This window comes from Taudactylus pleione, unplaced genomic scaffold (genome assembly GCF_031769625.1).
Source record: "Taudactylus pleione unplaced genomic scaffold, aTauple2 ptg000306l, whole genome shotgun sequence".
Taxonomy (NCBI): Eukaryota; Metazoa; Chordata; class Amphibia; order Anura; family Myobatrachidae; genus Taudactylus; species Taudactylus pleione.
The window spans coordinates 3,016,135-4,169,567 of NW_028284707.1; the positions used below are offsets into that span (position 1 = coordinate 3,016,135).

General features: G+C 46.0%; 3 protein-coding genes across 8 annotated transcripts; 1 reads left to right on the plus strand and 2 right to left on the minus strand.

The window, feature by feature from the left end:
- Positions 1–13,102: 13,102 nt before the first annotated feature.
- PDK4 (pyruvate dehydrogenase kinase 4) lies at positions 13,103–44,084 on the minus strand. Its single transcript, XM_088442235.1, has 11 exons — positions 43,944–44,084; positions 35,208–35,349; positions 31,261–31,332; positions 25,274–25,458; positions 22,921–23,010; positions 21,468–21,545; positions 20,359–20,435; positions 19,962–20,060; positions 17,887–17,997; positions 17,240–17,353; positions 13,103–16,233 (listed from the first exon to the last, which is right to left on the minus strand). Exons 1-11 carry the CDS (start codon positions 44,059–44,061, stop codon positions 16,105–16,107), a joined length of 1,215 nt encoding a protein of 404 aa, XP_088298361.1. The 5' UTR covers positions 44,062–44,084; the 3' UTR covers positions 13,103–16,104.
- Positions 44,085–113,263: 69,179 nt separating this feature from the next.
- On the plus strand, positions 113,264–616,536 carry DYNC1I1 (dynein cytoplasmic 1 intermediate chain 1). Of its 6 annotated transcripts, none has more exons than XM_088442236.1 (19): positions 113,264–113,363; positions 128,941–129,177; positions 142,286–142,411; positions 144,781–144,895; positions 157,728–157,818; positions 161,318–161,341; positions 168,798–168,857; positions 171,519–171,634; positions 383,176–383,265; positions 388,281–388,443; positions 399,253–399,352; positions 403,549–403,674; positions 440,524–440,670; positions 444,855–444,968; positions 446,406–446,539; positions 453,905–454,049; positions 517,163–517,303; positions 522,184–522,309; positions 612,015–616,536. In XM_088442236.1, the coding sequence occupies exons 2-19, from the start codon at positions 128,950–128,952 to the stop codon at positions 612,120–612,122; spliced, it is 2,154 nt and encodes a 717-aa protein (XP_088298362.1). In that variant the 5' UTR covers positions 113,264–113,363; positions 128,941–128,949; the 3' UTR covers positions 612,123–616,536. The 6 variants fall into 6 exon arrangements, with proteins under 6 accessions (XP_088298362.1, XP_088298363.1, XP_088298366.1 ...); XM_088442237.1 differs by having other exon boundaries at positions 142,286–142,402; XM_088442240.1 differs by lacking the exon at positions 168,798–168,857.
- A 4,962-nt stretch (positions 616,537–621,498) lies between these two features.
- On the minus strand, positions 621,499–745,605 carry SLC25A13 (solute carrier family 25 member 13). Its single transcript, XM_088442243.1, has 18 exons — positions 745,511–745,605; positions 726,461–726,514; positions 725,638–725,780; positions 702,825–702,940; positions 690,813–690,952; positions 677,283–677,429; positions 675,374–675,512; positions 670,075–670,168; positions 669,856–669,940; positions 664,405–664,492; positions 663,813–663,971; positions 659,287–659,339; positions 658,282–658,362; positions 650,484–650,624; positions 641,678–641,816; positions 623,843–624,001; positions 623,276–623,366; positions 621,499–622,584 (listed from the first exon to the last, which is right to left on the minus strand). The coding sequence occupies exons 1-18, from the start codon at positions 745,520–745,522 to the stop codon at positions 622,398–622,400; spliced, it is 2,028 nt and encodes a 675-aa protein (XP_088298369.1). The 5' UTR covers positions 745,523–745,605; the 3' UTR covers positions 621,499–622,397.
- Positions 745,606–1,153,433: the final 407,828 nt, after the last annotated feature.

Below are 1,153,433 nucleotides of genomic sequence, written 5' to 3' on the forward strand. Positions count from 1 at the left end.
TTTGCTCCAGGGCCTCAGCCACCCGTACCAGACTGGCGTCCGTCCTCTGCAGAATCTCCGTATGGAAATCCGATTTAAAATTGAGTTCTGTGAGGAGGGACACTGCCTGCGAGGGGGATTGCCCTGGACTGGCTTCTGCAGGGTCCTCAGCTGGATGTACTGGTTCCTCCCCTGCAGAGCCAGCAGAAATTCTGCGGCCAAGGCTCCCCTCTGGAGCAGACTCATCCGCCTGTGTCTCTGTTGGAAAAATGAGAAAAGACTCACATTAGAATCTACATATTGGCACAATAACATTTCAGTTGGTGACATCACAACATTTACCTGGGACAACATGAGGAGCCGCAAAGTCTGGCATGTCCGTATCCATGTTGGACACGCCAAACACCTCCACAGGCTGCACACACCCCTGTGCCAGCTCTTCTAAATCAGTAAACTCCAATGACACAGGGGTGGGACATCCACCTGTCCCCCTTGCATGCCTAGCCCTGTCTGCCATTTTTTGTTTCAGGCAATATTTGAAGTCTTGCCATCTGTGGGTTAAATTGGAACCATTACTTTTTATTTGATTTGGTTTTTGGTTTTAGGGTGGTCAAGTGTTTACTTACCGCCGTTTGACATCCCGGGCTAGACGGACATAATCACCCACCCTATTGACATCCACGGCTACCTCTTCCCACATTCTCCACTTCTGGCTTGCACTCATATTCCTGTCTGCCTGTGGCAGGATGTCCACACACTTCTGAATCAAAACCTCCATCTCCTTTCTTGTGAATTGTGGCTGCCTTTTCTTTTTGGCAGCTTTGCCCGGAATACTGGGCCCAGCAGCCTCTTCCATGTCATCCTCCTCACCTATTTTGGTAAATTTGCAGTATTCTCAACTTCACAACTTGCACAATATTATGTTTCTAATAAATCATTGAGTCAAAATGCATGAAATACTTACCGCCTGACTGTTGTCCATTGTTTCCCTGGTCTGTAGTCATGTGTGATGTTCAAACTAGAAATACACCAGAATTGTGTTTTTGTCTCGTGACGTATTTATACATGCGTCCTTATTTTGCGGCCGCATCATTGATTTGCGTTCCTCTGATCCTTCCTTAATTTGTGCGGGAAAACGAAACACTATGGCTTGGGGCGTCTCGACTCGAGGTGGCGTTTATTGAATGTTGGAGGTTACGTTGGTTGGAGTTGATTGTTGGCTGGTTTCGGAGATTGCGTTTTTTGTGGGGGGGGGGGTTTTCGGTTTTTCTGTGTTTTCCGTTCCTTTTTTTGCCATTTTGAATTTTTTGGTCGTTTCCAGTTTTGGTAAGTTTGGGGAAGTCTAACTTTGGGTCAATTTGTCTCTCATTCTGGTGTCGATTTTTCTAATAAGTTTTTCCCGTCATTTCATCTCTCTTAGGTTTTATTTTGGCTCTGCCCCAAAGACATTTTGGTCCGGTTTCTTATATATTAGCTCTTGGTAAGTTCATGTGTTAAACTGTTTTCTTGTTTGTCTGTACGCAACTTTGGTTGGCCTTCCACATGTGACGTTGTTTTTTGCAAATTCGAACTCTGTGTTTTTTGAACATTATTTATGCGGCGTTATTGTGCCTTGTATTTGCGAAGTAATTAGCGCATTTTTACTACTTCCTATTGTGCCATGTATTTGCGAACTAATTAGCGCATTTTTACTACTTCCTATTGTGCCATGTATTTGCGAACTAATTAACGCATTTTTACTACTTCCTATTGTGCCATGTATTTGCGAACTAATTTGCGCATTTTTACTACTTCCTATTGTGCCATGTATTTGCGAACTAATTAGCGCATTTTTACTACTTCCTATTGTGCCATGTATTTGTGAACTAATTTGCACATTTTTACTACTTCCTATTGTGCCATGTATTTGCGAACTAATTAGCGCATTTTTACTACTTCCTATTGTGCCATGTATTTGCGAAATAATTAGCGCTTTGTGAAATGTGTATTCATCCCTTAAAAATGTTTTTTTTTGCCTGGAGCATTGGTTGCTTACATTTGGCCTCAATTTGACGTAGTGTGCGCAACGTCGTTTTGCTCTTTGCCCAAATGTGTGTGTCCCCTTTTATGTTTTGTCTTGCTTAAATTTGTGATAATGACATGGCCAGCATAAAATGATGTATATTTTTGATGTTATTATTTGCAGTTCCAACATATCATGACAATACCCTGGCATGTAAGCATCAATGGATGGTATTTTCAAGCAAAGTTACATGTATTTTTATTGGGTGGGGTAAAAAGGCTGACATTCCAATGTTGTCATTTCAGGTTGATATGGGTCGGATTGTTCTGGCCCTGCTCCCGGAAGCCGACCAACCTCAATCTCGTCCCAGGCGTAGGCATCGTAGGCGTGCAAGGCCCCAGATATTTCGAACACGTGTCACCCTTTTTGGAATGCCAGATGATGAGGTTTTAAGACGATACCGTCTTCCTCCAAAAATCATCATAGACACACTCTCATTAATAGAGAGTGATCTTGAGCGGCAAATTGACAGTCCTACAGCAATTCCACCACTTACGCAATTTATGGCGGTGTTACATTTCTGTGCCTCAGGATCGTTCCAAACAACGGTGGGAATAGTGGCGGGCATCTCACAATCCTCCTTTTCCCGGATCCTGAGGGTAGTGATGGAGGCACTTTTCAAGCCCCTCCATCATTTTATTCAAATGCCTTTGGATATGGGTGCCCTTAGTGTGGCCAAGGCCAATTTTTACCAAATAGCTGGCTTCCCACACATCATAGGGGTTGTGGATGGTACTCACATACCACTTCAGTCTCCAGCACGGCTGGAGGCAATATTTAGAAACCGGAAACACTATCACTCCCTCAATGTAATGGTGGTATGTGATGCCTCCCTCCAGATCCTGTCCCTGAATGCAAAATTACCAGGAAGTGCACATGACTCCTTCGTCATCCGGCAATCAGGGATATGGCACAAATTAACCAACCTACAAGCTGGTGATGCGTGGCTTCTGGGTAAGTGGAGACCTTTAGTACATAACAATGTTAAGCTTCATACAGAGTGAGCCTGATGTTGAGTTTTCGTTTTCACAGGAGACAGTGGCTACCCTTGCACGCCCTGGCTGCTCACTCCTTATTTGGCTCCCACACCAGGGCCACAAAGTGAGTATAATTCCGCACTTACAGCCACCAGGCAAGTGGTGGAGCGCTGTATCGGCCTTTTAAAAGGCCGATTCAGATGCCTCCACCGCTCTGGTGGCGAACTCATGTATTTGCCGGATATGGTTTCGAAAATTGTGGTCCTGTGTGGGATATTTCACAACATCGCCATAAGGAGTGGGGTCCCAATGCAGCCAGAGGATGCCTTACCTGAGGATGGCCCCCCCGAGGTAGGTCGGAGGTCAGTATGTGGGGGGGCCATACGCGATGATGTGGTGGCCAGATTTTTTAGGTAATTATTTGAAAAAAAACAGTGTTGATACCTAATGTGTTTGGGTTTGTTTGAGAACATCTAATTTTTGGCTAATTTTTTTCTCCATCTTCTGTTTTTTTACATAATCTTTGGCACTCCAACGATGACTACTTCCTGCTACCCTTACAAAACCTGTATGTGGATATTTTGTGGATATATTCTGGAACCCTTATTGCCACGCCATATATGTGGAATCATGTTGGCATGGTCCTTCGTCAACCAGTTCTTGATTTTTTATTTGTGATGTTGGTTTTTTGGTATGTGTTGTATTTGAGATTATCACTGTGTGTTTTGTTTGTGAGTGACCACTTTGATTTTTCAGTTATGTTGGTAATAAATGTTTTGAGAGTGAAATGTTGTCCCTTTTTTGGAACGTTACCACCAAGTGTAACCAGGTTCACACACGTTACATTTGACTAAGGGGTAATCCAGTACGGACGCCATTTGAGCAAAAATGTTTTCTTTATTCAGGGTCCAAACCAACACCAAAAGGAAGCCTGTACAATCCTTTTGCTTCGTAATATTGCCCTAAGCTGCTTGCACACCAACTAGGAACCTGTAAAATGTAGAAATATCTAATTGTGACTACACCAAAAAAGGGAATTCAGATTTGTACTGTTAGGTGTTTCTTGTGGCTGTTTGACATAAAAATACAACACACACTCTTATTGTCAAAAATTTGAAATCCTTGCAGGAACACTCTACTTATGTCAGGGTAAACAATATGTGGTTTTGAAAAAACGAATGAGCCAGAACGTAACTTCAAACAAAACAATTTATTTACAGAATGGGCAAAAAAAAAAAACTACTCCCTAAGGAGGACCGACATACGGTCAAGGACCACCAGCACCCCGATGATATTGCTGTGCATCTGGGCCACACAGGCGGATAAATTGGCCCGAAGCCTCTGTTCCTCTGTGGGTGAGAAAAGTGTGGGGATTAATACAACAATAGTGAAACCACATTAAAATAAAAAAAATAAAAAAAAAACCACAAAAAACATTTTAAAAAAACTTCATTAAAACACATCACACTAAAATGGTGTAGGGCAAAAATACAAGGCCTATGTCCAAATTCCGACAGGTGTGCTATGTGTATGTTGAAAACAGCAGTAACAGGTTACGGCAATCGCCCAAAACCACTTAATTTTGGAAAATAAACACAAAAAACAAAAAAAACCATGAATACATACAAACAGTTTGTGACGACAAAAAACTGCAAAAAAAAACATACCGGAAGACCCAACACCAGCTACAGAAGGCCCTCCATCGTCCTCCTCGGAGGTGGGTCCATTCCCCAAAGATCGGGGCGGGGTAATGACCGACTCCGGGGAGGGGGTCATTCTAAGAGGGGTGGTTGGAGGAGAGGGGGAATTGGGACGGAGGGGAAGGAGTCCAGAAAAATCTGGCTGAGGGTGTAGGAAGGCTGGGGAGGAGTGGGGAATAGGGGAAGGAGTGGAGTTGGAGTGTTGGCTGGGGGTGGGGGAGAGTGGCCGTGATTGTCGTCTGGCGGGACGCTGACGGCGTAGTCTTCGCTGGGCCCCTAAAAGATGGGAAACAAATTGGGGTTAGTTCCAACACAAATCCGCGCACAAAAACAATTTCAAATGCACCCCCAAAAACTTTAAAAAAAATGATATGAGGAGAATGAATAAATATGAAAGACAGGGAAAACATGGCCATGCAGATATGAGGAGAATAAATAAATATGAAAGACAGGGAAAACATGGCCATGCAGATATGAGGAGAATTAATAAATATGAAAGACAGGGAAAACATGGCCATGCAGATATGAGGAGAATGAATAAATATGAAAGACAGGGAAAACATGGCCATGCAGATATGAGGAGAATGAATAAATATGAAAGACAGGGAAAACATGGCCATGCAGATATGAGGAGAATGAATAAATATGAAAGACAGGGAAAACATGGCCATGCAGATATGAGGAGAATGAATAAATATGAAAGACAGGGAAAACATGGCCATGCAGATATGAGGAGAATGAATAAATATGAAAGACAGGGAAAACATGGCCATGCAGATATGAGGAGAATGAATAAATATGAAAGACAGGGAAAACATGGCCATGCAGTTAGGGCCACAAAGACAAACATGAAAACCACAATCCATTAAACTTACTTTCAGCGATCTGCATGCGAAAGCATGCCAGCAAGCGGGGCGTCCGCCGTTGCAGGTCCGACCACCTGCGCTCCAGCTGCCCGATATGGCGGCGTGAGCCGAAGGAGCGCAGGCGGGCCCGAACCTCCGCATATGCAGATCGCTTCTCGCGGTTGGTGATGGGTGGAGGCTGGCTGGTGATCCACCTATCCATCACCTCCGTAAGCACCAGCAGCTTGCGCCTGGTGAATGCGGAGGCTCTCATGATGGCAATGGAGTTTTTCCTAAAAATCATTTTTGATAAAGTGCTCCCAAATTTTATGATTGGCTAATGTATTTAGGAAATTAACAGGAGCAATTCTATTGGTTAGTGTATGAGTCATGTGTTCGACAGGGCCAGAAATCTGTGGAGACTTATGATAGGCTTAATGCAGTGACATGCGTAAGCAAATTTACATAAAGAAATGAACTCCAGGAAATATGCGGGGCTAAAAACAAATAGACCAATTATTTAATAGGGGCTAACATGTATTTTTACAATTAAAAGCAAATGTTTAAGCCGTACGTATTCTGCGGGTAAACACAAACACGGACATAAATAAAGTTTATTGCATTGTGTAATAAAAAACAAAAAAACAATTAACCTAATTGATATATTGATTGGCATGTTACGATTGAGGGAGGTAGGCAGAAAAAACGAGCAGTTAATCGAAATGTCTCAGTCCAACTTCCGGGTAGTACTAGTGCGAGCGTTCCCTTCAAACCACTTCGGGGATGTACGCTCGCTATTTGGCACGCTCGTTAGTTAGAGGAGGGGTCGCCTGAGTTTGGGGAGGTTGTTTTGATGCGAATGAAAATACGAGCGTGTGCCTGAATTTAAATATTTTTTTACGTTCACCCAACGTACGAACGGCCACTTGCGTCCGGGTCTGAATGAGGGCCTATGTTGCTACATCAGAAGAATTAGTTGATGCATGATTTACTCCGGATTTGGGGGGTCTGCTTCTGCAGTCGCATCTAGGGGATTTGTGGCAAAATGCGCGTGGGTCTTTGCTAACGTACTCACCTTGATAGTTTCTCTGTGGCCGCTGAATGGACCAATGCTGGTTGGGAACAATGCGAACTGCGAGTCCACAGACAAGAGAACCGTTTTGTGGGTTTCTCGTGTTGCCTGAGTAACTTACTTGCTGTTCTGACTTCTGCGATGCAGATTGGGGCCAAATTCAGACAGATCTCCAGCACTTAGCATAGGGCAGGTACAGTATACGTGCAGATGGTGATGGTGACGTATGGTTTTGCAGCCGGAAGAGTGGGGTGATGCCATTGCACAGATGCTTGTGGCTTAGAATATGGGCAGATAGTCATATCAGCATCCCGTTCGCTGTTGGTGCCTGGGCTCGCATTCGCATTATGTACGACTCAGAATCAAGTACAGATAATTAAAGAAACCCTGATACTTGGGCAGCGAAGGTCTGAGTCCAGCGTGATGGAAATTGCAGTTGCCTTTAATTGATTTATAGTTTATTTTAACTGTTTTATTGATTTTGATTTTTTTTTTAAATACATCCTTGCTTTTAAAGCTTTGCCACAAGAAACTTGAGTTGGAATGTCTTCTCCTCTTTAACCCCTTCTATTGCATTTGCTCTCTTCCGAGCAGCCACCATAAAACACCTTGTTCCGTTAACCAATTTTAAATGTAATTTTCCTAAATGCCACTGAAGAGTTTTTGTTCTCGTCAGTATGGCCTACAGTACTGTCTGTTGTCTGTGCCGCTCTACAGTATTGCTGACTCACACCATAATTCTGCCACCCAATCTGTACCATTGATGGAGAGCTGTGTGTTTTATTATATGTATAGACAAATTGCATAGTACAACAGGGATGTAGTCGGCGTGCGGGATGCCGACGATCTAAATACTGGCGCCGAAATCCTGACAGGTCGGGATCCCGGCACCAGTATCCCAGCCGTCGGCATCCCGAAGGTAAGTACTGAGGTGCTAGGGGGTGGTTAGGGTTAGGCACCGGGGAGGGTGTGTTAGGATTAAGTTGTGGGGACGGGGTGGTTAGATTTAGGGTGTAGGGGGTGGTTAGGCACCGGGGAGGGCGTGGTTAGGTTTAGGCACTAGGGGGGAGGGGGGTTAGGTTTAGGGTGCGGGGAGGTTAGGGTTGGACACTGGGAAGGGAGTGTTAAGGTAGGAGTTAGGAAAATACTTACTGTTAGTTCCTATGGGTGTCCGGATTCTGTCAGGATGTCGCTGTCTGTATTCTGACCAGTGGCATCCCGACAGCCGGGATTTCATACCCAACCCGTACAACATGTATGGACAACTCACTTCCCTTGTACTGTAAGTAATTGTCTGTATCTATTCTACACTATGTAGACAAAAGTGATTGGACACCCACGCACAAGCGAAATGGTGTGCTCCTGGACAGTGGAACAACGGCGGCGAGCGTTATGGGTGACGAATCACAATTTACACTTTTCAGATCAGATGGACGCGTTTGGGTTTGGCGATTGCCAAGAGACCGCCTGATGCCAGAATGTACAGTAAAGCATGGAGGTGGAGGAGTTATGCTGTGGGGCTGTCTCAGCTAGTTTGGCATGGGTCCACTAGTTGTAATGCATGGTCACAGTAACTCTGAGAAGCATAGAGAGAATTGGAGCTACGGGTGCGTTCTAGGCCAACTCGCCCTTCTTCAGTGTCACAGTTGGTCACTGTATGTAAGGAAGAATGGCAAAACATACCGCCTGCTGCTGTCCAGGAACTTGGGGACAGTTTGCCAAGAAGGGTGACTGCAGTAATCAGTGCACGTGGTGGACGTACAAAGTACTGACCTCAATAACATCTCGTTGATCTATTTGCTGTCAGTGTCCAATCACTTTTGTCTACAGTGTATATTGTTTTCACAAATGTCGTCGATATGGTTAAAATGTCGGCGTCATTAATGTCAACACCTGCAAAATGTATAGGAAATGTTGATATGGTCATATTTTCGTCATTTCCATAAGGGTTACCGTTATGGTAGGGATAGAAGCACACTAAAAGCACTAAATTAGTGTCAACATGATCAAGGTCAACATTACAACCATGTTGGCAATGTGATCGTTTTACAGCGGTATAAATAAGATCTGAAGATGTGGGTAGAAAGGGATTGTGCTCATGTCCAGTAGCCGGGCCCCATTGAGATCTCAACGACCCTTGACACACATATAATATGAAATATGGTAAGAACTTACCTTTTATTATCTCTATTTCTACAAAGTCCATAGGGTTCCACAGGATACCTTGGGGTATAGGTGATGACGTCAGGCATCGGGCACCATAGAGTTAAGTTTTCAGCCTCCCAGGATGCACTAGGGTCCCCCTCCTACACCCCACGCCGAGCCAAGGCATCTCAGTTACGTACCAAGCCATAGGCCGGAGGAGGAGAAGGAAGGACTTCGTAGAATTAGAGATAACAAAAGTTAAGTTCTTACCATATCTCATATTTTCTACATCATGGTCCATAGGGTATCCACAGGATACCTTGGGGATGCCCCAAAGCAGTATCCTTTAAGGGTGGGGACGCGCCTGTGCTGAAAGGAGAATCCGCCGCCCGAAGGAAGCATCCTGAGAGGCAAAGGTGTCAAAAGCGTAATACCTCACAAAGGTATGGACAAAGGACCACGTGGCAGTCTTGCAGATATGGACTGCAGATGCACCACGTCGAGCTGCCCACGAAGGACCCACAGACCTAGTGGAATGTGCCCTCACAGAGGAAGGAACCGGAAGGCCTTCATGAAGATAAGCCTCTGAAATAGCCATACAAATCCAACCTGCCAAAGTTTGCTTTGAAGTAGGCCAACCCTTTTTACGGAAGCAATAGAGGACAAACAAGGCGTCCGACTTCCTAAAAGAAGAAGTGCGGTCAACATAAATCCTTAAAGCCCGCACTACGTCCAAAGTGACCTCACCCACTGAAAGATCAGGCGAGTTAAAAGCCGGCACAACGATTTCCTTGTTGATGTGGAAACTTGAAACAACTTTCGGAAGGAATCCAGGACGAGTGTGTAGCACCGCCCTGTTCCTATGAAAAATCAGAAAAGGGGGTCTACAGGAGAGAGCCCCTAAGTCAGAAACACGTCTGGCCGAAGCAATGGCCAGAAGGCCTTGAGGTTGAGTATTGGACGGTACGACCCATTGGGTTTCTGCACCAAAAATAGATTGGAATAGAAACCCTGGCCCCTCTGGGAGAATGGAACAGGCACTATAACTCCAGCCTGGAGCATAGTGTGCAAAACCTTCCGCAGTTCCAAGGCCTTTGTTCCGGTCTAATGGAAGGCCTGTGGTGGAAGGAGAGGGCATACCCGTGAGAAACCACCTTGTGAACCCAAATGTCTGTCGTGGTTATCGACCAACACTGGGCGAACTGAAGCAGGCGGCCTCCCACTTTGGGATCCCCCAAAGGGAGGCCCGGACCATCAGGCCACAGGTTTAGGGGCCGGACGTCTGGTACTCCAGGCCTGTTTCCTGGGCTTGGCCGATTTCTTGGGCCCAGCCTGACGGGGAAAAGACTGTGCTTTAGGCCTACCCTGGGCCCTGTAAGGCCGAAAGAACGACGTACCAGAACTTGAAGGGACCGAAGCAGACGGGAGTAATGCAGATTTGGCTGCTGCCAGCGTAGCTACAATTCCAGATCCAGACCAAATAGGACTTCTCCATTAAAAGGCAAAGCTTCTAAGCCCTTTTTGGAATCAGCGTCCGCTTTCCAAGATCGCAACCATAAGGTGCGACGAGCAGCAATAGCTGCAGAAGAAATCCTAGAGGTGAGGATACTGATATCCAAGGCCGCTTCATTGATGTAAGTGGCCGAATCCCGGAGATTGCCCACCAACTCGGCCTGTTCAGCCGAACAGTCCGAGTCCAAAGACGCCTCCAAACTATCAGCCCAGTGCTCCATAGCTCTGGCTACCCAACACACGGCCATAGCCGGTCTGGACGCCCCCCGCAAGGGAATGGACTTTAGGCAGATTTCCACCTTGCGGTCCGTAGCATCCTTCAAGGAGGACATAGAAGGCATGGGCAAAGTGGCACTTCGGACTAGGCGTGTCACATGAGAATCCACCTGTGGAGGGGATTCCCACTTAGAAAAATAATTGTCAGCAAACGGATAAGCCACGGCTAAGCGCCTCTGAGGCTGATACCATTTTCCGGGGTGTTTCCACACCTCCTCTAAATGGTCTACTAACTGACCTGAAAGAGGAAACACTGTGGCGTCACCCTTAATATCCTTGAAAAAGGCATATTTGGACTTGGACACCGGAGGATCATCATCCTCAATAACTAAAGCCATGCGGACTGCCCGAATGAGTCCAGGAATATATACTTTTCACTTAGTGTCCAAATCTTTAGTACAGAGAGGTTCTTGGTCAGATAGATCCAGAATCTCCCCATCATCGGACGTCACGTCGTCATCCTCATAAGGAGCAGACAGAGACGCCACAGGCCGCTTATGTGGCCGCAACACAGACTCCCCCTGTAACACTTCTGACAAATGCTGCACTGAATTTGTCAGAGAATTAACCCACGCAGGCTCCTGTGAAACCTGGGGAGGGGAAATAGGGAGACTGTGGGTTATCATCAGTTGTCTCGGGAAACCCTGCATGGGTGACAACACCACTGACTGCTGGGACAATCCCATCTGGGAAAACGCAGGTGGCGGAGCTAAGTGGCCCACTAAGGTTGTAAAGCGCCTTAGCTAAACAAGCCCAGGGAGGTTCCTGTACCGGAGCCGTGACAGTAATTGGCCGCGCCAATAAATAACACTGCCGACATAGCCCCTCCGCGTTACCCTCCCCCTCCGCTATTGGTACATTGCACTTAGTACACATAAGCTGGAGAGGAAATTCACTCTCAGACATGATGGTAAGTATGTGACCCCTCTCACTGATACTCTCAGTATAGTGGGAGAACCACCCTGCAATCACCGCACCGCAAGGGCTTTAGCAGAGTAAGAGCAGGGACAGTAAAATGGTTGACAGTAGAAAGTGAAAGTACAGGCAGCAGCGCTAGCAGAAATCACATACAATGCAGAAGAAATCAATCCCTGCACTATCAGCGCTGTTTCTCAACTACACAGACACAAAGTCTGGTAGAACACAGCGCTGCATACACTGACCTTAAGCCACGGAGGAGAGGTATGCCGGGGGACCCAGACCACGATGCCACCGATCAGCAGCTCCAGCAGCGTTCACCATGCAAAGATGGCCACCGAGGAGCAGAGAGGAGGCCGGTCTGGGGGAGGAGCGCTGCCACAGGACCAATCGGCAGCGCAGAGAGGGCTGTGTGCAGCGGGGGAGGCGCCGGCTGTATACAGGGAAGGCGAGCTCCCCTGGCATGCAATTAACCCCTGGGACGCCGCAGCGCTTGCCGCTCAGCTGCGGCCCGCTGTCCCAGGGGCATAGGTTAGTACCTGGCTCCACGCTGCAGCCAGTCCCCAGGGAGCCCCCTGCCTGGGGACTGTAGACCATGTTCTCAGCAGGGACCCATCGCGGGACCCCCGCTGCTTACCTGCTCCCCTTGGATCCGGCCATGGTCCGAAGCATCTGGGGTCACCGCTAGCCGTGACCCCAGATACTTACCAGCATCCCCGGATCAGTACCAGCGTTCTGGTACCGGCGGGGTGTAGGGAGACCGCATGGACGTCAGAACTGACTGTCCATGCTGTACTCCCAGATGTGCAGCCACAGCTGCCTTGAAAAAAGCTTCAGGGGCTATTCGTAGCCTCCCTCTAAACATGTGCTCCGACTCCGAGCCGGGCACCAACGAAACTGAAATGCCTTGGCTCGGGGACGGGGTATAGGAGGGGGACCCTAGTGCATCCTGGGAGGCTGAAAACTTAACTCTATGATGCCTGACGTCGTCACCTATACCCCAAGGTATCCTGTGGATATCCTATGGACCCTGATGTAGAAACTAGCTTTTTGGGGGGAGGTTTTGTCAGGAGACAATGAACCTAGCAGTGTGTTTGAGTGTGGGAGAAAACTGGATCACCCAGAGCAAAGCCGCGCAAACACTGGGAGAACATACAAACTGCACACAGATAGGGCCTTTAACTCATGACTGTGAGGCAGCAATGCTAAATACTACGCCAACCATAGCGCCCTGGATAGATAGCTTCAAACGGTAAGAAATGGTCCATGGAGTTCTATTCCATTGCACCTAGCCCACCAAATGGAAAATTGATGTACTGCCTCTTGTGATGGTGTCGCCAACAATATATCTCAGGCCACATTAGGGGGGAAAGGTTACGTTTCAACTCTGAGGACAACCGGCTTAGCAATGGCTGCTCTGCGCTGTTATACTGCAGAAGAATGCAGCTGCGTTTCATGGGATTATAGAGTACAGGTATATGCACTACAACATACTGTATATATTTGTTAAATGTAGGATCCTTATAACGAAGCATCTGTTAAGTAACGGACTTGATATTGGGAGGGTTCGTGATGAAGTTTGAAGTCTACATGACGAAGTGACCACAATCGACACAGAATGTGAAAGATTTTTTATTTTTAATGAAAACATTGCATAACACAAAACATAAAAGATATCTTACAACACATGAAGCACATGGTTATGCAAAATGGAGGCAGGTCTCTAGAATGCTGGAAGTGAAGTCTTAAATAATAAATTAAAAATGCTTAGAAATATTTTGTAAAATAATTAAAAAAGGGAAAAAAAAAAATAGAAATGACGCATAGTGAGGCTCATTCTCTAAATGAAATATTTGATAAAATACAATAAAATGTGTAAAGGAGACTGCCGAGGACAGACTTAGACACGGCGGAAGCGATTCAGAGTTGCCCGCAAAAGCCGACCACATTGTGAGTGCGGAAATAAAATGGTTCTTCGCCTGCATTCAGAGGTGGCCGCATTAGTGCGTCGGCACCGCAGGTATCTGCTGGTGAGAGTAGCAGTAATCACTAAGCGCGCAATTGCACCAGTCCTATCCCGAGTGCAAGCTCTCCGTCTGAAACCAGATTCATCTCTGCACTCGCTCACCTCTGAATTGACCGCAATTCTGTCTAGGCGTCCAAGCCCATTGCCACCCACCTACGCCAATTTTGTCACAAGGGGGATGCGTACAACTGAGTAGCTCGAAGATGCCTGCGCCCGCCTCCGGCACGTGCGCAGTTGCTAAAAATCACGAGATCCGTCCACAAGAACGGATTTGCATGCAACTCTGAAATCAGACCCTGAATTTTTTTTTCCCCCCATTGTTCTCCGCTCTATATGGCTATAATGCTCCACTATGGACCATCAAACCAATATGCACAATATACTGGTCACATGTCAGTGAGCCGACCCCAGCAGTCTCTAAAGCTTGCAAATAAAAAGGTGCCATTAGCCAATAGAAGGATGGGCACCTTATTTTCCTCTTTAATATAATCTCAAAGACATTTGGCACGTGCACTTATCCATTGTAGGCTCCAAAAGGCTAAACGCAACGTCCGTCTTTCTACAACCTGAGTAAATGGCTGTCTAATATGCCTGGGGAGGGGGAGATAAATAAATAAGTAAAAATCTTACTACGTAACGTCTTTCATTTGCCAACACGCTGAAATGTTTAAACCTCAAATCAGAACTTTCTTATAGCGCAAATTCTATTGTAGATTGTATTTTTTCCATATCTGGATTCTCACGCATTGGGTAAATTCTAAATAAATTATGCAAACAAAGATCCATTCCGGTTCTTATCACCCATAACGGAAACACAGAACTATAAAAAACGTTTGACTATTGTGCCAACCGACCTTGCAGAGTAAGACAGAGGTTCGAATGACCTGCGGTGCAAAACATAGATTTCCATCATCGCTGGCATTCAATGTCTCTCGCACGTTTGACAAATTTAAATGTGTTAGATAAATGATCAGACAGTGACTTAAACATATCGGAGCTCTCAGCTGGCAGCTTGCTGGACACAGAGTCTGATTCAGATCCGCTCGCAAGTGGGTCGATGTTCCCCCACTGCGCATGCGCCACCTCCGGCGTGCGCAAGCCCCAGCGAGAGCAGGAAGTCCACTCGGGCTTGCGGCAGCGGAGAACCATCCGTAGGGTCTCGGCGCAAGCCCGATGGTCGCCCACAGCATTGCAAGCGGCCTGTAGTCCGAAACAAAAAACGCCCTGATTCAGAGCGAGCGCTTGCAAACAGCGAACGCCCTGAATACAGACATTTGCCATTCGGGGGCAATGGGGAACACGGTCGGCAGCACAATAATCTACAATGGCTAGTGCAGACACTGGTAATATTGCTTGCAACATTAAATATAACATACAGATCCCAGCTTACTGCTCCACACTTTGGGCCAGATTCAGATGTTTGCACATTTGCTACTGTAGGTTTGTCATATGGCGGCGATGATACGCAAATGCTATTTTCCGCCTCGCACTTGTGTACTGGCGTGCACCGGGATGCGCAAGCCCTGAGACACCCACTTTCAGCATCGGATTGTTGACAATCCGCTATCGGCGAACCATTGCGTGCACCATCGACACTTGCATCAACCCTACGGCAGATGGTGTCTCCGGTCTCTGCGACTCTGCATCTGAGAACGCAGCCGCTTTCGCTATCACGCCTGCGACACTTCCATAACACTGACTTTTTTTGTGTTCACTTCAGGCCCCCTCCCAGGAACAGCCATGGTTGTTCCTCGCCATTTCTGACACCATCGGTCCCGTACACGACAGCGCATTTGTGTTTACACTCAGGGTAATGCATGCCTCGTAGGGCCTCTTAGATTATTTTGCGCATGTGCAGTAGAAAGTAATCGCTCAACTACGCGATCATCGGCACCGCGTGCAGTTAGTGCACGTCTAAAATCAGGCCCTTTGCCCTTTCAGTTTCGATACATTGAGGATTGTTTCACAGTATGGAGACGACCAAATCACAGAGCGATCTGCAATAGCCACCTGGAATACACATTCTGGTCTTTTTGGCAATAGCGAACGATCCTTCGCCGAGACTTGCGTGCTTTTTCGGCATTGTGGAATTAACAGGTTGACAGATGAAAAGAATGTATTAAAGGACACTTAAAATATGGATAGTGGGTAGTGTTCTTGGACTGGTCAGTCTCAAGTTTGTGGATGAAAGTTCAACTGGAAAAGTGATTTTTGACAATAGTTAAAGATGGATCCTGGAACATCTTCACATGTACAGTGGTAACAAGAAGTGAATTCTCTATCCGCAGAACCCTCCTGTTTTCTTAAGAGGCCGCGAATACTCATCGCTCATCATGAGTTGTTGTTGTTGACGATGACGCACCAGAAATAGGTAAAATTGAAGAATTGCGAAGATATACAACTAGTAGCTACAAAGTTCCCATCTCCTTGTGACAAAGGACTGGTGCGCCAGTCTCCAGTGTTGCCTCCCTGGCCAGCTCCAGCACAGTACAGTTTGCCTCCTGGCCACATAACACTTGCAGGTAATAGTCCTGTGCAATCAGTGCTTGATCCCTTTGTCCTGCTCCTCACCAAAACCTCCGGGATGTGTTCTTACCTCGCCATGTTCTTCGGCTCTCTGCTTGGGATACACCAGTCGTCGGCCTCCATGCAGATCTTATAGTGTTTCCAAGCGGACTTGTTGAAGACCGGCAACCGCTCAATAGATTCCGACGACAATGCCTGTAATAATACAGACAACCCAATAAATACACAAAAGAAATTCACAAAAAAAAAATGCAACGTTAATGCTGTATCGTTTGGGATTTTTGAATACGTCAAAGGCCAGATTTTGTACCCAAGGAAGCGCCGGGCCAAAATGACAACATTTACAGGAGTGAAAAAAACGTTGTAGTCTGCTGACGGGAGGAGCTGTGCGAATCGCAGCTGTCCCTTTTTGGAGTATGGGCTTGACCAAAACTCAATCATAAGGATCCTGCTTATCAATTCCACAGGAAGCAGCGATGACCCTGAAGCACTTTTTAAACAACCTCGGCTCTGGTCACTGCGGAGAGGATAGGGCTGGGAGAGGTGTAGTGAACCTGGCTGGGCGGCTGCATCTCCTTCCCAATCAGGCAATGCCTTCGCTACACACCTCCCATCCTACCAATGTGATGCGGCAGGATCGCAGTACGCCAGCTGCAAACTCTCTCTCTCTCCTTCTGGTAAACATGAAGGTTTGGCAGCTGCGATCAGGTAACATTGACTAAAGGGAGACACAGAGAGATTACATTGGCGAAGCACAAGGTTAGATTTGGAAATAGCCTGAAACCAGCTGAATCAGGTTTACTCCATAAATGTATTTCGTTGTTGTTTATCTCATATTGCTTTTGGTCCTATCCAATTCTATAGCTGCCAAGGGAAACAAAAAGAGAGAGTCACATAGTCTGTTTTCTCTCCCCAGCTATTTAATCTATAACGAAGAACAAAACAAGCCGGGGACCTTTCACACAGACACCTGGTCACATGACCCGAAAGAGGGGGGACTTAAGGGACTGATGGTTTATTTAACCATCCTGAGAAAGGAGCATTACATACTGTACATTTAAATTTGTAATAGCCCAGGAATACACAATGATCGCAAACACACACACACACACACACACACACACACACACACACACACACACACACACACACACACTTGAAAAATACTTAAGAAACACAATAATGCAAGACGTAATAATACCTTTAAATATATTACGGCATCGGTCCCAAAGCCTTCCATTGAATGCAGCATTAAATCCCCTTGAAAGTACTTTGCATATAGTCTAGAAATGGGCAATCCGTACCCGAAACCAGCCTGAGAAAATGAAAAGCATTATTAGTGAGCCATTATTGTCACCGCTGGTTTTACAGCAAAACGAACCTTTACCAGCACAATCTAGAACAGGTTTAGGCAACGTTTGAAACTCCAGCTGCTGTGGAACTACATATCCCAGCATGCGCTGCCACAGTTTTAGCATTCCCTAACAGCTGGGATGTGTAGTTCCACAGCAGCTGCATTGCCACACAGTGCCTACTGCTGGTCTTGGATGACATATTCCCGCGTGTCCTATGCTATACACTTTAATACTATACAAAGGACCTCTTTGCTTCTGGAGGGCACTCGTGTAGCATTTCCTGGCCTGTTCTCAGCATCACAATGCCAGATAAACACTAGGTTTATGAACAGACTACAAAGGCCAATTCATTAGTCTTACAGCAGAGTCATAATGTGTCAGGGAGGGAGTCGGACAGCAATGAGGCAGCTGTGTTCCACTACAACCCAACACGGTTCCATTATTTGTTTAGTAACTAAGACAATTAGAAGCATGAAAAATAAAAATCACTCACCAGCGGTGCATTGCGTGAATTGTCCATCATAGGCCGTGGCGCAGTGGAATACATATAGCTGAACAGACGATCTATTTTTCTTAAAGGAACACCTCCTCCATTGTCAGAGATCTGATAAAGGATGGATATATCAGGTAACGGATAAACTGGGACAGTTTGATTTGCACAAACGGGACAAAATGGCAGCCATTTCAGCGATCATGTCCAATTACTGGTTACATCAGTTTCTAGGCCCCACCCACCCGTTTTAAAGCAACTTAAGTGTTCTGAGCTTGTCATCTGAACTTCTACATAAATATATTTGTTATATTGCTTTCCTGGGCACATGGATGGCATAAAGCACTAGCACCTGTAGCTGATTGCCTATGAGGTGGAGTATAAATCCAGCTTGTTTGTACTAAGAAAACAAACCAAAAGGGCAAACCTGGAAGATTTTGCTGCCAGATGCAGAATAAAAGTTCCCACATAGTTACAAAGTCCCAACCCTGAGCCATAAACACACGTAAACAATATTTGTGCTGTTCTTGCATATCCTAATGATCCCTGTACAGCACTTATCTTGCAGCATAGAACAAGACTTTTGCCATAAGAGATACTTCATTTCAAAGTTATAGCAGTCCCCTAAACTGGCCATACACCTGCACGACCAGCATACGTTCCGATTCGGCGTCCGACTCCCCGGAGCTCCCTGGCAGCATGTTGGTTGTTTTTCTTAGCACAGGATCTGTCGTATGATCGATCCTGTGCCTCACGCGCTCATTAGGGAAACAGTCATTGAAATGAGTTGAATTGCTGCACGATGGATCGCATGAACAAAATAAACTGCACGATCTGCACACGATACGATGGAACTTATGGGCTGCACATCTGATCATAAGATCCGATTATAGGAGCTGCGGGAGCGCGCATCGGATCTTATCTTACTTAAAAAATACACATCGAAAATCGGGCAAATGGCCCGAAATCGTGCAGATGTATGGCCAGCATTAGTCTGTAAGCTCTCACAAGCCGGACCTTCAAAAATCTTTTTTTCTCCCTCCCTACGTTATCCCTGTCTGCAGTGTCCTCTGACTCACAGTCCTCCCTCCCCAAGGCACTAGGTTACTGAGCAATACTGTATTTAAAGGTCACTCTAAATATTTATGGTTTGATTTTTTTCTCTTCCAGGTACCATCTGTTTGTACCCTTTTCTATAGTGAATGGCTTGGTTTTCAGTGTTACTTTTTCCCTGTGCAGTGTTACAGACAGGGTAGAGGGGGTTTGAAGCCGTTTATCGGCTAACGCTCCTGCATACATGTCAGGCGATTGGCCCGATAATAGGTGTGTTACCCATAAAATTAGATTCAGAGATTGCTCCCATCTCTGTTCATTAGTTACATTGACCAAATTAAATTTGCCGGGTGTACATAGGGAAGAAGCAAAAATGTTTATTTTACATATTGTATGTTAAGAGACAGAAATAAGTTTGAGTTTGTATGTTCTCCCCGTGTTTGTGTCTATCTTAGAGAATTTAGACTGTAAGCGCCAGTGGGGCAGGGGCGAGTGATAAATATGTTCAATGACACACAATTGGTGGCACTATGAGCCTGATTCATCACGGATGGCAATAGCACCAGCGTACGCAGATTGGACGATAGACCGCAGTGTGGCCAGTATTGCGATCGCACTGTGATCTCGTACGCAGATACAAAGCCATCGCAGAGCGAGTGACAAGACTTCAGCGTTTGGGGGGTGGTGACGGGGGGAGTGGTAGGAGAAACGCAGGCGCGCCTGTCCATTTGAACGCCGTTTCCTGGGCGTGCATAAATTTGCCACTGCGTGCGATGAGACTTGCAATGTCTGAGTCAGGTCAGAGCTGCTGTAATTCTGCGTGAGGGGCAGATGTTACCGATGTATACGCAGGACTGCGAGGTCTTACGGATGTGAGAAAGCGGCAGTGGACGTCTCTATGCCGTGTGAGCAGTTGCAGACATTAGCATATTTTCGCAGCATAACTGAGTGCGTAATCGCAGCTGCGATCGCAAATTTCTATCCGTAATGAATCAGGCCCTGTGTTAATAACTGGTAATAGGTACCTTAATAGTGAGGTCTTCTTTTCCTAGGACGACATTGACTTTAATAGGTGGCAGAGAAGGGCTGTCCTCGTGATTCTCAATAGTTGCCCGCATGGCATTCTATACACACACACACAACAAAATATTACATACAGTAAGTAAATTACAGTAAAAATAATAAATAAATTGCGTGATTAAGGCCCAAAGATTTAGCGCCAGCGTCATTAGCCTACTTGTTGATTACTTATACGCTAGGCTTATGTAGCCCGCTGTTCGAATGCATAAGTAAAGTTTGGAAATTATAGTAGGTCAGAGTAAAACAGTAATTTGCCCATGTTATTATTCCCCGAGGTAACTTCCATACTGAACATTATCATATGGCTATAATATATATTATATAATATAGTATCATCCGTACCTTGAAGAGTTCAAACAGCATGTGGTAGAGATGAGAAGGAACGTAGACCATATTTATAGGCTGTCCAGGCGCTTTCCCTACATTAAAAAAAAAAAAATACACTTGTCATAAAGTAAAATAAAATTTCAACAAAAACAGGCGTTTGTCCTATGGTGCTTCTAGTGCTGCATCCACAGCCGGATAGACCTGGAAAACATTCATGGCCTGGTCAGTGTCATGAATGTTACTGGTACTGGCCTACCAAGTATGCATAGGGATCACATTGGCCTGTCCTACCAAGTATGCATAGGGATCACATTGGCCTGTCCTACCAAGTATGCATAGGGATCACATTGGCCTGTCCTACCAAGTATGCATAGGGATCACATTGGCCTGTCCTACCAAGTATGCATAGGGATCACATTGGCCTGTCCTACCAAGTATGCATAGGGATCACATTGGCCTGTCCTACCAAGTATGCATAGGAAACAATGATCGCTATGATAGAAGTCGAGGTTATGATCACCACATGGTTAATAGAACTAAAAGCACATTATCCATTGATATGCCTGAGTCCAAGCATGGATATCCTGAAAACCTGGACTGTAAGGTTGCCTTGAGGACAGAGTTTGGGAACCTATGACCGAAGAGAATATTTTACCAACATGGCACCTCCCCGAAAATCCCGGCGGCTGTTACATGCAGGAGCTTTTTCTTGGGTTCTGCCAATTGCGTAATACATAAATAATTCTAACTACCAGAAATTGGTGGCAAAGGCGCGATGCGAGCAGGAGAATCAGTCACAAGCTACAAGGTCTTGATTGAGAATTTTGATCAGTCCTCCTGCTCATCTCTACATCTGCAGCCCCGGTATTCGGCCGTGCCTTTGAGTGGGGTCTCGAAAAGAATGGCTGGGGAAGAGGGGCACAGTAACACAGTATTTCTCTAGGAGAGAAGATACTGATACAATAATGTCCTGAGTGAATAACATCATTTCACTTTGACACAACTGTTGAAGTTTATTGAGCTAGGCCAGCGAAGAGGAAATAATTATGCAGAGTAATCATTGTATCTGAACAGGGATCTACTGTAGTGCAGATAACAGTTCTCCTATGATATAGATAACTTACCATTTGTCTGCTGTACTTTTAGTTCAGGGGAAGCCAAGTAATACTGGTCACATAGCATCTTGGCATTCTCAAAGGCATCTGAAATATATTCATATGTATTTATTGTTAAGGGCATTTGCAAGATCATCTCATACAGATTAGTGACTAGTAATGTAATGTAAATGTGTTTTACTTATTGTATGTAACCAAAGTGGAATAAAAGAATACAAAACCCCATAAGAAAGCAAAAAAATAATAAATAAATAAAATTGTTACCTATCTAGATGTTTAATGTTTAATTAACCTTAATGGCCTCACTGCTGCAGATAGATCAGAGTTATGCTGGGTACACACTTAATGTGTACCCAGCGCGATGTGTTCCGTGGCGGGGGTCCCAGCATTGGCAAATGCATACACACTTGCAGATGCTGGCAGCGACGGAACAACAGTGGGCATGGCCCCCACTGATATCACCGGTCGGACCTGCATGCATGCGCGGGAGCGAGCATAGGCCCTCATTCAGAGCCGGACGCTATTTGCAGTCGTTCGTTTAAAAACAAGGGGTGGCTATTCAAATGATCCGTACGCACATTGCAGTCTGTTCACACCTCTAAGTCTGAACGAACGAGCAAAACATACGCTCGTTTATTTGTTAAAAACGCCCCCTGGCCGCACGCATCCTACGTCATGTCCGCTATTTATTAGATTAATCGAGTACATCGACCAGCGTATGAACTGCTCGCTATTCTTGTGGTTGGTGTTTGCTACCACAAATTTGCGAGCAGTTCTGGCTCTAAAATAACCCAGTGACGTGGTCAATGACGCTGCTGTTTTAAATATACACACCCATAAAACGCCCGTTTTGACCTTTAAGCACGCCTGCGTTCGGATCTCCACTCCCCATTTTCAAGCACCTTCCCCTGTTACCACCCACATACGCCTCATTCTGTCACTCAAAATAGCAGGCACTCGCTATATAGCGTACAAACGATTTTCGGCCGCACTGACTGGTTCGCGCATGCGTACTAAAAAGCGTACGCATGCGCAGATGTGCAAACATCGCTCGGAACGAGCGTACTGCCGCTAACGAGCGGCTCTGAATGAGGGCCATAGTCAGCAACATAGCGGGTACACACTGGCCGCTATGACGTCCGAACCGCCGGATTGGACTACATACCGTCTAGTGTGTACCTGGCTTTAGTTCTAAGGCTCTATCCTAAACATATCTATGAATATCTGAGTAAACATGCTTTACTACGGTCCCGGAACATCCGGGAGACTCACACATTTTGGGGAAAGGTCACCGTCCTGCATCAAGACCAATAAGCCACAGAATATATGGTGTTTGTGAGCGAATTATGGGGGGGGGGGGGGGGGGTAACAAAAATGAATGAAAAAAAACTTCCTATTTGACTTAAGTATTTGCCCCCCCCCCCCCCCGTTTTGTCCTAGAAAGCCAACGTCTTTAACTCACCGTGTGCTACTTCCACTATGTCACAGTTGGGATCAATACTACCGATGTGTTTAGGGTGGGCTGGGTTGGTTCCTCCATCAAACAGAAGGGCTGAAATAAAATATAAAAATAACACATTGTGACTCATTTTATAAAACCCTGCGCAATGACCACAGACAGGTCTGTTCTGCAAAACTGGGCACTGCCAAGTCAGATACATCTTACACAAGCCAAGACCTGGTGAAGCGGAGCGTAACTTATTTTCCGGCTGTTGTTTTTAGACACACACATTTCTTGGAAACAGATAAAGCCAAATAGCACTACCAGTCACTAAGGGCATTAGCTCCACCGGACTCTGATCCGGCTGCTTTCTGGCCTGACAATCTTGTTTTCATGATCTTTGCTCCCAGTTGCACTGTACGGTCAGAAGTCTCAGGATGCCACACGTCAGTAAAGAAATCCTGCATAGCAGGCTGTTTCGATGTATAGCCGCTGCCATGATGGCGTGCGCAGTGTTTATCATTATTTTGCAATTGTCAAGGACATATCCTACCATATGAACTATGGGCCTGATTCAGAGCCGTTCGCTATTTGCGGTCGTTCGTTCAAAAACAAGGGGTGGCTATTCAAATGATCCGTTCACAAATTGCGGTCTGTTCACACCTCTAAGTCTGAACGAGCGAGCAAAACATTCGCTCGTTTATTTGATAAAAACGCCCCCTGGCCGCTCGCACCATACGTCATGTCCGCTATTTATTAGATTAATCGAGTACATCGTACAGCGTATGAACTGCTCGCTATTCTTGTGGTTGGTTTTTTCAACCGCTATTTTGCGAGCAGTTCTGAGTTAAAAAAAACCAAGTGACGTGGTCAATGACGCTGCTGTATTAATTATGCACTCCCTTAAAACGCCCGTTTTGACCTTTAAGCACGCCTGCATTCGAATTCCACTCCCCCGTTTTCAAGCACCTTCCCCTGTTACCACCCACATACGCCTCATTCTGTCACTCAAAATAGCAGGCACTCGCTATATAACGTACAAACGATTTTCGGCCGCACTGACTGGTTCGCGCATGCGTACTAAAAACCGCACGCATGCGCAGATGTGCGAACATCGCTCGGAACGAGCGTACTGCCGCTAGCGAGCGGCTCTGAATGAGGGCCTATGAACGGAAAACCATTTTGCACCTCATACTGACGGGACAACCGCAGTCATTCCAGAGATATTCACAATCCCCACTTTGCAGAGTATTTACTGATCATTTGTAATCCTGACTATTTGCACCAATCAGATTCTGTCATCTTCCTAACTCAGTTTAGAAAATAAAAGATAATGTCACACGCCGGTTCCCGCCACCCAAGACTGTCCTGCTTTTCTCTCCTTCAACCATTTAAGTGCTACACACAATCACCAGTTCCTCAAGTCAGTGATTACATACTATATTACCAGCTCCAATATGTAGCTCATCTATGTACAAGCACACAATGGCCCTCATTCAGAGCAGCTCGCTATTTGCGGTCGTTCGTTCTAAAACAAGGGGTGGCTATTCAAATGAACCGTTCGCTAATTGCGGTCTGTTCACACCTCTAAGTCTGAACGAGCGAGCAAAACTTGCGGTTGTAATTTTGAAAAATACGCCCCCTTGCCGCTCGCACCATACGTCATGTCCACTATTTATTAGATTAATCGAGTACATCGAACAGCGTATGAACTGCTCGCTATTCTTGGGGTTGGTTTTTGCTACCACAATCTTGCGAGCAGTTCTGAGTAAAAGAAAACCAAGTGACGTGGTCCATGACGCTGCTGTATTAATTATGCACTCCCTTAAAACGCCCATTTTGACCTTTAAGCACGCCTGCGTTCGAATTCCACACCCCCGTTTTCAAGCACCTTCCCCTGTTACCACCCACATACGCCTCCTTCTGTCACTCAAAATAGCAGGCATTCGCTATATAGCGAACAAACGATTTTCGGCCGCACTGACTGGTTCGCGCATGCGTATTACAATCCGTACGCATGCGCAGATGTGCGAACATCGGTCAGAACGAACGAGCGGCCTGCTTACGAGCGGCTCTGAATCAGGGCCCATATCGAGAAACCCAGCTGAGTATAAAGTGGGGCGTAATGATTTATCACAGTGGTGCATGCATTGCCCAAGCGCGCGCGCGCGCACGCACGCACGCACACACACACACACAGAAATTGATCTGAAATCGCTATTAAGCGCCTCATAATCTTCTGATCACACACGTGAAACGCGCGCAGCACGGCCAGTCACAAGCCGTCAATATTTTCCAACAAGAATAAGGCCACTGAGCAATAGGGAGAAATGAGGTCAGCTGCCATCTCTCTACAAAATAAACCCGTCCTTACTGTGCTGGTTGATTAACATCCTGATAGAGATACGGCTCATGTAAAAACGGTCTAAGAAGTACTGGACGTTCTGATTGGTCACAGGATCCACCCCGAAGGCTTCCTTGTACTCGATGACCCCTTGGGCCATGGTGGGGACGACGTTGTTGTGCCGGTTGCGGATGGTCACCAGCGCCTCTGTGAAGCTGAAGTTCAAAAGAGTAGATTTAAATTAGGTTTATTACCAATAAAATGGCTCATGTATGATATATTGCTCAACGTCTAAGGGGCATATTCAAGTAGGTGTGAAAAGTCGAGCACTTTTCGGCGTCATCGCTGGTTTTTCATATGGAAAAGTATCGCGCACGTCCCCACTTATCCCCATATTCAAATAGGAATCGTCGAAAACGGATCCCGGCGAATTCGGAGCTAGCGAAAAGTACTGTCAAAAACAGTCTGTACCCCCCGAAAAGCTGCACTAACATAGGGGATCACTATAGGGGTGTTCTAGTACCCCTATTGTAGCTATTCTGGGAACTTTAGTTTTTTTCAAAAGCTTGAAATTAGTATCTTTGCATAAGTGGTGAAGAATGGCATTTATACATTGTTAAACAAAATAACTAGTCCCAGCAAATTTGGGGTACATGAAAATGGGTGCTAGCCTATTTAAAAGTTGCTATTGTGAAGTTTAAAAAAATAAAATAAAAAAACCTTTAAAAATCCACCTGCAATCTTAAGCTGGCGCATACTTGGGGACACCCCTGGATTCTATTTCGCTCATTTTTATGTTTGTCCCCCATCTTTGGTCTTTTTTGCACCCAAATTTAAAGTACTTTTTTGGGGTGTTCTTAAGTATTTTTTTTGGGGGGGGGGGGGCTGTCCCAAGTTTGCTCCCCTAAACCCCAATTTCTGCCGAGTCCAATGCATTGACTTTCCACACTGGCAAAGAGTCTCTACAATTGAATACGGGGATACGTTTTCACCTGGTGAAATGACGTCACCGGCTAAACTTTTTAGCCGAGAACAGCTTTTCGCACCTAATTGAATATGCCCCTAAGTCTCTAAAATGGGAAACTACAGATGCGTCCTCATACACTTAGGGGGTATATTTACTAAAGTACAGATTTTTTGAATTGGAGATGTTGCCCATAGCAACCAATCAGATTCTACTTAACATTTATCTAGCACCTTATAAAAGATAATAGCTAGAATCTGATTGGTCGCTATGGGCAACATCTCCACTTCTAAAAACACAGGCTTATGAAACATATCCCCTAGCCTCAATAAGCTATGTGGCGTGAGGGAGCCGCGCCATTCGGTGTAGCGCAGCACCTTTTTCTTGTGTCTTGTTCACACCGCTGAGGCAGCGAAACACCTCTCAATCTGTACCACAGGCGCTGGGCTGCGACTTTAACCGCACAGGAGTTAGTTTTAAATATGTACAAAGTCGCAGATGAAGTGGAACTGGGCATGAAAAAAAAGAAACCTGCAGGCGCTTCATGTTAGCGCTTCGTATACAGATTTAGACTTATTCATACACAGACGTACAAGTGTCGCTTATCAAATTAATCAGTGCAGTCTCGATAAGCTGTTTTGTCACATCGCATTGCCACCAAGATGCATTTTCGGGTGAAAAAGACACTCTGTACAAGCCGTGTCGCCCGGAACCTGGCGTGCAGAGAAGGGGCGTTCAGCACGACTGCAGCGATAGTGTCTGAGGACACTGCTGTAAGAGTGGGGTAGCCAGCTAACACTCTATCACCTCACCTAAGTTAGAACCCCTGGTGGGTTGTTTATACGCTAATTGCACAGAGGCCCTCTCTGGTGTTTTTCAATGGTGTAACAAAGAGAATGGTGGATGTACAGAAAAGGGGGGGGGGGAGGAGAAGGCTTCCTCACAGCCACAAGCTGATGATTGACACCTTTAGATTTTAGGAGCTCCTGCAACTTGCATATGTGCATGTCACTGCCAGTCCTGTCACAGGGCAAAGCTCACAGTTAAAAAAAGGAGTAAGATGAGTCACAGGTTCATTGCCTTAGCCCTGGGTCGTCCCTCCTGACCTTTCCGTGGAATATCTCAGGGGCCAATACCAAATACACTGCATGGATCTGTCCATGTATTATTGTCATGTAATAATAATGGCTAATAGGTCGTTCTGGAAACCTGTCCAGGAACAACACTGCATTCATTGAAATGAATGTCTCCCTTGTAGTGTACACAAGCACTTTGTGTTCCCTAAACGAATTCAATCTTACAGCTGACTGTTGTGACATCTTATCTCCTGCAACAGCGCGCGCACACATACACACACCACATACACACACACCACATACACACACACACACACACACACATACACACACACACACACATACACACACACACACACACACACACATCAGAGGCAAACGCAGGACTTATAGAGGGGGGTTTCCAAATGCTTTATTTTAGAGTGAGTGTGGCCAGTCCATGAAGAGGGTATAATTACCACTTATCCAGCTTACAAAGTGTATTGTGTGTCATAATTCCAGCATATACAGGACCAGCGATCACAGTAACCCATTATATGTGTCATACATAGTGTATAGTGTGTCATAATTCCAGCATATACAGGACCAGCAATCACAATAACCCATTATATGTGTCATACATAGTGTATTGTGTGTCATAATTCCAGCATATACAGGACCAGCGATCACAGTAACCCATTATATGTGTCATACATAGTGTATAGTGTGTCATAATTCCAGCATATACAGGACCAGCAATCACAATAACCCATTATATGTCCATACATAGTGTATAGTGTGTCATAATTCCAGCATATACAGGACCAGCAATCACAGTAACCCATTATATGTGTCATACATAGTGTATAGTGTGTCATAATTCCAGCATATACAGGACCAGTGATCACAGTAACCCATTATATGTGTCATACATAGTGTATAGTGTGTCATAATTCCAGCATATACAGGACCAGCGATCACAGTAACCCATTATATGTGTCATACATAGTGTATAGTGTGTCATAACTCCAGCATATACAGGACCAGCGATCACAGTAACCCATTATATGTGTCATACATAGTGTATAGTGTGTCATAATTCCAGCATATACAGGACCAGCGATCACAGTAACCCATTATATGTGTCATACATAGTGTATTGCGTGTCATAATCCCAGCATATACAGGACCAGCAATCACAATAACCCATTATATGTGTCATACAAAGTGTATTGTGTGTCATAATTCCAGCATATACAGGACCAGCGATCACAGTAACCCATTATATGTGTCATACATAGTGTATAGTGTGTCATAATTCCAGCATATACAGGACCAGCGATCACAGTAACCCATTATATGTGTCATACATAGTGTATAGTGTGTCATAATTCCAGCATATACAGGACCAGCAATCACAATAACCCATTATATGTGTCATACATAGTGTATTGTGTGTCATAATTCCAGCATATACAGGACCAGCGATCACAGTAACCCATTATATGTGTCATACATAGTGTATAGTGTGTCATAATTCCAGCATATACAGGACCAGCAATCACAATAACCCATTATATGTCCATACATAGTGTATAGTGTGTCATAATTCCAGCATATACAGGACCAGCAATCACAGTAACCCATTATATGTGTCATACATAGTGTATAGTGTGTCATAATTCCAGCATATACAGGACCAGCGATCACAGTAACCCATTATATGTGTCATACATAGTGTATAGTGTGTCATAATTCCAGCATATACAGGACCAGCGATCACAGTAACCCATTATATGTGTCATACATAGTGTATAGTGTGTCATAACTCCAGCATATACAGGACCAGCGATCACAGTAACCCATTATATGTGTCATACATAGTGTATAGTGTGTCATAATTCCAGCATATACAGGACCAGCGATCACAGTAACCCATTATATGTGTCATACATAGTGTATTGCGTGTCATAATCCCAGCATATACAGGACCAGCAATCACAATAACCCATTATATGTGTCATACATAGTGTATTGTGTGTCATAATTCCAGCATATACAGGACCAGTGATCACAGTAACCCATTATATGTGTCATACATAGTGTATTGTGTGTCATAATTCCAGCATATACAGGACCAGCAATCACAGTAACCCATTATATGTGTCATACATAGTGTATTGCGTGTCATAATCCCAGCATATACAGGACCAGCAATCACAATAACCCATTATATGTGTCATACATAGTGTATTGTGTGTCATAATTCCAGCATATACAGGACCAGTGATCACAGTAACCCATTATATGTGTCATACAAAGTGTATTGTGTGTCATAATTCCAGCATATACAGGACCAGCAATCACAATAACCCATTATATGTGTCATACATAGTGTATAGTGTGTCATAATTCCAGCATATACAGGACCAGCAATCACAATAACCCATTATATGTGTCATACATAGTGTACTGTGTGTCATAATTCCAGCATATACAGGACCAGCAATCACAGTAACCCATTATACGCGTCATACATAGTGTATTGTGTGTCATAATTCCAGCATATACAGGACCAGTGATCACAGTAAGCCAATAGATGTGTCATACATAGTGTACTGTGTGTCATAATTCCAGCATATACAGGACCAGTGATCACAGTAACCCATTATATGTGTCATACATAGTGTATTGTGTGTCATATTTCCAGCATATACAGGACCAGCGATCACAGTAACCTATTATATGTGTCATACATAGTGTATTGCGTGTCATAATTACAGCATATACAGGACCGGCGATCACAGTAAGCCAATAGATGTGGCAGTAGGGCCATACTGCCTGAGCTGAGTGTTTCACACGCTGACACCATTCCAGAGCATGGGAGCAAGTCCGGGAGTCTGGGGGAGCAGCAGAAGACCCTTACCACTTCCCTGGACATATATGTATATATTGGTCTCATTATGCACTGGATATCTGTAGCAATAATTAACCCTATACATAGTCTATAGCAGCGCAACCCTAAGGCTGAGTACACACCTATAGATAGATCTGTCCAATCTGTCTGGTGGGAAGGAACATCTGGTAATGGAGCAAATAACAATAGAAAAGGACCAGATTTTCCTTCTCACCAGACAGATTGGACAGATATCTGTAGGTGTGTACTAGGCCTAACAGTGCATGTTTTCCAGAGGTTTTCAACTAGTGTGCAGCGGGTGGTTGTGAAGTGTGCCGCGGCAGCCAGAGATGCCGGGCACATTATACCGTACTGTGGCCTGGGCTGACACTGAGCTCCTCTGGGAGGCTCAAGGCATGCCCAGACAGTCACCTGCCTAGACGCGGTGGCGTGACATCACAGGTCACGTACGCCGTGTTGCCTGCCTGTCAGCCCGCCCTGCGCCTGTGACCGAGCCATCCCTTCCCGCCAGCCCTGCACCAGTGACATAGCCAGCCCTTCCAGCCCGCTAGCCCTTCCCGCCAGCCCTGCACCAGTGACCTAGCCAGCCCTTCCCGCCCGTGGCCAGCCCTATGGGGTTAGCCAATCTGCTTTTCTTTTTTTTTTCCAGTTGAGGAACCATGTGTGTTTTTTTCCTCTGTGGGGGTCAATGTGATTTTTCTTTGTGGGGAACAATGTGGATTTAGTTCGGTGGGGGCCGGCAGATGTGATTTTTTTATTCCTGTGGGGGCCAATGTAATGTTTTTTTCATAGGTCGCGCACGCTGCATCGCCGGATGGTGTGCTTATCTTGTGTAGTGTGCCTCGATTTGAAAAAGGTTGAAAAATCACCGTATATGTGGCCGACACATGTTAAAAGATCCACAGGCGGTGCTAATTATTTCATTTGTGACACCGAGGAGTACCTGCAGCACTAGTAAAATTGTTTATATATTATTTATATCGTAGACATGGTGTAGGCTGGGGAAGAGGATTTCCAGGCAACTGGAAACCCCCCTGTGTGTGCCTATGCACATATATACACACACGCACGAGACACTTACTCAGACAAAATCCTCTGGTCATCTGGGTTCTTTTCCACAAACTCTATTAGCTCCATCAAGCTTTGCACATACCTGGGAAAGACAAAAGACAGGAAATATATAATGCTCGGTACACGTGTAGAATCTGCCCTTTTTCAGTATGTATGTATGTATGTATGTATGTACCCTCCAATTGCTGCGGCTGTAATTTTGTGGGCTGAATCAATACGCCTATTTATTCACTAGAAACTGGTGATGCCATTGATACAGTGCCTCATGCCTCAGTGATGACGTGACAGCTTAAATATAGATTTACACTCAATTTACGGAACAGCCGCCTCCATTTAAATGTACAGTACCTCTGATGTTACTGTCTGTCTGAACAGCAATATGTGTAGCACTAGGAGTTTCTGCAGTACAAGCCTAAGGGGTGGATTTACTAAAGCTTCTAAAAATTAAAAGTGGGGGTGTTGCCCCCTAGCAACTAATCAGATTAGGTCTACCATTTTCAAGGATGCAATAGAGAAATGATAACTAGAATCTGATTGGTTTCTATGGATAACACCACTTAACCTTTAGAAGCTTCAGTAACGCTACCCCTACGAGGGTGCTTGGCTTACAAAGAAAGAAAGTTAAAAATGGAAACATGTGGTAATCCATCCTTCATGTAAGAGGTAAAATAAAATGTGACATACAAATATATATATATATATATATATAATCACACACACACGTAAGGTATGTACAGAAACAGAAGCAAGCTTTGGAAAGAGTACACGCTAGTGTTTTCTTCCTTGTGTAAATGTGGCTCAGTCCCTTTGTCCAAGGTCTACACCTGCTGAATTCCCATTAATAATGAACCTCCCTCTCACCACAGCCTATCCTATCCTATAGCGACTGCCTTCCTTGGCAATTTTCGGTAAACTTATTGGCACGAGTCACTAGAAATAACCCAACTAAGTTAAGATACTTCAGATAAGGAAATGGGAACAAACTGTTCCCGTAACATTTGTGCCAAACGGCCGAGCAGCTTACTGCTTCGGAGAGAATACACCCACTGATCGTCTAACGTGGACAGTGACATCAGCTGCAATACTCACTGGCCTTAAATTGTCCTCTGAAACAGTTCTGTTTAGCAAAGTTATTTTTGTTATCACTTGGGACCCCCAATGTGTGATTGTTCTGGAATCCTAAAAAAAAGGTGGTTCACAAAAAAGATGTATTACGTGTCCCACGATTTAGGAAGCCAAAAAACACCTTCTGGGACCCGACCCACAGTTTGCCCACTGCTACTCTAAAAGAACACTAGGGCACACACTAGAACAAAGCAGGGCATAAAATGCCACCCTACTCGCTGCTGTATTGATCTGGGACAGGCATCTTACAAACCCTGTCCCTGTCAGCTGCAAGACAATCACAGCTCTTATGAAAGGTTTTTGTCAGACACAAAAATAACAAAAATAACCAGCCCCAGTATTTTGGAGAGTAGAACACGTATTAACTAATCAATTGATCGACCAATATATCGTGTTCACATCGCCCAGTGTGTACAGACGATGCTGCACAGCTGATGGCAGATATGTCTGTCCTTTGTGCTGTGTGTACAGGGGGTGAGCCGACCGCCGGTACACTTGCAGCGGAGGCCGCGGAGAGGGGGGCGCGGTGCGACCCACAGTCAGCGGGACTCGTGGCCAGATGTTGGTTGTTCAGTGTGTATGAACAATCATCATCTGCAGATATATCCGTTAGGTGTGTACCCAGCTTAACAAATAACCGGACAGTAAGACATGCTGTAACTCAGCACCTGCCGGAGAAACATTACAAGGTATAGCTGAGATCAGTTTAACTAGTTCTACAAAAAATACAAACTCAGTTAGTGTAAGATACAGGTTGAGTCTCCCATATACAAAATGCTTGGGACCAGGGGTATTTTGGATAACGGAATATTCCGTATTTTGGAGTATTTGCATAATATAATGAAATATCTTGGGAAAGGGACCCAAATCTAAGCACAGAATGCATTTATGTTCTATATACACCATATACACACAGCCTGCATTTATGTTCTATATACACACCATATACACACAGCCTGCAGGTAATTTTATACAATATTTTCAATAATTTTGTGGCTCAAATAAAGTTTGTGTACATACATGAAATTAATCTATGTTTCATATACACCTTCTACACAAAGCCTGAAGGTAATTTTATACAATATTTTTAATAATGTATGCTTTAAACGAGGTTTATGTACATTGAGGCATCAAAAATCAAAGGTTTCACAATCTCAGTCATGCTAAAAAAATTCCGTATTTCGGAATATTTGGATATGGGAGACTCAACCTGTAATTGTTTAAAGGTGCATACACACGGTCAGATTTTTCCTTCACATCTGAATGATAACGATTTAAAAAAATCGTTTAGTCGTTCATATCTGAAGGAAAATCTGACATATCTAACATACCTGTCAGATCTGTCAGATGAACGATGCGCGTTCCCGATGGTCAGATAACGATATCTGACATCTGATGTGTTTGCAGTCAGACTTGGACGATTCCATTCATTTTAATGCAGTCAAAAATCGTTCAAATCGTTGGTAAAATCGTTCATCTGACAAATCGGAACGTGTGTATGCTCCATTAGACTAGATCTGGTCATTGCCTAAAGATTAAGCTATACATAGGGCATAGTCAGGGCACTGCAGGGCGCCTCTGAAATAATGTGTAGTGCGGGCTGCACTACACTACTAGGAATAAACACACAGCCACCGGTGCCGGCAGCTGTGTGTTTGTTTTAGCAGCCAAAGAGAGTCAGACAGACTCACATCGGCTGCTGCGCCCACTGTCGGAGCTCATTCATGAGCTCCATTTTCCGGCTCCCGCAGTGGCTGATGGGACTGCTGGGGGGCACAGACGGACTACCAATGGGGGCACTGCTGGGGGGGGGGGGGGCTACAACTGGAGGCACTGCTGGGGGGACCATTACTGGGGGCACCACTACTGGGGGCACTATATAAGGGGGACTAATACTGGGAGCATTATATAGGAAGCACTGCATAGGGGGTCCACTACCTGGGGCACTGCATAGGGGGACCACTACCTGGGGCACTATATAAGGGGCACTACTGGGGGCACTGCATAAGGGCTTGTGTAGCTATACGGCAGGGGGGGGGGGAAAGGTTGAAGAAATGCCTAGGGTGCCAAGAAACCTTGCACCGGCCCTGGGCATAGTATACACATCACTGTTCATGACGTCCGATGCTAACACATGCCCAGTAATTCTCGGAGATACTGTTCAATGTAGTAAAACTGAGGACAGGCTCTTTACAGTCTCCACCCAAACGGTACAAAAAAAAAAATGTTAACAAGCCAAACTCTGCAACACTATACGGCATTCACCATTACAGGGCAAGAGTTTAAAGGGAAGCTTCTAAAGAAATTAAAAAAAAGAAAAATTGTCCTATAGACATACAGTCACGTAGGAACATACACGTCAAAGACTGCCAAAACAGGATGTAGAGAGTCGCCTTCTCTTAAAGAAAAATTCAATCAACAAATTATAGTCCTCAACTTTGTACATCAATACAATTTATAATACTATGATGTGCAATGCAGTTTAATGGTTTATGTTTATGTGCAATGGTTTATGTAGTGTGACGCATTAATCTCACTAGATGTACACGAGGTGGTGTTCAGGGGCAGAATTAATAACCTGCGAGGCCGTGCCAGGCAGTCTCTTCTCCTGGATAAAGTGTTGGGAGCTATTTAGTTAGGGACACACGATAGACCCTCGAGCAGCCCTGAGATGAAGCACTTAACTTGGATTTCTGCTTGCGGGTCTCTGACACTTCACATGGGAAAAAGAGGCCACGCAACACAAGGATAGGTGGATCTGCCCCTTAGGGTGCCAACATGTAAACCCCAGTGGAGTGAAAGGGATACTGTGTGTGGGTTACTCATATTTACCAGCTCTGCACGAGTTGTACGGACGGGGTCCCAAGCAGGGGGTCTGGGAGGATGTAGATTTCCCTCATTATATTTGCCAGCCTTACAGGTAACTCTTGTCGCAGGAAAACAAAAGAAGTCTTCTCGCATCCATTGGCTGATCCTAAACAACAAGACAGAAATGTAGGTGGGTTAGGAGAGGTCAGCGCTCGATGAAGACCCCGTGGGGCCATAGACAAGATGCTGGTTTAGCCCCTTCAAAACCATACAAAAAAAAAAAAAAAATCAAACCCACAAACAAAGCCAGTTAGAGTAGTCTGGGCTCATCACAGACCACTGGGTCCTAGGCCAAAGCCCAGGCTGTCTAATGGATGATCCGTTTCTGGATTACGCAAACATATTTTATTTCATATTATATAGTAATACACATCATGATTTTGCCTTCTCAAAAACAGACTTCCTGCATAGGCTGGGCCGGCTGACACTCTTGTATCCTTGATTCAGTAGAGGGCAAATGCAGTATTATTTATATTGAAGCTGCTCATTAAAGGTCTCCTGACCGCCAGCATCAATAACTAGTGTACTTTAATACCAGTAATCGCATACAGTGATGGAACCTATTCCAGTAACTTGGAAGTCCCCTGATAAAAAGTTTCAGGTACAACTTATTATTCTCTGTCCAAACTTCAGAGATAAGATTCTAGAAGATCAGTGACGGGTACAAAGTAGCCGCTGCCAGAAACTCAACATCCACACATATATTTCCTGGCGTCCTGCAGTAATACGCACTAATAATGGGCCCTGGAATATCCCAATGGGATGTTAATGTAAATTGCCCAGAAAATACATAGAAGCCACATTCTCCAGAAAACCAGCAAGCATAACCTCCCACGCTTCTAGACCAGGCTAAAGTCATTAAATGGCTACTAAACATTTATAAGCAGTGTAAAATACTTGTGCATGTAAGTTGGGCCACAGGCTGCAGCCTTTATACGGTGAATTATATGGTGCAAAAATAATAAATGACTTTGTTATACTGTCTAAAAGTTACCAGTTTAACAATACAGAACGGCTGTAGATAAAAATCCCCAGTGAAGGGGCTTAGTTGTATATTTATGGAACGGAGGGGAGATCTCTCCTAATCTTTACTTGATCTGTGTGGCCGGTTGATTAGACTATTCTAAAGGAGATTTATCGCCTCTCTCATTATGTGAGCCATATACAAGATATTATAAACCGTGCATAAATCTCAGCCAGCATTAAACCCCTAAGGCAGTGTTTCCCAAACTTGGTCCTCAAGGCACTCTAACCTTCCAGGTTTTAGGTATTCCATTCCTAAACACTACATTAGTACCTCAGTCATTCTGATTTACCCATCTGTACTCAGGCATGGATATCCTTAAAACCTGGACTGTTAAGGGGAAATTCAATTGTCTTTTGCCCATCTGTCAGTAATGTATGCCCGAAACAGCAATTTAATTGTTGATCAGAGCGGGCGCGAATGCGTTGGACGCTCAGATTTCTTCTCGCACCATCCGAGTCGAGTAGAAATCTGTGAAAAGGCCGACTTTTGGGCGCCCAAACGGCTGTTTAGGCGCTCTATCCAGGACTTTAGACGGGTTTAGCCCCTGTATACGGCTAAACCAGATACATTTGGGCATGACAAACGCGATAAGTAATGGGCGCCTTCAGCTCACACGCCCAATCAGAGCAGCAATGAAATGGCTTTGGCAGGAGCCCATTATTGACAGGCGCACAAAATGTAATTGAATTCCCCCCCTTGGGGTGCCTTGGGGACGGAGTTTGGGAGAGCCTGGTCTGAGATAAGGATCGCTGCAGAAATATATTATACAAGGATTAATTATGAAAAAATAAATAGAATAAAAAAATAAAAAAAAGGTGATCACAAACCTATCGTGGTTATGGATAAGTCCCTATCAGTAAGTGATAAAGGGATGGATTACCCACTGTGCGCAGTTACGGAATTTGATAAACAGCTGTCATGTCATCATGTCACTGCACTTGAACTGTGATCTCTCTTATCCGAGGTCGGGCATTGCACTTCTGACCCAGAATCCCTTACGTAAAAAGCTTGGAGGGATGCTCACAGGCCGGGCTGATCCCCCAAGGGATCGAGGACACATGTTACACATGATACTTCTGCAGGTTGACATATGGAAACCTTCTTACAAGTTTTAGTCCATCTACATAGACAACTTTGCTTGTACGTATCCGGCCCCAGCAGGTCCTATCCGAGGAGCTCCTGAAACCATCCAATTGGTGGCAGTAGTAGTGTAAACAACAACATCACTACACCATCTCCGGTAAACGCACACACACACCATGGTCTGGGCCGGAATCGCACGGACGCAGCAAAGCAATCTTTTCTACTTAACGCAGCGTCGCAGTTGCGATTGGGACGCGCGCTCTCAGAATGGTCTTGAAAATGTATTGGGCGGCAACAGAGAGGTGGCTATGCAGGCGAGCAGTGATAGTTCGTCTTATGGGCGCGTCGTGTCGCTGATGCTGGCTACGTACAGAGAGGCAGAAGCGCCCACGTTGGAGGCCATATTTGGACAGATAATCTGACCTAGGGTTGGTGCAAGTTTAGATGGCATGACCGATGGCTGTGTCTAAAGACGACCCAAGCGGTATTTCAGCGTCTGAAGATGTTCTAAAAGTGGGCGTCTCAATCCTTGCACAAAGTTGTAAAATACGCACAGAGAGACGTAGCAGAATCAGATCCTCTATGTACTAATAATAATAATTATTAAAAAAAAGCCCTAACTGTAGAGGCACCAAACCTGGAAAAGTAAATATAAAGCTGGGTACACACTGGAGCGACCGTCATTCGTGCAGATGGTCGGGGAGACGTTCCTTTGCCCCGGACCATCACAGATTGCCGGTACGAACTGCACAATGTAATGCAGTACGGTCAAACGATATTTTGAATGCCGCCTGCAGGAGTGCGCAATTGAGGGTACACACTGGACGATTTGTCAGTGCAATACGGCAAATCATCCCGGTATTGTTCTAGTGCTGGGATGGGGAACCTCAGGCCCAGGGGCCGTTTAAGGCCCCCGGAATCATTTGGTCTGGAACTCAGAGCATTTTTCGGCTAGCCTCATCTGACTAGCAGGGTGCTTAGAATGGCACCCTGCAGCCAGAATCTATGTAGCAGTGCCGCCTGTAGCGCCCTTAGGACGCTTCTGACGGTCACACTGCTGCCCTTACAGCTCCCCAGAGCATCCTCAGGATGCTCCGGGCATTGCTGTAATCACCAGCGATTGTGGTATCCCCCACGTGTGACATCACATGGAGGGGGCGAAGCCTGAACCGGGCCCGCGAATAACGTTATATATACATCAAAATGGCCCTCGGCAGAAAAAAAGGTTCCCCACTCCTGTCCTAGTGTGTACCCAGCTTTAGTTACACAGCAAAGGAAACGTCAACAGCTGTGGAGTACATCTGCTGTTTTCCAGAGAGAAATATTTCCTAGAAAACTTTGTCCAAATATTGGAGCAGTGTCAACTCATTCCTTAGGCTGGAAGCACAAAGTGAAAGATTTTGAAGAAACAGTCTCTGCCAGAGTTTATAACCCTAACCCGTCTCCGATACAGCCCGAGGACTGCATTATAGGACTGCAGTACCAAGGCCCTTATAAGTGGCCTATACAAATCTCTACAGGAACCTTTGCCAAGTTTAGACTTCAAATAAAAGCAGGTTACATAATGCATGACTGTTTACCAGCACTGACACGAGAAAGAATTTAGCTTTCTTTGCCTAATTAAACACCCGCGGGTTTAGGTAGAGCAAAGCAACAGCGAAGAGGAATGAAAACCCAACTTTAAGTGCGACTCGTCATAATGGCGATTTTTAGCGATTTTTTTTATTTAGAGCATAACCAAGAATTTGGTCTAGAAAATATATATATTTTCCATCCCAAAACTCCAAATTTATGGCCAAATGTAATAGGGCGAGTGTTGAGAAAATGTGAGAGTTTAGCAGTAAACGCTCACATTGCTCGCGTTTTATGTTCAGAATGGGAAAACATCTGGATGAGATTTTAAATCTTGAGAGTTTTTTTTTTTTAGTCTAAAAAACATTCCAGTTTCCATGTTCTCGGACTCTATTACTTTGGCCGAGTTTAAAAGTGTGAGAGTTACTGTTAAACTCTCACCCGATTACATTTGGCCCAAAGTCTAACAATTAAAAAAAAAAAGTTGCTTTAATTCCCGCACTTCATAAACCCTCAAGAACCAGATGACGACAGTGTTTTGCTTAATGGGGCTACAAATTACGTGTATTTGGGCAAAGTTAAAATGTACATATCACCCATACAAGATACTGGCACCTGATGGCATATGCATATGACATGCATTTTTACTACCATTTCAGTCATTTCAATGCCTTTACATACTGCATTTCGAAAAACATTACAGCAATGTAAGGACAATGCCAATGGGAGCTGTAACGCTTGACTCAATGGTTTCTAGTGTTAAGCCAGGTACACACTAGATAATGTCTAGTGTGCCCGACATCTTCAGCAACGGGACCCGGCGGGGGAGCCAGCCAGCATCGGCAAATACACACATGGCGATTCAGGCAGTGGCGGCGTGACGGCGGGGCCCATGCTGGCTAATGATGTTCCCCGTCGGACTTGAATATAGGGCCAATGGAGGAGGTTGCTGACGACGTGCAGGAGCGCGCATAGTCAGCGACATAGCGTGTACACACTAGACGATGTGCCCGATATGTCGTTCCGATCCGCCGACATATCGTCTAGTGTGTACCCAGCATTATACTTAAATGAATTAAAAACACGATGCTTCTTAAAAAAAAAAAAAAAAAAACACAAATGTACAAGGCGCCTTTAGGGAGTAGTTCCCTTCTTTGTGGGAGGGTGCACAAACTTTCCTTCCCACAGCTGAATTCCTTACAACATCTAAAATCTGGGCGGCCCGGTGTCATCACAACACTGATAAACTTTGCACCTTCCATCGCTGCATTTGTAGATGGACTTTGACCAACATAGGAAAAAAAATAGCCCACAGCTGTACACCCCAAACCCCCTCTCACTCCTCTAATTCATATAGCTGTGCAGTGTCTTAGGGCACTTTTACATATTTATCTGATCTCACCATAATGACACGGAGAGAAATGGGAGAGCAAGCGCACTTGGGCACATAAGGAAAAGATTATTGCGTTTGATTGACGGTTAATGCGCAGTAACGCATAACGTGATGATGCTTTATAACAGCAAACTATAAGAATAAGCCACAATGGGCTGATGAAGCTGGACGCAATGGCGATGTTTTCGCAGTTGAGCGATTATCTGTTACTGGGCATGCACGAAAAGCCCGGAAAACCCCTACGGTGCATGCGCACCACTGAGTGTACGCAGAGACCGCTGTTGGGTATGGGATCACTCTCATTGGAGCTGGCGGTGGAAAGCTATGGTGGGTTACCGGGAGGGCCTGAAGTGAATGCAAAGAAAGGTCGTTACCTGGGAGTGTCAGCGACAGCTGCATTCTCATACGCAAATCCACAACAACAGAGGCCATTTATTTTTTTTGAGAACTTGCAGAACGAGACACTGCGCCAGCCATAAATGTTGATGGTGCAAGCAATGGTAGAGTGTTCACAAACGCCGGCTGAGTTGCACTGTCCACTAGCAATGGAAGAGCGTGTCTTGTGGCTTACTCTGTCTGTCGTATGCTAGTACACAAGGGGAGAGGCTGAAGCTAGCATTTGCATATTACAGCCACTGCGACGCCACAAAAAAAAAAAGTTTGCAGTCGCGCATACATTAGCATCCACCTCTGCATAAGGCCTAATACTTTCAAAACATGTATATACTGCTTAACATATTTGTACAATGGAAATGAGACGGAGAGGACTCCTTCGCCCATACTTCTGTATGCTTGGTTTCAGAGCACGCGCAGTACAAAAAAAAAAAAAAGTTTGGTTCAGTGGTTGGAAAACCGGTTTCAGTTTAAATAGTATAGATAAAATATAAAAAAAAAAGAAAAGAAAACGAACCCTACTCTAAAGGAGCATAGACGCTAAGACGATTCGCCAGCAGGGGTGTGCTCAGTGTCGTTAGCTCCACTGAGCACAAACACTGAACGATATCATGAATGATATCGTTCAGTCCTGGGCTCCCTCCCTCATTCCCGAACATGCAACAACCTGACAATATCGTCAGGTTGGCCTGCATGTTCGGGCGATGAACGCCAAAGTCCTGCGGGGGCGCGCATTGGTCGTTATCATTCATCGTTTTTGCATACAAACTGGACGATATAGTGAACGATAACGATATCGCTATCGTTCAGTCGTCCAAAATATCGGCAAGTGCGTACGCACCTTAAAGCTGCATACACACGGTACGATCTGTACCACCAGCAACTTGAAAGATATCTTTCAGTGAAGTCATCCTGCCACATCTCTGAACAGGCAAAGTTGACAATATCATGCAAGTTGGCCTGCATGTACAGATGATCATAGATATCGTTATCGTTCATACGGGAACACGCATAGTTGGTCGTTCACTACATGAACGATATACATCGTTGAACGATATAGTGATCGTTCATAGATATTGTACCGTGTGTACGCACCTTTACACCCAGAAAGATCTTTTCCGATTATCCAGAAATCTTAATAAATGCCAAGTATATGTTTTTTACTTTTTTCCCATTACAGTAATACACTGGAGGATAAAATCATTGTAACTGTAGAGGAGGTCGCACAAACTTTGCATGTTACAAGCACAATCTAAGAGGTGTTTCTGTGACAGTATCAGCAGCAGAACATCTTGTTTACTCTGCAAGGAGAGGAAGAAAAATTGAGACTACAGGACGTTGCTGGTATAGCATAGGAGGAGTGAAAAACAACTTGGAGTGAGCAGGCCAGGCATGCTGAGCCAGCCATACATTCCCACCTGTACCCCTGCCTAAAAAATAGACTTGTTTAAAAAACACACACGTTACTTTTTATAATTTTTAAAAAATGGCCTTTTTATATTCTTTTGATACATATACTGTATGTATTTTTATATTGACGCAGGTTCCGGAACGTGGTTAAAAAAAATAAAATAAAAACACGTGACAAGGATGGGGTAACAGCTGGAGACTTAGACACATCGCTAATATCTGCAGTCACATCGTGCCCTCATTCATCAGGAAAGGAAATGTAACACAAATATATCTGGCCATTCAGAATTCAGCTATAAATACTGTACTGCAATAAGAGGCAACACAGGGAAAGCGCTATTAATACACTTGATCTCAGATCATGCTCTCTAGGTAATCACTGGCGTGGATGGGTCAGATATTCAGGACCTCATTCAGAGTCGGTCGTTGCAGCCGCACGGTCGTACGCCACCGATGTTCGCTAAACTGCGCATGCGTAAAGTTCGCAATGCGCGTGCGCAAACTAGCTGCTACGATCAGAAATTTCTCTCTCCTTGAACACAGCCAGGTCGGTATTTTGAGTGACAGGATGAGGCGTTTGTGGGTGGTAACAGGGGAAGGTGCTTGAAAACGGGGGAGTGGAGATCCGAACGCAGGCGTGCCTAATTATGCGAACGGCGTTTTATGGGAGTGCATAATTAACAAAGTAGTGTCATGGCACACGTGACATGGGAGGTTTGTACACTGACCTGATCGTAGTGCTTAAGAGAGGGTATGGTCAACCTTAAGCTCTACGACCAGTTCCGATGGTTCCCGATGGTCTCGATTAATCCTTATATGCCCGGAGATGACGTGTAATGCGTACGAGAAGGGGGCGTATTTTTTGTCTTACGGCCGCATCCTCCCCTTGGTCGGCCAGCTAAAGATCCGATCTTAAGGACGCAACTTGCAAGTGCATCATTTGCATATCCGGCCCCTTTTCCCTTACGACCGTGCGGCCGCAACGACCGACTGAATGAGGTCCTCAGACTCTGAGACCATAAAGCAAAGTGGACAGAATAGTAAAGTCGCTGATGTTCTCGTGAAGTTTGGCAAACAAAGTTTAACACTTCATATTTCCTTTCTAAGGTTTACTTAGGGTCATGGTTAACTCAGGCCAAGGGTCAAACGCCTCCAGTATACTGGAAATTCTATTTAACTAAGTATGTCACAGCCAAGGGAGAAGAAAATCGCTGTAACAGCAATACAGCAAACAAGTTCTTTAGAAGAACGTGCAAAAATGGTCCCGTTTACACAATAGTTTAGACCAGGCCCGTCCAACGTCGAGATGTGCACTTATATACCTATAGCCCCAACTAGATTTGTATCGCATGCAGGCCACTAGCATGTGGTTATAGCATATAATCCTCATGTACATATATAGATTGCACAGACAGATACTATAAGGAACAGTTTATATGCTTTTCCTTTTTAATGAATGAATATACATTATAAAATGAGCCGAGCAATAAACATGGCAGCTTTTATTGATTCTAATAAATGGAACATGCAGAGATATAAAGGTCTATGTAACGCAAAACGTTATAGCCATACTTTACCAAGTGGCAATGGATATATAAGGGACAAATTCACCACAGATATGGATTCGTTGCTTTATCGTTTCTCTGCGCTAAATCTAGAAGTGATGGGGTTGGCGATTACAAGAGGTGGGCAATGTGTGGCTCGCCAGCTGCTGTGGATGGCATGCTGGAAACATTAGTTCAGCAGCTGGAGAGCCACAGTTTTCCCAAACATGTTGCTTAGTACCCAGATTACTACCCAAGCACAAATGGGAAATGCTTACCAAAATCAATGAACTGCTTCATGGAGAGAGGCGACGGTGAAAAGCGGCTGAACCTCTCTATCTGTTTGGGGGCATTCACCAGAGCAGCATTTTTCAGTAGGAACCTGGCGAACTTCATCTTGGGTACCGCAATGGGCAATTGCACCTGGAGAGAAGAGCATCACCAATTTATTACAGTTATTATTAGTAGTAACACACAGACTCGAAGCTACAGAACGTGCAGGGAGATGCCAGTATAAAGCACCCGTATAGAGGATACAGAACGTGCAGGGAGATGCCAGTATAAAGCACCCGTATAGAGGATACAGAACGTGCAGGGAGATGCCAGTATAAAGCACCCGTATAGAGGATACAGAACGTGCAGGGAGATGCCAGTATAAAGCACCCGTATAGAGGATACAGAACGTGCAGGGAGATGCCAGTATAAAGCACCCGTATAGAGGATACAGAACGTGCAGGGAGATGCCAGTATAAAGCACCCGTATAGAGGATACAGAACGTGCAGGGAGATGCCAGTATAAAGCACCCGTATAGAGGATACAGAACGTCCAGGGAGATGCCAGTATAAAGCACCCGTATAGAGGATACAGAACGTGCAGGGAGATGCCAGTATAAAGCACCCGTATAGAGGATACAGAACGTGCAGGGAGATGCCAGTATAAAGCACCCGTATAGAGGATACAGAACGTGCAGGGAGATGCCAGTATAAAGCACCCGTATAGAGGATACAGAACGTGCAGGGAGATGCCAGTATAAAGCACCCGTATAGAGGATACAGAACGTGCAGGGAGATGCCAGTATAAAGCACCCGTATAGAGGATACAGAACGTGCAGGGAGATGCCAGTATAAAGCACCCGTATAGAGGATACAGAACGTGCAGGGAGATGCCAGTATAAAGCACCCGTATAGAGGATACAGAACGTGCAGGGAGATGCCAGTATAAAGCACCCGTATAGAGGATACAGAACGTCCAGGGAGATGCCAGTATAAAGCACCCGTATAGAGGATACAGAACGTGCAGGGAGATGCCAGTATAAAGCACCCGTATAGAGGATACAGAACGTGCAGGGAGATGCCAGTATAAAGCACCCGTATAGAGGATACAGAACGTGCAGGGAGATGCCAGTATAAAGCACCCGTATAGAGGATACAGAACGTGCAGGGAGATGCCAGTATAAAGCACCCATATAGAGGATACAGAACGTGCAGGGAGATGCCAGTATAAAGCACCCGTATAGAGGATACAGAATGTCCAGGGAGATGCCAGTATAAAGCACCCGTATAGAGGATACAGAACGTGCAGGGAGATGCCAGTATAAAGCACCCGTATAGAGGATACAGAATGTCCAGGGAGATGCCAGTATAAAGCACCCGTATAGAGGATACAGAATGTCCAGGGAGATGCCAGTATAAAGCACCCGTATAGAGGATACAGAATGTCCAGGGAGATGCCAGTATAAAGCACCCGTATAGAGGATACAGAACGTGCAGGGAGATGCCAGTATAAAGCACCCGTATAGAGGATACAGAATGTCCAGGGAGATGCCAGTATAAAGCACCCGTATTGAGGATACAGAACGTGCAGGGAGATGCCAGGATAAAGCACCCGTATAGAGGATACACTCAGTGGAGTATTCGGTTACTCCATGTGAGACAGCAGTGTTATACATGTACTGTAACCCTGCCTCATGTGATAGAACATCATCCAGAACGGCAGCACCCAGGTCATTTTAAAATGAATGAGTCAGGAGTATTAAAGGAAAATTAATAAGGCGTGAAGTTCAACTTCAAAACGTTCGAGTACAGAAGTCCAGCAGACTACAGATCATGATTCATGGAACAACAGGTCATGCTCCGCAGTTTGGTGGCTGTGGTAATTTTTGTGAAATTGACACTTCACCAGTTATACTGTGTAATAAGTCGTAGCTTGAGATTATGTAATAAAGCAAATCAAACACAGGACAGGACAAAGTACCAAAAAGTTTTCCAACTGCAGAAACTCTCATGGTATCGCCTAGGTCAGGAGTCAGGAGTCTACCCTGCTACTGTGGACGGTCACCAGAGGTCTATAATGGGGAGATTTTCCATTGGATGCCATCACTAAATGTGTGCCCAAGAGGGCAGCAGCCACATCCAGCATTGCATATTCAGAAGGTTATCCCATCCCCACAAAGCATATTAGGGACTACAAACTGATTCTGGATACATATGAGGGAGATCAGCCCCCTAATGGCTGCATGCATACTACAGTGCTCAGCACCGTATATCCATACTGCATACTACTACAGCATGATAGTCTGAGCTTTGTGACCCCTAATGCACAGGTGGTCAGAGCTCAGTGTCCCCCCTAATGCAGAGTATGATGGTCAGTGCTCTGCCCCGACCCCACCCCTAATGCACAGGTGGTCAGTGACCTGTATCCCCCCTAAAGCACAGTAAGGTGGTCAGTGACCTGTATCCCCCCTAATGCAGAGTAAGGTAGTCAGTGACCAGTGTCCCCCCTAATGCAGAATAAGGTGGTCAGTGAACAGTGTCCCCCCTAATGCACAGTAAGGTGGTCAGTGCTCTGTGTCCCCCATAATGCACAGTAAGGTGGTCAGTGACCCTTGTTCCCCATAATGCAGAGTAAGGTGGTCAGCGACCTGTATCCCCCCTAATGCAGAGTAGGGTGGTCAGTGACCAGTGTCCCCCCCTAATGCAGAATAAGGTGGTCAGTGACCCGTGTTCCCCCTAATGCAGAGTAAGATTGTCAGTGACCCATATCCCCCCAATGCTGACTAAGGTGGTCAGTGACCCGTGTCCCCCCCAAGGCAGAGTAAGGTGGTCAGTGACCCGTGTCCCCCCCTAATGCACAGTAAGGTGGTCAGTGCTGTGTCCCCCATAATACACAGTAAGGTGGTCAGTGCTCTGTGTCCCCCATAATGCACAGTAAGGTGGTCAGTGCTCTGTGTCCCCCATAATGCACAGTAAGGTGGTCAGTGACCCTTGTCCCCCCTAATGCAGAGTAAGGTGGTCAGTGACCAGTGTCCCCCCTAATGCAGAGTAAGGTGGTCAGTGACCAGTGTCCCCCCTAATGCAGAATAAGGTGGTCAGTGACCCGTGTTCCCCCTAATGCAGAGTAAGATTGTCAGTGGCCCATATCCCCCCTAATGCTGACTAAGGTGGTCAGTGACCCGTGTCCCCCCCAAGGCAGAGTAAGGTGGTCAGTGACCCGTGTCCCCCCCTAATGCACAGTAAGGTGGTCAGTGACCCGTGTCCCCCCCTAATGCACAGTAAGGTGCTCAGTGCTGTGTCCCCCATAATACACAGTAAGGTGGTCAGTGCTCTGTGTCCCCCATAATGCACAGTAAGGTGGTCAGTGCTCTGTATCCCCCCCTAATGCAGAGTAAGGTGGTCAGTGACCCGTATCCCCGCTAATGCAGAATAAGGTGCTCAGTGCTGTGTCCCCCATAATACACAGTAAGGTGGTCAGTGCTGTGTCCCCCATAATACACAGTAAGGTGCTCAGTGTTGTGTCCCCCATAATACACAGTAAGGTGGTCAGTGACCCGTGTCCCCCCCTAATGCACAGTAAGGTGGTCAGTGACCCGTGTCCCCCCCTAATGCACAGTAAGGTGCTCAGTGCTGTGTCCCCCATAATACACAGTAAGGTGGTCAGTGCTCTGTGTCCCCCATAATGCACAGTAAGGTGGTCAGTGCTCTGTATCCCCCCCTAATGCAGAGTAAGGTGGTCAGTGACCCGTATCCCCCCTAAAGAACAGTAAGGTGGTCAGTGACCCTTGTTCCCCCTAATGCACAGTAAGGTGGTCAGTGTTCCATTCCCTCCCCAATGCACAATAAGATGGTCAATGCCCCTAATGCACAGTAAAGCGGTCAGTGACCCGTATCCCCCATCAGCACAGTAGAGTGGTCAGTGACCTGTGTGCCCCCCGCATATCGGGATGATCAGACCTTACCTCTTGCACAGTTAGACAATGGGATGGTCAGAGTCCTGTGTCCCCCCTAATGCGCAGTGTGGTGGTCAGTGCCCTGTGTACCCCCTAATGCAGTGTGGTGGTCAGAGCCCTGTGTCCTCCCTAATGCACAGTGTGGTGGTCAGTGCCCTGTCCCCCCCCTAATGTACAGCGTGGTGGTCAGTGCCCTGTGTCCTCCCTAATGCACAGTGTGGTGGTCAGAGTCTTGTGTCCCCCTTATTGCAGTGTGGTGGTCAATGAGTGACCTGTGTCCCCACTATTGCACACTGGTGTGGTCAGTGCCCTGTGTCCCCCTAATGCGCAGTGTGGTGGTCAGTGCCCTGTGTACCCCCTAATGCAGTGTGGTGGTCAGAGCCCTGTGTCCTCCCTAATGCACAGTGTGGTGGTCAGTGCCCTGTCCCCCCCCTAATGTACAGCGTGGTGGTCAGTGCCCTGTGTCCTCCCTAATGCACAGTGTGGTGGTCAGAGTCTTGTGTCCCCCTTATTGCAGTGTGGTGGTCAATGAGTGACCTGTGTCCCCACTAATGCACACTGGTGTGGTCAGTGCCCTGTGTCCTCCCTAATGCACAGTGTGGTGACCCCCTCTAATGCACAGTGTGGTGGTCAGTGACCTGTCCCCTCTTCCCCCCCCCCCCCCCTCTGTATATCAGGATGATCAGAACAACAACAACGGAGGAGGAGGAAAAGAGAGAGAATCTCTCTCAACAACAACAACGGAGGAGGAGGAAAAGAGAGAGATGGGTAGAGCAGCGCAGGATGATGCACTATTGGTGGTGCTGATCCTCAGTATGATGCAACCACAGGTCGGTCTGACACATGTGCAATGAATGACTGTCCCCTTTGCAGCACACAGCAGCAGCTCCACCGTAGCCGGTGTCCCCTCACCTCAGAGCCCACAGCCCGCACCTGGCTGGTCCTCGCACTCTGTTTACTCCGATCGCCCTCACTCACTCTTATTATTCAGATCCAGGAGGCGGGGCTCAACGCGAAACTTCTCCCACCTCTGCAGGAAGGCGGAGACTGACAGCCGCTCCCTCCAATCACAGAGCGGAACAAACAAGCGCGAGGTGTGGGGGCGGGGCTATGAGAGAGGGGGGGAGAAGCTGTTGCCAGGCACAGTGATGGCAGCAGGCGGCTCATCATTGGATCATACATCATTAACCCCATCACTCCTGGGGGGTTGGGGGGAGAGGGGGCTGCTGCTACAGCATCAGCTGGTGATATAGCTCAGTACATTCAGTGCTACAGCCCCCATCACGTCTTACACGTCCTATTCATACCCCCCAGGCTCGTCTCCTGTTACACCTCCATTCATCCTGTGTGATACTACATACATATGTAATTCCTGCCTGAGATAAACTCGTCCTTCAGTCGCCACCATATCCCCTAATAAATAGTAAACCTACATGTCATGCCAAGGTCTGGACACTGTACTTTTATATTTATCTTATTTTGATTAATACACAGATTATTGCTCTGATTCCGAGTCGCACGCAGCTCCGTATGCGGCCGCATCTAGCGTCTTCTAGCAAACCGCGCATGCGCCACCTGAGCGAACATACGCACCTTTGCGTATCTCCGGGCGAGTCCGACGGACCTCGTCCATTTCCGTGAAACAGGCGTTTCTGGGTGTCAGCTAGGCGGCAACAATGCAGGCACGAGCTAAAACCCGTCTTGCGGCAGTGACGCGGGCGTGTTATGGGCTTGCAGCCAGAGCTGCGTCCTATTCAGAGTCGCGCGTATAACAAGGGGGGCGCCTATGTCAGACGGATCTCTTGCACGTAGCATGTTGTAGGTGTAAGCGCAGATACTAGCGATGGTGGCCGAGCTAGCGGGTATAAAACAGTGGGGTGGCGCAATGCGCACGCATTAAGATGAACGTATTAGAATTCTGTTAGTACAACATCTGCATTTTGCTTATTTTGCTTAAGGAGATGCATTGCATGAGATCAGACCCATTACTTTCAGCCTACATTTGTTAATATTATTACTAAAATACAGATTACATTGTGATCACAGTCACAGCATATATTATATTTTCAGAAATAACAAGCTTGTACTTTAATAAAATAAAGTAGTCTAAATTTATGGTGCAGATATTTGCGTGCTGCTTAGCTCAGATATGTTATACACATGTAAATAACACTGTACTGAAGATATTTGCTGTGTGTTTAGACGTTGATGAGTTTATTATCCCACAACATGTTATATCCATAATTATAAGTAATAATACTGCACTTGCAGCCTTCTCACCTGTGCTTCATTGCACAATATTATGGAGGACTGTTAACAAGCGCACTGCACTATCTGTAGTGTAACTTACATACAATCTACATAGTGCACTCATTTTATTTTGGGGTGCAATTGCAACCAGATGTGCATCAGTCCCTTAATGTTTCCAACTGTACTAAAAAAATTTAGTTTTTACTAGGCAAATCCACCATCAAATGTTTTGGTTTTGGCAAAACCACTCTCAAGTGTTTTGGTTCGGATTGGTTTTGGTTTTGGAATTTTTTAATTGATAACAACAGCTAACATGTTATTTGGACATGTTTGGACATGTTTACATGCAATCCAAAACCAAGATTTTCGTTTTTTTAAATCCGACTTCCCGAACCTAAAGCAGACCCGAACCGGGACTCTGTACTACTCTGAACCCCAAGACAGGGTTGCCTACCTTTAATATTCTCTTCCCGGGAGAAGCCCGGGTAAGAGAAGCAGCAGTGGGCCGATGGGGGCGGGGCTTGACGATTCACGTCATTAAGCTCCGCCCCTCACTGTAAAATTGCCGCGATTGGGCACAATTTACATAGGGGGCGGGGCCAAATGTTGTGATTCATGCAGAATCACAGCTTAAGCCCCGCCCCCTTCACGGAGACCCGCGATTGCCGCGGGTATTCTCCTAATTCTGCCCACTTCACTAGGAAGTGGGCAGAATGCAGGAGAAATGCCTACCCTTCCGGGGGTGCGGGGGGTTACCCGAAAAATCGGGAGCCTCCCGCGAAAACCGGGAGGGTAGGCATGTATGCCCCAAGAGTGATCCGAGCTGGGACTAGATTCATCACTGAACCCCTAAGTTTAGGTGTGTTTGTTTTTCAGGAAAACCGAACCGCACATCTCTAGTTTTTATTACACTGGTTGCTAAGGGTTACAGCATCTCTCTTTATTTGCAATTACCTGTGCATTAGTGTCTACTAATATATATACATGATTATCATATTGCTTATTTTATGTATATTTTAAATATATTTTTGTACAGTATGACTTTTCTGGAGGGACCTGCTTACTGTATGTATAACCAAAAAAGTGGAAGAGGACAAATTATGACATCGGAGTACATTAAAAGTGATTTTTAAACATTAAAGACTGCAGGACCAATAATAGTGTCAGATCAGCTGGTACAGGTGCATCCATTACAAAAACTGCAGTCAGCTGCTTTACAACAACCTGACTGTGGGCCTGATTCAGCAGAGGTCGCTAATGCGATCGCAGCTGCAAATCTGCGAGGAATGCAGCTGCGATAATATGCTAATGCCTGCCAAAGCACAGCCAGCATAAATACACCCACTGCTGCCTTCTCATATGCGCCCAGTGTCGCATTCCTGCGTAAACATCAGTACCATCGACGCACGTCACGCAGCATGTACGGCGAGTCTGACCAGCCGCAAACACTGCAGCTCTCCCCGCATGCAGAGCGCTCCTATGCTGCGGAAGCGATCGCTATGGCTAATTTATGCATGCCCATGAAACAGCATTTAAACGTTCAGACACGCCTGCGTTTACCTAACCACCCCCTATTATCTCCCCCAAATGCAGACTACCTGTCATTCACTTTGCAAATGGATTCTCTATGTGTATGTAATCACAAAGCAATCACGACGGATGCGCAGTGCGAATTATACGCATGAGCAACGGCAAATAATTGCTCGATCTGTGTAAATATCAGCATTGTGTCCGCTGCTGCATCGCTGAAGGGGTGTCAACTGGAGATCACTTAGAACAAAGATGCATAATCTGAGAGTCGGATCAGAAGTATAGCCCAAGAATCTGACTTTAAGGCATTGGACAGCACTTTTTTGGAGGACCAGAACAGGGGCACACTGGCATTTGGGTCAATAATAAGCGCTAAGTACCTCTGCCAGATGAAAATACACTGAAGTGCCAAAGGTCATGGAACAGATGCCTAGTATCGTGTTGGACCCCATCAAGCCCGGTGAATTCCACAAGTGGACAGAAGACCTCTGGAGAGATGTTGACCCATTCGGTCTGGATATCTTCCCACAGCTCTCCGATATTTGTAGGTGCAGGATCTTGGGTGCAAATGGACCTCTCCACCATATCCCAAAAATTCACAAGTGGGTTTTTGTCGGGCGAATGTGGTTGCCACAACTTTTGACGGAATTCTTCAGAATGCTCCTTGAACTAATTCTGGACAACTTGGGACCCATTACACGGTGCATTACCCTGCTGGAATATTCCATCGTTGTGGAGTTACATGAAGGGCTGCAAATGGTCATCAAGCAATGCAACGTAGCGGTTACCAGTCAATGACGTGTTCAGGTAGACCAGCGGACCCAACCCATGTCACGTGAACACACCATTTTGGACATACCACCAGCCTGCATGGTGCCTTGTTGACAACTGGGGACCAGGGCCTCATGGGGTCTGCACCAGACCCAAACCCTTTTATCAGCTCAAAACAACTGAAACCGTGACTCATCGGACTCATCAGAACTGCCTCATGTTGGCAGTTCTGATAGGTCCAATTGCCGATGCCATAAGCCCAGGGGAGGCTCTGTGTCCGGTGTCGTAGTGTCAACAGGGGCACTCTGGTGGGTCTTCTACTCCCAAATTACATGGAAGCTAAAGAAGACTGCACTGACCTGCTGGATATGCATCTGGTACCTCCTGCATTGAATGTGGAAGTAATTTGAGCCAGTGTCGCTTGTCTGTTACCACGGACAATCTGGCCAGGCGCCGCTGGTCACGATCATTAAACACCCATGGTCAGTCACTGCGCTGTCCACGGTGGGTGGTAATACCTTCCATGAGGTATTCCCTGAACACATGTTACACCGTAGCTCGAGGAATGATGAATGTCTACACCACTTCGAAAATGGAATGTCCCATCTGTCGGGCACACATAATAATGCCCAGTTCGAACTCCAATAATTCACGTCGCCTTGCCTCAAGAGCCTAGCCGGTGTTCAAAGTGACTCACGAGATGTCACATTACAACTGATGCAGGTCTGGGCATTTCCAAGACGTCACAGTATGGTGACACCACGTACCATTGCCCTTACATACTGCTATCCTATGACTTTTGGCACTTCAGTGTATATACTTGCCTACTTTTGGAACCCCTCCACCCCACCAGGAGATTCTAAAGAAGAGGTCCAGGTGCCAAGTGCAATGGGATGTGGCAACGCCAGTCATGTCACCATGTGATTTATCGCATCTCACTGCTGGCAGTAGGGAGGGTTATAATGCTGACATTTGTGGCGACTCGAGTCATAGATCCCCTCTTCTGCTCATTTCAGTTGGAATTCATGAGCCCCCTTGACATTCTGGGAGGCTAAGCAAGTATAGGAAAATATATTAGTATAGGTAAGAGTTTTACGGATTTTCAGTCAACAATCATGTGGTTGCCATGTAGGGATGGGCCGGCCATCAGAAAGGAGACATCGATGGTTCCACGTGCCCAGAAAAGAACCACGATAAGAGTAGTAGGAGAATAGGACAGCCACTAATAGACAAGCAAGCACAGCAGGGATCAACCAATCAGAGTGACAGCCAATCAGAGCAAGCCATGTGGCAGCCTCCAACTAACAGGATTAGGCACTCAGCAGTGAAGAGGGGAACTATCGCGTCACCATCGGACCTTCACGAGTCGATGGTGGAGAATGTTGCACTGCTGCCGTCATATGGAATTTCTATTTCCTTGTGAAAAAAACCCATTGATGTTTCCTAAGCATCGGCCCTCGATGGCAATCACTATTGCAGCGTGGCTGTAATGTAAATAAATAGTCAGGTCCTTGTATCGATCCTCGTTCTTTTCTCTCTCTTTTTAAAGTGACTCTTTCTGTGGAAATAGACGTCTCTGCTTATGTGTATTATCAACCGTCACATAACTGATATCAATCGAAAGTGGAAATGTTAACAATATTATCAGATATCATAAACTCTTACATTATCATAACATTTGTACTGTAAACATTATGGGAAAGATAATGGGCACTAGACTTTGAACGTCAACTTTGCAAGCGAAAATAGCTACCGTATATACTCGAGTATAAGTCGACCCGAATATAAGCCGAGGTACCTACTTTTACCCCAAAAAACTGGGAAAATTTATTGACTCGAGTATAAGCCTAGTGTGGGAAATGGCAGCAGCTGGTAGTGCCCCCAGTAGTAATTCCCCCTGGTTGTGCCCCCAGTAGTAATCCCTCCTGGTAGTGCTCCCAGTGGTAATCCTCCCTTTCAGTGTCCCCTGTAGTAATCCCCCCCTGGTAGTGCCCCCTGTAGTAATCGCCCCCTGGTAGTGCCCCCTGTAGTAATCCCCCCTTGTAGTTCCCCCTGTAGTAATTGCCCCCTGTAGTAATCTCCCCCTTGTAGTTCCCCCTGTAGTAATTGCCCCCTGGTAGTGCCCCCTGTAGTAATTGCCCCCTGTAGTAATCGCCCCCCCAGTAGAGATAAAAGTAGTAAGAATTAAAAAAAAAAAATCACTTACCTGAAACTCCCGCTCCTGGTCCCGCCGCTGTCCGCTCCTCCGGCCACTTTGTATGGGAGAGACGTCGTCATGACGACGTCTCTCCCATTACCCACTGCGGGAGCCAGAAGATGGCTCCCGCAGTGGGAGCAGCAGCAGCCGCTGAGAGTCTGACAGACTCTCAGCGGCTGCTGATTACACCAAACACGCAGCTGCCGGCTCCGGCGGCTGTGTGTTTGGCAGTGTGTAGCGCTGACCGAACTCCGTCCGGTCAGCGCTACACTTGACTCGAGTATAAGCCGAGGGGGTACTTTTTCAGCACAAAAAATGTGCTGAAAAACTCAGCTTATACTCGAGTATATACAGTAAGAGTCATTACCGGGAAGTGCAGATTGTATGCACGATAAATGCAAATATTATGTTCATGGTTAAGGTTTTTATAAGAGTTCGGTATAAAAGATAAACAAGAATAAAATAGACAATGTCTAGATAGACAACAGATGTTAGACAGGCAATAGGCCGATAGGGCCAAAATGTCGACACATAAAAGGTCGACATGATCAAACATGTCGACAAAAAAAGGCCGACACAAAATGGTTGACACATTTTTTTATTTTATATTTCTATCCCTAATCTTCATCCTAACCCTAACCCTCCCCTTTGTGCCTAACCCTATCCCTCCCTCCTGGTGCCCAAACCTAACCGTAACCCTTCGATAAGTGCCTAACCCTAACCAAAAATATAAACCATATTTTGTGTCAACCTTTTGACCCTGTCGACATTCACCCATGTCAACCTTTTCTGTGTCAACCTTTTGTCCCTGTCGACCTACTGTATTTCTATACATTGCCAACTTTTTTATCTATTGACTTGAGCCTCTTTATACCTGGTGTAAAAGGTTTAGGAATGCATCTGTACATAGTATGTATTGTATTTCCTATTTTTTTGATTTTGCTGTCTGCTGGCTTTGATTGCATAGCTCCGTCCCACGTGCTCTGTTTAAGTAACTATTAGCAAGGACATTGGGTGAGGCTATGTCCAGTTAAACAAAAACAAATTGACCTGAAGTTCACGAATGACAAACACGTAACACACAACAAGTTCACCTAAACCAGACTGCGCTAAGCAATCAGGTATGCTTTATGTCATCACACCCCCCTGCCTTCCCCTATTTGTCCACAGGCATTTCCAGGAACGCAGAGTGACATTTGCACAGTCTTTTCCAGCTCTCTAACGCAGCCAGTAAACAAGCAGGAGACCAGGTCCCTCGTGCTGCAATGAGCCAGTGAGAGGGAGTAAACATCTTCCAAAACACATCCCCTTTCATTTGTCACTGGGAAAAATATCCCCCAAACTTTTGTTAGAGAGGCAAAGAGAGCAGATGATAACTACTGCAATGCAGCCCAGCTGTTTTCTAGTACAACTCCGAGCTGCTTTAACTGAGGCCAGAAATGGGGGCTACCAACTTTCACACTATATTACTATGTACATATGTGTGCACTGTAGTATTTGATTATGATATAAAATGACACCTACAATTCATATTTTCATAGGTGTATTGGTTTTCGTCACATGCCAAATTGCAAATCCTACGTCCACGAAGGGGCGTCCGTGTCTGCGTCCTATGCTGGTCGTACGTCTGTGCAAATGCCACTACAAGCCCTTCCCTGGTGTACAGGTGTGCATATGAATGTGCAAGCAGGGGCACCGAAAGGGGGATGATCGGGTACCACCAGGCTTGACGTGGGGCTCCGGTGGGAGCCCGGATCCAACCCCTACCCCACCCACCACCTCTCTTACATGTCAGCGGCAGCAGCCTGTGTGTGCCCAGCCCAGCACACGCTCCTGTGTGCTGGGCTGCGGTAGGACCAGGGAAGCTGCTGCCCCTGCTCAGCTACAGCAGACTCTGAGATTCTGGGCTGCCCCCGGCCATGCCTACACTGTGAATAAATGCCGCATGCACAAGGCATCTAGACTCCCGCTGCTTACCCGCTACCAGAGCAGCGGTATGTGCCCCCCCAACTCCCCCTCCCCCCACAGCGGGACACTGCGGGTGTGACAGCGGGACAGTCCCAGAAAACTGGACTGTTCCACTGAATGCGGGACAGTTGGGAGGCATGCACCCTGGATTTGAACACAGAGCCCCCCTATGAAGGGCCCCGGTGCAGCAAATAATATTTTGTTGTAAGGAGGTGTGGCACATTAGGTCACGCCCCCCTAAAAGTACCAGGGCCCAGCACAGCTCTCTACGGCCCCATGTGCTAGGTCTGAGATGACCACTTTAAGCACCTTTAGATGATCAAATAACGCTTGGCGTTTAAGGACTCACCACTCGGTATTACTTCGTGCAAGCCCTTAGAGAGCTGGTCCGGGCCCTGGTACTTTGGGGGGGAATCGTGGTCTAATCCCGGGAGGCGTGTCCACAACCACCTTAGAGAAAAAACTGTTTTAGCAAGCCAGAGCACGGCCATCTTAACAGCACTGTAGGCCCTGGGCAAAGCAATGCACTGTGGCCCTACTCACCCATTCACAAGATTACAAATGTAATGGTCAATAAAATTAAACCTTTAGATTTATCAGTACTGTCAACAAAATCAATGTTTCAACCAGTGGTTTCCAAACTTTTTCGAATCACGGCGCCCTAGAGTATCAGCATTTTTACCTCGGCACCGCTGGGCCAAAAGTCTCATTTTGAGAAATGCAGCAAAAATTAAATGAAGTAAATTGTGTCTATACTGTATGTCACCCTTAGGGCCAGTTATGTGGTGGTGGACAGGGCTGCACTTCTTTTTGTCCACATATTTTTTGATTGTCAGCCATGAGCGCTGGTTTTGCCTATCACACTAACTAAAAATAATTTTATTTGGTACTGGACCACCACCCAAGGCACCCCTGCAAGTGCCCTGAGGCACCCAGTTTGGGAACTTTTGGTTTAAACATAAAAATAATTCACAATCAGAGCAACCAGGTAGCATCTTTCTCTGCCTGACTGTCAGCCGGCTGACCTATGCACAGAGTGAGCGGCCGCACACCATATAGATGCCCTTAGATGCAGTCTGCCAATGCTCAAAGGCCCCTACAATCGTGGGGCCCTTGGCAGCTGCACAGTGTGCCTAATATGGCCATGAGCAAGTGGCAAATCCAGGAGGGTTGGGAAGCTCGGTCAATGTGATCGCTCCCACACACCCCAGCACAGGCAGAGGAGACTGCTGCTGCTGCTCAGTGGCTGCTGCTGGCAGGTAAGAGGGAGGGAGGGCAGCAGCAGAACTAAGCCCCCAGCAGAATGTCGACATGATCAATAGGTCGACAACCACTACATCGACATGCATTCAGGTCGACGTGGTTAAGTTGTCAACACTTTCAAAATGATGACACATTCAAAATGTCACCATCACAATGTTGACGTGTTTTTTTTAACTTATTTTAGCCTAACCCTAACCCTGACTATCGACAATCAGAAACTGTCAACATTGTGGTATCGACCTTCTGACAGTCGACAAGACAACAGGATACCAGGTCAAATTATGTCGTGGTCATATCTGGATGTTTGTTTGTTGCCCCAGACAACAGATCACTGTGTGTATGCAGGGTTATAACTCGGAGTGCGTGAGCGGTGCGGCCGTACAAAGCGCAGCGCTCTGTGGCCTGCACCGCCGCTCACCCAAAGCTCCTGCAAATGGCCAGCAGAATCTGTGCACCATGCTGCCTGGAGCGTCCTTAGGACGCTGTAGATGGTCCTGAGGACGCTCCGGGCATTGCTGTACTCACCCGTTCCCGGTGCCGGGTGCAGGCCATGACCCTCCATGTGACACCATACGGAGGGGGCGTGGCCCCGGGAGTGGTAGCTACAGCACTGTGTCTATGATCGCGGGGGGGGGGGTTTAGCAGCGGACAGTTTCCAAAAAAAATACAGTGATAAGTGTGCGGAGGGGATCCGCAGGAACAGCGCTTTATCCCTGCAAGGGATTTTTAGTAAATCCCTGTGATATTGCCTGAATTCGCAATGAGAATTCAGTCGGTAATGTCGCACTACAACCTGTATTTTGATGCGGATTGTAGTAAATAGAGCTCTCTCCCTTTCTCTCTGCCCTCTCTCGCTCTCCCCATCCCTGTCTCTTGTTTTCTCTCTTTCTCTACCTCTATTTTGCTGTCCCCCCTTCAGCCTCTATGGGGCCAATTTATCATTGTATATTTGAGGTTTAATTTGTGCACCTGCTGGGGGACCTGGAAAACGTGACCTGTGTGGGGTCCTGAGGATCAAGTTTGAGAACCACTGTCATACTCCAAAGGAGATCACAATGGCTAACTTATGCACGCCCATGGAATGGCGTTAAAACGGTCAGACGCGATTGCATTTTTTAATCCCCCAACCCCCCGTTACCTCCAACCCAAACACTGACTACCTGTCACTCAACTAGCGAGTGTATCCTCTGGGCAAACGCAATGGAATCACGCAGTAGCTAACAATCGCTCAACTCCGTAAATATCGGCATTGCAGAAATCTTGGCATCGGGCCCTAAGAGCGGATACAAACTGTCATATGGAGGAAGTGACAATGTCTGGTATGTGTGGAGGAAGAAGACACTGATGTACATATTTCATAGAAAAATAGTAATAAATGGATGTCCCGGATTCTGAACAGACCTACGGTAGATATAACTACCCTGTCCTGCTCTGATCTAAGCACCTCTTACTACAATAACACACTTCAACGCTAGACAGTGCAGGGTTTCCACCACACTAATGCTGAGTGTGTCGTATATGCAAAGAGAAACAAAACAGTAATATAGATGTGCAAATAGCGAATTGATGCCCATATGCTGGGCCGGAAGCATCTCAAGATGTGACCAGCTCTGGACCAGAGTATGTCAGGTATTCAATCGGGAAACCGGCTGATGTAAGCCCGACATCTGGCTTCCTGATTGCTTTATCCTGCCGAGGGTTAAATGACAGGCGTCTAAATCTATGACAGGCGCCGCGAGCAGACAGACGCGCGGGGGGGGGGTTAGGTTTAGGGCACCCGGGGGGACTTAGGGTTAGGCACCCCCCCGGGAGGGTTAGGGCTAGGCTAGAGGAAGGGGGGTTAGGGTTAGGCACTCCCGGGGGGAGGTTAGGTTTAGGCACCCCCCAGGGGACTTACGTTTAGGCAGCGGGGAAGGGGGCGGTTAGGTTTAGGCACTTAGAGGGGGATTAGGGTTAGGCACTTGGGGGGGAGGTTAGGGTTAGGCACCCCTAAGGAGGGTTAGGGGGGTTAGGTTAAATTAGTTTGTACTTACCTAGGGACGATCGGGATTTCCAGCGCTGTCGGGCTGCCGCTGCCGGGATCTCTGCATCTGTCGGACTGACGCTCCCGGGAATCAAACTGCCGGCCGTGCGGCAGCCGGTATTTATACCGATTCCGTATGTCAGGCGTACAGTACATCATATACACTTACAGTCGTCAGCAAAGTTTTCCAACATTTGTTCTGATAGGGAGAGAAGAATGCCTTCTCTATTAGATTTCATTTACTGTAATTAACACTCTCTCTGTGATATATTAGGATTTATTACCCTTCTCTTGTCTGAATAAAAGGCAGCAAAAAAGCCATTCTAAAATATGCAGACCAATGCCCCCTCCCCCAGGGCTGCCGCTGGTGTCCCCCGATACAGGCCAGGTCCCCTTTCCCCATACAGGCCCAGGCCCGGGTAATGTTTACTCCCCCCACCCACATTCGGTTCCCCTGCTTGCCTCGTCATCAGTGTGTATTTGCAGCAGTCCTCAGGCATCTGCTAGTGCGGCTATTGCAGTATCTGCCTCTGTCACAATTTTGCAAATGCGCCATTACTGCACTCGATCCTTTACCAGCTCCTGTTCCATCTCTCCAAGAGGCTGGAGGAGCAAGTGTCAGAAGCAACCAAATATGCATACTGTAGATGGAGGCTTACTCTTTTTTCGGGGGGGGGGGGGGGGGAAGGGGGTGATGTGCACTAAACAAATGAACTTACGCCCCGCACTGAGCGCTACTGGAGGCAATCTTGCTGCAAAGTCGACTTCCCTCATTCCCTTGCCATGTGAGCCTTGGTAAAAGTTCTCTAGTATAGGCTACATGCGAAAACAGCCAGTATTTACCCTGCATGCATAGACAATAATTGTATTTGCAGGCGTGGTATAAAAAGTCGGCACTCAGAATGTCAACATGGACAGCATGTCGATATGCCAAATGTCAACATTGACATAATAGGCCTGATTTAGAGCCGCACGCAGTGCCAATGATCACGTAGCTGAGCGATTTCTTGCTACAGCGCATGCGCGAAAATCCCTAAAAACTCCTAAAGATCAAGGTTACACAGAGTGACGCACACTGGCGCGGACAAGATGCCCAGCAAACAAAAGTGATGTGCGTTCCTGGACGGTGACTGGGAGGCGGCGTACGGAATTGGTCCGGCTCATGGGCTTGTTATGGGAGTGTCGAGGACATGATGATGCAAGTGACTGAGCACACAGACTCTCATCCGCTCACAGGGGAGGCCATAGGGCGCCAGGAAATATATCAGCGCCAAAGGAAGCTGACTGTGGGCGTCTCTGAACATTTGGTCGTACAGATGTACACCAGGGAAAGGCTTTGTAGAAGCCTCAACCCCCAAATCAGGTGTTGACATTCTGTGCCCACTTCAGAAAGGAATGCTAATGCAGCTGCGAGTGCATCTTTTTACGCAGTACATCTGCGCCTTTATGCTAATGCCGCAGCCAGTGGGATTTGTACAGAGCTGCTCACCGGCTGTGTTTTCATATTTTCATATTGTTCTAATCTGAATGGACATATTGATATTATTGTTATATTACTACAATGTTTTCTTTTCCTGCATCGTTTAAAAAGATTAAAAAAAGAAAACAAAAAAACCATCAGCCACTTGCAACTGACATCTGCATCGACCTCTGATTCAGGCTGCCTGGCCATGTCAACGATCAGACCCTTTCGACATTCTCGTGTCACCATTCTGAATATCGGCATTCTGTTGACATGCTAAGCTTATACTGTATTTGCAGCCCTTATAGTGCAACATGGTTTGTTCCAAGTTATTTGCTTTTCTAAACATCTTAGAAAACCCATCGTGTTATTCAACTCCTACCTACTACACGCACTAATGCCCCCTTACAGCTGCCCCAAACTCTGCTCGGACCCACTCTTATTTCCCTTGTCTCAGTTATGCCCTGTAAGCTCTATCACGAGCAGGGCCCTCCCTACCCTTTGTTTTCTCACCTGCATTCATTTTACCTAACTTGTATGCCCCTGCCAAGCCGTAACTAGACTTTTCGGTGCCCTGAGCCAGAAAGAGCATTGGCGCCCCCCTCCTCCCCCCATTTTTGAAATAGGGACATAAGACCCGGACCCGAAAAAGGGGGGCCTTGACCTCATGGGGAAGGGCCAGGGAAGAGATAGGAGAGGCCAGGAGATGCTGGGGATGAAATAAGAGGAAGCTACAAGTGAGAATGAAAATAAACAGAAAATTGACAGGCCCAAACAGCGCCCCTGACCTGTGGTGCCCTGTGCCATGGCACAGGTTGCACTACCCTAGTTACGGCCCTGTGCCCGTTTTATGTATGTGCTGCTTACCCAACTGTCCGATGCTGCGGAGCACTGCGGCACCTCATATATCACGTATGATACTAATTAAAGTGTGCAGGTGCTACAGAAGTAACAGTTAATACTATTGATCACCAAACACTACGTTACTTTGTAATGATTGATTCTGGATCTATACAGCTGTAACTTCTTTTTACTCTGGCACACAGTATTTTTTTCTGTTGATTTACTAGTGAGTATAAACATACACTACTATACACAGGATGACAATTTGTAACAATTGTTATCCTTTTCATCCAACAGCAGGAAATGAACATTCTGCATTGCTCTACTAGGGGCCTAGTCATTATGTTAATTATTGGGGGGGCTTGACGGCCCCTGACAAATAAACTCGTCGCGAATGGTAGAGCAATTCAACATTGCTCCAGCTGATCAGTTGTCATTGCGAATGCCTTCACCCATACTTGCCGACCTTTTGGTCGCCTCCACAGGGAGGAGGCAGCCAGGTCAGCACTGCAGGGGGCTGGGCCCAGCTGAGGTGGGAGGGTCTGTGGGCGGTGAAGGGCATGGTTCGGTAGAGGTAGGCGAGTGTGGGGGCGTGACAGCGCGATTGCGTCATTGTAGCACCACCCCTGGGCTATGCAAAGATTACCGGCATTTTGGAGCAGTGGGTGGAGCAACGATGACGTGATTCAATGCGAATGGCGTCATCAGCCGTCCGTGCTTCCCACTTCACTGGGGAAGTGGGGGCGGCCGCATTTGGGTGGGGTTGTCTGTTCCTGTATGCGTGGTTCCTGGGTAGCTTTTGTCCTTCCCCTACTCTGCATTCCCACCTCCCTTTCTCTATCTCTACTCCAAAGGAGACCTGGAACTCTTATAGGCACATACTGTAGGTTTTATCATTACTGAGCATGTACCATTCATTGAGAAAGAATAAGGTGCCCTTTGCAACTTTAGATGGAGCCTTTTGTCTCTGTCCCCTCTATTGTCTGTGTGCACCTCTGTGTTAGTCTCTAATTTTGCTGTGTTTGAGTCTATCTGCATTGTGTGCATCTGTCCTTTCTCCCCATTTCTGTCTTCATTTACCCCTCTTATTATATCTACAGTATAATACCCTACATTAGGGTTGGACTGGCCCACAGAGGAAATCCCCAGCGGGTCACACATGCATAGACAGGCCGATGGGGGAGAGGTAAGTAAAGCAGTTACATATGTAGCTGCGCTATAGTCGCGGTGACAGCTGCTTTTCGCGAGTCGGATACTTAAGTATACCTCGCAGCGAGATGAATAGGCCCCTATATCTTTGAACTGGATCTCTGTTGCTTTTAGCAGAAATGAAATTCATCCTGAGCCCTGGCCAGTTCATTTGCTTGGAATAGAGTTATCAAAATGAAAACAGTAACAATCAATACATAAAAATGTTTAAAAGCAGTTTTGAAAAAAAAAATAAAAGTGGGAAACTGTAAAATATCAGGCGATTACATTGCATATTTACTTTGTACAGGAATAGAAGCTTCTGACTTGGGCGAGCTCTGCTGCCTGAACTGATACGAATTTGCCATAGAGGTTACGCAGCCTGTCCAGTCAATGACAGTTTAGTTTTATCAGTACCTCTGACAGTGCTGTAACAGGGCAGCAGTGAGCCATGTACCGCCCCCGCCCTCTATCACATGACATCATGACATTGTGCCGAGGGGGCAGGGCCGCCAGCACCGGGAAGTACCGCACTGCCCGAAGCATCCTCATGATACTGTACTAGCTGGCACTGCAGCAACGATAGGGACTGCAGGGTGGTGTTCCAGGCACCCTGCTAGCTAGATACAGGGGCTGCGCTCCCTGGGTGGTGTCCCGGCTTGCACATCCCAAGTTACGGGCCCGGCCTCTGGCTCGTCAGTGTTGTGGAACTACAAAGCACAGCAAATCCAGGTCAAGAGAAACTTGGATTTCCATAATAGTTGGTGAGCCATAGGTTACACTGGTATACAACCAGCCACACTATACACATGCAAACTATCGTCATAGAGATGGACCACTGTGTGCCAGGCTAAAATTTGCCAGCCAGTGCCCGTCTATCGCTGTAGTAATGATAGCTTAACCCCTGTGCTGCTGAGCAAAGCTGCACACCAACAGTGATCTCAGACATCTGCTCTGCTCCCCACCAGTAGTGGTATGTCGTGCCGTGATGGCGTAATCGAGGCGGTGGTGCTTCGTGCCGTGATGGCGTAATCGAGGCAGTGGTACTTTGTGCCGTGATGGCGTCATCTTGGCCCCCCACTGTTTAAAGCCTTAAATGCGAACCACGTCATTTAAGCTGTTCATTTCACTAGGGAAGTAGGCAGCATGTGGGAGACTGGCCTACTCATCTGGGAATCCAGGAGATCCCCCAAAATGCAGGACTCCCCCTGACATTACAGGAGAGAGGGCAAGCATGGTGGGTGATGTACAGTAGATATATTGCCCATCAGTGCACTTGTTTTATGAGATTGTCAGTAAAATAAAAATGACTTTGTTTTTTTAAAATCCAGACACATACCAGGAGCAGGTCGCCCTCTCGCAGGGTGTGCCCGAGTTGTTTATCACACTATTATTAGGACTGTGCCAGTTTAACCGCTTGATATGGGAAAGTAGAACAAAGGTCACCCATGCAATTAGAGAGCTTGCAGTGCTGCTGTGATGCATCAGCTTAGCCAGTGTGACGGTGACAGGAACAATTCATAGTACACACGGCTGCTAGAACGGCTCCCTCCAGTTACTGGTATAATAATAAGACATCGGGACATAAATACAATTTGCGATGACTGAAGGAGGAAGATTTAAAATGACTGTAGAATTTCATTCAGTCCAGACTTAAACAGGATTAAAAACCCAAAAACAAAAGGAATATACTGTGAAAACAACTTTTATTTGGATAGAGGAATTGACAATTGCAATAGCCAATGGGCCTGCTTCACTACCGATCGCAACTGCGATTACAATAGCGATTACGCATGCAGTCTCGCTGCGACAGTATGCTAATCCACTGCGATCGCTATGCCATCGCAGCACTAAATAAGGACGCCCCCTTTACCTTGCACACATCCACAATGTTTAGCAAGACTGCAAAACCATGGAGTACCATCGCACCCCCACGCACACTTACACAAGCACTGACCTTACTCAGGAATTGCCAACCTCGTCGCACGCTATGAGTACTTAAGGCATCGCAGTGGATAATTTATGCACGAACCTGCAATGTCGTTCAAACGCACAGGCACGCCTATGTTTTGCCGACCCCCCCCATCACCTTCCTGTCAATCACTCTGCGATGGGTCTGCGTAGTCACTGCGATCTCAGTCCCGATTGCAGTGGACGGTTCGCGCACGCGCGCTGCCATGCATACGCATGTGCAGAACACAACAATCGCCCGATTGCGTGCCTAATCGCAGTTGCGGTTGGTGGTGAATCAGGCCCCATGTGCGTTCACGTCTTATAGTCACTATGGGGCCCATCGATCAAGCAATTCTGCCCTTAATATATACGGAAACTGTTGTTTGCAGTTATCTCCTGCTTTATGGCCGCCAGCCGTCGCAGCGGCCGTCTCCATAGTTTTCTATGCGGGCGGTATTTATCAAGACTCGAGAAGTGTAGCTTTTCAGGTCTTGCATGTGTAGGCTAACGCCATCTTCACCATCATTGGGCAGCCCTAACAGAGAGGGATCCAGCAATCCCTTCTTGGTGGGCTGGACGAGATCTCAATGCGCATCGCGTCCGGAAGTAGAGTCATAGCGTGCGCGTTCACTTTACTCCTTACTAATCACCGGGACAAGCTCTTATCGGAGGCCTTGTCCTTGCGATTTAGAATGGTACACCCCCCCCCCCATATAATAAAAATAAATAAAGAATCCTTATTGCCATGACATGGTGCTACATTTTCAGGGGCTGGGCACATTTGTGAATCAATTATATGCCCCTATAGGAGATAGCAGCTGCAAGTTTTCTTCGTAGGACAGCAGATCACATATTGCATCGGAGTACATCGGAAAAGTGCTGTCGCACAGGCCCGTATTCAATTCAGAGCGAAAAGCCGTTCTAGCGTGTTTTTGTCGAAAACTTTTCGCCGATGACGTAATTTTCGCCTGTTTGGATTTTACTCAGTATTCAATTTGTAAGAGACGGAAAGTCAATGCAATGTAACAGACAAAAAAGTTTCGCCTATGAATACCAGGCGGAAAGAAGTGCGGAATCAGGGTTTTGGGGTGCAACGTTGCAGGACCCCCGTGCAGCCTTCAGACAGTCCCCCAAAGGTAAACTGTGTCAAAACATTTTTAAAAAACACTTAAGGACACCACAAAAAAAACAACTGAATTTGGGGGCAAAAAAAAAAAAAATGTTGGGGGACAAAGATAAAAAATAGCGAACTTGACTCTGGGGGGGTCCCCAAGTATGCCCCAGGTGTTTTTTTCATTGAAGGTGCTTGCGGAAGGTGGATTTTTCACGTTTTTTTCAACTTTACAACTTTTAAATATGCTGACCCCCATTTTCAAGTACCCCAAATATGCTGGGATAAGTTATCTTCTGAAAAAAAAATACTCCTGAGTACTATTCTCCAGCACTTATACAAAAACGCTATTTAGCAGCTATTGAGCCCGTTTATAAACACCAAATACCTTCAGCAAGCCAAATGGGGGGTAACCATAGCTAACCCCCATGTCAGAGCATCTTTTGGGGGTGTCAGGCTGATTTCCCCAAAGCTGACAGTACTTTCCCCCTGTTCAAGTTTCGCTGGGTCCCGTTTTCGCGTACTTTCATATTGAATACGGGGTAAAGCAGGCACGGCCGCAATACTTATCCGCCTACAAAAGACGCGATATAGGCATAAAGTCTGGGAGGCGGAAAAGTATCGCGGATCCGCTGTCATTGAATACGGCTCACAGTTGGTAAATAATAAAAATTAAGGGCGTTACCAGCGGCAGCATAATTCAGAGACAAATCTTGACCTTGGGGGATAGTATGGAGTTATACATGTCCCCGGGCTGCCTCCATTCACAGATTCTGCACATAATATATGTTGGTACATTGGAGTGTGTGTACATCGTCTGCATTCCCTGTAGCTGCTCTTACAAGGAGCTGATTCCGCCCAGTAACTGCAGACTGCAGCAGCCAAGTAAGTGAGAGGTTACGCAGAGCTTGGCTGTTTATGTGGAGACACAATGAGTAAGTACAGCATGTGAGCATATTTCTTGCACCACTTCAAAAACAACTCTGCTATTATAATCCTTATCTGCAGTAATGAGCGGCTCCCAGAACCATCTTAGCTCTGTGGAGAATCAGACGCAAGAAATGTTCTGTTTATTTCTACATTTTCCATGATGACAGTGCTAATCCGGCCGACAGTGTCAGTTAGTAGCCAGGTCATTTGTAGAAGGGCACTCTACTACGTCAGGGCTGAGCACAGGAGCTTTGCGGAAGGATTCACTGTTCACATAGAGTCCTATTTATTAGGTATGCAGTCGGGATGCAGACGGTCTAAATCCCGACCGTCGACATCCCGACTGTCTAATCCCGGCAAGGGTCTAATGACAGGTGTCGAAATCCCGACGCCTGTCATTGTACCTATGCCGGGAGCCCGGCATCCCGATCGAAGGTAAGCCGAGCGCGGACAGCCGCAGGGGGGGAGGGTTAGGTTAGGGGCTCCCGGGGGGGACTTAGGGTTAGGCAGCCCCCTGGGAGGGTTAGGGTAGGAGAAGGGGGGTTAGGGTTAGCCACCCCCCCTGGGAGACTTAGGTTTAGGCAGCGGGGAAGGGGGGGTTAGGTTTGGGCACTTAGAGGGGGGTTAGGGTTATGCACCCCCGGGGGGAGGTTAGGGTTAGGCAGCCCCCCGGGAGACTTAGGTTTAGGCAGCGGGGAAGGGGGGGTTAGGTTTAGGCACTTAGTGGGAGATTAGGGTTAGGCACGCCTAAGGGAGGGTTAGAGGGGGGGGTTAGGTTAGTTTATACTTACCTTTAGCGCAGTCGGGATCTTTACCTCTGCCGGGCTTCCTCTGTCGGGTAAATCATACCGATCCATCCCCCACATCACAGCGCTAAGTACAAGGGCGTCTTATGAGAAGAGGGGGCTTGTGTGCATTCTCAGCACAGACTTCGCCCCTCGCGCCAACGCATGCGCACTGAAGACTCTGGAAGAGTCTGCTGCTCGTGCGCATGTCTCTGGGCACCATTTTCCCGAAGACGTGATAAGTATATTGAGTGGGTGCTGGACGTGGATCCCCTTGACTCACGGTCCCCGGTGCTCCGCACACCCTGCACCCTTTATAGACACACCAGTATGTTTTAATAAAAATTGGCATTTATCAAAAAAATATCACCAGCTCCCCCCAGGTGTTGCTCTGCTGTTCTGCACATGTTGTATATTTCCTCCTGAGATGGTGATAACAGAACATGTATATTGTGAGTACAAGTGTTTGGGGGCACAGTAACCCCTCTGATGCCTAGGGGATTGCTCTTCAGCCTTACATAAGCAGACCCTATAGTCCAGAAATATCTATACTACACAAACAAACCTTGGAAAAACCTTCCAAGCACATATCTATCATATTAATAAAAAAAAAAAGATACATGTGTTGTGTATTATAGTATTCTGTAACATTCCCATGCACATTACTGGCTGCGCTGAGGGACTGTGATTAAGGCGCCTGAATAATTACTCTGTGATCATTTTTTAAAATTCTGCATGCAAGTAAGTGCTCTGCACCGCCCTCAACAGCCACAGATGTGACATCATGAAGAGGGGCCTAGGGGCATGTATCCGAGTGCTGGCCGCATTCTAAGGAAGCACTGAGGACCTCATTCAGAGTTGGTCATTGCGGCCGCTCGGTCGTACGCCACCGATGTTTGCTAAACTGCGCATGCGTAAAATTCGCAATGCGCGTGCGCAAACTAGCTATTATGATCAGAAATTGCTCTCTCCTTGAACACAGCCAGGTCGTTAGTTTGAGTGACAGGATGAGGCGTTTGTGGGTGGTAACAGGGGAAGGTGCTTGTGAACGGGGTAGTGGAGATCCGAACGCAGGCGTGCCTGACTATGCAAACGGCATTTTATGGGAGTGCATAATTAACTAAGTAGTGTCATGGCACATGTGACATGGGAGGTTTTTACACTGACTTGATTGTAGTGCTTAAGAGAGGGTATGGTAAACCTTAAGGTCTACGAGCAACTCCGTTGGTTCCCGATGGTCCTTATATGCCCAGAGATGATGTATAATGCGAACGAGAAGGGGGCGTATTTTTAGTCTTACAGCCGCATCCTCCCCTCGCTCGTCCAGCTAACGATCCCATCTTAACGGCGCAACTTGCGAGCGCTTCATTTGCATATCCGGCCCCTTTTACCTTACGACCGTGCGGCCGTAACGACCGACTCCGAATGAGGTCCTGAATGCCTCTCCAGGCTGAAGGGTCCAGGCGCCCCACAAGCCAGAGAAAAATAACACTGGTGCAGCAGCAGGGTCAAACCCTAACCTTGTGCCCTGAGCAGAGGCACCAACCGCACACCCCTAGCACCAATGATCACATAGAGACAACATGCTCTGTGTCAGTGATACCACCTTATGTTTAGAACATGTGACCAGAGCCCTGTATATTATTCTTCAGTGAGGATTACTAGGGGCTTAGTACATGATGCAGTGTATTGGTATAGTGGCTTTGGAAGACGGTGTAACTTTTGTATTTGATATAGTGACCTCCAGAGTACTCTATGATAGCGTCTGCTGAATTGTTATTAGAATTTCTACTCTCTATTTATCTACTTCCTTTACTGGTTATACATTTATTAGCTGGTTTTCATTAATTGCATCTTATTTGTACTACACTCAATGGACAGTCCTGATTGAGTGGAGTAATAGCTGTTTGTGTGTGAGTGTGTGTATAGTCAATAAATAGAATTACATTTTGACTGTCAAGGTAATGTGTTGTGTGTACCGTAGAATTCTACTCGAGGGCAATTGACCATGAACTTGAAGGTTACAAAAACAAGTGTCATGATCCTGTGTGTGAAGTCTCTGCATAGATATTTGTTTTCTGTTGCTGGGGACATGGCTAATGGGGATCAGGTGGTGCCAACACCAGCAGCCCCTATTACCTTATTGCTTAAGGCACTTAAAAGTAGATGGTCCCCTAGTCACACTCACATGGGTAATTTTTGCTTCTTTTTTTTTTTTTTTTTTTAATACAATTTATCACACACAGACGTTGGCAGCGGCTAATCCAACCTTTAGTCCCTTTAACCGGTTCCGTGTGACTGGATTGGCCCTGATTGGCCAGATTGGTTAAAGGTACAGGACCAGGCCAGGTTTTCCCTTTAATCAGTGAATTAACTAGCACGTGTTCAGTCTCGATCCTAATCTTATATTTAACATGTTACTCCGCAGCAGCAGCAGCTCTGTAGGGGGGTGCGTGTGTCATCTGTGCCAAACGTGAGGTAATAAACCTTAAGTGAATCTTATATTTTCTTCCTATTATCTAAGCTGCATATCTGGAAGACATTATTGTCAAGGATAAAAAAAAAAACATTACGGGACAGTGGGTGCAAACAGGTGAAATAGCATTTCTGTGAGGGTACTGACAGTAAGGGGTCGTATGTTTGTATCTTGCCTATTCTATAAACAATCCTACTATATAATGCTACTGAACTGTATGTTCCTGAGATGCATAGGGCGGTATGTACTAAGGTTGCGGTGACCATTCCGCCAGTCACCCCAACCTTACTGATCACATATGTACTAACATATGCGATTAGTATCGAAAAGGATAGCTCTTGCGATGAGAGCTGCCCTTTGCAAAGCAGCCGATTCCTGGTGACGGGGTCTCCGTGGGACCCCGCCCCCTCCGAGCCCCAGGAGCTTCCTGCTGGTCACATGTGCAGGAAGCCCCGGCTCCTCCTCCTCCTCCCTGCACCCGGAAGAAGATTAGGAGGAGGAGGAGACGGAGGACCCAGGAGTAGCGTGGGCCGGCGACCATGGAGAGCAGGTGAGTGGGGGCCAGCGCTGGGCGGCGAGGCGTCGGGTGCGGGGTCCGGTAAAAAGCCCATAGGCTTCTATAGGGTAACGCCAAGTTTTTCTGGCATTACCCTCCTCGCCGAAAAAAGGGTGGGCAGGGCTTAGTACATATGGAAATGCGGTAAAACCCCAGAAAACTGTTTTTACCGAATTTTTCCTTTAGTACATCCCGCCCATAGTTAGAATCAGACAGCACAAAGGGGTCTAGTATTTACTAAGCCTTGGATGGAGATAAAATGAACGGAAATAAGGTACCAGCCAATCAGCTCCTAACTGTCATTTTTCAAGCACAGCCTGTGACATGGCAGTTAGGAGCTGATTGGCTTTTACCTTATCACCGTTCACTTTATCTCTATCCAAGGCTTAGTAAGTAGACCCCATAGACCGCCAAGAGCTCCCACTGTCACTAATGAGAGCCGTGGCCGCCATGTATGAGCCGCATAACCACCAAACCACTGGCCCCGGAGCGGGAAGTGGAGGTCACGGCACAAGATGAGCAGAGGAACCTCATGGCCTCCCTCCAATGCATCCTGGACTGGTTGGAATGGGCTGACTGGCAGTACTCGCCCAGGAGGTGGACGCAGTGGAAGTGAAAAGGGGCAGAGAGAGAATGAAGAGAGGCAAAGAGAGAAAAGAGGGGGGAAGAAAAGAGGGACAAAGAGAAAAGAAGTGAGAAAATAGGGGGAGAAAGATATGAGAGGGAAAGAGAAAGGAATAGGTAAGAGAGAAAAAGTGAAGGAAAGAGGGAAATGGGGGGACGAAGCAACAGAGAGACAATTTTGGGTGCTGGCGACCTAGGGCTTGGGTTTGATGGGTCTAATACCCCTTTTCCACCTAAATTCCGGGTCTGACCCGGAGTTGGAACAAAGTTCCTATCCGGATCAGACCCGTAATTTTGCCGGCGCTGACTCGGGATATTCCCGAGTCAGCGCCGCTCACACCGCAGTCGGGTCTGCATAGACCCGGCTTTTGCGGAGTAAAAGTGGACGCTTGGAGATGACGTCATCTCCAAGTGCCACTGAAGCCGGACCAATCGGCCGGCTAGCAGCGCACTCCAGGTCATCGTGACCCGGAGTGCACTGTTCCCATAGCAGGGTTTCACGGGCTACGCCCGTGTTAAACCCTGCTAGTTACCTGGGTTGGATTGCCGGGTCAACCATCTGCCCTTTTACACCAGGGAGCTGCCCGGGTTAACCCTTCAAAAACCCAGGTTTTAGCTCCGGTGTAAAAGGGGTATTATATACTAACTATATACTAGGCAGGAAATCTGCCACATTGCTGCACTTCCAGTTTGTCCCTTACGGTTACCCCACACTCCTTTGGTCTAACTTTCCCAGCTTCATGTACCCTGCCTCCCTCTCCATCCGCCTGGGATGTGCAAACACAGAGCAGACTCTCCAACATGACCTATTCCATCTTAATTTATGATTGCAGGCACCTGTGCTGAAACACCTGTTTTATCAGTCACCTAGTTCTACACGGTTCCGTACTATAGACAGACAGTAATTAGTTAGACAATGGGCATGATTCAGAGCTGAACGCTCTGACCAGAGCGCTCGCTCTGAATCAGGGCCCTCCTACCTTTTTTTGGAGCGTCCTCGTGGACGCTCGCATAGCTGTGGGTTGCCACCCACAGCTGTAGCGAGCGTCCATGATGATGGTCGTGATGGTCTTGACCATCGCGACCATCGGACTTGCGATGGAGACCCTGCGGTAGGGTCTCACTGCCGCAAGCCCTGGAGTGATTTTGGCTCTATCAGAGCCAAAATCACTCCCACTGACAACACTAGTGATGTCAGTGGGGCTGGCTTGAGACGGTAGGCATTCCCATGGGAACGCCTCCGTCTGGCAGGCACGCCCCCGGCACGCCTACCAAAGGGGGCGTGCTGTCAATCAACATTGACAGCACGCCCCCTTTGGTACGAGACCCGGAGCGATGAAGAGCCCGTGGCTCGCCGGTTCTCGCGCATGCGCACGACGGAGCTCCCTCCGTCGTGCGCATGCGCAGTGGGGGAACATCGACCCGCTTGCGAGCGTACTGCCGCTCACGAGCGGGTCTGAATGACCCCCAATGTCTAGATAGACGATATCGTTTAACGATAATCGTTTGAAAAAAATCGTTCACTTTCTGAGTCAAACGATGAACGATTATTGTTCATGCGCGTTCACGTTTGTAGTTCAGTCAGACTTGTCAACTGAACGATTTTCATTAAGGGAATATGCAAAAATCGTTTGTAGTTCGTAAAAATCGTTCATTACACTTTAAAATATCTGACAGATAATCTGACAGAAAATCGTTCATAAAATCGTTGGTAACAAAATCGTTGTGTGTGTATGCAGCTTTATACCATACCTGTTCAACACAGGTGACTGCAATCATACATTAGGTGGGAAGTTCAGGAGCAGAGCATTTTGGAATGGGTGGAATGGAATGGTCATGTTGGAGGGTAGGCACAGAGCTGGTCAGGTCTAACGCCAGGGCATTGTTTTAAGGGGAGTGGGAATATGGAATACAGATAAAAGACAGGACCCATGCATTCAAGGCTTCCAAGGGGATTGCGGACCTATAGGGGGTGAGGAGCGCGCAGCTTGGAAGCTTGTGATTGGCTAAGCGAAAATGATGGACTGCTGCGTGTTGCCGTTACTAGTCCTGACAGTGACCAATATGGTGAATATGGGTTATTAGGTTATTCTTCTACTATACAAATGTAATAATAATAATTATACACTTGCTTTATAATAGAAAAAAAACTATATATCACAGATTCTCAAACTCTGTCCTCAGGACCCCAAACACCGCATGTTTTCCAGGTCTCCTCACAGAATCACAAGTGAAATACTTAGCTCCACCTGTGAATCTATTAAAATGTGTCAGTGAGTAATGAATACACCTGTGCACCTGCCGGGTGATCTGGAAAATGTGACCTCTGAGGACTGAGTTTGAGAAACACTTTTACTTAAGGCCCCCATACATGGTGTGATATAGGAGCCGATCCGACGATTCGGTATGATACCGCTGCTATATGGTACCGTGTGTGGGCATGATATATCGGACAGAGCGCGCTCCCGTGGGGTTGTACATCGCACCTCCAGATCTTACTGCATGTTCGCATGATCTGGGGATGCGATGTACGATCCCATGTAGCGCCATGCGGGTGGGGGAGGGGGTGCCGGCATATCGGGTGGTCGGCCACCGGATCACTGCGTGTGTGGGGACCGCCCAATATGTTGGCCGTCGGATCGCAACGTGCCTATATCGCATTGTGTATGGGGGCCTTTTGAGTTCAGACCTCGGATAAAAAGTAACATCAGTTGCAGAATGACTGTAGACTAGAAGGAAGTAACTGTACACATAGATGATACTGTGGTTCACCTCCCCAGCACAGAGACAACAAGAAAAAGTAGGTGAGAGGTCATGAGACTGAAATGCTGAGGAATCACAGTGCCATCTGCTGGTTACATCACAAACTGCTTCTTCAAAATACTAAGAGATATTAACAAATAATGAATACAGATCTAGCACCAAAAGCAATCGTTTGTGAAGACCGCTTTTTCAGTGCTATAGGGCAGACTAGATAGTGCCAGTGATTATCCTTAAACAAGTATCAAAGAACAATTGTAACATTTGAATCATACAAAAAGGGGTTCACGGAGAATGACATACAGGTGCTGGGATGGCCAGGAAACAGCCCAGACCTGAACCCCATAGAACATTTGTGGCATACTTACCTACTTTTGAAAATGAATTTCAGGGAGATTATAGTCGGTTGTAGTATATGACATCGAGGGGGTGTGCCATGCTCTGCCCTAAGGGCGTGTCTAGCGTTACCTATGGGCGTATCTATTTGGTAGTGGATAGATCCCATTCAGCAGATGTATCCTGACGTCACCCATATCTATTTCTACTCAGGGGTGAGACACTGGCAATAACAGGAGATTAGGTTCAGATACTTCAAAATGCGGTTGTGGGCAAGAGTCACGGCTGTCCAGTTGCTGTGCGTGAGCTGGTGTCTCAATGCTGTTACAGCGGTGCAGGATGTGTCATATGTACAGTCTTCTCCCCTCTATATAATAATACCACATATCAGTGTGTGCTGGGAGCTGTGTCCTCCTCCCCTCATATATCACTACACAGCCCCCTTTATTGTAAATAATAAAAATAATAATGTATGTCAGTGTTCTGGGAGCTGTGTTCCCTCCCCTCATATATCACTGCACAGCCCCCTCTATTGTAAATAATAACAATAATACCCCATATCAGTGTGTACTGGGAGTTAGCTGCCTCCCTCAACTATTCCTTCCCGGGTCAGTGTCCACTCCAGTCTCCACAGTTTTTCACTTACCAGGTATTTATGACTCTGCTGCTGCTGCTGCACAGTTCTCATTGTTCCTGCAGTGGTAGCGTGACTGCCGTGGAGCGAAGGAAGGAGCGGGTCCCGCTGCAATGTGAAGAGGTAAGGGCACTGTGGCCACACAGGCTGCGCTGCTGACCACACGCCCTTGTTCTACCTCGTTATTTCACACACAGGTGTCCACACTGTAATCGGGCTCCGGGGAAGCCAGTGACTGTGCCAGGCTAAGTTGCCGGCCACCGCTACTCACAAGCCCGCGGTGGCCGGCTTATAGTATTAGCTGTGACGTCCTGAAAGAAGCGCGTTGAGGCGTCCTCAAGCCCCGCCCCCATCTCATCCGGACTCGCGCATGCGCAGTCCGGGTTTTTGATGAGAGTGGAGAAAGAGGGGGATTCACTTTATATTCCGGGGTAGCGGGAGCTCCCACCTTAAAGCGGGAGTCTCCCGCGGAATTCGGGGGGGTAGGCAAGTATGATTTGTGGTTCTGTTTGAAAAAACTGGTACATCTGAGGCGTCCATCCAATAAAAGACAATTAATTGAGGCTACAATTGTCTCATGGCACCACATAATAAAGAAGGAAGAACTCCAAACATTGGTTGGCTCAATGCCACGTCGCTGTGCTGCTGTCTTCAAAAATAAAGGATACCCAACGAAATACTGATAGGACAGTAACCTCATAAGTACACAGGGATTTTCACCCTAAGTGTTGTTTTCACTGCATAACTTCCCTTGTAATGCAAATATTTGACCTTTGTTTATTGTGTTGAATTCAGCATTACATTTCCATTCATTTGATATATGAATCATTGCACTGCATGAAGTGTAACAGTTTTTATAAGCAATCGAAGTTGAAAAACATTCAAATTTCAAAAAGTGTCCGCAATTTTGGCCACCACTGTATATTGTAACCATTACGTGATACTGGTTCTTTCAATGGAGCATTGACTTTCAAGTGACCTTTCTTGCTATACAGTGATGTGGAAAATTAAGTACACTCTCAAATCTGCGTTTTTACACGTATGGACGGATTCAGCTAGCAGCGGTAATTAACTGCTTATTTATTTGGCAATTGCTATTCTATAATATTGCGAGCTACCGCTGGCTATGTCTGCAGGGTGCGCTTAATGCGGATTTCTGTTCGAGGTGCGAATAGAAATCTGTGGTTAACCAATAGCTCTGGTTACTTATCCTGAAACTTATTAGTTAATTAGCGCAAGCCGCAGTTTTACTGCGCAAGGAAAAAGGGTTGCAATTGAATAGCCTGAGGCTACAACCCTTTTCCTCATGCGGTAATTTACCTTGGCTAATTAAATCCGGCAAATAGAGACAAAACTGAGAATCATCTAGTCCTCACCAAGGGGCCTATGTATTAATAATCGCTGCACTGGTGCGATTATTAACAGTCAGTATAACCATGGATATTTTCATTATGAATTAAAATATCCCACGCTATGTACTAAAGTTAACTCCCAGGGACAGCAGTAGTGATAACCAATGTCCCTGGGAGTTATATCCCCGGCATATCGGAGGTGCCTTGTACATTTGTTAAAGACTCCTCTGGGGAATCTGATACTGCGCATACGCACAGTGTCACTTTCCGGAGCCGGATTTAATTCGAGACAAATATGAATTACACAGATTCTATGGCTGGCTGACTTCAAGGGGTATATGTACTAAAGTGCGGGTTTTTAGAAGTGGAAATGTTGCCCATAGCCAAAAATCAGATTCTAGCTATTATCTTCTAGAGTGTGCTAGATTCATGTTAAGTAGAATCTGATTGGTTGTTATGAGCAACATCTCCACTTCTAGAAACCTGCACTTTAGTAAATATACCCCCTAGTCTCCATTTCACAGAAGATGTGTAATGCGCATGTGTTCTGAATGAATGGGATGATATGGCAAACCTAGGTTTAACTTTACGCTATCAGGGCCAGAGTTTGGTACATAGGGGTCAGACTGCAGTCCCCACTGATAATAATGGGGACTGCGATCTGCACTGATAGCCTTCTGCAGCTTTAAGGCCATTTTCTTACCACTCTAATAAAGAAACCCTTATTCCCTTTTATATGTCTTAGAGGGGATGCGGTTAATATACTGACACCCGGGATCCCGACGCCGGAATCTTGATCAGCGTGGGGAGACCGGCGACCGAATCCCGACATGGCTGGAGATGCCGATGCCGAAATCCCAACAGCCGGCATCCCGAACGTAAGTGTAGGGGCCGGGCAAGTGTTAGCCACCGGGGGAGTTAGGGTTAGGCTGTGGCAGGAGGGAGGTTAGGATAAGGCTCCAGACAGAGGTTTAGGTACTAAGGGGGTAGGTTTAGGTTTAGGCCCTTACCCGGAGGGTTAGGGTGCGGGGTGGGGAAGGTTAGTATCAGGGTACAGGAAAGGAGGGTTAGGGGGTAAATAGGGAAGGGGAACAGTGCTTCCCGTTCCCCTATCGGCAATCTACGAATCAGGATGCCGCTGTCAGTACATGGGCAGCTGACATCCCAAGTGTCGGAATATCATACCCAACCCCCTCAGAGTGCCCCTTTATATGCCTCAAGCTTCCTCATGCCCTTTATATGCTAGCCATCGAGCGCCCTCACTCATGCTCCTTTATATGCCAGCCTCAGAGATTCCTCAGTCATGCCCCTTTATATACCAGACTAAGCCCCCCCAGCTAAGCCTTGCCTATTTATATGCCAGTCTCAGGACCCACTCAATTTTCCCCTTTTATGTGCCAGCCCCAGAGCCCCCTTTATGTGCCAACCTCGGAGCTCACTGAGCCATGCCTCTCTCAGTGGTATCATGCCCTTTGTATGTGGCAGTCCTGCCCATAACAGTCCTGCCCATAACAGACCTGCCCATAACAGTCATGGCTAACTTACCTTCTCTTCAGAATGTGCGATGAGCAGCCAAACCTTTCTTCTGAAAGTCCAGTCCGAAATGAACTGCCTGGCTCCGTGGACTGACTCCAGTTACGCCCTAGGCCAGAAGAATTACTCGGTGGGGGTAGGAGATGAAGCAGCAGAGAGGACATCCCAACAGTGATGCCCTGAGAGAGACGTCGCTAGCGTCACACCCATGGGATTTCCAGACACTGCTGGTCCGGGATGAGCAGGCCTCCGGTCTCCGGACAGAGCTGCTAATTTCCGGACTGTCCGGAGGGTGGTAACCTCAGATAGGAAAATGTGAGTCCCGTAGTCCAACAACTGCAGTGTGGCTGAAATTGGGTTATACAACAGGACTTATACTATTTCAAATCAGGACAATAAACATATTTTACATATATTTTTTACATTTCAGCTCTATTGATTGAGTGTTTTTTACGTATATTTACGGTGTATTGTATGCCTACCTAATTATACCTTATTACATAATTATGTCATTATTCTTTAGTGCTCCCTTTTGTGCTTTTATGAGTTTGATGGTTTATTAGTGTTTTCAAGACACTTGTTGGGAGCTGCAGTTGGATAACTTCTGCTTTTATTTAATTATATCTATTGCGCCTAATCTAGTTTATATCTGTGGTTAACTATTTCAAACAGTCTTTAAAAAGAAAAAAAAAACTGGGCTCAGGAGGGAGGTAAGAAAAGCTGAATAAAGTTAATAGAAATGAGTGAAAAGACATTTACAGTATTGCACAGTGCACCTATAATCTCTCTACCTGTGCAGGGATGAGGTGTGTGCTGTGGTGTGGGCTGGGCAGACAATAGAGGCAAACCTGGGAAAAACCAAGGTGTTTAGCGCGGCATGCAGTTAGGAAGCCGGCGGTCGAAATGCTGACCGCCGGCCTTCCGACTGTGAAATCCCTGCATGGGACTAATGATAGGCGCCGGTATTTAGACCCCTATCATCAGCCCCACGACAAAATCCCGACGCCCGGCATACCGATCGTAGGTAAGCCAGGCATTAGGGTCATTTAGCCGTGGGAGGGGGGAGGGTTAGGATTAGGGAATCCCAGGGGTATATAGGGTTAGGCACCCCCCCGGGAGGGTTAGGGCTAGGCTAGGGGAAGGGGTGGTTAGCAGAGCCGTAACTAGACTTTTTGGTGCCCTGTGCCAGAAAGAGCATTGGCACCCCCCTCATTTTTCAAAGGGACATAATGCACCCAAAAAAGGGGAATGGCCTCATGGGGAAGGGCAAGGGAAGAGATAGGAGAGGCCAGTAGATGCTGGGGATGAAATAAGAGGAAGCTACAAGTGAGAATGATAATAAACAGAAATTTGACAGGCCCAAACAGTGCCCCTTGACCTGTGGTGCCCTGTGCGATAGCACCGGCCGCACTACCCTAGCTACGGCCCTGGTGGTTAGGGTCAGGCACCAATGGGGGAGGTTAGGTTTAGGGTGTGGGGTTAGGTTTAGGGTTAGGCACTAGGTGGGGAGGTTAGGGTTAGGCACCCCTAAGGGAGGGTTAGGACTATGGGGGAGGGGGAGGGTTAGGTAGTTACTCACCTCAATCGGGATCTTTAGCTGCTGGCCTTCCGGCGTCTGTATTTCATCCACCGGGCTTAGATCCGGGCCAGCGGTGATTCATACAGATTCCGTTTAGCGCTGGGCATCAGGAGTGCCTTGTAATTAACCTCTAATGTTGCTTGATAGTTCTTGCAGCGATCAAGTATCAATAACTTTTGCAACATTTTTTGTCCATAAATAGGATATAATACCTTTGAAAAAGGTATAAAAATCTGGGAAAACATTTCTGACTTTTATGTCTGTCAATCTGTGACTCGGTATTAGAACAATACCAGTAGAGTGTTGATAAGACCTCTATAAGACCCCTCTCCCCCACACTCAATACCTGCTCCCATTTACACTTACAGAACTTTTTTGCAGGTGGCACCCAATCTGTGAAATATCCTGCCTCACACAACAAGACTTTCTTCTAGTCTCCAAACCTTCAAGTGTTCCCTCACCTCTTCAGGCAAGCTTATAAAACTCTTGTAATCTCCTCAAGGAGGGGGGGAGGGCATGACACGATAGAGGGGGCGTGGCTGGGGATGCTACCAGTAATGTGGCGTGGCCACGGAATCATAATCATTTTGGTCCTTCCCCCGCTACACAATGTTGATAGTTTTGGGATTATGAAGCAAGGGGCGGGGATATAATTGTGTTTCAGCGCTAAAAACGGCAAAGCTTACCCTCCGCTGCATGTGTTTGGGTCTGGAGGTTTGACTGTTTTTCTGGGGGGGGCGGGAGCATCACCCGATTTTCGTGAGGCTCCCGCCCAAATCGGCAAAGTAGGCAAGTATGCCATAAGCCATTCTACCCAATTTGCCCTCGCCACCAGTAATTTGCAACCTCAGTCTTCAAGGCACACTAACAGTCCTGGTTTTAGTGATATACCTCTTGAGCACAGGTGGTTAAATCAAAACAACTGAGGTACTAATTAAGTCACCTGTGCTCAAATATGGCTATCCTTAAAACCTGGACTGTTAAGTGTGCCTGAGGACTGTGGTTAGGAACCCCTGCTGTACATAGTTCACACAAAACTTCCATGGGTTAACTTTCTACATTCAAACATCTTGCTGGCCCAAGGCCAACAACTTTGCTGTGACTGGATCATACAGCCCCCAAGAACCGTTTATCCTTTTATCCTGGCTGGTCTTTCCTTGTTTAAATGAAGTAAGCAAAAATCATACAGGTCTTTATAACCTGATTGTAAGCATAGAAGCAACTCCCTCTTACTTCTCTATCTGTCTGTTGTTATCCAGTCTTGTACAGTTTATTTCCCAATCACTGTTGGGCTGAGTGATGAAGGACATACCGCAGTAGTAGGGTCCAATGCCTAAGGTGTGCGGCCAGCCTACACAGCGGTTTGGCTAACCATTATAGAGGACATATGCAGGGGCGTAGAGAGCCCTGCCGGGCCCAGGTGAGGAGGGGGCGTGGCCTAATTGTGGGAGGCGTGGCCACGCCCCCTTGAGCAAACCCCCCCCAACAACACACTTTTGCAGTGCCGCACGCTGGGGAGGGAGGGTGCTGTGAGCCCCTCAGTCTGGCGCAAAGCCAGGAGGGGCATGATCAGTGTGATCGCTCCCCCCCCACAGGCACAGGAGACTGCTTGTGGCTGCTGCTCAGCAGCCACAAGCAGTCTCCCACTGCAGCTCAGCACACGCTGTGTGCTGGGCTGCTGTGAAGGAGGGAGGGGGGGGGCAGCACCGGACCCGGGCCCCTCAGGAAGCCCAGGCCCGGGTAAATAGTACCCGCTCCCCCACCCCCTCTCGGCGCCCCTGGACATAGGGCCTGACTCAGCTTCAGATGGAATTGCAAAGCTGCTCGCAAGCGGCTTTGCAATTCCATTTAACATACAATTAATAATTAAATACAGAGAGCAAAATACACATAAATAAATAAAATCTGTATATCTCAGGTACTCTTAACTAATGAAAATATAAATATATAAAAACATAAGTCCATATAGTGAACGGTGAGTAAAGCGCCTTTATCCTTAATTTCATTCCGCTGTTGGGATCAAGAAATTTGTCATACTGCCGAAAGTTCAAACTCCCCAGTACAAGGTGCAGAGTGCTGTATTGTACACAAGCTTGTTGATACGTCCCGTAGCACTTGTCGGAAAGTGGAGGGAGGGCGCTCGACTTCACTGTAATTATTAGTCTCTGCGCTATGCTCGACCTCCAAATAATAAGCTGTCAGTACTGGGGAGGGAGAGCGGCGGACCACATGCATAATGGACCCGGCGCTATGCCCAACCTCATTCAGTCTCGTATAATGCAATAAGCCGGAAAGAGAAGAGGGGTGATCAAATCCTCTCTTACCCTCCTTTTGGAAGCTGGCGTTCTCGTATTATGCAGCCACGGCAGTCCCAGTGTGGTAGGTATAGCGCTTGGTCTCACAGAGTTTTAAAGGACTGATCAAGGTACCAGATGCTGGAATCCTGGAGGGTAGTGGTCCTAACCGGTTTCTCTGATGCAAATCACGTAATTTAGTCCCCCCCCCCTCCTCACTGACCCGCATATCACAGGATTTACTGTAAAGGGGATGGGGCCTAATGACGGCTGTAACCTGGATCCCCGCCCCCGACACCATCTGGTCCTCTCCGGCTGCCCCCGGAAACGTCAACTTAACTGTCGGTAAGTTTGATTACCGACTTTGTAGAACAGCTTTCCGGGAGCAGGCTGGATCGAGGGGTGGGCTCATACTTGTGACATAATTAGGCCCCGTCCCTTTATTGGAAAAGTCTGTGATTTGATGTAGATGCCGCACTTTGGGCACATGCTGCTGAGTGCTGGGCTAGGGAGAGAGGCACCATCCTGTGCAACAGCTCAAATAGTATATTTCTTTGTAAGGCGGGGGTCTGGCCACACCTCACCGAGTAGGTCATGCCCCCTCCCAGCTGTCGGCATTCCTGGTTACTGGTCATCACCCACATGGTGAATACGAGATCTGCGCTCCTTCTGTTGAGTAGGTTACTCTTCTACTATACACATGTAATAGTAATTGTACACCTCCTTTATAATAGCAAAACACTAGAAAATATATAAATGATTCTGACAGTAGTAGTTAGAATTGTTCACCTGAACATGTCTTTTTTTTTTATGCAACAACCATGCTATATGTACGGGTTATTTTATCACTTTATTATATTAAAGAAATACATTCCTGTGTACATTGTGTAGTTATATTCCACTCTGCTCAATGTACTGTAAGATACTATGGTTCTGTGGTAAGTGATGGTGTTGGGAACCTCCCCACACATTATCTTTCCTTAGGGCCCGATAAACCCTAGCCGTCGATTCTGATGCCGCTGTTATGGTGCATACACACGATCAGATTTTTTCTTCAGATATGGACGATAACGATTTAAAAATCGTTCAGTCGTTCATATCTGAAGGAAAATCGTTCATATCTGACATGCCTGAACGATGGACGATCAACGATGCGCGTTCCCGTTTGTCAGATAACGATATCTGACATCTGATGGGTTTGCAGTCAGACTTGGACGATTCCATTCATTTTAATGCAGTCAAAAATCGTTCAATCGTTCAAATCGTTCAAATCGTTCAAAACTTTGGTCAAATCGTCCAAATCGTTCAAATCGTTTAAACGTTCAGTCGTTCATCTGACAAATCTGACAAGTCTGACAAATCTGACCGTGTGTACGCTCCATTATACGAGAATTGTCCTTTTTTTTTTTTTTTTTTACTAATGCCGGGTACACACTAGCAGACCCTCCAACATGACCCCTTCCACCAGGTACACAATGCTCTGCTCCTGGACTTCCCTCTTAATATATCATTGCAGTCACTTGTGTTGAACTGATTATTTGATGAGACAGGTGTTTCAGCACAGGTGACGGCAATAATCAATTAAGAGTGAAGTCCAGGAGCAGAGAACTTTGTACCTGGTGGAAGGGGTTATGTTGGAGGCCCAACAGCTCATGTTTTCCAGGTCTCCTCACAAAACCACAAGTGAAATAATTAGCTGTGTCAGTGACTAATGACTACACCTGTGCACCTGCTGGGTGACCTGGACAACGTGAAACGTGTGGGGTCCTGAGGACCGAGTTTGAGAACCACTGCACTAGACGATATGTCAGCAGATGGGAGCAACATATTGGGCACATCGTCTAGTGTGTACCTGCTATGTCGCTGACGATGTGCGCTCCTGCGCACTTGCCGATGCTGGCACCCCAACGGGGCCCGCCGCTTACTAGGTTGCTGCACACTATACATCGTCTGGTCTGTATCGGCCTTTAGAGTTCAGATATAAAGTAACATCAGTTGCAGAATGACTGTACAGAAGGAGGAAGTAACAGTACATGCAGATGATTGTGTGGTTCACCTCAGTACAGAGATAAAAAAGGAAAGTAGGTGAGAGGTCATGAGACTGAAATGATGAGGAATCACAGTGCCATCTGCTGGTTACATCACAAACTGCTTCTAAGTACTGAGAGATCCTGATATTAACAAATAACGAATACAGATCTAGCGCCAAAAGCAATCGTTTGTGAAGACCGCTTTTTCAGTGCTATAGGGTAGACCACGTACAACTATCATCCCTGCGCTACAAGGCGCGCTACACATACGTGCAAGTGCCAGGCAACTCTGTACCGCCAAGCGTCTTTCCGGGCAACTTTTTACCTTCAAATTCATCTTATTTTCACAGTGCTAATGTGATATGCAGCATGCCTATGTTCTGTGTGCAACTGCGAGTGTTTGTGCATGCCAAATGCTTCAAATACTCGCTACCGAGTCGCACCACGGCATGGCACGACTAGAAGGACTGTTTAACGCGCACAGAGGCTAGATGTATGAGGACACATCTGTAGTGGAAGTGATTAGAATATGTATCCTTATACAAGTATTAAAGAACAATTGTAATATTTGAATCTTCAAAATGTAGGCGCCATGCAGGTGATACAGCTGATAGCTTGTGTGCCTCATGCAGTGGAGTGAGCACTATCAGATGCATCGTACGTGTAATATCTTGTAGTGAATTATTATTTATTTATTAACAGTTTCTTATATAGCGCAGCATATTCCGTTGCGCTTTACAATTTGAAGCAACATTAATAGAACAAGACTGGGTTGTAAGAGACAGACATAAAGGTAAGAGGGCCCTGCTCACGGGATGTAGTCAAGAAGCCGGCAGACAAAATGCAGACCGCCGGCTTCCCGACTGTGAAATCCCGACACCTATCATTATCCACCCGCCGAAATCCCGGTTTACTTACCTCCGTCGGGATCTGTGCTCTTCGGGCTCACGTCCGGCAGTCATTCATACCGATCCCCTACTCGCAAGCTTACAATCTACAGACAAAATAGATTGTTTATTTCCCAGTAGATTATTGTCTGATTGTAGGGATTCAGGCTTTTTATATAGACGATCCTGTGCTGCTCCCTGGACGGTCAAAGCTATTCAATAACAGCCCGCAATAAGTCCTCAGGCTGCACTTAACGCTGATTTCTGTTCGAGGCTTGAACTGAAATCAGTGGTAAGTGCCCTTATTGCGGGCACCGCGAACGCTTAAACCCATAGCTTTGGGTACTTATCCTGGAAGCTACGGGTTAACCAGTGTAAGTGTAAATTTTACTGCGCAAGGAAAAGGGGTAGTAATGGATTAGCCTTGGGCGTAAAACCCAGCAGCTACGACCCTTTTCCTCATGCGGTAAATTACCTCGGGAAATTAAATCCGGCCCATAAAGACAAAACTCTAGTCCTCACCAAAGGGCCTATGTACTAATAATCGCTGTATAGGCCCATTGTCCTGTTTCATAAACTAATTTTAGCCACACTGCAGTTGTTGGACTACGGGACTCACATTTTCCTATATGGGGTTACCACCCTCTGGACAGTCCGGAAATTAGCAGCTCTGTCCGGAGACCAGAGGCCTGCTCTTCCCGGACCGGCAGTGTCTGGAAATCCCATGGGTGTGGCGCTAGCGATGTCTCTCTCAGGGCGTCACTGTTGGGATGTCCTCTCTGCTGCTTCATCTCCTACCTCCACTGAGTAATTCTTCTGGCCTAGGGCGTGACTGGAGTCAGAGGGCCTGATTCATTGCGGATCGCAACTGCGATTGCAATGGCGATTACGCACACGCCGTCTCACTGCAATCAAAGTGACTATGTAGACCCATCGCAGAGTGATTGACAGGAAGTGCCATTTGTGGGAGATGACGGATGGGGGGGGTCGGCAAAACGCAGGCGTGCCAGTGCGTGCATAAATGATCCACTGCGATGACGTACGCAGCTTGTGTACGCACAGCGTGCGACGTTGTTAGCAATTCCTGAGTAAGCTCAGAGCTTATGCAAATATGCGTGAGGCTGCGATGGTACTGGGATGTTACTGATGGTTTTGCAGTCTTGCTAAGTATTACGGATGTGTGGAAGGTAAGGTGGGCGTCCTTATGTTGTGCTGCGATGGCATAGCGATCGCAATGGATTAGCATATCATCGCAGTGAGCCTGCTTGTGTAATCGCAGCCGCAGTTGTGATCCTTGCAGAATCAGGCCCTGAGTGGCGGGATGCATCGTATGGAATATGTGACGCTCAAGCATTCTGCCCAAAGAGAGAAAAGCACAACTACATGTGTCATTGTACAAAACGTACTGCAGCTGTAAGGCTGGGTACACACCTAAAGATTTTCTGTCCAACCATCCAACTAGTTGATTGGCTGGAATGAAAATCTGGTAACGTATGGGAGTAACTGATGATCAGCAATTTGCTCCTAAATGCCAGAAAACAGATGAAGATGGTCGTCAGACAAGTTTGATAAATGTTTGATCTAAACAATTTGTTCAAACAACAGTTTTTGTCCATTTTCCGGTGTTTGGGAGCAAATTGCTGATTGTCATTTGCTTTCACTCCTTACCAGATTTTCAACCCTACCAAACAACTAATTGGATGGTTGGACAGAAAATCTTTACGTGTGTACCCAGCTTTAAACTTTTAGTATAATTAAATATAATATATAATATATAATTAAATATAAAATATAATATATAACCGAATAAGAACCCAGAAAAGTTTCAGAAATTGGCCAAGTGTCTACAATAATAGAATATGCAATCATGGTATAAAATCATTCAATGGATCTTCCATCATCCATGTGCTTCTGATGCATATATAATTATGTGTTGTAGGACACGATCCCAATGGAAAATATACTCAAATATTGAAATTTTTCCATCTCAGACATCGACTTCAAATGTATCGTCAGAATAACGCACTATTTATGCTCAAGAAAAGCTGGAAAAATGCAATTGTTGATGCTAAAAGTACAATAAAAACACACAAAGAGGAAAAAGATTAGCACTTTTATTTTGCTGGTTTTCCGGCCTATTTATCATTGGTGGCAGTGGGGTCCAAGGGGTATATTTACTAAAGTGAGGGTTTTTAGAAATGGAGATGTTGCCCATAGCAACCGATCAGATTTTACTTAACATGTAACTAGCACCTTCTAGAAGATTATAGCTAGAATCTGATTGGTTGCTATGGGCAACATCTCCACTCCTAAAAACTCTCACTTTAGTAAATATACCCCCAACAGTCATTACTTATTGTCGCATATGGCAGCCAAGTGTTCAAAATCCTCTTGCCAGGACAGTAGCTCCGATAAGTGTCTTTCCCATTTAAGTGCGCTTACCTACAGTGCATGTGCGGCCATTGGGAGTACAGCGTAAACTGCACTACAGCGCCATGGGAATGGCTGTATTCTGGTGGTCCTTATTTAATGCAATATATATCTGTCATACATCAAAGAAATCATATGATTCCAGTACAAATTGCTGTCATTATAGGGATATATTCCATGACACAGTCAAACCCCACAGTACACCTATTATCCCTTCTATCAAGCTACCATTCAGATTCTACATGGTCAGCTACAGAAACACCAGAAAGCAGTCACACCATGCCCATAAGAGATAAACACATGCTCTGAGAGGAGTGGTCTGGGGGTAAGTTTTCTCCACCATGCATTCTGAGATTTTTTTTGTCAGAGGGTTAATTCCTGAGCCATCCCGACCTGTACACCACTGATGAAACTTCCAGTCTGTGCGGTGGAGAAACGTGTAAGGAAAAAAAAACATCACAAGACCACTTCACAGACATGACATGTGCATGACTTCCGCAGGACCAAATCCTTTTTCCCTGGTGGTGCTCATCTCTGTAGCAAGTTGCTTTTACCTGTGACTCATCTCTCAGCTAGAGAGGAAGGTTCAGAGCGCAGACGTCAGCAGGTGCAGCGCATCTCACGGGTGACCGGCTGCAGTGAAGAATCCAATTTTGGGAACAGGCACCACTGGGATTTTTTTTATGACACAGATGCACTCTATACCACCAGCTGAATGTTGGGTAAGCACAAATTTCTCTGCTAAGTGTTTATAGTAGATGAGCACTCCTAGGGCTAGAGTCAGAGGTACGCTGTAACTGCAAGCAAGGCCGATATGCACACAGCTGGACAATGTTGGCAGTACTGAGCATGCATCTGGGTTGCACTATGCATGTGTCCTGATGGTTACTGCAGGGAGATGCCGACCTAATTTGGGTGCAAGCCCTGTGGATTTCAGTGGGCCAGCGTCTAACAGCGGCTGAGTCTAAAGATGCAGTAGAGCAGACACAGGACTCCATGTTCAGATGGGGAAACTGCCTCTGCCATAGGGCTAGTGTATGCTTCAATGGTGCGAACAATGGGCATCTCGGTGTGATCGGAATTGGCCTCAGCATTAGCATAAAGACACGGTTGTATCCATCTCGCAATCAGTCCCCTGATCACTGTATTCTTTTTTCTGAGATAAGCTCCACCTCCTCTCTTCCAGGCCCCGCCCCCATCACATTCAGTTTTGCACATGAGCAGTCCCGATCCCCAACGGGACAGCGGGAATTCCAGTGTTTTAATTTTCTGGAGCAGCAAGATACAACCAGCAATTGAGCTTGACATGAGCAGCAGGTAGTGAAAGCTGTAATTTAGTTTCTTAACAAGTGAGGACATCTAGTGGCAACTTTCCAAATAACATAAATCATAGGGCCCTGCTAAATGTACATTTTACAAATATTTCAGGCGATCTCTCCCTTTAAAACTAGTAATGGTAAAAACTTAATGAATGGAGACACCTAGAGGCAACTCCCCAAATTGCATGATTGTATCCATAATGCATCCTTTTGCCACTAGTATTTTTGACTCCTCATTCACCTGGTTGATAGTTATTGTTGCCTCATCTCCTCTGTGTCTCTCCAGCCTCAACCCCTCTGTGTTTCTCTAGCCTCATGCCCCTTTATGCCTCTCCAGCCTCATGCCACTTGTGTCTCCTTAGCCTTTGCCCCATGTGTCTTTTTTAATCACTGTTTCTCTTTATCTCTCTCTGTCACCCAATGTATCTTTCCTGTCCCCCACCTCCCCATCTCTCTCATCTCTGCCCCCATTCTCATTGGGTGGTGCTAAGACTTGTGGGTGGCACCTTGGGAAGTGTTGCGGTTTGGAGGGCAGTGGAGGAGGCATGCAGGGATTTCCCTAGCTCCAAGCGCCATTAGGTGTCTTCTCCTACCTTCCAATCTCTGCCCCTCCACCCCCCTACTCCTGTTTGTCGATATGCAGCAATAACAAATTATAATTACCAATGCTAAATTGTGGTAATTCATAATTAAGACCCTGTAAGAGAAAAAAGTAATTACATATTGAAAGACTTATGCAACCACAATAGAAGTATATGCTGTACCTTGAAATAGAGATTACCGTCGAAGCTGAATAATTGCCTGAGACAAGTTCAGTTTAAAATTTAATCGCGGCGACGCCATCTTGCGACTGGCCGCAAGATGCCATCTTGAAAATGAGATCGCAAGACGCCATTTTGCGAATGGCCGCCTAAGCGCCATTTTAAATAAACTCACATTTTAGTACATGTGGCGATAATACTATTAGCACCATGCGATTGCATCTTTCACCAGTTCTCCTACACACATTAATACGCACAATGGAGCTGCTAACTAGTCGCATATTAGCTAATGCATAGGACTTTGTATGAAACCGCTGTTTTATTAGCTTTATGCGCAAGCATCTGCCCCAAGTTAACTAGCATCCTTATATCAAACCCCGAATACTCACACATTACATATTCACACATAAGGTTTAATAAGCTCTAAAGTATATGATTTAAGTTGGTTCAGTTAGTTTAAATGCTGAGAAATAAAGATATTTGATAACTAAGGTATTATACATGCTAAACAAGTCGTGTTTGGTTTCGTACTGATGCGTACTCTTTCCACAGTATTCTGGTGTTATCAGTGGGGAGGTCGCATCATGCATTCTCGAGTTATGGATCGCAGAGCCTACAAGCAACAAAATGTATATTTCATGAACAACTGTTAGGATGTTGCAGGGGGCGGGAAGGGAAAGATCCCCAGCTGTTAGAGGCAGGGAGAGTCTATTTGAACCAGCCTGTTAAATGCTCTGTAACAGCTGCTTCTCCCCTGGGAACCAATGACATCAGCAACAAACTTCTCTATTGTCCTGTCTATTCTGGGGGGTATAAATATGTGTGCTCAAACGTTGGGTTCTTAGTCTTCGTGCTGAATGCTGAATGACGAGGGGTCTCTTGCTGATGCCTATCTTCGGGTCCGGAAGCGCTGCGTATGTATACTGTACTTGGGTCTGTATAATTCCTTTTGCGCCTAAATTGTGTCTGGATCAATTGCGTGTAACTGTCTGAACTTTTACTTGAATAACACTTGTGCTTTGGAACCACAGATTCCAGGTCTAAGTCTTTATTTACTGTATGACTGCGTACGCAAATCAGCGTCATCCTTAGAGGTTTATAGGAAGGATTTTAGAAGGTACAGGCAGGGGTATATAGAGGTTCATTTTAATATCGTTAGTTGGGGGCTCGTAGTGAAGTCACTTACCTGCTCACACTGTACATACGTCTATCGATATTTCAGCAAAGGGTGGAGTGGCCACATGCAGGGTTTGCCTGCAACCGCTTTGTGCTGAAAGATCGCTATCCATCTCCGTGTGAATCAAGGAAGCTGACTAGAATCCAGGGACAAGAGAGGAAAAAGTTTGTTTTCCTCTGTTGATAGAACCTTACGTTTAAACGGGTGCCGTAGTACTGAGTACGCGGCTAAGTCGCAGGTTTGCGCATAGCAAAGACGCACTTTTGTGTACGCAGCTAAAAAGTCATTATATACGGTTGTGTGGTTGTCGCATTATTGTGTATGCGGCTGATCGCACAATAGCGTATACGCACTTCTGGTTCTGCTGCCACGTGTTTTAACAAAGCCGTTGAGGTTTACCTTTTTCAATTGTTACCAATATCTGGGTTAACGTTTATTTTTCTGCACAGGAAAAAAGTGTGTAACAGTGAATATTTGTTGAACAAAGTTAAGGGTATCGTATGATCCTTAAGGGCTAGGTGCAAGGGTTAGTCTAGCCGCTCGGTAAGTAGCTTTACCATTCTATACACAGTAGCAGGTGTACATGTTGTCTTTGTTGTAGAGAGGTGCGTGGGAGTAGCCGACATATAAACTCTCATAGGTGTGGAAGTTGCCTTACTAAATCTTATCCGGGTGTGGAAGTTGCCTTTTTCAAATCTTATCCAGGTGTGGAAGTTGCCTTACGAAATCTTATCCAGGTGTGTGGGCGCCGCCGACTTAAATCGTCCACAGGTAAGTGAAAGTATCTTGATTGTCTTTCACCAGTTTAAATCTTTATTGAAAAGCGTAGGAGTTGTATCAGAATGGGAGCCGCGCAAACAGTAGAGATGTTAGACAATGATGTGCTGCTAATGGAGGCGCCGATCGGATCGGCCCGTCGTATCATGCATACTAAGTACGGTACTTATGCAATAAGGTATTGTGATTTATGGTTTAATATGACGAGGAAGAGTGTTAGACCGTTTCCCAGAATTGGTAGTTTTGATAAAAATGTGTTAGACAATGTCCGGTATAACATCAGTTTGATGCGCTCCCAAGAGAAAAAGGTCAAATATTTTGAATGTTTAAAACTGTGGCGGCATGAAGGGGATGCGTGGCTTAAAAATGTGCAAACGACGCAAACTAGCGTCGTGAGCGCATTGCCAGAAAATACATCCGCGGCGCTAAATTGCAATACGGGCGAGCCGCAAAATGGCGTGCCCGTGCGGCAAGGTAGCGTCGTGGAGAGTATTGCGAGCAGTTCACGCTCACCTCCCCCACCTTATATGGATGGAGGTGCAAGTACAGTTACCAAAAATACCCATAAAAATGTAACAAGCAACTTTTACCCTCTCTTAAGCAACTATAAAGAACATGTTCATGATGTGGATGATGAGCCTATTGTAATGTCTGCCATTTCCCATGCTGTACAAATGATAGATGCGGCATCACCACAATCACGAGTGGTGCCGCCATCTCCATCGGTAACAGCAAGGGAAGTGTTAATGCCCTCTGCACCCGTAGAGGAAGTTGTTCATACCATACGTAGCAGCAGCAGATTAAACCCCCAGCCAGGTAATCAGGTCAAAGCTAGCAGCGCTACCGGTCTGCATCCCATTCGGACAATAACTGTTCCAAATGGAAATGCAGATGCGAACGGTGTAGTGCCCACGAGGGAAGTAGTAATGCATTGTCCTTGGACAAGAGCAGAACTAAATTCCATCATAAATGATTTCCCCGATCCCAAAAAGGAATTAGCCAAATGTCAAAGATTTTTGAGAAATTTGGGTAGTTCACATGAACCCACTAATAAAGATTGGCATGTGGTGTTAAGGGCCTGTCTGCCAAGCAATACCGACGTGACAAAATTTATCACGGATTGTGTATTGGATGGTGACGTTCCCTTAACAGACCAAGTAAACCAAGGTAACATTTCCCGCATTGTAACTCAATTGGGTATATATTTTCCAGTAGTAGTTAACTGGAACAAAATTTTCACCATTAAGCAGAAGGAGAGTGAAACTGCAGAAGATTATTGCGATCAGGCTCTGCAGGCTATCACCCAGTACACTGGGATAGAAGATATTAAAGATAGCACTCACCACAGGGGAATGATAGTCACGGTACTTGTGGACGGTCTGAAAGAGAGTTTAAAAACTCGGGTTCAGACCTCACAGCCTGGCTGGTGGGGACTCACAATAGATACCCTCATAGAAACCGCCATTGAACATGATAAAAACATTTCCAAGAAGAGAGAAGCCGAGAGCGAAAAACTAATGGCTGTCAATATACAAGCTCTGGAGGGAATGACGGTAACATCACAGCCAACAGACACACTTGCACTTGCACACACACTCACTTCTGAACAAGTATGTGCTCTCACTAACCCCACGCAACAACAAACACAACTCTATCCCACTAACCCGATGCAACCACAGGTCCCAGGCTACCCACCAACTTCTTATCCCCCACAATACCCTTACCCTCCCTATCCTTACCCATATCCACCACCTTTACCCTCTGTGCAAACCTCACAACACCACATGTCTTCACCCGATACACGAACATGTTTTAACTGTAAACAAACAGGACACAAATCGAAACTGTACAGTAAAAAGAGTAGGGACCCCACATCAGGGAAGACCTGGATATCCCCATAAGGGATATGCACAGAGGCCAGCAAATGTTCAGCAGGCACCAGCTCCAATTGTAGCCGTAAATGCTTTATTGGAGAATGGTAGCCAACGCTAGGGGTCAGGTCATACCTGTAGTCTACAGATAGTCAGGTTAACGGGAAGTACTAGGGAAGAACCGGTCATGATGGTTGATGTAGCTGGTACTGAATATCCTTTTCTTGTAGACACAGGGGCGACCAGGTCAGTGATAAAATCTCCTGTTAATTTGCAGGTGACCAACGAGACAGTACCAACAATGGGTGTAACAGGTAAAGTGGAACATTATCCTTTAACAAAGTCCACAGAGGTTACTATTGGGCCGTTGCATACCAGGCATTCTTTTCTCCTGGCTGCTGCAGCTCCTACTAACCTACTGGGCAGAGACTTGTTATGTAAGATGGGATGTGTTATATATTGTACCCCTGATGGTGTATTTTTGATATCCCAGAGAGAATGGTATACGAGGTGCGGGATATGTTAGACACTCCTCAAAGGATAATGTATCACTCTACAGTTTTAATTGAAACTCCATCACAGGTAGATGAAATGTTGTCCCTAATTCCAGATTCCCTTTGGACTAAAGATGGACAGGACACTGGATTAATGAGAAACGTAAGTCCTGTAATGGTAAATTTAAAAAGCGGTAGGCAAGCTCCAAAAATTCCCCAGTACCCACTAAAACAGGAGGTAGAATTAGGGTTTTTTCCAATAATTGAGCGATTATTGCAACAGGGAATTTTAGTTCGTACAGCTAGTGTAGCCAACAGTCCCATTTTCCCGGTGAAGAAGAGTGGTGGGAGGGGTTATAGGCTGGTACAAGACCTTAGAGGTGTTAATAAGGTAGTAGAGAGCCAATTCCCTGTAGTGCCAAATCCAGCTGTCATTTTGATGCAGATCCCACCAAATGCAACCCATTTCACTGTCATTGACTTCTGTTCTGCTTTCTTCTCTGTGCCTCTCCATCCTGACTGTCAGTATCTATTCGCATTTACATACAGAGGTTTACAATACACATGGACACGGTTACCCCAAGGTTTCATAGACAGCCCCAGTATCTTCTCCCAGGCATTGCACGACTGTTTACAATATTTTCAACCTGCCAATGGATCTGTTCTAATTCAATATGTGGACGATTTATTGCTATGTTCTGAGAAACAGGACACAAGGTGGCTAAGGACAAACTACAGCCGTGCCAAACCAGAGTAAAATATTTGGGACACTGCCTAACCCAGGGGTTACGACATCTTACAACAGATAGAATCCAGGCCATACAAAACATGTCACTGCCGCAGAATCAACAGCAAATTCGTACCTTCTTGGGAAAGTGTGGATACTGTAGAATGTGGATCCCAGGTTTTTCTATTTTGGCCTTACCTTTACAGGAATTAGTCTCTTCCTGAAAGCCCGATCGTGTCATACACACAGAGGAATCACAGCAGGCTTTCCTTAATCTTAAGGATAGTCTGACGAAAGCTCCTGCATTGGGAATACCCGATTATGAAAAACCTTTTGATTTGTATTGTATGGAAGCCAATGGTTGTGCTGCAGGTGTCCTTACACAAAAACATGGTGATGCCAGTAGGCCCGTAGCATACTACAGTGCTCAATTGGACACTGTGGCAAGATCACTCCCCACCTGTTTGAGAAGTGTAGCAGCTACCGCTCTATTGGTAAAATTGAGGACGTAGTATTGGGCCATGATTGTCTACACTCCCCATGCTGTATCTGCTCTGTTGAACTCAAACCAGACACGTCTCCTCGGCTAGGTTCACCAAATGGAAACTAGAGCTAATCGCTCCTGCAAATATTACTTTTAAACGTTGCAGTACGCTGAATCCAGCAACATACCTACCATATGTACAACATGATGTACAAAGGGTGGAAGGAGAGGAGTTGCTGGCAGGAGGTGAGTTCGGCAGACATAATGATATGCACGATTGTATGACATATCTGAATCAGACCTTTACTGCTAGACCTGACATACATGACACACCTTTAGAGAATGTGGATTTAACTTTTTATACGGATGGGAGTTGCCATAGACAAACAGACACAGGTGAATTATGTACAGGTTATGCTGTTGTAAATGACACAGACATCATAGGAGCTAAACCTCTCGGTCCCCCTCACTCAGCCCAGGTGGCAGAGTTAGTAGCACTGACTAGAGCATGTGAACTGGCAGAAGGCAAATCTGCTAACATTTACACTGACTCGAGGTACGCGTTCGGGGTGGTGCACGATTTTGGAGCTCTATGGCGTCTGAGAAATTTTATGACAGCAGCAGGCTGGTGTTGCACATTCCCGACACATAAAACATCTTTTAGAAGCAATCCAACTGCCCAAAGTGGTGGCAGTAATTAAATGCAAAGCCCATACATGTGAGGATGACCCGGTGTCACTGGGCAAGAACAGAGCTGATGAAGCTGCAAAATGGGCAGCAGGGTTAAAAATGTTTTCTCCAACTGAAACAATTATGTCATTTCAAACAATTGATATGCTGAAATTAATTGAGATGCAAAATTTGTGTTCAATTCAGGAAAAATCCATTTGGAAGTCCAAGGGATGTGGGCAAGAGTCCTCTGGGCTCTGGAGGGACGGAGTAGGTAAGCCAGTAGCCCCCAAGGCATATTACCCCAGCCTGGCTCAGGCAGCACACGGCCTGACTCATCTGGGTAAACAGGGTATGTGCAAGTTGGTGAGGGCATACTGGTGCGCACCAGGTTTTTCTTCACAAGCAGAAAAGATAGCAATGTCCTGTCTGACCTGCTTGAGAAAGAACATAGGGAAAGCGATCCCTACCGAACTGTCCCACATTCCACCGAGTGATGGACCTTTCCAGGTGATACAAATTGATTTAATCCAATTACCACCCTGCAGGAACCTTAAGTATGTATTAGTGTGCACAGACGTATTTTCTAACTGGGTTGGGGCCTACCCAGCGGCCACTAATACTGCTGCGTTTACTGCCAAAAAAATAGTTCAGGAATTTGTATGCAGGTACGGTATCCCTAAAATCATCGAGGGTGATAGGGGTACCCATTTCAAAGGTGATGTTTTTCAAAATATGTGTAAGCTGATGGGTATTAATAGCCGACTTCATACCCCCTACCGACCACAAGCCAGTGCCAAGGTACTGAGGATGGAGGAAGAGGATGAGCGGGACTATTAAAAATAAAGCTAAGTAAAATCATGGCAGAGACTGGACTAGGATGGCCAGAAGCATTACCTTTGGCCATACATATCATAAGGACCACTCCTAGACCTCCTCTGAATCTGTCCCCATTTGAAATATTGGGGGTCATTCAGACCCGCTCGTGAGCGGCAGTACGCTCGCAAGCGGGTCGATGTTCCCCCACTGCGCATGCGCACGACGGAGGGAGCTCCGTCGTGCGCATGCGCGAGACCCGGCGAGCGACGGGCTCTCCATCGCTCCAGGTCTCGCACCAAAGGGGGCGTGCTGTCGATGTTGAGAGCGCCGGAGGGACTCGTCGGGGGACCTGCACACGTGGATACAGGTAAGTCGATTCTGCTATTCGCCACCTCACAGTGGCGAATAGTAACTGCATCAAATTCCAAAAATTCATAATTTCATACTAATGTATGGGGAGTGTGGAAATGAACGCAGGGGAACTTAGCAAGGAGATATCTGTGATATCTCCTGTGCTGTCTGTTCATGAATACCAAAATAACGTTATTTAAGGAAAATGTCCTTAAAAATTTTATTTTAGTGTTGATGAATAGGCCCCTCAGCCTGCAATTCCCATTCTGCCAGACTCCAGTCCTGCACACCTGAGCCAGTGGTGACTCTAGACACAGACTAGTATGGACGTCGCCTAGAGCACACCATAGGCTGGCTCAGGCGGAAAAGCCCTCCCCCACCCTCTCGCTGCCGTTATTGGATAAACACTCAGGGGAAGCCTAGCGCCGGTACTAACTTGAGCAGTACTCAAATTGCTACTTCCAGCCTGCTCCCAGCTTACTACTGATAACCCTGAATCAGTGCTTTTCTGCTATAGCCTATGAAGTGCTCATCAACATCACCTGCAGTTCACACTGCTCAACTTCTAAATACAACCTGGTTTTCTCAGCTCACTAGCACCACCTGCAGTTTACTCTGCTCAAATCCCAAATGCAACTTTTTCTTCTCAGCTACAACTTATCTGCTACCGACACAAATTCATTGTGATCCACTATTCAGTTTCTATTAACCTGCTCTCCCCTGGTCCCAATCCAGTTCTCTCTTCAGTTACAGTCTGGCACAAGCTTTTAATTACCACCGATTCCAGACCGGATCAGCCTGCATTACTTTCCTGCATCTTCCATTTGGGATTCCGGGACAGATTTAGAGACAGGGCCGGCGCAAACTACTCAGCAAAGCAGGGATGGACGGGCAGGAGAGTCTCTCTCCCCGCTCCGCTGGTCTGCTGAGTCCACTGTTGCGGACAGCTGTCCCTATTGCCTGTCGAGTTGTACGGCAGCGGACCTGTGCTGTGAGGGTGTGGCCAGTGCCATGAGGGCGTGTAGTCCCCCTGCACTATCAGACCCACTGTCTCCCCAACTACATAAAATAGAAAAAGTGCATAATTTTAAGAGAGAACTTCAAAAACAATTGTAATACTTTAGATTTATGGCCGACTGTGTGGCCAGCTAGGCAGCTGGTTATCATCATACTACCCTGATGGGCCTATTTTTATATAGAGGCCTGGAGCTGTAGCACCATCTGCGCCATTGTTAATCTGGCCCTGCCTTGATAAATTCTGATAAATAAGCCTTAAATCTGGAGTTTATATTATTATCTTTTATTTATAATGTTCTGACATACAACACATTGCTGCACACTGAAGAGATATACATGACATAAACAAATTACACCCTGCCCCAATAAGCTTACAGTCTAGAAGGTTTGGGGAACACCTGATGCATAATGAAGGGAATTATTTGTATAATAATTATTATTGTTTATTTATAACAATAATAGCAGATGGGATGTAGTTAGTTTCCCAGTGGTCGGGATCCTGGGTGTCGATAAACAGATGATGGAATCCCACCGCCCGCCATAATGACGACACCAATATCCCGAACGACATCAGGATACCGCGTAGGCATCCCAACCCCCTCCATCCCGATCGTCCTCAGCCGGGTAACTATATATGTTGTCCGGGGATGGGGGTGGTTAGGCACCTCCGTGGGAGGATAGTGTTAGGCACCCCCCCAAGAGGGTTAGGCTACAGTGAGGGGGGTTATGGTTAGGCACCCCCCGAAGGGTTAGGTTTAGGATGCGGGAAGAGGAGGTTAGGGTTAGGCACCACCAGGGGGAGGTTAGGGTTAGGCACCACTAAAGGAGGGTTAGGGGGGGGAGGGCTGGCATACTTACTAGCCCCAGTCGGGATTGTAGATCATCAGGCTTCCGGCGTCGGTATGGGAACCAGTGGCTATTCAGCCATTGGTATTTCATACCGATTCCGTAGCAGATGGATGTAAAAATGTGTTATTATAAGTAGGGATGTGCAGGCTCGGATAGGTTCGAGTTTGCACGTTGAGTTTGGATTTTTCCCTCCAAAAAAGACGGAACTCAGAAAGAGACTTTTGTCCAGGAATGATGATGTTCGTCCATGCAAGATGACGTTTTGCCTCTTTCTGAGTTCCGTTTTCTGGAGGGAAAAATCCGAACTCAACGTGCAAACTCGAACCTATCCGAGCCTGCACATCCCTAATTATAAGGCAGTAGCTTTATCCTTGGTGAATGTTTTGTTTGTGCTGCTACTGATTGTGCGACATGGGGGACAGGATGAGATACAATACAAGAACCAGGCCCTGTAGAAACCTTAAAATAGTCATAAATGTTCTCTGCTTTTATAACTGCTCTCCCAGTTGTGGGGTACAGAACAAGAATTTATGATTACAATGAGCAACAGCAATTGCAGTCACCAAGGAAACACCAGCCTTCGCAAACATTTATAGATGTTATATAGATGTGGCAGGTAGGGCCCAGAGCTGATCTAAGCTACAGCCATCTCTAGCTGCTGCCTGCATGCATTGTGATATCACAATGCAGGTCACAGCCCTATACAAAGGATGCTCAGCTACTGGCAGCCATTTTGTGGTGACACTTTGTCCTACATTGATACTCTGAGTAGTTCCTGCTTTATTTAAGCAACTTTGGATAATGATTACAGATAAGGACCCTGAATTACATCTTCCAATAATGTCCTGAACTACAACATCTTTAGAAAAAGAATCTAAATGACATATTCAGGTAAGTACTATACAACTACTTTGGGCCGGTCACCTTTAGACACCTCCCAGCGTTTAATCTGCAGTTTTTAATTTAGAAACAAAGGATAAAGCAAATTATTATTTATCTGATGTGATGCTGTATGATGGGTACACAGCAGGCTTGCCTACCCTCCCGATTTGGCTGGTAGCATCCCAAATATCGGGTGCCGCTCCCAGTTCCCCCGGAAAGGCAGGCAAGCTTCCTAGCGGCCGCCGCCCCCCACAAATGATAGAAACCCCTGCAGCAGGGGGGGGTGGGAGGCGCGGTGAATCGCGTCATCATGGCCCCAACCCCTGCTTCACAATGCCTTTCATTTTGGCATTTTGAAGAGGGGCCGGGGCAACGATAACACAATCGTGAGGCCCCGCCCCCAATACAGTGTTATTGTCCGGCCACGCCCCCCGCTGCATACAGGCATTCAGCTCCCTCCCAGAAGGAGAGAGCTGAATGTCGGCAAGTATGGTACTGTACACAGTCACACTTGTCCAATCCTCCAACTATAGACCAGACTGTTGATCCTAATAAGTATGGTATACTGTGTTCATAATCCAATCCTGCCCCTAATGTTTTGGCTACAGCATTAGCAAAGAGATGGAGCTGGCTGGGCCTGTGACAGCAGATATGCTGCCCTGCAGCAGGGTAGTGGACGGTGGAAAAATACTGCTATTGGGCCCCCCATATGTCTTGCTATGCCCCTGACCCTGTCTGAGCATAGATCCTGCTATCAGGCTACAGAGTCATTTATACTACATCACAATCCCTGTGTCAATTAATCTGATAAACAAGCCTTAATCAGGAGTTTATATTATTATCTTTTATTTATAATGTGCTGACATACTACACAGCGCTGCACATTGAAGGCATTATGACATATACATTTTGCATACATTGACATGAAACAGACCAAAAAAATCTAGCCCTGCTCCAATGAGATTACAGTCTAAGGACTTGATCCAATTAACTGCGATGATTAGAGGATGTGAGTCATCGCGGCAATAGCCACACTTTATGGGAGCCCGAACTTGCACAAATGTGCTCAAAGCCCCATAGGGCTCCGAGCAAAATTGATGCGAATTCGGGCTCGGAGTAGGCCACGAGGGGTGCGAGATGAGGTGCCGTTGCCGCCGTTTTAACGCCATGGCAACAGCAACTCGCATCCTTTGCGGCTAATTAAATTGATCCCAAGAGGTTTGGGGAACACCTGATACAGAATTAAGGGAATTATTATTATTATTATTATTATTATTATAATTGTTGTTATTTATTTATAACATTGGTAGCAGATGGACATGAAAGTGTGTTTTTTATAAGGCAGTAGCTTTATCCTTAGTGAATGTCTTATTTGTGCTGCTTCCGATGGTGTGACATGGGTGACACGATGAGACACAATACAAGTATCAGGTCTTGTAGAAACCTTAAAATAGTCATAACTGTTCTCTCTATTTATAATAACGTAGTCTCCATCCTCTCCCAGTTGGATCTATGTTTACAATGAGCAACAGCAACTGCAGTCACGAAGGAAGCACCAGCCTTCTAAAAAATGTACTAATGTTATGTATATAGATCAGGTAGGGCCCAGAGCTGATCTAAGCTACAGCCATCTCTAGCTGCTGACTGCATGCATTGTGATGTCACAGTGCAGGTCACAGCCCTATACAAAGGATGCTCAGCTACTGGCAGCCATTTTGTGGTGACATTTTGTCCTACATTGATACTGAGTAGTTCCTGCTTTAGTTAAGCAACTTTGGATAATGATTACATATAAGGACCTTGAATTACATCTTCCAATAATGTCCTGAACCACAACTTCTTTAGAAAATGAAATCTGAATGACATATTCAGGTAAGTACTATACAACTACTTTGGACCTGTCACCTTTTCCTGTTCAGATACCTCCCAATTTTTAAACTGCAGTTTTTCTATTTAGAAACCATGGATTAATCAATTTATCTGATGTGATGCTGACCAGTCTGTTGATCCCAATCCCACCACCCTCGACCCAATAAGTATGGTATACTGTGGCCATGATGCAATTCTGCCCCTAATGTTCCACAGGTGTCTTGGTTACAGCATTAGCATGGAGATATGGAGCTGGCTGGGCCTGACACGACAGTTATGCTGCCCTGCAGCAGGTTGGGGGCCTGTGGAAAAAATATTGCTATTGGGCCCCTATATGTCTTGTTATGCCCCTGGTCCTGACCATAGATCCTGCTATCAGGGTGCAGAGTCAATTATACTACATCACAATTTGGGCTTCATTCAGAGGCGGCCGTACGGTCTACGACCGCACGGCCGCCTCGATGTTTGTCCAGTGCGCATGCGCACGAGGGAGCCGGCTCCTTCGTGCGCATGCGTGAGATCCGCTACGACCGACAGCGCCGGTCGTAGCGGGTCTCTTTCCAAAGGGGGCGAGCTGTCGATGTTGATTGACAGCTCGCCCCGTTTGGAAGGCGGGCCAGGGGGGTGGCAGCCCAAACGGAGGCGATCCCATGGGAACGCCTGCCGTTTGGGGGAGGCCCCACTGACATCACTAGTGATGTCAGTGGAGAGCTTCCGGCTCTGACAGAGCCAGAAGCTCTCCGAGGCTTACGACAAGTGAGACCCTACCCTAGGGTCTCGTCGTAAGCCCCGATGGTCGCGATGGTCTATGACCATCGCGACCATCACCCTAGCGGTCGTTAGAGCTGTGGGTGTAAACCCAGAGCCTAACGACCGAAACAGAGGCGGCCGGTCAGGATGCAAGCGGCCGCCCAGTTTCTGGGCGACCGCTTGCATCCTCCGAACGCCTCTGAATGAGGGCCTCTGTACCTTGATACAGGGCCGGATTAAGGGTCACATGGGCCTGGGGCTGAAATTGGTTGAGGGCTTATTGTGAGAAGTAGAGTAGGCATGACCTGTGCTGTGTGGGTGTGACCAGTGCCATGTGGGCGTGTAGTCCCCTTACACACTTATCAGCCCCACTGTCTCCCTAACTACATAAAATAGATAAATTGCATAATTTTTTGAGAAAACGACAACAATTGTAATAGTTTAGATTTATGGCTAACTGTGTGGCCAGCTAGGCAGCTGGTCATCATCATATTATCCAGAGCCGTAATTAGACTTATTGGTGCCCTGTGCCAGAAAGAGCATTGGCGCCCCCCCCTATTTTTTAAATAGGGAGATAACTCACCCGAAAAAGGGCCATGGCCTCATGGGGAAGGGCCAGGGAAGAGATAGGGGAGGCCAGAAGATACTGGGGATAAAATAAGAGGAAGCTACAAGTGAAAATGATAATAAACAGAAAATTGACAGGCCCAAACAGTGCCCCCTGTCCTGCGGTGCCCTGTGCCATGGCACGGGTCACACTACCCTAGCTACAGCCCTGATATTATCCTGATGATAATTCCCATGAGATTGTGCTGAGGGATGAGAGGACCATGTGCTGAGCTCTGATTGGAGGAGCCCATCACATGCTCCTCTGACCAGTGGAGATCAGCAGCAGCCTCATGGGAGAGATTTATTCTGAGGCTGTGGGGTCTATTTACTAATGGTGGGTACACACTGGGCGATATTACTGAGCGACTGCACGATTACGACATCGTAATCGTGCAATCGCTCAGTAATCGTGCACAAATTGTGCACTCTTATGTCGGAAATGACCAGTGATGCGCACTTCCGCTGGTCGTTTCTGACATTGTCCATCGCCTGATCATGCAGCACAATCTGACGATGTCGTCAGGTTGCTGCATGTTGGGGAATGGGGAAGAGAGCCCGGCGCTGAACGATATCGTTAATGATATCGTTCAGCGGGTGTGCTCAATGTCATGAACAACATTGAGCACACCCTGCCGGGGACACACTAGACCACAGGTTCTCAAACTCGGTCCTCAGGACCCCAAACAGTGCATGTTTTGCAGGTCTCATCACATAATTACTAGTGAAATAGTTAGCTGCACCTGTAGATCTTTTGAAATGTCTCAGTGAGTAATGAACTCACCTGTGCACCTGCTGGGTGAGCTGCCAAAAGTGAACTGTGTGGGGTCCTGAGGACCGAGTTTGAGAACCACTGCACTAGACGATATCGCTCAGGGAGCATATCGTCTAGTGTGTATGCAGCTTAAACCTTGGATGGAGATAAAGTGAAATTAGATAAGGTACCATCCAATCAGCTCCTAACTGCCATCTCACAGGCACTGTGTTTGAAAAATGACAGTTAGGAGCTGATTGGCTGGTACCTTATCTCCATTCACTTTATCTCCATCCAAAGCTTAGTAAATAGACCCGTGTCTCTGCTCTGCCGGATGCCTGACACTGCTTCCTGTGAGTAATGTGGCAAAAGAATTGTGTGTATAAGGGACACTACTGTGGGCATTATGTGTATAAGGGGCAGTACTACTGTAGACATTATGTATAAGGGACACTACTGTGGGCAGGGGCATAATCAGACCCAGGGGGGCCCCATAGCAAAATTTTCACGGGTTCCCAAACGTCCACCGCGGCACCACCACTCTCGACTTACCACTGCTCCGTGGTTGTCCTCCTTCAGCGTGTGCTGCGCAGGGCAGGCACATCTCCTCTCCCAGTCGGCTCCGTCTCTCCTCACTGACTCAAGCTGGGAGGAGGTATGCTGAGCCTGCTGGGACATCTCCGGATCTCGCCTCCTCCCAGTATCAGTCAGTGAGGAGAGATGGAGGTGGAGCCGACCGGGATGGCAGATGTGCTTGCCCTGCACAGCACACTGCTGAAGGAGGACCCAACCACGGCTTGCCTGGCAGCGTAGGTGCAGTGGGGCGGCTGGGACCCAGAGACTGCCCAGTACCCATAGCAGCCGCACCCCCTCCACCTACGGTAGTAACGCCAGTGACTGTGGGTTTTGTGTGTATAAGGGGCAGTACTACTGTGGGCATTATTATGATTATAAGAAGCAGTACTACTGTGGGCATTGTGTGTGTATAAGGGGCAGTACTACTGTGGGCATTGTGTGTATAAGGGGCAGTACTACTGTGGGCATTATGATTATAAGGAGGAGTACTACTGTGGGCATTGTGTGTGTATAGGGAGCAGTACTACTGTGGGCATGTGTGTATAAGGGGCAGTACTACTGTGGTCATTGTGTGTATAAGGGGCAGTACTACTGTGGGCATTGTGTGTGTATAGGGGGCAGTACTACTGTGGGCATTGTGTAAGTATAGGGAGCAGTACTACTGTGGGCATTGTGTGTATAGGGGCAGTACTACTGTGGGCATTATTATGATTATAAGGAGCAGTACTACTGTGGACATTGTATGCGTATAGGGAGCAGTACTACTATGGGCATTGTGTGTATAAGGGGCAGTACTACTGTGGGCATTGTGTGTATAAGGGGCAGTACTACTGTGGGCATTGTGTATGTATAGGGAGTAGTACTACTGTGGGCATTGTGTGTCTAAGGGGCAGTACTACTGTGGGCATTGTGTGTGTATAGGGGGCAGAACTAGTGTGGGCATTGTGTAAGTATAGGGAGCAGTACTACTGTGGGCATTGTGTGTATAAGGGGCAGTACTACTGTGGGCATTGTGTGTATAAGGGGCAGTACTACTGTGGGCATTGTGTATGTATAGGGAGTAGTACTACTGTGGGCATTGTGTGTCTAAGGGGCAGTACTACTGTGGGCATTGTGTGTGTATAGGGGGCAGAACTAGTGTGGGCATTGTGTAAGTATAGGGAACAGTACTATTGTGGGCATTGTGTGTATAAGGGGCAGTACTACTGTGGGCATTGTATGTATAAGGGGCAGTACTACTGTGGGCATTGTGTGTGTATAGGGAGCAGTACTACTGTGGGCATTGTGTGTAAAAGGGGGAGTACTAATGTGGGCATTGTGTGTGTATAGGGGCAGTACTACTGTGGGCATTGTGTGTATAGGGGCAGTGCTACTGTGGGCATTGTGTGTATAGGGGCAGTACTACTGTATAGTGTAACATGAGTAAGGGGCACTACCCTGTATTGTACTGTGAATGAGGGACACTACTATGTGGTGTAATGTGAATCAGGGGCACTACGTGTTGAATTGGGGGTACTAATGTGTTGTCATACCCCTTCCATATGAGACCACTCCCCTATTTTTGCAGTGCATGCTGTCCCTTTTTAGAATGCGTCAGGGAGGGCGCACACTTAGTTTGCAGGGGGCACCAAACACCCTAGCACCGGGCCTGTTCAGAGATGGTCAGTGTACATCTCCGATGGGGAGTGGTCTTCACTTGCGCAGGACCCAGTCTGCTGTCCTGCTATCTCCCTGGCAGACCCTCCCAAGCCACAGCATGATTGACATTTTGCGGCAGGGGCATGGCTGGCACAGTTGCCAGAAATGGGGCCATACCGCCCCTGTTTTCCAGGAGGGACGAGCCCAGGGTCTGCGTCAGTGGATGCTGATTTCCTGACCTCACAGCTGCCAGGACCTGGTCAGGCTGCCGTAAGCTTCAAAAGTGCAACTGGTCGCGCTGGTGATCCCAGGCTGTGCCCGTAGAGGCAGCATGGAGTCGTGTTTCCTACAGACACCTTCTGCATTAGCAGCTTAGATGGGCAGAACTGCACAGCGCTTGTATGCAGCCATGGAAGCCTGTTTTACTACCTTAAGCTAATGTGAGTATGTGTTCAGCTAATGCAGGGATCGTGTTCATGTGCAAGAGGAAACCTCTGCCCCCCATTCATTTTACGCTGGCACCTGTCACCATTAGTATCAGCACTTACACCAGCACCAGCTGCCCCATGCTAGGAGTTTCCATAAGAAACATACTTCCCTTCTGTTATGGGACCTCCCCAGAGTGTACCAGAAACACAATGTATGGATAAATTGAAGGTGTTTATTGCAGGGCACACAGAATCCAGCAGAAATAATCCAACTTTGGGTGTGGCTGGATAGCAGGCAATGAATAACGGAGACACACTGTGGCTGGGTGGAATCGGTATGATATCCCGGCTGCCGCATGGCCGGGAGTTCGAATCCCGGCAGCGGCAGCCTGACAAAACAGCAGAGCCCGGCAGCGGAAGCCCGACAGCGCTGAAAATCCTGATCGTGGTAAGGTAAGTATCAACTAATCTAACCTAACCCCCCTAACCCTCCTTAGGGGTGCCTAGCCCTAACCTCCCCCCCAAGTGCCTAACCCTAATCCCCCCTCTAAGTGCCTAACCCCCCCCTTCCCCGCTGCCTAACCCTGTCCCCCCGGGGGTGCCTAACTCTCCCTCCCCCTAGCCTAACCCTAAAACTCCCGGGGGGGTACCTACCCCTAAATCCCCCCCTGGTGACCTAAACCTAACCCTCCCCCCCCGCGGCTGTCTGCTTGCGGCACCCGGCATCCCTTCGATCGGGATGCTGGGCGCCGGTCTCCCGGCGTCGGGGAAATGACAGGTGTCTAGATATAGACGCCGATCATTTATCCCACGCCGGGATAATGCAGTCGGGAAGCCGGCTGTCGGGATTCCGGCAGCCGGCTTCCCAACTGTATACCGGCTGGGTATGCAGCAACACTTTACATAGAAATAAGCACTTGACAAGTAGATAATCACCAGTGTGTAATATGTAATTATCAGATCCTGAATACAGACCCTCCAACATGACCCCTTCCAGCCGATACAAAATGCTCTGCTCCTGGACTTCCTTCTTAATTGATGATTGCAGTCACCTGTGAGGAAACACTTGTCTCATCTGTTAACTAGATCAACACAGGTGTCTGCAATAATTAATTAGGTGGGAAGTCCAGGAGCAGAGCATTTTGTACATGGTGGAAGGGGTCATGTTGGAGGGTAGGTGAATATTGCACTGAGGAGCTGGATGTAATTTTAAGCTACATACACACGTAAAGATTTTCTGTCCAACCATCCAACTAGTTGATTGGTTGGAATGAAAATCTGGTAAGGTATGAAAGCAAATGACAATCAGCAATTTGCTCCCAAACGCCGGAAGATGGACAAAAACTGTTGTTTGAACAAATTGTTTAGATCAAACATTTAACAAACTTGTCTGACGACCATTTTCATCTATTTTCTGGCATTTAGTAGCAAATAGCTGATCATCAGTTACTCCCATACGTTACCAGATTTTCATTCCAACCAATCAACTAGTTGGATGGTTGGATAGAAAATCAGGATTATAGCAGATAAACTGGAATTAGGGTGAGCTGCAGAGACCTCTAGGAAAGACAGGCACTGAAATACTTTGGAGTACACTGGAGTTTTAAACAAAGTCCAGAACAGTGAAGTATGCAGAAACATGGATCCAGTAACAGACAAATAATAATGACAGGCTCAGGCACAGTCCGTCAGTACTGATATGAAGTATTCCCTCTTGCTGAAGCTGGAAACATGATTTGCTAATTCCAGGGAACATGAATAGGACCAGCAACCTTCTCACACGAGGAAACAGTAATAATGACCAGCAACGTCCCTGGTGAGAAGCAGGGTTATATAGCAGTGACTAGGGCTGGCCATCAACAATTGATTTTCCAAAACTGGCTGCCAGCCAATCTCAATTACTTTTGCCATCGATGGCAGAAAACCAATGATTCTCTGCCATGGATGGATGAGCAGGAGCCAATGTTATTGTTTTTTTTTTGTGGCAGGACAGAGCACAGCTCCGCCCCTGGCATTCGCTAAGCCCCGTCCCCATTTTATCATTGGTCCGCGGCTCGGCGTGCCCAAAGCAGAGGTGACCATTGAGGGGGTGCAAACCATCAGATGGTTTGTGTGCCATTGATGGTAATCACCGATGGACCCATCAATGGTAACCATCGATGGCCACCCCACCGATGGCCATCCCTAGCAGTGACCCAAGTGCAGGTGATTGCAGTAGACACCAGATTAACTCCTACAATATATGAAAGGAGAGAATGTCCGAACATCACAGCAGCACCTCTGGTAGCACAGAGGTACTGCAGGTGAACCAATACAATGATAGAGTCATGACACCTTTCCTGTATGCATGACTCACACGGAGCTTTTGCTACATGACCACAACACTCCCACAAGCAGGGCCAGCAACAGATATCTCTGGGCCTGATACACTCATGTTTTTGGGCCTCCATGCAGGTAGGTACATGGTGCCTTGCCACTGTTCAGAGGTATAACTACAGTTGCTGTACATAAAAGAAAATGGCACCCCTTGATGTTCTTTCAAATTGCAGCTGAATACCTTACTGGTACTCATACACACATTGGAAACAATACTAAGGAGGTGTAAGAGCAAGGCAAAACATCACTATGACAGGGATTAATACCACCTACGCACACACACTGTTGTAGATAGAAAATATGTAGTGGACCATGCCCTTGTGTATCTCCAGCAACAGCCCCCTTTGTCTCTCCCGCATCCTCCCTCTGTATCTCTCCATAATCATCCCTGTGCCTCTCCATCATCATGCCCCTGTCTCTCCTTCATCCCCATGTGTCTCTCCATCATCCCCCTGTGTATCCCCATCATAATAATAATAATAATTTTATTTATATAGCGCTTTTCTCCTAAAGGACTCAAAGTGCTTTACATTTGCCTTTACAGTACAAAATAATCTTAAATAAGGGACATTAGTGAAATGCTTGGCTGAAGAGATAAGTCTTGAGTCTATTTTTGAAGGATTCTAGAGTGGAGGCCTCTCGAACTGTGCGGGGAAGTGAGTTCCATAAGGTTGGAGCCCCAAAACTGGAAGCTCGACCCCCAGACGAATTCCGGGAGATTCTAGGTACTGTTAATAGTCCTTTGTCAACGGATCGCAGTAATCAAGTGGGACGGTAAGGAATCAGAAGCTGCTTTAGGTACCTTGGGCCATGGCCATGTAGGGCTTTGTAAGTTAGTAAGCCAATCTTGAAAACAATTCGCCATCTGATAGGCAGCCAGTGAAGGGAGTAGAGAGTGGGTGTTATGTGGCTGAAACGGGGCTGGTTGGTTAATAACTTGGCAGCTGCGTTTTGTACCATCTGCAAGCGGTGCAATTCTTTTGCTGGAAGTCCAAAGTAGAGGGTGTTGCAGTAGTCTAGGTGTGATGATATAAATGCATGTATGACTTTAGGCAGATCTTCTGAGGGAATTAAGTGCTTGATTCTGGCAATGTTCCTCAGATGAAAGAATGAGGATTTGATTGTGGCTGATACCTGATGTTTAAGTGTCAAGCCACTATCCAGGACAACACCAAGATTCCGCACATGTTCAGTGTTTTGTAATTCTGATCCCAAAGCGTAAGTCCTGTTGGTTGGCTATGCTGTAGCCCTTACTTGTGACCTATCATAAGGACTACTGTTTATCAGGGTTCAGTCGCAGCCAACTGGCACTCATCCACTCCTGAAGCTCAGCTAGGCAGCCATTTAGGGTTGTTAAATCCCCCCTGTGTCTTTCCAGCACCATCCCCCTTTGTCTCTCCAGCACCATCCTCCTTTGTCTCCCCAGCACTATCTGCCCTGTATCTCTACAGCATCATCCCCCCTATTTATCCCCAGCACCACCCTCTGTGTCTCCCCAGCACACCACCCCCCTGTGTCAGTGACATCCCTGTTCCTAGCTCCATCTTCTTTGTGTCTTCAGCACAATCTCTTCTGTGTTACCATCACCATCTCTTCTGTGTCCCCAGCACCATCTCTTCTGTGTTCCCAGGGCCATCTCTTCTGTGTCCGCAGCTCCATCTCTTCTGTGTTCCCAGTGCCATCTCTTCTGTGCCAGAGGCTCTATCTTTTCTGTACCCCCAGCTCTATCTCTTTTGTGCCCCAAGCTCCAGCTCTTCTGTGTCCCCAGTGCCATCTCTTCTGTGTCCCCAGCTCCATCTCTTCTGTTCCCAGTGCCATCTGTTTTGTGTCCCCAGCTCCATCTCTTTTGTGTCCCCAGCGCCATCTCTTCTGTGTCCCCAGTGCCATCTCTTCTGTGTCCCCAGCTCCATCTCTTCTGTGCCCCAAGCTCCAGCTCTTCTGTGCCCCAGCTCCATTTCTTTTGTCCATAGCTCCATTTCCTCTGTGCCCCCAGGTCCACCTCCTCTGTGCCCCCAGCACCACCTCCTGTGTTCCCAGATCCATCTCTTCTGTGACCCCAGCACCACCTCCTGTGTTCCCAGCTCCATCTCTTCTGTGCCCCCAGTGCTGTTTCCTCTGTGTCCCCAGCACCATCTCCTGTGACCCCAGCTCCATGTCCTCTGTGACCAGCTCCATCTACTCTGTGCCCCCAGCTCCATTTCCTCTGTGGCCCGAGCTCCATCTACACTCCCCTAGCTCCATTTCCTCTGTGTCTCCAGCTCCGTGCCCCCAGCTCCAACTCCTCTGTGTCCCCAGCTCCATCTCTCTTCCCAGCTCCATCACATCTCTCCCAGCTTCTCCTCTGAGCCCCCACCTCCATCTTCTCTGTGCCCCACCACCATTTGCATTGTATCCCCACCTCTATCTCCTCTGTGCCCCTAATGCCATCTCCCCTGTGTCCCCATCTCCATCTCCTCTTGCCCCATCTCCATTTCCTCGGTACCTCTAATGCCATCACCTCTGTACTCCCTGTGCCATATCCTCTGTGCCCCCAGCACAATCTCTGCTTTTCCCCCAGCTTACTCTCCTCTGTGCTTCCAGCATCATCTCCTCTACCCCAGATCCATCTCTGTGTCCTCAGACCCATCTCCTGTGACACCAGCTCCATCTCCTCTGTGACCCCAGCTCTATCTGCTGTGTGCCTCCAGCTCCGTGTCCCCAGCTCCATTTCCTCTCAGCCCCCACCTCCAGCTCCTCTGTGCCCCCAGCACAATTTCTTGTGTGACCCCAGCTCCTTTGTGACTCCAGCACCATTTCCTCTCTCCCCAACATCATCTCCTCTGTGCCTCGTGCTCCATCTCCTCTCCCCCCAGCTATTTCCTCTGTGTCTACTCAGCCCCATTTACCTGTGTCTCCAGCAGCAAGCAATACTTACCTGTGTCTCCAGCAGCAAGCAATACTTACCTGTCTTCTGCCTGTGCTCCTTTTTGTGTCTTCTTCTCTTTGGCGCCACGACGCAGCACAATGAGATCATCCACCTTGAGCATCTCTAGATGCCACCGTCTTTCAAAACTTGCATCAGTTCTACAGCAAGTGCAGATTATCAGGCCAAGTATACCTGCTAATGTGAACGATTCTGCATCTGTGCTCGCAACCACTATCAGCGACACGCCTGTGAAAATCCCATAACACGCCCGTAAGGTGCGCTATACCACCTCCTTCACCGTCCAGGAACGCCCAATAGAATTTCAAGACATTTCTGAGACCATGCATCTCCCCTGTGCCTCAGTCGCAACTGGAACTCTGGGCCTGATTCAGACCCGCTCGCGAGCGCTGAGCGCTCGCAACCGGCCGATGGTGCCCAAGTGCGCATGCGTGCGACGGAGGTGGCTCCGTCGTGCGCATGCGCGAGACCTGAAGAACGACGGCCAAGCCGTCGTTATTGGTTGTTATGGGTCTCGCACCAAAGGGGGCGTGCTGTCGATGTTGATTGACAGCACGCCCCCATTGGTGGGCGTGCCGGGGGAGTGGCTGCCCAGACGGAGGCGTTCCCATGGGAACGCCTACCGTCTGGGTCCGGCCCCACTGACATCACTAGTGATGTCAGTGGGAGTGCTTTTGGCTCTGATAGAGCCAAAAGCTCTCCTGGGCTTGCGGCAGCGAGATCCTACCGCAGGGTCTCGTCGCAAGCCCGATGGTCGCGATGGTCTTAACCATCGCGACTATCATCATGGACGCTCGCACAGCTATGCGAGCGTCCAAGAGGCCACACTATTAAAAAAAAAAAAACGCCCTGATTCAGAGCGGGCGCTCGTTCAGAGCGTCCGGCTCTGAATCAGGCCCTCTGTGCCCAAAGACTCTGCACTTAGATACATTTGCAGAAGAAAAAAAAAATTGCACAACTGTGGCCGACATTGGCAGTGCGTCCGCCCCAGAATAAGCCCCGATGTGTGCTTTGCTCGTTGTCTACAGTGAATGCAGCAAGCTATACAGCGTCACTGTTTGATCCCTTACTGCTGTGCTTGTGTAAGAGCACGGTGCACCGGCACGAGCAGTGATTCCAAATGATTTTTTTGGGGAAAAAAAAAGCATTAAAGCAGTCGCTTTATGTAATACAGAATGTACAAGTCTACTATAGTTTTAAAACCAAAAAAAGATGATCGACCTTTCAAATGATTTTTCTCTTGCATCATGTGTTCAGGAGGAGCGTGCTATGTGCCAGTAACTATTATCATCTAGCTGTCTATATTAGCGTGATGAACTTGTGCCCCTCTCATTGAGCACTGTCAGACAGACTAGTGCTCCCCTCCCAAGCTGAGGGAGGTGGAGGAGAGAGAGGGAAGGGTTATGGGCTGATGCTAATGAGGCTGAGCTGGAGCCAGCATGAGACAGCGGATTCCTCTTCAGCAGCATCATGCAGTAGTTACAGTGAGAGCATCCATTCTGCTGTACCAGGGACCAAGCCTCATCCCTTGTTTATAGCAGCGTTTCCACCCAATCCATCTCCGGCATCTCCATATAACAGGGAAGGAAGGTAAATATCTGCAAGCAGAGAGCGGCATTGTGTGATGTCTGTGCGGCAGCAGCATGTGTTACAGCACCAGAGTAGGGAATGAGGCAGGGGGTTTTATATTCAGACTTTTACATTTGCCTAGGCTTGAAAAGTCAGGGTATATACCCCTGGGTAATCCTTCCATGAACCCAGTGTTACCCAACACACACATCCAACTGGGGAGCCATTAGCGGCCCCCATATGTGACTCATCATTTGTGGGTAATGCTGAGTAATGTGCTGTCTAATCTTACAAGATGGGCTGTTTGTTATGTTGTTGTGTTTGGAATTTTAATAGAAGCTTATTAGTTTTCATGAGTTTGGCCTCTTGTCATGTAGTTTTACTATCCCTGCCATGTATAATCTGCCCATGTCATTCAAGCCATTCAGCCATTACATAGCCTTAACACAGTGAATGGGATGTTATATAATATATATATATATATATATATATATATATATGTTTGTATATATATATATATACAGTATATAGAAGAATTCAATGCCTGAATGCCTGGTTTGCAGTTTACTGTACACATATATGTATATATTATTGATCTAAACAGTAAATGACAATGGATTGAACTATCAGATTCATGCACGAATCAGATACAAGAACATTTTGCATATTGATCCAACTTTTGAAATCTTCCCTCCGGGAGAAGAGGAGACGCAGTTGGCCACTTCGGGGGGCGGTGAAAAGCCATGGCAAAAATTGCCGCTTCTTAAAATAATTTAGCCCCGCCCCCCAATATGGCATGGGTGGGACGCTGTAGATCCGGACACTCTTCCATGTTGTGTCGGGCTACCCAAAAATTCGGGAGCCTCCCGCATTTTCCAGGAGAGTAGGTAAGTATGATATTGATTTGGGGTTGGATTAACTGAAGATTGCTTCATAGTGACAAACTGTATGTATCAATGATGTTACATCACCCAACTCTGCAGGGTTCTACAAATACTTTTATTGTATCTTCTACGCAGTTCTTTGCATTCTTTTTTTTGGGGGGAGGGGGATTATAAAGTATAATTTATCAATAGCGCTGCACAGTAGGGTGGGTCGAAAAAACGAAACAAAATTGGCAGTTCCAAATTCCAAGAGTGCGGAAAAGTTGTGGGTCTATAACAGTAACGGATGTGCAAAATTTCAGCTTGGTCGGGTAATTTTTACTATCCCCAGCGGGCGCTTGAAGTTTTGAAAATGTGATACAAATTAGGATATTTTGTAATTAGGCGAGGGTACGGTTTGGGGGCACATATTTTGGCAATGAAGTTGTTTTTAGGTGAAAACGATTTGGTTGAACTTGGATACAAACCTTCAGTGTAGACGTTTAAGAGGGGGTCTATGGCCCTCGGAAAATAAGGTAAAAATATAGCAATTTTCCATGAAATGCCATCTTTGCCGCGTGTGCTCCTGAGACCGACTGGCACTATTTTCAGGTGTTCTGACTTTAAAATATTATTTTCTAGGAGGCAGGGAGTAGGGATGGACATCAGAAGCCCACCATCAAATGCTGGCAGGACTTCCACCATTGAAACTTTCGATGCGAAGATAACTAACCATCGCATCAAAAGTATTCAATGGTAAAAACTATTTATATGATTTGCGCATGCACCAAAAAACCCTGCAGCGCTATTGGCAAGTGGTGGAGTCGGGACGGGGCTAGGGGCGGGGCCTGGAGCAACATACATACCGTGTCCTCTCTAGTGTAGCTAGCAGCGCTGTTGCACTATGGGGTCTGGAGGGTACACTACTAATATAGTCTGGCTCCAGAGTCCATCATGCTCGGCGCTGGTGGGGAGGCCACTGAAGTGAGTCCAGTGTGTTACAGCCAGGCAGTGCGGAGCAGAGACACAGCTGACACTGACAGTGTGAGAGAGTGTCTCTGTGCTGTGTGAGTGACTGCTGCTGGGCGAGGGCTGCGCTCTGATTGGCTCTCTGTGCTGTATGAGTGACTGCTGCTGGGTGAGGGCTGCGCTCTGATTGGTTCTCTGTGCTGTGTGAGTGACTGCTGCTGGGCGAGGGCTGCGCTCTGATTGGCTCTCTGTGCTGTATGAGTGACTGCTGCTGGGCGAGGGCTGCGCTCTGATTGGCTCTCTGTGCTGTGTGAGTGACTGCTGCCGGGCGAGGGCTGCGCTCTGATTGGCTCTCTGACACAGTTCTGAAGTTTTCTTCACTTTGGAGTGATCAATGACTGATGAGGTGCCATTGGGAGTGATGAGACCTAAGTTTTGAAAAACTGCAGTCGATATGGCAGCAGTTTCCCTATGCGATGAGGAGCTTTCAATCTTTGATGGCTTAAAATCATCTTTGCCGGTGTGTAAGTTACTTTTAAGGGGGCCACGGACACCCTTTTAAACGTCTACCTTGAGGGTTTGACTCCAAATGAGTTCAACTTAAGCGTTTTCACCTAAAAACAACTTCATTGCCAAAATATGGGCCCCAAAACCGAGCCCTCACCTGACTACAAAATATCCTAATTTGTGTCAAATTTTCAAAACTTGAAGCGCCCGCTGTGGATAGTTAAAATGATCCGACCGAGCTGAAATTTTCCACGCGAGTAACTGCTATGTAAGTTTTCCGCACTATTGGAATTTTCTCACTCGCAATTTAATTTTTTTTGACCCACCCTACTCACACTTGCCTACCCTCCTGGAAGTAGCTTTGGGAGGGGGGAGGGGTTCTCTGCGTCATTTGCGTCATTTTAGCCCCGCCCCCCCGGACGGACCTGCGAATTCCCCATATAATCTTCGTATCCTACCCACTTCGAATCCTACTCTTCCTGGGGGAGCCTCCCGCAACTTCCGGGAGCGTAGGAAAGTATGACATAGATGCTATCGCAAATAGAGACGGCACTGTTCATGAGAGCTTACACTCTAAGGGTGGAGGCAGTGGAAAGATTGAGATGGTCGATGCTCGGTGATCACAAGTATGTACTGAAAGTGAATTGGAAGGAGAATACTCACTTTTCATACTTTATATCACCTAGTACTCTACAGTCAATAGATATTAATTTAATAAGCATTATGTAGAGACATGTAGGTCTCTGGCTAAACTTGTCCTGTTGGTAATTTGAGAGATGATTGTGGATTATTAAGGTTTATCTAGTCAGTTGCTGATGCTGTGGATGCCTAGGTTGATCAAAGCAGATCCTGGGCTGGCCGCTCCCGGAAAATGGGGCACACCGCCCTTTAAATGCCTCTGCTTGTCAATCAGGCAAAAGCATTGAAGGGTCTGCGCATGGCTACGCAGAACCCATTCTGCACACTTGCCGAATGGGTCCTGCGCACGCGCAGATTCCCAGTAATCAGGAATCTGCGATCAGCAGTGCACTGCTGAATCAGGCCCATTGTTCGCTGTTTTGGTGCATTGTTTTATGTTTCTGTGAGTTTGATCAAAGCATAGTTCTGTGCTCCTGAAAGCGGCAATTACAAAATTTAATTTTAATGTATTTATTTTTAATAAGTGAACTCACTATGAATGGATGATGCTTTGGGGTATATTTACTAAAGTGAGAATTTTTAGAAGTGGAGATATTGCTCATAGCAACCAATCAGATTCTACTTAACATCCTACTTGCCTACTTTTAGTTTTTCCTCCCCGTGAGAAGCGCGGGGAGGAGAAGCAGGTGGACGATGGTAGGGGGTGGGGCCTGACATTTCACATAATTAAGCCCCGCCCCTAGTGGCAAATTGCAGCTTATAGCACATATTTAAATATTTGAATTCTGCCCACTTCACTAGGAAATGGGCAGGAATGTGGGAGAAGTGCCTTCTCTACCGGGGGTGCAGGGGGTTACCCGAAAAATTGGGAGCCTCTCCTGACTTCCTGGAGAGTAGACATGTATGCTTAACATTTAACTAGCACCTTCTAGAAGATAATAGCTAAAATCTGATTGGTTGCTATGGGCAACAGCTCCACTTCTAAAAACTCTCACTTTAGTAAATATACCCCTTTGTATCCAGTAAATAAAACAAAGAAGAAAACAGAGCTAAGCGCTTTACATTGAATGTCAAGGGAAGCTATCATCAAGAGACCATTTTAATATATGATGTTAGATTTACAATATTTGAACTTTACTAAGTATTTCAATATAAAAAGTATTCTTCACTTTTCTGCTTAAATATTTTTTTTTTGTTACATGTCATTTATACTGTCTTTACTATTGTCCGTCATGAGGTTTAGGCTGATTAGACATGCTTCATGCATAACAATATACCAAACTGTGTTGATTATAATAGATCTGTATGCGGTGGTAGCCCAACGCCCAGGGAAGTGAGCTCAGACCTTTCTCATTCTCAGTGGTGCAAGTATCGCACTGTAAAGAGAATGGGTCTCCCTTTAGGTCAGGAGCTCGCTTATTCCAATGCACTTGAACCTATTAAGTGTGTGTATGTAGTGAGATCTATTAATGTGAATGTGTGCATGGGAGGGGATCTATTAATGTGAATGTGGGCGAGGATCTATTAATGTAAATGTGGGGGGGATCTATTAGTGTGTGTATGTAGTGAGCAGGGGCCCCGAGAGGGGGGGGGGGAGCGGGTACAGATTACCTGGGCCCGGGCTTCCTGAGGGTCCCGGCAGAGGCCCGGGTCCGGCGCCGCCCCCCCTCCCTCACAGCAGCCCAGCACACAGCGTGTTCTGAACTTCAATGGGAGACTGCTCTCCTATGCCTGTGGGAGGAGCGATCACCCTGATTGCGCCCCCCTGGCTTTGAGCTGGGCTGAGGGGGCTCAGAGCCCCCCCCCTCCCCAGCGGCAGCGCCGCGAAGCAAAAATGTTTTCCCTTTTTTCAGGAAGGGGGCGTGGCCACACCTCCCGCGATTAGGCCACGCCCCCTGTTACCCGGGCCCGCCGCGGCTCTTGGTGGGCCTGGTAGTGAGATCTATTAATGTGAATGTGTGTGTGGAGGGGATCTATTAATGTGAATGTGTGTGTGGAGGGAATCTATTAATGTGTGTGTGACGGGGGTGGGTATTAATGTCAATGTGGCAGGGCAGAGCTACGTTAATGTCAGTGGGGAAGCTAGGGTGTCCGCTTATAGGAATATATACGCCCATAGGTGGATCTAAACACGCCCTTTGGGTGGAGCAGACCACGCCCCACAATGGCGCACCACACATTCTACAGCCATCTGCAATCTCCCGCAAACTGGTTTTCAAAAGTAGGCAAGTATGACTGAATCAGGCCCATCGCTCCTACTGTTTACTGCAAGTACTTTGCATATCAGGTTTGTCATGTAAATTCAAAAAGTGATGCAGAGAATTCAGAATGTTTCAGCCAGTAATCAGATAGTAAAATGTATGAGGAAGCAGGCCCGAGGCCTGACAACGCTCACTTAATATAGTAGTTAATATTCCAACTGGACGCATCCGAGCAAAATGGCAAAAATAATTAATGTTATCTAAGCTTTTACATAGATAGGACAGATCTTCATGTCACTTCCCATTTTACATTGCTGTATGGGAATAATCAGCATATGGTGGCCACAGGGCGGCACGCTGGAGTCTCACAGCACTGGAATAAGGGGTTAGATTCCGACCAAGGGCCTGATTCAAAGATGGACGATAATGCAATCGCAACTGCATTCCCTCACGGATCGCAGTTGCTGAAATATGCTAATGCCCTCCAAAGCACAGCCGAGCATAGGGACGCCCCCTGCTGCCTTCTCATATATGTCCAACGACGTGCAACAGAGTAAACATCGGGACCATCGACGTGCATCGGGCAGCCATGCTGCATACATGGCCGTTCTGACCTGCTGCAAACACTGCACCTCTCCTGACACGCTAAGAGCTCTCACACTGCGCAGGGGATTGCAATGGCTAATGTACGCACATTCATGTAACGGCATTTAAACGAGCAGACACGCTTGGTTTCTTCTATTCCTACCCCCAAACGCTGTCACTCACTTTGCCAGTGATTGCTCTGTACAAATGTAGTCGCGAACAATGGCCCTGATTCAGAGCCGGTCGCTATTTGCGCTCGCTCGTTCAAAAACAAGGGGTGGCTATTCAAATGGTCCGTTCGCAAATTGCAGTCTGTTCACACCTCTAAGTCTGAACGAGCGAGCAAAACATACGCTCGTTTATTTGTTAAAAACGCCCCCTGGCCGCTCGCACCATACGTCATGTCCGCTATTTATTAGATTAATCGAGTACATCGACCAGCGTATGAACTGCTTGCTATTCTTGTGGTTGGTTTTTGCTACCACAATTTTGCGAGCAGTTCTGGCTATAAAATAACCCAGTGACGTGGTCAATGACGCTGCTGTATTAATTATGCACACCCTTAAAACGCCCGTTTTGACCTTTAAGCACGCCTGCGTTCGGATCTCCACTCCCCATTTTCAAGCACCTTCCCCTGTTACCACCCACATACGCCTCATTCTGTCACTCAAAATAGCAGGCATTCGCTATTTTGCGAGCACATGAATTTCGGCCGCACTGACTGGTTCGCGCATGCGTATAATGATCCGTACGCATGCGCAGATGTGCGAACATCGCTCGGAACGAGCGTACTGCCGCTAGCGAGTGGCTCTGAATGAGGGCCAATATTCGTTATATAATAAAACATGTTATAATATTGCTGTTTCATACACACACTATAATGCGTCATAGTGCACCTGAGCCTGTTACAATATTACAAAAGGGGAGTCATTGTACATTACACAGTGGCATCATCCTTTTTGTATTCAAATATGAGACCCAAGAAGAGCTGTCAAATGTGAGAAATAAAAATGTCATAGATACCTAAAGTACCCAGAAGGCGTGAAATACGACCGGCTTGCGAGATGACAACAGTGCGATCGGATCGGTGACAGATACTTATTTTATGGCCGCACACTGCTGGTTTGTGTTGGAAGATTTTTCCTTTTTAAGTCCTTAATCATATCTCTTCCAACCAGGCTGTGAAATGGAAAGTGGAAATAATTCCTCTGAAGCAGATTAAGTAGAAGTGGTAAATCCTGGATTAATTTATGCCACGTTATAGACGCGCTGCCAGCACTCAGCATCCATCAGGAGACTTTAAAATGTGTTGTTCCTCATATGTTTAACTCGTTCGGATGAACAATGGTCCTTCGTCCAAGATGACGCTGGTGGACTGATTCTAAGGGGTACATTTACTAAAGTGAGAGTTTTTAGAAGTGGAGATGTTGCCTATAGCAACCAATGAGATTCTACTTAACATTTAACTAGCGCCTTCTAGAAGATGATAGCTAGAATCTGATTGGTTGCTATGGGGGAATCGGTATGTAATACTGACAGACGGGATCTAGGCGGTCAGAATCCTGACGCCTGGATCCTGACAGGGCTGGCATACCGATACTTGCTAACCCTCCCCCTCTCCCTACCCTAACCCCCCCTCCCTGGTGCCTGAACCTAACCTCCCCCTCCCCGCATCCTAAGCCTAGCCCTCCCTCCTTAGTGACTAACCCTCCCCATAGTGCCTAACCCTAACCCCCCCCCACCCTTACTTACCTTCGGCATCATGGCGGTCAGATGCCAGCACCGATATTCTGACCGGCGTTGGTATTCTGACGCCGGTAAAGTAAGCGCCGGCATCCAGACTACCGGGATGCCGAATGCATACCGCTATGGGCAACATCTCCACTTCTAAAAGCTCTTACTTTAGTAAATTTACCCCTAAGTTGGATACTGCTGCGTCCGTCTTAGGCTGTCGTCCACCTGCAAATTTACGCAGCCCTTCTGTGCCGCACATCCTTGCGCCCGGTGGGCAAGGTCTGAGACGCCCACTTGCAGCATCCGTAGATGCTGAAACACCGATTGGTGAGTCTTTAGATGCCACCATCGGTTGCACCATCTAAACTTTCACCAACCCTATGGCGGGTGCACTTTGTAAGTCTGAGTATGGCCTCGTACATGAGCAGTGCCGTGTCTGTGTACGCAACCACTTTCACCGACACGCGCACGACAGTCCAAAAACACACCCATAAGACGGACCATCTCTGTGGGTGACACATCCCCGTCACCACCTAGTCACTGCCCAGAAGCCGCCACTATATTTTCAATACACTTCTCGTGCGTCTGAAATTAGAACTGCGACTCTGCACAGACACTATCGGGACACATGCGCGGGTTAGACGTATGCGCAGCAGCAAAAATGGCTCCACTGCGTCCCACATCGGCAGTGCGCACACCTCAGAATCTGTCCCAAAACCCACAAATAATGTTTAACTAGTGAATCTAAGATATACGTGGCTTGAAATGTGACATTATATAAGATGTTAAACTGATTGCTCTCCTAATGAATGAAACAAGTATTTTTATAATTTAGGATAAAATATTAGTTTATCATGTCACATGATGGCAGATGTCACATGATAATATCTACAATGTATTGATAATAAGTGACTTTTAAAAAAGATTTACATTATATTAGTTATTGACAAATGCTGTTCCTGGGTTTTTTTATTCAGCATTTGCTATAAAATTACAATATACTGTATAACCGGTGGCCCCGCCCCCATTTTGTGATGTCACGCGAGGGGTGGGGCCGGCAGCAGTAATAAGTGTAGACCTGCCCGTACCCCCAGGGCAGCTCTACGCACTGAAGGGTGTGTCCTTGGAGTGTTCTTTGCTACTGGCCATAGGGGGCCTTTCGAGCCAGATGCTGGTGTAGTGGGCAGCATCGGTGCCACACCCAGGGCCCTGTGCCCTGACCACTGGCACTGCTCGCACTGTCCTATACTGAACTACCGTGTTTCCCCGATAATAAGACACTGTCTTATTTTTTTTTTGGTTCCAAAAAACACCATAGGGCTTATTTTCGGGGTAGGTCTTATTTTAACTAACATTGACAGCCCATTATGCAGGCCCCCCTGTAGCAGTGCCCCTTATGCAGGCCCCCCCTGTAGCAGTGCCCCTTATGCAGGCCCCCCCCTGTAGCAGTGCCCCTTATGCAGCCTCCCTTGTGTAGCAGTGCCCCTTATGCAGCCTCCCTTGTGTAGCAGTGCCCCTTATGCAGGCCCCCCCCCTGTAGCAGTGCCCCTTATGCAGGCCCCCCCTGTAGCAGTGCCCCTTATGCAGCCTCCCTTGTGTAGCAGTGCCCCTTATGCAGGGCCCCCCCCCTGTAGCAGTGCCCCTTATGCAGCTTCCCTTGTGTAGCAGTGCCCCTTATGCAGGCCCCCCCCTGTAGCAGTGTCCTTTATGCAGGCCCCCTTATTGCAGTGCAAGTACGGTACTTACCTGGGTCACCGCCGTCCGGGATGTCCATTCACTTGCGCGCTGACTGGATCTAATATGATCCAGCAGGCGCGGCCGCACAGGATCCTCAGCGCGCGGGTGACGTCATGACGTCACCCGCGCACTGCATGACTGGGAACGCTGGTCTCTGCAGGTCTTATTTTCAGGGTCTTATTTTCAGGGTAGGTCTTATTTTCAGGGTAGGTCTTATTATCGGGGAAACACGGTACTAAGAGTGAGAACCCTTTACAGCAGTGACGGCCAACCTGATACACTTCAAGGGCTATATAGGCGGTCCTTTAACCCTTAAGAGGTTAGAGGACTGCCCACACATACAGACAGGGCAATAGGTAGGGGTGTGCGAGCTGTGCCATCGCCCAAGGGACAGCACCATTGCCCTCATGCGACGTCTCATGTTTGGGGGGGTGGGGGGATCCGAACAGTGCTGCAATGAGCCCTGCTCTGGTGCTCCATATAGAGATTTCCCTTAATATCTGTAATAAGTTTAAACAATTACACACATGTATCACGCAGCACTTTACTGAGAATATTTTGTCATTCATTTCACTCCCTGTCCCACTGGAGCTTACAATCTATATTCCCTACCACTTAGACACATACACAAGGCCTCATTTTTGTCAGGAGTCAACTTACCATCCAATATTATTAATATGTGCAAATGGTGCTGTAATTCATAGCAACCAAACAGTCGTAGCATTAGTGCAGTAATCTACCTTGTACTTGTTACGTCCTGGATGGTTGCTATGGGTTGCAGCACATGTCACACCTTTGCGTCATGCAATAATGTAAGTGTAGGAGAGTAAAGAAGCTCATTATCATAGTAATTGCTCTTGATAGTAGGTTGTTGTAGACAACGATCTAACCTAGTGTAATGGATGCCATTATCTCTGGGAGATTGTCTGATATGTCAGCTGTGCGGCGTGGAGTCTGGGTTAGAGGATGTATTGTTTCACAAAGTGGGAAGAATGTCGGTGTCAGCAGTGCCCGGGTGGCACTCTGCTAAGTTTAATTTGCAATGTGTATGAGTTGATGTGTTTTCTGTAATACTAGAGAATTAGAGTAGAATAGTATTCACAGTATGGGAAACAAGGTTCTGTAATAGGAAAAGTTACATGTTATAATATTCATACTAGGGGCCCTATTTATCACAATTTGCATGTAGGGAGTGTGGCAGATATCGGCAGGGCCATTGAGGACTGGACAGGGCCCGGGTACTGGGGGCGTGGCCAAATCTGGGAGGCATTGCCACGCCCCCTCAATAAAGAAAAGGAAAATATTATGCATACTGCAAAGGGGGACATTAGTTCCCCTCAGCAGCTGACCCGGGCCCCCGGTAATCAGTACACCCCCTCTCAGCATCCCTAAATATCGGAGATGGGAGGTAATTGAAATGCCAGCTGTTGGGATACCGGCACTCATAATGCCAGTGCCAGAATCCCGACACAAGTCAGAAACCCGGCACCGGCATCCCAACGGTAAGTAGTGGGGTTAGGGTTAGGCACTAGGGGGAGGGGTAGGCACTGGGAGGGTGAGTTAGGTTTAAGGGTAGGGGTTGGGTACTTACCGGCCGTTGCCAATATTTCAACCCTGTCGAGATCCTGGTGTTTGGATTCTGACCACCGGGATCCCGAGTCCTAGCACCCCGTACTCAACCCATCAGAGATATCTACTGCGGTTTAACCATGTTAAATTCTATAGATGTTTAATATTTGCAGATAGTCCCCAATAAAGGATGTTTTTGAGGGGTGTCCCACAAATTTTGTTTAGTAAATAAGCCCCTCTATCTATCTATCTATCTATCTATCTATCTATCTATCTATCTATCTATCTATCATCTCTAGATAGATTGACCTGGAGATACTGAAACAGTTTTCTCCTCTGAGAATCGACATTTTGTTGCAAAGTACTAAATGACAAAGGGGTCTATTTACTAAGCTGTGTTAGGAGATATACCCCAAAGAGTCTCCCCAATATGTCTACCACCATCTTGATACACGTATCACTCCATTGTGTAGTAAGGTGTGAGGGAAGAGAGGAGAACTTCAAGTGGAGCCTGAATTAGAGGTCTAGTTACTAAGCAGTGTTAGGAGACAGAGTGAAAAGTGATAAGGTGCCAGCCAATCAGCTCCCAACTGTCATTTTTCAAACAGCCTGTGAGATGACAGTTAAGAGCGGATTGGCTGGCACCTTACTACTTTTCACTCTGTCTCCTAACACTGCTTAGTAAATAGACCCCTTAGTCTTATATGTTCAGCATAAATTAATGATAGGGTGATAAAGGATAAGATGAGACTTTTTCTTTAGATCCCCTTGTTAGAAGGCTCATCATGTCAACTCCTGCTTACCCCTCTAATACCCCTTTTACACCGACCTGAAAATCCTGGGTTGATGCACGGGAACGTGCACAAACCCGGGATTTTTGTCAGTGTAAATGGATCCACCCGGGTTCAGGGTTCACGATAACACGGATCGTGCTACATGCAGCTTGATTGGCCGGCTTCAGTGGCACTTGGAGATGACCTAATCTCCAAGCGTCCACTGCAACCAGCGCCAGCCCGAGCAGCAGGGAGCAGTGCACCCCACTCGCCCTCCCTGCCTCTGTACTGCTGCAGAGTGAGGTAAGTGGGTCGGGGAGGGCGGGGAAGAAGCGCTGCTCACCTACATCGGAAGAGCTGCGACAGCTCAGGTGTGAACGGTATGGCGCTGTGGTGTAAAATGGGTCTGTCCCGGGTCTGATCCAGGTTGGAAACATGTTCTAAATCCCGGATCAGACGGGACTTTGGTATAAGCACCTGACCAGTCACTATCCTCCACTGTAGAATTTTTTTCCCCAGTCACACTGGCCAAGATATAAATCTCTTGGGACCAGTTATCAAAGATCTCAGTAATAAGTCACCTACATTTTCCTTTTTCTCTCCCTACATGATACAAGTAGGGTTTTTCCACAGTCACTCCTTCAATATTTGTACTTTATTTCCTGCTTGAGATGTGAACCCAGCGAAGCCTTAGCTGATTCTGTTATACTCATTACCTACCAGTGTTCAAGCACCAACTGGTGAGGTTTTTTTGGGGGGGCATCTGTAGACACAAGGCCTGATTCAGAGCCGCTCGCTGCTGGCGATCGCTCGCTCTGAATCAGGGCGTGTTTTGTTTTTTGCTCCAGCCCATTCGCAAAGCTGTGGGTGACCACCCACAGCTTGTACGAGCGGCCTGGAGTCTGTCGCAATTATCGCTACCATTGGGCTTGCGACGAGACCCTGTGGTAGGGTCTCAGCTCCCGCAAGCCTTAGGGCCTATACCTAACCCCCCACCCTGCACCCTAAACCTAACCCTCCCGGGGGGTGCGCCTAAGCCTTACCTCCCCCCCGGTGGTGCCTGGCCCTAACCTCCTCTTCCCCTAGCCTAGGCCTAACCCTCCCAGCGGGGTGCCTAACCCTAAGTCCCCCCCATGGCTAAGCACTCCCGACACATGGCTTACCTACGATCGGTATGCTGGGCATCGGGATTTCGGAGTGTGGCTGATTAGAGGTGTCGGTATTTTGACGCCTATCAGTAGTCCCATGTCGGGATTTCACAGTCGGGAAGCCGACCGCCAGCTTCCTAACTACATCCCCACAGAAACCATTCAGCGAGTTTTCTACTAACTTCTTTATGCCACCATACCAGCTACACTCTGGGCCTGATTCAGACCCGGTCGCAAGCGCTGAGCGCTCGCAACCAGGTCGATGGTGGCCCAGAGCGCATGTGCACGACGGAGCCGGCTCCGTCGTGCGCATGCGCGAGACCCGGATAGCGACGGGCACTCCGTCTCTCCGGGTCTCACACCAAAGGGGGCATGCTGTCGATGTTGAGTGACAGCACGCCCCCTTTTTTGGGCGGGCCGAGGGGGTGGCTGCCCAGACGGAGGCGTTCCCATGAGAACGCCTACCATCTGGGGGCGGCCACACTGACATCACAAGTGATGTCAGTGGGAGAGCTTTCGGCTGTATTACAGCCAGAAGCTCTCTGAGGCTTGTGGCCACGAGACCCTACCACAAGGGTCTCGTCGCAAGCCCGATGGCCGCGATGGTCAAGACCATCGCGACCATCATCCTGGCTGCTCACATTAGCTGTGAGCGGCAATGCGAGCGGCCAGGAGGCAGCTCCATAGAAAAGAAAAAGACGCCCTGATTCAGAGCGAGCGAGCGAGCGTCCGGCTCTGAATCAGGGCCTTTGCCCCATAATTTGCTTGTAAAGCTTGAAATGCTGCACAAGCCCTGTCAAACTTCCAAAACCTTGGGCCTGATTCAGACCCACTCGCGAGCGGCTGTCCGCTCGCAAGTGGGTCGATGTTATGGACTGAGCATGCGCACGACGGAGGGAGCTCCGTCGTGCGCATGCGTCAGACGCGACGAGCGAAGGAAAGTCCTTCGCTCGTTGTGTCCGATCAAAGGGGGCGTGCTGTCAATGTTGATTGACAGCACGCCCCCTTTGGTGGGCGTGCCGGGGGCGTGCCTCCCTGACGGGGGCGTTCCCACGGGAACGCCTCCCGTCAAAAGCCGGCCCACTGACATCACTAGTGATGTCAGTGGAAGTGATTTTGGCTCTGATAGAGCCAAAATCACTCCGGAGCTTGCGGTTGAAAACCTCAACCGCAGGCTCCGGCTCGCAAATTCGATGGTCGCGATGGTCTCGACCATCGCGACCATCACAATGCACGCTCGTATAGCCTGTGGGTGGTGACCCACAGCTATACGAGCGTCCAGGAGGACGCTCCATGAAAATGGAGCCCGGCCCTCATTCAGAGCGTGCGCTCTGCTCAGAGCGTACGGCTCTGAATGAGGGCCCTTGTCTCCTAATCTGACCTTGCTTGGGTGAAGGCCTCAGTCTTCTCTAGACCCACTTGCTCCTCCTTGGAATTCCACTGAACTGCGGATACCAAGCACAGAGTGGTAGAACAGGCGTAGTATGTCCAGTTCCCATCCTCCTTCCCAAATTCAGGTCATCTAGAATGCCCTGTAGCCAGTCTCCATATATCTCCATCATCCTTAGTTGAGCCAAAGCTTCATCCATATTGTTCACTTCACCAAGGGTGAGAACTCGAGGCAAGACAATGCAGGACAGCTGCAAAGGTGTTGATTAGTTACACGTCACAACTATTTATCCTCTCCCCACTTGAAGTCCATTATATTCTCTAATCCTTCCCCTTAAAATGTAACTGTCCTTTCTCTAGTTTCGGTCCTTGCTCCAAGTATATCTCTCCTAACCATCTTTGGCCCATAATCAATTTGAGGCGAAAAGCCGTTTTCACGTGTTTTTGGCGGAAACTTTTCGCCAAGGACGTAATTTCGCCAGGCGGAAAAGTATCGCCGTATTTAATTTGAAAGACTTTCCGCCTAGGCGGAAAGTCAATGCAACGCCTATGAATAGCAGGTGGAAAAAAGTGCAGTATTGGGGTTTTGGGGTGCAACGTTGCTGGAACCCCCATCAGCCTTCAGAAAGTCCCCTAAAGGTAAACTGCGTAAAAAAAAAAAAAAAAACACTTGAGAACACCCCAAAAAATCACTTTGAATATAGGGCCGAAAAAAAAAAATGTTGGGGGACAAAGTAAAAAACTAGAGAACTTGACTCTGTGGGGGTCCCGAAGTATGCCCCAGGTGTTTTTTTCATTGCAGGGCCTTGCGGAAGGTGGATTTTTCACGTTTTTTTAAACTTAACTTTAGCAACTTTTAAATATGCTGACCCCCATATTCAAGTACCCCAAATTTGCTGGGATAAGTTATTTTCAGGAAAAAATACTCCTGAATACTATTCTTCAGCACTTGTACAAAAACGCTATTTAGCAGCTATTGAGCCCTTATAAAAACACCAAATACCTTCAGCAAGCCAAATCGGCGGGTACCATAGGGAAGCCCCATGTCGGAGCATCTTCTGGGGGGGTGTCAGGCTGATTTCCCCAAATCTGACAGTACTTTCCGCCTGTTTAAGTTTCGCCGGGATATATTTTTGCCTACTTTCATATTGAATATGGCAAAACGCGTGCACTCGCGCGATACTTTTCTGCTTGCAAAACAGGCGAAGTAGGCGAAAAGTCCTGGGAGGCGAAAAAGTATCGCGGGTCCGCTCAAATTGAATACGTCTCATAAGCGTAACTTGCGCAAGACCAATCAAAACTCATTTGTGATGAATAATTATGGGCTACTGCACATTGGCATCTATGTTAGTAAAATGACCGTATTGGGATTGACATCACCAGCTCTATATGACAACTAAATGAGATGTACTGTACTGTTGTATCCTTCTTATCATTTTTCATCTTTTTATTTCATCTTTTTTTTTTCTTGGTATAAATGGCAGGTTTTTGTGATGCCCCCGAAACGAAAAGTCTCAAAAGAGAAAAAAGATCTGAAGAAGCCAGAGAGTACAGCGGCTTCCGCCAGCGGCGGGCAGGACAAAGCAACAAAGTCACAAGAGAAGGCTGGTCGGGTTGTGCCATCAAAGCGGCCAGGCAGACGACTCAAGGAGGAGGTTACAGAACCATCGGCAGTTACACAGTCTAGTGTTCCGGAGACAGCTGTGCCTGAGAAACTACAGGTAAGGAATGTACAGTATATAGTATTAGTAAGCAATAAAATAGAGAAATCTGGATAAAAGGGAACATGCCATAAATATAGTGCTTGCCAGGCTATGAAGTTATTCAGTCAACATTCAGAAAGTCGACACCAGAATAATGTTGACATGGGCATAATGTCAATATTTTAAAGGTCGACAGGCAGAATGCCGACAGTCCATTTTAGTGTGATGGTTAGGATTAGGGTTAGGTTGCAGTTAGGTTTAGGTTAGGGCTACAATCAGCTGAAAGCACTTTGTCAATATGCTGATTGTCGACCTTCACAATTTGACATGTTGACATAATGGGCCATATTCAATTTGGAGCAAAATGTCGGATTCAGCGATAATTTATCACCGATGATGTAATTTTCGTCTATTTCAATTATCCCCGTATTCAATTTCAAAGACTTTTCGCAGGGTCGAAAAGTCTTTGAAAAAAAACGGGGATAACTTTTCACCACTGAAATAGGTGGCGGAAAAAGTGCAGAATTGGGGTTTAGGGGTGCAGGCTTAAAAAAAAATAACCTGCACCCCTGGGAATGACATTTAAAAATAAACGGTGTCAAAAAAAGTTTTAAAAAAAATTTACTTTGATTTTGAGGGTAAAAAAAAATAGGGAACACATATCTAAAATAGCCAAATTAAATTCAGAGGGGTTCCCAAGTATGCGGCAGGTGTTTGCTTCATTGCAGGAGTAGCGGCAGGTGCATTTTTGCAGATTTTTTTTTTTTAAATTTAGGGACTTAAAAAAATGCTTACCCCCACTTTCATGTACCCCAAATTTGTTAGCAATAGTTATTTTTACAAAAAAAAAATGTAAGTGCTATTCTTCACCCCTTCTTCATAGCCGCAAATATGCACCTGCCGCGGCTATTAGAAACCCAGACTTCCTTCAGCAGGCAAAAATGGGGGTACCCATAGTGATCCCCCATGTCTGGACATTTCCCGAAAATTCCCGTTTTTTTGGCAGATCCAATTTCGCCGGGTCCCGTTATCGCTCCTTTTAAATTGAATACAGGGATAAGCGGGCACGCGCCCGATACTTTATCCCCACTCTAACCTCCGATGTGGAGCGAAAAGTCCAGCACGGACTTTTCGCTCCCATATTGAATATGGCCCATAGTCTACATTTTATACCACACTAGGGGGTATATTTACTAAAGTGAGAGTTTTTAGAAGTGGAGATGTTGCCCATAGCAACCAATCAGACTCTACTTAACATTTAACTAGCACCTTCTTTGAGATATTACTTAGAATCTGATTGGTTGCTATGGGCAACATCACCTCTTCTAGAAACTCTCACTTTAGTAAATTTACCCCTCGGGAACTGGTCTGAACATCAACTTTCCGAGCAGCTGCTGTTATAGTAACTGTCAGCAGCCACTTATTCAGCAGCAGCAGTAATATGCCCAATAACAGCAATACAGCCAGTAATATTCTCAGCAGCAATGTGCCCAATCATATAGCCTTCCCACTGCGCCCTACCCGAACAAATTATGCAGACACCATGTTTTCTGAGATTGGCGCATGCTCAGTAGATTGTGGCACAGTGTAAATGTGCTGGTAAGAGCAGGCCCACTGAGAGCTGCGGCGGGCCCGGGTAAAAGGGGGCGTGGCCTAATCGCGGGAGGCGTGGCCACGCCCCCTTCCCGGGAAAAAAAAAAAGATATGCAGCGGCGCTGCGCGCTGGGGAGAGGGGGCCCTCAGCCCAGCGCAAAGCCAGGGGGGACGCGATCAGTGTGATCGCTCCCCCCACAGGCTTAGGAGACTGCTGTGGCTACTGTTCAGCAGCCACGAGCAGCCTCCACTGCAGCTCAGCACACGCTGTGTGCTGGGCTGCTGTGAGGGAGGGGGAGCGGCGCCGGACCTGGGCCCCCGCCGGGCCCCTCAGGAAGCCCGGGCCCGGGTAATCTGTACCCGCTCCCCCCCCCCCTCTCGGCGCCCCTGGGTAAGAGAGGGGATTCTCACGGAGACTACACATGGGTCACCTCCTATCTTCCGCTGGTCCCTTCTGTTAAACAGTGTGTCACAGCACCTAGAACATTGAATGAGTGACATTCTGTGAGGTCAGCCGTTTAATATTTTCAATTTCCACCTGGCACCTCCATACTAAGCAACAGCGTCTGAAGAGCAGCAGACACGAGATCTTCATCATGATTTTAAGGAGCCTATTTATCAAACTATGGCCTCGTAAATCATATGGAAACCGGTGATATCTCATGCATTGGACTAAATAACGCAGGATCCCACAGTCCCCCTTTATCAATCTCCGGGAACCAATCTCTGTGGTGCTTAATCCCCCCTCCCCCCGATAGCTAACAATGTATTGAAGTGGCATCATCCATTATAGTCTATAAACTACAAGACAGGTTGAGTCTCCCATATACAAAATGCTTGGGACCAGGGGTATTTTGGATATCGGAATATTCAGTATTTTGGAATATTTGCATACCATAATGAAATATATTGGGAATGGGATCCAAATCTAAGCACAGAATGCATTTATGTGTTATATGCACCTTATGCACAGCCTGCAGGTCATTGTATACAATATTTTCAATAATTTTGTGGCTCAAACAAAGTTTGTGTACAGGGGCGGCTCCAGGGGTCTGAGCACCCTGTGTCGGCCCTTGAGAAGGTGCCCCTACATCGCAAAACCGCGTGCGACCGAATGTGGGGGTGTGGCCTAATTACCATAGGCCACACCCCCTATGTGACGTTATTTGGACGCGTGCCCGTATGGCACGCCTCCCAATAATATCAGGCTGGGGGTAAAGCCCAGCACTGTCACTGGCTGGACTTCCCCCAGCCCTCTCCTGTCAGTGAATGCATCCATTCACACTCCAGGGGTCCGGCACAGCTGCGGCGGTGGGGGTTCCCAACCTCCCGATTTGAACCCGTGGGCCACTGAAATCGGGATGCTGGGGAGGGGGTACACCCTCTACGGGTGGCGCCCCTGTGCGACCGCAGTGGTCGAACACCCCTAGAGCCGGCCCTGTTTATGTACATACATGAAATTAATTTATGTTTCATATACACCTTATACACAAAGCCTGAAGATAATTTTATACAATAGTTGTAATAATTTTGTGCCTTAAACAAAGTTTGTGTACGTGGAACCATCAAAAACCAAAGGTTTCACTATCTCAGTCATGCTAAAAAATTTCTGTATTTCGGAATATTTGCATATTGGAGACTCACCCTGTATTGTATTTTCTTATTGGGGTTTGGTAAGCTCCCCCTTTGTTTTTTTCCTCTGATTTACTTTCTGATCCTGATTTTTTTCAGTGCAGGAAAGTGAGTCCCGGTTGAAGTTTAAATAACCGGCTATTCAACTTCTTGTATCTTGTCTAATTAGGCAGCTGGAAAGACCAGCTCCTTGCTGTGTCCTCCTGCTGTCACCATATCAGTGTATTGTAACACATACTTGCCGACATTTGTGCAGGGGGATCCGGGACGGGGCTGGCAGGTACGTCCAGCAGAGAGGGTGGGGGCGGTTCAAATAGGTGGAGCGGGGGCGTGCCAACGCGATTGTGACATAGTGGCCCTGCCCCCCCGCTTTATAATGCCAATATTACTGGCATTATAAGGCAGGGGGCGGTATTATGATGATGGCGCGATTCAGCATGAATCGCGTAATCGCACCCCTAGACCACCCACTTTTGCGGTGGGCGCAGGGGTTTGCAGGGTGCCGGCGACTATCAATTATTGTGCAGGGTGTGTGGTGCACACGGCTCCCTGGTTCCAGGGGGCGCCCGGGCCCACCCTGCATCCATATTATACTTACCACTCCGGGGTCCCACGTCGGCGCCGGTGTCAGCACTGTAAAAAAAACCGCCTGGACATTAGCCGCCGCTGCCATTTTCCCGGCGTTATGTGCATGCGAAATATGGAAAACAGCGGGAAAATGGCGGCTGCGTCATTTCCTGGTGACCTGCGCATGTGCTGTAGACTCTGGGCACAGATTAGTGCCCATAGTCTACCGCAGTGGCGCTGCGCACAGTGTGCTGCCGGCAGCGGGAGAGAGAGGAGGGGGCACCGGATGGACACTGCACAAAGGCGACTTCTCGGCTCGTCAGCAGACGAACAAACATGTCAGTAGCGCAGGGGAAGGTAGTGTGAGGCACCCCGTTTGCCGTGGAACTACACATCTCAGCGTGCTTTTCACAGCGACATGTACTGTGGCAGGGCCTGCTGGCATGTGTAGTTCCACGGCAGCTGAAGTGCGCCATGTGGTCAACCCCTAATGCAGGTAAAATAACCAGGGTAGTATCAATATTAGAGTGCAGCTGTATGAGCATGTAACTAGTGACTACACAATACAATAGGAATACCATAATGGTGAATATTGTACTTCTCCTGCATGGTCCGTTCAGTGCAGCCCATTATTGTAATTAATTTGCATTTTTCCAGCCTGAAAGCACAATTATCTGACAGTGTGTACAGAGACACTGTGGGGCAGATGTACTAAGCTGTGGAGAGTGATGAACTACCAACCAATCAGCTCCTCTGTCATTTTACAAACACAACCTGTAACATGGCAGATAGGACTGGAGCTGATTGGTTGGTAGTTTAGCACTCTCCAGAGCCTAGTACATCTGCCCCATCCATTATATCAGTGAGACTAATTTGGTATAGAATGGACCGTTTGGAACTAAATGATTATTGGGTAGCGTGTACTCTGTATATAGTCGTTACCATTGTTGGGCAATATCCTATAGTGTGTATCCAGGTTTACCTTAAATTAAAGATCTTTGCTCAATGGGTTTGCAGACCTCCTTACTTATTACTTGTTTCACCCGAAATTCTGTATGGTTACATCACAATTACATAAACCCATCTGACAAGCCTTGGGGGAAGTGTTTCAAGCCGTGGAAAGTGAAAATGTGAAGACGTGGTCCAAAGCAACCAATCAGCTGCTAACTGCCTTTTATCTAGCACAGTCTTTGAAATGACATTTAGAAGCTGATTGGTTGCTTCTCCGCTTGATCACTCTCCAAGGCTTGACGCATCTCTCTCTCGTGTTTTATTAAACACATTAACGTCTTCTTTCCTTTTGATCTCCTATATAGTCAGAAGCGACATTTTTCAATATGACAGATTCAAGACAAAAGTTTGCCAGCGTAAAACCATGACACTAATTAATGTCTATGCAGCTTTATTCTATGTGGATAAAAGCGTTCTAGATTAGACCTGACAAGTGTGTAAACTATTGGCATCATCACAATTTGCAAGATTCTATCATCCGCTAATTTATTTTGTTCTGGAGAATTAGTATTTTCACCCATTCGCAGCTACTGGATAGGCGGCAATCTTCCCAAAAAAGTGCCATGGGAAAACAAAAAGGCTCCTTACTCATTCCACACGTAGCAGCTGAGCGTGCATGCCAGCGGAACACAGTCAGATGACATCATCCCTTGCTCACAGAGGGGCTCATTCTGAGTCGGGCGTTTTAGCATACAGCTCACGCGCAGAAGTGAATGTAGACATTTCTACTTCAGGGTCCATAGGGTATCCACAGGATACCTTGGGGTATAGGTGTGACGTCAGTCGCTGGGCACCATAGAGTTAAGCTTTTCAGCCTCCCAGGATGCACTAGGGTCCCCCTCCTATACCCCGCCCCCGAGCCAAGGCACCTCAGTTTAGTTTGGTGCCCGGCCGGCGTCGGGTGCACCTGTCGGAGTGGGGGCTAGAAGAGCCCCTGAAGCTTTCTTCAGTGCAGCTGTGGCTGCACATCTGGATGTACAGCATGGACAGTCAGTCCTGACGTCCATGCTGTCTTCCCTACACCCCCGCCGGTACCAGAACACCGGTACCGATCCGGGGATGCTGGTGAGCATCTGGGGTCACAGCTAGCGGTGACCCCAGATGTTCCGGACCATGGCCGGATCCAAGGGGGACAAAGGTAAGCAGCGGGGTCCCGCGGTGGGTCCCCGCTGGTCACATGGTCCTAAGTCCCCAGGCAGGGGGCTCCCTGGGGACTGGCTGCAGCGTGGAGCCAGGCGACCAACCTGCGCTTTCCACTACCCCCTGGGACAGCGGACCTCAGCAGAGCGGTAGCGCTGCGGCGTCCCAGGGGTTAAATGCATGCCAGGGGAGCGCGCCTTCCCTGTCTCACAGCCGGCGCCTCCCCCGCTGCACACAGCCCTCTCTGCATGCTGCCGACTGGTCCTGTGGCAGCGCTCCTCCCCCAGGCCAGCCTCCTCTCTGCTCCTCGGCGGCCATCTTCTCCAGAACGCATGGTGAACGCTGCTGGAAGCGCTGGACGGAAGCATCGTGGTCTGGGTCCCCCCCGCATACCTCTCCTCCGCTGTGGCTCAGGTCTGTGTATGCAGCGCTGTGTCCTACCAGGCCCTGTGTCTGTGTAGTTGAGTGATCAGCGCTGTTAGTGCAGGAATTGTTATTTCTCTGCATTGTATGTGACTGTGCTAGCGCTGCCTGTAACTTTTCTTCTCTAAACTGTCAGCTTTATTACTGTCCCTGTTCTTTCTGCTAAAGCCCTTGCGGTGCGGTGCTGCAGGGTGGTCTCTCGCCTATTTAATACTTAATTGGTGAGAGAGGTCACATACGTGGTGCCATCATGTCTGAAAGTGATTTTCCCCTCCGGTTACAGTGTACCACGTGCAAAGTACCGTTAGCGGAGGGGGAGGGTAGCGCGGAGGGCCTTTGCCGGCAGTGTTTGTCCATGGCGCGGCCTATTACGGTTACAGCACCGGTACAGGAGCCGCCCTGGGCTTGTTTCGCTCAGGCGTTAACAGCTTTAGTGGGCCAGTTAGCTCCGCAGCCCGCGTTTACTCCGATGGGTTTGTCCCAGCAGTCTGTGGTGTCGTCACCCATGCAGGGGTTCCCACGACAATTGGTGGTACCCCACAGTCTCCCTATTTCCCCGCTCCCGGGTTCTCAGGAGCCAGCGTGGGTTAACTCCCTGACGAGTTCTGTACAGCACTTGTCGGATGTGTTGCAAGGGGAGTCTGTGATGCGGCCTCATAAAAGGCCGGTGGCGTCTCTGTCCGCTCCTTATGAGGATGACGAAGGGACGTCTGATGATGGGGAGATTCTGGATCCTTACGATCAGGAACCTCTCCATACTAAGGACACTGATGCTAAGTCCAAAGTATATATTCCTGGACTTATTCGGGCGGTCCGCACAGCCTTGGTGATTGAGGACGAAGTTCCCCCAGCGGCTAAATCTAAGTATGCCTTTTTCAAAGATGTGAAGGGCGATGCCACAGTCTTTCCTCTTTCGGGTCAGTTGGTGGACCATTTAGAGGAGGCGTGGAAACAGCCTGGCAAGCGATACCAGCCGCAGAGACGCCTGGCGGTGGCTTATCCGTTCGCGGATAATTATTTTGCTAAGTGGGAATCCCCTCCACAGGTGGATTCTCACGTGACCCGTCTTGTCCGTAGTGCCACATTGCCGATGCCATCCATGTCCTCCCTTAAGGATGCTATGGACCGCAAGGTAGAAATCTGCCTGAAGTCCGCTTATTCCCTTGCAGGGGGGGCAGCACGGCCGGCTATGGCCATTTGCTGGGTTGCCAGAGCGATGGAGCGCTGGGCGGATTCATTAGAGGCTTCTTTTGAATCCGACTGTCCGGCCGAACAGGCGGAGTTGATTGGCAATCTCCGTGATTCGGCCACCTACATCAACGAGGCGGCTCTAGACATTAGTACTCTGGTGTCTAGAATTTCTTCAGCAGTGGTAGCTGCTCGTCGCACCTTGTGGCTGCGATCCTGGAAGGCGGATGCAGATTCCAAGAAAGGTCTGGAAGCGTTGCCGTTTACCGGAGAAGTTCTCTTCGGTCCGGATCTGGATAAGATTGTGGCCACGCTGGCGGCAGCCAAATCTGCTTGTCTCCCGTCGGCCGCTGCTCCTTCTGGTTCTGGACCATCGTCCTTTCGGTCATCTAGGGCCAAGGGCAGGCCCAAACCACAGTCGTTTCCTCGACAGGCTGGCCCTAAGAAATCGGTCAAGCCCCGGAAGCAGGCATGGAGTACCAGACGTCCGGCCCCCAAGCCAGATGACAAGCCTGCGGCCTGACGGTCCGGGCCTCCCTTTGGGGGATCCCAGGGTGGGAGGCCGCCTGCTACAGTTCGCCCAGTGTTGGTCGACCACTACGACAGACACTTGGGTTCTGGAGGTGGTTTCCCACGGATACGCCCTCTCCTTCCGGCACAGATCCCCGGCTCGCTTCTTCACCACGGGTCTACCATCAGACCGGAACAAGGCTACGGAGCTGCGGAAGGTATTGCACACTATGCTCCAGGCTGGAGTTATAGTGCCTGTTCCATTCTCCCAGAGGGGCCAGGGTTTCTATTCAAATCTATTTTTGGTACAGAAACCCAATGGGTCATATCGTCCGATTCTCAACCTCAAAGCACTCAACAAGTCTTTGCGGGTCCCGAAGTTTCGGATGGAGACCCTACGGTCCATCATTCTGGCGCTGGAACCTGGGGACTACATGGTGTCATTGGAAATACAGGACGCTTACCTGCATGTCCCTATTCTTTTGCGCCATCAACAGTTCCTCAGGTTTGCAATCCGCAGCGACCACTTCCAGTTTCGGGCATTACCTTTTGGCCTGGCAACAGCACCACGTGTTTTCACCAAGGTGATGGCGGTCATGGCGGCTTCTCTGCGGCTGCAGGGAGTCCGCATGTTGCCGTATTTGGACGACCTGTTATTGGTGGCAGGATCTCCAGAGCTCCTGTTACGCCACTTGGACCTGACCATTGCACTGCTGCAACGGCACGGCTGGCTAATCAACTGGCAGAAGTCCACTCTAATCCCGTCTCGGAGGATTCTGCATCTTGGAGCCTTATTGGACTCGGGACAGCAAAGGATCTTCGTGACGGAGGACAAGAACTCTGCTTTACAGTCAAGGGTGCGCAGTTGCCTGCACAGCCGCCGGGTGTCCTTACACTCGGCGATGAGGTTACTGGGCTCCATGGTGTCGGTGTTCGACATGGTGGAATACGCCCAGTTTCACTCCAGACCTCTGCAGCACCTGATCCTGTCCAAGTGGAACGGGCTTCCTCAGTCTCTGAAGTCCCAGACGATTGTGCTCACCCCGGAGGTTCGCCTGTTCCTTGCGTGGTGGTTACAGACGATCCACCTCAACAAGGGACGTCCGTTCTGGGTTCCAAATTGGGTCCTGTTGACAACGGACGCCAGTCTTCGGGGCTGGGGAGCAGTTTCGGGTCCACACTTGTTCCAGGGCAGGTGGACGCCGACAGAAGCAGAGCTTCCAATAAATATCTTGGAACTCCGTGCGGTCTTCAATGCTCTCCAGCAGGCACAGCGGTTTCTCCAGGGTCGCCCGGTGCAGGTCCAGTCGGACAACGCTACCACCGTGGCCTACATAAACAGGCAAGGAGGAACTCGCAGTCGGGCGGCTCTCGTAGAGGTCTCTCGGATCCTGGTTTGGGCGGAGCGCAATCTTCCGGCCATATCAGCGGTCTTCATCCCGGGAGTGCTCAATTGGGAGGCGGACTTTCTAAGTCGCCAAGACGTTCATCCGGGGGAATGGTCCCTGCACCCGGACGTTTTTCAACTATTGGTGGACAGGTGGGGTCTTCCAGAAATCGACCTCATGGCGTCCCGGCACAACAACAAGTTGCCGGTGTACGGGTCTCGCACAAGAGACGAAGGGGCGTCTCTGGTGGATGCTCTGTCCGTCCGGTGGACGTTCCGGTTCGCATACCTGTTCCCTCCGGTCTCCCTTCTTCCACGGGTAATCCGGAAATTCAAACAGGAAGGAGGGACGCTCCTGTTGATAGCTCCCGCGTGGCCCAGACGGCACTGGTTCTCAGACCTTCAGGGTCTGTCCGTGGACAGTCCTCTGCGGTTGCCGCTACGACCGGACCTTCTGTCTCAGGGTCCTTGCCTTCACCCGGACCTGACTCGGCTGTCTTTGACGGCGTGGCTGTTGAGACGGCCATGCTGAGGTCCCGGGGGTTTTCCAGCTCTGTGGTGCGTACCATGTTACGAGCTCGGAAACCGTCTTCCGCGAGGATATACCATCGCGTGTGGCATACGTTCTTCCAGTGGTGTCGACCGAGAGGTTATGCACCGCGGGAGTTTCGTCTGTCTCGGATTCTCGCCTTCCTACAAGCGGGACTAGATCATGGGCTTCGCCTTGCTTCTTTGAAGGTACAGGTTTCGGCCCTATCTGTCTGGTTTCACCGTAGGATTGCTACAATCCCGGATGTGCGCACCTTTATGCAGGGTGTTCTCCGCATTCAGCCGCCCTTTGTTCCACCTGTGGCGCCTTGGGATTTGGCTGTGGTCCTGAGGGCTCTCCAAGGACCGCCGTTTGAACCACTGGGCTCAGTGGATCTTAAATGGCTAACAGCTAAGACTGTTTTCCTTCTGGCCATTGCTTCGGCCAGACGTGTTTCTGAGTTAGGGGCTCTTTCTTGTAGACCCCCTTTCTTGGTTTTTCATGGGAACAGGGCAGTGCTCCGCACTCGGCCCGAGTTTCTTCCCAAAATTGTTTCCCAGTTTCATGTTAACGAGGAAATAGTTGTTCCGGCCTTTAACTCACCGGGTCTTTCCGTGGGTGAGGCCTCTTTGGATGTTGTGCGGGCCTTAAGGACTTATGTTGACCGCACTTCTTCGTTTAGGAAGTCGGACGCTTTGTTTGTCCTCTATGGCTTCCGTAAAAAGGGTTGGCCTGCTTCAAAGCAAACTTTGGCAGCCTGGATCCGTATGGCTATTTCTGAAGCTTATCTTCATAAAGGCCTACCGGTCCCACCTTCTCTGAAGGCTCATTCCACTAGGTCTGTGGGTCCTTCGTGGGCAGCTCGATGTGGTGCCTCGGCAGTTCAGATCTGCAAGGCTGCTACGTGGTCCTCTGTCCATACCTTCGTGAGGTATTACAGGTTTGACACCTTCGCCTCTCAGGATGCTTCCTTCGGGCGGCGGATTCTCCTTTCTGCACAGGAGCGTCCCCACCCTTAAAGGATACTGCTTTGGGACATCCCCAAGGTATCCTGTGGATACCCTATGGACCCTGAAGTAGAAAATATGAGATATGGTAAGAACTTACCCTTGTTATCTCTATTTCTACGAAGTCCATAGGGTTCCACAGGACTCCCGCCCTGTCGCACCTGTGCTGCAGATGGGCTTTGCTCTGGTCACCGGTTTTCCGTCTCCCTCTGGTGAGAATGTGATTCTTGTATGTGTCCAGATCTTTTTTCTCTCTCTTCCTTCTCCTCCTCCGGCCTATGGCTTGATAACTAACTGAGGTGCCTTGGCTCGGGGGCGGGGTATAGGAGGGGGACCCTAGTGCATCCTGGGAGGCTGAAAAGCTTAACTCTATGGTGCCCAGCGACTGACGTCACACCTATACCCCAAGGTATCCTGTGGAACCCTATGGACTTCGTAGAAATAGAGATAACAAGGGTAAGTTCTTACCATATCTCATATTTTTTGCAGGTCTCTATCTGATTCTTATGGTGCCCATACCCGATTTGGACAGTTTTGACGGGTTGTACAGACTAATCGTATAAAAATAGGTGTTTTTTGTGTGTTCTGCAACCCCGATGCGCGTCCCGCCGTCCTCTGGTTGGATCGCAGATCAGATGGTTTTGCAGAGAGATCTACGATCTTTTGAGTACAATGTGATACACTTCTATGCATCTTATCCTATGATCGTAACGATCAATCGTACACCATTTCACCACATCGTATGAAGAATTTCAAGGGCAATCATACAACACAACTTTGAATCACACCGTGTATGGGGGCCTTAAGTTTGACAGATCTTTGTCAGATCTCGCTTTGCTTGAAATCTGCATTTCTGAGCGTCATGGCCGTGTAGCTTGAGTTCTGTGCTATTCTGAGTCCTGCGTACAGAGAAGGGAAGCCTGTTCCAGACACATCTATTGCCCCTAGCATGCCACTGGTGCACATGCTGATACTAGTGATGTACATAGAGCCTTCCTGCTTTAAGCTGAGAACTAATTTTGAATAGGTATGCCCAAATTGATACTCATAGATAGTTGTGATGTATCAACGTTTCATTTTAGGATATAAAGAGGCATTACTCAATGCCTAGGTATGATCAGAGTGAGAGTTGCAGTCAGCAACCCAGCAATATCATCATCCACATGCAGGTGGACAGTGACTAAAAGAAGTTACGGGTTTCCAAGGAAACAGGTGGAAAGACTCTAATACTGACTGATAGAGCCACCTGGTTGGATAGTGGTGGCACCTGTCCCATCAGGTACCCTGTTAGTGCTCTCTCCCCAGAGACTCTTGTGCTCAAGCAACAATTGTGATGTAAGGCATGGGATTCTAAGAGAGGGACCCCCACCAAGGCTTACCCATGGTGGAGGAGTACTTAAGATAGAGACCCAATTTTGAATGGAGTTCTTCTTTATGTCATTGTATTTATTGCAACTCTATGTGTTTGACTATTTTGTATGGCGGCTGACCTACTATTATTGTCAATGACACAAAAGTGTTGCAGCGTTCCACAGTGAAGTACCGTATAATGGGGAAAACCAGGTACTCTATGCAAAAACAGATACATATGAGGCAAATTAAATGTCAATGTGAAAACAAAGGCCCTGATTCAGACCCACTCGCGAGCGGCTGTCCGCTCGCAAGTGGGTCGATGGTCTGCACTGCGCATGCGCACGACGGAGGGAGCTGATAGAGCCAAAAGCACTCCAGGGCTTGCGGCAACGAGACCCTACCACAAGGGTCTCGTCGCAAGCCCGATGGTCGCGATGGTCTTGACCATCGCGACCATCATCATGGCCGCTCGCTATAGCTGTGGGTGGCCAGGAGGCCGCTCTAAAATTCAGAGGGACGGCCCTGATTCAGAGCGAGCGCTCTGTCAGAGCGTCCGGCTCTGAATCAGGGCCCTAAACCGAAACTGGTCTCCGGCCCCTTCTACATTGCCGCCCTAACATTCCACCACTACTGTTTAACGTAATACTGTTGAAGAAAGGATATCATAAAGATAATAAAAGAGGATTTTTCTGTTTGTTTTATAAAAAGGATACTTATTTTGTTTTATTTAAGGATATATTTAAAAAAAAAAGATATTTTTTGACAGACTGGTTGTGTCTCTCCTAGGAATCCATAATGTCTGACAAAAGTGACCTGAAAGCTGAACTAGAAAGGAAAAAGCAACGTTTGGCCCAGATACGAGAAGAGAAGAAACGTAAGGAGGAAGAAAGGAAGAAGAAGGAGGTTTGTGAGGTGGTGATTCATTATATGTCTCCCCTCTGTTAGGGCTATGGGGGTGTTTCAGTCTTAGGCGCTATTGCTATCGTAGCTGCTAACACGGTAGCAGCTGCGATAGCACTAATATGGTAATGCAGCAGGAGGCATCCTGCATGCATTACTGATCCGAGCTGCATCCATGAACGAAGCATCGGATTGTCTGCCTGATCCTCAGACTGCCACAGATACACAAAAAGGGCCAGGAAGTCTCTGTCAGCTGACGGAGATCCTGGCCTTGTCACTCCCCCCACCAACGGCGGCGACACACCTCCATCTTGTGAAACGGAGGCCATCGCCGCCCCCTCCCTGCCCAGAAACGGCAGCAGCAGACTGTCAATCACTGACAGTCTGCTGCCGGACTGTATGTGTGCCATTGCAGATCCGTACTGATCATGCACAGTACAGGTCATGTGCCAACAAAGAGGAGTCACAATCGGAGATGTGCGCTAACCATCGGGTTAGCACACATCTCCGAATCAGCCTCAGTATGGGCAGCCAGTGTGTTTAATGAATGTCTGCCATCCATATGCTGATATTTCTAGTAATAATGGAAGGAGTTTTGATTGGTGGAAGGTAAGAGGGAGGTTTGCACCCCCTCCCTTATATCAAATACGCACATTATTGGGGCTCCCTCCCCTGGTGCTCCAGCCTGTGTGCAAGATAAAGTAGTCCCTGGTACATTTTACAACTGGGGGACCTCTGCTAGAGACTTGGGTGGACATGTATCAAACCGTCTAAAGGGGACCAGGGGAGACGTTGACCATATCAACCAATCAGTGTATAGCTCTCAATTATCTACTGCATTCTATATAATGATTGCTAGAAGCTACTTGTTGCTATGGGTAACTTCTCCACCTTTCCTCTTTATAAGGTTTGATACATCTCTCCCTCAGTGTTATGGCGGTGAAAAAAACAAAGCCAAAAAGAAGAAGGCACATTTAGGATGAGGCGGCTCTTCATATCGGTCACGCTGAACGACCTTGGGGGCTTTGTTAATATACCCAAATTGTTCTGATGTACACAGCGAATAGGAGCCAGCTCTTGGTGCGATTGTTGTAGAGTCATTCATTCGGTAGCTGGCTGTCATATCAGCCCCATTCTCCTTCCCCTCCAGTGATACTACAGTGCTACACCTATTCTCTGCCGAAGTTCCTTAGTACAGAGAGGTGTTAGTCAAGGGGGAGTGCATATGCACTACCCCTTTGTGATAAATATTAACCCTAGCAATTTATAATATTAATCTACAGTATATACAGTATATATGCAGTATGAAACTCATTACACAGCAGGGTGGGTGTAATCTGGTAAGTAGGCTGTAGCTGTTTTCTCATTCACATCATACATAATAATAGTTACCATGACAACTGCAGGATATTAAAGTTAGCTGTACAGTGAAGGAAAAGGATTACAGATTAGTGTTTTATATGGGTAAAACTGCAAGTAATATCTGTACATAAATATGCATATATGTCGTTTATTATAGAGATCATATATTATTTATACAGCGCTGTACATAGAATTATGCAAGCACGGTATTCTTGGCCACTTCGGTTTACAATCTAGTTTATGGTATCTGGGACACGGAGAAAAAGACTTTTTAAAGGTCAGGAGAAGCTGACACTGCTTCTTACTAATGCTCTGTAATGTCCAGCATTTATCTCCATCCTGTATACAGCATTCAGCACCTGTGGGTATATTTACTAAAGGTAGATTTTAACCGATTTAAAATCGATCAACATCGATGTTGCATTTCTCGGGCTAAATCACACATTTGCTAACAAACAATTTTTGATGTATTTTTTTTTTTTTAGTATTAGTGATTTAGCCCCAGAAACACAATCGATTCTGAGCAAATTCTATCGATTTTAAATCGATCAAAATCGATTAAACTCATCCTTTAGTGATATGTTCTATGGTCTGTTTATATGATCATCACATTCTTTTGTACTTTCCACTATCCTGACAATGTCAGGGCCAGATTAAGGGCCACATAGACCTGGGGCTGAAAATGTTCAAGGGCCTATACTGAGAAGGGGAGGAGCTGTGACCAGTGCTGTGTGGGTGTGATCAGTGCTGTGTGGGTGTGGCTAGTGCTGTGTGGGTGTGGCCAGAGCCACATGGGCGTGTACACCCCTACACTATCAGCCCTAAAATCTCCTTATACATAAAAAAGAAAACTAGAAAAACTACTTTAATATTTATGGTCTATGGCCGAATATACAGCTGGTCATCACCATGCTGCCATGATGACGGGACTATCTTTAGCTCTATCCGCCCTATTGCTAATCTGGCCCTGAACAATGTACATTACTCTGGTCACTTTCACAGTACTTTGCTTTATTTAGGCAGAACAGCAGCAGAAGACAGAACCAATCCATGAGGATACTGACCTTGACCGCAAGAGACGGGAGACGGAAGCGTTACTGCAAAGCATCGGGATCTCCCCAGAGCCGCCTTTAGGTATTGAGCGATTTATTTCTGTTCTGCTTCCGGTTTTCAGAAACAATTCCAAAGTTACAAAACTACTTCATGGGATTCTCACGTTGATTTTTTTTTTTTAATGACCCTGTTGTTCTACTGTACCTCTACCAAGTTATGTTATTTCTCCTGCATACAGTATCCATACCGCTGTGTAGTCAGGAAGCCGGCGGTCGAAATGCCGACAGCCTCCCGACAGTGAAATCTCGGCATGGGACTAATGACAGGCGTCTAAATACCGACGCCTATCGTTAGCTTCACGCCGAAATCCTGCGGGGGGGAGAGGGTTAGGTTTAGGGTCTCCCGGGGGGACTTAGGGTTAGGCACCACCCTGGGAGGGTTAAGGTTAGGCTAGTGGAAGGGGAGGGGTTAGGGTCAGGCACCCCCAGGGGGAGGTTAGGGTTAGGCACCCCCCTGGGTGGGCTAGGTTTAGGGTGTGGGGAGGGGGGGTTAGGTTTAGGCACCCCTGGGGGGAGGTTAGGGTTAGGCACTAGAGGGGAGGTTAGGGTTAGCCACCTCTAAGGGAGGGTTAGGGGCTGGAGAGGATCTCCATATGCCGGCCTTCCGGTGTCGGTATTTCATTTGCCGGGCTGACATTCGGCGGTATAACATACCGATTCCTCCATGCCTACCTTGTAATTATAACAAACAGAAAATGGCAGCTGCTCAAATCAATCTGTCAGTACTCTTCAGGTGCATGAAAGGGAGGGGTCATACCAAGTAGAAAAAGGGGAAGGTTTAACCCCCTATTGTTCCTCAGCACACTGAATTGTACTTGCAACAATACTTGAAGACTATATGGTGATAGAAATTCAGAGATATTAGTTGCATGCATTTACAAATCTATGGGAAGCTGCTAGGCCATGTCACGGCTTCTCTGTTACTAACAGTCCCTAACACTAAGGGGTTCACGTCCGGAGCACAGGGCACCCCAAAAAACGTCCAGCCCAGGACCCCCCCAGGGCATCACACGAAAAAAGGAAGAAGGGTGACAGTGAAGTGTAAAGTATAGATGTGTAAGACTAATTAATAAGTGTTTAAAAAGGGTTAAAATATATGTGAAAAAATTACATGAATAAAAAATAAACATAAAAGGTGATATGAAAAGTGACTATGGACCTCATTCACACCCGCTCGCTAGCGCTGTGCGCTCTGAAGCGGCCCAATGGTTTGCGAACGCGCTTGCGCATGCTTAGTTCTGCGCGTGCGCAAACTACTATATGCGATCGCAACCCGCTCGCTCGCCCAGCAAAGACAGCACGGTGAAATGAGTGACAGGAGAGGCCATTTGTGGGTGGTAACAGGGCAGGACACTAATAACGGGGGTGTGGAGGTGCGAACGCAGGCGTGCCTCTGTGTTTCAACTCCGTTTTTAATGCGTGCATAATTAACAGGCAGCGTCATAGTACACGTCACATGCCTGTTTTTTACATTGAAGTCCTCGTAGTGCTTGCGGCAGGGTAAGGCAACCACAAGCGCTGCGATCGCTACCGATGGTGCTCGATGTACCAATGTTTTAATACACTTCCTGGAGATTATGGGCCTGATTCAGACCCACTCGCGAGCGGCTGTATGCTCGCAAGTGGGTCGATGTTCTGGACTGAGCATGCGCACGACGGAGGGAGCTCCGTCGTGCGCATGCGCCAGACGCGACGAGCGAAGGAAAGTCCTTCGCTTGTTGTGTCCGATCAAAGGGGGCGTGCTGTCAATGTTGATTGACAGCACGCCCCCTTTGGTAGGCGTGCCGGGGGCGTGCCTCCCTGACAGGGGCGTTCCCACGGGAACGCCTCCCGTCAAAAGCCGGCCCACTGACATCACTAGTGATGTCAGTGGGAGTGATTTTGGCTCTGATAGAGCCAAAATCACTCCGGAGCTTGCGGTTCAAAACCTCAACCGCAGGCTCCGGCTCGCAATTTCGATGGTCGCGATGGTCTCGACCATCGCGGCCATCAAAATGCACGCTCGTATAGCCTGTGGGTGGTGACCCACAGCTATACGAGCGTCCAGAAGGACGCTCCATTTTCATGGAGGCCGGCCCTCATTCAGAGCGTACGGCTCTGAATGAGGGCCTATGTGCGCTAGTCGGCGTCTAAACATACGCTAATGGGTGTCTAAATACACAGAGTGATCGCTCGCACAGCCAAAGTGGGTGTGCTTATGCCTTGGCGAGCGATCGCTTCCCATGCCATCACTTTGACAAATTTGCATACGCTAAATGTGAGCGATCGCATCTAGTGAGCGGGTCTGAATGAGGTCCTACAGTATGTGTATTAAGTGGTGATGCCCTGAAGAGCCCCAGCCAGAGTAGCCCCGGGGGGCCCTACAGCCAAACGCTCACCCCAAAGGGCCCCCAGGGCTACTCTGGCTGGGCCTCTTCAGGCCATCACCACTTAATACACAGTCACTTTTCATATAACCTTTTATGTTTGTTTTTTATTCATATAATTTTTTCACATATATTTTAACCCTTTTTTTTAACACTTATTAATTAGTCTTACACATCTATACTTTACACTTCACTGTCACCCTTCTTCCTTTTTTCACGTGATGCCCTGGAGGGGTCCTAGGCTGGACGTTTTTAGGGGTGCCCTGCGGTCCGGACGTGAACCCCTTAGTGTTAGGGACTGCTAGTAACAGAGAAGCCGTGACGTGGCCTAGCAGCTTCCCATGGATTTGGAGATACCTTCTATACAAATATATGTACACAAGCAATACGCATACAAAACCATGGAGCGTTTACCGTGAATGTGTATGGATGGGGTGACGTAAGTATTGGTTAAGAAGTGTTAATAGCAGTGTTGTGTGCATCCATAAAGAATCATACAATTGAGTGAATAAAAGATGTGATGAAGTAAAACATAGAAAGGAAAGGTGAGGGACAGTAATTGAACCCTAGATCAATGTGGTGCGATTAACAGTGAACGTGTCAGGTATCCAAAGAGGGCTATGCCATACATACAAGGAAAGGGGATAAGAAAAACTTATATAAATTAGTGGCTAAGCCTAGTGACACACCATTACCTAGTGTGGTGTCCTCAATTATAAGTATTAAAATATTGTGAACGTGAAGTGCTAATAGTGTAATGAGATATAGTAGTGGATATTATAATCATGTAATGTGAACGCCAATGTATCATACTGTAGTGTCATGACAGTAAGGACTGGATTGGTGTTTCTAATAATAATAGCAACATGATTGTGTCAACTGTATAAGTGAACATAAAAATAATATGTGCCCATGGCCCAGTAAAAAAATGAAGAAGGTGTGACCAGACAATATACCTATATGCACTTTAATAATAAGGTGCATAAACGCATGGCTGACCGTCTACATATATTATAGTAGTATGTATCTCGCTATCGTACATATGTGTGTGTATATAGCCCAGAGAGTGTCATATAAAAGGATAGACCTGGGGTAAAGAGGATCCGTCACTAGATTAGACCTATGGATGTAGATTACTGAGAGTCTATAGTATGTTCAGATACCCTAGGTTAGTTATAGATTGATAACTTCCAATTATTTAAACAATTTAATGGTAAATATAAAGATTAATGGTTTATTTTTTAAGAAAGACTGAGTAATTGATATGTTCATTTAGGCCCCTAGGGGCCAGAGTTCCCATATTGAAAGTCCATTCGGTTTCTTTCATGAGAAGTTCTCTCATGGTGTCCCCTCCCATGATGCCCATTCTAATACGTTCAAGACCAAACACTCTCATTATGTGTGTTTTGTCATGGCGGAGGGAATGAAAGTGTCTGGCTACCGTAGTTAATTGCTTCATGTTGATAAGATCTCTGGATGCATTTCTTATGTTCCCCGTGTGTTCCAGGATGCGTTGTTTAAGCATCCTTGTGGTTATTCCAACATACATCTTCTCGCAGGGACAGATTATATAGTAGACCATATTGGTTGTCTTGCAGTTAAAGAATTCCTTTATCTTGATGGTATTTCCAAAAATTGTCCTTGACTTCTTGTTTGTTGCAGATATAACCGCAGACCTTGCATGAGCCGCCGGTATATGTGCCATTAATGGAAGGTATTTTGCGCTTATTATTACAAAAATGGCTTTGACCAACTCATGGACACCTTAGATTGTAACCTGTTCGCAAGTTCTGGATCGGACAACAAAATAGGACAGTGTTTTTGTATGGCTCCCGTTATTTCTCTCCACTCTCTGCAATAATCTCCAACAAACTGGATTTAATTGGAGTCCTTCTTTTGTTTTTTTGTTTGGAAGATGAGAGTGTCTCTCTTGATGGAACTGATTGATGCCTTTGCTTTGTTAATAGATCTGTGGCTATAGCCACGTTCTTTAAGGCGTTCTGTGAGCTCCATACTTTTCTCTTTAAATATTGTTTCATGAGAGCAGTTCCATTTTAATCTTAAAAACTCCCCCTTTGGTATGTTATCAATTGTTGGGGGGAAATGGGAACTGATTTGATGTAGAACACTGTTTGTTGCCATTTTCTTGCGGAATAGTTCATTGGCCAGCATGTTATTACTGTCCTTGTAGATCTTCAAATCCAAGAAAGAGATACTAGTATCACTGTATTCATATGTAAAATTCAGGTTTAATGTGCTGTTATTCAACCTTATCATGAATTCAATGAGCTTTTCCTTAGTATCCTCCCAAATGATGAGAAGGTCATCTATGTAATGCAACCATATGACAATGTGTTTGGTATGCATCTCATTTTCATCTGTGAAGACATGCTCCCTCTCCCACCATCCCAGGAAGAGGTTAGCATAGGTGAGAGCAGAAGCGGCCCCCATAGCTGGACCTCTTACCTGGAGATAGTGGCGGTCATCAAACACAAAGTAGTTCCTGATAAGGACAAATTTTAATAGCTTTAAAATAAAGAGCTGAAAGTCCCCCAATCCATCCATCTGGAAGAAGTACTCTACTGCTTTGAGTCCCAATTCATGCTGTATGCATGTATACAATGACTCTATGTATGCTCACCAGAATCTGATTCTTTTCTAATCTCACATCATTGATCTTTTTCAAGACATCAGATGTATCTCTGACGTATGATGGTAATTCCACAATGAATGATCTGAGATGCGTATCCACAAAAATACTAGCCTTCTCCGTGAGCCCACCTATCCCAGAGACAATAGGTCTCCCTGGCAGATTGGTTAAAGTCTTGTGGACTTTCGGGAGAAGGTAGAATGTGGGTGTTTTAGAGTTATCTACCTTAAGAAAATCATGCTCTTGCTTCGTGATGTCCCGCATAGTCTTGCTCGATCTATAATGGAAAAATAGATCTATTTGTAGTTCTCTGTAGGATTGAAAATAAGATGTTGGTAGCAGGAAGTATTGGTCAGTTGTTTCATGGCCTCTCTGATATACATATCCTTCGCCCAGAGTACCGTATTCCCACCTTTATCGGATGATTTGATTACTAAGTCATCCCAGGTTTTAATGTCATCCATTGCTTTGTTCTCCCGACGGGTCAGGTTATGTGGAATTCTACTGTATCTATTCTTCTTGTAAAGTAGATCTAGTTCATGAGATACCATATTCATGAAAATCCTAGTTTCTGGTGAGATAATCTCTGGGGGGGAAAAAAGTTGAGTTTTTTTTACATATGGGTCTGCTTTTATTCCCAATATTTCTGTAGTTGTCTCCACAGTAATCTTGTCCTAGTAGTTCCTCCAGAATTCTCACTGCTTCTTGTTCTTGACTGGACATCAAAGAATCCTCATTAGCTTGGGCCTCATTGACTTGTGTGTTATGGGTATGTGTTATGTCACTATTATCTTTATTGGCAAAGAACTTGGTGAGAAATAGTTTCCTCCCAAAGAGTCGTAAGTTCTTCTCCCACTGATAGTGATTGAAACCTTTGGAAGGTGAGAAAGAAAGACCTTTTTTAAGTACATTGATCTGATCAACCGTCAAGATTCGTTTGACAGATTGATGATGTTAAGTTCTGCTACATATTCTTGTTTGTCCTCGTTGAGTAGTGTGCCAGGGATATGGATTCCCATCTTTGATGATTCCCTCTTCTTCTTGCTCCCTCTCCTTGTCTTTCTCTTGGTGGTCGTCCATGTGATGGCCGAGCCTTCTCTAAAAAAGAAGAGAATCTAAAGTCTGTGTCGCTCCTCAGAGATGCAGTGTTTCTGTTTTTGTTCACTGATCTTTTCAATCCCTGAAGATTCTAGTTCAGATGACGAGTAATGTTCTGTGGGGTTTGATGTCAATTGTATATCCTTATTGATTTTCCACCTAAAGATCCTTCCAAGATCAAAATCCATTTTATCTCTAATACATTTTTGTTTTTTTTCTCTCTATGATAGTAGTTTCATACACCTCCAGGTCTTTTTTGTTGTTCTCCAAACATTTTTGGAAAAAACTATTAAGTTCCCACGTTTCAAGTTTCTTACCAATATCGTTGATTCCCTTTTCACATTCCTCCAAGGCCAAATTATTATGTTTGATAAGGATGTTCTGTATGTGTATGTTTTGTGTGTAATAAACTTGTACTTTCTACGGTGTGTGTGTACTGTCATAAGTTTAATTTTTTTTTTTACAGGGGGGGTACCGGTGCTGGGCGCCTGCTAGCACTTGTAGTTCCACAGAGTCCAGTGCTAGTTCATAAAATACAGGGGAACCCCTACACATTCCCCCCCCATACTTTTAGAACCAGGATTGGCTCCCGGAGACCGGGGCTGTTTCTGCTTTTGGGGTAGAACCCCACGCATTTTTTTTTTAAATTATCCCTTTATTTATAATAAACACAAGCAGCCTGCACGTATCTCATTGATATGTGCAGGCTGCTTGTTTAGGAGTGTTGGACTAGGGAAACATGGGTAGGAACGATCACATACACCATCACAATCCCGTCAAACACGGGAGCTTAGTAAATCTCCAAATATCTTGTGTAGATCGTTTTTATTCCCAGACAAACATGAGCCAGACGTGATTCTTAGTAAGTTTACCCCTATATACGAGGGTGAGTAAATAATGATCCGCACTCCAGTTATATTAGACAGCAACACTGTCTTATCATCACCTTCCGTACTAGGTCATGGTCTCCTCAGTCACTGCTGTGCAGGTTTGAACGTGTTACGTCAGTTCATTTGTGACTGCAGTGCAAGAAAAAATGGCTGCCCCACTTGTGATTTGTACGAAAGAAGAGCAGCGGCAGTGATTAGTTTTTTGTGGTCTGAGGTTGTGTCTGGTGCCGATATTTATCAAAGACTTTGTGCACAGTATGGAAAAAGTGTTTTGTCACAAAGTGTGTATGAATGGATAGAGAAGTTCAAAGAAGGTCGCACAAGTGTCAGCCGTGAAGAAGGAGCCGGACACCCATCCACGTCTGATGAGAACATTGAGCGCGCACGTGATTCCTGTTGGATAGACGAGTGACAGTGGATTATGTTGCAAATCATTTGCAAATCAGCCATGGCTCGTCTGATGAAAAGGTGAAGACAGCGGTGCATTCGTGGCTTGCAGCTCAGCCTAAAACATTTTTTAATGAGAGGAATACGAAAGCTTGTTGACAGATGGACAAAGTGTATTGAATAGCAGGGAGATTATGTCGAAAAATATTGTATTTGTCTTTTCTGAAAGTTGTTTAAAATTCTATAGCCAGAGTGCGGGTAATTTTTGACTCTCATATATATATATAAATAAAATCCCCTGTTTAGGGGTCTGTCTGTACGTTCATACTAATATCATGACCCACTGGACGGATTTCGAAGGAAGGTTTAGGTGTATGAACCATTCATCTGTGACAAAAGGGAGACGAGCAGTGATGATTTTACTGAAGCAAGTCACTGAAAAAAACGTTGGCTGTGTGAGTGAGTGACTGATGCTGCTGCAGGGGTGAGGGCTGCGATCTGATTGGCTTTCACTGTCTCAGAGAGCCCATCAGAGATAGCAATGTGCCCTGTTGCTTAGCAGTAGCCTAAAGAGGGAAGGGAGTCAGGGACTGAGCAGTGGCACATCTGAGGCAGAGTGAGAGACAGCTTCCAACAAACCCATGAAGATGCCCTGATGCAGACACAGTAGCCAGGATGGAGCCAGGGGAGGCATAGCTATCAGGAATTAAGAAAACAAGCAACCATCAGAACAGCATCGAATGATTTCCATTTGATGGTGGCAAACACCATCAAATGGTAAAACCACTACCATTGGAACAAAAACATTGATTGTTAGTAACCATCGGATTCTGATGTCCATCCATATGCTGAACCTGCAGGCGGACTCTGGCCACCACTCCTCAACTGTGAAGTTCTCCCTCCCCAGCGTGATGTTCCCGCTCAGTCACACACCCTCATTGAACAGGAGACACCTCCCATGGAAGTTGGTCCTGTTCTCGGACAGGGGCAGGGAAGCTCAACAGGGTATATTGTGCAAAGAGGAAATTGCTCATCGCCATGTTCAGCAGCCTGGGGGGGGTGCGCATGGAGGCTGCAGAAATATGCACAGGTGCCCCAGCCCCGGGGACATGCTGCTGATAATGCTTACAGTAGCTGCAATACAAATTTCTCATCCATGATCCTCATGCCTTTCCCAAGACATCCCAGTGGCCGGGCCCCAGCCAGCTGCAAGGCAGCAGCACTGGTGGGGTTGTGGTGACACTGGTGAGATGCAGGGGGCAGAAGTGAGAAACAGTGGCAGAAGAGAGAAGCAGGGGCCTGTGGTGAGATGCAAGGGGCCGTGGTAAAATGTAGGATGCTGTGGTGAAATGCAGGGGGGAAGGAGTAAGAAGCAGGAGGCTGTGGTGACATGGCGTAGGTTGTTATGAGATGCAGGGGTCCGTGGTGAGATGCAGGGGGCCGTGGTGACATGGCGTAGGTTGTTATGAGATGCAGGGGGCCGTGGTGAGATGCAGGGGACTGTGGTGACGTGGCGTAGGTTGTTATGAGATGCAGGGGGCTGTGGTGACATGGCGTAGGTTGTTATGAGATGCAGGGGTCCGTGGTGAGATGCAGGGGGCCGTGGTGACATGACGTAGGTTGTTATGAGATGCAGGGAGCCGTGGTGAGATGCAGGGGACTGTGGTGATGTGGCGTAGGTTGTTATGAGATGCAGGGGGCCGTGGTGACATGGCGTAGGCTATTATGAGATGCAGGGTGCCGTGGTGAGATGCAGGGGGCCGTGGTGACATGACGTAGGTTGTTATGAGATGCAGGGGGCCGTGGTGAGATGCAGGGTGCTGTGGTGACATGGCGTAGGTTGTTATGACATGCAGCGGGCCGTGGTGACATGGCGTAGGTTGTTATGAGATACAGGGGGCCGTGTTGACATGGCGTAGGTTGTTATGAGATGCAGGGGTCCGTGGTGAGATGCAGGGGTCCGTGGTGACATGACGTAGGTGGTTATGAGATGCAGGGGGCCGTGGTGAGATGCAGGGGACTGTGGTGATGTGGCGTAGGTTGTTATGAGATGCAGGGGGCCGTGGTGACATGGCTTAGGTTGTTATGAGATGCAGGGGGCCATGGTGAGATGCAGGGGGCCGTGGTGACATGGCGTAGGTTGTTATGAGATGCAGAGGGCCGTGGTGACATGGCGTAGGTTGTTATGAGATGCAGGGGTCCGTGGTGAGATGCAGGGGGCCGTGGTGACATGACGTAGGTTGTTATGGGATGCAGGGGGCCGTGGTGAGATGCAGGGTACTGTGGTGACGTGGCGTAGGTTGTTATGAGATGCAGGAGGCCGTGGTGACATGGCGTAGGTTGTTATGAGATGCAGGGGGCCGTGGTGAGATGCAGGGTGCTGTGGTGACATGGCGTAGGTTGTTATGACATGCAGCGGGCCGTGGTGACATGGCGTAGGTTGTTATGAGATACAGGGGGCCGTGTTGACATGGCGTAGGTTGTTATGAGATGCAGGGGTCCGTGGTGAGATGCAGGGGTCCGTGGTGACATGACGTAGGTGGTTATGAGATGCAGGGGGCCGTGGTGAGATGCAGGGGACTGTGGTGATGTGGCGTAGGTTGTTATGAGATGCAGGGGGCCGTGGTGACATGGCTTAGGTTGTTATGAGATGCAGGGGGCCGTGGTGAGATGCAGGGGGCCGTGGTGACATGGCGTAGGTTGTTATGAGATGCAGAGGGCCGTGGTGACATGGCGTAGGTTGTTATGAGATGCAGGGGTCCGTGGTGAGATGCAGGGGGCCGTGGTGACATGACGTAGGTTGTTATGGGATGCAGGGGGCCGTGGTGAGATGCAGGGTACTGTGGTGACGTGGCGTAGGTTGTTATGAGATGCAGGAGGCCGTGGTGACATGGCGTAGGCTATTATGAGATGCAGGGTGCCGTGGTGAGATGCAGGGGGCCGTGGTGACATGACGTAGGTTGTTATGAGATGCAGGGGGCCGTGGTGAGATGCAGGGTGCTGTGGTGACATGTTGTAGGTTGTTATGACATGAAGGGGGCCGTGGTGACATGGCGTAGGTTGTTATGAGATACAGGGGGCCATGTTGACATGGCGTAGGTTGTTATGAGATGCAGGGGGCCGTGGTGAGATGCAGGGGACTGTGGTAAAATGTAGGATGCTGTGGTGAAATGCAGGGGGGAAGGAGTAAGAAGCAGGAGGCTGTGGTGACATGGCGTAGGTTGTTATGAGATGCAGGGGTCCGTGGTGAGATGCAGGGGGCCGTGGTGACATGGCGTAGGTTGTTATGAGATGCAGGGGGCCGTGGTGAGATGCAGGGGACTGTGGTGACGTGGCGTAGGTTGTTATGAGATGCAGGGGGCTGTGGTGACATGGCGTAGGTTGTTATGAGATGCAGGGGTCCGTGGTGAGATGCAGGGGGCCGTGGTGACATGACGTAGGTTGTTATGAGATGCAGGGAGCCGTGGTGAGATGCAGGGGACTGTGGTGATGTGGCGTAGGTTGTTATGAGATGCAGGGGGCCGTGGTGACATGGCGTAGGCTATTATGAGATGCAGGGTGCCGTGGTGAGATGCAGGGGGCCGTGGTGACATGACGTAGGTTGTTATGAGATGCAGGGGGCCGTGGTGAGATGCAGGGTGCTGTGGTGACATGGCGTAGGTTGTTATGACATGCAGCGGGCCGTGGTGACATGGCGTAGGTTGTTATGAGATACAGGGGGCCGTGTTGACATGGCGTAGGTTGTTATGAGATGCAGGGGTCCGTGGTGAGATGCAGGGGTCCGTGGTGACATGACGTAGGTGGTTATGAGATGCAGGGGGCCGTGGTGAGATGCAGGGGACTGTGGTGATGTGGCGTAGGTTGTTATGAGATGCAGGGGGCCGTGGTGACATGGCTTAGGTTGTTATGAGATGCAGGGGGCCGTGGTGAGATGCAGGGGACTGTGGTGATGTGGCGTAGGTTGTTATGAGATGCAGGGGGCCGTGGTGACATGGCTTAGGTTGTTATGAGATGCAGGGAGCCGTGGTGAGATGCAGGGGACTGTGGTGATGTGGCGTAGGTTGTTATGAGATGCAGGGGGCCGTGGTGACATGGCGTAGGCTATTATGAGATGCAGGGTGCCGTGGTGAGATGCAGGGGGCCGTGGTGACATGACGTAGGTTGTTATGAGATGCAGGGGGCCGTGGTGAGATGCAGGGTGCTGTGGTGACATGGCGTAGGTTGTTATGACATGCAGCGGGCCGTGGTGACATGGCGTAGGTTGTTATGAGATACAGGGGGCCGTGGTGACATGGCGTAGGTTGTTATGAGATGCAGGGGTCCGTGGTGAGATGCAGGGGTCCGTGGTGACATGACGTAGGTGGTTATGAGATGCAGGGGGCCGTGGTGAGATGCAGGGGACTGTGGTGATGTGGCGTAGGTTGTTATGAGATGCAGGGGGCCGTGGTGACATGGCTTAGGTTGTTATGAGATGCAGGGGGCCGTGGTGAGATGCAGGAGGCTGTGGTGACATGGCGTAGGCTATTATGAGATGCAGGGTGCCGTGGTGAGATGCAGGGGGCCGTGGTGACATGACGTAGGTTGTTATGAGATGCAGGGGGCCGTGGTGAGATGCAGGGTGCTGTGGTGACATGTCGTAGGTTGTTATGACATGAAGGGGGCCGTGGTGACATGGCGTAGGTTGTTGTGAGATACAGGGGGCCGTGTTGACATGGCGTAGGTTGTTATGAGATGCAGGGGGCCGTGGTGAGATGCAGGGGACTGTGGTGACGTGGCGTAGGTTGTTATGAGATGCAGGGGGCCGTGGTGAGATGCAGGGGACTGTGGTGACGTGGCGTAGGTTGTTATGAGATGCAGGGGGCCGTGGTGACATGACGTAGGTTGTTATGAGATGCAGGGGGCCGTGGTAAGATGCAGGGGGCTGTGGTGACATGGCGTAGGTTGTTATGACATGCAGGGGGCCGTGGTGACATGGCGTAGGTTGTTATGAGATGCAGGGGGCCGTGGTGACATGGCGTAGGTTGTTATGAGATGCAGGGGGCCATGGTGACATGGCGTAGGTTGTTATGAGATGCAGGGGGCCGTGGTGACATGGCGTAGGTTGTTATGAGATGCAGGGGGCTGTAGCGAGGTGAAATTGCTCCTGTGCGAAGCCTGGGCGGGTCGCTAGTAAATTTATAATATAAAATGTTGATCTAAGAGTCCCTTTAAAATGCAGATCAAGTGATTGTTGAGAAGATCAGGAAGTTGTAAATTATAATTTCCTACCTAGTTAAGAATCACATAAACATTTACTATATATAAAAATGAGAAAAACACCTGAGAAGAGAAACCTGTATAACTGCCTTGGTTTTATTATACTGATACATTGAACATGTTCGCATCCAAAAAGAAATGAGAATACAGATAAAATATACATATATGTGACAGTATTATGGGATACCTTTTATTTTCATTATTTAGTTCCAACCCCGGTGTCTCCCTCATCTAAATCAGTGAGCACTCCCAGCGAGGCCGGCAGCCAGGATTCAGTCGATGGCACAATAATGGGACGGTGAGTTGTGCATCTTATACCTACGCATGTGATTGTAACGCACTTATAGTGTATGTGCCAGTTTCTGCTACACAGCACAGAACCGCCACTGATGATCCATTACACGCTGTATGTATGTAACGCAGAAACATTAGCTGCACACTACGCATTTCGCTCATCATATCCATGTCGTCATGCACAAGAAATGCAGCACCGCCCCAAATTACGTGCTCCAAAAGGGGAGTGGCTTAATATTGAAAACTTTGGCCAATCACTTAAGTGGTTACTATGACAGCTCAATCATCTTAGGCATAACAATGGTTTTATTTTTGTTTTTATGTGGATGTAGTTGCAATTATTTTTTAAATGAGATCTCACTACAAATAGGAAGAATTTATAACGTGGACTATCATTGGGCTATAGGAAAACATTTGTAGCTGATACTATCATCTGAGATCCGTCCGATCGTTTGCTAAAACTGGATTGATAGGGATGGGCGTTTCATGGGTGTGGCTATTAGTGCAGGCAAAAATGGTCCGTCCAGTGGGCGCACTGTAGGAGTGTCACAGGCGTGTCAATGTAAGCGTATGCGTTCACAGCCGCAAGTATAGTCCGTGGTCAGACGGAGACCCTGCTCCTGCCATAGGGCTGGGGCAATTTTCAATGGTGCGACCGATGGCAGTGTATGAGGAAGCACCAATTGATATTACAGCGTGCACAGGCGCTAAAGGTGGGCGTCTCAGTCCTTGCACATTCAGACCCATGGATGTACACAAGGGAAGGCATTGTAGCGCCATTTGCGTAAAGTCACGGACGGGCGGCCGCCAATAGACGACTCTGCAGGCGCTTCTGTGTGCAGCTCTAATTTGGGCCCCCCCGTCTCTTTTGAACCCCAAAGTCAAAACAGCAAAACAAACTGCAATTCACATATTTAGAGCTAGAAATTAAAAAATATAATCAAGCAAAGCCAAACAATCAATCAATCAATCAAATTATTTTATTATCCAGGCAAACACTATTGCGCAACCTTATTTACAGGGTTGACCTGCGTTACATCAATTAACAAATAATGATACATTTATATAAAAACAAATAGAAGATGCGGGAGTACAATAATACAGGTAAGACCAGTAATAGGATGAATATATAAAGTACATTTGGGTTTCGGATAAAAGTCGGTCAGTAAAATGCCAACCAAACAATAACATACATGATTTAGTATTCAGGCATTATAGTCCTATAAGTTGATTAGATAAGAGAACCGATCGGGAGCTTGGAGGCGGAAGGGGCCATATAAATTCATATCGGCACCCTCCTCCTGCTGTGCAAAGCCTTAAATTATACCGTGATGCAGTGAGATCATGACGACGTGATTTCATCAAGGTCCCAGACTAACCACTAAGCTGCAGGAGGCTGGTCTTCTCTCTCGGGAGGCTGGGAGTGCTCCTCCAATTCAAGAGTCTCCTGGACATTCTGGGAGAGTGGGCAAGTATGTATGGAGAAAGTTACGGCAATGGTCAGTTTAAGAGGAACCCCGGCATGTGATGGGGGATATACTTGTAAGGAGACCTGTCGGACAGTTGGGCAGACAGGAAATGAGATTATGTAACTATACCGAGAACTAGGCGGGTGACGGAGAGAGTGATATTTGGGGAAAATAGAGAAGTAAATGACTCAGGGTTATGCAGAGATGTAAGAAGGGCGGAGCTTGGGAAAATCCAGGTTGGATAAGGGGAGTGGAATATACTGGGATCACTGGAAGCAGGTGCAGGCTTTTATACTGTATTTTTAGTATAAGCACAGTAATATTATGAGGAGTCCTCAGTCTCAGTGATTTCTGTAGCCCGTTCCAGAGTGATCGGTGCTGCAATGTCTGACAGTATCGCACATTACCTGCATTGGTACAGTGTCTCCGCAGCACAGCCTCCCTGGAAAATATTTTAAAACTATGATAACAGTAGCTCTCTCATAAATGGATGATCAATGCACATACTCAGAGGCACTGACTGCAAACGCCTGATGCTGATAGCTCTGGGTAGATGTGCCGCAGGTCTGCTTTGTAAATGATCCCACATAATGGTTGGAGTACACTTTCTGCTAATGAAACGCGTCATGTTCTTACTTTCCCTTGCGTATGTTGCAGACAACTAAACTTGGTCTTTGCTGTTTTCATTGGAGGAACTTACAACTTACTCACTAATACCTCTTTTCCACGAAAAACCCAGGTCCGACCTGGGTTTTCAGACATGGGGCCTGATTCAGAGCCGGACGCTATGTGCGGTCGTTCGTTCTGAAAAAAGGGGTGGCTATTCAAATGAACTGTTCGCTCTTTGCGGTCTGTTTACGCCTCTAGGAATGAACGAGCGAACAAAACTTGCGGTCGTTTTTTTGGAAACTACCCCCCCTGGCCGCTCGCATCCTACGTCATGTCCGCTATTTATTAGATTAATCGAGTACATCGACCAGGGTATGAACTGCTCGCTATTCTTGTGGTTGGTTTTTCCTACCGCAATCATGCGAGCAGTTCTGACTATAAAATAACCCAGGGACGTGGTCAATGACGCTGCTGTATTAATTATGCACACCCATAAAACGCCCGTTTTGACCTTTAAGCACGCCTGCGTTCGGATCTCCACTCCCCGTTTTCAAGCACCTTCCCCTGTTACCACCCACATGCGCCTCTTTCTGTCACTCAAAATAGCAGGCATTCGCTATTCAGCGAACAAACGATTTTCGGCCGCACTAACTGGTTCGCGCATGCGTATTACGATCCGTACGCATGCGCAGTTGGGCAAACATCGCTCGGAACGAACGAGCGGCCGCTTACGAGCGGCTCTGAATCAGGCCCATGGTTCCAACCCAGGTCAGGCACCGTTAACACAGCACCATCGATCTGGGTTATTCTCAGGTCAGCCCCGTTCACACTGAACCTGGGTCTGCCCTGCTAAACTTGTGAGGTTATAAAAAGTGGGAGGTGACTGCTCCACAACCACCAATCAGTTCATTTTAGGCATGACCCAGGTCGGATAACCCGGGTTGCGCCTTTTACACTGCACCATTACCCAGGTCCATCTCGGGTCCGACTCTGGTAGCTACCTAGGTTGGATTGCCAGGTCACTTGACCCGGGTTTTTTTTCAGGGATCCTTTCACACTGAGCTGCGACCTGGGTAGACCCAACAAAAACCGAGGTTTTTGCTCTGGTGTAAAAGGGGTATTAGTGTAACAAGGGAAATTTTAGCAAACCTCATTGTGTCAAAGAAACTAAAGCATGATGGCACAACATATAGCTCAAACCAGAAAGCATATAGGAAAATAAATATTTACATTATGTTAATAAATACATCCCGTTACATCCGTCTCTTGAGGCAAATTAAAGTTAGCGGTTAAGCTCCCAGTAAAAATGAGACGTGATACAACCTGTGTGTAAAAGGACTGTACTGGGGTCTTCCAATAAATCACAGATGAGATTGATTTCATACCATAATGAGTAATAAGACATTTTCTATTTCCTATTTTTAGGAATATTCAGAGTGGCCTCCTGGGGTAAGAAAGTGTTTGTGTGTCTAACATGCTGTAGAATTATTGCAAGATGCCGCTGAATGAATAAACCCCTAACTCTCTATTTAATAATGTTAGGTGAACATTTTGCGCTGGACCACAGCAACCAAACAGCAATTAACTTGTATCTAGCAAAAAGTTATGTCATGCAGAAGCGTCTGATTGGTGCGGCCAGTGCACATTCTCCCCCTTAGGGCACTGGGCCTGATTCAGACCCACTCGCAAGCGCTTGAGCGCTCGCGAGCTGGTCGATGGTGCGCTCTGCGCACGCGCAGCGGCCGCACTGCTCGTGTGCAAGCCCTGGAGCGAGAGAGAAAATCTCTCGCTCCGTGGCTCACTACAAAAGGGGCGGCTGTCGATGATGATTGACAGCTCGCCCCGTTTTGTAGGCGTGGCGGGGGGTGGCTTCACAAACGGAGACGTCCCCAAGCGAACGCCTGTCATTTGTTGGCGGCCCCACTGACATCACCAATGATGTCAGTGGGAGAGCTTCCGGCTCTATTAGAGCTGGAAGCTCTCTGGGGCTTGTGGCAGACGAGACCCTAACACAAGGGTCTTGTCGCAAGCCCCGATGGTCGCGATGGTCTTGACCATCACGACCATCATCCTGGCTGCTCGCTATAGCTGTGGGTGGACAGCTATGGGAGCGGCCAGGAGGCCGTACAAAAAAAAAAAAATACGCCCAGATTCAGAGCGAGCGCTCTTTCAGAGTGTCCGGCTCTGAATCAGGGCCACTGTTTCTAAATGAGAACTATTGAAGCAATTATCTGAGTGGTTGCTGTAGTTTAGCAAATGGTAGTAAATGATCCCGATTGTTAGTGATTCTGCTGCTGCCTGGTAATTAAAAAACAACATTTTTTAAAAGTATTTGGATTCTCTGCAGCACTAAATGGTGACTATTTCTTAAAGAGCCACAATGCTGTTTCAGCAAAGTAAAAAAGTAACAATTCCTTACTGCCTGCTAAGGTTTACCGACATGAATAGCAAAGAGTCAGCAATGTGAGTGCGCTATCTATTCAAAGTGAATTGATGCCTAACCCTAATGCTGGGTACACACTAGACGGTTTATCGGAAGACATGGCGAATTGGACCGACCTATCATCTGGATCGTCTAGTGTGTATGCACTATGGGCCTGATTCACTAAGGATCGAAACTGCGATTACGCTCGCAGACGGCTGATTGTTGCGTACTGCGCATGTGTATGCGTAGGCATCGCAGTGCGCGAGTGAATGAGGGGAAGTGATCGTTAGGGGATGTTGACGGTCGGGGTTGGAGAAACGCAGGCTTGTCAGTGCGTTTGAACGCCGTTAAAGGGGCGTGAATAAATTAGCCACTGTGACGGCATACGCAGCTTGAGCTTTCACGGCGTGCGATAAGGTTAGCAATTTCTGAGTAAGGTCAGACATGTTGTAATTGTGCGTGAGGCTCCGATGGTACTCGATGTTACCAGTGGTTTCGCAGACTTGCAGGGTATTACGGATGTGAGTAAGGGAAAGTGGGCGTCCTTATGTTGAGCTGCGATGGCATTGCCATTGCAAACATTAACATTTTTGCAGTGGGTCTGCGTGCGTAATCACAGCTGCGATCGTAATAGCGATCCATAATAAATCAGGCCCTATGTGCGCTCCCGCACGGCAACATCATGGTTGTTCCGTTGGCTGTGCATGCACGGCAGATGGAGCAACCCAGCTGCCTACGCCAGAAGGGTGAACGGTGCAGGTGAACGATGTATCGAGTGGTCAGACATCGAATCGTGGACCACCCGATATATTGTGCTTTCGTACAATCGGGCATCAAATAGTTGGGTCGGGTAATGTGTACTCGCCTTAACCTTACTCGCAGCCTAACTGTAATCACAGCCTAACTCTAATTGCATTCTAACCCTAATCGCAGCCTATCCCAAACCCTAATTGCAGCCTGACCCTAATTTCATGTGTCGAAAATTCTTACTGTCGACATTGGTGTCAAAATTTTGACAATGTCAAAATTATGTCAGTGAGGACATTATGAAAATAGACATGTTAAATGTTGCCCTTCTATACAGCTCAACATCCTGAATGTCGACTTTCAAACCATGTCGGCAAATTCTGATTGTCAACCTTCTGTCTATATCCTCAGCTGGACTCTCCAGGTCACAAGAAACAACTTCAATATGTGATTTATTACACTAAATTGCATGAGAAGCCAAATCATCTTATTGTGACTGAGGAAAGCGAATTCCAAAAATAGCGCTTTACGCCCAAGTGAGACGGCGGCATCTCAAGGGGTTTGCAGCTTTGCACCAGGACTACGTCAGGCGTACTTACACCTGGAGACACTTACACTAAAGCATTTTATAAGTAAAGTTTTCTTTTAACATTAGTTTGATAGCGATATATACATTCACCAGTGACGGATTTTACCTAGTGAAGTATAAATATAGCTGTAACTATCAGTATTCACTGATAGTTACAGTATAGATCCTGGCGCTTACATAGGCAAAAAAATAGATTAAAAAAATAAATAAATAAATATATATATATATATATATATATATATAAATAAATATAGCTACAATTTCAGCAGTGCCTCTGGACTATATGTCAGATGCAATGCTGGCACTATTCTAAAACCAGAAACTATATAGAAAAGAGACTGCACTAATGCTGATATCTAGATATAATTGATTAAATATTCATGCTTGATCACAATGAATAGGCTTCTCTTTAAAAATAAACAAAAGCAATAAATATCACATTTACATGGATACAATGTTTATGATGTATTATTATTACAATGTATCCAGCACACTGCTACACTATGCTGGGCACACACTACCAGATAAAATGTCTGTCAGACCGACAGACATTTTATCTGACCGGCTGCCAGCCGCAGATGTCGCCGGCATACACTGTGAGAGAAATCTCACAGTGTATAGCCCGACATCCGCGCTCCGCCCCCGGGGGCGGAGACATTTCCCTGTTCCTTCCGTAGGAAGGAACACAGGAAATGTCTGTCTGTCGGCTGCGCTGGGCATACACTGCCCGATGCGGCCGACAGTTTACCCGCTAAATATCGCATCGGGCGGTCATGCTGGACAATCCAGCATGCCCGACCGAGCAATATTTAACCTTCGGTCGCCCCCCCACACGCTACAATTATCGCGGCGATCCGCCGATATCGGGCGGATCGTCCCGATAATTGTAGCGTGTATGGCCAGCTTTAGAGATCCCTCTTGTGGATCTGTGCCAATATAAATGAACACTTCAAAGTTCAATCAGTCCTGATTTATAGAAAGTGCATATTTGTTGCTTATTGTGTGTTCCTATAAATAAAATTAGATGATACACTTTATGCTCACCAATAATATAGGGCAAGTCCTCCCGATTATAGTCCCACCGTGCTAGGGGATCGTACCCTGGGCTTGCCCGGCCAGGCAAACAGTCTCGTATTTTACCAGCAGTAGTATGATACCTGTAGTGCGCCACTCCTCCAGACGCTTTCTATGGGACCACGGCGAATCGCTGGTCACGGAGGGTCTTTTGATCTTAGCAGCGGGGATGCGGCAGTGACAGAAGCCGGTTATCTGTAGTCAGCAATAGTCATGGCGTATTGTTTCCTCCGTGTGTCTACTGTACTGTCCGCATGCACTACACCGCCGCAGGCTTTTCCTTCCTTTGGTGCCGTTATTGGAGTGGCTCAAATCCGCATCAATAGGGGTAAATTCAAAAGCCGTTTTGCTCTTATCGTGGAGTATTACCAAGATTGATAAAGCTCCAGGATAGGAGGCGAAATGCGTCAAAAGGGTTAATAATTCCATCTCCTGCTACCTTCATACGGACTGAGGACCTGATTCATTAAGGATCGCTATTGCGATCGCAGCTCCGTAATCGCACGCAGGTATGCTAATGAATGCAATTGCAATGCCGTCGCACTGCCAGCATAGAGACGCCCACTGCCTCCCACTACCGCTATCTCACATCCGTAATACCTTGCACACCTTCACAAACATCGGTAACATGGAGTACCATCGGCCCCTCACTCAGAATTACAGCAGCCCTGACCTTACTTAGAAATTCCTAACCTCGTTGCACGCAGTGAATACTCAAGCTGCTCATGTCATCGCAATGGCTAATTTATGCACGCCCATACAACGGCGTTCAAATGGACAGAAACACCTGCGTTCCTACGATCACTCCTCTGTTGCCACCCCCAAACGCTCACTGCCTGTCAATCACTCTGTGATAGCTCTCCATGGTTTGTGTGATCGCAGTGCTATTCCTGAGGTGCCTTTGCGCACGCGCACTGTAATGCATACGCATGCGCAGTATGCAACCAATCGCCCATCTGCGCACGCTTTAGCAATAGCGATCCGTAATGAATCAGTAATGAACCCTGAGTTTGTTACTTGTGGCTCACCAATACCATCAAAAAAATCCAAAGGGGAGAAGTAATTCCTTTATGGGGCACTCATGGACTTATTTCTGAACACATTTTTTTATCGACTGTTGTAGAAAAATTAAAATTTAACCTTTATTAGTATTATACTTAAAACCTCCGCGAAATATTGAAACAAAAATGTGTATCACAAAATTAAACCATGTGAAATAAAAATTCAATTAAACAATTAAACCACTATCTGTCTCCTGTATTTGATATTCCTATTACATTGTATGTTATTTACAGGTTATTCGGGTGTCTGTAGATCTGAGGACATATCAATTATCATATGTATAAACCAGTAATGATATTATCATATATCACTAATATTCTGAATTTCCGTACCCATTAGTATCATTAAGTACGAAGGTATGTATTATACATATATCAGGTATAGGTATTTAGGTCTTGCAGGCAGTAATTAAATAATTAAGTATTTATGCCTTATCCCCTTTTGCAATATACCATATAGAGAAACAGAATTTCACAAGAGTTAATATATATCTGTGTAATTACTCTCCAATAAAGCTAGTATTGTATCACACAATCTCTGTGTTTTGGTGTCTTTTGAAAAATACTCTGCTGATATTGTATCTATTAATAACTTTTCTTGACAGACCTTATCATATGATTTGTACTGAGGGATTATTGTATATCCTGAAATACAGTGTACAGATAACACTATCCCTTTATTTCATATTATGTTAAGTTACACCATATTAATAATCATAAGTACAATACCAGGAGAGAGATTAAATATTGTATCACACAGTTACTGTGCTGAATTATATCCACTTGGCAACAAAATGTCCATGTGTAAGTTGTGTCTCTTTGTGCATAAGTATGGAATACTGATATAAGTTTGTTTCACATTCCTTCCAATGATTACTAATTCAGTTAGAGTAACAGGTTTTGCACATAGTGTTCCTCCATATCATTTTCTCATTAACATTAAATGTCAAACATGCGTAGGTAGGTTTAATACATGTGCGCCCGCTTATGTTGTCCACCTGTCTAACAGACACCCTTATCAATAATATATATATATCATGAGTAAGCTGTCCAAGCGAAACACGCGTCAGGAGACATGCGGCACACGCCGTTAATGTGTGCTATGTATTTGACTAATATTGCACACGCCGTTAATGTGTGTTATACATTTAGCAAATGTTAACTAAATAAGAGATAGGAGACACGCGGCACATGCCGTCAATGTGTGCTATGTATTCAGCAAATACTAATTAAATAGGAGATACGCAGCACACGCTGGTAAATGTGTGCTATATATTCAGCAAATATTAACTGAATAACCACTATGAAAGTATATATATATTATTGATAAGGGTGTCTGTTAGACAGGTGGACAACATAAGCGGGCGCACATGTATTAAACCTACCTCCGCATGTTTGACATTTAATGTTAATGAGAAAATGATATGGAGGAACACTATGTGCAAAACCTGTTACTCTAACTGAATTAGTAATCATTGGAAGGAATGTGAAACAAACTTATATCAGTATTCCATACTTATGCACAAAGAGACACAACTTACACATGGACATTTTGTTGCCAAGTGGATATAGTTCAGCACAGTAACTGTGTGATACAATATTTAATCTCTCTCCTGGTATTGTACTTATGATTATTAATATGGTGTAACTTAACATAATATGAAATAAAGGGATAGTGTTATCTGTACACTGTATTTCAGGATATACAATAATCCCTCAGTACAAATCATATGATAAGGTCTGTCAATAAAAGTTATTAATAGATACAATATCAGCAGAGTATTTTTCAAAAGACACCAAAACACAGAGATTGTGTGATACAATACTAACTTTATTGGAGAGTAATTACACAGATATATATTAACTCTTGTGAAATTCTGTTTCTCTATATGGTATATTGCAAAAGGGGATAAGGCATAAATACTTAATTATTGAATTACTGCCTGCAAGACCTAAATACCTATACCTGATATATGTATAATACATACCTTCGTACTTAATGATACTAATGGGTACGGAAATTCAGAATATTAGTGATATATGATAATATCATTACTGGTTTATACATATGATAATTGATATGTCCTCAGATCTACAGACACCCGAATAACCTGTAAATAACATACAATGTAATAGGAATATCAAATACAGGAGACAGATAGTGGTTTAATTGTTTAATTGAATTTTAATTTCACATGGTTTAATTTTGTGATACACATTTTTGTTTCAATATTTCGCGGAGGTTTTAAGTATAATACTAATAAAGGTTAAATTTTAATTTTTCTACAACAGTCGATAAAAAAATGTGTTCAGAAAGAAGTCCATGAGTGCCCCATAAAGGAATTACTTCTCCCCTTTGGATTTTTTTGATGTTAGTATTTCTATTCCAGGGTGCACCTTTTTTCCGATATTTACTATATAAAATAACAATGTACTTATCTCAAGTATATAAAGTGTTTGTGAATATTGTAAGGAAGGACTTATAAGAGACTTACTTATCTGTGCGGGTAATTCTTTTTCTACATTAACAGGCTCACCAATACCCTCAGCTTTTGGATTTACCCCTCTAGAAGCTCTTTGGGGTCAAATCAATTGCGGACGATGCCCACGATATGCCATTGCAGTGGTGTTGGTGCACCAGTAACAGCCCTCCAAACACCCCTAATTCACCCCCCAAATCTTGTGCTTTTGTTTGCAGCCCAATAGGGCTATGTACAAAAATACTAGATCTTAGAAATATCGTAAGTGCAGAATATGCGGGCACTAGACTGTGGGCGTCACTGGCATCACCCACAATTGAATCAACCTCTTTTTGTCCTCCTCTAGATGAAGTGATCCATCTTTGCCTGCAAGTTGCTTGGCATCCCTCTCATTATCCATCATTCATTCATCTCATGCATGATACTTGCATGCTCTTTTTATTCACTAGCTATTGTTGTTGTTATTATTATTATTATTATTATTATGTTGGTTGTTTGTTTTATCGATCTGTCTTTGTGCAATGTACAGGACCCTGCAGTGGGATACTGACCCTTCCGTATTGCAGCTCCATTCAGAGTCTGAACTCGGGTACGTTACAGCTTTTACGATAGAGTTTATTATTATTATTTTCTACCAGTTATTTATATAGCGCACACATATTCCACAGCGAATTACAGATAATATTTGGCCATTCACATCAGTCCCTGCCCCAGTGGAGCTTACAATCTATATTCCCTATAACATGTACACACACATACACACTAAGGTTAATTTTGTTGGGAGCCAATTAACCTACCAGTATATTTTTGGAGTGTGGGAGGAAGCCGGAGCACCCGGAGGAAACCCACGCAAGCACAGGGAGAATATACAAACTCCACACAGTTAGAGCCGTAGTGGGAATCGAACCCACAACCTCAGTGCTGTGAAGTAGTAATGCTAACCGTAACACTGTCTGTGCTGCTGAGTTTAGATTACATTACTGCAAAGACAAATAAACCCTCAGCCACTCATTAATAGTTTCACTTACCCCACATGGGAATATTCAAGTCTTCCCTTACAAAGTATATGGTGCTTGTGTGCAGAAACAGGGACCTAAACATGGCAGAGAGTCTATAACATACATGATGACTGAGTCTACTGTACCTTATAATACAGACGCAAGCCCCAGTGAGATTTTGGCTCTATTAGTGGGGCCGCCCCCAAACGGCAGGCGTTCCATCGGGAACGCCTCCGTTTTGCAAACCACCCTCCCGCCCCGCCTACAAAACGGTGCGAGCTGTCGATCACCATCGACAGCCGCCTCTTTTGTAGTAAGCCCCGAAGCGAGAGAACTTCTCTCTTGCTCCAGGGCTTGCGCATACGTAGTGCGGCCGCTGCGTGTGCACAGGGCCTCTACATCGACCCTCTTGCGAGCGGGTCTGAATGAGACCCTCTGTCCACAGTGCTGACCAGCCTGCAGCCCTGGACCAGGCCCTGTAATGCATTAATGAACTATAGCCCAAAAATCGTGATCAATTGGCACACTGAGCCTTATACTAATAATGGACAAATATAGTATTTTCCTGTCACCATTCCGGACCCAATGCAACATTTGAGCATCTCTCCTCCGTCACCATCCAGAACTGTACTTGTATAATAGGAATAGAAGAATGAGGTTAGTTAATTCAATATGCTGCGAGGTGTAGTAGGACTGGGGAATTGTTCTTAATTTCTAGGGAGTATATTTACTAATGGACCATTTTAATCGATTTAAAGATCGATGAAAATCGTTCAACATCAATGTTGTGTTTCTGGGGCTAAATCACACAGTTACTAATACAGGGCCTGATTCAGAGCCGTTCGTAAGCAGCCGCTCGCTCGCTCCGAACGATGTTCGCACATCTGCGCATGCGTATGGGCCGTAATGCGCATGTGCCAACCAGTCATTGCGGTCGGAAATCGTGCACTCGCAAACCAGCGAGGGGCTGCTAATTTGAGTGACAGAATGAGGCGTTTGTGGGTGGTAACAGGGGAAGGTGCTTGAAAACGGGGAGTGGAGATCCGAACGCAGGCGTGCCAAGCGGTCAAAACGGGCGTTTAATGGGTGTGCATAATTAACAAAGCAGCGTCATCGACCACGTCACTTGGTTGTCTTTTAGCCTGAACTGCTCGCATGATTGCGGGAAGTAAAACCTCCCACAAGCACTGCGAGCAGTTCAGACGCCTTTCGATGTACTCGATTAATCTAATAAATAGCAGAGATGACGTATGATGCGAACGGCCAGGGGGCGTCTTTACAAAATAGCGAGCGCATGTTTCGTTCGCTCGCTCAGACATAGAGACGTCAACAGACCGCAAAGAGCGAGCGCTCAATTAAATAGCCGGCCCCTTTTTCTGAACGACCGTTCGCAAATAGCGTCCGGCTCTGAATCAGGCCCACAGTACTTTAAAAAAAAAAAAAAAAAAATTGTCTGTTAGTACATGTGTTATTTATCCACAGAAACACAACATCGATGTTGATCAATTTTCATCAATTTTAAATCAATCAAAATCGACCTTTAGTAAATATACCCCTATCCCTATAGATTGTAAGCTTGCAAGCAGGGCCCTCTTACCTCTATGTCTGTCTGTTATTACCCTGTTTTGTTCTATCAATGTTTACAATTGTAAAGCGCAACGGAATATGCTGCGCTATATAAGAAACTGTTAATAAATAAATAATAATAAATCTATCTATCTATCTATCTATCTATCTATCTATCTATCTCTTAACATTTATGTTAAAGTCCTATTGTGGCACAAATGAACTAAACAACAGGTAAAACATTATTTTCTAGGTCCACCAGACTATTCCCAGTGATCATCCTTATATTGTATATATTACTTTATTCATTCACCTTATTATCTGCACAGAATATCTATATTTATACATGTTTTAAGTCATACACTTGTCATTAGCATTGATAACTGAGGTTCCACTGCATTATATAACATGCAAACCAGGCACTAATGGCACAGGTTTGCCCGAATTAGACTATAAGGTTACTATAAGGTTACTGTATTTTTATGTTATTCACTTAAATATGCTTGAGGTCCCAAGTCGACTTTAATAAGTATTAGAAAACATTAGAGCGGCTTATCTGACTTGCGTCAGTTGCTTTTAACTTTTGTCTCCGTAAATACAGTTTGTAGCCTCGTTCATTTACTACCACCATGTATGACTTAGATGCAGTTGTTAATATTATTATTTATTTTATTACATTATTATAGGAGGAGACTTATTAAACTTGGAGTCTCAAAGATCACACAGGTGGATTTCCTGCCTCGGGAAGTTGTGTTGTATTCAAAAGAGACACAGACGCCTGTGACTACGCATCAGACTGAAGGTGACACTATAGTAGGGGTGGGCAATACACGAGACCCCCAGCGGTACTATACTGAGCCTGTTATTATGGTGTTCGTGTGCGCTTTAGTCAAGCACATGAAAATGCATTTCTATTGTTTCCTGGAAGCATGTCAGGAAAGCCTTTTATATTGGCCTTGTCATGCTGACATGTCCTGTTAGCTGTGACAGCTGATAGAACTTGTCAGAGGAGCATCAATTTAGGATCTGTTACATAGACTTGTATATTCCCTGGAAGATGAGGACCTTCCATTGTAGTGGTGACAGTGATGTGATTGTCTGAGGTTTAATTACCACTTATATCCGACCAAATCACACATTGTCATCTGCATCTATTGTGGTCTCATACTGACATCAGACAGGAGACAGCAGGCGGCTAGATGCTGCGGACATAGGGACACTGAACAAACAATAGGGACACTGAGGGATATGTAGGAGAGACACGGGGGTTATAGTAGAGACAATGAAGAAACAGACAGTAGAGACACTGGGGTGATAGACAAGGGTGTAAGTACAGGAACTAATTTGTGAGGTGCACGGAATGCCCAGCCCAATACGTATTGCTGTTTTAGCGCTGCACCTACATGATCTGCCCAGCACAAGGTGCAGGACTGCTCTCCAATGTCAGTGCATCTAGGTTTGCGGGGGGAGGGGCAGAAAATTCTCGAGAGCAGCACTGCACCCGATTGCAAGCACCACATTCATTAAAAGTCCATCCTCCTCCTACTTTAGGATATAATGCTCATTCCATCATTTCCATTCCCCACATGAAAAACAGAGAGAGGACATTGGGACTGTGTATATCACTTGTCACTTTTGTGACAATGGACAAAGGACCTCATTCAGACCCGGTCACTAGCGCTCGCAACCAGGTTGATGTTTAGGCCCTGAGCACGTGCAGCGGCCGCACTGCGCGTGCGCAAGGGAAATTCTCTCGCTCCGGAGCTCACTACTTAAGGGCCGGCTGTCGATGTTGATCGACAGCTCGGCCAGTTTTGTAGGCGTGGTGGGGGGATGGCTTCACAAATGGAGGCCGCACTGACATCAGCAATGATGTCAGTGGGGAGCTTCCTGCTCGAGCAGGAAGCTCCCTGGGGCTTGCGGTTGCCGAGACCCAACCTTAGGGTCTCGTCGCAAGCCCTGATGGTCGCGATGGTCTTGACCATCGCAACCATCAACCTGGTCGGTCGCTAAAGCTGTGGGTGGTAACCCACAGCTTAGCTAGCGACCAGGTGGCCGCACTTAATAATACAAGCGGCCTCCCTCATTCAGAACGAGCGCTCGCTTCTTGCGAGCGCCTCTGAATAAGGGGCAAAATGCGCCTAAAAAAATGTGCTTCTCTGATGGCATAAGGCCCAAACTCTGCCAGCTCTGAGCTGGTGCTGAATTGGGTCCTCTTATGGGGAGGAAATGCACCATTTTGAACTTGGTAAATGAGGTTGGGGTCAGCGCAGACAGACAAGAGGGGTAGAGAGCAGAGACACATAGGGCCTGATTCTGAGCCACAGGCCAAGTAGCTGTAGTTATGCTAATGCAAGAATACATTCAACTAATGAGGGAGCTCGTGCGCGTGCAAGAGGAAACCTGTGCCGTCCTCTGATATTACACCGGACTCTACAACTGTCACCACTATTCTCTGCACTTGCACCATCTCCATGCTATAGGCGCCAGTGACTGATCAGAAACAGGCTTTCATAGCAGAAACAATGGGGTAATAGATATACATGGGGAGGGCATGGAGAAACAAGGCCAGATGTGTGTACCTACCATGTGACATATATGTGTATATATATATATATATATATATATATACATACATACATACACAGTAAATATATATATATGTATATAGTCAAGAGGAATATTAGATATTTGTTTGATATAATCTGATCTGCTGATAATGGTCTCAGTATTCGGATTGTGCGATGAATTTGTCAAATAATTATGTAATAATAATGATAATAAGCTATGCTGATTCAGTTACCTCCAGTTAGTCTACTGACCTGAATGTGGTTTATGTGGTTCTTCTGCTAAATATGTCATTTTACCCTACAATTGCTGGTGGCAATCAGACTATTATATGTTAGTGGAGCCACCGTATCTGTTTGGTGCCAGAAGCTTTATGATTAAATCTACTGACATATCTGTGCTCAGAACACACAGGCAGCATCTCCTTATCACGTATGTATCAGTATTAGGACATGAGGCGTGGAAGCTGTCCGCTATTCTCTGCCGTACACACTGTTGCTATACTGGCTATACGTCTGTAATACTGTACCTGGGAGCAGAGCAATGACTCGGTGTGAATAGCGTCCTACAGTATATTTACTGTACGGTATGTGAGGATCAGAAAGTTCACTGTTGCCAAGTGCAGTCATGAAGTAACTTATTGCACTTTGATTTGTTATCAGGACTTTAAAAACTGTAAGATATAGTAGCTCAATAGGATCATGCCAGTACTGCTCAGTGCTTACATACTACATATGAAAGCTTTGAGAGAGATAAGTACCAACCAAACAGCTCCTAACTGTCATTTTTCAAACACAGGGGTCTATGTAGTAAGCCTTGGGAGCGATAAAGTACCAACCAATCAGCTCATTTCAGTGTACAGGCTGTGTTTGAAAAATTACAGTTAGGAGCTATCTCTCTCCAAGGCTTAGTACATAGACCCCACAGCCTGTAATGTGACAGTTAGGAGCTGATTGGTTGGCACTTTATCTCTCTCCAAGGCTTAGTACATAGACCCCACAGCCTGTAATGTGACAGTTAGGAGCTGATTGGTTGGCACTTTATCTCTCTCCAAGGCTTAGTACATAGACTCCACAGACTGTAAAGTGACAGTTAGGAGCTGATTGGTTGGCACTTTATCTCTGTCCAGGGCTTGGTACATCTCCCCCTATGTGATTTTAGGCATTGGACAATCAACTGTCTTCCTATGGCCATATTTTAGAGCCTAGTCTTGGTGTTGGTCTGTGTGTGCTATATATTAGAGTGTACTCTTGGTGGAATGGGTATGAAATCCCGGCTGCTGCATGGCCGGTGGTTCGATTCCAGTCAGCGGCAGGCCGACATCAGCAGAGTTCCGAGCAGCGGAAGCCCGACAGCGCTGGAAATCCCGATCGTGGATAGGTGAGTATCTTCTAACCTAACCCCCCTAACCCTAACCCTCCTTAGGGGTGCCTAACCCTAACTTCCCCCCCAAGTGCCTAACCCTAATCCCCCCTCTAAGTGCCTAACCCTAACCACCCCCTTCCCCGCTGCCTAAACCTAAGTCCCCCGGGGGGGTGCCTAACCCTAAGTCCCCCCCGGGGGTGCCTAACCCTAACCCTCCCTCCACCTAGCCTAACCCTCCCGGGGGGGTGCCTAACCCTAAGTCCCCCCGGGAGCCCTAAACCTAACTCTCCCCAACCGCGGCTGTCCGCTCACGGCGCCCGGCATCACTACGATCGGGATGCCGAGCGCCGGTCTCCCGGCGTCGGGGAAATGCGGGCGTCTACATCTAGACGCCCGGCATTTCACCCTTGCCGGGATATGACAGTCGGGAAGCCGGCTGCCGGTATTTAGGCTGTCAGCTTCCCGATTGCTTCCCCTCTTGGTGTTGGTCGGTGTGTGCTATATTGATGATAGTTTCATCGGTAACTGAAACCTTTTGGATTTTCTTTCTTTTGCCTTTAACCAATCCAAAAAGAATTGAGTTACAAGTTTGTAAAATGTAAGTTAGAAGCTGACTGGTTAGTACTTTATCTCTCACAATTACAGTATATCTCTCTCCAAGCTTTAATAACTACCCTTAGTGATAATGTAGGTGTGTAGACAGATGTAATATAACTTCATTGCCATTTCTCCTATTTATGGGGTCAATGTAATAATGCAGGATTTCTAGATGGGGGGGTTTCTAAATGTTTGTGTTTAAAGAAAGTGTGGCCAGTCCATGAAGAGGGCATACTTAGCACTTATCCAGCTATACAGTGCATGTTTTCCAGATCTCCAAGTTGGTGCACAAGTGTATTCATTACAGGGTCATACATTTTTAAAGATCAACAGGTGGTGCTAATTATTTAATTTGTGATCATAAAAACATGCAACTTTAGAATTAAATGCTATTTACATTGTTGTCATCATGGTGTGGGCTGTAATGGGTGAACTGAGGGAGATGCCTGCTATTTGCCATTGCAAAGGTGTTAGAATGCCTGCAACCACACACCAGGTCACCCCCAACAGCGCCATAGGGGTACGAATTAAAAAATACTGTACGTGATCAGGTCATGTTTATTGGGTTTTTTTCTGATGATACCAGATGATACTGGAACAAGCTCTTTTTCTTGATTAAACTTCTCATAACCATATACAGTATAGGTTTCAGGATTACTTTTGCATTTTAACGTCCACCCAAATTGCTTGTCTAATGTGCCGTAAGTTGTGTACTTCGTCTGGCAGAAAGACATTTATACTTGTGGAACCACAATATTTCATCAGTTATTGAGGTGGATTTTAATTATTCATCATATATAAAAAAATAAAAATTAATGAGTTTATAAGTTTTGTAATTATTGGATCTTGCTAAAATCCAGAGCCTAACATACTGGTGTCCAACTGATTTTGGTATTGAATACTGAGCTTATTTGAAATCTAAGTCAAGTTTATGAGGCCTATTCATCAACACTAAAATAACGGTTTTAAGGACATTTTCCTTAATTACCGTTATTTTAGTATTCATGAAGACACTTAACACAGGAGATATCACTGATATCTCCTGGTTAAGTCCGCCTGTGTTAATTTCCACACTCCCCATACATTAGTACATTAGTATGGGGATGTAGAAATTATGGTATTCATCAAATTCCGAAAATTATATATTTTCAGAATTTGATGGTGTTACTATACGCCAATCTCAGGTGGCATATAGCGGGTTACACTCAGCTGGACAGATCATCCTCTGGCTCACTCCGTCGCTCCCTGGTCCCTCCACGGCTCCGGCTGCTTCTCTCCAACTGTGTTCTCCCAGCAGAACACGGTAAAGTAAAAAATAAATAAATTATATATACAGTATATATATATATATATATTTTATTTTTTTTGACTTTACTGGATTCTCCTCTTCATCCGTGGCTGCAGTGGCCAGGTAGTTGGGGGACAGGGTAGGGAGGAGGGGGTGGGGTTGGAGGGGACACAGAATTACCGCAGCTGTAAGCAGTGCAGCGCATGCGCCGATTTTGTGAATGTAACGGAGCATGCGCTGCACTGATTACAGCTGCGGTAAGTTAGAGCAGACAGGGAAAAGTATCTATTTCCTGAAAAGCTGTCATAGCAAAAATGACAGCTTCTCGGAATAGATAGTTATGGGGAGGAGGAATGATGAATTCCCCCGGTAATTTAGTAGAACTCCATGCAAGTTCTAAACCTAATTACCTCCATCGATTTTTTGTTATTTTTTTTTTTAGTTATGATGAATAGGCCCCTATGACTTTAAAGTAATAACTTTCATTTTTAATAGGTAATGTATAGGTGTATAGAGAGACAAAGTCACTATACAAAGAATATTAATTATAGGTAACATAGAGGTCTATGTACTAAGCCTTGGAGAAAGATTTTTCAAACACAGCCTGTAAAGTAACAGTTAGGAGCTGATTGGTTGGTACTTCATCTCCGTCCACTTTATCTCTCTCCAAGGCTTAGTACATAGAACCTGTTGTATGAATATTTATTGTTCCCAATTGATTAATGATATCCCATTTAAATGGACAACAAGCACGCCAGTTTTCTGTGATATTTGTCCATGGACAAATGTGGTAACATCGACTCTAAACTAAAGGATTACCACAGGGGTCTTCAACCTTGGCCCTCCAGCTGCTGTGGAACTACACATCCCAGCATGCACTGCCACCTTTTTTTTATAACAGCATGCTAAAACTATGGCAGTGCATGCTGGGATGTGTAGTTCCACAGCAGCTGGAGGGCCAAGGTTGTAGACCCCTGGGTTACCATGTAGGCTCATGCTACGTTGTATTGCAATTTTAAACATCTTCCTATAGGTGGCAGTAGAGATCTTATTAAAACCGACACTGTCCCATGTATTACTACTAGAGGAATTGTGATAATGAAACTGGTTTTCTTCCGTGCACACATGCTATGAATGATTCCATCTTAACCTATTTTAAAATGCAGATGTTATATATTTTAGGCTGTTTTCTCCTCTGGCTGACGGTATATTTCCATTGGTCTGTTGAGGAAAGATTAAACTAGCTCAGAAATGGTTCGTATATTTGTTTGTTTTTTACAAACTTTTTGTCTGTTTAAGTTTGTATTTATTGCTCTATAACAGACTGTAATTGCAGTATTTTAAAAAAAAATTAGGGACAATGCTGATGGACATAAAGGTACGTATCCACTTGGCGATTAAAACGTGCGATTGAACGATAACGACAATGCCTGCACTGAACGACATATCGTTTAGTGTAGGCACATTTTCCACTGCACAGGATGGAGAACGATTGCACGATTACAATGTTGTAATCGTGCAGTCGTTCCACTCTCGTGTAGTGAATAGTAGGATACGCACCTTAAGAACATCATGGGCCTGATTCAGAGGTGGATGGCAGACGCGGTTGCATCTCTTTCAGCGTCTGCATCTTTATGCTAATGCCAAGACTCTTATTCGTCCTACTGAGATGCCCACAGGCAGCGTTGCTAATACATCTCGGTGCACCACCAGTTGCACCATCGAGATGTGCACCAGCCCTAGACAGGTGCAATTTCTCCTTCTCAACATGGTGTCCTGTGTAAGTGATACTGCATCTTTAGATGCATTTGTTGTCAGCTACATGCCTGCAACATGCCCGCATCTGCCTATCCTCCTGTTACCTCCCAGAAATGCTCACTGAAATACACGGCTCTGATGTCCTAATTCGTTCTGCATCTCCCGGTGGTAACAAACGGGACCCATGTGCATTATGACTCGGACATATGTGCAGTCTTAAAACATTGGCCAACAGCATGCAGCATCGGCACCGCATCCACTTACATGAATCATACCCAATGTATGACACTATCGTTATACCTTGGAGCAAGTGTATTAACTCTATTTCATTATATAAATACAGAGCTGCAACTAGGCGGGGCTAGGGGGGCTCTTACCTCAGAAGCCAGATTAGAGGGGGTGTCACGCTGATACAAGGGTCGGACTAAGGGGGGGCAAATTACTCCCTGGCCCATCTCTCTGAGAAAGCCCCCCACCACCCGCCGCCGTTTGGATCCAGCAGCTACTTACACAGTATTCAAAGCCTCCGCCGGTGCCGCAGAGCAGTGTTGGTTTGCCGGGCCGGCGACATACCAATTGTATGCCAAGTTGCAGCCTGCAGCTCCCAGTGATTGGCCGGCGAGCAGGCTGCAGGGAAGAAGAGGTCGGGACTCAGGAGGGAGGGCACAGCCACATATGGAGAAAGAAGTAGTGAGAGAGAGAGGAACATCATCAGAGTCTGTCTGTCTGAGTGTCAGAGAAAAAAGTAAGATAGACTATTGAACTTTTTTAGTTACCAATTCAAATTTACTGTGTGGCATAATGGTTAAAGGGCAGTACTGTGTGGCATAATGTGTAAGGGGCATTACTGTGTGTGGTATAATGTGTAAGAGGCATTACTGTGTGTGGCATGTGTAAGGGGCATTACTGTGTGGCATAATGTGTAGGGGGCATTACTGTGTGGCATAATGTGTAGGGGGCATTACTGTGTGGCATAATGTGTAGGGGGCATTACTGTGTGACATAATGTGTAAGGGGCATTACTGTGTCATGAAACCACCCCCCCTTTTCAGAGGAGCATGCGCATCTAAGGCACGCGTAGAAGAACGCCCTTTTTTTGGGGGGGGGGAACGGGAGGGAAGTTCCAAATTTCCAAATTACTACCTTGCCCCAGATGACAAAAATACTAGTTTTGGCCCTGATAAATATATCCCTATTCTTTTTGAATACACTTCATGAGTAAATATCTACTTACAAATCCCAGAACGTAACAATAGATTATATGTACCACATCTTAAAGTAGAAAAATGTTATAGTTTAGTAGTTGGTTATGGTTAAAAAATAAAAATATTTGCATAGATAACATTTTAGGCAGAAATCTCCTATGTCTCGGTATGTCTCTGGGATTTTGGGACTGTTGATAATGATGATTTATGCAGTCATAAGTACTGAGAGGGTGAGGGATGATAGAGCCGTATGAACAGTTACATACTTGCTACATATTGGTGCAGTACCAAGCATGCTCCCGAAGAATGCAGTGTGCTCAGGGACTTAGGGCCTGATTCAGAGCCGGACGCTCTGACCAGAGCGCTCGCTCTGAATCGGGGCCCTCCTCCATTAAAATGGAGCGTCCTCCTGGACGCTCGTATAGCTGTGGGTCACCACCCACAGCATATACGAGCGTCCAACAAGATGGTCGCGATGGTCTTGACCATCGCGACCATCGGACTTGCGAAGGAAACCCTGCGGTCGGGTTTCCCAGCCACAAGCCCTGGAGTGATTTTGGCTCTATCAGAGCCAAAATCACTCCCACTGGTATCACTAGTGATGTCAGTGGCGCCGGCTTCAGACGGTAGGCATTCCCATGGGAACGCCTCCGTCTGGCAGGCACGCCCACCAAAGGGGGCGTGCTGTCAATCAACATCCCTCCGTCGTGCGCATGCGCAGTGGGGAACATCGACCCACTTGCGAGCGTACTGCCGCTCGCGAGTGGGTCTGAATGACCCCCTTAGAGTTTATCACTCTCCAATGCAACTGAGCATGCCCAGGATAGCTGACGATTTCTGTATTGTGTCACACAGAATTTTTGTTTTCTTTGTACATTTTTTTTAATCATTCAGTGATATCTCAGTAAAACACACAAAACAACAGATTGCTAGAATTACAATAATAAATAGCACAATATGTTGCAAAGCATTAATAACTGAAGATTCAAATTCACACTCAGAAGCCCCTGTCCCTCCCCACAAATAATAAAACAAAATGATTGTCATGTTTGCGTTTTAATGATGCTACTGAGGGTAATAAGCCAGATACTTTTGCAGTACTCATTGTCTATATTTGGTGTGTTCCTTCTGCCATAAGAGGTTAAATCTGCGTATACACTTAACGATTAAAATGAGCATCATTAATCGTATATGAAAATGTCGACGACTAGCAATGCGAGCTCCCGCTGGTCGTTTCCGACATCAATCATCCCCTGAACATGCCGGTCAATCTGCCGATAAGACAGATTGGCCATGTTCAGGGATGAGGGAGGGTGCCTGCACTGAACGACATATCACTCAGTGTAGGCACTACACGACTGTACGATTACAATGTTGTAATCGTACTGTTGTTCCACTATCTGCTAGTGGATACGCACCTTTAGTGTAATATTTTCTGTATGGCTTCTTTATCTGCATACATCTACATCACAGATTATAGTCCATTCTGGGCATTGGTAATTATTATTGTATTCAGGGCTTAAAGTGGTCCTGGAGAAGTGATGGAACTCACCTCTCCTACTCCTCACCCCCGCCACGCTAGGCTGATAGGAATTGGTATGAAATCCCGGCTGCCGCATGGCCGGCGGTTCGATTCCCGTCAGCGGCAGCCCGACAGGAGCAGAGTGCGACGCAGCGGAAGCCCGACAGCGCTGGAAATCCCGATCGTGGATAGGTAAGTATCCACTAACCTTACCTAACCCCCCTAACCCTCCTTAGGGGTGCCTAACCCTAACTTCCCCCCCAAGTGCCTAACCCTAATCCCCCCTCTAAGTGCCTAAACCTAACCACTCCCTTCCCCGCTGCCTAAACCATATACCCGGGGGGGTGCCTAACCCTAAGTCCCCCCCGGGGGTGCCTAACCCTAACCCTCCCTCCCCCTAGCCTAACCCTCCCGGGGGGGTGCCTATCCCTAATTCCCCCCCGGGAGCCCTAAACCTAACCCTCCCACCCGCGGCTGTCCGCTCGCGGCGCCCGGCGTCAGGGAAATGCGGGGATAAGACAGTCGGGAAGCCGGCTGCCGGTATTTAGGCAGTCGGCTTCCCGATTGCCTCCCGTCTGACAGGCAAAAACAAGTGTGAAAACTGTTTTTTACACACACACACACACACACACACACACACACACACACACACACACACACACACACACTTGTGTGTTTTTTTTCTGCCGTACCTCTGAGTTTTTTTTATGGGGTCCCCACAAACTAGTCTATGTCACTTGGATGCCCAATGTTTTTTTGCAACCCCTATGTACAGGGCCGGATTAAGGTCTGTGGGGGCCCCTGGGCAACAAACTTGTGGGGGCTCCAATCAATAAAATCAAAGTAAATATATGGGCAATGTTATAGAAAAAAAAAGTATAATATAACAACCAGCATTATATAAGAAATATGCAGGGTCCAGCTGTCCAGGTAACGTAGCCGGGTGCCAGCACTATAACTCACATAAACTCCCAAAGGTGCAGCACTCCAGGCACTTTGAAAGAATCACAATACCGGCATCTAATATAAAGCAACGTTTCAGTGCATATTTATTAGCATGATAGCCTGAGGACAGTACTAATACATATGCACTGAAACGTTGCTTGATATTAGATGCCGGTATTGTGATTCTTTCAAAGCGCCTGGAGTGCTGCACATATGAGAGTATATACATATATATATATATATATATATATATATATAATATGAGATATGGTAAGAACTTACCCTTGTTATCTCTATTTCTACGAAGTCCATAGGGTTCCACAGGATACCTTGGGGTATAGGTGATGATGTCAGTCTTCAGGCACCACAGACTTAAAGTTTTCAGCCTCCCAGGATGCATCTGGGTCCCTCTCCTATACCCCGCCCCCCGGCCAAGGCATCTCAGTTACGTCACAAGCCATAGGCCGGAGGAGGAGAAGAAAGAGAGAGTAGAAAAAATCTGGACACTCACAAGAATCACATTCTCACCATAGGGAGACGGAAAAACCGGTGACCAGAATAAAGCCCATCTGCAGTACAGGTGCGACAGGGCGGGAGTCCTGTGGAACCCTATGGACTTCGTAGAAATAGAGATAACAAGGGTAAGTTCTTACCATATCTCATATTTTCTACTTCAGGGTCCATAGGGTATCCACAGGATACCTTGGGGATGTCCCAAAGCAGTATCCTTTAAGGGTGGGGACGCTCCTGTGCTGAGAGGAGAATCCGCCGCCCGAAGGAAGCATCCTGAGAGGCAAAGGTGTCAAAAGCATAATACCTCACAAAGGTATGGACAGAAGACTACGTAGCAGCCTTGCAGATCTGAACTGCAGAGGCACCACGTCGAGCTGCCCACGAAGGACCCACAGACCTAGTGGAATGAGCCCTCTCCAAGGAGGGAACTGGAAGACCTTCATGAAGATAAGCTTCTGAAATTGCCATACGAATCCAGCCTGCCAAAGTCTACTTTGAAGCAGGCCAACCCTTTTTACGGAAGCCATAGAGGACAAACAAGACGTCCGACTTCCTAAAAGAAGAAGTGCGGTCAACATAAATTCTCAATGCCCGCACAACATCCCAAGTGGCGTCACCCACTGAAAGTCCAGGTGAATTGAAAACCGGCACAACAATTTCTTCATTGATGTGAAAACTGGATACCACTTCGGGAAGGAATCCCGGACGAGTGCGAAACACCGCCCTATTCCTATGAAAAATCAGAAAAGGGGGTCTACAAGAGAGAACCCCTAAATCCGAAACCCTTCTGGCCGAGGCAATGGCCAGAAGGAATATGGTTTTAGCTGTAAGCCATTTAAAGTCCACTGAGTCCAGTGGTTCAAACGGCGGTCCCTGGAGAACTCTCAGGAACACAGCCCAATTCCAAGGCGCCACCGGTGGAACAAAAGGTGGCTGAATGCGAAGAACACCTCGCATAAAGGTGTGCACATCAGAGAGCGCAGCAATCCTACGATAAAACCAGACTGACAGGGCAGACACCTGCACTTTCAGAGAAGCCAGGCGAAGCCCATGATCCAGTCCAGCCTGTAGGAAAGCCAACACCCTAGACAGGCGGAACTCCCTAAGGGAATACCCTCTAGGTCTACACCACCGGAAGAAAGTATGCCACACACGATGGTAGATTCTTGCCGAGGAAGGTTTACGAGCTCTTAGTATGGTTTGCACCACGGAGCCAGAAAAAACCCCTGGACCTTAGCATGACCGTTTCAACAGCCACACCGAGTCAGGTCCGGGTGAAGACAAGGACCCTGTGACAGCAGATTCGGTCGTAATGGTAACCTCAGAGGAACGTCTACTGACAGACTCTGGAGGTCGGAGAACCAGTGCCGTTTGGGCCACTCGGGAGCTATCAACAGTAGCGTACCTCCTTCTTGATTTGAATTTCCGTATTACCCGCGGAAGAAGGGAAAACGGAGGGAAAAGGTAGGCAAACTGGAACGTCTACTGGACGGACAGGGCTTACACCAGAGATGCCTTTTTGTCTCTTGTTCGAGACCCGTACACCGGCAACTTGTTGTTGTGCCGGGACGCCATGAGGTCTATCTCTGGAAGACCCCACTTGTCCACCAGACTCTGAAAGACGTCCTGGTGTAAAGACCACTCTCCCGGATGCATGTCCTGCCTGCTGAGAAAATCCGCTTCCCAGTTGAGGACTCCCGGGATGAACACTGCCGATAATGCTGGGAGATTGGGCTCCGCCCAGACCAGAATACGGAACACTTCTGCGAGTGCTGCCCGACTTTGGATTCCTCCTTGCTGGTTTAAATAGGCCACCGTGGTGGCGTTGTCTGAAGGGACCTGCACAGGGTGACCCTGGAGAACCGGCTGTGCCAGCTGGAGAGCTCTTGACACCGCATGGAGCTCCAAAATGTTTATTGGAAGCTCCACTTCCGCCCGAGTCCACCTGCCCTGAGACAAGTGTGGACCCGTGACAGCTCCCCAGCCCCGGAGACTGGCGTCCGTTGTTAACAGGACCCAGTTCGCCACCCAGAACGGGCGACCCTTGTTGAGGTGGGTCGTCTGCAAACACCAGGTTAGAGACAGGCGAACGTCTGGAGTGTCTGGGATTTGAGACACTGAGGCAATCCATTCCATCTGGACGGGATCAATAGCAGCAGAGGTCTGGAGTGAAATTGGGTTTACTCCACCATGTCGAATACCGACACCATTGAGCGCAATAACCTCATTGCCGAGTGTATCGACACGCGACGACACTGCAGACAACTGCGCACCCTCAACTACAAAGCAAGGATCTTTTCCTCCGTCACAAAGATCCACTGCTGCCTGGAGTCCAATAAGGCCCCGAGGTGCAGGATCCTCTGAGACGGGGTGAGAGTGGACCTCTGCCAGTTTGTCAACCAGCCGTGACGTTGCAGTACCGCAATCGTCAGATCCAGATGGTGTAAAAGAAGCTCTGGAGACCCCACTATCAACAGGAGGTCGTCCAGATAAGGCAACAGTCAGACTCCCTGCGTCCGCAGGAGAGCCGCCATGACCGCCATGACCTTGGTGAATACCCGTGGAGCAGACACCAGGCCAAAAGGCAGTGCCCGGAACTGGAAATGTTCATTGCAGATTGCCAATCTGAGGAACTGCTGATGGCGCACAAGAATAGGGACATGCAGGTAAGCGTCCTGGATGTAAATTGACACCATGTAGTCCCCAGATTCCAGTGCCAGAATAATGGACCGCAGGGTCTCCATCCGAAACAGAGGCACCCTCAAGGACTTGTTGAGGGCCTTTAGGTTTAGTATTGAACAGTAAGACCCATTGGGTTTCTGCACCAAAAATAGAATGGAATAGAAACCCAGGCCCCTCTGGGAAATTGGAACATGCACTGAAACTCCAGCCTGGAGCATAGTGTGCAAAACCTTCCGCAGTTCCGAGGCTTTGCTCCGGTCTAGCGGAAGGCCTGTGGTAAAGAACCGGGATGGAGGCCTGTGCCGAAAGGAGAGGGCATACCCATGAGAGACCACCTCCAGAACCCAAGTGTCTGTCGCAGTCCTCGACCAGCACTGGGCGAACTGAAGCAGGCGCCCCACACTTTGGGGTCCCCCAAAGGGAGGCCTGGACCGTCAGGCCGCAGGTTTGTTATCTGACCTAGGAGCCAGACGTCTGGTACTCCAGACCTGTTTCTTGGGCTTGGACAATTTCTTGGTCCCAGCCTGCCGTGGAAAGGACTGTACTTTAGGCCTACCTTGGGCCCTGTGAGGCCGAAGGGACGACCCACCAGCACTAGAAGGAATCGTAGCAGACGGAAGACATGCAGATTTTGCTGCTGCCAACGTAGCTACTATTTTGTCCAGATTTGGACCAAATAGTACCTGTCCAGACCTGCTAATCCCTTTTTGGAATCCGCGTCCGCTTTCCAAGAACGCAACCATAAGGTGCGATGAGCAGCCACGGCTGCAGAGGAGATCCTAGAGGAGAGCATACAAATATCTAAGGCCGCTTCATTAATGTAAGTGGCCGAGTCTCGGAGATTGCCCACCAACTCGGTCTGTTCAGCCGAACAGTCAGAGTTCAAAAACGCCTCCAAATTATCCGCCCAGCGCTCCATAGCTCTGGCTACCCAACACACGGCCAGAGCCGGTCTGGATGCTTCCCTGCAAGGGAATAAACGGATTTGAGGCAGATCTCCACCTTGCGGTTAGTGACATCCTTCAAGGATGACATCGAAGGCATAGGCAACGTGGCACTTTTGACTAGGCGTGTGACATGTGAATCCACTTGCGTAGGGGATTCCCACTTAGAAAAATAATTGACCGCAAACGGATAAGCCACGGCTAAGCACCTCTGGGGCTGAAACCGTTTACCTGAATTTTTCCACGCCTCCTCTAAATGATCCACTAATTGATCAGAAAGAGGGAACACCGTAGCCTCACCCTTAATATCCTTAAAAAGGCATATATGAATGTGGCCACCGAAGGATCAATATCCTCAATAACTAAAGCCGAGCGGACCGCTCGAATAAGACCAGGGATATATACCTCTTTGGTACGGAGAGGTTCTTGGTCAAATAGATCCAGAATCTCCCCATCATCTGACGTCTCATCGTCATCCCCATAAGGAGCAGATAAAGACGCCACCGGCCGTTTATGAGGCCGCAACACAGACTCCCCCTGTAAAACATCGGACAAATGCTGAACCGATGTAGTTAGAGTATTATTAGGGACAGGGAGACTGTGGGTACCATCAATTGTCTCGGGAACTCCCGCATGGGTGACGACACCACTGACTGCTGGGACAAACCCGTCTGTGTAAACGCAGGTGGCGGAGCTAGCTGGCCCACAAGGGTTGTAAGCGCCTTAGCGAAACAAGCCCAGGGAGGTTCCTGTACCGGGACCGTGACCATAATCTGCCGTGACAGTGCCAGGCACTGGGGACATAACCCCTCCGCGTTACCCTCCCCCTCCGCTATTGGTACCTTACATTTAGTACACATGAGCTGGAGAGGAAAGTCAGTCTCAGACATGATGGTAAGTATGTGACACTCACACCTATACTTATTGGTATAGTGTGAATAACACCCTGCACACCGCGCACCGCAAAGGCTTTGAGCAGAGCAAGATCAGGGACAGTAATAAGGCTGACAGTAGAAAGTGAAAGTACAGACAGCAGGCTAGCAGATTAGTCAAATTCAATGCAGAAGAAACAAATTCCTGCACTATTAGCGCTGGTTCTCAACTACTCAGACCCTCAGGCTGGTAGGACTCAGCACTGCATACACTGACCAGTGACAAACAGAGGAGAGGTATGCTGGGGGACCCAGACCGCAATGCCACCGCTCACAGGCTTCCAGCAGCGTTCACCATGCTTCAAAGATGGCCACCGAGGAGCAGAGGATGAAGGAGGCCGGCCTGGGGGAGGAGCGCTGACACACTATGGCCAATCAGACAGAGCAGAGAGGCTGTGTGCAGCAGGGGAGGCGCCGGCTGTGAGACAGGGAAAGCGCACTCCCCTGGCATGCATTTAACCCCTGGGACGCCGCAGCGCATGCCGCTCAGCAGCGGCCCGCTGTCCCAGGGGGTAGTGGAAGCGCAGGTTGGTCGCCTGGCTCCACACTGCAGCCAGTCCCCAGGGAGCCCCCTGCCTGGGGACTCAGGACCATGTGACCAGTGGGGACCCACCGCGGGACCCCGCTGCTTACCTGCTATCCCCTGGGATCCGGCCATGGTCCAAGACATCTGGGGGCACTGCTAGCCGTGACCCCAGATGTCTACCAGCATCCCCGGATCAGTACCGGCGTTCTGGTACCGGCGGGGTGTAGGGGAGACGGCATGGACGTCAGTACCGACTGTCCATGCTGTACTCCCAGATGTGCTGCCAGCGCTGCCTTTAAAAGAAACTTCAGGGGCTCTTCATAGCCCCCCTCTGCACAGTGCCTCCGACTCCGGCCAGGCACCGACGAAACTGGGATGCCTTGGCCCGGGGGCGGGGTATAGGAGAGGGACCCAGATGCATCTTGGGAGGCTGAAAACTTTAACTCTGTGGTGCCTGAAGACTGACATCATCACCTATACCCCAAGGTATCCTGTGGATACCCTATGGACCCTGAAGTAGAAATATATATATATATTGTGATAGGATCACTGGTAAAGTGGTCTGTGGCAGGGACATTTATCCCAGATTCCTGTCCTATGTGTTTAAGATCCCCAGGAGAAAGTCTGCAGTGTAGCAGGCTTGAGTCTCGGCTTTTTGAAAAGCCGGTTTGGGACCTGGGGGTTGTGGGTGAGAGGAGAGGGAGGGCTCCACCCACGGCCACTCCAGGTTTTGGTTCTCGCAGCCTGGTAACAGGCTTGATTGGGTTCCCAGGGGGAGGGGCCCTAGATTGCACGCCCTAAGCACAATGTGAGGTGCTACCTGCTGAGACTTGTAGTGCTGCAAGCATAAAGAGACAAATGCAAGTGCACACTCTAATCATGCTGAACCTAATAATATAATTGCTAAATAGCATCAAAGAGGTTCTTTGCATAATAATGGCCATAATTATGGGCCTGCCCACCGCGTCCAGGTGACTTCTATCAGGCAGGTCCCTAACACTCCTATGGAACAAATACAGGGCACGGGACCCCCCAGGCCAACCCAGCAGAACCGCCCCATGGCATCACACTAGTGTGAGATTTAAAGTGAGGGTTAAAGAATAATAAAGAAAGCCTATGTGTTAAGTCCTACATAAGTAGGAGGTTATAGTAAAAAGTGTATCAAGTGCTACAGATATAAAAAACAAACTAAGGAAGTGAAAAAGTGTACATTATGATGCCATGAAGCAGTCCAGCCACACCAGCCCAGAGAGCCCCGCACCCCAATACCAGTCCCAAAACTGACACAGCATATATATAATAGGTCTTACCCTCAGTGTGCCTCATTAGATGTGCAGTCTTGGAGTGCAAGGACTCCTTGCTAATTAAAAACACCCAGGAGCAGGTGGGAGGGGTGCTAATCAAGGTGGAAGGAGTCTCGTCCTTCCAGTGTACATACATACACAGTACAGAATACATAGGGGGAGGGGCCCTAGATTGCACGCCCTAAGCACAATGTGAGGTGCTACCTGCTGAGCTACTTATAAAAGCTGAGCTGGTGAACCCCTTGCGGCGTGAGGGGAAAACTGTTGATGTGACCTGCATACATGGGGATAATCGATATTATGTTACTGCCGAGGTGAACATCGAGACACCATGTGGCTCTGCTATAGTTTCTGTGGGTTTGGTGCCTGGTCTGATGTACGATGCAATATTGGGGAGAGACTTTGCTCACTTCTGGAAATTGTGGGAAAGCCGTTTTGTTCCAGAAGTGAACAACCCCGGTCCACTTGAGAAGGTTGTCGATATAGTGGAAGAGGGAGTTTCTTCTGAGTCAGAGTTATTTCCTTTTCCTACTATGGTTGGCGAACTAGAAAATGCGGAGCGTGACGGTGGCCCGCCAACTGATGTGCCTCCCATTGAGGTGGGAAGTGTTGTTGGGTCAGTGGATCATCTGCCTGATTTAGAGGTCAGAAGAGAGGTCTTTGCCGTGGAGCAGTTGAATGACCCTACTTTGGTAAAAGCCAGGGAGAATGTAAAAGTAGTTGATGGTAAACCCATAGACCCTGATAGTCCTTTGTCCTATCCCCACATGGCAATGTGTCAGGATTGGTTATATCAGGTGACTAAGAAGGGGGAAGATGTTGTGGAACAACTAATAGTTCCCAAAGCCTACAGAAGAACAGTTTTGGATCTGGCCCATGGTCGTATAACGGCAGGTCATCTAGGGGTAGAGAAAACCACTGAGCGAATAAAGCAGAGGTTTTTCTGGCCCGGGCTTCATAAAGAGGCATCTGACTTTTGCGCATCCTGCCCTGAGTGTCAGTATCATGCTCCCAGACCACGTTTTAAGGGACCACTAGTTCCATTGCCTATTATAGAGGTGCCGATAGTGAGAGAGCACCTGAAACAGGCTCAACAGGCACAGCAGAGGGTATACAACCGCAATGCTCGGTTACGCAGCTTTGCTCCTGGGGACAGAGTGTTAGTGTTGGTTCCCACTGTGGAAAATAAACTTTTGGCTAAATGGCAAGGGCCCTTTGAAGTCTTAGAAAGAGTGGGACAGGTCAATTACAAAGTTTACCAGCCGGGGAAAAGAAAGCCGGAACAGATATATCATATAAATCTGTTAAAGCCCTGGAAAGATAGAACGGTACTGTCGGCCGTCCGAGCCCCTCCAGTAAGTCCAGGGCCCTTAGTTCCCGAAGTGACAGTGGCAAAAACCCTGTCGGCAATTCAACAACGAGAGGTCAAGGAGTTTCTGGTTAGAAATAGGGTGTTGTTCTCTGACGTACCTGGGAAAACCTCGGTCGTTAAACATGACATCATCACTGACCCAGGGGTTAAAGTTAATCTAAAGCCCTATAGGTTACCAGAAGCACCAAGAGCATCGGTGTCGAAAGAAATTAAAAATATGCTAGAGTTAGGGGTTATTGAAGTATCACATAGTGAATGATCAAGTCCCATTGTGTTGATTCCAAAGCCCGACGGGAATGTGCGTTTCTGCAATGACTTCCGAAAGTTGAACAGTGTTTCAAAATTCGATGCCTACCCGGTGCCACAGTGGAGAAGGAGGCGTTGGCCATAAAGTGGGCGTTACAAACTTTTAAATTTTCAGTGGAACACAGGCCAGGGGGCCTGTTGTCTAAAGCAGACGCGTTGTCACGCGTTCATTGTTTGGGGGCTTCAGTTGTTCCGCCCCATAGGTCGAAACAAAGGGGGGGGATATGTGATAGGATCACTGATAAAGTGGTCTGTGGCAGGGACATTTATCCCAGATTCCTGTCCTATGTGTTTAAAATCCCCTGGAGAAAGTCTGCAGTGTAGCAGGCTTGAGTTTCGGCTTTTTGAAAAGCCGGTTTGGGACCTGGGGGTTGTGGGTGAGAGGAGAGGGAGGGCTCCACCCACGGCCACTCCAGGTTTTGGTTCTCGCAGCCTGGTAACAGGCTTGATTGGGTTCCCACCTGAGGGTGGCCAATATAAGCCTAGGGCCTCATTCAGAGCCGTACGCTCTGAGCAGAGCGCACGCTCTGAATGAGGGCCGTCCTCCATAACTATGGAGCGTCCTCCTGGACGCTCGTATAGCTGTGGGTCACCACCCACAGCCTATACGAGCGTGCAGTTTGATGGCCGCGATGGTCTTGAACATCGCGACCATCGAAAATGCGAGCCAGAGCCTGCGGTTGAGGTTTTCAACCGCAAGGCCCGGAGTGATTTTGGCTCTATCAGAGCCAAAATCACTCCCACTGACATCACTAGTGATGTCAGTGGGCCGGCTTCTGACGGTAGGCGTTCCCTTGGGAACGCCCCCGTCAGGGAGGCACGCCCCCGGCACGCCCACCAAAGGGGGCGTGCTGTCAATCAACATCGACAGCACGCCCCCTTGATCAGACACAACGAGCGAAGGAAAGTCCTTCGCTCGTCGCGTCTGGCGCATGCGCACGACGGAGCTCCCTCCGTCGTGCGCATGCTCAGTGCAGAACATCGACCCACTTGCGAGCGGACAGCCGCTCGCGAGTGGGTCTGAATCAGGCCCCTAGTGTGTTGAGGGCTGATTGTCTCACCTGGGAGAGCAGACAGGGAGTTTGCTCAGAGACACTTGGTAAACCTATCTGTGAGTACTGTGCTGTGCTTTGTTGCTGGCGAGGGCATTAGGCCCTGCCAGGTTCTGGTAGTGAGGGAACTACCTGTGAAGTTAGTGCCCCGACAGGGCTAGGATTTAAGTTTATGTTTTCTTTATGTTATTTCTGACATTGTACAATAAAGACTGGCGCCGACCAGCTTGTACTCGCTTCCAGACTGGTGTGCTGCTTCCCTGCTGCTGTGTGTGTGTGTAAGGAAGGAGTCCCCTACCCAGGAGAGGGACCCCCTAACCTAACTGTGTCACAATATGTATAGATATTTATATGTATAGATATATATATATATATCTAGATATCTAGATATATATAGATATATAGATATACATATACACATAGTTTAAATGTGTATATATATATATATATATATATATATATATATTATACAGATTAAATGTATTTGTGTGTATGTATATATATATATATATATATATATATATATATATATGTAAAAGTATGTGTGTGTATGTGTATATATATATATATATATATATATATACATACACACACACAGTTTAAATGTATGTGTGTATACCTGTGTGTGTGTGTATGTGTAGGCTGACTGCTCTTCTACTCGCCGGCCCGCCGCCCAAGGAAACGCTGAGGCAGGGTAGTATATGGCTTCTTGATAGCCGACTCAGGTGCTATGCCCCGCACGCGCTGCAGGGCAGACAGCCTCGCTCTTCTCTCGGAGACTGACCAGCCACAGTCTCGCGAGATTTGGCGTCATAATCTCACGAGACTGTGACTGTCACACTTACAGCGGCTGGCGAGGACTCAGCAGACTCGGTACAGTGACTCACTGTAGTGAGTCTGCTGAGTACTCGGCAGCCGCTGTAAGAGAACAGCTGAGCTGCCGGGGGACATCAGCGGGGAAATGTTACAATAAGCGGCCGTGGATCGGGAATAGTGTGTGGGGGCCCCGTATGTGTGGGGGCCCCAGGACGACCGCCCCTGTCGCCCTGCCCTTAATCCGGCCCTGCCTATGTATGTGATCGGTATGAAATACCGCCGGACGCATGTTCAAATCCCGACACCAGAAGACCGCAGGAGTGTAGATCCCGATCGGTAAGTATACTAACTAACCTAACCCCCCCTAACCCTCCCTTAGGGGTGCCTAACTCTAACCTCCCCCCAAGTGCCTTACCCTAACTCCCCCTTTCCCCGCAGCCTAAACCTAAGTCTCCCGGGGGGGTGCCTAACCCTAAACCCCCCCACCCTTTCCCTAGCCTAACCCTCCCGGGGGGGTGCCTATCCCACAGTCCCCCCTGTAGCCCCTAACCTAGCCCTCCCCCCCGCGGCTGTCCGCGCCCGCTGCCCGGCTTACCTTCGTTCGGTATGCCGGGCGTCGGGTTCCCAACGTAGGGATAATGATAGGCATAGGGATTTCAACGCCTATCATTAGAACCCTGCCGGGATTAGACAGTCGGGAAGCCAGCGGTCGTCATTTCGACCGTCGGCTTCCTGACTGCATCCCCTATGTATTGCCTTCGCTTGATTCTTTCCTTACCTATATGCTGGTTTCTCTGACGAAATTGAGCCTCTCTAGGCAGACAGTGAGTGTCTCTCTGACTGTGGGATTTCTGTGCAGGGACTTGGTGGAGGTGGAACTAGTGCCACCTACCATTAGAGGTGACTGAACTCAGTTCCACCCCGTTCCTGCCCACTTTAACCCCTGATTGTATTGCAGACTCACTGAGGGATGTTTCAGTCTGTCAGTAGTAAACTCTGTCAGGAACATCTGCTGCCAGTTTTGCTATCCCAACTCTGTCTTTTCCAACGGATTATAAAATCAGCTAAAATCATGGACCTGTTTCCCTACAATCCAAAAGCCGAGATTCAGTTTTTAAGTCCAAGTTCAGAATTTAGGGCATGCTTGCCTACTTCTTCGGAAACCTGCGGGAGGCCCTCAATTTTTCGGGTACCCCCTCGCACCCCCAGAAGTGTAGGCACTTATCTCACATCCTGCCCACTTCCTAGTAAAGTAGGGAGAATCTTACCATAAATCCGCATTCTGGCGGGAGGGGACGGGACTTAATGACGAGATTATATGATAATCCCGTCATTTGACTGCGCCTCCTACCTAAATTACCGCGATCGGGCCTGATGACGCGATCGTCCGGCTCCATCACTGCCCACCTGCATCTAGTGAAGGAGCCTTCTCCTGGAAAGCTCCATTTAAATGTCGGCAAGTATGACTTAGGGCCCGATTCAAAGCTGAACGCAATGGCGAATACGCAGATCGAGCAATTGCTTGCCATTACGCATGCGTATAAACCGCACTGCGAGTGCGCTGTGATCAATTTGCGATTACGGACGCACAAAGGAATACCTCTCAGAGTGAGTGACAGGTTGTCAGTGTTTGGGGGTGGTTATAGGAGGGAGGTCAGAAAAATGCCGGCGTCTGTACGTTTGAATGCTGTTTTATGAGCGTGCATAAATTAGCCCCTGCGATTACATAAGCAGCATGAGCAAGGCCGGATTTACGGCTAGTCAGCCTAGGCGTAGCTATATATCAACTGTAGCAAATGTTGTGTGATGTATCATCTTCCATTTTAAAATAGCCATTAGCGAGTGACATTTCTGTGCAGCTACTATGTACGCCATCTGTGGCTGGAATGAGGACAGTGGAGGGTGAAGAAAGGAAACATAAAAAGTTATTGGAGAAATGTTAAGACAGCCAGCTGTTGGCAGCCGTGACTGTCCGTCACCATGCTCCTTAACTGAAACTCTTTCCTCTTCTCTTTCTGGAGAAAGCTTTAGCTTTTATGCTTAATGAGCACTCTTATGGGTTTCTTCCAGCTAGGAGTAGATTATTGGACTTCTGTGAGTAACCCTATAGTCGCACAGAATGAGCTGTCGTTACAGATGCCGAAGACATTTTTACAATTTTGTAGCATACTTGCCGGCATTCAGCTCCCTCCTTCCGGGAGGGAGCTGAGTGCCTGCATACAGCGGGGGGGCGTGGCTGGACAATGACTCCATATTGGGTGCGGGACCAGGGACGGGACCGCATGATCGGGTCATTGTGGCCCCGCCCCCTATTCACAATGCCAACATTAAAGGCATCGTGAAGCAGGGGCGGGGCCACGATGACGCGATTCAGCACGAATCACGTCATCGCCCCCCCCTCGCTGCGGGGGTTTCTATTAGCAGTCCGGGGGGCAGGCGGTAGCCGGGAGGCTTGCCTGCCTTTCCAGGGGGTCAGGAGCGGCACACGATATTCGGGAGGCTCCCGACCAAATCAGGAGGGTAGGCAAGCCTGTTTTTTGGTCGCAGGTTGAGACACGCCCCCAAAACGGTCACATTACGTAAATGGCGTTACTCCCACCTGGGACGTTGGGCACGATTCTATTCAACATAGCTCCGGGAGCTATCTCCCGGCGCTATTTACATCGTGTTGAATAGAATCGTGCCCTTTGTGTTTTCAAATTTCTGGAAAAATCCTTTACCTGCAAACCCCAAGCCCCATGCACCCCTGATTACAGCACCTCTACCTGTAATATAAACGTATCTATGACTTTGTTTGATGTATAAAATAATGTCTAATGTTTATGTATATGTCTGTATATAACTTAAGCTGCCTTTTTATTTATTATTTATCTTAACAAATTACACTGTATTTTGGCATAGCTTTGTAGTCATTTCTCTATAGATCCTTCTTGGAAACAAATAATTGGAATTAATTTAATAAAAAATATGCAGTGTATAAAATGAGCCTGCAGGTCACCACGGCTGAATGAAGGGTGTGCTAATGCTAATGTCTAATGACGCCTTTTTTACAGTACAATAAATGTGTAAATGCTTTATCATAGGGCACAATAAAACCCCTTCAGGCTGCTGAATGGGCACAATAACCTACTAAACATGAAAGTGAATATGACACGTACAAGCTTTGTGCAGTGTTCTTGCCAAAAACATATATTTGGTGAAGGTGTTTATATCATAGCATACATATATTTAGTATTTACCTGGTATAACCTAAGCTTGTGCTACAGTTTATTGTAATACCTTGAAACATGGGTTTGGATGTTTGACAGATATTTAAAATGTACCCACACCACCTTTCACCTTTACACAGTAGAGGCACCCAGTTCATGGGCTGAACAAACATTTATTTATTAAGAGTAATCTATATATCGCACACCTATTCTGCGGCGCTTTACAAAGATTATTTAGTCACATCAGTCCCTGCCCCTGTGGAGCTTACAATCTATATTCCCTATAACAAGGACACTTAACCTACCAGTATGTTTTTGGGGTGTGGGATGAAACCCGAGTACCCGTAGGAAATCCATGGAGGCATACGGAGAACGTACAAACTCCACATAGATAGGACCTTGGTGGTAATCAAACAGAAGATCTCAGTGCTATTATGCGAACTACAACTACAACCATGCTGCCCCAACATTCAAGAGTATGCATCCTATTATTCACTTGGAATAGTCTCAGCAGTGCCATTCCGGTGAGTATTATACCCCCTATCCCTAATCCCTAACCCTCCCCCTAGTGCCTAACCCTAACCCTCCCCCTAGTGCCTAAACCTAACCCTCCATCTAGTGCTGAACCCTAAACTCTCCCACCCAAGAGTAAACCTAACCTCCCCCACAGTCTAATTCTATCCTTTCTGGCCGCGGGTAAACCCTAACCGTCTGCAAAATCAGAATGTTGATATTTTAGATGTTGATATTGCGAACATGTCGACATTCTGAGGATGTCAACATGTTAAACCACGTCGACATTACAGATGTCGATATGGTTACTGATCGGATACCCATAGAGCCACAGTTCCTCCTATTGTTATTGCCAAGCCAGGTTTTATTAATTTAACTAAAAGCCTTTCTTCATAATGCAAAGATCAGTTTTAATTAAAAAAAAATTCATATTTTTAAATATTTTATTATATTATATTTATTTTGACGAAAGTGAAACTGGAAGCCAGAGTCCAGACTTTCTACTGCACCGATCTTGCATGTATGCGAAGATGGACGTAAGACAGGCTGGGGAAGCAGTTAGCGTGATTTTACAGCTCCCAGGCAGCATTGTATCATCATACCACTCCCAGCCAGCATCCCCAGGCAGCAGGGTATCATCATACCGCTCCCAGCCAGCATCCCCAGGTAGCAGGGTATCATCATACCACTCCCAGCCAGCATCTCCATGCAGCAGGTTATCATCATACCGCTCCCAGCCAGCATCCCCAGGCAGCAGGGTATCATCATACCGCTCCCAACCAGCGTCCCCAGGTAACAGGGTATCATCATACCACTCCCAGCCAGAATCCCCAGGCAGCAGGGTATCATCATACCGCTCCCAGCCAGCATCCCCAGGCAGCAGGGTATCATCATACCGCTCCCAACCAGCATCCCCAGGCAGCAGGGTATCATCATACCACTCCCAACCAGAATCCCCAGGCAGCATTGTATCATCATACCGCTCCCAGCCAGCATCCCCAGTTAACAAGGTATCATCATACTGCTCCCAGCCAGCATCCCCAGGCAGCAGGGTATCATCATACCGCTCCCAGCCAGCATCCCCAGGCAGCAGGGTATCATCATACCGCTCCCAGCCAGAATCCCCAGGCAGCAGGGTATCATCATACCGCTCCCAGCCAGCAGGGTATCATCATACCGTTCCCAGCCAGCATCCCTAGGCAGCAGGGTATCATCATACCGCTCCCAACCAGCATCCCCAGTTAACAAGGTATCATCATACCGCTCTCAGCCAGCATGCCCAGGCAGCAGGGTATCATCATACCGCTCCCAGTCAGAAACCCCAGGCAGCAGGGTATCATAATAACGCTCCCAGCCAGAAACCCCAGGCAGCAGGGTATCATCATGACGCTCCCAGCCAGCATCCCCAGGCAGCAGGGTATCATCAAAATGCTCCCAGCCAGAATCCCCAGGCAGCAAGGTATCAGGGTATCAGTGTCATCTGGGGAGGCAGAAGACGTGAATCTCTCTCTCACTGAGGACCTCATTCAGAGCCGGACGCTATTTGCAGTCGTTCGTTCAGAAAAAAGGGGTGGCTATTCAAATGAACCGTTCGCTCTTTGCGGTCTGTTCACGCCTCTATGTCTGAACGAGCGAACAAAACTTGCGGTCGTTTTTTGGATAACTACGCCCCCTGGCCGCTCGCATCCTACGTCATGTCCGCTATTTATTAGATTAATCGAGTACATCGACCAGCGTATGAACTGCTCGCTATTTTTATGGTTGGTTTTTCCTACCACAATCTTGCGAGCAGTTCTGACTATAAAATAACCCAGTGACGTGGTCAATGACGCTGCTGTATTAATTATGAACACCCAGAAAACGCCCGTTTTGACCTTTAAGCACGCCTGCGTTCGGATCTCCACTCCCCGTTTTCAAGCACCTTCCCCTGTTACCACCCACATACGCCTCCTCCTGTCACTCAAAATAGCAGGCGTTCGCTATTTAGCGAACAAACGATTTTCGGCCGCACTGACTGGTTTGCGCATGCGTATTACGATCCGTACGCATGCGCAGTTGGGCAAACATCGCTCGGAACGAACGAGCGGCCGCTTACAAGCGGCTCTGAATCAGGCCCTGAGTCCCCCTCGGGGGAGGAGGAGCTTCAGTCTTAAGTGAATGTACCTGCACTAGTGAGGGCTGTCAAATCAATTCTTCAAATAGAAGAGGCTGAGCCCGCTCCTAAAGCTAAGGAGACACTTTTTAAGAGACAGAAAGGGGTTTTAGCGGAATTTCCTCACTCTGATCAACTTTCTGAACTTATGAGCAAACCATGGAATACGCCAAGTAAAAAGTTTCAGCCCCCAAATCACCTGATTTCTTTTTACCCTACTCCAGCAGCTGATTGCGCTAAATGGGAAGCTCTCCCAGCAGTAGATCCCCATGTGACATGTCTAGTTAAAAGCTCTACTTTACCTATCCCTGTACAGCATCCTCCCTAAAGGACACGACGGATAGATAGATTGAAGCTTACCTCCAATCTGTGTATTCTCTTACAGGAGCTATTACTCGTCCAGCAATGGCCATTGCCTGGATGGCAAAAGCCATTAAGAGCTGGGCAGATGCTCTAGAGGACATATTTCCCTCTGATGCCCTCTGATGCCCGGGAACAGCTGTCCCACATCTCCCACATCAGGGATGCAGCCTCCTATTTTGGAGAAGCAGCTTTGGATACTGGTCTCCTAGCTTCTAAGGCAGGGGTGGGTAATCTTTTTTCTGCCGAGGGCCATTTTAATATATAGAACATTATTTGCGGGCCCAATGCAAGCCATGCCCCCTCCGCGTGATGTCACATGGGTGCAGGGCCACAATCGCTGGTGACTACAGCATTGCCCGGAGCATCCTGAGGATGCTCCTGGGAGCTGTAAGGGCAGCGGTGTGACCATCTGAAGCGTCCTAAGGATGCTCCAGGTGACACTGCTGCATAGATTCCGGCTGCAGGGTGCCATTCTAGGCACCCAGCTAGCCAGTTGAGGCTAGCTAAAAAAAGCTCAGAGGGCCAGACCAAATGATTCCGAGGGCCTTATACGGCCCCTGGTCCTGAGGTTCCCCATCCCTGTTCTAAGGCATCTGCTACTTTGGTGGTAGCCCGCCGTATCATTTGGCTTCATTCATGGAAGGCCGACACGGGCTCTAAGAAGGCCTTGGAATCACTGCCTAAAGCCTGGTACACACCTTTTCGATTACAGACTGATCGGGTAAAACACTCCCGATCAGCCGTGCAGTCTGTCCCCATTGTGACCCTCTGTCAGCTGCCTGTGAGCTGCGTACACACTGTGCAGACATAGCACAGTGTGTACGGGCTTCTATTGGATCGGGAGGTCGAACCAATAAATATTAAACAGTACATAACATGCGGCCTCCAGATCCCTATCGTTGCAGGAGAGTTAAAATCCATTTATCGGCTAACGCTCCTGCATCGGGACAGAGTACACACCTATACAATCTAACTGCCGATCTCTCGATATTGAAAGAACAGCCCAACAATTGTATAGGTGTGTGTACCCAGGGAAAATCTGAAGGTCAGTCCTTTTCTCGGCAGTCGGCATCCACAAAGGCCTCCAAGCCCAGGACCAAGCAGACCTGGGCTACTAGACGTCCAGGTGCTAAATCTGAGGACAAACCTTCAGCCTGGTGGGGTGGGCCTCCCCCTGGGGGATCCCAGGGTGAGAGGCCGACTTCTTCAGTTTGCACAGTTTTGGCATCAGACCACAACAGACATCTGGGTACAAGAAGTGGTCTCTCACGGGTACGCCCTCTCATTCCTGAGATGGCCCTACCACAGCAGTTCTTTTACACAGGCCCTCCATCAGACCTGAGCAAAGCCCTGCTCCTCCAAATGGCCAGAAGAAAAAGATTCTTTGCAGTGAGCCATTTGATTTCTACTGATTCCAGGGGTTCAAACAGAGGGCCCTGAAGTGCTTGGAGAACCACTGACAAATCTCACGGAGCCACTGGAGGGACAAAGGGGGGTTGATTATGGAGGACACCCTGAAGGAAGGTGTGAACATCCGGTAGTGGAGCAATTCTGTGCTGGAACCAGATGTACAGAGCAGAGACATGCATTTTCAATGAAGCCAGATGGATTTCTAGATCCAATCCAGCTTGAAGAAATGCAAGGATTCTAGAAACCTGAAAAACCTGAGGGTCAAAGCTTCTGGTAGCACACCACTGGAAATATGTATGCCACACTCGGTGATAGATCCCTGCAGAGGCCGGCTTACGTGCTCTGAGCATGGTCTGAACCACCGAGCGAGAAAACCCTTTGGACCTTAGGAGGGATGTCTCAAGAGCCACACCGTCAAGGACAGATGGGCCAGGTCCGGATGTAGACAGGGACCCTGAGACAACAGGTCTGGTTGTTGAGGAAGTGGGAAAGGAGCTTCTATGGAGAGGCTCTGAAGATCAGAGTACCAATGACGTCTGGGCCAAGCCGGAGCTACTAACAGGACGTTGCCATTTCTTGCTTGAATTTCTGAAGGACCCGAGGAAGAAGGGAGACTGGAGGGAAGAGGTACACCAGATGGAAGGTCCACTTCACTGACAAGGCGTCTACGAAGGCTGCTTCAGGATCCCTTGTACTGGACCCGTACTCCGGAAGCTTGTGGTTGTGTCGTGAGGCCATGAGGTCCACTTCCGGTAGGCCCCATCTGTACACCAGGAGCTGAAAGACCTCTGGGTGTAGAGACTACTCTCCGGCGTGCACGTCGTGACGGATGAGGAAATCCGCTTCCCAATTGAGAATTCCCAGGATGCACACTGCGGAGATTGTCGGGAGATGGTGCTCAGCCCATGTGAGAACGCGTGACACTTCTGCCATTGCTGACTGACTTCGAGTGCCTCCCTGGAGGGACAGAATGTGTCCTGCTTAGTCGCACGCACCCCCTTCTGTGCAATCACCAGGAGTGTGCAGAATGGGTCCTGCGTAGTTGCGCGCAGCTCCTTCTGTGCCTCTGCCTGATTGACAAGCAGAGGCATTTAAGGGGCGGTGCAGGGGCGGCTGGAGTTCCCAGAAATGGGGGCGTGTCTGGCCCGTTTTCCAGGAGTGGCAAGGCCAGGGACTGCGTCCACCGACGCAGTGTCCTGGCCTCGCAAGCTGGCCAGCCTGAGTAAGCTGAGGCTTACTCAGCTGGCTGGCAACCCGGCGCCGTCCACCATCGAGACCGTCGACCACCGATGATGGTGATCCAAGCCTGCGACCTCTGTCGCAGTGCTGGGATAGCAAATGCAGCAGGGGGTGTCATACACCTCTTGCTGCTTTTGCATAATAGCAAGGATGTAATTGCAAAGCTGCCTGCATGCATCCATCATATATCTATAGCCTGCATGCAGCTTTGCAATTGTGATTCTTGCTGAATCACCCCCTAAGTGCTTTACATTTAGCAGAGGGTGAGGCAGCCATAATGGATGTGCTCATTTGCTGTTCTTTATAATCATTCACAGCAGCCCTCGCACATTTGGAGCTCACATGCTATATTTCCTATATTTTCACACATACTATATATTTGAATCCATTTTTGTCAGAAGACAATTAACCTTCTAGTTTGTTATGTACTGTGTGGGGAAAACATAGCACCCGGAGGAGAGCCATGCATGCAGGGCAAATTTGAAAAGGCCTTAAAAATGGGTCGTGTCAACATGATACACCCCTTTATTTTCACACTGAACATTCCTATCCATATGCACCTTAACCCCAGTAGTACCCCTTAAACAGTAGCCCCAGTATGCAGTTGTGGTCCCTCTTATGCAGGCCCATAGTTGTGCCCCTTATACAGTATCCCCAGTAGTGGTCCCCCTTATACAGCCCCCAATTAGTTCCCCTTACTCAGTACCTCCAGTAGTGGCCCCCCCAAATGCAGTGCTCCATGTAGTGTTCCCCCTTATGCAGTGCCCCCAGTAGCAGTCCCCACAATGCAGTGCGCCCAGTAGCGGTATCCCCTTATGCAGTGCCCTTTATATAGTGCCCCCAGTAGTAGTCCCCCCCTATGCAGTGCCCTTTATATAGTGCCCCCAGCAGTAGTCCCCCCCATGCAGTTTTCCCAGTAGTGGTCCCCCTTATGCAGGCACGTAGTAGTGATCCCTCCTGACCAGTGCCCCCTGTAGTGGCCCTTCCTATTATTGCCCCCAGTAGTGGTCCCCCCAGTGCAGTGCCTCTAGTAGTAGGCCCCTTTTATAATACCCCCAGTGGTAGTTCCCCCCCCAAGTAGTAGTCCCCAGTAGAGGTTCCCCCTCCCGATTAAGTGTCCCCAGTAGTAGGCCCCCCCCCAGTAGAGGTCCTCCCAATAATGGTGCCCCCAGTAGTAGCCACCCCTCCCCCGTTGTGCCCCCAGTAGTGCAGACTGGTTTAAAAAAATATATATAAAAATATACTTACCTGAATCCACGCTGCTGCTGCTCCGGTCCGCGACACCGCTCCCGCCACCGCCGCCTGCCAGTCCTCCCGGGCTGGCGCACTCAGCATTATGGGAAAGACGTAATGACGTCATGACGTCTGTCCCATTACCCACTGCAGGAGCCGGACGGAAGCCCGGCTCTTGCAGTGGGTGCTGCTGCAGTCAATGAGAGTCTATCTGACTCTCATTGGCTGCTGTTTAACACACGCATCGCCGCCAGCGCTGGCGGCGATGCGTGTGTTAGGCACAGCCTGAGCCCGCCTCCTAGCGCTATTGGGCAAGTGCTTAGGGGGAGGGAACGGGCTCAGCTGTGCAGCACAGGACCGGCGCTGGAAGGCTAGCGCCGGTCCTGTGTAAATGTGTAGCGCTGACCGCACTCATTGCGGTCGGCGCTACACTGGCTAACTAGGGCGGGCGGGCCGGTACCGTGGCCGGCGGCGCCCGCGCCGCCATTCCCACGGCGCCCAGGGCACGCACCCCGCTCGCCCTGCCCTAGTTACGCCACTGCATGCATGCATGGAAAGTACATACAAACTCTGCACAGATAGATCCCTGGCTATACTCAAACCCATGAACCCAATTTGGTTAGACAGCAATACAAACCACTGTGATGCCATTTATTTATTTATTGTGGGGGCAATAGTTATTTGGTGCTTACCTAAGGCTAGACTTATAGTGCACAGGTGTGTTGTCTTGCCAATATGTAAGAACACTTGTGGGCTGTTAGGGTATGCTGGCACATGTAATACGAGAGAAGCCTAGGCACATTATGAGTTAAAAGTCACCCCTGATTCAATGAAGCTGAATGGGATAGTCAGTCCCAAGGAAAGAAGGAAAACATATATATATATAAAGCAGCTTATGAATCAAGGAGTGAATACAGTTGACACGTTCACTGAAAATGTCATAAGAATTCTAAATGTATTACTATAAAACATAATTAATAAAATCGCATATAATCACTGACATGAAATAATGTATAGCACAGGAACTCCAACAGTGTATAAAATCACAGCATTTACATTGTACTCTTTTATCTATACAGTAATAGGATATTGCCAATTTAAAATGTAGAAATTTCAACAATATGTTAATTCACAACAATGTGTTTCTCTCTCCTAAGAATAATATATATTATTAATGCTGCAATCGGTATATACCAATTAAATAATTTTGCCAATATGTCCTTTTTAAAAATTGTCCTACTGTATATGGGAATGTTCACAATTCTGGTACCAAGGATGGTGTCGCTCTTATTCGGGGGGAGCTTATTATTCCCAAGGAAAGAATTGTCTGCTCTATTCCGTATATTGTATATCTGATATTAGGGGAGTTTGGTGTTTGTAATAATTAGGGGTGTGCACCGGCCACTTTTCGTGTTTTGTGTTTTGGTTTTGGATCTGGATCTTTCTTCGTGTTTTGGATCTGGATTGGTTTTGCCAAAACCACCCTTCCGTGTTTTGGGTTCTGGGTTTTGTGTTTTGGATCTGTATTTTTTTTTTAAAAAGCATAAAAACAGCTAAAATCACAGAATTTGTTGGTTTCTCTGCTCCTATGCTATTATTAACCTCAATAACCTTAATTTCCACTCATTTCCAGTCTATTCTGAACACCTCACACCTCACAATAGTGTTTTCATGTCCAAAAGGTTGCACCGAGGTAGCTGGATGACTATGCTAAGCGACACGAGTGGGCGGCACAAACACGTGACCCATCTAGGAGTGACACTGCAGTGGCAGACAGGATGGCAGTTAGAAAAGCTAGGCCCCAAACTGTACATAATGCAAAGAAAAAAAAGAAGTGCAAGATGGAATTGTCCTTGGGCCCTCCCACCCACCCTTATGTTGTATAAACAGGACATGCACACTTTAACAAATCAATCATTTCAGCGCCAGGGTCTGCCACACAACTGTGGCTGAAATGATTGGTTCGTTTGGGCCCCCACAAAACAAGCTGGCAATTAATGTGTCCCTGCACAAACTGGCTCTACGGAGGCAAGATGTCATCCTCATCCTCCTCATCCACCGATTCCTCACCCTCTTCAGTGTGTACATCCTCATCCTCACAAAGTATTAACTCGTCCCCACTTGAATCCACCACCACAGGTCCCTCTGTACCTTCTGGAGGCTGGTCTCCCTGGAAGAGCTGATAATTCATTTTGATGAACATCATCTTCTCCACATTCTGTGGAAGCAACCTCCTACGCCTTTCGCTGACAAGGTTCCCGGCTGCACTAAACACTCTTTCGGAGTACACACTGGAGGGGGGGCAACTCAGGTAAAATAGAGCCAGCTTGTACAGGGGCCTCCAAATTGCCTCTTTTTCCTGCCAGTACAGGTATGGACTGTCTGACATGCCTACTTGGATGCTGTCATCGATGTAATCCTCCACCATTCTGTCAATGGTGACAGTATCATATGCAGTGACAGTAGACATGTCAGAAATTGTTGCCAGGTCCTTCAGTCCGGACCAGATGTCCAAACTTGGTCCTGCCTGCCCTGCATCACCACCAGCGGGTTGCTTAGGATACCTAAGTTTTTTCCTGGCAGCCCCAGTTGCGGGAGAAAATGAAGAAGGAGCCGTTGACGTGTCACGTTCCGCTTCAGCTGACAGTGTGTTCACCAGCAGGTCTTTGCACCTCTGCAGGCTTGTGTCGGCCGGAAAGAGAGACACCACATAGGCTTTAAACCTAGGATCAAGCACGGTGGCCAAAATGTAGTGGTCTGATTTCAACAGATTGACCACCCTGGAATCCTGGCAAAGCGAATGAAGGGCTTCATCCACAAGTCCCACATGCCGAGCGGAATCGCTCCGTCTTAGCTCCTCCTTCACTTTCTCCAGCTGCTTCTGCAAAAGCCTGATGAGGGGAATGACCTGACTCAAGCTGGCAGTGTCTGAACTGACTTCACGTGTGGCAAGTTCGAAGGGCTGGAGAACCTTGCACAACACGGAAATCATTCTCCACTGCGCTTGAGTCAGGTGCATACCCCCTCCTTTGCCTATGTCATAGGTGGATGTATAGGCTTGTATGGCCTTTTGCTGCTCCTCCATCCTCTGAAGCATATAGAGGGTTGAGTTCCACCGCGTCACAACATCTTGCTTCAGGTGATGGCGGGGCAGGTTCAAGAGTGTTTGCTGGCGCTCCAGTCTTCGGCACGCAGTCGCTGAATGGCGAAAGTGGCCAGAAATTTTTCGGGCCACCCAAAGCGTCTCTTGCACGCCCCTGTCGCTTTTCAGAAAATTCTGCACCACCAAGTTTATTGTGTGAGCAAAACATGGGACGTGCTGGAATTTGCCCAGATGTAATGCCCGCACAATATTGGTGGCGTTGTCAGATATCACAAATCCCCAGGAGAGTCTAAGTGGGGTAAGCCACTGGGCGATGATTTCCCTCAGTTTCTCTAAGAGGTTGTCGGCGGTGTGCCTCTTACTGAAACCGGTGATACACAGCGTAGCCTGCCTTGTAACGAGCTGGCGTTTCTGAGATGCTGCTACTGGTGACGCTGCTGCTGTTGCTGCGTAAGGTGATACATCTACCCAGTGGGCTGTCACAGTCATATAGTCCTTAGTCTGCCCTGTTCCACTTGTCCACATGTCCGTGGTTAAGTGGACATTGTGTACAACGGCATTTTTCAGGACACTGAGGACACTTTTTCTGACGTTTCTGTACAGTCTCGGTATCGCCTGCCTAGTGAAGTGGAATCTAGACGGGATTTGGAACCGGGGACACACTACCTCCATCAATTGTCTAAATCCCACTGCACTAATGGCGGATACCGGACGCACGTCTAACACCAACATAGCAGTCAAGGCCTCAGTTATACGTTTTGCTTCAGGATGACTGCTGTCGTACTTCATCCTCCTCGCTAAGGACTGTTGGAGGGTCAATTGTTTAGTAAAAGTAGTGGTGTTCCTACTTCCTCTCTGGGATGATGAACGACTCCCAGCAGCAGCAACAGCAGCAGCGGCAGCAGTAGGCGTAGCAATGCAGGATCCTCCAGAGGAATCCCGGATAGGAGAGTCAGTCATGCCAGTGACATGGCCTGCAGGACTACTTCCGATCCTGACTAAGGAGGAAATTGACGAGGAGGGAGTTGACGGTGTGGTTTGCAGGCGCTTGGATACAACAGGACAACGGGATTTAGGTGTCCCTGGACTGCTTACGGTCTTAGCCAAAGTTTCTGAACTTGACAGTAACTTTTTATGAACGCGCTGCAGGTGCCGTATAAGGGAGGATGTTCCTAGGTGGTTGACGTCCCTACCCCTACTTATTTCACCTTTACATATGGTACATATGGCAAGACAGTTGTTGTCCGGATTTGGATAGAAATATTGCCAGACCAAAGAGGTGGAATGTTTGGTCTTCTGCCCAGGCATGACCGTGATGGGCTTTTTCATCCCACGGACAACAACTGTCTCCCCCGGAGCCTGATTTAAACAAACCACATCACCATCAGAATCCTCCTCGCCAACTTCCTCCTCAGCGCCAGCTACACCAGTATCCTCATCCTGTTGTACTTCAACAGTGACATCTTCAATTTGCATATCAGCAAGTGGACTGTGGGTGCTCCTTTCAGCACTTGCAGGGGGCGTGCAAATGGTGGAAAGAGCCACCTCTTCCCGTCCAGTGCTGGGAAGGTCAGGCATCGCAACCACCACCACACTTGGACTCTCCTTGGGGATTTGTGATATCTTCTTAGAAAGCACAGTTCTTCGCTGTGCTTTTGCCAGCTTAACTCTTTTGATTTTTTTAGTGGGAGGAGGGCTTCCATCGTCATGTGAAGCTGAACCACTAGTCATGAACATACTAGGGATCGACCTTAGCCGTTCCTTGCCACTCCGTGTCGTAAATGGCATATTGGCAAGTTTACGTTTCTCTTCAGCTGATTTAAATGTCTTTTTCAAGGTCATTTTCCTGAACTTTGCCATTTGGGATTGTATGTGCCCTCTACTATGACATTGGGCATCGGCCTTGGCAGACGACGTTGATGGCATGTTATCGTCTATGTCATGACTAGTGGCAGCAGCTTCAGCACTAGGAGGAAGTGGTTCTTGATCTTTCTCTATTTTATTTTTATCGGAGAAAGTTTGGTCCTCCATTTATGTTATATCGATTTGATATATACGTGCGGCTAAACACAGAAAATAATTTTTTTTTTGGTTTGGACTGGAGTGTACTTTGGGGGTTACAGCACCCTTTAACGGTCAAGCCAGCCGGCCCTTTACTTATGACACAGGCGCACTCTTGGCACTACTTTGTTGATGCACGTGCGGCTACTGCGCACACAATTCACAAACACAGAAAATAATTTTTTTTTTGGTTTGGACTGGAGTGTACTTTGGGGGTTACAGCACCCTTTAACGGTCAAGCCAGCCGGCCCTTTACTTATGACACAGGCGCACGCTTGGCACTACTTTGTTGATGCACGTGCGGCTACTGCGCACACAATTCACAAACACAGAAAATAATTTTTTTTTTGGTTTGGACTGGAGTGTACTTTCGGGGGTTACAGCACCCTTAACGGTCAAGCCAGCCGGCCCTTTACTTATGACACAGGTGCACGCTTGGCACTACTTTGTTGATGCACGTGCGGCTACTGCGCACACAATTCACAAACACAGAAAATATTTTTTTTTTGGTTTGGACTGGAGTGTACTCTCGGGGGTTACAGCACCCTTAACGGTCAAGCCAGCCGGCCCTTTACTTATGACACAGGCGCACGCTTGGCACTACTTTGTTGATGCACGTGCGGCTACTGCGCACACAATTCACAAACACAGAAAATAATTTTTTTTTGGTTTGGACTGGAGTGTACTTTCGGGGGTTACAGCACCCTTTAACGGTCAAGCCAGCCGGCCCTTTACTTATGACACAGGCGCACGCTTGGCACTACTTTGTTGATGCACGTGCGGCTACTGCGCACACAATTCACAAACACAGAAAATAATTTTTTTTTTGGTTTGGACTGGAGTGTACTTTGGGGGTTACAGCACCCTTTAACGGTCAAGCCAGCCGGCCCTTTACTTATGACACAGGCGCACGCTTGGCACTACTTTGTTGATGCACGTGCGGCTACTGCGCACACAATTCACAAACACAGAAAATAATTTTTTTTTGGTTTGGACTGGAGTGTACTTTCGGGGGTTACAGCACCCTTTAACGGTCAAGCCAGCCGGCCCTTTACTTATGACACAGGCGCACGCTTGGCACTACTTTGTTGATGCACATGCGGCTACTGCGCACACAATTCACAAACACAGAAAATATTATTTTTTTTGGTTTGGACTGGAGTGTACTTTGGGGGTTACAGCACCCTTTAACGGTCAAGCCAGCCGGCCCTTTACTTATGACACAGGCGCACGCTTGGCACTACTTTGTTGATGCACGTGCGGCTACTGCGCACACAATTCACAAACACAGAAAATAATTTTTTTTTGGTTTGGACTGGAGTGTACTTTCGGGGGTTACAGCACCCTTTAACGGTCAAGCCAGCCGGCCCTTTACTTATGACACAGGCGCACGCTTGGCACTACTTTGTTGATGCACGTGCGGCTACTGCGCACACAATTCACAAACACAGAAAATAATTTTTTTTTTGGTTTGGACTGGAGTGTACTTTGGGGGTTACAGCACCCTTTAACGGTCAAGCCAGCCGACCCTTTACTTATGACACAGGCGCACGCTTGGCACTACTTTGTTGCTGCACGTTCGGCTACTGCGCACACAATTCACAAACACAGAAAATAATTTTTTTTTTGGTTTGGACTGGAGTGTACTTTCGGGGGTTACAGCACCCTTAACGGTCAAGCCAGCCGGCCCTTTACTTATGACACAGGTGCACGCTTGGCACTACTTTGTTGATGCACGTGCGGCTACTGCGCACACAATTCACAAACACAGAAAATAATTTTTTTTTTGGTTTGGACTGGAGTGTACTTTCGGGGGTTACAGCACCCTTAACGGTCAAGCCAGCCGGCCCTTTACTTATGACACAGGCGCACGCTTGGCACTACTTTGTTGATGCACGTGCGGCTACTGCGCACACAATTCACAAACACAGAAAATAATTTTTTTTTTGGTTTGGACTGGAGTGTACTTTCGGGGGTTACAGCACCCTTAACGGTCAAGCCAGCCGGCCCTTTACTTATGACACAGGCGCACGTTTGGCACTACTTTGTTGATGCACGTGCGGCTACTGCGCACACAATTCACAAACACAGAAAATAATTTTTTTTTTGGTTTGGACTGGAGTGTACTTTGGGGGTTACAGCACCCTTTAACGGTCAAGCCAGCCGGCCCTTTACTTATGACACAGGCGCACGCTTGGCACTACTTTGTTGATGCACGTGCGGCTACTGCGCACACAATTCACAAACACAGAAAATAATTTTTTTTTTGGTTTGGACTGGAGTGTACTTTCGGGGGTTACAGCACCCTTAACGGTCAAGCCAGCCGGCCCTTTACTTATGACACAGGCGCACGCTTGGCACTACTTTGTTGATGCACGTGCGGCTACTGCGCACACAATTCACAAACACAGAAAATAATTTTTTTTTTGGTTTGGACTGGAGTGTACTTTCGGGGGTTACAGCACCCTTAACGGTCAAGCCAGCCGGCCCTTTACTTATGACACAGGCGCACGCTTGGCACTACTTTGTTGATGCACGTGCGGCTACTGCGCACACAATTCACAAACACAGAAAATAATTTTTTTTTTGGTTTGGACTGGAGTGTACTTTCGGGGGTTACAGCACCCTTAACGGTCAAGCCAGCCGGCCCTTTACTTATGACACAGGCGCACGCTTGGCACTACTTTGTTGATGCACGTGCGGCTACTGCGCACACAATTCACAAACACAGAAAATATATAATTTTTTTAGCACTTGGGGGGAGCACCCCTGATGGACAGAGCACCCCCTGGACAACACTACAGCACTCCTTTAGGACTGGGACACTGCACAGGACTTTGGAGTGGACACAGCCCCTATGGAGAACTGACTGCACAACACAGTCCAGCCAGCCCCTATGGACTTTGAAGTAGTGGACACAGCCCCTATTAACAACAGCAGCACAGCACAACACAGCCAGCCCCTATGGACTTTGAAGTAGTGGACAACAGCAGCACTACACTACACTACACTACACAGCCCTAACTCCCACCCTCCCTCTTCACTGTCCACAGCCGAGTGAGAAAATGGCGCCGACGCGGGTACCTTATATAGGATCCAAAACCCGCGAGACTCGGAAGGCGGGATGATGACGTTTTGCCTCGATTTCAGATCCGAGTCAGGCGGGAAAAGTCGAGCCTGACTCGGATCGGACTCGGATCGGGGGGGCTCGGGGGGGTTCGGATTTCAGAAATCCGAACCCGCTCACCCCTAGTAATAATACCTGCTTGCGGATAGTATAAGGCTCTGTATAGTGATCTGGTGGTAGGGGCTGGCTGGTGAATTTTAGCCTGGGGGGCAAACACACAGCACCAGCAAATTAGCAGTGACTCAACCTTCCCCAATTTGATCCTGGCACTCAACAGCCAGGGGTACCAGGAGGGGCCTGGCATCTGTAGGTGTGGGGGCCTAGTCATTTTCTGCCCTAGTCTAAAGGAGTGGGCCCAATACTGTGTAGGCTAGGCAAGTAAAGGAGGGGACTTTTTTCACTTTGTTAATATTATTATACAAATTATTGAAGTTGGGCACAATAAAACCCATCAGACACTCCATGTTGGATGTTTCACGCACCCTCCAAACAGCACAATAAACTGCAGTTTAGCAAATTTCCTCCTAAATCCCAAACAGTTTGCGTAATTAATGCCTTGTACTTTTCATTCCCAAAATGACAGAATATAAAACCAAATCTAGTTTGACTTTTCTTTTTAGATGATCTTTGAGTTTTGATTCCAAATTTGACTATTGCAGTATTTTCTCTGCAAACGTGTATTTATTTGGCTGCTTGACAAATACCATTTAAAATGATTGACTTCTCTAATCTTTTGGATGGAGGAGGCATTGCCGGATGGTAGCCATATGGTAAAGTTTTGTGCAGTGCCACAACATTGTTGCTACAGAGTACGAAGTAAATAATGGTAACAGTGCTACATGCTATTGTGTAGAACAGGGAAGAGAGGGGGGAGTGAGAGCGCAGGGCTTGATTCAGGAAGGAACGCAGTTGCGTATATGCACGCAATCGGTCAATTTGCACTGTGCATGCATCACAGTTAGCGTGTGCGAACTTGCAATTGCGACGGGTACGGCGTCTGCAGAGGCTACGCATATCCAGAGCAAAGTAATTGACAGGAAATGCCGTTTGTGGGTGGTGACGGGGGGTGGTCGGGCAAATGCAGGCGCGCCAGCGCGTTTCAACACCATTGCATGGGCATGAATTAGCCACTGCGTTACCTGACGCCTTCTGAGGCCTCATAGCGTGCGCAGAAGTTAGCAATTCCTGAGTGAGGTCTGACCTGCCTTAACTGTGCGTATGGGTCCGATGTTACTCAGTGTTACCGATTGTTTCGCTATGTTGCCCTAGTATACGGATGTGAGTAAGGGGAAGTGGGCGTCCTTATGTCTGGCTGCGTACGCAATGTGAATGCAAACATTTACATATCACCACTGATATTAGCAATGCAGTAGCGTGCGTATGGGTCCGATGTTACTCAGTGTTACCGATTGTTTCGCTATGTTGCCCTAGTATACGGATGTGAGTAAGGGGAAGTGGGCGTCCTTATGTCTGGCTGCGTACGCAATGTGAATGCAAACATTTACATATCACCACTGATATTAGCAATGCAGTAGCGTGCGTATTAGCAGAATAGCGAACCATAGTGAATCAGGCCCACAGACAAGAATTTAATTTATGTCAGATGAAATTTCAAAGTCCCAACTATGGGCCCCATTTAATAACGAAGGTTAATTCCAGCGGCACTTTTCGTTTAGTATCGCAGTGATACCAATGACTATGACACTGATATTCATCATTGCTTACCCCTCCGGCGAGGTCCAGCAAAGCCCTGCTCACCTGCGAGGTCCTCCGCTCGTCTGCTGCCAGCGACGGACTCCTGTGTAATGCGCATGCGCGACGGTCCGTCTGCTCATGTACATAACACGGGGACCCACCAGTGCCTGGAAGGCTTTGCTGGTGCCGGAGAGGCAGCGCTGGGTCCCTATTGCTGGCAATGGGGACCTCATCGCGATGCAGGGACAAACAGCGGTAATCTTAGATCACCGCTGTTTGTTGAATACAGAATGGATGGCAAGCTTTGTTGTTAAATGGGGCCCTATATTAGAAAAACAATATTAACCTATTTTTCACTCCATAGGCAGCACAAACATTAATAACAATACTTTACAAATAATCCTATTATTTAGATGGTATTAAAAGATATTTTAATTGTATGGCACTTTCTTATAAGAAAACGTGCTCCATGCCTGAGTATCCAGTTATTAAATATATACTACTGCCACCCTAATATTACACTGCACAACAATGAAAATGTTTCCGATGTGAAAATAGTCACTTCTAATTGATGTCAGCATGCAAAGAATGAATATGACATTTAAAACTCTCAGTCAGCTCTGAGTTCTGAGATATAGCCCATTTATGACGATATAGGGGTATTCCTAGTGATGTGGGCAGAATGGAGAGAATCTTACCAGCAATCTGCGTTCCGCGCAGAGGGGGCGGGGCCTAATGACCCAATTAAATGAATCAGTTATTTGTCCCCTCCCCTATTCAAATATATGCGATTCACGGGATTACTCACACAAGATAACTGTGGTGCACTGAGTGACAAGCATAGTGAGCGATTCCACCAAGACATTTCAGCAATGCAGCAAAGATATCAGGGTAGGTGATCACTACTGTTGGACAGTGACAAGAGATGCCCCAGAAGAGGAGTACAAGCGACAAGCAAAGAGAAAGCAGCCCCATGAATAGGCCACTATATTACATAGTACTTTCCTATGCTGTATGTTTGTTTCCTATGCTGTATGTTTGTTTCGTATGCTGTATGTTTGTTTCGTTTTGTGTTCTTATTTGTGATTGATTGAATTAAAACAACTGTTATTTATTTTCTGTCAAGAAAATATCAGATTTTAAAATAGCTTTTCACTATGACTATATTACTAATGTACATACAGTATAGTGCAAGTAGTGTAGCTCAAAAAATAGAGCTAGTAAAAACATTCTGAAATCATTTTCATTTTCTTGACCTCAAATTAGTAATGTATGACTATTTTTGGAACGGAAACAAATGAAAAGTATTAATTTGTTGTTCAGTGTTATCTATAGCTATGTCCTTAGATACCAGTATAAGAGGATGTGTATAGTAATAAATAAAAGCATTATTTTGTTCATTAAGTAGTCTGAGAATTACCCCATGGAGCCTCATCCACCCCTACCAATGTGCCCCCTGACCTGCACCTTGGGCCAGCTGTTTGCCATGTGACTGAAAACGTCCTGTCAGAATAATTGATGTGCTTTTATTCCTGGCACTTCCTGAAGCCTGGGTGAGCAGCATTAGGATAGCTGTGGTATTTCCTGCCAGAGAAACTCATTTGTACGTCAGGCCCCCCCCAGTTCAGTTCTCTGATTGGTCCACTCGTAGGATACCTTTAGCGCCCGCCCGCAGTACAGATTCCTCCCTCCCTGCATTGCACATCTGCAGACCTGCTCCGACTGTCCATCCTGCCATGTAATAAATCTCATTAAAATCCCTTGTTTTAAATATCCAACCTGGAGACCTGTTATCCTGTTTCAGTTTTTTTTTTTAAAGAAAAGCTGACATGGGCTACATACACACTGGCAATAAAATCTAGCATTTAAGATACATTTTTTTTAATGTGAGTTATTCTCATGTAAATGGATGTGAATATTAAAACCACTGTGCCAAGTGACGCGGTACATATTTGCCTTTTTATGGGTGTTTAAATGCGTGTTTTTTTAATGCTACTGTAAAGATGTGTCCTGCTACATCTTTGCTCCATACGCCATGTAGCGAGCAATGCTATTTGCGCCCTGCTGTGCCGCTGCTTGGCGTACTAAGTCGCATCATGCTGTAGTAAGGCGCAACGTTAAGTAGGGAAGTGCTGGAAAAGCCGGAGCATGTGATACAACTTTCTGTCCACCAGATGTCGCTTTTCCTAAACTGCATAACATACTGTATGCATCAAATGGCCAACGAAGCTTTTGTAGCGCCATCTGCTGATTGGCTGACGGAACCTGTCATTCATTATACTATGCAGAAGTACTGAGCTGCGTTTTGTCATGAATGCAGGATTATGTGAAGAATATGAGTTGCATATCTGCGCTGGCCAGAAGACGCACGCCCGGTATTTAATAAAGACAGAGCAATTCAAGTTCAATATTCTTTAGGAACTCTGCCAAACGCAATACACTGCTCCCAACTTCCCACCACCTGTCATTTCTATGCTATGCCACCCAGCTATATTTTACGCTAAACCTCTATAGACGTTTTATTGTACACTTGTTCCATTTCAGTGTGCTCTATGACCAGCAATGCAGTTGAAACCTTACAGTCACCTCAATCGGATCATGTTGAAATGTCTAACACAATCTGCATGACATGCAGTCACTATGAGCTCTATTTATTATTATTATTTTTACTACAATTATTTTAGTATCACCTATAGTTATTACAGGGCAATTGGAGTAGAATTCATAAAATTCGCAAAAGAGGCACTTATTTTTAGTAATCAGATCGCATTTCCCATAATTGTAATGGGAAATGTGATCTGGCCAAAGTTACTAAAAATAAATTGTGAAAAAAATACCTGGGGAGGCCCTGTGATAATAACGCCACCTATCCGGGGTCTCCCCGGGTTACCGTACTCCTGCTCTTCTTTAACGTGCAGAGCAGAGCCCGGAGCCAGCCCCAGTGGTCAGCTGTGTGGTCTAAACAGATCACACGCTGGTACACTGCAAAAAAACAAAAAAAAATAGTCAAAAAAAAAAATTAACTTACTTGAGTCCAGGGACTGGAGTTTGGGGCTCCGGTGATGTCCTCCCTCCAGTCAGCTGGTCTCCCATACTGCACTGCGGCCCGGTCATCAGATGACCGGGTCCCAGTGCAGTATGGGATGTCAGCTGACCGGAGTCATGGAGGACATCACCGGAGCCCGGATCATGTAGGTAAGTGCAATTAGGGATAGGGGGGGTCATGGTGGGGGGGGGGTCCGCAATCGTGGGGGCGGGGCTTAGCAGCAACGGCCGGTCAGCGCATGCGCGGGCACTTGTCACTGTATTTTTTGCGAAAATACCGTGATAAGGCTGCGGAGGGGATTCACAGGGACAGAGCTTTATCGCAAGCTCTGTCCCTGCAATGGATTTTTAGTAAATCCCTGTGATATTGTCTGAATTCGCAATGCAAAGTCAGTCGGTAATATCACACTACAATCTGCATTCCCAATGCGGATTGTAGTAAATAGAGCCCAATGTCTGCGTTCACCAAGTCGACAGCAGAATGTCGTTATTGATGATGTTGACATGGTTCAAATATCGACATTGATTAGTCGACATCGGAAATGTCATAATCCAAAAGGGTTAGGGTTCTGGTTAGGGTTAGCGTTGGGATTCCCATTAGGGTTAGCAGTAAGGTTACTGTTAGAGTTAGGGACATAATCATTCTAATAATGTAGACATAACATCATTCTCATGTTGATATAATAAATGTGAATTTCGACATTTATACCAAACCTCTCTGCACTACTGATTAGTAATTGCCCCTAAATGTCAGTACCCAATGACAATTTCACACAGACTTGACAAACCATGAACGTAACAATAAAGCTTCATTGATCTGACAAACATTCCGGAAGTTGTCACTGTATTCAGATATTTCATTTGGTATAAATAATAATTATCTCTACTACACCAGCTCAGGCTGCTGTATCACTGGTGTAAAGCAAGCCCCTTGTTTATATATTATATATATATATATATATATATACACATACTCTATGGCCGAAAGCATGTGGCAGCCTCAGATCGCCAAGCACAATGTCAAATGTAACCTGGAGTTAGGTAAAGCACCCAGCTATTGCACTCTGGAGCAATGGGAACATGTTTTCTGGAGTGATGATTCATGCATCTCCATCTGGCAGTCCTGGCGGATGCCGGGAAAACCTTTCTATGTTGCTGAATGCGTACTGCCAACTGTTTGTTGTAATGTGCAATAATGGTCTTCATGGTTTCTCCTGGGCCCCTTTAGTTCCAGTGAGTGCTACAGCTTACAATGACTGTGTAGAGAGTTGTGTGCTTCCAGCGTCCTGGCTACAGTTTGGGAAGGCCCTCTCCTGTTTCAGTACAACAATGCCCGGACCTCAACTCCGCTGAACACCTTTCACATGAATATACGCCCTATATTGCGTGTTTATGCGCTACAGCAAGATGGGGACCCGGTTTTTAAATCTCTGCAGGTCCCGCAGGACGCGCTGGCAAAAGGCCCCCATACATCAGAGATGGATTGGAGCAATCGTGTAATTTGCAATCGATTGTGTATAAAAATCTGCAATGTATGGGCTTCACAGATCGCAGATTGCAACCAAAAAGTGATAGGAATTGTTTAATCAGATTGTCCAACATGTTGGATTTTACAGATCGATTGGGGCTGTAGATTGGACATGATCAGCAGATTTGCAGACCGTTTCTAGCAAAATGATGGGCCTTTCAAGATTGCCAGATCTGTGTTTGCTGCAATCGATCTGCAAATCACTGAAAAAGATCTGTAGTATATGGGCGCAGATTGCTCGATTGGGAAATCCTAAGATCGGGCAATAAATCTTCAAATTGTTCAATTGTGGTTTTCAGATTGCTGATGTATGGGGGCCTTGAGTGTGCTGCCTGTGTGTGTATGCAGCGCTGCAGCAGCCTATCACCACCGGCGGCATTTTCTCCACCAATCACCGGCGGATTATCCTCAACCCATAGCTGCCGGCAGCTTCTGATTTAATTGCTGCCTGACACCACCCCCTTCCTTCCGTGCCCGCGGTGCCCGCGCGTTATTCAGAAGATGGGTTGACTCTGCATAAAGGGACAGTGGTCAGGAGGGCTCAGGTCCGGAGCTGCTGGGAGGACTCTCAGCGTGTACAGGGGATGTGCTGCTCTGACGGCTGGTGACAGAGAAAAGACCCTGAACTCAGACAGGTCAGTCACTTACAGCTTACTTACAGTGTTATCACTGTGCAGAGCCCCCTACTGTGTGACCATGTACATCCCCTCTAACCCTCCCTGACTGTGTAACTGTGGCCACCTCCTCCCCCAACACTGACTTTGTAACTGTGCGCACCCCCCCTCAACCCTGACTGTGCAACTGGGTGCAGCTCCCCGAACCCTGACTGTGTAACTGTGTGCACCCCTTCTAACCCCGACTGTGTGCAGCCCCCCTAATCCTGACTGTGTGACCATGTGCATCCCCCCTAACCCTCCCTGACTGTGTAACTGTGGCCACCTCCTCCCCCTAACACTGACTTTGTAACTGTGTGCACCCCTTCTAACCCCTGACTGTGTGCAGCCCCCCCTAGTCCTGACTGTGTGACCATGTGCTTCCCCTCTAACCCTCCCTGACTTTGTAACTGCGCACCCCCCCCTACTAACCCTGACTGTGTAACTGGGTGCAGCCCCCTAACCCTGTCTGTGTGCAGCCCCCCCTAACCCAGTCTTGGGCAGCGCCCCCCGTAATCCTGACTGTGTGACCATGTGTATCCCCCCTAAACCTCCCTGACTGTAGAGCTGTGGCCACCCCCCCTAACACTGACTTTGTAACTGTGCGCACTCCCCCCCCCTAACCCTGACTGTGTAAATGTGTGCAGCCCCCCTAACCCTGACTGTGTAACTGTGTGCATTCCTTCCCTAGCCCTCGACTGTGTAGCTGTGTGTATTTCCCATTTACCCTGACTGTGTAACTGTGTGCACCGCCCACCTTACCCCAGAACTGCCTGTCCCTAACCTCCTCCTTGCCCCATATACTACCACGGCTATCTACCCTAATCCCCTCCCTACCCTTAGTACTGCCTGCCCCTAACCTCTTCCTTGGCCCCAGCATTGTCGCAATTCCTGTCTGCACTTACCCCTCCCTATCCCCAGTTCTGCCTGCCCTTACTGCCCTCTGGCTCCAGCTCTAACTTAACTTCTCCCGGCCTATACCCCCAGCTCTACCCCAACTGTTGCTTGCCCTTAACCCCCATAATATGTGATGGGACCCAAAAAGAGTGGAGCAGGACCACAATTTTTTAAAGTGAGGGGTTCCTGGGACCCACATTTTTTTTTCGCTTATCGCGATCACTGGACTTATTGCCCAACATCAGTGCCCAACTTCACATTTAGTGGAAACCTTCCCTGAGAAGAGTGAAGGCTGTTATAGTGGTAAAGGGGGGACCAACTCCATATTTACCCCCATGGTTTATTGAAGGAGGTCAACCAGCACATATGGACATTCTTGGGCCATGTAGAGTGCTGCGGTTGCTAGAATTCATCGGGGTGTTTATAGAGATTGCTCCTTTTGAAACCATACAGAACAACATGCTGCCATTACAGTGGCTTAGTTCTTTTATGCTGATTAATGTTAGTGCATTCTGGGGTTTGTACAATACCTGGAGAGCCACAGGTTGTTCAGCTTTGGTCTGCAGCAAGTGACCACAAGCTGATTACTGTAAATAATAATAATAAAAAAATACCTGCATGCAAGGCCCGGTGATCGGTGCTTCGGTGAGGTCCTTTGGGGCTCCAGTCAGCTGGTCTCCGGGCTCCTGCACTGTGACCCTGGTCAGCTGCTGCATAGTGCAGGAGCCTGGAGACCAGGTGACCGGAACCTCACCAGAGCACTGATCACCAAGGTAAGTGTAAGCTGAGCAGTTGGGGGGGGGAGGCGGTCGCGGTGGGGTTGCAATAGCCGTCGGGATTCGCAGGGACAGCTCTGTCCTTGCCTGTGGATGCTAGTACATCCATGTGATATTTCCTAATTTCGCTATGCAAATTTAGTCGAAAATATCACACTACAACCACATTTTAAATGTGGCTTGTAGTAAATAGGAGCTATAAGTTGACATTAGTGAATGTTGACTTGTTAAATGTCGACCTACTGAACCTGACAAGATTCTGACTGTCTACATTCAGACCAAGTTGACATTGTGAATGTGGACATAATATAGCACTCACCTGACTAACTACTTGCAAGTGTACTAATCACATACACCACTTTACGTGTTTTTTAAAGGCAACTGCCAAATGCACCCAGAAAAAGCAATTTTATTAACATTATTTTTACTAAAATAAAGTGAAAAAGGGTGTTTTCACACCCTTTTCACATTATTTTAGTTTCACCTACAGTTATTACAGGGCAATTGGAGTAGAATTAGTAAAATTCTACTCCAACCCGTAGTATCACTTATTTTTAGTAAAGCAGATCGCATTTCCCATAATTATAATGGGAAATGTGATCTGACCAGAGTTACTAAAAATAAATTGTAAAAAAATACCGGGGAAAGCCCTGTGATAATAATGCCACCTGGAGGTGGCGTTATCCAGGGTCTCCCCCGGTTACCGGGCTTCCACTCCGCTCTAACGGGGAGAGCAGAGGCGGGAGCCGGTACCAGTAATCAGCTGTGTGGTCTAAACAGACCGCAAGCTGATTGCTGTAAAAAAAAGAGAAAAAAATTGAAACATTTTTTTTTCACTTACCGGAGTCCAGGGACCGGTGATCGGGCCTCCGGTGATGGCTCCTCTCCGGTCAGCTGGTCTCCCATAGTGCACTGCGGCCCATTCATCAGGTGATCGGGTCCCAGTGCAGTATGGGAGATCACCTGATCAGGAAGCCCGGAGAAGATCACCGGAGACCAGGAGGATGCAGGTAAGTGTAATGAAGGGAGGGGGGGGTCGCGGGGGTCCGCGATCGCGGGGGGCGGGGCTTAGTGTCGGTAGGGGGTAGCAGCCACGGTGGGTCGGCGCATGCGCGGGCTCTTAGTCGCAGTATTTTTTCCAAAAATACTGCGACTAGGCTGCGGATGGGATCCGCAGGGACAGAGCTTTATAACAAGCTCGGTCCCTGCAAGGGATTTATAGTAAATCCGTGTGATATTGCCTGAATTCTGTAATATCACACTACAATCCGCAATATGCGGATTGTAGTAAATAGAGCCCATAGGGTTCTATTTACTACAATCCGTATTTGTAATGCAGATTGTAGTGTGATATTCAGGCAATATCACACGGATTTACTACAAATCCCTTGCAGGGACAGAGCTTGCGATAAAGCTCTGTCCCTGCGAATCCCCTCCGCACACTAGTCACAGTATTTTCAGAAAAAATACCGTGACAAAGTTCCCGCACATGCGCCGACCAGCTGCCGCTGCTACCCCCCCGGCGCTAAGCCCTGCCCCCCGCGATCGCGGACCCCCCGCGACCCCCCCTCCCTCAATAGCACTTACCTGCAGTCATCGGTGCTCCGGTGATGTTTCCCATGCCTCACTGTAATCAGTAGGTATATTAGCCACTAGCAAGTGGCCAAAAAACATCAATAATGAGTAGTAATATTAATTTTGGTACGCCAAATCAAGATCAACGGGATGAATTTCAGCTGCTGTTTTTATTAATCAAGCAATGCTGTCGCTTTGCTCTTCCTATCTCTACTCCTAGTCTAACAACACCACAGAGACTGCCGAGGGTACTTTAAATAATCAATATCTATGTTCATTTTATCTCTTCAGGGAAAACAACTGTAATAAGAAATAGCAAAACGAAAACCTCAGTGATCTCAATAAATGTCAACACAGTGAACCGATCTACAGAAGAGTCAAAATGAGTTTAAAACACAGTATTATATTTAAGCTTTTAAGCAGCCACGTCAGTTTGGCTAGAAAGCAGGTTTAGTAGAGAGAGCTAAACCAGAAAGACTGTGGGATCCGGCGTAAGTATAACGCTGACACAACACAAACTTGATTTCATTCACTAGATAAATATCAGTTTCAATCCTCGGTGATATTCCCCAGCAATTGTGTGCCGTCCACTGGTTTGGGCAGAGGTCCTGCTGGGAGAGTTACAAGCCCGATTTGACCGCCTCTGTCTGTGCGCTGCCAAGTTCAGGCCTGCTTGCTGAAGCCTAAAATTTCATTAAATATAGCAGCAGAGAAGTGGGCATATATTTGTTCTGGTATGCAATGGGACTTGTCTGCCACGTTAACAATATTAAAGCTGTAATTATAAGCAGGGAACCACAGATGTTAAGCTGCACCATGGTTTAGGCAGAGTTTCATTGCTCTAGGAACTTCCTCATGGATTAGGTTAGAAGTTTAAAGGGTCAGCGTGGTTCCATTTTTAATTAAGGATGACTTTTCTTTTTCCATTACCGTCGTACTAAGTTGCTACTTTTAGAGTAGACCACGAGAGAGCGGAAAAGAATGGAAGTTTGCAAATAATCTTGCTATTAAATGATTACACGGAGGTTATGAATTTAAAATATAAGGTTTGAGTGGAGATCCCTTTTAAATACTAAGAGAAATAATGGAACTTTTTTTTTCTTTTTAAAGACATAAACATTTTCCGTCAACTGCCCAATTTTTGATTCCCCAGGGAGCAGGGAAAATAGGCTTCTGGGAACAGGTCCATAATTAGGGTTGTGCGAGAGTGACATCTGTTCAGGGCGCAAAGCTGCAGGGGGAGCATGTAAAATAATATTTTAGGTCGGGAGGCTCCCGAAAATCGTGTGGCGCTCCCCGGTGCACGGAAGAGTTGGAAGGTCTCCCAGAGCTGGCCACTACCCGCCCGCAGTTCCGGACAGCCAATGACGCGATCTGTGTTGCATGGCGTCATCGTAGCCTCCCACCCCACGCATCCCATTGAAGGTAATATCGGCATTGGGTAGTGGAGGGCGGGCCCACAATGAAGCGCCATCATGGCCACCTGCCTGCCCAATGCTCCCGCCCCCTTCCCCGCTGAACCTAACTGGTTGCCACTTCCTGTCTACATGTGATGCTCTTTTCATGAAAAATCACATCATCATAGGATCAACACACATCCAGTCCAATATGCTGTGTACACTATGGTTACTTTCGTCTACTAAAAAGATAAACTACTGTACTGTATACATTTAGATGATAAAAAAAAACCTTTGTACAGTTCTATGGAAAGCTCATGTATGTAGTGCAAAGAACCAGTGCTATATTTAAAAACTAGCAGTGCCTACCCGTCATTCCCAAATGACTATTAATTTTATTCAGTGATGCCGATTGATTATTCATTTTAGTCAATGTTACTGAAACAACGATTAAAGTACTATGTGGATGGGGACTTTCACACCTGGCTGTAGGTGAGATCAGTCAGTCGCCCGCTTAGAGCTGTGCAGGCAGTGTGGTGGCCACGCCCCTTCCCTCTCCCTCAGTGCTCTCCTGTACTGGGGTCCTCCGGAACCTGTCAATCACAAGCTCCACCCCCCAGACTAAACGGGGTGCTGCTGCTGGTAGAAGCCCAGTAATACCCCTTTCAGACAGAGAAAAGAACCCGGTAATTTTCCGGCTCTAGCCGGGTCGACCCGTTTTTTTTTCTGTCTGAAAGGGTCAACACGGGACCTAATTCCCGGTACTTCGACCTAGGTATTTACCTGGGTTTTTCCCGGGTCTTACACGGGTTGGCGGCTGTCTGAAAGGTGGCGACCCGGGTTTTTCTACTCTGGGCATAGTAAGCAGGGCTTATTGGCTGAAATGGCGGTGCACGGGCTGCACTTTTCATGACCTCATCTCTGTGTGCCATAAAGCAGTCCATTTATTATGACACACTGTATATTGCAGGGATAATCTGTGTTCTGTGTGAAAGAGGTCGACCCAGGAATTTCCCGCGAATTATGTGCTGTGTGAAAGGGGGTTAGGAGCAAATTCCCGGGTCCTTCCCGGGTTGAAAGATATGGGAAAAACCCAGATTTTAGGGATTTTTCTGTCTGAAAGTGGTATAAGTTATCTCTGTAAGGCTTCCTGATGAGGAGAAAGGATTGGTGTGGGTGTGTGTAGCCTGTACTACTCCGAATGATCTGAAGGAACATTTCAGGGAAAACCCAACGAAAATCGGTTCAGTAGTTCTTGAGTTTACCAAACATACATACAAACGAACAATATATATATATATATATATATATATATAAGTTTCCAAAAAGGACGGCACTCAGTAGACTTCTTAGTAATTTAAAACAGTCCTTTAATCGTCCGACGTTTCGGGGTAACCCCCCTTCCTCTGGGACAGCAGTACACACAATACATACACAGATACACAGACATAAATACCCTTACTAATGATAATGTAAAAGAGCTCACCTGTGTACCAGCGTGCACGATCACTCACGGCAAAGCGCCCAGATCAATCCTGGCCTCTACTAATGACGTCACCCGCCCGCTATCCAAGCCGGCAAGGTGTACCCACGTGGAGCAATATATTGTGATCACATGACTCACAACCATGCAAGTCATCAGCGCACGCCGGTAAACACTGCGAGCACAATTGGTTGCCTAGCAACCCATCTCCACAATACAATTAAAAACAAACAAATATCCAATCCAACAACAACAAAGCTGTATCTCAATCTTAAAGATAATATATATATATATAAAGAATATAATATAATTAATATTACTAACGCAAAAAGATTATACAAAAATGGAAACCTATGCATCAGAGAAAACACTTTAAACCCAGGGTTTCATTTAACCCTTTTGGGTAAATGGTATCCAAAGTGTGAATCCACCTGCATTCCTTCTGCATAAGTATTTTATTTCTATTACCCCCTCTCAATAAGGGTGGCACATGATCAATTATAATTGTTCTTAAAGAAGCTACCCCATGTTTTAATTGTACAAAATGACGAGCAACCGGTTGTTCACTACAACCGCTCTCAATGGCCTGTCGTATCGCCGAGCGGTGCAATGCCATTCGCTCTTTAAACTGGCGTTGAGTTTTCCCCACGTATGTCAAGCCACAAGGGCATGTAAGTAAATATATAACATACATGGAAGAACAAGTCAAGGTATAATTAATTTTAAATCTTTTTCCTGTATCGTTAGTTCTGATAGGGACTTGCCGGCCTTACATAATTCTAAACTTCTTCCTAGTTTTACTAGGAATAGAAGTATTAAAGATCATATTGTACATTTGGACATTACAGGTATGGGTCAACAAAAAAACAGCCACATTTTCTTAGCATTAAGACGGGATGCCATCGATGTTTGGGCTGTGTGACCTGTAGGTCATTGATAGTTGGTAACTCTTTCTGTCATCCCCATACAGGAAAAAGATTTAAAATTAATTATACCTTGACTTGTTCTTCCACGTATGTTATATATTTACTCAGATGCCCTTGTGGCTTGACATACGTGGGGAAAACTCAACGCCAGTTTAAAGAGCGAATGGCATTGCACCGCTCGGCGATACGACAGGCCATTGAGAGCGGTTGTAGTGAACAACCGGTTGCTCGTCATTTTGTACAATTAAAACATGGGGTAGCTTCTTTAAGAACAATTATAATTGATCATGTGCCACCCTTATTGAGAGGGGGTAATAGAAATAAAATACTTATGCAGAAGGAATGCAGGTGGATTCACACTTTGGATACCATTTACCCAAAAGGGTTAAATGAAACCCTGGGTTTACAGTGTTTTCTCTGATGCATAGGTTTCCGTTTTTGTATAATCTTTTTACACAAGACGTCTCCTGCGGCATTTGCATATTTTAGCACAGCCACTCTGTGCAAAGACGCAGCAGTCGTGCCAATAGCGCCCATCTCTGACTCCAGCCCAATGTATAGAATAGGCACCCCAATGTATGGAATAGGCTCCCCAATGTATAGAATAGGCACCCCAATGTACAGAACAGGCACCCCCAATGTACGGAACAGGCACCCCAATGTACGTAACAGGCACCCCAATGTATAGAATAGGCTCCCCAATGTATAGAATAGGCTCCCCAATGTACAGAACAGGCACCCCAATGTACGGAACAGGCACCCCAATGTACGGCATAGGCACCCCAATATATAGAATAGGCTCCCCAATGTATAGAATAGGCACCCCAATGTATAGAATAAGCTCCCCAATGCACAGAATAGGCACCCCAATGTACGGAACAGGCACCCCAATGTACGGAATAGGCACCCCAATGTACAGAATAGGCACCCTAATGTACAGAATAGGCACCCCAATGTATAGAATAGGCACCCCAATGTACGGAATGGGCACCCCAATGTATAGAATAGGCACCCCAATGTACGGAATGGGCACCCCAATGTACGGAATAGGCACCCCAATGTACGGAATAGGCACCCCAATGTATAGAATAGGTACCCCAATGTACGGAATAGGCACCCCAATGTACAGAATAGGCACCCCAATGTACGGAATAGGCACCCCAATGTACAGAATAGGCACCCCAATGTACGGAACAGGCACCCCAATGTACGGAACAGGCACCCCAATGTACAGAATAGGCACCCCAATGTACGGAACAGGCACCCCAATGTACGGAATAGGCACCCCCAATGTATAGAATAGGCACCCCAATGTATGGAACAGGCACCCCAATGTATAGAATAGGCACCCCAATGTACGGAACAGGCACCACAATGTACGGAATAGGCACCACAATGTACGGAACAGGCACCCCAATGCACCTAGTTTTACACAGTGAGATAATGGAGGGTTGGAGCACATTTATAGGGATATTCTTTACTATGCTGGATATAGAACCATTTGATCTCCTCAACATTACTTATTTTAATCTGGCCATGTACTTTTCATGAGCCCCATTATGAGCCTCCATCTTGGACTTTGATGTTGTGTGAATTTCTAGGCACACTTCAAGCACTGTAACATCAAGGGACGTACCTTGCTCTGCCAAAAGACACAGAGCAATTTCTATCTGACCAGAGAACGTTAGTTTTGTCCCAGTTCTGAGCTTCCGTAGATCGGGGGTCATACTTATACTTATAATGGGATTCACTTATGAGCAGTCTGAAAGATCATAATTGAATCATCTCTTTTCTGTGTATCCTCACTACAGCAAGTTTATCAGATTTATAATTTTCTGTGATTACAAAATGTTGGTGGGGGGGGGGGGGGAGATCTGCCAGGAAGGCAAAGCCTAGTCACCAAGTTGGTGTGGCCACACCCCTCCAGCGGTGATGTTACAGCAGGGCATAGCCCAATCATTTTCATGGCACTTTCAAATACACTTACCATGAGTGTATGCCCTTTATGTGCCTGATAGTAATATCAGTTTTACCTGCTAGAAGGGCTTCTTCAGTGTGGAAATTAAAAAGACCATTTCTTTTGGGTACTTTCTAAAAACCACTGTGTCTGCTTGGAGCTTGTCGATCTCCTGGCATTTTATTGCAGCCTATATATAAATACGATTATATTTTATGCAACACATGATGCAAAATTTACTACGTGTTTAGCGAACGTGCAGGACCAAAAAGCAGATTAAATATAACGTTTTATATTTCAGCTGTGAGTACTTAGCTGTGATGATATATATCCAAAAGGCTTAGTCGCTTGTGCTGGGTTTAGGAGCTGGCTGACATCACATCTAGTTAGGATGATATTATGCAGAATAACCCAGCATGGGGGCCACCTGTTGGCTTGGATTTATGGCATGCCATTGGATTCTTTCACCAGGGCATGCTAATAATATTACCAAACTGATTAGTGTAATGCTGCGACTTGTGTTACTGCTCAGCCCTTGCCATGTGTTGATACTAATATTTCATGCTAAGGAGCACTATAAGCAGGGTTTTGTTCACACAGCATGTTTTGTCCGTGTATCAAGGCCTGACGCGTCTGAGAATTTTCTCATTCTGCTGAGTCTGTTTTCCACCAACATCTTTTATTAGGCTGATTGATTGCCTGATACTGGTCACACATTCACTATTGCAGCAATCATTTCCAGAACATACAGTAACTACATATGAATTGAATAGATGTTGTGCCCATGTCATGGATCATCAACTGCTGTGGAACCAAGGTCGGACTGGCCCACAGGGGTACAGAGGAAATCCCGGTGGAACCCACTGTCTGAGAGCCCTACCAATACCTCTATTGGTTAGGTTCCAGACCATGCACTTAAGTTATACATTGTAACTTTAATATTAGAGGGTCAGTTACTTGGTGGAGCAGGAGTATGGATGAACTTGGGTGCTTGGTTTGTTTCTGTGGAAACTACACCAAGATTCACCCTCCTGCCAATCAAAGTGGGTGGCCCTGAAACAGTCCTGCATGTCCTCTCTAATGGTCGGCCAAGTCTCTTTGTGGCTGGCCACACCCTTTCAATTTGGGCCCCGTCCACTGCATTCACTGGAGGGTCAGTTACTTTGTGGAGCAGGAGTCTGGATGAACTTGGGTGAACAGTCCTGCCTCCCCCTTTATAAAGGTGCCTTGATCTTTGCATGTCCTCTCTAATCGTTGGCCAAGTCCCTTTGTGGCTGGCCACACCCCTTCAATTTGGGCCCCGTCCACTGCATTCACTGGTTGGCACTTCATTCCCCAGTCTGACACTGTGTGGAACTACAAGCCTCAGCATGCAGTAACTTGACCCAAACTACAGTTTACTTTTGTCAGCAATTTTCTGTGTGGTATAGCAGAACCCAGATGCTCTTAATATTCGGCAGATAATAGTGTAGTGTGATAATAACGTGTTAAACAGACACCACTTCACCATAATTTGCCGATCATCTGAGAATTCTGCACCTTGGCAATTGTCCCATACCTTAAACAAGTGCCACCAACTTGAACCTTTAATACAAAACATTAAAACATTGTGTAGGTGGATCTCGAACTTCAATCTACAATCTTAGCCAAAATTTATGGGACTGCGGTGCACAGGTCAGTTGGTGCATCCTGTCCCACAGATAACACAATGTGCAGCCACTTGGAGCAGAGGGGGATGGGCACACTCAGTGCACCAGTAGATTCGGCCCAGCCAAATATTTCCTTTACATATTATACTGGAACTTGTATTGCTGCATCCAGCAAACTAAGTGGATGGTCCTGCGAGAGGTCCCTCCAGGGGAATGTAGTCAGATTACTGGCGGCCGGGATGCCGGACATCGGTATCATGACAGTGGAAAGCCGACCCAGGACTAAAGATAGGCGTTGAAATCCTGACGCCTATCTTTAGCCCCACGCTGAAATCCAGACAGCCGGCATCCCGAACGAAGGTAAGCGGGGACAGGTTAGGTGATAGCCGCTGGGGGGGAGGGTTAGGCACCCCCCGGGCAGGGCAATGGTTAGGCACCACTGGGGGGTTAGGGTTATACACCTCCTGGAGAGTTAGGTATAGGGTGCGGGAAGGGAGGTTAATGGTCAGGCATCACCGGGGGAGGTTAGGGTTAGGCACTAGGGGGGAGGATATGGTTAGGCACCACTAAGGGAGGTTAGGGGGGGAGAGGGGTAGGGATGGTATACTTACCACCCCTGTCGGGATCTTCACTTATTGGGATGCCGCTGTCGGTATATGAACCAGCGGCTATTGAGCCGCCGGTATTGCATACCAATTCCCCCACCAGGTGCTAGCCAAAACATACTTGCATGTCACTTTGTGACACAAATACCACGGACTGCCGACCCCTGATGTTATTGTAGCATCATAAATCAGCCTCCATTCTAACCTCATTGTTCCTGAGGCAGTGTAGCTCATCAGTATAGAGGTTGTCATACAGTAAAGAGTAAATGATTGACTACTACTACAAAGGGTCCATTGTGTCACATATCCAAGTAAACCACACTCCCGGGTTGATTTATAGCATCAATCTATTTTGTTATTTATTATACGATATGTTTGACCAGAAATCTGGTATTCCTGTCGCATTAACCATTCAGAAGTTGTGAGTTAAGCATTGAGTGTATTTTTGTATTGACCATCATCTAAGGTTTGTATGGGATGGATACGCTAGCACACTCATGAGTCTTTGGAACACTTTTGAACATTGCACCTGGAGAAGTGTGTTCTTGGTAGGATGAGCTGAACTCTGTATTCACCTAGGGATTGATTGATTCTTCTCCTTTGTGTTGTTGCTCAGGTGCTGCTGATTATGTAGCCATAGTAGCCAGGAATTCAGACTCAACTTCATTGGCTACTCATCCTTTATATAGCTGCCTTGCCATTTCACCTGCGCAGGTTCTAGCTTGAAGCGCAGTAGGTTTTAGCAGTGCTCCTGATTGGTTTTTGGCTGTTTGACTTCAGACAGGTCCTTAACTCTGAAACTCTTCCGCAACGCATGACGCCACAGCCGCCAAAGTTAATCTGGGTCTGCGGCCATTACACAAGGTAAAAACATTTTTTAAATATACATTTACATGACATTTAGCAGTGTTTAAGTCTTTTTAAAAATGGCACCGCAGCACAGTGATGACACCCCTGAGTGACGCAGCTGTCATCTTGGTCTCGTGGGGAGCGGGGGAGTCAGCGTCAGGATTGGGAACCTGGCCAACAAAGGAAAGACGGCTGTTATAGGTGAAACAATTGGTTCTGAACTTCTGGTTTATCATGAGGTTTTCAGTATGATTCATAAACAGTTCTATAATCAATAGTTATCTCCAGTGGAAGCCCATAAGCAACGTTAAGCTTCTGCGCCCTTATACGGTTGATGTTTTGTTTGGTCATTGTACAGCGGTAAACACATTCTATAAAAAGCCTGCCCTGAAAGCATGCCAATATGCCACACCTGTCCTGGTCGGGTACCTTTCTGTCTTTCTCTCCACTGGCCGTTGCTGTGATCCTGATGTCAGCAATATAATGGAAGTATCTAGCCACCAGCAGTGGCATAGTCAGCTTCTGACATGTGGGGGAGTGAATATGGAGAAATAGACACCACAGGCCCAGATGTTTAAAAATTCTAATTTCAACATCTAAATACATTATTTGCATCCAAATGACATCCATAATTGCTCTTAACTATCTTTTACACTGCACTTTTCTTACTATGGTGGTGCCCTGGGGCGGCTTAGCTGGGCCAGTTTGGGGGGGTCCTGCGCTCTGGATTTGAACCCTAGTATGTTAGGGACCTACCGTAAAGAGGTTACCTGGATATGGTGGGTAGGCACATAACCTTGGCCATGATTATACTAAAAACCTCTATTGATTGCAAATTTTATTGCATTTATATATTATCAAATAATTTGGAGTTGTGCGCCTGAGATTTGTCTGTTTCTGTGCCTGAAATTAGTCTCATCAGGTAGCACCTTCCATTATATATATTCAGGTTGTGCAGTCCAGGAATCTGTCCCATAGACATCCATAATTACCCCTAACATTACATTAATCCCCCCCCATAAAAAACACACACTAAGAAACTTTAATAAAGCAACACAGCCAGAACTCAGTGATGACCATACAGTAAACGGAGCATCCCAGTGACCGCCATATAATAAACACAGCCTTCAGTGACAACTAGTGAGAAAAGGCAAACATACATCACCATTCACAAAACATTTGTTGGTGCCACCCTTCCTTAGAATCCCCTTATGGCGTACCTGTCCAGAAGGACAGTGGCCCTCATTCAAAGGCGCTCGCAAGAAGCGAGCGCTCGTTCTGAATGAGGGTGGCCGCTTCATTTTTGAAGTGCGGCCTCCTGGTCGTTAGGTAAGCTGTGGGTTACCACCCACAGCTTAACGACCGACCAGGTTGATGGTCGCGATGGTGAACACCATCGCGGCTTGCGATGAGACCCTAAGGTTGGGTCTCGGCAGCCACAAGCCCCAGGGAGCTTCCTGCTCTGAAAGAGCAGGAAACTCCCCACTGACATCACTGATGATGTCAGTGCAGCTGCCCACAAAACGGTAGGCGTTCCTTAAGGAACGCCTCCATTTTGGAAACCACCCCCACGGCCCGCCTACAAAAACATGAAGGTGACAGCGGTTTGTGCTTAAACCCCTTAAGTACAAACCGCTGTCACCTTCATGTAATGGGTTTTGCCATCACCCTACAAGCATTTCTGTTTTTACAATGTATGATGGTTTTCTGTTAGTTATGTTATAAGGAGTATGCACGCTCCACTGTCTCAAGACTAAAAGGTTAGTATTGCTGCCTGTACTACACTACCTCACACACCACAGAGCATCGCATCCATGTAATGGAAAGAACATCAGTGACCACCATATAATGCAGAGAACATAACAGTGACCGCCATATAATGCAAAAAACATCACAGTGATCATGATATAGGGCAGAGAATATCACAGTGACTGTCATATAATACAAAGAACATTAGTGACCACTATACAATGCAGAGAGCATCATTTACAATACAGAGAGCATCAATAACTGCCATACAATACAGAAAGCATCAGTGACCACCATGCAATACAGTGAATATCAATGACTGCCATATAATATAGAGAGCATCATTGACCATCATACACTACAGAGAGCATCAGATACTGACATTTAAGACAGAGAGCATCAGTGACTGCCATGTAATCCGAAAAGTATCAGTGACTGCCATATTATATAGAGAGCATTATATTACAAATTGCAACAGCCATAATACGTAGCCCTGAATTCAGTTCTGTTCAAACAATGGCACATGTGCGAGGGAAACAAAGCTACTAAATATTATTATTATTATTATTATTATAATAAAGACATGTTTTGATGTAGCCTGTGGGTCCCATATTATTCACTGAATGTTAACAAATGAAGAAGTCACTAAATGAAAAGTCCTCAGTCAGCAGTAAGTCTCTCTCCCCTCTCTGCACAGAGAAGCGTCCCTACTCCCTGCATACTGTGTGCCTGATTCAGAGCCGCTCGTAAGCGGGCGCTCGTTCGTTCCGAGCGATGTTCGCACATCTGCGCATGCGTATGGGTTGTAATGCGCATGCGCCAACAAGTCAGTGCGATCGGAAATTGTGTGCTCGCAAAATAGCGAATGCCTGCTAATTTGAGTGACAGAATGAGGCGTTTGTGGGTGGTAACAGGGGAAGGTGCTTGAAAACGGGGAGTGGAGATCCGAACGCAGGCGTGCCAAACGGTCAAAACGGGCGTTTTAAGGGTGTGCATAATTAACAAAGCAGCATCATTGACCACGTCACTTGGTTGTCTTTTAGCCTGAACTGCTCGCATGATTGGGGTAGGAAAATGCTACCACAAGAATAGCGAGCAGTTCATACGCCGTTCGATGTACTCGATTAATCTAATAAATAGCGGAGATGATGTAGGATGCGAGCGGCCAGGGGGCGTTTTTTCAAAATAGCGAGCGCATGTTTCGTTCGCTCGTTCAGACATATAGGCGTCAACAGACCGCAAAGAGCGAGCGCTTAATTTAAATATCCGGCCCCTTTTTCAGAACGACCGTCCGCAAATAGCGTCCGGCTCTGAATCAGGCCCTGTGTGTAGCCAGTGTGTCAGTAGACTGAGCTTTTGCTTATCTGGACTCCAGGCAGCCACAACGCTGCTGATCTGAAATGTGATGATTGATCATCACGCTACATTTGATCCCTATGGCACTGACTGGTAATGCCACAGCTTACCCGCTGGCCCCCTCTTCACAACCCGGGGCATGTGCCCCCCCCATAAGGCATTAAAGAGGGTGGTGTGGCCAGTACCACTGCACAGGGTCGAATCCACCATGTTCACTGGCCCTCTTTTCCCTTTAAAAATCGGTTTTGAATTGCCTTGCCTACAGGAGACCAAATGGAAATGTCAATTGTGTAATACGTATGTGAATTAAGGAGCTGATTCAGACCCGCTCGCTAGGATGCGAACGCTCGTAGCTGACCGACAGTTGCAATCTGCGCATACGTATACATTGCAATTTGCAATGTGCATGCGCAAACCACTGCGAAAGATCATAATGCGTTCGCTCGTTGCGCATAGACAGCCCAGCGGAGTGAGTGACAGAAGAGGCCGTTTGTGGGTGGTGATAGGGGCAGACCACTAGAAACGGGGGAGTGGAGGTGCGAAAGCCGGCGTGCCTGAGTGTTGCAACGCCGTTTCAGAGGCGTGCATAATTAAAAGGCAGTGTCATAGTACATGTCACTTGGTTGAATTCCACACTGAAGTGTTCGCAGTGCTTGCGGCCAGGTATAGTCAACGTCAAGCGCTGCGATCGCATCCAATGGTGCTCGATGCACCAATGTTTTCATGCACTTCCAGGAGATGACGTGCGCAAATGGGCGTCTTATGAATGGCTGGTGGGCGCCTGCATACACATAGTGATCACACGCCAAGACATAGTGGGCGTGCTAATGCCTTGCCGTGCGATTGTCTGCCTTGCTGGTCGTGCGCTGGATTTGCATACACAGGGTGTGAGCAAACGCATCTAGTGAGCGGATCTGACTGTGCTCCTAAGTACTATCAGCTGGATCAGTCAATACACAATGAGCCAATCAGAAGTGGCTATATAATACCGCTGAGAGTCATCATTCTGTCGCAGTCATGTAAATAGCGCTTACTGTACTCCGACACTCCCCGCCTACACCCACCCATCTCTGCCCTCCAAGCGCTGCCTCTGAGGAGTAAGGGAATGCAAAATCTACATATGGTGCAAATGCGCAGTACGGACATATGAATCTCACACAAGAAAAATAGATGTATGTTCAACTGTAAATGAGCCCTTATATGTCACTTCACATGTATTCTGTTTCCATGGACAGCTGATCTTTTGCTGCCAGCAGCGGTCTCAGTTATCACTTTTACCTTTACCTGTAACTGAAGTGCCTGCAACAGAACCTTCCCATTGTAGAGGCTGCTTTCTAATTCCATTCCTTGTATTTAAACAGAGCTAATTTGTCAGCTGTACTTCTAATTTCTGACTAATTTCCCTAAATAAGGGAATGGGAGTAGGATGTATCCATTCAACGCTTGTGCTGTGAGTATCCAGCATCCGGACCTAGCCTACATGGCAATGACGCTCACACTGACTCCCTGCCTTTGCTTTTAGACTAGCACAGATAGAGTTGATGGTAAGTCAGAAAATGAAAACCTACAAAACACATAACATAAATCATGGCCTCAAACCTTGTCATGGGTCTTATTATATATGTAGTCAGGTCCTTAGCTACAGTACAGCTCGTGCTGTCTACATTATTTATTGTCTTACTGATGGCAGGTAAATTATGCAAAGGAAACAGGTATCCTCAGAGGGTGCACGTATTTATGTTCACACAGACACAGCTACGATCACTAGTCTGAAAATAGGAGTTTGCTCTGAAATTAATTAAAACAGGGCAATAGTCTGTTATTTGGCTTAGTGAGGGATATGATGACAGTCCAGAGACAGTGGTTGTCCAGGATGCAGCTCACTAGCTGACTACTGGTACTGTTTATATCTATTCACAGTAATTCTGGTTCATCACTTTGAATTGCGGTTTATAACATTTATTTAATTAACATTAATGAGCTTTGTGTCACGGCCAGGGTATTTCAGCATGGCGCTAGGCGGGTGTTACCTGTGAGGTCATTGTGGCGCGGGCTGTCTGGTGGCGGAGCTGGTGTCTGGCGGGGGGCTTTGGCTGCGCGCGTTGTTGTGCAGGTCTGTTGTCACTCTGCGCTGGTAAGGCTTGGCGGCGTCTCTGTTCCGTTTGGCATGGGCGCCGCCATCTTGCCTTCTGGCCATGTGATGCGGCCGGCCAATCCTGGTGAGTCACATGTTCCCTCCGGCCAGTAACAGCACGGCATGGGGTATTTAGGAAGGGTCAGTGCCTTCCTTCTTTGCCAGTGCAACGTGTATCTCAGCCTAGCTGAGAGGGAGTTCTCTGTGCTTATCCTGTTCCTGTTCCTGTGAATTCGCTGTCTGCCAGTCTGCCTGTCAGCTCCTAGCTTCCGCTGGACAACCCCGCTTCCTCCATCACCCTTGCCCATACCTGAGTGCCTGAGCCTGCTGACATCCTGCTCATTTGCCTTAGTTCACTACCTGCATACCTGGCTTATTATTTCCTGCATCACTACCTGCATACCTGCTTGATCATTTTCAGTCTCACTACCTGCACACCTGGACAGTTCTAATTGTTTCTACTTGGACATTAACCCATTACTCCCACCACAGAACTTTAGTGCACGTTTATATATGCCTGGACTTTTATTTACTGCCATACTTTGTCTTCTCAAGCACTTATTAAAAAACCTAGTTTTATTTTCAAACCCGCTTCTGTGATCGCTCCTGCTACCACCCCGGGTCCACAAACAACCCAGAACATAACACTTTGCACATGGTTACAGCACACCTTACACTTTTGGCATCCTTTATGCACATTGTTCCACAAAGCTATGATGCGTTATGGTTTATGCTTCAAGTAATTACAAGAAGTTTAACCCATGCTTTGCAGAAACAATACAAACAGCCTGTAACCTAACAACCCTCCTCTCATGGACTAGCTGAAGGCTATTGCTATAGTATATCAGAGCTATGTTTTGTTATGACTTGGTAGAGCCAATGAATAAAGCTGCACATCCGAGTGTTCCAACTGTCTATAGACAGCCTCAAATCATATATACAGGAAAAGAAGTTAAACTGCACAAGACCTTCGCCAAAAATGTTTTATCTGATATTTATAGTAAACAGTACTTAAAAATAGGGAATACTCATACAGGTTGAGTCAGGGTCGGCTCCAGAGCTAATAGCGCCCTGCGCCGGCCGAGTGCTCTGCGCTCTTGTGACTGAAATTGGAGGCGTTGCCTAATTACCATAGGCCATGCCTCCTTATGATACGTTATCTGAGGGGCGTGCCCGCATGGCACGCCTCCAATTAACGTCAGGCTGGGGGGAGCCTCACTAGCTGGGCTTCACCCAGCCCTCTCACGGCACTGAATGGATGCCGCGTGAATGCGCACAGCATCCATTCAGACTCCGGGGTTCTGGCACCGCTGACAGCTGCGGTGGTGGTGGTCCCCAACCCCCCGATTTGACCACCCACGGGCCACTTCGGCCCACGGGTGGAACAGCGGACACTACTGAAATTGGGATGCCGGGGAAGGGTGCGCCCTGAGCGGTCGAACACCCCTAGAGCCGGCCCTGGGTTGAGTCTCCCATAGCTAAATATTCCGAAATACAGATTTTTTTTTTAGCATGACTGAGATAGTGAACCTTTGCTTTTGATAGTTTGAAAAGTACACAAACTTTGTTTAAGGCACAAAATTATTCAAAATAAAGTATAAAATTACCTTCAGGCTTTGTGTATAAGGTGTATATGAAACATAAATGAATTTCATGTAAGTACACAAACTTTGAGCCACAAAATTATTGAAAATATTGTATAAAATTACCTACAGGCAAAACGGCCGCAAGTCAGAATGGTCTGTGACATCCAGATTAACCATACAGTGCATAAAATCGCAACATCTACTGATTTTTTTGCACCCTTATTGGGTGCAAAAGATTTGTCTGAATCAGGCATTCCTTAACCTCTGCGTGCCGCACAACAGCATAAAACTCTTGCTACACACTCATGACATTTTAATGACACTTCCATGAGACGGATCACTTGCATGCATTGGCAAGGGTAGTAGCCCAGTTCCAGCCCAGGAATGCCCATTTCATAAACAGAGAGAGCCAGCCACACACATCCGTCAAGGTGCATGTGCATGCGTTTGATCAATGCAGCACAATAAGCGCTAGAAAGGTTCAATTTTCGATGTGCATCAAAAAGCCCAATTATAGAAAGCATACAAAGCATTATTTATACATGCAAACAGATGTGATACCCCTGGCTTCAATGGAAGATTATAGACTAGGTTCTACTGGAGGCTACCACCAGGTGGAGCTCTAGAACACAGAGAGAGACAAGCTGGTAAGAGGAACAGTACTTAGTGGTGGAACATGGCGCAGTTGAGTTGGAGAGATGCTGGAGAGGATCGGAGCTGGAAAGTTGCATGAGGTGCAGCTGGTCTGAGAGCTAAACTATGACACTGAGGTGGTGCCGAATGCCAGGGCTACTAAATACCCGCTGACAGAGTGCTGGGAGCTGCAGCAGAAGAGCCAGCAGTGTGTGGGAGAGATCCGGAGAGGCAGCGTGGCAAAGCTGGGAGCCACAGCAGGATCCCTGGAGACTGTGGGGTCTATTTACTAAGCCTTGGATGGTGATAAAGTGAATGGAGATAAGGTACCAGCCAATCAGCTCCTAACTGCCATGTCACAGGCTGTGTTTGAAAAATGACAGGAGCTGGTTGGCTGGTACCTTATCTCCGTTGACTTTATCTCCATCCAAGGCTTAGTAAATAGTGTGAGTTAGCTTATTAAGGGAGATGTCCCTATTGGGAGTAAACTGCAGTAATTAGTAGTTTATGTACCTAAGAGACTATTGGACCCATTTATTAATGATCGTTTTTGCAATGCGATCAGGGCATGCCAGTACCGCCCATGATCGCATTGCATAATGCGATCATAACTGCCGGATGTATCATCCAGAACATGCAGGGACACAGGCTCCAAAAGGAGCCCGTCCTTGCAATGTCTCCAGAGAGCTGCTGGCCAGTGCGGACTGCACATGCACAGCCGTCATAGCCAGGGAGGGTTCCGGTGGATCCCTCCGCCGGCTAATTATGGCAGTGTAGCCCATAGGCTATAGTGGCTAATGTCATCTTCAGATGGTGTTAGCTGCAGGGGCCAATATCCGGAATGCATCACATTCCGAATATTGGTAAATTTGGCAGCATCGCATCTCCCATAGAAACCTATGGGGGAGGCGGATACCAGCGGTAATGGAGGGATCACAGCAGGTATCCTCCTTAATACATCCGGGGGATACTTAATATTTGAGGTGAACTCCCGAAAACGGGTGTTTTTGGGGATTATACCTCAAATATACTTTGATAAATGGGCCCATTGGTTCGATTTTGATTGATTTCAAATTCAAAAATTTTATTTTTGATTCGTTTTTTTATGTATTAGTAAATGTGTGATTTAGTCACAGAAACACAACAATGTTGATGTTGATCGATTTTTATCGCTTAAAATTGACCCTAAGGGCCTGATTCCGAAATGCAATCTCAGCTGCAATCTCTTACGGACCACAATAGTGAAAGTATGCTAATGTCCTCATAATGGACTCCCACTGCTGCCTTCATGTGTGTGTGTGTGTGTGTGTCTGTGTATATATATATATAAGTTCCACAAAAGTTGGCACTCCCCAAATCCTAAGTCAGCAGTGGCGGTGCTCCACTCCAAAGAAATAGTAGACAGCAGCACAATGAGAGGCACTCAAACGGACTTGTAAATCAAACAACGGGACATAGTTGATTGGACCACTATGTGCCGTTGTTTGATTTACAAGTCCGTTTGAGTGCCTCTCATTGTGCTGCTGTCTATATATATGTGTATATATATATATATATATATATATATATAGTGACAAGGTCGGGGTAGGGGGTCCCTCTCCTGGGGTAGACGGACATCACCTTACACACAACAGCCTGGAAATAGCACTCCAGTCGTGGGTTTTCATAAAAGCTGGTCGGCGCCAGTTTTTTTTGTGCAATATCAAGAATCAAAGAAACAAAACACAAAATAAACCCCAGCCCAGCTGGGCACTAACTAGACATCAATTTCCTCACTAATGGAACACTAAATATACCTCCGTCCACAGTACCTTCTGGTTTGTAGCCAGCAGTGTCTCAGAGCAAGCTAACCTGCAGGCCTGCTCTCCCAGGTATGAGACACTCAGCCCTAACTAGACCCAGCATATATTAGCCACTTCCAGGTGCAAGCTCTGGTGAGCCTGCTACAAGGCTGAAAGGCCCAAGACCTGGAGTGGCCTGTGGATGAAGCCCTCCCTCTCCTCACATCCACACCCCCAGGACCCATTCCGGCTTTTCACAGAAGCCGACATTACTAGTCTGCTTTTCTCACAGACTTCTCCTGGGGGTTTTAAAAGACATAAGGCAGGAATCTGGGACAAATATAGAAGCCATTCCACACTTCTCCAGTACTTCTATCACAATATATATATATATATATATATATATATACGTCAGACGATGTGCAACAGTGTGAATATCTGTAACATTGACGCAGCATGTACTTTAAGTCAAGTCTGACCAGCCTCAAACACTGCAGCTCTCCTGACACACTGAGAGCACTCATGCTGCGAAGAAGATCGCAATGGCTAATTTATGCACACTCATGAAACAACGTTTAAGCGATAATTGTTTTTTTCTAACCCCCTCGTTACCTCCCCCAAATGCTGACTATCTGTCACTCACTTTGCGAGAGAATCTTCTGTGCAAGAGTAATCGCAAAACACTTGCTGCAGTGCGCAGTGCGACATTCACACTGGCTAACAATTGCTTGATCTGCGTAAATATTGGCATTGCATAAAAAGCGGAATCAGGCCCTAAGTGTGCTATGTGCTGATTGAGCTATAAATGAACCAAGGGTCTTAGGGACCCATTTATCAATGGTCACATCTGCAGTGTGATCTGGGAGTGATATTAGAACCAAAACTCATATTACAGGATGCGATTATACCACCCAGAAGTATTATATAGCACACGCCGGGATGGTCCCTGCGATGTGCACAGAGTGAAGAGACCGCTTCAGCTGTCTCTTCACTTCTGTGCAGGACTCCACTACATGTGCAGTCTACTGACCATGCATGTGCTGCGGCAATTGCTGGGGAGGGTTCTGACGTGTACAGCAGCACAACGCCATAGGCTACAGCAGCACAATGCCATCTTTGCATTTTGGAGCCTGGTAAATCAAACGGCATTGCATCTCCCATAGAAATCTATGGGGGTTGCGGCTGCTGTTGGAAATGGGAGGCACTTACTTCCATCATACATTGTGGTGATACTGAATATTTGTGGGTATCGCCTGAAAAATAGATGTTTTCAGGGAATATGCCGCAAATACTTATAAGGATTGACTAAATGTGCATTTGGGACTGAGCTATAAATGTTATTGAGCGCTGAAGATAATTGTGGTGCTAAATTAGAACTGTGGGCCTGATTCAGAGCCGGACGCAATTAGCGCTCGCTCGTACAGAAAAAGGGGCTGGCTATTCAAATGAACCGTTCGCTCCTTGCGGTCTGTTGCCGCCTCCATGTCTGAACGAGCGAACAAAACATGCGGACGTTTATTTGAAAAATACGCCCCCTGGCCGCTCGCATCATACATCATGTCCACTATTTATTAGATTAATCGAGTACATCGAACAGCGTATGAACTGCTCGCTATTCTTGTGGTTGGTTTTTCCTACCACTATATTGCGAGCAGTTCTGACTATAAAACAACCAAGTGACGTGGTCAATGACGCTGCTGTTTTAATTATGCACACCCATAAAACGCCCGTTTTGACCTTTAAGCACGCCTGCGTTCTGATCTCCACTCCCCGTTTTCAAGCACCTTCCCCTGTTACCACCCACATACGCCTCATTCTGTCACTCAAAATAGCAGGCCTTCGCTATATAGCGAACAAACGATTTTCGGCCGCACTGACTGGTTCGCGCATGCGTATTAAAAACCGTACGCATGCGCAGATGGGCGAACGTCACTCGGAACTAGCGTACTGCCGCTTACGAGCGGCTCTGAATCAGGCCCAGTATTCATTGTGCATTATCATTGGGAAGTTAAAGTTATAGTTTCTCTGGAATCAAGAAAGCTCAGCAATAGATCTACTAACTTTACCTATTGTGGATTAAAAGTACATGCATGTGGACAGTGACCAATTAGCAAGAGAAAGAACTCTAGGCCTGATTCATGTTTGCACACAATGCCACTGTTCACACAACTAAGCAATCATCGACCAACTGTGCATGCGTCACGATCAGTACCTTTGCGATGTAGCTTGCAGTGAGGATGTAATTGCAACTATTTTTGGGGCATGTAGCTGCCATCAGCTGCTATTGTGTACGTAGTGAAACATGGCACCTGTGTCGCTACTTCTGCGACTAGTCTGCGTAGCCGTAGGGCTACCTTAGCAGACAATGTTCCTCATTCTTGCGTATAGTCTAAGTATGTGTACGCAGTTGCAAATTAGTTTTTTTCGATGGCTCTGGTGTGCGTCTATTTTCTTTTCTTGGCAGCAACTTCACTTGCTAAGATTAGCAAATCCAACGCCTAAAAATAATGTTATTATATAACAATATAATAGAAGTTAAAAAAAATAAATTAGTAGTTGTTTGCATGGATTTTGATGTAATGTATTTGCTGCTGCTATGGTCTAGTTTTTGGGTGAATCTAGTGGTCAATTTGAGCTTGCCGGCTTCTGCTCTACATCAAGAAGACTTTCATCTTCAGGTTTCTAGAGATCAGAGAGTATATTTACTAACCATCGTTTTTGTTTCTAAATGAAAACCGACCGAAAAAAAACAGATATCGCCGTCGTATTGATGTATAAAAAAAACAGAATTTACTATGTAATTTTTTCAAGTTTTGTTGAAATCGACGGCGATGTTGGTAGGTTTTTTGCAGCTCTAAATGTCGTTGTTTTTCATCTTTCTGTTCAAAACTGACGGCATATACAAGCTAAAGCACAATGGCTAGCCCGTCCAAACAGAAGAGTTGCACAGATCACTATGATCTGTGCAGGCTTCTTAGGGTCAAAAACAATTAAAGCGTTAAAAATAAATATATGCGCGGGATCCTGCCAGCCTAAATCCATAACCAGCCCTGGATCTTTCAGCCTGGTCTGGTACAGGAAAATCAGGAGAAAAACTGTTGTGAGGTTCCCCCTATTTTCAGTTAACCAGCATCGGGCTGGAGCAGGGAGAAACAAAGCATGGAGTCCCCATGCCAAAATTTTAAAACCAGCTCCAAACTGGTCAGCCCGGGGCTGGTTAACGCTTTAATTGCTTTTAACCATAAGAAGACTGCACAGATCATAGTGATCTATTCAGTGCTTCTCCCAAACTTGCCTGCCTCAGATATGTCTATTATTTAGACATGTATTTTGGTTGGGTTTCTGTTTTACAAACCGACCATTAGTAAATCTGGGTGCTTCTATAGTCTTCTATATAAAAAAGTATCAATTGTGCATTCATGGGTAGATGTATGAGGCAGTGAAAACAGTGGAGAAGTTACCCATGGCAACCAATCAGCACCTACCTATTATTTTATAGGATGTACTTGATAAATGCAACCTCAAAACTGATTGGTTGCCATGGGCAACTACTCCACTGGCACTGTTCTAAAGTGTTCTAAACCACGTCAGGTTTTTAGAATCCCGTCCGGTTTGGCATTAGTGAATTTGCGGGTTTGGACAGTTTTGGTCGGTTTGCCAAGTCGGCACTTAGTAAATACACCTCCAAAGTGCCGGCCCTAACCAATTTGGTGCTCTAGGCAAGATATTGGCTGGTGTCCCCTAGCAAATAATCCCATCACCAAGCTTAATGTTGTATTCAATATGAAAATTTGCACTCCAATGGATTCCTTAGTATTTCCTTTCAAACCCAACCAATTTGAATATAAATTAATTTAATTTAGATTAACACTACTGTTCTCCCCTCACAGCACCCCTCTCTGCAAAGTCCCCATCACCCCCTCACCCAGAACCCCTCTCCCCTTACTCCACAGTAACACTCTTCCAGCACAGGACCCAACACCCCTCAACCAGCACAGCACTCCTCATCCAGCACCCCTCTCCCTTCACTGCACCGCACCCCTCTTTCAGCAAAGCACCCATCACAGCACCCTTCTCCCCTCACTACACAGCGCCCATCACAGCACCCCTCTCCCCTCACTGCAAAGTACCCCTCTCGCAGCACAGCACCCATTACCCCTCACCCAGCACAGCACTCCTCCTTCAACACCCCTTATTACACCGCACCCCTCACCTAGCACCCCTCTCCCAGCACAGCATCCATCACATCATAAAGGGGGCATGGTCGCACAGGTAATCCCTCCAGGGGTGTGCTCCGCATCCCCGGTGTTGCCGGGCTGCCCCAGGCTAGTGCCGGGGGCTAGTGCCAGCACTGTCGGCTCCTCCTCTGTGACAGGAGCCGAGTGCTGCAGCAGAATGTCACCCCGCAGCACCCGGCTCCTGTCACTGAGGAGGAGCCAGCATTTTGATGTTTCCCCCTCCGAGGGTACACCCGGTGCACCCCGCACCCCCATAGCATTTGCTTAGTTTGCCTATGCCTAGGGACGGTTCTGCACCCCCCGATGTTCTTGCTGTAAATACGTTAGAACTGATTATTGTACATTTCTGTGTGTATAGTGGGGCATCTCGGGAGCTATGAGCTTTTGGTGCCATAGCATGCAGGTGCTCTGAAGTCTACGCTCTGCTGCTGCCAAATATTGTACTGAAGAAGGGACATCAGTGTTATATACATGGGCCTTGTAAAGGAAACATGCTATTAAAGCTGTTTTATTATAAAGGGATCTATTTATTATTCTACAAGCCTTTCAACAACAAAGCATACTGTGATCAGGAAACATCCACAAAGGGTTTCAATTACAAGATCTGCACAATCAAAAGTATAAAGAAGTGGCCTTTATAAGCAGATTGTAAAATATTGTATTACAATGATTGCAAGATATTCTCTTTTTATATGCTGGCTGTGGAATTAAGTGTTTTTGTAGCACGTTCCTACTGTAGGTAACGTACTTGTGGGAGTATTGGCCGCCTCTAATTTAGGACATAGTTGCCTACCTTTCTTTTCTCCTCCCCGGGAGAAGCTTGGGGAGGAGAAGCAGGTGGGTTGCGACAGGGGCGGGGCCTGATGAGTTGCATCATGAAGCCCCGCCCCTTCGTGATAAACAGCCGCGATTGGTTCTAATTTAAATAGGGGGCGGGGCTAAATGACGTGATGCATAAATAATCGCATCATTAAGCCCCACCCGCTCTACGGGGACCCGAGATCGCTGCGGAAATTCTCCCCATTCTGCCCATTTCACTAGGAAGTGGGCAGAATGCGAGAGAAGTGTCTACCCGAAAAATTGGGAGCCTCACGCAAAAACCGGGAGGGTAGGCATGTATGATTTAGGAGTCTGCTTGAGATTCCTGGAGGAAAGACAGCTAGGGGTAAATTTACTAAAGTGAGAGTTTTTAGAAGTGAGTTTTAAAAGTGATGTTGCCCATAGCAACCAATCAGATTCTAGCTATTATCTTCTAGGAGGTGCTAGTTAAATGTTAAGTAGAATCTGATTGGTTGCTATGGGCAACACCACTTCTAAAAACTCTCACTTTAGTAAATTTACCCCCTACTGTAGGTAGAGCACACACACTGACCCCCCCCTCCCCCCAGACTCTCTACAGCCTCATGCACCCTGTGCCCATCTAGCCTCGTGTCTCTCCTGTTTCTCTCCAGCCTTATGCCCCATTTAAATGCTGGAATTACGCATATCTACATAGGCGCTAATGCATGCTCCCACTTTTATGTGTAGATCAATGTGATGCAATATTCACTGCACAGACTACGTCAGTTCTTACTCTGCATCAGACCCAATGGGCCAAATGTAATAGGGTGAGGGTTTAGAAAATGTTTTCTCACACTTTTTAAACTCAGCCGATGCAAAGTCGCAGGTTTTTCAGACTCAAAAAAACTCTCACAATTTAAACTCTCATCCAGATGTTTTCGTGTTTTGAAGATTAAACTGGACCAATGTGAGAGGTTACTGCTAAACTCTAACATATTCTAATCTCTCACCCTATTACATTTGGCCCAAAGTGTCTTATCTAATTCACAGGCCAGAGTTGGAAGCTTTGGCAGAAGAAGTAACATTGGGCCTGATTCAGAGCCGGTCGCTATTTGCGCTCGCTCGTCCAGAAAATAGGGGTGGCTATTCAAATGAACCGTTTGCTGTTTGCGGTCTGTTCACGCCTCTAGGTCTGAACGAATGAACAAAACTTGCGGTCGTTTTTTGGGAAACTACGCCCCCTGTCCGCTCGCATCCTACATCATGTCCGCTATTTATTAGATTAATCGAGTACATCGAACAGGGTATGAGCTGCTCCCTATTCTTGTGGTTGGTTTTTGCTACCACAATTTTGCGAGCAGTTCTGCCTATAAAATAACCCAGTGACGTGGTCAATGACGCTGCTGTTTTAAATATGCACACCCATAAAACGCCCGTTTTGACCTTTAAGCACGCCTGCGATTGGATCTCCACTCCCTGTTTTCAAGCACCTTCCCCTGTTACCACCCAGATACGCCTCATCCTGTCACTCAAATTAGCAGGCATTCGCTATTTTGCGAGCACATGAATTTCGGCCGCACTGACTGGTTCGCGCATGCGTATAACGATCCGTACGCATGCGCAGTTGGGCAAACATCGCTCGTAGCGAACGAGCTGCCACTTACGAGTGGCTCTGAATCAGGCCCATTGACCTGTCTGCTCCACAAGTGAGCCAGCGACTGTACTGATGAAAGCAGGGGCAAACGCAGGAGTTTTACAGGGGGTTTCCACACACACACACACACACATATACTGTATATATACTGTATATATATATATACATATATCCACACACATAAATATGTCACACATACATTACACACACACTTACCTTGCAGCAGCTGCGGGTTGTAGACCTGATAAGGATGTGACCTGGCAGGCTGGCACCATGTAACTAGGCCCCTCCCCTAGCGACAAAATGCAGTGATTCGCGGGTCAATCGGGAGGGGGTGGGGCTTAAGAAAATGGTGCCTGCTCTCCAGTCTGTCAGGGGGGGGGGGGTTTCTGGGCACTCAGAAACCCCCCTGCGTGCGCTGGTGTAAAGCATGTAAAAAATGTACAATGCATAATTAATGTTTGCCTAATATATACTCCTTGATTCTGCATATCACCAGCTGTGAGAGAAGAACCATTTATGTAAGAGTTCTTCTTGGTACCAAGGGCCTGAGTCAGCGCGGATCACAAGTCTGCAATCACACATACCTACTCGCTGCAAAAATATGCAAATGAATGCGATCGCAGTGCAATCGCAGCACTATACCAAGACGCCCATCACGCTATGAGGCCGCCCACATCCGCAAATCAGCATAAACATTGGTGACATCGAGTAACATCGAACCTATGCACACAGTTGTTGTTGAGCTGACCCTGACTCACAAACTGCGAAACTTGCTGTCGCCATCTAGACCTCTGGCTGGATATGCCATCGCAGGGGCTTAATTATGCATACCCCTGTAACGTCGTTCACACGCACAGGCATGCCTGCGTTCCTTCGACCACCCCCCCTCTTCACCCCCAAATGGTGCTTCCTGTCAATCATTTATTTTTGCCGCTGCGTTTGCATACCCGATCGCAATGCATGCGCAGAACGCTAACAACCGGTTGCTTGCGTCCGCAGCCTTTTGGTGCTAGCTGAATCAGGCTCCAAGCTCCAAACAATACAGTAAAATATAGCACAGGAACAAAAATTTTTTTCTGTTGTGGATGACGGAGAAGCTACAAAAACAGATAGAGACAAGTCAGGATCTTCTGAGGCTGAGACCAACACTTTAACGTTGGATTAATATCACAGGATACAGTTAGGGAAGCTAAAATAGATCAAGTACTTACAGAGATTAATTCTGGAGAGTCACAGAGTGCAGTGTTTTATATCCAGCGCCTCTTCTGTCGGTTACACGGGCAGAGGTGCTGGATTCTTGCTGGCTTATTGGCTTAGTAGGGTATCTAATTTGGAGCATTGCTTATCTTCAGTCATCACAGTAGGAACAAGGGTTAAGAAACAGCGTCTTCACTCTAGCATCAAAAACAGAGACCCCCAGTATATCTATTTCTATTTTAATGGTTTCAAAGATTAAAATGAAAATAGCCTAATTATAGGTAGCACTGAAGATCTACCATTCACAACTCAGCTTTCAATAACGGTTTACGGGGAAGAACTGAATTTATCAATAGAATTTTTCAACCTTGCACAGTTATTCCAGGATGGGAGGCATAGATCATAAGGTAAATTGTTCAAATAGTTTACCACAGTGAGGGCTGGATTAAGGTCCTTGAGGACCCCTGGGCAACAAATATGTGGGGGCCTCTATCGCTAAAAGTTGTATGTGTGTATATTATATATATATGAACACAGACGCATACATATACACATATATGTGCATATGTATATATATATTTTAACATATATACACACATACACCGGGCTACCAGCCGTGTGTGTGTGTGTGTGTATATATATACTGTATATATCAGAGGCAGCAGCAGCAGAAATCATCGCGATTTGCGGATCATTGAAATGGGGGTGGAGCCAAATACAGAGGGCGGAGCTTAATGAGGCCCGCTGAAGTCGGCTCCGTCAACAGGAAAAAAAATGTTCATCTGGGCCCTGGGTATGTGGCCGGGTGCTGGGGACAGTGTGTGGGGGCCCCGGGACGACCGCCCCTGTCGCCCTGCCTCTAATCCGGCCCTGACCACAGGGGTTCCGCAGCGCCGTGCAAGGGGCAAAAACTGAGACGTGACATAAGTGCAGCCAGTATATAAATTCACATAAATACATAATTGCAGTGTGCAAATAGCATAATTATGTAGAGAAGACAAAGGGGAAAGTATCTATACCAGTTCACAAGCTATAGGGGATATGAGTGAGTGGGAAAAAGAGGGGAGAGGGGTATATAAATTGCATAGGTGGAGGAGGGGTGGTCGGCTCTAATAAAGTTAGTATTATGGGCACTCTTGAAGGCTAGGAGGCTGGAAGAAAAATGACTGTGGGCAATCTGGACAACTAATTAAATATCAAATAGTAAATAAAGAAATACATAAGAAAATGAGACTCATGGAGGTCTTTATATAGTAAACTGAATTACAAGACTACTTCCATATGAATCTGCAATGTACAGACAATAAAGCATTTGTCTGTATATTTCCAATCGCAATGGCAGCCCCCAATGGCTGCTGCACTGTGAAATTTACCAAGCTCTGGAATGTGAAGCATTCCCGAGCTGGCCTCGGTCGCCAACGCCATCTTCAGATGGCGTTAGCCATTGTGTCTATAGATTCCATATTGCACAATTTAATTGGAGAAGGATACATTGCATCACTCCCCAGTAACAGGTGCTCGCACCTGCGCAGTCTGATGACCTACATGCACAGTAGCACACCAGGGGTCCTGCAGCACAAGGTACTTGTACTATCTTACATATTGCAGGGATGGGCGCCTGTCGGAGCCTCTGTGCCTGGATGTGCTTCTTGATGCATTCGGTCGAAACATCATTTCTTATTGCCGTGAATTGTAATAAAATTGCAATAATAGTTATAGCGGGGATAGTTTTATGACCAGTGAGATTTGGAGTCACTGTGTGTGTTCCCTAATCAGAAGATGTGTTGTCCTTATGCTGGGCAGGATAGAAGGAACTAGGAATGACACATATATAACAGTACAAGGGATGGGGGTGAGGGAGGGTGTATAGACAGAGACAGCTATACAGTATGTGAGGGAGGGGCACCGACAGGGTGAAAAGTCACTGTTTGAATAGTGGCTGATTATCTTGTAGCAATATTTTTGAGATATTGGACACCAGACAGCAGGGGTGTATCTAGGGGTCCGAGCGCCCCAGGCAAACTAAGGGACTGGCGCCCCCTCCAATGATTGCTCCCACTGGAAATCAAATAACACACACTGATTAATTTCCCCCACAGCCAGCAGATAAATTAAATAAATCATTAATTTCCTCCAGCCCCCTACAGAAGACTGAGTAACCTCACCTGCTGGGCTGTCACTAATTGCAGAAGACCAGCCTCCAGTCGCTTCAGAAAGTCCAGATCAGTGAGTGTCTCCCACCAGAAAGTCTAGTGGGTTGGAACTTGGTCCCACTCCCTCCCCCAGCCCCCCCATCACCTTCCTCAGCCCCCCATCACCTTCTTCAGTCCACAGCCCCTATCACCTTCCTCAGCCAGCCCCATCACCTTCCCCAGTCCACAGCCAAATCACCTCCTCAGCCAGCCCCCAGCTCTATCACCTTCCTCATCCAGCCCCCAGCCCCTATCACCTTCCTCAGCCAGCCCCCAGCCCCTATCACTTTCCTCATCCAGCCCCCAGCCCCTATCACCTTCCTCAGCCAGACCCATCGCCTTCCTTAGCGCCCATCACCTACCTCAGTCCACAGCCACATCACCTTCCACAGCCAGCCCCCAGCCCCTGTTACCTTCCTCATCCTGCCCCCAGCCCCTATCTTCTTCCTCAGCAGCCACATCGCCTTCTTCAGCGCCCATCACCTACATCAGTCCACAGCCACATCACCTTCCTCAGCCAGCCCCCAGGCCCTATCACCTTCCTCAGCCAGCCCCATCGCCTTCCTCAGCGCCCATCACCTACCTCAGTCCACAGCCACATCACCTTCCTCAGCCAGCCCCCATCACCGACAGCTCCCAACTTCCCCGGCCCAAGTCCTCACGCTGCTGTACATTCCTCCTGCCTGCTCAGTCCTCACCCCCACAGGTCCCGGCCCACGTAGTCAGCAGTGCAGCGCGTGCCCTGACCGCTCCCTGACCCCTGCTGTGAAAGGCATCTACATGCTGCCATTAGGCGTGTGTTCTCTCTATCAAAGCACACATGGTGTGTGATGTCACACGTCACTAAGGGGTCACGTGGTCAACCAGCGCTGCCAGATCCAGATTATAGTGATTGTGACAGACTCAGTGTGTATGTGTATACCAAGCGCCGGGCAGCCGGGAAATCACTGGGGCGGGCAGCAGGGATATAACTGACTGCGGGCGGCAACGGCGCCCCCCCCCCCCTTGGCTGGCGCCCCTGGCGAGGGCCATTCTGGCCAATAGGAAGATACGCCCCTGCCAGACAGCCCACGTACTTAACCAGTTTTGAGGCTTATTGAAGTGTAGTAGAAGCAGCTTGTACAGCCATACTTACAGTTACACACTTAGCAATCTGGATGGAGCAAAGTTTGAGTGGAACATACAGAGCACCAGTCGGTGATGTACTGTATGAAGGTAGCAGTGCAGGTATACGCAGGATACGCAGGCCATCTATAGGATAATGTGGCAGAGTCTCACTGTAGCTCTCATACACAGTGGCAAGATGGTGCTGGCACTAATCATGTCCAGTAATATGAGAGTAACAAAGGGCCTGATACAAAGTTGGGAATAGAGGGCCTGATTCAGAGCCGAACGCTCTGACCAGAGCGCTCGCTCTGAATCAGTGCCCTCCTCCCTGAATATGGAGCGGCCTCCTGGCCGCTCGCATAGCTGTGGGTGACCACCCACAGCATATGCGAGCGGCCAAAAAGATGGTCGCGATGGTCAAGACCATCGCGACCATTGGGCTTGCGACGAGACCCTGCGGTAGGGTCTCGCTGACGCAAGCCCAGGAGTGATTTTGGCTCTATCAGAGCCCAAATCACTCCCACTGACATCATTACTGATGTCAGTGGGGCCGGCTTGAGACGGTAGGCGTTCCCATGGGAATGCCTCCGTCTGGCAGCCACGCCCCCGGCACGCCCACCAAAGGGGGTGTGCTGTCAATCAACATCGACAGCACGCCCCCTTTGGTGCGAGACCTGGAGCGACGGAGAGCCCGTCGCTATCCGGGTCTCGCGCATGCGCACGACGGAGCTCCCTCCGTCGTGCGCATGCGCAGTGGGGCAACATCGACCCGCTTGCGAGCGTCCTGCGCTCGCGAGCGGGTCTGAATGACCCCCAGAGAGAGAGAGATAGCACTTAACTGTGTACTTGGACAAACCATGTTGCAATGCAAGGGGTGTAAATACATAATTTTTTTTGCATGTGGGGTAAATACTGGCTGCTTTTGCATGTAGCCTACAAATACTGCACAGCTTTATTATTGCTCTACAATTTAGATGTCAGTTTGGACACCTCCCTCCCAAATCTAAATCTCTCTGCACATTTTAAATCTGCCCCACCTGCAGTGCAGCATGGTTTCACCGAGATGATCAGTTGAGAGATATCTCTCTCTGGGCCTGATTCAGAGCCGGACGCTATTTGCGCTCGCTCGTTCAGAAAAAGGGGGTGGCTATTCAAATGAACCGTTCGCTCTTTGCGGTCTTTTGCCGCCTCTATGTCTGAACGAGCGAACAAAACATGCGGTCGTTTTTTTGATAAAAACGCCCCCTGGCTGCTCGCATCATACGTCATGTCCGCTATTTATTAGATTAATCGAGTACATCGACCAGCGTATGAACTGCTCGCTATTCTTGTGGTTGGTTTTTGCTACCACAAATTTGCGAGCAGTTCTGACTATAAAATAACCCAGTGACGTGGTCAGTGATGCTGCTGTATTAATTATGCACACCCATAAAACGCCCGTTTTGACCTTTAAGCACGCCTGCGTTCTGATCTCCACTCCCCGTTTTCAAGCACCTTCCCCTGTTACCACCCACATACGCCTCCTCTTGTCACTCATATTAGCAGGCATTCGCTATTTAGCGAACAAACGATTTTCGGCCGCAATGACTGGTTAGCGCATGCGTATTACGATCCGTACGCATGCGCAGTTGGGCAAACATCGCTCGTAACGAACGAGCGGCCGCTTACGAGCGGCTCTGAATCAGGCCCTCTATTCCCAACTCTGAATCAGGCCCAAAGCCCCGTAATTGGGCCAGCAGTAGTAATGTCCCGAATGAAATGCCTAGTAATATGCCAACAGTGCTGTAAATGCCCAGTAATATGCTAGCTGTAGAAAACACCAATATTGAAAACGTTATTGTGCAATATTATACTGGCATTTGGGCTGTTTAGTAAATTGCCAACAATGAAGCAAAGTAACATGCCCATCATAGAAATGTAGAGTATTATTTTGCCCTACATACAAGCATTAATGCCCAGTAATATGCCACCAGTAATACCCAATGAAATGTAAGCAGCAATGCCCAGTAAGATGCTGAAAGTAATTCCTAATACTGTGTATTCTGTAGCCATGTCCAATAATGTAACATGATTTAATGCTTAGTATAATGCCACTGCTAAATCTCAGTACTAGTATGCCATATGCAGTGATGCCAAATAATATGCCACCACGGTGCCCAGCTATACACATGTTACTTCCTGTACAGACTCATAATAATCTCTTTGGAAACGTAACACTGCCTGTAAATTTGGCAGAGTTTGTGGTTAATGTCAATGACAATATCGGAGTCATACCCAGTGCCACCTGTGTGCCAGACAGCTGCTGTAATCCACTTAGATCCATTGTTTTGTAGACAAGAAATCTCAGATGTCATGGTTTACTCAGTACATTAAAGAACAGATTAATAGAAATGTAATTGGCATTTTTGCAGCCTTTAGTTCTGGGCGATAAGTATTACAAAACACACAAAAAAAAAACAATATAGTAAATTCAGTGAAATTACTCAGTTGCTTAAATTAATTAGTAACCAGAACATTAATGATCCATCGATTGATTAGCATTGCTGAAAACCATCTGGATAATTGCATGCATAGAAGATACATAGAAATTATTTTTCTGCAGAATACGTATTCAGATACAGGGCCTGATTCAGACCCGGACGCTATGCTGCGCTCGCTCGCATTGAGCGATTTTTCACAATCTGCGCATACGTATGAGTTGCAATGCGAGCGTGTGAACCAGTCATTGCGATGGGAAAGTGCTCGCCCGTAGCCCGCAGTCGGGCTGCTATTTTGAGTGACAGATAGTGCCTTTTGTGGGTGGTAACAGGGGAAGATGCTTGAAATCGGGGGTGTGGATGTGTGAACGCAGGCGTGCCCGACCGTCAGAACGGCGTTTAATGGGTGTGCGTAATTAACAAAGTAGCATCATTACACACGTGACTAGGTTGTATTTTAGCCTGAACTGCTCGCAATGTTGTGGTCGGAAAATGCTACCACAAGCACTGCGAGAAGCTCCGATGGCTCTCGATGTTGCCGGGGATGACGTGTGTTGCGAGTGGCAAAGGGGCGTCTTTATACAGGTGCGAGCGCATAGTACGGCCCCTCGCTATTACTTAGTGGGCGGCTTTACGTGACGCAGTGCGAGCACATGATTTAAATAGCCGGCCCCTTTTAGCCGGTGAGCGGACGCAAATAGCGTCCGGGTCTGAATCAGGCCCACAGTTACAAGTGTAAGTTGAGACTTTTTTCAGTCTGAACTTGCGATATTTTTAACTGTGCATACGCGTCTTTTCCCAATCTGTTTGTTTTTTCTCTGAATTGTGACTTAGGGGGCTGACGGCCTGATTCAGCAAGGAACGCAGTTGCTAATACGCACGCAATTGGCCGACTGTTGCATTCTGTGCATGCATCGCAGTGCACATGCACGAACTAGCCATTGCGATCGGGACTGCTGTCGCAGAGACCACGCAGACCCATGGCAGAGTGATTGACAGGAAGTTCCGTTTGTGGGTGGTGACGGGGGTGGTTGGACGAACGCAGGCGTGCCAATGCGTTTCAACGTTGTTGCAGGGGCGTGCAGAACTAATCCACTGCGATGGCCCACGCAGCCTGAGGCCTGATAGCGTGCCTGGTTGTTTGCAATTCCTGAGTAAGGTCAGGGCTTGTGCAAGCGTGAGTGAGGCTGCAATGGTACTCCATTGTACCGATGGTTTTGCAGTCTTGCTAAACATTACAGATGTGTGGTGAGTAAGGTGGGCACCTACAGGGGGGGTTAGGGTTGGGCACGGGGGGAGGTTAGGGTTAGGCACTCCTAAGGGAGGGTTGGGGGGGTAAGGTTAGTGAATACTTAAAATACTTGTCGGGATCTTCACTACCGGTCTTCCGTGCGTCCGATCCCGAAAGGGGGGTGTAGTCACGGAAAATGGGCATGAATGCAACTGCAGTGGGCATGCAGTCGCAACAAAAAGTACAGCATGGGCATGGTGTGGGCGTGTAGTTTCAAGTTAAGCATGGCTGCCGAAAACAGACATATGTAGCCTCCTGAAGGAGTCGGACTTGTGTCAGCTTTGACCCTGGTGTAAAGTTGATAGTGATGACTGCACAGCTACTCATGATGACTGTGTCCAATTGGTCGCAAATATGAAAGACACACCCATTTATTCAAATTTATGAAAACAGCAGGAACAGCGCTTCAAAAGTTTTTCAGAAATAGAGACTGATTCATGCACAATTGATGACAGGGAACACTGCACATCTGCGGTACCCCAGACCTTGGATGTGCCTACCCACGTTGGGTCCTATGCAGAGCTATTTGTCTGGAAAAATAGGTTCAGGAACTGTGGGTGGAGCTACTGGTGGTGGAGCTACAGAAAAACAAATTCTATATACATATTATATATATATCCTGCTGAAAAATAGCACTGGTCCTACTGTATGTAAAATGTATATATAAATACATTGTGCACTGTATATATATAACATGTAAATACAGACTAAGGGGCCCTGCCGACACAAGGAGAGAGTCAAGGATAGCGGCAAGTGACGTGTGAGAATTGCATTAGGCCACATCCCCTAAAAGCACCCAGGCCCAGGCCAGCTCTATACAGCCCTGCAGGCACTCCAGGAGCTGTCCACGGTACTGTAGTGCCTTTACATGAGGGAGATATTCACAGCATCCCAAACCTCACAACTGGGGATCGGTATGAAATACCGCCGGACACATGAGGCAATGCAGGGAATGACATGCACAGGGATATCCAGGAGACATGGCATGTGCAGAGGACCACAGGACTTTTCAGGATGCCACAAGAGCAAGGTAATTTGACCCAGAGTAGCGGAACGTGACAATAACAGCACACTATAACGATTTGAGGTGGTGGACAGTTCACAGCTAGAGCAGCATCACATGCCGGCCTGGCAAAATCAGCTAGCAATCCACTACCGCACCTCCCAACATCTGGCATGTCAAATTCGGGACCCCGTACGCGCTAGGCCACCCCCCCCTGTATAATACCATTTTGGGGGCGTGATGCATGTCACGCCTCCCGTTTTACGTCATGCTGGGGGCGAGCCCAGCCCCCCGACAGCTGCTCCCTGCACTAAATGGATGCTGCACACATGTGCATGGCATCATATCAGCTTTTCCCGGAACCGCTTCTTTCTGTTTAGCAGAGCAGAGCTGCGTGCCAGAGTCTCCCCAACCTCCTGACCGCCCCCAGCAGGACACTGCAGCCTGCAAGTGGGACACTACCCGAAAAACTGGACTGTCCCACTGAAATTGGGGCAGCTGGAAGGTATGCACTACAAATTGAGGCATACCAGCAGGATCCCTCAAATATTCATAACCCTTTTACATACATGTGGATGTCAGGATGCTATAGAACTCAATAACAGGGGAGTTAATTGTGAAATAACAAAAGGATATCAAACTCCATTATTATTGTAAATATATATCCAGTGACTATCTAACACTACTTTTGAGAGTCTCCACCCCAAGTGCAGCATGGCGTCTCATCCCTGCGTTCTGCCCCAGCAAAATCACGTTGACAGAGTGCGCAGTTATTATTGCGTTATCACGTCTGTGATGCCCCCATGGTTACCATAGAGATCAAGGATGCCATGTGATGTGAAAAAACTATCACTGCTATAAAAACAATAGGGTTAACACGTAATAAATCTGAAGTCACAGACCCAACAAGTACCGCATCTGTCAGCATTACTGGTATCATAATCGCATAATGCAAATTCTCCACATTGTCCATGGTATTCAATATATCACTCCACGTATGATTTACTTGTTATAGGACTCCAGGGTAGCAACTATGGAGGTATGCAGTCGGGAAGCCTGCGGACCTAATCCCGACAGATGGCTTCCCGACTGCTTAATCCCGGCGAGGGTTAAATGACAGGCGTCTAAATCTAGACGCCTGTCATTTTACCGATGCCGGGAGACCGGCGCCGATCGAAGGGACGCGGGGCACCGAGCGTGGATAGCCGCGCACGTGGGGGGGGGGTTTGGGTTAGGTATAGAGTTCCCGGGGGGGGACTTAGGGTTAGGCACCCCTCCGGGAGAATTAGGGTTACGCTAGGGGAAGGGGGAGTTAGGGTTAGGCACCCCCTGGAGGAGGTTAGGGTTAGGCACCACCCCCGGTGGACTTAGGTTTAGGCGACGGGGAAGGGGCGTTAGGTTTAGGCACTTAGAGGGGGGATTAGGGTTAGGCCCTGGGGGGGAAGGTTAGGGTTAGGCACCCCTAAGGGAGGGTTAGGGTTAGGGGGTAGAATTAGGTTAGACAATACTTACCTTGGACGATCGGGATTTCCTCCTTTGCCGGGATGCCGCTGTCGGGATTCCAACCGCCGGGCATGGTTCCGGCGGTAACTCATACCGATTCCATTATGGAAACTAGACGAGTAATACACAGATAAGACTACACATTACTACCCAGAGGTAAAGAGTCACTCAAACAAAAAGGCTTAACTGTATTTTTTAAATAAAATCGTGTTGGATAACTGATACACAGGTGTTCTACAGCTGGAGGCACTTTCCTTCACATAGGGTGGACCTGTCTGAAGACACATACACATGGAGAGAGGTCATTGACCTTCTATGGCGTATACTCGCCACTCTCATCCCAAGTGACCGCCCGGTATTTCCTCCTCCCCTTGGGAATTCTTACTCTGTCTCATCATTAAAACAAATTGGTGTGTCATATTGTGTCCACCACAACTTGTCAGATAGCAGCAGATTGGAGCTTTATGCTGCCCCATCTCTGCAATCTATGCTATCTTGTATTTGGTATGTATACGGAAAGGAAGATATGACTGTTATTATATATCTCCTCCAAATCGTTCGACGGAACATGGAGCCCCTGGTTACCCTTCCAAAACGTCCCTTCTCCTTTCGCTTTGTAACAGTCCTGCTCGCCGACCCGGGGTCCCACCCCACTGGTTTATTATCCTTACCCTATTCTGTTTTCTTCCTCTTTTCTCGTGCCCTCTTGCTGTCTCTGTTTCTCCTTTCTTTCCGTTTACGCTGCTCCGCTCTATTGGAGGAATCTTTTCCTCCCTCTCTACTTGCGTATTGTAAAATCTCATCACTTTATATTTTCATGGATCTGAGATTTATTTTGTAAATGTCATTTCTTTATATGCGATTCCTATCTGTAACTTAATGGGATCTATCCAATTAAATATATATATAAAAAAACAAAAACAAACAAACAGTTGTTCTTGACCTAATTCAATCATTAAAAAAAAAAAAAAAAAGATAAAAAAAACCACTGACAATTTCAGGGCAGTTTTTGAATCGTAAATATTTAAAATTCCCAGTTAAGTGGTTAATAAAAACTTTTAGAATATTTTTGTATTAGCTCAGAGGTCCCTGATAGTCTCTCATTCTGCCCAGTAATGTGAGACATACAAAGCAATAAGCAGCCACACAATAAAGCGGATGATGCCCATCTGCGACCTTATGCAAATACCGTTACAAAGTTCTTCCCTTGAGTACATGACTGCGGCCGAGTGTTCAAGGACTGAGAAGGCCACTTGCAGCGTCCAAGCATTCTCTAATACCGATTGGTGCGTCCTTATACACCACCATCAGTTGCACCATCGAAACTTGAACCTGCCCTCTGTAAGATGCAGTTTCTCCATCTGACTATATCCTACCTACTATGCTGGCAGCTGTGCATCTGTTTATGCAGCTCCTTTCACAGACACCCCTGTGACACGCCCATTAAACTGACTATTTTTGCGTGCATTTCTAGCTGCCTCTCCCAGGGTATATGCTTCTGTAGAGGCTGAGTGCCTGTTACTCAGCGAAACGCGTTAAGTCTGGGACACTTTACCGGACTCTATTTACTAACATCTTGGACCACATTGTTGCAGTTACTCTGTTGCCAGCAGGATACCTCCATCGGCTCAATACTATCGGTCAGTCATCTTGCTTAAGGACTGTACGGATCCACCGTTCCATCATCTACGGTAACTTTAACTGCTACTATTGTCCATGAGTTACTGTGAAATACTATTAGGCTGTGAAATACTTTTATATTGACCATGCGTGGTCAGTTTACTTAGCATACTGGTCTTTAATGGGACATTATTCGGAGTCTGGACTTTTGTATTCTAATACCCATTTGAGCATTTACTCAATGTGACAAATTGTTTTTATTATATATTACCTTCATTTTAATAAGTGTATGTTGAATTTTAAGCCATCCAATAAGTAATCTATTTATACATCAATTAGTGGTTTACCGCTGTCTCCACTATTTCTTGTCCGCTGCCCATCACTTTTCCACAACCTTTCTTCTACCACCTGTCTCCAGTGCAACAGAGCCTTTGTGCATACACTCTGTGTAACGCATGCTCCGTACAAGTATTTAGGAATTTTCACATAGGTGCATTTGCAAAAAATGGTGCGATTTCGTAAACATCAGCACTGTGTGTCACTCAGAATCAGGCCCAATGTGAGAGGTGGAAATCATAGCTGCTCCCAGGGAGACAGGGAGGTCTCATGTCATGGGGGCCTCTGATATCAGGGGGCCAGTAGATCTTACAGGAAGAACAGAAGACTTTTATAAAACCGGCTACATCAGGGCCACAACTAGGGGGGGTGTAGAGGGGCATGTGTCCTGGGCGCCAAAGTTTAGGGGGCGCTGCAGGACCGGCTCCAGAACAGAGGACGGTTGCGGGGTGAGCTGCAGGCGCTAGACGGGACCTGGCCACGACAGCCACATACAGTCAGCTGTCAGCCCGAGGCACCCGCCTGGCCAGACAAGGATCAGGAGTGGCATGGGATTTGTAGTTTAACTTTTATTGCTCAGACTCTGAGCAGCAAATGCTAAACAACAAATCCCATGAGTCATTACCAGCAGGGTCATCTCTATGTATGGGCTTGCTGCTGCGGCGAGAAAACAGCCGCCAGGCCTCCGATAACTTGCACTGCAGCTGCTGGCCGGTAACAGCAGCCACCACCCGCCCACCTGCACCCCCAAAAGTGCACTACACTGACTGCAACCATGGCCGCTGAGCGCAAAGCTCCGCCCGGCCCAGGTAGTTCCCATGGGGCTTTGAGCTGGCCAGTTGGGTGACATGCTGCTCTACCCTCAGTCAGTCCCAAATCCTGATAGAAACAGCCGGCAGGTAAGGCGGCACTTGCCTGCACTGCATTCAATAAAGTTCTAAAGTCACTCCTACCCAGCATGTCAGCAGTCACTTATGTTCCATGTCCCATAGCTTACTACCCAAAGGCCACACAAACCAGAGACAGGCTGGTGTGCTGGTCAGTGCACTGCAGGCGGAATATCATTGTACAGGCATAAGGCATTAATGTATCACCGGGGTGGGCGCCAATTACTGCCTTGCCCCAGGTGACATAAATCCTAGTTTCGTCCCTGTGCTACATTGTTATATGTAACCCAATAGTCATTTCCTTTATCCACTCCAAAACATGTTACTGTTCTAATCTTAATTTTATCAATTAGACGTGTGATATACTTTTTTGAATTCCTCTCTCAAGGGACCTATAATACTCATCATGTGGCCTGGTGGGTTTAACGGGATCAGTGGTGTTAGCCACTTTCTACTGTGAGGGTTAAATTGACAGTGGTTTTCAGGTCTAGTATTAGTATTTACTAAGAAGTGTTTTTTGGGGCCTATTCATCATCGAAGGCCGTATGGCCTCCGATGATGACATTTTGAACTCGCTGCGAGGGATACTTTAGTGTCCAACTCACGGCGTGGGAAGCCTGACACCGGAGCAATTCATCATTGCTCCGGAGAGGGGACAACTGCTCCGAAAAGCAGTTGTCCCCGTGGAAAGTATCGCAGCTACTTCTGTAGCTGCGTTACTTACCTGCTCCCCATCGTCCCGGCAACACATGCATCGGGAGGGAGTGAGGAGGTGGCGGAGTGAGTGAGGAGGTGGCGGAGGGATCCACTCGGATCCCTCTTTGCATCCCCGGCACTCCTTCCCATAGGAAGGAGTGTGGATCTGAGAACAAGCGCCGTCTGAAGATGGCGCTTGTTCTCGGGAGCAGCAAACTCTGAATGACTTTCAGTTTTCGGAGTTTGCTGAATACCGGGGGGTCCTATCGGACCCCTAATGATGAATGGCCCGGTAACTTAAAAATGCGGAAACTAGCGTTGGTTACCGGGCCATTTATCGGTTGATGAATAGGCCCCTTTGTGTCTAAACTGAAACTGCGGCCAATCACCATCAGGTTCCAATAAATCGATGAAAATAGATCAACATCGATGTTGTGTTTCTGGGGCTAAATCACACATTTACTAATACTTAAAATAACAAATCAAAAATTGTCTGTTAGTAAATGTGTGATTTATCCCCAGAAAGACGTCATCAATGTTGATTAATGTTGATCTATTTCTATCGATTCAAAAGCAATTAAAATTGACTTTTAGTAAATAATATAAGATCTGTATCTTTGCCTTTAGTGATACCTCCCCCAACCTTACTTACCTTTACTTACCTTTATCCCACTCCCTAAGTACGTTCCCTCTCTCATACCCTGTTTTGTACTGTTTACCCAGCAGCTCTTACACTAATTGTAGGCATGTAGTATATGCTCAAAAATAAATAAATATGATGTCCAATGAATTAATTAATTACAAATTTATCAGTATCAGCATCATATTCATATTAACTAAAGGTGGTCGCACACCTAAAGATAATCATTCCAACCAGGGCCGTAACTAGGGGTGTGCGAGCTGTGCGTCGGGGCATTGCTGTAATCACCCGCTCCCGGGTGCAGACCACGCCCCTCCACGTGACATCATACAGAGAGGCGTGGCCTGCGCCGGGAACGCTAGCTACAGCACTGATTCCAACCAGTTATCTAATTGGCTGCTTGGAATGAGAATCTGGTAATATTTGGGATGAAATGACAGTCAGCCAAATGCTCCCAAACGCAGGAAAATGGATGAAAGTTGTCGTGCAGGGGAGTAGGTTAACTCAAAAAATTTAATCAACTTGACTGAAACATCTTCGATCATTTTCCGGCACTTCCAAGTAAACATCTGTTTGTCGTTTCATCCCAAACATACTGGTCTTTTGTCATTTTTTGTAATGGTTCCAGTATCACCTGTAATACACTAAAGTTACCAGTAGAGGGAAGTGTTGGACTGTGCATCAGGTGCTATTTATATCAAACTAGTCATCTACTGTGTTCTTATAGAATTGCAGATAAATCCAACTTGTTATATAACCTTTTGGATTTGTATGGTAGAGTTATTGTTCTAGTGAGATACTTTAAATGAATTTATTCTGTATGAATGACTGCCAGTGGAGAGTAGAGAGAATCTGCGGTCTGATTTATAATATGATTACGTTAATTTATCAAGAGGAACTGACTACATCTATCCACATCAACAAGTGATTCCTAAAGACTTTTTGGATAGCCGCTGGTAACAAAATACTCCCGTGCATCTGCTATGGGTCTGAAAAATGAAGTTCAGCTGCTTTAAATTGCCTTTCATGTTTAACACAATCACACACAGGGTCTAAGCTGGGTGAGTGGAATATGGTGTAATGAAGACACACTAGGGGCCATTCACAAACGTGCTAATGTGCAGACATTACATATGCGTAAATGTACTTGTTTTTACAAGAAAGCACATGGATTTAGAAGTCTTGTGGGTTTGGGTTATTCTGATTGGAGTATCTGGGAAAAACATGGCATTCTTCGCTGTATGTGGGTCAGGGTCATGAATGTACCCAGCTATGCACTCACATGCAAGAAATTAGATTTTGCTATGAGTGGAGTATACAATTAGGAGCCTTTGCACAATTAGTCGTGTACTGTACACGCATATTTTGTCATTTGTAAAATGTAGAGCAGATCGACAGCTTGCTTTGGTACCCAAGTCACGCTGCTGGCTGGACTACAGTGCTTGCTCTCGGACTGGCATTCTCTATGTGTCACCAATGTACCGCACTGGTTGGAGGACGCCGGTTCAGGACAGAGCACACTCTTGGGCAGAACCTTGTTTGATAGTTCCACTTTATAGTGGTCAGTGGTGGGCATGGCTACTCTATTTAGCTCTCTGTAGCATTTTCAGCATACAACAAGCCTTCCATCAATGGAGTTGAAGACGCACTCAGACCTACCAGAAATACACTAAAAACTGTCCATTTGACCTTGACAAGAGATAAAGAAAGAGGCGTGAAGGGCGTTGTATGTGCAAAGTAACCTGGAGAGATGCCATCGCTGTTTATGGCAAAATATTTGAATCTTTTATTAAAACTTATGGAGCGAAGGGTGTGCTGTGTTTTCTATTCGTTAGGGAATATTAATGGACGGTGAGTTATTAGGCATAGGAACGGTATGAGACTGGAAGCTTTGCCCAGGACCTATGCTAATTGCTCGATCTACTATCACTCAGCATCCATCAATCAGACACAGGCTTTTCCCCTGATAACCCAGTAAAGGACTAAACTCTCCCATGCACCTATGTTTAATGGAGTCAACTGGTAAGCCAGTAGACAATGGAACTCTTCCAATATCCAGAAAAGGCTCAATATGACTTCAGGTGGTTTAGACTCCACTTTGGAAAACCTAAGCAGTATGACAACCAACACAGCCTTAATGCTGAGGTACGCTCTTTTGAAGCTGTACATGGACCTTCTTTGGAGGACAGGTAACATGACCCTGGTAAGGAACCATGTAGGTGCTCCTTGAAGCCAAAGCAACATGGTCCTAATGAAGAAACATGGGGGCCCCAGCTGGCTCACAGGCTAGACAGCGCTAACAAGACCACATGCCACGGCAGATAAGCAGTATAACCATAATGAGAAGAATGTTGGTGGATAAGAAACATAGGGCCTGATTCAGAGCCGGACGCAATTAGCGCTCGCTCGTCCTGAAAATAGGGGTGGCTATTCAAATGAACCGTTCGCTGTTTGCGGTCTGTTCACGCCTCTAGTTCTGAACAAGCGAACAAAACTTGCGGTCGTTTTTTGGGAAACTACGCCCCCTGGCCACTCGTATCCTACGTCATGTCCGCTATTTATTAGATTAATCGAGTACATCGAACAGGGTATGAGCTGCTCGCTATTCTTGTGGTCGGTTTTTGCTACCACAATTTTGCGAGCAGTTCTGGCTATAAAATAACCCAGTGACGTGGTTAATGACGCTGCTGTTTTAATTATGCACACCCATAAAACGCCCGTTTTGACCTTTAAGCACGCCTGCGTTCTGATTTCTACTCCCCGTTTTCAAGCACCTTCCCCTGTTACCACCCACATACGCCTACTCCTGTCACTCAAATTATCAGGCATTCGCTATTTTGCGAGCACATGAATTTCGACCGCACTGACTGGTTCGTGCATGCGTATAACGATCCGTACGCATGCGCAGTTGGCCAAACATCGCTCGGAGCGAACGAGCTGCCGCTTACGAGTGGCTCTGAATCAGGCCCATAGCCTTTTCCATGGAGGAGAAACTTTGAATAGAAATGTGGACTTCCTTTGATGTTGAGCATTACAGTCAAAGGGGGAGATGTCTGACACCTTCTAATGAAGACAAGTGGAGAAATCGTCCGTAGCAGCCAATCAAGTTCTACTTGTCATTTTATAGTATACACTTGATAAATGATAGCAAGAATCTGATTGGCTGGTTTTGCTACAACTCCACCTATGGGAAAGCATTAGAAAAAAAATTACCAGTTCAGATCAGAAGGACAACTATGAGACTCATATCAAAGCAACAGCAGTCCCACTTTTGCTCATTAATACTTTTGATGGCATATTTATTAAAATATGCGGTGTGCTCCTAAATATTAGGAAATGCCGGGATGTGCCAATTTTAATCACCAGGACATGGGCCCTTGCCCATGTCATCACTTTACTTCTACCTTCGGACCTCCTCGCTGCTACTGCGAATGCGCAGCTTTCCAGCTGCGCATGTGCAGTGTGGAAAACGCAGCCATGCGCTGCAAGACCTACTGCAGACCACCGGAAAGAGATTGCAAGATTCCTTTTTCTGTCAGGGCAGCCCCATTGCAGGTAATGAGCGTTAGCCCACGCAGGCAAGATCGCTTTTTGCGGATCTTGGTAATCTCGCTGCTGCGAACGCTGGCGGGTGGAAAGCAGGACATAGCTCCCATATCTCCTGCTTTCCTACATGGTACATTTAAGATTCCCTTAAACAAGGGTAGAATAGATTAAGGAATAGGCCCCTTGATGTCTCACCAAGCAAAATGACTATCCTACAAGAAATAAGAAAGTCACCTGATAGCAGATATGGTGGGAAATGTATTAAAGTGGAAAGGTGGACAAGTGGAGATGTTGTCCATAGCAACCAATCAGCTTTGAGGTAGCATTTATCAGGTACTTTCTATTAAATGATAGGCAGAAGCTGATAGGTTGCTATGGGAAACTTGTCCAGTGGTCCACTTCTCCTTTCTTGAGAAGGCTTGATACCTCTCCCCCATGGAACCTACCTGAAAATGACAGTGACCTATATCTAAGGAGGTGATAACATATCAGCAGAAGATGTGACCGGCTTATGTTGATGTGATTTTTGCTCCCTGGGGACCTTACTGAACGTGTTAAAGTTCACTCAATGAACCAATGTCATACAATACTGCACAGGGATCCCTATATATCACAATCTGCATCTCAGATCATGCGGACATGATGTGTTATCGTAAATTTGCCAGGATGTATCAAATATCGCATGCAGGGACAGGGCTTATGAGAAAGCTCTGTCCCTGCGAATCCTTTTCGCTTACTTCTCAGGGTGTTTTTCGCCAAAAATACTGAGTAGTTTTGTGCATGCGCTGCCGTCGGCTCCCCCGACCATTTCTTCCCCCTGCAGCTTACACTTACCTCCTTCCGATGATCAATGAGCTGGTGAAAACCTTGGTGATCCAGCCATCTTGATGGCGGCTTTGTCCACGGTCATCTGTTGCAGTAAACTCAGCTGTCTGGGTCACAGTGATCACATGACCGGGTCACCGAGCTGCTCACCGGATCACCGGTATGGGTGCAGGTAAGTGACTTTTTGTTTTCTAATTTTCTAGTGGATTCAGACACGCGGGCTGATCCCTGACGCCCACTCCGGGCTCTACCTTCTCTTTGGTAAATTTGAAGCCGATTGCATTCCCCATTACAAGTACAGTATGGGACATGCGATATACTTATTTAAAAAATAATGTGCGAATTTAAGGGTGTGGAGTAAGTCTTTGGCGAAAACTACTCCAATTGCCCTTTCATACATTTAGGTGAAACTAAAATAATGTGGGTGTGAAAACGCCCATTTTCACATTATTTTCGTAAAAAAAAAAATGGATAAATAGGGCCCAGTATGATTTGGTTATTTAAGGGCCTGATTCAGAGATGGCCGCTGATGCCCCTGCTGCTGCGAATTTGTATGTAGCAGCTGTGTGAAAATATGCAAATGCCGCAGCTTCAGTGATGTATATTAAGAGGCCCACCGGCAGCTGCGCAAATCCAAAGACGCAGCTCAGTCACAGATTACTCGATTATTGGACTTATGAGAATCCCTATGGTCATGCAAAATGGGCACCGGAACTGAGACGATGGCAGAGACATGCTCTGAAAACAGTTGCGACACATCTGCATTTGAATCGCTATCTTCCCGTTGCCGCCCACAAATGGTCGCTGCCTATCAAACACTTTGCGAATGAATCCTCATTGCAAACGACGTACATAATGAAACTTGACAAATGCTCAGATCACCGATAACCGCTTAACTGCGTAATCATCGGCATTGCGTCTATCTCTGAATCTGTCCCTAAGTCAGAATCCCCCTTTAACACGCTAGTGGGGAATACTGTCATTTCCTGCACTCTGATGTGCCATGTAAAACTTATTGTATCCTAAAGGAGGCCATGTCTGCTAGACTCTCCTTCCAATGTTTAGTCGCGCAGCCCAGAGTGTTTGCAAAACAATTCTCGTTTGGTTGACCGGCTTGGAAATCTGAGCTGCTTTGAGACGATGCTTCTCCGTTGCATCATTATCATAATTTTCCCTCGCACAGGACTCTCTCAAATATACCCATTCATGAAGATCCAAAAAAAATGTACACTTCCAATTTTCCAATTGACCTTGCCAGTTACTGCATGACCCAGTGTCACAGTCTGAGAACATGTGCTGTGCTCTGGTTGGATTTGGCAGCTTAGATGCAGTTTGATCCTAAACAGAAACTTGTCACCCTTTTCGTTACAGACCCTGTGATTACACTTACATGCCATTGATTGCACTTTCCTATAATCTGGGGTACGCATCTGTGCAACTTACTTTGTTTGCTTGTCCAATTTTACATCGGAGAACACCATAGAAAGTGCAATTGCAGCAAATAAATTTTAATCAGAATATATGTTTACAGTATGCATCTATCTGTATCCGTCTATCTATCTATCTATCTATCTATCTATCTATCTATCTCATATCTATCTATCTCATATCTATCTCAAATCATATCTATCTACCTATCTCATATCTATCACTCTATCTACCTATCTCATATCTATCTATCTATCTATCTATTTATCTATCTGCATCTGTGTCTATCTGTCTACGTACCTATCTCATATCTATCTATCTGTCTATCTATCTATCTATCTATCTATCTATCTATCTATCTATCTCATATCTATCTCAAATCATATCTATCTATCTACCTTTCTCATATCTATCACTCTATCTACCTATCTCATATCTATCTATCTATCTATCTATCTATCTGCATCTGTGTCTATCTGTCTACATATCTATCTCATATCTATCTATCTATCTATCTATCTATCTATCTATCTATCTATCTATCTATCTATCTATCTATCTATCATCATATCTATCTATCTATATCTATCTATCTATCTCATATCTATCTATCTATCTATCTATCTATCTACCTATCTCATATCTATCTATCTATCTATCTATCTGCATCTGTGTCTATCTGTCTATGTACCTATCTCATATCTATCTATCTATCTATCTATCTATCTATCTATCTATCTATCTATCTATCATCATATCTATCTACCTATCTCATATCATATCATATCTATCTATCTATCTATCTATCTATCTATCTATCTATCTCATATCTGTCTATCTATCTTATCTATCTATCTCATATCTATCTATCATCATATCTATCTACCTGTCTCATATCATATCTATCTATCTATCTATCTATCTATCTATCTATCTATCTCATATCTATCTATCTCATATCTATCTATCTATCCCCATATCTAGCTATCTCCTATATATCTATCTATCTCATATCATATCTATCTATCTATCTATCTATCTCATATCTATCTATCTCACATCTATCTCAAATCATATCTATCTTTCTATCTACCTATCTATCGCTCTATCTACCTATCTCATATATATCTATCTATCTATTTATCTATCTGCATCTGTGTCTATCTGTCTATGTACCTATCTCATATCTATCTATCTATCTATCTGTCTATCTATCTATCATCATATCTATCTACCTATCTCATATCATATCTATCTATCTATCTATCTATCTATCTATCTATCTATCTCATATCTGTCTATCTATCTATCTCATATCTATCTATCATATCTATCTACCTGTTTCATATTGTATCTATCTATCTCATATCTATCTATCTATCTATCTATCTATCTATCTATCCCCATATCTATCTATCTACCTATCGCTCTATCTACCTATCTCATATCTATCTATCTGCATCTGTGTCTATCTGTCTACGTACCTATCTCATATCTATCTATCTATCTATCTCATATCTATCTCATAGCTATCTATCTGCATCTGTGTCTATCTGTCTACGTACCTATCTCATATCTATCTATCTATCTATCATCATATCTATCTATCTCATATCTAGCTATCTATCTATCTATCTATCTATCTCATATCATATCTATCTACCTATCTCATATCTATCTATCTGCATCTGTGTCTATCTGTCTATGTACCTATCTCATATCTATCTATCTATCTATCAATCAATCAATCATCATATCTATAGATCTATCTATCTCATATCTATCTATCTATCTCATATCATATTTATCTACCTATCTCATATCTATCTAGCTATCTATCATCATATCTATCTGTCTATCTCATATCTATCTCCTATCTATCTGTCTATCTATCTCATATCATATCTATCTACCTATCTCATTATCTATCTATCTATCTATCTATCTATCTCATATCATATCTATCTAATATCTACAGTCAGGTCCATAAATATTGGGACAGAATTTTCAGACTTTGGCCTCTGTTCACCACCACAATGGTTTTGAAATGAAACAAACAAGTTGTGCTTTAACTGCAGACTTTCAGATTTAATTTGAGGGTAATTACATCCAAATCTGGTGAACGGTGTAGGAATTACAATAGTTTCAATATGTGCCTCCCACTTTTTAAGGGGCCAAAAGTAATGGGACTATCAACTCAAAAGCTATTTCATGGACAGGTGTGGGCTATTCCCTCGTTATTTCATTATCAATTAAGCAGGTAAAAGGTCTGGAGTTGATTCTAGGTGTGACATTTGCATTTGGAATCAGTTGCTGTCAACTCTCAATATGAGATCCAAAGAGCTGTCACTATCAGTGAAGTAAGCCATCATTAGGCTGAAAAATCACAACAAACCCATCAGAGAGATAGCAAAAACATTAGGTGTGGCCAAATCAACTGTTTGGAACATTCTTAAAGAGAAAGAATGCACCGTAGAGCTCAGCAACACCAAAAGACCCGGAAGACCACGGAAAACAACTGTGGTGGATGACAAAAGAATTATTTCCCTGGTGAAGAAAAACCCCTTCACAACAGTTGGCCAAATCAAGAACACTCTCCAGGAGGTAGATGTATATGTGTCAAAGTCAACAATCAAGAGAAGACTTCACAAGAGTGAATATAGAAGGTTCACCACAAGATGTAAACAATTGGTGAGCCACAAAAACAGGAAGACCAGATTAGAGTTTGCCAAACAACATCTAAAAAAGCCATTACAGTTCTGGAACAACATCCTATGGACAGATGAGACAAAGATCAACTTGTACCAGAGTGATGGGAAGAGAAGAGAAGGGAAGGAACTGCTCATGATCCAAAACATACCACCTCATCAGTGAAGCATGGTGGTGGTAGTGTCATGGTGTGGGCATGTATGGCTGCCAATGGAACTGGTTCACTTGTATTTATTGATGATTTGACTGCTGACAAAAGAAGCAGAATGAATTCTGAAGTGTTTTGGGCAATATTATATGCTCATATTCAGTCAAATGCTTCAGAACTCATTGGACTGCCCTTCACAGTGCTGATGGACAATGACCCGAAGCATACTGCAAAAGCAACCAAAGAGTTTTTTAAGGCTAGAAAGTGGAATGTTATGCAAGTCAATCCCCTGACCTGAATCCGATTGAGCATGCATTTCACTTGATGAAGACAAAACTGAAGGGAAAATGCCCCAAGAACAAGCAGGAATTGAAGACATTTGCAGTAGAGGCTTGGCAGAGCATCACCAGGGATGAAACCCAGCATCTGGTGATGTCTATGTGTTCCAGACTTCATGCTGTAATTGCCTGCAAAGGATTTGCAACAAAGTATTAAAAAGTGAAAGTTAGATTTAGGGTTGTTTAGTTTGTCCCATTACTTTTGGCCCCTGGGAGGCACATATAAAAACCATTGTAATTCCTACACCGTTCACCTGATTTGGATGTAATTACCCTCAAATTAAATCTGAAAGTCTGCAGTTAAATCTCATCTTGTTTGTTTCATTTCAAAATCATTGTGGTGGTGAATAGAGGCCAAAATATGAAAATTCTGTCAATGTCCCAATATTTATGGACCTGACTGTATCTATCTATCTATCTCATATCTATCTCATATCTATCTATCTATCTATCTATCTATCTATCTATCTAATATCTATCTATCTATCTAATATCTATCTATATATCTATCTATCTATATTTCTATCTATCTCATATCATATCTATCTACCTATCTCAAATCTATCTATCTGCATCTGTGTCTATCTATGTATTTATCTCATATCTATCTGTCTATCATCATATCTATATATCTACCTATCTCATATCCTACCTATCTATCTCATATCATATCTATCTACCTATCTCATATCTATCTAGCTATATCTATCATCATATCTATCTATCTATCTCATATCTATCTATCTATCTATCTCATATCATATCTATCTATCTACCTATCTCATATCTATCTATCTATCTCATATCATATCTATCTACCTATCTCATATCTATCTATATCCTATCTATCTGTCTATCTAATATCATATCTATCTACCTATCTCATTATCTATCTATCTCCTATCTATCTATCTATCTATCTATCTATCTATCTATCTGCATCTGTGTCTATCTGTCTATGTACTTATTTCATATCTATCTATCTGTCTATCTATCTATCTATCTATCTATCTATCTATCTATCTCATATCATATCTATCTACCTATCTCATATCTATCTATCTCCTATCTTTCTGTCTATCTATCTCATATCATATCTATCTACCTATCTCATTATCTATCTATCTCCTATCTATCTATCTATCTATCTATCTATCTCATATCATATCTATCTAGCTATCTCATATCTATCTATCTATCTATCTATCTATCTATCTATCTATCTATCTATCAGATAGATATGATAGATAAGATAGATAGATAGATATGAGATAGGTACATAGACAGATAGACACAGATGCAGATAGATATAAGATAGGTAGATAGATATGATATGAGATAGATAGATAGATAGATATGAGATAGGTAGATAGATATGATGATAGATAGATAGATATGAGATAGGTACATAGACAGATAGATACAGATGCAGATAGATAGATAGATATGAGATAGGTAGATAGAGCGATAGATAGATATGAGATAGGTAGATAGATAGATATGATTTGAGATAGATAGATATTAGATAGATAGATATGAGATAGGCAGATAGATAGACAGATATGAGATAGATAGATATGATATGAGATAGATAGATATGATATGAGATAGGTAGATAGATATGAAGATAGATAGATATGAGATAGGCACATAGACAGATAAACACAGATGCAGATAGATAGATAGATAGATAGATATGAGATAGGTAGAGCAATAGATAGATATGAGATAGGTAGATAGATAGATATGAGATAGGCACATAGACAGATAAACACAGATGCAGATAGATAGATAGATAGATATGAGATAGGTAGATAGATATGAGATAGGTAGATAGATATGATTGGAGATAGATAGATATGAGATAGATAGATATGAGATAGATATGAGATAGATAGATATGATATGAGATAGATAGATAGATATGAGATAGGTAGATAGATATGAAGATAGATAGATAGATATGAGATAGGTAGATAGATATGATTGGAGATAGATAGATATGAGATAGATAGATAGATATGAGATAGATAGATAGTTAGATAGATATGAGAGAGATAGATAGATATGAGATAGGTAGATAGATATGAACATAGATAGATAGATAGATAGATATGAGATAGGTACATAGACAGATAAACACAGATGCAGATAGATAGATATATCTATCTATCTGCATCTGTGTCTATCTGTCTATGTACCTATCTCATATCTATCTATCTATCTATCTCATATCTATCTATCTATCTATCTATCTGCATCTGTGTCTCTATCTATCTATGTACCTATCTCATATCCTATCTATCTATCTATCTATCTATCTATCTCATATCTATCTATCTATCTATCTCATATCTATCTATCTATCTGCATCTGTGTTTATCTGTCTATGCGCCTATCTCATATCTATCTATCTATCTATCTACCTATCTCATATCTATCTATCTATCTGCATCTGTGTTTATCTGTCTATGTGCCTATCTCATATCTATCTATCTATCTATCTATCTCATATCTATCTATCATCATATCTATCTATCTACCTATCTCATATCTATCTATCTATCTCATATCATATCTATCTATATATCTATCTATCTATCTCATATGTATCTATCTCATATCTATCTATCTATCTATCTCATATCCTATCTATCTATCTATCTATCTATCTATCTATCTATCTATATATCTATCTGCATCTATGTCTCTATCTATCTATGTACCTATCTCATATCCTATCTATCAATCTATCTATCTATCTCATATCTATCTATATCATATCTATCTATCTCATATCTATCTATCTATCTTCATATCTATCTACCTATCTCATATCTATCTATCTCATATCTATCTATCTCTCATATCTATCTATCTACCTATCTCATATCTATCTATCTATCTATCTATCTATCTATCTATCTATCTGTCTATCTTCATATCTATCTATCTATCTCATATCTATCTATCTCATATCTATCTACCTATCTCATATCTATCTATCTCATATCATATCTATCTATCTATCTATCTATCTCATATCTATCTATCTATCTGTCTGTCTATCTATCTATCTATCTATCTATCTATCTATCTATCTCATATCTATCTATCTTCTATCTATCTATCTACCTATCTCATATCTATCTATCTATCTATCTATCTATCTAATATCTATCTATCTATATCATATCATATCTATCTACCTATATCTATCTATCTATCTATCTATCTGCATCTGTGTCTATCTGTCTATGTACCTATCTCCTATCTATCTATCTCCTATCTATCTATCTATCTATCATCATATCTATCTATCTACATATCTCATATCATATATCTATCTATCTATCTATCGATCTCATATCTATCTCAAATCATATCTATCTACCTATCTCATATCTATCTATTATCCAGAGCCGCAACTAGACTTTTTGGTGCCCTGTGCCAGTAAAAGAATTAGCGCCCCCCTCCCAATTATCAAATAGGAACATAAGATGCACGCAGAAAAAAAGGGGTGTTGCCTCATGGTAAAGGGCCATGAGAAATCTGATTTGTCCCTTACGATGATGAATGTGTACCAATCCCACCGTTTCACTGTTATCCAGGTGTCACTACCACACACAGTGAGTCCAAATGATCACCGACTGAATGTATAGAAAGAGCGCTATTTGTAGTCTATATGCAGCAGATATTAGCTGCGGGGAGATCAGTGTATGTACCCTGGGCCGGCAGTTAAACAGACAAGGGTACTCGAGGTGTCCTGGTAATACCAAGTTCAGGAATTGGTGGCTGTATGCAGGGCTGCTATCAGAAATTTTGGAGCAGATATCTCCATATGTGATCTGTTTGACTGCCATGTGAGAGGTGATAGGTACGAGTCCCGGGTATGACAGTATTTTGAAATGTGTGTGTTAAATAAGTGGATGTGAATGAAGGTGCTTCGGGAGGTGGCCAGATGGAGGGGGAGTCGGCCAGGGAGGAGATCAGGGCGGCCAGGAGATGCCAGGGAAAAAAGAAGAAGAAACTACAAGTGAGACTGATTATAAACAGAACATTTGCAGGCCCAAACAGTGCCCCTGCCTTCTGGTGCCCTGTGCCATGGCATATGTCGCATCTATCTATCTATCTAATATCTATCTCGTTTCTATCTATCTATGTAATATCTATCTTTATTTGCATATACTGTACATCACAGTGATATACAGATAAAATGATGACACTGATGTGTGAGACCGGTAATGCAGACTGTTGGAATCAGCCCTATGCACCTTGGATATCAGTATAGCTTTGTGCTTGAATAAATCCAAGGCTACATACTGCCTGCCTATAGGACTGCCCCAGTCACCCTCATTATTGGGGCAATGTATAAAAAAATAAATGCAACTCCGTTAAGGACTTGTCCCCGCAAAGTGTAAATAGTAAAGTGATCACTAACGAGTAACTTTACTTCTGGCCTTTGACTCGATAAAGCTACTGCTCATTCGCAGCTTTCTGGTCGCACAGGTGTAAGTGGCCATTTATCAGAGAGGGATCCAGCTGCAATGGATAGCACTAATAAACTATGGCTAATAGCACTAATAACCTATGGCTAATAGCACTAATAACCTATGGCTAATAGCACTAATAACCTATGGCTAATAGCACTAATAACCTATGGCTAATAGCACTAATAACCTATGGCTAATAGCACTAATAACCTATGGCTAATAGCACTAATAACCTATGGCTAATAGCACTAATAACCTATGGCTAATAGCACTAATAACCTATGGCTAATAGCACTAATAACCTATGGCTAATAGCACTAATAACCTATGGCTAATAGCACTAATAACCTATGGCTAATAGCACTAATAACCTATGGCTACTAGCACTAATAACCTATGGCTAATAGCACTAATAACCTATGGCTAATAGCACTAATAACATGGCATTAGCTATCTGTACCATAACTCCAAAAAGCAAAACTTTTCACTTGAGAAATTTGACCAAATTTGACCATATCGGAGCCCCCTAGAGTTCTATGGGAACGGCATTTGCCATTGAAAATAGAGGTAAACTCTTATACATCAGAAATAAGCTTAATACATAAATCCTCACAGTTTTCAGAGGCCTGTCTGCACAATGGCTTAATAAATATAGCTTACAGAGGGCCTGATTCAGAGCCGAATGCTCTGACCAGAGCGCTCGCTCTGAATCAGTGCCCTCCTCCCTGAAAATGGAGCGGCCTCCTGGCCGCTTGCATAGCTGTGGGTTACCACCCACAGCATATGCGAGCGGCTAAAAAGATGGTCGCGATGCTCAAGACCATCGCGACCATTGGGCTTGCGACGAGACCCTGCGGTAGGGTCTTGCTGCCGCAAGCCCAGGAGTGATTTTGGCTCTATCAGCGCCAAAATCACTCCCACTGGCATCATTACTGATGTCAGTGGGGCCGGCTTCAGACGGTAGGCGTTCCCATGGGAACGCCTCCGTCTGGCAGCCACGCCCCCGGCATGCCCACCAAAGGGGGTGTGCTGTCACTCACCATCGACAGCACGCCCCCTTTGGTGCGAGACCCCGAGCGACGTATTTCTCGTTGCTCGCCGGGTCTCGCGCATGCGCGCGACGGAGCTCCCTCCATCGTGCGCATGCGCATTCGCACAACATCGACCCGCTTGCGAGCGTCCTTTGCTCGCGAGCGGGTCTGAATGACCCCCAGATTCTTATCTAACATGTACATGTGCACACATGGCAAACTCCAACCACACTGAGTGCCTGAATCAGCAAGGAACGCAGTTGCTTATACCCACGCAATCGGCGGATTGTTGCGTTCTGCACAAGCATATGCATCACGGGACGTGTGCGAACCGGCCACTGCGATCGGGACTGCGATCGCAGTGACTGCGCAGACCCATCGAAGAGTGATTGATAGGAAGTGCCGTTTGTGGGTGGTGATGGGGGGTGGTCGGCCGAACGCAGGCAGACCCTTGTTTCAATGGAGTTGCATGGGCATGCATACATTAGCCACTGTGATAACATACTCAGCCTGAGGCCTCATAGCGTGCACTGAAGTAAGCAATTCCTGAGTAAGGTCTGACCTGCCTTACCTGTACGTGACGATGGTACTCGATTGTACCGATGTTTTTGCAGTCTTGCTAAACATCACGGATGTGCGTGTAGGTGAAGTTGGTGTCCTTATGTATTGATGCGGCGGCATTGCGATCGCTATGGATTAGCATAAATTCGTAGTAAAACTGCATTCATACGCTATATTGCGATCCTGGCTGAATCAGGCCCTGAGTGCAATAACATTTGTGCAGGATATGTAATTATATATATTTTATATATACTGTATATACTACAACTGTATATGCTGCTAGTGTTAGCAAAGTTGTCTGTATGTGCATTTTGCCCTCTTAATCATTTGTCTACTTTAGTAAATGTCAATCACGAGCCCACAAAATCCTAAAGTGATAACTTGTGACTGTTTCAATGTACTGTATGTGCCAACTGCAACACTTAAGTACAATAGGCACGACTACACATACTGTAGCAATATATAAGCATGATGATCTCAATCATTGTTTACTCACTGATACACTATTACTGCATGTAGTGTATCTTCCTAGTTACAACTGTCCCTCCGTTTATAAGTGCAACTTACATTTCTTTTGAAATCCCACATTGTGAGGCACTTTAGGATTTTCAATTTAGCGCTATAAACAATTTAGGAGTATATGTACTAATAATCACTGCCGCGATTATTATGTATCCATCTCGCCGAGAATATTTTTATTTTTAATGAAAATATCCCGGCTATGCACTCCAGGGAACTCGCAGGGATAGCGGCTGCGGTAAAGGGCTTCACTCGGGGAAGCTGACGCTGCACAAGCGCACAGAGTCAGCTTCAGGAGCCGGCCAGGGGCTGCGGGGGAGAGATCGAAAGATCTCTTTCCTGCACCTGGAGCCCCCATAGGCTTACAGCAGTTTACACCATCTGAAGATGGTGTAAACTACCAGGGCTAAACTCCCAAAAGATTCACTTTTTGGAGTTTAGTACATAGGGGTCAGATCTTAGGGCCTGATTCAGAGCCGCTCGTAAGCGGCTGCTCATTCGCTCCAAGCGATGTTCGCACAACTGCGCATGCGTATGGGTTGTAAAACGCATGCGCGAACCAGTCATTGCGGTCGGAAATTGTGTGCTCGCAAAATAGCGAATGCCTGCTAATTTGAGTGACAGAATGAGGCGTTTGTGGGTGGTAACAGGGGAAGGTGCTTGAAAACGGGGAGTGGAGATCCGAACGCAGGCGTGCCTAACGGTCAAAACGGGCGTTTTAAGGGTGTGCATAATTAACAAAGCAGCGTCATCGACCACGTCACTTGGTTCTCTTTTAGCCTGAACTGCTCGCATGATTGATGTAGGAAAATGCTACTACAAGCACTGCGAGCAGTTCATACGCCTTTCGATGTACTCGATTAATCAAATAAATAGCGGAGATGACGTAGGATGCGAGCGGCCAGGGGGCGTTTTTTTAAAAATAGCGAGCTCATGTTTCGTTCGCTCGTTCAGACATAGAGGCGTCAACAGACCGCAAAGAGCGAGCGCTCAATTTAAATAGCCGGCCCCTTTTTCTGAACGCAAATAGCGTCCGGCTCTGAATCAGGCCCTTAGTCCCCATTGACAATAATAGGGGCGGCGATCTGAAGTGCTAATTAGCACTTTGTCGGAGATTTCTATAAAATCTCCTGCATTGTGCTATTAGTACATAGCAACAATACATAAAATTGCAGTTTCTGTATAATTTTATGCAAAAATCAGCTTGATACATAGGCCCCTTAATCTTGAAAATGTTACCTTTTTGTCTCCCCTCACCTTGCCATCATCTCCCCACTGCCAACAATGACTTCAAACCTTTGGGTACTGCTGCCCAACTGCTTATTTGGGTATTACGACTACTGCTGCTGCCGCAATGTTTATAGACCTTGGCCCTCATTCAGAGCCGTATGCTCTGAGCAGAGCGCACGCTCTGAATGAGGGCCGGGCTCCATTTTCATGGAGCGTCCTCCTGGACGCTCGTATAGCTGTGGGTCACCACCCACAGGCTATACGAGCGTGCTTTTTGATGGCCGCGATGGTCGAGACCATCGCGACCATCGAAATTGCGAGCCGGAGCCTGCGGTTGAGGTTTTCAACCGCAAGCTCCGGAGTGATTTTGGCTCTATCAGAGCCAAAATCACTCCCACTGACATCACTAGTGATGTCAGTGGGCCGGCTTCTGACGGGAGGTGTTCCCGTGGGAACGCCCCCGTCAGGGAGGCACGCCCCCGGCACGCCCACCAAAGGGGGCGTGCTGTCAATCAACATTGACAGCACGCCCCCTTTGATCGGACACAACGAGCGAAGGACTTTCCTTCGCTCGTCGCGTCTGGCGCATGCGCACGACGGAGCTCCCTCCGTCGTGCGCATGCTCAGTGCATAACATCGACCCACTTGCGAGCGGACAGCCGCTCGCGAGTGGGTCTGAATCAGGCCCCTTGTCCTTGGTCTGCAGTGTATTGTACTGTAAGGGGTATATTTACTAAAGTGAGAGTTTTTAGTAGTGGTGATGTTGCCCATAGCAACCAATCAGATTCTACTTAAGATTTATCTACCACCTTCTAGAAAATAAAAGCTAGAATCTGATTGGTTGCTATGGGCAATACCTCCACTTCTTTAGTAAATATACCCCTTAGTCTCTTTTTTTTTTCTTCTGTTTTTTTTTATACCATTTCTGTTTATGTACTGTGTAAGGCACTGCAGACCCCTTGTGGAGCCATATATATAAAGGATAATAATAATAATAATAATAATAATAATAATAATAGCAATTTTGTTTTGTTTTTCAGTTGCCAATGTGGGTTTAAAATATCAACACCTGTGCAAAGATCTAAGGGGTCTAATTGTAATGTGTCACTCTCCAGCAGTGGTCCATTATACCACAGCGATACAGAGATAAGTAACGCTGCAATTTATTACTGTGTACATTCCCCAACGATGTGTAACGAAAAGCCTGGCCCGCTGCAAAGATCGGATTAGCCTTCGCCAGATGCATAATGCTTACAGTATGTGTATTGACGGTCTTTACATCGCAATGCCCATGCATGGGCAATTGAAGCCGCGCATGCCCCCCCAAAGATCATTAATGTCCATACTGGACATGTGCGAGCCAGTAAAGCTGTGCGTGCCCAGTAAACATTTCATCTGTAAACTGTGCTGTGCAATATGGAGAATTGTACATGCACTGTACCACTTCTTCTGAAGACAGCAGACTGCGGCTGGTCAGTACAGTATAACTATACTTCCCTACTCTCACGGAATGGGCAGGAGGCTCCTGAAAATGAGGTGGTGCTCCCAGCCACCCAGAAGGGCCCTCCCGCCGGCGTCCCTTTTCCCCTCGCAGCCACCCACTTATACATAGGGATGGCCATTGACCATCAATGTTTACAAAGTATCGATGGTTAATCGCTAATGTCAGATAGTTTTGCCATCTATGCCGGATAACCAATGGTTCTCCACCATTGATGGCAGAGATCCCACCAATGTTTTTTTTTTTTACTTAATGCCAGGACACGGAGCCTAGCTCCGCCTCTGAAGCCCCCGGGAAGCCGCACCCCTCGGTTCTGATTGGCTGGCAGCCCAGTATGTCATAGAGCAGGGATGACCATCGGTGGTTGAAACCATTGATGATTTCTCTCTGAACAGTTTTATACCATCGATGATAACCACTAATGGTACCATCGATGGTTACCCACTGATGACCATCCCTACTTATGCAATACAAGTGGGCGCGTCATCATGTCCCCGCCTCCTGCTGCATAATGCCGGTAATCTCGGCCCCAAACATGTGTCACGACCATCGCACCCCTCCCTCCTGCTATGCCGACCTGGCTGCCAGATTATTGGCAACTATAACTATTGTATAACATCATGCTTGCATGGGGATCGGTATGACACATAGCCGGCGGTTCAAATCCTGCCAGCGGAAACCCGGCAGAAGTGAAGATCTCGACTGTGCTACAGGTAAGTATAAACTAACCTAACCCCCCCTAATGCTAACCATCCCTTAGGGGTGCCTAACCCTATCCTCCCTGCCACGTGCCTAACCCTAACCCCCCTCTAAGTGCCTAAACCTAACCCCCCCTTCCCCGCTGCCTAAACCTGAGTCTCCCGGGGGGGTGCCTAACCCTAACCTCGCCTCAGGGGTGCCTAACCCTAACCTCCCCTTCCCCTAGCCTAAACCTAACCTAACCTGGGGGGATGCCTAAACCTAACCCTCCTGGGGGGATGCCTAACCCTAAGTCTCCCCCGGGAGCCCTAACCTAACCCTCCCCACTTGCGGCTGTCCACACCTGGCTTACCTTCGATCAGGAAGCCGTAGGTAAAATGACAGGCGTCTGTCATTTAACCCTTGCCGGGATTAGACAGTCGGGAAGCCGGCGGTCGGGATTCTGTCCGTCGGCTTCCCCAATGCTTCCCCACCAGGTGTTATTTTTTTCAGTCAAACTGTGAAAAAGTTAGATTTTTGCAATTTGGTAAATTGGGAACACACCGCGGTCCCCATAACATGAAAGATAAGCGACTGCATGACAAATCATTGATTTCTCTGCGGTACCCCAGTTGACCAACCGGGCAAAGAGGTGATAACCCCTTTTTCCTCCCATCTTCTATTGAAATAGGGGTTATCACAGCATGAAAAATAGACTCCAGTCCTACAGTAAGTGCCCGTAATAACAACATCATTTTCAGTATGGGATATCAGTGCTACACGATACCACTGACCTTGAACCCCAGCAAATTGTTTTTTTCAAGGACATGAAAACTGACAGTAATTGTATTGCCTCTCACCGTGAGCTTATACCTTAACCAAGGCACTGTCGTAGATTGTTTCATTTTGAATGCATCTATGCACAGTATCATTGAACGGGAACAAGACTCAACTCCCAATCACTTTGGTTAAAAGGAAAGCAAACTAACAGTTAGGAATGTGGGAAATCAGACCTGCCTCAGTAAAAGTACAGCCATTAAAGATTGCCTGAAGTTTTAATGGCACTTTTAGGCATGACATATATGTTGAGCCTCTGCTCAAATGTCATTGGAGATTGGTGTATAGGTTATATATAACCTCAGAAATTTGACAAGGTAATGTCTGTCCATTTAGAGACACCCTATTTATTTGAGTAAATTAGAACGGCAGGATCAGTAATAACCATTTTATTCTCCCATAACTTTTACACTGAAATGTCTGAGATTGACATATTTCGAAATACACACATCACTTTGAAATCACCACGGACATGACAGCACTTAACTAGCTTGGTAAGGAACACAATACTTAGTGCAGTTGTTTCTTTGACATGCTAATTGGGGATGTGGGGGGGGATCGTATAAATTACAAGACAAACCAGGGGTGGCTGCAAAGTGTTCTAAAAATTTCTGAATTTAAGTTGCAGCCTTCACGAAGCTGTGTGTTACCCGACCGTATACTGGGCATCAACGACCGTGCGCTTACATTACTTACACATTCCAATATTCGATATTAGTATTTTTAACTTGTCATTCACCGGGCACCGAGCATGCACAATGCATGAAAAAATTTAATGTATTTCCAACCGATAGCGGCCACGTGCATTGCAAGTCATCGCGCACGTGACATGGACATGTACATAAAGTGGCCCAATAGCGGTTTGCGGGCAAATGGTTGGTTAAATTAGTGGAAAAGGTGGGTGAGAGTCCAGTGCGGTGCGATAAAGATATACAATATTTCCGTGAGATATACATTGGGCTGGATGTACTAAGGTTGAGGTGAACATTCCGCCAGTCACCGCAACCTTACTAATCACATATGTACTAATATATGTGATTAGTATCGCAAAGGACTGCTCTTGCTATAAGAGCTGCCCTTTGCGAAGCAGCTGACGCCGGGTGAGGGGGTCTCCGTGGGACCCCGCCCCCTCAGAGCCCCGGGAGCTTCCTGCTGGTCACCTGTGCAGGAAGCCCCAGGCTCCTCCTCCTCCTCCCTGCACCTGGAAGAATAGGAGGAGATGGAGGACCAAGGAGGAGCACGGGCCAGCAAACTGGCGACTCCGGGGCGGCGGCGAAGCATCGGGTGCGGGATGCGGTATGAAGCCCATAGGCTTCTATAGGGTAACGCCAGGTTTTTCTGGCGTTACCCACCACACCGATAATAGGGTGGCCGGGGCTTAGTACATATGGAAATGCAGTAAAACCCCTGAAAACAGGGTTTTTACCGCATTTTTCCTTTAGTACATCCCGCCCAATGTGATGAGAGTGGTCACTTCAAGTCAGTGTCTACGTAGGTTGTTAGGTGGCCATAAGGTCTCACATAGCATTTCTGAAGAATGGACTCCTCGATGTTCCCCATCTTACCACTGTCTCTGGGGCTAATGAAGAGAGTAACCAAAAACACTGTTACAAAGTAACAGCTACACTATAGTTACTCAGTAAAACAAAATAGCAGATCCACGTCTCAAGCGCAATAACAGCAGCCAATATCAACAAAAACTTCTAGTGTCTACCCAACACCAAATGCATATATAGTACCAAAGAAAGTGAAGTTCTCAGATATAGGCGCTCTAAAAAATACAATAAGAATTATAATAAAGATAAAATAGAAATAAAAACCAAGTCAGTTCTAGGTTTTAACCTCCGAATATGTCCCAATCCTGCGTTTTCTCTTTGTCCCTCGATATTTCCGAGATGTACATAAAAAGAGAAGAGAAGGGAAGCAATCGGTCGATCTTTCTTTTACTCAAATAATGGAATTTCTAAATATCAGCAGACGGGGAAGGAATGTTCCTATTACGCACCCCACTCACATATATATATGAGAGGTTAGACGCATACAGGGTATCTTTGATCTTCCAACTTTAACCACCGTCTGACCATACTTATAACATTTAGTAATTAAGTGTTGGTGAGCATACCATACTCACGTGGAATTCCAGGTGTTCTTTCCCATAGAAGTATCTTTAATCAATCATATAGCTAGATCCGAGGTAAGTAAAAATCTTTTAATTCCCAAAAAGGGGTAAATATATGACTAAACAGCCTCACAATAGGTCCTATATAGTCAAACAAATAAAACAATAAAATCCGCCAACGCGTTTCAACCCGCAGGTCTTTTTCAAGGCATCACACATACACAACTCTGATCTAGCTTAAATACCCTCTCCTCCATCTCCATTGGATGGGGCAAGGTCCCAATCAATTATGATAAAAAAACACTTTTTGCTGCTCAGTACAATAGAAAACAACATTCCAATCGATATGGATCTCACCTCTAACATCACACAAATCTATTTTCATTACATCACTATACATGATCTCCCATAAATAATGAAAAATAATAAATAAATAAATACCATTGACACGCTGCGTTCCACAGCTTGGAACGCATCCTTTTCCGCCGGAAGTATAGGGACCCTTCTTATCGCTAGAGGCTAAATTTCTTTCCTCTAGTGTCTGATGTTAAAGACGGGTCCACTCGGCAAAAGTCTTCACCTCGTCTACTTCCGTATTCCCCTAAGGGAGCGTTAGAGGTGTAGCCTCTCACTAGAGGGAAAAATACAACCCTCTAGTACCGGGACGAGGGGAACAAACCTATCCGGTCGCCACCCTCCTCCCGTCTACTTCCGCATTTTTCCCTTGACACGCACGCTCCGGACGCGCACCACGTGGTCGCTCCGACGTGCCTCAAACAGTAATGGGGTTAGATTTCATTTCCGCGTTCCACTCCTGGAGCGCAGATAACTGTAATAAAAATTCCTTAAGTGCATTGTGCTTATTTATTTTAAAACTTTTAAATGGGATATATAATTTCTCTTATTATTTATCAATAGTACTTATGTGGAAACTATGAATTAATAAATATGGGTTAATTAATTCCATCCTCTTACTCAAGTCAGGAACCATTTAAGTTCAAAGTCCGAGTTGAGCCCCTTGGGCACAAGGGTTCCCAGCTCAAAAATTGCACGCATTTCCGCCCTAGCTAACCTCTCCTCCTCATCACTCTTCCTCCACATACTAGGTACATGTATAATCCCACAAGCAATGGTTAGATGGGCTGGGTTCCGGCCATGTACGTTATCAAAATGTGCTGACACACTATGTGTCGCCAAACCTTTTTTGATATTACGCACATGTTCCGCTAGACGTTCCTTCAACTTCCGTGTGGTTCTTCCCACATATTGTATGTTGCAGGAACATTGTAATAAATAAACTACATTTTTACTGTTACAGGAAATAAATCTATTAATTTTACGTTTTGATTTATTAGAACTGGATATATAATCAGTAGTTTTTGTATGTTCCATATTACAGTGCTTACACATAGAGCATTCTCCACACCTATAGAAACCTTTTGAGGTCACAAGGCTTCTCGTCAATCTGGGTTGAGGTATTAGGGCACTCTTAACTATTTTCTGTTGAATATTATCTGCTCTCCGATAAACAAACTTTGGTCTTTCTGTAATGAATTTATTAATCTCCTTATCTCTACTTAGAATATTCCAGTATTTATTAATTATCTTTTCTAAACTTTTATGTTGTCCATTAAATTTAGTAATAAATGGAATTATTCAGTGGTCCTTCCGTTCTTCTCTACCTTCTTTGTTTAGTAGGAAAGATCTATCTACACTTGCATATTTATTGAAGGATTTCTCCACCTGGTCCTTTTTATATCCCCTTTTGATGAATTTATTTTTCATATTTAACCCCTGGGTTTCATAATCTTCCTGTTTCGTACAGTTCCTACGAACACGGTGGAACTGATTATTGGGTATAGCTGATAACCAATTAATATGATGGTTGCTTGTAAAATCAATAAAGGAATTACTGTCAGTGGGTTTCGAATAGACTTTTGTACAAATATTTCCATCTTCAATAAACACAGATAGGTCCAAAAAATTAACTGATTCTTTGCTTTTAGTATAAGTAAGTCTAATATTCCTAGTATTAGAATTCAGATACTCACAAAAACTATCTAAAGTCTCGCCATCACCTCTCCATATGAATAAGACATCATCTATATACCGCATCCAGGACACCAGGCTCGCACCGTATTCATGGCCCTCATGAACGGAAGTTTTCTCCCAGAAGGCCATGAATAAGTTAGCATAACTCGGTGGGAACCTGGTGCCCATCGCAGTTCCTTTGATCTGTAAATAGAAATTATCCTGGAACCAGAAAAAATTATTTGTTAATATGAACTCAATACTATCCAAAACAAAATCCCTCTAGTCAGATTCCAAATTTTCCTGTTCTAAAAAAATGTCTAACAGCTTCTACGCCGTGAACATGTTCAATAATGGTGTATAGCGAGGTGACATCTGCAGTCACCAAAAACATATCTTTATCCCATTTAATTCCTTCCAATTTTTTAATAACTTGAAGGGAATCTTTCAATTAGGAAGGAGTCTTAACCACTAAAGGTTGTAATTTATGGTCAATAAATTGGGACAAATTTGAGGAGATGGAGTCCACACCTGCCACAATAGGTCTGCCCGGGGGATGGTTTTGATCTTTGTGGATTTTTGGCAATGTATACAGCACCGGGATAGATGGATGCGTCACTTTAATAAACTTACATTCTTTATGTTAATACTATTTTTTCTTTATATTTCAATAGCAAATTATCTAGTATCTTATTAATATTGGCTGAAGGGTTACCTCTCAATTTTTTATAGGTGTTTATATTCGGTAACTGATTCTCAATTTCATGAAGATAATCATTGGTGTTTTGTATTACAACTCCTCCTCCCTTATCGGCTGGTTTGACCACTATTTTTTCATTCGATTTTACATTTTCCAGTGCTTCTCTTTCTAACTTGCTGATATTTCCTTTAATGGACTTAAAATTTGTATTCTCAATCTCTTCCCTTACCAACTTCTCAAATGTTTCGATGTAGCAGCCCTTTTTAAAGGCTGGGAAAAAAACAGATCTAGGTTTGAAAATTGAAATGTTATTCATCCCTTCGTTATTGTCTTTGTCATTAAAGAATTTTTTTAAAGTGAGTTTACGTATAAACCGTTGAAGATCTATATAGGCTTGAAATTTGTCCATTTTACTCGATGGTGCAAACTTCAAACCTTTTTGCAGGACTGTTCTTTCAGGGTCTGTTAATACGTGATCACTTAAGTTGTAGATCTTTGTTAGTTCCTCTTCCTGGACAGCACCTTTGGTAAATTCACTATTAGTTGTCTTACTATATATCCTTTTATGTTTACGTTTAGATTTACGTTTGCCCCCCCTTTTTCCCCTATGTGTATATTTATGGTGGCTTACTTCCATTTCTGATCTAAAAAATAATTTTCATTGATATTGTCCAATGTTGCAAACCGGTTCGAGAGTAAACTCTGGGACATTGGGGAAAGTACCGATGGGGAGTCCGAAAAACGTGTACTTAGTTTCTGATTCCTATAGTCTGTACATCTAGGTTGAATCTGAATCATAGGTTTATAGCGGAATCTGTCTGGTCTGGTGCTCGTCTCTGTATGCCTTGGTCTCTCCTTTCTATAATGGGGGGTAGCGATTCTTTGGCGTTCCCTCTCGTACCCCCTATTAGGGCCATACTTGGGACGGCGATCCATCACATTTTGATTAAATTTAATAGGCTTAGAGCTATTTCTGCTAAAGAAATTTTTCTCTTTTCTCATAATCAAATGTTGGTTACCTTCTTTGTAATCTATTTGTTCCCTCTTATATTTTTTACGTTTTTTTATCATTAGATCGTTTTCAATTCTTTGTATTTTACTTGATATAGCAGATTCTAATTCTTTATACTCTGATGAAGTCGAAATAGGTTCGACTAAACTTTTAAGTATATCAATTTCCTTCTCTAATTCCTTAAATTCCCGTGTTCTTTCTTTTATGATCAAACGCATCAATGACATAGAACATGAATCTAAGATCCTACACCACTCTTTTTCAAAACTAGCAGAGTTACTAAATGAGGGGATTTTATCCAATCTTAGCCCTCTAGGGATTATCTCGTCTGCTACATACTTTTCCAGTGAAACCAACTCCCACCAGATTTTACTCTCTTTGATGAGGGCTAGTTCCAGCTTTTTCATAATACTCTCCACATCATCATCTGCTAAGCTCACTGATTCTTCATCATTAGAGAATAGTTCTTCAAATTTCTCTCCTCTAGTTTCCCTCTCTTCTATAGTTACTGACAGTTGGTCTGAGCTCTGATCCCTCCCACCAGTGTCAGTGATGTCTGTGCCTTGGAGGTGACATGTCACACCTGCTGAGCATGTCTGACTCGGGACACGCCACATTATAGCTGTGGGTGCAAAATGAGGCACTAATGACAGTTGGGGGTTTAGGTATCAAGCAGTAAAGAGCGTGGAGATGTGGACCAGTTGAGAAGTTGCCTATAACAACCAATCACCTTTGTAGTAGCATTTATCGAGTACAGTCTATAAAATAGGGATTTAGTCATCAGACCGGCAGACAGCATGCCGCCGGTCTGTATCCCGACACGCAAAGTCCGACACAGGACTTAAGATAGGCGGCAAAATACTGACACCTATCTTAATCCCGACGCCAGAATCCAGAAGGACTGCAGCCCGAATGAGGTAAATCCGGGGCGCCCTTAGCGTTAGCCGTGGCGGGGAAAGTGTTAGGTTTAGGCAGCATAGCGGGTTTAGGGTTAGGTTTTTTTTTGTGGGGGGGGGTTAGGGTTAGGCACCCCTAGGGGGGAGGGTTAGGGTTAGGTACCCCTAAGGGGATAGGGTTAGGTTTAGGCACGAAGGGGGGAGACTTAGGTTTAGGCAATAACGGGGAGGCTTAGGGTGCGGGGTTGGGAGGGTTAGGGTTAGGCTACAAGAAGGGAGGGTTAGGGGGTTAGTATACTTTCCCTACCCCTGTCGGGATACCAACCATCGGGATGCCGCTGTTGGTATTTTGACAGGAAGCATCTGACAGCCGGCATTACATACCGATTCCCATAAAATAATAAGTAGGAGCTGATTGGTTGCTATAGGCCACTTCTCCACTGGTCCACATCTCCACACTTTTTACTGCTTGATACATAAACCCCAGAGCCTAGCCCATACTTAGTTATCAGACCCATGTATCCACCAGCTTTTCCCAGCATGCAGAACTTTGCATATCCTCAGGCGCTGCTATTTTGATGGGCGAAGTAACTCTAGAAAGTTAGAAATGTAAAGTTTAGCGACACCTTGGGATGCTACGAATAACAATGTGCGTCCGCTGCTTTGTGTTTTCTGAGGCTGAACTGAAATACAGAATAAAGAAATATTTACATTTTCATTTCAAACCATCGGATCTAGAGATGCTTGAAAATTCGATCATATCACCAGATCGACGTGTCTGGTTTGGTCTTCTCTCTTCTGTTATAAGTAGTCTCCTATGCAAATCTGTGGTTCGAAAGTTGAAGCACATTTTCGGAGTTCAATAATCACATTTATTGCTCGTAGTTCACAGTGGCCATTTGTGTGTTTAAATTTACCAATTTAAATTTTTTTTAAATAGTATTTAAATAATTGTATAATTAATTAAAAAAAAAAAAGTTTATTGAAGAAAAAATAGTTTTTTTTAGATCGAACTGAGAAATCTATGGATTATGCTGAAGCCGTTTATCAGGTTAGATGGACCTTCTCTTAGTATTTCAACTAACCAGGCAAACTAAACGATGTGTACCCAGCGCAATATCTTGTGCGGCGGGTCCCGGCGCTTACACACTTTCCGATGCCGGCAGCATGGCCCCCACTGACAATATTGCCTGTCGGACCTGCATGCAGGCCAGCGTGATATGTCAGCGACATATCAGGTCCACACTGCCCGATGTGGACAATATGTCGTCGTGTGTACCTGACTTCAGCCAGGCTTTACCCCAATCACAACAGGAAGTCAATGTAAGTCCTCAGACTCAGGCGCTACAAAGACATAATGACAAACAATCATATAAAACCATACATCAATGAGGATATGAAACATGGATGAATGTTCATAGTAGGGTATACCGGTCTGTTCGCCTGGGTCTTTTCTCCTTTCTCACCAGGGGTGTAGAACCATACCTTCTTGGTTACGGTGGCACCATACCTTCTTGGTTACGTACCTGCTCTTTTATGTGAGTAGGGTACTTTAGACTACTCCCTACATCACAAACTATTGTAAACAAGCTTAACACTGTTAAAAAGGTCTGACACATTGTTCTCTCTACTCCTTTTTTGTATGGTTCTACACCCCTGGTGAGAAAGGAGAAAAGACCCAGACGAACAGACCAGTATACCCTACTATCAACATTCATCCACTTTTTATATCCTCATTGATGTATGGTTTTATAAGATTGTTTGTCATTATATCTTTGTAGCGCCTGAGTCTGAGGACTTACATTGACTTCCTGTATTTGGTTTTATTTTGTTGTGTGGTGACACCAGAAGTCCTTGTGGAATTAGGCAGCATAAGGGTTGCGCATTGGTGTGGATTTGCCTGTTGTTTTATTGTCTTTACCCCAACCACATCCTCCTCTTTTTGTAATTTACCATATAGCTAAGTCTACCTTGCTCTATGCTCTATCATTCACTACCCATTTGGGGGAACCCTGGAATCTGTGCCAAAATTCAAATGTCTGGGGATTTTCCTTGACTTCAAACTTTGGTAAGCCAAGTGAGGCAGAGACGAGGGGGAAAATTTACCAACCAACCAATCAGATTCTGGCTATCATTTATCTGGCACATTGTAGAAAATGATAGCTAGAATTTTATTTGTTGCTATGGGCAATAGATAAAGTTTTGTAAACTCTAGGGGCCAAATGAAATAGGGTGAGAGATTAGAGAATGTCAGAGTTTAGCAGTAAACTCTCACCCTTTTTAAACTCGGCCAATGTAATAGAGTTCGAGAACATGCAAACGCACATGTTTTTAGACCATTGTTGCCAACTCTACCTCATTGCCAGGGAGACTCTCTGAAATAGTAGAAATAGCCTGTCTCCCTGAAGAGTCTAGTAATCTCCCTGATTGTGCCTTACCCTCATTATAAAGCTGTTATATATATATAAAAAAAAAAACATACATTAAAATGGGATTATTAGTTTAATTTCCATGTATTGGTTATAAGTGTCACAGTGCGTCAGACACCGGGGGTTATTTGCCGGGTCCGGCGATACTAGACTGAGAGGTAGCGGGCGGGGAGCCCTTGGTGCCTGCTGCCGATGTATCCGGCTCCCTCTGGCGGCTCTCGTAGGAGCGCACGCACCGACCTGTGTCGTTTGGCGCAGAATTTCTTCTCCATAAAAAAGGGAGTCTCTGGCAGCACACAGGTGCCAGAGTATAGGCTCTATTACCTTACTCCAGCGTTCCTGTGTTACTTGGCTTCTGACTCCTGACCTTGGCTTTTGTTCATGACCCCGATTTTGTCTGCACTCTTGGTACTAAGTTTGATATCTGGTTCTGACCTTGGCTATCCTCCGTGACCTGCATATGTCTGCTCCCTGGTACCGTCTTGCTCGTTTGGTTCCGACCCGGCCTGTCGACTACGCTTATATCTTCTCCACTCTGTCCAGAGTACACCAGTGCTTGTATAAGGGAACCTATTCTGAGGGCCGCAACCAGTGTGTCGGACTTAGCCAAGTCCATACCTTTTTGCGAGGGTCCCTGGTGAATACTGCCAGCACATTAGACTCCGCGTCTCAGAAATAGGTCACGCCAGTCCCCAAATACGGGTTACATCCACTGTCCACCCGAGAGTTTGTGACAATAAGGCACAATGATCCCTATGGTTACATGCATTTTCTGAAAAGTATCAGTGTATTTTCATCAACAAATAGATCTTACTAACTGCTTTGGGGCTCATTTACATTTGGATGTAAATCAGTTTTATGACGCGCCTCTTATATGTAGCAGTACACGCCCACTTTACAGCAGCACTCATAGGTGTTGACAGGGCTGGCGCTACCATTAGGCAGCTGCCTAGAAGCTGACCACTGGAGGGCGCTGCTGGGTCCCAGTCAGTGTAGCTGCTGCTTGGTCTGCACAGCAGGACCCCCCACCCAGTGGCTACAGAAACTAGCAGCGTATGGGAAAAAGTAAACTAACCTCTCATCCCCTCAGTGGCGTCACAAGTGGGGTGTGGGGGGGTGCGGGCCGCCAAAGGGGTGACACCGAAGTGCAGACTGACACTCCCCCACAGTGACAGGACCTGGCTCCTGACACTGTGAGGGAGCCGGCACTGCAACACAAGGCAATCAGCACCCCCTGCACCCCCCCCCCCCAGTAATATTAAGAATGGGACTACGGGGGATTGGCCCATGAGGCCACGCCCCTTACTGCAAGACCATGCCCCTTTTTCAGGCACACAGCGTCCCTCCAATCACCGGGTGACACCGTGGGGAGGGACACCACTGCATCCCCTCAACCCCCAAAGTGTACCTGGTGCCTGAAGCCGCTGTGAAACAGGAAGTCGCCATGTTTCCGATGTTCCGATTGTGAAGATCCGATATTTGAAAAAAACAGATTTTTTTTTTAAACCAATGTTAAAAATTTTTTTATAAATAATAATAATCTTTTTTTTATTTTATGTAATCATTTTGGATAAGTTGAAAGAGATGCTCTTCACCTAATTCACTCATAAAAAAAAACAGACAAAGCGGTTTTTAGAGAAAAAAATTGTCCAGTTAAGTGGTTAAATGTATTGTTACTTGTTACATGACTCATTGCATGTAAATTAGAGCCTGATTCAGAGATGGACGCCAATGCGATCGCAGCTGCGACTTCACATGCAACGCAGCAGCGAATATATGCTAATGTCTGCAAAGATCACCCGATCATAAGGACGCCCGCTGCTGCCTTCTTACCTGCGTGCAACGGCGCATACGGCGTGACGCCGCTTGCCGCATTACCATAAAAGTGCCATCGCAGCTGCTGCCATGTTAGCAGCTGCGACAGGAAATGTGGCCTCTGCTGAATCACCCCCTATGTTATTACATCTTAGAAACCATTAGCGCTAATAATGGTTTTGTTGTTGCTTTATTCCCTATAAGATCACAGTAAACATAAATCAGTTCTCCTTATTATTCATCAAAGGATGCAACTTTATGATATTGTTATTCATCATACACTAACTTTGTTCAAGTACAATTAATTACGCTGAAGCACATTCTGTAATGTTCCTGCATTATAATATTCACTTTTATGCTACTATTGAAAACTCTTCTATATTGTCCGTAGGCCTGTTATATGATGTTAGCAGACCTTGGCAGCAATTACCAGATTGCAGTACGTTCTGTGCACACGGGATATGTTCTAACATGGGATTATTAGCCTGAATATCTGAATTTATAATCTATTGGTTACTGCAAACCGTACTTGCCTATTTTTAGGTAGAAGTGGAAAGTGTAGGGATCGCGTCATCATGGTTCATGGCGATGCGATTCGCAGCAATGTGGTGGGGGGGGGGGAGCAGTGTGCTCCACTCTCCTGGTGTTACCAAAAATTATGTGTCTCCTGGACATTCCTGAAGAATAGGCATATAAGGTGCAAACCCACACAATGGATTTTACCCACAGTGCAGTAACTTCATTTTGCAGCTGCATTCAACTACAGTCAGAGGGCCTGATTCAGCCCGGATCGCAGTTACTAATACGCACGCAATCGGCCGATTGTTGTGTAATGCGCAGGCGTATGCATGGCAGTGCGCGTGCGAGAACCGGCCACTCCAATCGGTACTGCGATCTCAGTGACTAAGCAGACCCATCGCAGAGTGATTGACAGGAAATGCCATTTGTGTGTGGTGACGCGGGGGGTGGTCGACTGAACGCAGGCGTTCCAGTGCGTTTCATCGCCGTTGCAGGGACATGCATAAATCATCCACTGCGATACCCTACGCAGCCTGAAGCCTCATACCGTGCGCTGAAGTTAGCAATTCCTGACTGAGGTCTGACCGGCCTTCACTGTGCGCATGGGTCCAATGTTACTCATTGTACCGATGTTTTCGCAGTCTTGCTAACCATTACAGATGTGCGTGTTGGTGAAGTGGGAGTCCTTATGTAGTGGTATGGCGGCAGGGCCAGATTAACGGAGGGGCGATCGCCCTGGGCCCCCACCCGTTAAGGGCCCCCACACCCATCGGGGTTAAAGTGGAACGGAGGAGACGGAACCAGTTGCGCCTCCTCCGGTAACCTAACCCCGGCGCCGCCGGGAGGCTCCATTTTCCAGGCGCCCGCTGGTTACATAAGCTCCAGCTTCCGGCTCACGTAGAGCACTTTGGCAGAGACGTCATGACGTCTCTGCCATAGTGCAGAGGAGCAGCCGGGCAGACTGCAGCGGACGCGGGGCTTAGCTTAAGGTAAGTATGAGCTTTTTTTTTTTTTTTTTAGTGCAAGCGGCCTACTGGGGGCATTACTGGTGGGGGGCATTACTACAGGGGACATTACACGGGGGGGGGAGCATTACACCTGGGGCATTACTTGGGGATGGGGGAGGCATTACTACTGGGGGCATTACTCATGGGGGAGAATTACTACTGGGGCATTACACTGGGAGGGGGGAGGCATTACTACTGGGGGCATTACTGGGGGGGCATTACTACTGGAGGCATTACTCGTAGGGGGAGGCATTACTACTGGGGGCATTACTATTGGGGGCTCTACTAGAGAGGGAGCATTAGTATTGGGGGCACTAATAGAGGGGCATTACTACTGGGGGCATTTCTACAGAGGGCTTTACTAAAGGGGGAATGACTACTGGGGGCATTACTGTTGGAGCACAACTACATGGGTATTACTACTGGGGGATTTATACAGGGGGCATTACTACTAGGGCATTACTATTGGGCACACGCTCAATTACTACTGGGGGGCATTACTATTTGGGGCACAACTACAGGGGTATTACTACTGGGGGCATTTAAACAGAGGGCATTACTACAGGGGGCACTACTAAAGGGAGCATTGCATAGGGGGCACTACTACTGGGTGCACTGCATACGGGGCACTACCACTGTGGGCACTGACACTACTGGGTGCTCTGCATAAGGTCCCCATTGCGCATACCCCCAGTTTGTCACATTTAATAGGGGCCTCCACATGTTTGTTGCCCAGGGGCCCCCACAGACCTTAATCTGCCCTGTACGGCGGCATTACGATCGCTATGGATTAGCATACTATCGCAGTTGAACTGCGTGCGTACGCTATATTGCGATCCGTAGTGAAACAAGCCCAGAGTACCTGCCATATTATCTCTTTAAAACTTGTTATAGACTTAAGTGTAGGAGATAAAATTGGTGGGGATATAACAAACTCTTGTCAATCAGAGCGTTAGAACATTAGCAGCAGAACAGACTATTTCAGTTTAATGTCTGAAATGAGATGGAACGGGCCGACATGCTGATCATCTATACAGTAAGGGGTACATTTACTAAAGTGTGGGTTTACAATAAAATTCTAGCTATCATTTTCTAGATAAACCTGTACAGGGCCAGCTCTTGGGGCGTTCGACCAGTGTGGTCGAATATGGGCGCCACCCCATAGATGGTATAGCCCTCCCAACGGTCCCGATTTAAGCTGCACAGTCCCGTTTTTCAGGCACTGGGCCTGATTCAGACCCGCTCGTGAGTGCTATGCGCTTGCAAGTGGGTCGACGGTGGCACAGTGCGCATGCGCACGACGGAGCCGGCTCTGTCGTGCGCATGCGCGAGACCCGGATAGCAACAGGCAAACCGTCGCTCCGGGTCTCGTACCAAAGGGGGCGTGCTGTCACTCATCCTTTGGTGGGCGGGCCGGGGGAGTGGCTGCCCAAACGGAGGTGTTCCCATGTGAAGAGCCGAAATCTCTCTGGGGCTTGCGGCAACCAGACCCTACCACAAGGGTCTCGTCGTAAGCCCGATGGTCGCGATAGTCTTGACCATCGCGACCATCTTCCTGGCCGCTCGCTATAGCTGTGGGTGGTCACCCACAGCTATGCGAGCGGCCAGCAGGCCGCTTTAAAAAACAAGAAGGACGGCCCTGATTTAGAGCGAGCGCTCTGTCAGAGCGTCCGGCTCTGAATCAGGCCCACTGTCCGCTGTTCCATCCGCGGGCCGAAGTGTCACGCGGGTGGTCATGAGGTTGTTGACATGCACCGCTGCAGCTCTGCTTTGCGGTGAAGCTGACAGCTTGGGGACGCCAAGCTGCCGATGGAGTTCTAGGCTTGCTCCCAGCCTGATATAAAATGGGTGGCGTGCCATACGGAATCACCTCCAAATAATGTAATCTAGGGGGCATGGTCTATGGAAATTAGGCCATGCCCCATTTTAAGATTGCCCGCGGCTTCGCCGTGCCAAGGGGGTAAAAGGGGCACCGACCGATACTGGAGCCAGCTATGCTGTAAATATACCCCTAAGAGTAATTTTGCTGGAGGCTGGTGGCAGTGGTGTGCTTGGACGACATTCTTGTATGAAAAGACCAAGGACCTGATTCAGATTTGGGAATAGAGGGCCTGATTCAGAGCTGAACGCTCTGACCAGAGCGCTCGCTCTGAATCAAGGCCCTCCTACCTTTTTTTGGAGCATCCTCATGGACGCTTGCATAGCTGTGGGTTACCACCAACAGCTATAGCAAGCGTCCATGATGATAGTCGCAATGGTCTTGACCATCACGACCATCGGGCTTGCGACGGAGACCCTGCGGTAGGGTCTCGCTGCCGCAAGCCCTGGAGTGATTTTGGCTCTATCAGAGCCAAAATCACTCCCACTGACATCACTAGTGATGTCAGTAGAGCCGGCTTGAGACGGTAGGCGTTCCCATGGGAACGCCTCCGTCTGGCAGGCATGCCCCCGGCACGTCCACCAAAGGGGGCGTGCTGTCAATCAACATCGACAGCACGCCCCCTTTGGTGCGAGACCCGGAGCGATGGAGAGCCCGTCGCTCACCGGGTCTCGCGCATGCGCACGACGGAGCTCCCTCCATCGTGCGCATGCGCAGTGGGGGAACATCGACCCGCTTGCGAGCGTACTGCCGCTCACGAGCAGGTCTGAATGACCCCCAGAGTAAGAAACTGTGTGCCTGGACAAACCATGTTGCACTGTAAGGGGTGTAAATATATACATTTGCTTTGTATGCAGGGCAGTGACGTAATTAGTGGGGAGTCAGCCGGGGCTCGTGCCCTGGGCCCTAACTAAAACTGACCTGGACAGCGGCCGGCGGTGCAGGGGGTTTTACTGCCTGCCACGTTCCAGGTCCGTTTCATTTAGTGTAGTGCGGACCGCAGTGAGTATGCCCTGCCAGCTAGAAGCGCCACACATGACGTGCCACATATCTGTCAGAGGCAAAAAAGCTTGAAGTTGCCAGGGTTAGTTGTAGATGAAAAAACATAACTAGAAAATGATTGAGACATTGGGCCTGATTCAGAGTTGAACGCAATGCCGATGTTGTCGCAATACTGGTAATTCTTAGCCACTGCACATGCATCTGAATAGCACTGCGCATGGCGTCGGGGTACATTACCGTAGTCGCAAGCTGCACTTCTTTATTCGCAGTGTGACTGACAAGCAGGGAGCGTTTGGGGGAGGCAACGGGGAATGTGGGCTAAAACCGCAGGCGTGTCTCGACCGTTTCGGGGGGTGTCACATCCTGCATCTGCGATCACGTACGCTGAAAGTATGGCTCCGGCTTCTCAGTTAACGGCGGCCATTCTGAGTGACTATAGACTTACTCAAGGAGTTGATGTTTGCCTGATCTGCATCCGATGCTGCATATGTGTATGTGTACACAGTTGCAGACAGCTTGAGAATGCTCTGGTGAGTGTCTCAGTACAAGTCCCGGTGAGTCTTCTATTACCATATTTTTGCACATCCCTAGCTGAAAAAAAATGGCAGCTGCGGCACCAATAGTGTCCAACTTTGAATCATCAGGCCCAATGCTTCAGACATGACTAAACTGAATACATATCATGAGATGGACACTTTCAGCTCCTACAAACCAGCAACTGTTTGCAACCCTGAGTTCAAGCCGTGTAAGTGCGGCTGCTCACTTCTTTACTGACCCTCTGGAAGTAACTTGCTCTGGGGCCTATTCATCAAACGATAAATGGCCTGGTAACCAGTTCCTGGGCCATTCATCATCAGGGGTCCGATAGGAGCCCCTTGGTATTCAGCAAACTTCAAAAACTGAAAGTTTTCGGAGTTTGCTGCCGAGAACAAGCGCCACCTTCAGACGGTGCTTCTTCTCGGATCCCTGCTTCTTCCTATGGGAAGAAGTTCCGGGGATGCGATGAGGGATCCGAGCGGATCCCTCCGCCGCCTCCTCACTACCTCCCTGGCAGCTGTGCGCAAGTGTGACCTCGGGCCAACGAGGAGAAGGTAAGTAACGCAGCTACAGAAGTAGCTGCGTTACTCACCAAGGGGACGGCTGATTTTCGGAGCAGTCACGTTTCCCCCGCTGCTAGTTAGATACTTAAGAATCCCTCGCAGCGCTATCAATCCTTCATCATCGGAGGCCATACAGCCTTCGATGATGAATAGGCCCCTGAATGAACAATTCAGGTTTATGTATTATTAGTCAGGGACGTGGAGTCGGCGTAAGGCAGGGGAGGGTCATACTCCTGAGATTTGATATAAAAATTATTAGAATAATACAAAGAAGATATTTATAAGTTATAAACAACGTCTTTGTTTATTGTAGTCATTTTTATAGTTAACACTCACCAGCTTTGTGGAGCTCCCTGGGACTGCAGGGAGACGAGAGATTAGGCAGCAACAGCTCAGACTCGCTTCTGTGTAGTCAGACACTGCTTGCAGAGCTGGGGGCGGGGCCATACCACGGGCAGTAAGCTGTATAGAAAGAGAGCTAATAGAGGAATGCCTCTGAGTATGGGGGGGGGGGTGTTTAGAGATTGGCGCTCAGTCAGCAGCAGCAAGAGAAGTCACAGTGATGCAGGTTGGAGAATCAATGGACACTGAAGCTTAGGACCTGATTCAGACCTGCTCGCTAGATGCGATCGCTCGCTCCCAGCGTATGCAAATCCAGCAAGGCATTAGCACGCCCACTATGTCTAGACGTGCCATCACTTTGTGTATGCACACGCCCACAGCCATTCATAAGACGGCTACTTGCGCCCGTCATCTCCAGGAAGTGCATGAAAACATTGGTACATCGAGCACCATCAGATGTGATCGCAGCGCTTGAGGTTGACTATACCTGGCCGCAAGCACGGCGATCACTTCAGTGTGAAATACAACCAGGTGGCATGTACAATGACGCTGCCTGTTAATTATGCACGCCTATGAAACAGCGTTGAAACACACAGGCACACCTGCGTTCGTACATCCACTCCCCCGTTTCTAGTGACCTGCCCCTGTTACCACCCACAAACGGCCTCGTCTGTCTCTCATTCATCTGGGCTGTCTATGCTGGGCGAGCGAGCGCTTCCTGATCTGTCGCAGTGGTTAACGCACGCGCATTGTGATGCATACACATGCGCAGAATGCAAATATCGGCCAGTTACGAGCGATCGTATCCTAGCGAGCGGGTCTGAATCAGGTCCTTAGTGTAGTGAGGGGAGAGTAACAATGAGTAGGGGGTGTGACAGGCTCCCAGCACTCAGACCCATCTCCATGTGTGTCTCCCCAGCCATTGACTTCACCGCACGTCACTGTTGTTTTTACATTATTATCTTGTTCCTGGAGGGTACCGACATTGCGATGGAACGGTCTTTAGACAGAATTGTACAGATTTACTAATGCAGAAAGATTTGAGTTGTCCGAGGCGCTTTTTTCCCCCCCAAAATTGTGTTATTAATGCTTTCTGTGAAAGTCAAAAATGTATATCGATGAAACAGAATAAAATGTAACAGATATGAAACATTTGTAATGGTATGGATCAAAGCAGGACGGGTCATAGCACACCCTCCCCAAACAAACTATTGGGGTAGGGCAGAGCCACCTAGCGCTGCCACCTCTCTTTTAATATAAATTATACACTTTCAGTTACTAAATATGTGGTTTATACTGTATATAAATAATAAGTAATACAGTAATACAGTAATACAATAATCTCTGACTTGAAGCCTAAAGTACTGGAGTTTTAATTATTTCTCAGAGTATCAGATTATTCTCCAATGATAACTGTTCTCAGGGCATGATTCAGAGATGGACGCAAATCTTTGGGCCTGATTCAGAGTTGGGAATGGAGAGAGAGATAGCACTTAACTGTGAACCTGGACAAACCATGTTGCAATGCAAGGGGTGTAAATACATAATTTTTCTTTTGCATGTAGGGTAAATACTGGCTGCTTTTACATGTAGCCCACAAAGACTGCACAGCTTTATTACTATTCTACAATTTAGATGTCAGTTTGGACACCTCCCTCCCAAATATAAATCTCTCTGCACATTTTAAATCTGCCCCACCTGCAGTGCAGCATGGATTCACCAAGATGATCAGTTGAGAGATATCTCTCTCTATTCCCAACTCTGAATCAGGCCCCTTGTACGCAGTGTCTGTGCGAAAATATGTAAATGTCGCAGCTGGGGTATTGAGACGCCCACCAGCAGCATTGCAGATTCGCCACTGGTGTACAAAGGCGCATCCATTGTGCGCACATCGCTCAATCACTGGACATCTGAGTAACCCTATGGCCGTGTAGAATGGTCGACGGAACTAAGACGCCGGAGACATTGTGACTGCATACGGGATCACAGACGCAAGCTGTGACATGACCCTTAAACAGTCGCAACACGCCCCACAAATGATCCCTGCCTGTCAATCACTTTGCAAATAAATTCGCTCGCAAGACCATCGCGGCACATGCGCTGTGCGACTCCGATGCATTTGCAGTAGAAAAAACATTGCCCATTTGCGAAAACATCAGAATATCATCCAGTACGAATGATTTCCAGACCTGGCCAATATTGCAATTTAATTTATTGTTGTTTAAATAGTTAAATTCACAGGGGCATTTTTTCAATAATCGTGTTTTAGACCCGATAATTGTCATTTTTTTTATTGCCGCTATTAACGGCAATAAGAAATTAAGTTTCCGCCGGATGCATCAAAACTCATACGCGGGGACAGGGGCACAGAAAGGAACACGAGGGCACAGAAAGGTTCGGTGTGAAAAAACCGCATCAGCAGTCACTGCACTCCTCTATTGGGACCCCTGGTGCGCTACTGCGCTTGTGTGCTCTACTGTAATGTTTTGCAAAATGTAGGCCATAGGCACAGCAGTAACTTTTGTCCAGGAATGATGATGTATGTCCATGAAAGATGACGTTTTGCCTCTTTCTGAGACCCGATTTTTGGCGGGAAAAATACGAACTTGGCGGGAAAATTCAAACCTATCCGAGCATGCACATCCCTCCTCAGTATAGACAAGGCCCTTACATGAGGGGTGGATGTTACTCTTCCCGCATAGAAAAGGACATCTGCTGACATTTGTAAATGTTGTCTTTTTCTCCTCCAAATGAAATTAAACAGAATGGGACCCTGATGTTAACGTGACATCTTGTTCTCGTACAATGCATTTGGAAAACGTAGAAGAATGTCGGTGTAATGCATTGGGATGGAGACTTTCTATCTAATAATACAAATAATCCTTCATCGCTAAAACATTTCTTTGCAGCCTGAATTTGAAATGCTTTTTTATGCATCTGGCCGGTATTAGCCCGTGAGTGTTTCTCATTGCATACAATCAAATTGAAAGCCAGTAGCAGCATTGAGTCATTTATGTGGTGTATGGTATTACACAGTAGCCCTCTCCATGTAAAAAGGGAAAAATGTTTTAGGTTAGAGCAGAAATACATTTGGCGGTCCTATTTTTGTTGCTGCCTGACATTTTTCCACTTCAAACTCACCGCAATCTTAGCCACAATTGGCATGCCCTGCTGATGGGGGTTACTGTCTGCAACCCAACAGCGAGATGAGCCTTATATAAACCAGAACAGAATACACAAAGCTTCACGAACACAGCAAGTTTATCCTTTACTGCTGCAATGTATCACTAACAGCTAAAGGCAGGTCTCCTATATTTTTGGAACAGAAAACTCGCCCCATAAAAGCTGTACTCGGATTCAGTTTCGGACCCAACACAGTAAAATAAGTACAGAAACCTTTTCCTGCTCCTGTGAGTGCAATGACAGCAGTAGTATTACCTGAAAGAAAATAAACAAGTTTAATATTTCCAGCAGCTGACTGTCCTGATTTGGTAGGAGGGGTTGAGTCTACTTTGTCGATATCATGTCGACATTCATAATGTAATGTCGACATTTTTTTAAATGTCCACATGATTGGAATGTCAACAAAATGTTCCTGGTGGTCCAGTGGTGACTTACCTTGTTCGCCAACAGTGAGTACTGGTTTATCCTAAAGCGGTTCCAGTGGTAACTCTAAAGGTGCGTATCCACTAGGTGATTAAAATGAGCGATTGAACGATTACGATATCGTTATCGTTCAATCGCTAATTAATCGTTCACAAATCGTGCATTAAAATGTCAAAAACGACCTGCGATGCGCGCTCCCGCTGGTCGTTTTTCATCACCTGAACATGCAGGCCAACCTGCAGATAACGACAGGCTGGGAATGTTCGGGGACGAGGGAGGGTGCCTGCACTGAATTACATATTGGCCCTCATTCAGAGCCGCACGTTAACAACAGTACGCTCGTTGCGTTCCGATGTTGACTAACCGCGCATGCGTCGGTGTTACACTGCGCATGTGCGTACGGCAGATTGCGAGTTTTTTTTCTCTCGTTCCTAAAATAGCGTACAGGAAGTGACATGTCAAATGTGATTGACAGAACAGGGCGTTTTTGGGTGTTGACGGGGGTGGAGATGAAAAAACGCAGGCGTGGCGATGCGTTTTTGGGGCGTACATACATTAGCAGATGCGAACGTCAAATGTGTTCGGACCGTCTCATACGTCACTGGAACATCCGCTTTCCCTTCAAAATGCTCGCACAGCTTAGGGTCAGGATTACTCGACCACATTGGCGATGGCCTTCTCCTCCGTCCCTGGACTCAAGGATGGTGCTGCGATTAATCGCGGCTGGTCAGTAAAGTAATTAGTGTTGGATTGAAAACCGGCTTGGTATGTGTTTGGAAAGCAGTTTATTGGGATAGCACAAAAGCGTACGCAGGTGGAAATCAGAGCTGCTAATGTCATGATTACACAATCAATTAGCGTACATTTTTGGTGTTTTATTTTGGCCACAATTTGTTGGTTATGGCCTATTGTAACAATAATGTCATCATGTTTTAATTAGCTCCCCTTTTTTTTGGTTTACTGTGGAATTTGCATCGCTATGTGATTTTTTAAACGTTCCTTAAAGAGGCCTTTTTTTTTTTTTAAGAGGGTCAGTTTTTGCCTTTAGGGCCAGGATTAAATGTAACCCATTTGTACAATAATGTCACAATACAATGTCAGTTTTTTGTTTTAAATTTATTGTTTAAACACAAACAAATTGGCCTAATATTTTGTTGCCTTTTTTTTGTGGCAAAGATATTTGTTAAAAAAAAAAAAAAAGCCATAACTGGTAACATAAACGTAAATACCAAATGTAAAAAAATTTCACAAGAAAGGAGAGGGAAGTTTTGACCAGAAAGGAATATGAGCCAAGCACAGAAGGAGTGTGGGAAAAGTCGCCATTGCTGTCACCGTTTTCTCGCCCGTTTGGCTGGGTGAGGGTGGGCGCCAGACCGGGTCCGGGATGCCATCGGGCTGGCCTGTCCAGAGGCAGATGTTGTGGCCTCTGGACTAGGCACAGGGCTAGGCACATTTGGAGGATTGGCTGATGTTGTGCCAGAGGTGGAGGATCCGGATGTTCCGGCAGGAAGGGAGGTCGGCTCCACCATGTGCTGGCGAACGAGCTGCTCCAGGGCATCGGCGATGCGGATGTTGGCCCTGGTATTTTCCGCCAGGGCCTGAGCAATGGTCACGTTGGCCGCAGCATTTTGCTCCAGGGCCTCAGCCACCCGTATCAGACTGGCGTCCATCCTCTGCAGAATCTCCGTATGGAAATCCGATTTAAAATTGAGTTCTGTGAGGAGGCCCACTGCCTGCGAGGGGGCACGCCCTGGACTGGCTTCTGCAGGGTCCTCAGCCGGATGTACTGGTTCCTCCCCTGCAGAGCCAGCAGAAATTCTGCGGCCAAGGCTCCCCTCTGGAGCAGACTCATCCGCCTCTGTCTCTGTTAGGAAAAATGCGAAAAGACTCACATTAGAATCTACATATTGGCACAATAGCATTTCAGAGTTGGTGACATCACAAGACTTACCTTGGCCAACATGAGGAGCCGCAAAGTCTGGCATGTCCGTATCCATGTTGGACACGCCAAACACCTCCACAGCCTGCACACACCCCTGTGCCAGCTCTTCTAAGTCTGTCAACTCCAATGACACAGGGGTGGGACCCCCACCTGTCCCCCTTGCATGCCTAGCCCTGTCGGCAAGTTTTTGCTTGAGACGATATTTGAAGTCTGCCCATCTGTGGAATGAAATTGGAACCATTATCCTTTTTTTTACAATGGGGTTTGTTTATAGGATGGGAAAGTGTTTACTTACCGCCGTTTGACATCCCGGGCTAGACGGACATAATCACCCACCCTATTGACAGCAACGGCGACCTCCTCCCACATTCTCCACTTCTGGCTTTGGCTCATATTCCTGGCTGCCTGGGGCAGGATGTCAACGCACTTCTGGATCAAAACCTCCATCTCCTTGCTTGTGAAATGTGGCTGCCTTTTTTTTTTGGCAGCTTTGGCGGGTTGACTGGGGCCAGCAGTCTCTTCCATGTCATCCTCCTCACCTATTTGGGTAAATATGCAGATTTAGCCACTTCACAACTTGCCCAATATTATGTTTAAAAAGAATCATTGAGACAAAATGCATGAAGGCCTTACCGCCGGATTTTTGGCCATTGTTTCCCTGGTCTGAAGCCATGTCTCTGCTTCCAGAATGAAATCAACCAGAAATTCAATGTGATTTCGTGACGTATTTATACATGCGTCCTTAGTTTGCGGCCGCATCATTGATTGTGCGTCCCTATGATTCATCCTTAATTTGTGCGGGAAAATAAACACTATTTATGGCTTGGTGTGTGTGGAGTCGAGGTTGGGTTGTTGGATTGTTGGCGGTTAAGTTGGTTGGATTTGGTTGTTTGCGGTTGGAGGATTTGGCAGAGTTGTTTTTTTTTTGGTTTTGCTACAGTTGTTTTGGTTTTCCGTTCGCATTTTTTTGCTTTTTTCCCCATCCTTTCCTGATTTGGTAAGTTTTGTGCAGTCTAATTTGTGGCCAATTGGTGTCTACTTCTGGTTTTTGGAACTAATTAACGCATTTTTGACTGTTGGTGTAGTGACTTGCATTTGCGAACTAATTAACGCATTTTTGACTGTTGGTGTAGTGACTTGCATTTGTGAACTAATTAACGCATTTTTGACTGTTGGTGTAGTGACTTGCATTTGCGAACTAATTAACGCATTTTTGACTGTTGGTGTAGTGACTTGCATTTGCGAACTAATTAACGCATTTTTGACTGTTGGTGTAGTGACTTGCATTTGCGAACTAATTAACGCATTTTTGACTGTTGGTGTAGTGACTTGCATTTGCGAACTAATTAACGCATTTTTGACTGTTGGTGTAGTGACTTGCATTTGCGAACTAATTAACGCATTTTTGACTGTTGGTGTAGTGACTTGCATTTGCGAACTATTTAACGCATTTTTGACTGTTGGTGTAGTGACTTGCATTTGCGAACTAATTAACGCATTTTTGACTGTTGGTGTAGTGACTTGCATTTGCGAACTAATTAACGCATTTTTGACTGTTGGTGTAGTGACTTGCATTTGCGAACTAATTAACGCATTTTTCGAGGCTTATTCATCATGTAAACCAGTTTTGCTTTTCCCTTTTCCATTTTTGGGGTCCATTTGAACCCTATTTGACGTACGGTGTGCAATGTCGTTTTCATCGATGGCCAAATGTGTGTTTCGCCTATTTTATGTGTTGGCTTGCAACAATTTGACAAACAAAAATTCACCCTCTAAATTTTTGATGTCTCATTTTTGGCTTTTTTACAGTTTATACGTATCATGACAATACCCCGGCATGTAAGCAGCTATGGATGGTATCAGAAAGCTAAGTTGTTTTATGTTACTTTTGGGGTGGCTCAAAAGCCTTACATTGTAAACTTTGAATTTCAGGTAGATCTGGGGCGAATTGTTCTGGCCCTGCTCCCGGAAGACGACCAACCTCAAACTCGTCCCAGGCGTAGGTATCGTAGGCATGCAAGGCCCCAGATATTTCGAACACGTGTCACCCTTTTTGGAATGCCCAATGATGAGGTTTTAAGACGCTACCGTCTACCTCCCAAAATCATCATAGACACTCTCTCATTAATAGAAAGTGATCTTGAGCGGCAAATTGACAGTCCAACAGCAATACCACCACTGACGCAATTTATGGCGGTGTTACATTTCTGTGCCTCAGGATCGTTTCAAACAACGGTGGGAATAGTGGCGGGCATCTCCCAATCCTCCTTTTTCCGGATCCTGAGGGCAGTGATGGAGGCACTTTTCAAGCACCTCCATCATTTTATTAAAATGCCTTTGGATATGGGTGCCCTTAGTGTGGCCAAGGCCAATTTTTACCAAATAGCTGGCTTCCCACACATCATAGGGGTTGTGGATGGTACTCACATACCACTTCAGCCTCCAGCACGGCTGGAGGCAATATTTAGAAACCGTAAACACTATCACTCCCTGAATGTAATGGTGGTATGTGATGCCTCCCTCCAGATCCTGTCCCTGAATGCTAAATTACCCGGAAGTGCTCATGACTCCTTCGTCATCCGGCAATCAGGGATATGGCAGAAATTAACCAACCTACAAGCTGGTGATGCGTGGCTTCTGGGTAAGTGGAGACCTTTAGTACATAACAATGTTAAGCTTGATACACAGTGTTCCTGATGTGGTCTATTTTTTTTCACAGGAGACAGTGGATACCCTTGCATGTCCTGGCTGCTCACTCCTTATTTGGCTCCCACACCAGGGCCACAAAGTGCGTATAATTCCGCACTTACAGCCACCAGGCAAGTGGTGGAGCGCTGTATCGGCCTTTTAAAAGGCCGATTCAGATGCCTCCACCGCTCTGGTGGCGAGCTCATGTATGTGCCGGATATGGTGTCTAAAATTGTGGTCCTGTGTGGGATATTTCACAACATTGCCATAAGGAGTGGTGTCCCAATGCAGCCAGAGGATGCCTTACCTGAGGATGGCCCCCCCGAGGTTGGTCGAAGGTCAGTATGTGGGGGGGCCATACGCGATGATGTGGTGGCCAGATTTTTTAGGTAAGTTTGAACAAAACTACAGTGTTTATACCTAATGTGTTTGTGTTTGTTTGCGAACATCTAATTTTGTTTTTTTTTTCTCACCATCTTCTGTTTGTTCACATAATCTTTGGCACTCCAACGCTCACTACTTCCTGCTACCCTTACCAAACCTGGATCTGGTCCTTTTGGGCATATATTCTGGAACCCATATCGCAACGCCATGTTTGTGGAATCATGTTGGCATGGTCCTTCGTCAACCAGTTCTTGATTTTTTGTTTTTATTTAATTATTTCTTGGTATGTGTTGTATTTGAATTTATCACTGTGTTCTTTTTTTGGGAGTGACCACTTTGTTTTCTCTGTTATGTTGTGAATAAATGTTTGGAGAGTGAAATGGTCTTCCTTTTTTGGGATGTTAACAGCAAGTGTAACCAGGTTAACACAAGTTACATTTGACTAAGGGGTTAACCAGTACTGACGCCAGTTGAGCTAAACTGAAATATGTTTTCAGCTTCCCAACCCACACCAAAAGGAAGCCTGGCCCAACCTTGGGATTTGTAAGATTGGCCTAAGCAGCTTGCGCACCAACTAGGAACCTGTAAAATGTAGAAATATGTAATTGACACTACACCCAAAAAGGGAAATGACATTGTTACTGTTATGTGTTTCTTGTGTCTGTTTGACATACAAAGACAAAACACAATCTAACTTTTAAAAAAGGGAAATCCTTGCAGGAACAGTCTACTTATGTCATGCTAAACTATCTTGGTTTTGGATTTTAAAAATGAGCCACAACGTATATTTGTCTGAATAAATTTATTTTGAAAAGATAACAAAAATAAAAAAACTACTGCCGAAGGAGGCCAGACAGCCGGTCGAGGGCCACCAGAATGCCGATTACATGTTGCCGCATCTGCCCCACACAATCCGCCACCTCTTGCCGACGCCTCTGTTCCTCTGTGGGTGAGAAAAGTGTGTGGGTTAATACAACAATAGGGAATCCACATTAAAAAAAAAAAAACACAACCAAATCACTCCTAAACCGAAAAAAAAAAAAAAAAGGGGGGGGCTGGCAAAAATACAAGGCCTAGGTACAAATTCCCACAGGTATGATATGTGTATGTTGAAATCACCAGGAAGAGGTAAAGGCAAACCTTCAAAATCACCAAAAGTCAAGCCACAAAAACATGAAGAAAGGCACGACACATGATTACATACAAACAGTTTGTGCTTTAAAAAAAAAAAAAAAAAAAACATACCTGGAGCCAAAACGGGAGCTCCGGAAATACCTCCATGATCCTCCTCGGAGGATCCGTCATTCCCCAAAGAATGGGGAGGAGTTATGATGGACTCCGGGGAGGGGGTAATTGGAAGAGGGGTGGGTGGAGGAGAGGGGGAAGTGGGACGGAGGGGAAGGAGGCCCGACATTTCCGGGAGAGGGTCTGGGAAGGATGGGGAGGAGTGGGGAATAGGGGAAAGATTTGGGGTGGAGTGTTGGCTGGGGGTTGGGGATAGTGGCCGGGAACGCCGTCTGGACGGACGGTGACGGCGGAGTCTTGGCTGTCCCCCTAAAATATGACAAAGAAATTGCGGTTAGTTTATGGACAAATCCGGGCAACAAAAGTAAAAAAAAAAAAAAAAAACAACAAATAAGCCAAATAGCAGTAGAATGAATAAATCAGAAATAGAGGGAAAACATGCACACGCAGATATGAGTACAAATAATAAATAGGACAGACAGGAAAACATGCACACGCAGATATGAGTACAAATAATAAATAGGACAGACAGGAAAACATGCACACGCAGATATGAGGACAAATAATAAATAGGACAGACAGGAAAACATGCACACGCAGATATGAGGACAAATAATAAATAGGACAGACAGGAAAACATGCACACGCAGTTTGCCCCACAAACACAAACATTAAAACCACAATACATAACACTTACTTTCCAGGATCTGCATGCGAAAGCATGCCAGCAAGCGGGGCGTTCGCCGTTGCAGGTCGGACCACCTGCGCTCCAGCTGCCCGATGTTGCGGCGTGAGCCGAAGGACTGCAGGCGGGACCGTGCCTCCGCATACGCGGAGCGCTTCTGCCGGTTGGTCATGGGTTGAGGTTGGCTGGTGATCCGGCGATCCATGACCTCCGTAAGCACCAGCAGCTCGCGCCTGGTGAATGCGGAGGCTCTCATGATGGCAATGGTGTTTTTCTTAAAAATCATTTTTGATAAAGTGTGTAAAAATTTTCTGATTGGCTAATGTATTTTGGAAATTAACAGGAGCAATTTTATTGGTTAGTGTATGAGTCATGTGTTCGACAGGGCCAGAAATCTCTGGAGAGTTAGGATAGGCTTGATGCAGTGACATGCGTAAGCAAATTTAAATAAAGAAATGAACCCAGGGAAATATGCGGGGATCCACAGCAATAGTACAATTGTTTAATTGTGGTTCACATGTTTTTTGAACAATAAAAGCGAATGTTTCATCCGTACGTATTCTGCGGGTAAACACAAACACGGACAAGAGTAAAGTTTCTTGCATTGTGTTGAAAAAAACAAACAATTAAGCTAATTGATACATTGATTGGCATGATACGATTGATGGAGGTAGGCAGAATAAAGGAGCAGCTAATCGACATCTGACAAGGCCACTTCCTGTTTATACTTGTGCGTGCGTTCCTTTCAAGCCATTTCGGGGATGTACGCTCGCTATTTCGTACGCTCGTTAGTTAGAGGAGGGGTCGTCAGAGTTTAGGGAGGAATTTTAGATGCGAACGAAAATACGAGCGAGCCATTGAATTTAAATATTTTTGTACGTACGCCTAACGTACGTGCGCCCGCTTGCGAGTGGGTCTGAATGAGGGCCATTGTTCAGTTTTGGCGCATTATCCACTGCACAGGATGGAGAATGATTGCATGATTACAATGTTGGAATCGTGCAGTCCTTCCACTCGTGTAGTGGATACACACCTTAACCATCCCACTAGTTCCTAACCCTAACCTCACCTCACGCAGATTAACCCTAATCTCAACTTTCCCTATCGCCTAACCCTCCCCTCCCCCGTGCAGCCTAACACTAACCTCCCCTCCCGTAGCCTAACCATATGCCCCTCCCACACAGCCTAACCCTAACCTCACCTCCCACAGCCTAACCCTACCCTACCCTCCCGCAGCCTAACCCTAACCTCCTTTCCCCTAGTGCCTAACCTCCCCTCCCGCAGCCTAACCCTAACCTCACGTCTTCCAACTACCTAACCCTACCCTACCCTCCTGCAGCCTAACCCTAACCTCCTTTCCCCCTAGTGCCTAACCCTAACCTCCCCTCCCGCAGCCTAACCCTAACCTCACCTCTTCCAAGTACCTAACCCTACCCTACCCTCCCACAGCCTAACCTTAATCTCCCCTCCCGCAGCCTAACCCTAACCTCCCCTCCCCCTAGTGCCTAACCTTCCCTCTTGTAGCTGATCCCTAACCTCCCCTCCCTCTAGTGCATAACCCTAACCTCCCCTTCCGCAGCCTAACCTCCACTCCCATAGCCTAACCCAAACCCTTCTGCAGCCTAACCATACTCTACCCTCCTGCAGCCTAACCCTAACTTCCCCTCTCCCAAGTGCCTAACCCTAACCTCCTCCCCGCAGCCTAACCCTAACCTCCCGCAGTCTAACCCTTCTGCAGTCTAACCATACCTTACCCTCCTGTACCCTAACCACCCCTCCAGCAGTCTAATCCTAACCTACCCTCCTCTTAGACCCTTAGACCAGCCAGCCGTAAGCCTTGAGGGGCACAACGCCGCCGTTATTCTAATGTGGAGCTGGTCGCGAGCTGGCGATTCGCAAGCTCCGATTGGCTCACAACCGGCACCAGATTTGAATGACGGCAGTGCTGTGTCTCTCAAGGGTTGTGGACGACTGCCTGCCAGTGTGGGTGTGTGGCTCCAAATCCACACCCGCTGATGCACAGGGGAACAAGGTGAGAGGCTGCTGGAGAGGGACACGGGGGTGGACATACAGTAAGGTGTAAGGGGCATTACTGTGTGTGGCATAATGTTATAAGGGGCATTACTGAGTGTGGTATAATGTATAAGAGGATTACTGTGGCATAATATGTTATAAGGGGCATAACTGTGTGGCATAGTGTGTAAGGGGCATTACTGTGGCATAATGTGTGAGGGACATTACTGTAGCATAATGTGTTATAAGGGGCATTACTGTGTGGCACAATGTGTCATAAGGGGCATTATTTAGTGTGGCATAATGTACAAGGGGCATTACTGTGTCACGATACCACACAACCTTTTTGGGAGCGTGCATTATTTTACTGTCTTTCCCCGGGTGACAAATATCCTACTTTCGGCCCTAGTTTTACTTCCATGTTCGGACCTGGCATATTAGACCCAGCTCTCCCCCTCTCTGGCTGCACCTTCCTGCAGTTGCAACTCCCTTCTGTCTGTCCCCCACAGTGGGAGCACTTAGCAAGGGGTAGGGGGGGCGACACACGACGAATCATGCATACAGGGCCAGGGGCCTGGGCCAGTTATGCAAGGAGAAGAATGCTCCCCTACTCAGCACACAACGCCGCTAGGTCCCCCCAGAATTTGCCCACGTCTGCCGAATCTCCCAGGCCTGCCATTGCTCTCTATGGCTCTGCATGTATGGTCTGCCCCACTGCACATGTCAGTCTCAGGACAGACCATGCATGATTATTATATAGAAAAAACTTTAGGGGAAATATAATATCCTGGCCATTAAAGATCATTAAATGCAGGCCCTGCTTCACCCATTATCGAGATGAAGCAGGGCCAAATATCGATGAAGTGTATTAAAAAGCTTTTGCCGAAGAGGGAGAGTATTAACTCACATCTTCAGTGTTAACTCACATCTAGCTCATACACTGATGGAGACCAGCGCATGAAGGCAAAGCCTGGTCTCTCCTATACCGTTCTACTAAAGTGAGTCTCTATAACTACCAAAAAAAACCAAACTAACTAATTTCTGTGCACAAATCTTGTATGCATATTGGGCCTGATTCAGAGCCGCTCGTAAGCGGCCGCTCGTTCGCTCCGAGCGATGTTCGCACAACTGCGCATGCGTATGGGTTGTAATACGCATGCGTGAACCAGTCATTGCGGTCCGAAATTGTGTGCTCGCAAAATAGCGAATGCCTGCTAATTTGAGTGACAGAATGAGGCGTTTGTGGGTGGTAACAGGGGAAGGTGCTTGAAAACGGGGAGTGGAGATCCAAACGCAGGCGTGCCAAACGGTCAAAACGGGCGTTTTAAGGGTGTGCATAATTAACAAAGCAGCGTCATCGACCACGTCACTTGGTTGTCTTTTAGCCTGAACTGCTCGCATGATTGCGGTAGGAAAATCCAACCACAAGCACTGCGAGCAGTTCAGACGCCTTTCGATGTACTCAATTAATCTAATAAATAGCGGAGATGACGTAGGATGCGAGCGGCCAGGGGGCGTTTTAAAAAAAATAGCGAGCTCATGTTTCGTTCGCTCGTTCAGACATAGAGGCGTCAACAGACCGCAAAGAGCGAGCGCTCTATTTAAATATCCGGCCCCTTTTTCTGAACGAGCGAGCGCAAATAGCGTCCGGCTCTGAATCAGGCCCATTGTACATATTCTGACAGCCGGGGACGTGCAGATGGAACGGTCAGTGTCACTGACTGTTCATAATTCTGAATCATGATCAGCGCCATAGCAAGGTATTGAGGTGCTGATAATGATGGAGGCACCAAGCGCCTCCTTGCTGCCTGTCACTTTCCTGCTTTTACACATACAGGACAGCAATAACTGCTGCACATAACATGCACAATTACCAATTTGGCACAAATCTACTCTCATATACCTCCCGGTGGCGTATTTAAAATGGGCGCACACCCTGCAACCATGTTCTACAATACTTACCAGGGTTCCACATTGGCAGTTCTAGCGCTGCACAAATCACTGGCAAAATGTGCGGCTGCCCTTTTTTCCAACGATATGTGCGTGCGCTGTAAAAAACCACCAGGAAAATGTCCGCCTCATCATTTCCCGGCTATAAAGGAGGGGGCTCGGATGGAGACTGAGCATTGGCTCTCTGCTATCTTAACTCGAATATCTTCAGATGTGAATAACTTCTGTTTAGATATATTTGTAAATAATATTAGAATCTACCTTGTGTAATCCAACTTGTATGTAATGACTTTCTGTAGAGGACGTTGTGCCATAGTAACAGGCCCGGCGGCAGGGGTTACAACTGGTACACCCGTCCCGGGCCCCGAGGTTCAGAGGGGCCCCAAGGTTCAGGGGCACAAAATGGGTGCTGCTGCCCGTCCAGCACATGTATATGTAGGTAAAATACAACCCGTGATTACTGGCTACCCCTGTCAATTGGGTTGTAGAGATGGCTAGTGAGTGAGTGTCTCAACACGCTGACTCGCATCATTCAGATGAGTGAATGATTCGAGTCACTCAGCGTCTGGTGTGTCGAGACACCCACTTCTCTAGCCTCTCTGTCAGAGTGAGTGGCAGCTCCGCCACCTACACTGCTGCTCTGACCCGATCATACTTCTGCACTGAGTCAGATTAGCAGTGTAGGGGGCGGAGCTGCCAGAGCTCGGGAAGTGCACTGACTCAGGAGAGTCAGTAAGAGTGCACTGACTCAGGAGAGTCAGTAAGAACCCTGAGCTGTAGTGCTGGGCTGTGGGGAGGCGGAGCTGTCAGCGACTCACTCTGAGTCGCTGGCTCCCCTGCTGGCTACAGCAATGCACTGCCTAAAGAGTCGTGTCTCGAGAATCGTCCTGCCCATCCCTATTGGGTTGGCCTGATCCGGCACTGTGCGGCATAAGAATGACGTCACAATGCGTGACGTCATTGCGCATGACGCTGAGCCCGGCGCCGGCCCTACCCTGCCGCCGCAACCCACAGAGGAGGAGCACTTCTCTGCTGAATAGGAAATAGGGAGTAGGAAGTAAACACGACCCGCCGGGCATAGCACTGATTCCGTGACAGTACAGCACCATGAAGCTGCAGGCCCAGCACTCTCCACCTTCAGACACTCTTCCTGCATAGCAGCCCTGCCCAAGAGCCAAAGTGAGCAGCCCGAGTAAGCCTGCGTGTCATTCTAAATGCAGTGAGATATATGTATGTGTGTGTATATACATATAAATGTATGTGTACAGCTGACCTGTGTCAGGTAATTACTGTTTTAGATTAATAAAAGCATTTTAATTTACTTATAAGTCTCCGAGTGCCGTCAAATTGCCGTTTTAAATTGGAGTGCCAACCCTGTGGAGGGCACTGGAACTAATACAGACATGCCTCACTTAATGACCGAGTTCCATTCCTACAACTCGGTCGTTAAACGAATTGGTCGTTAAGCGAGGACATCTAGTGGCCGGGGAGCAGCAGGACCCAGGGGGCTGATGGTGACACATACCTGCGTGTGCCCCACCTCCTCCGAGAGCGTGCCGTATCCCGTCCTTCCCTCATGGGAGGTAATGTCTCCTGTGTGTCCTACGCCACAGCCACGGCCACCTCTCGATAGAGTTGTCTTTTATTTTATTTTTTTTAATCAGTGAAAGCCACAGTTAGCTGGTCGGAGCGCTGGTCGTAAGTCCGAATGGTCGCTAAATAGGTAGGTCGTTAAGTGAGGAATGTCTGTACTGTGTACAGCCAATAGATGTGTACAGAGTGTGTGTGTGTGTATATATATATATATATATATATATATATAGTGTGTGTGCGGGGGCCCCGAAGATAACCGTGTACCGGGCCCCAAGATTTCTGTTGCCGGCCCTGCATAGTAGTATATACTAGGCCTGATTCTGGGTTGGAAAACAAAGTGGCTGTATTCTCGGGAAGGCATGGAAGCCAGTTTCACTACCATATTGTATATAATGCGTGTTTCTGTAGGACTAGTCCAAGGATCCTAGCGGCTTCAAGCGGGAAGCCGCTCCACCCACTGTTTTCCTGTCGAAAGCCACTGTATAGCAGCGCGGCAACACATCAGGCACTGAGAGAGCAGAGACTGCTGCTGCTAAGTGACATCAGCCTATCCGGACTCTCCCCAGCCCAGAGCACAGTAGCGTGTTATGGGCTAGGGAGGGAGGCTGCTGCCGCTGAGCAGCAACAGTCTCTGCTCTCTCCCTGCGCGATACAGGGAGAGAGCAGACAGCGGTAGTGAGCAGGGGAGAAGTATTTAAGGGGTTAGGCTGCAGGTGGGAGGATTAGCATTAGGCTGCATGGGTAGGTTAGGTTTAGGCTGCGCAGGGAGGGGGGGGGTTGATAGAGGAAGGGTAAGGATTAGGGATAGGGGAGATATACTGACTGGAATGCAAAGGATCACAGCTCTGACCCGGAAGTCACATGACTGCAGGGACCTGGAAGCCGCACTGGACACACTGCAGCCGCCAGGAGCAGGTCAGTCGACCACTGGGCCACCAGGACTGAATGTCGACATCCTAACACGTCGACATTTAATCACTTTTTACATGCCGAATGTTGAGATGGTCAACGTTGACATTATGGCCATGTCGACTTTATGACTATCGAAATGTCATACCCAACCCATTTTACAGCACTTTAACAAGGACCTTTTACTAGCATCAGTCTAAGAAACTGTGAGGAGTTTTGGATGTGACAGCCCCCTGCTCCCCCCCCCCCCCCCCCCCCACCCTCTGACATATCTCCAGGTCGCCTGTTTCCATTTAAGAATGTAAGTGAAACGTCTGAGCTGAGCGCACCGCTGTGCATAGCACCTGCATGAGCTGACAGCTGTCACATTGGGTATGTGTGCGCTTCGGAGGTGCAGTGGCTCTGCCATCAGTGTGAAGGATGAGTTATACCTGCGACAAGGGGTGCACAGAATCAATCTCTTATACACTACAGGTGGAAATAGCTAAACCGCACTACTCAAGCAGAAGACCTGCGACAAATGGAGGAGAGCACAGTATGCTGCTCTTTATCACATCCACATTCTGCAGCATACAGTATGTCCCATAGGGGCCCTTTTATTCATCATCAGGTTTTAGACATGATCATTATTACTTCCTTATCGCCACTTATCGATTACTGTATGTACTGCTGGCATGTATGAAGAATCAAATGCAGGGACAGGAGCCCGCACCTGCCTTGCGTAAACGTGATCGCATTAGCTGACCCGCATGCGCAATTAGAGAGTAACGGGGAGGGATACTATGGATCCCTCTGCCGATACTTTTTGTGGCCTGTAGCCTGTAGGCTACTAGATAGCTCCATCTAAATAATGCAATGCATCCCAGAGTTGGTAAATTCAGCAATAAAGCAGCCTCTTATTATAAACCTACATTTGCAATCGAAAACGAGGGGACTGCGGCAGAAATTTCCGACAGGGCCGTAACTAGGGGTGTACGTGTGGTGCCATCGCACAGGGTGTAGGGCCATTGGGGCGGCACCATCTCTGCCCCACAGCACTTGTATGTGACTTACGGTACAGGGTGCCTGGAACAGCTCTAGACAGCCAGTAGGATTGCTGCAGAGCCCAAGAGACTCTTTGGGCAGACACCCTGCAGCGCCTGGAGCTGCCCGGAGTGTCCTTGTGATGCTCCAGGCAGTGATCTTCTTCCTGCAGCTGGCAGCCTCGCCCCCTAGGGGGTGATGTCATGATGTTACTGGTTTAGGGGGCGGGGACGGCACAGGGTGGCATAGAGCCCTGTTCCAGCCCTAATCTCCAATATTAGCTGCGGTTTCATGTACAATCGGGGGATAAATAATATTTGCGCAAAATCCTCCAGAAACAGGTGTTTTCAGGGGGATATTCCGTAAATATAATTTGTCAAATATGCCACATAATTCATTGGTTTCCATATTGTCTTGTGTGTCCTGCAGCCAGAATGGTATTGGATACACTTAGAGGAATCGGTATGATTTACCGCCGGACGCCTGTGCGGGGTTGGAATCCCGACAGAGGCTGCCCGACATGGGTGAAAATCCTGATCGTCCCTAAGGTAAGTATTCACTATCCTAATTCCCTCCCCTAACCCTCCCTAGGGGTGCCTAACCCTAACCTTCCCCCCAGTGCCTACCCCTAATCCCCCCTCTAAGTGCCTTTCCCCGCCACCTAAACCTAAGTCCCCTGGGGGGGGGAGTGCCTAACCCTAAGTCCCCCCGGGTGGTGCCTAACCCTCCCTCCCCATAGCCTAACCCTAACCTCCCGAGGGGGGTGCCTAACCCTAAGTTCCCCCCGGGAGCCCTTCCCCCCCCCCCCCCCGTGGGTGTCCGCGCTTGGCTCCCGGCATCACTTCAATCGGGATGCCGGGCGCCGGTCTCCTGGCGTTGGTAAAATGATAGGCGTCTAGATTTAGATGCCTGTCATTTAACCCTCGCCGGGATAAAGCAGTCGGGAAGACAGTTGTCAGGATTAGGTCTGCGGGTTTCCCGTCTGCATAGCATACCCATTTAGGAGGAGTTGCTTTTAGCCTTAATGAAAGGAAATACATTTACTTTTTCTACAAGTTATGGATTTGTTTTAGGAAACTGTCCAAGCAAATGAAAACCAAACTATAGTTATACAGAAAAAAATTATAATTTCGGGGATAAAACATAATTCTGTGTATATAAAAAAATTTGATGTTTTAAAGTTATTTTGCAAGTTTATGCACCATAGTTATAAATGGAGTGAATAGGATTGCCGACTCACTGCCCAGGGTTAGATTTCTGCTCAGGGTGCTATATGTGTGATCTGTTAAATAAAAATTCTTGGACCATCTATTTGTGATAAAGAACATATAATGAATGTTTCAAGCTTATTTGTGTCAATTATCTTTGGGTGCTTCCATTTACTCCTATATTATAAGGCAAAGTAGTAGGTTTACTTGGGTGTGGTATGATATGTTGACATCCATCAGTGTTTTAATGTCAACGTTGACCATATAATCATTCTTCATGTATTCAATTATGAAATGTCGACATGTTAGAGTGTCGACCTATCGTCCCTGGTGACCCACCGGTGACCAACCTTGGTCTGAGCTGTGACCCACCAGAGTTCCGGTGGGTATTTCTTCCCTATCCCTAATATCGACATTCAGACAATGTCAACATTTCACCCAACACGTCACCTGCTGAAATGTTAACAACATTATTGTTGACATTATGAATGTCGACCTTTCGACTACATCTCGGTTTGCTTACATCTGACTATAACGGTAATCGCTTCTTGGATACAAATGACATTATTGGATATGTGCATTGAAACACAGGAAATGCACACACAGATACCTTCCTGATGCACACAAATCTCAAATAGTGTGACCCATGACCTTTACACTGCTGCACCATGAACAAAAACGCACCAACGACCTTTGAACTTGCCCCAGCACTGACATGGCCCAGAGCACCATATTAGAAATAGCCAACAAATCCCAGGCAACCCCAAGGCTTCATTATTCCACTCGTCTGGACAAATTTTTATTTACCAAGACCAGATCCCAAACAACAAACCAATTCTCAAACAACATTTTGGAATATAGAGATGTGTCTGTCATACGACCTGTTGGGATTTCTGCACCGGCATTCAAACCACCGGCATCCCGCACAACAGGATGCCGACTACATCCCCTGTCATACACCTATCATTTTTGCACCCTATGGCGTGAGAAGGCTGGCGTGACGTAGATATTACCGGACGGTTAGCGATACCCGTGCTTTCTTGCTTTTTCCAGAATTTTGCATTCAAGCTTGTTATTTTATCCAGCCTATTTATCTAGTAGTGATAACCCCTTTTTTTTGCAGAAGAAAGCTGTTATCTTTGCCTCTTCCTATTTACCAAGACAGCAGCTTTAATTTCACCTGTTACCGCAGTGTCCATAGGCTGCAATGCATGGGGACAAGTGGTGTAATACGCAATCGCAGCATGCAGAACAAGTTACAGGTATCTACAGGTATCATCCCAACAATATCAAGGAAATGCCATGGCAGAGAAAGCAAGTGATAGACCAGGTGCAAATAGTTTCCCATGGGAAATGTTGAAAATTGAGATGAAAATGGGAGATATACCCTAATAAACAGTGTATTTAACCAATATAAATCTTAGGTCATTTTAAATAAATAAATAAATACCCCTGGGGCTGAATAATTTAAATATGTTTCAGCATAAATAAAATGCAATAAATAAAATAATCTTTACAGCTAAGTGTGAGTTGGAGTACTACTGCTCAGCTCACTGTTAACAGTGGGATGCAGTCAGGAAGCCGACGGAGTAAATGCCGACCACCGGCTTCCCGACTGTCTAATCCTGGCAAAGTACTAATGAGAAGCATCGAAATACTGACGCCTGTCAATAGACCTACGCCGTGAGACCGACGCCTGGCATACCGAACGAATGTAAGCTGGGTGCCAGGCGCGGACAGCCGCGCGGGGGGGGAGGGTTAGATTTTAGGGCTCCCTGGGGGACTTAGGGCTAGGCACCCCCCGGGAGGGTTAGGGTTAGGCACCCCTGGGGGGGAGGTTAGGGTTAGGCACCCCCCCCGGGAGACTTAGGTTTAGGCTGCGGGGAAGGGGGGGTTAGGTTTAGGCACTTAGAGGGGGGTTAGGGTTAGGCACTTGGGGGGGAGGTTAGGGTTAGGCACCCCTAAGGAGGGTTAGGGTAGGGAATTAGGTTAGCGATACTCACCTAATTAGCAGTCGGGATCTTCACCTCGGCCATCGGTAATACCTACTACACCTTCATTATCTCAACACTACAGTGATTGCCAGAAACTTATTTCTGACCCTGCCACCAGTGGCAGTAGAGAGCCAAGATCAGATCAGTTAGCCCTAAATGGATTCTAGAACGGGGAGAGAAAATGTAGATGTTTCCTCCGACCTTGGTGCTTTAAACTATTGCCAATACAAATCTCTGTGCACTGTAGGACAGGTTTGTCAATGTTCTTAGAAAATGTCAAAATCTATTTGTATAATAAGTTAAATAGGTCAGAAAATGAGTTTAGGAGACATGAGTCCTCTAAGGTTTGCGGCATAGAAAGCACCTGAGTATTTCTTCCTCTTTGGCCCACACATGAATAGACATTTTTGGCTCTTACCGTTATTAATCCCTCATCATTCATTAGTATTCAGCTGCTTAATCCTCCAAATACTTTTAGATATTGAAATCTTTCAACGCGTTTCATAATCATTTCCATTTTCTTGTTGTCATTACCTTGGGTATATTGAGCACTAGTCTTTAAATGTGTGTTTTTCAAATATATTGTTCTTAGAGGTAAACTGCTAAGAATGTGTCTTTTTAATATTTTACGCTTTTAAATCGTATACGTCCTGTTACTGTTTTATTGATTTGGGATCACTGTGGCTCTCTTTTACAGATATGTTTATTATCCTCTATGTTAAAATGCATTAAGCGGCACCGATTTTCAGAGAGTTGCAGAATGTACAGTAATATCACCGTTGTTTATCAAATTTACACCCGCTGTAGAGGTCCTGTCTAAACGTACCTCTGCGGCAGTTCTCCCCCCGGCATTAGCAAAGGTTGGTCTTCTACAGTAATTTTAAGGGTTTTCTTAAAAAATTTTTTTTATGCATGGTTATCTGTACTGTGCAAGCTCAATCCTTTAATGACACGCATGACCAGTCAACTAGGTAACTTGTTCCCTGCTGCGCACATGCAAGACTAAAAGTCACACATGCGCTGTAAATCTCAAGAAGAGACCAGATGTCGGCAGTCCCTGCAAGTAGGCAGCATGGTTGGTGTAATGGTTAGCAGAGCCATAACTAGACTTTTTGGTGCCCTGTGCCAGAAAGAGCATTGGTGCCCCCCTCATTTTTCAAAGGGACATAATGCACCCAAAAAAGGGCCATGGCTTCATGGGGAAGGGCCAGGGAAGAGATAGGAGAGGCCAGGAGCTGCTTTGGATGAAATAAGAGGAAGCTAGAAGTGAGAATGATAATAAACAGAAATGTGACAGGCCCAAACAGCGCCCCCTGACCTGTGGTGCCCTGTGCGATGGCACCGGCTGCACTACCCTAGCTACGGCCCTGATGGTTAGCATTGCTGCCTCACAGCACTGAGTTTGTGGGTTTGATTCCCACCATGGCCGTAACTGTGTGAGTTTGTATGGTCTCCCTGTGCCTGTATCTGTGTTTTCTTGGTACTCTGTTTTCCTCCTATAATAAAAAAAATGTGAATGGCCAAATATTCTGTAATATGTGTGCGCTATATAAAACTGCCGAAAACTACTGAAGATGTTATTACCGCTTGAGCAATAGACTCCGCAGTATTACATTATGACTAATTAGAGTAGCTGACAGGGTTGTGCAGGGCTGTTTCTAGGGGTGGGTGAGCCGTGTAATCGCATGGGTGCCCCGTACCCGCCCTCTGCTGGCAAGTACCGGCAGGACTACACTAACCTAACCTCCCGAGTTCCGCCTCCCCTGCTGCCTCGACTTGTGCAGCATGATGTGATGATGTCACGCCTCACATGTGCTCTCTCTGGGCTCTATTTACTACAATCCGCATTTGTAATGCAGATTGTAGTGTGATATTGCATTGCGAATTCAGGCAATATCACAGAGATTTACTACAAATCCCTTGCAGGGACAGAGCTTGCGAGAAAGCTCTGTCCCTGCGAATCACCTCCGGAGCCTTATCACGGTATTTTCGCAAAAAATACTGTGACAAGTGCCCCACGCATGCTCCGACCAGCCACCGCTGCTACCCCCCCTGTCACCAAGCCCCGCCCCTGTCACTAACCCCCCCTCGCTACCCCCCCTCCCCCTCCCTTAATTACACTTACCTGTAGTTATCGGGCCTCCGGTGATGTCCTCTGTCGCTCCGGTCAGCTGACATCCCATACAGCACTGGGACCCTGTCAGGTGACGACCGGCCCGCAGTGCAGCATGGGAGACCAGTTGACCGAAGGGAGGACATCACTGGAGCCCCGAACTCCGGTAAGTTTGGGTTTTTTTACTTTTTTTTTTTACAGTGAATCAGCCGGCTTCCCGACTGTCATATCCCGGCGAGGGATGAAATGCCGGGCGTCTAGATGTAGACGCCTGACATTTCCCCGACGCCGGGAGACAGGCGCCCGGCATCCTGATCGAAGGGAAGCCGGGCGCCGTGAGCGGACAGCCGCGGGGGGGTTAGGTTTAGGGCACCCGGGTGGGACTTAGGGTTAGGCACCCCCCCCAGGAGGGTTAGGGTTAGGCTAGGGGGAGGGAGGGTTAGGGTTAGGCACCCCCCCGGGAGACTTAGGTTTAGGCAGCGGGGAAGGGGGGGGGGTTAGGGTTAGGCACTTAGAGGGGGGATTAGAGTTAGGCACTTGGGGGGGAGGTTAGGGTTAGGCACCCCTAAGGAGGGTTAGGGTTAGGGGGTTAGGTTAGTTAGAGTCGGGAACTAGTATTGTACCTGTAATCACTCACTACCCAGAGTCAGGAACTAGTATTGTACCTGTAATCACCCACTACCCAGAGTCAGGAACTAGTGTTGTACCTGTAATCACCCACTACCCAGAGTCAGTAACTAGTATTGTACCTGTAATCACCCACTACACAGAGTCAGGAACTAGTATTGTACCGGTAATCACCCACTACCCAGAGTCAGGAACTAGTATTGTACCTGTAATCACCCACTACCCAGTGTCAGGAATTAGTATTGTGCCTGTAATCACCCACTACCCAGAGTCAGGAACTAGTATTGTACCTGTAATCACCCACTACCCAGAGTCAGGAACTAGCGTTGTACCTGTAATTACCCAGAGTCAGGAATTAGTATTGTGCCTGTAATCACCCACTACCCAGAGTCAGGAACTAGTGTTGTACTGTACTTGTAATCACCCTCTACCCAGAGTCAGGAACTATACTTGGTAGACAAAAGTGATTGGACAGAGGTCAGTACTTTGCAGTAGTCACTAAACGTGATGGACCTACAGACACCCTTCTTAGCAAACTGTCCACAAGTTCCTGGACAGCAGCAGGCGGTATGTTTTGCCATTCCGCCTTAAGTACAGTGACCAAATGTGACACTAAAGGTCAAGTTGGCCTAGAACGCACCCGTCGCTCCAATTTGACCCATAGGTTCTTAATGGGGTTAAGATCTGGACTCTGAGCTGGCCAGTCCATCCGTGCTACCGAATTTTCTGTATACCAGTCCAGCGTCGTCCTGCACACATGACAGGTGGCATTGTCGTCCTGATAAAAACATTTGTTGTTTCTGTAGAACTACATGTGCATGGGCCTCCCTACCAAGGGTTCTTGTTGAAACCGCCACATTAGTGGCCATTTGGCACTCATGTGCAATGGTATGCATGGTATACATTTCACTTGCGCGGGGGTCTCCAATCACTTTTGTCTAAATAGTGTACATCTATGACACATTTATCAAGTTGTATCAACACAATGAAATATTTGTTGCAGAGATTTGGCTGTAATGCCTGATTTTTTTTTTCCACCCTGTATCAAAAACTATTGGGCGCCAGTAACTTTACTGCTCCTGCTAGAGGCAGTTTAAGAGAAGTTAGGGGCCCATGTGCTGGCTCCATGCAGGGCCCCTCCTCTCTGCTGTGCAGTAGGGATGGCCATTGGAGGGGTGTCCATCGATGGTTACCACTGTTGGGTCCATTGGTGGTTACTATCGATGGCACACAAACCATCTATGGTGAACCACCGATGGTTTGCATCCCTCGATGGCCACCGCTGTGGTGAGGAACAGGGGTCGTGGGCCAATCAAAAAAGGGGAAGGGGCTTAGCGGCCACCGAGGGAGAAGTGGTTAAGCTCCATCCCGTCCAGGGAAAAAAAAATCGGCTCCTACTCACACATCAGTGGCAAAGAACCATTGGCTCGCTGTCATCGATGGTAAAACTAGTCGACATCAGCCATAAACCATTGATGTTTTAGAATCATCGATGGTCGATGGTCATCACTACTGCGCAGTAGGACTCAAGGACTCGTGTACGCCGCACACCCTGCACCCAATATAGATACGCCAATGGCTCCTGCACTGCTTGGTTACTCCTGCTGCTACCATAACTTTTATAGGAAACTTAAAATAAATAATACTCCCTTCAGCCCTGCTATACTATACGACCTCTGGTCACGTGCCACCCATACACAAAACCCCAGATGATAGCAAACTGTAACAGTACTATAGGTTTCAATTGGTAGTTTTGGACGTGCCCCTTAGTGGCATTAGCTACGCCCATGAGTGGAGCTGGGCACATGCCCTTTGGCAGCGCACCCTAGGTGCTACTTGCGCAATCTATATGAAATCGTTTTTCAAAAGTAGGCAATTATGTTCTAAATTAGGGGTCTTGGCCTGCGGAGCTGTTCCCTGTGGCCCGCCGACCCGGGCACCGTGGAGCTGTTCCCCGTGGCCCGCTGACAGGCTCCATTTACCGGACACCCGCTGAGATTTTGTTACTGGCAGGTGCCCGGCTCCCTCCCCGCAGCGCCAGCAGCAGTCAGAGGCTGGAGCTCACTCCTGAGCTCCGGATTCCAGCTCCCGCATTGTGTAGTGCACTATGGGAGAGAGACATCACGACGTCTCTCCCATAGTTCAGAGGAGCAGCCAGGTGGACCAGAGGCGGCGGCTTAAGGTAAGAATTATTTTTTTTTGTGTGCAAGCGGCTTCACTACAGGGGGGGATTGCACAGGGGGCACTACCTCTACTGGGGGCACTACCACTACTGTGGGCACTGAATAATAGGCACCACCATTGGGGGCATTGCATAAGGGGCATTACCACTGTGGGTACTGCATACGGGACACTACCACTACTGGGGGCACCACTACTGGGGGAATTGCATAAGGGGAACCACTACAGTGGGTATTGCATAAAGGGCACTACTACTGTGGGCATTGTGTATTAGGGGCACTACTACTGTGGGCATTGTGTATAAAGAGCTGAAATGTGGGCATTGTGTAAAAGGGGCACTGCTATGTGTCATACATGAATAAGGGACACTACTACTGTATGTGGTATACGGTGAATCAGGGGTGAATCAAGATTGTGCTACTGTGTGACGTATATGTAGCTTAGTGACTCTCAGTCTTCGTTGAATTTTTCAATGTGACCCAAACTGTCTTAAAGGTTGAAGACCCCTGTTCTAAATAGACCCCATAATGTGAAACCTGTTACTTCAAAGACAACCTTTACCGTTTTATGACATTCGGATTAATTACACACCTAAAGTTACGACAAAATAACTCGCTACACAATAAGCAAAAGGAAAGATACAGTAAATCAATGTTTGTTACGTGTTTTTTGCAGCACTGCTTTCTGTATTAACTAGCCTATAATAAATAATGGTAAGATACATATTGTACAATAAACACAACAAATTTATTTATTTATCTTTTTTGGTGTACTGTACCTGACGCCTACATGATTGCGATGTTAGAATAAGACTATTATGCGAGCAGATGTACTATGGACAAAAGAAGTGAATTTGGGGATAATCAGCTTCCAGGGGGATACGCGGGAGTCTGGTTTCATACTGCTGGCGTTGAATAGCTCATTGTGCAATACACTATTCTTACAGCGCGGGGACAATACAGAAAGGATTGCATTTGTGTCTGGGGATGTGAGCTGTCATTTGCTTGTCCAAATTACCATCACACGCAAGAAGGCATTATTCTATTGTACATGGTAAAGACTGCGATTTAATCCATGGCTGATGGAATAAAATTGGTTCTCAAATGGAATATCGGACTTCAGAGAGACAGGACCAGCCAAAACACACGTAATATTTATGCACTAGTAACCTGTGTTGGCGTTGGTCTTTCTATTTACGGAATACTTTAGCATTTTTGTGTGATCAGAGAGAGAGTAATTTGTGTTGTTGTTGTTGTTGTATGACACATTTGTCTAAAGTCTCAAACAACCCCTGTAGGTAAGATCGCCACTGCTTACTAAGGGGCTGATTCTAAGTCACACGGATCTCTCTTCGTGGATGCAAATGGCGAGTATTTGCATAGCGCATGCACAGAAGCGAATTCACACATTTTCGTGTATGTCCCATTCTCTGATGGGCGGAACTTGGCTGGATCTGTCTTTTCGTGAAATAGGGTGTTTCGAGGTGGGAACTGGGAGGTGGTGAAGCGATCACATGTGACCACCCTTACTTGTGGGAGTGTCATGAGGGTGTTGTGGGTGTGTATCAAAAGCTCTGTGTGATCCGGGGTACGGGGGCCTATTTCAGATGGATCTCTTGCCCTTACTAATGGAGAAGGATGCGACGGTCGGCGTAAAATCAGTTGATCTCGCTTGGACACGGACGATCCCCAGCATTTGTTGAACGGATACTCACATTAGCAGAAAGTAGTAAATCAGGCTTCAGTGGCTTCACCCAGCTGCAGTCACTTTGCGTGTGACTCAGAATCAGGGGGAAATTAACAGGAAGGGGGGGTTTGCAGGATGGTTGTCTACTTTCCCGGGATCTTGGGACAGCTCCCAGAAATTTGCTTTTTTCCCGGACATTCCGGGAGAGTGGGAAAGTGTGCCTTGGCATCTTAAAACAAATTCAATTCATCACTTGATATGTTTGGGGTATCTGAGCACATCCTATGGCGGGCACTATCATCGGGGCATTGGGGCACTGAATTTGATCCTAACGGAATTTATTGTATTTTATCTACCATAAAAGTTGACCTACAAAGCCTATAGCATAGGCAAAAACCTGATACCTCCTGATCAAGTCGGGTTTATACCAGGATGTCAGGCATCTAATAATACTAGAAGGGCCATTGATCTGATATACTCTATCCATAAACAGAAACTTCCCTCTCTAATTTTAGCACTCGATGTGGAGAAGACCTTCAACTGCATCTCCTGGCCCTTTGTCTTTGCAGTCCTTGATAAAATGGGCTTCTCTGGCAAATTCTTAGGTGGTGTTCTGGCGCTTTACCATTCCCCCACAGCGTGGGTCATGGTAAGTAATGTTTACGCCACTAGTTTTGGGATTACTAATGGTACCAGGCAGGGCTGTCCCCTCTCACCCCTAATATTTGCACTCGTTATGGAGCCTCTGGTGGTGAGGATTAATTTTGCAATAGGACTATCTCTGGAATAACCACAGGCCCCTCTGAACATAAAAGGCCGTCGATGTCTTCGTTTCTCTAAATGACCCAGGCCAATCTCTTGAATCACTCCTAACGGAAATAAATTTATACTCTCAACACTCGGCTTATAAAATGAATGTTGCCAAGACTGAAGTTCTTGATTTCTATGTTCCTGCTATGCTCATGCCCTGCTTCCCTGCACCTGGCATAAAAAGAAAATTAGGTATCTCGGAATTTTCTTAACTCACCACTATCTCCAGCTATTTCAGGCATACTTCCCTCATCTTTTAGACAGTATCAAGTCTGATTTGCATGAATGGTCTAATTACTTTATCTCATGGATAGGTAGAATACAGTCTGTTAAGATGAGCGTCCTTCCTCGGCTCATATTTATTTCAAACCCTTCTGATTTATATTCCTCCTTATGTTTTTACATTCCTTCAGCATCAAACTTCACACTTCATATGGAACCACGCCCGCGGGTTAGACTTAAATTGCTTCAGCGTCCGTCCCTCTATGGGCTGAGGTCTAGGTATCCCTGACTTTAAAAAATATTATTATGCCGCGCAGTTCTCTCATCGTGCTCAGTGGTGTAACTCTGGTGTGAGGAAGGTCTGGGTGGACATTGAAGCCAAGGGGCTGGGACTAGCCACGGTATCTTCCCTGCTATGGCTTCCTAGGAATCATCGCCCCCGAACAGTTACTTCCCATCCTGTAATTTCCCGTTCATTAGCTGTTTGGGATTTAATAAATAGACTTTTAAGCTTGCCCCGGGTCCGTCCCCTTTGATACCATTATTTCATCCTTGAAAAGGTGGCTATTCCATCTCAAGATTTATTTTGTTTTTGGCAAATTAGGCACTTCCATTCCAAAATTAGCCCAACTCTGACTGGCAGATCCTTAACCTCTTTTGAGTCTATATGTTGGAAACGTCCCTCTACCAGGGGTCTAATATCTTCTATTTATTCTTTATTGAGTGAGGAAGTAAGTCCTAACCGGGACTCTAATGAATTGGCATGGGAACGGGATTTGGGACACTCCATAGATGATGATTGATTGGACGGAAATTTGAGACAATGCTGCATCAAGTTCTATTTGCGTCAAAAATCAAGGAAAATATTTCTAAATTATTATATTGATGGTATTATGTACCCTCTCGACTAAAAGTAATGTTTCCCGACGTTTCGGATGGGTGCTGCAGGGGTTGTCGGGACGACGGTACCTTTTTACACCTATGGTGGTCCTGTCCAAAATTAGCTGATACATGGCAGGAGGTTGTCAGTCTCCTCTCGCACCTATTTGAGACAACTATCTCTTCTGATCCCAAACATTTCCTTCTTCCCTTGAATCTTCCCACCTTTCTATGTGCTATGACCTGTTGAATAGCAGCTCACTGGAAAAATCCCAATCCTTCTCATATGCAGGCAATTTTAATACGCATTTGGTATGTCTATAAAATGGAATATATGAATGCTATACTAAATCATACCTCAAAGTCCTTTGACAAAATATGGTCCCCTTGGCTGACGTACCAAAACGTTTCCTCTCCATTCAACAATTATTTTTTTTAATTAAATTTTGTTTGCTGGTCTTTTATTTTTTTTTAACTAGCCCACCCCCCACCCCCATGTTTACTTACCTCCCCCCTCTTCTATTGTCTTTTTTCCTGTTCTTTCCCTTTCTTTTTTTACATTCTCCTCTCCGTGACGGCATGCCACACCATTGCTGCGAGATAATTTTTTGTATAAAGAAAATGAATCAATATATTGTTTGAATTATTTCAGACTTTATAACATAAGTATATTATGTGTTGTTTGTATTTTAGAATTTTGTTTGTATTATTTTATTGTGATTCGCTCAATAAAAACAGTTTAAAAAAAATAAAAAAAATAAAAATAAAACAATAGAAGCTGTAGAGATAATAATTGTCATTGTTCTTCCAGATAATACCTTGTCTGCAGATATATCTGCACTCGATGGTCGTTCATACATACTGAACGACCATCATCTGCATGCTGCAGCGGGTCCTGGCAGCCAGAGGGTGGGTAGGGGGCATGGCCTAATCGCGGAAGGCGTGGCCACACCCTATCAACAACAAAAAAACATTTGTGGTGCTGGGGAAGGGGGCGCTGTGTGCCCCTCAGCCTGGCGCACAGCCATTGGGGGGCACGATCAGCGTAATCGCTCCCCCCTTTGGCGTAGGAGACTGCTCGGGCTGCTGCTTTAGTAGCCTCGGACAGTCTCCCAGTGCAGCCAGCACACAGCAGCGTGTGCTGGGCTACTGTGGATGGGGAGCTTTGCCGGAACCGGGTAAGTAGTACCTGCTCACGGCTCCCACTCTCTCTCCATCCCTGTGTACGGGCGATCGTCTGATCGCCCATACACACTTGCCGTTGGACAGAAAGGCCTGCAGACATATCTTTTTATCGGCTGTCTTGCACAGCCAATGCGATATGTCTGTGAACAACGTTGTTCATAGACACATCGTCTGTACACACTGGCCGACGGGGGCACGTATATTGGCCGATCAATTGATCGGCCAATATATCGGCCAGTGTGTACCCAGCATTAGAAACGATCACGTCCTACTTGTAATAAAGATGAGAAATCTGGTGATTGTATCTGTCCCTTGAAATTGGGGACAGTTGGCAGCTATGGATCTCTGAGAAGTCTCTGCACATGGCAGCATTGTATGCATATAATGGAGTTGGCAATTACATCTAAAAGTACCAAGCTCAATATCAATCATTTTTAAGGCAAAATCCAAACCAGCAGGTTAAGTAAATAAACTTTTTTCCACAAAGTAATTTTAAGAAATTATAAAACAAGGGCTTTCAAATCATTACCCACATATATAGTATAATCCACAGGTATTCACTTCCAGTCTATGCTATAAGTGTCTGACAGTGGTTTCTCATATAACGCAATTCTGATGACTACCAGTCCTTAATCCTGCCTAGAGGAGGTCATGATAAAACCAAATTAATGCTGATGGTTCGGTATTCACCCCATTCACTGAACTTCCGGGAACTGCCCTGACCAATGCCACCAATTACCTCCTTTCCTCGAAATCCAAGGGTCATTTCTCTGTCTTCTTCCATCTTGATCTCTCTGCAGCTCTAGATACTATGGACCACCATCTTCTCTGCTCCTTTCACTCACTCTCTTGGTTCTCCTCCATATCTGTAACCGATTCCCTGTTTCAACTCCCACCTCCTCCTCTTTCCTGCTTACTGTATGGATCCCCCATCCTCTGTCCTTGGCCTCTTACTGTTTTCACTCAACACCTCTTCTCTTGGTGATCTTATTAGCTCCATCAGTCTCCACCAGCATCTTTATGCTGATGATGCCTCACCTATTCTCACCATCCCAACTTTTTCATATTTATACATATCCACCATCTCCTTTTAGAAGGTTTCTCAAGCTTAATATGTCCAAGACATTGTATCCCATCCTCCTTTCTCCACAATCTATCAGGAAAAAACGTCAAAGAACTCTAGAAAATCACTAGCAACATCACTTGGGAGGCCGCTGATATGTTTTGTCACTATGACAGTATCAGCGGGTGCAGTATTATGCTATGGTAGCTGTGGCATCTGTCTTGCTTTTAGCTTCTCCATAGGTAACCTGACGGTTCTGATGCTGAGTGGACCTCGTTTTAGAACCGATGAGTATTTCTGATATACCTAAGATATTTTTATTTGACATATGTACAGTACAATTCTTTTGGGATAGGGATTTTGTGGTATCTGGATAGAAGATTGAAATGAATAGGTCGACCATCAATAGGTCAACACCAGATTAACGACAAGTACTTTTCACCCGGAGAAGAGGGTAAGCATCCTGCACCCCCTTTTAGCCGCCCGTAACTGTGCCTGCAGATCGTAACCCCCGCAGCAGCCCACTTACGGAGAACCAGTGGGCAGTCAGGCCTCCAATCTCGGCACTGTATACTGGTGGGCGGGGCCATGATGACGCAATCATGTTTCCACACCCCTCACACAGCCCATCTTTATGCCCTCCATGCAGTGGGGTCAATGACAAAATGGGGTTTGGGCTCGTGGGAAAGGGACGTGGAATTTCAGCACCGCCCCCTCCCCCTGGTTTCATCCCTCTGGCTGTGTGCCTGCACTCCCCGAGTTGCCGGGCAGCCCCCAGAGACTCTCCCCTGCACTGATGGCTCCTCCTCAGTGACCGGGAGCCGGGCATTGCACAATATCATCACAGTGCAGCGCCCAGCACCCAGTCATTGAGAAGAAGCCGGCATTGTGGTGTCAACCCTTCAGAAAGGGGCACCCAGTGACGTCCACACCCCCTAGTGATGCCATTGATACTGACTGCTGTTACATGTAGCCCACAAATGCTGCACAGCTCTTGATGGACCTGCTCTTTGCCAGGAAGGGCTCTTATCGGAGCAAGTGTCCCGGCAATAGCAGATTACAAAATGTAGAATCATAATTTTCGTGGACCCCACAGCTACCAATGGTAAATAGGCCAACTAGGTGTCATCCTGGAGATGATTACATTACTATTATTAGGCACTTGCCTTGTACATAAATTGCACACATACATTATGGCATATGAACATATTGGTGCATTGTAAAATCCTTTTCATACACTCTTTGCTTCTCTACCATAATGCTTTCCTCTGTGAGCAATGTGCTCCTGACAGCTTCTTTTCCATCTCGTTTTAAGTGGGAGGAGATTACTCCTACACAGCAAATTTCTCTCTCTGTTGTGATGCTGGAGGATTAAAGAGCAATACTTTATAATGTTTCTTGTGTGCGCTCTTTCATGCTCGGGATACTGCCCTACGCTCTGCGCCAGGGGGAGGTCAGGGAACATTTCATGCTCGTATTATTTTCTTGTTACATGTTCTATTCCATTTCCACTCTGCAGAACAATAGCGCTCAGTTTCCTATTTTAAATGCTTATTTTGTGCATTGAGAATTAATTATATGATTTGTAGTAATTGTTATCAGATCAGTAAGTACGACCCTAAGGCTGTAGTAAAGATATCGGAACATAACTTTTTTTTTTTTTTTTGCACTTATAATTTTTTTTCTACCGCCAATTGTTATTTAAATAGATTAGTGCCCTCATTTGGATCTGTTTTAATCTGTAATTATACAAATATGGTGCATAAAGACAACCCATTGTCCCCTTACTCTCATCCATACTTGCCTACTCTCCAAGAGATTCTCGAATTCTCCCTCACACCCCGGGGAGTAAGCATGCCTCCTGAGAGTCGCCCACTCCCCCAGTGAAATGGTTGGTACGGGCAGTGGCGTAACTAGGTATTTAAAGGCCCCATAGCAAAAGTTTGTAAGGGCCCCTATGTACCATCCAATGGTGAAACATGTATATAGAACATGTAACTTTGTTCTAGGCCCCATAGCAGCTGCACCCCTTGCACCTATGGTAGTTACGCCCATGGGTACGGGGGCTTATGAAGCGATTCACAAACTGCGCCATTGTACAGTGACCTCTCCAAGGATCTCCAGGAGAGGGCATTGAAAAACTCGGCAAAGTCTGCGCTCATCACTTATTTTATTTGTTTGTATGTGTAGTCCTTTCACGTGCCTCAGTTTGGCAAAAAATGTTTTGAAATAATAATAATCTGTAGAATCACCCTCTTGGTACCATGATTTTTGTATTTGCTTCTCCACAGAGACAGTTCCAAAAAAGAGAAATGTGGTAGACACAACTGAGTTCAACTACATACTTACCTACTGCCGAATTGCAGGTGAATCTCCCACACTCCGGAGAGGATATTGTAGTCTCCCACTTCCCGAGTGAAGGGAGCAGTCCTGACGGCTTGAGGACCACACTACCGACTTTACAATGCCGGGAATCAGGGTTTTGTATCACGGCACCATGCTTCCCCCTCACTCCACTAATCCCATCTGGATGCTTTGTCTTGGAGGGGAGCTTAATTATTGGCAAGTGTGCCACTCAAAACTGATGCTTTTTTACATTTTAATTATTTATTATTTTATCTGTAGGACGACCCGTTCTGTGGCGTTATTTTTGGATTTGCATTCTGAAGTTTTAATTGGAGCCAGATCTGTTGTGGGCTGATCCAATATTTATGAACCTCTCCCACCATTTATAAAGGCTACGCCCCGATCTGCACGCGCTCCGCACCTGATCCAGACAAAAACACCCTCTTCATGCCCAATCTTGTCCACTTTTGCCAAAATGCCGTCTTTTTCCGAGGTCCTTGAACCAGAAGAGTTGAGAGCTACTGTTAATGATAATGTAGCCTATCAAATCTCTGGGAACCAGCTCCTCATGTGACAAGTGTCATGCCTTATAAATATAGCACAGTATGTACTAAGGAGGTCACTGCTAATTATTATTAACTAGATGTATTCTGGTGAAAAGATTGAATTCTCAGGAACATTGGTCAGTCTACAAAATCAGATGATCTTGAAACATTTTCTAGACTGTACTATGCACATCACCTAATAGAGGAACCATTAGAAAGACACTTTTGAATACTGGTTTGGCCAGTGCAGTCCTGATTTTTGCAGCAGTATTTTCATCTAAAGCAGGTAGCCAAGCTATTAGAACTGTAGCAGATCCTAAAATAACATAATGAGAAATGCAGGATAGTCCCAATTCGAGGGCTTGTCCAGCCTATGGAAGTAAGGACGTGGCATATACCGCTGCTGTGCTTGGCAATGAATGGGTGCTAGGAGGAAATGTGGGTAAGGTGCAGTTTAGTGCTTCAAAAATTCTAGGCACACACCCATGGTGGGGACGTTCCCCTGTCACTGTGTGGCCACTTTCCCTGTCTCGATTAATGGTGCTCCAAAGTTGGATGGCATGGAAACACTATGACGCATTGGTGTCCCACTTTTTTTATGGGAGCCCTGACCTATCAGAGCTGACTTTGGAAATTCTCCAAGCTTGGACTTGTAAAGAATACAACAAGCCATGACTGTATATAAGGGTGGAACTAATGCTGGGTACACACCTGAATGATGTATCGCTCCTCACTGCAGATGCTGTTCCTCTCGATCTGCGCTCCTCCGACCTCTCCCTCCAGCGGCACGGCGTGACATCACGCACGCCAACTCCAAAACCAACTTTATTGACCATAAGGGCCGGCAGGTGTCTGTTATGTAGGTTGGTGGATGAGCGGCCCCTGGCTGCCTCCTCCATCCATTTACTTAATGGGGAGCAGGTCAGCAGGCGGTAGCAGCAGCAGCTGAGCCCCCTTTCTTCTGTTTAAGGGGGTAGTTCATGCTGCAGGCTCTGCAGTGGCAATAGGAGTGGGCGGGCCCCCCCATTCAGCCAGGATCCGGGCCCGGGACTTCAGTCCCGGCAATCCCCCCCTGAGGGCGCCCCGGGCCCCAGAACTCACTCCGCTGCCTACCTAACCATTGAGCCCACCTGCAGCACTCACAGAGGTCCCTTTCGGTGCAGTGACAGAAGGCACGCCCACCGGACTACACATACTATACCCTCAAGTCAATGGCTAAACAGATTTTCTGCTCTCTCAGGGCCTGATTAAGACCCACTCGCGAGCGGTATGCGCTCGCAAGCGGATCAATGGTGGCCCAGTGCGTATGCACATGACGGAGCCGGCTCCGTCGTGCGCATGCGCGAGACCCGGATAGCGATGGGCAAACCGTCGCTCTGGGTCTCGTACCAAAGGGGGTGTGCTGTCGATGTTGAGTGACAGCACACACTCTTTGGTGGGTGGGCCGGGGGCGTGGCTGCCCAGACGGAGGCGTTCCCATGGGAACGCCTACCGTCTGGGGCCGGCCCCACTGACATCACAAGTGATGTCAGTGGGAGTGCTTTCGGCTCTTATAGAGCCTAAAGAACTCTGGGGCTTGTGGCAACGAGACCCTACCACAAGGGTCTCGTCGCAAAGCCGATGGTCGCGATGGTCTTGACCATCGCGACCATCTTCCTGGCCGCTAGCTATAGCTGTGGGTGGTCACCCACAGCTATGCGAGCGGCCGGGAGGCCGCTCTAAAAAAACAGAAGGCCGGCCCTGATTCAGGCCCTCAGTATGTTGCACCTGAAAATCACCACTACAACAGATTCTTTGTAATGTGTCAGCTTTCAATATAGGAATGGGACTTGCCGGACTTGGGACTTTAATTCAGGATACACCTGAATTACACAGGTTCTGTGGCTGATTTAAAACCAGGTAAAATGTAGAATTGAAGTCAGTCAGCCACAGAATCTGTATAATTCATATTTGTACCAGATTAAAGGGAAAATATGGCAAGCCTAGACATAAATCATGATAGATACAGTGTTCTCCCGAGTCTGTTTTCTGCGGGTGCATCGCCCGGCACTTTCCCCAGTTGACCACCGTTGTGGAACACTGGCCTCTGAAGTGACCGGAGGCTAAAGAAGCCTCTGATCGCTTCAGAAGCAAGCGTTCCCAGTGATGCACTGCGCGGGTGACATCATGACGTCACCCGCGACATGAGGAGCCTGCCCCGCGTGCCTGCTGGATCTAGTTAGATCCAGTCAGCGTGAGGCAATGGGAGTGGGAGCGGCCAGCAAGTAAAGGTAAGTTCTGGGCTGGGGCTGGGACCAGGGCCAGGAAGGGTCTGGGGGGCACTGCCTAAGGGGCACTATTTAAGCCTGGGGGCACTGCATAAGGGACCAGCCTGGGGCACTGCATAAGGGACACTATTTAAACCTGGGGGCACTGCATAAGGGACACTATTTAAGCCTGGGGGTACTGCATAAGGGCACCAGTCTGGGGGCACTGTTTAAGCCTGGGGGCACTGCATAAGGGCAAAGCTAAACTACAGGGGGCAATGCATAAAGGGGAAAACTACAGGGGGCACTGTATAAAGGGCACAAATACAGGGTGCACTGCATAATGGGCACTTTTGACAGAGCCAGTGGGGGAGCAACCTGAGACCTGTTGGGCTGGATTGGTAAGGGAGTTACCCCTTTTACCGGTGCGCTCATAATTGCGAAGGCCCCCACTCGGCTACTTTTTCATGCCACCCAACTGGAAAAAAAATCTGGGGAGAACACTGTAGATATATTGGTATATATAAATATTATTTTGTTCAGCAGTGCACATGTTTTTCAAAATATTTTTGTAATTCTGTAGTTGTCCTATGTCTTGCTTGCATTGTATAGCGCTAGAGACTCTAGAGCGTTCATTCTTGCCTTGATTTTTATATATTTATATCATTTGGGGCTCTATTTAAGAAGCAGTGAAAAGTCAATTTTCTGGCAAAACCTTCTTTCGGCCATTTATCAGAGGGTAAACAGAGGAGAAATGGACCATATGGGACCAGACAGGGCCGTAGCTAGGGTAGTTCGGCCGGTGCCATCGCACAGGGCACCACAGGTCAGGGGGCGCCGTTTGGGCCTGTCACATTTCTGTTTATTCTCATTCTTGCTTGTAGCTTCCTCTTATTTCATCCCCAGCATCTCCTGGCCTCTCCTATATCTTCCCTGGCCCTTCCCCATGAAGCTATGACTCTTTTTGGGTGCATTATGTCCCTTTGAAAAATGAGGGGGAGCGCCAATGCTCTTTCTGGCACAGGGCACCAAAAAGTCTAGTTACAGCTCTGGGGCCAGATACTTATCAGGTTTGTTGGATTAGCCTAGCTTTCCGCTGCTGGGTGACGCCATCTATATATGGCGTTACCGGCCTTTCCGACTTCTCTGGATCGGTGCCAGGTTGAAGATACATGCACATATTGCTGCCGCTCACTTCACATTGACCATTCACCAGCAGCGATGGGTTGCAGGTAACACAGAAGAAGACACCAACGTGGAAGGAGACACCTGAAAAGTATTTACTTCCAGTAAATACCTATATTTATAAATAGCCCCCTTAATGATATATTGATTAAATAGCTATTATTTTCTGTGACAAAAAAGGTAGATAACTGCAGTTATATATCTAAAAAAAGATGTCTAATAAAACCCCAAAAACTTTTATTTAACTTTTTGTTGTTGTACTCACGGTGACACTGAGTTTCTAGGTCCATGCATGCACTAAGCCCCCGCCAATGGTCAGTATAGCGATAGTAAAATGTGTCCTCCATACTGACAATAACCCTTATTGCTCTGGAATGTTATTGCTTCGACAGCTAGCTGTCACTCATTTACCACGGTGATAAATTATTAGGAATTCGTGGTGGAAATTATCACAGAAAACATTTTAATGCTTCCACTGTACTTCCAACACTAGGGGGTATATTTACATTAGTGTGGGTTTAGAAGTTGAGATGTTGCCCATAGCAACCAATCAGATTCTACTTCACATTTATCTAGCCCCTTATAGAAGATAATAGCTAGAATCTGATTGGTTGCTATGGGCAACATCTCCACTACTCAAAACCCGCCCTTTAGTAAATATACCCCCTAGGAATAGCGCGGTTTCATCATAAGCTTAAAAAAGCTTCCTAAAGACTAACGCAATCATTTTATTTTTCGTTTATCACCAACATCCCACTATTCATCCATCATATTTATCTGTACCATATATTGCTTTCATATGAATAGTAATTGGAATACAGAGAGTTGTCATCTCTCTCTGAGCGTTTACTGTCCTGGTCCCGGCTGTCAGTACCTCTACTATTCAATCTTGTTTCATTTCCTTTTTTTTTCTCTTACCCAGTTGGCGTTTCTCATTTCCTTCCTCTCCTAATAGAACACAGTGACAACCTGTGATTACAGGAGACTTGAAATTGCCATTGAGAACTTGGCAAGACAGGAGAGTGGAAATCCACTCAGAGCCATTTTTCTCTACATGTGCTCAAAACTAACCAAACCTCTCCCCACTTCCTGCCGTAGAGGCACCAGCATAAAGTATTTTAAGGGCAGTGGAGTGTACAGTGGTTTTTCTCAGATCCTTTTGAACATTTAATATGTTAAAAATAATTTCTCCCTGTGAATCCGTCCTGTACATGTGAGTAGCCGGAAAAACAAAAACATTTTCCTTTTGTCACAGTATGGTGGGCATACGTTTTTTTTGGTTTTTTTTAGGTGACCGCGTATCACTGTTTTGAGACTCAAGGTATCGAAACTCCAAAAGATGCAGCTCCCAGTAGAATGTATTTTGCATCTGACAATAATGGGAGCCCCTCCCCACCAAATAATGAGACTCTGTGACCCCACCCAACAGGTTGTTGTTACTGATAGTTGCCGACACTACAGTAACTCACCAATGAGACCCTTAATAAGAAAACTGTTCGCAGATGCGGATGTCTAACTTAGAAGCAATTGTCAGCCCTCTAGCCGAGGCATTACTGAGGCACATAGAAGTCATTCAGTAGCCTGAGATATGTGTAGCCAGCTACTACAGTGGCCCAGACAGTTTTTGACATAAGAGGGAGCGCAGATGGAAGAATAGGTGCCCCTGGCCAATCCAGCTTATGATATTGTGTAGGTGCCTGCTCAGTATAATGAATAGGCAGGGGAGGGCTGGCAAATTTTGGCCTGGTGGCCCAAACACACGAAAGAGGCCCAGACTCTCTTACCAATGTGCCAGCAATAGACAATGTGCCTGATGAAAACAATGCTGATGTGCAATGTGCCTGACGCAAACAATGCTGATGTGGCTTGTCTATTCTAGTGTGGTTATATATAGGCAATAAAATATACAAAACATTGTTATGTAAAAAAACTATTCTGAAATACAATACAGAGGGCATCCATGTGACCACCATAGTATACAAAGCATCCCTGTAATTGCCACACAATACAGAGAGAATCCCTGTAATTGCCGCACAATACGGAGGGCTTCCCTTTGAACACAACCCATTATCGCGAGCTTCCCTGTGACTGCCACACGATACAAAGAGCGTCCTAGTGTCTGACATATGATACAGAGAGCATCCCAGTGGCTGCCACACAATACAGAGAGCACACCATTGTCTACCATACAGCATAGAGAGCATCCCGGTGACCAACACACAATACAGAGAGCATGCCTCACCTCAGCCATTTCATGACCGCCAGTGCAGGGGCACTGATATAATACAGGTATCCTGGAGCTAGTTTAATGCTGCAACACATATATAGTACAGGGATACTGGTGCTGGTGTAATGGACACTACCTCGGTAACTGGATCCACTATACAGAACATATGGCTTTATTATACATACATACACATAAGCTGTCATCTCATAGTATGCCCACAATAGTACTACCCAGAATGTGGGACACTCCTTTATCAATAAATAAGAAGAATAACCCAGTACAGTAGAGGAAATATATATGTAGTAATATGGTATTTTACTAAATCTGGCATTTTAGAGATGAGATAAAGCCCATGGGGTGCAAAGTTATGCTAAAGGGGTTAACAGTAGTTAATATGATATATACAGTACCATAAGAGTGCCAAATACAATATTCTTCAAGGTAAATATTTTAAGAGTATTTCCTACAGTATGGTTATCTTCCCTATATTAAGAAAAATATGTGTCAATGGCAAAACATTTACAGTACAGGCAATGCACTTTACACATATGTCTTTACAGAGCCGTAACTAGACTTTTTGGTGCCCTGTGCCAGAAAGAGCATTGGCGCCCCCCTAATTTTTCAAAGGGACATAATGTACCCAAACAAGGGGAATGGCCTCATGGGGAAGGGCCAGGGAAGAGATAGGAGAGGCCAGGAGATGCTGGGGATGAAACAAGAGGAAAGATAAGAAATAGAAATGTGACAGGCCCAAACAGCGCCCCCTGACCTGTGGTGCCCTGTGCGATGGCACCGTCCGCACTACCCTAGCTACGGCTATGTGTCTTTAGTCCACACATCAAGGTTTTTACACAAATTACTTAATAACACTTGTCTAATAAGTACGGACCATCAGCTTCTCAGTTTTCACTCTCCAAACATTAAGACCATAGGAAATCTAAAATAGTAACTGCATGGCAAGGGAAAATAAACCTGCAGGAGCCGTATATTTACTAAAGTGCGGGTTTATGGACGTGTAGGTGTTGCCAATAACAACCAATCAGATTCTATCTATTATTTTCTAGAAGGTGCTAGATAAATGATAAGTAGAAACAGATTGGTTGCTATGGGCAACATCTCCACTTCTATAAACCCAAACTTTGGTAAATATACCTCAAAGTGACTGTAGTTCCGTGCAGCCAGGGATGCCTGATTTACTAAACTATGCTAATGCGAAAATCCATAGGGTCATTGTTGGAGCCCACGCTGCCCATTGATTTTACGCAAGCCGCTGCAACCGTCATCATTAGAATCTTCACTTGCAAAAGCCCCATACTAGGTGTAACAGATACATCAGTAACAGGCTTCCCTGCCCTGTAAGCACGACTCAGAATCTTCTAGAGCTTTTGGTACACTCCAATAACACTCCCATGACACTCCCACAAGTCAGGGTAGTTACGTGCATTCACATTGTCGCCACCCAGTTCCCGCCCCAAAGCGGCCATTTCATATAAAGACAAATCCGGCCAAGTTCCTGTCAAATTCAGAATAGGACGGACCTGTGCAAAAATGTGTAAATTCGCTTCTCCGTATGTGGTGTATCCAAAAACTCACTGCTTGCATCCGAGCTAAGAGTCCTGCCGGGGCCTAATGGCGTGAAGAGCTCTCCTGCGAAGTGCTCATTTCCATATCCTCTCTGGACTTCTCTGGTCAGTTGCCCCATGGTAGTCCATAAACCATAAGCAAAAAAATATATATTTCTACTTCTACTATATATTTTTATGCATCAAGCATTGCATTTTGCATACGATGCTTCCCGCCACTCATAGCATGCATAGCGGCGTAAATAACGCTGGTATGCATGAATAAACTTACAAAGGACAGCTCTCCTGGTAAGATTTGTCCTTTGCAATAGAAGGACTTCCGGCTTTAGGACCCGGGAGTCCTTCTGAGCATGTGTCGAGTGACGCAGGCCCTGCGGGAGGGGTTCTGGGAGGGATCGGGTTGGATCCCACTCAGGGGGAGTCGCGAATAGAAGCCCATGGGCTTCTATAGGGCAATGCATCCAAGCCCCATAATGTATCATATTCAGGGGCTTGGTGCATATATGGTGAGCAGCCAAACCCCCAAAGACGTCATTTTAATTTTTGGGAAATTTGACGGTAACATCTGCAATAGTGCATCCGGCCCAACAAGATGCACTTAGGGAGACATTGGGGTGTACACGCCCACATGGCACTGGCCACACCCACACAGCGCTGGTCATACCTTCTCCGCTACTAACATAGGGGGTCATTCAGACCCACTCGCGAGCGGCAGTACGCTCGCAAGTGGGTTGATGTTCCCCACTGCGCATGCGCACGACGGAGGGAGCTCCGTCGTGCACATGCGCGAGACCCGGCGAGCGACGGGCTTCCCATCGCTCCGGGTCTCGCACCAAAGGGGGCGTGCTGTCGATGTTGATTGACAGCACGCCCCCTTTGGTGGGCGTGCCGGGGGCGTGCCTGCCAGACGGAGGCGTTCCCATGGGAACGCCTACCGTCTGAAGCCGGCCCCACTGACATCACTAGTGATGTCAGTGGGAGTGATTTTGGCTCTGATAGAGCCAAAATCACTCCAGGGCTTGTGGCTGGGAAACCCGACCGCAGGGTTTCCCTCGCAAGTCCGATGGTCGCGATGGTCAAGACCATCGCGACCATCTTTTTGGACGCTCGTATATGCTGTGGGTGGTGACCCACAGCTATACGAGCGTCCAGGAGGACGCTCCATTTTAATGGAGGAGGGCCCTGATTCAGAGCGAGTGCTCTGGTCAGAGCGTCCGGCTCTGAATCAGGCCCATAGGCCCTTGAACATTTTCAACCCCAGGCCCATGTAGCCCTTAATCTGGCTCTGGTCTGAAGTAAAGAGCATGTAAGGGAGCTCATACAGTATAACTAACATCTTAAAAAGCTGCTGCTCACAGTGTCCCCTCATATGTGTCAGGGGCCATGTTTCCTGTATGACCCTTGATACAGAACAGCACAATTCTCAACAGCAAAGAAGAAATTAAAAAGAGATTAGGCGTATTTGTGCATTTAATAAAATGAGTTACATTGTACTTACAATGTAATTGTGCTCCCACATTAAGCCAAGCCATTTCACAGTAATATCATGTATTGCGTATATTATTATTATTGTCCTTTATTTATATGGCGTCACAGGGTTCCGCAGCGCCTTACACAGTACATAAATGAGTACACAAAACAGTTATTAACACTACAGACAATGCAGGACAAGTACATGATTTATAAACAATGCTGCATAACACCTAAATAAGCAGCAGGGTGTCAGTAGCCAAGTTTTAGGTGCCATTTGTAAATGAAAGTAAACGTAAGGCAAGAAGAAGCACGTGAGGAAAGAGGGCCCTGCTCGTGAGAGCTTAGATTCTGACGGGAGTGTCAGACAAACAGGGGTGACACAGATGGGGAGCATAGAGTAGTGGGTTAGGATGAGCGCTGGAAAGCATTGAGGAAGAATTGGGTCTTGAGGGCCCATTTGAAGATTAAGAGCCAGGAAGCCAAGTGATGGAGGAATTTTGCAGGAGCAGTGGTGTCAGAAAGGGTTTAGGACCTCTCTGTCCGTGATTCCTTCTATGCTTTACATGCCAGCAATAATCATGCAATATTTGGGTTTGTAATAACAGTGTCACATTGAACTGCAAAATCTGTTTCATTCTCCTGATATTTTACATTTTCTATAATATATTCTGCGATTATTCTGCAGTATCGCAATTTTGGCTTCTTCTTTTTCTCTTAAATGGAGAGAGCGATTGCACCCAGAGCCGAGCAGCTAAGGAATAGAACACAAATGAAACATTGGTATAATTTATTCAGAAAATCCATACACTGCCTATAAGAAAAACTCAAATTTTATATTAAAGTTAAAACAATTAAACATAAAGCAGTAAGATGTCAAAGCCGGCGGTACAGTATATTGCTTCTCTCCTGCCAGACTGGAAATCACCCCGCGCTGCGCAACAAAATTAAGGGGCCTATTCATCACTTAATTTATACAAAAGCAGGTGAAAAATAAAATTTTCACCTAATTTTTTGTAATTTAAGTGTCAACCCCATTCATCAATCATGTAACGCAGGAGATACCACAGATATCTCCTGGTTACAATTGTGCCTCCATAATTTCCAAAATCCCCATACTTAAGTATGGGGATGTGGAAATTGTTTAATTCATCAAGTTCTGAAAAAGCATTTTTTTCAGAACGTGTGAGTGAAACTATACGACTAACGATACTGAATTAGAACCTCTATACACTCCTTCCTATACCTTCTAATATCCTGCCTATACCTTCTAATATCCTGCCTATACCATCTAAGGATGAAGCTAATTTGCGTACGCAGTCATACAGTAAATAAAGACTTCAGACCTGGAATCTGTGGTTCCAAAGCACAAATATTATTCAAGTAAAAGTACAGTCAGTTACACGCTATTGATCCAGACACAATTAGGCGCAAAGGAATTATACAGACCCAAGTACAGTATACATGCGCAGCGCTTCTGGACCAGATGTTAGGCATCAGCAAGAAACCCCTCGTCAATCAGCATTCAGCACGAAGACTAAAAACCCAGTGTTGGAGCACACATATTTATACCCCCCAGAAATAGACAACACAATAGAGATGTTTGTTGCTGATGCCATTGGTTCCCAGGGGGGATGCATCTGTTACAGAGCATTTAACAGGCTGATTCAAATAGACCCCACGCAGCCTCCGACAACTGGGGGTCACTGGTTTCCCGCCCCATGTAACATCCTAACAGTTGTTCATATAATATACACTTTGTTGCCTGAAGTCTCTGCCGTCCATAAGTTGAGAATGCATGATGCGATCTCCACACCGATGATACCGGAATACTGTGGAAAGAGTACGCATCAGTACAAAACCAAACATGGCTTACTTATCATGTATAAAACCTTAGTTACCAAATTATCTTTATTTCACAGCATTTATACTAAATGAACAAACTTAAATCTTATCCCTTAAAGCTTATGGAACCTTGTATGTGGATATGTAATGTGAGAGTATGCAGGGTTTGATAAAAAGACGCTAGTTAACTTGGGACAGATGCGTGCGCATAAAGCTAATGAACAGCGTTTTCATATAGGATCTTATGCATTCGCTAATATGCGACTAGTTAACAGCGCAATTGTGCGTATTAATGTGTATATGAGAAATGATGAAAGATGCAATCGCATGGTGCTAATAGTAATATCGCCATATGTACTTAAATGTGAGTTTATCTAAAATGGCGCTTGGGCGGCCATTCGCAAAATGGCGTCTTGCGGCCAGTCGCAAGATGGCGTCGCTGCGATTCAATTTTAAACTGATCTTGTCTCAGCCAATAATCCAGCTTCGACATGCCACCCTGAGATGGCATACAGCATCCGATAACATGCACAAGCTGCCGTTTACACAGCAGCTTGTGCAGCAGGGGGATCTATTCAGATCCCTCCTGCTGTGTTTACTTACCTCCGGCGTCTCTGGCTGTCACTGGCTCCCTCCTGTGCTCTTCCGCTGGCGGGAGCTTGTGCTGCAGTGGCGCTGGGGGGAAGTTAGGAGCAGCGGCGGCTGTGTGGTGGGAGGGGGTATGGACGGTCAGACTCCGTCGGCGGTTTGGGGGGGTCAGCCATACATGCCTACCCTCCCGGTTTTCGCGTGAGGCTCCCGATTTTTCGGGTAACCCCCCGCACCCCCGGAAGGGTAGGCATTTCTCCCGCATTCTGCCCACTTCCTAGTGAAGTGGGCAGAATTAGGAGAATACCCGCGGCAATCGCGGGTCTCCGTGAAGGGGGCGGGGCTTAAGCTGTGTTTCTGCATGAATCACAGCATTTGGCCCCGCCCCCTATGTAAATTGTGCCCAATCGCGGCAATTTTACCACGGGGGGCGGGGCTTAATGACGCGAATCGTCAAGCCCCGCCCCCGTCGGCCCCCTGCTCCTTCTCTTACCCGGGCTTCTCCCGGGAAGAGAATATTAAAGGTAGGCAACCCTGGGGTCAGCTGCAGATACCGGCAGGGGGAGGGGGGGCGGCACTGACTCCAGCGGGGGGAGGGGGCCAGCATTGAAACTGACGGCCACAGGGGGAAACAAGTTTGAAAAAAGCCGGCGGAGATTCTCGGGAGGCACAGCTGAAGGTGAGAACTATCTCGCTTCCGAAAAGCTGTCTCCGCAAAAGGGGCAGTTTTTCGGGAGTGAGTGTTTTGTAAGGAAGGAATGATGAATTCGATTTTTTTTTCACAATTAATTTGCTTACAATTGAAAACTTAATTATCTCAAGTGAAAACAATTTCATGATGAATAGGCCCCTAAGTAACAACAATTACAAAATACTTCCTCAGTTCATTTGAAGTTTTCGAACAATAAGGCATAAGAATGAAGGGCCGTTGGCTGTAATGTTTGAAAATGTTTTTAAAGTGTACAAAGATTTTTGCTAATATGCTTAAGTGCAATTGTTACAAACCTATCCATTAGCGCTGTATTGACATAACAATGCTATGGTGCCTGCCTGTGGAAGCACAGACGGGAAGGCATAAATAGAATTATTCTTACAGAACCAATGAGTATAATATAATATAATGCCTTATATTCAAACTCACTCTAGTTATGTTTTGTTTCCCACTGACTTGCACTATTTTCCCAACGAGGTTACCTATTCTGCTGTATATAATAGATGGTTGTTATTAGAGATATAAGGGAGATATATCAAATCTTTGCCCCCATTTACCAACGAAGGCAAGTACCAGCTGAATTTTTCGTTTAGTATCACTGTGATACAAACATAAAAATTCACTGGTATTTACCAATACTTACCCCTCCGGTGAGGTTTCGCGAAGTCCTCGACCTCGGCGAGGACCTCTGCTGGGCTGCTGGCAGCCTAACACTGCCAGCGACGGGGGGTCTGGTATTATGCGCATGTGCGACAGTCTGTCTGTGCATGTGCATAACACGGGAAGCCGGCAGTGACTCATTGGGCTGTACCCCTCTGTGTATACAAGCACTGTGACTCCTTGGGCTGTACCCCTCTGTGTATACAAGCACTGTGACTCCTTGGGCCGTAGCCCACTGTATATACAAGCACTGTGACTCCTTGGGACGTAGCCCACTGTATATACAAGCACTGTAACTCCTTGGGCCGTAGCCCACTGTATATACAAGCACTGTGACTCCTTGGGCTGTAGCCCACTGTATATACAAGCACTGTGACTCCTTGGGCTGTAGCCCACTGTATATACAAGCACTGTGACTCCTTGGGCCGTAGCCCACTGTATATACAAGTACTGTGACTCTGCTGGCCATACTCCACTTTCTCAAGGACAATTCCATCTTGCACTACCTCTCATTTCTGCCACTGCTGTGTGGCAATGTGTCATAGATGTGCTTTATACTGTGGTGTCTGTCCCGCTGCTTTGTCGCTTAGTAACCAGTCAGCTCACTGCAACCTTTGGCCAATAATGGTGAAAACTATATTATAAGCTCTGAGGTGGTCTAAATTGACTGGAAATGACTGGAAATTAATGTTTTAGAGGTTAATAATACTCTAGGAACAAAAAAAATAATAAAATTATGTGATTTTAGCTTTTTATTGTAAATTCCTGTAAAAAAATCCAAATCCAAAGCAGGTCACGGCAGGTTTGGCAAATCCAATTCCAAAGCCGGACGTAGAATCAGAGCCAAATTCAAATCCAGCAAAAATGGTCTGGCGCACATCCCTAGCTAAGGTGCAATCAGGGAGATTGCTAGACTCTTTAGGGAGTCTGGGAGATTTCTACTATTTCAGGGAGGCTCCCTGACAATCAGGGAGAGTTGGCAAGTATGGATTGTGGATGTGTTGAAGTGGATCAGGGCAATGGCCTGGGCAGGTCACAGAAGATATGTGCACAGGCTCCTAAGACATAGCAACCAATTTATATCGTATTTATCCACTATGGGCCTGATTCAGAGATGTACGCTAATGCGATTGCAGCTGCGATTTCGCACAGACCGCAGCTGCAAAAATATGCTAATAGCTCCACAGCTTACCCGAGCATATAACCACCCACCGCTGCCTTCTCATATTCTCATATCCATCCTACATCATGCACCAACGTAAATAATATGCAACATCGACGCACATCGAACAGCGATACAGCCCTTGGACCAGGTCTGACCTGCCTCAAATACAGGGTTTCTCCAGAAACGCAGAGAGCTCTCATGCTGCGTAGGAGATCACTAGGGCAGCCGCGAGTAGTCTCCCACTGCAGCCCAGCACACAGAGCGTGTGCTGGGCTGCTGTGAGATTAGAGGGAGGTGTTGGCAGTGAATGCAGGGAGGGAGAGTGTGTGGGTTCTACCTACTGGTATTTTGGCAGTGAATGCAGGGGGAGGAGAGTGCGGCTGGGTGCTGCTGGAGTGTTGGTAGTGAATGTGGTTTAGGGGAAGTGTGTGTGAGTGCTGCAGGAAGCTGGATATTGGTAGCGAGTGTGAATGGAGGGGGGACAGCAACAACTAACTTGCCTGGTATGAACTTATGCCCCTAGCCTATGCCAGCAGCATTGTGTACGATCAACACAGGTAGAGTCCATGGAGCAGATGTACTAAGCTCTGGAAAGTGATCAATTGGAGAGTAATAAACTACTCCTAACTGTCATTTCCAAAACACAGCGTAACCTGACAGTTAGGAGCTGATTGGTTGGCAGTTTATCACTCTCCAAATTATCACTTTCCAGAAATTAGTACATCTCCCCCCATATCTGTCTTGTTGCTCATTCTATTCCATAAAAAGATAAAAGTAATGTTATTGGAGGTCCAGGGGCAAACGCAGGATTTCTAGAAAGGGGTCTCCAAATGCATGATTATACAGTGAGGGCGGGATGTAATAAGCATCGCATCCGAGATGCCGTACATAACCCCCATTATCAGGTTTATACCGGCGATAATTTTGCCGGTATGCCCCTAGAAAATCGCAAAGGACAGGACAGCTCTCCAGGTCAGAGCTGTCCTTTGCAATAGAGAGACTTCCTCGTTTATGACCAAGACGTCCATCTGGCATTCTTCTGCGCATGCACAGAAGGACGTGCGCGCCGCAGAGGGAGCTGGGAGAAATCCGATTGGATCCCTCTCAGGGAGCGTCCCGATTAGAGTCCCACAGGCTTCTATTGGGTAACGCCATCTAAAGATGATGTTACTCACCAGGACAAAGCTTAGTACATACTGTATGAGAAATGCACCCGCGCCAGTTTCCCGGGGACAGCAGTACTGCGCATGTGCAGGTCACTGGGAAAATGGGCGCCGCCATTTTCCCAGTGATTTTTGCTGCTCAGCAGCACCAGCTCAGCACTGCGGAGAGGTAAGTATAGGACTATGGGTGCAGGATGTGCAGTGTGGGCCCCCCCTAGACCCAGGGGCCCGTGTGCCCCGCACACCGTGCACCCATTATAGATACGCCCCTGGCCGAGATGTATCATAGTTTAGCAAATATATGTAACAATATGCTGAATACCTTGATAGAAGAAAGCTAAATTCTTTTATTTCTGGAAGCAAGCTGTGCCCCACCGCACACATTCTACGGCGGGCAATAAAAGTCCACATGATAAAACCAGTGAAATTACTTTATCAGTTCCGGTTCCTATAGACAAAAGTCAACAACTCTATTTTAAAAACAATTATTCACAGTTACTGGCAGATAATACGGAGATTTCATTCACCTGGTAATGGTTAGTTCTTTATTTTAAAGTAGCGCTCAAAACAGATGAAACTTGCTCCGTTAAACACAATTTTCACTGTGGGGATTAAATATCACACCGGGCTTATTGTAATAAGCGATAGATATCTAGAATAATATTCAGCGCTGAGCAAGTCTATAAGTTATCTGTCAATCAGCAGCTTTAACTCTAAACACAGATGATTTAAATTCATGTGAGCAGCATGAGGAAGCCTTGGTGAGGGAACGATGCGGGTAGAGAGAAGATGATAGGATTACCTCCGCTGTTTACCCCTTTCTGCTCCTTGTCCAAGCTACTAAATCAAGACAGGCTTGATGAAAAAAGGCAGCGTCTGGGATTTCTTGCTCTCTGTCCCTGCTGGGATTTTCCTATTATAAATCTGCTGTCAAAAATAAGAACCTTACTTGTGGCTTAATTTTATGCAGGCGGCAAACACCTTGGTTCAACACGTCTGCCAGAGACTGTCCTTCCACAGACGTGTTCTCATTAAAATCAGCTCCATAGCAAAGGGAAATTCACACTTTTTCTTTTGTTTCCTATGGTTTCGGGGCTGGATAGTCTGGCCGTACATAGAGTGGAGCGGATTCTGCTGTGGGGACTGTGAAAGCCGAGCTGTAAGTCCCGCGATGCTATAAAGGGGTCAAAGTTGGTACCAGAGGCATATGTGCCAGGCTTACATCATAACTAGGGTTGTCCGAGCATCCCAATTTCAGCGGGACAGTACTGTCCCGCTGTTCCTCCCGTGGGCCGAAGTGGCCCCGCGGGTGGCCAAATAGGGAGGTTGGGAACACCCGGAGTGTGAATGGATGCAGCGCGAATGCACGTGACATCCATTCACTGATGGGAGAGGGCTGGGGGAAGCCCAGCCAGTGATGGGCTTTACCCCCAGCCTGACATTATTTGGAGGCGTGCCATGCGTAGGGGGCATGGCCTATGTTAATTAGGCCGCTGTCATCGCTGCCCCCACAGCACCTGCATGTAGCTAGCAAGGTGCCTGGAACAGAACCTTGCAGCCAGTAGCCCTGTTGCAGTGACCCCTGGAACGTCCTTGGGAATCTCCGGGCAGACACTGTGCAGCCTGTGGAGCTGCCCAGAACATCCTACGGACGCTTTGGCCAGGGCTGTACTTCCTAGCGCCAGCGGCCCCGCTCCCTAGGAGAGATGTCAGGATGATACAGGTTTATGGGGCGGAGCCGGCACAGGGCGGCATAGAGCCCTGTAACGTCCCTGCTTCAGGCACCCACAAGTGATATGACTATCAGTGGCGTATTTGTGTCTCTGTAGGCAGTACCGCCTCAGTTCACAATCATATAAATACGCCCTAAAGCCGCATACACACTAGACGATAAGTTGGACGATATTAACGATATCGTTATCGTTCATCGCATTCAGTATCGTCCAGTGCGTATGCAAGACATCGTTAATGATGCGTTCTCTCGCGGATCCTTAACGATGTCTTTCATCAAACGTACTTGCAGGGCACCCTGACGATAGCGTAGGTACAGTGATGAGGGAGGGTGACGTCACTGAACGATATTGTTAACGACATTGAGCCTGTCAGTGCACGGGAAACACTTATCGATATCGCTCATGGAGTGTGTTTATGCGGCTTTAGATCCTTCCTTTCTCAGTTCTGTCTTTCCAGTTTGCATATTTATTCTAAGCAAATGGGCCCATCTCAGCACAGGCCTCTCAGTAATGTCCCTGTCGTCTCATAACTATTTATTCAGCTACGGCAGCGATCGGGTCTGAATCAGGGCCTCTGTGTGTGCTTTGTTTAGATGTGACTTACTACCATTTGACCTGCTTCAGCCCCAGTGTATCTATTAGGAGAAATATAAAAACTCATTTGATCCTCATTTGGAGTCAGACTCTAAGGGCCTGATTCAGACCCACTCGCGAGCGGCTGTCCGCTCGCAAGTGGGTCGATGGTCTGCACTGAGCATGCGCACGACGGAGGGAGCTCCGTCGTGCGCATGCGCCAGACGCGACGAGCGAAGGAAAGTCCTTCGCTCGTTGTGTCCGATCAAAGGGGGCGTGCTGTCAATGTTGATTGACAGCACGCCCCCTTTGGTGGGCGTGCCGGGGGCGTGCCTCCCTGACGGGGGCGTTCCCACGGGAACGCCTCCCGTCAGAAGCCGGCCCACTGACATCACTAGTGATGTCAGTGGGAGTGATTTTGGCTCTGATAGAGCCAAAATCACTCCGGAGCTTGCGGTTGAAAACCTCAACCGCAGGCTCCGGCTCGCAATTTCGATGGTCGCGATGGTCTCGACCATCGCGGCCATCAAAAAGCACGCTCGTATAGCCTGTGGGTGGTGACCCACAGCTATACGAGCGTCCAGGAGGACGCTCCATGAAAATGGAGCCCGGCCCTCATTCAGAGCGTGCGCTCTGCTCAGAGCGTACGGCTCTGAATGAGGGCCTAAATGCGATCGCAAATACATTTTTATTTTTGTGGCAGTATCAGACTTAGAGCCTGATTGAGAGTTGGGAATAGAGAGAGAGATAGCACTTAACTGTGAACCTGAACAAACCATATTGCAATGCAAGGGGTGTAAACACATACATTTTTTTGCATGTGAGGTAAATACTGGCTGCTTTTGCATGTAGCCCACAAATACTGCACAGCTTTATTATTGCTCTACAATTTAGATGTCAGTTTGGAAACACTCCTCCCAAATCTAAGTCTCTCTGCACATTTTAAATCTGCCCGACCTGCAGTGCAGCATGGATTCACCAAGATGATCAGTTGAGAGAGATCTTTCTCTCTATTCCCAACTCTGAATCAGGCCCTTAGGGCCATATTCAATTACAGGCGAAAAATCCGTTGTCGGACTTTTCGCCGTCATCGGAGCTTTTGATGAGGATAAAGTATCGGGCGCATGCCCGAGTATCCCCGTATTCAATTTGGAATCGTCGAAAACATGAGCCGGCGGAAAGGTAAGTAGCGAAAAGTCCTGTCACTTTTGGGGAAATCAGCTTGTCACCCCCCAAAAGATGGTCTGACATGGGAATTCACTATGGATACCCCCCCAAATTGCCGTGCTGAAGGTATTTGGGGTTTTTAAATGGTCTCAACAGGTGTTTTTTTTGCGCCTTTGAGAAAGTGGTGAAGAATAGCGTTTAGCTTAATTTTTGGGGAAAAATAACTAGTCCCATCAAATTCGGGGTACATGAAAATGGGGTGCAAGCATATTTTTAAAGCCCCTAACGTGAACTTTACAAATTCTTCAAAAATCCACCTGCCGCAACCAACTGCAACCAAAAAACACCTGCGGCATACTTGGGGTATATTTCGCTAGTTTTTACGTTTGTCCCTCAACTTTTTTTTTTTCGCCCCCAAAACGAAACCACTTTTTTTGGGGTGTCCTATGGAACTTTTTAAAACATTTTTGACATTAATTTTAGGGGACATTCCAAGGGGTGCAGGGTACTTTTTTTAAGTCTGCACCCCAAAACCCCAATTCTGCACTTTTTATTGCCACCTATTCTATGGTGAAAAATTATCCCCAGATTTTGACAAAGATTTTTCGCACCTGCGAAAAGTCTTTGATATTAAATATGGGTAAAAGTGAAAACGGCGAAAATGACGTCATCGGCGTATGCAAATCTCAAGCTGCAACTCCCTCCCCTTGTACCAGGGTGTATGTCGGAGGATTTTAACTGGACAGTTCCGGCAACAGAAACCACGAGGCCTGGTACAGCCACATTTTTTCCTCCCATTCCCGGGTCCCTGGCAGGTACAGGCCAGTCGCTTGAGAGTCTGCCATACCTATATGTGGTTTCTCTGCAAATGTGAACCTCTGAAGAGTTCCTCCCTGGCAGTGACGTCCCTGTGGTGAAACCCAGGGCGAAATAGGGATGTAGTGGCAAAGGGGGGGTGTGGCCTCATGGGTAGGGGGCATGGTCTTGCTGGTAGGGGTGTGGCCTCGCATCCCGTACCCCGTTTCAGTCACTCTGTAGGTCCCAGAGATGCGGACTGCCCTCGGGGACCAGTCTGTGTGCAGTGCCGGCTCCCTCACTGTGTCAGGAGCCGAGTGCTGTACATAATGCTATAGAGCAGCATCCGGCTCTTGTCAATGAGGAGTCTGCACTTTGGTGTCACCCCTCGTTGGGTGACACCCGGATGTGGCCCGCACCCCCCTTGTGACACCACTGCTCCCTGGGCAGATGGTGACTTCAGTCAGTAATCATTATTCACGTAGGAGATCACATGGTCTATGCCTGTTTGCGTAGGAAATTAGGAATACAACCAATGTCATTGTCATATACATACCTCCCAACATGACCCTCTCCAGGAGTTACACAATGCTCTGGTCCTGGACTTCCCTGGTAATTTATGATTGGTGGAGGCTCCAGAGGTGGGGCTGCAGTACAGTCCAATATTCAAATAGGGGAGTCACACCAACTGCCAGTGAGTCCCAGCCAGTGATGTGTGGCAGTGTGTGAAATGACAGTTGGTGTGACTCCCCTATTTGGATTTTGAACTGCGCTGCAGCCCCACCTCTTACCGGGGAAGTCCAGGACCAGAGCATTGTGTCCCTCCTGGAGAGGGTCATGTTGGGAGGTATGCATATAGGAGAGGTTCGAACAGCTGATACATAGTAACAGATGTTTTGGTGCAGAGCAAAATGTGAATTTCCCTGATCAAACAATTTTACATTATTACACTGTGGCCCTGATTCAGAGGCGGTCGCAAGAAGTGATCGCTCTCTCTGAATGAGGGCAGCCGCTTCTATTTTTAAGTGCGGCCTCCTGGTTGCTAGCACCCACAGCTTAGCGACCGACCAGGGTTGGGTCTCGGCAACCGCAAGCCCCAGGGAGCTTCCTGCTCTGATCGAGCAGGAAACTCCCCACTGACATCACTGCTGATGTCAGTGCGGCCGCCCACAAAACGGTAAGCGTTAAGGAACGCCTCCGTTTGTGAAACCACCCCCCCCGGCCCGCCTACAAAACAGGCAGAGCTGTCGATCAACATCGGCAGCCGGCCCTTTTGTAGTGAGCTCCGGGGCTTGCGCAAGCGCAGTGCGGCCGCTGCGCATGCGCGGGAGCAAAACATTGACCCGGTTGCGAGTGCTCAGCGCTTGCGACCGGGTCTGAATGAGGTCCTGCATTTTCTAATTTGGTACCATTTGTATCAGTAATGCTTCTTTAGAATAAAGCTTATTGTCCTCAAGCCTTTTTCCTCTAATCCTGCCAGCTATGGATTCTCTCCAACCACTTCCCTCCGGTCATGATGTCACGCTCGCTGTGCCACAATAAACTAATAAACTTTGTTGCAATGGACATCACTGATGCTGGACTTTCAAGCCACAGCGGCTCCCCGGACGGGCGCTGTACATGCCTGCGCCCTGCTGATCACTGCAGTGGCGCAGGCAGAGGTTAGAGTTAGTTTTATCTAGGGGCCCCCTTGAACCTCAAGACCTGTGTCCCTATTCCCCACGTGTTGCCAGTCCTGTAGCTTTTCGGCATGAAAAATCGCAATACACAAAACACATTACAGTGCCCGGATAGTGTCCAAGTGGATTGGATCATGTAAAATGTGAAGAGTAGCTTATGCAAATTAATGTGAGGCCACGCCCCCTTTGTGATAGGCCACTAATCTTTACGGGTGCACATGGCTCCGCCGCGCTGAGGGGATTTAAAGCATGCACTGGGTGTAACCAGACCCTGCTGCCTGGATATGGCACACACTGCGTCCAGTGGCGCTATTGCAGAGCCGCCTTGAGCATCCAAGGGATGCTCCCGTACGCACCCTGCAGCTAGGAAATTGCAGTTTTTGGTGGTCATTTTAGTTACACGACCTTACTGTACTTTGGCTGCTACTTCACATCAACTTTGCATACCCACTGCCCGTGAACGCTTGTCCACTTCCTACCACTACAGTCCCATTTCAGTCCCAGGTCCCTGCCTCATAGTCATACAACAGTCTTGAGTTGCGTTTAAGACATACTTGTCTACTCTCCCGGAACTGTCGGGAGCCTCCCGCAACTGCACGTGAAAGTGGGCGGTTCGGAGGGGAGATGACGCGATTTGCGCTGAATTGCGTCATCGCAACCCCGCATCCTGCTTTGTAATGCTGGTAATATCGGCATTATAACGCGGGGGCGGGGCCACCATGACGCAATCGTGCGGACACGCCCCCACTCCACCCACTTTGCTTGCCCCCACCCTCCCTGCTGCACCAACCTAGCAGCCCCCTCCTGGAAGGGGCTGCCAGAAAGTCGCCATGTATGATTTAAGACATAAAAAAAGTTTGCATATGCGTAATAACAAAAAATTGCAACTTCAGACCAAAACAAAAAATGCAAATAAGTGAATTCGACATGTTCTAGTATGCTCTATAAATAGAAAACTCTATAAATAGAAGATAAAAAATTTAGCAAAAACAGAGAATAAAAAACGCATTATACTTAAACAAATGCTGTAGAAATAATGTAGAAATGTATGTATTGTTTTGCGGTTTATGACCCTGTGCGCACATACATACATTTCCTACAATTGTGATGGATAGATTCCAATGACCACGGTCTTGAACAGTCACTAGCCCAGTCTGTACAGGAGGTAGAGCTATGTACTATCAGGTGTACAGTTATTGTATCAGCGGGGTGTATGTTTTCCTTATGAATGTGTGACTACAGTTACACAATTCCTGGCTGCAGTGAGTTATGGTAAATCCTGAAAGATTTATTTCAAAATACACAGTGGTGAGATAATGCTTACTAGCAGGAACGCAGACGACCAAATCCTGTGCTGTGAAAAGAAAAAAAAAAACATTTTCGGGAAGTCAGAAAACTCTGAGCGGCCCCATTCCTCAAGGTTATTAGGAAAAATATAATCAAGTATGTTACAACGCAATTTTTGCGATTGGGACGACTACTTTGTCTGCGTTTCATTTTATACATAACTCTTTTTTTTTTAATGCTTGGAAATGAAGATATTAAACTGTTGATGCTATCATTTTATTTTGGATTTACCCATGTACACAATGTTAGTAAATATCCCTCTCCTTATTGACGGGCATATTTATTAATATATTCTTATTTGCCTAGATGTATTATTATTACTGAGTCACTGGGACAGGGGCTCGACAGGAGTCTGTCCCAGCCCTCAGTAGTGATAAAGCAATGATCGCATGTGCACTCACGTTACTTTCTATATCGGCCAGCTGCTGCACTACTGCGTCAGCTGCTGGGGCTAAACTCTGTAATGCTTTGCATTCCGGATCTTAGCAAATCCAACAGCCTGGAAATCTATATTCGGGCTGCTTGTGCTGTGGGAATCGGAGATATTTGCTGCGGTCCATGGTACAACCTGGGGATCCATAGTATTTGCAGGTACCCCCCACCCCCCAAAAAAAGCGAGGTGTGTTTAGGGGGATATCACACAAATATTATTTGATACATAGGCCCCTTATCCATAATGCCCTGCAGCTTGACCTGGATCTTAAGGGCTGATTCTGAGTCGGACAAGTGGAAATGCGGCCATATCTGGCGGCGCATGCACCATAGATAGAAATTGGTGACTGCACATATCACACAGAGGGAGGTGTGTACTAAACCAATCCGTCTGTTGGCAGAAGGGGCGCCGAGAGGGGGGGGGAAGCGGGTACAAATTACCCGGGCCCGGGCTTGCTGGAGAGGCCTGGCAGGAGTCTGGCACCGCCCCCTCCCCCTCCCTCCTACATCACAGCAGCCCAGCACACGCTGCTGTGTGCTGGGCTGCAGTGGGAGACAGCCACAGCTGTCTCCTATGCCCCAGCGCTCAAATTGTTTGTTCCTGTGTTTTTTTCCTAAGGGGGCGTGGCTTCAGCTCCCACTATTAGGCCACGCCCCCTGTCACCCGGCCTGCCGCGGCTCTTGGCGGCCCTGGTTGCCATGTCACTCTTTATGTGAAATGCGCATTTCTGGGAAACTACCATACGGATAAATAGAACTGTTCCATCTAGTGGGAGTGTCGTAGGCAGTGGCGGCTCCAGAGGCGAGGCTGCAGCGCAGTCCAAAATTCAAATAGGGGAGCAACACCAACTGCCAGTGCGTCCCAGCCATGAATGTTGGGCAGCTTTTGAAATGGTAGTTGGGGGTTTATTTACTAAAGATCGATTTTGGATTCTGTTCGATTTGACATTCGATTTTGGTTCGATTTCCATTCGATTTCAAATCCAACAGAAGATGGAATTTCACTCAAAGTTGCATATACAGTAGGCAAAACTTCAATGTTTTCCCACAGTCGAATATAGAATCCCTTCGTTTACTAACATTCGATTTGCAAATTGAACTCAAAGTCGAACGTCAAGTCCCCAAATGAATATAATAATGAGAGACAGTCGATTTGAGCTTCTAATCACCATTCTATTGGCTGGATATTGATTTTACCTTTAAAAGTCTCCAAAAGCATGTGGGGCAGTTTGGTTGTAGGAATACTGGCTGCTCAGGGTAACGGACATGCCCCTGAGTGTTTCCGTATAATGGAGACTGTATATTGCCCACAGAGACACCAAACAACCCTCGCCACCGCTGTGCATAATATAGATCCCGCTACCATTACTGCCTATAGGCACCAGTATATAAGTGCGCACTATAGGCGCAATACAACGCCCACCATAACCTGTACGCTCCTGGCTGCAACTGGACACCCTTACGTCCTGTACCTGCTGCATACTGTTAACCCTGTATTATCCTACACCTCTTATAAATCATTCTCTGGTTAAGTTTATCTGCCATGTGGACTGACCTCCATCACACACCGATGTCACCTACTACCACTGTAGGATCTGCCAATAGTGATGACTGCTGTGGCTGCGGGCATAAAAGCAGTGGGTCGACATTCTAGCTACAGGCAGGCCCGCCAAGAGCCGTGGCGGGCCCCGGTAATAGGGGGCGTGGCCTAATCACGGGAGGCGTGGCCACGCCCCCTTGCCGAGAAAAGCTCACGCTGGGGAGGGGGGGGGCGCTCTGAGCCCCCTCAGCTCGGCGCAAAGCCAGGGGGGGCGCGATCAGTGTGATCGCCCCCCCGCACAGGCTTAGGAGACTGCTGTGGCTGCTGCTCAGCAGCCACGAGCAGTCTCCAACTGCAGCTCAGCAGCCACGAGCAGTCTCCAACTGCAGTTCAGCACACGCTGTGTGCTGGGCTGCTGTGAGGGGGGGGGAGCGGCGCCGGGCCCGGGCCCCTCAGGATCCCCGGGCCCGGGTAATCTGTACCCGCTCCCCCCCCTCTCGGCGCCCCTGCCTACAGGTGCACGGATGTTCGGCGTACACAGGCGGATCCTCGCATTACCATAAGCTAGTAAGCAAAAGTGTACGACTCAGAATCAAGCTATGAGGCAGGACCATAGCAACTGTTATGGACTATCCCACCATTCATACATATAAAGACCAGAATGCCTGTTTTATATCATTTGTCCCAAATTTGAAACGAAGTAAAGACAGAATTAAAAATGTATTAGTTTTTGTAATATGTCACTTTTTTTGTTTCTTCATTTCACGATAGTTCTCCTTTAAGAGCTCTGGGTTTGCTCTGTAAGTCATGTAACAATACACAGCAGTCTGTAGGTATTGAGGTGTAAATCCAATTCTCTGGAGGTCAATATAACGCAAGACGCTGACTTTCCCACATCCCCACGGACACATACAGCCAAGCTCCAGAACAACACTCATTTTACATTGACTTCAGGCAAAATAAGTCAACATTCGGAGGGCATAAAATATATCCACCAATGTATGATCATAATTCAGAAGTTAATATTTTTTTAGTGCATGGAAAGATACACACCCTGCTCATGCTATGGGTTTTGTATGGATAATCAGAATAAATATTTAGAAGCAACAAATACATGTAATAATAATAATAACAGACCGTTCTTGAAATATTACTATTATAATATTGCTATATTATTATTATTATTATTATTATTATTATTATTAATAACATATCACAGCTTTGGGGTCTATTTACTAAGCAGTGTTAGGAGACAGAGTGAAAAGTGATAAGAAAGTGATAAGGTGCCAGCCAATCAGCTCCCAACTGTCATTTCTCAAACCCAGCCTGTGAGATGACAGTTGGGAGCTGATTAGCTGGCACCTTATCACTTTCTTATCACTTTTCACTCTGTCTCCTAACACTGCTTAGTAAATAGACCCCTAAGTGTGATACGGATGTGTCCACTTATCCTCAAATCACAACAAACAGCTCCGTTTGTCGCGGCAGGCATAGGGCCTGATTCTGGACGTTAGTGTTCAAAACTCTCACAGCGCATACATCCCGATGGTGCGAGCCGCAGTAGTGATTCAGGCGCATACAGGAAGAACTGTATAGGCATCGTATTGGGCGTCACTGAGCGGTGGTTGGGAGGTAATGGGGGGAAGGGCAAAAAAGGCACACACAGAAATATATGGTATTATGGGAATTTCACAGGTTTGTCTCTGAAAGTGCTTGCATACACAGTCGCATTACCGGAGGCCATACTCAGACATAGGGCTGGTGATAGTTTTGATGGTGCGGCCGATGTTTACATCTTTATGCACTAGACGGTAAATAAGCATCTATAGATGCTGAAAGTGGGCATCTCAGTCCTTGCACATTCATACACACAGATGTATATAAGGAGGGGCTTTGTAGTGGGCTTTGTAAAGACACAGCCGTGACTGCCGCAAGACGGTAAAAGTGGCTGCTTCTGCGTGTGACTCAAAATCCAGCCCATAATGCGACTAAGCCGCGTCATCGTGGACGCTGCCTCTGGATCAAAAATACTAACCGTAAGTGCCCAGTACAGTATAAGCAACAATGGATGCAGCTACAATGCAACACAGGCGCTAAATTCAGAAATAAATATGAAGGTCTGGGAACTGCTACCCGTGGCAGAGCGGCCGAGTCGCACTGTGCGTATCGCACCATATGGTGCAAGAATGATGGGTGAATGAGGACACATCTGTATTTGGTGAGATTCTATGGGTATGTTACAGGGCTGGCTCTTGGGGAGTTCGACCAGTGGGGTCGAACAGGGCCTCCACCACAAAGAGGGCGCAGCGGGACAGTCCAGTTTTTCAGGCACTGTCCCACCCACGGGCCGAAGTGATACGCAGGAGGTTGGGGACACGCACCGCCCGAAGCTCTGCTTTGCTAAGCAGAGAGCAGCGGTGCCAGTGAAGCTGAGTGGAGACCGCGCGCATGTGCGCGGTGTCCAATCAGTGCTGGGGACAGCCCCCAGCATGATGTAAAACAGGAGGCGTGCATACGGGCACGCCCCCAAATGATGTCATAGGAGGCAATCTATAGAAATTAGGCCATGTTCCCTTTTCGGTTGTGCGCTGCTTTGCCGCTCACAGGGAGGTTACAGAGGCGCCAACCATTACTGGCACAGTGCGCAGCTCCACCTGGAGCCGGCCCTGGTATATTATGTGGTTCTCTGGTGTGGTTTTTATTTTCTGAGAAAGGGGCCAGTGCAGGGTTGGATGTAAGTTAGCTGTAATTACTGTTGTATTTGTGTGCACAGAGCTGAGGGCCTCATTCAGCTTGGATCGAAAGTCTGCGGACGCACGCATCCGATCGATGTTTGCATTTTGCGCATGTGTATGCGTGAACCAGCCGATATGCAGCGACAACGCATAGTGATTGACATGAAGCACCATTTGGGGGTGGAGGGGGTGTGGTTGAAGGAACGCAGGCGTGTCTGTGCGTGTGAACACTGTTACAGGAGCGTGCTTAATTAAGCCCCTGCGATGGCATACGCAGTCAGAGGTCTAGATGACGGCAGGAAGTTTTGCAGTCTGTGAGTCAGGGTCAGCTCAACAACAACTGTTCGTATGGGTCCGATGTTTTCGCTGACTTGCGGATGTATGTAATGGGAAGTGGGCAGCTTTATACAATGGTGGGCGTCTTGGTATAGTGCTGTGATCGCACGGTGACCGCATTCATTTGCATAATTTTGCAGCGTGCGGGTGCGTGCGATTGCAGACTTGTGATCCATGCTGAATGAGGCCCTAAATACGTATATTCGCCCGTATGCTGAGTTGTGGCCAGACTGCCACTATCTGTACATTTGGAGCCTGATTCAGGCAGACACAATGGCAATATTTATACAGATCGAGCGATTGTTTGCCATTGCGCATGCATGTAAGTTGCACTGCGCACGTGCAGCAATTGCTTTGCGATTACGCCCTCACAGTGGAATCATTCACTAAGTGAGTGACAGGTAGTCAGCATTTGGGGATGGTAACTGGAGGGTGGTTAGGCAACCGCAGGCGTGTCTGACTATTTTAAACGCCGTTTCATGGGCGTGCATAAAGCATGAGAGCTCTCTGCGTGTCAGGAGAGCTGCAGTGTTTGCAGCTCGTCAGACTTGACTTACACGCTGCGTGACTGCCCGATCTGTGTCGACGTTACCGATGTTTACGCAGGAGCGTGTCATTGGACGTATATGAGAAGGTAGCAGGGGGTGACCCTATGCTCGGGTAAGCTTTGGAAGCATTAGCATAGTTTTGCAGCTGTGTTCCGTGCGGAATTGGCAACAGAAATCTTTGGACCCGGCACACTGATGTGCTTGGGACCCCTACCCCCCCCCCCTCACCACCCTCGGCCCCGCCACCCTTGACCCCTGCACCCACACATCCATTTCATTGAAAAAAAACTTGATCCTAGGCTTGTAATAGAAATGAAATAAACTAAAAATACACTTACTGTCTGATGATGATGCAGGCTTCCACCTGTCAGTGTGTACTTCTTTTTGTAGAGTCTGAGAGTAGACATGACAGTAGTCTCGCTGGTCAGGATGGTCAGGAAACTGCTGGACAGGTACCACTGGCCTGGTACTGGGTCCGCTGCTGGGCTGCGGTTGCCTCAGGAGTGGGAAGGGTATCAGCAGTGCTGCTGGGCAGCCGATGGTGGCGCTTGCTGCCGTTTTGTTTACTGTGCCGAGGGCATAATCCAGCCCTGCTCGACTCATCCTCCTACTCTAGTGACTTCCTAGGTGGCCGTGGTGGCAGGGACTGGCTGAGTAGTGACAGAGAGGGGCTGGCATGGTGCAGTGTTGCACATAATGATGCCACGGCGGCGGTGTAATTAAATATTATGGTGCATGCGCAGTGGCAGATGGGAAGACGGGGGAAACCGGGGGGCTAACCCTTCATTATTTGTTTTTAATTAGTATTGTGCCGGCACGGTCTCTAATACTGCAGCCTCTAACTGTTTTGGTTATAGGCCCATTAAGCCCATGGGTCCCTTTGAACCTCTGGGCACTTGTACCCCCCCGGTCTCCAATCCTGGTCATAATTATCAGTGCACACTTGCATCAGTTCTAACTAGGGGTGAGCGGGTTCGGATTCTGAAAATTCTGAAATCCGAACCCCCCCGAGCCCCCCCGATCCGAGTCCGATCCGAGTCAGGCTCGACTTTTCCCGCCTGACTCGGATCTGAAATCGAGGCAAAACGTCATCATCCCGCCTTCCGAGTCTCGCGGGTTTTGGATCCTATATAAGGTACCCGCGTCGGCGCCATTTTCTCATTCGGCTGTGGACAGTGAAGAGGGAGGGTGGGAGTTAGGGCTGGCTGGGCTGTGTAGTGTAGTGTAGTGTAGTGCTGCTGTTGTCCACTACTTCAAAGTCCATAGGGGCTGGCTGTGTTGTGCTGTGCTGCTGTTGTTAATAGGGGCTGTGTCCACTACTTCAAAGTCCATAGGGGCTGGCTGGACTGTGTTGTGCAGTCAGTTCTCCATAGGGGCTGTGTCCACTCCAAAGTCCTGTGCAGTGTCCCAGTCCTAAAGGGGTGCTGTAGTGTTGTCCAGGGGGTGCTCTGTCCATCAGGGGTGCTCCCCCCAAGTGCTAAAAAAATAATATATTTTCTGTGTTTGTGAATTGTGTGCGCAGTAGCCGCATGTGCATCAACAAAGTAGTGCCAAGCGTGCGCCTGTGTCATAAGTAAAGGGCCGGCTGGCTTGACCGTTAAAGGGTGCTGTAACCCCCAAAGTACACTCCAAACCAAATAACAAAATATTTTTTCTGTGTTTGTGAATTGTGTGCGCAGTAGCCGCACGTGCATCAACAAAGTAGTGCCAAGCGTGCGCCTGTGTCATAAGTAAAGGGCCGGCTGGCTTGACCGTTAAAGGGTGCTGTAACCCCCAAAGTACACTCCAGTCCAAACCAAAAAAAATATATATTTTCTGTGTTTGTGAATTGTGTACGCAGTAGCCGCACGTGCATCAACAAAGTAGTGCCAAGCGTGCGCCTGTGTCATAAGTAAAGGGCCGGCTGGCTTGACCGTTAAAGGGTGCTGTAACCCCCAAAGTACACTCCAGTCCAAACCAAAAAAAAAATTATTTTCTGTGTTTGTGAATTGTGTGCGCAGTAGCCGCACGTGCATCAACAAAGTAGTGCCAAGCGTGCGCCTGTGTCATAAGTAAAGGGCCGGCTGGCTTGACCGTTAAAGGGTGCTGTAACCCCCAAAGTACACTCCAGTCCAAACCAAAAAAAAAAATATTTTCTGTGTTTGTGAATTGTGTGCGCAGTAGCCGCACGTGCATCAACAAAGTAGTGCCAAGCGTGCGCCTGTGTCATAAGTAAAGGGCCGGCTGGCTTGACCGTTAAAGGGTGCTGTAACCCCCAAAGTACACTCCAGTCCAAACCAAAAAAAAAATTATTTTCTGTGTTTGTGAATTGTGTGCGCAGTAGCCGCACGTGCATCAACAAAGTAGTGCCAAGCGTGCGCCTGTGTCATAAGTAAAGGGCCGGCTGGCTTGACCGTTAAAGGGTGCTGTAACCCCCAAAGTACACTCCAGTCCAAACCAAAAAAAAATTATTTTCTGTGTTTGTGAATTGTGTGCGCAGTAGCCACACGTGCATCAACAAAGTAGTGCCAAGCGTGCGCCTGTGTCATAAGTAAAGGGCCGGCTGGCTTGACCGTTAAAGGGTGCTGTAACCCCCAAAGTACACTCCAGTCCAAACCAAAAAAAAAATTAATTTCTGTGTTTGTGAATTGTGTGCGCAGTAGCCGCACGTGCATCAACAAAGGAGCAGCGCCAAGCGTGCGCCTGTGTCCCATAAGTAAAGAGCCGGCTGGCTCATTTCTTAAAGGCTGGTGTAACCCACAAAGTGCACTACTCTCCAGCAAAAATAAAAAAATATTTTCTGTGTTTAGCCGCACGTATATATCAAATCGATATAACATAAATGGAGGACCAAACTTTCTCCGAAAAAAATAAAATAGAGAAAGATCAAGAACCACTTCCTCCTAGTGCTGAAGCTGCTGCCACTAGTCATGACATAGACGATAACATGCCATCAACGTCGTCTTCCAAGGCCGATGCCCAATGTCATAATAGAGGGCACATACAATCCCAAATGACAAAGTTCAGGAAAATGACCTTGAAAAAAACATTTAAATCAGCTGAAGAGAAGCGTAAACTTGCCAATATGCCATTTATGACACGGAGTGGCAAGGAACGGCTAAGGTCGATCCCTAGTATGTTCATGACTAGTGGTTCAGCTTCACATGACGATGGAAGCCCTCCTCCCACTAAAAAAATCAAAAGAGTTAAGCTGGCAAAAGCACAGCGAAGAACTGTGCTTTCTAAGAAGATATCACAAATCCCCAAGGAGAGTCCAAGTGTGGTGGTGGTTGCGATGCCTGACCTTCCCAGCACTGGACGGGAAGAGGTGGCTCTTTCCACCATTTGCACGCCCCCTGCAAGTGCTGAAAGGAGCACCCACAGTCCACTTGCTGATATGCCAATTGAAGATGTCACTGTTGAAGTACAACAGGATGAGGATACTGGTGTAGCTGGCGCTGAGGAGGAAGTTGGCGAGGAGGATTCTGATGGTGATGTGGTTTGTTTAAATCAGGCTCCGGGGGAGACAGTTGTTGTCCGTGGGATGAAAAAGCCCATCACGGTCATGCCTGGGCAGAAGACCAAACATTCCACCTCTTTGGTCTGGCAATATTTCTATCCAAATCCGGACAACAACTGTCTTGCCATATGTACCATATGTAAAGGTGAAATAAGTAGGGGTAGGGACGTCAACCACCTAGGAACATCCTCCCTTATACGGCACCTGCAGCGCGTTCATAAAAAGTTACTGTCAAGTTCAGAAACTTTGGCTAAGACCATAAGCAGTCCAGGGACACCTAAATCCCGTTGTCCTGTTGTATCCAAGCGCCTGCAATCCACACCGTCAACTCCCTCCTCGTCAATTTCCTCCTTAGTCAGGATCGGAAGTAGTCCTGCAGCCCATGTCACTGGCATGACTGACTCTCCTATCCGGGATTCCTCTGGAGGATCCTGCATTGCTACGCCTCCTGCTGCCGCTGCTGCTGTTGCTGCTGCTGGGAGTCGTTCATCATCCCAGAGAGGAAGTAGGAACACCACTACTTTTACTAAACAATTGACCCTCCAACAGTCCTTAGCGAGGAGGATGAAGTACGACAGCAGTCATCCTGAAGCAAAACGTATAACTGAGGCCTTGACTGCTATGTTGGTGTTAGATGTGCGTCCGGTATCCGCCATTAGTGCAGTGGGATTTAGACAATTGATGGAGGTAGTGTGTCCCCGGTTCCAAATCCCGTCTAGATTCCACTTCACTAGACAGGCGATACCGAGACTGTACAGAAACGTCAGAAAAAGTGTCCTCAGTGTCCTGAAAAATGCCGTTGTACACAATGTCCACTTAACCATGGACATGTGGACAAGTGGAACAGGGCAGACTAAGGACTATATGACTGTGACAGCCCACTGGGTAGATGTATCACCTTACACAGCAACAGCAGCAGCGTCACCAGTAGCAGCATCTCAGAAACGCCAGCTCGTTACAAGGCAGGCTACGCTGTGTATCACCGGTTTCAGTAAGAGGCACACCGCCGACAACCTCTTAGAGAAACTGAGGGAAATCATCGCCCAGTGGCTTACCCCACTTAGACTCTCCTGGGGATTTGTGATATCTGACAACGCCACCAATATTGTGCGGGCATTACATCTGGGCAAATTCCAGCACGTCCCATGTTTTGCTCACACAATAAACTTGGTGGTGCAGAATTTTCTGAAAAGCGACGGGCGTGCAGGAGACGCTTTGGGTGGCCCGAAAAATTTCTGGCCACTTTCGCCATTCAGCGACTGCGTGCTGAAGACTGGAGCGCCAGCAAACACTCTTGAACCTGCCCCGCCATCACCTGAAGCAAGAGGTTGTGACGCAGTGGAACTCAACCCTCTATATGCTTCAGAGGATGGAGGAGCAGCAAAAGGCCATACAAGCCTATACATCCACCTATGACATAGGCAAAGGAGGGGGTATGCACCTGACTCAAGCGCAGTGGAGAATGATTTCCGTGTTGTGCAAGGTTCTCCAGCCCTTCGAACTTGCCACACGTGAAGTCAGTTCAGACACTGCCAGCTTGAGTCAGGTCATTCCCCTCATCAGGCTTTTGCAGAAGCAGCTGGAGAAAGTGAAGGAGGAGCTAAGACGGAGCGATTCCGCTCGGCATGTGGGACTTGTGGATGAAGCCCTTCATTCGCTTTGCCAGGATTCCAGGGTGGTCAATCTGTTGAAATCAGACCACTACATTTTGGCCACCGTGCTCGATCCTAGGTTTAAAGCCTATGTGGTGTCTCTCTTTCCGGCCGACACAAGCCTGCAGAGGTGCAAAGACCTGCTGGTGAACACACTGTCAGCTGAAGCGGAACGTGACACATCAACAGCTCCTTCTTCATTTTCTCCCGCAACTGGGGCTGCCAGGAAAAACTTAGGTATCCTAAGCAACCCGCTGGCGGTGATGCAGGGCAGGCAGGACCAAGTTTGGACATCTGGTCCGGACTGAAGGACCTGGCAACAATTTCTGACATGTCTACTGTCACTGCATATGATACTGTCACCATTGACAGAATGGTGGAAGATTACATCGGGGACAGCATCCAAGTAGGCATGTCAGACAGTCCATACCTGTACTGGCAGGAAAAAGAGGCAATTTGGAGGCCCCTGTACAAACTGGCTCTATTTTACCTGAGTTGACCCCCCTCCAGTGTGTACTCCAAAAGAGTGTTTAGTGCAGCCGGGAACTTTGTCAGCGAAAGGCGTAGGAGGTTGCTTCCACAGAATGTGGAGAAGATGATGTTCATCAAAATGAATTATCAGCTCTTCCAGGGAGACCAGCCTCCAGAACGTACAGAGGGACCTGTGGTGGTGGATTCAAGTGGGGACGAGTTAATACTTTGTGAGGATGAGGATGTACACACTGAAGAGGGTGAGGAATCGGCGGATGAGGAGGATGAGGATGACATCTTGCCTCCGTAGAGCCAGTTTGTGCAGGGACACATTCATTGCCAGCTTGTTTTGTGGGGGCTCAAACGAACCAATCATTTCAGCCACAGTTGTGTGGCAGACCCTGGCGCTGAAATGATTGGTTTGTTAAAGTGTGCATGTCCTGTTTATACAACATAAGGGTGGGTGGGAGGGCCCAAGGACAATTCCATCTTGCACCTCTTTTTTTTCTTTGCATTATGTACAGTTTGGGCCTAGTTTTTCAAACTGCCATCCTGTCTGCCACTGCAGTATCACGCCTAGATGGGTCACGTGTTTGTGCCGCCCACTCGTGTCGCTTAGCATAGTCATCCAGCTACCTCGGTGCAAGCTTTTGGACATAAAAACACTATTGTGAGGTGTGAGGTGTTCAGAATAGACTGGAAATGAGTGGAAATTAAGGTTATTGAGGTTAATAATAGCATAGGAGCAGAAAAACCTACAAATTCTGTGATTTTAGCTGTTTTTATGCTTTTTTTCAAAAAAATACAGATCCAAAACACAAAACCCAGAACCCAAAACACGGAAGGGTGGTTTTGGCAAAACCAATCCAGATCCAAAACACGAAGAAAGATCCAGATCCAAAACCAAAACACAAAACACGAAAAGTGGCCGGTGCACACCCCTAGTTCTAACCCTGGTCCAAAAGATACGTCTGAAAGCTGCCATAATTATAGTGTGCATACTGGCCCTCATTCAGAGCCGGACGCAATTAGCGCTCGCTCGTCCTGAAAATAGGGGTGGCTATTCAAATGAACCGTTCGCTGTTTGCTGTCTGTTCACGCCTCTAGGTCTGAACGAGCGTACAAAACTTGCGGTCGTTTTTTGGGAAACTACGCCCCCTGGCCGCTCGCATCCTACGTCATGTCCGCTATTTATTAGATTAATCGAGTACATCGAACAGGGTATGAACTGCTCGCTATTCTTGTGGTTGGTTTTTGCTACCACAATTTTGCGAGCAGTTCTGGCTTAAAAAAAACCCAATGACGTGGTCAATGACGCTGCAGTTTTAAATATGCACACCCATAAAACGCCCGTTTTGACCTTTAAGCACGCCTGCGATCGGATCTCCACTCCCCGTTTTCAAGCACCTTCCCCTGTTACCACCCACATACGCCTCATCCTGTCACTCAAATTATCAGGCATTCGCTATTTTGCGAGCACATGAATTTCGGCCGCACTGACTGGTTCGCGTATGCGTATAACGATCCGTACGCATGCGCAGTTGGGCAAACATCGCTTGGAGCGAACGAGCTGCCGCTTATGAGTGGCTCTGAATCAGGCCCACAGTGTGCTCAGCTCTGCACATCCTGCAGTTCCATCAACGCGCCCGCTCTAAACTTACCAACCCAGTAATGCCCCTTCAGCTGCAAGGGAGGATGTGACTGAGTTGCATACAGTATGACACTCCATAGTTGATGTTCTTGGCTCCAGATCATGTAAAGTGCAAGAACACTTAAACTACGTACCCAAAAATGTTATAAGAGTAGATTTTATTTCTTGAAGATTCTTAATCAATCAGCAGCATTTCTCACTTGAAATGACAAAAACAACTCTGGGATAACCAATCAGAAGAGCTTATTTAGAAAACTATATTTTGTTAAAATAACTATGAAGTCTGCAACTTTTCATCGTGACGCCAAAAATATCTGGCAATCGGCCTGATATTGCAGTATGATGGCCGCAAAATACTGTAAGGGCAATGCTTGACAGTTATGCCCGACGGGAACATGACGGTCAGGATGCCGGCGATCAGAATACCAACTATGGCATTCCCACAGTCAGAATCCCGATGCCTGCCGGTAAGTACCCTAACCCTTAACCCACCTTTCCTGCAGCCTAACCCTGACCCTTCCCTCCCACGGCCTAGCCCTCCCACCTCACAGCATATCCATAATACTCCCCTAGTGCCGAACCCCTAACCCCAAGCCAAATACTTACCGTCAGGATGTCAGCAGTTGGGTTTCTGGAGCCGGATTACCGACTGCTGCTGACTAATTCCCATGACCGACTATTGTAAATTACATGTGCTAAATGACTACGAGTCATCTACCGACTGCACCACGAGTACCCAATGTGGCCCGGAAGCCCGGCTCCTCAAACTCAGCATAGACCAGATTGGCAAGGATTTATATGCTCAGCCTATGTGTGTGGTCAGCTCTACCTCATACAGGAAATAAATTTTAGCACCTACCCACCACTGAGTACAATCTACTTATTCTACAGAGATGCCACAGTGCTGGGCAGTGGTGTAAACAAGACATATAATAATATATTACGTTAAGTCCCTTTTACAGTTAATTTACCATTTTACATGTCTCATTTTATATAGCACCAAAATATTACAGATACGCTTTACAGAGGAGGTCCAACCATTCACACTGGGGGAGTTTACAGTATAAAATAGGCAGCACACACAGTCTAGGGTTCATTTTGTCATATTTTTTTTATAATGAAACATCTCACAAATACATTACAACTATTTTAATGCCATTGGTGTTAAAAGTGAAAAGAAAAAAAAAATTTACATTAAAAGTTCTATCCGTGTGCTAGATTTACTGACAGTGTAACTCCATTTAGTATATTTCGTAAATTACATTAATTATTTCTTTATTTGCTTCATGTACAGTATATGTCATTACAAGAAATGACAAAATCCCAAAACTATATTTAATACTAAATTTAGAGAAAAAACTAGCAATATTTTTGTGAACGAGGCCACTGGCCACATTACCATTTTCTCACCACACCTCCAATTCTCCTGTGCCAGCGGTGTCGGTCCAGCCAGAGGCGTCACTTACCTGGGTGACATGCGGTGTGGCAGCTGGGCTGGTCGGAAGTCTTCCGTGCGCCATAGGCAAGTGCGCTCGTAAAATGGGAGCATGGCTTAGTGGAAGGGGTGTGGCAATGGTCATCAGAGCCACACCCCCTATGTGTGCCGATCTTGGGGGCGTTACCGCCCCCGTTCTTGGCACACAGTGGGCCGCTTACCCAGTGCTCCTGCAGTTGCTGGGACAGCCCTCAGTCTCTTCCCTAACTCTCTCCGCGTTCTGGCTTCTCGGTTACACCATCCGACAGTGTGACACCAAAATTGCAGAACAGCTCTGTTATTTTGGTGTCACCCCCTTGGATGGTGTCACCTGGTGTGGCCCGCACCCCCCTAGTGACGCCAGTGGGACTAGCCCTTGGGTGAAATCCTCAATGGGCCCCATTGATGTTAGAGGGCGAATTAGTTTAGTAGTAGACACTTCCTCTGCTGACCATACTACTGCTACTCCAACACTTGGCCTAATTCGGAGGTGGACGCAATGTCGATGTCGGATGCAAGCGTCCGATGTTCTAAGTCTGCGCATGCGCCTCGGACAATGCAGAACGATTTGGAAGCAGAGAGAGGCTATTTCGGTGGGCGTTCCTGGGTGATAGGAGGGTGGCTAGCCAAATGCGGGTGTGTCGCCATCAGCGACTGCATCTTTTTCCTCAATTGCACTAATTTCAGCGCCCGATTCTACCCCTCCGTAGAGCTGGTCAAATGTCAGGTGGTGTGACCGATGTGCGACCGATGGTGCGTCTTTGTACACACAGCTGCTGATTAGCGCCGCAGTCGGTTGGTGTCTCGGCACGAATCCCATTGGTAGCGTAATTTGCTTAAAGATGCAGTTGCGCTGCATAATAGGAAGCAGCCGTATTCAAGACACAGAACACAATGAAAATAGGGCTATACCTAAAGAGCTATCACCAGCATCCCCTTGATATAGAGGGCAACGTTATATACATCCTTATCATATGCCTTTTTGCCAGTGATGGGGCTGCACTATCACACACAGGGGGGGCTTCTGAGTACCTAGAAACGTCCCTGCTCCGATCCAATGCCGATTATTATAATTGCTATATTTTGTGTGATACGGGGAACATTGGGCCTGATTCAGACCCACTCGCGAGCGGCTGTACGCTCGCAAGTGGGTCGATGGTCTGCACTGAGCATGCGCACGACGGAGGGAGCTCCGTCGTGCGCATGCGCCAGACACGACGAGCGAAGGACTTTCCTTCGCTCGTTGTGTCCGATCAAAGGGGGCATGCTGTCAATGTTGATTGACAGCACGCCCCCTTTGGTGGGCGTGCCGGGGGCGTGCCTCCCTGACGGGGGCGTTCCCACGGGAACGCCTCCCGTCAGAAGCCGGCCCACTGACATCACTAGTGATGTCAGTGGGAGTGATTTTGGCTCTGATAGAGCCAAAATCATTCCGGAGCTTGCGGTTGAAAACCTCAACCGCAGGCTCCGGCTCGCAATTTCGATGGTCGCGATGGTCACGACCATCGCGGCCATCAAAATGCACGCTCGTATAGCCTGTGGGTGGTGACCCACAGCTATACGAGCGTCCAGGAGGACGCTCCATGAAAAAGGAGCCCGGCCCTCATGCAGAGCGTGCGCTCTGCTCAGAGCGTACGGCTCTGAATGAGGGCCATTGTCTCCGTCTCATCTGTTCACCTTCTGAGTGAAGGTAGCCGAACGAGTCACTGGCAGTGATCAGAGCATGCACGGCAGCTCCTTCAGAACACACGGAGATGGCCTAGTTCAGCAGCTCCTAGGCAGTGGGACTCGGGTCTATTTACTAAGCAGTGTTATGAGACAGAGTGAAAAGTGATAAGAAAGTGATAAGGTGCCAGCCAATCAGTTGGGAGCTGATTGGCTGGTACCTTATCACTTTCTTATCACTTTTCACTCTGTCTCATAACACTGCTTAGTAAATAGCTCTTCAGTCACTCACTGACCAGTCTTCTCTTCGGCTCTGGACAGAGCAGCTAAGATCCCTGCAATTAACAAAAGGGCATGGTGGGAGGTTTGAATATGTATAACTATATACATATGTATATACACAGAATATATAATATATACACACACAGTTTTCATTCCCCCCGCTCCGGCCGATGAGATGTTCATACTGTACATCTCATCGTTAGTGCTTCCTACTTTGCCTCGGCAAGGAGCTGGTACAACATGTTGCAACTTCACACATAGCCGTAAGTGCCGGGCGCTGCGGCACAGCAGAAAGTGGTGTGCGCGCTGACATAGGGCCTGATTCAGAGCCGCTCGTAAGCGGCCGCTCGTTCGTTCTGACCGATGTTCACACATCTGCGCATGCGTACGGATTGTAATACGCATGCGCGAACCAGTCAGTGCGGCCGAAAATCGTTTGTTCGCTACATAGCGAATGCCTGCTATTTTGAGTGACAGGAGGAGGCGTATGTGGGTGGTAACAGGGGAAGGTGCTTGAAAACGGGGGTGTGGAATTAGATCGCAGGCGTGCTTAAAGGTCAAAACGGGCGTTTTAAGGGAGTGCATAATTAATACAGCAGCGTCATTGACCACGTCACTTGGTTTTTTTTTACCCCGAACTGCTCGCAAAATAACGGTTGAAAAAACCAGCCACAAGAAGTTCATACGCTGTTCGATGTGCTCGATTAATCTAATAAATAGCGGACATGACGTAGGATGCGAGCGGCCAGGGGGCGTATTTTTCAAAATTACAACCGCAAGTTTTGCTCGCTCGTTCAGACTTAGAGGCGTGAACAGACCGCAATTAGCGAACGGTTCATTTGAATAGCCACCCCTTGTTTTAGAACGAACGACCGCAAATAGCGAGCGGCTCTGAATCAGGCCCATAGTGTAGTGATTTCATGTCTTAGAAACAAGTAGTAGTAGTGAAAGAGGTGTCTCTGGATTACAAACTGACTGTGCGTTTTATGCTGCACACTTGCGGCATTACATTGCTGTCAGCGCTGTCCCTGCTGCAGCAGCTGCCGGCTCCGGGAGCTGCACATAGGATATCCCAGTGGTTCCCAAACTTTTTTGAACCAAGGCACCCTAGAGTATCAGCATTGTTAGTAGTAGTAGTAGTAGTAGTAATGTGAAGTAAATTGTGCTGACCTGTCATCCTTAGGTTCAGTTATGTGGTGGTGACAGGTTTGCGCTTCTGTTTATCTACATTTTTACATTACATTGACCACAAATAATTTGATTTTTTGCTGGACATCCAACCCTGCTAGTGTCCCAAGGCACCCCACGTGCCACGGCACACAGTTTGGGAACCACTGGGATATCCCGATGCTTGCGAAATCATGCGCATGCCCAGTGGAGCCGGTCGGGAGTGAGAAACACGGCATCAGTGATTTCATATCCTGGGCATGCGTGCGCTCCTATGCGTTAATTTCCGGCCTCGTGCGCCATGCGCCCTGCGTGCTTGCTATTACAGTATGCTGTAGAAATTGCTGTGAGGCAGTGACCATATTCCAGGAGGGAGTTGCAGATCCTCCTTGAGTGGAGGGATTAGTCGCTTCTCAGCAATGCTGAGAAATGGCGGGCATTTATAAATGCCATGCGTGATATCCTGGCCCAAGTAGGCCGGGATAGATCAATCCGGTCACTACAGCGCCGTTTTAGTGACTTGGTGAGGAGGGATGCCCCACGACTGCAGAGGCTCAGACAGCGCCTTGTGCAAGGTAAGTACAGTATTACTGTACAGTTACATTAGTTAATTATAGGCAATCAGGATCAGGTATTAAGGTGCCCATACACGGTGCGATAAAGCAGCCGAACTGATGGATTGGTACGATATCGCTGCTATATCGTACCGTGTATGGGCATGATTTCGGATGGTGCGCACACCCGTGGGCATTGTAAATCGCACCTCCAGATCTTACTGCAGGTTCAGTTGATCTGGGATAGCGAGGTGCGATCCCATGCAGTGCTATGTGGGAGGAAGGGGGGGTGGCGGCATATTTGGGCAGTCAGCCACCCCATCGCACCGTGTGTGGGGACCGCCCTATATGTCGACCGTCGGATCCCCCGTCGCGTCGAAAGGTGCATACCGCCCCATGTATGGGCGGCTTTAGACAGTCAATAGGTCGACAGGGACAAAAGGTCGACAGGGACAATAGGTCAATCAATTTTCAATCACAGCTTGTAAAGTGACAGTTAGGAACTGATTGGTTGGTACTTTACCTCTCTCCACATTATCACTCTCCGAGGCTTAGTACATCACCCCTTAGTGCAGGGGTTTCCAACCATGGTCCTCAAGGCACACTAAAAGTCCAGGTTTTAGGGATAGCCATACTTGAGCACAGGTGACTTAATTAGTACCTCAGTTATTTTAATTTAACCATCTGTGCTGAAAGCATGGATATCACTAAAACCAGAACTGTTAGTGTGCCTTGAGGACCGAGGTTGGGAATCGCTGCCCTAGTGTGATAAATCCTCACCCTGGCCTTGTAGGAAGCCGGTAAATTATCCAAGGCCTGATCGTGCATGCTCAATTCTGATGCATATTCCATATTGTCAACTTTGGTCTACAGCAGGCATATCAAACTTGCGGCTCGTATAAACATTTTATGCGGCCCAACAGTGTGGATCCAAATACATATTTTATGCAGCCCAGTCACCCCTGCCGCAATCGGAGCTCAGCTTCAGAGGCCAGCGTTCCCAGTGATGCAGTTCCCAGGTGTCACCCGCAATGAGAGGAGCCTGCCCTGCAGGATCTAGTTAGATCCAGTCAGCAGCAGCGTCTACATGGGAGCGCTGGACTGGAGCACAGCCCATCATGAAGAAAGGTAAATACTGCACAGGTGAGTGGGGCCTGTTCTACACTGGCATAATAAGGGGCATTACTGGGGGTACACAACATAAGGGGCACTACTGAGAGCACTGCATAAGGGGCACTACTGGGGGCACTGCATAATGGGCACTAGTAGGTGCATTGCATAAGGGGCACTACTAGGGGTACTGCTTAAGGGGCTCTAATACAGGGGGCATTGCATAAGGGGCTCTTATACAGGGGGCATTGTATAATGGGCATAACTGCAGTGGCATTGCATAAGGCGCTCTAATACAGGGGACATAGCATAATGGGCTCATACAGAGGGCATAGCATAATGGGCACAACTTTAGGGGGCATAGCATAAGGGACACTGCATTGGTTTTTATTAATAATAAACCTTTCAAAATTGCATAGAAGACTTTTTTGCGGCCCACACACTCTTAGACCTTGAATATTCGGTCTGGTTGGTATTTTGAGTTCGACATGCCTGGTCTACAGTCCTTAGATCACACACATCATCAAGTCACACCTGGTCACCGCAAGAGAGGGCAAGTCAGAAAGCCGGCAAGTGTGCTTCAAGTGTCTATTTTAAATTGCGGCCAGTTCGATTATAACAACAGCAAAAGCACAATCATGTAAGCGAAGCTCGCCGCACTCTGCTAGCTGCGCTCATTCCAAAAGCGTTTCCCAACTTTACAGGACTGGCTGCAGTTATTGCTAATGTACATAAAGAATTCAGTGTGAGAAAGCTGAGATGTGGGTGAGAAGCCTGAGCTCAGGCCCAGGGTGGGCACTGTAACATCTGGCCACAGTAGCTACAAATGAGTCAGCTTCCTCTCTGTTACAATCAAATTAACCTCTTCACCTCTGGCAAGGAGGCTTGGAGCTCGGTTTGCTCTTGACTTGTGATGACAACCATGAATGTATATAAATTATAGAGATGACAGGAACATACCTGCTAACTCTTAGACTTATAGATGTTGACAGTCCGAAAAAAAAAAGACTATTTTTTTCTGAAAGTCTAGTAATCCTACATGAGGCTGTTACTAGTTACCTAACGTTTCTGGTTATGTGATTCCTGGAGGATGTAGTTAAAGGGGTCCATTCATCATCACTACATTTCTACAAAAGCAGGTGGAAAATAACATTTTCACCTACTTTTGTAGAAATGAAGGATCAGTGGTATTCATTATAAAGGTAATCAGAAGATATCACAGATATCTCCTGCTTACATTTCAGCCCTGATCTGTCCCGCTGTCCCCATACACTAGTATGGGGACCTAAATTCATCAAGCTCCGAAAATACAATATTTTCGGAGCTTGGCTGCAGGAGCATTCGCCATCTCCAGATGGCGTTTGCTCCCGCACCCCCACTCCCTTTCTATGGAAAGGAGTCCCGGGCTGCGAAGAGGAATCCTTTTTGATTCCTCCTTCTGTGCTTGGCTCCTTCCGTTGAACGCCGGAGCTTTGTGCGCCTGCGTGAAGCACAGGTCACGCAGGCGCACTAGCACAGACTCGGCAGTGCTAACTTTCACTGCTACAGAAGGAGCAGTGAAGGGAATCGCGGAGACAGCTGATTTTCGGTTCCGCTGTCCCGCACCGGAGCAATGTTGAATTTGTATCCACAGCTGCTACTCCCAGTGAATTTAATACTTAATTATTGCGGGGCACCAGGCCCGATAATTAACATAATGAATGGACCCCTTAGTGATAAAACTGGGGAAAATTTGTTATTTTGTGAAATATAAAGAATTGGAATTTGAGAAAAGTTGTGCAATCTGATCCTATTTTGAATTCTCTGTTGATTGCACTTATACTGATGCTTGGTTTGGATCATGGGGAAAGGAGTGAATGAGGGAGACGATGCCAGGTGCTAGGTTTCTGACCCAGGGATTGAAGCAAGAGTTTATAAGCACCAGCATTTCTACTCCACCACAGAGCCTGACCCTCGCCTGATGCTCTTTTCTTTATGTTTCACAGAATGTGATTGTTCGATCATAGGCACCTGCAGCTCAGTCCAGACCAGTGGCGTCATGCGGGGGGTGCGGGCCGAACCCCTGGGTGTCACCCTAGGAGGGGGCGACACCAAAATGCCGTCTCCTCTGCAGTTGCAGGAGCTGGGTGTTGCAGTGTGACATTCTCCTGCAGCACCCGGCTCCTGTCACAGAAGAGGAGCCGACAGTGCTGACAGCCCAGTCTCCGGGGGCAGCCAAGCATCTTCTAGCGATGCTGGGCTGCCCCCGGAGTGAAGTCTTTGGGAGCGCCCCCGTGAGGTCACGCCCCTTTTCATCCGGGCACGCGGAGGGTATCCAGAGTGCGCACTGGGTTTCACCAGACCCCTTGCTGCCTCTGGTCCAAACCAATAAAGGATGTGCTAGCAGGGATAAGATTCACAAGAGTGAATTGAAAGCAGAACTCCTTTTTGGTGCAAGGTTTTTGTAATGATATTGTTTAAAACATAACTTCATAACACATCACATACCTGTCCCATATCATTTACACCTCCAAGTACCTGTTCCACATCATATACACATCCCAAACCTGTCCCACATCATTTACACCTCCAAGTACCTGTTCCACATCATATACACATCCCAAACCTGTCCCACATCATTTACACCTCCAAGTATCTGTTCCACATCATATACACATCCCAAACCTGTTACACATCATTTACACCTCCAAGTATCTGTTTCACATCATATACACATCCCAAACCTGTTACACATCATTTACACCTCCACATACCTGTCACACATAATTTACACCTCCACATACCTGTTCCACATCATTTACACTTCCACATACCTGTCCCACATAATTTACACATCACATACCTGTCCCACATCATTTACACCTCCACATACATGTCCCACATAATTTACACCTCCACATACCAGTCCCACATCATTTACACCTCCACATACCAGTCCTACATCATTTAAACATCACATACCTGTCCCACATCATTTACACCTCCACATACCCGTCCCACATAATTTACACCTCCACATACCAGTCCTACATCATTTACACATCACATACCTGTCCCACATCATTTACACCTCCACATACATGTCCCACATAATTTACACCTCCACATACCATCCCACATCATTTACACCTCCACATACCAGTCCTACATCATTTAAACATCACATACCTGTCCCACATCATTTACACCTCCACATACCCGTCCCACATCATTTACACCTCCACATACCAGTCCTACATCATTTACACATCACATACCTGTCCCACATCATTTACACCTCCACATACCCGTCCCACATCATTTACACCTCCACATACCTGTCCCACATCATTTACACCTCCACATACGTCCTACATCATTTACACCTCCACATACCAGTCCTACATCATTTACACCTCCACATACCAGTCCTACATCATTTACACCTCCAAGTATCTGTTTCACATCATATCCCAAACCTGTTACACATCATTTACACCTCCAAGTATCTGTTTCACATCATATACACATCCCAAACCTGTTACACATCATTTACACCTCCAAGTATCTGTTTCACATCATATACACATCCCAAACCTTTTACACATCATTTACACCTCCACATACCTGTCACACATCATTTACACCTCCACATACCTGTCCCACATCATTTACACTTCCACATACCTGTCCCACATAATTTACACATCACATACCTGTCCCACATCATTTACACCTCCACATACATGTCCCACATAATTTACACCTCCACATACCAGTCCCACATCATTTACACCTCCACATACCAGTCCTACATCATTTACACATCACATACCTGTCCCACATCATTTACACCTCCACATACCCGTCCCACATCATTTACACCTCCACATACCAGTCCTACATCATTTACACATCACATACCTGTCCCACATCATTTACACCTCCATATACCCGTCCCACATCATTTACACCTCCACATACCTGTCCCACATCATTTACACCTCCACATACCAGTCCTACATCATTTACACCTCCACATACCAGTCCTACATCATTTACACCTCCACATACCAGTCCTACATCATTTACACCTCCACATACCAGTCCTACATCATTTACACCTCCATATACCTGTCATACATTATTTACACCTCCACATACCAGTCCTACATCATTTACACCTCCACATACCAGTCCTACATCATTTACACCTCCACATACCTGTCACACATCATTTACACCTCCACGTACCTGTCCCACATCATTTACACCTCCACGTACCTGTCACACATCATTTACACATTACATACCTGTCACACATCATTTACATATCCCATACCTGTCACACATAATTTACACATTACATACCTGTCACACATCATTTACACATTACATACCTGTCACATGTCATTTACATATCCCATACCTGTCACACATCATTTACACATCACATACCTATCACACATCATTTACATATCCCATACCTGTCACATGTCATTTACACCTCCACGTACCTGTCCCACATCATTTACATATCCCATACCTGTCCCCCATCATTTACACCTCCACATACCAGTCCTACATCATTTACACCTCCACATACCTGTCCCACATTATTTACACATCCCATACTTGTCACATGTCATTTACACCACCACGTACCTGTCCCACATCATATACCTGTCACACATCATTTACATATCCCATACCTGTCACACATCATTGATCCTATTATTGAGCTTTTTAGAAACATTTATGTGAAAACTGACATGTCATTATTGGCCAAATTATAGTATTTAAACCCCTTCAAGTGAATGATTAATCACTGGGAGTGGTGTTGCAGAGGTTCTGCACTTTGGGCCTGGTTCAGACCCGCTCGCAAGTGCTATGCACTCGTGAGTGGGTCGATGTTTGCCCACTGCGCACGCCGGAGCCGGCTCCGACATGCACATGCGCGAGACCCGGATAGCGACGGGCGCTCCGTCGCTACGGGTCTCGCACCAAAGCGGGGACCCGTAGCTGACGATTTTGATTGACAGCTTGCCCTGTTTTGGAAGCGGGCAGGGGGGTGGCTGGCCAAACGGAGGCGAAAGCTCGCTGGGGCTTGCGGGAATGAGACCCTACCACAAGGGTCTTGTCACAAGCCCCCGATGGTCGTGATGGTCAAGACCATCGCGACCGTCACCTGGCCACTCGCAATAGCTTTGGTTTGCCACCTGCAGCTACGCGAGTGGCCAGGAGGCCGCACTAAAAAAAAAAAAACTGCCCTGATTCAGAGCGAGCGCTATTTCAGAGCGTCCGGCTCTGAATCAGGCCCTGTGTCCCAACATTTTTACCTTAAAATAAAGATTTTCCCGACCTTTTCACCTGCTCATGATGTTGCGCACAAATAAATGCGTATTTCCTTAGAAAAAGCAATGCGAGTTTGTAATTGCCTTGCCTTTTCATTATTTAGGTTATAGAACATTGGGCCTGATTCAGACCCACTCGCGAGCGGCTGTACGCTCGCAAGTGGGTCGATGGTCTGCACTGAGCATGCGCACGACGGAGGGAGCTCCGTCGTGCGCATGCGCCAGACACGACGAGCGAAGGACTTTCCTTCGCTCGTTGTGTCCGATCAAAGGGGACGTGCTGTCAATGTTGATTGACAGCACGCCCCCTTTGGTGGGCGTGCCGGGGGCGTGCCTCCCTGACGGGGGCGTTCCCACGGGAACGCCTCCCGTCAGAAGCCGGCCCACTGACATCACTAGTGATGTCAGTGGGAGTGATTTTGGCTCTGATAGAGCCAAAATCACTCCGGAGCTTGCGGTTGAAAACCTCAACCGCAGGCTCCGGCTCGCAATTTCGATGGTCGCGATGGTCACGACCATCGCGGCCATCAAAATGCACGCTCGTATAGCCTGTGGGTGGTGACCCACAGCTATACGAGCGTCCAGGAGGACGCTCCATGAAAAAGGAGCCCGGCCCTCATGCAGAGCGTGCGCTCTGCTCAGAGCGTACGGCTCTGAATGAGGGCCTTTGTTCTTGCAAAATAACCCATTTCATCCATATAGAATTCCTTCCCTTCCTTTCCTTCCCTTCCTTTCCCCTTTTCCTTAATTTTTTGTTTCCAAAAATTACACTCATGACTCTACTCATTGCTTAGTACTGTATACTGTAAGATACTCGTTCCCAACTCCCAGACCCATATCCTTCAGATACACACAGGAGACCTGTCCCTCAACTGTGAGAAAAGTTTGGCACTTACTAATACATGAAACTAAAATCTGCTCTTTTAAAAAAAAAAAAAATGTGCTGCTACATAATTTCCTTTTCAAATATTCAGCCAAGGGAATCCATATTACTTTTCAATTTTCTTTGAATATAGCTAAAGTCTAAGAAATTTCTATGCTGAATCCTTTTATAGTCAATTGTGTTTTTCCCCTAAACTATTCACTGTTGAAGATCTGCATAAAAATGTAAATGAAAAAAAAAAAAATGAAACTCAGTTGGAATGTGTCAGCTTCTTGTGGATTAGAAAAGCCTTGGGAGAATATTGTCGGGTGGAAATTCAGATATCAATGCTGCTTGGTCGGTTTGATTTATTTTATTTTTTTAATAAAATCTTTTCTCAAACCTAGTAGAAAGCAGTGATGGATTAACAGGGCGGACGGGGTTGTCACCCAGAGGCCCCGACACACAGGGGCCTCCCTTCCGTAGCTACGTTACCAGCATGGGAAGCATTGTGGCAAGAATTATCTGGGGTTTCTATGTGGCATAATGTGAACTGGGGGCACTACAGTGTGTTTAACTGATTAGTGGTGCTGGCATTATTTACACATTATACATTTTAATAACATATCCAGAATATCATATTGACAATTTAATTGGTAAAAGCACACACAAGTTAGTTGCCCTGGGCCCCCCACAAACTTTAATCCAGCCCTAAATATAACCGAGGTTTGCATAGAACAGAGGGCATATAAACCTCTAGATGGGATGGATGGGGTTAATAAAGTGAAAGGAGGGGTAATTTAGGATTGGCAGTTGTTAAAGTCACAGGGATAGGTTGTTTGTTGTTAAGGGGGAGTGGTTACTGGGAGTATGGGTAATATATGAAGGATATTCTGCCTCTTTGATTCTGATCTCCCGCCCTCCCTTCCCTATTGTGTCAGCTTTATTTTAATGGCAGGGAGAGACTGGCAATCTGTAAAGCGTCCATATTGCTGCAGTAGGAGCGGTGCGCACCCCTTCATTGCACTGGTTAGGCTGATTTCACCCTACTGGGGTCAGCGGCGTCTCTCATCTGGGTGGTCCAAAATGGTGCACTGGTATGGGTGTTGGATACCGTCTCACTTACTATAAAGGGAGAGTGGCCCTTGCAAGTATTTTATATTGGCATGGGTGTCTTACTTGCTATAAAGGGAGAGTGGCCCTTGCAAGTATTTTATATCACACTTACCATTAATTGGGATATTAGCCCTGGTAAGTGGTGGACATCTTTTGCCTAAGTCAAGTTGGCGCCGGTGGTTTGCCGTTCTTTCCTCTGCCACCATACTCTTTATTGTAAATAAATAAAGCTGACCTATTATATTTGAACGGCATTAACTTGGTCTGTGTCTTTATTTTTGAGAAAATATGGTTTTAAAGAACTTATGGTTACATCTGACGATAGAGGGTTTATAGGAAGCACCTACTCCTGTAGGCGTGAGGGTTATGCTGGATTGAATCTTAGTCTCCCAACTCAGAGGCTATATACTGTCCCAGTTTGTTTGATTACATTTGGTTGCTTGTTACCTTGATCCTCCACCATGTTCTATTTTGTACCTGTGCTGTCTGCTCCTGATCTTGAAATGAATTGTGATTTTGAACCTGAGCTGTCTACCCTGATTTCAGTCCTTTTCCATCACTTCGCTATCTACGGGAATCATTGGGTTCCCTCTAACGAAGACTATCAGTGTCACCCTGGAGAACATTGGGATTACCATTAGTTCCTGTGTCCCGTGTTTAGAGAACACCAATGGCTTTTGCACTGTGGGTCCACTTCTACGATGTTCTCGAAGATAATTTCCCACTGCAAATTAAGTTTTGTAAATTTGTATACCTAATTATAGAGCAAGCACATGGAATATGCTCCTTCGTCCCCATCTACCCCATCTGTGTCAACCCAGTTTGTCTTCCCCCACCTTTTTAGAATGTAAGCTCTCACGAGCAGGGCCCTCTACCCTCTTGTGCTTCTCCTTACTATAGTGTCATTTACTTCTTACTCACCACTAGGGCACCTAACACTTGGTTGCTTATGCTCTGTTGCTTATCTGGGTGTTATTGTCGCTAATGTAGCAATATATATTATCCATGTCCTGTATTGTATTGTTCTGTAAGTCACTTGTATACAATTTGTTTTTGTACTTTGTAAGGCGCTGCGGAACACTTGTGGCACCATATAAATAAATTATAATAATAATAATAATAGCGTGTGAGAATTGCGGCATCTAAGTGAATGGTGCAAACGTCTTTCCAGTATATAGAACTGGTAGAGTGGGTGGATCAGGGCAATTCCCAAAAGCATACTAAAAATGTGAACTAGTTTTTATTTCCTTTCAAACTGACGTAGCCCAGTTGGCTTTTGCGCTAGGCACTAGGTATTTACCTAGAGGTGGCAGAAACTGGAAGAAAAAACATTTCCAGGGAATGAGAGAAAAAAATCTGATGGTATTACATTGTGGTTAAGCCGAAAATAATACAAAACATTTTGCATGAGCTAGGTTAGTGGATTGGATAAGGCTTAGTGCTCCATCAATTATATAAACCTGGCTCTGTATACTACTGTACCCCAGAACGTGACTTGTGGTACTGATTTGGTCAGCACTACATTGATACCACATTGGATGAGAGATGTATCAAACCTTTGAGAGAGATAAAATGGAGAACTTGCCCAAAGCAACCAATCAGCTTCTGTCATGTATCTAGCACAGTTTCTGAAATGACAGTTAGCAGCCGATTGGTCGCTATGGGCAAGTTCTCCACTTTATCTCTTTACAAGATTTGATAAATCTCCCTCTTGGTTCCCCAAGATTAAACCTCCAATGGAGCTACCTAAGTAACAGGCTGCCATCACACAACTTACGTACATATCTGTGAATTATTATATTGATTTAAATCCGGCTTACTTTGTGCTCTTCTTTGTTCTATGTCAAAAACTTAGCAAAATAGACTTTTTTTGCACATGAAACGCTCGTTGTTGCAGATAAGAAACCCACGTTGTAATTGTAGGAGACTTAATTATATTTACAATATTGACCGAAGCAGATGGCAGAAGAAAAAACAGCAAAATAGTCAATAAAGCCTGTGACACATTTAAAACCCATCAGTGTTTTTCCATAGGAAACTTTTCAGCAGAGTTTTATTTATCACGTGGAATTGGAAGATTGAATGCACATAACTAACCATTTCCATTGGCTATAGATGTTAAAGGAATGATGTATGAACGATACTTTTTTTTATATATACTTAACTCTGTGTTTGTTATATAGAGGAGGAAGAGGATGAGGAAATGGTGGAACTTAAAACCGACCACGATTCTGAATTCGATAATCAAGAGGAAAAGCAAGATTCAAAAGAAGGTAAACAAAGTTACATTGATTGCTTGCATAGCTTAATTGGTAATTAGAAACATCAAAATGACTATGCAATAACTAAATCGTCCATTAAGGGGTAAATTTACTAAAGTGAGAGGTTTTAGAAGTGAGTTTTAGAAGAGATGTTGCCCATAGCAACCAATCAGATTCTACTTTACATTTAACTAGCACCTTCTAGAAGATAATTGCTAGAATCTGATTGGTTGCTATGGGCAACATCTCTTCTAAAACTCACTTCTAAAAACTCTCACTTTAGTAAATTTACCCCTAAGTCTTATTCAGGGATCAGAAGAGACTTCAGCAAGGTATGTTGTACGTACGGTGCATACACACGGGACTATCGTCAACGATAACGATATTGTTGAACAATCTCCCGGGTGTGCTGGATGATCGATATCGATCATCCAGCACACCACCAACTCGCCAACGATCGCGGGTCCCTATAGTAACCTGGTCGATGTCGACCAGGGTGGCCTGCATGCACGGTCGATGGACGATATCGTTATTGTCCATACGTGCCCGCGCATCACAGGTCGTTGGAGGCACCGAGAAATGCACAATATGAATGATAGCTATATGATCGTTATCGTTCATATCGTGCATTTTAATCGTACCGTGTGTACGCACCTTAAGAGAGATGACATTCGTGACTATTATTATACTGTCGGAGAAATTTTTATTGCGAACTGGGCCGCAGATGTAGATTGCACGCCAGCTTGTTTTGCTGCCACTCCCAGTTACCTCCCCCAAGCACTCCCTGACTGTAAATCACACTGCGAGTAAAAAGTCGATGTGAGCGACTGCGGTAATGTACATTGATGCAAGTGCAGTGCAAACGTCCGGTTTACCGAAAGTCGCTCAATTGCGTAAATGTCGGCACTGCATTCAACTCTGAATCAGGCCATAAATACAGAGGGCTGGTGCTCAGTAAATAGATAGGCCATAGCAATCAGATATTTGCTTTTATTATTTTAACTGGAATAGAAAAATGTCAGATAGATATAGAGCCTGTAGCAGCGGTTACAGTAGCTAACTTTAGCAGAACTACAAGTTCCAGTGTGCTCTGTCTGCCTCTGGATACTGGTGCATCTTGGGACTTGTAGTTTCCACAGGCCAGTCACTGGAGAGTTTGTCTTACCTATATGTGGTTTCTCTGCAACAGAGAAACTCTGAAGAAATTGTTCCTACCTGGGTAGATGGTGACTTCAGTAGGTATTCACTATTCACATAACAAAAGTTTTGTTGCATGGCAAAATGTCAACTACCCAACTACCCTGATCAAACTGTTTTGTTTTATCAAACTGTATTTGCTAATTTGGCACCATTTGTATCAGTAATGTTTCTTTAGAATGAAGATTACTGTCCACAAGATTTTCCTTCTAATCTTGGCAGTTGTGGATAATCTCCAGCCACTACCTCTCAACTCTCTTCAGCCTCATCACCCCTTGTGTTTCTCCACCCCCCCGTGTCTCTCCAGCCTCATTCCCTTCTGTCTCTCCAGCTCCCATCTGTCCCTCCAGCCCTAGACCTCTTCTGTCTCTCCATGCCCAAAACAGTGTCTTTCCAGCCCCCTCAGTGTCTCTCCAGCCCCAGTGTATTTTCAGCCCCCAGTGTCCCTCCAGTCCCCATCCAATCTCTAAGTGTCCCTCCAGCCCTCACATCTCTCTCCAGCACCCACCCCCAGTGTATCTCCAGTGACGTCACATGTGCTGCGCCACAATAAACACAAATAACTTTATTGCACAGGCCACTGTCGATGTAATAAAGCTATGGTGACTCCCTGAAAGAATCCCATACATGGCTGCCTGTGCCCTGCTATCACTGGAGCATCACAGGCAGCGTTTACAGCTAGGTTTATCTGTGGGCCCATCTGGGGCCCCTAAAACTGTGGGCCTGGGACAGCTGTTCCTCTAGTCCGGCATGGCCACAGTTTATCAAAGTATAAAGATATAGCAAGACTGACCAGACATCTCCACCTAATATCACATAAGCGCCCTTAAATCAATCTTATCTAGTTTATGTTGTGATAAAAGTTGAATATTTCAAAATGTATTCATTCTCCCCTGTAACTTTCTTTGACACAAGAGCAACTAAACAATTGTGCCTTGATAATCCCTTATTCACATCATGATAATTTACATACACGCCATGTGTATTCATATTTAGGGGTCTATTTATGAAGCAATAATAATAAATCCTATTTATGGCTTTTAATGACAGAAAAAGGGGTTATCACCGCTTCCTTCTATTTAACAATAGTGATATCACAGAGATGACATTACCTATACATGGCATTGGGGGACCTGTCAAGCCGGAGAGCCTTCGCTAGACCTCCCCCCGTCAAATGCCTATTTAGCTCCTTTACTTTCAGAATTCATTTGAGACTGGAAAAACAAAGTAAAATTTCAGATTAATTAGGGGAATGGTCTTACAGTGATGGCAGAAAGGAATTGTAGTCAACATTTCCCATAAAGTAGGCGCAAGAAAATAAATATAGTGAGCGCATTTGTACAAAAATATATTCTTTATAAGATAGCAGCAGTAAAAGAGCTCGCAGAAGAATCAGCAGGTGAAGGAATAAATAAATACAAAAGCATAATCAAAATCGCAACAGAATATTGTCAAATATATTGCAGTAACCATAGCAGAAATAGATACAGTATATTATTTTCAGGCCCGGCAATAGATAACTTGGAGCCCCGGTAGGTGTAGGAAGCCGCTAATCTGCCTTTTTCGCCAGCCCTAACCGACTCCTAGGGCTGCAGACGATGCGTATGCACGGCTCCAGGCAGCTAGTGCACATGCGCTACTCCCGACGCCTTACAGATTGACACCGAGACCCGGCATGAAGAGGTGAGTGACCCTCTCGTTTTCAGAGGCGGCAGCCCCCCTCATCTAAGAGGGTTGGAGCCACCGATGATAAGAACCTGTTTGTCTGCCCCTCGCCTTTAGAATGTAAGCTCTTACGAGCAGGGCCCTCTACCCTCTTGTGCTTCTTCCTACTTTACTTGAATCTACTTCTTACTCCCATCTAGGACACCTATCACTTGGTTGCTTATGCTCAGCTGCTTATGTGGGTGTTATGGTCGCTAATGTAGCAATATATATTATCCATGTCCTTGTCTTGCATTGTATTGTTTTGTATTGTACTGTAAGTCACTGGTTACCTGTTTATTTAAGCTTTGTAAGGCGCTGCGGAACACTTGTGGCGCCTTATAAATAAATGCTAATAATAATAAGTGGTAATGGGATAGGAATTGGGGGGGGACACACTGGCTGAGGGCTAGAGCATTATATTGAGTTGGACACAGATAACAGTGAGCCGGGGAGTTGCAGGGTTATGGCATGAGGAGGTCAGTGATTGGTGCTGATGTAACAGGCCTAGGTGTGATGGAGGACAATGAAAATAAAATCACAATGCAGCTGACAACCGTAGCCTAATTCAGCATGCTTGTAGCCTGTGACCTAGAATGTGCAAGCTAATTACGAACATTTATAGATTGGCAACCTTTGGTGTGGGCTCTGCCTCTATGGAATACTCACTAACAAACTATTAGTGTTATATAATATATGATTGCGACGACTGATTTACTATATATGAATACAAACAAAGGACAGGTGCAGTGGCAATGTCAGATATAGGGGAGCAATGGTTTTCGTCTGCTCATGCATCTGAGTCTAACAGCGCATCAGTCCCAGTTTGGAGATGTTGCATCTTATGGGAGTGTCTCAGGTGTGCTGCAGACATCTCGCTGAAGGTGATTGCTTACAGAGACAAACAGCCGTTCACATTGGATGCCATACTGAGACCATGGGTGTAACTACCATAGATGCAAGGGCTACAGCTGCTATGGGGTCCAGAGCTTAGGGGGGTCCATCTTACTTGTGAAAGTGGTATATACATTTTTCACCATTGGGCGGTTCATAGGAGCCTCTACAAACTTTTGCTATGGGGCCTTCAAATACCTATTTACGTCCGACTCAGACGGAGAATGTGCACCTACAGTACCACAGGGCTGGCGCACGTTGTGCTGGTGTGACCAATGGTGCATCTATAGTTGCTGCAAGTGGAGGTCTCAGTCCTTGCACATTTGGACGCACGGTAGCAAACCAGAAAAGGGCTTTGTAGCGGCATTAGCATAAAGTCACAGACATGACTTTAGCAAAAGATGAAAGGACAGTCGGGACTCCGTCCAACTCAGAATCTAACCATACTTACCTGTCTCTAGACACAATGCATGGATCCCATTTATCTATGTTATATTCAGGCTTGCCTACCCTCCCGATTTGGCCGAGAGCCTCCCGATTTTCGGGTGCCGCTCCCGACCCCCCAGAAAGACAGGCAAGCCTCCTACAAGCTAGCGACCCTCCCGACCTCCCCCCAGATTACACCCGAAACACCCGTAGCGGGGGGGGGGGCGGTGAAGCGATTCGCTCTGAATCGCGTCATCATGGCCCCGCCCCCTGCTTCACAATGATGAAAATAACGGCATTGCGAAGAGGGGGCGGGGCCACGATGACGCGATCATGTGCCCCGCCCCCAATGTGGCATCACTTACCGGTCACGCCCCCCGCTGGAAGGAGGGAACTGATTGTCGGCAAGTATGTGTTATATAAAAGTATTATTGTATGGTAAAATATGCCTGATTCACATATACTGTATCACTGTTTTTTTTTTATTATTTGCCATTTTTTAAACATTTAATTGAAACAAAGGTTGTTTTTTATTTGTACAAATATCTCATAGTGTGCAATGCTATAAAGGGACCCTTGTCTTCTAAAAGGATGTATCTATAAGTGGTAGCGCCTTCTCCTATTCACATAAGGGCATTAGCTACATTTTATGACTATTTAGTAGGAGTACTGTGTTTTTTGAGGTTGAAAGAAAGTATTTTTTTTGCTGGTGCTGTGTATTCAAACATTCAGAAATCATAAAGCTTGTGTCTGGCGATGGAAGGTTACATAACGTCTCTATGGCTCTTTTTATGTCTGTGTTACAGCTCCTCCGAGAGAACTGACCGAGGAAGAAAAACAGCAAGCCGTCCACTCCGAGGAGTTTTTGATCTTTTTTGACCGCACCATCCGTGTCATTGAGAGAGCTCTGGCTGAAGACTCAAACATATTTTTTGACTACAGTGGAAGAGACCTGGAAGATAAAGAAGGGTTAGTCTCATGCCGTTACATCAGTTATTTCCACATTCATTATTGATGAAGAGAGATTTACTATAAAATCATATAACGACTCAATACATTCAACTTGATACATGTAAAGAACAAACATGGGTTGTACTAAGGCTGTTGTGGCCAATTTCATCAATTGTGAGATTATGGGGTTTATGTTTCAAAGAGGGAGATGTACTAAGCTCTGGAAAGTGATAAATTGGAGAGTGACAAACTACCAGCCACTCAGCTCCTAACTGTCATGTCACAGGCTGTGTTTGAAAAATGACAGTTAGGAGCTGATTGGCTGGTAGCTTATTACTTTCCAGAGCTTAGTACATCTGCCCCCAAACAGTGATAAGAGTGAAGGAGTGGACCAGTGGAGAAGTTGCCCATAGCAACCAATCAGCTTTGAGGTAGCATTTATCAAGTACATCCTATAAAATGGTAGGTAGAAGCTGTTTGGTTGCTATGGGCAACTGCCCCACTGGTCCACTTCTCCACTCTTTCCACTACTTGATACATCAACCCCTACAATAAAACTGATAGAGCTAATCCATCATCACTCGTTGCGTATGATAAAACTCATTGATAAATAGGCCACTTAGATTGGGAAATACCTTGGTATTGTGCCGAGGTTCCAGCATGAATATAGACTTTTCAAAACCGAGAATATCCACTTGATATATAAGAGCAAAATGATGTAATCTATTTATCGTACACATTTCAGGGGTTCTTCTATCTATGTAGAAAACATGATAGACGCTTTACATAGAGCATTATCCGTTTTAGTTTCCCCCATTGAATATCTATATTGTTACTACAGTATCAACATCCATGAATCCGCAGAGATACAACCAATGAACTATAAATTGAACTATGTAGATGGGAGGTAATCGAGTACAACAAAATAGACAGGTGGTAATCGGAGAGAATACCCTACAAAATTAAGGAGGTGTACCGTGATATTGCTTAGCTTGCCTTAAGAGGTGTATTTGCAGGGAATGTTGGAAGGTTTGGAGACTAGAAGAAAGTGTTCTTGTATAAGGAGAGAGTTCCACAGACTTGGTGGAGCCCAATAAGAATCCTATAACCGGGGAGCCTAAATGAGTTTGGATGAGAGATGCAGATTTTGGGCAGAGCTAAATGGATGAGGGAGGACATATTTTTTTTGTGTGTTACATGGAAAGAAGTGTCTATTGCTGTAGTGTTGTTAATGACTTTGGGGCATATGTACTAATTATCGGGTCCTAGAACCAATATGTATAATTTCTTATCGACACTATTCGTGGAAAAAAGAAATGAAGTACTGCTGGTATGTATCATAGGGATTCAGCAGTGCCGCAATTATTATGTCTCCATCTCGCTAGGAATATCTTAATTTTTTATGAAAATATCCCCGCTATGTACCAAGGGGAAGTCGCAGGCACAGTGGTTGCGGTAACCGCTGTCCCTGCGAGTTCCCCTTGGTACATATATCCCCGGCAAATTGTAGAAGTTTTTCACAGAAGTGAAAGACTTCTCCGGGGGAAGCTGACACTGGTGCATGTGCACAGTGTCAGCATCCGGAGCCAGACAGGGACTGCGGGGGAGAGATCGAAAGATCTCTCTCTCCTGCCCCTGCATCTTCCATAGGCTTATACTAGTTTACACTATCTGAAGATGGTGTAAAACTACCCGGGCTAAACTCCGAAAAGCTTTGATTTTTGGAGTTTAGTACATAGGGAAAGCACCAAGAAGGGAGGGTTAGCGGGAAAAGGTGGGAGGGTAAGTATACTTACCCGACCCCTGTTGAGATACCGATCATCAGGGTGCCACTGTCAGCATTTTGACAGAAGTCATCCCGACTGCTGGTATTTCATACCCAACCCGTCTTTTACAGTAGTCCTACTCTAGTTCATAAAATCAACCTTATCTAGAAAGAGCTCATGTACCTTTATACTGTATCTACAATATTTATAATTTATAAAGTATCTTTACAATATTTATCATTTATAAAGTATATTTGTGCGACTTACTGGGCAGACACACACACAATCTTGTGGCCAGTGCTAAGGAAACATTCCTTCACTTTCCGCTCATCTTCAGTGCCGTTTCTAATAAGCAATTATTATGTTATAGCACTATCATAAACAAAGCCACTGTGACATAATTTGTAAGCTAATTAGTAATTATATATGGTCCAGACACTACCGGGAGCTCTATTCTCTCCTTCAGTGGCAAAGAAACCACCACTCGGCCTGAAGTAATTACTCAACAACAAAAGCTTCAATAAAATCCTCTCTCTGGGGGGTTATTTAATAACTAAGCGCAAATGTACAATAACCCTAAACAACTCTGCCCTATCAGACATTTGTTTTCATTAAAATTGTAAAAATGTGCTGCCCGTAGTTTAAGTGCCTGTTTTTCTGAAAATATTTTATGCTACATGCTTAGAATGCCAATGGCAGCCTCCGCTGGGGTACATAATGTTACTCATGTGGTGAGAGGACCGATGCTAACTGATTACAGGCTACAGACTAGGACCGTGGATGGGCCACAAAAGGGCGCACACAGTTCCTTTACAGTGGCAATGCCATAGACAGTAATTAAGGCACGCCACGGATGTTCACTAGTATGAGGCATATAATTAGGCTCAAATGAGCAAATAAAAATTAAATAGTATTAAATAGCAGGAGCAATGTTGTCCTGCTTATTTTGTGGTTTGTGAATGACCATTAGTGTATAACTTGGACTAAGCTGACCAAAAATTAACTGCTGATCGGTTGCTATGGTTACATTTATTATCTGCAGACTATTCTGTGCTTTTTTTAATATGTCAGTTGCATATGTAAGAGCCAACTGTGTTAAAAAAAAATAATTCTGTGCCCGCATTACCCGCCTTCCATATGTATGGACATGGATAGTGGCAGCACAAATATTGGGCACTATAAAGTGCCTACAGAGATGACTGCCATGGTTGCATGTGAATATTATCATTGTACAAAGCAGGGTCATTCCTCAGAAACGGGATCTGGTCACATGGTTGACAGCTACCATGTCGACACCATCACAATGTTAACATCTAAAATGTTGCCATGTGAAATGTTGACATTCTCAAAATGCCGACCGTTATGGCGGGATATGGAGGTTAGGATTAGGCACTAGAGGAAGGGTTAGGGAGGTTAGGGTTCTTCACTGCTGGGAGGGTTAGGGAGGTTAGGGTTATGCACTAAGGGGAGGGATAGGAAGGTTAGGGTTAGGCACTAGGGGGAGGGTTAGGGAGGTTAGGGTACGGCACTGCAGGGAGGGATAGGGAGGTTAGGGTTAGGCACTATGGGGAGGGATAAGGAGGTTAGGGTTAGGCACTAGGTGAAGGGTTAGGGAGGTTAGGGTTCTTTACCACTGGGAGGGATAGGGAGGTTAGGGTTAGGCAGTAGGGGAAGGGTTAGGGAGGTTAGGGTTCTTCACTGCCGGTAGGGATAGGGAGGTTAGGGGTAGGCACTAGGGGAAGGGTTAGGGAGGTTAGGGTTCTTCACCACTGGGAGGGATAGGGAGGTTAGGGTTAGGCACTAGGGGAAGGGTTAGGGAGGTTAGGGTTCTTCACTGCCGGGAGGATAGGGAAGTTAGTGTTAGGCACTAGGGGAAGGGTTAGGGAGGTTAGGGTTCTTCACCACTGGGAGGGATAGGGAGGTTAGGGTTAGGCACTAGGGGAAGGGTTAGGGAGGTTAGGGTTCTTCACTGCCGGGAGGGATAGGGAAGTTAGGGTTAGGCACTACGGGGAGGATTAGGGAGGTTAGGGTTCGGCACTGCAGGGAGGGATAGGGAGGTTAGGATTAGGCACAATGGGGAGGGATAGGGAGGTTAGGGTTAGGCACTAGGGGAAGGGTTAGGGAGGTTAGGTTTCTTCACCGCTGGGAGGGATAGGGAGGTTAGGGTTAGGCACTAGGGGGAGGGTTAGGGAGGTTAGGGTTCTTCACCACTGGGAGGGATAGGGAGGTTAGGGTTAGGCACTAGGGGGAGGGTTAGGGAGGTTAGGGTTCTTCACCGCTGGGAGGGACAGGGAGGTTACGGTTAGGCATTATGCGCAGGGTTAGGGATAAGGAAGAAAACTCACCGGTACGGTAGATTCTAGCTATTATATTCTAAAAGGTGCTAGATAAATGATAAGTAGAATCTGATTGGTTGCTATGGGCAACATCGCCACTTCTGAAAACCTGCATTATAGTAAATATACCCCAGTGACTCACAAAATTTGGAATGCCTTCACATTACTGCTATTTGCAACCCTTAAAGTCTAGTTTAATAATGTGTGATAAATGCATTTTTTGACAACATTCCTGATATTTATGAGATAGAGTAGTCCTAAATTTTTGACACCATAAAGTCATAAAATTCTGAGAAAACAGAAGATCTGGGCATAGGTGAGCAGATTAGTCACATAGGCTAATTTGTCCCAAATTTCCAATTAGGAATGTAGTGATCTGCCCATCAGTGGCGTATCTATAAATGGGTGCAGGGTGTGATGTCCTCACGGGCTCCTGAGTCAAGGGGGGTCCACTCCAGACCCACTGCATTTACTCTGCAAACAGTTTTCATATCACTAATGTTGTCAGGTAGGCAACAGGGATGCTAACTTTTGCTTCCATAATGTGCCCCACCTTTCACCTTTCTTTAGTGGTCATAGCCTATGACCTTCGTTTAGTAAATGTTGGAGGCCTTCTACATGTGATGTCATCGCAGAGTGTCTCTTAAGATAGAAAGCTTCCTGTTAGCAGCTAAACAAGGAGTGATTAAGCTTCCATGGCACCCAAGTGTGGAATAGAAGGATATTGGCGTTACAGCCCACGCCAACAGAACACTTGGCCCACAGCGCCGGTGTATCGCTGTCGCCTTTGTGGCTATGACACCACTTTTGCTGAAATCCTTCTGGACCCATACTTATAACAGAGCTTAACTCTTGCTTCATTTCCTAACTGATTCAATGATTAACTGAAGCCAAATGTGTTTTTCTAATTACCGAGTTCAGCTCAGGATAATTCATTAGGGAAGAGAGTGAGAGAAACGGGAGCAGCGCTCTCAGTTCCCTTGGTGCTAGCTGTGTTGTAACCAATAAATTTGTTCAAATTCTGCTCCAAACACTAACAGTAGACTTGTACTCTGAGACACGGGATGTCATTGGAGACACTACCTTCCTCATTAGTATTGTTTAACTCCAAATATGATATAAAAACACCAGGGACCACTAAAGGGAAAAGCTGTGCATACCCAAGGGAAGACCTGGCTATATAGTTTAATTGGGTAATTAATTATGCTTGGGTTTGGTTATCTGAAGAGACAGATATTAGCTATTTGCTAAACAATAGGCAAAGCCTGGAAGATCGTGTACCCACGGCAATTCGCCGTACACTAGCTTTACTGAGCCTGGCTCAAACTAGAAGTTAATAATTGAACATACAATGGTTCACATGTTTACCAGTCAATGCGGCCTATTCATCAACACTAAAATAAATTTTTTAAGGACATTTTCCTTAATTAACGTTATGTTAGTATTCATGAAAAGACTTAACACAGGAGATATCACTGGTTTAGTCCCCCTGCGTTAATTTTCACACTCCCCATATATTAGTATGGGGATGTGAAAATTATGATATTCATCAAATTACGAAAATTATGTATTTTTGGAATTTCATGGTGTTACTATTCGCCACTATGAGGTGGCGAATAGCAGGTAACACTTACCTGTGTCAGCATGGACAGGTCCCCCAGCGTCTTCCTCCGTCACTCTGGTCCGTCCTCTGGCTCCTGTGGCTGGTCTGACATGTGTTCTCCCAGCATAACACAATAAAGTTTAGAAAAAAAAAAACAACTTTTTTTTCTTCTCTAAACTGTACTGTGTTCTGCCGGGAGAACACGTCAGAGCAGCCACAGGAGCCAGAGGCGCTGCAGCGGGCAGGAAACTGCGGGGATGGGGGGAGGTGAGCGGAAGGGGGCACAAAATTACCACATCTGTAGGCAGTGCTGCGCATGCGCTGGTTTTACAGATGTAACAGCGCATGCGCAGCACGGATTACAGCTGCGGTAAGGTAGTGTAGAGAGGGAAAACTATCTATCGCAAAAATGACAGCTTTTCGGAATAGACACTTATGGAGAGGAGGAATGATGAATTCCTCTGGTGATTAGGTAGAACTCCATGCGAGTCCTAAACCTAATTACCTCCAGAGAAAGTTTATGGCATGATGAATAGGCCCCTGAAACTCCTGTCCAGATCACACTGGTATCAATATCTCACAATAATGGAGCTGGAGATATCTATTTTACCAGTCTCCTCATAAAAGCAATGCAACAGCAGGGATAATACATACATGTACAGTAAGGAGAATACATTCCACTAATAGCTCTAGCACACACTATTATGGGACATCAGTGATTGAAAGCAATTTCCAGAGTACTGTCTTACCAGTGATCAATATATTTATATACACATTTGCTGAACACCACGCATCCTGAAAATATAGCAGTACCGGTTTGTCGCTATCAGGACCTGCCACTCGCATTGCCAACACAGCCAAGCCACCCCAGTGACCCCTGGCATGGGCAGGGTAGATGGGTAGGATGTAACATGGGCACCAGTAGGATAATAATCACCTGCCAGCAATGCCTCCAGCAGGGTGAGATGACCCTTGGTATTGGGGTGGGTATGTAGGGTGCTGGCTCTCATTAGTATTGGAGTGTAATAGGGTGTAATAGTATAACATGGGAACCAGCAGGGTTATAATCACAGCTGTCAGCAATGCCTCCTGCAGGGTGTCGTGACCCTTGGCATTGGGGTGGGTATGTAGGGTGCTGGCTCTCATTAGATTTGGGGTGTAATGGGGTGCAAGAGTATAACATGGGAACCAGCAGGGTTATAACCACAGCTGCCAGCAATGCCTCCTACAGGGTGAGGTGAGACAGGAGGGTGCAGGCAGCTAAACTCATTAGTATTGGAGTGTAATGTAACAGCTGGATAATACAGGGATCCCCTCCTCCGCCCAGGACCCAGAAGGTGCCTGTGCAATCCAAATTGATATAAGGGCATGATATTGTTGCAATACTACTGGTACCCCCTCCTCCTCTCCAGAATGGGTAACAGTACTTTTGCAGCAATAACAATAACAGGCCCCCCCCCCCAGGTTATCTTGCTGCCCGCAGCTCCCAACACAGGGCACACTGTACTACTTACACTTTTGGGTGCTTGAGGGGAGAAGCCTCTGATGCTGACGCTGCACGCTCTGCTGCTGTGACTGTGAGAGGCCACGCACAACCCAGCGGTGCATGTCTGGATGGCTGCCCTATACATGATGTAAGGCGGCCATGCCACGCCCCCTGCTAATCCGGACTCACGCATGCGCGATCTGGACTTTTTACGGGGCAGTGGAGAATCTGGGGGATATAACTATAAATTTTGCTCTCACCTGCCAAAAAAGTTTCTGATTAGTCGATCAGTGTAGGCCTCCTCCATCATCCCTGAATATGGCCAATCTGTCATTATCGGCAGATTGACCGGCATGTTCAGCCAATGATTGATGTCGGAAATGACCGGCAGGAGCGCGCATTGCTGGTCGTTTCCGATATTATAGTACATGATTAATGATCGATTGCACGATTAAGATGTCGTAATCGTGTAATCGCTCATTAATATCTGCTAGTGGATAGGCGGCTTCAGGTGAGAGCCGGACTGACAGCATAATTTTTTTGCTACAACACAGGCTCTTACCTAAAGCAACTAGTCAGCATTTATGATGCAGACCCCTTTTTTGCAATAACAGTCAGGTGCATAAATATTGGGACATTGACAGAATTTTCATATTTTGGCCTCTATTCACCACCACAATGGCTTTGAAATGAAACAAGCAAGATGTGCTTTAACTGCAGACTTTCAGATTTAATTTGAGGGTAATTACATCCAAATCAGGTGAACGGTGTAGGAATTACAACGCTTTCTATATGTGCCTGACGTCCCATATACGTCCCAATATTTATGCACCTGACTGTATATTGCCACCCAAGAGACTGACTATTTACATATCAGGACAAAACAAACAGCAAGTAACCTTATGCATAAGGGAGAAAAAGATCTTTTGAAACATCATTTTAACATTACTGTCTTGCTATTTATTTACATGTCCTTTGTACGATTTATACTGTATATAACTGTGTATGTTTATTTTACATGTGATAGATTAATGCATATTTTAAAGTGACAGTTTTTTATAACCTACACGTCTCAAATGATACATGTTATGTGCTTATTTTTAACTAGAATAAACAAATATATACTCTAAACACTCCACTTTTATTCCATTCACACTTATCAAGAGGTACTTTATTTTTATATCTGCGTCAGCATACCAACAATCTTTTATAGCAGGAGCGTATCTAGCCATTGGCCAGGATGGCACTCGCCAGGGGCGCCGACCGGCAGTGCCACCAGTAGCCAAGGGGTGCACAAGTCCCCCGGGCCCCACAAGTGTAGGGCAGACCGCAGTGAGAGCGGTCTGCCCTACACAGTTTACAAACACGCAGTCACCAGCGGCGGCTGTGTGTTTGTAATAGCAGCCAGCTAATGAGAGTCAGACAGACTCTCATTAGCTGCTGCGTCGTCCGCGGAGGGAGCACGGAGATCACTCATGAGCTCCGTGTTCCGGCTCCCCCCGCAGCATGTGATGGGAGAGACGTCATACGTCATACGCCTATGCGCGCTCCCACGGCGTCGTCCATTGCATCATCAAGTCGGCCCTACATGCAGCTCAATCTAAGGATGCGACTGACGACCACATGCAGCGGGATGCGGCAGGGGTCGACATATCGAGAGGTCGGGCACCAGATCGTCTAATATGTACCGGCCGCCCGATATGTTGGCCCGTCGGCAGGGGGGTGGTCGTCAGTCAGATTGCTGGGTACACATATTGTTTAATGTGTACCCAGCATTATTAAATTCTGCACTAAAACCACATCAACATGGGAACGCCTACCGTCTGGGTCCGGCCCCACTAACATCACTAGTGATGTCAGTGGGAGTGATTTTGGCTCTGATAGAGCCAAAATCACTCCAGGGCTTGCGGCAGGGTCTCGTCGCAAGCACGATGGTCGCGATGGTCTTGACCATCGCGACCATCATCATGGATGCTCGTATAAGCTGTGGGTGGTAACCCACAGCTATGCGAGCGACCAAAAGTCCGCTCCAAATTTAAATAGGACGGCCCTGATTCAGAGCGAGCGCTCTGGTCAGAGCGTCCGGCTCTGAATCAGGGCCTGTATCCACACTTCCAGCATGACCCATTGCACTGAGCATTTCCCATTAACTTTCCTAATGTTGTTACTTTAGCCATAATATTTCATTGATGAGATTTTTTTTTTTTTTTTAAATCTTAATACTCGTATATTCAGTTTAAGTTTTTGCCATAGTGGAAAGTTTTGCCTTTTCTTATGGGTAAAATGGGTTACATTGGATGGCTATCCTTTTTTAGAATCAAAATATTTATGTAGTCAGATGAATGCATTAAACTTTTGATGTGCTACTACCATTGTCAGCTTTTTGGGTCTAGTTATTAAATAGAGCCTGCAGGGCCGTAACTAGGTATTTGAAGGTCCCATAGCAAAAGTTTGTAAGGGCCCCTATGCACCACCCAGTGGTGAAAATATAACACATGTGACTTTGACAAGGAAGATGGGCCCCTCTCAGCTATGGGTAGTTAAGCGTATAGAGGAAAGTTCGAACTTCTCCATGGGCTTCTCCATATCCAAGGGCCCGTTGCTAGATGGGGCGTGGCCAAGCACATGGACATGGCCACACCCACTCTGAGAAAGAATGAAAAGTGATAAGGTGCCAGCCAATCAGCTCCCAACTGTCATCTCACAGGCTGTGTTTGAAAAATGACAGTTGGGAGCTGATTGGCTGGCACCTTATCACTTTTCACTCTGTCTCCTAACACTGCTTAGTAACTAGACCCCTTACTATGGTATGGTATTTTGAGTGCATGCAGAGGGGTTATTTCTTCTTCTCCCTGGATGGTTCGGGCCCCCCACACAAGCGTGGTTAAACAGTATCTGCCCCCAACCACTGTGTCATGTTACAACGTCAGTCGTATTGAAGTCCTCAGTGAGGAAAACTATTCTAACTGTGGTTTGATAGATGACATCAGTCTGGTGAGGAGGTGCTAGAAGTCAAAATATATTGTATGTACGGTATGCATATATTCAAATACCCTTACCCCAGACATGAACAGCTTCAGCATATTTTAAAAAATTAGAGAGTGTATCTAAGTTGGATAGGTCCGTGTCTTTGTCAAATAGACCTCTTGGAGTATATTTACTAAAGTTCGATTTTAATAGATTTTAATCAATTCCAAATCATTATAAAACCGATCAACATCAAAGTGTTACTTTTTGGGGCTATATCACACATTTACTAACACTTAAAAAAAAATAGTCTGTTAGATAATGTGTGATCTAGGTGTCTATTTACTAAGCTGTGGATGGAGATAAAGTACCAACCAACCAGCTCCGAACTGTCATTTTTCAAAAACAGCCTGTGACATGTCAGTTAGCAGCTGATTGGCTGGTACTTTATCTCCATTCACTTTATCTTCATCCAAGGCTTAGTAAATAAAACCTTTAGCCCCAGAAACACAAAATCAATGTTGATCGATTTAGATTGATTTGAAATCGATTAAAATCAACCAATAGCAAATATTCCCCTTTGAGTGTTCTGCAAAGCCATGTCTTTTAAAATTGGAACATGTCAGCCTCTTATATGTATAACATGTGGTCTGTTTCTCATATTTAAAGGGACATTCAAGCTGGGGCCAATCTGTCATTTAATCGTCAGTTCTATGATGAACATTGGTCAAAACATCGTGTGGTTACTTGTCTTGACTGGTCTCTGCAGGTAACACAAAGAAATGTATATTAATGTGATAGAAAGGTATATAGTATTGTCCAAATAGACAAATGTGATGGATATATCTTTATATAACAATATACTATTCAAATACAAATATCCAAATCGCTGTCAGGCATATTCAAATACACAGGTGTTAAAAAGCTTTCACTTGTTTATTTCTGAATTATTATTTTTTTTTTACCCCAAATGAGAAAAAGCAAATGGCATGGCGTCACGTCACGCAGCACTCTTATCATAATCACTGCAATCCGTCCATTATGGTGTAAACATACAAACAAATAGTGCCTATGAACAGACATTGGATATTTGCATGATAAAAGACATACAGACAGACACTCTCCAATTTAGTATATATATGCATAGACTTGGCCTGGAGACAGGAGGTAAAGTAAAACTTCTGCATCTCAATGTTTTGTGTTTTTTGCCTGTTCAAAAGTGGAAGAAAAGTATTGTGTACTACATTTTGTTTAAAGCCAAGTTGAAGTTTATAGCGGCCATTTTGTCGCTATACAGCACATATTATTGCTAAATTCCTGATTGCATATGTGCATCATGTCTTCCAGTGGAATTTTCCATAAAATCACATTACATTAAAACCTTATCCTATTCCTAGTTCTAAATCTAACCCCAAAATGTACGACTGTGTTATACTTTAGGGCCTGATTTAATAACGAGTGATATGCTTGTTATCACTCATTACTAATCTTAAATGGTGCTCCAACCAATCAGCTCCTAATGGTCAATTTTCAAATACAGCCTGCAAAATGACAATTAGGAGCTGATTGGTTGGAGCACCATTTAAGACTAGTAAAGAGTGATGACAAGCATATCACTTGCAGAGGCGTAACGAGGGCGAGCAGGGCATGTGCCCTGGCCACCATGGCAGGCCCGGCAGAGAGGGTGCCACTGGTCATGGCAGTGCTCCGCCTGCGATCTCTGATCCCCGACAGTCTCCAGATTTCTCTATGCCGCAGCAGGTGGTGCGCCTCTGTCTTGAGGTGACGCCTCCTGCAACGAGTCACTCCCGGCTCTCCTCACACAGTCACCGGTCTCCCCGCTGCTGTTCACACTCAGTTGCCGCTGACAGAGGCAATGCAGCTCTCTCCACTGTACTCTTGCCTCAGCACACTCCCCCAATGGTCAGTGTGGGCTCCTTTTTACACCAATCCGGGATGGCTCCCGCTCTTATCGCGTGGTAAGGGTCCCTCAGTCCTGCTACGACGGAGGTGTGTTCGGTTATGCCTCTGACCCCGTATCCTTGTCAGTCACAGAAGCCCAAAACAGTAAACAGACAACAGTGTATAATGACATTATGCTCAAACTCATATATACTATTGACGGAGTACCATAGTCAGCAGTCTAATATCTCCTGCAAAGTGATGGGGGTATATTTACATATATCTGTGTGTGTGTGTATATACACATGTGTGTGTGCGTAAGTATATATATATTATATATATATATATATATATATATATACAGTATATAAGATATACTGTGTGTGTATACATGTGTATATATAGTATATATATACTATATATATATATATATGCTGTAATATATATATATTGGTAGAGAGATGAGCACTCCATAAACCAAAATACTAAATAGGGTGCCAAGATACAAAAATATAAATGTAATGAAAAATGGCACTCACTTACAGCTTGAGAAAGGGCATACGGCTTCCCGAAATGTTGCTGAACATTGTAATGATGTTTTAAATAAACACTTTGGTGTTTTGAAGCTACATAGGAGTGCCAGTTTTAACTACATCTATATAGACAGGCCTGCCGAGAGCTGCGGCGGGCCCGGGTAATTTGGGGTGTGGCCTAATGGCGGGATGCGTGGCCACACCCCCTTCCTGGGGAAAAAAACAACAAATTTTGCAGCGCTGCGCGCTGGGGAGAGGGCGCTCTCTGAGCCCCCTCAGCCCGGCGCAAAGCCAGGGGGGGCGCGATCAGTGTGATTGCTTCCCCTCACAGGCATAGGAGACTGCTGTGGCTACTCCTTAGCAGCCACAAGCAGTCTCCCACTGCAGCTCAGCACATGCTGTGTGCTGGGCTGCTCTGAGGGAAGGGGGGGGTGGCGCCAGACCCGGACCCCCGCCAGGCCCTTCAGGAAACCCGGGTCCGGGTAATCTGTACCCGCACCCCCCCCCCCCCTCGGCGCCCCTGTAAATAGATAAATGGATAGATAGATACAGGGCCGGCAACAGAAATATTGGGGCCCGGCACACTCATGTTTTTGGGGTTCCCTATCCCCTCCCAGTAGATACATGCATGTCGGCCATTGGCTCATCCCCAACTGTGTTTCTTATCCTTATCCCCCCATATCTCTCCAGCCTCATCGTCGCCTGTGTTGCTCCAGCCTCAACCCTTGTCTCTCCAGCACTACCAGCTTCATTCCCCAGACCCTGGGTCTCTCATCTTCATTCCTCAGACCCTGTGTCTCTCATCTTCATTCCCCAGACCCTGTGTCTCTCAACTTCATTCCCCAGACCCTGTGTCTCTCATCTTCATTCCCCAGACCCTGTGTCTCTCATCTTCATTCCCCAGACCCTGGGTCTCTCATCTTCATTCCTCAGACCCTGTGTCTCTCATCTTCATTCCCCAGACCCTGGGTCTCTCAACTTCATTCCCCAGACCCTGGGTCTCTCATCTTCATTCCTCAGACCCTGTGTCTCTCATCTTCATTCCCCAGACCCTGGGTCTCTCAACTTCATTCCCCAGACCCTGGGTCTCTCATCTTCATTCCCCAGACCCTGTGTCTCTCATCTTCATTCTCTAGACCCTGGGCGTCTCATCTTCATTCCCCAGACCCTGGGTCTCTCAACTTCATTCTCTAGACCCTGTGCCTCTCATCTTCATTCCCCAGACCCTGGGTCTCTCAACTTCATTCCCCAGACCCTGGGTCTCTCATCTTCATTCCTCAGACCCTGTGTCTCTCATCTTCATTCCCCAGACCCTGGGTCTCTCAACTTCATTCCCCAAACCCTGGGTCTCTCATCTTCATTCCTCAGACCCTGCGTCTCTCATCTTCATTCCCCAGACCTTGGGTCTCTAAACTTCATTCCCCAGTCCCGGGTCTCTCATCTTCATTCCCCAGACCCTGTGTCTCTCATCTTCATTCTCTAGACCCTGGGCGTCTCATCTTCATTCCCCAGACCCTGGGTCTCTCAACTTCATTCTCTAGACCCTGTGCCTCTCATCTGCATTCCCCAGACCCTGGGTCTCTCATCTTCATTCCCCAGACTCTGGGTCTCTCATCTTCATTCCTCAGACCCTGGGTCTCTCATCTTCATTCCCCAGACCCTGCATCTCTCAACTTCATTCCCCAGACCCTGGGTCTCTCATCTTCATTCTCTAGCCCTTGTTCCTCTCATCTGCATTCCCTAGACCCTGGGTCTCTCAACTTCATTCCCCAGACCCTGGGTCTCTCATCTTCATTCCCCAGACCCTGCATCTCTCATCTTCATTCCCCAGACCCTGTGTCTCTCATCTTCATTCTCTAGACTTTGGGTCTCTCATCTTCATTCCTCAGACCCTGTGTCTCTCATCTTCATTCCCCAGACCCTGGGTCTCTCATCTTTATTCCCCAGTCGTCCACTTTATCGCCCAGTGTGTACGCACCATTACTCTGCTTGATTGATTCAAGCAGATTTACCAAGAGAGGATGGAGCAATCTATGAGATGGACTAACCGTATTGGCTGGAGATGAGAGCCAATCAGTAGGGTAAACCTGGCTAGCTCCGCCCTCTGCACAACAGCCCATACAGCTTTAAGGAGAAATACGTAATTTTAAGAATATCATTACATTAATCAGTAAGTTAATCAGCAGTAATTAATCACCAATTTCATAAAAGACATGTTCTCTTATGTGGATTAGTCAAAAAAAAAAAATTGTTGTTTTTACCACACAAATAATCTTTGTTCCTAAATCCAATGTAAGGGGAGATATATCAAATCTTGGAGAGTGATGAAATGGAGAAGTTGCCCATAACAACCAATCAACTTCTAACTGTCATTTTACAGACTGTGCTAGAAAAATGACAAGCAAGTTGATTGGTTTATATGAGCAACTTCTCCACTTAATCTATCACCAATATTAGACAAATCTCCCCCTTAATATGATGAAACAGGGCAAAAATAATTAGCTAAATCACTATTCACTGTGTCTTCCAGTATCCAGAACTGATGGTGGCATCTTATAATAATAATGAGGACGCCCCTCATGAACCTGACGGTGTCACCTTAGTTTGGAACATGAAGTTCAAGAAAACGACTCCGGAATATGTGTTTCATTGTCAGGTAGGGGCACCTACATTTCTAATTTCTTTTGTTTATGTAACAATTTGCCATGTTTGTAACACGCTTCAATAGAGTGCAGTAAAAACAAATATAGCACATGTCACCCAAGTGCTCCGCAGTGTCCTTATGGCATGAGATGGGTTTCTTAAGGTATGTATTAATAATATTAGTTCTGATATTGCTTAAAGCAAAAAAGAAAATTACAAATGAGTCCTCATAAAATAACTGTCTCTACGCCATACGGCACGACAGGGCCGTAACTAGGGTAGTGCGACCTGTGCCATGGCACAGGGCACCGCAGGGCAGGGGGGGCGCTTTTTGGGCCTGCCAATTTTCCTGTTTATTATCATTCTCACTTGTAGCTTCCTCTTCTTTTATCCCCAGCATCTCCTGGCCTCCCCTATCTCTTCCCTGGCCCTTCCCCATGAAGCCATGGCCCTTTTTAAAGTGCACTATCTTATGCCCCTATTTAAAAAAGGTAGGGGGAGGGCACCAAAAAGTCTAGTTACAGCTCTGTGGCACGAGGCACCTCAGCATGACTGAAACACTCCGAGAGGAGTAGCATGCGCTATTTTTCTTTTAATTTTGCATTACCATCGCAGGTGCAGCAAAAAGCCGCTCACAGTGTACTAGAGACACTGGGCTGCAACTTTAACTGCACAGGGATTTGGTTTTACACAGGTACTGTACAAAGTCGTAGAAGAAGCACTATGGAACATGGTTTTAGGAAAAGAAATGGCTGCTTGAATTCAGACTAAGGGGTCTCTTTACTAAGCAGTGTTAGGAGACAGAGTGAAAAGTGATAAGGTGTCAGCCAATCAGCTCCCAACTGTCATTTTTCAAACACAGCCTGTGAGATGACAGTTGGGAGCTGATTGGCTCCCAACTCCCACTCTGCCTCCTAACACTGCTTAGTAAATAGACCACTAAGTCGCACACAGATGCACAAGAGCCCCAGTGGTCAGCATTGGCGAGCAATGCAGTTTGGTTGCGTCCATGTGTCTTAGTTATGCGATTAAGATGATGCATATTTTGAGCGAAAAAAGACGCTCGGCATGGCCGTGTCGCTGTGGACCCGATGCACCAAGAGGGGCTATCCGGCGCACCTGGAGTCACAGTGTAAAAGGACACATCTGTATATTGTTTGCAAATCAAGCGTTCAGCCTTCATGGAGACCTTTTCCTTCATCTTTCTGCTTGGGACAATTCCCAGATGTGGTTGCTGGTGGTTATCATGGCAACTGGAGACCTGTGGATTACCACTGGATTTTCCGAGCCTCCCTCTGCCCACCCCCGCATGCTGCATCATTTTCATTCCATTTGTTTGTGGCCCCGCGTTCAGGATAAAATCTCATTTCTACACTGTGGGCTGATGGATCGTGTGAAGCCTACATGCTAACAGGCACTTTTCATAAAGGTTCTTTTATTTTTCTCGCTTTTTTTTTTTTAGTACAAGACTTCATGTAAACACTTAAAAGTCAAAACAGTTTCTATTTTAAACATAGTACGGCAGAATCTTTAATGGATGATAATGGAGAGTGAGTCTAAACATACTTAGAATATGGATTGTTTGGCATACACAGGGGAATCTTGCAGGATTATTATCATTTTTGTCGATTTTTTTCCTACTTCAAATAAACCTTACACTTAACCATCGATTACTGTACCTAGATTAATGAATGTACTAGAGGTTATTTATGAAGTGTAAAAATATCCAAGGAACCTGTCAAAATCCTCTTTTAGTGGCTCTGTGGGCCTTGATTTGTGCGTGCGAGCGTGCGTCTGAGGTATATTTTTCTTTGTTTTCATTTTTTACTGAGATTAAGGGTAGTGTAGCCCTTTTGAAGGTTAGAGGGCCGACCCTTAAGTGTATCAGGATACCCATGACTGACCTACACACTGTGCAGGCAGCCATTTTATGGAATCTGTATAGTATGTAGGTCAGTTTACGTCTCCAACATGTGCGTTTACCAATAGCTCCCACTAGTAATGGGAGGAAGAACTGGCTGCAGGGAACGAGATAAGTATGGGGACGGGGGTGCATGGAAAGACAAATAAAACCACATGCAAACTGACGGACTTTATCTTTTCTTTTTTGAGGAGTAGGTTGGAAAAGTACTTGTACGTGGGGGTGGAAGGAGGGAGGAAGGGAGTGTGTGTGTGGTGGGGAGGGGTTGAGGTAGATATTAAGTTCAGATAATGTTATGTTTTTAAAATCCTGCAATTTACATTATTAAGCAGTCTTTCATTTAAGGGCATTTACATCTTCTATTTGATATCTTCAGCTCAGGGTCCTTGGGGGGGGAAGCATTATAGATACGCCTCTGGTTCAGCTTATGTGTTTGCAGCCTGTTGCTGTCTTCCAGTCCACCACCAGTGGAGGCTGCCATTTTGTGTGCCAAGCACTTGTCTAATGTCTCAATGGCGTCACCAGTTCTTAGCGACTCAATAGGCTGTATTCTCATGAAGATCGCGCCAGCCCACAAAGTTGCTGTATCCTGTGTGTTTCGACCGGGTGTGGTTCATTAGATCGACAATAAAAAGTCGACAGTGTATACAGACGCCAAATGGTCGACAGTCAATAGGACGACAGGGACAAAAGGTCAACACACAAAATATTGACTTGTGTGTAGGTCGACAGGTACAAAAGGTTGACTGGCCAAAAGGTCGACATGGTTATGGTCGAAACATTTGCTTTTCTTGCCCTAATCTTCACAACAACCCTAACCCTCCCCTTGGTGCCTAATCCTAGCCATTGGGCTAAGTGCCTATTCCTAACCATCCCTCCTAGTGCCTAACCCTAACCATCAGGGTAACTGCCTAACCCTAAACAAAAGAGTGTTGACCATTTTTTTGCATTGACCATTCCCATGTCGTCCATTTTGTACTTGCCGACCTAAACCCATGCCGACATTTTGTAACTGTCGTCCTAAACCCATGCCGACCTTTTGTTTGTCGACCTTTTGTACCTGCCGACCTATTGTCCTTGTCAACATTTTGACTGTCGACTATCTGGTGTTGACCCATTGCTGGTCAACTTTTTTACTGTTGACTTTTCAACTGGAACCTGTTTCGACCAGGGCTGATCTGTCGACCAGTCCTTTAACTAAACACTCATAAGCATCAGCAGACTTTCCTTTGCAGTTTAGCAAAAAAAAAAAAAAAAAGTTCAAGATTCTACTCCTATTTATACCTTTGTTGCTTGGCGTTTGTATAACAGGAGCTACTCAGGATGACGTGGATGGTAATTGACACGACCATTTGTGGAGAATGGGTGCATCGCTCTGGCAACGCAGCACAATGAGCTGTAGAGGAAGATTACTTTGACCTCGGAGCCTCTTCTCGCAATTCAGCGGCCCTGACTCACAGATATATTCTTGACATTGACCACTTTGCAGACACTAATTATTGCCATTAAGCACAAATTGATATATGTACATAAGAAAGGAAGAGCTAGAGATGAAAAGAGAATGTTAGGAAGAGTGTTTATAATTTTACTTAATGCTATATGTATGTCTCTATTATTCTAAAGGTGTATTACGGAGCAATAGCACTTCAACGGCAGAATATTAATATTAACAGAACACACAAAAGCATAGGAGGATTATTTATTCAAATTACCATTCTAATGTCTCTTAAAAGAGAGAGTTTTCATATTCAAAGGTTTTTATTTTGTTAGATTTTTATAGCAAACTTACATCATGTCAGACCCTTCACATTATGGGCTCAGTAAGTCATTACTTGGCCATGGAGCAACATTTTTAAAGTGTTATCGTCAAAGTATGGGGCTGGGTAATCGTCATTACTGTTCAGAAACTATAATAAGTATGATTTATGAACTACAGATGTGTCCTCATACATCTAGCTTCGTTGCGCGTTAGACAGCCCTGCTAGTCACGTCATGGAGAGTCGCACGGCGCTCATGCGTTATGTGTAACGCGACTTGTAGCACACTGAGGTTAGATCTATGTGGACACATCTGTATGGGCCTCAGGGGTCTATTTACTAAGCAGTGTTAGGAGACAGAGTGAAAAGTGATAAGAAAGTGATAAGGTGCCAGCCAATCAGCTCCCAACTGTCATCTCACAGGCTGTGTTTTAAAAATGACAGTTGGGAGCTGATTGGCTGGCACCTTATCACTTTCTTATCACTTTTCACTCTGTCTCCTAACACTGCTTAGTAAATAGACCCCAAAGTGTTCACTCCCCAGAGGCCCAGGCTTCGCTTAGTATGCAGGCCATACTTGGGGGTCTATTCATATATATGTGCCATGGTGAATTGTTACTTATCACTATAGATCGCATCAGTTCGATGCGCTTTATAGCTTAGATAGGTAGCAATTCATGTACACTTACCTGTTTGGAGAAGCGATGTGGTAAGTCCTCGTGCAGCGGTCCCGTCTTCTCCTTTTTTCAGTGCCTGTTCGATTCTTTTCTCTTGTACTGCGCATGCGCCGGGTCATCTTGCGGTGTGTGTGTGTCGGGTAGGTAGGGGCAGGGAGAGGGGGCACTGGCTGGTGCAGCCAGGAGGTGGTGTCACCTAGCGGCGACGGGTGCTTTGGGAGGGGGTACTGTGGCAGCGGATGCCCGACAGTCAGAAGGAAGTGACCTGCCGGATCATCTCAATAATAATAGTGGCAGGGGTGGGAGCCGTGGAGGCAGCGAGGGAACCGGGCGGCCAGCAGTGTGAAATGACCCAGCATACTGGGGCAGCAGGCAGCGCAGAGGAGGTGACCCGGAATATGCATACAGTATGTCGGGTCACCTTAGTATAGTTGGGTTGGGGCAGAGTGAGAGGGCACACTGGGGCAGCGGACAGCGCGGAGGAGGTGACCCGGCATATGCATATGTCGGGTCACCTTAGTATAGCTGGGTTGGGGCAGAGTGAGAGGGCACACTGGGGCAGCGGACAGCGCGGAAGAGGTGACCCGGCATATGCATATGTCGGGTCACCTTAGTGTAGCTGGGTTGGGGCAGAGTGAGAGGGCACACTGGGGCAGCGGACAGCGCGGAGGAGGTGACCCGCATATGCAATGTCGGGTCATCTTACTACAGCGGCAGCTGGGTTAGGGGTAGAGCGAGGGGGCACTTGGCAGAGCAGGGCAGCAAGGTGGAGGTGACCTGGCATATGCCCAGGGCTCCTCTGATTGGTTGCTGCAGCTGAAGGGGGCGGGGAGAGCAGGGAGAAGGCAGGGATGCAGCTGTCTACGCCATCCTGAGTTGGAGAAACATTTTTTAGAAGGGAAATGGAAAGCTGAGCATTCCGTGCTTCTATGAATCGCTCCCCCCATACAAGTGTATGGGGAAGCGATGTCTATACTAATCAGGGGCACCGACCCCTTCTATGAATAAGGAGAAGCAGCGAAAAAGGGCTTTTATCACTGCTGCATGAATAGACCCTTTGGGTTCTCCGATTTGGAGAGAATTAAGTGCATAGAAAAATGTCTCCTCTATGAGTGAAGGAGGTGGAGCAGGAGGTGGGAAACAGAGCAGCACGCGTAGTAGGAGAGGGACTGACCCCACGGGCAGTGCCAGATTAATGTCCACATGGGCCTGGAGCTGAAAATTATGAAGGGCCTATTGTGTGTGACCACCATATAATATAAAGTGCATTACAGTTCTCAATATATATATAGGATAGTCCTCCAGTACCGGCACTCACTAGGGTGGGTAGAGTTGTACTGGGAAGGGTGCCCGACGAATTACCGGCGGTAGTCCGGATAAACATTTGTTGGGTACAGGATGACAGCACTGAGAGGGCATGTAACCAGGTCCGTAACTAGGGTGGTGCGACCTGTGCCATGGCACAGGGCAGGGGGTGCTGTTTGGGCCTGTAAATGTTCTTCTATTATCTCTTTCCTGGCTCTTCCCCATGAGGCCATGGCCCTTTTTCAGGTGCACTATCTAATGTCCCTATTTAAAAAATGGGGAGGGGGGGGAGCCAAAGCTCTCTCTGATACAGGGCACCAAAAAGACGAGATACGGCTCTGCATGCAACTGCACTTCCGCCCTCAATCCACATCACATCCAGGTCCTTAGGATGACGAATATAACCAACCGCAATCCTAACCCTCCCTCTCTAGCTACCCGAACCCTCCCTCCCCGGTGCCTGAACCTAACCTCCCCCTGTCCGCACCCTAACCCTCCCCCTAGTGCCTAACCCTCCCTTCCCCTAACCGCATTATTTACCATCGGGATGCCGGCGGTTGGGGTGCCAGCGCCGGGATTCTGGCAGGTTTCAGGTTTCAGCCGACGGCACATTCTAAGCATCGGCATCCCGACTGTCCGGATCCCATATATAGATACACACACACCGACACATAAATGCACAGGGGACAGACATTACACTGACCACAGAGCTTCGAGTGAATAGGGGGCGGAGTTTCAGGTGCATCGGGGCCTGGAATTCGGCGGACCCAGGGTGGGCGGGGTTTTGGACGGACTGCTGACAGAATGTGGAGGGGGGTGAAGTACCGATGCTTCGGGGCCGGGCTGTTGGCAAGTGAGTGATCTGTTGGTGGTGACACCCACCCGGTGGAGACCCAAAACATCCTCGAGTGTGACCTTGTGCACTAGTATGAAGAGTTACCTATGCAGGGCCTAGAGATTTTTCTAGCTCTGCCTTTGGCTTCCACTCAGTGCCTGTGTGTAAGCAACATAAAGAAAGAATACAATACAATACAATACAATGTCTGACCTCAAATACACTGCAAAGACACTCCATAGCGGGAATCATCGTAGAGTAATGTTTAATAATCATCATGCATTGTTTGCTAATTTAAATGTAGCTCAGATAACACGTTATAATATCTATTTCATATTTTGTTTGTCAGGTAAGTTTTTTCGTTTTTTTTTTTTACATAAGCTTAATATAGACTGATATATTATTGCCTAAAAAAGTTCCATTAATTGTTATGGATTGTTTCCCTCCGTGAACTAATAAACCGCCGCTGTGATCAAGTCTTGCCCTGAACTTACCCTGAACTTACCCTGACCATTAGGGAAAGAATGTAAAGAATAATTTGCTAAATAATGAAGTTCAAAAATTCTGCCGATGTTATTACTGGTGATCCCACTCCGTTGTCTTGCCGCAGCTTCACTGACATCACCCCAATTACTGTTTTCATACACAGCATTAAACGTCCATGGAAAATGTTGGTCAGAACAGCAGCCCACGTCTTGTGCACACCACAGTATGACTTCCTTCCTTCCCCGGGGTTGTTTTATAGTGGCTTCCACACCCAGCGTCACAGTTGTGTGTGTCATTTGTAGGATCCAGCTCAAGACGTTGGAAAAAATCAATTTTACACAGATCATATCCTTCAAAATAGCTGTAACGTGTGTGGATGGAGCTGTTGCTGCGATACTAACAGTTTACATCACCCAGCATTCAGGTGCTAGATCCGCACAGCATCGCCTGTGGGTGGGGAAAGTTTCCTGGCTTCATGCCTGAGCTTCTCTAAGTAAGGAAATACAGATCCTAAGAATTCAGTTGATTAAAGGAAAATACGCTTCAATATGACAGTTTTTGCAACACAAATGTAATTCTAATGTTCCTGTACAATGTGAATGTCCACATGGTGACCACCGGCATGATATACCCAACCCATTTAGAGTACTTGAGAACTGGAATAGAAAACTCCTGATTTAGAATGTGCACTAGGGGGAGTAGATAATCCCATATATAGCACGTTACATCACCCCATGAACGTTCTTGTCATTCAGTCATTTTGGCCCTGATGCTGAGTAGTTGTAACTAAATTGGGCGCACATTGCTGGAAAGAAGAAGCATGCATGGAAAAAAAAATGTGCATATTTGTCCAAAAGTCATCATCATCATCATCATCAGTGTGGAGTCGTTTCTGCCCTATAATGGATGCAAAAGATACGCTTCTAAACAGACGCATTTGTTCTTCCGTGCGTTTTGTAAAATAAATATCACTGTTACAATTTATATTTTGATACAAAAATTACTCCACGGGTGCAAACTCAAATTTCTGCTGTTATAAAAATAGAACTGGTCAACAATGTATTTATATACATGCATTTATATCATCACGCCTAGACTAATGCAACGCCCTCTACCTCGGTCTCCCAGAAAAAGAATTACACCGCTTGCAGATGGTACAAAACGCAGCTGCAAGGCTATTAACCAACCAGCCCCGTTCCAGCCACATAACACCCATTCTCTACTCCCTTCACTGGCTGCCTGTCAGATGGCGAATTGTTTTCAAGATTGGATTACTAACTTACAAAGCCCTACATGACCATGGCCCAAGGTACCTAAAGCAGCTTCTGATTCCTTACTGTCCCACTCGATTACTGCGATCCGTTGACAAAGGACTATTAACAGTACCCAGAATCTCACGGAATTCGTCTGGGGGTCGAGCTTTCAGTTTTGTGGCTCCAACCTTATGGAACTCACTTCCCCGCACAGTTCGAGAGGCCTCCACTCTAGAATCCTTCAAAAATAGACTCAAGACTCACCTATTCAACCAAGCATTTCACTAATGTTCCTTGTTTAAGCTTATTTTGTATTTTGTACTGTAAATGTAAAGCACTTTGAGTCCTTTAGGAGAAAAGCGCTATATAAATAAAATTATTATTATTATTATTATAACAATGTAATTTTCCATGATATTAGTTTTTTGTTGTAACAGAGGCCCTGATTCAGAGCCGCTCGCAAAAAGGAGCGCTCGCTCTGAATCAGGGCGGCCATTTTTTTTTAATAAAAACTGACCTCCTGGCCGCTCGCTAAGCTGTGGGTGACTGGCCTCCTGGTCGCTCGCTAAGCTGTGGGTGACCTGGAGGGCCGTTCCTCCGACACATAGTCTGTACTGGTGGGCCAAATATCCTCTACTTCCCAACAATGGGGCTAAAAATCAACACATTTGAAGATCTAAAAGCTTTGGGGGAGATGTATAAAACTTTGGAGAGAGAGATAGAAAAAGTTGAGAAGTTGCCCATAGCAACCAATCAGCTTCTAACTGCCATAAAGACTGCTAAATACATGATAGCTAGAATTGACTGCCTGACTGATTGAATGATTGGTTGCTATGGGCAACTTCTCTACTTTATCTCACTCTAAGGTCTGATACATCTATCTCTAGATGACCCAGAATCAGTTTCTCATGTTGTGCTCAGCAGATGTGAAAGGATGATGGATCATCTGAGTAAGCTATGCCACTAGTAGGACATGTACAGCTTCTAAAGGAGCCCATGGCCCAGGGCAGTCCAACCAAAAAGGAGGGTGGTCTTGAGCACCACCCCCAGGTAGTTGAAAATGGAGTGCGCTACTGCACAGACGCCATGCTAGTTCCTCTGGGGAGGCTTCATTCCCTAACCAAGAGTACAGCCAAACCTAGTACTGTGTGGGTCGCCCTCTTGTCACTGTGTGTGAGCGATGCAATAAAACATGGTTGTGTACTACTTAGCTCCAGTGAGACCTGCAATTAACCTGCTCCAAAATCGTTTCCAGAGTGATCCTGCACTGCTACCTGCATCGTGCATACACTAACTGTCTGTTGAGATGAATGACACACCGCTCCACTCAAGCTCCACTCCATCCTACTAGTGTGTTTCTGAGTGAGTACTGCTGTACCCATCACCTCTTCAACAAACCACTCCACTGGTTAGGCAACTGGGCTGTTCATAGTTGTAGGGCATCCGCTGGTGTGTACAGTAACTCTGCTCTATCCTGAAACCTGTACACACACCATTTTCCAACAGGTTTTGGGCCCAGGCACACAAAGCTTAAGTAGACAAGCCCTAAGCTACTAGGACACCCAAAGCAGCAAACAGATGCCATGTTAAGCACATGCACAGTGCAGACTGCCATAGAACACTGGCCCTCATTCAGAGCCGTACGCTCTGAGCAGAGCGCACGCTCTGAATGAGGGCCGGGCTCCATTTTCATGGAGCATCCTCCTGGACGCTCGTATAGCTGTGGGTCACCACCCACAGGCTATACGAGCGTGCATTTTGATGGCCGCGATGGTCGTGACCATCGCGACCATCGAAATTGCGAGCCGGAGCCTGCGGTTGAGGTTTTCAACCGCAAGCTCCGGAGTGATTTTGGCTCTAACAGAGCCAAAATCACTCCCACTGACATCACTAGTGATGTCAGTGGGCCGGCTTCTGACGGGAGGCGTTCCCGTGGGAACGCCCCCGTCAGGGAGGCATGCCCCCGGCACGCCCACCAAAGGGGGCGTGCTGTCAATCAACATTGACAGCACGCCCCCTTTGATCGGACACCACGAGCGAAGGACTTTCCTTCGCTCGTCGCGTCTGGCGCATGCGCACGACGGAGCTCCCTCCGTCGTGCGCATGCTCAGTGCCTAACATCGACCCACTTGCGAGCGGACAGCCGCTCGCGAGTGGGTCTGAATCAGGCCCACAGAGTGAAGACAGCACAGAGTGTTTGCAGCGCAGTGTAGCAGCAGCAAAGCCTATTAGAGCATGAAAGCTGCATAATTATGTCTGTAAGTAGCATGCATAAGGAGCTACACCCATAATGGGGTTCATCAAGCTAAAAGGTGCAGAAAATTATACCACATGGAAGTTTCCTATGGAAAAGGAGTTAAAGCGTAATAGGTTGTGGAAGGTCACAGTAAATGTAGAGCAACATGTGTACTCTATTATACATGGGAAGGAGTCAGCGAATTACATGTGGACAGCACTGCAGGCAGCGTACCAAGATGGTGGTCTCATGAGAAGAATACATTTAAGAAGTGTATTATACAACACCAGTATGAGTGAATGCATCAGTATAAGCGACGATATTGAAAAAATGATGTCCATTTCTCAGCAATTAACGTATGTTGGAGTGCAAGTGAATGGTGAAGAGATTGCTATGACAATGTTATAGAACTAAACTCCTGAGTTTGACTTCCTAGTTGTGATGTTAGAAGCAACACAGCAAAACTAACCACAGATACTGTACAGTCAGATCAAAGTTACTACAGTTCCAAGAATGTGTTCTCTGTGAGTTAAATGCTGAGACTACTGCATTGTATACAACAAGTAAAAAAATCAGAAAGCTTAATGTTTAAAGTGCTAGAATTGTCACAACATAGGTCACACAGCATTTTAGTGTAAGCTAAATAATGTGAATCCTATGCAAAGTAAGAAATGCAATGGCAAAGATGAGTCAGTCCTGAGTGTTACAGATAGCAGCAGAAAGGATTGCTGGTATATCAATTCAGACGCAACAAGGCATTTCAGCTGCAATGAGGAATGGTTCACCAAGTTAACCAAATGTGACCCTATCACAATAAAAATAATTGGCAATCAAGTACTTACAGCTACTACAGTTTGAACAATGAAAGCCTGCTTGTAAATTGAAACAAGAGCAAAGTCACAGATATCCAAGATGTGCTTTATTTGCCAGAAATGGGGACAAATCTTATAGCCATTAGTGTCCTGGAGAGGACATAGAGATCACTTTGCTAAAGGAAAGTGTATTGTGAGCAACAGAGAAGAGGGACCATCATTGCTACAGGCACAAAGTGTCAACAATTGTATGTCCTTGACACATAGCACTGTTATGCAATGATGACAGCTGAGTCACAGTCATTGGAACTCTGGCATAGAAGATTTTGTAAACTTGGATATGACAGTGTTAAGAAACTACAGAATGGGATGTTCACAGAAATGTAACTAATGCAGGGAAACCCATATGTGAGAGCTGTATAGCAGGGAAACAAAGTCATCAGCCATTTCCCAAGTCAGCAAGTAGAGCTACTACAAAACCACTTGAAATTGTACATTCAAATGTGTGTGGTCCAATGGCAGTAAAGTCTTTAAGTGGATACAGATACTTGTGACGTTCATAGATGGCTTCACAAGAATGGCAGGTGTACTTCATCAGAGAAATATCTGAAGTTGCAATGAAGACAGCAGACTACAAGAAACTTGTAGAGAATCAGACCATTCACAGACTCAAGACCCTAAGAATGGTGGAGAATACCTAAAACAGAGGTGGAACAATTCTTAAGAAAACATGGAATAGCGCATCAATTGACTATTACCTACACTCCTGAGCATAACGGTGTAAGTGAACAAGGGAACCATACACTAGTAGAGAGAGAGCAAGATGTATGTTAAAGGACGCAGGCCTAGACAAGCAGTTTTGGACGGAAGCTGTGTCCACAGCAGTTTATCTAAAAAATCGCTCTCCTACAGTTGATCTGAAGGACATAACATCTATAGAAGTGTATTCAAAGAGAAAACCATGGGCCAAATGTAATGGAGTGCGAGTTTTTGGTAAAAAAAAACCACCTCACACCTTCTTGCATTTTTTAAAGGTGCGAGTCGGCGGCGCAACTCGCAAATGTAATGGGGTGCAAGTTTTTAGTAAAAATCAGCAGCCGCATGCAAGCTCACGCTAGAATTGAGACCAGGAAGCATGCGAGGTACTGACCAACCGGAATGCGGGTTTTAAACTATGAATTGCAGAGTTACACAAAACCATATCCAGTAGCACCCAAATGTACCATGACTATTACCTCACACACCCTATATAAACCCCTGAGCCACCATTTTTTAAAGATAGTGAGGCATTTTAGAGAGTATAGAGAGAGAGAGTCAGAGTGCAGCATGTCAGCCAGGACCTTAGGGCAGCAGAGGAGAATGATGGAGAAGGAGGTAGTTGTGAGCGAGGGGGATGAGTGAGGTAGTGAGGTGCTGGAGGTTGAGGTGGTTTTTGATGAGGAGGAGGAGAAGGAGGAAGAGGAGGCTAGTGGCCCTATGCCAGGGAAAACTCGCACAGGCAGAAGCGTGCATTTTACGTTTCAAGAAAATACCTCATTAGTGCACGCTGTGGTGACAGTTTTCCATTGGCTGTTAGGTGACCGGGCACACTGCACTTCGATGGACAGGAAGAAGTAGATGTGGGAGGGCATCACCAATGCCATTAATGCAGTGAGTTCATGTCGCCGTAATGTGGCAATTAGTAAGAAGCGCTTTAACAATGTAAAAAGAGTGCTGGAGCAGAAAATGGCGGATGAACTGCAGCAGTGCCCGCAGGACGGGATGGCCGTAGGATCCCGATGCATTACACCTCTTATGAAGAGGATTTGAAGCAAGTAATACCACCAGAAGTATTGCCAGGAGTCCACACAGAGGGCACAGATAGACCTCCAGCCCGGGCACCATCATCAGGTGAGTAAACCAGCATTTTTTACTCCTTTTCATAAACTTTTCCAAACTGATACTTTAGGGCCATCTTTGTTATTTTATATGAAAAATGGTCCTCCTACTGTTGTGGAGCAACACATCCCAGCATACCCTGGCACTATAACAATGGAATTTTGGTTGCTGTTATTTTACATGTGAAAGTACATTAAATAGTCCATGAGTAAACACCATTAAGGATACTAAACACTTCTACAGGTTTTTATTTTGCCAAAGGCCAGATTATATTTTTGAACATGTGTATAGTGTAAATGTAAACTGACCCCAAACAATGTCCAATATTTCAAATATCCATTTATAAAGGATGTTTGTTGGTTAGTGATATATTAACATTGTGTATTCTGCATTAAATGTTAATTTGACACATGTACATAACCCACTAAGAGCAGTATTCAATTTGAGTGGACCCGTGATACTTTTGCGCCTCCTGGACTTATCGCCTATTTCGCCAGTTTTGCAGGCGGAAAAGTATCGCGTGCGTCCCCGCATATCCCCGTATTCAATTTGAAAGTAGGCGAAAACGGGACCCGGCGAAACTTAAACAAGCGGAAAGTCCTGTCAGATTTAGGGAAATTAGCCTGCACCCCCCAAAAGATTCTCTGACATAGGTGTTAGCTATGGTACCCCCCGATTTGGCTTGCTGATGGTATTTGGTGTTTTTAAACGGGCTCAATAGCTGCTAAATAGCGTTTTTGTACAAGTGGTGCAGAATAGTATTAAGGAGGTTTTTTTGCAGAAAATAACTTATCCCGGCAAATTTGGGGTACATGAAAATGGGGGCCAGCATATTTAAAAGTTGCTAAAGTTCAGTTTTAAAAAACATGAAAAATCCACCTGCCGCAAGCACCTGCAATGAAAAATGCACCTGGGGCATACTTGGGGACCCCCTAGAGTCTAGTTTGCTACTTTTTAACTTTGTCCCCCAACTTTTTTTTTTTGCCCCCAAAATAAAAGGGAATTTTTTGGGTGTTCTTGTGTTTTTTTTTTTTTCATTTTTTGATGCAGTTTACCTTTGGGGTACTGTCTGAAGGCTGTACGGGGGTTCCCGCAACATTGCACCCCAAAACCGCAATTCTGCACTTTTTTCCGCCTGCTATTCATAGGCGAAACTTTTCCGCCTATTAAATTGCATTGGCTTGCCGCCTAGGCGGAAAGTCTTTCAAATTGAATACGGCGATACTTTTCCGCCTGGCGAAATGACGTAATTGGCGAAACTTTTTCGGCGATTCCGGCTTTTCGCTCCAAATTGAATACGGGCCTAAAAGTTTGTAACTTGTTTAGATTCAGCTGCAGTAGTCAGCCGGAAGGCCCCTTCCAAAAGAACATGTCCACGTGGTCATCAGGATGATGCTGGGAAGTCCTACAACAAAAAAATAAATAAATGTTTATTGTAATTATTATGTGGATTACTGTGATAGTATAAAACAATCATAATGTCACATAACAGTAATGAGTCTTTATTTGTGACATTTGAGAATAGCTGCAGAACACACCAAAACAGACAATTTGTTATAAAACTTTCTACAGGCTATTAATACCTCATAATACATAATACCCAGCTCCAGAGGTGTTTATGTTATGTACTGCTGTGCAACCTAAAAAAAAGGTGAGCTACGCTAAATGGCCCCATCTGCTGATGTTCCACAGTGTTTGTGTTGGAAATGGCTGTTTATCCACTATTTAAATGTAGGAGTTCAGAGCATCAACATCTCTGCATCTCACACTGCTAATACCTAAGACAGAAAACAATCCCTAATACAGTTTGTTTTTATATTACGTTCAAATAATAAAATATAATTTTTTTTATTTAAAAAAACAGGATATTGCTTCCAAAAAACACTTTACTGTTATTTTACCAAACAAAACTTAGATTACTTCCCTATTATTTATAATTTGTAGGACCATCATGTCCAAAAGCACCCAGACCACCGGTTGTTCAGGACCCTCAAGCAGCTGGTGAAGAAGACATCATACTAACACCCATAGATCCACTGGTGCCTGCAGATGAACCCGAAACACGTTGTACACGATGATAATCTTCAAGAGCAGCAAATATCACCACAACACACAACTTCAAGACTGCCAACTCCATCAGTGGAGGATTTAGCATTGTCACTGGACAGTTTCAGACATGCCCATTTGGCATATATGAAAAAACCAACCGAACCAATTGACAACATGGGATGTAATCGGGAATCCGGCTGACGTTAGCCCGACAGCTGGCTTCCCAACTGCCTTATCCCGGCGAGGGTTAAATGACAGGCGTCTAAATCTAGACGCCTGTCATTTTTCCGACGCTGGCAGACCGGCGCCCGGCTTCCCGATTGAAGGGATGCCGGGCGCCGCTAGCGGACAGCCGCGGGGGGGGGGGGGAGGGTTAGGTTTAGGGCTTCCGGGGGGGGGGGACTTAGAGTTAGGCACTCTCCGGGAGGGTTAGGCTAGGGGGAGGGAGGGTTAGGGTTAGGCACCCCCGGGGGGAGGTTAGGGTTAGGCACCCCCCTCGGGGAACTTAGGTTTAGGCAGCGGGGAAGGGGGGGTTAGGGTTAGACACTTAGAGGGGGGATTAGGTTTAGGCACAGGGGGGGAGGTTAGGGTTAGGCACCCCTAAGGAGGGTTAGGGTTAGGGGGGTTAGATTAGGTTAGTAGATTCTTACCTTAGGACGATCTGGATTTCCAGCGATGTCGAGCTTCCGCTGCCGGCCTCTGCTGTCTTGTCGGGCTGCCGGGATTTGAACTCCCGGCCATGCGGCCGCCGGAATATCATACTGATTCCGACAACATGAGCCGGCACATGAGAAAACAAACAAATACTTCTATTGCAACCCAGGGTACTAGAATGAGAGAAGACCTCAACCTGTATAAGCGTCTACAAGAACTCACCCAAGCTATTAAGACCCAGACTGATGCCCTTATTAATGTCCACACAGAATTACTTACACAAAGAGATCTGAGGCTGTTTCAACTAATACTCTTAGCAGTGGCCAAACATTACTTTGGTAACTTTTAATAACTTAGCGGTTCCCCCCATTGAAATCAATGGTGGGAACCGCTCATTGGCATGAGGTTCATCTCTCTCAGCCAATGAACTCTCAGCCCCGGCATTTCTATAGTGAAATGCCACGGCTGAGATGTCATTCGGGAAGTACCGTTCTTAGAGGACAGTGCTTATGTCCGTGGGTTGGGACTCTACTTTTTTTGGTTTTAAGAAGGCGGTGAATGCCTACATGGTGAAGAGGACGTGATCTACGCTAGGTATAGGTAAGTATGGACCTATTTTTTTACAGGTGTCGTGGATTTCTACTGGGGAAGGGGACATGATTGGCTACAGGGATTCTTGGTCAATATGCTTGAATGGAGTGTAAATGTGAGTGTTCTTTTGCAGGTGAACTACAGGTACCAGCGGGCCCTTAATGCCCTGCATGCTGGTACTTGTGGTTCTCCAAGTAACAGCATCTGGGGGAAGCTTGCTGGAAACCTGTAGTTCAACAAGAAACACAAATAATATCCTGCACAGGACAAAAATGTAATTCAATTTATAGACCAGCAATTTAGTACATTCTAATAATTAGTTACCAAATTTTGTATATAGCTGGAGGTGCTCCCTGGAATCGAATATCAAGTACTCGGAAAAGAAACTTCCATTGGCATCGGCCAATGTGCAGCAAGTGATTCCTTTGTGGGGCACTCTTTTATAATAAATGAATTGATATAATTGATATCAGAAAATATACATAATTACAATATAACTTTTAGGGGTAAATTTACTAAAGTGAGAGGTTTTAGAAGGGAGTTTTAAAAGTGATGTTAGTACATTCATTCCCTTTCTTCATTAATTAATTTATGTAGTAGCTCTATATGTAACCAACATACACATCAATTAGAATGTAAACATTATAATGCTTCTAAAAATGGTTTTGATAAATGTTGCAGATATAGTATATACTTACATACAGGACATATATATTCTCAATATGCTTTTGTTATATGAGAAAGAATTTGTTTTATCTCTGTCTTTCTCTCAACCACAAATGCCAGCAATTCAGTATCATGTATTAGAAACAAATAATAGAAAATAAATAAATGACACATCTAGTCATGTATACAATGTTGCAGCCCCTGTCTCCTGTGATTATTAATTATACTTCATGGAAAAACAATTGGGGGAAAATACATGAACAGTGCTATTCATCAATGAGCTGGCAACAAGAACCAAGGAGGTTCAAGAGGACAGATAAATGGTTAGGTAATATTTACTTACATATTGTGCAAGGTGTGCACTATGCATACTTGCTTACCTTGTAATTTCTCTTCCCGGGAGAAGCCCAGGTAAGAGAAGCAGGAGGGTGGCGACGGGAGCAGGGCCTGACGAATCGTGACATTAAGCCCCGCCCCCTTGTGGCAAATTCACGGCAATTGGCTAGAATTTACATAGGGGGCGGTGCCAAATAACGTGATTCGTGTAGAATCACGTCATTAAGCCCCGCCTCCTACACGGAGACTCGCAATCGGCGCAGACATTCTTCCTAGTGAAGTGGGCAGAATGCGGGAGAAATGCCTACCCTTCCGGGGGTGCGGAGGGAGTTACCCAAAAAATTCGGGAGCCTCCCGCGAAAACCGGGAGGGTAGGCATGTTTGGCACTATGTATACAATATTCTAGGTTTCTGATTACTTGTATTTAGATTATTCTGTCTATATAAAGTAGTACTCAGTTTTGCAAATAATACTATCACCTAATATATTGAGTGTTAGAACTGAAAGGGGACACAATTAGCATTCCAATATGTAAGTTGCAGCATTACTATTGCAGTTTCCTTTGTGATCTTTCAAACTATGTAATTGTAGGCCATTCCAATATGCTTCTATATAGCAAAGGGGAACAGGATCCTTTATCTAAGCAATGAGGCTATATTAACACTCAGAGTCAAAATTATTCCCAATCTCTTTAAAGAGGGAACCTATTAAAAGTTATATTGTAATTATGTATATTTTCTGATGTCAGTTATATCAATTCATTTATTATAAAAGAGTGCCCCACAAAGGAATCACTTGCTGCACATTGGCTGAGGCCAATGGAAGGTTTTTTTCTGAGTACTTGATATTCGATTCCAGGGAGTACTGTAACCTATAGTTCTCCAGCAAAAGACAATATTATTAAATCTATATTTTACACCACACTATACACAATCAACCCGACACTCACCGGCCAGGGGTGCCGGGGATAGCCCCGGGTTATCAGCCTAGCCCTAGGGTGTCCTGGAGAGGGGGACCCCTTTATTGGGGGGTCCCCACATCCACAGGGATCCCTGGCCTGGGCTGATTAGTGGTCAGGTGTAATGCTTTGGCCGGGGGACCCGGTGAAAGGGTTCCCCTGGCTGTGGCATTACACACCCGCTAGAAAGAGTCTGGTGCTGGTTATGGAAAATAAAGGGGACCCCTACTCATTTAGTCCCCTGTATTTCCACAACCAGGACTGGATTAGCTGAGCCCTGTGCTGGTTCTTAAAATACAGGGAACCCCTACGCATTTTTCCCCCCTATATTTAAGAACAAGGACAGGCTCTACAAAGCCCGTGGCTGGTTATGCTTCTGGGGGGGGACGTAATTTTTTTTATTAAACTTTTTTTTCTTAACACACAGAAACATGCACGTATCTCATGGATATGTACATGTTTCTGTGTTATTCAGAGCTGCTCAGGCTAGACTCGCCTATCTAAGCCTGGTCTATTTTTTTGCCGATTTTTGGTAAGGCTGCTGATGCGAGTTTCAAACTTGCAACCAATTACATTGCCCGGGTTCTATCTTGTGAATGGGAATAAATCTGGATGTGAGATTGTTTTTTTTTTTGAGTTATAGATAAGATACAAATATGCGCGTTTTAATATAGTCACACCCTATTACATTTGCGAGAGTGTAAAAACTGCGAGTTTAGTGCATCCCATAAAATCTGGCCCTATCAGTGTAATATATCTCAGAACTTTGGAAGTATTGCCTATGTTCACAAAAGAAAGAAGATGCAAGCTGGATGAAAAATCAAAGTGCATCATGCTTGGCTTGATAATTGCTTGCCATGAAAGTAAAGGTTACAGATTATGGAATCCAAGAGCCAAAAATCTCGTCAAGTCTAGAGATATCATATTCAAAGAAACAGTGCAAGTAATAGAAAAGCGGTTATCTGATATACAGAATAAGTATTTGTTACTGGGCATGCCAGCAGTTGAAAGATGTTTCTGAACCAGAGACTACCAGCGTGAAAGTGCGCCAACAGAAAAGATCTTCTGCAAGATTAAATATCAGCACCTGTACCTGCCTTGAGAACTTATTCAGCTGGCCTGTGTGTTGCTTGAACCTGGGAGAGCAGGAAGGACAACCTACTAATAACCACTGTGGATGACAAAGTAACTCTGGAATTAGGAGACATATTTAGATTGGTGTTCAGAGGGGGACTGTGAGATGTGGGGTATTGGATAATACTCCTACAAATGTTTTGCTTGGTACCGATTTAGATAGGATGCTTGCCGAATATGTCTCAGATGGTACTTCAGGCGCCGTGTCCTGAGTTATGTTCGCAGTCTGACTGGGAAGGAGGGCAGAGGTGTTTGTGTACCTAAACTTAAATTGTCTAAATTCTCTGTAACAGATGAGGTTAGGTCCAACTTAAATGAGCCTAGGGGGAAGGAGGGAGCCTTCTCAGTGGTAATGACCAAGGAGGGTATTATGACAGAATACCGTTAGCATGGGGGACCATCTGTTAGGGCCCTGACAATGGTGTAGTTCTATTAGTGTAAACCAAAGTGTTCTTGGAGCACGGGTCACCTAAACCTTACCTAACTTAGATGGAGAAGCACAATTTCACTGTAGAGCACAATAAGGATAGTAACCATGGCAATACTGATGGGACATAATGTCAAAGTTAAAGGGGAAAATGTATCAAATATTCAAGAGAGATGAAATGGAGACGTTGCCCATATTAACCAATCAGCTTCTAACTTCCATTTTATAGATTGTTATGGGCAATTTCTCTGTGAAAACCGTCCTGAAACTGTCAGTTTCTTTGTAGGTAATTATGGAGGTGTCATAATAATGTATTGCTTAATCAGTAGTTAAGAAAATAACATATACAGTACATGATTACTCCCAAAGATATGAGTACTTGTGGAGGGCGCATTTAGCAATTTTTTGGCATAATGCGCATGCATCCAGTATTGCATACTCACCTTGGCCAATGTACACCCAAGTCAGAGTTGTAAGCTGTCGCTAAATTGACTTTTCCTGGTGGCAACTGGGCAGCAGTAATGCAAATGCATGCCAGAGAACTGTTTTGTGGGCGTGCCAGGGTGTATGGTGTGGCAGACGGATCTCCGGCACCTAGACTGGGGTAGGTGAAATAGCTGATGATAGTAATGATGACTGCTCTTGCATATGGCGCCATGGGGCAGTGCGTTCGCAAAGATACGTCTGACTCAGAAATAGTCGCATTAGCATTCCATTTGCAATCCGCTAACAGCGGGCATCCGGAGTGGCGTTCACATTACGTGTGACTCACAATAATGCCCTTTGTGTGTGATCAAGCTCTTGTTAATGTATATTGAAGTTCCCTTCAGAGACTTGGTTCTTGTCACCTAGTTTGAATTGCAAGAGATGACTTTGTCCAGACACAGATAACTGCTGTTCACACAATAACGTGGATGAAATTAGGTTGCGATTATATTCTGATAGAAATGACTGGGTAATTGAAGACTTCTACAGAGTGTCAACCAAATCTTAGTGGCAGCAGAACTAGTTCATAGTTTTAGGGTAGTGCGATCAATTTTAGACAGACCTGGTGGTTTTTGTTTCAAATAGCCCATTCACATCCACACATCACACATTTTCAAGAGGGTTTTGAATAGAGCCCCAGGGCGCAGGGTCCTGTGGTTGGCACATTTGCTGCCCAACTGTCCCTGGATCTGGCTGAGAGGGTGCTTGCAATGGTACTCTGCAGCCAGTAGTACTGCTTCAGTGCTTCCCGGGGGGTCCAGTGGATGCTCCAGAAACACACCCTGCAGAGTGTAGAGCCACCGGAAGCATCCGGGCAGTTCTCCACTTTTTACTGCCGGCAGCCCCACCCCCTTGTGTGGTGTTGCGGGTCCGGCACATGACGGCAGTGAGCCCTGCTCCGCTGCTACAGAGCCCCTGTACCTGTGCCACAAATCTTTGTCAGATTTTGCTCCAAAGTGAGGAGGGCTAGAACAACCTATAGCAGACCACGGCATCGGTATGATTTACCGCCAGACCCATGCCCGCTGGTTGGTATCCCGACAGTGGCATCCCGGCAGAGGAGCAAATCCCGATTGTCAAAGGTAACTATATACTAACCTATTTCTACCCCCTAACCCTAACCGTCCCTTAGGGGTGCCTAACCCTAACCTTCCCCCCAGTGCCTAACCCTAGTCCCCTCTCTAAGTGCCTAAACCTAACCCCCCCTTCCCCGCGGCCTAAACCTAAGTCCCCCCCCTTCCCAGCCGCCTAAACCTCCCGGGGGGGTGCCTAACGCTAAGTCCCCCCCGGGAACCCTAAACCTAACCCTCCCCCCCCTTCGATCGGGATGCCGGGCGTCAGGCATTAGATGCGACCATGTCAGGGAGAGCCCAGCCTGGTGTGGTCGCATCTGATGCGACCATGCCAGGCAAGTGGTCAATTAAGATAATTTTGATAATAATTAATAAATACTGTAAATTTTATTAACTTTTTTTTTTAAATAAAAGTACATAAGTTACAGAATAAAAAAACGAAAAGAAACAGCAGGGAGACGTTAAGCACAAGTAAGGCTCAGTACTTTTCCAATAAAATAAATATAATTTGTGGCCACGTATCAAGAGCTCGCTGATTTGAAGTTCTAAGTGGAACAATCCAACTTCTGGCTTTTGAACAGCCGTGTGGCTGAGCCTGACGCTGAAGCTTTCATGTGGTTTGTGGGGCATACTAAGAAAGCCACAACATTTCAGAAGACCAGAAACCAGAGACGTCCACATTGCTTCCTTTCTTCTTAAATAAATACTGCTTAACCTCTTGATGTCTGGGCAGTTAGCGATAAGTTACAAAAACAAAAAAGTTACTCCGCCTTTATCATAACCAACTTCCAATTCAAATGTAGGTGACCTTCCAAAACTTCTAGGCGTATACAACTTTTGGTGATTTCGTTGTTGAGGATCCTTTTTGCCAAGTTCTGTCTGTAACGAGACAGCTTAAGCATGCTTTCAAGAACTGGAAGTTATTTAATCGTCTTCTAGCAGACTTAAACTTGCAATGAAAAATGAAATTTTTCCAAACAAAACAAAAGTTACGACACAAAAGAACAACTGAGGTAGCAAAGAGATAATGTTGACTGTGGTAGATCAGCTGTGTTTGTATTCTGGAGGCACTAAATTAATCATCCCCTCTTCGCAGACCTCATGCAATAATTACATACCATCTAAAAAACCACCTCAATGGGGCTTTATTTAAACAAATTAATTATTGGGTTGAATCTGGATTGTTTCAGCCTTAATTGGTTTCGCATGGAGACTTACTAATGGGTGCAGGGAAAGTGTTGAAATTAATTTCAACCCCGCATTCTTAAAATATTTTATTAGAAAACTCACAGAATAAAGTGCAGGTACTAGAACATATATCTGTTGTGGAATGTTTGTTTTATTCTCCCTGACAATTTAGCAAATAGTTGACACTCACTGGCGTAACTACCGTAGGTGCTGGGGGTGGGGCTGCTATGGGGCCCGGACCCGCCCTCCCCCTGCACCTAAGGTGCCAGGCCAGCCATGGCCGTATCCTCCAACAGAGTGCTGCGCACGGCAGACACACCTCCTCTCCCGGTTGGCTCCGCATTCGGCTCTCCTCATTGACTGATACTGGGAGGAGGCATGGCCGCCTCCTCCCAGCATCAGTCAGTGAGAAGAGATGGAGCCGACCAGGAGAGGAGGTGTGCCAGCCCTAAGCAGCACACGCTTAAGGAGGAATTGGTATGAAATACCGTCGGCCACATGGCCGGCGGTTCGATTCCCGTCAGCGGCAGCCCGACAGAAGCAGAGTGCGACGCAGCAGAAGCCCGACAGCGCTGGAAATCCCATTCATGGATAGGTAAGTATCCACTAATCTAACCCCCCTAACCCTAACCCTCCTTAGGGGTGCCTAACCCTAACTTCCCCCCCAAGTGCCTAACCCTAATCCCCCCTCTAAGTGCCTAACCCTTACCACCCCCTTCCCCGCTGCCTAAACCTAAGTCCCCCGGGGGGGTGCCTAACCCTAAGTCCCCCCCGGGGGTGCCTAACCCTCCCTCCCCCTAGCCTAACCCTCCCGGGGGAGTGCCTAACCCTAAGTCCCCCCCGGGAGCCCTAAACCTAACCCTCCCCACCCGCGGCTGTCCGCTCGCGGCGCCCGGCATCACTACGATCGTGATGCCGGGCGCTGGTCTCCCGGCGTCGGGGAAATGCAGGCGTCTATATCTAGACGCCCGGCATTTCACCCTTGCCGGGATAAGACAGTCGGGAAGCCGGCTGCCGGTATTTAGGCAGTCGGCTTCCCCATTGCCTCCCCTTAAGGAGGATGCGACTATCAGAGGTAAGTCAAGAAGAGGGGAGGGGGATAGTGCAGAGGGGGCCCCCTTAGGTCTAGTTACGCCCCTGTTGACAGTATAGTTAATATTACTATTCAAGTTTAGCAGAAATTCTATCAGCAAATTGCTTCTATGGCCAAATTGTTGTAATTTTTTTTTACATTTATAATACATTACTTTTTTTTCGGAATTTTACTTTTTTAAAAGATGCCACAATTATTCCAACAAATTTACTGGAGATCTTTTCAGTCCAAATGAGCAAGATTTGCTTTTGGATAGGGGAGCACTACCCCAGTTACCTGTAGTCAGGAGCTATTCGATGGTGGGTCACCTACAACATAGGAGGACTGAATATGCCCTGACCCCTTTAATTTAGCGGTATAGGTGACTTTAATCTAGAGGCAACAAGAAGGTCTCTCTGCAAGGGTTCTCTACTATCTTGTCGCATGGGGTGCTGGTAATATCAATTACACTACACAACAATGAAAATGTTTCCGATGTGAAAATAGTTACTTCTAATTGATTTCAGCATGCAAAGAATGAATATGACATTTAAAACTCTCAGTTAGCTCTGAGTTCCGAGATATAGCCCATTTATGACGATGTAGGGGTATTCCTAGTGACGTGGGCAGAATGGAGAGAATCTTACCAGCAATCTGCATTCCGCGCAGAGGGGGCGGGGCCTGATGGCCCAATTAAATTAATCAGTTATTTGTCCCCTCCCCTATTCATATATATGCGATTCACGGGATTACCCACACAAGATAACTGTGGTGCACTGAGTGACAGCATAGTGAGCGATTCCACCAAGACATCTCAGCAATGGAGCAAAGATATCAGGGTAGGTGATCACTACTGTTGGACAGTGACAAGAGATGCCCCAGAAGAGGAGTACAAGCGACAAGCAAAGAGAAAGCACCACCATGAATAGGCCACTATATGACATAGTACTTTCCTATGCTGTATGTTTGTTTCGTATGCTGTATGTTTGTTTCGTATGCTGTATGTTTGTTTCGTATGCTGTATGTTTGTTTCATTTTGTGTTCTTATTTGTGATTGATTGAATTAAAACAACTGTTATTTATTTTCTATCAAGAAAATATCAGATTATTTTAAAATAGCTTTTCACTATGACTATAGTACTAATGTACATACAGTATAGTGTAAGTAGTGTAGCTCAAAAAATAGAGCTAGTAAAAATATTCTGAAATCATTTTAGTTTTTCTTGACTTCAAATTAGTAATGTATGACTATTTTTACAAAGGAAACAAATTAAAAGTATTAATTTGTTGTACAGTGTAATTTCCATCTTACATGAATATTCTGCAAATAGAGATACTAGCTGCAAATCACAGAAGCCGTCTACTTACACTAGACGCCTCCTGCGGCAGTAGTATATTTTAGCATTGCTGATGCGGCCAAAGACCCAGCAGCGATGTTAATAGTGTCATCTCGGCATCGGGCCCATGACCTAGTTTGCAAAATACATTTCAGGGGTCTTCAATTATTCCAATCAGTTTTTTCTTTTTCAGTATTATAGCTCATTAGAAATCTTACATTATAGTTTGCAAATAAATTGTGGCTGCTTTAGAAAATATTTTTGTTACAATGAGAGTTTCACGTGGAAAACTTCTACGTGACATGGTGACGTATTCTGACACGGGCTCCCTCCCGGTAAGGGAACTTGTACAAAAGCTTTTAAAGAGCGTCACACTCTATTTTCTGCTGTGATAGGTGGTAAATATCAACACCTGTACTTTATTCATTCTGTTAAGTTCAGGGAAAATCACTCTTTAATGGAGCCAAATAAATATATTGCAGCGCAGTAATGTGTTTAACAGAGAAGCTGGTGTTTGGCTTTTTGCTAGGGTGTATTTTTGTGCCTCGTGGGAAACGGAAAAAAAAAATATTTTTCATTTGCGGACATTGAATTCTTTCATTTTAATGGAAAACGTGGGGGTTTTATCTGCCCTGTCAAACACCAGCGGGCAGCAGTGCAAAGAAAAGATTAGGTTTTATTATATGTTGTGCTGTTTGTGTTCTTTGCAATGCAATGTGCCTTATAATCAAAGACCAGCTCAGATGACTAATTTGTTGTCTTGCACATGCCCTCCTCTGACACTCACTAAGGGCTCTATTTACTACAATCCGCATATTGAATGCGGATTGTAGTGTGGTATTACCAAGTGAATTCGCATTGCGAATTCAGGCAATATCACAGGGATTTACTATAAATCCCTTGCAGGGACAGAGCTTGCGATAAAGCTCTATCCCTGCGGATCCCATCCGCACTCTAGTCGCGGTATTTTCAGAAAAAATACCGCGACTAAGAGCCCGCACATGCGCCGACCCACCGTCGCTGCTACCCCCCACTGATGCTAATGCCCCACCCCCAGCGATCGCAGACCCCCGTGACCCCCCCCCCCCGCGACCCCCCCTACCATCATTACACTTACCTGCATCCTCCTGGCCTCCGGTGGTCTTCTCCGGGCTTCCCGATCAGGTGATCTCCCATACTGCACTGGGGCCTGATCACCGGGCAGTAGTTCACTGTGGGAGACCAGCTGACCGGAGAGGAGCCATCACCGGAGGCCCGATCACCGGTCCCTGGATTCAGGTAAGTAAAAAAAAATGCTTCAATTTTTTTCTTATTTTTTTTACAGCAATCAGCTTGCGGTCTGCTTAGACCACATAGCTGATTACAGGGACCGACTCCCGCCTCTGCTCTCCCCGTTAGAGCAGAGTGGGAGCCCGGTAACCGGGGGAGACCCTGGATAACGCCACCTCCAGGTGGCGTTATTATCACAGGGCTTCCCCCGGTATTTTTTTACAATTTATTTTTAGTAACTCTGGTCGGACACATTTCCCATTACAATTATGGGAAATGCGATCTGCTTACTAAAAATAAGTGATACTTAGGGGTTGGAGTAGAATTTTACTAATTCTACTCCAATTGCCCTGTAATAACTACAGGTGAAACTAAAATAATGTGAAAAGGGTGTGAAAACACCCTTTTTCACTTTATTTTAGTAAAAATAATGTTAATAAATAGAGCCCTAAATGCGTTCAGTTATCTTACTGGCTTCCTCACGGGCCGTGTAGTTACATCACCATGCAGAGTTGTATAGCCAGGTCCAGCATTTCCATTCTATGGAGTAGGGGTGTCTAATATGCTGAAGGGGAGATGTATCCAACCTTCGAGAGAGATAAAGTGGAGAAGTTGCACTCAATCAGCTTGTAGATGTCATCTATCTAGCACAATCTATAAAATTACAGATATACCCCTTTTCCACTACAGTAGCTCCAATAACCCGGGTTTTTGCACGTGAGCGCGCAGCAACCCGGGTTATTGTGCTGTGTGAAAGGGCAGGGTTGAAATAAGCCGGGTAGAGAAAGGTTGAACACGTGTTCAGCCCTGCTTGTGATGCAGTGTGAACGGGTAACTTAAGTCCCGTTCTCTGCATAGGAAGAGCCGGAGCTTGAAGATGAGATCATCTCCAAGTGCCGACTCACATAGGTGAAACTAGAGATCTGGTAATGGGTGGTCCCAGTTTTAGCACCATGTCAGATGTTGGAAAAAAAACACCAGTGGCGTCCATCCCCATGGTGTCACCTGGTCTAGGGCGGTATGTTGTGCGCGCGGCATAGCCCCGCCCCGCCAAAAAATGGGCGTGGCCTTGTGATCATGGGGCGTGGTCACTTGAGAAGGGTGAATGGCCTCACAGCCCAAACCCCAGTGGTCTGATGTGTAGAAGAAGTACTGGTGAGCACTATGCAGTGCCGGCTCCCTCACACTGTCAGGAGCCGAGTGCTGCATTTAATGCTATAGTGCAGTACCCAGCTCCTGTCACACACCCCTCAGCGGGTTTTTGGGGCCCCAGTCAGTTTTCTTACCTATGTGGTGATTTCTCTGCAATAGGGGAGCCTCTGAGGAATTGGAGCCTCACTGGGCAGCGTTTTCTGCCGGTATTCACTATTCATGTAGGAGATCACATCTGGAAGATGTCTGTTTACGTAGAAATATAACCCCTGTCATCATCATAACCAGATAATATATACTGTAGTAACAGAAACTTTTGTGCAGGAAAAATGTGAATTTCCCTGATCAAACCTCTGTGTCTCTCCAGGCTCCCCTGTGTTACTCCAGACCCCCCAATGTCTCCATCCCCAGGCCCCTCTGTGGTTCTCCAGGTTCTCTGTGTCTCTTTATCTCCAGTCCCCCTTGTCTCTCACCAGGACCCCCTGGACCTCGCCACCCCCAGGCCCACCTGTGGCTCTCAGCCCCATCCTCCCGGCCCCAGTGTGCGTCTCTCAGCCCCATTGCCCCGGCCCCAGTGTGCATCTCTCAGCCCCATTCCCCCGGCCCCAGTGTGCGTCTCTCAGCCCCATTCCCCTGCCCCAGTGTGCGTCTCTCAGCCCCATTCCCCGACCCCAGTGTGCGTCTCTCAGCCCCATTCCCCTGCCCCAGGGTGCGTCTCTCAGCTGTTGTATTTCTAGGTCCTACCAGTCAAGTGCGGGCTTATGCAGCCGCGTTAACGCTGACCTGACTTCCAGCTATTAATTAAAGTAAAAAAAAAAGCAAAATGGGGGCAAAGGCTAATGGGTGGTCTGGTGCACCCCCGGACCACCCCTTAGTTTCGCCTATGCCGACTCATCATGTGACGCCGATGGCGTCATCGACTCGGCATTAGTGGTGTGTCGGGCCGTCTGTCTGACAGAGGTCTCAGCCGGGTCGCTCCCGCGACAGGCGCGCGGACATAACCCCGGATGCAACCCGGCAATCTAGTGGAAAAGGGATATTAGAAGCTACCTGGTTGCTATGGGCAACTTCTCCACTTTATCTCTCTCGAATGAGTGACATAAATATAGCTGCCACTTATTCAGTGTATTGACTGTCACCATGGCTCCCCTCCGCACCCCACACTGAGTGCCGCCAGCTGACATGGAGGAAGCTGTTGGGTGCTGCTCCTTCATGTTTGTCATGGACTGTAATGGGTGTGCACTAGGCTATGAGTAGAAGATACCACCTGCACTAGACTAGGGTAAGCATTGATCCAGGTAGGCGACAAGGGTCAAGAGGGCGGCTAGGGCAACAACCGAGGATGTGGTGTATATGCTTTGTTGTCTGCAGGATAAATAATTATTCAGAGAGCAGCTTTATGTTGTAATTGACTTAATTCCTTCTTGTGGACGGGATGTGGCCTCAGTGACGTAGCCGGCTTTTGATGTGAACGAGAGCAAAGCAGGAACAATAAGTGCCCCAGGCCCAGATGTTTAAAAATGAAAATATCAACATATAAATACATTATTTGCAGCCAAATTACCCCTAGCATTACATTAATATCCCTACACACACACGCACGCATTACAGCAACCGTAAACTTTACAGCAGCCCAACCACTTTGCTGATGTTGAATATACCTCTCGCATCACAGCAGGTCCGGCTCAAGGGGTAGCCGCGCCCTGTGCAGCATGGGTAGTTGCTGCCCCCTAATTACCATAGGCCACACCTCTAAATTATGTTATTTGGGGGCGTGCCCACATGGCACGCCTCTCGTGTGACGTCAGGCTGGGGGCGAGCCCAGCACTCCGTCACTAGCTGGGCTTTCCCCAGCCCTCTCCCTGCACTGAATGGATGCCGCGCGCATGCGGGCAGCATCCATTCAGCTACTCCGGGGTCCGGCGACTCCAGCTGCGGCGGTGGGGGTGCCCAACCTCCCGACCAGACCACCCGCGGGACACTTTGGCCCACGGGTGGAGCAGCGGGACAGTGTTGTCCTGCTGAAATCAGGATGTTGGAACAAGTGCGCCTTCTATGGGATGGCGCCCCTGTTCGACCGCAGTGGTCCAACATGCCTTGAGCCGCTCCTGCATCACAGCAACTCTATCCCTACCCCTGACAATGATGTGATTATTATAGATTTGCGTCATATTGGTCCCGCTCCTTCCCCATGGAGCCACAATTCTGGGTATTACTCTCCTCATCCTGCCCACTTCACTAGGAAGTGGACAGAATGCGTGAAGACCACCCACTCTTTCGGGACACGGGGACTCCCCAGAAAATTCAAGAGACTCTAACGTTCCAGTAGAGTAGATAAGTATGGTTATAGTCTATGGTCTGGCATATAGAGAGGTCTGAGCAGCATGTGGCTGAGTTTTGGAGAACATGTGTATTCTAGTGCTGTTGGGGACAAAAAGACACTCAGGGCCTCATTCTGCAAGGATCGTAATTGCAAAGCTGCATGCAGGCTATAGATATATGATGTATGCACGCAGGCTAAAGATATATGATGTAACTATGCACGCAGGCTATAGATATATGATGTATGCACGCAGGCTGTATGCACGCAGGCTATAGCTATATGATCTATGCACGCAGGCTATATATATATATGATGTATGCACGCAGGCTGTAGATATATGATGTATGCACGCAGGCTATATATATATATATATATATGGTGTATGCACGCAGGCTATAGATATATGATGTAATGCACGCAGGCTATAGCTATATGATGTATGCACGCAGGCAATATATATATATATATATATATTATGTATGCACGCAGGCTATAGATATATGATGTATGCACGCTGGCTATAGATATATGATGTATGCATGCAGGCTATAGATATATGATGTATGCACGCAGGCAATATATATATATATATATATATATATATATATATTATGTATGCACGCAGGCTATAGCTATATGATCTATGTACGCAGGCAATATATATATATGATGTATGCACGCAGGCTGTAGATATATGATGTATGCACGCAGGCTATATATATATATATATATGATGTATGCACGCAGGCTATAGATATATGATGTAATGCACGCAGGCTATAGCTATATGATGTATGCACGCAGGCAATATATATATATATATATATATATATTATGTATGCACGCAGGCTATAGATATATGATGTAATGCACGCAGGCTATAGATATATGATGTATGCACGCAGGCTATAGCTATATGATCTATGCACGCAGGCTATATATATATATGATGTATGCACGCAGGCTGTAGATATATGATGTATGCACGCAGGCTATATATATATATATATGATGTATGCACGCAGGCTATAGATATATGATGTAATGCACGCAGGCTATAGCTATATGATGTATGCACGCAGGCAATATATATATATATATTATGTATGCACGCAGGCTATAGATATATGATGTATGCACGCTGGCTATAGATATATGATGTATGCATGCAGGCTATAGATATATGATTTTTGCATGCAGGCTATAGATATATGATGTATGCACGCAGGCTATAGATATATGATGTATGCATGCAGGCTATACATATATGATGTATGCACGCAGGCTATATATATATGATGTATGCATTCAGGCTTTAGATATATGATGTATGCACGCAGGCTATAGATATATGATGTATGCACCCAGGCTATAGATATATGATGTATGCATGCAGGCAGCTTTGCAATTGCGACCCTTGCAGATATGGTAATGCAGCAGGAGCCATCACACATCCTGCGTCATTACATATCCGAGCTGCGTTGTCCAACATAGCATCGGATAATCTGCGTAACATCGGCCGGCTGCAGTGACCCATGGGGTCCCGCAGACGGCTGCCACAGTTTAGAGGAAGAGGCCAGGAATTCTCAGTCAGCCGACGGAGATCCTGGCTTCTCCCTCCCCCGCAATGGTGGCGATACGCCTCCGTTTCGGGAAACGGAGTGCGTCGCCGCCCCCTCCCCGCCCACAAATGGCAGGAGACTGTCAATCACTTCCAGTCTGCAAGAGATGGGGCCTGCGTCTGCGCAGATTCCCAAACATCGGGAACATCTGCTGATTCAGGCCCTCAGGGGTTTTTCATGGCAAGTGGGAGTTCCGGGCAGGGGCATATGGGGAAACTTTATGGCAAGTGAGTGCTCTGTAATGTTATAAATAAGGAAGTCAGTAATTTGTAAACACTTGTCTATCAACTATAATAGGTATATGAATAGATTAATTTCATACAATCTATTCACCTATTCTGTTTTGCACTATAGGCTAATGCACAGTATTGTGCAATGTTAGCCTTACAGGAGCTGCCTTGGAAAATCCCATCCATGCGCTACAGAGATCCAGGATATTACTTTGTGAGAACTATTGAAAATATATTTGATTTGTTTCTATTAAACACGTTGGAAGTCTGCTGGAAGCAGGCTATGGAGACTCCGTAAGGACATGGTTAAATTAAGACCACATGATGACAGTACTAGATTACAAACGTTTTCATTGTGTCCTATTAGAGTTGCCAGTTCTGACTGCACAAAGTTCTGATGTAACACAGACTGTGGTCATTTCGCATTAGAAATTTCTTTGCGGGGATCTTTGAAAACATGTCTTAGCTTACATTCACAAGTGGCTTCAGCAATATCTGCAGAATCAAATAAATGTTCTTACAACTAAAATACACTTTTATTATTTCACAGGTTCTCTGTTGTAGTAACCTAAGTCCAAAATATATGTGTGTTAGACCCACCATCAGAAAACTGTTCTCCCTTGCGGACATTCAATACGCACTAGGTTATATATGAACAACGCACAATAATGTAAGGGCTCATTCAGACGAACGCTTTGATGCAACTTGCTCACATTGCATTTCAAATGGTACAAAATACAGGCAGAAGACTCGGAAAACTGGAGCTAGAACATTTAATTCTGGCGCCTGGACCCCTTTGTTGGTTACACGGCTGCCAGTATAAACAGCAGATCAGGACGGAATGCTGGAAAATCACACATACACCATTTGTGTTTTGCTCTGACCGGCAAACTGCAGTGCTGCTTGTGTGACCAGCAGATAGATGTGTTGGGGCATTAGGATCAATGATTCCTGATATTACAGGAACTTTACAGTGGCTGCATTGAGGTCCATTAGATGCAGTGGGGGCAACAATTAGATTTGATCAATCAAAAACAAGTTAGACGATACAAAGGGCCTGATTCAGACCCGCTTGCAAGCGGGTCGATGGTATGGCATTGCGCACACGCGGCGTGCGCAAGCCCTGGAGCGAGTGAGAAATTCACTCGCTCCGGGGCTCGCTACAAACGGGGCGGCTGTCGATGTTGATCGACAGCTCTCCCCTTTTTGTAGGCGGGGTGGCCGGACAAACTGAGGCATTCCTGAAGGAACGCCTGCCGTTTGTGGGCGGCCCTACTGACATCACGAGTGATGTCAGTAGTGAGCTTCCGGCTCTATTAGAGCCGGAAGCTCGCTGGGGTTTGCGGGAAAGAGACCCTACCACAAGGGTCTCGTCGCAAGCCCGATGGCCGCGACCATCACCTGGCCGCTTGCAAAAGCTGTGGGTGGTCACCCACAGCTTAGCGAGCGGCCAAAAGGCCGGACACAAAAAAGAAAAAACGCCCTTCAGACCTGCGAGCAGGTCTTAATCAAGGTCAAAGTGTCCAGTTGGTTGGCGTGAGGTTTCCTCAGTTTATTTTGGGGTTGATTCAGAGTTGCATGCAAGCTCAGTAGCCAAGTTTAATGCATCTACGGGCGATTCCAAACCGTACGCATCTCAGTTCCTTCTCCACTTGCGGTTGTCTGTAACTTATGCTAAGTTTAGTGAGGCAGTGGCGATAGCGTGCAGACAGAATTGCAGGCTGTGCAGAGCTGTGCGCATACTTTGGGAAGCCCGGGACCTGAAGGACCAAGGAGAGTAGGAGACAGGTAGGAGGGAGGGGGAAGAGCACCACAAATTGTGTAATCGCTACACCACCCCTTGTGATATTTTTCCAGGATTCGTGGATTTGCAACCCTTGGGGCACATGGGGTCTCATTCAGACCCGCTCACAAGCGCCAATGCGCTCGCAAGCGGGTCAATGTAGAGGCCCTGCACACGCCCAACGGCTGCACATTTGCGTGCGCAAGCCTCGGGGCAAGAGAGAAATTCTCTTGCTCCGGGGGTTACTAAAAAAAGGCCGGCTGTCGATGGTGATCACTGGGGCTTGCAGCAGACCAGACCCTACCACAAGGGTCTCGTCGCAAGCCCCGATGGTCGCGATGGTCTTGACCATCGCAACCATCAACCTGGCCGCTCGCTAAAGCTGTGGGTGGTCACCCACAGCCTAGCGAGCGGCCAGGAGGCCGGCCCGGAAAATAGATGCGGCCGCCCTCATCCAGAGCGAGCGCTCACATTTTGCGAGTGCCTCTGAATGAGGTTCATGGTGTGAATGTTTTTGCATCCAATTTGTATATAGCCCTGATTCAGTAGTGTCGCCTCTATGCCCAAAAGCAGGAAGGAGCGGGCTTACGTCTTCCCATTTGACCTCATGCTCAAACTCCTTTGCCAATATTTTAAGATAATTAACGGTGGTACCCCAGGTGCTGTAGTGTACACAGGTAAATTAGGTGTAGATGGTACCTTACAGCTCCAGTGGATCTTCCTTCTCATTTGGCAATTACTTCATTAACTTTATCCACCTTGAGCTGTAGCAAAGAAGCTAGTCCCATACACACAGTAACATGACATAAGGTGATGGCCTTGATAAACAGAATAATCAAGTAGATTTATTAAAGGGGAGTAGGAGGACGTAGATCTAGGGCTGGTCACTGTAGGAAAATAATGATCACCATACATATGACAGGAGATTACAGCACAAAAAGGAATATAGCAGTTTCAACTCAGTAGTTAGTAATACAGTTGGGAATAGGCAATGGCTATAACTCTCTCCAATAGTTAAACAGGCTTCTTTTTCTTTGCTGCTGCAACACTTCTTTGGCTATAACTAGGAAGAAGGCAATTTTTCAGCTGTCTCAATATACTATACTTTACAAATCAACCTTTGCAAAACATGAATATAGAGTAATAGCAGCACAGATTATTACCATGCAGATTTAGCAAAAACCTCAAAACTGTTCAGTATTTTACTCTAAAGTGGGCACACAGTTCTGTCATTAGAGTACTCAGTAGCTGGATGATCACTGACCTATATTTGTATTTGTAATCCACAATTGGTAATAGCAATAAGCTTAGCATCTAATGCTGTTCTTTACTGATTCCAGAGAGCTATAGCTTTGGCTTTCCAATGATGAGGCACAACAAACACAGTTCCACTGAAATATATCCCAATTATCTTCATTACAGCATAGTAGCAATAATTCAGTCCCAAAGTGCTCTTTAACTCAGCTCAGTATTCACACAAAATGCCGCTCTTTGCACTGACAAACTTAGGCACTGTTTCTCTAGTAGCTCAAGCAAGATGAATGCCATGCTGTTTATTAAAACTCAGTCTCTTGCACAAGTCAGGATTACACAGTACTTGAAATATAGCAGATCTCAGTATCTCTGTTGATAATTCTCAGTATTTGTCATGCACTCTTGCAATAGTTTAGTAACAATTCTCAGTAGCTCTCAAACAGTTCTTAATAGCTCCTAAACAATTCTCAGTAGTGCTGCAGCTCAGTAGGGATGTCTCCCTTTTACAGCTCTTTTACTCGCTCAATCCACCACAGATCTCAGCTTTGGCTCCCAGTGCTGACAGAGTATCTGGCTCTCAGTCTCAGCTGGTGCTTCTGCAGTGGTTACTCAGCACACCATCAGCGGGTATTCCATGGCTTCATACCACTTCAGTGATGACTCTTTGCCCAGTTTCTTGTCTCTCCCAGCAGACCACCTCAGCATCTCCTGGGCTCAACTGTGCATGTGCAACCACAAACACACTGTCCTGTCGCTGGCTTGTCTCAGTTTTGGCACATAATGGCTCCACCTGGTGGCAGTCTCCTATATTGCAATACAAATAAAGATATAAATTGTTTCCACCTGATCTGCGCACAGCAGCCAAAAATGGGAGTTCCAAAAACCGTTGGATATCACCACATCCAAAATAAAAAACTCAATAATATGCAAAAATGGGAAAAGGAACTACACCTGGGCGCTAAAATATACACATTTGAATATACTGGAAAATATACATCCCTTAAAGTATTGGGTCTTTCTGTCTGTTTCCTTTCCAACAATGTTAGTTTGACATGTGGAGAGATATATTCATGTATAAATGCTAAGCAAATATATTTAGTCACAATTTAGAAAGAGAAATCAATCTCCCCAGAACCCTCGTGACACACCAGCGTACCCCACTCACAAAGAAGACCCGGTGTATAGTCCTCAAAAGGTTTCTTTATGGTATACCATCACAAGGAAAATTCAAAGAAATGAAATCAGAAGGATTGTACTGCGTACCATGACTCACATCAGGGAGGTGAAAACAACATGTATAAAGGTTTCTTTAATGGGGAGCTACAGAGAGCGTACCTAAACTCACAGTCTGGAATGGTGGTTATATGCCTATAACGGTTTCTTTTCCTCGTGCTTTCACAAATGTATTACAGTTCTTATTCGTCTATATAATCCACTCTCCGAATGATGAAATTAATAAGTACCAATTAAAAAGAGTATTTATTCCAAAAAAAGTAGATGTCAACACAGCTCCAAAAATATGCAAATTACAAAACACAGAAAATATCCACTTAAAAACAAATGACAAAAAATAAACTATAAAAATGCATTAAAATGTAAAAATGATCCCCCTTGAGGGCAATGTCAAAAATTAAATACTTTGGCAAAGTTTGATAGTCCAAAGGTTAGTCAGACATACCTCATTAAAGGGGAATCAAAAGAAATCACACTTCCTATTGGTCGACGCGCGTTTCGGCTCATACGAGAGCCTTTGTCAAGACATAGAGGACAGTGTGAGGAAAACCAATATGTCAAACTATCTTTGAGGAAGAGATCGTACAACACCGAACCCCCACATTGTTGGAAAGGAACAGACAGGAAGACCCAATACTTTAAGGGATGTATATTTTCCAGTATATTCAAATGTGTATATTTATATAACAAAAATAATTTACCTTTTTCTAGGTAAAAAGATTTACATGTTAGTTCCAGAAGCTCTGCTAACATTGGATATAAAGAGTAGGAACTTCAACTGAAATGGTTGGTGTTTATTTATGGGAGAAAATATTTTATAACCAGGAACCTGGATGTATTAGCTGATATTTTTATGTTTTGCAGTCTTCGGTGATGTCTGTCTGTTTTGCTCGGTTTCATCCAAATCTGGTGATTGGAGGGACGTACTCTGGTCAGATCGTCCTCTGGGATAATCGCAGTCACAGACGGACTCCAGTTCAGAGGACTCCACTTTCTGCAGCAGCGCACACTGTAAGGTCATGGTATGAAATTTACACCCTGCGTGTGCTAATCTCACTCTCAAAATATTCTAATTATAGCAGATTTGATATAGTAGGAGTATTGGAGAGCTGATATAGATCTAGACATATGTCCAACATTTAAGCTCAAAATAATCTTTCAATTATTGCACATGTATAGTGAATTTTGGTAAGGCCTGCTTCATATGTAGAGTCAGGCAGGGGAGGGAAGGGGCAGGCAAGGGTTTCCCAGGTACAGAAAAGGTGTGTTGCGCACATATCATGTAGCGGTGGAAGCATGCACAAATACCTAGACGTATGTACTGTATGTTGCAGTTACTTCCCTGGTGCAAGATCCGCACTAGTGCTAACCCTCAGCACAGACCTTGCACTGGCAGAGGAAAAACATAATTTAATACATTTTATTTATGTTTATGTATAGTGCTACCAATCTAGGCAAACTCTGGAACACTGAAAATGCCATTACCAACACTATGCTGTGTCTGCCAGTGCTGGTGCATCTGTACCAGGGTTACCTGCAGCATGGGGTCACCACCCACAGTGCCATCCAACCCTAGGCTTTTTTTCCCTAAGGGGATGGGACCAGCCAAAATAAAAAAATGCGCTCTCCCTTTATAAAAAATAGCCCCACACTGAAAGGGTTATTCCCAAACTCCAGGTGTGGTGACCAGTGGCGTAACTAGGGTATTTGGAGCTCAGGGCAAGATGAAAAATGGAACCATCCCCCCCCTCCAGATGTGCGTGCGCCGATGAAAGTGGGCGTGGCCTAATGACACACAGGACGTGGCCACTGAAAAATGGGGGCGTGTCAACATGACACACCACCGTTTCTAGTCACTCTGGGAACATTCCTTACCATTCCATATGCACCTTAATGCCCCCAGTAGTAAATCCCATTATGCAGTGTCCCTGTTGTAGTGCCCCTTATGCAGTGCCCCCTGTTGTAGTGCTTATTATGCGATGCCCCTAGTAGTATTGCCCCTTATGCAGTGTCCCCAGTAGCAGTGCCCCTTATTCAATGCCCCCTGTAGCAGTGCCCCTGTAGTAGTGCCCCTTATGCAATGATCCCAATAGTAGTGGCCCTTATGCAATGCTCCTTGTTGTTGTGCATATTATACAGTGCCCCTTATGCAGTGACCCCAGTAGAGCCCAATATATAATGCCCCTTATGCTGTGTCCCCTGTAGTGACCCTTATACAGTGACCCTTATATAGTGCCCAATATACAGTGCTCCTTATGCAGTCCCCCCAGTAGTGCCCCTGAAATAGTGCTCCCAGTAGTGCCCCTGGATAGTAATGCCCAATATATAACGCCCCTGATAGTGCCCCCCATAGTGCCACTTATATAGTGCCCCCTATGCAGTGCCAATTATACAGTGTCCCTCAGTAGTGCCCCTTAGTAGTGCCCCTTATATCCACATGATGTCTCTCCCTTCACTCAGTGCAGGAGACGGAAGACGGAGCTCATGAGTGGGCTCCTGCCCAGCTCCGGCACTGGGTGCAGCAGGGACTAAGAGTCTGTCTGACTCTTATTGGGTTTGGGTGTGTTTGTTTCAGTCTGGAGCGCTGCGGGCCGCACGTGCCCTGCACTGTGGCCGGCAACTGGCGGTGCCCCCGCGCCGCCGGGCTCGACGTCACCCAGGGCACGTGCCCCGCTCAACACCGCCCCCCATGTTACGCCACTGGTGGTGACTGTTTGTTACTTTCAAATATATGTGTTAATAATACAGGGCGAGCCATTTTAAACCAGCCCACCTCAAGCCTGTTAGAGGCTAGTGCATTCTCTCGTTGTGCGTCTTCATGGTCAGAAGCTCACAATTCAAAAACTTTTTGTATACATAGATAAAGTGCAAGTCTCTTGTGTTACCAGACTTCAAGGCCAGTTGTTCGCACATCAAGAACGGTTTGTGCTGAAATAAAGTCCATTCTCCAGAAAGCCATGTCTCTTCCAGAAAGGATTGCATTAGTGAAATCTTATGTGCGCACTCGGGACCTCATTCACAGGCGTTCGCAAAATGAGAGTGCTCGCTCTGAATGAGGGCGACCGCATCTATTTTCTGAGCCAGCCTCCTGGCCGCTCGCTAGGCTGTGGGTGACCACCCACAGCTTTAGCGAGCGGCCAGGTTGATGGTCGCGATGGTCAAGACCATCGCGACCATTGGGGCTTGCGATGAGACCCTTGTGGTAGGGTCTCCTTTGCCGCAAGCCCCAGTGAGCTTTCGGCTCTATTAGAGCCGTAAGCTCACCACTGACATCACGAGTGATGTCAGTGGGGTCGCCCCCAAACGGCAGGCGTTCCGTCGGTAACGCCTCCGTTTGTGTAGCCACCCTTCTGCCCCGCCTACAAAACGGTGCGAGCTGTTGATCACCATCGACAGCCTCTTCTTTTGTAGTGAGCCCCGAAGTGAGAGAATTTCTCTCTCGCTCCGGGGCTTGCACACACGCAGTGCGGCTGCTGCGCATGAGCAGAGCCCAACATCGACCCGCTTGCGAGCGCTCAAGTGCTTGCGAGCAGGTCTGAATGAGACCCTCTATCCATTTTGGAAACACGTGCAATGTTTACTGATATGTTTCTGAGGTCTAGCCTTCCAGAAAAGAGCAGCACTCTTTGGTCACAAAATGGCATTTACAAAGGATGTATCATTAATGCATAGACTACCACCTGTTAGGGCTCCAGAGACATTGGCTGATATTCAACGAAGATTTGTTGTAAATCCCCAAAAATCTGTATGAAAGAGATCACAACAAAGCGGTATAAAATACACATCATAGCCGTCGCATACTTCATTCTCTGAATTTGAAACCATATCGTGAAATGTGTACAAGAGCTGAAAGAGACAGACATGGTGAAACGCGTGAATTACTGTCACTGGTTTCTCAACAAGATCATTGATGGTGAATTAGACCCGTTGCTTTACTTCATGAGTAGTGAAGCTTGGTTTTTTTTGCTTGGCCATGTACATTCGCAAAATACTCGGTATTGGTGCACAAAAAACTCTCATCAGCTCTATGAGAAACCACTACACCACCACAAACTCGACTAATTCTATGCACAGCACGAGGGGCAGAACTGCTTCTTCCAACAGGAATGGAGCATCTTGTCATCTTTCAATTTGTTGGCTCCTGTTCATAATGCTTTCACCAAGGAGATTTATCTACATGTGATTTTTCTTTGTGGGGCTATTTCAAGGGGGTAGTTTATGGCACACACCCCCCCCACTTTGGCCAAACTGAAGGAGAATATTCAAAGTGTGATAGAAACAGTTGACTTTACCGTTTCGCGTACTGGGTACTTCAACATGTAAACATTCACAGGGAGACCTGGGACCACTTCTGACATACTTTGTGAGACCAAACATTTAATATTGTGAAAAAAAGTAAGTAAGTAAAACAGTAGTTAGCTGGTTTTCTTTCTTTACCGTATTAATGACACCCTACATTATGCCATACTTGAAGTTAGTCAGTTTAAAGTGGCTCACCCTGTAAAATAGTGTAGCCACATAAAATATGAAGATGAAGACACAAATGGATGGAGAAAGCCCAGTTAGGGATGTACTGGGAGGGCACACAAGGGAATATTAATGAAACCATACACAGGGGCTGATTCATCACGGATCACAGTTGCAAAGACACACGCAATCGGTCGATTGTTGTGTTCTGCGTATGTATCGCAGTGCGCGCACGTGATCTAGCAATTTTGATGGGAACTGTGTTTGCATAGGCTACACAGACCCAGAGCAGAGTGATTGACAGGAAGTGCCGTTTGTGGGTAGTGATGGGGGTGTGGTTGGGCGAACGCAGGTGTGCCAGTGCGTTTCAACACCGTTGCAGGGGCGTGCATGAATTATCCACTGCGTGGCCATAAGCAGCCATAGCACTGATAGCGTGCGTGACTGGTAGCAATTTCTGAGTAAGGTCAGGGCTTGTGCAAGCGTGCTTATGGGTCCGATGTTACCGACTGTTTCGCAATATTGCTCTAGTATACGGATGTAAGGGGAAATAGGCGTCCTTATGTCTGGTTGCGTTCGCAATGTGAATGCACACATTTAAATAGCACCGATGATATTAGCAACTGTGGTGCGTGCGTATAAGCAGAATTGCGTTCCGTAGTGAATCAGGCCCACAGTCCGATCACAACGATATTGGCAACCAAAGTGTTTTGTTTGTCTGCTTTCAGCATCCAATCTACTGTGTGAATGTAGTTGGAACACAGAATGCTCACAACCTTATTACAGTTTCAACGGATGGGAAATTATGCTCCTGGAATTTGGATATGCTCTCAGCACCACAGGTGGGTGCCCGTTTCCAGGAGAACCACTCTGCCTAATGCACTAATGGAACAGACTGCAAGAGGCTGAATGAATGTCTGCAAGTAGGAAAGTTCAACTTTCTCCTAAGAGAAAAACTATTTATTTACTGCTCTTCAAGATAGTCATTACAGAAATACATATAACATTATTAAAGTCATCACTGACAGTAACACTGTGGAGGCCGGTAATATAGCTCCCTGACTGAGCACTCGCCTCCTCTACATTCAGGACACCAGTTGTATCAACGCAGTCTTCACAGAAAGATACCCCTGCCCTTCATCGTGATCATCGATTATGTGCATTGTGCCAATCCTGTTGATCCTGACATAGTCATAAGGGGTAAGGAGTTGGGTACGGGATGCCAGCGCTTGGGATCCTGGTGGTCAAAATTCTAATTCCGGCATCCCGGTAGGGTTAGGATACCGACACCTGTCTGTAGGTATCCTAACCCTTCTCCTTCCCCCTACCTCTAACTTTCTCTCCCTGGTGCCTAAATCTAACCCCCCCCTAGTGCTTAAACCTAACCTCCCTCTCCCCGCACCGTAAACCTAACCCTCCCTCCCAGTGCCTAACCCTCCCCCTAGTGACTAACCCTTACCTTAACCCTCCCCCTAACCCCGCTACTTACCTTCGGGATGCCGGCTGTTGAGATGCTTGCGCTGGGATTCTGACAGGAGTCGGGATTCCGGCGCCGGTATTCTAGCCGCCGGCATTTCATGTGCCGGCATATTGACCGGATCCCATCATATAAGTAATTATTAGTCTGTGCCCCATAGGAGTTCACAATCTAAATTGTCTGCCACACACAGACTGACACGCTAGGTCTATTATAGTGTGTGCCAGTGGTGGGTACCGGTTCAGTTCCATGTGATAGATTATAAGCTCCAGAAGGGCAGGGACTAATGTAAATGATTACATTTTCTCTGTAAAATGCTGTATGCACTATATAAATAACTGTTAATAAATAAATATCAAATAGGCAATGACATTTCCAAGTCACACTAGTATTGTTCTTAGCATTAATATAAGTTCTTAGCTTCCAAATCTGCATACTGATCAGGTTAATGGCAGTTTGTGCTGTCCTTCTTATGTATTAAATAATAGGGTTTCTTGACTTCAATTAAAGTAATTTATTTTAATTCCCTGATGATATGTATAATTGTTTTCTAATACTAGATGTACACCTGCACTGGCGCAATTGATACATTAAAAGTAACACACTCTTGCGCCTCTGGGGGGCGTTGCATAGTGCTCTTTAGTTTTGCCACTGGCTTCATCTGTCCAATTCATTTCTGTTTTTCTATTATCCAAAAAACTGTTTTATTCTTATTTATACAACACTTAGTATGTGTAATACAATTACAAATAAGATACTGCACCTGATTAACACCATTATTGTTTTTTGTATTTCATTATAGGAAAGTATGGAACTAGTCTACAATAAATCCAAACCCGTAGCGGTTACTGGGATGGCTTTTCCAACAGGAGACGTGAACAATTTTGTAGTAGGAAGTGAAGAGGGGACAGTTTACACAGCTTGTCGCCACGGAAGGTACAGTTATATATATATAGATATATATATAGATATATATATATACACATACATATATATACAGTTTATTTATATATATAGTAGAGTGTATATATCACTTATGTACATCTGAGGGAGACAGTATATAGTATAGCGCCAGAAGGATCTATGGGCCTGATTCAGACCCGGTCGCTCTGACAGAGCGCTCGCTCTGAATCAGGGCCGGGCTTTTTTTTTTTTGGGATCGGCCTCTTGGCCGCTCGCATAGCTGTGGGTGACCACCCACAGCTATTGCGAGCGGCCATGATGATGGTCGCGATGGTCAAGACCATCGCGACCATCGGGCTTGCGACGAGACCCTTGTTGTAGGGTCTCGTGGCCGCAAGCCCCAGAGAGATTTCGGCTCAAACAGAGCCGTAATCTCTCCACTGACATCACTCGTGATGTCAGTGGGGCCGCCCCCAAACGGCAGGCGTTCTCATGGGAATGCCTCCGTTTGGGCAGCCACCCCCCTGGCCCGCCCACCAAAGGGGGTGAGCTGTCACTCAACATCGACAGCTCGCCCCCTTTGGTGCAAGACCCGGAGCGACGGATTGCCCGTCGCTAGCCGGCTCTCGCGCATGCGCTGTGGGCCACCATCGACCCGGTTGCGAGCGCTCAGCGCTTGCGATCGGGTCTGAATCAGGCCCTATGTACTATAGGCCTGATTCAGCAAGGATTGCAATTGCAAAGCTGCACGCAGGCTATAGATATATGATTTATGCACGCAGGCTATAGATATATGATTTATGCACGCAGGCTATAGGGTATATAATCGGGAAGACGCCTGACATTTTCCCGACGCCGGGAGACAGGCGCCTGGAATCCCAATCGAAGGGATGCCAGGCGCTGCGAGCGGACAGCCATGGGGGGGGGGGGTTAGGTTTAGGGGACCCAGGGGGGACTTAGGGATAGGCACTCCTCTGGAGGGTTAGGGTTAGGCTAGGGAGAGGGAGAGTTAGGGTTAGGCACCCCCGGGGGGGACTTAGGGTTAGGCACCCCCCCGGGGGACTTAGGTGTAGGTAGCGGGGAAGGGGGGGGTTAGGGTTAGGCACTTAGATAGGGGAGGTTAGGGTTAGGCACCCCTAAGGAGGGTTAGGGGGTTAGGTTAGTAAGTACTTACCTATCGACGATCGGGATTTCCAGCGCTGTCAGGCTTCCGCTGCCAGGAACTCTGCTTTTGTCGGCCAGCCGCTGCCGGGAATCGAAACGATTCCGGCTATAGATATATGATTTATGCACGCTGGCTGTAGATATATGATTTATACATGCAGGCTATAGATATATGATTTATGCACGCAGGCAGCTTTCCAATTGTGATCCCAGCCCTCAGAAGATACTACTGTGAAGCTAAAATGAGGGCTTAATTCAGAGATGTACGTAAACTCGATGATTACGCACATCTCCCAAATTTTTAAGCCGCACTGCGCATGTGCAGATCTAGGGCTGCGATGTCACTAGCAGTGCCCCAAACAGCTCATCCTGATTGACATGCTACTGGTGTTTGGGGCGGGGATGGGGCGGCAACACGGATGCCTTCCAGAAAATGAGGCATGACGGCACCCGTAGCCGAATCCAGTCGCTGCATCCTTGGATCCAGCTTCACTAGCCCTGGCAGCATTATTTCAGCAGACATCCTGAGGGCTACTCAGATGTCCGATGGCTGCGTGTTTGGATGTAGCACCAAATCAGAGAAGCTGTCAGTGGGCATCTTTTTTACTTAAGACTCCTCTGGCGTAGAGAGAGAGAGAGAGAGTGTGCGCGCGCTCTGGGCCTTACGGACGGCTGCCTGGTACGGTATGGCGGAAGTCACCATTCATCATATCAGTATTTCCATTAGGATTAAGGTTAGCATGAGGATTAGCATTAGGCTTAGGGTTGCTGTTAGAGTTGGGGTTAGTGTTAAGGTTAGAATTAGGGTTAGCATAAGGATTAGCATTAGGCTTAGGGTTGCTGTTAGAGTTGGGGTTAGAGTCAGTATGAGGATTCGCATTAGGTTTAGGGTTGCTGTTAGAGTTGAGGTTAGTGTTTGGTTTAGAATTAGGTTTAGGGTTGCTGTTAGAGTTGGGGTTAGGGTCAGTATGAGGATTAGCATTAGGTTTAGGGTTGCTGTTAGAGTTGAGGTTAGTGTTAGGGTTAGAGTTAGGGTTAGCATGAGGATTAGCATTAGGCTTAGGGTTGCTGTTAGAGTTGGGGTTAGTGTTAGGGTTAGCATGAGGATTCGCATTAGGTTTAGGGTTGCTGTTAGAGTTGGGGTTAGGGTTAGTATGAGGATTAGCATTAGGTTTAGAGTTGCTGTTAAAGTTGGGGTTAGTGTTAGGGTTAGAATTAGGGTTAGTATGAGGATTAGCATTAGGTTTAGGGTTGCTGTTAAAGTTGGGGTTAGTGTTAGGGTTAGAATTAGGGTTAGTATGAGGATTAGCATTAGGTTTAGGGTTGCTGTTAGAGTTTGGGTTAGAATTAGGGTTAGTATGAGGATTAGCATTAGGCTTAGAGTTGCTGTTAGAGTTGGGGTTAGGTACAGTATGAGGATTAGCATTAGGTTTAGGGTTGCTGTTAGAGTTTTGGTTAGGGTCAGTATGAGGATTAGCATTAGGCTTAGGGTTGCTGTTAGAGTTGAGGTTAGTGTTTGGTTTAGAATTAGGTTTAGCATTAGGTTTAGGGTTGCTGTTAGAGTTGGGGTTAGGGTCAGTATGAGGATTAGCATTAGGTTTAGGGTTGCTGTTAGAGTTGGGGTTAGTGTTAGGGTCAGTATGAGGATTAGCATTAGGTTTAGGGTTGCTGTTAGAGTTGAGGTTAGTGTTAGGGTTAGAGTTAGGATTAGCATGAGGATTAGCATTAGGTTTAGGGTTACTGTTAGAGTTGGGGTTAGGTTTAGTATGAGGATTAGCATTAGGTTTAGGGTTGCTGTTAGAGTTGGGGTTAGTGTTAGGGTTAGCATGAGGACTAGCATTAGGCTTAGGGTTGCTGTTAGAGTTGGGGTTAGTGTTAGGGATAGAATTAGGGTTAGCATGAGGATTTGCCTTTGGATTTAGGGTTGATGTTAGAGTTTGGGTTAGTGTTAGGGTTAGCATGAGGATTTGCATTAGGTTTAGGGTTGCTATTAGAGTTGGGGTTAGGGTTAGTATGAGGATTAGCATTAGGTTTAGAGTTGCTGTTAGAGTTGGGGTTAGTGTTAGGGTTAGAATTATGGTTAGTATGAGGATTAGCATTAGGTTTAGGGTTGCTGTTAGAGTTTGGGTTAGATTTAGGGTTAGTATGAGGATTAACATTAGGTTTAGGGTTGCTGTTAGAGTTGAGGTTAGAATTAGGGTTAGCATAAGGATTAGCATGAGGTTTAGGGTTGCTGTTAGAGTTGGGTTAGGGTTAGTATGAGGATTAGCATTAGGTTTAGGGTTGCTGTTAGAGTTGGGGTTAGTGTTAGGGTTAGAATTAGGGTTAGTATGAGGATTAGCATTAGGTTTAGGGTTGCTGTTAGAGTTGAGGTTAGAATTAGGGTTAGCATAAGGATTAGCATTAGGTTTAGGGTTGCTGTTAGAGTTGGGGTTATGGTTAGTATGAGGATTAGCATTAGGTTTAGAGTTGCTGTTAGAGTTGAGGTTAGTGTTAGAATTAGGGTTAGTATGAGGATTAGCATTAGGTTTAGGGTTGCTGTTAGAGTTGAGGTTAGTGTTAGAGTTAGAATTAGGGTTGCTGTTAGAGTTGGGTTAGGGTTAGAATTAGGGTTAGTATGAGGATTAGCATTAGGCTTAGGGTTGCTGTTAGAGTTGGGTTTACGGTTAGGGTTAGAATTAGGGTTAGTATGAGGATTAGCATTAGGTTTAGGGTTGCTGTTAGAGTTTTGTTTACGGTTAGGGTTAGACTTAGGGTTAGTATGAGGATTAGCATTAGGCTTAGGGTTACTGTTAGAGTAGAGGTTAGTGTTTGGTTTAGAATTAGGTTTAGCATTAGGTTTAGGGTTGCTGTTAGAGTTGGGGTTAGTGTTAGGGTCAGTATGAGGATTAGCATTAGGTTTAGGGTTGCTGTTAGAGTTGGGGTTAGTGTTAGGGTCAGTATGAGGATTAGCATTAGGTTTAGGGTTGCTGTTAGAGTTGAGGTTAGTGTTAGGGTTAGAGTTAGGATTAGCATGAGGATTAGCATTAGGTTTAGGGTTGCTGTTAGAGTTGGGGTTAGGGTTAGTATGAGGATTAGCATTAGGTTTAGGGTTGCTGTTAGAGTTTGGGTTAGTGTTAGGGTTAGCATGAGGATTAGCATTAGGCTTAGGGTTGCTGTTAGAGTTGGGGTTAGTGTTAGGGATAGAATTAGGGTTAGCATGAGGATTTGCCTTTGGATTTAGGGTTGATGTTAGAGTTTGGGTTAGTGTTAGGGTTAGCATGAGGATTTGCATTAGGTTTAGGGTTGCTGTTAGAGTTGGGGTTAGGGTTAGTATGAGGATTAGCATTAGGTTTAGAGTTGCTGTTAGAGTTGGGGTTAGTGTTAGGGTTAGAATTAGGGTTAGTATGAGGATTAGCATTAGGTTTAGGGTTGCTGTTAGAGTTTGGGTTAGAATTAGGGTTAGTATGAGGATTAACATTAGGTTTAGGGTTGCTGTTAGAGTTGGGGTTAGGGTTAGTATGAGGATTAGCATTAGGCTTAGAGTTGCTGTTAGAATTGAGGTTAGTGTTAGAATTAGGGTTAGTATGAGGATTAGCATTAGGCTTAGGGTTGCTGTTAGAGTTGGGTTTACGGTTAGGGTTAGAATTAGGGTTAGTATGAGGATTAGCATTAGGCTTAGGGTTGCTGTTAGAGTTGGGTTTACGGTTAGGGTTAGAATTAGGGTTAGTATGAGGATTAGCATTAGGCTTAGGGTTGCTGTTAGAGTTTTGTTTACGGTTAGGGTTAGACTTAGGGTTAGTATGAGGATTAGCATTAGGCTTAGGGTTACTGTTAGAGTTGGGGTTAGTGTTAGGGTTAGAATTAGGGTTAGTATGAGGATTAGCATTAGGTTTAGGGTTGCTGTTAGAGTTGGGTTTACGGTTAGGGTTAGAATTAGGGTTAGTATGAGGATTAGCATTAGGCTTATGGTTGCTGTTAGAGTTGGGTTTACGGTTAGGGTTAGAATTAGGGTTAGTATGAGGATTAGCATTAGGCTTAGGGTTGCTGTTAGAGTTGGGGTTAGTGTTAGGGTTAGAATTAGGGTTAGCATAAGGATTAGCATTAGGCTTAGGGTTGCTGTTAGAGTTGGGGTTAGTGTTAGGGTTAGAATTAGGGTTAGCATAAGGATTAGCATTAGGCTTAGGGTTGCTGTTAGAGTTGGGGTTAGTGTTAGGGTTAGAATTAGGGTTAGCATAAGGATTAGCATTAGGCTTAGGGTTGCTGTTAGAGTTGGGGTTAGTGTTAGGGTTTGCAATAGGGTTAGGAAGAGAATTACAAGAAAAATAGTATGTCGACACAATGATTGTTGATAATGTGAATCATACGCAAATTTACCACACCCTCCGGTACAGACTTCATATTGGTAACACCGTACTGATCAATATAATTATATAAACATCGTAACAGTGTATTCCGTGCATTACCCCAATGTTACCTGCATCACTAAAATTACCCAAGTACAGTATAATAATGAAATAACGACACAGGGCCTGATTCACTATTCTGTGTATACGCACGCACCATAGTTGCGAATATCAGTGGTGACATGTAAATGTTTGCATTCAAATTGCGATCGCACCCTGACATAAGGATGCCCACTTCCCCTTACTCACATCCGTATACTAGGGGAAAATAGCGAAACGATCGGTAGCATCGAGTAACATCGGACCCATATGCACACTTGCACAAGCCCTGACCTTACTCAGACATTGCTACCAGCCTTGCACGCTATCAGTGCTATGGCTGCTTATGGCCACGCAGTGCATAATTTATGCATGCCCCTGCAACGGAGTTGAAATGCACTGGCACGACTGCGTTCGCCTGACGTTCCCCCATCACCACCCACAAACGGCACTTCCTGTCAATCACTCTGCTCTGGGTCTGTGTAGCCTCAGCAATCGCCGTTCCCATCGCAATTGCTAGTTTGCGCACTGCATACGCATGCGCAGAGCACAAACATCAACCGATTGCGTGCGTATTAGCATCTGCATTTCCTTGCTGAATCACGCCCACAGACAACATTGCTGGCGTTTTAAAACTGAGTGTAAAATTTTATTGGCCAATTAATGATGGTACATTATGATAATGAATTGATGGAAACATTTAAAGAGCACATTCAACCACACAAACCAAACATTGGTGCTCAACTCTCCAAATGGCAGAACCCACCTATCCAGCTTCCATTATTTTCTATTCTAGACCAGTGGGCCTGATTCAGAGCCGGACGCTCTGACAAGAGCGCTCGCTCTGAATCAGGGCCCTCCTACCTAAAATTGCTGTGACCACCCACAGCTTATGCGAGCGGCCAAAAAGATGGTCGCGATGGTCAAGACCATCGCGACCATCGGGCTTGTGACGAGACCCTGCGGTAGGGTCTCGCTGCCGCAAGCCCAGGAGTGCTTTTGGCTCTATCAGAGCCAAAAGCACTCCCACTGACATCACTAGTGATGTCAGTGGGGCCGGCCCCAGACGGTAGGCGTTCCCATGGGAACGCCTCCGTCTGGGCAGCAATGCCCCCGGCACGTCTACCAAAGGGGGCGTGCTTTCACTCAACATCGACAGCACGCCCCCTTTGGCGCAAGACTCATAGCGACGGCTTGGCCGTCGCGATGCGGGTCTTGCGCATGCGCACGACGGAGCTCCCTCCGTCGTGCGCATGCGCACTAGGGCACCATCGACCCGCTTGCGAGCGCTCAGCGCTCGCAAGCGGGTCTGAATCAGGCCCAGTGTTCACAAGCCTTGTTCTGCTCTGGCTAACTCACTTTTCCTCCATGGCTTGTGGGGAATAATAAATATATAAATGGCACACTGTGTACAGGAATTGTTCATCAACATCAGAGCTGTAACTTGACTTTTTGGTGCCCTGTGCCAGAAAGAGCATTGGTGCCCCCCTCATTTTTCAAAGGGACGTAATGCACCCAATAAAAGGCCATGGCTTCTTGGGGAAGAGTCAGGGAAGAGATAGGATAGGCCAGGAGCTGCTGGGGATGAAATAAGAGGAAGCTACAAGCAAGAATGATAATAAACAGAAATTTGACAGGCCCAAACAGCGCCCCCTGCCCTGTGGTGCCCTGTACGATGGCACCGGCCGCACTACCCTACGGCCCTGATCAACATGATAGCATTTCATTCATCTCCGTCATTATATTCCTGTACCAGGTTGCTGTAGGCAGTGAGTGAGTAATCCTGTTTGCCTTTGTATTGTGTACACAGCAAAGCCGGCATCAGTGAAGTTTTTGAGGGTCACCAGGGACCGATAACAGGACTGAACTGCCACAGTGCAGTAGGACCCATCGACTTCTCCCATCTGTTCCTGACGTCATCGTTCGACTGGACTGTCAAACTGTGGACTACTAAGGTGATGACCGCACTCCGTACACACAGAACATCGGCCTCTCTCCTAACTGTTCTCAGGTTTTCTTCAAAAGCTTACAACACTCTGATCTCCATGCTGGGTGTCAGTCAAGATATGTAAAAGTAATAAGGTTTTTTTACTATGTATCCTTTTATATCAAGGTTAATCTTTTCCAGTACCCATTAACGTATACCATGTGTCTGAGCGGGGGGAATATTGATATTTGACCAGATTTGTACAAGTGCTACCAAATGAAAGTCTTAGAGATGTAATGAGATCTGGTGCTTCTGCAGATCACGTTTCCTACATATGGAGTGATGACTGACTGCTCTTTACTGGCAGCTGATCATCCGAGAAGTATTCCACAAAAAAAAAAAAAACTTCTGAATCCTTTAATGTTGAAATACTGAACTCGGATTGAAAGTGTACAAGTGCAGACACTGTAATCAGTGCACTTTCTATAGCAATATAAATAATTCCCTACGCTAATGCTATTTGCCTACACCCCCACCCCAAACTGATACACACCAAGGGTGAGCATCCCTATCATAGGGTGAGATTTATCTAACCAGCTAAAGAGGACAAATGGAGGTGTTGCTTATAGCAACCAATCAAATTGTAGCTATCATTTATCTAGTACATTCTATAAAATGATAGCTAGCATCTTATTGGTGGATATGGGCAACAACTCTATTTGTCCTTTTTAGAAGGTTTGATAAATCTCCCCCTTATAAAGAGAATGATCCCCACAAGATTAAAGCCAGACAGCCCAGAGAGAACCGGTAACACTGGAAAGAATTAGGCAGGGATTCAGCCCTAGCTCACAGTATGTAAATAGTAATTCCAGCTCTTGACAGGATTGGCGTAGTAACTTAGGGATTGTGGGCCTGATTCAGAGCCGCTCGTAAGCGGCCGCTCGTTCACTCTGAGCGATGTTCGCACAACTGCACATGCGTATGGTCGTAATGCGCATGCGCAAACCAGTCATTGCGGTCGGAAATCGTGCGCTCGCAAAACAGCGAGGGGCTGCTAATTTGATTGACAGAATGTACCGTTTGTGGGTGGTAACAGGGGAAGGTGCTTGAAAACGGGGGAGTGGAGATCCAAACGCAGGCGTGCCTAATGGTAAAAAGGGCGTTTAATGGGAGTGCATAATTAGTAAAGGAGCGTCAACGACCACGTCACTTGGTTGTCTTTTAGCCTGAACTGCTCGCAGTGATAGCGGTAAGAAAAAGCTACCACAAGCACTGCGAGCAGTTCAGATGCCTTTCGATGTACCCGATTAATCTAATAAATACCGGAGATGACGTGTGATGCGAACGGCAAAGGGGCGTCTTTACAAAATAGCGAGCGCATTTTTCGTTCGCTCGCTCAGACATAGAGGCATCAACAAACCGCAAAGAGCGAGCGCTCAATTTAAATAGCCGGCCCCTTTTTTGGAACGACCGTCCGCAAATAGCGTCCGGCTCTGAATCAGGCCCTGTATCCAAAACACACTTGCCTACCGTTCCCGTAATGGCCGGGAGGCTGCCGAATCTCGGGTGGCGCTCATCGCCACCCAAAAGAGCATTCAAGACTCCCGACACTGCACCGCATCTGCCCGATGCCCCCTACTTCCCGAGTAAAGTGGGTGACCCAGGTTGGCTAATGACGCCATTCATACTGGCGTCACTGTTTCCTAGACCCCCGTTTTACAATGCTTACCGGTTTGTATGGTGGGGGTGGGGCCACAATAATGCAATCGCTTCGTCATGCCCCTGCAAAGCCCACCTAGGCCACGCCCCTGCTCCCGGAGGGGAAAGACAGAAAGCCAGTAAGTATAGTCCAAGAGCATTGACAATACGTTCTTCTCCCAGATTTTTGGGGCAAGGGACCGACAGTTGCATTCCAGTAATGGTGGCAGTCCTTGGGGAGGACCCCACAGTAAGGATATATGGGGGAAGGTTAATATGTGGAGTTTATACTATTGTGTACTTTCCCTTTATTTGCATTTATAAGGCTAAACATAAACAGAAATATGTATAACATTTCTAAATGTATTAGGTTTATAATTCAGTCTAATCTGTAATGGCAATAACCTGAAATGTTGAAAATATGCAATTTAGCGGTGATAAAGGTTTAACTGAAATGGGGTTATTACTGCTTCTCTATATGGTAATATAAAATAGCGGCTGCTTAATGGTCCTTCACAGGTGCTTGAAAAGAGAGGGGTTTATTCTAGACTAGAAAAAAAAAATGTACCCCCCAGCACACTGCAATAGACCAGCAATAAGATCTGAATACTACATGATAATAGAAATCCAGAGATCTTTGTTGCATATATTTGCAAAGTTATATTTAAGCCATCTGGGCCGCATCAAGGCGTCTCTGAACTGGTGGTCCCTAACGCTACATAAGTCATTTAATTGCATACTGTTATGCCACATGATAATAGCACATACATTAATATATCTCAGATGAGAGACAACTCACCTGGAGGTACCCCAGAATCCTCCAAATAGCACTACAGTAACCAGCACACCCTCCAAATGGTGGTCCCATCCATGCCTCTCAGAACAGTAATATAAAATAGTGGTTGCTCAAATCAAATTAATGGTCTTTCACAGGTGCTTGAAAAGGGAGGGGTTTCAAATAGACAAGAACAAAAAAATGTTCCCCCCAGCACACTGCAACAGACCAGCAATAAGATTTGAATACTACATGGTAATAGAAATCCAGAGATCTTTGTTGCATATATTTGCAAAGACCCGAAAAATCGTGAGCCTCCCGCGACTTCCGGGAGAGTAGGCATGTGTGAGCCACTTTGGGTCATACTGTTATGCCACATCATAATAGCACGAGGTACTCTATACAGTATGTATTATAAGGCAATCAGAGATTTTTCCGGCTGTCTCTGCTTTCACTTAATATCGCTGCCGCCATTGCTAGCTACGGCAGCGAGGCATGCTGGCAACTTGCCAAGCGAAGAGAAGCATAGATTGTTGTCACTAGGCAAGTAGCACATAGCGCCATCTGAGGATGCTACTGCTGTAGGGCTCAAAGAAACCAATGGCGGTTCTTAAAAAAAAAGTGCGCTTGTGCAATAGGGTTGCCCACTAGCAATTACTGGACATATCGCATCAGCACTAGTGACAATTTGATACATTGATCTGATAGATTACAAAACGTTTTTAAAAGCGAAATGCCCTTTTAGTCAGTGTTTTAAACTGAGCACAATTTTCCATTTTACCTACAAGCCAAAATTGTATTGTGCATATAAAAGTGCTTGAAAAGTAGAAATGCAGATGTAATTCCTGAATGGTGGTCACAGGTCGTTCTTTTCTACGCTTTGCTATTATTCCTCCTGCTGTATACACAAACTGATGTTATGTTTGGAGTTGTGAATTTATGAAAAGATGAAACATTTCCATCATTGTTGGACTTTTCACAATTTATTTAAAGCTCACAACCTATATATTCAGCTATTGCTTTACTGAGGAACTTTGTTTCTGCATTACTTGAGAAAATGTGTCTATATGATTCTTGTTCTGTAGGATCTTTGTCAAGTTTGAGCTTCCAACATGGACATTATTAAGGTGCATAATTCAAATGCCTTCACGTCTGTACATGTGCAAGTGAATATTACTGGGGAAGGATCTTTCAGATCTCTCTCCTGAAAAATGTGCATAATGTAGCCCATAGGTTGCAAAGGCTAATGCTAGGCATCAGGGATGGACTCAGGGCCTGATTCATCAAGGAACGCAAATGCTAATATGCACGCAATCTGCGCATGCCTGCTTTCAGCATGAGCAGGTCCTCCTCGGCTCCCTCCATCACTCCCTGGTCCCTCCTCCGGCTCCGGCTGCTGCTCTGACACCGTGTTCTCCCGTCAGAAAACAGTGAAGTTTAGAAAAAAAAAAACTTTTTTTTTTTTTTTTTTCTAAACTTTACTGTGTTCTGCCCATAGAACATGGTGTCAGAGCAGCAGCCGAAGGCAGCTGCAGTGGCCAGGTAGGTGGGGACAGGGAGGTGAGGAAAGGGGGTGTGTGGGGGCAGTGCTGCGCTTGCGCTGCTTTTGTGAATGTAACAGCGCATGCGCAGCACTGATTACAGCTGCGGTAAGATAGTGTAGGCAGGGAAAAGTATCTATTTCCCGAAAAGCTGTCATCGCAAAAATGACAGCTTTTCGGAGTAGATACTTATGGAGAGGAGGAATGATGAATTCCTCCGGCAATTAGGTAGAACTCCATACGAGTTCTAACCCTAATTACCTCCATCAAATTTTTAGTTACGATGAATAGGCCCCTAAGCACCAAGGAATGGGCTCTATATCAGGGGCGGAACTAGCGGCGGTGCAGCCGGTTCATCGCATGGGGGCCCGTTGTTGTGCAGGGGCCCATAGCCGCCGCTGCACCGCCACTATTGTCCGTGGCCCCAAGTGTAGGGCAGACCGCAGTGAGAGCAGTTTGTAATAGCAGTTGATTAGAGTCAGACAAATTCTCATTGGCTGCTGAGTCGTCTACGTAGGGAGCCGGATGGAGCTCATTCATGAGCTCCGCCTTCAGGCTCCCTCCGCAGTGGGTGATGGGAGAGATGTCATGATGTCTCTCCCATCCCATGGTGCAGAGCGAGAGTGGGCCCGGAGGAGCGGACAGCGGCAGTCGTCGGCAGGAGCGGGGGAACAGGTAAGATGCGGGGGTTTTTTTGTGTGTGTGATTGTGGGTGCACAGCATACGTGGGACTACTACTGGGGGCACTATATGGTGACGGTGGCCGCCTCTTTGCGGCACTGTATATGGGGGGCAGCTAATGGGGACACTGTATGGGGGGACTACTACTGGGGACACTGCATAGGGCAATTACTACTGGGGCAATGCATAGAGGGGATTACTACTGGGGGCACTGCATAGGGGGGATTACTACTGGGGCCACTGCATGGGACTACTACTGGGGGCAATGCATAGGGGGGATTATTACTGGGGCCACTGCATGGGGGATTACTACTGGGGTCACTGCATGGGACTACTACGGGGGGCAATGCATAGGGGTGATTACTACTGGGGGCACTGCATAGGGGGATTACTACTGGGGCAATGCATAGTGGGATTAATACTGGGGCAATTGCTTAGAGGGGATTACGTCTGGGGGCAATGCATAGAGGGGACTACTGCTGGGGGAAATGTATAGGGGGGACTACTACTGAGGGCACTGCATAAGGGGGCAATGCATAGGGGGGATTACTACTGAAGGCAATGCATGGGGGGATTACTACTGGGGCAATGCATGGGCCTACTACTGAGGGCAATGTATAGTGGGGACTACTACTGGGGGAAATGCATAGGGGGGACTACTACTGGATTACTACTGCATAAGGGGGCAATGCATAGGGGGGACTACTGCTGAGGCAATGCATAGGGGGGGGATTACTACTGGGGGCACTGCATATGGGGATTACTACTGGGGACACTGCATAGGGGAATTACTACTGGGGCAATGCATTGAGGGGATTACTACTGGGGGCAATGCATAGGGGGGACTACTACTGGGGCACTGCATAGGGGGGCAATGCATAGAGGGGACTACTTCTGGGGGCACTGCATATGGGGACCACTACTGGGGCACTGCATGGGGAGACCACTATTGATGGCACTGCATAGGGGGGCCCAAAGCATATTCTTGCACCTGGGCCCACACTCTCTAGTTCCGCCACTGCTCTGTATTGTACACTGACCACTACATACATACATACATAAATACATGCATATACATACAAATATCTGCACGTGTAGTGCGTCTGAATGCCGGAGGGGAGCGTGTTTAATAAAATAATAGGCGGCTGTGTTTATTTGCATGCGTTAGTGTTTTAAAGTGAAGGGTGTCGGTGTGTGTCCTGGAGGGAGGCTGGATAAGTGTAGTGATGTGGGAGAGGTATGAGGACAGGATAGAGTGGGACATGATAAACAGGGTGTGATGAATATTACTTGCAGAGGGGAATGTCAGGATAGGGGAAATAGGGACAAGTTATGTGAAAGGAATGATGATGTTTGTTCATGCAAGATGACGTTTTGCCTCTTTCTGAGTTCCGTTTTTTTTGAGGGAAAAATCCGAACTCAACGTGCAAACACGAACCTATCTGAGCCTGCACATCCCTAGATATAAGGCATGTGTCCGAAAAAGAGACTTTGCCTCATGAGGAAGAGGCATGACAAATCTTATTTGACCCATACGACGAAGGGGTACCAATCCCTTTGTAGCACTGTTATCCAAGTGTCTGTGCCTTGATACTGTGTGAATGCAATGGCTGCAGTGATAATACACGATGATTATGCAGCATAACTCTCCACCTCTAGTGTAGGAGAGCGCTGGTGAAGATGCAGCAGGATTTCTCCATCAGAGAAGCTGTGCACAAGCCTGGAGCCTGCAGTCCCCCCAGTAAAATCAAGGCTGCAGTCCCCCCCCAGTAAAATCCTCCACTTCAGTGAGCCAGTGCAGTCCGTGACTGCAGTGGCTACACTGTGACTGGAGGTGGCTTCCCATTGGAAGAGCCACCTGCCAGTTGTGCAAACGATGGGCAGTCCCAGGGGGGGTGTCTCCTCCCCCTGGGTCTGCCAGTCCGGGCTGCGATTAGCAGAGAGCGACTTCCATTTGAAGCTACTGCTCTGCCTTTCAGGCAGACCTACAGGGCTTCTCGGGGATGCAAACAATGCATTCCCCAGAAGCCGGTGTTATGCACGTGCACGGCGCCACCGCCACTCATGCGCATGTGCTGGTCTCGGCACCTGCCATTTTCATTACACAGGCGCCAGGACCCAGCCGTTCGCGGCCAGACTAGCAGCAGCGGCAGCCCCCCTCAGGTAAGAGGGCAGGAGCGGCTACTGCCGAGGATAAAAGAAGAGGAAGCTACAAGTGAGAATGATTATAAACAGAAAATTGTCAGGCATTGCCAGAGAGCACCCCTAGTCCTCCGATGCCCTGTGCCGTGGCACATGTCGCATCACCCTAGTTACGGCCCTGTGAAGAAAGCACAATTAACAGAAACCTCTGGTTAGGTATCGGACAATAATATTTAATAGGTCACAAATGACAGAAGTATACACAACAAAAACAAACCCATAACAACAGACAATTTACAGATATATACTCTTAATTGATTGAATCACACGAGGTGCTTAATACGATAATTAGATATCGTATACTGCTCACTGCAAAGTTAATAAAGCTAATGGACATATATGTCTCTATACTCCAATTGAGTTACCGTGATTTGCAAACGGACACTGGAAAATATTAATATTCAAGATGGAGTCTAAAAAGATTTTACATTTCTTAGGTTGGACTTCTATTGAACAATTCATGGGGCATTTGGTATAGATTGCAGTGTATAACGCCGATCAGCCACTGACTGTAGGCACCACAACAAAGGAAACGTTTAATGAAATCTCCTACATATAGTTATCAAGTGAGTGCAACCACCAAAAGGGGGACATATATTACACTGGGGAACAAAAATGTTTTTGTTTTTTCTTGCCAAGGATTTAAGATCGGTGTGAGAGTGCTCGCAGGTCCTATATTTGCATTAGATCTTCGCGATAGCTGAATTGGCTCCAGTTTTCAAATAAATGAAAAATTATAAAATTATATTATTTCTCCATTTGAAGTACCTTGCTAGTCTAGGCCTGCTTCACTTAACAGAATCAACTTAGTTTTGCTTTTTTAACAACTATCCTCTTTCAACAATAACAAGAATTTGTTTTATTTGTGATAACGTGGCTGGCAGTCATGTTTGAGACACATAATACTTCAAATCTCCTCACTAACGCTGGGAGGAGGCGTGGCCGTGCACTGCTGAGCATGCTGGGACATCCTCAGACCACAGCCACGCCTCCTCCCAGCATACAGAGAGGAGCAACGGAGAGGACTGAGTGACGCAGTTAGCACCTCCTGTTCCTTTGTTCGGCCCTCTGTCCCACCACAACCAATTTCCCGCCATTTGGGCTTGTTTTGTTCAGTACGTCCTCGGCTTTTGGGCCTGATTCAAACCCGGTCGCAAGCGCTGAGTGCTCGCAACCAGGTCGATGGTGGCCCAGAGCGCATGCACACAACGGAGCCAGCTCCGTCGTGCGCATGCGCGAGACCCGGATAGCGACGGGCACTCCGTCGCCCCGGGTCTCGCACCAAACGGGGGCGAGCTGTCGATGTTGAGTGACAGCTCGCCCCCTTTGGTGGGCGGGCCGGGGGCGTGGCTGCCCAAACTGAGGCGTTCCCATGAGAACGCCAGTCGTTTGGGGGCGGCCCCACTGACATCACTCGTGTTCTCTGTTAGAGCCGATATCTCTCTGGGGCTTTCGGCCACGAGACCCTACAAGAAGGGTCTCGTCGCAAGTGCGATGGTCTTGACCATCGCGACCATCATCATGGCCGCTCGCAACATTATTTTACAGATATAGTTTTACCTCAACTGTCCCCTGAGGCAAAAGTTTTCCTGGATTCCCCTTTGACTGCGGAGGAAATTGGCATAGCTATAAGGTCCTTCCCAAACGGCAAGGCCCCGGGGTTAGACGGGATTCCTTTGGAATTATATAAAAAACATAACCAGTTTTATGTGCCTCGCCTACTCGAGCTATTTAATCAATTGTATGAATGTAATTCTCTTCCTCAATCCATGTCAGAAGCCCTTATAATAGTGTTACCAAAGCTGGGAAAAGACCCTAAACAGACGGAGTCATACCAGCCTATTTCTCTCCTCCCTACAGACATTAAAATCCTTGCTAAAGTCCTGGCCATTAGGTTAAATCAAGTGATTGCCCAGTTGATACATCCAGATCAGACTGGATTTATGCCAGAAAAATCAACTTCGCTTAATCTTCGACGCCTTTTTACCCAACTGCAGATTTCACATGAGGACCCCTCTTCTAAAATAATTGTGTCATTAATTGCCGCTAAGGCGTTTGACTCTGTGGAGTGGCCTTTCTTATGGAGACAATGAGGGGATTTGGAACAGGCTCTGGCTTCATTAAATGGGTCAAATTGCTATACTCGGTGCCTGTGGCTAGGGTATCAGTCAATGGTTTTGTCTCATCCTCTTTCCCTCTTTCGAGAGGTACACGGCAGGGCTGCCCCTTGTCACCCATTCTATTTGCCATGGCCATTGAGCCTTTGACCTGTTTGATTAGGGCTAGTCCTGCTGTTCAGGGATTTTCCATGGGAAATAGATCAGATAAAATAGCATTATATGCTGACGATATCCTGCTATTTATCTCAGAATACGACACTTCCATGCCTAATGCCCTCGCAATTATTAATTCCTTTGGAAAGTATTCGGGTCTGTCGATAAATTGGGACAAATCATGTATACTTCCCATTAGAGGAGTGTGCCCTGTTGTTCCGCTTATATCCCTCCCATTAAGATGGGTAGACTCGTTCAAATATCTAGGTATATGGATAACTAACGATCCTCATAGTTATATGCCATTAAATATTAAGCCGCGAATAGAATATTTAAGATCCCGGGTGGCTACATGGGGAAAACTGCCATTAACACTCACTGGTAGAGTAAATCTTGTAAAAATGGCTTTACAACCAAAACTCTTTTATGCGCTGCAACACTCCCCAATATACCTCCCTCAGAGTGTGTTCAGACAAATAGATGGATTGTTATCATCTTTGATTTGGGTTAACCGTAGAGTCTGTATTCAATTGAATACACTTACTAGGTCATGGGATGCTGGGGGCCTGGCGTTACCCCATTTTAAGTTTTATTATTATCCGACGCAATTGGCGCAATTGTGGATATGGATACAGGGTCTGGAGGCGGATGGATTACCGACTCTTCTGGTGGGACAGGAATCCCGGGGACATACTGCACTCCAAATACTACTTAGTGGCAACCTGAGGGGTGTTAGAGCTCCATTGGTTAGGCAGGCGGTCTTGATTTGGAGGCAGGTCACGCAGATTTTCCAGGGCCAGGGATGGTATCCTGATACCCCCTTACTCAATACCAAGGGGCTTGAGGAGCTTGAGGAGCTGCAGGTAGACAGGGTATGGGGGAAATGGCGGGTGAACACACTTGGACAATTATATGCGTCTGGGGTGTTTAAGGCGTTTGAACAGATGCAATGTGAGTTTAATGTTCCAAAACAATATTTTTACAGATATCTCCAGCTTCGTCATGCTATAGATGCACAATTTGTGGATGCCCCCTCAATGATCCGGGATTCCCCTGTAAAACTTTTATTACTGGGTGCTGGACCAAGGCACTTAGTGTCTGTTATGTATGCAACTTTAATGCGAGAACATCACGATATGGATTTACCATCCATTAGGCAAAAATGGGAAGCTGACCTTGGACTATTGCCAGACGATGTGTGGAAATCCTGGGTAGTCCAAGAGTAGCTACTACAACATTTCGGTTTCAGCAAATTCAACTGTTCCTGCTACATAGAATATATCTAACGCCAGATCGCTTATTTAAATTCGGTGGTAGATCTGATTCAAAATGCCCAAAATGTAACTCCCCTAATGGTAATTTTTGGCACCTACTATGGTCATGCTCTATTATAGGCTCTTTTTGGGAAGAGGTTAATTGTATATTGACATCCACTGGTGTTCCTAGGGATATGCTAACACCCATGGTATGTACACTAGCTGGTATTGACGAGGATACTTTAGATAAACATTTTGTACAATATGTTGTTAATTTATGTATGCTTGCAAAGGTTTGCATAGCTAGAACATGGTTGGCCCCTGAGAGTCCAACGATAGGACAATGGGTAGCACTGGTAAATGAGACTTTGGCACACGAGAAATTTGTGTATTTAGCCAGGAAGGCTGAGAAGAAATTTTATCTTGTTTGGGGTAGATGGCTGGATTCGCCATATGGGAAGAGACAATAAGAGAATAGATTTGATCAGGCGTGGATAACCAATGGGGATAGAGATGTGCATAGTACTTAGCTTCTTTGTAATAATTGTAATGAAGCCGTAGGGATGTATATATGTAGTGTGTTAAATGCCCATATGAGGAGGTTGTAGAAGTGCTTCAATTTAGGTATGTAATGTATAGACGAGATGTATGCCATAATTGTGAATCCGTGGTGTAATATGCCCTGTATGCTTTATATTATGTTATTGGATATGTTTTATACAAGAGACCACATAGAGACTGTTTAATGTGATGTACTTTATTATTGTACTTATTTTGTTTTATGTTCTTTTGTTTTTTCTTGAAAATAAACAAAAACTATTGAATTAAAAAAAAATTGAGGACGGGGAAAAGAAGTCTGCCAAAGACTCCATACCCAAACTCATCCAGTAAGACATATGGAGATTGGGCAATACTATATTCAATGCTCGAAGGGAAATAGTTCTAGTGGGGAGGATAAAATCGAAATGGGCTGAGAGGTTAAGGTCCCAAACTTTTAAGGTATCCAGGATTGTTTTAGGTAGAAGAGGGGGTTTTGGTCGATGTTGTTGGGGTAACCATAGAAGGTCAGGGAGAGGGAATCGCCGGATGAGGGCATGTTCTAAGTCTACCCAAACTTTAACAGAAGGGGGAAGGAACCAATCACATATTTGAGATAGAAGGGCTGCTTCATGGTATCTATTCAGATCAGGTAGGTTAAGTCCACCCTGGGGTTTAGGCCGAACCATACGGCTTTAAGCCATTCTAGAGGGCTTACCCCCCCACACATAAGAAATCATCAGACGGCGCATCTGCTGCAATAATTTGTGGGGAATAGCATAGGGAATAGCACAAAATAAATACATCAATCTTGGTAATAACATCATTTTGAATGCCGCTATGTGACCCAACCAGGAGATCTCGTTACTCATCCAAGCAGTAGCCAAGGAAGACAATTGGGTCAGGAGAGGAACATAATTTTCATTAAATACAGCATTGATAGAGGATGGTATATTAATTCCTAAATAAGTTATGGACGAATTCTTCCATACAAACGGAAAACGTCTCTTTAAAGAGCGAAATACCTGGCTTTTTATTTACAACCAGTGGTGCAAGCAGAAGCCACTTTTCTCAAAGACACCACATCGTTCATCTGCAAGTTACAGCATTGGAGCCCTTTTACCTCCAAAAAAATCTTATGCACTCTGGACGATGTAAATCTTTATACAAATATACCGCACCAGGTGGGCTTACAAGCCACTAGATGTCTATTAACCAATAATATTCACTACAAGGGGCCAGATTTAGATTTTTTTATGGAGCTTCTGGAGTTAACTCTCTATAAGAACTATTTCATGTTTGTTGGCCAGTTCGATATTCAAAAACGGAGCTGCGCGATGGGATCCTGTGTAGCTCCCAGTTACGCAAAAGCGTATATGTTTTAAATTGAAAAATACATTTTCTTCTCTGCTTTGGAGTGAGCTGAATTGATCTATGGCTCACACCATATATAGACGACACTTTTCTTATCTGGTCGGGGGAGATTGCGGACTTCATCATCATGATGGAAGCAATAAACAGAGAAAGGACGGTGAAATTTACATTTCAGTTCAACGAAGAAAGGATACTCTACTTGGATGTACAAATTACTCTCAAGGAGAACTGTATAACAACAACGCTCTATCAAAAACCAACTGATAGAAATACTTTCCTACACACCGACAGTCACCATCATATTGCGTTAAAGAAAGGTCTCCCATACTTGGAATTCTTACGCATCCTACGCATCTGCAGTGACAAGGGGGATGCAATTCAACATATTGATCAAATGACATTGCAATTGATCGCTAGAGGATACCATCCTAGGACCCTCAAATGAACCAAGGAGAGAGCATTAGCAAGACCCCTGAGAGATGAGCAGAAAAAAGTGCCCACCAAACATAGGAAAGATAATGTGATTTGGGTCAATGAATATACAACAGCCAGCCCCAGATTTATGGATGTAGCCAGAAATTTCTGGCCCCTGGTCAACTCTGACAAAGATCTACCGGGTTTAAGGAATACAAAATTACTACCATGCTATATGAAGGGAAAAAGTATAAAAGATCTGGTTGTTCAACTTCCTCAACATTTTCTTTCAAGAAGACCTGGAAATTTCACATGCCTAGGATGTGTGACTTGTAGTAGCGTTACCGCTAGGCTGTTTCAGCGGGGTGCCGTGCCCTGCCCTATTTCTGAAGGGCAGAAAGCACCCTGCCCTCCAGCGTGGTGCCCCGCTGGAACAGCCTGTGGGTTCTGTCCACCCACAGGCCGCAGTGTCCCGCGGGTGGGGAAACGGCAGAGCAGCGGTCACCACTGGTGAATGGATGCCGAGCGCCATTCACAAGCAGCGCTTGGGGGCTGCCCAGCATGTCCGTAAGTGTCGGGCACGCCCCCAAGAGTGACGAAAAGGGGAGGTGTCATAAAAACACGCCCCCTTTCCATTGGTCACACCCCTTCTTGGCCGCAGTGAATACTTATCATTCACATGTTTATTTGAATAAGTTCGGGTCTTGATATGATCATCTGTATTTTTTGATATGTCCCCCTTGATATACTGCCGTCAACATTGTTGGTTTATAATCATAAAATGACAGGACGTTATCAGCATTCTCTACTAGCGATCATGTTTCTACAGTAGCTTGAATGTCCCAAATTCCGCTACACTGTATAACATTTATGCGTTTAATTATGCAATATTAGCCACTTTGTATCGGACTGCGGTTGACCTTTGTATTTGTTGTCTGTTGCTATGGTGATATAGACAGCTCCAGTCTGTTTGGGAGCAGATGTGATGTTTGACAGGGTTACTCACCTTGGAACCACGTCATCAATTCCCAGATGGGTGTCAGGAACGCTTTGCATGAGGGTTGTGAGTGACGGGTATAAGGTATGTACTATGCATTTTAACTTCTGTATTCCTGATGAAAAGATTAAGGAGTCTATTAACTAAGCCTTGTAAGGAGATAAAGTGAGCGGTGGTAAGGTACCAGCCAATCGGCTCCTAACTGCCTTGTCACAGGCTGTGTTTGAAAAATGACAGTTAGGAGCTGGTTGGCTTGTACCTTACCACCGTTCACTTTATCTCCTTACAAGGCTTAGTAAATAGACCTCTTAATGTCTTGAAATGTTGAGACCATACACCCATCCCCAGTGGGTTTATTACATGGATGTACTACTATATAGGAGCGCCGTCCTGGGCATTTGATTATCTTCTGTTAACTGCTGAGACAGACACCCAATCGAGTTGCAAGGAGTTTTCATTCACTCTTTCTTCTGCCCTCTCTGCGTTTTTCGACGCTGCAGCGCGCAGGCTGACTGGGAGATCCGACTGTCAGACGCGATGACACATGACACTGATGCTGCTCTAGCTTTCGACTCACTCGCTGACGTGCAGCAAGCAGATCGATGCAGGGTCAGTGAGCTCGGGGTCACAGTCTCTGTGTGTCCCACTTGCAGCTTCTCTCAGAATGATCTGATCAGAAGCTGCAGGAAGGGGGGGCAGAGATATTAAGAACCTGAGCTCCCCGCACCATGGATCGGGTCCATCGCCGATGCCCGGTGCTAAATAAATGTTGCTGGTCTACCCACCTGAAATTGATAATTATATCCAGCCTCAGTGGTGCTCCCCCGGCTCAGTTGTCGCTCTAGGCATTTGCTTATTCTACCTATGCCTGGGGTTGGCTCTTCTAGGCACCAGGGAAAAGGGCACTGTATTGTTCACTAGGCATTAGGTAATCATGGGCTCTGTATTGTACACTGGCTACCAGAGCTGCCATCAGAAATTTTGGGGCCCGGTACTGACAAAATAGGCAGGGCCCCCCGAGGTATAGGGCAGCCTTGGGTGGAGCTACTTCGGGGGTGGTGCATCAATTGGTGTGTAAATCAGGGATGGCTAGACATGGTGGAGGGGGGGGGCACAGGGTAGAGAACACTGGATATTAATGGGGGGCACAGGGCAGGGAAGGCTAAAAAAAAGCAGGGGCACTTGGCTGGGAAGAGTGGATTGGGGTGGCAAGGGGCAGGGAAGGCTGATTTGGTCTGGGGGGGCAAAGGGCAGGGAAGGCCGGCTGGACTAGGGGAGAGGCAGGGCAGAGAAGGCTGGCTAGACATAGGGGTGCCACAGGGAAGACTGGCTGGACTAGGACAGGGAAGACAGATTGGCTGGACTAGAAGGGGGAGGGAGTGCAGGGAAGGCTGGCTGAACTGGGGGGGGTAGGCAGGGAAGGATGGCTTGCTGGACTGGGGGGGTAGGCAGGGGAGGATGGCTTGCTGGACTGGGGGGGTGGGCAGGGAATGATGGCTTGCTGGACTGGGGGGTAGGAAGGGAAGGAATGCTGGGTGGACTGGGGGGGGCAGGGAAGGAAGGCTGGCTCCACTGGGGTTGGGCAGGGAAGGAAGGCTGGTTGGACTGGGGGGTTGGCTGAGAAGGAAGGCTGGCTGGGAATGAGAGGGCTTAGGGAAGGTTGACTGTACTCGAGTGGGGGCACAAGACAGGGTCAACACGAATATAAAAGTACCTGAGAAAGGGGCCAAGGTGGCAGCGGCTAGTAATGCACCGTGCGGCAAGCGGAGGAAAGAGCGTCTGCGTTGCTGCATTAGAACTATGGAGCCGGCTGGGAGCCAATCACAGCTTGTGCAACGGCAGCCAATCAGGAGCAGCTGCTTCTGATTGGCTGCTGTTCCGCGAGCGGTGATTGGCTCATGGCCAGCTCAATAGTATTCAGCTGGCCGCGAGCTAGTCACCGCTTGCGGAACAGCAAGCCAATCAGGAGCAACTTCTCCTGATTGGCTGCTGTTCCGCGAGGCTCCATAGTAGTTCAAATGCCGAAGTACTCTTCCTCGACATTGCCACCCGAGCCCTCTCTCTCTCTGGGCCCGGGGCAGGAGGCCCGGCAGTCTCCCCCTGATGGCGGCCCTGCTGGCTACTGGGGAATGTGCTCTGTAGTGTACACTGGCTACTGGGGAACGGGCTCTGTATTGTATACTAGGTACCAGGGAATAGGCTATGTATTGTACACTAGGCAACAGATAACAGTCTCTACATTGTACCCTGGCTACCAGGGAATGGTCTGTCTATTGTACACTAAGCGCCAGGGAATGGGCTCTTTATTGTATACTAGGCACAAGGTGTCCATGATAAATAGGAAGAAACCTGCTGACCGCACATGCACAGCTCCCATTTCCGGAGGAACCCTCTGCTGGCTGAATCCACAATGTGTAGCCCATAGGCTATCTTCAGAAGGCGGTAGCTGTGGGGGCCGATCTCTGGAATTCTACGCATTCTGGAAATTGGTAAATATGGCAGCATCACATCCCCCATAGAGACCTACGGTAATGGAGGGATAGCAGCTGGGGGAAACTTAATATTTGCGGTTAACCCCCGAAAACGGGTGTTTTCGGGGATTAAGCCACAAATATACAATGATAAGTTGTATGGCTATATTCTGATAGTGAGAGCGAATGAACATATAGCAGACCGTGCAGGGAATGTGCTTTCTGCTGTCTAGTCCGTTACAGCCGCTCCCCCTGATGACAGCAAGGACATTTGCATTGATTCGTATGTATCTCTATCTGTGCAGAGAGGGAGAGGGATTAATGTACTGACAGGCTAAGCACTGAGTCATAGTTATTGTAAGACACGTGGAGAGTAGTCGCTTGCTGTCACGCCTCATTACACCCCAGACATGACTGCAGTAACAGCACACATAGCAGGACATCACGCCGCGCATTACTTCATAACACATTTGGTCAACGCCTTCCAATGTAAACTATTTACATTGGAGGGATAGATTGTGTTTTGGTAATACCAGACTCACACTTCTGCTAATTATAAAGTAGGATGCGTGACCTTTCCTTCATACAGTATTAAGGATGACTTGTAAAGAATGAATCCAACGAGACAGGGCTGTTACATATCACTATAGATAGGAAGAAACGGTGGTAGCTGTAGTATATTATTAACGATAATAAAATAGAAACCTAGAGCTACGCTTTCAGTGCTCTGTAGCAGGGACAGAACTATAGGGGGCGCTGCTGCTATCGGGCCTAGAGCCGCTGCTGTGATTACATTGAGCGCATGCTCTTGACTGCATAAGGCGGGAGTAGGCACATACAACATGGCTTGTCCCCTAACCAAATCTGTTAATATGTCCCAGCAATGCACTGTCCCACCCCGGTCCCTCTCAGTTCTACAATGGACATATAACCAAGCAATTAAGAGCCCCTTATAACCAGCGGTATATTGCGTATAGTATCACAGTGACACAAATGAATATGCAGTTGGTATTTAACATTACTAATCTATCCGGCGAGGTCCAGCGACGCCCCCCGCCTTGGTGGCAGCATTCTTTACGGTGTTGCTGGCAGCTGGCCCCAGCCAGCGATGGGTTGCTGTATCATGCGGCCAATCTGCGCGTGTGCATTACACTGTCACCTGGCGAGGACACAGCAAAGCCTGGAGGGCCGGCAATAGGGACCTTATCTCTATCACCATCTATAGATGGAGTAAGCGGTACAGTGACAAACAGCGATAAGCTAAGATTACTACTGCTTGTTGGGCGTCGAGAGTAGGGGGGGGGCGGGTACAAATTACCCGAGCGTCACAGCAGCCCAGCACACGCTGCTGTGTGCTGAGCTGCACTGGGAAACTGCTTGTGGCTACAAAAGCAGCAGCCAAAGCAGTCTCCTATGGGGGGAGCGATCACGCTGATCGCGCCCCCCATTGGCTGTGCGCTGGGCTGAGGGGCACACAGCGCCCCCCTCCCCAGCGTGCAGCTCTGGAATAATATTTTTTTTAATCTAAGGGGGCGTGACCACGCCTCCCGAGATTAGGCCACACTCCCTGCCATCTGGGCCCGGCGCGGCTCTCGTCGGCCCTGCTGCTTGTTAAAGACTGAAAGGAAGACATGACTCCATTAGCAAGTACTAAAGGTGTTATGGCTCGTTGTTAAATAGGGTCCTAACATAAAGCTACAGAGTACGAGAAATAGTGAAACATCGGAATAGCAAAAGCACCATAATTCACAGTATGACTGCACAGATGGCTCGGGGATGTTTTTGATAGATGTCATGACTCAGGGGGTGATTCAGCAGAGGACGGAACTGCAAAGCCGCACACAAGCAGCTTTGCAATTCCGTCCTTGCTAATATGCTAATGCAGCAGGAGGTGTCACGCCTCCTGCATGCATTAATGATCTGAGCTGCATCCCTGGACGCAGCATCAGATCATCTGCATGATCCTCGGTGGACCGAGTGACCATGGGGTCTCGCAAGCCTCTACCTTCTCTCTCAACGGCGGCGACACGTCTTCGTTTTGGGAAATGGAGGCCTTCGCCGCCCCCTCTCCACGCAGAAACTCAGTGATTGACAGTCTGCACTTACAATGCTGAATCAGACTCCCAGTGCCTATACAGTACGGTACACGCCTATGGCATTACCAACCGCAGTCTAGTGTAGGTGAGTGGGCCGTGGTTATGTGGTGCACTTACCTCAGTGTGACAAGCTCCGTATCATGAGTGAGGGCTGTGTGTGATTTGGTCAATTTGCCAGTTATTTGAGAGTTTTGTGTTTTTATTCACTCACTTCCACTTACTCCTAAAAGTAATTTGCCATATTACAATCTCTATGTTAGGTGCTAGAATAACTCCTGATACTTGGAATAGGACTTCTACCATAAATCGGCAGCTGCGAGACTCAGAGACGGCTGTAGCTGCTATTTGGCAGTAATCTTGTCACTGATATTATGATATTATTTAAGTACAGGATAGTTCCAGTGCTTTCTATGATCTATCCCAGAGGTTCCCAAAGTCCGCCATTACAGTCCACGTTTTAGGGATATCCATGCTTGAGCACAGGTTACTTAATTAGTACCTCAATCCATTTGATTTAACCATCTGGACTCAAGCTTGGATATCTCTAAAATGTGGACTGTAATGGTGGACTTTGGGAACATCTGATCTATCCTATGAATTTGTTTGAAAGTGTTCTCGATGTGTTCGGAGATATGTAAAAGACAGAATAGCAATATCGTATAATACCGTCAACATTTTTTTTCTCTTTTAAGAAATATAAACGCACTCACCATTTACCGGTGGGTGATAGATGTTGGACACAATTTTCACTGTGGTTCTCCGGTGGTTGCAAAATGCAACGTAGATCTGGATACCTTTGGGTCCCTCCAGGTCAGTGTAGATAGATAGGAGGAAACACATATGACAGGCCTCCACAGTGCAAATCAGTAAACCCAACACAAGATCCCTACAGGGTTATGTAGTATACTCACCATGGATGGGGTGTGATGGAATCATTGGACTTTTATATTTAAAAACCGTTGTCCGTCGGTGTAATATATATTGTTGAGCTTTGTGTTGATATTCAAATCCAAAAGAATTTGCTTACAAAAATCAGGTAATCAAATGTTTTATAATTTATTAGTCAATAATTATGTTATCTAATTACACCAGATGATGATAAAAAGTATTTTCATTGAGTAGAGACATGACAAAAAATGACTACAATGAAATAACGTAATTTAGATTAAGAAGACGATATACAAATGATCATTGAATAAAATAATAAAATAAAAATTAATCAAAAAAAAAAAGCAGACTACGTAGTTGAGAAATGAAAAAGTGGAGAGAACCAATGGGTGGTTACCTAGCAACGCGTTTCACGAACCAACGTCTGCTTCCTCAGGCTTTAACCTGACCATTGGATCTAACAGGGAAATTGGGCCAGTCTCACTCATCACTGATATTATGTAGCAACATCAGTAACTATGGAAACAGCCATTGCAGTCCACAGTTTATTTCCATGTGCAATAATTTTGCTCATAGTTAGTAATTAATAGTTATCTAGCTGAAAACGCTTGCTGCCTCGACTCCCAATATGGTAGCGGTAACCAGCCCAGGCTATAGCACTGGTGCTTAAAAGTCTTTTGGGGCAGGATGCACTATTGCGATTTTTGCAGTTAAATCTCAGAAAATTACGTTTTCGGAAGTTTGGCCGCTCACCACATATGCACCAAGGCCCGGAATGCGATACATTCTGGCGCATGGATGTGGTGGGAGCACCATCTGCAGATGGCATTGCCCAATAGAAGCCTATGGGCTTCTATTCTTGACTCTCCCCTGTGACGGAGCCAATCTGATCCCTCCCAGCATCCCCCACGGCGCATGCGTTACTCGATGCATGCGCAGGTGGGCTTCTGGGTCATAGACCCAGAAGTTCTTCTATCTCAAAGGACAGCTCTTACCGGGAGAGCTGGCCTTCGTAATTTTATTAATGCATACCGGCGTTATTTATGAGTAGCGGGATGCATCACATGCAAATTGCAATGATTGGTGCATCTCGCGCTTGGTACAGTTGGGCAAAACAAACATGCTTACGTATCTTTATTAGGGATGATTCCACAGCATCCGAACCGCTCCGAACAGCAGGGATCCAAGTCCACCCGAGCCGCCTGACTCAGATCCCGAGGCCGAACATCATCCTCCTGACGTCGGATTCTCTCGAGAGTTCGCCTCTATATAAGGAGCCGAGACCGGGACTAGGCACAATTTCACTCTCACGCTCCACACGCTGCGCACTACTCTGCTGAAAGTGTCCAGAGACTCACAAGTGGCTGTGCTGGCAAAGTGACTGTGTAAAGGGGGCACACTACACGCTGATGTATGCTGCGGTATACTCTGCTTATTAAAGTGACTGTGTAAAGGGGGCACACTACATGCTGATGTATGCTGCGCTACACTCTGCTGATTAAAGTGACTGTGTCGAGACTCACAAGTGGCTGTGTGTACAAAAAAAAAAGTTTAAAAAATGAAAGAAAACTTTCAAGTTAAAAGTTTAAAAAGTATTTTTTGGTGCTGTACCCCACTGTGTGTACAGGCACCGTAACTCCTTGGGAAATAGCCCTCTGTGTGTATAAGCACCGGGACTCCTTGGGCAATAGCTCTCTGTGTGTATAAGCACCGTGACTCCTTGGGCAATAGCCCTCTGTGTGTATAAGTACTGTGACTCCTTGGGAAATAGCCCTCTGTGTGTATAAGCACCGTGACTCCTTGGGAAATAGCCCTCTGTGTGTATAAGCACCATGACTCCTTGGGCCCTAGCCCTCTGTGTGTATAAGCACTGTGACTCCTTGGGCCCTAGCCCTCTGTGTGTATAAGCACCGTGACTTCTTGGGCAGTAGCCCTCAGTGTGTATAAGCACCGTGACTCCTTGGGCAATAGTCCTCTGTGTGTATAAGCACCGTAACTCCTTGGGAAATAGCCTTCTGTGTGTATAAGCACCATGACTCCTTGGGCAATAGCCCTCTGTGTGTATAAGCACTGTGACTTCTTGGGCAGTAGCCCTCTGTGTGTATAAGCACTGTGACTCCTTGGGCCCTAGCCCTCTGTGTGTATAAGCACCGTGACTTCTTGGGCAGTAGCCCTCTGTGTGTATAAGCACCATGACTCCTTGGGAAATAGCCTTCTGTGTGTATAAGCACCATGACTCCTTGGGCCCTAGCCCTCTGTGTGTATAAGCACTGTGACTCCTTGGGCCCTAGCCCTCTGTGTGTATAAGCACCGTGACTTCTTGGGCAGTAGCCCTCTGTGTGTATAAGCACCGTGACTCCTTGGGCAATAGTCCTCTGTGTGTATAAGCACTGTGACTCCTTGGGAAATAGCCTTCTGTGTGTATAAGCACCATGACTCCTTGGGCAATAGCCCTCTGTGTGTATAAGCACTGTGACTTCTTGGGCAGTAGCCCTCTGTGTGTATAAGCACTGTGACTCCTTGGGCAATAGCCCTCTGTGTGTATAAGCACCGTGACTTCTTGGGCAATAGCCCTCTGTGTGTATAAGCACTGTGACTCCTTGGGAAATAGCCCTCTGTGTGTATAAGCACTGTGACTCCTTGGGAAATAGCCCTCTGTGTGTATAAGCACTGTGACTCCTTGGGCAGTAGCCCTCTGTGTGTATAAGCACTGTGACTCCTTGGGCAATAGCCCTCTGTGTGTATAAGCACTGTGACTCCTTGGGCAGTAGCCCTCTGTGTGTATAAGCACTGTTACTCCTTTGGAAATAGCCCTCTGTGTGTATAAGCACTGTGACTCCTTGGGCAATAGCCCGCTGTGTGTATAAGCACTGTGACTCCTTGGGCAATAGCTCTCTGTGTGTATAAGCACCGTGGCTCCTTGGGCAGTAGCCCGCTGTGTGTATAAGCACTGTGACTCCTTGGGCAATAGCCATCTGTGTGTATAAGTACTGTGACTCCTTGGGAAATAGCCCTCTGTGTGTATAAGCACCGTGACTCCTTGGGAAATAGCCTTCTGTGTGTATAAGTACCGTGACTCCTTGGCAAATAGCCCTCTGTGTGTATAAGCACCATGACTCCTTGGGCCCTAGCCCTCTGTGTATATAAGCACTGTGACTCCTTGGGCAATAGCCCTCTGTGTGTATAAGCACTGTGACTTCTTGGGCAGTAGCCCTCTGTGTGTATAAGCACTGTGACTTCTTGGGCAGTGGCCCGCTGTGTGTATAAGCACTGTGACTCCTTGGGCAATAGCTCTCTGTGTGTATAAGCACCGTGACTCCTTGGGCAGTAGCCCGCTGTGTGTATAAGCACTGTGACTCCTTGGGAAATAGCCCTCTGTGTGTATAAGCACCGTGACTCCTTGGGCAATAGCCATCTGTGTGTATAAGCACCGTGACTCCTTGGGCAATAGCCCTCTGTGTGTATAAGCACTGTGACTCCTTGGGCAATAGTCCTCTGTGTGTATAAGCACCATGAGTCCTTGGGCAATAGCCATCTGTGTGTATAAGCACCGTGACTCCTTGGGCAATAGTCCTCTGTGTGTATAAGCACTGTGACTCCTTGGGCAATAGTCCTCTGTGTGTATAAGCACCATGAGTCCTTGGGCAATAGCTCTCTGTATGTATAAGCACTGTGACCCCTTGTGCAATAGCCCTCTGTGTGTATAAACACCGTGACTCCTTGGGCAATAGCTCTCTGTGTGTATAAGCACCGTGACTCCTTGGGCAGTAGCCCGCTGTGTGTATAAGCACTGTGACTCCTTGGGAAATAGCCCTCTGTGTGTATAAGCACCGTGACTCCTTGGGCAATAGCCATCTGTGTGTATAAGCACCGTGACTCCTTGGGCAATAGCCCTCTGTGTGTATAAGCACTGTGACTCCTTGGGCAATAGTCCTCTGTGTGTATAAGCACCATGAGTCCTTGGGCAATAGCCATCTGTGTGTATAAGCACCGTGACCCCTTGCGCAATAGCCCTCTGTGTGTATAAGCACCGTGACTCCTTGGGCCTTATCCCTCTGTGTATACAAGCACTGTGACTCCTTGGGCAATAGCCTTCTGTATATACAAGCACTGTGACTCCTTGGGCCTTATCCCTCTGTGTATACAAGTACTGTGACTCTGCTGGCCGTACTCCACTGGGTGGGGCCATTCCATCTTGCATTACCTTTAATTTCTGCCACTGCTGTGTGGCAATGTGTCATAGATGTGCTTTATACTGTGGTGTCTGTGCTGCTGCTCTGTCGCTTAGTAACCAGCCAGCTCACTGCAGCCTATGGCCAACAATGGTGAAAACAATATTATAAGCTGTGAGGTGGTCTAAATTGACGGTAAATGACTGGAAATTAATGTTATAGAGGTTACTAATACTCCAGAAACAAAAAAATCACAAATTATGTGATTTTAGCTTTTTTGGGGAATTTTTGTAAAAAAATCCAAAGGCAGTCATGGCAGGTTTGGCAAATCCAAATCCAAAGACGAATGACGAATCAGGGCCAAATCCAAATCCAGCAAAAATGTCCGGCGCATATCCCTAATATTTATATCGGCTGCATCTGTATGTTCTGAGGTCACCACTGAAGCTGCAATTTTATGACTGTAAGTTTATGCCTACGGTAGAGTCACATTCTTGCAACTGGCTCTAAGGGGGAGGTCTATCAAAGGTAGGGTTACCGCCCTTCCGGGATTCCTCTATGAGACCCTTCCAGAGTCCAGCTGCTGATCACGGATTGGGGGTGTCCAGAATTCACGGGCCTCACTGCTGCACAGCCATTGAGAGACCAATGGGGTCCAGGTTCTGGGGGCGTGGCCAAACCCAGGAGGTGGGTCCACACCCCCTAAAAAAAAAACACCCTGCAAAATATGGCTGCAAAGGGGCAGCTGGCCCTCCAACAAGGTAATCAGTACCCGCTCGCTTCCCTCTTGGCGCCCCTTCTCATGGGCTGTCTAACTCCGCCTCAATCTACAACAAATCCCAGGCAAACGAATGCCCTCTGTAGGTGTGAACTGGAAAGCCGAAAAGGAGTTACGCATATTCCCACTGCGTTAGGAAGATGTCATCCAGACGGAGCTTATCTAAATTGATCCGTCAAGTAGAACATATTTACTCTCACCCGTAGCAAAACTGACTGGTCGCTACAGTTTGCAGATTGTGTTGGTTATTACTTTACTGAACCAATTTTTTGAACTTTTTTTTTTTCATACACAGGGATTATTACACTCTGGCCATGCTCAGATTTTCCACTACAAGAGAAACAACTAAATCACTTGCTATGAACCAATTTATGTGTGATAACAAAAGGTGATAAATAACAGCTTGGCTCTCATGTAAATGTTCTGCTTGCCTTGCGAGGATCCTGAACTCGGTCCAATAGAGCGTCCGTGAATGAATCCACTTTAGAACAAGGTTTGGGAAGGCAGCCAAGCTGACATGAGGGGGGAGGAGTGACGGCCTGTTCAGACAGGAATCCCAGTTCTTCCACTTTACCTCTGGAGCCAGGGGTCTGGCTCCGGCCCAGCCACACGAAAAGAAGATTAAGGCATTTTTTGTGCTTAAAGTTACTGAAAAGTCAGGTGTTTTTCCTCTCTCTCCTGTAGTCGGTCCTGCTTTTTATAAATATTCCGCAGCACTTTACAGAGAATATTTGGCCAATCACATCAGTCCCTGCAGCCGTGGAGCAAGATTGTAAGCTTGCGAGCAGGGCCTTCCTACCTATATATCTGTCTGTTATTACCCAGTTTTGTTCTATTAAAATTTCCAATTGCAACGGAATATGCTGCAGTATATATAAGAAACTGTTAATAAATAAAATAAATACATTATATTCCCGGACCCTACCACATGTACACACACACGCTAGGATTAATTATTGTATTATTTTTTTTAGGTTGGGAGACAATTTACCTACCAGTATATTTTTGGATTGTGAGAGGAAACCAAAGTGACCAGAAACCCACACAATCAGGGGGAGATTATTCAAACTCCACACTGATAGGGCCGTGATGGAGATCAAACCTATGACATCAGTGCTGTGAGTCAGCAATGCTAACCATTACACCAACCATGCTGCATTATATAAATACTGGTGTTTGGGCCTTTTTAATGTCTCTCACCCTGCACCCAGTGCACCCTTCCTCCCTGGTGCAGGCAAGCGAGTCCCCCCACTCTTTAAAGTACTGATGGCAGTATTTTTCCTGTGAAAGATGGCGCGGAGCAGTGAATATCACTGGGAAGGTGGTGTTGGCCTTGGACAGTAGGTTGAAGGGGCCCGCTAATTGGAAGTGGGGGGCATGGTGCATGGGTCACCCTGGGTGTTAATACGCCTCTGAATATAGTTTGGGGGGATGATGTTCAGTCTGACATGTGATGCGGTTGTGGTTGCCAGGGAACTCAGGGCCTGACTCAGAGCCGCTCGCAAAAAGCAAGCGCTCGCTCTGAATCAGGGCGGTCGTTTTTTTTTTTGTCTGGCCTCCTGGCCGCTCGCTGAGCTGTGGGTGACCACCCACAGCTTTAGAGGGTGCCCAGGTGATGGTCGTGATGATCTTGATCAACGGGCTTGTGACGAGACCGTTGTGGTAGGGTCTCGTTCTCGCAAGCCCCAGTGAGCTTCCAGCTTTAATAGAGCCGGAAGCCCCCTACTGACATCACGTGTGCTGTCAGTAGGGCCGCCCCCAAACGGCAGGCGTTCCTTCGGGAATCCCTCCGTTTGGCCAGCCACCCCCCCTCCCCGTCTACAAAACGGGGTGAGCGGTCGATCAATATCGACAGCCGCCCCATTTGTAGCGAGCTCCGGAGCGAGAGAATTTCTCTCTCGTTACGGGGCTTGCGCACGCGCATTACGCGTGCCGTGCGTGCGCAATGCAAAACCATCGACCCGCTTGCGAGCACATAGCGCTTGCGAGCGGGTCTGAATCAGGCCCTCAGCTCCAAATCCTGTGTGACATTTTGCAACCAAATGAGTAACAAGATGAATCGTTTTGAAAATGTCACATCTACTGTACAATGTCAAAATGTCAGTCATAGGAAGGTTAGGGATAGCGTTAGGATTAAGTCAACATTATCACCGTGTGGACCGTTGATAATATAAGTTCCGACATGCTGCAAGTCAGCCTTGTGATTGTTGACATTATGCTGTCAACATTATTTTGTTGACTTTACCAATAGTGAATGTCGACATAATATATCAAACACGTTTGCTACAATTTGTGGTAATTGCTGATCCAGGCATCCATAAATCACCAGTTATGTGACGGATCTGTCACATATGTTAGGCCAAGTTACAGAAATCTGGTCGTTTGGCCAGGAATTCATCTACCAGATTACTGGGAGTTTTATACAATTGGTCAATGATCCCAAACAAATGCACATACAGTCATTAGCCAATCAGATTTATGTGTTTGCCCTTTATCAATCCAATCCAATCAATTTTGATTGCGCTCTGATTTATCTATTAAGTTACTTATATATCGCAGCATATTTTGTTCCGTTTTACAATTGGGAATAAAACTATACTAAAAAAGACTGGGTAATAACAGACAGACAGGTAAGAGTTCCTTCCTCACAAGCTTACAGTACACTGTACAGAGAAAGAGGCATCTGATACATGAGGATAAGGTCTATATATTGCATATCGGTCCAGCTAGATTGTAGAGGTTCTTGGTGGGCTATATTATGCAGTAACACAGCAAACAGAACATCTGTAAGTTTTGTGTGAACTGTTGAAAGGGGAAGTTATGAGTAGAATAAGTTATAACTGTTATTTTAGTGGTCATGGAACATGAGAAGCTCCCTGAAGAGGTGAGTTTTCAGGTAATGCTTGAAGGTTTGGAGACTAGAAGAAAGTATTGTTGTGCGAAGAAGGGCATTCCACATAGTGGGTGCAGCCTAAAAACAGTCCTGTAAACATGAATAGGAGCAGGTAATGGGGTATATTTACTAAAGTGTGGGTTTGTACAAGTGGAGGTGTTTCTATAGCAACCAATCAGATTCTACTTATAATTTATCTAACACAGGGGTGGCCAGACTTTTGGACTTGGTAATCTACTTTTAAAACTAAAAACCTTTTGTGATCTACCGATTCCGAAAAAAGGGGCCATGGTATACAAAAAAGGGGACATGACCTCACAGCAAAGGACATGGGGTCTGTCCTGCTGAAATCACACATAGTATCCCCAATTCAAATAACTCCACACAACAGCACAATGTTATGCATATTACACCACATAGTAGTGTCCCTTTATCACATACACAGTAGTGCCCCTTATACAATGACCACTGTAGTAGGGCCCCTTATGCAATGCCCGCTATAGTAGTGCTCCTTATTTAATGCCCCCAGTAGTAGTGCCCCTTATTCAATGCCCCCAGTAGTAGTGCCCCTTATGAAATGCCCCCAGCAGTAGTGCACATTATGCAATGCCCCCTGTAGTTGTGCCCATTCTGCAGTCCCCCTGTATTTGGGCCCATTATTCATTGCCCCCCGTATTAGAGCCCCTTATGCAATGCCCCTGTAGTTGTGCCCCTTATGCAATGCCCCCTGTATTAGAGCCCCTTATGCAGTGCCTCAGTAGTGCCTCTTATGCAGTGCCCCAGTAGTGCCTCTTATGCAGTGCCCCCAATAGTGCCCTCAGTAGTGCCCCTTATGCAGTGCCCCCAGTAATACCCCTAGTAGTGCCACTTATTCTGTTCCCCCACTAATGCCCCTAGTAGTGCCCCGTATGCTGTGCCCCCAGTACTGGTGCCCCCTCCCCTGTGCAGTATTTACCTCTCCACGCTGGTCAGAGCTCCCATGTAGATGTCCGCTGCTTGCCGCTGACTGGAGCTAATTAGATCCAGCAGGTGCGCTGGATCTTCACATTGCGGGAGAAGCGGATGACGTCATGACGTCACCCCATGCACCCACGCACTGCATCACTGGGAACGCTGGCCTCTGAAGCAATCAGAGGCTTCTTTAGTCTCTGAACACGTCAGAGACCAGCGTTCCCAGTTGTTGCAGGAACTTGGTCGTGATCTACCGGCAAGAGCTCCGCGAGCTACCTGTAGACCGCGATCGACGTATTGGCTGGCCCTGATCTAGCACCTTCTAGAAGATAATTGGTAGTATCTGATTGGTTGCTATGGGCAACGCCTCCACTTCTATAAACCTGCACTGTAGTAAATATACCCCAATGAGTTCTTCGCAGAGTGGAGGGGTTGAATTAAGAGATATTCTGAGACAAAAAATGATATGTACTGTATGTTGGTGTAGTTGTGTTAATAGCCTTGTGTGTTAGTAGATGGATTTTATATTGAATTCAGTAAAGTACAATCAACCAAAGTAAATCAGCGCAGCAGAAGATGAACGCTTTGCAGGGAAACCAGTATAGCTGCTGCATTCAAAATGGGGGTGAAAGTCTGGTTATGGGGAGACCGGTTGCAATAGTCCAAGCAGGAGATAATGAGGGCATGAATGAGAGTTTTTGCAGTATCTTGTGTGAGATAAGGGCATGTTCTGGAAATGTTTTTATATGTATGTAACATGATTTTGATACAAATTGAATGTGGGGAGCAAAGGACAGTACTGAGTATGACATCTAGGCAGCGGGCTTGAGGGGTGGGGTATTTTGGACTATTATCATGTTGTCAACAGATATATTGAGGCCAATATTGGGTAAGAGATTAAATTAGCCAGAGAAATGGATGTGTGCGGTGAGACCCCTTGTGGTAGGTCCCCACTCACAAATTTCTCTTTGCACTGAAGCCTGGAGAATAGATTGCCCAAAAACTCCATTTATATTAAAATGTTTTGCCCATATTATTTTGTGTGCTTACAAGTCACATTGTTGTCTCAAACTGAGAGATTTATAAAGAATAGTTTTATAAAAATTATTTTTGGGGGGGAACAAAAATCTATTATGCAGGTTGCAGTGAACTGCGGATTCTCCGATCAGATTCAGTGTAGATATCTCTTTAGATGAAACTTTTGAGTTTGATTCCCTGATTGTTACATTTAGAGAGAATATCAACACCAAAATGTCGACAGGTTCTGAATGTCGACACTCAGAATGTTGATATAGTCATTAGATCGACAATCAATATGTTGACATGTATTAAGGTCGACATGGTTAAAATTTTGATACGTTCGGAATGACGACAGTTAATACGTCGACACCAAAATGTTGACTTTTTTTTTATTTTATTTTAGCCTAACCCTAAATCTAAACCTAAACCTAACCCTAACTCTAAACCTAACCCAAAAAATAAACAAACAAAACATATGTCAACATTTTGGTATCGACATGTTGACCTAATACATGTCTAAATATTGATTGTTGACCTACTGTAATGACGATATTCTGACTGTCGACATTCAGTGTCTACAAGTCGATCGGATATCCTTTTGATCCTAAATAAGAGCTATAGCACATTTCTCAAGCTCAAGTGAAAAATTGTCCCCTAGATATCCTTATATTTAATTATAGTATTAGTATGTCTTTCTCTTTTATAAACAAGACAGAGAGGTTTAATTAATGTTGTGTCATGCAGAATCACTGTCCCATTTTACTCCACTTTGCCTAATTTATAAAGTGTGCTAGAAGCCAATTATAAAGAGAAACACGCAATTTCTCTATTATAGTAAATATTTGCAGTAAATACACTATTGTGTTTGTATAACACAGCACATCACCAAACAATACACATTACTATTATTATTATTTACTTTACAAGTGTATGTAACATTTTTAGCTGTGCAAAACTAAAAATATAACATAACAGGAACAAAATCGTTATTTAATTACACTTGAATTGGATATGGAACTAACAATTGACTGTTGCCATGTGTACGAGATTGACTAGAACAATGGCTATAATAATATTCATTTTCATCATGTTGGTTCCAAAACCGCTTCTATTTATGTAAAAAATAAAAGTTGTCTTGCCACTGGGTGGTGCTATTGCTGCACATTATAAAAATGCACTTTTGTAAAGGATTACCATTATATATAGTTGATTAGTATTTAGCGGCGATATTCCATAGTTCTCTACAGCGGGGTGATAAATGAACATAGATTCCAAAACAGGAATAGTATTTGAGACAGTCTGATGGAAAACATGATATAAAATTCTCAAATACAATTATTTATGCCACTGTAAACAAATATGATGTGTAAGTAAATACAATGTTTAGGTGTATCTAAATCATATAGAGGCCTATTCATCATCATCATTTAATTTTTACAAAATCAGGTGAAAAATGAACATTTTCACATGCAATTGTAAAAATTAAGTTATCGGGCCATTCATCATGGAGGTAAAGCAGGAGGTATCACAGATATCTCCTGCTTACCTTCCTCTTACGGAATGGCCCGCTGTCCCCATATACTAGTATCACAGATATCTCCTGCTTACCTTTCTCTTGCGGAATGGCCCGCTGTCCCCATGTACTAGTATTCATACTAGTATGGGGACAGAATTCATCAAGCTCCGATGAAAATATTATATTTTTGGAGCTTGACTGCAGGAGTATTCGCCATCTTCAGATTGCGAATGCTCCCGATACCCGCTCCTTCCCTATGGGAAGTAGTCCCGGGTCGAGAAGAGAGATCCCTTCGGATCCCTCCACCCCTGTACGGCTCCTTCTGCCGGACGTTGGGGCTCTCATACGCACTTCTGTCACTGCTCCGAAAAGGTGAAGCCGCTCGCGGGACAGCTGATTTTCGCATCAGCTGTCACCGTGCCGGAACAATAACAAATTGCTCCGGAATCCGCGGAGAGTTAGAATGTTAATTGGACCCCGATAATTAACATCATGAATAAGCCCCATAATGTGCTATTTACTAAAGCGGTGATCTTGTCATCTTTTAGGTAGCTATACTAAATTACTGACACTAAGGGACGCATTTCACGGAATTGGTATGAAATACCGTCAGCCGCATGGCCGGCGGTTCGATTCCCGTCAGCGGCAGCCCGACAGAAGCAGAGTGCGACGCAGCGGAAGCCCGACAGCCCTGGAAATCCCGATCGTGGATAGGTAAGTATCCACTAACCTAACCCCCCTAACCCTAACCCTCCTTAGGGGTGCCTAACCCTAACTTCCCCCCCAAGTGCCTAACCCTAATCCCCCCTCTAAGTGCCTAACCCTAACCACCCCCTTCCCCGCTGCCTAAACCTAAGTCCCCCGGGGGGGTGCCTAACCCTAAGTCCCCCCCGGGGGTGCCTAACCCTAACCCTCCCTCCCCCTAGCCTAACCCTAACCCTCCCGGAGGGGTGCCTAACCCTAAGTCCCCCCCGGGAGCCCTAAACCTAACCCTCCCCCTCCGCGGCTGTCCGCTCGCGGCGCCCGGCATCAGTACGATCGTGATGCCGGGCGCCGGTCTCCCAGCATCGGGGAAATGCGGGCGTCTATATCTAGACGCCCGGCATTTCACCCATGCCGGGATAAGACAGTCGGGAAGCCAGCTGCCGGTATTTAGGCAGTCGGCTTCCCGATTGCCTCCCCATTTCACAACTCATTTTATTACCAGTGGCATATTTAGTTTAGTAATGCAGCGATACTAACGAATATGCCGTTGGTATTCAACATGGCTTACCCCTCCGGCAAAGACCAGTGACATCCCCCTCCTCGGCGGCATTCCATGCTCTGTTGCTGGCACCCCATCGCTGGCATCGACGACCAGTCTGCACATGACACTTTCACTCGGCGGGGACTCGGCAATGCCTGGAATGCTTTGCTAAAGCCGGAAAGGCTGCTGATTGCTTTCGCCACATATAGATGGCGTAGGTGAGTGGTCGCCAACCGTAAATGGAGTGGGAGCTACTCGAGACAAAAGAGACAAAATCTGGCTAATAACCGAACAATTGAAGGTCATTTATTGAATATTAATAAAATGTTTAATATAAAACAACAATGAATTTAATTATTACAGTGATATCGTTGTAATTTGTAAATATAGTTAAACACAGGCACATTTCACTGTACATTACAGGCTCCAAGGAGGTACGTGCAGGAGAGGAGCAGAAGATATAGACAGGGCTGCTATGTTGATTTTCCGCGAGGGCTGGGCAGGAGTCACTCGTGGTGTTTGTCACGTATTGTGCCGCTCCACTGTGGCGTAGACGCCATGGGTGGAACCACGGGGAAGCACATCAGGCGATTGTAGCGGCTATGGCAATCACTTGACTCGCTTCTCTGTGGCTCCACCCACGGTGTCGATGCCACAGAGGAGCATGCATCAGAGGTCACTTCCACCTAGTGGGCTCCTAGCTGACTCGGCAGTACTGCAGCTAGGCAACCTACCCTCCTAGATGGCATGGCAGTACTGCTGCTAGGCCAGCTACCCTCCTAGTTGGCATGGCAGTACTGCAGCTAGGCAACCTACCCACCTAGTTGGCATGGCAGTACTGCAGCTAGGCCAGCTACCCTCCTAGTTGGCATGGCAGTACTGCAGCTAGGCAACCTACCCTCCTAGTTGGCATGGCAGTACTGCAGCTAGGCGACCTACCCTCCTAGTTGGCATGGCAGTAATGCAGCTAGGCGAGCTACCCTCCTAGTTGGCATGGCAGTACTGCAGCTAGGCCAGCTACCCTCCTAGTTGGCATGGCAGTACTGCAGCTAGACGAGCTACCAAAATTTAGACTGCGAGCTACAGGTTGGAGACCACTGGCGTAAGTGATACAGTGGCGAACAACGGTAATCTTGTTAAATATTGAATGGAGGCCATGACGCTTTTAGCGAGTGCTAAAGGGGTTATGTCTCATTGTTAAATGGGGATGAAAGGTCCAAAAACAATTTTTCTACATAAATATTAGAATTATTTTTATTTATACAGCGCCGCCAGTTTTTTGCAGCTCTGCTTATAGTATTTCCCTAACATACAAGCAAACACACACACACAGAGGCTTAGGGCAAGATGTATCAATGGATTATATATGCAGTTTTCTGAGGTTTTACACATACTTGCCAACATCCAAAACTCCCTCTCTGGGAGGTCCATGGAGAAGGAGGTTGAGGTTGGCAGGACGGGGAGAGGACCTATGACGTGTACTATGCCGTGTGACTTTACTCCTCATTGCGTCCGAACACGCACATGCGCAGTATGTCATCCTAGTCCCAGGGGTACATGGGGAGAGAGGTCATGGTAGGTGTGATGGGGGCAGGTCACCCTCCCTCATGATGTTTCCTATGCCCTGTGCCTGTCCTCCCCATCACATCCAGATTTGCACGTGTGCAGTCCGGCATAGTGACTGGCAATGGGAGGGGGAATCTGGGGTCCGGGATTGGTGCCTACCCGTCCGGGGCAATGATAGGCTTCACATTGGGTCCCGAAGGATCCCTTCACGTTAGTGGCCATCAGCACATGTGTAGAACGATGGCCATGTATCTGCATTACATCATCAAGATCATAAACCCGGACGTGATGATATTGCCGGGAAGTTGGGTTTTGCGGAGCAACTCGCGGCTCAATCTCACATTTTTTTTGTACACTGTGAAAAAATGTGAGTCCGCAGCTTAAGTAAGTGCGGCATATAGCTGCACTTGCATCGCAGCAGGACTCATGGCTAATTGAATTCCCCCCTTCAGCTGGGTACACACTGGGGGGCGATTCAATTTAACGCGAATTGAATAGCGCTGGGAGCGAGCTCCCAGAGCTATTCAATTCAGTGCGCTGTGTGGTCGGAGAATGCCGGTTATCGCGGTCATCGCACCTTAACAAGGGTGTTAAGGCGCGGTAACCGGCATTCTCTGACCAAAGTGCCGGGCGCGCTATGTAGAAAAACAGCCGCGCAGCCGGCACGTTGGTCGGATTTCTCTTTGCATCCCCAGGGGGGTGCGAGAAGAAATCCTTAGCGTGCCCAAGCAGCGCAGTGTATTGAATAGCTGCGGGAGTCCCTCCCGTCACTATTCAATAGCGCGTTGAATTGAATTCCCCCCACTGATCGATATACAGGCCGTTCCATTTAACAGCCAATATACAGTATCTATAGTACATTGGCGGGTGTGTACACCCTCATATGTCTGTGAATGACATCCTTCACAGACGTATCAGATCGGCCCTGCAGCACACCAGATGGCTGATGTATCTGAAATATGTATCAGTTTTCTGCTGGTGTGTACGGGCGACCCGCCGATCGCCCGCACACATACTGCAGAGACCCGCTGATGAGTGACAGCTCAACTGGGCGGGCAAATTTAAATGCCTGCTCAGTTGTGATTTCAAGCTGGGCACATCGGGCAGACGATTGGTAAGTGTGTATGCACCCGTCGATCTAGTGTGTACCCAGTCAGAGCATAGAGGGGATCCTGATTGAACCTAGGAAGCACTATTAGCAGGCCGTGTTTCCTACCATGCTCCAAGGCTTTGATATTTGTGGGAGCTGGAAGTGGACATGATCCGCGCCCTGTGCCGGCCCCACGCACTGGGAGCGCAAATGGGGCAAACACGGCAGCTCCGGTAAGTGCAGCACTGATCGGGCAATCCAGGGTGCCGTTCCCAGCTCCATGCTATCCAGGAACAATGGCCATTGGTCGGTAACGATGCAGTCCGCAGAGCCTCTGCCCCCTGTGCGATGGCACAGGTCGCCCATAGCTAGTTATGGCCCTATTTTGATGGTTCTGATGTGTTTTTACCGATGATTGGTGATCTAATTGCTGCTACTTACACCACAAGGAGAAACACGGAGTCAGAGGAGTCTCTCTCATTCTTAGAACATACGCAGAAGTCTACAAAGGTTACATATTATTGTTAGGCATCTAACAGTGGTGGTAACATGGCAACAATTTGATCCTCCCCCTCTGATGCCCAACCTTATATTGGAGTTCTTTTACAGAGATTGTAGAGAATGTAATGGCTTTCCCAACACTTATTGGTTGGTATGTAGCAGGAGGACACGTACTGTACAGGAATATTTGACAATTTGGTGCAGACAGCACTAAGTAGGTACAGGGCCGGATTAAGGGCCACATGGGCCTGGGCAGGGTCGAAACTAGGATATTTGTCACATGGTGCAAGGCAGTAATTTTGCGCCCCCTCCCTTCCTGTACCTGGATTTTGTCCTTGCTCCTCCATAAGGCAGTGCACTAGTCAGACGTCCCTGGTGTAGTGATTAACATTATTCCACACACCATAATGCCCATTACACATTATGCCACACACTGTAATACCTATTACCAAAGTGCCACTTACATATTTGCCCGACACCACTTTATGCCCCACAGTAAGGCTTCTAATTACTTTAAAATTACCTGTCAGGGGCTTTATGCTCATTACCAGGGGTTTCATACTCGTTGCCAGGTGGTTTCATTCTCGTTGCCAGGTGGTTTCATGCTCATTGCCATTGGATTTATGCTCATTGCCATGGGGTTTATGCTCATTGCCAGGGGGTTTATGCTCATTGCCAGGGGGTTTCACAGGAGAAGATGCAGCTTTCTGCATCTTCTCCTGGTAGTGCCAGCGTTCCCGGCACTTCCGGGAATGCTATGTGCATTGCGCTAGCCTCACAGACACTACAGGCCCAGTAGGACCTCTAGCATCTGTCTTCTCCTCGGCGGTGGCCATTTTTGGATGGCCGATTTCAGCAGAGCCCATGCGGATGGAGTCGTCCGCATGGAATTTACAGCCCCCAAGTCACCGTGCGCTACAAGACTGCGCGGGGTGTGCAGGGCTTGAGTCAGCCCTTTTTCACCCCCTGCATTCTGGCACCCGGTGCATGTGCACCTCTAGCCCCCCCCCTAGTTGCGGCCCTGGCCTGGGGCTGAAAATATTCAAGGTGCTATAATGAGAAGGGGAGGAGCTATATCCAGTGCTGTGTGGGTGTGGCCAGAGCCAGGTGTACACCCCATACACTATCAGCCACACTGTCTCCCTAAATACATAAAAATAGAAAAAAAACATAGGCCGTCATTCAGACCCACTCGCAAGCGGGCGCACGTACGTTAGGCGTACGTACAAAATTATTTAAATTCAATGGCTCGCTCGTATTTTCGTCCGCATCTAAAATTCCTCCCTAAACTCAGGCGACCCCTCCTCTAACTAACGAGCGTACGAAATAGCGAGCGTACATCCCCGAAATGGCTTGAAGGGAACGCACGCACAAGTGAAACCGGAAGTGGCCTTGTCAGATGTCGATTACCTGCTCCTTTATTCTGCCTACCTCCCTCAATCGTATCATGCCAATCAATGTATCAATTAGCTTAATTGTTTTTTTTTTTTCAACACAATGCAAGAAACTTTACTCTTGTCCGTGTTTGTGTTTACCCGCAGAATACGTACGGATGGAACATTCGCTTTTATTGTTCAAAAAACATGTGAACCACAATTAAACAATTGTTCTATTGCTGTGGATCCCCGCATATTTTCCGGGGTTCATTTCTTTATTTAAATTTGCAAACGCATGTCACTGCATCAAGCCTATCATAACTCTCCAGAGATTTCTGGCCCTGTTGAACACATGACTCATACACTAACCAATAAAATTGCTCCTGTTAATTTCCAAAATACATTAGCCAATCAGAAATTTTTTGCACACTTTATCAAAAATGTTTTGTATGAAAAACTCCATTGCCATCATGAGAGCCTCCGCATTCACCAGGCGCGAGCTGCTGATGCTTACGGAGGTGATGGATCGCCATATCACCAGCCAGACTCCACCCATCACCAACCGGCAGAAGCGCTCCGCGTATGCGGAGGCACGGTCCCGCCTGCGGTCCTTGGGTTCACGCCGCAACATCGGGCAGCTGGAGCGCAGGTGGTCAGACCTGCAACGGCGAACGCCCCGCTTGCCTGCATGCTTTCGCATGCAGATCCTGGAAAGTAAGTGTTATGTATGGTGGTTTTCATGTTTGTGTTTGTGGGGCAAACTGCGTGTGCATGTTTTCCTGTCTGTCCTATTTATTATTTGTCCTCATATCTGCGTGTGCATGTTTTCCTGTCTGTCCTATTTATTATTTGTCCTCATATCTGCGTGTGCATGTTTTCCCTCTATTTCTGTTTTTTTCATTCTACTCCTATTTGCATGTTTTTTTTTTTTTTATTTGGGCCCCGGATTTGCCCAGAAACTAACCTCAATTTGTTCGACATATTTTAGGAGGACAGCCAAGACTACGCCGTCACCGTCCGGCCAGACGGCGTTCCCGGCCACTATCCCCAACCCCCAGCCAACACTCCACCCCAAATATTTCCCCTATACCCCACTCCTCCCCAGCCTTCCAAGACCCTCTCCCGGAACTGTCGGGCCTCCTTCCCCTCCGTCCCACTTCCCCCTCTCCTCCACCCACCCCTCTTCCAATTACCCCCTCCCCGGAGTCCGTCATTATCCCTCCCCGTTCTTTGGGGAATGAAGGCTCCTCCGAGGAAGAACATGGAGGGACTTCCGGAGCTCCCGTTTTGGCTCCCGGTATGTTTTTCTTTCACATTTTTTTTAACCACAAACTGTTTGTATGTAATCATGTGTCGTGCCTTTATTCGTGCTTGTTTGGTTTACTTTTGGTGATTTAGCAGCTTGCCTTTACCTCTTCCTGCTGATTTCAACATACACATATCACACCTGTGGGAATTTGTACATAGGCCTTGTATTTTTGGCAGCACCCCCTTTTTGTTTTTTGTTTTTTTTTTTAGGTTTAGGAGTGATTTCGTTGTGTTTTTGTTTTTTTTAATGTGGATTCCCTATTGTTTTATTAATCCACACACTTTTCTCACCCACAGAGGAACAGAGGCGTCGACAAGAGGTGGACGAATGTGTTGGCCAGATGCGCCAACATGTCATTGGCATTCTTGTGGGCCTTGACCGGCTGTCTGGCATCCTTCGCCAGTAGTTTTTTTTGTTTATTTTCGTTTTCTAAATAAATTTTTTAGTTCTAATATACGTTCTGGCTCATTCTTTTTTTCCAAAACAAAAATAGTTTTCCCTGACATAAGTAGACTGTTCCTGCAAGGATTTCCCTTTTTTAAAAGTTAGATTGTGTTTTGTATTTGTATGTTAAACAGCCACAAGAAACACATAACAGTAACAATGTCATTTCCCTTTTTGGGTGTAGTGTCAATTAGATATTTCGACATTTTACAGGTTCCTAGTTGGTGTGCAAGCTGCTTAGGCCAATCTTCAAAATCCAAAGGTTTGGACAGGCTTCCTTTTGGTGTGGGTTGGGAACCTGAAAACATATTTCAGTTTACATCAACTGGTGTCAGTACTGGATTACCCCTTAGTCAAATGTAAGGTGTGTTAACCTGGTTACACTTGCTGTTAACGTCCAAAAAAAGGAAGACCATTTCACTCTCCAAACATTTATTCACAACATAAATGAGAAATCAAAGTGGTCAGTCCCAAAACAAAAAAACAGTGATAATCTCAAATACAACACATACAAATAAAATATTTAAATAAAAAAAACAATCAAGAACTGGTTGACGAAGGACCATGCCAACATGATTCCACAAACATGGCGTTGCGATATGGGTTCCAGAATATATGCCCAAAATCACCAGATCCAGGTTTGGTAAGGGTAGCAGGAAGTAGTGAGCGTTGGAGTGGCAAAGATTATGTGAACAAACAGAAGATGGTGAAAAAAATAAAAATAAATTAGATGTTCGCAAACAAACACAAACACATTAGGTATAAACACTGTAGTTTTGGTCAAACTTACCTAAAAAATCTGGCCACCACATCATCGCGTATGGCCCCCCCACATACTGACCTCCGACCAACCTCGGGGGGGCCATCCTCAGGTAAGGCATCCTCTGGCTGCATTGGGACACCACTCCTTATGGCGATGTTGTGAAATATCCCACACAGGACCACAATTTTCGACACCATATCCGGCAAATACATGAGCTCGCCACCAGAGCGGTGGAGGCATCTGAATCGGCCTTTTAAAAGGCCGATACAGCGCTCCACCACTTGCCTGGTGGCTGTAAGTGCGGAATTATACTCACTTTGTGGGCCTGGTGTGGGAGCCAAATAAGGAGTGAGCAGCCAGGACATGCAAGGGTATCCACTGTCTCCTGTGAAAAATAAGAGACAACATCAGGAACACTGTGTATCAAGCTTAACATTGTTATGTACTAAAGGTCTCCACTTACCCAGAAGCCACGCATCACCAGCTTGTAGGTTGGTTAATTTCTGCCATATCCCTGATTGCCGGATGACGAAGGAGTCATGTGCACTTCCTGGTAATTTTGCATTCAGGGACAGGATCTGGAGGGAGGCATCACATACCACCATTACATTCAGGGAGTGATAGTGTTTCCTGTTTCTAAATATTGCCTCCAGCCGTGCTGGAGGCTGAAGTGGTATGTGAGTACCATCCACAACCCCTATGATGTGTGGGAAGCCAGCTATTTGGTAAAAATTGGCCTTGGCCACACTAAGGGCACCCATATCCAAAGGCATTTGAATAAAATGATGGAGGTGCTTGAAAAGTGCCTCCATCACTGCCCTCAGGATCCGGGAAAAGGAGGATTGGGAGATGCCCGCCACTATTCCCACCGTTGTTTGAAACGATCCTGAGGCACAGAAATGTAACACCGCCATAAATTGCGTCAGTGGTGGTATTGCTGTTGGACTGTCAATTTGCCGCTCAAGATCACTTTCTATTAATGAGAGAGTGTCTATGATGATTTTGGGAGGTAGACGGTAGCGTCTTAAAACCTCATCATCGGGCATTCCAAAAAGGGTGACACGTGTTCGAAATATCTGGGGCCTTGCATGCCTACGATGCCTACGCCTGGGATGAGATTGAGGTTGGTCGGCTTCCGGGAGCATGGCCAGAACAATCCGCCCCAGATCAACCTGAAATTCAAAGATTTCAAAGTAAGGCTTTTGACCCACCCCAAAACTATATTAAAACAACTTAGCTTGATGATACCATCCATTGCTGCTTACATGCCGGGGTATTGTCATGATACGTCCAAACTGAAAATAAACACCAAAATTACTTGACACATTTCACTCTGTGCATTTTTGTTTATAAATTTTGTGCTAGACCAAAGTTAAAATATGCCAAACACCCATTTAGCAAAACCGCAAAGCGACATTTAACACAGTACATCAAAACGGGTCGAAATGTTGGCTCAAAAAGCGAAAGATAAACCACCAAAAAGTTAGAATGATTATTAAGCTGTTTAAAATGCGCTAATTAGTTCGCTAATACAAGTCACAAGAGTAACTACTAAAAATGCGCTAATTAGTTCGCTAATACAAGTCACAAGAGTAACTACTAAAAATGCGCTAATTAGTTTGCAAATACAAGATAAAAAATGGACTTACCAAGAGCAAATATCTAAGATGCAAAATCAAAAGGTCTTTGGGGTCGAAAATAAACAAAATCTAAAATAGAAGAAATTAGGGATCCAAAAATTACAAAATATACGAAACACAATGAAACAACAATTGAACAAAAGTTAGACTTCACAAAACTTAACAAATCAAGAAACGAGGTCCCAAAAATATAAACCAACAAAGATAACGGAAAAAAAAACGCAAATCTAACCAACAAACGAATCTCCAACCTCCAACTCCTTTCTACGCAATCAATAAACTCCAGCCAAGATAACCTCCAACAATCCAAAAACGCCACCTCGACTTGAGACACACCAAGCCATAAATAGTGTTTCGTTTCCCGCACAAATTAAGGAGGGATCATAGGGCCGCACAATCAATGATGCGGCCGCAAAATAAGGACGCATGTATAAATACGTCACGAAAACACATTCAAATTCTGGTGTATTTCTTGTTTGGACCTCAGACATGGCGACAGACCAGGGAAAAAATGCCCAAGAGTCAGGCGGTAAGTCTTTCATGCATTTTCTATCAACGATTAATTTGAAACATAAGATTAAGCAAGTTGTGATTTTGTGAATTCTGTAAATTTACAAAAATAGGTGAGGAGGATGACATGGAAGAGGCTGCTGGGCCCAGTATTCCGGCCAAAGCGGCCAAAAAAAAAAGGCAGCCACATTTCACAAGAAAGGAGATGGAGGTTTTGATCCAGAAGTGTGTGGACATCCTGCCACAGGCAGACAGGAATATGAGTCTAAGCCAGAAGTGGAGAATGTGGGAAGAGGTAGCCGTTGCTGTCAATAGAGTGGGTGATTATGTCCGTCTAGCCCGGGATGTCAAACGGCGGTAAGTAAACCCTTGCCCCCCCTAAAAACAAACCCCATTTTAAACCAAAGGATAATGGCTTCCATTTTTCCCCACAGATGGGGCGACTTCAAATATCGCCTAAAGCAAAAACTCGCGGACAGGGCTAGGCATGCAAGGGGGACAGGTGGGGGTCCCACCCCTGTGTCATTGGAGTTGACGGATTTAGAAGAGCTGGCACAGGGGTGTGTGCAGCCTGTGGAGGTGTTTGGCGTGTCCAACATGGATACGGACATGCCAGACTTTGCGGCTCCTCATGTTGGCCCAGGTAAGTATTGTGATGTCACCAACTCTGAAATGCTATTGTGCCAATATGTAGATTCTAATGTGACTCTTTTCTCATTTTTCCAACAGAGACACAGGCGGATGAGTCTGCTCCAGAGGGAAGCCTTGGCCGCAGAATTTCTGCTGGCTCTGCAGGGGAAGAACCAGTACATCCGGCTGAGGACCCTGCAGAAGCCAGTCCAGGGCGTGCCCCCTCGCAGGCAGTGGGCCTCCTCACAGAACTCAATTTAAAATCGGATTTCCATACGGAGATTCTGCAGAGGATGGACGCCAGTCTGATACGGGTGGCTGAGGCCCTGGAGCAAAATGCTGCGGCCAACGTGACCATTGGTCAGGCCCTGGCGGAAAATACCAGGGCCAACATCCGCATCGCCGATGCCCTGGAGCAGCTCGTTCGCCAGCACATGGTGGAGCCGACCTCCCTTCCTGCCGGAACATCAGGATCCTCCACCTCTGGCACAACATCAGCCAATCCTCCAAATGTGCCTAGCCCTGTGCCTAGTCCAGAGGCCACAACATCTGCCTCTGGACAGGCCAGCCCGATGGCATCCCGGACCCGGTCTGGCGCCCACCCTCCCCCATCCAAACGGGCGAAAAAACGGTGACAGCAATGGCGACTTTTCCCACACTCCTTCTGTGCTTGGCTGATATTCCTTTCTGGTCAAAACTTCCCTCTCCTTTCTTGTGAAATGTTTTTAATTTATTTTTGTACGTTTATGTTAGCAGTTATTGATTTTTTTTTTTTTGATAAAAAGTATCTTTGCCAGAAAAAAAGAAAACAAAATATTATGCCAATTGGTTTGTTGTTTAAACAATAAATTTATGATAAAAATCTGACATTGTATTGTGACATTATTGTACAAATGGGTTACATTTAATCCTGGCCCTAAAGGCAAAAAAGGACACAAAAAAACATTTCATTTGTAAAAAAATAGGCCTCTTGAAGGAACGTTTAAAAAATCACATAACGATGCAAATTCCACATTAAAAAAAAAAAGGGGAGCTAATTAAAACATGATGACATTATTGTCACAATAGGCCATAAACAACAAATTGAGGCCAAAAAAAAACCCAAAAATGTACGCCAATTGATTGTGTAATCCTGACATTAGCAGGTATGATTTCCACCTGCGTACGGTTTTGTGCTATCCCAATAAACTGCTTGCCAAGCACATACCAAGCCGGTTTTCAATACAACACTAATTGCTTTTGTGACCACCCGCGATTAATCGCTGCAACATCATGGAGTCCCGGGACGGAGGAGAAGGCCATCGCCAATGTGGTCGAGGAATCCAGACCCTAAACTGTGCGAGCATTTTGAAGGGAAAGAGGATGTTCCAGTGACGTATGTGACGGTCCGAACACATTTGACGTTCGCATCTGCTAATGTATGTACGCCCCAAAAACGCCTCGCCACGCCTGCGTTTTTCCATCTCCACCCCCGTCAACACCCAAAAACGCCCTGTTCTGTCAATCACATTTGACATGTCACTTCCTGTACGCTATTTTAGGAACGAGAGAAAAAAAGCTCGCAATCTGCCGTAGGCACATGCGCAGTGTAACACCGACGCATGCGCGGTTAGTCAACATCGGAACGCAACGAGCGTACTGTTGGTAACGTGCGGCTCTGAATGAGGGCCATAATTTTCTGTGAAAACTAGAAAAAATATTTTAATACTAATGATTTATAGCTGACAGTGTGACTAGCTAAGCAGCTGGTCGTCGTCATGCTGATGATAGGCCTATTTTTATGTGGAGACTTGGGGGCCAATTTATTAATGATCGCATGCAGTACCGCCCATGATCGCATTGCAAAATGCGATCATAGCGGCTGAATGTATGTACCTACACATGCAGGGAGACGGGCTCCGAAAAGAGCCCGTCCCTGCGATAAAGCCGGAGTGCATGCGGGGCTGCTGCGCATGCGCAGTCCAGCGGACTGCACATGAGCGGCGCCCATTGCCGGCGGAGGGATCTGGGAGATTCCTCCGCCGGCTGACATGTGGGAAGTCCCCATAGACTACAGCGGCTAACGCTATCTTCAGATGGCGTTAGCTGCTGGGGCCAATATCGGGACTGCTTCGTATTCCCGATATTGATACATTTGGCAGCATCGCATCCCCCATAGGAGCCTATGGGGGAGGCGGCTGCCGGCGGCAATGGAGGGATCGCAGCAGGTATCTCCGATACCTGATGCGGTCCATCCTTCATACACCCGGGGGATACTTAGTATTTGAGGTAAACCCCCGAAAACAGGTGTTTTCAGGGAATTTACCTTAAATTAACTTTGATAAATGGGCCCCTTGGTGCTGTAGCTCCATCCTCCCCATTGTTAAGATGGCCCTGACCATTTCGTAGAGAACTGTCAGTTATCAACTGTATCTGCTGATATGACGACTCACAATGGGGTCTATGGGCCTGATTCAGAGCCAGACGCAATTTGCGGACGGTCGTTCAGGAAAAGGGGCTGGCTATTCAAATGAACCGTTCGCTCTTTGCGGTCTGTTCACGCCTCTATGTCTGAACGAGCGAACAAAACTTGCGGTCGTTTTTTGGATAACTACGCCCCCTGGCCGCTCGCATCCTACGTCATGTCCGCTATTTATTAGATTAATTGAGTACATCGACCAGGGTATGAACTGCTCGCTATTCTTGTGGTTGGTTTTTCCTACCAACCACAATCTTGCGAGCAGTTCTGACTATAAAATAACCCAGTGACGTGGTCAATGACGCTGCTGTTTTAATTATGCACACCCATAAAACGCCCGTTTTGACCTTTAAGCACGCCTGCGTTCTGATCTCCACTCCCCGTTTTCAAGCACCTTCCCCTGTTACCACCCACATACTCCTCATTCTGTCACTCAAAATAGCAGGCATTCGCAATTTAGCGAACAAATGATTTTCGGCCGCACTGACTGGTTGGCGCATGCGTATTATGATCCGTACGCATGCGCAGTTGGGCAAACATCGCTCAGAACAAACGAGCGGCCGCTTACGAGCGGCTCTGAATCAGGCCCTATGTACTAAGCCACATAGGGTAATAATTACAGCTGCCAGCAATGCCTGCTGCTTTGCAGGGTGAAGTGACCCCTAGCATTGGGGGGAAGAGAGGCAGTCACACACACATACATACTGTCACACACACTTATACACAGTGTATGCAGACACCCACCAGCCTGTCTTAAGATGTCCACTTGTGCACGTCATGTCCTTGAAGTGTATGCAACCATCGGTACATCGGGTAACATCGGATGTGATCGCTGCACTTGAGGTTGACCATACCCTGCCGCTAGCACTGCGAGTGCTTCAGTGTAAGAACAAGCCAGGTGACGGGTACTATGACGCTGTCTTATAATTATACACATCTCTAAAACGCTGTTGAGATGCTCAGACACGCCTGCGTTTGCACCTCCACCCCTCCTGTTTTTAATGGCCAGCCCCTGTTACCACCTACAAATGGCTTCCCCTGTCACTCACTCTGCTGGGCTGTCTATGCGCAGCGAGCGAATGCATTGTGAACTGTTGCTAAGGTATGCGCATGCGCACAATGCATACACACTGCGCACAATGCATACACACTGCATACACACTGCGTACAATGCATACACACTGCATACACACTGCGCACAATGCATACACACTGCGCACAATGCATACACACTGCACACAATGCATACACACTGCATACACACTGCGCACAATGCATACACACTGCATACCATCAGCAGCAGTGAGCGTTTGCATCTTAGCGAGCGGGTCTGTATGAGCTCCATGGTCTGCAGTGCTCCTCTCCCTCATGCTGCCTTAGTTATCATGCTGCACACACAGGGCCTGATTCAGACCCTCTCGCAAGCGGCCGCTCACTCGTACGCGGCCGATGTTTTTCAATCTGCGCGAACTGGTACGAGCGATAGGGAAACTCTCGCTCATCAAGCATAGACAGCCCAGCTGAATGAGTGACAGGTCAAGGCGTTTGTGGGTGGTAACTGGGGCAGGCCACTGGAAACGGGGGAATGGAGGTGCAAACGCAGGCGTGCCTGAGAAATTCAACGCCGTTTCAGACGCGTGCATAATTAACAGCCAGCGTCATAGTATACGTCACTTGCTTGAAATCTACACTGAAGTGCTCGCAGTGCTTGCGACAGGGTATAGTCAACCTCAAGCGCTGTGATCGCTTCCGACGGTGCTCGATGTACCAATGGTTTCTTGCACTTCCTGAAGATGACATCCGCAAGTGGGCGTATTAAGACTGGCTGGTGGGTGTCTACAAACAAAAAGTGATCGCTCGCCAATACATAGTGGCTGTGCTTATGACTTGCCCTGCGAGCGGCTGCCTTGACGTCACTTAGCTGAATTTCCATACGCTGGTAGCGAGCGATTGCATCTTGCGATAGGGTCTGAATCAGGTCCACAGTTCCACGTAGCCCCGCCCCCCCTCTGCTTGGACGTCTCCCTCTTCCTTTAACTCTTTAGTTTTTTTCTGATAGTTTCTAAGCTGTATAATCAAAGGCTAGGGGGGCGCCCCCAATCCGGCTGTTATTGCTGCAGTACGACTCTTCTGTCCTGCTCCCCATTCCTCCCCCGCACGGTTATCTCTCTGCCCGCAGCGCAGCCCCCGTCACCCCCAGAGCACTACTACTATTAATTTCTTGCTTGTTTAGGCAGGAGGGGGGGAGATGTAGCCGCTGCTGTAGCTGCTGACCCCGCTGTATTAGGAGAACTGACATCTCTCCCTGTACTGACAAGTCACACGGGAGGCTCTGCTCGCTGGGGGAGGCGGCCAACGTTACCCACAACCCTACGGTGCTTGGCCAGCCATACTGCTGTCATGTCCCGCCCCTTTCACATCCGGACCTGTGCATGCGCAGTCCGGGTTTCACACGGAGCTGTGGGGAATGCGGGCGATTCATTCGTTTTGCAGGGCAGCGGGAGGCTTGTCAGAAAAAACGGGAGCGGTTGGCAAGCATGGTTTACAGGATGTATTTGAAAAATGACATGAGCTGATTGGTTGGTACTTTATCTCCCTCCACTTTCTCTCTCTCCAAGGGTTAGTGAAGAGACCCCGATGTAAGGTATGTTTACTTTAACCTAAATGTTATAGATAGATATGTACTAAATGATAGATAGATAGATAGATAGATAGATAGATAGATAGATAGATAGATAGAGTTGGGTACGGAATCCCGGCAATCAGAATACCAACAACAGCATCCCGACGCTTAAAAGTAAGTACCCGCAGCAGCCTAATGGTGCATACACATGGTCAGATATGAGCGATAATCGTCTGTGGTTGCAGTCAGATTTTGACGATTTCATTCATTTTAATACTGTCTGAAATCGTTCAATTGTTCAAATCGTTGGTAAAATCGTTCATCTGACGGATTTGACCATGTGTATGCACCATAACCCTAACCTTTCCCCCCACAGCCTAACCCTCCCCCTAGTGCCTGACCCTAAACCTAACCCTAATACTTACCGTCGGGATGCCAGTATGTCAACTTCATCTTGATGGAAATGGTGAAATGCAGGTAGGATATGATTTATAACCTTAATAGGCTGATCATATGACTTGCTACAGAACTGTCAGTTATCAACTGTATGTTCATTTGTTTATTGACCTTGTAAGATTATTTAAACCTAAATAATAGATAGATTATGAATACATTATAAATAGATAGCAATGGCAAAATGCATGCAGAATGTGAATTTTCACCGCAGTATACTGATCATGTGACTTGTTGCATCATAAACAGCCTTTGTGATGTCACTCAGCTTTGATAGAAAGTTCACTATGTACTGTAGTTAGTGATGGTGGCTGTCCTAAGTCTACTCCCTGATTAGCAACACAGACAGTAGAGTGTTTATGCCACTTATGCCTATATTTAATTGAATTTACCCATTTTTATGGAAGAGCTCATGGATTTGAAGGAAACAATGGTGGGATTCTGGACCTCATTCAGAGTCTCTCGCTAGCGCTGTGCGCTCGCAAGCGGCCTGATGGTTTGCGTACGCGCATGCGCACGCTTCGTTCTGCGCGTGTGCGAACTACTCTGTGCAATCGCAGGCCGCTCACTCGCCCAGCAAAGACGGCCCAGTGAAATGAGTGACAGGAGAGGCCATTTGTGGGTGGTAACAGGGGCAGGACACTAATAACGGGGGAGTGGAGGTGCGAACGCAGACGTGTCTGAGTGTTTCAACGCCGTTTTAGAGGCATGCATAATTAACACGCAGCGTCATAGTACACGTCAAATGCTTGTTTTTTACACTGAAGTCCTCGCAGTGCTTGCGGTAACCACAAGCGCTGTGATCGCTTCCGATTGTCCTCGATGTACCAATGTTTTAATACACTTCCTGGAGATGACGTGTGCTGCTGGGCGGCTCTGCCTGTGCGATTGGGCGTACGCTGGCCGCTCGCTAAGACATGGTGGGCGTGCTTATGCCGTGGCGAGCGATCGCTTCCCGTGGCGTCACTTTGACAAATTTGCATACGCTGGCCGCTCGCTAAGACATGGTGGGCGTGCTTATGCCGTGGCGAGCGATCGCTTCCCGTGGCGTCACTTTGACAAATTTGCATATGCTGGGTGCGAGCGTTCGCATCTAGCGAGAGACTCTGAATGAGGTCCTTTGTGTGTGCGCACATTTTTACATCTGCTTATGGGATGAGCTGATTGGAAAAATAGGGGCATTCCATGTTATGTGCGGGATAGGGATATGAATGCACCTACAGTACTTAGGCGCCAGATTATATTATAAATAATACATAAAAGTTATACCGAGTCCTGGAGTGTGCTGCAATATTTCTGTCCAGTAATCCTAAAATGTTTCTAAAGATTTGAGCCCTTTTTTTTCCTGGAGAGTTCAATCAGTTTAAGGCAATTATGCAAATGGTTTGCGACCAGGCAGTAATACATCTGAGATAACGAGGTATCATTGGTTTCTCACTGACGGCTTCTTCTCCTCTGCCCACTCTCCCCTCCTATCTCAACCCACAAAAGATCATACAGTGCTTGTCACCATTATAGATAGATTTTTTTATACTTGATATTTATTTTTTTTAAGCTCACCCATGGAGAATGTTTTGTCTTTGAAAGAAACCACAAAAATGTAATCAACATAGTATCTCCAGACTCAGTCTACTTTTAGATCTATACAAACACCTACAATGGTTCCCACATGTTTACACAAAAAGTTATGCAGAATGTATCTTTAAAATGTTGTAATTTTTGTTTTGTTTTGTAATAGAAAAGTCTGCAACAGTTTCATCAAAGGAAAGTGCCCTGCTTCAATATGAAGGTACCTGCTGTACTACAGCAGAGGTTCCCAAGCTCTGCCATTACAGTCCAGGTTTTAAGAATATCAATACTCGAGCACAGGTGAGATAATTAGCACCTCAGTCAATTTGATTTAACCGTCTGGGCTCAAGAGTGGATATCCTTAAAACCTGGACTGTAATTACAGAGTTTGGGAACCTCTCGACTACAGGATTAACTTTAATTCCTGCACATACAAGTTGCAGCGATGTCCTGATATTCAGTTCCCTAGAATTCACTCTTATTTTTCATGGTCCACTTATCCCTTTATTCAATCAGCCCATTTCCCTGATTTTAAGGGGTATATTTTAGGGATGTGCAGACTCGGATAGGTTCGAGTTTGCAGGTGGAGTTCAGATTTTTCCCTCCAAAAAAACGGAACTCAGAAAGAGGCAAAACGTCATCTTACATGGACGAACATCATCATTCCTGGAGGAATGATGATGTTCGTCCATGTAAGATGACGTTTTGCCTCTTTCTGAGTTCCGTTTTTTTGGAGGGAAAAATCCGAACTCCACCTGCAAACTCGAACCTATCCGAGCCTGCACATCCCTAGTATATTTACTATTTACTAAAGTGCTGGTTTTAGAAGTGGAGATGTTGCCCATAGCAACCAAACAGATTCTAGCTATTATCTTCTAGAAAGTGCTAGATAAATGTTAAGTAGAATCTGATTGGTTGCTATGGGCAACATCTTCACTTCTAAAAACGGCACTTTAGTAAATATACCCCTAAGTGTTAAGTGTCTTGCCCACTTTTCCGGGTGGCAGGGAGCGCCGTCAGATTTTCGTGACCCTTCCAGCCGTTCTGGGAGATTAGGCAAGTACGCTCTGAAGAGTCTGCAGCGATACGTAAGTATGCCTCGGGCACAGACCCATTGTGACTAATCGCAGATGCTGCCACTTTGTATGCGACTCTGAATGAGAACCATTATGTTTACTGAGCTCATCCCTGAGCGAGATTATACTTTAGATTAATTTCCATACCTTATTACATCACAAATATACATTTGTCTATGAAGCCGTATTGCTATTGGTTAGCACGCTTTCCAACACCTACAGAGTATAAAGAAAAAGAAAGGAACATAAATGAACAGCTCCAAAACAGTAAAGCAAAATATCTAATATTATTTAGGTTGGACTCCAGACTTGGCTACAACTCCCCTTGAATCCAGGGGTGACTGTGCATTTAAGTGGCTCCTACAATGCTAGCAGCCTATTCACAGTTACCATTTAGTACCACTGGGTAATGGGCGCCAGGCGGCACAGCTATAATGCATCTGCCCACATCACCATACGTGGGAGGAAGCTACAATGGTCTGATGTTTGACTGTTGGTGTATTTAATAGGTCGTGTGGGTGGTAAAATGGAAAGATAACAAAGCAAGAACATGATGCATGGAAGCAGTGATCTTACATAGAATACGTCACATTGCTGCGTTTCTGTAGACATTTAGCCCCTGGCTCACAATAAAGAATGGACACAGTTCCAGCCTCTGTTCATTTATAGCTGAAAGGTAAATTGTTAAAGTAAGAACATCTATATTGCAGTATGCACAAACAGGTCTGTATGATGGAATGCATGTGCTGCATGGGTGATTTCCCTTTGCACTTCTGACTTCCTGTATGTAGCTCATACTTGCCTACTTTTAAATTCTCCTCTGCGGGAGAAGCCCAGGGAGGAGATGCTGCAGACCACTTCAGGATGTGGGGTCGGGCTCACACGCCATTAGGCCTCACCAATATCTGAGGCAGATTTGCATAATTTTAGATCCGCCCCCCCTCTCTACAGACCGGCGGTACCCGGTATTATCTCTAGTAAGTGGGCGGGATGAGGGAGATCCACCCATTCTTCCTGGGATGTGAGCGACTACCCAAAAATCGTGAACCTTCCGCACCTTCTGGGAGAGTAGGTGAGTATGATCTAGCTGCATATGCTGCATGGGGGGAGGTGATTTTCCTTTGCACTTCTGACTTCCTGAATCTAATTGGATTTGTGCTATAAGGGGAGACATGAGGGATTAGATTTAAAGAGGACAAATGTAGGTCATACTTGCCAACTCTGCCTTATTGTCAGGGAGACTCCATGAAATACTATCTCCCTGACTCCCTGAAGAGTCTACCAATCTCCCTGATTGCACCTTACCCCCATTATGTAGCTGTTATATACTTTAAAAAATAAATAAATCAGAGATATATACATTCAAATAGGATCATCAGTGCCATTTCCCTGCAATGGCTATAAGGCAGAGCAGCGGGTGTGCAGAAGGTGAACAGATGTGAACAGGGTGTGCACGACATCTGTTCACCTGTGTAGGGAGAGCCTGGGGGCTGCCCAGCATCTCAGAGAGTGCTGGGCACGCCCCCTATAATGACACAAATGGGGGTTTCCGCGAGGCTCCACCCCGTTTCCGAGAAGCCATGCCCCTTCTAGGGAAGCCCCGCTCCCTTTTCGGGCGTGCGCGCTGAGGGCGAGCGAAGTGTCCCTTTTCGAGGAGTGGAAAAGTTGTGAGGTATGTTTTATAGAATGTAGTAGATAAATGATAGCTAGCATCTGATTGGTTGCTATGGGTTACAAATCCACTTTAAAAGGTTTTATAATTCATCACCCCATAGATATGGTAACATACAGGGTGATCATAATTAAACTTCCCCTCTTCAGAGCCAATCTGACAACGAGCAGGATTCCGTGATAAACAAACAGTGCAATAGTCACCGATAGGGGGAATACGTCGCTGTACAATGTGAAAATGACAGGACAAATGTTCTATTGCTGTGCTATCATTAGTGTAACACAATAAAGGCAATAGTTCATTACAGTTTAGTCTTGTTATTCATTTGTCTGCCATTTGCACGCTGTTTTCACATTGTACAGCGATATGTTCCCCCTCTCGGCGACTTTTTGCACAACATTTTTCCCCCTGGAATCCTGCTTCCTATGTACTTATTATTGATATGACCTATCGGGTGGGACCTGTGTGGTCACAATAGTTATCAAGCAGAATGTGAAAGTGGATGTTAGGCCACACAGCTGTCCCTAAGCATGTTTGCCTGGTTATTGGTAACAGCAGTATGCAGGGGTAATGCAGGATTCAATAGTGGTAAGTAACACAGTGATGTCTGTGTTAGGTGTAATACTCAGAGTAACAGCAGTGACCACACAGGGTAATATTGGTATATGCAGGGTAACACCTGAGAGGAGCGAAGTACTGTGTCTGCACAGTACTGTGGCACTCTACACCAGAGGTTCCCAAACACCGCAATTACAGTCCATGTTTTAATGATATCCATGCTTGAGCACAGGTGTCTTAATTAGTACCTTAGCCAATTTGATTTAACCATCTGGACTCAAGCAGGGATATCCTTAAAACCAGGACTGAAACAGAGGGAGTTTGGGAACCTCTGCTCTACAATGTAAAGTTATCCATGTAAAGATTAACTCTAAGCTGGAGGTTCCCAAAACTTTTTCGAATCACGGCGCCCTAGAGTAACAGCATTGTTTTCACGGCACCCTTAAGCCAATCGTTTGTTATTGGGAAATTCAGAAAAAATTTAGTACAGTAGTAAAGTGAAGTAAATTGTGCTGACCTGTCATCCTCAGGGTCAGTTATGTGGTGGTGGACAAGTTTGAGCTTCTGCGTGTCCATATATTTACATTACATTGACCATAAATAATTTGATGTGGTGCTGGACCACCAACCTGAGGCATCCGTGCAAGTGTCCCGAGGCACCCCAGGGTGCCACGGTGCACAGTTTTGTAACCACTGCTCTAAGCAATTGGTTAATGTTGAACATGACCGTGACAGGTGTAAACAGTTTGGGGGAAATCTAGTGTAATTTAATCATATTTTAATGTTTTATTATATTATGCCTGTACTTCATAATAATAATTTTTAATGAATCAGCTCCATGCTCTTAATCCGCTGTTACCAATCATTACACCGCTGTCTTAATCAACACCAGTAGGATATCTTTATTTGGAAGAAGACAATTAATCACCTTCATAACTCTTAACAGCAATGCGTGTTTAACAAACAAATTAAAACCCAACACACCCTTATGTATAAAAAAGTGTGTTTATTATGTCAGCACACTGACCTAAAACACAATGACACACGACAACAGCAAAGGCAACAGCACAACAACGAGAAGGGCAAACGTTTTACAGGCAATCTAACACAAAAAAAAATCTCATCCGTAACTAAAAATTTTGTTTTGTGGTGAGTATAGTGAGTTTTTATGCCAAAATAAATTACTGTAGAAGCACCCATATCCAGTGGGGTCCTTAGTGTCCCAAGTCATATATGTCTCTCCTCTTAACTCTGTCACTGTTTTAAGTTTGCTGAAAAGGTGTCAATGCCCCTCCTCCCATAAAAATGGGTGGGGCATTGACAATGAGGAAATGGTAAATTGAGAGAGGAATGCAGGGTGGAAATTTCAAGATAAGTGTAATTTTTAGGACTGAAAGACAGGTGGATTAGAGACTGTAGTTTTCTTACTGTTTTACCAAATAATTTGCAAAAGCAAGACTATTGCCCACATACAATAGACAGGGTCTTTGAGAGGCTTGGGTAATGGGGAGTGTGGGCTAATCCAGGAGGTGTGGCCACACCCCCACTAAAAAAAAAAGAAAATAAAAAAACACTATACTTTGCGGAGACGCTGCAAGGCGGACATTTGTCTCAATCTTCAGCTGACCTGGGCCCCCGCTAGGCGCCCCCAACAAGCCCGTGTCCAGGTAATCAGTAACCGTCCCCGCCACACCCCCTATTAGCACCCCTGGTAATAGCCTGGAAATTACAAGCAGTGGCAAGAATTCAGCAATGTAGCCCAGTTGGTTTTGCATTTAAATCTCAAGGCTTCATCGCTGAAATGTTGCCACTGCCTGCAACTTGCAGGCTATTGCATTTGGGATTATGACCAAGAAATTTTAATGAGCATCGATAGTGCCGATAAATCCTGGAACCTCTCCCTGATTTGCTGGGTTTGTTTATTCAAACTTTTAGATTTCATGAAACCTTCAGGTTATTAAAATGGAAATCAAATTCAAACTCCCTGCACCCTCCTACTCTTCTTTAGTTTTTTAAAAGACAGATATTTGCTCAGGAATTAGCTTATTTTATCTCCCATTAAAGAAGAGTACAGTGGGCCTGATTCAGACCCGCCCGCGAGTGCTGAGTGCTCGCAAGCGGGTCGATGGTGCCCTAGTGCGCATGCGCACGACGGAGGGAGCTCCGTCGTGCGCATGCATGAGACCCGGGGAGCGACGGACAAGCCGTCGCTCCAAGTCTCGCACCAAAGGGGGCGTGCTGTCGATGTTGATTGACAGCACGCCCCCTTTGGTGGGCGTGCCGGGGGCGTGGCTGCCAGACGGAGGCGTTCCCATGGGAACGCCTACCGTCTGGGTCCGGCCCCACTGATATCACTAGTGATGTCAGTGGGAGTGATTTTGGCTCTGATAGAGCCAAAATCACTCCAGGGCTTGCGGTCACCGAGACCCTACCGCAAGGGTCTCGTCGCAAGTCCATCATCATGGACGCTCGCATAAGCTGTGGGTGGTAACCCACAGCTATGCGAGCGTCCAAGAGGCCGCTCCAAGTTTAGGTAGGAGGGCCCTGATTCAGAGCGAGCGCTCTGGTCAGAGCGTCCGGCTCTGAATCAGGCCCAGTATTCTTACTGATAGTCATCATTTCAGCTCCTGGTCAGGAAAGTCAGAGTTAGTAACACAGATTTGTGTGGCTATATAACCCATTTACCACTTTCATAGATGACGAGAAGATGTGGTTAAAAATTAAAAACTTATGTTTTTGTGTGTGGCTTTACTATGAAAATGGAGATTCACCACTATTATTACAACATTATTTTGGGGTTCTAGACCTGAATATTATAATCTCTTATCGCCACTATTTGCGGCATTAAGAAATTCAAGATCACTGCCATGTATTAAAAAACACATAGGGACAGAGGAGCTTATTCAGACCCGGTCATTAGCTCTACGAGCTCGCAACCGGGTCGATGATGCTTCAGTACGCATGCGCGAGACCCGGCTAACGACGGGTGATCCGTTGTTAGGGGTCTTGTAGCAGACGGGCGAGCTGTCAATGTTGAGTGACAGCTCGCTCCGTTTGCTGGGCAGGCCGGGGGCGTGCACGGCCAAACGGAGGCGTTCCTGTCAGAACGCTTGCCGTTTGGGGGCGGCCCCACTGACATCATCAGTGATGTCAGTGGGGAGCTTCCTGCTCAAACAGAGCAGGAAGCTTACTGGGGCTTAAGGTTGATGAGACCCTACCTTAGGATCACCCGTCGTTAGTGGGGGCTCGCGCATGCGCACAACGGAGCCGTTTCCGTCGTGCGCATGCCCTGTGGACCAACATCGAGTCAGTTGTGAGCGCTCAGTGCTCGCGACCAACTCTGAATAAGGTCCTGGCTCCCTAAAGGAGAAAAAAAACACACACACATTGGCTCCCTAAAGGAAAAAAAAACAAATGCACATTGGCCCCACCACTAGGAAATAAAAAACACACATTAAGCCTCCAAAAAAAACCAACACATTGGCCCCACAGAAGACTTGGATGTACTAAGCCTTGTAGAGTGATAAAGTGGAGAGAGATAAAGGACCTGATTCTGACCCGCTTGATAGCAAGCGGCCACTCATTGCACGTGCGCAAGCCAGTCTTTGAGATCTGTTTTTGGTCGCTCGTAAGCCACTATCGGGTCGCTACTTTGAGTGACAGATAGTGCCATTTGTGGATGGTAACTGTGGAAGGTGCTTGTTAACGGGAGAGTGATGTTGCGGACGTAGGCGTGTCAGGCACCAAAACGCCGTTTAAAGGGCGTGCATAATTAGCAAAGTAGCGTCATTGGTCACGTCACCTGCATGTATTTCAGGCCGCACTGATCGCTGCGCTTGTGGTGGCTTGCAAGGGCTGTGAGCAGCTCCGATGGCTCTCGATGGTCCTGAGTAATCCTACAGTTCCCGGAGATGACGTGTGTTGCGAGTGGCAAGGGGGCGTCTATATACACTTGCGAGTGCACTTTGCCGTAGCTCGCTAAAACATAGTGGGCGTCGTTACGCGATGCAGTGCGAGCACTTAATTTAACTATCCGGCCCCTTTTTGCCAGCGAGCGGCCGCAACTTGTGAACGGGTCTGAATGAGCTCCAAAGTATTAACCAATCAGCTCCTAATTGTCAGTTTATAGACTTTGTTTGTAAAATGACAGGAGCTGATTGTTTAGCCCCAGGGGCGCCGAGAGGCGGGGGGGGCCTGGTACTAATTACCCGGGGTCGGGCTTGTTGGAGGGGCCCAAGTCCATCCCCCCTCCTCCAATCTGTCAGTGTAAGCAGCATATGTCCCCAGCCCAACACACGCTGCTGCATGCTAGGCTGTGGTCGTGAGTTCTAGTACTTAACTTGCAGGGGTGATTGCACTGATCCTGCCCCCTTTCCCCCCGAATCTGCCCCTTGCTGAGGGGAGCATGGCGCCCTTGTGGTGGCGCGTAAGCAGCGCCACAATTATTTTTTTAGGGGGTGTGGCCAGGCTCCCCACGATTAGGTCATGCCCCCTACAGTACCAGCCCCTGGCGCCGCTCTCTATGTCCCTGGTTGGTACTTTATCTCTCTCCACTTTATCTCCAAGGCTAAGTACATATACCCCTTATATACTCACCTCATAAGTTGAAGACACAGGGACGCTTCCTGCAGTGCTGTGTTGCCTCACTCATTATGGATCTGATGGCGACAGGGGCGGGTTTCTTATGAAGGCTGCAAGTACCAGGGATGTGCAGTCTGGGTAGGCAGGGGAGGCAGAGCCAGACCATAACATTTATTAGAATAACTTATAAATATCTTCTTTGTATTATTCTGATCGTTTTCATAGGCAAAACTCACCAAAATAGCAGCACTCCCTGGAAATACAGGGAGAGATGAGGCAGTAAGAGCTCCGCCTCATCTCTCATAGCTCAGACACTGCCTGGAACTGGGGGGCAGCCAGTAAAACACATACAAAAAGTGCTAATGGAGGCATGCCTCACTGTAAGGGGGCGTGCCTTGAGCTCTGATGGACACCTCTGAGGATCAGGTGACCCAACCAGGAAGTACTCAGGCATCAGAGCTCAGCAGCGGCAGCACTGAGGAGGGAAGGAAATTGGCATATGCAGAGGAAACACACAAAGGAGAAAAAGGTTTGGAGGGTCCGCTGCAAGGGGGAAATCTGTGAGTGTGGGAAATCTTTTGTGCAAGGGGGGGATCTTCTGTGCTAGCGGGAGATATGTGTGAGAGGGATCTGTGCTACCAGTGCCTCCTCATCCATTGACCTCACCGCACGTCCCTGGCAGGTACAGCTGTTTAAAATATCCCCTTGATGAGGGGATCATATAGGAGGAACAGAAGCTCCTTTAGGGAGTCAGCAGGCCTCAGAACCTGGCAGTCTGTATTTTGCCGCTGCCCATTTCCCTGCCTCCTCATCAGTGGCATCCCTACCTCTCTTTGCACCCGGTGCCATGTGCCGGCAAATAAGAGGGCGTGGCCTCTCGGGGTGGGGCCGAACCCTCCTTTTTCGTCACACCGGGGGGTGCCGGAAGTGCCGGCTGTCCCCGGGGACCAATCTGTGTGAAGTGCCGGCTCCCTCACTGTGCTAGGAGCCGAGTGCTGCACATAATGCAGCACCCGGCTCCTGTCACTGAGAGGGAGCCAGCACTTTGGTGTCACACCTCAGCTGGTGACACCCGGGTGCAGCCCACACCCCCCGCACCCCCCTTGTGACGCCACTGCTCCTCGTCCTCAGTGTACTGTGCAACTACATGACTCCTGATGTCACACAGCCATGTCAATGATGGGTCACAACCCGGCCGGGCCGCATCTGAGCCGGGAGAAGAGCCCAGAACCAATCAAATGCTGGCTATAATTTTCTAGAATGTACTTGTTGCAGACGCCATGAGTGGACAGAGCAATGACACAGCTTACCCCAATTAGCTTGCCGTGGTCACCCCTGATTGGCTATCGGTCTGCAAGCCATGATTCAAATAGCTGCCGCCTCTTCTTGGTCTCCAGTCTACAAGCCGCAGCCAGCTTACAGACAGTGCCAAAGGCGCTGGGATCAGACACTCTGTCCCTAGCGCTAGCTGCCGCCGTGTCCCACATTTCTACACACCACCACCACACTTCCGGTGCTGGAAGCCGACAGTTTGTTCCAGTGCCAGCTGCCAACATGGAATGTCTTAGGTTTACTGAACCAAGTAGAATAATATGACACAGTTATACACTGAAGTGCCAAAAGTCATGGGAAAGATGCCTAATATCGTGTAGGACCCCCCTCTAGCCCGGCGAAGTGCAGCAACTTCATTGGCATCAATTCTACAAGTGGACAGAAGACCTCTGAAGAGATGTTGACCCATGCCGTCTGGATAGCTTCCCACAGCTCCCTGGTATTTGTAGGTGCATGATCTTGGGTGCAAATTGTTGATTTTAAAATGAACCTCTATATACCCCTGCCTATATCTTCTAATATCCTACCCATAAACCTCTAAGGATGACGCTAATTTGCGTACGCAGTCATACAGTAAATAGAGACTCCAGACTCAGAACATGTGGTTCCGAAGCACAAAGTATTATTCAAGTAAAAGTACAGTCAGTTACACGCTATGATCTGTGTATAATAAGCGCAAATAAATACAATGAGAGAGAGACAGAGAGAGAGACAGAGAGACAGATGGTGGCGGCCATTTTCCTGGAGACTCGCGCATGCGCAGAAAAAAGATGTTCCCGGGAACAAGGCGCTCTGACAGAGAGGAGGGGGCCCGAACGGTGGGTGCGCACGGGCCCCCTCCTCTCTTAAATCGCCCCTGAATGTGCAGTAGCGCATGTTGGAGGTCAGGACTTCTGCAGAGCTCCGGCAAGTCCCAGAGACCGCCGGCTCAGCTACCTGTTTGGCACTATGAATGGAGGCAGGGCAGTTGTGCTCCTCGTCCAACAATAATAAGTATATTAAAAGTAAACACACAAACATGCCAGTCCTAGGGGTAAATTTACTAAGATGGGAGTTCTATTAAGAAGTGATGTTGCCCATAGCAACCAATCAGATTCCAGATATTATCTCCTAGAAGGTGCTGGATAAATGAGAAGTATAATCTGATTGGTTGCTATGGGCAACATCACTACTTAATAGAACTCTCATCTTAGTAAATTTACACCCTAGTATTCCCTTACTCAATCCTTTGATTAAGATATAAATTAGACTGAAATTAGCAGTATTTTAGGAGAAAAACTAAAAAGTGTAATTTAGAGGTTGTCTCAGTTTATTAGGCTGCAATGTTTTGCACTGTTTCCACATTGGCCTTTGTGATCGGACCTGAAATCCCGCAGAAGTAGCCGCAGACTGATTTCATGCAGGAGTTTCTAAAAAGTAGTATGGGCGTGCTCCTGTGTGTGCACGAGGCTAGCACACAGTCATATATAATAGGACACATTTCTGTTTGTTCATGGATTATTGCTTTTCTTTTCGAGCATAATCATCTGTTTTTCAGTCATGTCTTTCATCATCAGGGAGAAGCTGTATACTTCGGCTCTATGACCCAGCGCTCGTTCCTGGATACAATTGTTTCTGATATCAAAGCAAAAAAACCAAACATTCGGATGTTTAATACAAATACAAGTTATATCATCATATTAAACAAACATAACACATTGCATATTCTGTGCACTCTCTATTTTTGGGCTTTAAGGCCTGACTCAGATTTGGGAATAGAGTAAAGGCGCATACAGACGTAACGATTTTGTAACCAGTGATTTTCTGTCAGATTTTCCCTTGTAAGAGTGAACGATTTTTTGAAGGATGAACGAATAATGGGCCTGATTCAGAGGCGCTCGCTGTTTGCGAGCGCTCGCTCTGAATCAGGGTGGTTTTTTTTTTGGTTTCGGCCCCCAGGCCGCTCGCAAAGCTGTGGGTGACCACCCACAGCTAGTGTGAGCGGCTTGGCGATGGACGTGATTATCGCGACCATCGGGCTTGCGTAAATACTCTGCGGGAGGGTCTCGGCTCCCGCAAGCCCGAATGGACTTCCTACTCTAATAGAGCAGGAAGTCCACTACTGACATCACGAGTGATGTCAGTAGGGTCGCCCACAAACGGCAGGCGTTCCTAAGGGAACGCCTGCGTTTGTGCATCCACCTCCCCTCCCCGCCTACAAAACGGGGCGAGCTATCAATCAACATCGACAGCCACCCCATCGCTGGGGCTCGCGCATGCGCACGCTGGAGGCGGTGCATGCGCAGTGGGGGAACATCGACCCACTTGCGAGTGCTGTGCGCTCGCGATCAGGTCTGAATCGGGCCCAATGTTCCTTCGCTTAATGAAAATCGTCATGTTGGACAGTCTGAAATGGACGATGAACGATAACTACAAACGGGAGTGCGCATTTGTGATTATCGTTCATCGTTATAACTCATAAACTGAACACATTTTTTTAAACGATTTAACGATAACGACATCGTTATCAACAAATAGTTAAAAAAATCATTACGTGTGTACGCACCTTAAGAAAGAGAAGGTAAGTAACACCAAATGTGCAGAGAGATTTACATTTGGGAGGGGCGTGTCCAAACTGACATCTATATTGTAGTGTAAAAATAAAGCTGTCCAGCATTTGTAGGCTACATGCAGAAGCAGCCAGTACAATACTTTCTCTATTTTACTCTATTTCCAAATCTGTATCAGGCCCTTAATATCGATATAACATAATACATTGCAGAAAACTGAAATCATTCTCACAACCTGTTTTCAACTGTATTTAAATGTTATTCATTAAATTGAAAAAAAATACTTTTTTTTTTTTTTTGGCTAATTGTACAGTACAGTTTGTGGGTTTGCTGATCCTGAACCTACTGTAGAGCCGTCTACCAGTTTTGTAATTAATAAGATTAAATCATCCTCATAATCTGCCAGGCTCCAAAGTGGCGAGAGAGCTATTTCACACTTTCCGGTTCTTGTCGGCAAGGCAAGAACCGGGCGGCAGCCGGACGGCTTTTTTCTGGCACTCCGTGCCTTTCATAAGCAGCGGCTTTGAGCCACTTTTTGTGTCAGGTTTTTTCCCTATTGGGCATGCGCAGCAGCAGCAGCTGCTGCACAAGCCCGGCCGGCAGAAGCCAGTGTGTGTGAAAGGAAACACGGCACCGTCCTGCATAGTAGTTTTTTTCGGCTATAACACGGCCGTGACCTTGCCGTGTGAAAGGAGCCTGTCCTTTCCCTGCAGTACTAAATTTCACAGCCGGTTAAATAGCGGGCGGCTTTTTACCGGCCGGTCAAAACCGTCATGTGTGAAATAGCTCATAGGGCCTGATTCAGACCCACTCGCGAGCGGCTGTCCGCTCGCAAGTGGGTTCGATGGTCTACACTGCGCATGCGCACGACGGAGGGAGCTCCGTCGTGCGCATGCGCGAGACACGACGAGCGAAGGACTTTCCTTCGCTCGTAGTGTCTGATCAAAGGGGGCGTGCTGTCGACTGTCGATAGTGATGTCAGTGGGAGTGATTTTGGCTCTGATAGAGCCAAAATCACTCCGGGCCCTGCGGTTGAAAAACTCAACCGCAGGCTTCTGCTCGCAGTGGTGATGGTAGCGATGGTCAAGACCATCGCGACCATCATCCTGCACGCTCGTATATGCTGTGGGTGGTGACCCACAGCTATACGAGCGTCCAGGAGGACGCTCCATATTTATGGAGGTGGGCCCTGATTCAGAGCGAGCGCTCTGGTCAGAGCATCCGGCTCTGAATCAGGGCCATAGTCTCCTGGACCCAACCTTCCATTCAGAACGCCAGGGAGTAAAGACACATGTAGACGCCGCACATGTTTTCAGTAGCTCATGTCTGAGGCCAGACCTCTCTAGCTGAGCTCCGGCAGGCCCTAGTGACCGCAAGCTCAATCCTACCAGTCCTGTCGTAATGTTGACAGTTCATTTTAGTGTTAATGCAAGACTGTGGTTAAGGTTAGGCTGTGGTTAGAACTAAAGGCCCCCATACCTTAGCAATTGATTGCAGCAATTGTGCAATTTGCAATCGATTGTGTATAAAAATCTTTCCCTTTTTCAATCGATTGCAGATTTGCTACAATCGATTGAAAAAGGGAAAGATTTTTATACACAATCGATTGCAAATTACACGATTGCTGCAATCAATTGCTGATGTATGGGGACCTTAAGCTGCAGATAGGGTTAGACTGCGGTTACTGTACATTAAGCTGCAGATAGGGTTAGACTGCGGTTACTGTACATTAAGCTGCAGATAGAGTAGGGTTAGGGCTCAAATATCGACATTCACAATGTCCAGTGCCGTAGAGAGCTGTGCGGAGCCCCAGGACTTTTAGGGCATGGCCTAATGTAAGGAGGCATGGCCAAGCCTCATTACAAAACAAATGACGCAGCATGCTCCTCAGGGGGACTCCATGTGCCCCTCAGCCAGGATCAAAACCAGGGTGGTGGGGGCGATCAGTGGACAGCACAGCCAGAGGAGACTGCTGCTGCTACTGTAGGTCCATTGACATTTCTGTATTCTTAATATTTGTATGAAATCTTTAGTTCACGTTTAATCATGGTGCAGTTATCTTTGTCACTAGCACAGGTGACTTTCATGCCTATGTGAAGTTCCGAGAAGATAACAGGGTAAAGAATGAAATAATAACCCCACTATTGCTGGTCAGCAGCCCCTCCACTGGTCTTGCAATGCCCTTCTCACCGGTGAACAGAATGGTCACTAGATGGCGCTCCAACCCTTCAGCAGCCTCATCCCAGTGATTAAGTAAAATTTGGAGGCTCATTATGGGTATATCCCAGTCTCATTATCATTTCCAACTTGATTCATTTCGTGCAAAGAACCTGCATTCTGCCCCTGCACCAGTTCCATCTCAGGGGCACTCTGTCCTACCTGCCTGATGAGTGCACGGGGTGGGGGTGTGAGGGAGTATAGCCCAAACATCCGATCCCACTACTCCTCTCCCAATAATCCTATGGCTGGCAGTGGACAGTTGTTGTGATATTAAAGTTACAGTCTCCGGACTTTCATCTCTGCAGTTTTATGACACTTTTTTTATTTTAACTTTTTATTTTTTTTTGTTGTGTGTGTAAACGTGCAAAGTTTTTAATTAGGCTCCAGACAGCCGGAGGCTGCAGCAGCGCCACTAAGTCTTCCTGCTCTCTCTGCTTTACAGCACAACAAGCCGCTCTACGCCTTTGAAGACAATGCAGACTATGTCTACGACGTCATGTGGTCGCCGCTGCATCCAGCTCTCTTTGCCTGTGTGGACGGGATGGGGCGCTTGGATCTGTGGAACCTGAATAATGACACAGAGGTGAGCTGGCTCTTTAACCCTTTGCGGCTGCAGCTGCGACTGTGTTGCGTTTTTACTAGCTACTCACTGGCTTCTCCAGTGCTCTGCTGTTCCACACTTATTGTATGGGCTGTACATAATGATTGTTTTTTATATCTAACATGCAATGTTTGCCTAATCTATGGAGATTTATTATTATTATTATTATTATTATTATTATTATTATTATTATTATTATCTAAAATACAATATGCCTGCTTCATCTAGGGAGATTATTATTATTATTATTATTATTATTATTATTATTATTATTTAAACTGCAATGGGCCTGCTTCATCTAGAGATATTATTATTATTTTTTTTTATATTATTATTATTATTATCATCTAAAAATAATTATGCCTGCTTCACATGGAGATTAAAATCAATATCTAAAAATGTAGTATGCCTTCTTAATATATAGAGATTATTATTTATATAAAAAAATGCAATATTCCTGCTTCATATAGACAGCACCAATATTGCAATCTTTTGTAATTTTCTTGTCTCATTCCTCCTTGGTACTGATGGGGTTAATGCATCTATCACATCTACCTATTCTGCTTCAGCTTTTATTTTATATATATATTTTTTAAAAGTTACTTATATTTTTAAGGTATGACAAAACTTTGTGACACGTATCAGTTTACATCTGTGTTTGTGGCCTGATTGATAACGGTCATAGAAACCACTCATTTCTCACCAGTGGGAAAGCTAGCTGGTTTAGTGACCCGAACATCTAATTATTGGCGGCAGAGTGTGAATTGAACGCTAATTTCTAGCTATGTTTAAAGGCAAAAAATACTGAAATCTAGGTAGTGTTATATTAACCCCTTCTTTGTGTTTTGGAGGCCTTCATTTCCATTTTTATTTGTAGCAGATATATATTTTATATACTAATTTATATAATTGTTTTGTGTTTTATTGATTTTATGGTATAATTCTAACTTTAACTGGATTTTTTTAAGTTGGTTTAAAGACACGTTCAAGCACAGTAGCACAATGCAAATAATTGATTTTCCTATTGCATGTTTTTATGTGCTGAGAGAAGAGATTTTTGTTTAGTTTTCAGGCACAGATTGCTGCACAATGTTGTTAAAAGTCTTTATATATATATATATATATATATATATATATACTATAGTTAGAAGAATTGCAAAATTTAGCTCTTCTCTGCTTCAGAGGTTTTTTCAATTTTGTGGTTTTACTCCACATTATCTGAAGTACAGGTAAATAACCGAACCGCTGTCGTATTTCAAATGAGGCAGCATCACAGGAGCTTTTGATGTGTTCCGAGCAGGAAGTATAGCAGCCTTTTTAATTAGGAAGCCGACAGCTGGAGGATATACAGGAGGGTGACTGGCTGCAAAAAAAATTTTTTTGTGGGGAAAATAGATAAAGATGTCCTTCAGGTATTATCATTAAATACAAAAAAGTCTCTGAGTTAGCAACAAAAAAAGAAAAATGAAAACACAATTGCATGACAAATGTATGTGTCTAATTAGGAATACCCTAAAGAATTTGAATGTCAAGTAAAAAGATTAAGTATGGGCCAGATACATGGAAAAACTTTTTTCACATTCTTATCATACACTTTCATATGAATATTAATAATTATTATTTAATGGATAAAAACAACAGATTCTGGCCATCAAACACATAACATATTCAATTTAATGAACCATTCCATAACATTTTATACATCATTATTTTTTTTTAATGTTTTTGGGAATAAATATTTTTGCAAAAATCTAAAAAAGGAGAATTGCTATTGTTCTTTTAAAATTATTTTGGGACAGAAACAGATTATTATTTATTACGTAGGAATTATCTTAGCCTGCTGAGGATTTATAACTGTTTCCTGGTTTTTGAAATTTGAAATATTTCATGAAGACAAAGGTACAATTTGCTTAATAGTACTCAGTGCTGTATGCTGTATAAATACATATTAGTGCTTCAGAGTATATTTTCTTTAGTACATTGTAAACCAACATGGATTTTAAAACAGGGACACATTTTCAAAAATTAGAGTAAAAATTTTAAATTATATAGCTCATGTAAGCCATAATATGTATTATATATTTGAATGTATTCTGTAATTAGAGTAGGTCTGTATTTCTAAAATTATATAATAAAATTCTAATTATTAATGTGATTTTTTTTGGGGGGGGGGGATTTGAACCTCAACATTTTGGTTATGATGTAACAACTGAGAGGTACTGAATTAACAGCAGGCGTTGCCAGTTGATGTGATATATTTTCTAGAAGGGGGATTGTTAAAAAATACACGTGTCTAGTCATTCAATAGAAATGCATATTTAATTGCATGATAACAGTGTAGCTTAATTTGTATTTGTTAAAGAGCAAAAGCACTTCTCTTATACAAAGATACTTTAGAATATCAAGATCTAAAAACAAATAAAGAAACTTTCTAAAAATATTCTCTATTAATTTGGGTTCATAGTTATGTAACAGAAGAAACAAACACAAAATAAAAATATAAAAAATTAAATAAAGAATGAAACTGTATTATTATTGCTCATTGGGGTTACTTGACAATGAACCACCGGTGTTAATTGATTGCCTTTGTCCTGGCTGTATGACCTAGTGCACAGATTAGAGCCTGGCATTTACATGAATATACTTTATCCAAAGCTTAAATAGCATTCCCCATTTAATAATATGTTAGGAGAGCACTGCATGGGGAAATGGAAGCACTCTGCAACCAGTTGAATGCAGTACAGTACAATAGTATTTGTATTAAATAAAATAGAAGTCTCATCCCTCCAAATTGCTACCTCAAACAATTGCTAAAGGACCATGTCAGTACAGTAGTTTAACTCACATTGTGAATTGCAGAGTACTTGCAGTTCAGCAGTCTGCAGAATTGATGGCTGGCATGCTGAGCGCTTTGTCCCAGGGAACAGCGGTTCTGTTTCATAGGCTCTGCTGAGGGAGCCGTCACAAAGTGTAGCTGCAGACATCCATATAAAGAGTACTGTATTTAGCAGGAGCGGCTGGGCACCACACAGCTGGCATCTACAGAGAAATGTGTACCACTAGGTCCTGCTCAACTAACTCTGGCATGTTTTTCAACTTATATTGCTTCGCACACAAAAAAGGACCATATTTAACCCATTTACTTGTGGAAAACTTCTTTAACTTTCTCTGTTGAGAAAAGTTGACCATTTCTCTGTAACATTTTTTTGTGAAAATGTTGGAATTGTTAAAAATATAAATATATGGTGACGGCGCCAGCATGAAAGAATATTAATGTGTTCTACGCAAAGCTACTCCATTGTTATTTTCTTACATGCACAAGCAAAAATATAGCACTCACTATGCTTGAGCAAGACTTTTTTATTTATTGTATTTTAATTCTTTGTCATTTAAAAATAATGTTTTGGCAGTGACACTTGTGGTATGTAATTTAAAAAAAAATAAAATAATAATAATAATAATAATAAATCACTTGCCAATGTATTATTATGTTTATTTGTTATTTAGCATAGCCAAAGTTGTTGGATCTTGCAAAGTTGCAATTTTTTTATAACGGTAGTAATCAAAGTAGAAGTTGTGCATAAGAGATGGTGTATCACTCAGTATTCTACTATATAATTTATTGTTGTTTATTTTTAAGGTGCCACAAAAATTAAATACTAATTTTATATAATAATCTTTAGTACATAGGTGTTGTGAAACTGCAAGTCCTAGCACAACATTTTGATAACTACAGGCTTCCTTCCTCTTTTCTAATAACAATGCAGAGAATGAAGTGTATTCTGTTGGCAAGTCAGGTTGGGACCTGTAGTTCCACTGATTGCCTATCCTCACCTTACACACCATAAAATTGGATTATAAAATGATCTGTTAAGTATTCTCGGACTTGAGGTTTCACAGTTGCTGGTTACACTATAGGTTTCCTAGGCCTGCTCTTAATTGATGGGTTTTTATGTAAGATCAGCTAGAACCATAAGTCTTGTAGTTTTTATTGTATATTTTTTTTGCATAATATGGACACAATGGCCCTCATTCAGAGCCACTCGCTAGCGGCAGTACGCTCGTTCCGAGCGATGTTCGCACATCTGCGCATGCGTACGGTTTTTAGTACGCATGCGCGAACCAGTCAGTGCGGCCGAAAATCATTTGTACGCAATATAGCGAGTGCCTGCTATTTTGAGTGACAGAATGAGGCGTATGTGGGTGGTAACAGGGAAAGGTGCTTGAAAACGGGGAGTGGAGATCCGTTCGCAGGCGTGCTTAAAGGTCAAAACGGGCGTTTTATGGGTGTGCATAATTAATATGGCAGCGTCAATGACCACGTCACTTGGTTTTTTTTAACTCAGAACTGCTCGCAAAATAGCGGTTGAAAAAACAAACCACAAGAATAGCGAGCAGTTCATATCCTGTTCGATGTACTCGATTAATCTAATAAATAGCGGACATGACGTATGGTGCGAGCGGTCAGGGGGCGTTTTTAAGAAATAAAAGAGCGTATGTTTTGCTCGCTCGTTCAGACTTAGAGGTGTGAACAGACTGCAATGTGCGAACGGATCATTTGCATAGCCACCCCTTGTTTTTGAACGAACGAACGCAAATAGCGAACGGCTCTGAATGAGGGCCAATGTCCATTACATACAGTGTTGTAGAATATGATTAAATAACAATAAATCCTTATTTTCTAATTGTTAAAGTAATCAGTGTTACAAGTAGCTGTCTGCAGGGGCTAGGGGTCTTATATAAGATGATTTCCTGTGTATGGGAAATTTAAATAAATAAATAAATATTTAAAACTTCTATTCTTTGGGTGTCAGCTGTTGCAGTGACAACATTTGTGTTTTCATTATTCCTAAAAATTCAAGGTCCCTACTGCAAGCACAACAGTGGAAGGAGCGTCTGCTCTCAACCGGGTTCGCTGGGCTCAGAGTGGCCGTGAAGTGGCTGTCGGAGATTCTGAAGGCCGAATCTGGATATACGATGTTGGAGAGGTAATAAGCAAGATGCAATTGTGCCAGAGTCACTGAGGGATATTTACCAACATTGCTCACAGCAGCACTAAAATATTAGCCAGGCCACATTTACACTCATTGTATAACTTGCATTAGACAAATAAAACTGTATACGCTTAAGCAATGTTAGTAAATAGCCCATATTGCCGACATGATAACATGATTAAAAATAAATAAACAAATAACCCAATTGTCTTGTGCTCCCAGTGAGGGAAATTTTTTTTATTTAAAATACACTGATTACCTAAATTCAGTAGAGGCCACAATTTATTGACTTCAACCAAAATTTGTGAGAATACAACCTATCCATTCACTAGGAACCAGTGATATCACTGATAATAGAGCCTATCAATAAAAACTAAGAACCAGTGACATCACCGAGAATAAAGGCTAACCATTTAGTGACATCACTGAGTATACAGACTATCCATACACTAGGAGCCGAGCCAGTGACATCACTAAGAATGCAACCTATCAATTCACTGGGAACCAATGATATCGCTGAGAATGCAACCTATCCATCCACTAAGAACCGGTGACAGCACAGATAATGCAACCTAACAACTTGGTACCAGTGACATCACTTAGTATACAGCCTATCAATTCTCTGGAAACTAGTGACATCACAAAACGTACATATCCATTCATTGGATACCAGTGACATCACTGTAGCAGGCAACAGATACACTTGACTTAGTCTGAAGTTTCTTTTTTTTTTCAATACAAGAGCAATGTAGGCCATAGTCTGTGTATAAACTTAATTTACAGAAAACCTTAAGAATTGCCACAAAAGGACAAAAGAATAAAATACAATGCACACTTGACTTAACACTCCTTAATGGCTAAGGAACACCATTAATGTATGTTGTTTTTAACTAACAGCAGGCTTTAGAGTTGATTTTTGTTTTAAGAATCCCAAATTAATTCATTTTAGTTGTTGATGTAATAAAAATATGTTGTATAAAATGTCCTCTGGATGGATCCTTTTAAATCCACTGTACATTGTCAGGTAAGTTGTGATGTTGTATATGTAATGTGTGGGTACATAAAAGTTTAAGAAGTTGATCAGTGTGGTGATTTGGGTGCATTGTTATAGTACCCGTGTGAGTTCATATTGCAGGCCAATTATTACTTTCCAGCATTACTTTATATGTGCAACTTAATGGTCCATACATAAACACTTTCATGCCTAATGTAGCGTATCCACTAGATGATTAAAATGAGCCATTGAAAGATTACGACATTGTTATCGTTCAATTGCTCATTAATCGTTCATAAATCCTGCATCAAAATGACAAAAACGACCAGCGATGCGCGCTCCCGCTGGTCGTTCTCGACATCAATCATCGCCTGAATATGTAGTCCAACCTGCAGATAACGACAGGTTGTGCATGCTCGGGGATGAGGGAGGGTGTCTGCACTGAACGACATATCGTTCAGTGTAGGCACATTGGACCTTATTCAGAGGCGGTCGCACAGAGCGATTGGTCGTAGCGAGCGATTTTTTTTCAACTGCGCATGCGTGTACATGGCAGTGCGCGTGCGCCAGCCTGTCTTTCCGACCGCAATCCTCTTGCTCGTTAGTCACTACGAGGACGTAGCTGTGATTGACATTTCGTGCCGTTTGTGGGTGGTTACAGGGGAAGGTGCTTGTGAACGGGGGTGTGGTGGTGCGGACGCAGGCGTGGTTGACCTTAAAAAGGGCGTTTTAAGGGCGTGCATATATTACTGAGCGAGTCATCACACACGTCATCTCGTTGCAATAATGATGCTACTGCTCGTAGTGCCCAGTGTCTACCTTAAGCATTGCGAGTGCAGGCGATGGTTTCTGCCTCAACCGATGTCTGTAGGCAATTAACACTGTAACAGGTGTTAATCGTGATGACGTAGGTTGCCGCATGCGACCGACTCTGAATTAGGCCGTAGAGATAGGAGGTGTGCTTTCATTGTTGTGGGTGTTTCCGCGCTTACGATGTGCGTTGCGACTGAGCGCTCGTTTTGCATATTCTCGATCACTTTGGGTGCTACCAATCGCTACCGAGCGACCGCCTCTGAATGAGGTCCATTATCCCACTGCACAGGATGGAGAACGATTGCATGATTACAATGTTGTAATGGTATAGTCGTTCCAATATCTTCTAGTACTAAATAAAGTTGGTAAAAACATATTTATCTGGAAAATGTGAAGCGCAGTGCCTGTGAGATACCATGTATAGGTAGTAAATTATTCATATTATTCTATTCAAATAAAAGCAGCAATTCCATAAAAAAATAGATGTCTTTTTTTTTTAATTTTTACATAAATCACTGTGGTAGGCTATAAGAGACAGCTTGGTAATTAGAATTTACTGACTTGTGGTTTTGCATCGTTTCCACAGTTTTATGTAAATACCATGGCAACCATAGGTAGATGACACAGGAAGTGGTGAGCAGAGAGGCTTTGGAATCCTTCTCCATGCTCTGACTGCACTGTAAGAGCCACTGACTCCTTCTCACCCCCCATGCCGTTACATGCTGAGCTACACACAATCTGAGGGGTAAAATTACTAGGAATCTTGTTTGGCCGTGTTTGGATTCTCATGCGAGTTTCCCCTGAATTTGTAGCAAAAACATGATCCCACACAGAAGAAGACAGCAAAACACTCAATCAGAACTCAATAGACTATCGAGCCAATTTGATCTGTGCAGGGCTCAGCAAAGTCTATTGAGAAGGTATCAATACGACTGAACTCACACACGACACAAACACAATCTGTATCACCATCGGAAAAATAGACAGGCAGACACGATTCTTAGCAAATCTGTGATTTTGGTCGTAAAAACAAAAGCGAATCCCAGGGCAGCCCATCATGTTTAAACTAGAGATGTGCGGGTTCGGTTTTACTCGGATATGTTCGGATCTCAGAAACTGCATTTTATTGGCTATCGGCTATCACGTGTTTTGGATAGCCAATAAAATAAATCCGAACTAATTCGATCTTACGATAATTTTGTCGAAAAGAACCGAGTAAATCCGAACCCGCACATCACTAGTTTAAACACAGCCAAAGTAAATTTACCCATGAGCCTGTGTGTAGACTGGTAGCCATTCTTATCTGCCCTCGAGAGAGAGATTATGAAAAGGAGATATTTATTTGTAGGATTCCACGTAACACATACTTTTTGTTTATTTGAAATAAACCTTCTACTGTATGTGTGATTTCTCTTTAACATACGGAATAGCTTATTTTATAATATTTTTAGAATGTTATCCATCTCAGGGTGGTGTTGAGTAAAGTTCTTTTCCTGCTTGAAGGGAAGCGCGTTGTGTGCTGGGCTGCTGTGAGGGAGGGGGGGCCCTCAGGAAGCCCGGGCCCAGGTAATCTGTACCCGCCCCCCCTCTCGGCGCCCCTGCAGCCACTAAATGCACATTTAAGCTGGGTACACATTAAGTGATATATGTACCCAGCAATTCAACTGACGGCTGGACGGGTGATGTATGAGACGGCCAGGGGGGTAGAGAGGGTGGTTCCAGTGGAGCATGAGCTTCGGGCGCCAAAATGGACACAGTGCACCATCCAGAGTTCCGGAATTCATGGGGCGCTACATAGTATGACAGCCGCCTGTTCGTTTTATCTCGGATGGTTTGCTCTATATCCTAAATAAGTTAGGGATTTTTATTAGGAGACCTGGAATAATAATAATGGTGGTAGACAGAACATGACATGGTTAGTAGAACTCACATTAATATAGGTGCAGTGTATATTTGCGATGTATATATATATAATACAATCTCCTCTATTGACTGATAATATGGGCGTTTTAACTTAAAAATGGGGTGTGTCAACATTACACACACCCGTTTATCATCATTCTTAACATTCCTTTCCATATGCACCTTAATCCCAGTAGTGCCCCTTATACAGTACCCCCAGTATGCAATGGCCCCAGTTGTGGTCCCTCTTATGCAGGCCCATAGTAGTGCCCCTTATACAGTACCCCGAATAGTTGTCCCCCTTATGCAGCCCCCCCATTAGTTCCCCTTATACAGTACTCCCAGTATGCAATGCCCACAGTAGTGGTCCCCCTTATGCAGCCCCTCATTAGTTCCCTTTATTCAGTGCCCCCAGTAGTGGTCCCCCTTATGCAGTGCCTCATGTAGTGGTCCCTCCTATGAAGTGCCCCCAGTAGTGGTCCCCCTTATGCAGTGCCCTTTATATAGTGCCCCCAGTAGCAGTCTCCCCAATGCAGTGCCCCCAGTAGTGGTACCCCCTTCTGCAGGGCCCTTTATATAGTGCCCCCAGTAGTGGTCCCCCCCCCCCAGTAGTGGTCCCCCTTATGCAGGCCTCCAGTAGTGATCCCCCCTATTCAGTGCCCTTATACATTGCCCCCTGTATTGGTCCTCCCTATTTAGTGCCCCCAGTTGTGGTCCCCTAGTAGTGAGCCCCTAATATAGAGCCCCCAGTAGTAGTCCCCCCCCAGTAGTAGTCCCCAGTAGAGGTTCCCACTCCCGATGCAGAGGTCCCCCCCAGTAATGGTGTCCCCAGTAGTAGATCCTCCCGGGCTGGCGCGCTTTGAATTATGGGAGAGACGTCATCACGTCATTACGTCTCTCCCATTACCCACTGCAGGAGCCAGAAGGTGGAGCTCATGAGTGAGCTCCAGTCTGGCTGTTGCAGTGGGCGCTGCAGCAGTCAATGAGAGTCTGTTTGACTCTCATTGGCTGCTGGTTAACACACACATCGCTGCCGCGTGGCGGTGGTATGTGTGATACACTGCACAGCCTGAGCCCGCCACCCACGCTCCTCCTGGCGCTATTGGGTAAGCGCTCAGGGGGAGGGAAGGGGCTTAGCTGTGCAGTACAGGACCGGCGCAGGGAAGCCTAGCGCCGGTCCTGTGTATACTGCCTAACTAGGGCGGACCGTGGCCGACGGCACCCCCCACACCGCCGGTCCTACGGTGCCCAGGGCACACTGCCACTGTTTGCTGCTTTTCTCTTCACTTCAGTATTCCCCAGCAGGCTGGCCATACCCTATTAGCACAGTTCAGTACAGGGGGGCGGGCGCTATGACATGCACTTTCGCCGGGCGCCATGATTCCACGCTACTCCTCTGGAGACGGCTGGTACACATTAGATGATCCGGTACCCAACCGCCCAATATTGCGGCCCCCGCTGCATGGGGTCGTCAGTCACATCGTCAGATTGAGCTGCATGTAGAGACGACCTGACGATGCGGCTGACGACCTAATGGCCCGACAGAGAGCATACACATTAGACAATATTGACAATATATTGGACCGATCCGTCGCATCAGTCGAAATATCGTCTAATGTATATCCACCTTTAGTTTACCTGCCTTGCAGATTAACTAGAAATTAGATCCCATACCACTGACATTTTTGGGCAGCCCCTGGCTCTATAGCTCTTATGGAACTACAAGTCCAATAATGTCCTATCACACTGTCAGATGTGTAGACATGGAATTATATCACCTGTGGTACATGCCCTGTGGTCTGCTCATTAATAGGTGACAGCATCATTAGTGTTTCTAGAAATTGCTACAAGAAAATAATAATAGTACTGATAGTGCAGTCATTATTGGAATCTTTTGGCCAATTTTGTTTAAAGCTATTATTCAACCTGTAGAGAATCACTTGCATGCTTCATGCGTTAGAGAAAACAACATCCCAACATTTCTAGACACATCAATCATTCTGCCTGTCTGGTTACCTTAGGTCACCTCACAGAACAATGTCATTATGTAACACAGGCAGCAGTGTGAGCACCAGTGGGTACATACCCTAAATCTGGTCACTCTGCTGGTTATCAGATTACGGCCACACTGGGCACCTTATTCAGAGTTGGTCGCTAGCGCCGATGCGCTCGTAACCGACTTGATGGTTAGTCCTGCGCACGCGCAGCGGCAGCACTGCATGTGCGCAAGCCCCAGAGCGACAGATAAACTCTGTCACTCCGGAGCTCGTTACCAAAGGGGCGGCTGTCGATATTGATCGACAGCTCGCCCCGTTTGGAAGGCGGGCCGCGGGGGGGGGGGGTGGTTTCCAAAATGGAGGCGTTCCTTTACGAAAGCCTACCGTTTTGTGGGCGGCCGCACTGACATCATCAGTGATGTCAGTGGGGAGCTTTCTGCTCCATCAGAGCAGAAAGCTCCCTGGGGCTTACGAGTGCCCAGACCCAACCTTAGGGTCTGGTCGTAAGCCCCGATGGTAACCCACAGCTTAACGATCGACAAGGAGGCGGCCGTTCAGGATGCAAGCAGCCGCCCTAATTCTGTGCGACCGCTTGCATCTAACGACCGCCTCTGAATGAGGTCCTGTTAGGGAAGTCAGGAGATGACCACATGCATTGTCCAGTAGGGGCCACTTTGGCCAATATTGGCTATATAATCATAACAAGTGGCCGGTGCCCTCCTACAGATATGTCTTCTTGGCACTTCTCTTTACAATTCACTTATTTCTATTTTGCTCTTATTCTCTGCTTTTCCCCTCTCTATTGTCTCTTCTATTTCCTTTAACTGGATTCTATATATAAACATCTGTGACGTTTTCATCCAAATCCATCCAGTGGAAGGCCCAGAACAGGCTCCCCTTATCAAAGTTCTGCCCAGCATATACTAACGGGAGGTCCGACCAGGACGTCAACCCTCTAGTATGTCTTCTGGGATCCAAGTTTTTGTCCAAAATATGTGATGGCGTCCAAATCCATCCAGTGGAAGGCCCAGAACAGGTTCCCTGGGTCAAAGTTCTGCCCAGCGCGCTCCAACTTGAGGTCTGAGGTAGAAAGTATGTTTAGGAGAATATATGCACCTTCAGTTACAACCTCCTTATTTAACACACATTTCTCAGTAATGTCATACCAGGGATTCGAACCCATCACCTTTTCCATTGTAGCCAGACACCTTACACATGAAACTATTTGCTCTTGCATTAGAAAGCTGTGCATTATAACTATATGACGCTACTTGTAATTGTTAGTTGAAAACCTTTGCAACTAGGCAACTGTATGTACTGTAGTGTACAGCCATACATCCAATACCCTGCAACCACACGCTACATAGAACTGCTCAGCTGCAATGGTTTATATTAACAAATTACAAGTAGCTTCATGTACAGTAGTTATAATTCTCTTGCTTCCTTTGCAGGAGCATATAGCTCAATGTGTAAGGTGTCTGACTGCAAAGTGTGAGGTGATGGGTTTGAGTCCTGGGTATCTTGAAATGTGTTAAATTAAGAAGAAAGTGACTGAGTATGCTTAGGGTCAGAAGGGGAGGTGACCCAACAGCAGAAGGGACAGGGGGGAAGGGGAGGAGATATGATGTGATCAGATCCTGCTTACCACATTGCGCAAGAGAGTAAATGCAGATAGGTTCTAACACCTTTTCTCTTCGATTGTCTTCTATTCTCAGCACACCAGGAAAGTCATATTTCTATATGGGTCTATAGGGCTCCACAGGGAGACATTGGGATGTAGGTGGGACCTGGAGGACAGCAAAGCTTTTCAATCCCAGCATGCTTCGGTCCTTCCCCCTATAACCCGCACACAGCCTGAGAGCACTTCAGTTTCGTTGGTGTCCACCAAGCTTTAATTTTATGTTTTCACTTACTTTTTATTTTTTAACAAATGGGCGAGCAGCACCAGACTGTCCTCCGGACATCTGTACTGCTGCCCCATCACCCTTCCGCGGTGACGTGACACCCAGGGCCGGATTAAGGTCTGTGGGGGCCCCTGGGCAACAAACTTGTGGGGGCCCCTATATACCACCGACCCCTGTAGTAATGCCCCTTATGCAGTGCCCCCAGTAGAGGTCCCCCTATGCAGTGCCCACAGTAGTGCCCTTTATATAGTGCCCCCAGACCCAGTAGTGTCCCCCCCTATGCAGTGCCCCTTATATAATGCCCCAGTAGTGGTCCCTATACAGTGCCCCATTAGTGTCCCCAGACCCAGTAGTGGTCCCCCCTATGCAGTGTAGTGCATAGTGCTCACTGCGTGGTCTACACTACACTAGCGGCGGGGACACTAGCGGCGGGTGAAGCCACCGGCTGCACAGCTGCTAATGGGGGCCCTCTGTGTGTGGGGGCCCAGGGAGACGACCGCCCCTGTCGCCCCCCCCCCTTATTTCGGCCCTGGTGACACCAAGCCTGTGCTAGGTACTCCTGGTGGGGCTCCAAGGGGGACTAGGCGAGCAGGAAACGCTGGATCCAGTCCCCCTGTACAGTGCATCCGGAAAGTATTCACAGCGCTTCACTTTTTTCACATTTTGTTATGTTCCAGCCTTATTCTTGATTGAGCTCAGGTGCATCCTGTTTCCACTGATCATCCTTGAGCTGTTCCTACAGCTTAATTGGAGTCTACCTGTGGTAAATTTAGTTGTTTGGACATGATTTTGAAAGGTATACACCTATCTATAAAAGGTCCTACACTTGACAGTGCATGTCAGAGCACAAACCAAGCATGAAGTCCAAGGAATTGTCTGTAGACCTCCGAGACAGGATTGTCTCGAGGCACAAATCTGGGGAAGGGTCCAAAAAAATATCTGCTGCTTTGAAGGTCCCAATGAGCACAGTGGCCTCCATCATCCATGGACCACCAGGGCTCTTCCTAGAGTTGGCCGGCCGTCTAAACTGAGCGATTGTGAGAGAAGGGCCCTAGTCAGGGAGGTGACCAAGAACCCGATGGTCACTCTGTCAGAGCTACAGCATTCCTCTGTGGAGAGAGGAGAGCCTTCAAGAAAGACAACAATCTCTGCAGCAATCCACCAATCAGGCCTGTATGGTAGAGTGGCCAGACGGAAGCCACTCCTTAGTATAAAGCACATGGTAGCCCGCCTAGAGTTTGCCAAAATGCACCTGAAGGACTCTCAGACCAAGAGAAACAAAAGATTGAACTCTTTGGTGTCAATGCCAGGCGTTATGTTTGGAGGAAACCAGGCACCGCTAATCACCAGGCCAATACCATCCCTACAGTGAAGCATGGTGGTGGCAGCATCATGCTGTGGGGATGTTTTTCAGTGGCAGGAACTGGGAGACTAGTCAGGATAGAGGGAACGATGAATGCAGCAATGTACAGAGACATACTGGATGAAAACCTGCTCCAGAGCGCTCTTGACCTCAGACTGGCGCGACAGTTCATCTTTCAGCAGGACAACGACCCTAAGCACACAGCCAAGATATCAAAGGTGTGGCTTCAGGACATGTCCTTGAGTGGCCCAGCCAGAGCCCAGACTTGAATCCGATTGAACATCTCTGGAGAGATCTGAAAATGGCTGTACACCGACGCTTCCCATCCAAACTGATGGAGCTTGAGAGGTGCTGCAAAGGGGAACGTGCAAAACTGTCCAAAGATAGGTGTGCCAAGCTTGTGGCATCATATTCAAAAAGACTTGAGGCTGTAATTGCTAAGGGTTTCTTCAGCTCTGTGGTCCTTACCTTGCTCAGCCAGGATTTGCCACAGAATATGGCATACGTATTTCCAATGGTGTGCTCCAAGAAACTATGGCCCTCAAGTCTTTAAGGTTTCCCGAATTCTTGCCTTTCTTCAGGCTGGACTGGATCTAGGCCTCCGTCTAGCATCTCTGAATGTGCAGGTCTCTGCTTTGTCTTTCTGGTTTCAGCGCAGAATTGCTACTATACCGGATGTTCACACTTTCATAGAAGGTGTTCTACAGATACATCCTCCCTTTGTTCGTCCAGTGGCTCCATGGGATTTGTCAGTGGTGCTCCAAGCACTTCAGGAACCTCCATTTGAACCCTTGGAATTAGTGAATGTCAAGTGGCTCGCTCTGAATCAGGGCCCTCCTCCATGAAAATGGAGCGGCCTCTTGGACGCTCGCATAGCTGTGGGTGACCACCCACAGCTATAGCGAGCGTCCATGATGGTCGCGATGGTCAAGACCATCGCGACCATCGGGCTTGCGACGGAGACCCTGCGGTAGGGTCTCGCTGCCGCAAGCCCTGGAGTGATTTTGGCTCTATCAGAGCCAAAATCACTCCCACTGACATCACTACTGATGTCAGTGGGGCCGGCTTCAGACGGTAGGCGTTCCCATGGGACGGCAGCACGCCCCCGGCACGCCCACCAAAGGGGGTGTGCTGTCAATCAACATCGACAGCACGCCCCCTTTGGTGCGAGACCCGGAGCGACGGCTACCCCGTCGCTAGCCGGGTCTCGCGCATGCACACGATGGAGCTCCCTCCGTCGTGCGCATGCGCAGTAGGGCACCATCGACCTGCTTGCGAGTGTCCTGCGCTCGCGAGAGGGTCTGAATCAGGCCCAGAATCAGGCCCTCTGTTTCTTCTGGCTATAGCATCTGCCCGTCGGGTATCAGATTTAGGGGCACTTTCATGTTGCTCCCCCTTTTTAATATTTCATCAGGACTAGGCTGTTCTTTATACACGCCCAGGTTTCCTTCCCAAGGTGGTTTCTCGCTTCCACCTGAATGAGGAAATTCTGGTTCCGGCATTCAATGCACCAGACATCTCGGCAGATGAGGCCTCGTTGGACGTGTTCCATGCTCTGAAGATCTACGTGGACCGCACTACTTCCATCAGGAAATCGGACTCCTTCTTTGTCCTGTATGGATTCCACAAGAGATGGCCAGCTAACAAACAGAGGCCCTCATTCAGAGCCACTCGCTAGCGGCAGTACGCTCGTTCCGAGCGATGTTCGCACATCTGCGCATGCGTACGGTTTTTAGTACGCATGCGCGAACCAGTCAGTGCGGCCGAAAATCGTTGGTACGCAATATAGCGAGGGCCTGCTATTTTGAGTGACAGAATGAGGCATATGTGGGTGGTAACAGGGGAAGGTGCTTGAAAACGGGGAGTGGAGATCCAAACGCAGGCGTGCTTAAAGGTCAAAACGGGCGTTTTAAGGGAGTGCATAATTAATACAGCAGCGTCATTGACCACGTCACTTGGTTTTTTTTAACTCAGAACTGCTCGCAAAATAGCGGTTGAAAACACCAACCACAAGAATAGCGAGCAGTTCATACGCTGTACGATGTACTCGATTAATCTAATAAATAGCGGACATGACGTATGGTGCGTGCGGCCAGGGGGCGTTTTTATCAAAAAAACGAGCGTATGTTTTGCTCGCTCGTTCAGACTTAGAGGTGGGAACAGACTGCAATTTGAGAACGGATCATTTGAATAGCCACCCCTTGTTTTTGAACGAACGACCACAAATAGCGAACGGCTCTGAATCAGGCCCAGACTCTGGCCAGATGGATTCGCATGACTATCTCACAGCCTTATACGCAGACTGGCCTTCCTATGCTGGCTTCAGTATCTGCACATTCTACTCGATCTGTGGGTCCCTCGTGGGCAACCCGGCGTGGTGCCTCAGCTGAACAGCTATGCAAGGTAGCCATTTAGTCTTCTGTTCACACCTTTCTCAGGTTTTATGCCTTTGATACATTTGCCTCTCAGGAGAACCCTAGGCCCAAAGGAAGCATCCTATCAGCTTAGGAGTGTTCCCGTCCTTGAACAACTGCTTTGGGACATCCCCAATGTCTCCCTGTGGAGCCCTATGGACCCTGAAGAAGAAAAGGAGAGTTATGGTAAAACTCTTTCTTCGAAGTCCTCCAGGTCCCATCTACACCCCATTGTCTCCCTGTGGACCCTATGGACTTCGAAGAAAGAGAGTTAACCTAGGTAAGTTTTACCATAACTCTCCTTTTTTTATGCGTTTGTTGTAGAATAAGTTTGCTTGTTATTTTTATACCAGAACCATGATACATATTAGCTGTTGTATGTCTGAGTCACAGAAAATTATTTTATAAGGATCCTCATTAAATTGTGGCAATACAGTATTGCCTACTGGGGTGCTGCATGTTATATAAGTAGTTGTTAAGAATTCTGTTGATAGTGTAAGCACCCGGACTTAGGCCCTGATTCAGACCCGCTCGCTAGATGCGTTCGCACGCAGCCGTCAGCTGCCAAAGTATGCAAATCCCGTGATTGCACGGCAAGACATTAGCAAGCCCACTATGTGTTGGCATGCGATCGCGGTGTGTATTTAGGCGCCCACCAGCCTGTCATAAGACGCCCGCTTTCCCTTAGTAATACACGTCATCTCCAGGAAGTGTATTCAACAATCGGTAACATCGAGTAACATCAAATTCATACGCTGCACATGTGGCTTTGCGTACCCTACCGCAAGCACTGCGAGTGCTACAGTGTGTAATGCAGCCATGTGACGTGTATTATGAAGCTGCATCTTAATTATACGCTCCCATGAAATGGCATTAAGACGCACAAACACGCCTGCGTTCGCACCACCACACCCCCATTTCCATCGATCAACCCCTGTCACCACCCACAAACTGCTCGTCCTGTCACTCATTCTAGCAAGGCGTCTATGTACAGGGTGCGAATGCTTCCCGATTGCATGGACTAGTTCGCGCACGTGCACTGCGTCTTGTATGCATGCGCACATTGCAAACATCGGCAGGCTACGTGCGAACGCATTTTAGCGAACGGGTCTGAATCGGGTCCTTCATTTGTTTTGTTTCATTTATATAATAAGCAAGAAAGCGTGTCTGTCTGTCTGTTTGTCCTATGCACAACCAGAATTTTGGACCTGCAGTAGATCCACCAAGTTTGGCATGATGGTGTAGTTTGACCAGGATTCTGTTTTTGCCTTGTTTTAAACTTCATCAGGGCCACACACTGTCACACAATCCCTAAAAATGGGGACACTCTTAAATTACACAGGTTCCGGGGCTGAGCAAGTGTCAAACTTTATGACTCATGCAAGTTCATATTCAGAGTTAGTCCTAAAGTGACCATGTATATTAGTCAGCCCTCTGTGTTTGCATTTAAGGGTGTAACTAGAACTTTGTGGGCCACATAGCAAGATCTTAAAAAGGTCCCCCAGAGGTACAAACAAATACATTTGCCCCTACACAGAGCTCATTCTTGTTGCCACATAGAGCTCATTCTATGTGCCACATAGAGCTCATTTTTATTGTGCCACACAGTAGTACACTTTATACACATTATGCCACGCAGTAGTAGTGCCCCATATATATTATGCCAAACAGTAATGACCCTTACACTACACAGTAATGCCCGTTACATATTATGCCACACAGTAATGCCCTTTACAGATTATGCCACATAATAGTAGTGCCTCATATAATACATTCCACACAATAGTGCCCCTTACACATTATGCCACACAGTAATGCCTCTTATAACATTATGACACACAGTATTGCCTCTTACACATTATTTCCCCCCCAGAAACTCACCTCCCCGTGTTCCTCCAGCAGCCCCTCTCCTTCCCCTGTGTGGCTTCAGCAGCCAGCAGGTGTGGATTTGGTGCCGGGCCGCCAGCTAATTAGTCAGTTTAACAGTGGCAAAAAGCATTAGATATATCTGGCAATAGGGACCAACAAAGGCGGAGAGTCTTCACTGGTTCCACTCCAGGATATAAGCCACTATTGTGCATATTAGGGATGGCCATCGTCCATCGATGATTCAAAATCATCGATGGCCAATGTCGAATGCTGTTACCATCGATGGCAGCGAGCCAATGGTCCAACGATGGACGAGTGGGATCCGATTTTCTTTTATGGACGGAACAGAGTTAGCCACACTCCCTGGCGCAAACTAAGCCCCGCACTTGTTTTTGATTGGCCCGCTGCCCACCGCAGCGGTGGCCATCGAGGGGTGAAAACCATCAATGGTTCACCATAAAAGGTTTTTGTGCCATCCATGGTAACCACTGAAGGACCCATCGATGGTAACCATTGATGAACCCCTCTCGCGAACTGATTTGTGCCATCATAACTGCTACCATAACTGGCTGGAAAATGTGCAGTGCTTGTATTTTAAGTTTAGAGGGCCCTTTAAATGACAGAAGGTTGCACCATGTTTGCCCGTCCTGTAAAACATCCCAATATGAAACATTCCACAGAGAGAAGATAGTTTTATAAGATTTTAGCTGATGCATTTTTCCATGTGTTGACTGACCCTGCTTCCCTGGTTTAGGGCGGTTTGTGTATTCAGTATGTCATTTTCCTCTTGGTGTTTGTTTATCTTTTAAAGGCCGTTTCCATATACTTACATATGTGGAAACGGCTTGTAACATTACACAAACTATAAAACTCTATTAATATAAAATGCAATATTGCCCTGGAAGCTTTTATGCCGTCCACGTGTGAATTAAATTATTTGACAGATGCTTTGTGGTCTTATTCCAAAGAATATATACAAGAGTTTAGAGGAATTATAATAAAACATCACTAAGGGCACCTGTTGGCCTACGGTGGGGGCAGCCATTTTGTAGGCTGAACCAATGTCCACGTGTATGCAGTCAGCAGTGGCTGATTATGGAAGGCATGCTAGTCAGCCGTAAGTGATGGAGCATTCTGTGCAAAAAAGCAAACTAGGGTCTTTACCAGCGGCAGCTCCAGAGGTGGAGCCGCAGCGCAGGACAAAATTCAAATAGGAAAGCCACACCAACTGCCAGTGAGTCCCGGCCGGCTAGGCGTGGCAGTGTTTGGGGTGGCAGTTGATGTGGCTCCCCTGTTTGAAATTTGGACTGTGTTGGAGCCGCCACTGGTAAAGGTCTCAGGACCTCATTCAGAGGCGGTCGTTAGATGCAAGCTGTCGCATAGAATCAGGACGGCCGCTTGCATCCTGAACGGCCGCCTCCTTGTCAATCGCTAAGCTGTGGGTTACCACCCACAGCTTAACGACCGACCAGGTTGATGGTCGCGATGGTGATCACCATCGCGACCATCGGGGCTTACAACCAGACCCTAAGGTTGGGTCTGGGCACTCGTAAGCCCCAAGGAGCTTCCTGTTCTGATGGAGCAGGAAGCTCCCCACTGACATCACTGATGATGTCAGTGTGGCCGCCCACAAAACAGTAGGTGTTCCGTTTTGGAAACCACCCCCCCTGGCCTGCCTACCAAACGGGGCGAGCTGTTGATCAACATCGACAGCCGCCCCTTTGGTAGCGAGCTACGGAGCGACAGAGTGTATCTGTCGCTCCGGGGCTTGCGCACGCGCAGTGCGGCCGCTGCGCATGTGCAGGCCTTACCATCGAGTTGGTTAGGAGCGCATCGGCGCTCGCGACCGACTCTGAATAAGGTCCTCAGTGTACACTTATCTCTGTAAATTCCGCCCTCGGAACGCAGCCTATGTGCAAATACTCTGTTGCTGCCCAATTAGGATGCAGCTGAGATGCGTAAGACGGGATGCAGTCAGGAAGCCGACGGTCTAACTGCCGACCGCCGGCTTCCCGAGTGTCAAAATCCCAGCAGGGTACTAATGACAGGCGTCGAAATCCTGATGCCTGTCATTAGACCAACGCTGGGAGCCAGACGCTCGGCATACCGAATGAAGGTAAGCCGGGCGCGGACAGCCGCAGGGGTGGGGGGTGGGTTAGGTTAGGGGCTTCCGGGGGGGGACTTAGGGTTAGGCACCCCCCCTAGAGGGTTAGGGTTAGGCTAGGGGAAAGGGTTAGGCACCCCCAGGGGAGGTTCGGGTTAGGCCCCCCCGTCGGGAGACTTAGGTTTAGGCTGTGGGGAAGGAGGGGTTAGGTTTAGTCACTTACAGAGGGGTTAGGGTTAGGCAGTTGGGGGGGTTAGGGTTAGGCCCCCTAAGAGAGGGATGGGGGGGTAGGGTTAGTAACAGTAAAAAATACTCACCTGTCGGGATCATCTGTTGCTGGTCTTCCGGCGTTGGGATTTGAACATGCGTCCTGCAGTATTTCATGTCGATCCCGCATAAGACTATGTATCTCTCTGCAATTGCCCAAAGTTGCGTATGCTCAGCCACGAAGCATGCCTAGAGCTAAGAATCGCAAGTCCCACCCACCAAATGGGGTTACATGCAGCGCTGAACTAGCCCCTTAACCGAATGAACTGAGTTATGTTGTCATCAGTGGATTGAATGACCACTTACATTCTGTATAGGTGCAAGGAGGATTTGTTGGGTTTGTGAAGTATTGCTTTTTTTATTTGCGTTTTAAGGAGGCATTTTAAATGCATTCAGATGACCCCAAATTAGTGGACCTGTCCCGATTTTCAGAACCTGAATTGATGTGGACAATAAAACAATGTCTGTGTCTAGGAATATGAGAGAGGTTGTGTGGATTAGGAAGTGTTTTGGGAAGCTCAAAGGGTGGGGATTATTTTGAGTTGATTCCGCTTTTTAAAATGTTTGGAGCGGTATTCTTATCCATGATGTATTTATCAATACAACTATCGGGCCAGGTGTGTAAGCTGCCATTAACAGAGAGGTATCCATTGAATATCGCTGCAAAAAAACCCCCTGCAATATTGTATGTAGGCTGTAGCTATACGCTCACGGAGTTTGATGAGTTTGGAAATATCGCTGTCTGTAAAGCTATGTGGACCACTGTGGTTCTGTGCTGAAAATAGAGGCACCACGGCAGAAGTCACTGATAGCTGCTGTCGTACCCACGTAATATATGAAAGGGATATTTAATATAACATCAGTATTCAGAAGATTTTATTCAAAAAGGGAAAAGGGCTTCCTAAATATGTCACCCTTTTTTTTTTACTGAGACTGATGACGTCAAACTATAGGGAATGTAGTCCAGTTATAAGCCAAAGGAGAGCGATGTCACAGCTGTACCTAGGTGTGAGTCCTATAGGACCCCTTCTTACTATAGAGTGGGATTATTGTCACCTTTTATCTTTCCCTAGGTGGGTGTAGTTGCTGCCTTTTCTGTGTCACAGAGCACAATTTTTTGTATCTCCTGTCTGTATGAAGGACTCCTTTATGTTCTAAGGGGGATCCAGAGTACAGACAGAGCAACAATATTGAATTTTACTGACACAGGGCTTATGCATACCTCCCAACATTGTAAAGCCCAGTAGCGGGACTATGCCCGCTAGGCCACGCCCCCTGATATGACATTTTGAGGAGTGAGCGCGAGTCACACCATTTTTTGTCACACTGAAGGTGAGCCCAGTACCAGGGTTGTGGCTGTAGTGTCCTATGTTTGTCTAGCGGGTAATAGAATTTTATTATGATGTCCAGTGGTCAGGTCATGTTGGGGATGTAGTGTCCTATGTATGTATACAGTGTAATAGATGTGTATTATGATCATGTACAGTGGTCAGGTCATGTTGGGGATGTAGTGTCCTATGTGTGTATACAGTGTAATAGATGTGTATTATTATCATGTACAGTGGTCAGGTCATGTTGGGGGTGTAGTGTCCTATGTCTGTATACAGTGTAATAGATGTGTATTATTATCATGTACAGTGGTCAGGTCATGTTGGGGGTGTAGTGTCCTATGTCTGTATAGACTGTAATAGTTGTGTATTATGATCATGTACAGTGGTCAGGACATGTTGGGGGTGTAGTGTCCTATGTCTGTATACAGTGTAATAGATGTGTATTATTATCATGTACAGTGGTCAGGTCATGTTGGGATGTAGTGTCCTATGTATGTATACAGTGTAATAGATGTGTATTATTATAATGTACAGTGGTCAGGTCATGTTGGGGGCGTAGTGTCCTATGTCTGTATACAGTGTAATAGATGTGTATTATGATCATGTACAGTGGTCAGGTCATGTTGGGGGTGTAGTGTCCTATGTATGTATACAGTGTAATAGATGTGTATTATGGTCATGTACAGTGGTCAGGTCATGTTGGGATGTAGTGTCCTATGTATGTATACAGTGTAATAGAAGTGTATTATTATCATGTACAGTGGTCAGGTCATGTTGGGGGTGTAGTGTCCTATGTCTGTATACAGTGTAATAGAAGTGTATTATTATCATGTACAGTGGTCAGGTCATGTTGGGGGTGTAGTGTCCTATGTATGTATACAGTGTAATAGAAGTGTATTATTATCATGTACAGTGGTCAGGTCATGTTGGGGTGTAGTGTCCTATGTATGTATACAGTGTAATAGAAGTGTATTATGGTCATATACAGTGGTCAGGTCATGTTGGGGGTGTAGTGTCCTATGTCTGTATAGAGTGTAATAGAAGTGTATTATGATCATGTACAGTGGTCAGGTCATGTTGGGGGTGTAGTGTCCTATGTCTGTATACGGTGTAATAGATGTGTATTATGATCATGCACAGTGGTCAGGTCATGTTGGGGGTGTAGTGTCCTATGTCTGTATATAGTGTAATAGATGTGTATTATTATCATGTACAGTGGTCAGGTCATTTTGGGGGTGTAGTGTCCTATGTCTGTATACAGTGTAATAGATGTGTATTATGGTCATGTACAGTGGTCAGGCCATGTTGGGGGTGTAGTGTCCTATGTCTGTATATAGCAGGGTTGCCTACCTTTAATATTCTCTTCCCGGGAGAAGCCCGGGTAAGAGAAGCAGCAGGGGGCCGACGGGAGTGGGGCTTGATGATTCGCATCATTAAGCCCCGCCCCCTCGCGGTAAAATTGCCGCGATTGGGCACAATTTACATAGGGGGCGGGGCCAGATGCTGCGCTTCATGCAGAATCACAGTTTAAGCCCCGCCCCCTTCACGGAGACCCGCGATTGCCGCAGGTATTCTCCTAATTCTGCCCACTTCACTAGGAAGTGGGCAGAATGCGGGAGAAATGCCTACCCTTCCGGGGGTGCGGGGGGTTACCCGAAAAATCGGGAGCCTCCCGCGAAAACCGGGAGGGTAGGCATGTATGGTATATAGTGTAATAGATGTGTATTATGGTCATGTACAGTGGTCAGGACATGTTGGGGGTGTAGTGTCCTATGTCTGTATACAGCAGGGTTGCCTACCCTCCCGATTTGGGCGGGAGCCTCCCGATAATCGGGTGCAGCTCCCGCCCCCCCGGAAAGGCAGGCAAGCCTCCCGGCGGCTGCCGATCCCCCGACATCCCCCCGCAATTTACACCTAACCTCCGCTGCGAGGGCAGCCAGTGACGCGATTCGCGTGATTTTGGCCCCGCCCCCTGCCTCACAATGCCTGTATTATCGGCATTGTGTAGCGGGGCCAAAATGACGTGAGCGCGTGACCCCGCCCCCGTGACACCTACAAATGCCAGGCACCCGTCCGGACATGCCCCTTTTTTGGCCACGCTGCCCTGCCGATCTGGCTGCTCCCTCCCGGAAGGAGCAGCCAGAAAGTCGGCAACTATGGTATACAGTGTAATAGAAGTGTGTTATTATCATATCAAGTGGTCAGGACATGTTGGGGGTGTAGTGTCCTATGTCTGTATATTGTGTAATAGATGTGTATTATGATCATGTACAGTGGTCAGGTCATGTTGGGGGTGTAGTGTCCTATGTCTGTATACAGTGTAATAGATGTGTGTTATTATCATGTACAGTGGTCAGGTCATGTTGGGGGTGTAGTGTCCTATGTCTGTATATAGTGTAATAGATGTGTGTTATTATCATGTACAGTGGTCAGGTCATGTTGGGGGTGTAGTGTCCTATGTCTGTATATAGTGTAATAGATGTGTGTTATTATCATGTACAGTGGTCAGGTCATGTTGGGGGTGTAGTGTCCTATGTCTGTATATAGTGTAATAGATGTGTTTTATTATGATGTACAGTGGTCAGGTCATGTTGGGGATGTAGTGACCTATGTCTGTATAGAGTGTAATAGAAGTGTGTTATTATCATGTACAGTGGTCAGGTCATGTTGGGGGTGTAGTGTCCTATGTATCTATAGAGTGTAATAGAAGTGTATTATTATCATGTACAGTGGTCAGGTCATGTTGGGGGTGTAGTGTCTTATGTTTGTATAGCGTGTAATAAAATTGTATTATGATGTCCAGTGGTCAGGTCATGTTGGGGATGTAGTGTCCTATGTCTGTATAGAGTGTAATAGAAGTGTGAACTGTGCAGGATGGGTAATAGACGCCCCTTGGGCGTGGCATAATTACCATAGACCACAGCCCCTAAATTACGTTATTTGGGGGAGTGCCCGTATGGCACACCTCCCGTTAACGTCAGGTTGGGGCCGAGCCCAGCACTACGTCAGTAGCTGGGCTGCCCTCAGCTCTCTTACGGCACTGAATGGATGCCATTCGCATTCTGCTTCTCCGGGGCCGTCACAGTCACACAACTGCAGCGGTGGAGGTGCCCGACCGCCCACGGAGCAGTGCCCAAAAAACAGGACTGTCCCACTGAGATCAGGAATGGCTGGGAGGGGTGCAACCTTTTTGTGGGGTGGCACCCCTGTTCGACCGCACTGGTCGAACATGCCTCGAGCCAACGCTGGTCCAGTGGTCAGGTCATGCTGGGGGTGTAGTGTCCTATGTCTGTATAGGGTATAATAGAGTTGTATTATGATCATGTCCAGTTGTCAGACAATGCTATATTGTTGCTTTGTCCTGTGATTGTGTTCACTTGTGCAAAAGCAATGGACCTTTGAAAATTCATTGAAGATAATGTGGAAATTATTATTTTTTTAATATACAATATTTCTTCATATCCCAAGTGTATGCGTGAGAGAACCTAGACAAAATTAACTCCTTTTACCAAAATGCATGACATTATTTGATGTTATATAACGCCTTTACTCCCAACCTGGGAATATGATAGGTTACCATAGAGCGCAACATTAGAACATTTCTTGTGTGCTGAGTGGAATCCAGAGCTGTTGCATTATGGGAATTCTTAATTGGGGAGTAGAGAATTATATATAGGAGTCAGTGCTCTAATTGGCCATTACCTAAACTGTCCTGTTCCTGACCCAGAACGTTTGTGACCGGTATATAATCTGCCTCTCTATGAATTTACCTCATACCCCTATACAGCAGCCCCCAGTTCTCTTATTGACTAAAAAATACGACATGGCTATTATTAGTCTTGAGGGAGGAAAGAGAATGTTCCCTGCCAGCGTAGCCCATTAATTTACTTGCAGTTCATGAGGTGCTGTATGAATTTTTACAACCATGTTATATTCACAAGATTATTTACTCACTGCCAAAAATATAGTAGCAACATATGTAAAGGAAGGCATTCTAATTAATAGCGCTTGTCCTAGCAATGTATAGCACAGCTTTAATCTTACTGATATCACATCTGCTGCTGGTATGTATTATATGGTTAACCCCCAGTATCCCGGAGAGTCTCACCATTACCCAGCAAGCAAGATGCAATGCAGAAACGCGTCGGATTTGCAGGGGTTAATGCTTCTCTCTCATGCCTGCATCTGTGATATCCGAATTTTACCCTTAGGAGGGATGACAGAAAGACATCCACTGACATTTCCCGTCAGCTCCCTACCAGGTATAATCATGAGGCATCCTTAAATTATTCATGTCCTCTTTGTGCGTAATTTTGGAAAGCTGTAAATGCGATAAGCTGCCTTTAAACACGTACTCGTCTCTCTGACAAATTCCAGACCACAGATGATCTCATAGATTTCAGCTCTGCGTTTTCTAGGTAAAGCCTCTTTTTTTTATGTATGGGCTAATTACTTTTTTTCTTCTAAAGGCTTACTATAACACAAGTATTGTACACACGCATGAAGATGCCGTGTACAGGGGGACACGCACACATCATTGTGAAGGTAGAACAGGGAAGTATTTTATACCTCCCAACAGGGCTGTCATCGGAAATTGTACATATGAAAGATTTACTGTAGGTAGCCTCAGCTCCTTGACCAGTCCACCCCCAGGGACTTAGGGGTCTATTCATCATCATGTAATTTCTACAAAAGCATGTGAAAATTAACACTTTCACCTGCAATTGTAGAAATGAAGTGATCGGGCCATTCATCAAGAAGGTAATGCAGGAGATATCACAGATATTTCCTACTTACCTTCCTCTTGCGGAATGGTCCGCTGCCCCCATACACTAGTATCACAGATATCTCCTACTTACCTTCCTCTTGCGGAATGGCCCGCTGTCCCCATACACAAGTATCACATATGTCTCCTACTTACCTTCCTCTTGCGGAATGGCCCGCTGTCCCCATACACTAGTATCACAGATATCTCCTGCTTACCTTCCTCTTGCGGAATGGCCCGCTGTCCCCATACACTAGTATCACAGATATCTCCTGCTTACCTTCCTCTTGCGGAATGGCCCGCTGTCCCCATACACTAGTATCACAGATATCTCCTACTTACCTTCCTCTTACGGAATGGTCTGCTGTCCCCATACACAAGTATCACATATGTCTCCTACTTACCTTCCTCTTGCGGAATGGCCCGCTGTCCCCATACACTAGCATCACAGATATCTCCTACTTACCTTCCTCTTGCGGAATGGCCCGCTGTCCCCATACACTAGTATCACAGATATCTCCTGCTTACCTTCCTCTTGCGGAATGGTCCGCTGTCCCCATACACTAGTATCACAGATATCTCCTACTTACCTTCCTCTTGTGGAATGGCCCGCTGTCCTCATACACTAGTATCACACATATCTCCTACTTACCTTCCTCTTGCGGAATGGCCCGCTGTCCCCATACACTAGTATCACAGATATCTCCTGCTTACCTTCCTCTTGTGGAATGGTCTGCTGTCCCCATACACTAGTATCACAGATATCTCCTACTTACCTTCCTCTCCCAGAATGGCCCGCTGTACCCATACACTAGTATCACAGATATCTCCTACTTACCTTCCTCTTGTGGAATGGCCCGCTGTCCCCATACACTAGCATCACAGATATCTCCTGCTTACCTTCCTCTTGCGGAATGGTCTGCTGTCCCCATACACTAGTATCACAGATATCTCCTACTTACCTTCCTCTTGCGGAATGGCCCACTGTCCCCATACACTAGCATCACAGATATCTCCTGCTTACCTTCCTCTAACGGAATTACCTGCTGTCCCCATACACTAGTATCACAGATATCTCCTACTTACCTTCCTCTTGAGGAATTACCCGCTGTTGCCATACATTAGTATCACAGATATCTCCTACTTACCTTACCCTTGAGGAATGGCTCGCTTTCCCCATACACTAGTATCACATATATCTCCTACTTACCTTCCTCTTGCGGAATGGCCCGCTGTCCCCATACACTAGTATCACATATATCTCCTACTTACCTTCCTCTTGCGGAATGGCCCTCTTTCCCCATACACTAGTATCACAGATATCTCCTGTTTACCTTCCTCTTGCGGAATGGCCCGCTGTCCCCATACACTAGTATCACAGATATCTCTTGTTTACCTTTCTCTTGCGGAATGGCCCGCTGTCCCCATACACTAGTATTATAGATATCTCCTACTTACCTTCCTCTTGAGGAATGGATCGCTGTCCCCATACACTAGTATCACATATATCTCCTGCTTACCTTCCTCTTACGGAATTGCCCTCTTTCCCCATACACTAGTATCACAGATATCTCCTGTTTACCTTCCTCTTGCAGAATTACCCGCTGTCCCCATACACTAGTATCACAGATATATCCTGTTTACCTTTCTCTTGCGGAATGGCCCGCTGTCCCCATACACTAGTATTATAGATATCTCCTACTTACCTTCCTCTTGAGGAATGGATCGCTGTCCCCATACACTAGTATCACAGATATATCCTGTTTACCTTCCTCTCGCGGAATGGCCCACTGTCCCCATACACTAGTATCACAGATATCTCTTACTTACCTTCCTCTCGCGGAATGGCCCGCTGTCCCCATAAACTAGAATCGGGACAGAATTAATCTAGCCCCGAAAATACAATATTTTCGGAGCTTGATTGCGGGAGCATTCGCCATCTTCAGATCCCTCAACCCCTGTCCGCCTCCTTCCGCCGGACATCGGGGCTCTTGTGTACATGCGTGACCTGTAGGCACATACACAAAACGGTAGAAAGACAAATACGGAGGGGGGGACAGAGGCAGACACAAGGGGGGGGTAGAGAGCTGCAGATACAGTGAGATTCCTGTGCTACTCGCATTGCCTAGTTGCTCTTCCAGGATTGTGTGGTGTACAGTAAAAGGTCTGGCGAAAGGAGAGAAATCTGGGGGAGATGAGGGGCAGAATTAGTGTCGGGGTGAAACTCTGAGGGCCCATTTATCAATGCTATCTGGGTGCTATATTCAAGGCCTGACTGCCCATCTGGCACTTCAGGAAAATCCCAGAAGGGCTGATGGCCAGATGGGCCAGACCGGCTGCAAACCCTGGCCGAGCAGCTCCGTCTCCTGGCGCTCTGCTTGGCCGGGACACTGAAAGACGGGGACGTGCAGTGAGGACACGCCTCCGTTACTCGCGATATGCCCCCATGAGGTGTGGCCACACCCCCTTTGAGTGAGGTCACGCCCCTTTTGCTTCCATAGGTGGACTGCTAAGCAGCCCCAATCCATCCCTGGCGATAGTAGTACACATGATGGCATTGCAGTATGCAATCATTGCTCTGCAATGTACAAAATAACACCCGCAGGGACAGGGGCTCTGAAAGGAGCTTGTCCCTGCAATGTGCTCGGAGTGAAGTGACCTCATCAGTGGTCTCTTCATTCACTCCTCCTCTCGGGACACTTTATCATGCACTGTCTACAGACCACGCATGCACGGTGGCCATTGACAGAGAGGGTTCCTCAGGAACCCTCTTCTGGTAAGTTTTGCAATGTGTAGCCCATCAGCTACAGCAGCACAGCGCCATCTACAGATGGTGTAAGCTGCTGGGATCAGACTGTGGAATACTTCACATTCCGGACCTTAGTACATATGACAGTATCACCGGCTGCTGTCGGAAATGGAGGGACCACAGTAGATATCTCCGATCCGTCCATAATACATCTGAGGGATACTTATTATTTGCGTATATACTTCGAAAATGGGTGTTTTCTGGGAATATGCCACAAATTTTTTATGATAAATAGACCCCAGAGTGTAGTTAGATGCTCAGCCGCCCCTCTACAGCAGATCGCGCACCTGGTCCTGTGGGTCCTCTGTATAAGGGGGGATTGGCAATTGCACTCATGTGCCTTCCTCTTAAATTGTCTCTTCTGGTGCCAGGATATCCAGGATCCTCAGCATCTGTTGGTCTCCTAACATATTGGGAGTTCAGAATCGGGATGGGGGGCATGGCCACGTCATAGTGGGTGGCACCACCATGGAATCGAAATTTTTAAAAAAAGAAAAAGGTGAATACCTAAAAACCGGTCTTTCATTGGTATATATACTATATAAATAGTATATAGATAACCGGTACATACAAATGGCGGCACTCAGAGACTTGTCAAATGAAGAAAGTTTGGGCCTGATTCAGATCTGCTCGCGAGCGCAAGTGGGTCGATGGTGGGCCAGTGCGCACGTGCATGCCCTGTAGCGAGTGAGAAATCACTCGCTCCGGGGCTCGCAACAAAACGGGGCGGCTGTCGATGTTGATTGACAGCTCTCCCCGTTTTGTAGGCGGGGAGGGGGGGCGGCTGACCAAACGGAGGCGTTCCCGAAGGAATGCCTGCCGTTTGTGGGCGGCCCTACTGACATCATGAGTGATGTCAGTAGTGGACTTCTTGCTCTATTGGAGCAGGAAGTTCACTCGGGCTTGCGAGACCTGAGACCCTACCACGGGGTCTCCTCGCAAGCCCGATGGTCGCAATAACCACGACCATCTCCTGCCCACGCGCACTAGCGGACAGGAAAAGAAATAAAAAAATTCCTCCCCGCCCTGACTCGCAAATAGCGAGCGTCTCTGAATCAGGCCCTTGGTATTGAAAAAATCACATCTGTGACACCAATGTTTCGGGACACGTACATCCCTTTGTCAAGGTATATCATATATATATATATATATATATATATATATATATATATATAGATAGATATTTGTTAACATCGTGTTCTATTAACTTTATTGCATGCATGTAATAACAGACCTTTTTATGCCTTCAGAGTGCTCACTAGACACTGTCCTATTTCTAAAGGAGCCTTTTTGTGACTGCTGTAGTACAATCAGCCTCAAATAGAAGCTCCTCGGCCACATCCATTACTCTTTGTTCTGTAAGATGAGCATAATTATCTGTGCCTGACTAATGAGAACTCTTCCCTCTATTCACCTTTCCTCTTGCTTTCTAATATGGCCGCCACTTTAGTTTGGAGCTAAATACTCTACTCACACAAAGCTGGGCACAGAGCTACAATAGAGAGGACTTTCCTATGTACTGTTCCAAAATACAGTTAAATGAAAGGAAATAGGATAGACTTTCACAAAACATGACTCCTAACCTTAAGAACTTTGGATTCCGGACACAGGGCCTGATTCAGAGCCGCTCGTAAGCTGGCGCTCGTTCGCTCCGAGCGATGTTCGCACATCTGCGCATGCGTATGGGTTTTAGTACGCATGCGCGAACCAGTCATTGCAGTCGGAAATCATGTGCTCGCAAAATAGCGAATGCCTGCTAATTTGAGTGACAGAATGAGGCGTTTGTGGGTGGTAACAGGGGAAGGTGCTTGAAAACGGGGAGTGGAGATCCGAACGCAGGCGTGCCAAACGGTCAAAACGGGCGTTTTAAGGGTGTGCATAATTAACTAAGCAGCGTCATCGACTACGTCACTTGGTTGTCTTTTAGCCTGAACTGCTCGCAAGATTGCGGTAGGAAAATCCAGCCACAAGCACTGCGAGCAGTTCATACGCCTTTCGATGTACTCGATTAATGTAATAAATAGCGGAGATGACGTAGGATGCGAGCGGCCAGGGGGCGTTTTTTCCAAAGTAGTGAGCGCATGTTTCGTTTGCTCGTTCAGACATAGAGGCGTCAACAGACCGCAAAGATCGAGCGCTCTATTTAAATATCCGGCCCCTTTTTCTGAACGAGCGACCGCAAATAGCGTCCGGCTCTGAATCAGCGACGCGGCTGCCTCTTGCGGGGGCGTCTTCGTATTATGCTATTGTCGCTGCTGATTTTCACAAACCTGAGAGCGGCAACTTGTGACAGTGTATTTCTGCCTCTGGGCATGACTCAGGTGCAATGTTTAAACATTCCACCAATGTTTACCCCCTACGCGTGCGTAAATAGTCTAAGAATCCGAATACCGCGCACGTGCGAACACAGTGGCGTACGGCATCGCTAACACTTGAGAAGGGGTTTGCGATCCCTGGGCGTATCAGGGTGGAGACTGGGATGGGACCGTACCGTCCAGCACAAAAGGAGGGCTGAGATTAGCATGTGCATATTCCTGCAACTGTTACTGCAAAAGTGGCAAAAAGGTTCCCTGTTATACAGAGTGCACCAGTCTACATTTGTCTACTGTCTACATCACTCATTAGGCATCTCATCATTGGTTTGGGATGGCCACTGTCCATCAATGTTTAGCAAACATCACTGGTTTGCCATCAATGGTGGATGGTTTTGCCATTGATGGTGGAGGTGAGATGTTTCTCCACCATCGAATTCAAAGGGCCGATGGCAACGCTGCAATATTTTTTTTTCTACCTGATGCTCGTTGCATGCTGCTTATGCCCACCTCCATGTTGCACGCTGCTTAGCCCTTCTCTGATTGACCTACCACATTCAAATGTCCCCAGCTAACAATGGCCATCAATGGCTCTGACGATGTAAAGTACCAATAGCACAATCGATGCTGACCCATTTGATGGCCATTGCAGCTGTCGGTGCCACCACTGACCCAGGAATACACCCAATCCACAAGTGGTCTGTTAAGTCCCCACATTCCTACAACGTCACACCCCACTCTGAAGTACATTAAGGATTTGTACACCTGCATGAGCAGAGTTCAGGCTGTGCAGTAGTTGCAGCTGATGGTATGAGGCTGTTGCGAGACATGTTGGGAATCGCTACTATAGGGGGCATGAACAGGTGGGTAGGTGTGATCATGCTCTGTGGTGATTGTCGGGCAACCTCTACTGGTGATGTTGTGCCTTTTCATGACATGTAGTGAATGCCTCCTGGGATTATGACTTCCACCCCCACCACCGCACCCCTTGGCACCCTTGGTCTCAGAAGGTAACTAAGTCAGAATAGCAGTTTTACCGCTTGTTGGAAAAAGGAAAAAAAAAAATTACGGAGGAGATTCAGGGGTCAATTTACTAAGCCTTGGATGGAGATATAGTGAACGGAGGTAATGTACCAACCAATCAGCTTCTAACTGTTGTTTACAAGCTGTGTTTGAAACATGAGTTAGGAGCTGAATGGTTGGTACTTTAACTCACTCCACTTCTTCTCTCTCCTAACTTTGATAAATATTCCCCTAATAGTTTGGGAGCATTCAGGATTGAAAAATGCTTCAGTTAGATAAAAGCATTTTTTCTATCAATCGCCACCGTACGATAATGAAAGGAGGTTTGCGGCCGTGTCGGAAAGGCAGGAAGATTTTTGCTGGAGAAGATTCGTCGGTAGCCCTGTGATAAATAAGGAGAATCTCTCTCTCCGGCGTAAACACCCAGTGGCATTCCAGCATATTTGCCAGTCTAACTGGCCTAAACAGACTGGCAAATATACTTGAAAGACACAGTGAGTTTATACTGTGCCACTCATTTATAGCCCGGTTCTAAAGTCGGAATACACCTTACAACGGTGCAATTCAGCGATGCGGCGGCACTGTGACGATACATTACACATGCCGTACACACTGCAAGCTCTGCCATACCACTGCAAGGGAATGGGTATAGATGGCCGGAGGGCGGGATGCCGGCAGTCAGAAGACCGACAGCGGCATCCTGGTCTGCAAAATCCCGACAGGGGCTGGTAAGTATACTTACCCTTCCCCTGTCCCCCCCTAACCCTCCCCCAGTGGTGCCTGACCCCTAACCTCACCCCGGTGTTGCCTAACCCTAATCTCCCCCCAGGGGGTGCCCAATGCCCCCTTCCCGGACTCTAAACCTAACCCACCTGGGGAGGTGCCCTAACCTCCCCCCGGGGGTGCCTAACCCTAACCCACCTCCCTGTAGCCTAACACTAACCTCCCCCCAGGGGGGGCCTAACCCTAATCTCCCCCCCGGGGGTGCCTAACCCCACCCCTCCTCGTAGCCTAACACTAACCTCCCCCCTGAGGGTGCATAACCCTAACCCCTCCTCCCCGTAGCCTAACACTAACCTCCCCCCGGGGGCGCCTAACCCTAGCCCCCCCCATCTCGCCTAAGCTGCATACTTACATTAGGGCTGGCAACGTCGATATCTTCATCCTGTTGGGGATAACGTCATCGTCATCCTCTCTCGGATTCCGGCATTGGTATGACGACGTCTGGCATCCCGTCCGCCGGCATCGCGACTGCAAGATGTATCGTTACATGCTACATGTAACTACACCGCATCGTTCGTTGAATCGCCCCATCTGTTATGCAGCACAACAGACGGGACGATTCAATGAACGACAGCCGGGAAAATGGATTGTGGCGTAGAGGCTGGGCCTGATTCACATATGTACCCAATGCCAATATTTCCAAAGTTCAGCGATTATCGGCTAACTGCACATGCTTCACAATCGCACTGCGGTAACTTAGCGATACCATTCGCAGTGAGGATTTCTTTATAAGTGACTGACAGGGACCATTTGGGAGAAATTACGGGGAATGTCGGCAAAAATGCAGGCGTGTCCCAACCGTTTTCGGGGCGTCTCAGCCTACAACTGCGATCCGTATGCAGATAGAGTAGTTACAAAGTGTCAGCTCAGTGTGTCATTCTGTACGACCAAGGGCCTATTCGCACATCGCCGATTATCGAATGATCTGCGACGGCGGCTGCGTATGTGTAGGCAGTTGCTTAAATTTGCGATGGCCCCGGTGGGCGTTTCAGTACATTATCAGCCGGCTACTGCATTACCATATTTACTCAACAGTTGTGTGTGGGATTGCAGCTGAGAATGCATTAGCGTACATATCATGCCCACCATACTATATGTACGATACATCGCTCCAATCTGCTTTGGGACGATATATCAGACAACATAGCGCAGGGTGTGTACCAAGCTTAACACCATAAGAAGGAAATTGCAATAGACAGAACTTTGGGGGACATTCAGACCCGTTCGCTCGCAAAGGACGCTCGCAAACGGGTCGATGTTGCCCCACTGCGCATGCGCACGATGGAGGGAGCTCCGTCGTGCGCATGCGCGAGACCCAGATAGCGACGGGCTCTACGTCGCTTCGGGTCTCGCACCAAAGGGGGCGTGCTGTCGATGTTGATTGACAGCACGCCCCCTTTGGTGGGCGTGCCGGGGGCGTGACTGCCAGACGGAGGCGTTTCCATGGGAACGCCTACCGTCTGAGTCCGGCCCCACTGACATCATTACTGATGTCAGTGGGAGTGATTTTGGCTCTGATAGAGCCAAAATCACTCCTGGGCTTGCGGCAGCAAGACCCTACCGCAGGATCTCCTCGCAAGCCCGATGGTCGCGATGGTCTTTGACCATCGCGTCCATCTTTTTGGCCGCTCGCATAAGTTGTGGGTGGTCACCCACAGCTATGCGAGCGGCCAGGAGGCCGCTCCAAATTTAGCTGGGACGGCCCTGATTCAGAGCGAGCGCTATGGTCAGAGCGTTCAGCTCTGAATCAGGCCCTTTGTGTATACAGTAAGTGCCAGGCAGAAACAGATTGGGGAAGGATTATAGATTAGGTGAATGGTAAAAACAACAGAGGAAACATCCTTTGCCTACTGCTGGTGTTTCTCTGTGATGCCTTCTGACAGTGTAGAAACAGTGCAGTTTATGGCTTACTGAGAAGCTCTGCAGTATGTGCCAGGGAAGAGGAGCCCCACAAGCACATGGGATGTGAGTATATTAGTCATACTGCAACAATTTTGCCCATCGGCCATGAAATCACAGAGCTTCAGTTACAGCTAATTGTAAATGCAGTTAATGTTTTCCTACTGTACATGTCTCTCTTGCTGTATAACCTTCCAAGTGGAGGCCTGTGCTTGGATGACAGGACAAAAGCTTGCTCATTAACCCATTCACTCCCTGAGAGGAATAGAAGGCTGTCTCCAGCTCTACCCCTTATTACATTGTGTTTCTAGCTTTTAAGGGCCTTAATTATCAATATTATTTTTACTAAAATAATATGAAAATGGGTGTTTTCACATTATTTTAGTATCACATAAATTATTATCCTTTATTTATATGGCGCCACAAAGGTTCCGCAGCGCCTTACACAGTACATAAATGAGCACACAAGAAAAACAGTTAATAGTAATATAAAACAATGCAGGACAAGGACATGGTTTATACACATAGCTGCATAATACATGCAGCAGGACATGAGCAACCAAGTGTTGGGTGTCATTGTGGGGAGTTAGAAGTAAATTATACTATTAGTAGGGGGAGGAGAAGCACGTGAGGGATGAGGGCCCTGCTCGTGAGAGCTTACATTCTAAAGGGGAGGGGTAGACAGACAGGGGCGACACAGAGGGGTAGATAGTGAGGAAGGAGCATGGAGCAGTGGGTTAGGATATGTGCTGTGGAATGTGTGTGTATAAGATGACCTGATGCTATGTCAAACTGAAGTCCTTCATTATTCTATCTCTATGGGGTAAATTTACTAAGATGGGAGTTCTATTAAGAAGTGATGTTGCCCATAGCAACCAATCAGATTCCATGTATTATCTTCCAGAAGGTGCTAGATAAATGAGAAGTAGAATCTGATTGGTTGCTATGGGCAACATCACTTTTTAAATAGAACTCACATTTTAGTAAATGAACACCTATGACAGAAAATAGATTTTGTTTATGTGTTATTTAATTGAGAGATGTACAAAATAAAGCTGTAGCGCTTTAATTTTTGTGTGTTCCATTTTAGCATCTAAATACATCCTGCTAAAAATGCAGCTATGATGTGACTGTCCCGCCATCCTAATAAAGTAGTGAATACTTTAGTCCCAGCTGCTGGGTGCTATACCATGCTCCTGTGAGTGGGTGCATAAATGTATTAAAGGGCTTTTGAAGCAGTTTTCGTGAAAAACCACTCCAAACCATTACATTTAATTTTAATAAGCATATCACATTTACCATACTTGTAATGGTAATGAGATAAATAGCACCAACCAATCAGCTCCTAACTGTCACTTTACAGGCTGTGGGGTCTATTTACTAAGCAGTGTTAGGAGAAGTGAAAAGTGAAGAGTGAAAAGTGATAAGCTTTATTAAATCTCCCCCTAAGTGTTTTTAACTATGTCCACAGTATATTTGGATACCAAGAGATGAGACAGATGTCAAGAATATTTTCAAACAATAATGGTTACTTCTAAGGGGTAAATTCAGTTAGGTGCGAAAAGTCGCATTTTACGATCTTTTTGCGCATACCAGCGTATCACGCTGTACAATTCCCGGAGTTTTCACCACCTCATAGGCAGGGGAAAAAATTAGCAAAATCTTTATTTATGGCTAAAACAGTGGGGACTTGAGGCCCGATTCAGACCCGCTCGCTAGATGTGTTCGGACGCAGCCAAAGTTTGCAAATCCTGTGATGGCACGGCAAGGTATTAGCATGCCCACTATGTCTTAGCGTACGATGGCAGTGTGTATGTAGATGCCCACCAGCCTGTCTTAAGATGCCCACTTTCCCATAGTGATACATGTCATCTCCAGGAAGTGTATGCAATAATCGGTAACATCGGACCCATACGCAGCACTTGTGGCTGACCATACCCTACGGCAGGCACTGCGAGTGCTTCAGTGTGTAATGCAGCCATGTGACGTGTATCATGACGCTGCGTCTTAATTATGCACGCCTCTGAAACAGCGTTAAGACACTCAGACACGCCTGCGTTCGCAACACCACTCTCCCATTTCCATAAACCAATCCCTGTCACCGCCCACAAACGGCTTGTCCTAGCGAGGGATCTATGTGCTGGGTGCGAACGCTTCCCGATCTCATGGACTAGTTCGCGCACGCGCACTGCGTCTTATACACATGCGCAGATTGCAAACATTCGCAGGCTACGTGCGTTTGGACACCCACCTAATAACTAATTAGGCAAAAAATTTAAAATGAGCTCAATTCCCCCTAATAATTACATGTCATTTTTGGGGTGAAAATTTAAAAAGTGTTGGAAAATGGGGTTAAAGTACTGGGTCAGGTACTTTGGGGGGCTGGACGGATGGGACGGGTGTTTTTAGGATTGCTGGTGGCTGCAGCAGGTGTATTTTTAACATTTGTTTAAACTGCACTTTATAGCCACAAAAATATACTAGCACCCATTTTAATGTACTCCCAATTTAACTACAACTATTATTTTTTCCAAAAGAAATTGCTTTATATAATTTTACAACATATGCATATAACAGCCATTTGACTCACTTTATGAACCCAAAATACGTTTATTAGGGCTATTAATACACTTCTAAATTGGGTGTAGTAGGTATTCAAGTAGGTTCAAATCCCGACTGCGGCAGCCCGGCAAGGGGGAAAATCCAGATCGTCCGTAAGGTAAGTATTGCTAATCTAATTCTACCCCCTAACCCTCCCTTAGGGGTGCCTCACCCTAACCTCCCCCCCAAGTGCCTAACCCTAATCCCCCCTCTAAGTGCCTAAACCTAACCCCCCCCTTCCCCGCTGCCTAAACCTAAGTCCCCCGGGGGGGTGCCTAACCCTAATCTCCCCCGGGGGTGTTTAACCCTAACCCTCCCTCCCTCCCCCTAGCCTAACCCTAACCTCCCGGGGGGGTACCTAACCCTAATCTCCCCCTGGGGGTGCCTGACCTTCCCTCCCCCTAGCCTAACCCTAACTTCCCCCCGGGGGTGCCTAACCCCCCCTTCCCCTGGCCTAAACCTAACCCTCCTGGGGGAATGCCTAACCCTAAGTCGCCCCGGGAGCCCTAACCCTCCCCCCCGTGGCTGCCCGCGCCCGGCTTACCTTCGTTTGGTATGCCGGGCGTCGGTCTTCCGCCATCTGGTTAATGACAGGTGTCGAGTTTTCGACGCCTGTCATTAGTAACACGCCGGGATTAGAAAGTCTAGAAGCCGGTGGTCAGCATTTAGACCGTCGGCTTCCAAACTACATCCCTCTATATTGATTTCCAGGATCAGTTAGGCTTTTTATGGGGTGCAGACTGATTTCCCCAAAATGTGCTATACTTTCGCCATTTGCAGTTTTTGCACATATGCGTTTTCACGTGTTTTGCAATCGGATGGGGCGAAAAGCGGGAGCGTGCAATGAGAAAGTACACAAAAAGATTGCATCAAAACTGCATCGGCAAACGCTTTACGCCGATCGCGACTTTTTACACCCAATTGAATTTGGCCCTAAAGTTGTCAAATTATGGGACATCCTGTCAAAATGCCATTTTGTGGCATTTCGCTCCTCCTCTTGCGCTAATGTGTACGGTTATATGGATACAGCATTGGTGGGTGGACCAAGATAGCAGCAGATGTGCCACACGGGAAATAAAGAGTGTCCGGCTCTGATGACTTTATTAAGACATGATAAAGACCCCAACAAGCAGCAGTAGAGTTTAAAAAATGTGAAAGTTGAATTCAGTGAAAGGGGTGATCCATGGTGATAGTAGGGATTGAAGGCTACAGAAGGGATTTTGCTGTCTTGTACGTGGCCATTAATGGTCCGGGAATAAAAAAAGACCCAGAAGCAGAGAGTGGACGAGCAGCGAGGTGTGCGCAAGGCAGGCGGGTGCGTTTGGGGAAAACGAAAGGCACCCTGCAGCCGCATGCTTTGTAACTTGTAAGTAACACTTTATGTAATCTGAGAGATGAAGTTGTTGCTTATTATGATGACAGTATATTTCCCAGTACTCTTCAACTTCTCGTAACAATTTGGCCAATAGGATTGGATAAAGCTGCATCTACTGCTTGTAGAAGATTGGTAGCTGCTAATAAGTCTGAGGTTATAAGTGTAGAATTACCGAGGTTTATGGGTTTTATTTCTCAATCAATGATAACGTCTTTTCAGGCATTTTCACCTTAAAAAAGGGTTTATCACTGCTTTGGGCAATTTACTAACAGAGAAATGACTGACCTCCTGCGGTTGCTTTCATTATCACAGTATCACCTGGTATCATGGTATGGGGACTGCGATGTCTGGGCAATTTATGAAACTGTAATTAGCCCTGCTTATATCACAGATTTTGTTAGACACATAGGGCCATATTCAATTAGGCAGCGAAAAGTCGATGACGTCATTTTTGCATGTTTGAATTATCCCCGTATTCAATTTCAAAGATTTTTCGCCGGTGCGAAAAGTCTTTGAAAAAAAACGGGGATCAGTTTTCACCATGTTTTACATGGCGAAAAAAAGTGCAAAATTGGGGTTTAGGGGTGCAGGCTTAAAAAAAAATAGCCTGCACCCCTGGGAATGTAATTTAAAAATAAACAGTGTCAAAGAAAGTAAAAAAATAAATAAAAAAATCTGGACACCGCAAAAAATGTACATTAATTTTGGGGGTAAAAAAAAAAAATAGGGAACACACTTCTAAAATAGTCTAATTAAATTCAGAGGGGTTCCCAAGTATGCGGCAGTTGCATTTTTGCAGAATTTTTAAAAATCATTTTAGGGACTTAAAAAAAATGCTTCCCCCCATTTTCATGTACCCCAAATTTGATAGGAATAGTTAATTTTACAAAAAAAAAAATCTAAGTGCTATTCTTCACCCTTTCTTCATAGCCGCAAATATGCACCTGCCGCGGTAATTAGAAACTCCGACTTCCTTCAGCAGGTAAAATTGGGGGTACCCATAGTGATCCCCCATGTCTAGACATCTTTAGGGGGGTGCAAACAAAAAGTATATTGGTCGCTTATATCAGTTTAATGACATTGCACAGGTGCTTGTAAAGGGCGGGGTTTACACTGAACCACAGAAAAAAAACATTCCCTCCAGCTCACTGCAGCAATATCAACAAAAAATACTTAAATCCTACATGATAATAGAGATTCAGAGGTATTAGTTACATACATTTGCAAATATATGAATAAGCACCAGGCCATCGTCAAGGCTCCTCTATACTGGCGTCCCTAACATCTTTAGGGGGGGTTCCTGAAATATTGCCCGAAAATTCCCATTTTTTTTGGCGATACTTACCTTTCCGCCGGCTCCCGTTTTCGTTGATTTCTAATTGAATACGGGGATAAAGCGGGCACGCGCCCAATACTTTATCCCCAGAAAACCTGCGATGTGGAGCGAAAAGTCCAGCACGGACTTTTCGCTCCCAAATTGAATATGGCCCATAGAGCCTAATTCAGAGATGGACGCTAATCACACAGCCGCTGCAGCTTTATGTGATACTATGCTAATGCGGCGGGAGGCGTCCTGTGTAAATAGACGGCTCCTGCCAGCTTCTCTGATCCGCTGCTGCGTACGAAGACGTGAACATCGGTCATCTGAGGCACCCTCAGGTTACTCGGGATGCCCGGGGTATTCACTTTGCTGAAGCCAGCAAAGCTGCATCCAATGGGGGGCAGTCACTGGCTTACAGCTCACCTAGAAAATGGGGCGGTCGCGCAGTTTTCTGCAATGCTGCCTGACGCTGCCCCCAAACAGCTTCCAGGGCACCGCGAGTGATCTAGCAGAATGAGATCTGCACTTGTGCAGTGCAGCATGCCCAGATTTCACACCATCGCAGATGTACGTAAACCATCAGGAATTAGTACATCTCTGAATTAGGCCCATGATGCCATCGTGGTCCCACCCCCATTGCACAATGCTGGAAATCGCAGCATTGCGTAATGGGTAGGGCCACGATGACGTCACATGCCCATTGGCCAGCCCACTTTCTCGCGACTTGCCCCCCTGCTGAGCCAACCTGAGTTGTGAGCAGGATCTGAGACGGTTGACTAATCTAGCAGAATCCAGCAGAAGTCTTACAAAATCGCGAGTCTCCCAGATATTCCAGGAGAATAGGCAAGTATGCTATAATACAGTGGGAAGATAATACTTTACTCTTTAACAGAGCTATCGTGTGCTATATACCTCCCGAAAACAATGGTCTCACCATCAGGACAAGGAACAAGGCTGCTTTGAAGTAGGGCATTGGGCTGACCCAGTAAGTGATTTATTTATTTTTTAAAACATCCAATTTCTTTAACTGCTCGCTGTGGGGGAACTTGCTTCCACAAAGTTCGGCACACCAAACCCTCACACCCCTCCCCCCTCAAGAATATCGTCAAACGTTATGATAGTGGGACCACAGGGCAATCCGCCAAAATTTTAACTGTCCTGCAAACAGCAAGATGGCCGAGAGGCATAATATTGTCAGGGCGATGCTGAACTGTAGTTTACTATTTTACCTACTGCTTACCTTCCAACTATCCCGGTGTTGGCTGGACAGTCACAATTTGTTTCTGTACAGGGTTTGGGCAGTACGAGGTGTGGCTTATTGCGTCCTGATTTCAGAATTGTGTTCTGATTGAACAGATGCAATAATGTTAGCAAACATAGGGCCTGATTCAGATTAGAGAATAGAGGAAAAGGCCCCCATACATCAGCAATTGATTGTGGCAATTCTGCAATTTGCAGATGATTGTGTATATAAATCTGCAATGTATGGGCTTCACAGATCGCAGATTGCAACCAAAAAGTGATTGAAATTGTTAAATCAGATTGTCCAACATGTTGGATTTCACAGATCAATTGTGGCTGTAGATTGCTAGGGGTAAATTTACTAAGCGGACAGTTTGGGAGAGTTTGCAAACTCTGGAGAGTTTGGGCATTTTTTCCCACTCTCAAATTTACTAATGTCAAACTCGGGAGAGAGATCTCCTTTGCTACGGGAAAATACTGGAGAGTTAGCAAACTCTCTTCAATTCACCATCGGCAAAACTTGAGAACCTTTTCACTGGTGAAGATAGGATTCTGGAATTTACCAAGCAGAGAGTTTCTAAACTCTCATGAGATGGGCAAACTCTCCTGTAAAAACTCATGAAAAAAATACACCTGCCTCTGATCTGAGAGTTTGGCAGAAACATACACAGATCGCTGTGATCCATGTATGTTTCTGCCTGTAAATATAGAAAATAAATGTAAATATCAGAAAAAAAATGACATAGGGTCCCCCCCCTAAAGCTTAACCAACAACAGACTTGCCAGCCTGTCCTGGTTTCTAAGATTACGGGGAACAAAATGTGTAGGGCTCCCCCGTAACTTAGAAACCAACACTATGCTGCAGGGCCAGTCCTGATTTTAAATATAGGGGGGAAAAATGGTGTAGGGTCCCCCTTATATTTAAAACCAGCACCAGACCCAAAATGGCCGGGCTGTAATGCCACAGCCTGGAGACCCTTTCACCGGGGCTCCGGGTCCAAAGCATTATCAGACCAAGCCGGTCAGGCCAAGCCGGGGATCTCAGGGGAGGTGGAGACCCACCAAAAAAGGGGTCCCCCCTCTCCCTTAACCCCAGGCTTGGTCTGAAGCCCGGGGCTCTTCCCCGCATCCCTGGAGCATTGGGTACGGGGGTAATAAAGTGGGGAAATATAATTAAACTATTGTATTTTACAGTGGAACTACAGGTTCCAGCATGCTGCCCTTTGGCACTTGTGGAACTACAAGTGGAACTACAGGTTCCAGCATGCTGCCCTTTGGCACTTGTGGAACTACAAGTGCCAGCAGACGGGCGGCACCTGTACCCCCACTGTAAAATAAATAGTTAAATAAAGACAAAACACACACCGTGATTAGTAAAACTTTATTACACACACCTACCCGTTCACACATACTTACCTATACCAGATATCATACTCACCTATATCCTAGCGCTGGTCTCCGCAGTAATCCATGGACTTTTGAAAACAACAAAACGATCTTACCGATCCACACACCGGGTATCAGTATGTGTGTTGCCACACATACTGATACCTCCCGAATGCCAGCTGACGGGACTGCACGGGTTTGCATGTCCCGCCAGCCAATCAGCGGCCGTGCTGACTGTAGAGCGGCCGCTGATTGGCTCCGGCTACTGACAGTTCCCATGTGGGTTTGTCCCGGTACACAGTTACTTGCTCTGTCCTACCCCAATCTTAATCAGGCCCATAGAGCAAAGAATTGGCTTTGTCCTGTCTTAAGGGCAGGGGAAATTTGATGTGCATGGCAAAATGCTTCCACAGTGATCATAGGCTCTCCCACATATATTTATATTATATTTTGCAAAATGCATTTTAATATTAGATCAACTTTTCGGGTTAATGGACCTTTAATGGTCTTTTTCATATTAATTTCCCCTTTAACTACAAAGAAACTGATGCACTGACTAACACATACAGTTATGTCTATAACTGATTCTTAAAAAGACCCACAGCTATTTATTTAGCTTCTGTTTTTTCCTTATATCAATGACCCCCTTTGTGTAAACTCTTCATCCTCTTGTGAACCGAATCTCAGGGAGACACAACAAGGCGAAGGGTCACCCCAGACCTATTGAGGGGCTTTGCTGAAAAGCCTGTGACTCACAATGTAAGAGAATACTGTCCCTGTCCGGGTCAAAGAATAGGCTGTATCCATTCTGTGAGATCTGGACCCTGGCACGCTATGGGGATAAGTCACTGTGCACTAAGAGAGTGCCTATGTCTGTCTCTTCCTACGAGCGACAAGCCGAATTCTCTTTATCAAGTGAACAGATCTTATGCTACCGTGGAAATAGCTGCAGCGTAACACAGAGGATTTTCACTTGATCAAGACGTGGTAAACCAAAACAATTCAGAGGGTTTTCGACATGTTTTTGTGGCTACAGCAGCATAAAAGGTCTGTACAGAATTTCATCAGAAACGGAGATCTCCTTGCAGGGCAGAGAGACAGCTCAGCCAGATAGGCAGAACCCTGTGTATGCTAGAGTGATGGCCTTTACTTACAGCTGGATCAAACTGCTGGGGTACCGATGTGTCCTCATAGAGAGTGGCTCCAGATGCTCAAAACACCCCCTCTCGCTGTGCCAAGTCCTGGCCGGTTTTGCTCAGAATGTGCAACCTATTCGCATGAATAAAACTGGTAGCGACAAAACTACTTTGCTGGACTCATCAGTTTGATGTGCGACCAGTGGCGTATCTATAATGGGTGCAGTGTGTGCCTGGCACATGGGCCCCCGGGTCCAGGGGGGCCCCGCACCGCACACACTGCACCCATATTTTTTTTAAACTTACCTGTCCGAGGTCCCGCGTCGGGTGTCACTGCTGCTCAGAACACCGGAAAAATGGTCACCACGGCCATTTTCCAGTAGACTCCGGGCGCTAGAGTGTGCCCGGAGTCTATTGCGCATGCACAGAACACCGGAAAATGGCCACCGCGGCCATTTTTTCCGGCGTTCTGCGCATGCGCAGTAGACTCCGGGCACACTCTAGTGCCCGGAGTCTACTAATGCTCCGGTGACTGGCCAGCCGTGTCAGTCGGCTGCCAGCCACCAGGGAGAGAGGAGGGGGCCCCGCACGAGGAGTGCACATGGCCCCCTCCTCTCTTAAAACGCCCCTGTGTGCGACATTTGTACATCTGTGTGCGACTGAGTCTGAATCTGTACAAAATGCAGCGGATGCGGATTTTTTTTCACGCCAAGTTGTGTTGTGCTTCATCTGCGACTTTGTACATTTTTAAAATTAATTCCTGTGCGGTTAAAGTGGCAGCCCGGCGTCTCCAGTACACTGTGAGTGGTGTTTTGCTGCATCTGCGATGCGGGAAAGATGCAGAACTTAAAGAAAAATATGGCACTCTACACCTCGCGGAGCGGCTCGATTACGCTGGGCTTCTCGTACCATATGGCATATGATAGAAACTTTTCTCTCTCTACACTGACTTACCGCAGCTGTAATATGTGCTGCGCATGCGCCATTACGTTCACAAAAGCGGTGCATGCACAGCACTGATTACAGCTTCGGTAATTCCGTCCACCCCCCTTCGCTCCCCTCCCTCACCTAACTGGCAGCCTGTCACGGGCTGCAGCCGCGGACCCCGATCTCCCGTCCGGGCCCGATCTGCAGCGGACAGTACGGCCAGGCAGAGGGGCGGGCTGAAGATTTAAAAATTTTTTTTTAAACTTTACTGTTTTTTTTTTGCATGTTTTTTTAAACTTTACTGTGTTCTGCCGGGAGAACTCACAGTCAGTGTCAGAGCAGCAGCCGGAGCCGGAGGAGGGACCAGGGAGCGATGGAACGAGCCGAGGAGGACCTGCCCACGTTGAGAGTAGGTAAGTAGCACCTGTACTTTTCGGAATTCGATGAATAGCCTAATTTCTACATCCCCATACTAATGTACTAATGTATGAAGTGTGTGGAAATCAATGCAGACGGACTTAACCAGGATATATCAGTGATATCTCCTGTATTAAGTGTGTTAATGAATACTATAAAAACGGTAATTAAGGAAAATGTCCTTAAAACCGTTATTTTAGTGTTGATGAATGGCCCCTTAGACATTCTTACTTCTGCTCATGGCCCTACATAAGAACATACTGGGACATAGTAGATATGCTGACAGGTCACATAGACTGCATCGTCTGTCTTGCCATGAATATATTTCACCACTCATTGAAGTGTATAAGGAGTCAAGGAACTTGCTCTACATTCAGGACATGCTAGACTAGAGTGTCTCTAGATTGTGTGTATGTGAGACTTGCTTTCAGGTACACTAACATATGTGTGTGGTGGTAGTTGCTGGTTAATGGTGGTGGTTGTGGTGGTTAGTTGGGTGGAAGTGGTGGTTAGTTGTAGCCGTTGGTGGTGATGGTTGGTTGTGGTGGTTGGTTGGGTTGTGGTGGTTGGTTGTAACCGCTGGTGGTTGTTTGGTGTTGTGGTGGGTGGAAGTGGTGGTTCGTTGTAGCCTTTGGTGGTGATAGTTGGTTGGGTTGCGGTGGTTGGTTGTAGCCGTTGGTGGTGGTTGGTTGTGGTGGTGGGTGGTTTTTTGGTTTTGGTTTCCAAAAAGCATTTTTCTAACAATTTTAATAAGTTATCGCCTTCTCGAAATGGTGGTAATATAATAGGTATAAACGTTTAAATAGGTTTCCCCATTCCAATCGTAATGACGGAGGCAGTTATCCACAGTGATGGACCCATTATTGGTGGCGGTAAAACCCTTTTTGTGAATTAGAGATGGAGAAAATGTCCCATCGCTGCCCAATGATAAACCAGCCACTCTTATCCCATGTGTGAGAGTGCAGCATTACTGTGCCTTTTTGAGGATAGAGATATATAAAACGAGTATGGGGCTTTGTAGAAGTGAGGTTATGTGGCACAGGAAGCGCTGGATGATTGACAGGTGGTGTTAGAAGACGGACACAGCAGCTGAGATGAGAGCTCTTGGTTGTAGTGCACAGACGCAGCCAAGTTTCACCATTTTATCTGTGCTATTCAAAGTGACCATGAGGGCTTTTCATTGGCCAACCTTCACAACACCAGGCTTGTGTTCTCTTCTTATTATTTTATTTATTTATTTGTTTATTTTGTTATTATGTGAATTTCCAAATATTAGCCAATACTTTGCCGGAAAGTCTGCGCACATGGTACATCTTATTTGGCAGCAATGAAAAACGAAACATCTTTGAATTTAGTTAAACATACATTGCTCCATGTAATAGTCGCAATGATACAAATTTGCTGCTGGTATTTAACATTACTAATTGTCCGGCGAGGTTCAGTGTCATCCACCTCATTGGCGGTGTCCCCTGCCAAGCTCCCACCAGTATACCACTGCCAATGATGGCTTGTTAGGTAATGCAAATGTGTCCCTACCCCTTAAGGAATCCCCAGCCTGAGCTAACTAGTTGGGGGGGTGAATGCTTTGGCATGGGGACCCAGTCAAGTGTGTCTCCTGGCCTTGGCATTACCTCCTGCTAATGGAGCCTGATGCTGGTTTTGAACCAATGCGCAAACCTTTCCCAGGTTGTTAGAACCAGGGCTGGCTCCAAGAACCTGGTGCTGGTTCATTAAATACGGGGGACCCCTACACCCCCTCCTGTTTTATTTATCTCAGGGCCGGCTCAAAGAGCCTGGTGCTGGTTATGCTTGGGAGGGGGGAACCCAAGGCATTTTTTATTTTCTTATTTTAACCATTTAATGGCTGTATTACACTCAGAAGCATGCACAGTCACACTGATCTGTGCATGGTTCTGCTAAACGCGCTGTTCAGGAAATGGTCTATTTCAAACTTGTGTCTTGGCCCAAGTTTGCTTCATTTACACCCATGTTTGAAGTCACGATTCTTGGTAAATCCTCGCGTTCTATTCCTGTCTATGGAAAGTACTTGCGAGTTTGGCCGATGGTGTATCTATTCACGTTAACCTGGGTTTTGCAGAGAGAATCATTATTTTACACCCATGTTTGACTGTTTGCCTTTTGTAAGAAATATGGGTATAAGGGGCGCTGATATGGGCACTCTAGAGGTGAGTATCGATCTCTGGACACACAAAATATAACAACAGATTGCAATTAGTACTTAAAAGCAGCCTCTGAAAAAACAGATACTACACAAATAAAATCATAATAGTGGCGCTATAAGTCTACACAATCCTGTTGAAAGATGCAAACCTAGTGAAAAACTAAAGAGCCGTGTAGGCGTTTACCATTAAAACAAGTTGAGTTTCCTGTACTGCAAGGTGTTTTTAATTACACTAATGACACAAAGAGAGCATAAGCACGCCCACTATGTCTTGGTGTGCGATCACTTAGTGTATGCAGACGCCCACCAGCCTGTCTTAAGATGCCCACTTGCACACGTCATCTCCAGGAAGTGCATGAAGCCATTGGTACATCGGGCACCATCGGATGCAATCGCAGCGCTTGAGGTTGACTATACCCTGCCACAAGCACTGCGATCACTTCAGTGTGAAATACAACCAGGTGATGTGTACAATGACGCAGCCTGTTAATTATGCACGCCTTTTAAATGGCGTTAAGATGCTCAGGCACGCCTGCGTTCGCACCTCCACTCCCCAGTTTCAAGTGGCCACCCCCTGTCACCATTCACAAACGGATTCTCCTGTCACTCACTCTGCTGGGCTGTCTATGCGCAGCGAGCGAATGCTTCCCGATTTCTCGCAGGGATTTGCACACGTGCATAGCAATCCGTACGCATGCGCAGAAAGCGACAATCGGCCGGCTACGAGCGAACGCATCCTAGCGAGCGGGTCTGAATCAGCTCCTATATTCCATCAAAAACATTTTCAGCTAATACCATATCCCCAGCGGTTTCATCTCATCCATTCCAGTCATCTGAATATAATTACTAGACCTAATGAGGCAAAGTTTATATTTACTGTGATCTCTACAAAAGTAGCTAACATTGGGCCTGATTCAGACCCACTCGCGAGCGGCTGTCCGCTCGCAAGTGGGTCGATGTTATGCACTGAGCATGCGCACGACGGAGGGAGCTCCGTCGTGCGCATGCGCCAGACGCGACGAGCGAAGGAAAGTCCTTCGCTCGTTGTGTCCGATCAAAGGGGGCGTGCTGTCAATGTTGATTGACAGCACGCCCCCTTTGGTGGGCGTGCCAGGGGCGTGCCTCCCTCACGGGGGCGTTCCCACGGGAACGCCTCCCGTCAGAAGCCGGCCCACTGACATCACTAGTGATGTCAGTGGGAGTGATTTTGGCTCTGATAGAGCCAAAATCACTCCGGAGCTTGCGGTTGAAAACCTCAACCGCAGGCTCCGGCTTGCAAATTCGATGGTCGCGATGGTCTCGACCATCGCGGCCATCACAATGCACGCTCGTATAGCCTGTGGGTGGTGACCCACAGCTATACGAGCGTCCAGGAGGACGCTCCATGAAAATGGAGCCCGGCCCTCATTCAGAGCGTGCGCTCTGCTCAGAGCGTACGGCTCTGAATGAGGGCCTTTGATTCTATCTGAATAGCAATGTTATTTTTACATTGTATCAAGATTGTAGCATGTGCATGGATTTTAAAGTTTTAGAATACTGATAAGTGTCTAGAAGCAATTTTTAGTCATTCAAGTATTTTTTTATTAAATTGGGTTATATGTATTTTTAAATATAATATGTGAACAATAAATGAGAAACATGTTTAATGATAAACACCTACACGGCTCTCCTTAGTTTTTTACTAGGTTTGTATCTCTTTCAACAGGATTGTGTAGACTTACAGTATAGCGCCACTATTATACGGTTTTTTTTTGTTTTTGTTTTTTTGTTTGCCTTTAGTAAATCTCCGTGTTTGAAAATGGGGAAAATATACCCGTGAATGGCATCTCCGCCAGACACGATTCTTAGCAAATTTACCCCTTGGTATCTCACGACCAGCAAGTCCCAAGGTTGGGAAGGTGACTTAAGCCAGCAAGCAGGAGATAATAAAGGAAATGACTCTGCTTGTTGTGGCACTGCCTTGTATCCAGGCCCGGTGACAGGGGGGACAAAGGGGACACTTGTACCGGGCCCCGAGCTTCTGAGGGGCCCCGAACCCTCAGGCATTTCGGGAGCCCAGTTCATGTGTCTCTGCAGACCTATCTGCTGTGTAAGCAGGGCACCCGGCACAATGAGTTGCGGCTAGATCCTCCCGACTGTCCTGGCAAACACAGGGAGGGAGGCCGGGCCAGCGCAGCGTGCGTGACGTCATGCCGCTGATTCAGACCGAGGAGCCGCCAGGTGTGAGCTGCCAGAGAAGAGAGAAGACTGGAAAATAAACAAGGCTGGGCTGGGATAGAGTGTCACGGGTCGGGTGGTGGGGAGCTACTACAGATAAAGGGGGTGTCAGACACAGACTGGGGGAGATGTGACAGGGGCTGAGGAAGAGGGGAAATGTGACAGACATGGGGCTGGGGAATAGGGGTGTGTGACATGAGCTCAATAAGAGGGGGAGATGTGACCGGGGCTGACACAGGGGGTGGGGAAGAGGGGAAGATGTGACAGACACGGGGGCTGGGGAATAGGCGTGTGTGACACGGGCTGGAGAAGAGGTGTGAGTAACTGACACAGGGGCTGGGGAAGAGGTGTGAGTGACTGACACAGGGGCTGGGGAAGATGAGGGAAATGTGACAGACATGGGGGCTGGGTGTGTGTGAAGGACTGGGGAAGAGGGGTGTGTGACAGGGGCTGGGGAAGAGGGGTGTGTGACAGGGGCTGGGGAAGAGGGGTGTGTGACAGGGGCTGGGGAAGAGGGGTGTGTGACGGGCTGGGGAAGAGGGGTGTGTGACAGGGGCTGGGGAAGAGGGGTGTGTGACAGGGGCTGGGGAAGAGGGGTGTGTGACAGGGGCTGGGGAAGAGGGGTGTGTGACAGGCTGGGGAAGAGGGGTGTGTGACAGGGTCTGGGGAAGAGGGGGGTGTGACAGGGGCTGGGGAAGAGGGGTGTGTGAGGTGTGTGATGGGCTGGGGAAGAGGGGTGTGTGACAGGGGCTGGGGAAGAGTGTATGACAGGGGCTGGGGAAGAGGGGTGTGTGACGGGCTGGGGAAGAGGGGGGTGTGACAGGGGCTGGGGAAGAGGGGTGTGTGACAGGGGCTGGGGAAGAGGGTGTTTGACAGGGGCTGGGGAAGAGGGGTGTGTGACAGGGGCTGGGGAAGAGGGGTGTGTGACGGGCTGGGGAAGAGGGGGGTGTGACAGGGGCTGGGGAAGAGGGGTGTGTGACAGGGGCTGGGGAAGAGGGGGGTGTGACAGGGGCTGGGGAAGAGGGGTGTGTGACGGGCTGGGGAAGAGGGGTGTGTGACAGGGACTGGGGAAGAGGGGTGTGTGACAGGGGCTGGGGAAGAGGGGTGTGTGACAGGAGCTGGGGAAGAGGGGTGTGTGACGGGCTGGGGAAGAGGGGTGTGTGACGGGCTGGTGAAGAGGGGTGTGTGACAGGGGCTGGGGAAGAGGGGTGTGTGACAGGGGCTGGGGAAGAGGGGTGTGTGACAGGAGCTGGGGAAAAGGGAGGTGTGACAGGAGCTGGGGAAGAGGGGTGTGTGATGGGCTGATGAAGAGGGGTGTGTGACAGGGGCTGGGGAAGAGGAGTGTGTGACAGGGGCTGGGGAAGAGGGGTGTGTGACAGTGGCTGGGGAAGAGGAGTGTATGACGGGCTGGGGAAGAGGGGTGTGTGACAGGAGCTGGGGAAGAGGGGGGTGTGACAGGGGCTGGGGAAGAGGGGGGTGTGACAGGGGCTGGGGAAGAGGGGTGTGTGACAGGGGCTGGGGAAGAGGGGGGTGTGACAGGGGCTGGGGAAGAGGGGTGTGTGACGGGCTGGGGAAGAGGGGGGTGTGACAGGGGCTGGGGAAGAGGGGTGTGTGACAGGGGCTGGGGAAGAGGGTGTTTGACAGGGGCTGGGGAAGAGGGGTGTGTGACAGGGGCTGGGGAAGAGGGGGGTGTGACAGGGGCTGGGGAAGAGGGGTGTGTGACAGGGGCTGGGGAAGAGGGGTGTGTGACAGGGGCTGGGGAAGAGGGGTGTGTGACGGGCTGGGGAAGAGGGGGGTGTGACAGGGGCTGGGGAAGAGGGGTGTGTGACAGGGGCTGGGGAAGAGGGGGGTGTGACAGGGGCTGGGGAAGAGGGGTGTGTGACGGGCTGGGGAAGAGGGGTGTGTGACAGGGACTGGGGAAGAGGGGTGTGTGACAGGGGCTGGGGAAGAGGGGTGTGTGACAGGAGCTGGGGAAGAGGGGTGTGTGACGGGCTGGGGAAGAGGGGTGTGTGACGGGCTGGTGAAGAGGGGTGTGTGACAGGGGCTGGGGAAGAGGGGTGTGTGACAGGGGCTGGGGAAGAGGGGTGTGTGACAGGAGCTGGGGAAAAGGGAGGTGTGACAGGAGCTGGGGAAGAGGGGTGTGTGATGGGCTGATGAAGAGGGGTGTGTGACAGGGGCTGGGGAAGAGGAGTGTGTGACAGGGGCTGGGGAAGAGGGGTGTGTGACAGTGGCTGGGGAAGAGGAGTGTATGACGGGCTGGGGAAGAGGGGTGTGTGACAGGAGCTGGGGAAGAGGGGGGTGTGACAGGGGCTGGGGAAGAGGGGGGTGTGACAGGGGCTGGGGAAGAGGGGTGTGTGACAGGGGCTGGGGAAGAGGGGGGTGTGACAGGGGCTGGGGAAGAGGGGTGTGTGACGGGCTGGGGAAGAGGGGTGTGTGACAGGGACTGGGGAAGAGGGGTGTGTGACAGGGGCTGGGGAAGAGGGGTGTGTGACAGGAGATGGGGAAGAGGGGTGTGTGACGGGCTGGGGAAGAGGGGTGTGTGACGGGCTGGTGAAGAGGGGTGTGTGACAGGGGCTGGGGAAGAGGGGTGTGTGACAGGGGCTGGGGAAGAGGGGTGTGTGACAGGAGCTGGGGAAGAGGGAGGTGTGACAGGAGCTGGGGAAGAGGGGTGTGTGATGGGCTGATGAAGAGGGGTGTGTGACAGGGGCTGGGGAAGAGGAGTGTGTGACAGGGGCTGGGGAAGAGGGGTGTGTGACGGGCTGGGGAAGAGGGGTGTGTGACAGGGGCTGGGGAAGAGGGGTGTGTGACAGGGACTGGGGAAGAGGGGTGTGTGACAGGGGCTGGGGAAGAGGGGTGTGTGACAGGAGCTGGGGAAGAGGGGTGTGTGACGGGCTGGGGAAGAGGGGTGTGTGACGGGCTGGTGAAGAGGGGTGTGTGACAGGGGCTGGGGAAGAGGGGTGTGTGACAGGGGCTGGGGAAGAGGGGTGTGTGACAGGAGCTGGGGAAGAGGGAGGTGTGACAGGGGCTCGGGAAGAGGGATGTGTGATGGGCTGATGAAGAGGGGTGTGTGACAGGGGCTGGGGAAGAGGAGTGTGTGACAGGGGCTGGGGAAGAGGGGTGTGTGACGGGCTGGGGAAGAGGGGGGTGTGACAGGGGCTGGGGAAGAGGGGTGTGTGACGGGCTGGGGAAGAGGGGTGTGTGACAGGGGCTGGGGAAGAGGGGTGTGTGACAGGGGCTGGGGAAGAGGGATGTGTGACAGGGGCTGGGGAAGAGGAGTGTATGACAGGGGCTGGGGAAGAGGGGTGTGTGACAGGAGCTGGGGAAGAGGGGGGTGTGACAGGGGCTCGGGAAGAGGGGTGTGTGACAGGGGCTGGGGAAGAGGGGTGTGTGACAGTGGCTGGGGAAGAGGAGTGTATGACAGGGGCTGGGGAAGAGGGGTGTGTGACAGGAGCTGGGGAAGAGGGGGGTGTGACAGGGGCTCGGGAAGAGGGGTGTGTGACAGGGGCTGGGGAAGAGGGGTGTGTGACGGGCTGGGGAAGAGGAGTGTGTGACAGGGGCTGGGGAAGAGGGGTGTGTGACGGGCTGGTGAAGAGGGGTGTGTGACAGGGGCTGGGGAAGAGGGGTGTGTGACAGGGGCTGGGGAAGAGGGGTGTGTGACAGGAGCTGGGGAAGAGGGAGGTGTGACAGGGGCTCGGGAAGAGGGGTGTGTGATGGGCTGATGAAGAGGGGTGTGTGACAGGGGCTGGGGAAGAGGAGTGTGTGACAGGGGCTGGGGAAGAGGAGTGTGTGACAGGGGCTGGGGAAGAGGGGTGTGTGACGGGCTGGGGAAGAGGGGGGTGTGACAGGGGCTGGGGAAGAGGGGTGTGTGACGGGCTGGGGAAGAGGGGTGTGTGACAGGGGCTGGGGAAGAGGGGTGTGTGACAGGGGCTGGGGAAGAGGGATGTGTGACAGGGGCTGGGGAAGAGGAGTGTATGACAGGGGCTGGGGAAGAGGGGTGTGTGACAGGAGCTGGGGAAGAGGGGGGTGTGACAGGGGCTCGGGAAGAGGGGTGTGTGACAGGGGCTGGGGAAGAGGGGTGTGTGACAGGGGCTGGGGAAGAGGGGTGTGTGACAGGGGCTGGGGAAGAGGGGTGTGTGACGGGCTGGGGAAGAGGGGTGTGTGACAGGGGCTGGGGAAGAGGGGTGTGTGACAGGGGCTGGGGAAGAGGGGTGTGTGACGGGCTGGGGAAGAGGGGTGTGTGACGGGCTGGGGAAGAGGGGGGTGTGACAGGGGCTGGGGAAGAGGGGTGTGTGACGGGCTGGGGAAGAGGGGTGTGTGACAGGGGCTGGGGAAGAGGGGTGTGTGACAGGGGCTGGGGAAGAGGGATGTGTGACAGGGGCTGGGGAAGAGGAGTGTATGACAGGGGCTGGGGAAGAGGGGTGTGTGACAGGAGCTGGGGAAGAGGGGGGTGTGACAGGGGCTCGGGAAGAGGGGTGTGTGACAGGGGCTGGGGAAGAGGGGTGTGTGACAGGGGCTGGGGAAGAGGGGTGTGTGACAGGGGCTGGGGAAGAGGGGTGTGTGACGGGCTGGGGAAGAGGGGTGTGTGACAGGGGCTGGGGAAGAGGGGTGTGTGACAGGGGCTGGGGAAGAGGGGTGTGTGACGGGCTGGGGAAGAGGGATGTGTGACAGGGGCTGGGGAAGAGGAGTGTATGACAGGGGCTGGGGAAGAGGGGTGTGTGACAGGAGCTGGGGAAGAGGGGGGTGTGACAGGGGCTCGGGAAGAGGGGTGTGTGACAGGGGCTGGGGAAGAGGGGTGTGTGACAGTGGCTGGGGAAGAGGAGTGTGTGACAGGGGCTGGGGAAGAGGGGTGTGTGACAGTGGCTGGGGAAGAGGAGTGTATGACAGGGGCTGGGGAAGAGGGGTGTGTGACAGGAGCTGGGGAAGAGGGGGGTGTGACAGGGGCTGGGGAAGAGGGGTGTGTGACAGTGGCTGGGGAAGAGGAGTGTATGACAGGGGCTGGGGAAGAGGGGTGTGTGACAGGAGCTGGGGAAGAGGGGTGTGTGACGGGCTGGGGAAGAGGGGTGTGTGACAGACACATGCGCTGGGAAGAAGGGTATGTGTGCGTGACGGGCTAGGATAAGGACTAGGAGAGGGTATAGGGGGCCCCAAAAACATGAATGTACCGGGCCCCAAGATTTCTGTTGCCGGCCCTACCTGTATCCACATCTGTGGGGCTCCTTGCCCATTATTCATTGATGCCCAAAGCTCCCTCCCCAAATCCCAAAGCTTCCAAGGCAGGGTAATCCATAGTCTACATCGTCTTCTCTTGCTCTGTGGGCTTGCTGAGGTGCAGGGTATTTTTTTACGCTGATTATACCCTTCCGAGGATTTAGTGGCTTCTCATATCAGTGAACGAGTTGTGGCTTGTCTGACTGACTGACCCACAATTACATGACAGTTGGCAGCCTGTGCTGCTTTTCCCTCACTGTCCAGCTATGATTACCTGTTTCTGGTTTGTAAATCTCTGATGCGTGGATGGATCCCAGAATGTTGCATCCTTTATTAGAAAAGCGTTCGGTACAATCACCTCCTGGAAAGTCACTGATATCTGTCTTGGTCCCTCCATTTTCTTCTGCAAGTACAGCCGCCATGGGTTCCTATTAGGGATGTGCGCCGGACCATTTTTGCCGGATTTGGATTTGGTTCTAGTTCGTTGTCCTGATTTGGATTTGCCAAACTGCGGTGACTGGCTTTGGATTTGGATATGGATTTTTTTACAAAAATTGACAAAAAAAGCTAAAATCACATAAATTGGTCTTTTTTTTCTTCCTAGAGTATCATTAACCTCAATAAAATTAATTAAAAGTCAGTTTAGAACACCTCATAGCTTATAATATAGTTTTCACCATTATTGGCTAAAGGTTGCAGTGAGCTGACTGGTTACTAAGCGACAGAGCAGCGGCACAGACACCACAGTTTAAAGAGCGCACGCTCTGAATGAGGGCCGCCCTCCATAAAAATGGAGCATCCTCCTGGACGCTCGTATAGCTGTGGGTCACCACCCACAGCCTATACGAGCGTGCAGTTTGAAGGCTGCGATGGTCATGACCATCGCGACCACCGACACTGCGAGCCGGAGCCTGCGGTTGAGGTTTTCAACAGCAAGGCCCGGAGTGATTTTGGCTCTATCAATCAACATCGACAGCACGCCCCCTTTGATCAGACACAACGAGCGAAGGACTTTCCTTCGCTCATCGCGTCTGGCGCATGCGCACGACGGAACTCCCTCCGTCGTGCGCATGCTCAGTGCAGACCATCGACCCACTTGCGAGCGGACAGCCGCTTGCGAGTGGGTCTGAATCAGGGCCATAGTGCCCCTGATTCACATTACACCATAAAGTAGTGTCTCTTATTTATGTTACGACACACAGTGGTGCCCCTTTTACACAATGCCCACAGTAGTGCCCCTTTTACAAAGTGTCCACATTAGTGACCCATATACTCAAAGCCCACAGTAGTAATGCCTCTTATACAATGCCCACAGTAGTAGTGCCACTTATACAATGCCCACAGCAATGGTGTCCCTTACACAATGCCCCCAGCAGTGGTGTCCCTTATACAATGCCCCCAGCAGTGGTGTCCCTTACATAATGCCCCCAGTAGTGGTGCCCACTATGCAGTCCCCTTAGTAGTAGGGCCCCCTATGCAGTGCCCCCAGTAGTAGTATGCTCCCCAGTAGTATTCCTCCCCAGTAGTATGCCCCCCCATTAGCAGGCCCCCATTAGTATGCCCCCCAGTAGTATGCCCCCCCAGTAGTATGCCCCCATAAGCAGGCCCCCAGTAGTATGCCCCTCATTAGCAGGCCCCCAGTAGTATGCCCCTCCATTAGCAGGCCCCCAGTAGTATGCCCCCCAGTAGTATGCCCCCCCAGTAGTATGCCCCCCATTAGCAGACCCCCAGTAGTATGCCCCAGCAGTAGTATGCCCCCATTAGCAGGCCCCCAGTAGTATGCCCCCCCAGTAGTATGCCCCCCATTAGCAGGCCCCCCAGTAGTATGCCCCCCATTAGCATGCCCCCAGTAGTATGCCCCTCCATTAGCAGGCCCCCAGTAGTATGCTCCCCAGTAGTATGCCCCCCCAGTAGTATGCCCTCATAAGCAGGCTCCCAGTAGTAAGCCCCCCATTAGCAGGCCCCCAGTAGTATGCCCCCCCAGTAGTATACCCCCCATTAGCAGGCCCCCCAGTAGTATGCCCCCATTAGCAGGCCCCCAGTAGTATGCCCCTCCATTAGCAGGCCCCCAGTAGTATGCCCCCATAAGCAGGCCCCCAGTAGTATGCCCCCCCAGTAGTATGCCCCCCATTAGCAGGCCCCCTGTAGTATGCCCCCCATTAGCAGGCCCCCAGTAGTATGCCCCACCGCTAGTAGTGGTGCCCCCTATGCAGTCCCCTTAGTATTAGGGCCCCCTATGCAGTGCCCCCAGTAGTAGTATGCCCCCCAGTAGTATGCCCCCCGTTAGCAGGCCCCCAGTAGTATGCCCCCCAGTAGTATGCTCCCCCATTAGCAGACCCTCCATTAGCAGGCCCCCCAGCAGTATTCCCCCATAAGCAGGCCCCCAGTAGTATGGCCCCCCAGTAGTATGCCCCCCATTAGCAGCCCCCCAGTAGTATGCCCCCCAGTAGTATGCCCCTCCATTAGCAGGCCCCCAGTAGTATGCCCCCCAGTAGTATGCCCCCATAAGAAGGCCCCAAGTAGTATGCCCCCCATTAGCAGACCCCTAGTAGTATGTCCCAGCAGTAGTATGCCCCCATTAGCAGGCCCCCAGTAGTATCCCCCCCCAGTAGTATGCCCCCATTTGCAGGCCCACCAGTAGTATGCCCCCCATTAGCAGGCAACCAGTAGTATGCCCCTCCATTAGCAGGCCCCCAGTAGTATGCCCCCCAGTAGTATGCCCCTCCATTAGCAGGCCCCCAGTAGTATGCCCCCCCCAGTAGTATGCCCCCAGTAGTATGCCCCCCATTAGCAGACCCCTAGTAGTATGCCCCAGCAGTAGTATGCCCCCATTAGCAGGCCCCCAGTAGTATGCCCCCCATTAGCAGGCCCACCAGTATTATGCCCCCCATTAGCAGGCCCCCAGTAGTATGCCCCTCCATTAGCAGGCCCCCAGTAGTATGCCCCCTAGTAGTATGCCCCCATAAGCAGGCCCCCAGTAGTATGCCCCCCCAGTAGTATGCCCCCCATTAGCAGGCCCCCAGTAGTATGCCCCCCATTAGCAGGCCCCCAGTAGTATGCCCCCCCAGTAGTATGCCCCCCATTAGCAGGCCCCCAGTAGTATGCCCCCCCAGTAGTATGCCCTCATAAGCAGGCTCCCAGTAGTATGCCCCCCCATTAGCAGGCCCCCAGTAGTATGCCTCCCCCAGTAGTATACCCCCGATTAGCAGGCCCCCCCAGTAGTATGCCCCCCATTAGCAGGCCCCCAGTAGTATGCCCCCCAGTAGTATGCCCCCCCAGTAGTATGCCCCCATAAGCAGGCCCCCACAGTAGTATGCCCCCCCATTAGCAGACCCCAGTAGTATGCCCCCCAGTAGTATGCCCCCATAAGCAGGCCCCCAGTAGTATGCCCCCCCAGTAGTATGCCCCCCATTAGCAGGCCCCCTGTAGTATGCCCCCCATTAGCAGGCCCCCAGTAGTATGGCCCCCCGCTAGTATGCCCCCATAAGCAGGCCCCCAGTAGTATGCCCCCATTGGCAGGCCCCAGTAGTATGCCCCCCCAGTAGTATGCCCCCCCAGTAGTATGCCCCCTACACACATAAAAAAACAAAAAAAAACCTTACCTGTATCCCCGCTCCAGCTGCCGTCCGCTCTGCTGCCACGCGACAAGGAGGGAATCCGAACCGCTCATCTCTAGTTCCTAACGGGGCTGCTGTACTGCCGGATTTACCTTCACGTTCCTATGCTTGGCCTCGATAGGATAACATCTTCTCCAGATGGCGTTATCCTAGTCTATGGCAGGGGTGTATTAAGAGAGGAGGAGGCCTGTGTTCACTCCCCGTCCAGGGCCCCCTCCTCTCTCTCTCTGGCCGCACACTAACAGCCTCGGTAGACTCTGGCACAGGTCACCGGGAAAATGGTGCAGCAGCCATTTACCAAGCGATTTCCCTACTGCGCATGCGCAGAACGCCGGGAAAATGGCCACGGCGGCCATTTTCCAGGTGTTCTGTGTAATCCCTCTCCAGCCGATGAGGTAAGTATTAAAATTGTATGGATGCAAGGTGTGAGGGGGGGGGGGCACCCACCAGGACCGCACACCCTGCACCCATAATAGATACACGCCTGGCCTATGGGCTTCGGCTGCACATTGACTGTGGTGGACCTGTAGCAGGAAGAAGTATGATAGCATTACGTTATTACACTCCTTCCAGGCCTTCACCAGGACGGGTTCTGATAATGTAATGTCATTAGGGGGCGGGGTCAGCACAGGGCTCACTGCCGCCCTGTGCTCCACGGGAGGTTTCTGTCCTCCCTGAGCTCGCCTTAGGACACCTGCGTGGTGCTGTACGAGCATGGTGCTTACTTGCTTGTCTTTTATACCGTACCTCCCCTCTGGGAGGGATGTCTCGGTGACGCCATTTCTGTCATCAAATGGGTGGGACAGTGTGATGACACTAATTACAGCATCAAGTCTCTGTGCGCACTGAGAGGGGTGGGGCTTCACACAATTTGCGTCATTACAGCGCAGCACAGGCCGGTTAGCGCAGAACATAAAGATTGCACTGTGCTTCTCTTATTAGATCAATAGTTCACCAGCAACTTGTTTTAAAGACTTAAAAAAGACAAATTAGAACTTGGCGACAGGATCACTTTAAGGCGGCCACACATTAGTTTTTACACATGTGCAGATATACAGTACATGTAATTCATATCAAGCACAGGTTCTTTCATTAGCCTAGTTGCTATACTAGTTCTTTGCTATTTTTACTATGTTAGATACATTCAGATAGATCATTCCTCACTTGAGGGAAAATAATATCTACTCATTAACAGGATATTTTTTGATATGTACTTTTTTTTTTTTTAAAGGGTCAAGAATGGCCCTCAGGGTAAAATGACCAGGGAGTTTATAAATGAATGTAGACCTGACCCTGAATAAAGCTGTATTCCACAACCTATTAAATTGCTGTTTGAAATACTTAGCTCTTATATGGTTATATTTATAAGGCAAACAAAAGCCTCTGTGAAAGGTTTTCCCAATTACTGTATTTTTAATAAAGGAAAACCGTAAATTCCTCCACGACTTAAAGCTACAGTTTATAGGAACAAAATGCAATATAACTTCTCCGCTACGGTTTTCCTATCATGACTGTTTCCTTCCAAATGCTGATTATCTGTCCTTTAGCGTTGTAAATTGGTGAAAAGCCTTTTCAATTTAGAACATGGCTATAATTACAATGTTCAGAGTGAAAGCGCTCCCCGTGAGACATTAAAATTAATTAAATGTTTAGGGCAATTTATTACCACTGATTCTAAAGCAAAATTGTCATAGTTTTATATATATTATAATGTGCCACAAATATTTGCTACAGTTTACTATATAGCATGTGTATAGTGTAACCCCCAGTGGTCTGTGCCTGGCTCCCATTCCTGTCTCATGTTCTCCCAGTAAAGGTCTATGGGGGATTTCAATCTGCTATGATGGGCGGTTACGATTTTCAGCTGCGCACATTCCTGGGAATTGCAGTGTGATATTGTGTATATTCCTGTACACCTCCACGAGGTTCAAGGTCGGATTAAGGCTTGTGGGGGACGCAGGGCAACTAATGGTATGCCGTCGGGATGCTGACGGTCTAAATGCCAACTGTTGGCATCCTGACTATCTAATCCCGGCAAGGGTCTAATGACAGATGTCGAAATCCCGACGCCTGTCATTTTACCTACGTCGGGAGTCCAGCGCCCGGCATACCGATTGAAGGTAAGCCACACGCGGACAGCCGTGCCGGGGGTGGGGGGCGGAGTAGGTTAGGAGCTCCCCGGGGGGGCTTAGGGTTAGGCACCCCTCGTGAGGGTTAGGGTTAGGCTAGGGGAAGGAGGGGTTAGGGTTAGGTACCCACAGGGGGATGTTAGGGTTAGGCACCCCCCCGAGGGTTAGGTTTAGGCTGTGGGAAGGGAGGGTTAAATTTAGGCAATTATGGGGAGGGGGGGGATCGGGTTAGGGTTAGGCACTTGGGGGGGAGGTTAGAGTTAGGAACCCTTAAGGGAGGGTTATGGTTAGGGAGGTGGGGGGGGGGTTAGGTTAGTGAATAGGGAAAATACCTGCTGGTCTTCCAGCGTCGGGATGCTTCCGGCGGTATTTCATACCGATCCCGCAACTAGCTTGTTGGGGGCTCCCACAATACAATTGTCAATGAGATATTCTGGTGATGTTATTAAAACATAATAATGTGTAAATACTCCAAGCGGCACAGATCTGGTAAACACACTGTGGTGCCTCCTGTTCACTTTCTGTAACACAGAGACCCCAGGTCATATATGCCACAATACCCCCTAAGCTGGTGATGTAGCTATGTTTGGGGGGCCCACTAGTGTGTAGGTGCCCCTGGGCGACCACCCCGTCTGCCCTGTTGTTAATCCAGCACTGGCGAGGTACAAGGGTAAATTAACAATGCTTGTGTCCACAACATGCCGGCGTTTATACCTGAATAAGGGCATATGAGATAGGCTTTGACCAGTAATCAGGGGCGCTGAGAGGGGGGGGGGAGCGGGTACTAATTACCCGCGCCCGGGGTTGCTAGAGGGGCCCGCTGCCGCCCCCTCCTCTTATCTCACAGCAACCACGCCTCCTGTGATTAGGCCACGCCCCCTCCCCAGGCCTGATGCGGCTCTTGACGCCCCTGCCAGTAACAATGAGACCGGGGACTATACATATCAAGCAAAAAAAATGTGGTCAACTTTTCTAGGGTATGGCGGCTATTTTAAAGGGAATTACCACAGTAGATTAAAAAAAATATCTGCTGCAGTCCCTCTCTTTACGCTCGCAAAAGCATGGGGACTGTGAAAATGACCTGTTTAGCTTTTTGGAGCGTGGCCAAGTTATCTAGCGCCACCATTAGATAGGCTACGATACCACAGTATGTGGGGCCCTCTCTGGTAATTTGCGCTCGCACATGGTCTGCCACCGAATTAAAGGAGCTGGGTCTGACCCAGGAATTAAAGTAATGTGACCTAGCATTTTGCTTGTTGCCCTTTGCGGGATGGCCTGTTACCGTGTCCCACGGCCATTGCAGGTGTTTTTGTCATCCACGGTGACATCTGTCCACTCAATGCGGTTTCCTTTCACGCTTCTCACAGCCGCCAGTCAGGCCATAGTTAATGTTACAGGGGCACAGTGGGTATCTCTTACACCATGTGGGTTCTGATCATGGAACCCTTGCAGTTCTACTAGATGGCGGGACTGGACATTTATTGGAGAAAGTTACATTTTAGTATAAATCATTTGAAATGTCAGAATCAGGACACAGCCATGCGTCACACAAAAGGGGGCATGATAATGTCACGTTAGGTGCGTGGTCATGTCACAGTGGGTGTGGCCATGACCTCATTGGCATGCTAGCTCATCTGAAGATATAACCGACCTCACAGAATTACATCCTTACACTAGAGGCAGTGGCCCTGATTCAGAGGCGGAGGCTGCTGCGTCCGCTCTCGGGTCTGTTGACGGAGTCGTGGCTGCGATAATATGCAAATGCTAGTTCCAGCCTTCCCCTGGTGTACTAGCCTGCAGCTGGAGGAGCATGCCCTGAAACGCCCGCTCTCAGCGTCTCTGCGCATTGTAACACCGCCAGAGATTCTCCACGACTCGCCACCATCGGCACGCCATTGCAACCGCCACCTACACTTGCGCTAGCCCTATGGCAGGTGCAATTTATCTGCCTGAACATGGCCTCTGCGGCTGCCGCTTCCACTGACGCATCCCTGATGCTCCCATTGCACGCACGTGAGACTGATTTTTATTGTGTCTACCGCCCAGGTACGCACATCACTTTGCCCCATTTCTGATACATCTGTCCCAATGGCAATAGCACCAAATGTAATGCGTTGTCTGGGTTAACAGATCATTTTGCGCATGCTCAGTAGCAAGTAATCGCTCAAGTACGTGATCATCGGCATTGCGTGCGGATTGCGTGAAGCACACACAGTTGTGCGGGGACGCACTGCCAGGTACAAATGTGTTGTCCACGTGGCGGCAGGACAGTCCTCTGAAATCATCTTTGCATCCAGTGATTTTTTTCTCTATGCATAAAGATGCTGGTATTTAGAAGAAAGCTGCCAATACTCACCTAAAGCTGCAAGTAATTACAAGACATACAGGGCCTGATTCAGAAATGTTTGCTATATGCGTGCGCTTGCACTGAGCGTATGCAAATTTTCTAAATTGACGTCAGGGGATGCGAACGCTCGCCAAGGCATAAGCACACCCACTTTGGCTGTGCGAGCGATCGCTCTGTGTATACAGACACCCCTTAGCGTATGTAGAGACGCCCACTAGTGCACCTCATCTCCAGGAAGTCTATTAAAACATTGGTACATTGAGGACCATCGGAGGCAAATGCAGTTGCCTTACCCTACCGCAAGCTCTGCAAAACATTTCAGTGTAAAAAAACAGCCAAGTGACGGGTACTATGACGCTGCCTGTTAATTCTGCACGCCTCTGAAACGATGTTGAAACACTCAGGCACGCCTGCGTTCGCATCTCCAACCCCCCGTTATTACAGGACAGCCCCTGTTACCATCCACAAGCGACCTCTCCTGTCACTCATTACACTGGGCTGTCTTTGCAGGGCGAGTGAGCGGTATGCGATCGCAGTGAGTACTTCGTGCATGCGCAGAATGAAGCATGCGCGTATGCAGAACATCGGGCCACTTGCGAGCGCACGCATATAGCGAACGGGTCTGAATCAGGCCCATAGTACACAGTTTCATTAATTTCTTCCTGTTTCTGGAACTGGATAGAATAAATATATATTACATCAAAACAAAGGCGCTGGTGTGATGCTCATCAACGCTCACCTATTAGGCCGTTATTACACTGGTACTGTGGGCCTGATTCAGAGCCGGACGCTATTTGCGGTCGTTCGTTCAAAAAATAGGGGTGGCTATTCAAATGAACCGTTCGCTCTTTGCGGTCTGTTCTCGCCTCTAGGTCTGAACGAGCGAACAAAACTTGCGGTCGTTTTTTGGAAAACTACGCCCCCTGGCCGCTCGCATCCTACGTCATGTCCGCTATTTATTAGATTAATCGAGTACATCGACCAGGGTATGTGCTGCTCGCTATTCTTGTGGTTGGTTTTTGCTACCACAATTTTGCGAGCAGTTCTGGCTATAAAATAACCCAGTGACGTGGTCAATGACGCTGCTGTTTTAATTATGCACACCCATAAAACACCCGTTTTGACCTTTAAGCACGCCTGCGATCGGATCTCCACTCCTCGTTTTCAAGCACCTTCCCCTGTTACCACCCACATACGCCTCTTTCTGTCACTCAAATTATCAGGCATTCGCTATTTTGCGAGCACATGAATTTCGGCCGCACTGACTGGTTTGCGCATGCGTATAACGATCCATACGCATGCGCAGTTGGGCAAACATCGCTCGGAGCGAACGAGCGGCCGCTTACGAGCGGCTCTGAATCAGGCCCTGTGTACCGTTGAATACCGTCAGAAAAATATCATAGCAACCAATCAGCTTCCAGCTAGCATTTTATAGAATGTTCTTGATAAATGCTACCTCAAAGCGGATTGGTTGCTACTTGCTATGGGCAACTTTTCCACCCTTTAGAAGGTTTGATACATTTGTATGTACTGTAAGTCCCTCCCGATCTTCATGCCACTACTATAATACTGACCTATAATAATGGGCTCAGTTAAGGTTTTGTCACTGAGCATGTCTTCAGCTCCCCCCGGGGGTTCAGTGGCATCCTGCACTCAGCTTTACATATACTCTACTGATCTATTTATTTAGCATTCAAAAAGAAAACTGATATGGCTCCGGGAAATCAACGGAAAAATGCATTCTGCTGAAATCTGTCATGACTTAATGACTTTGTTTTATGAAGGCTGTTAAACATCTGTGATTATTTCTAGACTGGCACAGTGTTTTATCTCAGCTGGGTTCCGTACGCGCAATGGGCTCGCGGCAGCCACGGCTGACCATTACCGTACTGGTGTTTCTGATTATAATATCAGTTCCTGTACAGAACCTGACTGTGTTTACATCATCAAACCCATGTGTTATGTCATATTGTGCCGGACACAAATGATAATCCTGTATGCATTGTTACAGAGATGGAAAGGGTATTTAGAAGTGACTTATTCAAATGTAGCAGTTTTATCACACGCAACGAGTTTTAAAACTCGTTGCGCATGATAATGGTGGTCCAGCCAATCAGCTCCTAACTCATCTGTAAAGCTGCATACACACACAACGATTGAGTTAATGAACGATTTTAGTAAACGATTTTCTACCTTGAAAAAATTAACTAAAATTGTTTACTAAAGTTGTTCATTTACTATGTTCATTTAAATGTAATGAACGATTTTTATGAACTACAAACGATTTTTGCATATTAACTTAATGAAAATCGTTGAGTTGACAAGTCTGATTGAACTACAAACTACAAACGTGAACGCGCATGAACAATGGCCCTCATTCAGAGCCGTACGCTCTGAGCAGAGCGCACGCTCTGAATGAGGGCCGGCCTCCATGAAAATGGAGCGTCCTCCTGGACGCTCGTATAGCTGTGGGTCACCACCCACAGGCTATACGAGCGTGCATTTTGATGGCCGCGATGGTCGAGACCATCGCGACCATCGAAATTGCGAGCCGGAGCCTGCGGTTGAGGTTTTCAACCGCAAGCTCCGGAGTGATTTTGGCTCTATCAGAGCCAAAATCACTCCCACTGACATCACTAGTGATGTCAGTGGGCCGGCTTTTGACGGGAGGCACGCCCCCGGCATACCTACCAAAGGGGGCATGCTGTCAGTCAACATTGACAGCACGCCCCCTTTGATCGGACACAATGAGCGAAGGACTTTCCTTCGCTCGTCGCGTCTGGCGCATGCGCACGACGGAGCTCCCTCCGTCGTGCGCATGCTCAGTCCAGAACATCGACCCTCTTGCGAGCGGACAGCCGCTCGCGAGTGGGTCTGAATCAGGCCCAATGATCGTTCATCGTTTGACTCAGAAAGTGAACGATTTTTTCAAACGATTATCGTTAAACGATATCATTTAACGATAATCGTTCAAAAAATCGTTGTGTGTGTATGCACCTTTAGTCTTTTATATCAAAACCTGAGAACATACAAAGGAACAAAGGTACTGTTTTTCAATATATTGTGCATTACATGGGAACATCCAGCCCACATTATTGAGGGGATTGGCACCCTACACGGGATCCCATCAACACAGGATATTTAGCACATATATAACTCTGGCTAATAGTGATCACCAACCAAGCAGCGTCAGGTGGATAACAATTGATCTAATATCTCTAATTGGATTTTCATTTAGATCACACTGACTCTACTTTTGTTTATCATACATCCATATATCTTCCAGTTATATCTTTTTACATATGTGTCGTGATTTTTTGTATAGGTATTTTACTGTTTTATTGTATTGGCAAATTCTTCACATTTTTACTGTGATAACTACATTTGTAGTCATTTATATTATTGCATATTCATATCTCTATTAAAATAATTTATATTGATTAAATACTGCAAGCGCTGCCCACTATTCTATTGTATACAGTTGGGAGCTGATTGGCTGGAGCACCATGATCATATGCAGCGAGTTTTTAAACTCGTTGCGTATGATAAAACTCTTTGATAAATGGGCCCCTGTATATATAAATGCAGATAGCTAACGAGCAGCTTCCATCACTCTGGCCAGAGCGCTCGCTCTGAATCAGGACCGTCCTATTTAAATGTGGAGCGGCCTTTTGGACGCTCGCATAGCTGTGGGTTACCACCCACAGCTTATGCGAGCGTCCATGATGATGGTCGCGATGGTCAAGACCATCGCGACTATCGGGCTTACGACGAGACCCTGCGGTAGGGTCTCGTGGCCGCAAGCCCTGGAGTGATTTTGGCTCTATCAGAGACAAAGGCCCTCATTCAGAGCCACTCGCTAGCGGCAGTACGCTCGTTCCGAGCGATGTTCGCACATCTGCGCATGCGTACGGTTTTTAGTATGCATGCGCGAACCAGTCAGTGCGGCCGAAAATCGTTGGTAAGCAAAATAGCGAGGGCCTGCTATTTTGAGTGACAGAATGAGGCGTATGTGGGTGGTAACAGGGGAAGGTGCTTGAAAACGGGGAGTGGAGATCCGAACGCAGGCGTGCTTAAAGGTCAAAACGGGCGTTTTAAGGGAGTGCATAATTAATACAGCAGCGTCATTGACCACGTCACTTGGTTTTTTTTAACTCAGAACTGCTCGCAAAATAGCAGTTGAAAACACCAACCACAAGAATAGCGAGCAGTTCATACGCTGTACGATGTACTCGATTAATCTAATAAATAGCGGACATGACGTATGGTGCGTGCGGCCAGGGGGCATTTTTATCAAATAAACGAGCGTATGTTTTGCTCGCTCGTTCAGACTTAGAGGTGGGAACAGACTGCAATTTGCGAACGGATCATTTGAATAGCCACCCCTTGTTTTTGAACGAACGACCACAAATAGCGAACGGCTCTGAATCAGGCCCAAAATCACTCCCACTGACATCACTAGCGATGTCAGTGGGGCTGGACCCAGACGGTAGACATTCCCATGGGAACGCCTCCGTCTGGCAACCACGCCCCCGGCACGCCCACCAAAGGGGTCGTGCTGTCAGTCACCATCGACAGCACGCCCCCTTTGGTGCGAGACCCCTAGCGACAGCTTGGCTGTCGCTGTCCGGGTCTCGCGCATGCGCACGACGGAGCTCCCTCCGTCGTGCGCATGCGCATTGGGGTAACATCGACCCGCTTGCAAGCGTCCTGCGCTCGCGAGCGGGTCTGAATGAGACCCTGTGTCCGCGACCCATAGCTTCTTGCTCCTGCTGTGATCTTTAGTTGCAAATCCCTAAACACAGCGTGCTAATGTCAGTGCCGGCATGCTCTAGCCCTCAGATACACACCTCCATGCACTGCATATGCATGTGCAACTAGCAGCGTTATTCTGGCCTCTATCAAAGCTTTGCCCCAACGCTGGGGCTGATTCTGTTGGAGATGGTTATCACGGACTCCAGCATTCTGCGCATGCGCCAAAGAAACACATTGGCGACTGTGCATGCGCCAAAATGAAAGGGACCACACTATCCGTGAAATGGGCATTACTTGGTGGTAAGTGGGATGTGCCTATGAGATAGCAGGGAACTGATCCAGATCATGGGGGTGACATGGGCGCGTCAGCTGACTTCAGAGCTCATAGGCAGCCTGCGGGTGGGGGTGGGGCGTCTGTATCAGCCGGATCTTTTGCACCCATCTTGGGTCTGGTGAAAGTCCCGATACTAATGATGATACTAATGATGATACTAATGATGACTGCTGCGGACATGAGAACAATGGCAGGGACAGGCTTCGGCGTGCTGTAGTGTGGATGTTTAGTATACACGGGTGGATTCTTGCATTACCATAATGTAAGCAGGCAGCCGCAGCCAGGCGGAAAAGCAGCCGCGGATGTGCCCAAAACAGATTCGGCCCTATTAACTGCAATGCCCAAATTACAAAGATAAACAGAGGGTTAAAGTGATTATAGTCATAAGCAGATTACATTTTTGTTTAAAGGGACATTATCATTTCTTATGCTTTTACTATGTTCTAATAATGTTTTTCTCTTTGGCATCACTGTATTTAGGTCTACACCGGCATCTAGCTATTTGCCTATCACACCTATTTTCCCCATTCACTTATGTAGGCAGGCGTAGGCTACGCCAGACATAAGGCCTGATTCATTACGGACCGCAACTGCGATTGCAATAGCGTTGACGCACGCAGTCTCACTGCGATCGTACGCTAATCCACTGCGATCGCTACGCCATCGCAGCACTACAAAGGACGCCCACCTTACCTTACACACATCCGTAATCCTTAGCAAATTTGGGAAACCATCGGTATTATCGAGTACCATCGCCCCCTCACGCACACTTGCACAAGATCTGACCTTACTCAGGAATTGCTAACTTCAGCGCACGCTATGAGTTCTCCGGCTGTGTACGGCATTGCAGTGGATAATTTATGCACGCCCATGCAACGGCGTTCACACGCTCTGGCACGCCTGCATTTCGCCGACCACCCCCCCGTCACCTCCCACAAACGGCATTTCCTGTCAGTCACTATGCGATGGGTCTGTGTAGTCACTGCATGCACAGAACACAACAATCGGCCAATTGCTTGCGTAATCGCAGTTGCGATCGGTAATTCATCAGGCTCATAGTTACCTGTATCTGCCAAGCCATTCGCGTCCGGTTTTAATTAATTCCTGTGTTTGTTACTTTTTGTTTGTTAGTCTTCTTTAATGACTGTGTACCTTGTACATTGTATCATTTAGTTTTTGGTTATTGTTTTATGGTAGATAAAGGACATGCTTTTGGTATGGTATTTATTATATTGGGATATGTATTTGTTTAAAAAAAAAATGTAAGCATTGTACAGGCAATATAGGAAGAAACCTGTTTGTGATTCTATCCACAGTTACTTTGACCCAGTTTAGTGCATCCTCCACCAAAAATTACCCCACAAATAAGCTAGTTACAGTTTTATGTTTGTTACTGTATATATATGTGTGTATATGTATGTATGTATATATATATACAGTAGATTGATAGATAGATAAATAAAATCAGTGCACTAATCCAGAAGTATCGAACAATACCAATGTCCTGGGAAGAACGCCCAAAATACGATTGCGTGTCTGTCTCCTATGTGAGATCTCACACATGCAGGTATATTCAAGGCACAGACCCCACACTATAAGAATCGGAGTCTTCCCCAAGGATAATGCCCGAATCCAGTCGGGAATAATATATATATATATATATATATATATATATATAAAATGTGTGTACTTTAAATGTATTTATTTGTATTTATTTATCTTGAATAAAGGGAGTTTTTCACAGCATTGTAAATTCAGAACCCACACACCTACCTCGTTCTGCCAACGCCAACCGACAAAAAACGCTGTTATACGGCAGAACAGGGAATTGCGCAACCCATTGCAGATGTACACTGATTTTATCACATAATCAGTGTGGCTTAAAGCCTCATAGCCCTTTCAGATGTTCAAAGCATAGGAGATATCTTTAAATATATTTGAAGTTAGGATCTAAGGGTGGGTACAAACCTGAACGACCGGCAATCAAATCAAAGTGAATGATCACTTTGATGACCATGTGTAGGGTTACCTTTCCATGTTTGCATTGCGATTTAACCGTTTTTGCACTGAACCCAGAACGGGGTGCGGTTAAATTACCGCCGCCTCTGGAATTCCAGAGGCGGAATTCCAGAGGCGGCCGTCGGAATCCCGACAGTGGAAGGCCAACTTGGGACTAAAGATAGGCATCGAAATGCCAACGCCTATCTTTAGCACAACATCGAAAACCTGACGCCCGGCATCCCGAGCAAGGTAAGACGGGGAGAGTTAGCTTGTAGCCGTGGGTGGGTGCGTTAGGTTTAGACACCCCCGGGGGGACTTAGGGTTAGGCACCCCTGCCCGTGGAGGGTTAGGGTTAGGCTAGGGGAAGGGGGTGTCAGGGATAGTCCCGGGTGGGAGGTTAGGGTTAGGCCCCCCTGGGAGGGTTAGGGTTAGGTTTAGAGTGCGTGATTATTGTTCTCAGAACCATTTAAAATGACCAGAACTCAGTGTCTGTGAGCTCCATTGGCACTGTGCAAATGGCCGGAAATACAAAATAAGTGGTCTATGGAGGCCACGTGCTAACTGGTAATCTGTATCACTGCTTATGGCGCGTATTATGGCTTTAATTTACTAAGCCTGGGCTCCTTTTGGAACCCTGACGAAAGGGGATAAAACACATGTAACAGGTTATATCTTGGATATTTCCATGTAGCAAAATACCTGATCTGTTACAATGACATGGTTGAAAAACACTGATTGACTGTCATTCATTTATAAACTTTCCGCACTTGGATGAGTTTTGGATGCATGTGACACACGTAAGTAAGTAAGTGAGGAAGTTACATTAATTCTCTGTTCATTCTATTGTCAGTAGAGAGTTCAGAATAACATATTTTTTTATTACTCTTAAAAATGTCACTCTCTCAATCATGTTTGATTTGCTCAATGGAGATTTATTGGCTATTAACTGCTGGTACTTGAACAGTAAATATTAGATCAATGTCATTTATTTGTTTTGTTAATCTCTGCTTTGGACGCACAAATGCCTTTTACGGTAACCCTGGTTTCTAAGCTTTAGCTGGGATTTATGTGAGGGATCTGCTATAGGTCTAATTTTTTTTTTTTAGTTATTTTTTTTTTTTTGTTCGAGACATAAAACAAGAGCTACATAAAATATACAATATGTGTGATAACCAGTATCTGTCTGCACACACAGCTGCACTGGCCACTAGAGGCGATGTCTTTGTCTCTTCTTACATGTAGCTTCTGTCAAGAGTTACAAGCTTACTTTTGGTGTACCTTGCAGATGTCTGGTTATTAACACATAAAATAAATGTCATATTATATGTATATATATATATATATTATATATATAGCACGGCCCTAAGCAGCTTGATGTATTTCATAGCCGGGTGATTCAGCGCAGTGATTCCTTAGTGTCGAAAGGTTGTATGTGAAAGATTTTGCCCTGGAAAATGACATAGCGCAACATTTGAGAAGGGTAAACACAACGGCATATAAATCTGTCATCGTCGTCTATGTGAATAACGACATTTTACAGACAGCACCGCAGAGAGCGGAATCGTGCTGAATATGGAAGTCAGATAGGCTGATGTAAGTGACACAGTGATACATACGTATCACATATAAAAATGTCGTTCAGCTCAGGGATCTGGTCCAATTGCTGGCACCTCTGCGCAACTCGAGGCTTACCCCCGCCTGCGCTTCTCCTGAGTGCCAATACACCTCATCCATATAGGAGTTTTCTACCTTCACATGTCATTGACGTATCGGCTTGTGCATTTTCCCTGCAGCTTTTACAGATATGATAAGATATGCATTTTAGATTCCTTCTATGCTTTTCAGCCATATCTTTATATCATCAGAGTTATTTGCTATGCCTCTGGGGTGTGACATTAACAACTGTATCTGCGCTTTTAATCCTTATCTATAATATAATAATAAACGATGTCCCGTCTCCATGATGCGCAGTGGGAGCCTAAATGACCACCTTAGGCACATGTACACCACCAGGGGCTCCCACTACATGATGTGATTTGCAGAGCCCCATCCCTTTGTTGTTTAGCTGTGATCCCCCACTTTGTGTAGTTGGGGGTGGTGCCACGATGACTCAATCCTTAGCGAATGGCATCACCATGCCCCATTGCCCCTATTTACTATCACTGGTAAGCCCTGGGGCCACCAGGTTGGTAGAGAATGGTCAGATATTACGGGAACAGAAGACTCAGCTTTATTCGGGAGCCCCCCGGAGGTTTCCGGAGAGTGGGCAAGTATGCTGCAACTTCCACAGAAGAGGGATACAGATGTGTCCATGGCCATTTTTGCAGCTGCTGCGACTTGTTGCGGCACGTATACCTCGAGTCGCAAGCCCGCGAATGGGTGCGTGCATCTTGTTCACTCCCGCGATCCATAAGATGGCATGGTGCGAATGCTGCTGCGGCCTTGCGTACTGTGGTGATACGTGCGCACGTTTGCCGCATCAGTGGTGAAGATGAGCGCAGACACGTCTGTATACAATGCCAATAGATTAAACTTATATTTAGGTGTTTCTGGACTTGTGAAAGTGGGTACCTAGTATCCTGGCACAGGGGATGCCGGTGCTTAGAATACCGGTGTCGGAATCCCGACACCAGTCAGAATCCCGGTGCCGGCATCCCTACCGCTGGCATCCCGAAGGTAAGTAGCAGGTTGTGGGGATGGTTAGGGGTTAGGCACTAGGGGGAGGGTTAGGGGTTAGGCACTAGGAGGGTTAGGGTTAGAGTGCGGGGAGGGGGAGGTTAGGTTTAGGCACTAGGGGGAGGGAGTTAGGGGTAGGAAGAGGGGTTGGGTTAGGGGATACCTACCGACCGGTGTCGGTATCTTAGCCCTGTCGGGATGCCAGTGTCGGGATTTTGACCGCTGGAATCCCGAGCATCGGCATCCCATACCCATTCCCATGTGAAAGATTTTATATGCTGTTGCTGTACTGTAAGATGACCACTGCCAATGGTATTGTACCAAATTCATCTTATACATGGGTCCAAATCACATTTCTTGGATGCCAAAGCCTTACATTGATTCCCAGTCACAGCTATTTATCCTATTCATTAGTGTTGCAATGTGTTATCATGGGATACAAAGACAGGGACTCTCAGGGCCTGATTCAGGCCCATTTGCTATATATGCGTGCGCTCGCAAGCGGCCCGATGTTCTGCGTATGCACATGCACGCTTCGTTCTGTGCGTGCGCGAACTACCCACTGCGATCGCATACCGCTCTCTCGCCCTGCAAAGACAGCCCATTGTAATGAGTGACAGGAGAGGCCGTTTGTGGGTGGTAACAGGGGCAGTCCTGTAATAATGGGGGTTTGGAGATGCGAACGCAGGCGTGCCTGAGTGTTTCAACGCCGTTTCAGAGCTGTGCATAATTAACAGGCAGCGTCATAGTACACGTCACTTGGCTGTTTTGTACACTGAAGTGCTCGCAGAGCTTGCAGTAGGGTAAGGCTACCACAGGCACTGCGTTCGCATTCGATGGTCCTCGATGTACCAATGTTTTCATACACTTCCTGGAGATGACGTGCACAAGTGGGCGTCTCTACATACACTAAGGGGTGTCTGCATACGCAGAGCGATCGCTTGCACAGCCAAAATGGGTGTGCTTATGCCTTGGCGAGCGATCGCATCCCATGATGTCAATTTGGAAAATTTGCATTCTCTCAGTGCGAGCGTACGCATCTAGCGACCGGGTCTGAATCAGGCCCTTAGTTTGTACACATCTTCTGGCCTGATGTTTTCATGTGGTTGATATCCTCTTGACACTGCAAATGGCTAGATGTCGGAGTGACAATGTCACCGCTGTGTGCTGTATTATAGGCAGGAGTGCTGTATTATAGGCAGAGGGGCTGTATTATAGTCAGAGGTGCTGTATTATAGGCAAGGGTGCTATATTATAGGCAGGGGGGCTGTACTATAGGCAGGGGTGAGGTATTATAGGCAGGGGTGCTGTATTATAGGCAGGGGTGCTCTATTATAGGCAGGGTGCTGTATTATAGGCAGGGGTGCTATATTATATGCAGGGGTGCTGAATTATAGGCAGGGGTGCTGAATTATAGGCAGGGGTGCTGTATTATGGGCAGGGGGGCTGTATTATAGGCAGGGGGGCTGTATTATAGGCAGGGGGGCTGTGCTATAGGCAGAGGTGCTGCATTATTGGCAGGGGGGCTGCATTATAGGCAGGGGGCTGTGCTATAGGCAGGGGTGCTGCATTATAGGCAGGGGGGCTGCATTATAGGCAGGGGGGCTGTGCTATAGGCAGGGGTGCTGCATTATAGACAGGGGACTGTATTATAGGCAGAGGTGCTGTATTATAGGCAGGGGGGCTGTATTATAGGCAGGGGTCTGTATTATAGGCAGAGGGGGCTGTATTATAGGCAGGGGTGCTGTATTATAGGCAGGGGGGGCTGTATTATAGGCAGAGGTGCTGTATTATAGGCAGGAGTGCTGTATTATAGGCAGGGGGCTGTATTATAGGCAGGGGGGCTGTATTATAGGCAGAGGTGCTGTATTATAGGCAGAGGTGCTGTATTATAGGCAGGGGGGCTGTATTATAGGCAGAGGTGCTGTATTATAGGCAGGGGTGCTGTATTATAGGCAGGGGGGCTGTATTATAGGCAGGGGTGCTGTATTATAGGCAGAGGTGCTGTATTATAGGCAGGGGGCTGTATTATAGGCAGGGGGGCTGTATTATAGGCAGAGGTGCTGTATTATAGGCAGGGGGGCTGTATTATAGGCAGGGGCGCTGTATTATAGGCAGGGGGGCTGTATTATAGGCAGAGGTGCTGTATTATAGGCAGGGGGGCTGTATTATAGGCAGGGGTGCTGTATTATAGGCAGCGGTGCTGTATTATAGGCAGGGGGCTGTATTATAGGCAGGGGGGCTGTATTATAGGCAGAGGTGCTGTATTATAGGCAGGGGGGCTGTATTATAGGCAGGGGCGCTGTATTATAGGCAGGGGGGCTGTATTATAGGCAGAGGGGCTGCATTATAGGCAGGGGGGCTGCATTATAGGCAGGGGGGCTGTATTATAGGCAGGGGTGCTGTATTATAGGCAGGGGGGCTGTATTATAGGCAGGGGTGCTGTATTATAGGCAGGGGGGCTGTATTATAGGCAGAGGTGCTGTATTATAGGCAGGAGTGCTGTATTATAGGCAGGGGGCTGTATTATAGGCAGGGGGGCTGTATTATAGGCAGAGGTGCTGTATTATAGGCAGAGGTGCTGTATTATAGGCAGGGGGGCTGTATTATAGGCAGAGGTGCTGTATTATAGGCAGGGGTGCTGTATTATAGGCAGGGGGGCTGTATTATAGGCAGGGGTGCTGTATTATAGGCAGAGGTGCTGTATTATAGGCAGGGGGCTGTATTATAGGCAGGGGGGCTGTATTATAGGCAGAGGTGCTGTATTATAGGCAGGGGGGCTGTATTATAGGCAGGGGCGCTGTATTATAGGCAGGGGGGCTGTATTATAGGCAGAGGTGCTGTATTATAGGCAGGGGGGCTGTATTATAGGCAGGGGTGCTGTATTATAGGCAGCGGTGCTGTATTATAGGCAGGGGGCTGTATTATAGGCAGGGGGGCTGTATTATAGGCAGAGGTGCTGTATTATAGGCAGGGGGGCTGTATTATAGGCAGGGGCGCTGTATTATAGGCAGGGGGGCTGTATTATAGGCAGAGGGGCTGCATTATAGGCAGGGGGGCTGCATTATAGGCAGGGGGGCTGTATTATAGGCAGGGGTGCTGTATTATAGGCAGGGGGGCTGTATTATAGGCAGGGGTGCTGTATTATAGGCAGGGGGGCTGTATTATAGGCAGAGGTGCTGTATTATAGGCAGGGGGGCTGCATTATAGGCAGAGGTGCTGTATTATAGGCAGAGGTGCTGTATTATAGGCAGGGGGGCTGTACTATAGGCAGGGGGGCTGTATTATAGGCAGAGGTGCTGTATTATAGGCAGAGGTACTATATTATAGGCAGGGGGGCTGTATTATAGGCAGGGGGCTGTATTATAGGCAGGGATCATTCCTCATTGTACTTCAAGGTATATTATTCTCTAAACAATGCACCAATAATTAACACTGTAATAAGCTTTGAAATTATGGTTCTGTTTAATTGGCAAAACTGCTTATATTGTACTAATTATTTAAGTACAACATAATGGCCATTCTCAGCTATAAGTACATATTTGGCTGAGCATGATAATTAATGGATTTAACACTTTAGTGATTTAGATCTTTAAGGATATCTTTTCCTGTTTATCTAATGCAGTAATTTTATTTATTTGAATGGATATGGGTTATGCCCCTATCCTCTTATTTCTCAGTGTTTGCAGACACTATGTGGGATATAGGGATATTGGGATATAGGGCCTGATTCAGCAAGGAACACCAATCCGCACGCAATCGGCTAATTGTTGCGTACTGCACATGCGTATACATCTCAGTGGGTGGTGATGGGGGGGTGGTCGGTGAAATGCAGGCGTGTCAGTGCGCTTTGATTGTTGCGTACTGCACATGCGTATGAATCTTAGTGGGTGGTGACGGGGGGGGGTCGAGGAAACGCAGGAGTATCAGTGCGCTTGAATGCCATTGCAGGGGCGTGCATAAATTATCCACTGCAATGTCTTACGCAGCCTGAGAACTCATAGTGTGCGACGAAGTTAGCAATTCCTGAGTAAGGTCAGAGCTTGTGCAAGTGTGCGTGAGGCTGCGATGGTACTCGATGTTACCGATGGTTTTGCAGTCTTGCTAAGGATTACGGATGTGTGTAAGGTAAGGTGAGCATCCTTATGTAGTGCAGCTGCGGCATAGTGATCACAATGGATAAGCATACTATCACAGTGAGACTGTGGACCTCATTCAGAGGCGTTTGTTAGTTGCAAGCGGTCGCTCTGAATCAGGGCGGCCGCTTGCATCCTGAACGACCGCCTCCTTGTCGATCGCTAAGCTGTGGGTTAACACCCACAGCTCTAGCGACCGACATGGGTGATGGTCGCGATGGTGAAGACCATCGCGACCATCGGGGCTTACGACCAGACCCTAAGGTTGGGTCTGGGCACTTGTAAGCCCCAGGGAGCTTCCTGCTTTGATCGAACAGGAAGCTCCCCACTGACATCAGCAATGATGTCAGTGGGGCCGCACCCAAACGGCAAGCGTTCCTGCGGGAACGCCTCCGTTTGGGCAGGCACGCCCCCTGCCCGCCTCCCAAATGGGGCGAGCTGTCACTCACCATCGACAACTTGCTGCGAGCCGGCTCCGTCGTTCACATGCCCAGTGGGGCAACATCGAGTCGGTTGCAAGCGCTCAGCGCTTGCGACCGACTCTGAATGACCCCCTGTGTGCATAATCGCTATTGCATTCGCAGTTGCGTTCCTTGCTGAATCAGGCCAATAGCTTTCACATTTGGAAGGGACATTTAAAAAAAATAAGGGGGAAAGGTAACTGCAAAAATGTTACTGTAACCACAGCAACCAATAAAATGTCATCCTTTCCTTTTCTTACCTGTGCCTACAGAAATCATGAGCCTGTCCTCAAAACACAGCACCTGGCTGGCCCCTGGCATGTGGAAGGTTTTTTTTAGCATATACGCAGAGCCGTAACTAGACTTTTTGATGCCCTGTGCCAGAGAGAGCATTGGCGCCCCCCCCCCATTTTTTCATTTGGGACATAAGATAGTGCATCTGAAAAAGGACCATGCCTCATGGGGAAGGGCCAGGGAAGAGATAGTGGAGGCCAGGAGATGCTGGGGATAAAGAAAGAGGAAGCTACAAGTAAGAATGATAATAAACAGGAAAATTGACAGGCCCAAACAGCGCCCCCTGCCCTGCGGTGCCCTGTGCCATGGCACAGGTCGCACTACCCTAGTTACGGCCCTGCATATAAGGATCATGTAAAGGAATCTGATGACATATAAGGATCATGTAAAGGAATCTGATGACATATAAGGGGTATGTGATGCATTCTGATGGGATATACATGAGTGTGGAGGGGTCTGATTGCATACTAGGGGCATGTGTATGAATCTTAGGGCATAAAAGTAGTATGCAGTGGGGTCTGATGGCATATAAATGGCCTGTTGATGGCTCTGATATCATATGGATTATGTGGAGGGGTCTGGTGGCATATAAAAGGTCATATGGGGGAATCTGATGCAAGACACATGTAGAAGGTCTGATTGTATATAAGGGGCATGTAGGAGCTGGAGCTGGTACTGCTAACCATTGCATATAAGGGTCATATTGGAGGGGTCAGATAGCATATTAGAGGCATGTGAATGAGTCTTATGGTATATAAGGAGCATATTAAGAGGACTAATGACATTTAAGTTGCATGGGGGCGTCTGATTGGATATAAGTGGCATGTGAATGAGTCTGTTGGCATAAAAGGGAAATTTAGAGTGGCATAAAAATAAGTAGATCTGGCATAAATTATATCCGGCACACTATTAGCAAAAGTTGCCTACCCCTGTCCTAAAAGGTATTTTAATAAAGACAGAAGTTGTTCCCCTGTTTCTCAGCTCCCCAGTGTTCATGCTCCAAAGCCTGTTAAAGCTGTAGCACGTAAACCGATCCCTTGCTGGCATTCGTTCCCTTTTTATGCTGTTTAAATGTCGCTTCCAATAGCTTTTTACATTGCAACGGGATTCTTAATTACTCTTAAACGTTTGTTTTTATGGTTGGTAATTCCATTCAATTTTAAATCATACGATTTCACAGCTGTGTTTCCACAGTGCACTCAGGAATGTGTACTCCAAAAAGAAGGGTTTAATATCACCTAATACCTTCCTTCAGCTGAAACTTGTCATCTGATTTATGTCATCTCCGCTCATGTCAGGCAGGGGACAATTATCAACAATTAAAATAAGATACAATGTAGTAAGCTAAATGCTTTGCATAAAAAGGACCCCCGAGCTCAGCACTGTTCTCATGTCTAGGTACATCTGCCCTGTGGGGCATCGGGCTCTTACATTGTACACGCATCAGAGCTTTGCTGTAACGTGTGCTTATAAGAGAATGTTGACAGTAGCCCTGATAGAATATATAGTAAACTAAAAGGTAAATTAATAAATTTTTTGACCTCCTATCCCCTAAAAAATACAATTATTTTTTATTTATTATTTTTACATTTTTGCTGCATTTTGGTTGAAATAAAGCTTACATTTTTCTTCCTAGCCTCCCGTTGCGTCCTAGTCCCATCGCATTGTGACTTTCCGGGGGCCCGGCGGCGCTCTCTACGCCCCTGCCTGGACCCTGGCGCTGACATTGCATGCAGCTGCTGTGTGCGACTCAAATGATAATCTGGGTAAAAAAGGCAAAAGACTGAGGACTTAGAGCCGCACCGTGGCTCGTGCCTCACGGCTTTGTGTTTATTCTGCACATTTTTACCAGCTCCATTGTGACAAATATACTAATCCTGAATGCCAAGGATGATACAGCTATGATGTGAATACGATGCTAAATTCAGATATAAATTAGGGAATTGCTCAATGCATCTAGCACCATATGGCGCAAAAAGGATAGCGGTATGAGGACACGCATCTGAAGGCCACCGGTATTGGTAAAGAAAATGGCTTAATCCCAGTTCAAGGTTTTGGAGATATAATCTTTGTGTTCCGCTTTCTGTTCCGGCATTGTGCGGGAGACCTAAAGCTGGGACGGGATGCAGTCAGGAGGCCGATGGTCGAAATGCCGACCCCCAGCTTCCCGACTGTGCAATCCCGACAAGGGACTAATGATAGGTGTAAAAATCCTGATGCTTATCATCAGTGGCGTCCCTCCCCGCGGTGACACCCGGTGCGGGGAGGGACACCTTGCACGTCACAATCGCCGAAATGGGGGCGTGGTCTTCAGGAGGGTGTGTGTCGGGGGCGTGGCCTCACATATTGGACCTTCGGGAGGGGCGTGGCCTCACGGCGCTTACCCTGCCGTGGCCGCGGTAAAAAAAAATGTATGATACATTATGTATCAATGGCGTGGGGGGTGCAGGAGGTGCGGGCATGGACAGTGCCGGCTCCCTCACTGACAGGAGCCGAGCGCTGCACTTAATGCTATAGTGCAGCACCCGGCTCCCGTCACTGAGGGGGAGCCTGCACCTTGGTGTCACCCCTCGGCGGGTGACACCCGGGTGCGGGCCGCACCCCCCGCACCCACCTTGTGACGCCACTGCTTATCATTATCCCTGTGCCGGGAGCCTTCCGCCCAGCATACCGAATGAAGGTAAGCCGGGCGACGGGCGTGGGCAGCCGCGGGGGGGTGGGTTAGGTTAAGGGCTCCTGGGGAGGACTTAGGGTTAGACATCCCACTGGGAGGGTTAGGGTAAGGGTAGGGGGGTTAGGGTTTGTCTGCGGGAAATGGGGGGGGTTAGGTTTAGGCATTTAGAGGGGGATCTAGGGTTAGGCACTAGGGGGGAGGTTAGGGTTAGGCACCCCTGGGGAGGGTTAGATTTAGGCTACGGGAACGGGGGGGGTTAGATTTAGGCACTTATGGGGGGGTTTAGGGTTAGGTACTAGGGGGGGGAGGTTAAGGTTAGGCACCCCTAAGGAAGGGTTAGGGTTAGGGGGGGATAGGGTTAGTGTTACCTTAATCCCCTGTCTGGTTCTTCACTGCTGCCGGTCATCCGGTGTCGGGATTTGACATAGGTCTGGAGGTATTTCATACCGATCCTGCTGGCACAATGACAGTCCGTTCTGCTGTGTGATGTGTGGCTGGTATAGGGTAACATGCAAAATGTCTCAGCCAAATGCAAATATTTTACTGAACAGTTTTAAAGATATTGCTCATTACTAGTTAGAGTCACATTGGCGCTTAATAGCCCACAGCAGTACTGTCAAAACCTTTGTGAACTTAAGGTGCGATATTTGTGTGATTCCATGAGGGCCTACTTAACAAAATGTGTGAGATGAACGATCGCAGATCTCACCTACACACTTGTGCAGCAGAACCAATCAATCACTCTGCAAATAACCAGTCACCAAGATGGGCACGTTAGTCCGTGGTGGACTAGCAGTGCCAAAAATATTTCGTAATCACAACATGGGGTAAAGCCTAAAATTACTGGCTTGGGTGATATTTGCCACTCCCTGCCCTATAAATAATTTCTTTTTAAAGGATCCACCTTTTCTTTCTGCCCACTCTCAGAGATTTGCTTTCACTGTGACGAACGGCTCTCCAGAGACTAGTAATAAGCAGTGACGCATTCCGTTACCTTCCTTTCCAGCGCAGTCCTCAGCGTAACTTCCAGCACAGCTGGTGCACTGTGTTACTGAGCAGTGTGTGCGTGCGTAGATTTCGTGACATCATAGTGAAATGATTGACTCAGTGCTGGCATGAGCAATGGGCGTAATATATCTTGGCCTCTTGTTGACGTGTGTTTGGCACACAGTGAGGCACACAGGATGAATGATGTGCACACTCGCATGCCTCACTTAGAAGAGATGATCACCGACGGGTGGGGACCTTTGGCGGCACTCAGATTGTTTGTTTTGACTATACAGGACAGACAAGAAGAGTAAGATGCTCTTCTGACTATGTATTTAGTATGTATCTCTTAAGCTGCATACACACACAACGTTTTTTTTAATGATTATCGTTAAACGATAATTGATGGCAAAAATCGTTCACTTTCTGAGTCAAACGATGAACGATTATCGTTCATGCGCGTTCACGTTTGTAGTTTGTCGTTTGTAGTTTGTCGTTCAGTCAGACTTGTCAACTCAACGATTTACATTAAGGGAATATGCAAAAATCGTTTGTAGTTCATAAAAATCGTTCATGACATTTAGTAAATGAACAACTTTAGTAAACGATTTTAGTAAATTTTTTCAAGGGAAAAAATCGTTTACTCAAATCGTTCATTAAAAAAATCGTTGTGTGTGTATGCACCTTATGGGGTAAATTTACTAAGAAGGGAGTTCTATTTAAGAAGTGATGTAGCCCATAGCAACCAATCAGATTCTACTTCTCATTTATCTAGAACCTTCTAGAAGATAATATCTGGAATCTGATTGGTTGCTGTGGGCAACATCACTTCTTAATAGAACGCCCATCTTAGTAAATTTGATGTGAGGAGGGGGAATAGAGGCAGCATGAAGCCACATGTTTCTAGTAATATAGTGGGAGGAGCAGGGTCACCCAGCAGCACAGAGTAGTGATATGAGGTAGGGATGACCATCTGTAGGTTAACCATTGGTGGCTAATCTTGATGGTACGACAGCATGGACGGAGAGAAAAAAAAAACCCATTGCCGGGCTCTGTACTATCGATGGGGGCTTCTGGGCCTTCGCCCCTTGCCGCCCTGTAATTTATCTTCTACTGGGTTGGTTGTATTTTGTCGCGATTCTCCATGTCTCAATTTTGGGCGGTATCAGTGTTGGACTAAGTCATGAAGGCCCCACCAGGGAATGCATTGGTAGGGATGTGGCCAGCCACTAGAGGGGGTATGTCCAGTCACCACAAAGGGACTCGAACCATAAGAGAGCCCATGCAAAGATCGGGGCCCCTTTATATAGGAGGGGGCAGGGGTGTGTCAGACTCAGGACCCCCCGCTTTGATTGACAGGCGGGCTAATCTTGTGGTAGATTCTATAGAAAGAAATCCAGGTATATGAAAAATAAGCTAATTTAATAAATGCTTGTATGTCTGTTTTTGTTTTATTAAAAATTAGCACTGATACAGACAGACAATATTTAAACGGAAGTCATTTCATCTGCTACTATAGTTTGCGTATAATGCAATCCGTGCTCAGTAACATAATATGATGAATGGAGATTATCTTATGTATTACATAAGGAACCATGTAAACTATATATCCTATATGCCCCACTAAAACTGGATTTAGTAACTATCATTTTGCATATAGAAATCATCATCATAATAAATATTATTATTCCTTATCCCACATGTATGCTGCTACATAGTGTCCGTCAGGGCCGTAGGTAGGGTAGTGCGGCCAGTGCCATGGCACAGGGCACCACAGGTCAGGGGGTGCTGTTTGGGACTGTCAAATTTCTGTTTATTATCATTCTTGCTTGTAGCCTCCTCTTATGTCATCCCCAGCATCTCCTGGCCTCTCCTATCTCTTCCCTGGCCCTTCCCCATGAGGCCATTCCCCTTTTATGGGTGCATTATGTCCCTTTGAAAAATGAGGGGGTCGCCAATGCTCTTTCTGGCACAGGGCACCAAAAAGTCTAGTCACGACTCTGGTGTCCGTAGTACCATCCAGGGAAATAACAATAAAACTGACATATAATAAGATACGTTCAGACAGTAAGAGGTGCGAGCTCATCGGACAGTGAGATATCTACACAACGGTGTGACAGACAATAAACTACATTCATAGCTGTGATATACTGTATTTCAGTTTATGAACAGTCATTTATACTAATCAATGTCTTTGTAACTCATAAATTCATATTGAATTTCCTTTCAATTGCATGGAACAATAACGTTAAATGGGGAAAAAGGAGCAATTTGCGCCTGTTTAGTTTAATAGTATGTCCCATAATTGTATAGGAAGGACCCAAATGAAAAAAATATTAAGACGTTTTGGTACTAAAGTTTGCGTTCTACATTTCCATTCACTTCCCTCCATAGAGACAATGTGGCAATATAATGACTATATCAGTACTAAAGTATATATATATATTTTTTTATTTGGTTCGGTTTTGCCTTTTAAATTATTGTTACATGAATTCTAGTGGCTAACTCGCCTATACCATGCAGGCCATTATATATACTTCTGTGACTGGTAACTATGCGTCTTATATTCCCAATACACTTTAAGTTTCCATACTGAGTAGCCGGTAATGCTGTAGGCTGCAAGGGTGCTGCAACATCTTAAAAAGCATCTTATCTGCTATTCTAAACTATTGTTTGGTTATATTACACTATGTAGACAAAAGTGATCGGACACCCATGTGCAACCGAAATGCTTTTATCAGGACGACAATGCCACCTATCATGTTTCCAGGCCGACGCTGGACTGGTATACAGAAGATTTGGTAACCCGGATGGACTGGCCAGCTCAGAGTCCAGATCTTAACCCCATTGAGAACTTCTGGGACAAATTGGAGCAACGGGTGCGTTTTAGGCTGACTCGCCCTTCTTCAGTGTCACAGTTGGTCACTGTACTTAAAGCGGAATGGAAAAAAATGCCGCCTGCTGTTGTACAGGAACTTGTGGATAGTTTACCAAAAAGGGTGTCTGCGGGGAAGGGGGGGGGGGGGTAGGTTTAGGCACTTACAGGGGGGGTTAGGGTTAGGCACTTACAGGGGGGGTTAGGGTTAGGCACTTACAGGGGGGGTAGGTTTAGGCACTTACAGGGGGGGTTAGGGTTAGGCACTTACAGGGGGGTTAGGGTTAGGCACTTGGGGGGAAGGTTAGGGTTAGGCACCCCTAAGGAAGGGTTAGGGAGGGGGGTTAGGTTAGTGAATATACCTACCTGTCAGGATCTTCACTGCCGGTCTTCCAGTATCGGGATTCGAAAATTGGTAACCCGGATGGACTGTCCGGCTCAGAGTCCAGATCTTGACCCCATTGGGCTGCACAGACAGTTTAATGGTTAGCATTACTGCCTCACAGCACTGAGGTCATGGGTTCGATTCCCACCATGGCCCTAACTGTGCGGAGTTTGTATATTCTCCCTGTGCTTGCGTGGGTTTCCTCCGGGTGCTCCGGTTTCCTCCCACACCCCAAAAATATACTGGTAGGTTAATTGGCTCCCAACAAAAAATTAACCCTAGTGTGTATGTGTGTGCGCATCTGATAGGGAACATAGAGTGTAAGCTCCACTGGGGCAGGGACTCATGTGAATGGGCAGATATTCTCTCTGTAAAGCGTTGCGGAATATGTGTGCGCTATATAAATAACTGGTAATAATAATAATAATAATAATAATAATAATTGAGGTTCGAATCCTGATGCTGGAAGACCGGCAGTGAAGATCCTGACAGGTATTTCTATATTCAATAACCTAACCCCCTTAACCCCTCCCTTAGGGGTGCCTAACCCTAACCTTCCCCCCAAGTGCCGAAGTCTAACCACGCCTGTAAGTTCCTAAACCTACCCTCCCTTCCCCACAGCCTAAACCTAAGTCTCCCGCAGGGGAGTGCCTAACCCTAAGTCTCCCCGGGAGCCCCAACCCTCCTCCTGCGGCTGTCTGCACCCGCCGCCCGGCTTACCTTCGATCAGTATGCCAGTCGTCGGGCTCCCGGCGTAGGTAAAGTGACAGGCATCGGGATTTCGACGCTTGTCATTTGACCCCTGCCGGGATTAGACAGTCGGGAAGCCAGCGTTCGGCATTTTCGACCATCGGCTTCCTGACTGCATCCCGTCTGCAGTAAGCACTGCACGTGGTGGACGTACAAAGGGCCTGATTCAGAGCTGGACGCTATTTGCGGTATTTCGTTCAGAAAAAAGGGGTGGCTATTCAAATGAACCGTTCGCTCTTTGCGGTCTGTTCACGCCTCTATGTCTGAACGAGCGAACAAAACTTGCGGTCGTTTTTTGGATAACTACGCCCCCTAGCCGCTCGCATCCTACGCCATGTCTGCTATTTATTAGATTAATCGAGTACATCGACCAGCGTATGAACTGCTCGCTATTCTTGTGGTTGCTTTTTCCTACCGCAATCTTGCGAGCAGTTCTGACTATAAAATAACCCAGTGGCGTGGTCAATGACGCTGCTGTATTAATTATGCACACCCATAAAACGCCAGTTTTGACCTTTAAGCACGCCTGCGTTCGGATCTCCACTCCCCGTTTTCAAGCACCTTCCCGTTACCACCCACATACGCCTCCTCCTGTCACTCAAAATAGCAGGCATTCGCTATTTAGCGAACAAACGATTTTCAGCCGCACTGACTGGATCGCGCATGCGTATTACGATCCGTACGCATGCGCAGTTGGGCAAACATCGCTCGGAACGAACGAGCGACCGCTTACGAGCGGCTCTGAATCAGGCCCAAAGTACTGACGTCAATAAAATCTTGTTGATCTTCAGTATTTGCTGTCAGTGTCCAATCACTTTCATCTACATAGTGTAAAATCTGTCTTTGGGGCTTTCTGTGCCTTATTTTAGTCATCTCACCATATTCAGCGCTTATAAACAGGAATAAAACAAGGCTCTGACAAAACGCGTTGGGTCTTTGCCTATTGGGTCTTTGGTCAACGCTAGACTTCTGAGCAATGTCATTGACAGACATGGAGATACCACTCTTCTGTCCATGGATGCCTTTCACAGCAGCTCAAATACTCTACATCCATCAATCACGGAACAAAGTAACCATCTCTGCAAGGAGAGGCTTTTATTGCTCCAGTGCTTTGATAATTAATTTGCTTGGTTCCATTTGCTCCTTCTTTTTATGTCCTCTATGAGCAAATTGAGGACATATGAACTAGGGACTGTTACAATAAAAACATGCAGGATATTTTGTTACTAAGCACAAGCTGCATTATATGTAACTCTCCAAATTATGCTAGAGGTTGAAGTGGCTACTTCTATTTTAATTGTTGCCTGTTAAGTTTAGTTATTATGGGGTCTATTTATCAAGCAGTGAAAAGCGTGGAGACGTGGACCAGTGGAGAAGTTGCTATGGGCTATGATAAATAGACCCCTATGTGGTTTCCACTGATACAAACTGAACTGTTATTAGAGTTACTTACTGTATCCTAGATAGATAGATAGATAGATAGATAGATAGATAGATAGATATGAGATAGATTGCTAAATAGATATAGGGGCATTTTAAGAGAGGAGGGGGTCCGTGTGCAGTCTCTCCTCTCTCTGGTGGTGCCGCGGTGCTGTAGCTTAGTGGCAGAATCTACTGCGCATGCGCGAGTCACCGGGAAATGTCCGCCGCCATTTTCCCAGTGATTTTTGCTGCTCTGCAGCGTGGCGAATACGAACAGGTAAGTGTAAGACTATATGGTCGTGCAATGTGGGCCCCCCTGGACCCAGGGGTCCGTGTGCACCGCACACCCTGCGCCCATTATAGATATGCCCCTGGATAGATATATAGAGGGAGTAAGGTTTAAGGGGGCCCTAGGGCAACTAGCTTGTGAGGCCACCACGGTCGCGATGGTGATCCCAGCCTGCGACCTCCGTCGCAGTGCTGGGATCGCACATGCCGCAGGGGTGTCATACACCTTCTGCTGCATTTGCATTATTGCAAGGATCGCAATTGCAAAGCTGCCTGCGTGCCATCCTTGCTGAATCAGGCCCTCAGTGTGGTGCCATCGATGGTTTTCCCATAGTTGTATTTGCACATGCGCGGCGGCAGGCTCTTCTTCTCACAGAGAGCCAGGTATATCCCATTTCCAGCTTTTCAAATAGTGTAAGAGGTGGGGTCGGCGCAGGACTGCTGAGTGACAGTCCAGGGACTCTGTGCAGCAGCAGCCCTGATAACGAAAGGGGAAAAAAACACCATCGGGCATACAGCTACCATCGATGGCGGGAAACCATCTGGTTCCCTGCCATTGATGGTAAAAGTATTCAATATCGGCCATAAATCATCGATGATTTTGAATCATTGATGGTCGATGGCCAACCGTACCTTCGAGTCTCAGCTGCACTACACATTCGCGCTGTGTGTCCCAGTAGGGGTTTTGTGTGGGGGCTCAGGGCACCCGGCCCCTTCCCCCTGCCATTAGATAAATAGATGGATCATTACAGCTGTATTGTACCGTGTGACTGAAGGCAGCGTGCCGGCATAGGAATCGGTGTTATCACATGTGTAATATTTCTCTTTTCCTTTGTGCACAATTCATCTAACACAGTAATTCTCAAACTCCGTCCTCAGACCCCCAAACAGGTCACGTTTTCCAGGTCACGCAGCGGGTGCACAGGTGTATTCATTACTCACTGACACATTTTAAAAGATCCACAGGTTGAGATAATTAATTCACTTGTGATTCTGTGTGGAGACCTGGAAAACATGCACTGTTTGGGGTCCTGAGGATCGAGTTCCTGTGCTCTAAATGAACGATTGAGATGCTGGTTTGCTGTGTGTTTGTTTTTTTTCTTTGTCGGCTTTCCTTAGATATAGATTAAAAATACAAATACCGTATATGAAGTTCTTTCCACCACCAGTGAACAAAGCAGGCTTTCACTGAAGCCTACAAGTGCTTAGCGCACCTTAGGCTAACGTATTGGCCTATGCCGTTTAATATATATATATATATATATATATATAAAAGAAGTTTGTTTGTTGACGAATATCTTCCACAGCTCTCAAGGTAAAGCTGCCATATCGTACTTAGTTATTTAGTATTGAAAAAATAAGCTATTAGACCACATAGTGACAAAGTCACAAATCTTATATTTCAGATTAATTGGTCTGTTTGTTTGTCTGTACGGTTATGCATTCGGACACCCCTGCACTGATTGGGAAGAAACCAGGGCAAGGTGGTCCAGTTGGATCCTGGCCAGGTTTTAGGGGGTTAGGGTCCCGGTCGGACCTCCCGTTGGTGTACGCTGGGCAGAACTGTGACTCGGGGAGCCTGTCCTGAGCCTTTCACTGCTTAGATTTGGACAAAAACTTCAGAGTGGTAACATTGGATCCCATAAGACATACTAGGGGGGGTTGAGGTCCCGGTTGGAACTTCCACTGGTGTACACTTGGTAGAATTTTGACACAGGGAGCCTGTTCAGGGCATTACACTGGATGGTTTTGGATGAGATCTTCACAGAGGGGTGGTAATTGGTCTGGGATGCCTAATGGATTGGTTAGGGTCCTGGTTTGACCTCACGGCGGAGTGCGCTGGTCAGAACTTTGACCCAGGGAGCCTGTTCCGGCCCTTCCACTGGATGGATTTGGATAATAATACATAATAAAACTTAATAACTTGAAGATTTAATCCTGGGCAACACCGAGTACTTCAGCTAGTGTGCAATGAAATGCATTGAACATAGGTATAAAAGACATCCAAATGCTGCACCAATATTTATAGTGTCTCAGTTTTCTGTTGTAGTAGGTTCTAAGCACATAAACTACAATAGTTACTTTTTATCTATGCCCAGAGCTTGGAAAGTAGGGGTGTTATGTTTTTGACAATTGGGCAGTACACTGTGGGCAGCACTCTGACAGTTATGGTGCGTACACACTGGGCGATAAAGTGGACGACTGAACGATAACGATATCGTTATCGTTCAGTCGTCCACTTTATCATCCATTTTTAACCCCAAAAAGATGAACGGTAACGACGACGCGCGTTCCCGCGGGTCGTTCGTCATTATCGTTCATCGGGCTGCCATGCTGGCCAACCTGACGATCTCGTCAGGTTGCTGCATGTCAGGGAATGGGAGAGAGAGCCCGGTGCTGAACGATATCGTTAATGATATCGTTCAGCGGCTGTGCTCAATGTCATAAACGACATTGAGCACAGCCTGCCGGGGACAACACTACACGATATCGCTCAGGGAGCATATCGTGTAGTGTGTACGCACCTTCATGTTGCCATTTTTGAGGCCCGTCCGCTGGTAAGATCTGTTACTGTTTAGAATCCTCCTTTATTAAACATTTTAGACTTTTCAGAAGGTTTAAGTACCTGTAATGTGTTGTCTGTAAAACGAGAATGTGAAAAGTTTTCTGCAGTCTTATGCTGCAGATTAATTCTAAAGAGGAAACCTGAGCTGCCCTTAATGTAGAAGGTACAAGGGATATGCACTGTGACATGTTCAGCAAAACAGGGCTAAGAGTGTTTGGCAGGTTGATCCCATAATTCATCCCGAATATAACACATAGCAAAATATTAAATGGAGAGTAAAGCCCTATATATGTATGCCAAATAAATGCTTTGACGAACAGTCATTAAAAAACTAATTCTGTTTATCTTTTAAGCACAACCTTGAAAAAGCTCAGGAGTCTATTTACTAAGCAGTGTTAGGAGACAAGAGTGAAAAGTGATAAGGTGCCAGCCAATCAGCTCCCAACTGTCATTTCACAGGCTGTGTTTGAAAAATGACAGTTGGGAGCTGATTGGCTGGCACCTTATCACTTTTCACTCTGTCTCCTAACACTGCTTAGTAAATAGACCCCTTAGTCATTGTGCTTATAGCTGGCGGTAACAGTGCAGTCAGCTTTTGCTCACTGTTCCTCCCTCTTATGAGTCTTGGTATCTGCCCTGAATGTGGCCCACTTTCCTGTGATCGCTAGTGGCGGATGGTGTCACCCATCCTGACCAGCCCCATTCTGAAGTCTAGCAGCCCTTGCACAAGTCTTTGACTAGGAGTATAATGAGGGATGGCCTAGTTTTCCATCCATCCCCCATATTAGTGCTTTGGTGGAGATCCCACCGTCTCCCAACCACACTCTCTTCTCTGTATTTAGTCCATGTCCCAGGAGGAGGAGCAGCAGCAGCAGAACATCTAGTACTGGTGCTTCACAGCCATCCGTGGCTCCTTGATTTGATTGAACACAAATCCATGTCCAATCAGGAGCCACATCCAGACGTGCTACTGGCACCTAACCAGACATTAAGGACCATCTCATATGATCGAAACTTGTTTTGCTGTACAAATATATCCTGATAATGAGCAGGGACATTCAGTTCATCACTCTGTAGGCAATTACATCTCCTAATGCTGGAGAGTTATTCGATGACAAGGTCAAGTTTACTTTTTCATGGAGTGAATCCTGATAGAAGACCGAATTCTGGCCCAGCGATACTGTACGGAGTGTACAGGGGGATGTGGTATAGCACTGGTGACCTTACGCCATTGTGCCTTGAGGACGCCAAACAGCCACCAGCAGTTTTTACCTCGCTCGCTGCTTTAACATTGAATAGCTAAAGGATTTGGGATTTTTATGATTACTATTTCTATCATAACACTCCAATGTGTTTCAGAAAACCAGCCTAGTATGCTGTATATAGCATTCAAAGGCAGCATCATAATATATTTGCTTTATTAGGCATCCAGATATTAATTCTCTAGTTTACGAGGTTGTCACGGCTTTACCACTTCCTAGAATGTAATAGGAAATGGTTTATTGCCTATGAAGCGGTAATAGTCGGATTAATTTCAGAATTACAGCAGTTTTAACTCTTGTGGCATGAGCATTGGACAGAATCATTTATAGGATCACAATGCTCCCTCCCAGCCTCTGCAACACTACAGACTGGTATCACAATAGTAATAGTCCCTGAATCACAAGAGCTGGACCCTACATGATCCAGGGGCTTGCCACGAGCGCTGAGAGACCAGTGCTGTCCAGTTTGGTTGTCCATGTGTTTGGCCAATTTGGACGAAGTTCCAGGTGATCTGCATTCTTCCGCCGCGACTGGATCTAAGATTTCCAGTGGCAAAAAAACTGGACGATGAGAGTCCTCGACAAGCTTAATTGCCATATACAGTATGGTATAGGCCGCAGAGGCCTGATTGTACAGTGTACCCTTGTTATCCTTGGCTGTGTTGGTATACAGTATAGATTGTAGGCTTGCGAGCAGGGCCTTCTTACCTCTTTGCAGGGGCACCAAGAGGGAGAAGGGAGCAGGTACTAATTACCCAGGGCTGGGCTTGGAGGAGGCCTAGGTCTGCAGCCCCCTCCCTCTTGCCTGTCAGCAGCAGCCCAGTACACGCTGCTGTATGCTGTGAGGCAGTGGGGTTAGGAAGGCTGCTACCACTAAGCCTAAAGCTAAGGCAAATCCACGTTACTCTCTATGGGCCTGAGTGTGAGACGCACGTAATGGGGTTACAATTCTGGGCGCCTCCAGTGATTGTAAGTCCTATCGGAGTCAGACACATCTATGCGATCGCACCACTCCCAGCCACCATCATCCCTAGTAACGACACCTACACTAGGATTGGGGCGACTGAAAATGGCGTGCACACTGCAAACGCACAACTCAGAATAGGTCTCAACTCTGTCATCTGCTAGCCCAGGGCGCTTCTCCTACGTGCAAGTGCCCCATTGCCACTCCGTAACACCCAATCACCCGTAAGTGAGAAGCTACTGAGATCCGTACGGCTCAGAATTGCTCGCAGCTGCTCTAACTTTGATACAGCGGCTGCGGCGCTTGCAGTTTATAAAAATTGCGCAATGTGTCTGTAACTCGTGTGCAACTCAGCTTCCAAGTTTCCTGCAGCCATGTCCATAATGCGTTGCGTAACTGTGTGTATTCTGTATTTGTCCTAATAAATAGAAGGTCCGTCTTACATGTGTGCATTTTATTGCAGGTGGACAGTGATGGAGCATCTAGAGGTGATGGAGTAAACCAGAGTTTCCCAAAATCTGCCATTACAGTCCAGGTTTTAAGGATATCCATATTTGAGCACAGGCGACTTAATTAGTATCTTAGTCCATTTGATTTAACCATCTGAATTCGAGCATGGATATCCTAACAATCTGTATGGTAATGGCAGAGTTTGGGAACCCCTGGCATAAACTATATATGGCAGGAGGTAAAACGTCTGGAGAGTGGATGTAGCAGCAGATATTTAATCACAGAGGCCTTGTGCAGCACCTGTTGTGAAACTACAAGCCCCAGCATGCCCTGCCAGCCAGAGACATGCTTGGACCTACACATCTAGTTTGTAGGCGGATGTTGTGTGTTGCCCTCTAAAAAGTGCTGTACTTCCACATCAAGGTGTGTTCTGTAAGAGGTGCATGGAGCCACGGCCATAGCTGTGTCCTTTGCTGCAGCCACATCTGCATCTATTATGCAAGTGCTGTGACCAGTGAACTTCCTACCGATATGCCGTCTGGCTGTGCAGCTAATCCGTCTTGGTCCGCACCCGACCATCGGTCACCAGCCCATGGCAGTGGCAATTTGGCATCCTGTGTCAGCGCATAAAAGGTCTCCTCTGTGAGGGAAGGCGGTGGTCCGGGAGGGAGGCGCAGCACAGCGTGCATTGTAGGAGACGGACTGGCCCCACAGCTGTTACTGAAAACATCCTGGAGTGTCACCGTGCGGAACCAAGGCCTGATCTAGTCATTCATTTCAGCTTTACTTGGAGACTCACCCTTATATCTAGTATACTGTAGGACAGTTGCGAATATACTCTGATGATGAGGACTTGTAGTAAACCAAACGCACGAGCTGCTGCTGAAGATACGCGTTCAACTGTGCAGATGTGCAAAAATACACTATTTTTCCGTTGACGTGTACGGCACTTTCATCTGTCTGTCTGTCTGTCTATCTATCTATATATATATTATAGTATATATACTGTATGTCTTGTAGGCCTCCAATGCTCCAGCAGTTCCCTTGGTATAAATGACTGATGAACTGCAGAGGATCGTGACTCTCATATAAGTCGTTGCAATATTGGAAGTGGCAGCGAAGGTCAAAATATAATTTGTGTATTTTTTTTCATTAAAACTGGACTGAAGATCCTGAGGGACACTTAGCAAACTTAAGGCGCATACACACGGTACGATAACGTTCAACGATAATTTTTATGCAGCGAATGACCAACGATGCGCGTTCCCGCATGGATGATAACAATATCTATGTTCGTCCGTACATGCAGGCATGATTTTATCACGATTTGCCTGTTGAGAGATGTGGCAGGATGACTTCTCTAAAAGATATCTATCATACATCTCTATCAGTGTGTACTCCCCATATCGTTTGTCCTGCACTACAGAAAAGTTAAAGGGAAATCGTTCAGCGATATCGTTGGTTGTGCAGATCGTACCGCGTGTACCCGGCTTTACAGCATCTGCTACAGGTAGGGATTACAGTCTCGGCAGCCACTGAAACAATGGGTAGTGCCCAGTTATTACCAAGTACACAGTAAGCAATTTCTACAGGTAAAGGGCACATTAATATATTGGCGCAAGCTTGTCCTTCATTGTGAGCTTTGGAATTCTTTCCCTCGGCAATTTATAATATTAACTCGTGTTATTATACACATCGTATCATGCTAGTTACCTAGCAATACATATTTAAGGCACTGAAATGTTCTCCCCTTGTCTCCCTGCAGTTTGCTATTCCACACAGTGATGAATGGGGCCGTCTTGCCCGCACCTTGGTGGAGATCCGTGCCAACCGAGGGGATGGAGAAGAAGAGGCCGTGGAACTGTCTACCTGACTGGCAGACGTACGTCAGTACCGCGCACAGTATTTATCTGTAGCTGAATGTACCGGTATCTCCACATATTCGCCGTGACATTCAAAAGTGACTGTCTCGCTTCTTCTGCAGCTTTCTGTTTAAACAGTAACCAGCCTGGCTGAGGCTCCCCTGTCCTCCCTGTATGCAGACACTCTCTACGCCGTCTCCTGCCCATCCCTGATCTACACACAGTTCACTGTGTGCCAGTGTTTTAATTAAGTATATAACCACCGCTCTTTCTGGATAAAAAAATAAAAAATAAAAACCAAGTTCACATAAATGCATAGAGGATTGTTCCACAAGCAGCCGCCTGACTTACGAGCCATTTTAGTCAAACCTAACAATTTTATGTACTGTATTTACAAAGCGTGTCCTTTCCGGCACTCTGTATTATTTACAGCGTCTCCCAACGGGAGACCAACCAAACATGGCTGCAAGAGAAGACCATCCATTGGGAGGTGAAAAAAGAGCATTCATAGTATGCATAAAACTTAAAGTTCTACAGAATTATTTGAATTATAAGATGTGACCGAGCGGATATTGTGTTGATATGTACATCAGACTTGCAGAAGAAAATGGAATGCCACCCGCTCTAAAATGTCAGATTAATAATCTTTATAATGACAGGCAAAAAATAACAAGAAGTTATGTAACGCTTAGGCTATATTTACAGACCATAGTTATGTGTGAATGTTGCTGGATCCTTTCCCGATTTTATCTTAGGGATTCACCTTGCGGAACACAAAGGAGTCATTCTAGATTTGTTCCAGTCCGTTGCCCTAGAAACGTACCACTTATAGGATAGGTGGTGATAAGCTGGCCATAGACGGCATGGCTGCACAGACATTCAGATAAAATGGATGAGGGGCGTGGCCATGGTCCGATAATCGCTATGCCACCATACACAGCATGATATGAACTTCACAAAACGGAATAGGCCGAACGACCGCCGAGATGATCGAAAATACTCCGTCTTTCAACTGTTTTCCTGCTGTGAACGATTATTGCTCAGAATGGTTGTTTCGTTAGCTGATCTGAACGATTATCTCTATGGCCAGCATAGAGTACAGTGGGGGCGGGGTTACCAGAATGGAGGAGCTCTCCTGGCCACTGTCAGCTCTGCAGTGAGGTGATTGGCTGGTGTGTGCATAGAGCCTGCTAAAGCCCTCCCCCAAGGAGATCAGATTTATTGCTGTAGAGAGTCTGATGCACATATTAGCTTCATAGGTCATATTTATCCATCAGTTTATAAATATTGGTCCAGAAATCTATGGTCTGTGCTTATTGGCTCTGTAGCCTTTGTGAAACTACAAGTCTCAGCAGCCCCTACTACTTATAGTTTCACAGCACCTGGAGTGCTTCTAAACGAAAGCAGGTGGAGTGCTAACGCAGTTATTACATATCAATACACAGGAGATGTGACTGACTGGCCCGGACCAATTTAGGGAAAACCACATTTGTACACAGAGACGTCAGATGTCTTTCATGTTTCTTAAACTCTGGCTACATAATCTATAGGGACATCACTACATCATATTTCTTGCAGTCTGCTGCAGGGAACCTGCGTAATTAAAATAAATGATTCTTTGCTATGACTATAACGAGAGCGACCGTATCTGTAAACTGCTGCAAATACAGCCCGAGATGCAATTACAATAGGTCGTTTGTATGAGAGCTAGGAAGCGAAGGGGAATATGCTTTTAAATAACCATTACGTGCGAGCATTCAAGCAATATTTCTTTAAACATTTGAGCATAGTTGATTTCATGGAAGGTTATATTAACAGATTGTGGTCCAGGAATGACACCGGAGAGACCCATAAAGTATAATAATAATAAAGAATAAAAAAAAAAGACCTTACAGATCTGAAGTTTCCTTTTTTGGGGTAATATACGATGCCTGTACAGTTTGCAGCCCAACTCACAAAAGCACAGTTCATATACCACAACGGGGAGAGACGGGAAACATCAGACTTCAGCTCGTACAAAGGAAAAGCTTAAAGCGGCCAAAACTGATTTTATGTGTCACTAAGATTAATGGCCAAGATTAATGTCCTACTGCCTGGCGGCTCCACAACATTTATTCATCTGCAAACTACAGAGGAGGACAGTTTCCACCTATTATTTATGGCTTCAGATTCACTTCTTTGGCAAAATAGGTTTTGAAACAAAATTATTACGTTCACCTTGCTTGAATTTTGTAAAAAAAACAACAAACAAACAAAAACACATTTAATACACAAATCGATGACTTGAGAGTAAAGTGAATCAACCTGCAATGAATTTATAGAACCCTCCAGGCAGATACAGCATTGGTTGCCTGGGTGAGATGTCACTAGTCAGTGGCCCCACGCATTTCACACCCTGGCTTTTCTTGCAGGATATGTATTACTTACTGTTAAGTAATACTTATAGTGTGTCCATATACATCTATGAGTCTTATTCGCATAGCAAAATGCTACGTTACAGTGTCAGCGGCTGTGACACTAATGTGGCATCAGCTAAAGCGTCAGTTACGCCCAGAATATAGGCAGGACGCATAGCATTTAAATCAGCATAAACTGCGGCCTATTCACATCGCTGAGCAATTAAGTCATTTTCAGAGAAACTTCGTACCAAAAGACGTTTGGCGCGACAACTAGAAGTGCTGTTAAAATCGCAAGGAGGCTAGACGTACAGATGGAGCAAGCCTCATCGTTGCCGCGATGCGTGCGTGGCGCAGCAATCACCATGCGAGCACTTGCAGTCGACGATTACTCCATTAAAGTCTATAGTGTGCGTACGTATACAGATGTGAACGCCATAGCCATGCTAGTCGCGGCATAGCTGAGCGTGGCTACATCTGTACGAGTACTTTACATCTTTCCTCTCTGGACGCCTTTTGAAAATAGGAATTTCTATGCTTTACATTTTCAGACAATGTAATGGTTACTATGCCTCCATCCTAGGATGGGTTACATCACTGCTTTCCGTATAGGTTGTAATGTTGATGCTTAAAGATTCTAAATAGGATTTGTCTTCCTATTGTATTGATGAGGGGGATATACTGTAATCGTTCATTCCTTAATAGACTATCAAACTAATGATTTTCACATGTTGCTTAAAATGGCCTTATGGGGTCTGCACCACACCTGCACCCTACCATTAGCCCAAATCAACTGGAACCGTGACTCATCAGACCACATCACATGTTGCCAGTACTCCAGGGTCCAAGTAACGACGTCACGAGCCCAGGTGAGGAGCTGTGTCTGGTATCATAGTGTTAACAGGGGCACTATGGTGGGTCTTCTGCTCCCATTTAAGCTAAAGAACGCTGCACTGACCTGCTGGATATGCATCTGGTGCCTCCCGCATTAAATGTGGATGTGATCCGAGCCTGTGTCGCTTGTCCGTTACCATGGACAATTCTGGCCAGATGCCTCTGGTCACCATCATTAAGCACCCGTGATGAGCCACTGCGCTGTGCCTGGTGGGTGGTAATGCCTTCCATGAGGTATTCCCAGTACACACGTGGCACCGTAGATCGAGGAATGCTGAATGTCTGAACAACTTCGTAAGTTGAGTGTCCCATTCGTCGGGCCCCCACTATCATGCAACGTTCAAACTCCGATAATACACATCGCCTTGCCATGAGCCGCCTAGCCGGTCTTCAAACTGGCTCACAAGATTTCAAATTATGACTGATGCAGATCTGGGCATTTCCAAGACAACACAGAACGCTGGCACCACCTACCATTAGCTTTACATACTGCTATCCCATGAGTTTAGGCACTTTAGAGTATGTGTGAGAGAGAGAAAGGGAAAAAAATATAATGTCTGTGTTGTATGGGTTAATCGGTGTGGCCAGACTGGCTAGTTAATGTGGAATTTAGTGATCATGGCATCTGATCAGGTAGACTGAAAATAAGATGTTGAGATACAAACCTAACAGATCCAGTGCTTGCAGAGTTCATAAGAGATGACAACGCTGCACTTTAACTGCAGAATTTACGCTGATCCACAGCAACCAATCAGCTTTTACCAGTGTAGCGCACATTTATTTAAAATAAGAGTCTGACTGGCTGCTGAGGTTTAGTACAGTTGTTAGTGATCAAACCCCCAGTCTTGGTCAACAGCTTTTATGATATGTACCTCCCAACTAGTAACATCTTTTACATTTTAAGCCAACAAGAAGACCATGTACCAACCTGACAAACCACTCCACAAGGGATGAGTCCCCTTTTTGGATGTAGAGTGTAGGATATTTGGGGGGAGGGTACGGTTACTGAGAAACCATTACTATACATTTTCAGCTATGTCTTGCTTTGGCTTCTGGGTCCATTTGTCATGTAAACTTGTATTAAATAAAACAAAACTGTGAAATAATAAAATGTCCCGAACGTTTGGCCATTTGAGTCCCGTAGTTGTCTGTTACACATTAACTTGTTTTTTTTCTCACAAGATTACTTGTATGTTTATTTCATAAATAATTTCAGTTTCTAAATTTTGAAACAATATCCTCACACTAATAAGGGAGCCTGTATGGGGACATCCAGCGTCTTACAGTCTTGTTTCTTTGGAACCTTTGTAGTTACTGGTTGTTAGCTGATACCTGACAATGGGTGTGGAGGTCAATTTAGACTGTAAAGTGAAAAATCTGCTGTGCGGTGTATATAGTTCATGCTTGTGGCAAATCCATACAGTATTTAGCTTATCAGAACTGAAGATGATGTGATTGCAGGAGGAGATAATCCTACGCACTGCACAAGTGATAAGCAGTCTGATCAACCTCAGGGGGCAGTTTCCTAGCCTTCAAAAGGGCAGCTCGTCACATGTGTTACAAGCTATAATATATAAACCACTATATGTATAACCATATACAATTCAGGCACATAGGACAAATTAGTAACAATCACATTTCATATTCCATAAAAGCAGCTCCTAACAGCGGAAAGATCTATATACCCCACTAAACATAAAACCTAAAATAGTTTGGAAATGCTTCACTATCATATAACAATATAATACATGCTCAAATAAGAAGCATAAAGTAGAGGAACAAGTGATAGCACAAACAAGGAGCGCTTAATGGACATAATATAAAAATGAATTTTTAATAAAGATAAATATAATACACAATGGCGCACACTACACATAATAGACGTCAAACTGATAAAAAAAAATAATAATAAAGCTGATTCCAAAAATATATATTTTTCCCTGCAGATCACCTCTGCAGTAGGTGTCCCAATAAACATCAAGAAGAAAAAAAGGGAATTATATACATAAGGTAATGAAATACAAAAAGATATATATAAAAAAACCCACAGTCTTCAAACGGAATTGGTATGAAAGGCGGTTTGATTCCCGGCAGCCCGACACTGGAACAGATCCCGGCAGCGGCAGCCCCTGACAGCACTGGAAATCCCGATCGTCGTAAGGTAAGTAATGACTAACCTAACCCCCCTAACCGTCTTTAGGGGTGCCTAACCCTAACCCCCCCCCCGCCCAAGTGCCTAACCACCCCTGTAAGTGCCTAAAACCCTAACCCCCCCCTTCCCTGCTGCCTGAATCTAAGTCCCCCGGGGGGGTGCCTAACCCTAAGTCCCTCCCCGGGAGTGCCTAACAGTAACCCTTCCCCGCTGCCTAACTCTAAGTCCCCCGGGGGGGTGCCTAACCCTAATCGCCCCCCCCCCCCCGCGGCTGTCCGCACGTGGTCTCCCGGCGTCGGTGAAATGAGCGCCGTCTACATCTAGACGCCTGGCATTTCACCCTCGCCGTGATATGACAGTCGGGAAGCCGACTGTCGGCATAATGTCAGCCGGCTTCCCGATTGCATTCCCTTCAAACACTCTAACTTGGTGACAATGCACTGTAGAGTCACCCAGTACGAAGCACCCGATTTACGCTCTGAGACCTTAAGTTCGGACTGTGCGGTCTATTGACATTGTGCTTTGTGGAATTAAACAGCAGATACGGAATGACTATAAGTGAATATTTCTCAAAATCAGCTCCAGCCCTTACTAACCCAGACTCAGACCACAATTATAATCCTATTCAAGACTGGGTGACTCTACATTGCAGAGTGTTGAAGACTGTGGTTTTTTTTATATATTTTTTTGTATTTTATTACTACTATTTATGTCTATCATTCCCTTTTTTTTTTTGTGATATTTTTCGGGACACCTACTGCAGCAGTGATCTCCTACAGGGAAAAAGATATACTTTTGGAATCAGCTTTATTAAATTTTTTTTTTTATCATCAGTTTGAAGTCTATTATCGGTGTAATGGTTAGCATTACTGCCTCAGCACTGAGGTCCTGGGTTCGACTCCCACTACGGCCCTGTGTGGAGTTTGTATATTCTCCCTGTGCTTGCATGGGTTTCCTCCGAGTACTCCGGTTTCCTCCCACACTCCAAATATATACTGGTAGGTTATTTAGCTCCCAACAACATTGACCCTAGTGTGTGTGAGCATGTGGTTGGGAATATAGATTGTAAGCTCCACTGTGGCAGGGACAGATTTGAATGGTAAGATATTCTCTGTAAAGCGCTGCGGAATATGTGTGCGCTATATAAATAACTGGTAATAAATAAATAATATTATGTGTAGTGTGCGCCATTGTGTATTATGTTTTATCTTTATTAAAAATAGATTTCTATATTTTTTACATTAAGCGCTCCTTGTTTGGACTATCACTTGCTCCTCTACTTTATGCTTCTTATTTGAGCATGTATTACATTGTTATATGATAGTGAAGAATTTCCAAACTATTTAGGTAGCTATAATATATAGGGGGAGGCGCAGAGGGAGGGGCCCTTGTTGACCATCATGCACTACACACTTCCTGTCCGTAATCCTATTGCAAGAGACTGGCTGACATTGTCACCATTTTTGGTTCAGCCCATAAGATGGAGGCCCGCAGCGGTACAAGCCGGTCTTATTTCAGCCATGTTGGCGGACTGTCAGCACACAACGTGCCATTCTGGAAGGTTTTTCCTCACATCCCATAGAGCAGGGGTGGGGAACATTTTTTCTGCCGAGGGCCATTTTGATATATATAACATTATTTGCGGGCCTGCTGCAGGCCACGCCCCCTCAGTGTGATGTCACACGGGGCGGGGTCACAATCTCTAGTGATTACAGCAATGCCCGGAGCATCCTGAGGATGCTCTGGGGAGCTGTAAGGGCAGCGGTGTGGCAGTCTGAAGCTTCCTACAGATGCTCCAGGTGGCACTGCTGTATAGATGCTGGCTGCAGGGTGCCATTCTAGAAGAAAAGCAACTCAGAGGGCCAGACAAAATGATTCCCCCCGGGCCTGAGGTTCCCCCATCCCTGCCAGAGGGACGCAGAAAACTTGCCATGTCGGAGGTAATGTAACTGGTTAATATGTTTACTAATCCTTGGGGGCACAGATTGATGTCAATTACGGGGTCAACTCAATCACAAACTAAAATGGTCACATCCAGCATCATTTTTGCCAGGAAACACATCATCATAGTGCCAGCAGATCAGGGACAAAACCGATACATTTAATAGCTTTACGTCATAGAATCACAATAAACGACATCTTTGTCCTCTGTTCAGGTTTATTAGACAAGTCTGTAACAGACTGCATGGTAATTACCAAAATTAAAATGACCTATGCTTATAGAGTACACAATATTCACCATCACCTGTAGGAACCAAAAATTGCTCTGATGGTCAATGGTAACAGGACACAACCATTATTATCCTACAGGACACTAGTAATCGCCCCCTATTACACTGTGATTCTGGTCTGCGTGATACCCGACAAGTGACAGGGGGCGATTCAATGTTTTTTTTGGGGCGGCTATTTGTTTTGGGCGCCTGACGGAAGAATTCAATTGCTGCTTCGTTAGGGTGCGATAGCCGGCATTTCTGCTCACACCCACAGGAGGGTGCAAGGAAAAATGTGCTATGAGCCCGTGGTTAGGGCGCCCAAACATCCCTAACCAGAACTTTAAACAGGTTTAGCTGTATTACACGCTAATTGGTCACAATGACGGCAATAATTAATGAGCGTCATGAACAACTGAATTGCAACACTGGGCGCCCCATTAGTTATCGCCATGCACAAATCAATTGCATCGCCCCCAAAGAGACTAGGTAAGGCATCATTATTATTACAGTACACGGATTCTCTACTTACCATACAAGCAGCATTTCATTTAAGTGCATAATTCTAACATTGGTTGGATTTCATATTACAAGAGTTTTATTTATTGCACTGCGACACGCTCAGCAGAGACGACCATCACTGAGGCATTATTGGGCCTAAGTGATGCCGCCTTTACCTGGTGAATTGCAGGGCTGTGTATGCAAGAATATTTATTCAGCTCAGAACATAGTAGCTTCCAGTGTGTGCAGGCAACAGGGACACTCCCAATGTATATAATACAAGACACATTGAGGGACCGGAATCAGTTATGTACATATTCGCAGGGAACAAGCCTAAACCCCCATACCCATAAAACAAAAAAATATCATACATTCATTTACGGCCTCCATTTGTGTTGTTGGTGTTTTCTAGAATGTATCTCCCATTATATAGATGAAAACTCATTAATTGAGAACACCAGCTACCGTGTAGTTACTGGCTGTCCACTACGTTGCAGATTTACAGCTGTCCCAACTTATTTCTAGTGAGCTAGATGCACCTGTCCAATGACTATTCTTTGGTGTAGAGCACAGGTTCTCAAACTCGGTCCTCAGGACCCCAAACAGTGCATGTTTTCCAGGTCACCTCACAGAATTACAAGCAAAATAATTAGCTCCACCTGTGAATCTTTTAAAATCTGGCAGTGAGTAATGAGTACACCTGTGCACCTGCTGGGTGATCTGGAAAACATGACCTGTGTGGGGTCCTGAGGACAGAGTTTGAGAACCACTGGTGTAGACACTCCATTGTATTATATTACATAATGAAATGGCAATATAATTTTCAATTTAATCCATGAGAGCCTTGGATATTAACACTGCACTTATAGACACCAAAGTGCAATCATTTAACTTCAATCATTTAAATTGTAAGCTGTAATAAATGGTTACTTTTGGGTAATTGTTACGTGGCAGGAACGTAACAGGTGAAATTGCAACTTTCACATTCTCTGACAATACAATTTTATTATTTTCCCCTCAACGTATTAAAGTGACAACTTTGTGAATCCAACAACTTGTTCGCTCATCGGCTGTTATTAATCTACCATCATTAGAATGTTTGACAGAACATGCTGCGAGTTGTAGTCCAACAGCTGGAGAACCACATGTTGCTAAAACCGCATCTAGCCCTTAAAATGTCTGGTCACAGAGCAACGTACGGACTGGGAAGGAGCCACTGAATTTGCTGTAAAAATAGCGTGTGCAATATAAATATAATATCAATTACAAAAACAAATTGTGGATACAAAATTTAAATGATACAATCTGATGAACTCATTGTACATTACTTAAAATCTGCTGCTGCAGAGGGATTTGACAGAATTGTTTTTGTAATCTACATGTAACATTTACCAAACATAATACAATTAATACAATTTTAACTACAGAGACCATGATGGTGTAGATTCCCTAGTACTTGTCATGAGAACATCATTCATGATTTATGAAAGGTCAGTTCATATTCGGGAGACCCAGACGCTATTCTTTATAAGGACACAAAAATTGCAGCCAAAGTCAAATTAATGATGCAACAATTTAGACACTTGTGGATTTATTTTATTATCAGTAGTTGAAAAACTCTGTTCTCAGGGAACCTAACAGGCCAGGTTTTAAAGATATGCCTGCTTGATATCCAATTAAGTCACCTATCTGTGCTCAGTCATGGATATCCTTAAAAAATTGACTGATAGGGTGCCTTGAGGATAGAGTTTGGAAACTACTGATTTATTTGATACACCCTTTATCTCTGCACTGATGGCTCATGACGAAGTACATTTGTGGTGGCCCCCAGACTCAACTAATGTTCACAATCTAAAACAGAGGTAGACAGGGGTTCCCCGGGAGTTGTGGAAAAAGAGGTTGGCTATGCATACTGGAATTTGTAGTTCCACAATGACCGGAGCACCACAAGTTGCCTTTCTCCGATTTAGAATAAGGAAGAGTACCAAATACAGAGAACTGCATATAAAAAGAACACTAATGTTCTAAAAAGTGACGATTCTGGAATAAAAGATGAAAAGGAAATGATTCTGCAGGCAGGGCCCATTGCAATGTATTTGCATCTAATCATCTCTCGCCCGTCCGTCCTGCCCCTCAAGCTTTAGTGGCAACTGTCTTAGAGGTAGTTGGCGATGGCTGAAATCGAGGGAGGTAGAGTCCAAATTTGCTTTCAATTCCTGCAAAAGTCGCCACGGCCAGTTTGTAACCACCAACGTGGTCGGGATTCGGAGCCGGGAGAGTGATTCGGGATTTAGGGACTGGTTCTGAGCCGGCTGGTTTCCTGTAAAGAGGAACGTTGCTGTATTAGAAGGGAACAGGAACTCGCATATTGCCTTTTTCTAGTTGTCACACATATACTGTATAGGAAGTATGTAGTTTTAGGTTATCCTGTGCTACTAGCAAAATCTGATCCTCGGTCCCATCTGGACCTGACACCAACCAAATATGCTGCATGTCCCTTCGTACTATGCTACGCCACAAACTACTTTATTTTGTGAGGACCTGAGAGGTAGGGGTTATAATGGGATAATGGGGAAGGGAAGATAAACCATGACAATTATACTGGATTGCGAGCATGCACCATCATAGATACCATGTAGTCCTTGTAATAAGAATCACAGTGGTAGGAATCCCTGCCTCACAAAAACTGGGGTAATGGGTCAGATTAGAACCAGGGTCCTCCATCTCTGTGTGCGATTTCCTCCGGGTGCTCCGGTTTCCTCTCACACTCCAGAAACATACTGCTAGTTAATTAGCTTCTAAATGAAACAAACCCCACCATAATGTGTGTGGGGGGCACTAGATTTTGTTTTAAGAACTACAAGGAAACTGCACCAATGTGATGTGACCATAGCAAGTAGGCATTTACTTCAGATAAAGGGGAGACCTGGCTGGCTGCTCTGTGTTACAGCAAGTACACGCTAGGTCATCTTATCTAAATTACAGACTTAAAAATGAAGATTCAGACTTACACTCCACCAAAATCCACGTACAACCAGCTCTGCAATAACTCATAGGTAACCAGAGTCACACCGAACTGGGGAGAGGACCGGAACACACGTGCTGCATAGAGAACAATACACAGGATGAGTGTAGATAACAGTTTATATCACATTTTATGTTCTAGAACAAGGCGGAGAGAGATTTGGGAGGTAAACTTTCGTTTTGCTTTTATTCTCCTCTTTGTTATAGTAAATTTGGTGGTGAAACGTGCCGAGAGGTGCCAGCTTGTTAAAGCTGCCTAAGTAAATTTACCCTTTGGAGGGGAAAGTACTACAGTGTGTTTTCATCAAACGGCAGGGTTGCCTGCAATTTACTAAACTGTTTGTAAATGGTGCTAGTTATCTAATAGCAAAGGCAGTTTTTGAGCGTTACAATTCACTTATAACATAACATTTATTAACATATTTGGAAATATGAAGTTTTTATTCCTGGACTGGGTTTGTGATCAAGATCTTGGTAACAAACTTCATCTGGTACAGGTTATTTATATATATAAAAAACATTTGAATGGGGATTGAGCACATCCAGATCATCACCTGTGGCGCCTTTCCACAGCGCCCGGTGTCCTTCCTCTCGCAGTATTTTCCTGAAGCAGTCGATGACCCCGCTATAAGTCGTCTGACCGGCCCGCGCTGCGACTTGGAGCCGGGTCTTGATGACATCAGCGGGGGTCACAAGAGATGCGGCTGGCATACCTGCAGAAATAGACACATACAATAATGCCCCCTTGCAATGCAATGCTAATTATCGCATGTATCCGTCCACTCTTTCTTCACAGGAAAATTACTAAAGTGATTGGATATATTGGGGGTATTTGTACAATGCATTTTCAGGATACTTTGTTACTGCCGTCATTTCCCAGGTTACAGGTCTGTGTGTACCCAACGTTACTGCCTCCACTCACTTTGATTATAGATAAATGCATTGATACTTCAAAACCAAACTTCTTGGCTGTACAAAACGGCTAAACCAGTTCTGCTCAGATCCAGTCCGTGGGACACACTAAAGGTGCCTATCCACTAGACTATTAAAATGAGCGATTGAACGATAACGATATCGTTCGATCATCGTTTGAAAATATGGTCTTTTAGACATCCATCATCGTGCAAACATGCTGGTCTACCTGCCGATATCGTCCAGGTTCAGCATGTTTGCAGATGATTGATTGTGCCTGCACTGAGCGACATATCATTCAGTGTGGGCACCCTGCAGTGTAGTGAACAACTGAACGATAACTATATCGTTCAGTCTTTTCACTGTCGGGTAGTGGATACCCACCTTAACAGTGCATGTTTTCCAGGTCTCCTCACAGAATCACAAGTGAAATAATGAAACAGTCAATCAGTAATGAATACACCTGTACTCCAGCAAGGAGATGACTGGATCTGAGAAGCACGGAGTTAGATTAACGGGAAACTACAAAATAAGGGAAAGAGAGAAGTGGAGGGTGAGAAAAAGTAAGGGGGAGGTGTGGGGGGGAAGAAGGGATGAAGGAAGGAAGGGATGAAGGAAGGGGAAGGGATGAAGGAAGGAAGGGAGAGGAAGGGAGAGGGGAGGGAAGGGAGAGGGAGGGAAGGGAGAGGGAGGGAAGGGAGAGGGAGGGAAGGGAGGGGGGGAAGGGAGGGGAAGGGAGGGGGGGGGAAGGGAGAGGAAGGGAGGGGGGGAAGGGAGAGGGAGGGGGGGAAGGGAGAGGGGAGGGGGGGAAGGGAGAGGGAGGGGAGAGGGAGGGAGGGAAGGGGGAGGGATATAGGAAAAAGAGAGGGAGGGAAGGAAGGGGGCAGTGGGAGAGGAGAGGGGAAAGGGAAGAAGGGAGGGGGAGAGAAGGAGAGGGAGGGGAAGGGAAGTAGAGGGAGAGAGAGAAAAGGGGGAGGGCGAGAGATGGAGGTGGAGAGTGAGAGGAAGGAAGGGAGTGATGAAGAGAGTGAGAAAGAAGGGCAGAGAGGATGATGGAGTGGGGGAGAGAGAGAGATGGGAAGGGAGGTAGGAAGAAAGGGGGATGGGAAGGGAGGTAGGAAGAGGGGGATGGGAAGAGAGGTAGGAAGAGGGGGATGGGAAGAGAGGTAGGAAGAGGGGGATGGGAAGAGAGGTAGGAAGAGATATGGGAAGGGGAGGTAGGAAGAGAGGGGGATGGGAAGAGAGTTAGGAAGAGAGGGAGATGGGAAGAGAGTTAGGAAGAGAGGGGGATGGGAGTGAGGTAGGAAGAGAGGGGGATGGGAGTGAGGTAGGGAGAGAGGGGGATGGGAGTGAGGTAGGGAGAGAGGGGGATGGGAGTGAGGTAGGGAAGAGAGGGGGGTGGGAGTGAGGTAGGGAAGAGAGGGGGATGGGAGTGAGGTAGGGAAGAGAGGGGGATGGGAGTGAGGTAGGGAAGAGAGGGGGATGGGAGTGAGGTAGGAAGAGAGGGGGATGGGAGTGAGGTAGGAAGAGAGGGGGATGGGAGTGAGGTAGGAAGAGAGGGGGATGGGAGTGAGGTAGGAAGAGAGGGGGATGGGAGTGAGGTAGGAAGAGAGGGGGATGGGTGTGAGGTAGGGAGAGAGGGGGATGGGAGTGAGGTAGGGAAGAGAGGGGGATGGGAGTGAGGTAGGGAAGAGAGGGGGATGGGAGTGAGGTAGGGAAGAGAGGGACCAGAGGGAACATACTGAGTAAGTGTCAGGAGAATGGAGGGAATATAATACACACAAATAAATATGGGAAGGTGGCTGTGTAATGTATGTGTATTTAGGGACATGTCTATTGGGGCTATTCTACTGAAGCATAGTAATTACTCAGACAGCAGGGAGAATACTTATTCATTCCCCATCAGTCCCTGTCCTACCAGACAAGCACCAACATTAACCTACAATAGTATGTTCTGAGCTGTGGACAGAAACGCTCAGGAATGAGAGAAAGTCATAGAGACCCCACACTCAGCCATGGCAGGAACTGGGCATTGGGTCCCAGCCACACTGACTACTGTATCACAGGGACTTCTACACAATATCCCAACATATTTCATTAAAAGTATTTACTAAGACTGTGAACACATGCTTACTGCATTTAACCCTCTCCAAAAATAACCGTTCCCACCCCACCACTCCATTTTGTTTTTGGGCAGTTGTCTTCTATTCTCCTCAGACAGGATAATCTCTCACACAGGGAATTCCAACCCAGCGGAGAACATATATTACATCTATATTACATCTATAACAGGGACATTATACTGCGCTAACTAAACCAACCTCACTTCATACCTTAGCAAAAGAAGGCGACATACTGTAATGTTACAGACTATGGAGATAAGAGTCAGGGTCACATTTCCCCTCCGATTGTTCTATTTTACATCCCTCAGTATGTTTGTAACAGCAAAGTTCTCTACATGCCCTGTACAAGAAGGGTATCCTGCCCACAATATGCCCAGAGCACCACAAGATCACATCTGCAGTCGTCCGTATCACTAATACTAAGGATTGGGAGGATCAACATACAACATGCAGAGCTTTGCGGAGGAAGCTTTAAATCGTCCTGTGGCTGGTACATGCGATAATCATGTCACACGCTAATCCCCAGCCGTGTGTGTAAGAGATGTTAGCATGCCAATAAAAGCATATAAATGGAAGGGGACAACGCTGAGCATTAAAAAACACGTTTCAGAATCATTTCTGCACAGGGTAAGGATTATTAGTCGCGCAGCATAATGTATTTCCCAGCAACAGTTATGCAAATAATACACAGTTACCGACTCGTGCGCCCAGTTACAGTACAGCAGTATTCTACTGTGATGTGCGCAGTATAGAGCGCCAGTGAATTACATAAGGTGAAAGGGAAATGGAAGATTTAGGAGAAAGGACACTGGCAGGTGTGCATGTCTTGCTCAGAATAAAGCTGCACACACACACAACGATTTTGTAAATGAACGATTTTAGTAAACGATTTTCGTTAATTTTTTCAAGGGAAAAATGAATGAAAATCGTTTACTAAAATCGTTCATTTACTAAATGTAATGAACGATTTTTTTGAACTACAAACGATTTTTGCATATTCCCTTAATGAAAATCATTGAGTTGGTCAGTCTGACTGAACTACAAACGTGAATGCGCATGAACGATAATCGTTGAAACTTAGAAAGTGAACGATTTTTTCAACGATCATCGATATCGTTTATTGATAATCCTTCAAAAAAATCGTTTTGTGTGTATGCACCTTAAGAGGTCGCTATGGTTTCAGCTTTGCTTCATGGGGGATGAGAGATAAAACAAAAGGAATCGAGGAGGTAAATTATTCCGGATAGATATATATATATATATATATATATATATATATATACACATATACTCCTATCACTGCATGTTCACCCATCACTGTCATTTGTAAGATGTCTACTGTACAGTAAAAGTGTGTCCTCTAGTACAGTATATAGCTGCATTACCTACATCATCTACAATAGCAGAGAGGATGAAAGTACACGGATAGCACCACAATTGTAGAAGTTGATGTAAGAGTAAAAGAAGACCAAGGCCCTCATTCAGAGCCACTCGTAAGCAGCAGCTCGTTCGCTCCGAGCGATGTTAGCCAAACTGCGCATGCGTACGGATCGTTATGCGCATGCGTACGGATCGTTATACGCATGCGCGAACCAGTCAGTGCGGCCGAAATTCATGTGCTCGCAAAATAGCGAATGCCTGCTAATTTGAGTGACAGGATGAGGCGTATGTGGGTGGTAACAGGGGAAGGTGCTTGAAAACGGGGAGTGGAGATCCGAACGCAGGCGTGCTTAAAGGTCAAAACGGGCGTTTTATGGGTGTGCATATTTAAAACAGCAGCGTCATTGACCATGTCACTGGGTTTTTTTTAGCCAGAACTGCTCGTAAAATTGTGGTAGCAAAAACCAACCACAAGAATAGCGAGCAGTTCATACCCTGTTCGATGTACTCGATTAATCTAATAAATAGCGGACATGACGTCGGATGCGAGCGGCCAGGGGGCGTAGTTTCCCAAAAAACGACCGCAAGTTTTGTTCGCTCGTTCAGACCTAGAGGCGTGGACAGACCGCAAACAGCGAACGGTTAATTTGAATAGCCACCCCTATTTTCTGGACGAGCGAGCGCAAATAGCGACCGGCTCTGAATCAGGGCCCATGTTCACTGAACTTAACTTCTATATATTCTAAAGAATACTCAACAGAATGGATGGGTTGAATATATATATATCATTCTCTCCCAAAGAACCAGTTTAACCAGTATAATTTTGGAAAGGCTGCAAAAACGACTGCAAAAGATCTAAAAAGGACAAACTTGGCCAGGAACTTGCTTGTCCGCAAATCCTGTGCGGTACGGGGAGCATGTCCAATTGAACAATGAAGAACGAGTACCAAAACGAAATAACGGGGCACCGTAGGATTTGGAAGGCTGCAGAAATATGCTCTAAAACATGACTGACCTCTTGTTTCCCAAGCAGATCACCTCATGGTAAAAGGTTGCCATGATCCCTTCATGATTTCTCCAAAAACCCCTAAATTAGAAGCCCCCCTTTCCCCTCTGGCTCCATAAAACACAGGATATGGGATATCTGACCCGGGTAAGACACTCCGGGACCCTGCTCTGTGTAACCAATGCCAGGACAGAATAAGAGATCAGACATCAGGTCCTGCAGATGGTTAAATAAACCAACCTGGCCTAAAGAGGACATCAGCGGTGCTACGCAGACAGAGCTGCCTGGAAGCTTACCATATAGGATGTGCGGCTATATGTGCGGCTCTTCCACAGTAGTGGCAGCTTTAAATGTGGGAAAGCCGATCCAACATCAAGCTGTGCTTCAGAAAATCGCAAACATGCCTGATGATTGGATTCAGATTTCTGGAGGTGAAAGCTCCTCTGCCAGGGTCCTTTTCACGCCTCTTTGTGGCTACTGGCAAGGAACACACAGCGAGCTGAACAGCAGAGTCTTCAAACTCACCACCACTTACCCACAGGCGCGCGCAAGTAGAGCTGCCTGCCACCACCTCAAATAACCCGATATAAAGGGCTCTGCGTCCCTGCAAAGAGACGTTCCTCTGCAAAATCAGCAAACCAAACAGGGCTAGGGTTTCAGGGGGGGGAAAACTTTCATCTCTACCAGTGCATTCGGCTCTGCAGCCTGCTCACTCAGAGGCCTGGGTGATGATTTCAATATACCATGGCAAACTATCAATGGATGCAGGGTCACATCCAGTGTACGAGCTGGAAATAAATAACATGTGGATGAGCGTTTGGGAATTAGCATACATATACAGAACACACCAGCAGTGAGAATGAGGGGAAACACTGGAGAACAAGTAGGGGAATTATTAAGCCATCTCATAAAGATTATTAAAGTTTTATAAAGTGGTGCAGGGAGGGTAAGCAAGCTGCAACATCGTGCGAGCCTTATGGCAAACCGCAAGATCCGTGGACGAAGAGGCCTCAGGAGCATGTAATGAGTTCTTATACAATTTAAAAATAAATAGATTTTTCAATTTAATGTATTTTTAAATAAAATTATTCACAGGCGTCGCTAGGACACCTATTTTATTCTTTTAAAAAAACCTTTGTCGCCTGAAACTTTTCGATACCGATCTAGTGTTGGACAAAACTTTTGTCTGTTTAAAAAAAAAAAAAAAGAGCAATAACTGCAGACGTCAAATATTTGCGTGTTAATTGGGACTTTTTCTGTAGATTTGCAATCTGAAGTGTTTCAGCGCCAAGAATCTAGAAAGGGCCAACAAGCCAGATCTGTTTTTATTTTATCATCTCCTTTATTTAGTCGCACGGCCGAGATAAAAACCAGCAGGAGACAGGAGTGAGTGTGTCCGTGTTTATACGCCTGCGTATATAAGGTCACTGAATTTTGTTAAAAAAAAAAAAAAAAAAAGGCCTGTTGGCATCTAAATCTTACTGTCTCCACTCTCGTCATAGAGAACACTCTCAGGCAGAGACATTGAAGCCACGCTCTAGATTTTAATGAATATTTCACTTTTAATAACTTTGCTCCAAGTGTATTATTAATTATTAATAAAGGGATGTTCCACCTTCAGATAACTTGAATGTATCGGTTTTTACATGCCCTCTGTTCTTAGTGAAAATTCAGTAAACGCCCCTAGTTACCCCGGAAATGAAAAGAGTGCGTATGTGCGAGAATTGGCGATGATAAGCAACATTGGACACAATGACTTATAACGATTCTCCCCTGATGCCCCCGAGGAACAAGCGTTTTTCACGTACCCTGCTGTTGTTGGGCGAGCAAGTAAATTCATTACATAAATGATAATCCTACATCACACGAAAAAAAATGATAAATAATACTAGTACCATGTATTGGCACACCATATATGTACCGGGGAGGTATGGGTGGGGAGGGTCGAGAAAGAGGGCGCCAAAGACATCCGTGACTGCGCCCCAACATTTTTGTTGCTGGCCCTGCGCACACAAACCAATCTAAAAAATAGATGAAGGTGGGAAATCCCTTAAGATACTTGGACGAATTATAACGAATTGGTACAAAATAACTAGAAGAGGGCAACAGACTGATATATTTAGCGCTATTCTTGTCTGTAGCACTGAGGTAACTATGCTGCAAATTTTTACATTTACCTCCCACACGTTCAAATCTTTCCTTTGTTTAGTCTAAGCCCACGAGAGCTTTGGCCACGCCAGTGCGCTGTGGTTTCTTGTGCTTGACCCATCTCGATGACGCGGCAATAAAGAGCCGCAGGCAGGAGACAGTATACTGTACATATACTGAACCAGAGAGAGAAGTAGAGTGGATATTATAAAATGTGGTTAAATGAAAACGTTACGTACACACAATTATCCTGTCAGTCTCCACATGGAATATTTTACTACGGCCCAAAATAAACTTCCAAGAGAGAGTCAAAGTATGTCTGACCCGTGAAACTACTACATGCTACAGACGGGGTCCTGCTAATATTATAAAAGGAAAATGTACACTGTATTGTACTAGCACTTCAGAAATATTGTATACCTGGAGAGAGGGATAGAAGACATGTTATACCCAGCCTATCGGGTAGTAGGGATTAGTGAAGTTGCTGAGAAAGTGTCTCATGCTTCCAAGACATTCCTAGTGAAATGATCATTCTTAAATCTTGGTTCAGGCATAGACTTGTTGCCTTTATCTGAAAGATACATTAGGTGCTTGGTGGGGGCCTGACCACCATCAGTCCATTAAATGTACACAACGTGTGAGAAAAATGACGGCAATTACTGAACCACCAAACAGTAACCATGTACCCAAAAGGCAATTGGTTGGATTGGGCAGTCTATGTAACCAAGGTTCACCGAGCTGCTTTAAGTCTGCAACTAGTTGTCAGGGTCTACTCCTACCAGCATCCTGTGGCAATATGTAACTTGCTGCAGCACCTCTTTGCTGGTTATGCTGACTCCGTCCCAAACATTTACTGTTGATCAGGATCGCTGGGGAATGAGGCTCAGACTTAAGTGCTTACTTACCACACTAGTGCAGGGCAGTGTAGAAGTACATGGGCTTTCAACGCTTGTGCGGGCCCTAGGGAGCCGCATCGCCAGACTCATCCCTTATATTGCTGCCAATTGAGAATTATACTCAGGTGCTGAAACAAACATTGCCAAAGAACAAGCAGGATCTAATAGGGCTTGATGTTTTATCAGTGAGATACTATAATAGCCCCATATAGTGTACACATGAGCACATATGTACCATAAGGTGTACGGTCTTTCATGGGTAACTACTCAATTCAAACAGGCCTGGGAGCAGCCCACAGTCCCTTAGATAATAAAATCTGATCTCCTGATGCGTCTTGGATGTTGTCACATGCAGCCAGAAACAATGGAGGGCCGAAGCATCTCAGCGCTGGCATCACTAAGTCTTATGCCAACCATATCCCAGACTACGTAGTGCGCGCTCTGACAAACGGACAACAAACTGAGCGATGCAATAAGAATAGCCGTGCCTCCATATACGCTGCATGATGTGCATGTGCTGGATGTGTTGGAAGCAGAAAAAAAATTGGGCAAGCGAAAGGATCTCAGCGACACTAACAAAGGGCCAAATTGTGTTGGTTTGACCACTGGGTTAGAGAATCTCCAAAACAGCAGCTCTTGTGGGGTGTTCCCAGTATGCAGTGTTTAGTACTTTCCAAAAGTGGTCCAAGGAAGGACAAATGGTGAACCAGCAACAGGGTCATGGGTGCCCCAAGGCTCAGTGATGTGTGCGGGGGGTGAAGGCTAGCCCGTCTGGTCCTATCCCACAGAAGAGCTACTGTAGCACAAATGACAGAGAAAGTTAATGTTGGCTATGATAGAAAGGTGTCAGACACACAGAGCATCGCAGCTTGCTGCGTATGGGGGTGTGTAGCCGCAGACCGTCCAGAGTGCCCATGCTGACCTCAGTCACTGCACAAAGCACCTATAATGGGCACGTTAGCACCAGAACTGGACCATGGAGCAATGGAAGAAGGTGGCCTGGTCTGATGGATCAAATTTTCTTTTACATCATGTGTACGGCCGGGCGCGTGTGCGTCGTTGGCCTGGGGAAGAGATGGCACCAGGATGCACAATGGGAATAAAGACCAGCTGGCAGAGGCGGTGTGATGCTCTGGGCAATGTTCAGTTGGAAAACCCTGGGTCCTTTCATTCATGTCGATGTTACTTCTTGGCACATACTATGTACCTAACCATTGTTGCAGACCAAGTCCACCCCCTTTCATGGCAATGGTATTCCCCAATGGTAGTGGTCTCTGTCAGCAGGATAATGCACCCTGCCACACTGCAGGAATGGTTTGAGGAACATGACAAAGAGTTCAAGGTATTGACTTGGCCTCCAAATTCCCCAGATCTCAATCTGATCGAGCCTCTGGGGGACGTGCAGGAAAAACAAGTCCGAGCCATGGAGACCCCCACCCACAACTTACAGGAACTGCTTGAAGGATCACCATCAGAGGTCTTGTGAAGTCCATGCCTCGATGAGTCAGAGCCGTTTTGGCGGCACAATGGGGATCTACACAATATTAGGCACGTGGTTTTAATGTTACGGCTGATGGGTGTAACATACACTGAATGCTATTAATTCAGAAGTGTCCATACCATCCAGATCACTCAGCGTATGGACATTTTAATGTTTACACGCCAACAACAAAGCCCTGGAAGTATCACAACTTTCAAACCAAACTCTGCTCCAGGACACAGCCCAGGAATAATTCCCAAACAGTGCGTGAGGTTGGCAAAGGGGGATCCAGCTACCGTAATTAATTCATCCACAAATATTGTTATCTTAATTGCTATTATGTTGTTTGTTTTTTAAACCAGATGGGACCAGGAGACCCTTAAAAATATCCGTATAGTAAATGCTAATAGGTATAGTGTAAGATGGATGTGTGTGTACAATACTGGGCTGTTCCTAATAGATCCCTATAAAAATTGATTAGGGCTGTCTAATTCAAGTCTCATCCACCCACCAATAGGGAAATATTTAGTGACATTAGTTGGCACAGGACACTGCAGCTGGTAAGATATCTATTGAGCGAAACAAATGGCTGCATTGGAACATTTCTGATTGGTGCGTTCCCCTTTAACCACGTACAGGTCTATACATATCGCCAGTTAAAATAAATAAACCTGCATTTTACAGCTTCATATTTCAGCTTTACTCAGCTCCTGTCCGGACCGGATCTCCTTAATGGCCCGTGCTGCAAATGCTTGGATTTTCAAAGCGCTGAAGAACAGATGACAATCTTACGTCAGGTAGGCTGACATTTCAGGGGCGCAGATAACATTACAGTAATTGTCCAGAAGGAAAAGACTTTTTTTTTTTTTTTCCTCTCCTGCAGAATTTGAACGTATTGTCTGATATGTACAGATGTGTTCAGCGATCGCGCTGCCCGAACGTAGATTCGCAGCCTTGTAGATTGGTAGCCCGACATAAACGAGAAGTATAAAAGCCGCCTGTGTGACTGAACTTCAAAAGGGAATTATCTCGGTCTGCAATCACATCAGTAGCTTGAAAGGGAACGACTGAAACTCCAGAGATTGTTTGGCTTGTATATGTATGCTTGCATTTCACAGCGGCACACAGGCTCCCATGTTCAAGGCTTGTTTTGTTCCAATGAAACAGGTTGGAAAAAGACATTTGTATCTGATGGAATAAGCTGGACAATGTACGTATTATTATACGTGTTATCGTACAATTGCCCTATGAAATACAAATTCTATTGCAGGACAATTCCCTACACTGGATCTTTACCCATGTACAATTTCTTAACCGGGGTAACTAGCAAGACTCATCGGTAACGAATGGCAAGAGGCATGGGGCGAAAGATATACAAAAACGAGAAACTTCAGCTGGGCGCTAATATGAGGCGTGATGCGGTGAGGATCCCGACAAGAGGGATGCAGTCTGCCGGAACCCTGGCATCGGAATCCCGAACACCGAGACAACACCAGCGCCGAAATCCCGACATGACTCGGGATGCCGACTTCGGGATCCCAATCATAACAACACAGCAGAAAGGTGAGTATCAGCTGCGGGGGGGGACAGGGGAAAGATGACTTATTTTAGGAGCCCCGGGGGCGTTAGGGATAGGCTCCAGGCAGGGGGGAGGTTAGGGTTAGGCTCCGGGCAAGGGGGTGGTTAGGGTTAGGCTCCGGGCAAGGGGGTGGTTAGGGTTAGGCTCCGGGCAAGGGGGTGGTTAGGGTTAGGTGCCGGCAGGGGGGGAGGTTAGGGTTAGGCGCCGGGCAGGGAGGAGGTTAGGTTTAGGCTCTGGGCAAGGGGGTGGTTAGGGTTAGGTGCTGGCAGGGGGGTGGTTAGGGTTAGGCTCCGGGCAGGGGAGAGGTTAGGGTTGGGTTCCGGACAGGGGAGAGGTTAGGGTTAGGCTCTGGCAGGGGGGGAGGTTAGGGTTAGGCGCCGGGCAGGGAGGAGGTTATGGTTAGGCTCTGGGCAGGGAGGTTAGGCGTCGGGCAGGGGGGAGGTTAGGGTTAGGCTCTGGGCAGGGGGGAGGTTAGGGTTAGGCTCCAGGCAGGGGGGGTTAAGTTCAGGCACCACCGGGGGGTGGGTTAGGTACTAAGGGAGGAAAGTTAGGTTTAGGCACTTACCGAGAGGGTTAGGGAGCGGGGTAAGGAGGGCTAGTATTATGGTACAGGAAAGGAGGGTTAGGGTGTAAATAGAACAGGAGAACATTACTTACCATTCCCCTGTCGGGATTTGAACCATCGGGATGCCGCTGTCAGTGTACTGACAGCCGGCATCCCGTGCACCAGTATTTCATACTAATTCCTATGAGGTAAGTATTAGTATAAAAAACAGCCGCATATACACCAATGGGCCTGTGTAAGCCCAAAAAGAGACTACTCTACCAATTGTAGTCATTACCTGAAAACACTGATGTGCTAATAAAAATCTATCAACAATTACTGGACATGGCACAAATAAGATCAAGTCGCCAAATAAATATAATAAAAATCAGTCTTTATAGAAGATATGCTTCGTAAAACAGCAATACAATAAAACGTGTACCATACACAATTCCTCCTGCTATTAAATGTCCATATAGACTAGTACATTTTTGTGCAGAAATAAAAACACTCAATTTCTATTTAGAATGACTGAATGTAATAGAAAGTCCCCAATAGGAACCACCAGCTTATTTGAAACAGTCTGTCCAAGACAAGCCGTTCTCACCGCACCATTATACACAGGTAATGATGACCTGTGATCCTCCGATGTCAGACCTCCAGGTCTGTGGCAATATTACGCCTGAGGACTCCACGGTGCTCAGAAGGGCTGTTGTTGGGGTAACTCCCAATGTATAGGACCGATGATCAAGTGATCCAGAGAAAAGCGGTTCCGGAGATAATCATTTAGTCAGCTCGTGACTGCCTTCACCCATCGCCGAATCAATCCAAGTCCAACGTGACAAGCAAAGACTTGCTCCAGCACAACAAGCGGCTCCTGCAGGACCAAGTGTATTCAATATCAATAATCATGGGGCAAAAGATGCCAAATGCCCTAGTGGCTGCAAGATTCAATGCCCCCACGAGCTTCTTTCAGCTCTTAGGTCATGATGTGGTTTCATCAGTTGTGCCCAAATTCCGTGTGTGTTCAGACGCGCTATTGCAATGCACTCAGTGACCAGAAGGAATGGGACCGAATGAGCGTTACATGCAATTCCACCATAATTAATGCGGATTTATACCCATATGCAACCATACCGCCCATTATCCATACACCATGTCTTATCCAACATCACTATCAGTGAGCACTTGCACAAGACTTATCCTTGATTAATGTTCCCGCTAGGTTGTATCAGCGTGGCGCCATGCCCTGCCAGATTTGAAAATCGCTGAAATGCGCCCTGCCCTTACGGTGGCACCCTGATGAAAGAGACGTTCCCACCCACGGGCCACAATCACCGGCGAGTGAATAGATGCAGCTACTCACAATGCGGGGAGAGCTTGGGGGTAACCCGGTATCTCCATAAGTGCTGGGCACGCACCCTACAGTGCTGAAACGGGGGCACGTCTCAAAGACACCCCCTTTTCTAGTGACCATGCCCCCTTTACGCAGGCACATGTGCGTCGTGCTCCTCAGTGAGAGCCGCCCTGCCCACCCTAGAATTAACACTATTTGGTGCAAGAGATCGGTCTGAAAACAGATGGATCCCTGCATACCCACAATTCAGCATATGACTGTGCCAAGTATGACACTTGAGTCGCCAGTACGTGCGTGAGAGCGGCTGCTGGGTGTGTGCAAGATCCATTAACAAAACTGACCTGCACGCTCCACAGCATCAGCCCCAACGTAAACGTTGCAAACAAATTATTCAGCGTTTTGCGTTCTGAAGATTCCATTGTGACCATGCGGTTCTGTTTTATATTACGAATTATACGTTCATCCAGCTTTTAGGAATTTAAAAGGGTCCGAGTGGGAGTGTCATAATATTAATGAGCCTCGCCTATGTACTAAAAGAATGGAATCCCACTGCCAATGCCCAGGATGGGTCGGTGAAGTCGGGACTTGGAGAAACACTTTCAGACTTTGAGACTTCTGGGTAGTGAAACACAGTGGAGGATTTCTGGTCTGGGGTCTGACTAACCATTATCACCCTGAGAGGCGATGGAGATGGACCTCTTCATGCTTTTACCCTGCAATTGTCCATACGTAAAAGTGACCTATGACACTTTCACCCCCCCCCCTCCGCTGAGGACGGGACTACCCAGCAGACTGAGAGCAGCTTCAGTGCTCTAACAGAAGACAATGGACTTGTAAAGCGAGAGGACACATTGTGAACTGTGCGATACTGTAGATGCTTTTGTGCAACATTATGGGTCTGATTCAGAGATGAACGCAGCAGCGATGTGACAATACGCTAATGCAGCAGGAGGCGTCTGACGGGAAAAGACTCCTCCTGACAGCATGGCGGATCTGATTGCTACCCCGACACGCCGGCTTGCTCCTCCCACTCCCCGCCTGTCAAATCGGACTGTGGCTTTGGGGAACTCGCAGCACAAGACCGGCAAAGGCGATCCTGAGCATGCACCGACCTTCTAACGTGTGAGATGTACGCAAACCATCGGGTTTACATACATCTCTGAACGAGGCCATATATGCTTTAATTATATCGTATATATTTTACATACATTGTGTTAGTTCATACAGATGTGCCCACATACACCTATCCTCAAACTGCGACAAACAGCCCCGCTTATCATGCCACAGACTTTGCTAATTAGCCTGCACCGAAATACTACTCCTAAAGGAATGGGATTGTTATGCTCAAATCTCGACAAGGCTAGCTCGGCAGGACGAAATCCCAACAGCGGAGGTAAGTAACCCTAGCCCTCCCCTCCCCCCCTAACCCTCCCTGAGGGGTGCCTAACCTCCCCCGTTAGTGCCTAAACTTAACCCTCCTGGGGGAATGCCTAACCCTAACCTCCCCCCTAGTGCCTAAACCTAACCCCCCCCTTCCCCTAACCTAACCCTAACCTTTCCTGGGGGGGGGGGGGGTTTGGGGTGCCTAACCCTAAGTCCTGCCGGGGTGCCCTAAACCTAACCCCCCCCATCCCCGGGCTAATTGAATACTTACCCCGGCCGCGACGATCGGGATGGCGGGGGTCAGGGTTTCCGATGTCGGTATTATGACAGGTGTCGGAATCTCAACGCCTTTCATGAATGCCTAGCCAGCATTCTGCGGTAGGAATTGTGACCTGCGTCCGCAACTACATCCCCTCCTAAGTACCTAGTAAGCTATTAGCAGGCTACAGCTGGGTACACACCGTACGATAAATGATATATCGTCCCGGCCGCGGACCGGAACAATATATCACACACATCGTGTAGTGTGTATGCTCGGATAAGTCGTTCGGTGAATCGTTACATTGGAATGAATCGTTCCACTTCCAATGGGACATTTCAATGAATGACGAGCATAAATCACATGTAGCATGTAACGATATATCACGCCATCGTACGGTCATCCCTGACGGTGACATTTGCAGACTGGCACATTGGATTAGACCATTCGCCATATATTTCAGAAGCCTTCTGTATGATTTACGGACTACTCAAAAGCAACCAGTGTTATACTCTCACTGAATGGCAAAGTCCCCATTGATTCCTTCAGACAAGTCCCCAGAAACCTGTGGCTGTCTGGTCATGCTGGTGACTAAGGGACTGATGCAAAGGTGAGACTTAGCCGGCCGTAATTTCCCCCCACACTGCGTGCACAGAACGCATAAGGAGATGCGCAAATCATTGCGAGCCAGCCGGGTGCAAGAAGGCAGGGTTAGGGTGCAAGAAATGGGGGTTAGGGTTAGAGGGATAAGGGAGGAGGGTTAGCATAGTGACGTACCCCTGTCGGGATACTGAGCATCGGGATGCTACTGTTGGTATATGGACAGCTGGCATCCCGAATGCCGGTATGTCATACCCAACCCCATGATAGGGCCTCGGCTGGAATCAAACAGATGACGCCCAGTATTAACATGCATCATCTGAGTATGTCGTCACCTGTTCTAAGTGCCGTTTCCGTACAAGATTGGAAGTGCCCAGCGGTGGAATTCTCTACTACACAGAGCATGACGTAACAGCCTGGCAGCCACATGGGCCGAAGCCCCCACTATACAACGCACCATAGTGATTAATGCTGAGAAGTGTATGCAGAACAGAGAGTCAGGAACCTCATAGCCACAGCGTTATGTCCTCCTACAACGTATACCTGTGTTATGATGAAACCCTCATCCCCATCCCTGAATTATCACTGCCAGGATCTGGATAAGGGGAACATGTAGACTCCAAAGCATATTTTGTGCTGCTTCAGTAAAATCTATCAAAATATGCAAAGAATGCTGCCGGACCACCCATCTGCTGTATACGTGATAAATGACAATTGTACATTGCTTGTAAAATGACAGACAATGGTGGCGGGGGGATTCGCTGGAGCCTAAACACGCTGCCATCCCCGTGTGCTGTGTGTAACCTAGTGATTAGAGAATAAGTACACTGGCACTACACAGCCTGCATACAGTAACACGCTGATAGAGAAATCATGTAGACATTATTTTCTTATTAAACAGACCTGTATGTATTGCTTATTAATATGTGGGAACTGCACAGAACAGTAACTGGCCATTTCATTGAGTTAGGTACACGCATAGATCATATTGTTCTGCATCACATTTCCCGATAACTTGGGGCGAGTGTTAAGAGACCAATTCAGTTCCAAAAGCTATTATGAAACGTAAATTCTGCGCTACCACTATCTGATGACCTCACTGTGCAAACTCCCTATTATGTAAGTCACTATGAGCTCACTGGGTAGTGACCTATGTAGTCGAAATTACACTTTTTAAAGAATAGATTTAAAACAGGCCTACAACTTAACAGTCACATTAAATAGCCAATAACAATTGCAGATAATGATTATCCTTTATTTAGATGGCGTCATAAGGGTTTCGCAGTACATTAACAAAATGAGCAAGAAAACTGTGACTTACAGTACAGAACATTGCAGGACAAGGACATGGTTTATAAACATTAGTGGTCCTAATACGCAAATGAGCAGCAGAACCAAAGGGCTAGCTGATGTAGTACGGAATATGGAGTAGATGATCGTATATGTAAGGAAAGGAAAAGCACATGAGGGAGGAGGGCCCTGCTCGTGAGAGCTTACCTTCTAAATAGAAGGGGCAGACAGACAGGGGTGACACAGATGGGGGACAGTGGGGAAGGAGCATGGAGCAGCAGGTTAGGATGACAGTTGAATGGCTTTGATGAAGAAGTGGGGTCTTGAGAGCCCTTTGAAGTTTGGTAGAGAGGTGGAGACTCCGATAGGGGGAGGGAGAGAATTCCGGAGGTAGAGGAGCAGCACAGGCAAAATCTTGGAAGCGGAAGTGGAAGGAAGCAATCAGTTGGCAGGAGAGGCGGCAGTCATTAGCGAAGTGGCCAGGGAGATAAGGTCAGAGATGTGAATGGGAGAGGATGGGGTGAGGGCAGATATGAGCTTAGGAATATAGGAAAAGTGTCTTCCACCACAACCACCAATGAATGGCAAATATCTTCATTTCTGACAAATACCCAAAACATTTACGTATACATTTCTAAATATTATCTGCAGGGAATGGGTATGTAAAGCCGGCTGTAGGGATGCCTTCTGTCAGAAGGCCGACAGCGGCATCCCGATGGTTGGTATCCAAGTATACTTACCCTCCCCCATCTCCCCCTAACCCTTCCTTCTTGTAGCCTTACCCTCCCCAACTCCGCGCCCTAACCCTCCTCGTTAGTTCCTAAACCTAAGTCTCCCCCCTATGTGCCTAAACCTAACCCTCCGCCAGTGGTGCCCGACCCAACTAACCCCCCCCCCTCCCCGCAAAAAAAAAAAAAAACAGACTCTGACCCCGTTACCTTACCCAAACCTAACACCCCGCGCGGCTAACACTAAGAGGGCGCCCCAGCTTACATTCCTTCAGGCACGCATCCTCCTTGATTCCGACATCGGGATTAAGATAGGCGTTGGTATTTCGACGCCTATCTTAACTCCCTTATCGGGATTGAGACATAACTACATCCCATCTGTAGGCCTCTCATACAAAATTGCATTTATACTTTAGGTCCTTGGAGCTCCATACTTAGAGGACTTATGAATTCCTAGTAAACCTCACAGATATCCCGTTACTACAATATAGCTTGCATTAGTTTTTTAACCTTTTCCCATCACACAGTCTAACAGAGTTAGGGGACTGTATCTTTCCCAGAACGGCAAAAAACTTCTTTGTAAAGGTTAAATTGATCGAACAGCAGCTAACACACAGGGCGGTCAGGCCTACTCATTTCAGACTACATAACTATTAGCACAGTGCAGGAAAGGCATTGAGCAGCTATACAGCCACGTTACTTACCGGCGATGGCACCGGCCAAGAGGAGATAACCGGGGCTCACTCTACCATCTTCCCCAGCAAACGACCTCTTCATGTGGGCGTAACAGGGGAAGTAAATGGCAGAGAAGGGGATGTCACGGAGAAAGCATGCCTTGGCTCCCTGTATGGAAGAGATCCATTAAGACAACTCAGTATAGTCAGCGACCAATTCTGCAAACGAACCCTATAGTGATCACAAAGATCAGCTCTGTACCAGCATATGCCACCGCAGGCTGGCGAGACGCTTCTAAAGCCCCGGCAGTCCACCATGCACTGGCATTCTGCAGGGATTATCACCAGGGATGCCAGGCTGCCCTTGCTTGATCCATAGTGATAATCCACCTACAATCAGGAAGTTGCAAGTCAATTAATGGGTGAACATAGATCATCTAAAAGGTCATTATGCTCTAGAAGAAACGCAGGAGAACTGGGTAAACATTGTGACATGTTTTTTGATGGACGTGGGTTTTCTAACCCTTATTTACTAATGAAAAAATATATACATATGATGACCATCGGCTGTTCCTGGCACACGGCCTGCCTCATTGTGAAATAGGACAAAATAAGAACTTTTTGCATTCCCACCTTTGGAAAGTTTGGCGTAAATTTGACAATGTCTCGTGTATATTAAAATTTTATATATATATATATATATATATATATATATATGCTATTGTGATAACATTTTCACAGAATGTCAGCAACAACCCATGCAATCCACACATGCAAAGAAATCAAACCATAGATGTCCATAAATTATGTGTAATGACACAGGGAAGAAGTATTGGACATGCATACTGAAATTTATTTAACTTTATTTAATACTTCGTACAAAAGCCTTTGTTGGTAATGACAGGTTCAAGACGCCTCCTGTATGGAGAAACTAGGTCGCATGCATTGCTCAGGTGTGATTTTGGCCCATTCTTCCACACAAACAGTCTTCAAACCTTGAATGTTCCATGGCCTCTTCTATGATCTCTGATCTTTAGTTATTTCCATAGATTTTCAATTGGATTCAAGACCATTCTATCAGCTTTATTTTCTTTCTCTGAAGTCAATTGAGAGTGTCTTTGCCTGTGTGTTTGGGGTCATTGTCTTGCTGAAATTTCCACCCTCGTTTCATCTTAGGCATCCTGGTAGCTGGCAGCAGATTTTTATCAAAAACATCTGGGTACATTTTTCCATTCATCCTTCCTTCAACCATATGAAGTATGCCAGTACCGTATGCTGAAAAACAGCCCCACACCATGATGTTCCCACCTCCAAACTTCACTGTTGGTATGGTGTTTTTGGGGTGATGTGCAGTGCCATTTCTCCTCCAAACATGGTGTGTATTCTGGCATCCAAAGAGTTACATTTTGGTCTCATCTGACCAGACTATATTCTCCCAGTATTTCACAGGCTTGTCCAAATGTTGTGCAGCAAACTTTAAATGAGCTTCAACATGCTTTTTCTTCAGCAATGGAGTCTTGCGTGGTGAGCGTGCATACAGGCTATGACGGTTGAGTGCATTACTTGTTTTCTTTGAAACAATTGTACATGCTAATTCCAGGTCTTTCTGAAGCTCTCCACAAGTGGTCCTTGGCTCTTGGACAACTCTTCTGATAATTCTTTTCACTCTGCTGTCAGAAATCTTGCTAGGAGAACCTGGGCGTAGCCGATTTATGTGAAATGATGTTCTTTCCACTTCCGGATTATGGCCCCAACAGTGCTCACTGGAACATTCAGAAGTTTAGAAATCCTCTGTAACCAATGTCATCAGTATGTTTGGCAACAATAAGGTTGCAAAGGTCTTGAGAGAGCTCTTTGCTTTTACCCATCATGAGATGTTTCTTGCATGACACCTTGGTAAATGAGACACCTTTTAACAGGACATCAATTGGGACTGAACCAGCTTATATTAATTTGCACTGACAAAGGGCAGGATTGCTTTCTAATTACTGATAGATTTCAGCTGGTGTCTTGGCTTTCCATGACTCTTTGCACCTCCCTTATTTCGTGTGTTAAATACTTTTTCCTTGTGTCACTTCACATTATTACAAATAGCTTAATTTATGGACATCTATGGTTTGATTTATTTGCATGTGTGGCGTGCATGGGGGAAAATGTCATTACAATAGCTCCATAAATACATTTAGAAAAATGTTGGCGTTCAATACTTATTTTACCCGCTTAAAAGGTGCTGGTTGTACACTTTGTCTGTGAGGGATGAGGTGTTTTGCTTATGGACCGTGCACCATTCTTATTACACTGCTGTTTTATATAATTGTTTTTTTTTCCTCTCTCTCTCTCTATACACAGACTTATTTGAGCTATACTTAAGTACTTTGAAGCCATGCCACCACCGTTCGTTTGCACATAATATGGAGATTGCCATGCTAAATTGGAGATAGAAACCTGCACATTCATAGCCACAGTTTGTGACCGACAAACAACTAGATAAACCCAAGGACTGGTCCTTAGAATCCTCACATATTACTGCAGGGTCCTCACTATGGAAATACTCTGCTCATTTACCTTCAGGTTCATTTCAAGCAACAAGCTCAGAACAATTAGGAAGAGTTTAAGGAGATTGGCCAAATACTAAAACATTTATTTTAAACTGTAACAACTCTCAGGAAATAGCCACTAATCGTCTCGTTAGAAGAAAATTATTAAGATACAGGCTTATAAATGCTGTATAAAACCTGTCTGTACAACACGGTTCCATCAGTAAGAAATGTAGAGTGGGTGTTCGGGACCTCTTTATTTTTTCTCTTATCTCACACAATTTAAGTGTTTTTTTTTTTTTTAGTTTAGAAGTAGTTATCCATTGAAAGTTATAATTTACTTATTTTTACATATTATGTATACTTTAAGTAGACATAGAAAGTTTATGCATTTTTTTTGAAGGTCATATTTAAGAACTGGCTTGGAATTATCTGTCCCCTGTCGAATACAGTGCAACGCTATATAAAAAACGTAATAAATTTGCATATATTTTCTTGTTTTTTTTTTTAGTGTTTGTTTTATACTTAACTTCCTATGCCTTGCTGATAAGATTGGAGCCTATCGATTTAATAACTAGCGATAGAGATTTTTTTGTTTGTTTGTTTACTTTATGTGAATGCTGCATAAAATCCTAAAGTGGCGCTTATATATTTGAACGCTCATATTACAAGTGCCTACGTGCCAATTAAATGTTGATTAAAGTTTAAAACAATATTTCATTTACACATAGGCACTTGTAATGTAGCCGGTCTCAAACTTTCTCGAATTACGGAGCCAGAGTACCAGCATTTTCTGCATGGCACCCCTAGGCCAAAAGTTTCTTACTGAGAAATTCTGCAGTCATTATTTTACTTAAGCAAATTGTGCTTCTCTCAGGTATGTGGACAGAGCTGTGCATCAGTTTGTCAGCCACCAGTTTTGGTTTTGCCTATCAAAGGGTCCATAAATAATTTGATTTGGTCGTGGACCACCAACCTGTGGCACCCAGTTTGGTAATCAATGTGTTAATTCTAAATGTATTCTAATTTTGGTGCAAAATGTCCAAACTTATTTTAATACAAAAGTGTGTATGTATATATATATATATATATATATATATATTTTATTTCTCTTTTTATTATTATTATCCTTTATTTATATGGCGCAACAAGTGCTCCGCAGCGCCCTACAAAGTACACATTATTTATATATAAACATACATAAACACCACGCTTCAAATAAAAAATTTTTTTTACTTTTCTTTTAACAAAAATATATCCTTAAAAATGACTATTTTCTGACTAACAGCAAGCACCTGCACCATACAAAAAATATTCTCACTATTGCTGTGTGTTCCGCACTAGGTATTCCAGTGTACGTACTGTACATACAGACAACATGAGCTCATTCCTTCACAGATGGTGTATTCTCTGTGACGCTGATAATGATTGGACGGTGCACATTAAAGACCACGCCATGTATTTGCCTTAGCACAATTTGTATGTTTATTAACACAAAACAAAAAAAGACATTTGCAGCCAAATTCCTAAATGACCAATAAAATTTAGAATGCAAACAGACCAATCAGTCACATTGACACCTATTGTGTGAGACTGAATACGGTCTTTACCTGGAAAGCACCGAGATCGTGTAAATTAATGACAAACGCATGGTTAAATGCCAATTAGGATGTTGTGTAAACAATCGGGGATGTGCTAATCTGCATATTTTAACCCCCTGATACTCGACAGCTTGATTGCGAATTCAAAAAAGTAGTATTATAATCTAGGTAACTAGTTAGAGAGTCCCCACTTGTACGTTAAGGAGGAATGAACGTTAGACCCATGAGTTTACAGTACTTACTTTGGCATGCTAATTCTTGCATATTCCAGCCCAACCTGCAAGTAAGGTTCTAAACAACCATTTCTACAACAAGGGGAGAGTAATTACACTCACAAAGGCACCTCTGTGTCGGGTTGGGCAGAAGGAGCCAGCAGGTCTGGGAGACGTAGGCTTAGACCAGTCTCCTGCAGTGAATGAACATTGTCTCGTGTAGGGGGGGGGGATGCCAGACAGGGAGGGGGGAAACCTTCAACTATAGAAGACAGAGGTGCACCTTGTCTGCTCGGGTTATTTAATGCTTCTGGCACCTGTATATGTCTCCACCCCCTCTAATGTTTTTTCCTTCTTCCCCTGTATGTACCTTACAGGTCTAGAATGGATTTGGCTTCTGTAATTGTTATTTGGAGTCAATGATTGTACACAATAGGCAGCGATTCACTAATTTCTTTCCCCCTCCCACTTCATGCACTCACCAGCCCATGTTGTACCAGGAAGGTGTGCAAACAGGAGCCCAGCTGGTCATATACAGCATATAACTGCGAGCCCGTCCCAATTATACCAGGGTAACCGACTCCTGACATATGTCCTAATCTAATGGGGAGGAACTGGAGCCACAGACAGAAGTTGGTATACAGACACACACAGAGCATTGCATGCAGGGCAAATGCTGATGTATAGTAACAAAAGGGTTTATGCTCTGCTTACCTAGGAACTAAATCAGAAGTTGCTCACTGATCACTGCCATAAATCTAGAACGATCATCCCAGGTCCCATCTTTTTTTTACTTAGGTTTACTTTAATGTGTTTATTACTAATAATATATAAAAGCATTTGTGGTGGATAAGTGCATGACAGATATTATATATATATATATAAAATGTTCTCCATTACTGCTTCCTAAGTCGGAGCATGGGACAAAAGCCCATGAGGACCATCCACTACAAATAGCAGTAATAAGCAATAACACATCTCACTTAGCTGGAACTTGAATAATACAACTGATGCCGCTAGAAGTAAAAAATAAAAATGGTGTGTTGCGCTTGTATTTCCGCAGCTCAATAAATAGTGGTCAGATTAAAAATATGGGTATATGAGCGCTGGTATGGATTAGAATTGGTGGACCGCACAAATAAAAATATATGAATGTAATGAATAATCAGTGATCAATAATAAAACAAAAAAAACAAACAAACAAAAAAAATAATAATTAATAAAAAACAAAGATGAAAATAGAAAGAAAAAACAGCAAAGGAGAGAAAAGGCATAAACAGTATTATGGAATTAATGTTTATAGTCTTTATAGACTAGTTGGGGGTGTGCCAGTTCTGCATGTACCCCACGAGGGGTCCGCTGTGCTATTGCCACCTAACTCACCCTAACTAGCGCGGCGTTGACTGCTGACTTCAGCTGCAGATTCCCATCTGAGCCGCGATCACATGTCCCGCCGGGCTGGCGCCGCTTGATGACAGAGGGCGTCGGGGGATGTTCAGTGGGCTTGTAGCGGCAGTTGTTCTTTTCCTGGGCACTCCTTCCAATCTCCAACGCGTTTCGGACCTTCCACGGGTCCTTTGTCAAGGATGAAGGGGGTGGGCCTTAGTATGGCTTTATTTATAGTGTGACTAATTAGTAAAAAGAGTTAAAACCCGGATATCCGGTCCCGGAATTTGCAGGAGGGTTGGAGGCAAGCACATGTTCTTTTTTCTGTGCCTGACTCCATTTTGGTTTATGCCAGAATGGTGTAGATTGAGAAAAGTTAAAGAAAGATAAGCAATGATATGAAACTAACAAAATAAGAATAAATATTAATTCCATAATACTGTTTATGCCTTTTCTCTCCTTTGCTGTTTTTTCTTTCTATTTTCATCTTTGTTTTTTATTAATTATTATTATTTTTTTTTTTTTTGTTTGTTTTGTTTTATTATTGATTACTGATTATTCATTACATTCATATATTTTTATTTGTGCGGTCCACCAATTCTAATCCATACCAGCGCTCATATACCCATATTTTTAATCTGACAACTGATGCCGCGCCAGTACGAAGGTTCCGCATGTTGTGGTTCATTTATTTATTTTAAACAAAGGATCACAGAGTAAGACGTTTTACGGGATCCTAACCCGGTCGTCTTCCTGGACGGTCCAACAAGGATATCACAGTCTCTTGTGAAGATCCGGTTTGGAATATATCTGGGGAATAATGGGTCCTTTTTTTTTTTTTTTTTTCGTCACAAGGTTCTAAAATTGTGAGAAATTTCCAAATCCTAAATTGCTACATTTTCAGGATCACATAACGGTAGAACGTACCAACAATCAAAACTATGTGACAATAACCAAGGAAGATTATATAAAGTGCAAGCGGTATGGGATATTCTCGCTCACATCCGTCTATATGGCATAGTATATCCTCTGCTGTTATTTGCATTGATATTAGAAGTCACCGAGAAGCTCCGCGGCCATACACAGCACAGGCCAGAGAAGAGGTAAGGTCTTATATCCGCATTATCTTACAGTAGGGGCAGCATCATTTCCTATAACATACAAACTGCCCTAACGAACGCGGAGATGACGACATGACTTAATGATCACACAGATAGAATTTGCAGCGGTGAAATGTGATGGGGTACAGAAAATCCTATGCTCAAATATGAAACATACGGTCAGTGCGTCCTTCGGTCTATAAAATATTTCTACAACCGTGCAGTATAGGACTATAATATCACATATTGCACACAGGGTAACTCGCACGGTTCTCTAAAGTTACAGCTGGACATCTTGAAGTAGAAGTGTCATATTAACCAATATATACCACGTGAGAACGCAGCCTAGGAAATCACTAGGAACCAGCGACATTAGTGAACTACGATGCACCAAATACCGGAAATCCGGTCAGGTAGTCGACATTCAGACATGGACGTTCGGTCGACATCAGAATGTCTAAATTGTTATTCTTTTTTTGATATTTAGGGTTAGGTTAAAAAAAAAAACGGGGAAAACAAAACTAAACCATATGTCGACATTCTGAATATTCCGACATTTTAACCATGTCAACATACTGGTTGTCGGCCTAATGTCCATGATGAAATTCTGGCTGTGGACATTCAGAACGTCGATTAGTAACAGACTCATACCACACCCCTATATACCATCTAGCGTTTCCCGTCTATTGAGTGTTCCTGTACACCTGCGTCTCTCTCCCCCATGTGTACACCATGGATCACCATGGAGAACGCTGCTTCAGGACCAATGTGTTTGAACTAGGCCAACAATTACCCTAAGAAAACACAAGGGGGCTTTACTGCGCTTCACCTGAATGTCCCTCTCGTATTCAGGTAATCAGGGGGAACGGATAGGGATGCACAAGTTAGGAGAACACTAGCAAACGGTTACAGTTAAGACAGAGGTAACAGGGCCCTACTCGCAAGCTTACCACCTATAGGTATTATTAAAAGAGATGGGCAAAGAAGAATTGTGAACAGCACTAATTGGGTGAATGGTCTACAATGGATCATACAGACCATTAGGGCACACACAGAAACAGCCGGGCACTAGCTCCGATGGTCGGGGTCTATAATTAGGATCAGTGCTGCTCATCGCCAACTTTCAGCAGATATTATTCCATGATGTACAGCTGAGGATTTACCCAATTTAATTCCCCTGTGTAATATGCTAACATCTAACAAATGAAGAGAAGACCAAAAATTATTACTCTCACACAATCGCTGTGAAATCGGGTGCAGAGTTAGAGTAGTACTCAGACCCGATGGTTTGCCTACAAGTCCGAAGTTTAGAGATCTGCGCTTCTCTGAGATCGCCCACAGTGCCCGGACGCTGCAGCCAGATTGACAGGCTGAGGCTGCTTGGGTGGGAGGGGGTGTAGGCGTCAGGCAGTGTCCCAGAAAATGGGGGCGCCGGCCCTGTGTTCTGGGTGTGCTGAAGCTGCGTAAAAACCAACAGTCATCCTGAGTGACCTGAAGGTGACCCAGATGGCCGATGGTCACGCAGAGTGATCCGAGATGGCTGTGTCTTTGGACGTGGCTGAGGATCACAGAAGCTGGCAAGAGGAGTCTATTCAGACCCCTCCTGCAGCATTACCATATTATTGCATAGTTGATGTGTACAGAGTCGCAGCAGCTGCAGAATAGCGTGCAACGCAGAATCAGGCCTCTCCTGCTGCAGAAGGCTTAATATATTAAAACCCCTAGCGGCCATTTTTCTATTGTATTATTGTAACTTCTTGATCCGTTTTAAATGGTAGTAGAGAGAAATTAAAACTGTATGAATTTCTAAAACTACTAAAAAAAGGAAAAGTACAACTCTTGCTTATGGCAACCAATCAGATTCTAGCCTGTATTAGGTAAATGAGAGCCTGAATTTCATTGGATGCTGCGGGCAACGCCTCAATTTTTTCCTCTTTAGTAGATTTAGTAAATCTACCCCAAAATGCCTGGTTATTACTATAATATTGGTGATATAATACCTTGTATAACCCGAAGAATCCGAGATCTCGCAGCACGGTGAGGGCGCTGACGCGGGGACCTGTGGTGATCTCTCCTGCCACCTGCAGGCGGATCTTAACGATCTCCAGAGGGTTGGTGAAAATCACCTGCGAGCCTCCAGCCTGAAAGGCAAGGTTCAATGTTATCACCTATGCAGTCTGCATCGAACCAAGCTGTGTCTAAATGCATTTATTTCAAAGCATTAAAAAAAAAAAAAACACAAAAAAAAAAAAAAAACTAAAACAGCAGAAGAACAAATTTAAAAAAAAAAAAAAAAAAAAAAAACCCCCAGAAAAAAAAACAAAAAAACACCTCAACAATATAATATTATTTAGAAACAGTGACGTAGCCTACGGCAACTATTCTTTGTCAATCATCTGCTGCAGTTTAGAAAATGAAAGCAAGAACGATCATTGTCTGGGAACATTCCTGACTACTTAGATCTGTACACCTCAGGCTGATAATAAATATAAGGCCTATCATGGGGTTTCCTCACCTTTTCTGGCTTAAAACCTCCTCTAACCTTTAATGTTACACTGCACAGATGCCAGTAAAAAGTACCGAAGATCAATAAAATCCAATAAAAAATAAATAAAAAAAAAGAAGAGATATTTCAGACACACATATTACATTACAATATACGTTACAATATTTGCATGATACATCAGTAATAAAAGACAAACAATAAATGTCAATTCACAGACCATATAATTTGTAAATTCTGACGCCTGATTTGTGTAGTCTGAAAGTAGTGATCTATTAGCTGCAAGCAAGCATATGTCCACTAGGGGCTCTGTCTCACATATACTGTATGAAGCATTCATTCTACACATTCAGCATTGCAGCTCTCACTCACATAAACCCATATAAGTGTAGAATGAAGCCCTCTGTGCACCAAGTGAATGGTTTTAATCAATGGTCAGTAAGAAATAAATGGGGAAACTTTATAAAATAAAAGAGTTTGCGGCTACAATACTGAATCAGTAAGTCATTTGCTGCATACTTACAGCTTGAACCACACATCGCGAAACATGCATGATATAATACCGTATAAGGTTTGTTTAATTGACAAATATGTAGCAATCAGATTTCAGATGTTATCAGTCCGAAGCGAGTAATGAATTCCGATTGGCTGATGTGCTTACGGGCACCATGTGATCCCAGCGTGTGCTAAGTTTTATTTTTTTATTTTTTCTTCTAGAACACTTTCAAGTGCAAAACAAGTCATTTGAACTATGCATTGGATACAGAAATGGAACATGAAAACAAAAATCCCTTCCAGGTCTCTGAAAGGAAAAAAAAACAAAAGTGTTGACAATGTGATGACGGGTGGCTCGGAGGAGGGGTGGAGAGGAATTTTTATGCAAGGAGAAACTTCAACTGTTACGGAGAGATTAGTTGGGAAACTTCACAAGTTTTGACCAGCATTGCCATGTTCAAATAACACTGCAGCAGCGTTTCATTTTCATGTGTGTGGCAGGAGCTCTCAGAAGTGCCGCCAACTTGCAGAACAACCCACTTGACTGACATTACAAAGGAGACGCAGCGAGCCTGTCAGATGTGTAGGCCTTGCTGTACCTTCCCCACGGTAACCACGTCTGTTGTGTACACCCAGTCTGGCCGTCACCACAGACGTGTAGATGAAGTTGGTGATAGAGGTACTTTAGGGGGAACGTCGAATCTGATCTTCATCAGCAAAGTTAGCATTCAAAAAGGAGAGGCTAAGAACTTTGTTGCCTCACTGAGGCCGCACCCCTGACTGGAATATTGCTGCAGTGAGCACAGGTCTCCAAATAAATAAAAAAAAAAAAAAAATATATATATATATATATATATATATATATATATAGTCCTGAGCTTATGCACACACTTTATCATCACAGGGGTGCTCTTCAATTGGAATACCAAAATATAGTATTGCCAGCAATATGTCCTGGTCCTGTGCTACTCTGCTAGCGTCTGGTGTTTTATTTGTTAGTTTTTTGCTGAAAGTGTATCTAAGTGGCAATGTGATGCACCTAGGACGCACCAGCAGACTGTGCTGATTAATGTAATATGTGACACCTGTGTATCTGGGTGCACCTGAGTCTGTATATAGGAGACTGTGCTGATTAATGTAATATGTGACACCTGTATATCTGTGTGCACCTGAGTCTGTATATAGGAGACTGTGCTGATTAATGTAATATGTGACACCTGTATATCTGTGTGCACCTGAGTCTGTATATAGGAGACTGTGCTGATTAATGTGATATGTGACACCTGTATTTTCAGTATTCAGTTCCGATTTTACAGAAAGGAAAAGCCCCGAACAAACCTTCACTTCCGGCGACAGATTTTATTTCAACTCTTCTTCAAAACGTATTTGGAATTAAAATACATATTCAAGCAAAAAAAAAAGTATAGGAATATTCCAAGCCCCATAATGCAATTCTGAGAGATGAATGCAATCCACTGACGCAAGGTATAGAAATGTATTTTTACATGTAGTTCAAGTAATGCAGTTACAGGGCGGTCAGAGCGTGGAGCGCAGAACCTTTCAGGGATAAAAGGTTAAAGTGTACGCGATAATTACAGACAGCGCTACAGTTATCCTGCTGAGAGGTTTCTGCGACACTTAATGGTGGAGAGAGTGCATGAACCTGCACTTTTCTCTCCCATCTAGATTGAATCAGTCTTTCGGGCAGATAGAGGAATTAAAATCTCATTAAACGTAGCAGAAAACCTTGGCGTTTCTTTGCTTGCCAGCGGAGGACAACATTCTTGAGCCTCGGTACGTTTCATTAACGCGGGTCAACATAAAGTCCTACACACTGGGTCAAAACGACCGGCCCGGAAAGTCTACTTTCTGGTCTTCTAAGTTACACTTTTACAAAATAAAGTATAATTTGGAGGCTAATGATGATATCTCTCTCATATGCGATGAACCCTCTGGTCTCCCTCCTTAGCGCTGTCCTCCGGATGCCAAGCTCCGTCTGTATGTTCTGCACAGACCCCCGACACATTTACGTCGTCTATTTAATGCAATGAAAGCAGCTGAGGAGCTGTTAGCGGACGCGGGGTCACAGAGCTCGTGGGTCTACGTTTTCTTGAAAGGGGAATTGAGTTTACAAAACAGAAATTTGCACAATAGAGATGGGGACAAAATTAGCCATGCATACTAATTCCCAGTGATTACGCTGCAAGGTGAACTCCCTGAGGACACAGGAGTCAGCGCCTGGTGACGCTTGACTGGAAAGCAAAGTGGGGCAGCTCGTATGACACGGACCCTAAAAGAAGAGCTGCAGAATCCCAGCAATGGGCACAAAGGTTTGTTAAGTGCCACAGTGCCAATCAGAAGAAAACATCACATGACAAAGCAGTGCCCAATATATGCACTTTTTTTTTTAACACCTTTTTTTTTGTTAGTGAACATCTAAAAGGTGATAAAGAGTTTTATTCGTGCCGGAAAGCAGCAGAATGACGTTCCGACACATATTACCTGCAGAACCGAGACTGCTGCCAGAATCATGTAGCAAAGCCGGAGCTTGCGTCCAGTTGTGACAGACACCCGTCTCCATGGTCTGGGCAAGATATGTGCAGAGTCAAAGGGCACAATGAAAGGGGCACTTTGCCATGGCGTTTGGCCAAACGGAAGCAACATTTTGGAAAATTGCCATTTGGTCGTTTCCTTTTTCTATTGTTCTAAAGGATCGAGGTTCTGATTGTATTACTGGTTCCATTTATTGTCCCTTTAAGTAGTTGTTTGCGCCCGGTTAGTCGCCATCTAGAACGGTGTCATCGACACCTATGGACGATCTAAAATGTCTAAACCTCAATGAGAAAAACGTTGATATATATATATATAATCTTTGTTTTATAAAAGGTGCCACAAAGCGTCTGCACTGCTGAAGACCCGACAACCTGAGATCCCCCTGAACCGGGCTGGAAGAGGTGGAGATCTGGAGCACAGCCTTTGAGGTGCAGACGTTAGTTCATAGTTAGCCTTTCGGAAAAACATGGCACAATCACGGTTGCATTAAATACATCAGGGAATTTCCAGATTAGGTTCAGTATTATTAAAAGGAAAATGGTTGCAGCCAGCGAGCACCATGCAAAGGGGCCGACGGCAGCCTGCAAAGTAAAACATGAGGTGGAAGACCTGAAACAAACATTAACCCATCGCTTGCTGGAACGGTCCATTGTCCCGTAATTGTTTTCTGTAATAGATCTGATAGAGAGGACCAAACAATGTGCCTTATGTGAAAGCAGAGACGCTTTATTGCATTTTTGCTTTAAAGTTCTAAATAAAAAGGCCTAATAATCAAAGGCCGGTGTTTTGTTTGTATCCTTACACCCCCACCCTCCCTCCCCTCTGCTTCCAGGAACGCTCACAAGGTTACAGAACAAGGGACACTACCTGGAATTTAGGGAGAGGTCAGTGATCAAAAGGAGCAGCCAGACAGTAGCCAAATCTGCACATAACATCTCATGAGAACAAACAGGAGATGGGGCAGAAATGCCCCCCCACCCTCCTTCCCGCACAGCCCTGCGCCATGTGCCCAATAGACCGCCCCCTACTGACGGCCAGGCTGGTACTTGCAGTATTAATGAAGGATCGTTTAGATGCAGCAGAGCTTTAAGAAAGGAAAACAACAGGAAACCTGCTGTCTGTGGTCAAACATGACTGATCCGAGCTCATTAGCCTCCATTTTGTACAATGACTGGCACTGATCTTCCAACCAGCAAAGGTCACGTGATCTGTGCGAGGATAGTCGCTGTACGATAATGTTTATTAACATTAAGAGCGCAGTTTCAGCATCACACTTTCACGCTTCCCGATGCCAGGTCAACATTCAATATTCTGCCATCAAAGAGTGGAAATACTTTTGAGTGCAGAAAGCTCTGAACCCTATAGAAATCTTTTATCCTTTACCCATCGGGCCTGGAGTCGGTCACTTAATAGGCTAAATGGATATGCATAAGACAGGCAGCATCCAATTAGAAGAGGCACATATTCCTGGTTAGTTGTAGGACTTATTTCCACTGAACTGACAGACAGTGGTACAACCACAAAATGGCCGCCTCACTGCTTATAGGTGACTGACAGACATAAAAGGGATGACGGAACCAAAACAGTTCTAAAAAGTTGGGGTCCTGGAAACTGGCAGCAGGTTATGTTTTAGTTTTTATACAGGAAACCGGTTTTCATTTCAATATTTTTCACATGTTTGTGCTTTTGTTCCGATACTGAAAGTTAATAATATGGAACAATGGGAACCAATTCCTCAGCAGTGTTTACACATATGTACAGTATATTTGCTATACAGATGTGTCCTCATACATCTAGCCTCTATGCGCGTTAAATAGCCCTTCTAATCGCGCTGTGGCATTCCAGTATCTGCATGCAAAATGTTACGTTTGTCTCAGTGACTGTAACACTAACGTAGTGTTTAGCATGCAGATACACCAGCAGTCGCACACACAGAACATAGGCATGCTGCATATCAATTTAATCAGCAGAAGCTTGTGCTACCTATCCGCATCGCTGTGTGAATAAGAGTAATTTGAAGGTAAGAAGTTGCATGAAAAGAGCTCCTGCGTTATGTGTAGCGAACGGAGGATAGATGTATGTGGACACATCTGTAGTTGCCAGATTGCCCATTCCAAATTATTACCAACACTTTGGCTATCTAACAAGGTCACAAAACCTATTGATAGTGTTTCCGCTAGGCTATTTTAGGGGGACGCCACGCCCTGCCCGATTTTAAAAGGGCAGAATGCACCCTGGCCCCCTTGGTGGTGCCTCGCTCAAACAGCCTGCAGCGTGCTGTCCCCACCTGCAGGCAGCAGTGTCCCGCGGGTGAGAAAAACTGCGGTATAGCGATTAACGCCGGTGAATGGATACTGGGCGCAAGAGTGATAGAAAGGGGGCATGTCTTAAATATATACCTTTTCCAGGGGTCACGCCCCCTATTCGGCCACGCAGACCAGAGTGCCCTTTCTCTAGATCCGGTGCCCTGCCTGGCACTTGACCTAGAGTGAACAAAATGAAAGCTTTAAAAAAGCTGGCAAGACTAGGGATGGCCATTGACAGTTAGAAACCATCGATGGTCACCCACCAGCAATGGTAGATGATTTTACCATTGATGGCAAAGATGCAGACTGTTTCCCACCATTGATGGTAGGTGTGGACCCAATATTATTTTATTTTTTCACACACTTGCACTGCAGCGCAGGGCTACTAGGCTGCCAGCCAAAATTCATGTGCAGCAGCCGACAGTAACCATAGATGATCCCGTCCATATTGTCCATCGTAATGGTAATCACCGATGGACTGCACCCTGATGACTTTCTCTAAGCAAAACTAAATTTATTTTGAAGTGTACAGGTGTGACCCCATACAAAATTGTGGCAAATTGCCCTGTTTGACGTGCCACAGACTTTGCGACTAGGGGCCGAATTCAATTAGAGGTGAAAAGTCTGGTTTGGTGAAAATTTTTTGGTGCTCTATTTTGGGGTACAAATGTGGGGACGTGATTCAGAACCCTTTGGACACCCCAATGACTAATAGGGCAAATAAACACAAAAAAACCTAAAAACAACTTGTCATTTTTGGGGTGAAAATTAAAAAAGTATTGGAAAATGGGTAAAATGTAGGGGGCCTGGTATTTTGGGGGGCTATATGGATGAGACAGGTGTTTTTAGGATTGAAGGAGGCTGCAGCAGGTGTATTTTTGAGATTTACTTTATACACCTCAAAATATACTAGTACCCGTTTATTTGTACCCCAAATTTAACTGCGGTACTTATTTTTCTAAAAAAAACATTGCTTTATATCATTTTTCCACACTTATGCACATACATATAACAGCCATTGGACTCAATATAAGATCACTAAATACTTTTATTAGGGCTATTAATACTCTTCTATATTGATTCCCAGGGTCAGTTGAGTTTTTCGTGGAGTACAGACTGATTTCCCAAAAATATGCTGTACTTTTCGCTAGTTTCGCTATTCAGTACATTCGCCTATCTGCGTTTTCGCCTGTTTTGGAACTGAATAGCGTAACTCAGACACTAACCTGTGCAAAAGGCAAAAGACGGAGAGCCGATATGAGTGAGCCGAGTCATACTTTCCGCCACGCGCCCTTGTGCTTAATCTGCGACCTTGTACCAATTCCTTTGCGGCAAAAACACTAATCCTAAGTGCCTAGAACACCCGTAACGATTCCGTATGGGGGCGACGATATGACTAAGTATGCAAGCCTGGGAATCGCTACCCCTGGTGGAGTGTTCAAGTCGCTCTGTATGGCGCAAAAAAGATGGATGTATAATAATAGTTCTGTATCTGCACCAAGTACGTTTCTTTGCTTGTGTGTTATCATCAAGAGGCAAATAATACTTCTCTGTCATTTATTTCATTTTTAGTGAGGGCAATTTTTTAGCTGATAAAGAACCTGTAACTAAGAGACTGCATTATTTCTATGTATAAACCTGGACACGGACGAGGTGACGCTGTTGCGGTCAAATTAAATGAATCTATTTTGCACTTCTGCTGGTGTCATTGGGGCCGACCAGTGTGATCGGAAAATGTCTGAAAAAGGCAGATACAGCAATTGGTTCTTTTCTGACCACAGTCACCGACTTGCCCTATACAGAGCCAGCTGCCTAACCGTGTCCTGCAGTACAGGGGTACTGGAGACCGGCACAGCACATGCTTACAACGTAGCTTTGATATAAAATAAATAGATGATATATAATATATAGATATATATAATCAACAAAAAAAACACTTACACATCCCCCAGCGAGGATCTCGGCTGCAAATGGAATGGAACCATCCTTCATTGTACATTTACCACGTACAAAATCGTTCACCTGTAAGGCAAACACAACTGTGCGTTAAAAAGACATTCACAGCAAACATTTAGATTTATGAACCATGTTCTTATGCTGGGTAGACACTTAACGATGTGTACCCAGTGTCGTGCGGCGGGTCCCGGAATCGGCAAGTACGTACACACTTGTCAATCGTGGGAGCGACAGGACGACAGCATGGCCCCCGCTGACTTTATCGCCCATCGGACCTGCATGCGATGTCACTGACGCGCGGGAGCAAGCATAGTCAGCGACATAGGACGGCATACCGTCTAGTGTGTACCCAGCTTTAGCGCGGCTAGGTGTCACGTCAGCACGGCAGTCTGTAGAAGGGCCCTGAGCTCGGTCCCGACCAGCGAGCTGTGGCGTTTCTATGCCCTCCCCGTGTTTGTGTTACCTCAGAAAGCTCGGGTTTCCTCACGCATGTAATTGTTATGGAAACCACCTTATTAATTAAGCAACAGAACAGAGTAATGATAGCCCTGAAATTACATGGTAATCCTAGCTCTTTGTTCCTGCAGTTGATAGTATAAAGTTGAATTCACACTTACATAATAAGTTAAAGGAGGGAAGCACTTTGTCCAGTGGGATCTACATGAACACTAACCAGAAACCACCACATACAGTTTCGCAGATGCAAAAAACTTTGACAATTGACTACTCTCTCTAAGTGACGCCCTTTGGGCTCAAAACTAGGGCAGACAGGCAAACGTTCACCTTCCCACGGTTTAAAACATTCCTGCATCAGGGAGTGACCAGAATGGTTACACAATTTTGCCAAGCAATGCCAAACAGGCTGCGATAGGCGTCAGGTAGACACAACCATAATACATTTGCACAAATACCGGTTCATGAAAGCAGATTACAATATGGTTCTAGATTTGTGATAACAAATAAAATTAAATTTATGAATATTCTACTTACAGTTAATTTAATAGCTTTTTCTGGCGCCACTCCCAGTAGCTGGGGCAGGAGACCTGGAAGAAATAGATGACACATCATCACCTGGCACAACTAGTGAGCTTAAATAAAAATAAACTTGTTGGCAAATTCTAATACCCGTATAATCTGTATCTTCTAAAATAATTATTTGAGAAGATCAGAATAGAAATACATATATCGCTAATTGTATTAAAGGGGATACAGATTCTAAAAGGAAAAAAATATGTCTGGAAAACAAGATGAAATGATGTGAGGCTATCCCTAGGGAAAAATGTGGTGTTCTATGTAAGAAGAACCTTGACATGTACATTTTTTCCTTGGTGTCTGCACAGTTTCTTGTCACTTATGGCAACCACAGCCGCATGACACATGCTGTAGGAAGCAGAGGCGCTTTGGAATGTCCCGCTGAGCTCTATGCATTGGAAAATCCTCACCCTCCTTTTTGCAATAACATTACAACCGCTGAGCGTCTGAACAACTGACAGCCATTGTTTGTAGCTGCCAGAGGGAAAATGACATAAGTTGTAAATACAGTCTGTTACTTAAAGAACATAGGGGGAGATGTATCAAGCCTTCTAAAGAGTGAAGAGAAGATTGCCCATAGCAACCAAACAGCTTTTACCTATCATTTTACAGAATGTACTTGAGAAATGCTAGCTAGCAGCTGATTCATTGCTTAAGGCAAAATCTCTACTTGTCCAATCTTCAGGAGGCTTGATACATCTCCCCCATTGAGAACTGTGGGGAGAAGGATCGGTGGGGCTTTATCTAATTACTAATAATAAATATCACACCGCTGATCTATGCGGATCGTACAACAGAATGAGGCTTTGGACATGTGCTGTTGGTGCCTATGTAGGGAAATCAGACTGTAGACGGAGCAGGGGTCCTCCAACAGGACACAGCACAGAGAAGTGAGGCTGCATACAACAGATGGGGGTAGGTTATAGTGACCAACAGTCGTCTATATGACACAAGGTTCATACATCCAGCTTATGTAGGAGCTTCCCTCTGCAGAATGACCCACACACAACGACAGCATATCACCAGCAGTGCGACTTTTGAGTTAGTTAACATTCCGTAGAACCGCAGCCGATATACTACGACATTCCCAGCATGCTGCTCTGCACCTAGTGTTACTTCACCTCCTGGTACAGTAACGGACTCTGAAGTTGAGCTGGACACATGTTTAAGGTAATATCAAACGCCTGTAAAAGCAGCACACCTGTGTTCACATGTGGTGTAGCGCATTAACGTAGGCATCGCTGCGTCAGGCGTACACGCGACAACACACATCCAGGACATGAACTTTTTTCCATATTTGCTGCATATAAAACAGCAGACGGAAAATTGTGTCTCGTGTATGAATGAAAATAACAAAATTACAACCACAAGAATCTATGCCTCATCAATGAAGGAAGCACATCTCACCTTTAGCGATAACACACATTCAGGAAGTCGGGAACAGCTATCTAATTCTGCCCACCGCCATCATCATTATCATTATCCAGACACCAGGAACAGACAGTGCTACTTAACATTCTACTATATAGCAGAATTATATCATCGGTTTTATATAGATTTACGCCGTTCTTCACAGAGCCATGTGTATAGGATACGGACCGGAGCGATCTAGGCTCTCAGATGTTTGTACACAATTATAAAGAGGTGTGAAAATCCAACATTTCCATCATGTTTTGCCATGAAGGCCTCACTGGGACCATAGCCCAATTTCCATTGCCCACTCCTGTCTAGGCCACACTATTATCCCCGCAGATGTCTGGATGAAGACTGAGAAACACAGCACGATATCTCAGTCTATGTAACGAGAGCATCGTACAGGAGTTTCTTACAGAACAACTTTTCTACATGAATTGATTCATTCTCAACTACAGACTTTTTTTATATATATCTTAATGATAAAGCAATGAGGTCTTCACGGTTGTCAAAAATGAGCAAAAAGGTGATCAAAAATCTAAATATGAATTTACGGCTATATCATCTTCTAGAGATTAACTGCTACAACAAATGTTGCTGCCATAATACATAGGGGAACATAAATGAAGCGCAATTTAAAAAGTGGAGTATTTCATTTACATACATCTACCTTCTGATGGAACCGGGAGTTTGTAAACTGTAAAAACGCGTCAAGGTTCTCATTTTATGGACACCTGTCTTCCCCATAGCTGCACATCGTTCCCCCTAAGCGCACTGACAATCGCCTATCGTCACATTGCCCAGCTGCCGGCTCCCTACTTATTAGTTACCGCGATTGGAGTACACTTTGAAATTAGCTGGGTCCCGCCTGCTGCTTCTACCCTGGGAGAGGGGTGAGTCCTCTTCAGTGAACACCAGCATGTGGCCTTCTGAGGGACCGGAACTATCGGTTTCACAACCATTGAAAGTAGCCCAGTCCCGGTCGAGCGTACGTGGGATGTGCTGGAACACCAAGTCTGTGCCATGGAGGCCCCACTATATATATATATATAGTGTAATACTGGCCGGCAATAATTACATTGGAGATTCACAAGTTATCCTCTGGGCCTCCTCAGTTTGGAATGATAAGCACACCTGTGTGAGTTCTCTCCCTGTGCTGAAGTCAAGGCACTGGGCAAGCTAATCCCCTAGGATCTGAGTAAGGGAACCACACACAGCCTTAACGCTTCTAGAACCTTTCCAGTTGCAGAAAAAGCAGCTCTGCAGAGAAATTTGAATAGTTAAACTTGCAACCTTGCAGGCATTTCAGTGACAGACTGACTATACTTACATATACCATATTTACATTAGACCTGTGCAAACTAACCTCTATCACTGCGACACAACACGGCTCATTGCATCCCCTTCCTGCAAATGCCACACATCTTACCAACCTGCAATGGGTAATTACAGCTAATACGAAAAGAGGTTAGAGATTACAGCTTCGCTGCTGAACCGCTCGTAACCAAATTTTGTTTTAAGCTCAGGAAACAAGGAGCTGAAATGTTTAGCGCAGGAAATCCCATCATTTTCTTAATCCGGGACACTTTGGCAAGGAGTATGAATTATGAATCTCTGGGACGTTTAAAGGGGTGGGGGGGATAAATTGGACATAACTCAGCAGAATCAGGAACACAAAACTCCCTTTCTGATGTCATTTCCTTTTTACACTTTAATGTTTATTTTCATGCATTTTTTGGAGACTTCTATTTATTTATTTTTTATTTTATTTTATTCTAAAAATCGATTTGCCCATTTGATTTACTTGATGGCCTAGATACTATATACTAGTCTCTGGAAGAGCCTTTATTTTATTTTTTTTGTGTTTTTCTCTTTTTAAAAAAAAAATAAAATTATTTGTGGGATTATTTGGAGAACGTTCGCAATCTTTTTTTGTTTGGTTACTGGGTGGAGGGCCCCAAATTTGTTATGCAGCATTTCATATCATTAGACAGGATTAAAGTTTACTCAGATGTGGGTGTCTACAGATTCCTTGCCAGATCATGTCTTCATGCTATATGTCACTCGGATGCAAAGTTAAAAGAGTACATCTAAAAATAAATGTTTCCAACAGTAACAAATCTGCCATATATAAATTAGAAATGTAAACAAAAAATACAGCAATGAGGGCTTGTCCACTGACACATTTCCCCCTCCCCCCCAAATATCAGCTGTATAAATGGCATGTTCTGACAGGGATGTAGTCGCCATCCCAACGGCGGTCAGAATCCCAGCTCCAGAATCCCGAACGCCGACATCCCGACGGTAAGTGTAAGGGTTAGGCACTACAGAGTGGGTTAGGCCTAGGCTGCCGGGGGACGAGGTGGACGATTAGACTGCGGGAGGGGAGGGTTAGGCTGCGGGAAAGGTGGATTTAGAGGGAGGGTTGGGACACTTAACCAATAATGGCGCTGTTTGTATTCTGACCGCCGCATCCCGACCACCGGGATCCTGTACCCAACCCTTATGACATGGGAAAGCACCAATGGCGGAGTTTACTTACGTTTCCAGCAGCCCTGCTGATTACGTCGCACCTCCTGCTCCTGGATGCGACAAGGCTCTGACATTTTCTGTCAGCTCCACCATAACCCAAGTCAACATGGAAACGCTTCATAGACGCGGTTTCTGTAACAGCTCTGAGCTATACATTGGGGACTGTGAGGGACTAAACTGTCAAAGCATCTGCACATCAAGGAGCGGTTACAACTGCTAAGGGCAACAGACGGCCTTAGGGGATAATGCGGCCCCACAAGTTAGCTCCTTCCAGTTCATCCTTTTTTATTTATTTAAATGAACGGAATCAGGGGGGGAAGAGAAGACAAACAACAACCTCTCTAATGAATGGTGAGTTCGGAGAGACGCTTTACTGGCAATAGCACAGAAACTGATTAAAGTTACAGCATATTTACACATCTGCCTCCTAATATTTAAATTAATAAAAAAAGGGGGAAAATGAAAAAAAAAAAAAAAATACAGCGTTGGAGCCCCTTTAATCTGTATCTGGTTAGCCAGCGAGCAACAAGTTGACTGACCTCGGTAAAGTCCAAAGAAGCCTTCATACCGCAACACTTTCTTAAAACAATCAAAACTGTTCTTGTACATAAGTTCCCCTACAAACGATCCCGTAGATCTCTGGTTCTGCATTCGAGTCTTTACCAAATCAATGGGGTAAACCGCAGTAGCCCCGACAGCTGTTTGAACAAAAAAGGGGTTAAAGTAAATGCAATACGTTAAATAATAATAAAAAAAAAAAGTAATAAAATGGTTGGTTACAAGATACAATTATCTTAAGTGCGCACGTTCCTGTGGATGCTCTCTTTTCATAAACGTAATGAGTTACATTAAAGGCTTGTCAAAGACTTTATTAAAACAGATCAGTAAGTCGCTGTGCACTTATTAAGTTTATAAATTTGTTTTGAGCAAGACAAGCCATAGGTACAACTTCTAACCCTTCCAATATCTATGAAGTACAATGGATTCTGCACAAAACGGGGACAGGGTCAGTGACCCGTGAAGGAAAACTCTTGTGGGAATAGACAGGGAGGCCATTGTGCACCCAGACTCTACATAGGGGAGGGGGAAGTGGTAATGAAGATAAAATGGCAACAGTCAACCATGACTAACCTCCAGCGATTGAACCAAGAGCGAATCTGTAAGCCGACTCGGCCACTTGGACAAGGATAGTACGAGACACATCGCCGGAGCCTTGATGCTTGAGAGAGAAGGACAACATGAGAAGCTGCCATTGTGAGTAGACACCTGCTGTTATACAGCACAGACGTTACACACACACACACGTATCAATTATCTGGAGTACAGTCACGAGCCCAAAAAGACCAAAAAAAAAAAAGTTTACATTCTAAGCTGGATTCGCAAACTGTAAAAGCGCAAACATGCCATGTACCAAAGTGTAACAAGCCGGAGACCGGGGGCCGTTCTTTTGGATACAAGATACCCGGAAAGTGGAAACCCCCCCCCTCTTTAAAAAAAAAAGCCCCTCTCAAAATAATTTGGGGAGAATTGGGATTTTGTTATCAGCATAGCGTAAGGAGAATTACTTTTTCAACATCCTTTTATTAAAATTAAATTTGCCATTTTCTATTTTTGCAACCTGGAAGTGCGTACTGCGCTGCGTTTATTACATTAATAGGGAACAAGACTAAAGCCAAATTTGTAGGTAAACCGAAAAGAAGAGGGACAGCGAGAGAAAGGTGGGACATCCGGTAAGGGATGACCTGGGCACCTCCATGGTCCCAAGTAAATGCCCAATACATGAAAAGCCCAAGAAACATAATAAGCCGACACCTCTTCCGGATATTCATATTTCAATATAACTGTATTCATTATTTTCCACCTTCAGTTCACTTTAATCCATCATCTTGTACATGCGCTCTCTCGCAACCTTGCTCTTATTGAAACGATTATGAACGCAAAGCTTGCTGCCCAATGAGATTTCTCAAAGGGCTTTTACTCAATAGTATGCGAGTAGGAGCCGATAAGCTGATGTAGCGCACAGCAATAAAAAGCAGCACTGTACTAACGCTGCTCCATCACTGCACCACAAGTGCAAGCTCTTACGTCTGCATGCTGGCATGTCCGTCACAGCTCCTGTCTGCCTCAGTTCCTCCTGAAGAAGCAGCAGCCTGCTGTATAGAGTTACCAGGTCAGTATCCATCTTATAAGGAGCATTGAACCCCACACTACAGAGGACCGGCTGGGACAGAGGTCTGGCGTGAGGCCTACATGCCAGAAGGTAGCCTGCATCCACCCTCTGTGGTCTTGAACAGGCGTCTGGGTGCAGACTTTGACAGCACAGTCGTGGTTTAGTTTTACAAACACAAAACTGGCAAATTCAAAGTCAGTCAATGCATGTAATAACTTAAATAAAACACTTACATGCACATAAAGGGTATCTGCTTCATCAGATTTAGCTCTCCTTTTAAAACTAGGTGATTATTTTAAACTAGCTGGGATACCCGGCATTGCCCGGGTTGTAGACTGGACCCTGAAGTAGACCTGCAGCCTTTATTTGTTTATATTGTCCTCGCCTATAACCCCATTCCATTGATCCTGAAAGCACCCCACAGTTTGCTAACATGCTTGCACCAGGGGTGCAGTTGCTATGGAGCCCGAACTGCCTAATGTGTAAGTGGCATTACTGTGTAGACTAAGGGGCATAACTGTGTGGCATAATGTATAAGGGGCACTACTACTGCGTGGCATAATGTGTATAAAGGGTACTACTGTGTGGCGTAACCTGGGCTCTGTGTGGCATAATCCGAATGGGGTCTGTGTGGGGGCAAATGTATGTGTTTTTTTACCTCCGGGGGGTGGGAGGGGCTTTTAAGATCTTGCTATGTGGCCCACAAAGTTCTAGTTACACCCTTGCATGCAAACACAGAGGCTCTGGATTTAATATGATTGTAAGTTTGCGAGCATGGTTCTCTTACTTTTATGTCTGTCTGTTACTACCTAGATTTGTTCTATTAATGTTATATAGCGCAGTATATTCCGCTGCCCTTTACAAGACACTGTTAATAACTTGCATGAGTCATCAACTTTGCTCAGTTTAATAGGATACTTTTATAGCTTTCTCACTATTTAAGAGTGTCCCCCATTTTTAGGGATTCTGTGACAGTGAGTGGCCCTGACAAAGTTCAAAGCTAGGCAAAAACCTAATCCTGGTCAAACTACACCACCATGCCAAATTTAGGGACATTTAAGGATGTGTCATGCATGACAGTTAGCAACATCCCCCGTCGACCCTGCAGTAGGACAGACGGTCGATGTCGCTAGGGACCAGCGTGTGCGCACATATCAAGGGCACACACTAGACGATGTACCTGATACGTTGCTCTGATTCACTGGATCGGACGACATACCGTCTAGTGTGAACCCACTTTAGTCTTTGGCAATTGTTTTTACTTGTTGCGTTTGAACGTTTTCTGATTACTGTATGTACCGGTACTATGTAACACATACATTTGGCCAAAAACAAAAGTCACCAAAACAGGCAAATTACTGTAGCTTTAATGCCTCCCAGTAAAAACAGCAAACCCTCATCTCTTATCAACTAATTCAACGTACATCACATTTTCATTTCTTTCCTTTAACAGTTGGACTTGTTTTCAGATAAGAGAGAAAGAAAACTCATTGTTCATTTCTGGAGTTGTCCATTTAGTGGCCCCCTCCATGGCCCCCACAATCCCTAACACCCTGCACGGTCCCTACTTTAATTTGTTAATGGCATTTGCCTAAGTGGAATACATCCTCAGACACTACTGCTGCAGTCGTACCAAACAACCCTTATCGGTGCCCCAGGTTCCATCAGTCATCACTTTTTCGCCTGAAATTGCCTTAGACGCAAGCGGAGGTGATAAACCGCTTCACGAGACCGCACGGCTTAATTTGATGCGCGCGACTGATTCTGAATCTTTATACAGAGGTGCTACGGTGCAGCGGCCGCTGCTTTTTTGCCCCGCAGAGTTCAATTGTGCTACGTATACAGATGCGGTCGCACACAGATATACAAGTGTCGCATATCAAATGAATCCGTGCAGTCTCCGGATGTGGTCCGTCACGACATCCATTTGCGACTAAGGGGTGGTTTCCATTAGTGGCAAAATCATCAAAAAACAAGCGAAAATGGGAGGTTGTTGAAAAAAAAAAAGGCGAAAAAAATATGCAAAAAAGTGTCAGAAAATTGCATCTATACCCCCAAAAAAATGGCTGCCCTACATCGGAAAATGCTTTAGAAGTGTATTATTGGCTGTAATAAAAGTATTTACGGTATTTAAATTGCGTAGGTTGGCAATAATTTGCGTATATTAAAAAACATTAAGAAATGATAGAAAGCTATTTTTATTCCAGGAAACTACTGTTCCACGTAAATTTGGGGTACGTTAAAATGGGTGCAAGCATATTTACGTGACGTAAAAGCGCACTTTTATAAACCATTAAAAAAGCGCCTGCTGCAACCACGTGCAATGTTTAAAGCCCTTGCCGCACCCATATTGCCCCCCCGAAATACCAAACCCAATACGTTAAACTTCTTGTCAACATTTTTTTCCTCAAAAAAATTTGACCGCTTGTTTTTCGCCAAATTACGCTACTTTCAAAATTTGTTAGGATCATTTATCACTAGGGAAGGGTGTCCAAATGGTTCTGAAAGAAATCCCCACATTTTGTGTCAAAAATAGGGATTTCGCAGTTTCTTTTTTCACCTAGCCTGAGATGGTGAAAACTTTTTGCATGTTTTTTTTTTTTTTGCGGAAATCTACCATTTTTGCAATTTGTTTGTCGAAAAATCTGGCCCTAAGACGCAATTTCGGACAAAAAAGATGCTCGGCGCAAGCCAAGTCAGACGGGACCTAGCGGCTCTCTCACGCCGCATGGCGTTCTGAGGCTAACGTGTACAAGGATACATCTGCAAAAGTCGTAAAATAAATACACCCTCTTCATCTACATACAGAGCTTTAAAAAAAATTTAATAAAAAAAAAAAACAACAATAAAAATAATTTCATAATATTAAAGCACAAGCGTAAATTTCTAATATTTTCAATGATTGATCCCCCCTATAAAGTGCTTATAAAATAAACAAGCATTTACAGCACTTTGGAATAAAAATGCATTGCTTTATTGTAACAGGAGACATCCCTACATGCAATATGCTCCACTTAGGAAAAATGTTTAAAAATAAGGACTGTGTCCCTTTAATGGGTATAATTAAAGTGATGTATGTATAATTGCCATGCTTTCAAATGAGCGACGTGCCCCTTGAAGATAATCGCTCACAGCGAGAAATCGCTTCCTACAGAGCGGAGAGCATCAAACACAGGGGCAGTAAGCTATAGAACCGGCTAATGACATGTATGAAACATGCATGAATCACAATGTGAACCTCTCTCACTGCCAGCAATGTCAGAGGCAGCAAAAAAGATCAAACAAAGCTGGAATAGTAACAAGGACATCATACTAAAGTCAGCTGTAAAGCAGAATGCAGGTCATTTCGCTATTATCCCCCTTATCAAGTCTCTGGGCTGTTCCATGGCCTACATAAAGTAAAAAGAGTGTCCACGGCCTTCCAAAGGCTGAATTACAGAGCCGTGCTTTTGTGTAGAGAGAATACTTGCTGTCAGAAGCAGAATGGATATATGGTACATAATATAAACTGTATACATTTTGCAATAAAAACAAGTACAGGTTGAGTCTCCCATATCCAAAATGCTTGGGACCAGGGGTATTTTGGATAACGGAATATTCCGTATTTTGGAATATTTGCATACCATAATGAAATATCTTGGGAATGGGACCCAAATATACAAACATAATTCATTTATGTGTTATATACACCTTATACACACAGCCTGAAGGTAATTTTATACAATATGTTTAATAATTTGTGCCTTAGACAAAGTTTGTGTACATTGAACCATCAAAAATCAAGTCATGTCAAAATAATTCCGTATTTCGGAATATTTGGATATGGGAGACTCAACCTGTATGAAAAATCAAACTTCTCTCAAATAAATTGCGATACAAAGTAATGCTGGCCACACACATAGCAATATTTTACCCGATCTGGCCGATTCAGACACATTGAAACGACAGATCATGTAAAATATAGCCAAATCCTGAGTAAATCGTGAGTCCCCACTCACGATCACGATGCGATGCGCGTCCCCGCTGGTTGCACATCGCACTGTGAAAGTCTGACTGCAGGAGAGATCCTTTGAAGATTGAACACCAAATTGTGCGCAGATCGTGTGCAGAGCTTCCAGGGAGAGTTTCAAGGGAAATCGTACACAGATCGTACACATCGGCTGATCGTGTGCAGATCGCCATGTGTGTGGCCACCTTCACAATCACAGATGTGGCCGCTTGTGTCAGGCTACTAGATTCTTAGCTCTAATTTAGTTCATTTTTCTTTAGGTACACTACAGAGCTTAAAAACTTTGCAAATATCAGAACAGTCCTGCAACCCACAGCAGATTACTTTAGGACTCTAACTGGCACAGAACTGATGATAGACAGCCATGCCGCAGGGTGTTTACTACCAAGAACATTGCTCTTACCTGTCTCTGGGCTTCCGCCAGGTTATAGGGCAATGCTCCCTCTTCGAGAGGAGCAATTCGTTCAATATCTGCCATGGTCATACGCCTGTCATTTAAAAAAAAAAAACAATAAATAAAAATGTGGCGGCATCAGTTTATTTTGTAGTAGTAGAAATACAGAATATGGGTATTGTTTTAATTTGGATTTCAAAACAATGCTTGCTGTAACATCTCACTTACCCCCTTGGCTCATATAAATCAGCTAATTGGAACAGTATGTCAACTTCCATGGGTGTAACTTGGCCAAATCTCTGAGCAGCCAACACAAACTCCTCTGGTTAGGAAAGAGAGAGAGAGGGAAGCAAAGATGAGACGACCGGACTCCTCTATAAAACGACAGACATTGCATGGAGTAAACCAGGGAGAGAAAATCACTGGATTCCCAGCGGTTGTGGAACTACAAGCCCCAGTATGCTACGCCAGCCAGCTGGAAAGCCAGAGGCCGCCTACCTCCAATCGTACAAATAAAAAATGAATGGTGACATCACTGATTAAGAATAAGACAAGAATATTTGAACCAATTATTTAAACATGTACAATATAGAGGTTGTAAGAGAGAGCATTTAGCACAGTCACAAATAAATACAGAACAGTGATAACTGAACAGAGTGATTTCAATTTAAAACATACAAACAAAAACAAATACTGTATATACTCGAGTATAAGCCGAGTTTTTCAGCACAAAAAATGTGCTGAAAAAGTACCCCCTTGGCTTATACTCGACTGAAGTGTAGCGCTGACCGGACGGAGTTCGGTCAGCGATACACACTGCCAAACACACAGCCGCCGGAGCCGGCAGCTGCGTGTTTGGTGTAATCAGCAGCCGCTGAGAGTCTGTCAGACTCTCAGCGGCTGCTGCTGCTCCCACTGTGGGAGCCATCTTCCGGCTGCTGCTCCCACTGCGGGAGCCATCTTCCGGCTCCCGCAGTGGGTGATGGGAGACACGTCGTCATGACGACGTCTCTCCCATGCAAAGCGGCCGGAGGAGCAGACAGTGGCGGGACCAGGAGCGGGAGTTTCAGGTAAGTGTTTATTATTTTTTAATTCTTATCACGTCTCTCTCTACTGGGGGGGGGGGGGGGGACTACAGGGAGCACTACCAGAGGGTGATTACTACAGGGGGCATTATCAGGGGGGATTACCACTGGGGGCACTACCAGGGGGGGGATTACTACAGGGGGGGGGGGGATTACTACAGGGGGCACTAAAAGGGGGGATTACCACTGGGGGGATTACTACAGGGGGCACTACCAGGGGGGGATTACTACAGGGGGCACTACCAGGGGGGGATTACTACAGGGGGGGATTACCACTGGGGGAACTACCAGGGGAGGATTACTACAGGGGGCACTACCAGTGGGGGATTACTACAGGGGGCACTAAAAGGGGGGATTACCACTGGGGGTACTACCAGGGGGGGATTACTACTGGGGGCACAACCAGAGGGAATTACTACTGGGGGCACTACCAGCTGCTGCCATTTCCCACACTAGGCTTATACTCGAGTCAATAAGTTTTCCCAGTTTTTTGTGGTAAAAGTAGGTACCTCGGCTTATATTCGGGTCGGCTTATACTCAAGTATATACGGTAAATCACTTTCATTGATTGGCACCAGCTGATAGACCTCAGTTGGAACCGGAGTGTTAACACAATGACTTTGGGTAAGCCACTGTCTCTCTGTACTGGGCACTAAATATTATAATGCAAGCTCAACTAAACAGAGAAACTATGCCGGAACATCAGTTGTACATAGCTGTATAAAATAATATCTGATACTTATATGACAGTAATAAGCAAGCAACACCAATGCTAGTATATTACTGGCCAGCATAAAGATGTGACCTTACACACCTTTGCTACAGTCAGGCTAAAAAGCCCCTCTCGAGCGCAGAGACTGCCAGCGCCGGGCGTCTTTTTTGCTTCAAAATGCATAAAAGTCGCAATGTGATGCAACTAGGATGCACCAGCAGACTGTGCGGATGAATTTGATATGCGACACTTGTATATCTGTGTGCGACTGAGTCTCTGAATCTGTATACGAAGTGCTACAATGTAGCGGACGCAGCTTTTTTCATTCCAAGTTCATATACAGACTCACTTGCACACAGCTATATAAGTGTTGTATACAGGGCTGGTTCTAGACATTGTGGAGCTCAGGGCGGAAGTTCGCAGCAGTGTCCTCCCCCCCAAAAAAAGTCTTTACACTCTCTTAAACGCAACATGGGAGAAAAACCATTTCACTAACCCCTCCTTCCCCTAACCTAAACCTTCCGGGGGGGGCTAACAATAAGTGCCTGAACCTAACCCTTCCCCCCCCGTGCTAACAGGTCGCGACACCCGGCTAACCTAAGTTCGGTACGCGGGGCGTCTGGATTTCGTCATGGGGCTAATGATAGGTGTCGGTATTTAGACCCCTATATTTAGTCCCATGCCAGGCTTTCAGTGTTGGAATTCTGGTCGGTCGGCATTTGCGACCGCCGGCATCCTGATTACATCCTGTTCTGGGCTTGGAAGCCACTTAGCTGAAATATTAACCAGGGCCACGTTAACATGCGGCCAAATTGGAACAGAAGTCTTGTGTACACAACACGGAAAGGTGGATCTGAGTATCATTAGCATAGAGATTACTGGAGGTCAAAAGGTTCTGCTTCTTGTGCCACCTTGGCGGTTTATGAAAACAACCAGTCCAGTGGTCAGAAAATAACCTGAGTGGTGGCACATGCTGAATAATGCCTTAATTTAGAGAACATCTGCTTGCAGTAGGTTTTCTTTTATGTTTCTGTACCCATACTCCTTGTACCAAATGTGTAACTTGATGAGAGACCCAACCTTTGGAGTCTGCTATGAGCACAATCTATTAATGGTTCTAAGGAGGACACTCTTTTAGTCTTGATCTTCCCACCATCACAAGGGATGTCTTTGTGACATATTAAAGTCTAATGGCTTCATTTAGAGATGTTGTATTGCGATTCCAATGACTGCGTAGGTCTAGCTGAAGATCTCTCACATGTCACCGCAGCCAAGGAAGAATGCCTATAGTGGATAAGAACATTCCAAGGAGACAGAGAGAATTTCTTTTTGATGTGTCTACTTGTACACCCAAGAATTGTGGAAGGTTGAGAAGGCACTAGATGGCTTTTTGTTTTATTGACTCTCCAAACATAGTACTGAAAGAAGTTCATAACATGGGCTGCTCTGTGTCTAGCAATATGCTTCAACTTTCCTCTTACAAGCACTGGACACCATACAGTGGGTGGCTCCTCATTTCCCAGACAGTGGACATAAGAACCACAAGCACTTTGGCGAATGTTTTTGGTCAATGGACAGCCCGAAGAGGAAACACGTGATCTGGAAATGGTCAACGTTGAACGAAAGAATGTGGAGATGGGAATCTTATATATCTATTGAAGGAAGTCACTTTATGGCATTTAGAATTAACCATTCTGATTACAAGCGGAGTGATCTTTCATAGATAAATTGATCTCGCCACCTCCATTCAAAAACTGCTCGGAAGGCCCCTGGTGCTTTCTCTACCAGGAAAAATCTGGAATAAAAATGTTTGTGCCCCTCTATGTCACGGAAATAGAATAACTTCTTCTAAGATGATCAGCAAACTGTCCTCTAAATGCCTCCATTTCCACAGGACGGAATTCACAAAAGATATTCCCTCTGGGTATAGGGACGCATTCGATCAAGTACTCTTGGTTGAAGTGATCACAAAAACATTGATTTAAGTGGAGAGCATTCAGGATTCCACAGGTGTGGGATAAAAGGTTGACATTCAGAAGGTTGACTGGTTCTGAGTGTTGACAGTAAAAAAAGGTCAACATGGTCATTAGATCGACCATCATTCTATAGACATGTATGTAGGTTCACAGGGTTAAACGGTCGACACTCAAAAGCTTGGCATTTAACATGTCGACACAAAAATGTACACACTTTAAAAAAAAAATAAAGCCTAAAAAACATGAAAAAATTTGTTAAAATTTTTGTGTAAACATATTAAATGTCAACATTTTGAATATGTCGACTATTTAACCTTGTCGACCTAAATACATTGACAGAATGAAGGTCGACTTAATGACCATGTTGACTTAATGACCATGTCTTTTTTTTTCTGTCGACATTCAGAAAGTGTCGACCTTCTGAATGTCAACCAACCGACTTGTACCCGTTTCCACAAAAAAACAACAACCCCAGTGTGTACATGCGATTGGGGATATAGATTATAAAACTCTACTGGGCATGGACTGGCGTGAATAAATATTCTTTGTAAAGCGTTGTGTAAAATGTGTGTGCTATATAAATAGTCTAATAAACTGTACTATGCGATCATGCCGCCCCACAGTATAAACAATATAAACAATGGTCTAAACAATAGGCGTTTGGGCCCAGCAATCTTGCCTATTCCCGTAGGAATGAGAGGGCTGTCGAACTGTACTGCCAGAAAATGCTCTTTCCTGGCCAATAACTGCACTTCTCTGAAGTGTTGGCGAGAAGACGATGAGGGAAAACTTCTTCAACCCTGCAGGAATGATGGGATTTTTATTTTTATTTTTTTTAAATCGTGTACATTTTAATCTCAAAAAAATTTTTTTTTTAAATTGAAGAGTGTTAAACGATATATATTTTTTTTTTTTTAGATCTGCTTTTATGGGATTGGCTTCAGGCTCCAAAGTGCAAAAACCCTCTGAGGCACAGTACTTCTAAGCAAAGCAGATTTTCAGTGTGCGCACAATTTGCCAGGTGTTCAGCACAAGGGAAGTGATGTCATATAGGCGCCATTGATTTCCAGTACGCCCAGAGAGGAATCCAGGCAGAGACGAAACTCCAGCCCTACATATGCTATTTAGATGTAGCATCTAGCGTCACAGGTCCCTGCTTGCACTCTCACACCTGTGTCTCAGGGACCATCCAGACTCACTCGGTCTAGGTGATCCACTTCACTTAAAACACACAAAAACACTCACGTACAGTTGTCCCACTTGGCTGACAGACAGGAAAAGGACACCTAAGTGTAGGAGGGGGTCACATTAGCCACCCTCCAGGGGTGTTTTTTTTTTTCCAGACGCTACTCAGCTAACTAATGTGTGAACACATATGTAGATGGCTGCTATGGAGTTTGAAAAGGAAAATCCTGCTTTCATTCCACTGAGGGTAACATTCTCTTTTCTATGATCAATAAAAAAACACAAGAATAAAATAGATTTGGCTAGAAAGAAAGCCAGTTCAAATAAATAATTAAAACAAAAAAAATAAATAAAAAAAATCAATCATGTTGAATTTGCAGGCGCCATTTGCGGTTTGCCCCGGACATCTCCTGGCCCGTTGTCTCGAGACAATCCTTGCTCACCTCTCTCCTTTCACCACCTTCAAAAAGTACCCCCTTCCCCCCAAATGGAAGACAATCCAATAATTGCACTCCAGTCACAAAAAGCCATTTTAAAAAGCAAAATCTTCACAAAAATAAATAAAATACCTTTGGTGACCTCTACGTCTTTCCTGTTGCCAGCCAAGGTACTGTAGATCTTTCTAATAAGTTCCATGTTGTTCAGCAAGGAATTAAATCCATTAAAGTAGGAAAAGCTGACCTGATGAGATATAGTACCTCCAGCAGCCTTAAATGAGAGATTGGAGAGGAAAAAATAGTTAGCGAGACATTTGGAAAATATAGGGGGGGTGGAGGATCTGTTCAACTAAGCAAAAGATTTATTAATACAAGAATGTGAACTGTCAAAGAAAATACTTTTTTCTTGCTAATAAACTCCATAAAAGCTTTTCCCTACAAGCATCTGAGGCTAACCTAAGCAAATACATATGCCGGATTACGCTAACTCGTCCAGCGCTGATTTACAAGGCTAACATTTCAATATTGCTGGCTCGCAAATGTTTTACAAGTCTATTTATTTAAAGTAATGAATGTAGAAACATCACAATGTAGCCTGAAAGAAACGATAAAATATTCAGAAATGAATCGACTGGCCCAAAAGCTCTACGGACGGTATGGACTAGACGACGACGAACTACACTTAATGCCACTTCATTTGTGTATATAGATTATTTCGATATATCTGGGAGGGCGAGGGACTCTCGCACATTGGTAATCTCATCAAATCTATAAAACCTTACAAGGAGATTACACGTGCCGCATCCTGCCGCCTCCAATCCGATTTTACCTTTCATTAGACTTACTAAGCTAGTCTGCCAAAAAGTAATACATCTGATTTGGTTTACAACCACTTGTGCACCATATTATTAAATAAATAGAATTAGAGAAAGAACCTTACGGAAGCCTACATTTGTGAATTAGTTTGCAAATCTATAGTGCAAATTGATGTTATTGGGAGGTACCATGGAGAACCAAACAGTCTCCCAACACAACAAAAAGTCGCACTATAATAGAACCCGCAGCGCTTTATGCTATTGTGAAACCATTAAAGCACACTACACTACAGAGCAACAGGCAACAGCTAGTCTGACGGTGTGTTCCATATTTCTATTAACGGTTTCTCAAAATCCCATTATATTATTTTGATTGTGGAGGTCCCAACACTGATGCCCTCGGCGTTTCCTCCGTTGAGCAAGGTCCGATACTTATATATAGCTGACAGACGTGTCCTCAAACTATTGGCGCAGTTGCACCAAACAGCCCTTCTAGTCCGTGGACTCTGCTTGCGCCAAGCCTCTTTTTCGCTGGAATGTCTATCTTCGTCACATGGCGATGCTAGAGAACCGCTCCGCGACACTGCACGGATTCATTTGAAATGCGACACTTGTATATCTGCGTGCGAGCTTTGAATCTGCATACGAAGCGTGACAATGCCGCGGCTGCGGCTTTTCACGTCAAGTTCCGTGGTAAAGATTCAGACTCAGTCGCACACAGCTATACAAGTATCACGTCTCGAATAAATCAGTGCAGTCTCGTGAAGCGGTTTTGTCACATCGCGTTGCGACTCAGACGCACATTTGAGCAGAAAATATATATTTGAAAAGTGGCTACACCGCTCGACGCAGCTCATCCGAGCCACATAGCGTATTAAGGCTAGGTGTAGGAGGACACAGCTGTACATGCAAGTACCATGAGTATGCTGGATAGAATGGGGCAGAGGTTCCCAAACTCGGCCCTCAAGGCACCCTAACAGTCCAGGTTTTCAGGATATCCATACTTAAGCACAGGTGACTTTATTCGTACCTCAGTCAGTTTGATTATACCATCTATGCCCAAGCAGGAATAATATTAAAAACATGGGACTGTTAAGACTGCCTTGAGGACAGAGTTTGGGGACCCCAGGAATAGGAATTCCCCCTCCAAAGTAATAACCAGGAAGAGATTGGATTTTAATCTGAGCCCCTTTCATGAAAGACAAATTTTAGGAAGTTACACTTACAGCAACTAAGCACTGTTCCACGAATGGTGTCAAGACATGTGGGCGAATAGTGACCATGATATCCCTGAAGTCCATGGCATTGATCGTTCCGGTGTGGTCCGAGTCACGCTGAACAAAGGCTTGCCTGGCATGTTCAAGTTGTATTTCCTACAATCAAAGAGGACAGTAAAGAGGTGATGAATACACAATGCAGCGCCTGTAGGCAAATGGCAAAATGTTAAACCATCTACAGAGCTACCCTCCTTCATAATGCTCTCCATGCCTATTGCCTGGTATACTAACTGTAAGCATGCGCATTCAAATGTATTCATTCCACGTTCTGTCTATAGCTCACGTAAATTACTCGGCACAACTAGTGAACATCACATGTCTCACAAAACTGGAGAACGCCTGTTAAATGTATTTACTAGGATAACGCGAGCCCCCGACTCCCCCGTTCTGCCATTGATGATTGGGGGAAAAAACTGCATGTTAAAATTTCCCGACTCGCCGAATTTGATCATTAGAATTCTTCGTGCTTATAGTGTGCACCTGCATCTCCCCTCTTTTTTCTGCAGTAGAACTATAGGTCTCAGGATGGTAGCACCTATTATTATGTTGAAGATTAGGATGTACAGCCCCAGCCCCTCCTTTTTTCAATTCAATTGTTTACAAGGTGGCTATATTTTCAGGGCGCCCAATGGAGAAATTCAATTGTTGCTCCGGTCGGGAGGAATAGCCTGCAGCGCTGGCATCTCTGCTTGCGGGCTCAGGAGGGTACAGTATGGCGCCCTAACCAGGACTTCAGACGGGTTTAGCCATTTTACATGGCTAAACCTGATCTAATAGGGCGTGAAGATCGCAATTATTAAAAGGTGCCCAGAACAAGTGAATTGCAACACTAGGCACCCATTACTTATCGCTGCCCACACAACAATTCAATCGCCCCCTGTGACACTGAAACAACCCTAGTAACACAATTTTACTTCTGTGATTATAATGTAAAGATTCAGCATTGGACGCAGTCCCGATTCGGTCACAATTGACCGATGTTTTCTGGACTGCACACATCTCATGATGGCACAGCGGCTGCGGCAGCAGGGCCCTGTTAGCTGCAGCCTGATTGATCGGCTGCAGGTGTGTCAGGACGGCGACAGGGAGCGTTCCATAAAACGGGTGCCGTTTTCTGGGCGTGTCGAAGCCAGTTACGGTTTCCTCGTACGCAGTTTCGCTGGCCCCGGCAGCGTAGTTTTGAATGGACCGATGGCAGCGGATCAGAGAAGCTGGCAGTGGACGACTTAACACAAGACGCCTCCGCTACATACCAACGATACAGTGGTGGTGACATTTGCCTCCACCTCTGAATCTGCTACTCTCCAGGATTACTAACCACAGCCTGCTGTAAGAAGGACATGTCAGTAAGCAGCAGTCAGGCATGCTGTAGCACACTGGCTTGCTAGCAGCAGCTCTCAGGCGTCCCAGCTGATGGCACATAGTAAGAAGGACATGTCAGTAAGCAGTGGTCGGGCATGCTGTAGCACACTGGATTGCTAGCAGCAGCTCTCAGGCGTCCCAGCTGATGGCACATAGTAAGGAGGACATGTCAGTAAGCAGCAGTCACGCATGCTGTAGCATATTGGCTTGCTAGAGGCAGCTCTCAGGCGTACCAGCTGATGGCACATAGTAAGGAGGACATGTCAGTAAGCAGTGGTCAGGCATGCTGTAACACACTGGCTTGCTAGCAGCAGCTCTCAGGCTTCCCAGCTGATGGCACATAGTAAGGAGGACATGTCAGTAAGCAGTGGTCAGGCATGCTGTAGCACATGGGCTTGCTAGCAGCAGCTCTCAGGCGTCCCAGCTGATGGCACATAGTAAGGAGGACATGTCAGTAAGCAGTGGTCAGGCATGCTGTAGCACACTGGCTTGCTACAGGCAGCTCTCAGGCGTCCCAGCTGATGGCACATAGTAAGGAGGACATGTCAGTAAGCAGTGGTTGGGCATGCTGTAGCACACTGGCTTGCTAGCAGCAGCTCTCAGGCGTCCCAGCTGATGGCACATAGTAAGGAGGACATGTCAGTAAGCAGTGGTCAGGCATGCTGTAGCACATGGGCTTGCTAGAGGCAGCTCTGAAGCATCCCAGCTGATGGCACATAGTAAGGAGGACATGTCAGTAAGCAGCAGTCACGCATGCTGTAGCATATTGGCTTGCTAGAGGCAGCTCTCAGGCGTCCCAGCTGATGGCACATAGTAAAGATATGTCAGTAAGCAGTGGTCGGGCATGCTGTAGCACACTGGCTTGCTACAGGCAGCTCTCAGGCGTCCCAGCTGATGGCACATAGTAAGGAGGACATGTCAGTAAGCAGTGGTCAGGCATGCTTTAGCACATGGGCTTGCTAGCAGCAGCTCTCAGGCTTCCCAGCTGATGGCACATAGTAAGGAGGATATGTCAGTAAGCAGTGGTCAGGCATGCTGTAGCACACTGGCTTGCTAGCAGCAGCTCTCAGGCGTCCCAGATGATGGCACATAGTAAGGAGGACGTGTCAGTAAGCAGTGGTCAGGCATGCTGTAGCACACTGGCTTGCTAGAGGCAGCTCTCAGGCGTCCCAGCTGATGGCACATAGTAAGGAGGACATGTCAGTAAGCAGCCATAGTAAGGAGGACATGTCAGTAAGCAGTGGTCAGGCATGCTGTAGCACACTGGCTTGCTAGCAGCAGCTCTCAGGCTTCCCAGCTGATGGCACATAGTAAGGAGGATATGTCAGTAAGCAGTGGTCAGGCATGCTGTAGCATATTGGCTTGCTAGAGGCAGCTCTCAGGCGTCCCAGCTGATGGCACATAGTAAGGAGGACATGTCAGTAAGCAGTGGTCAGGCATGCTGTAGCACACTGGCTTGCTAGCAGCAGCTTTCAGGCGTCCCAGCTGATGGCACATAGTAAGGAGGACATGTCAGTAAGCAGTGGTCAGGCATGCTGTAGCACACTGGCTTGCTAGCAGCAGCTCTCAGGCGTCCCAGCTGATGGCACATAGTAAGGAGGACATGTCAGTAAGCAGTGGTCAGTCATGCTGTAGCACACTGGCTTGCTAGCAGCAGCTCTCAGGCTTCCAAGCTGATGGCACATAGTAAGGAGGATATGTCAGTAAGCAGTGGTCAGGCAGGCTGTAGCATATTGGCTTGCTAGAGGCAGCTCTCAGGTGTCCCAGCTGATGGCACATAGTAAGGAGGACATGTCAGTAAGCAGTGGTCAGGCATGCTGTAGCACACTGGCTTGCTAGCAGCAGCTCTCAGGCTTCCCAGCTGATGGCACATAGTAAGGAGGACATGTCAGTAAGTAGTGGTCAGGCATGCTGTAGCACACTGGCTTGATAGCAGCAGCTCTCAGGCGTACCAGCTGATGGCACATAGTAAGGAGGACATGTCAGTAAGCAGTGGTCAGGCATGCTGTAGCACATGGGCTTGCTAGAGGCAGCTCTCAGGCGTCCCAGCTGATGGCACATAGTAAGGAGGACATGTCAGTAAGCAGTGGTCAGGCATGCTGTAGCACACTGGCTTGCTAGCAGCAGCTCTCAGGAGTCCCAGCTGATGGCACATAGTAAGGAGGACATGTCAGTAAGCAGTGGTCAGGCATGCTGTAGCACACTGGCTTGCTAGCAGCAGCTCTCAGGAGTCCCAGCTGATGGCACATAGTAAGGAGGACATGTCAGTAAGCAGTGGTCAGGCATGCTGTAGCACATGGGCTTGCTACAGGCAGCTCTCAAGCGTCCCAGCTGATGGCACATAGTAAAGATATGTCAATAAGCAGTGGTCAGGCATACTGTAGCACACTGGCTTGCTAGAGGCAACTCTCAGGCGTCCCAGCTGATGGCACATAGTAAGGAGGACATGTCAGTAAGCAGTGGTCAGGCATGCTGTAGCACACTGGCTTGCAAGAGGCAGCTCTCAGGCGTCCCAGCTGATGGCACATAGTAAGGAGGACATGTCAGTAAGCAGTGGTCAGGCATGCTGTAGCACACTGGCTTGCTAGCAGCAGCTCTCAGGCGTCCCAGCTGATGGCACATAGTAAAGATATGTCAGTAAGCAGTGGTCAGGCATGCTGTAGCACACTGGCTTGCTAGAGGCAGCTCTCAGGCGTCCTAGCTGATGGCACATAGTAAAGATATGTCAGTAAGCAGTGGTCAGGCATGCTGTAGCACACTGGCTTGCTAGCAGCAGCTCTCAGGCGTCCCAGCTGATGGCACATAGTAAGGAGGATATGTCAGTAAGCAGTGGTCAGGCATACTGTAGCACACTGGCTTGCTAGCAGCAGCTCTCAGGCGTCCCAGCTGATGGCACATAGTAAGGAGGACATGTCAGTAAGCGGTGGTCAGGCATGCTGTAGCATATTGGCTTGCTAGAGGCTGCTCTCAAGCGTCCCAGCTGATGGCACATAGTAAGGAGGACATGTCAGTAAGCAGTGGTCAGGCATGCTGTAGCACATGGGCTTGCTAGAGGCAGCTCTCAGGCGTCCCAGCTGATGGCACATAGTAAGGAGGACATGTCAGTAAGCAGTGGTCAGGCATGCTGTAGCACACTGGCTTGCTAGCAGCAGCTCTCAGGCGTCCCAGCTGATGGCACATAGTAAGGAGGACATGTCAGTAAGCAGTGGTCAGGCATGCTGTAGCACATGGGCTTGCTACAGGCAGCTCTCAAGCGTCCCAGCTGATGGCACATAGTAAAGATATGTCAATAAGCAGTGGTCAGGCATGCTGTAGCACACTGGCTTGCTAGAGGCAACTCTCAGGCGTCCCAGCTGATGGCACATAGTAAGGAGGACATGTCAGTAAGCAGTGGTCAGGCATGCTGTAGCACACTGGCTTGCTAGAGGCAGCTCTCAGGCGTCCCAGCTGATGGCACATAGTAAGGAGGATATGTCAGTAAGCAGTTGTCAGGCATGCTGTAGCACACTGGCTTGCTAGAGGCAGCTCTCAGGCGTCCCAGCTGATGGCACATAGTAAGGAGGATATGTCAGTAAGCAGTTGTCAGGCATGCTGTAGCACACTGGCTTGCTAGAGGCAGCTCTCAGGCGTCCCAGCTGATGGCACATAGTAAGGAGGACATGTCAGTAAGCAGTGGTCAGGCATGCTGTAGCACACTGGCTTGCTAGCAGCAGCTCTCAGGCGTCCCAGCTGATGGCACATAGTAAAGATATGTCAGTAAGCAGTGGTCAGGCATGCTGTAGCACACTGGCTTGCTAGAGGCTGCTCTCAGGCGTCCCAGCTGATGGCACATAGTAAGGAGGACATGTCAGTAAGCAGTGGTCAGGCATGCTGTAGCACACTGGCTTGCTAGCAGCAGCTCTCAGGCGTCCCAGCTGATGGCACATAGTAAGGAGGATATGTCAGTAAGCAGTGGTCAGGCATACTGTAGCACACTGGCTTGCTAGCAGCAGCTCTCAGGCGTCCCAGCTGATGGCACATAGTAAGGAGGACATGTCAGTAAGCGGTGGTCAGGCATGCTGTAGCACATGGGCTTGCTAGAGGCAGCTCTCAGGCGTCCCAGCTGATGGCACATAGTAAGGAGGACATGTCAGTAAGCGGTGGTCAGGCATGCTGTAGCATATTGGCTTGCTAGAGGCTGCTCTCAAGCGTCCCAGCTGATGGCACATAGTAAGGAGGATATGTCAGTAAGCAGTGGTCAAGCATGCTGTAGCACACTGGCTTGCTAGCAGCAGCTCTCAGGCGTACCAGCTGATGGCACATAGTAAGGAGGACATGTCAGTAAGCAGTGGTCAGGCATGCTGTAGCACATGGGCTTGCTAGAGGCAGCTCTCAGGCGTCCCAGCTGATGGCACATAGTAAGGAGGACATGTCAGTAAGCAGTGGTCAGGCATGCTGTAGCACACTGGCTTGCTAGCAGCAGCTCTCAGGCGTCCCAGCTGATGGCACATAGTAAGGAGGACATGTCAGTAAGCGGTGGTCAGGCATGCTGTAGCATATTGGCTTGCTAGCAGCAGCTCTCAAGCGTCCCAGCTGATGGCACATAGTAAGGAGGACATGTCAGTAAGCAGTGGTCAGGCATGGGCTTGCTACAGGCAGCTCTCAAGCGTCCCAGCTGATGGCACATAGTAAAGATATGTCAATAAGCAGTGGTCAGGCATGCTGTAGCACACTTGCTTGCTAGAGGCAACTCTCAGGCGTCCCAGCTGATGGCACATAGTAAGGAGGACATGTCAGTAAGCAGTGGTCAGGCATGCTGTAGCACACTGGCTTGCTAGAGGCAGCTCTCAGGCGTCCCAGCTGATGGCACATAGTAAGGAGGACATGTCAGTAAGCAGTGGTCAGGCATGCTGTAGCACACTGGCTTGCTAGCAGCAGCTCTCAGGCGTCCCAGCTGATGGCACATAGTAAAGATATGTCAGTAAGCAGTGGTCAGGCATGCTGTAGCACACTGGCTTGCTAGAGGCAGCTCTCAAGCGTCCCAGCTGATGGCATATAGTAAGGAGGGCGAACATAAAATGTACTAGGAAGCCATCTGGTACAGGTTAAGTTCAACGTCAAAAGAATGTGAATTTGTACAAGTGATTCCATATAGACTCAGGCTCCGGCTGCCTAGAGTTTGGGGTCTAGACATTGTAACAAGAACATAACTCATACTCACAATGTAAAATCTCTGCCCGCTACTAAGTTATTGCAGCAGATGCATAACTAAACACATGGGTGACTACGCAGATGGAAGTTGCTCCCCATTTATAACACTGCCCTCATTTAGCACCAGGATCCTCCGCATAGCAGCATGGCAACAGGTACAGTGCCTTGCAAAAGTATTCACTCCCTTTGCATTTTTCATGTTTTGTTGCCTCACAACCTGGAATTAAACTGGATTGTGTGAAGGTGTGCATCATTTCATTCACAGAACATGCCTACAACTGAGAAGTTGTGTTTTTTCTATATTGTGAATCAAACAACATTTAGGACAACATAACAGAACACGTCAGCGTGCATAACTATTCACCCCCCTAAAGTCAGTACTTTGTCGAGCCATCTTTTGCGGCAAGTTCAGCTGCAAGTCGCTTTCTATGAGCTTGCCACATCTTGCCCCTGGGATTTTTGCCCATTTCTCAAGGCAAAACTGCTCCAGCTCCTTCATGTTGGATGGTTTCCGCTTGTGAACAGCAATCTTCAAGTCTGACCACAGATTCTCAATTGGATTGAGATCTGGGCATTGACTAGGCCATTCCAACATATTTAAATGTTTCCCCTTAAACCACTCGAGTGTTGCTTTAGCAGTATGCTTCGGGTCATTGTCCTGCTGGAAGGTGAACCTCCGTCCCAGTCTCAAACCACAGGCAGACTGAAACAGGTTTTACTCAAGAATATCCCTGTATTTAGCACCATCCATCTTTCCCTCAACTCGAATCAGTTTCCCAGTCCCTGTTACTGAAAAGCATCCCCACAGAATGATGCTGCCACCACCATGTTTCACTGTGGGGATGGTGTTCTTGGAGTGATGGGATGTGTTGGGTTTGCGCCAGACATAGCGTTTTCCTTGGTGGCCGAAAAGTAAAATTTTAGTCTCATCTGACCAGAGCACCTTCCTCCATACATTTGGGGAGTCGCCCACATGCCTTTTGGCAAACTCAAATCGTGTCTTCTTATTTTTATCACTAAGTAATGGCTTTTTTCTGGCCACTCTTCCATAAAACCCAGCTCTATGGAGTGTACGGCTTATTGTGGTGACATGCAGAGATACACCAGTCTCTACTGTGGAACTCTGCAGCTACTTCAGGGTTACCTTTGGTCTCTGTGCTGGCTCTCTGATTAATGCCCTCCTTGCCCGGTCTGTGAGTTTTGGTGGGCGGCCCTCTCTTGGCAGGTTTGTTGTGGTACCATGTTCTTTCCAGTTGATGATGATGGATTTGATGGGGGATCATCAATATATTTTTATAACCCAACCCAGAATTGTACTTCTCAACAACTTTGTCCCTGACTTGTTTGGAGAGCTCCTTGGTCTTCATGGTGTGAAGCCTCTTGCTTAGAGGTGTTGCAGCCTCTGGGGCCTTTCAGAAAAGGTGTGTTTATACTGACAGATCATGTGACACTTAGATGTCACACAGCTGGGCTTCATTTCACTAATTATGTGACTTCTGAAGGTAATTGGTTGCACCAGAACTTTTGAGAGGCTTCATAGCAAAGGGGGTGCTTACATATGCACATGCCAATTTTCCGAATTTTATTTATAAAGATTCTTTTTTATATATATTTTTCTCATTTCACTTCACCACATTGGACTAGTTTGTGCAGATCCATCACAAAAAATTCAGATTAAAAAAAAAAAATTACAGGTGGTAAAAAGCCAAGGGGGGTGAATACTTTTGCAAGGCACTGTATTTATCACATCTTAGGTAGCCCTCTGTGTTATGTGCTGGCCTCTCTTTTAGGCTGTAGTTCCAGTTCTCAGTACTCCTAATATGTGGCGTGTGCTGGATTCTGGGTTCAGTGCTCCCTCATACCGCTTACAAAGTGCAGTCGTTTGAGGAACCTTTAAAAACAACCCTTCCTCGTTCACAGACTTTATGCCAATCCATAGCGATCGCAATGCCGCCGCTTCCCTAAATAAGGACGCCCAGTTCACCTACACGCACATCCGTAACGTTTAGCAAGACTGTGAAAACATCAGTAAAATCGAGTACCATCGAAGCCTCACGCACAGTTAAGGCACGTTAGACCTTACTCAGGAATTGCTTACTTCAGCGCACGCTATGAGGCCTCAGGGTGCGTACGGTATCGCAGTGGCTAATTTATGCACGCCCCTCTACCGCACTAGCACCCCAGTGATCGGCCAACCCCCCGTCACCACCCACAAACGGCACTTCCTGTCAACCACTGCGCGATGGGTCTGTGTAATCACTGCGATCAGTCCCGATCGCAATGAATGGTTTGCTCACTGCAATGCCTACGCAGACCGCAACAATCGGCCGATTGCATGCGTACTAGCAACTGAGTTCTTTGCTGAATCAGGCCCTTAGTTCAATGCTCATTTTTTTTTTGTTTTTTTTAAAAGATCTGTTTATTTTGGATTTGCAAAAATCAAGTGACAGAAAAAAAATAGAAAACGTTACAGGCAGATATCAATAACAGTAAATCACAATGTGCAATAGTTATATAAAGGTAACATGGAGATAGCACACTGGTGTATAGATTCATCCGCTAAACATACATTAGGGAAGTACAAATATAGTCCCAGTTCGAATAACAATTGTATAACACTGCAAAAATAGCCCATGAACAAAATTATAATATCCAAAGAAAAATAAAACAATAATATGGGTATCTGGATCAAAAACACAAAAATAACAGCAAAAGATACAATTATTAGAAAAAAGGAGGGGAGGCCACAGACATACATTAAACTAGGGATGTGCAGGCTCGGATAGGTTCGAGTTTGCACGTGGAGTTCGGATTTTTCCCTCCAAAAAAACGGAACTCAGAAAGAGGCAAAACGTCATCTTGCATGGACGATCATCATCATTCCTGGACTTGTCCAGGAATGATGATGATCGTCCATGCAAGATGACGTTTTGCCTCTTTCTGAGTTCCGTTTTTTTGGAGGGAAAAATCCGAACTCCACGTGCAAACTCGAACCTATCCGAGCCTGCACATCCCTACATTAAACCCATATTTTTCCTTACACCTCCCATTTACACATAACCCAAACTTTCAATATGGGAATGCTGGACACCCCTTTACCTTATGGCATAGAAGCGGAATCACTTCCATCCGGCATTTTACGGACATTACTTTAAGAAAACCATTAACATTAACACAACTAATGGTGCATACACACGATCAGATTTTTCCTTCAGATATGAACGATAACGATTTAAAAATCGTTCAGTCGTTCATATCTGAAGGAAAATCGTTCATATCTGACATGCCTGAACGATGGACGATCAACGATGCGCGTTCCCGTTTGTCAGATAACGATATCTGACATCTGATGGGTTTGCAGTCAGACTTGGACGATTCCATTCATTTTAATGCAGTCAAAAATCGTTCAATCGTTCAAATCGTTCATCTGACAAATCTGACAAGTCTGACAAATCTGACCGTGTGTATGCTCCATTAGAGATAAATATCCAACTGTCAGCTTATCACCCCTATCATACTTTCAAGCACAACATTAAATAGCCCAACTTTCCAGAAAACTAGCTCCGAATGACTTTATTAATGATCTAGATAATTTACTCACTACGGAAAACCCTCAAAATAAAGCTATATCACGACACTGCTCGTTTCTACATAATTCTCTGGACTATAATACTCAGCACACAGGTTTAGCACAGTGGAAAGAATATTTTCCGTCTTTATCCATAGAGCATTTATTATCTTCATTTGAACAATCGGTCAAGCTAGTGCCAGCAGCTTCCTACACAGAACTCTTCCTGAACATATTACATAGAACCTCTCTCACCCCTCATCGTAGATATGTAACGGGAATGTTGGAGGATTCCAAGTGGCTTCGTTGCGGAGCACAAGACGCGGAATTGATGCACTGTTTATGGAACTGCCCAATTATACGGGGTTTCTGGGTCTTGGTGGGAAATTATGTCAATAAATATTTGGTGAATTGCCTTCCATTAACACCTGAGTGGGCAATATTCGGTATTACTCCAAGGGAAACTCAAGTACCTAGAGGGGTTAAAAAGTTACTAATTATCTCAGCGGTAGCTAAGAGATGCATATTACAGGTGTGGTTGCAGACCACGGCACCCAAACTAACGATGTTTCGAGGGAAGCTTTTCCATATCTTTCGAATGGAGTGGCTGGAGGCCATGTTGCAAAAAGAAAAGTTCACAGAATTTTTCTTTTCCACTTGGGAAAGCTACATCGAAACGTTATCCCAATCATTGAAGGAACAGTTAGAGAGATGTTTTAGGAATACACTTTGGTATGAAACACGTATTTGTGCAAATGATCCTCCAATATTATTTTAATATATATAATTTTCCCGCTGAGAGATAAGTAAAGTTGTCAAGAACCCGGGCTTCTGTAATACAAATTTGTTAGTATTATTCATATATACTCATTTATATTGTTTTCTTGATTATATTGCAATATGTATTGGTACAGATATTTACTGATTAGTTAATGTATCAGCTTCCAGATGTTGATTTTTCTGTATACATGCTATGAATGTGTCATTGTTTATATTGCTATTGACATTAATTTATACATGTTATCTTTTGTACCACTGTACACAATTATTATGCTTCAATAAAGAAACATTTAAAAAAAACAAAACAAACAAACAGGAGAGGAGGTGGAGGAACTAAGAAAGAAAGGCAGCGTTGTAGTAGAATCAATGAAGAGAGAATATGTGGTCAATGTCAGGGTGATGTACAGGACATGTCCCCTGAGCATACATACTATATATCCAGGTTTACAATTGGTCAAAAGGAAATACTATACATAAGAATTTCCGTATCAAGATAACTGTCTGTGTAAATACCATGAGGTAATCTCAAACACCTTCAAAATCTGAGTTTGTGTAGGGGATTTTGAGGGATTCTATATGCGCGCCACATTTTTTTATAAAAGGATGTAACCCCTGCTTCCAGCGCAGGGAAAACTGCCTGTCTATCATAATACAGGGTCTGGAGCATAATAGACTTAACCGTTCCCAAAAAGGGAGGGGAAGGGGAGGTCCAAGCAGATAAAATGACTTTTTTAGCTACGGTGACAATGACAGTCAGTAATGGGACTATGTGAGATTTATCAGGGCCCAAATCCCAGTTTGTGAAATTAGCACATAAAAAGGCCAGCGGATCACTATAAAGTTTTAGGTGAAAAATAGAGTTAATAAAGATCATTACCTTACCCCAGAACTTTGCGATCTTAGGGCATGTCCAGAAATTATGAAAAAAACGTAGCATTCGGGCGCCTACATTTTAAGCAATCACCAGTTTCCTCAGGCACCATAAAGCTCCTGCGAGATATAAGCTCTACTAATAGTTTTGATGTGAACCTCTTGTAACCAGGAACAGCTCAAAAATGTAAGAGTAGATCATAAGTATGCAACAAGTAGTCCATGGAAGTGACAGTAGTCAGGTCTCTGCTCCATGATAAAAATGTATGTTTCCATACCTTGTCGTCATGCGAACTCCCCACCAGATCTGTGGTAAGGTACTTATAGATCAATGAAGCGTTAAACCATTAAGAAATGCTGGTCATGGTTCTCAGTTGTTGCTTAAAACAACCAATTATGTAATAGGAACCTATAAAATGCAAATGACTGCCACTGTTTCGGTCTTGTTCTTTGGGGAAGCTCATAATTTAGGCCTCCACACATCCAATAATAGCTACTGTCTTACCCATGCTGGTTGGATGACTGGGCCACCACACAGCCAATAATAGCTACTGTCTTACCCATGCTGGAACGATGACAGGGCAACCACACAGCCAATAATAGCTACTGTCTTACCCATGCTGGTTGGATGACTGGGCCACCACACAGCCAATAATAGCTACTGTCTTACCCAAGCTGGCTGGATGACTGGGCCGCCACACAGCCAATAATAGCTATTGTCTTACCCATGCTGGCTGGGTGACTGAGCAGCCACACAGCCAATAATAGCTACTGTCTTACCCATGCTGGAATGATGACTGGGCAACCACACAGCTAATAGCTACTGTCTTACCCATGCTGGTTGGATGACTGGGCCGCCACACAGCCAATAATAGCTACTGTCTTACCAATGCTGGAACAATGACTGGGCAACCACACAGCCAATAATAGCTACTGTCTTACCCATGCTGGCTGGATGACTGGGCCGCCACACAGCCAATAATAGCTATTGTCTTACCCATGCTGGCTGGATGACTGGGCCGCCACACAGCCAATAATAGCTATTGTCTTACCCATGCTGGCTGGCTGGATGACTGAGCCGCCACACAGCCAAAAATACTGTAGCTAGTGCCTTACCCATGCAGGCTGGATGACTGGGCCGCCACACAGCCATAAATACCCACCTTCTTACCCATGTGGCCAATTCTTATTAGCCCATTCATTTCCGAGCCTTAATGCTGCCAACATTTGTGCAACTCTGCATCAGGATAAAGAGGTTACGCAAGAGGTCTTCATTTTAATCAAAATCTTCTGAGCAGGGGGAAAGTGCACGGTCTCAAAACTTGCTGGGGACTTATGCTGCCCATATCCTATATCTACAGCCCCAATTCTCCATTCTGCCGATTGTGGCCATCGATGTAAGGCGATCCGTTGGCTAATACAACAGGTCATGTAAAAAATCCCCGACTAGCCGATTTCAAACATTTTCAGGTCGGGGATATTGAAACGTGATGGACAATCTCAATTCCCCGACCCGGGCGCTGGCAGAACAGGGAATTGCGGCAATCAGTCACAGATGTATGGGTCCCTTTCATTTCTCCTCCTCGTAAATAAACACGCTTAGATTTATTTATTTATTTAAATTGGACTTGATGGACTTATAAATTAACTGCAAATATATAAATAAAAAAAGGTAACATTGACAAAACACTTCTGCTTCAATTACTCACCAACAAAAACTGAGTAAATTCAGCATATGGCAAAAGCCTTTTCCGGTCCTTGCCGAAGTGCAGCTGCACAAACTCACAGTCCCAGTTGAATGGTATACGCTGGTGAATCGTGGTCTGGCCAAACACTTGTTTTACATCATCTGCAAAGAAAAGCAAAGTGGGTAAGTAAACTAAACAGCACTTTAACTTTATGTGGTGATTTTCTTCATGGTTTTCCTTATTATTCTATGTTGTTGCAGACCCAACACCTCTGTAAGTATCTATTGTCTACATACAGCGGAAGCAGCCATCTTCAATTTGCTTCTGAGCTATGCCTCTCTGGTAAGATCCTCTTAATCCAGCCTCCGTGACTTCTCTTGTGCTGCTCCCCACTTATGGAACTCTCTATCCTGGTCTGACCAGACTCTCCCTCGGCATTCAATCCTTCAAGAATGCCCTAAATATGGCCTATCCTAACCCCACAGGATTCTACTCCCTATGCATGTTCCACCTGCTCAAGTCCCATCTTCACAAGGAATCCCATATAGTTCCTACTGTCTCAGCACTGCCTTTTCCCAATAGACCAAGTGGTCACGAGCAGACCCTACCTACTCTAAGCTTCATGACTACATTTCCTTATTTAAACTTTGTCTATGCTTTTTTTGTTTTATGTGAGATTGGTTTTGCAGCACCTTACAAATAAAACAATAATAACTAAAGAAATATTCAGCTCACCAGTTCACTAGGAACCACTAACGCAAGATATAAATTGTCTCATGCCTCAGTGATGTCGATAGTTTCTAGTAATTAGATAGGCAGAATATTGGTTGAGCCACCAGCTGCGAAATGCGTCGGGAACACTTTAAGATATTACCATTGTTTCTGTACATGCTCAATTAATACACAGCTTAGATGTTTTTTTTTAATTGCAAACATTAAGCTTTTACTTTGGTTTACATTTTACAAACTGAAGTGCAGAAGGAGCGGGATTATTGCAACACAAAAGGTCAGCTGGCTCCCAAATCAGTACCAGCGAGACCAATTAACCCAATTCTACCACAGGCATAAGCAGGGGGGTATCTGGAATACACAGTGGTGCACCATGTGATGAACCAGTCTGAGACACAAATGCATGTTGAGAACACCTGCCCTGATGCATAGAAGCAGCACAGGGTTTGCAGCAATAGTGCCAACAGACATGCAGTTTACATATTATATAAAATAATGACATACAGAAATGCACACCATCAAAAGTCAGAATGGAAGCACTTGCAGAACTGCAATAAGGCCAAAATTGTGTTCTTAATTATCAAAAGAAATAGGTCTCCATGAAACGAAAGTCTGTTCTGTTTATTTACAACATTATTTTGGCTTTATTAAAGTCGTGCGAGTGCTTTCACCATGGCTTTTGTGTTTAAGACTTATTTATGGTATCTACAACCAGGCAGCAAACTCTGAATACGAGTGCACTGGGAGCTGATCCATGCTCGCTCATAATATTATAGACCTGTGGCTCCCCCGACCGGTCCGAAACTAGAGATGTGCGGACTCGGATTAGTTCGGATTTTGCCGCCAAGTTCAGATTTTTCCCGCCAAAAATCGGATGTTAGAAAGAGGCAAAACATCATCTTTCATGGAGTTTTGTGCAGGAATGATGTTTGTCCATGAAAGATGACATTTTGCCTCTTTCTGAGACCCGATTTTTGGCGGGAAAAATCTGAAGTTGGCGGGAAAATCTGAACTAATCCGAGCCCGCACATCCCTATCCGAAACAGGTGGAAACAAGAAGTTAAGCGTAATTCATCTATGGATACGCTTGTCAAAATAGGACACGAGGGAAAAAAAAAACAACCCCTGGTGCAGAAATGTGTACACCTAAAAATATAACAAGAAACTTTTGGACCTGTTAGTAACTCGTACAGACTCCATCTAAAACAGTCATCACCAGCAGCCACTCTGCGTTGACTGTAGAATCAATAATCGTATTAAACAAATCTCAGATGGTGTGAATAGTCAACAGGTGCCCCTGCAGCTGCTGTTGAACTACATATTACAGCATGCCTGAATAGTAAAACTGTGGCAGGGCATACTGTACTTTGATGTGGATCCAGATGGTGGTTGCACGCGGTACACAGTGTGGAAAGGGTTAACTATATTATGATTAAAGTCATGTACCGGAAGTTGTAGACTAAAGATGTATAATATGAAGACGGAAGCTTCAAATTAAAAAACGAACAAAAAAAAAATTAAAAACCCCATTACCCCTCTATTATGCTTATAATAAATAGACCGTTATGGACTCTTTAATGTTCCACTAACATGTATTCATAGTAAGTATGTACTATAACATATGCACTCACAATAACGCATACACGGACGCACTCCGATTTTACTTAACTTTTAGGCTTTAATAAAGCCGGCATGTAAGTGAAGACAATTAGCGTGTCGTATTTACATGAACACTGTACTTAAGGGAAAATTGTTGAGGTTTTATTGAATGTTGTGTGGGAAGATCACTTTTGTATACAGCTAAGAAAATTGCCCTAGTGTTGTTCTATTCAAAGTGACACATCTCTCCCCGGTTTGACACTGACTGGATTGAATTATACATGTGCGGAAGATGCTAATTCAATGGATTCCTACACAAAGTTCTCAACAAAGTGCAGTAGAAGCCATAAATACCATTACTGATGTTGATGTCTCCCCGAGTCAAACCTTTTGTGCTTTAGAAAAAAAAAAAAAAAGGCGGAATATGTTCTGACGACTTTCATACACACTTTCATAAATGTAAACGCTTTTGTTTAAAAAAATATAAACCCCTGGTCTACACGCAGGCCGACATTTATGGGGCTGGACCCACCCTCATGAGAATACAAGTTATAGTCTCAATATACCTCCCGAAACCTGCCCAGATCCGCCAACATTTGGGCAAAACTCATGCCCTTTGGTGGTCCGTGCACCATTATAAAGGATAGAGGACTGATGCTAGTGTGCTTCTTTTATTTACTTGCCTAGATTTAAGTGCCAAGATGACAGCACAGACGGTGTAATGGTTAGCGTTACTGCCTCACAGCACTGAGGTCATTGGTTCGATTCCCACTACGGCCCTAACTGTGCGGAGTTTGTATATTCTCCCTGTGCTTGCGTGGGTTTCCTCCGGGTACTCCGGTTTCCTCCCACACTCCAAAAAATATACTAGTAGGTTAATTGGCTCCCCACAAAAAATTGACCATAGTGTGTATGTCATAGGTAATATAGATTGTAAGCTCCACTGTGGCAGGGACAGATGTGCAAGATATTCTCTGTAAAGCGCTGCGGAATATGTGTGCGCTATATAAATAACTGGTAATAAAGATGGGGGAAAAACTAATGTGCAAAGACAGTAACTATCGCTATAAGTAGAAGAAACTTTAAATGCCAGCCAAATAGGCAGAGTGGTGATACCTAAATGGGCAGAAGACTTTAATAAAGCCAAAATATATATAAGTCGTGCGAGTGCTTTCCTTCTGGCTTTTGAGTTTAAGACTTTATTTATGGCATCTGCACCCAGGCAGCAATCTCTGAATACGAGTGCACTGGGAGGCTATCCATGCTCTTTCGATAATATTATAGACCTGGGGCCCCACAGACAGAAAGTCAAAAGGCCATGCACATCATATCTATATGGGAGTATATGATGTTTGTTTTTGTTTTTTTTAAATAAAAACTGGTAGAGTTGTGACTTATGAGACCAGAGATGCTACTCATGGATGCTGGGTACGTCATCGTGTTAGCGTAATCCATGCCACATCTGTAATTACTAACATGGACTAATTAGCAATAGTGTTCACTCTAGCTCCTGCGGCAGGCAGGGCGCCGGAACTAGAGAGGGCAATTTTGTGCGTGTGCTCCGAAAAAGGAGCATGGCCATGAAAAGGGGGCGTGTCTATAAGATGCATCCCCTGTCATACTTGGGGGCGTGCCCGGCACTTACGGACACTCCGGGCAGCCCCCAAGCGCTGCAGACAGTGAGAATAGATGCCGAGCGCATGCGCCCGGCGTCTATTCTCCGGCGGTGACCGGGTCACTGCACATTTCCCGCGGGTGGAGACGGCACCCAAGGCTGTGAGGGCAGGGCGCTTTTTGCCCTCCAGAAGGAGGGCAGGGCGCAGCGCCCCGCTAAAACAGCCTAGCGGGAACGCTAAGCAAGCACTTTATACATCCAATTATTATATTTTTTTTTTTAATAAAACAAAAACGCTGACTGTCAGATAGATAATTATGTTATCTCCCAGTCAGAAGAGAACAGAGATCATACCATTGGTATACATAGTGGCACATGTAGGGATGTTTAAGGGCTTGACAAATAGGACTGTACAAGTGTGTGCTAGTACACTGCAGCTCAAGTCCTGGCAAACAGCCCCTCTCGGCGCGCCAGGTCCCGGACAACGAAGCTGTGCCAATCGTTTTTCTCGCTCAAAATTATTTGCATAAATAAAACAACTGGAAGCGACAAAACTACTTTGCTAGACTGCAGTAATCAATTTAATGCGCGGCATTTTTACATCTGTGTGCAAACAGGGCGCCTATGCAAAGCGATACAACTAGGACACCTCAGATAAAAAAATAAAATGTTGGCAAAAGCGAATTCATCATGGACGAAGTCGCGGGCAACAGCTAGTTAATAAAAGTTGCGCACACATCTGAATGTGTGTAGCTATTGCGTTTGTCAGGACAAAGTATACATGAGACAAAGTTTATGCTATAACTTCTAACAAACTGGCTGTTACTAATACTCCCTCCCTCTCACCTCACACTCTGCAGTGGTCCAGAGGCGGGGAGTGCTGGTCGGGCCGGCCCTGGTTGCAGTAGACGCTTGGAGATTATGTCATCTTCAAGCGCCACTGAAGTCGGCCAATCGGAGAGCATGCAGCTCGATCCAGGTCATCGCGACCCGGAATGCGCCATTTACACTGTAGTGTGACACGGGAACGACCCGTCACCAACCCTGCAAGCTACCTGAGTTGGATACCTGGGTCCCTGGACCTGGGGTGGATCATTTACACTGACAAAAATCCTGGGTTGATGCGCGTTCATGTGCATCAAACCGGGATCTTTAAGTTGGTGTAAAAGGGGTATTAGTAGTACAAAAGACCATAACAAATATACACGTTCAAAAATTATCTGTCTGTTGAGCAGTGCATAACAAAACAAAACAAAAATTGTGGCCTATACTGTGCCAATCTGTGTAACGCAGATACTGGCACCATCTCTAAAAATAAAAAGTAAATGCAGATAAATGATTTTATTTTTTCCTCAAAAAAAATAAAATAAATTATAATATTTCAGATTTGCAGGCTATTTTAAAATAAACGGTTGTACTAGATGCAGTTTAAAAACGACGGGGAGTCACTCATCACAGTATATAGGTGAGCTGATCGCATCTCTAGAACGGGAATATGAAGCTCATTGTCTGAGCAAGTTGTCAAAGTGGAAGTTTTTAGTTGGAGAAAGATAAGATAGCTGTAGGTATGTGGGTTCAGAGGAAAAAGAGAAGTGCCGCAGGCGTGGCGATGAGTTTCGTTACTGCCGAGTTGCAAATTCATGTTTCAGGGAGGAGGTTTACTTGGAGCATTTAGTTGTAATCCCCACTTGTAGGACAAAAAACAAAAAAGTGTGTTTCAAAAAGCCGAGATTGTGGAAAGAGAAGCAAATGGATGTGGGTGGATTTAGAGCAATCTTATTTATTACAGCAGCTCAGTAACTCTCCCAGCATTATTTTAGGTAATAAAAATACTTTGTATAAATCCACCGATCGGCAGGTTTGTAGAGGCATTGCCAGAGATCACACCAAGCACAACTATGGCATGCAATGTTTAACATCAAAATTGTATTGTTTCTTTTTGTCCTGCCATCAGGAACACTTCTCCTTTCCGCTGTACGTTATGCCTGGTAAGTATCTCTTCAGCAGAAACGGTTTGAACCAGACACCCGTCAATAATACGCACTAATAAAAATACTAAGACGTATGATAAACCACATTCATAAAACTACTACTTCTTCACAAAATGCAAAGTAAAAGTTCAACAAAGTTTAACTCCCATAACATTTAAAAAATGCAAACATATTTTAGTAACCATTTCTCTCTAAAGAATATATTTATCAAGGAAAATTAGTATGTGTAATACGTTAATGACATTCCACTGTAGTTTGGTTACAAAGGATGTTACCTCAAAACTATTAAGCACCTCCCACATCTTTATAACAATGCACTAATGAGATCTGGTACAAAGCTAAGACCTTACAAGACAGCGATGTGTTAAGAGGATGTGACATCACTGGCCCTGACCATGTGACATCACTGGCCCTGACCATGTGACACCACTGGCCCTGACCATGTGACACCACTGGCCCTGACCATGTGACACCACTGGCCCTGACCATGTGACACCACTGGCCCTTCCAGGTGCTTGTATCTATCAACCTGCAGTGCATCTCTGCAGAGCAAGGGTGCAACCTATCAGTCCATCACTGTCTCTTCTGTTAAGAAGGATCTGCCTTCTAACTGGACAACGGGCAGCAGAGGTGTAGGAGACATTTCTACAATTGAGTAAACTGTCATTCCCATGTATTATATTCAGCCTATTATATATTTATTTATTTATTAATAACAAACAGTGGTCTTAAGTATTTTATAAACTGCTCTCCTGCTATATACCTACATGTCACATCGAAAACAGGATTTTGGTACTTACTGATAAATCCCTTTCTCCACAGGGAACACTAAAGGCTTCATGACAGTGGGGGTATAGGTGTGTCCTAACCGGAAGCTGGCACTTCAAATTTAGAAAGTGTGACTAGCTCCTCCCCCTCTATACCCCCTTACAAGCCAGTCTTCGGAAACTGTGCCCGACCAGAGCTGGAAAGACAAACTGCAGAGGAGGAGGAGAAGCAAGTACAGTGAATGACAAACACCACATAACATGTGTAAAAAGGTTCTAAAAACAGTAGAACAAAGAAAAACAACCAGTCATAATGTAGGATGACAACCAACCATGGCAGTAAGGAACAGCGCCGGTTGGGCGTCCAGTGTCCCTTGTGAAATCTGAGAAAGGGATTTAATCGGTAAGTACCAAAATCCTGTTTTCTCCTTCATCCACTAGGGGACGTCCCAGAGCTCCCATCCCAGGTGGGAGAGCGCTGAGAACCCTGCAAAACAGCACGGCCATATTGCGAGGAAGAGGCCGCGAACGTATCAAAACGATAAAACCGGACAAAGGTATGTCGGCCCGACCAAGTGGGCGCTAAACAAAGTTGAGCCATGGAAACCCCGCGGGCAGCCGCCCAGGAGGGACCCACCGAGCGTGTGGAATGCGCTGTGATGTAGGCTGGAGGTTCTTTGGAGGAGGCCACATAGGCCTGCCTGACGGTCAGACGGATCCATCTTGCAATAGTCTGCTTGTAAGCTGGCCAAACAGGACGAGCGACATCATACTGAACGAACAGGGAACCTCGTTTTCCATAGAGATGCTGTCCTATCCACGTAGATCCTGAGAACTAACGACGTCCAGGGAACTGGAAACTGGTGAGTCCTCTGGAAGAACCAGCACCACAATAGGCTGGTTTATGTGGAATGCACGTACGGAGGACAAAAAAGAGCTCTGAGCTCCGACACTCGCCTGGCTGAAGCCAGGGCTAGGAGAAGTACCACCATCCACGAGAGGTACTTAAAATCAACTGTCTGTAACGGTTCAAACACCGAAGTCTGCAAGAAGGATAGGACGAGATCCAAATCCCACGGAGCCGTGGGAGGGACAAAGGGTGGTTGGAAACAGTTAGCCCCCTGCAAAAAAGTCTGAACTTCCGGGAGTAATACCAATTTCTTCTGGAAAAAAAATGGATAGTGCTGAAACCTGAACCTTCAGGGAACCAAGATGGAGGCCCGCTGAGAATCCTTCCTGTAGAAAAAGGAGGAGCCTGGACACCTTGCACGTTGTAGGAGGCGATCCCCGCCGTTCACACCAGATCACAGAAGCCTTCCAGATACGGTGGTAATGTCTGGAAGTAACTTCCTTCCGGGCCCGGAGCATAGTGGGGATCACAGTAGGTGGTATGCCCTTTCGCCTTAAGATTGCCCTTTCAACAGCCACACCGTCAAACGTAGCCGCCTTAAGTCTGGATAGACAAAAGGACCCTGCTGCAGTAGATCCTCTTGCAGCGGTAAAGGCCACGGATTGTCTATCAGCAGTAGACGCAGGTTGGAATACCAAGCTCTGCGGGGCCAATCTGAAGCCACTAACAGAACCCTGGCTTTTTCCCTCTTGATGCGTTGCAGAAGCTGAGGCAGAAGAGAAATTGGCAGAAACAGATAGACAAATCAGAACCGCCAAGGTGTTGTGAGTGCGTCCCCTGCCACGGCCTCTGGGTCACTTGTCCGAGAGCAGAGTTGATGAGGTTGACTTGTGGAAGGCCCCACCTCTGAACGAGTTGTTGAAACGCCTGGGGATGGAGCGCCCACTCCCCTGGATGAACGTCCTGGCGACCGAGGTAGCCGGCCTCTCAATTGTCCACGCCTGGAATAAATATTGCCGATATTGCCACGGCGAATTCCTCCGCCCAGAGTAGAATGCGGCTACCTCCTTCATTGCTGATTGACTTCTGGTGCCGTCTTGTCGGTATATGTACGCCACCGCGTGTTGTCCGACTGGACTCGGACAGCTTGACCCCGCAACAGGTGATGCACTAGTTGAAGAGAAAATAAACAAACTGCCCATAATTCGAGGATGTTTATGGTCAGTCTCGCATCCTGTGGAGTCCAGTGGCCCTGGAAGTGGTTCTCCAGAGTCACTGCCCCCCACCCTCTCAGACTTGCGTCTGTGGTGATGAGAACCCAATCCCACACTCCGATCCTCTTGCCCATCAACAGGTGAGTTGAATTCAGCCACCAGAGAAGAGATATCTAAGTTCTGGGGGCCAGCTTCACTCATTGGTGACGGAATAGATGGGATCACGACCACTGGAGGTCCAGTTGAAAAGGCCAGTAGTCGTACGCACAGGTGCAAAGATACTCGTCGATGTTGTAAGATCAGCCGTACCATCTCCTGAATGGAAGTTGCCTTTTACTGAGGAAGGAAGACCTTCTGATTTACCGTGTCCAGAATCATCCCCAGAAATTGAAGCCTCTGTGTTGGCTGCAGATTGGACTTGGGTAAGTTCAGGATCCACCCGTGTCATATGAGGAGCCTGTGAGTCACCAGTATGTTTTGTAATAATTGGTTCCTGGAAGGAGCTTCTAGGAGGAGGTGGTCCAGGTAAGGGACAATCGTGACTCCTTGAGTCCGAAGGAGAGCCATCATCACCGCCATTACCTTGGTGAATACCCTGGGAACCGAAGATAGGCCGATGGGTAAGGCCTAGAATTGAAAATGTGAGTCCTGAATTGTGAAACTTAGGAACGCTAGGTGAAGCGGCCAGATGGGAATGTGTAGGTGGTAGGCATCTTTTATGTCCAAAGATACCAGAAACTCGTTTTCCTCGAGCCCCGCAATGACAGATTGAAGTGACTCCATCGTGAACTTAAAAACTCTGGAGGTAGGGATTGAGATCCTTCAGGTTCAGAATCGGTCCAACTGATCCATCCGGCTTTGGAACCACAAACAAGCTGGAGTAGAACCCTTGTTTTAATTGATGTGTGGAGACCTGATCCAACACTCGAGCATTCAGAAGTTTGTCTACAGCTTCTTGAATCACGACCCATCTGTCGTTGGAAACTGGCAAACCTGTGGTGAAAAACTGAGGTGGTGGTTGGATTTGGAAATCAAGTTTGTACCCCTGAGTGATGAGGTCCCGAACCCAAGCGTCCGGACAAGATTGAGCCCACATTGCCCTGAAATCTCGAAGAAGAACTCCCCACCCTGGGGTCCCCCAGGTGAGAGGGAAACCAGTCATGCACTGGGTTTGGTGGAGGGCTTATTGTCCTGGTGTGTAGAGGTTGCTGCGGCTCTACCCCTACCTCTGGAACAATGAGAAGTGGTAGGTCCTCCTCTGGAATGACCTGTAACATTTCCTGAGGCACGAATGGACGGTCCTGAATAAGGCTTACGGGAAGCCGGAGCAGCTGAGGGGAGAGAAGTAGATTTACCACCCGTAGCCTGGGAGATCCACTTGTTCAGTTCGGGTCTGAACAGGACGTCACCAGTGTATGGAGGTGCTTCCACTGTCGCAGCCAAAGAGCTCTGCGGGACGATATTGCTAGAGCGGAAGACCTAGAAGTGAGATTACATACCTCTTTTGAAGCCTCGCCATGATAAGCAGCCGAATCCCCAATCTGTTCTGCTAAAGGAATAAAATCTTCAGCTGGGAGTCCCGTCCGTAATTGTGGGATAGTTGTTTAGCCCAGGCTTCAATCGCCTTATCGACCCAGCAGCCCACTAGCGCAGGGCGAAGAATCACGCCCGCTACTATGTAAATGGACTTTAGGAATTCGGAAGACTCTTTTAAGGAAATGGCCCCTGGTACTGGCAGAACCGTCATTTTGGACAGACGAGACACTGAGGGATCTACAGAGAGTGGAGTCAAAAGTCGACGGGGTACAAGGAATTTTTTATCCAGGTGTTTCCATTCAGTAGTAAGGATAGAATCCAGCTCTTCAGATGCTGGAAAGGAGGCAGCCTGTCTTTGCTTTTTACTAAAGATAGACGGCAAAGCAGAACCCTGGTCCTCTTCCTCCACGTTTAATACCCGTTTTGCTAAAATCAGAGCATCTATCCCCCGGGACAAAGATTCCGGTTCCTCCGGGACCTGTTCTTCTCCAGAATCATGAAACCCGCCTTCCTCTAGTGGGGGCATATCCTCATCCTCAGAGTCATGACTGTATGACTGAGGGTAACAGCCTCTTCTTGGGAACCTGTGGTGAAGTCCCTGCGGAGAGGGCGCGGGACGTGGTCATGGCTTTTGTGAGCCCATCCACTGACTTAGCTAAGGAACGAGCCCAGGCTGGTTCAGGGGGAGAGAGGGTAGAACTCAGATCTGGAAACCTCTCTATCCTTACGAGAGACCTCCAGTTCTGCAGACAGGTATGACATAACAGAAGAGAATTGCGCCGCCCAAAATGGCGGTTCCTGCTTCTGGGGTGATCCTTGAGCCTGCTACTCTGAATTACAGTTGTCACACAACAGGGAGCTAGTCCCTTTGTAATCTTTCTGCGCATTTTGTGCAAGAAAAGGTTTTCTGAGAAGCTTTAGATCCTCTTCCAGCCATGGTACCCAACACTGACATACAAACAATACAGTAGTGTAGTGGACTGTGTAAGAGTAGACTGAGAAATATAGCAGGAGATAAGGGCAGGGAGGGAGGAGAGCCACACCCGCCCAAACAGCGCTGTTAGCAGAGCCAAGAGCGCTATGCATAAACCACACCAGTATTATTACACTGTGCTCCTATAAAGCCTAACCCCACTGGTCACTCACAAATCCTGGGGAGGCTGTCTCAGTCTCAGCACTGTGAAAATGATCAGAGCAGCCCGGCAGCAACAGAACTGTAATGGGCATCAGCTGTGCTTATGGAAGCGGTGGGGCAGCTGGGAGCAAGAAGCAGACCTCAGCTATAGGATCCGCCCTCAATCAGCCCCCCTTCCCACCCCCCACGCACGCTATGGTGCCAGCTTTAAACTGTATTTGGTGCCCGTGGATTACAGCAGCCTAGCAAACATCGTGGAGCCGGGATAATACTCACAATAACTTCCGAGGCTGCCGGTGAGGCTAATTGGGACCGCGACGTGCCCCGCTGCATGCAGCACGTCCTGGTCTACCCCGGAAACAGTGGTATCCGTAGCCGTGAACCCATGCGCGAGCCGCAAGCAGCTGCGATAGGGTCCCCCCAGCAGCTCCATCCTCACAGACAGGCTGGGGCAACCAGCTGCCTGTCATGTTCTCAATGCTTGAATAGCATTTTCTGTAATAACCTGTTAAACTAAACTATGCCCTGAGGAGAAGCCCAAAGTATGACCAGCTCCCTTGGGCACAAGGAGAAATAGAAATTACAAACTATCCTTACCAAATGTAACTTCTCCTTTTCCGGTTTTGTCGAAGAGCTGGAAGGCCACCATGAACAATGCATCTGGAGCACATAGGACGGACTCGAACGCTACAAACTCTTGGAAAGAAATTAACCTGAAAAATAAAATATAAAAAAAAAAAGCTTAGTACAGCTTAAGGCAGCTTTTTTTTTGCACCGCACAATAAAGCAAAGCCAAGTTGCACGCAATTCTGAACGCGAAGGGAACTTGCATTTTCTAGTGAACTGCGAAAGTTCCAGTCAATGCATACTCCACTTACAGTACTACAATTATGGGCAATTCAGAGTTGCACGTAAAGGAAGCGTAGGACGGTTGCGAGTGGAGGGAAGGGCCAGACCACGAGATGGGTTCTTGCACGTAGTCCATTGTACAGTAGGGGCGTGCTTACTAAGTTGAGCGCTGATCAGAGTAAGCGATCGTTCACGCAAATGGACAGCAGCAGGCAGAGATTTTGTACACAGTGGTCCGCTTTAATAGGCGTGCTAGTCTTGCGTTTACGGGTCTCTCGGAATCGCAGCGGATTTATTCTTCAGCTGCATAAGCTTTTTCGGAGCGGAAGATGCGGCTGTTTTATGCGAGACTCAGAATCTAAATACACTGTCATACCCTAGCATTCAATTTGAGCACAGAGCCCAAACATCTACTGTAGATCTGTGCAATGTGGTGTCACACAAAAGCAGATCAGCGTGTGGCTTGGGGCACATTAGCTTCCAGCCAAGATAAATATGGACAAACTTCTTGATCCATGACATTCAGAGCAGGTTCCAAACTTCTCTTTACTCTCCTTTAAAATAGAGATAGAAGCCACAATCTGTCAACTCCAAATCCTCCAGTGACATGTTTTCTGGATTTCTTTATTTATGTACAGGTTAATCCAATTTGGCTACATCAATAATTATCCCACGTTTCCACAGAGAAATCCTGAAAACATGACCTGCTGGCAGTATTTGAGGATTGGACTTGACACCCACTGGTGTATGGTGTACAGCAGGGGGAGTCAACCTCGGTCCTCGAGAGCTACTAACAGTTCACGTTTTCCAGACCACCTAGCTGGTGCACAAGTGTATTCATTATTCACTAACATTTGACAATGACCCACAGTTAGACCTAATTATTTCACTTGTGATTCTGTGAGGAGACCTGGAAAACATGCACTGTTGGTAGCTCTCGAGGATCAGGGTTGGCTACCCCTGCTGTACAGTATGTGCTGGGACAAAAAAAAATGTTTGACACTCTCAAATGAGAATGCCATGGCAGGTTATATCTACCTTATTCATTGAAGACAAGAGAGCAATTTTCTACAGCACTGTAAATATTCACATAGGGAGGGGACAAGATTTCCAAACAAAGACCGTATCAGAGAAGTGCAGCACTGTCTGCGCTATAATATACATGTGTTACACAATGCATCACTAATACTCATTATATCCAGCTCCGCTGAGTTATACGTGCCAAAGCAAATACGGTGTCCAGCACGATTTTTCTATTACCTAACAGTAAGGTGACTTTTGCTATGAAGAACACAGTATAGGACAATTGAATTTTAAAACATACATTGATATTGCAGAGAAAAAGAGACAGAGGTTCCAAAAGAGACAGTGCAAAATTCAACGTGTCTGATATCCACCCAAATGCTAATTAAAGGATATTAAATGATCCTTTAAACCATCATGCTAAATAACTTTTTGTTAAAGCTAACAATCTTATTTTAACAACACACACTATGGTAGGCTAAAAGATGTATGTTGGTATTTACCAGTTCATTTTTATTTTTTCAGGCTGCTATTAATGATTTATAGTTTGGAATACCATGGTAACCACAGCCGCACAACACACACGAGGAGAGGATTTTTAACACCCCTCTGAGGTCTGTTAGCACTGTGACATCACCTTCTCCTCCCTCTTGCCATCACATGACATGGGGAGAGCTAATGCCCAAAACTCTCCCATCTGGTGTCAATTAAAAGCAGGGGACCCCTCATTTAATGTAGTAGTTCTAGTTTAAAAAAAAACAATGATAGGCCTTCATTGGGCTACCATATAATTCCTATACTATGTAAGCATTTAACAAAGAGGGCAAAAATTACCAAAAAAATAAACAAATTTGCTAAATTTTTGATGAAAACCAACCTATAAAATCCTGATTTTTGCGATTTTGGAAAGGTGGATTTGTGTTGTAGCAAGAGTCACAAGGTATTTATTTATGGTGTTTATGAAATACATACAAATGTACAGTATTTCAAAAAAACACTTCTGGTCATGTTGGGTAGATCTGGACTTCTAGGGATTCAAGTTCGCATTACTCCTGCGGGCTATTTACCCCAGTCCGCATACCCTGTGGGTCCTGTTCTCTAACCCCTTGTGTTCCAGCAGTTGGGGAGCTACCTGTGGAACATAGTCCTGCAGTCCTGGGTGTGGCGCGCCCTTTGCAAGTGTCGTTCCACTGCTCGTTGCCTGACCCAGAGGCTTTCCTGCACAGAGATCCAGACGCCGTACACCCGAATGACTCCTCTCCCCTGGTGCTCCAGCGGCCCTGCTGCCCCTGGTCTTGGTTTCGGCTTTTCTCTCCGGGGCCGCTGACCTCCTTCACTACCCTAGGTCTTCCCCCAGCGCTGGCCGCACGCAGGTGCTACTGAAAGTAGGCAGAGTCATAGAAGCTGCCTCTGCTCTCCGGTGAACGGAGAGACCTGGCGTCTTCACCACTCCTGTCTGGCCCTTCTGCTCCTGCAGCACTCTGTACTCTGGACTGCTAGACGAACTGCAGGTCTATTAACAGAGACCCCTTTCCCCTGCAACTGTCTCTGCTCCACTGCACCTACAGTATTGAGGGGAGAAGACACTAGTGCTGCAGCTGAAGCCTCTCCAATCTTCACTTGTCTGCTACCTTCGGGACAATGCCCCAGCTTCTCAGCTGCCCCATGCACCCTTACCTGGATATCAGGGTACATGGGTCACCAAGTGGACGGACAAGGTAGCAGGAGATGCTGACTCCTCCCATACTTGGTGGATAAGGTGGCCAAGAAAACGTCAACTTCCCACCAGTGTCTGGACTTTGTAACAGTGCCCATCTCTCTCTTGCATTTGCCTCACTCTTTCCTGCTGCAATTCTTTATCTACTATTGAGTCTCGCAGGCCTGGCTGGCTCCATGACGGAGCATCTGAGAGTTACTCCGGTATAGGTGCAGAGAGATGCATTCTCCCACTTCACACAAGTTCTGCTGGGACATTGACTTCTCTCCTGATTAGATATGCTCTGGCCGGGACAGTTTTCTGTGATGACCCATCATGTTTGCTAATTTGCCAAGCCTACTGAGAATATTTACTGTCCGCTCCTGGTCTATGCTCTTCTACATCCTCCGGTTCACTTACGGGGGGGGGAAGGACAAAAAAAACATAAATCAAAGTCAGAATCGGTGGGAGAAGGTGTCCCTCATCCTGATGTGCGACAATTTCTAAAAATATCCATCTCCAGGCTGTAAGTCGATATTCCATCACCTTCCTCCCTGGCACCATCTTCCTCCCACGATACAATGTCCAGAGAGGAGTAGAGGGCCCGGCTGCCCATCTTTCACCCACTCTTTCGACAGGAGATTAGCAAAATTCTCTTCTATATCAAGTCGCTGGCAATTAAACATGATTTCCAGACTCTGGAAAGTAAACTTCAAAACTACCATATGTCAGGAGGTGGATTCTATCCAATTGGACATGGCACAGATCACGAATCGTACTGTCACTTTGGCGGAACATAAAGAGGCTTCTGAAGACATTCTCAACCAATTTAGGGATGTTGTGTCCTACCAATCGACGGAAATACGCTCTTTAAATTCTCAAATGGATGAGCTGGATAGCTGTGGGCACAGCAACAATATTTGTGTCCGGATGACATTTCCCAATCCAGCTTAATAAATGTCCTCATTAAGATCTTCAGGAGATTTATTTTATCCTAGCAATGAAATCATGTTTCACAGGGCACATAGAGCTCTCCGTCCCAGAGGTCTACCAATGTATAAACCTTGTGATGTTGTCGCCTTCATTATTACATCCAAAAGGAAGTTATCCTGAGAAAGACCTGTCCGCTTGATGGAATTGACTTTAATGGTGATAAAATACAAATATTTCCTGATCGGGCATGGTACACCTTACAACAACGAAGGGCCCTAAAGCCTCTTACAGACGACCTTCCGCAACCATGTTTTGAAGTATCATTGGGATTTCCGTTTACCCTGCAAGTTCCTGGTAATGGCAATGTTATATCAATACATTTTGGGTAGATTTTATATGTCATATTAGAAGTAGCAAAGACCAATTGCGTGTTCTGAAATTCGTGCGATTGATGATGGAATGGGACGAGCGCAAGCAGCAAAAAACAGGCTCTGCAATGGATTAGAAGTGAAGAACAAAATAAATAAAGTCTTTTATGTGGGATTGCTGCATTAGGGTTACTGACATATAGTTACCGCTCTGTAGATAAAGCTGATTCAGGCACTACGGGAGATTAATGAAAACTGGTGCACAGGCAACTGTGCACAAAAGGATGCTGCAACAGCGGTACCAGAATTTGGCTTATATCTTCTAAACGGTACTATCATGCTTAGGACCCGATTGGTGGCCCTTCGTTACAGAATCTTTTGTGCATGAACAGCGTTGCAGTTCCCATAAAATTCCTGCCTGGCCTGTTCTAGATGTCCTCAGTACGTGAGCATCTATTGTCAAGACAAGTTAATGAAGAGATTAAAAGGGTCAAATCTATTACAGGATGAATTTTCCAAAGTCATAAACAGCTGATGATCCGATCATATACAGAAGTAATAAAATTTAATACTCAAAAGAGTTTTCTGCATTTTGTACATATTTAAAAGTAGCATTTGTTATGCAAGGGCCTTGCATCTGATTATTCATAAATACATTGTGTTCTACACAGAATGCTTGTGCAATCATTTGGGTCTTCTCTGGAGAAACTATTAGGCAGATAATGTATTCCTGGCCTGTCTGGCATCTTACACTGGAACACCTGTTTTTTGCACATGAAAAGGCTTCGTTTTTAAGTAGTATGTTGAAGTTCATATTTAAATTTTATTTAATGACACCTAATGATGTGCAATCAGGGGGTTAGGCTAATCCTGAAAGGGAGTGCGTTGCCAAGGAAACTGCCCTCTATGGGGCACCGGGCTGAGAAGGCGGGCCGTGTGCTTCACATTACGTTGGCTTCTTTAGACATAAAGAACTACACAATGTAATTGACTGTTAAAATTGATGCTCGGTTACTTTATTGTGTGGGTCATAATTTAAGTAAATGAATAACGTCACCGTTATGAGGGAGTAAACCTGTTGTGATTTACTTGCAAGCAGGCCTACTTAAGGCGAGCCTGAAATACAAGAAGATGAAAATAGCTGGTTTAATTCACTTGTAAAATTGGGTTAATTTAAATGCAGCTGCTGCAGCAGACCCTCCAGTTGTCCCTTTAGTGATCTGATTAAAACCGCACATTAATATACGTTATTTTATTTGATAATGCTCTGCAGCCTTTGCAATCGTTCACTGTTTTTTTTTTTTTTTTCTTCTTTGCTCGTCGGCTGTGTTTCTGTTTAAATGCTAAGAGCGCCATACATGCCGACCATTCACCAGCATTCGTGTAGAAGTCAAAAGTCACATACATCATCTAAGTGATTGCTGCCCGTCTGCAGTCTTTAGTACATATTTTAACGCAATCATATATTTTGGGCTTTTTGGAAGGGGGGTTATTATCTTTGATGTTTTTTTTTTTCCCCATGATGTTTTGGATCCAAGGCTTAACAATAGCAACATGTTTATCCCAGGGGGTTCTTCAAATCTTTTACTGTCCACGACTGCATGGCGATTATTGCATGTAGCTGTCCACGTTTGAATCATCTTCTTTTAAATGGCCAATGAATCATATAGATCCTGTTGAATACAAGATACCTGCGGTTTGCATGTGTATGCAACATACATATGGAATCGGTCATATTCAGGCTATAATGTTCTGGAGACAATATGAGCAATAGCGCCCCCAATGGGTCAAAGCTTGGAGGGACTACACACTAAATTTCTCTATTTGTATCGTGTGCGCAGACATAACTGTGCGCAAACAGGGTCCAATTCTGAGTCGCACGAATAGCGAACGCAACTTCGGACAGCCGCTGCTGAAAGCACGCTACAGAATGCTGTACGTCTGAGTTGTACACATCTTTGGGATCACAAATGTCAGCCTTGGTAAATAGATACCAATGTAACCACCCCGGAAAACTCAACAGTAGATGAAGGACATGGGGGCAAATGTCTCAAGCCTTGGAGAGATAAAGTACCAACCAATCAGCTCCTGTCATTTTTCAAACAGTCCATAAAGTGACAGGAGCCGTTTGGTTGGTATTTGATCTATCCCCATTTTAATCTCTGTCCAAGTCTTGAAACACTCCTCCCCTAGACCCATATAATTTTAAATGAGGTTATTACCGGCTTCTCAAATGTGGAGCCCACTTGCATTGTGCATTACGTGACATAGAAGAAAAACGGTGGTGCTTCAACTGGGCTCTTTGATTGCTGTTTGCAGCAGGAAAACTCATAGCACATAGAGAAAACCTTCATGTACAAATTTTTATACAAGTAGCTTTTTTTTTTTTTTTATATTTCAGTAGATGACTTATATGGAAGAGCTTTATAAATGGTGTTTGTATGCCTCAAATCAAGTAACACAGATTGCCTGGGCTGTTTGAAATTGATAAATCGTGTTTGGTTGAAAAACATAAAACTCACACTAGGCTGTCAGGTGAAACTATTGTGCGATTCTAACGGTTTGAAAGATTGTGAATGACAGAGTTGCGATGTCTCCAGGGATTATTATTGAAAACAGAGAACGACACAATATAAAAATGGTCTGTCACTTTTGAAAAGTAGTAATATCAAATTATTCATTTAGATTGTTTATGCATTATAGGGAATAACACACCAACTAATGTAGACAAAAACGGATAGGAGAAAAGATCCAGAATTTGTAACATGCATGTTCATACGGTTATGTCTTTTAAGGTGTGTGCCGACACTTGGAGGAGGAAGACATTTTGGGGGCTGAACAAATATATTCATGAAATAGCAGTCTATCCAGCCACTGAGACCTGGGGCAAAAGGGCCGAGTGACATCACCCGAGGCAGGAGGGCCGACTGACATCACCCGAGGCAGGAGGGCTTAGTCAACTATGAATGAGTTAGCCGGTTACTTATCTATAGTAATTTCATAGGCTAAACCTTAGCACATTGGTAGAGACGGCATAAGGATCATACATCCATACTAATGAACAGATGGTTTGTTTAAATGTATGTGTGAAGAATGGATCTTTGTACAAATATAACCAAAATTGGCAAGTGTCTAATGCCCCCTTTGAAATACAGGCAGGGCATCGGTGTATGGTTAAATAAGGTCATAAGCTCTATATAAATTGAGACTAATCTATCTGAATGGTGCCACCCATCCCACCATGCACATAGGCCCTCACAAGTTTTCTTGGCCTCAAACAGCCGCCAAGTACGATATTGTGTATTACAGCAGCATTGCGAGTGTCCGTTCATGCGCAATCGTGGCCGTGACACTTCTGCAACTTAAATACTTGTTAGCAAAAATAAAATGACCGATAAACCTTAACCTGGGGAATGGGACCAATTTATTTTTCCTATACAGTAGCCTCCCCCTCCCTTTTAGCAGCCTAGCATAAGCCTAGGTGAAGTTTTAATCTCTGCCATTAAAATCAATCAAATGTTACTTTTTACACAATCTTATGCATTTCGAGGGGTAAACAAAAGAAAAAACATTGATGTATTGGCTCATCTTGGCAATGCCAACTGTTCTCTGCTCGTATTCTCTTCCATAGTTTAATCGCCTGCAGTTCATGCATGGTGATGAGGCTGCTGCATAGTGCAAATGAAGATCACTCCCCTTAGAAAATCCCTTTTGTAGCAGAGGACATAGGAAACAATGAGACATAAAACGAGCAGTCGGCTATGTTAGGTTACATTTTTGACATTGCACCACTAAAAAAAAAAAAAAATACCACGAAGCCTACAGCCTTACCAAGAGGCACAACGTAACCCTGACCACATAACATGAAATGTAAACTATGCGTACAGAAATAAAAAGTGACAAATGTCAATTTCTACACCAGACGCCCCCACTTCTAGAGTTCAATAAAAGTTGTTTATTAGACGCAATTATTCTGGAGACAGACAGATTCTATCTATCTGGTTTAATAATCCACGACAAACCTAAACTATTAAATTAGAAGAATTATGGAACCAAGGAAGAATGTTCTCCGAGATCTTCTGTGTCCCAGCGCGGTCATCATGAAATGCTTAAATACAGCAGTAATGAAAACCCAATGGAACATGTGATATGTATTTGATGCCTCAGTATAAATAGGGGACTGCACCTTCACAAAGTGAGAGAAGCCTACCGATTATATATACACAGTATAGAAAGCGTAAACCGGCGTTAGGCAGCACGCAAGATCGCTGCCTTACATTACTATAAAACAAAGGCATCATATTGCTAGCCTGAATAATGTACAATAAATAACTTACACATTTCAGTTATCTTCCCCTTCCCTGCAGCAGGCTGCAATGTGACTGGGTGATGCTTTTGCAATTCAGGAGACAGCGATTAACATGTTATACACTGAGGGAAAATGTAGGTACATACGGGTGTGGTAGGTTAGGCAGACAGTTATCATGTATACATGCATCAGATCCCTCATGATCATGTAGACATGGTGGAAATGTTGGCATGTAGCTCATGGACATTTACAATGTCTACACGGAACACGTCAACCTAACATCCTTGGTGGCCCAGCCTCCCCTCCCCTGCAGCCTAACCCTAACCTCTCCCTGCAGCCTAACCCTAACCTCTCTCCCCCACAACCTAACCCTAACCTCCCTCCCCCGCAGCCTAACCATAACCTCTCCCTCCAGCCTAACCCCTAGCATCCCCTCCCCAGCAGCCGCATCCGGCCAGCGGTTCAAATCCCGGCAGCAGCAGCCCAACAGAGAAGGAAATCCCAATGGTCATAAAGATAAGTATAAACTAACCTAATTTTACCCCCTAACCCTCCTTTAGGGTGCCTAACCCTAACCTCCCCTCCCTGTGCCTAAACCTAACCCCCCCTTCCCCGCCACCCAAACCCAAGTTCCCCAGGGGGGTGCCTAACGATAACCTCTCCCTGTGGGTGCCTAACCCTAAACCCCCTTCTCCTAGTCTGACCCTGACCTCCCGGGGGGGGTTCCTAACCCAAAGTCCCCCCTGTGTGGGGGGACGCGGACGCCTGTCATTTAACCATCGCCGGGATTAAGTAGTCTGGAAGCCGGCAGTCAGCATTGTGTCCGCCGGCTTCCTGAACGTATACCTCCGCAGCCTACCCAAAACCTCTCCCTCCAGCCTAACCCTAGCATCCCCTCCCCCGCAGCCTAACCATAACCTCTCCCTCCAGCCTAACCCTAACTTCTCCCTGCAGACTAACCCTAACCTCCCTCCCCCGCAGCCTAACCATAACCTCTCCCTCTAGCCTAACCGTAGCCTCCCCTCCTCCGCAGCCTAACCCTAACCTCTCCCTGCAGCCTAACACTAACCTCCCTCCCCCACAGCCTAATCCTAATCTCTCCCTGTAGCTTAACCTCCCTCCCCTGCAGCCTAACCCTAACCTCTCCCTGCAGCCTAACACTAACCTCCCTCCCCCACAGCCTAATCCTAATCTCTCCCTGTAGCTTAACCTCCCTCCCCTGCAGCCTAACCCTAACCTCTCCCTGCAGCCTAACCCTATCCTCCCCTCCCTGCAGCCCTACCCTAATCTCTCCCTGCAGCCTAACCATAACTTCCCTCCTGCCTAACCATAACCTCTCCTTCCAGCCTAACCCTAGCCTCCCCTCCCCCGCAGCCCAACCCTAACCTCTCCCTGCAGCCTAACCGTAACCTCTCCCTGCAGCCTAACCCCCACAGCCCAACCCTAACCTCCCTCCCCCGCAGCCCAACCCTAACGGCATCCTCAGAATGTTGACAATTCACATATCGACATAGTGAACATATCACCATTCTGATGTCGTCAACATGGTACCTGTTGAACCATGCCGACACTCTGTCCACATTATGCCGACATGGCAACAGTGGACCATGTGACTGAATCTCGGCTCATATTATGTCACAGCTGCTCAAATTACTGGACTTTTAGCTTTTTAACCCCTGTAGGACAATGTAACAGAGGTGGGAGGAGCTCAGCAGCTGTGAAGATGTGGGGAGATGCATATATAATAATCCCGGATGTCTGTCATATGCGGTGGGAGCATATGACACCGTTGTCTCCCATTGACGGCAATGGATACAGGATAGACCAGGTGAACAGAACCTGGCAGAGGGGAAATATAGTGGGACGGGGACTGGGACAGAGTAGACCCGGAGCCATTGTAAGACGAGTCCAAGCGTCTACTTTTTAATTTTTTTTACCAAAGATATAGTGTAATGAGAGATTTGCAAAGCATTTTTAAGGTACAGTCAGAAGCAATTTAATGTCCCACTTTTAAAGGAGTTTATGCTTATTATACTGTACAGTAAATGAAAGCCAGCTATAAATGACTCCAAACAAGGAGGGAAGGGGGAATGCGGTCTCAACATAAAGCAAGGTACAGAAAGCTAATGCTGCCGTCGGGGAACAGCCCTTCACTGCTACAGTGAAAAGCAGGCAGAGCGCTGTACACAGATTTTGAAGGAAACATTGGGGCTGATGCCGGAGGTGTACTGAACTTGCATGACATAGGTCTGTGCATGCTCAGGATGGTCTGCAAAGAAGTCACTCTGCCACTTACTCCTATCTTACTGGCCAGGGTAAATAGGACTGGAGAGGGTGGGCAGCCATGACTAGTTTCCATGGTGAGAAGGAATTCGGGTACCCCCACCCAGGGGTGTAGCCATAAGCATAGCAACATCTTGAAAGAGCCCCTCTCTAATGCTTCTAGAGAGACACCTACCTCTACAGTAGTACTTCATTTTATACCCCATAGTAGTATCCTAGTTAATGGTATGCCCCGTAGTAGTATCCTAGTTAATGGTATGCCCATAGTAGTATCCTAGTTAATGGTATGCCCCATAGTAGTATCCTAGTTAATGGTATGCCCCGTAGTAGTATCCTAGTTAATGGTATGCCCCATAGTAGTATCCTAGTTAATGGTATGCCCCATAGTAGTATCCTAGTTAATGGTATGCCCCGTAGTAGTATCCTAGTTAATGGTATGCCCTGTAGTAGTATCCTAGTTAATGGTATGCCTCGTAGTAGTATCCTAGTTAATGGTATGCCCCATAGTAGTATCCTAGTTAATGGTATGCCCCATAGTAGTATCTTAGTTAATGGTATGCCCTGTAGTAGTATCCTAGTTAATGGTATGCCCCATAGTAGTATCCTAGTTAATGGTATGCCCCGTAGTAGTATCCTAGTTAATGGTATGCCCAGTAGTAGTATCCTAGTTAATGGTATGCCCCATAGTAGTATCCTAGTTAATGGTATGCCCTGTAGTAGTATCCTAGTTTATGGTATCCCCTGTAGTAGTGCCGGAGTTTATTTTATGTCCCATAGTATTGCCCAATTTCATTGTGTGCCATACTCACCTACTTTGCAGGGCACCTTTCTGGGAGCCAGTGGAGAGGACCTGCTGCTCTCATCTTCGGGGAGGGGCGGGGCCAGACTAGCCAGCATTAGACCCCGCCCCTTTACAGGAAAACTCAGCAATTCGCGGGTCTGTGAGGGGGCGGGGCTATATTATGCGAGCCCCACCGCCTCCCTACGGACCCGCAAATTTCTCAGAAAATCTACCCATCCTGCCCACTTCACTAGGAAGTGGGCGGGATGCAGGAGATTTGCTTACTCTTTTGGGGGTGCAGGTGGTTCCCCGAAAAATAGAGAAGGCAAGTATGTTGTGTGCCCCATAGTAGTGCCCCAGTTCACAATATTCCACACAGTGCCCCCAAATCACATTATGCCATACAGTGTTCCCAGTACAGATTATGTCACACTGAAGTATTCTCTGTTCATAATGCCACAGTGTGGTGCCTCCAGTTCAATTTATGCTACATGTAGTGGCCCCAGTTCATTTTGGGTCACATTTCAGTTCCCCAATTTATATTATGCCACATCACAGTGCCCTCAGTTCATATTCTGCCACCCTAGAGTCCCCTGTTCATAATGTCATACTATAGTACCCCTGGTTCATATTGTGCCACATTACAGAACCCCAATTCATATCATGCAACATTACAGTGCCCTCCAGTTCATATTATAACACATTACAGTTCCCAGTTCAGATTATGCCACTTTACAGGCACCCCTTACCATTATAACATCCACTACACACATAATTTACTGAAAATGGAAAATCACCCCATTTAGGCTGGGTAATGGGTCATGCCCAATTGTTTAGCAGACAACTATATGATCTGTATCTGAGGCACCCTAAGCCTCTGAGCCCCACAGCAACAACACCCACTGCACTCACTATAGGGTTATTCCATGCCACACGGTGTTCATGTAACAGGGCTGCAAACATGACTAAAATGTACAATTTATGCTTGTAAGGTCAAATAAAACAAATAACTTTTCTTCTAAATTGTGGTAGAACTTTCACGTTGGTCTTGTTTTGAAGCTAAGGGACCATAGTTTTCATAAAAAATACTTTTATATTTAAATATTGACTTTTACATTTCAAGGTCACATGATGTTACCTTTGACCTTGAATATCTAAAAAGTGTATGGTTCCTTTTTTGTACATAAAGTATTTTATACACTTAAATGCAATCTCTCTTTGGTATAAGTTTCATTTTGGGAAGCCTTTGGGAACAGGAGTAAAAAAAAAATAAAAATGTATATTAAGTACTGCAGTTGAACCCTTCTTGCACGAACCATGCAACTGGCAAGTTCAGACTTGTCTTGTAGCGTCTCACTCTGTGTTCTAGGGATGGCCATCATTGGTCACCATCGATGGCACCATTGGTGATAACCATTGATGGTACACTAAAACTCTATGGTGAACCATCAATGGTTTGCACCACTCAGTCTGGCTGCAGCTTCTGCATTGAGAACTTGTGATACAAACATGCTTGCCTCCAGAGGGGGCAGCCAGGTCAGCATAGTGGGAGGGCGTGGCGTGGCATAGGAAGCGTAGCTAGGATTACCCGGCATTAGAAGCGGAGCGGGGCATTCCGGCATTGTGAAGCAGGAGGCGGGGCCAGTGTCACCCCCCCCTTCCTCCCGCTGCGGTGCTGTGTGTGGGGGCTGCAAGGGGATCCGGGCGGGGCAATAGGCAGTCGGGGGGGGGGGGTAGGCAAGTATGATACAAGGGACTAAAGTCAGTTTATCTCTGCAGTTCCCAAACTCAGTCCTCAGGGCACCCTGACAGTCCAGGTTTTAAGGATATCCATGCTTGACCACAAGTGCCTTAATTAGTACCTCGGTCAGTTTGATTTTACCACCTATGTTCAACCATGGATTTCTCTGGGGTGAGCTGATATTCTTGCAATTAAGTGCCGTTTTTGGATCATATATCAACAGTGACCGGTGAGGTGCTTGTGGGGTGGTCTGCAGACCGATAATTAAGACCCAGTGGTTAATTGATGTCCGGCACATTATTAGCCCGTATGATTCAAGCTGACAGTGGGCACGATTTATTTTAGTAACAAGAGGTCTGTTGACTGATTGGAGCTTGGACTTATGTGTCAGAATCATGGCTATAATGGGTAACCTTCTATTACTGGACTTATTGAATGCTATGTAATAGCCATGACACGATTATAGGATAACAAGACTTTGTTCTCCATTTTTTTCTTCAAACAACTTGATTCAGAGGAGTGTAGTATTTAAACTCTGTGCGATTCACTGTGAACGATGTGATACATTTTTTAATACACTGTTACATGAGAATTGTGCAGAGCAATTTTCTGTCTAACTATATTTTCCTCAATAGGAACTTATATACTGGAGAGATTTAAGCTTTTTAGCATAACAATATATTATTCATACTTTTGAAGCGGATTTGTTTTATGCTCTACATTTTTATTGTTTTTGAATAAATGTAGTTTTTACTATTTGAAAACTCATGCCTCACTTTGCTTTACTAAAGACAGACTTAAGGGGGTCATTCAGACCCACTCGCAAGCGGCAGTACGCTCGCAAGTGGGTCGATGTTCCCCACTGCGCATGCGCACGACGGAGGGAGCTCCGTCGTGCGCATGCACGAGACCCGGACTGCGACAGCCAAGCTGTCGCTCCGGGTCTCGCACCAAAGGGGGCGTGCTGCTGCCCTTTGGTGGGCGTGCCCGGGGGCGTGCCTGCCAGACGGAGGCACTCCCATGGGAACGCCTACCGTCTGAAGCCGGCCCCACTGACATCACTAGTGATGTGATTGGGAGTGATTTTGGCTCTGATAGAGCCAAAATCACTCCAGGGCTTGTGGCAGGGAGACCCTACCGCAGGGTCTCGGTCGCAAGTCCGATGGTCGCGATGGTCAAGACCATCGCGACCATCTTTTTGGCCGCTCGTATATGCTGTGGGTGGTGACCCACAGCTATACGAGCGTCCAGGAGGACGCTCCATTTTAATGGAGGAGGGCCCTGATTCAGAGCGAGCGCTCTGGTCAGAGTGTCCGGCTCTGAATCAGGCCCGAAGTTTCTTCCCGTACATGGATCTCTCTAAACCCTGAACTGTTGGGGAGCCTTGATGACCGCGTTTGGGAACCTCTGGTTTATCTAATACAGTTTATCAGTGAATGGTGGTAGTTTGATCAAGAGCATGACAAATGGATAAGTAGTACTCAGTGCTGCAACCCTTTTGATATGAAAGGACATAGAAGCAGTAGAAAACAATGAAGGAAGGTGCTACCATGGATGATTAAAATACAGCCACATGTCAATAGTGATCAAGTGATTTGTGATAACTGTAGGAAAAATGTAAAAGGGATTCTTTAACTGTTGAGGAAGGGCCAAGCACATCCATTAATGAGGAAAGTGACACAGGAGTGGCAACATGCAGGACTGAATTAGCTTTGCAGTCATTAAATGAAAGTTCTACAGCAGTGATTTTCAACTTTTTTTTAACTCGCGGCACACTACACAAGATTTTAAAATTGCCAAGGCACACTATCCGGCGATGCGGTGTGCGCGGACTATGAAAAAACACACTACATTAGTTCCCACAGGAACAAAACACACTACATTGGCCCCCACAAGAATAAAAAAAACACACTACATTAGTTCCCACAGGAACAAAACACACTACATTGGCCCCCACAAGAATAAAAAAACACACTACATTGGCCCCCACAAGAATAAAACAATCCCATTGGCTGGCCTAACAGAAAAAAATAAACCATATTGCTCCCCACAAAAAAAACAACCATACCACATTGCGCCCCACAGAATTGCTCCCCACAGAAAAAGAAGCCTATGGCTGGCCCCACAGAAACAAAAAACAAAACAAAAACACATTGTTCCCCACTAAATAGGCAAATATATGGCTGGATAACATATGACTGGTTCCCACGAAAAAATAAACTATGGCTGGTTCCCACGAAGAAGAAAAAAATGTCTGGTCCCCACAAAACCCACATTTCTTCCCCCCTTGTCACTCACACTGCAGCTGGATCGCGTGCGGGCGGGCTTCCAGGCAGGCTGCAGAGCCTGCCTGGACAGAGCGCGGGCTGGCTGATTGGCGCAGGGCGTTGGCTGGCAGAGCGGGCTGGAGGGCAGTGGACAACGCGGCGTGCGTGACCTGTGATGTCACGCCGCCGCATCTTTGTAGGTCACTACCCGGTCGCGCCTGAGTCTCCCAGAGGAGCTCAGTGGCCCGGGATGCTGAAGTACAGTAAAATGTGCCCGGTGGCTCTGACAGCCCGCGGCGCACTTCACAACCGGCCACGGCACACTAGTGTGCCGCGGCACACCGGTTGAAAACCGCTGTTCTACAGTGTGGGAGCATCACCTATCGAGAGGAAAAGAATGAGAGAAGAAAAACTATTGTAAAAGGAAAGCTGTAAAAATTGCAAAAGTTATAAAAAAAGAAGGATATAAGTCCATATTCCAGCTGATCATGTGCCTGAGAATTGTTCTCTACTGCTGCTTCTGTGTCTTTTAATACCAAATGGGTTGCAGCAGTGAGTCTTAATGTACTACTTATCCATATGTCACGCTCTTGATCAAACTACCACTATTCACTGATAAACTGTATTAGATAAACTGTCTTTGGCCCCGATTCAGACCTGCTCGCTAAGCCGCGATCACTCGCTGCCAAAAGGGGCCAGGTATGCAAATTCCACGATCGCACTGTGTGGCGTAAGGACGCCTTCTATGTCTTAAAGAGCGACGGTAGTGAGCGTACGCAGGTGTATACAGCCGCCCACCTTTCTCTCTTAGCACGTCATCTCCAGGCAGTGTATGAATAATCGGTAACAGCGAGAGCCATCGGAGCTGCTCGCAGCCCTTGAGGTAGCCCCTACCCCACCGCAAGCACTGCGATCACTGCAGGCTGAAATACAACCAAGTGACGTGTACAATGACGCTACTTTGCTAATTATGCACACCCATTAAACTCCGTTTTGACGCTCAGACACGCCTGCGTTCGCACATCCACTCCCCCGTTCACAAGCACCTTCCCCTGTCACCACCCACAAACGGCGATGTCACTCATAGTAGCATCCAGTCTGTGTACTACGAGCGCACAATTCCCGGCCGCAGTGACTGGTTCGTGCATGTGTACTTTGACGCATGCACATATGTGCGATAATCGCCCACTAGTTCTCAATGTAGAAGCTGCAGCCAGACTGAAGAACACAGTAGGGATGGCCATCGACCATATTTACAAATATTGATGGCTTACTACCAAAGGTTGATGGTTTTGCCATCGATGGCAGAGAGGCAATTATTTTCTGCCATCGATGGCAAAGTGGAACCCGATGTTTTTTTCTCTGCTCATGCCAGAGAGCTTAGCCCCACCTCCAGGCTGTCTGCTTAGCCTCACCCCCTGTCTGTTTTTTTTTTATAGCTTTGCGGCTTGCCAGGCAACCGGCAGTGGTGGCCATGGAGTGGTGCAAACCATCGATGGTTCACCATAGATTTTTATTGTACCATTGATGGTTATCACCGATGGTACCACCCATGGAAAACCACCGATGGCCATCCCTAGAACAAAGAAACACACTACAAGACAAGTCTGAACTTGCCATTTGCATGATTATTGCAAGAAGGGTTCCACTGCCGTACTTAATTAATTTATTTTTTTTACTCCTGTTCCTAAAGGCTTCCCAAAATGAAACTTATACCAAAGAGAGATTGTATTTAAGTGTATAAAGTACTTTATGTACAAAAAATGTAAAACAAACTTTTTTAGATATTCAAGGTCACGTGACCTTGAAATGTAAAAGTCAATATTTAAATATAAAAGTGTTTTTTTTATTTTTTTTATGAAAACTATGATCCCTTAGCATCAAAACAAGACCAACATGAAAGTTCTACCACAATTAGAAGCAAAGTTATTTTTGGTTTTAGTTAACCTTGCAAGCATAAATTTTACATATTTTGTCATGTTTGCAGCCCTGTAGCATGAACACTGTGTATCAAAGAGGGCTAAAATGTTACATATGAAAGTTACTTTATGCAGTCTATCATCCTACCAAATTTCATGAAAATCTGAGATGGTCGAGTTGAAAAGTTACTTTTTTTGTGATGATTTGGCATGGAATGACCCTATAGATACACCCGTGACCCGACCCACTTTAATGTTATGCCAGCCCATTTAAGGCCTCTGGCACTTGAACAGGCGAATAACTCTCCACAAGGCCTCATGCACATATATGGACAAACCTTACAAATAATGGTGGGCTTTATCAATAGCATACAAAATACTTCTTCATAATGGAGGCGTCAGGATTTTAGCCCGAAATCTTCACAGTTCTGGTTAAGAGGAAGAATAGGCCGATAATCACAATATCCCAAAATTTAGCATGAGAAGAATAAGAGCCTATGTAGCCTATGTAGCCTATGCAGCCTATGCACTAAGCCTTGGAAAGCGATAAGGTGGATGGAGATAAAGTAGCGTTCCCGCTAGGCTGTTTCAGCGTGGCGTGGCGTCCTGCCCTCCTTCTGGAGGGCAAAAAGCCCCCTGCCCTCCAGGAGGAGGGCAAAGAGCGCCCTGCCCTCACAGCCTGCGGGTGCCGTTCTCACCCGCGGGACGCAGTGTCCCGCGGGTGGAGAAACATGCGGTGTCGCGGTGACGTCCCGGTCACCGCCGGAGAATAGACGCCGGGCGCATGCACGCCCCCAAGTATGACGAAAAGGGGACGTGTCTTATAAACACGCCCCCTTTTCATGACCACGCCCCCATTTCGGGCGCATGCGCGCCTTCGGCGCGCGCATAAGGTTGCCCTCTCTAGCTCCGGCGCCCTGCCTGCCGCCAGAGCTAGAGTGAACACTAAAAAAGTACAAACCGATCAGCTCCTAACTGAAACTTTACAGGCTGTGCCTGAAAAATTACAGGAGCTGATTTGGTTGGTTCTTTATCCCCATCCACTCTCCAAGGCTTTTAGTACATAAACCCCCTATATCACAGATAGTACAGAGACCCGGATTCAAGCAGCCGGCCAAACAAGAATATCGTTATACTAATCAAAAGGGAAGTGATCTATCCGGATGTTTTCTTGGGAGCAAGTACCCATCATTTCCTCTCTTTCTCTACTTCAAATGGGAGTTATCCATGTTACTTTGGTGGTCTGCATCTTACTGAAGAAACGGAATAGAATTTAGAAATTGTGTTATCTTGCGATTAGTGCATGATACCAGCGTAGAATATAAATATAGAAGACTAAGGGGGAACAAGTTGTTGGAGACTTTACTACAGATAGGGGGGTTCAGCCCTGGCCAGATATAACCATATTGCATAATTCTTACTTCCACTTTCTAAGCAAGTCCTTCAGCTGTCTGACCCTCAAACTTAAACTGCTCCGTCTCAGACGCAGAGAACCCATTCCTTTAGAAACGAAGTGAGCTATTATTCACAGGAATATAAACAGAACGGACATTCTCGCACCAAGATTCCCGGAACAAAGCAGGACAAGCCTCCCAAGTCGGAATGCTGAGGGGGTCAGCAAGACTCAAGAAAGACCTCAGCTTCTCCACCCATTTCTCCAGATGCAAATGCTAAACTATTCTAGATACGCATCCAAATAGCTGACTGACCATAACAAGGGAAAAAAAGAACTAACCCCATGGTTTCTATAGTGTCACCGAGTGAGTAATCAGAGCACCAATGACACAGGTGTTGGTGTGGGAGAAGTATCATCTAAAGCTGGGTACACATTTAACGTTGTGTATCCAGCTGACCTGTCACGTGACGGAACCCGGCGGGAGGTCCTGGCATCGGCAAGTGCATACACACTTGCCGATGTCTGGAACGACATCGCGACTTCAATGGGCCATGCAGGTCCGACCGGCGAGGTCGTTGACGATGCGCGCTCACACTAAACTTTGTTGTCGACATGTCATCTGATCCGGCCGGATCGGACGATATATCGTCTAGTGTGTACGACATATCATCTAGTGTGTACCGGCCATTATTCTCAATTAAGAGAGGAGTGATTCATCACAATGGTGCTTACATATTTACCATAATACATGATAAACTATAGATAAAACAATGCAGCAACAGATACAATCTTTTTAATGTCAGAGGACACTAAAAGAGCCTCCAAAGCCATTCTAGAACCAAACAAGAATTCCCTCTGGAGAATACAGGGTAGCCCACACAAGGTCTTTGGTCACGTAAGGTTGTGGAGAATACTTTAAGAAAACCCAGCATTGCCCCTCGGCAAATCTTCAAGCCCTGAATATTACTTTCACTCTCCTTATCGGAAACATCGCAGTTCTGCTGCGGTTCTAAACAACTTGCATATTATTGAATATTGCTCTTTTAATTCAACTTCGTAATGGCACCGGACCCTTGTAGAAGCAGGAAGGATTCATGAGGAAGACTGATTGTAATTTATAAAGTTAAAGCCTTTACAAATGGGCACAGCAAACACATCTACAGTAAGCGACAGACCTCTGTTCACCATAAAAAGACAGACATTCAACATTTGAAAACAATGACACCTATAAATAGCGGTCTTAGATCTTAGGTCCTGTGACTGCGATTGCTGAGAATATCATACCTCTTAATATAGTATTTTCCAAAATGTTGCTAAAAAAAATAAATAAATATTTTGTCCAAATGACACATAATTGTAACTCGCACAATAAGCTATCTGTGGGGGCCAGAACCATGTCAGAAAAACGACTTATAATGCCTTTCAAAGTAGGTTATATGAGACTTTCCATTATATAATCTCATCTCTTAGTGCACTTGAAGAGGCTTCAAAGTGCAGTGTTGCCCGGCAACAAGACAATTATGTGTCAGTGAACAATTAACGGAACTGACACCCGGAGTCCAAAAACCATTTTCTGAGCCATGTCTACATCAGGAAATCTTCACATACACACCCCTTTCATCCCTCTCCTCTCCTGCAGCTGTGCACAGGGGTAAGCAGATTTGTATGGATATATAGATAGATATACACACAGTGTGTGTGTGTGTGTGTGTGTGTGTGTGTGTGTGTGTGTGTGTGTGTGTGTGTGTGTGTGTGTGTGTGTGTGTGTGTGTGTGTGTGTAAAGCATTTCCGAACCATGTACTCTCTCAGAAAGGTACACTTTTTTTTTTTTTGCTTTATGAAAAAATAAAACATCAACCGTATAAATCATAAGATTGACGTCAGTGCATGAAAGTAAATTTAATATTAAAACCTCCCTCCTCACATAGAAACTCCTGACAACCATGAGACCCGCACATCTCTCGTCTTAGTTTGTAAGCGCTCACAGGCAGGGCCCTCCTTCTTTGTGTTCCTCGCCAGCATTAGCCTTGTTTCTAGTGCTCACAGTCTATGGTCTCCTAGTCCCTTTCAGTGACACTGAAGCTGTGTGCTTGCCCTTCGCTGGGTACAGTATTCACTGAGTGCTGAACTGCTTTCCCTATGCCAACATACTGGGGGAGATGTACTAAGCTCTGAAAAATGATAGATTGGAGAGTGAGTTGCCCTAGCCTCCACTACCAGCCACTCAGCTCCCAGCGGTCATGTTACAGGCTGTGTTTGAAAAATGACAGTTAGGAGCTAATTGGTTGGGAGTTTATCACTCTCCAATTTATCACTTCCCAGAGCTTAGTACATCTGCCCCACTGTGAGTTGCCCTACCCTTGTCAGCATTTACCTAGGTGGTTGGTTTAGGTTTTCTTCCAAAGATAGGTCAACTTAGCCTGCATCCTTAGCTGTACCACTGATGTGTCATCTTCTCGGTCTACTTTGTACAGTCCCCGTATGGTGCTGCGGAAACTATTTAGCACCTTAGATATAAAAGATGACAATCTTCCTACCCCGCAGCTAAAAACACACTGGATATGTTTAATAAATATTAAAACGCAAGTATAGTAAGACACTGCAGCGCAAGTGAAATCAAGAAATATAAATACGTTCTGTGTCGTTTGATACAATGATTATTTTCACATGCACTCAGCTCGTATTGGGATTGCATCGAACAATGCGGAATTTTAAAGGGCAGTCTGTAAATAGCCAGGAATAATTAAAATCAAAAGTTTATGCGGTCATCCTCCCGACAAACCAAGAAGCCTCAAGGACTCCAGAAGATTTCCTGCCGCCCTACCTTGTTCAATCTTACCACTTATGTACAGTATATGGCCAAATTGGACTCTCTTCCTGGTATTCGAGACAAGGTCACGACGGTTCCATGTGTAGCCGCACACATAGTGATACAATACTTTTTAAGTACAGGGCAGTGAAAATAAAACTGGCATCTTATTAATTTAGCTGCATTTGAGATCTTTTGTGTGACATGCACAGAGATAATTATAAACATCTCATCGTATATTACAAGGGAAAATAAAAAAATAAAAATAAAAATCAACATTTTGCGATCAGACAACCACAGCAGGACATGGGATTATTTGTATAAGGTTCTATTTCAATTATCTTTCAGGATTAAATAAGCAGATGAACATTAACATAAAGCAGATGATGGACAACGCAACAAAAATGAGCAAACACAAAAAAAGTCAAATGAAAACACGGTACGTAACCATTATGTCGACAATCACAATGTCCCATAATGTCGACACCCAAAATGTTGACACAATTTTAGGGTGAAGCGACACGATGATGCGGCGAGCGAGGAAACAATACATTGCACGAGCCGTACACGTTGCACGATCCGATGTACTACGGCGCGATGAGTCGTTACATGCTGCGTCGTTCATTGCATCTTCCATATGACATGCAGAACAGCAGAGGCGACAATTCAACAGATGGGTGGGAACGAGGGATCGAACGTACACACTATACGATGTGTGCGATATATCATTCCGATCAGCATCGGAGCAACATATCGTACAATATATATCATATGGTGTGTATCCAGCTTTAGGCTGAAAATTGGGTGTCAACGTTTGGTACCTGTCAACATTTTCAATGTTGACATTTATAAATGTCGACAAAACACACCGAACCCTGACAACACCATACGTGACAAAAACGTGAAGTCATCAACAGAAAACCTCTGGTCACTTTAAATATTACAATAAATTTGACACTGTAAAAAAATACTTTGCTGCAGAAAAACGTGTAAAAAGGAGACTAGCATTAGGCAATATATTAAACATGGCCTCACCCGTCTTTGGTTTGGTCCACCACACCCGCCAGGAGCTGGATAGTTTTGGGGTACGGCTCTCCATCTCCCGTGAGGTTCAGGTAACGTCTGGCAAAATCAAGAGGAGACATGAAGTGGTCTCCATCCTTTTCCACACTGGCATACTATAACGGGAAGCGACAGACATAGTTATTTTTAAGTAACCCTAATCACAAACCATACTATCTGATGATGTGTTATATATCGGGGTGTTATATAAAAGGGCACATTTATAGAATACATGAGCGTGTCGGATCGGACAATTAATTTTGGTCACAAAGAAAAGCGTTTCAGAGAGGAGACTTTTGTGTGTCACACTATAGCCGTAGAATGTTTATTGCATGACCCTGTTCAGGTTACAATGTTAATTGGTTTGCTGGACTTTAACTAACCACTTGCCTGGCATAGTCGCTTTCTTCCGACCACACCAGGCAGTGCTGTATCTGATCTAGGTGCAATAATATATAAAAACCTTTCATTTCGGCCAACTTGTAAATCCTTTTGAGCAAAGATTAACAGACAAAACAAAACATTTTGGAGAACTTGCTGGAGAAATAGTTACAATCCTGCTTCTATTTTTCCTGGTGAGGGAGAAACATGTTAAAAATAGAAGAGGTGAGCCCTGTATTAATCCCCCCTGTTCCAGCCATTGGCAGCAGGGGGTCCCCGATTATATTAGACTGCTGACCATATAAGCTTACAATCTGTACGCCTCTTGTTGCAATGCGATTTGTTTGTGTAGCCAGTTCCTCTGTTGTACAGCAATTGTTATGAATACAGGAAAATATTATAGCTGAACACATACCTTGTCAAATATAAGTCTCAGCTCAGCTGGATCAGCTCTCTTGGTTAACACTACCTAAAAAGAAATAACACATTTATTAGAAATCTTGCCCTGGAACTAGGAGGATGTTTTGGAAATGAATAAAAAGTAAAATAGCTAACCTGTTACACTGGCATTAATATAATCAGAACTAACCAGATACATATAAAACCACAGTGGTGCTTTTAAAAATATTAATTTGTCTATGACTTTGAAATAAAATCAGGATCAGACAGGGGTCACAGAAGGTTTGTCCACCCCATTATACTGGTCGGCACACAGACAAGCTCGTTGTTTTACTGTGTGAATGCCTGAAACTGGGAGCAGCAGCAGAAGGGGATAATTACCCCAGATACCATGCCATGCTGCATCCCAAAGACCAGAGTTGCCGTTAACTACAAAAGACTGCAAGGAATCACAGAAGAACAGGAAACAGAGTGCTATCTGCGCAAAGCGGCTAAACCCGTTCAAAGTCCCGGTTGACGCATCCAAACAAAAGTTTGGGTGCCCAAAAAAACCTGTCTTTTTGCAGATTTCTGCTTGCCACCAGAGGAAGGTGTGAGCAGAAAACTGTGCACCCATGGCACTCGTGCCCAATTGGAGCGACAATTGAATTGCTCTATGGGGTGCCCATTGGTAATGAGCATGCAAAATACCAACTGAATTAATTTAAATCAGTAATACATAAGCATTTATATATTAAAGTACAATAGCAGATTTAATAGTTCCTATACAAAGTGCAGTAAATGGTAGTGACATGGAGAGAGTACACCACACAAAATGGAAAAAATATTGATGATTAATTAGTTAAGAGCATACAAACAGGTCTATTATGTTTACAACTTTTGAGTTTTAATATTCTCTGTGACACGACCCTTTCACCTGTAATCATTCACTTTGGTGTTATCAAGTGTAAAGCACAATAGCATTTCTGACATGTACATAAATGTACAGAAAACCCAGTCAGGGAAGCGGAATCTAGCAGGGAAATTGTTTCAGACAGGTTTACTATCCGTAACATTCCCAGTGCCAGTACACTACATTCCTATGCGTAGTCATTTAGTTCTGGCATACTTTCAGAAATTAGGTGTAAGTACGCTATAACTACTGGTGCAGAAAGCCGCTGAAAAACATATGTAACAATACTTTAGCAAATAAACCCCCAACATAAGAAAACTAAATTCCTCTACTGAAAGTCACCTACATTACCTACCACTTATCTGCATATTAAGTGTCCCTAGCGAAACGCCTCATTCCTTAAAGCTTAGTACTTAAGTCAGCTGACCGGCTACTCCAATTGGTTCAGCCCAGAAGATGGCTAGCTCTGCTCTATGCGATCAACAGGTTAATTTGACTACTTCACAACATATCTTTGCTGAACTCTAGTCAAACACACTATCATCTCTCCAATTAACCCCTTTCGCTTCCGAGTCTATTTTGGCATTTTTTATTTAGGTCGTGGACATGACAACATCAATATCAGTAATTATTTATGCAGTACCCACACAAATTATACCTGGTTTTAGTTTTGGGTTTTTTTCAGAAGACTTTGGGGGTGATTCAATTGTTACAGGGGACTTTACCTCCCCCAGCTAAGTGCCTGGCAGCTAATGAATGAATTCCCGGGACCAGCCCCAAGGCTGCACTTATCGTGGATTTCCGCTTGTACCCTCCTGAGGTGCGAGCAGAAAGCAGCGTACAGTAGGGCTTCGGAGCTGGTTGCGTGTGCCAGGCACGCAGTAACTGCAAACACACCCGTCGACGCAACTAAACGCGTGCAAAAAAGTGGCCGTCGCCGAAATGAATTTAATAGCTCCCGGGCACTTAGCTCGGGAGCTAAATGCCTTTGTAACAATTGAATAGCCATATTATCCATGTCCTGTATTGTATTGTTCTGTAAGTCGCTTGTCTACAACTTATGTACTTTGTAAGGCACTGCGGAACATTTGTGGCGCCATATAAATGATAATAATAATAATAATAATAGCCTCCTGAGGGCAGCATTAGCTTGTATATTTTTCCTCACATAATAAACAAAAACCAATATACCCCAAAAAAAAAAAGTTTTTTATTGAAATTGCAAGAAAGTTAACTCAAAGCAAATGTGTGTATTTTACTTTCTGATGACCGCCAAGAAATACTCCCCCATCCTTGGACATCATAATAATTTTTGCAATGCAGAGAATAACTTTTTAGGGGTTTCCCTCTTTCATAATGAGGTACCCGTGAGTCTGTGAATGCCAGTAGAGGAAATACTAAAAAACCTTTGATGCTCTCTCTCCTATTTCCTTGCTTGTAAAATAGAAGTACAATTTTGAATGGAAACAATAGGGCTTAATGACGGCATAATAACATAATAAAGTCACACCCCCTTCTGGGCCAGGTAGACAGCAGCTATAATGAAGAGGGGACTTTTAGTTAAGTCGTCCACCACCCAACTGAATCCGTGCAATGCTTAGGATAAGTTCCACAGCAAAGTGGTAGAAGTGACCTAACACCCAATAGGCTTTCAGAACCTCCTGACTTACTAGTTAAATACTTTAGTGATGTCACCGGTTCCTAGGAAATTAATAGCCTAGATATTGGATTGGGCCACAATATAGAGGACTCCAATGGGTCAAAGGTCCACTTGGAAAAGTCACTTAAGATTTAGGCAACCGTATCCTTACTCTGCGTCAAATTGTACAGAGACAAAAAAATTACATGGTTCAGAGACAAAAAAATAAAAACTGGTGCAAAATTGTTGCGTTGTACATAGCAACGGATGTTTTTCCTAGTGCAATTTAGAAGATAAGGGCACCATCTGTGCGATTGCTATGGGTGACATTACTTTTTTCCCCAGGCATCACACTCGAACGTCTTCTGGTATAAGCTATGAGGCTAGACCACCGTGTTGCCTCATATTCTGGTTGCCCGAATTGCATGAACGGTTTTAAATCTGTCCAACCCAACCTAACTCCATTTTCCCTCTAGAATCCAGGAGGGTGGCTTGCTCTTCGGGGGAGGGATAGTCCATGACATTTAGGAGTTTCCTGGACTTTCTGGACAAGTATGGTTAAACTTGGTGCAGTAATGGTATTTCCCTCAAAACCTAGCTGGCATACGGGATTAAAGAACATCTCTGTCTGAATCATCCAGCCTCCTGCATATAAAAAACGATGAGTGTCTGCTCTAGGGTGCTCCTTGCTCTGCATTGGGAGAAACGTTTCATGAAATCGGACCAGAGAAGTGAATGTGCACAGAGCAGGCCACAGTGCCCTGAAAAGTGTCATGCCATCTTTCCAGTACTCAGACGTAATAATATTGGAAAGTTGCAGCATGATAACTGTTGGCATTAGGACTTTTAAATGGCACTGGCTGACAAGCACCTAATAGGCTGAATACTGGCTCAGCCAACAAAGCAGTGGCTTCCCTGGTGTAGAGATAAACCTGCCACCTCCGCCCAACAGGCCAGATCACAACTTGGAAAGCTAGATAAACTAGATTTATGAACGTACTACTATATTTCCCCATGGCAAAAAGACAAAACTCTATAAGTCATGCCTTTCAACCGTTCCCCCTGGTGGAAATATTACTGGAAGTTATCCAAAAAAGCAGGGGAAGGTTTTGGTCTGCCTCTTGCACAGACTTGAAGTGCAGGGCAGGATTCAGCTCCCTATCCAGCTAAATGCTGGAGAGGGAGAGTTCAAGAATCCGGACATACAAGACAAGACTACAGATCAAATTAAAAAGGGTGCCCTAGTGTAGTGGTTCTCAAACTCTGTTCCCTGGGCCCCAATTAGTACACGATTTCCAGGTCATCTGGCAGGTGCCCAGGTGTGTCTATTACCCACACATTTCAAAAGATGCAGAGGTGGAGCTAAAGTTTTCACTGATTCTGTTAGGAGACCTGGAAAACATTCACTGTTTGGGATCCTGAGGACAGAGTTTGAGAACCTATGCCCTACTGCAACCTGGCTAAAAATGTTGTTCTGATCCAAGCCGTTTCCTGAATGCCCCTAAAACATGGAACTAGTGCCCGTGTCCTCTGACATGCTCTGAACTGCTTGGAAAGAAAGAAACAGACCATTCTAATTACCCATTTTTGCTGATGCAGTGAGTTCAGGTTGCCTACTTGGGATGCCAGGAAACTGGCTGGGGCCTTTAAAAATTGTTCTGCTTCCATGAGAACCACCCACGTGCATTATCCGATTTTCAAAGCATCCAATTTGCAAAGTTTAGGCTATATTGTATGTAGTGTCCATTGTATGAAACACTTGTTGCCTGATGGACGTGGCCGAGGTACGGGGTATACCCAGGCTCAACACCCTCTTGAGCAAGTGTGGCTAAGATTTCAGATGCAGCACAAGGGTGCAATGTAAGACGCCCGCTCTCTATGGAAGCAAATCTGGTACTAGCCAATAAGTGGTTGGGCTGATCAAGATCTGTCTTTTGCAAATAAGGAGCGCAAAGCTGTGCTTCAGTAACACTGATAGGAGATTAAACTGAAGCAGGATTTTTAGGGATATTCAATGCGGTGGTCAAAGGTACACAACCTCATCCACTCTGCAAAAGGACCGTATTTGCATCTGGCATGAGCTGGCAGAAATCAGTTCTTGTCCTATACCCTAAATAAAACAAAATTTTCCAACCTCCTGTTGTGTTTCGGTGGAAGAGAGGCAAACCTTGCACATTTGTTTTTTGGGTTTTTTTCTAAACAAAGTTCACATATAATAAAGACAGACCCAACTTACCCTCATTTCTCATGTTCAATGTAAGCTGTGAGACTACATACTGTGCCTCGCTGTAGGCTACATACCTTGCCTCGCTGTGGTAGAGAAAAGGAAAATTGATCGGGGAGAGTTCATTTGGTTAGCGCTGCCACAGATCCTGTCTAAGATGACAAGGAGCAATTCAATAGTTTGTGCCGATGGGCGCCCATTATTTCTGCTCGCACCCTCCGGACCAGGAATCCGCCCAAAGTCAGGCTTTTGTGCGCCCAAATTCATCACGCCCAGTAGTTTGCACACATTTAGCTGCTTTGACGCTGCTAATCCCAGGGCACTCGGGTGCGACATGTGCGATAAGTAATGGATGCCGGCGGCACTCACACACATTGGTACAAACAATTGAATATCACTCGTCGGGTGCCTATGATTTTACGGGCGCCCAAAAAAGGCAAGTGAATTCCCGCCATTGGATGATAGCAATGGTTGTATAATGACAGGGGGAGAGACACTTTGCACACTGTGTCTAAGACTTTTCTGACTCCTTTCACTGAAGCACATTTACAGTGGGCGCTGGGCAGGCTAACTGGTCTCAGTGGTGCAGAACCAGGGCGTTTTACAGTGCGCCTCACAGTGGTATAACACATACACATTCCACTAATATATCAAGCCAAGAAAATCACTGAAAGGCTCCTCTATCACAATCAAGATGCCTGTCGACGTTGCGGTATGAAGCCTTGTTAGGTGGCTTTCCTGAAAGGGTTACTGTATCTGCATAAAGCTTATGCCGTATTCTGGGGATGGAACCCAGCCTGTCAGAGCTAGAGCATTTTACCCATTTCTGTTACTTTGTTCTTTAAGGTTCTTAAGAGGTGATGGGCAAGAGATAGTCACTGGGGCCACGTGCAACCCTCCGAGACTTCACAAAGGAGCCGGGGGCCGCAGGTGTTTTATGTCCATATTTTTGTGTGTTACAGAGTGTAACAAGTGTTTATAATGCCCGAAGATATGTCATTACAAGATAGGTGCCTCTTTCTTTATGTAAATATATTGTTGTAACTTTCTACTGAGATTATGGCCAATGTGCGGCTTTTTCAAGGTTAGAGGAACCACCAATGCGGCTCCCGGAGCCTATGTCAAAAAAGCAATACCTCCATGTAACGGCGCATTTCAGGCCTAGGTATCAGGATACAAACAATTCTCTTTAGTGACCAACTTCTGCAACTTTTACAGAACCTCTCTCGAATGTATGTATAAGCAGCAGAGTTGTGAATAGTCATTGCACTAGAATAACAAAACAAAAATGAAAAAGTTGAATTCATATTTGTAACTAAATCTGTGAAAAAAATAAAATAGAATTTGTAAGTCTGGTATTACTAAGCGCTTGTGTATGCATAATATAAAAACAATTCACTGGCATTGCAAATGCTACTCGGTAACGTAATCATTTCTTCAGTATTTATCCATCCATGTAGCAGCTCCGGGCTCTTTGTATTAATCTGCTAAACGGAAAACACCAGGTGAGGAAATATTGGAAAAGTTGGCACGGTAATCCGTGTGTGGAAGCCACTTACCTTACACATAAAGGGTTTCAATTACCAAACTATTGAGAGACTCCTGGGGGTAAGAAAAAGAAAGCTTGACACCGAGCACTTGAAATTCAAGGGAATTGGAAAGCTGAAAGAAGCCTTAAATCTGGATCTATCGGATATCCAGAGACACTCGCAGTTCTGCAGGCAGGGGGTGTAAGTATTTTATTCCGCATAAAGCTAAATGGACAGAACACCGGAGTAAAATTGCTTTTTCTCCGGGATCTGGGAAGGATGAAGATGCAGACAGGATTTTAAAAACCATTTTACGAAAAAGAGGCAGCAATCTGGGTTTTCCGTTCCCGCTGGACTATAAAAGTGTCTTTCTACTGGGACACGAGGAGTGAGCACATGAAATTGAAACAAAAGTTAAACACTTTTGAGATTAACAGTAGCAGAACATCTGCAAGTTGGAGGATGTGACATGTTAGGGATAAAAAGAATATTCAAGACAATATGTATCTTTAAAAAACACTGGCCCTGAATACTCGCTCTGAATCAGGGCCCATCTCCATTAATATGGAGCGTCCTCTTGGACGCTCGTATAGCTGTGGGTCACCACCCACAGCATATACGAGCGTGCAGGATGATGGTCGTGATGGTCTTGACCATCGCGACCATCGAAACTGCGAGCAGAAGCCTGCGGTTGAGTTTTTCAACCGCAAGGCCTAGAGTGATTTTGGCTCTATCAGAGCCAAAATCACTCCCACTGACATCACTAGTGATGTCAGTGGGGCCGGCTTCAGACGGTAGGCGTTCCCTCGGCACGCCCACCAAAGGGGGCGTGCTGTCAGTCAACATCTACAGCACGCCCCCTTCGATGAGACACTCCTTCACTCGTAGGGTCTCGCGCATGCGCACGACGGAGCTCCCTCCGTCGTGCGCATGCGCAGTGCGGACCATCGACCCACTTGCGAGCGGACAGCCGCTCGTGAGTGGGTCTGAATGAGGGCCACTATCCCTAATTGGCTATAAATAATGCCTACATTAGGTTGCAAAAGAAAATGACATCTTTCAACTGCATGAAAAAATTGCTCCTAGTATTGGTGGAAATATCCTGCATTTCTAGGCTGTGCCCAGATTAGGGACTCTCATCTTTACACGTGGGCCAGATTCAATTACCCCTGAGCCGATTCTGGAATAGCTTGTGGCGGCTTCACTGGGTGAGTCTCTCTGGCGGATTTCTGCTTGCAAACTATGGAGGTGCGTACGGAAATTAGGTTTACCCTTACTGAGCTACCTAATTTAAATTTAACCAAAATAGTCAACCAGCAATGGTGCGCTATTACTGAACCAGAGAGGATAATAAACATTTTTGGAATTGTTGGGCGCTACATACTAGGGGCAGGAGTGTGGGAACAAATAGGGGGGCAGGGGAATAGCAGATATTTTTGGGGCAATCTTCTGTATTGGATCCACATAGTCTGAACACAGACTTGGACAAATAAGCGATTTAACACACTTCAATATTTTTGACTATTCTTCGCAGCATAATACAGCTGTGTCCACATACACCTATCCAAAAACTGCATCAAAACGTCCCATTTGGTGCGCCATGCAACTTTTATTTTATATGCATTTTAATCTTCTGCTTTATACCAATTCTTCTGCAACATATACTAAAAATGCCAAAGACAGAGGTCCTATCCCCGCGCCATGCTTCGTTATGCTTAACCTGCTGCTTTATACTAATTCCTTTGCGACAAAAAAACAAACAAACTATTCCTAAGGATTTAGCGAATTAAGGGCCCGATTCATTACCGATAGCAACTGTGATTACGCATGCAATCGGGCGATTGTTGTGTTCTGCACATGCATTACAGTACGCGAACTGGTCACTGCGAACGGGACATCGATCGCAGTGACTACGCAAACCCATTGCAGAGTAATCATAGCATACAATGAATTTAGCAATTCCTGAGAAAGGTCAGAGCTCACGCAAGTGTGCGTGAGGCTACGATGCTACTCGATGTTACTGATGGTTTTGCAGACTTGCTAAGGATTACGGATGTGTGTACGGTAAGGTGGGCGTCCTTATGTTGTGCTGTGACGGCATAGCGATCGCAATGGATTAGCATACGATCACATTGAGACTGCGTGCGTAATCGCTATTGCAGTTGCGATCTGTAATGATTTAGGCCCCAAGACACAAAATTCGGGAAAAATAACTCAAGCGTGGTAAACGCTACCCGTGGTGGCCCTAAAAAAATACAATATACTATTCCAGTATTATAAAAAGCTTCTCTGATGCTTCAGGTATTTAAACCCTCCCAATAATAATAATAATAATAATAATAATATTATTATTATTATTAATGCACACTTTACAGACGTTGGCACATATTGGCATCTATAAAATGAATCCAAAAATGTAGAAGTCAACAATAACTTTCTCTATTCTCTTCTTGGTTTATCCTGTTGCTTCAATACTCTTACAAGTAATTACAAGACAGCAGCGATCTAGTGACTTTTAGTAAAATTAGGGAACACAATATATTAAGTTAAAAAATCAAAAACAAAACACAACAAAGATTTTAAAGTAAAGAAGGGAAAACCAAACACAATATTCCTTCGCCCTGGAATGACCTCAACTTTTCTGCGCTCTGCGACCTGGAAATCATTTACTAAGCTTGGCACCATGCCCGTATTCCTGAGCAAACATAATTACGAGCAGGTAACAGAATGAAGCACAGCATGCACGTTACATGTGATTTCTCACTCCGAAGCCACCAGACACTCTGTAACCAGGGCACAGATAACAGGCTATATAGGACATACAGGACCTTCACCTGTATACATTCTCTATTATCTATACCAGTTAATCTGGATGCACAGTCATGTGTACGGAATTACAACAACTCTGTGTGTAGCACGTGAAAGGCAGGTGAAGTCACAACATAACATGCACGTGGTCACCTTGAAGTGTACCTGCCTGGGTATGTCTATAAATAATGCATTTCCAGTTTTAGATTAAGGTCTATGCAGGTTATTGCTAGTACTGCTATGAGAGCAAATGTGTAATATTCTACATAGTAAGGTCCCAACTCTCATCCGTGGTCACCATTCACCAATACTACTTACATACAGCAGAGTTTATTTGTGTTACAAGAAACCAATACAGCACTGAACAGTAAAACCGACTCTGCTTCCAAAACAGAAACCAACTCATATTTAATAGGTGTAAACTTTAACTAAACTTTTCACTTCCCACTAACAAAGCATATTAGGGGACCCTTGCCTGGGTCCTCCACCATTCGCTGTACTGGGCACTTACTCGCTGTACCGCCACCGGTCACCTTCAATGCTGCTCACCAAACTCAGAGCCGCTAAATGAAAGACTTCCGCTGCGGAGAGAGCCAGGGAGAACCATAGGTCTCCGCTAAATGTGAGCGCCAGGACACACTTACAAAACAAGGTGGATGTCAAAAGTACCGAAGTGCTAGGCAAAGGGATGAGATTTAGTAACATTAACACAAAAGGGGGAAGCGGACCCATCGCCTAGGAAGCTTCTGGGCTTTATTTAGTTATAACATGGTTTTGTTCACTGAACGTAAATCCGATGAAAGTTGTGGCACTGGGCCAACCTAGTTGCCCGGGACCAGTGCCTGGAACGTAGTGCCTTGTGAATGTGATCTGCTTAAGTCCGGCTTCCAAACTGAGCTTAGGGGAAATCTCCAACCAAAATGCAGCTGGCTCCCTGCGAACCTGTGCTGTGCAAGCTGGGTGTGGGGTGGTCTGCCTGGGAGAAAGCAGAGTGACACTGAAACAAATGCTCTGTCCTGGGTGGACGTGGTTACAGGGGAGTATTGCTTTTGGTACAGCTACAAATAAACAAAGTATGTGTTGATCTAACATTATGGGGTCAATCCAATTGTCCGACAAGGGGGCGAGTTTCCGTTTCCACGGCATTAAAACTCCAGCAACGAAATCTGAACTCACATCCCTCGCGGCCTGCTCGGAGCCCGAAATCACAATTTTGGGTCTTCGAGCACTTTTGTGCGAGTTTGGGCTGCTGTGAAGTGCGGATGTTGCTGCGATGACTGGCACCTGCGAGATCATCGCAGACATTCAGAGTGACTGGCCTGCAGCATATGCTGATGTGAAATATGTACCGTTCTGTCCACCGTATCGTTTGTATGAGGGGCTTGATCACTAATTGTGTACATAGAGGCCCTGGTTCAGAGTTACACACAAGTCTGCTTTGAGTATAGATCATCTCCGATTTTTAGCAACTGCACATATGTTACAGCCTGTAAATGCTACTGAGCAACTAGAGACGATTCAGGGTCATACGCCTTTTCACCTGTGGCTGATTGGGTGTAACCAAGCGCAATGTGGCGTCTGCACGTAGGCCAAGTGTTTTAGATGCATATCTTGCACCGGGTATAGGGCTGGGGAAATTGCACGTTGATACCGATGAGGACTACTTTCACAAGCGGATGTCTCCCCAATAGAACACCCCTTAGGGGGGGGGGTAATTCAATTAGCCACAGGATATATCCCCAAGGTACTCAAGATACTTGTGCAGCGCGAGAAATAGCAAATTAGTCACTGAGTTAATGCGCGCTAACCCATTGATTCCACGTAAAATGCGGAATCAATGGGTTTTCCTGCGGGATAAAATGCAGAATCTGCATTTTAACGCAGATTTTTTTACTTGCAGCTCCTGAGGCTGCACGAAAATATCCGGCATCTGGTAATTAGCATTACGGCTTCATAGGACCTAGGCCCTATGTTCTCCTGTGCTTGCGACGGTTTCCTCCTGTTTAATCCCACAATCTAAAAACATACTGGAAAGGCTAATTTACTTTGACAAAAAAATAGTGTCTATGTGTGTCTGTGCGATAATGGATTTAGATTGTAAGCTCCTCTGGGGCAGGGACTAAAGTGACTGACTAAATATCTGTAAAACTCTATGGCATATGTGCAGCTATATAATTAACTTAATGAATAAATCTGGGGCACTTCCCATTACACGATACAAAGTACTTCGAAAACTTTCATTCTGTATTAACTAAGGGCTCACAAAATCCAGGGTCAGTTATGAGGGCTTGTGGTGGAGTCGTAAGGCAGTAATGAAAATTATGATACTGACCCAAGATACTTTATTAAAGACCATGCCACACATAGTCCCTCTCACAATCATAAACCTATGCTTAACAACTAGGTCATATAAAAATGAATGTAGGGGACGGCGCCAACGGGTGTCAAATCTCTGTGACCTAAGGAGAAGTTATAGGTCCAACTTTACCCAAAAGAAATAGAATTGAAAACAGGAGGGTATTCCCTGGCGCTGAGAAATATATTTTATAGGTCAAAACTTCATTGTGCCACTTCCACTATGTAAAACTAGTTCCTTACTCTACATAAATGAATGCCTAGTTATAGAGGACTGTTGAAGGTAGTTTCCATACTTAAACAGTGGTTCCCAAACTTTCTTGAATCACAACGCCCGGCCTAGAGTGTCATCATTTCTCTTTAGGCACCCCGAGGCCAAACGTTTGTTATTGAAAAATTTTGCAAAAATTATTAAAATTAGTGTTCACTCTAGGCCCGGGGCCGGACCTAGAGAAAGGGCACAAAAAGAGGGCGTGGTCAAGGAAAAGGGGGGGTGCCTTTAAGACACGTCCCCTTATCGTCGCTCTTGGGGGCGTGCCCGGCACTTACGGACATGCTGGTCTGCCCCCAAGTGCTGCTGTCAGTGTGAATGGATGCTGGGCGCATGCAACGGAGGGCAGGGTGCTTTTTGCCCTTTAGAAATAGGGCAGTGCGTGGCGCCCCGCTAAAACAGCCTAGCGGGAACGCTAAATTAGGTAAACTGTGCTTGTATGTCAACCTTAGGGTCAGTTATGTGGTGGTGGTGGTAGAGAGGGTTATGCTTTTGTTTGTTCCCCTATTTTATGATGGGCAGCCACCAGCACTGGTTTTGCCTATCACACTGACTACAAATAATTTAATTTGATCTTGAACCACCAACCCGTGGCACCCCTGCAAGTGCCCTGCGGCACCCAGTTTGGCAACCAGTGACTTTAGATATAAGTGGTTAAACACCCTCCTACCCAAACAAGACTTATAGGCCATCCCTTATTTTCCAATTGCATCTTTAAAAAAAATTGATAAATCAAAAATCAAATTATTTTATTACTTTAATAACATCACAATATGACTCACTATTGTCACGGATAAGCATAATTTAAAAATAAAATCGTATTCACTAGTGTAACCAACAATGCTTAGGAGGAATAACTAAAAATCAAAAACAATTTTAAAACATTATCACAAGTTAAACAACAACAGGCATAAAAATAAGGTGTAAAGAAAAATGAAATTCTCACTTAAAACTGCAACGCGTTTCACAGTACCTGGCCGCTTCCTCATTGTCGTCTACAATAGTGAAAACGATTTTGCATTTTGCTCATCCATGACAATAGTGATGCCGTTAAACTAATGACGTCATTAGATTATTGACTATCAATTTTTGTTAGGTCAATTGCCAATGGCAGCCCATATTTCATGTTTGGGTAAGAGGGTGTTTGACCACTTATATCTTAAGTGCTGGTAATACCACAGTCCTATACTGCTCGACTCCCGTTTATGGAGAGAAAAGCTGGGTACATACTGACAGATATATTTGCTGATCAATTGATCGGCCGATATATCGGGTGCCTGTCGGCCAGTGTGTACCAGCCACTTGTCTGAACGACGTTGTTCACAGACATATCGCGTCGGCTGTGCTGCACAGCGAATGGACAGATATATCTGCAGACATATCTGTCCAACGGCAAGTGTGTACGGGTGGTCAGCCAGTCGAACGCACACATGCAGCGGAAGCTGCGGGGAGGGGGGCACGGCGTGATCCCCGGTCAGCGGTTGTTCAGTGTATACGAATGACCATCATCTACAGATAGATCTGCAGATCACTCCACGTAATACATAGGTGGAAGGGCCCTAGATTGCACACCCTAAGCACAATGTGAGGTGCTACCTGCTGAGACTTGTAGTGCTGCAAGCATAAAGAGACAAATGCAAGTGCACACTCTAACCATTGTACTCAGCCTTAGGCACCAGTTTTACGTACTGCTAGGTCAGACTTTATGTGTACAAATACATTTATCACAGTTAGAGATCGCGTGCTCCTCCCAAAATAAGGATTAGGCATTCAACTCCCAAATCTAGTAAAATGCCAACAGACATGCCTCCTTGACTAACGGAAAGATTGGCACTCTCCAACGATGCCAAACCTCTGGGATAAACTGGGGAATAAAATGAATGCAGCATTGCTGCTAGAATCCCTGCTAGGCCAAAACTATTTAACAGATATTTTCTAAAGCCACCATTGATATACTGTCTGCATGGGAGAAAATTATGTATTACACAGGAGAACTACCTTCAGTTCCAAATTATCATGGTAGGACTGTACAAACCGCTCCCAGACATAGATCTGAATAGCTGGCATGACAATAGAATACGATCACGATTTATCTCAAGACATAAAATTAATTGTTTATTTACACTACTCTGAGGGAGAGTTATCAAATCTTGGAGTGGAGGAGGTGTCCATAGTAACCAGCTTCTGTAATTTTACAGGCTGTGCTAGAAATCTCTCTCCACGATTTGACAAATCTCCTAAATGCCAGACCAAAGGGTCTATTTACTAAAGTTAGGGTTTTTTGAAGTGGAGATGTTGCCCATAGCAACCAGATTCTACCTATTATCTTCTAGAAGGTGTTATGGTGCCCATCCACTAGGCAATTAAATTGAGCGATTGAACGAGAACAATATCGTTATTGTTTGATAATCGTTCGAAAATCATTTGCAGATTGTTTGAAAAATGTCTAAAACGACCAGCGATGTGCGCTCCTGCTGGTTGTTTAGACATCCATCATCGGGCAAACATGCTGGACAACCTGACGATAACGTCAGGTTGAGCATGTTTGCAGATGATTGATGACCTTGCACTGAACGACTGCTCGTTCAGTGTAGGCTCATCACAGACTGACAAACGACTGCACGATTACAATGTTGTAATCGTGCAGTAGTTTTGAGGTCTGCTAGTGGATGGGCAGCTTTATGGTGCATACACATGGTACAATCTGTACCACCAACGACTTGAAAGATATCGTTCATAGATATCATTCAGAGGGCGGAATTCAATTCTCTCCAGCCCCTATCGCGCCCGACGGAGCTTTTCTATTCTTGCTCCTGTCGGGCGCGATCAGCTGCCAAGCGCTACACTTCAGCTCGCAGCCCCTTGGGGATGAGAGCTGAAATGTGCGAAAAGTGACATATTTGGGCGCCCAAACCTCACTTTTCGCGATCGCGCCCAGCACTTTGGTCGGGTTTAGCTGCTTTACGCGGCTAAACCTGACCTCTATGGGCGCAATCAGCGTGAAATTCTGGCACAATTGAATAGCGGCCCGTGATCTCCTGTCACTTTAGACGGGAGATGCGGGCCGCGAAATCAATTGAATTCCGCCCAGTAAGTTATCCTGCCACATCTCTGAACAGGGAAAATGGACGATATCGTCCAAGTTGGCCTGCATGCATGAACGATGAAAGATATCTTTATCGTCCATACGGGAACCTGCATCGTTGGTCGAACGTTCACTGCCTAAAAATGAACAATATATCGTTCAACGATATCGTTCAGGAAATCATCCCGTGTATGCAGCATTAGACGAATGTTAAGTAGGATCTGATTTGTTGGTATGGGCAACAACTCCACTTCTAAAAACCTGCACTTAAATAGTCTAATAAACATATGTACAGTTGCGACTCCGTCGTACATAGCCAGGATCCCCAGTCAGCGCACCGTCGGTTTACCAGTCGCACTGCAATCATTTGAGACAAATTCTGATTATCCTGATATAACAATCAATAATTAGGGCAGACTAGATGGGCCAAGTGGTTCTTATCCGCCGTCAAATTCTGTTTCTATGCACATTTAGATGCAATTAGAATGTGATCGGTTCTGCAACCTTGTACTCGCGAGTGCACGTTTTTTGAGCACCCGCAGTGGGAAGTCACAGGATACGCTACGCAAGCATCCACTCAACTCTGCACAGTCCTTTCAGCCAAGTTGCCATTTCAGATTCATCTTACAGAGTTTACATGTGCTCACCATATGTAAAATAAAACCCAAACATTGAAACTGCAATATAAATAAAAGCCAGCCATAGGGGGAGGAATTCAAATGTTATTGTACAGCGGCTGTTAGTAATGGGCAGAGTTTCCTGCTAGCACCCTCTGGAGGTGGCGAGCAGAAATCCTCAAAAAAAAGTCTGTTTTTTTAGCGCTTTAACGAGGACTTTGCACGAATTTAGCCGCTATACGAGTGCAAACCTGGCGCTTTTGGGCAGGACATGCGTGAAAAAGGCATGGGTGCCCATAACAACTGTAAATCGACCCCCCAACCAACTCCCATCACTTTAGATGGGAGATCGGACGCAAAAGATTGAATTCCCCCCATAGGATACATTTGCAATGCACGAAGAATTAAGGGCCTGATTCAGAGCCGGACGCTATTTGCAGACGGTCGTTCTAAAAAAAAAGGGGCCGGATATTTAAATTGAGAGTTCGCTCTTTGCGGTGTGTTGACGCTTCTATGTCTGAGCGAGCGTCCGAAAAATGCGCTCGCTATTTTGTAAAGAAACGCCCCTTGGCCGTTCGCATCACACGTCATCTCCGGTATTTATTAGATTAAATCGGGAACATCGAAAGGCATCTGAACTGCTCGCAATGCTTGTGGTAGGTTTTTCTTACCGCTATCACTGCGAGCAGTTCAGGCTAAAAGACAACCAAGTGACGTGGTCGATGACGCTCCTTTACTAATTATGCACACCCATTAAAGGCCCTTTTCACCGTTAAGCACGCCTGCGTTCGGTTCTCCACTCCCCCGTTTTCAAGCACCTTCCCGTTACCACCCACAAACGGTACATTCTGTCAATCAAATTAGCAGCCCCTCGCTGTTTTACGAGCGCACGATTTCCGACCGCAATGACTGGTTTGTGCATGCGCATTACGACCCAGCAGCTCTGAATCAGGCCCTAAATGCGCTACCAAAGAATGCATTTCTCAATAGAAAGTGTTCTGTATTCCTCCCCTTGCTGTCCTTATATCACTCCTTGTCAAAATAAAGACCTCTTCGGGAACACAAAACAGAGCCCCTCTTCTTTTTTGTTTTCCCAGAATCTAGATAAGTTAATTTACACTCATGAAGTTTAGAAATGTTACATCGCTGTTTACCATTAGGAAATATTACTACGTTTACCATTTGCCATGCCACGTCAAGTCGGAAATAAATTTGACCTCTTTCAAGGACTAAGGGAGAGATCATTTGATTACAGGTCTAAAATGAATGCATATCAATAAAAACATGTCTGCACCACACATTGTCAGACCTAATCACCATGAGGCATTAAATAGTCCGGTAACTCGCTAGGAATAACAAACACAAGCAGCGGCTCACACAACAGTCAGACAGACAAATCAAATTACACTACAATCATTTAACCTTCACTGTAATTGGGCCACAGACGCAAAGCAGAGCCCTACTGGGATACGTTTCACTGCAATCATTTGAGACAAATTCTGATTATCCTGATATAACATAATCACGATCATAAGGAAGCTGACAGTCATTCAGAGGGCGGATGGTCCTGATACAAATCAGTGGTCCTGACAGACTTAGGGAAGCCGTGTCACTTAACAGCTTCTCTGTTCAACATTAAAGTCAGAAGCCATAAGTTTGAAACAAGGCTGGGGTGAGTTAATTGTGATTTGATGTAGAAGTAAACAAAATCATGTTGCTGGAAGACGATATACACTGCATAGGCCACTGCTATGCTGGGAGTAGCACCTGTCTCTGGGAAAATGACACAATCATCATCTTTATTTCTACTTGCTTTCCGTTGCACTTACGGTACCACCGGATTCTTGGATATTTATTCGCAGCTCCATAGGGCTGCGTACAGAAATCCAAGAATCTGGGGTGGGGTGAGAGCGCCAGTTCTTACACGCGGCTGCAATGGCAACTCGCCCCCTTCACATGTGGGGGGCGAGTTAATTGGATTGAGCCCCAGTATATCACTTATGGGAACAATAGGTATTGTAAATACCACCAACCCCATTAGATAATGCAACTGCAGCTGTACTGGTCAAAAGTTTTAGAAACTAATTTTTCCAGTTTCTATTGAAATGTAATCAACTCAGCAGTCTCCAAACTTACACCCCATTGAGCTGGTATGGAATGAAATAGAAGGGTGAAAGCAAAGGAACCTACGAGTGCAACACATTTGCCTGTCGGCAGAGGGAACGCTGCGTGCACCACCTTGTCTGCAGAGAGAACGCTGCGCAGAGGGCACACTGGCAATGTCATTCATCTGAGGGGGCACACTGGGAGTGCCATCTACATGCTGGCAGCACCACCAGTCAGTGGAGAGCGCGTTAGGAGCAACACCCCGCCTGCACAGAGCATGCTGGGAGCAACGCCTGTCTGCGGAGGGCGTGCTCGGCATGTAGCCTGTCTGCGGAGGGCGCGTTGGGAGCGTCTCCTGTCTGCGGAGGGCGTGTCGCCTGACTGCGGAGGGCGCCCTTGGCGCGTCGCCTGACTGCGGAGGGCGCCCTTGGAGCGTCGCCTGACTGCGGAGGGCGCCCTTGGAGCGTCGCCTGACTGCGGAGGGCGCCCTGGGAGCGTCGCCTGACTGCGGAGGGCGCCCTGGGAGCGTCGCCTGACTGCGGAGGGCGCGTCGCCTGACTGCGGAGGGCGCCCTGGGAGCGTCGCCTGACTGCGGAGGGCACCCTGGGAGCGTCGCCTGACTGCGGAGGGCACGTCGCCTGACTGCAGAGGGCGCCCTGGGAGCGTCGCCTGGCTGCGGAGGGCGCCCTGGGAGCGTCGCCTGGCTGCGGAGGGCGCCCTGGGAGCGTCGCCTGGCTGCGGAGGGCGCCCTGGGAGCGTCGCCTGGCTGCGGAGGGCGCCCTGGGAGCGTCGCCTGGCTGCGGAGGGCGCCCTGGGAGCGTCGCCTGGCTGCGGAGGGCGCCCTGGGAGCGTCGCCTGGCTGCGGAGGGCGCCCTGGGAGCGTCGCCTGGCTGCGGAGGGCGCCCTGGGAGCGTCGCCTGGCTGCGGAGGGCGCCCTGGGAGCGTCGCCTGTCTGCGGAGGGCGCCCTGGGAGCGTCGCCTGTCTGCGGAGGGCGCACCAGGAATAACGCCCTTCTGCAAAGAACACATTGCCTGTCTCTGGAGGGCACGTTGGGAGCGTCGCCTGATTGCGGAGGGCACGCTGGGAACATCGCCTGACTGCGGAGAGCACGCTGGGAATAACACCCATCTGCGCAGTGCACACTGGGAGTACTGCCTGTCAGTTCAGGGTGCACTGGGAGCACCATCTATCTGTAGAGGGCACGAAGGGAGTATCGCCTGTCTATAAAGGGCACACTGGGAGTATCGCCTGTCTGTGGAGGGCACGCAGGCAGTATCACCTGTCTATAAAGGGCACTCTGTGGGGGGTAAGCTGGGAGTACAATCAGTGACATTGTAGTCAGCAGCACTGTGTCCCCCCTACAGAGATCAGGTAATCCCATGCACAAGGGCAGGCCCTAGGTCACCAGTGCAGGTATGAAGCCCCTTGTACAGCTGCTGTATAGCCACCGCCTGCTACTCCCCTCTAGCTGAGCTGCCCATGTTCCCGGCTGTGTTGGGGGCACCTGCCATGCCCGGTCTCCCAGCACTGTGCACATACCTTGGCAGCCATGCTGTACGGAACTCACACACAGACACAGCTCCCATCAGACACTTCCCCGGAACGTCACAACGGCTCCGCCCACACACCCGAACGGCGCCCGCTGATTGGCCCAACCGATCCCCGCCCTCCGGCTTGTCATGTGACCCCGCGTCCTTCGCTGACTGTAGAGGAGAAGCGGCGGCGGTGACAGGCGGGCACCACGGAGGAGATCAGCTGCTGCCTCTCGTGTACACCACGCTTGGCCCGCACTGTGCCATACACGTGCAGTGCACAGAGACAGCTGTGTATATATATATATATACATATCTTACAGGAAAACAAATTGTTCCTTTCCAGCAGTTGTGGAACTACAAGTTCCAGCGTGCTCTGACAGCCATTAGTTGCCTAGATTTGTTACAGTCTATGTAGATGGTAAGCGTGCACGCATGACCCTTTGACCTCTTTATTATTACCCAGTCTTGTTTTGCTCCCAATTGCACAATTGCCACGGTATACAGACGTGCCCTGTAACATCATTCCTGATTGCACAACAAACGTGCGCACACATTGCGCCATGCAATTGCCTGCGGCTGTATACGCTACAGTACACTGGCACGCACTGCAATTGCACCATGCGATCCTATGGGGTCGCTGGTGTTTGACCGTTCGCGGACTCATGCCATGCGTGGCACGATTTTCCATGTGAGCGGCAAGGCTGTAACTGGGTACATCTTTGTGTTGGTGCCCTATAAATAAATGACTAGGCAGGAGTCTGGAAAATGGCTGAAGAGAGAGCTGACTTTGTCACAGCACGGTCACTACGGTGACTCTCAGGGCCATATTTAATTAGATCGCCTGTTTTTTTTTTAGAAAATTCAACCTAAAAAAATGTTGCCAAATTCAATTCCAGGACAATTTCGCCTAAGCGAAAACTCGCATTGAATTCTCCACTGAGTAGCAGGTGAAAAGAAGTGCAAAATCTTCATTTTGGGGTGCAAACGTGGGGAAACTACTCAGAACTCTTGGAACAGCCCTCCAAAAGACAAATCTGCAAAAAAAAAAAAAAACCTAAGAACACCCCAAAAAATATGTCATTTTTGGGGTGAAAATTTAAAAAGTGGGCGGATAAACATAAAAAGTAGCAAAATAGATTTCTTGGGGGTCCCCAAGTATGGGTCAGGTGTTTTTGGGGCCGCAGGTGCATGCAGCAGGTGGATTTTTCATGTTTTTAAAAAGTTCACTTTAGAGACATAAAAATATGCTAGCACCCATTTTCAAGTACCCCCAAATTTGACAGGAGGACTACTTATTTTCACCCAAAAATACTGCTTTATCCCAATCTTCACCACTTTAACAAGGACGCTAATAGCAAGCAATTTACACAACTTAAGTACCCAAAATAGTTTTATTAGGGCTATTAGTACACATCTATATTGATTCCCTATGTTAATGTATCTTTTTCTGGAGAACAGACTGAGGGCCTGATTCAGACTTGGTCGCTCTGACAGCGCTTGCTCTGAATCAGGGACGGTTTTTTTTTTTTTTTAGAACGGCCTCCTGGCCGCTCGCATAGCTGTGGGTTACCACCCACAGCTACTGCGAGCGGCCATGATGATGATCAAGACCATCGGGCTTGCGACGACACCCTTGTGATAGGGTCTCGTGGCCGCAAGCCCCAGAGAGATTTCGGCTCTAACAGAGCCGGAATCTCTCCACTGACATCACTCGTGATGTCAGTGGGGCCGCCCCCAAACGGCAGACGAACGCCTCCGTTAGGGCAGCCACCCCAAACCCCTCCCCCGTCCCGCCCACCAAAGGGGGTGAGTTGTCACTCAACATCGACAGCTCGCCCCTTTTGGTGCGAGACCCGGAGTGACGGAGTGCCTGTCGCTATCCAGGTATCGCTCATGCGCACGACGGAGCCGGCTCCATCGTGCGCATGCGCTCTGGGCCACCATCGACCCGGTTGTGAGCGCTCAGCGCTTGCGACCGGGTCTGAATCAGGCCCTGGTTTCCCCAATTCTTTCAGTACTTTTCGCCTATTTCTGTTTTCACCTGTTTTGCAATTAAATTAGGCGAAAAGCGGGGACGAGTACAGAATGAATTCGCCTCTGAAATAGGCGAGTGAAGCGAAAAGTCGGACAGGTGAAAACTTCACCTCTAATTGAATTCCCCTCTTAGTGTTCTCAGCTCGATGATGATGGTCTTTGCATTCAATGGCACAAGGGATACGGTGCCGTGGCTTGCTTCCTTCTGATGTGGTCTTAATGATATTTCGGTGGCGATGCTCTTTTGACACTACAGTCAATGACTCAGAAATTCGTATGGTTTGCAAACGATGGTTACATGCAATAGTTAGGCATGTAACAATGGTGTTGCACAGCCACAACGCATCCTTAAATGACACTCATCCCAGCATCCAGATGTGGCAGGGATTTGGGACCTTGGGCCTGATTCAGACCCACTCGCGAGCGGCTGTCCGCTCGCAAGTGGGTCGATGGTGTGCACTGCGCACAACGGAGGGAGCTCCGTCGTGAGCGAGACGCGACGAGCAAAGGACTTTCCTTCGCTCGTTGTGTCTGATCAAAGGGGCCGTGCTGTCGATGTTGATTGACAGCATGCCCCCTTTGGTGGGCGTGCCGGGGGCGTGCCTGCCAGACGGAGGCGTTCCCAAGGGAACGCCTACCGTCAGAAGCCGGCCCCACTGACATCACTAGTGATGTCAGTGGGAGTGATTTTGGCTCTGATAGAGCCAAAATCACTCCTGGCCTTGCGGTTGAGACCGCAGGCTTCTGCTCGCACTGGCGATGGTCAAGACCATCGCGACCATCATCCTGCACGCTCGTATAGGCTGTGGGTGGTGACCCACAGTTATACGAGCGTCCAGGAGGACGCTCCATAGTTATGGAGGTGGGCCCTGATTCAGAGCGAGCACTCTGGTCAGAGCGTCCGGCTCTGAATCAGAGCCCTTGTGTTCACACCTTCCATATGTGGCTTTGCGTCATGCTTCCATTTTTTTGTCACGCTGTGGCGTGCCCAGTGCTTCCGGAACTGCTAAGCTGCACCCTAGGTTCTCCCCTGCACTGTTTAGAATGTGGCATAGAGACCGCCACCACGTGGAACACTGTTCTATGGGTGGGATGGCGGGACAGTGCCCAAAAAAGTGGGATGGTCGCCAAAATTGTTATAGCTGGGGGAATGCCTGTGAAATCAAATAAGCTCCACCCTAACAGCCAGAAACATGCACTTTTGGGTGAAACGCTGTGACCACCTACACTTTGAGGATGGTGAATCAGTAGCATTATTCCAAAATTAAGAAAGGTAGGCGGTATGCCATGAAGAGGCTGATGCAAGCTTTAAAATAGCAAACGTCTGTAATCTGACCCTGATAGTAAGGATGGTCATCGGTGTGGTTACCATTGATGGTGATATAGCAAGTGGCCATCGATGGTTACAAACTATGCAATGGATGACCATTGATAGGGTCGGGCGGAGCTATTCTCCATGTCCCGTCACCTTGTTAAAAAAAAAACATTCGGTTATGCTGTGCCATCGATGAAGGGAAAGCATCTGGTTCTCCCCCATCGATGGTAAAAGCATTCGACATCAGCCATAAACCATCGAGGATTATGAATCTTCGATGGCCATCCCTACCGGATAGGGTCAGATCTTCCACCATTCGTGGATCCTCCTAAGAGGCCAACATCTTCTGCCTCCTAACTGCCCCTGACCATAATTGCATAAGTCACCGATAGTGCCATTGGTGTTTTATATTGGTGGCAGGAAAACATCGATTGGGAAATCTGAACAGTAATTGGCAATCTGTGCATGCATCTGAGTCGCACTGCGTATGCATCAAGGTACATTACCGTAGGCGCCTGCATCAACCTTACTTGCGGTCTGGTTGACAGGCAGCGAGCGTTTGGGAAAGGTAACGGGAAGTGGCGGCAAAAAATTGCATGCGTGTCGTGACCGTTTTTGGTGCATATCACAGCCAGCATCTGTGATCCCATATGGATCCAGCGTCTCAGTTCCCATGTCCATGCCGAGTAGCCGCAGGTTTATTCAGAACTGAATAATCGAATGATCAGTGACCGATTCTGCATCCATGTACGCAGGTGCTTGGACTTGCAAAGCAGCAGGTGGGCGTTTCAATACATTTCTAAGTGTCTGCGACATTTGCATATTTTCGCACAGCAGCTGCGTATGGGATTACAGCTGTGATGGCATTAGCGTACATCTCTGAATCCCGCCCATTGCTCACTGTGGGATATTGCTGGGAAGTAGACGACCTTTACAAGGTACCATATGGGGACCGAAACGTCATACTGCTTTATACTGAGAACTGGCAGTATGTAGAGAGTTGTTATAAACAATTGTGTGTGTATATATATATATATATATGTATGTTGAGTCTCCCATATCCACAATGCTTGGGACCAGGGGTATTTTGGATATTGGAATATATGCATACCATAATGAGATATTTTGGGAGTGGTACCCAAATTAAGCACAGAATGCATTTATGTTTTATATTCCCTATAGATTGTATCCTTACGAGCAGGGCCTTCCTACCTATATATCTGTGTTATTACCCAGTTTTGTTCTATTTATGTTTCCAATTGTAAAGCGCAATGAAATATGCTGCGCTATATAAGAAACTGTTAATAAATAAATATACACCTTATACACAAAGCCTGAAGGTAATTGTATACAATATTTTAATAATTTTGTGCCTTAAACAAAGTTTTTGTACATTGAACCATCAAAAAGCAAGGGTTTCACTATCTCAGTCATGCTAAAAAAAAAAAATCGTATCTCGGAATATTTGGATATTGTGTGTTTCTGTGTGTGTGTATATACATATATATACATATACAGTCAGGTGCATACATATTGGGACATTGACAGAATTTTCATATTTTGGCCTCTATTCACCACAACAATGGCTTTGAAATGGGGCTTCCGAGGGAATAGCCCACACCTGTCCATGAAATAGCTTTTGAGTTGATAGTCCCATTACTTTTGGCCCCTTAAAAAGTGTGAGGCACATATAGAAACCGTTGTAATTCCTACACCGTTCACCTGATTTGGATGTAATTACCCTCAAATTAAATCTGAAAGTCTGCAGTTAAGGCACATCTTGTTTGTTTCATTTCAAAGCCATTGTGGTGGTGAATAGAGGCCAAAATATGAAAATTCTGTCAATGTCCCAATATTTATGCACCTGACTGTATATTCGAATCCTTACAGCTCATTGAAACAATGCTTGATTCCTACTGGGAACTGATGAAATTAAAAGCTACTGTGGCATGGACATCACAGTACCTCAGATAGTGTCCAGTGGTATCTTGACCCCAAGATGTCAGCAGCAGATCCTTTACGTCTTGTAAATTGCAAGGTGTGGGGCCTCCAGCACATCCAGATGCTTGATCGGATTGAGATTTGGGGGTCACCATGAACTTTATCACTATAACGGGTAAGTTTCAGATGATCACTGGAGACTGAAGTTCTTCAAAGCAAATAAGCTTTTACTCTAGCAAAATGGCACAACCAGTGCGTGGACTTCTTACACAGGAGTACCGGCAACAACTCAGGAACATAGCAGTACAGCTTTACATCAAATAGTAATCACAGGAGTCCAGCAATAAGGCAAGTCAGTGTGAGCAATGTCCAGCACACAGAGGGGCGCCAATGGGACTAGTAAGGTAGAAATCTAGGGTAAGAATCTCCTGTAATAGAAGGATCTTGTGTCTTTCTATGGTGGCCGGAGACTGGGGCATCGACTAGGGCCTGCACCTTACAAGATGCTTCACCCACCCATTGTCCACCACATACCCTAGGTACTTGGTTTCATTCTTCCCTAGAGCATAGTATTTTGAATTAACAGTTAAACCTGCCTGCCATAACAACTGAAGAACTGCACTAAGGACCTCATTCAGAGTCGGTCGAAGTGGCCGCACGGTCTTACGGAAAAAGGGGCCCAATATTCAAATGATTCCCTCGCAAGTTGCGTCCCTAAGTTCGGATCGGTAGTTGGCCGACCAAGGGGAGGAAGCGGTCGGAAGACAAAAAAATTGCACGTCATCTCCGGGCATATAAGGATTAATCGAGACCATCGGGAACCATCGGCACTGGTCGTAGAGCTTAAGGTTGACCATACCCTCTCTTAAGCTCTACGATCATGTCAGTGTAAAAACCTCCCATGTCACATGTGCCATGACGCTACTTTGTTAATTATGCACTCCCATAAACCGTATGCACTCCCATAAAACGCCGTTCGCATAATTAGGCACGCCTGCATTCGGATTTCCACTCCCCCGTTTTCATGCACCTTCCCCTGTTACCACCCACAAACGCCTCATCCTGTCACTCAAACTACCGACCTGGCTGTGTTCAAGGAGAGAGAAATTTCTGATCGTAGTGGCTAGTTTGTGCACGCGCATTGCGAACTTTACGCATGCGCAGTATAGCGAACATCGGTGGCGTACGACCGTGCGGCCGCTTCGACCGACTCTGAATGAGGTCCTAAGTGCCTGATTCAGAGATGTACGCTAATGCAATCGAAACTACATTCTCTCGCGGATCGCAGTTGTTAAAATACGCTAATGTCTTCCAAAGCACAGCCGAGCATAGGGACCCCCGCTGCTGCCTTATCATATCCGTCCAACAACATACAACAGCGTAAACATTGTGCAGATGGGGCAAGTTTGACCAGCCGCAAGCACTGCAGAGAACTCATGCGAAGGAGATTGCAATAGGTAATTTATGCACACCCATGAAACAGCGTTTAAACGGCCAGGCAAACCTGCGCTTGTGTGGCCACCCCCCCATTACCTACCCCCAAACGCTGACTACCTGTCACTCACTTTGAGAATGGATCCTTTGTGCGGGCGTAATCTCAAAACAATTGCTGCATGTGTGCAGTTTGGCTCACATGCATGCGCAATGGCAAACAATCGCTCGATCTGTGTAAAAATCGGCATTGCGTATGTTATATGGATGTTCCAATGCTGATTATATAATAGAGATGAGCGGTTGGGTTTTGGCTCGGATCTTCCTGCCAATTTCGGCTTTCTGAAGGAGGCAAAACTTCATCTGTCATGGACATCTTGGCACGATATCCATGAACATTGACGTTTTGCCTCATGCTGAGATCCAAACTTGGTAGGAAGATCCGAGGCAAGAAAGAATCGTGCATCTCTACTATAAATGACAATGTCATCCAGGTATACCACAGCATAAGTCTGGTGAGGATGAAGCACCTGATCCATTAACCTCTGTAAAGAGGCAGGAGCACTATGAAGACCAAAAGGCACTGTTTTAAACTGATGGAGGCCCATGGAGTGCAAAAGGCTGTATTCTTCCTAGCTTCCTCTGACAGCTCTATATTCCAGTATCCCTTGTTAGAACAAGGATAGAGATATACCTGGCAGGGGTGTATCTAGGGGTCCGAGCGCCCCTGGCAAAATAATGCACTACTCTTTAAATAGGGGTGGTACGTGACGGAGGCATAAAATAAATGGGTGTGGACTCACGGGGAAGGAGCATGGCTGCACATTAGTACCAATTCAAATTAAGCCACACAGTAGTGTAAGCTTATTCATATTACACTGCAAAGTAGTGCCCCTTATTCACAGTACACCACACAGTAATACAGTGCATCTGGAAAGTATTCACAACGCTTCACTTTCCACATTTTGTTATGTTACAGCCTTATTCCAAAATGGAATAAATTCATTTTTGTCCTCAAAATTCTACACACAATACCCCATAATGACAACGTGTAAAAAGTTTTTTTGAGATTTTTGCAAATTTAATAAAAAATAAAATAAAAAAAACACTAAGAAATCACATGTACATAAGTATTCATGGCCTTTGCCATGAAGCTCAAAATTGAGCTCAGGTACATCCTGTTTCCACTGATCATCCTTGAGATATTCCTACAGCTTAATTGGAGTCCACCTGTGGTAAATTCAGTTGATTGGACATGACTTTGAAAGGCATACACATGTCTATATAAGGTCCCATACTTGACTGTGCATGTCAGAGCACAAACTAAGCATGAAGTCCAAGGAAGTGTCTGTAGGCCTCTGAGACAGGATTGTCTCGAGGCACAAATCTGGGGAAGGGTACAGAAAAATGTCTGAAGGTACCAATGAGCACCGTGGCCTCCATCATCCGTAAATGGAAGAAGTTTGGAAACACCAGGACTCTTCCTAGAGTTGGCTGGCCGTCTAAACTGAGATATCGGGGGAGAAGGGTCCTAGTCTGGGAGGTGACCAGGACCCCGATGGTCAATCTGTCAGAACTACAGTATTCCTCTGTGGAGAGAGGAGAACCTTCCAGATGGACAACCATCTCTGCAGTAATCCAGCAATCAGGCCTGTATATTAAAGTGGCAGACGGAAGCCACTCCTTAGTAAAAAGCACATGGCTGGTAGCCCACCTGGAGTTTGTCAAAATGCACCTGAAGGACTCTGGTCTGATGAGACAAAGTGTGAATGCCAGGCGTTATTTTTGGAGGAAACCAGGCTCCGCTCATCACCAGGCCAATACCATCCCTACAGTGAAGCATGGTGGTGCCAGCATCATGCTGTGAGGATGTTTTTCAGCGGCAGGAACTGTGAGGCTAGTCAGGATAGAGGGAAAGATGAATGCAGCAATGTACAGAGACATCCTGGATGAAAACCTGCTTCAGAGCGCTCTTGACCTCAGACTGGGGCAACGGTTCATCTTTCAGCAGGACAACGACCCTAAGCACACAGCCAAGATATCAATGTAGTGGCTTCAGGACAACTCTGAATGTCCTTGAGTGGCCCAGCCAGAGACCAGACTTGAATCCAATTGAACATCTCTAGAGAGATCTGAAAATGGCTGTGCACCTACGCTTCCCATCCAACCTGATGGAGCTTGAGAGGTGCTGCAAATAGGAATGTGCGAAACTGTCCAAAGATAGGTTTGCCAAGCTTGTGGCATCATATTCAAAAAGACTTGAGGCTGTAATTGCTGCCAAATGTGCATCAACAAACTATTGTGAAAACTTGAGTGATTTCTTAGTTTTGTTTTTTTTTTAATTAAATTTGCAAAAATCGCAAAAAAAACTTTTTACTCGTTGTCATTATGGGGTATTGTGTGTAGAATTTTGAGGACAAAAATGAATTTATTCCATTTTGGAATAAGGCTGTAACATAGCAAAATGTGGAAAAAGTGAAGCGTTGTGAATACTTTCCGGATGCACTGTATGTACTAGTATGTATTTAAATGAGCCTCTTCTGTTCAGTGTGAAATGCTGACTTGCCACTAACAACATTGAAAGGAATTGGTCTACTTACATTTTAAAGCACATCTGTAACAGATGGCACATGTATTGCAGGCTAAAAATCAGTGTTCACTTGGGATCTCCCAGCACTGCCTCCTGGGAAAAAGGTGAAGTGTCATCTTCCACCCCTGTACCACTGATGCCCATCCCCTGCCGGAGGTTAGGAATCAATGCAGCAGCAAGCATCACAGCTGCCAACCACCGGCCATGATCTTTGAAGTGTAGTGAGAGCACTGCTGAGCCGCGCTCCTCACTCTAGTCCCACTGTTGACTTTACTGGTTGTGCCTCTGTCAGAGCTCCTGCTCAAGGTGCACTGCCCATGCACTCACAGCAGCTGCAGCTTGTCGACATCACTCACTGGATGGGGCTTAGCCAGGTTCACAAGCCCATGGCCACGGTGAGCCATCCTGGCCGAGGGGTAAATACACCCCTGGCCAAGCCTAGTCTGTCAAGCAGCTCGTCCTCCCTGGCATTGAGTAGGCGTCAAATTTTGAGATGACATTGACTTTGCAGAGGTCCACGCAATTTCTTGTAGACCCATCTGGTTTTGGGACCATGACAATGGGGCTACACCAGTCGTTAGATGACTCCTCAATTACCCCTTATTTCAACATGTCTTGCACCTCCTTGATTACTTGCTCTTCTTTAACCCTTAGAAGCCTTTATGACCATTGCCGCACACATCTGGTGGAGTTATGACATTGTGCAGAACTACAGTAAGTTGTTTCTCCCTGGCTTATCAGAAAAAAACATCTAGGGACTCTCCAACAACTCACTCAAGGGATCTTTCAGGTTGCCCAAGTCCAAAGGGGGGGTCCTATGGTTCCCATCTGACTGAGAAACCTGTGGACTAAGGGCCTGATTCAGAGCCGCTTGTAAGCGGCCGCTCGTTCGCTCCAAGCGTTGTTCGCACAACTGCGCATGCGTATGGGTTGTAATACGCATGCGCGAACCAGTCATTGCGGTCAGAAATTGTGTGCTCGCAAAATAGCGAATGCCTGCTAATTTGAGAGACAGAATGAGGCGTTTGTGGGTGGTAACAGGGGAAGGTGCTTGAAAACGGGGAGTGGAGATCCGAAAGCAGACGTGCCAAAAGGTCAAAACGGGCGATTTAAGGGTGTGCATAATTAACAAAGCAGCGTCATCGACCACGTCACTTGGTTGTTTCTTAGCCTGAACTGGTCGCATGATTGCTGTAGGAAAATCCAACCACAAGCACTGCGAGCAGTTCAGATGCCTTTCGATGTACTCGATTAATCTAATAAATAGCGGAGATGATGTAGGATGCGAGCGGCCAGGGGGCGTCTTTACAAAATAGCGAGCGCATATTTCGTTCGCTCGCTCAGACATAGAGGCGTCAACAGACCGCAAAGAGCGAGCGCTCAATTTAAATAGCCGGCCCCTTTTTCTAAACAAGCGAGCGCAAATAGCGTCCGGCTCTGAATCAGGCCCTAAGATCACTATGGCAACTACCAGGATGCACTAAGAATACCTCCTGTTCCTTCCATGCTTTCAGTAAATTGACATGGTAGATCTGTCTATCTCTAAAGGAATTAGATTGGACAATCTACCTCCCCAACCCTTCTGATTACTTCAAATGGCCCCTGCCACTTTGCTACTAACTCGCTTTCCTAGGGAGACAATAACAAAAGGACTGTCACGGACAGGTTATTTCAGCGCTAGGCGTGTGTTACCTGTGAGGTTGTTGTGGCGCAGGCTGTCTGGTGGCGGAGCTGGTGTCTGGAGGGGGGCTTTGGCTGCATTCGTTGTTGTGCGGGCCTGTTGTCACTCTGCACTGGTAAGGCCTGGCGGCGTCTCCGTTCCGTTTGGCATGGGCGCTGCCATTTTGCCTTCTGGCCATGTGATGAGGCTGGCCAATCCTGGTGAGTCACATGTTCCCTCCGGCCAGTAACAGCATGGCATGGGGTATTTAGGAAGGTTCAGTGCCTTCCTTCTTTGCCAGTGCAACGTGTATCTCAGCCTAGCTGAGAGGGAGTTCTCTGTGCTTATCCTGTTCCTGTGAAATTCACTGTCTGCCAGTCTGCCTGTCAGCTCCTAGCTTCCGCTGGACTACCCCGCTTCCTCCACCACCCTTGCCCATACCTGAGTGCCTGAGCCTGCTGACATCGTGCTCATTTGCCTTAGTTCACTACCTGCATACCTGGCTTATTATTTTCCTGCATCACTACCTGCATACCTGGTTGATTATTCCAGTCTCACTACCTGCACACATGGACAGTTCTAATTGTTTCTACTTGGACATTAACCCATTACTCCCACCACAGAACTCTAGTGCACGTTTATATATACCTGGACTTTTATTTACCACCATATTTTATGTCTACTCAAGCACCTATTAAAAAACCTAGTTTTATATTCAAACCCGCTTCTGTGATCGCTCCTGCTACCACCCCGGGTCCACAAACAACCCGGAACATAACAAGGACTTTGTCCACTTGTGCAAACACTTTACAGAGAATTCACCTTGCAAGTCCATGAAGTTACGCACCTGGCCAACATTTTGAATGAGGCTCTCCCCCTCTACCTGCTGTTCTTCCCACGCTTCTCAGGACTTCCTACCATAAAGAAGCTCAAAGGAGTAAAGCCGGTAGAAAGCTGGGGTACCTCCCTGATGGCAAATAACAACATAGGGTAGAAGTCCCACCTTTCTGCTGTCTCAATAAACTTTAACATGGACTTTAGTGTGCGATAGAATCCACTAAGCCAGTGGTTCTCAAACTCGGTCCTCAGGATCCCACACAGGTCGTTTTCCAAGTCACCTAGCTAGAGCACAGTTCACAGGTGGAGCTAATTATTTCACTTGTGATTCTGTGAGGCCGTAGTGACCCTCAGGGGAAATGCCTCTGGGAAGCGCGTGGCATAATCAACCACAACTAAAGTTCATTTATAGCCCTTAGATGGTTCAGTTGGGCCCATTAAATCAACCGCTATTTTTACAATGGAGACCCCTACAATTGAGAGAGGAATCTATGAAGCGGGATGGCTGGTGAACCACTGTCTTTTGACACAAAAGCGAGATTGTAATATAAACACCTGGCCAAAAGATTTGTGTGGGTATCCTTTCCACCATCTTCCACCAAATAATTTTTTTAATGAGTCTGGCCACACACGCAATGTTACACCTTCCCCATTTGTTTGTGCTTGTCTAGACAATGTAAAATCTCTCAGGTCAACACAACACAGGGATACCTTAGTTCCAGTACATGGAATAACATGACACCATCCACTGAAAGTACATTTCCAAAGCCCCTTTTTGAGCAATGTTTTTGGGTCTTTCTTAAATCAGCCTGAGGCGTAAGGGGAAGGGTTAACACCTTCATTGATACTACTTATCTGGACCTAAACACTTCCCAAGGTCACGGGGAGTGTCCTAGCCACAGAGACCTGCCTGGCTGCTAGACACATTACAGTTTCTAAGCATCTCAACATTAATAGGCACACTATCATTGCTAGATAAATCAGCATGAGCAGGCACATTAGCATTGCTAGGTATATCAATATTAATAGGCAAAATATCATGGTTGGACAAATCATATACACAATTATATACACATTATGGGAAGTAGTGTTACAGGGAACCAACTTTACAAACTTTTGTCCTACCAGAACATCACAAGTAAGCCAGTCTAGAAACCTTGTAACAAAGCCTCTTTATCCCACTTCTAACACCACATTGTAGCGGGTAGGTTTCCGGCAACCATTGGAGTCTGAAGTGCTTCAAAACAAATAAGATTCTATTCCAGCAAAAAGGCACTGCAAGTGCATTGGCTTCTTACACAGGAGGGCCTACAGCAACTCAGGAACAGTACAGCTTTACATCAAACCGCAATCACAGGAGTACAGCAATAAGACAAGTCAGGACAAGCATTGTCCAGTACACAGAGGGGTGCCAGAGGCGCACATCCGCCTATCTCCCACATTGACTGACAAACAGGGTTATGTATGAGGGTGGTCCAATAAATAAGGTAAGATTGCGTAAATGTATTCAACTCGTACATATACGTATAATCTATAGTATGGCCTTAGTACAGATTATTTTTCCACATACTTGTCTAAGCATTTGTTCCAACAGTACATCAAGGCATCTATCTTGGCATAGAAGCAATCAGTGTGAAGCGCCTGGAGGAAGGACATGATGGCTTGCTGAACTTCACCGTATGTTGCGGATCGATTTCCTCACCCAGGTGCTTTTTCAAAGAGATGGTCCAGTACCTCCCAATGATAGTGCCATAACAATTCACGTGTGCGGTTGCCTGGGTGTGGCCTGTCGTTACCGTGCATTAATACAACACCTGTTCGCAGCAACCCAGGTCATTTTCAACAAATTGCCCTCCGCAACTGGCTCAATGTGTCACAATAGCGGACAGCTCGAACAAATTTTTGCTACTGCGCTTGCACCTGAATCGCCCTGCACATGTGTCAATGTACATTACAGTAGTCGCATGCTGCGATTTTTTATTTGCAGTGTGATTGACAAGCAGGGAGCATTTGGGGGAGGCAGCGGGGACGCGAGTGTGTGTTTTGACCGTTTAGGGGTCGTCTCACATTCAGTATCTGCGATCCTCTGGCTGAAAGCATGACTCATCCTCTGCTGAAAAAATTGCAGCTGCGCCAATAGCGTACAACTCTGAATCAGGCCCAGCATTCACAGTATCTCCCTTGGTGAGTAAAATCCACAAAAAGCACGCCCTTGTGATCCCAAAAACACGGCTGCCATTAACTTCTTTGCTGATGGAGGTTTTCATTTCTTAATGAAGGTGGTAATGATGCTTGCTTCATCTCTGGTGTCATACGATGCACCCACATTTCGTTGACTATAACAATATGCTGCAGGAACTGCACTTCTTCCTCATGGTACCTCATCAAGTGCGCAAGCGACAATCTGTGAGTTGCTTCGGTACCCAGTGTGAACACTTTCCTGTACCTCAGTTGCTCATGAATGATGTTGTGCACAGTAATATCACTAACTCCAATGCATCTGTCCTGAATCAGACTTTCAATGCGGCCCAAATTGTCATTTGTGGTGGAGATGCTTGGACAGCCGGATCGCTGCTCATCTTGAACATCGGTCCTGCCATTATCAGGCAGTGCACCAAACCTCTTTCTTTGACATGACGTTCTTATTGTACATATCGACAAGTTGGCGATGAATTTCAGCTGCTGATGTGCCCTTTAGATGAAGAAATCTGATCACACTATGCATCTCAATGTTTGACCATGTTTCCGCCAGCCTCGCCATCTTACACCTGATGCTGTGACAGTATGACTGATATGGGCTGCAGTTTAATGGCCATGAGGGGAAGAAATTGTCTACCTGCTCTGGCCTGGTGGGAAATTGAACATTGAGAACATTACACACGTGAAAAGTCTTGTTACCTTACTAACAGGTTTATTATCCCTTAACTCCTCTTAATTGAAGAAAGAGTGTGGTTCTTTCCTAACCCACAGATGGTTATCACTTTTTTAGATGTGGGAGATTTCCATCCTGCCACAGTCATGTTCCTCAAACTACTCCTGAACAATTTTTGCAGTGTGGCAGGGCACATCCTGCTAAAAGAGGCTACTGCCATCAAGGAATACCGTTGCCATGGAGGGGTCTACTTAGGACCCGATGGTTTGCATACAACGCCAATTATTGGAGATCTGTCCGCGTCGTCCTTGATTTCTGGGAGTGGCGACCAATAGTTGCGATAGCAATTCAATGATGGGTCTTTGGACGCAACACTCGGATTTGCGAAGCCATCACAGGGCATCTTTTGTCCTTAGACTCCCCCTGTGATGCTAATAGCTTAGTCTACAACATTGTAGGTGGCACATGTGAAAGTAACATGCACATGAATGCCAGGACCCAGAGTTTCACAGCAGAACATTGCCCAGAGAATCACACTGACTCCACAGGCTTGCCTTCCCATAGTGAATCTTGATGCCACCTCTTTCCCAGGTAAATGGCGCAAACACACCCGGCCATCTACAATATATTCCCCGGAATTCATGTTTCTAGGTCAAAGGGTTTTGGCAGGGCATCGATGAGAAAGTCAGGACATTGCACAGGAGGAGTAAACATGTTAGCCCTTCTCACCCCCTTAGGAGTCAAATTTTAAAAAATCCCTACGTAGTGGATGTCTACGTAATGGAAGGCAAATACTCCCCAAACTTCATGTTTCTAGGTCCAGGGGTTTAGGCTGGGCTTTGATCAGTCAGTCTGTGAAGACTTTTGTTATATATACAGTGCCTTTTTTGTTACATTACAACCTGTAATTTTTTTTTTTTATTATGAATTTTATGTGATGGATCTGCACAAAATAGTCTAATTTGATGAAGTGAAATGAGAAAAATATATATAAAAAATAATATGAATAAAATTCTGAAAATTGGCATGTGCATATGTAATCACCCCCTTTGCTATGAAGCCCCTCAAAAGTTTTGGTGCAACCAATTACCTTCAGAAGTCACATAATTAGTGAAATGGAGTCCACCCGTGTGAAATCTAAGTGTCACATGATCTGTCACTATAAAAACACCTTTTTTCAAAGGCCACAGAAGCTGCAACACCACTAAGCAAGATGCATCACACCATGAAGACCAAAGAGCTCACCAAACAAGTCAGACAAAGTTGTTGAGAAGTACATTTCTGGGTTGGGTTATAAAAATATATCCAAATTTTTGATGATCCCCCGGGGCACCATCAAATCCTTCATCATCAAATGGAAAGAACATGGTACCACAACAAACCTGCCAAGAGAGGGATGCCCACCAAAAGTCACAGACCGGGCAAGGAGGGCATTAATCAGAGAGGCAGCACAGAGACCAAAGATAACCCTGAAGGAGCTGCAGAGTTCCATAGCAGAGACTGGTGTATCTGTGCATGTGTCCACAATAAGTCGTACACTCCATAGAGCTGAGCTTTATGGAAGAGTGGCCAGAAAAAAGCCATTACTTATTTTTATCACTAAGAAGATACGATTTGAGTTTGCCAAAAGGCATGTGGGTGACTCCCCAAATGTATGGAGGAAGGTGCTCTGGTCAGATGAGACTAAAATTTAACTTTTCGGCGACCAAGGAAAACGCTCTGTCTGGTGCAAACCCAACACATCCCATCACCCCAAGAACACCATCCCCACAGTGAAACAAGGTGGTGGCAGCATCATGCTGTGGGGATATTTTTCAGCAGCAGGGACTGGGAAACTAATTCGAGTCGAGGGAAAGATGGATGGTGCTAAATACAGGGATATTCTTGAGCAAAACCTGTTTCTGTCTGCCTGTGATTTGAGACTGGGACGGAGGTTCACCTTCCAGCAGGACAATGACCCGAAGCATACTGCTAAAGCAACACTCGAGTGGTTTAAGGGGAAACATTTAAATGTGTTGGAATGGCCTAGTCAAAGCCCAAATCTCAATCCAATTGAGAATCTGTGGTCAGACTCGAAGTTTGCTGTTCACAAGCGGAAACCATCCAACATGAAGGAGTTGGAGCAGTTTTAACTTGTGGAATGGGCAAAAATCCCAGGGGCAAGCTCATAGAGACTTATCCAACGCGACTTGCAGGTGTAATTGCCGCAAAAGGGGGCTCGACAAAGTACTGACTTTAGGGGGATGAATAGTTATGCACGCTGAAGTTTTCTGTTATGTTGTCCTAAATGTTGTTTGATTCACAATATAAAAAAAACACAACTTCTCAGTTGTAGGCATGTTCTGTGAATGAAATGATGAACACCTTCAAACAATCCATTTAGTTCCAGGTTGTGAGGCAACAAAGCATGAAAAATGCAAAGGGGGGTGAATACTTTTGCAAGGCTGTATATATAGAGAGAGAGAGAGAGAGAGAAAAGGAGTGGCAGCACTCGGTGTCTTGATGAAAAAGTGAACTTTTAATCCTACTGCGTTTCAGGCCACATGCCCGTTATCAAGGATGTATCCTTGATAACGGGCATGTGGCCCAAAATGCTGTAGGATTAAAAGTTCACTTTTTCATGAAGACGCCGAGTGCTGCCATTCCTTTTCTATCTATGCATTGGAGCTTGCTTGCTCCTATGAAGGCAACAGCGCAAGTATTCAGATTCTACTCAGGAGTGCCGAGACATCGCAAAAATATTATATATATATATATATATATATATATATATATATATAAATAAAAAATTTGGACAAGAGAGTTTGGGTCAGCAATATTTATTTCTCTGGATTGGAAATAAATGTATACTTAGCTCTGGTGTAGGACCATAAATGGTTAATTAAAGAATGACAACCCTGTCCACCACCACATAACTGAACCCAAGGGTGTCAATTTAGTTACTTTTTGCATAATTTCTCAATAAGAAACTTTTAGCCAAGAGGTGTCGTGAAAAAAATGCTGATTCTCCAGGGCACCTTTATTCAAACATTTTTGAGAACCACTGACCTAGAGATCATCTGCGTCAATCCCCGGCCAAGCATCTCTGCCTCCCGGCACTCTGTTTGGCACGGGGATACTGAAAGACAGGGGTTTCCCGCGAGGCCAGACCCTCGTGACTCGCGGTAAGGTAAGGTAAGACCAGGCCCCTTTTGAGGCAAGGCCATGCAACTTTTGCGGACACGCGTGCCGAAAGCAGGGGGTTTGCCAAGGCTGCTCGGCAGCCCCGGTCTGTCCCTGTTTAGATGTATTGTCATGTCAGAGCAAATTTTTCATAATTAGATACTGACACAATTTTAAGTATGGATCAAGTCCTTGAGTGCTTGAAACTAGCAGTTCCTCCCCGAGTCTATTGACGTTTAGTGGCTGCTGGTACTTTTCCGGTCCTTTGTAGGTTGGAATGGGGTTGGGTACGGGATGCCGGTGCTCTGGATCCCGCCATTCAAAATCCGAACACCTGTTGGTAGGTATTCTGACCCTCCCCCATCCTAAACCTAACCTCCCCCCTAGTGCCTAAACCTAACCCTCCCCCTAGTGCCTAACGCTAACCCATTCCCTAACCCCGATATTTACCTTCGGGATGGATGTCGGCGCCAGGATTCTGACAGGTGTCGGGATTCCGGCGCCGGTATTCTGAACGCCCACACCCCTTTTGCCGGGATATTGACCATATCCTATTGAAATTTACTGATTCTAGAGGCAACGAGTGTAGGTTCCCCAAAGCAGAGAAAACCTACAAAGAAAAATATATATAGAAAAGACTATATGGGGCCTTTTTTTTTTCTAGTGAACCCTAGACTTTAAAAAAAAGCTTTTTATTTAGACATTGAATATGTGAAATATTCTACCATTCTTAAAACACAAACCGACAGTGTCCTAGCTCTGTGATAGTCTGATTGAAATTGTGACAGGGAATTAATTGTTGAGCAGGCTGGCTCCCTAAAAATAAGAAAGGGAAAAAAAACTGGAAAGGAAAAGTTTGGGACAAGCCTTTATGTCACATTCAAATCCGGTGACAGAAACCGGTGCCTGTGGTCCTGACAGCTGCATAGTCATTTGTAGTGGGTGGAAGACATGAGCATAACTCCCTCTATGGACCCCTGTGGATATGGATTACAGAGAAGCTGCGTCTCCTGTGAAGGGTATTATGTTTTTTCCATGGGTGGAAATTATTCCTGTGTAGCACATGCATGAGTAAGCCGCTCAGTACCTTTTTATACCCTGACAGTAATATAATCACTGCCCATGTGTAACAGAATTGTTTATTCTATAAGAAAAGCGTTGTAGATGATTAATCACAGGGGTGTTAAAAGAAGGGTGTGATATCTCTCTCTCTTTTTTTTCAATTGTTCTGCGACTGTCAATGCCTGGCCTGTCATCTTTGTACATTCCAGTCGGTGTGTACGGAGGCCGGGGAAAGATATTCTGTAGAACTGTCCCAAAGGCACTAATGTAACCAGCTTGCATGCAAGGTACACAAACATAGAACGTGTTATATCGCTGTGATATAAAGATTTAGACAAAAACAACAGGTAACAGTGGGCCAGATTCATCACGGATCGCAACTGCGCCGGCGTATGCAGATCGGCCGATGGTGCGCACTGCTCATGCGTATGCACCGCAGAGCGTGTGCGTGAGTTGACATTGTGATCACACTGCGATCACTTACGCAGGTACAAAGTCATCGCAGATGGAGGGACGGGACTTCAGCGTTTGGGGGTGGTGACGGGGAAGTGGTTGTAGAAACGCAGGCGTGTCTGTCTGTTTGAACGCCATTTTCTGGGCATGCATAAATTAGGTGAGTTCTTCCATACTTGGAATGAACCAGATCTTGGAGCATACACATGGTCAGATTTGTCAGATGTGTCAGTTGAACAATTTGATGAACGATTTGAGCTATGAACGATTTTTGACCGCATTAAAATGACTGAAATCATCCAAAACTGACTGCAAACACATTAGATGTCAGATATCGTTATCTGACCATCGGGAATGCGCATCGTTCAGATATGTCAGATTTTCCTTCAGATATGAACGATCGAACGATTTTTTAAATCGTTATCATTCAGATCTGAAGAAAAATCTGACCGTGTGTAGGCACCATTACAGGGGGCAGAGGGTTGTTTCCAAAATTTGGCCAAAGTGCATCTGGCAGCCTGTAGAATTTGAAGGACAAGTTTATTTGAAGCAGAGTTCAGCCCGGATACAGGGAGCCCCTACACGGCCACTCAGGGACCCAGAGGGGCCGAGGTCTGAAATACAGTACATCACCCAGTAGAGATTTTACCTCTTCCCAGTAGGGGATAATTTTGGGACAGGGACCATCATATATGGATGAAGTCACCCCGTTGACAATTCCACCAACATAGATGGGGTGGAGGTAGGAAAACTTTTATGCAACCTGGTGGGGACTAAATTCCATCTTGTACAAAATTATAATAATTTTCTTTTATTAAAGTTGAAATGGAGGGACTTTGCCACATTGCAGCTAATAATGGTCCAGGGATCCTCACTAAGTGCAGGGCTCAGATCAGCCTCCCAGCCCGTCTCATGGGAGAGAATGTTCACAGAGACTGAGGAACGAAGCAAATTATATAGAATAGAGATAATACCTTTTCTCACTGGTGTGTAGTAGCATATCCTATCTAGTCTTTAGGTAAAGAGTTGATATATGACCTAAGTTGTAGGTATTCATAGAAGACTGGACGGGAGATATGGTACTCGTGAGCCAGGGCCTCTAATGAACACTAGGAAGTGCCCTCTATAAGATCACAGACAATACTAAGGAGTGCCGGCATCTTAAACCAAGAGTGTGAATGATTAGTGTACTGTATAAACTGTATAAGGATATATATATATTTTTTTACAATATTTTTTATTCAATAGATGACAAGTATACAGCGAAGCCTACATAGAAGCACTTAATAACAGAGAAAAATAGACCATATAAATTGGGAAGTGATATGATGTAGATTTTTATAAACATATAAAGGGACCTGCACCAGCAATTTTTTAAATAAATACATTAATTGCGGCAATAGGTTCATCTTAACGGCATTGATCTGACCAATCCAAGAAATATAGCAGACACTCCAGTTGTCAATATCAGTCTCAAATTGCACTAAAATATTGATAATTTCTAGTAAGATTAACGCCAAAATATCTAATTTTTCGTCTGTGCCTTTGGAATGGTTATCTATGTTCCAATGTATGTTTTAGGTCTCCTGGAATGTAATGGTCCAGAATTTCTGTTTTTTGTGTATTGACTTTATAACCCGAGTGGCTGCCATATTCTTCAATCTCTTTAAATAGATGAGAGAGTGAAGACATCAGATCAGATGTAGTCAAGAGAACATCGTCTGCGTATAAGGCAATTTTATGTTCTACATCATTAACCGTAATATTTTTAATATTGGGATTAGACCGGATTTTAGCCGCTAGAGGCTCAATAACTAGCGCAAAAATCAAAGGAGACAAGTGGCATCCTTGTCTTGTGCCATTGGAGATGTTAAAGGCAACGCGACCCCATTGGCCAACACCAAACCTTGAGGAGCGACATTAAGTGCAGCAATACCGTCATAGAATCTCCCCCCAAAGCCCATTGATCTGAGTACTCTAAACATATATGGCCAGGCTATACGGTCAAATACTTTTTCTGCATCCAATCCTAGAACCACAGCTGGAAGCCTTTGACCGTGTATGGAGTGGATCAGATCAATGGATCTTCTGCTATTGTCGGACGCCTGGTCTGGGTGAACCAGATAGTGCAAAAGATGGCTCAGTCTGTTTGCTAAAATTTTGATGTCCACATTTAATAAAGAAATAGGTCTATAATTGGTACATAATTCTAGGTCTCGACCTGGTTTAGGAATAACCACGATGCTAGCCAAAGAGGTTGCCGCGTCAAAAGAGTCCCCATCAGGAAGTTTATAAAAAGAAAAAAAAAAAGTTTTAAGGAAGGGAGTTAACGAATTAGAAATTTTTTTTAGAATATTGTGGTGTAAGACCATCAGGACCTGGGGCAGTTGAGGATTTAAGTCATTTTTTTATAGCTATCAAAATCTCTTCCTCAGTTTTATCTGCATTCAACTCTAACGACTGCTGTTCATTAATGGAAGGAAGGAGATTAGCAGATAGGTATGATTCAAAAGAGACATAGGGGTGAGTTGTGTGGGAGGGATTTTTGGGGGTTATAAAGACTTGTAATAATCAAAGAACTCTTTCATTATGGGCCTCATTCAGACCCGCTCGCAAGCGCTATGCGTTCGCAAGTGGGTCGATGGTGGGACTCTACGCACGCGCGGTATGCGCGTGCGCGAGCCCTGGAGCGAGTGAGAAATTCACTCACTCCGGGGCTCGCTACAAACGGGTCGGCTGTCGATGTTGATCGACAGCTCGCACCGTTTTGTAGGCGGGGTGGCTGGTCAAACGGAAGCGTTCCCTTAGGAATGCCTGCCATTTGTGGGCAGCCCTACTGACATCACTCGTGATGTCAGTAGTGAGCTTCCTGCTCTATTTGAGCAGGAAGCTCACTGGGGCTTGCAGCAGACGAGACCCTACCACAAGGGTCTCGTCGCAAGCACGATGGTCGCGATATTCGCGACCATCACCTGGCTGCTCGCAAAAGCTGTGGATGGTCATCCACAGCTTAGCGAGCGGCCAGGAGGCCGGGTAAAAAAAAAAAAAAAAAGCGTCCGCCCTGATTCAGAGCGAGCTGAATCAGGCCCTATGTCTTTTGGGTCATAAGTGGTGTTGCCTGACTGATGGAATTTATGCTTATTAATCAAACCGGAAGCCCTCTTTTGCTGAAGTTTGCAAGCCAAAACGGAGTCTGCCTTGTCCGCTTTATCATAATATTTTTGGTGAAAATTTTTTAGTATGGATGCATAAGGAATATACAATATATTTAATAAACTGCATCTGTTTTGCCAGCACATGGCAGACTAGTTTTAACCCAGGAATTATACTGACATTTGTACCAAACTGTGCAAGTTCTCTCAGGTTAGTTATTTATTTTATTTCAGGGGTTTACAAGTACCCACAATCCCCCCACCAATATCAGACTTACAGCCATGGCCAAAAATTTTGAGAATGACAAGTATTGGTTTTCACAAAGTTTGCTGCTTCAGTGTTTTTAGACTTTTTTGTCAGATGTTACTATGGTATACTGAAGTAAAATTACAAGCATTTCATAAGTGTCAAAGGCTTTTGTTGACAATTACAATAAGTTTATGCAAAGAGTCAATATTTGCAGTTTTGACCCTTCTTTTTCGAGACCTCTGCAAATCGCCCCGGCATGCTGTCAATCAACTTCTGGGCCACATACTGACTGATGGCCGCCCATTCTTGCCTAATCAATGCTTGGAGTTTGTCAGAATTTGGGGGGTTTTGTTTGTCCACCCACCTCTTGAGCATTGACAACAAGTTATGGTTAGGCACTAGGGGGGGGGGTTAGGCTGCGGGAGTGTTAAGGATAGCCACTGGGGAAAGTTAGGCTGCAAGAGGGTTATAGTTAGGCACTGGGGGGAGGGTTAGGCTGCAGGAGGGTTATGGTTGGGCACTGGAGAAGGTTAGGCTGAGGAAGGGTTAAGGTTAGGCTCTTCAGATGGAGTTAGCTGCAGGGGCCAAACTCCAGAATACATGGGGGAAGCCTTGCCAGCGGGAATGGAGGGATTGCAGCAGGTATCAGAGATAGTTGCTGCAGTCCCTCCTTCATACATCTGGGGGAAACGTAATATTTGCAGATAACCCCCAGAAACAAGTGTTTTCGGGGATTAAGCTGCAAATATACAATGATACTGGGCCCCATACAGAGATGGGAGAGAGAGAGGGTGGGATTTATTATTGTTTGTATTCTAAATGCAACATGCATCGCGCCAATGTCAATCTCAAAATTTTCCGTCTGTATGTATTATCATAGAAATACCCAGCAGGTACTTGCAGTCACAGGCTGTCCCTGTGTTGTTATACAGCGGATAGATAGATACTGTAGATGAAACGCAACTCCTGCACATATTGGGAACAAGTGCAGAAGTTCAAGTTCTTAACTAAACAGAGAACAAGCTGCCAAGATAACAAGAACATACAACCACTCTGCTGCCCACCCGTGCTGACCTGCCAATACCTTAGCCAGACTCCACCACCCATGTTCTCTAGAAGGCCAAATTCTCTGGTAATTCTTTGTCACTGCTCACTTGTTTCAACTCTGAACTTCACTGGAAGAATAGAAAGAGTACTGCAGGCCTCCATCATCCCTCCATGCCGACAAACATCAAGCGAACACCTGAAGGTGCCACCCAGTGAAGTCATACCAAAGGCCCTTGTGACGTGCCCATCATTCCAAATATGAAAGCACGTTCAAACCTAGCCTGCAATCCTCCCTAACCAGTCATATGTTAGCCCTCTTCTGGACCAAACAGTATGATGCTATTTTACCGACTAATTATGATAATGGGTAATTGACCCAATATTGTAGCTTGCGCCATCCATCCCTGGTTGTTATCTGTAGGACGATGATCGCTGTTGGACTGTGCCAGAGGTCATGTTCCCACTACACTAAAAGACCTACATTTGGTCCATTACCCAACAGCTGTATCTAATACAAGTAAAGCTCTGATGTATCAAGGGGTAAAATACAAATACAAGGCTGAAAGGCACAGAAGTTAGAATGCTAGTAAAAGCCTTTTTTTTTTTTTTTACAGAAAACTGATAAGAGAATAAAGAAAGGAAAATGGAGCATGATAATTGGAACCAAAAGTGGAACAGAGCAACAGTTTCTGTATATTGTATCTTGAGGTTAGATTTTTCATTAGGTATGTTTTGATTTGCTTACTTCCTGTATATATGTGTATATATATGTATATATATATATATATATATATATATATGTAAGTGGTGCAGATAATATAGTATTGTATATATGATTATATATATTTTTGAAATAGTGGTATCACCTATTTGCTTCATTTGTCTTTTCTCAGCCAAGTTGCAAATAATTTCTGCAAGATTTGTTATTTGTAAAGTAGGGCCTGCTAAGCAAAGCAATGACCCGTATGAAAATGCATTCATTTTACAGTTGTCAATCACCCTGACAGCCATACAACACATGCTTATAGGTTGCGGATAATGCATACACTTTAGAAATTAAATAATAAAAACACTAATGCTTTGTTAGTTCAGTTACTCAAATGTCAGATAATATGCATATTAAAAGCATTTACAGATGCACATGGAAATTAACTATTTTAAAGGATAATTCCAATCTAAACAGATTAAGTAAATAAAATGTAATGCTTTACTTGCAAAGTGTGTTCCTTGGTGTCTTTTTTTTATTTAGGAAGGGTCACCAGGCAAACTGGGATCAGTGGCTCAATATAAATCATGCATTTATATGTGTGTTGTTCATCGCATCTTCCCAAATGCTGTGCTGCCCTACGGAAGATGGGACGATGCTATGAACGATCCCTGGGCATGCACGATTGGGATTACACAATGGCCCTGATTCAGACCCACTCGCAAGTGGGCGTACGCACGTTCGCCGTACGTAAAAAAATATTTAAATTCAAGCACTCGCTCGTATTTTCCTACGCAGCTAAAAATCCGCCACAAACTCAGGCGACCCCTCCTCTGACTAACGAGCGTGCCAAATAGCGAGCGTACATCCCCGAAATGGCTTGAAGGGAACGCACGCACAAGTACAAACCGGAAGTGGGACTGTCAGATTCCGATTACCTGCTCGTTTTTTCTGCCTACCTCCCTCAATCGTATCATGCCAATCAATGTATCAATTAGCTTAATTGGTTTTTTTTTTTCAACACAATGCAATAAACTTTAATCTTGTCCGTGTTTGTATTTGCTCGCAGAATACGTACGGCTGAAACCTTCGCTTTTATTGTTCAAAAGACATGTTAGCCCCAATTAAACAATTGTTCTATTTGTTTGTCTCCCCACAATTTTTCAGTGGTTCATTTCTTTATTTAAATTTGCTTACGCATGTCACTGCATCAAGCCTATCATAACTCTCAAGAGATTTCTGGCCCTGTCGAACACATGACTCATACACTAACCAATAGAATTGGTCCTGTTAATTTCCCAAATACATTAGCCAATCAAATTGTTTTGGGGTGCTTTATTAAAATTATTTTGTCAAAAAAACACCATTGCCATCATGAGATCCGCCGCATTCACCAGGCGCGAACTGCTGGTGCTGACGGAGGTGATGGACAGGAGGATCACCAGTCAGCCTCCACCCATCTCCAATAGGCGCAAGCGTTCCGCATATGCGGAGGTACGTCGACGCCTGCGCTCCTTCGGCTCACGCCGACATATTGGCCAGCTGGAGCGCAGGTGGTCGGACCTGCACCGGCGGACGCCCCGCTTGCTGGCATGCTTTCGCATGCAGATTGTGGAAAGTAAGTGTTCTGGACTGTGGTTTTCAAGTTTATCTTGTGGGCCCTAACTGCGTGTGCATGTTTTCATGTCTGTCCTATTGAGTCATTGTAGTCATATCTGCATGTGCATGTTTTCATGTCTGTCCTATTGAGTCATTGTAGTCATATCTGCATGTGCATGTTTTCATGTCTGTCCTATGGAGTCATTGTAGTCATATCTGCATGTGCATGTTTTCATGTCTGTCCTATGGAGTCATTGTAGTCATATCTGCATGTGCATGTTTTCATGTCTGTCCTATAGAGTCATTGTAGTCATATCTGCATGTGCATGTTTTCATGTCTGTCCTATAGAGTCATTGTAGTCATATCTGCATGTGCATGTTTTCATGTCTGTCCTATAGAGTCATTGTAGTCATATCTGCATGTGCATGTTTTCATGTCTGTCCTATAGAGTCATTGTAGTCATATCTGCATGTGCATGTTTTCATGTCTGTCCTATAGAGTCATTGTAGTCATATCTGCATGTGCATGTTTTCATGTCTGTCCTATTGAGTCATTGTAGTCATATCTGCATGTGCATGTTTTCATGTCTGTCCTATTGAGTCATTGTAGTCATATCTGCATGTGCATGTTTTCATGTCTGTCCTATTGTGTTTTTTTTATTTATTTTTATTTTTTTGGTTTCCTGTTGAAACTAACCACAATTTTTTGGTCATTTTTTAGGGGCACAGCAAACACTACGGCGGCATCGCCACACAAGACGCCGGTCCCGGCCCCTCTCTCCAACCCCCAATTCCTCTATTACCCCCTCCTCCCCAGACCCTGTGGCCGAAATTTCAGGCCTACTTCCCCTCCAGCCCAATTCCCCCTCTCCTCCATCCGTCCCTCCTCCAAATACCCCCTCCCAGGATCCCGAAAACACCTTGCCCCTCGGGTTGGGGAATGTAGCCACCTCCGAGGTGGTCCAGGGAGTGGCTTCTGGCTCTGTCGTTTTGGAGAACGGTATGTTTTTAAAGTTTATTTTGGACACCACAAACTGTATGTAATCATGTGTCGTCCCCATTTTTTTTTACTTTTTTTCGCCTTAGGGTATTTTTGGGGGTTGTCTTTACCTGTTCCTGCTGATGTCACCATACACATATCACACCTGTGTGCCTTTTTTTAGGGCCCTTGTATTTTTGCCCTTAGACATTTTGGGGTGCTGGGTTTTATCCGTGTAATGTTTTTTTGGCCCACAAGCTTGTAAGTTTTTGTTTGCTTGTTTTGTGTTTTTTTACAATGTTGCTTCATTATCGATTTATTAATCCCCAAACTTTTGTCACCCACAGAGGAACAGAGGCGTCGGGAAGAGATCGTGAATTGTGTGGGCCGTATGCGGGAGCAGGTCACCAGGCTAATGCAGGGCCTTGACCATCTGTTGGTCCTCCTTAGGAATTAGGTTTTTTTTAAAATTTTTTTACAAATTGTTTCTTAATAAATCTGTTTTAAATCAAGCTCTGTCTCATGCGTTTGGAGTAAATCCAAGATTCTTTACACTGACATAAGTAGACTCTTCAAGCAAGGATTGCCACAGAATCTCACTACAGATTGTGTGTTGTATTTTGAATGCAAACAGGCACAAGAAACACCTCCCAGTACCAATGTCATTTTCCTTTTTTGTGGTGGTCAACATGATAGTTTACACCATTTTTCAGGTTCCTATTTGGTGGCCAAACTGCTTAGGACAATCTTACGAAGGCAACTGATTGTACACGATTCCTTGTTGTGTTGGTTAGTACCCCGAAAACATATTACATTTTAGCTCCACTTGCTTCATTACTGGGTTACCCCTTAGGTAAAATTAACGTTTGGGATTTTGTTTACACTTGCTTCTAACGTGCCCAAAAAGGAAACAAATTACACTCTCCAAATATTTATTCACAACAGAAATCAAAATACAAAGTGGTCACTCACAAACAAAACACACAGTGATAATCAGAAATACACCACATACCAAAAACAGGAAACAAACACACAACAAATCAAGAACTGGTTGACGAAGGTCCATGCCCACATGATTTCAAAAATATGGCGTTGCAATATTGGTGTCAGAATATATTCCCGAAGTTTCAACAGAAAGGTTTTTGAAGGGTAGCAGGAAGTAGTCATCGTGGGAGTGCCAAAGATTATGCAAACAAACAGAAGATGGTGCAAGAATTAATATTAAAAAAGATGAACGTTAAAAAACCGTTACACATTGGGTATACACACTGTTGTTTGATCAATAATTACCTAAAATATCGGGCCACCACATCATCGCGTATGGCCCCCCCCACATACTGACCTCCGACCAACCTCGGGGGGGCCATCCTCAGGTAAGGCATCCTCTGGCTGCATTGGAACACCACTCCTTATGGCAATGTTGAGAAAGATCCCACACAGGACCACAATTTTCGAAACCATATCCGGCAAATACATGAGCTTGCCACCAGAGCGGTGGAGGCATCTGAATCGGCCTTTTAAAAGGCCGATACAGCGCTCCACCACTTGCCTGGTGGCTGTAAGTGCGGTATTAAACTCACTTTGTGGACCTGGTGTGGGAGCCAAATAAGGAGTGAGCAGCCAGGGCATGCAAGGGTATCCACTGTCTCCTGTGAAAAAGAATAGACAACATCTGGATCACTGTTTATCAAGCTTAACATTGTTATGTACTAAAGGTCTCCACTTACCCAGAAGCCACGCATCACCAGCTTGTAGGTTGGTTAAATTGTGCCATATCCCTGATTGCCGGATGACGAAGGAGTCATGTGCACTTCCTGGTAATTTTGCATTCAGGGACAGGATCTGGAGGGAGGCATCACATACCACCATTACATTCAGGGAGTGATAGTGTTTCCTGTTTCGAAAATATGGCCTCCAGCCGTGCTGGAGGCTGAAGTGGTATGTGAGTACCATCCACAACCCCTATGATGTGTGGGAAGCCAGCTATTTGGTAAAAATTGGCCTTGGCCACACTAAGGGCACCCATATCCAAAGGCATTTGAATAAAATGATGGAGGTGCTTGAAAAGTGCCTCCATCACTGCCCTCAGGATCCGGGAAAAGGAGGATTGTGAGATGCCCGCCACTATTCCCACCGTTGTTTGAAACAATCCTGAGGCACAGAAATGTAACACCGCCATAAATTGCGTAAGTGGTGGTATTGCTGTAGGACTGTCAATTTGCTGCTCAAGATCACTCTCTATTAATGAGAGAGTGTCTATGATGATTTTGGGAGGAAGACGGTAGCGTCTTAAAACCTCATCATCGGGCATTCCAAAAAGGGTGACACGTGTTCGAAATATCTGGGGCCTTGCACGCCTACGATGCCTACGCCTGGGACGAGATTGAGGTTGGTCGGCTTCCGGGAGCATGGCCAGAACAATCCGGCCAAGATCAACCTGAAATGGCAAGATTGTAATGTAAGGCTTTGGACCCACCCCAAAAGAAAAATCAAAACAACTTAGCTTGATGATACCATCCATTGCTGCTTACATGCCGGGGTATTGTCATGATACGTCCAAACTGAAATTAATCACAAAAATAATTTGACAAATTTCATTCTGTGCATTTTTGTTTCTAAATTTTGTGCTAGACAAAACCTTAAATATGCGAAACACACATTTGGCAAAAGAGCAAAACGACATTGCACACAGTACATCAAAATGGGTTGAAATGTTTGCCAAAAAAACGAAAGGGCAACCACAAAAAATTTAAAAGGATTAATAAGCATTTAAAAATGCGCAAATTAGTTCGCAAATACAAGTCACAATAGTAAGTAGTAAAAATGCGCTAATTAGTTTGCAAATACAAGTCACAATAGTAAGTAGTAAAAATACGCTAATTAGTTCACAAATACTAGATAAAAAATGGACTTACCAAGAGCAAATATATAAGAGTCCAAATCAAAAGGTCTTTGGGTCCGAAATTAATCAAAAGCTAAAATATATGAAATTATGGATCCAAAAATTAAAAAAAAGAAGAAACACAATGAGACAACAACTGATCAAAAGTTAGACTTCACAAAACTTACCAAATAAAGAAACGAGGGCAAAAAAATAAAAAACAAAAAAGAGAGCGGAAAATAAAAACGCAAATCTACCAAACAAAATAATCTCCAACCGCCAACTCCTTTATCCGCAAACAATAAACTCCAGCCAAGGTAACCTCCAACAATCCAAAAACGCCACCTCGACTCGAGACACACCAAGCCATAAATAGTGTTTAGTTTCCCGCACAAATTAAGGAGGGATCATAGGAACGCACAATCAATTATGCGGCCGCAAAATAAGGACGCATGTATAAATACGTCACGAAAACACATTAAAATTCTGGTGTATTTCTTGTTTGGACCTCAGACATGGCGACAGACCAGGGAAACAATGCCCAAGAGTCAGGCGGTAAGTCTTTCATGCATTTTGTATCAATGATTAATTTGAAACATAAGATTGGGCAAGTTGTGATTTTGTGATATCTGAATATTTACACAAATAGGTGAGGAGGATGACATGGAAGAGGCTGCTGGGCCCAGTATTCCGGCCAAAGCTGCCAAAAAAAAAAAGGCAGCCACATTTCACAAGAAAGGAGATGGAGGTTTTGATACAGAAGTGTGTGGACATCCTGCCACAGGCAGACAGGAATATGAGTCTAAGCCAGAAGGGGAGAATGTGGGAAGAGGTAGCCGTTGCTGTCAATAGGGTGGGTGATTATGTCCGTCTAGCCCGGGATGTCAAACGGCGGTAAGTAAACACTTGCCCCCCCTAAAAACAAACACCATTTTAAACAATAGGATAATGGCTTCCATTTTTTCCCACAGATGGGGCGACTTCAAATATCGCCTAAAGCAAAAACTCGCGGACAGGGCTAGGCATGCAAGGGGGACAGGTGGGGGTCCCACCCCTGTGTCATTGGAGTTGACGGATTTAGAAGAGCTGGCACAGGGGTGTGTGCAGCCTGTGGAGGTGTTTGGCGTGTCCAACATGGATACGGACATGCCAGACTTTGCGGCTCCTCATGTTGTCCCAGGTAAATCTTTTGATGTCACCAACTCTGAAATGTTATTGTGCCAATATGTAGATTCTAATGTGAGTCTTTTCTCTTTTTTCCTAACAGAGACACAGGCGGATGAGTCTGCTCCAGAGGGGAGCCTTGGCCGCCGAATTTCTGCTGGCTCGGCAGGGGAGGAACCAGTACATCCGGCTGAGGACCCTGCAGAAGCCAGTCCAGGGCAATCCCCCTCGCAGGCAATGTCCCTCCTCACAGAACTCAATTTCAAATCGGATTTCCATACGGAGATTCTGCAGAGGATGGACGCCAGTCTGCTACGGGTGGCTGAGGCCCTGGAGCAAAATGCTGCGGCCAACGTGACCATTGCTCAGGCCCTGGCGGAAAACACCAGGGCCAACATCCGCATCGCCAACGCCCTGGAGCAGTTCGTTCGCCAGCACATGGTGGAGCCGACCTCCCTTCCTGCCGGAACATCAGGATCCTCCACCTCTGGCACAACATCAGCCAATCCTCCAAATGTGCCTAGCCCTGTGCCTAGTCCAGAGGCCACAACATCTGCCTCTGGACAGGCCAGCCCGATGACATCCCGGACCCGGTCTGGCGCCCTCCCTCCCCCATCCAAACGGGTGAAAAAACGGTGACAGCAATGGTGACTTTTCCCACAATCCTTCTGTGCTTGGCTCATATTCCTTTCTGGTCAAAACTTCCCTCTCCTTTCTTGTGAAATGTTTTTAAATTTTTGTTGTATGTTTATGTCAACAGTTATGTTGGGCCAATTTGTTTGATTTTGGGACAGATCTTTGCCAAAAAAAGATGTCCCCAAATTTTTAATTAATTTTTTTTTTGTTTGAGCAATAAATTGACACCAAAAATCTGACATTGGATTGTTAAATTATTGTACAAATGGGTTACATTTAATCCTGGACCAAAAGGCAAAAACTGTCAAAAAAATAAATAAAAATGAGCTCTTTAAGGAACGTTTAAAAAATCATATAACGAGGCAAATTCAAGAGGCAAAAATAAAATGGTGCGAAAATTAAAACATGATGACATTATTGTTACAATAGGCCCTAACCACCAAATTGAGGGCAAAATAAACCCCCACAAATGTACGCAAATTGATTGTGTCATCCTGACATTAGCAGCTCTGATTTCCACCTGCGTACGGTTTTGTGCTATCCCAAAAAACTGATTTCAAAACACATACCAAGCCGGTTTTCAATCCAACACTAATTGCTTTTCAGCCCTCCCGCGATTAATCGCAACAACATCGTGGAGTCCCGGGACGGAGTAGAAGGCCATCGCCACTGTGGTCGAGTAATCCAGACCCTAAGCTGTGCGAGCATTTTGAAGGGAAAGAGGATCATCCAGTTACGTATGAGTCGGTCCGAACACATTTTACGCTCGCATTTGCTAATGTATGTACGCCCCAAAAAGCCTCGCCACGCCTGCGTTTTTCCATCTTCACCCCCGTCAACACCCAAAAACGCCTTGTTCTGTCAATCACATTTGACATGTCACTTCCTGTACGCTATTTGACGAACGAGACCAAAAAAGCTCGCAATCTGCCGTACGCACATGCGCAGTGTTACACCGACGCATGCGCGGTTATTCAACATCGGAACGCAACGAGCATACTGCTGTTTGCGAGTGGCTCTGAATGAGGGCCTATATGCGATCCGCACGATATATCGTTCCGATCTGTGTCAGAACGATATATCGTGCAATGGATTGCATAGTGTGTACTTAAGGGGCAGAACTATGGGATACAAGGAAGGCACATGCCACCGGACTCCAGCACTGAAGGGGCACCTCCTCCATTGCTCACAATATATTCACCTCACTCAAGGTTATTTAATATTTATGTTTTTGTGCATACTGTATGTAATAGATAGATAGATATGAGATAGATAGATATGCACCATATTTATTTACCCTTTTTTTTTTTAAAGGGGGGGCACCAAATTATAACTTGCCTCCGGGCATCTGGGATGAACTTACGCCACTGCTGTGGACGCTCCAGTCGGTAACCCTGCACACTCTATGTCTCTGGACACCCGGACACAGCTGCACTTACCGGAGCTGTTGGCCATGCCCCCTTTGCGTGTACTAATAAGCAAATGGTCTTAGAAAGCCAATGTGTCCATTCCTCAAAAGTCAACTTAATGTCAAGTAACTTTTGATTCCCAATTGGGCTCTGACAAGAACCTTTTGAAGAATAAAGTACAGGGATGTATTTTTATGGTTACTGTGGTACTGAGACAAATCAGCTCTAACATCTGCTGGTTGGAGTATCAGTGATGTGACATGACCTGTCATGAGCAGTGAGGGCTTCTGGAAATTTCAAGGATGAACTCCTTTTATAGTTAATGCAGTAATATAATATTTTTAATTACATAGCGCTTTTATCTAAGGACTTGGCACTTTACAGAAATCATGAAAAAAATACAAAGGATTAGATCTGCAGAAAATACAGAAACCATGAACATAATACAGAGGTGAGGCAGCCATTTTGGGTGTACAGAATTTCCAAGGATTATTCATCCTACTCACTTCAGCCATCTTGGGCGCACTACATAAATTGCACTGGGCGGAATATGCAATGTCAGGACTAGATGACATGTAATGGGGGACCTACAGAATACTAAAGCGAGATACACAATCCTTACAAAATCATCAGATCCATGCATTGTTCATCCTGTCCATGAAACTACCAGGTGAGGCAGCCATCTTGGGCACACGACATAGGTGCAATGTGCGAGATGAGCAATACATGGAAATAAGACGTATAAGATTAAAAACGAAAAGTGACTTAAATGTGCAGCATTAGTTGACTAGGAGTCATTTTTGGAGATAATCTAGTCAAGAAATTACACCTCAGAGGATTAAAAAAAACAACACAGGGCCTGATTCAGTACTGAACGGAATTGCAAAGCAAGCAGCCGTGCAGTTCCATCCTTGCAGATATGGTAATGCAGCAGGAGGCATGCGATGAGAGATCCTGGCCTCTTCCCCTCCACCCCAACGGCCGCATCATGCCTAAGTTTCGGGAAATGGCGTCTGCTGCCGCCCCCTCCCCGCCCACAAATGGAAGCAGACTGTCTATCACTGACAGTCTGCTGCCGATCTGCATGCGATCACGCAGGACCTGTACTGAACATGCGCAGTATGGGTCAGGCGCCTGAGCAGATTCCCGACCATCGGGAATCTGCGTTCAGCAGGGGTTAGTATAAGATCCCGGCGGTCGGGATGCAGCTGATCAGAATACCTCCCCATCCCCGCACCCTAAACTTAACCCTCCCTCCTCGGTTCCTAAACCTAACCTCCCCCACTAGTGCCTAAACTTAACCTCCCCGCACCCGAAACCTAACCCTCCCCCCTAGTGTCTAACTCTCCCCCTAATGCCTAACCCTGTACCCTAATACCTGATACTTACCTTCGGGATGCCGGCTGTTTGTGATTTCGGCGCCAGTATTTTGCGTGCACTGCTCAATAAGGGCCCCATTTCTCTTTTTGTGCAAATAATCATTTTTCTCTCAATTTTCCCAATAAATTACCATGACCTTGCCTAGGAATTCTCTGAAGATACCATAAAATCTTGAAAGAGGGCTTACCAATTTTTGTATTGTCCATCCCAGGTATTGTAAGCTGCCTTCCACTCGTCAGCTTGTGTCATGTAAAACTAATTATACTTTAAGCACCATGTAGATCTTTATTAAGAGTAATTAGTGGGCCTGTGATTTGCAGAGTGCGTTTATTCTTTATAATAATCTTATGATAATGATAGTAATAATAATTATAATTATTATAATAATAACTCATATTTTTTTCTTACACAAAAAGAAAATCCCTCCCCACTAGATGTAGGAGGTGTAAGAAATCTCTTTGATAAATGTATGTTTCATGCAGTATTTGTTTTCATGGTTCGGGTCCAAGAGGGCCTAATCTCTAGTGATTCCCAACCTCGGTCCTCAAGGCACACTAACAGTCCTGGGTTTAGTGATATCCATGCTAAAGCACTGATGGTTAAATCAAAATAACTAAGGTACTAATTAAGGCCCTGATTCAGAGCCGGACGCTCTGACCAGAGCGCTCGCTCTGAATCAGGGCCCTCCTCCATTAAAATGGAGCGTCCTCCTGGACGCTCGTATAGCTGTGGATCACCACCCACAGCATATACGAGCGTCCAACAAGATGGTCGCGATGGTCTTGACCATCGCGACCATTGGACTTGCGAGTGAAACCCTGTGGTCGGGTTTCTCAACCACAAGCCCTGGAGTGATTTTGGCTCTATCAGATGACATCACTAGTGATGTCAATGGGGCCGGCTTCAGACGGTAGGCGTTCCCATGGGAACGCCTCCATCTGGCAGGCACGCCCCCGGCACGCCCACCAAAGGGGGCGTGCTGTCAATCAACATCGACAGCACGCCCCCTTTGGTGTGAGACCCGGAGTGATGAAAAGTCCTTCGCTCGCCGGGTCTCGCGCATGCGCACGACGGAGCTCCCTCCGTCGTGCGCATGCGCAGTGGGGAACATCGACCCACTTGCGAGCGTACTGCCGCTCGCGAGTGGGTCTGAATGACCCCCTAAGTCACCTGTGCTCAAGTATGGCTATCCTTAAAACCTGGACTGTTAGTGTGCCTTCAGGACCGTGGTTGGGAACCCCTGCTCTAACCTTTGGAAAGCAGTTTTGGAATTGGAACACGAGATCCAATCAGTGGAGCAATTATACCTTACACGAGGGAGTAGAGTTTAAGATAATTTCTTGCAAAAAACATCAGTGAATTCCTGGTATTTTACAGGTAGCCACCCACCCTCATCAAACAAATGAAGTACAGGTAAATTCAGACAATTTTGATGACAACTGGTACATTATATTGTCTAATAAGTAACAGGTTTATGGCTATGCAACCAGCTGTGGCCTAAAATCCTTACTACGAAAGCCTGGGGCTGAAAATGATCAAGGGCCTATTATGGGAAAGCAGAGGCGGTGTGACCTGTACTGTGTGGGTGTGGCCAGAGCCACGTGGATGTGACTAGTGCTGTGTGGGTGTGGCCAGTGCCATGTGGGTGTGGCCAGAGCCACGTGGGAGTGTACACTCGCTACACTACCAGCCCCAATGTCTTCCTAAATATGTGTATAAAAATTGCACCAAATAGAAATACAGTTTTAATACATATGATGTACTGTATGGCCAACTGTGTGACCAGCTGGTGGTTGGTAACCATCATGCTGCCATATTGATGAGCCTATTTTTATTTGGACGCCTGGAGCTGTAACTCCATCCACCCCATTGTTAATCTGGTCCTGCAATTTATAAATCGTAGTAAAAATATACCTGTAAAGATGAGTTTACCAGGATATATTTAGGTTCTGTCGTTTCCCTACTTCTTGAACAATTTCTAGGAAGATGGGAAATTTCGCCACAGTAAAAACATAGACTGTGTGTTGTTTCTTTACACATGTTATCTGTGAGGCCCCATATGCATTAGCTCAAACTTGAGCGCTGCCTGGAACAGATTTAAAGATTATGGGAGAAACAGGAACACACATTACAGGATTCAACAAATTTATGCCTCTTTTCTCTTAACCTTCTATTTATCTTGCAACTAATTTGCATTGCTTCTGCTGAAGATAACAGTCTTTCATTTGTAATGAAATCACTAGACAGGAGTGGGTGCTTCCAGTTGCAGTCCATGGACCAGAGACAAAACTCTGGATTGTGGGCCTGATTCAGACCCGCTCGCAAGCGCTATGCGCACGCAAGTGGGTCGATGGCCGGGTAGTGCGCATGCGCGGTGTGCGCACAGCACGTGCGCGAGGCCCAGAGCGAGTGAGAAATCATACGCTCTGGTGCTCTCAACCAAAAGGGGCGGCTGTCGATGTTGATCGACAGTTCGCCCCGTTTAGTAGGCGGGTCAGGGGGGGGTGGCTGGCCAAACGGAGGCATTCCCGAAGGAACGCCTGTCGTTTGGGGGCGGCCCCACGGACATCACGAGTGATGTCAGTGGTGAGTTTCCGGCTCTGTTAGAGCCGGAAGCTCACTGGGGCTTGCGGCAGACGAGACCCTACCACAAGGGTCTCATCGCAGGCCCGATGGTCGCGACCATCGCGACCATCAACTGGCCGCTCGCTAAAGCTGTGGGTGGTCACACACAGCTTAGCGAGCGGCCAGGAGGCCGGACTGAAAAAAAAAATAAAAACGCCCTTCAGACCTGCGAGCTGCCTCCGGCAGCGAGTGGGTCTGAATCAGGGCTTGTATTCCTCCTTGGTCCAAGATCCTTATTAGACTACATTAAAATCGTTATCAGCAGAAGGAATGATCTGAATTATTATATAAAAGACTCAGGGGCCTATTCATCAACACTAAAATAACGTTTTTAAGGACATTTTCCTTAAATACCGTTATTTTAGTATTCATGAAGTATCTTAACACAGGAGATATCACTGATATCTCCTGGTTAAGTCCCCCTGCGTTAATATCCACACTCCCCATACATTAGTACATTAGTATGGGGATATGGAAATTATAGTATTCATCAAATTCCGAAAATTATGTATTTTCGGAATTTGATGGAGTTACTATCCGCCACTGTGAGGTGGCGAATAGCAGGTGAGACTTACCTGCTTCCAGCTGGTGAGGTCCACCGGCATCTTCTTCCGGCACTCTGGTCCGTCCTCTGGCTCCGGTGGCTGCTCGGACACACAAAATTTCCGCAGGTGTAGGCAGTGCTGTGCATTAGCTGGTTTTTTTACAAATGTAACAGTGCATGCGCAGCACGGATTCCAGCCGCGGTAAGTTAGTGTAGAGAGGGATAACTATCTATTTCCCGAAAAGCTGTCATCGCGAAAATGACAGCTTTTTGGAATAGATAGTTATGGGGAGGAGAAATTATGAATTCCTCCGGTAATTAGGTAGAACTCCATGCGAGTTCTAAACCTAATTACCTCCGGAGAATTTTAAGTTATGATGAATAGGCCCCTCAATGCTTCAAAGAAGTGTTCCAGAGGTGAGAAGGATTGGCTGGGTGTCCATGCTAAGCGCCCAACCTTAGAGTCCTTTTGAAGAGCTGAAATCATGATCCTTCAGATCTTCAGGGTCAGAAGATCTGGCTCTGAGTGTGAAGTTCAGTTTACAGTTTTGAAGAACTTTTTTTTGACAGTCCCCATTAAAGAGGCCAGGTAGATTTACTTTAGAGACAGCAGCTGGAGAAAGTATTCCGGAAGCATACTATTGTCTGAAGTTGCCTGGAAGCAACTCTTGGGGTCAACTATTGGACCACCTATTCACGAGAGTCAAGGGCATAAAAATAAATCATTCAGAACCACAACAAAATTCACAGCGGGAACCTGGGAACATGGAGTGGGAGCTGGGGCATATGCAGTATGTCTCCTTTAATAACGTCAATTTTCACACTATTCTGAGCAGAGGCATCCAGAAAGGATTGGCATGTATTGACCGGCCATCATCATCATCATCATCAACAAGCCACATAGCGGCTGCTGTAGCTACTCTCCTGCTTGGAGTTGAGTTGCTAACACTTGCCCTGGACTTGTCATGACATGCCTAACCCTATGTCCCCCTCCCCGGGGTTGCCTAAACCTAACCCCCCCTCCCCTGCACCCTAAACCTATCCCTCCAAAGGGTGCATAACCCTAACCTCCCTCCAACGGTGCCTAATACCCCCCCTTCCCCTAACCATCTCCGGGGGGCTGCCAAAGTCCACCCAGGGTTGCCTAAACCTAACCCCACCCCAACGCTGCAGCTAAGTGCTAAGGATTGCTCACTTCGATCGGTCCGGCGTCCTTCAGGACCCCGGTGTCAGGATGAAGATAGGCATCGGTATTTCAATGCCAATCTTCTGTCCCTTGCTGGTCTTCTGGTGTTGGGATATAGACCTGCGGGATTTAGTTCACCAGTCTATTAACTACATCCCCTATCATTTATCTTGTATATTCTGTAAGAAGATAGCTAGAATCTGATTGGTTGCTATGGGGAACGCCTCCTCTTGCCCTCTTTAGAAGGTTTGATACATCTCCCCCTGAATGAGCTGTAGTGGTACATTCTGATTCCAGGGTCCCTTGGGTTGATAAAGGAGTCCCGAAGTCCCGTGCAGCCCGGCAGCAGCTCACCCTATACACTATGAAAACTCCAAACTGTATTGTATGTAAATACAGGGCAAGCTGTAATATACTGTACGTTACGCTGGCCAACTGCGCCAAAGTCTTCCGCATTGAGTCAGTCCTACTATAGTACTATAGCAGAATTCTAAACAGGACAAATCCTATTTTTTAAATGGAAATATTCTCTCCTGTTTGAGACTTACCTGATTGTTATGTAATTGGTCAGCTTAACATATGCGATATGGGGAACTCACAGTCCCCGTTTTATATAGAATACTGCTTGGGGCATTCATGGGGCCTGCGTCAGATGTGGACGCAATTTTGTACACAGCTGGCCAGAAAAATACGCTAATGCTACAGCTGCCTTGAAATGTATTGAGACGCCCACCGACGGCTTCGGAGATCCAAACAACTGAATACAAATACGCAACGGTGGTCGCGGATTTTTCGATAATTGACCATTTTAATAACCCTATAGTCACGCAGAATGGCAGAGGGGACTGAGACGCCATATTTTCTGCATATGGGAACGCAGATAGACACACACCCCGAAAACGGCCACAACACGCCTGTATTTTTTACGCCACTGCCTGTTAGCCGGAGCTGGGAGAACTGCATCTTCCAGCAGCACTTGCGCCTCCCAGCAGCCCCCAGAGCCTCCCAGCAGCCCCCAGGACTTCCCAGCAGCACCCTCTCCAGTGACAAGATGGAGGGGAGGCCACCAGGAGCCGTGGAGACCACCTAAGACCCCCGAGTTGGGGAGCATAATTTTTTTGATTATTTTTTTTACGCGCCGCAGGGTTTTCAGAGCTGAAAACCCCGCAAGTAGTTTTTAAAAATTGGACACCGCAGGTATCGGGGGTGCACATATCAAGGGTAATCCAAAATTGGGCGTGAGGGGTGCAAGGTTTTTTACCTTGCTAAACCTCACGCCCAACTGAATCACCTCCATAGACACACACACACATGCATGCACACATACATGCACACTTGTTTTCCTAACAAAAATAGTGGCAAGGTTTAAGCAACATGCATAACATAGCACAACATATTAAATGCACATTAGATGGATTCTACAAGGAGGTGACGCGGTGGTACGGTATGCGCTCAGGGGCAGCTGACGTGGAGAGAATGCTGCTGATTGAAACGTTGCTCCTGTAGCTGTGACCAGGCTGGACAGGGGGACACCTTGCTGTGTGTTGTTTTCTTTTCCGAGGTCGCCTGGTAACAATCTATGTTTTTTGCATCCATCTGTTTTGAAACAGAACCGGACAAGCAGAGCAGCCAGGTGGAGGAAAGAATGCAATCAAGACTTTTTGGTATTCGCCGTCGAGGCATGCAATTACTGAGAGGCAACCATTGAACTGACATCACACTAGATGTGCCCGACGCTGATTTTCAGAGATCTCAAGAGCCTTGTCTTCAGCTCTACTTTTTGAAGATTAAGCACCGTGGCTTGAGGTTATCATGAGCTTAAGAGATTTCAGACATACCTTTTATAGATTTTGTGCAGGAATTAAGGGATAAATCTATTGCTAAGAGGTTCTTTCAAATATTAAACCCCCTGAGGCTTTAGAAACCAGGTAAACATGCCTAACACGAGGAGACCCAATCAGCTCGCAGGTCACAGTGTCTATACTGCAGTGATAAAATGTAAATGGATCTGCATTTAGCAGGATTAGGTAACCTGTTGGTCTCCTACATTTGTCGAACTTCAAATCACAGCATATTTTACATATATCTGTGCGACTTTCATTCCTGAGTACTGAGCAGCCGCTAACATTGAATTGATGTACTTTTTGAAAACTAAACACGAGCCATTGGACGTTTTACTTAATGGAGTGTTATAGCCTTTTATAGCCTGTAGGTGGCACTGTTGTATATTTAGACCTTTCAGTCACCCTCTTCGTAGGAAGCAGTGTCAAGTATGATGTGTGGCCATTTATATACATATGTTATTATAACATGTAGCATGAAGCTTTCATGCTCTGTCCTGAGGTCTTTGCGAAGTCCAGCGTAATTGATAGAGATGTGCGCTGACCTCCGTGTTTTGGTTTTGGATCTGGATTCATCTTTGTGTTTTGGATCTGGATTCATCTTCGTGTTTAGAATTTTGGTTTTGGATCTGGATTCATCTTAGTGTTTTGGTTTTGGATCTAGATTTAGAAGGAAAAAAAAATTGATAAAAGTTTTTTAAAATAGCTAAACTCATGTAATTTTTGCAATCCAAAACCCAAAATTTGGATGGTACTTTATCACCATCCACTTTATCTCTCTCCAAGGCTTAATACATGGACCCCACAGATTGTAAACTCCATTGAGGCAGGGACTGAAATATTCTCGGTTAAGCTGTAATATGTGTGTGCGGGCGCTATATAAATAACTATCAACAAATAAATGAAATAAATAAAGGATACGTAACAAAAAAAAACACACTTAAGTTGATTTATATTTTCTACAAATCTCTCTTTAGTAAATTAGGGAACATAAAATCAGATTGTTGTAACTAATAAAACAAGAATGAATGTGTCAATAGCAGAACTAACAGTGTCGGGTACTTTAGTTGAGTTTCAAAGGACAGCAATTAATGAACTGTATGACATTTTTATTGGTGGTTAACAGACTTGTACATCTCTAATTAATTGTTATGAAGTGGGTGAGAAGTTTATTAGGTCCTAGCAGTACATGAAATGCTAACGTGATATCTTTCTCAGAGCACTTGTGACACCGAGAACCAGTGCACTTAAACAATAAAACTGTTTTATGGTGCAAAACCTGGGGCCCTTGGAGTCACAATGAAACATATTCTTTCCCAAAGCAATTATGTATTATTACATTATTCTGGCTTATTTACTCTTCAAGCATCTAATAATAGGTTAAATGTTTTTGGGCCTGATTTAAAGGAGCACGCAATGCTGATTTTTACGCAGATTGAGTGATTATCTGCTATTGCGCACGTGTGTCAGCCGCACTGCACACGCGCAGCCGATTGCGCCAGCACAGAGGATCCAGTTGTAAAGTGAGTGACAGTAGTCAGCGTGTGGTGGTTGTAAAGAGGGGGGTGGATAGAAGAACGCAGGCGTGTCTGACCGTTTAAACGCCATTTTGTGGGCACACATAAATTAGCCATTGCGATCTCCTGTGCAGCATCAGAGCTCTCTGCGTGTCAGGAAAGCTGCAGTGTTTCAAGCTGGTCAGACTTGCCGCATATGCTGCATGGCTGGTCGATCTGCATCGATGTTACCGATGTATGCGCTGTTGTTCGACATCGGACGGATTTGAGAAGGCCGCAGTGGGCGTCCCTATGCTCAGCTATACTTTGGAAGGCATTAGTATATTTTAGCAACTGCGATCCATGAATGCAGCTGCTATTGCATTAACGTAAATCTCTGAATCAGGGGCCTGATTCAGCTGCTGATTGCAGATTCCCGATTATCGGGAATCTGTGCGTGCGCAGGACCCATTCTGCGAGTGTGCAGAATAGGTTCTGCGTAGTCACACGCAAACCTTAGAATGCCTCTGCCTGATTGACAGGCAGATGCATTTAAGGGGCGGTGCGGGGGCGGCCGCCGTTCCCGGAAACGGGGGCATGTACGCCCTGTTTTCCGGGAGTGGCTAGCCCAGGATCGGCGTTGATCAACGCGGTGTCTTGGGCTCACATGCCGGCCACGGCACTGTCCACCATCGCGACCATCGACAACTGATGGTCGCGATGGTTGCGATGGTGATCCTAGCCTGCTGGATTCGCAAATCCAACAGGGGTTGTCATACACCTCCTGCTGCATTTACATTATTGCAAGGAGCGCAAGGATGCCTGCGTGCAGCTTTGCACTTGCGATCCTTGCTGAATCAGGCCCCAGGTCAGTTGTTACTTATTACCATGCAGTGTCATGGTAGAGGCTTTCATGAGTATAAAAGCGAAACTCACTTTGAAAATTAGTTGAGATTTTTTTTATGTAAAGACTTTTTGTTACTTTCTGTAGGGCTAGTTTATTTCTTGGTTTACTCTGTTCATATGATCATATTTCCATTCCAACATTATACATATTTTCAATACCATTCGGGTAATTAAATTACAGGTCAGCTGACAAAAGGCAAGAACCTGCTCATTTTATCTCCGGTTTGTCTGTCATCCATCCCCTCTATATATATACACAGTATATGAGTGTGTGTATATATATATATAATATATATATATAAATATGTATATATATATATGTATATATATATATATATATATATATTTTTTTTTTTTTTTTTTACATATATATAAATATATATTGTTTATTTTGTGTATTTCTGTTTTAATATTTCATTCTGTTTTATGTTTTAGGTTGTTTATAATTTTACATCCTATTTATTTATCATTTTAATTTCTATTATTACTATTTTTACTTTAATCTATTTTAATGTTTGGTAGTATATTAAGTATTATTATTATTATTTTATTATTATTGTTACTTTGTATTTATAATTTTTTTCATGAACTTTTACGTCTTCCTTTAACTTACTCACACTTCTATCTATATTTGAATTATTTTACACCACCTTTCTATATGCCAACTCACCTCCTTTCACCACTCTGGGATGAGTCATATATCCAGTCCTGTGCCGGCTCCACCCCCTTTGCGCAGGGTGCCGCACATGTGGGGCTGATGGCTGTATGCCGTACGGTATCATAGGTGTTTGTTGAAAGGGATCAGCTGAGTGGAGCTAGCTTGGTTATAATCTGTAGCTGCGGGGAAGTCAGGGATGTGGTAATGGCAGAACATTGGCAGAAAGTAAGTTGCCGCTGCTATGTTTTTATACATAGTAAGTCATATAGGTTCACTGGCCAGTAAGCTATTGTGTCAGCGAGAGTGCTACAGAGCAAAGACTGTATGTAAATATGGGCCTGGTTCACATTTGAACCCAAGCCCGATGGTTGGGGATCTGTAAATTTGCAGGATCCTCACTGCGCATGTGCAGGTCTCTTTCTGTGACTACAGTCACAGTGCCCCTAAGCCGCAGCATGATTGACATGCTGGGGCGGGGAATTGGAGGCGTTCCTGAAAACGAGGGCGCGTCACCTCCGTTTTCTGGTGGTTGCAAGGTGAGTGTCTGCGTCTTCTGACGTAAATTTACTGGCTTTGGCTACGGAGTTGCGACGACCATTCTGAGTAGCCTTAGATTCACTCTGATGGCTGATGTCGCGACTGATAGTGGTGATCCTTTCGCTCGGATCTGCGGCACCATCAGGGGGGCGTCTTTTGTCCTCAGACTCCTCCTGCATCATTAGCATATTTTATTATCGCAGCTGCATCTTTGGATACAGCAGCGATGCCAAGAGTGTGTTTTGTGCTCTATAGCACTTTAGCACAGGCTCAAATATCATCTGACAGACAATCATTTTAACTATGGGTCATCTGCCTGTTGATGTATGCAGATGATTGTTCTAATAATAATGTCCAGAAACTGCTGCCAGAATAATAGTCCCCTCTATGGTAGGCCTTCAACAATCAATGGCTGGCAAACACAGATGGTTTGCTATCGTTGGTCAATAGTTTTGCCATCGATGGAAGAGATCACATGAGTGACCCAGTGAGGTGAGTCAGACGATACTTAGCCCTGCCCGGGGGTTGCACGTTTCACAGCCCCACCCTCTTTCTGCCATTGGCTCCCCACCATCATGTAACGCCCGTTGGTGGTTGGAATCAAAGATGGATTCTTGCCATCGATGGAACGTATCGATGGTGCAATAGATTGAGACATTGATGGTTAACAATTCGATGGACTCCTTTAACCAGGATGTTCTTGGCTGCTAATGCCCGTCCATCTGGAATTGCGACTTCATTATAAACATTTTACTTGAACGCTGTAACATCGTTTAATGTAAATCAGGGCCTGATTCAGACCCGCTCGCGAGCGCTAAGCGCTCGCAAGCGGGTCAATGGTGCCCAAGTGTGCATGCGCACGATGGAGGCGCCTCCGTCGTGCGCATGCGCGAGACCCGAGTAACGACGGCCAAGCCGTCATTAAGGGTCTCGCACCAAAGGGGGCATGCTGTCGATGGTGATTGACAGCACACCCCCTTTGTTGGGCGTGTCGGGGGCGTGGCTGCCCAGACGTAGGCGTTCCCATGGGAACGCCTACCGTCTGGGTCCGGCCCCACTGTCAGAGCGTCCGGCTCTGAATCAGGGCCTCATTTCGAACCTTTCGTACTGTAGCAATCAGTATATCTGTCATATATATTGGCGAGAAACAGCGATCCCAGCTAAAGTTAATAAATTACTCCGATCTCCCTGATGAAGTCTGCAGTAATAATGAGTATTGGCCGCAGCCTAATTAAAGATCTGATTGTATTTCCATCTGTTCCCAGAGTGCATAATTATTTGTGTACACTGAAGGCATGTAACGCAATGAGCTCCCGGGACCGCAGCTTCCCTTTTATAGAACCATTACTGTCTGCTATATTTGTGAATCAATCATAATAAAAGCTTTCTACCTTAAACGTTGTGTTTTCCTTGTTTCAGTATTGTGATCCCATGGGCTGAAATACACAAAAATAAGCAATGTTATTTACTGTAACTACTAGGTTATGGAGGGAAACAGTGCAGACTGGAGAGGACGTTGTTAGACTTAAAGGGGGCTGGACCTCCATGCCGGGGAGATTTGGGCCCTCATTCAGAGCCGTACGCTCTGAGCAGAGCGCACGCTCTGAATGAGGGCCGTCCTCCATAACTATGGAGCGTCCTCCTGGACGCTCGTATAGCTGTGGGTCACCACCCACAGCCTATACGAGCGTGCAGTTTTATGGCCGCGATGGTGTTGACCATCGCGACCATTGAAACTGCGAGCCGGAGCCTGCGGTGAAGGTTTTCAACCGCAAGGCCCGGAGTGATTTTGGCTCTATCAGAGCCAAAATCACTCCCACTGACATCCCTCCGTCGTGCGCATGCTCAGTGCAGAACATCGACCCACTTGCGAGCGGACAGCCGCTTGCGAGTGGGTCTGAATCAGGCCCTTGGTCCGCACGTGATTGGATGTGAGCCAGAGATTGTGTCATGTCATTGGCTCATACCCGCTCACATGCTTTTAGGCTGAGCCGTGCTCAGATCCAGAAGCAATGCGCAACCAAGTGGCAGCAGTCAGGTATTTTTCTGGCCCAGTTGGTATAATGCTGTGGCATTTGTGGTTTGCCATAAAACACATATATAACACATGATAAGTGTGATGCTTATCGCCGGGGTCTGCTTTACCTTTAAGTCTATCATATTATGGGCTTGATTCGTAGGTGGACGTGGCTGCGGTTGTGTCTTTTGCCGCGGTTGTGTCTTTATCCTTGCGCTGCAACTGATTTTGTTCATACTGAGACGTCCACTTGAGGTGGCGCTGATCCGTCATACCATCGAAGGTTGAACCAGCCCTTTGGCAGGTGTAATTTCTCTGCCTGAACATGTTGTCCTGTGTCAGCACCAGAGGCGTCACCGGGTACCTGCACTGTCGGCTTCTCCTCTGTGACAGGAGCCGAGTGCAGCAGGAGAAGGTCACCCCGCAGCACCCGGCTCCTGTCACTGACCGGTATTTTGGTGTCACCCCATCCGAGGATGATACCCGGGTGCGGCCTGCACCCCCATGGCGTTTATAGAGAGGAGGGGGCCAATGTGCAGTCTCCGGCAGAGGCCCCCTTCTCTCTGTCTGGTGGCCTTCAGCGCACTGAGCTGTGCGCGGTCAGTGCCGGAGTTATAGACTCTGGGCACTAGAGTGTGCCCAGAGTCTATAGTGTATGCACAGGTCACCGGGAAAGTGGCCGCCACGGCCATTTTCCAGTCGTTTTACAGCGCCCGCGCTGACGTGGGACTCCGGAGAGGTAAGTAATATTATGGGTGCAGGCGGTGCGGGGCCCCCCTGGACCCAGGGGCCCATGTTCCCCGCACACCATGCACCCATTATAGATACGCCCCTGGTGCTACGGCTTTTGTAGATTGCACGTGTCTGCCTAACCACCTCCTATTACTACCCAGGAACACCAACTGAAATCCACGGCTCTTTGGCCCAAATTCCCCGGTAAGAGGCGGGGCTGCAGCGCAGTTCAAAATCCAAATAGGGGAGTCACACCAACTGTCATATCACACACTGCCAAACATCACTGGCTGGGACTCACTGGCAGTTGGTGTGACTCCCCTATTTGAATTTTGGACTGTCCTGCAGCCCCACCTCTGGAGCCTCCACCAATCATAAATTACCAGGGAAGTCCAGGACCAGAGCATCGTGTCCCTCCTGGAGAGGGTCATGTTGGGAGGTTTACACGTGTCAAAATACAGTTTTTATATCAAAACTCTGGAGCATGACAGGGAGTATGATAGGGGAGGGAGTATATGCCTACACTGACCGCACGTCCCTGATATTAAATGCCATTAAACACCACTTGTTTTTTTGCATTTTTGTTTCCTCAGCTGCTACAGCAAGAAGTAAAAGGCAGAGCTGTCGAGGAGGAGGCTGGTGAGTACAAACCTCCCCACAACATTACAACCATCCCCATGGGTCAGCAGGCCTCTGTAATATAACTATAATGTCACATAACCAGGGGCGTATCTATAATGGGTGCAGGGTGTGCAGGGCACACCATGCACCCATATTTTTAATACTTACCACTCTGCCTTCGGAGTCCCACATCGGCGCCGGTATCAGCTCTGTCAAACTCACCTGGAAAATGGCCGCTGAAGCCATTCTCCCGGTGACCTGGGCTTAGCGCTGTAGACTCTGGGCACACTCTACTGCACAGAGCCTACCGATGCGGCACTGAGTGGTGAGCGCTGCCGGCTACCGGAGAGAGAGGAGGGGCCCCGGACAGAGACTGCACATTGGTCCCTTTCTCTCTAGGAACACCCCTGCCCATAACATTAATTCTATTACCATTGTGATATTAAAGCTTACAGCCATTACATAATATAATTAAGGCCCAAACATCAGTTGTTTTTTTTTTTTGTAGTGTAAAGCTTAAAACACACTGATATGTAAAATAGAAATGTAAAAAAATCAAAAGTTCATTAAAAACCATGGTTGCATTGTGGTGGTTTGAATAATTTAATGGAGTCTCTGCTGAATGCACATGTGTTGAAGCATGGTCATCTGTAACACATGCATTGTTAGGTGGTCTAAATGATTAGTGACAGTGCTTTTGGTACAGTACAAGTATGTTTTTTTATACATTCTTGTGTTCGTATTCCTCACTCACTTGCACTACCACCAGCACCATTCAGGCCACACCTTTTGGCCTGGTGGCGTATTCCGATCAGGAGGATGAGGACACGATCATCCTCACACTTCCATCGTGCCACCAGTTCCCAGCCCACCAGACCAGCAGCACCAACCATCATCAAGCCACCAGCCCAAATGTAGAAGAACTTGTGCAGTCCCTCGACAGCTTCTGGAATGCACAGTTGGAGTTCATGGATAGGCAAACCTGCCAAATGCACACCATCGCACATCAACTGTGCAAGATAAACCGCACAACCACAGTGGCCCTGGGGACCCACACCGGAATGGCCAGTGAGATGAACCTGTGCATGTTTGAAATGGCACAGGCCATCCGGGAGCAAACACAGGCCCTGCTCAGCCTTCAGAGGGAGCTGGTGTCCCAAAGGAGGGTCTTAAGGGATGCTCAACGGTGAACTCCCAAACCACCAGCCCAAAAACTGCATCACCACATACTCCCACTAGGCGCAGTGCACACACGCCTAAAGGGGCAGGGAGGGGCGGAGGCAGTATAAGTAAAAAAAAATGTTGTTGAATTTGTTCTTAAAATCCAGTAAACTGTTTAAAAAAAATGTGTGTTAAGTTATTTGTGTAAGTTGCTTTTACAGTTTTGGAAATTTGTTTTTTTCAAAGGACATGTGGTGGGTGCACTATTTACGGGGTACATTATGGGTAATGTTTTTTTTACACTTACATGTAGGTACACTATTTAGGGGTTTAAATTCATGTAAATAGGTTTTTAAACTTAGATATGTATTTAGATATGTTACATTATTGGAAATGGACTTTTACATTAAACTTGCTTTTCTGAACCTGGTCTATTGTTTGTTAGTAAGGTTTTGGATGCGAGATTATAACTCGCACCCTATTACATTAGGCGAGTTGTATGCATAAAATTGCAAAACATCTGGATGTGAGTTTTGCCATTGCGAGTTGCGGGAATGCGAGGAACATGCGAGCTTGCATTGGGTGAGATCTAAAAATGTGCGAGTACAGCGCTATAGTCGCCTGTTTTCCAAACTCGCACCCCTATTACATTTGGCCCGAAGTATGCTCCTCTGAATCAGGCTCTTAAGTGCGAAATTGCAGATGAGCAGTAAAATGGCGTACGTCTCAGTCTACGCACCATGGGGAATTCCCATGGTAATACACGTAAGCGCTCTTCCAATAGCGCAGTATCAGTCGATATCGCACATAATGCTTATTTTATGTAATTGGTGTAAATTATGGCAAATAAGCATTTTGCATTCTCTGCATATAATACAAATTGCGTATTTTAGAAATATAGTAATGTACAGCCTACGTAAATTGTATTCAGCTCTACTTTAGAGGCTTTTGTTTTTAACCAAGCATCAAACTAGATCCAGGGTAAAGTACAGGAGAGCGCGAGAGGTATGATACACAAATATTTATTTTGGCAATTGGGGAACAATATTTCCATGATGAAACCAATGTTACAAGTTTGTCAGGATACTGAACTCTGTATCATTGCCACAGATAATGCAGAATCTGCCTGATAGATGCCTAAATGGCATTTAATATTAACATATCACGTATCACTTGGAGCATGGTAGGAAATGTGGGTAGAGGGCCGGCTCTAGGGGTGTTCAACCAGTGCGGTCGAACAGGGGCGTCATTCACAGAGGGCGCACCCCTCCCCAACATCCCGATTTCAGTGGGACTGTACTGTCCCACTGTTCCACCCCTGGGCTGAAGTGGTCAAATCGGGAGGCTGGGGACCCCCACCGCCTCAGCTGTGCGGCGGTGCCAGACCCCGGAGTCTGAATTAATGATGCGTGCATGCACGCGGCATCCATTCAGTGACGGGAGAGAGCTGGAGGAAGCCCAGCTAGTGAGGCTCCCCCCCAGCCTGACATTGTTTGGAGGCGTGCCATGCAGGCACGCCTCCAAATAACGTCACGTAGGAGGTGTGGCCTATGGTAATTTGGTCACACACCCATTTTCGGGCTACGCCGCGCACAATGTAGGGGCGCACTAGAGAGAGCCGGCACAGAGTACTCCGACCCCTGGAGCCAGCCCTGTGTGGGTAGAATGTTTATATACAATGGTTGGAGAGAAAGGATTTTCTGTTATCTAGAACAGAACATATTGAACTATCTGCAGTGAATTGTATTAAAGCAGTAATGCCATGAAAGAAAATTATGGAGGTCAGCTACAAGTATAATCTTGATAGTTTCCATTTTTCCTTGGTTTATTTTTTCAGACTGTTGCTATTAGTCTGCACAGGGACGCAGGGGTAAGTGCTGTTTTTTAGAAGTGGAGATGTTGCCCATAGCAACCAATCAGATTCTTGTATTAGAGCCACTAATACACTTCTATATTGTTACCCTATAGCACTTTTTTTGGGTACAGACAGATTTCCCCATTTTTACCTATACTTATCGCAGGTAAAACCAGGAAGAATTTCTGCGGGAATGCCGCTTAGCGATTTTTGGAATTAAATTGCGTGAAAAACAGGTGTGCGCGATAAGCGAATTTCGCACGCAAAGGGTGCTAAAACTTAGCATGCAAAAAATCAGCGCATTATTGTGGCTAAGTGATCCCCCCTCAACCTTATCGCAGGCAGCGCAGATTCCTCATCTTTCTGATTTCCAGTTTTGGCCGCAAGCATCCGACTATGGGCCTGATTCAGAGCCGGACGCAATTAGCGCTCGCTCGTCCAGAAAATAGGGGTGGCTATTCAAATGAACCGTTCGCTCTTTGCGGTCTGTTCACGCCTCTAGGTCTGAACGAGCGAACAAAACTTGCGGTCGTTTTTTGGGAAACTACGCCCCCTGGCCGCTTGCATCCTACGTCATGTCCGCTATTTATTAGATTAATCGAGTACATCGACCAGGGTATGAACTGCTCGCTATTCTTGTGGTTGGTTTTTCCTACCGCAATCTTGCGAGCAGTTCTGGCTATAAAATAACCCAGTGACGTGGTCAATGACGCTGCTGTATTAATTATGCACACCCATAAAACGCCCGTTTTGGCCTTTAAGCACGCCTGCGTTCGGATCTCCACTCCCCGTTTTCAAGCACCTTCCCCTGTTACCACCCACATACGCCTCTTTCTGTCACTCAAATTATCAGGCATTCGCTATTTAGCGAACAAACGATTTTTGGCCGCACTGAGTGGTTCGCGCATGCGTATAACGATCCGTACGCATGCGCAGTTTGGCAAACATCGCTCTTAGCGAACGAGCGGCCGCTTACGAGCGGCTCTGACTCAGGCCCTATATCCAGGTATATGACTTCAATACACTCAGTACAATTGCCATGAACTTGATGCCTTTTGAGCTGGTGCATTATATGAATGTGTTCACTTATTCTTTCCTGCTAATTGGTCAGGGTATGATGCTTTTCCCAAATGCACGAAGCTACACCAGTAATTGCTGAATGAACACACCCAACTATCTGACATCAGTACAAACATCTCACTCTTCTTCTGTAGCGATGTATTATTTTGTTTACCTCTCTGATCTATGGAGACCTGAGGTATTTATATTTACGGTATTTAACTTGAAAGTCACTGTTTGCCCTTATGTAGTATGTCATGAAAGGGTGAGGCGTAGGTATCTCAGCAAGTTCAGACAGCTGGTTATATTCTTCCTATAAGGAATCTTAAGATCAAACTGTAACCCAGAGGACAACTACAGTACGAGGAAGAGAACTCTTTACCGGATATTTCTCCTATATGTGAAAGATAAGTAAAACTCAAAGGCCCAGATGTCATATTAATAATGACGCTGGCATCTCTTGACATGCAAGGCTCCTTAGTCATCCAGTTCTTCGCCGCCAGACATAATTCCAAGTGTGAAAAGGTAAAGGTGAAGCGTGAGTGGAAATACAGGGAATTAGTGCATTCTTGGAAGTGACACGTGCTTTATGGAATCTGTGCAATGTAGCAACATTTTATCTAAAAATAAAAATAATGTATGGGCTATATTTACGAAGTGGCTGCTTGGAGCTGAAAATTTAAAGCGGCACTTGCATTCAGTGTATAGCCTGGTACGCTTTACACTGAAGGTTAGTGCTGCTTTAAAATTTTATATATAGCCCTATATCTCTATCATCATCTTATTAGATTTTTTGGTTTCCTCCATGAATAATTGCCTTCACACTTCTCATCTCATGCTGCCTCCAGGGAGGATGGGAAGATAACCTTAGGGTGAGGGTCATACTGAAGGCAAAATTACCAAGAACAAAATAGTTCTCTACATGCTGAAGATTTAAATGAAAATAGAGATAGGGAGGAGGTAGGTAAGACCACTGACGGCACTTTTGGCATACCCTGAGGAGCCACTGGAAAATGGCAGCCAGAGCCACTGAGCATGCCAAGGAAGAAGCAGATCACTCTGAGAAGAGTACAGTGGGCAATCACAGCATAGAGAGAGACAATAGGAGAAGAGATTGAGCTGCAAGTCTTACAGAGAAAGATGCCAGCATCAGAGATAATGTGGCTTATTCAGAGATGCACACAAACCTGTTTTGCGGATGGATCTTGCAATTGTTCGCACCGTGGGCCTGATTCGGAGACGGATGCTCTGAAAGAGCGCTCGCTCTGAATCAGGTGCGTTTTATTGGGTTTTTTTGGAGCGGCCTCCTGGCCGCTCGCATAGCAGTGGGTGACCACTCACAGCTATTGCGAGCAGCCAGGAAGATGGTCATGATGGTCAAGACCATCGCGACCATCGGGCTTGCGACGAGACCCTTGTGGTATGGTCTCATGGCCGCAAGCCCCAGAGAACTTCTGGCTCTAATAGACCCGAAGCTCTCTCACTGACATCACTGGTGATGTCAGTGGGGCCGCCCACAAACGGCAGGCGTTCGAATGGGAATGCCTCCGTTTGTGAAGCCACCCCCCGCCATGCCTACAAAATGGGGCGAGCTGTCGATCAACATCGACAGCCGCCCCTTTTGTAGTGAGCAACGGAGCGAGTGGTTTTTGTGCTCGCTCCGAGGCTTGTGCACGCGCAGTGCGCTCGCTGCGCATGCGCACTGGGCCACCATCGACCCGCTTGCAAGCGGGTCTGAATCAGGCCCTGTGTATGAGCAACTTTCAGCAACTGCAGGTGATACAGAGTTGTAAGCAGCTCAGTCGCATCTCCAGAATGGGTGCAGCTGGGTGTTCCCATGTTCTAAGAGGTATATCTACTAAAGTGCAGGTTTTTAAAAGTGGAGTTGTTGCCCATAGCAAATCATCATATTCTAACTAGGGGTGAGCGGGTTCGGATTTCTGAAATCCGAACCCCCCCGAGGCCCCCCGATCCGAGGCCGATCCGAGTCAGGCCCGACTTTTCCTGCCTGACTCGGATCTGAAATCGAGGCAAAACGTCATCATCCCGCCTTCCGGGTCTCGCGGGTTTTGGATTCTATATAAGGTACCCGCGTCGGTGCCATTTTCTCACTCGGCTGTGGATAGTGAAGAGGGAGGGTGGGAGTTAGGGCTGGCTGGGCTGTGTAGTGCAGTGTAGTGTTGTGCTGTGCTGTGCTGCTGTTGTCCATAGGGGCTGGCTGTGTTGTGCTGTGCTGCTGTTATCCATAGGGGCTGTGTCCACTCCTCCAAAGTCCATAGGGGCTGGCTGTGTTGTGCTGTGCTGCTGTTGTCCATAGGGGCTGTGTCCACTCCTACAAAGTCCATAGGGGCTGGCTGTACTGTGTTGTGCAGTCAGTTGTCCATAGGGGCTGTGTCCACTCCAAAGTCCTGTGCAGTGTCCCAGTCCTAAAGGGGTGCTGTAGTGTTGTCCAGGGGGTGCTCTGTCCATCAGGGGGTGTTCACCCAGAGTGCAAAAAAAATAAAACAAATTTCTGTGTTTGTGAATTGTGTGCGCAGTAGCCGCACGTGCATCAACAAAGTAGCGCCAAGCGTGCGCCTGTGTCATAAGTAAAGGGCCGGCTGGCTTGACCGTTAAAGGGTGCTGTAACCCCCAAAGTGCACTCCAAACCAAATAAAAAAATATTTTCTGTGTTTGTGAATTGTGTGCACTGTGGCTGCACGTGCGTCAACAAAGGAGCAGCGCCAAGCATGCACCTGTGTGACATAAGTAAAGGGCCAGCTGGCTTGTCCATTAAAGGGTGCTGTAACCCCCAAAGTGCACTCCAAAAAAAAATAAAAAAAAATATTTTTTTGTGTTTGTGAATTGTGTGGGCAGTAGCCGCACGTGCATCAACAAAATAGCGCCAAGCGTGCGCCTGTGTCATAAGTAGAGGGCCGGCTGGCTTGACCGTTAAAGGGTGCTGTAACCCCCAAAGTGCACTCCAAACCAAATAAAAAAATATTTTCTGTGTTTGTGAATTGTGTGCACTGTGGCTGCACGTGCGTCAACAAAGGAGCAGCGCCAAGCATGCGCCTGTGTCCCATAAGTAAAGGGCCAGCTGACTTGTCCATTAAAGGGTGCTGTAACCCCCAAAGTGCACTCCAAAAAAAATAAAAAAATATATTTTTTTGTGTTTGTGAATTGTGTGGGCAGTAGCCGCACGTGCATCAACAAAGTAGCGCCAAGCGTGCGCCTGTGTCATAAGTAAAGGGCCGGCAGGCTTGACCGCTAAAGGGTGCTGTAACCCCCAAAGTGCACTCCAAACCAAATAAAAAAATATTTTCTGTGTTTGTGAATTGTGTGCACTGTGGCTGCACGTGCATTAACAAAGGAGCAGCGCCAAGCGTGCGCCTGTGTCCCATAAGTAAAGGGCCGTCTGGCTTGTCCTTTAAAGGGTGGTGTAACCCTCAAAGTGCGCTCCACAAAAATTAAAAAGTTCTCCCTTTTTTTTCTGTCTTTGTGAATTGTGTGCACTGTAGCTGCACGTGCATCATCAAAGGAGCAGCGACAAGCATGCGTCTGTCTGTTAAAGGGTGGTGTAACCCCCAAAGTGCGCTCCACAAAGAATAAAAATTCTTCTTTTTTTTCTGCCTTTGTGAATTGTGTGCACTGTAGCTGCACGTGCATCATCAAAGGAGCAGCGCCAAGCGTGCGCCTGTGTCCCATAAGTAAAGAGTCGGCTGGCTCATTTCTTAAAGGGTGGTGTAACCCACAAAGTGCACTAGTCTCCAACAAAAATAAAAAATTATTTTCTGTGTTTGTGTGCGCCTTAGCCGCACGTATATATCAATACAACAGAAATGGAGGACCAAACTTTCTCCGAAAAAATAAAGTAGGGAAAGATCAAGAACTCCTAGTGCTGAAGCTGCTGCCACTAGTTCATGACATAGATGATAACATGCCATCAACGTCGTCTGCCAAGGCCGATGCCCAATGTCATAGTAGAGGGCACATACAATCCCAAATGACAAAGTTCAGGAAAATGACATTAAAAAAAACATTTAAATCATCTGAGGAGAAACGTAAACTTGCCAATATGCCATTTACGACACGGAGTGGCAAGGAACGGCTAAGGTCTTTCCCTATGTTCATGACTAGTGGTTCAGCTTCACATGACGATGGAAGCCCTCATCCCACTAAAAAAATCAAACAAGTTAAGCTGGCAAAAGCACAGCGAAGAACTGTGCATTCTAAGAAGATATCACAAATCCCCAAGGAGAGTCCAAGTGGGGTGGCAGTTGCGATGCCTGACCTTCCCAGTACTGGACGGGAAGAGGTGGCTCTTTCCACCATTTGCACGCCCCCTGCAAGTGCTGAAAGGAGCACCCACAGTCCACTTGCTGATATGCAAATTGAAGATGTCACTGTTGAAGTACAACAGGATGAGGATACTGGTGTAGCTGGCGCTGAGGAGGAAGTTGGCGAGGAGGATTCTGATGGTGATGTGGTTTGTTTAAATCAGGCTCCAGGGGAGACAGTTGTTGTCCGTCGGATGAAAAAGTCCATCACGGTCATGCCTGGGCAGAAGACCAAACATTCCACCTCTTTGGTCTGGCAATATTTCTATCCAAATCTGGACAACAACTGTCTTGCCATATGTACCATATGTAAAGGTGAAATAAGTAGGGGTAGGGACGTTAACCACCTAGGAACATCCTCCCTTATACTGCACCTGCAGCGCATTCATAAAAAGTTACTGTCAAGTTCAGAAACTTTGGCTAAGACCGTAAGCAGTCCAGGGACACCTAAATCCCTTTGTCCTGTTGTATCCAAGCACCTGCAAACCACACCGCCAACTCCCTCCTCGTCAATTTCCTCCTTAGCCAGGATCGGAAGTAGTCCTGCAGGCCATGTCACTGGCATGACTGACTCTCCTATCCGGGATTCCTCCGGAGGATCCTGCATTGCTACGCCTACGGCTGCCACTGCTGCTGTTGCTGCTGGGAGTCTTTCATCATCCCAGAGAGGAAGTAGGAACACCACTACTTTTACTAAACAATTGACCCTCCAACAGTCCTTAGCGAGGAGGATGAAGTACGACCGCAGTCATCCTGAAGCAAAACGTATAACTGAGGCCTTGACTGCTATGTTGGTGTTAGACGTGCGTCCAGTATCCGCCATTAGTGCAGTGGGATTTAGACAATTGATGGAGGTAGTGTGTCCCCGGTTCCAAATCCCGTCTAGATTCCACTTCACTAGGCAGGCGATACAGAGACTGTACAGAAACATCAGAAAAAGTGTCCTCAGTGTCCTGAAAAATGCCGTTGTACCCAATGTCCACTTAACCACGGACATGTGGACAAGTGGAAAAGGGCAGACTATTGACTATATGACTGTGACAGCCCACTGGGTAGATGTATCACCTTACGCAGCAACAACAGCAGCGTCACCAGTCGCAGCATCTCAGAAACGCCAGCTCGTTCCAAGGCAGGCTACGCTGTGTATCACCGGTTTCAGTAAGAGGCACACCGCCGACAACCTCTTAGAGAAACTGAGGGAAATCATCGCCCAGTGGCTTACCCCACTTAGACTCTCCTGGGGATTTGTTATATCTGACAACGCCACCAATATTGTGCGGGCATTACATCTGGGCAAATTCCAGCACGTCCCATGTTTTGCTCACACAATAAACTTGGTGGTGCAGAATTTTCTGAAAAGCGACAGGGACGTGCAGGAGACGCTTTGGGTGGACCAAAACATTTCTGGCCACTTTTGCCATTCAGCGACTGCGTGCCGAAGACTGGAGCGCCAGCAAACACTCTTGAACCTGCCCCGCCATCACCTGAAGCAAGAGGTTGTGACGCGGTGGAACTCAACCCTCTATATGCTTCAGAGGATGGAGGGGCAGCAAAAGGCCATTCAAGCCTATACATCCACCTATGACATAGGCAAAAGAGGGGGTATGCACCTGGCTCAAGCGCAGTGGAGAATGATTTCCGTGTTGTGCAAGGTTCTCCAGCCCTTCGAACTTGCCACACGTGAAGTCAGTTCAGACACTGCCAGCTTGAGTCAGGTCATTCCCCTCATCAGGATTTTGCAGAAGCAGCTGGAGAAAGTGAAGGAGGAGCTAAGACAGAGCGATTCCGCTCAGCATGTGGGACTTGTGGATGAAGCCCTTCATTCGCTTTGGCAGGATTCCAGGGTGGTCAATCTGTTGAAATCAGACCACTACATTTTGGCCACCGTCCTCGATCCTAGGTTTAAAGCCTTTGTGGTGTCTCTCTTTCCGGCCGACACAAGCCTGCAGAGGTGCAAAGACCTGTTGGTGAAAACACTGTCAGCTGAAGTGGAACGTGACACGTCAACAGCTCCTTCTTCATTTTCTTCTGCAACTGGGGCTGCCAGGAAAAAACTTAGGTATCCTAAGCAACCCGCTGGCGGTGATGCAGGGCAGGCAGGACCAAGTTTGGACATCTGGTCCGGACTGAAGGACCTGGCAACAATTTCTGACATTTCTACTGTCACTGCATATGATACTGTCACCATTGACAGAATGGTGGAGGATTACATCGGTGACAGCATCCATGTAGGCATGTCAGACAGTCCGTACGTGTACTGGCAGGAAAAAGAGGCAATTTGGAGGCCCCTGTACAAACTGGCTCTATTTTACCTGAGTTGCCCCCCGTCCAGTGTGTACTCCGAAAGAGTGTTTAGTGAAGCCGGGAACCTTGTCAGCGAAAGGCGTAGGAGGTTGCTTCCACAAAATGTGGAGAAGATGATGTTCATCAAAATGAATTATCAACTCTTCCAAGGAGACCAGCCTCCAGAACGTACAGAGGGACCTGTGGTGGTGGATTCCAGCAGGAACGAGTTAATACTCTGTGAGGATGAGGAAGTACACAACACTGAAGAGGGTGAGGAATTGGTGGATGAGGAGGATGAGGACGACATCTTGCCTCCGTAGAGCCAGTTTGTGCAGGGACAGATTAATTGCCAGCTTGTTTTGTGGGGGCCCAAACGAACCATTCATTTCAGCCACAGTCGTGTGGCAGACCCTGGCGCTGAAATTATTGGTTTGTTAAAGTGTGCATGTCCTGCTTATACAACATAAGGGTGGGTGGGAGGGCCCAAGGACAATTCCATCTTGCACCTCTTTTTTTTCTTTGCATTATGTACTGTTTGGGGCCTAGTTTTTCAAACTGCCATCCTGTCTGCCACTGCAGTCTCACTCCTAGATGGGCCACGTGTTTGTGCCGCCCACTCTTGTCACTTAGCATAATCATCCAGCTACCTCGGTGCAACCTTTTGGACATAAAAACACTATTGTGAGGTGTTCAGAATAGACTGGAAATGAGTGGAAATTAAGGTTATTGAGGTTAATAATAACATAGGAGCAGAAAAACCGACAAATTCTGTGATTTTAGCTGTTTTTATGCTTTTTAAAAAAAAAAATACAGATCCAAAACACAAAACCCAGAACCCAAAACACGGAAGGGTGGTTTTGGCAAAACCAATCCACATCCAAAACGCGAAGAAAGATCCAGATCCGAAACCAAAACACAAAACACGAAAAGTGGCCGGTGCACACCCCTAATTCTAACTATTATCTTCTAGAAGGTGCTAAATAAATGATAAGTAGAATCTGATTGGTTGTTATGGCCAACATCACCACTTCTATAAACCTAAGTGTCATATCTCATTTTTCATTACTTTATTTGCCTTAGGTTCCTGCAATTTATTGCACTCTATCAAATGGGATATCAAAACTAACTATAAATCCTGAATATTATGTTTTTATCTCATTATTTATTTATTAACAGTTTTGTATATAGTGCAGCATATTCCTTGCACTTTACAATTTGAATCAACATTAATAGAACAAGACTGGGTTGTAAAAGACAGACATAATGGTAAGAGGGCCCTGCTCGCAAGCTTACAATCTATAGGGCTACAAATTGCAAATTGGTCCAGCCCGATTGCAGAGGTTCTTGGTGGGCTGTATGATCCAGTCACACTGGAATGTTGGCCTAGGGTTAGGAGGATGTGAAATTGAAGAGAGTGAAGATGTGATATGTGTATGTTATAAGAAGGGAGTTAGATAGGGAAACTATAAGGGTTATGTGGACGGTTCTGGAATCTGATAAACTTGTCTGAAGAGATGAGTTTTCAGAGAACGCTTGAATATCTGGAGACTAGCGGAACGTCTTATTGTGCGTGGGAGGGCATTCCACAGGGTGGGTGCAGCCCGAAAAAAGACCTGTCACCATGCATGGGAACAAGTAATGCGTAATGAGGAGAGAAGCAGATCTTGTGCAGAGCAGAGATGTCGGGTTGGAAGATATTTTGAGATAAGTGAACAGATGTATGTTGGAGTGGTTCTGTTAATAGCTTTACGTGTGAGCGTAAGTATTTTGAATTGAATACGGTAGAAGACCGGCAGCCAATGGAGGGACTGACAGAATGGATCAGCAGACACTGAACGCTTGTCGAGAAAGATCAGCATCGCAGCTGCCTTCATTATGGATTGTAGTGGTGAGAGCCTGATTTTGGGAAAACTAGTTAGGAGACTATTGCAATAGTCAATGCGGGAAATAATGAGTGCATGTATTAGAGTTTTTGCAGTCCAGGATTGAGATATTTGAAAAAAAAAAAAAAATTGCAAAAAATTTGCAAAATCAAAAGTGTGATAATGAAAAACATCTACAAATATAAGATGCCATTGAAATCCCAACTTGAAATACATATCTTTTATTTCTGGAAATCTGTTTTTCAATGTTTGAGTCTGTGACTTTGAAATGTTGACTTCCTTAAACGTAGTCAAGTGGTAAATCAAAATAAAGACTGTTATATTCTGAATCTGAACATGTTAGTTTTTTTTCCTAATATCTCAATCCTGGCCTTAGAAAATTGGGTTTATGTGCTCACAAATACAAACATTTTTTTTTTTTTACATTTTAAAACCCTTATATATCAATATAGCAAAACCTACATGAGATGATTTTTTTTTTATATAATTGAGACACTCTCTTAGATTTAAATGTCTACAGGGAATAAACGTAAATGGTAAGGTAATTTGCACTGAATCACTTCAAATAGAATGACCCTGTTGTATTTACCCTGGCCGGGACCCTGGGGGCTACTCCGTGGCCAAAAAATCTGATGCGTAGAGTGGGGGCATATTATTAGGTGAATAAGAGGGTTAGTAAAATGTAAGTGGTAGTGCAGCTTTAAACTGTGAGCTATTTAATGGATAGACACAGAAATAGGGGTCATAACTATTAAAACTTACGGTTGGAATCACAATTATGGTTTTCTTAAATGAAGTGTTAATGGGTTTTTCTGTGTAATCCAGTAACTAAGAATTATACTGCTCTTTTCAGGAAGTCAGAGCTAAGGGTATTGGAAAGGGCGAAGGTTACTTAACTAACACATTATCATGCATAATAATCATGTGATAGAAACTGTTAATTATCACTTATGAAAAGATTATTTCAATAGAGAATTTTATGAGAGAAGATAAAAAAATATTAATGGAAAATGTTGAAGTATTTATACTATACATTTATTTTTGGAAAGTTTTGTGTTTTTACTATTTTATTATATAACGCTGGGGTCTTGGGACCAAAACCTTCCTTCGGTGCTCTCTGCAAAAGACTTGCATATTCTGCTCAAGTACATCTGGGTGTCCTTTGGGTGCTCAGGATTCTTCCCATAAAAAAAATACATTTTGTTTTGAATATCTGGCCCTAGTGTGCGTTTGTGTAGCTGTGGTTGGAACAATTAGATTGCAAGCTTTGCTGTAGCAGGGACTAATGTGTCTGAATAAAATCTATTTGATTGTAGAGTGCTGCAGGCTATGAAGCTTATGGAGATTTGAACGCTAGTCAGTTTTTGCAGATGTTTCTGGTGCGTACTCTAGAGCTGAGCATACGCAAATATGGATGATACAGAATCGAACGCAAGTCAGTCACTACCACACGTAACTGGGTTATAATGGGGGGGGGGAATTCAGGGCTGTAGGGAGGGGTGTGCAAGCAATACATTTGCACAGGGCACTGGGGATGGCACAGTTGCTGCCCCACTGCCCCTGTATCTAGCTAGCAGGGTGCCCATGATTGCACTCCGCAGCAAGTAGTGCTGCTGTAGTGCCAAGGGATACTCTGGGCAAGCACCATGCAGTGTGTAGAGTCACCAGGGCAGCTGTATACTTTCTTAGCCTCGCCCCTCACGTGACATCATGTGTTAGGGGGCGTGACAAGCTCTAGGTGCCTTGGAGCCCTGCTCAAGTGCAGGGGACATCACATAGACAATGTTTAGTGATGGTATGGGCAGCACAGATGGTGTAATGGTTGGCATTACTGCCTCACAGCACTGAGGTCCTGGGTTCGATTCCCACTACGGCCCTAACTGTGTGGAGTTTGTATATTCTCCCTGTGCTTGTGTGGGTTTCCTCTGGGTGCTCCGGTCTCTTCCCACACTCTAAAAATATACTGGCAGGTTAATTGGCTCCCAACAAAAAATTATCCCTAGTGCATATGTTAGTGTGCATGTGGTAGGGAATATAGATTGTAAGCTCCAATGGGGCAGGGACTGATGTGAATGGCCAAATATGCTCTGTAAGCGCAGCGGAATATGTGTACGCTATATAAATAACTGGTAATAAATAAATAAATGGGGTGTCTATGAAATGGAGAGCTATGAAGACTTGTGCAGAAGAGTAAATACACATTTTCAGATGCATCTTATGCACCTAGTATGGGTAGTGGCTAGTGCAAGTCCACACCAATGATGATGGGTATCAAACCAAGCATCACGGAAAGGGGGTATAAGTCTTGGTATGGGCAAATATCCGCATTTAGTTCTGTGCGTGGGCCGTCTTATGTTTAACTCATAATCAGCTTGTGTGTTAGGAACGCTGCTAAACAATTAGGGACACCAAAATTAAGACAATTTTAGATACCCAGTGTTCTCAGATTTACTCAAACAGTTTTCTTGGCACAAGCAATATAGTATACATGAGAACTGGGCAACCTATTGTTATTCAGTTGCTGTGGAATGGAACAAAAGTCCCAGCATGTTGGGTGCACTGGAACTTCCACGATAAGATAAGAGCCACATGCTGTTATATCACCGTTTTTATTTGGGGTTCCCCCCCCCCAAGCGGTTCTGGAAGAGCTGCTGCACATTTCAGCACTGGACTGACCCAACTGGCAACTTATTATCATTATATAGGAGGACCAACAGGCTAGCTAGGTTTTAGAATGGATAGAACACTGCTGACTTTCTATATTCTGTTCTTCTGATGTAACACAGAACTGTCTCTGCATTTACGCAATCCTAATAAAACAAACATCGAAAGGAAAGAAGGTCATTTATGAACTTTAAAGATGGAGGATGAAGCTAAATGATGGACAGGCGCTCAGTAGAAGCATGGAGAGAAGCTCAGTATACTCCTATGAGCAGTGAGTTTATTCCAATAGAAACATAGGGGCAGATTCAAATTCAATTACAGCATATCTTCCTGGGTAACACTTCCAACTGATGAACCTGAAATATCTGGGTATGTACGTGTAGACTATGCCAGAGTCTTTGTACACAGAACTGTTTTGCTTCTATGGGGGAACACACCAAAAGAGGTATAGCTGCGATACTCTGACAGGTGGTCACCATGAAATCCCCCGAGATGTTTAACACAGTAGGCACAAATTTCATGTGCGGGTGACCAAGCCCAACAGGCGAAACGTGCGTCCCGACCTCTATGGCACTGCAGTGGTGATTGATGGATTACTATCGGTGGGTGCACATGCTGACCTCCACTCCCTCCTCACCTATCTGCCAAGGGTAAAACGTATCTTCCCCACTGTGTGTGCATAGACTCTGTATTACACCCCATATTGTATTTATATCCGAATTATGCAATACAATGTATGCAAACTGTGATTGACAAATGGCCCTCATATCAGGAGCATTTAACTAATTTACCTCAATGTGGATAGTACTGTACTATATATACTGATTATCACGTTCTCCTAAGTACTGCCAATTACCACACTTGAAGGTGGACATTGTTATTGTTATCTTGTTATCCTGAACATCACTACACTAACAGATAATTGGATTGGCCAGGATATATGTTACCATCGGTACTTTCCTGGCTTATGTTAATTAATATTACTAGGGTGTATAAATAACAGTGCAAGATACTTACCTTCACCACTACGGCTATATTTGTATGCATATGTGGCTTATATCTAGCGGAATACTCCACTACTGATGCTTATCCATACATATGTTTCCCTTTATATATACCTTGGAGTTTTACGCAGCTGTCACAGGACCCCTACTACTGTTGTATTTTGGATAACACATTGGAGGTGCCGAGATATATGCATATATAAAGTCATATGTACTAACTTTATTTATATACATGAGGAGGTGAACCCTGCATGAGAACTTTTTATTCTCAACCCACACTGACAAATATTTTCGCCAATTTTTTATACATACATTCTAATTTCTGTGCGGAGTCAAAAACCCCTTCCTCCCTCATACAAATGCCGAAGGTACAGCAAAGTGTATGATATTGGCAGCATGCCACAAGTTACATGGATATGTTGGCACTGTTTGTACAGCGCGTAGCGTTCTATAAGGTATGCGGAGATGTTGGCACTGTTTGTACAGCGCGTAGCGTTCAATAAGGTACGCAGAGATGTTGGCACTGTTTGGACAGCACATAGTATCCAATAGGTTATACGGAGGTTTTGGTACTGTTTGGACAGCACATTGTATGCAATAAGGTATACAGAGGTTTTGGCACTGTTTGGACAGCACATTGTATACAATAGGTTATACGGAGATGTTGGCACTGTTTGGACAGCACATAGTATACAATAGGTTATACGGAGATGTTGGCACTGTTTGAACAGCACATAGTATCCAATAGGTTATACGGAGGTTTTGGCACTGTTTGGACAGCACATTGTATGCAATAAGGTATACAGAGGTTTTGGCACTGTTTGGACAGCACATTGTATACAATAGGTTATACGGAGATGTTGGTACTGTTTCGGCAGCACATAGTACGCAATAGGGTATACGGAGATGTTGGCACTGTTTGGACAGCACATGGTATGCAATAGGGTATACAGAGGTTTTGGTACTGTTTGGGCAGCACATAGTATGCAATAGGGTATACAGAGGTTTTGGTACTGTTTGGGCAGCACATAGTATGCAATAGGGTATACAGAGGTTTTGGTACTGTTTGGGCAGCACATAGTATGCAAAAGGGTATACAGAGGTTTTGGCACTGTTTGGACAGCACATAGTATGCAATAGGGTATACGGAGGTTTTGGTACTGTTTGGACAGCACATAGTATGCAAAAGGGTATACAGAGGTTTTGGTACTGTTTGGACAGCACATAGTATGCAATAGGGTATACAGAGGTTTTGGTACTGTTTGGACAGCACATAGTATGCAATAGGGTATACAGAGGTTTTGGTACTGTTTGGGCAGCACATAGTATGCAATAGTGTATACGGAGGTTTTGGTACTGTTTGGGCAGCACATAGTATGCAATAGAGTATACTGAGGTTTTGGCATTGTTTGGGCAGCACATAGTATGCAATAGGGTATACGGAGGTTTTGGTACTGTTTGGGCAGCACATAGTGTGTAACGAGATACATGTTTGTGCTGGCACTGTAGAAACAGTGAGTAGCGTGAAATGAGAAGCACGGATGTGCTGGCACTGTGGGAAAAGCCTGTAGCATGCAATGAGAGTATATTGCAATAACCCTGGAGCTCAAAACAGACAGCAAAGTACACACACACAGAAGATAAATGCAAACCGGTGGAGTGGAATTGGCGCAACCAAATATCCTGGCGCGGAGTCTAAGACCCCCCAACCGGACTTCACCGGGAATCCCCACAAGAGTATATGGATTTTACTCAGTGAGGGCCCAGTTCACAACCCAGTGTAGTTGGTTCCCAGCATGAAAGCAACATAGTCCTTAGCTGGTATGAGGACTCTGCCTGGAAACATCACAGATGGAAATGCGGGTATGGATGTGCTGCTGTTGCGGAAACTGAACTCCGGAGTTTACACAACACTGGAGAGTTTTGGAGCGGGAGCACCTATGTAGAAAGCAATTGATACTCAGGCACTATAGAAATGCACTTAGCAGGTTTCTATAGTGGTTGACTGATGGGTAATTCCACACAAGAGTCATCGGTGCAGGAGGGTAGTGGTAACACCTGAGAGAGGTGTTATGTCATCTCTAGCCTTAGCGAGAGCCCAGCTGGGTTCTGTTAAGGACTAATTGGGAAGGCTAGCAATCAGTGGCGTGCTGAGTGTTGGATGCAGGCCAGTGGTATCCATAATTACAGGTACTGACATCAATAGCGGAATACAGGCCTTAGTAAATCTGGGAATAGAGGGAGCAAACAGTTGGTGTAGGGGGGAAGTGATACCGTGATATTGTGTTCAAGACCTCAAGTTTTATTAAATGTCAACGAGAAGTTCTACAAGGTGCCTGTCATCCGTTTCATTTCATAGACAAACCAAATCTTCTTCTAACGGCGTCCACAGCGGGTAGGTTTTTCCAGTTGGCTGCAATAAACAAGTGACAACACTAGAATGTCAGATACAGTCAGGTCATAAATATTGGGACATTGACAGAATTTTCATATTTTGGCCTCTATTCACCACCACAATGGCTTTGAAATGAAACAAACAAGATGTGCTTTAACTGCAGACTTTCAGATTTAATTTGAGGGTAATTACATCCAAGTCAGGTGAACGGTGTAGGAATTACAATGGTTTCTATATGTGCCTCCCACTTTTTAAGGAGCCAAAAGTAATGGGACAAACTAAACAATCCCAAATCTAACTGTCACTTTTTAATACTTTGTTGCAAATCCTTGTAGCAAACACAGACAGCTCAAAATTTCACAGAATGTGTTGAAGACAGCCTGAAGCACATCTTGTTTGTTTCATTTCAAAGCCATTGTGGTGGTGAAAAGAGGCCAAAATACGAAAATTCTGTCAATGTCCCAATATTTATGCACCTGACTGTATGTTTATTAGAGTGCTTAGGAACATCAGACAGGGGAAGGGGCAGTAGGCACTAACTTCGCTCCAGAATATCCGCCAGACTGGACAACTCCAGCAAAGAGGAATAAGGTACCTGTCATCTGACAACCTCTAAACAAAGTAGAGAAGTAATGGTATAAATTTAAAGAAGTTGCAGGCTAGTTACCATCAATATAATAGATTCTTTGCGTTCCTGATGGAGGGAGTGCTCTCCTGTACTACCGACTCCCAGTACCCTGACAAGGCTGTCACTAGGTCCAGTCAGTTAGACAGGCCTGACCTCCAACATGCGCTACTTTAACCGCTGTTACACCTGAGATATCCCTGTGTCATCTGCATGCTGTTCTACCTGATTCCAAAAATCTAAGAACTGGCAAAGGTGTACTACGTGTGGGCACACCACCACCAGCACCAACAACTGCGTTACATAATTAATATCACATGTACCTTGGCCAAAGTGCATTATACCCTGGTTTAACTTTCTGTCTAGAGGACTACAGCTCCCAGCACGTCCGCTCGCAATTTCATATTGATAGCCCCATTAAACCTAGCAGGTTGTGCTAATAGTTCTCTACAATGCAAATGCGCTCCAATGTATTGGTATTGTGCACAATGTGATAAGTCCAATGAAGTCACCTGATGTATGAAACGATACATTACAATCTGTACAAAATAATTACAGCGCTGATACATTCACTGACAAGTGAGCTGACATCCCTTGCTTGCAACACACTTCAATAAGCTTGTTTTTCTGAGTGATCGTGAAGGTATATGGCCCGGGGAAACAAAGAATTTCATTATACTAAAAATAGATCAAAGTTGATTTACTTTTAATGATTTCATGTTTATGATTTTAATGCACGGTTTTACTGTTCGTTGTTATCTTGTGGTTAGATTGAAATGCTTTTCATTTACATGACATTTGTGTTTTCTTTATTACTCACATTTAAAAGGCTATGTATTTCCAGCAAGGATTTATAGTTGAAGTAGCTAATCTCTTTTTTTTTATTATTTTTAAGGTCTTGCAATGCCAGGATGGTATCTGTGCGGTTGTCATGTTAATGGGAGCTTACTGTTGATCATTTTGAATAGTTTGCCTGCAGACATAGTTTTAAAATGGACCTGTCACTCTGAATGAACACTTTTTCAACTTAACAAAGCTACTCATATGTTACGATTTTACGTCTTTGAGGTGTGAAACTGCACCCAACATGCGCATTTGATTGGTCATGGGGCTAGGCCAACCTCTAGCCAATCAGATCATCAGATAGTTTTAATGGCTAGAATAACCTGTCACCAATCAGAACATTAGAATATTCACAGGGCTGGAACAACTTGTAGCCAATCAGAAGAAAGGAATGTTCACAGAACTTGACCAAACAGTAGCCAATCCAAGCATTAGAATGTTTGGGATTAAATTCACCTAGATCCAAACAGACCATTAGAATGTTCAAAGGACTGGAGCAAAAGACATTCACAGGACCAGACCAAATGGTAGACAGTTACTGCAATGGAAATGTCATAAGGCTAGACTAATATGTAGCCAATTAGAGCAATTAGAATGTTAAAGAAGACAGTCCAGCTTTTAGTCAATCAATTATTAAAATGCTTACAGTGTTAGACTAACCTGCAGCCAGTGTTGGACTGGGGCATGAAGAGCCCACTCGAGGAATGCAGTGATAGAGGCCCATACTTAGGGGCGTGGCCAGCCTCCAGAGGGGAAGTGGCCAGCCTCCACAGAGGTTTGGCTAACCAGTAGGCAGTGCATGGACTGGGCCCCTTTAAAAAGATATTTAAATATTGCTAGTGCATGTATGACAATGTACCAGATTAATAACAGCAATGCACTGTAGAAAATACACCATAGTCCTGTACAGTATAATGTAACATATGTATAATGTATAATTCAAGTGCACAGTCTTTATCCCTAGAGAAGGGGGAGGACCTCAGGCATTGGGGCCCACCGGGGGTTTCCCCTGTACCCATTGTGGGCCAGTCCAACCCTGTCTGTAGCCAATTAGAGTATTCATAACATTTGCAAGACTAGACTGACCAGTAGGCACCCAGAACAAATGCCACTATGCACAAATAAAGTTCCTAAATCCATCATCTATCAGAAACGCTTAAAGGGGATTTCAGTTTTATTGGAATAGTTCAGTTACAGAAAAATTATGGCGATCCAACAGGTGGCTTGCCCAGCATCTCCAGGAATCGGGATCCTGCTTCAGCAAAAGGGAGGAGAGAAGACCCTCACTTGGGGTAGTTATTGAGGCATCAGACCGAGGTGCTGTCCTGAATAATCTTGAAAATAATTTTGTTATATAGCTCTTTTTCTCTAATAGAAATCAAGATAGATTGATAGGGCCCATTTTCCAATATTAATTTTACAAAAATTTTGTAAAAAAGGGTGTTTTCACACCCTTTTCACATTATGTTAGTATCACATAAATGTATTAAAGGGCAATTGGAGTAGTTTTTCACATTTCACATATTTTTAGTAAGCAGATTGCAGTGTCAGACTGGGGCACGAAGGGCCCACCAGGGGATTGCAATAGTAGGGGCCCGCTGAAGGGGCGTAACCATCTGTCAAAGTGGGTGTACCCAATGAACAGAGAGGCGTGGCAATAAAATGTGCAAATAGATGAAGGAGGAGTTAACTAGCGAAAGACCTCCAAAAAGCCAGATAAAGGGTTGTCCTGATTAATAAACAGACCCCACAGAGCGACATTAATAAAAAATGATGTGTTTATAGATGTGCCATTACAGCTTTAAAGGTGCCCACACACATAGCGACATTTTACACGATCTGGCCGATTTCGATGAATCGTGACGACGAATCGGGTATAAAAAGTACAAATCATGAGTTTATACTCACGAGCACGATGCCGATGCGCATCCCCGCTCGTCGTACATCGCATCTTCTGATCTGCCATGCTGTAGGGCAGATTAGCCAATCTGGTATACAATGCATTGGCTGCAAGATAGATCTTTAGTCAGATTGGACATTTTTAACTCCAAATCGTGATCACGACGGCAAGGGAGCTCCCGTGAAAGTTCATGAGGAAATTGGCCATAAAATCGTATCGTGAGGACATTGGTATGTGTGTGGGCACCTTTAGCTTTATGCGGATGATATAAATTGAACTGCTGAAAGAATCTAAATACTGAGACTGAGTATTAGTCCCGTTTTGAATACTTATTACTTTAGGATTATTATTATTAGTTGAAATGTGTTTAACCATGGAGTTGATGAGAGCTATATAAATTAAGATATTTTTTTTGTCAAGCAATTACATTATTAAAGTACAAGGGAAATTTAATATAGTGATGGAGTTTAATAGAGTGACACACCACAAGACAGGAATGAACAGAAACACAAGTCAAGAAAGGGCAAATACAAAGGGGAAAAACAAATCCACAAGGATGTAGGCACAGATACCGTGATAAATGGCACAAAAAACCCCCAGTAGACTGAACCCCTGAAAGTACAGCACGTAGACTCTTCTACATGCCACTATTATGCCATCAGACTCTTCCGCATGCCACTGTTATGCCATCAGACACCTGAGGGTCATTCACTGGTAAATCTTGTTAGAGAGTGACATAGCAAACAATTAGCAACTCCTGTATACAGTCTTGCAAGCATGACCCAGCTCACTTTCTCAGAAACAAAACCAACCTCACACAAACTCCTTATGCTGTTGGCAGCTATGCACACACTCGCCATATCACCCTGCAATGTGAGTTACCATGGAATGGCTCCTCCGCGTGCCACTATGTTGCCATCAGACCTCTCCGCCTACCACTATTATGCCATCAGACTCTTCCGCATGCCACTGTTATGCCATCAGACACCTGAGGGTCATTCCATGGTAAATCTTGTTAGAGAATGACATAGCAAACAATTAGCAACTCCTGTATACAGGATTGCAAGCATGACCCATCTCACTTTCTCAGAAACAAAACCAACCTCACACAAACTCCTTATACTGTTGACAGCCATGCACACACTCGCCATGTCACCCTGCAATGTGAGTTACCATGGAATAGCTGCTCCGCATGCCACTATTTTGCCATCAGACCTCTCCGCCTACCACTATTATGTCATCAGACTGTTCTGCCTACCACTATTATGCTATCAGACTTCTCCACCTGCCACTATTATGCCAACAAATGTCTCCACATGCCACTACTAAGCCATGAGACTCCTCCACATGCCACTATTATGCCATCCGACTCCTCCACAAGGCCCTATTATGCCACCAGATACCTCCACATTCAGTTACACAGATTAGAATAGACATGATGATTAATTTCACACACACATCCTCAACTGTTACAGTATGCCCTAGCAGGGAAACTTCTATTCTGTCCAGACTGCCCAAGCCAGGGGCAGCCGTGTCCATGTCTGTGTGTTTTGCCACAAGGCCTGATTCAGCAAGGATCGGAGTTGCTTATACGCCCGCAATCTGCCGATTGTTGCGTACTGCGCAAACTAGCCGCTGCAATTGGGACAGCGATCGCAGAGGATACGCAGACCCTTGGCAGAGTGGTTGACAGGAAGTGCTATTTGTGGGTGGTAATGGGGAGCTGGTTGGGCGAACACAGGCGTGCCAGAGTGTTGGGGCGGTGGTGCAGGGGCGTGTATAAATTAGCCACTGCAATACCACACGCAGCCTGAGGTCTTAAAGCGTACGCTGAAGTAAGCAATTCCTGAGTGAGGTCTTACCTGTGCGTATGGGACCGATGTTTCTCAATGTTACCGAATGTTTTGCTATTTTGCTAAAGTATACGGATGTGAGTGAGGGGAAGTGGGCGTCCTTATGTTAGGCTGCGATGTCGCAATGCGAATGCAAACATTTACATATCACCGCTGATATTAGCAACATGCTTATAAGCAGAATAGCGATCCGTAGTGAATCAGGCCCACAGTTGTTTCTGGTACTGTATGCAAATGGCACTATAAATCCCTTCCTTGGTGTACATCCATGTGAATGTGCAAGCACTGAGATACCCACTTTCATCGTCCAGAAATGCTGAAATACCGTTTGTTGCGTCTTTAGATGCACCATCGTCAAGCATCGAAACTTGTACCAGAATTATGGCAGATGCTGATTATCCGTCTGAATTAAGCCTACTACTTTATGTGATCGGTTCTGCATCTATGAATGCATCCACTATCAGTGGCATGCCTGCGATCCTTACATAAAACACAAATTCTTCCTGCTTCTATTTAGCCACCCCCATCTTACCTCACAGTCACCACCCAGGAATGCTCCATACATTTCTGCTGCCGTGCGTCTACATTCGTACTGTGGCGCTGCACAAGAAATATCAGGACGCATGTGTGGCTCAGGCGCATGTGCAAGCGAAAATCATTTCTCCACTTCATCTGACATTTCCACTATATCCTGCTCAGAATCAGGCCCATAGTGTGGTATAGTACCGTGGGTTCAAGATGGCCATCTCCAATGCCAGGGTGAGCAAGTCCATGCCCTCTCAGTTTAACTATGGAGAAGGTATGTGCCGCTGGGAAGTGGCAGCTGCCAAGTCTGGCTGACAACCTAAGTAGGGGGCCCGGGTCTGCTAGCAGAAATTGTGAGGACCAGTACACATTATACTGGCAAGGCCCCCTGCTCTTTACTCTGCAACAGGGGTGTATCTACAGTATAATGGGTGCAGGGTGCATAAATGGGTGCAGGGCACATGAGCCCCCCGGGTCCAGGGGTGCCCCACAACGCACACCCTGCACCCATGTAATTTAAAACTCATCTGTTTGTGGTCCTGCGTTGGGTGTCAGCGCTGCACAGAACACCGGAAAATGGCCGCCAAAGCCATTTTTACGGTGTTCTGCGCATGCGCAGTAGACTCTGGGCACACTCTAGTGCCCAGAGTCTACTGCTTCTGCGGTGGCCAGCCAGCCGCGTTAGTTGGCTGCCGGCCGCCAGGGAGTGAGGAGGGGGCCCTGCACGGAGAATGCACACGGTACCCCTCCTCTCTTAAGACGCCCATGCTACGCCACCACCTGGCACAGACCTCGTCGGTTACATGACGTCACCCATGTAACTGACCCCCATCCAAAAAATCTGTTTAACAAAATGCAGTCACACACATATGTATGCTTATTATATATATATATATATATATATATATATATGTATATATCAAACAAAAGATCCTTTTGCACAAAAAACAATGTCCATAAATAAATAAAAGTGTCGAGCATTATTTCCACTATAAAGATCCACTCTCCTCCTTAGCCCTTCCCCCAATTTGATATATATATACATACAAAGATTTCTGCGGTCCGGCACTCCTCCTTTGAAAAACAGCTGGCTCCGGTGCCCTCAGCGACAAATGGATGTAAAGCAAAGCAACAAAGCTGCGGCACTCAGAGGCTGGTTGTTGAAATAAATATATTGAAAGCTGTCACATAATCGATACCAACGTTTCAGAGCACTGAGCTCCTTTGTTACACCTTGACAAAGGAGGTCTGTGCTCCGAAACGTTGGTATCGATTATGTGACGCCTTTCAATATATTTATTTCAACAACCAGCCTCTGAGTGCCGCAGCTTTGTTGTTTTGCTATATATATATATATATATATATATATATATATATATATATATACCGATAGATAGATATATATAATAAAACAGTCAGGGGCGGATGTATGAAGATCTGGAAAGTGATAAGTTGAAAAGTGATAAACGACCAGCCACTCAGCTCCCGCCTGCTCCTGGAAAGGAGTCCTTAAATGTCAATATGTATGACACAGTGGCATTCGTGTCTGTGTCTTTACCAGTGATTTGACTGTGACTTTATGCAATTGCCACTACAAACTCTACCCTGGGGTACAGCTGTGCATCTGTATGTGCATAGACTGAGACGCTCACTTCAGATGCTGCAATCACGCTTGGTGCGTCTTTAGAAGCAACCTTCAAAACTTGCCTCAGCCCCCTGCTAGGTGCAGATTCTCCATCCAAATACAGTCTCTAGTGTGAACGATTAAACGCCTTAAGGGCCAAATTCAGACGCGCAATTCTGAACACGTGTGCAGAACAGGTCCTGCGTGATCACACGCAGGCCCAGCTATGCCTCTGCCTGATTGACAAGGGGCAGTGTGGCGATGGCTGGTGTTCCCGGAAATGGAGCTAGTCGGCCCCGATTTTCGGGAGTAGCAAGGCCAGGGGCTGCGTCCGCAGACGCAGTTTCCTGGCCTCGCAAGCCGGCCAGCCTGCGTAAGCTGAGGCTTACTCAGCTAGCCGGCGGCCCAGCACCATCCATTGCGACCGATGGTCGCAATGGTGATACTAGCCTGCGAGTTTGGTCGCAGTGCTGGGATCGCTAATACAACAGGAGGTGTCATACACCACCTGCTGCATTTGCATATTAGTAAGGACGGAATGGCACGGCTACGTGCATGCAGCTTTGCAATTCCATCCTAAGCTAAATCACCCCCTGAGTTAGCAACCACTTCAGTAACAGCCCCACTCACTCCCATAACACGCGCATAAGTGGGACCATTTCCGTGCGACCTCATAACATCACCTAGGAACGCTGATAACATTTTTAGCACACTTTTGTAGCCGTGCATCTGCGCCTCTGTGAGCATGGACTCTTAACGCACGTGCAAAATGACTTAGACACATGCACAGTAGCAAAAAAAAAATCACTCGACTGTGACCAACATCAGCAGTGCGTCCGACCCGATTCCGATTCAGGCCCACCATTCTGTCACGCGGCTAATGAATGGACCAAGAAAGGGTATGGTCCGATAGAAGCTTATCTGCAGTTTGCAAACCGTACTATAAAAATGACGCTTAGGGGCAAATTTACTAAAGTGAGAGTTTCTAGATATGGAGATGTTGCCCATAGCAACCAATCAGATTCTAGCTATTATCTTTTAGAAGGTGCTAGTTAAATGTCAAGTAGAATCTGATTGGTTGCTATGGGCAACATCTCCACTTCTAAAAACTCTCACTTTAGTAAATATACCCCTTAGGAGTTAGTTGCTACCAGCAAAAGCATCTGTCTATTTTGCACCAGCTTTAATATATGTCAGCCAGATCCTACAAAATGATGCATTTCGGTAGTTGTATTTAGACATTTTTGAAAAGCTTTTTTATTTCGCACACATCAGAAGACAGAGCTTTTCACATGTGTTCCCAATAAAGTTTAAAGATGTTTAAATGTCCTTCTATAGCCAGCATTTCAAAATGCCAAATTCTGAGAGACAGCAGTAAAAAGAAGACACAGAGTTTTCACATACAATAATATGCTGAAATGTAAAAAAACCCCAAAATTACATTTTAGAATACTCCTCGTTGTATAATTATACAAGACGGGTGATTTTTTTTTATTTTTTTTAAGCAAAGGATTGATGTTTAGGATTTAGGGAAGCTCCAACCATGACATCACTGTGTTGAGGACATGTCTCTTGTCTAAGAGCTGGAAGCCATTGAAAATTTAAAAATAAATATTAGATTTGGCTGAGCAATTTTTTATTAGCAATTCGTTCAATGTTTTCTCAGAAAATAACGGTGAAGAAAATGATGATGACTGACAAGCTCGGGCGTGTTTTTCATCTCCTGGCGATGCTTTCATATAAGTTTTGTCTATTGCTACATGTACTGGAATTTCGCTCCAGACAAATATTTGTTCCATAGTACATTTCCTCTCACATCAGATTTAAGAAGCCACATGTACTTGTTAACTAGATATACAAGATATTCATTTAAATGGCATGTGAGTTACCTTCGGCAAAAAGACCCCATCTCTACAGTTCTAGCAACGGCTCAAATCTCGTTCCTGCTGTCCTTTCTATCTAAAGGACTCATGTCAAAAAAATCGATAATAATCAAAATATTCTTCTGATTTTTTCCAATGCACTGTTATGATTTTTGATAAATTTTTTGCTCTTAGTTGCATATCCTCATTCCAAATTCATGTATCCGTCCGCAAAATGGACCCACGTGCACCTTTGAAATGGGCCCTACATGTTCCTGGCCGCTCCCCAACCATACCACGCACCAGAATGGATTGACCGGCATCCCAGCTGCATTCCTAGACTTTACATTGTTGAGGATGGTATATATAGGGCTCGATTCAGACCCACTCGCTACATGCATATGCAAATTCGGCTAACTAACAGCAAGGCAGGCGATCGCACAGCAAGGCATAAGCACGCCCACTATGTCTTGGCAAGCGATCGCTCTGTGTAGGCAGACGCCCACCAGCCTGTCTTAAGACGCCCACTTGCGCACGTCATATCCAGGATGTGTATGCAACCATCGGTACCATCGGAAGCGAACACAGCGATTGTGGTTGACCATACCCTACTGCAAGCACTGTGAGCACTTCAGTGTAAAACTCAGCCAAGTGACGTGTACTATGACACTGCATCTTAATTATGCACGCCTCTGAAACGGCGTTAAGATGCTCAGGCACGCCTGCGTTCGCAGCTCCACTCCCCCGTTTTCAAAGACCAACCCTTGTCACCACCCACAAACGGCTTCTCCTGTCACTCACTTAGCTGGGCAGTCTATGCGCAGCGAGCGTACACTTTCCGATCACTCAGACTGGTATGCGCACTGCAATGTGTACGCATGAGCACAATGCAAATAGACGACAGTCTGTGTGCGAGCGGGTTTGAATCAGGCCCATATGCTCCAGGCTTCGAGATCTGTCATAGTCCTGACACTGGGGGGAATCGACTGCCCGGTATAAAAGCTCTTTGCAGCCATCGAATGGAATGCTACTCAGAAGGTGTTAGTAGTCAGGAGTCCACTTATGGCGCCCACAGCATCACCATTTATAATGGAGTTGCCTGCTCAGCGGACCTCATGCAAAAAGTGTAGCTTTTATCAGGGCCGTAGCTAGGGTAGTGCGGCCGGTGCCATCGCACAGGGCACCACAGGTCAAGGGGCGCTGTTTGAGCCTGTCACATTTCTGTTTATTATCATTTTCACTTGTACTGTAGCCTCCTCTTATTTCATCCCCAGCAGCTCCTGGCCTCTCCTATCTCTTTCCTGGCCCTTCCCCATGAAGCCATGGCCCTTTTTGGGTGCATTATGTCCCTTTGAAAAATGGGAGGGGCGCCAAAGCTCTTTCTGGCACAGGGCACCAAAAAGTCTAGTTACGGCTCTGGCGTTTATGGAACAGTTATATTAGATGTGAACCAAAAGGGTTATCAGCTGTTTTGTTTTCAAACCTGTTACTGTAGTGTAAATCCTATTTTGTATGTGTAGGTGGATTGTGTCCAGCATACACTGACCACTACAAGGTTAGCCTTAGGGTGAAATAAGTTTTAGCTCTATCTGCTGACCTACTAGTCATCACAGGATTGACAAACCTGAATTTCAACTTGCACAAGGTCATTTGTTATGTCCTATAATTAATTCTCATCTGTGTGACCTTCCAAGGGGAGGAGCTGGGAGAATCAGGGCATTGCATAGAGAATTAGAAATAACCACTTGGGGCTATGGGCCTGATTCATAGCCGGATGCAATTAGCGCTCGCTCGTCCTGAAAATAGGGGTGGCTATTCAAATGAACCGTTCGCTGTTTACGGTCTGTCCAGCCCTCTAGGTCTGAACGAGCGAACAAAACTTGCGGTCGTTTTTTGGGAAACTACGCCCCCTGGCCGCTCGCATCCTACGTCATGTCCGCTATTTATTAGATTAATCAAGTACATCGAACAGGGTATGAGCTGCTCGCTATTCTTGTGGTTGGTTTTTGCTACCACAATTTTGCGAGCAGTTCTGGCTATAAAATAACCCAGTGACGTGGTCAATGACGCTGCTGTTTTAATTATGCACACCCATAAAACGCCCGTTTTGACCTGTATGCACGCCTGCGATCGGATCTCCACTCCCCGTTTTCAAGCACCTTCCCCTGTTACCACCCACATATGCCTCATCCTGTCACTCAAATTAGCAGGCATTCGCTATTTTGCGAGCACATGAATTTCGACCGCACTGACTGGTTCGCGCATGCGTATAACGATCCGTACGCATGCGCAGTTGGGCAAACATCGCTGGGAGCGAAAGAGCTGCCGCTTACGAGTGGCTCTGAATCAGGCCCAATTTTCCTATGTTATGGGTATTAGAAGTGGGGCTGTGTATCTTAATTGAGAAGTAGAAGGAAGCTTTGGTCATTGTATAAGGGACAATGAATTTTGTAAAGGGCCTCAGAGGAAGCTGCATAGGGTCTGATAGGGACAGATTATATTTTATTATAGCCCACATAGGGTACAACATGCCTTCTCTCTGTGCTTCGCCCACCCCCTAAGTCGCTATGATTTCTGTGCTTGTTGTCTCTGCAATAGAGTTACCCCATCCTTACACTGTGTCTTGGGCCTCCAATTGTCTAATGTGGCAGTTGCTCCTCATGGAATGGGTTAATGTCAAACTGACAAGGATTACATATTATGTTACACAGTTGCCCTTGGAGCGGTGACTCTTCATTTGATTAATTTAATGAAAAATTAAGTTGAGTGAACAGTGTGTTGAGAGCACTAAAATTTTAAATAGATCTTTAGATGGAATTAAATCACCGGTGAGAGAGCTCTTGATTTTACAGAATTTTTTACATGTTTTATATTCTGTCAAATATCTGTATTTTTATATTATTACTGTCACTAGTTCCCTTCTATCATTTTTCCAAAACTTTAGTCTTTAACTGGTAGAAAATAACCATAACTGAAACAGTGGGAAAAAAAATATTATATATCTATAAAGGGAACAACTAAGCCAAATTATAATGGTTAGTTATATAAATAATTTGTGTGTTGTAAATCTTGTACTTCTGTCTTCCACAATTATCTTCTCCTAATTATTGGGTAAACTACATAAAACTACCTGCAAATTATTAAATTATACAGCAATAAAAATATGATTAAAAAGCATATTTGAGAGGTTTACACAGCAATGCCTAATACATGTAAACATTGGCCTCCCTATGTATTATGTGTCCTCCTATTTCGCATAATGCTGTAAATAAATTTGGGACAATTTCCCGTATTTTATTCGTTTGTCTTAGGGCCCTATTTACTACAATACGTATTTAAAATGCAGTTGCAGTGTGATATTTCTAACTAAATTCGAATTGCGAATTTAGGAAATATCACAGGAATTTATCATAAATCCCTTGTAGGGACAGAGCTTGCGATATCCTGTCTGCACATTTCTCCATGTATCTTTCATAAAAAATACAGGAAGAATGTGTCTGCGCATGTTGCCGCTGGCGGCTATAGTGACCCCCCGTGTGCGCGATCGGCCCCTCCATTTAGACCACACAGCTGATCACTGGGGCCCGGCTCTGCAGAACAGGAGTCGGGGTACTGGGGGAAACCCTGGATAATGCCATCCCCAGGTTGCATTATTATTACAGGGCTTCCCCCAGTATTTTTTCACATTTTATTTTTAGTAAATCTGGGGAGATCACATTTCCCATTACAATTTTTTTTATTTTTACGAATTTTACTCCAATTGCCCTTTAGTAAATTTATGTGAAACTATAATAAAATGAAAAGCGTGTAAAAACACAATTTTTCACTCTCATTTAGCAATAATAATGTTAATAAATAGGCCCCTTAGTATTGTTGATTTCCTTTTATTTTCCCTCTAATTTACTGGTAGCAATATTTTTAGCTTTTTGTTTATAAGGTAAATTGATGCCAGCCAAAGATGAAAAGAAGTATAGAGTATACATGCCAATTAATGCAATCAATAGCTAGGTAAGGATAATACCTTTCATTGAATAGACTTTATCAGATGATGTATGATCCTCTTTTATGGTCAGAAATTGCCCTACTATGCTGATTTATAATTGATTTAGGGCTCTATTTACTACAATCCGCATTGGTAATGCAGATTGTAGTGTGATATTACTGAGTGAATTCGCATTGCGAATTCAGGCAATATCGCAGGGATTTACTACAAATCCCTTGCAGGGACAGAGCTTGCGATCAAGCTCTGTCCCTGCTAATCCCCTTTGGAGCCTTATCACGGTATTTTCGCAAAAAATACCGTGATTAAGTGCCCGCGCATGCGCCGACCGTTCGCCGCAGCTACCCCCCCTCCGGTGCTAAGCCCCACCCCTGGCACTAAGCCCTGCCCCCGCGATCGCGGACCCCCCGCGACCCCCCTCTCCCTTACACTTACCTGCATGATCCGGGCCTCCGGTGATGTTCTCCATTCCGGTCAGGTGATCTCCCATACTGCACTGGGGCCCGATCACCTGATGACCGGGCAGCAGTGCACTGTGGGAGACCAGCTGACCGGAGGGGAGTCATCACCGGAGGCCCGATCACCGGTCCCTGGAGTCAGGTAAGTAATTTTTTTTTTACTATTTTTTTTTTCTTTTTTTTTTACAGTAATCAGCTTGCGGTCTGTTTAGACCACACAGCTGATTACTGGGACCGACTCCCGGCTCTGCTCTCCTTGTTAGAGCAGGGCAGGAGGCTGGTAACTGGGGGAGACCCGGATAACGCCACCTCCAGGTGGCGTTATTATCACAGAGCTTTCCCCGGTATTTTTTTCACATTTATTTTTAGTAACTATGGTCAGATCACATTTCCCATTACAGTTATGGGAAATGCGATCTGCTTACTAAAAATAAGTGATACTTAGGGGTTGGAGTATAATTTTACGAATTCTACTCCAATTGCCCTGTAATAACTATAGGTGATACTAAAATAATGTGAAAAGGGTGTGAAAACACCATTTTTCACATTATTTTAGTAAAAATAATGTTGATAAATAGAGCCCTTAGTCATTTATGATCATGTGGATTTGTATATGCTGTATGCTGCAAACATTTTTATATGTAGATTGTAGCCTATTGCATAACATTTACAGTACTATACTTTGCTAGTGAAAATGGGATTTTGCTTTACAATTTTACAGATAATATTTCAGAGTTATACAATTTCTGCATATCTTTTTGTGTTACATTATGAGCCAATTATCACAAATGCATGCAAGCACAGAATGTAATACTTGTGATTAACAAAACAATGGGATTTACTTGTGGATAGGAATGACATCATTGTTTTGGGGTTCAGTGGAGTGCCATGCTTCATGTCTCTGGGGGAGATTTATCAAACCTACTACAGATGACAAGTGGAGGTGTTGCCCATACAGTGCTATAACAGGGCTTTATGCCTGTGCCAGCCCCTCCCCCTAAACATTTGATGTCATGACTGCCGGTCTGTTAAGTAGAGCACTGCCCAGAGTCCTAAGGATGCTACAAGCAGCTATATAGGCTGCTGTGTGCCTGCCTGGAGCCTCTGGGTGGCTCTGCAGTAGTGCTAGTGGCTGCAGGGTGCCATTGCAGGCACCCTGCAAGCCACATGCAGGTTCCGTAGGGCAGCGATGGCTCCGCCCACAGGGCACTGCACTCTGTATGGTAGAACCTCTCACACCACCCTAGTTACGTCCAAATCAGATTCTAACTATCATTTATGTAGCACATTCTATAAAATGATAGCTGATTGCTATGGGCAACATGTCCACTTGTCCTCTTTAGGAAAGTTTAATATATCTTCCCCTCTGTCTCATAATTCCCTAATCTCGTTCAGAGCCTCCTTATGAATGCTATAAATGGTTTGTGTATATGATGTGTGTGGCATTATGCAAAATAGTGGGTAATACATCATTGAGGTGGAGTATAACATTATTGGCTACACAAACTGCAGGTAAGAAGAATTAACACCATACAGTAATTGCCTGAATGACATGCACAGAGGGATGTGATAACAATATGGGGAAAACCTCTAAATCAGAAAAGTTGCACATATTAACTAATCAGATTCTATCTCTCATTTTATAAACTGTTCTAAATGATAGCTTGAATCTGATTAGTTGCTATATACTACACCTCCATTTCTCCTTTTTAGGTGTTTTTGTAAATCTACCCTTATGTATTAGATGGGCATAAGGCACAACTTAACAAAGAATTCTACACATTTTATTAACTTACAGTTCCCTAAATAAATAATGTTGACATTAAAAATGTGACATGCACAATAATATTTATCCAATATAAAATATTATTTATTGTTGTTGTTAATATTATTAATATTATTAATATTTATATTTTTTATTATTATTATGATTATTATTATTAATAATAATAATAATAATAATAAATGCTTAAGTAGATAACATTGAATTATTATAAATTGTTTATTGTAATTTGTTTCATACTTAAATTCACACAGTACATGCTAACATTAAGCACTAAGTACACAGTATTTATGTGACTCTATTCCATTTGCTTCAATTATGTGTTTCCAATTACGATTATAATAGTAATTACGAGACATTAAACTCTAGCAGGGAAACAGAATTATTTTCTTTTTCTCTGCAAATTTCCTTAGAAATGTTACCACCCAATCTATAGACATTGCTTATGCGAGCTTCCGGCACTTCAACAGATCAGATTGTTTTCATCAACATAATACTGGACACAAATATATTGATCTTGGCATGGATCTAATAAACAGGCGAGCATAAAGAACTCAAAATGAGACTACAATCTTCTAAATATTTTTTTTTAAGACTGATCGCAAAGGGTTTTTAGTTTAACAACCTGTAGATTTTACATAACCTTCCCTTCCATATACATCCTTTTCTTTCAAACACAACCTAAGAAGCCGTAAACACCATTTTACAGCACAAAGAACAAGAACGGGTCTTGTTAAAAAAAAATTCACAAGAGTTTTGGCCTTTAGATCTTTCGAACACGGCTTTTAAAATTAAGAGGAAAAGAGCTCTGTCTGACATCCACTAGAGATTTATTATCTTTCCAATAAATTTTAATGAATGTTAAAGGTCATAAACATGTTTGTAATCCACTATTTAGTTTACAGATTTTTTTTTATAGGAGGATGATTCTACACTTATACAAAAAATGACCAACACTAAAATGTTTTTAATGTCATATTATGTTTGAGATAAAAATAATTATAAATAAAATTCTAAATGTTCTTTTCCATATTTTTTTAATAAGGTCTTTAGTTCTTGATATATTTTTTTAATACCAATGTTTATTATTTTTATTTTTGAATAATGAAAAAACTATACTCAGCAGTCCCAAATAATTGTAACATCAACAAAAACAAAAACACATATTGAAGACAAATGTTCAAGATGTTATCTCTGTGAAACTTTATTTAAAAGGTGGTATAAGAATAGCACATCCAAAGAAGGCGTGTGCAAAAAATAATAAATTAGAATTCGCTGAGTACATTATAAAATATGCTAGTACATTCTTTCCACTCTAAATAAATATCCAAATTCCTCTTCTTTTTTTTTCTTTTTGCTTTGATGCTTTTAAATGTTATTTAAAGAAGATAATAGTTTACCTTTTATTTGAAAAGTACACCCTTACATGCCTCTCCTGGCAACTGCCCAGCTACATTATATTTCTGGTTCTGTTTGAAAATTTCCAGCAAATGTAACAAGGAGAAGAATTCCAAATATGAATGTTTACAAGATGGAAGGCAGTGGTAGATAAATGTATATTTATTGTTCTATGGTCTGTACCGAGGTGGGGGATCCTAGAAGAATATGAAGGGCGATTTTTTATTTAACCCTGGTGGGTTGAATAGTCAACGTATAATGGCATTAACAGTGATTAAGCATTTCTATGCAGAACCATTCAGTGGAATATTCCATGTAGCTATAGAAGACTGATGAATCATCAGTAGAAAATAAGACTTGCATTTTTAATTATAAATACTGTCTCTGACTGGCAAGTGTGGTATGTGAAAACCAGATTATTCCCTATGGGTGATTAGTAAACACCTTGTATAGAACCTGTTTATCCAGAGCTGAATTACTATGTAAACTATGCACTTTGAAGGAGCAAGGAATACGTACTTAATGAGCCATACATATATTCAGCTAAAATGTAAGTATTTTTGAAAGTAGAGATGAGCTAATGTTCTTGGACTACATATGAATTCTCAGATACGCACGTTTGTGGATAGAATTTGGTTTAGATACATTTTGGGTGGATATGACAACTCATTAGAATGCCAATATATCTCAGGGTCTAGGGTTTTTTATTTGTATCGAGAAATGATGAATAAGTAAAATAAATAATTTAATAAGCAGATAGATATTTACCAACATGGCTCAAAGGTGGAAATCTACACTACAACTACAGCAACCAATCAGCAACCTACTTCTAGCTGTTGTACAGGTTAAATAATGAAAACAAAAGTCTTATTGGTTGCTATGCTTTTAGAGAAAATGTGCACCCTTGAGCTACGTCAGTAAAAAAAACATTAATGTGTTTGTGCAATGCACTAGTTACAAGGCAGTTAGAAAATTATTTGTAATACACTTTTTGTGATTTTAAATGCTAACCTATTGATCAGGGCAAATTTTTGATGGACAGGAACAGACCTATGAGGCTTATATTCTGGCTTGCTAACTAGGCAAAGTTGTTATGTCTCTGTATAATATACGTAACATGTATGTGTTGTCTACAAATAGCCAATGTATTCACTAGATACAAGTGACATCACAGACTGTGCCTGAGTGATGCAATTAGTCCTAGTCAATTGATAGGCTCCTTGTTTATGAATATTATTCCACACAAAATAACTGCATCTGTTGTGTAGATATTGAAAAATATTACCCCAAACTATCAAGTTCATGAACAAATACAATGGTTACTGTTTGCTCCATTGTAAGATGTGCAGCATTTTTATTTTCATGTGCGTTCAATTGTCAATATGAATTTTAAAGGTGTTCTTAATTGCTGATTTATTTTATTTATTTTACTATAAAGAATATTTTGAGTCTCTTTTTGGTCAGATCATCATATTTTATAATGTATAAAAGACATTTATTATGGTGTTATAAAAAAAATATTTTAACGCACTATACTTTTTTTTAATACATTTTTATTTATTTTAGGTACATATTTTTGTGATAAGCTGATGAAAACAATAGTTTCCTATCAGAATATAGTTCAGTATAAAGATAGTAAACCGCCAGACTAGTATATAAAGTGGAAGATTACTGGTGTTCACATTAACATTCTCAAACCTGTATTATCCAATTCTCCAAATCTCAAATTCCTTTTGCAACCACATCAACATAAAAGCATTTCTGCATTGATCAAGTGATGTCACTAGTTGCAGAGTAAAATTGGCATAACAAGAATTAGTGACACAGTGAGCTGTCTTTAATTAAAGGTGTCCGTCAGTATGTAATTAAAAATAGGACACATCAGAGCTGAATATGAGCTTCAGATACTATGGTGGCGAGTTTTGGATCTGTACATTTTTGGATCTGTACATTTTCAGCATGGTCTTTACTTGTAGAAACAATTATTTCTTAATTTTACACTAAATTATTCCTAATAGCTTTGACCAAGAAAAATGGAAAAAATTGTAAGTGAAGCTGAAACAACAAAATTGTGTTTCCCTGTGTAAGTGTGTAAGAAAAATGCAATTAGCAGAAAAATATCCTCCGGTGTCTAAACGAAAACCACAAAAACATGTCTGGCATAATGAAGGTCTAGAAAGGATAAGATGATATTTCTCTGCAAATGTTATAATTTTATTGTCTATGGAGGCGGTTCTCAACCTGGACTACTCACTGTAATGTTCAGGGGTACGTGAACATTTTTTACCAATGGCATGGGGGGGGGATTATCAGTGTGACAACTAGACACATAGGGGGGTCAATTCAATTAGACGCAACAGTGTCTACAAGCAAGTGTACCACCAGACTCATGGATTTTTGTAGGGCTCGGTACAAAAATCCACAAGTCCATGACGAGATTGGGCTTTTTCCGCTGCCGTTGCCAAAGTTTATACGCCCCCTTGCATCTAACTGAATTGACCCCATAGAGAAATCTGTGTCCTAGGTATCTTTACACCCATGTGTCACAAGTAGGACCCTGATAACAGGATCACAGGTGTTTTCTGCATAAAACAGATGATCTGGAGCTAATTAAATCCAGCTAAGCCTATGATATTGATATATGTACTCATTAAGTTTAAAAATTAAAAGTTCCATCCATCCCTGCGATTGTTAGAACATAAAGGTAAAAAAAGTAGACAATTTTAGTTATAAATTGTAATATATGAGAAATATATATGTACAATTCATTCTATTCTTGTGTCTTTTAAAAAAAAATAAAATCTTATTTATGGCACATTTCTTGCTTTTTAATATAGAGGAGCATAAACATTTTATCCAATGCCAATTATATTTATTACAAATTTATTGCTTTGCAATTGTTGTCAGTACAAACAACGCAACTTGGCTGCCAGGGTGTACCCATGTAGAAATTGATTGAGAACCGATGCCCTATGTTATTACTGCCCTTTGTGAAATCCGTGTTTCGTGACACAATTGTGTTTAAATAATGTGATCACTAAAACTGGACACATGAGAAAAATATGAGAAGCTGCAGGAAATGTAAGTTCTTTAGTTTTCTATTAAAATATATATTACAGGTGATTCCCATTGCATATAGTTCTTAGTTCCTTTAAAAAAAAACTTTAGAAATTATTAATTTGTTACAAGAGATGGAAAGCATTGCTCTACTTATTATAAGTGACAATGCTACAGAAATTGTAATACTCTCGAAAAAAAAAGCAATAGTTTGAAGTTCCTGGATCCAGACCCAGACTAGATCACCCTAAAAATGTGGAACATGGTGAAAATATTTTTTTCTACATACCAGTCCAAATAGCACAGTTATTTCCCCTAATTTTTATAGTAGTCACATGTTCTGTAGTGATGTATATTGGTTACATTCACTACTTAAAGAACAATGAAAATGTGAGACTTAAAACACCGATGTCAGCTTCTTGCTAACTTGGGAAAGTCACTTTGCCTCCTGTGCCTCAGGCACTAATATAAGATTATAGGTTTGACTGGGGAGTGAGTCCGGTGTCTGAGAAAATGTCAGCACAGTGTTTACTTGGAAATTTTAATCACCTGTGATGTTTTTGAATGTATATATATATGGTACAAGCATATACATGGCTTGCATATGTATGTGCATGTGTCTGTATGTACATAGTTTGTTCCCCAGAGCTAACAATCCTAATGACATATATGGGAAATGATTCACAATTTTGTAGTCCCCCACCCCTAAAAAAATGCATTGCAACATTAGTGCAGAAACATAATACTTGTATGCAAAGAAGACATAATATAAGTAGGCAGTGTAATATATGTAATATCCTGTTATTTTGAAATAATATACGGCTGCGGAATGTTATTTTTGTTTCCAATTTTTATGTAATTACCCAACACAAAGTAAGACAAAACATAGAAAAAGAGAAATGAAATGGTTAAACAGGAAGCAATTAGGGGGAAAAAAATCCTCTTAAGTTGCGATAAGTTCGAGCAGGACTTCTCCCTAAAGGATCAAATTAAGTTGTTTGAAACTTTTACTTTGATTCTACTGATCCCGCTAAAGAAGTGGTATTATTATTTTTGCATTGAGTGTTCATCTCTGGAATTACACGTCGCCGGCCTGTCACTCACACTGACAATATAGACAGGCCTTCCTCTTTGATCTGTAGACAGTCGGAGTTGCAACAGGAGAAAATGAAGACGATGGAGTCAGGTCTAGCTCTTTCCATTCGTTGTAGACTGCAGGATGGGCAAATTACTTACGCTAAATAGTTTGAAGGTCATCGGCGTTGGCCATTGATCTCTTCAGAAATTGCTGCGGTTATGAGACTATGGTATAAACTGAATGCTATCTATTATATTCTTTACTGTATATACCGTGCTCTGCAGCTCAGCATCACTAAGGCCCTACAAGACAGCACCTCAGGCTGACGGCGCGCTAAGTCACCGATCACTGTGTTTCTGAGTAATTTGTCCATTTGGTAGGTTATGTAAGGTTCACTAAATCGAAAATGCAAGTTGATCCAACATGAGAACACCGCTTTTTACATGCATAATATACATGCAAATGTTCCAATGCCAGGGGGAACGTCTACATATGATAACCGGCTGATCTCTACCCATAAGCTGCATTCTTCTAAATATTTCTTGACTACATACTGTAAAAAGGCCGTCTGCACTGTTCGCACAAATAGACAGATCTCATCAATATTTGTAATGATAGAGCTACGGGGCCTGGGGTATATTTGCTAAAAATCGATTTTGGTCGATCTTTATAAACGATGTAAAAAAAACTAATCTCCAAGTAAATGTGTTATTTAGACACCCTGAAACACAAAATCGACCAAAAATCAACCCAAATCGACTTTCAGTAAATATACCCCTAAATCACACATTTACTAACAGATGATTTTTTTTACATGGTTTAAAAAATTAAGTAAAAAAATCAACTGTTAGTAAATGTATAATTTATACCCTGAAATACAAAATCGACCAAAATCGACCTTTAGTAAATATACCCTCTGGTGTCTTTTATGTAATCAAAACCCAGGGAACATTACGTTACAACATATCCCAGTATAATAATATAATGTACTAATGTGTAAATTGTAATGATATAAGAAGCCACCAGAGACTTTATAACCATATAGAGCAGTGGTTCCCAAACTGTGTGCCGCTGCACCCCGGGGTGCGTCGGGAGTGGAACACTTGCAGGATTGCCTCAGGTTGGTGGTGCAGCACCAAATCAAATTATTTATGGTCAATGTAATGTAATTATGTAGACAAACAGAAGCGCAAACCTGTCCACCACCACATAACGGATCCTAAGGATGAAAGGTCTGCACAATTTACTTCACTGTACTATTTTACAAAAATGTTTCTGAATAACTCAATAACTAAATTTTGGCTTTGGGGTGCCATGAAAACAATGCTGATACTCTAGGGCGCCGTGATTCAAAAATGTTTCGGAACCACTGATATAGAGAGGCTCAGATTGGCGTCATGATTAATATTTGCATATTGTATTCAATGCAGCCCTTCCTGGAAAAGGAGCAAAACTGCCTTTTTACCAGTGATACTTGTTTTAATCAGAGTTCAAGCTTTATTTCTATTGCATGACTCAGGGGCGTATTAAGAGAGGAGGGGGCCCGTGTGCATTCCCCGTCCATAGCCCCCTCCTCTCTCCCCGGCGGCCGACAGTGCACTGTTTGCAGCAGTAGACTCTGGGCCCAGAGTCTCCTGTAAATGCGCAGGTGCCCTGGAAAATGGCATGGCCTCCATTATCCTGGTGATTTCGCCACTGCGCAATGTGCAAAATGGCGGGAAAATGGCTGCGGAGGCCATTTTCAAGGCATTTAGTGGAGCACTGCTACTGCCAACGTGGGATGTAAGTATTAAAAATGGGTGCAGCGTGTGCGGTGTGGGCCCCCCTGGACCCAGGGTCCTGTGTGCACTGCACACCCTGCACTCATTATAGATACGCCTCTGGCCTGGCAGTAACACTTATCACACTTATATATTGGAACAGACAATCACGGCTAAATGTCTCTGGCTGTTAGTATGTAAGTAACAGCTCGCTGCGAGAGGCTAATCGTTGCTGTGCTGTAGACACTATACACCTGAATTATGTCACTATAAAATATTAATTTAGAGATTTACATGTATGCACTGTAGGCCTGATTCAGAGATGTACGCTAACCCGATGGTATCACACCATCTTCGATGTTTTGGGGTCTGCAGAAAAGGTCCTGCAATCTTGCTTGCAGAGCCCCCTCCAAGCCGTAGCATGATTGACATGCTGCAGTGTTTGGGGGGCGGAGTGGGGAGTGGCTGTCCACCGTCTCCTGAAACAGGGGCGTATCACCAGGTCAAAAGGATCACAACGCGAAAAGACAGGCTTGTGCAATAAAAAAAAATATAGCAAGTTGTGGAGGAAAAAAAATTGCAATCTACATTTACGTCCAACTCTGAATGGGGTGCCGTTTTTTTCTTTTTGTAAACAAACCAATAAATAATTTTAATAAACCTGGTAAAGCTAAAATGTATGCATGTTAATGGTTTTTAATTTGGTATGACGACCCTAAGATAATCCAAATTCCAATGCTGAAGTGTGAGCAGCGAACATAAACTGCGAGACGCAATTTGTGAACCAGTAATTTGAATCAGGGTCATACAACTGTACCGTGACAAAGACAAAGGGCCAAATGTAATAGGGTGAGAGTTTAGAAAATGTGAGAGTTTAGCAGTAAACTCTCCCTCTATTACATTGGTCGAGTTGGGAAAACATCTGGATGAGAGTTTAAATCGTGAGAGTTTTTTGGAGTCTGAAATTGCACGTTCTCAGACTCTATTACATTGGCCGGGGTTTAATAAGTGTGAGAGTTTACTCTTACATTATCTAAACTCTCAGCCTATTACATTTGGCTCAAAGTATCACTAGATACAAAAAAGCCCCATGGCCCCCAAAATACAAATTCGCAGAGCTTCCAGATGAATAGACATATATCTTTATTAAAGTCCTTGGCCGTTCATTGTTGGCTCAGTGATGTCACTGGCGTGTGCAAATATTGTTGAAAGGTGTGCGCTCCTGCATTGCCTCCTATCCAGTACCCTACAAGGTAAACTGACTCGGTAGTCACTAGTACCTAACAGAGCATTTTTGCTCCCTGACATTCCATGAGAATGGATGGACCCAGGAGACTTACAGGTTGCAGAGCCATAAAGGGCCTATACTGGATCACCACCATATTCTACTTGATTCAATACATCTTAGAACTGGATAAGCTGTACCATGTGTGGACTATCTGCCACCAACACCAACAACTTATATATTCAACACTGCATGTACCTTGGCCACGTATATTGTATCCTGAAGTAGGAATCTGCCTTCTGTACCCAGCATGTCCGCTTGCACTTCACACTCCGCTAATAGGTCATAGGCTCAGACCCTTATTCACCTGTATGATAGAAATGCATAGTGCAGGGATCAGCATGGATTTTGAGAAACTGGCAGGTTTTAAAAACTATACTACATAGAAGTTTGCCATGGAAATCCATATACAGTGGGAGAAGTGATTGAAGGTCACTAGCAATCAGGGCCGGATTAACAATGGGGCGGGTGGAGCTACAGCTCCAGGCCTCCCATTGTAAATAGGCCCACAGGATACACTGACTGCAGTGCAGACAGGAAAAAAAGTATTTTTTCCTGTCAAAACCGACAGCCCAGCTCACTCACGTCTCGTCCGCACGAAGCTGAGGCTGAGCCCATCGTAACCCTCACCACCCCCTTCTCGGTTGGTTGATGTAAGCCCCGCCCACCGCTGGGCACCAAAGCTCCGCCCCTACGTTCCTCAAGCTCCGCCTCCTGGGTCGCCCTGTCTCCTGCCCAGCTCACTCACCTCCCGGCAGCACGAAGCTGAGCCCATCATAACCCCCCCTCCCCACTCTCGGATGGTCGACCTAAGCCCCGCCCACCGCTGTCCGCCGAAGCTCCGCCCCTACATACCGTAAGCTCCACCTACTGGGCCGTCCTACTGCTGTGTCCTGTGCCTGTGTGCACCAGACCAATCAGGCTCAGCAGCTAGTTCAGAAGGGAAGGCACTGCAGCCCAGCATGTCACTTCAGCTTAACAGGTCAGTGTAAAGTTTGGCCTGTGTATTATTTATTTATGTATGTATGTATGTATGTATGTATTGTGTGTATGTATGTATGTATGTATGTATTGTGTGTATGTATGTATGTATGTATGTATGTATGTATGTATTGTGTGTATGTATGTATGTATGTATGTATTGTGTGTATGTATGTATGTGTGTATGTATGTATGTATGTATGTATGTATGGTGTGTATGTATGTATGTATGTATTGTGTGTATGTATGTATGTGTGTATGTATGTGTATATATAATATATATATATATATATATATATATATATATATATATATGTGTGTCTGTGTTAAATTAGGTGGATACAGGAGCATATATTATACATACGAATATATATATATACATACACATACAGTATGTATGTGTATGTATATATGTGATGGAATACAGACATATCATCCCTGTTGGCCCACTTACATGCTCCTGATGGCTGTGGCAGCTCCAGCGCTGCTTCCATGTCCCAGCAGTCATGACCTCTGCTGCTCCTGCCTTCTAGTGAGTATTCCCCCCTATCCCTAAACCTAATCCATACCCCTCCCTGTAGTGCCTAACCCACTCCTCCTCCTGCAGCCTAACCCTAACCTTCCCCTAGTGCCTAACCAGGGCCAGCTCCTGGGGTGTTCAACCAGTGCAGTCGAACAGGGGAGCCACCCCATAGAGGGCGCACCCCTCCCCATTATACCGATTTCAGCAGGACAGCACTGTCCCGCTGTTCCACCTGTGCGGCTGTGCCGGACCCCGGAGTCTGAATGGATGCTGTGCGCATGCGCGCGACATCCATTCAGTGCTGGGAGAGGGCTGGGGGAAGCAAAGCTAGTGACAAAGTGCTGGACTTCCCCCAGCCTAGTGTTACACGGGAGGAGTGCCATGCGGGCACGCCTCAAATAACGTCATTTAGGGAACATGGCCTATGGTAATTAGGAGGCAACTATCACCTGGGCAGCACAGGGGGCTGCTACCCCTGGAGCTAGCCCTGTGCCTAACCTCCCTCCACAGCCTAACCCTAATCCCTATCTCTAACCCTCCCTGTAGTGCCTAACCTTAGCCACCCTCCGCAATCTAACTATATCCTCCCCTAGTGCCTAACCCTCAGTGCAGTGTCTAAACCTATCCTTCTCCCCCACAGCCTAGCTTCCACTAGGGCAGGGGTGGATAACCTCAGACCTCGGGCCATATAAAGCCCGTGTAGTCATTTGGTCTGGCCCTCAAAGCTATTTTCTGCTAGTCTCATCTGGCTAGCAGCATGCCTAGCACGGCACCCTGCAGCCAGAATCTATGCAGCAGTGCCGCCTGGAGCATCCTTAGGACGCTTCAGACGGTCACACCACTGCCCTTACAGCTCCCCGAAGCATCCTCAGGATGATCCGGGCATTGCTGTAATCAACGGCGACGTTACACCGAGGGAGTGTAGGAGTGTAGCCTGCACCGGGCCCGTGAATAATGTTATATATATCAAAGAGTTCCCCACACCTGCCCTAGGGCCTAACCTCCCCCACCCCCCCTCATACACACACACACAGTCATTTTTTCATTAATTTTCATGTCAACATGATGAATGTTGACATTATGACTGTCAGCTTGTATAAAACACACTAAAATCCATTTAAGTAATCAACATCTCAGAACTTGTATTAATTTTTGTTGTCAGGATTACCAAAAGGACAAATACAAGTTCTGAAACTTTGGCCCTCATTCAGAGCCGGAGCCTGCGGTTGAGGTTTTCAACCGCAAGCTCCGGAGTGATTTTGGCTGTATCAGAGCCAAAATCACTCCCACTGACATCACTAGTGATGTCAGTGGGCCGGCTTCTGACGGGAGGAGTTCCCGTGGGAACGCCCCCGTCAGGGAGGCACGCCCACCAAAGGGGGCGTTCTGTCAATCAACATCGACAGCACGCCCTCTTTGATCAGACACAACGAGCGAAGGACTTTCCTTCGCTCGTCACGTCTGGCGCATGCGCACGACGGAGCTCCCTCCGTCGTGCGCATGCTCAGTGCAGAACATCGACCCACTTGCGAGCGGACAGCCGCTCGCGAGTGGGTCTGAATCAGGGCCTTTGATTACATAAACAGGTCAGTGTGTTTTATACAAGCCGTCCAGAGTGTCACACACGTACACAATCAGCTGGCTCCAGGCCGCCCTGTGCCGGCACTGCCCCCTAAGCGCATAACATCATGCTGTCGCATAGAGGGGCCTGGAAGTGCAACACTGCCTGGAGCATCCTGAGGATGCTGCAAAGACTGCAGGGTGTCTAACTGGGCAGCACGGCAGCAGTGATACTGGTTGCAGGGTGCAACACCCTGCTAGCCAGTAACAAGGGCCATGGGGTAGCGACGGTGCTGCAAACAGAGGCCCTGATTCAGAGCCGGAAGCTATTTGCGGTCGTTCGTTCACAAAAAAGGGGTGGCTATTCAAATGAACCGTTCGCTCTTTGCGGTCTGTTCACGCCTCTAAGTCTGAACGAGCGAACAAAACTTGCGGCCGTAATTTTGAAAAAAACGCCCCTTGGCCGCTCGCACCATACGTCATGTCCGCTATTTATTAGATTAATCGAGTACATCGAACAGGGTATGAGCTGCTCGCTATTCTTGTGGCTGGTTTTTCCTACCGCTATTTTGCGAGCAGTTCTGACTATAAAACAACCAAGTGACGTGGTCAGTGACGCTGCTGTATTAATTATGCACACCCTTAAAACGCCCGTTTTGACCTTTAAGCACGCCTGCGTTCTGATCTCCACTCCCCGTTTTCAAGCACCTTCCCCTGTTACCACCCACATACGCCTCCCTCTGTCACTCAAAATAGCAGGCATTCGCTTTAGCGAACAAACGATTTTCGGCCGCACTGACTGGTTCGCGCATGCGTATTACAAACCGTACGCATGCGCAGATGTGCGAACATCGCTCGGAATGAGCGAACGGCCGCTTACGAGCGGCTCTGAATGAGACCCAGAGCCCTGTGCTCTGTGCAGCATCACAAGTCGCATACCTGTAGTTATGGCACTGTATAGTCAAAACACACCCACAATACAGGCCACACCCCCAGTGGCGGAACTCGTGACTGGTGGGCCCATGTGCAGAAATATGTTTTGGGCCCCCCTCCTCTGCCCCACCCCAAGTTCATAGTGCCGTGGGTGGCAGGGAAAGGGAGATGGTGACAGGCAGTGGCTGACAAGGAAAGGGTGACAGGCAGTGTGTGACAGGGACTTGGTGAGAGGGTGACAGGCAGTGTGTGACAGGGAGAGGGTGACAGGCAGTGTGTGACAGGGAGTGTGTGACAGGGAAAGGGTGACAGGGAGTGTGTGACAGGGAAAGGGTGACAGGGAGAAGGTGACAGGTAGTGTGTGACAGGGAAAGGGTGACAGGCAGTGTGTGACAGGGAAAGGGTGACAGGGAGAAGGTGACAGGTAGTGTGTGACAGGGAGAGGGTGACAGGGAAAGGGTGACAGGGAGTGTGTGACAGGCAGTGTGTGACAGGGAAAGGGTGACAGGGAAAGGGTGACAGGGAGAAGGTGACAGGTAGTGTGTGACAGGAAAAGGGTGACAGGCAGTGTGTGACAGGGAGAGGGTGACAGGGAAAAGGTGACAGGTAGTGTGTGACAGGGAGAGGGTGACAGGCAGTGTGTGACAGGCAGTGTGTGACAGGGAGAGGGTGACAGGGAGAAGGTGACAGGTAGTGTGTGACAGGGAGAAGGTGACAGGTAGTGTGTGACAGGGAGAGGGTGACAGGCAGTGGGTGACAGGGAGAGGGTGACAGGCAGTGTGTGACAGGGAAAGGGTGACAGGGATGCAATGCACTGGCTGCAATGCTGGTAGTTCTGCCCCTGCACACCCGTATGTAAATCACACCTACACCACACTGGTCATGACCCAACATCACCAGTCACACTGCTGCAGTGCTGGTCACACCCCCTGCAGCGGCACACAATAGGCCCTTCATAAATTTCAGCTCCAGGCCCATGTAGACATTAATCTGGCACTGCTAGCAATCCTGATGACATTCCAAATCCTGAAGATGCAGGAGTAGATGTATTAAGCCTTGGGGCTCTATTTACTACAATCCGCATATTGAATGCGGATTGTAGTGTGATATTACCGAGTGAATTCGCATTGCGAATTCAGGCAATATCACAGGAATTTCCTATAAATCCCTTGCAGGGACAGAGCGTGCGATAAAGCTCTGTCCCTGCGGATCCCATCCGCACTCTAGTCGCGGTATTTTCGGAAAAAATACCGCGACTAAGAGCCCGCGCATGCGCCGACCGACCACCGCTACTACCCCCCCACCGACGCTAAGCCCCACCTCCGGTGCTAAGCCCCGCCCCTGCAATCGCGGACCCCCATGACCCCCCTCCCCCCCGCGACCCCCCCTCCCTTCATTACACTTACCTGCATCCTCCTGGCCTCCGGTGATCTTCTCCTGGCTTCCCGATCAGGTGATCTCCCATACTGCACTGGGGCCCGATCACCTGATGACTGGGCCCCAGTGTACTATGGGAGACCAGCTGACCGGAGAGGAGCCATCACCGGAGGCCCGATCACCGGTCCCTGGATTCAGGTAAGTAAAAAAAAAAATGTTTAATTTTTTTTTCTTATTTTTACAGTAATCAGCTTGCGGTCTGCTTAGACCATATAGCTGATTACTGGTACCGGCTCCCGCCTCTGCTCTCCCCGTTAGAGCAGAGTGGGAGCCCGGTAACTGGGGGAGACCCTGGATAATGCCACCTCCAGGTGGCGTTATTATCACAGGGCTTCCCCCGGTATTTTTTTACAATTTATTGTTAGTAACTGTGGTCAGATCACATTTCCCATTACAATTATAGGAAATGCGATCTGCTTTACTAAAAATAAGTGATACTTAGGGCTTGGAGTAGAATTTTACGAATTCTACTCCAATTGCCCTGTAATAACTACAGGTGAAACTAAAATAATGTGAAAAGGGTGTGAAAACACCCTTTTTCACTTTATTTTAGTAAAAATAATGTTAATAAATAGAGCCATTGGAGAGAGATAAAGTGGAAAGAGATAAAGTATCAACCAATCAGTTCCTAACTCATGTTTCAAACACAGCCGGTAAAGTGACAGAAGCTGATTGGTTGGTACTTTAGCTATCTCCAAGGCTTAGTACATTTTCCCTGTAGACAGAGCTACGGGGACAGAAGGTCTAGTAGTGGAATCACATGTTTATTCTATTATCCATGGAAAAGTTACAGTGTATGATATTTGGGTAACTCTGAAAATGGCTTATGAAGATAAAGGCTTAATGAGGAGAGACGCATATTGTATGCAACAAAGTTTAGTGCTTGTAAGAACATGAATGAATACATAGACAGAATGTTATAAACTATGTAGACAAAAGTGATTGAACACTGACAGTTAATAAATCAACAAGATTTTATTGACGTCAGTACTTTGTAGGACCACCACGTGCAGTGATTACTGCAGACACCCTTATTGGAAAACTGTCTACAAGTTCCTGGACAACAGCAAGCGGTATGTTTTGCTATTCCGCCTTAAGTAGAGTGACCAACTATGACACTGAAGAAGGTTGAGTCGGTCTAGAATGCACCTGTCACTCCAATTCATCCGAGACGTTCTCATTGGGTTCAAGATCTAAACTCTGAGCTGGCCAGTCCATCCAGGTTACCAAATTTTCTGTATACCAGTCATCCTGATAAAAAACATTTGCTGTTTCTGTAGAACTGCAAGTGCATGGGCCTCCCTACGATGTGTTCTTGTCGAAACCCCCCACATGCATCTCGTGCAATGGTATGCATGGTTTGCATTTCGCTTGTGCGGGGGTTTCCAATCACTTTTGTCTACATAGTGTACATCTATCAGCAATTGACTTCAGTTGGCATTGCAATAGATGATGAGGAGGTTGCTATGGCGATGCTGCAACATCTAATGCAAGAGTACGACTTCTTGGTAGTAGCATTAGAGTTGAGTACTACAAAGCTGACCACATAGACTGTATGTGCTAAATTATTGCAGTTTCAAGAGCACATATCTACAGATGTAAATACTGAGAATTCTGTCTTACTGTGTAAAATTTCAAAGCACAAAAAAACTAAGATCAGATGTTTCAAATGTCACATGTGTCTAGAGATGTGCGCTGGACCATTTTTGCTAGTTTTGGTTCTAATTTGTACAGTTTTGGTTTTAATTCATCGTCCGGTTTTGGTTTTGCCAAAACACCATGACTGGTTTTGGCTTTTTTCCAAAAATGTACAAAAAAAGCTAAAATCACATAATTTGTGCTTTTTTTGTTCCTATAGTATCGTTAACCTCAATAACATTAATTTCCACTAATTTCCAGTTAATTTTGACCACATCACAGCTCACAATATTGTTTTCATCCAGTTTAGGCCAAAAAGTTGGACCAAGCTAGCTGCCTGACTAAGCGAAGTGACAGCAGCGGGAGGTACAAACATGTAGCAGTTCAACTTTAAACATGACATATCTAGGAAACAGAGTGACACTGCAGTGGCAGACAGGATGGCAGTTTAATAATCTGTATGACCTCATAGAATACATAGAAAAAGAAAAAAGTGTTCCAACAAGGGGCACTCACTGATAGTATGTAAGATCGTTTCATTAGAGACTCTATTACGGTGAGCCAAGAAAATATGAAAATAAATAAACGATAAACTTTAATTCAGCTTTTTTAGAGTAGCAAAAGCGATTAGATATATTGAGAAATGGATGAGAAACACATTATGATAAATAACTAATAGATCTATATAGTTTGGGGCACATCTGAAACAGGACATGTCTAGAAAGCACCATTGAGAGACACTGTGTATATTAAATATTATTATATGTAAGATAGGGAGTGTTTCTTGTAATAGGGCAGATTCAAGAACATACAGATTAATATGCCATGAGAAATGGAACCAATATGTTATACACAGTATACAGGTATGAGATGGTTGAATAGGGATTACCAACCCCAGTTGGTGGAATCCTGAAGTGGTGTCCTACAAATAAGTCCCGTTATAACTGGGACAGTATTTAAGCATTACTGCTAAGCACTGCTTTATTAGGGATCAGATGGAGAAAGCTTTATCTAGCGCAGTTTATGCATCCAGTGAAATGTTGACTAAATATATAAAAAAGTAGGTGGAAAACCACTGCACAAACACACATTAATCAATTGTATCGTTAGTAATGAAACATTTTAATACATAATGATCAGGGGATAAAGTGGGCCAGAACGGGGTGGAACTGTGTTCCGTCAGTTGAACCAGTTCCGCCTCCGTCCGCCCACCTTACCCAGCTTAGAAACGGGCTGCAGCTATCAGCCTGAATGAGCTCCGCTCTGCTCAAGTTTTTAGTGGCTAAGCCTGCCTGGCCAGCCCACCCCTTTTTGCTCGGCTGGCCTGCCCCCTAGCGCTGCCCAGGCCATATTAATGTGGTGGTGGGCGGCGCTACAATTGTATGATCAGTTTGGTCCACCGCCCGCCCTGCCTCCTCCAATCTGGTCACAGCCCCTCAGACGGGAATGAGACAGCATGATGACGTCATCGCGCGCCTGTCTCTCCCTCTGTGTTAAGAGGAGCTGCCCTGAGAAGACCGTCCATGCAGACGCTGAGGCCAACACCTATGGAGCATTGCTGTCTGTGTGTGAGGTAAGTACTGAGCAGAGCAGGATAGCTGCTGGATAGGTTTTCTTTTCTTCTGAAGCTGTGTTCGCATTGTAACTGCCTGGTTGATCTGCTACACTAGAAGTTTAGGATTATGAAGTTTTATATTTTATAAAATACCTCTGTGTTCTCCCACTGCCCCCCTCCCCATAGTGTGTGTTCACCCTGCTCCCACTGCCCTCCCCCCCACTGTGTGTTCACCCTGCTCCCACTGCCCCCCCTCCCCATTGCAAAAGGGGCACTACCACTACTGGGGGCCCTGCATAATGGGCACCACTACTGTGGACACTGCATAATGGGCACCACTACTGGGGGCACTGCATCAGGGGCACCGCTACAATGGGCATTGCATTTGCATAAAGGGCACTACTGCTGTGGGCATTGTATAAGGGGCACTACTACTGTGGGCATTGTGTATAAGGGGCACAAATGTGGGCATTGTGTAAAAAGGGCACTGCTGTGTGTCATACATGAATAAGGGCCACTACTATTTGGTGTAATGTGAATCGGGTGAATCAAGATTGTGCTACTGAGTGGTGTAATTGGGAATACAATTGTGTGACCACGCCCATTTATTGTGACCACGCCCCTTGTGTTTGAGAGCCACGCCTCTTTTTTCAGCGTCGCCTATGGCGCGCATTGTCATTTTTTTGGGTGGAGGACGGTGAGTTCCCCCACTTCTCTAGGACCACTTTAAGCACTGATAATGATATAAATGAAAATATATACTGGTGTATATCCAGATGTCTAGTATAAGAGCTCTTATATCACAAAGGACATAATAAAACACTTACAACAATCTAATAGATATATCAAAATTTGCAGCAGCAAGGTAAAAATACTGTTAATAAAAATTGGTGACAATCTTAAACAAAGATATAGTCACTAATGGAGCTGATAAAGTAATCCATACAATTAAATGGATATGTAGCAGACAATGATGTAGATGGGAATGTCTTGTAACTCTGCTAATGAGTATATCAGGAGATAGCGTGGCTGTATATAGCCTGAAACACAGTGTCCACATAGAGTTCACATACCCATGAGTATCACCCCCTCGGATGGACAGATCTGTCAATGCTGTAAATAATGTATACTCCGGCAGCACAGAGGAATCGTTGTTCCTACCAGCTGGATTGTGACCCTGCGGCCAGTTGCATGATCCGTCCGCTGATGAGGTTATGCCTGTGCCACACTTGTGGGAGCCGTATCCCAGTGGCCAAATGTTAGTATGGGTCAGAAGGGAAATCCAACAGCACGTGAGTCGTAGTCAGGCACGCCAGGTAGGGAGGCTGTGGAGAGATTTGTGGTGCTTCATATGCGTAATCTCCACAGGGTGGCAGGTGGTAGCTCCGGGGGTGTGGGTATGCAAAGTGGAACATCAGATAGTTATTCCTTAACGCGTTTAGCCGCTGCTACATACCACTGTCTTATGCTACTTGTTCTGTCTCATTCAATAAATCTATGAACTGACCACGTGTGGACTAACCTCCACCAGCACCAACAACTGCGTTACATATTCAACACCACATGTACCTTGACCAAGTATATTGTATCCTGGCAAAGCAATCTGTCTGGAGGACTACTGTACCCAGCACATCCGTTCGCACTCCGTTGACAGGTCAAAGGCTCGGTGCCCAGATCCCCAGCATTTTGTTATTCTATACTCTGCCAATAGGTTATGGGGCCAGAGTGTTGTCAAAGATTACTCTGCTAATAAATATTACCATTAATATTGCTTATGCCCACATAATAGCTGGCTCTACTGTATAGGTGACCAATACCAGTGCAGGAGCAGGGCTCCCTGGTGCCAAGTGCCATCCCCGTCCCTGAACATCATGCAAGGGTAGAATGCCTGTATGCATGAGAAAATGTAGAGCTACCCAGGGCACTCTCAATGGTTCTACACACTGCAGGGTTAGACATTCCAGGCTGCTCTGAAGCAGTGCTACAGTCCGCAGGATGCCATTCCAGGCACTTTATTAGCCAGATGCATGGGCAGTAATGTTGCCATCCCCAAGGTCCTGCTCTCTTGGTGCAGGCACCGCTCACACATCCCTCCCTATGGCCCTAACCAATACACTGCAAGTCAACAGTGGTCATTCTATGTTTGCAACTATTTGTTGAGAAACAACTCCCAATCAGCTCTGCCAAAAAGATTACGATTTATCTAAAGTGAATGCTTTACTAAAATATTACTGAGAGATCCTCTGTACTACAACTACTGCCAAGTAAACTCAAATAACAATCTATAATTTTGAAAATAAACTGTTCGAATGGAGGCTATGAAAAATGCATGTTTTATCTGGCATTGGAGCTCTTAAGTATGTTATGTTGTAATATCATGCTAGGTGGCGATAGTGAGCCATGTATTCTGTGTGGTGCTGGAGGGATCCACCCACACAGGGTAGAAAAAGGATTGTAATCATACCTAAGGACTGCCTTGTGGACAAAGCTCAGGTGGGGGCTAACGAGGCAGACCAGTCAGGCTGCCAAAAAAGAGTCCAAGTGGGACTGTAGCAGCTACAGATCCCAGTGTGCCTGGAGTCCAGTGAGGGCCAGGAGGCCAGTGTCCAGCCCTGCAGTCAGGCAGGGAGGACTACAACTCTCTAAGACTGTTTGTGTGAAGTTGTGGTAGCCTAGCCAGGCCAGTGTCCAGACCTGCAGTCAGGCAGGGTGGTCCACTAAAGAGACTGTGTGACTTTGTGGAAGTCAGGCCAGGAGGCTGTGTCTATACCTGTGATAGACAGGACTGAGACTTTTGAGAGACTGTGCTGTATTTGCAGAATAGCTGCCCATAATAGTCAGGGTTCAAGAAGTGAGGTAGTGCCCTGAATATGTTTTGTTATTTTGTTCCTGAATGCTGACAATAAAGCTCCATTTATTTTCATTTAAACCTGAAAATCTGCGTGTGGACCCTTATTGTGCACCTAGGCACTGCACTACTGACCCATCTACCGAGGTAAATTACCCCAAGTTATCACAGTTACTGTAAGACGGATGTATTATTAATCACATTTTTCATATGAAAATTATAACTTTTTATCGCATGCAATCGCGATGATAATACAGGGCTTTTCACCTGAATGTATCAAAGCGTACTCAAATTGAAAACTGTATGGGGCATATACAATTGGGGCGCGAGGTTTAGTGAGGAAAAAAACCTCTCGCCCCTCGCGCCCAATTTAGGAATACCGTGGGTACGCTCGCTCCCGATACCCGCGGTATTCAATTAAAAGAATAGTGATAGTGGGATTTTCATCTCTGAAACCTTGCAACACGTAAATAAAAAATAAAAAAATTCTTCACCTACGTGCCTGGGGGTCTCCGGTGGTCTCCGCAGCTCCCTGTGGCTTTCCCTCGCTCTTCTTACTGGAGAGGGGGCTGCTGGGAGTCCCGGGGGCTCCTGGGAGGCTCCAGGGGATGGTGGAAGGGGCAAGGGCTGCTAGGAGATGTAGTTCTCCGAGCGCCCATTCCAGGGGCCACACGGACACTAGGGGGGCACACTGGCAGTGGGGGTCACACACACTCACTCATACACACTTACAAACACCATACACACTGACATACTCACCCTGCTGCAGAAGAGCCGGCTCCCGACGCTGGATGAAGAAGAGAGTGCTGCCGAAGGTAAGTAATTATAGACTTATTAAGCTAATTGGAAACTTCCAATTGCTTAATTAGTCCTAAAGGGGGGTGCCGCCAGGGTCTCACTGCAAGTCTCACTGACTTTTCCTAAAATTAACGTTTTTAGGGAAAATCACGCTTGCTCTGGAGGTGCGTGAAAAAAACTTCCCGGCGTGCACAAAAAAACCCACATGAACCTAATTGAATAGCAAAAAAAACCGCACCTGCAGGAAAAACCTCGCAGATGCGGAGTTTTTTCTATTCGCGCACCCAATTGAATATGCCCCTATGTTTCTGCAATAAGTAAAAAAGTAGAAAAACTTGGCCTCAGCACAAGAACACATAAACTACCTGTAGCAAAGATGATTCAAGTGTAATAAACAAAACTCATTTTTCAAACTAATTTGAAACCATTATAGTGAAAACAAAAATATGAACATGGGGCTTGATTCAGAGATGTGCGCTATTCCAATGTTTACATAGTTAATCGATTATCGCCTATCTGCACATGAGTATGAGTCAAAGACCATTACCGTAGTCGCTCGCAGCGACTATGTACTCGCATTGTGATTGACGATCAGGGAGCTTTTGAAGGAGGTAACGGCGAGAGGCGGCACAAAACGCAGGCATGTCGCAACCATTTTTGGGGTGTCACACCCTGTCTCTGCAATCCTGTATGCACTAAAAGTGGCTCCGGCATCGCAGTACACGCGGCCATTATGCACGACCGTCTTTGGACGTAGATGCTTGGATTTGCAGTTCTGCAGGTGGGCGTCTCTCCATACATACCTTGGCATCTGCGACATATGCATTTTTTCGCACAGCAGCTGCGTACAGGATCGAGTATGCGATGGCATTAGCGTACATCTCTGAATCGGGTCCACAGTACAGAATTATTATAGGCACCGACTGTGGACAATAATAAATGAGCTGCGAAAAAAAAATGGACTGACTTTTGGGTCAAACCTAAATTATATGCAGTTATTTGAGAGGGAAAACTAACAAGTGATGATGTTTAAATGGCTGGTGAAGTAACTAGTGAGGACAGTGTTACGTTTAGCTGAAATGAGAATAGCTGGGTGTATAGGTTGGGATTTTATGTAGGGGTTTTTATAATATCGGATGTTTTGACCAGTGGAGAAAATCCAATCAATCTCCTGTTGCCAACAAAATACAGTCACCATCAGGGGCGAGAGAAGGGGGTCTGTGTGCAGACTCCCTGCAGGCCCCCTCCTCTCTCTAGCGGTGCCGCGACGGACGGCGGGTGCAGCAGATTCTGGTTTAGTGCCAGAATCTACTGCACATGCGCGGGTCTCCGGGAAAATGGCACCCACACCATTTTCCCAAGGACAGCAGTACTGCGATTGTGCAAGACACCAGGAAAATGGCCACCGCCATTATCCCAGTGATTTTTGCTGCGCTTCAGAGCAGTACTCTGGAGGCAATGGACAGGTAAGTATAAAGACTATATATACCCACCCTGCACCCATTATAGATACGCCCCTGGTCACCACTACGTTCCTCCCTGTGCTGGAAGAGGGGGAGCAACACTGAGACTAGGGGGAGAGAGGAGAAGAGATGCCTTTCCCTCAATCTATTTTCATGAAATTCGAACTGGCCATCAAAAGAGGGCAAAAAATTAATTCAATCAAATTCGAATATTAAAATCCTTTTCTGTGCTTGATAAATTTGAAAAGATTTAACGTAAAAAAAAAAAAAGCCTGCAAGTTTTGAAAATTTTCATGGAATGTACAGTATTTGTGATAATTAATGCATAAACACTTTAATGCATTAAACAAATTAATATGAAAAGCATGTGGAAAGTGCCATTTTTGTAACCTTTTCAAGAAAATAACCTTGAAACATCAATCCCTATATGTAGATATGTTGAGAAATCTGGTGCTGTTTTACTTCCCATTTATTTTTTAAAAAGTTAAAAATAAATTCTAACTTGAAGTAAATAAATAATTATAATTTAATACTGGCAAAGAAACAATTGACATCAGATAATCCATTATTTCATGTCGTACATTTTAGTAACAGAATTAATACATTTTATTAGTAGGTTGGATCCACATGTTTGTGATATTATTTATCTCTTTTTTTTTTAACAATAGCATTTGTTGTCAAGCTATAATATAGGCTTGGATAACAGCCAAAGCTTATGTTAGAGCATGCATTAATGTTAGTGGTGCTGTGGGATTGCTGCTTTAGATTTTCTTAGACCCAGAGTCTCTTCTTCCTGCAGCGAGATGCCAGTGATGTTATAATCACCAACGGTCATTCACTCACACTTGGAAGTGCCTCCGGCAGCAGAGCACACCCAGGTGCATGTAGAGTTGAACGTAAATGCAATTTACATTTGCAATTAGACGCAACTTGCATCCAACTCTGCACAGGTCCCTGACTGCTATCTGGATTTCCTCCAAAATAACTAACATAGTTAATGACAAGGAGCGTTCTCTTAATGCCAAAGTGAAATAAAAATAATAAATTGCAACCCTCTGGAAGTGTGGGGGGGGGGGCACAGACTTAAATTTTATGTCTGTGGGGATGATTCACTACAGATCGCAATATAGCGTACACACGCAGTTCACTGCGATAGTATGCTAATCCGTAGCGATCGCAATGCTGCCACAGCACTACATAAGGACACCCACTTTACTATGCATGCACATCCGTAATGGTTAGCAAGACTGCGAAAACATCGGTACAATCGAGTACCATCGGACCCATACGCACAGTTAAGGCAGGTCAGACCTTACTCAGGAATTGCTGACTTCAGCGCATGCTATGAGGCCTTATGATATCGGAGTGGATAATTTATGCACGCCCATGCAATGGCATTGAATAGCCTGCAATGCAGTCACACCTGCAGGTAAACAAGCAATATTGAGCAGTTCAATGTATAAATAGTTCCTTATCTCTTTCTCTTTATACCTGTACATACGTACTTGTACATACCATACTTTTTGACAATAAAACACCCATTTGTGCCCCAAATTGGTCTAAATGGAACCCATAAAGGTCACCACCCTTTCTTGTGAGCAAATCTGCTTCCTATCCTGAATACTCTTCTCTTATCACTTAAAATCATTACAGTCTTTCGATACATGCAGCGGCTTCCAGTCATATATCAACACATGTGTACAACTGCAAGTATGATGTGATAGGTTTGAGTTATATCTATATGAAGAATATGACTGAAGGTGCTTAGGGTTAGAATGGAAGGTGGCTCGGCAGCAGACAGGATGGGGGAAGACAGGAGATATGATCAGATACATAGAAGGAGATCCTAGTCTCACAGAGCAGGAAGCTACAAGAAATAATGACCAGCAGAGAGGTGAAGGCACCTCTCCAGCCCAACGCCCCCCTGCATTGCTTACTGCAATGAGCCGGCCCTGAGTGAATATTTTTCAGGTCACAGGGTAGGGCTGGAAGCAATGTTCTGTGCACTCTTTGTCAACCTTGATGGTTTTATTCTCTATTTGCAGCATTTTACTGTTATAAAATTATAATTTCCAGATTGCTGAGTTTAGAGGGACCTGTGGGAAGAAGCTGGTGGCGTGACTATGTTACTTTGTGCCTTACCATGTACCTACCGACGCGGGTCCAGTGCTTCCAGCACGCAACTAATACCTCTGAATTTCTATTACCATATAGTCTTCATATATTGTTGCAAGTATAATTCAGTGTGCTGAGGAACAATAGGGGGTTAAGCCCCCCCTTTTTCTATTTGGTATGACCCCTCTCTTTCATGCACCTGAAAAGTACTACCAGATTGATTGAGCAGCTGCCATTTTTTGTTTACAGCACTGGGTTCCTCCATCTCCTCTCAAAACAACCCTGCATATGTGCAGGCACCAGCCTCAGGTGCACGAAAGCTGTGCCTAGGGGCTCCAGCATGCCAAAGAGGTACAGACACCCCCCCCCAAATGGCATGACCACATCTTCAGCACTGCAGGGTTGTGAAGGAGCTTAAAATCCACAGTGGGGCTTGGCCACAACAATCGGTATCACCATGCTCATGTTACGCTGAGGCCCAACATTTCTCATATTACAATGGGTCATAACTCCTTTAGCACTTGATTGTGAAACAAAATGGGTTATGATTGCAATCCTATATTTAAGCTTATTTCACCTCTCTTTCTGAAGAAACCCTTACGCCGTCTATAGGTAGCAATTGCGGTCTAATCCCCAGTGCTGGCAATTAAAAACTAGTAAAGCCTTTCCGGTGTCCAGGTTTTGCTGAGCCTCCGCCGGGTTTAAGTAACAGATGGTTGTTGCATATGTGCATTAGTCATTGACCCATCGTTGGCAGTGCTAGGGTTAGGAGCTAGGACACCAATGGACTTCACCGGACAAGTAAATTGTGGTAAATAGCTGCAGGATATTCGGCAGCATATTTGTAAGTGATTCTAAATGATATATACGGCCGAAAAGTACTATAGTTCTTAAATGCAGTCCAAGGTCATTATTATTATTATACATGCAAGGTGTGTTCTTATTAAAGCCTATTAAATTCACTATGATGCTGATTGTTGGAATAACGATGTACGATAATAGACACACACATTACATTTTGTTGCAATTTCCATGTTGCATCAGTAAAAAGTAATGCCATTCTAAGGGCCCCATTTATTAACAAAGCATAACCCCTTTAGCGCTCGCTAAAGGTGTTATGTCATCCCTTCTGTATTCAACAAACAGCGGTAATCTAAGATTACCGCTATTTGTCACAGCATCGTTCTCGCCAACTTTAGATGGTGAGAGTGATGTGGTCTCCATTGCTGGTGCTGTCCTTCCGGCTTCAACTAAGCCTTCCAGGTACTGCCGGGACCCTGCCAGGTGAACGTGTCATGCACATGCACATATGGACCGTTGTGCATGCTCACTACACAGGAACCCATCGCTGGCAGCGTTAGACTGCCAGCAGCCGAGCGGAGGACCTCGCCGACAATGAGGACTTTGCTGGACCTCGCCGGAGGGGTAAGTATTGGTAAATACCAGTGACATTTTTGTTTGTATCACAGTGATACTAAACGAAAAATGCCGCTGGAGTTTAGCTTCATTAATAAATGGGGCCCTAAGGAAGCTAATTGATTACTAGTTTATGCTGCAGGGAGACTGAGAAAACTCTTTGAACGCTATTTAAATAAAGTAGAAAGTTGTGTTTACACTTTTAGTAGGTATTCCTAGCAGCCTGATTCTACTGTATGAGCATTAATTGTTGTACAAATGTAAAATAATATAGATTTGTGTTTCTACCTGAAAATTATAAGATATGATACTTCTAGACAGGTCACCATTACCAGGGACGAAGGGACCTTGTAATGTAATAGTAACAGCTGAGGTTTCATACATTTGTGTAAATAATTTGTCAAATGTGCTTCTTGTCTGAATATTCTTGGGGATTTAACCTTTTAGTAAATTAAAGTGTGCCCATGATATACACACAGTGGATGCAGTTATTGTGAAAACTGATTAAAATATAAACAAATACAATGTGTTAGTGATATATTAGGTTTTCTTTATTAATATTCCTGCATGAGAATGCAAACTGTCAATTTACTAGAGTAGAAACCAGTCACATCAATGAGGCCCTTTGATTAAAAAAAAAAAAAATAACTAAAAGAAGTTATTTATCCAGTAAAGGAGGATTTTTTTTAAATTACCCAGATTAACCTAATTGCATAGATATACTGATAAGAGTTATTAATGAAACATACTTAAAACATTTTTCTTAATAAATATGAAAATAGTAATTGGGAAAAAAATATATACAATGTGGTTAATTCAATTTCTTAATTTTTTTTATTGATTCTTAAAGTTTAAAACCTTAATTTTTGTATTTAATTTATGAAGGCTGTTTTACTTGTTGAAAAATTTGTTTGATTTTGACTCTGAATTGATGATTTTTTTAAATTAAAAATTCTCAAATTGTAAATAAAAAAAAATAATCTGTAGATAAATAGCAGGAAAAATGAAATAAAAACACATTCGTGAATTTTGTTTATTTTGTGGTATTATTAAAGCATCCACGCTATTATCAGTTTTCATCTTTGTTTAAACTCACAACTGCTTTGTTCTATTTTTGCAAAAAAATAATCTCGATCATGAACTTAATTTCCAATCAGAATTTCAGGAGGAAAAGGCTCTTGCAGGTGCTGCAACATAATACTCAGTGCCGATGTTTGGAGCATGTTTACCATTACCAATAAAGTTTAACTAATCACAATTCACGAGATTAAACAATAAGGTCATTGACAGTGCTCAATCAAAGTGACAGCTTGTTTAACTGAGCAATTTATCATAATACTAATCAAAGCGATAGAGTCAGTTTTGATTGGCTACCAACACGTAGCAGATTGGAGCAGCGTGTAGGCAAGAAAGACTTATTGTTGCCGGGGGCTTGCATGAGGACTAATTTTAGCCTAATCCAAATCAGTCTATTAATCTATTTTTAACTTTCTAAAATTAGTATTGAAACAACAAAATAGTTAGACCGGTTCATTATCTGTGCTATTAGCCTGACAGACTAAGTGAGTCTCCTTCAGACATCAATGACAAAAGTGTAAAGGGGCTGAAAGGTCAATAGTTACCACGATAGGAATCCCCCAGTTTTAATTCTCCTCCGAGACCTTTTTTTGGATTCAAATGTTGACATCCTAATTGCTGTGCTTATCCCTAATTAGGCAAACTCTGGTTGGTGCTCCCCACCTTGGGTAGCAATGTCATATCGCACATTGTCAAAACAAATAGCTTTATGTTGGCACAGAAAATAGATGCAATATCCAGAAGTGGTCAGACGTAAAAACAAAATCATGTTCAGAATTTGCTAGCACGGCGTTACTGACAAAAATATTTTCCAAAAAATTGTAACTCTGCCGTGTCGTTTTCGGCAGCCAGAAAGTAGATGAGTCCATTTTTATGACATGTATCAAACTTGAAAAAAAAAAAAAAAAAAGTTTACGCATGTTGCTAATGTGCAGAGATCATCATATCTAAGCGAGGTCACTGAGGAACCAGCCAGTAACTTTTATATTCATTGTAAAGTTGTCTTTGCTCACCATGCATCTACAGAATATGGCAAAATTCCAGCTATCACTGCCAGTATCGTACAGTAAACCTAGACAAGTGTCTGTAAGCCAATATATTTATTTGGCACTTAAGATAAAGGAAGAACCATTACTTCCAGGAGTTGGAGGGAACAGAAATATGGGCTAAATGAGCAGTACAGTAAATGGGGAGGAAATATGGAGAAGTTTGAATTAAGGAGGGTGTTGGAACGGATATGATTGTAATCCGTGTTTAATGGTTCCTCCTTCCAACCCGCAATACATGTGCCATGAAAGTGTTCTGTATGTATGTCAGCTCTATGCATTCCATTGCGGAATGCTTTCCGAATTATGTAAAAAATGGGAAGGGCCTGTAAAAACATACAAAAGACAGAGGGAGAAGAAAAACAAAATATCTGTATGGGTAAATTGGTTTAGTTTGCTTATACTATGTGTGCGACCCTTTGTGCCTTAGTGATGTCACTAGTTCCTAGCGAATTGATTACTATGAGCAAACTAATTTAGGTGGAGTTATGTATAAACCTGTCCCCAAAGGGTTGCTTACTTGGGATCTCTTGATCAGCAGGTGTCTTCTGTCTGTACCGCTGTTTCTCTCGCCATTTCGTGATTCTCTGCAGAAGTGAGAAGAGTGCAGCAGACATTGCAGCTATGGGCCACTTCCCCTGCTATAACGACAGCCCTTTCTAGCTTCTAGGGGCTGCAGTCAGTGCAGTCCCTGGATATTTGGTTGTTGATTTGCGTGCATGTGTGGGATCACGCATGCGCACGTTTAAGATTGCCAGACCCCCTCCCTGGTAATAGAAGGTAGGAGCCGCCGCTGGTATGGACTCCACCAAAATCAGGAGTCTCCCAGACATTCCAGGAGATACTTATTTTGTATAACTCCTTTATATGAATAAAGGAAGACAATCAAACCTGAAAAGACAGAGTAGAATAACACATGAATTCAAGAACAATTGACATGGATGCCAAAGGGGCAGGCATACAGCAAGATAGCAGGTCATAATGAGGCAAAGGGCAGACGATTAAAAAGGACTGGTCAGGCAGACACTGTGCAGACAAGAGGCTGTGGGTCACATACGAGACAAACAGCAGCAAAATGAGAGGTAACGACGACAGAACTGAGCCAAGGCCTGGGTGGTAGCAGACCGTAGTTGCCAACTGTTACTAAGTTCCACAGTGTACTCCTAGTGTTAAAGGCGATGCCCACCCATGTAGGTATCTTAAAGGTAAACCTCCACCCTATTGTCATGACAGTATTGGCACTATACCTAAAACTGTGGCATTTAGCTGCTGCCTCATTTCCAGAGCACTGATTGGTCAGTAGGAGAGCTTGCATGACATTACAGGCCGCTACAGCCATTCAACATTCTCCTGTCATCAGCGACAGGGGACTATGTCTGCTGGGCATCAGGGTCTCCTGAATGGCAAATGAGCCCCATTATTTTAGTGTTTTCCTACTGTATCATCAGATTGTTCATTTTATATATATAAAAAAAATAATTTAAATTTATCAACTAATATTAAAAAATAAATACAGTGTGAATATTTAGATTACAAATCAATGAAGTAGTACACATGTAAAGCTACCAGGTCATGATGAGGATTTGTGTGGATGCACCTGTTTATTTGCAAAATGTACCAGGCAATTATATCATCATCATATGGAAATATGAGGCAAGGGATGGCTAAGACCTACAGGAGGCATGGGGAGGCTGATATAGGGGCAAGGTCGCAGCTTGATGGGCAGACAAGGGTATTTCAGGTACAGTAAATGGTAGGGATGAGCGGGTTCGGTTCCCTGAGAACCGAACCCACCCGAACTTTGGGGATCCGGGGCAATCCGAGCCCAAGCTCGGATCTCCCTGTCTGCCCCGGATCCCTCTCCCGAGGCAAAACCTCGAGATCTGCTGTCGGATCTCGAGGTTTTGCCTCGAGCGGCCATTTAAAAAAAAATGCCTTTGCCTTTAATGGGCAAAGTGCTGATTGGCTGACAGAGCCGTCTGTCACGGCTCTCAGCCAATCAGCATTATGGTGCTCATTTGCATGTAGCACGGACTCGTGAGATCCGTGCCACATGCATCTGTGTGACTGACAGTGACACAGAGCATAGATGGGTCAGTGAGACCCGTCTGTGCTGCTGTGTATTTTAATGACACAGATGCACGCACGGACCAGGAGATCCGTGCTACTTGCATCTGTGTCATTGACACAGAGCACTGACGGGTCCGTGAGACCCGTCTGTGCTGCTGTGGTAAAAAAAAAAAAAAAAAAAAACCTGTGTAAAAAAAGAAAAAAATGGCGTGCCCCCCCCCCCAAAAAAAGAGCAACCAGCCCCGGGCATTAGTGACCCAGTGCTGGGTGTGCTTAAATACAGGGGACAAACGACGTAGGGGTCCCCTGTACTTAAGCACAACCAGCACCGGGCTAGTCAGAACCAGCGCTGGTTGCCAAAATACGGGGGACAAACGATGTAGGGGTCCCCCGTATTCTGCGCAACCAGCTCTGGGCTCTGATCCGGTCCTGGTTCTGGAAATACAGGGGAAAAAAATTAGTAGGGTTCCCCTGTATGTTCCTGAACCAGCACTGGACTTTTTCTAGTGGGGGGCTGATGCCACAGCCAGGGGAGCCCTTTCACCGGGCCCCCCAGCCGCAGCATCAGCCCTGACCGCTAGTCAGCCCAGGCCGGGGATCCCTGGAGAGCTGGGGATCCCCCCAATAAAGGGGTCACCCTCTCCAGGGCACCCCAGGCCCAGGCTGATAGCCCGGGGCTATCCCCGCCACCCCTGGTGACGGTGGGTGGCGGGTTGATTGTGTGGTGTGGTGTAAATAAAGAATATCAAACATTGTCTTTACAAGTAGAACTGCAAGTCCCAGCTAGCCTGCCCCGCATGCTGGTACTTGGAGAACCACAAGTACCAGCATGCAGGGCATTAAGGGCCCACTAGTACCTGTAGTTCACCTGTAAAAAAAATGTTACAAAAGCACAGGACACACACACAGTGACAGTATAAGTTTATTAAACATACATACACACACACACACACACATGTACACATACTCACCTATGTAACATCGTCCACTTGTCCGGTAAAGTATCCATAGGGGACCTGTGAAAAAAAACATACTCACCATCTCCTATGCGAGGTTCTGTCCTCTTCGTTCCAAAGTAGGCATCCCCGGACTTGGCAAAAAAACAAAACGAAAACGCGATCCACGAACTTAGTACCGTTCTATAGAACGGTACTTCCCGAATGAGAGCTTAGCGGCGGGGTATCACCATGGAAACCCCGCTGCTAAGCGTTCATTGGCTGAGAGAGGTCATCTCCCATCTCTCAGCCAATGAACGGCTCCCTCCATTGTAGTCAATGGTGGGAACCGCAGGGTAAACTTTAATAACCTTGCGGCTCCCACCATTGACTACAATGGAGGGAGCCGTTCATTGGCTGAGAGACGGGAGATGACCTCTCTCAGCCAATGAACGCTTAGCAGCGGGATTTCCATGGTGATACCCTGCCGCTAAGCTCTCATTCGGGAAGTACCGTTCTATAGAACGGTACTAAGTTCGTGGATCGCGTTTTCGTTTTGTTTTTTTGCCAAGTCCGGGGATGCCTACTTTGGAACGAAGAGGACAGAACCTCGCATAGGAGATGGTGAGTATGTTTTTTTTCACAGGTCCCCTATGGATACTTTACCGGACAAGTGGACGATGTTACATAGGTGAGTATGTGTACATGTGTGTGTGTGTGTATGTATGTTTAATAAACTTATACTGTTTATACTGTGTGTCCTGTGTTTTTTTAAACATTTTTTTTACAGGTGAACTACAGGTACTAGTGGGCCCTTAATGCCCTGCATGCTGGTACTTGTGGTTCTCCAAGTACCAGCATGCGGGGCAGGCTAGCTGGGACTTGCAGTTCTACTTGTAAAGACAATGTTTGATATTCTTTATTTACACCACACCACACAATCAACCCGCCACCCACCGCAACCAGGGGTGGCGGGGATAGCCCCGGGCTATCAGCCTGGGCCTGGGGTGCCCTGGAGAGGGTGACCCCTTTATTGGGGGGGTCCCCAGCTCTCCAGGGATCCCCGGCCTGGGCTGACTAGCGGTCAGGGCTGATGCTGCGGCTGGGGGCCCGGTGAAAGGGCTCCCCTGGCTGTGGCATCAGCCCCCCGCTAGAAAAATTCCAGTGCTGGTTCTGGAACATACAGGGGAACCCTACTAATTTTTTCCCCTGTATTTCCAGAACCAGGACCGGATCAGAGCCCAGAGCTGGTTGCGCAGAATACGGGGGACCCCTACGTCGTTTGTCCCCCGTATTTTGGCAACCAGCGCTGGTTCTGACTAGCCCGGTGCTGGTTGTGCTTAAGTACAGGGGACCCCTACGTCGTTTGTCCCCTGTATTTAAGCACACCCAGCACTGGGTTACTAATGCCCGGGGCTGGTTGCTCTTTTTTGGGGGGGTGCACGCCATTTTTTTCTTTTTTTACACAGGTTTTTTTTTTTTTTTTTACCACAGCAGCACAGACGGGTCTCACGGACCTGTCATTGCTCTGTGCCAATCACACAGATGCATGTAGCACGGATCTCCCGGGTTCGTGCTACATGCAAATGGGCACCATAACGCTGATTGGCTTCCTGTCTGCCACTGCAGTGCCACTCCTAGATGGACCACGTGTTTGTGCCGCCCACTTGTGTCGCTTAGCATAGTCATCCAGCTACCTCGGTGCAACCTTTTGGCCTAAAAACAATATTGTGAGGTGTTCAGTGTTCAGAATAGAGTGGAAATGAGTAGAAATTAATGTTATTGGGGTTATTAATAGCGTAGGAACAAAAAAAGGCCCATTTTATGTGATTTTAGCATTTTTTTTTTTTTTAAGAAAAAATCCAGATCCAAAACACAAAACCCAGAACCCAAAACACGGAAGGGTGATTTTGGTAAAACCAATCCAGATCCAAAACACGAAGAAAGATCCAGATCCAAAACCAAAACACAAAACACGAAAAATGGCCGGTGCACACCCCTAGTAAATGGGCATTTGGGCAGAGGGGATGGAGGGACAGTGATGGGGCAGTGACAAGATATGGGTGAATCAAGGGGAAGCAGATAACAGATAAGCCATGGGGGTACAAGGTGGCAGGACATGAGACAGAGAGGAGAAGAAATGTTGGGGACACTTGGGGGCATATAAGAGGCTCATGGAAGAGACAAGAGTGAGCCCACACAATGCTGAGAAAGCAATAAAGCCTCCCGCCATAATGGGAAAGTCAGGCATCATGAGAGAAACCTCCCAACACAGTGGGAAGATCAGGCATCATGAGAGAAAGTTCCCACCACAATGGGAAAGTCAGACATCATGAGAGAAAGCTCCCACCACAATGGGAAGATCAGGCATCATGAGAGAAAGCTCCCACCACAATGGGAAAGTCAGGCATCATGAGAGAAACCTCCCACCACAATGGGAAAGTCAGGCATCATGATAGAAACCTCCCACCACAATGGGAAAGTCAGGCATCATGAGAGAAGCCTCCCACCACAATGGGAAAGTCAGGCATCATGAGAGAAGCCTCCCACCACAATGGGAAAGTCAGGCATCATGAGAGAAGCCTCCCACCACAAAGGGAAAATCAGGCATCATGAGAGAAACCTCCCACCACAATGGGAAAGTCAGGCATCATGGAAGAAATGGCTGTGTGCACGTGTTTTCTGTGCATGGTGTCTGTGATGAGTGGAAGTTTTGGGGATTGGCCAAGGGCTAGTTTGGTGGTGGTGGAGCTCATAGATCATTCGCTGTGCCATGGCATGACTCAACTGGCCTATAGATACGTCATGAATGAACAGCTGAATATATTGAGGCACCTCACGCTTCTGATCTGCTCTGTTTTGACACATAGAAGTGAATGGGAAATTCTTCTTCCCCATCGCACAGAAGCAATGGAAAGATGTGGCATTTTTTATTTACCTTTGTGTTATGGCATATGCGTAACCCATTCACATCATTGTGTCAGCACGGAGCGTCTTGGGCACGTTAGTGTTAGTGCACCAGCTTTCAACGTGGGCCTCTCTTACCACGCTAATGGTTATCTGTTCTGCGGAGAGCTTCAACATTGTTTTTTGTTCAAACAATGAACAATGTCAAACATTAACAATACTGTAGTTCAAGTTTGATAGGTAGAGTAGTAAGGGATGGGGATGTGAGAGCTCAGAGTTTATCTTCTCAAACTGAAATTAAACTTGTCGGCTGAAATCTCCAATTAGAAAAATTAATAATGAATATTTTTTTCCACCAGATGGCAGCAGAAAAGTTTACAAAATCCGTTAAATCATCCGATAGCCAATTAGGGGTGATGATATATTTTTGTAAAACATTGCGGAAAGCTATTTAAAAATGTCTGTACATAAATCACTTCCTCTCAAGATATGCAGCAGACATGTCATATTTCTACACAGCAACAACTAACTGTAAACCTCAGCTACCAATGTCCCAGCCTTGTAACAAAACTGAGACAAAGTTTTGACGCCTGCTGAAGTTGGCAGTGTTGTTACACTGTTTGAGCCAACGTCAGTTACTTCATCTGCTAGATACACATAGGGTTTTAAAAATGCTATTTGGATACATGTATCTTGTATTTTGTTCTATATGAATTTATGTGTCGAAAGTGCCAAATATGCTGATGATTTTATTGTGTAGACAGAGAAAGCTGTAGCCGACCAGTAATGGCTTTCAGATGGCTGTGTGTATATGTGTATGTGTGTGTGCTTGTGTGTGTATGTATGTGTGTGTATTTTCTCTGCTCATTGTTTAAACAGATGACTTTCCGAGCGCTAGATGAAAGGTCCTTTTATTCCATTGTCTGCAGGATTCTGAAATATTTCCATTTTAAATATAGGAGATTAAGCCAAACAAAATTAATTGGCAACTGTTCTTCACGTTGACACAAAGATCAATTTGCTCTTTTGCCATGTACCAACGTGCAAATATGGTGCTATTTAGTTGTTGTTTTTTTGGGGATTAAATACTATTTACCAAAATTTAATATATATTTTTTTTTCCGCTAAGTTGACCCAAAGCTGAAGAAATAATAAAATAAAAACAAAACAAAGGAAAGAAATCCCCTTACCAGGAAAGGCACAATAAAAGCAATTGATGGGCATTGGAATTATGGTTATTTTGTGGCACAATTTAAATGGGAAATGGAGCCACAGAAAGTCAGAAGACATCTAGGGGTCTAGTTACTAAGCAGTGTTAGGAGACAGAGTGAAAAGTGATAAGAAAGTGATAAGGTGCCAGCCAATCAGCTCCCAACTGTCATTTTTCAAACACAACCTGTGAGATGGCAGTATAGAGCTGATTGGCTGGCACCTTATCACTTTCATATCACTTTTCACTCTGTTTCCTAACACTGCTTAGTAAATAGACCCCCTAGGGGTTGATCTACTAAGTGTGTTTTGCAGTTAATATTATTGATGCTTTAAATCCCACAATCATACTTCCGCTCGGTAATTACACCCTACAATGGAAATTTTTATATTTGAGGGAAGAATGCGAAATATATATTTTTTTTATTTTGCCATGACTTTTCACTTTATAGCGGAGATGAATCAAACCTTCGAGAGAGATAAAGTGAAGTTGCCCATAGCATCCAATCAGCTTCCAGCTATGAGTTATCAGTCTATAAAATGATACCTAGAAGCTCATTGGTTGAAATGGGAAATGTCTCCACTTTATCTCACTTGAAGGTTTGATACATCTCCCTCTAGTTACCTAAACGAAAAAGGAAATCAATTAAACTTGGTTTCTTATTACATCACCCTTTTATCAGAAACAGCAATAGTACCTACAGTACACACAGGGCTACCCATAGGGGAAGTGATAACACATGTCGGGGGGCCCTGAAGGTCACAAGCCTTATGTGTAATGGCCATGTCGTCATTGTGCTGGTCATGTGATGTGTGGGCACGTGGCTCACAGTGTGCCCGGTAACACTATCATATATCTAAAGTGAGAAGATCACTGCACAATCCTATCACCTATACACGCCGGACTGGCCATCTGGCAATTCTGGCAAATGCCGGAAGGGCTGATGGCCTGATCGGCTGGTCTGTCTAGAGGCCTGGCTGAGCAGATCTGCCTACTGGCAATCTGCACAGCCGGAATGTTTAGATCGACGTGACACAAGGCCACACCCCTTTGCTGCGTGGCCACACCCCCAATGCACATATAATATAGTTCCTATTTAAAAGGGTTTTTTTTTTTACAGTCTGGTAAAAGTTGCAGCATACAGTACAGAACTTCTGACCTGCAGTAACTGAGAATACAGTACAAAGCTTACCTTGAGTTGTTGGCGATAGGTTACCAGTTGGCCCCATCTAGGCCTTGAGTTGTTGGCGACAGGCTACTAGTTGGCCCCATGTAGGCCTTGAGTTGTTGGCAATAGGCTACCAGTTGGCCCCATCTAGGCCTTGAGTTGTTGGCGATAGGCTACCAGTTGGCCCCATCTAGACCTTGAGTTGTTGGCGATAGGCTACCAGTTGAGCCCCATTTAGGTCTTGAGTTGTTGGTGAAAGGCTACCAGTTGGCCCCATCTAGGCCTTGAGTTGTTGGCGATAGGCTACCAGTTGGTCCCATCTAGGAGTTGAGTTGTTGGCGATAGGCTACCAGTTGGCCCCATCTAGGCCTTGAGTTGTTGGCGATAGGCTACCAGTTGAGCCCCATTTAGGTCTTGGCTTGCTGGTGATGGGCTGGCAGTTGGTATTTTGGATGCAGATGGTAGTACTGAGTTCGGGCCATTCTTTCTTTGCCACTGTAACTCTAATTTTATCATTTTAAGATAAAGCTGACACTTTTCCACACGATTCATGTCTGTTATGTTGTTATTTAAGATAAGCGGGGTTTATTGGCAGCACAGACAGTGTAATGGTTAGCATTACTGCCTCACAGCACTGAGGTCGTGGGTTTGATTCCCACCACGGCCCTAACTGTGTGTGGAATTTGTATATTCTCCCTGTGCTTGCGTGGGTTTCCTCTGGGCATCTCTGGTTTCCTCCAACACTCCAAAAATATACTGGTAGGTTAATTGGCTCCCAACAAAAATTAACCCTAGTGAATATGTTTGTGTGCATGTGATAGTGAACATAGGCCCTCATTCAGACCCACTCGCAAGCGGGCGCACGTACGTTAGGCGTACGTACAAAAATATTTAAATTCAATGGCTCGCTCGTATTTTCGTTCGCATCTAAAATTCCTCCCTAAACTCTGACGACCCCTCCTCTAACTAACGAGCGTACGAAATAGCGAGCGTACATCCCCGAAATGGCTTGAAAGGAATGCACGCACAAGTATAAACAGGAAGTGGCCTTGTCAGATGTCGATTACCTGCTCCTTTATTCTGCCTACCTCCATCAATCGTATCATGCCAATCAATGTATCAATTAGCTTAATTGTTTGTTTTTTTTCAACACAATGCAAGAAACTTTACTCTTGTCCGTGTTTGTGTTTACCCGCAGAATACGTACGGATGAAACATTCGCTTTTATTGTTCAAAAAACATGTGAACCACAATTAAACAATTGTTCTATTGCTGTGGATCCCCGCATATTTCCCTGGGTTCATTTCTTTATTTAAATTTGCTTACGCATGTCACTGCATCAAGCCTATCATAACTCTCCAGAGATTTCTGGCCCTGTCGAACACATGACTCATACACTAACCAATAAAATTGCTCCTGTTAATTTCCAAAATACATTAGCCAATCAGAAAATTTTTACACACTTTATCAAAAATGATTTTTAAGAAAAACACCATTGCCATCATGAGAGCCTCCGCATTCACCAGGCGCGAGCTGCTGGTGCTTACGGAGGTCATGGATAGCCGGATCACCAGCCAACCTCAACCCATCACCAACCGGCAGAAGCGCTCCGCGTATGCGGAGGCACGGTCCCGCCTGCGGTCCTTCGGCTCACGCCGCAACATCGGGCAGCTGGAGCGCAGGTGGTCCGACCTGCAACGGCGAACGCCCCGCTTGCTGGCATGCTTTCGCATGCAGATCCTGGAAAGTAAGTGTTATGTATTGTGGTTTTAATGTTTGTGTTTGTGGGGCAAACTGCGTGTGCATGTTTTCCTGTCTGTCCTATTTATTATTTGTACTCATATCTGCGTGTGCATGTTTTCCTGTCTGTCCTATTTATTATTTGTACTCATATCTGCGTGTGCATGTTTTCCTGTCTGTCCTATTTATTATTTGTACTCATATCTGCGTGTGCATGTTTTCCTGTCTGTCCTATTTATTATTTGTACTCATATCTGCGTGTGCATGTTTTCCTGTCTGTCCTATTTATTATTTGTACTCATATCTGCGTGTGCATGTTTTCCTGTCTGTCCTATTTATTATTTGTACTCATATCTGCGTGTGCATGTTTTCCTGTCTGTCCTATTTATTATTTGTACTCATATCTGCGTGTGCATGTTTTCCTGTCTGTCCTATTTATTATTTGTACTCATATCTGCGTGTGCATGTTTTCCCTCTATTTCTGATTTATTCATTCTACTCCTATTTTGCTTATTTTTTGGGTTGTTTTTTTTTTTTAGTTTTGGTCCCCGGATTTGTCCATAAACTAACTGCAATTTCTTTGACATATTTTAGGGGGACAGCCAAGACTCCGCCGTCACCGTCCGTCCAGACGGCGTTCCCGGCCACTATCCCCAACCCCCAGCCAACACTCCACCCCAAATCTTTCCCCTATTCCCCACTCCTCCCCATCCTTCCCAGACCCTCTCCCGGAAATGTCGGGCCTCCTTCCCCTCCGTCCCACTTCCCCCTCTCCTCCACCCACCCCTCTTCCAATTACCCCCTCCCCGGAGTCCATCATAACTCCTCCCCATTCTTTGGGGAATGACGGATCCTCCGAGGAGGATCATGGAGGCATTTCCGGAGCTCCCGTTTTGGCTCCCGGTATGTTTTTATTTTGTTTTTTTTTAAAGCACAAACTGTTTGTATGTAATCATGTGTCGTGCCTTTCTTCGTGTTTTTGTGGCTTGACTTTTGCTGATTTTGCAGTTTGCCTTTACCTCTTCCTGGTGATTTCAACATACACATATCACACCTGTGGGAATTTGTACATAGGCCTTGTATTTTTGGCAGCACCCCCTTTTTTTTTTTTTTTTTAGGTTTAGGAGTGATTTCGTTGTGTTTTTGTTTTTTTAATGTGGATTCCCTATTGTTGTATTAACCCACACACTTTTCTCACCCACAGAGGAACAGAGGCGTCGGCAATAGGTGGCGGATTGTGTTGGCCAGATGCGCCAACATGTAATTGGCATTCTGGTGGCCCTCGACCGGCTGTCTGGCCTCCTTCGCCAGTAGTTTTTTTATTTTTGTTAACTTTTCAAAATAAATTTATTCAGACAAATATACGTTCTGGCTCATTTTTTAAATCCAAAACCAAGATAGTTTAGCATGACATAAGTAGACTGTTCCTGCAAGGATTTCCCTTTTTTAAAAGTTAGATTGTGTTTTGTCTTTGTATGTCAAACAGACACAAGAAACACATAACAGTAACAATGTCATTTCCCTTTTTGGGTGTAGTGTCAATTACATATTTCTACATTTGACAGGTTCCTAGTTGGTGCGCAAGCTGCTTAGGCCAATCTTACAAATCCCAAGGTTGGGCCAGGCTTCCTTTTGGTGTGGGTTGGGAAGCTGAAAACATATTTCAGTTTAGCTCAACTGGCGTCAGTACTGGATTACCCCTTAGTCAAATGTAACTTGTGTTAACCTGGTTACACTTGCTGTTAACGTCCCAAAAAAGGAAGACCATTTCACTCTCCAAACATTTATTCACAACATAACAGAGAAAACAAAGTGGTCACTCCCAAAAAAAGAACACAGTGATAAATTCAAATACAACACATACCAAGAAATAATTAAATAAAAACAAAAAATCAAGAACTGGTTGACGAAGGACCATGCCAACATGATTCCACAAACATGGCGTTGCGATATGGGTTCCAGAATATATGCCCAAAAGGACCAGATCCAGGTTTGGTAAGGGTAGCAGGAAGTAGTGAGCGTTGGAGTGCCAAAGATTATGTGAACAAACAGAAGATGGTGAGAAAAAAAACACAAAATTAGATGTTCGCAAACAAACACAAACACATTAGGTATAAACACTGTAGTTTTGTTACAACTTACCTAAAAAATCTGGCCACCACATCATCGCGTATGGCCCCCCCACATACTGACCTCCGACCAACCTCGGGGGGCCATCCTCAGGTAAGGCATCCTCTGGCTGCATTGGGACACCACTCCTTATGGCAATGTTGTGAAATATCCCACACAGGACCACAATTTTAGACACCATATCCGGCACATACATGAGCTCGCCACCAGAGCGGTGGAGGCATCTGAATCGGCCTTTTAAAAGGCCGATACAGCGCTCCACCACTTGCCTGGTGGCTGTAAGTGCGGAATTATACGCACTTTGTGGCCCTGGTGTGGGAGCCAAATAAGGAGTGAGCAGCCAGGACATGCAAGGGTATCCACTGTCTCCTGTGAAAAAAAATAGACAACATCAGGAACACTGTGTATCAAGCTTAACATTGTTATGTACTAAAGGTCTCCACTTACCCAGAAGCCACGCATCACCAGCTTGTAGGTTGGTTAATTTCTGCCATATCCCTGATTGCCGGATGACGAAGGAGTCATGAGCACTTCCTGGTAATTTAGCATTCAGGGACAGGATCTGGAGGGAGGCATCACATACCACCATTACATTCAGGGAGTGATAGTGTTTACGGTTTCTAAATATTGCCTCCAGCCGTGCTGGAGGCTGAAGTGGTATGTGAGTACCATCCACAACCCCTATGATGTGTGGGAAGCCAGCTATTTGGTAAAAATTGGCCTTGGCCACACTAAGGGCACCCATATCCAAAGGCATTTTAATAAAATGATGGAGGTGCTTGAAAAGTGCCTCCATCACTGCCCTCAGGATCCGGGAAAAGGAGGATTGTGAGATGCCCGCCACTATTCCCACCGTTGTTTGAAACGATCCTGAGGCACAGAAATGTAACACCGCCATAAATTGCGTCAGTGGTGGTATTGCTGTTGGACTGTCAATTTGCCGCTCAAGATCACTTTCTATTAATGAGAGAGTGTCTATGATGATTTTGGGAGGTAGACGGTAGCGTCTTAAAACCTCATCATCGGGCATTCCAAAAAGGGTGACACGTGTTCGAAATATCTGGGGCCTTGCATGCCTACGATGCCTACGCCTGGGACGAGTTTGAGGTTGGTCGTCTTCCGGGAGCAGGGCCAGAACAATTCGTCCCAGATCTACCTGAAATTCAAAGTTTACAATGTAAGGCTTTTGAGCCACCCCAAAAGTAACATAAAACAACTTAGCTTTATGATACCATCCATAGCTGCTTACATGCCGGGGTATTGTCATGATACGTATAAACTGTAAAAAAGCCAAAAATGAGACATCAAAAATTTAGAGGGTGATTTTATGTTTGTCAAATTGGTGCAAGCCAACACATAAAATAGGCGAAACACACATTTGGCCATCGATGAAAACGACATTGCACACCGTACGTCAAATAGGGGTCAAATGGACCCCAAAAATGGAAAAGGGAAAAGCAAAACTGGTTTACATGATGAATAAGCCTCGAAAAATGCGTTAATTATTTCGCAAATGCAAGTCACTACACCAACAGTGAAAAATGCGTTAATTAGTTCGCAAATGCAAGTCACTACACCAACAGTCAAAAATGCGTTAATTAGTTCGCAAATGCAAGTCACTACACCAACAGTCAAAAATGCGTTAATTAGTTCGCAAATGCAAGTCACTACACCAACAGTCAAAAATGCGTTAATTAGTTCGCAAATGCAAGTCACTACACCAACAGTCAAAAATGCGTTAATTAGTTCGCAAATGCAAGTCACTACACCAACAGTCAAAAATGCGTTAATTAGTTCGCAAATGCAAGTAACTACACCAACAGTGAAAAATGCGTTAATTAGTTCGCAAATGCAAGTCACTACACCAACAGTCAAAAATGCGTTAATTAGTTCGCAAATGCAAGTCACTACACCAACAGTCAAAAATGCGTTAATTAGTTCGCAAATGCAAGAAAAATAATGGACTTACCAAAATCGAATATATAAGATTTCCCTCAAAAAGGTCTTTGGGTCCGAAAGCCAAAACAAACTAAAATAGATGAAATTAGTGTTAAAAAAAATATATAAAACAAAAAACCAGAAGTAGACACCAATTGGCCACAAATTAGACTGCACAAAACTTACCAAATCAGGAAACGATGGCAAAAAATAAACCAAAAAAATGCGAACGGAAAACCAAAACAACTGTAGCAAACCAAAAAAAATACAAACACCGCCAAATCGTCCAACCGCAAACAACCAAATCCAACCAACTTAACCGCCAACAATCCAACAACGCAACCTCGACTCCACACACACCAAGCCATAAATAGTGTTTATTTTCCCGCACAAATTAAGGATGAATCATAGGGACGCACAATCAATGATGCGGCCGCAAGCTAAGGACGCATGTATAAATACGTCACGAAATCACATTTAATTTCTGGTTGATTTCATTCTGGAAGCAGAGACATGGCTTCAGACCAGGGAAACAATGGCCAAAATTCCGGCGGTAAGGCCTTCATGCATTTTGTCTCAATGATTCTTTTAAAACATAATATTGTGCAAGTTGTGAAGTGGCTAAATCTGCATATTTACCCAAATAGGTGAGGAGGATGACATGGAAGAGACTGCTGGCCCCAGTCAACCCGCCAAAGCTGCCAAAAAAAAAAGGCAGCCACATTTCACAAGCAAGGAGATGGAGGTTTTGATCCAGAAGTGCGTTGACATCCTGCCCCAGGCAGCCAGGAATATGAGCCAAAGCCAGAAGTGGAGAATGTGGGAGGAGGTCGCCGTTGCTGTCAATAGGGTGGGTGATTATGTCCGTCTAGCCCGGGATGTCAAACGGCGGTAAGTAAACACTTTCCCATCCTATAAACAAACCCCATTGTAAAAAAAAGGATAATGGTTCCAATTTCATTCCACAGATGGGCAGACTTCAAATATCGTCTCAAGCAAAAACTTGCCGACAGGGCTAGGCATGCAAGGGGGACAGGTGGGGGTCCCACCCCTGTGTCATTGGAGTTGACAGACTTAGAAGAGCTGGCACAGGGGTGTGTGCAGGCTGTGGAGGTGTTTGGCGTGTCCAACATGGATACGGACATGCCAGACTTTGCGGCTCCTCATGTTGGCCAAGGTAAGTCTTGTGATGTCACCAACTCTGAAATGCTATTGTGCCAATATGTAGATTCTAATGTGAGTCTTTTCGCATTTTTCCTAACAGAGACAGAGGCGGATGAGTCTGCTCCAGAGGGGAGCCTTGGCCGCAGAATTTCTGCTGGCTCTGCAGGGGAGGAACCAGTACATCCGGCTGAGGACCCTGCAGAAGCCAGTCCAGGGCGTGCCCCCTCGCAGGCAGTGGGCCTCCTCACAGAACTCAATTTTAAATCGGATTTCCATACGGAGATTCTGCAGAGGATGGACGCCAGTCTGATACGGGTGGCTGAGGCCCTGGAGCAAAATGCTGCGGCCAACGTGACCATTGCTCAGGCCCTGGCGGAAAATACCAGGGCCAACATCCGCATCGCCGATGCCCTGGAGCAGCTCGTTCGCCAGCACATGGTGGAGCCGACCTCCCTTCCTGCCGGAACATCCGGATCCTCCACCTCTGGCACAACATCAGCCAATCCTCCAAATGTGCCTAGCCCTGTGCCTAGTCCAGAGGCCACAACATCTGCCTCTGGACAGTCCAGCCCGATGGCATCCCGGACCCGGTCTGGCGCCCACCCTCACCCAGCCAAACGGGCGAGAAAACGGTGACAGCAATGGCGACTTTTCCCACACTCCTTCTGTGCTTGGCTCATATTCCTTTCTGGTCAAAACTTCCCTCTCCTTTCTTGTGAAATGTTTTTAATTTTGGTATTTACGTTTATGTTACCAGTTATGGCTTTTTTTTTTATTTTACAAATATCTTTGCCACAAAAAAAAGGCAACAAAATATTAGGCCAATTTGTTTGTGTTTAAACAATAAATTTAAAACAAAAAACTGACATTGTATTGTGACATTATTGTACAAATGGGTTACATTTAATCCTGGCCCTAAAGGCAAAAACTGACCCTCTTAAAAAAAAAAAAAGGCCTCTTTAAGGAACGTTTAAAAAATCACATAGCGATGCAAATTCCACAGTAAACCAAAAAAAAGGGGAGCTAATTAAAACATGATGACATTATTGTTACAATAGGCCATAACCAACAAATTGTGGCCAAAATAAAACACCAAAAATGTACGCTAATTGATTGTGTAATCATGACATTAGCAGCTCTGATTTCCACCTGCGTACGCTTTTGTGCTATCCCAATAAACTGCTTTCCAAACACATACCAAGCCGGTTTTCAATCCAACACTAATTACTTTACTGACCAGCCGCGATTAATCGCAGCACCATCGTTGAGTCCCGGGACGGAGGAGAAGGCCATCGCCAATGTGGTCGAGTAATCCTGACCCTAAGCTGTGCGAGCATTTTGAAGGGAAAGCGGATGTTCCAGTGACGTATGAGACGGTCCGAACACATTTGACGTTCGCATCTGCTAATGTATGTACGCCCCAAAAACGCCTCGCCACGCCTGCGTTTTTTCATCTCCACCCCCGTCAACACCCAAAAACGCCCTGTTCTGTCAATCACATTTGACATGTCACTTCCTGTACGCTATTTTAGGAACGAGAGAAAAAAAGCTCGCAATCTGCCGTACGCACATGCGCAGTGTAACACCGACGCATGCGCGGTTAGTCAACATCGGAACGCAACGAGCGTACTGTTGTTAACGTGCGGCTCTGAATGAGGGCCATAGATTGTAAGCTCCACTGGGGCAAGGACTGATGTGAATGGCCAACTATTCTCTGTAAAGTGCTGCGGAATATGTGTGCGCTATATAAATAACTGGTAATAAATATTAGGAAAAAGTGGTTAGGAATGTTAGGGAACCATCTGATGGGGTGCAACTTGACTTGCGGGATTGGGCATGCATTTTTGGCCAAACATGTGCTAAGGGACTCATTTTTACTTCATGTCAATTGTAGAGTTTATCATCATTGGTTGATTATCAGTATTCTTAATACTTAGAGTGTGCACCTCCATTTTATTTTTTTCTTCCTGGCACTACAAGTCTCAGCAGGGTAACACTTCTTAATATGTTTAATAAAACGGAAAGCAGTCCAAACCTCCCATCCTATTTATTATCTATAAGTGGGGTCTTGTCAACTGCTGGGATGGGTAGGTTGACATCAGCTGATTCGACATTTAGACCAAATGACCAGATGAATAAAGAGCCAGTTTGGATGTATTATACTTAGCACCTTAAACTACACTTATAAATCATCTATAGCTCCAAGAATGTTTTATTTTACTTCCAGAATACCTGTAGATGATAGAAATACTATACACTTTTTCAGCAAATGTCTTGCTAATACCAGTGGTAATGTGCGCCCACATATTTTGTTTGTACCTTTGTGATCTTTGCTAGTGATCAGCATTAATATGCCAGGTAGTGCATGCAGGAGGTTCTAGACACAGTGCAAATGAACCCTTGCCAATGTAAATAAGTGACAAGTGTTGACATGTCCCGGTGTCGGGCGGCAGGATGGTGCCATGTACCGGTTTCACCTGTCCGATCAGTTAAAGCTGTCAGGTAGGGGGAAGTATTACTCACTGTGTATTATGACATGACAGGAATGGAAAAAAGGGAATTGAATGAATCCTGCCCAATCTGTTCCACAAATGTCAGCATGACAAACTAGAGACATACAGACACACAGTGGGGATGATTCAGATGTGGACGCAATACCGATATTTACGCAGATTGAACGATTGTTAGTCATTGCGCCTGCATGTAAGCCGCACTGCGCAAGCGCAGCGATTCAATTGCAATTACGCTCTGATAGGTAGTCAGCTTTTGGGCGAGGTAACGGAGCATGGCTAGAGAAACGCCGGCGCGTCAGACTATTTAAACACTGTATTCTGGGAGTGTATAAATTAGCCACTGTGTCCTTGTTTGCAGCAGGAGAGCCCTCTGTGTGTCTGGAGACCCGCTATGTCTGTGACAGCTTACACTTACTCAGAAGGCTGAGGGCCACCTGATCTGGGATTCAGATGTGAGATGCTTGCAGTGGACGTCTCTAAGCACTGGACGGCGAGCCAGGCTTGCCTACCCTTCCAACTTGGTTGGGAGCCTGCCGATTATTGAGTGCCGCTCCCGACCCCTCGGAAAGGCAGGCAAGCCTCCCGGCTGCCGCCTGTCCCCCCAACTACCTAGTGGAAACCCCCGCAGCGGGGGGCCCGATGACGCGATTCGTGCTGAATCGCGTCATCGTGGCTCCGCCCCCTGGTTCACAATGCCTTTATTTTCGGCATTTTGAGGAGGGGGCGTGACCACGATGATGCGATCGTGTGGCTCCGCCCCAACAAGGACCCATTTCCCGGCCACACCCCCACTGTTTGCAGGCATTCAGCTCCCTCCCGAAAGGAGGGAGCTGAATGTAGGCAAGTATGCGACGAGCGGCTCATTAGCATATTTTTGCAATTGCGATCCGTGAGAGATTGCAGCTGCAATGGCATTTGTGTGCACATCCGACTCAGTTCCAGTATACAGAGCTGGGGCACCTTTTCTGTCGGATTTTATGCACCCATTATGGGGTGGGTGTAAGTGCCGATAAGTGACAATACTAATGCTTCGGACTGAAGGACGAGTCGCACGTCGTCCGTGTGCATGAAACGGTACCGATAATTGCATTAGCATAAAGTAACAAATCTGACTGCCACATCTCCCTGCAATTGCGGGCGTTTTGCATCCCATTCAGAACCGAGCCCTAAATGTCTTCATATGTGCCTATACCTGTTTTTGTTCCTATTCACCTCTGTTTAATACAAATACTGTATGTACATGAATATGAACAAATGTTACTTTTATCATAGCTCCAAGCATTAGAAGTTTGTAAATTTTGTGGGATTGGTCACATGACACAGGGGGCGTGGCCATGTCAACTTCTGTGTTTTCCATGTCCCTTAAAGGCGCACCTAGCGCCCCAACCCCTCCCCGGAAACCACCCTGCAGTGCCATGCACACCTGCAGCAATTAGCGCTTCTAAATTGGAGGAAACAAGACATAATGTCAGAGTTCAGCCGGGGATCGGCCGTCCCTTACCGTCCCGCCGGCTTCCTCTGACTTCCCGGGCAGTCGGGCGGCTGGTGCGGTGACGTGGGAGGTGCTGAGCATTCTCCCTGATGCTGGTGTCTCGGGCGGCCTGGTGCGCGGGGATCGGAGTCCCTGTCATGGGCGCCACCATGACACTTCCTTTTCTGACTGTCCTTCCTTCCCTGACAGTCTGGCCGGTCAGCTGTGGACCAATCAGTGGGCTTCCAGGGGTATATATCCGGCTCCTGTGTGTCAGGTAGTTGCCTGAACAACCATTGTCACTGCTAGTATTACTAGTGGTCTCTCGTTCCAGGTTCCCTTGCTTCCAGTGATCTATTCCAGTATGCAGCTATATCGTTTATCTCACCAGTGCTTTACCACCTCAGCCTGTGTGCAGCTATATCGTCCATCTCACCAGTGCTTTACCACCTCAGCCTGTGTGCAGCTATACCATTCATCTCACCAGTGCTTTACCACCTCAGCCTGTGTGCAGCTATATCGTCCATTCCACCAGTGCGTTACCACCGCCGCCTGTGTGCAGTATACTATCCATTTCACCAGTGCTTTACCATCACAGCCTGAGTGTAGTTATACGTACCAAAATCTCCAGCGTTATAATCTCTGGCTGGCTCCAGTACTACTACCCACCTCGTTACTGGACTCTGTGGTCCCTACTTACGTGTTACAGTATTGCACTGTGGTGCACTCTTTCTGACCGGCAACCCGGTAGAGTGTGTCGGCAGTGCACACTTCCTTGTACCTCAAGAACAGTGTCCCTACGTGCCCCTTACTGGCACCGACCCTTTGGGCCACGAGTGTTCATCTCTCCTTTCTCCCGCAGGCTTTGGTCACCTAGTCAAAGGACCGCGACCTGCTTACGAGGTGCAGCTCAAGCCCATATCCTGATTGGTGGGGTCACTGGCGAACACCATCTCGTGGGTTAGATTCCGCACCTTTGACTAGGTCTCGCACAAGATTCTGTGTGTACATTCAGGAACTTGCTCATCTCAGGTTTAAGTGCACCTTGAAAAACGGGTTGTTATCCCAATTTGTTGTTGTTGCTTTTTATATGTTCTGTGCTACGTTCATTGTGTGGTGTAATATAAATACAGATGGAGCAGGTGTTTTTTTTTTTTTTTAATAAACATTTAACTAAACTGGCTCCACCTGTAAGATCCAACTTCCATTTTGAATTTCTGAAAAACATGGGTCAGAAAAAAGTTGATGTGCTTTCTTCGTATAGCACTCACATGTTAATCAGTGGACAGAGAATATTCAATCAATTTTACATGTCCCAGTCCAAGTAGAGCAAATATTTTACTTTTCCTGTTACAGTAACTAAAAATATATCCACACTAGTAGTCAGAAACCAATCAACATACCTGTACCATACGCGTATGCATTGTAAGAGGACACCTGGACACCAGGGGTGGCGGAGACTAATGCAGACGAATATGGCCACTTAAAGCTAGAGCTTCACAAGAAATCAGCACAATCCAAATGATCCTGGTGGTCAGTTTCCATTAAAGTGCATCACATCTCATCCTCCACTCAATCTCTGGTGGCCTGCCTCCAAGCGCCTTGAGCGTGTTGTTTACAACTGCCTTACCACCTTTATTTCCTCCCACTCCCACCTTGACTCTTTTCAGTTTGGCTTCCATTCTCTCCACTCCACTGAAACTGCCCTCACAAAATACAGCAATGACTTCCTTGCTGCTAAATCCAAGGGCCACTACTCTCTGCTCATTCTCCTTGACCTTTCTGCTGCTTTCGACACTGTAGACCACCCTCTCCTGCTGCAAATCCTTCACTACCTTGGTCTACATGACACTGACCTCTCCTGGCTGTCCTCCTACCTCTCTGACCGATCCATCTCTGTCTCCTCTGAAGACTCCTCTTCCCCCCACAGCCTATTACAGTGTGTGTTCCCCAAGGTTCTGTTCTTGGACCTCTCCTATTCTCCCTCTATACGTCCTCTCTAGGTGAACTCATCAGCTCTTTTGACCTGCATTATCATCTCTATGCTGATGATACTCAGATCTACCTTTCCTCCCCTGACCTCTCCCCCTCTCTCCTCACTCGGATCTCCAACTTTCTCTCTGCTATCTCCTCCTGGATGTCCCAGCGATTCTTAAACTTGATATAAGACTGAGCTGATCATTTTCCCACCCTCCAACATAACCGCACTTCCCACCATTTCTTTATCAATTGATGGCACAACTATCTCCTCTAGTCCCAAAGTGAGCTGTCATGGAGTTATCCTGGACTCTTCCCTCTCCTTCAAACCACATCCAGAACTTCTCGCAGTCCTGTTGTTGTTAAAAATATTTCCAAGATTAGACCCTTTCTCACCCAGGATGCTACTAAAACCCTCATACACTCACTGGTCATCTCCAGATTAGACTACTGTAACCTCCTCCTATCTGGCCTTTCCAACTCCCATCTCTCTCCTCTCCAGTCTGTCCTCAATGCTGCTGCTCAGCTCACCTTCCTCTCCAAATGCTCTACATCTGCCTCCCCTCTCCTATAAGCCCTCCACTGGCTCCCCTTTCTCTTCAGAACCCAATTTAAGGTTCTCACACTCGCTTACAAAGCCCTCACCCAATCTTCTTCCATTTACATCTCTGATCTTATCTCCCATCACTATCCTGTCCATCCTCTTTGTTCAACAAATGCATGCCACCTCTCATGCAAACTAATTACTTCCTCCCACTCCCACCTCCAAGATTTTGCCCATGCTGCTCCCCACCTTTGGAACTCTCTCCCTCTTCCCATCAGACTCTCCACCTCTCTACAATCCTTCAAACGGGCTCTCAAGACCCACTACTTCATCAAAGCCTTCCAGCTCTAATTTTAACTTGCTGCTACATGCTCCTTCCTCCCTGTCTACCCCATCTGTGTCACACCCGTTTGCCAGCCCCTCCCTTTTAGTATGTAAGCTCACATTAGTAGGGCCCTCTACCCTCTTGTGCTTCTCCTTACTTTACTTTAATCTACTTCTTACTCCCCACTAGGGCACCTAACACTTGGTTGCTTATGCTCTGTTGCTTATCTGGGTGTTATGGTCGCTAATGTAGCAATGAATATTATCCTTGTCCTGTATTGTATTGTACTGTTAATCACTGGTCAACCTATTTGTTTATGTACTTTGTAAGGCGCTGCGGAACACTTGTTGCGCCATATAAATAAATAAATAATAATAATATTATCCAAGATGGCTGCTGCAGCACCTCCCCTCCGGTAATCTCCTGCCTGAGTTCTTCCAGCTCAGCACTTACTAATATTAAGATCCCCCCATAGCCCTTAATGAAGGCACCTATCAAATTTGCTAATTGACATAGCAAAAGTAGGTGTAGGTCTTGAATAAATTACCCCCTGGGGGCTCACCAGTGGATGGAACTCTATACGTATTAGGTTATAAGCTAGGTGATTGAGTGGATCAATAACTTCTTAGTAATTTGTATGGTCACATTCCTTCTAGAGTGCTTTGCTCCAGTTTTCTGAAGCTGTGCACATAACCTGCGCTATCACACCCCATAGGCGGCATAAAAGCAATAAGAGGGGCCCCATAACCGCCCCAAAATTACTGTTGTTGGTTCTACAATACAAGACCTAATAGATTGCACTAGATCAAGACATTTTTTTAGAACCTCAGGAGCTACCAGATATTAGGGCAGATATAGCCACACTCAGAGGCAGGACATCAGAGCTAGAGTCCAGGAAGGCAGAGGTTGTTGATGCAGCTATTACTCTAATTAAAACGCACAGGACCATGATAAGCTCATATCTGTACTTCAAGATACAATTGCAGTCAGGTCTCTCACCCGAAACCTCTACCCACTGTTACACATAAAAATGCATTATTTCCAGATGAAAGAACACAACCGAATGACTGTAAAAAGTCCAGATGATTCGTACAGCTCCTTCCACAATCTCCCAATATTATTATTATCAGTTAGTTATGTATATAGTGCACACATATTCTGTTGCGCTCTACAGGGAATATTTGGCCAAGAAGGGAGTGCGGAATGATGTTGGACATAGTTTTGTAGAACATCGCTACTACTTGAGATGGTATCCGCGATCCTTGTCGTTTTATGGGAGGGGGGTGGGCTGGGAGGTGACCATAAGTCATCGCAAAAAGAGGAGGTGTCGAAGGTGTATTATGGGAGTGTCATGGGCGTGTTTCGGCATTCTGCTTCGCAGTACTGTAACCTCAGTGGACATATTTAAAGAAAGTTTCAGGGGACACTTTGCGCCAGGCAGGGGCTGCTCGGGGAGTCGATGTTGCGATTGATGGTGAAGAGAACGGAACCCACCAGCGCACTTGAGAATTGCTCAGATGCGTAAAGTGAGCGTCGCAGGGTTTGCTCAGTCCATCGCACTGAAGAACAGTAGAAGAATGCTTACACTAGCATTCGCATATTTTCACACTTGCGAATTAGTGAAAAATCGCAGCTGCGCATGAACTGCGTCCACCTCTGAATTAGGCCCAAAGACACTGCGAGACCTCTTCATTCTGTATCTCGTGGTATTCCCCATCAAGTTGCTGATCTCAAGAAATGTCCATCTTCAAGTTATAAGTCAGCCAGAGCAGGGACCATGGCTACTGAAGCTGGAGGACCTGGAGGAAATGCAAAGCAAGCACATGGAGAACACACAAACCCCACACAGATAACATTCTGTTTAGAATCGTACCAGGTGCCTTAGAGCAACCAGGCAAAACTATGTGAGCCACTGTATCAATTAGTAGCAGAAACCAGAGAGGAAGCAAAGTTATGGTTGTGTAGAAAATAATACAAGTTTATATAGGCTTACCAATTTATCATACGATCCCTTTAAACCGGGACATTCATGAATTACTGTACACAGGTTCTGTGGCTGGCTGACTTCATGCCTGGATTTCACCTGGTTTTAATCAGCCACATGAGTATCCCGGTTTAAAGGGATAGTATGGTAAGCCTATTTACAGTATATGTATAGTTTTGTAAGAAATACTACTTTGTGCTACTGATGCATTCTTTGGTGTCTGTATTGTACATTATGCTCATTAAGTATGTATGGGACACAGCGTGCTTGTCTAAATGTACCTCCTCGGATAATTGGGATGATAAAATATCTCTCTATCATCACATCAAAAGCATGGAGCCATATATGTTAATGGGATAATTTAAGATTAATCTGGGTGTTACTAGGTAAAATAAGCTTTGATCTCGTAGGTAAATATGCCTTGATGACCAACAGTGGCGTTCTCCTCTGCAATATATGAGTGTGTGTACATATATATATATAAATATATATATATTAGGGAGGTGCGCCGACCCCCCGTATTTTGGTTTTGGATCTGTATTTTCTTAAAGAATTGATAAAAACAGTTAAAATCACATACCGTATATACCCGAGTATAAGTCGACCCGAATATAAGCCGAGGTACCTACTTTTACCACAAAAAACTGGGAAAACGTATTGACTCGCGTATAAGCCTAGGGTGGGAAATGCAGCAGCTGGTAGTGCCCCCAGTAGTAATTCCCCCTGGTTGTGCCCCCAGTAGTAATCCCCCATGGTAGTGCCCCCAGTGGTAATCCCCCCTTTCAGTGCCCCCAGTAGTAATCCCCCCTGGTAGTTCCCCAGTGGTAATCCCCCCTTTTAGTGCCCCCTGTAGTAATCCCCTCCTGGAAGTGACCCCTTTAGTCATCGCCCCCTGGTAGTGACCCCTGTAGTAATTCCCCCCTGGTAGTGCCCTCTGTAGTAATCGCCCCCTGGTAGTGCCCCCAGTAGCCCCCCCCCCCAGTAGAGAGTTACGTAATAAGCATAAAAAAAATATCACTTACCTGAAACCCCCGCTCCTAGTCCCGCCGCTACCAGCTCCTCCGGCCGCTTTGAATGGGAGAGACGTCATTACTCATGACGTCTCTCCCATTACCCACTGCGGGAGCCGGAAGATGACTCCGCAGTGGGAGCAGCAGCAGCCGCTGAGAGTCTGAAAGACTCTCAGCGGCTGCTGATTACAACAAACACACAGCTGCCGGCTCCGGCGGCTGTGTGTTTGTGCTGTGTAGCGCTGACCGAACTCCGTCCGGTCAGCGCTACACACTTCACTCGAGTATAAGCCGAGGGGGTACTTTTTCGGCTTATACTCGAGTATATACGGTAATTTGGGCCTTTTTTGTTCCTACAGTATTATTAACCTCAATAACATTAATTTACAGTCATTTCCAGTCAATTTTGACCACTTCACAACTCACAATATTGTTCACCAACATAGGCCAAAGGTTGGCTGGCTAAACTAAGCAACCAACAGAGCATCAGCACAAACACTCGGCAGTTATATCTGCTTACAAATGTTTTACATATTAGTAATATATTAGCAATAACCAATCAAACGAACTCGCAAGTACATTCAATAGAAAACAATACAACACAGAAATTTACTACAAATCGTGCGTGGAAGATCCTTGCTCGAAACAAGTCGTCTTAGTTAAGAAGCAGCAAACAAAAAATCCCTAAACCACGTGTAAATAGCAACAGCAGACATGGATGCCCCATACACAAGTGCACATGTCCCCAGCACATGCCTATTCTCAGTGCCCAATCTGTATTTCCCTCCTGAGGGTGCTGGGTCACTGATGACTGGCACTCTGTGCCCATGTAAAGCCCTGTTCAATCAGCCTTTTTGTTGAGCAGTTCCCCAAAATCTCCCCAACCATAACAACAGCATTCCATACTGCAGGTCATATATAGTGCAGGGTACAGTGCAGGGTACAGTGCAGGTCAGATATAGTGCAGGACACAGTGCAGGGTACAGTGCAGGGTACAGTGCAGGTCATATATAGTGCAGGATACAGTGCAGGGTACAGTGCGAGTTGGATACAGTGCAGGTCAGATATAGTGCAGGATACAGTGTGGGTTGGATACAGTACGGGTTGTATACAGTGCAGGTCGGATACAGTGTGGGTTGTATACAGTGCGGGTTGGATACAGCGCAGGCCGGATACAGTGTGAGTTGGATACAGTGCAGGTCAGATACAGTGCGGGTCTGTTATAGTGCGGGATACAGTGTCGGTTGGATACAGTGCAGGCTGGATACAATGTAGTATACAGTGTTGGTCGGAAACAGTGTGGGTCTGATATAGTGTGGGATAAAGTGTGGATTGGATACAGTGCAGGCCGGATACAGTGTGGTATACATTGTGGGTTGGATACACTGCGGGGTACAGTGTGATTCGGTTACAGTGCATGTCCGATATAGTGCAGGTCGGATACAGCGTGGGTTGGATACAGTACGGGATACATTGCGAGGTGGATACAGTGCAGGTCGGATATAGTGTTGGTTACAGAGCAGGTTGGAAACAGTACGGGATACAGTGCGGGTTGTATACAGTGCGGGTTGTATACAGTGCAGGTCGGATACAGTGTGGGGTATATACAGTGCAGGTCGGATACAGTACGGGTTGTATACAGTGCAGGTCGGATACAGTGTGGGTTGTATACAGTGCGGGTTGGATACAGCGCAGGCCGGATACAGTGTGAGTTGTATACAGTGCAGGCCGGATACAGTGTGAGTTGGATACAGTGCAGGTCAGATACAGTGCGGGTCTGTTATAGTGCGGGATACAGTGTTGGTTGGATACAGTGCAGGTCCGATCCAGCGCAGGTCGGATACAGTGCGGGTTGTATACAGTGCAGGTCGGATACAGTGTGGGTTGGTATACAGTGCGGGTTGTATACAGTGCAGGTCGGATACAGTGTGGGTTGTATACAGTGCGGGTTGGATACAGCGCAGGCCGGATACAGTGTGAGTTGGATACAGTGCAGGTCAGATACAGTGCGGGTCTGTTATAGTGCGGGATACAGTGTCGGTTGGATACAGTGCAGGCTGGATACAATGTAGTATACAGTGTTGGTCGGAAACAGTGTGGGTCTGATATAGTGTGGGATAAAGTGTGGATTGGATACAGTGCAGGCCGGATACAGTGTGGTATACATTGTGGGTTGGATACACTGCGGGGTACAGTGTGATTCGGTTACAGTGCATGTCCGATATAGTGCAGGTCGGATACAGCGTGGGTTGGATACAGTACGGGATACATTGCGAGGTGGATACAGTGCAGGTCAGATATAGTGTTGGTTACAGAGCAGGTTGGAAACAGTACGGGATACAGTGCGGGTTGTATACAGTGCGGGTTGTATACAGTGCAGGTCGGATACAGTGTGGGGTATATACAGTGCAGGTCGGATACAGTACGGGTTGTATACAGTGCAGGTCGGATACAGTGTGGGTTGTATACAGTGCGGGTTGGATACAGCGCAGGCCGGATACAGTGTGAGTTGTATACAGTGCAGGCCGGATACAGTGTGAGTTGGATACAGTGCAGGTCAGATACAGTGCGGGTCTGTTATAGTGCGGGATACAGTGTTGGTTGGATACAGTGCAGGTCCGATCCAGCGCAGGTCGGATACAGTGCGGGTTGTATACAGTGCAGGTCGGATACAGTGTGGGTTGGTATACAGTGCGGGTTGTATACAGTGCAGGTCGGATACAGTGTGGGTTGTATACAGTGCGGGTTGGATACAGCGCAGGCCGGATACAGTGTGAGTTGGATACAGTGCAGGTCAGATACAGTGCGGGTCTGTTATAGTGCGGGATACAGTGTCGGTTGGATACAGTGCAGGCTGGATACAATGTAGTATACAGTGTTGGTCGGAAACAGTGTGGGTCTGATATAGTGTGGGATAAAGTGTGGATTGGATACAGTGCAGGCCGGATACAGTGTGGTATACATTGTGGGTTGGATACACTGCGGGGTACAGTGTGATTCGGTTACAGTGCATGTCCGATATAGTGCAGGTCGGATACAGCGTGGGTTGGATACAGTACGGGATACATTGCGAGGTGGATACAGTGCAGGTCAGATATAGTGTTGGTTACAGAGCAGGTTGGAAACAGTACGGGATACAGTGCGGGTTGTATACAGTGCGGGTTGTATACAGTGCAGGTCGGATACAGTGTGGGGTATATACAGTGCAGGTCGGATACAGTACGGGTTGTATACAGTGCAGGTCGGATACAGTGTGGGTTGTATACAGTGCGGGTTGGATACAGCGCAGGCCGGATACAGTGTGAGTTGTATACAGTGCAGGCCGGATACAGTGTGAGTTGGATACAGTGCAGGTCAGATACAGTGCGGGTCTGTTATAGTGCGGGATACAGTGTTGGTTGGATACAGTGCAGGTCCGATCCAGCGCAGGTCGGATACAGTGCGGGTTGTATACAGTGCAGGTCGGATACAGTGTGGGTTGGTATACAGTGCGGGTTGTATACAGTGCAGGTCGGATACAGTGTGGGTTGTATACAGTGCAGGTTGGATACAGCGCAGGCCGGATACAGTGTGAGTTGGATACAGTGCAGGTCAGATACAGTGCGGGTCTGTTATAGTGCGGGATACAGTGTCGGTTGGATACAGTGCAGGCTGGATACAATGTAGTATACAGTGTTGGTCGGAAACAGTGTGGGTCTGATATAGTGTGGGATAAAGTGTGGATTGGATACAGTGCAGGCCGGATACAGTGTGGTATACATTGTGGGTTGGATACACTGCGGGGTACAGTGTGATTCGGTTACAGTGCATGTCCGATATAGTGCAGGTCGGATACAGCGTGGGTTGGATACAGTACGGGATACATTGCGAGGTGGATACAGTGCAGGTCGGATATAGTGTTGGTTACAGAGCAGGTTGGAAACAGTACGGGATACAGTGCGGGTTGTATACAGTGCGGGTTGTATACAGTGCAGGTCGGATACAGTGTGGGGTATATACAGTGCAGGTCGGATACAGTACGGGTTGTATACAGTGCAGGTCGGATACAGTGTGGGTTGTATACAGTGCGGGTTGGATACAGCGCAGGCCGGATACAGTGTGAGTTGTATACAGTGCAGGCCGGATACAGTGTGAGTTGGATACAGTGCAGGTCAGATACAGTGCGGGTCTGTTATAGTGCGGGATACAGTGTTGGTTGGATACAGTGCAGGCTGGATACAATGCGGGTTGTATACAGTGCAGGTCGGATACAGTATGGGTTGTATACAGTGCAGGTCGGATACAGTGTGTGTACGATCCAGCGCAGGTCGGATACAGTGCGGGTTGTATACAGTGCAGGTCGGATACAGTGTGGGTTGGTATACAGTGCGGGTTGTATACAGTGCAGGTCGGATACAGTGTGGGTTGTATACAGTGCGGGTTGTATACAGAGCAGGTCGGATACAGTGTGGGGTGTATACAGTGCAGGTCGGATACAGTGTGGGTTGGATACAGTGCAGATCGGATACAGTGTGGGTTGGATACAGTGCAGGTCCGATCCAGCGCAGGTCGGATACAGTGCGGGTTGTATACAGTGCAGGTCGGATACAGTGTGGGTTGGTATACAGTGCGGGTTGTATACAGTGCAGGTCGGATACAGTGTGGGTTGGTATACAGTGCGGGTTGTATACAGTGCAGGTCGGATACAGTGTGGGTTGTATACAGTGCGGGTTGTATACAGTGCAGGTCGGATACAGTGTGGGTTGTATACAGTGCAGGTCGGATACAGTGTGGGTTGGATACAGGGCCTGATTCAGATCCACTCACGAGCCGGCTCCGTTATGCGCATGCGCGAGACCCGGATAGCGACGGGCAAACCGTCGTCCCGGGTCTCGTACCAAAGGGGGCATGCTGTCGATGTTGAGTGGCGGGCCGGGGGCGTGGCTGCCCAGACGGAGGCGTTCCCATAGAAACGCCTACCGTCTGGGGCCGGCCCCACTGACATCACTTTCGGCTCTGTTTGAGCTCTCTGGGGCTTGCGGCAACGAGACCCTTGTCTTGACCATCGCGAACATCTTCCTGGCCGCTCGCTATAGCTGTGGGTGGTCACCCACAGCTATGCGAGCGGCCAGGAGGCCGCTCTAAAAAAACAGAAGGCTGGCCCTGATTCAGAGCGAGCTCTCTGTCAGAACGTCCGGCTCTGAATCAGGCCCACAGTGCGGGTTGTATACAGTGCAGGTCGGATACAGTATGGGTTGTATACAGTGCGGGATACAGTGTGGGTTGGATACAGTGCAGGTCGGACACAGCGCAGGTCGGATACAGTGTGGGGTGTATACAGTGCATGTCGGATACAGTGTGGGTTGTATACAGTGCAGGTCGGATACAGTGTGGGTTGTATACAGTGCAGGTCGGATACAGTGTGGGTTGGATACAGTGCAGGTCAGACAGTGCAGGTCGGACACAGTGCATGTCGGATACAGTGTGGGTTGCATAAACCAATAGTGCACTTACTGTGACAGCGGTGTCGGCAGTGTAGGGATGCCGGCGGTGTGCTCAGTATGGGATTGCCAACTGTGCAGGGGGGAGCTGACGGTGTCCTCAGTATGGGGGCAGCAGTGTAGGGTGCTGGCAGTGTCCTCAGTGCAGGATGCCGGCGGTGTCAGCAATGTGGGGGTGCCGATGGTGTCAGCAACGTGGGGGTTCCGACGGTGTCGGCAATGTGGGGGTGCCAGTGGTGTTGGCAGCGGGGGGCAGCGGTGTCAGTGGGGGTGATGACAACATCTTTCCTCCTCTTCCTGTGCCCATTAAAGTCTATGGCCAAACGCTTATTGGCTGAGAGCTGTAACAGCCAATCAGCGGCAAGTGCATAGACTTCAATGGGACTTTGTAAAATGGCCGCTCGAGGCAGAACCTCGAGATCTGACAGCGGGATCCGGGGAGGGCGGGGAGATCCGAGCTGTGTCTCGGGTCCCCGAAGTTAGGGTGGGCACAGTTCCCTGAGAACCGGTCCTGCTTATCTCTAGTGTATACTATATATATATATATATATATATATATATATAAATTATATATTCTGTATAGATTAAAGATTGTGGGGTTATCGTAAAACAAACAGTGTCCAAAATGAGCCCTTTTATCAGTTTTGTTTTTATTTGTCAATTCAAATGTTACAGTCAATTTTATGGTCTCTGCAGATTCATTTCACAATGCTGTATTATTAAGATGTTTCTGAAAATTGGGCCTGATGTTGTACGGTATTGCACAGCTGCAGGGAAGCACCTGTGCAATATCGTACAACTAGCGTGCTAATACAGCAGGAGGTGTCTGGTGCCTCCTGAATGCCTCCTCCTGGCATCGCAGATCCGAGTGCTGTGTCCTAAGATGCAGCATTGCATCTTCTGCAAGACCATCGGCCATCTGAATAACCCCTTGCAAATTAGCTCCTAACTGTCATTTGTTTGAAAAATGGCAGTTGGGAGCTGATTGGCTGGAGCGCCATTTATCATACACAATGAGTTTTAAAACTCATTGAGTATGATAAAACTCATTGATAGATAGGCCAAATTTGCCAAGATTGGCCACGGTAGAATACGCCATCTGAAAATGGCTAATGTGATCAAGGAACGCGCTCTTATTGTAGCCACTGTCCCTGCATGTGTTTAATAACTATTGTGCCTGCAGAACCCCCCACTTCATTCATTTTCACTTTCTAAAATATTGCTTGCTTTAGCTTTTTCCATGAACCGTAATACTGAGGAGAACTGTCTTTATTACATGTGGCACTTTTGTGCATTTTAGTGCTATTATTACACTGGCCAGCGGACACTTAGAACTGAAGGGTTGGGTAATCTGATTCCCCAGCTTTGATCGTTCAGGGAAGGCCAGAGGACCCTCCAGTGGGGACGTTATTGCTAATATCATAGGGAACCTTGTGTTTTAGATTTTTTATTTCTTCTGTTCTGTTTTAGATCATTTTATACACTGTGAGGAAATAGAGGTCTTGGGACTGTTATGCTACACCCTCCTCCCCCCCTTACACAGCACATGCTGCTCCCATGCTCATCAAAGTTATAGTTTACATGTAAATATCTAGTGACCAGTAATATGTAGAGGTTTCATTTAAAACAAATGGCTGTCAATTATTATTATTATTATTATTATTATTATTATTATTTTCATCTTTTTTATTATAAGGTGCCACAAAGTGTCCACAGCACCATATAAACGGGGCACAAATACAAAAACCCCTATAACACAATTACAGAGCATGATTAGGGGGTCTATTCACTAAGCCTTGGAGAGAGATAAAATGGAGAAAGATAAGTCCGAGCCAAAAAGTTTCTAACTGGATGCAATCGGGAAACCGGCTGACGTGATCCCGGCAGCCGGCTTACCGACTGCTTTATCCCGGCGTGGGTTAAATGACAGGCGTCTATATCTAGACCCGGGGGGGGGACTTAGGTTTAGGCACCCCCTGGGAGGGTTAGGGTTAGGCTAGGGGGATGGAGGGTTGGGGTTAGGCACCCCCGGGGGGGGAATTAGGGTTAGGCGCTCCCCCCGGGGGACTTAGGTTTAGGCAGTGGGGAAGGGGGAGTTAGGGATAGGCACTTGGGGGGAGGTTAGGGTTAGGCACTCCTAAGGAGGGTTAGGGTTAGGGGGTTAGGTTAGGTTTGTATATACTTACCTGAGGACGATCGGGATTTCCAGCGCTGTCGGGCTGCCGCTGCCGGGATCTGTCCATCTGTCGGGCTGCCGCTGCCGGGAATCGAACCAGCGGTATTTCATACCGATTCCGTTTCTAACTGTAAGGGGTCTATCCATTAGCAGGTGTATTTTCTGAGCAATGAAAGACAAAAGATATCCCTTGAAAATTCCGGTGGCTGTGCTGAACGATATCTGTCATATACATGACAGATTTTAGCAAACGATGAACGATGAACGATATCGCATGACATCATTTTTTTCTCTGCAGCGCTCTGTAGCTGCTGCTAATATCTTTCGTCGTTTACCGCATATAAACTGCACGATATTTCTGATATCTGGCAGCGATATGCGATAATTGACCAACATGTTGGAGAGATGAAAGATTCAATTTATCGGCAGCGGGAGTGTGCTTCTGACATCGTTCAGGGTCTATCCATTAGCAGATAAATTGAACGATTGAACGATATATCATTCTATCGTTCAAATTATCTGCTAATGGATAGGCCGCTTTAGTTTACAGGCTGTGTTTGAAAAATGACAGTTATGAGCTGATTGGCTGGAACTTATATTTCTCAGTTTTATTTCTCTCCAAGGCTTGGTGAATAGACCCCTATGCTCCATGTTGGCAGTTGCGGGGGGGAGGTTGGTGAGTCGGCTGCGCATGTGCGGACAGCTTTTCACTGTATTTTTTTCCGAAAAATAAACTGGAAAGATTGCGGAGGGGATTCGCAGGGACGGAGCTTTATCGCAAGCTCTGTCCCTACAGGGGATTTTTTGATAAATTCCTGTGATATTTCTTTCATTTGCAATGAGAATTTAAGCAAAACTATCACACTACAACCGCATTTGAAATGCGGATATTAGTAAATAGGGCTCATGGTCATTTTCCAAATATTACTGTCAACAATGTTTGCTGTTCTCTTACTGTTTATTTGTTTAGAACATTTATTACTAGCCTTTGAAGTAACGTGATTGGGGGTGGATGGAAATCCATTTTTAACATGTGCTTGTTCGCCATGCCATACTTAGAGGCTGATTCAGAGATGTATGCTAACCCAATGGTTAACGTATGTCTCCCATGGTGTAGGGTTGGCACATGTGCAGGACCCGTTTTGCGCACGTGCAGGATGGATCCTGCGCTTTCGCTCGCAGACCCTCCCCCCAATACCCGCAGCATAATTGACATGCTGTAGTATTTAGGGGGGCGGAGCGGGAGCGTGACCAGCCACCATTCCCAGATGGACCGAATTGCACAGCTGCTTGTGTGCGGCTCTGCAATTCTATCCATCTCTGAATTAGGCCCTTAGTCAGTGTAGCTTTGGCTACAAACCATAGTGGTTGCATAGATAGATGGCCTGATTACGAGACTTACGCTAGTGCAATCGCAACTGCATTCTCTCACGGATCACAGTTGCTAAAATATGTTAATGCCTTCCAAAGCTTACCCGAGCATAGGGACGCCCACTGCTGCCTTCTCATATCCGTACGACGACGTGCAACAGCATAAACACCGGTACCATCTACGAACATCGGGCAGTCATGCAACATGTGAGTCAAGTCTGACCAACCGCAAACACTGCAGCTCTCCTGACACGCAGAGAGTTCTTGTCACACCTGAGGGTTAGAGTTAATTGGAACAGGCATGGAAGGCTGAAGGGGAGCCTAGGGAGGCGTGATTGAATCTGGGTGGCTTGCGCTAGGACTTCCTCATGCAAGGAGGGAAGATAGGAGACAGTGGAACTGCTGGAGGTGATGAGCCCGAAGGCGAGGACAGTAGGGAACAACTTTTTTTAGATTGGAAACTGAATTGGAACTGTAGTGGTAGAATCGGATAAGAACCGATGTAATGGGAATCGATTATATGGAATTGATGAAGCAATGTCAGATTGGAACCAATGTTGTAGAATCGATGGAGTAGAATCGATGATTGGAATTGATGAAACAGGGTTGGATTGGAACCGATGTTGTAGAATCAATGATAAAGAATCGATGATATGGAGACAATTGAAGCAGGACTGGATTGGAAGCGATGCTTGGAGACAATTGGATTGGAGCTTCGTTGTCAGAACACGTGGACTATACGTCATCACTGTAAAGGGAGTTTACTTCATCTAGAAAGTCCATTGGATCAATGGCATAAAAGTCCTGTCTAGAAACTGAGGTACTATAAACCGTAGCCCCACAGTAACTTGAGTGATATCCATGAGGAACCTTTTCATGGGAATATGTTTTTCTCATTGGTAATTCTGGAATTTTTTCCTGGGAAAATACATGACTAGGAAGGATAGAACCCCTCATAACATAACTTGAGTTATCTATAAACTCACTATCGGAATCAGAGTTCATATCCATAGAGAGCATTGGATAATTTTTTTCCGGAAACAGCAGAGTCTAAGTCAAATGGTGTATCCATATTACTGGAATGCCCAAAGAGTCAGGGGATGAACTGATGGAAACATAACCCATACTTAAGTCAACAGGTTATGACTTTTGAACGGTTTGTTGGAATGCTTCCATTCCTGACAGCCTGAGAATTTCTGATGCTGTCCAATAGGACTCGATTCTGTTCAGGAAGTGATGGATTTGAAAACTGAACGTTGGAAGAATATTCAAAGAGCTGAGTAGTTGATGAATCCAGAAGAGTAGTACTTTCAGAGGAGCTTTCGTGAGAAGGAGACAAGGAAGTATATACAACTCATAAGTCCTTGAACTGTGAGACCTTTGTATAGATTTTGGAGTGTCTAATCTCTTGATGGCTTGAAGGTTTTTAATACACTGGTCAAGTAAAGCCTGTTCTTTCTCAGACAGTGATGCCCGGGAGGGCTGAGCAGAAAGTGGATCTTTAGTAGATTGGGATGGACACTTAGATAGTCTTAAAGAGACTGATTCTGAAGAGAATTCTCTTTTAGCAGCTTTAGTTAAAGTGGAAAGATCATTTAGTAGCATCTGGGACAGAAGTAGAGAAGGCTTGAGAAATGTCTGGCTGGAAAGAGGATGTTATCTCCTGACCTGACTGGCTGAGGTGCCTGACTGGGACTGGTAGGACACTTGGAGTATTTCCTGGGATAGAATGGTAGAAGCCCCCATTGGGGTTGATACATTTGCATCTCCATCTGAGGTTATGGACCCAGAACTTTTTGTTAAAAAACAGAATCGGATTCCCTTTTTGGGATGGCAGGTTTAAATTTTTCCTTGGATGAAAATCTTTCCTTAACTCCAAGGCTGTCCCTCTAAAAGCTGAGACTAAGTATTTTACTGCCAATGTGGAAGTGATGGGAATTGGGGATGCTGTCTGAAAATAGTTTTGACATAGACGCGGCAAGGCGTGGAAATGGGCCAAGTTCCCATCAAAGTAGAGAGAAGACTGGATATCAGCCGGAGACGGAGTCGGATTGAGTCCAGAAGGACTTGAATCAGTTGGAACTGAAAGAGACTGAACCGGATTGGAATCTGATTTTTCTTGAACAGGATGGAACTGGAGGAACCTTCAGACAGACGGATGGGACCAGATTGAGTCCAAAGGAATTTGAATCAGATGGGACTGAAGGAGGTGAAATCTGGCTGGAACCAGAATGGTTAGAAGATGGCCCTTCTTTGACCTGAAACATGCTGGAAGTCTTGAGGGACTGGGCAGAATTCAAAGACAAAGTCGAAAAAGCAGTACTCAGACTGGTATCCAACAGGGTGGTACTCTCAGGAGGTGACTGACATGAGTCGATATCTGAATCTGTGGTACTGAAGACCCCTCTGGGGTTGACAACTCAGACACCCCTCCTGGGGTTAGCAGCTTAGATATTTCTCCTGGAGTTGGAGACTCTGATGCCCCTCCTGGAGCTAGAACATAGGACACCCTTCCTGAGTTCAGAACATCAGATGCCTCTCCCGAGGCTGTGGAATCAGATGCCCCTACTGGGGCTGATGCCTCTCTCAAGGCTGCGGAATCAGACGCCCCTCCTGGGGCTGAAATATCGGATAACCCTCCTGAGGTTAGAACATTGGATGCCACTCCAGATGCTGGAAAATCAGATGCCTCTCCAAAGATTGGTGAACCAGACACCTTGCCTGAGGCTGGCAAATCAGATTCCTCTCCCGAGTCTGCAGAAACAGATGCCCCTCCTGGGGCTGTGAAATCAGATGTCACTCCTGGGGCTGAAATATCGGATGCCTCTCCAGAGGCTGGGAAACCGGACACTCTCCTGAGGCTGGCAAATCTGATGTCTCTTTTATTATGAGAAACTTGGATATTCTCTTTTGGTTCACAAATTTGGAGTAGGACCTTCTTGTTACGGGAACCCAATCATACATTTGAAGCTTTTTTAGCCTGAGGGTTGGAGTTGGTTGGAACAGGCATGGGAGGCTGAAGGGGAGCCTAGGGAGGCGTGATTGAACCTGGGTGGCTTGCGCCAGGACTTCCTCATGCAATGAGGGAAGACAGGAGGCAGTGGAACTGCTGGAGGTGATGAGCCTGAAGGCGAGGACAGTAGGGAACAACTTTATTAGATTGGAAACTGAATTGGAACTGTAGTGGTAGAATTGAATTGGAACCAATGTAATGGAATCGATGATAGGGAATTGATGAAGCAAGGTCGAATTGGAACGATGCTGCAGAATCGATGATATGGAATTGATGAAACAGGGTCGGATTGGAACCAATGTTGTAGAATCAAGTAAATAGAATCGATGAAATGGAGTTGACGAAGCAGGCTCGGATTGGAACTGATGTTTGGAGACAATGGGCTATTTCACACCTGTCGGTTTTCACCGGCTGGAAAAAATCCAGGCATTTGTTTGCCGTGGATCACTTTTAATAAAGCATGAAAGCAGATGAGTCCTTTCAGACAGCATGGACACTGCACGGTCCCCGTGTTACAGCCGGGTTTATCCACTGAAATGGACAGCTGCTGTCCACGGTTCAATGTTAAAGATTGGAAAAAAACATACACACGTCAAAAGTAGCACACACGGCACTAAACTGTTGTGTGTGAAAGGAAAATAGTAACTGGAAAAAAAACGCCCGGATTTTGCCGGCCGGTGAAAACCGGCAGGTGTGAAATAGCCCAATCGGTTTGGAACTGATGTTTGGAGACAGTCAGGTTGGAACTGATGTTTGGAGAGAGTCGGATTGGAACTGATGTTTGAAGACAGTCAGGTTGGAACTGATGTTAATGAATTGAAGAACTTGATCGGTTTGAGGGCCTGATTCAGCAAGAATCGCTGATGTTATCATGGCTGCAATCGCACATGCAGTTCTGCTGCGAAAGTATGCTAGTAATTGCAATCTCAAAGCAATCGCACGTACAACATGCAGACGCCCACTTCCCCTCTCGCACATCCGTAATACATTGCAATCCAGCCAAAACATCAGTAACATTGAAGTACATCGGAGCCACTCGCACATTTAAGGCAGGTCTGACCCTACCACTAAATTGCTAACTTTCCTGCATACCTATGTATGTATGTATATATATATATATATATATATATATATATATATCACCTGGGATTGATGGTTGGAGATCTATCGGCTGGGGCCGATGGTTGGAGATTTCGGCTGGAACGGATGGTTGTAGTTAGGAACAAGTCTCAGTGGACAACCCAGACTGAAGCACAGATGGAATGGAGACTTACAACCAGACTTAAGCCGCATATCCACTACACGATATAATGAATGATTGAATTATAACGATATTGTTATCGTTCAATCGTTCATTATAATGTGCAGTGGATATTGAGCCCACACTGAACGATATATCGTTCACTGCCGGCACCTGCCCTCATCGATATCGTCGGGTTGGATAGCAGGTTCGGGCGATGCGTGATGGCATCAACGACAAGCGGGAGTGCGCATCTCTGGTCATTGACGGCATATCCACTGCATGATATTGCGGACAATGAATGATAATGATATCATCATCGATCATATCGTCCAATTTATCGTGTAGTGGACATGCGCCTTTAGAACTGGAATCCCACAGATTGGAATCATTCAGATACAGACCTGGGAGCTCAGCACAGAGCTGTAACTTCAGCAGAAGCGACGTTGTACTGGTAATGGAGGCCAGTGAGGAAATGGCATTTGTAGGAGTGGATCCTCAGGGATTGGATGCTGCGATCAGCTGGTCTGGGAGCAGCACTCTGGACCTCATTCAGAGTCGGTCGAAGCGGCCGCACGGTCGTACGCCACCGATGTTCACTATACTACGCATGCGTAAAGTTCGCAATGCGCGTGCGCAAACTAGCCGCTATGATCAGAAATTTCTCTCTCCTTGAACACAGCCAGGTCGGTAGTTTGAGTGACATATTGAGGCGTTTGTGGGTGGTAACAGGGGAAGGTGCTTGAAAACAGGGGAGTGGAGATCCGAACGCAGGCGTGCCTAATTATGCGAACGGCGTTTTATGGGAGTGCATATGGTTTATGGGAGTGCATAATTAACAAAGTGGCGTCATGGCACATGTGACATGGGAGGTTTTTACACTGACATGATCGTATAGCTTAAGAGAGGGTATGGTCAACCTTAAGCTCTACGACCAGTTCCGATGGTTCCCGATGGTCTCGATTAATCCTTATATGCCCGGAGATGACGTGTAATGCGTACGAGAAGGGGACGTATTTTTTTGTCTTCCGGCCGCTTCCTCCCCTTGGTCGGCCAGCTACCGATCCGAACTTAGGGACGCAACTTGCGAGGGAATCATTTGCATATCCGGCCCCTTTTCCCGTACGACCGAGCGGCCGCTTCGACCGACTCTGAATGAGGTCCTCTGAGTGGTGGAGGAGAGTCAGGTGACTGAATCCACCATGGCTGCGACCATACTGAGTTTTAGAGGGAACTCTTAGCTAGCTGGATGCGATGTGCAGGCGGACCTCTGTGTCATCCAGAGATGATGTGCGGTCACAGCGTGAGTGGACCTCAGCGCTAGCTGGAACAACACCGCAGAGGTAAAACATAGGAGAATATGGGGTAAATTAGTCAGGATCGTGACAGCTCTTTTGCTGTGAAGGAGATCGCAATTATGCACGCCCATGAAACAGCGTTTAAACGGTCAGACATGACTGCGTTTTTCTAACCCAACCCCCGGTTACCACCACCAATGCTGACTACCTGTCACTCACTTTGCGAGTGTTTTCTCTGTACGAGCATAATCGCATTACAATCGCTGCGCGTGTCCAGTGCCGCTTTCACGAATGCGCAATAGCAAACAATCGCTCAATCTGCGAAAAAAATCGGCATTGCGTAAATCTCAGTGTATAGGTCCTAATAAGTGTAATAATATTTTCATAGCGTAATGCGGAGTTACAGTATACCTGAGGTAATCAGGAGGAAAACAGAAGGAGAACATTCTACTAGAAATCACTTCTACTGAGTTCATTGAGTTTGGTTACTCTCCACCTCAGTCACCTGCTTTCTGAACATCCTGGACATTCCTTGCCTGGATTGTGCTATCATGCCAATCTCATCTAATTACTTCCCTCATGGCCTATTTGTATTATTATACACATCTCAGGTGCCTCGTCTGCTTTTTCCATAGGCAGGATGAACAACCGTGGAACAATTTATTCAATGGTTATCTTGTTAGTCATTTTCCATTTTACCCTTATATATCTTACTTTAATGTATTGCTTATCTCGCAAACTGTAACATGTGTCTTGCACCCAAGATGGCTCCTTCAATTGGTATTCTTGTGGGCAGGATGAACTATGCATGGTTCTGATGATTTTGTAAGGATCGTCTATATGGCTGTAGTATTCGGCAGTTTCCCCATTACATGTCATCTCGTACTGGCATTGCCTATTCTGACCAGTTAACCTATGTAGTGTGCCCACGATGGCTGCCTCACCTGGTACCTTCATTAGCAGGAGAAATATTACTTGGAATTTATTACCCAAAATGGCTGCCTCAACTCTGTATTATGTTCATGGTTTTCTGTATTTTCTACAAAGCTGTATTTTCTGTAAATTACCTTGAGTACTTTTGGAGCAAAGCACCATATAAATAGTAATACCATTATTATTATTATTATTATTATTATTATTATTATTATTATTATTATTATTATTATTATTATTATTACTATTATTATTATTATTATTATTGCAGATAATCTAATTTATGCAGCAAACACCAGCGACCATGTCACTGTATTTTCCTGGCTGTAATCTGGGTACAGTACTGCACTGTAGAACACTACTTTCCTTATGTGTTTAATTATCTCCTGCACCAGAATTTTTTTTGGCATCCCCTGAGCGTCACAGGAATTAATAGTAATCATTAAACCTGCATACACACACAACGATTTTTTGAACGATTATCGTTAACGATATTGTTTATCGTTCAATCGTTGTAAAAATCGTTCACTTTCTGAGTTATGGTGCATACACACGGTCAGATTTTTCCTTCAGATCTGAATGATAACGATTTAAAAAATCGCTCAGTCGTTCATATCTGAAGGAAAATCTGACATATCTGACAGATCTGTCAGATCTGTCAGATGAACGATTTGAACGATATCTGACATCTGATGTGTTTGCAGTCAGACTTGGACGATTTCCATTCATTTTAATGGAGTAAAAAATCGTTCAATCGTTCAAATCGTTCAAATCTTTGGTAAAAATCATTCAAATCATTCACATCGTTCAAATCGTTCATCTGACAGATCTGACAGATCTGACCGTGTGTATGCTCCATTAAAACGATGAACGATTGTCGTTCATGCACGTTCACGTTTGTAGTTTGTAGTTCAGTCAGACTGACCAACTGAACGATTTTCATTAAGGGAATTTTCAAAAGTCGTTTGTAGTTCAAAAAAATCGTTCATCACACTTTAAAACATCTGACAGATAATCTGACAGAAAATCTTTCATAAAATCGTTCATAAAATCGTTGGTAACAAAATCGTTGAGTGTGTATGCAGCTTTACATCTAAAATACAAATATTGTGAGGCAGCTGACAACCACTGGTGATACTGGCCGTCACCGGAAAGATAATACACTACATCACCTGACCAGTAACCTTTTTTGTGCGTATGCGTAAGGCGATTTTGCACAACCATTTGTAAAACTAACAAGATACTTTTTTTATTTTTGTTTTAGTTGAAGGTAAAATGTACCTGAGATTATTACACTGGGCACAGTTGGTGGCTATAAATAAACCATAATCCCAGTATAGTACTGGTCATTGGTAATTCTCCCAATAGCAGACACATTGCTGTAATCCACTATTTTTTCACAGTCCCCCTTTAGATGTGCATCAGAAAATGCAGTTTAAGAACCTGACTTCAAACAGAAATTGTCCTGTCTTGTTAACACTGTATGTGAATTTGCCCCCTATGTAATCTGAACATGTTATTACTTATTATTAGGGGTGTGCACCGGCCACTTTTCGTGTTTTGTGTTTTGGTTTTGGATCTGGATCTTTCTTCGTGTTTTGGATCTGGATTGGTTTTGCCAAAACCACCCTTCCGTGTTTTGGGTTCTGGGTTTTGTGTTTTGGATCTGTATTTTTTTTAAAAAAAGCATAAAAACAGCTAAAATCACAGAATTTGTAGGTTTTTCTGCTCCTATGCTATTATTAACCTCAATAACCTTAATTTCCACTCATTTCCAGTCTATTCTGAACACCTCACACCTCACAATAGTGTTTTTATGTCCAAAACGTTGCACCGAGGTAGCTGGATGACTATGCTAAGCGACACGAGTGGGCGGCACAAACACGTGACCCATCTAGGCGTGAAACTGCAGTGGCAGACAGGATGGCAGTTTGAAAAACTAGGCCCCAAACTGTACATAATGCAAAGAAAAAAAAGAGGTGCAAGATGGAATTGTCCTTGGGCCCTCCCACCCACCCTTATGTTGTATAAACAGGACATGCACACTTTAACAAACCAATCATTTCAGCGCCAGGGTCTGCCACACAACTGTGGCTGAAATGATTGGTTCGTTTGGGCCCCCACAAAACAAGCTGGCAATTAATGTGTCCCTGCACAAACTGGCTCTATGGAGGCAAGATGTCATCCTCATCCTCCTCATCCACCGATTCCTCACCCTCTTCAGTGTGTACATCCTCATCCTCACAAAGTATTAACTCGTCCCCACTTGAATCCACCACCACAGGTCCCTCTGTACCTTCTGGAGGCTGGTCTCCCTGGAAGAGCTGATAATTCATTTTGATGAACATCATCTTCTCCACATTCTGTGGAAGCAACCTCCTACGCCTTTCGCTGACAAGGTTCCCGGCTGCACTAAACACTCTTTCGGAGTACACACTGGAGGGGGGGCAACTCAGGTAAAATAGAGCCAGTTTGTACAGGGGCCTCCAAATTGCCTCTTTTTCCTGCCAGTACAGGTATGGACTGTCTGCCATGCCTACTTGGATGCTGTCACCGATGTAATCCTCCACCATTCTGTCAATGGTGACAGTATCATATGCAGTGACAGTAGACATGTCAGAAATTGTTGCCAGGTCCTTCAGTCCGGACCAGATGTCCAAACTTGGTCCTGCCTGCCCTGCATCACCGCCAGCGGGTTGCTTAGGATACCTAAGTTTTTTCCTGGCAGCCCCAGTTGCAGGAGAAAATGAAGAAGGAGCCGTTGACGTGTCACGTTCCGCTTCAGCTGACAGTGTGTTCACCAGCAGGTCTTTGCACCTCTGCAGGCTTGTGTCGGCTGGAAAGAGAGACACCACATAGGCTTTAAACCTAGGATCGAGCACGGTGGCCAAAACGTAGTGGTCTGATTTCAACAGATTGACCACCCTGGAATCCTGGCAAAGCGAATGAAGGGCTTCATCCACAAGTCCCACATGCCGAGCGGAATCGCTCCGTCTTAGCTCCTCCTTCACTTTCTCCAGCTGCTTCTGCAAAAGCCTGATGAGGGGAATGACCTGACTCAAGCTGGCAGTGTCTGAACTGACTTCACGTGTGGCAAGTTCGAAGGGCTGGAGAACCTTGCACAACACGGAAATCATTCTCCACTGCGCTTGAGTCAGGTGCATACCCCCTCCTTTGCCTATGTCATAGGTGGATGTATAGGCTTGTATGGCCTTTTGCTGCTCCTCCATCCTCTGAAGCATATAGAGGGTTGAGTTCCACCGCGTCACAACCTCTTGCTTCAGGTGATGGCGGGGCAGGTTCAAGAGTGTTTGCTGGCGCTCCAGTCTTCGGCACGCAGTCGCTGAATGGCGAAAGTGGCCAGAAATTTTTCGGGCCACCCAAAGCGTCTCCTGCACGCCCCTGTCGCTTTTCAGAAAATTCTGCACCACCAAGTTTATTGTGTGAGCAAAACATGGGACGTGCTGGAATTTGCCCAGATGTAATGCCCGCACAATATTGGTGGCGTTGTCAGATATCACAAATCCCCAGGAGAGTCTAAGTGGGGTAAGCCACTGGGCGATGATTTCCCTCAGTTTCTCTAAGAGGTTGTCGGCGGTGTGCCTCTTACTGAAACCGGTGATACACAGCGTAGCCTGCCTTGTAACGAGCTGGCATTTCTGAGATGCTGCTACTGGTGACGCTGCTGCTGTTGCTGCGTAAGGTGATACATCTACCCAGTGGGCTGTCACAGTCATATAGTCCTTAGTCTGCCCTGTTCCACTTGTCCACATGTCCGTGGTTAAGTGGACATTGTGTACAACGGCATTTTTCAGGACACTGAGGACACTTTTTCTGACGTTTCTGTACAGTCTCGGTATCGCCTGCCTAGTGAAGTGGAATCTAGACGGGATTTGGAACCGGGGACACACTACCTCCATCAATTGTCTAAATCCCACTGCACTAATGGCGGATACCGGATGCACGTCTAACACCAACATAGCAGTCAAGGCCTCAGTTATACGTTTTGCTTCAGGATGACTGCTGTCGTACTTCATCCTCCTCGCTAAGGACTGTTGGAGGGTCAATTGTTTAGTAAAAGTAGTGGTGTTCCTACTTCCTCTCTGGGATGATGAACGACTCCCAGCAGCAGCAACAGCAGCAGCGGCAGCAGTAGGCGTAGCAATGCAGGATCCTCCGGAGGAATCCCGGATAGGAGAGTCAGTCATGCCAGTGACATGGCCTGCAGGACTACTTCCAATCCTAACTAAGGAGGAAATTGACGAGGAGGGAGTTGACGGTGTGGTTTGCAGGCGCTTGGATACAACAGGACAACGGGATTTAGGTGTCCCTGGACTGCTTACGGTCTTAGCCAAAGTTTCTGAACTTGACAGTAACTTTTTATGAACGCGCTGCAGGTGCCGTATAAGGGAGGATGTTCCTAGGTGGTTGACGTCCCTACCCCTACTTATTTCACCTTTACATATGGTACATATGGCAAGACAGTTGTTGTCCGGATTTGGATAGAAATATTGCCAGACCAAAGAGGTGGAATGTTTGGTCTTCTGCCCAGGCATGACCGTGATGGGCTTTTTCATCCCACGGACAACAACTGTCTCCCCCGGAGCCTGATTTAAACAAACCACATCACCATCAGAATCCTCCTCGCCAACTTCCTCCTCAGCGCCAGCTACACCAGTATCCTCATCCTGTTGTACTTCAACAGTGACATCTTCAATTTGCATATCAGCAAGTGGACTGTGGGTGCTCCTTTCAGCACTTGCAGGGGGCGTGCAAATGGTGGAAAGAGCCACCTCTTCCCGTCCAGTGCTGGGAAGGTCAGGCATCGCAACCACCACCACACTTGGACTCTCCTTGGGGATTTGTGATATCTTCTTAGAAAGCACAGTTCTTCGCTGTGCTTTTGCCAGCTTAACTCTTTTGATTTTTTTAGTGGGAGGAGGGCTTCCATCGTCATGTGAAGCTGAACCACTAGTCATGAACATACTAGGGATCGACCTTAGCCGTTCCTTGCCACTCCGTGTCGTAAATGGCATATTGGCAAGTTTACGTTTCTCTTCAGCTGATTTAAATGTCTTTTTCAAGGTCATTTTCCTGAACTTTGCCATTTGGGATTGTATGTGCCCTCTACTATGACATTGGGCATCGGCCTTGGCAGACGACGTTGATGGCATGTTATCGTCTATGTCATGACTAGTGGCAGCAGCTTCAGCACTAGGAGGAAGTGGTTCTTGATCTTTCTCTATTTTATTTTTATCGGAGAAAGTTTGGTCCTCCATTTATGTTATATCGATTTGATATATACGTGCGGCTAAACACAGAAAATAATTTTTTTTTGGGTTTGGACTGGAGTGTACTTTGTGGGTTACAGCACCCTTTAACGGTCAAGCCAGCCGGCCCTTTACTTATGACACAGGCGCACGCTTGGCACTACTTTGCTGATGCACGTGCGGCTACTGCGCACACAATTCACAAACACAGAAAATAATTTTTTTTTGGTTTGGACTGGAGTGTACTTTCGGGGGTTACAGCACCCTTTAACGGTCAAGCCAGCCGGCCCTTTACTTATGACACAGGCGCACGCTTGGCACTACTTTGTTGATGCACGTGCGGCTACTGCGCACACAATTCACAAACACAGAAAATAATTTTTTTTTGGTTTGGACTGGAGTGTACTTTCGGGGGTTACAGCACCCTTTAACGGTCAAGCCAGCCGGCCCTTTACTTATGACACAGGCGCACGCTTGGCACTACTTTGTTGATGCACGTGCGGCTACTGCGCACACAATTCACAAACACAGAAAATAATTTTTTTTTGGTTTGGACTGGAGTGTACTTTGGGGGTTACAGCACCCTTTAACGGTCAAGCCAGCCGGCCCTTTACTTATGACACAGGCGCACGCTTGGCACTACTTTGTTGATGCACGTGCGGCTACTGCGCACACAATTCACAAACACAGAAAATAATTTTTTTTTTGGTTTGGACTGGAGTGTACTTTCGGGGGTTACAGCACCCTTAACGGTCAAGCCAGCCGGCCCTTTACTTATGACACAGGTGCACGCTTGGCACTACTTTGTTGATGCACGTGCGGCTACTGCGCACACAATTCACAAACACAGAAAATAATTTTTTTTTTGGTTTGGACTGGAGTGTACTTTCGGGGGTTACAGCACCCTTAACGGTCAAGCCAGCCGGCCCTTTACTTATGACACAGGCGCACGCTTGGCACTACTTTGTTGATGCACGTGCGGCTACTGCGCACACAATTCACAAACACAGAAAATAATTTTTTTTTGGTTTGGACTGGAGTGTACTTTCGGGGGTTACAGCACCCTTAACGGTCAAGCCAGCCGGCCCTTTACTTATGACACAGGCGCACGCTTGGCACTACTTTGTTGATGCACGTGCGGCTACTGCGCACACAATTCACAAACACAGAAAATAATTTTTTTTTTGGTTTGGACTGGAGTGTACTTTCGGGGGTTACAGCACCCTTAACGGTCAAGCCAGCCGGCCCTTTACTTATGACACAGGTGCACGCTTGGCACTACTTTGTTGATGCACGTGCGGCTACTGCGCACACAATTCACAAACACAGAAAATAATTTTTTTTTTGGTTTGGACTGGAGTGTACTTTCGGAGGTTACAGCACCCTTAACGGTCAAGCCAGTCGGCCCTTTACTTATGACACAGGCGCACGCTTGGCACTACTTTGTTGATGCACGTGCGGCTACTGCGCACACAATTCACAAACACAGAAAATAATTTTTTTTTTGGTTTGGACTGGAGTGTACTTTCGGGGGTTACAGCACCCTTAACGGTCAAGCCAGCCGGCCCTTTACTTATGACACAGGCGCACGCTTGGCACTACTTTGTTGATGCACGTGCGGCTACTGCGCACACAATTCACAAACACAGAAAATAATTTTTTTTTGGTTTGGACTGGAGTGTACTTTCGGGGGTTACAGCACCCTTTAACGGTCAAGCCAGCCGGCCCTTTACTTATGACACAGGCGCACACTTGGCACTACTTTGTTGATGCACGTGCGGCTACTGCGCACACAATTCACAAACACAGAAAATATATTATTTTTTTAGCACTTGGGGGGAGCACCCCTGATGGACAGAGCACCCCCTGGACAACACTACAGCACTCCTTTAGGACTGGGACACTGCACAGGACTTTGGAGTGGACACAGCCCCTATGGAGAACTGACTGCACAACACAGTCCAGCCAGCCCCTATGGACTTTGAAGTAGTGGACACAGCCCCTATTAACAACAGCAGCACAGCACAACACAGCCAGCCCCTATGGACTTTGAAGTAGTGGACAACAGCAGCACTACACTACACTACACTACACTACACTACACAGCCCTAACTCCCACCCTCCCTCTTCACTGTCCACAGCCGAGTGAGAAAATGGCGCCGACGCGGGTACCTTATATAGGATCCAAAACCCGCGAGACTCGGAAGGCGGGATGATGACGTTTTGCCTCGATTTCAGATCCGAGTCAGGCGGGAAAAGTCGAGCCTGACTCGGATCGGACTCGGATCGGGGGGGCTCGGGGGGGTTCGGATTTCAGAAATCCGAACCCGCTCACCCCTACTTATTATACAGTCAGACTAACACTTGGACAGATGGTCCACACCGGGTACTTCCCACAATATATTTGTAGTCAAGAGAGCTGAAAGTTTCCGATTGGTTCCTGCAACTGCAGATTTGGTGCATTGTAAACACTTCATAAAAATTTCATATGAACCATTCAGAAAAAAAAGGTAGATTTAGTTCTCATATTTAGAACAAAGAGGTAATTTCAGGCACAAATGAAACAAAGTATATTTTGTGCATAGAGTTTTCACGCACTGACATTATTTTGAAATAGCTTGTAAAATAACTTTATTTTTGCTACAGGTAAATTAAGTGGTTTATCTCATTGTTGGATGAGTATGACTTTTTTTTTTATTGACAATTTATGAAAAAAAAAAAAAATCATATCACAGAGGCAACTGAACTGCCCACGTGATCGTCGCCTGGAGAGCTAAAGGTTCATTAAATGGGTCAATCTCTGCCATTCTTGACATGTGTGAGCTGACTTGCCAACCAATGTATGAATAGTGAATTCCAAATCAGGTTCTTCGTTCCTAGGGCTTTCAGTCAACAATTTTTATTTGTTATGCTGCCATTGTTCGATAAATAGGGACCTGTGTCACAGTACTTATTAAAGTTTTATTTGAAAAAAACCCCACAAAATTTTCAAACACGGAACATTTCACAAGGGAGGGGTTTAATGAAAACTAGCGCTAATGAAAGATGGTGCTGTGCTAGTGGGCAATCAGGATCTACCTCTTTTCTAATGCATGTTAGAAAATGGAAACAAACATCTGATCTGTTGCTAGGGGCTGCAGCTTAAACTTCTCTGGTTGTCAACATGTTAACAAGTTGCTGGGTCCGTAGCAGATGTGAGTTCCCTAGAACTGTAGAGGTCTTTGGTATGGGACCTCGAAAGTTCCACCCATTGGGAGGAGAGTACATGCTATCACGGCCGGATTAAGGTCTGTGGGGGCCCCTGGCCAACAAACTTGTGGGGGCACTATCATATATATATATATATATATATATATATATATATATATATATTTAGGGCAGGTGTAATGGTTAGCATTACTGCCTCACAGCACTGAGGTCAAGGGTTCAATTCCCACCATGGTCCTAACTGTGTGGCGTTTGTATATTCTCCCTGTGCTTGTGTGGGTTTCCTGCGGGTACTCCGGTTTCCTCCCACACTCCAAAAATATACTGGTAGGTTAATTGGCTCCCAACATAAATTAACCCTAGTATTAGGAATGAGCGGGTTCGGATTTCTGAAATCCGAACCCCCCCGAGCCCCCCCGATCCGAGGCAGATCCGAGTCAGGCTCGACTTTTCCCGCCTGACTCGGATCTGAAATCGAGGCAAAACGTCATCATCCCGCCTTCCGAGTCTCGCGGGTTTTGGATCCTATGTAAGGTACCCGCGTCGGCGCCATTTTCTCACTCGGCTGTGGACAGTGAAGAGGGAGGGTGGGAGTTAGGGCTGGCTGGGCTGTGTAGTGTAGTGTAGTGCAGAGTAGTGTTGTGCTATGCTGTGCTGCGCTGTGCTGCTGTTGTCCACTACTTCAAAGTCCATAGGTGCTGGCTGTGTTGTGCTGTGCTGCTGTTGTTAAAAGGGGCTGTGTCCACTACTTCAAAGTCCATAGGGGCTGGCTGGACTGTGTTGTGCAGTCAGTTGTCCATAGGGGCTGTGTCCACTCCAAAGTCCTGTGCAGTGTCCCAGTCCTAAAGGGGTGCTGTAGTGTTGTCCAGGGGGTGCTCTGTCCATCAGGGGTGCTCCCCCCAAGTGCTAAAAAAATAATATTTTTTGTGTGTTTGTGAATTGTGTGCGCAGTAGCCGCACGTGCATCAACAAAGTAGTGCCAAGCGTGCGCCTGTGTCATAAGTAAAGGGCCGGCTGGCTTGACCTTTAAAGGGTGCTGTAACCCCCAAAGTACACTCCAGTCCAAACCAAAAAAAAAATTATTTTCTGTGTTTGTGAATTGTGTGCGCAGTAGCCGCACGTGCATCAACAAAGTAGTGCCAAGCGTGCGCCTGTGTCATAAGTAAAGGGCCGGCTGGCTTGACCGTTAAAGGGTGCTGTAACCCCCAAAGTACACTCCAGTCCAAACCAAAAAAAAAATTATTTTCTGTGTTTGTGAATTGTGTGCGCAGTAGCCGCACGTGCATCAACAAAGTAGTGCCAAGCGTGCGCCTGTGTCATAAGTAAAGGGCCGGCTGGCTTCACCGTTAAAGGGTGCTGTAACCCCCAAAGTACACTCCAGTCCAAACCAAAAAAAAAATATTTTCTGTGTTTGTGAATTGTGTGCGCAGTAGCCGCACGTGCATCAACAAAGGAGCAGCGCCAAGCGTGCGCCTGTGTCCCATAAGTAAAGAGCCGGCTGGCTCATTTCTTAAAGGCTGGTGTAACCCACAAAGTGCACTACTCTCCAGCAAAAATAAAAAAATATTTTCTGTGTTTAGCCGCACGTATATATCAAATCGATATAACATAAATGGAGGACCAAACTTTCTCCGATAAAAATAAAATAGAGAAAGATCAAGAACCACTTCCTCCTAGTGCTGAAGCTGCTGCCACTAGTCATGACATAGACGATAACATGCCATCAACGTCGTCTGCCAAGGCCGATGCCCAATGTCATAATAGAGGGCACATACAATCCCAAATGACAAAGTTCAGGAAAATGACCTTGAAAAAAACATTTAAATCAGCTGAAGAGAAACGTAAACTTGCCAATATGCCATTTACGACACGGAGTGGCAAGGAACGGCTAAGGTCGATCCCTAGTATGTTTATGACTAGTGGTTCAGCTTCACATGACGATGGAAGCCCTCCTCCCACTAAAAAAATCAAAAGATTTAAGCTGGCAAAAGCACAGCGAAGAACTGTGCTTTCTAAGAAGATATCACAAATCCCCAAGGAGAGTCCAAGTGTGGTGGTGGTTGCGATGCCTGACCTTCCCAGCACTGAACGGGAAGAGGTGGCTCTTTCCACGTCAAGTGCTGAAAGGAGCACCCACAGTCCACTTGCTGATATGCCAATTGAAGATGTCACTGTTGAAGTACAACAGGATGAGGATACTGGTGTAGCTGGCGCTGAGGAGGAAGTTGGCGAGGAGGATTCTGATGGTGATGTGGTTTGTTTAAATCAGGCTCCGGGGGAGACAGTTGTTGTCCGTGGGATGAAAAAGCCCATCACGGTCATGCCTGGGCAGAAGACCAAACATTCCACCTCTTTGGTCTGGCAATATTTCTATCCAAATCCGGACAACAACTGTCTTGCCATATGTACCATATGTAAAGGTGAAATAAGTAGGGGTAGGGACGTCAACCACCTAGGAACATCCTCCCTTATACGGCACCTGCAGCGCGTTCATAAAAAGTTACTGTCAAGTTCAGAAACTTTGGCTAAGACCGTAAGCAGTCCAGGGACACCTAAATCCCGTTGTCCTGTTGTATCCAAGTGCCTGCAAACCTCACCGTCAACTCCCTCCTCGTCAATTTCCTCCGTAGTCAGGATTGGAAGTAGTCCTGCAGGCCATGTCACTGGCATGACTGACTCTCCTATCCGGGATTCCTCCGGAGGATCCTGCATTGCTATGCCTACTGCTGCCGCTGCTGCTGTTGCTGCTGCTGGGAGTTGTTCATCATCCCAGAGAGGAAGTAAGAACACCACTACTTTTACTAAACAATTGACCCTCCAACAGTCCTTAGCGAGGAGGATGAAGTACGACAGCAGTCATCCTGAAGCAAAACGTATAACTGAGGCCTTGACTGCTATGTTGGTGTTAGATGTGCGTCCGGTATCCGCCATTAGTGCAGTGGGATTTAGACAATTGATGGAGGTAGTGTGTCCCCGGTTCCAAATCCCGTCTAGATTCCACTTCACTAGGCAGGCGATACCGAGACTGTACAGAAACGTCAGAAAAAGTGTCCTCAGTGTCCTGAAAAATGCCGTTGTACACAATGTCCACTTAACCATGGACATGTGGACAAGTGGAACAGGGCAGACTAAGGACTATATGACTGTGACAGCCCACTGGGTAGATGTATCACCTTACGCAGCAACAGCAGCAGCGTCACCAGTAGCAGCATCTCAGAAACGCCAGCTCGTTCCAAGGCAGGCTACGCTGTGTATCACCGGTTTCAGTAAGAGGCACACCGCCGACAACCTCTTAGAGAAACTGAGGGAAATCATCGCCCAGTGGCTTACCCCACTTAGACTCTCCTGGGGATTTGTGATATCTGACAACGCCACCAATATTGTGCGGGCATTACATCTGGGCAAATTCCAGCACGTCCCATGTTTTGCTCACACAATAAACTTGGTGGTGCAGAATTTTCTGAAAAGCGACAGGGGCGTGCAGGAGATGCTTTGGGTGGCCCGAAAAATTTCTGGCCACTTTCGCCATTCAGCGACTGCGTGCCGAAGACTGGAGCGCCAGCAAACACTCTTGAACCTGCCCCACCATCACCTGAAGCAAGAGGTTGTGACGTGGTGGAACTCAACCCTCTATATGTTTCAGAGGATGGAGGAGCAGCAAAAGGCCATACAAGCCTATACATCCACCTATGACATAGGCAAAGGAGGGGGTATGCACCTGACTCAAGCGCAGTGGAGAATGATTTCCGTGTTGTGCAAGGTTCTCCAGCCCTTCGAACTTGCCACACGTGAAATCAGTTCAGACACTGCCAGCTTGAGTCAGGTCATTCCCCTCATCAGGCTTTTGCAGAAGCAGCTGGAGAAAGTGAAGGAGGAGCTAAGACGGAGCGATTCCGCTCGGCATGTGGGACTTGTGGATGAAGCCCTTCATTCGCTTTGCCAGGATTTCAGGGTGGTTAATCTGTTGAAATCAGACCACTACATTTTGGCCACCGTGCTCGATCCTAGGTTTAAAGCCTATGTGGTGTCTCTCTTTCCGGCCGACACAAGCCTGCAGAGGTGCAAAGACCTGCTGGTGAACACACTGTCAGCTGAAGCGGAACGTGACACGTCAACAGCTCCTTTTTCATTTTCTCCCGCAACTGGGGCTGCCAGGAAAAAACTTAGGTATCCTAAGCAACCCGCTGGCGGTGATGCAGGGCAGGCAGGACCAAGTTTGGACATCTGGTCCGGACTGAAGGACCTGGCAACAATTTCTGACATGTCTACTGTCACTGCATATGATACTGTCACCATTGACAGAATTGTGGAGGATTACATCGGTGACAGCATCCACGTAGGCATGTCAGACAGTCCATACCTGTACTGGCAGGAAAAAGAGGCAATTTGGAGGCCGCTGTACAAACTGGCTCTATTTTACCTGAGTTGCCCCCCCTCCAGTGTGTACTCCGAAAGAGTGTTTAGTGCAGCCGGGAACCTTGTCAGCGAAAGGCGTAGGAGGTTGCTTCCACAGAATGTGGAGATGATGATGTTCATCAAAATGAATTATCAGCTCTTCCAGGGAGACCAGTGTCCAGAACGTACAGAGGGACCTGTGGTGGTGGATTCAAGTGGGGACGAGTTAATACTTTGTGAGGATGAGGATGTACACACTGAAGAGGGTGAGGAATCGGTGGATGAGGAGGATGAGGATGACATCTTGCCTCCGTAGAGCCAGTTTGTGCAGGGACAGATTAATTGCCAGCTTGTTTTGTGGGGGCCCAAACGAACCAATCATTTCAGCCACAGTTGTGTGGCAGACCCTGGCGCTGAAATGATTGGTTTGTTAAAGTGTGCATGTCCTGTTTATACAATATAAGGGTGGGTGGGAGGGCCCAAGGACAATTCCATCTTGCACCTCTTTTTTTCTTTGCATTATGTACAGTTTGTAGCCTAGTTTTTCAAACTGCCATCCTGTCTGCCACTGCAGTATCATGCCTAGATGGGTCACGTGTTTGTGCCGCCCACTCGTGTCGCTTAGCATAGTCATCCAGCTAACTCGGTGTAACCTTTTGGACATAAAAACACTATTGTGAGGTGTGAGGTGTTCAGAATAGACTGGAAATGAGTGGAAATTAAGGTTATTGAGGTTAATAATAGCATAGGAGCAGAAAAACCTACAAATTCTGTGATTTTAGCTGTTTTTATGCTTTTTTAAAAAAAAATACAGATCCAAAACACAAAACCCAGAACCCAAAACACGGAAGGGTGGTTTTGGCAAAACCAATCCAGATCCAAAACACGAAGAAAGATCCAGATCCAAAACCAAAACACAAAACACGAAAAGTGGCCGGTGCACACCCCTAGTAATAAGTATGGATTTTATTATTTGAGGACTGTGCCCTCAAAGATGATTTGGGATTACTGGTCCTTTAAGATCACTATACTGTATACACACACATGCATGTCTGTGTGTATGTATGTACGTATATATATATATATATATATATATATGTATACATATATATGAGTGTATGTATATATACAGTATATATATATATAAATATAATATAGTCTTGCCGGCACTCCTCGATATAAAGTAAAATACTGCGCCCGGTGCCTTCCTTATTACCTCTCTCAAATTGGAGAGAAAAATACAAAGTCCTGGAACAGGCGTCACTCGCGGCGTCTATGGTAATCAAACTTCACATGCTCGTTATTTGAATCAACGTTTCAGGACTCTTTATTGGTCCCTTCGTCAGGATACAAAAAAAGTAAATGACAATTTCTTACCTTAAATACACCTTTGCACCCAGTGAAAAAGCCCGCAGAATGTCCTTCAGACGCCGTCAATGTGACGTCACAAATGGAGTGCTCCCCATCACCATAGTAACATTGGAAGCTTAAGGCTACGGAAGCCTACAATAGCCAAAATACAATAAATAGCAAAATACATAATAACCAGAAAGGTCAATTAGCGCACCACGTAATGGTACAAGTATCTAATCGCTAGTTTCACATATTGCAATAACCAATGTGTTCAACCTACAAGTTGATCAATATTAGAACTAATAAATAGTATGTTGGATATTTTTGAAATAATAAACTATCTTAATATACATTTACTTCATAGGCTCAATTATAACAGTATAACTTGTGGCACAAGTTATACTGTTATAATTGAGCCTATGAAGTAAATGTATATTAAGATAGTTTATTATTTCAAAAATATCCAACATACTATTTATTAGTTCTAATATTGATCAACTTGTAGGTTGAACACATTGGTTATTGCAATATGTGAAACTAGCGATTAGATACTTGTACCATTACGTGGTGCGCTAATTGACCTTTCTGGTTATTATGTATTTTGCTATTTATTGTATTTTGGCTATTGTAGGCTTCCGTAGCCTTAAGCTTCCAATGTTACTATGGTGATGGGGAGCACTCCATTTGTGACGTCACATTGACGGCGTCTGAAGGACATTCGGCGGGCTTTTTCACTGGGTACAAAGGTGTATTTAAGGTAAGAAATTGTCATTTACTTTTTTTGTATCCTGACGAAGGGACCAATAAAGAGTCCTGAAACGTTGATTCAAATAACGAGCATGTGAAGTTTGATTACCATAGACGCCGCGAGTGACGTCTGTTCCAGGACTTTATATATAAATATATGTATATATATATAATATATATATATATATATATATATATATTTATCACACACACACACACAATTCGAGGAATGTAAAAAGAATCAGCAAGGGTTTACATTGAGTACGTAGTTTATCACCAATATTGTGCAACTTTTACCATATTGACAGTTGCGCTATTAAGTCATTTCTGTAATTTCTTCATCCTTCTGCTACTCACATGGGTGGTTAATGTAGTATCAGGGGCAGCCTTAAAGGATGTGATCAGCATTTTCAGTGCTTTGAGGATAATTTGGGGAATTATTTTTTTTTTATTTTTTTTTTACTTACTTTATTTTTTTTTAGTCTTTTATCCGTTCTCTTCTTCCACAGAACAAGTTTGCTTCTGAAATTTTCTGTGTAACATCTTTCAATTTGAATAAAAAAATACACTGAACATCTCTCCTGCAGCTGGTGATGGTGAAATTGCCGGTCTTCGGGGACCGTCAGATTACTATGCCTTGTTTGAGAAGGCCCAGGCAGAAGGTTTTACTGTACAATAGAACCCACACTCATGAGAACATGTGTGCAGTGCCCTTCTTCCACCTTAACACAGAGGCAGAGACATTAAACGGACACAGATGGCTGGCACAGAAAGAGTAGACATTTTGGAAAACCGCCCCGGGGCTCTGTGTTCGCAGTCGTCAAGTCAGTTGCCTTCAAGATGTCTGTGTTGTTTCTTAATCTCTGATCACTCCCATTTGGACATTTAGCCACTTCCTTTTGGCAAATGTCACCAACGCATCACAGATATTTGAGATAATTTTTTTCTTTTTCACTTCACTAAAAATGTTTGTTGGCAAACAGCTTACTGTTATAACACTGTGCTACGTGCTTTTTAACGCTCCAAAAAATACACCAGTGAGTAATTAATAAAGGCTTCCTTTTATTTCCCTAAAAGTTTGCAACGCAGGATGTTTGATCAGTAAAATTCTTGTGTGAAGGCAATAAATTGGCCAACGCAAACATAAATGTTAGTCCGGAGAAGTTGTCATTGTAGGGAATTTGATGAAAAGCACAGGGCTAAGTATTTGCTTTCAAAATAAATACATATCCCTTTTGACTTAATGTCTTGCAAACAGTTATAACTCTTTGGAGAAAATAATTATGATAAGGTCGACAAAAAAAAAAAAAAAGTTGATCAACTTTATTTCAGTATGGCTAGTCAATAAAGGTACTTTGAAACTGAGGGGTAAATTTACTAAAGTGAGAGTTTTTAGAAGTGGAGATGTTGCACCTAGCGACCAATCAGATTCTATGTATTATCTGCTAGAAGGTGCTTTTGAAATGTTAAGTAGAATCTGATTGGTTGCTATGGGCAACATCTCCACTTCTAAAAACTCTCACTTTAGTAAATTTACCCCTGAGAATCTTATATATAAAATCAGAAATTGCAGGTTTCTTCCACTGTATATTAAACTTCTTCTTTTAGTTAAACCCCCTGCCCCCCCCAAAACCCCCCCCCAAAAAAACTAAAATATTCACCTGGGTGTCTAGATGTTGATGTTAGAGATTAACTAAATGTTTGGTAAACTTTGTATGAATTTTAGTGCATCACAAACAAACAAAAATCTAAATTTTGAAAATATATATATTTTTTAAATAAATTTGAAAATGCCACATTGTTAGAATGTGAAAAAACATTCCTTATATACGTTACACTCACCAAATTCTCAGAAAGAAAAAAGTGTGGACATTGATATTCCCTGGCATCAAAAAAGAAGATTATTTAGCAAACATTGGGATATATGTACTAAGCCTTAGAGAGTGATAAAGTACTAACCAATCAAACAACTAATAACTGTCAATTTACAATGACAGTTGGGAGCTGATTGGTTTGTACTTTATCTCTCTCCACTTTAGCTCTCTCCAAGGCTAGTACATCTACTGTATACCATTGAGCTGCAATACCTGTTCCGTTATCTCCATTACCACATATTTGTGAACCCTCTAACCAGGTAATGTGTGCGCAAATTCCCTGAAAGTGGCTCGGCAAAGCACTACACTACTGTACCTTGGCGAGGTTTTAGTTAAATTACGGCAATAGTTAATTTTTGAGGTAGAAATTCAACTTTATTGCCAGACTTTAATAATTAATGTGTTCTATTATTGTAAACGTGCTAGTTCATACATACTGTAGGTAGCAAGTCTTATGTACCACTTCTTCCAACCCTTTCTGTATCCCATATATATATATATATATATATATATATATATATATATATATATATATATATGTGAGATACATATATGTTCTGAAAAAACTGAGTGAGAGAACCAACCAAACCAAAAAAACTTGCAAATTATATTAATAGAACCCATTAAAAGTAACAAGAAGCATACAAATTGTATGTATATTATTAGCATCCCTGTATATTAGTGTTTGGGTGACCAAGGGGTGCCTCAGAGCACTTGCAGGGGTTCTTCGGGTTGGTGGTCCAGTACCAAATAAAGTGATTTCTAGTCAGTGTGATAGGCAAAACCAGTGCTAATGACCGCCAATCAAAAAATATGTGGACAAAAAAAGTGCAGCCCTGTCAGGCAGGGAATTGGTATGAATTACTGCCGGACCCCTGGCCGGCGGTTCAAATCCCGACAGCGGCTGCCCGAACAGGATGAAAATCCTGAACGTCCCCAGGTAAGTATTCACTAACCTATTCCCCCACCCTAACCCTAACCCTCCTTTATGGTGCCTAACCCTAATCTTCCCCCCCAGTGCCTAACCTTAATCCCCCCTCTAATTGCCTAAACCTAACCCCCCCTTCCCCGCCACCTAAACCTAAGTCCCCGGGTGGGGTGCCTAACCCTAACCCTCCATCCCCCTAGCCTAACCCTAACCTCTCGGGGGGCTGCCTAACCCTAATTCCCCCCCGGGAGCCCTAAACCTAACCCTCCCCCCCATGGCTGTCCGCAGCGGTGCCCGGCATCACTTCGATCAGGATGCTGGGCGCCAGTCTCCCTGCCTCGGTAAAATGACAGGCGCCGGTCATTTAACCCTCGCCGGGATTAAGCAGTCGGGAAGATGGCTTGTTGGGATTAGGTCCGCCGACTTCCCAACTGTATACCCAGCCACCACATAGCTGAATGGTGACAATGGACTTCATTTAATGTTTGCTGAATTTCTCAATAAAAAACTTTTGACCCATGGGTGCCTTGGAAAATATGCTGATACTCTAGGGCGCCGTGATTCAAAAAAGTTTGGGAACCACTGTTGTATATCATTAAATTGTCTTTTTAAGAAACTTTAATTTATTTGTAAATGGGAATTATTTATTGGTTAATTGATTTTGTAATTTAAAATTAATGCCCATAAAATGGTCCTACATATTAAACCGTAGGAACTTTGCTCATTTCCAGCTGATTACAAAGTAATAGAATGGCAACTCTTGTAGCTAGGTGAAGTCTGTGTTACACATTGACTATTGCCGAATCTGGTTTATATTATATGTGAGATAATTAAAGGAGCAGGTGGTTCTCTTTGGGAGCCTACATCAGTGAGCCAGTTGGCCGAGTAATAATCACAACTACTTGTAGGGATGACCGAATTGATCTGTCGAATTCGGAAATTCAGTCAAGTCTCAGAGACTTGCAAATCCATTGGCGGTTTGGCCAAGATTTGCCTAATTGTTTCTGAATAGTTGACACCAAACGTTGCTTAAGCCAAAGAGGAGGTTTTGCAGATAAGAGTCAAAGACATGAAATTACAGAATGGGAAGTTCATGTTGGAAGCTCAATTATAATGGAGTCTGTCAATGGAGTTTCCTCCTCTGGAAACGTCCCATGTTTTGGTCACACAATAAACTTGGTGGTGCAGAATTTTCGGAAAAGCGACAGGGGCGTGCAGGAAACGCATTGGGTGGCCCGAAAAATTTCGGGCCACTTTCGCCATTCAGCGACTGCGTGCCGAAGACTGGAGCGCCAGCAAACACTCTTGAACCTGCCCCGCCATCACCTGAAGCAAGAGGTTGTGACGCGGTGGAACTCAACCCTCTATATGCTTCAGAGGATGGAGGAGCAGTAAAAAGGCCATTCAAGCCTATACATCCACCTATGACATAGGCAAAGGAGGGGGTATGCACCTGACTCAAGCGCAGTGGAGAATGATTTCCGTGTTGTGCAAGGTTCTCCAGCCCTTCGAACTTGCCACACGTGAAGTCAGTTCAGACACTGCCAGCTTGAGTCAGGTCATTCCCCTCATCAGGCTTTTGCTGAAGCAGCTGGAGAAAGTGAAGGAGGAGCTAAGACGGAGTGATTCCGCTCGGCATGTGGGACTTGTGGATGAAGCCCTTCATTCGCTTTGCCAGGATTCCAGGGTGGTCAATCTGTTGAAATCAGACCACTACATTTTGGCCACCGTGCTCGATCCTAGGTTTAAAGCCTATGTGGTGTCTCTCTTTCCGGCCGACACAAGCCTGCAGAGGTGCAAAGACCTTCCGGTTGAACACACTGTCAGCTGAAGCGGAACGTGACACGTCAACAGCTCCTTCTTCATTTTCTCCTGCAACTGGGGCTGCCAGGAAAAAACTTAGGTATCCTAAGCAACCCGCTGGCGGTGATGCAGGGCAGGCAGGACCATGTTTGGACATCTGGTCTGGACTGAAGGACCTGGCAACAATTTCTGACATGTCTACTGTCACTACATATGATACTGTCACCATTGACAGAATGGTGGAGGATTACATCGGTGACAGCATCCAAGTAGGCATGTCAGACAGTCCGTACCTGTACTGGCAGGAAAAAAATGGCAATTTGGAGGCCCCTGTACAAACTGGCTCTATTTTACCTGAGTTGCCCCCCCTCCAGTGTGTACTCCGAAAGAATGTTTAGTGCAGCCTGGAACCTTGTCAGCGAAAGGCGTAGGAGGTTGCTTCCACAAAATGTGGAGAAGATGATGTTCATAAAAATTAATTATCAACTCTTCCAGGGAGACCAGCCTCCAGAACGTCCAGCCTCCTGTGGTGGTGGATTCCAGTGGGGACGAGTTAATACTCTGTGAGGATGAGGATGTACACAACACTGAAGAGGGTGAGGAATCGGTGGATGAGGAGGATGAGGACGACATCTTGCCTCCGTAGAGCCAGTTTGTGCAGGGACAGATTAATTGCCAGCTTGTTTTGTGGGGACCCAAATGAACCAATCATTTCAGCCACAGTTGTGTGGCAGACCCTGGCGCTGAAATGATTGCTTTGTTAAAGTGTGCATGTCCTGTTTATACAACATAAGGGTGGGTGGGAGGGCCCAAGGACAATTCCATCTTGCACCTCTGTTTTTTCTTTTCATTATGTACAGTTTGGGGCCTAGTTTTTCAAACTGCCATCCTGTCTGCCACTGCAGCATCACTCCTAGATGGGTCACGTGTTTGTGCCGCCCACTCGTGTCGCTTAGCATAGTCATCCAGCTACCTCGGTGCAACCTTTTGGACATAAAAACACTATTGTGAGGTGTGAGGTGTTCAGAATAGACTGGAAATTAGTGGAAATTAAGGTTATTGAGGTTAATAATAGCATAGGAGCAGAAAAACCAACACATTCTGTGATTTTAGCTGTTTTTATGCTTTTTTAAAAAAAAATACAGATCCAAAACACAAAACCCAGAACCCAAAACACGGAAGGGTGGTTTTGGCAAAACCAATCCAGATCCAAAACACGAAGAAAGATCCAGATCCAAAACCAAAACACAAAACACGAAAAGTGGCCGGTGCACACCCCTAATATAAATATATATATATATAACATCATCATTCCTGGACTTTTGTCCAGGAATGATGATGTTCGTCCATGCAAGATGACGTTTTGCCTCTTTCTGAGTTCCGTTTTTTTGGAGGGAAAAATCCGAACTCAACTTGCAAACTCGAACCTATCCGAGCCTGCACATCCCTAATATATATATATATATATATATATATATATATATATATATATATATATATATATATATATTAGGGATGTGCGCCGGACCATTTTTGCCGGATTTGGATTTGGTTCTAATTCGTCGTCCGGCTTTGGATTTGGATTTGGATTTGCCAAACTGCGGTGACTGGCTTTGGATTTGGATTTGGATTTGGATTTTTTTACAAAAATTGACAAAAAAAGCTAAAATCACATAAATTGGTCTTTTTTTTCTTCCTAGAGTATTATTAACCTCAATAACATTAATTTCCAGTCAATTTAGACCATATCACAGCTTATAATATTGTTTTCAACATTATTGGCCAAAGGTTGCAGTGAGCTGACTGGTTACTAAGCGACAAAGCAGCGGCACAACGACACAGACACCACAGTATAAAGCACATCTATGACACATTGCCACACAGCAGTGGCAGAAATGAAAAGTAGTGCACCCACCCAGTGGGGTACGGCCAGCAGAGTCACAGTACTTGTTTACAAAGTGGGCTACGACCCTAGGAGTCACAGTGCACAATCTTATTAGCATTACACCGCACATAGGGCCTGATTCACATTACACCATAAAGTAGTGTCTCTTATTTATGTTACGACACACAGTAGTGCCCCTTTTACACAATGCCCACAGTAGTGACCCTTTTACACAATGCCCACAGTAGCGGTGTCCCTTACACAATGTCCCCCAGCAGTAGTGCCCCCTATGCAGTCCCCTTAGTAGTAGGGTCCACTATGCAGTGCCCCCAGTAGAATGCCCCCCAGTAGTATGCCCCCCATTAGCAGGCCCCCCCCAGTAGTATGCCCCCCATTAGCAGGCCCCCCCAGTAGTATGCCCCCCATTAGCATGCCACCCAGTAGTATGCCCCCCCAGTAGTATGGCTCCCCCAGTAGTAGGCTGCCCCAGTAGCAGGCCCCCCCAGTAGTAGGCTGCCCCAGTAGTAGCCCCCCCTGTAGTATGGGCCCCCCCTGTAGTATGGCCCCCCCCTGTAGTAGGCTGCCCCAGTAGCAGCCCCCCCCAGTAGTAGTAAGCCCCCCCAGTAGTATGGCCCCCCCAGTAGCAGGCCCCTCAGTAGTATGGCCCCCCCAGTAGCAGACTCCCCCCAGTAGTATAGCCCCCCCAGTAGCAGGCCCCTCTGTAGTATGGCCCCCCAGTAGTATAGCCCCGCCCAGTAGCAGACCCCCCCCCAGTAGTGCAGACCCCCCAGTAGTATAGCCCCCCCCAGTAGCAGGCCCCTCTGTAGTATGGCCCCCCAATAGTGCAGATCCCCCCCAGTAGTGTGGCACCCCCAGTAGCAGACCCCTCCCCAGTAGTATAGCCCCCCCCCAGTAGCAGGCCCCTCTGTAGTATGGCCCCCCCAGTAGTATTGCCCCCCCCAGTAGCAGACCCCCCCCAGTAGTGCAGACCCCCCCCAGTAGCAGGCCCCTCTGTAGTATGGCCCCCCCCAGTAGCAGACCCCCCCAGTAGTGCAGACCCCCCCCAGTAGCGCCCCCGGACCTTTGACAAGTAAAAAAATTAAAAAAATAAAACTTACCTGATTCGCCGCTCCCGCGCCGTCCGCTCTGTCACACGCTGAGGAGGGAGCCGGAAGACGGAGCTCATGTGTGAGCTCCAGCAGGCTCCCTCTGTGCAGCAGCCAATGAGAGTCTGTGTGACTCTCATTGGCTGCTGTAACAAACACACAGCTGCCGCTGGCGGCTGTGTGTCTGTGTCTGTGTAAGGCAGAGCGCTATCACTGCGCTCTGCCCTACACGCGAGGAGACCTGATGTCGGATTCTCTAGTGAGAATCCGACATCAGGCGGCCGCCGTTCGGCCCCGAACAGGGATCCGAGTCAGGCGGTGAACACCCGAACAGGGTTCGGGTGGACTCGGATCCCCAATGTTCGGAGCGGTTCGGATTCCACAGAATCCGAACCGCTCATCTCTAATATATATATATATATAATACATAAACACATACATATATCACACATACCTTACACACACAAGCAGCTACTGTATATCACACATACATTACACTCACCCCTACCTTGCAGCAGCTGCATGTTGTAGACCCGACCAGGATGGGACCTGGCAGGCTGGCACAATTTCATTAGGCCTCTCTCCCTAACAACAAAATGCCGTGATCAATTGGGAGAGGATGTGATTCTAATGGAATCACATCATATTGGCTCTGCCTCTTCCCGATTGACCCGTGAATCACAGCATTTTGCCGCGAAGGGGCAGGGCTTAAGAAGATGGTGCCTGCTCTCCAGTCTGTCAGGGGGGATTTCTGGGTACTCAGAACCCCTCTGCAAGCGCTAGTGCATTATAATTGGATCTCACCATCAAAGGACAAGACTGCAGCATAGCCAACCAATGACTTACGCTTGGGGGTTCAGAATTACAAAACACTGAACATGAACAAAAAGAAAAAAGAAAAGGACTCTTTGTGGGGGCACACAATAGGTACCGAGATAGGGCTAATATAGCCGGATAAAGATTAAAAATTTACTTTTAATGAGAATATGTTAAAAGGAGCAATTATAACAAATTTTATACATACAACATAAAACATGTAGTTAGCTGGAGACTGTAGTCTCTCAGTATAGACATACAAATGCACAACAAAAAACATATAATTTATTGAAGACTATTGTCTCTTAAGGCAAAAATTTGTGGAGATATATTCCTCCTAGAATTGACAAAAAAGCCAGGCGAGATAACTGAAAAATCAATAGAAGTGTATATTATGCTGATTCAGCAATATAATACAACGCCAGTGAAGCACAGACCAGGCATTAAAATTGCTAAATATGGTACATCTGTATCATATTCATTATGGGTACTAATGCCTGCATGCACCTAATCAATTAGCAACAGAACTGTATATTAGACAACCCGATACTGATATGTCTAAATTGCCAATTGAATGATTGGCCAGAGAATCAAGAGGTAGCTAATGTAACACATATCTAAAATATAATACAGTACAATCTGATGACATAATGGTCATTTAACATATCGCCAGCATCACATTAGAAAACACATGTATGACACTTGATGGTCTCAGATATGTTCACACTATTGCAGTCAAATGTCAGAAAAGTAAGCTGACAGGGTTCGTGGCCGTCTGCCCTGCTGCGCCTGGCAGTGCAGGGGGTGTACGCCTCTTACCTGATCAGCCGGCAGTCCATAATACAGTCTGTAATAATGTCAGTTGCACCAGTGCATGCCACTGTGCCTGGGGAAGAAGCCGGCGTCACCTGTGCGCATCACGTGACCCGGAAGTAAAGACGTGCGTTTCGCCGTCGTCAGGCTTGCTTGTGATTAGGTGCATGCAGGCATTAGTACCCATAATGAATATGACACAGATGTACCATATTTATCAATTTTAATGCCTGGTCTGTGTTTCACTGGTGTTGTATTATATTGCTGAATCAGCATAATATACACTTATATTGATTTTTCAGTTATCTCGCCTGGCTTTTTTGTCAATTCTAGGAGGAATATATCTCCACAAATTTTTGCCTTAAGAGACAATAGTCTCCAATAAATTATATGTTTTTTGTTGTGCATTTGTATGTCTATACTGAGAGACTACAGTCTCCAGCTAACTACATGTTTTATGTTGTATGTATAAAATTTGTTATAATTGCTCCTTTTAACATATTCTCATTAAAAGTTAATTTTTAATCTTTATCCGGCTATATTAGCCCTATCTCGGTACCTATTGTGTGCCCCCACAAAGAGTCCTTTTCTTTTTTCTTTTTGTTTATATACTATATCTTGACTCTGGGGAGCACCAGGGACTAACCTATATATTGATCTTTTAGACTGAGGTCTCATGATCATTTGTTTGGGAATATGCATATTGAATGAGAATACAATATATATTTGTTCCTTAAATAGGTCAATTTCGAGAGATATATATTATAAATAAGTTAAACAGCCACACTGAACATGTGCAGAATCCTGGTGTAGTCCAGGATGGTGGCTTGACAATTAAACATCAGGTATCAGCCACAATCAAATCCTAAAGGTGCCTACACACATGGCGATATTTCACCCGATCTGGCCAATTCCGATGCATCGGAACGACAGATCGTGTAAAATATGCCCAAATCGTGAGTCCCCACTCATGATCACGATGCAATGTGCATCCCTGCAGGTCGCACATCGTATCTTCAGATCTGCTGTGCTGTAGGGCAGATCTGACAATCTCAAGTCACGATGCACTGGACAGTTTAGGAGGCACGATAGATCGTGTGTCAAATTGGCAGCTTTTTCAGACTAAATCATGCCCACAACTGCCGGGGAGAGTTCAGGGGGAAATCGTACACATCGTGGGATTGTGAGCACATTGCTATGTGTGTAGGCACCTTAACTCTTTCCTCTGAGGAACATAGACAGAATCAAGGACTAAGAGGGATATTTAATTAACATAATTATGTCATTTTTCCAGCATAATAGCTGGAAAATGTGATATTTATGGCTTCTCCACATTTAATTGTAGTGAAAAGTATGGCAAAATCACTGATGTCATAGACTTTTAACTGTTTCCTGAGAGCACTGCCCCCCCCCTCCACAGAATCTAATGGGGGTTTCTCCTGGAGATATTTATATAAACTGGAGAAGAGATATTTAGGGGGTCTATGTACTAAGCAGTGTTAGGAGACAGAGTGAAAAGTGATAAGTCAGTGATAAGTTGCCAGCCAATCAGCTCCCAACTGTCATCTCACAGGCTGTGTTTGAAAAATGACAGTTGGGAGCTGATTGGCTGGCACCTTATCACTGACTTATCACTTTTCACTCTGTCTCCTAACACTGCTTAGTACATAGACCCCTATCTCTCTTTTTTTAAACATGCTTATTACCATCTCCAGATAGTGATGAGTAGCCTTGCCCCTCAGTATCTGAGCTATCGGCACTACATTCCCATAATAATGTGCTTGATACAGAGGTGGATGCAGTGTCAATGTCCGACGCAAGTTGCACACTCACACACACATATATATATATATATCTATATATATATATATATATATGGAATTATGTATTCAGCAATCCAATGTCCATATGCAAACAGAACAGGTGGCACTCCTTTGGCTTCATAAACAGGAAAGGTTCTTTCTTACCAACGTTTCAAGGCCATTGAGGCCTTGTCATCAGGGTGTAATTATGTATACGCATATAAAAACACATATTTATATATGAAAGGGCACAGGAAATATATAGAGATAGGAGGAGGACACAGCGTACTGTATATATATAATTAAAGAATACCCGGGTGCTCACCCATGCAGCAAATCTGCTTCAACATATCACCAAAAAAACAGGGATGGCACTCCAGGGTTTTAAATGATCAGAATAGAGGAGGCGATTCAGACCCGGACGCTAAGCTGCGCTCTCTCGCAGCCAAAAAGGGCCAGGTATGCAAATACCGTGATCGCACTGTCTGGTGTAAGGACGCCCTCTATGTCTTAAAGAGCGACGGCAGAGCGAACGCAGGCCGGTCTAAAGACGCCCACTTTCTTTCTTAACACACATCATCACTGGGAAGTGTTCGATTAATCAGAACAATTGAGAGCCATCGGAGCTGCACGCAGCGCTTGAGGTAGACCCTACCCCACCGCAAGCACTGCAAACACTGCAGGCTGAAATACGACCAAGTGACGTGTACAATGATGCATCTTTGCTAATTATACACACCCATAAAATGCCGTTTAGACGCCCAGACACGCCTGCATACGCACATCCACTCCCCCGTTCACCTTACCCTGTTACCACCCACAAACTGCACTGTCACTCAAATTAGCATCCAGTCTGTGTACTACGAGCGCAAAATTCCCGAGCGCAGTGAGTGACTCGCACATATTGACGCATACGCAAATGGGTGATTATCGGCCATACTGTGTGTTCGCGGCTTAGCGTCCACGTCTGAATCAGGCCCAGATTCCTCTTTATGGCTATAAAGAGGAATATAGTCTGATGTTTTAAAACCCAGGAGTGCCATCCCCGTTTTTTTTGTGTAATATATATATACGAAGTCTGTCAAAGACAGCAAAGTGACTTTTTCTCGTTTATCAAGTCCGTGGAGTGCCGCCTGTTCCTGTCTTTGACAGACTTCGTATTTCTACATTACCCCAAGGAAGGTAACCCGGCACTACCGCAGTGCCCCTCTATATGTTCTATATATATATATATATATATATATATATATTTGTATATATAAAGAGAAGAGGTCCTGCACTCGCATCACAAATGTAAACAACTGCTGGGGTGCTCATAAGAGGGCTATTGCATAGAACAGTCCCGAAATCTACACATCCTGTAAGGAAATGATGGGGCTCACCAGGTTAATATGTAAAGCATAACACAGTGCATTTATTGTCCAAACAAAATCACAAACCAAAAATAACATGTACATACCTTACCACCGTTTCGGTCCCACCCAGGACCTTTGTTAAGGCAGTGACATCAGAATACAATATCAATGTAGCATAGGTTCAGCACAGATTCAGCAGAGCACTGGAAGAATATACAGCAGTCTCCCCGGCCCCCATAAATATACCATTACCTACAGGAGTCATCAAAATTGGCGCCAAACAGTGTCACGCTTCTGCCACGTGGCGTCTCTTCTAGTCGCAGCTACTTACCGGAAGTAGCTGTCCGTGAACTGGAAGTGGCTGGTGCAGCCTCATAAAATGCTCCAGGGTGTATACCACTGGGGTGAGTATAGACACAATAGTCAACCGTGCTGTGGACCACACACTGAATGAGGGTCCTGGTCAGTAAACACCTGCTAGGGACACACATGAAATGGGACAATTAAACAAACTAAATAACAGGGGAGAACATGTCAGAAAATCCAAACATAATCTAAGAAAGATATTAAGGGAAACTAGGGTATAGTGGGAGCCACAGGAGTACTTCCAAAATTAAAATAAAATTAAAAGCAATACCCTCCAGCCAACATCCCCCAACATTAAAAGAAAATTTACCAGTGTCCCAATTTATGAGAGTAATGCTGATCAATACAGACCCAAATACTATGGAGGTCCAGCTGGATGAAATGGCTAGTAGACATTGCGAACGTGGCTACTCTAACACTGTAATTAAACGTGCACATGCCATAACCATACTTGTAAATTGATTGGCTTATCACTCTGCCCTTACCTACTCTTGTGGAAAGTAGGTCACCCTCTTGCATCCCACCCTCTCCTTAGTGAAATGGGCAGGAACGGGGCGGGATAATGCAGAATAGCATCATGTTGGCCACGCCCCTTCTTAACGGACCCGGGATTCACGGCATTATTATGACAAGAGCCCCCGGCCCCTCCCCCCATAGTGATCATCTGCATTTTCCTTCTGGAAATTCTCTTGGTGAGCGACATTATAAAGTTGGCACGTAAAATTTCCCGTAGTCTGTGAGTGCTTGTGCACCTGTGGTAGTAAGGGGTAGTAACCATCATTAAAGGGTTAAGGGGGGTCTATTTACTAAGCAGTGTTAGGAAACAAAGTGAAACAAGATAAGGTACCAGCCAATCAGCTCCCAACTGCCATGTCACAGGCTGTGTTTGAAAAATGACAGTTAGGAGCTGACGGCTGGCACCTTATCTCCTTTCACTTTGTCTCCTAACACTGCTTAGTAAATAGACCCCTGAGTGTCAGCTTTCAGTGTGTGCACAACCATCAAAAACATTTTCGGATATTTGAAATCTAAAAAAAACATTAAAAATAAAGAAATTTTACGGGAACTTTTTTTTATTTCTAAAAATGGGAACTGTAGTGTTTGTAGTACAAACTTAAGACTTGGGCAAACATTTACACGTTGTACTGAAAAAAAAAAGTTTTAAAATAGCTATTTTTTTTTCATGAGTATAAATATAACATATAAGCTAGTCAAAGACAGAAATTATTTTATTGCTTTTTCCAAAAGTGGAATTTCTAAATTTAATTAATACACCCATTATACAAATATTATGTCATGTGTGCCAAGCAGTGCTAAGCCTCATAACACCATACAATGACATAAGATCTTTTACAGGCAATTCATTTCAATGGCCTGGCATATTTCTTAGCCTAGTATAACGTAGCATGTGTTGATGAACCTGTGCAGAAATACCTGCTTACTTTTCTATACGTGTAGGAGGTCATATAAACGTCTTCAATGTGATTGAATATAATACCTTTAAATATAGCATGCATTCTTTATGTACAAATATCTATTAATGCCGTATACAGTACATGAAATGAATCCAGAGATATTGGCGCAAGTGTGTGTTATTGAGCAAATATTTAAAGTAGAGATGAGCGGTTCGGATTCTGTGGATTCGGACGCTGTTCGGGTGTTCCCCACCTGACTCGGATCCCCCTTCGAGGCCGAACGGCGGCCTCCTGATGTCGGATTCTCGTGTGTGTGTTTGTTATAGCAGCCAATGAGAGTGACACAGACTCTCATTGGCTGCTGCGTCCCCGGAGGGAGCCGGCTGGAGCTCAGTCATGAGCTCCACCTTCCGGCTCCCCCTGCTGCAGGTGATGGGAGAGACGTCATGATGTTTCTCCCATAGTGCAGAGAGGGGCGGACAGCTGCGGTCACAGCAGGAGCGGGGATTCGGGTAAGTTTTTATTTTTTCTGTGTAAGGCAGCGCTACTGGGGGCATTACTAATGGGGGCATACTACAAGGGGCACAACTAATGGGGGCACAACTACTGGGGGCATTTCTAATGGGGGCATACTACAAGGGGCACTTGTAATAGGGACATACTACTGGGGGCATACTAGGGACACTACTAGTGGAGGCATACTACTGGGGGCACTACTAATGGGGCATACTACTAGGGGCACAACTAATGGGGGCACTTCTAATGGGGGCATACTACTAGGGGAACTTATAATGGGGCATACCACTAGGGGAATACTACTGGGCACATTACTACTGGGGGCATACTACTAGGGACACTATTACTGGGGGCATGCTACTAGGGGCACTACTCCTGGGGGCACGCTACTAGGGACACTACTACTGGTGGCATACTACTAGGGGCACTACAACTGGGGGCATACTACTAAGGACACTACTACTGGGGGCATACAACTAGGGGCATTACTACTGGGGGCATACAACTAGGGGCACTACTACTGGGGGCAGCATACTACTAGGGACCCTGCTACTGGGGGCATGATACTAGGGATACTACTACTAGGGGCATACTACTAGGGGCACTACTTCTGGGGCATACTACTGGGGACATACTACTGAGGGCACTGCATAGAGGGCACTACTACTGAGGGCATTGTGTAAGGGACACTACTGCTGGGGGCATTGTGTAAGGGACACTATTGCTGTGGGCATTGTATAAGGGGCACTACTGTGGGCATTGTATAAGGGTCATTACTACTGTGGGCTTTGTGTATAATGGTCACTAATGTGGACATTGTGTAAAAGGGGCACTACAGTGGGCATTGTGTAAAAGGGGCACTACTGTGTGTCTTAACATAAAAAGAGACACTACTTTATGGTGTATTGTGAATTGGGCACTATGTGCGGTGTAATGTGAATAAGATTGTGCACTGTGACTCCTAGGGCCGTAGCCCACTGTGTATACAAGTACTGTGACTCTGCTGGCCATACCCCACTGTGTATACAAGTACTGTGACTCCTAGGGCCGTACCCCACTGTGTATACAAGCACTGTGACTCCATGGGCTGTAGCCCACTCTGTAAGCAAGTATTGTGACTGCTGGCCATACCCCACTGGGTGAGTGGGAGGACCCTAGGACCATTCCATCTTGCACTACCTTTCATTTCTGCCACTGCTGTGTGGCAATGTTTCATAGATGTGCTTTAAATTGTGCCACTGCGCCGCTGCTCTGATGCTTGGTAACCAGTCAGCTCACTGCAGCCTTTGGCCAATAATGGTGAAAACTATTAAATTAAATAGTGGAAAAAGATCAAAGAGCGCACTTGATAAGAACAACTATATATATATATATATATATATATATATATATACACATCTATCTGTTCCTAAACACACTTAAAAAGTCCAAATGAAATGTCTTCTTAATGATCCATGCAACCAGGGCCTTCAATGTAGTTCCAAAAAAGCTTCTCCTCGAATGATGTGGTGTATATAATACAAAAAGAAAAGGTACAATGTGTAGATTGTTTCCAAATAATGCACAAATCAGAGGTTAAAGAACCCGTTACGAAGGGACTATTCAATGAGAAATTTCACCAAGACGTACCATAACTTACATAAAAGTAATGCGGTATAAACCTGTAACAGTGTCTTTATCCCGTGCACATTTACTTCGATGGAAACACCAAAGAATGTGTGAGACTATTCCAAGATTAACATACAGTACCCCACTCACATTAAAACTTAGTCAACATGCACCTCAAGGTATCTTTTTCTTCAAAAGGATGTGTACCATACTCACATAAATACTATGTGGATTCCTCCCATAAAGGTATCTTTTTCTTTCCTTTTATTTATATGTTGAAAATTCCAAACTCCATATCACATTTAAAACAAGTGATTTATTCCACAAAATATCCGGACGATTTATTTAAAAACCATTAGTGTTTTCCATCCATACCTCATTTGCTGTTAAAGAGACTGAGGGCCTGATTCAGAGCCGGACGCACTGATCAGAGCGCTCGCTCTGAATCAGTGCCCTCCCACCTAAAATTGGAGCGGCCTCCTGGCCGCTCGCATAGCTGTGGGTGACCACCCACAGCTTATGCGAGCGGCCAAAAAGATGGTCGTGATGGTCAAGACCATCGCGACCATCGGGCTTGCTACGAGACCCTGCGGTAGGGTCTCGCTGCCGCAAGCCCAGGAGTGCTTTTGGCTCTATCAGAGCCAAAAGCACTCCCACTGACATCTCTAGTGATGTCAGTGGGGCCGGACCCAGACGGTAGGCGTTCCCATGGGAACGCCTCCGTCTGGGCAGCCACGCCCCTGGCACGCCCACCAAAGGGGGCGTGCTGTCAATCACCATCGACAGCAGCCCCCTTTGGTGCGAGACCCATAGCGACGGCTGGCCGTCGCTATGCGGGTCTCGCGCATGCGCACGACGGAGCTCCCTCCGTCGTGTGCATGCGCACTAGGGCACCATCGACTCGCTTGCGAGGGCTCAGTGCTTGCGAGCGGGTCTGAATCAGGCCCTGAGTTTTCTTTGGACTCCAGCTTGGTGACTTTTACACATACCGTATATACTCGAGTATAAGTCGACCCGAATATAAGCCGAGGTACCTACTTTTACCGCAAAAAATTGGGAAAACTTATTGACTCGAGTATAAGCCTAGTGTGGGAAATGGCAGCAGCTGGTAGTGCCCCCAGTAGTAATTCCCCCTGGTTGTGCCCCCAGTAGTAACCCCCCCTTTCAATGCCTCCAGTAGTAATCCCCCCATGGTAGTGCCACCAGTGGTAATCCCTCCCTTTTAGTGCCCCCAGTAGTAATCCCCCCCTGGTAGTACCCCCAGTGGTAATCCCCCCTTTTTAGTGCCCCCTGTAGTAATCCCCCCCTGGTAGTACCCCCAGTGGTAATCCCCCCTTTTAGTGCCCCCTGTAGTAATCCCCCCCTGGTAGTGCCCCCTGTAGTAATCGCCCCCTGGTAGTGCCCCTTGTAGTAATCCCCCCCTGGTAGTTCCCCCAGTGGTAATCCCCCCTTTTAGTGCCCCCTGTAGTAATCGCCCCCTGGTAGTGCCCCCTGTAGTAATCGCCCCCTGGTAGTGCCCCCAGTAGTCCCCCCCCCAGTAGAGAGAGACGTAATAAGAATAAAAAAAAACCAACACTTACCTGAAACCCCCGCTCCTGGTCCCACCGCTAACAGCTCCTCCGGCCGCTTTGCATGGGAGAGACATCATTACTCATGACGTCTCTCCCATTACCCACTGCGGGAGCCGGAAGATGGCTCCCGCAGTGGAAGCAGCAGCAGCCGCTGAGAGTCTGACAGACTCTCAGCGGCTGCTGATTACAGCAAACACACAGCTGCCGGCTTCGGCGGCTGTGTGTTTGTGCTGTGTAGCGCTGACTGAACTCCGTCCGGTCAGAGCTACACTTCACTCGAGTGTAAGCCGAGGGGGTACTTTTTCAGCACAAAAGATGTGCTGAAAAACTCGGCTTATACTTGAGTATATACAGTAATTTTTGGGGATATCACCCAATTTTATTACTTTGTCTTATGTTTTAATTGGATATTTTGTGGAATAAATCACTTGTTTTAAATGTGATATGGAGTTTGTAATTTTCAACATATAAATAAAAGGAAAGAAAAAGATACCTTTATGGGAGGAATCCACATAGTATTTATGTGAGTATGGTACACATCCTTTTGAAGAAAAAGATACCTTGAGGTGCATGTTCACTAAGTTTTAATGTGAGTGGGGTATGTTAATCTTAGAATAGTCTCACACATTGTTTGGTGTTCCCATCAAAGTAAATGTGCACGGGATAAAGACACTGTTACAGGTTTATGCATGCAGTAGTGTGTGGGCCCTCTGTGTGTGGGGGCACAGGGACGACCGCCCCTGTCGGCCCTCGCTTAATCCGGCCCTGCCCATACTAGTATCACAGATATCTCCTGTTTACCTTTCTCTCCCGGAATGGCCCGCTGTCCCCATACACTAGTATCACAGATATCTCCTACTTACCTTCCTCTCCCGGAATGACCGCTGTCCCCATACGCTAGTATCACAGATATCTCCTACTTACCTTCCTCTCCCGGAATGACCGCTGTCCCCATACACTAGTATCACAGATATCTCCTACTTACCTTCCTCTCGCGGAATGACCGCTGTCCCCATACACTAGTATCACAGATATCACCAGCTTACCTTCCTCTCCCGGAATGACCGCTGTCCCCATACGCTAGTATCACAGATATCTCCTACTTACCTTCCTCTCGCGGAATGACCACTGTCCCCATACACTAGTATCACAGATATCACCTGCTTACCTTCCTCTCCCGGAATGACCGCTGTCCCCATACACTAGTATCACAGATATCTCCTACTTACCTTCCTCTTGCAGAATGACCGCTGTCCCCATAAACTAGTATCACAGATATCTCCTACTTACCTTCCTCTCCTGGAATGGCGCAAGGCAGCATTCACCATATTCTATGGGAAGGTGTCCCGGGTTGCGAAGAAGGATCCTTTTGGATACCTGCGCCCCGTCCAGCTCCTTCCACTAGACGCCGGGGCTCTTGTGCGCCTACGTGATTTGTAGGTCACACAAGCACACTAGTTTGACCGCTCCAAAAGAAACAGAGAAAAGATAATTTGCTAGCGTCCAATTACCGGGGTCCGTTTGGTCCCCGATAATTAACATAATGATGGCCACAATTTAATTTTATATATATATATATATATATATATATATATATTTATGTTATGTTTGCCAACTGTCTCACCTTTCAATGCCATGAATCAGTTGGCAGATGAGCTTTAAACAGGTATGATAGTAGTTGCTAGGTTTTCATAATCATGAATGACAGTATAGCTTTGTATTTTATTAATTTCAGCAATGTGGTCACATGCCATTTTGCGCCCCATACCTGGGAACGGTGAGTGCAGGTTTGCACCCCAAATCTTGGAGTGGCGAGTGCGATGGATTTTTGCCTCTCTCTCTCTCTCTCTCTCTCTCTCTCTATATATATATATATATTGTGTGTATATATATATATATATATATATATATAAAATCAATTTGGAGTCAATTTAACATCTTAATCATCAGGGTCCAAACAGACCCTGATAATCAATGTTTCTTCTCAACGTGAGTGCCGGACCAATCCATCATTGCTCCGACGCGGAGACAGCTGATCCGAAGATCAGCTGTCTCCCCCGAAGCGCTTTACTGCTCCTTTAGGAAGGAATCTTTCCACTGCTCCTTTCTCTTTCGAAGCAGTGAGACAAGTGCCCATACAAGTTACACATGCGTACAAGAGCCCCGACGTCCAGCAGAAGGAGCCGGACAGGATCCCTTTTCACGACCCGGGACTAGCACTCCCGCAATCAAGCTCCAAAAATATTCCAGTAAGCAGAAGATATCTGTGATATCTCCTGCTTTACCCCTTTGATTAAGTGATGACGAATAGAGCCCTAAGAGATATTCATTTAGCATTAAGGTTTACCTTGCCACTTCTCTGGGCCAGGCTTTGCAGGTGTGTACGTTTGTGAGCCAGATTTAGGTGACGATATTTAAAAAACACACAATTTTAAAACTAAAATCTTTAATAAATTAAGACATCCAGAAAATTCTTTATTCAAAAAGTCACTTCTTGTCTGTTTTAGAAGCTTTAGTAAATATACCCATAGAGCGGAAAAAAAAAACACTATCACTGCCAAAAATTCCTCCTTTCTCTGGCAAAGGTAATTTTCACCCCTTAGTAAATCTACCCCTTGGTGTTCAACATTTTAACTTCAAAAAATGAAGTCCTGCAGTATTTACATTGGATGTGCTGTACAATAGCTGCCAAGTGAATGAAGAGTTGTCACTGATACAGACTGAAAGAAGCCGAGTGACGAGAAGAAAGTACAATGGAATCGCTACAGCCATTTGGGACTCATTCAGAGCCAGACGCTATCAGTCATTCACTCGTACGCATTTGATTGTTTTAGACCACGCATGCGTCCGGTTCTCATTGCACATATGCGGCAGGATCATTGCGGTCATTTTTCGTTCGCTCGTATACACAGTGAACAGGAAGTGACCTATGTCATTTGATTGACAGAATGTTCCCTTTATGGGTGGTAACGGGGGTGGAGATGAGAAAACGCAGGCGTGGCAAGGCGTTTTTTGGGCGTACATGTATTATCTTGTGCGAACGTCCAATGTGGACGCTATTTTGTACACGTCACTGTGTGATCCAATTTCCATTAAGACTGCTCGCTCAGCTTGTGGTCTGGTATAGTCTACCGCAATGACGATGGTCTCCTCGTACTTCCCCGGACTCATCGATGGTGTTGCGATTAATCAAGTGAGGCAAAAAAAACAATTAACTTTTAATTGCTAAACAGCTTCTAAGGTGTTTCACAAATAGACCTTTGATAGTAGCTAAAAAACGAACGCAGGTGAACTACTCTGCTGCTAATTTCTGGGGCATACAATCAATTAGCTAACAAATGTTTGGGTTTTTTGAGTGCTTTTTACATATTTGTAAGTGTTTATTTTGTAGACAAACAATATTGTATACATGTTTTTTTTTTTTTTTTGGACCAAGAAACCAATCGTCCTTTTTTTTTGGATAATTGTTAATTAAAACTCATAAATTGATTTTAACCCTTATTTTTTAGGCAAAATATGAAATGTTTCTATTTCCGTTGTACTGTTTGTAAGTTTGTTAGAGGGATTACCTTTTAACCAGTTTGTGAATAAATCAAGAATAGATTTTTGCAATTTTGTTTCCAAAGTGTAATAATTTTTTTGTTATTTTTGTTGCAAGTTTTTTTTAAAGTAAACATATTTTTTTTCATGGGACAAAATCTAGAAATCATTTTGCCCACACACCCACAAAATAAGTGGCATTTGAACAGAAATAAAACAAATAAAAACAATTCACAAGAAAGGAGAGGGAGGTTTTTGCCATGCAGGAATATGGGGCAAACACAGAGATGGATTGTGGGGAAATTAGCCAGTGCTGTCATCGCCTTTTAGGCCTTTTGGCCGGGGGTTGGAGGGAGCCTGCACGGGTCCGGGAAGTCCTTCGGCTGGCCTGGCCAGAGGCAGATGTTGTGGCCTCTGGACTAGGCATAGGGCTAGGCACATTTGGAGGGATGGCTGTTGTTGTGCCAGAGGTGGAGGGTCCTGATGTTCCGGTAGGAAGGGAGGCCGGCTCCAACATGTGCTGGCGAACGAGCTGCTCCAGGGCATTTGCTATTCGCACGTTGGCCCCAGTATTTTCCGCAAGGGCCTTAGCAATGGTCACGTTGGCCGCAGCACTTTGCTCCAGGGCGTCCGCCACCCGTAGCAGATTGGCGTCCATCCTCAGCAGAATCTCGGTCTGCTGATCCGTTTTACCATTGAGATCAGTGAGGAGGGCCACTGCCTGCGAGGGGGAATGCCCTGGACTGTCTGCCACAGGGTCCCCAGCCGGATCTACTGCTTCCTCCCCTGCAGAGCCAGAAGAAATTCTGCGGCCAAAGCTCACCTCTGGAGCAGACTCATCCGCCTGTGTCTCTGTGAGAAAAAAGAGAAAAGAGTAAAATTATAATCTAGATATTATCAATAAAACATTTCTGAGTTGGTAACATTACAACATTTACCTGGGGCAACATGAGGAGCCGCAAAGTCTGGCATGTCGGTATCCATGTTCGACATGCCAAACACCTCCTCATCCTGCACACACCCCTGGGCCAGCTCCTCCAAATCTGTGAGCTCAAGTGACACAGGGGTGGGACCCCCACCTGTCCCCCCTGCATGCCTAGCCCTGTCAGCCAGTTTTTGTTTAAGCCGATATTTGAAGTCGCTCCATCTGTTGGTTTAAAATTTGGCATTATTCCTGCAGTATTTTGACCTGTAAACACTTTTTACTAAAATGTAGCTTTTACGTACCGGCGTTTGACCTCCCGGGTTGAACGTTCAAACTCACCCACACCATTGACACCACTGGCTATGTCGTCCCACAGTTTCCATCTCTGGGTTGCACCCATATTCCTTGGTGCCTGTGCCAGGTTGTCATTGCACATTTGCACCAAAACCTCCATCTCCTTCCTTGTGAATTGTGGCTGCCTTTTTTTTTTGGCCCTAGTTTGCCTACTAGGGCCAGCAGCCTCTTCCATGGCATCCTCCACACCTTTTTTTTTAAATGTTAAAAATGATTTTTAGTAAAATGTTTTAAAATGTAATGTTAAACATACGCATTTTCCCATAAAAAAAAAAAAAAAACACTAATTTTTTTTTTGTCAAAGTAGCAGACCGCTACAGTGACGTTTTTATATATGCGTCAGCATTATTCGGCTTCATCATTCCTTGTGCGCTCCTACTGTCCGTCCTTAATTTGAGCGGGAAAATAAATTTATGGCTTGGTGTGACTCGAGTCGAGGTGGCATGTTATGATTGTTGGAGGTTTTGCATTGGAGTGGATTGTTGGTGATTGTTGTGTAGAAGGAGGACTTGTTTTTTTGTATCTTTTGGTTTTTTTTCTTACTTCTTTCTTTTCCGTTAGCATATTTTTTTATTGTTTGGCTATTTTTATTTGCATTTTTGAGTAAGTATTTTAAAAAACCACCGTAAAATATAATAGTAAATAGTTTACAAATTTTTTTAATATTTTTTTTTTACAGTTATTTTGGCAGTGACCCAGTGACGTTTTTGAACTTTGGGATATTTGTCTGTTTTTGGTAAGTGTTTTTGGTTTCATGAATTTACAAATTCGATGTGTTGGTCTTAGCATATGTTTTGCTAAGTAATGTTGTTTTTTTTCTGTGAACAATCATGTCTTACCACTAAATGTAGCGTACTATTTAGCGAACTAATGTGTCCTTATCTAAATGTAAAAGTAGCGTACTATTTAGCGAACTAATGTGCCCTTATTTAACTGTAAAAGTAGCGTACTATTTAACGAACTAATGTTTTAGCGGTTTTAACTGTAAAAGTAGCGTACTATTTAGCGAACTAATGTGCCCTTATTTAACTGTAAAAGTAGCGTACTATTTAGCAAACTAATGTGCCCTTATTTAACTGTAAAAGTAGCGTACTATTTAAAGAACTAATGTTTTAGTGGTTTTAACTGTAAAAGTGGCGTACTATTTAGCGAACTAATGTTTTAGTGGTTTTAACTGTAAAAGTAGCGTACTATTTAGCGAACTAATGTTTTAGTGGTTTTAACTGTAAAAGTAGCGTACTATTTAGCGAACTAATGTTTTTTTTATTTTAAATTTAAAATTAACGTACTATTTTGCGTACTAATGTGTTTTCAATTTTTCTGTGTAAAATCATGTCTTACCACTAAATGTAGCGTACTATTTTGAGAACTAATGTGTGCTCCCTTCTCTATTTTTTAGAATACGAAATTTGTTTTCAATCATAGTTTTTTAAATTAATATCTTAAAAATTTTCTAATTTTGAAATGTAGGTTGATTTGCACATGACACATCCCAGGCCTGTAAGCATCTTTGGTTTTCTTGGAAAAGATAAGTATATTTTTCTTAACACATTTGTCTAAACCATTAACTACCTTGCTTAACATTTCAGGTTGATGTTGGTCGTATTATATTGGCCATGGTTCCAGAACCCGACCAACCTCAACTTCGTCCCAGGCATAGGCCTCGTAGGTGTGCATGGCCCCAGATATTATAGAACATGTGTCACCCTTTTTGGAATGCCAGATGATGAGGTGTTAAGGCGCTACCGTCTTCCGCCACAACTCATCATAGACACTCTCTCATTAATAGAGAGTGATCTTGAACGGCAAATTGACAGTCCTACAGCAATACCACCACTTACGCAATTAATGTCGGTGTTACATTTTTGTGCCTCAGGATCCTTTCAAACCACTGTGGGAATAGTCGCTGGAATATCCCAATCCTCCTTTTCAAGGATCCTGAGGGCAGTGATGGAGGCCCTTTTTAAACACCTCCATCATTTTATTAAAATGCCATTGGATATGGGTTCCCTTAATGTGGCGAAGGCTAATTTTTACCAAATAGCTGGCTTCCCACACATCATAGGGGTTGTGGATGGCACTCACATACCACTTCAGCCTCCAGCAAGGCTGGAGGCTATATTTAGGAACCGAAAGCACTTTCACTCGATGAATGTAATGGTGGTATGTGATGCCTCCCTCCAGATCCTGTCCCTGAATGCCAAATTCCTCGGCAGTGCACATGATTCCTTCGTCATCCGGCAATCAGAGATTTGGCACAAATTAAACAACCTACAAGCTGGTGATGCGTGGCTTCTGGGTAAGTTGACACCTTCTGATGAAACCAATGCAAAGCTTGTTACACAATGGTCCTGATTTTTTTTATATATTTTCACAGGAGACAGTGGTTACCCTTGCACGCCCTGGCTGCTCACTCCTTATTTGGCTCTCACACCAGGGCCACAAAGTCAGTATAATTCCGCACTTACAGCCACCAGGCAGGTGGTGGAGCGCTGTATCGGCCTTTTAAAAGGCCGATTCAGATGCCTCCATCGCTCTGGTGGCGACCTCATGTATTTGCCGGCTATGGTTTCAAAAATTGTGGTCCTGTGTGGGATATTTCACAACATCACCATAAGGAGTGGTGTCCCAATGCAGCCAGAGGATGCCTTGCCTGAGGACGGCCCCCCCGAGGTTGGTCGGAGGTCAGTATGTGGGGGGGCCATACGCGATGAAGTTGTGGCCAGATTTTTTTAGGTAATTATTTCCTCATAATGTTTACAAATGCCACAATGTAGACATGTAATATTTTAAAGTACACTTTTAACTGTTTTTTTTGTTTTTTTTTTATCCCTAAAATGACCATAAAAATCCATGCCTACTAAATGATCAACACAAATGACTTTATGTGGACACATTGGATATAACTTCGGGAACAATGATTTCTTCTCCTCATTTGTGGATTCATGTTGGCATGCTACTTCTTCAAACAGTTCCTGATTGTGTTTTTTGGGGGGTTTTGGTGTGTTTTTGACGTGTGTGTTTTTTGAATTTTTGAATTTATTGTGTGTATTCGCTTAGTGTTTATTATTTGTGTGCATTAAAATTTTATTTTACGTTCACCAACCATTTCCATCGTAAATTACAACCAAGTGTAACCTGTTTCTAAAAACGCAAAGTTTCTTAATGCCTAATACTGTAATTTCTCATTTGGAAAAATTTAGTACCCTGCTTTGTTACTAAAAACAAACACCAAAGGTATTATGTTGAATCAGTATGTTTGCAAATGTATGCCTAAGCAGGTAGCTTTAAATTTAACATTACCCACACCAAAAAATAATCACATTTTGAGGTTACTTCTCCGAACCTATTGGTATTGTTATGTGTTTAATGTGCAAGCTTACATACTTACTTGAGCTTTCGACAAACAAATTTACATTTCTTTAAAAATCAGGGACAAATAGTAGACTTATGTAAGGTTCAACAATCTAAGATTTACACACAAGGAATGAGACTTAAATAAATCAAAATAAATTTTATTTTTTACAACATTTTTTTTGCGAGGGGACAAGCATGGCAACGACATGGCCCCTCAAGATCTGCAAGCCAGCATAAATTTCTGCATTACGCATCTGGTCGTCTGTGGGTAAAAAAAATGTGCGGATTACTAAAATGACACCTTAATTTATATTTGACAAAACAACTAAAAAATCAGACTATACAAAAAAAGGTGAAAAAAAACATCTCCAAAACAAAAGGAATGCCAAACGAAAAGATTGTTGAAAAAAAAAGACAAAAAATATTTTGCAAAAATAACACAAAAGAGAGTTACAACTACGCAAAAATACAACATTTGTTGGTACCGTAAACAAGAAAGACACAAGTATGAGTGTTTGGACATGTGTTATATGTGTAAGGGGAAAACATCCTAGACATTGTTTCACAAAGATATATATCAAAAACATTAGAAATACTTTACAATTTTGAACTGCACAGGCAAAAGGACAACATCAACCAAAAACAAAATAATGAAAAAACAACCATAGTTTAAAAGGTAAACATACCGGTCATAATGCTGACTGCGCCTGGAGCCCCAAAATCGTCCTCATCAGAGGTGGGCCAGTGCAGCACGGATGGAGGAGGGGTTATATGGGAGGAAGTTGAGGGTGAGGAAAAGAGAGGGGGGGGTTGAGGGGAGTGTGAAGTTGGAGGGATGGGAATGTGAGGAGAGGGAGGGGCCTCACGGTCGGCCAGGTCTGGGTTGGAGGGGGAATTTGGGGAAGAGTAGGCAGAGGATGTTTGGGTGGGAGTGGGGGACAGGGGACGAGCCCGACATCGCTGGTGTTGGAGTCTGCGCTCAGCCCCTAAATGATGTAGAATAATTAATATTATTACATATTTCATTTTTTGGGAAAAAAATTTACACACCAAAAAAAACTGTCCAAAAGAAACAGGGCTATACGGTAAACATGCACACGCAGGTATGTCCAAAATAAAGAAACAGGGCTATACGGTAAACATGCACACGCAGGTATGCTTACATTTTAAATAAAATAAAAAAAAACACTTAATTTCATGGATCTGCTGTCGCAAATTGGCCAACAGGCGTGGGGAAATTTGATTGGCTAATGTACTTTGTAAATTAACAGAAACCATTCTATTGGTTATTGTATGAGTCATGTGACCTACACCCTCACAAATAGAATGTGAGTTATGATAGGCTTGATGCAGTGACATGCGTAAGCTAATTTAAATATTAAAAAAAAAGTTGGAAAATCGGCCTATAAAAAAAACTCAAAACAATAGTAGCATTCAAACCAACTTTTAATTTTGAAGAACCATCCCCTTGGTACAACCGTACGTATTCTGCGGAAACAATGACACACACTAACAATAATAAAGTTTATTGACATTGAAAAAAAAAAAGGATTGCAAACATGTGAATAACAATTAAGCTAATTAATATAGTGATTGCCATTAATCGATTCAAGTATGTTTGCTGAATGAAATAGCAGGCAATCGAAAACTGACAGGGCCACTTCCGGAATTGACTTGTGCGAGCGTTCCCTGCAACCAAAGAGGAGACGGACGGTCGCTATTTAGAACGTTCGCTAGCTAGAGGAGGGGTTGGGAGACTATGGGGCGGAAAATTAGCTGCGAACGAACATACGAGCGAGCGCTTGAATTTTATTATTTCCGCTCGTATGGCAGACGAGCGAATGGCCACTTGCGTCCGGCTCTGAATCACGCCGACGGTCAGTAGCAAGTCCAAAATTTGCACATTTGTTTTCCAATGGACCTCTTGCCCTAAACTTACATTTTTCTTTAGTTTTGAGTGGAGTAACTTAAATTTTTTTTAACTATTGTTTGTAACCCACAACCAATAATGGAATAAAAAAATCTGTACAAGCAATATCTGAGAATTGGGCTTTAGGCTGGAGAACTGTTGATTATTTCTTATACATACGTTTTTATTCAGTATTGAATATCACTGACAAGTGTTGTCCATTTTTGAACATCTCCTGCTGTTTGGGTGGGCAGTTGTTATAGGGTATATTCTGCGGATTTCATCCACACCCATGGTGACATTTATTTGAATGAGCAAAGATTGTGGAAAGACACAACACTGACATCCTAGGCTGATATCAATATATACGTGTGTACGTTGTAATCATGAATGACCTATTTACCATATGGTTTCAAGATGTACTGTATGCAGCAGGTCCGTAACTGGGATGGTGCGACATGTGCCACGGCACATCGCACCGCAGGGTAGCGGGCACTGCTCGGGTCTGTCAATTTTCTTTTTAGAGTTATTCTCAATTGTAGCTTCCATTCTCTTATGCCTGGCATTTTCTGGCTGCCCCAATCTGCTCCCTGGCTGCCTCCCACTCCGTCTGGCACCCTCCCCAAGCACCTACAATCACATTATTTTAAAATACTGTAATACCTGGGACTCAAACCTATCACCTCTCACATGCAGGGGTGTAGGGAGGGCGGTTTCAGTGGAGTGTGAGCTCCAGGCGCTGAACAGGTTAGAAGGTGCTAATTGCGTCTGGGTATGACATCGGCGTCTGTCTTCTCATGACAGATTGCCGGGTGCCGGCTCCAGGGTCCAGCCACAGAACTGCTTCTGGTAGGGTGGTGCGTGTGACGAGTGTATAACGTCACATGCACTAGAGGCAGGGGAAGAACTATGGGAGACAATGGAGGCACCTGACGCTGGGCTCCAGCACTAAAGGGGCACCTCCTCCATTGCCCACAATATATTCACCCCACTTAGGGCTGTAAATATTTACCCGGAGTGTACCATCACAACCGCCCAATACATGGCACCTCTTCCCAGCACCTGTGAAGCTACCATAACCATATACTAGTGCAGTGCTCTGTGTCAGACCATCAGATGCTGCTTCCGTCTAACTATAGCCTGTCCCCGCTCATTGATGTCATTGCTCCTCAGCAGCTTCTCATGCCAGTGTGACTCTGACGCCCCCTCACCCACAACCCTCCATCCCACTCCTCCCTGGTGGCAGCTCTAGCCATGGACCTGTGCGGCGATCTCGAGCATAAGTGCTGCTGCCGATCTTCCACGAGCTGGATGTTAACAAGAATGCACCAGATGGAGCTGCGGGTAAGAGGGTATGGGAGGCGGGGGCCTGGGGCAGATCTTTGGTGGAGCAACTTCCCAGCATGTGAAGCAGTCGGCAGTAGACTGGTCATTTTGTGATTTGTAGTTCTACCACAGTAGCAGTCTTACAGTATATTGACTCAAACTAGTCCTCAAAACCCCCACATCAGGTGATTTTCCCCTCCATCAGGGGTATCAGGAGGACTCCCCACCACACATCAGATGGCTTTCCCGGCTGCATACTAAAGTCTTTTTTATTGGTATTAAAAAAAATAATGCTGTGCAGCCTGTGTTGATCCCAGCAAGGCCCCCTTGGAGGGGTCTTGCTGGGATCAACACATTTGGAGTATAATGAGAGAGAATATGGGGTTGTTATGATGACATTATTATGTTAATCATTTTGAGGAGGGGTTATTTAATGATGAGATGGCCTTGTATTACAGTGTGGGCACAAAGTTGCTCTTTATATTGTATTCTGATTACTATTTTGTTCTGTAGAGTATGGAGGTTATTGATGTTCAATGTATTATATGGTGGTCACTGATGCTCTCTGTGTTATTTGGTGGTCTCTATGTACTATATGGGAGTCACCTATGCTGTCTGTTATCATTATACAGCGGTCACTGTTGCCATCTGTATTATATGGTGGTCACTGATGCGCTCTGTACTATATGGGGGTCCACTGATGCTTTCTGTAATAAAAGTCAGTATGATGGTAGTGGTGATGGGGGGAGGCTCCGTTGCACAGGCATGCTCCGGGCTCCATGTCTTCACGCTACACCTCTGCTCACATGGCAGTCAGACACCTTACACATGGGATTATCTGCCCTACAATATCTGATGGCAGCCCTGAACACAGCTACTGATTCCCAAGGCAGATGTTACCAGCACACCTTGAGTACCTTTGCCGGTGAGTGTACCATACACAGATCTCCCTGCGACTGATATTTGCTGCATGTACACTACGAGCAGCTCTTTCTAAGTCGTTGATCTACACCGGTGGTTCTCAAACTCGCTCCTCACAGGGCCAGATTAAGGCTTGTGGGGGCCCTGGGGCAACTAATATGGGGGGGCCCCATCAAAAATATTGCAACGGCCTCACACTTCGACTACTATGCCCCTTACCTTGTCTCTGGTCTCTCCACTGACCGGCAAGGTGACAGCATAATACTTCCTGTCCGCAACACTGCTGGGAACCGACTGCTGGTCACATAGCGGACATGATCTAGTACACTGCCAGGGGCAAACGCAGGATTTTGAGTGAGGCATTAGAGAGAGGTGGGAGGGAGAGATGGATAGGGAGACAGAGAGATTGAGAGGGGAGAGAAAGAGAGGGAGGTTGTGAGATACAGGCCCCCATTTATTAATGATTGCAATGCAATCCGGGCATGACATTACTGCCCATGATCGCATTGCAATATGCGATCATAGCAGCCAGATGTATTATTCGGCACATGCAGGGACACAGGTTCCAAAAGGAGCCCATCCCTGCAATGTGCCCGGAGAGCTATGGGGGCTGCTGCGCGTGTGTAGTCATTCTGACTGCACACGCACAACCGCCGTTGCCAGTGAGGGTTCCGGAGGGGGATAGGGAGACACAAGGAGAGGGAGATGGAGGAATGGACATAGGACACGCACACACACTAACCTGTTTCAGCATCAAGCAGTAGGGATGGCCATCCTTATCATGCAGTATCGGATGGGGGTGGGCAATTCACAGCATTAGGTTCCGCCCCCTACCCATACACCCGCAAATCGCTGCAGTATGTCAGTGAGGGGGTGGGCCTTCCATCATCAGCCAGCAGCCACGGTCCATCAGTGACTGTGCTTGTGCTGCCTGCACTGTCACTGCTTCTATTTGCTGCCGGGAGCTGGTCAGAGTATGTATGCGGCAATGTGGGGGACCCTGGACGACCGCCTCGTCTGCCCTGCCTATAATCCAGCCCTGTGTCCTCATGACCCCACACAGTTCATGTTTGTAGGTCACCCAGCAGCTGAACAGGTGTACTCATTACTCACTGACACATTTTAAAAGATCCACAGGTGGAGATAATTATGTAACTTCTGATTCCGTGAGGAAACCTGGAAAACATGCACTGTCTGGGGTCCTGAGGACCGAGTTTGAGAACCTGTGATCCACAGTACACGACACTATACTGACAGAGACAGATTTTTGTATACTGGCTGTTATTCTAAGTCTCTGTTCTATGTGCATCTGTGTGTCTGTCTGTGTTTCCCATGTGTGTCTGTCTGTGTTTCCCATGTGTGTCTGTCTGTGTTTCCCATGTGTGTCTGTCTGTGTGTCCCATGTGTGTCTGTGAGTGTCTCCTGTGTATTTGTGACATGAGAGAAATGGGTGACACGGAACCATATATTTTGTATTTTTTTTTAACATTATTTAGTAAAATACAAAGAAACATTAAATGCTATCACTTTATGTTTGTGTTAAAAAGCGTCTAAAATTAGGGCTAAAATATATTTAAACCTATCAAAATCCCTAAAGTTTCAGGCTCTGGTCGGGGCTAATCAACACAAATATATAAGAGCTACTCAGACCAACTCAAAAATTGCAGCATAAGTGTAATACCACAGAGTAAAAGAAAAAAAAAAACATGAATACTGTGTCAAAAGATAAATGACATAATCATCGGTTTAATATATCAAAAGATAAATATTTGCTATATTGCTCTAAAATAAAATAAAATGCAATAGTAAAAACACATAAATACATTGGTGTATTGCTAAATATGAGATCTCAAGATAAGAGATACAATGTATCTGTATATCGATAATAAAACCAAGTGTCAAAAACCAGCCTTGAGATTCTGTAGTGATAGTCACTTGTGAGAAAAAAAATATAAAAATGATTCTCTTAATGGAATCAGTATGATTCCGGCGGGGGTGAAAATCCCGATCGTCCAAAGGTAAGTATTTACTAACCCCCATGCCCGGCAGTTGGAATCCCGACAGCGGCATCCCGGCAGAGGAGGAAATCCCGATCGTCCAAGGTAAGTATTATCTAACCTAATTCTACCTCCTAACCCTAACCCTCCTTTAGGGTGCCTAACCCTAACCTTCCCCCCCAGTGCCTAACCCTAATCCCCCCTCTATGTGCCTAAACCTAACCCCTCCTTCCCCGCCTCCTAAACCTAAGTCCCCCGGGGGGTGCCTTACCCTAAGTCCCCCCAGGGGTGCCTAACGCTAACCCCCCCTTCCCCTAGCCTAAACCTAACCTCCAGGGGGGGTGCCTAACCCTAACCTCCCCCCAAAGGTGCCCAACCCTAACCCCCCCTTCCACTAGCCTAAACCTAAATTCCCGGAGGGGTGCCTAACCCTAAGTCCCCCCCAGGAACCCTAAACTTAACCCCCCGCACGGCTATCCGCGCTCGGCGCGCGGCATCCCTTCATTCGGGATGCCGGGCGCCGGTCTCCTAGCGTCACTAAAATGACAGGCGTCATTTAACCCTTGCCAGGATTAAGCAGTCGGGAAGCTGGCTGTCGGGATTAGGTCCGCCGGCTTCCCGACTGCATACCCCTAACCCTATTCTCCCCCCCAGTGCTTAACCCTATTCCCCCCTCTAAGTGCCTAAACCTAACCCCCCCTTCCCCGCCGCCTAAACCTAAATCCCCCGGGGGAGTGCCTAACCCTAACCTCCCGAGGGGTGCCTAACCCTAAATCCCCCCCGGGAGCCCCTAACCTAACCCTCCCCCCTGCGGCTGTCCGTGCCCGGCTTACCTTCGATCGGTAAGCCGAGTGTCGGGCTCCCGGCGTAGGTCTAATGACAGGCATCGGGATTTTGACGCCTGTCATTAGACCCCTGCCAGGATTATACAGTCGGGAAGCCGATGGTCGGGATTACGTCCGTCGGCTTCCCGACTGCTACCCCTCTTAATATATAGTGGTCACTGCAAAGAGCATATATAGCAACATGGAATCCTATGTGAAGGAGAGAGAAACCAGGGTTATCCTGAATAGATGCACGGGAGCTGCATAGGTACTGTTAACAGAACTCCTTTATATATTTTCAAGTCTTGGAATATTCCAGTTGATGATATAATTAAAATAGTAACTGTATATAATGAGTTTACCACAGTCATAAACCACGGCAAATGCCGGGTATTAACTCACGCTTCTTGAATGAAAAACTGCAGCTCTATGTGAGTGGGGCCGCTTGTCTGAGCGATTGAGCCCACTTCCATCTCTCTCCATTACGAGCCCGGCCAGGTCCCATACAGCTGCTCATAGAAGGACCGTTCTCTGCACAGCCTGATGACACTCGGACAAGCGTCAACTGGAGTATTTTCCGGGACTTGAACATTTATAAAAGAGTTCCGTTTATACCGATATCGGCTCCTGTGAATCTATTCAGGATAACCCTGGTTTCTCTCTTCTTCACACAGGATTACATGATGCAATATATCCTCTTTGCAGTGACCACTATACATTAAGAGGGTTACTTTTATATTTATTTCTCACAAGTGACTATCACTACAGAATCTCAAGGCTGGTTTTTGACACTTGGTTTTATTATGGAAATACAGATACATTGTATCTCTTATCTTGAGATCTCATATTTAGCAATATACCGATGTATTTATATAGCTGCATACGCACACAACGATTTTTTCAATGATTATCGTTAAACGATATCGTTTAACGATAATTGATGGCAAAAATCGTTCACTTTCTGCGTCAAACGATGAATGATTATTGTTCATGCGCGTTCACGTTTGTAGTTTGTCGTTTGTAGTTTGTCGTTCAGTCAGACTTGTCAACTCAACGATTTTCATTAAGGGAATATGCAAAAATCGTTTGTAGTTCATAAAAATCGTTCATGACATTTAGTAAATGAACAACTTTAGTAAACGATTTTAGTAAATTTTTTCAAGGGAAAAAATCGTTTACTCAAATCGTTCATTAAAAAAATCGTTGTGTGTGTATGCACCTTATGTGTTTTTACTATTGTATTTTTTTATTTTAGAGCAATATAGCAAATATTTATTTTTTGATACATAAACCGATGATTACGTCATTTATCTTTTGACACAGTATTCATGTTTTTTTTTTACTCTGTGGTATTATACTCATGCCGCATTTCCAGAGTTGGTCTGCGCAGCTCTTATATATTTCTGTTGATTTGTTTGAGTTGAAAAGCTTCACAAGAGGTTTAATTGGAGCAGCAGCTGATTAATTATAGGAGTGACAGATTGGAGGTTCTTTCTCTCAGAAGCGCCTTGGAAATATATTGCTGTATATTCCTCTAGTCGGGGCTAGTTGGTCCCCGGCCATTTAGGGACATTTATTATACTGCCACTTCTAAATTTCGTCTTTCCGTCTTCCACCACTGAATGTATGCATTTGTGAATGTTGCATTTAAGAGGGTGGCAGTCTTCTATCATGTATATATGAATGTGGTTCACTAAATAAGGTAATAAAACCTATCATTGCATAAATTTACTAAACTCGTATGTATAATCAATAGTATGGCCTTTGTACAGATTATTTTTCCACATAGACTCCATACTTGTCTAAGCATTTGTTCCAACGGTACACCAAGGCATCTATCCCGGCTTAGAAGAAATCAGTGTCAGACACCTGAAGCCAGGACATGACGGCTTGCTGAACTTCACCGTCAGTTGAGAATACCCTTTCTATCCAATGATGTAACCACAAGCAGAGCCGGCCCTAGCCAATTTGGTGCCCTAGGCAAAATTTTGACTGGTGCCCCCTAGCATATAATCCCATCACCAAACATATTATTTATACGTGGACGCCAAAAATAACATATTGGTTTATAACTTTTTATTGCTTTTAAGTCGTCGAGAGTGCAGCCTTCATCGATGTACATATGCCCTCACTTGCTTAGGAGAGGTAACACGGAGGGCACCGGACGCAAGTTAATATTGAGCAGGTTGGGAGTGCCGGCTATCTGCATATTATATATATATATATATATATATACTGTTATATATATACACATACATATGTGTACACGCAAACATATTTATGTCCATACACATATATACACACACACACATATATATGAGTATATATATATAAGTATATATATATATATATATATACATATACTCATATATATGTATATATACTCATATATATATTAGGGGTGTGCACCGGCCACTTTTCGTGTTTTGTGTTTTGGTTTTGGATCTGGATCTTTCTTCGTGTTTTGGATCTGGATTGGTTTTGCCAAAACCACCCTTCCGTGTTTTGGGTTCTGGGTTTTGTGTTTTGGATCTGTATTTTTTTTAAAAAAAGCATAAAAACAGCTAAAATCACAGAATTTGTAGGTTTTTCTGCTCCTATGCTATTATTAACCTCAATAACCTTAATTTCCACTCATTTCCAGTCTATTCTGAACACCTCACACCTCACAATAGTGTTTTTATGTCCAAAACGTTGCACCGAGGTAGCTGGATGACTATGCTAAGCGACACGAGTGGGCGGCACAAACACGTGACCCATCTAGGCGTGAAACTGCAGTGGCAGACAGGATGGCAGTTTGAAAAACTAGGCCCCAAACTGTACATAATGCAAAGAAAAAAAAGAGGTGCAAGATGGAATTGTCCTTGGGCCCTCCCACCCACCCTTATGTTGTATAAACAGGACATGCACACTTTAACAAACCAATCATTTCAGCGCCAGGGTCTGCCACACAACTGTGGCTGAAATGATTGGTTCGTTTGGGCCCCCACAAAACAAGCTGGCAATTAATGTGTCCCTGCACAAACTGGCTCTATGGAGGCAAGATGTCATCCTCATCCTCCTCATCCACCGATTCCTCACCCTCTTCAGTGTGTACATCCTCATCCTCACAAAGTATTAACTCGTCCCCACTTGAATCCACCACCACAGGTCCCTCTGTACCTTCTGGAGGCTGGTCTCCCTGGAAGAGCTGATAATTCATTTTGATGAACATCATCTTCTCCACATTCTGTGGAAGCAACCTCCTACGCCTTTCGCTGACAAGGTTCCCGGCTGCACTAAACACTCTTTCGGAGTACACACTGGAGGGGGGGCAACTCAGGTAAAATAGAGCCAGTTTGTACAGGGGCCTCCAAATTGCCTCTTTTTCCTGCCAGTACAGGTATGGACTGTCTGCCATGCCTACTTGGATGCTGTCACCGATGTAATCCTCCACCATTCTGTCAATGGTGACAGTATCATATGCAGTGACAGTAGACATGTCAGAAATTGTTGCCAGGTCCTTCAGTCCGGACCAGATGTCCAAACTTGGTCCTGCCTGCCCTGCATCACCGCCAGCGGGTTGCTTAGGATACCTAAGTTTTTTCCTGGCAGCCCCAGTTGCAGGAGAAAATGAAGAAGGAGCCGTTGACGTGTCACGTTCCGCTTCAGCTGACAGTGTGTTCACCAGCAGGTCTTTGCACCTCTGCAGGCTTGTGTCGGCCGGAAAGAGAGACACCACATAGGCTTTAAACCTAGGATCGAGCACGGTGGCCAAAACGTAGTGGTCTGATTTCAACAGATTGACCACCCTGGAATCCTGGCAAAGCGAATGAAGGGCTTCATCCACAAGTCCCACATGCCGAGCGGAATCGCTCCGTCTTAGCTCCTCCTTCACTTTCTCCAGCTGCTTCTGCAAAAGCCTGATGAGGGGAATGACCTGACTCAAGCTGGCAGTGTCTGAACTGACTTCACGTGTGGCAAGTTCGAAGGGCTGGAGAACCTTGCACAACACGGAAATCATTCTCCACTGCGCTTGAGTCAGGTGCATACCCCCTCCTTTGCCTATGTCATAGGTGGATGTATAGGCTTGTATGGCCTTTTGCTGCTCCTCCATCCTCTGAAGCATATAGAGGGTTGAGTTCCACCGCGTCACAACCTCTTGCTTCAGGTGATGGCGGGGCAGGTTCAAGAGTGTTTGCTGGCGCTCCAGTCTTCGGCACGCAGTCGCTGAATGGCGAAAGTGGCCAGAAATTTTTCGGGCCACCCAAAGCGTCTCCTGCACGCCCCTGTCGCTTTTCAGAAAATTCTGCACCACCAAGTTTATTGTGTGAGCAAAACATGGGACGTGCTGGAATTTGCCCAGATGTAATGCCCGCACAATATTGGTGGCGTTGTCAGATATCACAAATCCCCAGGAGAGTCTAAGTGGGGTAAGCCACTGGGCGATGATTTCCCTCAGTTTCTCTAAGAGGTTGTCGGCGGTGTGCCTCTTACTGAAACCGGTGATACACAGCGTAGCCTGCCTTGTAACGAGCTGGCATTTCTGAGATGCTGCTACTGGTGACGCTGCTGCTGTTGCTGCGTAAGGTGATACATCTACCCAGTGGGCTGTCACAGTCATATAGTCCTTAGTCTGCCCTGTTCCACTTGTCCACATGTCCGTGGTTAAGTGGACATTGTGTACAACGGCATTTTTCAGGACACTGAGGACACTTTTTCTGACGTTTCTGTACAGTCTCGGTATCGCCTGCCTAGTGAAGTGGAATCTAGACGGGATTTGGAACCGGGGACACACTACCTCCATCAATTGTCTAAATCCCACTGCACTAATGGCGGATACCGGACGCACGTCTAACACCAACATAGCAGTCAAGGCCTCAGTTATACGTTTTGCTTCAGGATGACTGCTGTCGTACTTCATCCTCCTCGCTAAGGACTGTTGGAGGGTCAATTGTTTAGTAAAAGTAGTGGTGTTCCTACTTCCTCTCTGGGATGATGAACGACTCCCAGCAGCAGCAACAGCAGCAGCGGCAGCAGTAGGCGTAGCAATGCAGGATCCTCCAGAGGAATCCCGGATAGGAGAGTCAGTCATGCCAGTGACATGGCCTGCAGGACTACTTCCGATCCTGACTAAGGAGGAAATTGACGAGGAGGGAGTTGACGGTGTGGTTTGCAGGCGCTTGGATACAACAGGACAACGGGATTTAGGTGTCCCTTGACTGCTTACGGTCTTAGCCAAAGTTTCTGAACTTGACAGTAACTTTTTATGAACGCGCTGCAGGTGCCGTATAAGGGAGGATGTTCCTAGGTGGTTGACGTCCCTACCCCTACTTATTTCACCTTTACATATGGTACATATGGCAAGACAGTTGTTGTCCGGATTTGGATAGAAATATTGCCAGACCAAAGAGGTGGAATGTTTGGTCTTCTGCCCAGGCATGAGCGTGATGGGCTTTTTCATCCCACGGACAACAACTGTCTCCCCCGGAGCCTGATTTAAACAAACCACATCACCATCAGAATCCTCCTCGCCAACTTCCTCCTCAGCGCCAGCTACACCAGTATCCTCATCCTGTTGTACTTCAACAGTGACATCTTCAATTTGCATATCAGCAAGTGGACTGTGGGTGCTCCTTTCAGCACTTGCAGGGGGTGTGCAAATGGTGGAAAGAGCCACCTCTTCCCGTCCAGTGCTGGGAAGGTCAGGCATCGCAACCACCACCACACTTGGACTCTCCTTGGGGATTTGTGATATCTTCTTAGAAAGCACAGTTCTTCGCTGTGCTTTTGCCAGCTTAACTCTTTTGATTTTTTTAGTGGGAGGAGGGCTTCCATCGTCATGTGAAGCTGAACCACTAGTCATGAACATACTAGGGATCGACCTTAGCCGTTCCTTGCCACTCCGTGTCGTAAATGGCATATTGGCAAGTTTACGTTTCTCTTCAGCTGATTTAAATGTCTTTTTCAAGGTCATTTTCCTGAACTTTGCCATTTGGGATTGTATGTGCCCTCTACTATGACATTGGGCATCGGCCTTGGCAGACGACGTTGATGGCATGTTATCGTCTATGTCATGACTAGTGGCAGCAGCTTCAGCACTAGGAGGAAGTGGTTCTTGATCTTTCTCTATTTTATTTTTATCGGAGAAAGTTTGGTCCTCCATTTATGTTATATCGATTTGATATATACGTGCGGCTAAACACAGAAAATAATTTTTTTTTTGGTTTGGACTGGAGTGTACTTTGTGGGTTACAGCACCCTTTAACGGTCAAGCCAGCCGGCCCTTTACTTATGACACAGGCGCACGCTTGGCACTACTTTGTTGATGCACGTGCGGCTACTGCGCACACAATTCACAAACACAGAAAATAATTTTTTTTTGGTTTGGACTGGAGTGTACTTTCGGGGGTTACAGCACCCTTTAACGGTCAAGCCAGCCAGCCCTTTACTTATGACACAGGCGCACGCTTGGCACTACTTTGTTGATGCACGTGCTGCTACTGCGCACACAATTCACAAACACAGAAAATAATTTTTTTTTGGTTTGGACTGGAGTGTACTTTCGGGGGTTACAGCACCCTTTAACGGTCAAGCCAGCCGGCCCTTTACTTATGACACAGGCGCACGCTTGGCACTACTTTGTTGATGCACGTGCGGCTACTGCGCACACAATTCACAAACACAGAAAATAATTTTTTTTTGGTTTGGACTGGAGTGTACTTTCGGGGGTTACAGCACCCTTTAACGGTCAAGCCAGCCGGCCCTTTACTTATGACACAGGCGCACGCTTGGCACTACTTTGTTGATGCACGTGCGGCTACTGCGCACACAATTCACAAACACAGAAAATAATTTTTTTTTGGTTTGGACTGGAGTGTACTTTCGGGGGTTACAGTACCCTTTAATGGTCAAGCCAGCCAGCCCTTTACTTATGACACAGGCGCACGCTTGGCACTACTTTGTTGATGCACGTGCGGCTACTGCGCACACAATTCACAAACACAGAAAATAATTTTTTTTTGGTTTGGACTGGAGTGTACTTTCGGGGGTTACAGCACCCTTTAACGGTCAAGCCAGCCGGCCCTTTACTTATGACACAGGCGCACGCTTGGCACTACTTTGTTGATGCACGTGCGGCTACTGCGCACACAATTCACAAACACAGAAAATAATTTTTTTTTTGGTTTGGACTGGAGTGTACTTTCGGGGGTTACAGCACCCTTAACGGTCAAGCCAGCCGGCCCTTTACTTATGACACAGGCGCACGCTTGGCACTACTTTGTTGATGCACGTGCGGCTACTGCGCACACAATTCACAAACACAGAAAATAATTTTTTTTTTGGTTTGGACTGGAGTGTACTTTCGGGGGTTACAGCACCCTTAACGGTCAAGCCAGCTGGCCCTTTACTTATGACACAGGCGCACGCTTGGCACTACTTTGTTGATGCACGTGCGGCTACTGCGCACACAATTCACAAACACAGAAAATAATTTTTTTTTTGGTTTGGACTGGAGTGTACTTTCGGGGGTTACAGCACCCTTAATGGTCAAGCAAGCCGGCCCTTTACTTATGACACAGGCGCACGCTTGGCACTACTTTGTTGATGCACGTGCGGCTACTGCGCACACAATTCACAAACACAGAAAATAATTTTTTTTTTGGTTTGGACTGGAGTGTACTTTCGGGGGTTACAGCACCCTTAATGGTCAAGCCAGCCGGCCCTTTACTTATGACACAGGCGCACGCTTGGCACTACTTTGTTGATGCACGTGCGGCTACTGCGCACACAATTCACAAACACAGAAAATAATTTTTTTTTTGGTTTGGACTGGAGTGTACTTTCGGGGGTTACAGCACCCTTAACGGTCAAGCCAGCCGGCCCTTTACTTATGACACAGGCGCACGCTTGGCACTACTTTGTTGATGCACGTGCGGCTACTGCGCACACAATTCACAAACACAGAAAATAATTTTTTTTTTGGTTTGGACTGGAGTGTACTTTCGGGGGTTACAGCACCCTTAACGGTCAAGCCAGCCGGCCCTTTACTTATGACACAGGCGCACGCTTGGCACTACTTTGTTGATGCACGTGCGGCTACTGCGCACACAATTCACAAACACAGAAAATAATTTTTTTTTTGGTTTGGACTGGAGTGTACTTTCGGGGGTTACAGCACCCTTAACGGTCAAGCCAGCCGGCCCTTTACTTATGACACAGGCGCACGCTTGGCACTACTTTGTTGATGCACGTGCGGCTACTGCGCACACAATTCACAAACACAGAAAATAATTTTTTTTTTGGTTTGGACTGGAGTGTACTTTCGGGGGTTACAGCACCCTTAACGGTCAAGCCAGCCGGCCCTTTACTTATGACACAGGCGCACGCTTGGCACTACTTTGTTGATGCACGTGCGGCTACTGCGCACACAATTCACAAACACAGAAAATAATTTTTTTTTTGGTTTGGACTGGAGTGTACTTTCGGGGGTTACAGCACCCTTAATGGTCAAGCCAGCCGGCCCTTTACTTATGACACAGGCGCACGCTTGGCACTACTTTGTTGATGCACGTGCGGCTACTGCGCACACAATTCACAAACACAGAAAATATTTTTTTTTTTGGTTTGGACTGGAGTGTACTTTCGGGGGTTACAGCACCCTTAACGGTCAAGCCAGCCGGCCCTTTACTTATGACACAGGCGCACGCTTGGCACTACTTTGTTGATGCACGTGCGGCTACTGCGCACACAATTCACAAACACAGAAAATATATTATTTTTTTAGCACTCGGGGGGAGCACCCCTGATGGACAGAGCACCCCCTGGACAACACTGCAGCACTCCTTTAGGACTGGGACACTGCACAGGACTTTGGAGTGGACACAGCCCCTATGGAGAACTGACTGCACAACACAGTCCAGCCAGCCCCTATGGACTTTGAAGTAGTGGACACAGCCCCTATTAACAACAGCAGCACAGCACAACACAGCCAGCCCCTATGGACTTTGAAGTAGTGGACAACAGCAGCACTACACTACACTACACTACACAGCCCTAACTCCCACCCTCCCTCTTCACTGTCCACAGCCGAGTGAGAAAATGGCGCCGACGTGGGTACCTTATATAGGATCCAAAACCCGCGAGACTCGGAAGGCGGGATGATGACGTTTTGCCTCGATTTCAGATCCGAGTCAGGCGGGAAAAGTCGAGCCTGATTCGGATCGGACTCGGATCGGGGGGGCTCGGGGGGGTTCGGATTTCAGAAATCCGAACCCGCTCACCCCTAATATATATACATATACTCATATATATATACATATACTCATATATATACATATACTCATATATATATACATATACTCATATATATATATATACATATATATATATATATATATATATATATATACAGTCAGGTCCATAAATATTGGGACATTGACAGAATTTTCAGATTTTGGCCTCTATTCACCACCACAATGGCTTTGAAATGAAACAAACAAGATGTGATTTAACTGCAGACTTTCAGATTTAATTTTGAGGGTAATTACATCCAAATCAGGTGAACAGTGTAGGAATTACAACGGTTTCTATATGTGCCTCCCACTTTTTAAGGGGCCAAAAGTAATGGGACAAACTAAACAATCCTAAATCTAACTTTCACTTTTTAATACTTTGTTGCAAATCCTTTGCAGGCAATTACAGCCTGAAGTCTGGAACGCATAGACATCACCAGATGCTGGGTTTCATCCCTGGTGATGCTCTGCCAGGCCTCTACTGCAAATGTCTTCAGTTCCTGCTTGTTCTTGGGGTATTTTCCCTTCAGTTTTGTCTTCATCAAGTGAAATGCATGCTCAATCGGATTCAGGTCAGGGGATTGACTTGGCCATTGCATAACATTCCACTTTTTAGCCTTAAAAAACTCTTTGGTTGCTTTTGCAGTATGCTTCGGGTCATTGTCCATCTGCACTGTGAAGCGCTGTCCAATGAGTTCTGAAGCATTTGACTGAATATGAGCATGTAATATTGCCCAAAACACTTCAGAATTCATTCTGCTGCTTTTGTCAGCAGTCACATCATCAATAAATACAAGGGAACCAGTTCCATTGGCAGCCATACATGCCCATACCATGACACTACCACCACCATGCTTCACTGATGAGGTGGTATGTTTTGAATCATGAGCAGTTCCTTTCCTTCTCTTCTCTTCTCTTCGCATCACTCTGGTACAAGTTGATCTTTGTCTCATCTGTCAATAGGATGTTGTTCCAGAACTGTAATGGCTTTTTTAGATGTTGTTTGGCAAACTCTAATCTGGTCTTCCTGTTTTTGTGGCTCACCAATGGTTTGCATCTTATGGTGAACCCTCTATATTCACTCTTGTGAAGTCTTCTCTTGATTGTTGACTTTGACACATATACATCTACCTCCTGGAGAGTGTTCTTGATTTGGCCAACTGTTGTGAAGGGGTTTTTCTTCACCAGGGAAATAATTATTTTGTCATCAAACACAGTTGTTTTCCGTGGTCTTCCGGATCTTTTGGTGTTGCAGAGCTCTCTGGTGCGTTCTTTCTTTTTAAGAATGTTCCAAACAGTTGATTTGGCCACACCTAATGTTTTTGCTATCTCTCTGATGGGTTTGTTTTGATTTTTCAGCCTAATGATGGCTTGCTTCACTGATAGTGACAGCTCTTTGGATCTCATATTGAGAGTTGACAGCAACTGATTCCAAATGCAAATGTCAAACCTAGAATCAACTCCAGACCTTTTACCTGCTTAATTGATAATGAAATAACGAGGGAATAGCCCACACCTGTCCATGAAATAGCTATTGAGTTGATAGCCCCATTACTTTTGGCCCCTTCAAAAGTGGGAGTCACATATTGAGACTGTTGTAATTCCTACACCGTTCACCCGATTTGGATGTAATTACCCTCAAATTAAATCTGAAAGTCTGCAGTTAAAGCACATCTTGTTTGTTTCATTTCAAAACCATTGTGGTGGTGAATAGAGGCCAAAATCTGAAAATTCTGGCAATGTCCCAATATTTATGGACCTGACTGTATATGTGACCGTCATATATATATAGCTGACAGCCTGAGTCAGACTCAGTTTTCTTACCTGCGCAGCGACCGTTACAGTGGCTGTTGTACAGTGGCTGTGGGCTGTGGCTGGGCCAAGATGGAGGCGGAGGCGGAGCCTTGAGTTGTTACTCACGGCTCTGCTCCACAAAAGCCCATGGGAGGTGTGGCAGCGGCTGGGCATGCGCAGCATGCCCTCCCGCGGCCATCTTAGCTCCTCCGACCTGTACTATCAGAATGAGCTTCTATGCAAAAGCTCATTCTGACTAAGGGGCCGGGGCTGGGTGGATGCGGATGATGGTCACATGACCGGCCGCCGTCTGGCCATCCGCTGCGCTGCTCGATTGGAGAGTTCCGATTGCGGCAGCGCGCTGGGGGGTTAGCTGTGCCGGCGGGGCGGGCTCTCCCGGCTCTAGGCAGGTGCCGGCGGGACTGGGAGGGAGCAGCGGCTAGCGGCAGTTGCCGGCGGCGTGGGGCAGAGCTCAGCCGGCCCTCAGCCCTGCTTGATGGAAAATGCCTCTAGCATGCAGAGTCGCCCCTAGACATTTGCTTATCATGCCTATGCCTAGGGCCGGCTTTGACCACAAGGTTACTTGAGGTGAACCTTGTGATTACATCATTGGATACAATGTCGCGGTTCCCACCATAGACTTCAATTGAGATTTCACACCATTGAAGTCTATGGAGGAGACAGGCTGACCACGCACAGCCAATCAGTGGCCAGCTTCGATGGAGACGCTCGCTGATTGGCTGAAGGCTCCTGCAATGACTGGGCACACATACCTTTCCTCCTGATCACCATGGTTTCAGGTTTTTGTGTATTTTTGTTTTAACCCCCTGGATACCTACATGGACCGAAGAGGACATGAACAATGCATAGGAGAGGTGAGTATGGATTTTTTATTACAGGTACCCTATGGATTCCTACTGGACAAAGGGACATGATGGCATCAGGGATACTAGGTGAGTATGTGTGAAAGTGAGTGTGTGTGTGCATGTATGTTATAATAAACTTATACTACCACAGTGTGTTTTTTCTGAGGTTTTTTTAAGTATTTCTTTAGCTGTGGAACTACAGGTACCTGTGGGCCCGTAATGCCGCACATGCTGGTACTTCTGGTTCTCCAAGTAGCAGCATGCGGGGGAGGCTTGCTGGGACCTGTAGTTCCACAGCTAAAGACAATATTTTCACTTCTACTTTGTACAACACACTACTCTTACCAACTCGGCACCCACCGGCCAGGGGTGCCGGGGATAGCTCCAGGCAATCAGACTAAACCTGGGGTGACCTGGAGAGGGGACCCCCTTTATTGGGGGCTCCCCAATTCTCCAGGAATCCCCCGCCTGGGCTGACTAGCGGTCAGGGGTAATGCTTTGGCCGGGGAACCTGGTGAGAGGGTTTCCCTGGCTGTGGCATTATCCCCCCGCTAGAAAGAATCCGGTGCTGGTTATGGAAATTACAGGGGACTCCTACTCATTTTGTCCCCTTTATTTCCACCACCAGGACTATATCTGAAAAGCCCTGTGTTGGTACTTAAATTCCGGGGGGCCCCCTACGCATTTTGGCCTCTGTATTTTTAGAACTATGACAGGCTTTTAATAGCCCGGTGCTGGTTCTTAAAATACAGGGGCCCCCTACATATTTTGGCACCTGTATTTTATAAACAAGCACAGGCTGTACAGAGCCCGGGACTGGTTAGGCTTTTGGGGAGAGGGTGCACGTCTTTTTTTTTTTTTAAGGAAATAAAGTATTGTCTTCATCAAGTGAAATGCATGCTCAATCGGATTCAGGTCAGGGGATTGACTTGGCCATTGCATAACATTCCACTTTTTAGCCTTAAAAAACTCTTTGGTTGCTTTTGCAGTATGCTTCGGGTCATTGTCCATCTGCACTGTGAAGCGCTGTCCAATGAGTTCTGAAGCATTTGACTGAATATGAGCATGTAATATTGCCCAAAACACTTCAGAATTCATTCTGCTGCTTTTGTCAGCAGTCACATCATCAATAAATACAAGGGAACCAGTTCCATTGGCAGCCATACATGCCCATACCATGACACTACCACCACCATGCTTCACTGATGAGGTGGTATGTTTTGAATCATGAGCAGTTCCTTTCCTTCTCTTCTCTTCTCTTCGCATCACTCTGGTACAAGTTGATCTTTGTCTCATCTGTCAATAGGATGTTGTTCCAGAACTGTAATGGCTTTTTTAGATGTTGTTTGGCAAACTCTAATCTGGTCTTCCTGTTTTTGTGGCTCACCAATGGTTTGCATCTTATGGTGAACCCTCTATATTCACTCTTGTGAAGTCTTCTCTTGATTGTTGACTTTGACACATATACATCTACCTCCTGGAGAGTGTTCTTGATTTGGCCAACTGTTGTGAAGGGGTTTTTCTTCACCAGGGAAATAATTATTTTGTCATCAAACACAGTTGTTTTCCGTGGTCTTCCAGATCTTTTGGTGTTGCTGAGCTCTCCGGTGCGTTCTTTCTTTTTAAGAATGTTCCAAACAGTTGATTTGGCCACACCTAATGTTTTTGCTAACTCTCTGATGGGTTTGTTTTGATTTTTCAGCCTAATGATGGCTTGCTTCACTGATAGTGACAGCTCTTTGGATCTCATATTGAGAGTTGACAGCAACTGATTCCAAATGCAAATGTCAAACCTAGAATCAACTCCAGACCTTTTACCTGCTTAATTGATAATGAAATAACGAGGGAATAGCCCACACCTGTCCATGAAATAGCTATTGAGTTGATAGCCCCATTACTTTTGGCCCCTTCAAAAGTGGGAGTCACATATTGAGACTGTTGTAATTCCTACACCGTTCACCCGATTTGGATGTAATTACCCTCAAATTAAATCTGAAAGTCTGCAGTTAAAGCACATCTTGTTTGTTTCATTTCAAAACCATTGTGGTGGTGAATAGAGGCCAAAATCTGAAAATTCTGTCAATGTCCCAATATTTATGGACCTGACTGTATATGTGACCGTCATATATATATAGCTGACAGCCTGAGTCAGACTCAGTTTTCTTACCTGCGCAGCGACCGTTACAGTGGCTGTTGTACAGTGGCTGTGGGCTGTGGCTGGGCCAAGATGGAGGCGGAGGCGGAGCCTTGAGTTGTTGCTCACGGCTCTGCTCCGTAAAAGCCCATGGGAGGTGTGGCAGCGGCTGGGCATGCGCAGCATGCCCTCCCGCGGCCATCTTAGCTCCTCCGACCTGTACTATCAGAATGAGCTTCTATGCAAAAGCTCATTCTGACTAAGGGGCCGGGGCTGGGTGGATGCGGATGATGGTCACATGACCGGCCGCCGTCTGGCCATCCGCTGCGCTGCTCGATTGGAGAGCTCCGATTGCGGCAGCGCGCTGGGGGGTTAGCTGTGCCGGCGGGGCGGGCTCTCCCGGCTCTAGGCAGGTGCCGGTGGGACTGGGAGGGAGCAGCGGCTAGCGGCAGTTGCCGGCGGCGTGGGGCAGAGCTCAGCCGGCCCTCAGCCCTGCTTGATGGAAAATGCCTCTAGCATGCAGAGTCGCCCCTAGACATTTGCTTATCATGCCTATGCCTAGGGCCGGCTTTGACCACAAGGTTACTTGAGGTGAACCTTGTGATTACATCATTGGATACAATGTCGCGGTTCCCACCATAGACTTCAATTGAGATTTCACACCATTGAAGTCTATGGAGGAGACAGGCTGACCACGCACAGCCAATCAGTGGCCAGCTTCGATGGAGACGCTCGCTGATTGGCTGAAGGCTCCTGCAATGACTGGGCACACATACCTTTCCTCCTGATCACCATGGTTTCAGGTTTTTGTGTATTTTTGTTTTAACCCCCTGGATACCTACATGGACCGAAGAGGACATGAACAATGCATAGGAGAGGTGAGTATGGATTTTTTATTACAGGTACCCTATGGATTCCTACTGGACAAAGGGACATGATGGCATCAGGGATACTAGGTGAGTATGTGTGAAAGTGAGTGTGTGTGTGCATGTATGTTATAATAAACTTATACTACCACAGTGTGTTTTTTCTGAGGTTTTTTTAAGTATTTCTTTAGCTGTGGAACTACAGGTACCTGTGGGCCCGTAATGCCGCACATGCTGGTACTTCTGGTTCTCCAAGTAGCAGCATGCGGGGGAGGCTTGCTGGGACCTGTAGTTCCACAGCTAAAGACAATATTTTCACTTCTACTTTGTACAACACACTACTCTTATCAACTCGGCACCCACCGGCCAGGGGTGCCGGGGATAGCTCCAGGCAATCAGACTAAACCTGGGGTGACCTGGAGAGGGGACCCCCTTTATTGGGGGCTCCCCAATTCTCCAGGAATCCCCCGCCTGGGCTGACTAGCGGTCAGGGGTAATGCTTTGGCCGGGGAACCTGGTGAGAGGGTTTCCCTGGCTGTGGCATTATCCCCCCGCTAGAAAGAATCCGGTGCTGGTTATGGAAATTACAGGGGACTCCTACTCATTTTGTCCCCTTTATTTCCACCACCAGGACTATATCTGAAAAGCCCTGTGTTGGTACTTAAATTCCGGGGGGCCCCCTACGCATTTTGGCCTCTGTATTTTTAGAACTATGACAGGCTTTTAATAGCCCGGTGCTGGTTCTTAAAATACAGGGGCCCCCTACATATTTTGGCACCTGTATTTTATAAACAAGCACAGGCTGTACAGAGCCCGGGACTGGTTAGGCTTTTGGGGAGAGGGTGCACGTCTTTTTTTTTTTTTAAGGAAATAAAGTATTTTCATATGTACACACAGAAACATGCAGGTATCTCATGTATATGTGCATGTTTCTGTGTTACACTGACCTGCTCAGGATAAACTTGCTATCCTGAAGCTGGTCTATCCTTATGTGCGAGTGAAGCACTCGCACTCTATGACATTGCCCGAGTTCTATCTAGAGAATGGGAAAACATCTGGATGTGAGATGTTTTTTTGCCAGTTATAGTAAAGCCCGAAAATTGCGAGTTGTACTATAGTCGCACACTATTACATTTGCGAGTGAGTGAAAAATGCGAGTTTAGCGCTAAACTCGCATTTTTAATAAATTTGCAACCTATTACATTTAGCCCATTATCTTTGTTTTCCACTTTTGCATAACCATTTATCCCACTTGAGTGAGGATCTGTGTACTAAAAAGTTTATTTACAATCTGTAGTAATATAGTATAGCCTAAAATATGCAGTGGTTTGACCCTAGACCCCTGCATCCACAATATTTATATACCAAGATAGTTTTCTTTGTATTCCACTGAAGTTATGAAAGTCAAGGTTATCACTAGCTCAGGACAAGGCATTTTGAGAGAGAAAAATGATGTGAAAACACAAATTATTATATACCATTACCATATGTGCACCTGTGACTTTCTCCCATCTCGCGTCTCTGCACAAACACTCCACAGATGGCCGTCTGACACAAACATTGCTAAAGCAAACAGACTGGCTGGGGAAAGATCACTGACTCGTTTGCACAAAGTTCTAAACCTCCTGTGGTACCTTTTCAGGACATCGCTGTAGGAAGCCGAGGAGACATTATATTGGGATAATTGACTGTAGAAAGATCAAATTATAGGTATAGAAAAAAATGGTAACATTTAATAAAGAAAACACTCACAATTCATGATAAATAGACACAAATGTATAAAAAATACATATATTGGTGCATAGTCATTCTCACAAAAGTACATAGAGAATGGTAAGAAAGTACATATAATGAGGCAATGGAGGCAGCTGTACCAGGCAGCAGGATTTTGGGGGAAAAATCTGTAAAGCTGCATACACACACAACAATTTTGTTACCAACGATTTTATGAACGATTTTATGAACGATTTTCTGTCAGATTATCTGTCAGATTTTTTAAAGTGTAATGAACGATTTTTTTGAACTACAAACGATTTTTGCATATTCCCTTAATGAAAATCGTTGAGTTGACAAGTCTGCCTAAACTACAAACTACAAACGTGAACGCGCATGAACGATGATCGTTCATCGTTTGAGTCAGAAAGTGAACGATTTTTTTCAAACGATTATCGTTAAACGATGTCGTTTAACGATAATCGTTCAAAAAATCGAGGTGTGTATGCAGCTTTAGGATTAAAAAAATATTCCTGTTGCAAAAACTAAAATGTTGGTTTCTACCTTGTCGATAGATCAATACTGAAATTGTGTTTCTATAAAGTTCATACATCTGTAATCCTCCTATGTTTGTGTGTGTATATATATATATATATATATATATATATATATTTATCAGATCTAAGGAGAATAAAGTAAAATTAAAACTTCTCTTTCAAAATCTATTATCAAAATGTTCATTACCAACTTACTTTAGGCAGCATAATACATTTTTTTTATTGTTTTGTACTTTTTGAAATGTTATTTAATTTAACAGCTTGTAAAACTATTTTTTTTTAGATTCCTCACCAACTTGGGTGACAAATAATGCTTTTATTGGTGTTTTTTTTTTGTTAACATATAAACAGGTTTGGGGATGGGAATCGATTGCTTTCAATGACCTACAACCACTTGAGCTTGCGGATTGGGATTAGTGGCCTTTTTTGGATACTACCTGGAACAGGATTCACTCAATCCACAAGTTTAAGTTTTGTTATATCAAACGCAATCGCATTTGATAAGTGGTGTCACTGTCTTTTCCTGCTACCATTGGGTCGCCAGCCTTAGTTATATGTTCTGAAAAAGGAATAATGTTCACATTTCAATCTATGAATTAAAAATAAAAAAAACTTTTGTTTTCTGTTAAATTGAAAACAGTTAATCAAAATGTACTTTTACCAATCATTGTATCTAAAAAAACATAACAGTATTATATTATTTCATTTTGATTTCAATCAGGTTGCTCCTGTGTGCTTCTACACTTCAAGGGACACCAGCATGACCAGATTGACAATGGGGCAGATGGAACTACAGCTCCAGGCCCACACATAAAAATAGGCCCATCATCATGACAGTATGATGATCACCAGCCATCAAGCTAGCCACATGGCCACAAATCATCAGTATTAAAATTGTGTTTGTATTTTCCTCTACATAATGATGCAATTCTTCTACTTTTATGACTTTAGGGAGATAATGGAGCTGAGAGTGCCCACATGGCACTAGCCACACCCGCACAGCACTGGTCACACCTTCTCACAGTAGGCCCTTGACCATTTTTATCCCCAGGCCCATGTAGTCCCTATTCGAGCCCATTATATGTCTATCTGTGAAGAGCAGACCTGCACTGTTGTAGCAACACTACTCAGGGCCGCATAGAGCTGTATGAGGCCTGGGTACTGGGGGCGTGACCAAATATGGGAGGCATGGCCATGCACCCTACAAGAAAAAACCCAAACAGATACTGTAAAGAAGAACACTTGTCCCCCTCATCAGCTGACTGGGTCCCCTCCAACAAGCCTGGGCCTTGATAAACAATACCTGCTACCTCCCCTCCCTGCATCCCTGCTCTTTCAGCAGGATAGTGCGCCCTGCCACACTACAAAAAATGTTCAGGAATGGTTTGAGGAACATGACAAAGAGATCAAGGTGTTGACTTACTTTTGAAATTCCCTAGATTTCAATCCGATCGTGCATCTGTGGGATGCGCTGGAGAAACAAGTCCAAACCATGGAGGCCCCACCTCGCATCTTACAGGCAAGGCCGGTGCAAGGTTTCTGTGCGCCCTAGGCAACATTTCACCAATCACCCCTGCTCCCTCCAATTCATAATATGCCACTCATCAGTCTCCCCAGTTTATAATATCCCACACAGCAGTGTCCCAAATTCATAATCTACTAGAATATTACACACAGCAGAGCGCCAACATCATAATGTACCTCATAACACTACGGCAAATTCATAATATGCCACACAGCTGTGCCACAAATTCATTATATGCCACTCAGCCATGAATTATGCCATACATTTTTTTGTGTGGACTCAGTGGCGCCCTCTAGTGGCTGGCGCCCTTAGGCGGCTGCCTAAGGTTGCCTAATGGTAGCACTGGCCCTGCTTACAGGACTTACAGGATCTGCTACTAACGTCTTCCTCTCGGCTCCCCTGACAATACTCCCCACATGCTCCACAGTTCCAGCATGCAAAGTCTTGCTTTCTAAAAAATACAGGTGGGCAGCCGGGAAACAAGGGAGGGTTAGTGGCCCAGACAAGACCAGTTGGAAAGAGGGCAAAATAGCACTTTAGAAGCATCAGGCGGGTGAGGGGGCAGAATGTCCTTTATTAAAGAAGCTGTGGACAATTCATATTTATTTGGACCTTAAAAAAAAAAAGTAAATACCAGCAAACAATTGTGTAATTTACACGGAAACGCTGCCTTGTATCACATGGCTAAATACAGTTTGAGTATACTGAGATGCTATTAATATTGTATTTCACTGGGGGTTCCGAGCTGAAGTAGAAGGAATGCTTCCACCCAGACCCTAATGACTTACTTCCTAGCGAGCGCGGCCCTCAGGCAGCAGATCAGGGCTGCTACGGCTGGAAGATGGAGTACATGGTGCGTTCTGACTTAGAGTAGTTGATTGGATGCTTGATAATATCTTTATTGCAGGATGTGACAATTAATCAACCAGTAACAAGGCTTAGCATTTTTCCTGGATGCACATGAAAGGTGGTATATAAATGTATATTTAATGAAAGCGTTCCATTGTGCATTAAGCTGGGAAAGCGCATTAGGTGTCAGCAGTGCAACAAGTTTGTACCTCTGGGCCTGATTCAGACCCGCTCGCAAGTGCTATGCGCTCGCAAGCGGGTTGATGGTTGTGCATTGAGAATTCACGGCATGCGCAATGCGTGTGTGCAAGCCCCGTAGCGAGTGAGAAATTCACTCGCTCCGGGGCTCGCTACAAACGGGTGGCTGTCGATGTTGATCGACAGCTCGCCCCGTTTTGTAGGCGGGGTGGGGGGGTGGCTGGACAAACGGAGGCGTTCCTGAAGGAACGCCTGCCGTTTGTGGGCGGCCCTACTGACATCACCTGTGATGTCAGTAGTGAGCTTCCAGCTCTATTAGAGCCGGAAGCTCACTGGGGCTTGCGGCAGATGAGACCCTTCCACAAGGGTCTCGTCGCAAGCCCGATGGTCGCGATGGTCCCGACCATCACCTGGCCGCTCGCTAAAGCTGTAGGTGGTCACCCACAGCTTAGCGAGCGGCCAGGAGACAGGGTAATAAAAAAAAAGCGGCCGTCCTGATTCAGACCGAGCGCTCGCTTTTTGCGAGCGGCTCTGAATCATGCCCTCTGTACGCTGGGTATATACTGTTATTCTCTATCCAACTATTCACAGTACTGACGCTGCTTTGTAATATTTCAAATATAAAAACCTGGACGCTCCCTTTAAAAGGGGGCATGGGTGCTTCTCGTTAGGAGTATGTAGATATAACAAATAATCTAAAAAAGGACCAGTGGAGTAGTTGCCCATAGCAACCAATCAGCTTCTAGCTATCATGTATCTAGTACATTCTATAAAAGTCAAGGTGAACGGTGTATTTAGTAGGTACATTGCCATTTTATGTAAAAAGCAATCGATTCAAAGTCTGGGTCCATAGGAGAGGCCAGAGCAACCTCAGACTGGTCTTTGCCCAAAGATTTGCTGCTGGGAATAATGGAATTGTGTAGAACTCCTGCAACATAAAAAACATGGCACCCTTTGTGACAGCAACGCTCGCACATCCCTAGTTATGGCCCTGACCAGCTTTGGAATTACGTGCAGCTTTGCAATTACGATCATTACAGAATCAGGCCCTGTGAGTTTTCAGTGGAGGTGTAAAAATCCTTCAATGTGACAGTTACACATTAACTTTTTTTGTATTACATAGAAGTTTCATGTAAGTTACAAACCATAATACCGTAAATGGAACTGGCTAAAGGCAGAAGATAAATTGACCAGCTTCACTAGCCTGCCAGGTAAAAACAAAACAAGCTGGGGGGAAAAAAAAAATCAGTATATTAATAAGCAAGTTTGCAGGTCAATCTCGTCACGGGGCCATGTGGTCTCAATATGCTGCTCTGTATGTGTAAAACAGACAGCGTCGAGTTGGAATGGATTATTTTAGGAAGGAAGTTAATTTCATAGCATGGGCGGACGCACACTCGCTGCGGGGGCTAACTGAGCGGCAGACCCTTTAGCTGTTTTGATGCACAGATCCTGAGAATCACAGAGTCAAAAAGGAAGTAGAAATTCTTTCCCAAGTTATCTTGTATGAGAAAAGTTCTGCTGGTGCCACTGAGATAAGGGACTGAGGGACTGCACACGGCTGGCTCTGGGCTTCACTGAGGACTTTTGTCGTTCTTACTCCCTGGGGCACATCTTCCATGTAAGGCACTGACAGCTATTGTTATCAAGGAGACATCAGTTGCATTCACAAATACTCTTTTTTTTTTGCAGTCTAAAGAAACATTATTTCTCCTGACGTCTCTGACATGGGCGATCCAAGTTCCACACAATGGTCATTAAAAACAAGATGGGCGCCTATAATAAACCAATCGTTCATTGTAATATCCAGAATTTACATGGTGCATTTTAAAGCAGGACTCTGCACTTATGGGCCTATTTACTATTATTGCTAAAGTATTGCTGCTGCAGTGCTGCCTGGAGCGTCCTTTGGACTAAGCACCCTGCAGTCTGTACAGCTGCCTGGAAATTCCTGTTGTACTTCCCGGGGCTAATGGCCCCGCCCCCTCAGCACAATACAGGGAGCACTGCATATGTTTACATGGGTTGGCTACGGGATGCCGGGGCTAAGGATCCCGGCACTCAGAATCCCAATGCCGGCATCCCGACTGGGTTAGAATGCCGACAGCTACTGGTAAGTACAGTAATCCTAATCATACCCCTAAACCTAACCCTTTCTCCCCGCAGCCTAACCCTAACCCTTTCCCCCACAGCCTAACATTAACCCTTCCCCCTGCAGCCTAAACCTAACCCTCCCCCTAGTGCAAAACCCCAACCCTCCCCCTAGTGCCTAACCCTAATCCACCTCCTAGTGCCTAACCCTCCCCCTAGTGTCTAACCCCTAACCCTCCCCCTTGTGCCTAACCCCAACCCTTCCCCTAGAGCCTAACCCCTAACCTTCCCCTTAACCCCAATACTTACCTTTGGGATGTCAGCGGACGGGATGCTGGTGCCGGGATACTGACTGGTGTCGGGATTCTGGTGGTGGCTCTCTGAGCACCAGCATCCTGCGCGCCGGGATGCCAGCTACATACCATTTATATGTACTGTGTGCTGTAGCTGAACAGTTTCTTCAATATTCACCTTTCCAACATAATATACACACTAATGAGAGACCAATTAGATTAATAAAAACAGCCCAAGTACTGGCAGGAGCATGCCAAGTGAGCTCCTGAGAAACATCCCGTGGCAGCATCAAGATGCCAGCTCTGAGAACATTGGCTCGGAATGATCACATGACTCTAATGCGATCACTTGCTCCTTCGAGGGGTGGCCAAGCTGATCACGAGCCTCTAATGCGATTACTTTCTTCTAGCTCGATCACTCCCCCCGATAAATTGTACAATATGTACTGTAGATCATAGGCTACAATGGCTCACCCCATCTAAAGACACCTGGGTAAATCTCACAATACAGCAGCCCCCATAGGTTTCTATTGCAATTAGAAACAGGGTAACCTACATACATCCTGGGGATGCTTACATAGAGACATAGAATTTGACAGCAGATAAGAACCGCTTGGCCGATCTAGTCTTCCCTGCTTTTACCTTTTGGTAACCTCAACCCTATGTGTTCCTCAGTTCTTTGTAAGGATAGTCTTATGCCTATCCCAGGCATGTTTAAATTGTTCTACATGTTGTTGGTATCCCCTGAAAAAGGTAAGGAGAGCCACAATTATATTGCTGATTATTTTTAAGAATGGTACAAACTTTGGGGTTTATTTACTAAGCAGTGTTAGGAGACAGAGTGAAAAGTGATAAGAAAGTGATAAGGTGCCAGCCAATCCGCTCCCAACTGTCATTTTTCAAACACAGCCTGTGAGATGGCAGTTGGGAGCTGATTGGCTGGCACCTTATACTTTCTTATCACTTTTCACACTGTCTCCTAACACTGCTTAGTAAATAAACCCCTTTATATCTTAAGTAGGCTTTTAGATTTACCTTATAAATGTCCCAATTTTCATTGGATAGAACCATACCTACCTACTATTGAAAAGACCTCTCCTGGAGAAGGCCGGAGGGGAGATGCAGGTGGGCACTGATGGTGGCAGGGCAGGACTATTTGCATTATTAGGCCACACCCCCTTATAACGAAATGCAGCAAATCGAGCACATTTGAATAGGGGCTGGGCCCAAATTAAGCAATTATCATAGAATTGCGACATTAAGCCCAGCCCCCTCCCGACGGACCGCGGATTCCAAGTAATATTCTGGGTAGGGCACATCAGGAATGGGGCTTAGGTAGATTTGTGGTTAGAGCTGATTGGGATATGCCCCGATATGTCCTGATTTTTCAGTCGGAATTGTTTTGCCGCTATGGGCTTGATTCAGAGACGGACGCAATAGTGCAGTGCCTGTGCTAAAATCTAATTTCGGAAATGCTCCATGTTGCCAGCCTGCCACCGCCCCCATTCACCAGCAGCATGTTACGACCAGACCCTAAGGTTGGGTCTGGGCACTCGTAAGTCCCAGGGAGCTTTCTGATCTGATGGAGCAGGAAGCTCTCCACTGACATCATTGATGATGTCAGTGCGGCCGCCCACAAAACGGTAGGCGTTTGTTAAGGAACTCCTCCGTTTTGGAAACCACCACCCCGGCCCGCCTACCAAACGGGGCAAGCTGTCGATCAACATCGACAGCCGCCCCTTTGGTAGCGAGCTCCGGAGCGACAGAGTTTCTCTGTCGCTCCGGGGCTTGTGCATGCGCAGTGCGCCCGCTGCGCGACGCAGGACTAACCATCGAGTCGGTTACAAGCGCATCGGCGCTTGTGACCGACTCTGAATAAGGTCCAGAGTGAGATATCTCTCTCAACTGATCATCTTGGTGAATCCATGCTGCACTGCAGGTGGGGCAGATGTAAAATGTGCAGAAGATTTAGATTTGGGAGGGAGGTGTCCAAACTGACATCTAAATTGTAGTGTAATAATAAAGCTGTGCAGTATTTGTGGGCTACATGTAAAAGCAGCCAGTATTTACCCTACATGCAAAAAAAATATATGTATTTACACCCTTTGCATTGCAACATGTTTTATCCAGGTACACAGTTAAATGCTATCTCTCTCTCTATTCCCAACTCTGAATCAGGCCCTTTGTCCATGCACACAGTTACTTGCTCTATCTATGTATTCCCAAATCTGAATCAGCTCCCCTTTGTTTTAAACAGTCCTCACTGTTAATGTTAATACATGAGGGGTTCACTTTAAAAGTCCATGTAATTGACATGTATTCTTCATACATGTGGAAACGTTAGAGGGACATGTTACTGGCTTACATTGATCGCACCTTCCCAGTTTTGCTGTGATCTCTCTTGGCTGATCAGTGATACATGTGTTGATAGGAAATAAGGTTCTATAATAATAACACAGTAGCTTTCTTTGCCCTGATCGCTGTGATATGTGATCATATAAAGGAAGTTTTGTCTATAGGGCAATTATAATTAAAGTCAGGTCGGGTTATTTACCAGCTGCAACAATGTGGACATGCATCTTACTGCTGGGCGCTTACACAGGTGCACAACCCTATTACACATTTGGGAAGTGCTCTTTCTGTATCATTTGTTTGATTTCGGTCAGTGATAGAACTACTGTACACATGCCAGCAACACCATCACATAAGTGCCCTGCTTTTGTACTACCCATTCAATTAATTACAATGTTCCCTTTGTCCATCTAAAAATACTGCTCAGTAAAGTCTCAAACATATATTAAATGCGTGAAATGAGCGAGGGGTCATGGTGGGTGTCTATTTCATGCGTCATAATAACTGTACACTTTAATGTTTTTGTTACATTTGGGTTCTGTGTGCATTTAAAGGCATTTCATTGTAAGTAACAGAGATCTCCCAACTGTTCACATTTTGGAGGTAAAGTCCTGATGTTACGGGCCTTGTCCCACGATGGGGACTATTGTCCCAATTTGTGCGGCGACTGGGTGGGAGAGTGGAGAGGTATGCCACAGCTGCAAGCCGTGGAGATAGGACAGTCTGAATTTGCAACCTTGAAATGTTGAGAGGTATAATAACAGCTAATGCAGGGGCAGAATTAAGTAGCAAAATTTGGTGGAGGTTCCGGTGATGCCAGCCAGTTTCGGACAGGTGCATGAAGGGCCCACTGGAGGAATGCAGTGGTAGAGGCCCATGCTTAAAGGGAGTGGTTATCCACCAGTGGGGTGTGGCCAGCCACCACAGACACTTGGCTAACCATTAGGTAAATCTTGGTATAGTTTCTATAGAAGGGAAATAAGCCCCCCATGTTGGTCAGTGGTCTTGCACCCTCAGGTAATTGACTGTCTAATAGAGTATAACTCTATAAATTGAGTTCTGGAACCTGACACCTAGAAGGTGTGGGCCCATTGGTAGTGGGGCCCACCGGGGATTTCCCCTGTACCCCTGTGGGCTAGTCCAACCCTGATGCCAGCCCACCTTTCTGCGGCCCAGTCGCTGACCTTCTGAGCTTTCTGGGCCATTGAATGCACAGACCCCCCCCTGAACTCCGGACTAGAAATAGCTGCACTACAGTAGTTTTGGATCCAGGCCAGAGGTTCCCAAACTCGGTCTTCAATGCACCTTAATAGTCCAGGTATTAAGGTTATCCATTCTATCTGCCGAACCTTTCGATGATGCTGCAGCTCAGCTCATAGGGGGCTCTGCATGTACTGTAGCCAGACCATTTCTGTTTAACAAAGGAGTTTGTGGTGTCAAATGCAGTGCTAAATGGAAGGCTCACATATGCTTCTATTGTATTAATTATAAGTGCTCAGCATTTCTTGTAAAAATATTGTTACAGAAGATTTGCAGTCAGGTATAAATATATTCCTTTGAGCATCGCAGACTGCAAAATGATTATTTAATAAAAAAACGTACAAAAAACTAAAGTGCATATTTTCAATACCTTCCCCCGTCCAACAAACGGCATGATTCTAACATTCTATAGTGTAATGTCTACCAATACCCTCTGCTAAATGCTTCTAAGCAAATGCCCCTTGGGCAACTGTGTCATCCTTGATTTTTTTTGCATTGCGCTGATCCAGTGCAGACCCTGCCTGTGAAACACACACGTCCTTATTGTATGAGGGAGTGACGTAGACCCTCGACTCACTGAGGAGGAAAAACTACATATATTCATCTCTTTTTTTTTGTTTTGTTTTGTTTCTCCATTTCATCTGTTTCCACTTACACCTAATTGAACATGCTTGGTAAAACTAACTTTCGATACAAAAAGAACAGATAAGGGATCTCTGTAATCATGCCTACTGTGTAAAGACTTATATGTTTGAAGAACTGCAGTTGAGTGCAATTATATTGTATTTTAATTTACAGCGTCGCTATGTGTTTGAAATGACAAATTTTTTCATAAACTGTTATGACAGGGTAAAAATTGAGATATGCAAATAAGTTGTCTTAAATTATTAGTGTCTCAGATGCGGATTTATCGTGTTACGTTTTCAGGGGGAGAGCTGGTCATACAAGGAGCCTTTCTTTGCATGTGGAAATTGCGGGTGTTCTTTCTAAAGTTGAGGCTTTAAAGTGGACATGTGATCCGCTCACAGTGGAGGCAGCCATTTTGTGGTGGCTAGTGGATTGATAGGTTACATTCTCAGTGATGTCCTGGGTTCCTAGTGAAGGGATAGGCTGCAGTCTCAGTGATGTCACTGGTTACCAGTGAACTGATTGGTTATATACAGTACACCATAATGTCCCTAGTTCCCTAGTTAAATACATCTCCCCCGGTGACTTTAACATTAGTAAAATAATAAAAATGACAAATTAATCTGTGTAGAGGTGATGCATTTGCTTATCTACCTTTATATTTGTCCATTCAGTTTTACTCTTCATTCTATCACCAGTACACATCCAAATTCAATGATAACTAATTATATTGGTCATACAATACACATTTATTTACAATTATTTATTTAGATATATTTATAGGAATTGGTATGAATTACCGCCGGACCTAACGCCCGGCAGATGAAATACTGATGCCGGAAGGCCGGCACATGAAGATCCCAACTGAGGTGAGTAATGCCCCTAACCCTCCCCTCTCTCCCCCCTAACCCTCCCTTAGGGGTGCCTAACCCTAACCTGCCCCCTAGTGCCTAACCTTCCCCCAGTGGTACCTAAACCTAACCCCTGCACACTAAACCTAACCCTCCCGAGGTGGTGCCTAAACCTAACCTCCCTCGGGGGTGCCTAACCCTAACCCTCCCAGAGGGGTGCCTAACCCTAAGTCCCCCCGGGAGTCCCTAAATCTAACCCCCTACCCCCCTGCGGCTATCAGCTCACGACGCCCGGCTTACCAACGTTTGGTATGCCAGGCATGGGGATTTGGGCGTGGGGCTAATGATAGGCGTCGGTATTTAGACACCTATCAATAGTTCCAAGCCTGGTTTTCACTGTCGGGAAGCTGTCGGTTGGCAGTTCGACCAATGGCTTCCTGACTACATCCCATATTTATATAACGCTTGCATATTCCATTTAGAAAAGGGAGAAAGACAGAAAGAGGACAACTTCCTGTATTCTCTTATATCTGCCACTGGAGTAAAGGATTTTTTTTTTTATAAATCCTCAATAGCCCACTGATTCCAAAGAATACTATTTGATGGATCTAATTGAAGGAGTATAAATAGGCACAGGTGCGTTCTCAAAAATAAAGACTGGCAGCTCTTTTGGCAAGACTGGCAGCTTTTCCTGTAACAGTGACTGCTCTCTCTGTCAAACATGCAGCTTTCTCTGTGAAACATGCACCAGTTATGGTATAGCCTCTCTTCACAGCATTTCTCTCCACTATACTTCCTCTCATCGGGGGGAGATGTATCAAACCTTAGAAATAGATAAAGTAGAGAAGCTGGCCATAGCAACAACCAATCAGATTTTAACTGTTATTTTATAGACTGCGCTAAATAAATAATATCTAGAAGCTGATTGGTTGCTATGGGTAGCTTCTCAACTTTATCTCTCTCTAAGCTTTGATACATTTCCCCTACAGTGGACATGGATTGGTTTGTTTCAATAGATAGGATAGACAGCATATGCAGTGCCTTGAGTTGTACACAACCATCATTATGTCCTATGACAGAAGAGATGCAATTTGGCACACCTATTGTGGGCCGTACTGTGGGGCATAATATTCATTGGTAGCATTTCTATATGGCATATTATGAATAATAATATAATTTAACCAGTATTTAACATCCTTTTTTTGTGAATGTAAATAAAATTTCTAAAATTAACCTTAAAGTTCTTTGGCTCGTGTCTGTAAGTAATACGTACTAACAGAAAAAAAAAATCAACCTTTATTTTGTAGAGTAGCCTTAAATTTTATGCAGCCTAAATAAGGAAACTGATCCCAACACAAAAAGTTTGCTTACCTGAATTTCCACATAATTTTATGGGAAAACGCAAACATGCAGTAAGTAATAAATGAGTAGGAAAAGTTGAACAGACCTGTTTAAATATTCCATATGATACTAGAACTGTACATTACAGCTTTAGTGATGAAAGACGACACTGTCAAAAAATGTAAATGAAACTAAATGATCAACACCCTGCCTGAAAAAATCCTACAGTGAGCACTAAAAGGATTCCTCCCAACATGACCCACTCCAGGAGGGACACAATACTCTGGTCCTGGACTTCCCTGGTAAGAGGTGGGGCTGCAGCACAGTTAAAAATTCAAATAGGGGAGTCACACCAACTGTCATTTCACACACTGCCAAACATCACTGGCTGGGACTCACTGGCAGTTGGTGTGACTCCCCCATTTGAATTTTGGACTGCGATGCATCCCCACCTCTGGAGCTGTCACCAATCATAAATTACCAGGGAAGTCCAGGACCAGAGCATTGTGTCCCTCCTGGAGAGGGTCATGTTGGGATGTATGCTAAAAGTAAATGAAAGTTGTTTAGGGAGGAAGCAACTGTAAGCACTATTAGATTGTGGCTGGTATTTGCAGTGTAACTGCTAGGGTTTGATTGGCCGGTTGTTGTGTTGTTGTATTGGTTAGGCCAATCCTAGGGGTCTATTTACTAAGCCTTGGATATAGTACCAGCCAATCAGCTCCTAACTGCCATGTCACAGGCTGTGTTTGAAAAAAATTACGGTTAGGAGCTGGTTGATTGGTACTTTATCTCTGTCCACTGTATCACCATCTGAGATTTAGTAAATAGACCCAATAGTTGTTTAGGTGGTGAGCTTTAATGTAGTATAATTATTTCCCCTCACAGTAAGTCTGCTTCTCCTTATCCTTCCTCTATGTTATTTGTTAGTACGTGATTAATGCACAATTCTTTCAGAATAGGCGCAGCCACGCAGTGCGGTAGGAAGGCATTGCTCGCCCATGGCCACATTGGACGCAAACGTGGTTGCTGGGGATTTCCCCTTTGATTGGGCTAGAAGGCCTTTCCCTCATGGGTTGGCCTGGCCTCATCTGCGGGACAGTGCTAGAACTGGCCAAGTAGGGGGAGGTGCCTCCCAGGTAGCCCAGGTTACGCTGGGGCAGGGGTTAACCCTGCCCTTATTTATTATGAAATACTTATAGATTTGCTGTGGTCTACAATCAGTGTCTTCTTATCTCCCTGAATTAAGTAATTTATTACAATTTATTAATAAAAGCTGTGACCTCAATTTCACCAAATATTGTTTTCTGTGTCTTCATTTTTAGAGTTAAGTGTTTGTTATATTCATATAGTTTAAGGCCATCAACTATAGGCGAAAAAAATAACTATACCTCAGAGAAACATCTGTTGATTTTTTTTGGGGGGGGGGGGGGACAAAGTAAAGAAATACAATGAATTTTATCCTTGGTGTCTCTGTACAATGCTTGCCAGAGGTCACACTTACATAGCTGCCAACCTGTTAAAATAAATTCCAAGTACACTTAGCTGCTGAGCCAAGGCATCCCAGCACATCACACCGTCTCAGCAGGCCCTGGAGCACTACTTAAATACTCTTCTTCAATAAACATTAACTTATGAAGTCTAGAAAATAATTGATAATAACAGTTACAGCTAGCAAGCAGATAATAAGGAATTGTAATACTGGTCAATACTAAAAAATAGGGATATTTTCTTGGAATTTTTTGAAAAAAAAATTGGGACAGTTCCCAGAAATCAGAGACACTTGGCAGCTACACACTTAAGCTCAAGGTTCAATAGCCTTCTGTTGGGATTATCTGAGGACAAGTTTGGGAACCACCACTATAGGACAAGAGAATAACTATATATATAGAGAAAGAAAGATTTCTTCAGTTTCATACATTAAGAGGCATTCATTATTAATCAGTATTTGCGAAATATCCCCCCCAAAACAGTAATTTTCAGGGGATACCCAAGATGTATCATGGACTAACTGCAGCAGTTATCTCCAATATCTGCCGCTGTCCCTCCATTCCTGACTGCAAATGCAGCCGCCGTAGGTGTTTGTGCAGTTGGATTTACCAAGCTTCATCTGCCCCCGATGATGCATGCATCGGCCAACGTACTCATTCCTCACAACATTCCTGATTTAAAAGTCGGAATACATTATTCCACACCACACACATGACATGCCCTATTTCTGCCCTGACATTTTTTTTTTTTTTTTAACCACAGTCTAACATATATGTTCTACAAAAAAGTGGCACATCTGGGGGATGTGAAGTATTTGTTAATACTGGGCATTCATCATTACAAGCCATTACCATATAGGCACAATAGAAATTAAAACTCTGTTCAACAGTTTACAGAATACAATGTTTCTAATAACCTTAAAGCAGCAATTACATTAACAAAAATGAGGTGCCTGGAAAGCCAGAATAAAAATGACAGCATCATTTTCGTAATTTGTTCCCCCCTTGGTTTGTTTCTTCAGGCTGCTATTAATAATTTAGAATTCTGCACAGTGTCATGGGCTACCATGACAGAGACAGTCACACAGCACATGAAGGAGTAAACAGAGAGGCTTTGGAACAACCCTCTGAGCTGTGTCTGCTCTGTGTACTGTAAAATCCCCCCCCATCTTCATATGACATGCTGAGAGTCTTGTATTTTTTTGTTAGTCCCAACAGAGATTTTGAAAAGGAGACAATGATCTGTGGAAGGATGTTTTTAAAAAATGACTCCCGATACATGCTTAAAGTCCACTGAACTTGCTATTGAAAGTAAAAGAAAACAACTAATAAAATAAAACTTCTATTTGGAATTGCTATATTTTGATCATTTATATGTTAAATATACAGTAATTACTAATATAATTTATTTTTTATTGAGCTTTCAGATTCTATTTTATGTCCACATTATGTGTTTTGGTATTCTAAAAATTATTATTATTATTATTATTATTATTATTATTATTATTAATACTATATTATTAATATTATTATTATTAATAATAAAAAATAACAATAATATAATAATCATTATCATCATCATCATCATAATAATACTATTTAAAATGAAAGTGGCTAAAAAAACCCTCAAGGTTTGTATGTTCAAGTCGTCACTCTGTATTTATGGTACATGTTAAGGATCTGCCTCATGTTGGTCCCTTATGGAGTTAAGATACAGTAAAGAAAATCAACAGCTTTTTAAAATATTGCCATTTCACCAGGAAACATTCATCCTCGGGGTGTGAATTTAATGCTGAAATAAAAGAGGTCTTGTTAGTGCTGGCTAGCGTTTCGTTCTAACCTCAGCGCACAGCCAACCTGAGACTGATAATGTTACTTTCTGAACGCGCTCCAGAACACAGCAAATCTGGCTACTTCTGCATGTAACACTCGTATAAACCCAAGGAAAATATTCCTTTAAAATGTTTCCAGATTTTTTTTTTATTTTTTTTTTCAGATGGATAAAGCTCTGGAAAATATTAATGAACACCATCTGCCCTGATTAAGTGCAATAAAGCAAATCCACATATCAAACACGCAATGTGTCTTCATTTAAGTCAAACTGAAAGTGTTGAGAGTTTGACACAATTTTACTGTAAGTCAGAGACCGAGGGGTCCAATCACTGAGGAACAAGACCCGTTTTTTAGAGGCAGTTTCTCTTCTGAGAAGTTACAAAGTTATAGAATTATTCCAACATGTTCCTCAAGGTGGCTGGTGTAAAAACTACCTATTTCTTACATTCAGGCATTGATAGTTTAACAATGCATTGCGTCGGACGGTTTAATGTTAGGGCATATTGGAAAATATGGATATCCTGTGGGAAATCTCAGTTCACTCAATACATTCACTTACTGGTTAGAGCTCCCCCTGGTGACTAGAACTGTAATGGTTTTGTAGCTAAAACCTCTGTGTAACTATTATTAACAGTTTCTTATATAACGCAGCATATTTTCTGTTGCGCTTTACAAATGGAAACAACATTAATATAACAACAGAACAACACTAGGTAGTAACAGACAGACATAAAGGTAAGAGGGCCCTGCTCGAAAGCTTACAATCTATAGAACTAGAAGATAGTTTGGACTTCTGCGATCTGGAAGCAATATGTTACGTTTAAAAAAAGAAAAAAAAATCCATTTCACAAGTTTTTAATGTACCAGTGACAAATGCAATGGCCGAACTACCTCCATTGCAGGGATGGTGGTAGTGAAGGGTAGGGGAAGGGGGCAGAGGTGTTCCATCCACTCCCAAGGCCTAAGACTTGCTCTTCTGAGTGTGTTTGGGGCTGACATTGAAAGCCAGGAGCACCAAGACGAAGATGAAGGACAGTATTGGGCCCCCAAAGTGCCACGGCTGTGGCCTTTCTTCATACCGGTGTCTGACATTTCTATTGGTGGTTCTGCTGAAAGTGCAAATAGTGCTCTGTAGTCCTGACCCCAGTGAAGAGGATAATGAGAGCTATGGGGCCTGGCAATAGAGTGTTATGCCCCTGACTAGATGTAAATATATTTCCACACATATATAAGAGTGGCTCATGAAATGGAGGACTTGGTGAGAAGAACATGTAGATCCTCCAATAATCTATATATGTGAGCATGTAAGTTCTTCCCATAACCTATATATAAGAGCATGCAAGCTCCACCCATAACCTATAAGAGCATGCAAGCTCCTCCCACATAAGCATGTAAGCTCCTCACATCACCTAGCACACACATATGTATTACCTGTATCCACCAGTTCAAACCATTTATTTCAACATGTTGACAAGCTATATGAAGAAATACACCAATAAAATTTTTTGAGCACCCTTACCCATATATTTTTGTACATAAGGAAATCAAAATTCACCTGTTGTTTGTGCACAGTAGGAGCATCCATTCTATGCACTTAACTAATAATCATGACAATATCACCTATTAGTTTGTTAGTTACCTGTTGTTTATTTTACCAACATTTAAGGCCCCTGGGTTGCATAGTAATGTCACTAGTAAGTAGACTGGATGTGTGAAAGAATCTCATGTGTTTCACAGGAGTCTGAGTCCCAATGGATGATCCGGAAGAGTATACAATTATGGGAAGACCTGATGTCTTTCTGGTTCCTGTTAGCCTAATTGAAGCATTTCACATGGCTTTAAAAGGCAGGGAGTTTACGCAAGTTTCCCTGAGAACCAGTGGGGGCAGCCATTTTGTTTGCTGAACAAATATTGATATGTATGTAGCTTATGATTTCACTAGGAATCAGTAATAATAATGTGAAGTCACTTTGCTCCTCAGTGCATCAATGCGTTTACTGATTTCCAGGGCATTGATAGGCTGCTTCCTTCGGGATTTCGGAACCAGCACACAAAATGGCTGCTTACATTGTGCAGGGAGACGGCCTTTAAAGTTTTTTTTTTTTTTCAGAATCAAGATTTATTTAATGAAACAAAAAAAAAACCCTATTACCTAGATAGGCAGTCAAAAGTTACATGAAAAGGAACTTAATAAATGTAATATACAAGCAAATAATAGCACTACTAACCAATACAAAGAAAATGGATGGTAGGTTGTAATTCATTTGCCTTTTTTTTATTGTATATACTATTTTGGAACACAATGGGCAATGATCGTTCCTCCCTTTATAACATGACACTGACATAATTGTAGTGTTCTCTTCGTTAATGTATGCAGCATACAGTCATTTAAATATGGAAGTTCAATTAGGGGTTACCACCAAATGACTAACATCATTCATCTATGGAACATATCTGTAATCATAAGAAAGTGGCTTATTAGTATAAATTGTGGCTATATGATGATAACCTTATTTTGAAGGCACACTTTCCCTATACCATGTGTGTTCATGTGCGTATTCTTCTTCCTACTGTACTGTACTTACACTTATAGAACGGAAATTAATTGTATAGATTTAAGCAATCATATTTCAATGGTATTTCAATGGTAAGGTGCGAGATGGGGGTATTACATGAATTAGGTAATTTAATTTAGAACAGCTCAACAACCCTGTACAGATGTGTCCATTCTTATTGTGGCTCCAGTCGTGACAAATAGTCCCTCCCAGAGCGCTAGGGCACCGGCGATTCATCCCCGCCGAGCGTTGTTAATGTGCATCTTATTCACATAATTAAAACACATAAAAGTGAAAACACTACATTACTAGCTTACGCTGATCAATTTAATAGGTGACATTTGTGCATCTGTTTGCGACTGAGGGGCCTATTCATGATGTTAATTATCGGACCCCGATAATTAACATTCTGATTCGCCGCTGCTACCGGAGCAACTCATCATTGTTACGGCGCGGTGACAGCTGATGCGATATCAGCTGTCCACGCGAGCCGCTTTGCTGCTCCTTTTCACTGCTCCTGTCGCATGCGTGACCTACAGGCCCCGACGTCTGGCAGAAGGGTCTTGATTTACGGAGCTTGATTAATACAGCAGGCCATTCCGCGAGAGGAAGGTAAGCAGGAGATATCTGTGATACTAGTGTATGGGAACAGCGGGCCATTCCGCAAGAGGAAGGTAAGTAGGAGATATCTGTGATACTAGTGTATGGGGACAGCGGGCCATTTCGGGAGAGAAAGGAAAGTAGGATATCTGTGATACTAGTGTATGGGGACAGAGGGCCATTCCGGGAGAGAAAGGTAAGCAGGAGATATCTGTGATACTAGCGTATGGGGACAGCGGGCCATTCCACAAGAGGAAGGTAAGTAGGAGATATCTGTGATACTAGACTATGGGGACAGCAGAAGGTAAGTAGCAGATATATGTGATACTAGTGTATGGGGACAGCGGGCCATTCCATAAGAGGAAGGTAAGCAGGAGATATCTGTGATACTAGTGTATGGGGACAGCGGGCCATTCCACAAGAGGAAGGTAAGCAGGAGATATCTGTGATATTAGTGTATGGGGACAGCGTGCCATTCCACAAGAGGAAGGTAAGCAGGAGATATCTGTAATACTAGTGTATGGGGACAGCGGGCCATTCCACAAGAGGAAGGTAAGCAGGAGATATCTGTGATACTAGTGTATGGGGACAACGGGCCATTCCACAAGAGGAAGGTAGGAGATATCTGTAATACTAGTGTTTGGAGACAGTGGCCATTCCGGGAGAGGAAGGTAAGTACAGGGAGATATCTGTTAAAATGAAAGAAACGTGAAATGGATTTCTATCTTTATGGAGTAACATTATCGGATTATTTCAGAAAAAACTTATCCATCGCGGCTTCCGAATTCGAGGAGTCCACTCGTGAGTTATCCCCAGATACCACGTGTAATTGGGTAGAGAAACTACAACTACAAATTGAGAATTATACAAAAGAATTAATACAGTTCAAAAGAAATAAGCTGGCGACAGTTAAACATGATTATGATGAAAAACGTGTTTACAGCTGGGTTAATACTGCTCCAGGAAAACCCAGACAGTATTACTCTAAATATAGAAAGACTCAACGTTTCCCATTGCAGACAGATACCTCCAGCAGACCATATTCACCTAACACTGAAACAGAATGTAGAGATACAAGTGGTAACCCTTTGGCATCACATCCCCCTTTAGGTGTAACCACACTGGCAAAAGAGACATCCTAGGAGATCCCCTACTAGGTGGACAATGTAAGAGGCAGAGGAAGAGGGAATTCAAGGAGGAGAAAGTGATATACAATTTATCCTCCAGGACATTGACAGAGGATGGACAGAATGCCCTGAAAAAGGGCTTACATTTTGTGCCAACAAACAAGCATGACAGTTTTCACAGTAAAGTGGACCTCTGCCTCACCAACTAAGGTTGAAAGACTATTTTGGCAATCAGGATAAACAGGATCAGTACAGACATCCGTCAGATGAATGTCCAATCAGGACAAAGTCCCTCATTGATCCTCCCTCTACGAACCTTGCCATCAAATCTTATACAAAGATTGTAAGCAGTATCATTAAATGAAAAGGACAAAATGCCTGCTGTGTCTACACAGAATTTGACCTACAGTATAAGGAGCGTATAGCACTAAAGGAACTATATAAGTATACTGACATTGTAATCCGCCCCGCCGACAAGGGGGGCAGGATTGCTGGACTAAATTTGTCAAATTATAAAATGGCGAGAGATTCGTTGTACTACAATGTGTCAAGGTACCTTGATTTCTATCTGCAGCCTGTGATACAGGCTCAAGGGACGTACCTATGAGACACAATGTTTCTGAATAAGTTAAGTCAAATCACCTGTTTGAAGCTACCAAGAGGTTGTTGACCAATAACTTAAAAATTAAAATACACTGGCCCATATTTGGATTTTTTTCTGGATCTTCTTCAATTGGTCCTTGCCAGGAATTATTTTATTTTCAATGATGAGATGTTCATCCAAATGCTAGGCTGCGTGGAGGGGTCCTGTGTGGTCCCCGCATACGCCAACGCATTCATGTTTGCAGTTGAGAATAATTTATTTTTCAGCAATCCTAAAAATGCAAACAAAATCCTGTTTTACATAAGTTATATTGATGATGTGTTCATGACGTGGCGGGGCACTCGAGAGGATTTTCTATTAATGCTGGACAACGTCAATACCCTTGAAGATAACATCAAATTCACATACGACATCAGCAATGATTGCATCCATTTTTTAGATGTGTTGATTACATTTGGCTAATGGAAAAATGTCTACAACAATTTATAACAAGCCAACTGGTTGTAATACTCTATTAACAGCATCAATCTTATTCTGAGTACTTGCGAGTAAGAAGGATCTGTGATAACCGGGAAGACGAAAGTTACCAGATACAACAGATGACTACTAAATTTATACAAACAGGGTATTCCCACAAGAATTTGAAGACAGCTAAAGATAAAGCATTAGCTATTCCAAGAGAGGATCTCTTAAGGAAAGCAGATAGCAAAAAGTTGGATAATTCCATCATCTGGGTTAATCAATACTCTACATCAAGTTCTGAAATTATGAAAAAGGTCCAAAATTTACTGAATGTTAAACCATCGCAGCCTCACGCACACTTTACCTTACACATATCCATAATGTTTAGCAAGACTGTTAAACCATCGGTACAATTGAGTACCATCGCAGCCTCACGCACACTTGCACAAGCTCTGACCTTACTCAGGAATTTCTAACTTCATTGCATGCTATGAGAGCTCAAGCTGCGCAAGGCATCACAGTGGATAATTTATGCACGCCCATGCAACGGCGTTCAAACGCCCTTGCACGCCTGCGTTTCACCGACCACCCTCCCGTCACCTCCCCCAAATGGTACTTCCTGTCAATCACTCTGCGATGGGTCTGCGTGGTCACTGTCTCATTCGAAGTGGCTGGTTTGGGCCCAGAGTCACTCACACCTAAAGTCACAATAGTGAGAATTGTGAGTGGGCCATTATAATGATATTATTTAAATGAGTGTAAATAAGTAAACAAATAATATATAAATGGTAATGTGCAAACATTCTAAAAGTGACTAAAACTAAAGCCTACAACAAACCATGGCAATAAAAGCCAAAATACACGGTTGATCCACAATTCTCCTACCTTAATGTTGCTCATAGGTTCTGGATGAATGAGAGTCAGCCAATAAGATTTAAAACTAATAATAAAATAAAATGATTGGCTGTGAAGCTGACCGTGGGATTACAAATCCACCTATAGGACAACTTAGAAGACAGTGGGAGAAAGACAGGTCCAGTGTAGGAATTACAATGTGACTTTCAGTTATATCCCCCGCTTATAAACCTGCCCACCTATGTTCCCACAGGCCTAATGTCTTGGCTACCTTATGGGCAATCAAGGACATTTTAACTTTCTGCTAAGAAGAAGTGCAGGTTGTAGTAACCTTACCTTATTATCACAGCCATGATTGTCACAGAGTAGACGTATATGCAGCCAGAATTTTAATGAGGCACCAAAGAATAAAGTTGTGCGTGACAGCCGTCAGACTGAACAGATTCTGCACTAACATGTGCCGAGCAATTTCTGGGCGGGATTCCAGAGTGCTGTTAAACTTGGCAGCCATTCCCCAGCGTTGGGAATTTCATATTTCATCTACACAAGCCCCTTTAAATATAAATAAATAGAATTATCTAATATATACGGAACACTTTCACCTGCCTTAACACCTGCAGCTGCATACCGATTTCAAATATTGCAGAGATGTTGCGTTCAAAATTACATGTATGCTTGGTCCATGGTTGTGGTAGGTCTAAAAATCTGCATAGGCTGTTGTAAGTATGCAAAAATGAGCTGCTATGCATAATTGTGCTTATTGGACCGTATGTATGGACTTACTAAACAGGCTCCACCCACTAATGTGACATCACTTAGTTTGCACATGCTCAGTCTACAATTACCTCTCATTCAATGAAAATAGATGAGCGCTGAAAAATAAAAATAGCATGCATATAAAAACCAAGTAGTAAATGCAATCACAGATATAATAACATGTATAAAAATAAAAACAATCAAGGACATTTTAACTTTCTGCTAAGAAGAAGTGCAGGTTGTAGTAACCTGGCTCATTTCTTAAAGAGTGGTGTAACCCACAAAGTGCACTAGTCTCCAACAAAAAATAAAAAAATATTTTCTGTGTTTGTGTGCACCTTAGCCGCACGTATATATCAATATAACATAAATGGAGGACCAAACTTTCTCCGATAAAAATAAAATAGGGAAAGATCAAGAACCACTTCCTCCTAGTGCTGAAGCTGCTGCCACTAGTCATGACATAGATGATAACATGCCATCAACGTCGTCTGCCAAGGCCGATGCCCAATGTCATAGTAGAGGGCACATACAATCCCAAATGACAAAGTTCAGGAAAATGACCTTGAAAAAAACATTTAAATCATCTGAAGAGAAACGTAAACTTGCCAATATGCCATTTTCTCCCCCCCTTTCTAAGGAACAGGTTGTAATATGGTTATAAGTAGGGATTTAATAATTTATAAATAACTACTCACCATATGATTAATTGTAAGATATAAATTTGAAATACAGATTGACATCTAAGGTGAAGGATACTCTAATGGTTAATGTTGGCTTTATATAAGCACCTCAAAGTATGACAAGACATAAATTAATGAATTGTACAAGTTGTATTTATTATTTTTTTATTATAATATGTGAGTTTTGATGATTCACTCTTTTGAAAAGCATCAGTGCAATACATTATGAGTTGGAATCGTATTTCCCTAATTAGGATTGAAAGTGAACCAATGAATGCATACTAAGAGGGATATTAGACAGCACCAATGGGTAGTGAGTTATCTTCTGAGGAAACCGCCGTGTCATAGGGCGGAGAAACGCGTCAGGTGACTTGTGGAACACAGGTGGAATGCAAACCGGAAGCTACAAGCCCGATACCGGAAGTAGCGGAGTGTGAGGGAGCCAGCATGTCACAGCATGTCTCAGTGACTTACACACAGCTAGCGGTAAGGAGTGCCGTGAATCAGTAATAGAGGTCCCTCTGTCTGAGGCTACATATACCTCTGGACCGCTTGATCAACAGCGCTGTTACTATTGACACACTGTGTCCAACACTGACTTTTACAGGTGGCCAGCATTGTCCAATTTCCTCCCCCTGCATTGGGGTAGAGGTCAGCTCCATTTGGCTATACCTTTCCCATATTAAACGGATGGTAACGTATGAAATATACAGCAGCAGTAATATCCTGCAAATTGCTTATTATAAGCTGCTTTCTATCATCTATTTAATTGTGACTGTGCGTGACTGTCTATTCACATACTGTCAGTGTATGGATATCTATACTAACAACTACTAATATATATCCGCTGACCATTATCAATCTCTAACTCCATACTCCGCTACCAAAATCGGATTGAATCGATGCCTAATGATTTATGATAAAAGTGTTTGATATTGTCAGATTGATTTTAATATACATCGATGTTTCATATGTCGTATGCTATATATTGTTTTAAAATAGATAAAGCCGGATCCGTGCCTTAAATTGTGGCAATTTAGCCTTATTAATGATTCCACTTGCGTTGGAAAGATTGGATTGATGCAATGTTTAATTATTTGTTTTTTATTGAATAAATCTATTTTATAAACCAGTAGCCAGTTACCAGCGCTCCCATTATTATTTTTTCTAGTATTGTAATATTTTGTGGTAAATTTCCAGATTTACCTGTGTGGGGGCAGCTCCAACGGCAAATTTTATTCATCAGAACCACATAATTGGTGATTAGACCTTGATTAGCGCCCACTTTATTGTTGTATTGTCCAAGGAAATATCACAATTTCTCCATCTTTCTCAACTGTGTCATTCTTTTTATTATACATATACAACAGAATAAATGTAAAAAAAAATTTTCCCCCCGGCACACTGCAATAGACCAGCAATAAGATCTGAATACTACATGATAATAGAAATCCAGAAATCTTTGATGCATATATTTGCATCGATATGTAAGACTTGCCTACCCTCCCGATTCAGCTGGGAGCCTCACAAAAATTGGGTGCCACTCCTGGCCCCCTAGAAATACAAGCAAGCCTCCCAGGGACCTGTCCAGCCCCCCTGCTGTTACAATATAAACCCCAGCAGCGGGGGGGGGGGGCGGTGACGCGTTTCACACTGAATCGCATCATAGTTGCTCTGCCCCCTGCTTCACAATGCCTTTCACCTCAGCATTGTGAAGAAGGGGCGCGGCCACGATGATGCGATCACGCTGTCACGCCTGCCCCAATGATGCATCATTGTCGTGTCATGCTCCCTTTTGCTGCGACACGCCCCCCCCCACCGTAGAAGCCCGACAGCTTCCTCCTGGAAGGAGGGAGCTAAAGTCGGCAAGTATGAGATATGTTGGGTCCTATAATTGCATACTGTTATGGCACATGGTAATAGGACATACATTAATATATAATATATAAAATATATAATATTAATTATATTACATTGAGAGCCTACTAACCTGGAGGTACCCCAGAATCCTCCAAATGACACTACAGGAACCAGCACACCCTCCAAATGCTGGTCCCATCCATGCCTCTCAGAACAGTAATATGAAATAATGGCTGCATAAATCAAATTAATGGTCTTTCACAGGTGGATGAAATGGGAAGGGTTTAATCTAGACTAGACAAAAAGGAAAAAAATGTTCCCCCCAGCACACTGCACTAGACCAGCAATAACATTTGAATACTATGTGTTAATAGAAATCCAGTGATCTTTGTTGCATATATTTGCAAAGATATATTTAAGCCATCTAGGCCGAGTCAAGGCATCTCTAAACCGGTGGTCCCTAATGCTACATGATAATAACACCCACTTTGGGTCATATAATTGCATACTGGTAATGCCACAGGATAATATCATGCACATTAATATATCCCCCTCTGGTGTTAATACGCCACTGGATGTATATGTTGCCAGGGCCATCATCAAGTACAGTGAAAGACCCAGGTACAGGGAGGGGGTATAACCATGACCCCCTACCATTTTTAAAAAAAGTACAATGCTTCGCGGCGTGCACGCTGGAAAGGGTCAAGGGGGAGATCTGAGGGGGGTAGGTATGCCCGCCCTCTGTAACACTTGTGTGTGCTGTGCTTGGCTGGGGAGAGAGACCTGCCCCATGTGCTACTGACCCGGGCCCCTACAGCTGGCCTGGGTAAGTAGCGCCAACTCCATAGTTGAATAATAGCTTCTTAAGAACACTCCTTGGGCCAAATGTAATAGGGTGAGAGTTTAGAACATGTGAGAGAAAACTGTTCAATTTTTAAACTCAGCCAATGTACTAAAGTCACAGAACAGGCAAACTCGCATGTTTTTCAGACTTAAAAACTCTCAAAATGTAAACTCTCATCCAGGTGTTTCCAGTATTGAAAATACAACTCTATCATTGTAGAGAGCTTTACTGCTAAACTCTCACATTTTCTAAACTCTCACCCTATCACCCTATTATATTTGACCCTTATGTCTTACATATTATACACAGTAGTATTTTCTCCCCCCATATTTAAATTTACATAATTTCAGTGTATTAGAAATAATGTTTATTTGCCATAGCAACCCATGCTAAGTATTCACTTTTATGGCAATAAGCAAATCCTTTCCCACCATTTGTTACATAGCATTCCTCACTTATACCCCTTTTACACCAGAGCTAAAACCCAGGTTATTGCAGGGTTAACCCGGGTACCTCCTTGGTGTAAAAGCGGACAATGTTGGATTCCCGGAGTGGAGTGACTCGGCAATCCAACCCAGGTAACTTGTAGGGTTTAACATGGAAATGACCTGTGAAACCCTGCAGTGTAAACAGCGCAATCTAGGTCACGATGACCTGGAGCACACCGCATGCTGGCCAATTTGCCGGCTTCAGTGGCGCTTGGAGATGACGTCATCTCCAAGCGTCCACTTCCACGCCGGGAAGAGCTGGGTCACTGCAGACTAGGGATGAGCGGGTTCAGATTTCTGAAATCCGAACCCCCCCGAGGCCCCCCGATCCGAGTCGTATCCGAGTCAGGCTCGACTTTTCCCGCCTGACTCGGAACTGAAATCGAGGCAAAATCGTCATCATCCCACCTTCTGGATCTCGCGGGTTTTGGATTCTATAAGAAGTCCCCGCGTCGGCGTCATTTCTCACTCCAGCTGTGGACAGTGAAGAGGGAGGGTGGGAGCTAGGGCTGGCTGGGCTTTGTTGTGCTGCTGTAGTCTATAGGGGCTGTGTCCACTCAGTCCATAGGGGCTGACTGGGCTGTGTTGTGCTGCTGTATTCCATAGGGGCTGGCTGGGCTGTGTTGTGCTGCTGTCATAGGGGCTGGCTGGGCTGTGTTGTGCAGTCAGTTGTCCATAGGGGTTGTGTCCACTCCAAGGTCCTGTGCAGTGTCCCAGTCCTAAAGGGGTGCTGTAGTGTTGTCCAGGGGGTGCTCTGTCCATCAGGGGTGCAAAAATAAATATTTTTTCTGTGTTTGTGAATTGTGTGCGCAGTAGCCGCACGTGCATCAACAAAGTAGTGCCAAGCGTGTCCCTGTGTCCCATAAGTAAAGGGCCGGCTGGCTTGTCCGTTAAAGGGTGCTGTAACCCCCAAAGGGCACTCCAAACAAAATAAAAAAAGTCTATAGGGGCTGGCTGGACTGTGTTGTTCAGTGTCCCATAAAGGCTGTAGTCCTAGAGGGGTGCTGTAATGTTGTCCAGGGGGTGATCTGTGCATCAGGAGTGCTCCCCCAAAGTGCACTCCAAAAAAAAATATTTTTTTTCCTGTGTTTGTGAATTGTGTGTGCAGTAGCCGCACGTGCATCAACAAAGTAACACCAAGCGTGCGCCTATGTCATAAGGGCCGGCTTCCTTGACCGTTAAAGGGTGCTGTAACCCCCCAAGTGCACTCCAAACACAATAAAAAAATATTTTCTGTGTTTGTGAATTGTGTGCACTGTGGCTGCACGTGCATCAACAAAGGAGCAGTGCCAAGCGTGCGCCTGTGTCCCATAAGTCTGTGTAACCCCCAAAGTGCACTCCACAAAAAATAAACAATTCTTTTTTTTCTGTGTTTGTGTGCGAAATGTATGCGCAGTAGCCGCACGTACATCAACACAGCAGCAGCGCCAAGCGTGCGCCTCTGTCATAAGTCAAGGGCCGGTTTGGACATCTGGTCCGGACTGAAGAACGTGCCAACAATTTCTGACATGTCTACTGTCACTGCATATGATACTGTCACCATTGACAAAATGGTGGAGGATTACATCGGTGACAGCATCCAAGAAGGCATGTCAGACAGTCCGTACCTGTACTGGCAGGAAAAAGAGGCAATTTGGAGGCCCCTGTACAAACTGGCTCTATTTTACCTGAATTGCCCCCCCCCCCTCCAGTGTGTACTCCGAAAGAGTGTTTAGTGCAGCCGGGAACCTTGTCAGCGAAAGGCGTAGGAGGTTGCTTCCACAAAATGTGGAGAAGATGATGTTCATAAAAATGAATTATCAACTTTTCCAGGGAGACGAGCCTCCAGAACGTACAGAGGGACCTGTGGTGGTGGATTTCAGCGGGGACGAATTAATACTCTGTGAGGATGAGGATGTACGCAACACTGAAGAGGGTGAGGAATCGGTGGATGAGGAGGATGAGGACGACATCTTGCCTCCGTAGAGCCAGTTTGTGCAGGGACAGATTAATTGCCAGCTTGTTTTGTGGGGGCCCAAACGAACCAATCATTTCAGCCACAGTCGTGTGGCAGACCCTGGCGCTGAAATTATTGGTTTGTTAAAGTATGCATATCCTGTTTATACAACATAAGGGTGGGTGGGAGGGCCCAAGGACAATTCCATCTTGCACCTCTTTTTTTTCTTTGCATTATGTACTGTTATGTACTGTTTGGGGCCTAGTTTTTGAAACTGTCTGCCACTGCAGTGTCACTCCTAGATGGGCCACGTGTTTGTGCTGCCCACTTGTGTCGCTTAGCATAGTTATCCAGCTACCTCGGTGCAACCTTTTGGACATAAAAACACTATTGTGAGGTGTGAGGTGTTCAGAATAGACTGGAAATGAGTGGAAAATAAGGTTATTGAGGTTAATAATAGCATAGGAGCAGAAAAAACCCACAAATTCTGTGATTTTAGCTGTTTTTATACTTTTTTTCAAAATAATACAGATAAAAAACACAAAACCCAGAACCCAAAACATGGAAGGGTACTTTTGGCAAAACCAATCCAGATCCAAAACACGAAGAAAGATCCAGATCCAAAACCAAAACACAAAACACGAAAAGTGGCCAGCGCACACCCCTACTGCAGACACGGCTCCGGTGTGAACGGCACCGACTCCTGGGTTGGCGCCGGCTAAATTCCGGGTCTGATCTGGTTCGGAACCCTGATCCAACCTCCGGGTCAGACCCGGAATTTAGGTATAAAAGCGGTATAATTTAAGGCAGTAATTGCGTAGCATGCAGTGCTCTCCATGTGTCCTGCTAATTTAGTCACAGGTTCCTTCAAACCATTCACAAACTAAAATTGGTGCAGGTCTATTACATCCGCAGGACACCCTGCTGCTTGTCCGGCATATTTAATAGACCAGCATTAGTCCCGTGAGTGCCACAGCCTTCCACACCTGTATTATCCTTCTACTTCTGTTGGCACCTGGGAGTCTATTGAATAGTTGGGAGTGAGTCCCAGCCCTATACTGACTGTATATATATATAAGTGATATTGCACTAATCTCTCTTCACAGATGCAGTGGCGACATTCTGCATACAGCGCATGCGCATATGTGACTTATTTTTCCCATATACTAAGTCGGCCACAACTGGGCCTTGGGATAGAGCTTTTCGGGGAGTGAACAAAGCGATCGCGTGTTACCACCCTGACTAGTGGGAGTGTCATGGGTGTGTTTAAAAATCTCCGTGCCATTCTGAGTGGTGCGTATGGAGACCGGAAGTCGGTTTCTTATGGATCTTTTGCTCCTAGCATGGGGCTGGTGCAAGTGCAGATACGAATTATGACGGCCAGCGTAAGATACAATGGAGTTTTCGCTTACACATGCACGGTCCCGCGCATCTACAGCCACTTTGTGCGTACTCAGGATGAGGCCTGAAGTGGGAAGTCCGGGAGCAGAGCACCTTGTACCAGACGGAAGAGGTCATGTTTGTGGGCCTGGAATACCTGTCATTGCTGTGTGCATCCTGGACCAACTACATCAGAGCCACGCATCCAACGTATTTCACAAGTGTGGGGATTTAAACGATGGATCTGCCATCTGAGGGCATGATTCAGCAGAGGATGTACTAGTTATCGCAGCTACTTACATGGTAGCAGCTGCGATAGCTGTAATACGGTAATACAGCAGGAGGCATCTCATGCCTCCTACATGCATTACTGATCCGGATCATCTGCGAGACCATCGGTTCTGCAGATGGTAAAAAAGAGGACAATGGAGATCCTGGCCTCGTCACTCCCCCACAACGGCGGCGACACGTCTCTGTTTTGGTAAACAGCGCCCGTCGCTACCCCCCAAGAAGGCAGCAGACTGTCAATCACTGACAGTCTGCTGCCGAACTGCGAGCGGCAGTTGGACCCATACGGCGCATCCTGAACATCGGGAATCTGCGTGAAAAAATATACTGCTTCCTATGCTCAATCAGGCCCTATAGTCATAACAAATCATGGAAGTATGAAAGGGTTAATCTTATGGTAGTTCCTAAAAGTAGTTAGCTGGCTCAAAATGGGGGCGAGGGTGTGTGGACAAAAAAGAAAAAAAAAATTTCAGATGCCAGAATAACAATTTTAGGAGCTTAAAAACATGGGAGTGATTACAAAGGGGTGAGAGCCGCCAGCCCATAATGGCAGTAATGCAGGAGACATAAGGGAAATGAAAGGTGAAAACGAAAAATAAAGGATTAAAAAGTGTAGTTCTGTCCATCTACTAATGAAGGATATAATGATTTCTGTCCAAATTACTCGGTTATTACATTTGCTCGGCTGAATATATTTTGTGTAATTACTCCTTGTTAGAAAATGACCATTCAGAAGATGCAGGTGTAGACTGTTGAACAGTGGCCAATGGTTCTCTTACTCACTGCTTCCCCCCTACTTTGTTACATGTTCCACTATGCAATTAATCCCATTACAGAGGCAGCTGCACTGTGTGTTTAAAGCCATTTCGCCGAGAGATGCACCAGAGCTCATTGTGAAGCAGATAATTTGATTTCTTTATTTTTTAAGATCTGCCTGTTCTCTAGTGGATAACTACCCTGGTTTGTAAGCAGACAGAGAGGTTGCAAATATTTAAAAGAAAGAGCAAAAAATACACACACAAATTTTTTTTTAAATAATAATAAATATATATATATATATATAACATTTTGAATGTCATACTACTTCTGCTGAAGTACAGCTGAAAATGTTACCGTTAAATTGCCATTTGTATGCAAACATTTTACCTAGCTTGGAAATGTCATAATGTTATATTCAATTAGCAAAACTTAATGTGCATCAACAGCTACTGTAGGTAAAATGTTTATTGGAAAATTGTAACAGGGTCTTCACTTTCCTGCGAGCAGTAATTCAATCATTTCATTTATTATAATTGTAAACTTGCCTACTCTATCAATCTAGATTTATTTTTCAATGAAATGTAATCACTGCCCAAAAGATGATAGCTTTTATTTTATTAAATTTTTTAACAAACATAAACATTAAATGTTATTTAATGCTGTTATAATTATTCTTATTGCTTATTTATATGGCACGACAAAAGGGTGCATACTCTAGGCTCTATATCGAAATATGGGTGCCAATAATGCTAGTGCTATGAAAATCTAAATGCGAGCTACACATAAACTGCTATAAGAACTGTATAGCATTAGATATATGTGTTACCCTCCTATCGCTCGAACAAAATAAGACAACAATTAAAATTAGGTTTGTATTTGGCAGGCATTCTAAATGAGTGTCACAAAATGATGGTCACCTTAAATGGTACCAGTGTTAGATTAACAGCAAAGGGGGCCAGGCTGATCGTCCAGGGACCTCCACACATGGGGGTCCCTACACATAGCTACATCCAGCATAGGAGGCACTATGGTATATGTGAAATAGGGTTTCTCTGTGCAAAATGTGACCTGGGGGCACTACAAATAACACATTTGTGCTGCAGTGAGTATTTATTTTATTGGTAGCCCCCCCCCAACAAGTTAGTAGCCCTTGGGTCCCCACACACTTTAATCTGCCCAAGTGACATCAACATCACTGGGGAAACAACCCCCACTGTGATCAGTCTGTGACAGCAGTGTCACTACAGATATAGCCCTCACTGTGCTATGTCTGTGACATCAGCATCACCAGTGAGGTAACCTTCAGAGTGCTCTGTCTGTGACATCAGCATCACTAGTGAGGTAACCTTCAGAGTGCTCTGTCTGTGACATCAGCATCACCAGTGAGGTAACCTTCAGAGTGCTCTGTCTGTGACATCAGCATCACCAGTGAGGTAACCTTCATAGTGCTCTGTCTGTGACATCAGCATCACTAGTGAGGTAACCTTCAGAGTGCTCTGTCTGTGACATCGGCATCACCAGTGAGGTAACCTTCAGGGTGCTCTGTCTGTGACATCAGCATCACCAGTGAGGTAACCTTCATGGTGCTCTGTCTGTGACATCAGCATCACCAGTGAAGTAACCTTCATAGTGCTCTGTCTGTGACATCAGCATCACCAGTGAAGTAACCTTCAGATTGCTCTGTCTGTGACATCAGCATCACCAGTGAGGTAACCTTCAGATGGCTCTGTCTGTGACATCAGCATCACCAGTGAGGTACTGTAACCTTCAGAGTGCTCTGTCTGTGACATCAGCATCACCAGTGAGGTAACCTTCAGATGGCTATGTCTGTGACATCAGCATCACCAGTGAGGTAACCTTCAGAGTGCTCTGTCTGTGACATCAGCATCACCAGTGAGGTAACCTTCAGAGTGCTCTGTCTGTGACATCAGCATTACCAGTGAGGTACTGTAACCTTCAGAGTGCTATGTCTGTGACATCAGCATCACTAGTGAGGTAACCTTCAGACTGCTCTGTCTGTGACATCAGCATCACCAGTGAAGTAACCTTCAGATTGCTCTGTCTGTGACATCAGCATCACCAGTGAGGTAACCTTCAGAGTGCTCTGTCTGTGACATCAGCATCACCAGTGAGGTAACCTTCAGAATGCTCTGTCTGTGACATCAGCATCACCAGTGAGGTAACCTTCAGAGTGCTCTGTCTGTGACATCAGCATCACCAGTGAGGTAACCTTTAGAGTGCTCTGTCTGTGACATCAGCATCACTAGTGAGGTAACCTTCAGATGGCTCTGTCTGTGACATCAGCATCACCAGTGAGGCAATCTTCAGAGTGCTCTGTCTGTGACATCAGCATCACCAGTGAGGTAACCTTCATAGTGCTCTGTCTGTGACATCAGCATCACCAGTGAGGTAACCTTCATAGTGCTCTGTCTGTGACATCAGCATAACCAGTGAGGTAACCTTCATAGTGCTCTGTCTGTGACATCAGCATCACCAGTGAGGTACTGTAACCTTCAGAGTGCTCTGTCTTTGACATCAGCATCACCAGTGAGGTAACCTTCAGAGTGCTCTGTCTGTGACATCAGCATCACCAGTGAGGTAACCTTCATAGTGCTCTGTCTGTGACATCAGCATCACCAGTGAAGTAACCTTCAGAGTGCTATGTCTGTGACATCAGCATCACCAGTGAGGTAACCTTCAGAGTGCTCTGTCTGTGACATCAGCATCACCAGTGAGGTAACCTTCAGAGTGCTCTGTCTGTGACATCAGCATCACCAGTGAGGTAACCTTCAGAGTGCTCTGTCTGTGACATCAGCATCACCAGTGAGGCAATCTTCAGAGTGCTCTGTCTGTGACATCAGCATCACCAGTGAGGTAACCTTCAGAGTGCTCTGTCTGTGACATCAGCATCACCAGTGAGGTAACCTTCAGATTGCTCTGTCTGTGACATCAGCATCACTAGTGAGGTAACCTTCAGAGTGCTCTGTCTGTGACATCAGCATCACCAGTGAAGTAACCTTCAGATTGCTCTGTCTGTGACATCAGCATCACCAGTGAGGTAACCTTCAGAGTGCTCTGTCTGTGACATCAGCATCACCAGTGAGGTAACCTTCAGAGTGCTCTGTCTGTGACATCAGCATCACCAGTGAGGTAACCTTCAGAGTGCTCTGTCTGTAACATCAGCATAACCAGTGAGGTAACCTTTAGAGTGCTATGTCTGTGACATCAGCATCACTAGTGAGGTAACCTTCAGATGGCTCTGTCTGTGACATCAGCATCACCAGTGAGGCAATCTTCAGAGTGCTCTGTCTGTGATATCAGCATCACCAGTGAGGTAACCTTCAGAGTGCTATGTCTGTGACATCAGTCTCTAGGAAGACAAACCCCACTTTGCTCAGTCTGTAACATCAGTGTCTCTATGGAGATAACTGCTACTTTGCTTTGTCTGTGACATCAGCACCTCTAATCTGCTCAGTCTGTAATAACAGGGTGACTAGGGAGAATTCTCCCACTGTGCTCAATCTGTGAAATGAGAGCCACTAGGGAGATAACCTCAGTCTTGGGGAGATGTACTAAGCCTTGGAGAGAGATAAAGTGAGAGAGATAAAGTACCAACCAATCAGCTCCTAACTGTCATTTTATTGAATGCTTGAAAAATGACAGTTACGAACAGATTAGTTGGTAATTTATCTTTCTCCAAAGCTTAGTTCATCTACCCCTCTATGACATCACCATCGCCAGGGGCTAACTCCCACCCACTGTACTCAGTCTGTGACCTCAGCTTCACTAGGGAGATAACCCCATTGTACTGAGTCTGTGACATCAGTGTCACTAGAGTGATAACTAGGGGTGAGCGGGTTCGGATTTCTGAAATCCGAACCCCCCCGAGCCCCCCCGATCCGAGTCCGATCCGAGTCAGGCTCGACTTTTCCCGCCTGACTCGGATCTGACATCGAGGCAAAACGTCATCATCCCGCCTTCCGAGTCTCGCGGGTTTTGGATCCTATATAAGGTACCCGCGTCGGCGCCATTTTCTCACTCGGCTGTGGACAGTGAAGAGGGAGGGTGGGAGTTAGTGCTGTGTAGTGTAGTGTAGTGTAGTGCTGCTGTTGTCCACTACTTCAAAGTCCATAGGGGCTGGCTGTGTTGTGCTGTGCTGCTGTTGTTAATAGGGGCTGTGTCCACTACTTCAAAGTCCATAGGGGCTGGCTGGACTGTGTTGTGCAGTCAGTTCCAAAGTCCTGTGCAGTGTCCCAGTCCTAAAGGGGTGCTGTAGTGTTGTCCAGGGGGTGCTCTGTCCATCAGGGGTGCTCCCCCCAAGTGCTAAAAAAATAATATATTTTCTGTGTTTGTGAATTGTGTGCGCAGTAGCCGCACGTGCATCAACAAAGTAGTGCCAAGCGTGCGCCTGTGTCATAAGTAAAGGGCCGGCTGGCTTGACCGTTAAGGGTGCTGTAACCCCCGAAAGTACACTCCAGTCCAAACCAAAAAAAAAATTATTTTCTGTGTTTGTGAATTGTGTGCGCAGTGGCCGCACGTGCATCAACAAAGTAGTGCCAAGCGTGCGCCTGTGTCATAAGTAAAGGGCCGGCTGGCTTGACCGTTAAGGGTGCTGTAACCCCCGAAAGTACACTCCAGTCCAAACCTAAAAAAAAATTATTTTCTGTGTTTGTGAATTGTGTGCGCAGTAGCCGCACGTGCATCAACAAAGTAGTGTCAAGCGTTCGCCTGTGTCATAAGTAAAGGGCCGGCTGGCTTGACCGTTAAGGGTGCTGTAACCCCCGAAAGTACACTCCAGTCCAAACCAAAAAAAAAATTATTTTCTGTGTTTGTGAATTGTGTGCGCAGTAGCCGCACGTGCATCAACAAAGTAGTGCCAAGCGTGCGCCTGTGTCATAAGTAAAGGGCCGGCTGGCTTGACCGTTAAGGGTGCTGTAACCCCCGAAAGTACACTCCAGTCCAAACCAAAAAAAAAATTATTTTCTGTGTTTGTGAATTGTGTGCGCAGTAGCCGCACGTGCATCAACAAAGTAGTGCCAAGCGTGCGCCTGTGTCATAAGTAAAGGGCCGGCTGGCTTGACCGTTAAAGGGTGCTGTAACCCCCGAAAGTACACTCCTGTCCAAACCAAAAAAAAATTATTTTCTGTGGTTGTGAATTGTGTGCGCAGTAGCCGCACGTGCATCAACAAAGTAGTGCCAAGCGTGCGCCTGTGTCATAAGTAAAGGGCCGGCTGGCTTGACCGTTAAGGGTGCTGTAACCCCCGAAAGTACACTCCAGTCCAAACCTAAAAAAAAATTATTTTCTGTGTTTGTGAATTGTGTGCGCAGTAGCCGCACGTGCATCAACAAAGTAGTGCCAAGAGTGCGCCTGTGTCATAAGTAAAGGGCCGGCTGGCTTGACCGTTAAAGGGTGCTGTAACCCCCGAAAGTACACTCCAGTCCAAACCAAAAAAAAATTATTTTCTGTGTTTGTGAATTGTGTGCGCAGTAGCCGCACGTGCATCAACAAAGTAGTGCCAAGCGTGCGCCTGTGTCATAAGTAAAGGGCCGGCTGGCTTGACCGTTAAAGGGTGCTGTAACCCCTGAAAGTACACTCCAGTCCAAACCAAAAAAAAATTATTTTCTGTGTTTGTGAATTGTGTGCGCAGTAGCCGCACGTGCATCAACAAAGTAGTGCCAAGCGTGCGCCTGTGTGATAAGTAAAGGGCCGGCTGGCTTGACCGTTAAGGGTGCTGTAACTCCCGAAAGTACACTCCAGTCCAAACCAAAAAAAAAATTATTTTCTGTGTTTGTGAATTGTGTGCGCAGTAGCCGCACGTGCATCAACAAAGTAGTGCCAAGCGTGCGCCTGTGTCATAAGTAAAGGGCCGGCTGGCTTGACCGTTAAGGGTGCTGTAACCCCCGAAAGTACACTCCAGTCCAAACCAAAAAAAAAAATATTTTCTGTGTTTGTGAATTGTGTGCGCAGTAGCCGCACGTGCATCAACAAAGTAGTGCCAAGCGTGCGCCTGTGTCATAAGTAAAGGGCCGGCTGGCTTGACCGTTAAGGGTGCTGTAACCCCCGAAAGTACACTCCAGTACAAACCTAAAAAAAAATTATTTTCTGTGTTTGTGAATTGTGTGCGCAGTAGCCGCACGTGCATCAACAAAGTAGTGCCAAGCGTGCGCCTGTGTCATAAGTAAAGGGCCGGCTGGCTTGACCGTTAAAGGGTGCTGTAACCCCCGAAAGTACACTCCAGTCCAAACCAAAAAAAAATTATTTTCTGTGTTTGTGAATTGTGTGCGCAGTAGCCGCACGTGCATCAACAAAGTAGTGCCAAGCGTGCGCCTGTGTCATAAGTAAAGGGCCGGCTGGCTTGACCGTTAAAGGGTGCTGTAACCCCCAAAGTACACTCCAGTCCAAACCAAAAAAAAATTATTTTCTGTGTTTGTGAATTGTGTGCGCAGTAGCCGCACGTGCATCAACAAAGTAGTGCCAAGAGTGCGCCTGTGTCATAAGTAAAGGGCCGGCTGGCTTGACCGTTAAAGGGTGCTGTAACCCACAAAGTACACTCCAGTCCGAACCAAAAAAAATTTATTTTCTGTGTTTAGCCGCACGTATATATCAAATCGATATAACATAAATGGAGGACCAAACTTTCTCCGATAAAAATAAAATAGAGAAAGATCAAGAACCACTTCCTCCTAGTGCTGAAGCTGCTGCCACTAGTCATGACATAGACGATAACATGCCATCAACGTCGTCTGCCAAGGCCGATGCCCAATGTCATAGTAGAGGGCACATACAATCCCAAATGGCAAAGTTCAGGAAAATGACCTTGAAAAAGACATTTAAATCAGCTGAAGAGAAACGTAAACTTGCCAATATGCCATTTACGACACGGAGTGGCAAGGAACGGCTAAGGTCGATCCCTAGTATGTTCATGACTAGTGGTTCAGCTTCACATGACGATGGAAGCACTCCTCCCACTAAAAAAATCAAAAGAGTTAAGCTGGCAAAAGCACAGCGAAGAACTGTGCTTTCTAAGAAGATATCACAAATCCCCAAAGAGAGTCCAAGTGTGGTGGTGGTTGCGATGCCTGACCTTCCCAGCACTGGACGGGAAGAGGTGGCTCTTTCCACCATTTGCACGCCCCCTGCAAGTGCTGAAAGGAGCACCCACAGTCCACTTGCTGATATGCAAATTGAAGATGTCACTGTTGAAGTACAACAGGATGAGGATACTGGTGTAGCTGGCGCTGAGGAGGAAGTTGGCGAGGAGGATTCTGATGGTGATGTGGTTTGTTTAAATCAGGCTCCGGGGGAGACAGTTGTTGTCCGTGGGATGAAAAAGCCCATCACGGTCATGCCTGGGCAGAAGACCAAACATTCCACCTCTTTGGTCTGGCAATATTTCTATCCAAATCCGGACAACAACTGTCTTGCCATATGTACCATATGTAAAGGTGAAATAAGTAGGGGTAGGGACGTCAACCACCTAGGAACATCCTCCCTTATACGGCACCTGCAGCGCGTTCATAAAAAGTTACTGTCAAGTTCAGAAACTTTGGCTCAGACCGTAAGCAGTCCAGGGACACCTAAATCCCGTTGTCCTGTTGTATCCAAGCGCCTGCAAACCACACCGTCAACTCCCTCCTCGTCAATTTCCTCCTTAGTCAGGATCGGAAGTAGTCCTGCAGGCCATATCACTGGCATGACTGACTCTCCTATCCGGGATTCCTCCGGAGGATCCTGCATTGCTACGCCTACTGCTGCCGCTGCTGCTGTTGCTGCTGCTGCTGGGAGTCGTTCATCATCCCAGAGAGGAAGTAGGAACACCACTACTTTTACTAAACAATTGACCCTCCAACAGTCCTTAGCGAGGAGGATGAAGTACGACAGCAGTCATCCTGAAGCAAAACGTATAACTGAGGCCTTGACTGCTATGTTGGTGTTAGACGTGCGTCCGGTATCCGCCATTAGTGCAGTGGGATTTAGACAATTGATGGAGGTAGTGTGTCCCCGGTTCCAAATCCCGTCTAGATTCCACTTCACTAGGCAGGCGATACCGAGACTGTACAGAAACGTCAGAAAAAGTGTCCTCAGTGTCCTGAAAAATGCCGTTGTACACAATGTCCACTTAACCACGGACATGTGGACAAGTGGAACAGGGCAGACTAAGGACTATATGACTGTGACAGCCCACTGGGTAGATGTATCACCTTACGCAGCAACAGCAGCAGCGTCACCAGTAGCAGCATCTCAGAAACGCCAGCTCGTTACAAGGCAGGCTACGCTGTGTATCACCGGTTTCAGTAAGAGGCACACCGCCGACAACCTCTTAGAGAAACTGAGGGAAATCATCGCCCAGTGGCTTACCCCACTTAGACTCTCCTGGGGATTTGTGATATCTGACAACGCCACCAATATTGTGCGGGCATTACATCTGGGCAAATTCCAGCACGTCCCATGTTTTGCTCACACAATAAACTTGGTGGTGCAGAATTTTCTGAAAAGCGACAGGGGCGTGCAGGAGACGCTTTGGGTGGCCCGAAAAATTTCTGGCCACTTTCGCCATTCAGCGACTGCGTGCCGAAGACTGGAGCGCCAGCAAACACTCTTGAACCTGCCCCGCCATCACCTGAAGCAAGAGGTTGTGACGCGGTGGAACTCAACCCTCTATATGCTTCAGAGGATGGAGGAGCAGCAAAAGGCCATACAAGCCTATACATCCACCTATGACATAGGCAAAGGAGGGGGTATGCACCTGACTCAAGCGCAGTGGAGAATGATTTCCGTGTTGTGCAAGGTTCTTCAGCCCTTCGAACTTGCCACACGTGAAGTCAGTTCAGACACTGCCAGCTTGAGTCAGGTCATTCCCCTCATCAGGCTTTTGCAGAAGCAGCTGGAGAAAGTGAAGGAGGAGCTAAGACGGAGCGATTCCGCTCGGCATGTGGGACTTGTGGATGAAGCCCTTCATTCGCTTTGCCAGGATTCCAGGGTGGTCAATCTGTTGAAATCAGACCACTACATTTTGGCCACCGTGCTCGATCCTAGGTTTAAAGCCTATGTGGTGTCTCTCTTTCCAGCCGACACAAGCCTGCAGAGGTGCAAAGACCTGCTGGTGAACACACTGTCAGCTGAAGCGGAACGTGACACGTCAACGGCTCCTTCTTCATTTTCTCCCGCAACTGGGGCTGCCAGGAAAAAACTTAGGTATCCTAAGCAACCCGCTGGCGGTGATGCAGGGCAGGCAGGACCAAGTTTGGACATCTGGTCCGGACTGAAGGACCTGGCAACAATTTCTGACATGTCTACTGTCACTACATATGATACTGTCACCATTGACAGAATGGTGGAGGATTACATCGGTGACAGCATCCAAGTAGGCATGTCAGACAGTCCATACCTGTACTGGCAGGAAAAAGAGGCAATTTGGAGGCCCCTGTACAAACTGGCTCTATTTTACCTGAGTTGCCCCCCCTCCAGTGTGTACTCCGAAAGAGTGTTTAGTGCAGCCGGGAACCTTGTCAGCGAAAGGCGTAGGAGGTTGCTTCCACAGAATGTGGAGAAGATGATGTTCATCAAAATGAATTATCAGCTCTTCCAGGGAGACCAGCCTCCAGAAGGTACAGAGGGACCTGTGGTGGTGGATTCAAGTGGGGACGAGTTAATACTTTGTGAGGATGAGGATGTACACACTGAAGAGGGTGAGGAATCGGTGGATGAGGAGGATGAGGATGACATCTTGCCTCCGTAGAGCCAGTTTGTGCAGGGACACATTAATTGCCAGCTTGTTTTGTGGGGGCCCAAACGAACCAATCATTTCAGCCACAGTTGTGTGGCAGACCCTGGCGCTGAAATGATTGATTTGTTAAAGTGTGCATGTCCTGTTTATACAACATAAGGGTGGGTGGGAGGGCCCAAGGACAATTCCATCTTGCACCTCTTTTTTTCTTTGCATTATGTACAGTTTGGGGCCTAGTTTTTCTAACTGCCATCCTGCCTGCCACTGCAGTGTCACTCCTAGATGGGTCACGTGTTTGTGCCGCCCACTCGTGTCGCTTAGCATAGTCATCCAGCTACCTCGGTGCAACCTTTTGGACATAAAAACACTATTGTGAGGTGTGAGGTGTTCAGAATAGACTGGAAATGAGTGGAAATTAAGGTTATTGAGGTTAATAATAGCATAGGAGCAGAAAAACCTACAAATTCTGTGATTTTAGCTGTTTTTATGCTTTTTTTCAAAAAAATACAGATCCAAAACACAAAACCCAGAACCCAAAACACGGAAGGGTGGTTTTGGCAAAACCAATCCAGATCCAAAACACGAAGAAAGATCCAGATCCAAAACCAAAACACAAAACACGAAAAGTGGCCGGTGCACACCCCTAGTGATAACCCCCATTATGCTTAGTCTTTGACATCAGGATCACAGGGAGATAACCTCCACTTTCCTCAATCAGTGACACCAGTGTCACTAGGGAGACAACACCCACTGAGCTCAGTCAGTAACATCAGAGTCTCTAGCGAGATAACTCCCACTGTGCTTAGTTGGTGTCACACCTGTTTGTCTTCCCTGCCCCTTTAGAATGTAAGCTCTCACAAGCAGGGCCCTCTACCCTCTTGTGCTACTCCATATACTATCATCTGCTCCTCACTCGGGCGCCTAACACCTGGTTGCTTACTCCTTGTTGCTTATTGGAGCATTATGATCACTAATGCAGCATTGTTTATAAACCTGCATTGTATTGTACTGTAATTAACCTGTTGCTTGTTCACTTATTTGTCTGTGTACTACGTAAGGCACTGTGCAACACTTGTAGCGCCATATAAACAAAGGATAATAATAATAATAATAATAATAATAATAATAATAAAGGCTGGCTGATCGTAATTTTTTTCTTACTTCTTTTCGGAAACTCACTATCAGCTGATGCACTCCACGCTCCACGCACACACAACTAAACTAATAAATAAAGACTCGGACAACAAGATTGGCGGTGAAAAGGGGTCAGCTTTTTATTTATAGGGATTAAGAACTATTATTTTAAACTATTTTAAAATTAGGCGTGGTGGCGGGGAAAAGAACGGCCTAGCATAAAGCATGACTTATTAACATAATAAAACATAGCAAACACGGGTCAAACGGCCCTAATGCCTGACGAGGAAGAAAGCCACTCGCCCCACCTCCTTGTCGGAACACCTCGTAAAGGAAAGAGGGCCAACTGCCCAAACCTCATGGGAAAAATCTACAATTTGATGAGGCTAACTACCCCCATCGCTTACAACTTGAGGTATTAACCAATCCATAGAGAAGGAAAAAGGGTCCACCTGGCCCAGTGGTGTCGATCTCCATGCCTAACGCTCTCCATGGCTTTGGCTGCACCCCAGGAACCCAAATCCAATGGTGTTCTGAACCCAGCCACTAATGTTGCAACCAAAGCATTAATAACAACACAAAAAATTGTAGGACGGGAGATTGGGCAACATCAAGCGAAGAGAGACATAGCCTCTCTTTCACTCCAGGTTAATTTCTATAAAGGCCGCCCCTTAACTTGAATTGATCAACCCCATTGGCTCAAGCCTAACAGAACAACCTAACTTCAAATTAACCCCATGTGTCCTGCAGGAACCCGCTGATCGGCGCTCCACCTCTAGTGGCGTCAATATTTGCCGGGCGCCCGCTGAGTGTGTTACCAGCGGGCGCCCGCTGAGTGTGTTACCAGCGGGCGCCCGCTGAGTGTGTTACCAGCGGGCGCCCGGCTCCTTCTTTCCCCCCGGCAGTAGCTGGAGGATCGGAGCTCACTCCTGAGCTCCGCTTCCGGGTCCCGCAATGCACTGTGGGAGTGACGTCATGGGAGTGACGGAGCGGGCGCCGGGGACGGAAGGCAGCAGCACCGGAGCGGGGTTTCAGGTAAGTATTGTTTTTTTTTTTGTATGTGTGTGCGCTCGCGGGGGGGGGGCTCACTACAGGGGCCATTATTGGTGGCCAGGGCTGTTTCTAGAGTCTGAGGCTCCCACTGCGAATGGTCAAAATGTGCCCCCCCACAAGAAGCAGTAATATCGGGAGGGGCGTGGCCTCATCGTGAGGGGTGTGGTCTCACAGTAAGGGGGCGTGGTCTCAAAATACCACAGAATGTCAGCCGCTGTGACTGCTGAGCCCAGGGTTGGCTAACCAGTCAGAGGCAAATAGCCCCAAAATATCTGTAGTTAAAGTAAAGAGCTGACAGCATGCGCAGCGGAGGCGCAAACTCAAAAAAGGGGTGTGGTCTAGCTGTCAAAAGGCCATGCTGCATGTTTTTGTGCACGCCTTTGGTATGACATTTTCAGGAGCATGACCTTATGTCACACCCCTGTTTTTAGTCACGCTGGGGGCGAGCCCAGCACATTGAAAATACAAGCCAGGTCCACATAAAATACACTGAAAAAGCCAGAGCCACATAAAATTTGCTTTAAAAACCACATCCATATAAAATACATTTTGAAATCCAGAACCACATAAAATACATTGAAAAAACAAGATTCACTTAATAGACACATCAGCTCCTCCATGTGTCATTCAAGCCCCCTCCCTTACCATTCCAGCCCGACAGGTCTCAGGCTGCTGCCCTAATGGCTCTCAGGCAAAAGTGCCCATTATGCAGTGCACCATGTAGTTGTCCCCATATGCAGTGCCCCCTGTATTTGTGCATGTTATGCAGTGCCCCCTGAAGTTTTTTTTGGGGTGAGAGCACGGACCCTGAGAGGGAGTTACAGGGAGGGTGAGGGCTGGGACACTGAGGGGGAGTTACAGGGAGGGTGAGGGCTGGGACACTGAGGGGGAGTTACAGGGAGGTTGAGGGCAGGGACACTGAGGGGGAGTTACAGGAAGGGTGAGGGCTGGGACACTGAGGGGTAGTTACAGGGAGGGTGAGGGCAGGGACACTGAGGGGGAGTTACAGGGAGGGTGAGGGCAGGGAAACTGAGGGGGAGTTACAGGGAGGGTGAGGGCAGGGACACTGAGGGGGGAGTTACAGGGAGGGTGAGGGCAGGGACACTGAGGGGGAGTTACAGGGAGGGTGAGGGCAGGGACACTGAGGGGGAGTTACAGGGAGGGTGAGGGCAGGGACACTGAGGGGGAGTTACAGCGAGGGTGAAGGCAGGGACACTGAGGGGGAGTTACAGGGAGGGTGAGGGCAGGGACACTGAGGGGGAGTTACAGGGATGGTGAGGGCAGGGACACTGAGGGGGAGTTACAGGGAGGGTGAGGGCTGGGACACTGAGGGGGTTACAGGGAGGGTGAGGGCTGGGACACTGAGGGGGGTTACAGGGAGGGTGAGGGCAGGGACACTGAGGGGGAGTTACAGGGAGAGTAAGGGTAGGGACACTGAGGGGGGTTACAGGGAGGGTGAGGGCAGGGACACTGAGGGGAGTTACAGGGAGGGTGAGGGCTGGGACACTGAGGGGGAGTTACAGGGAGGGTGAGGGCTGGGACACTGAGGGCTGGGACACTGAGGGGAGTTACAGGGAGGGTGAGGGCTGGGACACTGAGGGGGTGTTACAGGGAGAGTGAGGGCAGGGACACTGAGGGGGAGTTTCAGGGAGGGTGAGGGCAGGGACACTGAGGGGGGAGTTACAGGGAGGGTGAGGGCAGGGACACTGAGGGGGGAGTTACAGGGAGGGTGAGGGCAGGGACACTGAGGGGGGAGTTACAGGGAGGGTGAGGGCAGGGACACTGAGGGGGGAGTTACAGGGAGGGTGAGGGCAGGGACACTGAGGGGGAGTTACAGGGAGGGTGAGGGCAGGGACACTGAGGGGGAGTTACAGGGAGAGTAAGGGCAGGGACACTGAGGGGGGTTACAAGGAGGGTGAGGGCAGGGACACTGAGGGGGGTTACAGGGAGGGTGAGGGCTGGGACACTGAGGGGGTTACAGGGAGGGTGAGGGCTGGGACACTGAGGGGGGTTACAGGGAGGGTGAGGGCAGGGACACTGAGGGGGAGTTACAGGGAGGGTGAGGGCAGGGACACTGAGGGGGAGTTACAGGGAGGGTGGGGGCAGGGACACTGAGGGGGAGTTACAGGGAGGGTGAGGGCAGGGACACTGAGGGGGAGTTACAGGGAGGGTGAGGGCAGGGACACTGAGGGGGAGTTACAGGGAGGGTGAGGGATGGGACACTGAGGGGGAGTTACAGGGAGGGTGAGGGCTGGGACACTGAGGGCTGGGACACTGAGGGGAGTTAGAGGGAGGGTGATGGCAGGGACACTGAGGGGGTGTTACAGGGAGAGTGAGGGCAGGGACACTGAGGGGGAGTTACAGGGAGGGTGAGGGCAGGGACACTGAGGGGGAGATACAGGGAGGGTGAGGGCAGGGACACTGAGGGGGAGTTACAGGGAGAGTAAGGGTAGGGACACTGAGGGGGGTTACAGGGAGGGTGAGGGCAGGGACACTGAGGGGAGTTACAGGGAGGGTGAGGGCAGGGACACTGAGGGGGAGTTATAGGGAGGGTGAGGGCAGGGACACTGAGGGGGAGTTACAAGGAGGGTGTGGGCAGGGACACTGAGGGGGAGTTACAAGGAGGGTGAGGTCAGGGACACTGAGGGGGAGTTACAGGGAGGGTGAGGGCTTGGACACTGAGGGCTGGGACACTGAGGGGAGTTACAGGGAGGGTGAGGGCTGGGACACTGAGGGCTGGGACACTGATGGGGAGTTACAGGGAGGGTGAGGGCAGGGACACTGAGGGGGGAGTTACAGGGAGGGTGAGGGCAAGGACACTGAGGGGGGAGTTACAGGGAGGGTGAGGGCAGGGACACTGAGGGGGGAGTTACAGGGAGGGTGAGGGCAAGGACACTGAGGGGGGAGTTACAGGGAGGGTGAGGGCAGGGACACTGAGGGGGGAGTTACAGGGAGGGTGAGGGCAGGGACACTGAGGGGGGAGTTACAGGGAGGGTGAGGGCAGGGACACTGAGGGGGGAGTTACAGGGAGGGTGAGGGCAGGGACACTGAGGGGGAGTTACAGGGAGGGTGAGGGCAGGGACACTGAGGGGGACTTACAGGGAGAGTAAGGGCAGGGACACTGAGGGGGGTTACAAGGAGGGTGAGGGCAGGGACACTGAGGGGGGTTACAGGGAGGGTGAGGGCTGGGACACTGAGGGGGTTACAGGGAGGGTGAGGGCTGGGACACTGAGGGGGGTTACAGGGAGGGTGAGGGCAGGGACACTGAGGGGGAGTTACAGGGAGGGTGAGGGCAGGGACACTGAGGGGGAGTTACAGGGAGGGAGGGGGCAGGAACACTGAGGGGGAGTTACAGGGAGGGTGAGGGCAGGGACACTGAGGGGGAGTTACAGGGAGGGTGAGGGCAGGGACACTGAGGGGGAGTTACAGGGAGGGTGAGGGATGGGACACTGAGGGGGAGTTACAGGGAGGGTGAGGGCTGGGACACTGAGGGCTGGGACACTGAGGGGAGTTAGAGGGAGGGTGATGGCAGGGACACTGAGGGGGTGTTACAGGGAGAGTGAGGGCAGGGACACTGAGGGGGAGTTACAGGGAGGGTGAGGGCAGGGACACTGAGGGGGAGTTACAGGGAGGGTGAGGGCAGGGACACTGAGGGGGAGTTACAGGGAGAGTAAGGGTAGGGACACTGAGGGGGGTTACAGGGAGGGTGATAGCAGGGACACTGAGGGGAGTTACAGGGAGGGTGAGGGCAGGGACACTGAGGGGGAGTTATAGGGAGGGTGAGGGCAGGGACACTGAGGGGGAGTTACAAGGAGGGTGAGGGCAGGGACACTGAGGGGGAGTTACAAGGAGGGTGAGGTCAGGGACACTGAGGGGGAGTTACAGGGAGGGTGAGGGCTGGGACACTGAGGGCTGGGACACTGAGGGGAGTTACAGGGAGGGTGAGGGCTGGGACACTGAGGGCTGGGACACTGATGGGGAGTTACAGGGATGGTGAGGGCAGGGACACTGATGGGGGAGTTACAGGGAGGGTGAGGGCAAGGACACTGAGGGGGGAGTTACAGGGAGGGTGAGGGCAGGGACACTGAGGGGGGAGTTACAGGGAGGGTGAGGGCAAGGACACTGAGGGGGGAGTTACAGGGAGGGTGAGGGCAGGGACACTGAGGGGGGAGTTACAGGGAGGGTGAGGGCAGGGACACTGAGGGGGAGTTACAGGGAGGGTGAGGGCAGGGACACTGAGGGGGGAGTTACAGGGAGGGTGAGGGCAGGGACACTGAGGGGGAGTTACAGGGAGGGTGAGGGCAGGGACACTGAGGGGGAGTTACAGGGAGGGTGAGGGCAGGGACACTGAGGGGGAGTTACTGGGAGGGTGAGGGCAGGGACACTGAGGGGGAGTTACAGGGAGGGTGAGGGCAGGGACACTGAGGGGGAGTTACAGGGAGGGTGAGGGCAGGGACACTGAGGGGGAGTTACAGGGAGGGTGAGGGCTGGGACACTGAGGGGGAGTTACAGGCAGGGTGAGGGCAGGGACACTGAGGGGGAGTTACAGGGAGGGTGAGGGCAGGGACACTGAGGGGGAGTTACAGGGAGGGTGAGGGCAGGGACCATGAGGGGGATTTACAGGGAGGGTGAGGGCAGGGACACTGAGGGGGAGTTACAGGGAGGACGAGGGCAGGGACACTGAGGGGGAGTTACAGGGAGGGTGAGGTCAGGGACACTGAGGGGGAGTTGAGGGCAGGGACACTGAGGGGGAGTTACAGGGAGGGTGAGGGCAGGGACACTGAGGGGGAGTTACAGGGAGGTCCGGCACTCCCAACAACCATAAATCCAAAATGCCCGGTGCCCTCACATTCTGGTAGTAGATATTCATCCATAGCAGGTGCGGCACTCGTAGCAGAAGAAAACTCTTTTACACAATTAGAGTATGCTCTAATTGTGTAAAGGAGCTTTCTTCTGCTACGAATGCAGCACCTGCTGTGGATGAATATCTATCTATCTATCTATCTATCTATCTATCTTGATATAAAAAGAGGAAGGGTTTTTCCACTGGGACCTTACCTGCTCCTCCGACCTTGGCGTGCACAGAAGGGTACCCTCTCTGCACCAGGCCTTCCCCGCAGGCGTCAGTGCCGCGCAACTCAGCTTGCCAAGCGCTGGATCCTCAACTTGCCTCTCGATGGTAGCTTGACTGCGCTCGGCTACTTGACTCCTGATGGACTTAACTGAAGCCATTATAAGATCTCTCTCTCTCTTCCTATACACACAGTATATATGTATATATATATATATATATATATATATATATTTATAAAAACACACACCTACTTATACACATGTAAAAGAATACATATTATGATTGCATTAGTATGTTAGTATAGTGTATATCAATCCCCATTTTTCTTCTTAATAAGATATTTTGAGGTTTATATATATATCCTTTATACAATACTATTGCCATAATAAAATATATTTGTTCATTATGTTTCCCTTTTTTTCTTGCTTGTCCTGTCCTTTCATATATCTGTATGTATGTGCCTCCCCCTATGTTCTGCATTGCCCCCTATGTTCTCTATTCTTCCTCGCTTCTCTGTTTCCTACTGTGCTCCACATCATGCAATATGCTTCTCTTTCCCTGTCCCACACTGTGCTCCCCAGCCCTCATCTCGCCCTTCACTGTGCTCCCCCTTCCCTCATCTAACCCACACTGTGCTCCCCCTTCCCTCATCTCATCCACACTGTGCCCTCCTTCCCTCATCTCACCCACACTAGCGTTCCCGCTAGGCTGTTTTAGCGGGGCGCGGCGCCCTGCCCTCCTTCTGGAGGGCAAAAAGGACTCTGCCCTCCAGGAGGAGGGCAAAAGGCGCCCTGCCCTAACAGCCTGCGGGAGCCGTTCTCACCCGTGGGACGCAGTGTCCCGCGGGTGGACAAACATGCGGTGACCCGGTCACCGCCGTAGAATAGACGCTGGGCGCATGTGCCTGGCATCTATTCTCCCTTTCTGCAGCGCTTGGGGGCTGCCCGGCATGTCCGTATGACGAAAAGGGGACGCGTCTTATAGACATGCCCCCTTTTCATAACCACGCCCCCTTTTCACGTGCACGCGCGCCTTCAGCGCGCGCACAAGATTGGCCTCTCTAGCTCCGGCACCCTGCCTGCCGCCAGAGCTAGAGGGAACACTACACACTGTGCCCTCCTTCCCTCATCTCACCCACACCGTGCTCCCCCTTCCCTCATCTCACCCACACCGTGCTCCCCCTTCCCTCATCTCATCCACACTGTGCCCTCCTTCCATCATCTCATCCACACTGTGCCCTCCTTCCCTCATCTCACCCACACTGTGCCCTCCTTCCCTCATCTCACCCACACCGTGCTCCCCCTTCCCTCATCTCACCCACACCGTGCTCCTCCTTCCCTCATCTCACCCACACTGTGCCCTCCTTCCCTCATCTCACCCACACTGTGCCCTCCTTCCCTCATCTCACCCACACTGTGCTTCCCCTTCCATCATCTCACCCACACCGTGCTCCCCCTTCCCTCATCTTACCCACACTGTGCCCTCCTTCCCTCATCTCACCCACACTGTGCCCTCCTTCCCTCATGTCACACACTGACTGTGCTCTCCTTCCCTCATCTCACCCACACTGTACCCTCCTTCCCTCATCTCACCCACACTGTGCCCTCCTTCCCTCATCTCACCCACACTGTGCTTCCCCTTCCATCATCTCACCCACACCGTGCTCCCCCTTCCCTCATCTCACCCACACTGTGCCCCCCTTCCCTCATCACACCCACACCGTGCTCCCCCTTCCCTCATCTCACCCACACCATGCTCCCCCTTCCCTCATCTCACCCACACTGTGCCCTCCTTCCCTCATCTCACCCACACTGTGCCCTCCTTCCCTCATCTCACCCACACTGTGCCCTCCTTCCCTCATCTCACCCACACCGTGCTCCCCCTTCCCTCATCTCACCCACACCATGCTCCCCCTTCCCTCATCTCACCCACACTGTGCCCTCCTTCCCTCATCTCACATCTCACCCACACTGTGCCCTCCTTCCCTCATCTCACCCACACTGTGCTCCCCCTTCCCTCATCTCACCCACACTGTGCTACCCCTTCCCTCATCTCACCCACACTGTGCCCTCCTTCCCTCATCTCAACCACACTGTGCCCTCCTTCCCTCATTTCACCCACACTGTGCTTGCCCTTCCCTCATCTCACCCACACTGTGCTCTCCCTTCCCTCATCTCACCCACACCGTGCTCCTCCTTCCCTCATCTCATCCACACTGTGCCCTCCTTCCCTCATCTCACCCACACCGTGCTCCCCCTTCCCTCATCTCACCCACACCGTGCTCCTCCTTCCCTCATCTCATCCACACTGTGCCCTCCTTCCCTCATCTCACCCACACTGTGCCCTCCTTCCCTCATCTCACCCACACTGTGCTTCCCCTTCCATCATCTCACCCACACCGTGCTCCCCCTTCCCTCATCTCACCCACACTGTGCCCTCCTTCCCTCATCTCACCCACACCGTGCTCCCCCTTCCCTCATCTCACCCACACCATGCTCCCCCTTCCCTCATCTCACCCACACTGTGCCCTCCTTCCCTCATCTCACATCTCACCCACACTGTGCCCTCCTTCCCTCATCTCACCCACACTGTGCTCAACCCTTCCCTCATCTCACCCACACTGTGCTACCCCTTCCCTCATCTCACCCACACTGTGCCCTCCTTCCCTCATCTCAACCACACTGTGCCCTCCTTCCCTCATTTCACCCACACTGTGCTTGCCCTTCCCTCATCTCACCCACACCGTGCTCTCCCTTCCCTCATCTCACCCACACTGTGCTCCCCCTTCCCTCATCTCACTTACACTGTGCTCCCCCTTCCCTCATCTCACTTACACTGTGCCCTCCTTCCCTCATCTCACCCACTCTGTGCCCTCCTTGCCTCATCTCACCCACACTGTGCCCTCCTTCCCTCATCTCACCCACACTGTGCTTCCCCTTCCATCATCTCACCCACACTGTGCCCTCCTTCCCTCATCTCACCCACACTGTGCTCCCCCTTCTCTCATCTCACCCACACTGTGCCCTCCTTCCCTCATCTCACATCTCACCCACACTGTGCCCTCCTTCCCTCATCTCACCCACACTGTGCTCCCCCTTCCCTCATCTCACCCACACTGTGCTACCCCTTCCCTCATCTCACCCACACTGTGCCCTCCTTCCCTCATCTCAACCACACTGTGCCCTCCTTCCCTCATTTCACCCACACTGTGCTTGCCCTTCCCTCATCTCACCCACACCGTGCTCTCCCTTCCCTCATCTCACCCACACCGTGCTCCTCCTTCCCTCATCTCATCCACACTGTGCCCTCCTTCCCTCATCTCACCCACACCGTGCTCCCCCTTCCCTCATCTCACCCACACCGTGCTCCTCCTTCCCTCATCTCATCCACACTGTGCCCTCCTTCCCTCATCTCACCCACACTGTGCCCTCCTTCCCTCATCTCACCCACACTGTGCTTCCCCTTCCATCATCTCACCCACACCGTGCTCCCCCTTCCCTCATCTCACCCACACTGTGCCCTCCTTCCCTCATCTCACCCACACCGTGCTCCCCCTTCCCTCATCTCACCCACACCATGCTCCCCCTTCCCTCATCTCACCCACACTGTGCCCTCCTTCCCTCATCTCACATCTCACCCACACTGTGCCCTCCTTCCCTCATCTCACCCACACTGTGCTCCCCCTTCCCTCATCTCACCCACACTGTGCTACCCCTTCCCTCATCTCACCCACACTGTGCCCTCCTTCCCTCATCTCAACCACACTGTGCCCTCCTTCCCTCATTTCACCCACACTGTGCTTGCCCTTCCCTCATCTCACCCACACCGTGCTCTCCCTTCCCTCATCTCACCCACACTGTGCTCCCCCTTCCCTCATCTCACTTACACTGTGCTCCCCCTTCCCTCATCTCACTTACACTGTGCCCTCCTTCCCTCATCTCACCCACACTGTGCCCTCCTTGCCTCATCTCACCCACACTGTGCCCTCCTTCCCTCATCTCACCCACACTGTGCTTCCCCTTCCATCATCTCACCCACACTGTGCCCTCCTTCCCTCATCTCACCCACACTGTGCTCCCCCTTCTCTCATCTCAACCACACAGTGCTCCCCCTTCCCTCACCTCACCCACACTGTGCTCCCCCTTCCCTCATCTCACCCACACTGTGCTCCCCCTTCCCTCATCTCACCCACACTGTGCTTCCCCTTCCCTCATCTCACCCACACTGTGCCCTCCTTCCCTCATCTCACCCACACTGTGCCCTCCTTCCCTCATCTCACCCACACTGTGCCCTCCTTCCCTCATCTCACCCACACTGTGCTTCCCTTCCCACATCTCACCCACACGGTGCTCCCCCTTCCCTCATCTCACTTACACTGTGCTCCCCCTTCCCTCATCTCACTTACACTGTGCCCTCCTTCCCTCATCTCACCCACACTGTGCCCTCCTTGCCTCATCTCACCCACACTGTGCCCTCCTTCCCTCATCTCACCCACACTGTGCTTCCCCTTCCATCATCTCACCCACACTGTGCCTCCCCCTTCTCTAATCTCACCCACACTGTTCCCCGTTTTCTCTCATCTCACCCACACTGTGCCCCCCCTTCTCTCATCTCACCCACACTGTGCCTCCCCCTTCTCTCATCTCACCCACACTGTGCCTCCCCCTTCTCTAATCTCACCCACACTGTTCCCCCTTTTCTCTCATCTCACCCACACTGTGCCCCCCCTTCTCTCATCTCACCCACACTGTGCCCCCCTTCTCTCATCCCACCCAAACTATGCCCCTCCTTCCCTCATCTCACCCACACTGTGCCCCCTTCTCTCATCACACCCACACTATGAGGCTCCTTCCCTCATCTCACCCACACTATGCCCCCTCCAACAAGAATGAAGTTGGACCTAGACGACTTTGCCTTTTTGGAGTGTTGTTACAGGTACAGTATAGTCCTGCTCCTCTGAGCCTGCTGCAGCTTCCTGCCTGACGCTGGCTGCCAGGTTCCTCCATGGAGAGGGCTGAAGATCGCTCTGACTGGGGCGGGGGCGGAGTTTCCTGATGACTCATCTCTCTCAGCCAGTGATCAGAGGAGTCTGAAGCAGACAGCTCAGGTTACTTCAGACACTTGCCTAAATATCCGAGGTGTCATCAGGCAGCTGAGCCCTTCCCCCACCCCAGTGATGCTCTGCTCAGCACTCCAGAAGAGCGGGAGGGCGTCCCCTCAAGTGTCTGGTACGGGACTCCAATCCCGGAAGTCCCCTCCCCATGACGGCTCTGAGCGGCTGAGAGATCGCACACTGCCTGACGTCATTATGCATCAGCAGGAACATATGACTGATCCTATTGGTGCTGATGCAGGGGAGGCGGAGCTGCTGCTGGAAAATGTCCTCCAGGCTCCCAGTCAGGCGCGGAGGTAACGCAGTCCTGACTGGGCGCCCAGTAATTATATACTGTGAATAAAAAATTTAAAATCGGTGACAGCAGGGATCGGAGGTGGAGCGCCCCGTGCGATTCCCCTAGAAATGGCCCTGTTTGTGGCTCACTACAGGGGGCATTACTGGGGGCTTACTACAGGGGGCATTACTGGGGGCTTACTACTGGAAGCACTACAGGGGCCCTTACTACTGGGGCACTGCAAAGGGGGACCACTACTGGAGGTACTGCATAGGGGGACCATTACTGGGGGGCACTACATAGGCAGCACTGTACAGGGTGACCACTACTGGGGGAACTGCATAGGGGGGCGGCAGCTGGGGCTGGCATAGGTGCTGGGGGGTGATACATTTTAATTTGGGGGGGCACCAACATTTATCTTGCCTCCGGGCACCTGGGATGAAGTTACACCACTGTTGCCCATAGCATCCATTCAGATTCTACTTAACTTTTATCTAGCACCTTATAGAAGATAATAGCTAGAATCTGATTGTAGTAGGATAAATATTTGGGGACTGGGCAGATTAAAGTTTGTGGGGCCCCAGGACAACTAACTTGAGGAGGCCCCTACCATGTTCTGGTGATGTTATTATTTGTATATACTATAGTGCCTCCAGCACACATTATGCCACATGGAAACCTCAGTTCATAAATGCTACAGTGCTCCCCATCCTGGTGATGTAGCTATGTGTGGGGGCCCCCATGTCACTGGGTAACTGGGGCACTGAGTAAATCCCCAGTGGGCCTCCCTGCTGTAGAGTATCGCCCACTACCATAAGGGGATGGATCACAGTGATTTGAGTACCAGGATTTGGGGGATGTGCCATCAATGCAGTTTTTGCAGTCAAACCTCCAAAAATGATATTCTCTGAGGGCTGGCCGCTTACTGCACATGCACCCAGCTACGGAATGCGATACATTCCGGGGCTTGTATGCAGTGGGCAACGCCATCTTTAGATGGTGTTACACAATAGAAGCCTATGGGCTTCTATTTGCAATTCCTGTTGAGAGGGTCCCTCACAGCACCCCTAGCAGCGCGTGTGTCACTTTTCGCATGTGCAGAAGGACTCCTGGTTCCTAAACCCGGGAAACCTTCTATCGCAAATAACAGCTCTTACCGGGAGAGCTGTCCATTGTGATTTTTTTCAAGCATACAGTGTTAATAAACGCCATTATGCTTGTGATGAGTGGCGGGATGCATTGCATTCAAAACGCGATGCATCATGCATCCCACTCATAGGGGTGTCAAGAGCGCACTATGCCCGGAGAAGGGGCGTGGCCTAATCACAGGAGGCGTGGCCATGCCCCCTTAGGCTTAAAAAAACAAAAATATTATAATTTTTGCAGCATGTGCTGGGCTGCTCTATGACAAGAGGAGGGGGGGGGAGCGGTGACAGACCCTGGCCCCCGCCGGGTCTCTCTCGTAAGCCCGGGCCTGGGAAATTAGTACCCACTTTCCCTGCTCTCTGAGCCCCTGCCCGCCCAAAGAGAGTTAACAAGAGAATGCATACTACTGGCTTTCCAAATGACCTGAAGTCATTTATTGCAGGGCCGTTTTTATGCATTCATCTTTTAACATTTGTAGCAGACAAACACAAAACAATAATAATAATAATAATAATAATAATAATAATAATAATAATTTTACAACCCTTTAAGTTTCAAAAGACTGCCTATGGGTAATAATACAAATGTAAATTGGGTAACCCATTTCACTAGTTCACTCGTGCAATGAAAACGATCTACATACTTATAGGCTGGGGTTAAATTTCTGCTCTTGGCCTGAGAAGATTGGTCTTGTAATTAATACAGAGTCTATTAGTTAGGCTGAACAAAATGCTACTCTATTTCGTCTATAAATAGCCCCTGCCATTAGTAGTGGAGGTGGATCCGCAACATGTTATTGTGGACACAGGAAATGTGCTGATTCCAATGACATGGCGGCAGAGGCAAGGTCACATTTATAGGCTGTTTGGATTTAAAGCCCATTGATTGGCATGAGAAGAAAATCAGCCTGATCATTAATATCACCCAACTAATGGCAGATCTAAAGCAGATCATTTGCTGTCTTATTTTGTGGCTATGTTACGTTCCCCGTAGGGTGTTCTTTTGTTTTTGTTGGAAGCCTTTAATAATATTAAGTGAATTTTCCTTGACATACTCCAACTCGTAATGCGCAATGTAAAGTATTATCTAAGTAACTTTATATCCGTAAATAGAATATATTACGCAGAAAGGTCTGATTAAAAAGGCCATAAATGGCCAAACAAGCTGTTTTCTGCCGGCATAAATATATTTTTGGGATTAGTAATGCATTAAAGAAAAATCCATATATAATGCTAATCAGTTGTTTCATATAATGTCTACAAAGGGCCTGTTTAGTAACATGATGCAGAACAGTAATGTGCTGTAACCAACAGCAACTAATCATATATCATCTTCTAGCAATCTGGTGGCCTACTTATTACCAAACAGCAATAACAATGATTTAAAAAAAAAAAAGAGAGAGAGAGGAAATAAAAGAGAGAAAAATATTTTTTTTTTTTCTGCAATAAATAAATAAAATCTCATTGAGGCAGCTAATATAAATTTGGAGTCACTACACATCTCACACTTACTGCTTGGCCCTAACCTACCCCACACACTTACCACTTGGCCATACCTCCCCCCCATACTTACTACTTGGTCATACCCTCCCTCTCATACTTATACTCTACCCCTAACACTTACCCCTTGGCCTTACCATTTGGACCTACCCTACCACCCACACTTACTACTTGGCCCTACCCTACCCCTCACACTTACCGCTTGGCCATATCCACCACCTCAAACTTATTACTTGGCCCTCCCCTCCCTCTCATACTTACTACTTGGCCCTACTCTACCCCTCACACTTAGCCCTGTGCCTTACCACTTGGCCCTACCCTACCACCCACACTTACAACTTGGCCCTACCCTACCCCTCACACTTACCCCTTGGCCCTACCCTACCCCTCACACTTACTACTTTGCCCTACCCTCTCCCTCATACTTACTACTTGGGCCTACCCTACCCCTCACACTTACCCCTTGACCTTACCACTTGGCCCTACCATACCGCTCTCACACTTACTACTTGGCCCTACTCTACCCCTCACCCCTCCCCTTTAGCCCTACCCTACCCCTCACACTTACTACTTGGCCCTACCCTCCCCCTCATACTTACTACTTGGCCCTACTCTACCCCTCACACTTACCCCTTCGCCTTACCACTTGGCCCTACCCTGCCCCCAAACTTAATATTTGGCCCTACCCTACCCCTCACACTTACCCCTTTGCCCTACTCTACACCACACACTTACCACTTGGCCCTACCCTACCCCTCACACTTACTACTTGGCCCTACCCTACCCCTCACACTTACCCCTTGGCCCAACCCTACCCCTCCCACTTACTACTTGGCCCTACCCTACCTCTCACACTTACTTCTTGGCCCTACCCTACCCCTCACACTTACTAATTGGCCTTACCCTACCCCTCACACTTATCACTTGGCCCTACCATATCCCTCACACTTACTACTTGGCCCTACCCTACCCCTCACACTTACCCCTTGGCCCTACTCTACCCCTCACACTTATCCATTGGCCCTACCCCTCACACTTACCCCTTGACCCTACCCTACACCTCACACTTACCCCTTGGCCCTACCCCTCACACTGAATGACCCCTTGGCCCTACCCCTACCCCTCACGCATACTACTTGGCCCTACACTACCCCTCACACTTACCACTTGGCCCTACCCTATCCTGGATAAGAAGTCCATCAAGTGTCACTTATGGAATTTCATACTTACCCACTCTCCCAGAACTTCCAGGAGTCTCCCAACTCCCAAAACAGTGGGCAACTCTCTCGTACCCTGCCGGCCGACCAGTGTAGTGGGTGGGACATGGGTCATGATGATGTGACTTGCTATGAACTGTATCATCGTGGCCCCGCAACCAGCATCTATGAATCCCAGCAAAATGTCACAGCAGAGAAAATCTCTACAACCGCATCATAATGTCCTAACCAGTCAGTGTGTGCAAAGGTGGGCGTGGCCTTATCAAGCGTTTGCCCTGCTAATTTTTTGCCGCAAACTATACTGTCACGCTCTGCAAACCTACTTTGACTAAAGATCTTCAGAAAACAATGTCGGAAAAGTAGGAAAGTGTGACATAATCAGCTAATTGATCCCCCAGCACCTATTCAAATAGCCCTGAAGCCGGCAGTTATCAGGGATTTTTTTTCACCTACCAGAGGCAGATGAAAAAAATCCCCAATAATGACCCCATTTTCACGTTCGCGGGTACGAAAACACATAAGTCCGTGAACTTACTATCACGGATTTTATGTGTATTCGGGCAAATCCATTTTTTTTTGCACGGCAAAAACAGGATGTAATTGAATTGCACGAAAAAAAATAAAATTAACAGGGATAATTGAATCCCCCCTATTGTATTTGGGGATAATGCACAGTAGTGGATAGTGCAGAGTTTCCAGTCTAGTTCATAAAATAACTTGTTTCAAATCTGTATTTTCTGACACATAAAATTTTTTTTGTATACAAACATTATTTTACAATGTTGGTATGATTTTATATTATGTTACTATCATTGGGCCTGATTCAGAGCCGTTCGCTATTTGTGGTCGTTCGTTCAAAAACAAGGGGTGGCTATTCAAATGATCCGTTCGCAAATTGCAGTCTGTTCCCACCTCTAAGTCTGAACGAGCGAGCAAAACATACGCTCGTTTATTTGATAAAAACGCCCCCTGGCCGCACGCACCATACGTCATGTCCGCTATTTATTAGATTAATCGAGTACATCGTACAGCGTATGAACTGCTCGCTATTCTTGTGGTTGGTGTTTTCAACCGCTATTTTGCGAGCAGTTCTGAGTTAAAGAAAACCAAGTGACGTGGTCAATGACGCTGCTGTATTAATTATGCACTCCCTTAAAACGCCCATTTTGACCTTTAAGCACGCCTGCGTTCGGATCTCCACTCCCCTGTTACCACCCACATACGCCTCATTCTGTCACTCAAAATAGCAGGCCCTCGCTATATTGCGTACCAACGATTTTCGGCCGCACTGACTGGTTCGCGCATGCGTACTAAAAAACGTACGCATGCGCAGATGTGCGAACATCGCTCGGAACGAGCGTACTGCCGCTAGCGAGTGGCTCTGAATGAGGGCCATTGTTTTCTAATATATAGTGCTGCTGATTGTGATTTTCTGGCACATTATTTCAGTACTTCCACATAAATTCAGTGGCTCCTGGGGCAAATTTATTTTGTAAAATCACATGTTGATTTTTTGTGTCTCAAAATAAATTCTGTGGCACGTGTTTATTTTTCTGGCTTAAAACCTCGGTAGCAACCAGTAATTAATTCTGTTAATTAAAGTCTTTTTTTTTTTTTTTAATAACAGCAGAAGATGGACTTTGTGCATTTGGAATAAATACTGTATGTTTGTTAGAAATGACTATTTTGTGCCACAACAACCAATGATGTGGGGCTTGTGTTTATTAATTACGTAGACAAAGTTAAAAGCTGGTGGAGCGATAATGACTTAGGGGCATATTCATCATCACTTAATTTTTACAAAAGCAGGTGAAAATACACATTTTCACCTGCAATTGTAAAAATTAACTTATCGGGCCATTCATCAATAAGGTAAAGCAGGAGATATCACAGATATCTCCTACTTACCTTCCTCTTGTGGAATGGTCCGCTGTCCCCATACACTAGTATCACAGATATCTCCTGCTTATCTTTCTCTCCGGGAATGGCCCGCTGTCCCCATACACTAGTATCACAGATATCTCCTGCTTACCTTACTCTCCCGGAATAGCCCGCTGTCCCCATACACTAGTATCACATATATCTCCTACTTACCTTCCTCTCCCGGAATGGCCCGCTGTCCCCATACACTAGTATCACAGATATCACCTTCCTCTTGTGGAATGGCCCGCTGTCCCCATACACTAGTATCACAGATATCTCCTATTTACCTTCCTCTTGCGGAATGGCCAGCTGTCCCCATACACTAGTATCACAGATATCTCCTACTTACCTTCCTCTTGTGGAATGGCCTGCTGTCCCCATACACTAGTATCACAGATATCTCCTACTTACCTTCCTCTTGCGGAATGGCCCACTGTCCCCATACACTAGTATCACAGATATCTCCAACTTACCTTCCTCTTGCGGAATGGCCCGCTGTCCCCATACACTAGTATCACAGATATCACCTTCCTCTTGCGGAATGGCCCGCTGTCCCCATACACTAGTACCACAGATATCTCCTATTTACCTTCCTCTTGCGGAATGGCCCGCTGTCCCCATACACTAGTATCACAGATATCTCCTACTTACCTTCCTCTTGCGGAATGGCCCGCTGTCCCCATACACTAGTATCACAGATATCTCCTACTTACCTTCCTCTTGCGGAATGGCCCGCTGTCCCCATACACTAGTATCACAGATATCACCTTCCTCTTGCGGAATGGCCCGCTGTCCCCATACACTAGTATCACAGATATCACCTTCCTCTTGCGGAATGGCCTGCTTTCCCCATACACTAGTATGGGGACAGAATTCATCAAGTTCCGAAAATATTATTTTTTCGGAGCTTGATTGCGGTAGCATTCGCTATCTTCAGATGGCGTTTGCTACCGTTACCCTTTCGGATCCCTCCGCCCATGTCTGGCTCCTTCCGCCAGACGTTGGGGCTCTTGTGCGCATGCGTGACCTGTAGGTTTACGCATGCGCACTGATCTCGCGAGCAGTGAAAAGATTCACTGCTCCGAAAGGAGCAGTGAAGCCGCTCTCTGGGGAAGCTGATTTTCGAATCAGCTCCCTCAGCACCGGAGCAATCATTGCTCCGGCGTCCGTGGCGAGTCAGGGTGTTAATTACCGGGGTCCGTTCGGATAATTAACGTCTTGAATAGGCCCCTTAGTGACCAAAGCCTGTGTGCTTACAGGCTTCAGTTAAAAACCAGTTTAGTAGATTGTGTATTATTTTTTACTCGTCTAAATAACCCACATGCTCTGCCCTTGGCATTACAGCTTACCTCTACCTGAAATCTAACTGACACAACTCACAGTCCAATAGCCAAGGTCCCGATTCAGAGATGGATGAAATCCTGATGTTTTAGCAGCTGAGCGATTATCGGTGGTTTGCACATACGTCTGAGTCGCAATGGCTATATGCTAATTTCCATTATCGTCGTCACTCACAGCGAGGACTTATTCGCAAAGTGATCGGCAGGAAGGGACCGTTCTTGGCGTCAACGGAGGCGTCTCCTGACCATTTTCAGGGGGCATGTCCTAGACTGCGACGGCGATCCCATATGCAATGAAAATGGCTATGGTGTCTTAGGGCTTGATTCAGAGCTGCTCGCTATTTGCGAGCGCGCTCTTTGAATCAGGACATCCCTAATTTTTCTTTAATACTGGCGTCCAGGCCTCTCGCACAGCTGTGGGTGACCACTCACAACTTGTACGAGCGGCCTGGCGATGGTCGCGATTATCATGACCTTCGGCATTGCGAGGAGACCCTTGTGGTAGGGTCTAAGCACTCGCAAGCACTCGGGAACGCCTCCGTTTGTTTAGCCACCCCCCCTGCCAGCCTACAAAATGGGGCGAGCTGTCGATCAACATCGACAGCCGCCCTGTTTTGCTGCGAGCTCCGGAGCGAGTGAAGGTCTCACTCGCTCCGAGGCTCACGCACGCATATTGCGCATGCTGCGTGTGCGCACTGGGCCACCATCGACCCGCTTGCGAGCGCTATATGCTCACGAGCGGGTCTGAGTCAGGCCCTTAGTCCTGAAGCTCATTCTGCGCGACCACAGGCTTACGCAGCAGTCCGATAATCGACGGGTATATGTGACCGATACTATGTCTTTGTATGCTGTCCCTTGGATTTGCTAGGCCGTCGGTGGGCGTCTCAATGCAAATTCTGGCTGCTGCGACTATTGCCTATTTTCACACAGCTGCTGCGTACAAATTCGCTGCAGTGGCATCAGCGGCCATCTCTGAATGAGGCCCAAAGTCTGCAGAAACAGGTAGGTTTATAAATCAAACTTTTCCTAATTAAAGATATTTCATGGAGAGCGAGTCATAGCTAGCGCACCTGGACATCACGCAGAGTACTGGTAACCCACTTCCAGATGGGCTAGCTATGGCTCACTCTACCCTGGCATCCCACCCCCCGACCAGTCTAGGGGTGGAGAAATAATAATATAACCATCCATAACCAATTATCGTATATACAGATCTGTTCTATGAATATATCAATAAATAGAGAGTGTTTTTCAAATTGGCCGGCAACTGCTAGTGCTGTGTGATATGTTAAAAGTGATGTGTTTTATTATTTTGATGCTACTGGCCATTCGGGCAGCTCAGGCACATGACGTGAGGCAATGAATCACATACAGGTATGCACACTGCCAGGGCTGCCACCAGAAATTATGGGGCCCAACACTGACAAAATAGGCAGCCCCCTCCCCCCCCCATGTGTTTCTGTAACTCCAGCCCTGCAGTGTCTCTTCAGTTCCAGCCAGCCTGCTTCTGTCTTTCCAGGCTAGCCCCCTTCTGTCTCCCCAGCCAACACCACTTCTGTCTCCTGAGCCAGCCCCCCTTCTATCTTCCCAGCCAGTCCCCTTCTGTCTCCCCAGCCAGTCCCCTTCTGTCTCCCCAGCCACCCCCCACACTTACCTGATTCTTGTTGCTACTCAGGTGATGCAACTCTTCTCTTTCAGCAAAGCGGTGTGACGTCATGATGTCACTCTCACCGGGCCTTGCACAGCGCGTCCCCCTCTTTGTCTGGGCCCGGGAAAATAGTCCCGGCAGTCCTCCTCTGATGGCGGCCTTGCATACCGCCTTACATTCATTTCTCAGCTCTACCTCCAATTTCCCCCCCAAAACCAGGGTGAGCACCTACAGGTGGAACAGAGGGGGTATGATGTTTTCAAGTTAAAATTTTTCAGAGCATTATTTGAAGCAAACAGGTTATAATAGATAGTCTGTCACCCTCCTAGATGCAATAGTTTGTGTAGAATACTCTAAGGGGTATATTTACAAAAGGTCGATTTTGGCTTTTTGGTGTATTTATAGGCAAATCAGGGATTTACTAAAGGCAAAATTGACTAAAAAAAAATCACCTATAAAGCCAAATTGCTGCCAAAAACGACCATTGACCAAACATTCGTACTTACCCATATCCCACTACAGGATCCTCTCATTTACTAACACTCGGATTGGAAATCAACCACAAATCGACTTCCAAACCAACTTTAAAAGCACAGAGGCAGTAAGTTTGGGGAAGCATGCACAGATCACTATGATCTGTGCATGCTTCTAATGCTTAAAAAAGGCAAAAATCTGATTTAAAAAAACAAAAAAATGGCTAAATACATAACCAGCCCTGGACCTGTTGTCCTAGTCTGGAAAGTCGGGGGAAAAACCGTTGTGGAGTTCCACCTCCTTTCCATTAACCAGCACCAGGCTGATCCAGCTGGGGTTGTAATGCCACAGCTGGAGGACACACAGAGTGGGGTCCTCCTGCCAAAGCATTAAACCAGCCCCAAACCAGCATTAAAGCATTAAACCAGCCCCAAGCTCAGGGCTGACAATCTTCAGGAAGTGGGGACTTCCCCCAACAATGTGGTCCTCCCTCCTGAGCATTAACCAGGACTCTTCCCTGGTGGCGGTGGATGCAGGGGTTATGGGTTAAATGAAGAATTAATATTGTTTTTCACAGTGGAACTACAGGTTCCAGCCAGCCTACCCTTTGGCACTAGTGGAACTACAAGTGCTAGCAGGCCGGCAGCACCTGTATCCCCACTGTGGAAAAAATATTAAACAAACTAGTTGCAGGAGACTCATGATCTTTTGGACTCCCAGAACAGTGGGTGGATGTCCCACATCTTGCCCATTTCCTAGTGCAGATGGCAAGATAGGGAAATAATTACAGATAATTGTGAGTCCGTAGGGAGGGGGCGGAGCTAAATGATGTGACCATTTCGTTTTAGCCCCGCCCCCTTTTCACAGACCCACTAATAGCGATATTTTGCCACAATGGGGCGGAGCCTAATGAAGTACATAGCCTGGCCCCGCCCCCTAAATGGTCTGCTTCATCTCCTGTCCGGGTTTCTCTTGGAGGGGAGAAGTATGGTTATATGATACATGTCCTATACCTTTCCAGTTATAGCGTTTACTCATAGTGTAGCATCCTTGGTCCTGTACTGTATGTTCTTGGTTTTGTTTTCTGCTACAGCGCCCGCAGATCAAGACTCCTGTAGTGTACAACCAAATAGAAACAAATTGTTGGGAGCACAATGATATTCAATGGGTAATTTATTAATAAATGATCTAACAAATATTTATTATAACATAAAACCTTTAAGGAAATGAAAAAAATCAAATCATCTAATAATGTTAGACTAGCAGCGGGTCGACTGACATGAATTCACAATGTAAAAAGAAGATTCTTATATCAATAACCTAAAATTGTGTAGAAATAAAAATAGAATCACACCAATTATATTATATTATATCATAAAAAGACAGGATGTAGCACTGGGAATTCCTTATATACAATCTGAATTGAATGAGCAAAGTTTTGCACAGATTTGTAGGAATCAGTGTGTTGAAATCCCGGTAGTGAAACTCCGGCAGGGGTGAAGATCCCGACAGTGGATTAAGGAAAGTAACCCTAATTCTACCCCACCCAACCCTCCCTTAGGGGTGCCTAACCCTAACCTACCCCCCTAGTGCCTAACCCTAACCCCCCTAAGTGCCTAAACCTACCCCCCCATCCCTGCTGCCTAAACCTAAGTCTACCGGGGGGTGCCTAACCCTAACCCCCCTTACCCTAGCCTAAACCTAACTCTCCCGGGGGGACAGGGTTAGGCACCACCTGGGAGCCCTAAAACCTAACCCTCCCCCCTGCGCGGCTGTCTGCGCCCGGCTTACCTTCGTTCGGTATGCTGGGCGTCGGGCTCCCGGCGTAGGTCTAATGACAGGCGTTGGGATTTCGACGCCTGTCATTAGTACCCTGCCAGGATTTGGCAGTCAAGAGGCCGGCAGTTGGCATTTCGACCGTCGGCTTCCTGACTGCATCCCGATTTGTATGTAACAATGTTACTCTTTTGATTGTTACATCCATGCACCGATGTGCATATTTCTCACAGCAGTAAAATAATGGATGATTAGAACAACTTGAAAGATAATGTCTTGTCTTATTGTAGCTTGAAAAAACAAACAGATCTGTTAAAAAATTATTCTAAATGTCCAGTCTGACAGAGTAGGTCAATGTTCAATTAAATAATCGGCTACTGTTGTTTGTATTGTTTAAGAAGTCAGGGCTAAACTGTAAACTGCATGTATCCCGGCGGGGTTCAGCATACGGAGGGCAGTGTCCAGAGTGCTATTCCGATAATGTGAGGCAGCCGCCTAGTTCAAATCTCCAGTTTACAGGTTAGCGCTGACTTCTTAAACAATACAAACAGCAATAGCTGATTATTTAATTGAACCACAGCGCCCATCTCTTCTTTGCAAATCCTGTAGTGTACGTTAATGGTTCGGTTTCATGAAGCAGCTTCTGTGAATCCTATGCAGACCCATCGCAGAGTGATTGACAGGAAGTGCCGCTTGTGGGTGGTGACGGGGGGTGGTTGGAGAAAAGCAGGCGTGCCAGTGCGTTTTTCAACGCCATTGAATGAGCATGCATAAATTATCCATTGCGATGTCTTACACAGCCTGAGGACTGATAACGTGCGATGAGGTTAGCAATTCCTGAGTAAGGTCTGATCTTGTGCAAGTGTGCGTGAGGCTGCGATAGTACCCGATTGTTCTGATGGTTTTGCAGTTTTGCTAAAAATTACGGATGTGTGTAAGGTAAAGTAATTCCTGAGTGAGGTCTGACCTGCCTTAAATGCGCGTATGGCTTCGATGTTACTCGATGGTACCGATTGTTTTGCTATGTTGCCAAAGTATACGGATGTGAGTAAGGGGTAGTGCAGGGGCAAACGCAGGATTTTTAAGGAGGGTTTCTTATATAATATATATATGTGTAGTACACACACTTGCATATAGATATATATATATATATATATACACACACATACATAACACACACTTACCATGCAGCAGCTGCAGGTTGGAGATGGTGCCTGGACCCGTCTCACATGTCAATAAGTCCCGCCCCCTCGCAGCAAAATGGCGCGATTTGCGGGTCAATTGGGAGAGGGTTGAGCCAAATGATGCAATTCTAATTATATTCCATCATATTGGCTCTGCCTCCTCCCCATTGACCCGCGAATTATGGCATATTGCCTCGAGGGGCGGGGCTTAATAACATGGTGGCGCTTGCTCTCCCCTCTGTCGGGGGGGGGGTTTCTGGATACTAGGGAAGTGGGCATCCTTATGTTAGGCTGCGATCGCAAAAATTTACATATTCCCGCTGATATTAGCAAATGCGTTGCGTGCGTATAAGCAGAATAGCGATCCATGCTGAATCAGGTCCTATGACTTGTTTATCCATTCTGCATACTGACATTGCAGACTCATCTGTTTGTGCTGTAGTTATCATATCAATAGAACTGTTGTTTTTCTGGTAAACACACCCTGTGATTTCTGCTGCAGGCCTAACACCCAGTGGCGTATCTATAATGGGTGCAGGGTGTGCGGGGAACACGGGCCCCTGGGACCAGGGGGGGCCCGCACTGCACACCCTGCACCCATAATATTACTTACCTCTCCAGAGTCCTACGTCGGCGCGGGGGTCCGGTGCTGTAAAACTACTGGAAAATGGCCGTGGCGGCCATTTTACCATCGTTTGCACATGCGCAGTACAAGGAAAATGGCCGTCACGGCCATTTTCCCGGCAGCGGCCATTTTCCCGGTGACCTGTGCATACATTATAGACTCTGGGCACACTCTAGTGCCCAGAGTCTATAACTCCGGCGCTGGGTGCGCACAGCTCAGTGCGCTGCCGGGCGGAGAGGAGGGGGCCCGTGTCGGAGACTGCACACGGGCCCCCTCCTCTCTAGAAACACCCCTGCCAACACCTGTATTGCCATGCCTACCTGTTCACTGCTGCTGTATTGTGTAGAGATCCATTGACCGTGTTGCGCTTCTCAACATTCCGGCAGTCGGGACAAATGCTTACTTGCCAAATCTGCCTCATTGCCAGGGAGACTCCCTGAAATAGTAGCAATCTCCCTGTCTCCCTGTAGAGTCTGCCAATCTCCCTGATTGCATCTTGCCCCCATTATGAAGCATTTATATAAAAAACCCCAGACATATATACATTCAAATGGGATCATTAGTATAATTTCCCTGCATTGGATATAAGGCATAATGATCCCTATGGTTACATGTATTTTCTGAGAAGTATCACTGTGTTTTCATCAACAAGTAGATCTTACTAACTGCTTTGGGGCTCGTTTACATTTGGATGTGAGTCAGATTTATGACACGCCTCTCAGATGTAGCAGGACACGCCCACTTTACCGCCGCGCTCATAGGTGCCGCTTTCACAATCTCCCTGAAATGCTTTTCCAAAAGTAGGCAAGTACGGACAAATGTCATGTCTCTTAGGGGGTCAATCCAATTAGGTGTGAAGGGGGAAACTGCGTTGAAACGGCATAGAAACACTGGCAACGGCACAGCAAATAGCCCCCATCACGGCCCGATCTCACCCTGGAACATTTTTGTTACTAGCCCAACGGGGTTGCGAACAGAAATGTGCTAGTCCGTAGGTACCGTGACTGTGGCATAGAACCGCACTTACTCGCGGGTATGGCATAGAGCTGCACTTACTCGCGGGTACGGCATACAGCCGTACTTACTCACGGACACGAGGAACTCGCACCTAATTGGATTGGGCCCTTAGGACAGCCGGTCTACTGTTTACTATTCCACCAAAACTTTCAAAGTTGGAAGGTATGCTAAAACCATATAATAATGATTTTTGAAGCTCAAAGGGTTGTGGTCGATCAGAGAGGGGAGCATGACCTTACAAGAAGTGTCTTTGACATGGGCAGATCAGGTGGTCTAACGAGTCCTAATTTTGCAATAGGAATGCTGCAAAGTAAACCATGATTACTGTAGCGAATACATAATAATTATAAATAATAATACATAATAAATAGAGATGTGCGCAAACCTCGTGTTTTGGTTTTGGATCTGGATTTATCTTCGTGTTTTGGTTTTGTAAAACCACCCTCAAATTTTTTGGTTTTGGATAAAAATCAATAAAAATCGATATTAAAAAATTGAAGCTAAAATGTCAAAATCCAAAACTCTAGTTACACTTTAAAATACGAGTACCGAACCGGCAACAGATCTGGGGTCTCAAAAGTGAATACGAACCTTGACCCTGGTCCTACTCTGAACTCCTAAATTCAGGTGTGTTCGTATTGCAGAAATCCAGACATCTCTAATAATAATTACTGTACTGTAGCATGGATAAATCCTACATTGGGGTGAAATTCGTGGTATAAAATATGGGAAAAAGGAGGATAAAAGATGAATAATGGCCACTGAATTGCAAAACAGAATGAAGGGACCATGGACCTCATTCAGAGGCGGTCGCACGGAGCGATTGGTCGTAGCGAGCGATGTTTTTTTCAACTGCGCATGCGTGTACATGGCAGTGCGCGTGCGCCAGCCTGTTTTACCGACCACAATCCTCTTGCTCGTTAGTCACTACGAGGACGTAGCTGTGATTGACATTTCGTGACGTTTGTGGGTGGTTACAGGGGAAGGTGCTTGTGAACGGGGGTGTGGTGGTGCGGACGCAGGCGTGGTTGACCTTAAAAAGGGCGTTTTAAGGGTGTGCATATATTACTGAGCGAGTCATCACACACGTCATCTCGTTGCAATAACGATACTACTGCTCGTAGTGCCCAGTGTCTACCTTAAGCATTGCGAGTGCAGGCGATGGTTTCTGCCTCAACCGATGTCTGTAGGCAATTAAAACTGTAACAGGTGTTACAGGTGTTAATCGTGATGACGTAGGTTGCTGCCTGCGACCGACTCTCAATTAGGCTGTAGAGATAGGAGGTGTGCTTTCATTGTTGTGGGTGTTTCCGCGCTTACGATGTGCGTTGCGACTGAGCGCTCGTTTTGCATATTCTCGATCACTTTGGGTGCTACCAATCGCTCCCGAGCGACCGCCTCTGAATGACGTCCCATGAACTATAGAACCAGCAAAAAAGCTGATTTTTGTAATGTGTATTGTCCACAAAATCCTTACAGATGTGCAAAAATCTGAGTTTGTTCCATCAATCAGTGATTTATATCCCCTCACTCGGGTGGCGGCAGTGTCTGGGTAATTTATTTGCTTGATATCCTCACATATAGGGCGGCACATGTTTCCCCACCTGGCATAACACAATATTTCAAATGTCCTGCAACCAATTCTGACTCTTCCTGTCTGTCTCCAAGTAGCAAATGTCAGTCCAGGCACCTGAGACACGAAACATATGGAGCTGGTAATCCGAGTAGGTGATCATATAGCCACAACAAACACACATATGTCCTGCTGGATGTGAGACGGCCAATGTTACTGACACAGTACAGTAGCAGAACTACTCGTCGGTGGACCCTTCAAACATGATTATATAAGGAAATGCAGACTTGTTTTATTTTGAGCTCTGTTTTTGGCAACCAGTCATAACTTATAACATATCTGCTGAGTGAGACGCCTTCTGCGTGGATGTAGGACAAAATTATGCTCATCGCCTACAGTGAGCTTTTTGGGGCTAATGGGGAGTTAAAAATGCGCCCGTTTGCGAGTATTTGCACTAGGGGTGTGCACTGGCCACTTTTCGTGTTTTGTGTTTTGGTTTTGGATCTGGATCTTTCTTCGTGTTTTGGATCTGGATTGGTTTTGCCAAAACCACCCTTCCGTGTTTTGGGTTCTGGGTTTTGTGTTCTGGGTTTTGTGTTTTGGATCTGTATTTTTTTTAAAAAAAAGCATAAAAACAGCTAAAATCACAGAATGTGTGGGTTTTTCAGCTCCTATGCTATTATTAACCTCAATAACCTTAATTTTCACTCATTTCCAGTCTATTCTGAACACCTCACAACTCACAATAGTGTTTTTATGTCCAAAAGGTTGCACCGGGGTAGCTGGGTGACTATGCTAAGCAACACGAGTGGGTGGCACAAACACGTGGCCCATCTAGGAGTGACACTGCAGTGGCAGACAGGATGGCAGTTTGAAAAACTAGGCCCCAAACAGTACATAATGCAAGGAAAAAAAAGACGTGCAAGATGGAATTGTCCTTGGGCCCTCCCACCCACCCTTATGTTGTATAAACAGGACATGCGCACTTTAACAAACCAATCATTTCAGCGCCAGGGTCTGCCACATGACTGTGGCTGAAATGATTGGTTCGTTTGGGCCCCCACAAAACAAGCTGGCAATTAATCTGTCCCTGCACAAACTGGCTCTACGGAGGGAAGATGTCGTCCTCATCCTCCTCATCCACCGATTCCTCATCCTCTTCAGTGTTGTGTACATCCTCATCCTCACAGAGTATTAATTCGTCCCCGCTGGAATCCACCACCACAGGTCCCTCTGTACGTTCTGGAGGCTGGTCTCCCTGGAAGAGTTGATAATTCATTTTTATGAACATCATCTTCTCCACGTTTTGTGGAAGCAACCTCCTACGCCTTTCGCTGACAAGGTTCCCGGCTGCACTAAACACTCTTTCGGAGTACACACTGGAGGGGGGGCAACTCAGGTAAAATAGAGCCAGTTTGTACAGGGTCCTCCAAATTGCCTCTTTTTCCTGCCAGTACAGGTACGGACTGTCTGACGTGCCTACTTGGATGCTGTCACCGATGTAATCCTCCACCATTCTGTCAATGGTGACAGTATCATATGCAGTGACAGTAGACATGTCAGAAATTGTTACCAGGTCCTTCAGTCCGGACCAGATGTCCAAACTTGGTCCTGCCTGCCCTGCATCACCGCCAGCAGGTTGCTTAGGATACCTAAGTTTTTTCCTGGCAGCCCCAGTTGCGGGAGAAAATGAAGAAGGAGCTGTTGACATGTCACGTTCCGCTTCAGCTGACAGTGTGTTCACCAGCAGGTCTTTGCACCTCTGCAGGCTTGTGTCAGCCGGAAAGAGAGACACAACATAGGCTTTAAACCTAGGATCGAGCACGGTGGCCAAAATGTAGTGGTCTGATTTCAACAGATTGACCACCCAGGAATCCTGGCAAAGCGAATGAAGGGCTTCATCCACAAGTCCCACATGCCAAGCAGAATCGCTCTGTCTTAGCTCCTCCTTCACTTTATCCAGCTGCTTCTGCAAAAGCCTGATGAGGGGAATGACCTGACTCAAGCTGGCAGTGTCTGAACTGACTTCATGTGTGGCAAGTTCGAAGGGCTGGAGAACCTTGAACAACACGGAAATCATTCTCCACTGCGCTTGAGTCAGGTGCATACCCCCTCCCTTGCCTATGTCATAGGTGGATGTATAGGCTTGAATGGCCTTTTGCTGCTCCTCTATCCTCTGAAGCATATAGAGGGTTGAGTTCCACCGCGTCACAACCTCTTGCTTCAGGTGATGGCGGGGCAGGTTCAAGAGTGTTTGCTGGCGCTCCAGTCTTCAGCACACAGTCGCTGAATGGCGAAAGTGGGCAGAAATTTTTCGGGCCACCCAAAGCGTCTCCTGCACGCCCCTGTTGTTTTTCCGAAAATTCTGCACCACCAAGTTTATAGTGTGAGCAAAACATGGGTCGTGCTGGAATTTGCCCAGATGTAATGCCCGCACAATATTGGTGGCATTGTCAGATATCACAAATCCCCAGGAAAGTCTAAGTAGGGTAAGCCACTGGGCGATTATTTCCCTCAGTTTCTCGAAGAGGTTGTCGGCGGTGTGCCTCTTACTGAAACCGGTGATACACAGCGTAGCCTGCCTTGGAACGAGCTGGCGTTTCTGAGATGCTGCTACTGGTGATGCTGCTGTTGTTGCTGCGTAAGGTGATTCATCTACCCAGTGGGCTGTCACAGTCATATAGTCCTTAGTCTGCCCTGTTCCACTTGTCCACATGTCCGTGGTTAAGTGGACATTGGGTACAACCGCATTTTTCAGGACACTGAGGACACTTTTTCTGACGTTTCTGTACAGTCTCGGCATCGCCTGCCTAGTGAAGTGGAATCTAGACGGGATTTGGAACCGGGGGCACACTACCTCCATCAATTGTCTAAATCCCACTGCACTAATGGCGGATACCGGATGCACGTCTAACACCAACATAGCAGTCAAGGCCTCAGTTATACGTTTTGCTTCAGGATGACTGCTGTCGTACTTCATCCTCCTCGCTAAGGACTGTTGGAGGGTCAATTGTTTAGTAAAAGTAGTGGTGCTCCTACTTCCTCTCTGGGATGATGAACGACTCCCAGCAGCAGCAACAGCAGCAGCGGCAGCAGGAGGCGTAGCAATGCAGGATCCTCCGGAGGAATCCTGGATAGGAGAGTCAGTCATGCCAGTGACATGGCCTGCAGGACTACTTCCTATCCTGACTAAGGAGGAAATTGACGAGGAGGGAGTTGACGGTGTGGTTTGCAGGCGCTTGGATACAACAGGACAAAGGGATTTAGGTGTCCCTGGACTGCTTACGGTCTTAGCCAAAGTTTCTGAACTTGACAGTAATTTTTAGGTGGTTAACGTCCCTACCCCTACTTATTTCACCTTTACATATGGTACATATGGCAAGACAGTTGTTGTCCGGATTTGGCTAGAAATATTGCCAGACCAAAGAGGTGGAATGTTTGGTCTTCTGCCCAGGCATGACCGTGATGGGCTTTTTCATCCCACGGACAACAACTGTCTCCCCCGGAGCCTGATTTAAACAAACCACATCACCATCAGAATCCAACTTCCTCCTCAGCGCCAGCTACACCAGTATCCTCATCCTGTTGTACTTCAACAGTGACATCTTCAATTTGCATATCAGCAAGTGGACTGTGGGTGCTCCTTTCAGCTCTTGCAGAGGGCGTGCAAATGGTGGAAAGAGCCACCTCTTCCTGTCCAGTGCTGGGAAGGTCAGGCTTCGCAACCGCCACCACACTTGGACTCTCCTTGGGGATTTGTGATATCTTCTTAGAATGCACAGTTCTTCGCTGTGCTTTTGCCAGCTTAACTCATTTGATTTTTTTAGCGGGAGGAGGGATTCCATCGTCATGTGAAGCTGAACCACTAGTCATGAACATAGGGAAAGACCTTAGCCGTTCCTTGCCACTCCGTGTCGTAAATGGCATATTGGCAGGTTTACGTTTCTCTTCAGATGATTTAAATGTTTTTTTCAAGGTCATTTTCCTGAACTTTGTCATTTGGGATTGTATGTGCCCTCTACTATGACATTGGGCATCGGCCTTGGCAGACGACGTTGATGGCATTTTATCGTCTATGTCATGACTAGTGGCAGCAGCTTCAGCACTAGGAGGAAGTGGTTCTTGATCTTTCCCTATTTTATTTTTATCGGAGAAAGTTTGGTCCTCCATTTATTTTATATTGATATATACGTGTGGCTAAGGCGCACACAAACACAGAAAATAATTTTTTATTTTTGTTGGAGACTAGTGCACTTTGTGGGTTACACCACATTTTAAGAAATGAGCCAGCCGGCTCTTTACTTATGGGACACAGGCGCACGCTTGGCGCTGCTCCTTTGTTGATGCACGTGCAGCCACAGTGCACACAATTCACAAACACAGAAAATATTTTTTTATTTTGTTTGGAGTGCCCTTTGGGATTTACAGCACCCTTTAACAGACAAGCCAGCCGGCCCTTTACTTATGGGACACAGGCGCACGCCTGGCGCTGCTCCTTTGTTGATGCACGTGCAGCCACAGTGCACACAATTCACAAACACAGAAAATATTTTTTTATTTTGTTTGGAGTGCACTTTGGGGGTTACAGCACCCTTTAATGGTCAAGCCAGCCAGCCCTTTACTTATGACACAGGCGCACGCTTGGCACTACTTTGTTGATGCACGCGCGGCTACTGCGCACACAATTCACAAACACAGAAAAAATATTTATTTTTTTTGCACTTGGGGGGAGCACCCCTGAATGACAGAGCACCCCCTGGACAACACTACAGCACCCCTTTAGGACTGGGACACTGCACAGGACTTTGGAGTGGACATAGCCGTTATGGACAACTGACTGCACAACACAGTCCAGCCAGCCCCTATGGACTTTGGAGGAGTGGACACAGCCCCTATGGACAACAGCAGCACAGCACAACACAGCCAGCCCCTATGGACTTTGGAGGAGTGGACACTGCCCCTATGGACAACAGCAGCACAGCACAACACAGCCAGCCCCTATGGACTTTGTAGGAGTGGACACAGCCTCTATGGCCAACAGCAGCACAGCGCAGCACAGCACAACACTACACTACACAGCCCAGCCAGCCCTAACTCCCACCCTCCCTCTTCACTGTCCACAGCCGAGTGAAAAACTGGCGCCGACGCGGGTACCTTATATAGAATCCAAAACCCGCGAGACCCGGAAGGCGGGATGATGACGTTTTTTCAGATCCGAGTAAGGCGGGAAAAGTCGAGCCTGACTCGGATCGGCCTTGGATCGGGGGGACTCGGGGGGGTTCGGATTTCAGAAATCCGAACCCGCTCACTCCTAGTCCTAATCATGAGTGTCCACTCACGATCATGATGCCGATGCGCGTACCCACTGGTTGTACATCGCATCTTCAGATCTTGCCTGCTGCAGGCAAGATATGGAAATCTCAGTAACGATGCATTGGAATAGTAGGATGCACGATAGATCGTGGGCTAATTTGGATAGCTTTTAACACCAAATCGTGCCCATGACTGCCGGGAGCTGCTGGGAGAGAAATCGGACACGATATTGCATCGTGACCAGATCGCCTAGTGTGTAGGCACCTTTAGTCTTGAACGGCCCAGAGGTGGCCGAAATCGACAGACTTGATAAGTATCTGTTGATACATTGATATGTAACTGCCTGAATATACTGATAGTGAAGTGACTAAATATCTTTTTTTCAACTGGGTGGTAACTAAGTAAACATTGTTGTGCTTATATTTCCTGGACAGTGTCATCGTGATTTTTTGTATCCCATATCTATCTATCTATCTATCTATCTATCTATCTATCTATCTATCTATCTATCTATCTTATATCTATCTGTCTATCTCATATCTATCTATCTATCTGTCTATCTCATATCTATCTATCTATCTATCTATCTATCTATCTATCTATCTACACTATCTCATATGTATCTATCTATCTATCTATCTATCTATCTCATATCTATCTATCTACATTATCTATCTATATAAAAAATATATGGGGCATGTTGAATTGGATGACAGGAGTGCCGGACTATTGTTGTGTATAATATAATATATATATATAATATTACATAAATACTGATTACACAGTCGGTCCACTGCACAGTAACGGTCCCACTCCCAGCTCTCAGCCCGGGTGGCATCCAATGCCTGCTTAACATCTCTGAGAGAAAGAGAGGAGTAGCAAAAGGGGAAGTATAGAGTACTACGGAGTGGGCGATTGGCTAGCTTGTTTTCACATACAAGTGAAAGCGAGCACTGCGGCCGGCCGGCACATTACATCAGCACTGACGCTGACACTGTGACACAGCAGGCAGCCTGAAACCGCCAGACGCTGCGGCTGTGGGGGCCGGGAAATGAGGAGACAGTGCACAGCACTGCCGCTGCACACTGACTCAATCAGGTCACTGACAGAGCAGTGGCCGCGGCTGGCTTTACAAGTGCCACGGCTGCCGCTCGGACTTTACACAGGGGCCATCACTGTCTGTAGACTCTCACTTACAGAACATAGTGGCGAGCGGCGCCCTCCACTGACCGACGCCCCTAAGCAGCTGCCTAATGGTGGCCCTGGCCTTGAGTCAGATGCATTTCAATTGCATCTACACTTATGACCAAAAAATCTTAAGTTGGTGTGACTAGGTGTTCTCACATAGGGGCGTATTCATTATGTTATTGGGGGCCAAGCGTTCCCCAATAATTAATATTCTGACTCACCACGGGCACCGGAGTAATTCAACATTGCTCCTGTGCGAATACAGCTGATCCCAAGGGTCTCTTCACTACTACTTTGGTAGCAGTGAAACTTAGCACCGCTGAGCCTGTCTCGGCAGTGCTAGTGCACCTTGCTTGAATTAGGCTTCCCCCGGGTGCACAAAGCCCCAGTATCCAGTGGAAGGAGATAAACAGGGGCGGCGGGATCGTAAAGGATCACCATCTGAAGATGGCGAATGTTCCCGCAGTCACACTCTGAAATTATTGGATTTTCGGTATGGATGTGCGGTAGGGATGTGCGCCGACTCTCATATTTTGGTTTTGGATCTGTATCTCCTCATGTTTTGGATCTGGATTTGGTTTTGCCAAAACCAACCCTTGCATATTTTGGTTTTGTATTTTTTTTTCAAAAATTGATAAAAACATGGGTGAATTATATGTCCCAAGTTTTGCCCACAAAATCAACTTGGTGGTTCAGAATATTTTTTTTAAATTAAAGGGGCATGCAGGAGATGCTGTCTGTGGCCATAAACATGTCTGGACATTTTTGGCATTCAGCAACCACATGTCAAAGATTGCAGCAGCAGTGGCAGTTCAACTTCCAACATGGCACATCAGGAAACAAATGTTTTTATTATTCAAGAGGCCTGAGGGAGTTGGAATATGTATGTAGTTGAAGGCAGGGAAAGGAAAATTTAATTAGTTGTAAATTTAATTTAATTATTTTATTCCAAAGCAAATTTATGTGGGATGAGGGGAGGCATTTACAAAAAATATTTAAATCATTCACATCAGTCCTTGCCCCCAGAAGAATCTTTGAGCGCTATGCCTGCTGCTGCTACTGGGAGTGGATTTTCATCCTAGAAGGAGACCAGGAAGACTACTAATAGTACTTTAAAAAACAATTGACTGTTAAACAATCCTTTGCAAGGGGGAGCAAGTATGACAACATTTACCCAGTTGCATAGCGGATCACTGACGCCATAACATCTGTGCTGGTATTAGATGTGTGTCCAATATCTGCCAATAATGCAGTGGGTTTTAGACAGTTAATTGAGGTCCTGTGTCCCTGCTACCAAATTCCATCAAGATTCTACTCCACTAGAAAAGCAATTCCCAACCTGTATAGGGACATAAAAAAAAAACGTAATTAGTGGACTTTAAAAATGCCATTGTACCCACTGTCCACTTAACCACAGATATGTGGACAAGCTGAATAGAGCAAATGCAAGATATAAGATATAAGGTTTAAGTCATACGTTGTGTCTTTCTTCCCAACAGACACCGATCTGAAGAGGTGCAAAGAGCTGTTGGTAAGCAAATTGTCAGCTCAAGTGGCACGTGATGCAGTGATGGCTTCTCCTTCAGTTTCTCCAGCAAGTGCATCTGCCGAGAAGAAACTAAACTTTCCCAAAAGACCCACTGGTTGGATGGATGCGCTGCAGATGACGTAACAAGGAGGAGATTCCTAGATGGTTAAGGTTCTCACCTCTACTTACTCTGGCTTTACAAAGGGTACAGATGAGTTGATAATTGTTGTCCGGATTTGGGTAGAAATAATTCCACACATAAGAAGTGGATTTTTTTTGTTGACAATGGGCTTTTCCTTATCATGGGCAATAACTGTTTCTACCACTGGTGCCTGATTTACACAAACAACATCCTCATCAACAACATCCTTATTAGCGTCAGCTACACAAATATCCTGCTCATCCTGGTGCACTTCCACAGAATCATCCTCAATTTCTATGTCAGCATGTTCACTTGTGCTTACATCATCATAAGAGGCAGAACCACCAGTCATAAATAAAGGCCAAGGCCTTAGCCTTTCCTTGCCACTTCATGTGGTGAAAGGCATATTGCCAATTTTAGGTCTTTCTGCAGCTAACTTTCCCTTTGATGTTTTTTTCTTTACCACTGTAAAAGATTGGTTCTTGATTTTAGATGCCCTGACTTAACTCCTGTATTCCCTTGGGCATCAGATTTAGTAGATGATGTAGATGGACTAGTATCGTCATGAGTGGTGGTACTTGTAGTAGCTCCAGCACTAGTATGTGGTTCTTGCTCTCCTCTCAACTGATCGTTCTCCATATCAACAAACACGAATGAACTGAAGTGGGGTACAACACACACTTCAATTTGTACCAATTTAAAATATTACACCTGACCTACAGTGTCACAAGATTTTTATGAATAAGTGAAGAATAACACACTGCGCTACCACTTAGTGTCACAAGTTTTTTTATGAATAAGAAAAGAATAACACACTGCGCTGCCACTTAGGCCCATATTGAATTAGCGGCAAAAAGTCATAATCTGCAAAAAAGTATCGTAGATGACGTCAGTTCACCAGGCGGAAACTTTTCGCCGTATTCAATTGTAAAGACTTTTTGCGTACATGGAAAGTCAATGCAATGTAATAGGCGACAAAGTTATCGCCTATGAATAGCAGGCGGAAAAAAGTGCAAAATTTATTCATTTATTTATTAACAGTTTCTTATATAGCGCACCAAATTCCGTTGCGCTTTACAATGTGAATCAAGATTAACATTATACTGGATTGTAAAAGACATACATACATGACATACATAAGATTGCGGTTTGGGGTGCAAATGTGCGGAAACCACTCTGCGCCCTTGAGACAGCCCCCCAAAGTATAACTGCATCAAAAAATCCCTAAAAAAAAGTGAGGAACACACCCGAAAATTACTTTGAAAATGGTGGCAAAAAAGTACAAAGTGGGGGTACACACCTAAAAAGTAGCGAAAAAGACTTTTGTCGGGCCTGCAAGTATGGGGGAGGTGTTTTTTTGATTGCAGGTGCTTGCTGAAGGTGCAGTTTTGGCGTCACTTAAAACTTCACTTTAGCGATTTTAAACCATGCTCGCACACATTTTCTAGTACCCCGAATTTGACAGAAACTACTTATTTTCACCAAAAATACCTGCTTTATTTTATTCTTCATCAATTGTGCAAAGACGCTATATGGAGGCAATTGAAAGCAGTTAAGTACCCCAAATAGCTCCAGGGGGGCTAATTGGGGACATCTATTCTGATCCCCAATGTTAGTGCATGTTTTGGGGGGTGTCAGGCTGATTTCCCCATTTCTGACAGCACTTTTCGCCTGTTTGAATTTCGCTGGGACGCGTTTTCGCGTCCTTTGGAATTGAATACGGTGGATAGCGGGGGCTCGCCCGATAACTTTCCACTGCTAAAACATGCGAAGTCGGCGAAAAGTTCGGCATGCGAAAAAGTATCGCGGGTGCGAAACTAATTGAATACGGGCCTTAGTGTCACAGGATTATTTATGAATAAGAATAACACACTGCGATACCACTTACAGTGTCACAAGATTATTTATGAATAAGAAAAGAATAACAAACTGTGATACCACTTACAGTGATGTCATTATGTTTTATATATAACGCATGTTATATAGCACTTTGTTGTGGTCTTGTAGTTGGCGTGTAGACTAATCATTGATTCACGTTTGAGAAATAAAGTGAAAAGTTGAATATTAGACTGCGCTACCACTTACAGTGTCACAATATTTTTTATGAATAAGAACAACACACCGGGCTACGACTTATAGGGGTAAATTTACTAAGGGTCGAGTTTGTGTGAGTATGCAAACTCATGTGAGTTTAGGCAATTTTTTCATCTCGCAAATTTACTAAAGACAAACTCGAGTGAGTTTGAAGTGAGTTTGAAGTGAGTTCTCTTTTTTCAATGTTAAAACTCTTGTTAGTTTGTAAACTCGAAAAAACTCACCATCGGCCAAAATAGGAAGTACTTTAGATGAAAAAGATGTAACTCGCAAATTTACTAAGATTCGAGTTTTCAATCTCGTGTGAGATTGTGGCAAACTCACTGTGAAATAGAAGTTTTAAACACTCACCTCCTGAGCTGCGAGTTTGGGTGAAACATACACAGATCATTGTGATTTGTGTTTTTTTTTAACTTGTTTAAGTAGTGTTAATTATTTTTAAAAAAATTACGTGAGCCCCCCCCCCAAAAGACTAATCAGCCCCGGACTTGCCAGCCTGTCCTGGTACCTAAAATGATGGGGAACAAACAAGTAGGGTTCCACCGTAAATTAGGTACCAGCACCAGGCTGCAGGGCCATTCCTGGTTTTAATTATAGGGGTAAAAAATTTGCGTAGGGGTACCCCCAAAATTAAAACCAGCACTGGACCCTTTCTAGCGGGGGGCTGATGCCACAGCCAGGGGTGCCCTTTCACTGGGCCCCCCAGCCGCAGCATCAGCCCTGACCGCTAGCCAGCCCAGGCCAAGGATCCCTGGGGAGTTCGGGACCCCTCCAATAAAGGGGACCCCCTCTCCAGGGCACCCCTGGCCTAGGCTGATAGCCCGGGGCTATCCCCTCCTCCCCTGGGCGGTGGGTGGCGGGTTGATAGTGTAGGTGTAGTGTAAAAAATGTAATTAACAACATTGTCTTTACAGTAGAACTGCAGGTCCCAGCAACCCTCCCCCGCATGCTGGTATTTGGAGAACCACAAGTACCAGCATGCGGGGCATTAAGGGGCCACTGGTACCTGTAGTTCACCTGTAAAGAAATGTGTAAAAAAACACAACACACACCGTTAAAATAAAGATTTATTACTTACATACATACACACATATTTACCTGCTCTCAGATGTTCACGTCCCCTTCTCAATGTAAAGTATCCAATGGTTGTACCTGTAAAAAAAGATCCAATACTCACCTTTTGTCCCACGATGTTCTCCGCAGTATTCCAAAGAGGGCCCCGTAGACACTGTAACAAATCCGAATTCCGAGCTGCAAAAAGATCAGAACCGCGACCCGGATTTACCCGGATCCCCTTAGGAGATTAGAACCGATACTCGGATTTACCCGGATCCACGAAATTCGGGTGGGTGCGGATTTCTGGAGAACCGAACTGGACATCTCTAGTTCTGAGACAGTTTCTCACTCATATTATTGCAATGGTCGTGGAAAATATTTTTCTGTTAGAACATCAAAGCTATTCTACCTGAGAAAACATTTCTATTATTTTATATCTATAATTCATACTATTGAGAAAAAGAGAATACAATTAACGTACTGGAACAAATAGAGAGTGAAAGGTTTGCAAAAGAGCTGAATTATACAGCAATAATTAATATGCTTTGTAAGTTTGTATATTTTGATCTACATTTGCCGTGGTTTGTTGATATTTCTTGTCTTCACATATTACAAGAATTTATTTTTCTGGTTTACGGTGTCTTCTATTCATTTCTGCTTTATACCGGGCCTGATTCCCTACTGTACGCAAAAGCGATTTCGCACGTGAACTAGCCATTGCGATTGGGACTGTGGTCGCAATGACTGTGCAAACCCATCGCAGAATGATTGACAGGAAGTGCCGTTTTTGGGTGGTGACAGGGGGGTTGTCGGTAAAAGCAGGCGTGCCAGTGCGTTTCAGCGCCTTTGCAGGGGCATGCATAAATTATCCACTGCGTTGGCCTACACAGCCTGAGGCCTGATAGCGTGCGTCGAAGTTAGCAATTTCTGAGTTTGGTCAGGGCTTATGCAAGTGTGCGTGAGGCTGCGATGGTACTCAATTGTACCGATGGTTTCTCAGTCTTGCTTAACATTACGGATGTGTGGAAAGTAAAGTGGACTTCCTTATGTTATGCTGCGAGGGAATTGCGATCGCAATGGATTAATATACTATCGCATAATAGCTAGTGCATTCACAGTTGCTTATGGTAGTTAATCAGGCCCTGTATTCTGTAGCACGCTTCACAAATGTATATGTCTGGTTCAAACAGTAAGGCATATAAAATTAAATAATGAATGTCAAATTTTAAAAAAATGTTAAATGTAAATAAAAAAAGTTTCTGAAAATGTATTATGTTTATTCAAAACATTTTAAAAAAACTATTTTTGCAATTACACTTCAATAATATTATGCGATGGATGAGCTTAGAGAGTAAGCCAAGGAAATATATAACATTTATGCGGTAGATGCCAATTTATTTATTACTGAGATTAATGATATACATTAAATAATTGGTTATACTTAGAGATTATAATATAATAATGCACAACGTTTACATTCAGTATTAAGCACCTACTGTAGCTGTAATTGTGAAAAAATTTGACATTTCTTAACACTTATTTACTATATATAGTATATTCCTTCATAGTTCATATTGACTGAGAAAAAAACTAAATTGGAGTGCAGCTATTTTTTTTAATGCCCTCAGGCCCTGACTCAGAGCCGGACGCTCTGAACAAGCGCTCGCTCTGAATCAGGGCGTTTTTTGTTTTTTTTGTTCGGCCTCCTGACCGCTCGCATAGCTGTGGGTGACCACCCACAGCTATTGCGCGCGGCCAGGATGATGGTCGCGTTGGTCAAGACCATCGCTACTATCGGGCTTGCGACGAGACCCTTGTGGTAGGGTCTCGTGGCCGCAAGCCCCAGAGAGCTTCTGGCTCTAATAGAGCCGGAAGCTCTCTCACTGACATCACTGGTGATGTCAGTGGGGCCGCCCACAAACGGCAGGCGGCCCCACTGGAGCACCCGTCGCTAGCCGGGTCTCGTGCATGCGCACGATGGAGCCGGCTCCGTCGTGCGCATGCCCAGTAGGCAAACATCAACCCGGTTGCGAGCGCTCAGCGCTTGCGACTGGGTCTGAATCAGGCCCTCAGTTCACTGACTACTATGGGATTCTCAAATCTGCTCAATTTTGTAATTTTCAGCAGGTTTTGGCAGAATTTTCCAAATTTACTCAAAAATGAACCATTCTGCTGACCAGCCAGATGCCCTCTGCTCTACAAGTATAATTGTTTAGACAAATTTGAAGTAAAAATTATCTATATTTTGGTAAATTGTACAGAAGCAGCAATCTGACCTGTGGGGTTGGGTACGGGATGCCAGCGCTTAGAATTCCGCCAACACCGGCATCCCGACAGGGTTAGAATACCGGCACCTGCAGGTAAGTTTCATAAACCTAACCCTCCCTCCCCGCAGCCTAAACCTGACCCCCCCGCCAGTAGCGGCTCCAGGCACGGGCAACCCGGTCCATCGCCCGGAGCGCCACTGTATCCGGAGGGCGCAGGAAACACCCACCACCCGCCCGGAGGTTGAGGAAATATTTAAGCTCAGGGGGAGGGAGCGGAGGAGGGAAGGGGTGGCAACTCCATACGACGCTGGGCACAGCACAGCCTAGCGCCGGCCCTACCCCCCGCCCCCCTGCAGCCTAAACCCTAACCCTCCCCTAGTGCCTAACCTTAACCCCTAAACCTAACCCTCCCTCTCTGCAGCCTAAACCTAACCCACCTGCCCCCCTGCAGCCTAAACCCTAACCCTTCCCCTAGTGCATAACCCTAACCCCTAAACCTAACCCTCCCTCCCTGCAGCCTAAACCTAACCCCAATACTTACTATCGTGATGCCGGCGCCAGGCTTCTGACTGGTGTCAGGATTCTGGCACTGGCATTGTGATCGCCACATCCCAACAGCCGGGATATGAACTACATCCCGACCTGGGTGGTTATCATCTCCCCGTCCTTTGTAGAAGTGACCTATAGAAACCCCAAATTTACTGGTTAAGTGTCAGTCTGCAGAGTATCACAACGTCGGGTTTTTCATTCAACGCCATAAAACTACATCCACCACGCGTGCCAGACCTTTAGAGATCACTGGAGCTTTAGAACCCCATTAGGCAGCGCATATTTATCTAATTTCAGTCTAATGGTGTTACTGTAATGTTTTATTACAATGGCTGGAAACATATGAACAATTTTGTAATTTTTCTACATTCACTTTCCCTTTTTGTTGTTTAAAGTCCAGGTTTAGGGTTTTCTTGCAGACATAATGTTCTGTTTGTATTTTAAGTGCTACTTCAGTTTTTTCTGTTGTGTCTAGGAGGCTTATTTCCTGTCCTGCATGTGTGTGTGCGAGCGTATTCAGCGGTGGTGTGTGCCTGCTACGCAGCTGTTCTGCTAGCAATGATTGCCACATGACAGGGCAATACATCCCTGATGAAAAGAGACAATTTTAGGATAAAACTTCAAACACAGAAACAAACACAAAGTGCACTGGAAAGTATCAGAGGTTAGGGACGCAGAATGGAAGGAACTGGCTAAGCCATGTTTCTGCTCTCCACTGTTCCACCCAGCTTCATCTGTTCTGTACAGACTGAGGAGCAATCCAACACAGTCATAGATCCCGTTCAGTAAATGCTGCTTATTGCAGCAACTGTATAGCCTGGATCGTCATCTATTGTTGCGTGTCTCAAGCCTCAAGGGCCAGAAATCACAACCAAGGCTTTAGTGGCACTAATCCTAACCCTAATCCTAACCATAACCTTAAAATAATCGCGACAATATGGAATGGTTTTTGTTGGTAATTTACCACATGCCAGGGCTCCTATTGCAGCTTGTTTGGGTAAAATGGGCAAGGGCGGAATGGCGGACTTGCATATGCAGTGGGATATGACCCGAAAAGGGGTTCTGCAAAGCCTCTGCGGCTTCGTAGATCACCATTGGGGTCTGTTGGGTAATATCACATCAAGATGGCATTACCTAGCGACGGAAAGCAGGACTTTTCATCACTTAGTAAATTGACGAGATACCGCAGTTTTCATAGCAAGCTATGGGGATGCAGTAACCTGTGAATATAAAGGGACAGCCAGAGAAATATGTGATTTCACTGTGATATATATTTTTGCTAAATAGGAAGAAGCGGTACTAACCCCTTTCTCTCAGAATACCAACAGTAGCATCCCAACAGAATCCCAACAGAATTAGGTAAATATCCCTAACCTAACTCCTAACCTTCCCACTAACCCAAGCCCACCTTTCCCGCAGTACAACCGAAACCCTCCCCCCACAGCAGCACAACCCAAACCCTGTCCCTAGTGCCTAACCCTTAATTAAACCCTAAAACTTACTGTCGGAATGCCCCTCACACACATACAATTAATTATCCTGGCACCCACAGCAAACTGTAAATACACTTGTCCCCATTGCCTTCCAAAGTGCAGGAGTAGATAGACTTTAGAATATTTAATAGATCCATAGTTTCAGTATTTGTAGTTATCATTTCATCAGGGTTATATAGTAATCCCTGATGAAAGTACAATTAAAAATACCTAGACATTGGATATATTCTGTGTGCTTGGTTATTGTTTACACAAGTGCTGCCTTATATTCTCTACATTCTATAAATACAATGTGACACTAAAGTCTCTAAGATGACATTCTGGTGTAACAAGCTTGCAATTTACTATCAGCTGTCAAACAACATTTATACACACATCCAATTCTCCCTTGACGATCCCTAGTGTTAATCTAACACAATACACATCTCTATTAGAATGTCCAGTTTACCCAAGATTGATTTCTCCGCCTACAGAAAGCAGCACCTATATAAAGTCAAAGCTCCACCCCAGCTGCATCCTAATTGGCTGGTAGTAACCCAATGTCTTCCTCTCCCTGAGTCTGACAGCTCCCACATTTCCTATATAAAAATGACTAGCCTGGTGTTCTGTTTGACTGGTCTAAATGCAGTCTCTCCATGGGAGACCTGCCAGCAGGAGTGAGAGCAGAATCTCTCCAAAATTTAAAGTTCATCCCAATGATTAGTCAGGAAACTTGCACATAGATCTTAGGAGCTCTTAGGCAAGGCATAAGCATGCCCACTATGTCTTGGCGTGCAATCGCCCTGTGTATGCAGACACCCACTTGTGCGCATCATCTCCAGGAAGTGTATGCAACCATCGGTACATCGAGGACCATCCGAAGCGAATGCAGTGCTTGTGGTTGACTATACCCTACCACAAGCACTGTGAGCACTTCAGTGTGAAATACAACCAAGTGACGTGTACTATGATGCTGCCTCTTAATTATGCATGCCTCTGAAACAGCGTTAAGACGCTCAGGAACGCCTGCATTTGCACCTCCACTCCCCCATTATTAATGGCCAGCCCCTGTCACCACCCACAAACGGCTTCTCCTGTCACTCACTCTGCTGGGCTGTCTATGCTCGGCGAGCGAATGCTTCCCGATCTCTCGCACTGGTTCGCGCACACATACTGCGATGCGTACACATGCCCACAATTCGAAAATCGTTCGGCTACGAGCGAACGCTTCCTAGCGAACGGGTCTGAATCAGGTCTTTAGATCACAAAAATCCAAAGTTTTTAAGCCATAGTAGGAAGCATATAAACAGATGCTCACCTGAATTGGGATTTCTATACAAGTCTTAATGGCCATTGTAGTGCAGCTATGATATTTTTCTGAAGGGCCTTCAGGTATTTATCATAAATTCAGTGGGACGGTAACCCTTCAGGACGGCTAGTTCCGGAGTTCCCCACAAATATAATCATACATATAACCACCTTTGTGAGGGGCAACAAGGCCTCTTAAACACAATACAGGCTGTCCATGTTATTATTTCCTTCATCCCTGATATACTTGCTTCCTTTGTGTCAGGTTTGGATTTTTTTTTAACCCAGGATGGATACAGGAGAGAAAACTGGAACGGTTTGCCCAGATACCAGCACCCCCACTGGTAGGACCGCGCCAAAGCACCCGCACAATCAGAGACTGCAAACCCCCAGGTACAACACCTCTGGTCGTGACAGCACACCCTCCTTTACGGGTGGCCTCTGGTCACTTCTTAGGCTTCTCTGGATTAGAAGCATGGAACTTGAGCGTGAACATCCTCCGCATTAATCCAGCATCATTCTTCTGGGCCGTAACCCTTCCAATCCAGCAGGTACTGTAAATGTCCATATCGGAAATGGGAGTCCAAGACTTGTTTCACTTCAAATTCTACCCCATTCTCGGTGAGAACATTAAGAGGTGATGGTAGGACTTTGAGGAATTTATTGAGAATGAGAGGATTTAGTAGAGAAATGTGGAATGAATTAGGAATCTTGAGGTAAGAAGGTAGTTTTAGTCAGTAAGCCACAGGATTAATGACCTAGATGATGGAAAAGGGACAGATGAACCTGGGGTGCAAACTTCATGGACGGAACCCTGAGGCGTAGGTTGTGAGTAGAAAGCCAGACCTGATCCCCCGTTTGCATCTTGGGAACAGTTCTACGTCTTCTAGCTGCCCCTTTTTTATATAGCTGAGAGGTCTTGAGTAGAGTAGCATGAACTTGGGTCCAGATCTGAGTGAATTTCCATAGTGTTGAATCAACTGCAGGAACATCAAAAATTGGCAGATCTTTGAAATCAGGAACTCTAGGATGGAGACCATAAACCACATAGAATGGTGACTGACCAGATGATGAGTGGTAAGAAGAATTATGTGCGAACTCTGCCCAAGGAAAAGAGTCAGACCAATTATCTTGGGAGGACGACATGTAGATCCTTAGAAAGGTCTCCAGATTCTGGTTTATCCTCTCTGTAGATCCATTACTTTGAGGGTGATAGGATGTAGAGAAATTTAGTTTAACTTGTAGAGTGTAACAGAGAGCTCTCCAAAATTTGGCCACAAACTTGTACTCCGCAGTCCAATACAATTTCAGCTGGGAGTCCATGCACGCGAAATATGTGATGTACAAATAACTGAGCCAATTCAGAAGTCCAGGGTAGTTTTTTGAGTGGTACATAATGGACCACCTTAGAGAAACAGTCAAACACCACCCAGATGGTGATATAGCCATTGGGCACCGGCAAGTCCGTCACAAAATCCATGGACAGATGGGTCCAAGGACGAGTAGAAATAGGAAGAGGCACCAGATCTCCAGCAGGGGCTTGTCTAGATGATATGTGTTGAGCACACTGAGTGCAAGAGGCAATGAACTCAGCCACCTCTGATTTCATGGCGGGCCACCAATAGGAGCGCTGCAGAAACTGTAATGTTTTACGAATACCTGTGTGGCCAGCAAAATGGGATGAATGAGCCCAAGACAACAGTTGCTTCCATAACTTCGGAACCAGAAAGGTTTTTCCAAGAGGAGGTTGTACCTGAATGGTTACAAAGACCCTTGAGTCGAGGACCGGGGTTTCTCTGAGGACTTCCATATTGCTATCTGAAGATAAGGAGCATAACAGACCATCAGCTTTCAGATTGAGAGATCCAGGACGATAAGTCAGAGAGAAAGTAAAGCATGAAAAGAATATGGCCCAGTGTGCTAACCTTGAACTGATGCATTGGAGATTTTTTAGGAACAGCATGTTATGGTGGTCGATATACAGTAAACGGGAACTTGGCACCTTCTTGGCACCTTCGAGAAGATAACACCACTCCTCCAAGGCTAACTTGACTACCAGCAATTCCTTTTCTCTGATGGCATAGTTCCTTTCGGCTGGAGAATTTTTTTTATAAAAGATCCCACACGGATGGATCTTTTTGTCCTCGAATTTCTGCGAGAGAACAGCTCCGACTGCCTCAGAAGAAGCATCCACCTCTAATAGAAAAGGCCTGTTGGCGTCTGGCTGTCTCAGGACTGGAGCCGATATAAAGGCCTGCTTCAACATCTGAAAAGCCGTCTCTGCCTCAGGAGGCCACTGGGAGGGAATGGCTCCTTTACGGGTTAAGGCTGTGATGGGAGCCACAAGAGACAAAAATCCTTTTATAAACTTCCTGTAATAATTGGAGAACCCAAGAAGTATTTGCACTGCCTTGAGAGAAGTGGGACCAGACCAGTCCAGAATTGCTTGAACTTTTTTAGGGTCCATCTCCAATCCAGAGCCAGAAATAATGTACCCTAAAAATGGAATCCAAGGCACTTCGAAGACACATTTGTCGATATTGCAGTACAGATAATTCTTTCTCAGCCGAGTCAGGACTTATTTAACATGGCGCCGATGTCCTTTGAGGTCAGAAGGAAAAATCAAAATGTCGTCCAGATACACAACCACGTTAACATAAAATAAGTATCTGAATATTTCATTTACAAAGTCCTGGAAGACTGCAGGGGCATTACAGAGCCCGAATAGCATAACTAAATATTCAAAGTGCCCATCTCGCGTATTGAAGGTGGTCTTCAATTCATTACCAGAGCAAATTTTATTGTGGTTATAAGCCCCTCGTAAGTCCAGTTTAGTGAATACTGTAGCTCCTTTGACACGATCAAACAGCTCTGTAATGAGAGGCAATGGGTATTGGTTTGTAGTGATATTGTTTAGTCCCCGATAATCGATACAGGGTTGAAGACCCCCATCCTTCTTGGACACAAAAAGGAATACGGCTCCGGCAGGAGAAGTGGATGGTCTAATGAAGCCTTTTTTCAGATTCTCCTTTATATATTCTGACATGGCCTTGGTTTCAGGCAAAGACAAAGGGTATGTACGATCTCGGGGAGGAGTCTTATCCAGCATCAGATCGATTGGACAGTCCCAGTCTCGATGTGGAGGTAGGATATTAGCCTTACTTTCTGAAAAGACGTCAGAAAAAGACCTGAATGGAATTGGAAGTTGTAGATTTTCTGATGTCTGAATTTTCTTTACAGGTTTGATGTGTGGAAGACAAGACTCTCGACAAGCATCGCCCCTGGAATGGACTTGCATGGAATTCCAATCAATTTTGGGATTGTGTTTGCATATCCAGGGGTATCCTAGAATCACATCGTGAGATGCCTTGGGAATAATCAGGAAACTGATGGGTTCTGATTGAAGTGTTCCTATACGATCCAGCAGAGGACAAGACCGTTTGGAAACTATGCCATTAACAATAAGGCTGCCATCGACTGCAGATAGGGTGATAACATGATTGAGGGTAATACATTTCCCAAATCCGAGAGTCATAAAATTCTCTGCTGCCCCAGAATCTAGGAGGGAGGAAACAAACACATCACCTTGTTTTAAGTACAGTGTTATATCCAAAACAGACTCAGCATACTTCGAGGATGGAGCCTAACCGAGTGTCCCCCAGGTTAGGAGCTGGAGTTTCCCGGACGGCGGGAGCAGGAAGCTACAAGATGGCCGGACTCCCCACAATACATGCAGAGGTTTTCTCTGCATCACTTCTGCTGATCTTCCTTAGTGAGGTGAGCCCGGTTAAGCTGCATAGGTTCATCATCTGTGGATCCTAGGACAGAGGTGATGGGAGATATGGCAGGATGCAACCTGGAACGATCACTTCTACTTCTCTCTGACTGCCATTCCCGAAACCGTAAATCCACCTTATTACACAAAGACATGAGGTAGTTGAGTTTAATGGGAAGGTCCCGAGTGGCTAGGTCATACTTTAGCCGATCAGAAAGGCCGTTCCAGAAGGCCAATGTTAATGCCTCCTCGTTCCATTTCAATTCTGATGCTAATGTTTGAAACTGGATAACACACTGACTGACAGGACGAACCCCTTGTCTGAGGCGCATAATTATGGAGGATGCAGAAGTCGTACTTCCGGGCTCGTCAAAGATTCTCCTGAATGATGCTAGAAAGTGCGAATAATTATCCAGTAGAGGATCTGATCATTCCCATGATGGGGAAACCCAGTCCAATGCGGGTGCAGACAGCAGAGACACAATATTAGCCACATTGTTCTTAGAAGTAGGGAAGTTGGAGGGTTGAAGGATAAAGTGAACATCACACTGGTTAAGAAAACCACGACACATCTTGGGGTTGCCATCAAATTTACTGGGCATAGGCAAGTACAAATGAGGTGAGGCACTGGGAACCGAGACCGTCGGTGTGGGCTGATTGGTGTTCACTGGAATATTAACTGTGACGAGGGAAGCCTGTAAGGTGTCTAGTCTGTGAGACATCTCCTGGAGGAATGGTGCCAGTTGCTGCTGCGAGGCCTTGAGGCCTTCCAGTCAATTGGCAATACCCTGTAGCAAATCCATTCTAGACTCCTGTCCAGTGGCCAAATCCATTTGGCCAGTGGAAACTGTCAGGTTTGGATTATTTTTTTAACCCGGGGTGGATTCAGGAGAGAAAACTGGAACTGGTTTGCAGTATTGAAATGCAGCAGGTTTAATAAGAGTATTATGATTAATGAAATTGTGAAAAATATATAAACTGGCAGAAAATAAACAAATCCAAGTGATGTGTGGCTGAATTACAAGTGACTGGCAGGGAAACAAAGTCCAATTAATGAAGCTGACAACAAGTGTTTAGGCAGAGAAAACAGAGTCCAATTAATGAAGCTGACAACAAGTGTTTAGGCAGAGAAAACAGAGTCCAATTAATGAAGCTGGAAACAAGTGTTTAGGTAGAGAAAACAAAGGCCCTCATTCAGAGCCGTACGCTCTGAGCAGAGCGCACGCTCTGAATGAGGGCCGCCCTCCATAAAAATGGAGCGTCTTCCTGGACGCTCGTATAGCTGTGGGTCACCACCCACAGCCTATACGAGCGTGCAGTTTGATGGCCGCGATGGTCGTGACCATCGCGACCATCGCCACTGCGAGCCGGAGCCTGCGGTTGAGGTTTTCAACCGCAAGGCCCGGAGTGATTTTGGCTCTATCAGAGCCAAAATCACTCCCACTGACATCACTAGTGATGTCAGTGGGCCGGCTTCTGACGGTAGGCGTTCCCTTGGGAACGCCCCCGTCAGGGATGCACGTCCCCGGCACGCCCACCAAAGGGGGCGTGCTGTCAATCAACATCGACAGCACGCCCTCTTTGATCAGACACAACGAGCGAAGGAAAGTCCTTCGCTCGTCGCGTCTGGCGCATGCGCACGACGGAGCTCCCTCCGTCGTGCGCATGCTCAGTGCAGACCATCGACCCACTTGCGAGCGGACAGCCGCTCGCGAGTGGGTCTGAATCAGGCCCAAAGTCTAATGGAGATTTGACTGAGGAACAGAGGTCTGAAGTACTGGCGTGGGCTCAGAGTCCAGAGAGCTGGAGGGATCACAAACCGTGGGGTGAGTAATGAGGTATAGCAGGGTAGATGCGAGTACCCAGGATCAGCCTGAGGTAGAGAAGAGCAGGAAATGGAGCACAGCTGGGACTGCAATAATCACACTGAGCTAAGGAGCACAGAGAACTCTCACACAGCTTGCGCTGTGTACATGTTGCACTGGCAACTAGAGGGTGTGCTGAACACCCTTAAGTGCCATGGGAAAGTGCATGATAGGCTGCTGAGTCACGTGCCAGAAGCTCCAACCTGATTGGCCTATTCAGGTCACATGCCCAAAACCAAGATGGTGGCGCCCAGCAGTCTCCAGCATGGCAGCGCTGCCAGTCTCATCTGTCACCAGATGGCATGTAGCCTTGGAACAACCACACGCACCTTGCGCCAACCTCCAGACACCAGCACCCCATCGGTAGGACCGCTCCAAAGCACCCGCACAGACAGCGACCATGTACCACCAGGTACAACACATGACACTTTGGTCATGACACTGTGGTTGCCTCACATATGGTTCCTTGCAGTGGTATCCTCAGGTCAGTCCATCCCTTATTAGTACCTTTCTGAGCCAAACCACGTAAAAAGGTTCATTATAGGTTGCCTCCATTCATTCTGATGGAAAGTGGGGGAGGTGAGCTTCCCTGCTTATTTTAAATGGAAACTAAAGCACAATGCAAATAACACATGCCCATCTCCCCTTCCTTTTCCTTCTTGCCTAAGCAAGGTTTCTAAAGTCCCTAATGTTCTTCCTGTCTCTCCCTACGTTCATGACCCTCATGGAGCTTTTCTGAAGGGCCACAGAGATCTGTTCTGGCACAGGTAGTGCTGACATCATTACAAATATCTATGACCCATCTGGTGGTGACCTTGCACAAACTGCGCTTCACCGCTAAGCAATGGGGGGTAGAGATGGTCCTCAGTGGGGTGTCCATTGGTGGTCACCATTTATACGTCTATCAGTGATTACCATCGATCGCATAAAAACCATCAATGGTGAACCATCAATGGTTGCACCCCTCAATGGCCACCGCTGCTTGGGGCATGGCGGGTGTCGTGGGCCAATCAAGATTGGGGACGGGACTTATCGGCATTCGGGGCTGGGGCTAAGCTCCATCCTGTCAAGATGAAAAAAAAATAGCCATCGGCTCCCACTCGTCCATCGATGGCGGAGAACCATTGGCTCCCTGCCATTGATGGCAAAACCATTGACCATCGACAGTTAGCCATTGATGATTGCTAATTATCGGTGGTCGATGGCCATCCCTAAGGGGGGCATTGCCGCTCCATCTTTGGAGGCATGGTTACACCTCTCCAGCAAGCCCTGCCACCCAGAAAGGCCTCATTAATTAGTACTCAACACCCCCTCTCTCTAGCGTCAACAAGATTAAAACAGCAATGCAATACCACATACTTAATTAAAATATTGCAGTGAGTTTTGTACCCGTTTAGCACAAGCTGTTTTTTTTCTAGTGTATCCTCCTAAGACTGATGTGGCTGCAGACTCTTTTATCTAAAATATTTTTGCATTTCAGCACTCAATCTCATTCCTGATGTCAGTGGGGAACTTCCTGCTCGAACAGAGCAGGAAACTCCCTGGTGCTTACGAGTGCCCAGACCCTACCCTAGGGTCTGGTCGCTAGCCCCGATGGTCGCGATGGTCTTGACCCATGTCGGTCGTTAGAGCTGTGGGTGTTAACAAACAGCTTAAAGATTGACAAGGAGGCGGCCGTTCAGGATGCAAGCGGCCGCCCTGATTCAGAGCGACCGCTTGCATCTAACAACCGCCTCTAAATGAGGCCCTAAATCTCCATTTTGCCCACCACCTGCTGTCACCCTTCCTCACTCAGAAGCCTACCACATACCCACACTCTCCTTATTCCCCTGCTCTAAATCAATCTCAACCTCACGCTACAGCAACCCGACAATCTCCTTCTCTCTCCTCCCAACTCTGTCCCTCTCTCCTGTCTCCTCTGGAATGCCAGTCCTGTCTATAATCTACTGGTCCCTGTCCATTACAGCTTCATATTCAACTCCTTCAATCTCCTAGCCATCACCAAATCCTGGACTTACCCATCTGACACCACTTCTGCAGCTATCTCCTTTGGGAGCCTCACATTCTTTCACACTCCCTGGCCTGGAGTTTGCCACAGTGTTGGTGTTGGGGTACTTTTATCATCTGGTCACTCCCACCAACTCTTACCTTCTAAACTCTCCACTTCATTATTTGCATTCAATGCTCATATCAGTGGCCTTTTCCAACTTCCTCGAGTAGCTGCCTTTCCTCGTCCCCCTGGTCTTAACTCAAAATTCCATGTTAACTTTGCTTCTTGGCTTCTAACCTTGAAATGAGCTCTCAAGACCCCTTTCTTCCTCAAAGCTTTCCAGCTTTCATCCGAACCCACTACTCCATGTTCCTTCCTCACAATCCAGCCCCTCTGTGTCACCCCTGTTTGTCTGCCCCCTCCCCTTTAGAATGTAAGCTCTCACGAGCAGGGCCCTCTTCCCTCATGTGCTTCTCCCTCTCTTACTCCTACTTTAATTTACAACAGCACCTAACCCTTGATTGCTGACACCATGCTGCTTATTTAAGTGTTATGCATCAATGTATAAATCATGTATTTATCCTATGTTGGTTGTACAGTTAATAACTGTTTTTCTTGTGTGCTAATTTGTCTATGTACTTGTCTTTTGTGTGCGCAGTTGTTTATGTACTTTGTAAGGCGCTGCGGAACCCTTGTGACGCCATATAAATAAAGGATAATAATAATAATAATTCCCATCTAAGCAGCACTGAGTCAGAATTCAAGTAGCTGAGGTCCCAGCTTTAGACGAGGCCCCTGCTAAAAAGTCCCATGTACCCCAATCAACTATTACTCAGAAGGGAGTCAAGTAGAAAACAAAATTAACAATTATATGCAAATTAACTTATTAAATGGGCGATGAATAAAAAAAAACTGTGGAATTATATAATCTATAAGTATGAGTGGAGTTATATGTTTTACATTTGGGCTGAAGTATGTGCTGTACTTTTTGTTTTGGGAAACCCATGACCAGTTGCTGAGTACATTTTGTGACTAATAAACAGCGATTCGCACCTACATACGGAGGGTGATAAATGCCATAATTGACACAAGTTGAATTGACATAATTGTCTGCGTTTATGGTGCTTAAAAAATATTGGGATCTGGAATCGTTAAGCCGTCTGGGAGAGGAGACTTAAGCGGAGTTATTTTACTGAATCTATGAAGCGGATGTTTGTGCAGTACCTCTTTAGATGAAAACATCTAACCAACAGGGGTGGACCTTGGACCATAGAAAACTAAGGGCCTGATTCAGAGCCGCTCGCTCTGACAGAGCGCTCGCTCTGAATCAGGGCCGGGCATTTTTTTATTTGGTTCGGCCTCTTGGCCGCTCGCATAGCAACAAAGGGGGCAGGCTGTCAACATCGACAGCTCGCCCCCTTTGTTGCGAGACCCGGAGCGACGATTGCCCGTCATTAGCCGGGTCTCGTGCATGTGCACGATGGAGCCGGCTCCGTCGTGCGCATGCGCTGTGGGCCACCATCGACCCGGTTGTGAGTGCTCAGCGCTTGTGACCGGGTCTGAATCAGGCCCTAAGTGTTTTTCAGAAAGAGTGCTTGTGCCTTACTTACTGTAAATGGAAACAGTAAGTGCGAACCAGACCTTCAGCTCACCTGCCAAATTTTAGACAATGTTTGGTCATCTACTGGAACGGTTTGTAAGTAAACATCCAGCGTTTTTTCAGAGTGACCTGGTGTTTAGGGTCATCTCAAGGCATCTAATCTGTCTACTAGAAACACATACGGGTCTATTTACTAAGGCTTGGATGGGGATAAAGTACCAACCAACCAGCTCCTAACTGTCATTTTTCAAACCCAGCCTGTGACATGGTAATTAGCAGCTGATTCGTTGGTACTTTATCTCCATTCACTTTATCTCCATCCAAGGCTTAGTAAATAGACCTCCTAATTCTCCCACATTTTAATAGCATTTAGGGACCGATTCAGGTTAGTAGCAGTAATCGGAAGATTTTTCAGTGGGTCACATTACAGCACACTTTGCGGGCTATTTTCAGCATGCGCGCTCATGCAAACCTCGCTATTCAGTTACAAAATGCTTAGAAAGGAGGTAGAGCTGTAAATCTGCATGGTTTTACCTGTGATAGGTGTGAGGAAAATTGGGGAATTAATACTCTGAACCACAAAAATAGGCAGTAAGATGGCAGGGTAGTATAAAAGTGTTGGGTACGGATGCTGGCACTGGGGATCCCGACGTTCAGAATCCTGACGCTGGCATTCCGACTACCGAATACCGGTAGAATACCGGCACCTGTTGGTCAGTATCCTAACCCTCCCCCTCCCTTCCTGGTGCCTAAACCTAACTCCCCCCCGCACCCTAAACCTAGCCCTCCCCCTAAGTGCCTAACTCTAACTTTTTCCCTGGTACCTAACCCGAACGCTAACCCTAAACCTACTACTTACCTTCGGATGCCGGCGCCTGGATTCTGACAGATGTCGTGATTCTGGCGCCGGCATTCTCAGCACCGGAATCCCTGCGGTCGGTATTATGACCGCATCCCGTATAGAAGGCTGTTAGTGGCCATAGCAACCAATCAGATTCTACTTAATTTAACTAGCACCTTCAAGATAATAGCTAGAATCTGATTGGTTGCTATTGGCAACATCTCCACTTCTAAAAACTGTCACTTTAGTAAATATACCCTATAGACTTTAAAGGTTGCCTAAACACAAAAGGCCTGATGCTTAGGTGGACGGAAACCAGACGTATGCACTCTCGCATTACTAAAATAATGCATATTTACACATTGTGATGAGCCTGCTCCCAGGGGCGCCGAGAGGAGGGGAGACTACTCACCAGGGACACGGGCCAGTTGGGGGCCCAGGGGGGACATGGGTCGGTGACTGTCCCCACTGCTCTGCCCACTACCGCTGACTGGTATAGCATCGCAGCACAGCGGCACACTGGGCAGCTAGATGCTGTACCAAGCAGCGAATCACGTCTTTATATAGCTGGCAAAGGGAACACAATGAGGCGATTGTAGCGCCACACCCCCATACTGTCCTGAGGATGCTACGTGGAGCTCTAAGGGCAGCAGTGTGACCATCTGAAGCATCCTAAAGACGCTCCAGGCAGCACTGCTGCATAGATTCTGACTGCAGTGTGCAATTCAAGGGCACCCTGCTAGCCAAATTAGGCTAGCAGATAAAAGCTCTGAGAGCCAGACCAAATGATACCGAGGGCCTTATAAGGCCTCCGGGCAGGATGTTCCTCATCCCTGGTCTAGGCCAAGCATGACATGTTGTACTTCCAGTTCCTGTTACGTTTACGTGGTAATCTGGGCCAATGGTGACAGCCATCGTGAGTATAATAAGGCGCTGATGGGGAGTGGTTAGTGGTGTGATGTGAGGGGAGGGGGGAGGAGGCAGTGTACGGACTGGGGTGTGTGGAGCACATGGGTGGTTTACGCCAATGAGGGGAGAGAATGCATATTGTAAACAGAGGCTGATGGCGGAGTGGGTCGGGTCGGTGATGTAAACAAAAGCAGGATGGTAGAACGGATGACAGGAGGTTGGGATTGATGGGTAAATAAGGGGTGGAGCTATGTGGGTGTAAGTGTGAATAAGGCTGTTGGCGGAGTTGGTCGGGTGGGTGATGTAAAGAATCCGGAAAGCAGAGCGGATGGGGTGAGTAGTGACAAGATGGGAGAAGGATATGAGTAGGGGGGGAACTTCGTGAGCAAGTGAGAATGGTAGGTGGGGGGAAGGGAGGATGTTGCCAGGTAGATCTGCGGGTGAGTATGATTGGCAATGAAAGGGGTGAGCCGATGTTGCTTGTGCGTGAGAGGGATGGGCATTTTGTTGGAGGTAGGGGTGTCGGATGTGGTGGGTGAGGTGTATGGGACTAGGGGCTACGGTGTGGGGGGAGGTTTGTTGTGGGGGAGGATTGATGTATGGTGAGGTCATGTATGTTGGGGGGGGGGGGAGAGAAACTCCACTTGTCTGTTATAGAAGATTTTATGAATCTCCCCATAGAATTCATTAAAGTATTTGAACAGTAAAGATGCTGACAGCACTTGGCTCTATTTCGGGCCTGTACAATAAGCCTGGCTCAGTCATTACAGCGAATGGTGAGAGCTCCAAGGAAGGCCAATGGAGCCGTGCACGGTGGTGGTGGTGGGGGACTAGCTAGCTATGCAGGATTGTTTAAGCCTCGCAGTGGCTAACGCAGGATTTCTAGAGGGGGGTTTCCAAATGCTTGATTTTAAAGTGAGTGGCCAGTCCATGAAGAGGGCATAATTAGCACGTAACCAGCTTTAATATGTGTCATACAAAGTGTATTGTGTGTCATAATTCCAGCATATACAGGACCAGAAATCACAGTAGGCCATCAGATGTGGCAGTAGGTCCATTCTGTCTGAGCAGAATGTTTTTTTTCAGATGTGGGCACAATTCCAGAGCATTGGAGCAAGTCCGGAAGTCTAGGGGAGCAGCAGAAGAACCTAGCACTGCCTTGGACATATATGTACATATTGGGCTCTATAGCAGCACATCCCTAACAGTGAATGTTTTCCAGATCTCCTAGTTGGTGCACAGGTTATTTATTACTGACTGATACGTGTTAAAAGATCCACAGGTGGTGCTAATTATTTCATTTGTGATACTGAGAAGAACATGCAGCACTAGTAAAATTCTATTACACTACTGTTTCTATTGTGGTCAAGGTGTGGGCTAGGGAGGGGGTTTTCCAGGCAGACGGAAACCCCCCCTGCATTTGCCTATGCCTCGGTAACTCTATTATTCTGGGAAACAGGTAATTAGCAAATAACAAAATGTTGACAAGAAACCACCACGGGCATTTTAACATGCTCCATAAATATCACAAAGGGTCCTGTTCAGGCATCTGGCTGATCCAGTTATGCCAGTTTCGGTCTGTCCACCACCCATTCCCTGAGGATCCCTAAAGGTCATGTGTCCACTGACACAAAGATGACTGGTTCCAGCAAGAATCCTTCATCACAGTAATTCAGCATAGCTGCGTCCCCTATTGTAATACCTGTCTCACAGATGGGTTTATGCACATTTCCTGTACAAGTCAGTTCAGTTCCTTTTTTCAGTTTTTATTTGAGGTTTTTCTTAGTTATTCATTTGTTGGTACCTTGTGTCATGCATTTTACCATGTACTGTGCCATATTTTCCCCTATAGGTAGATTTCAGTACTATATTACTTTTTATTTTATGTTCTCCTTCTCCCCATGACTTGGATAGTACATTTAGGGGTCTTGGAGAGAGATAAAGTGGATGGAGATAGTCCCAACCAATCAGCTCCTGTCACTTTACAGGATGTGGGGTCTATTTACTAAGCAGTGTTAGGGACAGAGTGAAAAGTGATAAGAAAGTGATAAGGTGACAGCCACTCCCAACTGTCATCTCACAGGTTCTGTTTGAAAAATGACAGTTGGGAGCTGATTGGCTGGCACCTTATCACTTTCTTATCACTTTTCACTCTGTCTCCTAACACTGCTTAGTAAATAGACCCCTGTGTTTGAAAAATGACAGTTATGAGCTGATTGGTTGGTACTGTATCTCTGTCCACTTTATCTCTCACCAAGGCTTAGTACATAGACCCCTAGTACTAAAGGCATTCCGTCTACTAGTTAGAGCCATAGACAGCTCTCAATAGGGAAACTGTAATTTTGGCCACGTTGTACATAGCATGTCCCTTCCATTTAACATTTATCATGGGTAGATTTGCACCCTTGAAATTGAATAGAGACTTGCTAGGCCCTTTAGCGTCTTGGACCCTGTCCAGGCAGACACAGCATCATAATTCACCATCGACTACGACTACTGCTTACTAACCAGCTGCATATTTTTAACACACGGCTTTTTAATTGCTAAAAGGAACTTATTGGTTCAGTTCATCAATCTGATTTGTTTCTTTAAATCAAAGGATTCATTCAGGGGGGCATTCAGTTCTGTGCAGAGAACATAATGGGACCCTTACATCAAAATTGTATCATTTCAAATGATGTTTAGAGATCACATTTACAAATGTATAGCTGGCAGCTTCTCTCATCATTACTGGCTGACACTTCCCTTTGTGCTGCAAACAATAGGCACTTGGAATTATCACTAATTAACTGATAGTGTTGCCTATAAGGGCTGATCACTGTCAGATATTCCTGTACACATAACATTGCCCCCCACCCCCATGCAGAGAGGAGCATGAGATCAGTGACAATTAGAGGAACTGCTATGTGCACTGTACTAGGGAGGGAGTCTAATCAGCGTTTCTGGCGAGGCAAGGAGCTCAGGGCCTGATTCAGACCCGCTCACGAGTGCACAGCGCTCGCAAGCGTGTCGATGGTCCCTCACTGCGCATGCGCACGCCGGAGCCAGCTCCGGCGTGCACATGCGCGAGACCCGGCCAGCGACGGGCGCTCCATCGCTACGGGTCTCGCACCAAAGCGGGGCAGCTGTCGATTGTGATTGACAGCTTGCCCCGTTTTGGAGGCGGGCAAGGGGGGGTGGCTGGCCAAACGGAGGCATTCCCAAAGGAACGCCTGCCATTTGGGGGCGGCCCCACTGACATCACGAGTGATGTCAGTGGGTGAGCTTCTGGCTCTATTAGAGCCGAAACCTCACTGGGGCTTGCGGGAATGAGACCCTACCACAAGGGTCTCATCGCAAGCCCCGATGGTCGGGATGGTCGTGACCATCGCGACCATCACCTGGCCACTCGCTAAAGCTGTAGGTAGTCACCAACAGATTAGCGAGCGGCCAGGTGCCGTCTTTAAAACAAAACAGGGATGCCCTGATTCAGAGTGAGCGCTCTCAAAGAGTGTCCGGCTCTGAATCAGGCCCTAAGTTTTCCAAAGAATACCCTAAAGCTTTGAATATACTTTTTAAACACATTTTAAAATGCATGCAAACCACAATGCGCTTAGCTGTACTTTTGCAGTTGTGTTGACGCATATTGAAAGCAATAAAATTGCACAAAAAGGGGCCTAACAGTGGTGTCACTAGGGGGGTGCAGGCCGCACTGGTTGACACCATACGAGGGTGTGACACTCAAATAGCAGAGCGGCTAGCAGCACATGAACGTGTCATCCGTTACCCTATTCCCCTCTGGGTCCGGAGAGGCTCCAACATGATGACAACGGGGATGTGACAAGCAGTCACGCCCCCAAAACGGGACAACTCTGGGGGGCGTGGCCTCGTGTGGGGTCAGGAGGTGACACTGATGTCTAAGGGGAATGATTCTAAGTCTCGTGCAATATGTTCGCCGGTATCTTGAGTGGGACCCCAGCCCTCCTCTTGCAAGAACAGCTGTCATCACTATCGACAGCATTTGCGCCAGACCTAACCATGGTGCAGGAGCGCCTGATTTAGCCATGGGCGCTAATCGCACAGAGATAATATGATAATGCTTCAGGAGCCCGTCTTGTGTAAATTGATGCCTTTTGCCGGATTCTCTGATCTGCTGCTGCCTCAGAAGTCGCAACATTGGATCATCTGCGTAATCATCAGACATCTAAGGAACCCTCAGTTTACTCAGGAAGGCGGGGGAATTCATGCTACTGAAGCCAGTGACGCTGCATCCTTGGCTTTAGCACGCCTAGAAAAGGGGGATGACACGCTGCCTGACCCGCAACCCGCTCCTCCCCCAAAAAGCCACAACCTGTCAATCACATCCAGGTCACTGCGAGTGACCTCGCAGAATGAGATCTGCACGTGCGCAGGACGGCATCTGCACAGATCTCACACCATCGATGTACGTAAAACCACCGGGAATTAGTACATCTCTGAATTAGGTCCTGAATTCATATAGGTCTCTGTATACGCACAGCTCGGAATAGGACATAACACCCACTCAACTTGCCAATAGAGACCAATCAGGTTGTAGCTATCATTTATCAAGTGCAATCTATAAAATGATAGCAAGAAACTGATTGGTTGCTATGTGGAACTGCTCCAATTGTAATTTTTAAGGTTTGATACATCTCCCCCATTGTGAGAACTGTCCAAGATGCAGCCAACACAGAGCCGCTAGTAAGTACTGTATGGAGCCAGCGACACATGTGCAGTTTGTTAGAAATCACTAGATGCACCCGCATTCGGAATTGTGCGCAACCCAGAATAAGGCCAAATGTATTCAACAGAAGAGCTGGGTCCCCTATCCTTTATCTGTGGGGCCTAGAGATGCACTATTCCTCCCCTGATCGGTGCCTTCATTTTTTCAGTCAATATGTAGTACAGACAGTGTGGGCTGGTTCTGTGAGGTTCTGGTTCTGGTCTTCTAGAGGAGATCAGGGACACTGACAGGAGTCCCAAACAATTGCAAGTGACATTAGAGTACAGAGTATCACAAATGCTTAGTCACGTTTTGGGTTTTCTATTTACAGCAGTTAAGACACAATCATTGGTTGTAAATAATTGCTCTTTGTAACAATGTTTCTGGCTACTCCCTTTGGTGGTTTATAACCTAAACTTATTGTGCAAAACTTTGAAGGAGTTGAGGGAGAGGGCACACGTAAAGATGGGTACACATTACATGATGTGTGTACCCAGTCAACCCACGGTGGAAGGAGGACATATCGTGCGGTCAATTGACACCGCACGATCTGGCGATCGACCACACGATTTGTCGTTAACTAGTAGCATGGGGTCGTTCATCCAGTTGACAGATCGAGCAGCATGCAGGCTCAATCTGTCGATATGATGAATGACCCCGCGGGAGCGCGCAGGGTCCGACATAGTTGGTACACGTTTGCCGATGTAAGCGATATGTTGGGGCTCGGGCGACATATCCTCTAATGTGTACCCACCTTTAGCCCTCAAAATCTATCATATTGGTCGCGATTTGACTACAACACAGGTTTGGAAGGCATTTAACCCCATCTACAAAATAGGGGAAAGATTGGGTGTGCAGAAAGACAAATGCCCTTCTGAATGAGCCTTAAAATCTAAAATTAACATTAATCATCCCATACTGAGGGCCTTATTAAGCAGTGCACGCTAGATTCCCAATGATCGGGAATCTGCGCAGGCGTCTGACCCGTTCCGCATGGAATCGGTATGATTTACCTCCGGACCCATGCCCGGCGGTTGGAATCTCTGCAGCGGCATCCTGGCAGAGGAGGAAATCCCGATTGTCCTAAGGTAAATATTGTCTAACCTAATTCTACCCCCTAACCCTAACCCTTCCCCCCAGTGCCTAACCCTAATCCCCCCTCTAAGTGCCTAAACCTAACCCCCCCTTCCCCGCTGCCTAAACCTAAGTCCCCCGGGGGGATGCCTAACCCTAACCTCCCCCCGGGGGTGCCTAACCCTAACCCTCCCTCCCCCTAGGCTAACCCTCCCGGGGGGGTACCTAACCCTAAGTGCCCCCCGGGAGCCCCTAACCTAACCCTCCCCTTCCTGCGGCTGTCTACTCTCGGCCTCCGGCATCACTTCGATTGGGATGCCGGGCGTCGGTAAAATGACAGGCGTATAGATTTAGATGCCTGTCATTTAACCCTCGCCGGGATTAAGCAGTCGGGAAGCCGTCTGTCGGGATTAGGTCCGCCGGCTTCCCTTCCGCATATGTACAGAACGGGACTGCGATCCTGCACGCAGACCAGCAGCAGACTGTCATTGATTGGCAGTCTGCTGCTGTTTGTGGGCGGGGAGGGACCGGCGATGGCCTCCGTTTTCCGAAACGGAGGCATGTCGCCGACGTTGAGGGGGAGGGAAGAGATCAGGATCTCCGTCTGCTGACGTAGATTTACTCTTCCTCTTATCTGCGGCAGCCAGCTTGCGTGACCCCCATGGGTCACCTTAGCCGGCCGATGTTCCCGCAGAGTATCCGATACTGCGGGACAATGCAGCTCGGATAAGTGATTCAGCAGGAGGAGTGATGCCACCTGTGCATTATCATATCTGCAAGTCCCAACTGGAGCTGATTGGTTGGTACTTTATGTCTCTCCAAGGCTTAGACCAGCTCTCCCATAGTCCCTTAGAAGCTTATACAGGACTGAAATGGTTATCGCTATGATTTTTCTATGCAAATGTAATTTTCATGTGTGTACAAGATACATATTCTCAAAGGAAGAAATTTAAATATTGCTGATTGCTGCTCAGTGATTATTCTGCTGCCTATAAACTGCCCCCCCTTAGCATAATACACCTTAAATCTGTTTTGATTTAATAGATATAAAAAAAATAAAACAATGAATCTATCTGTTTTGATTCCGCTATTCAGGAGAAGCCTCCTTGCAGTAATGCAGAAATAGTTTTTATACATAAAAACCACACAAGTTGTAATCATCTTGAAGGGCATCTTCTCTGGAAGAAAACAATGTATTTGTGTAGGTGTGAGTGTGACTTTATAATCCCATAATGGGCTGTACAAGGGAAGAAGAGCTTTTAAATGATTCAGGTATAGACCAGGGTGATGGATAAATGGTTCCTCACTAATATAATGTTCGGTAATTGTGGCTCATTGACTTAATAAGCGGATTCGGTGGTTTTATATTACACTGTGTATTTTCTGGCTAGGGGAGGAGATATCACAAAACAAAGTTACAAAATTAATATTTTCGGTTCCATTTTCAACTAAAATATATAACACACACATTGGCAGAAGACATTTTTAACCCCTTTGCTTCCAGGGGGACAATATTTACAATCTCAGCTCAATCCAGTCACCAGTTCTCCTTCATTCAACAGGTGGCGCGGGCAGTGCCGGAGTAACGACAGGGCGGCTGGGGCGATCACCCATACATGTGGGGGCGCCAACATATGGCTAGCTTGGGGGTACTGTGTCATATGTAAACTGGGGGTATTGTATGGCATAATGTGAACTGGGGGTACTGTAGGATGTTTATCCTTCAGTGAACTAGATGAGGTGTGGTATGTCACGATTTAAACTCCTAGAACTTTTTTTAAAATATAAATATACTGCATGCATGTTGCCGTTTCGTGTATCTGGGGTTGTCAGTTTGCGTAGTGATGGCGGTTTAGTGCGGCAAGTGCTAGCGCACCGAGTACACGTGTGTAAAGTGCGTATGGGCATCTTATACCCCCTCCTGATTCGGCACCTGCCTTGATATTAGCTAAAGCTGGCCATCCACTATACAATTATCTGTCAGATATCTGTCCAATCTGGCTGGTTGGAATGAAAACCTGGTAATGTATGGGAGCAAATGACAGTCGATCATATGGTTTAAACACTGAAAAAAGGACAAAAAAAAATAGTTCAAATCATTTTTGGCTATTTTCCAGTGTTTGTGAGCAAATGGACGATTGTAATTTGCTCCCATACATTACCAGATATCTGACAGAACATTGTATAGTGGATGGCCACACACATTTTACCCGATCTGGCCGATTCCGACACATTGGAACGACAGATCATGTAAAATATGGCCAAAGCCTGAGTAAATCGTAAGTCCCCACTAACGATCACGATGCGATGCGCATCCGCGCTGGTCGCACATCGCATCGTCAGATCTGCTGTGCAGTAGGGTAGATCTGACAATCTAGGAGGCGATGCACTGTGAAAGTCTGGATGCAGGAGAGATCGAATGAAGATTGGACACCAAATTGTGTGCAGATCGTGTGAAGATCGTGTGCAGAGCTGCCGGGGAGAGTTTCAAGGGAAATCGTACACAAATCGTACACATCGGCTCATCGTGTGCAGATCGCCTTGTGTATGGCCAGCTTTAGAGTGATCTCATTGAGTTGACTAAGTTTTTATTTTAATTATTTCTAATTGTTTAGAAGTTTAATTTAATGTTTGATTCAATTTCATATTTGATGCAAACATGTTGCAAAGATCTTTTTCAAAAAAGTTGTTGCTAGAAGACTTCTAACTTTAGTCGTAAAAAATAGTTTTATTTTCGTTTTCTTATTTTAAAAGATTAAAGAGTTTATTCCCTTTTTGTTTTATTTTTATACCTTTAGGGACAAAATCGATGTTATGATAGGGTGGATTTACTGTCGTACTAAATTAGTATACTTATGATAAAGTATAGCATGGGGTATGAGATACCCCACATGGTTCGCCATGTTGGTTTTTTTCCACCTGGCTCACGGAAGGTTAACGCATTTACGAGTATTTACACATTATACTTTTTGATAACATCGCCGGCCTATCAAATTGACAATTTCAGTGGTAGGGGACCCCACAAGATAGTTGCCCTGAAATAACCCAATAAACCTTCTTCCGGCCCTCAACACAGGGTTGGAGAAAGGGATTTCGGGGAAGTTGAAAGCTTTCTGTAAACTCAAAGCCAATATTTTTGAATCTCTGCTTTAAAGGATCAATGTATAAAAATATTGTTATTGTAGGATCTTACTTAGTTCCTATAATTATGTTTATTAAGTCTCCTTGAAAATCTTTACTTAAGTACAGTTGCCATTGTTTTTCTTCCACGTAATCTCTTTCAGTCTTAGTGCCCACCTGTCAGTCTTATTCAGTTGTGACAATCACTGCACAACTAGCGGCAAGGGATTTAGGTGATTTTGGGGGTGTCAGCATTAGGATCAGAAAGTAATGAATAAATGAAAGCTGTAAAAAAATGTGCACATCTAAGTGTGGTCACAGCCTGCACATAGAGATATCATAAACACTACTGCAAATGCAGAGTACAGATGTGTCCTTATAGGAATATGATCAGTATTCCGGTGCAGGGGATGCTGGCACTTAGAATACCAACGCTGGAATCCAGAAGGTAAGTAGCGGGGTTGGGGGGAGGGTTAGAGTTAGGCACTAGGGGGAGTGTTACACACCTGGGGTAGGGTTAGGTTTAGGGTGTGGAGAGGGGGAGGTTAAGTTTAGGCACTAGGGGGGGAGGTTAGGGTTATGGAGAGGGGGAGGGTTAGGATACCTGCCGACAGGTGTCGGTATCCTAACCTTGTCGGGATGCCAGATCGTGATTTTGACCACCGGGATCCTGATCGCCGGCATCCCATTCCCATCCTGTCCTCATACACATAGCGTCAATACGTCACACTGTGCAAGACGACCGGTGCGATTCCAATGCTCCAAGAGGTGTTGGCATCTCTTTCTGTCAATCTTGCATCTTATTCGCATCGCAGACGCAGCATAACACCGCTCAGAGGGCTGATTCAGAGACGTATGCAACGCCAATGTTTTACGCAGTTGAGCGATTATTGTAATCTGCGCATGTTTCTGAGTCGCACCGCGCATGCGTCAAGTTTACATTTTTCGTTGTCGCATGAAGATCTATTCGCAAAGTGATTGACAGACAGGGAAAGTTTGTGGGCGGCAACAGGTGGTGGCGACTCAAATGCAGGCGCGTTGTAGCCGTTTTCGGGGTATGTCTCAGATCCTGTACGCAGTAAAAATGGTTTGCAGCTCCTGTAGCCATAATTGCATACCTCCCAACATAACCCTCTCCAGGAGGGACACAGTGCTCTGGTCCTGGACTTCCCTGGTAAGAGGCGGGGCTGCAGCGTAGTTCAAAATTCAAATAGGGGAGCTACACCAACTGTCATTTCACACGCTGCCATATATCACTGGCTGGGACTCACTGGCAGTTGGTGTGACTCCCCTATTTGAATTTTGGACTGTGCTGTAGCCCCACCTCTGGAGCCTCCACCAATCATAAATTACCAGGGAAGTCCAGGACCAGAGCATTGTGTCCCTCCTGGAGAGGGTCATGTTGGGAGGTGTGCATAATGGGCGACTATAGGGTTACTCTGAAGTCTGATAATTGACTGATCTGCGACCGATGTTGAATCTTTGTGCGCAGTCGCTTGGATTTGCGAAGCCGCCGGTGGTCGTCTCAGTACAAATCCGTAGCTGCGATGGCATTAGCGGCCATCTCTGAATCAGGCCCTGAGTGTTCTAAAGACACCGGGCGCCAACTCTTACCTCACAGGAATTCATTTTAAACACGTACAAAGGTCGCAGACGGGGTAGAGCCGCGGCCGCTGCATCGCAGCACTTCCTTACACAGAGTCAGAGTCAGTCGCACACAGATATACTGATTGGCAGACAGAGGTGCCTGTGCTGCAATGCGGGGATGGGGACAACCTGTGTTTCTCTGTTCCTCACTAGGCCGCAGCGCTGGGATCGCAGATGCTGACAGGAGGCGTCTCTTCTCTTCAGACGCCTCCTGCAGCATTTAAACTTTAGCCGGATGGAATTGCAAAGCCACTTGTGTGCAGCTTTGGAATTCCGTCCACTGCTGAATCAGCCCCATAGATTGTAATCTCCACCGGGGCAGGGACTGATGCGAGTGAGGGATTAAATCAGGGGTGTATTTATAATGGGTGCAGGGGTGGCCCGCACCGCACTCCCTGCACCCATATTATACTTACCACTCCGGAGTCCCGCGTCGGCGCCGGTGTCAGTGCTGTAAAAATCGCCTGGAAAATGGGCGCGGTGGCCATTTTCCCTGCGTTTTGTGCATGCGCAGTATGAAAAACACAGGGAAAATGGCCACCGCGTCCATTTTCCCGCTTACCAGTGCAGGAGCTGTAGACTCTGGGTACACTCTAGTGCCCAGAGTCTATCAGTGCGGCACTGCGCTCAGTGCTCTGCCGGCCGCCGGACTGAGAAGAGGGGGCCCGGGACAGAGACTGCGCACGGGCCCCCTCCTCTCTCGAAACGCCCCTGGGTTAAATGCTCTCTGTAAAGCACTGTGGAATATGTGTACGCTATATAAATAACTAGTAATAGATAAAAATAACAGATACCGGTGATCTGGAGACAACGTCTGGCCTCCTCACAATACAATGCACCAGAATCTAACGCTATAGCTATCCCATTACTGTATGTCCTCTGCTGCCATATCTTGCTCTATAAAACCATACAGGATTTGGTGGGCATAATAGTCTCGCATATATTGCACCGGGATCCAGAAAGCCCAGTGGAGAGCAGCATCTGTATAGAATATTGACATTCATATTCTTACACATATAATTTTGGAATCTCTTACAAAATGAAGAGAAAACATGGATGTATTCTCTAAAAAAAAGACACAAGTGTTGATCGGTTAAACTCTATAATTACGCTAAAGCAGCTGGGAAAGCTTTAAAAACCACTTTCAACTACTTTCGCATTTCGTGGAAATGTTTCTGTTGACTTTATTAAGGTTGTAGAGTGCACAGTGTATTATTTTTTTTTATTATTTATATGTTAAGAATATTGCTTCCAAAGTTGGTTTTTACCAAGCACTCAATGCCGTACTTCACATCTAGGGAAAGTGCAATGAAAATAATTGCATAATTTGGTACGGTCTGAAGTACTTTAGAAAAAGCAGGTTTAATTGAGCATACAGACTTGTTATCTTGTCAATCCGGGAAGAGGCAGTCTCTGTAGGTAAAATGTATGCTCATCACTACCACTGTGACTACACTTCTGGCCTTTCAACAAAATAGGCATTTCTTTTCTTTTTTATGCTGTCAATTAACATTAGGGCTGGCTGCTCCTCTTAGATGAATGGGATGTATTCCTTCAGGTGAAACAGATCAAACTGATGGTTTGATTGGGGCTTCATATGTGAAAGTAACTAGGCTATATATATATACATATATATATTTCATATATATTGTCGCAAGTTCAGGTTAGGGTTGCCGTCTCCTGGGGTAAAGAGCAGTACCTTCCACACAGCAGCCAATTAGTTGCACACCAGTCCAGGGTACAAGCACCCGCAGCTAGTTTTATGTGAGAGCACAAAATAAACAAAACACAAAAATAAAATCCCAGCCCATCCAGCTCTATTATCATACAATTCCCTCTCTTAAGGTGGAAGGACCTAGGGCCTGATTCAGAGATGGATGCTAATGCGATCGCAACTGCGTTTTCGTATGCAACGCAGCTGCGAAACTATGCTTAGAAACCAAAAATGGCAGCTGCTCCATCAATCTGGCAGTACTTTTCAGGTGCATGAAAGGGAGGGGTCATACCAAGTAGACTCCCAGGTAAGCTGGCTCTCAATTTGGATGCATTTATGTACGTGCCTTTATCATGAGGCCTTACATTTGACAAATTATATATGTGCCTTTATCATGAGGCCTTATAATTGGTATATATTACATTTGGGATGAGCGTTTGGGCGTAGGGCCCCCGAGGCTGCTCTGGCTGGGCCTCCTCAAGGCATCACCACTTAATACACATAGTTACTTTTCACATCACTTTTTATGTTTGTTTTTTATTCATGTAATTTTTTCACATATACAGTATTTTAACCCCTTTTTCAACACTTATTAACTACTCGCACACATCTATACTTTACACTGCACTGTCACCCTTTTTCCATTTTTCGTGTGATGCCCTGTGGGGGGTCCCGGGCTGGATTTTTTTTGGAGTGCCCTGTGCCCCGGACGTGAATCCCTTAGTGTTAGGGACTGCTAGTGACAGAGAAGCCGTGACGTGGCCTAGCAGCTTCCCATGTATTTGCAAATGCATGCAACTAATATCTCTGAATTTCTATTACCATATAGTCTTCATATATTGTTTCAAGTATAATTCATTGTGCTGAGGAACAATAGAAATTATGCTTATGTCAGCAATGTATACCTGAGCATAAAGACGCCCACTGCTGCCTTCTCACCGGCATGCGACTATGCATACCTACGTAAATATCGGTAACTTCGAAGTACATCGGCGGCCATCTTACCCTTGCGGTAGGTCTGACCTGCCGCAGCCTTGGGTGCTCTTCTGACACGCAGAGCTGCGCATGCAGTGGCAGTCAGGGCTGGATTAATAATGGGGCGGGTGGAGCTGCAGCTCCAGGCCCACCTTGAAAATAGGCTCACAGCATCCCCTGCAGTGCAGACAGTGTTGACAGGAAAAAAAAAATTACCTGTCAAGACTGTCTGCACTGCACTTGAAGGATCTGGAGCACCGATCATTCACCGTCCCTCCTCCCCACATCGGCCTTCCGAAGCTCCACTCCAGAACGTCTGAAGCTCCGTCCCATGGCCAGCCAAATAGTCTCTGCATGCAATCTGAAGCCCCGCCCCCATGTCGATGAAGCCCCGCCCCCATGTAGTTCTAACGCGTCCCTGTGTGTTCCCTAGAAGCTCTGGTCCCTGGGTCATCCCCCAGTGCCCCTACCTGCCTCCCTCAGCAACTGAGTTCTGGGCACAGACATGATGAGAAAAGTCAGCCCTGCAGGTGGAGCGCAGAGGCTGAGCTGCTGCCACCACCAGCCATAAGAAAAAACCAGCAAGCATGCACAACCAAAGTACCTTCCCACAGGTTGGTGTGTAATGTCTGGCACCTATGTATGTGTGTAGTTGTGTATGTATGTATGTATATAGATAATATAGAAAACTGCACAACACCTGAAGTTCTGATAACAGGTGCAAGGCCAAACGAATGTCAATGAATGTATATATATATATATATATATATATATATATATATACATACTGTATACATGTGTGTATGTGTACTACATGTATTAGTGTGTGTGTATATATATATGTACACAAACACACTGTATATGTGTATATGTATTAGGGGTGTGCACCGGCCACTTTTCGTGTTTTGTGTTTTGGTTTTGGATCTGGATCTTTCTTCGTGTTTTGGATCTGGATTGGTTTTGCCAAAACCACCCTTCCGTGTTTTGGGTTCTGGGTTTTGTGTTTTGGATCTGTATTTTTTTGAAAAAAAGCATAAAAACAGCTAAAATCACAGAATTTGTAGGTTTTTCTGCTCCTATGCTATTATTAACCTCAATAACCTTAATTTCCACTCATTTCCAGTCTATTCTGAACACCTCACACCTCACAATAGTGTTTTTATGTCCAAAAGGTTGCACCGAGGTAGCTGGATGACTATGCTAAGCGACACGAGTGGGCGGCACAAACACGTGACCCATCTAGGAGTGACACTGCAGTGGCAGGCAGGATGGCAGTTAGAAAAACTAGGCCCCAAACTGTACATAATGCAAAGAAAAAAAGAGGTGCAAGATGGAATTGTCCTTGGGCCCTCCCACCCACCCTTATGTTGTATAAACAGGACATGCACACTTTAACAAATCAATCATTTCAGCGCCAGGGTCTGCCACACAACTGTGGCTGAAATGATTGGTTCGTTTGGGCCCCCACAAAACAAGCTGGCAATTAATGTGTCCCTGCACAAACTGGCTCTACGGAGGCAAGATGTCATCCTCATCCTCCTCATCCACCGATTCCTCACCCTCTTCAGTGTGTACATCCTCATCCTCACAAAGTATTAACTCGTCCCCACTTGAATCCACCACCACAGGTCCCTCTGTACCTTCTGGAGGCTGGTCTCCCTGGAAGAGCTGATAATTCATTTTGATGAACATCATCTTCTCCACATTCTGTGGAAGCAACCTCCTACGCCTTTCGCTGACAAGGTTCCCGGCTGCACTAAACACTCTTTCGGAGTACACACTGGAGGGGGGGCAACTCAGGTAAAATAGAGCCAGTTTGTACAGGGGCCTCCAAATTGCCTCTTTTTCCTGCCAGTACAGGTATGGACTGTCTGACATGCCTACTTGGATGCTGTCACCGATGTAATCCTCCACCATTCTGTCAATGGTGACAGTATCATATGCAGTGACAGTAGACATGTCAGAAATTGTTGCCAGGTCCTTCAGTCCGGACCAGATGTCCAAACTTGGTCCTGCCTGCCCTGCATCACCGCCAGCGGGTTGCTTAGGATACCTAAGTTTTTTCCTGGCAGCCCCAGTTGCGGGAGAAAATGAAGAAGGAGCCGTTGATGTGTCACATTCCGCTTCAGCTGACAGTGTGTTCACCAGCAGGTCTTTGCACCTCTGCAGGCTTGTGTCGGCCGGAAAGAGAGACACCACATAGGCTTTAAACCTAGGATCGAGCACGGTGGCCAAAATGTAGTGGTCTGATTTCAACAGATTGACCACCCTGGAATCCTGGCAAAGCGAATGAAGGGCTTCATCCACAAGTCCCACATGCCGAGCGGAATCGCTCCGTCTTAGCTCCTCCTTCACTTTCTCCAGCTGCTTCTGCAAAAGCCTGATGAGGGGAATGACCTGACTCAAGCTGGCAGTGTCTGAACTGACTTCACGTGTGGCAAGTTCGAAGGGCTGAAGAACCTTGCACAACACGGAAATCATTCTCCACTGCGCTTGAGTCAGGTGCATACCCCCTCCTTTGCCTATGTCATAGGTGGATGTATAGGCTTGTATGGCCTTTTGCTGCTCCTCCATCCTCTGAAGCATATAGAGGGTTGAGTTCCACCGCGTCACAACCTCTTGCTTCAGGTGATGGCGGGGCAGGTTCAAGAGTGTTTGCTGGCGCTCCAGTCTTCGGCACGCAGTCGCTGAATGGCGAAAGTGGCCAGAAATTTTTCGGGCCACCCAAAGCGTCTCCTGCACGCCCCTGTCGCTTTTCAGAAAATTCTGCACCACCAAGTTTATTGTGTGAGCAAAACATGGGACGTGCTGGAATTTGCCCAGATGTAATGCCCGCACAATATTGGTGGCGTTGTCAGATATCACAAATCCCCAGGAGAGTCTAAGTGGGGTAAGCCACTGGGCGATGATTTCCCTCAGTTTCTCTAAGAGGTTGTCGGCGGTGTGCCTCTTACTGAAACCGGTGATACACAGCGTAGCCTGCCTTGTAACGAGCTGGCGTTTCTGAGATGCTGCTACTGGTGACGCTGCTGCTGTTGCTGCGTAAGGTGATACATCTACCCAGTGGGCTGTCACAGTCATATAGTCCTTAGTCTGCCCTGTTCCACTTGTCCACATGTCCGTGGTTAAGTGGACATTGTGTACAACGGCATTTTTCAGGACACTGAGGACACTTTTTCTGACGTTTCTGTACAGTCTCGGTATCGCCTGCCTAGTGAAGTGGAATCTAGACGGGATTTGGAACCGGGGACACACTACCTCCATCAATTGTCTAAATCCCACTGCACTAATGGCGGATACCGGACGCACGTCTAACACCAACATAGCAGTCAAGGCCTCAGTTATACGTTTTGCTTCAGGATGACTGCTGTCGTACTTCATCCTCCTCGCTAAGGACTGTTGGAGGGTCAATTGTTTAGTAAAAGTAGTGGTGTTCCTACTTCCTCTCTGGGATGATGAACGACTCCCAGCAGCAGCAGCAACAGCAGCAGCGGCAGCAGTAGGCGTAGCAATGCAGGATCCTCCGGAGGAATCCCGGATAGGAGAGTCAGTCATGCCAGTGATATGGCCTGCAGGACTACTTCCGATCCTGACTAAGGAGGAAATTGACGAGGAGGGAGTTGACGGTGTGGTTTGCAGGCGCTTGGATACAACAGGACAACGGGATTTAGGTGTCCCTGGACTGCTTACGGTCTGAGCCAAAGTTTCTGAACTTGACAGTAACTTTTTATGAACGCGCTGCAGGTGCCGTATAAGGGAGGATGTTCCTAGGTGGTTGACGTCCCTACCCCTACTTATTTCACCTTTACATATGGTACATATGGCAAGACAGTTGTTGTCCGGATTTGGATAGAAATATTGCCAGACCAAAGAGGTGGAATGTTTGGTCTTCTGCCCAGGCATGACCGTGATGGGCTTTTTCATCCCACGGACAACAACTGTCTCCCCCGGAGCCTGATTTAAACAAACCACATCACCATCAGAATCCTCCTCGCCAACTTCCTCCTCAGCGCCAGCTACACCAGTATCCTCATCCTGTTGTACTTCAACAGTGACATCTTCAATTTGCATATCAGCAAGTGGACTGTGGGTGCTCCTTTCAGCACTTGCAGGGGGCGTGCAAATGGTGGAAAGAGCCACCTCTTCCCGTCCAGTGCTGGGAAGGTCAGGCATTGCAACCACCACCACACTTGGACTCTCTTTGGGGATTTGTGATATCTTCTTAGAAAGCACAGTTCTTCGCTGTGCTTTTGCCAGCTTAACTCTTTTGATTTTTTTAGTGGGAGGAGTGCTTCCATCGTCATGTGAAGCTGAACCACTAGTCATGAACATACTAGGGATCGACCTTAGCCGTTCCTTGCCACTCCGTGTCGTAAATGGCATATTGGCAAGTTTACGTTTCTCTTCAGCTGATTTAAATGTCTTTTTCAAGGTCATTTTCCTGAACTTTGCCATTTGGGATTGTATGTGCCCTCTACTATGACATTGGGCATCGGCCTTGGCAGACGACGTTGATGGCATGTTATCGTCTATGTCATGACTAGTGGCAGCAGCTTCAGCACTAGGAGGAAGTGGTTCTTGATCTTTCTCTATTTTATTTTTATCGGAGAAAGTTTGGTCCTCCATTTATGTTATATCGATTTGATATATACGTGCGGCTAAACACAGAAAATAAATTTTTTTTTGGTTCGGACTGGAGTGTACTTTGTGGGTTACAGCACCCTTTAACGGTCAAGCCAGCCGGCCCTTTACTTATGACACAGGCGCACTCTTGGCACTACTTTGTTGATGCACGTGCGGCTACTGCGCACACAATTCACAAACACAGAAAATAATTTTTTTTTGGTTTGGACTGGAGTGTACTTTGGGGGTTACAGCACCCTTTAACGGTCAAGCCAGCCGGCCCTTTACTTATGACACAGGCGCACGCTTGGCACTACTTTGTTGATGCACGTGCGGCTACTGCGCACACAATTCACAAACACAGAAAATAATTTTTTTTTGGTTTGGACTGGAGTGTACTTTCGGGGGTTACAGCACCCTTTAACGGTCAAGCCAGCCGGCCCTTTACTTATGACACAGGCGCACGCTTGGCACTACTTTGTTGATGCACGTGCGGCTACTGCGCACACAATTCACAAACACAGAAAATAATTTTTTTTTAGGTTTGGACTGGAGTGTACTTTCGGGGGTTACAGCACCCTTAACGGTCAAGCCAGCCGGCCCTTTACTTATGACACAGGCGCACGCTTGGCACTACTTTGTTGATGCACGTGCGGCTACTGCGCACACAATTAACAAACACAGAAAATAATTTTTTTTTGGTTTGGACTGGAGTGTACTTTCGGGGGTTACAGCACCCTTAAACGGTCAAGCCAGCCGGCCCTTTACTTATGACACAGGCGCACGCTTGGCACTACTTTGTTGATGCACGTGCGGCTACTGCGCACACAATTCACAAACACAGAAAATAATTTTTTTTTTGGTTTGGACTGGAGTGTACTTTCGGGGGTTACAGCACCCTTAACGGTCAAGCCAGCCGGCCCTTTACTTATGACACAGGCGCACGCTTGGCACTACTTTGTTGATGCACGTGCGGCTACTGCGCACACAATTCACAAACACAGAAAATAATTTTTTTTTTGGTTTGGACTGGAGTGTACTTTCGGGAGTTACAGCACCCTTAACGGTCAAGCCAGCCGGCCCTTTACTTATGACACAGGCGCACGCTTGGCACTACTTTGTTGATGCACGTGCGGCTACTGCGCACACAATTCACAAACACAGAAAATAATTTTTTTTTGGTTTGGACTGGAGTGTACTTTCAGGGGTTACAGCACCCTTTAACGGTCAAGCCAGCCGGCCCTTTACTTATGACACAGGCGCACGCTTGGCACTACTTTGTTGATGCACGTGCGGCTACTGCGCACACAATTCACAAACACAGAAAATAATTTTTTTTTGGTTTGGACTGGAGTGTACTTTCGGGGGTTACAGCACCCTTTAACGGTCAAGCCAGCCGGCCCTTTACTTATGACACAGGCGCACTCTTGGCACTACTTTGTTGATGCACGTGCGGCTACTGCGCACACAATTCACAAACACAGAAAATAATTTTTTTTTAGGTTTGGACTGGAGTGTACTTTCGGGGGTTACAGCACCCTTAACGGTCAAGCCAGCCGGCCCTTTACTTATGACACAGGCGCACGCTTGGCACTACTTTGTTGATGCACGTGCGGCTACTGCGCACACAATTCACAACCACAGAAAATAATTTTTTTTTGGTTTGGACTGGAGTGTACTTTCGGGGGTTACAGCACCCTTTAACGGTCAAGCCAGCCGGCCCTTTACTTATGACACAGGCGCACGCTTGGCACTACTTTGTTGATGCACGTGCGGCTACTGCGCACACAATTCACAAACACAGAAAATAATTTTTTTTTAGGTTTGGACTGGAGTGTACTTTCGGGGGTTACAGCACCCTTAACGATCAAGCCAGCCGGCCCTTTACTTATGACACAGGCGCACGCTTGGCACTACTTTGTTGATGCACGTGCGGCTACTGCGCACACAATTCACAAACACAGAAAATAATTTTTTTTTTGGTTTGGACTGGAGTGTACTTTCGGGGGTTACAGCACCCTTAACGGTCAAGCCAGCCGGCCCTTTACTTATGACACAGGCGCACGCTTGGCACTACTTTGTTGATGCACGTGCGGCTACTGCGCACACAATTCACAAACACAGAAAATAATTTTTTTTTTGGTTTGGACTGGAGTGTACTTTCGGGGGTTACAGCACCCTTAACGGTCAAGCCAGCCGGCCCTTTACTTATGACACAGGCGAACGCTTGACACTACTTTGTTGATGCACGTGCGGCTACTGCGCACACAATTCACAAACACAGAAAATAATTTTTTTTTGGTTTGGACTGGAGTGTACTTTCAGGTGTTACAGCACCCTTTAACGGTCAAGCCAGCCGGCCCTTTACTTATGACACAGGCGCACGCTTGGCACTACTTTGTTGATGCACGTGCGGCTACTGCGCACACAATTCACAAACACAGAAAATAATTTTTTTTTGGTTTGGACTGGAGTGTACTTTCGGGGGTTACAGCACCCTTTAACGGTCAAGCCAGCCGGCCCTTTACTTATGACACAGGCGCACTCTTGGCACTACTTTGTTGATGCACGTGCGGCTACTGCGCACACAATTCACAAACACAGAAAATAATTTTTTTTTAGGTTTGGACTGGAGTGTACTTTCGGGGGTTACAGCACCCTTAACGGTCAAGCCAGCCGGCCCTTTACTTATGACACAGGCGCACGCTTGGCACTACTTTGTTGATGCACGTGCGGCTACTGCGCACACAATTCACAACCACAGAAAATATTTTTTTTTTGGTTTGGACTGGAGTGTACTTTCGGGGGTTACAGCACCCTTTAACGGTCAAGCCAGCCGGCCCTTTACTTATGACACAGGCGCACGCTTGGCACTACTTTGTTGATGCACGTGCGGCTACTGCGCACACAATTCACAAACACAGAAAATAATTTTTTTTTAGGTTTGGACTGGAGTGTACTTTCGGGGGTTACAGCACCCTTAACGATCAAGCCAGCCGGCCCTTTACTTATGACACAGGCGCACGCTTGGCACTACTTTGTTGATGCACGTGCGGCTACTGCGCACACAATTCACAAACACAGAAAATAATTTTTTTTTTGGTTTGGACTGGAGTGTACTTTCGGGGGTTACAGCACCCTTAACGGTCAAGCCAGCCGGCCCTTTACTTATGACACAGGCGCACGCTTGGCACTACTTTGTTGATGCACGTGCGGCTACTGCGCACACAATTCACAAACACAGAAAATAATTTTTTTTTTGGTTTGGACTGGAGTGTACTTTCGGGGGTTACAGCACCCTTAACGGTCAAGCCAGCCGGCCCTTTACTTATGACACAGGCGAACGCTTGACACTACTTTGTTGATGCACGTGCGGCTACTGCGCACACAATTCACAAACACAGAAAATAATTTTTTTTTGGTTTGGACTGGAGTGTACTTTCAGGGGTTACAGCACCCTTTAACGGTCAAGCCAGCCGGCCCTTTACTTATGACACAGGCGCACGCTTGGCACTACTTTGTTGATGCACGTGCGGCTACTGCGCACACAATTCACAAACACAGAAAATAATTTTTTTTTGGTTTGGACTGGAGTGTACTTTCGGGGGTTACAGCACCCTTTAACGGTCAAGCCAGCCGGCCCTTTACTTATGACACAGGGGCACTCTTGGCACTACTTTGTTGATGCACGTGCGGCTACTGCGCACACAATTCACAAACACAGAAAATAATTTTTTTTTAGGTTTGGACTGGAGTGTACTTTCGGGGGTTACAGCACCCTTAACGGTCAAGCCAGCCGGCCCTTTACTTATGACACAGGCGCACGCTTGGCACTACTTTGTTGATGCACGTGCGGCTACTGCGCACACAATTAACAAACACAGAAAATAATTTTTTTTTGGTTTGGACTGGAGTGTACTTTCGGGGGTTACAGCACCCTTTAACGGTCAAGCCAGCCGGCCCTTTACTTATGACACAGGCGCACGCTTGGCACTACTTTGTTGATGCACGTGCGGCTACTGCGCACACAATTCACAAACACAGAAAATAATTTTTTTTTAGGTTTGGACTGGAGTGTACTTTCGGGGGTTACAGCACCCTTAACGGTCAAGCCAGCCGGCCCTTTACTTATGACACAGGCGCACGCTTGGCACTACTTTGTTGATGCACGTGCGGCTACTGCGCACACAATTCACAAACACAGAAAACAATTTTTTTTTTGGTTTGGACTGGAGTGTACTTTCGGGGGTTACAGCACCCTTAACGGTCAAGCCAGCCGGCCCTTTACTTATGACACAGGCGCACGCTTGGCACTACTTTGTTGATGCACGTGCGGCTACTGCGCACACAATTCACAAACACAGAAAATATATTCTTTTTTTAGCACTTGGGGGGAGCACCCCTGATGGACAGAGCACCCCCTGGACAACACTACAGCACCCCTTTAGGACTGGGACACTGCACAGGACTTTGGAACTGACTGCACAACACAGTCCAGCCAGCCCCTATGGACTTTGAAGTAGTGGACACAGCCCCTATTAACAACAGCAGCACAGCACAACACAGCCAGCCCCTATGGACTTTGAAGTAGTGGACAACAGCAGCACTACACTACACTACACTACACAGCACTAACTCCCACCCTCCCTCTTCACTGTCCACAGCCGAGTGAGAAAATGGCGCCGACGCGGGTACCTTATATAGGATCCAAAACCCGCGAGACTCGGAAGGCGGGATGATGACGTTTTGCCTCGATGTCAGATCCGAGTCAGGCGGGAAAAGTCGAGCCTGACTCGGATCGGACTCGGATCGGGGGGGCTCGGGGGGGTTCGGATTTCAGAAATCCGAACCCGCTCACCCCTAATATGTATGTATGTGTGTGTATATGCATGTATGTATGTGTGTGTATATTTATGCATTGCTTGTCCGTAATAACAGGCTGACTCTCAAAACGTTGGAAACCTAATAAAGGACCATTTTAAATTTATTTGAAAACGGCTTGAATGCCTCCTGATTTTTATCTATCTATCCATGTACAGTATGTGTGTGTATATATATATATATATATATACTCTGTATGGGGATGTAGTCGGCATCCCGGCGTGCGGGATGTCGACGGTCTTAATACTGGCGCCGAAATCCCGATCCCGGCACCAGTATCCCGGCCATCAGCATCCCAAAGGTAAGTATTGGGGTGCAGTGGGAGGGTTAGGCACTAGGGGGAGGGTTAGGGTTAGGCCCTGGGGAGGGAGGGTTAGGATTAGGGTGCGGGGAGGGGGAGGTTAGGTTTAGGCACTAGAGGAGGAGGTTAGGTTTAGGCACTGGGGAGGGAGGTTTAGAATTAGGGTGCAGGGAGGGGGGTGTTAGGTTTAGGCACCGGGGAGGGTGGGTTAGGATTAGGGTGCAGGGAGGGGGAAGGTTAGGGTTAGGCACTAGGGAGAGGGTTAGGTCTAGGTACTGGGGAGGGAGGGTTAGGATTAGGGTGCGGGAGGGGGAGGTTAGGTTTAGGCACTAGGGTAGGAGATTAGGTTTAGGCACTGGGGAGGGGGTGTTAGGTTTAGAGTGCGGGGAGGGGGAGGTTAGGTTTAGGCACCGGGGAGGTTGGGTTAGGGTAAGGGATAGAAAACTACTCACTGTTAGCTTTTATGGGTATTGGGATTCTGGCTGTCGGGGTGCTGCTGTCGGTATCCTGACCAGCGACATGCCGACAGCCGGGATATCATACCCAACACTATATATGTATTGGATATGATATCCTGGCTGTTATATATACATACCCACACAAAGATCAGTGAAGGGTGGTAATGATCAATAATCATTGCCCTTCAGAGGTGTCGCAGACCGTGGACGGCAGCTGTGTCAGCCTTCTAAATCACCTCTGCTTCACTACAGCGCAGCCGCAGGCCCAACGTATCTGTTGTGACACACAGGCTGCGGTACAAACAGTATGGAGGGAGGCGGGAGTGAAGGATGGAGGAGTTAGTCGGAGACAGGGCTTTGCTGCGTTATACAGATCTGCCAGCAGCTAGCTATCTGATTTATCCTATTTCAGGGACCATAGTGTATGGCTATGATGTCCTCTGTATCTTGTGGTGGTCGTTGGTGCTCTCTGTATTATATGGCACTCATGGCAATGTTCTTTGTAGTGTATGGTGGTCGCTTGGATGCTTAGGGGCATATCCAGTTAGCCGCGGGGTTTCACCCGCGTTTAATTGCCGGGCAAAAGTCCTGCGACGCTGGGATTAGCTATTCAATGAAATAGCTTTTTCCCCGCATCATTAAAACAGGACTCAAGCGTGAGAACACACTGATTCCGTGAGATCTGCGGAATCAGTGTGTTATACCCTCTCGCCCAAGAGGCCGAATAGGCCGGCTTCACACAGATTTTACCTCGCACCTACATGAGGTGCGAGGTAAAGTCTGACAGCGGGGACTCGCGCACAAGATCTAGGGGACACCCGCGTGTGGAATCCTCGCTAATTGATTCCCAACCAACGCGATAATTAGCCGCAGGTGATACCCCACGGCTAATTGGATATGCCCCTTAGTGTATTATATGATGGGCAATGATGCACTGTATTATATGGCACTCACCGCGATGCTCTCTGTATTATATGGTGGTCTACTGTAATGCTGTGTATTATATGGTGGTCACTGTGATGCTCTGTATTCTATGGCTATCGCTGTGATATACATTGTAACAGAGGCCATGAATTATGAGTTATGGCCGATCTGTGTGTAGTTTATATGTCCCCCATTTTCGTTTGTATGGGTTTCGCCACAGCGCTTGTCACACCCCCTGCAGCGGCACACAATAGGCCCTTCCTAAATTTAATCTCCAGGCCCATGTGGACCTTAATCTGGCACTGGTCGCAGTGGCTAATTTATGGATGCCCATGTAACGGTGTTTAAAACGGACAGGTATGTCTGCGTTTTTGTGACCAATACCACCACCAAACAATGGCAGTCTGTCGCTCACTTAGCAATGGATTCCTCTGTGCATGCGTAATAACAATGTGATCGCAGTGCATACGCAATGGCAAACAATCGCTCGATCTGCGTGAAATTTGCATTAGCGTCCGTCTCTGAATCAGGCCCCTAGTGTCCAACTCACAAAACAGCACTTAGCATAGCACTTTTAATCAGATGCAATGGTCTCTCTCTCGCTCTCTCTCTCTCTCTCTGCAGGCCTCAACCTACTCCCCAGGCAATGAGAGACAGACTAGAGAAGCTGACCCACCTTTTATCAGCCTCTCAGATGTGTCTGGCAATCAAGGTTGCTAGTTATCTATATATCTACCAGACAGAAGCTAGGAACCGGGGGCATAAATATCTCCCCTTGAAAACTTCCCCAGTGTTTATGATACATTATATATATATAATATGTAATATCAAAAGTTGGTGTGTACTGCAAACCATTATTTGTGTGTATATATGTGTGTTATATAGCTCAAAGAGGGAGTCTGACTCTATGGTTTTGATGCGCCAAAGACCTATTTGAACTAGAGATGGCCATTGGATACTGATGGATAACAACCATTGATGTTTCCGATCCAATGGTGACGGGTTTGCCATTCGATCCTGGGAAAAAGATTGCTGCCACCACCATATACTTCTTTTCGATGGCTGCTACAAACGCTATGAAGTACAAACGCTATAGGGGAGAGGTATCAATTCTCAGAGAGAGAGAAAGTGGAGAAGTTGCCAGTAGCTATAATTGATCTATTACAGTCTATAATATGACAGTAAGAAGCTGATTGGTTGGTACTTTATCTCTCTCAAAGATTTGATAAATCTTCCACTTAAGCTTTAATACATCTCCCTCTATGGCCTCCGATGATGAAGGTTTGAACTCGCAGCGGTGGAAATCTAACACTGGAGCAATTCAACATTGCTCCGGTCAGGGGACAGCTGCTCCCTGCCGTCCCGGCTACGCTCGGATCCCTCTTCGCATCCCCAGAACTCCTTCCCATAGGAAGGAGCGGGGATCTGAGAACAAGTGCCGTCTGAAGATGGCGCTTGTTCTCGGAAGAAAACTCCGAAAACTTTCAGTTTTCAGAGTTTGCTGACTATCAGGGGGTCCATTTGGGACCCCTGATGATGAATACCCCGGTAACCTAAATATGCGGAAACTAGCGTTTCCGCATGGTTACCGGGCCATTTATCGTATGATGAATAGGCCCCTATGTGTGTAGCAGAGCTCCTTTGCCAATGTACAAACTACAGCTGTCCCATGCACATGTGTATTACCATGCCATCAATGGATAAACTATCAAATGGTTAACAGGCAACTCTTAGATGCCATTGCAAGGCACGTTCTGATGGTGGCAATGTTGCAACAATTTGATAGCGCCATTCCGATGGCCAATTTGAAACTGTGCAATGGGCACAGTAAAGTAACTGAAATAGATTCCTATTGGCCAGCGCAGTCATGTTTCTCCTAGGCTGAGCCCGCCAAGGGAACCCACAAGTTCATACACCCAAATACCCTCAACACAGGCATTTGCAAGTCTAAGCACCTGGCTTGAGGCTCTTCACAACAAGTCCAGTACATGCGCCCACTGCGCATTTGCCATAACAGACGTTACCTCCGCTATGCTCTTATAAGACATGAATAGGTGAAATTAAGATTTTTCTGTGAAATTATGATCAATGTGGTTACACACATTTGATTGGACTGTTTTGAGCGGGATGCGGTTAAGAAACCGCCGCCCGGAATGCCGGCTGCCAGAATCCCAACGCTGAAAGCCTGACCAGGGACTAAAGATAGGCGTCTAAATTCTGACGCCTATCTTTAGCCCGATGCCGAAATCCTGACGCCTGGCATCTCGAACGAAGGTAAGCCGGGGCTTTCTAGCTGTTAGCCATGGTGGTGGGGAGGGTTATGTAGTAGGCACCCCCGGGGGGAGGGTTAGGCTAGGGGAAGGGGGGTTTAGGGTTAGGCACTATTGGGAGGAGGTTAGGGTTAGGCACCCCCCCCGAGAGACTTAGGTTTTGGGTGCGGGAAGGGGGGGTTAGGCACCACTGGGGGGGGAGGTTAGGGTTAGGCACTCCCCTGGGAGGTTAGGGTTAATCACCGCTAAGGGAGGGTTAGGGGGGGTAGAGGGGAGGGTTGGGGGGGAGAGGGGAGGATTAGGGTACTTACCAGCCCTAGTCAGGATCTTCACTGTTTGGGCTCACGGCGTTGATATTTGGTCCGCCGGGAATGGAGTCGGCAGCATTACATACCGATTCCTTTTGAGCATTAGGGTTATTTTGAGAGCCAAACATATTGTTACTATAATAATGTGCCAGTATCCTAATAATAATGGGCCTAATTCAGAGATGTACGCAAACCCGATGGTTTGTGTACATCTCTGATGGCGTGGGGGACTGCGCATGTGCAGAATGGGTCCTGCGCCGCAGTAAGCAGCGCCCCCTAAGCCTGATTGACAGGTTCAGTCTGGGGGTAGGGAGGGAATGGCGCCGTACCACATTCCTGAAAATGGGGGCGTGTCATCCCTGTTTTCCAGGAGTTCTGTGACCAGGGTCTAAGTCTTCCGACGCAGATTTCCTGAGGAGTTCCAGTGGTTTAGGCTTACACAAATGGGTGATAGTGATCTGATGCCGCATCCTCGGACGCAGCAGCGGATCACAGAAGCCGGCAGGAGGCGTTTATTTTAGGGGTGAGCGGGTTCGGATTTCTGAAATCCGAACCCCCCCGAGCCCCCCCGATCCGAATCCGATCCGAGTCAGGCTCGACTTTTCCCGCCTGACTCGGATCTGAAATTGAGGCAAAACGTCATCATCCCGCCTTCCGAGTCTCGCGGGTTTTGGATCCTATATAAGGTACCCGCGTCGGCGCCATTTTCTCACTCGGCTGTGGACAGTGAAGAGGGAGGGTGGGAGTCAGGGCTGGCTGGGCTGTGTAGTGTAGTGTAGTGTAGTGCTGCTGTTGTCCACTACTTCAAAGTCCATAGGGGCTGGCTGTGTTGTGCTGTGCTGCTGTTGTTAATAGGGGCTGTGTCCACTACTTCAAAGTCCATAGGGGCTGGCTGGACTGTGTTGTGCAGTCAGTTCTCCATAGGGGCTGTGTCCACTCCAAAGTCCTGTGCAGTGTCCCAGTCCTAAAGGGGTGCTGTAGTGTTGTCCTGGGGGTGCTCTGTCCATCAGGGGTGCTCCCCCCAAGTGCTAAAAAAATAATATATTTTCTGTGTTTGTGAATTGTGTGCGCAGTAGCCGCACGTGCATCAACAAAGTAGTGCCAAGCGTGCGCCTGTGTCATAAGTAAAGGGCCGGCTGGCTTGACCGTTAAAGGGTGCTGTAACCCCCAAAGTACACTCCAGTCCAAACCAAAAAAAAAATAATTTTCTGTGTTTGTGAATTGTGTGCGCAGTAGCCGCACGTGCATCAACAAAGTAGTGCCAAGCGTGCGCCTGTGTCATAAGTAAAGGGCCGGCTGGCTTGACCGTTAAAGGGTGCTGTAACCCCCAAAGTACACTCCAGTCCAAACCAAAAAAAAAATTATTTTCTGTGTTTGTGAATTGTGTGCGCAGTAGCCGCACGTGCATCAACAAAGTAGTGCCAAGCGTGCGCCTGTGTCATAAGTAAACGGCCGGCTGGCTTGACCGTTAAAGGGTGCTGTAACCCCCAAAGTACACTCCAGTCCAAACCAAAAAAAAAATAATATATTTTCTGTGTTTGTGAATTGTGTGCGCAGTAGCCGCACGTGCATCAACAAAGTAGTGCCAAGCATGCGCCTGTGTCATAAGTAAAGGGCCGGCTGGCTTGACCGTTAAAGGGTGCTGTAACCCCCAAAGTACACTCCAGTCCAAACCAAAAAAAAAATTATTTTCTGTGTTTGTGAATTGTGTGCGCAGTAGCCGCACGTGCATCAACAAAGTAGTGCCAAGCGTACGCCTGTGTCATAAGTAAAGGGCCGGCTGGCTTGACCGTTAAAGGGTGCTGTAACCCCCAAAGTACACTCCAGTCCAAACCCCCAAAAAATTTATTTTCTGTGTTTGTGAATTGTGTGCGCAGTAGCCGCACGTGCATCAACAAAGTAGTGCCAAGCGTGCGCCTGTGTCATAAGTAAAGGGCCGGCTGGCTTGACCGTTAAAGGGTGCTGTAACCCCCAAAGTACACTCCAGTCCAAACCAAAAAAAAAAATATTTTCTGTGTTTGTGAATTGTGTGCGCAGTAGTCGCACGTGCATCAACAAAGTAGTGCCAAGCGTGCGCCTGTGTCATAAGTAAAGGGCCGGCTGGCTTGACCGTTAAAGGGTGCTGTAACCCCCAAAGTACACTCCAAACCAAAAAATATATATTTTCTGTGTTTGTGAATTGTGTGCGCAGTAGCCGCACGTGCATCAACAAAGGAGCAGTGCCAAGCGTGCGCCTGTGTCCGATAAGTAAAGAGCCGGCTGGCTCATTTCTTAAAGGCTGGTGTAACCCACAAAGTGCACTACTCTCCAGCAAAAATAAAAAAATATTTTCTGTGTTTAGCCGCACGTATATATCAAATCGATATAACATAAATGGAGGACCAAACTTTCTCCGATAAAAATAAAATAGAGAAAGATCAAGAACCACTTCCTCCTAGTGCTGAAGCTGCTGAAACTAGTCATGACATAGACGATAACATGCCATCAACGTCGTCTGCCAAGGGCGATGCCCAATGTCATAATAGAGGGCACATACAATCCCAAATGACAAAGTTCAGGAAAATGACCTTGAAAAAAACATTTAAATCAGCTGAAGAGAAACGTAAACTTGCCAATATGCCATTTACGACACGGAGTGGCAAGGAACGGCTAAGGTCGATCCCTAGTATGTTCATGACTAGTGGTTCAGCTTCACATGACGATGGAAGCCCTCCTCCCACTAAAAAAATCAAAAGAGTTAAGCTGGCAAAAGCACAGCGAAGAACTGTGCTTTCTAAGAAGATATCACAAATCCCCAAGGAGAGTCCAAGTGTGGTGGTGGTTGCGATGCCTGACCTTCCCAGCACTGGACGGGAAGAGGTGGCTCTTTCCACCATTTGCACGCCCCCTGCAAGTGCTGAAAGGAGCACCCACAGTCCACTTGCTGATATGCAAATTGAAGATGTCACTGTTGAAGTACAACAGGATGAGGATACTGGTGTAGCTGGCGCTGAGGAGGAAGTTGGCGAGGAGGATTCTGATGGTGATGTGGTTTGTTTAAATCAGGCTCCGGGGGAGACAGTTGTTGTCCGTGGGATGAAAAAGCCCATCACGGTCATGCCTGGGCAGAAGACCAAACATTCCACCTCTTTGGTCTGGCAATATTTCTATCCAAATCCGGACAACAACTGTCTTGCCATATGTACCTTATGTAAAGGTGGAATAAGTAGGGGTAGGGACGTTAACCACCTAGGAACATCCTCCCTTATACGGCACCTGCAGCGTGTTCATTAGAAGTTACTGTCAAGTTCAGAAACTTTGGCTAAGACCGTAAGAGGTCCAGGGACACCTAAATCCCGTTGTCCTGTTGTATCCAAGCGCCTGCAAACCACACCGTCAACTCCCTCCTCGTCAATTTCCTCCTTAGTCAGGATCGGAAGTAGTCCTGCAGGCCATGTCACTGGCATGACTGACTCTCCTATCCAGGATTCCTCCGGAGGATCCTGCATTGCTACGCCTACTGCTGCCGCTGCTGCTGTTGCTGCTGCTGGGAGTCGTTTATCATCATCCCAGAGAGGAAGTAGGAACACCACTACTTTTACTAAACAATTGACCCTCCAACAGTCCTTAGCGAGGAGGATGAAGTACGACAGCAGTCATCCTGAAGCAAAACGTATAACTGAGGCCTTGACTGCTATGTTGGTGTTAGACGTGTATCCGGTATCCGCCATTAGTGCAGTGGGATTTAGACAATTGATGGAGGTAGTGTGTCCCCGGTTCCAAATCCCGTCTAGATTCCACTTCACTAGGCAGGCGATACCGAGACTGTACAGAAACGTCAGAAAAAGTGTCCTCAGTGTCCTGAAAAATGCGTGTACCCAATGTCCACTTAACCACGGACATGTGGACAAGTGGAACAGGGCAGACTAAGGACTATATGACTGTGACAGCCCACTGGGTAGATGTATCACCTTATGCAGCAACAGCAGCAGCGTCACCAGTCGCAGCATCTCAGAAACGCCAGCTCGTTCCAAGGCAGGCTACGCTGTGTATCACCGGTTTCAGTAAGAGGCACACCGCCGACAACCTCTTAGAGAAACTGAGGGAAATCATCGCCCAGTGGCTTACCCCACTTAGACTCTCCTGGGGATTTGTGATATCTGACAACGCCACCAATATTGTGCGGGCATTACATCTGGGCAAATTCCAGCACGTCCCATGTTTTGCTCACACAATAAACTTGGTGGTGCAGAATTTTCTGAAAAGCGACAGGGGCGTGCAGGAGACGCTTTGGGTGCCCCGAAAAATTTCTGGCCACTTTCGCCATTCAGCGACTGCGTGCCGAAGACTGGAGCGCCAGCAAACACTCTTGAACCTGCCCCGCCATCACCTGAAGCAAGAGGTTGTGACGCGGTGGAACTCAACTCTCTATATGCTTCAGAGGATGGAGGAGCAGCAAAAGGCCATTCAAGCCTATACATCCACCTATGACATAGGCAAAGGAGGGGGTATGCACCTGACTCAAGCGCAGTGGAGAATGATTTCTGTGTTGTGCAAGGTTCTCCAGCCCTTCGAACTTGCCACACGTGAAGTCAGTTCAGACACTGCCAGCTTGAGTCAGGTCATTCCCCTCATCAGGCTTTTGCAGAAACAGCTGGAGAAAGTGAAGGAGGAGCTAAGACGGAGCGATTCCGCTCGGCATGTGGAACTTGTGGATGAAGCCCTTCATTCGCTTTGCCAGGATTCCAGGGTGGTCAATCTGTTGAAATCAGACCACTACATTTTGGCCACCGTGCTCGATCCTAGGTTTAAAGCCTATGTGGTGTCTCTCTTTCTGGCCGACACAAGCCTGCAGAGGTGCAAAGACCTGCTGGTGAATACACTGTCAGCTGAAGCGGAACGTGACACGTCAACAGCTCCTTCTTCATTTTCTCCCGCAACTGGGGCTGCCAGGAAAAAACTTAGGTATCCTATGCAACCCACTGGCAGTGATGCAGGGCAGGCAGGACCAAGTTTGGACATCTGGTCCGGACTGAAGGACCTGGCAACAATTTCTGACATGTCTACTGTCAGTGCATATGATACTGTCACCATTGACAGAATGGTGGAGGATTACATCGGTGACAGCATCCAAGTAGGCATGTCAGACAGTCCATACCTGTACTGGCAGGAAAAAGAGGCAATTTGGAGGCCCCTGTACAAACTGGCTCTATTTTACCTGAGTTGCTAACCCTCAAGTGTGTACTCCGAAAGAGTGTTTAGTGCAGCCGGGAACCTTGTCAGCGAAAGGCGTAGGAGGTTGCTTCCACTGAATGTGGAGAAGATGATGTTCATCAAAATTAATTATCAGCTCTTCCAGGGAGACCAGCCTCCAGAAAGTACAGAGGGACCTGTGGTGGTGGATTCAAGTGGGGACGAGTTAATACTTTGTGAGGATGAGGATGTACACACTGAAGAGGGTGAGGAATCGGTGGATGAGGAGGATGAGGATGACATCTTGCCTCCGTAGAGCCAGTTTGTGCAGGGACACATTAATTGCCAGCTTGTTTTGTGGGGGCCCAAACGAACCAATCATTTCAGCCACAGTTGTGTGGCAGACCCTGGCGCTGAAATGATTGGTTTGTTAAAGTGTGCATGTCCTGTTTATACAACATAAGGGTGGGTGGGAGGGCCCAAGGACAATTCCATCTTGCACCTCTTTTTTTTCTTTGCATTATGTACTGTTTGGGGCCTAGTTTTTCAAACTGCCATCCTGTCTGCCACTGCAATGTCACTCCTAGATGGGCAACGTGTTTGTGCCACCCACTCGTGTCGCTTAGCATAGTCATCCAGCTACCTCGGTGCAACCTTTTGGACATAAAAACACTATTGTGAGGTGTGAGGTGTGAGGTGTTCAGAATAGACTGGAAATGAGTGGAAATTAAGGTTATTGAGGTTAATAATAGCATAGGAGAAGAAAAACCTACAAATTCTGTGATTTTAGCTGTTTTTATGCTTTTTTTCAAAAAAATACAGATCCAAAACACAAAACCCAGAACCCAAAACACGGAAGGGTGGTTTTGGCAAAACCAATCCAGATCCAAAACACGAAGAAAAATCCAGATCCAAAACCAAAACACAAAACACGAAAAGTGGCCGGTGCACACCCCTAGTTTATTTACACAAGACGCCTCCTGTGGCAGTAGTGTATGTTAGCATCTTGTTACAGTGACTGCTGAGCATGGGTATTGCCTATAGCGACTGGTGCACAATTTAGGCAGGGCTGAGAACACCTCAAAGCCTATGGGCCTGGAAGACCTTGCAGAGACGCTAACGTTTCCTGCTCATCCATGAAACGCCACGTAAGACTTGTGTCTGTTTAGAAATGGAGGAGGGAAGACTGGACTTTGCTGCCCTAAAATAAAATAAAAATAAGAAGAACAATGTGATTTATTTATCTAATCCTTTTACTTTCACACCAATGCTGGGGTTATCGTCAATGCTGCGAACAGACTAAGGATGTGTGCCGGACCATTTTTGCCGGATTTGGATTTGGTTCTAATTCGTTGTCCGGCTTTGGATTTGGATTTGCCAAACTGCGGTGACTGGCTTTGGATTTGGATTTGGATTTTTTTACAAAAATTAACAAAAAAAGCTAAAATCACATAAATTGGACTTTTTTTTCTTCCTAGACCTTAATTTCCAGTCATTTACAGTCAATTTAGACCACCTCACAGTTTAAATGATAGTTTTCACCATTATTGGCCAAAGGTTGCAGTGAGCTGACTGGTTACCAAGCGACAAAGCAGCGTCACAGACACCACAGTTTAAAGCACATCTATGACACATTGCCACACAGCAATGGCAGAAATTAAAAGTAGTGCACCGACCCAGTGGGGTACGGCCAGCAGAATCACAGTACTTGTTTACAAAGTGGGCTACCGCCCTAGGAGTCACAGTGCACAATCTTATTCACATTACACCGCACATAGGGGGTCATTCAGACCCGCTCGCGAGCGCAGGACGCTCGCAAGCAGGTCGATGTTCCCCCAATGCGCATGCGCACGACAGAGGGAGCTCCGTCGTGCGCATGCGCGAGACCCGAATAACGACGGCCAAGCCGACGTTATGGGTCTCACACTAAAGGGGGCGTGCTGTCGATGGTGAGTGACAGCATGCCCCCTTTAGTGGGCGTGCCGGGGGCGTGGTTGCCAGACGGAGGCGTTCCCATGGTAACGCCTACCGTCTGAGTCCGGCCCCACTGACATCACTAGTGATGTCAGTGGGAGTGATTTTGGCTCTGATAGATGCCCCCTATGCAGTCCCTTTAGTAGTAGGGCCCCCTATGCAGTGCCCCCAGTAGTAGTATGCCCCCCAGTAGTATGCCCCCCAGTAGCAGTGCCCCCATTAGCATGCCCCCCAGTTTCTACCCTACTGGGGCCAGCGGCACCACCGGACCAGGTGGGCCTCATGTTGTGTCATTGGAGTGGGAGGTGGATACCTTGAGAAGGATAATGGGTTGGCTGCTCGGCTCCCATGTGGAAGAACTGAGTGAGTATGCAGATGGCGATATTGCTAAGTGGGGACGTTCTTTCTGCGCCACCATTGTGTGTCTGTACTTTGTCTTCTTCTACTCTTAGTTATTTAGTGAAGACTTAAAATAGTTAAATAGTTGAACACATTTAATGAAGCTGGCCTTCCTTTCCACTTTAGCAAGTCTATGGGGCATATCCAATTAGCGGCTAATTGTCGCGCTGGTGGGGATTCAATTAGCAGGGATTCCACGCGCGGGTGTCCCCGAGACTCCGCGCGTGGGTCCCCACTGTCGGACTTTACCTCGCACCTCATGTAGGTGCGAGGTAAAATCTGCGTGAGGCCGCCCCATTCGGCCTCGCGCGAACAGGTTCTCGCGCAGGAGTCCCGTTCTAATTTTGCGGGGAAATAGCTATTTAATTGAATAGCTAACCCCACGTCGCGGGACTTTTGCCTGACAATTAGCTGAGGGTGAAACCCCTCGGCTAATTGGTTATGCCCCTATGTGTCTTTATTTCATTATGGTTATGGTTAAGAGGTTTTACCTTTATTGGTAGGACGTAGCATGTATCAGACGATGGGGAGTTTATGCTTAGGCTTTACAATAGTCACGAGCACTTTACCCCACCCCAACAGCTACAATTGTTATTCCGCTACCTTATGCAGGGCCGAAACTAGGATTTTTGTCACCAGGGGCAAGACAGTAATTTGGCGCTCCCCATGTAATTCCCCCTGCAGTAGTGCCCATATTGTAATGCCCCCATAGTAATGCCCATATGTTAATACCCCCATAGTAATGCCCCTGTAGTGCCCACCATACAGTAATGCCCCTGTAGTGCCCATGCTCCCATATTAATGCCCCTGTAGTGCCCATGCTTTCATAGTAATGCCCCTGTAGTGCCCATGCTCTCATAGTAATGCCCCTGTATTGTTCATGCCCCCATAGTAATATCCCTGTAGTGCCCTTACAGTAATGCCCCTGTAGTGCTCATGCCCCCACAGTAATGCCCCTGTGGTAATGCCCCTGTAGTGCCCATGCCCCAATAGTAATGCCCCTGTAGTGCTCATGCCCCATTAGTAATGCCCCTTATTGCCTATGCCCCCATAGTAATGCCCCTGTGGTAATGCCCCTGCCCCCATAATAATGCCCCTGTAGTGCAGCTTATTAAAAAAAAAATACTTACCTTGAACCCCGCTCCTGCATCCAGCGTCGCGTCCGGTCCGCCGGCTGCTCCTTGGAACTATGGGGGAGATGTCATGACGTCTCCCCCATAGTGCCCGTGGGGAGAGCCGGAAGCTGGAGTTCGGGAGAGAACTCCAGCCTCCGGCTCCGGCTACACCGCGTCGCTGCAGAGAAGGAGCCGGGCGCCCGCTGGTAATAAATATTACCAGCGGACGTCCGGCTTGGAGCCTCTCTGCAGCGCCGGGCTGGAGGTCACTGGCACCAGGTACAGCGGCTCACCCGGTGCACGTGCACCTCCAGCCCCCCCCTAGTTGCGGCCCTGCCTTATGTATCATATGTTGCCCACACCTCTTAGAATAATTATTATAATTATGTGCTAGTATGTGTTATGTTATTTATATCATGGTCCCCACACAATGGTTCATCTATAATGGGTGCAGGGTGTGTGGTGCACACCTGCCCCTGGATCCGGGAGGCCACACCGCACACACCCTGCACCCGTATATAGTTATACTTACCTGTCCACAGTCTCCAGAGTGCAGAAAAAAGCACAAGGATAGTGGTGGTGGCCATTTTCCCGGTGACTTGCGCATGCGCAGTAGACATGTCCTCAGGAAAAAGGCGCGGTGGCCATTTTCCCGGGGAACCAAGCATGGGCAGTAGATCTGGCACCATGCCAGAATCTACTGCGCTGCCAGAAAACGCCCCTGTCCCCACAGCTGACAGCGCTATGCAATATGTTGGTGCTTCAAAAGTAAACAGTCGTCATAATAACCCTCAATGATGACAATTATACTAGTCTATGATCGCAGAGTTAAAAGAAATCCAGTTCTATTATACGACCATTCCCGTTTCAGCAAAATCGCCTCTATTTCTTATATACGGTTTATAGAAGAGAATTGTCAGCGGTGGAGGCTCCAGAGGTGGGGCTGCAGCGCAGTTCAAAATTCAAATAGGGGAGCCACACCAACTGCCACCTTAATGCTGCCAGACATCGCCGGCCGGGACTCACTGGCAGTTGGTGTGCTCCCCTATTTGAATTTTGGACTGTGCTGCAAACTACCAGTGATTCTAAACAAATTTTTACTGACGAACCTCTAGGCTTTTTTTCCCAGTCAGTCTCTTAGGGTAGTAGTTACTATGCCACCATCGAGAACACTCTTATCTTCCAATTACAAAGAAGGGAAAACCACTCGCATATCGCTTTATCAAATTATATAAGCATTTTGCATAATTAAGTTGCATTGCTATTCTTCCGCATATCATAATGTAATCATTAAACTACAAATTATACCAAAATATTCTGTGATTATGTGACTCAGATGGCTTTTTCTTAATTTAGTTAATGCAACCATTAAATACCGAAGGTAAAGGAAGCACCAGGGTAGTAATTTTACTTATGTATAAACACTAGGAATTTTTGAACAGTTACAAATTACATTTCAAGTGCTGCACTTGCTTAACATGAGTCTTCCCTGTACTGAGTTAACATAAAATAAAGCCCCGAGGGATGTTTCTCTTTATAATTTTTTTTTCTTACTCCTGTACAAAAGACAAGTGGCGTTTGTTAAATCTTGTGCAAACACCTGTTTTAATTGTGTTCCCGTTCATGTGCTCCCATTGTGTTTGTACAAGAATTCGCCTCGGATGGGTTAACCTTGCTTCTAAAAGGGGCACCTGCCCTACTTCCTAAATTCTTATTGTGAATCAAGACACGTTGAGACATCAAGGCATGGGGATAAAGGGACGCTGAAAAGGAGGTATAGCGATGGGATTAAATGCTTGGTCCGTCGCTTGAAATTTCAGAGTACGAGGGTGGCTGAGTCCAATAAAATTACAGGGAGATGGGAATTCCTAAAAATTCCCCGGATGGGTGTTTTAATTTCTTTAATATACTCAGGGATGGGAGGGGTTACTGGTGTTTGAAGATAAAACGACAGACACCACCCTACGTAGCCTGAGGCATCGCTAATTGACCGAAGTCTTTTCTGCCTGTAATTGAATCCATCTAAAGCGATTGTCCATGAGACTGGCCCCCAACTGAGCTATGCATGTGAATTAAGCAACCCAGTGCTAAGCATTACATCTGCGTTGCATATCCATCAGGATAAGTGGCACCTTGGTTTTTAGTAGTACATTCAACCGGTGATTGTAGTAGTGGAGCAGACATAAGAAGTGCTATTTATTTATTGAGGTTAGGGAAGAGCAGAGCATCTCCTTGTCTCAGTGCATTAGGCACAAATCCTGAATATTCCTCTTTCTTCGTCGGAAACACATGACAGATATTGTGGAGTATTCAGGCATGACTTAAATGCTGAACCGTGGTTTTATTTTTCCACTTTCCATAATGGGTCCTATACAGAGACCCACACATTGGAGGCTAGCTATTAACAAAGGTGCAAACTTGCACTGTGCAGTAACCATAGCAACCATTGATCCTGAACACCATTTGGGATAGATGGTAAATGGATCTGGAAATGGAATCCATTGTCTCTGATCCTCCCATTACTTATGTAAGCGTTGAGGGTTTCCGTACTTTGCTGCATTCAATGCTTTTGAGGCTCTTATTTTTTTTTACTAGCTTTTTATTTGCTTATCTTACATGATGTAACTGCTCAGTTATCATTTCTGATGGGTGCATATTTTATTTTCCCATGGCAGCCATTGTTAGCAAACCGATATCTGCTTACAGATTGGACTTGTCTTACATGATTTGGGGGAGTATTTATCACACATTTTTATTGCAGTTGGGACGTGATCATTACACCCCACCTCGTAATGCATTACTGAAAATTGCTGCTTGCATTTATTATTGTTGGGGCGCGGGGATAGAGCTTCCGAAACAGCCCAAGTTCCAGCAAAGGGCTAGAAGTACAGTGATAGCTACCACTAAAGGTGCGTACACACACAGCGATGTAAGTAATGATCAATTTTCTTTGAACGATTTTCGTTCAGTTTTTCCCTTGAAAAAGTGAACGAAAATCGTTTTACAAAGTGGTTGGTTTTACTTTACATAATAAACGATTTTCTGTGTGTTGAAGGAAAAATGTTGCAACTTCTATTGAAAATCGTTCAGTTGGCCAGTCTGACTGAACTACAAACTACAGTCGACAAACATGAACGCGCATTAACGATAATCGTTCATCATTTATCGTTTTACACTGAACGATATTTTGAACGATTGAATGATAACGGCGTCGTTATAGTTAAATCGTTCAAAAAATTGTTGTGTGTGTACGCACCACTAACACTTTGCTTCCGGGTTTGGACGTCGCGCTCAGACCGCAAGTGCATGGCTGCTGGATCCCTCTCTGAAAAGAGTTGCGTAAAACTAGCCCATAGACTACTACAGGCTAACAGCATCAGAAGATGGCGTCAGCGGGCGGTGCCAAGCCAGCTTGGAAAATCTGACCATTTAACGGCTGCTTTTGATGTTGAAAATAGAGGACCCGCGGCAGATATTGGAGATACCTGCTGATGTCCCTCCTTATTACATCTAGGGGATACTTACATTTTGCGGTGATCGCCACACCACGTTCTAGGTATTTCCTGCAAAATAACAATAGTAAATTGGCCCTTTAATATAAGTGGGAACAACCAAATAAAATACTTTGGTGTTAAATTAAGTATTAATATTATTATTAATATTATTATTATTAACAGTTATTTATGTTGCGCATACATATTTTGCAGCTTTTTACAGAGAATATTTCAGTCGTTCACTTCACTCAATGCCCCTGTGGAACTTACAATCTATATTCCCTACCACATCTACTTTAATAAAATAAATAAATAAATAATGAGTATTTCGGTCAGAATCCAATTAACCTACAGTACCATTATGCTTTTTGGACTGTGGGAAGAATCCGGAGCTCCCACGAGGAACCCCATATAAACACGGCAGAACATACAAACACCACACAGATAGTGCCATGGTCAGAAATGTAACCAATGACCTGTGAGGCGATAATGCACAGATGTGATTGATCAGTGCTACACTGTAATTATGTCAAGTTATAATAATTATGTAAAAATATAATATATTTGCTTGACTCTTTCTATAGAGCAAACTTTGTTTATTCAGATTGTTACTCTGTGTAATATGAGCACAATTCCATGATGCCATGCATGCATTTTCTTTTAAAGGTTGCAATAGCATTAAAGAAACTTATAGTGATAGAACTACTCGAAGTGAATGAGACATTCTAGTACAGAGACCCTTTGTTTTCATAAACGTATCCTCTTCCTGGCAACCTTTAAGGCCTTTTTGCCTAACATTATCGAAGACCTAAGTTGAAGTCATCATCTGTAGGTGCCCCGTCACAAGCCCAAGAGCTGAAGGCTAAGTTGTACATCTTTTGCCATGTCCATGCACCTATATGAGATATGGATTCCGTTGTGTGGACATCTTAAGACCTCATGCCCAGTGGTGTCAATAAGGGACATATAGTGCTAACATTAGTATATTGCATGAAAATGGATTTGAAATTGGTATCAACAGTTGTCAATCACCCCATTACTCTTCATCATGTTACCGGTGTTTGGGAGAATTTAAATTTTCCAAACACTTCCTGCTCCATTCAGGGCTTTTTTACTCAAGTTAAGTTCATTAAGTTCGACGGGGTGACCTCCAGTGACCTCGTAAATGAAGGTAAAATGACCACAAGTCAAACACGTTTCCATTAGAGATGTGTGCTGACCCCCATGTATTGGTTTTGGTTGTGGATCTAGATTCATCTTCGTCTTTTGGTTTTGCAAAACTACCTTCAAGTGTTTTGGTCTTGATTTTGGGTCTGGGTTATATATATAAAAAAAAAAATTATAAAAAGTTTTTAAAAACAGCTGAAATCATGTAATTTCTGCAATCCAAAACCCGAAATCCAGATTTAAAATCCAAATTCCGAACTGCGGTAAGATCACCGCCACTCGGATCTGTCCGGATTCACGAAATAAAAAAAAGTGAATTCGGATTTCTGGAGAACTGAACCACACATCTCTGGTTTCCATTTAATATTATTATTATTATTTTTGATTTATTGCCAGTATATTCCATGGGCTTTGCAATTGGGAATACAGTATTTAAACAAGAATGGGTGTTAAGTTAACAGGCAGACACTGAGGGAGAAAAGGGCCCTGCTCGCAAGCTTACGATCTACAGGAAATGCGGTTTCATGGACATTCAAACTGTTTTGAAAATGATGTCCAAACGCCAGGGGGTTCCCAGATGTACAGATGACTACAAAGGGTGGCTAGCAGAAGTCCCTGATAACGCCACATTATCGGTACTGAATTGGTTCATCGGTGGGTGCTCCGAGGGAGGAAGCTTCACAAGCAAGACTAGAAGGTGAACACATCCCTATGTTATTGCCACTGAAGCAGTAGCAGAAATTCATTTCTGGTGCTCAGAGGCAAGGCCTCCTCTGAGAACAAAAACAAAGTGTCCATGCACCACTTCTCTAACGCTACAGGGAGCGCGAAGCCCAGATTACAGAGGCTGGGAGCCTTAGACTACAAACATAGATATTCTGCAGGTGACCCCCCCACCGCTTGGTTACCCTGCTGTTGCCCTCTCAGCTGGAAAACACTTCGGTTGCTTCCTGATGTTTCACAACTGTCCTTAAGGCCAGAGGACTATTGTGAGGTGTAGGAGGTGCTTTGTGGGTGTGGCCAGTGCCATGTGGGCGTGCACACCCCCTGAACTATTAGCCCCAATGTATCTCTAAAAAACAGTGGGAAAATTGCATAATTTTGTGCCGAAAATAGAAATTCAGTTATAATACTTAAAATGTCTGACTGTGTGGCCAGCTGGGCGGCTAGTCATCATCATGCTGTCGTTATGATGGGTCTATTGTTATGTGGAGGCCAGGAGCTGTAGTCCCATCCGCAGCATTGGTAATCTGGCGCTGCTTGAGGTTTATTTTTGGTTTTACACCTGGATCTGATTATCTTCCTATCCTCCTCGATTTACCACACCTCCCTCAATTTATTTATTACCAAGTGCACTGTCTTGTAGTAATTTTTAACTCCTTCCCCTCCTTCAAACCTAACATTTAGTACCTTTCGCAGTCCTGCAGTTTCCATCCCTGGAGGCAACTAAGAGACTCATCCACTCACTGGTCATCTCCAGATTGGACTACTGTAACCTCCTCCTATCTGTCCTGCCATAATCCCACCTCTCTCTACTCCAATCTGTCCTCAATGCTGCTGCCTGGCTCATCTTTCTCTCCAAACATACTACATCTGCCTCCCCTCTCCTACAAGTCCTACGCTGGCTCCCCTTCCCCTTTAGAGCCCAATTCAAGCTCCTCACTCTTACATACAAAGCCCTCATCCATTCCTCTCCCATTTACATCACTAACCTCATCTCCCTTCACACTTCCACCCGGCCACTTTGCTCCACAAATACACGCCATCTCTACTCCCAGAGATTACAGAACTTCCTCCTACTCACGCTTTCAAGATTTTGCCCGTGCTGCTCCCTACCCCTGGAACTCACTCCCTCTCCCTAACAGACTCTCCACCTCTCTACAAAACTTCAAACAAGCTCTCAAGACTCATTTTTTTACCAAGGCCTTCCGATTCTCTCCTACCTAAACTGCTGCTACATGCTCGCTGTCTCTCCCCTGTGTGTCACCCCTGTCTGTCACTCCCCATTAGGTTGTAAGCTCTAACGAGCAGGGCCTTTCTCCCTCATGTATACCTTTATCTCCTCCCCACTGCCTACAGTGACACCTTACACTTGGGTACTGCCGCTCCTTATTGGATCTTATTACTGCTGCTGCTGCAAGGTTTATAGATCTACTATGTTTGTACTAGAAGTCACTTTTTTATTGTTATGTTCATACTGTTTCTGTAAGTACTTTGTAAGGTGCTGCGGATCCCTTGTGGCGCCATATAAATAAAGGATAATAATAATAGAAGCATTTCATGAATGGCTTGTATAGAACGTTCCCAGCTAGCAATGAGGTGTAACAGTCTGCTGCCAAATATTGACAAAACTTTTCAGTTCTTTGAATAAAGACCGATCTAAGTGTAAGAGAAACTTTCACGCCATATAATCTTCTAGCTGGAACCTGCCATTTCAGGTTTTGCTACTTAAGCCTCATACACTGTACACAGAGGGTGTTTTTCTTGGCAAGTCCAATTTCACCAGCTTCTATTACACAATTCTTTGCTGTCTTCACATTTGTGAGTAAGGAGCTGAATCAGAGGTGCAGGCTATTGCAGCCAGGAGTGCGTCTTATGCTAATGCTGATGTACTTTGTACAGAGACGCCAACCGGCTGCGGTGCTAATCCGCCGCTGTGCTCAATAAGGGCGTGATTCACACCTGCACGCAATGCCGATATTTACGCAGTTTGATTGGTAGCCATTGCACATGCGTGAAAGATCGCACAGAGGGGTCACTCGCAAAGTGATAGAGACGTAGTCAGCGTTTCGGGGAGGTAACGGGGAGTAGTTAGAAAAACGCAGACGTGTCTGACAGTTTAAACACTGTTTTCTGGGCGTGCATAAATAAGCCGCTGCGTGCTTGCTCTCAGCAGGAGAGCCCTCTGCGTGTCTCGAGAACGGCTATGTCTGCGGCATGTTAGACTTACTCAGAAGGCCAATGGGCGCCTGATCTGCGTTCAATGCTTCCGGTTTTGTGCATGAGCAGCGGAAGAGAGATGCTGTCAGTGGGTGTTTCCAAGCACTGGACGGCGAGTGAGTCATTAGCATATTTTCGCAATTGCGATCTGTGAGATTTTGCAGCTGCGATGGCATTTGTGTGCGGATCTGTGTGCACCCTAAGACCAGAGATGCCGACATTCTAGCTGCCCCTTTCGGGAGGGGGCAGCCAGATCGGCAAAATTGGGGTGTGTGGCTGGCTGTTATGGGTGGAGCTGTCCTTTGCGATGCTGCCGGGCAGAAGGACTTCCGGGTTGAACACCCAGAAGTCCTTCTGCGCATGCGCAGAAGGCCGCGGGCCGCGGGGGCTCATGGGAGGGATCCGATCGGATCCCTCCCAGCCCCGAGCGTCGCGTTAAGAAGCCCATAGGCTTCTATTGGGTAACGCCACCTGAAGGTGGTGTTACCCAGTGACGCGAAGCTGCAGAATGCAGCGCATTCTGCTGCTTAATACATACGGGGAATGCGGTAAAACCCCCGAAAACTGCATTTTCGGGGGTTTTACCGCATTTTTGCCATTAATACATCTCCCCCTATGTACTAAGCAGTGATAAGTGACAGAGTGATAAGTGATAAGTCTGTGATAAGTGCCAGCCAATCAGCTTCCAACTGTCATCTCACAGGCTGTGTTTGAAAAATGACAGTTGGGAGCTGATTGGCTGGCACTTATCACAGACATCACTTTTCACTCTGTCACTTATCACTGCTTAGTACATAGACCCCTTAGACCAAGATCTCGGCAGAACATTGAAGTGCTACAATTCCTGTCGTGTCATGTCTACAGAAGTAGATTAATATGTACTTTCTGAAATCTTAATAACCAAATAAGTAGATTAAAAATATAAACAAACATTAAAATAATTTTTTTATACACATTTTTCATTTTTTATTTCAATTCAAACAGGTGTCAACTAATTTTTGAAGAGTAAAATTCACTATAACTCCAATACTTCCAATGCACCTAGAGCCATAACTAACATATCATTTTGGTATTTAGAGTAGAATTTGGACATTGCCGCATATATTGTTCACCTATACAACCACTTAAACTGCCCTATAAGAGACTTCAGTGTATGGTTGCTGTTTTCTATACTTGTTTGCAACCACTAACAAGGTAACCACCGCTATTGTCATGGTAATTTCCTGCTCCACTAGTCTAAGAACTAGTCTAAGAACATCACACACTGTTGTAGAGCTCAATATATATTATAGAAAGTGCAAGTTCAGGGGCGTATCTATAATGGGTGTAGGGTGTGGGGAACACGGACCCCTGGGTCCAGGGGGACCCCGCGCCAAACACCATGCACCCATAATATTACTTACCTCTCCGGTGTCCCACGTCAGCATGGGGTCCGGTGCTGTAAAACGACTGGAAAATAGCCGCGGCGGCCATTTTCCCGTTGTTTGCGCATGCGCAGTACAGGGAAAATGGCCGCCGCGGCCATTTTCCCGGAGATTTGTGCATACACTATAGACTCTGGGCACACTCTAGTGCCCAGACTCTATAACTCCGGCGATGACAGCGCACAGCTCAGTGTGCTGCCGGCCGCCGGGTGGAGAGGAGGGGGCCGTGTCGGAGACTGCACACGGGCCCCCTCCTCTCTAGAAACGCCCCTGTGCAAGACTGATATATTGTTTGTGTTAATGGTTGAATAACTGAGTGGAAAGCATGGGATGCGGGCAATATCCTGACAGTCGGAATGCTAACACTTAGAATGCTGGCGCCGGAATCCCAAATGTTGGTACTGGAGTTAGGGGGAGAGTTAAGGTTAAGCACTAGGGGGAGGGTTAGGGTTTGGCACTAAGGGTGGAGGGTTAGGTTTAGGGTACGGGGAGAGGGAGGTTAGGTTGATGCACTAGGGGGAGGTTAGGTTTAGGCACCAGGGAAGGAGGGTTAGGGGTAAGGAGGGGAGGGTTAGGATACCTACCAACAGGTGTGGGTATCCTATACCTGTGGGGATGCCGCTGCCGGGATTCTGACCTCCGGGCTCCCGAGTACCGGCATCCCGCACCCAACCCGAAAGTATAACTCTACTCCTAAAATGGTGTTGCCTAAGTAAAATCACTATGATGGGTACAATTTACTGGAGCCTTTCCTGACAGAAACTTCTGCCTGAAATCAGTTATTGAAAACTCAGAGACATACTGTTGTCATTTGACTGAATATTTATGAGACTGTAACCTATCAAGTCAGTTGGAGGGAATATAAGGAACATAGGCCGGGCATCATGGTTATTAGGCAGGGAGGCATTGATGGTTCCGAACAAATACTGTAAATAAGCGTATACTGATGGATACCGCTATATATAGTGGTATTATACATTGCTCAACCCTTGGCTACTATACAGGCATATGTACTATTGACTTTACTAGCCCAGTAGTCACTTGCTGAACCTGTGGACACTGGTGGCTACTGAATGTCATACGAGACACATATCTACTGTATCTGTGAGTTTAACATTTCAGGGGGTTCCTGTCCTGATGAATCCAACTTTAAGGCATAGGAGTGGTCTGACAGGCTGAACCGGGTGAGGTACAAGGCAACAAACAGGATGTTGCCTGTGATTCTGAGGCAGACAGCCCATAGCAGACATACAGTATACAATCCATTCACTAAGCTGGGTAACAGACTGGAGATAGCAACAGATTAGTGTAGGAAATGGAGTCAATGAAGTACTATCATTTAAACAGGCCGGCAATTACAAGTACAATAAACCATTAGTCAGACATACAAACAGAGGAAGCTGCAGCAGGTCCCTATAAACCGGCTAGAGTGTAATTACTGTATAAACTGTGGCTACAGATGTAATGATTCTCTTACGTATCTACTATTTTTATTGTTACTACCAGTTATGTATATACTGTAGCACACACATATTCCGCAGCGCTTTACAGAGAATATTTTGGGCACACACATCAGTCCCTGCCCCAGTGGAGCTTGCAATCTATATGGCCCTCATTCAGAGCCACTCGCTAGCGGCAGTACGCTCGTTCCGAGCGATGTTCGCACATCTGCGCATGCGTACGGTTTTTAGTACGCATGCGCGAACCAGTCAGTGCGGCTGAAAATCGTTTGTACGCAATATAGCGAGTGCCTGCTATTTTGAGTGACAGAATGAGGCGTATGTGGGTGGTAACAGGGGAAGGTGCTTGAAAACGGGGAGTGGAGATCAGAACGCAGGCGTGCTTAAAGGTCAAAACGGGCGTTTTATGGGTGTGCATAATTAATCCAGCAGCGTCATTGACCACGTCACTTGTTTTTTTTTAACTCAGAACTGCTCGCAAAATAGCGGTTGAAAAAACCAACCACAAGAATAGCGAGCAGTTCATATCCTGTTCGATGTACTCGATTAATCTAATAAATAGCGGACATGACGTATGGTGCGAGCGGCCAGGGGGTGTTTTTAACAAATAAACGAGCGTATGTTTTGCTCGCTCGTTCAGACTTAGAGGTGTGAACAGACTGCAATGTGCGAACGGATCATTTGAATAGCCACCCCTTGTTTTTGAACAAACTAACGCAAATAGCGAACGGCTCTGAATGAGGGCCTATATTCCCTATCACATGCGCACACACATACACACTAGGGATAATTTGTGTTGGGAGCCAATTAACCTACCAGTATATTTTTGGAGTGTGGGAGGAAACCGGAGTACCTGGAGGAAACCCATGCAAGCACAGGGAGAATATACAAACGCCACACAGTTAGGGCCATGGTGGGAATCGAACCCACTACCTCAGTGCTGTGAGGCAGTAATGCTAACCATTACACCGTCTGCGCTGAGTAATGCTAACCATTACACCGTCTGCGCTGAGTAATGCTAACCATTACACCGTCTGCGCTGAGTAATGCTAACCATTACACCGTCTGCGCTGAGTAATGCTAACCATTACACCGTCTGTGCTGAGTAATACTAACCATTACACCGTCTACGCTGAGTAATACTAACCATTACACCATCTGTGCTGCCCAGATACAACAGTATCTGCGGCTCCTGTCTGGCGGATTGCAGTGGTGCTCCGATCATCATCAATCATAGAAATAACTGATCTCCAAAAGGAGAAGTGACTCGATTCCTGGACCACCCCCTTAACTTATGGCTCCAGTCACTAAGGCATCCATTCATTTATTGAGATAAACATTATAACCCTCTTATGCTAAGCTTAACTCTAAAATAACGACACTGACAACAACTGTTTGGTTCAAATCAAATTAATGTATTTATTAATTGCAATTAATTTATTTTAATGAAGGGTGGCAAAAGAAGGCGCTACCACAACTCTGCTCTAGCCAAATACTTCTTACTACGAAATGGGGATGACTAAACCGCCCCCCCCCCCCCTCCCTTTCAATATGCGTAACCTGCGCTTTGCAAGTCTCACCGCCCCTTACTTTGGCACAGTCCGGATGCTTCTGCAAAGAAGGCGCCAAATTGTCCAACCCGAATAGGTAGGACACACTCACTGTCCTTCAAAGGGGCAAGTGCCCCACAACGACCACTTACGCCACATGTGGTCGTTGGTTAGTAGTGCCTTCCCACCTACTGTTTTAAGAATGTTTAGTATGCGACAAAACAAAACACAGACAAACACGCGGTTTTGGGTAGGGAGGGAGGGGCTTCCAACTGAAAAAGAGGCTGAACCTATTCAAATTTAGCCTTAAATATAAAACCTAATATGCCCGCCCCCTTGAAGCTCTAATTGGCTGACTATAAACGAATGAAAAAGAAACTCACAAAAGAGAAAACTGCCTAGCAACAGATTTCCTAATACAAACCAATCACAAAAAACTGAGGACTCTTATATAGCTTCCTGCTTATGCAGCCCTCAGGTAGTCTTGTGTTAAATACAACTATCTCATCAATTAATTATTTATTTCAACACTGGGGACTGCAATCATAATTTAAGCGGGGAGTCCAGGAGCAGAGCATCTTGTACCTGGTGGAAGGAGTCAGGTTGGATCATATGCTCCATTAATCAAGGGTTTCTTCATAAAGTAAGTTAATGCAATAATAGCCATGCACCTCCTGACCCAAGCCCCCCCTCCCCGTATGAAATGGTCCTAAACAGATGGAGCTCTTATATAATAATATTAGATTATGCCATAAAAATAAGGATTTTATTTAGAACTGTGCAAATATGTTGAAGGCTGCAGAGCCTTACTGTGCAGTCACCACGGGCAGATTGGGAATTGAAAGTGGCCCTGGAAAAAACTGTGAAAGTGGACCTAGGTGCGCACTGAAAAAGTGGGTGTGGCCTCATGTAAAGGGGTGTTGTATAATGCGAAACACCATACCCGCAAGCCACTCCCCCTGTTTCAGTCATGCTGGGGGCATGCCTACCGCTCCAGGAGCTGATGGGTATGCCCACAGTCCCTCTCTCCAGTGACTAAGCACAGCGAGCATGTGAATGAGTATTTTCTTACCTATATGATTTCTCTGCAACGGGGAACCTCTGAAGAAATTGATCCTCCCTGGACAGGCAGTAACTTGAGTTGGTATTTGCTATTCATGCACGAGATCCCATGGTCTGGAAGCCGCCTGTATGTGTCGCAATAAAACCAATGTCATTATCATGCAACAGAGTTTCAAACAGATAATAAATATGGGTTTCCCATATCAAACTATTTTATATTAATAAAATATATTTGCTCATTTGGTACCATTTGCATGAGTTATATGATTTCATTAGAATTATTGTCTTACTGATGATTACTGTTCCCCAGTCGTTTCAATAGTACCAGCGGTCCTACCATCCTCTATGTGTGTCTCCAGCACAATCGCCTTAGTGTGTCCCCAGACCATCCCCCATGTGTCTTTTCAGCACCATCCTTCTGTGCCTCCCCAATACCATCATCCTGTGTCTCCCCAGTGCCATCATCCTGTGTCTCCTCAGTGCCATCATCCTGTGTCTCCCCAGTGCCATCATCCTGTGTCTCCCCAGTGCCATCATCCTGTGTCTCCCCAGTGCCATCATCCTGTGTCTCCCCAGTGCCATCATCCTGTGTCTCCCCAGTGCCATCATCCTGCGTCCTGCCCTAGCACAGAATAACTCTCCTCCCCTCAGATCATCATCTCCCCTTAGCACAGAATAGCCCCCCACACACAGATCATCTCCCTTAGCACAGTATAGCCCCTTCCCCCTCAGACAGATCATCTCTCCTTACCACAAAAGGACCCCACCCCACAAAGATCATCTCCCCCTAGTATAGCAGACCCCCCCACATAAATATCATCTCCCCTTAGAACAATGAGCCCACCCTACAGACAGATAATCTCCGTATAGCAGCTCCCCCCTCACCCACAGAAAAACCATCTCCCCTTGGCACAAAATAACCCCACAGATAGATCATCTCCCTCCTAGTGTAGAAGACCCCCTCCCCCCACAGAAAGACCATCTCCCAATAGTTCAGCATCTCCCCTGCAGATCTCCCCTCCCCTTTAGACAGATCAACTCCCCTCCCCCTTAGACAGATGATCTCATTCTCCCCTTAGCAGGCGCCCCCACCCCAGGCATCCCGTCCAGTATCCAGACTCCATCTCCCAGCCACATTGAGCTGCTGCACTGCTGCAACTAGCCAGATTGTCTCCTCTCCACTCTGCCCTCTCCCCAGGCTGTGAAATTAAACTTGACACTTCACAGCCTGGGGAGGGAAGAGTAGAGAGGAGACAATCGGGCTAACAGACTGCCTGGGCGGCCCCCCACCGCAACTTACCTCCTTCGCGGTCACGACAACGGCCGCTGTCACCCGTGGGCCACGCCTCTTCCCGTCTTGAACCCTCTGCGGCATGTGACCGTGACGCCGACAGCATGCTTGCCTCTCTTCTCGCGAGAGGCTAAGGTGCGGCCAGACAACTGACAGGCTGTCGGGTGCCTGTGAAAGTGAGTCTCTACAGGAACCGGCGGGTGACGCAAATAAGCGGGCGGAGCCTCACAGACAAGTGGCCCCACAACCAATCGGCCCACCAGAATTTTTCCCGCAAAAAGTACCTGCCAATCCGGCCCTGGCAGTCACCATGATGTTCCTTCAGGGAAGCATCAAGTACTTTACAAAGATGGCTGCCGTGTGGTTTTCTGACCATGAGTGGCACCATTTTGTCACTGTGTTAGAGCACCACAGTACAGTGGAACATGGAAGTGTCCCACTTAGCTCAGTGAGACCCTGCGATATACTGCATTCCACACGCTATTACCTGCTTGTATCCTGCATCATGCTTGCCGACTATCTGGCTGCCCCTTCCGGGAGGGAGCAGCCAGATCGGCTTGACTGGGGGGCATGACCAGCAAACGGGGGCGGGGCCCGCCAGAATAGAAGAGTTTGTGGGTGGAGCGGGGGCGGAGCCACGCGATCGCGTCATTTTGGCACCGCCCCCGCTACACGCTGCCGATATTACAGGCAGCGTGAAGCAGGGGGCGGGGCCAAAATGACGCGATTCGACGTGAATCGCGTCACAGGCCCCCCGCTGCCGAGGATTTTCCTGTTATTGCGGTGGGGGGCAGGAGGGGTCGGCAGCTGCCGGGAGACTTGCCTGCCTTCCCGGGAGGTTGGGAGCGGCACCCGATTTTCGGGAGGCTCCCGACCAAATCGGGAGGGTAGGCAAGTATGTCCTGCATCACGACCAACATACAGTCACTGGCTGGTGGTCTATATGCTCCGCTCAAGCTCCTCTCCATGCTGAGTGTGTGATTATGGTGGAACATCCACGACACTGCTAAATAAACCAGCGCACTGGTGAAGTACTGGGCTGTTTTCTGACATATCACCGCCAACAGTACACACATATTTCAACAAAATACAGTTAAACAGCTCATCACCATCCCCCTCCAGCGTTTACCTGTATCCGTGTATACTGTAGCATTGGTTAAAAAATGATCAAAATCCATTCGATGTTTCTCCTGTCCTTGGGGAAAAATAGGATGATCAGGGAATTCTGAGGCCTCAGCTCAGGTGGGGAAAGCAATAATGTAATAATGGAAATAACTGGGATCACTTATGTACACACCTGCTCCTGCAGACTACGCTAACTTCAGGAACTGCTAACTTAAGCGCAGGCTATGAGGCCTCAGGCGGCGTGTGGTATCGCATTGTGTAAGTTATGCATTTGTAAGAGGGGCAAGGGGTAGTCTATTGTGTGCGCCTGCTGCCGTGCAGGTGTGGCGGGACACTTACCTCTCGCACCCCATGGCTCTCACCTTCAGGCCGCCAAGGTACTCCTACCGACGGTCCTGGTCTCCCTGGTTCGACGCAGCTGAGACGGTCTACCCTGTAAAATAGGTCGGACATGCTGAGCCTCTAGGAGGGACCTTGGTACCACAATTACGGACTAACGGACAGACCTTCCGGGGACTAGAGGATGGTCATCATTGGCACTTTTGGCCTCAGACTGGTAACACCCGCGTGCCAGGCACCAGGGTGCAACTTGAACGGAAACGTCCAAGAAGGGAAAGAGGGGGGTAGAGGGGACAACACGCACAACAATAATCGCAACACACAAACACAGAATGCGCTCACCGTGTATACTCTTGTCCTCTTGATGGACAGGTGGTCTTGATCACAACCCCTGCAAGAGAGCGCAGCCGCCTAGCGCTGCGAGAAAGCAATACCGCCACCTACTGCCGTCTGAGAATATACCTGCGGCCTAGTACTGCACGGTGGCGATACAGAGGGTACAGTGATGCACAACAGCCTAACAAAGGACTACAATGGCTTCGGCCTAGCGCCGGACGGTGGTGGTACGGTGATGCACAACAGCCTAACACAGAACTACAATGGCTTCGGCCTAGCGCCGGACGTTGGTGGTACGGTGATGCACAACAGCCTAACACAGAACTACAATGGCCATGGCCTAGCGCCGGACGGTGGTAGTACAGTGATGCAAAACAGCCTAACAAAGTAAGCAAAAGGGGTCTCACTGAGGGCTTACCTGATCCGCTGACCTGCGTCCAGGACTCCTTCCAGTGACGATCCGTCTACTCCAGTAGCTTCCGAACTCCTCTCCTCGACGGGCCGCATGCAGGGGTTTATATAACCCGCTGCGCGGCCTTCTGGGGTTGATGACGCGGCGGGCCCTCATTGGCCCGCCGCATCGCCTGGTGGTGATGCGCCACTCCACGTGTGCATGCCCGACTACCCGGGGTCCGGTCCTTGTCAGAGTCTTTGTGGGAGGAGGGGTGCTCTGCCCCAAACCTCCCACACATAGACCTGCAATGCCGTTGAAACACACTGGCATGCCTGCATTTGCCCGACCACGCCCCCGTCACCACCCACAAACAGCACTTCCTGTCAATCACTCTGCGATGGGTCTGCGTCGCCACTGCGATCGCAGCGGCTGGTTCGCGCACTGTGATGCATACCCATGCGCAGTACACAACAATCTGCCAATTGCGTGCGTATAAGCAACTGCGTTCCTCACTGAATCAGGCCCAATGTCTAATCTAACAGTATGAAAATAAACAAAAAGAAAAGTTAAACTGGTATAGAATAGACCTGTACAATTCTCTCCTCTGCTCCCCACAAGAGTCAACACAATTATGGTCAACAGCTGCCCTTACAACATAAGGGTGGTGATTAGATTTAATGGTGTCAGTACCGATCGTATCACAGATCCAAGGATAGGATAAAACATTGATAACCATTGCAAAAGCAAATATATATATTCAACTGGAGCAAATTGGTTGTGGGAAATAGCCGCAAAGTGTGCTCAAAGGTGTGCAGAATGGTTATGGTGTGCAGTATGGTCACCGGTGTGCAGTATAGATATGGTATGTAGTATGTTCACAGGTGTGCAGTATCGTTATGGTGTGCAGTATGGTCACAGGTGTGGAGTATGGTTATGGTGTGCAGTATGGTCACAGGTGTGCAGTATGGTTATGGTGTGCAGTATGGTCACAGGTGTGCAGTATGGTTACAGGTGTGCAGTATGGTTATGGTGTGCAGTATGGTCACAGGTGTGCAGTATGGTTAAGGTGTGCAGTATGGTTAGAGGTGTGCAGTATGGTTATGGTGTGCAGTATGGTTAGAGGTGTGCAGTATAGTTAGAAGTGCAAAATGTGGCTACTGTTGTGCAGTATGGTTAGAGGTGTGCTGGATGGTCACAGGTGGGCAGTATAGGTCACCTGTATGCAGTATGGTTATAGGTGGGCAGTATAGTTAGGTGCACAGAGTGGTCACTGGCTACTGATGTTCAATATGGTTAGAGGTGTGCAGTGCGGGTCGCCGGTGTGCAGTATGGTCACAGGTGTGCAGTATGGTTATGATGTTCAGTGTGATCAGAGGTATGCCGTGTGGTTAGAGGTGTGCAGTATGGTCACAGGTGTGCAGTATGGTTAGAGGTGCACAGTGTAGCTACCAGTGTGCAGTGTGGTTAGAGGTATGCAGTATGGTCACAGGTGTGCAGTGTGGTCACCGTTGTACAGTGTGGTTAGAGGTATGCAGTGTGGTCAGAGGTATGCCGTGTGGTTAGAGGTGTGCAGTGTGGTCACTGGTGTACCGTGTGATCGGCAAGCTATTGGTTTGTCTGCATATTGAAAGTAAGTGATCATTTCAAGGTTACATACTTGAACCGCTTTGGTTTGCAGCTCAGACCAGAACGATTCAATAAATGATTTAATAAAGAATAAACTTAGGGCCAATGGCAGAAATTATTATGTGAAGTGAAATGCTTCTTTTTTTGTCTGTAATCATTATCTAGACCCAAAAACATGATGTGCGTCAGCCTGGAGGCACATAAGTGTTAGAGAAACCCACATTTCTTACAGCCAATTAAACTAAGCGTGTTTTATGCAATCAGACTTCTGAATGCAGTATTCAAATGACTGAAATAACACGGTACTGTGTTCATAAGTATTCATATGACTTCAGCTTTACACTATAAATAGGACACATTATACTGTGGGATACAATAAAGTATAATGTAACAAAAAAAAGAGTTAAACTGGAAAAGACTTGTAAAATTCAGTCAACACTCACCTATAGAAATATGGTCAACAGCTGCACTCACAATATGAGGGTGGTGATTAGGTTTAATGATGCCAGTACCGATCGTATCACAGGTACAAGCATAGGATAAAACAGAGATCCCCATTGTGGAAACAAATATATATTCAACTGGGACAATTCAGTTGTGGGAAATAGCCGCAAAGTGCCATCAGAATGGCAGCACCTCACGACCACCAACATTGGCAATTTTCCCTTCCACCCCATAGAATTGCAGAAAGTTTACTGTTACCAACAATTTAACATTTTGGAAATTAGTAGGACAGACCAGGATAAAGAGGGCTATAAAGCCCCCCCCCCCCGCACCCCGGAGCACATTACGTTGTACCCAGGGGGCGAGGTCAATTTTGGATTTATCCTGGTATAAAAGTACAAATTATTTAGCCAGCCAAATAAGCAAAAAATAACCATCTTGGCTGAAATTTGGTGTAAGCTCTATCAACAACTGTACAGTAATTAAATTATAAAAACCTGATCGTCCAAAGATCACATCAATATTGACCAAATGCACTGCATGGGGCCCATACATGTTCAGGACATTTAATGAATTGATGCAAGAATCTTCTAAAGATCTGTGCGTGTGCATGTGGAAGCCTGTCCCGCCCACTGTTCTTATGTCCGCAGCCATCATCATTAGTATCTAAACTTGAGCCCACCCCATGCTGGGCGAAAAATATCCATCTGAAGCAGGCGCCCCATCTGCGATCGAGCACGGTATCCGGCTTACACACCTATTACTCTCCCACAAGACAGAAGAGTTCTGATCTCTCACATGGTCAATTCCTAGAAACGCCCATTTCTCCTGTGACAGGCGCATCAATCTATACGCATAAGCGAACTCCATTTGCGTATGCACCTGATCTGGTGCATACGCAGAAGCCAATTTTTTTCTTTGGGGCATGCACAATTTTATTTTCAATAGTGCTATAAAATAACGTAGAGATGTGCGCTGACCTCTGTATTTTGGTTTTGGATCTGCGTTCATCTTCACGTTTTGGTTTTGGTTTTGCAAATCTATCCTCAAGTGGTTTGGTTTTGGATCTGGATTTTTTTTTAAAATTTGATAAAAAGTTTTTAAAAACAGCTAAAATAGAGTGACTTTTGCAATCCAAAACCCAAAATTTGGATTTAAAATCTGAATTCCGAACCACGGGAAAATCAGAGCCACGACTCGGATCTGTTCGGGTGGATTTGGATTTCTGGAGAACTGAACCGCACATCTCTAACAATAAGGAGAGAACATGATGTACTATCCTTATTTTATACTATTAAAAAGAATCTCTTCATGATGATATACCTGTAGTGCTAATTAAAGAGACAGAAATTGTGAATAATGATTTTGCCACATACTGGATATAGGGCCTGATTCAGAGCCGAACGCTCCTGGCCGCTCGTATAGCTGTGGGTGACCACCCACAGCATATGCGAGCGCCAAAAAGATGGTCGCGATGGTCTTGACCATCGCGACCATCGGACTTGCGACTGAGACCCTGCGGTAGGGTCTCCCTGCCACAAGCCCTGGAGTGATTTTGGCTCTATCAGAGCTAAAATCACTCCCACTGACATCACTAGTGATGTCAGTGGGGCCGGCTTCAGACGGTAGGCGTTCCCATGGAAACGCCTCCGTCTGGCAGGCACGCCCCCGGCACGCCCTCCAAAGGGGGCGTGCTGTCAATCAACATCGACAGCACGCCCCCTTTGGTGCGAGACCCGGTGCGATGGAAAGCCCGTCGCTCCCCGGGTCTCGCGCATGCGCACGACGGAGCTCCCTCCGTCGTGCGCATGCGCAGTGGGGAACATCGACCCGCTTGCGAGCGTACTGCTGCTCGCGAGCGGGTCTGAATGACCCCCATAGTGCCGCATGATGGTGCCCAAAGTTGGGTAATAGCTATCTGACTTGCCTGATTAAAAATTATTATTTTGTCTATATTTATTTTGCTAATTACAGACGATAAGTCAAGCCAAAATCCCTGAGATTAAATACCAACTAGCTTGAAGTTCAAATTAAGGACAGGCACTTAATAAATGGAGTATATGATTAAATAAGAGTGCAATATAATATGCATGGGGCGGAGCTAGGCTTTTCTTTTGGGGGGGGTTAAGAATTAAACCCGGAAGTTCTCATATCATTAAGAACAGCTCATATAGGAAGAGCTGTCCCGAGAGTAAGTAATCATTAATAAACGCCGGTATGCATGCGATAAGGGGCGAGATGTATCACATCGCATATGCCAGACATGATACACCCCATCCCTAGATCAGTTACAATAGTAAAATCATATTATATTACAATGATCATTGCATGGATGTAGTGGAATGCTAAATGTTCATGCTTCCATACACTGAAATCATTTCCTTCTGTGTACTCTAATCCAGAAATACCTGGAACCAAAAGGTTTTGTTTTACACAAAGGCAGAGACCCCTTCCGGGCTCTGTCGTGTTACATGTTAGAGACGGCATCAGACACATAACAGACCCCTGTAAGAAGAGACCCTCATACCTCCACTCTCTACAGCAGGTTACTGCGGAGCACTGCCGGCTTGTCCTCAGATACAGCTGACAAGTTACAGGTGTTTCCAGACATGAAAGGGTAAAAAAAATCAAAAGGAGCAATTTATTGCAAGAAAGAAAAATAACTCAATGTCTAGTTAGTGTCCAGCACCTGTCTATATAGACAATTCTTTCTAAGCAGGGACATCCTAGAATAATGCTAGACAATGTATGCATATGTTTATTTATTTAGTATAGAATAGAAGCAATTAAGGGGCAATAGCGCAGTGGTTAGCATTGCGCCCTGCAGCTCCAGTTCCTTCCAATCATGGGGGGGGTGTATTAAACCTTGGAGAGAGATAAAGTGGGGGAGAGATAAAGTACCAACCAATCAGCATCTAAAGCTGGGTACACATTGGGTGATATATGCAGGGCTGCCATCAGTTATTGTGGGGCCCGGGACTGTCAAAGTAGGCAGGCCCGCCCCCTGCTCAACCTTCACAAACCCCCCACTTTCCACAACCCCCCTTTCTCTACTACCTTACCTATACACTATATATATATATCTATATCTATATATATATCTATCTATATATATATTCTGTGTATGTTGTAGTTACGACAGGCAGCAGGATACCCATAGGCTAAGGGTCTAAGGTAATGCTTCCTAGAGGTCCACACACACTTTAGCTTACCTTGCCTCGCTCGCTCCATCCTTCTTCTGTCATTGAGGGGAATTCAATTAGAGGTGAAAAGCCATATTCGCCTGTTTTTTGCGAAAAATTAGCCTAAAGAAAATTCGCCAAATTCAATTCCAGGACAATTTTGCCTAAACGGAAACAATTCTCCAAAAAAGATTCTCCAATCAATAGCAGGTGAAAAGAAATGCAAAATCTTTATTTTGGGGTGCAAAAATTGGGAAACAACTCAGACCCCTTGGGACAGCCCCCCAAAGGACAAATCTACAAAATAAACCAGAAACAAGAACCTAAGAACACCCCAAAAAAGACGTAATTTTTGGGGTGAAAATTTAAAAAGTGGGGGGATAAACATTAAAAGTATCGAAATAGATTTCTTGGGGGTCCCCAAGTATGGGTCAGGTGTTTTTGGGAGTGCAGGTGCATGCAGCAGGTGGATTTTTCATGTTTTTTAAATGTTCACTTTAGAGACATAAAAATATGCTAGAACCCATTTTCAAACATCCCAAATTTGACAGGAATACTTATTTTCACCAAAAAATACAGCTTTATGCCATTCTTCACCACTTTAACAAGGACGCTAATAGCAAGCAATTTACACAAAGTAAGCAAATTAGTTTTATTAGGGCTATTAGTACACATCTATATTGATTCCCTGTGTTACAGCATCTTTTTCTGGGGTACAGACTGATTTCCCCAATTCTTTCAGTACTTTTCGCCTGTTCCACATTCGCCTATTTCCATTTTCGCCCGTTTTGCAATTGAATTAGGTGAAAAGCGGGGATACGCATGGAATAAATTTGCCTCTGAAACAGGCGAATGAAGCAAAAAGTCGGACAGGCGAAAACTTTGTCTCTAATTGAATATGGCCCATTGTCTCACTCTCCATGCTCCGGGCGGCCCCTCAGACTCCTCAGTCCTCACACCACTCGCCCGCCGCAGCTCCTCTGTCATTTAGGGGCGTGACATGATGCGCCAGCTTCACTGATATTAGAAAAACTTTATTGACGGCAGTGGGCACACTGGCGATTGGCCAATGCGGTAAGGTGGGAGGCGGAGCAAGAGGACGCCTGCCGGGCCGAGCTGGGTGAGAAGTGACTCACAAGTCACTTACTCACTGTGTCTAATGTGCGGCTGTAGTGGGGCCAGGGGTATAGTAGTGGGCGCAGCCGGGTCTGTCACTGTCTGCTACTTTCGGCCAGGGGTTTAGTAGCGGGCAGGTAGTCCGTAGCAGGCGCCGGGCGGGCCCCCGAGTGTTCGGGCCTGGGACTCCAGTACCGGCAGTCTCCCCCTGATGGCAGGCATCTGCGACACTCCCATAACACGCCCATAAGATAGACCTTCTCCGCACATCTGTTTAGCCACCTCCCTGTAAGCACCCAGGAATGACCAATACATTTTCAAAACAGTTTGGCGTGCGTGCGTCTGAAATCGCAACTGCGACTCTGGGCCTGATTCAGAGCCGCTCGTAAGCGGCCGCTCGTTCGCTCCGAGCGATGTTCGCACATCTGCGCATGCATATGGGTTTTAGTACGCATGCGTGAAATAGTCAGTGCGGTCGAAAATCGTGTGCTTGCAAAATAGCGAGTGCCTGCTAATTTGAGTGACAGAATGAGGCGTTTGTGGGTGGTAACAGGGGAAGGTGCTTGAAAACGGGGAGTGGAGTTCCGAATGCAGGCGTGCCAAACGGTCAAAACGGGCGTTTAATGGGTGTGCAGAATTAAGAAAGCAGCGTCATTGACCATGTCACTTGGTTGTATTTTAGCCTGAACTGCTCGCATGATTGTGGTAGGAAAATCCAACCACAAGCACTGCGAGCAGTTCATACGCCTTTCGATGTACTCGATTAATCAAATAAATAGCGGAGATGACGTAGAATGCGAGCGGTCAGGGGGTGTTTTTTCCTAAATAGTGAGCGCATGTTTTGTTCGCTCGTTCAGACATAAAGGCGTCAACAGACCGCAAAGAGCGAGCGCTTAATTTAAATAGCCAGACCCTTTTTCTGAACGAGCGTCCGCAAATAGCGTCCGGCTCTGAATCAGGCCCTCTGTACGGACACAATCGGGACGACTTAGATGCATGTGCTGGAGTAAAAAGTCGCTTAAGTCAGCCGCTATCGGTAGTGCGTGCAACTAACAATCAGGCCCTATATGGGGGTAGAACATTATCCTAACTTTGGGCCTGATTCAGACCCACTCGCAAGCGGCTGTCCGCTCGCAAGTGGGTCGATGTTGTGCACTGCGCATGCGCACGATGGCGGGAGCTCCGTCGTCCGCATGCGCCAGACGCGACGAGCGAAGGAAAGTCCTTCGCTCGTTGTGTCTGATCAAAGGGGGCGTGCTGTCGATGTTGATTGACAGCACGCCCCCTTTGGTGGGCGTGCCGGGGGCGTGCCTCCCTGACGGGGGCGTTCCCAAGGGAACGCCTACCGTCAGAAGCCGGCCCCACTGACATCACTAGAGATGTCAGTGGGAGTGATTTTGGCTCTGATAGAGCCAAAATCACTCCGGGCCTTGCGGTTGAAAACCTCAACCGCAGGCTCCGGCTCGCAGTTTCGATGGTCGCGATGGTCACGACCATCGCGGCCATCAAACTGCACGCTCGTATAGGCTGTGGGTGGTGACCCACAGCTATACGAGCGTCCAGGAGGACGCTCCATAATTATGGAGGGCGGCCCTCATTCAGAGCGTGCGCTCTGCTCAGAGCGTACGGCTCTGAATGAGGGCCTTTCTACCATGTCCAATGGCAACAAATCTAAACATCTCTCCCTGTTTGAAATAAAGTCTTTGGAAAAAAACCTCTTGTAGATAGAACAATATTGTAACAATGTTGTAACGCATGCATAAAACAAAACTGTAAGTAATGTGAGGGCTGGAATCCCATTTACCAGTATAAATAACATATTTTGTATCTATATTTTTTTAAGAACAAGTTTTTGTTTTATTGTCAAGAACTTTGGGAAACAAAGCTTGAAATCCTGGTGAAGGCAGATGTTCCAAAATGTTTGGAAATTATGTAAATATAGTGTACTTTAGCTGCTACAGTTTAGCATCTTGCTGACCAATACAAATTATGACTGACAGAAGTTTCTTTGTATTCATAACAGTTGTAACCACAATGCCAATTTCTCATGTGCCATAACACCGGCCAGAACATGACAATACTTGTTTAATATCCAAAACAAGCCCAGCTACGTGTTCATGACGTCACACTCTGGGACAAGCATGCTTTGTACATTCATATTTGGCTGCAGGCTTTTAGAAGACGTAGGACACAGCGGAGACAGATAGATTTAAGGAGAATGAAAGTCGTCACTGATAAAGACTTTAGATTACGGAAGAGTCTTGATGGTCAGTAGGATTTCCCTTGTAATCTGTGAATCATACTTTACTGAGTGTATCCCACTGACTCCAGAGGGGCCAGTATATACTGTAATAGTCAGTAACTGGTACCAACAAAGTCTAAGGCCCGTATTCAATTTGAGGCGAAAAGTCCAGACTTTTCGCCTGCTGGACTTTTCATCTCCTTCGCCTGTTTTCCAGGCGGAAAAGTATCGCGCGCGTGCCCGATATTCCCCGTATTCAATTTCAGGACGCGAAAACGGGACCCGGCGAAATTGGGAGCGGTGAAAAATATGGGAATTTTTTGGAAAACATTCTTGGACCCCCCTAAAGATGTCAAGACATGGAGGTTCACTATGGGCACCCCCGTTTTTGCCTGCTGAAGGGAAGTCGGGTTTTTAAATAGCCGCGGCAGGTGCATAAATGCAGCTTTGAAGAAGGTTATGCAGAAGAGCATTTAGCAATTTTTTGGGGGGAAAATAACTATACCCATCAAATTTGGGGTACATGGAAATAGGTGCAAGCATATTTTTAAGTCCCTAAAATGATTTTTAAAAATTGTTCAAAAATGTACCTGTCGCTACTCCCTGCAATGAAGAAAACCCCTGCCGTATACTTTGGAACCCCTCTGGATTTATTATTGCTATTTTAGAAGTGTGTTCCCTAATTTTTTTTTTTTTTTACTCCCAAAGTTAAAGTTTATTTTTTGGGGTGTCCCTATTTTTTTTTTTACTTTTTTTTTTTACATACATTAATTTGAGGGGCCATTCCCAGGGGTGTCCCTATTTTTTTTTTTAACTTTTTTTTTTACATACATTAATTTGAGGGGCCATTCCCAGGGGTGCAGGCTATTTTTTTAAAGCCTGCACCCCTAAACCCCAATTCTGCACTTATTTTCGCCAGCTGAAGACTGGAGAAAGCGTATCCCTGTTTTTTTACAAAGACTTTTCGCACCGGTGAAAAGTCTTTGAAATTGAATACAGGGATAATGCAAACAGGCGAAAATGACGTCATCGGCAATAAATTATCGCCGGTAACGGGTTTTCGCCTCAAATTGAATTATGGCCCTAAAACTCAAATCACAGTATCTGGGATCATTTGTCTAAATTGCAACTTATTTGATAGGGATACATATGCTAGGTCTACAGGGGTCTGTGTACTAAGCCTTGGAGAGTGATAAAGTGGATGAAGATAAAGCACCAACCAATCAGCTCCTGTCATATTTTTTTAAAACATAGCCTCTAGCATGGCAGTTAGGAGCTAACTGGTTGGTACTTTATATCTCCATCCACTTTATGTCTCTCCAAGGCTTAGTACATAGACCCATATTGTCGGCAGTGACTATGCAGACACCAGAATGCCGGCGCCAGTATCCTAATTTGTAATAATATGGTAAAAATTCTTTAAGTAGCATCACTACTGTACCGGGATACTGGCACCGGCATTCTGGTGCCGATCTAGTCAATGTCGACATAGCAACTGTTGACATCATAACTACATATACCAATATAGTTAGGATCACAAAGTCTCCCAATTATTATTATGTAATATGTTGTCATGTGCTCCGGTATCCACACATGTGGGGATCTAGTCCTGGGTCAGTTAAGAATGGGAGTGGTATAAAATACTGGCGGCTCAACCCCGAACACTGCAGATCCCGACAGGGGAGGTAAGTTCCCTAACCTTACCCCTCTCCCCCTCCTAACCCTTCCTTAGTGGTGCCTAACCCTAACCTCCCCCCTAGTGCCTAACCATAACCTCCCCCCGGAGGTGCCTAACCCTAACCTCCCCCCCTGGAGGTGCCTAACCCCCCCTTCCCGCACCCTAAACCTAACCCTACCGGGGGTGCCTAACCCTAATGTCCCCCGGGGGAGGCTAAACATAACCCCACCAACCCCCAGGGACAGTGCCGTACGTACGTTCGGGCTTCCAGCATTTGGGATACCAACACCGGTATTCTGATATCATTCGGGCTAGCGGTGTCTGCATTTTGCCGGCTATCAGGATTCCTTCCGGCGTCGGTATATCGGCAGCCAGGATCCCGTCCGCCGGCATTTTAAATACATCCCGTTAAGAATGTCACAACAGCTCTTAATGGTAAATAGGTTATTCCCCTATTAGTGAAGAGATTAACATATTTGTAACTAATTCCAGGAGAAAAATATAATTTTGTCATATTTCAAGAATGTGCCAGTTAATCAGCCAAATATTGTTAGATTTGGCTCAAAATAATCTACAGTAGTTGCATTTTTGTCTGCAATTTATGATGTGGACAAATTGGAAAATATCAATTTCAACTTGTTATTTTCCATTCTTTCTATACGTTTTTTTTCCATAACAATCTTCTAAAGAACAGTTATAGTCTGAATGTTTCCAGCCCGCTTGGAATTTGTTGGTAAGTTTAGTCAGAAAAAAAAAAATTTTTGTTATTCACCTCAAATTGTTGTCTTTTTATGAACTCCCCACCTGTATAGAGTAAATTAAATTAAATTTGTGTATGTATGCGCTCTCTCTCTCTCTCTCTATGGGGTATATTAACTAAAGTGCGGGTTTTTAAAAGTGGAGATGTTGCCCATAGCAACAAATCAGATTCTAGCTATTATCTTCTAGAAGGTGCTAGATAAATGTTAAGTAGAATCTGATCGGTTGCTATGGGCAACATCTCCACTTCTAAAATCCAGCACTTTAGTAAATATACCCCTATATGTCTAAACAGCAGTATAGAAAATGAAAGTGACCGGAATTTAATAGTTTTAGTAAGACATAGTAATGTATACCGTCATATACAAAAAAGCCAAGGTTGGCAGCACTACTTCACAAAATTAGTAAGAAAAACAAGTTTGTATTCACCATTTCAGCAAATGTTATTTTCCTTTCAGCAGGGATAGTGTAAACAAACACATGCAATATCCCTGATGAAAGCAATTACATTTTGCTGAAATGTTGCATACAAGCTTACCGGTTTCTTTTACTAATTCTGTGAACTGAGTAAACTGTACCGCCAACCTTGGATTTTCTAATGCATTTTTCTGTGGAAGGCACTAGGACTGCTTTATTGTGACTACCGTTTAACTGTGAGTGCCATACAGGGACTGATGTGATTATTCTCTGTAAAGTGCTGATGAATATGTGGGCACTATACAAATAACTGTCATTAAATATATATAATAACTTACAGCTGCATTTAGAGGGGTGTGCGACCAGTGCCAGCATCCAGGATGCATGGCTGAGGGGGCGGCACTGGCGATGCAACAGCGGCAACCTTCCCCCTTTTGGGAGGGACACCTGTCGGCATGTCCTCATGATGCCATAGGTGCCCAACTACCTGGTTGCACCCAAACCCACCCCCTCTCATGATGTAACATGTTCTTTTGGATGGAGCCAGCACAGGGCACAGATCCTGGCTATCTCTTCATTGTGTATCTGATGCTGTTTGATGCGTCAGACACTCGCCCCAGAATATGCTCCTGAAGCTTGTATAACTTTCAAACCATCTTAGGTCTTTCACCTCCTAAAACACCATATACAGTCATGGGAAATGCGCATTTAAAAATCCGAAAGGTAATTTTGTGTTTATGAAAGCGTTTTGTGTCACAATGTTCCCCTTAGACTCAGTTTATAAACACTGAGATTAGTTTCATATTTCATTTTAATTTTCAAAATCAACTAAATCTTTTGCGGTTTATCCCTTACAATCAGTTGCATGTCCGCGTCTGGCTTAAGAGGAAACGGCGCTTCTATCACAATTCTTTATATGATGATAAAATATAATTACTTATCTTTTCCTATTACTATACTTGATGTAGCCAGATTTTATTAGCAGGAAACAGTTTCAATCTCCCCATAGACTTCTCCATCTCCAAGTGTATTTAATTCGTAAATTCTCAGATATCCCACTGCACTTAGGCTCTAATAAAAGAAAAGCTGTCATATGGGTGAACGTCTTTACAAAACACCACCAGATAATCCTCTATGGAATCAGCTCTGCGGCTAACTCAGGTGCACTAGAAGATTTCGATATAAACAAACAGCTTTGCAAAGTTGTACCTTGTCCCAGTGTCTATGCAGCAAATCCTTATTTTTCCAATAATTATTATAATGAATCACCAAAAGGGACGTATTTGTTACCCATCTTAGACTTTTGCATCTGGGCTTTCGTTAAGCTGCGTGGTGATCTGGGTTACACGCTGACTTGTAGATATATTTCCTTAGGGCAGTTTGCTTATTTGAACAGCTGCAGTCATGTCTGGATAGTGTGCATCTTGATTTTTTTCGTTTAATTTTCGACTCACACGTAACCAACCTGTTTTCCTTACTGGGAATAATTTCTCGAAATTAAAGGTCACTGCAGTAGATCAACCTGCCAAGCGCTCTCTGTACAGGTCACCATAATACTTAATGGTTCAAGTCTCTCTGCACAGAAACCAGGGCTGATCCTGTTGGAGGGATCTGCAATTTGTCAGTTCCCTTGTTTTCTTCTGCTGGACCTGGGGATAAATAAATTTATATGTCAGTGGGGGGAGGGATCATATATCAAAGTTTACTGTTTAGCAAATGGAATGAATGCCAGCACCACGGCAAGGAAACAATTTGACTATTTTTAGCTCGAAAATGAGAAGAGGCAGGTTAACGGAGATCCATGGTCAAGATAAAAGTTTTAATACGTGGTGTAAAATTAAATATAATTAAACTTAATTATTTAATAGAGTTTATAAATTTTCTCTTCTTTATTTTGGTCTCATGAAATAAATTGCAAAGTTCAATTATATTTAATTTTTAACAATATCTTTTAAGGTCAAGTATATTTAATTTAAAAAAATATATTTTAATTAGTTTAATTTTGCAGATTATACAGAAAGCAAAAATAGCCACAGACTGAAAACTCGTAATACTGTAAGGAAATTTTGAAACAGATATTCGGTTAAAAAAAATTTCTGACCAGACTAGAGGGTTTATAAATAGTAGCTCGGTGGCGCGCCTTGCGGATAAATGGCGCACAGGGATGATTCACTTTCAGTATCCCCTGCTCTGGTGCGAAAAAGGGGTGTGGCTTAACAGAAAAGAGAACTCATCTGATTGGTCGTACTGTGGCAAGACATTCATTGCAGGTAAGTAGCACGTGACTAAAAAAAATAGCTCTATGAAAGAATGTGTCCCTTTTGCCAAGTCATGGTACATTTCAGATCAGAGCAGTTCTGATAAATTTCAGGCAATTTTATTAATTGATTTTCACATATTCTGCTTTTGCATCGTATTTTCGTGAGGCAATTTTCATTTCCCCCATTGTGTGTGAATATCTTTATAATAATAGGTGGCCACATACCATTAACTTACTTTATTATTATTATTATTATTATTTCTTATGTTTAATCTGTGCATATACTGTTTGTGTTATCTGTGTGCTATATTATTGTGCTATTGTTTCTGTTCTTTGCCTAGTTGTTGGCATCTTATTATTGCTTTCTGTTTGGCTACATACAGTCCCATTTGTAGGACAGGTCCAATTGTTGGTGTGGGGTATAGTGGTTTTCGAGGGATGACCTCTGTAAATTGTTGTTGCATTTGTGATGGTTTGGTGTGTGTTGTGAAAATGGGGTTGTGGGCAATTTATCCTTTTATTTTATTTTTCTGGAAATCTGTGGTATTCTGGACTCTGCCTCACAATTGCGTTTTGTCATTTCTGGTTTGGAGTTACCCAGCCTGCTAGACTGTGCCATTGTTCTAGAAGGGATCAGTTTCAAATGTCCTAAATTTCCCATCCTATCACTAGATTCCTTTATGTACATCGCTTCTCCTAGGAGGGAAAAAATCCCTAGGGAGAAGAATCCGCCTGGGGATCTTTCAATGGATGATGTGGTCCTTTGGCAGTTGTTACAGTCGTCTCTCTACTAAGAATTTAATGTTTTAGAGTTAGTGAGGTTGTTGGTGGTACAATTCCATACATTTCCAAAATTCTTCAGCCAGAGGACAGAAAAACAACCATAGTGTAACAGCTGCTAATTTAATAGTTTACGTTGTCTGACCTGTAAATGACATTCCGATTTATTCCCAGAACTCATTTGTAGCTAAGTTACTCAATAAAGTTTTTCAGTAGAAAACACTTGAGTCTGGGAATGGCTGGTGAAAGTTACTCCCCATGCCAGTGAGTGTGGTATTACCTAGTACAACAGACCATAGTTGCCTACCCTCCTTCATTCTGTGGGAGACTTCTGGATCACTGTCTAGTATCCTGCTGTTCTGGATTATAAATTGGAAATCTCGGATTCTTCACTGCAGTTCAAATCAGTCTGCCGAGGGTCCACCATGGAGCTGCTGAGCAAATACAGTCATTTTCTGCAGTCACTGTAACTAATATCATTGCTTTGGAGCCTCTGCTGTCCTTGCTCATGAGCTTCATGTTGGTGCCCCAGCAGAATGATCACAGGTTCTTCTTATCTCTGTGTGTATGCTGCAGTGAGTTACAGCCTCTGGTGCAAGATCACACATGGTTAAATTGAATTTGGAATATATTGCTTAGGCCAGTGGTTCCCAAACTGGGGTGCTGTGGGGCACATACAGGGGTGCCACGTGTTGGTGAACCAAATTAAATTATTTATGGTCCAAGTGATAGGCAAAACCAGAGCTGATGGCTGCCACTCATAAAATATATGGACAAACAGAAGCACAACCCTGTCCCCCACCACATAACTGACCCTAAGGATGACAGGTAAGCACAATTTGCTTAATTTAATAATTTTTTTCAAATTTTTTTAATAATAAACTTTTGGCTTAGGGGTGCAGTGAATTAAATGCTGGTACACTAGGGCGCCGTGATTCAAAAAAGTTTGGGAACCACTGGCCTAGGCATCATATTTATCATGTATATTGTGCTGAGTGAAAAGAAAAGAAAGATCACAGGGAATAGTTGCAAACAAGAAATCCGGTATTGCTGGCAGCAATGTTAGTATCAATACTTGCAAAATGTCCCCAAATATATTGATACCAATGTTATATAGAAATACCTAACAACAAGCATTTAAGCATAGATACGCCCATAGGTGAAGCTAGAAACGTCCTTTGGGTGGAGCATAATACGCCCCCTCAACGGCGCACTGCACATTTTACTACCACCTATAATCTCCCTCAAACTAGTTTCAAAAATAGGCAAGTATGAAACTGACTGTGTCCTGAGTTGTGTCAGGGAGGTAACCCTCAGTGCTACCATTGCTACACAGTATAAAATGTGTATTATAATAACTATGTTGTATTCATTTTAAGACCTTGGGCTCTATTTATTATCATTATTTTTACTAAAATAAAGTGAAAAAGGGTGTTTTCACACCCTTTTCACATTATTTTAGTTTCACCTAAAGTTACTACAGGGCAATTGGAGTAGAATTTGTAAAATTCTACTCCAACCCCTAAGTATCACTTATTTTTAGTAATCAGATCGCATTTCCCATAATTGTAATTGGAAATGCAATCTGTGTGCAAGTTACTAAAAATAAATTGTGAACAAAATACCTGGGGAGGCCCTGTGATAATAACGCCACCTGGAGGTGGCGTTATCCATGGTCTCCCCCGGTTACCGGACTCCTGCTCCACTCTAACGGGCAGAGCAGAGCCTGGAGCCGGCCCCAGTGATCAGCTGTGTGGTCTACACAGTGTGGATACACTGCAAAAAAAATAAAAAAAATAGTAAAAATAAAATTAGCTTACCTGAGTCCAGGGACCGGAGTTCGGGGCTTCGGTGATGTCATCCCTCAGGTCAGCTGGTCTCCCATACTGCACTGCGGCCCGGTCATCAGATGACCAGGTCCCAGTGCAGTATGGGATGTCAGCTGACCGGAGCCATGGAGGACATCACCGGAGCCCGGATCATGCAGTAATTAAGGGAGAGGGGGTCGTGGGGGAAGTCGCAATTGTGGGGGCGGGGTTTAGTGCCAGGGGCGGGGCTTTGCACCGGAGGCGGGGCTTAGCGCTGGGGGGTAGCAGTGGCAACCGGTTGGCGCATGTGCGGTTACTTGTCACGGTATTTTTTGCGAAAATACCGTGATAAGGCTGCGGAGGGGATTCGCAGGGACAGAGCTTTATCGCAAGCTCTGTCCCTGCAAGGGATTTTTAGTAAATCCCTGTGATATTGCCTGAATTCACAATGCGAATTCAGTCGGTAATATCACACTACAATCTGCATTCCCAATGCAGATTGTAGTAAATAGAGTCCCACAGGTGTCACTTACAACACAATTTATTGCTGTATCTGATATATAAACCTGACAGAGGAGGAACTGTTTATAAAATGTGCTACACATTACATTTTGCATGCTATGCAATGTCTGATTATATTAACTCTATAGGGGTGATTCAACTAAACATAATGGATGCAATGTGCCATTCCAGAATGGCATATCACGCCCATCAACATCGCTCGCACCCCACAGAGCCTACCAGAGGCGGGCTGGGCCGGGGGGCAGGGTGACAGATGCCCCCCGGGCCGGTCCCATTTGCAGCACTTTGGGCTGGTCACTGGTCCCTGCAGAATGGGCTGCGCTCAGGGGCGGATTGCTTGGCCAGACCCCTGCACATTGCTGCCAGGCCGCCTCACACTGTTTCAGGGCCAGATGCCACGATCAGAGCTCAGCATAGCTCCGATCGGGCAGCGTTCACTGTTGAGCAGTGCTTCTAATTACTGCACTGCGACTGGCCAGTGCAATAAAGTTTTTTTTTTTTCCTATTGGAGCAGCGCGCGTGACGTCACGATGTCACACGCGCAGCTTCACTGCTGAGGTGAGAGGAGCCGCGGCTGGGAAAGGAACGTACTGAAGAAGCTCAGCTTGGTGAGTTTCCTTCTGCATAATAACAGTTTATCCCCCCCGCCCACAGATAGTACAGGCTTTTCACAATGTGCCTCCCTCGCAACTCTCTGAGCTGGGTGCCAATGGCTGGGCTCCAGAGCCTTCTTCACAGTGTGCTGCTGGGTGGCCATGGTGTTTGTGTGTGTCCGCTGGGGGGAATGTACTACTACTCAGACAGTGACTCTCAGTATTATCACCAAAGGCACAGACACGCCCTCTGAGGAAAGGGAATATTTAGGTGAGTACAGTTTAAATATAGAAGGGGTGTGAGCTTGGTAGTGGATATATCCCCTTCAGTTTTTGTACTCTGATGTCATTACTGTCCAAAGTCAATCTTTACTACCCACATGGCATAGAGGGGGAATATAAACACGTGAAAACATGGAAAAAGAAAACATGTCTTACCTTTGTGATCACTCTCCTCCGCCGGCTGGTAAGCGAAGCATCCGCCCGACGTCATTTTACCAGACCAGACTCTGTGATGCTGCTGTATGCAACTCTCTCACACCGCCAGAGGGACTCAGCATGGCCACATCCCTTACAAACTAGAATTGCACTCATAAAGGTAAGACATGTTTTCTTTTTCCTTGCTACACATGTCCTGATAAAAAGGACCTTGAAGCGTCTACTTGCACATAAAGCTATAAAATGAAATTCATTTTTTTTTTACCTAAGGAGGAGTACCGCCTGTCTATACCTGCGGCTGCATAGCTACTAATAAGAAGGATACTTGCTATATATATATATATATATATATATATATATATATTAAAAATTAGGGCTCCACTCATGGGCCAGTGCTTTGTGGATGCCCCCCAGGCTAAACCTTGCCAGCCAGCCCCTGGAGCCTACCATATATGGCGGACATGAATTGCCCTCCTATTACTTTATATGGCTAATGGCGCTTGTTCTCTTAGCCTTTCCAAGACTGGGGAAGTACTCATCGCAGTGTCATCAAGGACATGGGCTGCACATGTACTACAGACTGTCCTCAATGTTATCACCATCTCAGGATGGCATTTTGGTTTACTTTTTTTTCTTGTTATTTTACTTATTTTCTTTTTAAACGTAATGTAAAAAAAAAAAAAAATTTAACATGGAACAAGAAGCCCGCGAGAAGGAATCGGTATGTAATCCCGCTGGCTGCGACAGCGCTAGCTCGGCAGGGGTGGAAATCCCTACTGCTTCTAAAGGTTAGTAATCCTAATCTACCCCTAACCCTCCCTTAGGGGTGCCTAAACCTAACCTCCCCTCCCCAGTGCCTAACCCTGACCCCTCTCTAAGTGCCTAAACCTAACCCCCTTCCCTGCTGCCTAAACCTAAGTCTCCCAGGGGGTGCCTAACCCAAAGCCCCCCTTCCCCTAGCCTAAACCTAACCCTCCCAGGGGGATGCCATAACCCTAAGTCCCCCAGGGAGCCCTAAAACCTACCCCCCCCACGGCTATCCGCGCCCGCTTGGGATTTTGACGCCTGCCATTAGTGCCTTGCCAAGATTAGACAGTCGGGAAGCCGGCGGTTGGGATTTCGTCCGTCAGCTTCCCGACTGCTTCCCAGACAGCTCACGTATGCGCTATTTAACATCCAACACCCCTGGCCAGCAGTAAGACTACTCTAGCTGTCTCCGTCTGGTGTCGCCAGAGTGTTGAGCATCGCTTGGTTGCCCAGTGCCATTTTCTGATGAATCTGCTTGTAAAAGACTTCCTAGCGTTTAGTGATAGAATTTCTGTATTTTCGGGTCAAGTTAAAAAAATATGCCCCCTTAAAGTACAGTTTATAAAGCGTGCCCCTCTGTGGTGTGCGGAGCTTGGATTGATTGCAATGGTTACTGTAACAACCAAGAAAAAAAAATGAATAACTACAATAATAATAGTAAGATAATAATCTGGTGTATTTTACTGAATACTTACCAAAAATAATGTAGAAGGAATTCTCCTGGTGTATAAGATTTATTTTTCTATTAAAGTAATTTTGTTGGAAAATGGACTGTATCTAATATGAGCAAAATGCTGATTAATAGAATTTTTTCTGCTTTGTTTTTTTTTTTTTTAATCAATATATAACAGTAATGATAAAGTATATTTCATAGTTCACAGAAAATTAAAAAAAAAATTAATAAAATCCAGCAAGATGCACAAATCCTTTGAGATTACTTGTTTCCTTTGAAGTGAAATTGTCTCTGGTTTGCCAGAATTAAAGGATAAACCAGCTCTCCGAGGACGTATCTCAAGAAAGTGGTCTGTATAATTAAAGGATTTGTTATCCAGCTTATAACACGGTGTAATATTGCACGAACTGTTGTAGAACTACATATTGACATGCTGAGACTTGTAGTTCCACAGCAACAGGAGAGGCCTTGGTTACATAACTCTGTGTACGCCACAGGGAAGGGCGGAAAATTTTAGGGCAAATGCAGAAGTACAGCAGCTCCACCCAATGATCTACTTTTGAGGCAAATCCTGTAAGTTTTAACTTGCTGTCTTTTCTATTACAAGCCCAAGCCGACATCTATACATGGAAGATGCACAAGGCTACAGGACTTACGGGAGAGATTTATCAAAGCTTGGAGAGAGATAAAGTACCAACCAACCAGCTCCTGACATTTTTCAAACACGGCCTGTAAAATGACGGAAGTTGACTGGTTGGTACTTTATCTCTCTCCACTTTATCCCTCTGCAAGCTTTGATGAATCTCCCCCTTACATTTCGATTTTTGTTATATCCCCCGGCAGGGGTGAAGGAGAAAAATGGCGCACATTATTGCCTAACTTTGATTTTTTTTTTAGCATAGCTCCACCAATAATCAAATATACCACATTAGTTACATCTTACATCCAAAATGAGTTTCTATGGGTTGAATTAGTGGTGAATTTCCCTTTAGGTATGTGAGGCACATGCCTGGGGGTTCCACCTGCTGGGCCATGCTGTACGCAGTCTTATATTGATTGTGGACGGGTAAGACATGTGCAGACTGCTCCTGTGCCATCAGGAAGATGACGTTACCCACCGCAACTAAGCCCCATCCCGGGGCTTGGTGCATATGAGAAGTGCGGTCAAACTGGCATTTTGGGTGTTTGACCGCAGTTTGCTGCATCCCGCCCAGTTACATTGTACAAATAGGAAACAAAGCTGGCAAATTAATTGTCAATTAACTATTACAGATAAGCCTTATTAATTAATTCTGGACACTTTCGTCTGTGATTTAATGTATCCAGTATTAAGCTGTAAATTATTGTGAGCTTTGGACTATACATTTTTAAGTGTGACCCCCCACACAGAGTCTTTCCTCTCTCATCTCCCCTTATGTAATACCTACAATGTTGACGGAACGGGTATGTAATGTTGGCTATCAGGATACCTACTGTCAAAATACCATCAGCGGCATCCAGATGGTTGGTATCCCAACAGGGGCGGGTAAGTATACTTACCCTCCCCCTTCTCCCCCTAACCATCCCTTCTTGTAGTCTAAATCTAACCCTCCTCACCCTGCACCCTAACCCTCCCTGTTAGTGCCTAAACCTAACACTCCCCCTTAGTGCCTAACCCTTACCCTCCCCCCAGTGGTGCCTAATCCTCCCTCCTAGGGGTGCCTAACCCTAACCTTCCCCACCCAAAACCTAACGCTAACCCCGCTATGCTACCTAAACCTAACCCTACCCCCCGCGGCTAACAGCTAAGGGCGCCCTGGACTTACCTAATTCAGGCTGGCGTCTTTCTGGATTCCGGTGTCAGGATTAAGTCCCTTGTCAGGCTTCCCCCGTCAGGATTTAGACCGGCGGCATCGCGGTCACCAGTCTCATAACTACATCCCATGTTGAGATTGGGGGTGAATTTAATAGTGTGATTATGTTGTCACTGTGAGTAAACGCTGGCAACAGCATCGGAAGTCGCCCCACTCGTGGCTTGGACTCACGCCGGACTCGCACATTTGTGCTCGCAGCTCCATGGGGGTACCGTGAGTTTGGCATATAGCCGCACTTACCAACGGGTGCGGGATAATCACACCTAATTGAATTCCCCTATGTTAGTGTTGACATTGTCAGTGTTGTGCCTAAGGGCGCCCTGAACCTTAAATCTATCCCTGTCTTGAAAATCACCATAAAACAGATGTGAAGACAGAACAGAATCATATCTGTAAATCTCAGGCCATCATATTGCTCCCTACTGCTGATTGCACGGTATGCAGTCGGGAAGCCGGCAGACCTAATCCCGACAGCCGGCTTCCCAACTGCTTAATCCCGGCAAGGCACTAATGACAGGCGTCGAGATCCCGACGCCTGTCATTAGGCCTACGCCGAGAGCCCGACACTTGGCTTACCGATCGAAGGTAAGCTGGGCGCGGACAGCCGGCGGGGGTGGAGGGTTAGGTTTAGGGCTCCCGGGGGGGACTTTGGTTTAGGCTAGGGGAAGGGGGGGGTTAGGGTTAGGCACCCCTGGGGGGAGGTTAGGGTTAGGCACCCCCGAGAGACTTAGGTTTAGGCTAGGGGAAGGAGGGGTTAGGGTTAGGCACCCCCGGGGGGAGGTTAGGGTTAGGCACCCCCGGGGAGAGGTTAGGATTAGGCACCCCCCGAGGGACTTAGTTTTAGGCGGCGGGGAAGGGGGGGGTAGGTTTAGGCACTTAGAGGGGGGTTAGGGTTAGGCACTTGGGGGGGAGGTTAGGGTTAGGCACCCCTAAGGGAGGGTTAGGGGGTAGAATTAGGTTAGTTAGTGCTTACCTTAGGACGTTCGGGATTTCCTCCTGTGTCGGGCAGCCGGCGGTAAATCATACTGATTCTGATTGCACACCTCTTCCGGCACGGACATCTCCATGAAGGTCTGCTTGTACATATTCTGGGGATAACAAAGGAACTTAAAAATAGGTGATCTTTGCAAAGCAAGACCATGGAGTGGATTTCATCGCATTAATCTACAGCGGATTGTGATTGTGCGGTTGAATCAGTATTCAGACACAAGCCCTTTGGTTTAAATATGTATTTTTAGTGCATGTAATTAAGTAGTAGTTATCGTGTAGTTGTGCCAAAGCGACATCATTACACTTTAATTAACAGCTTCTCTTGTGTCTTTTATACATTTTATGTCTTACAACTGCTCCCCTACTGTCTCGCCATTGTCTATATATCACATACAACTCTTGTGCACAAATCCATGTATATAATTACTTCCAGTACGGATATTTCAACCAGTAATCAGCTCGGATGAGCTGAGACCTCCGGGAGTCAATAGTTCACTCTGTAAATAAAATGCTTTGGATGTTTTTTTTTCATTGTTATTTTTTTTATTGTTTTTTACTCTCTATGTCACTTTTTGATTTCTTAAATGATCAGATTTCACGTCATATTTGTGAACATTAACAGTCCGGCGGGAAAACTCGCTACTTCAAAGTTTACATTGTAACTCCACCATTGTTGATAAATCGTTATCAGAGGACTTTTTTAATTGCCATGATTTGCATCAGCTAAATGAAAATTAATATCAAGAAACATAAATTTGCAAATGTTAGGGATCTTTAAATTTTTAAGACATCAAAACGTCAAACTAATTATCACCTGGATGCTTGACAGGCAAAGTTTTAATTGTTTTAAAGTTTCTGTATATTTTTTTTTCTTTTTTGTATTGTGGTAAATTATTCAGGATTTTGTTATAAAACTAGAGTAGAATGTAAGCACAGGATCACATATATACAGCCACAAATTAAAATAAAAAAAAATTGTCAAAAGTAAATGAAAACTATACGACCTTATAGTAAGTGGACTCTGCGCCTGATTCAGAGCCGGACGCTCTTTGAGAGCGCTCGCTCTGAATCAGGGCGTCCCTGTTTTTTTTTAAAGACGGCCTCCTGGCCGCTCGCTAAGCTGTGGATGGCCACCCACAGTTTTAGCGAGCGGCCAGATGATGGTCGCGATGGTCATCGGGGCTTGCGACGAGACCCTTTTGGTAGGGTCTCGTTCCCGCAAGTCCCAGTGAGCTTTTGGCTCTAATAGAGCCGGAAGCTCATCCACTGACATCACTCGTGATGTCAGTGGGGCTGCCCCCAAACGGCAGGCGTTCCTTCGGGAACGCCTCCGTTTGGCCAGCCACCCCCCCTGCCCGCCTCCAAAACGGGGCAAGCTGTCAATCACGATCGACAGCTGCCCCGCGTTGGTGCGAGATCCGTAGCGACTGCCGGGTCTCGCACATGCGCACGCCACAGCCGGCTCCGGAGTGCGCATGCGCAGTGGGGGAACTTTGACCCGCTTGCGATCGCTGTGCGCTCGCAAGCGGGTCTGAATCAGGCCCTCTGTCCTAAACATTGAGAATATTCTTTAAATTAGGATCTGAATACTCCACAATCTCAGTAATAGGTAGTAAGAAAAGAAAGAACATTCATATAAACAATTCTTATATCTGATTATTGCTATTTATACTTTTTACACAGGTGCATGGCCCAGGTCGGCGCAGCGGTGTAAAAGGGGTTCTGTCCCGGGTCTGATCCGGGTTGGAAACGTGTTACAAATCCCGGGTCAGACCCGGGACTTTGGTGTAAAAGGGGTGTTACTAATCTTAGGTGCTCCAGCCAATCAGCTCCTAACTGTCTTTGATAAATGAGGACCTCTGTTTTGAATCTTGTTGTCAGCAACATGTGGACTTGAGAAGTCACACTAGTGCCACAGAAATGAGCAGATGCGCTTTGGGCCGGCACCCCCAGCCACGGCACATTTGACATCATGAGCATGCACTGGGAGCAGGTAAAGAGGTCCTTGCTATGTCCTAAAAGGGCTCTGTTGGGGTAACAACCGTGCCGTCACGTTGGCCTTGAGCCCTGGGCAGCGGCACAGCTTTAGGACAGAGTAAGATATATATAATATGTTATAAGCAGCTACTCTCCAGCACCATCCCTCCTGGCGCTGCCATAGGGAGTCGGTTACCAGCCGTGTCGCGGACATGATGTAGTATGCTACAACCTTGCCAGTCAGTGGAGTGACCAGGGAGCAGAATAAGGGGCATAGTAGTTGCTGCGTGGGGCTGTGGCAATTTTATTGATGGAGCTCCCAAAACTTAGTTGGCCCCACAAGCCTTAATCCTGCCTTTGTCTCTCACTGCGATGCTATACAGGCACAGCCAGTGGTAGTGGACAGAGAGGAGGTTACAGGTAAGGGCTATTTCACAGATTGCCCCCCTCCCCTGGAGCCAAGCATAGTAGTTTCTTAATTTTTGGATTTGGTTATGCCCTCAGTACAGGATGTGACATGCCCTCAATATGACACTGCCATGCCCCTCAGGTGTGACTATGCCCCCCTTCCCTGTGGTCTTAGAGATAATCAGAGGTATCAGTGCTGTAACCGATGCTTCTTCCAGGCTCAACCTCCCCGGTGGAGATGTATAAAACCTTCCAGAGATATAAAGTGGAGGCAATGCCCATAGCAACCAATCAGCTGCTTACTGTCATTTCATACACTGTGCTGGATATATTAAAGGTAGAAGCTCATTGGTTGATATCATTTAAGTGTAGTCAGTGCAGCAAAATGGACAGACTGCAGTAACCAACCAATCATTACACTGAGTTTTTCTTTCCAACTCTGGCTGTCATCATACTGGTAGCAGGAGAATGCACCAACTGAGCCGCAAAGGTCCCAGGTATAAGTTCTGCCTTTGGGGAGTATTACCAAGATATTGTTATTATTATATAAAGTTTTATGTTAAATAAAGAGCACAACTATCAAAGGATTTGATATTCCGCAGTCATTTCACACGCAGGTCATCTTCATTATCATATTTCACCATTTTTCAATCCATTTTTCATGCTCTGTATAAACAAAAAGTGTTCGTCTTAGCAACGGTAACCATGTGAAGCTGTCATCTACGTTCCGTCTAACCCCCCCATCTCTCCTGCCCCCTCCCCATACCCATGAATGTCGTGAATAGTAATATGTAAGCAACAGAAAATATCTCCCCACTCACTTTGTGTTTGTCAATTCATTCCTTTTATCTCACAAGTTGAATGATAATCACTGTAGTCAACAATTAAAGTCTCTTCGCTCCCAGCAATCACTTTGACATACGTGCCTGAACTCTTTAAAGTGGACCTGTCATCTTCATAAAAAAATACTCCGGTGTCTTCAAAACATCAAATGAGGATTTATCTGGATGTCAGTGAAAAATGGAACTAAAAATCAAAATGCACTTTTAATCATCACAAATCATTGGAGTCATGTACTTTGGGGAAATGTTAACGCTGGTTCTGTTGATGAGAAATGTATATACAGTATGTAGCCGTGTCCGCTCCGAATATTAGGTCACAGTCCGTCTTCTCACCGTCCAACTCCCATAACCAGAGTTTAGCTACAGAGGATCATATTTGTACTTTATCTTAGGCCTCTTCAGTGAACACTCTCAGATTTGGCCAAAGCATACCTGAAAGGAGAGAATTTGTTATGCAACCCGCAGTATAATAATAATACGTTTGCTACATTTACCACCGATAGTCGCTATGAAGTACACTGATCAAGCAATTTAATGAAGAGGGGAAAGGCAGCATAGTACATTCTATGGTGCACCAAATTGGGAATCTTATCTAAAGAACCCTAAGCATTCCAGTCTGTTCCATCTCCTCAATGCTCGTGGAGTGGAGGTCTGGGAACAGGCCTCAATGGCTCCCATTGCAAAGGAGATGGGACAGACCCTAACTGACTGCTGGAGAGGAGGAGGACCTACTGCCTGAATGGAGTAGTATGGGAGCTGAGGGGGTGGGGGTTTTCAGGAAGTGCTGGGGTGTAGGTGGGGGGGAGTGGGCAGATGAGCGGGGGAGAGGGGAGGTGGGCTGAGGGGTCCAAAATTGTGATATGTATATATTATATTAGGTCTCTATTTTTCCAGTGTAGAAAAGCCCATATGACTATTTCTAATAAACAAGATCTGTTAAAATGATAATAAATAAATAAATAACCGAGGTTTGCATAGAACAGAGGGCATATAAACCTCTAGACAGGGATGGATGGGGTTAATAAAGTGAAAGGAGGGGTAATTTAGAATTGGCAGTTGTTAAAGTCACAGGGATAGGTTGTTTGTTGATAAGGGGGAGTGGTTACTGGGAGTATAGGTAATATATGAAGGATATCCTGCCTCTTTGATTCTGATCCCTATTGTGTCATGTGTCAGCTTTATTTCATGGCAGGGAAAGACCGGCAATCTGTAAAGCGTCCATATTGCTGCAGTAGGAGCGGTACACACCCCTTCAATCCACTGGTTAGGCTGACCCTACTGGGGTCAGCGGCGCCTCTCATTCGGGTGGGCCTAAATGGTGCATTGGTATGGGTGTGGGATACCGTCTTACTTGCTATAAAGGGAGAGTTGGCCCTTGCAAGTATTTTATATCTCACTTACCAGTAATTGGGATATTAGCCCTGGTAAGCTGTGGACATCTTTCGCCTAAGTCAAGCTGGCGCCGGTGGTTTGCCATTCTTTCCTCTGCCACGATACTCATTATTGTAAATAAAGCTGACCTATTATTTTTTGAAAGGCATTAAGTTGGTCTGTGTCTTTATTTTTGAGAAAATATGGTTTGAAAGAACTTATGGTTACATCCATCATCTGACAATAGAGACAGGGCCGTTTCTAGGGCCGGGCGACCCGTGCAATCGCACGGGGCGCGCCTCCTCCGACCCCTGCTGTAGAAAGCCTGTGAACTGCCGGGCGCCTGCTGAGATTCAGTTACCAGCGGGCGCCCGGCAGGGCAGGGCAGAGCAGAGCAGCCGGAGATGGAAGCTCCGGCTTCCGGCTCCCCCAGTGTGCACTATGGGAAAGACGTCACTGGGGGCACCTGGGCACTACTACTGGGGACATCACTGTTGGGGACATTACTAATGTGGACATGACTATAGGGGGCACAAGACTATAGGGGGCACTACTAATGGGGTCATGGCATAGGGGGCACCACTCCGGGGGGCACTACTACTGGGTGCACTGCACTACCACTGTGGGCACTGCATAAGGGGCATAAATACAGGGGGCACGTGTGGTTTTAAAACATAGTTTGTGGTTCTGGCTTTTCCAATATATTTTATGTGGAAGTGGTTTGTTGCAGTGTAATCCCTAAGTGGCCTTTTCAGTGTAGTTTATGTGGATCTGGCTTATTACAGTGTATTTTATGTGGATCTGGCTTGTATCTTCAATGTGCTGGGCTCGACCCCCAACCTTACTAAAAACGGGTGGTGTGATACAAGGTCATACTTCTGCAAATGTCACACCAAAGGCATGCACACACAAGTGCGGCGTGGGCTTGTGACAGCTAGGCCACACCCCAATTTTTGAGCGCGCGCCTACGGCGCGCACATGATGTCTGTCTTTCTTTTAACTACATATATTTTTCAGCGCTTTGCCTCTGACAGGTTAGCCACCCCTGGGCTCAGTAGTCACAGCAGCTGACATTCTGTGGTCTTTCAAGACAACGCTCCCTTACTGTGGTACCACACCCCCCATGATTAGGCCACGCCCACAATATTACTGCTTCTTGAGGGAAGGGGGGGTGGCGCATTTTGACTGCTCGCACTGGGAGCCTCAGACCCAAGAAACTGCCCTGAATAGAGAGTTTAAAATTATAATGATAGTGAAATAAATTTACCACCGTTTATTAGCCTAGAGCTGGAGTGTAACTGTGTAAGTACTATATGCACCCTGGTGTTGACATGTGCTAAGGTAATAGTTATAGGGCAGGGGTGGGGAACCTTTTTTCTGTCTAGGGCCATTTTGATATATATAACATTATTTGCGGGCCTGGTACAGGCCACGCCCCCTTGGTGTGATGACACTCAGAGGCGGGGCCACAATCGCCGGTGATTACAGCAATACCCGGAGCATCCTAAGGATGCTCCAGGTGGCACTGCGGCATAGATTTTGGCTGCATAGTGCTATTCTAGGCACCCTGCTAGCCAGATGAGGCTAGCAGAAAAAAGCTCAGAGGGCCAGACCAAATGATTCCGGGGGCCTTATACGGCCCCCTGGCCTGAGGTTCCCCTTCCCTGTTATAGAGTATAATGCACCGTATAATAGGAAATTACTAGAAAATAACCTAGATCAAAATTATTTATTCAATAGCTCCAGTTACTTATACATATAACATATGTTCCAACATACAAACATTCTCCACATGGTGGGCCTATTTGTTAAACTAAAAACTTGCATTTTCAGAGGATTGATGCATTTTAAAGTTTTAGGGCTATTTAACTAGGGGGTAACACAGCAGATATCTGCTGTGGTCCCTTTGTTTTCATTTGCAAGAAGCATTCCCCATAAGTTTCGATAGGAACTGCAAATATGCCCTATTTATCAAGCTCCTAAAAGCGTAGCTTTACGGCAGAGTTGTAGATGGTCGATAGGGCACCCTGTGTTGGCCCCGCTCCCCAGGGGTAGAAGCTGAACTCCTGAAGGGTCCAAAGGAATCCAAATACAGGTGTCGCAGGGACTGGGGGGCGGCACCACTCGCACAAATCTAGTTACGCCCCGGCTATTTGTAATTAGGTCTTGTTACCTACAGTCATGTTTGGATGGCATTACCATTTGTAGCCTATAGGCTTCATTTACTTATTGCTCTTTGAAGAGCGGATCCCTATTAGGTAACCCATATGTGAGCCTGCACAGCCCGCAGGCTGCATGTGAATGGTACCTCAGCCAGGCCCGAACCCTGCAGTAAAGTGATGCTGTTAGCTCATAACTGAGCCCTTGTCCCAGAAAGAGAGTTGTGATGAATTGCAAACTAAAATAATTTCTTATTACCGCAATGTGTGTCAATAAACTTTATTTAATGGGGGCGCTTTGACATTTGATAAATCGGCCTCCAAATGTGATAAGTAAAGATGAGGGATTTTGGTAAATTTGAAGGGTCTCAGAGGCACATGTATCAATGATCAGGTTTTAGACCCGATAATTGTAATTTCTTATCGCTGCTATTCGTAGCAGTAAAGAAATATATATTTACATGTCCCCACAATGTGTTAGGAGTAAAGTGATCACCTAAGTGGTCAGTTCACTTCTGTTTTGCGTCTCAGCGGCGCTCCGGCTCATGTGCGGACTATGGACAACTCATGTGTGACGGCCATTGCCGGAGAAGGTTCTGGAGGAACCCTTTCCCGATAATTTCTGCAGAATGTAACCCATAGGCTACAGCGGCTAACACCCTCTTCAGATGGTATTAGGTGCCATTGCCAATCTCCGGTTAGCTGCCATTGCCAAATGTAACCCAATCCTCTTATCATCAACCCTTGGCTACATTAGGTGTTCATTCAATAACCATACATTTAAAATGTATAATTTACATATGAAATTTCACTCCCAGATATGTTAAAACCTACCGTGTGGTTTGATTCAAGAGACAGGTTACGAAATTGGACCAGTAGGTCTGTTTTGGCAATTTGGTTCACAAATTGTTTTTAAACAGATTATACAAAAGTAAAAAAAAAAAAAGACATTTAACGGTGTAAAAAGTGGTTTATAATGTATATATATTTTAATTGAATTTGCTGTTAAAAAAAAGCCAAACATGATGAAAGGCAATTTTGTTGAAAAATTTAATTTTAGATGACAATTTTGTTTTGAAAATTTTATAGCGCGACCATAGAGATTCATTCCCTGTACATTCAATGCAAAAATGGCAAAAACATTACATTTTCATCTATTTCTCTCCTCTTTAATTCTACAATGACTGACTGATCTCAAATATCTGGCGAGCTGCTGAAATAATGACATACAGAGTACGTTATGAATCCCAGCAATCCCTGCCTATAGTTACTGTGTTATGAGGTAAAAAAGGGGGCAATTTATCAAAGCTTGCAGATAGATAAAGTGGATGGAGTTAAAGTACCAACCAATCTGCTTCTAACTGTCATTTTACAGGCTGTGGACGGGTTGTGCGAATGGAAAAAAATGCATCCAAAACTCCGAAAATTGACGTTTTCTGAGTTTTGGCCACATTCAGGGGCGTATCCATAATGGGTGCAGGGTGTGCGGGGAACACGGGCCCCTGGGTCCATCGGGGCACCGCACCGCACACCCGCACCCATAATATTACTTACCTCGTCGGCATCCGGCGCTCTAAAACGACTGGAAAATGGCAGCGGTGGCCATTTTCCCGTCATTTGCGCATGCGCAGTACAGAGGAAATGGCCGTCGCGGCCATTTTCCCGGTGATCTGTGCATACACTATAGACTCTGGACACACTCTAGTGCCCAGAGTCTATAACTCCGGCGCTAGCCGCGCACAGCTCAGTGCGCTGCTGGCCGCCGGGCGGAGAAGAGGGGCCCGTGTCGGAAACTGCCAACGGGCCCCCTCCTCTCTAGAAACGCCCCTGGCCACCTTGCCATATGTACCAAGTTCCGGAATGTGTCACTTTCGGAGCTTGGACCCGGCGGGCAATGCCATCTATAGAAGTCTATGTAATTCTTCCCAAACTGTGCACCGAAAGGGATCCAATCAAATCCCTCCCAGCATCCTCTGCGGCACGTGCGTCATACGACGCATGCGCAGAAAGACTTCTGGGTCATAAACCCATAAGTCCCATCTTCGCAAAGGACAGCTCTTTTTATCAGAAGAGCCGTCCTTTGTGATTGTAATCACAATACTATGCACATGCCGGTGTTATTAACGCGAGTATGTACAGGGTAAGTGGCGGCATGTACCGCGTTCATAATGCAATGCGTAGTACATCCCACCATGTGTTTGAAAATTAACAGTTATGAGCTGATTATTTGGTACAGTACTGGGGGGTCTTCTATGGGGTCTATGTGATGGAGATAAAGTACCAACCAATCAGCTCCTAATTGTCACTTTACAGGCTGTAGTTTGAAAAATGACACTTAGGAGCTGATTGGTTGGTACTATCTCCATCCACTTTATCTCTCTCCAAGGCTTAGTCAATATTCTCCACTTTAACTCTCTCCAAGCTTTGATAAATCTCCCCCGTATTTTAGGTTTAGCATGTCAGCGTTAGAATAGCTAAGATGTGGGAAAAAATGAATTAAGAATTTTGTAGGAGATAATAAAATGACAAACGGCATTAAGTGAAGACTTATTACGAAGGAGTTGTTACATGAAAGGACGCGAGTCGGGGAGGAAGAGGAGTGGGTGCCTAAGGGAGAAGACATCGGAAGAATGTGTCTGTAAATGACAATTGTAGGGGAGTAGCACAATTGGGAACACGGGAGGGAGCGGCAAGTGAAGGGCGACACAGAAACAACACAGATCATTTTACAGTTGTCACTGAGGATTAATATAGAAAGTGACCATTGCCCACTCGTATCCAAAGTCTTAGTAAGGAGAGGCGTGATCTATATAGAAAAGTAAATTATCATAAGTATTAATACTGTTTCCTTCTTACATATTATAAACTTCCTCATTGTCCGACTGTAAATCATGCTATAGAATATTTAGACAAAAAAAAAAGCATGTAAGGCTAAGCGGCCTATTCCCGGCGTCCCCTGATAATTAAGTATTCAACTCACCGCCACTTGTGGACACTTAAGTACCAGAGCGATTCAATAATGCCCGTGCTCTGAAAAGCAGCTGTCTCTGCGATCAGTAAGTGTTACTCACAACTCTGGAGCCGGCCTTCTGCGTGTACTTGACCTGAGATCACACATGGGCATGCCCACCGGTCTCGCAGTGACAAGGTAGCGTTGGCATCCACTCGGATCCATCTTTGTAACCCCGGACCTCCTTTCGATAAGAAGGAGGGGGGCTCTGGGAATCAACGCCATCTGAAGATGATGTTGGTTTCCGCAAGCAAACTGTGAAAACTTTCACTTTTCTGAGTTTACTGAAGATTAGGTGGCCCTATCGGGCCCCTAATAATGAGTGGGCCCATTACGTGTGTAACAAGCCCATTAGTGATGATCGATAAGCCCCTATAACAAATCATGTATTACAAAATTGTAATGTTTGTGTGAATCTCAGGTGTCATGAGGTGTCTTCCTTACCGAAACATATTATTCTGCTCCACCGTTTCAATGCAGGCTCCACTGTTGCTCAACAGAGAGGTAAAGAAGGATCGTTGCAAACACCACAACGTTTTACACAATTTAAAAGGTGCATCTATTAGCTCTGTGCAATCAGCTGACTGAGGGCCTGATTCAGAGCCGGGCACTCTGACCAGAGCGCTCGCTCTGAATCAGGGCCCTCCTACCTGAAAATGGAGCGGCCTCTTGGACGCTCGCATAGCTGTGGGTGACCACCCACAGCTTATGCGAGCGTCCATGATGATGGTCGCGATAGTCAAGACCATCGTGACCATTGGGTTTGCGACGAGACCCTGCGGTAGGGTCTCGCTGCCGCAAGCCCAGGAGTGATTTTGGCTCTATCAGGGCCAAAATCACTCCCATTGACATCACTAGTGATGTCAGTGGGGCCGGACCCAGACGGCAGGCGTTCCCATGGGAACGCCTCCGTCTGGCAGCCACGCCCCAGCACGCCCACTAAAGGGGGCGTGCTGTCAGTCACCATCGACAGCACGTCCCCTTTAGTGTGAGACCCCTAATGACGGCTTGGCCATCGTTATTCGGGTCTTGCGCATGCGCACGACGGAGCTCCCTCCGTCGTGCGCATGCGCATTTGGGTACCATCGACCCGCTTGCGAGCGTCCTGCGCTCGCGAGCGGGTCTGATTGAGACCCTGACTCTCTACAGTATTTTTGACACTCTTATGTTGGGTACACACTGGGCGTAATATCGGCGATGCTGATATATCGCACAGCCAATGTTCGATATATCTGCAGATATATCTGCACATTGTGCTTGTGTATGGGCGGTCAGCCAACTGCCCGTAGACTTGCTACAGAGGCCATCGGTGACTGATATTACAACTTGGCGGGCACGTGCAAATGTCCGCCCAGTAGTGACGTAAGGCATGACACATCAGGCTGACGATTGGTAAATGTTTATGCACTTACCAATTGTCAGATAGGATGGCGGAATGGCCCAATGGCCGATTTGTCATCCTAGTGTGTACCCAGCTTTAGAGAGACTATCTGTTATGGGATGTAGTCGGCATCCCCACGCACACAATGTCGACTGTTAGAATCCCGGCGCTGGAATTCCGGCGGCAGTCAGAATCCCGGCTCCAGAATCCCCACAGCTGCGATCCTGACGGTGAGTATTAGGGCTAGGGGGAGGCTTAGGGATAGGTTTACGGTCAGGGAGAGGGTTAGGATAAGGCACTAGGGGGAAGGTTTGGGTTAGGCTGTGGGAGAGGAGAGCTAGGGTTGAGCCACCTAGGAAGGGGGGGGGGGGTTAAGGTTAGGCTGCCAAAGGAGAAGGTTAGGGTTGGGCTGCGGGAGGGGTGGGTTAAGGTTACAATACTTACCTGCATGTGTTGGGATTTCCACCATCGGGATTCTGCTGCCAGGATTCTGACCGTTGGCATTATCAATGTCTCACCTACCTAACCCTCTGTGAGATTATGTTTATTGAACCCCTCACTCACATTGTCCTGGCAAGCGGCAAATAGTTTAGACTTTGCTTTGTTCAGCTAAAGGTTTATATCGTTGCTGGGGTTGTCCCTCTCTAAAATGGACTTGGGGTGTGTGTGGACAGTAATACAGGACTACTGACCTGCGGCATACACTAATGTTGGCTTCAACCGATAACCGAGGGCTGACAAGATGTCCTCTTTATCTGTAGCCACTGCTCTATCCAAGTGACTCGATACCTACCTCTGCCGCCCACGAATGCCAGGCAAGGGAGAAGCCCTCTGGTCACTGGGAAAAACCTTTCGGAATCTGGTAGAACACACACACACCGTGCAGTTTTGCTCCCACCGGCATTTATCTCACCACAGCCCAGCCACCAACTGCCGCTCTCTCTAATTCACATCACTGAGCCTGCCATAGTACTCACCAGTTCACTAATGTCACCACTGTTCAAGTGCAAAAAGTCCCTGAAACACAATGAAAACAGTTAAATTATGGCCTATATTAGACAACGGCAGGAGGCACATTATAACTTTACACTTTAGTAGGAGCACCTCAGTGTGGGTAGGCACACAGCGTCTTGCCACATTTGTATTTCAGATAAGCAGTCAATGCGAGTCCAGGTCTCCTCACGGAGGGCTCCATTTACTAATGAGTTTAAGGTGTTTTAAACTCGTTGCGAGTGGAAACTAGCGATGCTGTTATTTATTAAAGTATGTTAACAGAGTTGTTTTTTCATTTGTACATTGATATTAGTAGGCTGCCTTTATTTATCAACGAGTGGTATTTGCTAATTACCGCTCGTTGTTATTTGAAACTCTCCAGCCATATCCTTCAGTTAATCTGCGCTCACAAGCGCTGTGGTCCCGTCGGCCTGCATCTGCTCATAATCACCCCCCTCCCACAGAGTTCAGCAGCGGGCACCCCCTTTCTCCCTCCCACTCTCCCGCAGTAGCCTACGGATTATACCCCTTCCTCCATCCTGAGTCCCATAGGCCCCCTCCCTCCCGAGTCTCATGGTATCAGCAGGCGGCCCCCCTCCCTCCGGAGTCCCATGGTATCAGCAGGCGGCCCTTCTCCCTCCCGAGTCCCATGGTATCAGCAGGCGGCCCCCCTCCCTCCCGAGTCTCATGGTATCAGCAGGTGGCACCTCTCCCTCCAGAGTCCCATGGTATCAGCAGGCGGCCCCTCTCCCTCCCAAGTCCCATGGTATCAGCAGGCGGCCCCTCTCCCTCCCGAGCCATGGTATCAGCAGGCGGCCCCCCTCCGTCCAGAGTCCCATGGTATCAGCAGGTGCCCCCCCTTCCCGAGTCCCTTGGTATCAGCAGGCGGCCCCTCTCTCTCCGGAGTTCCATGGTATCAGCAGGCGGCCCCCCTCCCTCACGAGTCTTATGGTATCAGCAGGCGGCCCCTCTCCCTCCTGAGTCCCTTGATATCAGCAGACAGCCCCTCCCTCCCTCCTGAGTCTCATGGTATCAGCAGACAGCCCCCCCCTCCCTCCTGAGTCTCATGGTATCAGCAGGCGGACCCTCTAGCTCCTGAGTCCCTTGGTACCAGCAGGCGGCCCCCTCCTCCCGAGTCCCATGGTACCAGCAGGCGGCCCCCTCCTCCCGAGTCCCATGGTATCAGCAGGCGGCCCCCCTCCCTCCTGAGTCTCATGGTATCTGCAGGCGGCCCCCTCCTCCCGAGTCCCATGGTATCAGCAGGCGGCCCCAGTCCCTCCTGAGTCCCTTGGTATCAGCAGGCGGCCCACCTCCCTCCCAAGTCCCATGGTATCAGCAGGTGCCCCCTCCTCCCGAGTCCCATGGTATCAGCAGGTGCCCCCTCCTCCCGAGTCCCATGGTATCAGCAGGCGCCCCCTCTTCCAAGTCCCATAGTATCAGCAGGTGCCCCCCCCTGCATGTGCCATGAATGAGAACACGCGGCGCATGCGCAAATTACAGAAGAAAAAACCCAGTCCATTCGTCAGTGCTGTTTGGAGAGAAAAACCAGCGCTAACAGGTTATTTATCAGTACCCCTTCCCGGGGAGCAAACAATTCATAAATTCAACTAGAGAAAACCTAAAAGCCGCAGCGAGCGGTAATGCTAAATAACATACCTACACAAACTCGTTAGTAAATGAAGCCCATAGTCACGTGAAATAATTAGCAAATGTGTCAGTCAGTAATGATTACACCTGTGAGACTTCACTACTCTTCCAGACGAATCACCGAAGATTTGGGAGCTTCCCGGTCATTCCGGGAGAGTATGGAAATATGCAGTTAGGGTTCCCTAAGGATTGAGAAATACCGATATACAGCATCATTATTTAATGTACAATATTATTTAAGGAATATATCCATTGTTTTATTTACCTATCATCTCAACTGATAACATGAAATCTCCACTTCAAAAAAAGAACAACTTTATTATGTTTTACCAACGGAAAAGTCACATAAAGAGTAACTCCACCCAAAATTTAAAAAATGAACATATAGCTGTTGTTTATTATTAATAATAATAATAATAATAATAATAATAATAATAATAATAAATAGCAAATCATTGTTTTTTTATTATTTGTACTAGCTGTTGCCTGTGGCTTCACCCATGATGAAATTGCTTCTGCAAAAAAAAAAAAAATGTATATGAGGTGTTCTAGTTGTATTGCTTTGTATAGGGGCCCTGTCGCGGGAGTGGCCCACGTGACCAGCAGCACTATACAGACTGGTGGCAGCAGCGCCTTCACCCACCAGTCACACCAATGTCACTGTGTGCCCTGTGCACAGACTGCTATGTAGCCTCTCCTATTCACCCACCACTCACACCAATGTCACTGTGTGCCCTGTGCACAGACTGCTATATAGCCTATCCTATTCACCCACCACTCACACCAATGTCACTGTGTGCCCTGTGCACAGACTGCTATGTAACCTCTCCTATTCACCCACCACTCACACCAATGTCACTGTGTGCCCTGTGCACAGACTCCTATGTATCCTATCCTATTCACCCACCACTCACACCAATGCCACTGTGTGCCCTGTGCACAGACTGCTATGTAACCTCTCCTATTCACCCACCACTCACACCAATGTCACTGTGTGCCCTGTGCACAGACTGCTATGTAACCTCTCCTATTCACCCACCTCTCACACCAATGTCACTGTGCGCCCTGTGCACAGACTGCTATGTAGCCTATCCTATTCACCCACCACTCACACCAATGTCACTGTGTGCCATGTGCACAGACTGCTATGTAACCTCTCCTATTCACCCACCACTCACACCAATGTCACTGTGTGCCCTGTGCACAGACTGCTATGTAATCTCTCCTATTCACCCACCACTCACACCAATGTCACTGTGTGCCCTGTGCACAGACTGCTATGTAACCTATCCTATTCACTCACCTCTCACTGTGTGCCCTGTGCACAGACTGCTATGTAGCATATCCTATTCACCCACCACTCACACCAATGTCACTGTGTGCCCTGTGCACAGACTGCTATGTAGCCTATCCTATTCACCTACCATTCACACCAATCTCACTGTGTGCCCTGTGCACAGACTGCTATGTATCCTATCCTATTCACCCACCACATTTATTCACCCACCTCTCACACCTATGTCACTGTGTGCCCTGTGCACAGACTGCTATGTAGCCTCTCCTATTCACCCACCACTCACACCAATGTCACTGTGTGCCCTGTGCACAGACTGCTATGTAGCCTCTCCTATTCACCCACCACTCACACCAATGTCACTGTGTGCCCTGTGCACAGACTGCTATGTAGCCTCTCCTATTCACCCACCACTCACGCCTATGTCACTGTGTGCCCTGTGCACAGACTGCTATGTAGCCCTGGTCATAGCTCCTCCCCTTCTAGGAAAGGCCCTTGAACATTTTCAGCCTCAGGTCCATTAGTCCCTTAATTCGGTCCTGGTTACATATACGTAGGCCTGAACAGATATTAGAAGGCAAGCTTTCGTTTCACATGGTACTAGTGATGTCACTGTGGGATTTTCTAAACCACCTGGAACTTCTGTGATGTCGCTAGAGAATCCGACATCAGGGCTCCTATTGTGTAGGGCAGAGAGCGCTGTGATAGCGGTCTGCCCTACACAGAACAAACACACAGCCACCAGCGGCAGCTGTGTGTTTGTTACAGCAGCCAATGAGAGTCACACAGACTCTCATTGGCTGCTGCACGGAGGGAGCCGGCTGGAGCTCACTCAGGAGCTCCGTCTTCTTGCTCCCTCCTCAGCGCGTGGATGCAGAGCGGACGGCGCGGAAGCGGGGATACAGGTAAGTTTTTTTTTTACTTGTGTAAGGGCCGGGGGCGCTACTGGGGGGGGTCTGCTACTGGAGGTGCCGGGGGGGCCATACTACTGGGGGGGTCTGCTACTGGGGGGGCCACACTACTGGGGGGTCCTGCTACTGGGGGGGTCTGCTACTGGGGGGGCCACACTACTGGGGGGGTCCTGCTACTGGGGGGGTCTGCTACTGGGGGGGGCATACTACTGAGGGGCCTGCTACTGGGGGGGCCTACTACTGGGGGGGGCCTGCTACTGGGGGGGCCATACTACTGGGGGGGGCATACTACTGGGGGGCCATACTACGGGGGGCTACTATTGTGGGGGGCCTGCTACTGGGGGGGGCCTGCTACTGGGGGGGGCATACTATTGGGGGGGCCATACTACTGGGACGGCCTACTACTGGGACGGCCTGCTACTGGGGCAGCCTACTACTGGGGGGGCCTGCTACTGGGGCATCCTACTACTGGGGGGGCTATACTACTGGGGGGGGCTACTACTGGGGCGGCTGCTAATGAGGGGCATACTACTGGGAGGGCATACTACTGGGGGGCCTGCTAATGGGGGGGCATACTACTGGGGGGGCCTGCTATTGGGGGGCATACTACTGGGGGGCATTCTACTGGGGGCACTGCATAGGGGACCCTACTACTAAGGGGACTGCATAGGGGGCACCACTGCTGGGGGCATTGTGTAAGGGACACCACTACTGTGGGCATTGTGTAAAAGGGTCACTACTGTGGGCATTGTGTAAAAGGGTCACTACTGTGGGCATTGTGTAAAAGGGGCACTACTGTGTGTCGTAACATAAATAAGAGACACTACTTTATGGTGTAATGTGAATCAGGGGCACTATGTGCGGTGTAATGTGAATAAGATTGTGCACTGTGACTCCTTGGGCCGTAGCCCACTATGTAAACAAGTACTGTGACTCTGCTGGCCGTACCCCACTGGGTGGGTGCACTACTTTTCATTTCTGCCACTGCTGTGTGGCAATGTGTCATAGATGTGCTTTATACTGTGGTGTCTGTGTCGTTGTGCCGCTGCTTTGTCGCTTAGTAACCAGTCAGCTCACTGCAACCTTTGGCCAATAATGTTGAAAACAATATTATAAACTGTGAGGTGTTCTAAATTGACTGGAAATTAATGTTATTGAGGTTAATAATACTCTAGGAAGAAAAAAAAGACCAATTTATGTGATTTTAGCTTTTTTTGTCAATTTTTGTAAATAAATCCAAATCCAAAGTCGGACGATGAATTAGAACCAAATCCAAATCCGGCAAAAATGGTCCGGCGCACATCCCTAGTCCTAATCTAAGCGATTATTTAATGTAAACCTAGTATAAGAGATGAACGTGCTGGGAGCGATATATACGAGCATTGGTGACTGCTGCTGACGATGAGTACAATGCTGCATACAGAACCGTGAGACTAACAGCTAGTTTAATTCTTCAGCTGTGGAGAGATAGACTGACTTGCCAGAGGGGACATGGGTGAGAGACACTCAGGCGGAGGCTGAAGCCAGATTTAGTTCATCAAAAGACAGTTTGTCTAGCACTAAGCTGTTTGTTTGCTACGTATACGGCGGCGTTCGTTTAGGATTACATCTTCCTTAGAAGATTTGAGCTACAGGGTTTTTATTTTTAGTAGTGATTATAAAATATCATTAATATATATTTCTGAATAGTACAAGGGTGGAGGAATGTGAGAATAATACAAGTTAGCAGCATGGCGAGGGTTTTCCTTTACTCATTTCTTTACGACTATTGCGGTGGTGCTGAGTAAGCAAGGTATTGACACTTTCATTACCAGTCCCGAAAAACTTCAATAAAGAGTGATGAAATCAAGTGGGTGGAGCTTATTTATTTATTACTAATATACGACAGACAAGGTGATGAAAAGTTTGGGGTTGCTGAATAGTAACAGGTCGCATAATAAGCCAGTGCCGGCGCTAGGTGTCTTTGCGCCCAGCGCCATTCCGTGTTTCCCCTCCGCCCATTCCTTCCATGTGTCCTCCTCCTCACCTTATAATATTGCCTGCAACAGATGGGTGGGGGGCGGGGATTATCTCCGGCGCCCCTGTGCGGCCGCACTGACAGAACGTGACAGGAGCCGGCCCTGGCATAAGCTATGTCTCCACTTCAATAAGTTAATTTTTTAGCTAGAAACTAAATGAAAACCACGGAGTATTTTGATATGTGAAAGTGGGACAAAAGAAATCTGCTCACGATCCACCAAAATTCTGCCCCGTTTCATCCAAACACTGCTATCCAAAAATGCCCCCTCCAAAATCAGGGGTGCTCCTGTGTTATATAGTTATTATAAACAACTTTGCCTATTGTCGCATTGGCTCAGATTGTAGGTAGAGACCAGGGCCGGCTGAAGGCAAGTTCGACCAGTGCGGTCGAACAGGGACACCACCCCTTAGAGGGCGCACCCCTCCCAACCATTCCAGATTTCAGCTGCACAGTCCTGTTTATCGGGCACTGCCCCACTGTTCCACCCGCGGGAGGAAGTGTCCCGCGGGCGGGAGGTTGGGCCTCGGTGAAGAGGAATGGATGCCACACGCATGCGTGCGACATCCATTCAGTGCAGGAAGAGGGCTGGGGGCAGCCCAGCTACTGACATAGTGCTGGGCTTGCCCCCAGCCTGATGTTAACTGGAGGCGTGCCATACGGGCACACCCCAAATAATGTCATTTAGGGGCGTGGCCTATGGTAATTTGGTCACACACCCATTTTTGCCCGCACGCAGCTTCGCCACACGCCGATAACAGGCACCTATCTCCCGTTCTGTACAAGACGCGGCTCCCCCTGGAGCCGGCCCTGGTAGAGACTGTAATGCCGGTCTCTGTAGCTAAGAGCCCTGGTACGGCGCTGCATAAAGTTTCCATATTTCTCTTAAAATACTGATTGATTTATTCTCATTTATAGTTTAAATGACTAATGAGGGCACATTTGGGACTGTCTGCATTGCATGTATCACTTTTCTGTAGCTTTGTTTTACATTAGGCTGAAATTCAGCGGAAAGTCTTAAAATCTGTCCCATTAACAGCCTCGGACGACATCGGAGTTTAGCAAGAGCGTGGAACTGAGGGAATTCAGAGTTTTGCATACACGTAATTATGTCTATCTTTTGCACCAGCGATAGGTCTGGTACTAGTGCGCACCGATTACCAAACCTACAGACAGGGGCGGTGCGATTGCAGAGACGCAAAGCATTTAGTATACAGGGGAATATACGCATTTAAGGTCTGATTCAGCAAAGGACTCAAATGCAATCGCAACTGCAATCGCCTATGGATCGCAGTTGCTAAAATATGCTAATGCTTGCCAGAGCACAGCCGCCATAAAGATGCCCACTACTGCTTTCTCTCATCTGTCCAATGTTGCTCACCTGCATAAACATCGGTACCTGTCACCACCCCCAAATACTACACCCTGTCACATATGCATGCACGATGGCAAACAATCACTTGATCTGCGTCCATAATCGCCATTGCATACGCTGCTGAATCCAGCCCTTAGTTCCGTGAACGCAATATAGGTGTAATTATGGCCAACGTGTGTACAACTCTGCATGGACAACCTTGTGCTCTATGTGGAAGATCCTCATGGTGCCCACTCCTCACATCGACCGGGGCAACATTCTGCTCCTCTGCAAACTACACCATCTTGCTCTACAGTGGCAAATGCAGGATTTCTAGAGGGGGGTTTCCAAATGCTTGATTTTAGAGTGAGTGTGGCCAGTCCATGAAGAGGACATAATTAGCACTTATCCAGATTTAATATGCGTCATACAAAGTATATTGTTTATCATAATTCCAACATATACAGGACCAGCGATCACAGTATGCCATTAGATGCGGCAGTAGGTCCATCCTGTCTGAGCAGAATGGCATCATTCCAGAGCATTGGAGCAAGTCCGGGAGTCTGAGGGAGCAGCAGAAGAACCTGGCACTGCCCTGGACATATATGTACATATTGGTCTCCTTATGTACTGGATAGTGTATTATTATACAGTATTAATAATTAACCGTATTGATGGTCTATAGCAGTGCACCCCTAACAGTGCATGTTTTCCACATCTCCTGGTTGGTGCACAGGTATATGTATTATTGGCTGACACATTTTAAAAGATACACAGGTGTTGCTAATCATTTCATTTGTGATACTGAGAAGAACATGCAGCACTAGTAACATTGTATTGTATTACCATTTCTATTATGGTCATGGTGTGTGCTGGGGAGGGGGGTTTCCAGGCTGACGGAAACCCCCCCTGTGTTTGCCTATGCTCTATGATAATATACACTACCATTCAAAAGTTTGGGGTCACTTAGAAATTTCCTTATTTTTGAAAGAAAAGCACTGTTTATCTCAATGAAGATAACATTAAATTAATCAAAAATACACTCTATACATTGTTAATGTGGTAAATGACTCTACTAGCTGCAAATGTCTTATTTTTAAAGGAATATCTACAACAGTGTATAGAGGCCCATTTCCAGCAACCATCACTCCAGTGTTCTAATGGTACATTGTGTTTGCTAGGCGCGTTAGAAGACTAATGGCTGATTAGAAAACCCTTGTGCAATTATGTTATCACAGCTGAAAATGGGTTTGCTTGTTAGAGAAGCTATAACATTGGCCTTCCTTTGAGCTACTTGAGTATCTGGAGCATCACATATGTGGGTTTGATTATACTCTCCAAATGGCCAGAAAAAGAGAACTTTAATGTGAAACTCGACAATCTATTCTTAGAAATGAAGGCTATTCCATGCAAGAAATTGCCAAGAAACTGAACATTTTCTACAACGGTGTGTACTACTCCCTTCAGAGAACAGCACAAACAGGCTCTAACCAGAGTAGAAAGAGAAGTGGGAGGCCCCGGTGAACAACTGTGCAAGAAGACAAGTACATTAGAGTCTCTAGTTTGAGAAAAAGACGCCTCACAAGTCCTCAACTGGCAGCTTCATTACATGGTACCCCACTAAATGCCAGTGTCAACATCTACAGTGAAGAGGCGACTCCGGGATGCTGGCCTCCTAGGCAGAGTGGCAAAGAAAAAGCCATATCTGAGACTGGCCAATAAAAGGAAAAGATTAATATGGCCAAAAGAACACAGACATTGGACAGAGGAAGATTGGAAAAAAGTGTTATGGACGAATCGAAGTTTGAGATGTTTGGATCACACAGAAGAACATTTGTGAGATGCAGAACAAGTGAAAAGATGCTGGAAGAATGCCTGACGCCATCTGTCAAGCATGGTGGAGGTAATGTGATGGTCTGGGGCTGCTTTGGTGCTGGTAAAGTGGGAGATTTGTACAAGGTAAAAGGGATTTTTAATAAAGTAGGCTATCACCATGCCATACCCTGTGGACAGCGCTTGATTGGAGCCGATTTCCACCTCCAACAGGACAATGACCCAAAGCACACCTCCAAATTATGCAAGAACTATTTAGGGAAGAAGCAGGCAGCTGGTATTCTGTCTGTAATGGAGTGACCAGCGCAGTCACCAGATCTCAGCCCCATTGAGCTGTTGTGGGAGCAGCTCGACCGTATGGTACGCAAGAAGTGCCCATTAAGCCAATCCAACTTGTGGGAGGTGCTTCAGGAAACATGGGGTGAAATTTATTCAGATTACCTCAACAAATTAACAGCTAGAATGCCAAATGTCTGCAATGCTGTAATTGCTGCAAAAGGAGCATTCTTTGAAAAATGCAAAGTTTGAAGGACAAAATTATTATTTGAAATAAAATCATTATTTCTAACCTTGCCAATGTCTTGACTATATGTTCTATTCATTTTGCAACTCATTTGATAATTTGATTACATGAAGTCAGTTTTCATGTAAAAAATAAAATTGTCTGGGTGACCCCAAACTTTTAAACGGTAGTGTACTAGTAGAGGAACCTGGCATATCCCTGGTCAACTCATTCTGCCACTTCCTAACCCCCATTCTGTCCCGCCCGACCCTTCTGTCTACTACTATGAGGCACCCAACTCTGCCTCTGCTCCACCCCATCCCTCACACCCCATCTGCCTCACCATGCTCCCTCTCTGTCTGCTGCTCCGCTCCATCCCACCCCAACCCCTCTGTCCACTGCTCCGCCCTATCCTGCCTCTTGCTCTGTCCCTTCTGCCCCGCTCTCTGTCAGCTGTCCTCCTGTGCCCCACTCCTGCCCCCGCACTTTTCTGCCCCCTCCTTCCTGTGGTCCGTCTCCTCTCTGGCTAGGGTCTGTCCCATCGCTCTGGCAGTGGGAGCCTTTGGAGGAACGGCGCACGCCCTTGTTTCCATTGAGCGTGCA

Coding starts and splice junctions, on each gene's coding strand:
- PDK4 (XM_088442235.1), bottom strand. CDS start 44,061: ATGAAGTTCGCCAGGTTCCTACTGAAAAATGCTGCTCTGGTGAATGCC. Junction 35,350..43,943: donor GAAGCAGTTCATTGATTTTG/GTAAGCATTTCC, acceptor CTTGTTGTTTAG/GATCAGCCAATGGATGCGAG. Junction 20,436..21,467: donor AAAAGTACAGCAGACAAATG/GTAAGTTATCTA, acceptor TTTTTAATGTAG/GGAAAGCGCCTGGACAGCCT.
- DYNC1I1 (XM_088442236.1), top strand. CDS start 128,950: ATGCCCCCGAAACGAAAAGTCTCAAAAGAGAAAAAAGATCTGAAGAAG. Junction 142,412..144,780: donor AGAAGAAGGAGGTTTGTGAG/GTGGTGATTCAT, acceptor TGCTTTATTTAG/GCAGAACAGCAGCAGAAGAC. Junction 403,675..440,523: donor AATATGTGTTTCATTGTCAG/GTAGGGGCACCT, acceptor TATGTTTTGCAG/TCTTCGGTGATGTCTGTCTG.
- SLC25A13 (XM_088442243.1), bottom strand. Junction 690,953..702,824: donor AAAAGGAGAAGTTACATTTG/GTAAGGATAGTT, acceptor TTTTCTTTGCAG/ATGATGTAAAACAAGTGTTT. Junction 622,585..623,275: donor TACGTGGATTTTGGTGGAGT/GTAAGTCTGAAT, acceptor TCCTCTTTACAG/GAAACCAGCCGGCTCAGAAC.